The 973,295-nt window shown below is 35.5% G+C and overlaps 2 protein-coding genes and 1 pseudogene across 5 annotated transcripts; 2 read left to right on the forward strand and 1 right to left on the reverse strand.

Annotated features, from left to right (window-relative positions):
• Positions 1–39,761: 39,761 nt before the first annotated feature.
• LOC307188543 (uncharacterized protein) lies at positions 39,762–606,390 on the reverse strand. Of its 3 annotated transcripts, XR_013828979.1 has the most exons (7): positions 606,140–606,390; positions 470,521–470,601; positions 313,831–313,910; positions 187,261–187,364; positions 95,267–95,325; positions 94,573–94,941; positions 85,641–86,066 (listed from the first exon to the last, which is right to left on the reverse strand). XR_013828979.1 is itself a non-coding variant. In XM_079925811.1 (6 exons), the coding sequence occupies exons 4-6, from the start codon at positions 187,320–187,322 to the stop codon at positions 94,754–94,756; spliced, it is 309 nt and encodes a 102-aa protein (XP_079781937.1). In that variant the 5' UTR covers positions 187,323–187,364; positions 313,831–313,910; positions 470,521–470,601; positions 606,140–606,390; the 3' UTR covers positions 94,487–94,753. The 3 variants fall into 3 exon arrangements, 1 of the variants encoding a protein (XP_079781937.1); XR_013828978.1 differs by lacking the exons at positions 85,641–86,066; positions 94,573–94,941; positions 95,267–95,325 and adding exons at positions 39,762–39,796; positions 74,642–74,701; XM_079925811.1 differs by lacking the exon at positions 85,641–86,066 and having other exon boundaries at positions 94,487–94,941.
• On the forward strand, positions 88,361–90,633 carry LOC307188964 (non-selective voltage-gated ion channel VDAC3-like; annotated as a pseudogene). Its single transcript has one exon. The product of its transcript is annotated as a non-selective voltage-gated ion channel VDAC3-like (transcript).
• Positions 606,391–779,720: 173,330 nt separating the features above from the next.
• IZUMO3 (IZUMO family member 3) lies at positions 779,721–782,167 on the forward strand (the record flags this gene model as incomplete). Its single annotated transcript, XM_079925942.1, is given in 8 exon segments — positions 779,721–779,864; positions 779,868–779,952; positions 780,090–780,164; positions 780,313–780,402; positions 781,089–781,169; positions 781,594–781,684; positions 782,036–782,118; positions 782,121–782,167. Coding segments are annotated over 8 exon segments (696 nt in total).
• Positions 782,168–973,295: the final 191,128 nt, after the last annotated feature.

A 973,295-nucleotide genomic window follows, 5' to 3' on the forward strand; every position in this document is an offset into this window, starting at 1 on the left:
TCTTTACCTTTCAACCAGTTTTCAGAGAATGAAGATAAGATTCTGTTGAAAGATAGGACCAAGACAGTGGAAGCCAGTGCAAATCTACTCTGAGGTATTAGTGTAAGCATGTAGCACTCTGCTCCAGCAACTGGGCAGATCCTGCATTAAACATATTCTCTTTGGAGTCATATTGAAAGACTCAACATGAACCACTAAGGTGATCAATCCCCACTATACTACTTTAAACATTTTTGTAGCATCAGAACAATATTTGTCAAGGAGAGAAATAATGGAGTCCTTGTTGTTGTCATAGAAGTTAAAGAGCTACCTTTTTTTTTTTGGAAAATATCTTTAAAATTTGAAGTGAGACTTAAGTGTATGGGAAGCAGAGAACAGAAGATGGACTAGAATATAAAAGTTCCGTGCAGGCAGAGGCTGCTGTTCCTCAAGGAGACCGGGTCTGCGTAGCAGGCCTATGATTTCCATGGTGTCGAGCTGCTGTAGACTTATTAGCAAGCAGTTACCTTTTTCTCTAACACTTCCCTATCTGACCTCAGTTTTCAGGAACAGACAAACAAAAGGGTGGCAAGGGAAAGAGCCCTAACTTTCTGTAGTTTGGAGGGAATCTTCACTAGCATATAATCCAACATCCCAGTTTATCTCTGAAATCCTTCTACAACTATAGATCAAGATAGCTCTCAATCTTATGCCTGGGTATTCACTGTTTCCTAACTTGGTAGCTCTGGATGTTTCAAGGCACTTCTTTATGTTCAGAAACTTTTCTCATTATGGCTTCCACCTTTACCCCTCAAGTTTACTCTTGGGAGGATTAAACAATTGTCTAATTATTCTTTTCAAAAATGTCTTTTAAATACTAAGTTTAAACATGTTTCCATTTCTTTTTCAAGCTAAGCACCTGTACCCTCTTCAAGCATTCTCATGTCGTATGGCATCCTTCACCAAACTGTTTGCATATCCCCAACAATACGTCCTTGCTATTCACACCATCTTTTGAGTGCAGTTATTGATAAACATTAAAAACTGTGGTATGACCAGAACTGAATAGTGTGGCACTAGCCTTGCCTTCATCGTAGGAACTGCCCTATTTTCTCCAAGATACCTATGCTCAAATTATCTTTATTGATGGTTGTAGTAAACTGGTGATTACATGGGCCTGATTTGTTTTTGGTTTTGTTTTGTGGTACGCGGGCCTCTCACTGTTGTGGCCTCTCCCCCGTTGCGGAGCACAGGCTCCGGATGCACAGGCTCAGCGGCCGTGGCTCACGGGCGCAGCCGCTCCTCGGCATGTGGGATCTTCCCGGACCGGGGCACGAACCCGTGTCCCCTGCATCGACAGGCGGACTCTCAACCACTGCACCACCAGGGAAGCCCTGATTTGTTGATGTAATGTCTCTAAACCATTCCCGTGGATGCTGTTGCTTGTCCACATCTCCAATATATGGACTTCTATACTTGTCTTGAGGAACTAAGGAAAGTACAAAATCTTAGGTTTTTTTTTTTTTTTCCCCTGGTTTAATGTTATCTTTTAATATTCAGTCCTTTCCTGCAGTCTATCAACATATTTTTGGTTCAGGAATTCAAAGCGTTTACCCTCTCTACCTCATCTGTAAGTCTGATCATTGTGTTTTGCATATGTAAACACAAGTCATTAGTAAATATGCTTAACTTTTGAGATTGAAATGAGTTTTATGGCCTAACAACACATTTCCCTCCAGGTTAGCGTAGATCCTTTAATCCTGAGACCAGGTACAAATCTACCTGATTAAATAAGTATTCAGCACGTACTTCTCCATCTCAAAAAGAGATGAAAAATATTTCCATGACATATCTCATCAAATGCTATATTGAATTCTAAGTCGACTACACTACCACATTCTCTGAATTACTAGATTAGTAACCCCGTTAAAAAGAAACTTTGAAAAGCAATTGAAATGTAGTGCTTATGAGCTTAGGCTCAGAAGTCAAAACACCTAGATTTAAATCCTGACTGTCAATTTCTCACTATGAGAGTTTATGGAATGTCCATAAACTCTCTGTGCCTTGGTGTCCTCATTTGATAAAAAGGAATATTTGCACTAACCTCAAATAGTTGTAAGGTTTAGATGTGTGTGTGTGTGTGTGTGTGTGTGTGTGTATGAAAAGTGCCTAGCACACTTAATAACAAATACAACTTAATGACAATTTTAATACATTGACATTAGTAGAGATGTATAAAGACATTCCATAACTCAGAACTTGCAGCCCAGTTATAAATTTTGTTTGATGCATGAAAATACAAGAAATAAGGGAAGGAAGAGATTCTTAACAAGGAAAAAATACACGCAGAGTAGATCTGCCCCATGGAGCAGTTCTACTAAGTGGGAGAAGTCAGGTGCTTAAACAGTCTAGAAGTTTCTACATCATGGCAGAAGTCACAGTCTAAGATGTAGAAGCAGCATGTTTCTACATGTGAACTGACTATTGTAACTGTGGATCTAGTGCAAGAAATTAATCGTGGGAATCACAGATCTCAGCCAGCAAATACTGCTCATGTGGGTGGTCTCTATATAGACAGTGAGTTCCCAGTCATCAAGATGCCATTCGGGTAGAGAGATTCAGTCCTTCAGAAAAGGAGATGACAACCAAGGTCAGCCTATGGATGACCCAAAATTCGAACTATTTCTTAGGCTAATAGGCATCATTGGCCTCTGGCCTTCATATAGATTGACTCTCCAAAGGAATTCTAATATGTGAAGTATAAATAACTGCTAACGTCCACACTGAACATTATCCAGAAGACTCTGATTTATGAAATACGTTCCTATTACAGACAGAAACTTCTGTGAGAACATCAGTCCTTACTCACTGTTATAGCCTTATAACTCAGTGTTTGAAAGGAACTACTCAAGTACCACTCAAGTAAGGGAGCAGTAATATATAAGTAATATTTATCTGTTTTTTATTGTAATAAATAGAATTTCAATATTTTTCTTTAAATTATGGATGATTTTCTACCCACTCTCAATATTTTACTTTTAATTTTACATAGTTCTTACTTTACTTATTTGAGAATCAATGGAAAAAATTATCCCAAGTCCTATATCATTGCTATATTTATTCTCTTAAGACACATTTATAGATAGATCAAGATACTCTAACATTTTTTTCTGATTATGCCATCAAATGCATTTCAAATTTTATGACAAGATCTAGGTTGAGTTTTCGCAGTTGAAAATATGAATACCTTAATGTTTATTTACTTGAGGATATTATTACATATCATTGCCTATGACCTAAACTCAAATGAATTCCTCTTGATTTTAATATTGTATATCAAGAAACACCAATCATTGCTGATGTACATATGAAAAAACGAATCACCTCTATTAATTTCTGTTTATGGTTAGAAGCCAAAAGGTAAAGTACCTAATATTAAATGGAGCTATTTATTTTTTTCCCTCTATTAAAGCACAAGTGTTGTAAATTTCAAAAATAAAATAATTCACACTGTTCTGGGAACAGCTTACTCTCTTTAAGTTAGATAACATAAATTTGTAATGGGAAAACTTTGGACTGGAAATTTCAATTCCCCTTAATCAACTTTCAACAACCTGCATCAGGTACAATAAACTGATAGCATGCACAATAGTCTCCACTTATCCATGGTTTTGCTTTCGTAAGTTTCAGTTATCATGGTCAGCCACGGTCCAAAAATATTAAATGGAAAATTCCAGAAAGAAACAATTCATAAGTTTTAAATTGCAGATCATCTTGAGTAGCAGTGATGCAATCTTGCCCTGTCGGGCACAAGAACCATCCCTTTGTCCAATTCATCCTGCCCATTAGTCACTTAGTAGTCTCTAGGTTATCAGATCCACTGTCACAGTATCACAGGGCTTGTGTTCAAGTAGGCCTTATTTTCCTTAATAATGGTGCCAAAGCACAAGAGTAGTGATGCTGGCAATTCGGTTTGCCAAAGGGAAGCCTTAAAGTGCGTCCTTTAAAGTGAAAAGGTGAAAGATATTGATTTAATAAGGAAAGAGAAAGATCATATGCTAAGGTTGCTAAGATGTACGATAATAAATCTTCTGTCAAAGACATTGTGAAGAAGGAAAAAGAAATTTTTGCCAGGTTTGTTTTTGCACCTCAAACTGCAAAAGTTATGGCCACTGTGTGTGATTAAGTGCTTAGTTAAGATGGAAAAGGCATTAAATTTGTACAATGAAGTATCTTAAGAGAGTGAAAGACTACATTCACATAACTCTTATTACAGTATATTGTTTTAATTGTTCTATTTTATTATTGTTGTTAATCTCTTACTGTGCCTAATTTATAAATTAAACTTTACCATAAGTATGTATGTATAGGAAAAAACACAGTGTATATAGGGTTTCAAGCATCCAATGGGGGTCTTGGAATGTATCCCCTGAAGATAAGGGGGGCTACTATAAACTCGATTTCTTAAAGCAATCCCTGCTATTCATCCATAATAATTTTTAATGATTTGGTATATTCTATAAAGGTATGAAAACAAGTGGACTACTGAGAAGTTCAACATTTCTAAAAGGACTGAAGTTTCTAAAATTTATACCTGCTTAAATGGCTTTCATTGTGAGTTGCTGAAGAAAATCTGACTGGTGATTGGGTGACTATGGGATCAAACTCTTCTAGGTTAAGTTGTCCAATGGGGAAAGGTAAAGACAAGTCTTTCCTGTTGAACATAGTAATGAAACCAAACGGCAGTAAAAGTGGGAAGTTTGGAGAGGTAAATTCAGTTCCATACACTGCAGGTGAACTCACAAATGTGGGTCATAAATGCAGATGAATTCCCATGAACGTAGGAATTGGTAATTTCAGTTTCTTATGGTATATTATGGTCAAGTAACTGGTATTACAGAGAGGGATAGTGACCCCTTCAGTTGAACACTCAGATGAGTTAAAGGATCCCAAGAAGCAATGAAATTCAGGGATGTTTAGGTTTCAGACTGAGAGTCTTGATTTTGTCTGTGCTCTATCACTGGCTAACATTTTCTAACTGGTCAAGTTATTTAACCTATCTATGGCCCTGCTTTCTTATTTAGAAAAGGAGGCTAGTAGTGGGTTGTAGGAAACACTCAATTAATATTTGTTAAATGAAAACATCTTTTAGAATCATCTGTTTTCTCTAATTTACTTATCATGGGAGAGCCAACAGGAGTTGGAGATTAAGAAAAATTGTGTGTCTCCCACCAGTTTAATCTTCTCTCCTCCTAGACTCATGGTAGCAAGTGTAGAGTTTGCTCTTTCATCTGCTTTTCCTAATCATTTTTAAAAATGTAACTCATGGTATTTCCTGCAACTGAAGGAATTAAAATGATGTAATTTAAAGTATCAGCAATGGGACTAAAAATTTCAAATTTATAAGCATTTTAGCTTTGATATATAAGTACATTTTGAAGGTGTTAGGTATGAAATTTACTCAGATATCATGTTTTATATCTCTGGCAATATTTGATAGTAGCATGTTTAAAGGAAACACAATTATTTTTCTATAGTCATCTGAGTGCAGATATATTTGACTATCTTACCTGGAGAACAAAAGGTGACTATCTGGAAGGAAACAAGTATTCCGAAACTAAAAGGTGCAAAAGTATAAGCAGAGACATGAATGCATAATATGGAAAACAGCCATTTCAGTAAGACATGAAATTTTATGACCCAGGGAAGTCAAAACTAAAAAGGTTTAATAAGAGTAATGACTGAATCTGCTCATTTCCTTTAGTTGCATAAGATATTATGCAACTATATCATAGACGTTGTGGAGAGAAAAATGCAGTGGTTTTTATTTATTTATTTATTTATTTATGGCTGAGTTGGGTCTTTGTTCCTACACGCGGGCTTTCTCTAGTTGCAGTGAGTGGGGGCTACTCTTTGTTGTAGGTGCATGGGCTTCTCATTGCGGTAGCTTCTCTTGTTGCAGAGCACGGGCTCTAGGCGCCGGAGCATCAGGAGTTGTGGCTTGCAGGCTCTTGATCACAGGCTGAGTAGTTGTGGCACACGGGCTTAGTTGCTCTGCGGCACGTGGGATCTTCCCAGACCAGTTCTCGAACCTGTGTCCCCTGCATTGTCAGGTGGACTCCCAACCACTGCGCCACCAGGGAAGTCCTACAGTGTTTTAAAGTAGCAAAAGTTTTTACTTTGGACCAATATATATATTTTTTAATACATGCTAAAAATTCAAGTCTAGTAAGATTTCCTTCAATCTGGGAATAAGAGGGAAAATACATATGTGTTCAAAGCAACATCAGTAGTTCACCTTACCACACGGAGTACACTCAAGAACTAATTTGTTAGATACATCCATCTCTTCTTTTGACCAATAATCAGCTATTTTTTTCATGAAATGACTTACTGTCCTATTACAATACAACTGATGATTTAGCTTAATTTTTAAAAATAGACAAACTTTTTTCTTCTGTTTGTATTTCATAACCCAAAGGAGGCATTTTTGCATTGAAGACAGTCTCCCTTCACCTGAAATCAGTGCAGATGATAAGGCTTTCATTCATTGCTTTGTATCCCCTTGCTCTCCAGTATATAGTACCTGTCAGTGGTTGCCAAGCAACCACGACAATTGTGTGGTTCATATACACTGGGCATGCATTCATTGCCATTATGCTATATTGTTGTGTGTGTGTGTATTTAAATAAGAATACAACTATGGGATCAGAATGAGAGACTTACGATAAACTAGGATAAGTGGAGACACATGAAACCTTTACTAAGCATCTGTCACCAACATTAGGTAATTTAGAGGCTGTTTTATGCTGATTCTTTATAAGTGAAGATTCTAAGAAAATTGATCTTTTTATGAATTTTATTTTCTAAAATAAACTTAATGGGTAAGCCCATCATACATTTGATGGGCTTAGAGGATGAAGGATTTTGAAGGATAGTGAACATGCAGGGAAGTGTTGCAAGAGAGGGCTGTCAAGATTGTAGGTATAAAGGTAAGGGTCTGTAGATTCTCTCATCCTAGACACTCATCTTGTTTCAAGCTCACTCACTAGCTCTTCAGTAGCTATCTTCATGGTAAACTTAAGAAGAAAAAAAAGTTACAGTGTGAAGTGAATGTGCTGAAAATCTATCCATCTGAAATGAACAGAATTGGCCTGGAATCATTGTTCTGTGTGCCATTTCTTTAAAAATACAAAAACATATTTTGAAATAGGGAGGGAAAAAAAAAGATCTGAGAAGTAAAATGCTTTCCTTGTTTATGAGACTAGTATCATATGAGTAGCATTTTGCAAAAAAAACATACTTTTTACAATGCTGTAAAAGTTATCAAGAAGGCTTTCTCACTGAGTATGGTATCAAACTAGTTAGCCACTCACACCCAAAACTGTGACAATGTGTTACCAATCCTGTCACCACTCAGTTATCTTTGACCACATGGCTGGAAACAACTCTTATATGTTTACTTCTCTTGAGTATATCTTTTCATGGCTTACCCACAAAGGAATGTACTTGTTTTAAACAATCTGGTAACTTCTAAGACTCTATTTAAATATATTTTAAAAGACATTACCTGGAAGAAATATATAACCTCCTCTGAACCTCAGTTTATTTATTGATCATAGAATTATAGAACTATGATCAATTAATAAATATTACAGGGATACAGATATCTGCTCACATTTGTTCTCAGAGATATCCTACTATGGAGGACAGGATGTAAACACAATGAGTGGTTTTCAGGAAGATCACTGTTCGTAGTATGCATATCCTACTGCTATAAAAAAGATGACTTAGGGCTTCCCTGGTGGCGCAGTGATTGAGAGTCCACCTGCCATTGCAGGGGACACAGGTTCGTGCCCCGGTCTGGGAAGATCCCACGTGCCGCGGAGCGGCCGGGCCCGTGAGCCATGGCCGCTGAGCCTGCGCGTCCGGAGCCTGTGCTCCGCAATGGGAGAGGCCACAACAGTGAGCGGCCCGTGTACCGCGAAAAAAAGATGACTTAGAGAGTTTGTGTTTATATGTATGTAGGTATATATACATTTATATACACATATGTATATAAAATGTTTTAATTTAATTTTATATCCATATCCATATATAATTTATTTTAATGTTAATTTATCTTAAAATGAATTAACATTTTATTATAACTTTGATATGATATTATTTTAATTATGTATATATATTTATTCATTCATCTTTAAATGAAATAATTTATCAAAAAATATTTTGTATGTAATGGTAAAGATGCTTCATTGATAAGAGGGAAATCCCAAAGGGATATGGAAAACATTAAACTATAACACATTAACAGACTAGATGACCTTTATAATTCCCTAAAAATCTAAAATTCTGTGATTCTATGAATGCTATTTAGGTATCACCTAACCTGGACCTTGAAACCCATTCATCATCAGAGATTATAATATCAAGAGAATCTTGAAAGGGATTGTGACTAATTTTTCTGAGACTAGGTACTTATTATATGCATACATGCTACCCACTTCAGGATATGTACCTAAAAGGGTTTCTGGTACCAATTCCAATGTGGGGGAGGTTCCCCGCGCCACCAACCAGCAAAGTTCTGGCCTACAGTTCATCTTAATTCTGCCACTGTCTACCCAGAGATAGCATCAGATGGCACAGGTTAAGGGCCCAGACCTTCAAGACTGCCCTCCCCCTTCCTCCAAGTCACAAGCCCAAGTTATCACCTATGCTTCTGATCCCCGGCTATAGATCAGAGGCTTCCAGGACCCTCTCTTCCAATTTGATTAATTAGCCAGAGCAGCTCACAGAACTCAGACAAACATTATACTTACTAGATCACTGGTTTATTACAAAAGGATATAATTCAGGACCAGCCTGATGGAAGAAATGTACAGGGCCAGGTATGTGGGAAGGGGCACAGAGCTTCCATTCATTCTTTCTTTCAGCGTGCCACTCTCCCCACATGTCTACATGTTCACCAGTCCAGAAGCTCTCTGAACATAGTCCTTTTGGGGTTTTTAAGGAGACTTCATTACATAGGAATGATTAATTACATCATTTGCCATTGGCGATCCATCTGACTGACCTCTAGCCCCTCTTGCTTACCTGGAGGTCAGTGGGGTGGGACTGAAAGTTCCAATCCTCTAATCACTTGTTCATCTCTGGCAGCCAGCCCCCATTCTTATGTGCTTTCTGAAAGTCTCCTCATTAACATAACAAAAGCTATCTTTATTTCTCTCAACACTTAGGAAATTCCAAGAGTTTTAGGAACTCTGTGCCAGAAATCAAGGACAAAAACCAAATAGATATTTCTTACAAATCACAACATAGCATACCAAAATGAGTGCAGATATCCCAGTAATATCAACCTGAACCTCTAAGTACCTGACAGAGCTCTAAGAATGCGACAGTAATTACGACATTTCCTTTATTTCAACTTAACAGAATAATAGAAAATATTTTTTGAAGTATCCAAAGGAAAAATAATTCTCTGATAAGTAGATACCTTATCTTGGTATCATAGTAAAGCAATGATACTTGTTATTTTATTCTGAGATTAGTAAGAACTTCAAAATGTATTTATGAGCCAGGGTGTATTTTTACATGGCAAGCATTCCTTGAGATTTCACATATGCAAGATGTTGCCTACTAAACTTCTACATTTTACTGGCCATTTAGTGTACTTAACTATCATATTAATCACCATAATAAGCCCAAACTTAGGAAAACATATTGTACTAGAGAACAATAAGTGGATATTTTAATAACCACATACTTAATCTTCCATCTGTTTCCAAAGATTGCAAGTATATTTTGTTGCTATCACATATTAAAGTTTAGTGCCTGAAAAAAACAATATAATTGTGCAGTTACTTAAAATATGTCCCCAAACATTTGTTTCCTGTTTTTCTAATGCAAGGGCCTAACTTGTTTGTAAGACCCAAGATTTACATGACTAAATAAAACTACTTTAAAAGATATCGAGAAGGTTACAAAATCATATCACATCCAAAATTGGACATTTTCAAAGGGCTTATGTCCATGAATTGGTAGTTGAAAGTAGAAAACAAGGAATGTCAGTAATGAATTTCAAAAAAGGAAGAAAAATATAAACTGTGCCTTCTCAATTTCTGAAACAATTGAGAGACAAAGAATTTAGGCATATAAAAATTGCACTTTAGCTTTATTGTGAATAAGGGCAAAGTCAGACTGTGTTTTTCGATGTGCCAGATAAGAGATGAGGAAGCAGAGAGAAGCCCAAAGTGTTAGTAAAATGGCTCTCCCTCCACTGTGAGTAAATTCACTGAAAGCTATAAGTAACTTACATTGCGCAGTGCTTCTCTATGTTGAAAATACTTCACCTCCCTATTATCAAAACACTTCTCAAAAGCACCTAGATCAATGGCCATTAGGTAAATAATACCATTATAACAATAAATGGTATTATCTAAATATGACAGGAAGAGAAAACCCAAGCATAGACCTTGGGACTGTAACTCGCAAATGTTCATGGAGGTCATTAGCCGCAGAAGCAGGAAGGGAGTTTGGAACCTGGCATAAGACAGGCGTGCATTTATATCGTGGCACAGCAACAGAACAGCTGTGTGACATCTAGTAGCTTCCATCATCTTTCTGAACCTATTTCCTACTTTTCAAAGTGAACTACAACTACATTTGTCTCTAGGTTATTGGGGAAATTAAGCTGAATTAGATAATATTTGTCATAGCACTTGTCATGTGGTCAGTTATAGAACAAATTTTAGTTCCTGTTCCTTCTTCCTATGCTCTAATCTTTACTCACAATCCTGGGCTTTTCCACTGTTCTACAGTATCTCTCTTTAGCAAAGCTATTTCTAACTTGGAATAGATTGGACCGGTAATGTGTAATATATCCATTAAAAGGGGAATACTGGCACAGGCAGACAAGTTGGTTCCTTGATTAAAGGCTAGCAGGCATGGTATGGTACATCAGAGCTTCATAGAAATGTTTTCTAGTTCTGCCCTGCAATACCTGATGTCTCAGTTGCCTACTATAACATTCACTCTGCTTCTGCCTATGACCTGCTTTGTAAAAGCATTTCAACATCTGGACCTTTATGGACTTTATGGAAGAAATAGCAAGATATCTTGTTTATTTTTTCCGTGAAAAATTTCCAACTTCCAGAGGTATTTTTCCCTTCTTTGGAGACAATAAATGTGTTAGCCTGGAAATAAACAATAGATATTAGAACCCACTTTTGTGCTGCCTTAAAAAGAGTGTCATGGTACTGAATTATTCAAGCTACCATTGCTCATTGGTATTATTATGCTCCTGGTACAGTAATTTTTAACAGATACTTCACAAGAGTTAAATTATACTCCTCCCACTTTTCTACTGTCTGAATTTGGAGAGTAGCCATAATTATATTATTTGAACCCCCATAAAAACTTTTTCATAGAAGCAAAATAAATAGGCCAATATCTCAAAATTCACTCACTACTCTAAAGCTCAATGCTTCAATAACTTAATTAAAGAGAGAATGAAGGAGGAGCTTCCTTGGGCATAGTATGTGTATGTTACTTACAGGAGCGTGATTAGAGGCAAGATAATTGAGCTTTAGTCTTAAGTTCATCAATTCAATCATTCAGCATTTGCTATATGTATATATGTACTATATGTACACCCCCTCTGTTCTAAGCATAGTGCTATCCTGTGACTTATTAAAAAATTAAAAAGGCACAACACACCTGGCCAGACAGGGCTCATAAATACTTTCACGTTTTGGGAATGGCCAATTCTTAAATTATTAACTTTGGGGTAATTATCATGCAAATAAGTCAGTTTCTGTGATGATTAAAAATACACATTTCCTGTTACCTGTTTCATAAAGGTGTGATGAATATTCAAGTGCTAATCTCTGAGCTCCTTTTTTGCCCATAAGTGGGCAACTAGGATGATCAGTTCTCATGCAGTAGAAGAAAAAAGATTTTAAAGATTATCATCTTTATTATTTTTTTCAGTAATTTCTCCAAGTTGACCTAAATCAGCAGGCTTTATTCACACAATTCTCACTGACTCAATGACATTTATATAGTATCTCAGCATGTTACCAATGTCTATTGACACTTCTTACTTAGAACTCATCTTAACAATTTGCAATTTACTTTAAAAATGGTATTGTTGCCTCCTAGAATATTACGCTTGATTACTTTTCCTCAATCCTTTTAGAAAATTAGTCCCATTCTGATACTTTACTCTTCCTCTGAGTGTTAAATAGGAGATCATTAGCTCTAAGATTGTGTACTCCATGTCTTAGCTTTGTCCTAAACTCTCAAGCACCTCAGAGAAGTCTTAGCAGACATTTATTGATCTGGATACACTGTCATGAACATTCAGGAAAATATAAGAAATACTATTAAACATGGATGGTCCCCCACAGAAGCTTCTAATCTGAAAATATTTAAAGTTCAATAAAGATTCATGGATTAAGATAGATATCAGGGATAAAAGGCACTATGTATCCTTAGGATTAAAATTGTTAGATTTCCCATTTGCTAGTGTCTAAGATTATAAACTCTCTATTATTTTTTTCATACTGTGGATTAAAAGTGATGCCAATTATATTTAATTAGCCGGCTTTTTGTATTCTAGGATCCAGCTAAATCTGGACATGCTATTTTGGGGGACATAGAGTGAAATGCAGGTTAACTAGAAGGATCACAAGATGGATCTAAAAGCTTTGGTTCAGGATACCTTCTGTCACCTCTTCTGTTTCACTGGTCAAAGTAAGTCACATGACTGAACCTTATGACTGTGGGACAGGGAAAAATAGTAATATTTCTCTTACAGACAGCTAGTACAAATAACGTGACATTGGGGAGAGAGGTATAATCCTATTACACTTAGGTAGCAAATAATTGGAAATAATAGTACAATTTGTCATAGACTAACCTTTGGTTACCAAGTGTCATTTTCCTCCCTTTAAAGCACAGAATACATTTACTCCTCCACTGGGAAAATTTGCAAAAGACTCAAAGTCTAGGATTTTGTAATAATTTCTACATCTGGGTCGATATGGTCAGATGTCAATTTCTACATCTGGCTCCTCTTGATCTGGGTTTTATGAAATAGGATGTCAGGTTTTTAGCGATTCATCTCAAAAAAAACCCCCAAAATAGTAGCAGGGTGAGGACAAGATAATTGCTATAAATGCTTCCATTAAAAAAGAGTAAAATAGAAGGCATACCGTAGTCGTTGGTCCATAATTATTCTAAAACCTTGTTGCTAATGTTCCTTAATGAAGCTCCAGTAATGTTCCCCCATAATTGTTTTTCAGTCGATCCATCTCTTTTCTCCTGGCTCCACCTCCTGCCTGACCTTTTCTTTATATTATCTTTGTTGGAATGGACTCATGTGGAGAGGGCTGCTGCCTGCCTGTAGAAATGGGAGTCTGGGTAAAACTTACTAATTTTGTCTTGAACAATCACAATCCTGTCTAATCCCCACTGAGCTCTTTGAGTAGTACAAGTTTCTCAAAAAACTAGTTGGCTTCACCTGTGTCTCTATTTCTGCTTTGCAACTAATATCGTCTATACCATTTTTCTAGAGTCCACATATATGCGTTATTATATGATATTTGCTTTTCTCTTTCTGACTTACTTCACTCTGTATGACACTCTCTAAGTCCATCCACATCTCTACAAATGACCCAATTTCTTTCCTTTTTATGGCTAATCTTCCACTGTATATATGTACCACATCTTCTTTATCAATTTCTCTGTCAATTGACATTTAGGTTGCTTCCATGTCCTGGCTATTGAAAATAGTGCTGCTGTGAGCATTGGGGTGCATGTGTTTTTTTTGAATTATGGTTTCCTCTGGGTATATGCCCAGTAGTGGGATTGCTGGGTCATATGATAGTTCTATTTTTAGTTTTTTAAGGAACCTCCATACTGTTTTCCATAGTGGCTGTATCAATTTACATTCCCACCAAAAATATATGAGGGTTCCCTTTTCTCCACACCCTCTCCAGCATTTATTGTTTGTAGATTTTTTGATGATGGCCATTCTGACCGGTGTGAGGTGATACCTCATTGTAGTTTTGATTTGCATTTCTCTAATGATTAATGATGTTGAGCATTCTTTCATGTGCTTGTTGGCAATCTGTATAACTTCTTTGGAGAAATGTCTATTTAGGTCTTCTGCCCATTTTTGGATTGGGTTGTTTGTTTTTTTGATATTGAGCTGCATGAGCTGCATGAGCTGCTTGTGTATTTTGGAGATGAATCCTTTGTCAGTTGCTTCGTTTGCAAATATTTTCTCCCATTCTGAGGGTTGTCTTTTCATCTTGTTTATGGTCTCCTTTGCTGTGCAATAGGTTTGAAGTTTAATTTGGTCCCATTTGTTTAGTTTTCTTTTAATTTTCGTTACTCTAGGAGGTGGGTCAAAAAAGATGTTGCTGTGGTGTATGTCAAAGAGTGTTCTGCCTCTGTTTTCCTCTAAGAGTTTTATAGTGTCTCGTCTTGAATTCAGTATGGATACCAAGGGGGAAAAGGATGGGGTGAGAGGAACTGGGAGATGGGATTGACACATATACATTATTGATACTATGTATAAAATGGACAAGCGATGGGAACATGCTGTATAGCACCAGGAACTCACCTTGTGCACAGTGCTAACCTAAATGGGAGGGGAGTCCAAAAGGGAGGGGATATCTGTATGTGTATGACTGATACATTTTGTTGTGCAGTGGAGGCTAACACAACATGGTAAAGCAACCATACTTCAATAAAAATTAATAAAAAAAATAAGTCATGGAGATGTAATGTACAGCATGGTGACTATAGTTAATAATACTGTATTGTATATTTGAAAGTTGCTAAGAGAGTAGATCTTAAAAGTTCTAAAAATATTTATAACCATGTGTGGCAATAGATGTTGATTAGACTTACTGTGGTGATCATTATACAAATATCAAATCATTAAGTTATATACCTGAAACTAATATAATGTTATAAATCAATTACATCCCAATTTAAAAGATTTAAGACTGGATTAATAAAACAAAAAATAGAGGCAAACCTTAAATAAAGATCACAGAGAAAGAGAAAAACCAAAAAAACTAGTTGGTTTTATATATTTTTGATCCCAGTAAATTCTGTATGCCAGTAGTGACACCCACCCTTCTTTTTGATATATGCCTCTTTCTCCAGACTTATTTACAGGATACTTGAGCATTTCAGGTTTCAACAGTGGATCCATGCCCTTAATCTTATTTCCTTGAGCCGTGTTGTCCACTGAACATGCAACTGACCATACTTTAATTAATTAAGCAAATTTTAAAGAATTTTTGAAGATTGTGCTCTTGATTTGAACTTCAAATGTACTCTAATTCGCTCATTTTGTATTAAAAAACTCTGTCATATCTCTTCTGATTATCTCAACTTGGGTTATGAGTTTTCTGGCATTCTTAGCTATTCAAATTTGGTAGGAGAAGAACATGGCAGAGACTCTTATCAGAGACCCACTAGCCTTTAAGCTTCCATCTTTCCCTGTACAGTTGTCCCTCTTCAGTTTCTGCAGGGGATTGGTTCCTGCTTGCTCCTATGGATACCAAAACCTGAAGATGCTCAGTCTCTTACAGAATGATGTAGTACAGTCTGCCATCTGTATCCATGGGTTTCTCATTCACAAATACAGAGGACAGACTGTATAACTCTTTCCCCCTTTGCCAGTACAGGAAACTTCCATCTAGTTTTGCAGGTTGAAAGTAGTATTAATGAGTAATACTGATGCTGAATAATCACACATTCTTCCAAGTCTATTATTTTATGCCTGAAAAAAAGTTTTTAAAAATATATTGCATTTTTCTTTGTGTTCTGTCCTATTATCCTCCTCTTAAGATAATGATGGTGGATTTTCTTCAAAGAAGAAAATGGACATAGGAAACTAAGGAAAAATACAGCAATTGCTTTTCTAAATATTATCCTCCTACAGATGATCTTATTAAATTTTCTTTGCTCCCTCTGTTACTATTGCCGTTTTCCTTTGCCAGAGAGCTGAATCAGAAGCTATTTAGATGAAGTTAGGTATGCCTCAACTATGATATTATACTACATTCTTTACAAAGAGGATTTTTGTGAAGTATCTCAATATTATAAGTTTGTTTCAGTGGGAAGCAAGACGCTGTATAAGCATAGTAAATTTTGGCTTTTTATCCACTTGGATGTTCTTATAATGTCCACACTTGGATATATTGGTAAGACTAGCTCCATTGACAGAACATATATGTTAAGTCTCTATACCTTTGTATTCAACATTTTTACTATTAATTTTATCTTTTATGCCATTTGGTTAATTTGGATTAAACTGTTTTTAACATGGGGAAAACATTCATTTACATTTGAAGAGGAGAATATATATATGAACTTCTTAGGTATTTTAGGGAATTAAAACTTTCAGTTGTGCATAATGTAGGTAAATATTGGGCAGTGCTTTATTTTTAGTCTTTCTTTTGTTCTATATATATATTATATATATATATTATATATATATTAGGTACTTTCTATGAAGTGGCTAGCATACTATGGGGAACACAGGCCTTTAAATGAGTTTACAATACAAACTTATAAGTAAATTGAGGCAAAAATGTCTTATGAGAAGGTATTAGATAATGTGAAGAATAATTAAATACAACAGAGGATTGAAGTAAAGATGGACTGGTTAACAAGAAGTAAAGAGAACTCTAAAGAATACAAGAATAGCAAATATAAGGAGCAGCCACTACCACTAACTCTGAGATAGAACATCCAAGAAAAAGCCCATGTCCTTCTCCCAAGGGCTGAGATCCAGACCTTGTTGGAGAGGGCCTTCCATGGTTCACTGTATGCAGCTAAGTCACTGTAGTGCTGCACCAGCAGAACTTGCTGGAAATCTACCCTCTAGAACTTTCCAGAAATAGATCCTCTTGGGTGTTGGGGAAAACTGTTGATGAGGAGGTGTTTTATCAGACACACTGCTACAAAATGTGCCCAAAGAGGAAAGTGCACAGCAAGAGCTGGGCACTGGAGAAGCCACACACTTTGGGAACTGACTGAGCAGGGCTCACAGGAAGCAGGGAGCAAACCCTTTCCTCCTGATATTTCTCTATAGCACTTTTTATTGACAAAGTTAAAATGTGCCTGCCAAAGAAAATATTTAAAGGGCCCAAATCCATTTTCACAAAGCAGGCAAAAAGAATGAATTGGAGCTGAGAGGCAATAAATGGTTAACTGGCACAGATAGGTACCTAACAAAATCTATGATGAAGAGATCTAGTGAGTGAAAGCTTTAAGTTGAGATCTAATGAATTGGAAAGTTCTGCTGCTGCTAGCAAAATAGATAAGTAGTTATTCTAGAAAAACATTTTTTATATCAGTCAGTGCTGAAAGCTGATTACATGTGATAGATATCTAAAAATATAAGGGAAGGTACATACACACACACACACACACAAAGGGAATTCTTGGGGGACATAAATGAAGAAATAAAATCTGAGTAGTAAACAGGAGTAAATTCTGGGCTTTCCGAAGATGTCTGCTAAGAGCAGGAAACCAGGAGTAGTTTTAAGAGCTACTTATGAAAGGTGACAATGTCTTAAGCCTGTACAAGATAAAAGGTACAAATCAGACTCTCATATTTAGCTTTGCATCTTAAGGGGAAAATGTTAATCAGGGAAAAATTTACTCCATCACAGAAACATGAACATAGTAACTATTTTTTAGCCACAGCACTGGATAGGAAAAAAAAAAAAAAAGAATTTCCCTAGAGAGTTTGTAATTCAGTCTCTCTACCAACAAGGTTTTGGGCTTAAGTCTCCATTACCAAGGCATCTCAGAAAACCTAAAGCCAGTAAAATTAACTAAAGATGGGCTTCCCTTGTGGCACAGTGGTTGAGAGTCTGCCTGCCAATGCAAGGGACACGGGTTCGTGCCCTGGTGCAGGAGGATCCCACATGCCACGGAGCGGCTGGCCCCGTGAGCCATGGCCACTGAGCCTGCGCGTCTGGAGCCTGTGCTCTGCAACGGGAGAGGCCACAACAGTGAGAGGCCCACATACCGCAAAAAAAAAAAAAAAAAAAATTAACTAAAGATATCCTGAGATAGTAACTAACTCCTTGGCCACTTGGCATGAGTAAATACAAATCTTCTCTAGAGGAACTCATCATGTGAGCTCAAAATCCAAAATTAAGAGCATATAAGAAAATATGCTACCATAAGAGATAACAATCACATTTTAATTGACAATTAAAAAATATATAAACAATTAATCAAAATTCTTTAAAAACACAGATAAAATGTGAAAAGAAAATTTTAAAATAGAAAAAATTATGATTACAAACTGATAATTTAATGGACAAATTATACAGCATATGGAGCACACTTGAGAAAATAAACTGACATAGAAATCTGAAGAAGTTATTGATGGAAGTGTGAAGAAAAAATAGATAAAATATGACAGATTAGGGCTTCCCTGGTGGCGCAGTGCTTGAGAGTCCGCCTGCCGATGCAGGGGACACGGGTTCATGCCCCGGTCCGGGAAGATCCCACATGCTGCAGAGTGGCTAGGCTCGTGAGCCATGGCTGCTGAGCCTGCACGTCCAGAGCCTGTGCTCTGCAATGGGAGAGGCCACAGCAGTGAGAGGCCCGCATACCACAAAAAAAAAAAAAAAAAAAAAAATGACAGATTAAAAGGTATAAACAATAAAATTAAAAAATCTAAGTTAAGTTGAATTAGAGTTACACAGGAAATATTAGGAATTAGTTGCGAAGATATATTGGAAAAATAACTGAGAAGAGGTTAGTTAGGCAAAGAGAAAGTAGAATTGAGGTTGGGGTGTGCTATGGATTGGTTTGTGCCTCCCCACCTAAAATTCGTATATTGAAGCCCTAACCCCAAATGTGATGGTATTTGAAGATGCAGTCTTTGGGATGTAGCTAGAGTTAGGTTAGGTTCCGAGAGTGAGGGCCTCATGATGGCATTACCGGTCTTATAAGAAAGGAGAGATATCTTTCTGTCTTTCTCCATGTGCACATACTGAAGAAACACCATATGAAGATGTAGTGAGAAGATGGCCATCTGCAACCCAAGAAGAGTGCCCTCACCAGAAACTGATCAGTTGGCACCTTGATCTTGATTTCTTCAGAGTATGTTGGCTAAAAAATCAGTCTTGACTATATTGTAGATTTCAAGTTCAGGGAAGAAATTAACCTGGAATTCTATGTGGAGGCTAGATCATGAAAAGCCCTGTCATCTGTGCTTAAGAGTAATTTATATCCAAAAGGCAAGAGGAGCCTTTAAAGTATTTTGAGATATAGACTTCATCCTAGGTAATATTGAATTGAAGTGTTTAGGTAAATACATTAAAACTGGTTGTGGCTTAAAAAGTGAGTTGCTCGATGTCAGCAAGATGGCACACTAGAGCACTCCAGGCCCTTCTTCTGCTACAGAGACCCTGAATTAACAATAATAAACAGTTGAGGGAACTGTAGTGTACCCCACCCAATCTTTGATTGGGGTGTACTCCCACCCTTCCTTTCTGCAGTGTAGCTTTCCTGTCCCTTAAATAACTGTCCTGTCTCTCTTACTTTTAAATTCTAAATTTGTAGTTTTGATTTAAAAATCTACCTTCCTCACAGCTTATGATTTCTCTGCTTAAGAGCTTTGGATACTTTTTAATGGATTATATCTAAATTATTTGGCAAAACACTTTAGGGCTTTCATAATAAACCATAAATAATATCTAGGCTCATCACCATAGGTTCCCAAGCATCTCAGATTCTATGATCCAGAACAATCTATTAGATTTCTTGTTACCATTCATTTGCAGTGTTATCTAGAGTGTGTGTAGATTCTAAAGTCAAATCACCTGAGTTCCAATTCCAACTCTTCCACTCATCAGCTGTGTGACCTTGACATTTTACCTGCCTTTCTAGTCCTGTTTTGCTACATATGTAAAATGTATATGGGATGCTTAATAAGTGTTAGCTAGTATTTTGCTTAGATAGGCCTTATCATTCTCTACTCAATTTCAGAAACTGAATGTAACTGTCTGTTTTCCTATTACATTTATCTGGATTTACCCCCAGAAAAAAATTCACCACTTTCTTCTTCCAAAAGCACTTTCTATACAGCTTTGCTAGAGAGCCTTTACTATCTATTATCTACCCATTTATCTATTACTCTATCTACTTATTTCCATTAGTTTATAAGTCTGCCCAAGTAGACAGAAGACCTGAAAGCAGGGACCATGTGGTATTCTTTGTGCTCCCATTGTCTAGCTGCTTGATAAATATTTGTTGAATAGATAAGTGGACGAAATATAAAGACTAAATTATCAAGAAAATAGTGGAAAGTAAATGATTATATATAATTAGTAAATTTTACAACACTTTTGTCCAGAAACATGAACACATAACATTACCAAAAATGAGTAATCTTTAAGAGTACTTTAGTTTTTAATGTTTTATTTCCTATTTCCTTTAGAAAAATGCAGAATATCAGCCACAGTGTTAAAGTGTGAATGTTACCATAATAAAAGGATGGGGGTAATTCTTGTTGCTTGATTATAAAGATGCAATACAATTAGATTTGGTCTCTTCCCAGTTTAATTTAGTTTATCCCCTTAGGAGAGATCCATTCACCATATTTAATTTAGCTATAATATAACTCAGTGTAGTAAATATTTTCCAGAAAAAAAATCTTAATGAGTTGAAGACATGCACCAAAATATTCTGATTTCTCTATAAGAATACTTTGTTTTTATTGTATTAATAATGCTTAAGAGGCAAATCTTACTTCCTAAAGTAATTCTGCTGAAAAATTTCATTAAAAACACCTCAAAGTTTAGATGCCAACAGACCAAATTTAGATAGGATTTAGAACTGTTACAAATTTTAACTTTTTCCCCAATCTGAATAAAAGAAAAAAATGTAATGATAGAGGAAAAGAAAGGAAGGAAAGAATAGAAGAAAGGAGGAAGTGAGGGGGGAAAGTGAATGAAGGAGAAGGGAAGGGAAGGGAAGAAAAGGAGGAAATCCCAATTTCCTATGCTAAATCAAAATGAGATGTTACCGTACAGCATGTGAAGTAATTATTATTCAACACAAGTCACAATCTTTTTTGCTTAAAATGCTCAGATTTTCTATCTATCTTACTTAAGATAATCAACACAGTTTTACAGTTAACATTTAGCATCTGACTTTCAGCATACATCCAAAGAAAAAAGGTGTTCACCTAATTGCAGAATGTGTATCAGTGATGCAATCTCTTAGAAAGAATTCTGACTTGGATCACATTCCTTTTCTTATTGTCACCAGCATTATCAGCCATGGATTGAAGACTATTCCTACAAGTTGGAGCTTGGATACATTCCGTAGTAGGAGCTGTGCTATTGCCTTAGGATAGCTTGTAACACCTTTGAGAGCTGAACAGAGTTCTTAATCTTCATTTTATTATAGAAATTCAACAGTCTTGGAAAGCTTCAAAAATAATTACACAGCCATGAAACTTCATCAGTGCCAAACAATCTATGATATCAAAACTAACTGACTGTGATTCTAATCTTAAGGGACCTTCCCAAAGAATGGTAATGTGTATTTCAGTATTCATTCTCTTTTCCTGGCTCCCATATGATTTCCATCAAGTTAAGAAACCATTTTTCCATGTTCCAATGATATCTCTACTGGGGATCCAGAAATCATGCTCTGATATTCTCCCTTTTGCATCATTATCAGTGATGCATTTTTTGAAATGAGGACTTGGATGACAATTTGAAAGATGACAGAACAGAATCTTCCAGAGTGTTTGTCATGATATTGCCTCAGTGGTGTTTAAAGCAGCAAAATCTTTATTTGAGAAGAAACTAAGAACATATGACTATGACTGGAAAACACCAGGGAGAAGATAGTTGAGGAGGAAAACATGTAATTTAAAAAGTTACTTTTTGGTGGTCCTTCCCCATAAATACAGCCCATCCTGAACTCTCCACAGACTGGCCTATGACTTGCAATACTGTGCCTTCTAGAATTGCAGTTCTTCTGCTATTCCCAAGTAAACTCAAGTTCAGAAACCCCATTAAAGGCTCTGGCCTAGAGTTTCTTCTTGCTCCTGTCTTTGCCACCCGACCAAACTCTGGAGCTTCTGTGGCCCTGCATAGCATGCAGTGACTCCCCTATAGGATGTCCATATGGCTGAACAGGGTCTTGGTGCTCTGACCTGGTGTCAGGCCTGAGCCTCTGAGGTGGGAGAGCCTAGTTCAAGACATTGGACCACCAGAGACCTTCCAGCCCCATGTAATATCAATTGGTGAAAGCTCTCCCAGAGATTTCTGTCTCAAGACTAAGACCCAGCTCCACTCAATGACCAGCAAGCTCCACTGCTGGACACCCCCATGCCAAACAAATAGCAAGACAGGAACACAAACCCACCCATTAGCAAAGAGGCTGCCTAAAATCATACTAAGTTCACAGACACCCCAAAACACACCACTGGACACGGTACTGCCCAACAGAAAGACAAGATCAAGCCTCATCCACCAGAACACAGGCCCCAGACGCCTTCACCGGGAAGCCTACACAACCCACTGAACCAATCTGACCCACTGGGGTCAGACACCAAAAACAATGGGAACTATGAACCTGCAGCCTGCGAAAAGGAGACCCCAAACACAGTAAGTTAAACAAAATGAGAAGACAGACAAATAGGCAGCATATGAAGAAGCAAAGTAAAAACCCACCAGACCAAACAAATGAAGAGGAAATAGGCAGTCTACCTGAAAAAGAATTCAGAGTAATGATAGTAAAGATGATCCAAAATCCTGGAAATAGAATGGAGAAAATGCAAGAAACATTTAACAAGGACCTAGAAGAACTAAAGAAAAAACAAACTGTGATGAATAACACAATAAATGAAATTAAACATTCTCTAGAAGGAATCAATAGCAGAATAACTAAGGCAGAAGAATGGATAAGTGACCTGGAAGATAAAAGAGTGGAAATAAATACTGCAGAGCAGAATAGAGAAAAAAGAATGAAAAGAATTGAGGACAGTCTCAGAGACCTCTGGGACAACATTAAACACACCAACATTTGAATTATAGGGGTCCCAGAAAAAGAGAAAAAGAAAGGGACTGAGAAAATATTTGAAGAGATTGTAGTTGAAAACTTCCCTAATATGGGAAATAAATAGTCACTCAAGTCCAGGAAGTGCAGAGTCCCATACAGGATAAATCCAAGGAGAAACATGCCAAGACACACATTAATCAAACTATCAAAAATTAAATACAAGGAAAAAGTATTAATAGCAGCAAGGGAAAAGCAACAAATAGCAAAAAAGGGAATCCCCATAAGGTTAAGAGCTGATCTTTCAGCAGAAACTCTGCAAGCCAGAAGGAGTGGCAGGACATATTTAAAGTGATGAAAGGGAAAAACCTAAAGCCAAGATTACTCTACCTAGCAAGGATCTCATTCAGATTCAGCAGAAACTCTGCAAGCCAGAAGGGAGTGGCAGGACATATTTAAAGTGATGAAAGGGAAAAACCTACAGCCAAGATTACACTACCTAGCAAGGATCTCATTCAGATTCAGCAGAAACTCTGCAAGCCAGAAGGGAGTGGCAGGACATATTTAAAGTGATGAAAGGGAAAAACCTACAGCCAAGATTACTGTACCTAGCAAGGATCTCATTCAGATTCAATGGAGAAATTAAAACCTTTACAGACAAGCAAAAGCTAAGAGAATTCAGCACCACCAAACCAGCTTTACAACAAATGCTAAAGGAACTTCTCTAGGCAGGAAACACAAGAGAAGAAAAAGACCTAAAATAAGAAACTCAAAACAATTAAGAAAATGGTAATAGGAACATACATATTGATAACTACCTTAAATGTAAATGGATTAAGTGCTCCAACCAAAAGACACAGACTGGCTGAATGGATACAAAAACAAGACCCGTATATATGCTGTCTACAAGAGACCCACTTCAGAGCTAGGGACACATACAGACTGAAAGTGAAGGGATGGAAAAAGATATTCCATGCAAATGGAAATCAAAAGAAAGCTGGAGTAGCAATTCTCATATCAGACAAAATAGACTTTAAAATAAAGACTATTACAAGAGACAAAGAAGGACATTACATAAGGAGCAAGGGATCAATCAAAGAAGAAGATATAACAATTGTAAATATTTATGCACCCAACATAGGAACACCTCAATACAAAAGGCAAATGCTAACAACCATAAAAGGGGAAGCCAACAGTAACACAATAGTAGGGGATTTTAACACCCCACTTTCACGAGTGGACAGATCATCCAAACAGCAAATAGGTAAGGAAACACAAGCTTTAAATGACACATGAAACAAGATGGACTTAATTGATATTTGTAGGACATTCCATCCAATCACAACAGAACACACTTTCTTCTCAAGTGCTCATGCAACATTCTCCAGGTTAGATCATTTATTGTGTCACAAATCAAGCCTTGGTAATTATAAGAAAATTGAAATTGTATCAAGTGTCTTTTCTGACCACAGTGCTATGAGACTAGATATCAGTTACAGGGAAAAAAAAAAACTGTAAAAGATACAAACACATGGTGGCTAAACAATACACTACTAAATAATCAAGACATCACTGAAGAAATCAAGGAGGAAATCAAAAAATACCTAGAAGCAAATGACAATGAAAACACAACAACCCAAAACCTATGGAATGCATCAAAAGCAGTTCTAAGAGGGAAGTTTATAGCAATACAATCCTATGTCAAGAAACAAGAAAAATCTCAAATAAACAACCTAACCTTACACCTAAAGCAATTAGAGAAAGAAGACCAGGAAAACCCAAAGATAGCAGAAGGAAAGAAATCATAAAAATCAATTCAGAAATAAAGGAAAAAGAAATGAAGGAAACAATAGTAAAGATCAATAAAACTAAAAGCTGGTTCTTTGAGAAGATAAACAAAATAGATAAACCATTAGCCAGACTCATCAAGAATAATAGGGAAAAGACTCAAATCAACAGAATTAGAAATGAAAAAGGAGAAGTAACAACTGACACTGCAGAAATACAAAGGATCATGAGAGATTACTACAAGCAGCTATATACCAATAAAATGGACAACCTGAAGAAATGGACAAATTCTTAGAAAAGCACAACCTTCCAAGACTGAACCAGGAAGAAACAGAAAATATAAACAGACCAATCACAAGCACTGAAATTGAGACTGTGATTAAAAATTTTTCAAAAAACAGAAGCCCAGGACCAGATGGCCTCATAGGCAAATTCTATCAAACATTTAGAGAAGAGCTAACACCTATTCTTCTCAAACTATTCCAAAATATAGCAGAGGGAAGAACACTCCCAAACTCATTCTACGAGGCCACCATCACCCTGATACCCAAACCAGACAAAGATATCACAAAAAAAGAAAATTATAGACCAATATCACTGATGAACGTAGATGCAAAAATCCTCAACAAAATACTAGCAAACAGAATTGAACAACACATTAAAAGGATCATGCACCATGATCAAGTGGGGTTTATCCCATGAATGCAAAGATTTTTCAGTATATGCAAATCAATCAATGTGATACATCAAATTAACAAATTGAAGGATAAAAACCATATGATAATATCTGTAGATGCATAAAAAGATTTCAACAAAATTCAACACCCGTTTATGGTAAAAACCCTCAAGAAAATAGGCATAGAAGGAACTTACCTCAACGTAATAAAGGTCATGTATGACAAAACCACAGCCAACATCATTCTCAATGGTGAAAAACTGAAACCATTTCCTCTAAGATCAGGAACAAGACAAGGTTGTCCACTGTCACCACTGTTATTCAACATAGTTTTGGAAGAGTTAACCACAACGATCAGAGAAAAAAGAAATATAAGGAATCCAAATCAGAAAAGAAGAAGTAAAACTGTCATTGTTTGCAGATGACATGATAATATACACAGAGAATCCTAAAGATGCCACCAGAAAACTACTAGAGGTAATCAATGAATTTGGTAAAGTAGCAGGATACAAAATTAATGCACAGAAATCTCTTGGACTCCTATACACTAATGATGAAAAATCTGAAAGAGAAATTAAGGAAACACTCCCATTTACCATTGCAACAAAAAGAATATAATACCTAGGAATAAACCTACCTAAGGAGACAGAAGACCTCTATGCAGAAAACTTTAAGGTGACTGATTAAAGAAATTAAATACAAATCAAACAGATGGAAAGATATACCATGTACTTGGATTAGAAGAATCAACATTGTGAAACATTGCTATACTACCCAAAGCAATCTACAGATTCAATGCAATCCCCATCAAACTACCAATGGCATTTTTCACAGAACTAGAACAAAAAAAATTCACAATTTGTGTAGAAACACAAAAGACCCCGAATAGCCAAAGCAATCTTGAGAAACACAAATGGAACTGGAAGAACCAGGCTCCCTGACTTCAGACTGTACTAAAAAACTACAGTAATCTAGACAGTATTGTACTGGCACAAAACAGAAATATAGATCAATGGAACAGAAATATGGATCAATAGATCAGGATAGAAAGCTGAGAGATAAATCCACTCACATATGGTCACCTTATCTTTGATAAAGGAGGCAAGAATATACAATGGAGAAAAGACAGTCTCTTCAATAAGTGGTGCTGGGAAAACTGGACAGCTACATGTAAGAGAATGAAATTAGAACACTCCGTAACACCATACACAAAAATGAACTCAAGGGCTTCCCTGGTGGTGCAGTGGTTGAGAGTCTGCCTGCCGATGCAGGGGACACGGGTTTGTGCCCCGGTCTGGGAAGATCCCACATGCCGTGGAGCAGCTGGGCCCGTGAGCCATGGCTGCTGAGCCTGCACTTCCAGAGCCTGTGCTCTGCAACGCGAGAGGCCACGTCAGTGAGAGGCCCGCATACTGCAAAAAAAAAAGAAAAAAAAAAAAAAGAACTCAAAATGGCTTAAAGACCTAAATGTAAGCCGAGACACTATAAAACTCCTAGAGGAAAACACAGGCAGAACACTCTATGACATACATCACAGCAAGATCCTTTTTGACCCACCTACTAGAGAAATGGAAATAAAAACAAAAACAAACAAATGGGACGTAATGAAACTTGAAAGCTTTTGCACAGCAGAGGAAACCATAAACAAGACAAAAAGGCAGCCCTCAGAATGGGAGAAAATATTTGCAAATGAAGCAAATGACAAAGGATATATATAGGAGATATATATAGGAGAATAAAATGGCACTTCTGATACTTTTGATAACCCTAAAAATGTTCAGGAACCCTAGCCATCTAGCTGTGTTCTTCCACATAGGTGGTTGATATGCATGAGTTACCTTTTTTTTTTTTTCCCTCTAGAAACCCAAGTAAACCACAAGCTTAGCAGTTATATCTGCATCTGAACAACTGGAAAAAAAACTGGAAAAGTCATCACTGATGTCTATATATTGTCTGTTTTCTACAAATAAATGATCTGTAACTCATAATAACATAATTATTTTAATATCCCTTTCTCCTCCTAGTCACTGAAGTTTTTTTCTCAGCTAAAACTAGTGTTTTAAATTTTAAGGTTCTGGGCTTCCCTGGTGGCACAGTGGTTGAGAGTCCGCCTGCTGATGCAGGGGATGCGGGTTCGTGCCCCGGTCCGGGAGGATCCCGCGTGCCACAGAGCGGCTGGGCCTGTGAGCCATGGCCGCTGAGCCTGCACGTCTGGAGCCTGTGCTCTGCAACGGGAGAGGCCACAACGGTGAGAGGCCCGTGTACCGCAAAACAAAACAAAACAAAACAAAAAAATTAAGGTTCCATATCAGACTTTATTACTTTAAGAATCATGTGTACCTTATTTATTTTTTATTTCAAATTCTTGAATCCTAAATTCTAAACTGAGATATTTAGAATAATAGTCACTTCTATGCAGGGGATGAGATACCAAATCACCATGAGACCCGAATTTACAATTTACGTAGAGGACAGAATTGAAGAACATGATAGAATTAGGGAAAAATCAATGACTGAGTTCCTAAGTGAGCTGAGTACAGTAGGAGCTCAAAATAGAAATAGTTAAAAGTATAGAACCACAGTTTTAAAAAATACTGGTTCTATAAATAGGGGATAGTGATGTATGAGGTACCTGGCTTGGATATGATGCTTTCTCAGTCTAAATTCCTCATGATAACCTTGTTGTAAAGTCTAAATAGCATAACCCATGAAAAGCAAGTACCAGAGCTTTGCATGTATGTGTTGGTACTTGATACCTTATTATCTTATTATCTATGTGGAGTAGAAGAATGAAAGAAATTCTGATGGATGAAATATGACTTGAATTGGTCACTGAAGTTGTTATAGGATTTTAAAAGGTAATCTGAGTATGCTAAGTCAAGGAGGAAAGCAAACAAAGGCATGGAGGCAGAAACACACATGCTTCCTTAGGAGATAACAGAGAAAACTGCCCTATTAGAGTAAAAGATTCTTGGAGAGAATAAGAAACCTGATAACAAATTTGGATGTCATATGGGCCACCTATTAAAGATCAAGTAAAATAACTGAAATTAAAAACTTTCCCCAAATTATCTAAATCTTTTGTCAAACACAGAATCATAGTGTGACTTAATCCTAGAGAAAGGCTTTGTAATAAATTCTACTTTTACTATTATCTGTCATAATAGGCTAGTTATGTGGCAATAACAAATTACTCCCCAAATTCAATGGCTAAATACAATGAAAGTCTGTTTCCACTAACAGCATATGTCCAATGTGCACTACCTGAGGTCTCTGAATATCATGGCCATTCAGAGACACAACACTAATGAGGACTCAAGTCTCTACACAAGCTTCCACTAGTGTAAAGGCAGAAACGACTGCAGACCATACTCTGGCTTATAAAATTACAGCCTAGAGCTGAAGCATGCCGTTTCTGTCTCAGTTGAAGACTTGGTCAAAACAAGACACATGGCTGCCTGACTCACAGACAGCTAATAAGTGCAATTCTACTCAGAGAACCGAGTATTTTTGAGCCAGCCTTAATTACTCCATAATTGTAAATATTCATTTTGAATCACTGTTGCCTATTATACTAAAATAATTTTAGAATCTGAATATATCTTCTCATCTGGGAGAAAGTTTGCTATCTATTTATATTGTAAATTATGTACATTCTTTTAAATTTCTTAGTGTTTATCCTGATGATTACAATTAGCTTTTCAATTTTTAACAATCTAGTTCAGATTTTTTTTTTGAATTTTATTTATTTTTTTATACAGCAGGTTCTTACTAGTTATCTATTTTATACATGTTAGGTTATATATGTCAATCCCAATCTCCCAATTCATCCCACCACCACCACCCCACCACTTTCCCCCCTTGGTGTCCATAACTTTGTTCTCTACATCTGTGTCTCTATTTCTGACTTGCAAACCGATTGTACCATTTTTCTACATTCTACATATATGCGTTAGTATACGATATTTGTTTTTCTGACTGACTTCACCCTTTCTGACAGTCTCTAGGTCTATCCGTGTCTCTACAAATGATTCAGTTTTGTTCCCTTTTATGGCTAATATTCCATTGTATATATATATCACATCTTTTTTATCCATTCGTCTGTCGATGGGCATTTAGGTTGCTTCCATGATCTGGCTATTGTAAATAGTGCTGCAATGAACACTGGGGAGCATGTGTCTTTTTGAATTATGGTTTTCTCTGGGTATATGCCCAGTAGTGGGATTGCTGGGTGATATGGTAATTCTATTTTTAGTGTTTTAAGGAACCTCCATACTTTTCTCCATAGTGGCTTTATCAATTTACATTCCTACCAACAGTGCAAGAGGGTTCCCTTCTCTCCACATCCTCTCCAGCATTTGCTGTTTGCAGATTTTCTGATGATGCCCATTCTAACCAGTGTGGGGTGATACCTCACTGTAATTTTGATTTGCATTTCTCTAATAATTAGTGATGTTGAGCAGCTTTTCGTGTGCTTCTTGGGCATCTGTATGTCTTCATTGGAGGGAAATCTATTTAGGTCTTCTGCCCATTTTTTGATTGGGTTGTTTGTTTTTTTTAATATTGAGCTGTATGAGCTGTTTACATATTTTGGAAATTAATCCTTTGTCCATTGACTCATTTGCAAATATTTTCTCCCATTCTGAGGGTTGTCTCTTCATCTTATTAGTAGTTTCCTTTTCTGTGCAAAAGCTTTTCCATTTCATTAGGTCACATGTGTTTATTTTTGTTTTTATTTCTATTACTCCAAGAGGTGGGTCAAAAAAGATCTTGCCATGATTTATTTCAGAGTATTCTTCCTAAGTTTTCCTCTAAGAGTTTTATAGTGTCCGGCCTTACATTTAGGTCTTTAATCCATTCTGAGTTTATTTTTGTGTATGGTGTTACAGAGTGTTCTAATTTCATTCTTTTACATGTAGCTGTTCAGTTTTCCCACCACTTATTGAAGAGACTGTCTTTTCCCCATTGTATATCCTTGGCCTCCTTTGTCATAGATTAGTTGACCATATGTGCGTGGGTTTATCTCTGGGCTTTCTATCCTGTTCCATTGATGTATATTTCTGTTTTTGTGCCAGTACCATGTTGTCTTGATTACTGTAGCTTTGTAGTATAGTCTGAAGTTAAGGATCTGATTACTTCAGCTCCATTTTTTCCCCTCAAGATTGCTTTGGCTATTCAGGGTCTTTTGTGTCTCCATACCAATTTTAAGATTTTTTGTTATAGTTCTGAGAAAAGGGCCATTGGTAATTTGATAGGGATTACATTGAATCTGTAGATTGCTTTGGGTAGTATAGTCATTTTCACAATATTGATTCTTCCAATCCAAGAACATGGAATATCTCTCCATCTATTGGTATCATCTTTGATTCTTTCATCAGTGTCTTATAATTTTCTGAGTACAGGTCTTTTGCCTCCTTAGGTAGGTTTATTCCTAGGTATTTTATTCTATTTGTTGAAATGGTGAATGGGATTGTTTCCTTAATTTATCTTTCTGAACTTTTGTTATTGTATAGGAATGCAAGGGATTTCTGTGCATTAATCTTGTATCCTGCAACTTTACCAAATTCATTGATTACCTCTAGTAGTTTTCTGGTGGCATCTTTAGGATCATCTATGTGTAGTGTCATGTCATCTGCAAACAGTGACAGTTTTACTTCTTCTTTCCAATTTGTATTCCTTTTTTTTCTTTTTCTTCTATGATTGCTGTGGCTAGGACCTCCAAAACTATGTTGAATAATAGTGGCAAGAGTGGACATCCTTGTCTTGTTCCTGATCTTAGTGGAAATGCTTTCAGTTCTTCACCATTGAGAATGATGTTTGTCATGTATGGCCTTTATTATGTTAAGGTAGGTTCCCTCTATGCCCACTTTCTGGAGAGTTTTTATCATAAATGGGTTTGAATTCTGTCAAAAGCTTTTTCTGCATCTGTTGAGATTATCATATGGTTTTTATTCTTCAGTTTGTTAATATGGTGTATCACATTGATCGATTTGCATATATTGACGAATCCTCGCATCCCTAGGATAAATCCCACTTGATCACAAAAGGGTATGATCCTTTTAATGTATTGTTGGATTCTGTTTGCTAGTATTTTGTTGAGGATTTTCACATCTATATTCATCAGTGATATTGGTCTGTAATTTTCTTTTTTTTGTAGTATCTCTGCCTGGTTTTGGTATCAGAGTGATGGTGGCCTCGTAGAATGAGTTTGGGAGTGTTCCTTCCTCTGCAACTTTTTGGAAGAGTTTAAGAAGGATGGGTGTTGCTCTTCTCTAAATGTTTGATAGAATTCACCTGTGAAGCCATCTGGTCCTGGACTTTTGTTTGTTGGAAGATTTTTAATCTCAGTTTCAATTTCATTATTTGTTATTGGTCTGTTCATATTTTCTATTTCTTCCTGGTTCAGTCTTGGAAGGTTATACCTTTCTAAGAATTTGTCCATTTCTTCCAGGTTGTCCATTTTATTGGCATAGACTTGCTTGTAGTAGTCTCTTAGGATGCTATGTATCTCTGCCGTGTCTGTTGTAACTTTTCCTTTTTCATTTCTAATTTTATTGATTTGAGTCCTCTCCCTCTTTTTCTTGATGCGTCTGGCTAAAGGTATATCAATTTTGTTTATCTTCTCAAAGAACCCGCTTTTAGTTTCACTGATTTTTTTGCTCTTGTTTTCTTTGTTTCTATTTCAGTTATTTCTGCTCTTTTTTTTTGTGATTTCTTTCATTCTACTAACGTTGGGTTTTGTTTGTTCTTTCTGTAGTTCCTTTTGGTGTAAAGTTAGATTGTTTATTTGACAGTTTTCTGGTTCCTTGAGGTCGGATTGTATTGCTATACACTTCCCTCTTAGAACTGCTTTTGCTGCATCCCATAGGTTTTGGATCATCGTGTTTTCATTGTCATTTGTCTCTAGGTATTTTTTGATTTACTCGTTGATTTTTTTCAGTGATCTCTTGGTTATTTAGTAACGTATTGGTTAGCCTCCATGTGTTTGTGTTTTTTTATGTTTTTTTTCCCTGTAATTGATTTCTAATCTCATAGTGCTGTGGTCAGAAAAGATGGTTGATATGATTTCAGTTTTCTTAAATTTACTGAGGCTTGATTTGTGACCCAAGCTGTGATCTATCATGGAGAATGTTCCGAGTGCACTTGAAGACAGTGTAATCTGCTGTTTTTGGCTGGAATGTCCTATAAATATCAACTAAATCTGCCTGGTCTACTGTGTCATGTAAAGCTTGTGTTTCCTTATTAATTTTCTATCTGGATGATCTGTCCATTGATGTAAGTGAGATGTTAAAGTCTCCCACTATTATTGTGTTCCTGTTGATTTCCTCTTTTATAGTTGTTAGCAGTTGCCTTATGTACTGAGGCACTCCTATGTTGGGTGCATATATATTTATAATTGTTATATATCTTCTTCTTGGATTGATCCCTTGGTCATTATGTAGTGTCCTTCCTTGTCTCTTGGAACAGTTTATTTTAAAGTCTAGTTTATCTGATATGAGTATTGCTATTCCAGCTTTCTTTTGCTTTCCATTTGCATGGAATATCTTTTTCCATCCCCTCACTTTCAGTCTGTATGTGTCCCTAGGTCTGAATTGGGTCTCTTGTAGACAGCATATATACAGGTCTTGTTTTTTTATCCATTTAGCAAACCTGTGTCTTTTGGTTGGAGCATTTAATCCATTCACATTTAAGGTAATTATTGATATGTATGTTCCTATTGATATGTATGTATGTTCTTAATTCTCTTGGGTTTGTTGTTGTAGGTCATTTTCTTCTCTTGTGTTTCCCACTTAGAGAAGTTCCTTTAGCATTTGTTGTAGAGCTGGTTTGGTGGTGCTGAATTCTCTTAGCTTTTGCTTGTCTGTAAAGCTTTTGATTTTTATGTCGAATCTGAATGAGATCTTTGTCAGGTAGAGTAATCTTGGTTGTAGGTTTTTCCTTTTCATCACTTTTTTTTAATGTGTAAATATTACAGTTTATTAAAAGTCATTATTAATTTCAAAACTGGAAAATTTGTCCCATATAAGTGGATAAGTTGAGATATTCATATTAAATATAACACATTTTAAGTTGTGTTTTGGGTTCAAATTTAAAATAAACATACAATTTTTTCACTGTTTATTATTTTTTTTTAACTTTCTTGCAGGGTAAAGAGTTAAAAAACTCATCAAGCCCTAAGGTGCTATTGCATAGCAACTATTAAGAATATAATAAGGTAACAGACATGGTATTTATTCTAAGTATGTGTACGAAGTAAGCTTTGAGGATCACTTCTCTTTTTGCCCCTTTATTGAGGTGTGTATATATATATATTTATATTTATTTATTTATTTATTTTATTTTTGCATTTTATTGTGCCACTCCCTTCTGGCTTGAAGAGTTTTGGCTGAGAAATCAGCTGTTAACCTTATGGGAGTTCCCTTGTATGTTATTTGTCATTTTTCCCTTGTTGCTTTCAATAATTTTTCTTTGTCTTTAATTTTTCAGTTTGACTACTATGTGTTGTGGCATGTTTCTCCTTGGGTTTATCCTGCCTGGGACTCTCTGTGCTTCCTGGACTTGGGTGGCTATTTCCTTTCCCATGTTAGGGAAGTTTTTGACTATAATCTCTTCAAGTATTTTTTCGGGTCCTTTCTATCTCTCTTCTTCTGGGACCCCTATAATGCTGATGTTTTTGCATTTAATGTTGTCCCAGAGGTCTCTTAGGCTGTCATCATTTCTTTTCATTCTTTTTTCTTTATTCTGTTCTGCAGCAGTGAATTCCACCTTTCTGTCTTCCAGGTCACTTATCCATTCTTCTGCCACAGGTTTTCTGCTATTGATTCCTTCTAGTGTATTTTTCATTTCAGTTATTGTATTGTTCATCTCTGTTTGCTTGTTCTTTAATTCTTCTAGGTGTTTGTTCTTTAATTCTTCTATTTCTTTGTTAAACATATCTTGCATCTTCTCGATCTTTGCCTCCATTCTTTTTCCGAGGTCCTGGATCATCTTCACTCTCATTACTCTGAATTCTTTTTCTGGAAGGTTGCCTATCTCCACTTATTTAGTTGTTTTTCTGGGGTTTTATCTTGTTCCTTCATCTGGTACATAGTCCTCTGCCTTTTCATTTTGTCTATCTTTCTGTGAATGTGGTTTTCATTCCACAGGCTGCAGGATTGTAGTTCTTCTTGCTTCTGCTGTCTGCCCTCTGGTGGATGAAGCTGTCTAAAGGCTTGTGCAAGCTTCCTGATGGGAAGGACTGGTGGTGAGTAGAGCTGGGTGTTGCTTTGCCAGGCAGAGCTCAGTAAAACTTTAATCTACTTGTCTGTTGATGGGTGGGGCTGAGTTCCCTCCCTGTTCATTGTTTGGCCTGAGGCAACCTAGCATCTGAGCCCACAGGCTCCTTGGTGGGGCTAACCGTGGACTCTGGGAGGGCTCACACCAAGGAGTACTTCCTAGAATTTCTATCTACCAGTGTCCTTTTCCTCACAGTGAGCCACAGCCACCCCCACCTCTACAGGAGACCCTCCAACACTAGCAAGTAAGTCTGGTTCAGTCTCCTATGGGGTCACTGCTCCTTCCCCCTGGGTCCTGATGTGCTCACTACTTTGTGTTGCCCTCCAAGAGTGGAGTCTGTTTCCCCAAGTCCTGTTGAAGTCCTGCAATCAAATCCTGCTAGCTTTCAAAGTCTATGATTCTCTGGGAATTCCTCCTCCTGGTGCTGGACCCCCAGGTTGGGAAGCCTGATGTAGGGCTCAGAACCTTCACTCCAGTGAGTGGACTTCTGTGGTCTAAGTGTTCTCCAGTTTGTGAGTTCCCCATCCAGCAGTTATGGGATTTGATTTCATTGTGATTGTGCCCCTCCGACCATCTCATTGTGGCTTCTCTTTGTCTTTGGATGTGGGGTGTCTTTTTTGGTGAGTTCCAGTGTCTTCCCGTTGATGATTGTTCATCAGTTAGTTGTGATTCCGGTGCTCTCGCAAGAGGGAGTGAGTGCATGTCCTTCTACTCTGCCATCTTCAACCAGTCTCCCTCTAGTTCAGATTAATACCACCATTATTAGAAGAACATATAAAATTTTTTCATCCTACATAACTCTCTTTCTTCCTTAATCCTTTGCACTGTTATTATCATATGAATTACACCTTTGTACCTAAGCCCATCAACACAGTTTTATAATTATTGCTTTATGCAGTTGGTATTTTTTAAAATATCACTTAGGAAAAGAAAAAATGACAAACAAAAAAACACATACTGTCTTTTATATTAACCTGTGTATACCTTTGTATTATCTTCATTAGTGTTCTTTATTTCTTTGTGTGGAATCAAATTATTGTCTAATCTTTCATGTCAGTCTGAAAAACTCCTTTTAGTATTTCATGTAGGGCAGGTCTGCTAGGGACAGATTCACTTAGTCTTTGTTTATTTGAGTATGTCTTAATTTCTTCTTAATTTGTGGAGGATGGTTTTGCTGGATATAAAATTCTTTTGATTGATAGTCTTTTTCATTCTCACTTTGAATATGTAACCGAGTGGCTTCTGTTCTCATGGTTTCTGGTGATAAATCAGCTGTTAATTTTATTGTGGATCACTATATTTGTTGAGTCATCTCTTTTGTTGCTTTGAAGATTCTCTTTGTCTTTCCAAGCTTGATTTTCATGTGTCTAGGTATAGATTTCTGAGTTTTTCCTTCTTAGAATTTGTTGAGCTTTTTCAATAATTTTTTAATACTTTTTATATATTCTTTTTGCCTCCCTCTCCCCCTTCTACTCTCCCTCCCCCTGCCTCACTCCATTATGAGTATGTTTGTGTGCTTAATAGTATCCCACAAGTCTCTGAGTTTCTGTTCATTTCACCTCATCTTTTTTCTTTCTGTTCTTCAGACTGCATAATATCAGTTGATCTTTCTTCAAGTTCTCTGATTCTTTCTTTTGTCAGCTCAAATTTGCTTTTGAGCACATTTCATGAATTTCCAATTTCAGTTATTATACTTTTCAATGCCATAATTTCTAACTGCTTAATTTCTAAAATATAATTTCTGTCTCTTTAATGATAATCTCTACTTGGTGAGACATCATTCTCATGTTTTCTTTTATTTATTTAGATATTATTTCCTTTGGTTCTTTGAACATATTTATAAAAGTTGATTTAAAGCATTTGTCTATTAATAAATCTAATGTCAGAGCAATCTCAGGGACAGTTTTTATGGACTTTTTTTTCCCCCTGTACATGGGCCAGACTTTCCTGTTTCTTTGCATGTCTCATAGTTTTTTTGAAAATGGGATATTTAAAATAATACGTATGTTCAATGCTAAATTCTCTATACTTATAAGAGTGAAAGGCCCATAATAGATGTCCAATATTTCTTGCAAGAATCAATGTATGAATGAATATTCTCTGAGTGACTTTTGATTTTCTTCTAGCTCCCTCTATGTCTTTTGTACTTTCTTTTACTCCACAGTTCTGAACCTGACACCATAGTTTCTAATGAACCATTCCAAAGCTGAAATAGAGTTATTCAAGAGGGGAAATATTGCTGAGCCAGGAGTCACATAACCTAAGTTCTAGCCCCAGCTCTGCCCTCCTCTGTCTCATGACCCTGGAAAGTCATTTTCAGATCTCTGAGTCTCTTTTTCTCACTTATGTAAAATAAATTGGCAAACAGTTATTAAGTTACAGAGTTGTAGTAAGGCTAAATAAGGTTATGGATAACCACTTTGTAAAACAGAGAATGGACATAATTGAAGGGTGCTACTGAGCCCAATATTACTAATTTTTCAGTTTCTGGTGAAACTGTGATGATTCACAGCAAGCTGTAACTGTTAGGATACTCCCTCACTTTTGTGAACAGGTAACCAGGGCATTTTCATATTGTACCACTGGTAAATTAAATTTTATTCAGGTAATGCTGATATTCATGAAAAATTTAGGCTTGCTGAATTTTGCTGTTATATAAAATAAAATTGCATTAATAAAATTATTTCTATGCTTTAATCTTCAAAAGCAGCTCCTAGGAGAAATTCTTTGTACTGTACAATTGAAAGAAAATTGGACTGTGATAGCTCATCACAGCCACAAAGAAAGGCCATATCTAATAAAATAAAAATGCTTTCAATGTGCAAACTAAGGGAGGTGACTTCCTTTAAAAATATAACTCACATTAGGTGAAATTTATATGGATTATACTGGTAATACTAAGCATTTCCCCAAACTTTCCATATTCCTATGGATTTTTAAAATGAATCTACTAATTGTGAGATTAATCCAGATTAATGAAACATTTTTTATAAGGTTATGTTTCTAAAACCATGATTCTCTTTGAGTACTTTGGTGCTCAGTCCTCATGTGAGTCTGTCTCTCGCCTATTTCACTCCTCCTCATTGACTTCTCACTCACTTCTACTGTGGGCTCCATCATTACGCTAATATAAGGGAGACCACAATTTACTGTGTGTCTCGTACTCATAGAGTATTCATTTATAAGGTGCTCCTAGTTGAGAATGTAGAATTGAACAAGATAAGTTTTCTGTGTGTCAGTCTGTTGCAGCTAATAAGCATATGAGACATTATTGCAAGGGTTTTGAGAGGCACTATTATACTATCTTGGGGATTGTTTTAAAATTCTGATGGTCCACAGAACACTAACTTGTTGTGTGGTTCTAGGGAAGTCTTCAGTGGGAATAAACACTAAGGTTGAATTTAAATGTTGCATGTCATTTAACCAAAGGAAAAAGGAGAGAGAGATTGAGGTAGGCTCTGAAGCAGAGACACGGAGGCACAGAAGTGCAAGAACATGACATGGAAGGAAATGGGGAGACATTCTGGGTAACTAAACCATACTGCATATGAGAGAACAGTGAAGATATTACTTAAAAAGAGGGCGGACACTATGATGTAAAAGGCTTTTTATGCCATGAGGATTTTTTAGTGGGAAATTTTTATATGAATTGTGTAAAAGTAATAGTAATAATAAAATATATTTACTAAGTCAGATCTGTTTTATTTTATATACTATGACTGTTTTCAAAGTGTGTGGGGAAACATGTGACAGGTGGTTGAGATGCTACTTTTCCTTCTGAGTTTATATTATTTTCATTGGATATTTATTTCTCCATGATCTTCTACTTATATTTTAAATAGTATTGTACACATGCATCTTTGTAAATTATCTCAGTTACTATTTGGAAGGAGGCTTGGTATGAATGCATACACAAATGGAATATACATGTTAGTAAGAAGATGTTGCTATGGCCCAGCTGATTTTGCATAAAGGAAAACAAAGTTACAACAAATAGAATTCACCTATTAATATATCTCTGGTCCATATCTCACAAATCCAGATGACTGAACTAAATGGGAAAATATGAAGAACTCAGTGGAACCTATTATTACTATGAGAGACATAGCCCTTAAACAATCTACTTTTGTATTTTTCTACAGTCTACAAGAAAATACACTGCATTTAATGCACATGCATTATTCCCCAAATTCCTTTTATCTTTATCAGGTCAGTAGTCTTATAAAATGTTATAAAACACACACACACGCATACACGCACACAAGTACAAGAGTGTCTCTTAAAAATGAGAGGAAGAAATATCACCGTATAGGGTAATTTGCATTGTGGCCACAATCAACCAGATATTTTCATGAACCATGCGAGATCTTATTTTGAGAATATATTGTTATTTTGGAAGCCTCTTCCTTAGTAGTCAACTTCATTCATACTTTGAGTATTTGAAACATTTAAATTAGTTAAGCCGGAACAAAATGCCTAAGTAAATAGGAACTATTTCTAAGTAAATAGGAATTGTGTTCTGTCCTCATGAAAACTATAGCTCTATTAGTCTTACATTAAACAAACTTGAATATTTGGAGGAAATTCAGTGTTAGGTTTCAAAGAACTTTATTCAAAATACATATGAATTCTCAGAGTATGATTTGAAAAGGGTGGCTATCTATGAATATTCTCCCTCATACAGCCCAAATAAATGTGTTCATAACTGCTGATGGACAATTTTAGTTTGCATTCATTACTATTGGTGTTATTTGTTATATTCTCATTTATAGCTTTGTATATATATGATGTTTATTGCAATCTTCCTAAGTTTCCCTAAGTACCTATTGTGCCAAAAAGTAAGTGCCCTGGGGCTTCCCTGGTGGCGCAGTGGTTGAGAGTCCGCCTGCCGATGCAGGGGACACGGGTTCGTGCCCCGGTCCGGGAAGATCCCACATGCCGCGGAGCGGCTGGGCCCGTGAGCCATGGCCGCTGAGCCTGCGCGTCCGGAGGGGCCACACAGTGACAGGCCTGCGTACAGCAAAAAAAAAAAAAAAAAAAAAAGTAAGTGCCCTAAACACTTAAGATAGAACAGAGATGATATTTTAAAACTTTTTTTTATTATTTTGGTCTTTATTTATTCATAGTATGGATTCCTTTGTTTGTATTGAAGTATTTCAGTTGTCAGGCAAGAGCTGATATTCTGTGGACAGTGTAAAATGTGATCAATTCATTCTAGAAAAACTTAATGTAACTGGCCCATTAAAAGAGTTATTAAGAAAGGAACGTGGGTGGTATAAAGAAAAGAATCTAGAATGAGAATCAGTAGGATGGTAACTATTTTAAATTACTTTTTTTCCATTATTTTGAAGGTGAACCCCCAAATTCTCTTACTGACTGTCTATTAAGACATTCTAACTTCTGTTCTTCCTGAATTCTCTCATTACTTCCACTTTCTAATTATCGTTCTCCTTCATTCAACAATTGCTTATATACCAGGTACAGTGACATTCTTACACTTTTAATGAAATTTAATTGTGAATTTACCTCTTATATCAGGCAGCTCAAGCTTTCTAACTTGAAAGTTAACCTAGTCAATAAAATAATCATTTGGAAACAGCTAGAAAGAATGGCAGCACTTTCTAGTTTTTCCAAATGTAAGTAAAAATAAGGCTCTTTAAAGGGAGATATATTTCATGATCACTGATTTATTTACAACATAAAGATTTAAAAGAGTTTTATTCTTTAAAATGGTCACCCTGTACATTACTCAAGACACATTTGGGCTCCGGCCATTATGGAACAACAGGGACCAGATTTACTCACTTCCCCCCCCACGCCCCACACTTCATGAAAAAGAAAACCAGACAATATATAAGAACTATCAGTTTTCAGATATTGTACAGCAAACAGAGCAGGATGTATATGCCTAAGAAAAGGGATATAAACAAGATGAACTCTACCATTGCCTCAGTGTACTGCCTGGAGGCAGTTTTCAGGCATCTGTAGGGTGAGGAACCACAGATTCCAGAGGTCTCTTGATTGAAGAGACAGCTCAGAGTTTGAGGAGTCCAGGACGCTAGAATTTGCAAAACGGAATACTAGAGAAAAGGTACTTTCACAGGGAGAAAGTGATCTTCAGTTCTTGAGATCTGAAGAGGCATCTCTTCCAGCCTTTGTTGCCTAGTACTTATCTTTGCATACATGACAAGGAACTACTTGAGGCCTGGGAAAGAACCACCTGAAAGCAGGAGGGCAAAGAATTCCCAAAGCTTACAGAGGGCTTGGAATAGTGTTCCCACCTGACAGTTACTTGGAATCAGTTTGATCATTTTGAGGTTTGTTTTAAAGCCTTTTTTTTAGAGTAAGTTTAGAATAGACTTTAATAGAACTCTTTTAGCCATACTACTAAGGCAGTATCCTTCTGAAGAGTGTACCTGATGCCTGTATTATGAGGTCTTTCTACTTGCTAAAGTATGCAAATATAAATGAGTCTTGACCTTTGTCTCATAATATATATAAAAATTGACATAAAATGGATTATTGACCCAAATAAGAACTAAAGCTGTAAGACTTTTATAAGAAAACTGAGAGAAAATATTTGTGATTGGGTTAGGCAAAGATTTTTTGAATAAGACAAAAAGTATAAATCATAAAAGAAAAATTGGTTAAATTTCATTTCATCAAGATTAAAGATGTTTGTTCTTCATAAGACACAATTAAGAAAATAAAAAGTCAAGACACATTTTGGATGAAAATATTTGTAAACATGGATCTAACACAGAGCTTATATGTAGAGTATATAAGGAACTCTTACACTATGATAATAAGAAGACAAACAACTTGATTTAAAAATGGATAAAGCAGAAAGAAAAAGTTTCAAGAAAAGGATGAGGCCATATCGAAAAGACACAGTAAATGTTGTAAAGGAATATGGCAGAAATAAGATCAAATATCTCAATTATAATGAATATGTTAAATACCCTGTTAAAAGAAAGAATTTCAGATTGGGTTTTAAAAATCCAGCTATGTGTTGCTAGCAAGCAGTAAAATCCAGGTTTGATGGGACCTAAAGCTTATAAAAGTTTGTGGCTCTTTTTAAGAAAATGAGTATACCATTATAAATACAGTCTGTCAAACAGCTTTGCAGGGTTCCTGAAATAGATATTTTATTAGTTTGATATTAAAGCTGCCTCCAGTCACAAGGTTCACATATAAAACAAAATGAAGAGGAAAACTAAAAGTAGAGATTACCAAAGGCAAATCTAAACAAAAAGAGTAACACTATAGATAAACAAAATTTAGTACAAAAATAATTAACAAAAAGTAGAGGGTCAGTTTATATTTACAAAATTGCCTCCAAAGCATAACAGTCACGAAGAGTTTTGTACTGAATGAGACACATATTTGGCAAAATATGTTTGGAATAAAGAGACTTGAGAGAAAAATTATTTTAATATAGATGTATTAATCTATTAGAGTTTAAGGATGTAAAAGAATAATTAAGGGCCAAAAAATTTGACTTACATATATTGTTGAATAATATATCACTTGTATCAATATTAAAGTTAAAGTTTTTGAGTATAACATTAAGTACATATAACATTATGTAAACAAAACTTAGAATTTTGTTAAGAGAGATTATATCTTTATTTTAATTATCCATAGAACATTTACTAGAAATGGCCCAATGATAGGTCATACTTCAGAAGGACTGTCATTTAAAAACTCATTGGAAGATTTCCATAAGAAATGAATTATTCGATAAAATATCTATAGACCCAAATATTTTATCTATAGGTAGCATTTACCTAGTTTATTATTTTTCCTTTACTTATTTCTCCTTTACACTTTTAGTTTCTCACAAACTTTACAAGAGATGTTTTCCAGTGTCCTTTTGTGATGGATTAGAGATGATTGCTCCCCTTTTCAATTTTGGACCATTAAAAAGTGACTTTCTCTAATACCCATTACTGGGCTGAAGTAGAGTTATTTGGCACAAGTCTACCAACATGTGCCCTTGGGTAAGACATATCTGAGAATTGAATGCAATGGTACTCATTCAAAGCAATACAAAAACCCTTGAGAGGTTAAATTAGGCGAGTCTGAGAATTTTAACCATTCAAAAAGTGTTATTCAAACATGAGTCTGTGACTATAGTTGTTCCTATTTCATTCATTGCTATCATACTCACCTTTTCCTGATATACACTGAAAAGAATTCTTTTCTTTCTTTTCTGATTTATCCATGAGACTGTACATTTTAACCAGTATATCCCACTTCACCGCTTGACATATAAATGAGGTCTCATCTCATTTTGAAATTTGAATCAGTTGTTTAAACACTCAGTGATCTTTAAAATGTCTCTCTCAGTCCCATTTCTTCACCAAAAATTGTCCTAGAATCCTGCAGACTTAAGCATTACAGAGGTATTCTTGTTTACAGATACCTCATTGTTGGAAAAAAACCCCAACATTAATTCTAATAACAATTCAAAATTGGAAACCATATTTTCTACTATAGTTATCAATACTTTGATCCCTGTCACACAGTGTCCCTCTTGAAAACAGGTACAGTAAGAAGTATATTTGTTGACTGCTGAGATGATTCCAGTACTGGTCCAGAGTCTCACAAAGGCACTGGCACAGTTCTTTTTTTTTTTTTTGCGGTACGCGGGCCCCTCACTGCTGTGGCTCTCCCGTTGCGGAGCACAGGCTCCGGACGCGCAGGCTCAGCGGCCATGGCTCACGGGCCCAGCCGCTCCGCGGCATGTGGGATCTTCCCGGACCGGGGCACGAACCCATGTCCCCTTCATCGGCAGGCGGACTCTCAACCACTGCACCACCAGGGAAGTCCTGGCACAGTTCTTTTAAGAGAGAATAACACCATTCCTTTTGAGTTATACTCTTAGGTTTTGTAAATATTCTTATTTTTTATCTTCCAGTGGCTAGATCAGAAAACTATTTGATATTGGGAAGGATAACCCTCTTCAATATACAGAAAAGCTTTTGTTGCACCCTGACCCCAGGGTAATTGGTGGACTCACAGATACATGACTAAAGATGCCACAAAGGTATTCTTAAAACAGAGAAGCTGAATTGATACCCTGGCATCTTCTTTCCCTGAAATTTGAAGTTTGAAATAACTCGGCACTGAGCTACATATGTGCTTTTGGAAGACACCTGAGTTACTTGGCCCCACTATCTATCTGGACAAAACAGCAAAACCACTCAGGAACATGTAGATTTATCAAGTCATAAATGATCTATTTCATCAGGAGGAATAAACTTGCTTTACTTTCATTAATCATAGAAAAGTATCTGGCATACAGTATTACTCAAAATTTAAATATTTTATAACCACAACTCTTATGATGAGTAAAATGTAGAGCTTTTATCTAGAACAGTATCCTTACCTTCTAAATATCTAGTCGGTACCATACGACCCAGCAATCCCACTACTGGGCATATATCCTGAGAAAACCATGATTCAAAAAGAGTCATGTACCACAATGTTCATTGCAGCTCTATTTACTATAGCCAGGACATGGAAGCAACCTAAGTGTCCATCAATAGATGAATGGATAAAGAAGATGTAGCACATATATACAATGGAATATTACTCAGCCATAAAAAGAAACGAAATTGAGTTATTTATAGTGAGGCAGATGGACCTAGAGTCTGTCATACAGAGTGAAGTAAGTCAGAAGGAGAAAAATAAATACCGTATGCTAACACATATATATGGAATCTAAAAAAAAAAAAAAAAGGTTCTGAAGAACCTAGGGGCAGGACAGGAATAAGATGCAGACGTAGAGAATGGACTTGAGGACATGGGGAGGGGGAAGGGTAAGCTGTGACAAAGTGAGAGTGTGGCATGAACATATATACACTACCAAATGTAAAATCGATAGCTAGTGGGAAGCAGCCGCATAGCACAGGGAGATCAGCTCGGTGCTTTGTGACCACCTAGAGGGGTGGGATAGGGAGGGTGGGAAGGAGACGCAAGAGGGAAGAGATATGGGGACATATGTATATGTATAGCTGATTCACTTTGTTATAAAGCAGAAACTAACACACACCATTGTAAAGCAATTATACTCCAATAAAGATGTTAAAAAATAAATAAATATCTAGTCAGGGCTGGTATAAATATGGATAATCAGTTAGCATCTAATACAGTCAGGAGGTTACCTATATATAATACATACATAAAACTTCAAAAATAATTCTATGAGGCAGTCCAAGTATATCATTAATCAAATAAATATAAATCTATTAAACTTATCTACAAATAATAGAAATGGGGCTTTCATTTGTGACAATATGCTGAACTAGGTAAGCTGAAAAATTACCTTCTTTAAAACACTGAATATGCTTTAAAAATGCAACAAACGAATTAAAATACCTAGTTTAATAAGAAATTAGGGAAAATCCACAGAAGGAAGAGAAAATAGAAATCAAATATGATAATAATATACTTTGCACTTCCTTGGGTATATGTGTCAGTCTCAGTAACTTATAGTTTTGATCTTTAGCCATACAAGGACAGGGTTAAATCATTAGGTCTACAGAAGTCAGGGAGTCGGAACTGAGGTATGTAAATAACTCTGGGACTCTTAAAGGATTACAGCTTCTACTAAAGAGTAGACAAGATAAAATATGTCCTGCAGATGAAGATTATAGAGAACTTTCTAAGCCTCAGCTTGAGCTCTGGGTGAAAAATTAAAAAACAAAAATTTGTTTCCTTGAGAATTCTAACTAACATCAGGCCTGCACTCATGAGTTTCAAGACTGCATATAGATTAACTTTTTTTTTTTTTTTTTGCGGTACGCGGGCCTCTCACTGTTGTGGCCTCTCCCACTGAGGAGCACAGGCTCCGGACGCACAGGCCCAGCGGCCATGGCCCACGGGCCCAGCCGCTCCGCGGCATGTGGGATCCCCCCGGGATCGGGGCACGAACCCGCGTCCCTTGCACCGGCAGGCAGACTCAACCTCTGCGCCACCAGGGAAGACCTAGATTAACTTTCTGACATGGGAAATAAATATAAAAGCGGCGTCTAGCTGGGTTACCTGGGAAAACCGAACGCAAGAACTTTGTGGTGAGATTCCCACAGATGAAGCTGTTCCAAAATGAGTTTGCAATAAGCCAAAACATACAATCCAGTAGAAAACAATTTATCTTGATCAAGAGTTGTCTGAGACCACAAACAAAAGAATAAAAATTCTGGAAATACAAACCTCCTTAAACTTAAAATGGATAACCAAAAGAAAAAAAAATACCATACTTAGTAGGGATATTATAGAATTTCCCTTATAATCAGTACCAAGATAAGTTTTCCTACTCTTACCCCTAATATTTCCACTAAAGTCAGAAACTAAGTAATAAGTCCATAAACAGTAGTAAGAGGCATAAAAAGCAGATAGATGAAAGATAAATAAAAACTTGTCATTGTTTACATAGAATATATGAAATTTGTTTTCAGATTTATAAGAGAAATCAATTTAATTAGATACAAATATAAGTACTGTTGTCATATTCTTGCCATAACCAATCAAATTAAAAAGAATATTAAAATTGATTAAAAAATGTAAAAAGGCGTATAACAAAAATCATAAGGTACTTAGAAATAAACGTGTCAAGATAGCAAAATTATAGAAATAACTATAAACTTTTTTTGAATGATATAAAGTAAAATTTAACCTGAATAAGTAGGGAGATACATGATGTTCCTAGTGAAAAAATAAATATCAGAAAGTTAACAAATCTTTCCAAATTAATCTCGAAGAGCAATAAAGCTCTAAACAAAGTTCCAATAGGATATTTTATAAAACTTGATTAATTCTAAAATGCACTTGGAATGAATTGTGTTGAAAATTCTTAAAAAGTAGATGGAAAAAGAAATTGCCTTACCATATACAAAGAATTTTTACAGAATGACAGCAATGAAAATCATGTAGAATATGCAAGAATAAACCATTTGATGTGGGCAGCATACTTGACAGCCCCCAAATAAATATACATTATAAACAGACTTTTATTTAAGTCAAAGGTGGCATATGACAAGTCATTGAGGAAAGAAATTGCTCTGTAATAAGTAAGATTAAGAAACTTAGATATCTATGAAAAAATTAGATCTATTCCTCGCACCATACATGAGTAAAATCCAAGTTGATTTTAAACTATGACCAAAGGACGAAAGTGTACACCTTTTGGAGAAATGATCTCAGTGGTGGAAAATTGCAAACAAAGCCAAAATTGAGTACAAATCACAAGGGGAAAGATTGGTATATTTAATAAAATTAGAATACAAAACCTTTATGATGAAGGTACTAAAAATAAACTGACAAGCCTCAAACAGAAATAAAAGGAAGATACCTAATCTCTTTGTCCTTAGATCTTCACTGTGTAGGTTTGTAAAGTTGTCAGGGAGTTGGAAGCTGGTGAAGGTGTTTTATGTTGGTCAGGGGTGCTAGCCATACACTGATAATAGCAAAGCAAAAGATGGAAGAAATTTGAGTCCTTGATGATGTTGCTGAGCTGCAACGGAGATTATTATGGAGTCTTGTATTGAGTGATATAATCGTTTCCTATAGTGGTTGTAACAAATTATCACAAATTTAGTGGCTTAATACAACAAAGTTTATTATCCCACAGTTTTGGAGATCGGAAGTCCAAAATAGGTCTCAGTGGACTAAAATCTAGTGGTTGGCAAGGCTACATTACTTTCTCAAATTTCTAGGGCAGAATCTATTTACTTAACTTTTCCAGTATCCAGAGGCTGACCACATTTTTTGACTTGTGGCTCACTTTCGTCCTCAAAGTCAGCAATCACATCATTCCAGCTTCTACCGCTGTTTTCACTTTTCTGTAACTGTGACTCCCCTGCTTCATCCTTCCACTTAAAAGGATGCTTGTGTTAAAACTGGGCCTACCTGGATAATCCATGCTACCTCCTCATCTCAAGGCCAGCTGATGAGCAACTGTAATTCCATCTGAAATCTTAATTCCCTTTGGCCATATTCACAGGATCCTAGGATTACAAAAAGACATCTTTGGGGAGCAGTTAAGTTGCCTGACACAAGTGATAAGAAATTGCCCTATTGTTTAAGCTAGATAGCTAAGGCTTTCTGTTATGTGTACTTAAGTCATCTTTTTTTTTTTTTTTTTGCGGTACGCGGGCCTCTCACTGCTGTGGCCTCTCCCGCTGCGGAGCACAGGCTCCGGACGCACAGGCCCAGCAGCCATGGCTCACGGGCCCAGCCGCTCCGCGGCACGTGGGATCCTCCCGGATGGGGGCATGAACCCGTGTCCCCTGCATCGGCAGGCGGACTCTCAACCACTGCGCCACCAGGGAAGTCCCTTAAGTCATCCTGATACATTACTCTTTATTTACTTGTAGCTGCTACCACCAATTGGTATCAATTATTGAGTCCTCTACAGAAGTAAGCACTTTAATTCATTTAATGCACTTACTTCTTATAATAATTCCATGATTTAGGCATTAATATCATCTTTTTTACAGAGGGAAAACTGAGGGATAGACAGACTAAGCAACTTGTGGAAGGTCCCCAGAATTTGGGGGTTTAACTACTACATTACACTGCTTTTCTGTATGTTTGACATTTACATAAAGACAAAGAAAGAGAAATGAAGTTCAAAACCTAAAATTGAAAAAAATAACTTTAAAAAGTATGACTTCAGGGACATGAATCACTCTTGTCATTCTAGTAATATGGCCTGAACTGATCATCACAGGAGTCCCTGCATGCACTCTGCAGTGAGAAAATACCTGTCATGAGGTTCTCTTTGTTTTCTTTTCTGAAGTGTCAAAATAGACTCCTAATTTTCAGTAAACTTGTTGAGAAGAGTTCTTGTTTGAAGATCTCATTCCTTTGCACTTTCAGCGTGCTGTTGTGGTTCTGCTTGTCTGGCCATCCTGACTGATGTGTTATGTTTTGCATTTAGTCAACAGTATGTTTCATTTGCTATTTGTCAACTTCAGTTCCTTAGAAGATCCATTTTTTTCTCAACTTGTGCTTGTTTTTCAATCTCTTAGATTATTCCTTCATTGTAGGTTTTTCTAAAAATCTGTTCTCAGGTATCTGTTACTTAATATATTAGAAGAAGTAAATTTATAATTGGGTCTTTTGACTGTTATCAGAAGTCAAGAAAAACTTGTAAATAACGTTTTAACATTAGAAAAGTTTACTAACTATATCAGGCTTTTAAATTTTTATAACAAAATGTCAGTGGGACTCAATTTATATTAAGTATTATGTTAATGTTTTGTGTATTAGAAATAATAAATAAATGAAGTTACCCTACACTTATTTAAAACTTGTCTTTTAAGCAAATTGTAGCTCTTTCACCCGTTTGAGTTGAGTGTGGAAAGATGACTGAGCAGAGTCCATGCAATGATCCAACTCAACAAGTATTTATTATTTGCAAAGCACTATGCTCTACTATAGTAAATTCAAAATTTGACTCAAACAAGTTTCTAACTCTCAACGGGGAACAGTTTCATAGCAGAGTTAGACTATACACATAAAAGTGTGTTTTTTTAAAAAAAAATTATTAATTTTTGGCCGCATTGGGTCTTCGTTGCTGTGCACAGGCTTTCTCTAGTTGCGGCGAGCGGCAAGTGGGGGCTACTCTTCCTTGTGGTGCTTCTCATTGTGGTGGCTTCTCTTTGCGGAGCATGGGCTCTACTCCACGTGGCCTCAGTAGTTGTGGTGCAGGGGCTTAGTTGCTCCGTGGCATGTGGGATCTTCAAGGACTAGGGCTCGAACCCGTGTCCCCTGCATTAGCAGGTGGATTCTTAACACTGCGCCACCAGGGAAGTCCCTAAAAGTGTATTTTAAGATAGAGTGTTAAAAGTGTTCTGAAGAAGGTACAAAACTATTGGAGAGAATGTTTCTCACTGGCATTTGTAGATTTCATACAATTCAACTTTTCCCAAAAGTGCTTGATCATAAGACTCATCTGCAGTGTTCGTTAGAAATACCTGCCTTTTCTTGGGTGTTCTAATTAGAGGACTTGAGATTTTTTTCCCACAATATAACCTTGTAACTCTTATGTTCAGTGAAGTTAGGAAATTACTAATATAGAAGAAAACCTTTGCATTAACCTTGTAAGATGGGCAGTTAATCAAGAAGATTATTGAGGGGGAAAGCATTTCAAGCACAAAACTTCTTGAACAAATGAGGTCAAAATGACAAGATCACTTCAAGTAATATTTAGCCGTCTAGCCATTCATCAGGCAACGGAGTATAGAGAGAATACAGACATCAATGAGAGCTAGAAACTCCCCCTCTAAGAATCCTTTGTAAATATTGAGAAATAGGTATATACATAAATAGTTATACAAATATTCATTCAAGTTTATAGACATCTATGAAAGAGCTAAATGATCCCTTAGCTTTGGAGAATGAGAGACTAAGTGATTGATAAAGTTTTGTTCGTGAACTTCAGAGCAATGTATATCTTGCAGAGTGTCAGATTTCAAAGATAAGCTGCCAGTGCTAGTGAAATGGTAGTTCAAAAAGGCAGACTGTTGAAAATTGTGGATATGATGATAATTTAAACATGCACATCTCACTGCCCCTGCTGTAGACTCTGATAGAAATGAATATTGTAATGTAAAAATAGCTGTAGACAGGACAAGAAGGAAAAGACAAATGTAAAAGCTGGTGCAGTCTTTTCTAACATTCTTGGTGGCTGCAGTTGGGATTGGAATCTTTGATTGTTGGTAAGAAAGATTTCTACCTTCATAGGACAACTGGGGTTGGGAGAGGAAAGATATTTTCCTCTTTTTCAGAAAACTGTTTTGATAAACACTTTGGCTATGAAAAGCAAATTAGGCCTGGCTCTGGAATAAGAAGGTTAAGACAAAGGGAGCAGTTACATAAATGGTGTACCTAGGAGGTAACGGGAGATGAGTTTCAGTATCCTAGAGATAGTTACCAGATAGGACTATATTGTTAGGAATTCTGGAACACAGATGGGACATGTTTTTCTGCTGGGATTGTTCACCGCTTTGTTTCCCTCTTCACCAGGCTTCTAAAGGATGTAGTAGTTGGTAAGGTACCTCATCATTACGAGGTCTTCCAAGGAAATGATGACGTGTCAAAGAAACACCAAAGTACGTAGATTATGCCAAACTGCCTGAGGTCCAATCCCACCTTGAATGTGGTCTCTGAATGCTGTGTGCCTCGGTTTCCGCATCTAGTAATAATGGAGAATAATAGCACTTGCAGTACCCAGTTTATAGGGTTACTGAGAAGATTAAATGAATGGACTGTGTAATATATTTAGAAAGTTCAACCAGCTCACCAGATGAAGTTAACAAAGTCCAAGGGAAAATGTGAGAGAAGAAGAGCAGACAGTAATAAAGATTTCTTTTGGATGAGTAATACCGAAATGGCGGTATAGGAAATGGGCTTGAAAGCTTAAGCAGAAACCATAAGAACTAGAAGAAAATGAAACTGAATACTATCCTGGACTGCTCATGAATTTCTAAGATGGCTAGAAGAGGCAAGAACTTAACAGAAAAACAATGCTTTGTTTATCTGGATGACACTGAAAGGTATATGTTATAAAATCAAGAAAATTAAAATCAAATAAACTGAGGAAAATGATCCCATCATGGATGGGGTTGAGATTTCTTGTCATGCTCCTAAACTTTTCTGGGCGGATTCAGATTCACACCAATCAGTTTACAATATTATTGGTTTATACAGGTTAATTTCATTATGTAGTGAAAAGACAAAATGTTTGTCACATGTATTAGTTTCTCAGGACTGCCATAACAAGTTATCACATACTTAGTAGTTTAGAGACAAATTTATTCTCATACAGTTCTGGAGAACAGAAGTCTACAGTCAGGGTATCTGCAAGGCCTCATTCTCTCTGAAAGTTCTAGGCGAGAATTCTTCCTTGGCTTTTCCAGCCTCTGGTGGCCCCAGACATTCCTTGGCTTCTGACTGCATCACTCCAATCCCTATTCTTCTTTCTTCACATGACCTTCTCTTCTTTCTCCCTGTGAGTTTCTGCTCTTTGTGCCTCTTATAAGGACGCTTGTTATTTAATTTAGACCTCACCCAGATAACTCAGGATCATCTCATCTAGAGATCCTTAGCTTAATTACATCTGCAAAGACTTTTTCAAAATGAGGTCACATTTGCAAGTTCCAGAATGGGAACATATATTTTTGGCAGCTACCATTAAACCCACCAAAACAGAACTGTTATTTATCTAGTTAGAGGTAGTTTTCCCATTATGGTGGATTATTCTGGTCAAGGGAACATGTGATTTTTTATCTTAAGCTTATTCTACTTCTTTTCATTCTTCTCTATGTAACTAAAGTTTTCCTGTGTGTGTGTGTGTGTGTGTGCGTGTGCGTGCGCGCGCGTGCGCGTATGTGTATTTGGGGGGGGATGGGTACTATCAGTTTTAACTACTGTATTTTAAAATTCAACATTAATTCCAGGAAAGGTGTGTTGTTTACTTTTCTGGCTCTGACATTTATATAACTATGAGCCTCATTGTGCACTGGTAGTTTTAATAAATCAGAGCTGGATCACTTTATAGCGTAAAATGTGACACAGTATTACATGGTTAGAAATTTTGTTTATGAATTTCTCCTTGAAAATGTACATATTTTAATGTTTAAGATTTCTTTCTTGCTCTGAGGATCTCATTGTCTATCTCCTGTATCTCATATCTATATTTGATAATTAGTCCCTGATGTCAAAAACAATAAAATCTGACCTCAACTGTGCCAGAAACATAGTAAATGTTCAGTAAGTAGTCACTGAATGAGTAACAAATGAATGACTGAGTGCTATGTTATAGGTTTGCATAAATACTGGAATAAATTCAAGGTAAGAAGAACTTCTAAAAAATCCGCTGATTTTTCACTCCCAGAGGAGAAATGAAGCAGGCTCTGGCATATACCTTTAAGAACTTGGGAATTCTAATATGACTGTGATTGTAAGGAAGAAAAATGTCAGTGGCAGGTCATACCAGCACTGTTGCAAGAGTCCTATAGTGAGCTACTTAGTCATTTCAGAAATTTCTAGGAATTCGCATGCAGATGCTACCCTCAGGTACTGCAAGCACCTTTTTCCTGTACAAACCCTCTCAAGTTCTACACCTCTATCCTTTCTACCTCTGAGTCTTAAGTCACAATCATGCAAAAAGCTTATTACATATCTCCAGGGAAGAAGTCCGTTTTATTTAGAAAAGGGAAATAAGCACAGATAAATTAAGTGATTTAACTGAGACCACACAACATGCCTGCCACTGAATTAGGATTCAAAACTGTCTCTTAGTTTCCTGATAACTTCTACTGAAAATAATAGTGAAACTAACTGTCAATGCAGTGTGAAATTGTACCTGATGATAACTGCTGCTTTATTGAAAATTTCCTTTCTTGCATAACGTACAGAGGTGAATGAACAGTCAGACCAAAAATATAATATGGTCCGTGATTCATTAAATGATACAGTAGATTCAAGAAAAGATCACATTAAAGTTTATGAGAAGCTGAGGTCCAAGAAGATGCACACATCTAAATTCCAGTGGTGCTCAGATGTTTCAGTGCCTTATTAATCTGCTCAAGTCTACACTGTCTTTAAGACTGCAGCAAAGAAAATATATGATTGATTGTGCTGCAGGATATGTGCTTTTTGCATTTCTGTTAACTATAAAACAAGCACCATTTTAATTAAGCTGCTTCCAAGCAATTCAGGTGCTCTATAAAAATATAATGAAGCAATTAAGATGTGTTACAAGTGACTGAGATATCCTTTTCATTTGAAAATGTGAAAGTAGAAGGTTTTTTTTTGTTTAAATCTTTCCCCACCCTCAAAGCAGGGAGGCCATTTCATCTCAAGAAGAACACTGGATTCAAGTGAACTATAAGTTGATTTAATGTATATAAATAACTTTTCCAAAATTTAACACCAAGCTAAATACAAAGGAATTGTTTTTACTATTATCTGAGTTTGAAGAGATGTGTAGGTGTTGTAAATTATATTAGGGCTATAAAAATACCCTTATATACTTCTCAAGGAATATTAATCGTGGGACATCAATAGAGTACCATGAGTTTCTCTAAATCATATGTAAGAGTGAGTTTTAGACAATGATCTAGAAATTATATTTGCTTGAATATTTAAAATTTTGAGAGACACAGGAGAGTTGGGACCTTTCTTACCTGGTACATTAATTTACATTGGCTGTATCAGTATGATCCCTACGCAGCATGGCGTACTCTTTACTTCCATAAGAACAAATAAACTTTCTGTTTCCATCACAAAATGATCATTTATTAGATTCTCTCCTTCATCCATTTCGTCAACCAGCAGTTATTATATGAGACATAATGTTAAGTTCTAGGGATATAAAGGCAATCATTACACACTTAAATTGCCCAGGCAGAGGTTAATATTCTAGTGTGCAATAACTACCAAAAGTAATAAAAGAAGAGAAACAAGAAAATAATATAATAGCACACTGTGGTAAGCATTAAAAGATAAAATAATATAAACCTCAACACCAACTCTAGGAGGCTGGTAGAATTACTCTGAGGAGCTGATATTATCTAGTCGTGGAGGAAATATCTTTGTAGAAAGCCTTGGAGGAAGGGCAGAAAAAAATGGATATTTAGAACGACTGTCTAGAAGGGAACCAATAAACAAATGCATGATATATGGAGAATAATTTCTAAGAATTATAGAGAGATTCAGTAATTCTCTTCTATATTCTCTCCTATGAAGAGAGTAATCCTTACTTCATTTGAAATGTTCACTGTTGTAAAATTCACCTGCTTATTATATAACCTAAATGTTTTATGCTGCAGGTTTAGGCTGTTCCCATCTCAACAGAAATAGATAATTGTGTGTGATTTTCAAAATATGCCATTTTTATTACAAGTCAGAGGAAATGGGAACTGAAACAAACACTGAGAACAACAGAAAGCCAGAAATTAGCAACACTGCTATTATACACTAGACATCATCCTTGCAGATGAGGATATAGAAAATTGGAGAATTTAAATTAATTGAATATATTTCAGAGGTAGGAAGTAGCAGAACCAGGATTTAAAAACCTGACTTAGGATAACTACAGATCGTAGGTAGGGAGATAGACATTCAGACAGAGAGAGAGAGAGAGAGAGAGAGAGAGAGAGACAGAGAGGTAATTTAGTGGTTTATTGTCTTCTCCCATTCTTGTTATTTTTTTCTTTATTAGTGGCTTGGTATGAATGATAGCACCAAAAAACTAGTTTGAGCTGTTAATTGCTGTTGTTCTTTAATGCTTTATTTATAATGAATGTGCTAATTCTTAGTTTATTCCCTGGGGCATTTTCATCATGGGTGCGATATAAAATAACTGAAAGACTAAATAAACGTTACAGCTGCCTTCCAGCTATCACGCTGGTCCAAATGGAATTGAATACTGCGTTCCTGAGGAACTTCTCTCTGCCCAATGACAAGAACTTACACAAAACCAAATGAGATTTTAGTAATTCCATTTCAGAATTCTATGAAGGACCATTAGCTGCAGAGACATCAAGGTCAAGGTAGCTACCAGTGGAAAGCAACAAGGTGGGTGGTCTCCTGGAGATGTAAAATGCTTGAACTCCTAAAACCTGAGCTTTTCTGCCTGGATTAACGAAAACACTGTCAAATGGACTGTTGGAAGGGGCCGTTGTGAATTTTGGAGGATGCTAATGCTCTGTTTTTCAAAATCTACTACCATGGGTTTTCTCCTCCTGCTGTGATAATTTTTAGCTATTGGATGAGAGGGGCTGAGGAAAGAGGAAAAACAGTTGTGTGTATGTGTGTGTGAGTGTGTGAGAGAGAGAGATAGGGAGAGAGAGAGAGACTGAGAAAAGCAAGGAGGTCCTTCATCAAGAATAACGGGAAACAAGACTGTAATATGCTTTTCTTGCTTTATTAGTACGATAGGAAATCTGAAAAACTGAGATGTTCCCACTTAGTTTTCTGCCTTCCTGTCTTTCTGTACTGTACGCCTTCTTGCTGGCTTCCTTCATTGCTTACCGCTGATTATTGATTGTGTACATGGAACTATGCTAGTCAGTGTAAATGTGGGTCTATGAGTCAGCTCCTAAAGCTACCAAGGGTCAATTTTCAAACATTAAGAAATTTTGTGAGCTGGTTGTTAAATTGTTGGCAGCTTGAAATTGGGCAAGGAGGAGTATTTACATCACTGAAACAGGCAAGTACAACAAATCACTGCTCTTCTAGTTTTTCTTTTTGGAGAGTCAGTTTTCCAGCACACCCCTTGTGTAGGTATTTAGGAGAGGGTGAGTATGTGGTAAGAGGGCAGGGCATATATATTTCTCCTACCCTTGGAGAGACTTAGAACTTTGTCGGTAAACAAAATTGAGAAAAGGGAAAACTACACTATAAGGCAGGGTGAGGTCACTTCCGACAGGGGCAAACTATGGTTGTGAGTGTGCGGCACATGGAGAATTCACATTCAGCTGGTAAAAAAAAGATGTCAGAGTAGATTTGAACTTGACCCTTAAGGGCTGGCAGGACTTCAGTCTGTGGAGTTACAGGAAGGAAGGAGGGGTGGGAGCAGTGACCCTCTATCAGAGGAAAGACAAATGAACAGTCCCTGGGGCAGGAAAAGAAGCCTGGAATTGGCCAATCTCATTTGGCTGGAGCGGACATATCTGGGGACTTACGGTAAGGTAGGGAAATGAGTGGAGGACTTGGCACACAGTAACTATTTAACAAGGTGGCAATACTTTATAGTCTTGCTAAATCCTTCATCTTAAAGGAGAGGCAAAGTGGAAATCCATTAACTCCACTAAATGGCTGACCCTGGTCACATTTTTTGAAATTTCTGAGAGTAGTTTCTTCAATCGCAAAATACAGATTAAGTACTTGCCTTGTAGTATCCTTAAACAATTATAAATAAAATCTTAGTTTTAGTATGGAAAATGACTGGCAAGCTTTAAATACCATAATGTATTGAGCACTCCGTGGGTTCTTCTAACTCTCAGGAAGGAACCATGTGGAAGTGCTAACAGTATAGAGAAGGCCTGATTTCTGTACTTATTGAGGGTGTGTGATAACCTCAAAAAGCTTTAGGGTCATTGAGTTTCAATTCCCATCCCCTCCAAAATGAAACAACAGCATTTAGGTGTGAGAGACTGTGTGTAGAGTTTTTTGAAGAAAAAAAAGCATAAGTAATCCATAGAAATGGTGTTATTCAACAACTCAGAAGGAAAATATTCACTTGATAGCATCTCCATGACTTCACATGAGCTTGATGTTTTCATCCTGACATAAGATTATTCGGATTTATATAGACACAGCCCAGTTAGATTAAGAGATGCATGAACTGGTAAATACTGTTAAATGAGGGAAGGTTTAATGCAGGAAATTAGCCTTAATCTTGGATTTAAAGCTCTAAGTGATGTAGTTTGGAAGACAGAACGTGAGACAAATTAACTGTTGATAAAACCAGTGATGTGAGAATGATATTCCTTCAAGTGAAGTTGCTAACTCTCATTGACTCAAATTGGTTTTATTAAAAAATTGAAATTTCTTGGGATTTCCCTGGTGGTCCACTGGTTGGAACTTTCTTCCCTGGTGGTCCACTGGTTGGAAATTTCTTGGGATTTCCCTGGTGGTCCACTGGTTGGTACCCGCCTTCCAATACGGGGCGGGTACGGGTTTGATCCCTGGTCGAGGAGCTGGGATCCCACATGCCTCGCAGCCAAAAAGACCAAACATGGAAGGGGGGCAGTATTGTAACAAATTCAATAAGGACTTTAAAAATGGTCCACACCGGGGCTTCCCTGGTGGCGCAGTGGTTGGGAGTCCACCTGCCGATGCAGGGGACACGGGTTCGTGCCCCGGTCCGGGAAGATCCCACATGCGGAGGAGCGGCTAGGCCCGTTAGCCATGGCCGCTGAGCCTGCGCGTCCGGAGCCTGTGCTCCGCAACGGGAGAGGCCACAACAGTGAGAGGCCCACATACAGCAAAAAAAAAAAAAAAAAAAATGGTCCACATCAAAAAAATCTTTAAAAAAAAAAAGTTGAAATTTCTTGATATGCATGTATACACACACACACAGAGACACATACACATATATAGTATAATTTATATCATGGATCTGAATGATGAGAGCTGAATATAAAAAAATGCTCTCATAAATGTACAAAGATCACCAAGTAAGTTAATTTCAGATGTCTGTATTGTGGATAAGCTCACATATGTGAGTGAGCTTCCTGAGGGCAGGGACAAATAATGGGACGATTGCTCAAAGAATAGGCTTTGGAACCGGTCTCTCTGGCTTCAAGGCATGGTTGGCCATTGTTAGTTTCATGACCTTGGAAAAATGATTAAACCTCTTTGTTCTTCTTTTTCCTCATGTGGAACAGGGAGAAATAACAGTATCTCTCCAGTAGGGACATCTTTTAGGGCTACATGAGAATACACATGTGAAGCAGTCAGGGAGAACTATTCCACGGTTTGAGCACCTAATTATTTTTCTTTAAAAGATTTTTTTGATGTGGACCATTTTTAACATCTTTATTGAATTTGCTACAATACTGCTTCTGTTCTATGTTTTTGGTTTTTTGGCCGCGAGGCCTGTGGGATCTTAGCTCTCTGACCAGGGATTGAACCCGCACCCCCTACATTGGAAGGCGAAGTCTTAACTACTGGACTGCCAGGGAATCCCTTGAGCTCTTAATATGTTTCAGATGTATTTTAGTCAATTGGGATACATATATGATTAAAATAGACTCGTCCTAGCAGGTCTTGCAGGTCTTGTATTTAGTCACATTTTAGCTAACATTACTGTTATTTCCATTGCTATCTTTGTTTTTATAAAACCCAGCACAGGGCCTGACTAGTAAGCCCTCAAAAGAAGTTGCTGAATGAATGTTAAACTAAAGCTGGGTTGATGGCAAGTAAACAGCACACATGAGTGAACAGAATAAAGGAAAATGCTTTAAAAAGTTACAAAATTCTAGGAAAGAGATTGAACTCGGTGCAGGACAGAGTTCTTGACTGTTAGAATGGAAATTCTAGTTGTCCAAACAGGCAAATCCTACCTTCAAATCTTTCTTTTTCTAATGGCAAAAAATCTAAGGGGAATTTTATATTATCTATGAATAATTATAAAAATAAGTTGCTCTTTAAGCTTTATTTGTCTTTGAAATTAATTCAGACTATTAAAGAATTAGAGGTAATAAGTGTCTGATAGAGTAACAAATGAGACATTGCTTTACTTTTCACTCAATCACAACTACTAGAAATAGCTAAATATATGAAAACCCCAAATTTAAATATATTGGTATTAGTCATCTGAAAGCAGGTATTTCAGGATATATTAAGGAATTTTAGTTCATAGAGTTAAGTATGTCTAATACTATTAAGTGAAAGAGAGAAGCACTGCTTAATGGATCAATTCCATTAGGGGGGAAAAAAAAAGAAAAAATTCCAAGTGGTTTCACTTTAAAAAGATAGCTATAAAAGTCAGTTACATGCTGGCTGAAGTTCTCTTCCCCTCTTCAAATGATGTTTCTGTTCTGTCAGCATTGTCAGTATATGCAGCTACTGTACTGTGGAAAGTAATTACATTATATGGCAGATAAAACAAGGGGGTATGCATCAGATTATAAATAACTTAATTTTGCAAAGGAATTTTACATCTTAATCTGCTGGACTATCACTTTCACTTAGGCTCTGAAACCAAATTATGTTATTGTGCTCTGTGATATAATTTAATAACTCACCCATAAGGAAATGTCAGGTCGCATTTGCAACAATCCAGGGGCCATTAAGCCAGATGGAAGGTCATTCTGTTTGAGGATTGTAAATGAACCTGTCCAGCAAAGTTTTGGTTAGGGACAGCCAAGGACTCATTATGTAGTCAATTTACCCAACTGCTAGCAAGAACCATGCAATGCCAAGGCTGTTCTGTCCTTTGAATTTTGAAATGCATTTGAACATACAGAAATTTTTACTTTCATCAGGCCAAAAAGGAAATTGCTTTTGTAAAAAGCAGTCATTTCCATATATTGCTTAGAACATTAGAATAAAAAGTGTTTTAGTGAAATGCCACTTGTGGAATTTTTGCTTTTTTTCTTATTTACTCTCATCTTCCCCTTCTAAATTTTGCTTTTCCTTGTTAGTGGAAGATACACACACACACACACACACACACACACACACACACTCACATAAACAACATATCAGGAATGTAGAAAGAAATCTATGCGTCTGATAGTAAAAATATTCAGTTAAAGTAGTTAAAATATCTTTCTTCATTTACTTTTTGAGTTCTTTCTGCATAACATGAAGTTAACAATTTTTGATTATCAACACTATATGACTTAATGTGAATACTCTAAAATGGATAGTTTAATAACAGTTTTCATTTAGATTTAAAAAGACATTAAAAAAAACTAGATGCCTGTAATGATATTTAAGTTATTCTCTACAGCAAAGAACACAGAATTCATTGTTTATTAAAACATTATTTTACAACCAGTATATTTCCATTTTAGAAAATGAAGGATAAAATAGCTAACATTTATCCACACTCTCCTATCTCTGATAAATTTCAACATTTGTGTGTGTTACATCTTTCAAAGCATATTTTATGGACTCGGGTTTACTGGCCATGTATAGAGTTGACCCTCATTATTTGTGGATTCTGTATTTAAGGATTTGCCTACTTGCTAAATTTTATTTGTAACCCCTACTTCAATACCGGTGGGGATTTTGCAGTCATTTGTGGACATATGCAGAATGGTGAAACCGTTTTGCACGTTCCCAGCAGAGGTGGAACAGAGCCTCCTTATCTCTGTTCTTGTACAAAGATAACAGAGGATGGAGAAGGTAGGAGACAGTGCAGTGTAGTGCAAGGAGCTTATTTACTCACACACACACAAAAAAGTATATATATATATATGCATTTCAATTTGTTGCCATACTGTTTTCCATGTATTATGTTAACCATTTTTACCACACCAGGATGGATATTAATTTCTCACATGTTATGTGACTTTCAGCCTTTTGCTTTCAAGAAACCCTCAAAAAGGCTTTGAAAACTTATCATTAGCTTCAGTATAATTTATAAAGTATTGGATTAAGTTTCTATTGACTTAAAACATTAAAGAAAAAATTGAAGCTGTCTCATTTTACTGATGCTTGGCAAAAAAATCCACTATAGTAACCACTGTTGTACAGTTTTGATATTTTGGGGTTACCTCTTTAAAAATATGATTAATCATTGCTGCTATATTGTGAATAAACACAGGTTTTCTAGTGCTGCTGTTTACTAAGAGTAGAAGCATCTTACATTCTTTGAAAACATTTTCGATGAGTAGATAATGATTTTTAAAAGAAAATACCACTATATACTTTGAAATTATAATCTTTTTAACATGTAAATATTTTCTTTTTAATTAAAAATGGGAATAAATTCCTTCACATTAAAACCCTAGTTCAAATATAATAAAGATTTCCTTAGAGTTATAAGTAGTATTTTCAAACTATATCCCAGAAAGTTTATTCCAATTTGTATTCTCACAGCAGTGAATAAAATTGAACATTATGTCAAATGCCTTATAATAATAAATATCTTTGACTAAAAATCATCTTTTCTAGATTAATATTCGAAAATAATACCTCATGATTAAATTCTCATTCCTTTGGTTATTAATGAGGTTGATTTTTGTGTGTGTTATTTTCCTTTGCTTTGACTGTACTCTTTGCTTTAATCCTAATTTTTAATCTGTGTGAATTTTGTACAGTAGGAGTATCAACTTCTTGCCATCTTTTTCACATACAGTTTTCCAGGATTTTTGCATTTAATTTTCTGATATTTATTGATTAATAGAAGTTCTTAATTTTTATGAATTCAAGTCCAACATTATTTTTCCTTGTGATGAGATAAGCTTCATTGGCTTTATCATGAAATTAAAATTACTCTTTTATAATAGTTGAAAAGTAAAAAATAGAAATAAATGGAAATAAATGACCTAGAAACAATTACTATTAATAATTTGACATATATCCTTGAATATATTTTCTAAGTAATATTTATATATTTGAAATAATAGCATGTCTATAATTTTGTATCCCATTTTATTCACAAAATATCATAACTATTTTCTATGTCTTTAAGGACTCTTTGAACTGCTTTGTTTCCATCATGAGGAGACAGTATAATTTATAAAGCAAATCATCTTATAAGTATGTGAATTTAAAGATAAGTCTATATATGAAAAGCATATTTGGATATATCTTTGCTACATGTCAAGTTATTTACTAAAATAGATATCCACAAATAAAATGTTTTTGTTTCAGTATAAAAATATTTTAATCCTGAAAAATAGGAAAATGGAATTTTTCCTACTGTCATCTTAGTCATTTTTAAAAACTAGCAATAGTCATGAATTAAATTTTTCTGGACTTAGTTGGATTTTGCTTTGGTTTGTTTTAAATTATCCTTTTCAAATAGATCATATTCTCTATCCACTTTATTGTGAGTCCTTCAAAAACAAGGATTTTGTCTTCCTCATTCATCTTTATATTCCCATATGTGTAGTGTATGGAAGATAAACAGGAAAATTTAATTCAATTCAGTTCTAATTTTAACCCTGATATTGAGTTGCAATTTCAGTGACATGAATTATTTTCCACAGCTCAGCTTGATTGCCTCTTTCTCTGTCATCTTGATAAATCATTAACTTTAAAACTTAAAGTAAGTAATCTCCTAAATACCATAACCTTCTTTCCATCCACATACTTCATACTCAGTCTCTGCCTCTGGAATCCTGCAAGTTTGAATAATAATCGTTTCAAACATTTTTTTAAATTATTGCTTAAGATTGTGGTTGTCTACAGTTATTCAGAAATATCCCACAGCCTTTCTCAAAATTCTATGCCACTTAAGCTTATATTATATCTAGACTCTAGCCTAGGTCTGTGTTTTCCAATATGGTAGCCATTAGGCACACATGGCCATTAAGCGCTTAAGATGAGACTAGTCTTCATTGAGATGTTCTGAAAGTATAAATACACAGCTCTTTTTTTAACTTTTTTGAAATACGGCTACCAGAAAATTTTAAATTACATATATGGTTCATATTATACTTATATTCAACAGTACTACTCCAGATAAACAAATCTCTTTGATTACTATGTGCTCCTTACTAACATTTCATACCAGTTTTTAGACTGTTAACTTTGTCTAGAAGATCAAATTAAATCATGGTTATAGACACAGCCTAAATGTGTACACTGTGAACCTTTCTTCCCAGTTATTTGATTTTGGAATAAAGAAAAATAAGTTGAGAACAGATGTGAAAAATAAAAAGCACAGTAGATTTAAATTGGATGAGCTAGTGAATAAATTCTCTCTGCCCATATGTACAACCGGAAGCAGCACACTGGAAACGAGGTGATGGAATCTGGTGTCCTAGCAGAAAGTCAGGGCGAGGCCTCCCAGAGAAGTTCTAGAAGGAGGAAGCTGCTGACTTTCGCAGAGCACACTTATTTCTCAGATCAGCAATAAAGTCCTGGTTGACAGTTTTCCCAGGAAGTTTCTGACAAATAGCACACACTGTTGTTTACATTTTTGTGATTTAACGTCTCACTTAAATTACACAGGTGCACATAAATGTGTTCATTTGATCGCAGTAATTCCACTGCCACTGACATTAGTAAGTAACTCCATATGAGAAACAAGCCAGTACTAAATTTATTACTCTTCTCTATGGCTAATGTACTTGAATGAAGCTGTATGATTGGTAGTTACGGTTAATATCACATTTCAGCCTTGCGAGGAACAACAGTTGTATAATGCTTCTTTAAGGGGTTTCCTTTTAATTTTTGCTTTATTAATTTTATTCAGTTTTTTCCTCTATCCTTATCATCTTTTTACACTAAGGGCAATCCTTGCTACATTCACTAGTTATGCATCTATTTATTTTCCCTCTTTTCTCCAACACACCATAGAGGTCATATAATTTGTGTTTTAAGATCATGGACAATGATATTCTTTCATACAAATATCGAACATTCATTAATGAAAAAAGATTATGACAATGAATTTTGAAAACTGCTGTGGTGGAAATACATTAAAAAAATCAAGCACCTTCTATGCTGTTTTGTTTTGCTTATACCTATATAATAATACATAAAAATACTGGTACCTCACGGTAGCACTGTGGAATTTTAAAAATCGCTGTAAACAGGTATTTCTAAGCTGTAAATCCATGGAGTATCAGTTACTGAAGTACTAAATTAAAATCATGTGTGGAAATTTTACTTGTCTAGCACCTTGGGGCAAGATAGAATATTAAAAAGTGAAAGAAAGAAGGATTGTTAGAATGTTGTGACCATTATATGCATTTATTGGAATCAATGCTATCTTATTTAATCCATACAATATCCCATTATTCTCTTTTACACACAAAAAGAGTAAAGCTAATAGAGGTGAAGTAACTGGGCTATGTTTCCATGATGAGCAATGTAAACACTTGGCTACCAGGCATTCGAGTACCGCTCCTTTGCATTCTGCTGCCAGTGTGGCAATTTGAGAAGTGGGCCTAAAGAAAAGAAGTATAGGTAGGGCAAATTGTTTGGAGAAGCAGGAAGACCCCAAATGATGAAGTTTTACCACTGTGATTGGTTAGAATCTCTGTTGAGAAAAACACAGGAAAAACTAGAGCATTCAATAATATTGATGACAGGTTAGGTGGTCTGTTAAGGTACTTCTAAACATCATTACTTCGTCCTCACAAAAATCCTCTGCTATCAATATTATTATCACCAATTTATTCATGAAACAGATGCTCCTAAATTTTGAATAGTTTGCTCAAAATGCAAACAAATGTAAATGTCACAGCAAGAGGTGTCTGTCTGACTTCAAAAATTGTTCTTTAAACAACTGTGCTACGCTGTTTCCAACTTAGCTGGCTGTAATCATAAAGAGTGGCAAGAATAAGCCCAAAGAATTAAACAGATCTAAATAATTGCCTGACTGCTTTAGTCTAGAAATTCAAAGAAGATACTTGGTATATGGGAGTGGAAACTATGAAAATTGTCTTTCTGAAAAACGACAACTGCGGTAGAAATTAACTGCCAACACTTTTTGGGGGCAGATTCAATCCCAAGGCAGCAAGAATGAAGGAACGTAAGAAAACGAGGCAGGGAAGGGTAGTAAGCAAAACAAGAAAATGTCCTACCACAACAGCCACTGTTTTATAAGCCACAAATAGACATAGCTATAGTGACCATTCCTTGAGCAAGCTAGCAGGAGTAGTAAAAAAATTTATCTGCCTGGGTCTCTCCCATTCAGCCCCTGCCACCAGTGAGAGGCAACTCCTCTACATTTCAGGGTGGCATCATCCAGTGCAGCATTTCACTGGAGTCCAGAAGTGGCAGGACAAAGGGCTAGATACTCTGGGCATGTGATTGGAGAGCTTAGGAAAGGAATGTAGCTGGTTGACTGGCTGCAGCAAGACAGAGCATGGGTTGAAGGTCTGGGTAGTAGTTAAGACTGAAAAAAAAAACTGCTGGAGTACCACAAATGGTCAGAAACACATGTGTCTAAGAGAAACAGGGAGATGGATGGGGCAGGGAGGGAAAAATTAAAATAGGAGAAAGGCATCAAGAGAATGAAAATCATAAAGACAGGGCTAATACACTTCATAGTATTCTATTTTTTTTAGATTAAACTTTATTTTGGATAACTGTAGATTCACATGTAGTTGTAAGAAATAATACACAGGGCTTCCCTGGTGGCGCAGTGGTTGAGAAAAAAAAAAAAAGTGTGAGAGAAAAAATGCTGGTGATGATAAAGAGAACCTGAATCACTCATACATTGCTGCTGGGAATATAAATGTAAATGGTACAGCCACCCTCAAAAATTATTCGGCAATTTCTTTTTTTAAAAAACTAAGTATGCAACTATGCTATGAATCAGAAATTGCACTCTTGGTCACTTACTCCAGGGAAATGAAAGTTTATGTTTACACAAAAATCTGTACGTGAAAATTTAAAGCACCTTTATTCATAAGAGCCAAAAACTAGAAGTAACCTGATTATCTTTCTGCAGATGACTTTTTGGTTAAACTATCTGTGGTATATCTATGCCAATAGAAAGGAACAAAGTATTAACACACACAAGATGGATGAAACTTGAGGGAATTATGCTTAGTGAAAACTCCAGTCCTAAAAGAAAGAGGAGCATGAAAGATCCCTGTGGTGATGGAAATATTTTCTATCTTGTCTGTATCAATGTCAATGTCCTCACTGTGATATGGTACAATAGTTTGGCAAGCTTCTGTCATTCGAGGAAACTGGGTAAAGGGTAAATGAGATCCCTGTGTATTATTTCTTTTTTTTTTTTTTTTCCGGTACGCGGGCCTCTCACTGTTGTGGCCTCTCCCGTTGCGGAGCACAGGCTCTGGACGCACAGGCTCAGTGGCCATGGCTCACGGGCCTAGCCGCTCCACGGCATGTGGGATCTTCCTGGACCGGGGCATGAACCTGTGTCCCCTGCATCGGCAGGTGGATTCTCAACCACTGCGCCACCAGGGAAGCCCCACACTTTTTAAATTTAGTCATTATGATAGGTATGCAATGATATCCCATGGTTTTAATTTTCCTTATGGCAAATGACATTTAACATCTTTTCATGTGTTTATTTGACATCTGTATACTCATTTCAGTGAAGTGACTGTTCTTTAACTTATTTTCTAAATGGATTTTTTAAATGTTGAGTTTTGAGCGTACTTTATATATTCTAGGTACTAGTCCTTTTTGCATATGTGGTTTGCAAATGTTTTCTCTCAATCTGTAGTTTGTCTTTCATTCCCTTAACAGGGTGTTTCACAGAAGAAAGTTTTTAACTGTGATGAAGTCCAATTATCAATCTTTCCTTTTATGAATTGTGCTTTTGGTATCAAGTCTGAGAAGTCTTTGCTTAGTCCTCGATTCTAAAGATCTTTTCCTATATATATATTTTCTAAACATTTTATAGTTTTCTGTTTCACATCTAAAGCCATAATCCATTTTGAGTTAATTTTTGTAAAAGGTATGATATTTAGGTTCAGGTACACTTTGGGGCTTATGGATGTCCAATTTAGCATCACTTTTCATAAGGCTGCCTTCCTTTTTGCACCTCTGTCAAACATTAGTTGGGTATATGTGTCTGGAACCACTCATTGGTTCTCTGTTCTGTTCCTTTGATCTATTTGTCAATACCAACACAAAACAATCTTGATTACTGCAACTACATATGTCTTGAAATCAGATAAACAAATTTCTCCACTTTATTCATCTTTTTGTCTCCCAAATAGTTTTAACTATTCTAGTTCCTTTGCATTTCCATATAAATTTTAGAAAAATCTTATATAAATCTATAAAAATCTTACTGGTATTTTGATAGGAATTGTGTTAAACTTGTATATCATTTTGGGAAGAATTCACATCTTTGTTGAGTCTTCCAGTACACAAACATGAAATGTCTCTCCATTTATTTAGATCTTCTGTGATTTCTTTTATCAGTACACTACAGTTTTTAATCATACAAGTTCTGTAGAAGCTTTGATAGATTTATACCTAGGTATTTCATGTCTTGTTGAGCAATTATAAATAGTATTGTATTTTAATTTTGATGCCCACGTGTTTTGTGTTAGTTCATTGAGCTACAATTGATTTCTGTATGTTTATCTTTTATCCTATAACATTGCTTTACTCACTTATTCATTTTAGGAGGTTTATTTTGTAGATTCCTTGGGATGTTCTACATAGACAATTGTGTCTTCTGTAAATAAGGACAGTTTATCAGTCTTCCACCATTAATAACAATGTTAGCTGGAAGCACTTTGTAGACATACTTTATCAAGTTTCAGAAGTTCTCTAATCCTACTTTTCTGAAAGTTTCTACAATGAATGGATGTTATTTTTTTCAAATGCTTTTTCTGCTTTGATTGATATTATCATATGATTTTTTCCTCTTTAGTTTGTTAATACGGTGGTGCAATGACTTGAATACTTGTGTCTTCTCCAAATTCATATGTAGAAACCTTAACCTCCATTGTGATAAGAGGTGCAACCTTTGAGAAATAATTAGGTCATATGGGTGGAGCCTTCCTGAATGAGATTAGTGCCCTTATAAAAGGGATCCCAGAAAGCTCTCTTACCCTTTCTGCCATGTGAGGATATAAGGAGAGATGGCAGTCTGCAACTTAGAAGAGGGCTCTCACCAGAACCTGACCATACTGGCACCCTGATCTCAGACTTCCAGCCTCCAAAACTGTGAGAAATAAATGTTTGTTGTTTATGCCACCCAGTCTATGGTATTTTTGTTATAGCAGCCTGAACTAAGACTGGTGGGATTTTATTGATTGATTTTCAAATATTGAACTAGACTTTCATGTTTAGAATAAATCCCACTTGGTCATGGTGTATAATTCTTTTTACATGTTGCTGAATTCTATTTGCTGACATTTTGTTAAGAATATTTGCATCTATATTTAAGAAAGATATTGATCTGTAGTTTTCTTTGTTGTTGTTGTTTTTTTTTGTTTGTTTTTTTTTTTTGCTTTTGAGGTCAGGATATTACTAGCTTTATAAAATGAAATGGGAAGTGGTCCCTTCTATTTTCTGGAAGAGATTGTAGAATTGATGTTAATTCTTTTCAAAATATTTAGTAGAATTCTCCAATGTAACCATTTGAGCCTGTAGATTTCCTTTTTGGGAGTATTTAAGTTATGAATTTAATTAATAATTACAGAGCTATTAAAATGATATGTTTTATATTGGATAGTTTGTGGTAATGTGTTCTTCAAGGAGTGGGCTCATTTTATCTGACTTTTCAAATTTATATAGAGTTCTCCATAATATATTTATCCTTTAGCTATCTGCAGGGTCTGTAGTAATACCCCTTATTTCCTTCCTGATTCTATAAATTTGTGTTTTTTCTTTTTTGTTGTCAGTCTTGGAGATTTTTCAATTTTATGGATCTTTTCAAAGAACCAACTCTTTGTTTCACTGATTTTCTCTAACGTTTTTTGTTTTCATCTTCAAATGTTTCTTATCTTTACTATTCCTTTATAGTTTATTTGGGTTTATTTTACCCTTAATTTTCTAGATTGTTGAGGTGAAAACTTTGATTACTGATTAGAAACTTTTCCTCTTTTCTAATGTATGCTTAGTGCTATAAATGTATCTCTCAGCACTGCCCTTACACTATCCCACACTATCCCAATTTTGATATAGCATACTTTTATTTTCATTCAGTTCAATGTATTTTTTGTTTCCCATGAGATTTTCTCTTTGACCCCAAAATTGGTTAGAGACGTGTTATTAGTTTCCAAGGGTTTGGAAATTTTCCTGTTATCTTTCTGTTAATTCCTTTTAGTTTGATTCTATTGTAATCAAAGAATAAATTTTATATGATTTTAGCTTTTTAAAAACTTGTTTATGTTTATTTTATGGCTCAGGATATGATCTATCTTGGTATATGTTCCATAGGCACTTGAAAAGAATAGATATTCTGCGGCTGTTGGGTGAAGTAATATAGTTGATTGGATATTAGTGGTTGATGGTACTGTCGGGTGCTTCTATATCCTTGCTGATTTCTGTCTAGTTCTATAAATATATATATCAATATATATCAATATATAATGTTTCTCTGTGTCTCTGGTAATTTTCTTTGATATGAAGTTAATTTTATGTGGTTTTAATATAGATACTGCTGGGGTTTTTTGGTTACTGTTTGTATGATATATCTTTTCCAATCCTTTTACTTCCAACTTGTCTACCATCAATTATTTAACTAGCTTGAGTAAAGTATATAAACCTTACCTCCATTTACTTCCCTTTACTCTCCTCATTTATAATATAATTATCTTAAATATTTCCTTTACATACATTTAAATCCATATTAGGCAGAGTAACCATTTTTGCTTATGGTTATTGCTTCAACCATCAAACAATTTATAAAACTCAAGAGTGGAAGGAAAATGTATTGAATTTACCATATTTTTACTCTTTCTTTGTTCTTTGGTCCTTTTTGATGTTTTATGAATCATTTCCTAGCTGGGAAATCATTTCCCAGGGTCCTAGCTGATCTGCTTTCTTTTCTCTGTCTTTCAGTATTCTTACGTTTGTTTTATATAATCCAAGGTTTTTAGTTGCACTTGGGGTTAGGGACAGGGAAAAGATCTACTCAATCTTCCCTGAAACAAGTCATCTTCAATATTTTAATTTTTTGAAAATTGTATATTCACAAATGAAATATAACTATTAACTAGAATATTTAACCAGACTTTCCATTTACCATACTAGACAATGTGCTTATTAAATAATGGAAGCATAGCTACAGTATATTACAAAGTAATATTAGCTAATATTTAATGAGTGTTCTTTCTGGGTTACATAGTCTGAAAAATACTTTTACATAAATTATTTAATTTACTTTGTACAGTAGCCCTATGTGGTAGGAACCATTATGTTTTTCATTTTAGAGATAATGAAACTGAGGCTGATGGAAGTTGAGCAGATTTCTTAAGGTCTTTCAGCTAGAGAGAGGCAGAAACACCCTTGAGCTCAGACAATACAACTTCCTAACTGGTGTTTCCAACCATTATGCTTGTGCACATCTGTTTCCTCTGCTCTCCACTTTAAAAGCCCATTCTTTAAGTTCCAGCCCAAATGTCGTCCCCTTTGTGAAATCTTCCTTAAAGCCATACTTGGCTTTTTTCATTCTCTGTTTTCCTCCATCTCTTTACCCACACCATTTCTATGTCCAGATATTTCCATTGTCTGTTTTGTCTGTTTGTTTTTCCCATTGTACTGTGGACTCCTTGAGGGGCGGTATTGTGGTTCATTCATCCTTACATACCCTCACTACTTGACAATATTGTAGTACTTACTCAATGACTATTTGAATACAATTGAATAAATAAATGAATAAATTGATAGCTTTCTCAGTCAAAATTTAATGCAGTACACAGTAGACTTGTGTCATAGGAAAGGGACCTGTGACCTGTGTACCCTGATCTGACAGTAGAATATAATAATTAGTGTAAATGTATAATAAAAATTGTCATTGCACATTAAACAAGACATTGAGAATTGAGGCAATGTAGCAAATAAAGTAAACTTGGTTTAGCGAATCTGAGATTCACATGAGAAGCATTACGGTGTGGTGGGAAACACTGGGAAGCTTTGAAGTCCGATATGCCTAGGTTCAAATCCTTACTTCTTCATATTCTACTTCTGTGAATGTGGCATATCATGTAAAACCTAGGTTCCTCATCTGTGCAATGAGAGTAATTTCTACCTCAAGCTAAATATATGAATTAGATGAGTTGAATGTATGTAAAGTGATTAATGCAAAGTAATTTCTCATCTGTTTCCCCAATGACTATCTTCCAACCCTGAATTTTTTTTAAGTCAAAAGGCATTTGCTCTGAAACCTGATAAAAACAATAACAACAACAACAGTAATTTGCAGTAGTTGTAGTAATAGTGGCGGTTTAGCATTCTCTAATGAGGTGATCTAATGAGATCAACAGTTGGTCTCCTTGTTTGTCTCAGACTTGTTAATGCCTCTCTAATTTTTAACCACTTCGATTTGGACCACATTTTTGTATTTTTCAAAGTTTCTTTCTTGGGATAGTTCATGTTTTCAGGATGAGGTCTCTGGAAAGATGGAAACTGGGAAGGCCAAGAGGAAAGTGCAGACAGCTATTTATATGCTTCTGGCTCCTACCTATAAGGGTGATACCCTAATCCCTCTAAAACTAATTGACATTTGTGATTTAAACATCTCTGTGGACAGAGAGGACTGGCAGAAATGCTATTACACAATTGTTTGCTTTTCCTTTTGTATTGATTTCAGAAAGATGCTTATTTCTCAAGGTGAGTCTTCCTGAATGGATAATTACCACAGAAAATGTGAAAGTAGAGAGGTCAGAATTTAAGGCATTTTATTAACATTGTTCCTCTCTAAAATAAAATAAAACTGGTTAGAGTGAGTTGGTAACCTGTGCTCATATGCTAGCAAATGGCAGAAGGGTCAAGAATAAAATAACAGGTAGCCCTTAAGTAAATAGAAATGTATTTCCTAGAGCAATTTCCAGGGCTGAAGGACAAATGAGTTCAGACACTCAAATAGTACTATTATACTTCAAAGAATGTGTGTCCTGTGGTTTACATTTTTTTTAAAAAGCAATATAATATAAAAATAAGGATTTCTTCTAGATATTGACTTTCATAAAGAATTTCAAATACAACCTGTACAAAACCGAACTTCTATTTTGTATACACCTGTTCCTTCCTCAGGAATCCCCCTATTTCACGTAATGACCCTGTCATAAAATCAGTTTCCAAGCCAGAGATCTTAGATTAGATGTGGCACTTTATCATTCATAGATTCAATTGTTCACCAAGTCTGGTTGATTTCCCTTTTAAACATCTCTTAAACCTACTGCTGTCTTCTATCTGCAGAGACACTGGCTGAGACCAGGCACTGTGCACCCGTCACCTGGACTACTGCAGTAGCCTCTGCTGCAGAGTCAGAGAATTGCCCCAATATCCTCTTTTCCATTCCCTCAGCAAGAGAAATCCTGAATTTTATTGGACTGCATGTCTTCCCAGAATAATAATTAAATTTCTTAACATTTTTTTACAGCTAGATATGATCATCTTGAGGCTAAATTCTGACCTATATGATGTAATTAGCAATAGTATGAGCAATTTTTTTACTATGTCCTTAAGAGGAGGTTGTCATGCTTTTCTCATTTTTTTTCTTTCTGCTGGCTGGAATACATGTGTGATAGATGGAAATGGAATAATCATCTTGGACCATACCATAAATGGCCAGTGTTTAAGGTGGTAAAGCAACAATATAGAAAAAGTCTAGATCCTTGTCAACTGACGAACCATTTTGATAACCTTAGACAGCCAATGTTTAAACTTCCTTTCATTTAAATTGCTGTTGTATTAGATCTTCATTGGCAGTTAAACTGAATCATGACAATCAGTGCCTCTTAACTCCTTCCTTTGCCTCACTGTTATTTCTCTCCTAGAGAGGGAAACATTGCCATATGATTGTGCTCTCTGAAATATAAATGTTAGCATGCTGTTCCTGTTTTTAGCATCTGCCACCTACAGGAAAGTCCAGAATTGTTACCAAAGAGACCAAGGTCCATCATACTCAGTTTCTACATACCTTGCCATCTAGGACCCACTGCAGCATAGAATAACCTTTAGCCACTCTCCCAACTACTTGCTTCATAAACATACCATATTTTTTCTTTACTACCATCTATTCTTAACTCCACAGCAAAATGATCCTATTGAAACCTAAATTAGGTCTTGTTACCCCTTAGCTCAAAACCTCCAGTGGCCTTCCATTTTACTCAGAGTAAAAGTCAAAGAACTTACAAAGGCCTTTGAAATCTTACCAGATTTGGGGATCCAGTATATCTTCTCCCGTTCTCTTGCTTACCCTACTCTAGATGCTCTGCCATCTTGCTGTTCATTGGACATGCAAGATATGGTCCAGATTCAGGGACCTTTGTACTGCCAGCTCTTCTGCCTAGAATCCTCTTTCTTAGAGATCTTTGCTCTCAAATCACCTTTTCAGTGAGATTTTCCTTGATCATCCTACCTAAAATTGCAGTCTCCCTTGCCCACACCAATTCAAACACTCCTTATCTCACTTCTCTGCTTTATTTTTTCTCCATAGCACTCATTGCTTTAACATACCATACAATTTATTTCTTTTACTATCTGACTTTTTCAACCCTACTAAATATAAGCCACATATGAAACAGATTTTTTTTCTCTTTTCTTCAGTAGTACTTCTCCAGAGCCTAGAACAGTGCCTGCCTGCCACATAGTAAGTGCTCAATAAATATTTATTGACTAACTTTCCTAAATTTATGGCGGAGTATTACCTTGAACACCAAATGATAACTCTATGAAAATTTCCATGACTGTGTCCTCCCCCAATGCAAATTCATAACCACGGTACTCTCATAATACTTGAGATATATATATATATATATATATATATATATATCTCACAAGAACAAGGGTATTTTTTAATAAGAATAAAATTTAAAAATCAAATTAAATTTAAAATTTATAAAGAAGTACTTGTTATTATATTCTACAATATAGCTCAGTGAGGAATAATTTATCTTTCTGTTCAATGATCTATTCAGACTCTGAGTGTGAGGGAGGTCTCGTTCATGGGGGTCATGTTTCCATATTCACTGCTGTTGCTGATTATTGAAGACAGTGAATGTGGATTTCATGTCTGAAATTGGGCAAGCCATGGTCTGCATTCATGTAGCCTGGTGGTCTCTTGTACTCTGCCTGCTGTGGGAGCAATTGGACAGGAGAGTGTTTGCCCTCTGAACATGATAAACATTAACATTTGTCCCATTGTTTTGTAATTATGTATATATTTTATGTGCCTATTTTATATATGTACATATAATATATTTACATATAGATTCTTTAATAACTATTTTATCCGAACATAATAATGTATATATTTGTTTGCTCCCTTATAAGCTTTTTGGGAGCAGAAACTCAACATCTTTTCTTCCTGAAAAATCAACACCACATAGAAGAAAGCATGTGTATCAGTTAGGATTTTTTTGACTATAAGTGACAGAAAGTATAGATGCAAACTGGCTTAACCAATAAAAGGTAAAGTTGACTCCAGATGTATCATGTACAGCAGCTAAGTGATGTCATCCAAGACCCAAGTTCTTTCCATTTATATACTTTGCTTACCTCAGGAATGGCTTTATACTGAGGCTGACTCACCTTGTAGTTACAGCACAGCTTCCAATAACGTTCAGATTGATGTGATTCAATGTCCCTGCCCTTTAGGAAATAGAGACAGAAACACTCATGGAAGGAGAAAAAAACGTACTACCGTCCTCCCTTAGAATAGGAAATAAACCCATTCCTTCACAAGCCTATCACTGGACCAAAGGGGATGCCATAATCTGTTAGGTCAGTGTATTCCCTAGAGATGTAGATGAGCTAAAAACCTGAAAACATTAATTAAGCAGTCAACAGTGCTCATTAAGCACTTAGGAGTATTCAGTTCTGTTGGTTGGATGAATGCTCATAGAATACTGCTTACTCTTAGAGACTTGTAAATACTCAATTTATGGGCAGTACAATATTGTTTGTTGACAGAAATTTGTCAGACAAATAATATTGATATTATTATATAATAGCACCTTTCAAAATAATCTCCAATCCCCTCATAAATTATATTTCTATTTATTATAATATTCTTTTGAAACTTACATAGGTTATCTTAATATTGTATTATCTATTTCTCATGATTTTTTCTTAGAACACACCACAACCTATTTCTAAATTAATGTTTAATCTATAAAATTTACATTATAATTTTATCACATCCCTTTGTGGAAAACTAAATAATACTGTTTAATTGAAAGTCCTCACCTCCCTAAACCCTTGCATGGATCCCAGATAGTACCTCAATTTCCAATGATTCTTTACATCTGAGCCACCATAAAGCCCAATACCACTACTGAACTCTTTTAGTGTCAAGTCCTTGATCTTCTCATCAAGGATCTACCTTGGCAATGACTCACAGACAAAGATCACCACTGGCCATGGCTAACTTGTTTTTGAGTTATTCTTATATAAATTCAGGCATATACCATTTTATGACTTCCACCCAGGACCTAGAATAGGTTTCACATTCTTCTAGTCCACTGTTTACATGGCTTTTACTGCCTCACCTGTTCGGAATCTACGTCTCAAGGTAGTACCACTTAACTCCATGCCCTGTGAACTTCTTCAGGATTCCTTAACTCAGTTCACCTAGAGAATCTATCTGGTATTCTTATTTCTTGGAATTAAATCATGGAATGGTTGATCCATTCTTTTCAGATTTGTATTGCCTATAAAGGAGGTTAAAATGAAAACAATTTATGCGTTTAGAAATAATCTCTGAATTACCTACCAAAAAGGAACATTTCTTTCACACTAAAGGAAATGTTAGACCTGAACAATCAGTATTGCTAAGCAAATATCCCTATGATTTAATTTTAGAACACGGAATGGTACAGCAAAATAGACATAGGTGTTTGAGGCCCAACAAAGGCCTATGTTTGAATCCAGGTGATTACTCCTATTATCTATGTGACCTCATGCATTAACTTAGGGAGTTCCCATTTTCTAATATAAAATGAGAATATAATTATTTTACTGAATGGCTGTGGTAAAGGTTACAACTAAGTCTTTTGGAAGACACACAGAATAGTACCCGGCATACAGCAGGGGATCAAACAATCACTAAACCATTAATACAGTTATTATAATGAAGACTGTATCAGGTTCCTCTTGGAGTTTATCCAAGAGAAGGCTATTATGGGATGGATATAGCAGAGGCACTTCTTCAGCATAATGCTTTAAATCTCTATTGTAGATGTCTCCCCATGATAAACCATATCATGTTGACTCTAAGGATAAAATGATAACACAGATAATTTCATTTTAAGTTGAAAATGCCATGACTTTCACAATGTAAACTACTACTATAGTATTTAGGAAGTTTTAGAAAATAAAATTTGTGAAAACTATGGTACTTTGCTGAAGGTTTCAGAGTGTAGGTCAGTGACAGAGCATGAAAACAAAAAAACTATTGTATGCATAGAATTTTAAGACTAAGGATATACCAAAGAGAAGACATTTTTTTTTTTCCTAAGGCAGAGATCACACATGAAAAACAAGCTGTTTCAGGCTAAAGCTGTGAATAAAATATCAAATCCGTAAGGATTAAGACTCAGAATGACTCCATTCATTTAGAAATAGTGATGTTCATATCACCTGTTTATTGGGCTCCCTTTATATGCCAAACACTGTACTGAGTCCTTTGACTCCATGAGTCAATGAATCTATGAGATAGGTACTCTTAACACTAATTTACAGAGGAGGAAACTGAGACTTGGGAAGTTTGACTTGTGGAGGTCTAATAAGTTGCTGACATTTGGCTGGAAATCAGGGATTTGTGATTACTCTTAGGTATTGCATCTGCTGTTGCAACTCAGAAAACCAAACAAGCTAAACCTCCAGAACAATGAATAGGTGGGTTAAAATGTTTGCATAGTCTATCAAGCCAGATCAAATTTCTTTATATTATTTATCTCATATAACCTCTATTTTTATTTGAAATTCCTACATGTCCTTCAGAGATAAGTTTTATGGTAGGAAGTAAGCTGTTTTACCTCTGGCCAGTGTAAAGATAAAGCCATGATCATTTGCCCACCTGACTAAGTTTTCTAAACTAAATTTCATCACGTCCAGTTTGCTCATGAGTTTTGTGTGTGTGTGTGGGTGTGTGTGTGTACTGATTTGATACAAAGGCATGTGAGTGGAGTGGTTAGGATGGTAAGTCAGGAATCATTCATCAAGGATGCTTCATTTCTAGAGGAACTGAGTTTCTTCAAAGGAAGTATGGACAAACAATTGAGGAGAAAGGGAGACTAGTTAAAAATACATAGTATAGAATGCACAAAGGAACAGAGCTAGACAAAAACAAAGGAAAACAAATACTACAGAGACATAAGTGGGAAGAATGAGAGATCTCTTCCTTTCCTCTTTTTTCCCTTTCCTCATACTACTATTAAGTAGTATTTTTGTTCAAATTTACCATTATTCCAAAAAACAAATTATATTTTCACATTTGCTCTTTATTATTCATTTTGTATTAAAATAGCACACATTCCTTGAATGCCTTTTCTTTTCCTTTTTTTTTTTTTTTAAACTTCTTGGAATCAAGACCAAGGATTGACATTTACAGCCATAAGTGATCCAAGTTCTACATTAGCGTCTATTTATTGAAGATGATCCTTCATGTGCAATACAGCTAGGATATTTGGCCTAATTTACTATACTAACATTTCCAGTTTGGCTGTGAGTGGGGAGTTGTGCCAACAGCACTGTGTCTATGGTGAAATAGTGCCTAATCAGTATTTATGAATAGGGTTTTAGAAGTCACTAAAGAGCACAGGAAGAGATTTTACCTTCTGAAAGCACAAATATTGCTGAGCTCTGGGAATCTGTACAGCACATTAGAATGGAATAGCTTTCCTTTTTTTTTTTAAGTGAGGTTAAAAATGTGTAATGCAATACTCTCAGTAATTTAAATGGAGTGTACCTCCTTCTTTCAGACATTAATGCTATTTGTTAAACTTTGTAATTACTATGCAAATGAAGAGCTGTATTTAAAAAATGGCAGTGCCAAGAGTACAACAGAGAAAAACAGTTTGCAATTTAAACTAATATAAAATAAGCTGCAAGTCTTGTAGAACTCAAATATTGTATTTTTGTTTTTTTTTTATTCCTTTGAATGCAGCATTTGGGTGAAAGCAATGAGGAGTTGTCTTTGTTCTTAGGCATAGATAGCAAAAGGCTTAGAGCCAGAGATTTGAAAGCTTCTGAGACACATTAGCTCCCTGATCTTCACAACAGGTGGCTGGTATTTTTATCCGTCTTTTAGAGATGAAGAAACCAAGTCCCAGAGATGCTTAACTCATTTGCTCAGGGTCACTTAAACAAGCCAGTGACAGTCAGGAAAGGATCTGAGTACTCCCAAACTCAAGGCTGCTGTGAGAATCCCCAGACAGCAATCACTTGAAAGGAACAGAATTTATGGCTCAAATTATGATTTCAGAATATTAAACACAGACTGAACCAGTGCAATCTAGTTTCATTTCATGCCAGGTAGATGTTTTAGAAGAAAATGATCATGTTTGGTTTCCTGAGAATTAGCCCCTTATGGGGAAATATCTGTGAGCTACTGAGCACCCTAGACATGAAGAAAGCAAACAGCATAAAAGAATGAGTAGGTTTTACACAGTTTTTGTATCCCCAATACTTAGTGCTGTGCCTGGCAGCATAGACGCTCAAAAATATTTGTTGGAGCAAAGAATGAATGAATGCATACCCATTTGTTATTTAAGTAACTTTCTGGTCATATTGCCTCTTTTTCCCTCTCAGTCACTTTTCCTAGAATTACCTCCCAGGTCTACAGAACAAACAACTGAACAACAACAAAAACAAACCAGTTTTGCCTTTCTCTATTAATTCTTCTTTTCCTACCCTTGAACCTAAATCAATGTGATTTTTTTTATAGCCCATCTTTTTAGAACTTTGATTTTTACGTGAAATAATCACATAAACCAGAAGGATCTAAAGGGCTGGCTTGTTCAGAGCAATGTTTGTCCTCTTTAGGTGATCCTCTTTATATTTTAAAAGGAAACTTTTCAATTCTGAAGCCAAAAGAATGAGAAACAAACTCAGATGTATTGTTGACAGTTTTCAGGGATGGTGGGAATGGGGGAGAGCTGTCCTCTCCTATTGCTAATGTGACGATAGTATTTTTGAGTTTTGGGGAAAGGCAGTGACAGCCTATCTATAATGAAAGAATTTGAGAATATCAGATACTTGGTTTTGCAGTACCCCTTGTGACTAAAGTGGAGGCATGTGACACGGGCTCCACTGATCAGACATGCTCGACCTCACTTTAACTTCGAGTTAGGGAATTCAGGTAAAGAACAGAGACATTGAAGAACCCATGTGGGTGGAAGGCTGCAGTGGAAGAGGCAACTCCTCGAGTTTCCAGGGCAGCAGTGGCCATGGGCAAAGGCAGTGTCCGGTGTTGAGCAGCTAGTGCCAGGGGTGATGGTGGAGGTTCAAGCTGTGGCATCAGGGGGTTAATGGCGGCAGCAATGGTATCTTTATAGGACTAGTTCTGTGGGACGATTGTGACTATGGTTTTAGGAGCTGTTCTTGTTCCTATTGTTTTTCCACATCTCAATCTGCAGCCCTGCTAGTGATTCCTCGAGTTATCTAATAACCTTTAAAACAAATTTAATTGATCAGAGTCAGTTTCTGTTGATTACAACTAAGAACCCATGCACCATTTCAAGGCCAGCAAGGGAAGTAAGATCCTGGCAGTATTATTGTGCTTGAGCTGTTCTGGGGAATATAAGGAATATTGGTGTATTTGGAAAAGGCTTTAGAAAGTCTGTGTCAGAATCTTGGCTCTAGCAATTCACCAGTAGTGTGATACTGTTGGGAAAACTCCTAAACCTTTATCTTCTCAAAAGTACAAATGGGAATAACAGTATCTATCTTGAAGGCCAGTTGTAAAGACTGAAATAAATATGTAATGTGTCCAGAACCATGCCTGGCATATGTTAGCCACTAGAGTTCTTTTTGTCCTTACCACTTCATCATGTATGTAATCTACCTAAGCTCTCCCACATCACTGGAGTGGTCTGGCCTAGATAGTAAAAGATGTTAAAACAAAATGAGTATCTATAAATTGAAATTAACTGCATGTGTTTTTAAGAAGGCAAGTGGAAAACAAGCATACATATGGGTCATTGGGTCACAAGTTAAACCTATCATTATAAACATTTACCCATCACACATGTTCTAAGACATGGTATCGTACAGTAGAATATCCGAAGATGAGGTCATACAAATGACATTCTTTCCTTCACCTCAGAGGTGTTACTTCAGGTGTTTGAAGAAGCAAAATGCAATGCCGACATTTGCTAGTTTGATTAGGAAAGTTTGTATTCTTAAAGGCTATCTAATTAGCAAATTGAAGCAGCTAATATGAAGGCCCTGGACCATTGATCCAACGGCATGATTGTGGATCTCCTGGTATGGAGGAAAAGGTGTTTGTTTTGCTGTATTTTCTACATAATCCTGGTTACACTGTCTTCAGAGACGAAACGAAAACGTAGAAGGTTGCAACACTCTCTGGTAAGCCTGGGTGCCACAGGGAAAGTCATTAACTCTTTCAGGGCCCCATTCTCCTCATTGACAAAATGGAGATTACGTTTTCTCTCTCTTGGGTTGTTGTGAGAATTAAATGAGATCATGCATGCATAGTTCTGAGCACAACGTCTGGTTTACTCTTTTTAAAATGGCTGCATTCACAGAGATGCTCCCTCCACTTTCAGTTTAGTAACATGCATATTCATAGAGAATTGGGTTGCATTATTTCTGAGAGACAGGTTTCTGCAGGGACGTGGGTTTGCCAAATCTACCAGCTGTCTTCACGTCTTTCCATCCCCATGAGATTTTCTGCACATTTTTCCTGCCCTTTTAGTTGCTCCCCAGAGATAGGCTCCCTTAGGAAGAAATCAGGGTATAGGCGGATGCTCCATTAATTTTCTTGTTGGCATTTTACCAGCAGTGGTGTGGATGACCCAAGGGCAGCCAGGAGAAGAGACAGCTAGACAGAGCCTGCAGGCCGCTATAGAGTTCTTTCACTAGCAGAACACTGTGAATGATAAACCTTTAAACAGTCGTGTGAATTATAGAGAAAGCTTCCAGTGAAGATAGTGATGTTGGCTGAGTCTAGGGAATGGAAAAGATGAAAAACAGGATGGTAAGAGCAAAAAAGTCAAGTGTTCCCCCATAAGTCTTTATTTCTTTCCTTTTAAAATCCTAATTTAAGTATTTCTAAAAATTGTAAAGACTGTATAACATTACAGGATGTTTAATAAATGTAAAAATAGATAAATACATATCACTCAGATCTTTACCCAAACATATTTCATTTTAAATTGTGCACATCTCATCCAGTTTTCATCCATATGGAAAACATATTTGCTATATTAGTAAAAAGGGTTCACTTTTTCTTCTTTGCTATTTTTATTTTTTAATTTTTTTAAACATCTTTATTGGAGTATAATTGCTTTACAATGGTGTGTTAGTTTCTGCTTTATAACAAAGTGAATCAGCTATACGTATACATATATCCCCACGTCTCCTCCCTCTTGCGTCTCCCTCCCACCCTCCCTATCCCACCCATCTAGGTGGTCACAAAGCACCGAGCTGACCTCCCTGTGCTATGTGGCTGCTTCCCACTAGCTATCTATTTTACATTTGGTAGTGTATATATGTCTATGCCACTCTCTCACTTCATCCCAGCTTACCCTTCCCCCTCCCTGTGTCCTCAAGTCCATTCTCTACGTCTGCGTCTTTATCCCTGTAAAAAGGGTTCACTTTTAATTCCATGTAACACTGTTTAATTTTCAATGCTGCCACATAGATCTCATTATCATTTATTTTAATGAAAGTGTTCATCAACTAAACACATTTCTATTATTTATATAATCAAATGTCAATAGTTGGGACAATTTCATTGCTTTCATATATTTCTTATCACATTTAATACACAAAAGAACATCTTTGTTCTTTGACCATAGCCTGTTTTGTCTTTTGGATAATTCCTTAAGATAAATCCCTCAGAATGATATTTGTCAACATAAGGGTTGGAATATTTTTAATCTATATCGAATATGACATGAAAAGATTATACTTATTTCCTACATGTTCAATTTTTCTTTGGAATGCCTTAAAAATGAAAAAATCTTGCAAATCTCTAAAGTACTCTTGGACTTTAGGTAAAGACATAGCAGGTATATAATATCTGTCTTATACAAAAGGAGAGATTCTAGTACAAAATATTTAAGTGCTTTGCTTAAAGTGACACCTTCAAGCCATTCAGGGTAATGTTCCAGGACCTAAGACAAACTTCCATTAGTTTCAGATCAATTCATTTACCTTGCCCCCAAAGACAACTTTGCAAACAACTTAATTTCACTGCTCATAAGTCATCCAGAGGATGTTCAGTGCTGTCCTGTCGTGCACGGCAAGATCCAAAACGTAATGTGGTGCTTATTCTGGAAATACTCTTAATGGAACATTGCGATAGGAAAACTCAACACTTTCTTCTTAGCTCCATAAAATATGAACTAACAAAGCCTAGAAAAATTATTCCAAAGATGACTGCTATTTAGCTTCCTGCATCTGTTAGCCAATTCATATTTGTTTCTACTTCAAGTAACATTTTTCCTCTTGTCAATGCATTAACTTACATTTGCAAAATGAGAGAAGCAATTTAAGAATTAATAAGAAAACATGTTTTTATTTGGCATGCTCCCAATTTGATCAATATCACAGAGATCATTTGAAATGAAACTGTTTCAGTCAACATCTTGCTTCCTATTATCTGATAGAGACATGCAAATTATTACAGATTTTAGTCCTTTGTGACCTCCAGCAGCTCCTCATGCTGTCTATGATTCGATTTTTTTAAAGCTTGCTGCAGAATTTTCAACAGGACAGGAATATTTATCATTAAGATACAGACAGCCCTTTACAGAATTTCCTCTGTGTTATACGAACACTCTTCTGTCTCAGAAAGGTAGAATCTTTCAACTGGGCATGATTTGCGTCTGTAAAACCTTGCTAAGGATTTTTTATGACTTCAAATTTTAGACGGTTTGTTATTAGTTTGTAGGTAAAGCCACAGCAAACTCTTGTGGAATATGAAAATTAGTTGGATTTAGGCTTCTGGGAAAGCATCGAGTACCCAGCTCCCCATGGATAGTTTTTACCTTGGGATAACAGAACAGTTCCCATGTAAGAAAAAGAAGGGGTTGCTGACTGAGATTAGTTGGGTATAATGTTCTTCATGGGTATTTAAAGGATGATTTCTTGATCAAATCAGAACCTGTATTTTTATTCCCCCAAGTATTCTAGCCAAGATTTTGAAAAATGTTTCACCCAATCCCCGTCCTTTGGTGGACACATAGAGTACAGCAAGAGGCTCCGTGACATCTAGATTAAGAAACCGTCCTATGCGGTAACCCCTTGTGTTGCTCTTGGTGTGCTAGGGTAACAAATGGCCACCAAAGGTACCCAAGTCCCCAAACCTGTGAATATGTGAATTTACATGATGAAAGGGACTTTGCAGAGTTGATTTAAGTTAAGGAACTTGAACTGGTGAGATGATCCTGAATTGTCCAGGTTGACTCAATGTTATCATAAGGGCTCTTATAAGAGGGAAGAAGGAGGAACAGAATAGGACAGAGCATTTTGACAATGGAAGCAGAGATGAAAGTGCTCAGCCACACGCCAAGGTTCTCCTCTGGAGTTTCCAGAAAGGATCAGCCCTTTCAACACCTTGATTGTATCTTCATAAGACTCTTTCTGGAATTATGATCTCTAGAAGTGTAATATAATAAATGTGTGTGCTTTTTAGCCACGAAGTTTGTAGTACTTTGTTACGGCAGCAGTAGCAAACTAATACAGTAGCTTTCCAAAGAGTTTGGTCAGTAACCACGTGGTGCTCTCCCGTGCACTGCAAATCCAGATCCTCAAGTGGTGCGTACCTTGGAAATTCTCTTAATGGATCTTTGTGAGCATCACTTGCTCTCAGAACTAGTAAAAATAATATATTTTAAATTGTGTAGCACTGTGCACTGTTTTCATTGTTGGGGAGGAAGTAATCAAGAAAAATTAAGAGTACATACTCAAAAGTCAGGTTGCCAGTTTTCAAATCCCACCTATTCCATATATAGTTCCATAACCTGGGTAAGTTATTTAACTTTTCCATACCCCAGTTTTACTCATTTGTAAAATAGAGGTAATAATAATGACTTCTTGTTAGGGTTGTTGTGAAGATTAAATGAGTCAATATCTATAAATTAATGAAGTAAATTAGTGCAGTAAAATGCACTATATGTTTTGTTGTAACTATTATTACATTTTATATTCTAGATCAGTATTTACCAAATTTCCATAATGTTATGTATTACCTAGGAGTAGCTGTTAGAAATACAAATTACTTAATGATATTCCAGACTGGAAAATTATAATCTTTAAGACAAAGGTCTGGGAAACTGTATATTTAATAAATACCCAAGTAATTCATATCATCGAGGAAGTTTGGGAAAATTGCTGTATAGGGTTGATGTTCATCCTTTGCTGCACATCAGTTACATCTTTGTCTTTAAAAAAGGTACACAGATGAGAGGAGCCAGGGACCCTCTTACTATAATGATTCATCAAAAACTTTGTTGAAAGTTATTAATTCCACAGCTCATTTCATTCATTCTCTTGTTAGTTCATCTATATATTTATATATATTCTTTCATTTTTCAAACATTTACTGAACATCTCCTATACATCAGGCTCTGTAGTAAACATGTGGGATGTAAAAATGAATAAAATAGTCTTGTCCTCAGGGAAGTTGCGAAGGGAAGTATACAGACAAATCTATAGAGAATTACAATTCACTGCAGGATATAAAATGCCACAGGATGCTAAAGGATCACAGACAGAAGATGAAGAGATAAAAGAGGGAAACATAGAAACAATTTGCTAGGCTTAAATGCAGATGGTGCTAAGTTATTTTCCAAGTATTACATATTTGCTTGCTCATAACACATTTAAAATGTAAATATATCACCTCTCATTTTGTAGGCTAGGAAACCAAGGTGGGGGCACATAGAGACTTGCCAGAGTTCACACAGAGAATCAAATGCTAGAGCTGGCATCGAAAACATATTCTAAGTTCAGAACTCTTTCTACTGTATCATGTTGCTTGTCATACAGTTATTTCTTTAGGAAATGTGCCTAGCCTTTTAGCGTTAAGAGAAGGCCCAGCTACTCTTCACCTTTTAGAAGCATGGTGGTTTCTCCAGCACATAGTTTTGTATATAGTGTGAGCCCAATAAATGCCACAAGAATGAAGGGAGTTAATATTCATTCACTCATTAAAAATCTTTATTGTACATCTATACTGTATTAGGTATTAGGAGGTGAAAACATTGTGTCTTCATGGATTTATAGACATGGAAGAGAATGAAATTTGAGAAACAGTCAAATATGTTATTCTCTCCTAGACTAGGTTTTCTTTCTGAAGTTCTTCAATTCCTATGACGTGATTTGTTGCAAACCATATTGAGAAGAAACTGTCAGCCTCTCTGTGGGGTACTCTCACTCTCCCCCGGATAAAACATGGGGTTGCATAGCAGTGAGGTTGTATAGACCTTAATTATTTATCTTGCTAACTCTATTATTATCATTGTCTTCATGAAATATTATAAGATTCATACACACTTGCCTTTTTTTCTATATTTCAGTCATTCAGTTAACAAACATGAAGCACCTATCATATGCCAAAGCTTGGGCCTTATTCAAATCTGTATTTCAAAAGCCTATCACAACACTTTACATATAAATACTATGATTACCATTCATGCTGCTCAGTGATATTTCATTTCCTGTCTCCTTCCAGGTGTGGAGTAGGCATATATCAAATAATTAGTCCTCCAGAAAGCCAGCATAAAAACTTAGTGTTTAAGCAAGGCAAAGTTTCTTTGACCAGCTGCAGTAAGAGAAAACACTATTTTAACATTGTGTCAGAAAGGGGAAATCAATGGAGAATTTTTACAGGGTTTTGGGGCCTGAGCTAGGTGATTTTAAGTTGTGTCTTGCAAAATGTGAATTAGTTGAGATCAGGAAATATTTATGACATGATGGCTTTGCATGGTGGACACAACAAAGTGAAGGTCTTGAAGCCATTCTTGATAGTGGGATGTTAGTTTTGATCAATAAATTACTTGATTAGCACGCGCATCTCTCAGGGTCAAGTGTTTTCTGAAACAAGTAACACTGATTTTTGCTTGTTTTCTGTATTTAGTTAGGGACAGGAAATCACACCTAAACATGTGAATAGGAAATTCAGTTTACTGCATTTCTCATACTGCACTTCAGACTCGTGTTATGGGCCTTGTGTTGGCCAATGAAACATGAGTCATGGTGACGTGTCATTTCTGGGTAGAAGTTTTAAGAGATGATGCGGGCCTGAACATATTCTTTTCCTGTTCTACCACAGTGTCTGGCATGGTGTAGCTAGTGAATGCTTCATCAGCCTGAGTCTCAGAGGGGAGGTGACGTGACAATGAACTGAGGTCCTAGTTATCCTGTCACCAACATGTAACTAGTGTAGGAAATAAACTTTTTTTTGGTCTGTTTGGAGTCAGTAATAGTGGTTATTTGTTCCTGCAGTAAGATCTAGTCTATTCCGAACAAAACAGAGTCTAGGTAAATATTTGGCTAATATTTAATATACAAATGAATGATTAATTCATTAAATCATCACTACATTAAACATGAACTCTTCTCAGGTTTTCCATTTAGATCTCATACAGATGTGCTCCATTTAATAAAATTTGATGTATGGAGATTTGAACTTAAAACAAATAAGGCCATAATTATTTACAAAATAAAACATCCCTCCTCACTTGAATTTGTTTAAAATAATAAATGCTTGACCTTCCATTTACATGTTTATGATATAAAGCAAAGCACAATACATATACCTCTAGATTTTTCTCCTCTCCTGTCTTCACCAAGGATATGCTGCAAATCTGTTGAATAACTCCTCTTGTTTACAAGAAGGGTATTTTAAAGACAAATAACTATGTAGCAATTTTTGCTGCTGTGTAGGACATGGTGTTTTCTAGCTCAATTCCATAGGTAGACTTTGGGGAGGGCAATTGGGGTAACTCATTCACAGAAGATTAAGTTCAGAATAAGGGAAACTTTTATCTTCCCTCTTCTGGAAAAGCAATCCTAACATTTATAAGACATTATAATATTAAAGAAAATTACTACCATAATTATGTACCTTGCTAATGTCTGTATAATTCTAGAATGAATTAATAGTAATACTGCACTTAAAGATTGAGTGAAAATTCTGAGCATTATTCATGTCTCTGCCAACATTCTTTAGCTCTTCATGACATAACTAGTACAATAGTTTGTCATCTATAATTGTTTGCTGAATAGCTAAGCATACCTCATAATGGAAAAGAAAAGCTAGAGGAAAAGGAAAGGAAAAAGGAAAAGGAATAGTTTCAGTATCATCTTTTACTGTGCTTGGTACACACACTGTTTAGGAGTCTTGTGTGGGCCAATATGACTAAAAGAAGGAGCTCACATGGGTTCATTTCTCTATAGTTCTGTATTTCTGGCTCTTAAAAAATTATTACTGCATGAATTTAATTTACTTCTTGGTGTGAAATGGTCATCCAGTAAACCAAAGAATGCATCTATTATCCTCACAGCCCATTATGCCACTTTGTCCCACCGTGTCCCTCCAACCTCATCTCCATGTTTAGCACCCACAAATCACACATTTTCACTAAAATATTTTGCTGCAGTAGTAAAGATAGTTGTTAAAGACCCTGAGACAAATAGATCCTATACATTTATTGCATATAAAATGTGAGTTGCAGACTTTATTACAGCCAAAATAAGCTATACAAAAGTAAAGACTTCCTGTAATATTAACAGAGTAATGTCACGCATGCTTCTTGCATTAAAACCTTAAATACCCTTAAGAAACTTGCCGTATGGGAAATGTAAACTTAGTAAATTCACTGTAAGGAGCTTACCTTGTGCAGTACCCTCACATCCACGTTTAACCACATGACCACACCCACGTGAACTCTGTAAGATGTTGTAATTATCTTCTTTGCTTATAATTTGCTTTTAATTATATGTAAAACAAAACCCATTCTGAGGTATATGAAGTCATGTAATCATGTAGGCACCCTTCTTTTCCCATATACTTCATTGATTTTGAATCAAACTAAAAGACAGATTAACTCAACTCATTTATTTAGCATCATTTTTTACAGGTAAGGGAACACGTCCAGAGAGAGAATTATTTGAGGTCACAAAGAGGTTTTGTTATTTTAGTACTCCAGTATATTGGTTTTAATTTAAAATATTTTTTGAGAAACTTTCGCCTCTTCCATATTCCTGACAGGGCAACTTGTTCAGAGGTAGTTACAGTTATATGCCAAATTATCATAGCAATTCTGAGATGAAATACTTAGTAAATTTTTTCCTTAACACTCAGTTATTTTGGATACAGTCCTCACCAGTAAAATTATCCACCACATTGTACACTGCCTCCCCATGCTATAGTCGATATCTATCCTTAAAATTGGACACGTGGTCTTTTATACTTCGGAAGTATTTTTGTTTGCTTTGGTTTTCTTTCTTTTGTTTTTTGTTTTGTCTGGTGGGCCCAAAGAGAGAGCTCAGATGCTCCCATAGCCCAACTCTAGCTATAGGTAAGCCCAATAAGCAGGATGTAGAGAACTATACATTCAAGCCCATCTCCTTCACGGAGATTTGACAGGGTTTAAGCAGTGCTTTTACTAAAAAAATTAGACAAGTATCCCTAAAAGGTAGAAAGACTGGGACTTGTGACTGCATCTGATGAATCTATTCCATTCCATCCCATTGTGTGATGATGATCATTCTCTTTGAATCTTGGATTAGAGCACTGGGGAATACTTGTGTGATTTAAAAAAAAAGAAAGAGCACAGGAAACAAAAGAAAAATAGATAAACTGTGCATCAAAGGACACAATCAACAGAGTGAAAAAGCAACTTATGGAATGGGAAACAATATTTATAAATCATATATCTGATAAGGGGTTAATGTTCAGAATATATATTTTTAAAACTCCTACCACTCAACAACAACAAAAATAACAAAGAAGCCAAAGGCCGGGCCCTGCCGCGCACGTGCGCACTCAGACAGTTGGGGGTGTTAGTCCGGCTCTCGTGTGTAGTGCGCGACCCCAGTGCAACACTCTGGCACAGCCGCAGTGTGGGGCTCGCAGCGCACAGATACTGCGGGTGTGGGGCTGCACAGGCGCGGACGGCGTTGGCCTGAAGAAGACCTTAAGCGGTGCTCTAGTGGAGTGGATGGACTCTTCTGGCTGAGCGGACAGGCCCTGCCGTCGGAGATATGTGTAACACACCAACTTACTATGACCTAGGAAAGGCTGCCAAGGATGTCTTCAACAAAGGATATGGATTTGGCATGGTCAAAATAGATCTGAGAACCAAGTCATGTAGTGGAGTGGAATTTTCTACTTCTGGTCCTGCTTACAATGATACAGGGAAAGCATCAGGCAACCTAGAGACCAAATACAAGATTTGTAACTATGGACTGACCTTCACCCAAAAGTGGAACACAGACAGTACTCTTGGGACAGAAATGTCTTTGGAGAATAGAATAAGTTGGCCGAAGGGTCAAAACTGACTCTTGATACCATATTTGTAGGGAACACAGGAAAGAAGAGTGGGAAATTGAAGGCCTCCTATAAACGGGATTCTTTCAGTCTTGGCAGTAATGTTGGTATCAGTTTTTCTGGACCAACCATCTATGGCTCGGCTGTGTTGGCCTTTGAAGGTTGGCTTGCTGGTTATCAGATGAGTTTTGACACAGCCAAATCCAAACTGTCACAATAATTTCGCCCTGGGTTACAAGGCCACAGACTTCCAGCTGCACACTCATATGAACAACGGCACTGAGTTTGGAAGGTAGATCTACCAGAAGGTGAATGAGAAGATTGAAACATCAATAAACCTCTTGTGGACCACCGGCAGTAACAACACACGTTTCAGCATCGCTGCTAAGTACAAGCTGGATTGTAGAACTTCTCTATCGGCTAAAGTGAATAATGCCAGCCTGATTGGCTGCGTTATACTCAGCCCCTTCAAGCAGGAGTGAAACTGACCCTGTCAGCTCTAATCCATGGAAAGACCTTCAATGCAGGAGGGCACAAGGTCAGGCTGGGATTTGAACTAGAAGCTTAATGTGGTTTTGTTTTGTTTTTTTACACCCTCAGAGTAATTTTTTTTTTTTTAATTGCTGCTTGTCCATATCAAGTGAACTTTATTAGTAAATAATCATGATCCATTGCTATAAGAGGTGTCCGTGAATTCTGGAGTTCCAAGAGACCTCATAATTGTTTCTTTTTTTTTACTCACAAATAACCTGTGTATGTTTATTTTTTATTTTTTCTTCTTATTAGTCATCCATTTTATACACATCAGTGTATACATGTCAATCCCAATCTCTCAATTCATCACACCACAACCCCCAACCCCCGCCGCTTCCCCCCCTTGGTGTCCATACGTTCTCTGCATCTGTGTCTCAATTTCTGCCCTGCAAACCAGTTCATCTGTACTATTTTTCTAGGTTCCACATATATGCGTTAATATACGATATTTGTTTCTCTCTTTCTGACTTACTTCACTCTGTATGACATTCTCTAGATGCATTCACATCTCTACAAATGACCCAATTTCGTTCCTTTATATGGCTGAGTAATATTCCATTGTATATATGTACCACATCTTCTTTATCCATTCATCTGTTGATGGGCATTTAGGTTGCTTCCATGACCTGGCTATTGTAAGTAGTGCTGCAATGAACATTGGGGTGAATGTGTCTTTTTGAATTATGGTTTTCTCTGGGTATATGCCCAGGAGTGGGATTGCTAGGTCATATGGTAATTCTATTTTTAGTTCTTTAAGGAACCTCCATATTGTTCTCCATAGTGGCTGTATCAATTTACATTCTCACCAATAGTGCAAGATGGTTCCCTTTTCTCCACACCCTCTCCAGCATTTGTTGTCTGTAGATTTTCTGATGATGCCCATTCTCACTGGTGTGAGTTGATACCTCATTGTAGTTTTGATTTGCATTTCTCTAATAATTAGTGATGTTGAGCAGCTTTTCATGTGCTTTCTTGGCCATCTGTATGTCTTCTTTGGAGAAATGTCTATTTAGGTCTTCTGCCCATTTTTGGATTGGGTTGTTTGTTTTTTTAATATTGAGCTACATGAGCTGTTTATATATTTTGGAGATTAATCCTTTGTATGATGATTCATTTGCAAATATTTTCTCCCATTCTGAGGGTTGTCTTTTCGTCTTGTTTATGGTTTCCTTTGCTGTGCAAAAGCTCTTAAGTTTCATTAGGTCACATTTGTTTATTTTTATTTTTATTTCCATTACTCTAGGAGGTGAATCAAAAAAGATCTTGCTGTGATTTATGTCAAAGAGTATTCTTCCTATGTTTTCCTCTAAGAGTTTTATATCGCTTCGTCTTACATTTAGGTCTCTAATCCATTTTAAGTTTATTTTTGTGTATGGTGTTCTAATTTCATTCTTTTACATGTAGCTGTCCCATTTTTCCAGCACCACTTATTGAGGAGGATGTCTTTTCTCCACTATATATCCGTGCATCCTTTGTCATAGATTAGTTGACCATAGGTGCATGGGTTTATCTCTGGGCTTTCTTTCCTGTTCTGTTGATGTATATTTCTATTTTTATGCCAGTACCATATTGTATGGATTACTGTAGCTTTGTAGTATAGTCTGAAGTCAGGGAGTCTGATTCCTCCAGCTCCGTTTTCTTCCCTCAAGACTGCTTTGGCTATTCAGGGTCTTTTGTGTCTCCATACAAATTTTAATATTTTTTGTTCTAGTTCTGTAAAAAAATGCCATTGGTAATTTGATAAGGCTTGCATTGAATCTGTAGATTGCTTTGGGTAGTATAGTCATTTTCACAATATTGATTCTTCCAACCCAAGAACATGGTATACCTCTCCATCTGTTGGTATCATCTTTAATTTCTTTCATCAGTATCTTCTACTTTTCTGCATACAGGTCTTTTGTCTCCCTAGATAGGTTTATTCCTAGGTATTTTATTCTTTTTGTTGCAATGGCAGATGGGAGTGTTTCCTTAATTTCTCTTTCAGATTTTTCATCATTAGTGTATAGGAATGCAAGAGATTTCTGTGCATTAATTTTGTATCCTGCAACTTTACCAAATTTATTGATTACCTATAGTAGTTTTCTGGTGGCATCTTTAGGATTCTCTATGTATAGTATCATGTCATCTGCAAACAGTGACGGTTGTACTTCTTCTTTTCCAATTTGTATTCCTTTTATTTCTTTTTCTTCTCTGATTGCCGTGGCTAGGACTTCCAAAACTATGTTGAATAATAGTGGTGAGGGTGGGCAACCTTGTCTTGTTCCTGATCTTAGAGGAAATGCTTTCAGTTTTTCACCGTTGAATATGATGTTTGCTGTGGGTTTGTCTCTGCACTTCCTGGACTTGGGTGTCTATTTCCTTTCCCATGTTAGGGAAGTTTTCAACTATAATCTCTTTAAATATTTTCTCAGGTCCTTTCTCTCTCTCTTCTCCTTCTGGGACCCCTATAATGTGAATGTTGTTGTGTTTAATGTCCCAGAGGTCTCTTAGGCTGTCTTCATTTCTTTTCATTCTTTTTTCTTTAGTCTGTTCTGCAGCAGTGAATTACACCATTCTGTCTTCCAGGTCACTTATCCATTCTTCTGCCTCAGTTATTCTGCTATTGATTCCTTCTACTGTGTTTTTCATTTCAGTTATTATATTGCTCATCTCTGTTTGTTTGTTCTTTAATTCTTCTAGGCCTTTGTTAAACATTTCTTGCATCTTCTTGATCTTTGCCTCCATTTGTTTTCCGAAGTCTTGGATCATCTTCACTATCATTATTCTGAATTCTTTTTTCTAGAAGATTTCCTATCTCCATTTCATTTAGTTGTTTTTCTGGGGTTTTATCTTGTTCCTTCATCTGGTACATAGCCCTCTGCCTTTTCATCTTGTCTATATTTCTGTGAATGTGTTTTTTGTTCCACAGGCTGCAGGATTGTAATTCTTCTTAACGTGGTTTTGAGTAAAGCATCAGCTTTGTCCCTGGAGGTGAAAAGAAATGAACCCACTATGTTTTGGCCTTAAAATTCTTCTGTGAAATTGCAAAAGTGTGAACTTTTTATTCTTCCAAAGAATTGTAATCCTCCCCACACTGAAGTCTAGATATCGAGTCCATCCTAAGGGAGGTGTGCTTGAAGGCATGCCCGGAAGTTGTCACATTCGTGCCACATTTCAGTTCAGTTCCGCAGTGTTATTTTCCATGTGCTGCTCAGCGATGGTGTAGTGTCATGTTACAAAGGAGATGACCCGACTCTCCAGTTGTTCATCACGTCCTGCATATCCCACACCACTTTTTCATGACCTTGTATTATATAGGTCTCTTTGTGGTCATGGAATCTTTGGTTTTGCATCAGAGTAAAATAAAATAAACTGATCATATTTGGAATATATTAAAAAAAAGAAGCAAAAGACTTTAATAGACATTTCTCCAAAGAAGATATACAAATGGTCAAAAAACACAGGGAAAGATGCTTAATATCACTAACCATTAGGGAAATGGAAACCAGCACCACAATGAGATACCACCTCATATCCGTAAGGATGGCTACCATCAAAAAACAGAAAATAAAAAAATGGTGAGGATATGAAGAAAGTTGAAACCTTGTACACTGTTGGTGAGAATGTTAAATGATACATCTACTATGGAAAACAGTACAGCAGTTTCTCAAAAATTAAAAATAGAATTACCATATGATCCAGCAATCCCACTTTTCGGTATGTACACAAAATAATTGAAAGAAGAGTCTTGAAGAAATATTTGTACACTTATATAGTCATTGCAGAATTAGTCACAATAGCTAAAAGTTGGAAACAACCTAATTGTCCAGCAATGGATGAATGGATAAACAAAACATGGTAAATACAAATAATAGAATACAGTAAGTCCCGTACGTATGAACGAGTTCCTTCTGAGAGTGAGTTTGTAAGTCTAACTTGTTTTTAAGTCCAACAGAGTTAGCCTAGGTACCCAACTAACACAACTGGCTATAGGGTACTGTACCGTAATAAGTTTATAATACTTTTCACACAAATAATACATAAAAAACAAACACAAAAAATAAAGGAAACATTTTTAATCTTACAGTACTGTACCTTGAAAAGTACAGTGTACAGTACAACAGCTGGCATACAGGGGCTGGCATCAAGTGAACAGGCAAGAAGAGTTACTGACTGGAGGAGGGAGAGGAGGTGGGAGATGGTAGAGCTGAAGGATCACCAGCAGTAGGAGATGGAGGGCAAGCTCTAGTTTCATTCTCACCTAATGTTGACAGCACAGGTTCCGGTTCCTTGCTAGGTTCAATTCTCTCTATGCTCTTGGAAAAATGATCCAGTGATGTCTGGGTAGTTGCTCTTTTTTTCTCATCATAGATGATGTGGTAGCAGTGGATTGCATACTGAACGGCTACTGCAACCTCCGTGTACCGTTCTACATTCAGATCCTATGCCTCCTCAAATAAAGAAAATCCCCTTGCCATTTCCTGCATCGTGAATCTCTTCAGCTCTTCAGTTACTTCTTCCTCTTGTCTCTCTTCATCCTTTCTCTGGGGCTCCACTTCCATCAGGTCTTCATTAGTAAGCTCCTTGTGTTGCACAGCAAGGAGTTCAATGAAGTCGTCCTCTTGCAGGTCTAGTTCGAAATAAAGATACTGTACTACTGTACTCTATACAGTACTGTAAAGTACACAAAAGCACAACCACTTGTAGAGGATGCATGCACATGACAATGTATGCCAGACACGTGAACTACTTTATATGATTGGACATGCAAAGGCATGTTTGCATCTTTGAAAGTTTGTGACTTGAAGGTTCATATGTAGGGGAGTTACTGTATTATTCAGGTTTAAAAAAGAAAGAAATCCTGTCACATGCTACGACATAGATGAACCTTGAGGACAGTATGCTTAGTAAAATAAGTTAATCACAAAAGACAAATACTGTGTGATTCTACTTACATGAGGTACCTAGAGTAGTCAAAATCCAACCCAGAAAGTAGAAAGGTGGTTGCCAGGGGCTGGGCAGAGGGAAGAATGGGGAGTTGTTTAATAGTTACAGTGTTTCAGTTTTGCAAGATGAAGAGTTCTGGATACTGCACAGCAATATGAATGTACTGTACTTAATGCTACTGCATTGTATACTTAAAAATGGTTAAGATGGCAAATTGTATTTTACCCCAATGTTACCACAATTAAAAACAAAAAATAAAAGAAACAACAGGGCTTCCCTGGTGGCGCAGTGGTTGAGAGTCTGCCTGCCAATGCAGGGGACACGGGTTCGTGCCCCGGTCCGGGAAGATCCCACATGCCATGGAGCAGCTGGGCCCGTGAGCCATGGCCGCTGAGCCTGCGCGTCTGGAGCCTGTGCTCCACAATGGGAGAGGCCACAGCAGTGAGAGGCCCACGTACTGCAAAAAAAAAAAAAAAAAAAGAAAGAAAAGAAACAACAGAAAATAAGTTGGTGAAACCATAAGTTCTTTGGATAATCAGTCTGATAGGTTCTCCCCGTTCAGCCTTCATTTTTTTGAATTTGGAGCTTGAGCTTCATTGCATATGGTTACTTGGCATTAAATGAGCCCTCTCCACACAATGTGTAGTCCAGTACTACTAAGGCACCTGAAAAGAGATTAGTTATCCTTAAACCAAACAATACTCCAAAGAAAGCTCTACCTTCACCAAGCTGCTCTGTGAAGATTGATGGATTTCCGTATATTAGTTTTCTATGCTATGTAACAAGTCGTCACAGACTTGGTGACTTAGAACAATATGCATTTATTATCTCAAAGATTCTCTGGGTGAAGTATCTGGGCACAGCTTAGTTGGGTCCTCTGCAAGGCTGCAATCAAGGTATCAGCCAGGACTGGGTTCTCATTTGGAGGATCGATAGGGAAAGATGAACTTCCAAGATCACTCAGGTTGCTGGCAGAATTCATTTCCTTGTGACCATACAGCTCATATAAGCTTGATCCTTCAAAGTCAGTAAGGAAAGCAGTTGGGGGCAAGATAAAGTCTTATATAGCATGACTTAATCGGGGGAGTGACATCTTATCACTTTTGTCATATTCTGTTGATAGAAGCAAGTCACAGGTCTCTTTCACAATCAAGGGAGTGGAGGATAATACAAGGGCAGGAACACAGTGGTTGGAGTTGTAAAGTCTGTTCATCACACTTCTCTATCGATATTTTTCTCTTATATCGTTGACACAGTGTAAAGAGTGAATAACCTGTCTTGATTAGGTTGAAAGGTGCCTATAACTGATCTCTTGCTGACCTTGGGGATTTAAGCATGTCCATTTCCTTGTTTCTACTTCCAGTGTACAACATTTTAAAACTCTCCTTCTGAAGTTTGGGCCTTTGAATAATCCGCAAAGCTGCTGCTTATTTTCTTTAGCAGTCTATATTAAATGCAGAACACTGGTTGTTAGAAAACTAATGATCTGTTCTCCCTTTCAGCTTTCCACGTCAGATGACAAACTTCAATCTCTAATATAAATTTACATTAATTAATAAGCTAGACTAATGTTTTCTTGGAAATACGTAGAGATTAAAAAAAATCTTAGTTTAAATTTTTTTCTTGTTATAACATACCACCATACTTCAATTCCTTGGAACCAAAATGTGTATTGTGTGTGTATGTGAGTGTGTGTGTACAGAAATGTGGATTTATGACAACTTTTTGGTAAGCTCAGAAAAGGTCTTCCTCTGTTTTCCCAAATAGTCTCAGTAAGTGCTCTGGGCAAAATTCAAGTCTTTACATTTCTTCTCTCATACATATTTACTACAAGCTTCTACTTACCAGACATTTCTGGACCATTTAAAATGCAATGGTTATGGTAACTATCTGTGTACCTTTTTTCAGTTCTAACTCAAGAGATTAGTGCTGATATATTTGCTCTCTAATACAGAATACCTTTTTATAAAGGCATCTTATCTATTTCTAGCTAGAATGTCACCAGAAATAAATGCTTTTGAAACACTTTCAAACAAATTATATTAGGATTTTAAAACAGACTGATGAAACTCACTTTGTTATCCAAATAATCAATACTGAGGACCACAGTTTCAGTAGAAGTGATCCCCTTGTGTGTACCGTAACTCAGAAGTTAATCTGTTCTACTTTCATGGTAGAACCAGATGTGATTTTTGTCAATTTCTGATTTCCTTCTGTTTCTTAATTCCAAAGGATAGCTGATAAAATTTTCACATGGACCTTCAACATATTGTTTGCCTCAGGTTTATATGTGACTTTTTTTTAAAGAGGTGAGGCTATAAAAGCTGATTTAGCTGTTTTCTATTGAATGGCAACTAAAGGTTGTCATGCTACATCACAGACACATGTTGTTTCATTTCATCTGAGAAGAGGTGTGGATTTTATGAGCTGGATTTTTTTTTAATTTCTTTAATAGTTAAGGAAGGGAGGTTCTAATATTTTAGGAAATTTATACCAGATTATATGATTGTTTGGATAGTGGTTCTGGGATTTGAATCTAAACCTATCTAACCTCATACTCCAATGAGATAGGCTCAGATGTAGTGAGCAACAGACTGAGAGGGCAGGGCAGCAGAGCAGGCCCTGCACAGGAGAGAGGATGTAAAAGCAGAAAGTAGTTGCGTTCCCCAAGCCCCTCCAATAGAAGAGATGTCTACCTCAAGATTATCAACCCTTTTCAGACAGACCACTGGTCATTTTATAGGCATCACTGTAGGAGCTAAGCCTTACATCTACCCTCCTCGCACCATCTCCAATGTGGCAACTGGCTACACAAAACACAAGGGGAGCGATCTGGAGACATACCATTAGATAAGGTTTTAACAAGTTCAGATCAGCTCCTACCTCTATCCTCTACGACTTACATTCTCCTGAATTTAAAGCCTCTTTATTTTCAAATAACTTGCTGTTTTGAATTAATTTGATTTTCTAATATTTTGGTCTTCTAAGCCACCATGATTAAGAAGAGAAGTAGCCATAGAATAGAACAACTAGTTCTGATGTGATTGACCAGCACTATGAAAAGGACAGGCTGAAAATTAAGAGTGAATGGAGTTGAGCATTTTGTGTCCTAAGCCCACAGATCCATTTAAAGATTCCAACTTTGTATTTCATGTCAGATAAACAATTTCTTATGCATTGAGGAAAAATTGTGTGTGGGCGTTCACAGGGGGACAGGTGTGAAATTAAATCTCTGAGAGCTCACTGTTCAATAGAAACTATGCATATACTACAGCAGCAATTAATTTCACACTAACTCTACAATACATTTAATATCAGCCCCATTTTATAGAAAATGATACTGATGTTCAGGGAAGTTAAATGCATGTTCCAGGCCATAGAGGTGGTGAGTAGCACATCTCATTCCTAATTCGGTCCTCTTTCCCTTACAGGTATTAACCAGTTGTGGTGATCATATGTACAATATTAAGATCAGATTTTAACACAAGTTCCTTCAAACATGCAAATAGATAAAACTATCTAAAACACTGTGTAAAAGTAAATTATGCTTCCAAGGAGACTACTCAACTTAGATTTACCAATTAGTATGCAATTTCAACCTAATTAAAACAGTTGTCATGCAAGTAGAATAATATTTTAAATCATTTATTAATAATTAACATTATACTTTATCTCTCTTGAGGATTCTGTTACTTAGTGAGTAAAGTTAAAGTTTTTAAAGTTTAGATGCTATTAAGAGAGACATATGTAAAACTGGAACTTCCTCAATACCCCTGAGCTCCTCTGACTGGGACAGATGTCACCCCAAGGTCATCAACCCATTTCAAACAGACCACTTGTCATTTCATAGTCATCTGCATATAATCCAGCATCACATTCACCCTCCCCATAATCAGGAGATTGGAGTGGGGTGTCTTTATTGCTGCTACAACTCCAGCTTCCTTTTGGTCACAAATATCCATTCACTCCATTTCCCCATGTGAAAAACACTAAATTCCTCTTCAAAACATCCCCATAGTCCCATTTTTACATGGCATCAGGCTCAACCAGGTCCAGATGCAGTGCCTATGGATCTGGAGAGCTAGATAAATTGTCTGCACCCCTCCCATCCCATGCACCCAATATGTGATGGTAGAAAAGGGCAGGATAACCCAACAAACACCCCTAACTCGAAATGGAAAGAAAAGGAGGCAAATAGAAGTTATGAGTCTACAGCAATTCTGAGATCCTAACGAGCAAATATTGCCAGAATCCTGTACCGTGGGGATAGGAAATGTACCTTGACTAAGCTTCCGTTCAGTTCAGTAGATTGTTCTCTCTAGCTCTTGACTCCACTCTCTGGGATTTTCTCCTTTGCATCATTCTCCTTGGCCATTTTTGAAAAGGGCATCGAGCAGATTTCTTGGTCAGCTTCCTGTTGAATGTCTTTTAATATCTCAAAAATCTCATATTCTTTTAGTGCAGGCAGGAGGAGGTGCCTTTGCTAGTACAACTCTCTTGAAACATTCTGAATTTCTGTGTATTTGATTCCGGTCAAATCCATGTGCCAAATGTCACCTCTAAAATAGTTTTACAAAATACCTCTCTCTCTCTCCTTAGTTACTAGAGGTTTGTATACATCAGGATTCTGTGGGCTTATGACCCTACATTTCCTAGGAGTCTTGTTGGCTTACAAGATCTACTAGATGTATCTTACACTTTTCAGAGGTTTTAACAAAGAATGTCACAGCCACAGGCTTGATTTAGTCTTTGCTCTGAGATCATGTCTTACTGTAATGCTCAGAGTGAGTAGTTGTCCTTTATCTGAGGCTGTTCTTCAGTGGACTGTCAAAGAAAGATTACACTGGACAAAGTTAAAAAAACCAGGAAGCCTTAGTTAAGCTTATTGCCGCAGAGGAAAGAGACTGAACTCAAGGTGAATGTATTTTTAAGTGCTGAGGTGAGTGATCTAGTGGAAAAGGACTAGAGGACATTAAGGAAGGAGATTGGTCAGTGGGATGTGCCATCACATTCAGTTGTTCCTGAGTTTGCAGATGTTTTTCTCTATGATTAGGCCATCTGTGTTTGCTAACTGATGCCCCTTGAAGACACTATCCTACCTTTCCACTGGGACTGGGAGGTAGGAGCACCCTCATCCTTGATGACTGTATTTCAAAGGAGTGGCTCCCAGGTCTTTTTTTTTTTTTTTTTTAATGGATTTACATTTTTATTAGGCTTACAAAAATTCAATCTAATGGTGTCTTTAGGTACACATTTACTGAATAAAATCAAATATATATTATCTTCATAGTAACTTTTTAAAAAAATGTAATGGACTTATTTAAGTTCCTTCCATGGTTCACCATAATTTAGGTAGAGAAAATTCTATTTTTAAAAATGAATGAATTATTTATTTATTTTAACATCTTTATTGGAGTATAATTGCTTTACATAAGAAAAACCTTTTTGTATTGTAAAACTGGCAAGAGGCTGGGAGAATATTTACCTCTCAAAAGGGCAGAGAAAGAGTTTACAATAGAAAGTTTTCTGAAGTAAACGCCCTAAAATAAGGGAGGCAGGGGACCTACCATCGGAAGAAAGCTGAGGGGAAGATTACGGCCATCTTGGTTAGGATACACCTTTGATTGTAAGACCGACAGTTCCTTTCTCCAGCCATGCAATCTTTGAGCTCTCTATTCTAAGTTTCGCTTGCCAACTGGCTAGTTTTTGTTTTATTTTGTTCTTTAATGAGCTCATCACTTTCTTGTAGTATCTTAAGTAACTCATACATTCAACATTTTGCCTCAAAATTTTATTTTCTCTCTTTTAAATAACTGTAACTAAAATTTTACCGAAAGTCTTGCCACTATTACAGGGCTCATTCTTCCAGCTTCCCGTAAGAGAGTCTCTTTGCTGCCTCCCACCTAATTCCAAATAAAACAGCACATATTTTAGTTTTTCCCATTTGTGTGTTTTGTTTTGTTTTATGGTATCATCCCATCACCAATTTTTCATAGTCATATTTTCCTACATAAAGATCTGTGGCATACAGCATTAAGTGTTTTTCTTGCCCATGGTCTTTGGGTTAGCTTGTGGGCTCAGCTGAAGGGTATTAAGATGCCAGGGAAAACTTCTCATGACAAGGGCAGAAGCACAAAAGAGAAAGCCAAAAACCGAAGCATATTTTAAACCTCCTGTGTCATTAGTTCACTAATACAGTATTCCACTTGCCAAAGCAATTTACATGGCCACGCCTAAAGTCAAGGGGAAAGGAGGAATACTGTATCCAGTATGGATAAGGGGAAAAGGAACTGAACAATGAACGCGAGCAAGGACTTACTCTACAACAGCTACTTTTGTTTTGTCTTTTCTTAAATTTTTAAATGAGAGAAAAATGTATGTTTCACAGGGCTGCTGTAGGAATTATAAACAAAATAGCATAAGTGAAACATCTAATAAGGTTACTGGCATATGTAGAAATTTCCTAAATTTTAGTTTCTTTGTACTAAGTTAAATATCATTCATCAAGGAAAAAAATGGACACTTTACATCTTATATTTATACATAGACTATTATTTTTTTCTTTAACTGGTGTCTCCCTTTTCCCTTTAAAAATATAATGCACTTTAGTAAATTTGTCACAAAGTGTTTTAGTCTCAAATAATGTGTGGTTTTACAGGTTAAATTTTTATTAGAATCCCTTCAGATATTCTAATTCTATTCTAAGTCAGTTACAACCCAAGATCCAGAATGAGACGTTTTCCCCCTAGGAACATATTTAAAAGAATGGCTGGAGAAGAGCCTTTTGTGGGTCAGGACAGTCTTGATGAATATTCCCACCAATAATTAATTCCTGATTCACAGAATTAGGAAGGTTATGAATCTCCACTTGGTACAATTTAATCATTTGAACTTAATTTGTATGAATTTAGCTGGAGAAAAACTGGACTAATTTCAGACTGGTAAGCAGATGGCCAGTTTTCCTCTGCTTACTATTCCCTCAGTTCCCTTCCTCCTTCAGTTTTCATCTACTATCTCCCAAGTGTTTTTAGGACTATTCCCTGGAGGTTCATAGAATGAGTGATATTCTCTGTGGCTACTCACTCTGCTTAGATAGAAAATATTCCAGGAGAAAAAGAGAAAAATATATTGGCCCTTTATGAAACTGCCTTTGTCTGCAGTAGTAGGCTCTATCTGGCAACATTAAATACATTATTTATTGCTGTCCTTAAGATTTTCTTGAAACAGCAAAAGATATATTTAAATTGAAATTAAAATAAATATGCTGCATAATTGCTTTAGACTTTGATGTCTTAGCATTTGTATATAAATTTTAATTTATATAAATATGTAACTAAACATAAAGTTGTAGCAGTGAATAAGAGTATGAAATTTGGAGTTAGATTAAATGGGGCTTGAGTTCCAGATGTCTGACTCTAGAAACCAGATAGTCTATGTGAATTTCAGTATTTGCATTTGTTAAACGGGTTTAACTCTAGCACATCCTTGCATGAGTACTTCAGGGGTTAAGTGAAATAACTCAAATATTGCATATATTGCCTGGGAGAACTAAATGAGATAGGCATGTAATATGCACAGTACATGACAATTAGTAAGGACTAAAAATATATATATACTCATGTTTATACTATATCCATGCATATTATATATAATAGGTATTAAATGTTTTACCATAACTTTACTAATGTGATATAAACACTTACCCATTAATATTCTTCAAACAGGTAATAATTAGCAAGTCTCTGAATTAAAATAGGAATAGACAAATTTCTCCTGCAAAGGCCCAGTCAGTGTATATGTCCTGCTTTGTGGGACATATACACTCTATCACAGCTTCTCAATTCCATTGTTGTAGCAGCCTAGAAACCATGGACCATATGTAAATGAATGAGCTGTGGCTGTGTTCCAAAAAAGCTTTATGAACATTGAAATTTAAATTTTATCTATTTTTCACATCATGAAATATTTAGTTTTTTTATATTTTTGAAACGAATTAAAAATATAAAAGCCATTTGCAGCTCCATAGCTGTACAAAAAGAGGTGGTGGGTCAACCTTGGCCCATGTGCTATAGCTTACCTACTACTGAATTAAGACACTGTAGCAGCATTGACACTCCTCTTCTCCCTCTTACAGTTTTTTTTAATTTACTTAATTTTTGATTTGTTTAAGTTTTAGTTTAGTTTAGTTTTGTTTTAAATCGTATAACTAAAGAATTTCTCACAGGAAGGCCATACTGATTCTATTTACTAAATGGATATTACTTATCTGTGCTCTTTTCCCACAAATTATTTTTTATTTTATTTTTTTGCGGTACGCGGGCCTCTCACTGTTGTGGCCTCTCCCGTTGCGGAGCACAGGCTCCGGACGCGCAGGCTCAGCAGCCATGGTTCACGGGCCCAGCCGCTCCGCGGCATGTGGGATCTTCCCGGACCGGGGCTCGAACCCGTGTCCCCTGCATCGGCAGGCGGACTCTCAACCACTGTGCCACCAGGGAAGCCCACAAATTATATTTTTTAGTATTAGTTTGACATGGAAAGCAATTATTAGTTGGATAAAAATAGATCTTTAACAATTATATACGTGCTTATGCTTGTACTTGATAAACCTTCCTATTATTTCTAATACAGTTTCTGGTTTTCAGTATTTCTACTACCTTGGGTTTTTTGTTTGTTTTGTTTCTGAGTAAATAAGATAACTATTATCACTGAAAGGAGATATTTAAATAAGTAGAAATAAGTAGAGCACAAAACAAAAGGCCTAAGAAATCAAATAAATCACTATAAAAACTGCTCTAAAATGTTTAATTTCATCACTTTATATTATGGCATAACCATTGTTTGAGAGGCTTACTCAGGTCTGCAAAACTCAATAATGATTTTTATTTTAGTTGAATAGAGTAGTTAATAATCTGATAGGCAACCTACTACCTAAGATAGCACAACTTCCCGAGTTTTACCATGGATCACAGAAAAGTCAAAGCATCAGTTAACCATCTTCAATTTACATGCGCCCTTCCTGTGATGGTTAATTTTATGTCAGCTTGACTGGGCTAATGGATGCCCAGATAATACTTTATTTCTGGGTGTGTTTGTGAGGGTATTTCCAGAAGAGAGTACCATTTGATTTAGTAGACTGAATAAAGAAGATCTGCCCTCACCAATGTGGGTGGTAGCATCAGTCTGTTGAGAGCCTGAATGGAAAAAAGAAAACATGAAAGAAGGAAGGGTGAATCCCCTCTCTTTTTCCTTGAGCTGGGATGGCATCCATCTTCTCCTGCCTCCAAGCACAGGAGCTCCTGCTTCTCAGCTCTTCAGACTTAGGCTGAATTACACCACCAGCCTTCCTGCTTCTCCAGCTGATTGTGTGTCTACTCCTTTAGAAAAGTTCCCAGAACTTCCTTTTGATTCTAACTGAAATATTCTTCATCTAATTATTATTAAATGCCATTTTTCCCCAATGTGTCTCAGTGGAAACTAGAAATATTTTCACCACTGGCTTAAAAAGTTAGTGAATCAGGGCTTTAAAAGGGCAGAAAATGCACAGATGCACAATAAAAGTTTAAAGGGCAGGCCCTGACATTTTTGGAATACCCTTAGTGAATATTAAATAATAGAATTCTAAAGCTAGTACTAACTCAGGTTCAGTGCTTCCTTCTCTGTTGTGACTGTTGACTCTGCAGAACTCCCAGCTTTTCTTCATTCTGAGCAACACTGAAATGTGATGTTACTACCACAGAATCTTCCTGTTTACTCTTTAAATTGTTTCAAATATTTTAAAGACTGAATTGGATTCTCCATGCAGCAATCTCATTGCTGCATTCTCTTGCATATCCAAGGACTCAAAGCACAGGTAAATAAAGCACCAATATAATGAAAAATGTTTTCTTTGATTTTATAGACTGGAGGTAAAGCAAGGGTAGAGAAAAGTTAAGGGAAGTGAACAAATTATACAGAAAGTTTTCATTATCTCCAAATTAAAAGATTCTTTATATTTACACTAAAATATGCAGAATAAAAATCAGACTGAGTACAGTTAAACATTTATGGTCTTCTTTTGTCTAAAATATTTCATAAAATCTGGAAATTTGAACAACTGATACTCAAACCTTTTCTTAACAAATTATGAAAATGTCTTAGTGCTTTACCTTTCTAGACTTAATATTGCTTTAGGAGCAACCCTTGGAATTTTTTTGATATTTACTATAAAGACATTTTGAATACAATATTTTTTAACTTACACTTCTGTCTCTAATTAAAGACACTTGGGAAAAATTTCAGTCTTGAGGCAGGAATGCATATACATATATATATATATATATATAAATATATATTTATGATATATATTTACAATATACATTTATATTTACAATATATATTTATATTTTATATATTTATATTATATATAAATAAGTTATATACATATAATTTATTTTTATCTAATGGGTTGGTCCATGGAATTATGGAACTTATAAATCATGTTAGACTTTGTGTTATGCTGCTTTTTCATGTTTGCTGCCAGAAAGCTCAGAGCAAAATTTGTAGTTCATCTCCATTAAGTACATAGGACTTCATAGGATCCTATGGATCCTATGAGATAAGGATCCATAGGCTGAGATCATAGGATCTCATAGGATGAGGTTTCTTGCCTCTTTCCCTTCCAAAGAAGATATTGAAGGAAATACAGAAGTGAACTGGTTAAGTTTTCCCTTATCTGTACACTGATAAATAGAGATGAAAAAGTAGACTCTCTCCAGCCAGTGAAGAAATGTCCTCCAAAGTTCCTTTGGCAGATGCTAACCCAGGCTTTATTTTCAGGGATGGGAAGTTCAGAAGCTTAGAAAAAAAATTCATTTCATTACGTAGAAAAATTCAGCTCTTTTCAGTTTTTATATCAAACTTCATTGAAAACTCAAGGCATGTCATTGAAAGCTTTGAGTATTTGGAATGTCTTTTATTTTCTTTTTCCCAGTTAATCAATTATGATTATTTTTGAGATTTAAATGGTGATTTACAAAGATAGACTTTATTAAGTTGTGCTATTTTGGGATATATGAGCATCCAAAAAGTTAAAGAAAAGACAAAGAAATAAAAATTAATAATATAGGAAATTTTCTGATGAATTTTAATTTTCAGAGGAAAAGAATAGCTATCAAAGCAGGTACATACAATCTTAGTAAAATGCAGAAGATTGTCACAATGAAAGCATAGCGAAAGGAATGCTAGCATATAAATCAGCATTTGTTAAAATGAAGTGTTGGGAGATACCTAATATATGGTATATAGTAGATGCATTTGGGAGTACTGAGCTTAGCTCTGTTTCTTGGCTAAAATAATAATAAAAAAAATTAGTTGGTAGATAGCACATTTCCATATAGGCATGCATATATGGCTTAGAAAACTGATTTAAGGTTTAACTTCTTAGTTTATAAGGACTTTATTTTACAAACTTAGAATTTTATTTTTTAATTGAAATATAGTTGATTTACAATGTTTTGTTGATTTCTGCTGTACAGCAAAGTGATTCAGATATATATACACATTTTATTGAATATTCTTTTCCATTATGGTTGACCTCAGGATATTGAATATAGTTCTATGTGCTATACAGCAATACGTTGTTTTTTATCCATTCTATATGTAAAAGTTTGCATCTACTAACCCCAAACTCCCAGTCCATGTCTCCCCACTTCCCCTCCCCCTTGGAAACTACAACTCTGTTCTCTATGTCAGTGAGTCTGTTTCTGTTTCATAGCTAGATTCATTTGTGAAATATTTTAGATTTCACATATAAGTGATAGCATATGGTATTTGTCTTCCTCTTTCTGACTTACCTACTTAGCATCCATGTTGCTGCAAATGGCATTATTTTGTTCTTTTTTATGGCTGAGTAATATTCCATTGTATATATGTACACATCTTATTTATCCATTCATTTGTTGATGGACATTTAGGTTGTTTGCATGTCTTGACTATTGTGAATAGTGCTGCTATGAACATAGGGGTGCATGTATCTTTTTGAATTATGGTTTTTTCCAGATGTATGCTCAGGAGTGAGAATGCTGGATCATATAATAATTCTATTTTTAGTTTTTTGAGTAACCACCATACTATCTTCCATAGTGGCTGCACCAACTTACATTCCCACCGACAGTGGAGGGTTCCCTTTTCTCCATATCCTCTCCAGTGTTTGTTATTTGTAGACTTTTTAAAGATGGCCATTCTGACTGGTGTGAGGTGGTACCTCATTGTAGTTTTGATTTGCATTTCTCTAATAATTAGTGCTGTTGAGCTCTTTTCATGTGCCTATTGGTCATCTGTATTTCTTCTTTGGAGAAATGTCTAGGTCTTCTGACCATTTTTCAATTGGGTTGATTTTTTGTTGTTGAGTTGTTATAAGCTGTTTGTATATTTTGGAAATTAAGCCCTTGTCGTTTGCATGGTTTGCAAATATTTTCTCCCATTCCGTAGTGTTTTTTTTGTTTTGTTTATGGTTTCCTTTGCTGTGCAAAAGCTTGTACGTTTGATTAGGTCCCATTTGTTTATTTTTGTTTTTATTTCTATTGCCTTGGGAGACTGACCTAAGAAAACATTGGTATGATTTATGTCAGAGAATGTTTTGCGTATGATCTCTTCTAGGAGTTTTCGGGTGTCATGTCTTATGTTTAAGTCTTTAAGCCATGTTGAGTTTATTTTTGTGCACGGTGTGAGGGTGTGTTCTTATTTCACTGATTTACATGCGGCTGTCAAACTTTCCAGGCACCACTTGCTGAAGATACTTTTTCTCCATGTATATTCTTGTCTCCTTTGTCGAAGAGTAGTTGACCGTAGGTGTGTGGGTTTATTTCTGGGCTCTTTATTCTGGTCCATTGATCCATATGTCTGTGTTTGTGCCAGCACAACACTGTTTTGATTACTGAAGCTTTGTAGTATTGTACAGACTTAGAATTTTAGTAAGAACTTAGCATTCAAAACCAAACAAACAGGTTGGTTATATGTAGGAAAGATAGATCTTTCCAAATGTTCACCTTTGCAAACAATAAGTTCTATATTTGCTTCAAATAGCAAATTTCATTAGCTGATGTTCAAGCTGCTTCCATGACTTGGTCAGACGTTGAGGACTCTGGTATAGGTATGATGCTTTGGATCTGTTTTAAAACTTAACATCTGGACATTTGTGTCTGTGATAGTCATAAAATTTAAAGATGTATAGCTCAAGATTTGCAAATATTAGAATATGGAAATATATATTTTACAATATGTTCTCTGTACAATTGAAGTCTGTAGTATATGTCAGATTATTACTGACTTCTGGCAGGGATGGTTAGGTCTTAATGCAAGGGAAGTTTGCCTAATGCTTGGGCTTTTATGCATGTATTTTCCAAGGAACTGGCACAGGCTAGGATACTTGCTGAGAGAACAACTGGAATCAAGGGAATCAATCAGTTACAGGTGACAATGATTCTGGAATCCTAAAGAGGTTATTCTATAAAGAGAAACTGAAAAGAATAATCATGATTGTCATCAAGGTGGTTTGTTATCTCTTCTTCTTGTCTATACATAATTTGTCAGTGGATTTTGTCTTTGGATCACTGAGTTACCTCTCTTTGCAGCTACACACCCATTAGGGAAAATTCTTGTAATACTAAGGACTTTTGAAATAATCCAGGATTGAAAGGAAGAGAGTTAGCTAGTATATGGCTAAAACTCACCAAAGTAAAACAGAGACCACAGCATTTAGGCCTTGCTTTATTTTGTCCATGGAGGATTAAAAAAGTAGGAATGCTTTAAGACATTCTGTCGATATCAAGTGAAAAGCAGAAATGTGAGGTGTCAGAGTCATAAAGACATTGATGTAGGATGTTTACTCTTTTGTCACCCTCTTTCCTTGGTGATCTCATGCAGTCCCAAGGCTCTCAGTGCTGTTGATGTTCAACTCCCTGGCATGATGCTCCAGGCTATGTAAGTTGGATATTTAAAATGCACCTCAAATTTAGCATGTTCAAAACTGCACTGTTTCTTCCTTCACTCCTGTCACCAGCTCTCTGTTACTCCTTCTTCCTCTGGTTTTTATGGTCATAGTAAATTGCACCATCAGGAACACACTGTTCAAGCCAGAATATTACAGTCATCCTGGATCCTTTTCTCTCTTCCTCAAGTCTGACAACAATATTTGTCCTATTTCTAATTCATTCTCTTTGCTTCATTGAGACCAGCATACGTGACTATAATAAAATTCCACTAACTTCCTAACTTTCTCCCTCGCTTCTCTTGTCTTTTCTCTACACAATAGCCAGAGTTATCTTAAACATAAAACCAAAAAAAAAAGCAAACAAAACAAACAAAGTTTAATTATGCCACTGTCTTGCTAAAATTAATTTTCTTATTTCAATTAGATATTTTAAAAATCTTTATTTTCTTCTTATTTCAGTTAGAATTAGATTACTTGTTGATAAATGTTAAGCAACCAGCTCTCTGGGGAATGAAAAAAAAATCTCTGTTTTGTAGTGATTAGCTTAATGATTTCCTTTGTTTCAAAACTCCCACCAGTTTCAAGCTAGCATCGTCATGTGATATCACTGAATGTGGAGCTGGAAAGAGGTGTGCAGTAGCACTCCATTGCATTGCGTGTCCACCATATAGATACAATAGTTGTAAAATGTCTATTGTGATAATAGAAAACTATAGCGAAATAATTTAGGAAGTAGTGAGCTTTGATTGCCTTTGTTTCCAAAATGATTCATTTAGTTGTAAATTTAAATAATTTAACTAATTTAACCTTGAGTGTGGATGATGTTTAAAAACAGGCTCACAATACTTATGGAAATTTAGTGATCAGCTCTCAGAAACTTGTTTGAGCAGCTCTATCAATCACCCCACTGAACAAAATCCAAGACCTTTTCTCTGCCTAACAAAGTCCTTCATAACCCGGTTGCTACTTCACGCTCTATGATCATCTCAAGTCTTTGAGTCCCTCTTTTCCAGCTCAGTTGATTTCCTTTCTGGGGCTGGAGCACAGCAAATCTTTGTCTTCTCAGAAATTTTGTATCCAAAGTGATTTGGGTGGTTGTATTTTTGTTGAAACTGAAAAGGGCTTAGGGAAATGATTATCTCAAACTTGGGATACTTCATGCACCAAATGCATGAAATTACAAATCCACATATTTTTATTTCATCGTAAGAAACTCAACAATCCCCGAATTCACATAGTATTACAAATATCTGACAACAAGGCGATCTACTTTATTTCCATCATCTGAATATATTTCATCTGAGTCTTATTAAATAATATTAACTTTAGTTATTTCCTACCATTTTCTCAGGTCCTTTATGTAACTTAATTCTCCTCTTGCTTTTTGATTATTTTGCGGTAAATGTCTGAAATTTTCATTTGGATTAAGGATTTTTTTGACTTTTTTACAGTAGGAGATCTACCCACTGTAGAAAATATTATGCTGTACTGCTGGCATTCCCACCCTGGGGGATGGCTGCAGTCAGTGACTGGTCTCCATTGAGGGACAAAGGCCCTGTCACCTTGCCTCAATTTGGGGGCCATCCTAACTAGATCGCCTGAGGAATCTGTTGCAACTGCATTACAGTTCGGCTAATCCCTTTGTCTGATTTTGACTCTTCCCAGGGAACTTGACCTAAGAAATAGGTAGAATGGACACTAGTTTCCTTTACCAACACTCTAAAACGAAAACTAAGTAGGTTTATGTGGATAATTTAGTAAAACCCTATCCACCTATACACTCCCCTTTCCAGCAACCTCCCACAAACACACTTCTTCAAGAATAATTGTTTTACTAGTATATACCACTCTTTATTTGCCAAATTCATCATTTCCATGATCACGGTCCAGGAAGGTTCAAAGCAAATCCTGCTTTTATCCTACACTTAGCATCTTACCAGCACTTCTGCTTCTTTTCCTTAACCACATAGCGTGGATGGAAACTCTAGCTGGGAATTCCTGAGATACCTTTAATCTGCTAGGTGTTTATTATTCTGTATTTAATACCTCTCTTTTGTCTCACTCTGGCCCTCTCAGCTTTTTTGGAATCCCCCGCTATATATTAACTGCTTATCTTAAGTGAACCATTACCTTCTTCATAAGATAATTTCAATAGCCCAGAGATGGAAACAACCTAAGTGTCCATCATCGGATGAATGGATAAAGAAGATGTGGCACATATATACAATGGAATATTACTCAGCCATAAAAAGAGACGAAATTGAGCTATTTGTAATGAGGTGGATAGACCTAGAGTCTGTCATACAGAGTGAAGTAAGTCAGAAAGAGAGAGACAAATACCGTATGCTAACACATATATATGGAATTTAAAAAAAAAAATGTCATGAAAAACCTAGGGGTGAAACAGGAATAAAGACACAGACTTACTAGAGAATGGACTTGAGGCTATGGGGAGGGGGAAGTGTAAACGGTGACAAAGCGATAAAGAGGCATGGACATATATACACTACCAAACGTAAGGTAGATAGCTAGTGGGAAGCAGCCGCATAGCACAGGGAGATCAGCTCGGTGCTTTGTGACCGCCTGGAGGGGTGGGATAGGGAGGGTGGGAGGGAGGGAGATGCAAGCGGGAAGAGATATGGGAATATATGTATATATATAACTGATTCATTTTGTTGTGAAGCTGAAACTAACATACCATTGTAAAGCAATTATACTCCAATAAAGATGTTAAAAGGAAAAAAAAAAAAAAATTTAAATGAGCTGATTAGATAAAGCATCAGGCAAAATTGTTCTGGTACATATTAGGTGTTCGACAAGGGTATTTTGTTTTCAGTAGGAACTATACCTTGGTCACGTAACTTCATCTATAAGAGGCTCATAATTCAGCAACCAAAGTCTGACAGTAAAGTAATAATCCTGGGAGTCTAAGAAACACTCAAATGCATGCAATCTAAAGTAGAAACAAGATTCAAACTTGTCTTGCTAACTCCAAATCTTGCTGTGTTTTCAGTAATCTTTACATCCACTTATATTAAGAGTAATATCAATCATAATTTTTAAAAGTATATAAAAATCACAAAAACTTACATAAACATCAGTAATTGAGTCAGTATCTGTGTACTAATCACACTTCTATTATAGGGAAAGGTAACGTTGTATAGGCCACAGTGACAGCCCTCATTTTTTAGATTGTAAAAACATATGAGTTTCAAAAGCTGAAAATATCTAGCACATAAAACATAAGTTATTAAACAAAATTAATCCTGTCTTTGAATTTCTAATCACCAATTTGGTAACTTCTTTTGTCAAATTTTAGTTTAGCATGCTTCGAAAATCTTGGCAACTACAATGTGACATGGATGCATTTAAAACAGATTATCTTTTTGGATTTAAAAATGAAACAAGTGTAAATATTGAATATACCTTTGAGCGGCTTTTATGTCATCGTTACCATCCAAGTATGTACATAATAAAAAATTAGAAATCATGCTGAGATGCAATACACAGAGTATGTGTTAAGAGAGCATTAAATATGGCAGAATATTAACAAATCAAGGACAAACATATTTCCAAAAGGACCGTGAAGGTCAGTGAGTCCAGAACTCCTCCCTTTTCAGTGATTTTATAATCAAAAGGGCATAATCTATTTGTTTTCAATTTTATTAAGTAAATTGTCCTTTTGCTGTGTCTTCCCCCGCTCCCTCCCAACAATGGTTACAAAAATAGCTATCCTAATTAGAACCAAATAATAATAACAAAGTATTATACTTATGAGGCATTTAATATTAGAGGGACAGGTAAAATTAAAAAGAAATGCTTATGAGATAATGAGCTTATTATATAGGCACTATATTCTTTGATTTTTTTCCAACAAAAGTGAAAGGAACTGCTATCAGATTATTTATTGGTCTTGTTTCCTCCTTTTTCCAGACATTCACCTAGTCCACATTTTCCAACCTCTTGTAGTTAGGATTAGTCATATAGTCTACTGAGTAGTGGCTCTCTACCAGGTCTGCCTTATAAACACCTCATACGCTGACTCTCATGTTACTTTTTCTTGGAAGTTTTATACATTAAACAACCTTGAGAGAACTATATATTAAAAATAGTGAAGCCCCAAGATGGAAAGAATCAAGATCTGTCAATCTTAGCAGAGGATAATGTTAACTCCCCACTGTTTTAAGTTTGATACTATGTGGAAAACTAATTTCTATTCTATTAAGCCTCTGAAATTTGCGGACTTGACTTAATTATTATAGCAGCTAGCATTACCCTAATAATATTCTCATTCTCATTTTAACAATTATGGAACTTGATCACAGATAATTTTCTTGCCTTGGTAGATTCTACCAGATTTTCTCCTTGGACTAAGGAGTAAGAAAATATCCTTCTTTTCTCTTCCATTCACCATTCTAGATAAAATGAGGCATTAACTAACTTACTTTCTGTAGGCCTATACACTTTAAGCTTCTGTGAGTGTGTGTTTGTGTGTGTGTGTGTGTGTATTGAGTCACTGTGTGGTTATTTTTATTTATTTTGGTCAGTGTAGATGTACATAGCTTATAACTCAGTTATTTTCTGCATCCCATTATTTTTGCTTAATTTTCACTTGCGTCTTTGATTTTATTATTTCAGTGCTGGTCCACTTTGTATATTTTGCTCTCTTACTGCTATCAACAGTCTCTCTGATTATGTACAGTTTTATTTTCTTCCACATCCTGATTTTTTTGTCTGCCATTTTCAATTCTCTTTCATGGTCTCCAGTGGCCATTGCTCACAGATTATGAAGTTTTTATGAGTGGAAAGAATTAAAAGGTTTAAAACCATTCTCAGGATAGGTTTTATAGTTGGGATTCTGGTAATGAAGGGACAAAGAACAAAGAAATAGGATAACTGTCTACAGAGGCTGATGGTTCTATTTCTCATTGATAGACCAATAGATTGAAAACAATTGTATAAGGTATATAGAAGGAAATGCCTTCATAAAATCATGTAACTTGACAATAATTTAGAATGGAGGTACAATAAAGCCACACATCCTCAATTTCCTTATTTATAAACTTTGTTCCATCAGTGTTTTTCTCTATCCACTATTCCATCAGTGGCATAGCTACTTCCTGAGTGAGTTAGAAAACCATAATGGATCTCTATATCGTACAGAGTTTGGGGGACTTACTCATTTTTCCTGCAAAAGTTAAAGTGCAAAACTTTCAGCCCATCAATCCTTTAGCAAGCTGTCCAAGGTGACATTTCATTAGCACATTTTGTCAGTGGATAAATCGTACAGCATGCTCTGAAGGGAAGGTGGAAAACATCTAGTCCTTTTTCATTAGATCCATCTGAACTTGAACCACTGGAGATTACATACAAAAAGCATGTGAGACAGAAGCAGCGCTATCCTGTCTATAAACTGCATTAATCATTCATCCCCTTCAGAGTGTCTTAAGTCAGTGCCATGTCTCTGGTTAGGCCCCAAACTGGCTATTCAATTTTGAGCTGCATGACAGATACATTTCAAGGAAAATCAGAAACATAACGACTCCTGCCAGGCTTGATAAAGTCCTCATTCATCAATTAAGAGGTTCCAATAAGCTCAGATGGATATGGAAAAATAAGGAAACTTGCATGATAACACTTGATCATTTTCTCTATTCTTTCTCGATTTGCTGAATTCCTGGGAATAAGGATCACAAAGGCTTACTGAAAAACCTGGATTTAGAAGGACGTCCTACCATCTGAAGCAAGAGGGTTCCTTTCATATTCTGCCTAGATCAGGCTCTATCCAGAAGCAATTGATAAGGAAAAGTTTTATGGGCAACTTCATAATTCTCAGTGGTTTAATTCACTTAAAGTTCTCACTCTCTTTTTTTTGTTTCTTGTAAGCATGAAAGTCTGTGGAAATAGGAGTTTACCCTTTACTCTCATGATTTCAATTTTGTTGGATCAAATCAGAATGCTAGGAATCTTTCCCAGTTTTAAATAGCTATAGGGTCAAAATGTTTCTGAAACATATGCTCAAATATAAATTTTTGTTCTATAATTCCATCCAGGGAATATTTCAAACCAAGAGTTTTTTGTGTGTATAAAGTGAGGAGAATATATCTTTATAAAATGTACAGCATTTTCATTAGGCAAATTATCAAAGTGAATGAAAACTGATTATAAATGGAAGCTGTACCAGAAAACTAATAAGCATGATATCTGGTCAGCCCCTAAGTGTACTGTGAGAAGTAGCCAGGACCACTAAAAAATATCCAATATCACTGAGGTCAGAATTTTTAGAAGCTAATGCTAATCAATGAGAACTTCGAGAAAAGAAAATATAATTTGTATTGCTTGCTTATATGAACCCATAGAGCTAGTCAATCAACAGATATATCCAAGATCTCATTGTGCCAAAGGTAACATTTGGCATTGTTGTGAGACTGCATCATGATTAAACTTTATTTCAAATTACTTCAAAGTGCTTTGTTTCCAATAAACGAATGGTTTTCAAACTGTGCTCCTAAGAGCATCATGTAGCTATTCCTCAGGTGTTTCTAGAGCAAAGAGGGCAGATTGGAGCTCGGGTGGGGTTTGTGGGGCGCCTTCTAACATCAACTGAAACAAACGTACTGCTACATATAGGACACTTCCTACTAAGGTTTCCTTCGGACAAAAATTCTGCATCTGAGAACCATTAGAAAACCACTGTAATAATTAAAATTGAGGATATCGTTTTTCTTTTACTGCCACAAGACACAATTTATTTTAAAAACACAAGCAGAAATTTCCATATCTGAATCTAAGCCAACCACTGGCTCAGAAAATTTGGATGAAATATCTTTATTGCATTGATGGAATTACTGAAATTGGTTTGATGATCAGTAGCATAGCCAACATCAACCCATTTATTAAAGTGATTAATCATGGTCTGTTATTAAGCAGACTCTCCAAATTTTTTTTTTCCCTCTTGGCATTTTGTCTTATTAAACAGAACTTAAAAGAAGTATCTTAATGATCTTTTTTGCTGTGAAAGTAAGTAAAGATTTACTCATGTTGATCTCAGTTAAGTTTCCTGGGGCCTATACTTGACATTTGTTTAGTGATTTTTACTTTTTATAAAGTGCCTTCATGACAATTTTATTTGATTTTCACAACTGTGAATTTTACATAGTGCCTAGTCAAGCTTTAAAGTCTTACTGCCCAGGTTCATCGGATGGATAAGGTGGCAGAGCTAGAATTTGATCTGGACCATCTGCCTCTTAGACCCTGGACTCTCTGTGCATAACCTTCCCATTCCTAAATGGGTCTAGCTCCAGAAGACTTATATGTGCATACGTTGTAAATAATGGTAATCCATAGCCACATAGCTCTGGATTGAAAAGAGTGGGAGAATAGTGGCCAAAATAGAAAGCCTAGGAAGCTTCAGCCATACCCATACCCAAACTCTTTTAGTCTACTTTGTGAAGTCACTCCAAATAACAACAACAACAACATCCTCATATATGGACAATTTACATTTTCTTCATGTCTTGTCTATTCAGATAGAAATCTCTTTCCTTGACACTCAAGGCAAAAATAGTCCCAAAACAAGATACGCACTAAATATTATAAGAAGTAGACTGGGTTTGGAAATACCTTGGAATAGTTCATGTTTCTAGTCAGACAGACTGCTGCTTTGAATGTTTTAATTTACAGTAGACAGGAATTAATTTGATGAGAACTGCTAGAAAAGAAAAGAATCTTATGTCACTTGACGGCAGGTTATTTGTACTGATAAGGGTATTTAGGGTTTATTATTATTGTTGTTATTGTTTTGAATAGGTGCATAGATGTCCAATGGAGTCAGGTTGGTTAGTGTCAGAGTGAGGGCAGTATGCTAGTGTTGCCTGAAATTAGATGTCTTGGGTCAGGGCTCAGGTTCTGCTTGCTGTTTTAAACGACTAGGGTCACTTATAGGTTGTTTTAGGAAGGATACTACCACAAGTATTTTTCCCTATTAATAAATAAATTGGTTTTTTGCCTAATTGGTATACCAAAAATAAGCACAGTGAGGCAGAAAGATTACTAGACAGGAAATCAGGACCTCCACAACCTGTTCAGTGATAGATTTTAACCAAGTTTTAATCTTGGGTTGCGCTCTGGGCCTCAGTTTCCTCACTTATAACATGAGTTGTGTGTACTGTATGCATCTAAGGTGGCTAAAACTTTAAGAGAGTCTACGTAAATAAACTGAAATCATGAAAAAACACAAATCCCATATTCCTTCTCTCTACTCTGTCAGTTCATTAAGTTTTCTTTGATTATGCCAGGCTGTTTATGACAAAATGATCACAAGAGAGCATGGACATAAAACCTTCCTCTTGCCACACTGCAAAGGTCATCACAAAGCATAAACACCAGAATGAGCAGTAAACTACTTATAAAGAAATATCCTAAAAAGCCTAGGAGTTAGTGAGGGGTAGAATTTATGTGTGAACGCCTAAGTTTATTTCCGAAACATCGGATATCACCATTTGCTTTTTTTGCTGGGTACTCCCCCAAATCACAGAGGTCAGCAGTAGAATGGGCTCCCCAAGATGTGGTTTGGGACATCACTGTAATCGCTGAAACAAGCTCAGTGCTAAGATACCAACTTGTCTCTACAGGAAGGTAATTTTTTTAAAGCTCCTACTCTGAGGAGTGCCTGTTTTATGGCTTGAAGTTAAGTTTGGCTATTTAAACAGGTGATTTTAATTTAAATAACAAAAAGATTAAGGAAGATAACTAAACAGAGACTCCCACCCAACCTCCTGTTTTTGCAGATTGAGATTTAACTATAATAGTGCCCATGATAAACCCACTTACTATATGACCTAGTAGCAACACAGATGAATGAGGAAAAACCATTTGATTGAAAAATACAGCTTATTCATTGCTGACACTTCAAACTAAAAGTCGTAAGTTATGGTACGTTAGGTAAAATATTTCATTACTTGTAATAAAACCAGTTTCGATTAAGCCAAACAGGCAAATCATTAAAAAGAGGAAATGTTTCATTGAACCCAGGGGCAGGAATACGTATGATCTCAAGGTGGGACCTTGTTGGTTTATTTAATATGTCAACATACTGGGTCACAGAGTGCCCAGATTAAACATTATGTATAGGTGTGTCTGAGAGGCCATTTCTGGATGAGATCAGCATTTGAAGTGGTGAACACAGTAAAGTGGACAGCAAAGTGAATAAGGGAGGATGTGTCCCATTCCTGCCTGCCTGCTTGAGATGGGACATCTCATTTTATCTTCTCTTGCCCTTGGACTGAAATTGACACTATCACCTCTCCTGCTTCTCAGGCCTTCAAACTTGGACAGGAATTATACCATCAGCTCTCCTGGGTCTCCAGCTTGCAGATGGTAGATCACAGGACTTCTCAGTCTTCATAATCACGTGAGCCAATTTTTTATAATAAACCTCTCTCAATAGATAGATAGATAGATAGATAGATAGAGATAGATGAGAAATTGGTTCTGTTTCTCTGGAGAACTCTGGCTAAGACAGGGATTAAAAAATCAGTCTTAAAGATCTGGGCAAATAATCCCTCTCTCTCCTATTGACTTCTTTCTACCAGGGGTTTATTCCTTCAGCGGGGCTTGGGGTGGGGAATGGGGCTGGAGGACAGAAAGCAGCACTAGGAGAAGGAGATATGGTCCTAGACCAGGTAAACTGACCAAAGCTGTCTAAAAACATTGCACACAAACACCAAAATCTCCTGGTGATGTGTCTAGGAGAACAAATATATACTTGTTCCATGGATCTAATGCTTGCTCTGTCCTTATGGATCACATTTCCTAATGTGCTGGCACTGTGGTAGTGACACCAAAAAGAACACAGCAGACTTGAACTCAGGCTGGTGGAGGAGTCAGGCTTCTAACAAGGAAATGACAACAAAGTGGGATAAACGCTGTGAAAAAGGTAATCGCAGGGGTCCAGTGAGGCGTTAGGAGAACCAAATGAAATCAGGAGGTTGAAACAAGCTTTTCTGGAGTGATAACCCCAAGCCTTCTGGGCACTGCAAATACACCCTGTTAACAACGTAAAAACGCCCTGCTGTTGGGTATTAAATAATTAGTCCAGCATTCCTGTCCACTGGATAGGCTTTAATGAAATCTAAATGTTTAGGCTTTAGTAAATCCATGGTAAGGAATTGCCATAGATAACTAACACTACCACTGACTGCTCAGATATTAAAAGAATTAATGTCTTAATCTGTAAACCTGGCTCATAATTCTTTAAGTTTATTTTTACTGCATAATTACACTTTGCTTATACACGTTGCAGTAAAATTGGGGCAACACTGCAGACGCCATTCTTCTGCAATTCAGTTTTTGCCTCAATCAGGTTATTATAGCTGAGTTGGAAAAGATTTATTATAATTGTAAATATGAATAAACTGCAGTGGAGTTTTATGGAAATATCTGTATTCTCACAATAATTTACTCGAAGAACTATACATTTTACTATAATAAAAAGTACAGTAAAACATTGTTTCACTGTTCTCTTCCTTAAAGTAGGTATATTTCATGTCATATGTACATGCTGTAAATAGCACCTTCATTTCCAAATATGTACCTGCTGTTTAAACATTTTTGTTTAGTGCGTTTAGAAAACAGTTAAATTAAAATGCTGTATTGAAGGGAAGGTTTAACTTTAAAGTGAACTTTACACAAAATGTCAGTGAGCTACTGGGACAAGGGTTAAGAGAAGAACTGGTAAAAAAAAACAAAAGGCAGAAACCAATTAGTCATCTTCCAATTAGGTGTAGGTACTGAGAACTCATGTGTCTTACACTGTGGATGAAAAAGTACTAAAACACATGGTCTTTATTCTCATAGCAGCACGTTATACCATTGCAGAGCCCTAATTTTAATATTCTCCTTTTATTCTGCTTTCCTAAAATATTGATACTTTGTCAGATGTTTCTCAAACAATGTATAAACACTCCTAGAAGCACATGGTAGAGTAGCAGGAGGTATCCTATACCACAGATAAAAATGGCACACGATCTTAAAACTGCACTTTACGTGAAGATTTGGCGGGGGGAGAGTTAAACTTGTAAATAAAATCAAAACATTACTCTTTATATACTGATAGAAAATTCTCTTAAAACAAAACCTGAAATTTTAAAGAAATGTGGACTCAGTGTACAATTCCAAACTCCCTATAGGTATTAATTTACTCTCTTCTTCTTTTCAGATAAATTTCACCAGTACAGACGACCCCTGACTGATGATGGTTTGACTTATGATTTTTTCTACCTTAGTGCAAAAGTGATACTCATTCAGCAGAAACTGTACTTCAAATTTGGAAGTTTGATCTTTTCCCAGACTAATGATCTCTGGTATGATACTCTCTGTGATGCTGGGCAGTAGCAGCCACAAGATTACGAGGGTGAACTACTAACACACTTACAACCATTCTGTACCAGCACAACCATTCTGTTTTCAACTTTCAGTATAGTATTCAATAAATGCCATGATTTAACACTAGGATAAGATAGGCTGTGTGTGTTAGGTGATTTCACCCCATGTAGGCTAATGTAAGTGTTCTGAGAATGTTTAAGATAGGCGAGGCTAAGCTGCAATGTTTGCTGGCCTAGGTGTATTAACTGCATTTTTGACTTCTGATATTTTTAACTTAGGATGGGTTCATTGAAACCCCATCCTAAGTTGATGAAGATCTGTACTTTGAAATATCTACTTTATGTTACTTTCTTTCATATGCTCAGGTTCCTGAAAGTCATAATGTGGGACAAATTCAAATATCAGTGATGTTCTTCTGTTTACTATGTATCTACTTAAATGCTTACTTCATGCTAGTCTGTGTGCTTAGGTTAAATATCCTGTCCATAAGAAAGCTTCAAATTTAGTTTCCTGAATATCTGACTTCAGGTAAGCAAGGCTGGACCCACTAGAAGGAAATCTAGCAGAATTTTTATTTAATTATGACCTTACAACAAACCCTATCACAATTTCCCTGATTCTCCTCTAGGTTTTCCTCTAGAACCTCAAAATTTCTAGTTTCCAATTTCCCACATTAAATGCCTCCCATTAAGAATATATCCAATATTTCATTTTTCACAATCACTATCTTAATAGCTTGTGGAAACACATCAACCTTTCTACCATAGATACTCTCCACCAGCCTAGGATCCATTAGAAAAGAGGACAATGGAGTTACTTTAAATCGCCATCTATTCTTTAACTACATGTATTCTTGGCATTCAAATCTCCCTTTATTATGTGATCTTAATGTCTTCATTGCTAATATGTTGTTAAGGAATTTTGCACTGATATGCCTGAGGAATTTTGGTTTGTGATTTTCTTTTGTTTTATAATGTCTTTGTGGGTATACGGTAATAGCATTATGCTGGCTATGACTTTTGTTTTCTATTTTGTTGGTTTCTGCTCTTTATTATTTTCTTTCACCATTTTGGGTTTCTTTGCTCTATTTTTGGAGCTTTTATAGTGGAAAGTTAGATCTTTTTCCTTTTCTCATATAAAGACTTAAAGCTATAAATTGCTTGCTAAGTACTTCTTTAGCTGCATTCTGTAACTGTTGATGTTGTATTTTTATTCTCAATCAATCACTTAAAAATATTTTAAAATTTCTTGTGTGAATTCTTCTTTGACCCATGGTTTATTTAGAAGTGTATAGTTTGGACAGAGGAGACAAGATGGTGGAGTAGAGGACGTGAACTCATCTCTTCTTACGAAAATACCAAAATCACAACTAACTGCTGAGCAACCATCGACAAAAAAGTGCTGGAACCTACTAATAAAGATACCCTACATTCAAAGACAAAGAAGAAGCCACAAAGATAGATACAGCAGGAGGGGCGCAATACCTGCCGGGTGGGCAACCCACAAACTAGAAACTAATTATACCACAGAAGTTCGCCCACAGGAGTGAAAGTTCTAAGCCCCATGTCAGACTCCCCAGCCTGGGGTTCTGGCAACAGGAGGAGGAGCCCCTGGAGCATTTGAAGGCCAGCAGGGTTTGAAGGCCAGTGGGGTTTGACTGCAGGAATTCCACAGGACTGGGGGAAACAGAAACTCCACTCTTGGAGAGCACACACAAGGTCTCATGCGCACCAGGAGACACAGAAAGTAGCAGTGACCTCATAAGACACTCAGCCAGACCTACCTGCTAATATTGGAGGTCTCCTGCAGAGGCTGGGGCCAGTTGTGGCTCACAATGGGGACAAAGACACTGGAAGGCCACCATTTTCTCCCCAAGACCTGGCCCCACACAACAGACTGTAGGCTCCAGTGCTGGGACACCTCAGGCCAAACAACCAACAGGGTGGGAACACAGCCCCACCCATCAGCATACAGGCTGCTTAAAGTCTTCCTGAATAAACAGCTGCCTGATGATAAAAACACCCCCTGACCCGGCCCTGCCCACCAGAGGGATAAGACACAGCTCCACCCACCAATGGGCAGGTACCAGTCTTCCCACTAGGAAGCCTGCACAAGGCTCTTAGACAGCCTCATCCACTAGGGGCCAGACAGCAGAAGCAAGGAGAACTATAACGCTGCAGCCCGCAGAAGGGAAACCACAATCACAGAAATGTAGAAAAAATAAGATGGCAAAGGAATGTGTGCCAGATGAAGAAATAAGATAAAACCCCAGAAGAACAACTAAGTGAAGTGGAGATAGGCAATCTCCCTGAGAAAGAATTCAGAGTAATGATAGCAAAGACGATCCAAGATCTCAGAAAAAGCATGGAGGCACAGATTGAGAAGATGTAAGAAATGTTTAACAAAGACCCAGAAGAACTAAAGAACAAACAGAGATGAACAATACAATAGCTGAAATGAAAAATACACTAGAAGGAGTCAACAGCAGAATAACTGAGGCAGAAATATGGATAAGGGAGCTGGAAGACAGAATGATGGAAATCACTGCTGTGGAACAGAACAAAGACAAAAGAATGAAGAGAAATGAGGACAGTATAAGAGACCTCTGACAGTATAAGAGACCTCTGGGACAACATTAAATGCACCAACATTCACATTACAGGGGTCCCAGAAGGAGAAGAGAGAGAGAAAGGACTTGAGTAAATACTAGAAGAGGTAATAGCTGAAAGCTTCCCTAACATGGGAAAGGAAACAGTCACCCAAGTCCAGGAAGTGCAGAGAGTCCCAGGAGGAATAAACCCAGGGAGGAACATGCTGAGACACAGAGTAATCAAATTGACAAAAATTAAAGATAAAGGAAAAATGTTAAAACCAACAAGGGTAAAGCAACAAATAACTTACAAGGGAACTCCCATAAGATTATCAGCTGATTTCTCAGCAGAAACTCTGCAGGCCAGAAGGGAGTGGCACGAAATATTTAAAGTGATGAAAGAGAAGAACCTACAACCAAAAATACTCTACCCAGCAAGGCTCTCATTCAGATTCAACAGAGAAATAAAAAGCTTTACAGAAAAGGAAAAGCTAAGAGAATTCAGCACCACCAGTTCAGCTTTGCAACAAATGCTAAAGGAACTTCTCTAGGTGGAAAAGAAAAGGCCACAACTAGAAACAAGAAATTTATGAATGGAAAAGCTCACCAGTAAAGGCAAACATACAGTAAAGGTAGGAAATCATCTGCACACAAATATTATATAAAAACCAGCAATTGTGAGAAGAGGAGAGCACAAATGCAGGATATTGGAAATGCATTTCAAATTAGAAGACCAGCAACTTAAACCATTCTTGTTTATATATAGACTGCTATATCAAAACCTCATGGTAACCACAAACCTAAAGTCTGCAATAGATACACACACACAAAAAAGAAAAAGGAATCCAAACACAACACTAAAGTTAGCTAATCAAATCACGAGAGAAAAGAACAAAAGAAGAAGGGAAGAAAAAAGACCTACAAACACATACCCAAAACAATTAGCAGAAAGGCAATAAGAACATACATATCAGGGACTTCCCTGGTGGTGCAGTGGTTAAGAGTCCACCTGCCAACGCAGGGGACACTGGGTCGAGTCCTGGTCTGGGAAGATCCCACATGCTGCGGAGCAACTAAGCCCGTGTGCCACAACTACTGAGCCTGTGCTCTAGAGCCCACGAGCCACAACTACTGAGCCCGCATGCCACAACAACTGAAGACCGCGTGCCTAGAGCCTGTGCTTCGCAACAAAGAGAAGCCACCACAATGAGAAGCCCGCACACTGCAACAAAGAGTAGCCCCCGCTCACCGCAACTAGAGAAAGTCCGTGCACAGCAACAAAGACCCAATGCAGCCAAAAAATAAATAAATGTATTAAAAAAAAATACATATCAATAGTTCTCCAGGGTTGATCACATGCTGGGCCACAAAGTGAGCCTCAGTAAATTTAAGAAAATTGAAATTATATCAATCATCCTTTCTGACCAAAATACTATGATATTAGAAAACAACTACAAGGAAAAAACTGTAAAAAAAACCCCACAAGCACATGGAGGCTAAACAACATGCTACTAAACAACCAATGGATCTGAAGAAATTGAAGAAATCAAAGAGTAAATTAAAAAATACCTAGAGACAAATGAAAATGAGAGCACAACAATCCAAAACCTATGGTGTGCAGCAAAAGCAGTTCTAAGAGGGAAGTGTATAGAAATACAATCTTACCTCAGGAAACAAGAAAAATCTCAAACAACCTAACTTTACACCTAAAACAACTAGAGAAAGAAGAACAAACAAAACCCAAAGTTAGTAGAAGGAACACCTCCAAACTCATTTTATGAGCCTACCATCACCCTGATATCACAACCAGAAAAAGATAACACAAAAAAGAAAATTATAGGCCAATATCACAGATGAACATAGACACAGAAATCCTCAACAAAATACTAGCAAACCAAATTCCACAACACATTAAAAGGATCATACACCATGATCAAGTGAGATTTATCCCAGGGATGCATGAATTTTTAAATATCTGCAAATGAACGTCAACAAATTGAAGAATAAAAACTACATGATCATCTCAATAGATGCAGAAAAAGCTTTTGACAAAATTCAACACCAATTTATGATAAAAACCCTCCAGAAAGTGGGCATAGAGGGAACATACCTCAACATAATAAAGGCCATATATGACAAACCCACAACAAACATCATTCTCAATGGTGAAAAACTGAAAGCATTTCCTCTAAGATTAGAAACAAGACAAGGATGTCCACTCTCACCACTATTATTCAACATAGTTTTGGAAGTCCCAGCCATGGCAATCAGAGAAGAAAAAGAAATAAAAGAATTCCAAGCTGGAAAAGAAGTTAAACTGTCACTGTTTGCAGATGATATGACACTATACATAGAAAATCCCAAAGATGCTACCAGGAAACTACTAGAGCTCATCAATGAATCTGGTAAAGTTGCAGGATACCAAATTAATATGCAGAGATCTCTTGCATTTCTATACGCTAACAATGGAAGTTCAGAAAGAGAAATTTAAGAAACCATCCCATTTACCACCACATCAAAAGGAATAAAACACCTAGGAATAAACCTACCTAAGGAGGCGAGACCTGTACTCTGAAAACTATAAGATGCTGATGAAAGAAATCAAAGATGAGACAAACAGATTGAAAGATATACTGTTTTCTTTGATTAGAAGAATCAATATTGTCAAAATGACTATACTACCCAAGGCAATCTACAGATTCAATGCAATCCCTATCAAATTACCAATGGCATTTTTCACAGAATTAGAACAAAAAAATCTTAAAATTTGTATGGAGACACAAAAGACCCCAAATAGACAAAGCAATCTTGAGAAAGAAAAACAGAGCTGGAGGAATCAGGCTCCCTGACTTCAGACTATGCTACAAAGCTACAGTCATCAAAACAGTAAGATACTGGCACAGAAACAGAAATACAGATCAATGGAACAGGATAGAGAGCCCAGAAATAAACCTGCACACCTATGGTCAATTAATTTACGACAAAGGAGGCAAGACTATACAATGGAGAAAAGACAGTCTCTTCAATAAATGGTGCTGGGAAAACTGGACAGCTACACATTAAAAAAAAATGAAATTAGAACATTCTTTAACACCATACCCAAAAATAAACTCAAAATGAATTAAATACCTAAATGAAGACCAGATATTATAAAACTCTTAAAGGAAAACATAGCCAGAACACTCCCTGACATAAATCACAGCAATATCTTTTTCAATCCATCTCCTGGAGTAATGGAAATAAAAACAAAAATAAACAAATGGGACCTAATTAAACTCAAAAGCTTTTGCATAGCAAGGGAAACCATAAACACAACAAAAAGACAGCCCATAGAATGGGAGAAAATATTTGCAAACGATGTGCCCAACACTGGATTAGTCTCCAAGATTTACAAACAGCTCATGTGGCTCAGTATCAAGAAAACAAACAACCCAGTCAATAAATTGGCAGAAGATCTAAATAGACATTTCTCCAAAGAAGACATAGATATGGCCAAGAGGCACATGAAAAAATGCTCAATAGTGCTAATTATTAGGGAAATGCAAATCAGACTACAATGAGATATCACTTCACACCAGTCAGAATGGCTATCATCAAAAAATCTACAAACAATAAATGCTGGAAAGGGTGTGGAGAAAATGGAACCCTCCTACACTGTTGGTGAGAATGTAAATTGGTGTAGCCATTATGGAGAACAGAATGGAGGTTCCTTAAAAAATTAAAAACAGAGCTATCATATGATCCAGCAGTCCCACTCTTGGGCATATATTTGGAGAAAACCATGGTTTGAAAGGATACATGCACCCCAGTGTTCATTGCAGCACTGTTTACAATAGTCAAGACATGGAAGCAACATACATATCCATTGACAGATGAATGGGTAAATAAGATGTGGTACATATATTATCCAGCCATTAAAAAGAATGCAGTAATGCCATTTGCAGCAACATGGATGGACCTGAAGATTATCATACTAAGTGAATTAAGTCAGACAGAGAAAGACAACTATCATATGATATTGCTTATATGCAGAATCTAAAAAAACCCCAAAAGATACAAATGAACTTATTTACCAAACAGAAACAGACTCACAGACTTAGAGGATAAACTTATGGTTACGGAGTGGGGAGGTGGAGGCGGGATAGATTGGGAGTTTGGGATTGACATGTACACACTGCTGTATTTAAAATAGATAACCAACAAGGACCTACTGTATAGCACAGGGAACTCTGCTCAATATTCTGTAATAACCTAAATGGGAAAAGAATTTGAAAAAGAATAGATACTTGTATATGTATAACTGGATCACTTTGCTGTACATCTGAAATTAACACAACATTGTTAGTCAATGATACTCCAATATAAAATAAAAAATAATTTTTTAAAATTTAAAATTAATTTTAAAAAAACTGTATACTTTAATTTACGAATACTTGGGGTTTTGTAAACATGTTGTCATTGAACTTAAATTTAACGGTATCGTAGTTAGAAAACATACTGTGGTGTCAGTATTTAATTTTATTTAGATTTGTTTTGTGGCTTACCATATAGTGTCTATCTTATGAATATGCCATGTGTGCTTCAAAAAGTGTATTTTGTGTAGTTGTTGAGTACAGTGTTCTATGGCTGTTGATTCATGGTGGTTAACGGAGTGGTTTAGATCCTCTATATCATTACTGGTCTTTCTGTCTAGAGTTCTATTAATTGTGGAAAGAAAAGATTTTCCTAGCCTGACTCTTGGATTATCTATTTCTTCATTTATTTCTGTCAAACATTTCTTCATGCATTTTGAAATTCTCTTATTAGGCAATATATATTGTCTCGTCTTTCTGACAAATTAACCATTTAATTGTTAAGAAATATCCCTCTTTTGCTTTAATAATACAATCTACTTTGTCTTGAAGTCTACTTTAGTTCATATAGCTATTCTAATCTTCTTATGCTTACAATTTCTATGCTATATTTTTCCACCCATTTATTTTCAACCTCCATGTGTCGTGTTGAAAATGCAATCTTATAGACAGCATGTGGTTGGATTTTGCATTTTTATCCATTCTGATACCCTCTTTTTGTGTGTTCATTCTGTTAATATATAATGTAATATTAATATAATTGGATTTAGGTTTATAAACGTTTATTTATTTTATGTTTGTCCCCTCTGTTTATTGTTTCTCTTTCCTCTTTCTTATTTTTGATACTTGGACGTTTTCAGATTTGTTATTTATCACTTGGTTTTTAAGCTACATTTCTTTGCATTAATGTTTTTGTGTTTTCACTAGGATTTACAGTATGTATTGCTAACTCCTTATAGTCCACTTAGAGTTAATATTGTAGAACTTCTCATAAAAATGTAAAAGCCTTGCGATTTTGTAGGTCCATTTACTTCCAATCCACACTTCATGCAATTGCTGTCATATGTATCACATCTACACACTCTCTAAGCTCTCAAGATAATGCTGTAAGTTTTGCTTAACATAGTCATATGTGTTTTAAAGCAGTGAATATATAGTCTTACCATTTGCTATGTATTTCCTATTTCCAATGGTCTTCATTCATTCCAAAAGTTTGGAATTTCCATCTGCTATTTCCTTTCAGCCTGAAAAACTTATCATTTATTGAAGTGTCAGTATGCTGACAAAAAAATTATCTTTTATCTGAAAATGTCTTTATTTACCTTCATTTTGAAGAATAATTCCACTCGGTATACGATGCTATATTGACTGTTGACTGGCCTCTATTGTTTCTTATGAAATGTCAGTGATGTATGAACAGTATATTTGATAGCTAATTGAGTATCAGTCACCAAGTTCAGAGAAACTACTTCAAGTCAGAAAGTATCAGAGGAAGAGAAAGTGATTTAAAAAAGTGAAATGGGGGGAAGCGTCTAGAACAGAGGAGCAAAGACCTCCACAGACATTCTTCACATCAGAACAATTTAACTGGTGAAAATAATACATACAGAAAACAATCATTCCAAGTCTTCGGAATTGTCCTAAAGATATATAGAGACTGGAGAATCATTTATTCAAGAAAATTTACTGAATCTTGGGTAAGACTAGGGAGAGTTTGTGGCATTTGGGCCACTCTTTCCCTTCATCTCTGTGTGCTGCAAGAGTTCTACTCCCAATGTGTACCACCAAGAAGACAGGGGTTCCCTTTCTTGCCAGCTCCCAGCCTGGGCCTATGGTTTCACCCCAGAAGGAGCAGGCTGCTAGCCTTTCTCATCCTCCACCAGCTCCATTTTATAGAAGCTCTAATTTCAGAGAAGCAGAGCAGGCCTGGTGTACTGGGTCTCTTTTCCCTAACTCAGCCTCCACTTGTAGGGAAAAAGCTCTCCTCCAGGTGCAGGAGGCCTGTAATACTGGAGAAACTGGAACCCTCATACACTCCTGGTGGGATTTTAAAATGGTGTAGCCACTTTTGCAAATATACATGCTTAGATAGTAGTTCCTCAAGAGGTTAAATAGAGAGTTATCATATGACTCAGCAATTGTACTCCTGAGTAAATATCCAAGAGAAATGAAAACAAATATCCACACAAAACTCGTATGTCAATATTCAGAGCAGCATTATCGACAATAGTCCCAAAGTGGAAACAACCAAAATGTCTATCAACTGATGAATGGATAAATCAAATGTGGTATATTCATGCAGTGAAATGTTATTTGGCAATACGAATACATAATACATGTTAAAACATGGAGGAACGTTGAAAATATTATGCTAACTGAAAGAAGGCAGTCACAAAGGTCACATATTTTGTGATTCCATTCATATGAAACGTCAAAAATAGGCAAATGTATACAGACAAAGTAGATTAGTGGTTGCTTAGAACTGGCAGAGGTGGGCATGGGAAAAATTAAGGTTAACTGCTAGCATGTATGGGATTTCTTTTGTGGGAACCAAAATGTTTGTAAATTAGATTGCAGTAGTGATGGCTGTGAATAGAGTAAGAAAACACTGAATTGTATACTTTAAGTGGTGAATTGTATGTATGTGAATATAATAAGAAAACACTGAATTGTATACTTTAAGTGGTGAATTGTATGTATGTGAATTATAATAAATAAAACTTTAAAAAACTGACGAAAGCCCCACTCTTTTCAAACAAACATGTAAAAGAAATGAAAAGAAGAAAGCTGGATGACGTTTTATATCCCAATCTCCAACACAGAGAGAGCCTATGATTTTTGGTACAGAATAGCAGATATTAATCAGTGAGTATTTACTGAGTGCCTACTGAGTGTCCATTTTTGTCTAAGCCCTGGAGAGGACACAGGGAAATCTAGATGAAAACCTAAAAGCTCATCCAGCTATATGTTTTATCTATGTGATTGCAAATATCCAGATGGTTAAAGCTACTTTTGCAAATATAAATGCTTAGATAAAATCATTCTCTCTTTAAGTCTTTCCTTCCATTCTGTTCTCTGTCTGTCAACATTTCACACTGACATCCAATTAACTGTGCTGCAAAATCCCACTTGGTAAGCAAGAACGTTGACTTCATTACGTTTTCATTACATTTCCAATAGTTTCTTCTGCAATGGAAATTAAGTTTATAGTATGATCAAAGACGTTAACGCACCACCTGTCCTATGTCATAATACTTACCCTTTTCAGTGGAATAAAGGCTATAGTGGGAATTCTTTTAAACAACCAAGGGTAGATATGCGTATTATATTGCAGATTTTGAGACACTTTTCCTGCATATTTAGCTTTTTGCCTCCTCTTTCTTTCTTTGCTTCTATTTAGTTATTTAATCTGTTGATTTTTTCCATCACAACAAATATTATTTAAACCAATATTGTAGTGAAAATATTATTAAAAGTTACTTATAAAATATTGTAAAACTACTTCAGAATGTATAAAAATCGTGAACATTTCTTAAACCCCGCCAAAGTAGGCTGGATATTTCAAATACTTGGAAAATGTTCCACAACGAATTTGGTAAACTTATTGAAACCTAGGTTAGTTATTTTCGTATGTATTTCAAGATCAATTATGCCTTAAGCAGGATTCTCACTTACTATTACAGTTACTTCTTTCCTGTAAGAAATGGTTTTGAATGCAAAGGATTTCTGGGTCTGGTATATTAAAGAGAAAATAATGGTCACTGTGGATAAACTAGGTGGGGACAATATTTCCTAGGGTTATGGTAATCATTAGATGAGTTAATGCTTGTGAATTCCTTAGCACAGTGCGTGGAACATAGTTACTGCTCAATGAATGTTGGTTAGTCTTTACACTCTTTATATTATATATTAATTAACTGTTTATATTGTATTTAGCAAATATTTCTAATATTTATAAATAGTTGATGAAGTTGGGCTTCCCAGAGTTGCAAACCCTCCTGGAGTTGGCAGATGTCTTGCTTTTGTTCCACCACTCTCCCTCCTTGCACCTATTACCAGATACACTGATGGATCACAGCACTTTGACTTTAAGTATGTATCTTAAAATCAAGATGTTGTATCAATATCTTTCTCAACGCTGCTAGTAGTAGCACTAATGATGGATTTAATTTGACACACGAGATGAAAATTAGACACTGTCGAGCCATGTGGCAATCTGGGGTTGCAGGGGATTTGATGATGGAAGAACTTGCATGGTGCCTGTAACTTTTTCTTATCTGAAACTATTTCCACAGTTTTAGGAAATATTCTCACAATGACCCCTGTGGACCACTTCCTTCTCCTTTTTACCTTTGACCTAAGAGATCCAGAACCAAATTCACTCATGGTTGAACTGAGAACCTTAAGGATGGAAAAAAATAAAATAGACTAGGGCATCTTTAAATTATTTTGATAACTTGTTAAACCTCATTTGTTTTCATGTCTGGAAGAAGACACGACTCTTCTCATTGTTTACTGAGGGTGCAATTACTGTAAAATGGATCTAACCTCAAAGTGTTATGGCAGATACGAGGTTTCCAATTCTATATCCTGGCCTAAAAGGTTCTGATGTTTGGCAAACAAGAAAAAACAAAGAAACTCTGAAATAAGAAGTAGCATCCAAAATGCTAACTGGCAGTGGCTCTCCCAAATCCATCTACAATAAAATTAAAATATACCCACATCCTTAAAAAATCTAAAGTATTCAGGTATCTCTAATTCAGGCCTGACTAAGTAGATAGTAGATTATGGGGCATAAGGTTTCATAGGTATAAGATGATAAGAAATATCAAAAGCCTCATATTCAGTAGGATATTTTCCTTATTATTATTAACTGTATAAACCAATGTTAACTTTCCTAAAGTTTATAAATGAAAGTAAAAAAAAGAAACATCTGAGGGAATGTTACTCATGTGAATGTGTGTGTATGTGTGTGCATGTGAGAGAGGGGTAGGAGAGAGAAATACAATCATAGCATCCAAAAATAAAGATATTGCTTAAAATGGTATATGTTGATAATTCCCACCTCTTCCTCTGTCTATTCTTTCTCATCATCTTACCTTTGCTTACTATAAATAACTATTTGTAATATTTTCTTGGATTTCTCTTCAAGATTATTTATTCTTATACAAGCAAACATGACATATTTCCCACTGATTTTACATAAATGGTCACTTATTACGTAATTTTCTGGACATTATTTTTCACAAAATAATACACCCTGGAAATCTCTTTTCTTTTTCCTATACAGTAATTTAAAATATCCTAATTCTTAATTTTGACAAAACTGCATAACAGTTCATGATTGGATGTACATGATGTTCATACTGTAACCAAATTTCTAATGATGGACATTAATCCAAAAAGTATAGAACTAGCTATTGGAGTACTAGACACTCTATCAAAAATGAATTCCAACAGATTTCTGGTTTCAACTGTGACATATAAAAAGCTTAAAAATCACTTCCATCCTTAAAACAATAAAAAGCTGAACAAACTGAAAATCAATGGATCTTTAAGGGAATCGATATCATAGGGCAAACTCCCACCCAGAAATCTGGAAAGATAGGCAAATACAGAGAAACAGAGCCAAGATAAGTTTACTTGAAGCAAAAGCTTCCGGAGACATAAACTGGTAGAAACATATGGTAATTTTCACTAATTGCTGGGGGCTGAGTATAGACTGGCTTGAAAGTGAGAAACTCCTAAGGCCCAGTCTTAGAGGAAACCCCATACTTTTATGAGTTTTAACTCAAAGAACTCTAACAGGTTCTCACAGTGAAGAGTCAAGGCAACTCCACTTGCATTTCTGACAGGGTAAGAAAAAAGTGAGCATTTGCAGTATGCCCAGAGAGATATCAAAAACAAAGGACTCCCTCCAAGAGAAAAGACTTTACCATAAAAGACTTTACCCAACCTAAGAGAAGGGCAGTTACCCAAATCCAGCCCCCTCTGTCCTTTCTTTCTCATCTAAGGTGGTGAAGGGTAAAGCTAAGAAACATTTGTGAAAGATGTAGGCCCACTAAAAGATAAAGATTGAATTACAAAATTAGATTATGCTTCCCCTCCCCCAACCTCACCACCGTATCATCAGGGCTCCAGTATAATAGCAGTGGATTACAGATGAAGGAGCTGCAAGAAACAGACTCTACTTAAGAGACTGTTCTTATGAAAACCCAAAGATAACGGGAGGCAAAGACAAAGACACTAGAGGAAGCCTCTATCGTCCACACGACAGAAAATATCAAACAGAGCCAAACTCCTAGCCAGATTAACATAAATCTTAACACTGATGGTCTATTTATCTCAGTTCCTATTACCCAATGCATTATATCTTGCTTTCTTTTTTAAAATAAATAAAACCCAAACAGAATAAATACCAAAAAAATAAAAATAAAAAAAACCTGCACTAAGGCATATCCTACTCAAAATACAGAAAACCAAAGACAAAGAGAAAATCTTGAATGTATCCAGAGGAATAAAACACCCTACCTATAGAGGAACAAAGAAAAGAGTTATAGTGGAGTTCTCATCAGAAACCATGCAAGCAAGAAGAAATTGGAGTGAAATACTTAATGTGTGGAAAGAGAAAAGCAAAACCCACTACACTCAAATTCTACAGTGAAATCAACCTTCAAAAGTGAAAGAGAAATAAAGGCTTTCTCAGACAAACAAAAATTGAGGAAATTCATCATCAACACACATGTGTTGATGTAAACATGTTAAAAGAAATTCTTCAAGAAGAAGGAAAACGATACAGAAACTTATATCTACATTAAAGAAGGAAGTGCACCAAAGAAGGAATAAATGAAGGTAAAAATAAAATCTTTTATTTTTCTTATTCTTAATTGATCTAAGAGATTTTTCAAAGTAATTATTTTTTACAGAGTAATAACAGCAAAATGTATTGTGTGATTTTAGTATATGAATAAGGGAAATAAATGACAGCAATATTATAAGGGGAAGAAGGGAAGAATTGGGAATAATACTCTTTTACAAATACCTGGATATCTGTGAAATAATATAATGTTACTTGAAAGTGTCCTCAGATTCATTTAAAATATATTGCAAACCCTTAGGACACCACTAAAAATTTTTGTTAAGAAGTGTAATTGCTATGCTAAGAGAGGAGAGAAAATGGAATCATATACAATGCTCAACCAAAATCAGAGAAGGTAGTAAAAGACAAGAAAATATAAAAATAAACCAAGAGTAATTGCACTGATTAGACAACAGTCACAAACGTAGTAGATGTTAATCCAGGTATACAAATAATCACTTTAAATGTGAAGGATCCAAATATACCAATTAAAAGATGGGGTTTGTCAGATTGAAAAAAAATTAAAAGATACATTTAGGTCAAAATTAAAAGGATGGAGAAAGATATATCATGCTAATAAAAATCAAAATAAATTGAAGGAAGCTGTATTAATTCCAGATGGGGCACATTTCAGAACAAGGAAAATTATCAGAAATAAAGAGGGGTATTACATAATAATAAAGGGCTCAATTCTCCAAGAAGACATAACAATCCTTAACACACATGCGCCTAATAACAGAAACCTGAAATACAAGAGACAAAAACTGATAGAACTGCAAGGAGAAGTAGACAAATCTGCTACTATGGTTGGATACTTTCACACACTTATTTCAGTAGTTGATAGATTCAGCAGGTATCAAATATGAAAGGACACACTTGACCCAAAAATCGCTATCAATCAACTTGATATAATAGATATTTATAGAGTACTCAATCCCAAAACAATAGAATATGCATTCCTCTCAAGCTCACATGGAATATCCTACAAGACAAACCATATTCTAAGTCAAGAAAAAAATATCTTAACAAATTTAAAAACAGAAATCATACAAAGTATTTTTTTCAAGCCATAATGGAATTAAACTAGAAATCAAAACCAGAAAGATAGTGAGAAAAAACCCCAACATTTTGAGATTAAACAACATACTTCTAAATAACATGTGAGTCAAAGAAGAAGTCCCAAGAGAATTTTTTTAATTGAATTAAATGAAAATGGAAACAGAACTCATCAAAAGTTGTAGAATGCAGCAAAAACAGTTATTAGAAGGAAATTTATAGCATTACATTTATTGGAAAAGATGAAATATCTAAAACCAACAACTTAAGCTCCTATCTTAGAACATGTAAAAGAGAAAATTAAGCTTGCAGCAAACAGAGAAATTGTACAAATTGGAGAATAAATAAATAAAATTGAAAATAGGAATACTGTACAGAAAGTCAATAAAATCAAAATCAAGTTCTTTGAAAAGATAAATAAAATTAATAATACTCTATCCATACTAGCCAAGAACAAAAGTAATGTTACTAAAATAAAAGAATCAAGGCAAAGATTTCACACCTTTCTCAAAAGTTAACTAGAAATACATCATCAACTTTATTAACAAATATATACAACTTTTAGAAAATAACACAGGAGAATATCTAGGTAACCTTCAGTTTGGTGATGCATTTTCAGGTGCAACATAAAACATAAAATTCATGAAAGAAAAAATGGTAAGTTGGACTTTGTTAAAATTAAAACCTTCTGCTATGCAAAGGCACTGTTAAAAGAATGAAAGGACAAGGCACAGACTGGGAGAAAATATTTGCTACTATTTAGTTGATAAAGAATTTGGTATCCAATATATACAAAGAATTTTTAAAACTTAATAATAAGGAAACAAATAACCCAACTTAAAAAAAAAGTGTAAGATCTGACTAGACACTTCAGTAAAGAAGATATACAGATGGTAAATAAGCTTATGAAAAGATGCTTAGCATCAGTTGTTATTAGAGAGTTGCAAATTGAGACAAAATGAGATACCACTACATACCTATTAGGATGGCTAAAATCTAAAACCTGTCAATACCAAATGGTGACAAGAATGTAGAGCAGCAAGAACTTTCATTCATTGCTAGTGGAAATACACAATGGTACAGCCACTTTGGAAGACAATTTGCTAGTTTCTTACAAAACCAGATGTAATCCTATAATATGATCCAGCAATTGTAATCTTAGGTATTCATCCAACTTACTTGAAAAGTTATATATACAAAAAAACCTGTTCACAAATTTTTATAGGAGACTTAATCATAATTGCTTAAATTGAAACAACCAAGATATCCTTCAGTAGGTGAATGCATCAACACTATGGTATATCCATGCGGAACATTTTTCTGATCAAAAGCAATGATATATCAAGTCATGAAAAGATATAGAAGAACTTGAAATGAATATTGGTAAGTTAAAGAAGATAGTCTGGAAAGGCTGTACACTACATGATTCCAAATATTTGACATTCTGGAAAAGGCAAAACTATAGAGGCAATGAAAAATATCAGTGCTGCCCAGAGGTTGGCAGGGGTGGGGGGAGTAGTTGAAGCATGAAAATATTTTAAGGCAGTGAGAATATTTTTTCTGATACTGTCATGGTGGACACATGTGATAGTCGTCAAAATCCATGGAACTGTACACTGGATAGAAACAAGCCAGGACTAAACTGTGGGAACCCAGTATTGACCCCTTCTGATGATTCTGATCCCCAAACTACAACTTAAGAAAGCTCTATAGAAAGATAGCTTAAATGAGAAGGTTGCAAACTATAGAGGGCACATAGCAAGGACAAATTTTAAGCAGTCCTTATCCTTGTTAAATTTTATATCACAGTGATTTGATGCCACTGTTTCAGTTATTTGAATGATATCATTCTATAGAGGAAAAAATAAGCATTTTCTCCTCTTTATAAAACATGGTTTTATTATTTCCATAAGCATGTATTGCTATGTCTAATTACTGCCAGAAGAAGGACTATAGATCATTGATTACAAAACTAGTCATGATTTTTTGGCAACCATTCCCCAAATGTTGGCTGCTTTAGGCTAATAATCTTTATATTTATAGAGCAAACAGAAGAATAAAAAAGCACAGTAGGCTGGGACAAAGAGACATATGCACTTGATTGACCCTTGAGGATGTAACTCTAACACAGTATAACAAATGGGTCTCATAATAATAATCATGGAACGTGCAATTAAAAATTGGAAGGCAGCTAAGGAAATATATAACCCAAGCACTGACAAATAACAATCAACATAACCCCAACACAAGAGCTGTGTGAAACAGAATTTTGAGGCCCTGTCCCAGAAGGAAGGAGCTTTGTAGTGGATCGGATATTTCTACTGGAGGCTCTGGAGGGAGCAGCAGTGCCATGGGTTTCCATCATGCCCTGCTTGATATCACCTAATATCTCATTTTACTAATTAGGAAACTGTACAGATTGACTATGTTTCTTCCCTAAATTCAGAAAGCTAGTAGAATCCCCTTTCTACAGAATCTCGTGGTGGTTATTTTAGATTCAGCTGACAAATAGGGCCAAATTCTCTGATGCTTTTAAATACATTGTCTCACATCCAAGATCAGGGTCAACTTCGACTTAAAAGAACTCAGGCTAGGTAAAAGCTGAGCACAAGTCCTAAATCCCCTAGTGGTCCAGAATATCCTTTGTTTCTCTAAATAGTAGAGGGCCTTAACCCCCATTCATCGGCCCTTTAAAAAGCAGATACATTGGCTCAGGAGTGAGGTCTAAGGAAAAGGAGGGAGGTAACATTCAGTTAACAACTACATGTTCTGATGGTAGGTCAGGAAGTTTCATAAATTTCTCACAAAACACTTAGAGAATAGTGACATTATTCACTTTGGAAGATTAAAAAAATCTGAGGCTCATACATTTAAACAATTTGCATAAAGTCTTACAGACAGAAAATGCCAAAATTAGATTTGGACTCAGGTGAGTTAAATTTAGATTGTGCTCTTTTTCCTTCATCCTAGTGCCACCTTGGCAAAGGGCAGAGAAACTTTACTGATCGCACACAAGTAGAAGGTAAGGAGGTAAAAGTTGTATACTTAACTTGCTGCTTTCAACACAGTGCATATTAATAAAGGGGAGCAATTACGGGGGAAGTGACAGAAAAAAAGATGAATGAAAAAAGGGGAAGCTGTAAAGAATCTTACACTTTAATAGTTCTATAAAACTAATATATATAAATATATGAAAACATTATTCTTATTCTTAAGAGATACCAGCTCAGCAATAGCAAAGAAAGACCTCATACTGTCTGTCATAATTTAGGATGAATCAGTGGCATTAATATTGACTTTTCAAAAAAAAAAGGACATTTAATTGATCTTTAGTCTTAAATCTCTGGACAATGCAAAGAGTTCTGAAATATCAAGCTTTGAAGATATACATTTTTGGTATGGTACCATCACTGAATAATAGTAGTAGAAATGGAATAAATGGCATTTATAATTTCTTATTTTATTACTAAGATGTAAAATAGGTATAACTCTGCTCAAATACATGTCAATTAGTTACACAGGAAATAAAGGGAGATATCTCTGTGGCTACTTATTTACATGGTGTGAAAACATTGTCTAAAGACAAGGATAAAGATTTTGAGAAATATCTCGTTTCATTTCACAACTTTGGAACAGATAATTACACCATAGATCTGGGTTAAATAGACCTATACACCAAGGTTCTTGCTTAATTACTAGACATGTGTCTCTCAGAAAAGCTTTATATCTGCCAACTTACCACCTTGATAGCATGTTAAGTAAAGCAAGAACTTCACATAACCCATTTAGGCTCATTTTTCTCTTGATATTTTCTTTGGATTTTTCTTTGTTGGTCTATTTTTTAACCCTTCTGAATCTACTTTATCCTTTTCTATATAGTTGATGGATTTTTAGATTTCTCTTTTCAAGCATTCCATTCTTAACTAAGATTTCTTCCAGAAAGCACATGGTTGGAATTCTCTTTCATTCTTAGTTTCTATAATGTAAAATGGGATAAAATATTTCCTCCTTAAGGTAAATATTTAATTGAAAAACAATGATGCCTCGGGCACATAGTAAGTACCCAAATGGCTCACCAGTATGAGATTCTAGAAGGAAGAGATCATATTTTATTTATCTTTTAGCTCAGTGTTTGTCCTGTAGAACTTGCTAACTGAATGTTTGTTGAATGGATAGGGACACACAGATTGAAAAATTAAAACAAACAAAACATAAACTAATGTCTTTCCCTCCTGGACTTTATAGAAAATAAGGTGGGAAAGATATATGCAATAAAACAACTTCAATACAGAGACATAAACAACATAATTGAAGTATGTGTTGAAGTGCTATAAAATCCCAGACATATAAAGGATTATAGCAAATCACATTTGCAATATTGCTTTACTTGGAATCTCCCATGCAGCAACACATGCGGAATGGTGAGAGGGACCTTCAGGGATCTGTATATGCTCATGAAGCCCTGATATTCTTATAAGGACAAGCTCTCAGTAGGGTGTGGTTCTGTGTGTATTTGTGGAGAGTGGAGGGGGTGTGGGAAATTCCACCCAGGCTCTCCTCCGGCCATTGTGCTCGCCATACTTCCCCATGATCCCTCAAATTAACTGCACTGAGAAGGCCATGTGCATCAATCATATTCTTCCAAAAATGAAATTAGGTAAGTGGGTAAGGAAGCAGAGATAAGGAAGAATTAATTGCTCTCTTTGGATGGTCTTTCTCTAACCACAGGCAGACAAGTCTGCTAAAAGTGGAAGAATCTCTATTCATTATAAACATCCTCCATGAATTTCTCAATTCTCTTTTTAGAGGAGACACAAGGGATCTTCCTTAAAATATGGAATAACACATCCCCTTCCTTAGGGCTACAGTGTAATATCTTTCAGTGTCAGGGGAAGAAGGAACTTGAATAATCTTCTCCTCTTGTGCTTTTTTATATTATACATTTCCCTTTCTGGAATAATTGTCATGAGGTCGTAAAACTTGGGACTTGGTAAAACATTGGCTTCAAAGTGCTTGGCTTCTAAGTGCTTAAGTTCTGGAAAATACCAAAAGAAGGACATGGCCCAGGGAAAACAGATAAAGGGTATGAAAAGGTTAAATATGGCTGCTGGCTTTGAATAAGGAAGGTTAGAAGAGATTCAGGATTGTAACCCTATTAGGAAATGGAATGTAAATTTTGCTGCTCTATCTCTTGCATTTTAGTTTCAGAGATCACAATGTTGATACTGGAGTTGATGGGGAAATGATTTGGCTGAGTAAGAGAAGCTAACAGCTTAGTTTCTTCTTTTTTTTATAAATTTATTTATTTATTTATTTTTGGCTTCATTGGGTCTTCATTGCTGCGTGCGGGCTTTCTCTAGTTCTAGCGAGCGGGGGCTACTCTTCTTCACAGTGCACGGGCTTCTCATTGCGGTGACTTCTCTTGTTGCGGAGCATGGGCTCTAGGCACGCAGGCTTCAGTAGTTGTAGCACGCAGGCTCAGCAGCTGTGGCACATGGGCTTAGTTGCTCCACGTTATGTGGGATCTTCCCGGACCAGGGCTTGAACCCGTGTCCCCTGCATTGGCAGGCGGATTCTTAACCATTGTGCCACCAGGGAAGCCCTAACAGCTTACCCTTACCACTACTTTTAGACCCATCTCCACAAAGTTCTAAGGTGGCATGAAATAACTGACTGTCAGAACTTTGGAGTCTCTGTGCTCTTAGACCCCACTTTCCAAGATAGAGAATGTACACTCAGCCCCTCTAAAGGTGCTGAGTGTTTATCACTGAAAACAGAAACGAGTGGTGTTAGCCACAATGATGAGAGAGAGGCAGGACAGATAGAAGACCTCCATGAGCCAATTTTCTACCTTGATAATCCCCACTGCCTTTTCTAATACAGTATTTACTACTTGGTGATGGAGGGGGCTATTGGGGTGGTGGAAATATTCTAAAATAATTCCTTATTGTGATCCATGGATTTTTCTTTCTGCTTATACTATATTCATTTCCCATAGCATTGGTCAAATAAGGCATCAGAGGAACAGAAGAAAATAGAGGGAAAAATATTAAGTATTCACTTTGTACATGTGACAATACATGTATTATCTTCTTTTAATCTTCACAGCAAACATGCAAGATTTATGTAATCATTCCCATTTTACAAAATAGAAAACTGAGACTCAGAGATAAGTAACTTAGTTTAGCTGACTCAGTCAGAATTCAAAACCTGGATTCTGACTTCAAAGGTTGTGAATGTATTTTACCACTCTCTGAGATACTCAAAATACTTAAGCATTTTAGAAAGACAGATGGTCAAGTTTCAAGGTCTATAAAGTGTAATCTGATATACAGAGTCTTATCTTACTTATTCTGATTTACATTACTAATTTCTTTTACAAGTCCTCCTAGTTTCATTTCCAATTTGATGACTCTCTTAGGCCTGAACAGTCTAAACTTGGGGATTACTATCCTTTCTTGTATTCAGTAGGCACTCTCATTTTAAATCCCTATGTTCCATATCACAGCTGTTTTGCTAAGTTCCTCAGTGAAGTAATCACAAATGGAAACTCTTAATCCTGTTCATTAGCCCTTTGCTATTTCTGCTGCTAAAATGTCTTTACTCTTTTCTGTCTTCACAAGATTCACTAAAATCCCAGAGTCAAAGCATGGCTATTTCTCTTCTTCGATTATCAACTAAGATTGTAATTTATGTCATAAATAGAAAATGGTATCAGATTTAAAAAATTTTATTAGATTGTAGCCCTAAGCCCTTTTTCAGGAAAACTCAGCTTTCACAGTGTGACCCCTGTGCATGTGTATTCTACCAAGTTCAAAGTCTAGAAGGGCCTTGCTTCTTGTTGTGAAAGAACAGAGTCTGACTAAGAAGATTCCCATGCCAAGTATGTGTCCTACATTGTCCCTTGCCTTTCTTAACTGAACTATTTAGTGACAACTCTCGGTCTATGTCTCACTCCTGCTCTAACTCTGAAGGTAATGCCAACTCTACAAAAGAGGGTCCATGTTCAACTCACCTGGAAATATCATAGGACCATGGGATATTGAATTAATGGTACTTGATACTGATTTTAATGCACCCAAATACTTAACACTCTAAGCATAAACACCAAGTGTGATTGTGTTTTATATGACTGGCATTTTCTCTCCATAAATGATGATTATTGTAACAAGCTGTTGCCCTATGGGTATTTTTCTTTTGTAACGTATGTTAACAGCAGAGGGCGTAAGAAATTATGCATAAATGTAGATGAAATAAAATGTGAGCAAATTGTAAAGGAGAGTCCACACATGGTTCTCTCTATTCCTATTACAGTTTCTAGCTAAATAAATGATGATAATTTGACCCAATTTGTTCTCCTCATACTAAATAGTATTTTCCACTGCATTTTGAAAGAGTGAGAAGAAGATCTGGGAACCAGGGTGCATGTGGAATTGCCATGGAAACGGCAGTCACACTCAGCCAATGAAAAGCTTCCAACATGCTCCTGCAACTTCACTCTACTTCCAAATTTAGTGATTTAAAACACCTGTTCTCTAGCACATGATTACTGTGATTTAATGGAGGTTTATTAGAGCTGAAAATAGGACGGATTTTTTTATTCAAGGTGTTGAATATTGGTGTGCATATCAATTTCTGAAAAGGGTAAAATTCTCTCCAACTGATATTTCCATATCTATGAAATTCTTATTCTCCTGTATTTGGTGATTTTAAAAGGCAGAATGAGGTGAAGTAAGCATCCTTGATGTTATCTTGTTGATATACAAATAAATAAGGCTACAGTCAATACTAAATTCCATAAAAAAGATATATTTAGACTGAATCCCAAGTACATCTAGTGCATTAGATATCCACAGTGCTGACATTCATACAGAGATGAACCCTTCTAATGTCTGCTGTGACTTTATTCATTTCTTACCTCTGATCTCTACCTCTGTCTCTGTGGTTTGTGCTCCAGGATGCATGCGTATGTTTTCTCAGGTGTTTCATATATATTTAAAATCAGAACTTATAGCATGTATTTTCTCTTGTGAAATGCAAAGATCAGTTTTATTTTGGTTGTTTTGATGCTAGTATAAATGCTAAAGTTTTGCAAAGGCCAGCTAATTGTTTGCAACTATTTGCCTTACTTTATATAACTGAACTATATATATATATATATAATATATATATATACACTTTGTTTATAACAATATAATATATATATATATACACTTTGTTTTTTCAAAATATTTTTAATGCAAAAATAAACCATTCCATGTGACAGAAGGGGTTCCAGGATATAAATACATGGGAACATTCTGAAATTAATAATTTTTAATAAAGCTATAAGATATTGGAAATATGCCCAGAAACAATGCATAAAAATGTATGTGATATTCATAGATATTAAGACTGTTTTATTTTAATATTATCAAGGAGCACTGTAATTCCTCCAAAATATAGGGGAAAAAAGCAAAGTAAATTACAAAATTTTTAAAAATTACAGAAATTTGGAAAGTATAGTCTATGTATTAAGAATGCAGTAAGAATCATTGTACTTAAAATAGGACCACTGACACTGAAAGATGATTGCTGTTTATGTATATATCAATGATCCACTTAGCCATATAAAATAGGATTGTCTGTTGACAATGCCTCATAGACAAATTATTGTGTATAACTAGTTCACATTTATCTTCAGCAAAGGCTGAAAATCCAAATGTTCATGAAAAATAAATGTTAAAAAATTGAAATGCATTTATACTGTCTATAGATGTGAGACCAAAGCATTTAGTCTATTTAGATTTTCTGGAGGCAAAATAATGACTTTTCACAAATAAGAATGTTATCTAAAACACTATTTCTCTATTTTTGTGTGCCATATGAAGACATACAGTAAAAACTTCCAGGCCTTCACAAACACTTTCATTGAATCCCTCTTGACAATCTAATTCTGGACTGGAAGAAGCATGCATGATTTTTTTTTTTTTTTTTTTTTTGCGGTACGCGGGCCTCTCACTGTTGTGGCCTCTCCCATTGTGGAGCACAGGCTCCGGACGCACAGGCTCAGCAGCCATGGCTCACGGGCCCAGCCGCTCCGTGGCATGTGGGATATTCCCGGACCGGGGCACGAACCCATGTGCCCTGCATCGGCAGGCAGACTCTCAACCACTGCGCCACCAAGGAAGCCCCATGATTTTTTTATCATGACTATTTTCTTCCTAAATAAAATAGGCTATTTACATCCTCAAGATTGCTATTCTTGATCAACCCTTTTAATATATCCATTCATGGTCTCTATTCTGGAAGACCATTGTTATTTCCATAATCTACTGTTAAGAATGTATCTTTTTTTTCTACTTCATTTTTTTTAATTGAAGTATAGTTGATTTACAATGTTGTATTAATTTCTGCTGTACAGCAAAGTGATTCTCATATATATATATATATATATATATATATATATATATATATATATATATATATTCTTTTTAAAAAAATTCTTTTCCATTATGGTTTCTCACAGGATACTGAATATAGTCCTCTGTGCTATACAGTAGGACCTTGTTGTTAGTCCATTCTATATATAACAGCTTACATCTGTGAACCCCAGCTTCACACTCCATCCCTCTCCCAACCCCCTCCCCCTTGGCAACCACAGGTCTGTTCTCTATGTTCATGAGACTGTTGCTGTTTTCACAGGTACATTCAGAAATAAAAGAAAGGGAATGTATAAAAACAATACCTTTTAAAATCACACCCCCCAAAATAACATACTTAGGAATAAACCTGACCAAGGACATGAAAGAACTATAAAACATTAATAAAGGAAATTAAAGAGGATTCAAAGGAATGGAAAGATATCTCATGCTCTTGGATTAGAAGAATTAATATTTTTAAAATTGCAATACTACCCAAAGCAATCTATAGATTTAATGTGGTCCCTAACAAATTACCCATGACATTTTTCACAGAACTAGAACAAATAATCCTAAAATTTATATAGAATAATAAAAGACCCAGAATTGCCAAAGCAATCCTGTGGAAAAAGAACAAAGCAGGAGGCATAACCCTCCCAGACTTCAGACAGTACTGCAAAGCTACAGTAATAAAAACAGCATAGTACTGGCATAAAAACAGACATATGGATCGATGGAACAGAATAGAGATCCCAGAAATAAACCCACACACCTACGGTCAATTACTCTTTGACAAAGGAGGCAAGATTATACAATGGGAAAAAGACAGTCTCTTCAGTAAGCTGTTGGGAAAGCTGGACAGCCACATGTAAATCAATGAAGCTAGAACACACCCTCACACCATACACAAAAATAAACTCAACATGCCTTAAAGACTTAAACATAAGACATGACACCATAAAACTCCTAGAAGAGATTGTAGGCAGAACATTCTCTGACATAAATCACACCAGTGTTCTCTTAGGTGAGTCTCCCAAGGCAATAGAAATAAAAACAAAAATAAACAGATGGGACCTAATCAAACGTACAAGCTTTTGCACAGCAAAGGAAACCATAAACAAAATGAAAAGACAACCTACAGAATGGGAGGAAATTTTTGCAAATGATGTGACCGACAAGGGGTTAATTTGCAAAGCATACAAACAGCTCATACAACTCAAGAAACAGAAAAACAAACAACCAAATCGAAAAATGGGAAGAATCCCTAAATACACATTTCTCCAAAGAAGACAAACAGATGGCCAACAGGCACATGAAAATGCTCAACATCGCTTATCTTAGAGAAATGCAAATCAAAACTACAATGAGGTACCACCTCACACTGGTCAGAATGGCCATCATTAAAAAGTCTACAGGTAACAAATGCTGGAGAGGATTTGGAGAAAAGAGAACACTCCTACACTGTTGGTGGAATGTAAGTTGGTATAGCCACTATGGAAAACAGTATGGAGGTTCTTCAGAAAACTAAAAATAGAATCACATGATCCAGCAATCCCATTCCTGGGCATATACCCAGACAAAACTGTAATTAAAAAAGATACATGCACCCCTATGTTCATAACAGCACTATTCACAATAGCCAAGACATGGAAACAACCTAAATATCCATCAACAGATGAATGGATAAAGAAGATGTGAAACATATATACAATGGAATACTACTCAGCCATAAAAAAAGAACAAAATAATGCCATCTGCAGCCACATGGATGCAACTAGAGATTATCACACTAAGTGAAGTAAGTCAGAAAGAGAAAGACAAGTACCATATGATATCATTTATATGTGGAATCTAAAATATGAAACAAATGAACCTACCTAAGAATGTATCTTTCTAAAACTCTGCCAGGCATCCAACTGGCTAGTCATCCATTCATTCATTCATCTCTCCATACTTGTAACAAATATGTTTTTAATGGATACTGTATGCCAATGCAATGTGCTTATTAGCCCTATGAATATAACAATGGAGAAGAAAAAAGCCTACAGGTGGCTCAAAAGAAATTGCTTTCAATGTAATTCTAATAAAGATTAGTTAGAAAGGTTTGAGCATTTTTCTGTGAGAGACTATATTTATTTTGGGGTGTGATCGTGTCATTGTGCAGGTATTTCTAATTATCAAAGAATTAACAATTGATAAGGATTGCTAAAAGGATATGTCTTTGTGCACTGAAGACCTATATCAGGAAGAATCATGCATTGCACATCTTCATATTTATGTTCATATACTCAATAATTCTTTGGTCCTGATGCTCTATGATGAGAAAAGAGAGGATTGGTTCACTGATGACTGTAGGTTATCCAACAATAGAATATCTACTTTCCTTTGATGTTCCCATAACTACATTATAATCCTTTTAAAAATTTTATTTTACTAGCAAATGCTCTTGATATTACTAAGAAAAGTATACTTTGATATCTATTGATTTGATGTATATATTGCTATGGGTAGGGGTAAGCAAATCTGATGGTTACACTGGGATTACAGGAGGCAATAATGTGGCATAATGGGCACAGACAGACCATACTTGTAATGGGCAGCCTGTTAACTTGTCTTTCTCATCCTTCACTCCTCACCTTTCTTTCTTTGGATAGTGAGAATTCCTTCTGGGATTCTATAGTTTTTCACCAGTATCCAGTATATTTAAATTTAAAAAATTCCTTTTGGTTTACATGAGTACCACAGTTGGGAAACAGAGGCAGGAAAATTAGTCATTGTCAGTCATCACCACCGAAAAGTCCTGCAAACATACACATACGAAGGAGATTTTTAAATAGCATGCGACACAAAACCAAGTGACCTTGTGTTACGAGGTTTGCTTCAACTTACTCTGCTGTTTGTAAAATTTTGACCTATCTCAAGAACCTCATTTGATTTTCTCAATCCATTTTTCTTGCCACTAAGATCATCTTAAAAGCATCAACTAGGTAGACTGGTCCTTGAGAAATGGGATTCTGATAACCCTTTCTGTATATTAGCTCTAAGGTCAGGTCATTTAAATTTCAGTTTTGGAGCATTTGGCATATAAAGAGAGGGAGAGAGAGATAAAAAGAAGAAATGTATTTTGAGAGGAATTCCATAGCCATATGATGAAAACTGAACATTAGTCTATATTCTATTGCCTACAGCACCAGGCACTAGCATTTATAGTTTTTAATATTATACATAGTAAGAAATACATTTCACAACATAATCTAATATACACATCTATATGTATGTGCCTGTGTACACACCCACACATATATATAATCAGTAACATCCCAAAACAATGCTTACTCTTACTATGATAAACTCTGTATTTTGATATTTTCTATTCTAAATTGTCATAATTAATTAAAATATACTTACATGAGACTCACCAAACCAATTTAATGACATAATAAAGACCCATAATTTGAAAAACATTGGCCTAAAGTATGACTGCTAATCAGTCTCTCTTAACATAAATTGCAGGTACAAATTGAGTGTTTCTTAACCTTTAGAGCAAGTCTTCACCCTGGGGTACTGTACCATGTGAATATCACCATGTGAATATTTAGGAAATCAATTTTCAAATCCTCAGCTTTCACAGTGTTGTTTTCTAAATTTGATTTGTCCGATAACTGGCGTAAGAATGGTCCCTCTTCTTCCTTTCAAAACATTCTTTTTCCCATTTTTCAAAAAGACAAAAACCCCTCACATAACATGAATCCATGCATTCCCTTTTAAAAATTCCCTCACCCTCACCTCAACACACATGCATTGAAATATGTTGGTTTAGGGAGGCTCTTTTAGTGGTCCTCAATTTATATTTATTGTAAATTTGGTGATGGGGTTGCTTATTGTCAAAGAATGAATTGCTCTTGAGGGAAAGTTTACAAAAGCAAGACAAAGTTTCAAATCTTAACACAGATTTTTTTTCCCCACACGTATGTTAGAAACACTGATTCCACTGATAAAATCAATTAAAGGCTCTGTCACAGTATCTGTCATCTGATCCTAATTCTCTGAAACAATAATATGGACAGTCATTTAAAAAAATTTTCTATGGGTCTTCCCTAGTGGCGCAGTGGTTGAGAGTCCGCCTGCCGATGCAGGGGACACGGGTCCGTGCCCCGGTCCGGGAAGATCCCACATGCCCCGGAGCAGCTGGGCCCGAGAGCCATGGCCGCTGAGCCTGCGCGTCCGGAGCCTGTGCTCTGCAACGGGAGAGGCCACAACAGTGAGAGGCCCGCGTACCGCAAAAAAGAAAAAATTCTATGATGTAAGATACTATTAAAATAAAATTTTTGTAACTTAAATTACCATTTCATTTACAAAGCATAGTCAATGAATCCAAAGAATATAAATATATTACATATTTTGACACATAAATAATATATATAAAAAGGTAATTTGGGGGAAATGATTTTTTGATGACATATATTGAACTTTGTATATCTTCATTATTTATCAGTTCATGAATATTAATTACTGGTAGAATGAAACAGGGTTTGAATCAATTCTATCCCACTTTCCCATTTTAATAAAAGCAGTAAGTGTACTTGTTTTTGTAAAATAGTAGATAGGAATATTAAAAGGCATACGGAGATAGACTTTTTTTTATAATTGCTAACTTGCTCAGTTTTTGGAAACTGAATTACATGACACGGTATGGCATAAAAATTATTTTTAATGACCTTTCACTGAATGACTAGGTTAGAAGATAATTTAAAATGTTTCAAAGCAATGAATTGGAAACCCCCTTAATTGCACAAAAATATGTTAATCATGAAGTTCACTTACTTTCTTAATTTGAGGGGAATATTCTAAAAAGGTTTAAACAGCCTGTTATTATTAGGGAGCCTTTTTAAGCATGAATTGTCCAGAAAGGGTTGGAAAATATTAATTAATTTAAATACATTTTTCCCATAAACCAGAGAGCTAGCTCTGTCATGTATCTTCTTATAAGGGTACTAATCTCATTATGAAGGCTCCACTCTGATGATCTCATCTAAACCTAATCACTTCCCAAAAGGCCCCATCGCCAAACACCATCATACTGAGGGCTAGGGCTTCAACATATGAATTCTGGGGGGACAAAATGCAGTTCATAGCACCTAGTAACTATGTTATGCTTTTAGGATGATTTGTTTATATTTTGTTAAGTGTTCCTAGTTGCCATGCTTTATAGAGCATGAAGGTTGGTCCAAATAACCAAACTTAATAATACTACAGAAGGAAGACTCCTCTCGAAGGAGTTTACTCGAATTCTGTGCAAGTTCATATAGATCATTATTCTTTTCATGCTCCTCAAGTGTAAGGATTTATTGTATATTACTTGTATATCCGTCAAGATGTCTATAGGTATATATCTTTTAAGGTAATTTATCCAATATTCATATGGAAAATATGGATAAGTAAAAGTGAAATAAAAACATCTGCAATCACATCACCAAGTGATGAGTTATTAATATACTATAATTGATTATGATAGCATTTTCTGCACACATGTATATACATTCTTCCTTTCAAGTATAGTTTTTTTTACTCATGGATCCTTTTTAACTTAAAATATTAGGACTTTTTTGTGTCATTAATATTATCCTTTGGTCTATATTGGAATAACTACATAATATGTCATTCCATGAATGCACCATTAATCCATCTCAGTTGTTAGATATTTAGACATTCAGAGCTTTTTAAAAAGTGTTCATGACAATTGTGTGTGTGTGTGTGTGTGTACACTGGTTTCTAATTGCTTCATATTTATTTCTCCATTTAAATAGAACTTTTCCTTTTTGAATTCCACTGAAAAGTAAATTTAATAATACATTGCTAGTAGGGTCTTGATTGTTTTATTTACCCACATGTTATTATTGTAACTTTCAAAAACGATAGGAGTTAGTTTTTGATTGAGTATAATGAAAGAAGGTACACCATGGTATCTTCACATTCTTAAATAAATTGGGTCTTACTAAGCTGTAGCCGTTTGCAATTTTTTTGCATATGTTTTTAAGTACCAAAAAAGACAGAATGAGTTTCTTTCTTCCCATTGTCAAATGAATATATTACACAGCCTCTTCAAAATTAAGTAGAGGTTTGATCATTCACATAATATGTCCACTCTGATCATTTTCAAACAACAAAGCATTTTTCAGCTCAGTGAATATGATTAGAAGAAATGTGTAGTCTTATGAGAAAGGCTTATTTAAAGTTCCTTTGACTATAAAAAGATACCATGATCACCACCGCCACCATGTTGCAAATCAATAAGTCCAGAGATGCAAATAGAAGAGTTATTAAAAATTAATCTCTACATTAAAATGCCTGTATGACTAATAGCAAGTAAAAAATATATATGGTGTCATAAATCTTTGCACTGGCACTAAACCCCTCTTCTCATAAAAACATTGTGATGTGCATGCACTGGTTATGCCTTGGAATTTATGAACAACAAATAGCAACATGACAGGAAAAAATATCATACTCTGAAAGAAAAATGGAGAAAGCAGAAGGAATTTAAATAGCAGATTGGCTCAAGGAGGAAATGGACTTAAGACAGACCTCTGATGCTCAGAGACATTTTACTTTTCTTGGGTGGTACACCAGAAAGAGTATACATAGGCTAAGCAATTTAACTAATAAATATGTCTCATAGAAAGACATTATCGTGTACTTTTTCTTTCTCTTTTTTCAATACTTTTGTATTCACAGGGGATGTTAGAAGAAACATTTGATTAATTTAAAACTAAAGCATGAATATTGCTAAAGAGAAAAAAAACACATAGTGAGGCTTTGAGTGTCATATTCTCATGTAACTTTTTGTAGATATGATTTGCTATACATTCTCTATAAAAAACCTTTTACACCTTTTTAGGATATGTAACTGTTTAATGCATAGGGCAGAAGAGGGTGAAATGATCAAAGAGACGGGATTCAGGGTAACTGTAATAATTTGAATTTACAAGAATCAGAATTATTCAACAGATCAGTTAAGGTATTTTTATCTCAACTGCAAGTGACTCAAATCCGACTAAAATCCAGCTTCAATTTTTCCAAGCCAATAAGGGGAGATACAAGAAAAGAATTTAGAAGTGTTTCCCTGTTATAGAGTGAATGTTTGTATCTCCCAATTGAACAAAATTTAAATGTTGAAGGCCTACCTACAGATGTGACAATATATTTAAAGTTAGGGCCTTGACCAAAGTAATTAAGGTTAAATAAGGTCATAAAAGTAGGGCCCAGATCTGATTTGATTAGTTTCCTTATAAGAAGAGAGTCCAGAGAGCTTGATGTCTTTCTCTCTTTGCACATGCAAAGGAGGTCATGTGAATACACAGCCTCAAATGCAGCTGTCTGGAAACCCGGAAGAGACTCTCACCAGAAACTGAATTGACTGGCACCTTGATATTGGACTTCCTGGCCTTTGGAACTGGGAGAAATAAATGTCTGTTATTTAAACTACCCAGTCTGTGGTATTCTGCTATGGCAACGTGAGCAGACTACGACATTCTCTGCCTGTCTTACAACCAGAGCGCCATCAATATCACCTCCTAACAGTCATTGATCTTCCCAGTGGCTTTTTATTTTTTGTGTCCCTTTCTCAAATTCATGCTTCATGCTTGCATTTATAGCTTCTCTAGTTTCTACTTCCAGGAAGGGAGCCAGATGCCTAAGCTAGCTCTCCATCTTGTCAGTGCCTTTTGCTTTTTTCACATGCATAATGGTGAAGATCATATGGCCCTAATAAATTATTGAGTGTAGTGATTAAATATGCTTCCGTTCCTGTCAGAAGCAAACATTTCAGCAACCTATGGACTTCGGGGTGCTGTTAAAAACTCTGGCCAGCATGAATTCTGTACTCGTTATTATAGTGATTAGGATGGTAGTTGGTTTCTGTTTATCTTCCTCAGAAAGACCATCTTATTTAAGAACCATTTATGAAAAACACTCAAAAATATAAATTACTCTTCAAGTGTTATGTGTACAAAGGGACCATATGACTTTCATAACATAACTGCTACACATATAGTTGTGAAATTAAAAGTTATAATTTTCAATAGTAAACTCCATATATCTCATTTGGGGATCAGAGTCAACCATAATACTTTATCATTTATGTGGGAAATATGTTACTCCTCTAGAGTTCTCATTCATAATGTCTTGCATAATGGACACTTGGTGGGGAGTATTCTGTTTTCATTTTTCAGGTCACATTCTCATTTTTGTGTATCCTTAAGCATATATCAATGCACTCTGAATACTTTGGATTGTAAATATGAGTCCTTCTCTGGAGTTATGTGATGTGAATATTTAAGTCAATATAATTGAGAATAGAGATTCGTGTTATTTGGATACAAAAAAGGTATTATGTTTGGGCCAGAATTTTGGGTGATGCCAATAATCATAATTCTTCGTGATTGATTGACATTCATTTATTCATTAAGAAAGAAATTAAATAGTTACTGTGTATCACATACTTTTCTAGCCAGTTTGTTGAATATGAAAATGCATAAGATATGAAATCTCACTTTCCATAGATTAAGAGCAAGGGGAATTTATGTAATGGAGGTAGGACATACCAAAAATATGTAATGTAATTATTATTTGGAAATGAAAATATTGAAGAGATTGAAATCAGCTTCAGAGATCAACTGGGATACAAAAATGTATGTAAGTTTTCTAGGCAGAGAAGTATGGTAAGAAATTCTTAGCAGAAGAATTGGTAACTGTAACAAAGAATGTTATACGTTAATGAAAGAGAGAGGGAAGAGGAGAAAGGGAGAGGGAGAGGAAGGAAGGAAGGAAGGAAAGAAGGAGGGAGGGAAGGGAGGGAGGGAGGGAGGGAGGGAGGGAGGAAAGTATGGAGTATTTGGGAACACTGGGAAATTCCATGTGCAGAGATTATGTTGCAGGTATTATGATGTAAAGATTGATCTGAATGTAAGAGAAGCTCCTGGCAAGGCGGCATTATGGTTCGGGTTTAGAAAGAATGAAACTAATTAACTAAATCCTAAGGAGACCTTGAAAAGGAAAAGCCAAAATGCAAAGCCATGTTCCTCAAATCATGGGATGCTCCTGAGTGAAGTGATAAGTTGAAAGGTAAAGTTTGTAGGACTTTCTTGAGAAGGTGAGACAGGAACCTCGGGGTTTTCTTGGGCTGTGAGTGCACTGTAATGGCTTAAAGGCACACAATGAGAGACAACACTTCTGGACTCTTCATTCTACACCCAGTCTTGGGGGAAGGCAGAGCTGGACTGTGGTTCTGGTAAAACCCAATCTAGACATTGTGAAGGACAAGGCAGGGGTACAATTTAAGTAGAAGGCTGAGAAAAATATTTTGAACATTGGTCAATTTATAGAGCTACATCCACTACATCCTCTCTGTTTGAAGAATATGTTTCTAAAAGAATCTGCTTACCATTTTCTATGTGGAAATATTGTGTGTACATTTAACCTCTGAAATACATGAACACTAAATTTACCTTAAATATTCTTAAATACAATAGGACAATCAAAGAAAAATGATGACAAATAAATGATAGGTTTGTTTATTATAGGTAAGTTGAACACATGCATTTAAAACGTTAACTAAGTACCAGTCTTCTCTTTTCTTTTCATTTTGTTGTTCAATAAAGTTCAGTGAAGATCTACACTTTGAATCTTATTCCTAACTCTGTTTATGTGACCTTGGACAAATCACCTTACCTCACCATAGTTGGCCATTATTTATAAAATGGGAATCATGGTCATAACTACTTTGTAGGGTGGTATAAGGATTACATGTATAGATACATACAAGGGAATTCGAATTTTGCCTAACACATAGTAAATTCTTAAAATATAACTCCTCTAACATCTCTTTCACGTTCAAAATCTTAATAATTGACACTCTTCAGCTCCCATGGTTTTGCATACCCTAAACTCTTATCCATAAACAAAGTTTTGCTCCACAAGGGCAGGGACACCTGTCAGGAAGCCCATTTCCTAACTGCTCTCTTCGGCTTCCCTACTTACTCGCCTTCTGAGTTGAGAACTGCCAGACTCAAACTTGAGGTAGATGTGATTTTCAGACCTGCAAATTATCTTCCTGTTAGAGGTGACCTTTGCCTTTTTGGGCAAAACCAATTTTCATTCTTGAGCCAGTGGCCAGATGTACCCAACAGTCCTATGGACCCTTAACAGACAGGTTTGTTACTGAAAATTCCCAGCCTCCGAGGAGCTCACACTTGTCTCGAATCCTGGGTGACAGAGGTAAAATTGCCCCTTTTGCTACCTGAGCCTCCTTTTGAGAGGGCTTCGCCCCCACATACACCAGGTGAGTTGCTCTGTGTTTGCTCCCACTAGTAGCACGCGGAGGCTCACAGTGGTGTGATAGTTGTCTGTAAGCAGTCTGGAGTTGACATTCTAGCCAAGCAATGCATAAGGCCCCAGGTACCCTTGTTGCTTGCTTCCTACCCTTTATCAACCTAGTCAACTACAAGTTCAGAAACTGCAGTCATTTATGTATTTATTTTTTCTCCTCCTCTGTCCTTTCATCAATGTCTGCATGCTCTCTGATGGCCTTACAGCACTATGTATGTGTAGGGGAAGGGCAGGGGGTGTGTGCTTAAGTTACAACACCCTAACTCCACCTCCACAGACCCAATGTCCTATCTTTCACCCCTGTATGTGTATCATAAATTAAGCTTATTGGTTAATGCTACTCCCCTCCTCCAATAATCGCACCAACCCCACGTACACTCATTAACCTTCCATTTATACATAAGAACACAGCTAGTTAACTAGCTAGCCAGCTAAAGATACCAATCTATATATCTATGTGCCCTTAACATGATTCTACTGTGAGCATTATCTTAATGCTTATTTTTTACATTAAAATACCTGAACTTTCCAGGTGGACAAATAGAGATCTACATTGTCATTTTAATTATTGAGGCATATTGACGCTATGACTATACATTTGTACTTTTGTAAGCAATGTGAAGAAGAGCAGTGGTTTCTTAATATAACCATTTGAATTTAAGAATGAAAAACTGAGAGAAAAGAGGCATATTATAAATCTATGCAACATTATTTTATGGGAAAACAGAATAACTTAAAAAGTTGTACTAATAATCTTAACTAGTATCATCTAATCATATATCATAAAAGATTAAATCACGAAGATTGAGGTACTTAACTACTGATATTGTGTTGGTAATTAATGAAGGCTTACTGAAAATACTTTAGCTCTACTGAGCCTACAATATAAGGAGATTCAGTCTTAAAATACTGACTGGTTTGGGGGCAACCAACTTTTGTAGGTTGCCTAAAACTGCTTGGAAGTGACAGTCACTTTCTTGTGAAAGAAAAATGCAAAAGTAGACACAGTCAACATCATTGTGGATTTACTGCACATTTTGCCTTATGCTAAGCACTATACAATCATTCTTTTGTTTAATCCCCTTTAACCCATAATTAGATATTTTAGATAGTAGAACAAAGATATAGAAAGATTAGGGGGACTCTATATCATATACTTATTATGTGATATCTTTAAGAACCTAAGCCAGGTTTACTGATTCCAAAGCCTATGTGCTGTCAATGATTCATTTGAGAGGTTGGCTAGAAGGTTGGTTTCTTGAATCTGACAAGCATTTGGAGGTTTCAAACCCACAGAAACCCAAAAGTAAGAACAGAATTTAAAAATTTATAAATTATTGGGTGAAACCAGATGACAGACATAATTTCAATCAAAGTTCCATTAAAGAATAAAGAATCATATGGCGTCACACAGCAAAATTTGTTTTTGTATGTGTATATATATATTTTCTAATATTTACCTTCTTATTTAACTTTGCCATCCTCAAAAGAATCTTCATGGATAGAATTTCATATTATGCTCTACATTTGGTATGAAGGAGATAGTTGGTGTTTTCATAAATACCCAAAGCCCAGAAGAAGGCTTATTTCTTTCTGAGTGAACAGATACCTGTACCTTCTTAAAGAAGACTAGCAAACTGGGGACTGCAGGGGGCAGGGCCCAGAGCAGCTTGGCAGTTTTGCACAGAGTTTGAAAAAAGCCGATAAGTTCCTTTTGGCCTTTCTAAAAGACAAACACTTTGCAGAAAAGCTGTGCAAAGGGAAACTATCAAAAATCATTCTTGTAGAACAGTGAGGCAGTGAGGCAAGCACTAACTCCCTCATGGTTTTAGAGTCAGTAATAGAAATTAACAGTGCCATATGCAGCCCGATTACGCACTTTAAGATCCCCTCATGGTTTATAGCGTGCATTACGGTATACAGCAGCAATTTTTGCTAAGCTAGTCACAGTTATATTCGTTTCCACAAAATTAAAAGATCCTAAGGACATAAAGAATACCAAGCCAGAGGTGGGGGAGAGGCCATGTGAGCATTAAAGAACCTTTTTCATCTGGGTTTATCTGACATCCTCCAACCCACTGGCATCAATTCTCTCTAGTTCCTTACTGCCATCTTCACCTCCCTCTAGAAATAAATATTTTACTGCTAAACTGAATTATATTATCTGCTCTGCTGGTCTAAGTTAGCAATTTATTCTATATGTTCACCATCTTTGTGTGAAATAAGTCTCCCTGAATTTTCTAGTTGCTCTTAAGCACTCTAATTTTTGAAGATAGCCAAAAACTCTGCCTAGCTAGAATAGGCAGAAAGAGGTTAGTAGTTCTGTCAACGACTCACATCATCATCCATGGATAGGAGAAACCTAAGGGATTTTTTCTGAAATTCAGTTTAAAATCAGTAAATTAATTTGTTAATTTAGTTTACAAATTGTGCCAGAAGGTTTTTGGTCATCAGTGTTCATTTATGAGATGGAATAACATGGGTATTTAGGAATTAAAGCAGAAACAGATGTGTTAAAGTGCTACCTGTCTTACATGGGTATGTCATAAAACTTGCACTGTATATTTTGCTCAATATTTCCAGTTTAAAATACAGTGTATATTATATAGCATAGCTATATGAAACAATCTGTTTTGCTGAGAGTGGAGGAAAACTAACACTTATTGGATTCCTACCTTAATAAACACTTAGGTAGTTTTACATTTCATTTATTTTAGACCCATAAAAATTCTCTGTGGTGAAATTATCAACCTTCATTTTCCAAATGAAGAAAATGGAGACCCAAGAGATTTAGTTATACCTTGCTATAATATCTGTTGACAAGCTGACCTCCAGCATGGTTTCATTTCCTTTAAGTCAGAGAAATATCACCAGTTATCTCTCTGTATTACAACTCTCCAAGCTTCAGAGTCAGTTAAAGGGGATTACCTACTTTGATGAAGATGGTTCTTTGGGCATGGATATATAAATGCAGGTATATGCTACCCTCTAAAACTTTCTATGGCTAGCAAGGACTGGCCAAGATTCAGTAGCAACTGTAACTTTGGCTGGAACCTACAGTAATCGAATAATCTTAAAGCTATGGACCAATGAAACAGAGTTTTCTCCTATACTTTCAAAGGAAGTACCAAAATTATGTTATAGAATTTGCAAATGCAAAGAGTGAAGTAGCTGGAGATATAATATTACAGGTACCTCAGAGATTCAGAATAGCAACAGCTTTTATTGCTTTTAGACAGGCTCCCTAACAACCATGCTATTACTTTCTACCTTTTTACTCAACTTTTTCATTTAAGCAAGGCTATAACAGCTGTTGACATCATCAGCTCTCTTTATTGTTATTTTTTTGTTATTTTAATGACCAATATCTGCCCAATTATTTCATTATATTGAGCAGCTGATCTGACTTGGATGATCGAATGGCCAAATATTACTTTTGTTTTAAATGAATTACTCTTGCTTTATAGCCAGAGCCTGAACATAGCATGAACTAGTTACCACTGAAGGGTTCATGTCAACACCAGATATAAGATCAGTAAATGTAACACAGCAAAGCAAACAGTGAATTTTATCTCTTATATATTTTCTAACTTTGTTCTGATCATTTCATCCACGTCAGTTGTCCTGCTACCCAGCTTGTATAGAGTTTGTTTGATATGCCAGGCATTGTGATAATTTTCACACGATATTTCATTTAAACTAACACATTCATGAGTTAGGTGCTATTATTATCCCCATTTTTCTTGCAGAAACAAATTATCAGAAAAGTTATATACCTCATCCAAGGTTACATAATAAGTTGTAGAACAGGAATTCAAACCCAGGTTTTTCTGACAGCAGAGCCTATGCTTGAAATTAGCGCTTCTCTAACTTAAATATGCCCACAAGTTACTAAGGGATCTTACTGATTTTATGACTTGGTAGGTCTAGAATATGGCATGAATTCTCTGTTTCTATCAACCTCTCAAGTGATATCCATGCTGCTAGTTCTCAGACTACATTTGAATAGCAAAGCTCTAAATCTCCATACCACCTCCCCATTTCTTTAGCATCTACAGAGGGAAACAGCAAATGATTTTACTAGGAGAGAGTGAGATAAATAAGAATTCTCTTCCTTATGTTCTTTCCTGAACTCCTTTCTTCCAATAAGCACGCCCCACCGCCACACCCAACCACCACCTTCATGTGTCTTCCTTTAATCACTCAGGGACCAAATAGGCCTGGGCTGCATGTTCTTGTTTTTTAAGTTTTGTTTTTTGTTTGTTTGTGGTTTGTTCGGCTGATAGCCTCCACTGCTTTTCCCCAGCAAAGATTTATTCTTTTAGGTCTTTACGTATACTTAAAAAAACAGTTGATTAGTTTGTACTTCAACTTCATCAAAACACCTTTTGCTTTACTTTAGAAAACTGATTTCCTTTAGCAACGAGGAAAAACTATCTAAATATGAATCTATTCATCTTAATTACAAATGAAGAGAGGTGGAACTAAAAGTTATGTTAACATTTTTAAAAGGAGGCTTACAACTGAGTCTCATGAGATTTGTCCTTTTTGGGGTTGTAGGAAATGAGGTTAATCCAATCATTCTTAAGTTATAGGAAATGGGCCACCACCTGGGCTGATCCAGATCAGACTTTATCCACAAAAACACATTTCCCTAAAACCCAATCAGAAAAGAAGTAATAGAGGGAGAGTTTAAGCCACACTTTTAAGTTCTTAACTGGAGGATATTAGCTAATCTTTTTGACTTCAATGAGACAGCTGCTTACCCAACTTCCTTGTTATTCTTTGTAGATTTCAACACCTCTCTAATTTTTATGTGGTCCCTAAAACCTCACTGGACCTTTTTTTTTAATACAGATAGATTTTAATAGAATACATTAAATCATATTCTTTCTTCTTTCCCTGTTAGTTGCTTGATAAGTTTTTTCCTATTTGGTTTTCTCTCGTGATGAATCCTGCATACATCATGCTTCTTATAAGCATTCTTTAAATCACTTTGTCCTCTCTCACAGTTGGCATTTTTAAAAGTCTGATGATTTTCTGTTGTTTCCTTTAGAACTTGGTCTCATGAGCATTTTAAATCTAATGATGTTATGATCACTCGATCTTAGATGCTCCCAATGTGAAGCTTATTTAACATACTTGGCATTCTTTCAGGGAGTAAGTCCAGAATTCATTGGAGTCATGTTGGCTGCTCAACAGACTATAGAGAAAAGCAATCCTGCTATATAGGCCCTGAGGAAACATGGAGTCTCTTCTTTCCCCAGTGCTGCCAAAGCTAGTTTCTCTAGTAATATACCAGCAATGGAAATTCTCATGCAGGACCTATTTTTAGCATGAATCTTGCAATATAACCCAGTTTCTTGTTCTAAAGTCTTGGGTGAAAATCAGATGAGGAAGCAAGTCTTTTGCGTCTGTTTCCTTATAACCATCTGTTGTTCTGGCTAGCTTAGTACCTTTGATTCTCCTCATTCCTTTTTACTTTTCAAAATCAACAGTTCTGGACTTGTAGCTGCTTTTGATGCCCCTTGAACTGTTACATGACCAATGGGCTGAGTTTTCAAAAGCGGATGTAGGGGAAATATGCATGCAGTAAGTATACTGACTCCATTTTATTTTTATCCACAAATTCTGCTGAACACATGGTCGCAGTAAAAATCCAGTCCATACACTTGTATATGCAATTGCTTTAAAGTAACAAACTTTATAATAGAGGAAAATAATGTTCAAAATTTAGCAGGCATAAAAAAATACATAAAATTTTCCTCAAATCTTTCCAGCCAGGAAAGACGATAGAAAATCTCTTTAACTTTCTGCTCTATTAATAACATATTATGTTTTTATATTATATATATTATTATAGTATAATAATACATTATTGTATAATCCTTGTCCCTTTAAAAATGGCTTTATTCTTGTTCTGCCAACCAAACAGTTAATTTGGACTCTCAATTGCAATTTTGTTTTGTAATATTATGGAATCATCTTGATCTGATAACATTTATAACCAAGAGAGCAGAGTTCTGGGAATTGGAAATTAAGTCTGTTTGGATACAGGAAATCAAGAGAGTTCCAACGTTTTCCTTTAATAGATGTTAGTTCAATTTCACTCAAGAGAGAATAAAAGAATAAATATTTAAGCAAATGTTCTAAACAAACGTTTCAAAAATATACAAATTATTTAAGGCATGGCTGCTGAATTAGATCTCATTGAGACCTAATGATGGTTCATATATGCCAAGACACATTCTAAGAACTTCCTGTCATATAGATTAGGTATTATGTTTAAGTTCAGTTAGTATTAGCTGTTATAATAAAGATATTTCAAAATTTTACTAGCTTGACACAACAGGCTAATTTCTCATATTATCAAAACAATGTGTACTTTCACATCTAGACAAGTTGGGGCAAAGGAGATCAGATTTCATACTACTCTCTTAAATAAATAAAAACAATATATAAACAATGGTTGTTCAGACACTGAATATCAAGTAGTGAAGGGCACTGATCTCTGAGAGGGGGGGAAACAAACCTGATGAGCTCAACATTTGCCTCAGCTTATAATCTGTAGACAGTTTCCAGGTAATGATGAAATGAGAAAAAGCTCAGAACTTGCTGGGCCTCCTAAATTAAGAAGACAGAGTTGAGGATTTAGGAAGACCAAAGTGGCTAGAATTCACAGGGCAGTGTACTTGAAAGAAGTACGCAGCTTAGAGTGATGGCCTCAGAAATCTTCAGAGAATTCAACTTAAGCTATCACCTAAATACATGTATGTGAGACAACTATTTGAAGTTAGAAAAGGAATGACAGAAATGGAACAAAGCAAACAATATACGCAGCTTACACAGGACTGGTTATAGCTCACTTCAACTGCCAAAGTAAAGAAACCTCATAATACATGGGCTACTGGGAAGAGTATTTGGAAGTATGCGGTCTCAGTTGTAGGGTCAAAGTAGTCTTTGACCCAAAGTAGTAGACTAGAGGTTGCTCTGGTACCACCTAACAATTTAAAACAAGCCTTTAAAAAATAACATTGTTAACAATTAACTGCATCCCAGAGCAAAGCCCATTAACAGTTACAGTAATAAGAAGATAAACAGATACCAACAAAGTAATCTCATAATATCTAGCATCTAATCAAAGAATACCAGGAATGTATAGAAGCACAAAAATAGAACTGATGAAAGGAGGAATATCAGTCAGTCAAAACCAATGAGGAAATGACACAGATGATAAAATTAGTAGATGAGAATATTAAGATAGTTGTAAAGAAATAAAAAAAATGAATAACAGTTAAAATGGGTATAATAAACGTATTCTATGGCAGATATTAAAAAGATAGCAATAAAATTATAATGGAGATAAAAAATTCAATGGATATGATACACAGCAGAAGAAACACTGTGCAAGATTAGTAAAACTGAGGACATAACAATAAATATAATCTAAAATGAAAGAGAGAAGAAAAGACTAAAAAATTGTCAGAGCATTAGGAAATAATAAGATATCTTGATGTACCCTAATATAGCTGTAATTGTCAATCCCAGAGAAGGACAGGCACAGAAAAAAATATTGAAAGAAAAAGTAACTACAATTTCCAAATTTGTTGGAAATAATAAATTTATAGATTGAAGTAGCTCAACCAACCCCAAGTAGAAGAAACATGATGAAGACTATAAAAAGGAATACTGTAAGCAAATTGCTTAAATGCAGAGATAAAATCTTAAAGGAATTCAAAGTAAAACAAACATTTTACACAGAATAACAGAGATAAAGATGACAGCTGACTTCTGTTTGAAACAACAAAAGCTGGAAGGCAGACCAGAAACATCAATAAAGTGCTGAAATTAAAAAAAAATCTGTCAACTCAGAATTGTATTTTCAGGGAAAATATCTTTTAAAAAAAAGGCAAAATATAGATTATTTTAGAAATAAAATAGCTAAAAAAATCACTACCAGCAGAGCAGCAGCATGCCAAGATATGTTAAAGAAGAAAAAAGACACCCGATGGAAATATGGACCTCAACAAAGAAATAAAGTGCCAGAAATTATAAACAGGGAGAGAATGTCAATACATGTGTTTAAAATCTCTTTTTAAGGATAACTAACATTTAAAAGCAAAATAGTAACAATTTTCTAATATATATATTTTCTATTCCATACCTTTCTCAAAATCCATTTCTTTCTTTCATTATATCTGTCTTAATATATTTGTTGGAGAGTAAAACCTTAACTTTTATCACAGATAATTTCAAAACTGGATCAATAACATGTGTGGCAACAAAATCACACTGGCTGGAAGAGAAGTGAGTGAACAGTTGTAAAGTGCTTATTCCCTATGTGAAATGCTATGATATTACTTGAAAGTCAAATGAGATAAGTTAATTATATATCCTATAAATCATAAAAGAAACTAAAAAAATACAGTATAGCCATTAAACCTGTGAAGGGGATGAAATAAAACCTTAAAAAGTACTCAATACAGAAAGCGGCAGAATAAAAGATGGAAAAGGGAACAAAGAACAGAGAGGACAAATATAAACCAAATAGAAAAATGATAGATTTGAATGCATCATAGCAATAATCATATAAATAGTTTTAAACACCGCAAACAAAAGGAAAAGATTTTAAGATTGGATAAAAGAGTAAGACCAAACTATAGGGGGCTTACTTTAAATATTAAGACACAAATAGGTTAAAAATTTAAAGGATGAAAGAAAATTTTATGCTAGCTCTGTTCAAAAGAAAGTTTGTACTGGCTATTTTAATTTTAGAGAATATAGGTTTTCAATCAGGAAAAAATAGGATGACCTTCATGATGTTATCAATAAGATGTAATTATCCTTAATGTTTATCTTCCTAACAGAAGAGGTTCTAACTATATGAAATCAAAATTCATGAAAACTAAAGAAATAGACAAATCCATTAACTACAGTCAGTTTCAATATAGGAGATTTCAATACTCCTTTAGCAATAATGGACAGACCTATACAAAGTTAGGAAGGATACAGAAGGTTTAAACAGCATGAATCATTAACTTGACCCACTGACATTTACAGAATACTTATATTATTCAAACATATATGTCTTTCCTTTGTCAGCTGAGAGGCCCTAGAGGCAACAACACCCCCGTAACAATGATCATACTTAATGCCTAGATGTTGGGTTTTTTTTTTAGTTACTTAACAGTATCATTCCAATATGATTTATTTAATTTTGAGTGTTCTCATATGGTTATTTTTTTATTTTTAAATTTTTTAACACCTTTATTGGAATATAATTGTGGTGTGTTAGTTTCTGCTTTATAACAAAGTGAATAAGCTATACATATATCCCCATATCTCCTCTCTCTTGCGTCTCCCTCCCGCCCTTCCTATCCCACCCCTCTAGGTGGTCACAAAGCACCCAAGCTGATCTCCCTGTGTTACGCGGCTGCTTCCCACTAGCTATCTATTTTACATCTGGTAGTGTATATATGTCCATGCCACTCTCTCACTTCGTCCCAGCTTACCCTTCCCCCTCCCCTTGTCCTCAAATCCATTCTCTATGTCTGCATCTTTACTCCTGTCCTGCCCCTAGGTTCTTCAGAACCATTTTTTTTTTTTTTAGATTCAGTATATATCTATTAGCATATGGTATTAGATTTTCTCTTTGTGACTTACTTCACTATGTATGACAGTCTCTAGGTCTATCCACCTCACTACAAATAACTCAATTTCGTTTCTTTTTATGGCTGAGTAATATTCCATTGTATATATGTGCCACATGTTCTTTATCCATTCATTTGTCGATGGACACTTAGGTTGCTTCCATGTCCTGGCTATTGTAAATAGAGCTGCAATGAACACTGTGGTACATGACTCTTTTTGAATAATGGTTTTCTCAGGGTATATGCCGAGTAGTGGGATTGTTGGGTCATATGGCAGTTCTATTTTTAGTTTTTTGAGGAACCTCTATACTGTTCTCCATAGTGGCTGTATCAATTTACATTCCCACCAACAGTACAACAGGGTTCCCTTTTCTCCACACCCTCTCCAGGATTTATTGTTTGTAGTTTTTTTTGATGATGGCCATTCTGACCAGTGTGAGGTGATACCTCATTGTAGTTTTGATTTGCATTTCTCTAATGATTAGTGATGTTGAGCATCCTTTCATGTGTTTCTTGCCAATCTGTATATCTTCTTTGGAGAAATGTCTATTTAGGTCTTCTGCCCATTTTTTGATTGGATTGTTTGTTTTTCTGATAATGAACTGCATAAGCTGCTTGTATAAGTTTTATAGCGTCTGGCCATACAATTAGGTCTTTAATCCATTTTGAGTTTATTTTTGTTGTGAGTGTTCTAATTTCATTCTTTTACATGTAGTTGTCCAGTTTTCCCAGCACCACTTACTGAAGAGGATGTCTTTTCTCCATTGTATATTCTTGCCTCCTTTATCAAAGATAAGGTGACATATGTGTGTGGGTTTATCTCTGGGCTTTCTATCCTGTTCCATTGATCTATATTTCTGTTTTTGTGCCACTACCATACTCTCTTGATTACTGTAGCTTTGTAGTATAGTGTGAAGTCAGGGAGTCTGACTCCTCCAGCTCTGTTTTTGTTTCTCAAGATTGCTTTGGCTATTTGGGGTCTTTTGTGTTTCCATACAAATTGTGAATTTTTTTTGTTCTAGTTGTGTGAAAATGCCATTGGTAGTTTGAGAGGGATTGCATTGAATCTGTAGAATGCTTTGGGTAGTACAGTCATTTTCACAATGTGGATTCTTCCAATCCAAGGACATGGTATATCTCTCCATCTATTTGTATCATCTTTAATTTCTTTCATCAGTGTCTTATAGTTTTCTGCATAGAGGTCTTTTGTTTCCTTAGGTAGGTTTATTCCTAGGTCTTTTTTTTGTGCGGTACGTGGGCCTCTCACTGTTCTGGCCTCTCCCGTTGAGGAGCACAGGCTCCGGACGCACAGGCCCAGTGGCCATGGCTCACAGGCCTAGCCGCTCCGTGGCACGTGGGATCTTTCTGGACCAGGGCACAAACCCATGTCCCCTGCATCAGCAGGCGGACTCTCAACCACTGCGCCACCAAGGAAGCCCCCACGCCACCAGTGAAGCCCCTTAGGTCTTTTATTCTTTTTGTTGCAATGGTAAATGGAGTGTTTCCTTAATTTCTCTTTCAGATTTTTCATCATTAGTGTATAGGAATGCAAGAGATTTCTGTGTATTAATACTGTATCCTGCTACTTTACCAAATTCATTGATTAGCTCTAGTAGTTTTCTGACAGCATCCTTAGGATTCTTTATGTATAGTATCATGTCATCTGCAAACAGTGACAGTTTTACTTCTTCTTTTCTGATTTGGATTCCTTTTATTCCTTTTTCTTCTTGATTGCCGTGGCTAGGACTTCCAAAACTATGTTGAATAATAGTGGTGAGAGTGGGCAACCTTGTCTCGTTCCTGATTTTAGTGGAAATGGTTTCAGTTCTTCACCACTGAGAACGATGTTGGCTGTGGGTTTGTCATATATGGCCTTTATTATGTTGAGGTAAGACCCTTCTATGCCTACTTTCTGGAGAGTTTTTATCATAAATGGGTGTTGAACTTTGTCAAAAGCTTTTTCTGCATGTATTGAGATGATCATATGGTTTTTCTCCTTCAGTTTGTTAATGTGGTGTATCACATTGATTGATTTGCGTATATTGAAGAATCCTTGCATTCCTGGGATACACCCCACTTGATCATGGGGTATGATGCTTCTAATGTGCTGTTGGATTTTGTTTGCTAGTATTTTCTTGAGGATTTTTGCATCTATGTTCATCAGTGATATTGGCCTGTAGTTTTCTTTCTTTGTGACATCTTTGTCTGGTTTTGGTATCAGGGTGATGGTGGCCTTGTAGAATGAGTTTGGGAGTGTTCCTCCCTCTGCTATATTTTGGAAGAGTTTGAGAAGGATAGGTGTTAGCTCTTCTCTAAATGTTTGATAGAATTCGCCTGTGAAGCCACCTGGTCCTGGGCTTTTGTTTGTTGGAAGATTTTTAATCACAGTTACAATTTCAGTGCTTGTGATTGGTCTGCTTATATTTCCTATTTCTTTTAGGTTCAGTCTCAGGAGGTTGTGCTTTTCTAAGAATTTGTCCATTTCTTACAGGTTGTCCATTTTATTGGCATACAGCTGCTTGCAGTAACGTTCATGATCCTTTGTATTTCTGCAGTGTCATTTGTTACTTCTCCTTTTTCATTTCTAACTCTATTGATTTGAGTCTTCTCCCTCTTTTTCTTGATGAGGCTGGCTAATGCTTTATCAATTTTGTTTATCTTCTCAAAGAACCAGCTTTTAGTATTATTGATCTTTGCTATCATTTCCTTCATTTCTTTTTCATTAATTTCTGATGTGATCTTTATGATTCTTTCGTTCTGCTACCTTTGGGGTTTTTCTGTTCTTCTTTCTCTACTTGCTTTAGGTGTAAGTTTAGGTTGTTTATTTGAGATGTTTCTTGTTTCTTGAGGTAGGATTGTATTGCCATAAACTTCCCTCTTAGAACTGCTTTTGCCGCATCCCATAAGTTTTGTGTTGTTGTATTTCCATTGTCATTTTTTTCTAGGTATTTTTTGATTTCCTCTTTGATTTCTTCAGTGATCTCTTGGTTATTTAGTAGTGTATTGTTTAGCTTCCATGTGTTTGTATTTTTTACAGATTTTTTCCTGTAATTGACATCTAGTCTCACAGCGTTGTGGTCGGAAATATACTTGATACGTTTTCAATTTTCTTAAATTTACTAAGGCTTGATTTGTGACCCAAGATATGATCTATCCTGGAGAATGTTCCATGAGCACTTGAGAAGAAAGTGCAATCTGTTGTTTTTGGATGGAATGTCCTATAAATATCAATTAAGTCCATCTTTTTTAATGTATCATTTAAAGCTTGTGTTTCCTTATTTATTTTCATTTTGGATGATCCGTCCATTGGTGAAAGTGGGGTGTTAAAGTCCCCTACTATGAATGTGTTACTGTCGATTTCCCCTTTTATGGCTGTTAATATTTGCCTTATGTATTGAGATACTCCTATGTTGTGTGTATAAATATTTATAATTGTTATATCTTCTTCTTGGATTGATCCCTTGATCATTATGTAGTGTCCTTCTTTGTCTCTTGTAATAGTCTTTATTTTAAAGTCTATTTTGTCTGATATGAGAATTGCTATTCCAGCTTTCTTTTGATTTCCATTTGCATGGAATATCTTTTTCCATCCCCTCCCTTTCAGTTTGTATGTGTCCCTAGGTCTGAAGTGGGTCTCTTGTACACAGCATATATACGAGTCTTGTTTTTGTATCCATTCAGCCAGTCTATGTCTTTTGGTTGGAGCATTTAATCTATTTATATTAAGGTAGTTATTGATATGTATGTTCCTATTACCATTTTCTTAATTGTTTTGGGTTTGTTATTGTAGGTCTTTTCCTTCTCTTGTGTTTCCTGCCTAGAGAAGTTTCTTTGCTTTTGCTTATCTGTCAAGGTTTTAATTTCTCCATTGAATCTGAATGAGATCCTTGCTGGGTAGAGTAATCTTGGCTGTAGGTTTTTCCCTTTCATCACTTTAATTATGTCCTGCCACTCCCTTCTGGCCTGTATAGTTTCTGCTGAAAGATCAGCTGTTAACCTTATGAGGATTCCCTTGTATGTTAATTGTTGCTTTTCCCTTGCTGCTTTTAATATTTTTTCACTGTATTTAAGTTTTGATAGTTTGATTAATATGTGTCTTGGCATGTTTCTCCTTGGATTTATCCTGTATGGGCCTCTCTGTGCTTCCTGGACTTGACTATTTCCTTACCCATAGTACGGAAATTTTCAACTATAGTCTCTTCAAATATTTTCTCAGTCCCTTTTTTTCTCTTCTTCTTCTAGGACCCCTATAATTTGGATGTTGGTGTGTTTAATATTGCCCCAGAGGTCTTTGAGATTGTCCTCAATTCTTTCCATTCTTTTTTCTTTATTCTGCTCTATGGTAGTTATTTCCACTATTTTATCTTCCAGGTCACTTATCTGTTCTTCTGCCTCAGTTATACTACTATTGATTCCTTCTAGAGAATTTTAAATTTCATTTATTGTTTTGTTCATCATTGTTTGTTTGCTCTTTAATTCTTCGAGGTTCTTGTTAAAAGTTTCTTGTATTTTTTCCATTCTACATCCAACTTTCTGGATCATCTTTACTATCATTACTCTGAATTCTTTTTCAGGTAGATTGCCTATTTCCTCTTCATTTGTTTGGTCTGGTGGGTTTTTACCTTGCTCCTTCATCTGTTGTGTACTTCTCTGTCTTATTTTGCTTAACTTACTGTGTTTGGGGTCTACTTTTCACAGGCTGCAGGTTTGTAGTTCCCATTGTTTTTGGTGTCTGCTCCCAGAGGGCAAAGTTGCTTCAGTGAGTTGTGTAGGCTTCCTGGTGGAGGGTACTGGTGCCTGTGTTCTGGTGGATGACACTGGATCTTATTTTTCTGGTGGGCAGGACCACATCTGGCGGTGTGTTTTGGGGTGTCTGTGATCTTATTATGATTTTAGGCAGTCTCTCTGCTAATGGGTGGGGTTGTGTTCCTGTCTTGCTAGTTGTTTGGCATAGGGTGTCCAGCACTGTAGCTTGCTGGTCATTGAGTGGAGCTGGGCCTTAGCATTGAGATGGAGATCTCTGGGAGAGGTTTCGCCATTTGATATCACGTGGGGCCAGGAGGTCTCTGGTGGACCAATGTCCTGAACTCGGCTCTCCCACCTCAGAGGCTCAGACCTGACACCCGACCAGAGCACCAAAACCCTGTCAGCCACCCAGCTCAGAAGAAAAAGGAGAAAAAAAAAAGAAAGAAAAAATAAATACATAAAATAAAGTTATTAAAATGGAAAAAATTATTAAAAATAATAAAATTAAAAAGTAATAAAATAAAAAGGAGAGAAAGAAAGAAGAGAGCAACCAAACCAAAAAAAAATCCACCAATGATAACAAGTGATTAAAAAGTATGTTAAAAAAAAAAAGAAAAAACAAAACCGACAGTCAGAACCCTAGGACAAATGGCAAAATCACACAAAGAAACATACACATACACACTCAGAAAAAGAGAAAAAGGAAAAAAATATATGAAAAGGAAGACAGCAACCAAATCAATAAACAAACCTACCAATGATAATAAGCTCTAAATACTAAACTAAGATAAACATAAAACCAGAAAAAAATTAGATGCAGAAAGCAAACCCCAAGTCTACATTTGCTCCCAAAGTCCACTGCCTCAATTTTTGAATGATTCATTGTCTTTTCAGGTATTCCACAGATGCAGGGTACATCAAGTTGACTGTGGAGATTTAATCCTCTGCTCCTGAGGCTGCACAAAGAAATTTCCCTTTCTCTTTTTTGTTCTCACATTCCTGGGATTCAGCTTTGGATTTGGCCCTGCCTCTGCATGTAGGTTGCTTGAGGGTGTCTGTTCCCCGGCCAGACAGGATGAGGTTAAAGGAGCGGCTGATTAGGGGGCTCTGGCTCACTCAGGCTGGGGGAAGGGAGGGGTATGGAATGCGGGGCAAACCTGTAGCGGCAGAGGCCAGTGTGACGTTGCAACAGCCTGAGGCATGCTGTGTGTTCTCCTGGGGAAGTTGTCTGTGGATCACAAGACCCTGGTAGTGGCGGGCTGCACAGGCTCCCGGGAGGGGACGTGTGGATAGTGACCTGTGCTTGCACACAGCCTTCTTGGTGGCGGCAGCAGCAGCCTTAGCGTCTCATGCCCGTCTCTGGTGTCTGCACTCATAGCCGCGGCTCGCGCCTGTCTGGAGCTTGTTTAGGCAGTGCTCTGAATCCTCTCTCCTTGTGCACCCCGAAACAATGGTCTCTTGCCTCTTAGGCAGTTCCAGGCTTTTTCCTGGACTCCCTCCTGGCCAGCTGTGGCGCACTAGCCCCCTTCAGGCTGTGTTCAAGCAGCCAACCCCAGTCCTCTCCCTGGGATCTGACCTCCGAAGCCCGAGCCTCAGCTCCCAGCCCCAAACCATCCCGGCTGGTGAGCAGACAAGCCTCCTGGGCTGGTGAGTGCTGGTCAACACTGATCCTCTGTGAGGGAATCTCTCCACTTTGCCCTCTGCACCCCTGTTGCTGCGCTCTCCTCCGTGCCTCAGAAGCTTCCCCTCTGCCCACACCCCGTCTCTGCCAGTGAAGGGGCTTCCTAGTGTGTGGAGACTTTTCCTCCTTCACAGCTCCCTCCCGCTGGTGCAGGTCCCATCCCTATTCTTTTGCCTCTGTTTTTCCTTTTTTCTTTTACCCTACCCAGGTACGTGGGGGAATTTCTTGCCTTTTGGGAAGTCTGAGGTCTTCTGCCAGAGTTCAGTAGGTGTTCTGTAGGAGTTGTTCCACATGTACATGCAGTTTTGATGTATTTGTGGGGAGCAAGGAGCAAGACATCTTACCCCTCCACTGTCTTGAAGGAGCCCCCTAGATCTTGATTTTTATAAAAATTCTCCAATAAGAGGAACCAGAAAAATGGCATATTCTAGGACTGGAAAATACAGGATGATCCCAGATGTCTTGTCTCAAAAATTAAGGAAGTGCTCAAAAAAAAAAAAAAAAAATCAACCAGTCAGTAAACAAACAAACCTACAATGTTGGTGGTGTGTCAAAAAAACACAAAAGGCAACTGAAAAAACTCCCAGTGGCTAAAGCTGGAACAATTTCACCAACAAAATAAAGTAGTATTGGATTATAATCAAAAGTAACCCAAATTATAAAGTAAATATCTATAAATTCATACTGATATAAATTATTGAATACAATTACATGCAGGAGACAGTACAAATCTTTCAAGCAGTAGAACTCCAAATAACTTATGTAGACACTTTGCCTTAGAGGAGGTGAAGCATAAACCCACTCCTTAAATAGGGGCTGCGCATGTGACTTCTTTCCAGAGGATAGTATGAAAAACAGGAAAAGAGAGTAATATTACAGTGGAGAACCCTGTCAAGCACTATCTCAGTCATGTGACCAGGCCCAGCATAAGCAGTGATAAGTGTTGAAAGTATGGTCCCTTGATATGATATGAAGAAAAAGGCACTTTAGCTCCATGATCATCCCATAGTATTATGTGTTTATTACTTTTTATTGATGACCTTATTTCATTTTATGTACATACCATAATCTGTTTACCCATTTCCATGTTGATGGACATGTGGGCTGTTTCCTATTTTGGTTTTACAAATAAAGCTGGTATGGACATTTATTTTAGGTGGGCATTCACTTTCCTCACTTTTGGATAAATACCTGGAAGTGGAATGACTGGACTCAATGGCAGACATATGTTTAACTTTTAAAATTGTTCTCTAAGTGGTTTGTGTTTGTGTGTGTGTATTTTGTTCTGTCCATCATTGCTAGAGGAGTATTGAAATCTCTTATATTAAAATCTGACTGTACTTATTAATTTATCTATTTCTTATTTCATTTCTGTTAAGTTTGACTTTCTATATTTTGAAACGTCTATTAGGAAACATTAAGGATTATTATATTTTCTTGATTAATTGACCCCTTTAATATTATGAAAATCCTTCTCTTTTCTCATAAACCTATATTCTCTAATATTAAAATAGCCAATAAAGGAGAGAAGTAAAGGGGATCTCCAAATTGATGGTTTAGGTTATTCCCAAGATAATAAGATGAAAATTATACCTCACACAGAAAGGACAACCAGTCTACGTTTTTTCCATGTAATTCAACATACATGAAAGTGGAGGGTTCTTTTCTTATTGTACCATACTTTAAACCTGAAAAATTAGCATAGACTACTTTCTTCCAAAACAAAGAAGAAAACCAAGAAGGAAAAAAATCCTTAATTTAGGGAAACAGGATCTCTGATCCTGAGACAAAGGGAATAGCATGCTCTAGGATGAAAAGGGCTATCTCCAAAGATGAAAAACTAAACTGACTAGCAGATGTGATGCTTTTGTGAAAAATTGTGCTGAAATGATAATAGAAGGTGTTAGAAGATTTAATAATAGGTAAAAGGAAAATTAAAGAAAAAAAGGCAAATTTTAACTTCAAGTGCAACAAAAAATGTGGGAAAAATAAAGATAATACACACACTGGTTGTGAATAATATTTAGGAAGACATAAAAATGTAAATATGGAATATACATTGAAGCAAAAATTGTATTATAGTAATATTGGGTATACTGGAAGAAATGCAGAGAGGACACCAGTGTAACAATTTAATTGTCATCTGCAATCATAGAAAGTCAATATGTAATGTGCAAATCTGATGAACAAAAAAAGGTCAATATATGTTTACTGCTTGAAAACATAAAGATATGTAAGTTCTAGGATATGGTAGTTAAAATAGTCTCAATTATTTGCCTCTTGAGAGGCAAATAAATCAGTTCTTTACTTTAATAAAGTTCTGCAAAGGAGAACATAGCTGAGAAAAATTTGGTTGCCCCCCACTGCTAACCAGAAAGCCTTTCCTTCTTTACAAATAGATTTCTTATTTCCCTTTTCCTACTTTACGTATATTAGGTAATCAAAATTGATCACATTTTGAAAAAGAAAGGTGATGCTCTCTTTATTAGATGTCTAACATACTCTTTCAAAAAAGATGGAATTATTAATTCAAGGAATTGTTCCTAGGAAGAAGGCATAATTTATTTATTATAACACTCACGTGTCCTCTGCTAAAACACTAAAAAAATGTTGTCTAAAAAGGATATATAACCAAAAAAAAAGTCCTTTTTAAGGTTTTCTAATTCCTTGTTTTTATTTTTTAGAGTGGTAGCCCTTAAGAAAAATAAACCGCATATAATCATTGGTATTATGGACAAAGTCTCCAGACTAAATCATGATAACACCAGTAGAGAAAACCAATGGTTGCCTTAATAAATTAAGCCTTGTGGTTGATAAATGTTTCCCCACAAATACATTTTCCCTATTGTCAAAATTTATACCTTTAATTCTTTCAAATAAAGGGCTTTTGTTTCACATTTGTTTCTTCACACATCATATGCATAAAAATTCCTATAGGATCCAGACATAACCTGTATACAACCAGACACTGCCTATGGATGGTGAATATTTCTTTGTCTATTGTTATTTTTACGGAAAAAGGAAACACCTTGTAGAAGAAGTGGGGTAGAAGTTAGGAAATCATAGCAATAGTAAATTATTTTTACCAGCATGATTTTTTAATTGTTATGTTCTGAAATTTATAGAAACTATATAGTGTCTAGTTTTCAAAACAACCTCAAGCATACAAATTAAAGTGAGTGAGACCAGCTCTACTCCTTTTAGAGTTAGTCTGGCTCAAACATCCTGTGACAATTATGATAAGAATCTATTTACTGGACACAGATAGGAAGGATGATGACTTTATCCATCCACCAGGAATCAATGGAATAACAGTGGTTTCTGAGGTATTTTGTCAAATAAATAACACCAAGGTTGAACTACTTGAAGTGAAAAGCTGTCATTCTGAGAAATGCACTGAGGAAAAGGGTTTCAAAAATGATAAATATGAAGTAAAAATTGCATGTTCAGGGAAAACTGAAGATGAACTAGGATGTGAAGAACTTTATTGGATGTAAGATCCTGTTCCTGATAATACTTATTTAGAAACACATTTTCCAGGCTATATTTTGAATGATTTTATATATATGCATATTTATAAATAAATATATATTTATGGAGAGACATATTGTGAATGAAAGGAAGAAATTTCAAATACTGCATCATACACATTTCTCCAAGTTAAGAATAAAGATTGAAGTAGACTTGTCTTTCTAAAACATTGTGTTCACACCAGCTAATACTCATGTTAGTGCATTCCTTACTTTCTTTCTTTCTTCCTTCCTTCCTCCCTCCTCCCTTCTCTCTCTCGCTCTCTCTCTCTCTTTCTTTCTTTCTTTCCTTCTTTCTCAGGCTAGCTGACAAATTTGACATAATTATACCATTATTTGGCATGGAGACTGTCACAGATCTGAAATTCCAAGTTTTTTATTCTTCATATGTCAGAGTTATTTTTCCCACAACATAAAATGATTCATTTCTCTCTCCTTTTCTGTGCCTACTCTATGCCAACAGGGTGGACTCCAAGCTACTTAGTATAGTCAGAAAAACTCTTTAGATCTTGGCTAGAGTCCAACATTGAGGAATAAATTTCAGTTATTTTCAGTCATAACTGAATATACTCTAGACCAGAGGTTGATTACTTCTTTGTATATGTGGCACACTCAAAATTAAGAGCTCTTGGTAGCACATTCAAAGGTATAAAACATATTCAAATCAACATTAAACAGCAGCAATGATTACAGTTCAATCTCTAATGTAGTATAATATCTCAAATATTTTATACAAATTTTCACTATCAGGACACAAGTCACTCTTGTCATCTTTTAGCAATGAGATGTTCCATTGAGCTATACAATTCTCTAGAAGCAAAGTTTGTCCTTGTTAGTTATGCTATCTTTTTGTGTATGTGCATGGTTGATGTCTCACACAGATTTACAACTCTTATTTCTGATAAGCTTCATCCTTCTTTTTTCAGTGAAACAAAATTGGAGACACAACAGCCTGCCAAAACACACTTAGTGAGAGCAACCATTTTAGACATATTGAACTTCTTGCATTTGCTTAAAAATATATTGTGTCTTTTCTTTGCCTCAAGTTATTCCTTGAATCAATGTCCAGTCCTTCACAGTGTGGGACCATGTGTGACTGCACAAGTGTCACACCCATGAAACTGCCTTGCCCAGGAGGAAAGAAAAATATCCCAATGCGTCACTCTCCTCCCTCAGTTAGAACATTTTCTGTTGTTCCCCACTTGCTGAACTGAATGAGGAGCCGAAAGTAAGGGAATATACTTATATAAACAGGACATTCTGATGATACATGGACAGAGAAAGAAGAAGGATATGTAGCATCATACCCTGTCTTCCCAATAAGCTGAAGTTGTTTACCATCCAGTTTACTAAGATTCACATTCCTACTGCATGTATCAAAGAATTAACTTCTGTAGATTTGCTTGAAGCAAATAGAAAAGAAAAACACAACCTGATACAAAATGCAAATTGAATGTTGATAAGAGAGGTAGATAAACAGAAGCTCATCCTGTCATGAACATGCTAAAAATGTTTAGAAAGTCACTGTGGTATTATAACTTCATGTAGTACAACCACCCATTTGCATACAATAGAATCTATACTAACCTTGTTGTCTTTTCTAACATAGGATAATAAATAATCTCTTAGTATAAGCATATTTATTTTGTGATCCCCCTCTAACAAAGTAAGGATTAGAGCATTAAATGGTGAACTATTTTTCTAAACTATAAAGTGAGGGGGAAATCACATTTGCATAGTATAAAAGATAATACTTAGGAGAATTGATGACTGGCTACCATGTACTAATTTACCTCTGTATATTTCAACCCTTAGCTTTTCCCACCTATATAAACTCTGTCAGAAATATTTTTATTTCATAGAGCTTTATATTTTTCTGGCATTATGTTCTCACACACAAACTTAGAAATATATATAGATGTAGAGATTCAGAAGTACTCATTTTAATATTATTGATGTTTTTGCTTGAAAATTTACACTTAAATATATAGAATTTGTATGTACTGAACATGTATATACAAATATATGAACTTATTATAAGATAAATGTGTTTATATACAGCTGAGAGATCACCCAATACACACTTAAGAATAATTCAGGAATTATATATTAAAAATTTTGGGGAAATTCTATGATTCTGTAGCTATCATTCATTCATTAATGAGTTTATTCAGCAACTATTTATTGAATGCTACTTTGGGCCAGATATTATGGAAAATACTGAGGAGAAAGAAGAATAGAATTTTCCCTACCCTTTAAGAACTGAATATTCTCTAATTATATTAATAGGAATATGTAAAAAGTAACTTTAAGACATGTAAACAATTAATAGAAATATATATTGTTATTTGTTGTATATCTCCACTGTTAGAATGCAAGCTTCACAAAGGCAAAAGGGCAGAACTTTTTCCATTTTATTCATTGCTAAATCTCCTGTTCATCATATGCCAATAAAATGGACAACCTAGAAGAAATGGACAGATTCTTAAATAGGTACAATCTCCCAAGAGTGAACCAGGTAGAAATAGAAAATATGAACAGACCAATTACCAGTAGTGAACTTGAATCAGTCATTAAAACACTCCCAACAAACAAAAGCTCAGGACCAGATGACTTCACAGGTGAATGCCACCAAACATTTAGAGAAAAGTTAACACCTATCCTTCTCGAACTATTCCAAAAATTGCAGAGGAAGGAATACTTTGGAACTCATTCTATGAAGCCACCATCACCCTGATACCAAAACTAGACAAAGATATCACAAAAAAATAAAATTATAGGCCAATATCACTGATGAACATAGATGCAAAAATTCTCAAGAAAATGTTAGCACACTGAATCCAAAAATACATTAAAAGGATCATACATCATAATCAAGTGGGATAAATCAATGTGACATACCACATTAACAAATTGAAGAATAAAAACCATATGATCATCTCAATAGATGCAGAAAAAGCTTTTAACAAAATTCAAAATCAATTTTTCATAAAAACTCTCCAAAAGTAGGCACAGAGAGAACATACCTCAACATAATAAAGGCCATATATGACAAACCCACAGCAAACATCACATTCAATGGTGAAAAGCAAAAAGTATTTCCTCTAAGAACAAGACAAGGATGCCCACTCTCACCACTCTTATTCAACATAGTATTGGAAGTCCTAGCCAAAGAAATCAGAGAAAAAAAGAAGTAAAAAGAATCCAAATTGGAAGGAAGAAGTAAAACTGTCACTATTTGCAGGTGACAGGATACTATACACAGAAAATCCTAAAGATGCCACCAGAAAACTATTAGAACTCATCAATAAAGTTGTCAAAGTTGCAGGATACAAAATTAATTTACAGAAATCTGTTGCACTTCTATACACTAACAATGAAAGGTCAGAAAGGGAAATTAGGGAAAGAATCTCATTTACCATCACATTGAAAAGAATTTAAAATCTAGGAATAAACCTACCTAAGGAGGTAAAAGACCTGACTAAGAAAACTATAAGACAATGATGAAAGAAATTGAAAATAACACAAACAGATGGAAAAATAAACCATGTTCATGGACTGGAAGAATTAATATTGTTAAATTGACCATACTACCAAAGGCAATCTAGAGTTGCAATGCAATCTCTATCAAAATACCAATGGCATTTTTCACAGAACTAGAAAAAAATAATTTAAAAACGTGTATGGAAACAAAAAAGACCCCAAGTAGCCAAAACAATCTTGAGAAAGAAGAATGGAGATGGAGGAATCATGCTCCCTGACTTCAGACTATACTACAAAGTTACAGTAATCAAAGCAGTTTGGTACAGGCACAAAAACAGACACATAGATCAATGGAACAGGATAGAGAGCCCAGAAATAAACCCACACACTTATAGTCAATTCATCTATGAAAAAGGAGGCAAGAATATACAATGGAGAAAAGACAGTCTCTTCAATAAATGGTGCTGAGAAAACTGGACAGCTACATGTAACAGAATCAGATTAGAACATTCTCTAACACCATATACAGAAAAAAACTCAAAATGAATTAAAGACCTAAATATAAAACTGAATACTATAAAACTCCTAGAGGAAACCATAGGCAGAACAAAGCAGGAGGCATAACCCTCCCAGACTTCAGACAATACTGCAAAGCTACAGTAATAAAAATAGCATGGTATTGGCACAAAAACTGACATATAGATCAATGGAACAAAATAGAGAGCCCAGAAATAAACCCATACACCTAAGGTCAATTAACCTTCAACAAAGGAGACAAGAATATACAATGGGAAAAAGACAGTCTCTTCAGCAAGTGGTGTTGGGAAAGTTGGACAGCCACATGTAAATCAATGAAGTTAGAACACACCCTCTCACCATACACAAAAATAAACTCAACATGGTTTAAAGACTTAGACATGACACCATAAAACTCCTAGAAGAGATCATAGAAAAAACATTCTCAGGCATAAATTGTACCAATTTTTTTAGGTCAGTCTCCCAAGGCAATAGAAATAAAAACAAAAATAAACAAATGGGACCTAATTAAACTTACAAGCTTCTGCACAGCAAAGGAAACCATCAACAAAACAAAAAGACAACTTACTGAATAGAAGAAAATATTTGCAAATGATATGACCAATAAGGGATTAATATCCAACATATATAAACAGCTCATGCAACTCAATATCAAAAAAAAGCCACCACTCAAAAAATGGTCAGAAGACCTGAACAGATATTTTTCCATAGAAGACACACAGATGGCCATCAGGCACATGAAAAGATGTTCAACATTGCTAATCATCAGGGAAATGCAAATCAAAACCATAATGAGATATCACCTCAGCCCTGTCAGAATGCCTGTCATCAAAATGAACACAAATAACAAATGTTGGTGAGGATGTAGAGAAAAGGAAATCCTCCTATACTGTTGGTGGGAATGCAAATTGGTGCAGTCACTGTGGAAAACAATATGGAGGTTTCTCAAAGAACTAAAAATAGAACTAATATATGACCCAGTAATTTCACTCCTGGGTATATATTTGAAAAAGCAAAAACACTAATTAGAAAAGATACATGCACCCCAATGTTCAGAGCAGCATTATTTATAATTGCCAAGATATGGAAGCAACCTAAATACCTATCAACAGATGGATAAAGACGTGTGTGTGTGTGTGTGTGTGTGTGTGTATGTACACACGCACACACACAAACAATGGAATACTATTCAGTCATAAAATAATGAAAGTTTGCTATTTGCAGCAACATGGACAGACTTGAAGGGCATTGTGCTAAGTGTAATAAGTCAGACAGAGAAAGACAAATACAGTGTGGTATCACTTATATGTGCAATCTAAAAAATATAACAATCTAGTGAATATAACAAAAAAGAAGCAGACTCACAGATATAGAGAACAAACCAGTAGTTACCAGTGGGGAGAAGGGAGGGGAGAGGGGCAATATAGCAGTAGAGGATTAAGAGGTACAAACTATTATGTATAAAATAAGCTACAAGGATATATTATACAGCATGGGAAATATAGCCAATATTTTATAATAGCTAAAATGGAGTATAAGCTTTGGAAATTGTGAATCACTATATTGTACACCTGTAACATATAATATTTTATAGCAAGTATACCTCAATTAAAAAAAAGAAAAAAGAATGATAAAAATAATGTTACATAAAATTCACTATTTACTAGATGCCAGACTCTGCTAAGCATTTTACATGTAGTTATTGATTAATCTATATCATTGTTTCATGATAACGTTACTATTTGTGGTTCCACTTCGTAAGTTAAAAAAAGGAACAAGAGAAAGAATAAGAAATCCTCACAAGGTAGCAGAAAAGAGCATGAGTCTTGTCTCAAGCAGACACCAAATTCCTTGGTTTAAACCACTAGACGACATTGTCACTTACAGAATTCTCAGAGCATATGGAGATTAATTACTAAAGCATGAGTGAAGCCTGGCGAATAAGGAAATGTATGAGTCATTCAGAGAAACACAAATATTTTAAGATACTGCAGAGAGTGCCTATGAGAAAGTGTGCGGATAAGCCTGAAAATATAGCTTAATCACATTATGAAACATATGAAGCCCATGCTGAAGATTCTGTGTGTTATCCCAAGGGAGATGCAGAGCTACTAAAACGTGTATTGAAGAAATAACATAAGGGGAGTTGCATGTTTATTGATTAAATAAGTAAATTCTTCCAAATATTAATTTTGGATATAACATGCCAAAAATGTGGAAGAACAGATCTTTACTTATTTAAATGCAAACATATTTATCTTACTTTAAAAACAAATCTCTTTATCTCTCTTAATTTGCTTAAATACTAATTTATTTAGTATGATATGTTTTAAATATCATCAGATTATATTGCAACAAAATCTGCACATATTTCCAAAAGCCTGAGATAACACAAGTTAAATAATTTCTCCTATTAGAATGGAAAGAACAAAGCTCAGAGAAACATGACTGAATACATGTTTACATTATATATCTCTTCTGGGAAATTCCTTACTGCCTTTTGATAGAACATTAAATTAAAACCTTCTATCAAATTTCTAAAGTTTTTACATTTAATGGAACATACTACTTATCTTTAGAGAAGGATATTTTTTAATAATAGATTTTATAAATCTATCAAGAAAGTCCTTGTGCTATGTGCAATAAAAGGAAAATCAACTGGTGAATAGAAAAGCTTCATATCAATATTAAATAATTCATGATTCTGTTATATCCAGGCCCACGACATTTTATAGTCACTTTTTCTCTGTCAGATGTGTGCGTGTGTGTAAAATTACAATATATGTAATAAATATGTAAAGTTATGTGTAAGGTTTTGTATATATATATCTTTAATATATACGTAAAGTTACATATACATCATTAATAAGGAAAATCTTATATATATTTAGTAAGGAAAATATAGCTTTCAATGAAACTTTATATCCTGTAATTTTATTCCTGTCATTCTTTGATAAGTGAGAAATGTCTATAACTACCAATTTCAATTGAAAGTGATTGTCACGGAATTTTCTTTAATTAGTTTTGTTAAACTGGAGCTACGTTTCCTAGAATCTCCTACCCTGTATTGTTCTGGGTTAATGTGGGTAGACAAGGTACAACTGTAAGATCTGGTAGGCAGAGTGAAGCAACAGCCATTGCTCTCTGCAGGAACTAGTGGCTGGCTATGGTGACACGCAGAAGGGCTGGCAGATTCTAGTTTGCACTTGCTTTCCTCTCCTCTGTTTTCAGTTCTTTCAACTGACCAGTTCTTTCTACTGACCAGTAAAAGGCCCAGGTCCATGACAAGATGCTTTGCTGCAGATATATACACTTCACTCAGATTTCTCCACCACTTTCTCCTTTGCAGGCCCAATTGGCCTGTCAGATTCACTGGCTGTGACCCCTTGGTCTTCCTCCTACCCCTGTAGACTTCCCTAGCTTGTTTATACATTTGTGTAGTTTGATTCCCTTACCTGATAACTCACAATGGTTCTGCTTCCCTGAGTGAACACCAACACTAAATCTTTTTTTCTAACCCCTTAGTTGGGAAAATTTATAAGGAGGAAAAAAAATGGGGAGGAAAATTTAAGAACTACTGAAGGTAAATATATAAAGAAAAAAATGTTAGCTCATCAGTTTAGTCAGTTTTAACCTCTCACACTTCAGCATGCCTTCTGGGATTCTTATCAAATCTAGTATAATTGATTGGTGATTTTATTGTTTCCCTTAAATATTGAATTTACAATGTATATATGTCATCATGAAGAAACTGTCATGCAAATTCACCCAAAGTTTTATTTGCATAATTTTAAATCTCATTAGTCTTTATGACATGTTATTTAATCCACCTTTGTCTATTCACCTTCATTCTCAAGTATTTATATCCTTTTAATGAATTCCCTCTACAAACATTCAGTGGGATGGGAAAACGGGGAAGAATTAAATAATTGTTTTTAGAAGTATTTTTTTTCCATACACAGCAATATAAATGTCAATTTCTATAAGCAACAAATTTCATTCAGAAAGACTTTTACCTTTCTGTAAAAGGGTTAATGATTCAAATACTAGACCTTAATTATAAATTTTAAATTTGTAGTGAAGACATTAGTAATGGCATTATTTTAAACTTAGTTTCCAGCCTTTTGGTTAAAAAGGCGCTCTTTGAACAACCCTATAGATGGTACCATGGATAGAACATCACAATGGAGCACTGCTGTCTCTTAAATGGTAAAAAAAAAAAAAAAAAAAAAAAAAAAAAAAAAAAAAAAAAAACCTTCTCCAAAGACAATCCCCTCCCCCTTTTACTTCCAAGAAAGTTTTCTGGTGACAGAGAATTGTTTGCCAATAAGACCAAGTTTTTCTTAGAGGAAAATGCTGATAGCAGAAGTGGATTTGGTTACTAAGTCTTGAGTCAGCTAAAAAATGGAAAAGTTGGGCTTCCCTGGTGGCGCAGTGGTTGAGAGTCCGCCTGCCGATGCAGGGGACACGGGTTCGTGCCCCAGTCTGGGAAGATCCCACATGCCGCGGAGCGGATGGGCCCGTGAGCCATGGCCACTGAGCATGTGCATCTGGAGCCTGTGCTCTGCAATGGGAGAGGCCACAACAGTGAGAGGCCTGCGTACCGCAACAAAACAAAACAAAACAAAAACAAACAAACAAAAAAAAATAGAAAAGTTCACTCTGGGACCCAACACTGATCCATTAATTTTGAAGGGGCCTGAAATGCTTTCAGTTCGGTAATGGACCACTGGATATTGTTAGAAGTAAAATCCAATTCTCTGGAATAAAGCTTCCTTAATTTAATCCTATTATATTCACAAAGATTAGGGTCAAACAATGATTTCACAGCCAACGGCCAATAAAGACACCAGAAAGCAAGCATGAAAAACAAGTAACTGATTTTGATCTTAAATGACTACAGATATTGAGATTATCAAATATATAATATAAAACAACTATGTAAGAAATATTTAAAGAAAAAAGGCAATTAGAAGAATTGCAACAAAAGGCATTAGAATTAAACAAAAAGATTTGAAAACTATAAACTAAGAAATAAAAATTTTCTAGATGTAAAATAAAATCCTTGAGAAAAAGTCAATGGATGTATTAATTTGTAGATAATAAGCAACTGAAGAAAGAATAATAAAACTGTATCTGAAGAAATCACCCAGATTTAAGCAACTCTCCGAAAAGATGAAAATCAGGAAATAATTAAGAGATATGGGGGACAGAATGAAAATGTATAGTATACATTTAATTGATGTTGTAGGGGAAGAGAACTGAAAAAACGAATTGAGGAAAAACAGCTACAAATTTTCCCAGTACTGACAGAAATGGTAATATAAATGAAAAATTTATGAACCTATCTGAATGGCACAAATAAAAAATAAATCAGGCCCATATTCATTATATTGAAACTTCAGAACATAAAGGAAAAGAGCCTTAAAAGTGGACATAGAGAAAATCCAGGTCATTCATAAATAAACAACAATTAGAAAGACAACAGTTTTTTTGGTATCAACAAATGATACCAAAAGAAAGTGGAAAACATTACGAAGGTGTTGTGAAAAGTAAATGTCAACTTAGAATTGTGTACCTACTAAAACTACCCTTCAAAAATGTAGAAATTTGCTAGATTCCCTAATTACGAAGTTTGAAAATACCAGATATTAAAGGAATGTACATCAGTGAGAACGTACTGATTGGGGGTGAATTGTACAATTTCTCGGGAAAATCTTAGTATTACCTTATAATATTAAATACATATCGATTGATCCAACATTTCTACATACACACAAAAAAAGTAAGATAAAAATATGTATAGCAGCACTACACATTAAAAAAACAAAATAAAACTAAAAACATTCTAACAACTTACCACAAGAAAATGGATAAAGAAATTGTGATGTGTCACAACAGACTACTGCACAAGAATGAAATGACTGAACTCCAGCTATATACCACAAGACAAAGTAAACGTTGAAACATAATATTGAGAGAAAACTGAAGTGCCAGAAAACTACATAATTTGAAATAATTTTTTTAAAGTTTTCAAACAGAAAACATCCCAAATTATATTGCTTATGCTAACATATATGCATGCTAAAATTAAAACAAAAACAAGAACAACAAAAAAAGAAAGTAAAAATACACAATACAATATACTTGTTCCCTCTAGAAGGGAAACAAGCAGATAGCACAGGAGAATAGAATCATGACCCAAGTTATAAATGATATTCTCATTCTTGGACTGCATATGGGGTTAATGTGTCTTCATTTAATTGTTAATCAACACTATAAAATTAAAATATAATACATTTTAGCTAAATAAATATGTATATAAATATTTGAATTTAATTATCTTTTTTTTTTTTTTTTACTCTGAAGTAATTATCCTTTCCAGGATAATTTCTTAAAGAAATGTATTTGGCATGATTTTTATGATCCAAATTTTGTAGTTAATTCAACTGCTCACTATCATTCTTAGATTCCCTAGAAAAACGTTGAAGTTTTTCTTTCTTGATGTTTTATCATTGGATAACAATGGTTCCCTGGTACCGAGTCATAAATTCTAAGGGCATACTAAGGAATTTACCCTAGGTAATCATTAGGTACATTTAATTAGATAATTATTTCTAGAAAAAATGGATGTGCCACTTAAATGCACATTCAATGTATGTGGCCCACTGCTGGTATCTGTATTACCCAAGTGAGCTAAATGGAGACATGTGGAATTCTCAAGGATCCACTTGAAATTTGTTCCCTTAAAGTATAGCTTGTATTTTTTGGAATAAGGGTTATTTATTTTCTCATACAAAACTATGAAATAGTTTAGTATTCACTAATACCATTATTTCTTAATAAGCTAGGCTATGGTGACAGAGCACTTTAAAAGTCAGTTCTAGACGATTTTAGGTGATGGTATAAAATTAAAATCATTTTCTAATCCTGGCTTAAAGCTGAGATTGGATCCAGACCTGAGAAACTATTTCCTTGTTACTGTCTTGGGCCCCAGCTGGATCTCAGTGACCTTCCAGAAAAGAAGGTATTTACTATATTGAATGTATAGACTCTTCATTTTAACATTCTATGAGGATAAAAAGAATAGGAATAAATTAGAGATAAGACTTTATAATTAATTCATTGATATAACTAAAGTAAAATACTCCTGCTTCTGTAGAATACCTCATAGTTTTATTTCTCTATGGCAATTCCTTTCTTAGTGTTAGAAAGTGAATAGTGATATCTGCATAGCACAGTGTTTCTCTATAACTATGAGGCTAGGTGAGTCAAATGATAGCACATGAGAAGGGGTAAAACTTCCAGAAGTTCTCATATGTGTATGTGAAGGCATACAGGTACTCCAGTGACCACAAATCTGGGGAATGAGTAATGGCAAGGGTGGGTCAGAGAGGGGGTGTAAGGGATACACATAGAGTATATGAACTATTTTGACCCTATTAATCTGTGCACAAAACAACATACCAATTCACTTTTCAGTTTTTAAATGTTTTACACAGTTGTTGTACTGTAGATATCAATGTTATCTGGGTCTACACTGGGTAACAGAAAAACAATAACTTACCTACCTTCTCAATGGGAAGCAGCATCCTTGCCTTGGCTTTTCCACCAAATATATATTTAATAGAATCCACACAATGGCTAACAGGTCCCACCTCTAACTTTACCTTGAGTAGACATCACTGGAGCATGTGGACATCATTTTTATCATCTATAAAATGGGTAATAAAATATCTGCCCTGCCAACATAACTGGATTGTGATGTGAGGTTTTAAGTGAACTACTCAATACAATATAAAGCATGGTATGGCATAACTTATGATTACTACTATATGAATATCACTTGGGGACTGAGATAAATCACTTTCTTTGATAACAAGATAGTACATATATTTGTAGATGGCAGCCTTCTTCATATCTGAACTCAAGACATGGTAAACATGCTAGGTTAGGTCCCATTATACCTAGAACATGGGAAAGATGTGAATGATCATCATTTGGGTTGGAATCTACAAGGTCACATTAAAAGGCTACTTCAGTAATAGTTCAAAACTACAGATAGACTGTCTCCCAGATATCTTCAATTCCTGTAAATAAAAAAGGAACTCCATGGCTAGAACCTCAACCAGTTTGATTGAGCAATTATTCTCTTGGGCAAAAAATGCTATTACAGGTGAGAAAGAAACCTTTAGTTGTTGACTACTGGATTGATTTATGCCAAACTATAGAGTGATATAAAAGCCAGTGCAGTGATTCTCCATAAATGATACATATTACCTTGACATGTTGGGAAGAAATTGGTATGAAGTCCTGTGCCAGTGCAGCATACGGGCTCTGGAGTCAGAAACGATCTGGGTTCAAATCCGCTACTCACCTCTTAACAGTATTGGGATTTGGGGCCAGGTGCTCAAACTCTGTCTTCTTTATGGTCTCCATCCATCAAGGTGGAAGTAATCACCATGTTACCTCTTTAGGTTGCTGTGAGGATAAATAAGAAAATATAAGTAAGGTAATTAATTAGGTGCTTCGAATATTGCAGTTTAATGATAATGAGCACAGGATTTGGAGCCAGATGGCTTCTGTTTGAATCTTGGCATTGGAGCTTGCCAGATGTGTGGCCCTTGGCAATTTGCTTAAACACTCTTTGGCTCAATTTCTTAAATTACAAAAATAGCAAGGGTAATGATTGTACGTACTTCATGAAGATTAAGCTAATTACTATTTTAAAGCGGGAACTTCACTGGTAGTGCAGTGGTTAAGAATCCGCCTGCCAATGCAGGGGACACGGGTTTGAGCCCTGGTCCGGGAAGATCCCACATGCCGCGGAGCAACTAAGCCCATGCACCACAACTACTGAGCCTGCGCTTTAGAGCCTGCAAGCCACAATGACTGAGCCCACGTGCCACAACTACTGAAGGCCACACACCTAGAGCCCGTGCTCCACAACAAAAGAAGCCACTGCAATGAGAAGCCCATGCATCGCAACAAGTAGCCCCCACTTGCTGCAACTAGAGAAAGCCTGTGTGCAGCAACAAAGACCCAATGCAGCCAAAAATAAAATACATACATAAAAAAAATTGAGTTAAAAAAATACATATTTTAAAGTGTTTAAAACAGTACCTAGCACTATAGCACAGAGTAAGTGCTGTAAGTTTTTTTTTAAATAAGATGAAAATGCAATTAACAATTCTTACCATTAGCAAAACCAGATTAATATATTTTTTAATATTTTCCCTAGCTCTTGGGGCTAGGTTGCTTTACGTATGGTATAGCTCCTACTCAGAAAATCAAATTGTTCAGGTAATATTCTCTGAGAAATAAAGGGAAGAAGTTTCCACAAAGCTGAAACCAAAGGCTATGGTCTAGCTGTGAATACTCACAGCTGGCTCTCCTTAAAAGGTTAGAGGATTAGAATGTTAATAATTTTGTATTTCTTAAGCAAATATGTTCAAACATGCAACAAGCAGCTGTTCCCATGGAAAAATGAGCCAGTGACAAGTTTCATCATTTAAAAGGAAAGCTATTTTTGAACAAATGAGAGCACAAAAAAAGTGCTATTTTTGAAATGCTTTTTAATAACAGAAAACATAAATATTTTTTGCAGCTCTTTAATTCAGAAAACAGCTTGCATAATGCTTTTGAACTTGAACAGAGTAGATAAAAGCTTATCCCAAATCCTAGAACTACAAATTCTTAGGAAATTCTAAGAAAAAAATTTATAGTTTGTGTCATGGTTGAAGCTGAGGTCAATATACATAGGAAAAACTTTGGATAATTTAAAACAGCGTTTCTTAATCTTTTCATTATCGCCCCCTTAAATAGCTTTTTCAGACATTTTTTCTAATTGCCTCTCACATGTAATTTTGATACCATAAATACTATATATATATATATATGTTTATGTACTGTATGTATACTTGTGACTTAAAAATAAAAAGATTTTTTCACCCCAGGAACCAATTTTCTTCTCAATGGGGGCAATATCACCCACCTCCTTTGAGAATTCATGGCTTAAAGTAATAACTTGCAAAGGAAGTGTCTTTGTTTCTGGCCTTCGTACGGACCAGAGTGTCATTAGCTTCATATAACTGTCTTCACCAGGTTCCTTGGTTAACATTGTTCCTGTTTTGTTTACTTGTTTGGTTTGTTTTATTTTGCTTGGTTTTATTTATTTAGTATCAAGAAACCTATTTTAGACTTTCTAGCTGCAAGTCTACGAAGTCTATGTTTAATTGAGCATGGACAAAGGTTTTTAATGTGCTAAAACAAATTCTTTATTATACTTTCCATAATTTTCTGTTCAATTGTCATATAAAAGAGGCGTAAGTAATGGGGAGATTATATAACCTCTCTATGCCTCAGTATCTGTAAGTGAGGACAGTAATAATACCTACCTCTAGGGGTTGCAAAGCTTAAATGAGTTAATATGAATATGTTTTTAGAAAAGTGTCTGGTAAACAGTAAGCAGTACATCTTCTTATTTTTATTTTTCATTAAAACGAGCTTAAGACCTTATATTACTTTACCTTATAAAGATACAGGTTTAGGTTATGAAATCAAGTAGAAAGAGTAGTGTCAAGACACAGAAGGGTTGAGGCAAAAAAAAAAAAAAATGCTGGGAACTAAGTCCTCTGTCAGGTGCTACATGTCTCTTTCATGTCTGATTCATTCTTCGTACACAGGTTATTTCCTCTATTCTCACAACTGGTTCTCCACTCTAAAGTTTACATGATCCTATATCTATCATTTCAAATTCAATTTCAAATTTCTTTCAGGGAGTGTCTGATTGGCTCAGCTGTCCTTTCCTTATCCAAAGTTCTGTGGTCAGTGATGTTAGGACAGGTATAGCAGACTTGGTAGAGAAACACAGATTTTGAGGATGAGTGACAATTATGAAATAGAAAGGATTTCTTGGAGTGGGCAAATATGCAAAAGTTGTCTATCTCCATTGGGTAAGAGACAACAGCACTGATTCATTATTTATGAGGTGTTAACTTCAAATTCTTACATATATTAATATTCCCAAATATAAAGGAAATTGATAATGACAAACGAAATTGAAATATACTAACACAAGCAGTTGGAATATTTACAAGGACAACATATCACATTGGCAAGACTAACAGTTTGACTACACAATGCCCCAGATATCATAAAGGAATAAACTCTCTTTTATGTAAGGCAGCTGAATAATAAAAAAAATCAGAAGTGTGATAAAATGTTTGTTTAAACATGTTAAAAAATTTCTCCATGCTCAGTTAAATATAAAATAAAATGAGACCCTCAAATGTCATAGCTCTCTTCAAATAACATGATCTTAATTTACTTGGGTTGATGGAAAGAAGTGAGCTGTATGTGCTTCTCTACCTTCTTTACTTTTGAAATATCCTGTATAAAATATCTACTGTGAAAATAATTTTAGGAAAAATGTGACAGAATTCTACTTGATATTTTGCATCAATTAAACATGTTTACTCTTGTTGTGTTGAAAAAATTTTACACTGTGTAAGAATAACAGCATACTGTGAAAGTTCAAAATGGTAATATCTCAGAAACATATTGCGTGATAGTGTTTAAAAATAGTCCCCCAAAATGGAAGTGCTTGAAAATAAAATCTTGAGAAAACATTGCTTCTCTTATTCAGACACACTGGACATTAAGCAACAGCAAAGAGAAAATGTATTTAACATCACAACAAAATCAAAGACTGCAATCCTATTTTGTGGCATTCCAGATAGCTCAAACCCTACTGCAAACAGACTATATAGTATATGTTCATGGGAAGATTATATGGGCTTCAACCACCCTAACTGTCACACTAGTCTAGTGTACTTCATATGAGAGAGAGAGAAAGGACTTTTTTACACTGTACATCTAGTGAAATTTATCTGATTCCAGTTGAGATTAAGTTGAGGGTAGAATTCCATGGAAAGACTTTCTGCTTAGAATAACTTTGCCACGATATAAGAAAGCAAGGTGATTCAATCGTCAACACAAGAATATTTATTCAATATATTATAGGTATCATTAGAAAAATTGGATTACAAAAAATATAAATAATATAAACTCCATTAAAACCTTTCCCCAAAAATACTCATGAAAATATTTATAATCAAAATCAGGTCACTATAGTCTACATCATTTTGTATTAAAGATAATTAAGAAAACTATTCATTTTGAGAGTTATTTGTTTTAAATACAAACTTTGAGAAGCAAGAAGAACTACAATCCTGCAGCCTGTGGAACAAAAACTACATTCACAGAAAGACAGACAAGACGAAAGGCAGAGGGCTATGTACCAGATGAAGGAACAAGATAAAACCACAGAAAAACAACTAAATAAAGTGGAGATAGGCAATCTTCCAGAAAAAGAATTCAGAATAATGATAGTGAAGATGATCCAGGACCTCAGAAAAAGACTGGAGGCAAAGATTGAGAAGATGCAAGAAACATTTAACAAAGACCTAGAAGAATTAAAGAACAAGCAAACAGAGATGAACAGTACAATAAGTGAAATGAAAAATACACTAGAAGGAATCAACAGCAGAATAACTGACGCAGAAGAACGGATAAGTGACCTGGAAGACAGAATGGTGGAATTCACTGTTGCGGAACAGAATAAAGAAAAAAGAATGAAAAGAAATGAAGACAGCCTAAGAGACCTCTGGGACAATATTAAATGGAACAACATTTGCATTATAGGGGTCCCAGAAGAAGAAGAGAGAGAGAAAGGACCAGAGAAATTTCTAAAGAGATTATAGTTGAAAACTTCCCTAACATGGGAAAGGAAATAGCCACTCAAGTCCAGGAAATGCAGAGAGTCCCATACAGGATAAACCCAAGGAGAAACATGCCAAGACACATAGTAATCAAATTGGCAAAAATTAAAGACAAAGAAAAATTCACATGAATGTTGTGCATTTCTCTCCCCAGTGAAATTCTCAAGTGCACATGGAACATTCTCCAGGATAGATCACATCTTGGGTCACAAATCAAGCCACAGTAAATTTAAGAAAACTGAAATCATATCAAGCATCTTTTCTGACCGCAGCACTATGAGATTAGTAATCAATTACAGGGAAAAGAAAAACACAAAAAACCACAAACACATGGAGGCTAAACAATATGTTACTAAGTAACCAAGAGATCACTGAAGAAATCAAAGAGGAAATCAAAAAATACCTAGGGACAAATGACAATGAAAAAACGATGATCCAAAACCTATGCGATGCAGCAAAAGCAGTTCTAAGAGGGAAGTTTATAGCTATACAAGCCTACCTCAAGAAACAAGAAAAATCTCAAATAAATAATCTAAACTTACACCTAAAGGAACTTGAGAAAGAAGAACAAACAAAACCCAAAGTTATCAGAAGGAAAGAAATCATAAAAATCAGAGCAGAAATAAATGAAATAGAAACAAAGAAAACAACGGCAAAGATCAATAAAACTAAAGGCTGGTTCTTTGAGAAGTTAAACAAAATTGATAAACCATTAGCCAGACTCATCAAGAAAAAGAGGGAAAGGACTCAAATCAATTAAATTAGAAATGAAAAAGGAGAAGTTGCAACAGACATGGCAAAAATACAAAGCATCCTAAGAGATTACTACAAGCAAATTAATGCCAATAAAATGGACAACCTGGAAGAAATGGATAGATTCTTAGAAAGGTATAACCTTCCAAGACTGAACCAGAAAGAAATAGGAAATATGAACAGACCAATCACAAGTAATGAAATTGAAACTGCCATTAATAATCTTCCAACAAACAAAAGTCCAGGACCGGATGGCTTCACAGGTGAATTCTATCAAACAATTAGAGAAGAGCTAACACCCATCCTTCTCAAACTCTTCCAAAAAATTGTAGAGGAAGGAAAACTCCCAAACTCACTCCATTAGGCCACCTTCACCCTGATACCAAAAGACACAAAGATACTACAAAGAAAGAAAATTACAGACCAATATCACTGATGAATATAGATGCAAAAATCCTCAACAAAATACTAGCAAACAGAATCTAACAACACATTAAAAGGATCATACACCATGATCACGTGGGATTTTTCCCAGAGATGCAAGGATTCTTCAATATACACAAATCAATCAATGTGATACACCATATTAACATAATGAAGAATAAAAACCTTGTGATCATCTCAATAGATGCAGAAAAAGCTTTTGACAAAATTCAACACCTATTTATGATAAAAACTCTCCAGAAAGTGGGCATACAGGGAACCTACTTCAACATAATAAAGGCCATATATGACAAACGCACAGCAAATATCATTCTCAGTGGTGAAAAACTGAAAGCATGGATGTCCTGAAAGCACAGGACAGTGGTGCTGTCCTGTGCTTTAAGACATTCTCAGTGGTGAAAAACTGAAAGCAAGGCAAGGATGTCCACTCTCACCACTATTATTCAACATAGTTTTGGAAGTCTAGGAATGGCAATCAGAGAAGAAAAAGAAATAAAAGGAATACAAATTGCAAAAGAAGAAGTAAAACTGTCACTGTTTGCAGATGACATGATACTACACATAGAGAATCCTAAAGATGCCACCAGAAAACTACTAGAGGTAATCAATGAATTTGGTAAAGTTGCAGGATACAAAATTAATGCACAGAAATCTCTTGCATTCCTATACACTAATGATGAAAAATCTGAAAGAGAAATTAAGGAAACACTCCCATCTGCCATTGCAACAAAAAGAATAAAATACCTAGGAATAAACCTACCTAGGGAGACAAAAGACCTATATGCAGAAAACTATAAGATACTGATGAAAGAAATTAAAGATGATACCAACAGATGGAGAGGTATACCCTGTTCTTGGATTGGAAGAATCAATATTGTGAAAATGACTATACTACCCAAAGCAATCTACAGATTCAATGCAATCACTATCAAATTACCAATGGCATTTTTTATGGAACTAGAACAAAAAGTCTTAAAATCTGTATGGAGACACAAAAGACCCTGAATAGCCAAAGCAGTCTTGAGGGAAAAAAACGGAGCTGGAGGAATCAGACTCCCTGACTTTAGACTATACTACAAAGCTACAGTAATCCATACAATATGGTACTGGCACAAAAACAGAAATATACCTCAATGGAACAGGATAGAAAGCCCAGAGATAAACCCATGCACCTGTTGTCAACTAATCTATGACAAAGGAGGCAAGGACATATAATGGAGAAAAGACAGTCTCTTCAATAAGTAGTGCTGGGAAAACTGGACAACTATATGTAAAAGAATGAAATTAGAACACTCCCTAACACCATACACAAAAATAAACTCAAAATGGATTTGAAACCTAAATTTAAGACCAGACACTATAAAACTCTTAGAAGAAAACACAGGAAGAACACTCTTTGACATAAATCACAGCAAGATCTTTTTTGATCCACCTTCTAGAGTAATGGAAATAAAAACAAAAATAAACAAATGGGACCAAATGAAACTTAAAAGCTTTTGCACAGCAAAGGAAACCATTAACAAGATGAAAAGACAACCCTCAGAATGGGAGAAAATATTTGCAAATGAATCAACGCACAAAGGATTAATCTCCAAAATATATAAACGGCTCATGCAGCTCAATGTTAAAGAAACAAACAACCCAATCCAAAAATGGGCAGAAGACCTAAATAAACATTTCTCCAAAGAAGACATACAGATGGCAAGAAGCACATGAAAAAGCTGCTCAACATCATTAATTATTAGAGAAATGCAAATCAAAACTACAATGAGGTATCAACTCACACCAGTTAGAATGGGCATCATCAGAAAATCTACAAACAACAAATGCTGGAGAGGGTGTGGAGAAAAGGGAACCCTCTTGCACTGTTGGTGGGAATGTAAATGGATACAGCCACTATGTAGAACAGTATGGAGGTTCCTTAAAAAACTAAAAATAGAATTACCATATGACCCAGAAATCCCACTACTGGGCATATACCCAGAGAAAACCATAATTCAAAAAGACACATGCACCTCAATGTTCATTGCAGCACTCTTTACAATAGCCAGGTCATGGAGGCAACCTAAATGGCCATCAACAGACGAATGGATAAAGAAAATGTGGTACAATATACAATGGAATATTACTCAGCTATAAAAAGGAATGAAATTGGGTCATATGTAGAGACGTGGATTCCTCTAGAGACTGTCATACAGCGTGAAGTAAGTCAGAAAGCGAAAAACAAATATCATATATTAACGCATATATGTGGAACCTAGAAAATGGTACAGATGAACCGGTTTGCAGGGCAGAAATTGTGACACAGAAGTAGAGAACAAACGTTTGGACACCAAGGGGGGAAAGCGGCGTGGGGTGGTGGTGGTGGTGGTGTGATGAATTGAGAGACTGGGATTAACATGTATATACTGATGTGTATAAAATGGATGACTGTAAGAACCTGCTGTATAAAAAAATAAATTAAAATAAAAAAGATCCCCATAAATATGAAAATGGGCAAATACTTGAACAGATACTTTCCAGAAGACGGTATATGAATGAGTCATAAGTACATGCAAAACTGTTCGGTGTCATTAGTTAACAGTGAAATGCAAAAAATAAAAACTTAAAAAAATACATAAATAAAAACAAAGTAATTTTGTCCAGGTGGGGATATTGTGTCCTTTTTTTTCTTTACAATTAACATGTTAAAGTTCCTTTAGACTGGTATCTCATGTTCTTAAACGTTTTTTCTATGTTTGTTTAAACAAAGTGTTTTTTTGGACAACTTTTATACCCTGATTCTTTAGTCATCCAAAAAATACCTTTAAAATATGAAATAAATTGCTTAAACAAAGTCCAGAGAAATAATTCAATAAAAATGGAAAAGTAAAATCTTGCTCATCTAAAAAAATTTCATTAACAAGAGGGATAGAAATGCAGCATACTTTCTAGAAACATAGTATTTTACAGATAGACAATATTTCTAGCCATTATCTGATAAAATTCCTCATTTTATGTATGAGGAAACAATCTAGTGAAGTGTTTTTGCTCAAAAGTAAATAGTTCTTAGACCGCCAAGGAACATAGATTTCTAATTACTTGAAGCAATGTTCTACTAAACACATTTAATCTTTCTTTCATTTCATACCAAATTTCATAGTACATGAAGATGACCTTCTTAAAATTTCTCACTTCAAATAAACATATTCCCATATTGTCTCATCCCTCAAACTACACATTTAATATCATGTCTTCCTTCTACTTTACCAAATAAAAGTGAAAAATTGGCAAGGAAGTAAAGCCAGTTTTCCTTTCTATCATGCTTCCAGTCACTGCTGGCCAAAAACTTTTTACATTTTCTAGGAAGATTGGATTAGGCTTTGAAGTAAGACTTTTCTCAACTTTATCTGAAAAATAAAATGGATCCCTAATTAGCATGTGTGTTCCTGAGTGAAAACAAATCCCTTAAGAATACACATGCAGCAACTAAGAATGTTATGAATAAAATCCACATCATATCCCACCTTTCAAAGTATATACTTTGGTGTACAGTATGACACTCTAGCTGGGCTTTGTATTTTTTTTTTTTTTTTTTTTGGCGGTACATAGGCCTCTCACTGTTGTGGCCTCTCCCATTGTGGAGCACAGGCTCCGGACGCGCAGGCTCAGTGGCCATGGCTCACGGGCCCAGCCGCTCCATGGCATGTGGGATCTTCCCGGACCGGGGCACGAACCCGCGTCCCCTGCATTGGCAGGCGGACTCCCAACCACTGCGCCACCAGGGAAGCCTGGGCTTTGTATTTTAATGCTTCATTGAAGTAAAATGGACATACAATAAGCTGCACATATTGAAAGTGGGATAATTGAAAAGTACTCTTAATTCTGTTACATTGACTTACATGCATATATTTGCACGAATACCACACTGTACTTATTACTGTGGCTTTACAGTGAGTTTTGAAATCATGTAGTATAAATCCTCCAACTTTACTGTTTTTGAAGAATTGTTTTGGCTATTCTTGGTGTGTTGAATTTCCAATACATTTTAGAATCAGCTTTTTGAATTCTATAATAATTCTCTGGGGATTTTGATAACAATTGCATTGAATTTGTAAATAAATTTGGAACAAATTACCTTCCTGACAATATTGTTTCTTCCACCTTTTGAACATGAAAAGTCTCTCTGTTAATTTGTATATTCAATTTCTCTTAGTGTATTTTTCAGTGTACAAATCTTGATCTATTTTTGGTTAAATTTGCTGTTAAGTACTTTATATTTTGATGTTATTGTAAATGGAACTGTTTTCTTCATTCCTTTTTTAGGTGCTTTATTGTTAGCATACAGAAATTTAATTGATTTTTGTATCTTGATCTTGTGTCCTATGGACTTGCTAAAGTTCTGTATTAGTTACAGTAGTTTTGTTATGTGTGTATTTCTTAGAATTTGCTATATAAAAGCTATGTCATCTGCAAATAAAGAGATTTTTTTTTTCCTCCCTTTCCATCATGGAGAGCTTTAGTACCTTTTAAATTTTTTCTTTGTTGAAGTAGCTAGAATTTTTAGTACAATGTTCAATAGAAGTAGTGCAAGTAGATATCCTTGCCCTGTTCTGGATCTTAGGAAGACGAAATTTAGTCTTCCATTCTTAGTTATGATGTTAGATGTGGGTTTTTCTTAGCTTCCCTTTATGAGATATATGAAATTTCCTTCTTACTTTTGTTGAGAGTTTTTATTGTGAATGAGTGTTGAGTTTTGTCAAATGCATTTGCAATTTGACATTAACTAAAAGTCATTAATTGCATTATACCAATTGAAATTAGTATTTTTTGTCATCTATTAATAGTGTGTACTATGTTAATTTTCTAATGTTAATCCCAACTCATATTTCTGACATAAATTTTACTTGGTTGTGGCATACAACCATTTTAAATTTTGCCAGATTTCAGTTCTAATATTTTAGCACTTTTGTATTTATGTTCATATGAACTATTGGTCTATAGTTTTCTTGTAATGTCTTTGTCTGGCTTTCATATCAGTATAATGCTGGTCTCTATAATCTGAAAGAGTTTGCTAAAGACTTGGTATTATTTCCTTTTTATATATTTGATAGAATTCACCAGTAAGTCATCTGTACTGTACTCCTTATGTGGGAATATTTTTAATAAGTAATTCAATGTCTTCACTTATTTTAGGTACATTTTAATTTTTTTCTTCTAGAATAAGTTTTGATACTGGTGTCACTCTAGGAATTTGCCTATTTCATTTAAGTTGTCCAGTATGATGCCAAAAATTATTCATAATAATCCCTTAAATTATAGGGTCTGTTATAATGTATTCTCTTTCATTTTTGATTTTGATAATTTGTGTCTTATCTGTTTCATTCTTGCTTAACCTAGATAAGTATTTGTCAGCTTTACTGATATTTAAAGGAATAAACTTTTGTTTTCATTGATTTTCTCTAATTTTCTGTTTTATATTTCCCTGATGTCTCCTATAATTTTTCTTTTCTCTCCCCTGCTTGCTTTGAGTTTAACTTATTATTTTAATTTATTAACATACAAGGCAAGGTTATTTATCTGAAAATTTTCATTTCTGGTAAATACATTTAAAGTTACACATTTTCTTCTAATCACTGCTTTAGCTGCTTCCTATAAATTTTGCTACGTTATTTTTTGAATCAGAATATTTTCTAATTTCTCTTATTATATCTTATTTGAATCATAGATTACTTAGAATATGCTGTTTAATTTCCAAATATTTGGGAGATTTTAAAGATTTCTTTATCTTGTTAATTTCTAATTTAATTCCATTGTAGGTTGAAAACTTACTTTATATAACTTCAATCTTAATTTATCTTGTCATATGGCCTAGTATATATTTCATGCATATTTGAAAAAAATGTTTATTGTGCTGTTCAGTGAAGTATTCTACATATCATTTATGTGAAGTTAGTTAAAAAATATTTTTCAAGTATTCTATACATCTACTAATTCTCTGTCTAGTTTTTCTATAAATTATTGAGGGCAGGACACTGAAACTTCCAATTATAGTTGTTAAATTGCCTTTTCCTCATTCTTTTTTTGTCAGGTTTCCTTCCTGTGTTTTGGGGCTCTGATTTTAGGTGAATATGCATTTATAACTGTTTTATGTTCTTGAGGTATTGACCACTTTATCATTATAAAATGCCCCTTTTTGTTTCTAATAAAATTCTATCTTAAAGTCATTTTTTCCATATCAATTTAATTTGTTGATTTTATTTTTACTACACTTTTTTTTTTAGATATGACATTATAGGCACATCTTACCACAAACTACAGCAGATTAATAATTATTTATTTCTGGTAAATAATAGCAAATTTGCTCAACTTTAGCTCAATTTCCTCCCACATCCTTTATGCTATCATTGTCATTAGAATCTAAATAACAGTGTTATAATATTGCTTTGTACAATCTTGTGTCAATTAAAGAAGTAAAGAGACTAAATGAGAAATATATATATGTCTATTGAGTCTTTTAAATTAAGGTGACATATATAGCACTTACAGTGTTCTCTATTTTTTCCTGAAGAGTTGAATAACCATCTGGTGTCATTTCTGACATCTGGTGTCAGTCTGAAGGAATTCCTTTATTAATTCTGGTAAAATGGGTCTGCCAGCAATGAACTCCCTTATTCTTTTTTTATCTTGGGAATATCTTTATTCCTCCTTCTCTTTTGAAGGCTAGTTTGGCTAGATACAGAATTCTTGGTTGACTTTTTTTTTTGTCTTACACTACTTTCAATCTGTCATTCCATTCATTTCTGGCCTCCTTGTTTCTGATGAGAAGTCAGATGTTAATCTTATTGTGGGTTCTTTGAACATGATTAATTTGGTTTTCTCTTAAGGATTTCAATTTTTTTCTACGCCTTTTTGGAAAAACCCAAATGAACTTTTTGGACAACCCAATATATCCATGAGAAGATATCTTGGTACTTAATTCTACCTTTTCCCTCTCTCCCTTCCTCCCTCCCTTCCTTCCTTCCTTCCTTTAGCTTCTTGGATGTGTGGATAAATACTTTTCATCCAATTTGGGAATTTTTTAGCCATTATTTCTTTAAATATTTTTCCTAATATTTTTGCTCCTCTCCTTCTTGGTTCCAGCTACATATATGGTGGTGTACTTGTTGGTATTGTACAGATCTCTGAGTCTCTGATCATTTTAAATCTTTTTTTCCCATTCTGATATGCATATTAGATTACATAATTTCTATTGATCCACTGACAATGCCACTGAGCGTGAATATCATCCAATGGTACAAATGCAGTGAGTGTCCTTAAACCTTTGCAGAGAAGATGCTAGTGTTCTTCTAGTGTGGTAATCCTAGAAGTGTGGTAATCCTTTATTCTGTCACACTGGGGAAAATTTGGGTGCAGCTTTAAATAAGAATGATGCCGATTCTCACTGTTCTTACTTTGTTTGGCAGGTTTACAAACACAAGTACTTCTCATATTGTTGTATACCTTGCTTGATTTTCAGAGTATCCAATGATTAGTTTTATCAATTTTGTAGTTTTAAAATTGCTATGGGGAGAAGATTTGCTCTTTGAAAATCCTGCATCTGCTTAACTTTTCCAACATATAGGAATTGGCTTAATAACTGTTTTAATGTTCTTATCTGCTAATTTAAATATCTGTGCCAGATTCAATTGATTGGACTTTCTCCTATTATCCCACTTCTTTGTATTCCTGCTAATTTTTGTTTATATAGCAGACATTATGAGCTTTACCTATTTGAATTCTGGATATCTTTTTATTCCTATTAATATTCTTGAGCTTTCATCTGGAAAGTAGTTATTTGGAAACAATTTGATCCTTTTGTCTCACTTTTAATATCTGTTATAACATACTTCTGTGTAACCTAACCAAAGCCATATGAATCATGTAGTATTCCAGTCTGACTTGTGGGAACAGACAGGCATTATTCCTAGCCCAATGTAAGTACAAGTATTGTTACCTTAAATCTTTTTTGATGGGTCTTTCCCAGGCTTCTAGTGTTTCTTCACTCAAGTTTGCTGATCAGTACTCTGCTGAATACTGAGTCAATTGCTTTGTAGATACCCAGAATTATCAGGCTGTATTGCTCTCTCCTCTCTAATAATTTCGCGTGTGATCTCTACCTTCCTTGTTTTCCCAGACTCCCAGGTCTTGATCCTTAACTCAGGAAGTCTGCTGAGCTTCATCGAGGCTTTTCCTCTATGTGCTTTGGCCTGGAAACTCTTGTCCAGTGTCTGGAAAAGTGTTGTTCATATATTTGATGTGATGCTTTAGTTTGTTTTAAATAGAGGTTAAATCCAGTTCCTATTATTCCATCATGAATGGAAAAGTGGTAGTCTGTTTTTTGGGTTTTTTTAAGGAAGAAAAATTCCTTACTAACTTGAATAAGTATACATTGAGGGAGATAAGAGCTCCCACCATTGTGGCCAGGGTGTAAAATTAAAATGTAAAGTGTGATCCCCTGTTAAATTTGATACCAATGAACATAAAAGAAATCAGCAGAGCAGCAGATGGTACTGTTTGCAGCTCTGGGAGAGACTTGAGGCTCATAGTCACCATCTGCCTGCACAGCATTTTCTCAAACTTAGTATTTAGCAAAGTTTATTACTACTAAGCTTATGAGCATTACGAGACAGATTACCAAATTCCTGCATTCTACCATGCTTTAATTAAAGGAAATATATGTCATGTGTTGGATAGTTATGGAAGCTATGTGAAATATAACTACCACTGCCTGTTACTCTCCATAATAACTTCTGATTTTTCAGTTCAATGCCAAAAAGAAACATGCACTAGTTATACAATATACCTTTAAGAGGTCTGTGGGATCAATCCGTCATTGGGCTTTGTGCAAATTCTTACATAAATCCTATCCCTGAACACCTTTATTAAACCTAACTGTTCATAGTTAGTGAAGTTCTCATGAATGCAGTTTGTGTTTCCTATTATAGATTGTAAAATGCTGATGGTTATATATTCTGTATTCTGAGCAACACATGTTCAGTAAATTTCAGAGCATTCATTGGCTAAAAGCATTATAGCTACACATATTGAAGTTTAATCAGCTGGTAGAGAAATTTGTTTAGATATAATAATGCATAATTAATCTCAGCTTTGAATAGAGTTGCAAGTTCTGCATATAAATCTATAGATATCTTCCATCGTTTGCATAATCCTTATTCATAGTAATAGGTTGAAACATAGGCAAGGCTATTTTTGTAGGTCAAAAGTGGTCAAATTTGGCAACCTCATACAGTTCAAACTGACATAAGGCTACTTTACCATCTTTTGCCAACACTGAGATGATGCTTCTTCTGTTAATGATTTCCAAAACTGTTACACAGGTATTTTTTACTGTTATTGCTTTTAATATAAAGATACACAGTGAACACCTTGGTTACTAATATTTTAATTCTGTAATATTTCTGATTATAAAATCTTAATGTGAACTGAATAAAAATGAATTTATAGTTGCTAAAGTGTGGTGAATCTTCACTAAGTTTAAAGGCTTAAAATATATATATTTCAAGTGATTTTCAAATTTCTACACAGGCATAAGAATGTTACAATAACCAAGATAATTTGGGGAAAAAAATGCGTGGGTGGTCCTTGCTCTAATTCGAAACTATATTAAATAAACAATGTTTCCAAGCTGCACAATAAAGAAGGAATGCCTGTGTTTTCTTCCATCTTTGTTATTTCATAGATATGTGGCACTAGATGTGATACTTGACATTTGTTTCAGTTTTTTTAATAAGTAAAATAGTATTAACACCTACCTCAAAAGACTGTTTTAAGGATTAAATGAATCAATCCATTTGATGTATTTCAAAGTCTCTCAGGCATAATGAGAACTCAATAAATGCTAGCTGTTGTAACTATTGTTATTTTAGGTGTATATTTAGTATTTAGAAGTGAGACAGCATGGATTTGCATTCTGGCACTTGATATTCTGTGACTCAGTTGTCTCATTACAAAAATGTAGATAAAAGAAGTACTTATTTCATAGGTTGTTATGGGTTTAAATGAGTTGATGAATGTAAACTACTGAAGATCTTGGTCTTTGAGGCTTAAAACTGACAAACTATTTTTCTGCCTGTATATAACTTATACAAATTTTAAGAAAATTATTGTAATTCAGGCCATGGAGACTATCTAATTTACCACTCCATCTCATCCCCAGTCTCCAAGCAAGTTTAAACACAGAGCTCCCCAAAAATTGATACATTCTCCATTGCATAAATCTCTGGGAAAAATATGAACCAAGACTAACACATTCATTTATGGAACATAGAAGTTATTTTTTATGGTGTGGTGTTAAGTGTGTAGGAGACATGCAATAACAAAATAAAGATTGTTGGAGGAATAAAGACTTACATTGCTTCATTTCCATTATTGTACCTGTCTTTCAGAGAGACCAGCTAGGTCTACTGAGTACTCTGAGTCTGGACCCCACTGGGCCCCAAAGCAACTCATTGACCATCTTGGCTTTTCTTTATGTTCTCTGTAAAATCTTCCTGTGTCCACCATTTACATGGTATTGCCTGACCACTTGTTCCCTCATGGTAATATGCCTTAAGAATGGACTATGGCAACAAGTGGGCTGTGGGAGAGAGAAGATATGTGGGAATGGGGTCAGAAAGGGGCAGCATCCCCATTTTTCAGATGACCAAATTAATTTACCATAGTTTTTGGTATAGGTCATGGTTTTATGTGGATAAATGATGCTAACTGGTAAATTTTCAGGGTCATATTTTCTAAATTGAAGATAGTTAGATCAATAACTTAGTGCTCGTATTTTTTTTCAGTGATTAGATAGTATAAATAAAATTTCCCTTTTGTTTACATAATTTTTAAGGAATATCAATCTAGATTTTTATGCAATACCTATAAATATATAAGGTAAGGCAGACTGATTAAGGAAAAAATAGCTTGCTTCATACAATAGGCAATTTCATTATCTAATTTACAGAATACTCAACAGCCTCTATTTTGTATATAAAGCAATCAGGATTTTGGTTACTTTACTAAATAGGCGATACGATAGCTTATTTTAAATGAAATTAAAAAATTTCATTTGCTTCCTGTGCAAAATCAGCACAAGTTTTGCTTTAAAGATGTACTGAAAATATTTTAGAATAAATGCTATAAATCTTTGGAAAAAATAACTTAAAGGAAACATAAGACCATTTCAGTTAAATCAAGCTAAAAATATTCATTCTTTGTAAAGTAATATTTATGATTTATTTCATTCCTTCTTCCATATAATAACATTTAGGAAGTCATAATAATCCATTTCTCTGGTGATTTTAATTCCTAAAGTAGATGAGCTCCCATTATATTAGACATAAAGCAAGTATTTGCATATTGCTATTACTACGCTCATATACACAAGGATATAAATGTGGAATAACTGTATATACTTCCCACTTTTATGCCACTAAAAAGTTTTATGTGTTTGGGTAAATATTTTTAGAGCGCAGTATAGACAAAGCAAACATTTTCTAGCATATTTTTGTGTGCACTCTGACCTCTGGATTTTTGAATTATAAATGAGAATAATAAATCCGCACAGTCTTTGTTATAATAATAGCTCTTTTGATATGTTTATAACATTCAAATATTGTATTCAAACAGAGATAAGTGGAGTGGTGGTTAATATATAAACCACATGTAAGTTAGCAAATGAATAAATAAATGCACTTTGACCCAGTATTTCTACTTTAGGAATTTGTCAAAAGAAGTTAGAGATGTGGATGAAAAAAGCCTTTGGCAGATATCGCAGCTTTATTTACACCTGAAAACAATTAAAACACTATATAATTTGTATACTAGTAATGTGAAGTCTCAAAAATAAATTATAACACACTTCTGTGTTGGAATACTAAAAGCAATGGTGTATAAATGTACTGATAGACAATGTAGTGTAGCTGAAGAAACCAAACCAAAACAAAGACAGAGTGGTTTGTACAACAGATGCTAAGAGAAACACAAACACAGAGAATATTAAACTTGTTCAGAGAAAAATGTTAACAGTATCGATCCCTCTGTTAGATGGATTGCACAGGATTTTTCTTTTTCTTTTTGTGCTCTTTTGTACTGCATTTAGGAATGTCTATACTCTTTAAAATTCTTCCATAGAAAGGATAAGGCAATCTACCCTGAATTAGCCACATAGAACAACTACAATAAATTTGATGTATTGCCATCATAAAACATTTGTCGAGAGCTTTACATATGAAAGATATTAAAACTAGACAGTCATAATTGCTCAGTTCTTTGGTTTCAATCCTTGAATAGCTAATGAAAGAGGAATCAGGGCATGAAAAGTAGTGATGTATTACTTTTATCTATCTATCTATCTATCTATCTATCTATCTATCTATCTATGCAAATAATGAACTAAATAATATTCCTTTAAATAAGAATGTCTTATGATAAACTACCAGTTTTACTGTAAACCTATAACATCAGTGTTAGAACTCTTACCCACAAGTTACTATTATTGTCCAGTTTATTGATTTTTGACAGTCATATGATTATGGTAACATGTGGAGAAGACATGGGTGTTCAACCAAGTTTGATCACATTGAAATCATTAGATTACCACTCTATGATTACAGTTGCCTGAAAGATGAAATCCTTTAAACTGAATCAATCATTTACTCTGAGTGATCAACATGGAAACTGTTACATTTTACTACTGCTGAAATCTACAGTCAGTCTCAAACGTTGTTTCCAGAAACTAAATTATCAGCAAGATAGCAGGATACATAAAGAAATTGGTTGCATTTCTTTACACCAACAATGAAATATCAGAAAGGGAATGTAAAAAAAAAAAAAAAACCTTTTAAAATCACACCTCCAAAAATAAAATACTTGGGAATAAACCTGAACAAGGAGATGAAAGACTTATACACTGAGAACTATAAAACATTAATAAAGAAATTGAAGATGAGTCCAAGAAATGGAAAGATATCCCATGCTCTTGGATTGGAAGAATTAATATTATTAAAATGGCTATATTACCCAAAGCAATCTACAGATTTAATGTGATCCCTATCAAATTACCCACTAATTTTTCACAGAACTAGAACAAACAATCCTAAAATTCATATGGAACCATAAAAGACTGAGAATCGCCAAAGTAATCCTGAAGAAAAAGAACAAAGCCGGAGGCATAACCCTCCCAGACTTCAGAGAGTACTACAAAGCTACAGTAATCAAAACAGCATAGTATTGGTACAAAAACAGACATATGTATCAATGGAGCAGAATAAAGAGTCCAGAAGTAAACCCACACACCTACAGTCAATTAATCTTCAACAAAGGAGGCAAGATTATATAATAGGAAAAAGACAGTCTCTTCAGCAAGTGGTGTTGGGAAAGTTGGACAGCTGCATGTAAATCAATGAAGTTAGAACACACCATCTCACCATACACAAAAATAAACTCAACATGGCTTAAAGACTTAAACATAAGACATGACACCGTAAAACTCCTAGAAGAGAACATAGGCAAAACATTCTCTGACATAAATTGTTACCAGTGGTTTCTTAGATCAGTCTCCCAAGGCAATGGAAATAAAAATAAAAATAAATAGATGGGACCTAATCAAACTTACAAGCTTTGGCACAGCAAAGGAAACCATAAACAAAACAAAAAGACAATCTATAGAATAGGAGAAAACATTTTCAAATGAGGAGACTGACAGTGGCTTAATTTCCAAAATAAACAAACAGTTCATACAGCTCAACCAGAAAACCCAAACAGCCCTATCTAAAAATTGGCAGAAGACCTAAATAGACACTTCTCCAAAGAAGAAATACAGATGACCAACAGGCACATGAAAAGATGCTCAACATCACTAATTACTAGAGAAATGCAAATCAAAACTACAATGAGGTACCACCTCACACCAGTCAGAATGGCCATCATTCTATGAAAAAGTCTACAAATAGCAAAGTCTGGAAAGGGTGTGGAGAAAAGGGAACCCTCCTACACTGTTGATGGGAATGTAAGTTGGTGCAGCCACTGTGGAAAACAATACAGAGGTTCCTCAGAAAACTAAAAATAGAATTACTATATGATCCAGCAATCTCACTCCTGAGCATATATCCAGACAAAACTATAATTCATAAAGATACATGTACCCCTTTGTTCATAGCAGCACTATTCACAATAGCCAAGATATGGAAACAACCTAAATGTCCATCAACAGATGATTGGATAAAGAAGATATGGTACATATATACAATGGAATACTACTCAGCCATGAAAAAGAACAAAATAATGCCATTTGCAGCAACATGGATGCAACTACAGACTATCACACTAACTGAAGTAAGTCAGAAAAAGAAAGATAAATACCGTGTAATATCACTTATATGTGGAATCTAAAATATGACACAACTGAACCTATCTATAAAATAGAAACAGAATCACAGACATAGAGAACAGACTGGTGGTTTCTGGGGGGAGGGGCTTGGGGGAAGGATGGAGTGGCAGGTTGGGGTTAGCAGATGTAAGCTTTTACATATAGAAGGGATAAACAAGTTCCTGCTGTATAGCACGGAGAACTATATTCAGTGTCCTGTGATACACCATAATGGAAAAGAATATTAAAAAAGAGAATTATATATGTGTATAACTGAATCGCCTTGCTGTACATCAGTAATTAACACAAATTGTAAATCAACTATACTTCAATAAAAAATGAAAAAAGAAAAGAAACTGAATTATTCTTGAGCTTCTTGCACATATATTCCAAATCATACCTCTATTCAAAATTATCCCCTTTGATCAAATAAAGCTGTTCTTAATTGTAATACAGCTTTCTTTTCCTCAATTGTGTGAATCAGGGCTCAGCAAATATTTTCTGTAAAGGGCTAAATACAAGATACTTAGCCATATGGCCTCTGTTGCAAGAATTCAACGCTGCCATTGAAGTGTAAAAGCAGCCACAGACAACATGTGAATAAGTGAGTATGCTGTGTTCCAATAAAACTTTATTTACAAAATGGGCAGCAAGTTGGATTTGACTTGTGGGCTATAGACTGCTGACTCAATCCAGATACATGATTCAATTGTCCACTCTGTGATATTTGCTTAAATTTAGTTCTGAACTAATAGTGCAAATGCCTATATAAAGCTAATAGGACATTATGAACATTAAAGAGCAGAATGAAGAATTATACAATTTTATACGAACATGGATGTTCATTCATAATTCTCCTGAATTTTGCAGACAGCAGGGTAATGAATCTGACAAATTTGCTGAAGGTTCTCTTCCTTCCCCTACCCAATCGCAACATATTTACTTTGTAGCCTGAAAGAAGATTATTTAACTTCTATCATGTGCCAGAGATATTTTCTAATTTTTAATCTTTACATCAATGCTGAGATATATTTTTTATTGTTCTCATCTTAGTGATGAACAACTGAGGTTCAATGAAGTTAAGCAACTCATAGAATGGGATAGAAAATACAAAAGCTATTTATTCCAGTATTATAGGAGAGAGCTAATCCTCAGGTTAAATCTGTTTGTGCCCTCTGACCCTTGTACATGAAATGGATAGTTTTATACAGTTGAACAAATAATAGTTTTAATACATCACAAATTATATGAATTAATGGAAAGTTAAAACATTTTTTCTTTGGATTATTTCTATGATTAAGTAATAAAAACTGAAACTTGTCTAGCTAACTCATTTGTTATAGCTAAATATCTGCAGTGACTTTGTGAACATCTTACATTTCAAGTTTGAGATATACGTGTATCTTACATTATATATGTATATATCCTATTGTGTGTGTGTGTGTATGTATATATTTGTGTGTGTATATATATATGTGTGTGTGTATATATATATATCTGCCCAAAGTACATTGTGATATATTGCTATTCTTAGCTTCAAAATATTCATATACTTCACATAGGTATAAGAATGTTCTATGAGCTAAGAATAAAAGGTTTTTTGTCCTTGTTCTTAGAAGAACTATTCTGTCACTGAATTTTATAAAATGAATTTTATAACTGTGTTGCTCCTTAAGTTTTTTTGGGGGGGAGGTGCTGTCTACCATTCTAACTCTTCTACCCAGCTCTTTTTCAAAGCCAACTATCTAGAAATTGCAAATAGCACAAAACCTAAATATTAGAATGAGTGTATGTTCATTTTGTGTAGCAAAACTATAGTTCAGTGACATTTTGTATTAAATAAGTTTTAGGGGACATCCCCTGAGAAAGCTATATGCTACTTATAATATTTCTGCTATGAGAAAAAGCAGTACACTCAGCTCTTCTATTAGTGTTGACTCTTGTTTATTTATTCATTCAATGCAAAATCATTGAGCCCCTAATCTTGCCTAGGCACTATGTCTTAATCTATTTTCACTTAATAACATGCTAATTTCAATAGTAGGAATTTTCCAGTGATGTAACAGAAGGCAGAAAGAAGACTTTAATTTAGACTGGGCTATCAGGGACAGTTTGTTAGATGAAATGTTGTCAGAGTTCTCTGAATCAATGAGTATGTTAGCTGGGTGATTGATAAGTGGGAAATTTGGAAAGGGAATGGCAAAGGGAGCAGAATGTCTGGGAGTCTGTCAAGGATTTCTCATTCTCTGACAGCAGAGATGTGCACCCTGAGGAAGGGTTGCTAGGAAAAGGTGTTTTTAATGCTGTAGGTGTTCGGTTGAAGTAGCAATTGGTGTTGGTGATTTTGTATCAGTCACAAAGGTAGGCTGAGGTTCTAGTGGCAAAACAGACAGGGTGTGGAAAGGAACTTCTGCTTTTTGCAGAAATGGATAAAATACTAAGAAATCAGGAACTCCGTGGTCTAGACCATTCCTCTGTGTGTATATTACATCACAGATACCAGATTTCAACTCTGCTTCCATTGAAGGGTCAAGTAACTTTTGTTCTGAGAACAGTGCAAGTTGCATAATGTGGCCTTATCAATTTTTCTTTATTGTTAATATTTATAATTTACCTATATTATTTAAAGGTGCACTTTATTACTGACACCATCTTCACCCAGAATTTCTGCTAAGTAAACACAAATTTAGGATGTAATGCAAACTTTCTGACACTAAATCTTCCTGTAATGACTAAATTAATGGAGGAGATAAAGTAGTCAGAGATATTTATAACACTGATTTAACACCTTCCTCAAATTTAGTGTATCACAAAATTTGGGGGTACTAATTTTATGTGTGACACTCAACTAGTACGTTATACAGTACCTAGTTTAACTGTTATAGAAACCCTATATGGCAAGAGAAATTATACCTACTTTACTGATAAAGAAACAGACTCAAAGATTTAGTAAACCCTCTAGACTTTTACAGATAATAAATGATTAAGCAATATTCAAACTCTCTTACCTTTTTGCTATCCCTTACTATAATAACTTAGCATAGATAAATTCCAGGGTAGAAATATAAGTCACAAAGACACTTTCCTAAAGGCATTAGGTAAAGTCCAATTTTCCTTATGTTTAGGAAAAGTTCAGTTTGCCTAAAATTAATGTATTTTGAATGTTTACAATGAAATAAAAGTAAATAAGTAACAAAGTGAAACATTATTTACATTAATATTTCATGTTACAGTACCTAAAACCACTATTTTAAGAGTTCTTTAGTTGTTCTATATATACATATTAGAATAATCCTATATGTGAGAGATTGGATAATTCAGAAGTAAAAAAAAATATATCATTCAGTGTGTCCACAGACAATTTATTTTAGAGTAAGCTTAAAATGATAAAAAAAATTAGCAGAAAGACACAAAATGCAAACAAAACAAAACTAAAAAGGGTGGCACTATGGTCATATTTTAGGTAAACTACTAACTATGCAAATTGTTCATAAGATGATTCGGTGTGGTATAAATTCAGTTTAGTTTGTCTAATGTAGAATCTAGCCAGGACTCAGGCTAGGTAGTACTTCAGTGGATGAGCAGCTGGAGAAGGAAAAGATGGTAGAAAAGGGAAGAAAAGGGATTTCAGGGACCAACCGGATTAGAGATCTGGTCTCGGAAGTATGTGGCTTGTACCTTAGTGTTCAATGGGACTGTGTATGTTTTCTGTGGCTGCTGTAACAAACCACTACAACCTTGGTGGTATAAACAACAGTTTATTCTCTTATAGTCCTGGAGGTCAGAAGCTCGAAATAAATATCGCTAGACCAAAATCAAGGTACTGGCAGGGCCTCACTTTTTCCAGAGAATCTATGGGAGGTGGAAAATCTGTCCTTGTCTCTTTGTTTCTGCTGGCTGCCAAAATTCCTTGGCTTGTGGTCACATCACTCCAATATTTGCCTCTGTGACCTACTCCTCTTCCATGTGGCCAAATCACTCTATGCCTCCCTCTTAAAAGGATACACTTGATTTCATTTAGGCCACTTGGATAATGGAGGATAATCTTCCTATCTCAAGAGCCTTAATTTAATCATATCTCCAAAATCTTTTTTTTTTCATATAAAGTAATATTTACAGGTTCCAGGGATTAGGACATAGATTTTTTTTTTTTTTTTGGTGGCAGGGGGACATTATTCAGCCTACCATATGGACATAGCGTAGGATATTTATATCTATATTTGGATTTGCTTGGATTCAAATATCAAACACTAATTTCTCAATTAAGAGCTAGGAGTAGGTACTGGAAGAATACTAATGTGGTTCATAGACTAGAAGAAAAGAAAAACGAAGTTCTGGAAATGGCCAGGATTCTTGGGTAAGTCAGGTACCAGGTGGTATAGATCCTGGAGCTCCATGTTATCCCATCTAAAGGGTGAGGGAATTAGGGTGTTTAACCTACCAGCTCCTGTCAGTCATCAGTGAGGGCTGCTCTTATGAAGTGTTAATTCCTCATCACTTTTGGCTTGCCACACATGTGCACGGAGAGGGCTCTAGTAGCTAAGAAAGTCCACAGAAAGAAATGCAGGTGTTATCAGACGGAGGTTGGGCCAACGTGCATGGAAATGGTAATGGCTAAGTGGTGTGGTGAGGCATCATTATCTACAATACTATATCCTACAGCTATGGCCAGCTTTGGGTGTCACATTATCTTTCTTTCACCATATCAATGAAAGTAGCTCTTGTCCAATTCAAATTTGAAAACTCCTAAGGAAAGAGTCTGTTAGGGCCGGCATTTGTCATTTCTTGAATAAATCCCTATGATTAGGGAGATGGATTCTTGAGAAAATGAGACAACTCCAAGTCAGGCTACATGGTCTGAACTTGGGGGGAAACAGTTTGCAACTAAAAGTAGGTAATATTCCCGGAATAAAACTGTTATGATTTGTCTATTATTTACAGAAAATAAAAAGGAAGTCAATAAAGTGAATGGGACACAAAATTCAGGTATGTTAGTCTCTTGGGGCATAACTGAAAACTCAGTATGATCTATCTGGCTTGATACCGGATTACAGGCAGCATCTGAGTACATATAAAATGGGCTGTAGGTGCTACAGGGAAGAGGACGAGAACTAGGTGTGGTGTGAGGGGTGTAGGAAAATAACTGGGATTAAGGGCATCAATTGAGTGCCAATGAAACTGCTGTACAATCAGAATTTGACCTAGGCATCTAGTTACAGTGAATAAGCAAACGTGGCATTCCTGTAAACTACACTGCAATTGAGTGCACTCGCTATTCATCGGTAGATTCACCATATATACCCATATACTATAATGAGAATAAAACTGAAAGTTCCAAACTCTACCACTGGTGAGGAGAGGGCTTACTATGTTCTGCTGCCTAGATGGGAACTGGTTTAAATCTTGATGAGAGTGAGTTCGTAATTTGGAGGCCTCAGTTTCTGTAGCCATGAGGGGTCAGGAGAAGTAGGAAGCAATGATCCCTACAGTAATGAGTCTAAATAGTCATCTTCCTACTATATTTTTATTAGAAACTTATTTTTAAAAGTTCAAGTTCAAAACTATGTGACCTTAAATAATGCTCTTTTTTTTTTTTTTTTTTTTGCGGTACGCGGGCCTCTCACTGCCTCTCCCGTTGTGGAGCACAGGCTCCGGACGCACAGGCTCGGCAGCCATGGCTCACGGGCCCAGCCACTCTGTGGCAAGTGGGATCTTCCCGGACCGGGGCACGAACCCGTTTCCCCTGAACCGGCAGGCGGACTCTCAACCACTGCACCACCAGGGAAGCCCAATGCTCATTTTTAAATAGACTGCCAGTCATTATAGAATCTAAGAAGCCAGTTGAAGAGGCTGCAACAAACCTAATCTAGTTTTAATTATTTTGGACAGAAGGAAAAAATGAGAACTGAATCAGTTTTCATTTATCCTGTTGTAACAGCACATGTGCAGTCTGTGTAAGGGCAATTTTTTAATGCAGGGTTTTGCTTTTCTGTAGAACTATTAAGACCTGCTACCTTTATACTTTATTTTCATGCTTCTAGGGTTTACGATGGAACTTTAATGTTCATGCTTTCGTTTCACAGGATTAAATATTAAACAATATCACTAACTAGATTCGGTACATTTACTTTCCAAGTAATTGGATTGTGGATGAACCTGCTGCTACTGTTCATTAGTCTGTAACTTCATAAGACTTTAACTTTATTCTGCTTTTACAACACTGCAATTTGGAAACTTTCCACAGGCTAAGAGAAGCTGAAAATGGTTGGATATGGCTTGACATTGCCTTTGGGATGCGGTATCATGCTCACCAACAAAGGTATCATGCCATCAGTGTTGAACTATAATACACAGCAAGCCATATCATTCAAAATTCCCCACCTCAACATAGATGTCACTATTAGTAATTTAACAGTAGCTTTACTTTCTTTAAAAAAATTAGCTTTAAAGTGATGTATGCTCATTGTAGAAGATGTGGAAAATTGATGAAAATTTTAAAGACACCTATAATTTCTCTACTCAGAGATAACACTGCAAATATTTTCTTGTACATGTTATAAGTTTATACCTCTCAAATCTGTTGTTTTCCTTTTAACATTATGAGTATATTCCCTATTTTAAAACTTTTCCTAAGTATATTTTAAAAGAGCTGCCTACTCTTTATTCTTATGGCTGTACTATGATATAGGTAATCACTCATTGCAGGACTTTTGTATTGCTTCCAATTGTTTGCTGCCATAAATAATGGCATGATAAAATCTTTGCACATAAATCTTTGTTCTTATTTCTGATAATTTCTTTAGGAGATATTCCCAGAAATGGAATTTCTGGGTCAATGAGAATGAATATGTTTAAAGTTTGGATATCTTTCCAAACTTGCTTTCCTAAAAGACTTTATGGTCATATTTGTATAACTATCATGAGTTTATGATCATGCCTCTCTCACTATACCCTACCAGATTTGTATGTTAAAAAGCATTTTAATTAATTGCCTAATACTAGTCTAATATTTGAATAAGTTATGATACCATCACTAGATGGAATCATACGCATTTCATTAAAATTAAAATTATGCATATTACGTTGCAGCATTAAGCTTATTGATGATATGCTATTAAGCAAAACACATGATATAAAGTTGAATATACTCCATCATCGCAAATATGCAAATATGTATGCATATGGAAATTATTGGTCAAAGATGATGACCAATAACAATAAAACCTAATAATAATAGAGTACCTTAAAAGGAGACAGCTTACTCTATAGTTAATAAAAACCAATGTAACATTAAGTGCTTAAAATTCATTATTTCATTCCATTTTATAATAACCATGAGAAGGAGATCCTGAAGCTTGAAGATATTATGCAAAGGTCAAATAATCATACAGGACGACAATATGGTTCTGGAATTTAAACCCAGGTTGCTGACTCCAAATCCACAATTAGGATAGTAAGCTTATATTTGAATCCCTTAAATATGTTTCTAGTACCTAAACTTTATAAGACGATGCTGCATATTCTTTATGGTAGAATAATGTAAAATGTTATATTTAAGAGAAACCACAATGAATAAGCTTCTTATGATTTCATAGAAAAGAAAGAAATCACTAAGAACCAAATAAAAAAAGGACTTATAAGACACAACTCTGAGTAGGAAAACAAATGTTTCAAAAAACATGAAAAAATAATATTCTACCTAACAGTTAATCAGTGAAATGCAAGAAAAACAATAGAATAACATCCATTCAACCCAATCCAAGGATGAAGAATAACTGAATGTTGCTCAGAATTCGGTGTTTATATTTTATTATTATGACTCTGATATAAATAAATTATTATTTTAATATAACTAATGCTCAATTGCTTTTTATTACCATGAATAAAGGTATACATTGTAGTAAAGATATAGGCTGATTCTTCACAAAATTCATGAATTTATTTTTCTTAAACATTCAGTAAACTTAATATTTTTCATTGATAAAATACATTCTTTAATTCTTTCAAGAAATATTGATTGATTGCCTATCAAGTGCTAGGCGTTATTGTAAGAGCTATGGATATATACTATATCCAACAAACAAAAATACTTGTCCTTTTTATCTTATACTCTACTATGGAATTCAGATAACAATCTAGATAAATCATCAAACTCTGTGTTCTATTATATATTGATAAATATATAAATAAATGCCTATAATAAGACAGGAAAGAGAGACATGAAATTTCAGAGAGGAGATCTTGAAATTTTACATATTTTACAAAAATACATACATATTTTACATCATTGAGAAAGTGGTTTTGCAGTACAGACTTCAAGGAAATAAGAGAGGGCATCATGAGGAAATTTGTGGCAAGAGCATTCCAGGCAGGGCTAAGCAATGTTTGCAAAGACCCGGTGGTGGAGGATTTATTAGTTTGCTCATAGGAGCAGAAAAGCCAAAGTAACTGCAACAGCATAGTTAGGGAGAGACAATAGGAGAAGACCAGAGAATTAAGGGGGGCTACATAAGATTTTGTAATCAAGGTGATCATATACCCAAGTTTATGCCTGTTATTTTGGGGTGATTATTAATAATGTGGTATTCACTCTCAAAAGTGTCCCAGTTTGGATAATAAGTCACCATGATTGTAGTATGGAGTTTGAATTTTACCCTAATAGTTTGTCATTGGATGGTTTGAACAGGTGGATGATATAATCTGTCTTATGCTTCACTTGAATAACTCAGATGGCTCCACTGAGAGTAGACAGAAGAGGGTCAAGAGCTGAGCTAGATACATTTATTATTTAAATTTATCCAAATTTAATGTCTTTTGAAGCAAAAAAAAAAAAAACCAACCAGAAAGTGTCTGGCCAAGATTATGTGTGATGTTTAGATGTCATGAATTTTTAATCCTTTTTAATTTGGAACAATTTATCCCTCTTCCTTTGTCTTTCATGACCTTGCAATTTTTTAACACTACATAGCAGTTATTTTGTGGAATGTACCTCAATTTGGATTCATCTAATATTCACTCTTGTTCATAAGTCATATTGATTACCCTCAGTATTTCATGTCAAGATGTCACAATATAAATTTATCCCATTACTGATGATCTTAAGTTTGGTCACTTAAGGTGGTATTTGCCTAGTTTTTACAACTATAAAAGTGTCCCTTTTGTAATCAATATCTTCTTATCAAATAATTTTAACATGCATTGATTAGTTTTGCCTGAATAAATGATACCTTTATGGTACCATATTTCAAATTGGTGATTTTCTAATTCTGTCAATCTTTTTATATCTATTAAAGGACATTCCACTGTAAGAAAAGTTTTTTATTCTTCCCTTATAGATTTACAAATTTTTCCACTGTAAGAAAAGTTTTTTATTCTTCCCTTATAGAGTTACGTTTTAATCAGAAAGTTATAAAGGTTTACAATCATTTTTTATGCTCAAATAGTTTCAGATTTGTCCATGGAAACTCCTTCAAAGCATGTTCTTTTGGTAGGTCCCTATCATCCTTTGACATGTCTTCACAATTTGACAACATAAGGTGTTACATGTTTCATCATGTGATTTCCCAGGCCTAGTCACTGGACACACACCTACACACACACACACACACACACACACACACATTGTCAACTATTGATGGAAACTACTGGTCTATATGATCAAAGAAGATAGGAGAGTGGTAATCCTGGGGATTGAAACATGATGCACATGAACAGGCTGCTTCACATACACAGAGGCTGGAATGGTATCGTTCAGCTCATGTGAAAGGAGAAAAAGTCAGCCATTCATGTGGATGTTTGGGGTCTCACTGCGCCAAAACTCTGGTTTTTTTGGAGGCACGTTTTGAGACTTGTGCCAAACAAAAAGTGCCGCTTGCTTCATTTCTCTCTGGTTCTATGCCAAGGAAGACACATTTGAGTTTCAGAATCATAATCAGAAGTTGTGTTTTTCTTATTCTGGCAGAAGATTCATATCCCTCTGCTCTTCTTTAAGTTCTTTCTCTGCTTTGCCAAGGTCTTGCCTTTATGCGATTCTCAGAACTCTTTTAAGACACAACTCTAATGTGCAGCTTCCTGTTTTACGTAAGTAACTTTTGAACAGATGCTATTTCTGAGTGGGTTAGGAAATACACTGGCATATTATTTTTGAAGGAGAAGTTGAAGATAATTAATATTGTTAATTCTATTTAGCAAAAAAGTATTACTTTTTCCTACAAGTTTGCTGAATAATAATATCTATCCTAGGACCAGTAACTATTAATGCTAGATTATTGCCTATTGACAACAGAAAGAGAGGCAAGCATAGTTTGACTTGTAAGTATAAGGGAAAATTATTGTAAAGTAATATAGGCCATACGTCCCACATTGTGCCAAAGTGTCAGGATGAAAATTGTAAGAAGTAATGAAGGAACTAAAGATGAAAAAAAAAAAAAAGGGGGAGGAAAGAAGGAAGGAAAAAATAAAGGAAGAAAGAAATAATTCACTTCATACCTAAATGATTTCTAATAACACTTTTTTCAGTATGTCATCTCCACATATATTTTTCTTTCTTTGAAGATTTTTCCCCTTTTTCTCCTTTTTCTTTCTTACAAATCCATGAGTATAAAGTATGTTGAGGGGCTTCTCTGGTGGTACAGTGGTTAAGAATCCACCTGCCAATGCAGGGGACACAGATTCGAGCCCTGGTCTGGGAAGATCCCACATGCTGCGGAGCAACTAAGCCCGTGTGCCACAACTACTGAGCCTGTGCTCTAGAGCCTATGAGCCACAACTACTGAGCCTGCGTGCCACAACTAATGAAGCCCATGTGCCTAGAGCCTGCGCTCCGCCACGTGAGAAGCCCGAGCACGGCAACAAAGAGTAGCTCCCGCTCGCCGCAACCAGAGAAAGCCCGTGCACAGCAACAAAGACCCAACACAGCCAAAAATAAAAATAAATAAATAAAATAAAGAAAAAGAAAGCTATGTTGATATGTACTAGTCCCTAATATAACATTATCATGTGACAGAAATGGGGATAATGATAATAAAATAATATCACTGCTGATGACTCAAACTAAAGTTGACTTCTCATTATCTCCAGTTAGATAAATGACGTAAAAAGCGCTTCATGTTTGGCTATTATCTCAAAACATTATAAAATATGCTAAAGTTTAAATAACCTGAACTGCAATTACCTCCCAATTATCCCTGACATTAAAAACATAATTGTTGCCTGTGTTTAACCCATAGACTTCTGATTTATTTACTACCAACTTATGATAAAATTATTTTTGCTCTCCTAGACAAATTAAAGAAGCATTATTTTAATCAGTCACTTTAAGGTTTCATCAGAAGCTTACAGTCCAAGTCATAGCTTAAAATGTGTAATTTTCAGGCTTTCAATCAGGTTCAAACTTGAAAGAGTTGATGTACTTCTTACCCTACACTGAACAAATGTTCAAAACATTTGAAATAAGGTGTCATTACCAGTGGAGATAACAAGGTGCTTAGGTAAGAAATTAAGAGCAAAATAATTTCTGCAGAAAATAATGTATATTGTTGTAAACAAACAAAATTTCTTTTTTGGCAACAGTGAAGATTACTTTCCCTCATGTTAGTCCTCTCAAAAACTTAAACTGATTGTAATCTTCCTGGCTATCAAATCCAAATTTCAATGACTAATTACATTGTTTTTAAGTTTCTGGAAGCATACTTCATTTGTGAAGTGCCAGGGTTTGAGAAGTTAGTTGTAGTTTCTACTCCTTGTGACTTTTTAGAAGTATATTCTTCCAGAAAACAAATTTTTATTTTAGGAAAGAAAAGACTTCATACTTGAGCTGAAAATGGAGGATTGAGCAAGGTACATTTAAGAAAATAGGGTAAAAAATAATTAGAGTCTAATGAAGCTCATTTTGACTTTGATGAAAACTAAGTTAATTTAAAAGTGAGTCATATTCAAGACTTTCTTTCAGTGCTCATACATCAAATCAGAGAGCAACAGTCATATGTTATGAATGGTAATATAAATTTCTGTTGATATTTAGAAGAGATTTGTATTGTAAAAATCTCTGGTTAAAGAATTGTATGTGTGTGTATGCATTTGTATATTTATATATAGTCATATATTAATATATATTTTAACATTCATATATTCATATATGTACCCATCTATATACAATATATATGTGTTTATATATAATGTATATGTATTTAGATATACATATGCATATTTATTTGCATATCAGTACTTAGGTATGAATTTACATGAAGTATTATAAATATGTATGAAAACTATCTAACAAGCAACTTGTTCCTTAAACATGGAATCATATGTGACTTAGAACTTAAGCACTTCAGCATCCTCTACTGTACAGTCTCATACAATAACATCACATTCTTTAATGTACAGTGCTCACAATGAATAACTGGATTGATCCTTCAATCTCAAAAAAAAAAAAAAAAGAAAGAAAAGAGAAAACAAGCATGTTTTGGCACAACCAGAAAATTAGGAAAGAATGTGCAAAACTGGTCAAATGATAAAAGTGAACCATTTTCTCCCCTCTTTGCTAAGCCCATTAATCAGTCTGTCATGACACTGCCTATGATATTTATATCTGCCTAGAAACAATAAAAGTTCACTTTTCCCTTCTCCAAAAAAGTTGCTATGCTATGTTGACATTTTCACCCTGAAGGAAAGCCACACTGCACTGAACAGATGCTGCAAACTGGTTCATTCATGCTAATTCTGTGTAAATATGCTTACCAGCCGTGCTCAAAAATAGATTCACAGCAATATATTTTGAGGCATATATATGACCCCCCCAAAAAGTTTAAATACAAACAGAATTGAAAAGAAAGTTTCCATTTGATTTGCTGATATAATTAGAAACATGTATCATTATTTCTTTTCTCATATTTTAAACTTAGATCTTTTTACAGGGAGAAACTGAACTTCTTGGTGACAGATAACGTGTGTTTTTAGCCTTGTATGTTATGAACCTGTGGGTCTGACCCAAGTTGGATCCTCAACAAATATTTATTGTGCTCAAAGGTTGAAAACTGAAACACTTAAATATAAAAACATTTAAAATAGTATTTAAGGTTTGTATCCTTTCAAGGACTATATAGATTAAGTTTTTGTGCTTAATCAAGTCTTACTGTTGTTGCTTGAGTGCTTACTGATATATTTTGATTTAAATTTGCTATATTACTGTTTTCTCTTTGTCCCACCTTTTCTGTATTTCTTACTCCTTTCTTTTCTTCCTTTGTAAATAATCAATTGTTTCAGTTTTCCATTTACCTCTTTATTAGCTTACCCAGTATACATTCTCTTTCTATTCTCTTAAGGGTCACGCTTGATGTTACAACACCCATTCTTGATCTTTTAAAATTTAATATAAATAAGTAGCTTTATCACTTAGTTAATAGAAAGATCTTACAATTTGCTTAACCACATTCAATTTGCTCTGAACTGATGCAACAATATTGTGTGTGCTATATAAATGTATAATATAAAATAACCATAAACGAAGACCTAAACAGACATTTCTTCAAAAAAGAAATATAGATGGCCAATAGGCACATGAAAAGGTGCTCAACATCACTAATTATTAGAGAAATGCAAATCAAAACTATAATGAGGTACCACCTCACACCAGTCAGAATGGCCATCATTAAAAAGTCTACAAATAAAGGCTGGAGAGGGTGTGGGGAAAAGGGAACTCTCCTACACTGTTGGTGGGAATGTGAGTTCATGCAGTCACTGTGGAACATAGCATGTACGTTCCTCAGAAAACTAAATATCATATGATATCGCTTATATGTGGAATCTAAAAAAAAGGTGCAAATGAACTTATCTACAAAACAGAAATAGAGTTACAGATGTAGAAAACAAACTTACAGTTACCAGGGGCTAAGGGGTCAGGAGGGACAAATTGGGAGATTGGGACTGACATATACACACTACTATATATAAAATAGATAACTAATAAGGACCTACTATACACCACAGGGAACTCTACTCAATACTCTGTGATAGCCTATATGTGAAAATAATCTAAAAAAAAAAAAAGAGTGGATATATGTATAACTGATTCATTTTGCTGTACACCTGAAACTAACACAGCATTGTAAATCAACTATACTCCAATAAAATTTTTTTTTTAAAAAGCAGCCAGAGAGAAAAGATTATATACGAGGGAAAACTGGTATTACAACAAACAAACAAACGTACAAACAACTAGCTTGTCACCAAAAACAATGGAGGCCAGAAGTAAAGGAAACAGCATTTGTAAAAGGTTGAAAGAAAAAAATCCCTTCAATCTAGAATTTTATCCTAAAAAAATGAAGGCAAAATAATGATATTCTAGACAGAAAAAAAATTAACATAATTTTCAAATTGATTTCAAAAGGTCTGCACTACAAGAACTAGTAGGAGAATTTTTTCAGGCTGAAGGGAAAGGATAAAGGATGGAAATACAGATGAACAAAAGGCATGATAAAACTTGAATAAGATTTGTATATTAGATAACAGTATTGTATCAATGTTATTTTTTTTTCCAGTTTGGTATTGTATACTTGTTGTATATGACTTTAACATTTGGGAAATTGGAGTGTATTCTTTGTATTGGTTTTATAATTTTTTGTAATCTGATAAATTTTAAAGTTAAAAAACAGATTAAAAGAAGGAACAAAGTTGGGGAAAAAATTAAAAATAAAAATAAAAATAGAATTACCATATGATCCAGCAATCCCACTTCAGGGCATATATCCAGACAAAACTATAATTCAAAAAGATGCACGCACTCCTATGTTCATAGCAGCACTACTCACAATAGCCAAGATAGCCAAGACATGGAAACAACGTAAATGTCCAGCAACATATGAAAGGATAAATAAGATGTGGTACATATATACAATGGAATACTATACTTAGCCATAAAAAAAAAAAAACACTAAATAATGCCATTTGCAGCAACATGGATGCAACTACAGATTATCATACTAAGTGAAGTAAGTCAGGAAGAGAAAGACAAATATCATATGATATCACTTACATGTGGAAGCTAAAATATGATACAAATGAACCTATGAAACAGAAGCAGAATCACAGACATAGAACACAGACTGGTGATTGCAAAGGGGAAGGGGCTTGGGGGAGGGATGTAGTGGGAGGTTGGGGTTAGCAGATATAAGCTTTTATACATAGAATTGATAAACAACAAAGTCCTACTGTATAGCACAGAGAACTATATTCACTATCCTATGATAAACCATAATGGAAAAGAATATATATAAAAAAAGGACATATATATGTCTAACTGAATCACTATGCTGTACGACAGTAATTAACACAACATTGTAAATCAACTATACATCAATAAAACAATAAAAAATAAAATAAATTAGTAAAAATAACCAAACAAACATATTATAGCTTCTGTTTCATACAGATATTTTTCATTTGGATTTTCCCATATAATGACCATTTTCATAGTTCTTCACGTCTCCATTCATCTTTGACCTGGAATCTAGGAATAGTTTTCTCCTGCCTGAAGTACACCTTTTAACAATTCCAATAGTACAGGTATGCTAGTGAAAATTTTTCTCAGATTTTGACTCTCTGAAAATATCTTCATTTTTGAAGAGTATTTTCATTGGTTATAGAATTCTAAGTCGGCATTTACTCCCATTCAAAGTAACTTTCAACATGTCATTTTTTTTTTTTGGTCTTTTTCTTTCACTATATCTGTTGAGAAGTAAATTGCCACTTTTATTGTTGCTCCTTTGAAGATAATATGCCTTTATTATTTTGGTTTTTAGAAGATTTTCTCTTTGCTTTGGTTTTTGCATTTATCATATGCCAGTTGTAGTTTTCTTACTGTTTATTCCAATTAAGTTTAATAACAATTATTTTTTTATAGATTTGAATTATAAAGTTGGCATCCAACAAATTGTACATATTTAAGTGTATAATTTCATGAGTTTTGACCTGTAGATATACTACTGTAACAATCAAAATAAAAGACATTTCTCTCCCTACCGAAAGTTTACTAGTCCCCTTTGTAATCCATCACTCCCTCTACCCCAGTCTCTCAGATCTGTTTTCTGTCGGTATTGATTAGTTTGCATTTTATAGAATTTCATACAAATAGAATCATATAGATTCTCTTTTGTCAGTTTCTTTCACTCAGTAGAGTCACTGAGATTCATCCATGTTTTTGTGTTAAACACTAATTTCAGTAATTTTTTTTTAGCTGAGTAGTAGTTCATTGAATGTGTATATCAAAATGTGTTTATTCCTTCTCCTGATGATGGAAACTTGGGTTGTTTCCATGTTAGAGATGTTACAATTAATGGTGTTGTGAACATTTGTCTATAATTCTTTGTGTGGATGTATGCTTTTAATAATCTTTCATTAATATTGACTAATAGCCGGGTGTATCTCTATGTCAAAACTCATAAAGTAGTTGTACGTTTAGCTTTTCACAATATAGCCAAACATTTTTGCAAAGTGGTTATATTCATTTTAAGATCCCAGCGGCAGTAGATAAGGATTCTAGTAGCCCCACCCTCTTGTATCACTTGATATACTCAGTCTTTCTAATTCCAAGGAGTCTAATGACACCTCATTGTGATTTTAACTTGCATTTACCTAATGACCAAAGACATTGAGTACATTCCCATGTGCTTATTTGCCAACTACATATCTTTGATGAAATGTCTCTTCAAATCTTCCTATTTTTAAAAGTGGTTTGTCAGTTTTTTGGTTTTGTTTTATTGCTTGTTAAATTTACTGGGTTCTAAGAATTCTTTTTTTTTTTTTTTTTTTTTTGCGGTACGCGGGCCTCTCACTGTTGTGACCTCTCCCGTTGCGGAGCACAGGCTCCGGACGCGCAGGCTCAGCGGCCATGGCTCACGGGCCCAGCCGCTCCGCGGCATGTGGGACCCTCCCAGACCGGGGCACGAACCTGTGTCCCCCGCATCGGCAGGTGGACTCTCAACCACTGCGCCACCAGGGAAGCCCCTAAGAATTCTTTATACATTTTCTATACAAGTCCATTTTCAGATACATGTTTTGCAAATATTATCTCCCATTTTGCAGTTTGTCTTTTCATTTTAATGAGTCTTTTGAAGAACAACAGATTTTAATTTTTATGAACTCCAATAAGGCATCTCTTTTTCTTTTATATTGCTTTTTGTTGTTGTTGTTTGTTTCTATTTAACTCAGAGTGACTAAGATTTTTTCTGTAATGTTTTCCCTGGAAGTTGTGTAGCTTTGGCTCTTAAGTTTAAGGTTATGATCTATTTCAAATTAATTTGTGCAGAGTGTGAGATAAGTGTTGAGGTTCATTTTTTTTTCTTTTTTTTCTTTGTTAGCACTCAGAAGATCTTTATTAAATTAACATGTGTAAGCCAGCGTACTATGTTCTATAGGGAAAGCAAAGATAAAAAAGATTCCGTCATTAAAGAAATTACAGCTGACAGAAGACAATAAAGATTCTAGACTATGCATTGTGTAGTTGTTTGTTAACACAATATAAAGTATCTACACATTAAGGCACTCATAATTTTTAAATATCATTACTTCTTATATGTTCCTGGTAGGAATTCTCTTACCTTCTAACACTGACAACTGAGTTAAGTATATTTTTAACCTAGACGTTTAAATAATTTTGAAATGGCAGTATGTCTTTAATTTAAAATGTCATTGTAACTATTCTTTGGGATTTTCTTCTGAGTCCAACCAGTAGCGCTTATGGGCCCTTTTCATCTTGTTATCTCACTTCATCTCCTCCATGCCCCATTTCCTTGCCAAAAGAGCAACACAAAAGAGGCAACAAGTGGCGATGTTGGGACCTGGCATGTTTCTTCACTACTGGAATTGTTGTTTCTGCTTTTGGATTTCCTGTTATTCTTGCTCATGTGGCTGTAGTAAGTTCTGTTTATTCTATTGTTTTGCCCAGTTGACACTGAATTTACTTCAAAGGCCTGTGTCTGGAACCTCAATTTCATTTCCATTGCTTAGACTTTATACGCAAAGCCAGATGTATTTTTGGTTTCTCTATTCCTCAGTTTCCCATCTCTACCTATCAGCATCTTGGCCATGTTTTCAGAATGCTTTATTTCTTTTACAACTTTTAACCAGACCAATGTGGTTTCTTGCTTTTTCTACTTTAAGCTCTTCCCTGGATTTGTTCTTAAATCCTTGCCTCTTAAATCTTAAGACAACCCAGAGAGACTACAATAGCAGTACTCTTCTAGTTCCAAAATGAACATCATATCAAATTCTTCTCCTGAAAATAGGATCATGGACTCATTTCTCAACTCAATACAATAGGCCTATATTGAGGGACAACTATGTGACTGCTGAAAGGGACAGTGAATGAGATCTTCCATTCCAATATAAAGTTTTTCTTTTTGTCTACAATTGAGGCTCATCTTAAAAATTAATCTTTATAATTTTAAGAGAATCTTGAATTTGGGGATAAATCTCACTTGGTCACAATCTATTACACTTTTTATATATTTTTAGATTCCAATTGTTCCATTTTGATGAAAATTTGTATACCTCTGTTCATGAGTCTGTGGTTTTCTCTTCTGCTAATGTCTTTGTCTGATTGTGCCATAGGGTAATGCATGTTGACAAGAATGAGTCGAGAAGCATTTCTTCATTTTCTGTTTTCTGGAAGAATTTACACTGATTTGGTATTATTTCCTTTTAAAATTTCTGATTCAATTTGCCAGTGTAGCCATCTGGTCCTGTAGTGGTCCTTTTTGTTTTGTTTTTGTTTGTATGTGTTTCGCTGTTTTTTTGAGGGGAAGATATATAACAATAATTTTGATTTCTTAACAAGACACATAGCACTGTTCTCTGGCACTTTGCCTCACAAATTCTAGCTTTCTTGGCTTTTTCAAATTATAAACTCTACTGCTCAACTCAAGAAGACTACTAGTCCCTTTTGGGGTTCCCTCCCACACTGCACCCTGGAAACTCTAGCTAGGCTACAAGCTTGGCCATCAGAAGGCTCACAGTGTTCATTCCCTTCTTGCAGGAATCACTGTCTTCTGTTGCCCATGGTCCAATGTCTGCAAATACTTGTTTCACATATTTTTCTCTTTTTAAAAGTCATTTCATGTGTGGGAATATATCTGGTTCCTGTTAGTCATAACCAGAAGCAGAAGCATTATAGCATTTTTATTCTATGCTACATGTCTTCAATCAATTTTAGAAAATATCAGTTATTATCCTTTTAAATATTGTATCTGCTCCATTCCTTTCTCTTAAAATTTGGTAACTCAAATTATACATTAGTTAGATTTGTCACTATGTTCTACAGAATACACTCGTTTCTCTATTTTTCCCTTCTGACTTTTTATGCTTCCATTTGGATATTTTCTACTAATCTAACTTTCAGTTAACTTTCTTTTTAACTCTTTATAAGTTGCTATTAAACCCATCCATTTATTTCTCAATTTTAGTTCTTATCTTTTATATAACATCCATTTGATATGTCTCTTGGCAGTTTCCAGTTTTCAGCCAAAATAATTCCTCTTAACATTTAATTTAACATATCAATTATAATTATTTAGAATTTTGCTCCTAATAACACCATAATCTGAATTGCCTATGGGTTTGTTCTCTTGTTTCTTTTTCTCTTGGTCAAGTTTTCTTTTCTTGTATGCCTGGACATTTATTTACTGAGCATTGCATATTATATGTGGAATATTTTAATAAAACCTAGTGTCTGAATTGTGTTTTGCTGCTCAAGAAAGTATATACTTTCAATTCCTACAAGAAGTTAGACTAAGAGTAAATGATCTTTACAAACATATGATTGAACTGATTGAAAGATCCATTTTAGGCTTTGTGAAGCCTTTTTTCCTTGTACCCAAGTGTATAGACTTCAGAGATTATAGAGATACTAATATGTATATGTATGTATATCTATTTATCTATCTGTCTATCTAGAAAGAGAGAGATTTTGATTTCTACTTGTTCTTAGAGTAAGGATCGATCTAATAAAAAATAGTTCCTAATAGCTGAAAGGGGAATTATAATACCAATTTGAAAATTTTGTTATAGTTTCATCTTTAGTTTATACAAATGATGTGTATAATTCAAAATGTGATGTCCTTGATATATGGCAATTCAAATGTTATCCAGGATGAATTTATACACCACTGAAGAAACTATAGAAAATAACCAAGGATATTCAATTTGAAAAGGAGGACAAATGTAATTTCAAATATTTTAAACGATGTTATGTGAGACTAATTAGATTTTTGTAGCTCAAAATAAAACCATGTAAGAAAAGTTACATGAAGATATATTTGTAATCAAAATAAGGCTTAACCTTCTACAATGGTAAGTAACTAAAATTTTCCAATATTGTCATAAGTAGATGACCAGTGAATTAGTTTAACCAGATACTAAACAATCATCTGTAAAGCTCATGGGAAAGGTTGCTGCTTTGATTAGAAGCTGAATATGAAATCAGAGGTCACTTGGGAACTAAGGGGTCTTCCAATTGTGAGTTTCTTAGATCTAGTCCCCACTAAACATTAAATAAAAGATATTATATAGCTCTCTTTGATATTTGCCAAGCATCTGTACAGACCCTGATGGTGTGATGGTTATTCCATAGTTCACTAAAAAGACCTGCCAATGTCCCCTGCTACAGAGAATTTTAAATTCCCTCTCTCATTTAAATTTTCGCTATGGTCCTTTGTTCTTTTCTCTTCTATACTCTGTAACTGTATATTCCATTCTCTACCACAAGATATGTGATGTAAATAACTGTAATCCCAGCATGGTTTGTAGATTCAGTATATGGAAATAACATTTTGCAGTCTGTATGAGTCATCCAGGAGTTCTTGAAAAAATGCATACACGAAACAACAAAAAGGGCAAAACTTCTGACTTTTTCTAGCATATCACAAAACAATCTATCAGAATCCTCAAAGTATATGGTAACTCCCTCTCTGATTTAGGCTTTTCAAGTGAATATATCTAATATTTTCTTAATAACTGAGGTCTAGAAAGACTTCAATCTCCTTGCCATCCTTCACATTCAAATAATTGATGTGTTGTGATTTGTGCTTGAATTCTTAATTTTTCCTTTTATCTTCTTCCTTATTTTTAATAAAAATTGGCTGGCAGTTTGTATAGTTTTTCTTGCCTGCTTGAAGTAATTCTCAGACTTTCATTTTTCAGACAAGAGTGGCTTTTTGTTTCTAATCCCTTTTTTGTGTGTTGAAACAAATTAAATTCTCTCTTCTCTTAGTATGGCTTTTAATCTTTACAATAAAACACTTCTTGGGTTTCCCTGGTGGCGCAGTGGTTAAGAGTCCGCCTGCCGATGCAGGGTCCACGGGTTCGTGCCCCGGTCCGGGAAGATCCCACATGCCGCGGAGCGGCTAAAACACTTCTTGATACACGGTCTTTATCATTGCTCTCTTGATAATCCTCAATTTCAATTTTAATAAAAAGTCTCTTGGCAGTAATGAATTACTTATTGATAGAGTCAGTGTCAGTTTTATTTTTAATACTTAACTGTGGACTGATAATTCAGTTGTTAAAACACTAAAATCTCTATCTTTCTGTTCTCTTCCCAGAGTAAAATATTTCTAATCCTAATAGTTTCTGATGTGACTCATATTGAATATGTTTCAGTCTGTTTTTAATTCTCTCGTGAAATAACTCTTTTCATGCCTGGCATTTAGTTGATACATGGTAGTCACTTAATATTACCAGGTAAGTGTTCACAGATAAATGTTACCTGGATTGTTGAATGCTAAAATACTTCTCTAATATTGATATTAACTTTGGATCAAGAGCACGGCAACTTTCTTTTTTATACAATGGTTAAACATCAATTTTTAGCCCACAAACATCTTTTGTTTAATTTTCATTTTTCATCATTTCATCAAGGAGACTGAAAATATCAATGCATTACCCTTACGAATTTTCTACTAACAACCTTAACTTCTGTTGAAAACATTTGTAGTGAAAAAAAACTTTAGGAAGTCTACTTGTTGGTGATATGAAAATCATATTTCCAATCCTACTTTTCCAATTAGATGCTAGGCCAGGCATTTTAAAAGCTTTCAGAGAAGACTTATTATTCAATTGACTAAGGCTGAGAAGTTATGTTCATACCAGACTAGTTCTGTGTGAGGTAAATTTTGAGGTGAAATCTCCTTTCTTTGCTCTTGCTACATCTCTCACCTCTTATGTGGTGCAAGACATACTGCTTGTGATGATGCCTGTTTACTTAACACTCCCCAAATAGTCAAGCTGCCCTCTACAGCATGTAACTATTCTACTGCATGTGCAGGCTATATGGTCAAGGAATAGAATGTCTTATGTAATGACCCAAGAGCTTTCTGATTCTTTGCCTTTCTCCTCTGAACCTTTTCTTTCATGGTGTTGTACCAGCCTTCACAGTGTAGCCTACATTTGGAGTCACAGAAGCTATGTGCAATTGTGCTAGCAATATCATCACAAGGATATCAGGATTCTCCCTGTGCTTCACTGGCTGTCATATAACAGATCTCAGGACCATACAAATCCACTTTCACAGAACTTCTTGGGAGGGTTATTATTAAGAAGGATTGTAATCCTTCTTAGGATTACAAATAATTTTCTCCATATATCTTTACATCATTTTTATTTCTTGCATTACTTTTATTGTGGAAGACTAGATTCTAAATTATGAACAATAACAAACACAAAACCACAAATTGCTAACAAGTGCCTGAAGTTCAATGTCCATTCAGTACTAGATTGTAACTTAAATCACAATTTCTGAACCAGCATGTATTTTTCTTACTATTTTGATATCTAGAGTGCAGGCATGGTGTCATCACAAAGACTGATTATGTGGCCTTTCACCACGCAGTCTCTTTAAATCTCCATGAGGAAAATAATATAAAAAAGACAGCCTTTGTGTAAGTGGAGGGAAGGCCACTCACAGTGTGACAGATAGGTTGCTTGTGAAAACAGACTGACAGAGTCAGGTGCACTTACCAAGTGGAAACTGCCAGCAAACTGTCAACTGCCAAAATGAATTAGACTCTCATACCAAGGAGCTCTTAAATCTTAAATGTTTAAACATTCAGAAACTTCACTAAGACATCTAGTCATGCTATGTTTCCACGGGTGTCCCTGCCACACCCACAGCGCTGTTCAAAAGAAAAAATAAAGACATACTCTTTATCTTGCATGAATATTTTCTCAATATGCTTCTTACTCAGAAAGAGAGAAACAGAGGTGATTTGGAAGACTGTCAAAGTGGCAGACAGATATACTCACTTTCATTTTGATTATATACATCTGTTAACCTTTTCCAACATTTCTGTTTTCAAAGTGGTATGCATCTTTTGGAATATGTCCTATTTTGTTTCCAAAACCATTAGCATAACACATACCCTTTATAGACCCAAACACAAGATCACGTTGGGTTATTTCTGAATTTGTTAATTGAGGACATGTAATTGTCTCCCAGGTTATCTTCCCTTCCTTCTCTCCCCCTGTGGCACAATCACATATTTGTTACTTCAAATTAGTAATAATGTCAGAGAAAGTCAAATACTGTATGATTTAACTTATATGTGGAATCTAAAAAAGCCAAACTCACAGAGAACAGAGAACAGACTGGTGCTTGTCAGAGGTGCGGGGGGGGGGGCGGGGGGGCGGGGGGGGACGGTGAAATGGACGAAGGTGGTCAAAAGGTACAAACTCCCAGGTATAAGGTAAATAAGTTCTGGGGACGTAATATACAGCATGGTGACTATAGTTAACAATACCGTACTGTATATTTCAAAGAGAATAAGGGAGTAAATCTTAAAAGATCCTATTGTGGTAATTATTTCACAATACCGACATATATTATTAAGTCATTATGTTGTACACCTTAAACTTATAAAATGTTATGTGTTAATTATACATCACCCAAACTGGATAAAAATAATGCCTTAAGTACTCCAAATTCTTGTTATTTCCGTTCTATCTTCCCATTCCTCTTATTTTCTCTTCTTTTTCTCATTTATTCCTATGGTATCTATTGAAGGCAGCTATGTGTCAGACACTCATTTGTAGAATGAGCAAGTTTGGGACACACTCATCTGGGGGCTGAACAATCAGTCTGCATTTTCTTCTGCCGCAGAAAATCAGCTGAATACACTAATTGGGAAAGTAGCCTCATAGTTTTCTTTTTCGCCAAGTAGCAAGAGATACCACTTGCGGGCTCTTGCCAAATATATGTTGAAGAAAAGATATCTATAAGCTTAACATGGTTCTTCTGCCATTGTTGAAATGATGAATAGGAATAATATATACTCTTGCACCTGCCACTTAAATCGTGTGGCACTCACTGATTCCCTTTTCAACTGGTGTTACAAGGACATTCTATTACGTAAAGTACTGGAAGGGGTGAGCTCTTTTCTCTGTCACACATTTGGGTTACTTATGGCGCTCTTTTATTTCTCCTCAGTGCTTTCTCCTCATAAAGAATACGCCACACTATTGTTCAGTACTCAAATGTACTACAATATTTTGAATTCCATCAGCATTATAACTATTCAAAGGAATTATACTATAAAGAAACTATTAAATAAAATGCTGTTTCTAAGTACAAAACTAGTCTGACCAGGCACAACCAAACATTTTAACATATTGTTGTAAAGTTTCTTTCTAATCTTTTTGGTGGTGGGCACTTGTCCTTCTTTTCTTCAATCAACATAGCATGACTACAATAATATAGTTTCATTGTGAATGAAGTCTCTCTTCCACTGTCACCCAAAACAACTGGAACCCCACAGTTCCTTCCTTCACAGTATTTATGACAACTTATAATAATACACTTATTTGTATGCTTATATTTCATTGCCTCTCCCTAGACTATAAGCTTTTTGAAGATATAAATAACACCCATTTATTCTCCAACATACATAAATCTCATGTGTGCCATTTAGGAGCTGCTCAATAAACATTTGATTATTGGATGAATGGATGGTTGGATGTATATGCTTTTAGCTTGTTTTTGGCATAGTTACATTGTTAGTTGTCATCAGAAGAAATCTGGACCATTAGAAAAGGCTTGGCTCAGCCAACTCTGTATCTTTCTATCAGCCTACTAATATGTTATGAAATTTCCTTCACAAGGAAATTATAAAATGAGGCTTTGGTACAATTTCTGGCACCAAATAAGCACTCAATAAATTTTTTCATTTTAAATACAAATCTGACCTATTTGTCAGGGAATCCTCCTACAAATTTCCAGAGTTTTCAGGGATTTTTTTCACTCTCCAGTTTCCTATTTCTCTTCTTTTATCTACATCTTCATTGGATTGTGCAGATCCCTCAAGCTCCAATCGTGGCCATGTCAACTTCTTCATCTATTACACTTCCATTATAACCTGGCTCTTGTTAGGAATGTATCAGAAAGAGGCAAGGGATGTAGAGAGAAGAGTAGAAACATAAGTCTCAAAAGTGAGGTTTTATGTATAAAGGGAAAACCAGAACAAAAAAAGTAGTGGCTAGTGATATGAGAAAAAGAGTAAAACCCCATTACCATTTAAGAACAGAGAATTTACATTAGATGATTTTGTTTTATTTTATTTTATTTTTTAAGAAAAGAATATACTACCATGCACTGAAAAGAACCAGAAACCCCTGAGATTACTGTAGATTTCAGGAAGGAGGGAAATAGACATGAGCTAACATACAAGACCAGATTTTTAAATTAGATTTTCACAATCAGTGATTGCCACATAGTATTAGGTTTATTAAATAATTTCCAGTATATACAGAACTCTAACTGACAAGTAGATGAAATTAGGTCACCTTCCTTCCTTCCTTGCTCCTGAGGGGGCACACCCACCTTCTTGTTTCTCCTCTCCGTCCCCTCCCCCACTACCCGCTACCCACACAACTAGCTATCCAAGTAAGAATTTTGAGACTTGTTAAAGCAGACAGGTGAGAGAAGTACATATTTAACTTCATTTTGCAGAGATAAACAGCAGACTTAAATATACAGCAAACGACCAAACAAAAGATGTATGTGTAATATGTGTTTAATGCAAGCCTCAGTACTTATTTCCAATCAAAAGAAAAATATATCAAATGCTAGGGGAAACAGAGGATCTGTCATATTTTGCAGAAAAATGTTAATCTTAAGATAACATATCTAAACTGAAACTTGTGTGCTCTAGCTCATTTCCTTTCATTCCTTGCCCTCCAAGCAAGAGATGTATTGAACAATCAAAATCCAGTCTAACTAATAAATTCTAATAGAAACATTGCAAAATGAGAGCAAAAGAGAGTACACAGGGAATTCTCAAGCAAATAGAAAGAAAGGACTTCCATTCAAGGAGGAGTAACAAACAGAAAGAAAACACAATTATCTTTCCTGGTTACTACCATTAAGAAGAGAAAGATGAGGAGAAAAAGATGGAGAATGGGAATTCTAAATACAAAATACTAATGATTAATATACTTTGGAACTTCTTAAAAATTCCAGAGAGAGAATACTTTAGATATGAACCTCTCTACATATGCAAAATTGAAGATTATCAGCTATAGAATGAAGAAATTTAAAAAGAGCAGTTGTGTCAATATCTAGCACTGAAACGAAAAGCAGGTTTCCTTTAAAAAATTGTAAAACTATGTCAATTTGGGGAAATTTATTAATAGAATACACCAAATTAATAGGTCAAAGTGAGTAACACATGGTCACAGGTTTAGTGCTGATATGACCCTAGATAAATGCCTTATTAATATCTTAAAAACATATAATTAAACGTATACTTTATCTCTCTTAGAAAGGGATAGTAGAAGTAGAACATAATATTATCATAATTGGTAGAAGATTTGACTGTATATTTGGAAACCTTAAGAGAAGTAGCTAGGAAACTATAAGGAAATGTAAAAAAATAAAATATTAGTATGATGGCTGGTTGTGAAAGTTATATAAAAATATTTTTTAAATGACAAATGGTAGTAAGTTTATTGCTATAATTCAAAACAATCATATTAACTTTTCAGACAAGCAAAAAATAGTGAAATATTTGAGAGGAAATGGAGAATAAATGTTTATAATATATACGAAGAGGGTATTAAATACTGCTGAGGTACATAAATAAAAAATTAATAAAAAGGGAACAATATAACATTTTTCTCAGATCAGAGAACTCAATAGTATAAAAACATTAGTTCTCCTAAATCTATAAATTTAATGCGACTTCAAAGAAAAAATTTAAGTATATTTTGGAGCTTGAGGAAATGATTTAAAAGTCTATCTGGAAACATACACACACACACACACACACACACACACACACACACACACACACGAGAATAGTCAGTAAAATTCTAAAGTAAAGAGAAATGAGGAAGCAGTTGTTTCAGATATTAGTATATATTATAAAATTAGAGTAATTAAAGGTACATTGTTTACCAGTATAAGAAGAGCCAAAAAAAAAAAAGAAAAAAAATTTAAAAGAATGAGGAGAATGAGAATCCAGACTTGGAACAACTGGATAATGATAAAAATCTAAAAATTAAAGTTAGATATCTAACTTTGTCCTTATACACACACATATAGAAAATGAAGTCCATGTGTATCAAACATATAAATATAAAAAATAAATCATAATTATTGGAATAAAACATGATTAAATATATTTCTGAGATTAGAATGGAAAGTCATTCAAAATAATAACATAAAAATCAGAAATCCATAAGGAGAGATGGATAAATTGAATACAACCAAATTAAAATTTACTTTAAGGCCTACAAAAGAAAGCTTTTTTTTTTTTTTTTTTTTTTTTTTTTGCGGTACGCGGGCCTCTCACTGTTGTGGCCTCTCCCATTGCGGAGCACAGGCTCCGGACGCGCAGGCTCAGTGGCCATGGCTCATGGGCCCAGCCGCTCCGCGGCATGTGGGATCTTCCCAGACCGGGGCATGAACCCGTGTCCCTTGCATCGGCAGGCGGACTCCCAACCACTGCGCCACCAGGGAAGCCCAAGAAAGCATTTTTTAAATGAATTATTTGATGTATATATGAAATACACAGTTATCATGCTTAATGTACTGAGGATTTTTTTAAGTTTAGAAATAGGTAATATTTATTAAGCATTTGCAATCTTCTTTAATTATAATATTAATATGTGAAGAATGCACTATTATTTTTCTCACTCTATAAATGAGGATACTGAAATTTTAAATAATTAAATTAGTTTACCAAAGGTATACAGTAAGTATTGTATCCAGGATACACCAACACACAGAAGATACAATAACTCAGTAGAAAAACAGTTTAAAAGACATTTACAAAGGAATATATATAGATAGTAAACAAAAACTTATATAAAATTAGAAATACTTAAAACAATATAATATAATAAGATAGTCTTTTGTCCCCTCTAATAGACTGGTAAAATGAAAAGCCTATCAAATGCCAGTTTACCTTTTGAAGGAGTCACTCTACTTTACTGTTAGACACCTTTTATCTAACAATACCTAAACATTTATTTTTAGATTAGCATTGTGGGAATGTAAATCACTACAAACTTTTGAAAGTGCAGCATGTCACTATGTGTCATATTTCAAGATATGCCTAAGGTTCTTACACAACAATTTCATTTCTAGAATGTTTCTTTCTGAAATATACACACAAGTACACACAGATGTAGGTATAAGAATATCTCCTTTTTTAGATAACTGTAATAATAGAGAACTAGAAGTAGTCTAAATGTCCATCAAAAGAGAATTAGATAACATTTTCATGGTATATTGATACAATGGAGTTTTACGAAGCTTTCCTAAAAGAATATTATAAATCTACATGTGCTGACCTAGAAAGGTATCTAACACCTGTTAAGTGAGAAAAGAGTCAAACTGAGGTACTTACAGTATGATCCCTTTCTAGAAAGCATGATAGTTACATCATTTCTGGGATTTAGTAAAGTATTTATCCCACATCATCTTGTTCCAATTTAACAAGATAAGGATGTATTTAAAATTCGTTTCCAAAGATATTTGCCTCCGGCCATAAGAGATGGTGAATTATTTGTCTTTTATTTGCACACACATAGATTTAGGCATTTTATATATATTGCATTTGTATTGCTACAAGCACACATGGTTATATTTTAACTTAGATTCAGATCCTTGTTTGCCACTTAAAAGTTTTAAAAATGTTTCACTATATTCACTATAAGCATTGGTATGAAATTATCTACCTAAAACGTATCAGACAATGAAATTTAAGTCAATAGTAATTACCATATATCTGAGAAAAGGTAACAGGATATGCAACATTCAGAAATGTTAGGATGGCTATAATTTAAAATATTTATCAAAAGTTTCTGTCTGACTTCCTGTTATGATGGAGTAACTGACAATGGACTAGGCTTCTAGTTGTAAACAGCCATAATCCTGGGCAAAATACATATGTCAAAAGAGTTTTCCTACATTGAACAAGAGGCATTAGAATAGTATAATTCCTGAGAGGAAAGAAGTTTTGAGTGATCTGTATAATTGCTTTTATTCTTTTTTTTTTTTTTTTTTTTTTTTTTCTTTTTTTGCGGTACACGGGCCTCTCACTGTTGTGGCCTCTCCCGTTGTCGAGCACAGGCTCCGGACGCGCAGGCTCAGCGGCCATGGCTCACGGGCACAGCCGCTCCTCGGCAGTGGGATCTTCCCGGACCGGGGCACGAACCCGTGTCCCCTCCATTGGCAAGTGGACTCTCAACCACTGCGCCACCAGGGAAGCCCTGCTTTTATTCTTTATTGGGGACGATTTTCCAGCTATAACACAGAGAGTTAGAATCTAAGCAGAGCTCAGCATTTCTACTGGAGGAAGAGTTCAGAATTTGAAGCTGAAAGGGCAAAACAAAGCAGCTAAGAGGTGTACATGGGAAGGTGCCAGAGTCTGTGTTAGGTTTCCCTGCAATTTCCTGGATTATGGGTTGTACACATGCAGTATGAGATTACACAAAGCTTTCCAAAAAGCAGCTGATACAGTTGAAAATGCAACAAGGATAGGAGTGTGAAGGAGTAGAGGGCAACACTGGAGGTTGAGCCTGGTTGAAGTGGAGATATTTATAAAGCCCTGCATGAATGCTGCAGGAATTTATCTGAGACATCAAAAAAGCCAAGCCTTAGGAATAAAGACTATATTGCAGAATAAGGTTCATTCTGGATCTGCCCAAATGAAACCTAAAATCAAACCTTAAGTACCAAAGAGGAACCAAGATTTGGATGGTTAGTACCTCCAAATTAGAAAGTCCTGAAAATTCTTTGGGCTTTCCAGAAATATTAATAGCTTTAATAAAGCAAAAGATCAAGTCTGGACAAGTGAAAAGTGATCAACTGGTAAAAGAATGACTGGCTAAAACAAAAATCTTTACAGGAAAATAAGAGAAACAAGAGTTCCCACAATGAATTATCAGCAGGGTTAGTGAACAATCAAAACCTATAAAAATTATGACCTATACTCAAGAAAAAAAAAGTCAATAGTAATCAATTTAAGGTGGCAAATATTGGACTTAAAAGACAAATTTTAAAGAAATTATAATAAATATGTTAAAGTTACTAAAGAAAAATATGCTCAAAGAATTACAGGAAATATAGCTGTAAATTTTCATGAATTTAAGTTGGGCAATGGTTGCTTAAATACAATTTTTTTTTTTTTGCGGTATGTGGGCCTCTCACTGTTGTGGCCTCTCCCGCTGTGGAGCACAGGCTCTGGACGCCCAGGCTCAGCGGCCATGGCTCACAAGCCCAGCCGCTCCGCGGCTTGCGGGATCCTCCCGGACCGGGTCACGAACCCGCGTCCCCTGTATCAGCAGGCGGACTTTCAACCACTGCGCCACCAGGGAAGCACTTAAATACAATTTAAAAGTATAAGTGACAAAAGAAAATTGAATGAATTAGACTTGCTCAAAATTGAAAACTTTAGTATTACAAACAATACCATCAAGTGAGTGAAAATACAAACTGTATAATGGGAGAAATATTTGCAAATCATGTATCTGATAAGGGCCTTATATCCTAACATATAAATCACTCACTCCTACAATTCAAAAATAAGACGACAAATAACCCAATTAAAATATAAACAGAGGGTATGAATAGACATTTCTCTATAAAAGAAATAAAGGCCAATAAGCACGTTAATCGATTAACAATATCATTACTCATTAGGAAAATGCAAATCAAAATCACAAGAAGATATGACTTCATACCCACTAGGATAACTATTATCAAAAAGATAGACAATAAACAAGTGTTGGGAGGATGTAGAAAAATTAAAACCCTTACATATTGCAGGTGGGGATGCAAAAAAGCAGCCATTTTGGAAAACAGGCAACCCCTAAAATGTTAACCATAGCATTACCATATGACCCACTGTGGTATGCAGCCTAATGCCTCCTCCCCAAAGGCATGCATGGCCTAACCTCCAGAATCTGTGAATATTTTATCTTACGTGGCAAAAGGGACTTTGCAGATGTAATGGAGTTAAGGGATTTGAGATTATTCTGAACTCTCTAGTTGGGCCCAGTGTAATCATAAGGGCCTTTATAAGTGAAGCAGGGAAGCAGAAGACTCAGAGATTTAAACATATTACCTTGATGGCTTTGAAGATGAAAAAAGGGCACAGGAGCTAATGAATACAGATGGCCTCCAAAATCTAGTAAAGGCAAGAATGACAGAGTCTCTCTGAGAGCCTCTAGAAGGAACATAGCCCTGCTGACACCTTGAATTTCTCTCCGTGAAACACATGACCTCTAGAACTGTAAGATAATACATTTGCATTGATTTAAGCTAGTATATTTGTGGTCATTCGTTACAACAGCAATTCCACTCCTAGGTATACATGCAAGAAAAATGTAAAAAATATAAACACAAAAACTTGCCCACAAATGTGCTTGACAGCATTATTCATGATAACCAAAATGCAGAAACAACCCACATGTCTATTAACTGATAAATGGATAAAATAAAATGTGAAATACACATACAATGGAATATTATTTGGCACCAAAAAAGAATAAAGTACTGATACTTGCTATAATGTGGATGAAACTTAAAAATACTACACTAAGTGAAGGAAGGCAGTCACATAAGATCATGTGTTTTATGATTCCATTTATATTATGTATCCAAAAAAGGCAAATCCATAGACAGAGAAAGTAGATCAGTGGCTGCCCACGGGGTGGTACTGGGAAATGAGGAATGAATGACAATGGATACGGGGTTTCTTTCACACAGCTTGGTATGTTCCAAACTTGAATTGTGGTGATGGTTGCACAGCTCTGAGTTTACTTAAAAAAATAAAATTGTATACTTTAAATGCATGAATTGTATGGCGTATAAATTTTGTTAAAAAAGTAAACTTCAAGAATATTTAAAAAGTTAAAGTAAGTACAGTCTTAATGTATAATCAGATAGGGAAGCTTAACAGAGGAAAGAAAATTATAAGAAGATGGAAATTCTAAACCCTAAACCAGAAAATGAATGAAAAATTCTCTGATGGGTTTAATAATAATTGTAAAGTGGGGTATTAAAGTAGGTGCTTAGAAGTATGAAGTTCTATATCCATCCCAATTCTCTTAGCCATGTCTTTGCAATTCTTTTTAAAATTTATTTTTATTTTTCTACAGCCAGGCTATTATATTTCTAGATGTGGTATGTGTAGAGGTTACAGGTTGTAGAGTCAAATTGCCAACATTAAATACTCCCTCCACCATTGATAAATTGTGCGCCCTTGAACAAGTTATGAAATCTTTCTCCTCTGTTTTCTCTTTTGTGAAGTGAGACAGAAATTGCACTTATCTCTTAAGGTTATGGTGAAGATCAAAAGAGAAATCCACATTAAATGCTTTTCTCAGTGTAATAAATATTATCAATATTTTTTCACTCTTATTACCTAATATTATTATAGCACAGAGAATATATGTGAGATTATAATGATGTTTATGTGTGAGATTATATTGATATAAGTATTAATTTTTTAATTATGAGGAAAAATATAAACATTTATGGATTACTAACTATATGCTAGGGGTTTTAAATACCTTATATAGCTTATTTTATTTATCATAATAAACTTTATGAATTAGACATAATATCCTTATTTTGGCCAAAATACTGAAATATTAAAAGGTTTCCTGACCCATTTAGTAAATAGAAAAGGATAAAAATCTAAATCTACTTGACAACAAAATCATTATACCGTTTTGCTCCCCAGAACAAATCATTGCATCCTCTATTCAAAACCGAAACTTTAAAATCATACAATTACCATATATTGAACTGTAGAAAAGTGAGTCGACTTAAAACCCACCACATCTACCTAAAGAACTTGGTGTCTTCTGAGCAATACCTATCTCTAAATTATTTTCTAATCATCTCAGCTGCTAAAATTTCAGTACAGTTTGGATATAAAACATTCCTTTGTATTGACCTCACAAATTATGAACTCTAGAAAATTCAACTAAACTTCTAACCATTAAACTTTTAAACATGAACTTCTAACATAAACTGTCTCTTGCACTGAGATATAGCAAAAAGAACAACAACAGAGGCAACAATGATAATCTTTTATCAGGTTATTTATCCATGTTTTGTGTTACAACATCTACATACTGAATACATTGGTCCTCTGTAGAAGGAAGAGACAACTTGGAGCCAAAATGCTGGGAAAAACTTTTTTTTGAATATTCAGAAGACACAAAGCAAAAATGACCACGAGAATTTCACAGTGTCATATCCATATCACTTATGCCATATATGCCCTATGTACTTCATGTGGAGTAGCACTTCCAGTACAGTGGGAAAAGGCAGCGTCAACCTTTGTTCTGTTCGCATCAGCCCTGCATCCTCAAGGGGCAATGCCTTCAAATCCCGAAGTCCTTATATTGTCTAAAGACTTTTAGGAAGCAATCTTATAAGATTTGATAAAATAGATCTTATGATTTAATAAAATTACATGAGATTTGTACATAACCTGGTCATGTCAAAAACCTACTTTCCCCCAAACACTGGACATCAAGTTGATTTCAGTTAGTCTATAATCTTTTGAGAAAAAATGAGAGGTGTCTGCAGTGGACTTTAAGTATGTATTTAGACATAAAGATTGACACTAATGAAATCCTGAAACCTTTCATATCAATGATTGAAAACTTCTTCTCTCTTGTCAGATAAATGAAGAATGAAGTTCACTTTCCATATAATGGGATTACTCCCCTCACCTTACCTTTACCTGGCGATCTAACCACGACTTTAGCTTCTCTCAAAGATGTGAAAAATACAATTAGAAAAACATCACAAAAATATAACTTCAAAATACAGAATGTATTTTGAAAAGGAAATCACACAAAATTTTCAGTAAGTTGACCGCTATCTGTAGTAAAGTCATTATGACATACCTCAGGAATGACTGTGATATATCAGTGTGTTTTGGACCCTGCAGTTTAGAACTATGCCTTATTCCATCTCATTATCTTATCTCCCTATGTCTTAAATCTATCTACATTTTTTCCTTGCAATAAACAACAACAACAAAGTCTGATTAAAACAGAGGGGAGATACTACTTATGGCTTTATGAGAATGTATGCCTTATTTAACATTTTGGTACAGGCTCTCCATATCTTTAGGAAACAATAGGGTTTAAGTAAAAGACTGAATAGAAGTGGAGTAAATAGTAAATCGTGGTTGTATATCAGTTTTAAATCAATTAAGCCTTTTGGAAATTAAAATTGAAATTAAGTGTGTGTCTTGCACTATTTTTGGCATCCAGGGCTCATGGTAGGTCGGGCGCAGCCAATCTTGTGCCTGCTTACCCGGTATTGCTCATTTCAAAGCTCTGATAATCACATTCTCATGTTTTATGGACACATCCTCCTGTCTGTGGATCAGACATAAACATGCAGCTGCTATGCACAGCTCAGGCTGCTGCATTGCCTCAGCAAATCATGAGCCTTCAAATTAGGCATTCTGGAGCATAAGCAGAAATAAGAGAGGAAATTTGTTTTTCAAACGTAAACGTCCAAACAGCCTCTTTTAATGGCTACATTTTGTTCTTTGATTCTATGAATGTAAAAACAAAAGAAAGAAAGAAAAAAAAGATGTTGGTTACTATTTGGACAGCAAATAAACTTTTAAAATTGATGTTATTTTTGGAGCTATGGAGCCAGTTTCTTGGGGGAAGAAAATCATCAAAGCTATGCCCACCTCATTCCTGTTAAAGATTTATTTCACACTTTACCAAATACACAAGGCTTCACCCTAAAGTTTTCCCCTTTAACAGCCACTGCCATCACCATACCTTGCAGAGGACTCTCCTACTTTCCACAGTTAGGTAGACTTTCTGCATGTCAGGATAATTCATTTTTCTAGTCAGTATTTATTGGAAGATTTCTTTAACGTCAAGCCCCACTAAATATTGGGGATAAAACTTAGAATAAGATTTCCTTGCTTTCAAGAAACTCATCTTCTAGTAAACCAGATTTTGTTCTATGGTTAATCTGAGAGAGATGAGAAATTATGATGCTACTTTATTTAAATTCAGATGAACAAAATCAACAAAGTATAAAGTTAAAAAGTAAATTTACACATATAGGTCAAATTTCCAAGCCTCAGCAAAGTAATTGATTGAAACAGCATATATGTGTTTTAAAGGAGGGTTTATGGTTTGTTTGCTTGTTTTGCAAGTGACAGAAGCATGGAGAAGCCGCATCAAATTAAAATGATGCAGCTACTGGTTTGAGAAGGGAAATGCAGTTGGCCTCACATGTAACGAGAAGGAGAAAAATAAAGTTATAAACAAAGGAAGTTACTTTCCTCCAGCTCTCACGGTAACATGGTCTCATCTTTATTTCTGTTTCATTCTTAATCCTATATGTTTACTGGCCTTTCTGCTCCACTGTACACTTGTCAGAAAAACAAGGGTCTTAGTGTAGGAAATTTTTTTTTCCTTCGTTTTCAGCAAGGAGAAAACACACACACACACACATACACACACACACACAAACAAAAACAAAACAAAAAAAACAGTCAACTGATTTCTAGTCCTAAACCTCCTGAACAAAATTTCAAGAGAGGTAATCTGATTGGCTTTCGGCTCCACACCTTCCCCAATCTTGATGGTGGTAGGAGTGGGTTAGGGTTTGAGGGCAGAAACATGGAGTACAACTTACTGGCTGATGGGGGCTGGGTGATGATTGCTCAGCACCAAGAGATTGGGGCCTGCTGGAGAGGTTCTAGTACAGGCCGCAGGAATGACAGGCCTTGCTTTGATGCTGCCCCTTTCTAAAGAGTACAGAATACAAATCTAACAATTTCAGGTGTTTGTAGTACCTTTTTCCTTTCCCAAGAGAAATTTCCAGAATAATCAAAAATAAGAAGAACGTAAACAGATAAATATAATACCGTGGCATAAGTGCTATAAGAAGGATGGATACAAAGGATAGCCAGTAAAATAACCCTGAGAAATTGCATTACACAGCAAAGCAGCACATACTTCTAAGGCTCTATTCTTTATATTTTATTTTTGCTTTATTAACAAACTTGTGATTTATTCTATATAGGAGCTCCCCTTATTTTTGAGATTTTCAAGAGCCTATATTAAGTTTCAGAAAACTGTACTAATAATATGTGTACAGCTAGATGACGTTTTATAATGTGCACAGCTATGAGTCAAACATTACCAGCACCCTGGAAGCCTCCCTCATGTTTCCTCCCTGTCAGTATTCCCCAGTCATCACTTAAAGGTAACCACTGCTCTCTCTTCCCTCCCCACAAGATTAGTGATACCTGTTTTTGAACTTCATATAAATGGAATCCTGCAGTATGCTCTTTTTCAAGTCTGACTTTTTAAACAGTACACTACCTTTTTTTTTTTTGGCCATGCCACACAGCATGTGGGATCTTAGTTCCCTGACCAGGGATCAAACCCGCGTCCCTTGCATTGGAAGCGTGGAGTCTTAACCACTGGACCGCCAGGGAAGTCCCCAAGTCTGACTTCTTAACATTATGTTTGTGAGAGTCACTGATACTGTTTTGTGTAACTGGAGTTTGTGAAATGTTACTGCCACATCAATTTCATTGAATGAATATACCACAATACATTTATCCATGACACTGCTGATGGACATTTGGATGGCTCCTACTTTGAAGCTAGTACGATAAATGCCATTAATATCCTTGTATATGTTTCTTTTAATAAATGTACGTGTACTTTTCTTTTAATAAATGTACGTGTACATTTTAATAAATGTACTTCATACTTTTCAGTATGAAGTACATACTGAAGTATGTACTTCAGTACCATACTGAAATTATGGTAGATGCATAGTATATCTGGTAGTTGTTTTAATTTATATTTCCCAACAACCGATGATACTAAGCATATGTTGATGGATTTATGAGCTATTTGGTTATCACCTTTGATGAGGTAACAATTTTGCCTTTTTAAAAAAAATGAGTTGGTTGTCTTTTTCTTTTTCCTTTCTGCAGGCTTTATTAAAATTAAGAACTTCTGTATACCAAAGGATACAATGGTGAGATTTTAAATAAAAACACCCTATTTAAAATACAGAATCTCTTTTACCAAAATTTTATTCTCACTCAAATCTTTAGAATTAAAATGCCTCTACTAATATAAATGCAGCTTTACAATATGGTAATAATATTCTATAAAGCAAGATTTAACTCAAAGATATGTATTTTTTTTTAATTTGTGTAAGACACCAGTATTAGAAAAAGCAGCTGACTCATTAGTAGCTATATATTTTGTGTGTAATCTTAATGATCAAAATCTATAAAAAAACTTATTCTCTGTCTCCTCTTCCTCATTTATCTTTTAGATAATTCACAGAAAGAGCTTCCCTCAAGTGTCAGAATCAGGAAAATCTGTGCTGAGCAATTGGCTTGTTTTTATTTTTCCCATGGGCACCATGGCTTTTGTGGCAGACTGGGTCCTCTTTTTGCTTTGTCTCCTAACAAATGTTTACCCCATTTTTAAACTCCAAAAGAGTCTATGTATACATTTCTCCAAACTAATCTCATCCTTGCCTTTATTTTGCCATTTCCCTCACATATTTCTATTACCTTTCATATAAAAAATATAATCAATATAAAAGTAAAAAAGAAACATAACAAGACTATATATGTGTGTATATGTAAATATAATATGTCTTATATATGTATATGTACATATACATATACACACACAGGACAAACAAGTTTACTTTTGTGATCAGCCTTAAATTTTGTAAGAGAAAGACAAATGATGATTTTATAATTAATGACCTTAATAGATATTTCCATTCTTATGTCTCATGGCATAATATTATTTGTGCTCCAGTCTTTGGCCATATGCTTGCTTAACTTTCGTTTCATGCTACAAATTGCAGATTAGTACTGGGATCGAAGCTGCCTACAGTATTCTGTGCAGCATCTTATTTGTTTGCAAAGTTCTTGAACTATGGATAAGGATAAAATTTCAAAGCCAAAGCATGGGAAAGAAAAGACTGGAGAAAAGCATTTTTATGCTAATGGCCATAGCAATGATTATAAAACAGAGTGCACACAGAATGCACCATGGAGATGCTAAATAATATTTATGGAGCATATGGGCTTTGCATAGCAGAAGCAAAAATGTTCTTTTCTCAAATTCTGTTTGCCAAATTACTTTTGGCATTAAGGAAAATGCTGAAGTTTCATTTGAACTGTGGACTGAAAACCCTGACCGAAAAACAGGGTTGGGATTTGTGAGTTGTCATTTTATTCAACACAATACTAAATAGAACTGTGACACGCTAGAATGATTCTGGATAAATTGTCTTTTACTTGCTTGATGTAAGGGTTCTCTGAAGGGAAAAAAAAAAAAAAAATGGAAGAAGGAATCACAGTTTCAGAAAAGTTTAAACAGAGAAGTTTCTGAAATTCTTAATGGACACAGTTTATGAGTCCAAGGGCTAAACAAACACTGCTTTTTAATGCAAATTTGTTGCTCCAAATTTTATGGTAATAATCCCATACATCAACGGATATTTTGGAGATCTGAAAAACATTTTTTTTAATTTGAAAAATTCCTGGACATTTCATTAGTCATTTCTTATGCCTCAAAATTGTACATCTTCATTGATGCCTGTAATTCAGTGTTGGTCTTCATTTCATTTACTCAAGATAATGATAATAAAGCAGTTGCTAAGTGCCGGGTACAATGCTGACCTTTTTACTTCTAGCATTGCAGGACTGATTTTATTCCACTGGTTTTATAAATGAGAACACGGAGATTCAGAAAGTCTAGGAAGCTTGTCCAAAGTCACAAAGAGTAGTAAATCTGGAATTCAGTTCTACCTGGCCAAAAATGCCCTGTCCTCTTCAAAATGTCACCAAAACTAAAACCAGAAACAAATATAGATCAATCTCAAGCACTATAACAGAACTGTAAAGAAACTACTTTTGAAATAACAGCAGGGAGATAGAATATCGCCACCAATGTATATTCTGTTTAGAAGGGAAACTTACCAGGATGATTCTGGATGACTGAAATGAGTTCCTAAGTATCCTTGAGTATTTGTGAAGAAACCCTTCATCCCTTTTAAACTGTGGATATTGTGGAACTGGAACTTTATTTGCCTTGGCTAAGGTTTAAAAGTCCTGATGATTTTGAATGACTTTTGGTGAGAAAGCCAGCTCCTCTGGCCTAAACAAATCAATCTGTGTACAAACAGGCTCTCAATATGGGAGTCTGGATAGTTGAAAAATATAAAATGAGACACTCAGCAGAACTTTCACATTTCCACAATGTACTTTCCAAATGTGAAGGACAAGACTCCATTCTTCCTATTCCTAAAACCAAGGAAGCATGATCCTGGCTGCCAGAAAATATGTAGTTATTTTCTCCTTTTGGGTAAATGAAAGATACCATCGGTTCTATATGTTGCACACTTGAACTGATTGAATAAAAAAAAGTTTGAAAAATCATGTAGAAAAGGACATATTACCAAACTATTCTTTATATCTGTGATGATGCTTTATTTAGTTTCATTAACTTGGTTACATGAGAATTCACTCCTACTCATTGGAAAATTTAAGTCCATTATTTCTGCTAGTATAAAGTACTGGGGTAAAACCTATTTGTAGTTATTCTCTCTTGATGATGTATATAAAAAATAACTAAGTACTATGACTTTCATTTGAAGTCAATATTCCTTTTATTAACAATTTTGGAAATGTATTCCTAAGTAAAACATAATTCATCACAGCTTGTTCTTTGCCCTATTTATTGAAAACTTCATAATAATAAATATGCTTTCTCAAACATAATTCTTCTGTCTCTTTGTCACTATCAGTTGACTGCAAACATGATGTATTGGGGGAAAAATGCCTACACTGCTTTTGTTCTGAAGAGTTTTCTGTTAGAGTTATTGGCCTAACATTAAACCAAACTTGTATCCTTTCTGTATATGCATTTTCTAGCAAAGAAAACCACAAACACAAGCAGTTCATCGTTGTACTAAAAGTTTCAGTCTGAAGCAAGATGCATGCATGAAGTGAAGCAGGTATTTATGAGGAAAAATAATTGAAAGAGCATGGCCTTAATAAGCTTGAGTAAGAAATGTGCCAATTTTCCTGATACTAGTGGAAATATTCACCCTCTGTAGACAATGGTGGCAGGGAACTCAGTTCCAAGTAGGATTGAACAGGGGAGAAGAGAGAGACAGAGACTTCCTTTGGCTGTAAGAGTGACCTCCTTTGCTTCTCCCATAGTTCTTTATACTGAAACTATGCAGGATCATGAGAGCAAATCTAAACAGGATGCAGATGGTAATTACTACAGCAATATTCTTTAGTACCTTCCAGTTTTTTGTCTCCCTGGGAAGCTCAGCTGCATATCTAACTTCATGACCTTTTTTCTTCTTAGAAATATTTCTATAGTGCCTTCAACAGAGGTGGCACATACTATGGAGAATCAAAATACAAGATAGTGATAGACAACTAAATAATTAAAAGGGCAATGACTAATAGTGATAACTGTAAATAGTAAATTACAGTAGTCATAGCTTGAATATACATAAACTCATTTTTTATCTTCATAACTGCACTATGGCTTAAGTCAGGGAGTTTTATTGGCACCATTTTAAAGGTGATGGAACAAACAATAAAAGAGGGATAAAGGAGGGCAATTAAAACTTGCTTAACATATGCTGAGAACCAGGAACTGTGCCAAGTATTTTAGATAATTATTTCATTTAATTCTCATTGAGTCTGTCGAAGTTGGCATAATTTTCTCCACTTTAGTGGGGAGTGAGTAAACTGAGGTGCTAAGAATAAGCTACAAAAGTTTTTTAATCAAAACTTCTGAGTTGAGATTTTGAGAAGCAGCACCTCAGCTGGTCTTTCTATCATTCAATGGAGAGATCAAGCATATCTCTAACATCTTAAGCCGACAAAACAAAGTTTCATCCTTTGCTGCTTCAAATACATGGTTGCAATTTCCTGGTTTTAAAGAGAAGAAATGAACTGAATATTTTCTTCCCTAGTGGCTTTGTTCTTGTATCTTAAAGTAGGTATCTTAAACCTATGTATGTCTATAAAAGTAACAGTATTTAATTGTCTGATAAATACAGAAATCTGTATGGATGATTGGAACCAAATGACCTAGAATTCAGGCTTCAAGATTAGACTGCTTGAGTTTGAATCCCTGTTTCAATAGTTTCTGGCTAATTACCATGTGCAGGTTTACTAATCTTTCCATGTCTGTGTTTCCTCCTCATTAAAATGGGGCTATTAATTATACCAATGTCACCAAGTTGTTGTGAGGCTTACAGAGATAATACAATGATATAAATTGTTTAAGATAGTGCTTGGCTCATAATTAACATTCAACAAATATTCACTATCATTATTTTTAATATTATTGTTACTAAATAATTTTAAAATAAAACTTATAAATATTCTGAGACACACAGAATCACAGAGTCCCATGCAGCCACATTCTCACTAACTTAATTCAGCATCTGGACCTCACCAACCCACCCACCCAGCTTTACCTAAATACCTCCCACAATATGTTCCTCATCACCTCCAAAAATGGTACAGTATATTTTTAGTGTTCAAGTTCTAAGAGGTTTTTTCCTCATATTGAGCCCCAAACTGCCTTTCTGTAATTTGCATGCATACAGCTAGGTTCTGCCTCCTGAGAATATATAGAATAAGTCTAATCACATTTATATAAGAAAACTTTTCAAATAGTTAAAGACAGAGAGCCAGTTCTTTTTGAGATTTCATTACTTCAAACTGAACATTTTTCATTCCTTGTGTTTTCCTACCAATTGACAAGTTTATTCTGACTTCCTCAATTGCTGTTTTTTATCATACTGGAAGATTTTGCACCATTACATTAAAGAGACAGCAAAGTATAGAGAGAGTCTCTCAAGCCTTGCTTCACATTAGAATATCTGGAGGACCTTAACAATACCAACACAAGTATTCCATATTCAGAGTCTGATTTAATTGGTTTGGGATGCAGCCAGGTTGGAAAAACTATTGGTACAGAAGAAAAAACATAGAATTTATAGCTAGAAACGTCTCAAGTGTGTGTGACATTTTGAGCAATTACTTTTTGAGTCCCAAATTCCTTTGTTTAATCAGCAAATACTATTAAATGCTTACCGTGGGTCAGGCATTGTGCTAAACAGAGGGAATACACAGAAATAAGACATACTTGCTGTTTTCTAGTGCCAGGAGAGTAATAATCAGTGTCACAAATGAGAGTGTATTATACATTTAGATGAGTGGTATAAAAAGGATCATGGTTCTCTGAGATTCAACAAAAACAACAAAAACAAATTTGCCTTAGTATGCATTACAGAGGGAAAAGAGTTTATCTTAAGTCCAGAAATAAAATGGAATTTTGGCCAGGGTAAGAAAAGCTTCTGTGATTGAGTCAAGGAGATTTATAAGAAGTAAAGACTCTTTCTTATCAAGAAAAACAAAAACAAACAAACAAACAAAACCAGTCCCAAGTTTCCCTGACTTCCTCATTGAAAATAACTGCTTTTTATTTGTTTAAAAATTTGAAATTTCAGTGGTGGAGGGTCTGCCTGGAGACTAGGATTTGACAAATGCTTGAGGTGAAGAGTGATAAAGCTGGCAGCTTTGTTCCTCTCCCAAAGGAAATTTCCAAATGCGAACCTCAGAGAAGGAAGCAGGCCAGGTATTGGGGGACGGGCGTGCGGTAGAACAGCAGCGCTTGGCTAGAACATCACCTTGTTTGCTAGCCTCTGACCTTCAGGTAAAAATGAAATGGAGAAAAATACCTCTTCTGTAAAAAGGTGTCCTCCATGCTAACGTAATTTCTCACGACATGCAGAAAAACTGGACATTAATCATTAGCTATTTTAGCCTGAATTTGGGAGAATAAGATTGTTAAAGTTATAAAGGTTTCAAACAAATGCCTCACAATCTTTAAACTGTATGTACATCTTGTTAAAAGAAGATTCTGATTTAGTCATTCTGGGGTGGGGGCAGTGCTTGAGAGTCTGCATTTCTAACAAATTTCATATGATGCCAAAGGTAGCTCCCCAGTGGATCACACTTTGAGTACAAAGGATGTAGCCACTGAATACTCTACCTCACTTTGCCTATCACCAAGGGTTTATCTGATGTAATTGTCGTAAGTGTTAATTACAAGAATAAACTGGTTTCTGCCTGGGTTTAACCTGAATGCCTTTCCTGAAAATCTTTGAAGAATTAACATATGAATCTATCTTCCTCAAAGTAGAAATGCTTCCTCAAAGTAGAAACCCTATCTGCCCTTTTCACCTTAGTAACTTCTTTTATTGGTTTAATGGTAATACAATACCCTAGGGATATCATACCACCTTAAAGTTTCTAGCCCCTTTTTCTACCTACCATCTTGCTGCATGTCTTGACCACTGACTGACTATGCTTACCATACCACTGATCACCCGTTATTCAATGCACTCTGAAAACTGCATTGATTAATGTGTCTAAATGATCAAATTACTTAGCCAAAAATCAATATTGCATTTTTAATATTCCACAGAAAGACTGCTTACTCTTCAACTCTGAAGAGGAGACTACAGGAATTATATTTCTGTACCTGAAATTTGTGCCATAAATGCATGTTAGAATATTATTTTTATCTGAAAGCTCATATAGTAACTATTCTCCCTTAATAGAACAGAATTCCCAATTTTTTTGCAGAAGGTGTCCTTCTGGGGGATGGGAGCTCTTAATTTTAATCTGCAAATCTAAACTAAGAAGGCAAACAGTCTTGGTAGAATGGATAGAGATGCAATCATAGAATATTTGGACCAGAATTATTTTAGGAAGTATCTAGCTGGCCTCCATATTTTGTAGTTCAGATATGAAGGTAATGGAAGGTAAAATAATTTCTATGACTTAGCCAACTTATTAGTGACAGAGCTGGTGCTACCGTCAGTTCTTAGACTAACAGTTCTGGTGACTAGCAATCCAGAAATCAGGGTTTTCGTCATAGGCCTGCACAAAGTCATTGAACTTTTGCAGGCTTGTTTTACTCACCTGTAATTTGAACATTAATTTCTCTAAGACCAAATTTAATTCAAATATGCTCTGAATTCATGAAAAGCAATATTAAAAAAATACATATAACTTTTGTGCTTACTCATTTTTACTTTTGGAGACACACTGCACAATCTGAATAAATAATTTTGAAGAGTAACATATGGCTAACATGAGTTGGTAGGAAGAATGAACTACTACTACCTGTATGACTGGATTAATTTTCAATTTCATAATTTAATGGTTCAGTTGAAAATAATATTTAATTTTAATATTATCATGATAGCAAATCTCACCAGAGATAATGAATAGTAAATTTATAATAAACAAAAAATAAAATGGTTACCTGAAATATTTAAATTCAGAATAAAATCAGAAGCTGTGTTTCTGATACATATTTCAAATATTTAAAACAAAAAGTTGTATAAAAAATTGCAAGATATATGACAGCTATAATAACCATGATGATACAATATCTATAGATTTCTTTTACCTTTATAGTGCACTATGGTTATGTCTACATTCATATAAACGTGTGTGTGTGCGTGTGTGGAGGAGGAACCTGTTTTTATTAAATTACAAGTTCTATTTTGTACTAAAAAAATAAATATTTCATACTACATAAAAATAGTAAATAATTTCCTAAGATACCAAAAATACATTTCACCCCACATAAATCATTTGGGTAACAGATGGGGACACGATCTACTTTCTCCTTGATTCTCTGGATAGGTAAGAAATGTTCAAAGGGTTCTTTGGTGAGGTGTAAAGGCTTAAGAAAATTAGTATTACCCAGTGTAAATCCCTAGGCATGTAAACTGCCCAAATGAGAAAAATAGACATTTCTTTTTCTCCCTTGGATTGCCTCTTCACTCTACACTGGGGAAGAATTGGTCTTCTTGGAGCCATAAAAACAATACGGTGTCTTGTTACCATCCCAGAAGGGAGACAGGGACTGTTAACCAAGGAGCATGTCTGGAACATTTTTTAACATCCCCAAGTTTGTAATTTCCTATATATCTGACTATTTCCCTGTTAAAAAAAAAAAAAATGGCCTGTTTGGTTCCCATAGGTATCAAGGAAGAAACTGAAGAGATGCTCTCTATATATATCTAAATATGGAGAATAACCCACAAGGGATATGTTCGTGGTGAGACTATAAAGTGAGGAGGAAAGACAGGTGGAATGTCAGAACTTGCAGGAAAGTTTAGAAAACTGTGGCTCCACAGTGATTATAACCTATATCTTACCCCAAACTGAGTAACTGAGATAAATACATAGTTGTTTCAGGAAGGAGAGGCTTTGAATTATTGATATGAACTACGTACCTGTCCAGACTCACTTGAGAATTTCCATACTCTACTCCACATTACACCAACAGAACATCCTTAAAAATAAACTATACCCTGTCTAATCCCTCTGGAGCAAACTGTTCCAACTTGATCAGCTGGAGCATAATGATAATAGCATTTTGCCAGGAGAGTGGTAAGGGAACCCCTACCACTGTCTGATTTTGATGGTATCATCTGTTAGATAAAACTCCAGTTTGAAAAGGAACCCAGTAGTCAGCCTTTGCACATTTACAAAGTGAAGACAATTTACAAAACCATACAATGTGCAGAGATGAACGCAATGTCAGTGCCCAGAAGGCTTTGTTGTTATCCCTGCTTTACTGTTGTTTCTATGTTGTTGTGACACTAAGAATTATGATCATCAAGGGAGGCGACCTAATCAGGAGGAGAGACCTCAGTTTGCTAGAGAGAAGCAGCAACCAGCTGTCAAAGCAAGGGTCATGGAAAGACGCACATTATTTATGTGGAGGGTGCTTGCTGTTTGATAATTGTCCCCTGCTTTCCAGGTTAGTCACCATTCTGTTCTCATTCCTCAGTTAGTTCCTCTTTTCAAAACACGCAATCAGAGAATTATTTATCAAAACACCTGAAGAATCTGGATGAAGTCTGCAGGGTGTATTCTGAATACTGATTTAAAAGAGATTGCCATTTTAATCAGTGGAGGATCTTCAGTAAGTGATCCTCACGGGATTCCAAGGGAAGAGGAAGTTACACCACAGATTGTATTTTCTCAGTGCCTTCCATCTTGACAGTTACATTTCTGTCCTTGGTCCACGTGAGTGTGTATGTGTGTTTCTGTTTGCAGACCAGCTCATAGTCTCTTAAACTTTTATTATTACTTATGCAATACGTGGCAGCATAGTTATAACAGAATTTTGTGAAGAGCAAAGTACAAAGGATGAAAATACCATTACACACTAGAAGCCACTTGTTTTGTTCTGTTTGGGCTGCCATAACAAAATACTGGATGGCTTATAAACAATGAGCGTTTATTTCTCACAGTTCTAGAGGCTGGAAATCCCACGATCAAGGACCAGCAGATTTGGTGTGAGAGCCCACTTCCTGGTTCTCGCTCTGTCCCCAAATTGTGGAAGGGGCAAGGGAGCTATCTGGGGTCTCCTTTCATAAGGACACTAATCCTCTCATGAGGGCTCCACTCTCATGGCCTAATCACCTCCCCAAGGCCTCGCCTCCTAATACAATCACCTTGGGGATTAGGATTTCAACATATGAATTTGGGGGAGACATTTAATCTAAAGCACCACTACTAACATTTACATCAGATTTTTACTTCAAGTTTTTTCCATATAATTTATATATACAATGTTTTATTTTGTTTTATTTCACTTTAGCATAAGCTAAATATTTTAGACAAAATACCAAAAAGCTAAATTATTAAAAAATACTGAAGTTTGTCCTTATATTAAAATGTAAAATTGTGTACAGATATCACTGAAAATATAATGAAAACATAAGCTATTACCTAAGACATTTGAAACACACAGAAACAATAATGATTGGCATAAAGAATATTCTACAAAATCAAGAACAAGACAAACTTGAATCAAGTTGTTCTGTTTTGTTTTGTTTTTAAGAAGTACACTGTGCTTTAACAGATGCTGGGCACACATCTGAGTGTTTTACATATACTAATACTTTTATTCCTCGCAATAACCTTATGGTTTTGTTTCTGATTTTAAGCGTTATTTTGCCGATAAGAGTTTTGAGGCACAGAGAGGTTAAGTAATTTTCCTGAGGTCACTCAACTGGTATGTGGTAGAGTCAGTATTCAAACCCAGAAGACCCAGTTCTAGACCCTATGTTTTCCTCACTGCTCACTCCACCTCAGTCTGTACTCCTTGGTACTTACAGGAGATGTACAAACGTGCTTATTAAATCCCTACTTACCTTTTCATGTCTAAGCTTTCTCATAATGTGTGACACCAATGGAGATATGAACACTAATATACAAGCCTGAATCATTCAAATTAAGACCTTCAAATAAGTCTGTCCAGACCCATGAAGAAGAAGATGTTATAGAAAGGCCAGGCCCCGGGTAGGGGTTAATCTGGGAGTTCTGTGCCCAATTTGAGAACACAAGATTAGGATAAATTAGAAAAGTTAATGGTACTGTACAAAGTGTGATAATTAGAATAGCTTCCTGGCTTGGATCCTAGGGAATTCAGTACAATTTCACAGTTACGGGGAGAGTTAAATCTTGTCTTCTGTGAACCAAAAGAATTAAAACCACTTAGGGGCAAGATGTGATATCTATTAAGCTTTCTTCCATTTGGTTCAGAGAGAGAAGTAGTATCCAGGGGAGCAGTGCCAGTAAGTAGCAAGAGAAAACTACATAGGGGTGCTCACTATGATGCCTGGAGCCCCTCCACACCTGCCCCTCCCATTCATTGCTAACATGTACCTGGGGAGCATTCTTCAAGGAGCTGTCGAAAGTTGAGCATGATGAGAAAAGATGAAATTGTTCTCTTCCCCTGGGCGGGCATAGAAAAGGAAAAGATGGAGGCAACATTCTCTTACCTACTGTGAATATTTGGGGACAATGAGAAAGAGAAACTCAGTGTCACATGATTCAAGCAGAATTACTTCTTTCCTTTTGTTCCCTCTGCATCTACTAAGAATCATCCCATTACACCACCATTATTGAAGCACACATTTGACTTAAATGTTTACTTAGTTGCTTATTATAGTTTCCTGGTTTGGCTTTCAAGTCTGCACTGCTCAACAGGAACCTTTTTTTTTCACATAAACGTGATTCTGTATGAATCGTTCACTGCTATGTATAATGTCAATTAAGTGTTCAGGAAAATTAAAGCATTTTTGAGATTTGCATAAGAAGGGAATGCATGTCCTTGCATACAAATGCTCTTTTTTTTTTTCCTTTTAGCAAACGTTTTCTAAATAGCAAAAATGTGTTCTGCTGATTTATTCTAGAAATTAGAATTAATTCTTTACAACCACTGGCATGATCTTACATTTAAAACATTATTAAAGATTTTTAATGCTAAAAATGACTTCATTTTTTTCTAATTAAAAAGTGGAGTTGAATCAAATAGCTACATATCATATTTAAAGTTTATGACTATTCAAGCAAATGAATTATTAGCAATAGTTTAAATGTATGCATAATTTATACCAAGAAAAAAAAAGGTTAAAATGTTTCTAGGCATCATTTGAATGGTTCTAAACCTTTTAACTTTTCTACTAAAATGACCACTGAGGGTTGAAATTATTATTGTAAAATATGTGTCACATTATCTAAATAAAGAACATACACTAGAGTTAGGGACAAGCCTGAAAATATTACCATCAGAATCTGAAATTACTAAGAATTAGTATTATTAGATTACTAAGAATCACATACAAGAAGATTCTTCCCCATGAGATTGTCTGTATATGTTTTCCTAATAAGACCAGAGTGCTTTATAAAATTCATGACATAGTTAGAGCAGGACCAAAACTTTTCTACTCATGTCCCCATCTTGACGGATTGGTATTGGCAGCCTCAAACACCTGAAACACTCTCACGACCGTATGCCGGGGATGACTGTTAGTCATGACCTCTGGAATAGGGTGTGGAGACATCCATGATACATATTTGTTATGTTTCAAATAAGTATTCATAGACTCATTAAGGAGTTGTGTTATTTTTAAGGTGATAATCTTCTTCACAACATGAAGTTGCAAGCCTAACTACTTGAGTCTAGTCAATGGAAGATAAAAGGTCTGAATACATCAATACCCACTAGAGTTAGCAGATGACGCAAACATTTACAGTAAGTCCCCAACATACGAATGAGTTCCATTCCGAGAGCGCGTTCGTAAGTCCAATTTGTTTGTAAGTCCAACAAAGTCAGCCTAGGTACCCAACTAACACAATCGGCTACATAGTATTGTACTGTAATAGGTTTATAGTACTTTTCGCACAAATAATACATAAGAAACACAAAATATCAAGAAAACATGTTTAATCTTACAGTACAGTACCTTGAAAAGTAAAGTAGTATAGCACAACAGCTGGCATCCAGGGGCACGTTTGCATCTTTGAAAGTTCGCAACTTGAAGGTTCGTGTGTAGGGGACTTACTGTATTCTGTTTGGCAGATAAAACACTAGACAGTAAAACTGGACAATGTGCATCATCGTGACTGTGACACTTCCCTTAGGATTTCCCCTGGCTCTATTTTAGGAATTCATCAAGAGGTGTGTGACTTCCTTTGGGGGAGCGAATGCCCTTAAAAGCCAACCTTAAGTATCCTGGTCTGCAGAAGCAGGCACATATCCTAACTAACAACCGGCATTGCTTTAGGAATTTGTGATTTTGGTTACTGAGGGCCCACCTTCCGAAGACTGACCACCTCAGAAGTATCAGTGTAACGGTGTTTTCCAACCAGAAAAATCTGAACATGACTATTTTTGTGATTCTCTTATTAGACAAATATATCAAATCTTAGTCTGCTGCCTCCTCCCTTTACCTTCTCAAACTCAAGAAGATTAATTTATTTTTCCCAAAGATTACTTCAGTGGGGTAATCAATGTAAATCACACACAAAATAATCAGGGTTGAATGTTTCTTATTGACCAAATTCAGTTAATAGACCATCAGTGATGATACAAATTCAAACTGGTCAGAAAACTATCAATGCATTATGATACCACACGGACAAGATGCATAAACTGTAATACATTAAAACAAATCTTTCTATAAAAGTACCTGCCGCCATTTCAAGTAATGCAGGACTCCTAAATGCACTATCTGTCTTGAACACATTATATGTTTCTCATGAATGTTTGATTACGCATGTGTTTATCTGAACTTTTGTTCTTTTGTTTAGTACTGAATCTTGACATTTACAAGCATCAATTTGCACCCTGGGAGATTTGTAATAATTCTGTTAAGGACCCTCCTTTGTCTAGTCTAACCCTCTGGAGGCATTTGAGGAGCAAAATTCCGTGACTAGAAGCTGCTATGCTTTAATTTGTACCAACACATGGTATCAAAGATCATGAAAGCAATGTTTTCAGCCAATTAAACTTGCTAGAAGCTAATGAAAACTGCCCAGAGAATTTCCCTTTGTAAATTAAAGATACACAATAAGGATTGTCACTCGACTTGTTTTCAGTTGGCTTTGTATGGCACTAATAATCTTGGTTAGCAATAGCTGTGAGGAGTTTGCATCTGTGAAAGGCAAACCACAAAGGACATAGAGATTAGCCAGAATTCGGCTAAGCTGCTACCAAAGTTTCAATGTTTATTCCAATCATCTTCAAACTCATTAGCTCTACAAAATTGAGTTGCAAATCTCTGGAGCACATGCTTTATTAAGAGATGGCTGGAATTTCCCTTTTCCAGTTGGGCAGAAGCCCTGTGAGGACGGCATTTTTTTTTTCCCTGGGAGGATGTTGGCACATCTGTCAATAGTCCAAGCCAGAACCAAGAATTGCATCTGAGTGTGAAAGAATGTATTATGAAAAATATTATTTTGGGACTCATGGTCTTGGAAATTTCCTAAAATTTGAATCTGTTAACTTTAGCCATCTAGCATTTAGAATGGCTTAAGTAAAATACTGCATCACTGGCTGAGGCCCTTTTTTGTACACAATGCCAAAGGTTTCCCAGTCTCCGGCATTTTCCAATTTAGCTCATTTTTCCTCTATGAGTACATCTTTCAGCACTGGTATATTCATTGGGACACAACAGCCACTTGAAAGAGGTGTGTGGTATTTTGCTTTACATATCTTATCTTTCATAGGGTTAGGACCAACAAAGAGGCCCAGAAAATACTAGCTTCTCCTATCTTGGCTTCCAGAGGGTTAAGATAGACAGAAGGTCCAGAAATTACTAGATTGGGAGGACAAGGTCCCTGAAGCAACTAGGCTTAGAGCCATGGAGTCCAAGCCCAAGGCGGGTCAGATGCCAGGATTTCAAAGGTCATGTAAAGATCAACCCAAAACCAATTCCAGTAGAAGCCAGTTCAGGTGTCAGCAGATTTCTCATGGAGAGAACTGGTAATGCTTTGATCCAGTACTTGTCTGTCTCAGAGTTATTCACATTAAAAGGGGAAAAAGGCCAAAAGGGAAACAAAACAAAACAAAACAAAAACAGCTGCACAATACAATTCATATACAAGAAGAAATATAAAGGCATTTTTTAAAGCCTCATTTCATAACAGTGGGGGGAAAAGGACAAGACTTGGAAACAATTTTTCCAAAAGAAAAAAAGAAAAAAATTATCTCGAGGATAAAAATAATTTACAATCAAACAGCTGTACATTGTCCCATCTACATAGTACCTGGGTGCATATGTTTTAGCTGATGATGTTAATCTATATAAATTCAGAAATTGTTTCTTGTAATTAGGCAGTTTGGATTTGTGTAAATCAATATACATTTGAAAGAGAATCTACTTCAATTAAGAAAAGATATATAGCCCTACGGAATTTGCTGTAAATGTTTTAATCTGCATTCCCAGCACTTCCACATCCTGGAGACATGGGTGTCTAAACTATTAATGCTACCAGTGAGGCCAAGTGCAGTGGCATGCTCAAAGTATAGGGAGAAAAGAAACTAAAAGAGGAACAAAAACAAAACAAAACAAAACACTAAACAGTCAGATTGACTAGAAATCCCAATTAGTACATAACCTCATGCAAATGACAAACTTTCTAGACCTCAGTTTTGTTATCTCAAGGAAAACTCCCTGCAGTTTTAAATTGGTTCTATTTGTTTCTTAATATTGCTGTTTTCATAGAAAGGAATTGGAAAACAATGTCTACTTGTTTGCCCCTAATTCTATTTCCCTAAAATTCCCCATTTCAAACATTGCGCACTGGTCTAATGGCATTTCATTAAATAATAGAGAGCTAATAACTGGCTGTGTTCCAATGGCTATTAGCAAAGCTGGTTATTTCCTAAACCTGATTAAGCTTGTCCCTGAGTGAAATATGTTACATACCTGGTAGCTTAGAGCCCTTAAATTCCCTTTTATATTCAGTGACCTCAGAATTTATTTGGTATAACACTGTCACAACACTTTGATGATTTTTTTAGTGAAGACCAATAGCATTTTAATTATACAATTAAAAATCTGACAAGTACAAATAATAAATAATGGCAGAAAATGAAACCATTTACCAAAGGCATAGACAGAAATGTGTGCCTCAGGACAAGAAAACAAAAGCCATTAATGAATGTTCCATATAAAGCAAATTATAATTTGCAAAAAGTATGCAGAAAGCTCTCATTCTTTATCTCCTGACAGTGGAATGGAGAGAAAGAGTTCTGCTAAGCTGGAGTGCTGCTACCGTCAGCCTAACTCTGGGCTAGTTATATCAGCTCCCAGTAAACAGTTCCTTTATCCAAATGATGGGGGTTGTGAATCTAATTCATATTTGGGGGCTGTCCTCCATGGAAAGAGGTAAAAGCCAGAGGCTCTAGTGAAACTTGGAAAATATTTTTAAAAACAAATGTAGTCTCTAAAGAGGTCCATGATCACTTTGATATTTTGTGTAATATTTTGTATTTAATGTATATGTGATTTTTAAAATAAAACTGTTAGAATGATTTCATTTACTTTCCAAAGTAGTCAATGCCCTTAAAATATGACGAGCCACTATGCTAAGCATTATGAAAAGTAAAAAGGGGGGAATATGAGAAGGGGAATGGAATTCGCATTTCAGGATTGCCCTGTAACAGGCATTTTCTGTATAGTATTTTTACTAATCATGACAATAATTATTTAAAATAGGTATTTATTCTTATACTATAGATGATAAAATCAAAGCTCCTAAGTCAGTTAAGTCACCAGCCCAGTGTTACACAGAGAGAAAGTTGCAGATGTAGAGATTAGGTTCAGATCAGAAACCAAATTCTATGTCTTTCTAGTAGCATTATATCATTAAAAGACAAAGATAAACTTCCTGTTTTGTAATAAGGACAACATGGAATTTCCTTTTGGGCAACGTTAATTAAAGACACTTAAACCTTAAATTTTCAACAACAGGTTAGGAATAGGCCTTTACTGTCCAAACACAATTAACTTTAGAATCCTAATTACTAAAGTCAGATGGAGGAGAAGAAAGATATAAACAGCCATTCTTAAGAGTAACTTACTTAAATTCAGTAAGTACCTAGGAGCAAGCATTTCTCTCCTGATTCATATTGATTCTCTCTCTCTCTCTCTCTCTCTCTCTCTCTCTGACACACACACACACATTTTTTGCAAAGTTCTGTAAGGGAACATGTAAGATGTTCATCATGAAGTATTTGTGTGAACAGAGAAAACAGTTACATCAACTACAGGAATTACAATACAGAAAGCAGTTATGGAAACACAGTTATGGAAAGATATTAAAAAATAGCACAGAGTAATTATGTAAAACAAAAGGAGCATATATGTAAATCAAAGTCAGACCTCAAAACCTCACTACATATTTACAATAATATATACCAATTCAAGGACATATATCCACATACCTCAACCATTGTCTATAAGGATATAGAAAGGAGTCAAGGATGTAGTTAAAGGGAGATAAATGAAACATGAAAGGGACTTCACAGAGACCAATGTTTTTTGTGATGCTATGAACTGAGGAGCTTGATTAACTCAGCCCTCTTCACCTGCTGTTATACTATATGTTAAGAATAATTTTTTTTTTTTAGATGTTGGGGGTAGGAGTTAATTAATTAATTAATTAATTAATGCTGTGTTGGGTCTTCATTTCTGTGCGAGGGCTTTCTCTAGTTGTGGCAAGCGGGGGCCACTCTTCATCGCGGTGCACGGGCCTCTCGCTATCGTGGCCCCTCTTGTTGTGGAGCACAGGCTCCAGACGTGCAGGCTCAGTAGCTGTGGCTCACGGGCCTAGTTGCTCCGTGGCATGTGGGATCCTCCCAGACCAGGGCTCGAACCCGTGTCCCCTGCATTAGCAGGCAGATTCTCAACCACTGCGCCACCAGGGAAGCCCAGTTAAGTATCATTTTTGTATAATGTCTTTGTTCCTGATATTCCAACATTCATAAGCTTGGCAGTTCTGATTTTTTAATTGTATTTTTTTATTGACTCATGGTGACCTATTTTTCTTATGATTTTAGTGAGCTTTGAAGATGAGCAATATTCCTTGGAACTTTCTCTGTGGCAAGCTTTTAAGGCACAGGTTTAAAGTGAGTTCCTCTATAGAAGGCCTATGATTCCTTTGCCAGACTATTGGAAACACTACCAATCTGGAACCAACATCTAAGTCACCTTAACCCTCATTTGTGTAGTATTCTGTCTAGAGTTCTCAAGCAAGACTTGACCAAGACCATGGCTCTTTACAGTCTCCCTTCACAGATTTCATGGGGTGTGGGGAGGGTGGGGGACTGGGAAGCATGTGTGCAAGTATTTTTCTTACTGAAAGTGCTGTCTCCAGGGAGTCCTGGGTCCTGGCTTCATGCATAAGTATGATATCTTTTAATAGGTCGTTCCAATACAGTCCCAGGTTCTGTGTTGTCCCTGCTGTTTAGACACACCTTTAAATATATCCAGATCCTAATCCACTAAATCTGTCATCAGATCCCTTTAGGGAAACCTCCAGCTACAATACTTACTTATTTTTATTATTGTCACCAAAATGGCCTTTGCATTCAAGAGATTAGCCATACGTTAAAATAAATGTTTCTATATTTATCCAGCATTTTAGGCGTTTCTCTCAAACAGATGAAAATGTATGTAGCCACAATGACTATCATTCTTTATTAAAAAAGTGTTTCTACTAACTCTTTATTAATTGGATTCACACTGTAAGATTAAAGAAAGGACATTTTTCTGGTTAAACTGACATGGAAAAATAGCTTTTTCTAGAGAGATTCAATATTTATAACAGATTTTACCAAGGAATTGTGAAATAACCAATACTATCTGTGATTATGTGCTGTATGAATGATTTGCCTCCCATATGGGCAATTTATGCTTAATGTGAGCATTTACACTGCACCAGCATTTTAGTATATGACCTCAAACAGCCAACTCCCTGTGTTTGAAGAATTGAAACTAAGAATCATTTATTTGAAATCTTGGAAATAGATTATGACATTTTATTTTATCCTTAAGTATGTTGGAGGTTAAAAATGATTCCTTTTGCAAACTTTTTCTAAAAGATTAGCGCTTTCAGTTTTTTCTTGTATTACTATTGGTGTACTATATATATAATTTTATACATATGTATAATTGCAAAATACATACATGTTATAAACATGTTATAAACAACATGACTGGCATAAGCATCAGGCAAAAGAAAAATGTGATATGATCCACTTGAATCTTAATACTGGAATCTGAACACATTCTATATTACATTGTTATTATCTAATGACTAATAGTAGTAGCTACCACGTATTAAGTGTTCAAAATATGCCCGACATTGTGCTAGACCTTTTATAGTCATTTAATTATCACAGCATCTCTCACAATGAAAACATCCCAATTTTATATATGAGAAAACGTATGGTCAGTAAATTAAGAAAATTTGCTCTGCCATGCAATACTCACAAGTGACAGAAATCGAAGAGAAAACTAATTTGCTGAAAGCACTGATACCCAACTGTAGTAAATATAGTAATAGATCAATATTTGTTTATATTTTAGCAGTTCATATTTCCCTAATGGATGTTTTAAAATGTCTCTTTATTTCCTTATTTCATCTCTGTTTTTAGGCTACAAATTATCACACTTTTCCAACGTCAGAAAAATAATAAAACCTCATGGCTTCAAGTATGAGTTCTATACTAAGATTGCCTGAAGTTAAATACTGGCAACATTATTTACAGCTGTGTGACTTGGGGTAAGTCACATCACTTTTCTGAGCCTCAGGTTCACCATCTATGAAATGGAAGTAAGTAGTAATTCGTGGTAATCATTCACAAGATAATTCTATTTCATGGTGGTGATATAGCACTTAGGACAATAAATGCCAAATAGTAAGTGCTCAGTACATGTTTATGTATTGATGTTATAAACGCTCTGCCTCCCATCAGTCATTTCCATGCTATTCCTTTCAGTGTTGTCTGAGCATGTTTTGTTTGTGAGACTGGGTATTAATGTATGCATTTTACAAGGTATCTGTGGCTCAGAAGATACTTTACTTATTGCTGGGTTTGTTTGTTTTTTTCCCCCACAGTGTTTGAATAAGTGAAAATGACAGATTTGTGAGCTCTGAGTCTATAAAGTAATTGTATATTGTGATTTTATACCATTTTATTCTTTGAAATGAAGGATTTACCAAACCCAAAGGAAAAATGGTTTGCCACTCCTTTCGGTGCATAAATTTTTGTGCCAGGAACTGTAGAAAGTAGAAATTTCCCACCAAGGCTGTGAAAAGAGAGGCAGACAAACCTCACGTTGGGCTATCCCATGCCACACACCCATGCTGGAAGTGAACTGTTCAGTGTGCTGGTTGTGAGACTCAAAATATGTCAACATTCATAGATTTAGGGACTGAACAGGCCAATTTATTTGTTTGGTACATAAGGCCCAGTTCTCTCACTCTTGCAAAACCTCTAGTGAACTTCCTTTCTAGTGTTTATTATAGCATCATCCTTGAACGATAGGAAATAGGAATCAACATAAGTCTATGTATGATTCAATAGCTTGCTCTTTCAATATTTCTAGATTTCATATTTTCAATATTTTTTGAGAACAAGTGTACTAACTTCTCTTTGATTATAGTGTAAACTATCAGTGTTACACTGGAAGGAAAAAAGGCAAAAATAAATTACTTTTCCTTCCCAGTGTCAAAATATTCAGGAGAAATCAACACCAAGTTGTTCAACTTTGTTCATGTCTCAGGAAAAAAAATAGTTTGTTTCTTTTTCTTCCCTAGTACCATGGACTACTTGAAATTAAATGGATATTAGGGAAGATGGAATCCAATCTCTTTTCATTTTACAGATGAGGAAGCTGAACCTCGAGCCACCCACACTTATGCAGCTCATTGCAAAGGCTGAACCACACTGTTCAGTTATTTCATTGCATGCTCATTATGTCATTTATGAAAACATTTACAATTGTTTTATTCTTATTTTCCACATACTCTATTTTTATTTCCCAAAGGGCTAAGTGATTTAGTTAATCCTGTGGACAATATAAATGAAAAATATCTAGTACAGATTTGGTGATATTGAATACAATGAATCAGAAAAAAAGAAGAGCACTTTCATTCAAGAATTTTACCCACATTTCAAGTCCTTATGACTGAATACTCTCAGTTAGGCACACACCAATTAAAATAAAATATAAAATTTACGCTGTGGACTAATTTGCCCTCATTTTTATAGTTACAAAATCATGTGTAGTAAAGGATGGATGTTAGAGGATGATCGGAGGCAGAGTGAGTGATCCTAGATCTTTTCCTCTTCTTTGTTTTCAAGAATGATAAAAGCAAGGCTGCATAGCTTATTTTCCATGGCTGTGTCTACGATCCTCAGTGAGATAATGCAGCTAAGTACTAAACAAGATACCAGAGATAGTATGCACTGAATACATGTTAGTAATTCATACTTCCATCATGATTAAAGAATTGCAACTGATAACTTGCAAGCTCCCCAAATTCATTTCCTTTTAGATTCTGTTGGACTTAGATCTCATCTGTTTCTACTAAGTAGGAGTAAGATTGTGGATCTCAAAGCACATGGAATGTGTCCCTTCTGGAATAAAGCTATTCAGAGAGGGAGGTCCCAGCAGCTTGGTCTCTAAATTAAGAGACCACAAATTCTCAGTGTGCAGAGAAAAAATTAAACTAAGTGCTACTTCTGATAGAAAAGTAACCAGTGCATACTGAATTACAGAATATTTGTATACAGCAAGGTTAATTCCAGCAAATACTTACTGAAAATTGGTGGTATTTTGCATTCTAATCCTTGTAATTTTTGCATTCACTTTTACGAAATTAAATTCTTTCATGATATTTCTGAATTACATTTAAATTCATCCATGGAACTGTGAACAATTCTTACGTGAAATTCTGCCATGTTAATCTTGCAAACTCAACCAGAGTGCCTTAAGATCTATGCTGGGAGAGGAGATAAGAATGCTAATTTCATTTATTTTTCTACCTGTTTGCTTTCTGTAGGGAAAATGAATTGTTTATAAAAAAAAGTTAATTTTTGTGCCTCATTTTAATGGCTGATACTACTTTCAGGACTGAACTGCTCTTGCAAGCAGAAGTTAAACACTAATTGGATCCAAAGGGTAACTACTCTCATAGACATCTGCAATGTGAATTTTTCCAGGTAAGGAGCTGAAAGGAGAGAGCCTCTGAGAGAAAATTTCTAAATCAGCATTCCAGTATCATTTCATTCAATAAATACTGCTTAGATACCTACAACGTACCAGGAACTGTCAATACAATGATGAATGAAAACCCTTCCCCTTTTCAAGGACCTCACTATATATCAATACATGAGGCCGTCTTTTACCTCACAAAGTGTAAAGTCTGAGTAAAATATAAAGCAAAATATAAGAATGGGCATAAGGAAGGCACAAAAAGAAATGCTCTGAAAAATCAGGGAAAATAAAAAGCAGCTTTACTGGGTAAAAAAAAAAAAACTTCATTATGGAGAATATATTTGATATGGACATCAAACAAAGGTAACATTTTCACAGATGTAGGTCACAGGGTAGAGGTAGAGAACTTCAGGTGTGAGAGAGGCATGAGCAAAGGCATTAGGTACGGATCTAGAAATCAAAGCATCTGAAAACAAAGCAAGAGCCAGAGAACTAGAAAAGGGCAAAATTTCAAGGTGCAGGGTAAACAGAAGCCTGCTGAAAGACAAAACGGCAACCTTAACTAATTTTTCACCCTTCACACCGAATTGAGCCAAAAGTAGCAGTCTCATCTTACGATACTGATTTCAGTTTTCATGAATTAGCAAATACACATATGAGGATGGCAAGATGGTGTCTCTAGATGCCCCTGTAGGAGTTAGGATACTTCTGACTTTAAGTGACATAATTTAAAGTGGATTATGCCACTCGGCCACATTATCTCACTGAGATGCCCAATGATAGATTCCTTCCAGGGCAAGTGACTTCAGTAACTCAGCTAAATTTTCATGGATGCTGGTTCCTTCCAACTTACCGTTCTGACATTTGTGGCATGTTGGTTTCTCCCTCACCCCTGGGGCTCCTGTTTGTAAATTCTACTCAAATCTCCAGAAATCACATGTTCAAAACCAAATTTCCCAAAACTCAGAAGAGGGTTAGAAGAGCATCTAATCGTCATATACCTTTTAAAAGAAGAGAGACTTACTCTAAAGTAACAGAGAAGGCTTTCCAATACATCTCCTTAGCCAGAATTGCTTTACAGGTTGATTTGTAATACTATGACTGACAGGGAAAATAGTTACCAACTATGGCTGCAACTAATGAAATTTCACCCATTCAGGCTGAAGACACCAGCTAAAACACATGGATACTGTGGACTGGAAGCAAAACACACAACATAAGAGTTGTGAGTGTCAGTTTTATTCAGGGACCTTACTGAGGAATACAGCCCAGAAAGCAGCCTCTCAGTAGCTTCTGAGAGAACTGCTCCAAAGAGGTAGGGAGAGAAGCCAGTGTATATATATGGTTTTGGGTTAGGGAATACATGTAGTCAAGCATATGCCTCAATTAAAGGTTACTGCTGTTCGAAGGAACAGATATCTTGGGTAATGATTTTAGTGTTTTTTTTACTTATGGGAAGAAGCAAGAATCTGGGTTCATTAAAATTCTTCCTGAGATATACATCTAACTATCTAAGGAGCCTGTTTTTCCAAAGCACAGAGTGCCTCATTTTGTTTTTTGTCCTTAATTCCTCTCAGGATGCACTGTCAGTCAGCTACTACAGCAGCTAATCATTTAATCCTTGTAGAAAAGGATAGTGAGCAACATTCTTTGTTTTACAATACTCAGTAAGTGATCAAAAGTGGGGTTTTGTGTTTCTACGGACACAAACTTAGAGGGGTCGGGGAGGAGATAGCTATTGAGTATGCAACAAAGATGTTTACCACATTATGGCTTTTGTGCTTTTTTTAACTTCATATCTACTTGTAATGTAGCCAATGTATCCAAAGATAACAGCTTATTTATCCATACAATCCAAAAGATGCTTTCTACCCAAATTATGTGTGTCTTTACTAAGCAGATAGAAATAGAAAAAAAAAAAAAAAAAACACAGGTATATAAACACACACACATTTTAGAATAAGTTAGGGGGCTTCATCTGGCTATAATGGGATAGATTTAAATAGACTAATACTCTGACTGAGAAGACCTACAAAAGCTGAAGAAAATATACAGAAAAAAGAAGTCTATTTATAAGCATTAATGAGCTTCAAAAGCAGTCAAATTAGAGAGGCCAAAATCCTAGGAAGAAGATCTCACTGAGCCAAATCCAAATTGCATTTGATGCTTTTCCCTTCAAGGCATTTGCAAATTCTTCGGCTACATGCAATGCACATAGAAGATACCCAGCAGAGGGTGGGTACCAAGAAGAAAAAAACATCAGAGCGTTAGGTAATCGCATGGGGTCAGGTAGAAAAAAAATAAAGTTCTAGGCTGCTAAAGGAACCTGGAATTGGGTGTTCTAAATCTCAAAGAGGATCGAGGCATTAGGAAATAAACCTGACACAGTGCCAGTTTTCTCCTGAAATCATGTTATTCATAAAATGCAAAACACAGGAGAATTAGAAGCTCATACACATGTTGAAAAGCTGAATGAATCTTTCAGTAGATATACAGTGCTGAGGATAAGAAAAAATAGAAGAGCTTAGCACCTATCAAAAAAAAAAAAAAAAAAAAGCAGCCTTGGTAAACACAAAGGACTATCCAGAAGAAGACTGATTCCTCTAACAAACTCTGAAACACCAGCTGAGATTACCTCAGGCCCTGGTAGGACTGTGTAGGGGAGGAAAATTAAAATTCCCTCTACCCTTCTAGGTTCTTTGCTGAGAGTCCCCTAAAAGAAAAGATTAACAGGAGAAACAGAAGTTTAATAATATACATACTTCCTGTAGACATGGGAGATATCCAGGAAAACTGAGAAACTCCCTGAAATGGCCCAAGCCACCCCCTTTTGTCTCCAGCTGAAGACAAAAGAAAGATGTTAGGGGTGGGGGAAAGAAGAGTAAGCCAGTTATGGCAGGTTTCCAGGAAAAGCACAGTAAACAAGGGTGTGGTTCTTATGCATATTTAAGTCATTAAACTGATAAGTGTTTTCAGAGATTTGGTCATCCCTCCTCTCTCTGGTATAAGTAGGGAGAGACCCTCACAAATGGAGATTCCCCTTATAAATGTAAATGTCTCCTACAAAAGGGTAACTTCTGCTCAGTTTTCAGAGCTTCTCCTTTGTCTGCTGTTTCTTAAAAATAATCAGCCCAAAATAGTACTTATGTCAAAGAGGCAATATTTTGGGGTGACAAATTCCACTCTATTTCAATTGAAATGATTTTTCCCATCTTTGGTGCTTTGCAAAAAATAAGGCAAATATTCAGTGGAAGAATATAACATTCTGTTTTATGTCTTTAAGAATTCTCTAAGGAATAATATAAACTTTTGTATAGTTTTTTTTTTTTTTTTTTTTTTTTACTTTTTTTCAACTTTAAAGACTATGGACAGTAATGAACTTTGGATAATATTTCATGATCTCAATATAAATCCCAGATTATTCATATTCATGTAGAAAAAAGATAGGAAATGAACAAAAAGTATAACTTTCTATAAACGTATTTTTACTAAATATAAATGTGTGCATTATTAATATATGTCTCTGTATAAATACATACATATATATATATATATATATATATGGCCATGTGTAACAAAGCAAACTTTTAAGGCACTATAAATTTTAGGGAGTAAAAGTGACTGACTTCTTTGTCTCATTGCTTTAAAATTTGAAAAATTTGTTTGGAACCTGTGGACAGGTTCCCTTCTGACAACGCATATGGAAAAAAAACAAAACAAAGAAAACCACATAAAAAGGACAGAACAGATTTTTTTCCCCTGAAGTTTTATATTTTCCTGAAGTCTTTAAATATAATACAGAAGACCTGTATTGAGAGTTTGCTAGGTTCTTGGTCACAAAATCCTACAGAGAAGTATTATTTAAGGTATTAAGAGTATAGACACAGAAGTATCAACTGAGTCCTTAAAATAACTACAGTGAAGGTAGGGAAGAAGAGGGGTTTCCAGCAAGAAGAGATCCTCAACAAACAGCTATATTAGTAGCAGATCCAGGAGAGAACAGTAACATAAAAAATAAAGGGTGACAATATCAGTGGACATCAACTTTAAAATCAAATTTATCTAAAAAATAATTATAATATTTCTAAACATTCTAAATAGTAGCGTGTCTCTAAAACATAAGTAGGATGGAGAGAAAACAACACAGTAACACAGATTCAGTTCAAAAACATCAAATATTGTGTGAAGACCTAGGCAGTCTTAATATCATATCATCCTTAGCCATCTTTAGAAGGATATTTGTCTTTCCATTCATTCTGTACTCTACATAATAAGATGTGAAACTCTCTTGCCACTAGTTCTTTGAACTAATAATGTGGTGGGATTTTTCTGTGTAATGAGAGGCCACACATTTTGAGACTGGAGAGGAAATGAAAGCTGGTTCATAACCTTATACACAAATTTTGACTGGAAGTGATTCTTTAAAATTTATTCAAAATAAATATAATAAAGTTTTTTCTTGTAGAAATTCAACTGAGATTTTCACAAACATTCTTTCAAAAATTTGATTTTTAAAATGACTACTTTTAGAAGTTATGTTTGCTGCATAACTTCTAAAGTTGAAGTATTTTGAGAATAAGAGGAAGTATCTGGATCCAGAAATTGTACCAGGAGTCACATAGTCTCATGTGATAGTGCAGTTACAGAGAAACAGTGAAAGGGGAAGAAAAATTAAAAGATCAGCTCGGTGCTTTGTGTCCACCTAGAGGGATGGGATAGGGAGGGTAGGAGGGAGACGCAAAAGGGAGGAGATACGGGGATATATGTATATGTATAGCTGATTCACTTTGTTATAAAGCAGAAACTAACACACCATTGTAAAGCAATTATACTCCAATAAAGATGTTAAAAAAATATATATGAATGTCAAAAAAAAAGTGATTCAGCCTGAATTATGAAGTAGGATAGCAGGTATAGGCTTTCATGAAGTCTGAGGTTTGACACTGAACAAAATATGAGGGCTTCCTGGTTGAGAGAGAAGTCTTGGGAATATTTCATATTGCTACATAAATTTCCCATACCTGACACTATTAATGAATGCACAAATAATTCATAAGCCATGAAATTTTAATCAAAGTCAACTTTACATTTTGACAAAATACCATTTAAATTTTGTTACAAAAGCAATAAAGTTACAGAAAGAAAATTTCTATTTATCAAATTGGGGTCAGTTAAAAGTTAGGTTTGTTCCTTTATCATTTACTTAGCATTTGCTTTCTCTCATTTGCTCTCTCTTCTGGTAACTGCAGCACCAATTTTTCTCTAAGGAACACCTTTCTCCTACCTGTAGTCACTTCCACCTACAGATGGGGACTGGAGCAGGTGTCCTGGCCCAAGCCCATTGGAACATTCCATTAATTGTTCACCATGGAAGATCTTGAGTTAATCAGAACAAGTGAAACAAGATAATACTGTTGATGGAACTTCTGGGAAAGAAACATGTCTTCTACTACCCAATTCAAACAGAGGTATGTAACATCTAAAACTGCTATGAAAGTCCAGGAGAGAAAGGAAATCTCAGAGAATATGGAGTGAATTAAGAGAAATAGAGTGAGAGAGAAAAAAAAAAAAAAGTGCAGCTGTGAGACATTGTTGGAATGCTTACCATCTAACTTCCTCTTAAGTAACATTGTACTTAATATTACAGGGACATCAACCAGTAATTTCCCCTTTAAGACAGTTTGGTTTGAATTCCATGCCACTTGCAAACCAGAGTCCTAGCTAATATACCAACTGACCTTATTGATGCCGAAAGTTCAGCATTAGCATTTAATTTTTATGGAGAATTACCCTAGCCCTTCCTGCTCTTTGTCTAAAGTGGTGATTTACATGTTAAGTCACTAACACATCAATTTCAACGTGATTATAGATCACTTTTCATGAGAACTAGAGGAGCTGCTGCATCATAAAAACAGTGGAAACCTGAGGTGAATGATACAGTTGAAATGGTATAGGAAGAGGAATTAGGAAAATAATTGGAGACAGGCTTTTAGAGCATTACATTTTTCCCCCATTGGATTGAAAATAACAGGTCTTTTTACAGTAGCTATTTAAAAGATTATAAACTAAAATTTGACACATAATTAGTGCTCTCAGGGCTCATCTTGGCCTTAGGTTTAGTTTTCAGAAGAAACATTTTGGGTTTCAGTTTTTTCTCTGCCAAAGCTTATTTAAACAAGTAATATGCCAGTTATACAAAGTCAATGGAAAACTTGGGTTAATGAATATGACTTGCTCCTTGAAAAATTATAATCAAGACAGTCATTTCAATAAATCTCATTGATATCTGAACTCCTCAGCTGGATATTCAGTTCACTCACTGTACCAGACAATAATAACAACTACGTCCTAAACTATTTTCCTTCTTACATAGTTTCCTTCCATCAAACTTCAAGCTATTGCTTGGACTCATAATAAGTATTTTTATCCTATAACTTAGCTCTTTTGAAATATTTACAGTTCTTTAATGATTTCCAAATATTTGATATTTTCCAAATTTTACCAATTTTTCAAGAACAACATCAAATGCCATTTCTATTACAAACTCTCCCTTAATTCTTTGGAAATAATTGCCTTTTCCTCTGAACACAAATATTTTCACCTTTATCCTTTTTTTTTTTTGTATTTATCACATTTTATTTGTATTTCTTTATGGTTTTATTTCCATATTTATTACCCTTTTAGACTGAAAAGTTTGATTTCTACACACTCTTAATCTTCAAATATGATTCAGTATCCAGAAGAACGACATTTACAGAGTGAGAAATGAACATCATATGTTAAATTAATTAAACAAGAATCCCATTACACTGAAGTGGCTCTAATGCTTGGTGGCCTAAGTATACAAACCAAAACCTAAGCCTGTAAATACCTCAAGGTTAAGAAATCGAAACCTAAGGACAACCAATAAGAAATAGCCAACTAGGCTTTAAGCTACAGCCAATCAATTTTCTTCCTTTGTTTCTGTAACTTCTCTATAAGCCTTTCTCACGGCTCCTACCTGAGGAGTACTCATAACCACTTCCAGTTTGGCACTGCCCTATTAGAATCGATTTTTGCTCAAATAAACTCAACAGTTTCAATATGCCTCACTTTATCTTTTGATGGCTGACAATTTTAGACAGTCAAATAATGAATCAATAAGAATGCTTTCTTTTCCAGATAGCTGAGACAATTTTAGTCTAAAGTATTTAGTGCCCTAATTTTCATTTCTTACACAAACACAAAACCTCATGAATTGGTTTTTACATTAGAGACACTTCAAAAATTACAGTATAATAATATTTTATAAAACTTGTAATAAAAACTACAAAATTTCATACTCCATGAAAATTGATGTTATGTAGATATCATTTAGTGTTTCTAATTAAAGTTAAGTAGTTCTTATCAATAATTTATTGGGCGTCACCTCTATACATCTTGATTAATTCATTTGGCCTATGAGAAAGATATAGAAACCAAAAAAAAAAGGTTTACTACCCTGAGGAAACTTCACTATAGTTTTAATGACACGTAAACTTTATTCTTTGAAAACAAAAATATCCAAGAATTACAGAGGTACCTAACACATCAAAGAAGACATTTGTCCTGGTTAATTAAGATCTTAAAATTTACTTTTGGCTGAAATTATTTAGATAACTATTTTGGTTCTTTTAATTCATTTCATCTGTATGGGCATAGTCTAAATGACTTGCCCTAAACATACTTAACTAGGCATTAAATTGAAACTTAATAGGATCATTATTGAGGTTAGATACTTTAATGATTTCTTAAAAGACATTTATGAGTGTATAAAGCAATATATCCATTATGTAGTTATAAATCCTCAATACCTAAATAATATATTATTAAATATCATTAAATTCATGAAGATCTAGTTATAATAAACATGGTTTATCATTCAACGATCATTATTAAAACATATTTTGGGGACCTGAGCTGTGCAACAACCTGAGCTGTGCAATAACACTGATATGCTTACTGATCAATTATCTGTGTTGACTGTTATGTGAACTTACATTAATGAGTGTTAAATGAGCTTAAATTACTTCCTTTTTAAATGAATATCATGTGGAATTTAATCAAACTATTTTTGGAATTCTCCATCTACATTTATATCGCCTATAATTTTATTGGACTTCTCATCTTCAAATGTTCTGCTGTGTCATTATTTATAAGTTAGGACATATCTTCAGGGATGGAATATTTTGAAAATAATATCAGGAGTAAATGAGGGGGACTGATAATTATGTGAATAAATAGATAAGATACCAATAACAGAAAGATCTCTGGAAAATTCCCCCAAACTCAGAAACTAAATAATATACTTTTTAAATAATTGGTATGTCAAAGAAGAAATCAAAAGAGAAATTAGAAAGTATACTAACCAAATGAAAATAAAAATGCAACATAAAATTTGTGGAATGTAGCTTCAGCTACAAAATAATGATGGACACAATAATTGATAATTTAAAAAATTATCATTAATGGATATTAGAAAAGAAGAAAAGTCTCAAATCAATGATCTCACCTTACAACATAAATAACAAACTAAATTCAGATAAAATAATATAGTACAAGCAAACTAGGAATGAATGAAATAGAAAGCAAAAAAAAAAAAAAAAAAGAGAGAGAAACAGATGAAATGAAAACCTAATTCTTTGAGAAGATCAATTAAGTTGATAAACCTCTAGCCAGATTGATCAGTGAAAAATGAGAGAACCTACAAATTGCCAAAATCAGGAATGAAAGAGGTGATATCATTACAGATTCTCGAGTTATTAAAAAGCTAGTAAGGAAATCATATGATGACAGAAAGCTGATCTGTTACTGCTTGCAGATGAGCAGCAAGGGTGGGAGGAACAAAAATGAGAGAGTACAGTAGAGCTTGCACAGGTTTTGGGGCTGATGATTATGTTCATTATCTTGATTGTCATGATTTTCCAATTTTATTCATTATGTCAAAACTTATTAAATTGTACAATTTAAATATATGTACAGTTTATCTTATGTCAATTATCCCTCAATAAATCTGTTTAAAAATTAAGAGATGATGAGGTCATGAAGAAATCCAGAAGGTAAAGGGGATGAGGTTGCGTACAGAAAGGGAAAGTTGTATAAAGTTATGGGAATACAAAGGACAAAAGAAAAGGAATGAAAGAACAGTGTGAGAATGCAGGCGGCAAAGGTAGTGATCACAGTAAATTTGTTGTGTTGATGAAAAGAGATGGATATAATTTTTTTAAGTTCTTTTTAATTCCTCATTTTGACTATGTTTGGAAAATTAATAACTCGTATTGCTTGGGAAATATAGTTACGTAGCACATGAATGCATACATGACTCTCCCTTTGACCTACGTAAACTGCAGGATGTAAGATTTTAAACGGTATGCCAGGACTTCCTTGGTGGCACGGTGGTTAAGAATTTGCCTGCCAGGGCTTCCCTGGCGGCACAGTGGTTGAGAGTCCGCCTGCCGATGCAGGGGACATGGGTTTGTGCCCCGGTCCGGGAAGATCCCACATGCCGCGGAGAGGCTAGGCCCGTGAGCCATGGCCGCTGAGCCTGTGCGTCCGGAGCCTATGCTCTGCAACGGGGGAGGCCACAACAGTGACAGCCCCACGTACCACACAAAAAAAAAAAAAAAAAAAAGAATTTGCCTGCCAATACAAGGGACATGGGTTCAATACCTGGTCTGGGAAGATCCCACATGCCGCGGAGCAACTAACCCTTGTGCCACAACTACTGAGCCTGTGCTCTAGAGCCCGTGAGCCACAACTACTGAGGCTGTGTGCCACAATTACTGAAGCCCGTGCGCCTAGAGCCTGTGCTCCACCACAAGAGAAGCCACTACAATGAGAAGCCCACACATGGCAACGAAGAGTATACCCTGCTCGCCACAGCTAGAGAAAGCTCGCACACAGCAACAAGACCCAACACAGCCAAAAATCAATAAATAAATTAATTAACAAAAAATAAACGGTATGCCAGTTATCAATTTATTGCCTCTCTACTCTAAATGTGCCCTTCAATATATGTGCAGACATAATGGACAGAATTCTTTAAGCATCCCTTCTGTATAATGAGCTGCATGCTATGCTTCTCAATGGAGGGCGCTGGAGAGACACTGTGGGAGGAAACCATCCTTTAGCTGTTTCCTACAGCTGCTTGGTAGGTTAATGTGTGGACTTGAAACACCCGGTGAATCTCTGCCCTAACACTGTGGCCTAGGTCAGACTTGGTAAATAGCCTTCCGCAAGCGATGTACATGGAAGAAAGACCTCCCACCTACATCTGCACAGTGATTCCTTAGTGGGCCCCTGTGCCACAGTTTTCTAGAGTGTTTGCAGCAAGATGCTCCACCACCAGTACAATGATGTTGCTTCCTACTTGTACAGTGACTGCAGACCAGCTCTGGCCTGGGCAAACTAATGAACTCTGCTATTCAGTAGGCTGAATTAAAGTTTTTCCCATCATCAAAATATCTACAAACAATAAATCCTGGAGAGGGTGTGGAGAAAAGGGAATCCACCTACACTGTTGGTGGGAATGTAAATTGGTACAACCACTACGGAGGACAGTATGGAGGTTCCTTAGAAAACTAAAAACAGAACTGGCATATGATCCAGCAATCCCACTCCTGGGCATATATCCAGAGAAAAACATGGTTCAAAAGGATACATGTACCCCAATGTTCACTGCAGTGCTGTTGACAATAGACAAGACATGGAAGCAATCTAAATGTCCATCGACAGATGAATGGATAAAGAAGATGTGGTACATATATACAATGGAGTATTACTCAGCCATTAAAAAGAATGAAATAACCCGGTTTGCAGCAACATGGATGGACCTGGAGATTATCATACTAAGTGAAGTAAGTCAGACAGAGAAAGGTAAATATCATATGATATCACTTATATGTGGAATCTAAAAAAAATTATACAAATGAACCTACTTACAAAACAGAAACAGACTCAGATTTAGAGAACAAACTTATGGTTACTGGGGGGAAGGGTGGAAGGGAAGGATAGATTGGGAGTTTGGGATTGACATGTACACACTGCCATATTTAAAATAGATAACCATTAAGGACCTATGGTATAGCCCAAGAACTCTGCTCAATACTCTGTATTAACCTAAATGGGAAAATAATTTGTAAAAAAGTAGATACATGTATATTATAACTGAATCACTTTGCTGTACACCTGAAACTAACACAACATTGTTAATCAACTATACTCCAACATAAAATAAAAATAAAAAAAAAATTCTCCAACAAAGTTGAACTTTTCCACGTTTGGCCTTTCTTGACTACTACCCCTCATCCGTCAGCTACCATATACAGTTTCCTTACAATTATAGTCACTCCTTTAGCAGAGTTTCATAGTTTTTTATATCACATTTGCCCTGTTTAATCTACTATGTGATTCTAATTCTTGATTTGATATATACTGATATGAATGGTGAAATAGTGAAACCCAGCAAGGAGTATCAGGGAAAACACATTTAATTAAATTCCAATAAGGAAAGGGCTCTTCCGCTCAGAGAGATTAAACAAGCCTCCTCTTTCTAACAAGTGTGCCAGAAAGATATCAGCCAATGGGAAAAACAACAATTATGGCAGAGAGAATTCAAAGATGGTGTGATATGTCTGTTGATTAAAGGAGCTATCGAATGATGTTTTAGAAAAAAAAAAAGTTTGTTTCCAATTGTTCATTGCCAGTAAATAGAAATATAACTGACTTTTTGTATGTTGACCTTTTATTCTGTGACCTTACTAAACCCACTTAATAGGTTCTGTGATATTTTTTGTAGATTGCTTGGTATTTTCTACATAATCATGTTGTCTGCAATTAAGGAGTGCTATTTCTTTCTTTCCTATCTATATGATCTTAATTTTCTTTGTTTCTCTTATTTCACTAGCTAGGACATTTAGTACCATGATAGATAGGAGTGGTAAGAGCAGATATTTTTATCTTGCTACCAATTTTACAGAGAAGGAATTCAGTTTCTCACCATTAAGTATGATGTTATCTGTAGACTTTTTTTTTTTTTTTTTTAAGATGCCCTTTATCAGGTTGAGAAAGTTCCCTACTATTCTTAGAGATTTTCATCTGAGTGGATGTTGGGTTTGTGCTTTTTCTATATCTATTTAGAAGATCATATAGTTTTTCTTTTTTAAAAAAGTTGCATATGTGGTGAATTACATTTTGATTATTTATGTGTTAAACCAAGTTTTATTCCTATGATAAATCCCACATGTTCATGAGTATCATATATTTCTGTATATTGTTAGATTTCTTTTTCTAAATATTTGTTAAGAATTTTTGCTCTTATGTTCATGAAGAGTATTAGTCTATAGTTTTATTTTATTTTCATGTCTTTTTTCTAATTGTAATATCAGGGTAATATTTACCTCATAGAATTAATTGGGAATTCCCTTTTCTTCTATTCTCTGGAAAAGTTGTATATAATTTTTATTATGTTTTCCTTAAATGTTTGGTAAAATTCATCACTGAAAACATTTGGGTCTGGAGTTTTCTTTATGAAAAGGTTTCTAGGTACAAATTCAATTTATAAAATAGATAGAGAGATTTATGTTATCAATTTCTTTTTGAGTGTGCTATTGCAATATTTTGTGCCTTTCAAGGAATTGTCCAGTCTGTCTAAGTTTTAAAAATTATTGATGTAATGTTGTCCATAATTTTATTAACTTATACTTTTGTTATTTGCAGAATCTATGGTGATGTCATCTCTCTCATTCCTGATTTTGGAGATGTTTATGTTTTCTCCATTTTTTTCTGGTCAGTCTAGTTAGAAATTTTTATTGATACTCTCAAATAGCTTTCACTTTCAGTGATTTTCTCTACTTTTCTCATTTCATTAATTTCATATTTCCATTCTGATGTTATTTCTTTCTTTTTATACTTATCTGCATTTACGTTTGTTTTATCTTTGTAGTGTCTTAGCATGGAAACTGAGGTCACTGTTTTTTTTTTTTGCTTTTCTACAATATTATAGGCACTTATTGCTACTAGTTTCCTTCTATGTACTGCTTTAGCAGCACCCCACAAATCTCGTTATATTGTATTTTCATTTTCATTCAATTCAGAATACTTTTTGATTTTCATTTTTATGCTTTCATGTTTGGATTGTTCAGAAATTCTTAAGTTGTTGATTTATCTTTTAATTCCATTTTAATCAGAGATCTACTTTGTATGTCTTGAATCCTTTTAAACAATTGAAACATAACATGCTTTATGTTCTGGAAGATGGTTTATTTTGGCAAGTGGTTCATGTATCCTTGAAAAGAATGTGTATTCTGCCATTGATTGAGAATCTATAAATGTCAATTAGTTTAATTTTGTTAATAGTATTGATCAAATCTTCTATATCCTTACTGAATTTCTGTTTACTTGGTCTATTATTGAGAGAAGAATATTAAAATCTGTTCTTATAATTGTAGTTTTGGCTTTTCCTGCTTTTAATTCTACTGTTTTTGCTTCATGTATTTTGAAGCTCTGTTACATGCATAAATCTTTAGGATTGTTATTACCCCTTGAATAATTAACTTCTTACCATTATGAAATAACCTTTTATTTCTGGGAATATTCTTTGCTCTATAATCTACTTTGCCTGATGTTAATATCACCCTTTTATAATTAGTGTTACCACAGTATATCTTTTTTCCATACATATCTTTAAATTTATGTCTCAGTACATTTCTTATACACAACATATAAGTACACCTTGGCGTTTTATTCACTATGACAACGTCTGACTTTTAATCAGTGTGCATTTACATTTAATGTGATTATTGACATCTTTATCTTTAAATCGATCATCTTGCTATATGTTTACCATTGATCTCATCTTATAATTTTTTGTGATTCTACTTCATCCCGTTGTTGGCTTTTTATCAATAACTCTTTTGTTGTTATTTTAGTGGTTTCTGCAGGATTTATAATATACACCTAATTTATCATAACCACCTTTAAATGATTTTATACTAATGTATATGATAAGAAATTTATAATTCTATACCTTCATTTCTCCCCTCCCAACCTTTGTGCCATATTCGTCATATATTGTACCTTTACATACATTATATTACCTATGCTGCATTTTTATTGTATTAGTTTGTTTTTGCTGCTATAATAAATTACCACAAAATTAGTGTCTTAAAACAAAACAAATTTATTATCTTAATCATATTTGAATCATACCTATAGAGTAAGTAGACAACTTTGGAAAGGAAAATAGATTGTTTTGTAGTTTTGTGCTTACATCTATTTTTCTATATTTTTTAATTGTGTATTAACTTTAAAATTTGAAAAATGCATATGTTACAAATATGTGTATATAATGCCTAAATAGAAGAAATAATTGATATATATTTTAGTATTTGTCATCTTAAATACTTTTTCAATTAAGGTAGTATATTAATATATCATAAATTAATTTGAATTTTTTCAATTCAAGCAATTATACAAAATGAAAATGCATTGTTTTGTATTAAAATATATATTTAAACATAGTAATTAATAATTTAAAAATAAAAACAGAAAATTCAATCTTTTCCAGGGTATGCCCATTTCTTTCTATGTACCTGTAGGTGAGAAGCTTTCAATTTTTTTCCTTGAATTTAATTAAAGAAAATCAACTGGGTATTCTATCTTAATTGAACTTAACTACTGTGTATAAATTCATATTTGGAAACATTCTATGTACAACTGTTTACTTGAGAGTTTTCAATATTTATCTCAATGTCCATAGCCTACATTGAAGCTGAAGAAATTCTCATTCACCTCAATTTCTTGAAATGATATGATAAAGCAAATGAACTTTGCAAAGAAGATATATTCTTAGCAATATATAATATAGCTATGCACTCTCCATTGCAGAGTATTCAAAAATGGCACTGAAATATATTGACTAAAAAGAAGCCATTAACTATATATTCTGGATTAGGAATTTGTGGTGGCTACATCTACACCATCCTCTGTTTCTTAGAACTAGTTGGTAATTTTGAGGACTTTCAGAAAAATAAGAAGGAGAAGAAAGAGGGCAAGGAGAAGGAGGAGGAGAAGGAGAAAGACATAAAGCTTGAGAACTATGTCATTTCCCACCTTTGAACATATTACTCCCCATTGCTATTAAGCACCAGCTGATCACTTTCAACATCAGTGCATTTGTTTCCTCTTCATAAAGACAGGCTATGTGGTGTCATTTGTATTCACCTCAGGCAGACACAGAGCCTCTACTCATTTCATCAAAGAACTATTTATGAGGCTGTAAAAAAGATGAGTTTCTCTGAATAGTCTCCAAATTAAACTTTTTAAAGTTTAATGTTGGCACACAAGAATAATTACAGTTATAAACCATTAAACATTTAGAAGAAATTTATAGGATTGGAGGGAGAAAATTTACAGCTGTGGCCTAATACAATAAATTTCCTCTGTAAAAGCAGAACCACAGAAGCATTTCTATTCCAGACTCCGGAAAAAGAAAATGCTTTATTAACATTACCCAAACATGGAGGCACTATATTCGGACATTATTTATACACAAAGATGAATACCTTTAAAAAATATAGTTAATTAACCTTATAAGCAAAAGTCAATTCTTTTTAACATCAGTAAATAGAGTGTACTAAACTTATTTGTAAGATTAGACTATATATACTCTCTTATACTAGAAGACAATCTAGTGCTTTAGAGCATTTTTATTTTTTCTAAGAGTTATTAAACATCAACTATTACACTCCTGGGTGGGTTGGTGATGGCGGGGGGGATTTCTATGAAGTTCAAGCATCTTGTTTTAAAAAAAAAGTTACCCAGCCCCACAACTACACTTCAGTGCCTAGGGAGACGTCTTCCTCTGAAATTCTAGTATGCCTTCATAGTGCAGATATGTTTGTTTTTTACTGTTTGCTTAAACGAGGACTGTGTTCTACTGGTCCATTAGTGTGATGAAGTAGAGATGTCAGGCAACCACTCAGTCATTGTGAGAAAATATCTGGTCACCAAACAGACTGACTATTCAGTTAACTAATCACCTATGGCTTAGAGCTCACTTCTACCTGCCATGCCACTTTAGCCAAAAACACTCATGTCTTTCTGTTTGTTTGACTCTTCTTTTGTGACATTTAGTAGCATTTAAAATTGTTCTTCCAATAGATCTTGTACATTTCTTATTGATTCTTAGGTATTTTCTTTTGCTTGTATAAATAGATTTGTTTCCTTAATTGTATTACCTCATGGGTTGTTGCTGCCCACCTCTTTATTGAATTATCATATTACTTGTAGTGTTAATTAAGTCTCTTGGGTATTTGAGATAAACGGTAATATCATCTGTAAATAAGAATAGTTTTATTTCTTCCTAATTTTTACCTCTCATTTCTTTTATATACATATAGAAGACTTTTAAATGATTGCGGTGATAAAGGAGATCTTTACATTTCTCCTTGACTTTGTCGGAGAAGCCTTCATAGTTTCCTCATTAGATTTGTTGCTAACATTTGTGTTGATTGAAATAATAAGTAAATAAATAACTCAAGTATGCTTACAAAATATTTTTATGAGGAACTATTTTTTTTTCAGTGATAAATTTTTTATATGATGTTTAGTATAGGCAAACAAATATTCCATTTAGGTCAGCAGGCGGCATTTACAGAAATGCAGAAGAATTATACTTTTGCGCTTGTTCAAACTTCTGCAGTTACCAGTGAAGACAGAAATAGCCAGGGCTGTTATCTTATTTATTTATTTAACTAAACAAATATTTCTTTTTTCTATTTTCTAACATCTTTATTGGAGTATAATTGCTTTACAATGGTGTGTTAGTTTCTGCTGTATAACAAAGTGAATCAGCTATACGTATACATATATCCCCATATCCCCTCCCTCTTGCATCTCCCTCCCACCACTCTAGGTGGGCACAAAGCACTGGGCTGATCTCCCTGTGCTATGCGGCTGCTTCCCACTAGCTATCTATTTTACATTTGGTAGTGTATATATGTCCATGCCACTCTCTCACTTCGTCCCAGCTTACCCTTCCTCCTCCCCGTGTCCTCAAGTCCATTTGCTATGTCTGCATCTTTATTCCTGCCCTGCCCCTAGGTTCATCAGAACCATTCCTCACGAGGAAGTGGTTTAATGAGACTTTTAGGAAGTGTGTGTCTCATCACTGAGTTTTTAGAATCTAAGAAGATAATCATATGCTTTCGTAAAATTTTGGTCTACTGCTGTACAGAATTATGTTAATAGACAGATTAATAAAGAGAAACCCTTACCTTCCTGGAATAAGCCCTACTAGATCGTGTTATATTATTTTGATATGCTGCTGAATGATTTGATAAAATTGTATTAAAATACAAGAATATTTTATTCCCTCTAGGAATGATGATTCAGTAATGAATCATGGAAATGATAATGATATAAAAGAAGACAAATAAAAGCATCAATATTCTTTGTCAAACATACATGGGAAATGAGACCAAATAAAGTGGCAAGTCAATGAGTTAACTTTATAACCTATTCATTTGTGCTTTTACAAAGCCTAAACTATTAAAATTAAACATGAGTTTTTAGCAAGTGACTACTACATTTTTGAAAGTGATTATCCAATCATACGATTTTTACCAAGTGGCCTTTTACTATGATGGGTATGTCAGTAAAGTAATGACGAACAAAAACAAGGCGAAACAAAAGCCTCACACTGCTGCAATAAACCCTGTTTTTTCTTCTAGAGTGGTGGAGCGAGGACCTTGATGACACTGTCTCCAACAAGAGCAGCAAGCCTTTACCTACAAATAACTACAGCAAAAACATTTTAAAATCTCTGGAAATTGTCTAAAGGATTTACAGCAAATACAGAAACATCCACTCAAGAAGATATGCTAGATCTTAGTTAGAAAACAAGTGACTGTGGTATCTGATCCACAACCTACTCCCAATGCTGCTCCCCAGACCTGCATATGGAAACTCTACCCTGGGTGGGTGTAGCAAAAAGGGAGCTCCCCCTCCCTCTAGCTCCCGGTCTAGGGCTGTGATTTCTCCCCAAAAGGGGAAGGACACTAGTTTATCTTGTCTTCCTCAGCCCCATGTTGCAAAAACACTCTTCTGGGTGAGCACTGGCAACAGGACTGATGTTCCCTTCATTGTCACAAACCATGAAGATCCTGGGAGAGAGCAATTAAGAGGGTCTGGTAGCTCCATAATACTGATAGAAACAAGCAAAATGGTAGAGCAATCAGAAATATAACAGAGAGCAATAGAGGGACCCCTTGAGATCACACTCAACCCTGGGAATCATGAAGATTGTACACATTCACTAGGCTGCCCAATCGCAGAACAGGATGTGGAAACAATTCCTAAATATCACACTTATCTATTAACAGGGGGCAGAAAACAACTGGCACAGGGGACTTAACTACAACCTCTGATCAATGTTGCCTAAGCATTAGGCTACTCTAACCAAGGAACAACTTCTAGGAAGTTTATTTGTTTAAAAATAAAATCACATGCACCCTTGATAGTCTGGAAGACTGTGTGTATGCCCAAGGCTATGCCCTCTCAGAAGTAATCAGAATGAGAACATCCAGGCTACTAGTCCCTGGATGAATGTTTGCCAAAAACTGACTGTGTTAACAGCACACAAGCCACACACATACCCAACATTAAAGAGTAGAAATCTAACTGGTCAGGAGGCTTAAACACACTCAATGATCAATAAGTGGCTTATGCTGACAAAGGAAGAACCATTGGTAGCCATGCTAAAAGATAAAAACAAGCAAAAAAAAAAAAAGAAAAGTCTAAGCAGGGGTATCAGGAGATTCAAAACTGCAGGGAAAATAAACATCATAGTTTCAGTTCAACCAAGTCACTAGACAAATAAACAAATGACCAATCAAACAACAACAACAAAAATGACAACTCCCTATAGGTGTCTGTGGGTGGGAATCAGTCTCCATAGTCCTCACATTATATTATCTTGAGATGTAATTTTCAACTGAAAAATTATGACATGCAAAGTTCTGAAAAGCGTTATGTCAGACAAATGAAAAAACAAAACAAAACATACAATAGAAACGTTTCTGTGGGAACTAGATTTTGAACTTTGTCAATAGATTTCCAAGCAGCTAGGATTAATTTGTTCCGAGACCTAAAGCAAACCATGTACAAAGAATTAAAGGAATTCATGCTGACAATATCTCAACAATCAGTGAATATCAATAGTGAGATAAAAATTATAATAAAGAACTAAACAGAAATTCTAGAGTTAATAAAATGTTCAATAGTAGATTTGAGCAGGCAAAACAAAGATTTAGCAAACCTGAAGAAAGATTACAGAAATTATCAATCCTAAGAAGAGAGAAAAATAAAGCAATATAAATAGAGCCTCAGAAAAATGTGGGGCATCATTAAGAACATCAATATATGCATAATACAAAAGGAGAAGAGAGAGAAAAAAGGACAGAAAAATATTCGAGGAAGCAACAGCTGAAAATATTCCAAATTTGATGAAAAATATTGATCTACACATCCAAAAATATAATGAAGTTCGAATAAGATAAACACAAAAAATCCACACTCATATGCATCACAGTTAAATGTTGAAAGCTAACAATAAAGAAAATATTTTGAAAGCAGAAAGAGAAAAACAATTCATCACATGTGAGAGAAACCAAATTAGAAGAGTCAGACTTCTCATCAAAAACAATGGAGACCAGAAAGTCATGGGCGACATATTCAAAGTTCTAAAGGTAAAAAAAAAAAAACATCAAGAGTCTTTCAAAAATGAAAATTAAATAAACATAATGCATTGCTATCATATCTATATTACAAGAAATAATCAAAGAAAATTCTTCAGGTTGAAAGCAACTGATAGCAGACGTAAATTCAAAGCCACATGAAAAAACAAAGAGTGCTAGTTAAAAAAATTATGTAGGTAGTTATAAAAGATAGTATAATTATATATTTCTTCTCCCTTCTCTTAAATAATTAAAAATTTAATAAAACAATGTATCTAATTGTGTTATTGGAGGTATATATATACATATAATACATTTATATATATATGTAATATATATGTAATTTGTATCATTACACAATGCAAACATTATACAATAGCCATACAAAGGAGGGCAGGTGGGAATTAAGATGTATTTGAATAAAAAAGTGAAACCAGATGGTAACACAAATCTACACAAAGAAATTAAGAGAATCAAAACTGTAGTGATGAAAATGTTCTATATTATATACTGGTAATGGTTGTCCAACTCTGTAACCTTACTAAAAAAAATTTTAAAAATTGAATTGTATGCTTTAAATGGTTTTCTGGAGAAAGAATCATTTGAGATAGATATATTACTAGCGAATAGAATTCTCTCAGAGAGATCATGCACAAGCCATGAAATACTACACTTAAAACCTAAGGATATTCAGACATAATATATGGTGTGGCAAATAATGAAAAGATGGTTTGCAAGCAGGATAATAAACAAGCAAAGGTCAGCCAATGAAAGGTTTTATATTACATGTTATAATACTAGGATTTTTTTTTGTCTAATTGGATCCTAATTTGATAAGACACAGTATACTTGTATAACACGTCATCCAATTAAATATTCTTTCATTAGTTCATTCCACATTCATTTAGCATATGTTAAGTAAAAGCACTTTGCTTGGTGTTGGATCTTATGAAGTTACTCTGCTTGTTTGAGAGATTAAAGAAAAACCAGTAACACTAAGGTTACCACTGAGACTTAAAAAAAATGCTTTAGGTTGAATTTCTATAGTGACTTCATAGACATCACTTATCAAAATAGCCTTCAGTAGACAACTGTTTAGCCATAGTATATGGATTAGGAGATATAAGATAAAAACAGCAGCATTGAAAAAGAAATCCTGTCTACCCTGTACATTGAGGATAAATCTTCCAGTAAGAAGAAAACAGAAAACAGAGGGGGGATGAAAAGAGAAAAAGAAGCAGATAAATATGTTTATACTAAAAACAAAATCATATTTAGACTAATATCTCGTAACAACCTCACATTACCTGGGACTAGGTTTTCTTAGAAGTTCTTTGTTGATTCAGTTCTTAAGAAGTAGCACATTAATGGACATTTCAAAAAATCGTATTTCTTCTTATTCTGTTTGTGTATTGGATACTGTTTGAAATGGAAAGAAGGAAGATGGTAGAAACTTGGAATGGTGAAAATCTGAGAGAAAGATAATAATTTCTTTAGTAGATAAGACTTGTGCTGTTCCCTATTTCACTGTCTTCCTGCCCAGGATTTGTTGACTGGTGTAATCAAGTGAAAGAGCAGTGGTGATGGATGTCAGATGATTATAATTTCTGTGTTGTTGTTCTAGCCATCACAAGTCTGAAATATTTTCAGAATGCTGCAGCTGCAACTGATGCCATTTCTGAGCAATGATCATAACAATTTGCAAATATACATGGATTAGCGTTGTACTAATGTGAGCCTTGGAAACCAGTACACTGTGCAGCTGTTCATTTACAGTGTATAAATGTCCAGTCCTATGGGAAAGGTAACTTTGTACCAGGATGAGCCTACCGCATGAATTTCAGAATGGTATAAATATAAATTACAAATTTAATACATACCTGGAAAGCATATTATCTCTACACAACAAAAGGCAAGAAATTAAAATTGACGTTTATATCTATGGATCAACTTCCTCTGCAAAGAATGTTCATGAAACTCTGGATTGATAGCTGCTGGCTGAGTTAAACTAACGGTAATGATTAGGAATTTTTAAAAATCATTTTTAAGCTGAAAATCTTTAGAGAAATTGGTTTCTCATAAAATTTAATTTTTACTCTAGAATGGAGCTTCACCTAGGCAATCTATTAAGACATATTTTTTCCTTGATAAAATTCACAGAATGATTTGTGACTTTTACCCATAGGAAAGCAAAATAAAGACAAACAGGATAATTCCATTTTTCCTTTCAATTATATTTAGTATAAGTTTCTTCCTCTCTTAAAAAGGTAAAAAAAAAAAAAATCTTTAGGAAGAACTAAGTGATATACACTGAATTTTCTTTAATAATGTCTTTTTTTGGAATAGGTCTATTTTAATTTTTTAAAATTAATTTGCTGTTGAGCATGAAAAGTGTTTCTTTCATTATACAGACTTGATTTCAAAGCACACAAATGAGATCGTCAAAAGATCTTTCACTGGTGTTACATACTTTCTTTTTGTCATATTCTAAATGTTACCCATGGAGAAGGCATATGTGGAATTAGAAGTACATATACTTATCCTAATAATATCCTGTTAATTAGTCTAAAAATTCCAAAAATGTTTGATGAATTACAGGATCATTTCCCCTTTGATGCTCATCAACATTAAAATAAGGTGAGAAGTAATATTTATGTATTAGAAATCTGCATCCAAACTCAGTTACCTGCAGCCTATATGCTGTATAAGATTTAGTGAGGCTTCTTTTAAAGAGTATTGGCCCTTACTCCATGGTTCTCAGATCCAGGGCAGGCCAGAAGAGACCATATTTCAACAAGCTTCTAGGTAATTCACTTTCATTAAAGAACCACAGAATTAAAAATGCTGCACTAGTACAAGATTCAAACAAGAATTAAATTGAACAATGCCTACGGTCTGCTATATACATAATACAATGCTGGCGAGTGTTAGAGATAAAACAGAAACAGAAGTCCTGGTCATTAATCTGAAGGGTCTAATGATACAGTTTGGAAAAAATTAAAAATGCACAAGACAAGTAATATAAAAGGGGTAATCAATTAAATAAAGAGTATTTACTGTGGAACATCAGTATTGAAGATCAGTGAAGGCCAGAGTTGTTAATAATGTGTCATAAAGATGATAAAATATAAGACGTGGTTGGGTCTTCTAAAAATGAAAACCATTTGAACACTCAGAGGTGAGTAGATAGGGTCTTTCTGGTCAAAGCTATAGATTTGCAAGTTATGGAAGTAGTGTGAGATAAGAAATCTAATTACATGTTGAAGAGAACTGAGAAAGTATATTGAACAAATAGTGTAACATCAAATTATGAAGAAAATTGGAAACTGGGCAGAGTAGTAGATTCTGCACTGATTGCTGTAAAACTTGGTCTCTTCCATTATCAGAATATGCAGACTTTTTCATGTGATGCAAGAATGACTCTGATAAAACTTGCTTCAACATGAATAAAGCACTATTTTATAAAATCAAGGATGAGAATATAGAAGAAGTGATTGTTGCTTATTTAACAATCTATTTTAATCTTAATATATTATGTACAGTAGAAGGACAAATAGTTTAATTTTAAACCTGGAATTTGAAAAGGCCAGAAAAGCTTTCTAATCCATTTATCTCATTTTTCAGTGCACAATTTGGACTGTAGATGTGATAATATCCATTCCATTTTTTCCTATTATATCATGATGCAATATGTTGAAAAAGACTAACACTATGTATTAATTAATATCTCCATGGCGTTGAGTTATTGTTACCTTTAGAATATGCAATTAATTTTTTTTTAAAAAATGCAATCCAAATGTGTCTATTATAACAAATATTTCTGTAAGTATAAAATAAATAATAATGAGGCTTCACCTCTATTTAGTGATTGTGACATGCAAATTGTGTTGTTTATTGCTTAATTAGTGGTATGTGCTTTTTATTTGTGCTTTTTACGTGCTTTTTATTTCACATTTTATGAAATCAGTGGTTGGCTATAAGCACTAGATGTAAATAGAAATGATCAAGAACATAAATGGAGGATCCACCTTAAAAAACTGTATCTCTTCTTCTGCAAAAAGAAAGAATGAGATGAGAATAGGCTGAAATTTGAGAATGAGAGGCAGATTTGAGAGACTGGTTGTAGAAGGTCTCTCTGTAAGAGACAAAATTGTCAAACTGGTAAGAGAGCAGCAGGCTTAAAATCTGAGGACTGGGGGGAGATGATGTTCTGCTATAACCACCAGGAGAAAGAGGAAATGGACCTAACTTGAACTTGAACAAAACTTCTACAAGTTTTGAATTCACTTATACTTTTGCATCAAATACTACATGTCCTGTGATAGAGCCTCAGCTAATCATCCAAAGATGAGTAAGTCATGGCCTCTTCATTATCAGGCTTGACCACAGTGGTGAAAAGCTGATAGAAACATGGTTTTTTTGAAGAACGAATGACCATATTTATGTTTTTTTCTTCATATAATGTTTAGTTGTCTACCAGAAAGAGAGGTAAACAGGGTTGTAGCAATGTATCTAGATTGGAAATTGATAGTTGGGAGGAAGTGGGGGTGAAAATACAAGGGACTGAAGAGTGACAAAGGTCAGTGAGTGTGTAAGCAACAGTAATATGGAACTATATTGGGAAAGTCATTTAATCTCTAAATCAGTTTCCTTATTAGTAAAATAAGGATAACTGAACTTTATAAGGTTGTTGTATATATAAAATCAGACTACACATATGAAAGCACGTTGAAAGAAAATACGATTCATATATACCATTTTAGAAAAGTTTGTGAAAGACAATTCCCATGTTTTCTCCCATATCAATACATATTTTCTAAGGTAAAAGATAATAGATTAATAAAAGGAATAATGGCAGATTTCCATTATTTCATTTATCTTGATTTAATATGTAATATTCAGAGTGTTGTATGGAAATGTATATTCATTCACAAATAGTTTTGATGTTCTATGACCTACAGTGGTTACCAGGCAATCAAATTTATTGACCTGTGGAGAAAAATGAATAGTCCTGAGCTCTCTATAAAGGGTACAGTAAATCTAGTAGCTGTGTAATTAACTTATAATTGTGTAAGCAATAAAGGCATAATTATAAGATTATTAATATGTTAAAATTATAAGGAATTTTCTGGCATTTAATTAACATTTACCAAGGCAAGCTACAGCAAATTAAATATCAATTAATAAAAATAGTGACATTTATTTAGATACTCTATTAGCTGTCACAATTATTAACTTGTTATCACTGGCTTTTAAAATTCTGATTAAGTGCCTAAATATTCCTTACAATTTTTATGTGTTAAAAATCTAATTATATTAGTGTCCCGTAATTTAAAATTGATTACACAGCATCTCTCATAATAAATCTCAATACTCTCTTAACTGTCAATTGATGCATAATTGACATGTACTCATTTATAAAGCCAAATAAACACTTCCACTGGAACTAAGCAAGCTTACAAAAAGTTCTCTCTTTAAGTATCCAATCTTAAAAACCTCAAATTAAAAAAAAAATAGTAAACATATGGAACCATCTACATCTAGTACAAAACACTGGATATGGCTCCATACCTTTAGCTCAGATTCATGATTTAGAATATGTTTTTCAAACACATAGCTGGCTACCTAAGAGATATCTATGTAAATTTAGTTTATCTCTTTTAATCTTAAACACATGGCACCCCTGGGAAACTTACAGGTATAACAGCATTTCCCAAGCAACCACTGACTCCTAGCACCAACAGATATAAAAGTATGCCTAGTTGGTACAGTTATAATGAAAGATGTCTTAACTAGTATAAAATATTCATCATTCATGACAGCCATGTTAATCCCAAACTCTCATGATTCAGTTCTTTCATGCATAACTTCTCAGTTACCAAGATGAGATAAGAAGTTTGAGAAGTATACTAACAGATGAGCCAGGATCTTTGTAAAATATACATGATAGCATTAAAAAAGAACTGAAGTAAGTAAATAAAGAAAGCCATCAAAAGTAATAGATAAAATAGTCTTTGTTTTACGATATTTTTTATAAAAATAATAATAGAAATGATTGCTCTTGTTGTTACCTGGAATAAGTTCAATTTTACCAAGGCATAGTCTGCAAATCCTGGCCGATTAAAAACTTACTTGAAAAAATTCTATGGTCAAATATATTTGAAATTTTTTTCTTTGAGAGTTAAGGTATACACTAGCAAATAGAAGAGTACGAGGAATCCTTCAGTGAAGAAATCTATTTAAATTTGTCAAACATAGCATTTAAGCACAGAACTTTTAATTCATATCGAGCTTATTAATCTACCAACAAATTAAACACAGAAAGGCTCTGTTAGAAGACAGGATTATCTTAAAAATAAAAAGACAGTGCAGTGTTCCCTAGACTATCTTAATTCTGAGCATTTTAATTAGAGAATATGATGTATGTGAAATTTAGTGATAAAAATTTCATGGCTTTTCTAGTTAACTTATGAAGTTATGGGTGAATATGTTCCTTTTAGCTAAATCTGTGACCTCTTAAGGGGACATGTGTCAAAATTCTTATTTAAAAAAAAAAAAAGAATGTATGCATTCCCTGTTTCACAATAGCATAAACTGGCCCCCCCAAAAAAAGTAGGCTTAAATGTTTGACTGTCATCAGGTCCTCACATATTACAGACATTTGAACAGACTGATATCACATTAAGAGAAAATACAAACTTCCTTTTAACTAGAAAACTTTTTAAAAAGATTAAACTATATTTAAATAAATAATAATCAGGTGAATTGTGGTAGAGTCAATGTATAAAATATATATGAAATCAATTAAGAATAATAATGAGCAAATGATAGTAAAGAAGAGCATACTATCTCTGGATGTGAGATGTCTTCTTCAGAAACTATGTCTTTGACTCTAATTTTAAACATAATTATTTATTATAACTGCCACTCAGAATTTGTGGTCCTCATTCAAACTAAACTATTTTCCTTGATAATATCCCCTTAACTGATCTATTTAGATATTAACTTTTCAAAACAAAAACTGGCTTAGTTTACTTATCATGACACAATGTGTCATTCTCACCGCACCTGTCAATCTTCCTTTAAGAATCAGAATGCCCACTTAATCTGAAACATCTTTTAATGAATCACATATACATTTTAGTTTTTAAAAAGCATTTTACGGGGCTACCACGGTGGCGCAGTGGCTGGGAGTCCGCCTGCCAATGCAGGGGACACGGGTTTGATCCCTGGCCCAGGAGGATCCCACATGCCGCGGAGCAGCTAGGTCCGTGTGCCACAACTACTGAGACTGCGCTCTGGAGCCCGTGAGCCACAACTGCTGAGCCCGTGTGCCACAACTACTGAGCCCACGTGCCACAACTACTGAGCCCACGTGCCACAACTACTGAGGCTTGTACACTTAGAGCCCAGGCTCCGCAACAAGAGAAGCCACTGCAATGAGAAGCCCCTGCAATGAGAGGCCCGTGCGCCGCAACAAAGACCCAACACAACCAAAAATAAAAATAAATAAATTTATAAAAAAAAAAACATTTTACACTTCTTACTATGAAATATATATGGATAAATAATGTGCACAAAAAGTATGTACTGTTCAATAAATTATTCTAAAGGAATCCTTGCATAATGCCTACCAGGCCAAGAGGCAAAATATTGTCAGCATTTCAGGTGATCCCTGCATGACTCTTTGCAATTAAAAATTCCTTTCCTCCCAACTGGATACAACCAATACTTTGATGGCAATGGTAAATAAATGCTTTCTTCCTTTTTTGTATAGCTTTACTGAGTAAGCATTTTGAAACATTATATTTTGTGTTGCCTATTTTTTCAACTTTATATAAATGGAATCATATATACTCTTTTATCACTAGCTTTATTTATTCAAATTATATTTGGAATTTCATCTGTTTTGTTGTATGTTGTAAAGTTTGTTCACTGTTCTTTAATATACCACAATTTGTTTACGCATTCTCCTGTTGTGGATGTTTTTATTTTTTCCAGTGTTTGGTTATTATAAATAATGCTTCCAGGACCACCCTTATACATGTACATGCACATGCATTTCTGGAGTAAAGAGGAATTACTTCATGGTAATTGGTTCAGTAAATGTATGTTCTATGTTAGTAGGTATTACAGCACAATTTTCCAAAGTAATTTTACCAATTTACATTCCCAAAAGAAATGCACAGAAATTTCCATTGATCTACGTCTTTAATAAACTTTGGTATTATGTGTCATTTTTATTTTGCCCATTCTGCTGGCTGTGTAATTGTGTCTAACTTTCATTCCTCTGATGAATAAGCATTTGAACATCTTGTAATATGCAGATTGACTACTGGCACATCCTCATTTGAAGAGCCTGAACAAGGTTTTTACCCATTTTTTATTGGCCTATTTGCCTTTTTCTTGGTATTTTGTTGGGACCATTATATATTATCTGGGTACAGGTCTTTGCTAGATATATGCATTGCATACATTTTCTCACACTATTTGGTTTAACTTTCACCTTCTAACTGGTGCATTTTAGTAAATACCAGGACTTAATCTTAATGGAATTTAATTTATCAAATATCATGTCACACTGTATTCTGCTGAAGAAACTTAGCCTGCTCCAAGGTAATAAATATGTTTCATCTAGAAGATTTATTGTTTTACTTTTCTACTTTAAATCTATGATATATCTGTAATTGACTCTTGCATATGGTATTAATCAAGGGTTATCATTCCTTTTTAAAAAATGCAAATGTTTAATTGAACTAAAACCATTTATTTAACAGGTAATTTTCCCCTTTTCTGGCTGTAGTCATTAATCAAAAGACCGTTAACATATGTTTCATTGTTATACCAAATACTATAATATGTAGATATTTATAATGGGTTTTTATATCTAAATCTTTAATTTCTCCAGCTTTGTATTTCTCTTTTGAGTTTTCCTTGACTATTCTGGACTTTTAATTACCATGTACCCTTCAGAATGAAGCTGTGGATTTATACAAATGTACAAAATTTTATAGGATTTTGAATATGATTTCATTGAATTTATAGAACAGTTTTAAAAGATAGTATTTTCAAATCTTTTAAAATTTTCTAATTCAAGAAAGTTTACTTAGATTTTTAAAAAACTCATACTTAATGATGTTTTATAAGTATAGAAATTTTGCACATATTTTGTTACATTTATTCATAGGCATTTGATGTTTTCTAATGCTGTAATAAATGACACTATTTAAAACTTTTCTGTTTGTTTTCTACAATGACCTGGTCTTCAATAAACTTGATACACTCACTTTAATTAGAAAAGTCTGTCCATAGTGTCATTTTGATTTTCTATATATACAATCACATTTTTTGGCAAATAGTGAAAAGTTCACATGTTTTTTCCTAACCTTTATAATTTTATTTGCCTTAAATGTCTGGCTAGGAACAAATTTGCCATGTTGAATCAAAATTGTGAGAGAGAGTGTATTACTAGAATATCAAACAGAATTAGCAGAAGACAGGATTAATGAAAGAAGGGCAATGAAAATGTTCAAACCAAATAACAGAGAAAAAAAAGAATGGAAATTGAAGAAAATAGCATAAGAAATAAATGAAAAACACTGAAAAGTTCTAACAAATGTATAATTGAAGAAATATTTAAGATGATGCCTGAGACTATTCCAAAACTGAAAAAAGTTATGAATTCACAAGTTGAAAACACCTAGTAGGACAACAAAGAAAACATACCTAGGCACATACAAGTCAAAGTACACAAAGCAAAAGACAAAGAAAAGAAAAGCTGGTATATCTTATTTTGAAAAATTAAAAATAAAAGTGACAGTGATGTCTCACCAGAAATCAAGTGGCAAGACAATGAAATAGCATGTTTAAAATGCTGATATAACTTCCAAACTAGAAATCTATATGTATTGGAAATGTATTTCAGAATGGACGAAAAAAGTAAAGAAACATTGAGAGAAATTCTAAAATGAGTTTGTATAAAATGCAAAGCAAGCAGAAAATAACTAATAGAAAACTAGAGTAGAGGGCTTCCCTGGTGGCGCAGTGGTTGAGAGTCTGCCTGCTGATGCAGGGGACACGGGTTCGTGCCTCAGTCCGGGATGATCCCACATGCCGTGGAGCAGCTGGGCCCGTGAGCCATGGCCGCTGAGCCTGTGCGTCTGGAGCCTGTGCTCCGCAACAGGAGAGGCCACAACAGTGAGAGGCCCGCGTACCGTTAAAAAAAAAAAAAAAAAAAAAAAAAAAAAAAAAAAAAAAACTAGAGCAGAAATCAAGGAAATTGGAAACAGGAAATCAATAAAGAAAAAAACAAAATCAAAAGCTGGTTCTTATGAAAAGTCAACAGAAATTGATAAACTTCTAGTCAGGTTAACTAAGAAAAAAAAGAGAAGATACAAATTGTTAATATTGGAAATGAAAAGAGATCATCTCTATTGATTCTTTACATATTAAGGGATAATAAATAAATATTATAAACAACTCTATGCCCACAAATTTGATAGCTTAGATGGTCTAGTTAAATTCCTTAAAAGACACAATCTACCAAAACTCACACAAGGAGAAATATGTAATATTAATAGTCCTATATTTATTAAAGAAATTGAATCAATAATTAATAACCTTACATAACAGAAAGTACCAGCCCAGATGTGTTCACTGGTGAATTCTACCAAACAATTAAAGAGGAAATTACACCAATTCTCAACTCTCTCTCCCAGAAAAAAGAATTAGAGTGAATACTTCCTAACTCATCCTGTGAGGCCAGCATCACCCTAATACAAAAACCAGGCAAAGACGTTACAAGACAAGGAAACTACAGACCAATAATTCTTGTGAACATAGATGCAAAGATCCTCAATGAAATATTACTGAATGAAATAATATTCAATGAATATTGAATCCAAAAATATATAAAAAATTATGCAACACAACCAAGTGGGATTTACCTCAGGTATGCAAGGCTGGTTCAGTATTTGAAAATCAGTTGATGTAATCCATCATATCAACAGATTAAAGAAGAAAAATAATATCATATCAATGTACGCAAAAAAATCCAACAAAATTCATTACCCATTCACGATTAAAAAAAAAACAAAAACTCTCAGCAAGCTAGGAATAAAGAGGAACTTCATCGACTTGATAAAGAACATCTACAAAAAATCTACAGCCAACCCCTTACTTAATGTTAGGAACTAGATGCTTTCCCACTGAGATCAGGGACAAGGCAAAGACATCTGCTTTCATCACTCCTACTCAACATTATACTGGAAGTCATAGCTAATACAGTAAGACCAAAACGCAAAAAAGTCCAGATTGGGAAGGAAGAAGTAAAACAGTCTTTGTTTGCAGATGATATAATTGTATATGAAGAAAATCCAAAGAATCAACAAAATAATACTGGAACTAATAAGCAATTATAGCAAGGTTGCAGAATATAAGGTAAATAAGCAAAAGTCAATTGCTTTCTTATATTCCAACAGTAAACAATGGAAATTTGAAATTAAATAAAAAATACCACTAAAAAGAGAAATATTTAGATAAATATTTAGATAATCTAAAAAATATGTACAATAGCTACATTGCTATCACCAAGGCAGCTGGATTCTGTTTGAGTTTCCCTCCCTGAGTCTAGGGCCCAGAAGTTGCCTCTAGCCTGAAACTCTGAGCAATCAGAGCTATACCAATAATAAAGAAAAAAATTTATAGAAATTTATGATTCCTGATAAAGGTTTTTCCTCTTCCTTGCAAAAAATCATATTGCAAAGCAGTCAAGCTTTCAGAAGAAACAATTGGCTGAATTTTTAGTTTTCATATGAAAGTCAACCATTTCACTGAATTATTTATAATACTATTCTGACGAAAATATTTTTAATTTTTAAACCAAACCAAACAATACAAAAAAACAGACATATATACATGGATATATACATACCTACATACATACATAAAAATAAAGTCAAACAAAAAAACTCAACACTCTGACTCATCTTCAAGGTGTAAAGATAAAATTTAAATCTTCTGATCTTGTATACGATATGTTCCATGGCAGACAGGTAACTATGTTAAAGTAAGGACTAAATGTTAGTTTCACCATTTTTATTCCATAATGGTTTATGTAATTAACTGTTGAATATCCATATAAAACAGACCTTGAACTAATTTTTATTATTATTTTCTTTTGTTGGTTTTAACACTACATACCATATAAATTTAGACAAAAATAGCCATGGGAGATCCAGTTTAGACTAAGATTTTTCGGGAGAAACATTTCTCTACCCAAATTCCAGATACATGTACAGACAAGTGTTGATGAGTTGTACCTGTACTAGTGGTGTAGTTTTTCTTTCTGGTCCAAACTATTACTCAGGGTATCACATTAGGAGCTCTAATTTTATGAATTTTCTATCTCCTTAAGTCCAAGTTCTGTCTCCAATCCATAGATGGAGATGAAGAGCACCAGTCTTAGCTTACTAGGACTGAAACCACTTCAGACATATGAGATTTCTTGTCATTTCTCCTTGTGTTCAATGGAGAAAATACTGGAGGATTTGTATTAGTAAATGAGACTGTATTTTTGAAAATTAAATATATAATTCAGAAGAAGCTAGATTAAGATAGGTATGATTTGTGATAACATATTTTAACTTTTTAGTATGTCTCTGTATTTACATTTAAATGGGTGTGGCAAATAGCTAGTACTGAGCAATACTTCAAGACAAACAATGAACTGCTTCTTTCTTAGATGCTTCAAAACAAATAATGAATTGTTATTTGAAGGTGTCAGCAAGGTGACTTACTTCTCTAATTGCTAACTTATCTGACACTTCTTTATAAAGAGTTTTCCTTTTTAAATTGTGGAAACAGGAGAAGGGTTAAGTATGCAGGTTTTTAAGGAACTTTTGTGCATACAAAGTAAACCAATACAGGTGCACTTCTCAATAAGCGAGTGTTGAGCTACCTACCGATAAGGTTGCTAAAGGAGACATCAAATCTGTAGAAGAGTGATATGGCCAATAAGTTGGGAGTTAATTTTTCTAGAGTAATCAGGAATTGATGATGCAATCAATAATAAACTAGACTTGTGCTTCCTTCTAGATTATTCTAATAATTAAAAATTAATGTTTATACATTAATCAGTTAGCTAAGGTATTCACAATTTCTGAACTATTATTTTAAAGTAAAACCTGAGTCCTAGTAATGCTACTATGATCTTCTTTTTTTTTTTCTTTAATGGACCAGTTAAAGTTTAGATCTAAGATAGTAAATGCATAACAATTTAAAAAATATTTTCTGTCTCTATTTGTAAAATTAGGATAGTAAAAATCTCCATGTTTCACAACTGGATGAGTTTGTGTGAAGAGTACGAGTCACAGTTATTTATTTATTGGCTGTGTCCATTTAAAATTTTACATTGTATTGAATGCTTGTCAAGGTAACAATGGGAGATGGCTTACTGATGATATCTATACATTATAGATATATAACAGATGAAAATGTATGTTTTCTTTTATGACTCAAACTATTTTATATTATCGATATCAATTATTCATTATGATTTGGATATGATAGGTAATCAGCAGGGAAGTCATAGTTTGCTAGTGTAATCTTTTAAATCACAAACATCTACCTGCTATTTTATTCATACTTCATTAGAGAATTTCTTTCTTAAATTCCTCTTACAAGATATCAAAATTTTATGACCTGTACTAGGTAAATATTGAACATAACTTCTTTGATACATAACCCAAATTCAAAACAAACAGAAACACTGACCTTTTCAGAATGGTTTTATAACCAACTTACTTGGAGATGGTATAAAAATCAATTTGTGTTTATTGAGCATACAGTGTGCAAGCTATGACACTATCTCTTAAATGTTTAAACATTGCTTTTAAGAGTTGGCCCAGGAAACAAATCTTCTCTCATATTTTGGGAGATTAGCCAGCATTTTATCACAGAGGTTGATTCTCAAAGAAGATACCAACAAGGACATACTAATTATTGTGGAAATTTTGTCTGAACTCAAGTTCTTACTTTATGTACTGTATGTTTTAACCCAATACGTGGTTAAAATATTCAGTTTCTAATATTTGTATTCAGTAATGCTATTTTTTCAAAGAGAGAGGGGGCTCCTAAGTCCTTTTATTTTCTTGGAAAGCTTTCTTGGTAACTGGTATGTCAAGATGTCCCGGGCTCATGTTGTATATTTTCTGCCCCAGAATGAGAATCAGTAGTTTCTCTACAAGACTCTGGTTTCTTCTAATGGGAAATGATAAATCAGGATCATTATTAGTGCTTGGAAAGTAAACTGCTGCTGAGCTGGTCATTGTTTGTAACATGTTTTTGATGGACAGAGCTAAGGATATTTATTAGGAATATATACTGGCTAGAAATCGTGTGTGTGTGGGTGTGTGTGTGGATTTACACAGACATACATATATAAACATATATATGTGTATATAAGTTGCATATAAATATTTAAAGGTAAAATACCTCATGTTTTTACACTGATATTACTATTATATGTGCAGCATTCAGGGTTTTTTACTTAACCTTTTCTATATTACATCTGAATCTCCTTAGTTCCACACTGAGAATTCTAGTTTTCTAGAACAATAGGGATGATGGAATTAAACTATAATTACATATTTTCAGTGTCTTCTTTACACACAACAGTTTTAAACTAACAATGTTAATAATATTTTTATCATGAATTACTTGTATTGAAAATGGTTAAAAATGTTGATATATGCTATCCCCATTATCCCCCTCATTGTCAATCACTGTCTTCTGTCTAAATCATCACAACAGATGGGCACTGCCTGCTATTTTCTCCCCCTTTTAATTCTCATTTAGTATAAGAAATACCTATTTAATGCTCATCTCTTCTCCACTATGTGTCTCTCTAGTCATTTTGTTTTCCTGAAGATTGTTCTTAAGTAGAATGTTTAGGAGAGTTTTATGGGAACCATATTCTGTAAGATTTTGCCAGTTGATATTAGTTTTACAATATCCTTTATGAAGTCCTTTATATTGATACTTGAAGGTCAATTTTCCTGGCTACAAAATCCATGGTTCTCATGTCCCCTCCTTGAATAACTCAAGTATTTTACTCTATTATTTTGCATAAAAATTGCTATTGAAAAGTCTGGTGATAATCTAATTTTATTTCTCTTTCAAGTCACATTCTTAATTTTTCCCTCATTTTCTCTTAAGTGCAATAATTTTACTAGACTAGGTCTTGCTGATCATTATAGTCAATATTCTCAGGTGCACAGTGTGTCTTTTAATGTAAAGTTTAAACATTTAAAGAAAAGTTTCCTTAAAAGGTACATTTTCATAATTTTCTCTGATGCTTTTCTTAGGTTCTTTAGAAACTCTAGTATCTATATGCCTAATCCTCTTTATTGATCTTCAATACTTATCACTTTCTTTTGAATCCTTTTTATCACTTCCTTTGTTACTTTACATTTAAATTTTCTTCTCATTTTTACTTTGTACTTCAATACTTTCAATATAAGGATGATATAAGGCTCTATATTCTTTTTTCTTAAAATAATTTGCTATGGAATTTAACCTTGATACTTTTCTGTTGTACATTTCTATTTGAATTTAATTTTCCCAAATAGAAAAATGGCTTGACTAAAAGTGTCTCTAACTTCCAAAACTCCCCCTTCTGTTATTTTAGGGTAGTGCTAAAAACTATGGTAAACTACTTTCTGAGATTTTCTCCTTTTTGTTCCCCTCCTCCACTTTTATTTGGACCTATTCTTGCCTGCCTTCCTGTGGTCCTTCTCCTGTTTCATTTTGACACCATCCTCAGTAGGAAAGGAGCCTTCAAGAGTTCACTGGAACTAGATTGCTTCAGAACTTTTAGGCCTTACTGCTAGTCATTACAGTTAGACCCTCTTGGAAGATAAAATATCCAATTGTTTTGGGTGGGACCAAATCAGAACACTGCAACTACTGTGTTTATTACCTTTCTCTGAGTAATTAACCAGATTAAAAATAAAATATTTCAATATCAAAATGTATTTACATACACCTGAAATTAACACATTGAAAATCAACTATACTCCAATAAAAATTTTAAAAAATAAATTGAAAAAAAATGTATTTACAGGAAAGTTTTTTTTTTTTCCTTGTATCAAAAGCAGAAAATGAAAAAGCCCAGATTTATTTTCTTTCACTGCACACTTTCCCTGACTTCAGCTTTCTTGCTTTAGGAAAAATTCGCACACACAAAAAAACCCCTAGAAATGAAGACAATCTTGGAGAAGATTCTGAGCAAAGATCACAGTGTTTCTTTAGATATTCAAACCCATCCAAGGATGTCAAAATTAGATGAGCTCCTGTTGTTGCCTGATACTAACTATGAAAGTGAAAAGATGGCCGAAAGACCAGGTTCTGTAATTACAGTCTAAGAAGTCTAAATTCCCTAAAAGTAGGAGGTAAATTTGATATTCATGGTTAGAACATTTTTGAAATATGTTCTTGCAGCTGTGACATTTGGAAAAACAATTATCAATTCAGCAGCAATGAAAAGAAAAATGCATACATAGAACTGTCCTGCTGGAAAAAAAGCATAATTCCTGTAAAATACTAATATTGTAAACAAACTCAGTTTTTTCTCACATATGTGTACTATATAATCTCCTAATGAACACACTTGTCATAACTTTATTTTTCAAGACATTGTTTGGATGTGCTATGCTTTATCTGAATGTTTTATACCATTTGATTATGCAGTATGTACATATTGCAAAATGCCAAAATATGTATCAAAATGCATATGCTTGAAGCAAAGTCTGAATAATATTATGGAAGTGAGAGGATCACTATAGTGCTTTAGGACACATTTTCAATTAAGCAACCATTTGTTTAAAAACCAGGGGACCAAAATATTCATGTTTTATTCAAAATTAGTATCTCCTTAAGGAAATCCTAAAATATCATGGAATTCTGCTTACTTCTTACTGTCCTTCCCCATAGGTTTGTTAAAAGTTAATGATAAAAACTCAGTAGTTGGGATTTTTGTTGCTAACCATCAGAAGTCTCTTGGAAGGGTGAACATGTTCATTTAGCAGGCACTGATTCTATAATAAATTAGAATGAATAAATCTTATTCAGGAAATTGAATGTTCATCTATATGAAGGCAAGCAATTCTTTCAGGATTCCAAATACCATTTGAAGATGCACACAGCATACACTGTACCTTCCCTCACACATATGTATTTGTATACATATATGTATTTGTTTACTTTTGCTCCCACACATAAATTTTTTACTAAGTATATATAAATAATTCACAAAAATGAGTGAAATAGATATTTTTATAACAGCTTTATTAGTATATAATTCACATACCTACATTCCCTATTTAAAGTGCACTATTCAATGGTTGTTAATATATTCACAGAGTTCTGCTGTTATCACCACCATCAATTGTAGCGTATTCTATCACTTCAGAAAGAAACCCTGTACCACAGCGGCAGTCACTCTCCATTCCTCGTTACCCTCCTCACCCAGGCACCAGGCAACTACTAATCGATTTTCTGTGTCTATAGATTTGCCTATTCTGGACATTTTATCAAAATGTAATAATGCAGTAGGTGGTGTTTGTGTCTGGCTTCTTACATGTAGCATAATGTTTTCAAGGATTATCCATTTTATAGCTTCTAACAGTTCTTTATTCCTTTATTTTGTTCCTCAATAATATTCCATTTAATTGCTATATCATGCTTCATCACTACATTTATCAGTTCATGGACATATGGGCTGATTGCACTTTTTGGCTATTGAGAATAATATTTACAGGAACATTTCTGTATATGTTTATGTGTGGATATGTGTTTTTATTTCTTTGGGGTTTATCTAGTAGAATTGCTGGGTCAGATGATGTCTCTATGTTTTACCTTTTGAAAAACTGCCAAAATGTTTTCCAAACAAGGTAACATAGGCCTCATATAATGAGTTGGGAAGTATTCCTTCCTCTTCTATATTTTGGAAGAATTTGTGACAAAATGATATTAATCACTTTTTAAATATGCGGCAGAGTTCATCAGTAAAGCCATTTGGCCCAGGGCTTCTTTAGGGGTAGGTTTTTTTGTTGTTCTTTGTTTTTAAACTCAAACTCTTTACTCCTATAGGTGTATTCTGATTTTCTATTTCTTCAAGTCACTTTCACTATTTCTTGGCATTTGTCTATTTCACCAAAGTGAACTTTTTCTTTTTTTTTTGCAGCTTTAACTGCATCTTATAAGTATTAATAAGTTTTTGTCATTTTTAGTTACCACAAAGTATTTTCTAATTTCCCCTGTGATCTTCCTTATCCCATTGGTTGCTTAGGAATGTGGTATTTAATGTCCACATACTTATTAATTTCCCAAATTTCTTTCTGGGTTTGGGTTTCTAATTTAATTCCACTGTTATTAGAAAACACAGTTTGTATGATTTCAATCTCTTACATTTATTGAGTCTATTTCATGGCCTTGCATATTGTCTTTCATAGAGGATATTCCATGTGCTCTTGAGAAGAATATGTATTCCACCGTTGGATGGAATATTCTCTGGATGTTTGTTAGGTCTAATTGCTTTACACTGTTGTTCAAATCACCTATCTCTTTGTTGATCTTCTTCCTAGTAATTCTATCCATTACTGAAAGTATAACACCGAATTCTCCAACTATTGTTGAATTATCTGTTTCTCTCTTCAATTTTGTATGTTCATGTTTCATGTAATTTAAAGCTCAGTTGTAAGGTGCATATATGTTTAAAATTGCCATATTTTCCTGATGGATTGACTCTTTTATTATTATAAAATGTTCTCTAACATTTTTATTGTTAAATATCTATTTTGTCTTAAGTTAAATCTGACATCTGGGCCCTTTCCCAGGTAGTTTTCATTGTCTGATTTGTATTTCCTGTGTATTGATCTCACTGTCCTGTGTTTTTATATTTCTCAAATTTTTTTATTAAAAAGTAGCCATTTTAGATAATATACTGTAGCAACTCTGAGTACTGATTCCCACCTCACCTCAGAGCTTGTTTTGTTGTTTTCATGCACACCCTTAGGACAATTTCCACAGACATTAAATGGTTTCTTAAAGTAATTTTTACCAGTTTTAGTTTTGCAAGGGAGTGAGTCCATGGAGTTTCTCATACTGCCATTTGAAAGTGGAAGTTGTACATTAATTTTTATAATAAAACATTCTCAATTTTTTGTACTCTAATTGTTATAAGAAAATTTACAGTCAACAAGTTTATTCTGGGGGTGGGGCTTAAGAACACATGCAGAAACATTAGTCCTTAAATGTCCAGGATAACTAAATATCTAACAATTGAAGTTCCCTACTCCATGGTGTTTTTCCAGAACGCTCTATTGTTAAGTTCTATCCATTTACCTCATCTTGTATTTTCCTATGATCTTTCCCACTACTGAAAACACAAACTATCGTAAGTCAGATACATGGTATGAAACTTGTAATAATTTAGGGAGGATGGCACTAAGGGATAAAGAGGCAGCAAGGCCAACCACTCCTTCCTCTAATTCATACTTCCCAGGAGACAGGCTTGTTCAAAAAGTATGATTATATACTAGAATTACTAGATCTAAGCTCCCAGAAATAACAACTGCAAAAATATTGGAGGTGGAGCAATGTATAGAGAGATAACCCATGAAAACTGTCAATACATTTGATAACATGAAAAGCAACTTAAGGAGTGGTAAGTATAGATGCAGGAAGAAGAAAGCCACAGTCTAGATTAAACACAGCTAATGAGGTATCCAAAATGTTTTGTAGGGTACAAGAAAGCCTGTATGTATGACAGAATATAAGAGGGAAATATTGGTCCAAAAATCTGAGTTAACTGAAATCCAGGACATGGAAAGCTCACATTCCAGTCAAATCTCTTATTCTTCCACATCATTAAATGTTTTAGGTATTCCAAAAAATTAGTTCCATTTCTTTAGAGGAGAACCCTTAAACTTTTGTCTGGGATAGAAACACCAATGTATATACTCAAAACCAATAATATCTTTCTTTTCCATTTATTCAATATTGCTTACATTTATGTTAACTAGAAATTTTCATTTAACCTTAGTGGTTAAACTCATACAATCAAGTCAAATTCTATCCCCAAGCTGTGAGGGACCTTCTCAAATTACTTAACTTTTGTCTGCCTTAGCATCATGCATGTTAAATGGAGATAATAATAGGACAACATGATATAACAATTAATTAAATAACATAATCTACATAAAGTATCACTGTTATGAATTTTATAATTTCCATGATAATTTTAGAAATCTATTTTCAGACTTTGATCTATTTTGATAATAGGAGTGTTAGAAATCAGGAAGGCCTCATATTCTGAATTGAAAAGGAAGTAAAGAGCACTGAGAAGGAAAAATATAAACAGGTTTTAGATATAATGGTTACATTTAAGAATATACCAATGTGACAACAATATCTACCATTAATTAATAATTTTTGTTTGTGCTCATACAAACAGAAAGTCCTTTAAATTGAGAAAATTACCTGTCCCTGTGTTAGATAAAAGCAGTAATAGGCATAGTTTCCTATGTTAGACAATATTGAGGACAAGTGAAAATAACTAATCTGCTTGCTCCAGGAAGTATCTGCTCCTGGAAAGTGAGCCAATTAAAACAGTGTACTTTTCAAGACTAAGAGTTTGATCATCACGACATGCTTCAAGATCCTTAATTTGCTATGCTGGCGAATCCTAAGCTATTATGTCAAAAATTTTGACCAACCCTAACCAGTAACCTTCCTTGCAAGATCTACCTTAAAATAATCAAGTCCAGGCCCTAAAACCCTATACATGTTTTCCTCTGATACCTTCCTCTAAGGCACTATTGAGACTCAAGATGGGTTCTTCCTTAAGGGAGTAGGTCTAATAAATATTTTTGATGAAAAGGTTTTTTTGGTGGTCTCTTTGGGAGACAAAACATGACAGCATCTTTCATGGATACAAATGTACATATCAGTTGGACTCAGGCTGGCTAAATGATATAGAAGAAATTTAATTTATTAGATAATTTGACCTTATGAATTAGTCTTATTTAATTTTCAAATATTTTTAATATTTTTTTAAATTATTCATTTAAAATTGTTATTCACTATAATTTAAATTTAGATATTCTAACTCTTTATTAATAAAAAAGATTTACTCTTGTAAATATAGAGTTTTATTAACTATATAACTATACAAATTTACAACTAAAATGTAGGATTTATAATAAAATTTAAGTTACATCTTAAGGACTTTCCTAATGACTACATAGGGAATCTGGTTGAATTTAACACCCACACGCAACATATCTATGCCTACATATTCTACCTAATGATTAGGGGTGTGAGAACATATTTATTATATTTTCCAAGTGACAGTTGGTTAATGTTGTTAAATACCTCACAGTTATTTAAATTATCACCTCTTGATTTCAGAAAATATTCAATCTTATTACAACCTTCCTCATGGATGTTACACTGTAGTAATTATATTCTCCTTCTATGCCCTGTACTTCGTTTACAAAAGAGCATAACAATATTATATGAGTTGAAATTCTAGTACAGATCGATAATATAGGAATGAAAAATATATCTTTTTAAAGAAAATTCAAGAATACACTGTTAGAAGAACAAATCACAATTAAAATTTGAACTGAGAAATACTTTTTTTTTTGTGGTACGCGGGCCTCTCACTGTTGTGGCCTCTCCCGTTGCAGAGCAACAGGCTCCGGACGCACAGGCTCAGTGACCATGGCTCACGGGCCTAGCCGCTCCGCGGCATGTAGGATCTTCCCAGACCGGGGCACGAAGCCGTGTCCCCTGCATCGGCAGGCGGACTCTCAACCACTGAGCCACCAGGGAAGCCCTGAGAAATACTTTTAAGTATAGTTTCAATAATACTAAGTTTATGGAACAATTAAAATGAAATTATTTTGGCAGACATTCTTTGTCAATTTTCTATTAGTGATGAAGAACTAATAATTCGTTCATTATGTCTCTCACTGTAGATGTTATGATATAATATAAATCTTGTTTATAATATAAATTTTCTTAGCAAAACCTGTATCCATAATCAAAGCAATCTTTAGTACTTTTGCTTTATCATATATTCTAAATTAAATGGGATCTACATTAAAGAAGTTTCTATTAAATATATAAAAGGAGCAATTGAATTATAAGTAGAGCATAGAAAACACACAGAATACTTTTCAAAGGTACAATTCAAAATTAAACCCAAAGCCTTGAATTTTGGTTTCATTAAAGCACCATTAAACAAATGACTGTAAAAGCAACTGCCTATTATCTTTCTGGGAAGCAATAAATTCCAGTCCATGTAAAGAGATGATTTGTTTTTGGTATTTTGTTCTTGTTCTCTTCAAAAGTGAGATTGGTGTCTTTAGATATCAACATTGTCCCTGGTCTCATAAGCTTTTACCAAACAGAGCATATCATAAGCTCTGAGGTTTGATATTCAGTGATTATTATAGCTTCATATATGTGGAAATGCTCTTTCAAGGTTATTTTATTTCCTATTTGCCACATTTCATACCACAGAGTAGTACCTAAAAGTTAAATGCATTTTCTTGAAATGAGCCGCATGATAAAACAGTGCAGAAGAAGAAGGCAATAGGGTACAGTGCAAGTGTGCTGTGAAAATGAGTAAACCAGATGTCAGCAATGCTTGAGCTCAGTTGTGGATGTGTTAATTTTCCCCTAGATCTGCTCAGGAAGCTGGCAGGCAGAATCCCTTGCCTCACAGATCAGGGAAATAGCTCAGGGAAGGCTCAGAGGCAGAAAATGCAATTGACAGTGGAAACTCATTCAAGCCTTTTTTTTTTTTTTTTTAAGAGAAAGAGAGATTGTTTTTAAGTAGTTTTTTTTCTTGTTCTTTTCTTTTCTTTTCTTTTTTTTTTACTGTTGCTGTTTGTTTAAAAGCAGACTTTACTACTAATAACTTCAAGATGCAGAATGCAATGGAATAGAATAGGATTTATTGAACTCTGGTTTACCTTATTGAACTAATTAACCACTATTCTTTATTGGATGGATCAAAAAGAAGAATGAGAAGCTGAGTTAGTGAACAATATTCTCTGAGTCCATGGCAAAACTAAGAGTTCAACTCATGTACTTAGATTTTATATATAGTGTTCTTCTCCTAAATCAAAATGAAATATTTCAATGAATACTCAGCATTCATTCTTGCAATAGTTTGTTAAGAATGTAAAACAACATTTCTGGGCCACTATCATTATAACTCCTTATAATTGATGATATTTTGGTTTAGAATTAACTGGTTTTGCAATTTATGGAATCAAAATTGAATTTAAAAACTTGTCCTCTCTAATGTAGTTTTCCTACAAATATTCACTTAGAAATGTCCCAGAGTCTGCTAGTTGTTCATCAATATCTATTCTCCCCATCTCCTATAATAACAAAACTATGGAATTTTAGCTGTACATCTGGCTGCCCAAAATACTTTATTTTACAACATCTCTTGCAGTCAAGTTTGGTCATATGACTAATGGCCAATGATATATATTAGAAGTGGTAATTGCATTTCACAAAATGTCCCTAAATGGAGTGCGTATGGTCTCTTCTCTTTCCTCCTTTCTCCTGACTAGAATACAGACATGGTAGTTGGAGAGCTGGAGCTGGAGCTAAAGCAGCTATCTTGAAGCTTAAGGCTCTGAAAATAAGAAACCCATAATCTAACAGTGGGAGTGTCCCACCAGCCCTGGACATGTATGGGGGACTTCTAGGAGAGCAAAACAAGTTTCTGTTTTGTTTAAGTTACTGCTACTTTGGATTCTGTAACTGTCAGTCAAACTGTTTTAAGTTCTTTCTCTGTACCAGGAACTGTTGTAGGCAGTAGAGGGAAAAAAAAAATTCCCTGCTTTCATGGAACTTATATTCTGGTATAGGCTAATAAAAAAAGGCTTAAAGGATGCATGATCCAAGATGGAGGATTTTCTCTTTTATATAAGGAGGCCAACAAACTTCTATGATAAGGTGACATTTAAGCAAAAACCTTAAGGAAGTACAGAAGTGAATCATGTAGGAACCTGGGGAACACAAAAATTTAAATCCTGAGGTAGAAGCTTACTTCCCCTGGAAGGCTGGAGTATCAGCAAGCAGGTCAGTGTAACAGGAGCAGAAAGAGTCATAGAGAGAATGGTAGAGAATATAAAACCTCATAGGCCGTTCAAAATATATGGCTTTTACTTTGGTTGGTATGAAAGGCTATTGGAAAGGGTCTTGTACAGAGACGTAACATATTCTGGCATATAAACAAGGGTCGCTCTGATAATGGGTTAACCTGACTAAAAGGAAGTTGCAGTCTTGCCAGATGTCAAAAGGATATGTAAAAATACTTGATCCCCTAGTACAATATTCTGGGGAAAGACCAGAGAATGTGATGAATTTTTCAGAATTTAATCCATGATTTGTACATATGAATTGCTATGATCCATATACAGGGATTTTATATTCAGCAATATGTGTGCTACTCACATTTAATCTTCACAACAGTCTTAAGATACTATGATTCCTCATTTTATATGTGAGGACAAAGTGAATAGAAGATTCCCAAGGTTACATATAAAATAATTAGCAGAGACAGTTTTTAGACTTGGAAAATCTGAGTCCAAATCTGCTTGCCTTTTTCACTACTCTCTTAACCATTACGCAGTATTGCCTTACAATTAGATTATCCTACGGCATATATAAAGAAAGAAAACACCTTTGGAGTGACTTCTCAATTAATAAGGAAAGAAATCATATCAGACAATTCACATATTAATCACAATTTTACTTTAATGTATTTTTGTGTCACCAGAATAAAGGTGTATTTTTGTGATTTAATTTCATTTAAACTTGTGGTAAATAAATGGAGTAGTCCAAAGAGGGTTAAAGAGTCCCAAATTCATAGTAGTTAATAAAACCCTTTGGAGGTTTGTTTATATCTAACTGGTGGAGAATTAATTTGTCATGCTCCAGGGGGTGCCAAGCTCCAGTTAATACCCCATGTGTGGTTAGCACATTTGTAATGGATTGGGTATTTAGTATGATAAAATCAAGAGGCTCAGGTCCCTATACTAACAAGTGCTGGGTGTACAGTTTCTGGGCCTCACGTTAAGCCAGGGGTAGACACAAGCACCTAGCTAGCTCATTAGTTGCTTATTGAAGACTGGAACATCATCCCTGGCCATTCTCTACTTCAAATATATCCAAAAAAGCATCTTGATTAGATCACCTCCAAGGGTGCTTCCTGATTATAAGGCAACACTTTTTTTTTTCCCTGAAAATTTTAAGTTCAAATTCTTAAATCATGTACTTAATGGCATTCACATTTACACAAAATGGTATCTGCTAGTTTCATCCAACTATTGGTCAACTTAGTAAACAAATAATCAAATTACAACTAGCTATATCGTAAAGCAGTCAGATTCTTTTTATCTTATTGTGTTACCAGTATATTGTCGTGTACTGATCAAAGAAATATTTTGATTGAGCTCTGGTTTGGATTACTTAACAATAATTTCGACTCAGGTTTTTGAAAGGAAGAACAGAGTTTCAATTTTCAATCAGTGCCTTATTAATGTAATAAAAGTAAAGCTTCTTTTTAAATTGCAAGGTCACTTCCGTAATCGTTACTATCTCCTAGCCTTTGTATTTAATATGGCAATGCTTGTATTCTAGGGCAAAAATGGAGATTTGAAATGGAGAAATAACTGTAAATGTGCAAAGTGTGATATTAATAAAATAAAATGGTGAGAAGGCACTGGAAACTGCAGTGATGCAAGTGAAGTATTAATAAAGAGAATTGTGCCGAGTGCAATAATTACTAGTCATATCATGGCACAATTTCCCTTTCATGTTAACTGCAGTCCAGTCATTTTTTTCTCCAGACTGTGGGGATGGGACTGGCAAACTAGTACACTATGCAATGTAAGCATTCATTTATAAAGGTTTTATTTCATTTAATATAGTAAAATTCACGTATTCCTATTTTAGAGAAAGATCTGGAATTCTAGTGAGTGTGCCAAAAGGTAACCTTCACAAGTAAGAATGAATTACTATTTTGAAAGATTGAATTTTACTTTATTCATTATCTCAGTCCATCAGTGCCTTAGATGATCATACCTACTGACCACCATTTTTTTTTTTTTTTTTATCCTATGCTCCTTCTCCCCACCATTGCCCATTCTGGTCCTGTACTTAAAAAATAGGCTTAGGGGGGCTTCCCTGGTGGCACAGTGGTTGAGAGTCCGCCTGCCGATGCAGGGGACACAGGTTCGTGCCCCGGTGCGGGAAGATCCCACATGCCACGGAGCGGCTGGGCCCGTGAGCCACGGCTGCTGAGTCTGCGCATCCGGAGCCTGTGCTCCGCAACGGGAGAGGCCACAACAGTGAGAGGCCCGCGTACCGCCAGAAAAAAAAAAAAAATAGGTTTAGGGTCATTTCATTTCAACTTGGAACCATTTTTTAAATGAAAACTCTGAGAGGAAGCAACAAGAATAGACATTCTCTCTTCCCTATCATCTGCTGCAGTACACAGTACTATTTTTAAGAGACTGGAAAAGACGTCCATTGCTTCAGCTATCACGGGTCTCTGTGAAGAATATGGGCAAATAACAGGGCAGCAAGAGAAAAGACTAAGAAAGCTGAGAGGGAGACTTAAAGTAGCCAAGATTTTTCCTCCATTCTGTTAAATGATATCGCCTCACTTATGATGTCAAAAAAGCAAGTAGTCATTGTTGTTTTTTTTTTTTTCTTTAAAGAGAAGGACACATGAAACTTTTTCTGTTTAAAAGCATGCATTACAGAAAGGAATAGAATACTAACAACAAAGCATCCAATAAAACCTTTCATTGAATAATGAAAGAAGGATGATATCAATATGTTTTTTATCTGGTCAAGAAATTTCTCTCTAACAGTCTTTTGGTGCCCAGAGTTCTAATGGGCTTATGGCTACTAATGGCTTTCTAATCTCATAGTCTGTAATGTTAGAGTTTTAAATCTATTTACTTCAATTTCCTGACATGCATCAGAGACAAAGAGGGTATTTACTGGCTTTGTGGGCTTTGTATTACATTTTTTATTACATTAAAATGTGCCCAGACTTTTGCACCAGCAACTCAACTGGATGGTTTTGGGGGAAGGGTGAATAGAAAGAGAAAAGTCATCAAATATATAATTTTAGAACTATCATAAAAGATATAAAGGTTCATGTTAGACTCATAGTGTGTAAGTAGTTTTGTAAACCTAGGAAAATTTGCCAATGTTTTCAGCTTGTAAGTCTGGAATCAGTCAGATGTAACAAACATAGTTCTCCTCTATTTCATTTACATTAGATTATATTTACATTATCTTCTGTGATTTATTTTAGAATCCTTTATGGTTCAAGCTCTTGCTTTATTTTCACCTGAGTTACGTTCTGTATCTATAGCTAATATAGTTTTATTTTCTCCTAGTAGAGTGTTGCAGAGGAGGGTCACTTGGGATACCCTAGATAATTCACTGAGTTTCTCTTGTTTTGATTTTCCTCGGATATAAAATTAAAAGGTTAGAGTAAGCGTTTTCTTACCTCAAATCTTCTTAAAAGCAGATCAGGTATGTCAAAATGTCTCTGTAAATGTCCACTTTGTAGGGAGAACAAAGCACGGTCTACACTGGACAAAAAAATGAAGAAGCAAGTAAGAGAATCATAAATGTCAAATAATAGCATATGCTTTAAAAGTTATATTTATCCAACTCTATTTACCAGCACCTTCTCTCAAAAAATTCTACTGTGAAACAACTCCTTAAACATGTATCATTTATTTTCAAAACATCCATAATAAAGTCCACCTTTTACAATTTGAGGTAAATAAAAAGAAGATAAACTAAAATTGGGATTTAAAAAATTTCAAAATATATATTCAAATATTAACTCATTTATTGAGCCAGTTATCAGTAACCAATTTGTCCTTCTTCACCCTTTCCCTATACTTTGCAAATGCTCTTCTCATGGTGCATAATACATTATTTTAAAAAGTTTTGATTGTGTAATATATCATCATGTCCTATGACTTACACATTATTTTACAACTTGGTATTAACCAATAGTGCTTGGCATCCAGTACAGTCTCAGTCACTTTGGTTGACTGAGCCACTAAATCATGAACACAAGTCTATTTCATATTATAAATGATAAAAATCATGATATATTTTGTAATTAGATAAGCCAATAAATATATTTGTAAAAGATTTTTAACACCAAGTACTGAAAACACGCAACATTTCTCACTGTCTTTCCATTAATCAGAAACTTAATCAGAAAGGAAAGGGGGGAAGGGAAGGAAAGGAAAGGAAACAAAAGAAAGGCAAGGCAAGGTAGGGCAAGGCAAAAGCTGGAGAGTTGCAAGGGATATTTATACTGTCACAACCTAGAAGAGGTATACATCATTTTCTCTCAAAATTTACTTGCCAGGACTAGTCCAATGGTCCTGCTCAAACAAGAAGGTTGAGGAACGTGGGAGAACACATGGATATTAAATGTTTTTGCCACAGGAGAGAATAATGACACTAGCCCATCCAAGAAGCTACTCAAGGTTACTTGAATGGATGGTTCTAATAAGCTGGGAAAGTTTAATAGAAAGTGGAGAGTACCATCTAACAGGCCAGTCTGACCTATACCTTAAAAAAAAAAATGTAAAGGCAACTCTAAATATGATGTAAGGCAAAGGGACACAGCCAACATTGGTCTTGATGAGCAGACTAGTGATGGCAACTATATTATTTATAACAAATTGTTCTACAGATGATGCGGCAGTGGTTAAAAACACTGATATTGGAGCTAGAATACATGGCTTCAGTCTTAATTCCTCCACCTACTAGTTGTGATTTAGAACAAGGTTTAATGTCTCTATAAATCAGTATCTTCATCTACAATTGTAAAAATTAGATGAACCTAACTAACAGAGTTATGGTGAAGATTAAAAGAAATGATATTTGTGGAAACATTAGATAGTGCCTGATTTTACTGACATATTCTAAGTAGTTTTGAGGAAGCATGCTAAAAATCAGGGAATGATTTGGCTTTTATTAAAAAAAAAAAAACAGGTGGAGATCAAGGTGGCAGAGTAGAAGGACATGAAGCTCTCTTCCCCCTACAAACACATCAAAAATACATCTACATGTGGAACAATTCTTACAGAAAACCAAGTGAAAGCTGTCATAAGATCTCTTATACAACCAAAGCTGTAAGAAAGATCCCCACATAATCAGGAAGGGCAAAAAGAGAAAAAAAAAAAGAAAAGAAATCAGGACAGGACCTATGCCCCTGGGAGGGAGCTGTGAGAGAGAAGAAAGTTTCCCTTGCCCTGGGAACCCCTTTGCCACTGGCTGGGAGGTGTGCCAGGACAGAGAGCTGGAGTGCCCTGGACTTTGCTTGAGAGGACTGTGTGCAGTGCTGGCTTGCTAAAAAACAGGGCAGAGAGAGACCAGCACTGACAGTTGCCACGTCACCACACATCCCAGCTCAAAACACATGCCTGCTAATACATGCAGTGGCTAGGTGCTGAAACTCGGGCTTCAGTTGATGGACCCAAGGAGATGACTCAGTTTAGCTGCACAGAGGAAGCCTGAAGGGCCTGATGTGTGGTCTGGGCCTCTACTGTTAGCTTGCACATGCCGGAGGCAGGGCTAACATCTGAGGTAGTTATCAGTGCTCCCTCAGTGGGGGAAGGTCCAGGGGCTGCTCTGGCGGCAGCAGACGTTGTTGGCATACACACCGGAGGTGGGTGGTGTCACAGAATTGCAGGTCCCCAGCATACAGCCAATGGGGAATAATATACAGCTGCTCTTATCCCAGTGCAAGCACGCCATCCCGCCTACCTCCACTGCAGCTTAGAATCTGATCTGGGGGCTTCTACTCCAACAACTGAGGAGCACACCCTGCTCCCAATAGAGCTGTGACAGCCACAGAGCAAAGAAGAGGTCCCACGCAACATCCAGCACAGGCTTTGGTCACCACAACACCAAACACACCCCCTATCAAAGGGACAACGTCTAACAAACTCTGAGGAAGATGTGGCAGGCATCCATACCAAAAACAGCCATCACACCAAAAATGCTGGACAATCTACACATGGATGATCCCACATAAAATCAGCCCTTCAAGACCACAGTAGATAACCGTTTCTCCTAAATTCATAGTCACAGAAATTTAAGTAAAATGAAAAAGCAGAGAAACTACTCCCAATTAAAAGAACAAGAGAAATTCCCCGAAAGAACAATGAAACAGGCCTCTCCAGTCTACCAGATCCTTAGTTCAAAGAGGTGGTAATAAAAATGTTAAAAGGAATTAAAGAAGATTATCAGTAGAAATGCAGATCACTGTAGCAAGGAGCTAGAAACTATAAAGAGGAATCAATCAAATTAGCCAATTCAATTGCTGAGATAAAAGCCCAGCTAAAGGCAATACATAGCAGACTAAATATGCAGAGGAATGAATAAGTAATCTGGAAGACAGAATAATGAAAGTCATCCAATCAGAACAGCAGACAGAAAGACAGCTGAAGAAAAAAAATGAAAGCAACATTCGAGATCTATGGGATAATATAAAGCATGCCAACCTACACATAACAGGGGTTCCAGAAGAAGAAAGAGGAAAGGGGATCAAAAACGTATTTAAAGAAATTATGGCTGAAAACTTTCCAACTAAAGAAGGAAACAGATACCCAGGTACAGAAAGCACAGAGGATCCCAAACAAGATGAACCCAAACAGACCCATACCAAGACATATCATAATTAAAATGTCAAAAATTAAAGATAAAGAGAGGATTCTAAAGGCAGCAAACAAAAAACAAAAAGTCAGTTACAAGAGAACTCCCATTAGGTTATCACCTGATTTCTCTACAGAACCTTTGCAGGCCAGAAGGGAGTGCAATGATATATTCAAAGTCCTGAAAGGGAAAAACCTGCAACCTAGGGTACTCTGCTCAGAAAGATTATCATTAGAATAAAAGGAGGAACTAAAAATTTCTCAGACAAGCAAAAACTAAAAAAAAAAAAAGCAATACTAAACCTATCCAAAAAGAAATATTGAAAGATCTTCTCTGAATAGAAAAAAAGAATCTATAGGAAAGTGGAAAACACAGTAGGAAAGGCAAATACATAAAAAGACTGAAGATCACTTAAATAAGCTATTGCACAGATCAAAAAATAATTTAAAGTGTTGTAAAAGGGATTATAACTACAATGAACAGCAAAAGGATAAACATGAAGGTGATGTAAAATAGGACAACAAAATTACAAACTATGGGGGGGAGGGGAATAAAAATGTATATCATTTAGTTTGTTTTGTTTAGTTTTTTGTTTTGTTTTTTTTTTTTTGGCCCCACCATGTGGCTTGCTGGAGTTCCCCAACCAGGGAATGAACCCCAACCACAGCAGTGAAAGTGCCAAGTCTTAACCACTAGGGAACTCCCAAATGTATATCATTTAGAATGTGTTTGAACTTACATGACTATCAGTCTAAAGCAAGTAGATATAGTTATGGGTTAACATACTTGAAAACCAGGGTAACCACAAATCAAAAAACACAATAGAATCACAATAATCAAAAAGAAAGGAACTCAAGTATAATACCAAAGAAAACGATTGAACCACAAAAGGAAAAACAAAAAAGAACGAAGGAACAAAGAGGAACTGTAAAATCAACTGGAAAACACAGTTTAAAATGGTAATAAATACATACTTATCAATAATTATTTTAAATGTCAATAGACTAAAAGCTCCAATTAAAAGATATAGAGTGGCAAATTGGATTAAAAGAACAAGAACCTATGATATGTTGCCTGCCTGAGACTCACTTTAGGGCAAAAGATACACAAAGATTTAAAGCGAGGGGATGGAAAAAGATATTTCATGCAAATGGAAATGACAAGAAAGTAGGGGTAGCAATACTCATATCAGACAAAATAGACTTTAAAACAAAGTCCATAAAGAAAGAGAAAGAAGGACACTATATAAAGATAAAGGGATCAATACATGATGAGGATATTACACTCATTAACATATATGCACCCAATATAGGAGCATCCAAATATATAAAACAAATACTAACAGACATATATAGAGAAATTGACAGGAATACAATAAGAGCAGCAGACCTTAACACCTCACTGTCATCAATGGAAAGATCTTCCAGACAGAAAATCAATACGGCAACAGAGATCCTAAATAACAAAACAGAACAGTGGACTTAATTGATATCTACAGGACACTACATCCAAAAAAACCCAGATACACGTTCTTTCCAAGCACACATGGGACATTCTCTAGGATAGACCACATATTAGGACACAAACAAGCCTCAACAAATTTAAGAGGATAGAAATTATTTCAAGCATCTTTTATGACCACAATGGTATGAAACTAGAAATCAACCACAGAAAGAAACATGAGAAAAAATAATGATTACATAGAGACTAATCAACATGCTACTAAAAAACCAATTGGTCAACGATTAAATCAAAGAGGAAATAAGAAAATACCTCAAGACAAACGACAATGAAAACACAACCTTACAAAATCTATGGGATGCAGCATAAGGAGTTCCAAGGGGGCAGTTCATAGTGATACAGGCCTTCCTCAAGAAACAAGAAAAATATCAAATAAACAACCTAACCTACCACCTACAAGAATTAGAAAAGAAGAACAACCAAAACCTAAAGTCAGCAGAATAAAAGAAATAATAAAGATCAGAGAGAAAATAAATAAAATAGAGATAAAAAAATAGAAAAGATCAATAAACTTACGAGCTGGTTTCTTGAAAAGTTAAACAAAATCAACACACCTCTAGATAAACAAAATCAACACACCTTTCACACACAAAAAAGAAAGGACCCAAATAAACAAAATAGGAAATGAACTAGGAGAAATAACCAACACTGCAGAAATACAAAAATCATAAGAAAATACTAGGAACTATATGCCAACAAATTAGACAACCTAGAAGAAATGGACACATTTCTCGAAACATACAGCCTGCCAAAACTGAGTCAATAAGAAATTGATAATTTGAACAGACTGATCACTAGAAGTGAAACAGAATCTGTAATTTTAAAAAAATGGATGCAAACAAAAGTCCAGGACCTGATGGCTTCACTGGGGAATTCTACCAAACATGCAAAGAAGAACTTATACCTATCCTTCTCAAACTCTTCAAAAGAATGAAGAGGAGGGAACACTCCTAATGTCATTTCATAAAGCCACCATCACCCTGACACCAAAACCAGACAAAGACACTACTGAAAAAGAAAATTACAGGCCAATATCTTTGAAAAATACAGATGCAAAAATCCTCAACAAAATATTAGCAGACAAAATCCAACTATACATTAAAGGGATCTTACACCATGATCAAGTTGGATGTATTCCGGAGTCACAAGGATAGTTCAACATACACAAATCAATCACTGTGATACACCACATCTATAAAAGAAAAAACAAAACCATATGATCGTCTCAACAGATGAAGAAAAACATTCGCTCAACGGTGAAAAGCCAAAAGCCTTCCTGCTAAATTCTGGAATAAGATGAGGATGCTCACTCTCACCAATTCTATTCAACATAGTATTGGAAGTCCTAGACACTGCAATCAGACGAGAGAAAGAAATAAAAGGTATCCAAATTGGAAGTGAAGACATAAAAGTGTCATTATATGCAGATGACATGATACTCTATATAGGAAACCCTAAAGACTCCACATAAAAACTATTAAAATTAATAAATGAATTCAGCAATGTATCAAGATATAAGATTAATATAGGGGAATCTGCTGCATTTCTTTACACTAACAATGAAAGATTAGAAAGACAAAGAAAAATAAAATCCCATTTAAAATTGCATCACAAAAAAACAAAAAGAGGGCTTCCCTGGTGGCACAGTGGTTGAGGGTCCGCCTGCCGATGCAGGGGACAAGGGTTCGTGCCCCGGTCCGGGAAGATCTCACATGCTGAAGAGCGGCTGGGCCCGTGAGCCATGGCCGCTGAGCCTGCGCGTCCGGAGCCTGTGCTCCTCAACGGGAGAGGCCACAACAGTGAGAGGCCTGCGTACCACAAAAAAAAGAAATCCTAGGAATAAACTGAACCAAGAAGAAGGTAAAAGACCTGTATGCTAAGAAATATAGAACAATGATAAAGGAAACTGAAGATGACTCAAAGAAATGGAAAGCTATCCCATGCTTTTGGATTCGAAGAATTAATATCTTCGAATATTTTTGGATAGTATGGCTAAGATGGCCATACTATCCAAAGCAATCTACAGACTTAATGCAATCCCTATCAAATTATCCATGACACTTTTCATAAAACTCAAACAAACAATTCTAAAATTTATATGAAATCACAAAAGACCCAGAATTGCTGAAGCAATTCTGAGGGAAAAACAAAACAAAACAAAAAAAAACAAAGCTGGAGGCATAACCCTCCCAGACTTCAGACAATACTACAATACTTCAAAGCTACAGTAACCAAAACAGCATGGTATTGGTACAAAAACAGACATCAATCAATGGAACAGACTAGAGAACCCAGAAATAAACCCACACACCTATGGTAACTTAATCTTCAACAAAGGAGACAAAAATGTACAATGGAGAAAAGACAGACTCTTCAGCAAGTGGCGTTGGGAAAGTTAGACAGCCTCACATAAATCAATGGAATTAGAACGCTCCATTGCATCATATACAAAAAGCAAACAAACGAAAGCCAAAATGGTTTAAAGACCTAAACATAAGGCATGACACCATAAAACTCCTGGAAGAGAACATAGGCAAAAGATTCTTTAACATAAATTGTAGCGATATTTTCTTAGATTTGTCTTCCAAGGCAAAAGAAATAAATGCAAAAATAAACAACTGGGACCTAATCAAACTTAAAAGCTTTTGCCCAGCAAAGGAAAACATCAATAAAATGAAAAGACAACCTACAGAATGCCAAGAAGATATCTGCAAACCATGGTACCAACAAGGGGCTAATTTCCAAAATATACAAACAGCTCATACAACTCAATATCAAAAAGATAAACAACCTAATCAAAAAATGGGCAGAAGTCCAAAATAGACATTTCTCCAAAGAACACATACAGATGGCCAACAGGCACATGAAAAGATGCTCAATATCACTAATTATTAGAGAAATACAAATCAAAACTAAAATGAGGTATCACCTCACACTGGTCAGAATGGCTATCATCAAAAATTTACAAATAAGTAATGCTGGAGAGGTTGTGGAGAAAAGGGAATCCTATACTGTTGATGGGAATGTAAATTGGTGCAGCCACTATAGAAAACAGTATGGACATTCCATAAAAAACTAAGAATAGAGCTACCATAATGATTCAGCAATCCCACTCCTGGGCATAAATCCAGAAAAGACGAAAGCTTTAATTCTAAAAGATCCAATGTTAATAGCAGCACCATTTACAATAACCACGACATGGAAGCAACCTTAGAGTCCACCAACAGATGAATGGATAAAGAAAATGTAACATATATAATATATAATAATAATAAATAATTATATAATATAATAATATCAATATATATTATATATCATATATAATTATATTATAAATATATAATATTGTATTACATCGTTTTTATATATATGTGTATGTGTATATACACACACACATATTATTCAGCCATTAAAAAAATGAAATATTGCCCTTTGCAGCAACATGGATGGATCTAGAGAATATTATCCTAAGTGAAATAAGTCAGAGAAAGACAAACATTATATGATATCACTTACATGTAGAATCAAAAAAATAATACAAATGAATTTATTAACAAACAGAAATAGACTTACAGATATAGAAAACAAACTTATGGTTACCAAAGGTAAAAGGGAGGTAGGGATAAACTAGGAGTATGGGACTAACAGATACACACTACAATCTATAAAATAGATAAACAACAAAGATTTACTATATAACACAAGGAACTATATTCAAAATCTTGTAATAGCCTATAATGTAAAAGAATCTGAAAAAAATATATATGTATATATATATATATATATACACACACACACGTATATATAAATATATATTTAAATATATAACAGAATCACTTTGCTGTATACCTAAAACCTAACATAATATTGTAAATCATCTAAACTTCAGAAAAAAAACAGTAGATAAGATAATAAAGTATCAGAAAAACATATTTTAATTGAAGGTGCTAACTGTCCTATCACTCCCATTTATCCTATTCTCCGACGATTCCGTTTTCAGAGGGATTTTGTGTGTATGTGTGCAAACAGCAGACCCAGAATAGACTGAGTTTATTCAAAGTTGAGTCATAAATTCAATGACTCTAGAATGGGAAGCTATGCATAGGTACCAAAAAATAATATAAAATAAAATAAAATAATAAAAATAAACAACAAAATAAGCAAACAGATGAATAAATGCATCAGGTTAAGAATTATCAAAGGAAACATAGTAGACCCTAAGATAAATGCCTTTCCATTCTCAAAGAAATTAAAATACCTGGAAAAAATGAAAAGAGATATATAGTTATTTTTAAAAAAAGAAATAAGCAACAGAATAAACTCAAAAATTAGAAGAGTGTAGGGAATAAACTGAAGTTAAATAATAAAACTATTACAGAAGTGTAACAGAAGCAGTGAGAGTAATCGTGAAAACAGAGTTAGTAACAGAAAGGAAAATCTTTAGAAAATCACACTAAACATAAATTTTAGTAAAAGTGATAAAAGGGAATATTATCACTAGATAATTCCAAGAATATTTAATGCATAGTTAGTATTTCCTAAAAAGAGAAAAACTCAAAGATATCAATCAAAGACAAATACCTAAAAGAAAGTCCCAAATCTGTACTTTCTTCTTTAAAAATATGTATTGTTATGACATCTTGTCTTAATACTATCGTTGTATTCTGAGTAAGGTTTATATATTTTGTGTCCTTTCGTTTGACATGAATATTGGATAGTTTCCTTTTTTAGATTTTATACATGTGTATTTACCTCAGTTTTGAAGGCCTTGTTTGTGTTTAATTGTTCAAGTTCTTATTCGGATAAATGTAAATTATAAACTGGTATCTATTTCCAGATTTTCCAAAATTTAGACACTACTCTACTCCATTGAGAATGAGAAGGGAATTAGAGCAAACCATACACTTAGATGCCTCTATAATGCAGAGATTCATAAAAGTTGAAAAGAAAATGATGAATAAAAATCCAAAAATTTACAGCAAAAATAAACAAAAAGAAGGAAAGGAAAAGAAGGATTAGGGAATTAGCTCCTATTAAACCTATGCTCCTGTAAGTGATAGTTATAAACTCTGGACAAAATAAAACTAAAACATAACCCAAATAAATCTCTAAAAATCAGATTGTTTTTGGAAGAGAGTCAGATTTTGTTGGAAGTAATCTGCACCAATTCTCCATTATTTCAGGCTACACCTGAAAGTTAACAGCAGTTTCAGTGGTGGTGGCTCAGGGTGGCTAAAACTCCCACAGTAATTATATCCCACTGTCTTTCTAAAACCAGAACAAAGAATTTCAGAGCAACCAGAGACACTAAAATACGAATGTGAAACTCCAGAAAAGATAGTCACAGAAGGGGAATCTTAACTTTTTGTATAAATTAAGGTCAAATTTTAAGCTAAATCCTAAAATGTCATATGATCGCCATCAATATGTCATCAATTCCCTGGAGGTAGTAAGTTTTTAAGTCTTGACTACTTTTAACCAACCTTATAGTTAGATATTTAGTACATTTCTCTGGAAGGATTTCACACTTTTTCAGAGATTCCTACCCAATATTTTTGATAAAAATACTATTTTGACTTTGCACAATAATTTTTTGGAGGCGTATTTGGCATTTCACTAGGTAGAAATGCTAGGGTTTAACTGATGTGGTCTTGCGCTTCTCTGGCTGAGTTACAAGATAACTCTCAGGCATTTCTGTGAGTTGTTCAATAAATTCTCCATGGAAACTTAAAGGCAACTGTGTTGAAGTGCTCTTAAAAATGATTTACCATATCCTACTTCTTTTTCCCATAATTTGGAGAATGTGAATCAAAGACACTTCTCTGGTTTGTAAAATAACACAGGGTTTTAAAATAAAATTTAAAAGAGTAAAAGCATTCTCTGAACAGATAGCGATAAAATTAACGAATTAACAAGTGGGCGGTACAGTAAAGTATTTACTCTTCAAGTCTATTCGGATATTTTTGTGCATCTACCATGTGTTAAGAACTCCTCTAGGCTCTTGTAGATAGGATGGAAGATAAAACAAAGCCTCTGCTGTCAAGAAGTTTCCCTTCAATTGATAAACTCTATGGAACTGGGGTTAACTTTTCATTTTAATACACCAATGCACATAATTTTGCAAAAGGCCTTTTTTACTTTGTTGTTCTATCTGAAGAAACGGGAGTCAAAGCATTTACAATAAGGAAGCAATCATATTAAATAGTTATTTCTAAGACTTTTTCAGCAGTCTTGAAACATCCATATAATCCAATTACCTCCTAAGATTAAAAAAATGTATATTGTTGGTTTTGCCTTTGTACACTGTATTGAAGCATTGCGGGGGAGCTTAGAATGAGATTATTTTTAAGTTTATTGAGGCTAAATAACAAGTCACCCATTTAGTATCTGGAAGTCAAGAAAAGATGATTGAGGTCAGATCAGATTAACACAAACACTGAACAGTTTCCATCTGATGGGCATACTTATAAAATGCAGGATAGTTTTATCAATATCATTTTTCTACTTCATTAGCTTTATTTAGCCTGGAGGCTGCAGAGCGGGACCACAGAACTCTTCACCATTAGTCCACTTCTATCAAGCTGTGAGGAAAATGGCAAGAAAACTTCATTAAGCCCTAAAGGGCAACCATGAATAGATCCACTTCCTTTCCCTGACTTCACCTCCAGAACTCTCTGATGATGCTTGATGCCCATTCAAAAAAGCATGCGCTTTAATTAATAGAAATGTTCACTCACTCTCTTTCTATTGCATGTCTAGGAATTGTGCAAATGCCTCTTAGAATCTAGTGGAAGAAAATTGGGATTTGTCTGTAATCAGGGTGAACTAGATCAGGCCATTTCTTAATAGAGAAAATTATCTGGTTTATATCACCTAGACCCAATATGGAGCCAGATATGCAAAGAAATGTTGATGCTTGAGACACAAAATTGTTAAAGTAAACTTACACTTATCAGAATGGCAGAGTGGAGGGGAAAATGCTCATGTGGGTCCAGTGTACTTCTCCAATCCTTTCTCACTACATAGGATTTTAGATAGCTTAATGTTTCCCATGGCAATTCAACTAAAGAATATTAGACTCTTAATCCTCAGTTTCATCAACTCCTTTTTAAAAGAGTAAAATAAGATTCAGCTGAATCTGACTCAGATATTGAAACATGCTTCTCAGGCTCTGGTATCACTTGCTTAGTATTTCTAAAAATTTCTTCAAGGCTGAAGAAAGATCACCATCATCATCATCTTTGACTCCAGTCCTTCACTACCATCCATTTCCTTTAAGAAAGTATGTATCAGGGGGTTAGTATAAAAATAGAAGAATTTTGGTGGAGTTGTCTAAGGTTTAAGCCTTTAAGTAAAATCTGAAATGGGTTTCTTGACATATTATAACATTGACCCCCCCCCCCGCCACCCCGCTATATAAACTCTTCTCTGAAGGGAAGTCAGAATCAGGAATCCCAATTGGCCAACTACAGTGCTGAGCACCAATATTAATAATACATTGCTGTTTGCCTAGGAACTTGTCAGCTATTATACTTTTTAAAAGAGTAATCATATAATTCCACTCTTGTAACCACAATCCCCTGCTCAGTTCTTTCCCTAGGATGGCATTAGACAGAAAGTTCCCCTAACTGAAAGCTTTTTTCGATTTGATGTGGTAGCTGACAGCACTTTGGGGGAAGCAGAGCATCTTTAAAGTTTCAGTATCTTTTCAAACAATCTTTCTTGGCTTCCCCTGCCCCTTGGCTACTAAAAATCTGAAAGGCACTCAGCAAAATCAACTTGCAATTTCAAAGAGTTTGGCTGTTTTCAAGTCAACTTTGTTTAAAAAGAATTTAAATACAGTTCATCATTCGAAAAATATAAATTCGTACATTACAAATAACCCAAGGGCAGCCCCAGAATTTCTGGAGTGCTGAGAGAATGAGGCAGTCACGATGCATTCTTGAGGGTTGGGACACAATGTTAATTCAAAGCATTCTGTCAGTGAGCAAACCTGAAAAGCTACCAAATCAGCTGAAGTTTCTCTTTCCATTTAAACTAGTTATGCTGAGAATCTTATAAAAGGACTTAGTTTAGTCAGTTGTTAAGCCAATGCCAAGGTATCAGAAATTGCAGGCAGGGAGTGAGGAAAACATAAGGAGAGGGACGTAGAAGGTAGTGGTCAGGAGACTAGGAGGGTAAGAGTAAAGGGAGGAGAGAACAAGTGTCAACTATTTCAAAGAGACTACATCCAAATAAGCTGGATTGATAAAAGACAAATGTTATCCTTAATGTGTTTACTTTCACCCATCCATTCAATTATGTATCTTATTTATGTATCTTATTTATGAATCTTTTATCATGTGTAGATGCTGTCCTGTATGCTGAGGGAAAAGCATAGCAAAGAAATATAATTTTACCACCAAAACTCCTATAATCTTGCAGAGGAGACAGAAAATACGACTGGTAGAGAGATAGAAAGATAGATAGATAGATAGATAGATAGATAGATAGATAGATAGATAGATAGGCAAACTCAAAGTTATCATGTGCACTGACTGAGGAAAAATTGGGAGATAGGGGTAGGGGATTACTGAGGAGATGAATTTAGGGAGAGATGCGTACGTCAATGGAGGAGATGTGTGGAGAAGAGAACAATCCTATCAGAGAAAAAACCATAGCAAAAATATGTGGAGGGAAAACCATAATCTGGAAATGATGTAAGGTCTAAGGTGGTAGAAATGTGGTGTACACAGGAACTTGGAGGAAAAGGAAAAAAAAGGCAACCTGGGATCAGATTTTGGAAGATTTTGTTACATTAAAAATATTTTGCTTTTAATCTCTTGTTAATTATAAGGCAACAAAGACTTCTAAAATAGTAAGTGCTTTTATCAACTCTTCAGCTACAGAAAGAAAACTCTGACTATGTAGTACACAGTATACCCGATGGAGGAGAGATGAAAATAAAAATCAACAATGTTCATTGGCAGTTGCAATAATGTAAAAGAGAATCAACACAAAGGGAATACAGTGGAGGCAATACATTAGCGCATTCTCTCCTCAGACTTGCCTAATGTAAAATTTGCTTGGAATTCTTATTAAATATATATATCTTTCCATGTATCTATCATGGGATCAAAGATATTTTATGTCTCTGAGTCTGAGATGGAGCTTAGGAATTTGTTTAATAAGTATTTCAGATAATTCTTACCCCCAGGGTAAAGAGTAAGAGTAATTCTTTCCCCATGGGGGAAAACTAAGATAGAGGGCGTGCAATCAGAGTTACTTATAAGGAAACTCAAAGGATTGTGCTAAGGAGTTGCAGGGGTATGCCAAAGGGCATGCGGATATGAAAAGACCCCATATTAATAACGTTACATAGTCTAAATATAATTAAGAGGTCAAGTGGGCTGGATGTTGGGTGGATTTAATTGCTTGTAAAATTGGATGATTATAGTAGGAAAGGTAGCAAAGCAGCAAGTAGACACTGAGGTTTTGAAATATAACTTAAGGAATTATAAAGTAGCACAAAATGGATTGGCTTTTGGTATCACCTTCCCCATTTACGGTGTCTTTTTATGCTAGGGTTAAATAGAGACCATAAACATTTATGTTTCCTACATAAAATTAGTGAAAATCCCAGATTTAATATTTACATGCCTAGATTCTTCTTTTACGGAGCACAGGCTCCGGACGCACAGGCTCCGTGGCCATGGCTCACAGGCCGAGCCGCTCCGCGGCATGGGGGATCTTCCCAGACCAGGGCACGAACCTGTGTCCCTTGCATAGGCAGGCGGACTCTCAACCACTGCGCCGCCAGGGAACCCCTCTTCTTCGTTTTTTGCTGGAAAAGTTTCACATTTAAAAGTATATAAATCTCAGTGTGATACAGACATTTGCTTCTTTTCCTTGTCTTGAAGGTCTGTTTCCTCTGACTTAGCAGTAAATGCAGAAAGTTGAATCTTATCAAATTTTTGAGCTATCTGCTTAGGAGAGACTTCCTTGCGCTCACACTGTTCCCTTGTGTTTGGAGCTCCAGCCTGGCTTGATATTTGCTGCTCCTGCCACCATGCAGTGTGAGGCTGAAACTCCTTTATTTCCTAGAGGAAGTGTGCTTGATAGGATGATGCTCAAGCTTCAGATCTATCAGTGCTGACATGGACAAGTTCTGTGGAAGGCCCCCCATCTTTTCATTTTCTCCATGACTATGCCTCCAGGCTCTGTTGATACCAAATACATTGCTTTAATGTAGTGTGGCAAGTTAAAGAAAGATTTTAATATGGAAGAAGATAAATTTGTTTGCTTAAAATAAAGAAATTTTTCAGGATTCAAAGTACAAATTCAGAGGTTTACTCTTCGTAAGGGATGATCCCTTGAGTCATGGGTAGATCCTTCAGTTTCTAACTTGAGGCACCTTTTCTCAGCTGCTTAATGTTACAAGAGAGTCCATCTTCAAATACCCTCCACTCTTAAAAAACTTCCTATTTTCTTGACTGAGGTCTCTTACTCTCTGAATCACCCCTCTTTCCTATGTATGTTTCCCAAAGTTTGTTTCTTCAATTTTTCAAATTAAATCAAAGGCTTTCCTACACATTGCTCAAGGGAAGACTTTAGTTCAGAAGAACAATGTAAAGTCTAGCCAATTGAAGAAGGTTATATTTCTGTGAGATCGTTCCTTGTTTTAGAAACAGCTGATGAAGCTTAAGATTGTTGTTTGATTTCTTAAATGATTTTCATTGCAGTCTGCCAGACTAAAAATGGAACTGTTCTATTTTCTTACTCCGCTTTAGTCCATGATGCCATTCTATTTTACAATTTTTAGAGGAAGGAGTCTCTAGAATATCCATTTCAGGAAATGCTTGATAAAGCCATAAATTACTTTAAAATACACCATTACTATATAAATCAGTAACCTTAAAAAAAGAAGGAAGATAAGATTGCAGATAAATCTCAAGTCTTAATTTTTAACCATATCTGCTTCAAATTTTGGACCCTCATTCATTCCTTCGGTTTAAATAATATTACCAACTTTTTATGCATCTTTCTGTATTTTTAAATATATGTTTATATGTATTCACTGGATATAAATTCAAGTGAATTTATTACTTCATTTCTGAGATGACCAGAACTTTATAACAAACACAACTGATGGTTCAAACTTTTTGTCATCTTTAGAGGAGTCATACGGAACTACATCTCAAAATGATGTATCATTGGAGGAAAGGTAAATGATATATCCATTGGATTCCTCCAGATTCCCATCTCCCAATGGCCAAATACCTCTGCATTTTTAGGACTTGTCATATTGGTCCTCCAGGCAGCCACTATGGTAGGTAGAAGTCTCTCTTTGTAAGTCAATTTCAGCCAGTGCTCAAGAATCCAAGTAAAGGGCATGGAGACACTGGCTCCACATATGAAGTAAGATCTTTGTTCTTTAACGATGGCTTATAATGCTTGACTAAGTAAAATAAAAGTTATTCTCAAATATATCACAAGAGGTTTGGACTTGGTCTAACAATCAAGTGGTCTAATGCCATCAATATTCTTATTGAATTTATACAAACAAGTAATTTAAGAGGAAAAATAAAGGGCTTACTCATGTGTCCATCAGAAAAGAGAACATTAAAAATATTACCAACAACTTCAAGTTAATAACCACAATCAAATTTCTTTCATCAGTCTATTCCAATCTGAGTAAATAATTCTTGTTCCTCTGGATCTTAGGTCAGTAATTTGCTTTCATGAAGTATATCTGCTTCTAATCTAAAACACGTTCTGGAAATCCTAATCTAGACCTCTGGTATTGTCTGAAAGTTGTTTGAGCAATGTCTACTCAGAGCCCTGTACCAAGACTCTATTATGAGTCACAATTCATTTTTATTTTTTTCTTTTGTATTTTTATTATGATAAAACACATATACCATGAGAGCAAACCTATGGAATTTTTAAGTGTAAAGTATTGTGATGAGCTTCACCAAAAATTCTCTTCCCTAGAATTTTTGGACTTTTGTCAAGTATAGGCACATCTAGCAGCAAATTACGTTGGGTCTACAGCTTGCTATATGACCACCTAATTGCCACATGAATAAAGCCAATAGGCAATGAAGTATCATAAAGCTCAGGATCTGAGAGAAGTAGAAATGAAACATAGAAGCACAAGGTTCAAGTTTTTGGTTTCAGTGTTTGCTGAGGCAACACAAGTGTTATATCCATGGTCACACAGCCATTATGTAGAAGAACTGGTTCTGACACAGGTAGCCTCAGGTGAAATGAAGCAGGTGAAAGGCATCTAAAAAAATCCATCAGAAAGAAATTCTGGTTCCATCCTAGTGACCAGAGCTCAGAAGCAGGACTCAAGACCCTCAGTGTCAAAGAATGAGGACACTTAGTACCAGGGGTGGGATATCGAGATTAGAATCCAGAAAGGAAAACTGGAGCATAAGGTCATGATTAAAAATAAGGCAACATCCCACAGAGTAGAGATAGGGTGCAAGGTCAGAGCAAGAGTACAAGAAAGGAAGGGTTTGATGCTGAAATTCAAAGAGGCAGTCTAAAGCTCTTTAAACTTTTCTTCTTCTGGTCAGGATGGGTCCTAGATGGGTAGCAAATGGTCAGAGATAGGAAGGGTATGCAGACCAGGGATCCAGGATCAGTATCTTACAAAGTTTTCTTAAATAGTCAAGTTAGGGTGGGTGGTAGGACAAGTGAGACAACTATAAAGCAATTTAGCACACATTTTTATTGTTGAGCAGATAAGTTATAATTCTGACTTTGTCTCTCATTAACTGTATGCCCTCAGATAAAGAAGTTACTTAACCTGAACATAAAAAGTACATACTTCATTTATAAAATGAGGAAAATAAGACTATCATTGTTTTGAAGATGAAATTGAGTTACATAATACATAACCCTTTAGCACAGTTGTACACAAGCAGTTACCTATAACCAGCCACATTAGCATATGAGTACTTACTAAAAGTTAATCAGCACTTAGGCCCATACAAGGGTTCGTAAGGTTAGCTAAGAACCTGCTACAGAATTGCGTGTGGGCAACATTAAATAGGAACCTTTTTAGGAAATTTAAACTAAGTTGAAGTTTTTATTAATTTTGTTCCAGGCATAACTTGTGTACATGTTAACTATAATAGTAAATATGCTCTTCATCTTTTCAATTTCACGCATATTATTATTAAAAAATAAGTATCTGTCTCAAAACAATGCATTATAAATGTTAAGGTTTTGTTTGTGGGTTTTTTTTTTGTTTTTTTTTTTTTACTATTACTCATTACTACTTGCTTTTGAACATTTGATAAATTATCTCTCTATGGTTAGTGGCTTCTGTACACCTTTCAGATGTTTCTAAATTAAAATAATAAGAAACAGTGGTTCTTAGACTGCCCATACAAATTTAGTTTTCCAGCATCATGAAAATGATGTGGATTTCAGATTCATCTCCAAACTAAATATGACTTTGTAATTCTCATGTCTATAACATGGCAGTCTCCCTGGGAGCAGGTTATCCAGGTTTTGCCATAACTTGCTAGAAAACATCTCTACTTTCACAACAAATGATTCTTAAAAATAAGTCTTTAAGTGGAGAGAGAAAGCAGAGGAAGATATTGACTCTTTTTCCTTTGAAATACATCAGTTTTAAAATTTCAGCTGGCTTCCGTAATTAATATTATTATGAGTGCTTTTTATGAAAAAGATCATTCTTGGAAAAATGATCGAATCATTTAAACCAGTAATAGTAATAATATACTTTCATAAGGATACATTTCTAATTATATTTCCTTTGTCTCTCAACAGGTACTAGTCTGTTCAGGCTATTCAGGGGAATTTCTAGGGTTCTGTATTCCAGTTTGGCAAATCCAACAATAAAATGCTTGATTCATTCATGACTAAATAATATAATTACTGTAAATAATTTAGTAAAATGCTTAAAATAAAAAAGATTTATTTACCACTGAAATTCAGACAGAGCTAAGATAAGCAAATGCTATCAAAAGAGGGGGTTAAGGTAAAAGATGTTTAATTTACCGGGAAATATAAGATAAAAAAATAATCTCAAACTTGCACCTTTTCTCCTATATGTTCCTACATCAAGTAGATATTTTTATGAGCATGTATAAGTATTTTGGTGATTCTCATTTATAAAAGCTACTCAGACTGACTTTTTATATTGGGTTTTTTTGTTTCCCTTTGTAGTAAATCACCCTTTTAGATAAAACTTTCACTACCTATACATTTGAATATTACCACTGGGAAAATACAGTACTTCTAGAAAATTATTATAATTTTAGATAAATAGAATTATTTCATACATACATGCACATCTAATACTGTAATTTTATAATAAAAAAGTTACTTTGGGGGGATTAGCATTTAATTATTTAATATAAATAAAATTAATTCTGTAATGAAAGATAAATGGTAAACATTTTTCCACACTTACTCTAATTTGTCAAAATATAAATTTCTAAAGTTCTAGTTGAAAAAAATTATAAACACAAGATAAGGAAACAACACATATTAAGTGCGTAATATGTCTCTGAGCTTTACCTATCTTAAACCACTCATCCCTTAAAACATCCCTGGTCAGGTTGATTTATCATGCATATTTTATAGATGAAGAAACCTAAATTTGAATTGGAAATGCTACATGCTCAGAATTACAGTCAGTAGAGATGCTGGTATTATTAAGAAGCTGAATACAACCTGAAAAATGGATGCATTATTTCTATTTTTTGCAGATGCATGCAGGTATGCATGGATAAACCACATGGGCCAGGACAAGAGTGTGGCTAGCAAAGTGCCCAGGGAACAAAATTGTAAGGGGAGCTTGCTCTCAGAGCTGTGAGAGTGCAGAGTCAGTCCTGGCAAGACCTGAATAGTGGAGCCTTCCTTAAATTGTGCATTCTAGACGCATCAATTGCCATAACCCAAAGAGTAGAACAAGCGTGTTGTCAAATCTTAGTTTGCATTTATTGATCTTTCTTCAGCATTTCTGACTCTCTGTTTTCCTTTTAGAAACCTTGGCCACTGGTACAGCCTTTTGATCAAAAACTTGCTTTCAAAAATCAGTTATAAATATTTGCAGTGGTACCTTTTTTTTTCCTAGTTCAAAATGAAAGAACAGAGCATCAATTACCTGCAAATAAAACAAATTCCTTAAGCCTTTTCTCAATACTAGAAGTTGACCTTTACAGAAGCCAGAAGTTCATGGACAAAAGCAGAAAGGAAACTAACTTATGCTGAGGGCCTATTCAGAGTCAAGCACTTTGCTCACCACTCAATAGATACCTGTTGAACATGTACAGTGTGGTAAGCATTATCCTAGACACTACAGATAAATCAGTGACAAAACAGATAAACATTTCTGACCTAAATAGAGTGTACATTCCAGTAGAGGAGATAGAGACAATAAATGAGTAAATTATCTAGGTTAGAGTACACTGCTATCCTTAGACTCCCCAAACCACTGGGCACTATTAAGAAGCCTCCACTGTAGTGCTTCTCAGGAAACACCCTCCTTACAGGGCAAGCAGTTTACAGGTCTAAGGGACTGGCTCACCAGCAACCCAGGCATTCCCCCCACCCATCATGATTCTGGTACTCAGACCCCATAATTCCTGGTTCAAAAGGCACCAATCGCATGCCCAGAGAGTTCTCCCTGTGCGTGCACCTGTAGACCAAGGAGCCAAGGGTTCCTGTGTACAGCAGGTATGCTCAAAGCTTTGACCTGCTGTATGGGAAGAACATAGGGGTTCTCATGGTGAGGAATGGGGCCTGAAGAGGGACAATACAGGGTTCAAAATTTGAGCTAGAAACTGGAACACTAAGGAGCCTGGTAATTTAAATGCAAAACTAGACTTCAAGGTTGCTATGAAGCTAAATTTATCAAGGTGGACAAATAAAACACATTTCATTTAATATGTGTTACCTTGATTTAAAACAGTTAAATATTTATATTTACAGTATGTGGGTCACCATTTGTACCCTTGACCCAGGCCTGGCAATCATTAAACGTAGACCAGTTAGAAAAAATAAATGTCATAGAAAAATAATGCAAAAGAGTGAAGGAAATTAAGGTTTAAAATATGGAATGGGATTGCAATTTTAAACAGAATGCTCAGAAAAACATTCACTAATAAGGGGATAGTGGAGCAGAGACCTGGAAGACATAAGAGAGTTAATCACGCAGTTATATGGGGGAAGGGCATCCCAGCCAGAGAGAAAACCTTCCCTAACTAAGAGAGGAGTGTAACTGGAGAGCTTGAGGTTTGAGGAATAACAATCAAGCCAGTGTCTATGGAATAGATGAGGTGAAGGATGGATAGTAGGAGACATGGTCAGAGACATGGGAGACAGGCACAGCATCATGCCATTTTAAACACTCTGGCTTGTCTCTTCCAGAGATAAGGAGCATTTGGAAGGTCTGAAACACAGGAATGACTGAAATCTGACTTAATTTATTTTGAAGGATCATTCAGGCTATTTTAAAGAATAGTTCAACACTATGCATTGAAAATAAGATTTAGTGGGTAATGATGGGAGATGGGCAGCCAGTTAAGAGGTTATTGCAGACAAAAAATTATGATGACTAAAATTTGGATGCTAGCAGCAGAATAAGACAGAAGTGCTTATATTCTGGATACACTTTGCACTTTCGAAGCAAGGAAACTGAAGCTCCTTTCCAAACCAAAGCCCTGAAAAGAATCTATGATTGCATATCACTTACAAGTCCTACTGATTTACTAAAAAAAGTGGTATAGTTATACAACAAATTAAAATGGTTATCGTATATGATTTGCTACAAGTATGAAATTTTGAGTATATTAGTAGGGAAGTTTCAGTGTATATAATATATAAATTTTAAAATGTGTACAATGATTTGCCCAAGATGTGCATTATCCTGCCAGTACACTGGCCTACTTAGGTATCAATGTGATCAACACTAGAAAAAAATAAGTTTAATTTATTTCAGGAGTCATGTTGTTTGTTCATTTATATAATATACTGCAATGAAAAGAAAGGCAATAAGATAGAGCAGATTTAAATTATGATCAGAGCTTTAAAATATTTTAAAAAGCACTAATTCTTTAGACAGAGAAATGATAAGTTGGCCACAAACAATTTTGTAAAAAAAAAAAATAGTTATTTTCAGTATAAATACTATGATAGGCAGAACAATGACCCCCCCCCCAGAAATGTTCTCATCCTAATCCCTTGAACCTATGAATATTTTAGGTCACATGGTACAGGAAAATCAAAGTTACAAATGAAGTTAAGGTTAACTTTATGGAATCAGCCAAAGGTAAGACAGGATCGTATTTTGGATTATCCAGGTGGGTCCAATGTAATCACAAGGTCCTTATATGATGGAGGCAGGGGCACGGGAATCCGTGCCAGAGAATATGTGATAATGAAGCAAGATTGGAGTGATTTGATATGATGTGATATGAGCATTCAACCTGCATTCCTGGTTTGAAGATGGAAGAGGGCCATGAGCCACAGAAGGTGAGGACCTCTAGAAGCAGGAAAATTTTAAAAAAACAAAAAATAAAAGAGCAAATTATCCCCCTAGATCCTTCAGAAATGAATGCAGTCCTGCCAACACCTTGATCTGAGCCCAGTGAGACCCATTTTGGATTTCTTACCTCCAGAACTGTAAAATGATGAATTAGTGTTGTGTTAAGCCACCAGGTTTGCAGTAATTTGTTATAGCAGCCATAGAAAACTAGTAAAAATATGAATCTAGTGTGTATCGGACTGATCTATGGTTACAATTGTAACTATTTTAGCTGAAACTTTTGAAAAGATTTTATTCTTGATAAATGGGTTGGGCAAAAGAAACACAATATACTTTCTAGCAATGGGAGATTACAAAATATCCTGTTGATTTGTCCTCACTTCTGACTAGTAAAAATGCCTCTACCCCACACCCCTTCTATCACACCCCCATGAAAAAAGAAACTAATTTGAACACATGTAATCACAACTCTGCCCTCATATATATTTCAGGTTTAAATTTTATGTAATCTGTGTGGATGTAAGAAATTAATCTAAAATGGTCTTGAGTTGGAATTGTGCTTTGCAGAAACAAATGAAGACCTTTCTCCTAAGAAAGTATCTTCATTTGAGGCCCCTCAGAATAGCCCCATATTATATTAAAATGAATACAACCACAAAACTTATAAACAGATGTGGAAAGCTACCAAAATGAAAAGCCAGCAAGAACAAACATAGAATTAAATCCAAACTACTTCAGACCTGGAATTATCAACTACAAAGTATAAGTATATATAAATAGAGACATAATTTAGGAAAACACAAATTCAATCAAGGATCCAAGATTATAAAAATGGTCTAGGAAAGTTTCAAAGAACAAAAGAAAAGTTCAAAAAGGAAAATCATAATTATAGAATATAAAAATCCAATAATAAGACAAAACAGCATACTGAGCAAAGCTGAACAATGAAGAAAACAAAGTTAAGAAAAAAAATTTGAAGAGGTCAAAGAGAAAAGGCAGATTATGAATCAAGGAACCAGTTATGCTGACAGTGGATTGTTCAAGATTATTAATAGAAGCCAGAAGATGATGGGGTGCTTTGTAAAAGTTCTGAGAAATAATAACTATCAACTTTGAACTATGTGTTAAACTAAATGATCATTTTCACATAAGAAAACACTGTCACCAATAGATCTGCAATTTAAAACAAAAGAAAACAAAACAATTACCGATAAATAAACTCAGTATAGGGCTTCCCTGGTGGCGCAGTGGTTGAGAGTCCACCTGCCAATGCAGGGGACACGGATTCGTGCCCCGGTCCGGGAAGATCCCACATGCCGCGGAGTGGCTAGGCCCGTGAGCCATGGCTGCTGAGCCTGTGCGTCCAGAGCCTGTGCTCCGTGACGGGAGAGGCCACAACAGTGAGAGGCCCGCGTACCGCAAAAAAACCCCAAAACTCAGTATACTTGATAAATCAGGATTTGGAGTAAAATTAATGGTATGCAAAGGAGTTTAAACCTGTATTTGTTATATGTTATCAAACTAGTTGGATCATCAATGACTATCTTGCAATGCTCTGTAGATCTTTATGTCTGAGAGACCTCATCATATTTTAAAAAGTGAGTGTAATATGAGAAAATGGACAATAAAAACACAGTGTCTTATTAATGACAATTTAAGAATACTCTCTAAGAATTTAAAGGAAGAAAAAAATGTGAAAATATAATAAGTTAAATTGAGTGGTACAGTTTCAATTGATACTTAGCATTTGGAGTATTGAAAGTAAATAAATGAAAAACAAGCAAAGGCACAACAGAATAATTAACTGAGTTGAAAACCACAGTCTTATAAAACACTAGTAGGCAAAAATTTAAGGAAGATATTCGGAACTATAAGTGAGGTTGATGTAATTGATATATTAGTACTTGCAGATTTATTAATACCAAACTTAACACCTAATAAATGTACACTCTAACTTACATTTTGTATTTTAAAAACCCCTCATAATCCATCCATCTACTTATCTATCACTGTATATATACATGATATGTACAAATATATATTTATATATTATAAACAAATATTATATACAAATTCATATATATTTATTTATTCATTGATTTAATATCATTGTATTGCCCATATAATAAGGAAACTATTCAGAGGACAAAAACGAAGTGAATGCAAGAATTGAACGGGTAAAATTAAAGTTGAACCTTTTGGCTAACCTAAGAGTATCTTTTATTCCCCGGTAGCCTTTAGCTTTTTTCCCCTTGATTTTGCAAGACCCAGTGGACCAAACACAAAATCAGGGCCCACCCTAATGGGGTTACCCTACATAAAGCCAAGACTCCATAAAATGTGAACTAAGAAAAAACAAAAACAATCCTATAGAATAGGGTAGCATGGAAACTTACAGACTTTGACATTGGGTAGAAGAAAACAATTAATCTAACAAGAAATTTTTAACTACAAGTAGGTTTTGTGCAGCATTGTGTCCCACACTTAAACTCAGGATGAAAATTACCCCTTAGCATCTGGTAGAAATAAGCACAAATCCTCTCTGCAACAAATATACCTTAAACTAAGGTCTCAATTCTCACACCTGTCAAAATGGCTATCACCAAGAAGAACATGAATAACAGGTGTTGGCAAGGATGTGGAGAAAAAGGAACCCTTGTACACTGTTGGTGAGAATGTAAGTTGGTGCAGCCATTGTGGAAAACAGTATGGAGGTTTCTCAAAAAACTAAAAACAGAACTACCATATAACCCAGCAATTCCAGTCCTGGGTAGTTATCCAAAAAACAAAACAAAACACTAATTTGAAAAGATACATGCACCCAGATGTCAATAGCAGCATTATTTACAATTGGCAAGATATGGAAGGAAACTAAGTGTCCATCAACAGACGAATGGATACAGAAGATGTGAGATACACACACACACACACACACACACACACACACACACAAAATGGAATCATGGAATACTACTCAGCCATAAAAAATGAAATTCTGCCATTTGCAGTAACATGGGTGGACTTGGAGGGCATTATGCTAAGTGAAATAAGTCAAACAGAGAAAGAGAAATACCGTATGATATCACTTAATATGTGGAATCTAAAGAAATACAACTACATAATGAATATAACAAAAAAGAAGTAGACTCATAGATATAGAGAACAAACTAGTGGTTACCAGTGGGGAGAGGGGAGGGGGAGGGGCAATATAGGAGCTGGTGAGTGTGACATACAAACTACTGGGTATAAGATAGGCTCGAGGATGTATTGTAAAACATGGGGAATAGAGCCAATGTTTTGTAATAACTGTAAATGGAAAGAAACCTTTAAAAACTGTATAAAAATTAAAAAAAACTTTTTTTAAATTCTACAGAAAAAAAAATTCTAAGAAGAAATGAACTCATAGTCAAAAATCACAAAACAGCTGAGGACACAAAGTACCATGTGGATGAGCCAGTAGAAATAAGAGGTGGTCTTTCAAAGACTTCAAGGAAAGGGGTCAGAATAAAATAACAAGAAAGGCTGTCTAATCTCTGGTGGAGTTTTCTTTCAGTATAGAAATGGTGTAATATTAGTGAGGGTAACTTCATAAAGTTTATCTAGATTTAAGTTTTTTGATTCTAAAGTTACATTAAGTTGAATGTTGTAATCTTCTTAAATATGTTTAATATAGTAGATTTAAAGGTCTGGAGGAGATACAGGAGAATGTGGGAATTATCTCTCATGTGTAATTCTCACTCCTTTGAAAATTCAGCAGTCTGTCCCCTTAAAGATATAAAGTTACAGCTCTAGGACTTTGTATCTCCAATTCACGATCAAGGATTTGAGGTGATGCTGTCTTGTTAGGAAGGGAACCTCAAGGAGTCCAGATCAATTTTATCATGAGCACATTACTTTTCGTTGCAAAATAAAGTATCAAGTGAGTATAGCCTAGGTCCCATTTCCTAGCTAGATAATTGCCAGATAACTTTGCAATATGAAAAACAAAAAAAGGATATAATTTTAATGAGTGCTAGATAATTTTACAATATGACCAAAAAAGATATAATTTTGATGATTAGTCTGGCACCTTTCCAATTAACATTCACATTTTCCCTTCCAAAGGCTGTTCCCCATATACACACATGAAAACTGGGAATAGGTGGGAGTAGTAGTTGCTGCTGGTGCTCTGCACAGACCCCTCTATTGGGACAGTGCATCTAACTCCCAACTTCTGTGAGTGTTGTCTACTAACGGCCCATAGTTTCCCCTTTCTGAGAATGGCCCAGGACCTAGAGGAGCCACTTACCAAGAAATGCCTAGGAAGTTATACCCTCTCAGAAGAGGCAGTAACAGCCAACGGCTGATTGAGTTGGAAGTACAAAGAGTTGGCCCCTTGCCTCAAGGTATGACAATTTTGTGGTGGTATTTATTTTGCAGAGCTCTTTATGAACTTTAGCAAAATCCATACCTTTGCCTGGCTGCTTTCCTTAACCTGTTTCCTTCACCCTATTACAGGTTTCACCTGTGAGCCGTCCCTCATTAATGACTTGCACAAGAATCATCATCTCAGGCTCTGTATCTAGGAAACCCAAGCTAAGAAAACATATTATGTTAAAATTGTTGTAGACTCTTTGTTATGTTAAACTGTATGCTTCCAAACATTTGGGAGCTACTCATGTTAATACTCACGACATAGGCTATTACTTGTTCTTCCTCCCTCTGGGACACTCCTTTAAGCTACATAGATACAATATTTGTCATGAGTGTATGTTTGTGTGTTAAAAAAAAATCTGTATGTAAATATGTTTATGAATATGCAGTAATAAACCACGTATATTAATCTTTGAGTAACCTTCTAATGAAATTATCTAGCATATTTGGACATTCCCAGGCAATATTATTTACTTTCTACCAAAATAAAATAGGCCGCTTTGAAACTTTAAGGCAAAACTCAATAACAGGGGGGTGTGTGTGTGTGTGACCTCCATTTTTTCCCTATTTCTTCCTTTGAAATTTCTTGGACTTTATTTACACTGCTTTTGTAACTCTAAAAATGACTGCACCAGTTCTTTTTAACCATTTCATCTGCTTTTGATGTCCAAGAAAGCACTGTCTTAACTAAAGCTCCCCTGTGCATTTGTCAAATAGTGAGGCTGGAGGCGGAGTCAAGATGGCAGTGTGGGAAGACAGGGAGTTAGCGTCTCCCCACAAGTAGGATGCCTGCCGCCGCTGGTGGGGACTCTGACGCCCAAGGAGATGGGAGGAACCCCAGAGCAAACCAGTGGGACATAGGGGGACTGAGGGGCAGGAGGAGTGGTAGCCAGACAGGATCAGTGCCCCTGAGGCTGGGGAAATCAGGAGAGGCAGGTGGGAGGGACTCTCCAGGAGGAGTGGGAGAGGAGTGGAGGGCACAGGCTGGGGAGCCTGCTAAGCTCCCAAGCCAGGCCCCCTCCTCAAAGCCCCATCTAGGCCACATGGGTCCTGGGGGTATAGGCGGGAAGCTGGAGAGATCAGGAGAGGCAGGCGGGAGGAGGCCCGCAGGAGGAACAGGAGAGTAGCAGAGGACACCTGCCCCACCCACTCAGGGTGGGGGAGCCTGCTGAGCTCCCAGGCCAATCCCCTGCCCTCCAAAGCCCCCTCCAGGTCACATGGGTCCTGGGGGGCATAGGAAGGAGGCCAAGGGGAGAACAGGAGAGGCAGACGGGAGGGGCCCTCCCAGACCCCAGAAGGGAAGAGCAGGAGAGGAGAGGAGGGCGTTTGCCCACCCACTAGAGCCCGGGAAGCCTGCTGGGCTCCCAGGTGAGGTCCCCTGCCCTCTGAGACCAGGGGTGGGGGGCACACCTGGGCCCCTTCTGTTCCTTGAGCCTAAACCCCACCCCCACACAGCCCCCAGGGCCTTTTCCAGCCCTGTGGGTCCCAAGCATAGGCCCCGCCCACCACCCAAACCTCGCCCTTGCTTAGGTGCCGCCCTCCACATCCAAGGCCTTCCCCCCATCTTTTTTCTTTTCCCTCCTCCTCTTTATTATTCTGGTACTGATGTACCTTCTGGTTGTTGATTCGTCTATATTTTTATCTTTACATTCTTCCTAACATATCTGTTAGTTTCCTAGTCTAATTTAATTTTTAATTTGTTAGTGTTCTGTTCTTTTTTTTTTGGCCACCCCATGCGGCTCGTGGGATCTTGGTTCATGAGCCTGGGGTAGGGCTGAAGCTCCTTTGGTGGGAGCTCCGAGTCTGAACCACTGGACTAACAGAGAACCTCAGACCCCAGGGAATATTCATCGGAGTGAGGTCTCACGGAGGTCCTCATCTCAGCAGCAAAACCCAGCTCTACCCAATAGCCTACAAACTCCAGTGTTGGAAGCCTCAGGCCAAACAACCAGTAAAAAAGGAACACAATCAAACTCATTAAAAAAAAAAAAAAAAAAATTGAGACAGCAAAAAACTATGACACAGAAGAAGGAGCAAGGTAAAAACCTACAAGACCAAATAAATGAAGAGGAAATAGGCAACCTACCTGAAAAAGAATTCAGAGTAATGATACTAAAGATGATCCAGAATTTTGGAAATAGAATGGAGGCACAGATTGAGAAAATACAAGAAATGTTTAACAAAGATCTAGAAGAACTGAAGAACAAACAAAGAGAGATGAACAACACAATAACTGAAATTAAAAATACACTAGAAGGAATCAAAAACAGAATAACTGAGGCAGAAGAACGAATAACTGAGCTGGAAGACAATAACTGCCGAGGAGCAGAATAAAGAAAAAGGAGTGAAAAGAATTGCAGACAATCTCAGAGACCTCTGGGACAACACTAAACGCGCCAACATTTGAATTATAGAGGTCCCAGAAGAGGAAGAGAAAAAGAAAGGGTCTGAGAATATATTCGAAGAGATTATAGTGAAAAACTTCCCTAACATGGGAAAGGAAATAGTCACCCAAGTCCAGGAAGCCCAGAGAGTTCCATACAGGATAAACCCTAGGAAAAACACACCAAGACACATATTAATCAAACTAACAAAAATTAGATTCAAAGAAAAAATATTAAAAGCAGCAACTGAAAAACAAAAAATAACATACAAAGGAATCCCCATAATGTTATCAGTTGATTTGTCAGTGGAAATTCTGCAGGCCAGAAGGGAGTGGCAGGATATTCTTAAAGTGATGAAACAGAAAAACCTACAACCAAGATTACTATCCCCAGCAAGGATCTCATTCAGATTCTATGAAGAAGTCAAAAGCTTTTCAGACAAGCAAAAGCAAAGCAATTCAGCATCACCAAACCAGCTTTACAACAAATGCTAAAGAAACTTTTCTAAGTGGGAAACACAAAAGAAGAAAGAGACCCACAAAAACAAACCCAAAACAATTAAGAAAATGGTAATAGGAACATACATATTGATAATAATGTTGAATGTAAATGGATTAAATGCCCCAACCAAAAGACATAGACTGGCTGAATGGATACAAAAACAAGACCCATATATATGCTGTCTACAAGAGACCCAATTCAGACCTAGGGACACATAGAGACTGAAAGTGAAGAGATGGAAAAAGATATTCCATGCAAATGGAAATCAAAAGAAAGCAGAAATAGCAATACTCATATCAGATAAAATAGACTTTAAAATAAAGACTGTTAAAAGAGATAAGGAAAGACACTATGTAATGATCAAGGGATCAATCCAAGAAGAAGATATAACAATTACAAATGCTTATGCACCCAACATAGGAGCACCTCAATACATAAGGCAAATGCTAACAACCATGAAAGGGGAAATTGACAGTAACACAATAATAGTAGCAGACTTTAACACCGCACTTACACAAATGGACAGGTCATCCAAACAGAAAACAAATAAGGAAACACAAGCTTTAAATGACACAATAGACCAAATAGGTCTAATTGATATTTATAGAACATTCCACTCAAAAGTAGCAGAATACACTTTCTTTTCAAGTGCACAAGGAACATTCTCCAGGACACATCACATCTTGGGTCACAAATCAAGCCTTGGAAAATTTAAGAAAACTGAAATCGTATCAAGCATCTTTTCTGACCACAATGCTATGAGACTGGAAATCAATTACAAGAAAAAAATCCTGTAAAAAACACACATACATGGAGGCTAAACAGTGCACTACTAAATAACCAAGAGATCACTGAAGAAGTCAAAGAAGAAATTAAAAAATACATAAAACGAATGAAACAAAAACACGACAACCCAAAACCTATGGGATGCAGCAATAGCAGTTCTAAGAGGGAAGTTTATAGCAATTCAATCTCACCTCTAAAAACAAGAAAAATCTCAAATAAACAATCTAATCCTATACTTAAAACAACTAGAGAAAGAAGAACAAAGAAAACCCAAAGTCAGTAGAAGGAAGGAAATCATAAAGATCAGAGCAGAAATAAATGAAATAGAAATGAAGAAAACAATAGCAAAGATCAATAGAACTAAAAGCTGGTTCTTTGAGAAGGTAAACAAAATCGATAAGCCATTAGCCAGACTCATCAAGAAAAAAAGGGAGAGAATGCAAATCAATAAAATTAGAAATGAAAAAGGAGAATTCACAACTGACACTGCAGAAATACAAAGGATTATAAGAGACTGCTACAAACAACTACAGGCCAATAAAATGGACAACCACGAAAAAGTGGACAAATTCTTGGAAGGGCACAATTTTCCAAGACTGAACCAAGAAAAATTAGAAAATATAAACAGACCTATTACAAGTAATGAATTTGAAACCATAATTTAAAATCTTCCAACAAACAAAAGTCCAGGACCAGATGGCTTCACAGGCAAAATCTATAAAATATTTAGAGAAGAACTAACACCGATCCTTCTCAAACTCTTCCAAAAAATTGCAGAGAGGGCTTCCCTGGTGGTGCAGTGGTTGGGAGTCCGTCTGCCGATGCGGGGGACACGGGTTCGTGCCCCGGTCCACGAGGGTTCCACATGCCGCGGAGCCGCTGAGCCTGCGCACCCGGAGCCTGTGCTCCATGGCGGGAGAGGCTACAACAGTGAGAGGCCCACGTACCGCAAAAAAAAAAAAAAAAAAAAAAATTGCAGAGAGAAATACTCCCAAATTCATTCTACGAAGCCATCATCACCCTGATAGCAAAATCAGAAAACGATATCAGAAAAAAAAATTATAGACCAATATTACTGATGAACATAGATGCAAAAATCCTCAACAAAATACTAGCAAACACAATCCAACAGCACATTAAAAGGATCATACAGCATGGTCAAGTGGGATTTATCCCAGGGATGCAAGGATTCTTCAATATATGCAAATCAAACAATGTGATAAACCACATTAACAAACTAAGGAATAAAAACCGTATGGTCATCTCAATAGATGCAGAAAAAGCTTCTGACAAAACTCAACACCCATTTACGATAAAAACTCCAGAAAACGGGCATACAGGGAACCTACCTCAACATAATAAAGGCCATATATGACAAACCCACAGCAAGCATCATACTCAATGGTGAAAAACTGAAACCATTTCCGCTAAGATCAGGAACAAGACAAGGATGTCCACTCTTGCCACTCTTATTCAACATAGTTTCGGAAGTCCTAGCCATAGCAGTCAGAGAAGAAAAAGAAATAAAAGGAATACAAATTGGAAAAGAAGTAAAACTGTTACTGTTTGCTGACAACATGACACTATACATAGAAAATCCTAAAGATGCCACCAGAAAACTACTAGAGATAATCAATAAATTTGGTAATGTTGCAGGATACAAAATTAATGCACAGAAATCTCTGGCATTCCTATACACCAACAATGAAAAATCAGAAAGAGAAATTAAGGAAACACTCCCGTTTACCAATGCAACAAAAAGAATAAAATACCTAGAAATAAACCTGCCTACGGAGGTGAAAGACTTGTACTCAGAAAACTATAAAACACTGATAAAGGAAATCAAAGATGACATAAACAGATGGAGAAATATACCAAGTTCTTGGATTGGAAGAATCAATATTATGAAAATGACTATACTACCCAAAGCAATCTACAGATTCAGGGTAATCCCTATCAAACTACAAATGGCATTCTTCACAGAATTAGAACAAAAATTCTTACAATTGGTATGGAAACACTAAAGACCCCGAATAGCCAAAGCAATCTTGAGAAAGAAAAACGGAGTTGGAGGTATCAGGCTGCCCAACTTCAATCTATACCACAAAGCTACAGTTATCAAGACAGTATGGTACTGGCCCCAAAACAGAAATATAGATCAATGGTACAGGATAGAATGCCCAGAGATAAACCCATACACATATGGGCACCTAATTTACGATAAAGGAGGCAAGAACATACAATGAAGAAAACACAGCCTCTTCAATAAGTGGTGCTGGGAAAACTGGACAGCTACATGTAAAAGAATGAAATTAGAACACTACCTAACACCATACACAAAAATAAACTCAAAATGGATTAAAGAACTAAATGTAAGACCAGACACCATAAAACTTTTAGAGGAAAACATAGGAAAAACACTCTTTGACATAAACCACAGCAAGATCTTTTTTGACCCACCTCATAGAGTAACAGAAATAAAAACAAAAATAAATGAATGGGACTCAATTAAACTTAAAAGCTTTTTGCACAGCAAAGGAAACCATAAACAAGACAAAAAGACAACCCTCAGAATGGGTGAAAATATTTGCAAATGAAACAACAGACAAAGGATTAATCTCCAAAATATACAAAGAGCTCATGGAGCTCAATATCAAAAATACAAACAATCCAGTTAAAAAATGGGCAGAGGACCTAAATAGACATTTCACCAAGGAAGACATACAGATGGCCAGAGGCACATGAAAAGATGCCCAACGTTACTAATTATTAGAGAAATGCAGATCAAACTCACAATGAGGTATCACCTCACACCAGTCAGAATGGCCATTATCAAAAAATCTAGAAACAATAAATGCTGGAAAGGGAGTGGTAAAAGGGAATCCTCCTGCACTGTTGATGGGAATGTAAATTGATACAACCACTATGGAGAACAGTATGGAGGTTGCTTAAAAAAGTAAAAATAGAATACCATATGACCCAGCAATCCCACTACTGGGCATATACCATGAGAAAACCATAATTCAAAAACACACATGCACCCCAGTGTTCATTGCAGCACTATTTACAATAGCCAGGACATGGATGCAACCTAAATGTCCTTCAACAGAGGAATAGATAAAGAAGATGTGGCACATATATACAATGGAATATTACTCAGCCATAAAGAGAAATGAAATTGAGTTAGTTGTAGTGAGATGAATGGACCTAGAGTCTGTCATACAGAGTGAAGTAAGTCAGAAAGAGAAAAACAAATACCGTATGCTAACGCATACATATGGAATAAAAAAAGGTATCGATGAACCTAGTTGCAGGACAAGAATAAAGAGGTATACATAGGGAATGGACTTGATGACATGGGGTGGGAGGGCGAAGCTGGGGCTCAGTGAGAGTAGCATCGACATATACACACTACCAAATGTAATATAGTTGGCTGGTGGGAAGCAGCATAGCACAGGGAGATCAGCTCGGTGCTTTGTGACCACTTAGAGGGGTGGGATAGGGAGGATGGGAAGGGAGGCTCAAGAGGGAGGGTATATGGGGACATGTGTATGCATATGGCCTATTTGCTTTGTTGTACAACAGAAACTAACATGGTATTGTGAAGCAATTATACTCCAATAAAGATCTTTTTAAAAAAATAAAAAGTCAGGCTGGATTCAGGGCTCATATTTAGCACTACCTTGGGCTCTGGGAAGTTAGCCAGTACAGTAGAGAAAGAAAGATGTCTAGGGCCAAAAAGTTGCATTTACTAAGCAAAGAGCCCTTATATTCTAGCTCATTAGCATTTTATGCATACATTCATGTAGCCATCCATTCAATAAGCATTCCTTGAATATTTAATATACACAGAGAACTATATGAGAGTCTGAGTATTAAAGATGGACAAGGCACATTTTATATTCTAAAGGAATTGCAAGTATAGAATTGGAAGTCAAATATTTAATAATATATCACAAAGTATCATCTGCTAAGAGTCATAGAGGCAGTATAAGCAAGTCCCAAGGACCCCAAAAGGAAGAAAAAGAAAAGAAAATAGAGGATTATTCAAAAAAAGGGAGGGGGGTTCATAATTTTTCTCTGCTCTGGTTAATCAGAAATGAGGACATCTCTTAATTAAAAAAATAGAAACTGAATATACACTTTCAAGTACTCAAAATCACATAGAAAAAAGTTAAAAAATAAAATCACACAGACACGCACAACAAAACAGTAGGTTAGTACATGTGAAAAAGTGAAAAGTAAATTTTGAGGGCAGGGCAACCCACCCTCACTTGGTTAAAAAGAAATGGAAAGGAGTATTTGAGCTATTTTAATGGACCATCAAATTTCTGTATCCTGTGATACTTTGAAGCACCCATGTCAGATGTAGAACAAATGCTGTCAGGATTCTGTTCAATTTCATTTCAAAGCTTTTAAAATGAATTTTTGACTAGACCTGAACACTTTTCATAATATTCATTTAATCTGTTACTGTTCTGTCCTGGGACTAAGGGTCTAGGATTCAAGGATAAATACTCTAACTTGGAAAAAGCCTAATTTTCCCAGTCCATCAAATGCCCAGCTATGTTCCCTGGATATCTGGTTGAGTAGTTTTTTCCTAGACAGTCTTAGAATTTTCTTTTCTCCAATTGTAGGAATAATATGAAGACTATATTTACGGTGGTTACAAATGAGATGTTAACCTCATTATTTATTTTATTTGCATAAATAAAATACAGCATAGAATTCTCCAAGTGATTATTAGGTTTTTTATATTTTGTAACTGGTTTTTGCCTACTTGACATATCAATTATTAAAATATGTATATAATATCTCTAGGGTAGTAGATTAATCTCTTTCTCTGTAGTTCTGTCAAATTTTGTTTAATTTTGTGGGTATACTGTTAGATGCATACAAGTTTAAAACGTCTCTTCCTGGTGAATTAAAATGTTTATAGTTATATAATGACCCTCTTTATCTTGATAAAGCTATGTCTTTAAATATATTTTATAGTAAAATTAACCTGACAATAATAATTCTCTTTTGCCTAATTATCTCCAGTATACTATATTTGTTTTTTTTACTTTCAACCTTCCTGGTGCTTTATTACATTTAACTGTGCCTTTCGTATACAGCCTCTTTTAAGCAGTTTTATTGAAACCTTTGTCTTTCCTTTCTGTGAGGATTCTGTTTGCTCCTGCCATGCACCCATGCACCTGAGGGCATTATTCAGGGCTACTTTAAACTACATTCTCAGCTTGAGGTGTTCTGGGCCACACAGGTAATATGAATTTTTCTGCCAATCATCCGGAGGGCTAGATTAAGTTGACCAATTCTTAGGGATAATTTAACCTACTCATCCAGAACCAAGATTTGAGACTGGAAAATTTTCTTGCATCCCTTGGAAAGTTGGGCAAGTTTTAAGTTTACTCTGAAATCTCTGAGGTCTCATTTATATGGAAGCCTAGGTGATATTAAATATTAGGAGTTAAATAAATAATTATCAAGACCTAGAGTCCATATTATACTGGTGGAATTAAAATTTCTCTTCTCAAACATTTATTGAAGACCTAATAGGTTTCTGTATAATGCAAGATAATTGAACGAAATCTTTAACAGGCTTTTCAGTCCAGTTGTTGCTTGTGTCAGTCATTTTACTACACATGCAAGTGAAGTAAGGGATTTATATTCTTGCAATTAATTCATGCCGTTTTCCTGCTCCTTGCTTGTTCGCTTATAGAACAGGTTCGGGGGAATGAAATCATGGAAAGCAGAATGTCATCTTGATGCTCCATAAAATCAAGACTCTTCAGCGATCCTTAGCAAATGGACTTCCATCATTTATCTGAAGTTCCCAAGTATTCTGCCCATTCCCCTTCTTGCTTTGGGCTCTTCTGAGTTCAAAGTTGGTTTACTGCTTTTACTACCTCCATAGCATCTCTCTCCAAAACTTCCTTTCCCTAATATCAATTCTCAAATTGTATTCAAATTAGTCACCATGAATATACAAACTTACTTTAAAGTCCTCATTTCTAAAACGTGAGTTCACGTTTTTCCCCTCAAAGGCTATCTGCCCTATGGTCACATGGTGCTCTGCAAATACAGAGTCCTTACTAGAGCATATTAAGTATACATTTTTACAAAGTACAATATGCAGTAGACATTTACAAAGGGGAGGGAAAGGGAAGAAAACTACCAATAATGAGTCTTAACTCTGCTCTCAATTCTATTTTTCCATAATTTTCCACTGCCCTTTTAAACTTGGAGTTTAAAAGTATATTAGAGTTCATGTTATATAACCCCTCATCAAATGTAAAAGATATTCTGAAATATTCTAATTACACGGTTATTTATGTAGCCTATTCCTGACACTTCCTCTAATATGCAACTCACTCAGTCAGGAGAGAATCACTTACATTGCTAGCCTGCTCTAAGTGTAACCTTCTTTTATAAAACAGAATATAGTTTATGTCTTTTATCCCCTCCCCATTTTGATTCTAAACTGATAATGTGAAATTTCACAAACATTAGTTACATTTGTTTCAAATTCTTCACAGTTAACAACTAAGGTTAGAATACAATTTTTATCAGACCTACTCAACAACCCAGAAGACATCTTGAATGTTTAGTGTGTCAAATACCAGCTCTCATCCATTCAGACTATATGTCAAGTAGTCCCAATTTATGGATTGAATGTTCAGCCATCAGTGGTTCTCAATCCTGGCTGCATATTTTGATTACTCAGGAGTCAATTAAAAATATCCATCCTTGGACCCATCACATGCAAATTAAGATCTCTGTGCACAAGGACTGGGACACTTTTGAAAATTTCTTAAGTGATTCTAATATGTGACCATGTTTGAGACCCATAGTTTTCATAAAGCCTTCAAGTTCCATCAGTAGTTCTTAAGGATTTACTGCTTTATAAGACTTATTCTCATAATTCTGGTCAAAACTAATTTTCCCCCTAGAGATAACTTAATATGGAATATTTTTTTTTTAGTAAGGATATTTATTATTTGAAACTAGTGAAGCACTTCAACGACATACTGTGTTTTTTACCACACAGAATTTTCTTTCTTCTCTGCTTTCATCCAGCAGCCTAGAGATTTTCTGATCTCTAGTCCCACCATAATAAGAAATTATCTACTATTAATTATTTTCCTCTTAAGTAGCATTATGTCAAATCTATGTTTTTATATTCTGAAACACTGCATTATCCATTAAAGAATGTCATACTCATTTCCTCTCTCTCTCTCATAATGCATTTATTTCTCTGATTCCAAAAGTTACATGAGTCATTGCAGATAAGTTGGATACTACCAGAAAGTACTTAGAAATCATTTTTTTACATCTTTGAGATTCTTTACTCACAGAAATAGCTTTGGGGTTGTCTTCCTAATGTTTTCTATTGTGCCTATTTTTATAGACTTAATATTATATTTGAGTATTTTTTGTGTGCTTTACCATTTAGCAATTTCGCATTGTGCCATGCAAATGTGCTGGCAAATTCAGCATATTGAATTCACACGTTGAAGTTCTAACCCCCCAAAGTGACAGTTTGAAGATGGGGCCTTTGGGAGGTAATTAGGTTTAGATAAGGTCATGAGGGTAGGCTCTTTACAGTGAGATTAGTGCCCTTATAAGAAGAGACCAGAACTGTACACCTGAAACTAATACCACATTGTGAATCAACTATACTCCAATAAAAATTAAAAAAAAAAAGACCAGAGCATGCAAGTGTGTGCACATTTGCTCTTCTCTCTCTCCCTCCCTTCTTCCCTCTCCCTCTTTCTTCCTCCACTGCTACTCACCGACTTCATAGAGTAGGTGGTATTATTATTAAAGGACAGTCAAAGTTTTATAAAGTGCTGGTATCATTTCACACTCTCACCAGAAAAATCAGAACCAGAGTGTGTGTTCCTTTACATCCTTACCAACACTTGGTAGGGTCAGGCTTTCTAATTTTAGTGATAAAATAGGTGTGTAGTGGTATCTCATATTTTTAATGTGCATTTCCCTAATAACATCACACTGAGTGATTTTTCATGTGTTAATTGCTAACCATATATCTTTTTGGAAATTTCTGTCCATATGATTTGTAATCTTACTACTGAGTTTTGACGTTTCTTCATGTATTCTCAATAAAAGTCCTCTATTGGAAATATCTGTCAATATATTTTTCCAGTCTTGGTCTTTTTAATAGCTTTTCCAGAGAAAAGTTATTAATTTTAATGGAGTTTGATTTGTCCATTTATTCTTTTACTGGTTACTTTTTGGTGTTGTATATAAGAAATGTTTGCTCGAATACAAAGACACAATTTTTCCTCTGTTTCCTTCTGCATTTTTTTTTTACAGCTTTAGGTTTTTTTAAATTGATTTATATGATCCATTTTGAGTTAACTTTCAGAAGTGCTTTCTTTTTAATATGAATACCCAATTGATGCAGAAATATTGATTTAAAAGATTATTCCTCCTCCACTGAATTGGTTTTGTACCTTCACTGAAGGTCAATCATTTATTTATGTTTATTTCTAAACTTTCTCTTCTATTGCATTTATCTTTTATTTCTGCCAATACTTTCACATGTTGATTAATGTGTTTTTATAGTAAGTCTTGAAATCAAAGTCATATACTACAACTTTCTTCTTCTTTTTCAAAGTTATTTTGACTATTCCTGAGCATTTGCCTTTCCATATGAATTTTAGAGCTCACCTTAGAATCTGACTTCTACTTTACAAAAACATTTACTAAAATCTTGATTGGGATTATATTTAATCTTCAATTTAGAAAGAAATATTGAGTGACTCACTCTTTCTCTACCCCTTCTCTCCATGTGAGGAGACAAGCCAGGAAGAGAGTCCTCACCAGGCAACAAATTAGCTGGCAACCAGATCATGGAACTTCTCAGCCTCCAAAATGGTGAGAGATAAATTTCTATTATTTAAGTCACCTTGTCTATGGTATTTTGGTATGCAAACCCAAGCAGAGTAATAGCACATGGCATTCTGTTTTATATTTTATCTATTTACCCAGGGTTATTTTAAAATTGTCTGCTATGATAAATAACCTCACAATAAACATTTTTATGTATAAAGATTTAACTGTATTTCTGAATATTTCATAAGGAGTCATTTTTTTCTCCTTCGAAAGGAACTTCAGGCAAACAATGATGAATTCCAAACTAGAGCATACTATCAACCTTGCAATATCAATGTTTAGAGCTACCTAAATGGAAATAATTCTGTACTTTTTTCTTATATACTATTCAAATCAACTGTTTATGGGAGGCTGTCTTGTATGTATCTTTTTCAGTGCCCACTCATATTTACATTTCAATTTTTATCACATTTACAAATATGTTTCTGAAAAAAAATTAAGTAGGTTCTTGAACACAAAACAGTATTATTTATTTCTTTTTCTTTGCAGATCTGAAGATACAAAGCAGATGTTTAATGAAGGTTTGATGAATTAAAATAAAAAAGACGAAGAATATTTTCTTAATTTATCACTTTTCTTATGTTTTCTTTAAATAGTGACTGTTTAACAGACAAAAAATTAGTGCACGTGACATGCCACTTGCAAGTGTGCTTGTGGGCATTATGGGACAGAATAATTGAAACGGAAGATTTAGACTGTCACACAAAACTAGGAATGTTTATTTTATTTCAGTAACATTCCTCCTATCTTTACATATAAATGAGCATAGCAAAATAAAATATATTTATTCTTATTGCTATGTTTCAACACAAAAAGAAGACTCTCTCCCTTACTAAGTAAAATACTATTGATATTTTCTCACAGTCACCATAAATTAAGCCTACACCTGACTCAAAAATACAATCCAAGATATTTAAAACTATGCATTTCCTAAATCCTTGTGATATTAATTTACCTGGCAATTTGAAATCTTGGAGTAACCAGCATAAGCTGAAACTCAGAGTTCCTCAAATCATAAATGGAAAATGTACAAGATGATAGAATTTATTTTCGTTTCTGAATTGTAAACAATGCATATGTTAATAATGCTTATTACTGATCTCCTCCTACATTCTTTCCAGTGGAGAGTTAGTCTGGCTTAAATTACGCAGCCTAATGAGCAGTGATAGAACAGCTACTTTTTAATTCACTTAGAAAATGTAAGAGAATGTAACTACTCTGAAACATGACGACAATTCTATATCTAAGCAGTAGATTCCAACAGGTTTGCTGCCATTTTGCTTCTCATAACTCCAGGCTTTTACATTTTTAACCATTAAGCTCATCTTTATCCTAATACATATCTCATTTTAATGTTTATCTCTAATTAACTCTATAGCATCAACTGAACTGCCCCTAATTCCTTACCAATTACTGAGATAATCAAACGAGCTAATTTCTGTGAATCTACTTTCAGTTGTTACTTTGGGCCAGTAATATAGTCAGTATAACTTTTTAGAAAACCTTCTCTGTTAAATAATCCAAAACAAGTATTTAAAAATATTTACAATAAACTCTATTTACTAGACTATTTATTAGATATCCCAGTCTAAAAATTCTAGCCTGTCCATAAATATGATAATTTTAACATTTGCCATCTATTTCCTTCCCAGAAGTAATACTCTCAGCAGGCTCACCACTTCTGACATTTTCTTTCGTTTTACAGAGATAAGTGGCATCCTGGAAGTGCCTTCCCTTCTCCCCATCACATTAGCATTCATAATATTAATTGCCAAAAATTACCAGCTGCAAGACGTTTTATCTAACAAAGATGCTCTATGGCTTTCTCAAGACAATTTAGTACCATTTATGTCCCAAGCAAACACTTAGGTATGTAAATAGGAAGAAGCCCACAGTATAATTAATATTTAAAAGGTAAAATGTCAGACTCAGCTAAGCAATTTTTTAACACCTTTCATCCCTCCACCCTCTTTGCTTTAACCACATGTTCAATCCTAGAGATGAGCTCTGGGATTTTACTGAGAAAGCTACAATTGATCACAGCTAAGTGTTTTGCTATAAAGTGCCAACAATTACTAAGGCATGCAGTGCTGAATTCAGGTTTCGGAATGAATATATTTAACTCTGAAATTTCTATTGCTCGTTTGAATATTTCCATTTAAATAATATATTTAACCCAAGACAGCAAACTACTTGATTTAAGTTGGGATAACAACGATATAAATCAGGGTCAAGCAAGTCAGAAGTAGTTGGCAGGGATAAAATTCTTCACAGTTTGATACATATTGATTAATTACCTGCCAATAAAAAGCTGAATATTGCATTTGTCTTAAAAGTACAATGAATTCAAATTACCTCTTTAACCAAGAGGTCATCTTTATTCAGGTGTGTTGGTGATTCATGAGCATCATATTAATTTCTGTTATGCTTAGAGAACTCACTGAAGTTAAAGGGTCTCTTCAAGTTGGAAAGATGATTTACAGGAAATAACATATATGCAATTATCTGCAATATTTACTTATTATAAAAGAGGGGGAGCATTGTGACTTACTTGGTATTCTAATTCCTAAATCAAAAGTCAAAGTTCTTCCTTCTTGAAAGTTTCCAGCTCTTTGAAGGAGCTGGGAAATAATAAAAGAATATGCCATAATGGAAATGGAAATCACAACTTGAAACTGAAAAAAATACAGAAGAAATAATTAGGTAAAACCAGTTCATCCTATAAAAAAGAAAAGAAAAGAGTTTGGATTTTAGCAAAAAACTCCGAATGAGTAGGAGTAAGTTAAAACCAACAATAAAGCACTCCCTGGATATCCTGGATCTAGGAGGTGAGATAAAAATGAAGCATCAGAACAGAGGCACAGGATATTTGCAAGAAATCCAAATAAATAATTGAGAATAATGTGCAAAAGTGAAGACGTACAGAAGGGATATCTTGGTCATTTCAAAAATATATTTCTTTAAATCTCTTATACATAAGCATATGTTATTTTCTACTATAATGTTTTTGTTGTTGTTTTAACATATTTCTGCTACTTCAAAGTTAGTATCCTGATTGCCTTCAGCATCAGTATCTTATTGTAACAGGAAAATTATTCCAGTGTAGCAGAAAGTCTTTTTCTTAAATGTTAAGACACAGTCATAGGTTTCTGTGACATTGTCAGACAATTATCTGTAACATATAAGGGACTGTAGCTCTAGAAATGTGAACTCTAACTTAGTTCCTTTTTATCACCACATATAACTATGAAACAATTTCCATATTTTATAGAAAATTCTCTTAAATGATTTATACACACTCCTCTATTAAAAGGAGAATGCTAAACCTAATGCTACTTTCAATGTTTAACACTTACCATTTGCAAAATCTATTATTTGGCCACAGTATAGAAGAACTGAATGCATTACATATAAATTTCTAAATGGTCTCACCCCAAACTACTTGCTTTTAAAAAAAACTTTTGTATCTACGATCTTATTCATGTCTCTAAAAGATTATCAGTAATCTTCCCTTGTAACAAGCTTTGAATCAGCCTTTAGCAGTCTCTACCTCAATTCAAATTTCTTGTCTATGATTTAAGAATTGAAAACACAAATTGCTAGAATTATCTGTAAAATAAGGAATAAATTATCTCTAAGTGAGTGCCTGAGAGGTTTATATATTTAACTGTGCACATATATGTGTATATATAAATACCTTTCCCAAAACTTATGTTGTCTTCTCAAGCATCTTTAAAATAGTTATAGCAATTGTTTGAAGTTCCCATTAGTTGAGTTTGCTTCATTAAGTAAGGTGTGATTGAACCCTTTTTTTTTTGATATAGCCTTTTAAGAATTCTACAATTACCAATAATAAATGAATGGTGGCTGTTTTGATACAAACATCTCTCTAGTCAATCTATTTGCTGAACAGTAGCCTAAAATGAGGCATAAAGAGCCACACATTAGGGCCTTAAGTGTAGCTAATCCAGAGAAATCAAGATTATCCTGAAAGGTTAAGTGATCAAGAATAAGAAAGTAAATGACCCAATTAAGAACTGGGTAAAAGATCTGAACAGACACTTAACCCAAAGAAGGTATATGGATAACAAACACATTAAAAGGTCATCAGTGAAATTAGTCATTAGGAAAAGGCTATTTAATACCACAAGCTATATTATTTGACCAGAGTGCTATCATCAAGTTGATATGTCAAGATATAAATCAAGGTCATGCAAGTTAGATTCAGATGGCAGAAGAAAATACTTCATAATTTGATAATTATTGATTCATTACCTGTTACCCTAAAACACTATATATTCCATTCATAGAAAATTTGAATTCATATTATGTCTGTTAACTGAGAGATTTTCCTTTGTAAAAAAAATTTAAGCGAAATATCAAGTTCTGGTGAGCATGTGAAACAATGAGAACTTTTGTGTATTGTGGTGGGAATGTAAAATGCTACAGCCATTATGGCAGTTTCTTCTAAAGTTAAACCTTCACTTATCATATTAGTGAGAAACTCTACTTCTTTGTCCAAGAAAATGAAAACTTAGGTTTACACAAAAACTCTGTTCTAATGTTTATAGTACAATTATTCATAATCACCAAAAATTGGCAACAATACAAATGTCCTTCAGCAGGTGAATAAATAAAACGTTACACATCCATAAAATGGAATACTACTTAGCAATCAAGAGGGGTGAATACATGTAACAATATGGATGAATTCCCACTGCATTTTTTTAAGTGGAGAAAGTCAGATCCAAAAAGCTATATATTATATACATCATATAATTCATTTCTATAACATTTTAGAAAAGGTAAAACTATAGGAATGGAGAACAGATCAACAGTTTCCAAGAGTTAGGATAGGTGAAAGGAGATGACCACAAAGCTGCAACATGAAGGAATTTGAGTGGGAGAAGATGATGGGACTATTCTGAATCTTGACTGCATTAGTGAATATAACTGCATTTTTCAACACTCATAGAACTGTATGCAACTAGTAAATTTTACTTATATAAATTTTTAAAAGGTAAAAATGAAGGAATGAGAACATGTAGAGTTTGTGTCTACATATTCAAATAATATTTGTATCAAATGATATCAGAATATTTTAGCTGCTATTAAGTGTATTAAATATGGTGTGCTGTTTTTTTGTTTGTTTCTTAAAAAGGAGGCAAGACCATGAGATCAGTTAAAGGAAAAATAATATATGTTCAAAATCAAATATGTAATATTAAAATACACACACATATAAATCTACACTATCTAATCCAAACATGAAAGCAGGAACAGAGTGTAGGAACAGATGGCATATGAATTTTATTCCATTTGCCAACTTCAGTGGCATGCTAGTGACTGTCCAGAGTAGGGCAACACATTGGAAAAAATTCTGAGGCCAAATCCAGACTCAATGTTTAAGAATACTATGATTGATTGTTGGTACGAAGGGGAAGTAACAGCATGCATATTTTCTGTTTCTAAGGAGGTTAGCAGAATATATGGAACAAATCAATCCATCAGAGCAGAAGAGGTTAATAGAGTTAGGAGATCTGATGAAATAGCAGAATCTTCCTCCTCCTAATGTAAATTTGGACACATAACTTTTCCCCATAGGACCTTTTCTTATTTCCACACCAGGCTATGTGCTTATTTTTTTTATTCAAGTATAATTGACTTAAAATATTATATTACTTTCAGGTGTACAGCATAGTGATTCAGTACTTTTAGACATTTTTATATATTTTATACATTGGATACATTACAAAAATGATCACCATGATAAGTCTAGTTAACATCTGTCACTGTACAAAGTTACTACATTGTTATTGACTGTTATGTCTCATGCTGTACATTACATCCCTGTGACTTATTTATTTCATAACAGGAAGTCTGTACCTCTTAATCCCCATCACCTACTGTGCTCACCCCTTTACCCTCCTCCTCTCTGGCAACCAGCCATTTGTTCTCTTTATCTATGATTCTGTTTCTGCTTTGTTATGTTTTGATGTTGTTTTGTTTTTTAGATTTTACACAGAAGTTAAATCATACAATATTCGTCTTCTCAGTCTGACTTATTTCACTCAGAATAATACCCTCTAGGTTCAACCATGTTGTCACAAATGGCAAGATTTCATTTCTTTTATGGTGTGCAATAATCTGTTGTGTGTGTGTGTGTGTATACACACACACACACACACACACACACACACACACACACACACACACACATACCACACCTTCTCTATCCATTCATCTGTTTATGGGCACAGGCCACTTCCATACCTTGGCTATTGTAAATAGTGCTTCAATGAACATTGGGGGTCATATATCATTTTGAGTAAGTGTTTCTGTCTTCTTCATATAAATACCTAAAAGTGGAATTGCTGGATCATATCATAGTTCTATTTTTTTATTTTCTGAGGAACTTTCATACTGTTTTCCCTAGTGGTTTTATCAGTTTACATTCCCACCAACAGTGCACGAGAGTTCCCTTTTCTACACATCCTCACCAACACTTGTTATTTCTTGTCTTTTGGATAATAGCCATTCTGACTGGTGTGAAGTGAAATTTCACTGTGGTTTTTATTTTATACATTTATACATTTATTTATTTATTTATTTATGGCTGCATTGGGTCTTTGTTGTTGTGCGTGGGCTTTCTCTAGTCGTGGTGAGCAGGGGCTACTCTTCGTTGCGGTGCACGGGCTTCTCATTGTTGTGGCTTCTCTTGTTGCGGAGCACAGACTCTGGGTACATGGGCTTCAGTAGTTGTGGCACATGGGCTCAGTAGTTGTGGCTCGTGGGCTCTAGAGCACAGGCTCAGTAGTTGTGGCACACGGGCTTAGTTGCTCCACAGTATATGGAATCTTCCCAGACCAGGGCTCGAACCCATGTCCCCTGCATTGGCAGGTAAATTCTTAACCACTGCATCATCAGGGAAGTCCCTTACTGTAGTTTTAATATGCATTTCCCTGATGATTAATGATGTTGACCATCTTTTCATGCACCTGTTGGCCATATTATGTCTTCTTTAGAAAAATGTCTATTCACGTCCTCTGCCTATTTTTCAATCATATTTTTTCCTACTGGGTTACACGACTTCTGTATATATTTGGCATATTACTGCCTTATTGGATAAACATTCTACAAGGCCAGCAGTATGCTGATATAAATACAAGACAAAGATACTACAAAAAAAGAAAATTACAGGGCTTCCCTGGTGGCGCAGTGGTTGAGAGTCTGCCTGCTGATTCAGGAGACATGGGTTCGTGCCCTAGTCCAGGAGGACCCCACATGTCACGGAGCGGCTGGGCCCATGAGCCATGGCTGCTGAGCCTGCACGTCCGGAGCCTGTACTCTGCAATGGGAGAAGCCACAGCGGTGAGAGGCCCGCGTACCGCAAAAAAAAAAAAAAAAAAAAAAAAAAGAAAGAAAATTACAGGCCAATATCCATGATGAACATAGATATAAAAATTCTCAGTAAAACGTTAGCAAACCAAATTCAATAATAAACTTAAAAAATCAAACACCATAATCAAGTAAGACTTATTCCAGGATGCAAGGATGGCTCAAAGTACACAAAAATCAATAAATAATATGATACACCACCTGAACAAAAAGGATAAAAATTACATGATCACATCAATAGATATAGGAAAAGAATTTGATAAAATTCAACATCAATGTATGATAAAAACTCTCAACAAAGTGGGTATAAAGGGAACATACCTCAACATAATAAAGGCCTTATAATACAGATCGATAGCTAACATCACACTCCATGATGAAAAGATGAAAACTTTTCCTCTAAGATCAGGACAAAGACAAGGAGGTCCACTCTAACCACTTTTATTCAACATATTATTGGAAGTCCTAGCCACAGCAATAAGACAAGAAAAATGATAAAAGGCACCACAATTGGAAAGGAAGAAGCAAAATTGTCATTTTTTGCAGACTGTATGAAACTGTATGAAACTGTATGAAATATATAGAAAACTGTACAGGCTCCACCAAAAAACTACTAGAACTAATAAGTAAATTCAGTAAATTTACAGGATACTAGATTAATATACATAAATCTGCTGCATTTCTGTATGCTAATAACAAACTATTGGAAAGAGAATTTTTTAAAAAAATTTACGATTGCATCAAAAAGAAAATACCTAGAAATAAATTTAACCAAGGAGGTGAAATATCTGTACATTTAAAACTATACGAAATTGATGAAAGAAATTAAAGACAACCCAAATATATGGAGAAGATATATGGATTGGAAGAATTAATACTGATAAAATAGCCATACTACCAAAAGAAATCTATAGATTCAATGCAATCCCCACCAAAATATTCATGGCATTTTTCAAAGAACCAGAACAAATAATCCTGAAATTTGTATGGAACCACAATAGATCCCAAATAGTCAAAGCAATCCTGAGAAAGAACAAAGCTGGAGGTAGCACACTCCTTGAGGTCAAACTATACTACAAAGCTATATAATCAAAAGAGTATGATAGTGGCAAAAAACAAAAACAAAAACAAAAAAAACAGACGTACAGATCAATGAAACAGAATAGAAAGCCCAGAAATAAACCCATGTTTATATGGTCAACTATTCTATGACAAATGAGGCAAAAATACACAATGGGAAAAAGTCTCTTCAATAAATGGTGTTGGAAAAACTGGACATCTACATGCAAATGAATAAAACTAGACAACAGATAACAAAAATCCTCAAAATGGATTAAAGACTTAAATGTAAGACCTGAAACCATAAAAATCCTAGAAGAAAACATAGGCAGTAAGCTCCTTGACATTGGTATTAGCTATATATTTTTTGGATCTGTCTCCTCAAGCAAGGGCAACAAAGTAAAAAGAAACAAATGGGAGTACATCAAACCCATGAGACCTAAATTCCACCCCAGGAAAAATAGGGCATTTGTAAAATCTATTAAAATTCTACAAAAACTCGGGGCTTCCCTGGTGGCGCAGTGGCTGAGAGTCCGCCTGCCGATGCAGGGGACACGCGTTCGTGCCCCGGTCCGGGAAGATCCCACATGCCGTGAAGCAGCTAGGTCCGTGAGCCATGGCCGCTGAGCCTGTGCGTCCAGAGCCTGTGCTCCGCAACGGGAGAGGCCACAACAGTGAGAGGCCCGCGTACCGAAAAAAAAAAAATTCTACAAAAACTAATGCTCCACAGAACAAAGTTTGGAAGCTCTGCTCTAAAGTTATAAGAGTTCAAGTACAAGGCACTGCTTTCACCAACACTACTGGAACAGAAACCAATAAAGTTAGAATGAAAATCAAGAAAAACAGTTATAAGAAGATAAAAGGAAGGATCTCCATTTGTTGGAATATTAGCTCGTTTAGAGGGCCAAGTGTTTTTAAATATAGATATAAATGAAAAGCATCAATTTTTTAAATGACAGTTGATTTTACTTTTAGAATGTAAGTAAATGATTGTAAATTTTACTCATAAGAATAAAAATTGAGAATAGATAATTTTTCAAAACAGAAATGTTAAATACAAACTGGGAAAATAGACTAATCAAGAAAACATAATAAAAAGTTCAGAAAAAAACACGTGTATGTGTAAATAATTATATGAATCCATGTATATACTTATTCAAAGACTTTTTTAAGGGAAGCACTTAATAAAAGCAGAAGTGAAATTATGAGTTAAGGAAATGCACAGTTTCATGGACATGCACATTTTTAATACTTTGAATACATAGAAGGAAAATACCCTACAAGAAAACTGTATTTAATTTTCACTAATTAGTATTAAGGAAATACTTATGCAAATGTGAAAAAAAATGTAACAAGGATATTAGTACAATGCTATTTATAGTAGGAAAAAATCTGAGTAACCTACACATATAATAACCAAGGGTTTATTAAAGGCCTCATGGATAATTAATTCAGAGCAATGCTATACAACAGTTAAAATCACTTTGTTATATATGTATGTGTAAACATAAATATGCATGTACATGATATCCTGTTAAATGAAAACTCAGTATACAAATAATTATTTAATTATAATTATTGTATATTTTTAAAAGTCAACATTTCCATTATTATATACATAAACATATCTATAAAAATAACATTATTTGGAGAAGTAGGCAGGGAGTTCAGCAATGAAATCCTGCATATTACTGTCTTTTAAGACTGTGTTCAACTCAGAAGAGACTATGCAATTTTCTTCTCTAGGCATTTGTAGAATCCATTTCTGCCATTCTAGTTCTATTAACATGAAATTTGTTGTCATAAAACAACAGATATTAAAGTCTAGTGTCCAGAGGGAAAGACATCATGTAATATGTGTAAGACTTAAAGTTTATAGATATGTTTTTCAAAGGGGCCTGACTTCTTGCATTTCAGATATTACCTTACATGGTAAAAATTCACATGGAATAATCTAGAACACAATTAATTTGACTTCACAAACAAGCAAAATGGGAACTTTGATTAAATTTATAAACAAATAGAAAAGGTGCTGGTTGTCCTTACATAGTTCCCCTATTAGAAACTGTCAAAGCAAAAGAAAAAATCTTTATTGTGGAAGCAATGTTTTCCCTCAGAAGTTATAATTTTATTCCATAGAGAAGAGCTCTAGATAGTCCCCAAAGAGATTCCTAACTGCTTTGATTTCCAGGTTGACTACCACTAGGCTCTTCCAAATGCTACCTCCTGGGTGGTCAAACCACTGTATAAGATTGTGGTGCCCTGGTTTAGACTGTGATATGTAGTATACCTACAATATATATCAGCATTCATCATAATTAAAGACACAATGTAAGAATAACAATAATGCTGAATAGTTAACATTAAGTGGACACAATATGTGCCTGTAATTATGTTACTCAGTTTATATTCATTAATTCATTTAATCCACATATCATTCGATTAATGAGTTAAATGAACACAAAGGTATTGAGTCATTTTCAAGATAACAACATATAGGAAGCATACTCAGAACCCAGATTAAGATCTGTTTAAAGGATACTTTTTTTTTTTTTTTGCGTTACGCGGGCCTCTCACTGCTGTGGCCTCTCCCGTTGTGGAGCACAGGCTCCGGACATGCAGGCTCAGCGGCCATGGCTCACGGGCCCAGCCGCTCTGCGGCATGTGGGATCCTCCCGGACCGGGGCACGAACCCGTGTCCCCTGCATTTGCAGGCGGACTCTCAACCACTGCGCCACCAGGAAAGCCCTACAGGATACTTTTAATAATGTCTCCACATGTCTACATTGATGAAAGGAGATATTTAATAGTTTATTAAATAATAATCATATATAAATATTTGTATTGTGTTGGTAGCAGGATTAGATTACAATATTCTCTGGATATGATTTTTTTTTTCCTGTCTAGAAGATCACAGATCAAATCTCTTGCAGTATTGGATTCTGAGTGAGCACTGCTGGTAGCAAACCCTGAGCACTGGGGCATAAATGTTTAACATGGCACTATTTTATCTACAAGGTCTTATTCACTTATCCATATAATGATCTGTAAAACAGGTCAAATTTGCATAGATCATTATCAGTGGTAACTCAGCTAAGAGATCAAAAGACCAGTAAAAAATGTCTTTACTGATGATGGCATTGTGGATGTCACCTTCTCACAGTTTATATATTGCTATTAGTTAACCTATTAGAATGTCCAAAATCCAGAACACTGAGAATGCCAAATACTGGTGAGGATATGGAACAAAAGGAACTCTCATTTATTGCTGGTGGGAATTAAAAATGGTACAGACACTTTGGAAGATAGTTTGGCAGTTTCTTACAAAACTAAACATTTTAGCACAATTCATCGGTTGTACTCCTTGTTGTTTATCCGAAGGAGCTGACAATGTATGTCCACACAAAAACCTGCACATGGATGTTTGCAGCAGCTTTATTCATAATTGCCAAAACTTGGAAGCACACTAGATGCCCTTCAGTGGGCAAATGGATAAACTATTGTACATCCAGACAATGGAATAGTATTCAGCGCTAAAAAGAAATACACTATTAATAGTCCAAAAGACATGGAGAAGTCTTAAATGCATATTGTCGGGTGAAAGAAAACCAATCTGAAAAGGGTATATACTGTATAATCCCAACTATGTGACATTCTGGAAAAGGCAAAACTATGCAAACAGTTAAAAGATCAGTGGTTGTCAAGAGTTCCAAAGGGGAATAGGGAGGAAGGAAGCGATGGAGCATAGGAGATTTTTAGAGTAGTTGAAATATTCTGCAAGATACTCTGACACTGTAATGGTAGGCAAATATTATACATGTGTCAGAAGCCGCACAATATGAAGTGTGAACTCTAGTGTAAATTATGGATTTTAGTCAATAATAATGTATCAATATTGACTTATCAATTGTAATAAATGTATACGTATATGTTAATGATAGGAGACACCATATGTCAATAGGTGAGGAAGTATATGGGAAACTCTGTACTTTCTGCTTACTTTTTCTGTAAACCTAAAACTGTTTTAAAATACATATCTGATTTTAAAAAGACAATAAAAAAGTAAAGAGAGTACAGAGGTACAGAGCAACAGAAAAACAGAAAACCTACTGTGCTGCAGTATAGCAAGCCCAGGGAAGAGTGGTGCAAGATGATGCTTAGCAATAGAGACCACATCTAATGCAGCCATGTACAAACTCAACGAGTTTATATTTTATCAAAGTACCAAGAAAAGCCCACAATCAACTCTTGATATGGTAAGAAATATATATTTGTTCTTTGTCCCCAGTTCCCAACACAGAGCTCTAAATCCCTTGAATGTCTTGAGTGTTAGACTGATAGGATTGCCTTTTGTTCTAAGGAAGTGACTTTTGATGGGCCTATAAATTCCTTCTGGATGGGGGCTGGTTGCCAGAGGAATCAACCATGTGAGTAGAGGGTTGGAAATTTCAGCCTCACACTTGGACCTCTGGAGAGGGGAAAGGGACTGGAGACTGAGTTCAATCACCAATGGCTAATGATTTCATCAATCATGTCTAACTGAAACTTCCATAAAACCCCCTAAACAATGGGTTTCAGAGAGCTTCTGGTTTGGTGAACCCATCTATATGCTGGAAGGTTGGCATACCTCAACTTTACGAGGACAGAGCTACTGTGTTTGGGACCTTTCTGGACCTTGGTCTATGTATCTTTTCTCTTTGATTTTTTCCTGAATTGTATCCTTTATAATAACTGGTAATAGTAAGTAAAGTGTTCTCCCAATTTCTGTGAGCCGTTCTACCAAGTTATTGAAACTGAGAGGGTTTGGTGAAATCCCTCAGTTAAAAGCCAACTGGTCAGAAATACAGGTGGCAACCTGAGGATTGTGATTGGCCTCTGAAGTTGTGGCAGTCTTGTGGGAATAAGCCCTTAACCTGTAGGGTCCGCACAACTACAGAAGTTAGTGTTAAAACTGAATTAAATTTTAGGACAGAAAATTGGCAATAAAGCTCACACATGACGTCAGAAATGTTGTGAGTAAAAACAGTACAGACAACCTAAGACAGTCAAAATTTTGGAGACTAAGTTTGGAAAAAGATTGATTAGTGGCATGGTCGGGGGGGGGGAGGCAAATAGGTGATTATTGCAGCAGAAAAAGTTTAAAACTAAATCAGGGTAGAATAGATAGAAAAGCATTCAAAGAAATTCTATTAAACCTAAGCCCTCTAAGCCATATTATCTCTGCAAAAAAAAAAAAAAAAGGGCGATCTATGTATTTCTTAAGGACAAAGTAGGAACACCATGAACTTCATTTAAAAAAAAAAGGCTATAAGCTCTGAAACAGAAATAAAAAATGGAAAGATTGATCCCAGTCTACAAGGACCTAATAATTCACCCCGAACTCTAGAGAGAGATACTATGGACTTAGTGTCCTGCCCACAAGGGGAGAGAAAGATGATAATCTAGATGTTAAAGAAAAAAAATGCCATTGTTCTAACTGCTTAGAAAATGTAAACAGTAGACATCAAGGAAGTTGCTACAAATTGGAAGCAAGCATTCTTTGCAGGAGAACTTTTTCATATCATCATTTGAAGGTTGACGTAACCTGGAAAAAGTTATTGAAAACCAACTCAGGGTGAACTGAGGAAGCTTCACTCCTTGAGTTTAGAAGTTAGTGTTTTATATCCCTAAAATTGAGAATTATGTTATACTCTGTTAAGAATAGGCAATCTCTGTCAATTTTAAGATAAACGGTCAAATTTATGTCATTTTTATCCACAGAGATGTTTTTTCATTTTATTTATTATTTTTTTAATATTAATTTTTAATTATTAGCTGTAGAGCTCATTGCCTTTACTAGGTAAACTGTCCTTGAAAATTTAGGTAGTATTATGGAAAATTTTCCAGTTTTATATTGAGTTTTCCAGTTTTATATTGACTTCTTTACATATTCTGTGGGAAACTTCAGCAACCCCAAGAGCAGGTGTTTTAATAAACTGCAAAGAACCCAGTGAATTGGATTCTAGAACAAGCATAGCTCAAAGACCTCTAGGAAGGGACAGAGGCATGCATCTCAATGAACCTCTTTCCCAGATAAGGAACTTTCAAGTCATTAGAACAACAGATATCTCAAACAATAGATAAATTGAGAGGAATGTAGAAAAGCTGATGGATTTAAGGGGAGATGGAGGAGGACATGGCATATATCAAGTATTAGAGAGTTAAGGTTCACTCAGGTAATTCTTATAACAAGTTGATGAAGGTACAGTTTATTATCCCTATTTTGTTGAAGAGATAACTAAAACTTAGAGAGTTAAGGACCCTATCCAAGGTCAAACAGATGTTAAAAGATAAAGCTGGGATATTTACAATTTACAAAACTGGTTAATTCATCAGTTCATCAGATAAGAGCCACATGAATTAACATTAGGTATATAAACATTGCTTTCTATTTGCAAAGTGGCAAAGGACATATCCATTGTTGCAGCATCTAAGATGACAACTGCTGAAAGTTATTTCTTTGTCAGTGTCACTGAGTAGTCACTCACTGGAAGAGACAGAATAACCTCTACTGAAGGTCATTCTGATGGAGCATTTGGAAATCAGAACTTCAGCCAAACTACTGAAGTGAGGAGTCCAGATAGAAATGAATCTGTTCTGGTAGTTTGGTTTCACTCTTTGAAGTAAGTTGATAATACATTGGTTTGACAGGAAACCTACATGTTCATAAAGTATGAAGGAAGGCATGATTTCTTTTCAATTCAACTGCTTTCAGAGTCAATGGAGATATTGCAATTGAACTAAAATATGCTGTTGAAGTCAGTCTAATGATTCAATTTGTACAGCTTTTGATAATAGATTTTCAGGTCAAATGAAGATACAGTGAAGGAAGCAGTATACTGGCAAATTGTCTCAACTTAAGTTTAATATGACAGTGAACAGATGGAAAATTGAATTATCATTAAAAACAGAAAATATGGGGAACAAAATATACGGATGCAGTACATTTGTATAGGTGCATATATAATACAGGCAGAAAAAATTATGCCTTTTGTTAAATGTATAATTTTTAAATTATAATTTCAGTGATATAGGAAAAATTAGAATTAACGAGTATCCACAGTACTCAAAAGAAATCACAGAACAAAAACTGTAACATTAATAACAGGAAATTTCTATTTGAAATAAATACCTGGAACTAATATAAACATTTTACATGCTTTATCATGTTTAAGCCTCAGCAAATTCCTTATTAGATCAATATCTTATCAAATTACTCTTCATGCTGTAGAAAAGGCATGACACAGGAAGTAAGGTGGACTCTAGAATTTCAAATTCCAGTTCCTCTGCTAACCAGCTGTGTAACCTTGGGTAAGTTACTGTTTCCTCATTTACAAGTTGAGATCCACTGTAGTCATAGCTTGTTAGGAAGTTTAAAGGACATAGCACATGAGAAGTTCTTTAGATCCCAGAGTCTGGCCCAAGTAAGTGCTTAGTGAAAGTGAACTTTTATTCTCAATGTCATTATTTACAGATGAAAAACTGAGAGAGGAGAAATTTGTATAATATCACAACACAGGAAACTGTCAAAGCCAAGACACTGCTGTTTAGAAAATCACTTTAAAATCTCTGAAATGTCATATAGAAACATAAAATCTAGTATTATTACTCCATTCTAAAAGATATTAAAAAATCTGCCTAACTTCATAACCGTTTTTGGTAAATGAATAGTCAATCTTTTAGGTTAATATTAAGCACCTTTTAAACTTAATGTAAAGGGTCAAATCAAGGCCACTTTCCCCTTCCTAAAAGTATGTATATTTCCATTTCACATAGACTATAAACACAAAAGCAAAACAGACAATTTCTGATGCTTGAAAAGTATAATAAAATAATGAGATATCTACAAAATTAACCTTGAAGCTACCATCCAACTCCCTCCTTTCCTTTAAACTGAACTTTTAAAGTGGCAGCCTTAATTCCAAATTCCATTTATTCCTTAATTCATGTGAATCATCCACAGACCCCACTTTAATGAAATCTAGTGCTATAACTTCAGTCATATCTTACTTGACCTCTTCACCTAGACTGACTTGAATGACTATTCCCTACTTCCTCATGGAACCACCTCTCAAGTACCTTCTGTATATCAGACTATTGCTTCTTGGTCTCCTTCATGTGAACCTCATTCAACCTTCTCCTTAATTGTCAAAGATGTTGGGGTTTGTTCTGGCCTGTTCTTGTACTTGTTTTCTCTTTCTACATGTTCTTACAAAAGAATCGTATCTGAGCCCATGGTTTCAACTGCTACCTATATGCTGATGAATTAGAATATATATTTTAAGCCTCCCAAATTCCCAGCTCCTACCCACATTTCTAACCCTGCACTATATATTCCTACCTTGAAGTTTTGCACACATCCTAGCTTAACCTGTTCATAACTGACCTCTGATAATCGATAAAATTCTACCTTCTCTCTTTTCTATTTCATCATATGCCTGGTCATTCCTGTCAGAAACCTAACAATCACATTCAACTCCTACATATCTCTCTACTTATCACATTCAACTCCTACATATCTCAACTCCTACATATACCATGTTTAAGGTTAGGAAGCCTCTTTGTCATAAATATGCTGATTTTATTCCAAATTAAGCTAAGATACGTAGGTCTCATGTAGGTCTCATTAATATGTATTAATAGGAGGTCTCATATGTAATTAATGTCTGAGTATCATTGATTCTGCCATAGAACTATCACATAATGTAGCTTCACTGTTTCATCTTAATGAAGACTGCCTATGTTCAGAATCATAAGAATTGCTTGAATTATTATAGTATTTTCTAAATTCCTCACTCTGGTCCATGTTATGGCATGAAATTTCCATGTTGGTGGCACAGTCAACCAGGAAGAAACTAAACCTGCCACATTTTTACTTGGAAACACATGTTGTATCTCCCCACTGATTGCAGTATTAACCACAAACATATTGCACTGTCCTATTGAAAAATATGCCATGGTAATTAATAGCAGTTAAATAGCTGAAAGCAAGTCCTGACGCCAAAACCTTCTGGATTCTATTATTGGCTCTGCCACCTACTTGCTGTATGATCTTTGACAACTTGCTTAGTTTCTTGGAACACATGAAAAAAGCTCAACAATTATTAGCTATTGTACATAAAATTGGGGTTAAGTGAAATATAACTGTAGAAATGGAAGAAAGATAACAGATAAAAAGGAACACACAAAAATACCTTCATACGATCCACACATTTGTGAGGGGTAAACAAATTTGTTTTTGGTGTTTGGTCAAAACAAAAGGAGAACCATAATCAGATGTGTCATAAGTGATTACAGCAAAGTAGAAGAAAAAGATAGCAGTCTAAGATTTTCCTCCTTGGTCAGCTCTACATGCTTTGACTGTCTCCCACTTTCTATTAGTCTTGTCTCTTATTCACTTGTCTAATAGGATTAAAGAGAATTTCTAAATATTACTGGATATAAGATCAATATCTGAAAACCAAGTAGATTTTTATATACCAAATTCAAAGAGTTAAGAAATGTAATTTAAAATAATGACATTTACAATAGTAACTGAAATATAAAGTATCTAGGCATAAATCTAACAAACTACGTGAAAGACCTTAATGAAAATAATAAAACTTTATTGAGAAGCATTAAATAAGACTCAATAATCAAAGAAATATACCATGTTTAAGGTTAGGAAGCCTCTTTGTCATAAATATGCTGATTTTATTCCAAATTAAGCTATAAATTTAATGTAATTTCAGTCTTTTATTTCATAGAAATCAAGACGTTAATTCTAAAATTTATAGGAAGATCAAATGTCCAGGAATAGTAAAGGTTATTTTGTAGAAAACAAAGATCAGTGACTTACCCTTCCAGATATAAAAGCTTAAGAAAAAGCTATGAGAATTAAAAGCTTATGGTGTTGATGCAGAGGTATACAAATTAAGCAAGGAAACAGGATATAGATCGCTCTAATAAATGGAAAAAAAAATCACGTGTGCAGATTTTTGCTGCACATCAACAGAATGAATAGACTATTAAGGATATGATGCAGTAAATTATGTAGAAAATTTTGTGGAAAATTATATAAGAAAAATATTCATGGATTGGAATAATCAACAGTATAAAGATGGCAACCTCTTTAAACTGATGCAGAGACTTACTGTAATTCCTATCAAAGTACTCATAAGTGTTTTGTAGACAGACATGCTAATTCTGAAATGTAAAGGCATGGGCCCTAGAATAGCTAAAAAAACAATCTTTTGAAAAAAGAGACAAAAAAGTTGGAAGAATCATTATACCAAATACTGTCTTTCTAGATAGCTACAGGAACCAAGGTCATGTGCTACTGACAGAAGAATATACACATAGATCAATAGAACCAAACAGGTAACCCAGAAATAGCCCATAGAAGTACAGTCAAGTGATTTTTGACAGTGAAAAAGCAATTCATTGGAGGAAGAAGAACCTTTTCAACAAATGGTACTGAGCAATTGGAAAAATCATACACAAAATAATAATAATAATAATGTAAACCTTGCACCTTCTATAAAAATTAACTTAAAATTGATCATAAACTTAAATATAAAACATAAAACACTAAAACATAGGAGAAATCTCTGGAAACTAGGGCTCACTGAAGAGTTACTAAACACTGTACCAAAAGCATGGACCATACAAGAAAAATACCAGTAAATTAAACGTTATCAAAATGATAATTTGCTCTGTGAAAACCTCATGAAAAGGGTGGAAAGACAAGCTACAATTTAAAAGGAGAAACTTGCAAATCACATATGTGACAAAAGAGTTACATCAAGAAGATATAAAACACTCTCAAAACTCAATTTTACAGGTATATAAAACATATATAATTATACATTACATGTATAATTATGTACCATATAAGTATGTATTTATATATAGATAACATACATAATGAGGAAAAGACATTAATATACACTTTACTGCAGTGAATATAAAGATGAGAAATAAACACATGAAAAGATGTTCAAATAGCTAGCCATCAGGAAAATGCAAATTAAGACTTTGGTGTGATATCTTTATACCTCTACTAAAAGTACCAAATTCTGACAAGGATGTGGTGAAATGGAATCTCTGATAAATTGTTGGTGGGAATTTAAAGTGGTGCAGTCACTCTGGAAACATTTTTTTTATTAAAAAGAAATATATATATTAAAACATCCATTCACTGTAAAACTCAACAACCACTCCCCTTGTCATTTATTCAAGAGAACTGAAAACTTACATCTTCACAAAAACCTCTACATGATTGTTCATGTTTTATTTATAACTGTTAAAAACTGGAAACAACCAAAGTGACCTACAATTGGTGACAGTTAAATATATTGCTACATCCATAGCATGGAACACTTATCATCAATAGAAAGGGACAAATTATTAATAAAGGAAGGAACATGGATGGGTTTGTGCTGACTGAAAAAAATAATTTAAAGAGGTCATATACTATATGATTCCATTTATATAACATTCTCAATATAGCTAAGTTATACATATGGAGAACAAATCAATGGTTGCCTGGAGTTAAGAATGGTAGGTAGGAGGAGTGGGTGTGACTATAAATGTGTAGTATAAGGGGAATCTTTGTGGTGAAGGAATATTTCTGTACCTTGGTTGTGGTGGTGGTTACATGAAGCTACACTTGCGATAACAGAATTTTCACACACACTGTGCCAGTGTTAATTTCCTGCTGTTGCTATTGTACAAAGTTATGTAAGATGTGACCTGTGAGGAAAACTGCGTGAAGGGTACAGAGGAACTCTTTGTAATATCTTTGCAATTTCCTGTGTATCTAAAATTATTTCAAAGTAAAATTTTTAATTAGATGAAAATATAGAAGACTGTGTGATTTCAGAGTAGAAAAGGCTTCATAAAAAGCATGCAGGGCACAAGCTATAAAGGAAAAGACTGAGCAGTCAAACTAAACTAAAATAATTTCTGTCAATGGAAAATAATATAAGATAGTGAAAGGCTAATCCGTAGGCTGAGAAAAGATATTCATAAAACATAATCGTATATATATGACTTCAAATAAAGAAGGGAAAGCTAGAAAACCAAAGGAAAAATAGACAAAGAAGTACATTAAGAAATTCACAGAAGAAAACAGAATGGTCAATAAACATAAAAAGTTCATCCACCTCATCAGCAACCAGAGAAATGCCAATTAAAGGATCAGGAGAGCAGCCAATATAATGGAGTAAAAACACCCTGAGCTCACTTCTTCTCATGAGCACACCAAAATCACAACTATCTGCAGAACAACCTACCAGAAAAGATCTTCTACAACTCAAGACATGAAGGACGAACCACAGCAAGATGGGTAGGAGGGATGGACTCACAATATAATCAAATCCCATACCCCTGGGTGGGTGACCCAACAAGCTGGAGAATCACTATATTGCAGAGGTTCCTTTATATTGTTTCCAATGTGACTTACAATTCTAGGACAGTTTTAGTTTACCATCTTCTACTTTTTTCTGAGCTCTGGTAGTTCATATTTCATCTCTTTCTGTATTTTTCCAGAGTTGTTGCATGTCCACTTGGTGTTCTTTGGCTGATTTATTAAATTCTTTGACTTGTAATATGTTTGGAAGGAATTTTATTTGTTCAATAGTGTCTCTAATTTCCTACCAAGTCTCCCTTTGTGGCTTTTGTTTTAATTGTTCATTTATTCTTGATCCAGAAAAATTGTGCAAGTATGTTTTTATGTAGGTTTGTGTGTATGAGTATGCTTGTACTATATTGCGTATCTTGTTGGTATATGTGGGTGGGAGTTAGTTTAGCTTTTGTCTTTGCACAGCCAATAGAGATTAGCAGTTTCTGGGATGCTAGCTGCCTAGAGTCAAACCCCACTCAACTGTTTGATTTCTCATTCAGCTGAAGCTCCACCACTTCTCTATGGTGTCACAGTGTATCCCAGAATCTTCCACCATCAGACTATGTAAACTTTCTCTGGATTTTCAAACAAGAAATTTATAGTTGCCCCTGCAGGATACTCTGCCTTGCCTGGAGAATCAAACACTGCTGGTTTTGTCCCAGATCTGCAGATTCAGGCATCTTCCATTCTCTCCATTTGACCTTCAGGACATTTAGCTCCCCTACTTCATATACTGTTGCTCCAAAATTTTACTTCAATATATTATGCACTTTTTTTTTTTTTTTTTTTTTTTTGCGGTACGCGGGCCTCTCACTGTTGTGGCCCCTTCTGTTGCAGAGCACAGGCTCGGGATGTGCAGGCTCAGCGGTCATGGCTCACGGGCCCAGCCGCTCCGTGGCATGTGGGATCTTCCCGGACTGGGGCACGAACCCGTGTCCCCTGCATCGGCAGATGGACTCTCAACCACTGCGTCACCAGGGAAGCCCCACTTTTCTTTTTCATTATAACTTTTGATGATTTCTGAAAGAAGGGAATCACTGTCTTATTCTGCTATTTTAAAACTTGTAGTATCATCAAGTTATTGTATTTATAATAGGAAGAATTTTCCCAGTACATTTAGGTGGTTTTTCAATAGACAAAGGGTTTAGTACTCTAAGAGAAAAAACTGTTCATTCAGTTTACTGTAGTTAAAACAAAGTTTCCAAGGAACATTGTATTTTGCAAGGTCACATTTCATATGGATGTTAAACAACAACAAGATGTTTCCTTTCATTTACAAAATGATGCTCTGAGTAAGGGCAAAAGTGGTAAAATGACTTTGTGATGGGACCTGTTAACTCTGTTTCACAAAGGGTGTAAAACAAAAAGAAAAAGTGTTATAACTTAATGCTTTGTGCATTGTGTGAGAAGGCTAATTCAGTACATCAAAGTAAATATCTCAGCAGTTTTGAAACTTTGTATGGTCAGGACAAAAGTATCAACAGAGTTTTGTCACAAGAAGGAAGCATTCTACAGGGGAAGATGGGTATAATCAGTATTATGCATTGTAACTGAGCCAACAGTCAATACAGATTAAATATTGACAGAGGTTCCTTGACCAGCACTAAACTAAACAGTCCCTAAGAGGTTCAGGAAACATCATTATAACAGTGAATTTGTGTGATGATCCTACCTCTACTGGTGTTATTCATTATACCGTACTAGTCTCTGAAGATAGGTTTCCAAGTGAAATGTAAAAGAAAAAAGAAGGCCTCAGGCTGAGGGGTGAAAACTGATACTGGATTTAACAAGAGCATTAAACAGAGCTCCTTAATGAGCTGATTCATAGACCATTAACCTGCTGTACAGTAAGGAACATGACGGCAGATTGCCTCTACCTAGAAAACAGAATCGTTCTTGGCTTTCCGGGCTTGGGATTCTTGTGAATAATTCAGTCATCTATATTGTATTTTATTTTTAAAAAAGAAAATAAGAGAGAGGGATGGGGGAATCTTTCTCTCTTCTTTTTAAAATTTTAAAAAATTATTTTATTGTGATAAAAACACTTAACATGAGATTTGCCCTCTTAAATTGTTAAGTGTACAACACAGTATTGTTGATTATAGGCACAATGTTTTATAGCAAAAGTCTAGCTCTTGAGGACTTGGGACAGTGTTTCAGAGTTTGTAGCAATGATTGGGTAGTTTTCATGTTTACAAGAACATTAACTTGAGGATGAGGGCAGGTTTTACTTCATCAAAATGAATATTAATTGTTATCAGTTTAAAATAGGATATTATAAATATAAGATATTTTCTCTAAGTTTCATGGTAACCACAAAGGAAAAACCTATAATAGATGCACACAAGATTATGATAAAGAAGTCAAAGCATACAGCTCCGAAAACACATCAAGTCATAAAGGACGGCAGCAAGATAAGAAGCATAGAACAAAGGATCTACAAAACAGTCAGAAAACAATTAACAACATGGCAAAACAATGAACAAAATGGCAATTAATTTATTTTATTTTTGGCTGTGTTGGGTCTTCATTGCTGTGCGCGGACTTTCTCTAGTTGCAGCGAGCGGGGGCTACTCTTTATTGTGGTGCGTGGGCTTCTCCTGTCATGGAGCATGGGCCCTAAGTGCGTGGGCTTCAGTAGTTGTGGCTTGTGGGCTCTAGAGTGCAGGCTTAGTAGTTGTGGCACATGGGCTTAGTTGCTCTGCAACACGTGGGATCTTCCTGGACCAGGGATCAAACCCACGTCCCCTGCATTGGCAGGCAGATTCTTAACCACTGCGCCACCAGGGAAGTCCCAATAGGAAGTTCTTGTCTATCAATAATTAAATGTAAATGGACTAAATTCTTCAATCAAAAGACATAAAGTGGCTGAATCGATTAAAAAAAAAAAACCCCAGGATCCAACCATATGCTGTCTACAAGAGACTCACTTTAGATTTATGTATACACATAGACAGAGAGTGAAGGGATGAAAAATGATATTTCAAGCAAATGGTAACCAAAAGAAAGTAGGGGAAGCTATACTTACACCAAACAAAATAGACTTTAAGCTATAATATGGACAAAAGAGAGAAAGAATATCATTATATAAAGATAAAAGGGTCAAACCATCAAGAAAATATAACAAGTATAAATATTTACACACCGAACACCAGAACACTTAAATATAAAAGGCAAATACTAATAGAACTGAAAGGAAAAATAAATAGCAATAGAATAATAGTTGAGGACTTTAATAAACCATTCTCAACAATGGATTAATAGTCCAGACAGAGAGTCAATAAGAAAATAGTGGATTTGAACACTAGAGACCAAATGTACCCAACAGACATATACAGAATATTCTGTCCAACAGCAGTAGAATAAATATTCTTCTCAAGTACACATGGAACATTTTCTAGAATACACATATTAGGCCACAAGACAAATCTCAGAAAATTCAAGATGTTAGAAATTATATCAAGTAGCTTTTCTGACCACAATGGTATGATACTAGAAATCAATAACTGGAGGAAAGCTGAAAACTTGAGAAATACATGGAAATTAAATGATATACTCCTGTACAACCAAAGTATCAAAGAAGAAATCAAAAGGGAAATAAAAAATCTTGACAGAAATGAAAATAAGACACAATAAACCAAAACCTATAGGATGCAGCAAAAACAGTTCTAACAAGAATGTTTATAATCACACACATCAAGGAAAAAAATCTTAAATAAAAAACACCTAACTTTATATCCCAAGGAACAAGAAAAACAAGGACAAAGTAAGCCCAATGTAAGCAGAAGTTAGGAAAAAATAAAGATTAGAACAGGAAGAAATGAAACAGAGAATAGAAAAATAATAGAAAAGATTAACAAAGCTAAGAGCTGATTCTTTGAAAAGGAAAACAAAATTGACAAACCTTTAGCTAGACTAACCAAGAAAAAAGAAAGAGTATCTTAATAGGCTCTAAGAGCTTTAAAATTCAGAACCTGTAATTCCCAGCTTGGTCCTTTCATCTATCACTTATAGTCTCTGGAGAAGTTCCTGGTACCTGAAGAAGAATTAGGATACCTTTCACATGCTTTAGAACCACACAAAGATCTCAGACATAGCTATTGTGAAGGTGTTCCCTTTATGTTCTTCCTTTCCTCTCCGCAAGGTGTAACATTCAGACCACTGTTGTTCTTTGGAAGTTAAGTCCAAGGTGATGGTGTGGTGGCTACTATATCAACAGTTCAAATGTAGCTATGGAACTCTCTCCACCTTGTGTAAAGCCACTCTAATTTCCTATACTCCTCATCAGGAAAGACTGTGCTTCTCTATATAGGCTGGGGAGAGGACTTCAACTACAAGTATACTTTTGTTAAACAATATGGAAAGAAAATAGTGTAAATTCAAACCATGATTCAATATCACAACATCCAGAAAATCTGTATATCCATAACATATAGTGATGTCTATATTTGTGAACTAGTTAATTATTTACTAAAACTAAGAAAAGAATGGTCACACATTAGTATTTGTTTTATTTTCCTTTCTAAGGGGAGATAGCTCTGCCTGCCCACCCACTTTGGCCAAAGCTCTCCCTAAATATGGCTAAAGGAATTTTCACTGGGTCTTGTAAATCCCATCCCCCCTTTATCAACGTCAATCTATTATTTTCCCTGGGAGGCACTCTGCATTTTCCTTCTGCTTGAAAAAGGCACTTTCAGATTTTTTTTCCTCCAAAAGGAGAAAATCACTAATATGTTCCCTGGAGAATAAGGTTCTTTGCTTTCATCGTATGCAGTGAATGGATTGTATCTAACAATAACATCTGCTGGGTTTTATTTCTCACAGAAATGACAAGTCCCAACGGAATTAAGTTGACCTGATAATTCAAAAATGGCAGAGTTTCAGGGTCCTTAGTTCCACTGAACTGAGTTGTAGATGTCACCCTCTCTACCACGTATAACATATTTGAATTTTTATTTGTGACTCCTCTCCAAACAGACAATGAATTCAATGTTTCATCAGTTATCATATGCATCTGCAGCACATGTCCTATTTCTCGCTGTGGTGACTTGTAAGCATGATTTCAGCACAGAGCTATTTCTGTAAATAGAATTATTTCTATTTTGTTTTTCAACTTACTCACCAATCTCTCCTACCCCAGACTTCCTTATTATTTTCTTCATTGTTAATTCTGGATGCTATAAAATATTGTAAGTTAGAACCTCCTAAATGATACTTACTAGGAAATTTTCTCATATATAAAGTTTATGTGAATCTCAAATTTGAATGTTTAAATAGGATATTTTCTCAAATCCAACATCAAACCCACAATACCCTCTATAACAATTTGCCAAATGGAGAAAAGTTGTTCTCTGAATGAGCATTATCCTTCATGCTGATAGGTGAAATTAATGAAATAGTTAAAAAGCCATAAAAGGAAAATGAAGAGTATCAGAAGACACCAACAAAACTGAAAACAAAATATTTCTGGCACAGTCACGTAATTGTCAAAATCTCCAGTCTCAAGATGCAGAATGAAGTTTCAATCACAAGCCGAACAATTTTCCTTGTAGTTAGCACTATTTCTTTAATATTCTAGAACCAAATAGATTTGTCATATGCCACAATGCAACATTGTTCCCATGATTTGTCAAGATTACGAAAGTTAACCAGATACTATACATAGGCACTTTTAAAGAAAAAATGATATTGCCATGTTTTCTATGAAAGATCCAAACGGCCTTTGCCAACATAAAACCTGAGAGACACCATCAGATAAAGAAGCACAAAGTACCTCAAGTATCAAACCATACTGCAGGGACCACCGCATTTTTCTGAACTAGAAAAGCCCCACAAAAGAGCATCTTTTTTGGATACAGTATTCTCCCACTTATTATGCTTAGACACTCTGTTTTCTCATCCTTTTCATTGTATAGTACCTATTAGAAAAATACAGGATAAGGATAAGAAACAATCAAACTTCAGTGTTGTGGTTTTGGTTTTATAAGGAGAAAAGAGTACTCTCCAGAAGATTTTCAGTTGAACAATTCCCAGAAAAATGCAATTTATGTAAGAACATTTGCTTATATAAAATATCAAATGAACTTGTTCTATAATGGGAACTTATTCTATAATGAAAAAAAAAACTTGTTACATAATGAGAAAAAACTTGTTCTATAATGAAAGAATCTTATTTGTTTACAGTGTTCTCAGGCCAATCAGAAGGAGAATAGTAGTTCCTTACAGCTTGAAAATTGAAGGCCAAGGAGAAAGGGTACTATGGAGCCCTGTTATCTAGACACACTCTTGCATTCATTTGCTTTTTCCCATCTTCCCTAGTTTGTACCCTATTGAGACCCGTTGGTACTTTCCAGAGATGGGGTCATACAGACCACACATGCGTGATGAAATTCTTTATTTTATCCATTTTGGATTGGGATATTATTTTTGAGTCCATTCTTGTGGCTTAAAGAGTACAGAAAAAAGAAAACAAGTATTGCAAATGGCCAAAATTCTAGGAGGGGATGGTAAAACATTGATAATTATTACTCACAACTATGACTATTAGGCAAAGAAGTAGCAACTGTCACCAAGGATAAAAACTTTGATCTGGATCCTGCTGTGAAAGAGGAAAATTCTCTCCTTCTCTGGGAACTAATATATACTAGTTTGAACTATCTATTGCACTGAATAAAACAACCATATATCTGCATCTACCACCTGGGATTTTTATCCACTGGTAAACACAACCTGATGAAAGATTATCTTCAATTTTTCTTTCTACACACACACACACACACACACACACACACACACACACACAAAGATTTAGTAAATAAATATGAGGGCAGAGAAGCATAACCTACTTTGTTGAAGGATGGGTGGTTGTATTACTGAGGTATTTGGGGCAAAACTTAACTCAGCATCTCTTGCAAAATGAAGAACTCAGGCATCTTTTGGGAGATGAGATATACCTACACTCTGAGCAGACAGTAAATCAGGACTCAGGGGAGTCTGGTAATTCTGAATTGATGAGCCAACAAAGATAAGCAGAAGAAATGAGTGAAGGTTGTTATGTACATATATTGAGGGACTGAGGATGTTTAAATCATCACATAGGTAAAAGCCAAAAAGCCAACATGGTGTGTCACACTGATCCCCCTTCAATAATGAATGATTTATTTTTCCAGCTGCTGGCGGTGTACCAGGAGACAGTTCTCAGTTCCCAACCCCCTTTGGGTTATTGCCTCAACTGAGAGGTGCTGCCTTGTTCAAGATTATACTCCTTGTCAAATATTTTGCATCCAATGACTGATCATTACATGCATATAAAGTACCAGTCACTGAACCCCATGGGACAGCTAGAGCTCTCTTGTGGGGTCATCTGATATTTCCCTTGAAATAAGTTGTTACTCAACTTCTCCCTCTGCCTGGTCTGCTCCCTCCCCTCCCCTCCCCTCTCCTTCCCTTCTCTTCTCTTCCTTTCTCAAATATTGAATCTAAGAGACTTCCTATTAAACTTCTTGCATGCTAATTTGTTTATCGAGAAAACCAACTTCCTACTGCCAGGTAATTTGGGATTCTATCAACAATAGTCAAAAAAGTGAATGCTTCCAGAGCTAGGACTGTTTGTTCTTTTTATATTTTTCTGCAACCTGTGGTGACTCTAATTCTTTAAGTGTAAAATGAAGGCCAAAGGAAGGTGAGGAAAAGGCAGACTAAAATCTTCCCAACAGATCCAGAATAGAGATGCTCAAACTCCTCAAAGTGTCTTACATACTTTCAGCTGAGAATTATAACAGTCCTTTCTTTCTATTTTTATAGCTAAGAGGATAGAATTATTCCAGAAATAAAAGGGATGGTAACTCCTGCTTTCTCAGCCAACTGATAAAAATGTACTTCGTAATAATTTGCAAAACTTACACAACAATCTTATGAGAATAGATCAATAAAACCAGGAAATAGGAAACCCCAGTTAAAGGAAGGAAGTGATGTTAATTGGGTATCGACTATATACATGGCACTGTGCTGGGTATCTTACATATGCCATCACTCTTCTGACAATAATGCTGTGGAGTTCATATTCTATATTCTTCCCACAAATGAAATAATTGAAGCTCCGAAAGACTGAATTACTCATTCAAGGCCCAGAAATTGGAGGCAGCATTTAAATAACTATCTAAAACACAAGTCCATGTTCCTTCCCTAAGTTACACTCCCAAAGATTAGAAAAAAGTGGGAATATTTTAAAGTCAGAATACATTTTGAGAATGTAGATTTTATTAAATAATTTAGATGGAACAAATCACACTGTCTTCTGCAGGCTAGATTATGGAATACATAAATCCCTCCTAATCATGTAATAACTTTACAGATTTGCTAAGTCAAACCACTTTCTGACTTATTCACTTGTGTTCATCCTAGTAATAAGGATTCAGTAAAAGATTTACTGTAGTCAAACAAAGCCTGAAAATAAAATAAAATTTTATGTGCAAAGTTATTTCTCACAAAGAAAAAAATACTTATGCATAATAAAGGTCATGTCTTGAACTACAATCTGGACATTTGTATTACTATGAGCCATCAAAGCCTTTGCCCTGGTATTCCAAAGTATGAACTGTCTGTTCTTAAAATGCTCCTACGCATTTCACTGTGCAATGTTTTAATTCATGGTCATTACCAAAAATTAGTTACTTGATACAACTTATAATTGAGTGGAAGGTGTTTTCTGAAATCAACTTATCAATATTTTTAACAACCACTGTCGACGTTAATGACACTGAAAGTTTGAAAATTATATTTGGCAAATTTAAGTTTTGTTTAAGATTATATGAACAAACTAAAATGCTAGTGAAAACCAATAAAGACAAGTTCCTCAGTTCGCTTAAAAGTAATCTAAACTTTCTAAGGAGCAAGTGCAATAATTAAGCTAAATTAATGAAATGAGATGATATTGATTGTGCAATTTAAAAGAATCACATCAACTGATTAAGTCAGATTGTTAAGTCCTTGGAAAGTTAATTAAGGTGCTCAAAATGAGGGCTTCCATGTGGCAAAGAGATCACTTCTAGAAGGTAATTGGTCACTCAGACTGAGGCAAAAGCAAGACATCATGCTTATTATCAGTAAAGTGTAATTGATTATGAAGTGCGAAGGACACAATTCACAATGAGTTTTTGCTTCTCTTAGGTACTGGAGCCCAGCCAAAGGAGGAATGACTCATGAGCATCAGATCTTGTCCCCCTACCCCCAACCCATCCTTCCAGAGTCAGAAGTTGTGACTGATGAAAACAGAATTTACTTCATTCTGGCTAATGGACAAGAGACTATAATTGTCTAGGGAAGATGCATTAGTCTTATCTCTATGAAGTTCTCCTTGTATTATTATAATAAGGCAATTACACTTACACTGGACTGTATAATAGACCTAGATGTCCAACAATGAATAACTATAATCGATTATAGCTCATTATAATCTCAAATAATTTGAAGCAGTTTTGTTTTTAAATTCTGCCGTGAAATTTAAGAGGTTTGTTGACTCTGTCTAGCCTGTCCTTTACCTGAGACAATCATGGATTGATACTCAAAAAAGTATGATTAATTATACAGACATCAGATTTAAATCAGTCAACCTATGCACATCTATTAAGCAACTACTAAGTGTAAGACACTGTCTAGCTGGTGTAGGGATTTGAAAAATTATATATAACCCATGAGCCTGCTTTTATGGATTTTTATAATATGATTGAGACAAAATACCAATTCTGTAACATCAACAGAAGTTTAAGGATGCAAAAACAAACATAGGAGCAAACTGGCAACATCACCAACAATAACAAAAAAGAAAAACCCACACATAACAATGCAGAAAAGTTCTCCTGGTATACTTCTTTCTCTTTCATTACCATTCATTTATTTTTTGATAAAAACTAAAGCAAAACAAAGTCTGTGTTACTTTACAATGTGCTGACAAGAACCAAAAGGTTTTAATCCTACAAAATCATTTCTTGGTGTACTACAGCGAAGTCTGAATATGTTTGAAAGTGGAATCTCTAAACTAGTTTATGTTTCACCAATCTTAATATTGAGTTTTCTAATTAGGTGTCCAGTTACATATTTTCAACAAGAGGCAAATAGCATTATATAAAATGTGTATCTAGCCTTTTAAACTATAAAATATACTTCACTGTTCAACTGAAATAAATATTTTGGACTTTAGAACTAAATTTAGAACCCCTCATTTTATAGTAAAAATCCAAAGATATTATAAAGCTTATCCAAGGTAATATAGCTGGTTGGTAACAGAAGTTGTGCTAGTGGTCACGGTCTTCTTTCTCAAGAGGACAACAGCCTTTCTATCTCTCCATTTCGGAATAGAGCTTTACATAAAAAGAAAGTATTTTTACATTTCACAGCCATTATTACACTTGACCATTTTAACACTCCTGTACAGTAGTCCATCATGATGTGTTAGGGAAAGAAGTTGATATTTACTCAGAGATTGCTGCAAGTCAAGTATTTTTCTTGGCACTGAACTGTTCAGAAAACAGAAGTTCAACAAAGGTTAAGTCTCATATTCAATGTTGCATATCTAATAAGAAAACAGAGCTGGAACAGTATTCTGACACTATTCAGTGTCCACTCCAATTTGCCACTCTGCCCACCAATGTTATCATACCTGGTTTTCCTTACCTTGAAAGCAAAAATCATTAAACAAATACAATACAAATACACCTAGCAAAAGGTATCACAGCTGAAAAACAGAAATAAATAAGGCTCATACCTTGCCATTGATCAGTTTATACACCGGACAGTAACCAATACGTACTAAATAAACAATTATATTGCAGTGTGATGAGGTGCTGCTATATGGCAGGTACATTCTTATCAGGTGCAAAGGGGACATAAAGCAACTCTGAACTCTATTCCCTTCCTCCCCTTAGTTAAGTTAAAAGCATATGAATTATATGTCTGGTTATAGAACTTGCTATACAATAATTTTTTAAGCTGTGTATTTGCCAGTATTTACATGTGTTATTGTATAGCTGGTTACATTTCTATGAAAAGTATCTCAAGAATTGTATTAACAGTGCAAATTTTAACTATTTAAACTCTGTATACATTTATAATCAATTATTGTTTTGTCATACTATTTATACTATTTGAAAATTCCAAAACTGTCAAAAGTCGGCACCAGAACTTAAAAGTAAAATAAAAGAATGATATCGGTTTGTACGTTCATTTTAGCCGTAGGGAGGAAAGTACCCCCTACACTGAGAAATATAGTTCTCCAGGTAGAAAATTGATTCCTTCCAAAGACAATATCCCTTTGACTGTGAAAATAAGTAATTCTCTCCAGGTTTCAAATGTGTTATATATTAAATTATACCTCTATAGAACACTGCTAAAGTGAATTTGTGATTTCAGTTGTCTTTTCTGAATCAGTAGTGTGCACAATGAATGACAAATCTTTAAATCTGAGGGAAAAAAAGTGATGTTAAGTTTGTGCTTTTATTACCACTGCTGATAATAATCTGAGAGTGCTTTAATATCATAATTTTGAAAAACCTTTTTACATACATTACCTTATTTGATCCTTATAAGCATTCTATAAGTTTGACTTACTATTGCCATCCTATTTTAGAGATAATGAAATTGTGACTCAAAGAGCTTAAGTGACCAAAGCTATTTCATCCTGCTCATAAGAAGCCAAGATGATATTCCAACCCAGGTCATTAACCCTGCCCTTTCCATTATATTTTGTTTCTGTTAGTTGTATGATGTCTACATTTCTCTGGAATTATCTGTAACCCTTCTTCAATAAAATGTTAATATACACTTTTTTATATTGTAGGTTTTTAAAAGTCAGATTTATATAATTTACATAGAAAAAATTTTCCCTTTTTAGTGGCCAGTTTTATAAATTTTGACATACACATATTATTTTGTAGCCACCAGGCCTAGTAAGACAGATAACAGTCTGATCATCCTCATGTATTCTTTTATGTCTTTTGTAGTGAACTTCTCCCTCTCACTCTAGCCCCTGGCAACAACTGATCTCTTTTCTTTCCCTGGAGATTTGCCTTTTGAGAATGTCACAGTAATGAAATGATATAGTCAGTGCCAGCTTCATGGGATTCCAACCTAGGGAATCACACAGGACCCTGCACTAGAAAGGCCCTGTGCTCAGTTTAATGCTCTGCTGTCATTATACTGAAAGTCTTAATTTTTGAACAATAGGCTCCATATTTCCATTTTGCACTGGTTCCTACAAATTATAGAGTCAGACCAAATATATAGCATGTAGCTATTTGAGTCTGGCTTCTTTCCCTTGGAATAGGACATTTGAGTTCATCCATGTTATTGTATTGTAGCTTTCTCCCTTTTATCGTCAAGTGATTTTTCTATTGTAGGGATATACCACAGTTTGTTCATTCATTCCCCAGTTGAAGGACATTCTCATTATTTCCAATTTGGGGCAATTATGAATGAAATATTTATAAATATCCACATTTCGTGTGTGTGAACATAAATTTTTATTTCTCGTAGGTAAAGATTCAGTAGTACAAATTCTCAGTCGTGTGTGTGTGTGTGTGTGTGTTACGTGTTTTGAGAACTTGTATGTGGGCGGGGTGGCATTAAATGACAGTAAAGAAAAAACAGAACTTGTAGCTGGTGAACTGTATGGTCTTCAACAAATCATCTGACCTTCTCTTTCCTAACTTGACAATATCTTGTATACTGAAAGGAAATGAAAATAATACTTATGGAAATGGAGAGGAAATTTAGAATGAAATTTTAGGCAAAATGTGTCCCAGAATTTCATAACAGGTAAGCTTTATTTGGATCATTTAAAAAATAAATACATTTGTTGCCCTAAAAAGATTTAGCCTAAATTAAACCTCAATGTAGCATTGCTTTCTTTACAGCTAATGTTCACTACATTATTTTATGCTTCTAGACTCACTTCATAAAACTGGAATGTTAATCCCAATCCATGATTTTCTGGGAAAAAATGAAAGAAGGCTAAGGGCACAATTAATGAGTTTTGTATGGGTTTATAATATCTGCTGCACTGACCATGTCAGGGACTGTCTTGTGGAACAAGGCTCTTTCAAGAACTGATTCTCTACTCCACATCTCTCCATCTTTCTATACTTTTGTTTTTCTGTTTTACTCCCTCTTCTCACTTTTACTTTGTTGCCCCCTCCCTTTTTAAAAATTATAGTATCTATGAGTTTCTCATTATGAAGCGTGAAATTCTCAGGTCTTCAGGGACAGAAGGTATATCAGTCATTTCTGTTACCTCAGACCTGGCAAATTAAAAGTACCTCCTACAGGGAACACTCCCAAAGTCATTCTCTGAAGCCGTCATCACCCTGATACCAAAACCAGACAAAGACACCACAAAAAAGAAAATTACAAGCTAATATATTTGATGAATATAGATGCAAAAATCCTTAACAAAGTATTAGCAAACCAAGTCCAACAACACATAAAAAGGATCATACACCATGATCAAGTTGGATTCAACCCAGGGTTATATGGGTGGTTCAACATATGCAAATCAATATGATATACAACATCAAAAGAAGAAAAGTCAAAAAAACACATGATCATCTCAAAAGACACAGAAAACAGCATTTGACAAAATTCAACATCCATTCATGATAAAAACTCTTACCAAAGAGGGCATAGAGGGAATATATCTTAGCATAATATAAACTATTTGTGACAAACTCAGAGCTAACATAATACTCAACAGTAAAAAGCTGAAAGCCTTCCTGCTAAAATCTAAAACAAGAAAAGAATACTCACTCTCACCACTTCTACTCAATGAAGTATTGGAAGCCCTAGCCACAGCTATCAGAAAGAAAAAGAAATAAAAGTTATCAAAATGGAAAGGGAAGAGGTAAAATTACATGCAGATGACATGATACTATATACAGAAAACCCTAAAGACACCACACAAAAACTGCTAGAACTGATAAACAAATTAAGCAAGGTAGCAGGATATAAGATTAACATACAGAATCTGTTGCATTTCTTTACACTAACAATGAAATATCAGGAAAAAAAAAAATCCACTTTAAAATTGTATCAAAAAATAAAATAAAATACTTAGGAATAAACCTCTCCAAGGAGGCAAAAGACATATGCTGAGAACTCTAAAACATTAATAAAAGAAACTGAAGGTGATTCAAAGAAATGGAAAGATACCCCATGCTCTTGGATTGGAAGAATATTGTTAAGATAGCCATACTACCCAAAGCAAACCACAGATTTAATGTGATCCCTATCAACTTACCCATGACATTTTTCACAAAACTTGAACAAATAATCCTAAAATTTATCTGGAACCACAAAAGACCTGGAATTGACAAAGCAATCCTGCAGGAAAAAAACAAAGCTGGAGGCATAACCATCCCAGACTTCAGACAATACTACAAAGCTACAATAATCAAAACAGCATGGTATTGGCGCAAAAACAGACATATGGATCAATGGAATGAATAGAGATCCCAGAAATAAATCCACACAAGATTAATGGTCAATTAATCTTTGACAAAGGAGGCAAGAATGTACAATGGAGAAAAGACAGTCTCTTCAGCAAGTGGTGCTGGGAAAGCTGGACAGCCACATGTAAAGCAATGAAGTTAGAATGCTCCCACACACCATACACAAAAGTTAACTCAAAATGATTAAAGACTTAAATATAAGACATGACAGCATAAAACTCTTAGAAGAGAACAAAGGCAAAAAATTCTCTGACAGAAATCATAGCAATGGTTTCTTAGGTCAGTCTCCTAAGGCAAAAGAAAAAAAGCAAAAATAAACAAATGAGACCTAATCAAAATTATAAGGTTTTGCCTAGCAAAGGAAACCATAAATAAAACAAAAAGACAACCTACAGAATGGGAGAAAATATTTGCAAATGATGTGACGAACAGGGGCTTAATTTCCAAAATATACAAACAGCTCATACAGCTCAATATCAAAAAAACAACCCAATCAAAAATGGGCAGAAGACCTAAAAAGACATTTATCCAAAGAAGACATACAGATGGCCAAGAGACACATGAAAAGATGCTGAATATCACCAATTATTAGAGAAATGCAAATCAAAACTACAATGAGGTATCACCTCACATTGGTCAGAATGGCCATCATTAAAAAGCCTACAATCAATGCTGGAGAAGGTGTGGAGAAAAGGGAACCCTCCTACATTGTTGGTCAGAATGTAAATTGCTGCAGCCACTATGTAGAACAATATGCTGGTTCCTTAAAAGACTAAAAGTAGGGTTGGCATATGATCCAGCAATCTCACTCCTGAGCAGATATCTGGAAAATATGAAAACTCTAATTTGAAAAGATACATGCATCCCAATGTTCACAGCAGCACTATTTACAATAGCCAAGACATGGAAACATAATATCCATCAACATATGAACAGATAAAGAAGATGTGGTAATATATATATATATATATATATACACACACACACACACAATGGAATATTACTAGCCACAAAAAAGAATGAAATAATGTCATTTGCAGCAACATGGATGGACCTAGAGATTTTCACACTAAGTGAAGTAAGTCACACAGAGAAAGGCAAATATCATATGATATCACTTATATATGAAATCTAAAAATATGATACAAATTAACTTATTTACAAAACAGAAATAGATTCACAGACACAGAAAACAAACTAATGGTTATTAAAGGGAAAAGGTTGGGGGAGGGATAAATTAGAGATTTAGGATTAATGGATACATACCAGTATATATGAAACAGATAAACAACAAGGACCTACATAGCATAGGGAACTATATTCAATAACTTGTAATAACCTATAATGGAAAAGAATATGAAAAATAATAGGTATATTAAAATAAGGAAAAGCATAGGTCTTTCTATTTTATCCTCAAATATTTCCTAACCCCCTCTTCTTTTTTCAAACTTCTTCTTCTATGCTTCATTCTGGGTAATTTCTTCAAAACTATTTTCTAGTTCACTAATTTCTCCTTCAATTCTGTCTAATCTGCAGTTTACTCATCCACTGAGTTTTAAACTTAAACATTTTATTTTTCACTTCTATAATTCTATTTTGCTAATTTCATATGTGCCTTGTTTTTTTATTTGAATCAACTTTTCCCTTCTTTTTTATTTAAATACCTTACTATATTAACTTCATATTTTATATTTAATACTTCAATTATTTAGATTTCTAACAGTATGAGTCTCATGTTTTGGTGAAGTATTTTTTCCACTGTAAGTCATAGTGCCTTTCCCCATACTCCCTTCCCCAATTTTGGACTGTGAGTTCATGTCATTGAGTCAGTGGATTTTTATACTAGGGAATGCTATGTAATCTGAGCTAAGGATATGTCACACTTGAAAATATTTGTATTTTCTTTTGGTAGGTTCTCTGTGCCACCATAAGTTATGAGCCGTCTTAATTTGTGGTCAGACTTAATATTATCTGTGCTAATAATATCATATAAAGTCAAACTTCAACTTTGAAATAAGAAAGCCATGTCCTTAAATATTCTCAAGGGAGATAATTTTTCATCTAGAGGTCATAATAAGACAGGAAAATTTCTAACAGGTAGATACCATTTTCAAGTTCGTTCTTCTCTTGAGAAAAGAAATAGTCCCAGTCCAAATAGTTACCAAGGTAGGCAAGTTCACTGGATAGATTTTACTTCTGAGATAGCTTATCATTCTTATTTCTCATCGTGGCATTTTTATATTTCAAGCTTAACTATGTACTTAGAGGAGGGGGGCTGTTATACTTATGCAGAAATTACATGATCTTGTTTTTCAAAATAAATTTCTAGCATTGCCATATTGCTAGAAACAAAAGTAACATATCCATATTTGAAGATTTAAAGTAAACAAACAAAAATAGACAGAAAATCAACTAAAGTTAAGTGATGGATGAAAACAGAATGAGAGAATATTCAGAGAATGCTTCAAGCATATGTTTCAGGAAGTGTCAATAGATAAAGTAAAAGAAATAGAGAACCTATGTTACATAAAGGTAAACATTAAAGGAATGAAAAATGAAATGTTAACCTTCAAAATAATTAGATGAAATATACACACACAAAACAAAAATATTCAGAGTACAGATTACATGAGAAAAGACAATTATAAAATGTAGGCAAAGTTGGGTACTTAAAAATACATGGCTGCATGGCAAAAAAACCATCATTAATGAAGTCAAATAACAAAAAAAAAAGGGGGGGAAATAATTAACACTCCATAAAGCTAATTTTCCTACTGCATAAAGGTCTTTTACAAATCAAAAATTAAACCAGAGGAGCTTCAAGATGGCAGAAGCATAAGATGCGGAGATCACCTTCCTCTCCACAAATACACCAGAAATACATCTACAGGTGGAACAGTTCCTACAGAACACCTACTGAACGCTGGCAGAAGACCCCAGACTTCCCAAAAGGCAAGAAACTCTACACTTACCTGGGTAGGGCAAAAGAAAAAAAAAAAAACAGAGACAAAAGAATAAGGACGGGACCGCACCAGTGGGAGGGAGCCGTGAAGGAGGAAAGGTTTCCACACACTAGCAAGGCCCTTCGCAGGCAGAGACTGCTGGTGGCGGAGGGGGGAAGCTTCGGAACCACGGAGGAGAGTGCAGGAACAGGGGTGCGGGAGGGCAAAGCGAGGAGATGCCCGCACAGAGGATCGGTGCCGACCAGCTCTCACCAGCCCTAGAGGCTTGTCTGCTCACCAGCCTAGGTGGGCGGGGGCTGGGAGCTGAGGCTCGGGCTTCAGAGGTCGGATCCCAGGGAGAGGACTGGGGCTGGGAACGTGAACAAAGCCTGAAGGGGTCAGTGCGCCACAGCTAGCCAGGAGGGAGATTGGGGAAAAGTCTGGAGCTGCTGAAGAGGCAAGAGACTTTTTCTTGCCTCTTTGTTTCCTGGTGCGCAATCAGAGATTAACAGTGCCGCTTAAAGGAGCTCCAGAGACGGGCACGAGCCGCGGCTAATAGTACGGACCCCAGAGATGGGCATGGGACACTAAGGCTGCTGCTGCCGCTCCCAAGAAGCCTGTGTGCGAGCACAGGTCACTATCCACATCTCCCCTCCTGGGAGCCTGTGCAGCCCGCCACTGCCTGCGTCCCATGATCCAGGGACAACTTCCCCAGGAGAACACATGGCTTGCCACAGGCTGCTGCAACGTCACGCTGGCCTCAGCTGCCGCAGGCTCGCCCCGCATCCATACCCCTCCCTCCCCTCGGCCTGAGTGAGCCAGAGCCGCTGAATCAGCTGCTCCTTTAACCCTGTCATGTCTGAGTGAAGAACAGATATTCTGAGGCAACCTACATGCAGAGGCGGGTCCAAATCCAAAGCTGAACCCCGAGAGCTGTGCAAAAAAAGAAGAGAAAGGAAAATCTCTCCCAGCAGCCTCAGAAGCAGCGGATTAAATCTCCACAATCAACGTGATGTACCCTGCATCTGTGGAATACCTGAATAGACAATGAATCATCCCAAATAGAGGAGGTGGACCTTGGGAGCAAAGGTATATATACATTTTCCCCTTTTTTTCTTTTTGTGAGTGTGTATGTGTATGCTTCTGTGTGTGATTTTGTCTGTATAGCTTTGCTTTTGCCATTTGTCCTAGGGTTCAGTCTGTCCCTTCTTTTTTTTTTTAACTTTCTAAAAATTTTTTCTCAATAATTTTTAAAAATTTTTTATTTTAATAACTTTATTTTACTTTATCTTTTCTTTCCTCCTTCCTTCCATCCTTCCTTCCTTCCTTTCTTTCCTTTCCTTTCCTTTCTATTTTTTCTCCTTTTAATTCTTAGCCACATGGATGAAAGGCTATTGGTGCTCCAGCCAGGCATCAGGGCTGTGCCTCTGAGATGGAAGAGCCAAGTTCAGGACGCTGGTCCATCAGAGACCTCCCAGCTCCATGTAATATCAAATAGCAAAAACCTCCGAGAGTTCTCCATCTCAATGCCAAGACCCAGCTTCACTCAATGACCAGTGAGCTACAGTGCAGGACACCCTATGCCAAACAACTAGCAAGACAGGAACACGACCCCATCCATTACCAGAGAGGCTGCCTAAAATCATAATAAGGCCACAGACACCCCAAAACACACCACCAGACATGGACATGCCCACCAGAAAGGCAAGACCCAGCTTCATCCATCAGAACACAGGCACTAGTCACCTCCACCAGAAAGCCTACACAACCCACTGAACCAATCTTAGCCACTGGGGACACACACCAAAAACAATGGGAGCTACGAACCTGCAGCTTGTGAAAAGGAGACCCCAAACCCAGTAAGTTAAGCAAAATGAGAAGACAGAAAAACACACAGCAGATGAAGGAGCAAGTAAACACCCACCAGACCTAACAAATGAAGAGGAAATAGGCAGTCTACCTGAAAAAGAATTCAGGATAATGATGGTAAAGATGATCCAAAATCTTGGAAATAGAATACAGAAAATACAAGAAACATTTAACAAAGACCTAGAAGAACTAAAGAGCAAATAAACAGTGATGAACGACACAATAAATGAAATTAAAAATTCTCTAGAAGGGATCAATAGCAGAATAACTGAGGCAGAAGAACAGATAAGTGACCTGGAAGATAAAATAGTGGAAATAACTACTGCAGAGCAGAATAAAGAAAAAAGAATGAAAAGAACTGAGGACAGTCTCAGAGACCTCTGGGACAACATTAAACGCACCAACATTCGACTTATAGGGGTCCCAGAAGAAGAAGAGAAAAAGAAAGGGACTGAGAAAATATTTGAAGAGATTATAGTTGAAAACTTCCCTAATATGGGAAAGGAAATACTTACTCAAGTCCAGGAAGCACAGAGAGTCCCATACAGGATAAATCCAAAGAGAAACACACCAACACACATATTAATCAAACTATCAAAAATTAAATACAAAGAAAAAATATTAAAAGCAGCAAGGGAAAAACAACAAATAACACACAAGGGAATCCTCATAAGGTTAACAGCTGATCTTTCAGCAGAAACTCTGCAAGCCAGAAGGGAGTGGCAGGACTTATTTAAAGTGATGAAGGAGAAAAACCTACAACCAAGATGACTCTACCCAGCAAGGATCTCATTCAGATTTCATGGAGAAATTAAAACTTTTACAGACAAGAAAAAGCTAAGAGAATTCAGCAACACCAAACCAGCTTTACAACAAATGCTAAAGGAACTTCTCTAGGCAGGAGACACAAGAGAAGGAAAAGATCTACAATAACAAACCCAAAACAAGTAAGAAAATGGTAACAGGAACATATATATTGATAATTACCTTAAATGTAAATAGATTAAATGCTCCAACCAAAAGACACAGAATGGCTGAATGGATACAAAAACAAGACCCGTATATATGCTGTCTACAAGAAATCCACTCAGACCTAGGAACACATACAGACTGAAAATGAGGGGATGGAAAAAAATATCCCATGCAAAGGGAAATCCAAAGAAAGCTGGAGTAGCAATTCTCATATCAGACAAAATAGACTTTAAAATAAAGACTATTACAAGAGACAAAGAAGGACACTACATGATGATCAAGGGATCGATCCAAGAAGATATAACAATTGTAAATATTTATGCACCCAACACAGGAGCACCTCAATACATAAGGCAAATACTAACAGCCATAAAAGGGGAAATTAACGGTAACACAATCACAGTAGGGGACTTTACCACCCCACTTTCACCAATGGACAGATCATCCAAAATGGAAATAAATAAGGAAAAACAAGCTTTAAATGATACATTAAACAAGATGGACTTAACTGATATTTATAGGACTTAATTGATATTTATAGGACATTCCATCCAAAAACAACAGAATACATATTCTTCTCAAGTGCTCATGGAACATTCTCCAGGATAGATCATACCTTGGGTCACAAAACAAGCTTTGGTAAATTTAAGAAAATTGAAACCGTATCAAGCATCTTTTCTGACCACAACACTATGAGACTAGATATCAGTTATAGGAAAAGAGCTGTAAAAAATACAAATACAGGGAGGCTAAACAATACACTATTTAATAACCAAGAGATCACTGAAGAAATCAGAGAGGAAATCAAAAAAATACCTAGAAGCGAACGACACTGAAAACAGGATGACCCAAAACCTACAGGCTGCAGCAAAAGCAGTTCTAAGAGGGAAGTTTATAGCAACACAATCCTACCTTAAGTAACAAGAAACATCTCAAATAAACAACCTAACCTTACACCTAAAGCAATTAGAGAAAGAAGAACAAAAAAACCCCAAAGTTAGCAGAAGGAAAGAAATCATAAAGATAGATCAGAAATAAATGAAAAAGCAATGAAGGAAATGATAGCAAAGATCAATAAAACTAAAAGCAGGTTCTTTGAGAACATAAACAAAATTGATAAACCATTAGCCAGACTCATCAAGAAAAAAAGGAAGAAGACTCAAATCAATAGAATTAGAAATGAAAAAGGAGAAGTAACAACTGACACTGCAGAAATACAAAGGATCATGACAGATTACTACAAGCAACTCTATGACAATAAAATAGACAACATGGAAAAAATGGACAAATTCTTAGAAATGCACAAACTTCCAAGATTGAACTAGGAAGAAATAGAAACTATGAACAGACCAATCACAAGCACTGAAACTGAAACCGTGATTAAAAATCTTCCAACCAAAAAAAGCCCAGGACCAGATGGCTTCACAGGCGAATTCTATCAAACATTTAGAGAAGAGCTAACACCTATCATTCTCAAACTCTTCCAAAATATAGCAGAGGGAGGAACACTCCCAAACTCATTCTATGAGGCCACCATCACCCTGATACCAAAACCAGACAAAGATGTCACAAAGAAAGAAAACTACAGGCCAGTATCACTGATAAACATAGATGCAAAAATCCTCAACAAAATACTAGCAAACAGAATCCAACAACACATTAAAAGGATCATACACCATGATCAAGTGGGGTTTACCCCAGGAATGCAAGGATTTTTCAATATATGCAAATCAATCAATATGATACACCATATTAATAAATTGAAGGAGAAAAACCATATGATCATCTCAACAGATACAGAGAAAGCTTTTGACAAAATTCAACACCCATTTATGATAAAAACCCTCCAGAAAGTAGGCATAGAGGGAACTTTCCTCAACATAATAAAGGCCATATATGACAAACCCACAGCCAACATCATCCTCAATGGTGAAATACTGAAACCATTTCCTCTAAGATCAGAAACAAGACAAGGTTGCCCACTCTCACTATTATTATTCAACATAGTTTTAGAAGTTTTAGCTAAAGCAATCAGACAAGAAAAAGAAATAAAAGAAATTCAAAATTGGAAAAGAAGAAGTAAAGCTGTCACTGTTTGCAGATGACATGATACTATACATAGAGAATCCTAAAGATGCTACCAGAAAACTAGTAGAGCTAATCAATGAATCTGGTAAAGTTGCAGAATACAAAATTAATGCACAGAAATCTCTCGCATTCCTATACACTAATGATGAAAAATCTGAAAGTGAAATTAAGAAAGCACTCCCATTTACCACTGCAACAAAAAGAATAAAATATCTAGGAATAAACCTACCTAAGGAGACAAAAGACCTGTATGCAGAAAATTACAAGACACTGATGAAAGAAATTAAAGATGATACAAATAGATGGAGAGATATACCATGCTCTTGGATTGGAAGAATCAACTTTGTGAAAATGACTCTACTACCCAAAGCAGTCTACAGATTCAATGCAATCCCTATCAAACTACCACTGGCATTTTTCACAGAACTAGAACAAAAAATTTCACAATCTGTATGGAAACACAAAAGACCCCGAATAGCCAAAGCAATCTTGAGAAAGAAAAACGGAGCTGGAGGAATCAGGCTCCCTGACTTCAGACTACACTACAAAGCTACAGTAATTAAGACAGTATGGTACTGGCACAAAAACAGAAATATTGATCAATGGAACAGGATAGAAAGCCCAGACATTAACCCATGCAAATATGGTCACCGTATATTTGATAAAGGAGGCAAGAATATACAGTGGAGAAAAGACAGCCTCTACAATAAGTGGTGCTGGGAAAACTGGACAGTTACATGTAAAAGTATGAAATTAGAACACTCTCTAACACCATACACAAAAATAAACTCAAAATGGATTAAAGACATAAATGTAAGGCCAGACACTATCAAACTCTTAGGGGAAAACATAGGCAGAACACTCTATGACATAAATCACAGCAAGATCCTTTTTGACCCACCTCCTAGAGAAATGGAAATAAAAATAAACAAATGGGACCTAATGAAACTTCAAAGCTTTTGCACAGCAAAGGAGACCATAAACAAGACCAAAAGACAACCCTGAGAATGGGAGAAAATAGTTGCAAATGAAACAACTGACAAAGGATTTATCTCCAAAATTTACAAGCAGCTCATGCAGCTCAATATCAAAAAAACAGACAACCCAATCCAAAAATGGACAGAAGACCTAAATAGACATTTCTCCAAAGAAGATATACAGATTGCCAAGAAACACATGAAAGAATGCTCAACATCATTAACCATTAGAGAAATGCAAATCAAAACTACAATGATATACCATCTCCCACTGGTCAGAATGGCCATCATCAAAAAATCTACAAACAATAAATGCTGGAGAGGGTGTGGAGAAAAGGGAATCCTCTTTCACTGTTGGTGGGCATGTAAATTGATACAGCCACTATGGAGAACAGTATGGAGGTTCCTTAAAAATCTAGAAATAGAACTACCATACGACCCAGCAATCCCACTACTGGGCATATACCCTGAGAAAACCATAATTCAAAAAGAGACATGTACCAAAATGTTCATTGAAGCTCTATTTACAATAGCCAGGACATGGAAGCAACCTAAGTGTCCATCAACAGATGAATGGATAAAGAAGATGTGGCACATATATACAATGGAATATTACTCAGCCGTAAAATGAAATGAAATTGAGTTATTTGTAGTGAGGTGGATGGACATAGGATCTCTCATACAGAGTGAAGTAAGTCAGAAAGAGAAAAATAAATACCATATGCTAACACATATATATGGAATCTAAGAAAAAAAATATGTCATGAAGAACCTAGGGACAAGATGGGAATAAAGACAGAGACCTACTAGAGAATGGACTTAAGCATATGGGGAGGGGGAAGGGTAAGCTGTGACAAAGTGAGAGAGTGGAATGGACATATATACACTACAAAACGTAAAATAGATAGCTAGTGGGAAGCAGCTGCATAGTACAGGGAGATCAGTTTGGTGCTTTGTGACCACCTAGAGGGGTGGGATATGGAGGGTGGGAGGGAGGGAGACGCAAGAGGGAAGAGATATGGGAACATATGTATATGTATAACTGATTCACTTTGTTATAAAGCAGAAAACTAACGCATCATTGTAAAGCAATTATACTCCAATAAAGATGTTAAAAAAAAAAGAAAAAAACCAACATTGACATAGAAGGAAATAGGTAAAGGACTTCAGAACACAGTTCATAGAAAAGGAAATATATGTTTTTTTTAAACATATAAGATTATTTTAATCTCATAATAACAGATATAGAAATTAAAATAGCTATGACATAACTGTTTTTATCTAAAAATAGCAAAAAATTTGACAACTCATTATTGAAAAGTGTGGAAAACTATTTTGCTTGTGTATTGTTTAATGTGTGAAAATTGTGTAATTTTTATTCAAAACAATTTAACAATATAGCCAAACTAAAAATGAATAAACAATTCATTCACCGTTTCATGCCTTTAGAACTTTAACCTACAAATAATGTCACATGTAAACCAACATAACATATGAAGATATTCATTGTAGAATGGTTTATAACAGCAAAAGAATGGTAATATGCTAAATGTTCATCAACGAGGGATTTCTAAATACTCTATAATAGAATAGTAAAATATTGGGTTGGCTAAAAAGTTCATTCGGTTAGTGAATACATTGTTCAATAAAGTTCTTCATGAAAATGAAAAATGTGTCTCTTATTTTTATTTAAAACCAAAGGAACTTTTTGGCCAACCCAGTAATAATGCAATTCTACGTGTATAATTCTGCATCTACAATATGACAACTTCTACAATTTTTAAGTTAACAAAAGAATAATAACAGAGTATGTAATATGCTAACGTGTTTATATACGAATACATATATCATACATGAATATATGTTATATATGAATGTGTCATATATTAACATAGTTATGAATAATATGTTATACATATTTATATTTTTTAGAGCACCTTAAAACTTGTACAGAAAATGCTGATAATCATATTTATTTTCAGAAGGGAATTCCTAGTGGTCATGGGATGTAGTGGGAGTGAATATAACTTTTTAATGAACTCCTTTTATCTTTTTAAATTTTGTACCATGCATAGTGTAATCTGTATCTCTACCTCTCCACATGCACAGTTATTAGATTTTTAAAAGATAAGATTTATTTTTCAAAAAGAAAAAGAAATGCTTTTAAATTTCCTCAGTAGTTTTTGTGAACCACATTTGTGTTCTATAGGTAATTAACATAAAGCAAACAATGACTTTTTCTAGAGCACTGCTTTAACAGCAACCATGTCTCTGTAAAACTGGGGAACAATTTTCTTTTTTTTTTCTTTTATTGGGGTATAGTTGTTTTACAATGTTGTGTTAGTTTCTACTGTACAGCGAATTGAAGTAGAGTTCCCTGTGCTATACAGCAGGTTCTCATTAGTTATCTATTTTATACATATTAGTGTATATATGTCAGTCTCAATCTCCCAATTCATCCCATCCCCCTTGGTGTCCATATGTTTATTCTCTATGCCTTGGAGAACAATTTTCAACAATAATTCCATGTGGAAAAGTCCTTTCCACCAAAAGGACAATGAAATGCTCTTCCCTCTGCTACAGATTATAACACAGATCATGCAGAAAAAATGAGGATTCTAGATCAGTGGCTGTCAAAGTTGATTATAGATCAGAATCACCACGAAGGGCTTGTCTTATCCCTACTCCCAGAGTTTCTGATTAAATAGGTCTAACTGGAATCTGAAAAATTACATTTCTAATAAGCTTCCAGGATTTGCTTATGCTACCTGTCCAGGAGCAATAGTTTGAGGACCACTGTTCTAGAGCAAGATGTGGTAAATAGAGAAAAGAGAATACAAATACAGAATGTTGGAGAGAAACTTTAAGCAGTCACAACAATTTTCAAGTTACAGCTAACAATATGCGGAGGATACTCCAATTAAATTTAAAGTACAGAAGCAACAAAAAAATATATCTGACTTACAAATAAGAGCTGTATACAAAGAGGCTGAAATCTCAGATCATTTTGGGTCAAGAACACCATGAGATGCACTAAAGAAGAGCCATCAGTTCACAGACACCACTACCCTGGACATACTTATTAATCATTTAGTGGAGTCTTACATTGAAACCCTAAGTACATCTTTTAAGAAAATGCTTATGTTGATGTTATTCTCCTTGTGAATCACACTTTGCTTAAAAGTCAAAATTCCAGTATTCAAAGTATGCACCTCTAGGTAGGCATCATCTCTTACAAAGGACCACCATACAAGACTGATGAGTTACTAACTACATTAGATAAACACATTAATTTTCACATTTAAATGTTATGAGTTAATGATTTATTATTTTATTAATTAGGAAATTGAACCTCGAATTAAATAATTTTCTTAAGGTCATATATGTAATAAGTAGAGGAAAATTATTAAAATTTAGATCTTCTATTGCCAAGGCATGTTTTCAAAACATAATTTATAATTGAAGATTCAGAGGTTGTGTGAAAAGACTTATGACTGATCATTAGGGTATTTTGTGACATCATACAACACAAGATTTTTTTTGTCATCTCAAATATTTTTATAATTTCATAGATTTTTTCATATTTTTTGTAATATATAATGAAGTTTCACATTTTCTTGAAAGGTCTATATATTTTCTAGAAGAAAAAGGAGACAAAAATAACTCAAATATTACATTTTATAATGTTAATAGTAATCAAAAATATATGATCTAAGAATGAATCCTTGCCTATTTGTAATTACCAAGTGTGGATAATTGCATTTTCCAGAGGTGGCCTCCATAATATATATTCCATCCAGTATGCTCTTGATTTAATGGGGAACTGAAATTTCTTTCACAGAGTGGTGGGTTCAGTATTGAATCTGGGCAGACTTTTGTGCCTGCCTTGACAAATAGAAAATAGTAGAAGCAATGTTACATAATTTCTAAGATTCGGTCATAAAAGGAAATATAGCTATGGTAGACAGCTTTCAAAGATGGTCTTCATCTGGTATTCATATACCTGTGCAATCTTCTCTCAAGTCTGAGCTAGGCCTAGTGATATGCATTTAAGGAACAGAATGTGACAAAGGAGATGGGATGTGATGTTCATGATTAGACTACAAAATACTTGATTTCTGTCTTACTGGACTTTCTATTGCTTTCCCAGCATGCACACATTGATGTAGCAAGTTACCATGTTGCAGAGGCCCACATACCAAGGAACTGAGGATGACTTTTGGCCAACAGCCAGTGAAAAACTAAGGCCTTGAGTCCAACAGCCTATTAGAAACAATCCTGCCAACAACCAAGTGAGCAAGCTTAGAAGGAAACATCTCCAGTCAAACCTTAGGAAGACTAAAACCCAAGTTAACACCTTGGTTATAGCCTCTGAGAGACCCTCACACTGTGGACACTGTTAAAACATGTTCAGATTCCTGACCCAAAGAAACTGTGAGGTAATAAGTGTTGTAGTTTCATTCCACTAAGTTTTGGGGTAATTTGTTACACACCAAGAGATAACTAATAAGCAGCTTCCACCTGGTTTTGTAGAATGCTTACTCTTGGAAACCAGCTAGCATACTATGAAGATACAGAGCAGACATATGTAGGTGTTGTGACAGACAGCTCCAGCTGACATCCCAGCTGACTACCAACATCAACTACAAAAATGTAAACAAGGGAGTCTTCATGTGATTTCAGTCTGCAGTAGTTGAGCTGGCCTAGGTGACACCTTGTGAAGCAAACATAATTTGTTTCCACTGACTCTTGCCCAAGATGCAAATTTTTGAGTAAAACAAATAATTATTATTGTTTACACAAGGAAATTTGGGGTCATTTGTCATGGAGCAATAAATAACTGAAACATTAGAAGACGTAAAATATATGTATGCACTTAGTGTCTCTGGTTTATTATTAAAAGCTTAACCTCAGATTCAAGCCAAAGAATAAGTTTTATATAAAGATTAAAACCAAACCACACACACACAAAAAAGAACAGAGGGCTGTTCTCAAGTGGTTACAAGAGATGGAGAATTAATACATTTACAATGTGCTTATTATACTACAAAGGTGTGAGTTTTCCTTTTTTAAAAGATTATTTACAAAATATATTCCATACCTGCCGAATGGAAGACACACTGTTCCATTTCTCCTTTCTTAATGCACAATAGGACCATTAGCTTGTTATTTTGCTGAAAAACCAACTAGGTTTTGGTAACTTGGGACATATTGCAGAAGAAAAGAGGTAGTCAAATATGGTCTCAACTCAAATATGATTTTGTTTTTTACAATTTCATTGAGCTATAATTGAAATATATTAAATTTCACTTTTTTAAAGTATACAATTGGTTCTGCTTTGACATATATATAAACTTGTGCAACTATTACCACAATCCAGATAAAAGGTCTTTCCATCATCCTCCAAAAGTCTCCTCATACCACTTTGCGATCCATTCCTCTCTCCACTTCTGTCTCCAAGAAAGCACTGATTGGCTTTACTTTCCCCAGAAATTAGTTTGCATTTTTGAAAATTTTCTGAAGTATGTTAAGCTAGCACTGATTTTTTGTCTGCTTCTTTTGCTCAGCATAATGATTATGAGATTCACCCATGTTGTTGCATATTAACAGTTAATTCCTTTTTTTATTGATGAGTAGCATACCAATGTATGGACATACTGTAATTTATCCATTCATTTGTTCATGGACCTATATATTTTTTTCCAGTTTATATCTATTACTAGTCATTCTGCATATTATGTTTGGAATTTGCTGCCCTTTTCTTAAAAAACATTCTTCTTGAGACATACTTGCTGACTATTGTAATCAAGGCCAAATTATTTTCCTTATACCCGGAGTTGAGTTCAAGTATTTTTTATATAGTAATCGCACTGCTTCTATTTGTTTCACTTTTGCTGGAAAACAACCTTAAGAAACTTCCTGAGAAAAGGGGCATTATACATATGCTTTCTGAGTTGCATTTCTAATAGTATCACAATTAAAGATATTGTTAGTTAATATTCTTAAGGTTCAAAAGCTTTTCCTGCAGTGTTTGTCTCTATGATCTTCTGTTATCATCAAGTTTCTAATAAAAATTGTAAAAGGCAGGTCAGATTTCAAGTTATTTATTTGACTTACTTTGTGAGGTGAAATTTTAACTCTCCTTGGAAGAATTTTCTTTGGTCCCCTGAAATTTCATGGTGATGTACTTTGGTGTAGGTTTCTTTATTTAAATGTTATATTGAGTTATAATTTATATATTTTTTTAATAGTCACCAGTTATAAGTATATATTTCAAGGATTATTTGTCAAATTTTAATAAGTTTCTGGAACTGTGAAATCATTACCATAACCCACATTTGAATCATTTCTTCCATCCTCCCAAAGGTTCCTCATGTCCATTTGCTATCACCTCCCAGCCCCAGTAAATTACTGATTTGCTTTCTTTCCATGTAGATTTATCATTTTGATAAATTTTATATAAGTGGAATCATATTCCTTCGATGTGTAATACATATATATTATGATATATAATTGCATGCAATTATATATCATATAATAATATATATGTATATATTACATATAATTACATATTATATATAATATATATATCAATAGTTTTCTTTCTTCTTATTGCTGATTAGTATTTCATTATATGGATATACCAAATTTTGCTTACTGATTCACCAGTTAATGTAATGTATACTTAGAGAGTTCACATTTGCGAATTATTATAATAAAACCATTATAGTCATTTGTGAGAAGTCTTTGTTTGGACAAGTGTTTTCATATGTCCTAAGTCGACATCTACCTAGTTGTGGAATTTCTGGTTTTTATGTTAAGTATATGTTTAACATTTTAATAAACTACTAGAGTATTTTCCAAAGTGCTGATTCATTTTACATTTTCTTTAGCAATGTATGAGGGCTCCGGTTTCTCTACATCTTCATCAATACTTACTAAATTCCTCTACTAGTTATAATAGCTTTTTTGTAGATTCCTTAGGCTTTTCTGCATTAATGACCCTGCTATCTGAAAATAAAAACAATTTACTAATTATTTTCTAATCTCTATATTGTTGACTTATTTAGCCATATTAAAATAGCTAGAACATCCAAGAGATTATTGAATATAAGTGGTGAGAGCAGACATCCTTGTCAAGTTCCCTAAATTAAAGAAATAGTCTTCCATCATTAAGTACAAGGTTAGATGTATTTTTAAAAAAGTAGAAGCCCTTTACTAGGTTAAGAAAGTTTCCTTCTATTTGGATATGCTGGATATTGTGAACAACAGATGTTGTCTTGATTCTGTTGTATTTAAAAAGCAATAGCTGTTTTGGACTACAGTTAATTGTAGAGCAGGTTAATCTCTTTGAGGTGTATATGTAAGCTTTGTTAGGGTATTTCTTGAGTATATGGAGTAGTTTAGTTCTCCTGGAAAACATGACCCTTCTAGAGCTTCTACTGAATGCCCTAGGTTTCAACAAAGTCTCTCTACTCTGATTAGAACTTGAACATTTCCTAACATTGTGTATTGCTGAGTAATTTCATCTTACAACACTATGATAGTTTGCTTTGTCTTGCAGAATTTCATCCTTTTCGTGTTCCACCTAGCGACAGACTTCTGTAGGCCCCTATGCAGATTTCAGAAGCTCTTATTTGGCATAGCTACCTTCTCTCCAGTTATCTTCCAGGGTCTCAGACTGGCTGAACTTTGATCTCAGTCTCTTAACTTCACAAAACTATTATGTTCTGCTTGGTTTTCCCCTTCTCTGTGGCAAGTTTCTGAAAGTGCCTCCAGATAGGAAGCCAGGGTAATAGTAGTGATTTGCCTCTTTTGTTTCCATTCTTTGTCTGTTTGCCTGTTGTCCAATATCTAAACAGCTATTTCATATATTTTTTTCAAATTTTTTGCTTTCATGGAGGGCAATTCCTTTACCAATGAAATCATGATGAATGGAAGCAAAAGTCCCCTCCATATTTTTATAAAATCTAAAGATTTGCTAAATTGCTGTCCTTGTGGTCTCTTTACTAACATCATTTTTATTCCTCTACTACAATTTTAATAGGCCCATCATGGAGGTAGGCCAATATCTTTGCCATATTGAATGAAAAATTTTAATATAATTTTGTGCTAGAATGTTTAGAGAAATAACTTTTGAGAAAAGGATCACTACTTATGTTAATTGCAATAAAAGGTGGTTAATCAAGAAGGATCTGGGAATTTTTTGGTTGCTATGTGGGACTGTGAAGTGTATCATCTCCTATAATACCTGGTGCAGTGATTTTCAAATAATAGATAACAGTATGTGTCTCCAGATGCTAATGCCCTAGGTATATGATAAACACAATCCCATACAATATTTGTAAAACAATAAATATTCCTATTTCAAAAAAATAATATCACTGCCTAATATTTTAAAAATTCATTCAGAATCATAGGATGCAAGGGAGAATCATAAAATCATAGAAATTCAAAGAAGAAATGGCTGTGCCCCTTAAAACCAATGTATTCCTGTACAACTACTGCCAAAAAAAAGAAAAAAGGCCTAGCTTGTCTTGCTCTGTTTCTATCAAGCCACAGAAAGATTTTATCAATCCATTTGTCAGTACCTGAATATCACTGCTTATAAGTCACAAGAGAGTTCTATAAATGGAAGTATTCTAACATATTTAAGAGATTAATCTGATGGAATAGAATGTTTTGACAGGACTCTGATCTCCCACAGGCAAAGCTCGAGAGACATTTCCTTTCATAGTGGCAAACCATTATGCAGTCTCAGTATTCTAGTACTAATGGCAATTTTTTGTCATATCAAATGATTAAAAAATAAATTTGGCAAGAAAGAGCCTGCTGGCTGGCCAGTTAGGTGACTATAATCACTAAGAGGGAAGGTCAGGAAAAAGGAATGGTGCCTGTGCCTTTATTTCAGATTCTTTATTCTCCCAGTAGTTGTATTTCACCAAAACAGACAACTTCTTCAAAAAAGGGAAACTACTGTTTCCAGGCAGAGAGTTATTGGATTCTGGATTCTGTCACAGTGTGTGCAATGTTATGAGATATATTATAGACATTTATGAAACATGGGGGGCTAGGAGCCTGAACCATGTAGCTTTACTTCACCCACCCACTATGCAGGCCAGTTCTGACTTGCACATAAAAATGTAAATCTCATGGCAAAAAACGTATTTAATTATCTCACTCAGAGCCGTTTGAGAGACATGGTTTGTTTCAGTTTCTTTCTACATCATAAAGCCTCCAAATTTACAAAATGCATCAAATCCCATTAAAAAAAAAAGCCCCAGTGTGTGACTACCCGGGACTTTCCTGATAGTCCTCTTCCTAATTGCCCTGCACCAATCCCCTAGTGGTTTAGGTATGATGTTCTGCATGCTTCTAGCACCATAAAGTACTGCCAGTACCTGCTTACACAAAGACATTCTCATATTTGATTATAAGCTATCTGAATAGTGGGGCTAAACCCTCACCATTCTTTTTCCCTAAGTGCTTGGCAGAGTATTTTTCCACATAGTTGAAACTCTGTAAATGTTAGTTAAATTATTACTTCTCTAAAAAAGACTATAACCTCCAGCTGGTCAACAACTTTTCTGTGAACAGCCCAGCACACTCCACACTAGGTACCACATGAAGATTTAAAAAGTAACCAATCAGTTGTTTCAACCAGTCTCTAGAACATTGTTCAGCAAAAACTGTCAAAAGGTCTTGCTAGATGGAGAGAGGAAGCTACTATTGCCATAAATTAATCAAGACAAACAAAGCCCTGGTTAAAAGACCTTTACTTTCTTGGATAGTATGATTATATATTTGTTTCTCATATATTCAGAGACTAGAAGAATATTAAATACACAATTAGGATGTGATCAAACAATCACTATGCTGTAACTTCAACATCCCCATTTTAATATCTGCTCAGATGAATTTTCTTAAACTTTGGTGCTTCTATCCATAAAAGCCAAACGTCAAGCTTTGATATTATTGAAAGATGATGAATGTAATGCAAAGATGACAAAGGTAATTTTTTTAAGGGTGAATAATACCAAATTTGCAGACTTTAGTGAATGAATCCTAATCACTTTTAAATATTGTTCAAAGTGACCTATCATTTTGCTGACTTCATGAAGCATAACTAAAGGCCGGGAAGACGTGAAAATCTAGAATGAAATTCTTAGATAACAAAAATGAAAATCCAAACTGTCCAAGTGTATTTTAAATTTGGAATAATATTTGGGGGGGGAAATCAAAATAACAAAATCAAAGAGTCAGACAGTTCCAGAGAAATATTTTCTTAATACTGAATTTTTTCCAGTATTAATAATAATGATAATAATAATAACTGATACTCCTTAAGTGCTCACCATGTGCCAGGCACAGTGCTACTTACTTCACATACTGTATTGCACTGAGAGGCACAGTCCTATGAAGTAAATGTTGATTTATGATTCTCCTAATAATAGATATAAACTTATACTCAGAAAGATTTATCTTTTTTTTACCTAAAAAAAATTGCATAGCTAATAAATGGCAGAACTTAGACATGAGCTAAATCTGTTTGCATGCAATATCCATGCCCTTACTCTGATACAATCCTGTGCCCTTTGAAATTTTTGGGGGGGGGGGGAAAGGTATCATTTTGAACTCTAAATCAAAACAAAAATACTTAAGTCACACATTGTACAATGCATGCATTCAACTTCCATGGTCCATTTACATACAGACATAATTAAAGTTAGAAAACTCTAGGCTTGCAAAAGACAATTGCTTTCAACTAATCAAATGCCTCATTTTATATACTGGGAAAGTGAAAACTAAATATTACAAGTAATTCCAACAAGTCAACTGGAACTTAGGTACTCAGTGGCTAAGTCTACTCTTCACAAATTCACACTACTGCAACTGGCCAGATAAATGCTGCCTAAAATTGCAAATTGGATCGCCTATAAAGTAATTATTATTAATCCATGAAAATAACAAAATATTTATTGAACATAAGCAATATCAGTAAATATGAGTGTGCCAAATAAAATATTTTTCATTCATTCATTCATTCATTCATTCATCTATTTACTACAACACATCTACTGTTTATGATTCCCTCAACCCCTGGTATCTGTTAGGGAAAAGGATGATGACTGGCCTCAGAGAAAATTCTCAGTGAATGTAGAATGACTGTAAAATAAATCAAAGACAGGATCCCTGCCTATAAAAATACAGAGGCAGACATGTAAATTTACAATAGAAACACAATAAATTACATGTCACTAAAGGCAAGGGCAAAGGCTATGAAATTAAAGAAAAAAAATAAATGAGTGTGAATGGGTTAGAATAGTCAAAAGAATGTAGATGTCAAAAGGGAATATTAATAGAAAAATAGGAATGGTTAGTCAAAGGGTGACTGCCAACCAATAAATAGAGAGTACACATTTTTTTTTTTTTGCAAAAGCTTCAAAACGTAAAACACTCTAGAAAACAATTCCCAATCTCTTTGGCTTACAGATGACAATATACACACAAAGGGAAATAACAATGCAGAGTGATGTATAATAAATACTAAAGGCAATCAGAGGAACTATGAATGTATGGATGCACATAGCTTAAAAAGGTTTCACTCAAGGGAGAGAATGAGGTTAGGGTTACATAGAAGGAGTAGTCTTGTGGGCGAGTTGAAGGGATGGCTATTCCACAGGAGAAAGGAATGAATGACAAAAGCAATGAGAGAAAAGGATATTAAGCCTTACTGAGTAAAAAGTTACCTTATATCCATACAAATATCTGGCTTGTTAATTGGTCTCTGAACGTGTTAGCAAACATGTCACACAACTGTGTACTTCCATGTAAATACATGTTCTTTTACTAAAAGCAAATATAAACAAACATTGGTACAAATACTGGTACAAATATACTTATCTCAAAGGAGAAGATCAGAAGATCACTCCATGTACCATAGAGGGACCATTCGTAAACGCATTAATTCAAATTTTCTTACTTTTCATGTTCAAACTGATCATTTTCTTATAAAACTTATTCTTCCTTCATTAATACAAATAAAGTTCATTAATAATTTGAGTTTTTACTGTCTTCCCTTTCCACAGCAGAGCCCCAGGCTCAGTCAACACTTTAATATACACATTATCTTAATTAGAGTGCTCATTCTTTCTTTAATAACAGTATAAATAAATTTTTGATTCAAGAATTTGCTAATTTTTCTTCTCTACTGCTGACATCCAGTTCTGTTTAGCCACTAGCTATGAACAAGTAATAATAATAAACACACATAAAATCACACATTTGTAAGAACTTATATTTATTAACAAATACATATATTTTTTCCAAGCAATTCCTAAATAGATATTTAAGCATTAAAATGTCAACCATGGAAACACATCACAGCCATCTTCTTAATACTGATATGGTGCTTATCAAAGGACAGGTACTTAATAAAGTCATTTTCATTTAGAGTTATAATTGGAAACTAGATAACATGTAGGTTAATCGGCACATTTTAAAAACTGAAAGCCTAGACTTTTGAGGACAAAATCTACACTATAATATGGGAGTGCTGTTCCTCATAAAGCACAAATGAGGCAGTTTGCTATAAACCCCACTGGGAAGGAAAATCCCATCCCTATTCAGTGATGAAGTGTGGATGTGGAAAAAAAAGATTGAAACACTACCACCATGAAGGACAAAAAAGCAATTGTTAGCAAAGAACAAATTCAGAACCAAGGAATCAACACTGGTTGGTAACCACAGCATAAACAGAAATCTGTTTCCATATGAATTGTTATCCAGAACCTGGGTGGTTTAGTAAATGAGAAAAGGTCTGGAGTTAAGGCCACATTTGCTGGAGTGAACAGGTTTGAATAATTTGAACATGTTCTCTTGAAGTTGGGCAAGAATTTTCTTAAGCTGAATATATTCAGATGTCTGATCATGTTGATACTTATCACCTGTGTCTCCTACAGCAGAAGAAGAGGCTAACTCTAACACACTGAATTTCATACTCTCCACAGACTTTTTAGGCTCCTTGGTTTCCAGAACAGTCCTCCCAATTTGACTTTGTACTTTTATCTTCTACGCCCTTAAGGATAAATACTTCTTTCACCTTCTTATGCTAATGTGTGAGCATTATTGTCTGTCTGCAATTAACTGCACATGTTCATGCATTTTACCCAGTGGTTTACAACGCAAACAAAAAGATCTAAATTAATTTTTTTTAGTTATCATAGATTAAATTGAGTAGAGAGGACATACTTCTCTTTCCATCTCCTTTTTTTTTTTCTTATCACAGAAACTCTAAAGAAGCATTATAGCAGAGTGATTAATCACGTGGTCATTGGAATCATTCAACAGTTGTTCAAATCACAGCCCTGCCACTGTCCCATTATTAGATATTTCAACTTTCTGAGCTTAGGTTTACTCATCGTCAACACAAAGGTAGAATTCTTTAAACATCTGTTAATTTAAATTTATCCCTGACTTTTGTCATTAGAAGCAAGATTTTGCCAGGTTTTCCTAAAAAGATATTATGAACCAAGATGAGGATTTACAAAGTAATTAAGACCAAGAGAGACTACCTATCTCCCTCAATTAAAAATAGTACTAAGGATATTGCTGAACATTTTCACTAATCAAAAATAAAATAAATAAGTCATGCAGATGTAGTGTACAGCACAGTGACTATAGCTAATAATACTGTGCCGTATATTTGAAAGTTGCTAAAACAGTAGAGCTTAAAAGTTCTCGTAAGAAAAAAATTGTAATTATGTGTAGTAATGGATGTTAACTAGTCTTATCATGGTGATCATTTTGTAATATATACAAATATTGAATCATTAAATTGAATAGCTGAAACTAACATAATTTTATGTCAATTATATCTCAATAAACTTTTAAAATTATACTTTTTAAGAAAAGTTAATAGTACTTGTATATGTACTCAGCTACTTTAAGTTAAACATTTGTTAGTGGTCTATTGGAATCCTCAAAATGTTGGAAGAATTACTAATAATCGTGTAAACAAGTAGCCAAATTCTAAGGTGTATCAGCTGCTAACTTTTTTCTCCCTTCACTGGTCAGGTTAATCCTAACCCTCTCTGCTTTCTAAATGGAGTCTAATGGAACCAAGGATTAATACTCTTTAAAATGTATCTTCATTAATAACTGCATCGGTAGATGGTCAGGATCTTCACTTAATTGAACAGTTAGTTAGCAGAGGCTGCAAACTCCAGTGCCTGTTTGGTGGGTCATCAGGAAAGGTAAACGAGAACAAAAAATGGATCTACCTGGTATAAAAGGGGAAAACAAGGATTATAGCAAAGGAGGGAATAGAGCAAATTTAAAAGGGGTCAGCAACAACTTAGCTCTCAAACTTTAACATGCACACAATTCACCTAGGCATCTTGGTACAATGAAGACTGATTACGTAGGTCTGAGGTAGGGTCTGGATCTTGATTGTTTCACTAAATTATAAAGAAAAATAAGTGTGGCCTAAAAATATTTTCCCTAGGCATTATCTTCTACCTCCTAACACTGACACTCCTTAGTACGTACTCCTCACATAATTCAGTTAAAAGGAGAAAACATAAAAAAAAAAAATTCTTTCTTTGGAGTATGACTCAATCCCGGATAACACGTGTATACAGATATAATCCATTCTTTCTATTAAATCAAGACACCAATGACTTACTAAATGACCAATATCTTTCGGTCCAACACTGTGCTTTTTATATTTTCTTAATAAATTTAAGCTTTTAGAACAGTTTTAGATTTACTGAAAATTTTCCAAAATGGTACCAAGAGTTTTCATATACTCCACACCCAGCTTCCACTAATACCTTATGTTAGTATGGTACCTTTGCCAAAACCAGTGAATCAATATTGATATTGGCTCCAAATCAACTAGCTCTTACAGAACATGTGGCTTTCATTCACAAATCCTACAGGACTATAGCAAACAAAGAAAAAGTTTTGAAATGAGCACAGAAGCACATTCCTCAGCTACATACCTGAGCTCAGTGCAGAGGGAGCAGACAAAAATGCCCATCTCCCAGCTTCTCCCTGGAAGGGATTTAGCTGCATACATAACCACCTAGAACCAGAAGGTTCAGCTTCTAATCAGCCTGCTGACACTGGAAATCACTGCGTGTGTGTGTTGGTGGTGGTGGTGTGGGGGGGCGGGAGTTCCAATACCAACTTTATAACATTTTTTTAATCAAAAAGTAGTTTCCTCTGGCTACTGTCTCCTCATCATGCTTGTCTGTTATTATTATTGGCTTATTTATTTATTTAGTGATTTATTGGATTCCTTTAGTGATGTCTATTTCTTCTCCTCAGTGTGAAGCCTCTGATGCTGCTCCTTAGGTGGCAGAGACTTGGGTATACCTACAGTTGCCCTGAGATGATAGTGCTTTCGGGAGGGTTTTTTTTGTTTTTTTTTTTTTTTACTGCTTCTTTCCCTGATTATACCCCCCCTGCTAAAGTACAGTAATTGCCAACTGATTGCTACCTTGTTTTCAACAATGCTCTGGTTTATAAACTGCTTCACAGACTGATCCAATCAAATTCAAGTTTCTTTAAACAAATGAACCCTGAGGTAGACGTTTGAGATTTTTTCTAAATCCAGGAGGACCCCTTCCAACTGTTTCTTTCCCCTTTTCTGTCTGGCAATTTAGCTGATCCACAGTTTAGCCACTGAGTCCATCAATCTCCTCCCAACTGCTCTTTACCACAATTTCCAGTTTTTTTATTTTTTGCGGTTCGCGGGCCTCTCACTGCTGTGGCCTCTCCCATTGCGGAGCACAGGCTCTGGACGCGCAGGCTCAGCGGCCATGGCTCACGGGCCCAGCCACTCCGCGGCATGTGGGATCCTCCCGGACCGGGGCACAAACCCGTGTCCCGTGCATCAGCAGGCTGACTCCCAACCACTGCGCCACCAGGGAAGCCCCAATTTTCACTGTTTTTGAGAGCAGCCTTAGGCTTCAAAACTACTTAAGCAAAGAAAAACTTGTCTCATTTTACTAGGCTTATACACTGACAAGTTATTGAAGAGTTTTTTTTTTTTTTTACATATATCCAGATAAATTAAGAAAAAAGGCTATTTCTACTTTAACTGTAAATCTCAGATGATATTGCTTATTAAGTATCCAGTCGATAACTGTTTCAATACTCTAATTAATTCTGTATAAATAAATACATGTGATAATGTATCCAAAGCCTCAGAATATCAATTGGATATTGCAATGTTGACAGAGCATGAATATGTTTGAATTTAATTTGGAACTTTAAGAATGCCATGCATTAATTCAGATTAAAATAGGTTTGCTAATATCACCTTTTAATTTCTACAATTAGCATAACAGACATACAATATTTTTGAAAGAAAACATTTTGAAAATAAATGTTCCAACTTACTTGAATCCTGTGACATATCATTTAAATTTACAAAATCACTGTGTAAATGTCATGTCACTCAAGATGCCTTCAGCCATTTCAATACTTTTTCCTACCAGTCTTCAATTTATACATTTTTGATGTTCTTCACTTCATGGCAATGACCCTACATTTCTCAACAAGCCTATTCCAGAAATGCTTTCCTTTGAAAACCTTAATTCTCTTTACCGCACTGGGGGGAAAATGTTAGATCTTAGGCCAGTGAAATGAAACATAAACAAAAATGTCTCACTTAAGTAGATCTTAGGCCCAGTGAAATGAACACAACCAGAAATGTCTCACTCATTCACCCATCTTTAGTCATTTAATTATCTTTCCACTTAAACCATTTGACCATACTATATGCAAATCACCATGAAATTGAATAGATTAAGAACATGCATAGGAAGGACATACATTGAAGGTGATTTTCTCCAGGTGGCCTCTTCTTTTTCCCTGCAAATCAGGAGATCTTCTAGCCCATTCACCAGCCTTTGGTTTCCATCACCCCTGTTGATCTTACACATAATCCTTACACATAATCCCTGCACTCACTAAAAATAGTCTTCAATATTATCTTTTTTTCCCCCAGTTTATGTTTCCTCCTGTTCATTCTTCTTTTCTCACAGTAGTTTCTCCATCATACAACAAGCTGTGCAGGCCAAACAGATCCATTTAAAACCCTGTCTTTAAAGTACTTTGATCTCACATGTCACTTGATCTTCCATTTCATTATGTGAGACCTTGAATCTCAACATTAATCTAAAACTGATAGACTGGGCATGGTCAAATGAGAAGACAAACTAGTTAAGAGGCCATTATATTTTATTAGGTAAAAGGTGATATGATCCCGAACTATGGCAGTCATATTGATTACTTTTTTTTTTTTTTTTTTGCGGTACACAGGCCTCTCACTGTTGTGACCTCTCCCACTGCGGAGCACAGGCTCCAGACACGCAGGCTTAGCAGCCATGGCTCATGGGCCCAGCCACTCCACGGCATGTGGAATCCTCCCGGACCGGGGCACGAACCCATGTCCCCTACATCGGCAGGCAGACTCCCAACCACTGTACCACCAGGGAAGCCCTGATTACTTTTAAAGAAGGTATGTTGGATTTAAAAGATTTGGGAAGGTAAAAATAGACCTGGTACCTGATTGGAGATGAGCTAAAACTAAGTCCAAGAATGTGAGATTTCTATCTGAGATGCTGGGTGGTAGAACCAGTAACTGAATTTAGGAACATAGAAAAAGAAATAGATAATATATTATGTAATGTAATATAGCATCACTAACAATATAGGTAATAAAGGGAATACAATATAACAGTAAAAATGCTAAATCAAACCTAATACTAAAAATATATAAAGACCCAGTAAGGTGAAAACAAGAAAAAAAAAGAACAGGTGGAACAAATAGAAAATGAATATAGACTTAAAACTAATCACATCAATAATTATATTAAATGTAAATGGACTATATACTCCAATTAAAACACAGATACAAGTATAAATTAAATAACAAGCCCTAACTCAGTGCTGCCAATGAGTGATAGGCATTAAAGAAAAAGATAGCTAAATGTAAAAGGATGGCAAAATGCAATTAAGCATATTGATTTGGTGTGACTATATTAATATCAGACACAAAGAACATGGAGTTCAAAACATGAAGTATTAACAGTTCTAAGGGGGGAAATTTGATAATAAAGTGATCAATTCATCAAGAAGATATAAAATCCTTTATTTTTACACCTAATACCAGAGCTTCAAGTAAAAACTGACCAAACTAATGGAGATTGAGGTAAGCTTAGAATCACAGTTGGAGTCCTTAACACCCTTCTCAGGAAGTGTTCAAAGAAAAAAAAAAAAAAAAGATAAAAAATATATGAATATTGTTGTCTATCATCTCTACTAACCTGCCATTTATAGAACACTACAGCCAATGGGCTGTAGGATCTAATCACTGTTCAAATGCATTTGACACATTAACCAAGATGGAACATATATGCTATAAAGTATTGTAAATCTCAGCTAATTTTTTGTTTCCTTGCAGTTTTATTGAGATATAATTGGCATATAGTACTGTGTACAAGGTGTACAGTATAATAATCTGACTCACATACATCATGAAATAATTAACATGATAAGTTTAGTGAGCATTCATCACCTTGTACAATACAAAATTAAAGAAATAGAAAAAAATATTTTTCCTTGTGACAAGAACTTTTTGGATTTACTCTCTTTATCACTTCCATAAGAAACATAGAGCAGTGTCAATTATATTTATCATGTTGTATATTAAATCCATACTGCTTATTTATCTTGTAACTAGAAGTTTGTACCTTTTTACTGCCTTCATCCAATCCCCCTCATCCCTCCACCTCTGGTAACCAGAGATCTGATCTCTTTTTCTATGGGTCTGTTTGTTTGTTGGAACTACCATATGATCCATCAATTCCACTCCTAGGTATTTATCCAAAGACAATGAAAACATTATTGTAAAGATATATGCACCTCTATGTTCATTATGGCATTATTTACAATAGCCATGGTATGGAAGCAATCTAAGTGCCCATCAATAGATGAATGAATAAAGAAGATGTGGCATATATATACAATAGAATATTACTCAGCCATAAAAAAGGATGAAATCTTGTCATTTGTGATAGCATAATATCTGCTAGGTCCATCCATGTTAAGTGAAATAACTCAGACAGAGAAAGACAAGTACTGTATGATTTCACTTATGTGTCGATTCTAAAAAACAAATGAACTGACATAGCAAAACAGAAACAGAGTCATAGATACATAGAGAACAAACAGGTGGTTGCCAGAGGGGAGAGTGTGGTGGAGGAGAGACATAGGTGAGGGAGATTAAGAGATACAAACTTCCAGTTGCAAAATAAATGAGGCATGGGTATGAAATGTACAGTGCAGGGAATAAAGTCAATAGTTATGTAGTATCTTAGTGTGGTGACAGATTGTAACCAGACTTGTGGTGGCCATTTTGAAATGTATAGAAATATCAAATCACTATGTTGTGTAATAGGAACTAATATAGCATTATAGGTCAACTACACTTCAAAAACAAATCTCAACTAATTTAAAAGATAAATATTTTACAAACTCTTCAGGAAAGAACCTATCAAATGGTTTAAATTAAACAGTGTCCATCACTCACATGAGACTAGAAATAGTACCTTTTCTCAACAGCCAGATGAAAACCACAACCTTCCAAAGACAGACTTTGCCTCTACAGTGAGGAATAATTAAGCCTGGACTAATACTGCTCCAATCCCACCTCACAAAATTTTAAAAATCAGGACCCAGGGTTTCCCTGGTGGTGCAGTGGTTGAGAGTCCACCTGCCAGTGCCAGGGGACACGGGTTTGTGCCACGGTCCGGGAAGATCCCACATGCCACGGAGCCGCTAGGCCTGTGAGCCATGGCCGCTGAGCCTGCTCGTCCAGAGCCTGTGCTCCGCAACGGGAGAGGCCACAGCAGTGAGAGGCCCGCATACCGCAAAAAATAAAAATAAAAATCAGGACCCAAAAAGGATCACACTGTTCGCAAATAACTAACCTGCATCCCTAAGCAAAGCTCAAATATAGAAATGAAAATATATCTATCACCCAAAAAATTAAAATTCACCTTATAATGAAGTACTATAATATCATTTAAAAGTAGACTGTGATGAATTAAAGATCTAGACTAAACTCCTACAGCAAGCGCTAAAAAACCAATACAAGGAATTACAGCTATTGGGCTTCCCTGGTGGCGCAGTGGTTGGGAGTCTGCCTGCCGATGCAGGGGACATGGGTTCGTGCCCCGGTCCGGGAAGATCCCAAATGCCGCGGAGCGGCTGGGCCTGTGAGCCATGGCCGCTGAGCCTGCGCGTCCGGAGCCTGTGCTCCGCAACGGGAGAGGCCACAACAGTGAGAGGCCCGCGTACCGCAAAAAAAAACACACACAAAAAAAGAATTACAGCTATTAAGCTAACAAAGGAGATAAATGGAATCTTAAAAAAATCCAAAAGAAGGCAGTAAGAGTAGAAAAGGGAACAGAGAACAGATGATATAAGAGAGAAACATTTAGCAAGATAATATATTTAAACCTAACCATCTCAATGATCATATTAAAAGCAATTAGTTCAAATGCCCTAATTAAAGACATAAATTGCCAGCTTGAATACAAAACACAAGACTTAACTATATGTCACTTACAAGAAATGCATTTAAAATACAAAGATACATTCAGGCTAATTGTAACAGGATGAAAAAAGGTCTATCTGGCTTACACTCAGGTAAAGAAAGCTACAGTGACTATATTAATATCAAACTTTATTTCAGAGCAAAGAATATTACCAGGTATAATATTTTTTGGATATTATTACCACCGTTACAATGATATCACCAGCACTGCTCAAGGACTACTGCAAATGCTTTGCCTGCATTGAATGGCATCTCTAAGTGCCTTGGAGCTTACTATCTGCTCCCCAAGCCTTTCAACAATGAATGACTATGCAGATGAAGCAGTATTAGAGTCCTACGCCCTGCTCCAGTTGGGACAAACTTTGAGGTTTAATGTATAGTCCAGAGTTCCCCTATGAATCAGGGCGAGTATGGAACTTTGCCTGAAATAGCTTCATGGCTTCTTCCCTTTCTTGTCTGCTTTTCTCACTACGTTACAGATTTCATTGGAAGCACTTCTTTAGTAAATCATTTGAATGTACACAAATCCTTCTCACAGGGTTTTACTCTCTGGAAACTGCCTTAAGACAGAAGTATTGTTAAAGATGGTAGTTCAGAAGCTTTCCCTGAAAAGAGGAGAATGCTGAGCAGGAAGGAAAGTCACAGAGTCTATTTTTTAAATGTTGTCAAAGGTATAAATCCCAACAGTTTTGAGGACTATATACAGTATTTCCCCCAGTTTCCATTAAAATGGTGTTCTTAATTCCGTCTATCTATTTTAACCATGCAGTTATTGGCTAAGGAACGAAGTTTGCCTGGGATTCAGGTTGTAAACTAGAACTACCAGCCATTCTCCTCATAAACATTTCTTTCCTTATAGTCATTCTTCAAATTAATCATAAATAAGGAGGGAAAAAACAAGGTAAGTTACTGCAAACGGAATAGGATCTGAAAAGAGAGGTCTATAACTCATCATATAAGCTTAACCTGTGCTTGATCCTTGAAATTTGTTGAAGTTGTTATGGAAGACTTCTTTATTTTCAAAGTTGTCTTAACCTACATTCCCTGAATGAACTTTACAAAATTCATCAGTCATCTGAGATGAACTGTAAAAGTTTTTGTACAGGTCATTTATGTTTTCCCAGGGAGAGTCAAAACTTTCACGAGATTCTCAATGAGACTGGCCTCTCTCCACCCAACAATTTAGTCTTTTTGTTTATGAATGCAAGGAGATGGAACACTCTGGCCCTTCCTCTCAACTCTGGTGACTTCCCAGAACCAATGCTCTCTCTTCCTTCTTCATTTCATTTTTGAGAAAATGTGCTCTCCCTCCACTGCCCTAATTCTCTGCCTTCATTTTCCTTATTTTCTTTTCCATTTTATTCTTCTAAACACCTGTTATGTTTTCCCATAAATTATTCCTAGACTGATTTTGTTTCTCCAAGTTCCCTCAAGGAATTCAAGCAATCTCATGACTCCATGTCACCTCCTCTATTAGAATCACTCACAAATGTTTGCCTTCAACCCTCATATTTCTCAAAAGCTTCACTTTTCCTCTCCCCAATTTCCTATTAGCATATCTGGCCAGGTTGAAATATTTCTCCTAACAACTGTTTATTTCTATGATATTACTCTCTATCAGTAAGACTGGAAACCCTCAAAATCGAATTTGTCACATTTGTCAAAATCAAATCAAACTTGACTCTCCTTTTCATTTACTTCTATTTTCTGAGTCTAAGTCCTATCACTTCTTCTGAGTTTCTCTTGAAAATATTTTCCTATTCTTAGTGCCATCATCCTGTTTCAATTCCTTCACATTTGTATTTTTCTCTATTCCACATTATTCTATAGGTACCAAGGTATGGTTTCCTAAAGCTTGCCTCTATTCGTGTTCTTCTGCTACTCACACTCTTCTGTGTTAAGCCACTAGTTGCCGAACAATATTCTTAGCCCCCAATTTTTTAATAGCACCTGCTGTATTCTGCCCCTACTGACATATTACATGTCTTCCCTTCTCTTTCTTTGAGCACCACACAAATCTCAAATCAGCAACTTTAAACAAACCCTAAACTTTCTCAGCCTTAAGGCTTTGTTTAGAAACATGGTTTTAATGCCATTTCCTCTATCAACAATTCCTTAATTTCCATAGCTCGAGCATTCATAAAGCTTTTTTTCCACTCTTGCCATCCTGCAAGAGACTCCCCCCTAATCTACTTTGCTTAAAGAAAGAGTTTTAAACTTTATGCCCTTGAATTTGGTTCACCTGTTACTATCTTAAAAACAGTAGGCTCTTAATAATTTTAATGGAAAAATAAGTGAATTATCCATTTTACTTCATTGGTTGGTTAAAAGAAGACTTGAATCTTAACCTTTAAAACTGGTTCTTCTCCTTGAAGAAACTGCCTATAAATTAGGTTTCAATCAATGTTAGCAACTTTTGGAGCCATAGAGAAAGGTCAGTACCAAGAATTGTTAAATAAACAGTACTTTATTTCTCTGTTTAGAGAAGGACAACCATTGCTCAAGTCATAAATACTAGAGGTTGATGAGAGGCACATACATATCTACTAACTCTGAAAACCATTTAGAAGGAGGAATTGCTATTAGCACAGTAATTTGGTTAAATGAATACTGTGCCAAATGATTTCAGATTTATAAGGTAACAGTTTAAGCAGTTTTATAGAAAATTGCTCCCAAAATTACACCCCTAGAAATAACAGGCATTAATCATACTCTACAAGGATGCATACATTTTGCAAGAGCCAAATCTTTTTGTAATTAGATACAATGGATAATGTAACATTCTAACAACATCAAAATACATTACATTTATAAAATACACTAATATTCTAACAAAACATCTATTATACTATACATTTTAAAAGCAACATAATTGTAGGGTCCACCCATCTAGGAACAAATGTGAAATAAAAATTTCTTGATTACTTTTCAGCACAAATTGAACAAAATAAGCCCACGGACATATGACTAGTTGCTTTAGTCACATCCATCTAATAACTGATCAGTTCAGGGAAAAATGGTAATTGAATAAAGTTTAGGATATATGTTTAATTTTCTTTTAAATTTAACAGTTAGCTTAAAACAAAACTTTCAGGTATTTTACTTCAGGAAACTAACTGAAAACAATGGTTTCAAATAGTTAGGAGATGAGTCATTCTAAACTCAACAAATAAATCAAATGTTTTATACATATTCCTCAAGACATCTTTAACTTTTATTGTTATAGTTTTTTCTCCAAACAAGATAATTTGCCTAGTTTTATACATAGGTAATCTAATTTAATCCTTTCAACAACTCTCTGACAAGTGTGATATTATCATTTGAACAGATGAAGAAAATTATGTCCAAGATTTTAGGTAATTTTCTATTCAAGATATATTTTCAAAAATATCAACCATTTAAGAATTGGAAGATTTTATCTTTGGGGTATTTAATAGTCTTTTATGTTCAGTAAACACCTGAAGCTTCCAGGGAGACTCATTATTAACCCATACATTCCTAAATAATAATTATTATATATAATTATTTAAAATATTTATACATGTATAATTTATATATAATAATTACATCAGTTATATACTATACGTAAGTATTTAAATTCATCATATAAAATAATTTAACACAAATTTACAGCAACTTGGCCAATGTCTGGATGCTTAAAATATATATTATTTATAGGTAGGTATAACACATATAGTTATATATTTGTTCCTATAGATACACATGTATAGTTATAGCCATATAACATGTATTTTATACTCATAGAGTTTGGTTGCAGATGTATTGATAAACATAATCCAATTCAATTCTTATTAACTGAGGACAAGGGAAGCATTGCCTACTGGCCTTCTGGACATGAAGAGAACCTCCATGAACATGCTATGGTCTCCTTAATTTTTCAGATGAGATACAAGCATAAAGAATGAGGAAATATAAGATCATCCATGTCAAGCTGTTGTCTGAGCGAAGCAAATCACAGAAACTGACGGTAAATATTAGTTCTGCACTCAAAGAAATATAAAGGCAGAAACATTTTTGCACCATGATTTGTCTTTGAAACTATGGATTAAAAATGATTCTTTCAAAATTATTTATTTTTGCAAAAGGACAGTGACCGTTTTAAGGTGCATTATAAGAAACTTGAAATCTCTAACCTCAGGGGGAATTTCTGTCCCACATAGACAGTATGTGCAAAGAACTCATATAGCTAAAGAAACCACTGTATACATTTACAGCCCCAGATCACAGGTGCCTAACTAGAAACTTGTTTAATGGATTTAGTTTAATGCCTACTCTCTGAAGGCTCACAAATACTACAAGGTAATCTTCCCACAGTTCTTAGCTAAGCTCCCATTTTGCCATTGATCTGTAAGATATAGAATTTTCCATAATTAATTGTCATAAATATGTAATTTGTTTAAGAAGCCTTATATATGGATGTACAAGTTATTTATTTGCATAGGCTCTTTTTTGTGAAAATTCTACTGTGGTGTTTCTAAACGTGTTGCTTTGTTTCAGTGAATGTTTTTGTTTGTATTTTTCACTGTCTGCTTGAGGTCTCTATCAGTTCTATGAGAGGAGGACATTAATCAAGTGAAGGCACCATAACATATGTGAATGAGAGCTGCAGTAAAGGAACTGCAAAACAACACAGAATTCTGTGTCCTTACCTTGTATTTTAAAACAAGCTCATTTCTTTACTGCAAATCTTGAAAAGTAATGTGCATATCACATGCCCTAGGGCAGAACTTTTTTCTTCTCCTTAACACGAGTTCATCCAAATAATACTCATTTTTTTTCTGAAATTAATGTTAAGCATTATTAAATAAGGTAAATAATGAAAACACAGTTTACAACAACATATTCCATGAATATGTGGAGAAACATGAAGAAATTATTCTAATTAATATAATTAATAATTATTTACCTTTTATTTAATAATAATCTGGGTAATAGTTTTTTGTAGACCATTACCATTTTAAAAAGTTACTAAATATGTGCTTGATTAAATCCAAGTATCTTCCACTCTAATAATAAAAATCGGTGTTTTACATAAATTCAGTCAAGGAAATATGATTTCCATACAAGTCTAATCAAGGTATATCACTAGAAAATATGACTTAAATTCATCTACATTTAATTTCCTAGATTAGGAATAGATTAGAGTAGTGCCCTTAAGATTCTGTATTCATACATGTGGTACAGTTACAAGTAACCCTAGACCAAAAAAATAAAGGCAAAATTAGACCTTAAAACTGTTCCTAGGGCCTTGCCTCTTGGAAAACAACTATAAATCCTACTTCCCAATATTTTTTCTTCCTTTCTGGACTCTGATTTTCTTAACTGACACTGTGTCTCCTAGTGACCTCCTTTTACCCTGTCCCTTCTACCCTGTCCCTGTCCCTTCTACCCTAACGATGGGCTAAGTTGTTATTCATCACCATGTTTCATCTCTGTCTATCTCCATACTGTTCAGGTTCCTTGAGCAGTTTCCCTTCTTTTAAACAAGTGGGTTTGCCATAAAACACGTTGATGACAGAGACTATGAAAGAGAAAGTAAAAATATTAAATACAGTAATGTTCTGCCAGTAACTATCCCAAGGAGAAATATTTAATGTCTAGTTGGAACAAGTCCTCAAGTCAGTAGAAAACAGTTTACTGAAATTTAGGTAAGAACTCCCTTAAGATCATTACATCCTGATCTAATTTCACAATCATTAAGTATTTACTCACTAAATTGTATTCCTAATTTATAACAGACACGGAAACAACAAAAATGAAAAACAAAAATCAAAACCAGTTCCAGCCCTTGAGGTGACTATAGTGAAAGGCTAGATATGGATATATAGATATGCGTACACACCCATAACACACACACAAACACAATAATGACTTTTTACAAAAGTCACAAAATCAACTACCACAGCCAGGGTAAATTATAGCCTTCTACATCTATCTTTAATTTCCCCACACTTAATAGAGGCATGGGTACAATATACATTTTATTTTCTTCTAACTTCTACCATAAAGAAAAGCAGTGTAAATACAATGATAAATGGGAGCTGACCAAAATGCTTCGGTGTTGGGAAGACGATAAAAAGTACAGAGAGATTTGGATATGGTACCATGTAGCAATAACAGCTAAGTCTTACTATACTACCCAATTTTTCAAAAGAAGTCAGACATCACTATTTTTTTTTCAAATAAAAGCCACTGACTTTTAAAGTTGGTAACAAATTCAATTTTTGTTTTAAATCACAGATTGTGCCATCATTCTGCCAGACCTGCAAATGTTGAGACACTGCCTTAGTGAGAAAGGGTCCTCTTTGTTAAGAACAAAAGGAAGTTTAGACAGCCAGACAAATTTTTCTATCTTTCTGGTATACTGTACTGTGTGACTCACGGAGTCCCTATTTTACCCACCACAACTGGAAAATGTTGCCAAACCTCCTTAGATTTATTGGAAGGAGAATATCTTCCTATATGGGGAATGAGGATGGATAAGTGAAATAGTGTCAATCTCTTTCATAGACCTCAAAAACCATGTCCAACGGAATGTTTGAGCTAGGTGAGACCTAAATGAAGTGATGATTTTTTTTTTTTTAAGGACCAGAACACTTACAATATCTATTCCCATCCATACTCACTCAAGCCATTTCCTTAATTGCTATTTGCAAACATATTCTGCCACCCTTTCCACAACAACTAAATTGTCTGTTCTCCCTACCCACAAGACCTTCTTATCTTTTTGAAGTACCTAAAATGATAACCTTTGAGACGATACATTAGCAACTGCTGTTGTCACTCAAATGCAGCTGGCATGAAAGGGATTAAGCAAAAAAAGTCCTTCTGCTGTAGTTAGTACACAATTGCAAGTATATAAAACCAACATTGAGAAATAACCCTTTGAATAAATTGAGAACACTTCCTAGAAATATTCAGGTGAGAAAATGCCCCTCACCCCTCCAAGCCATGATAGAAAGTAGAGGGCACTTTCAGAAGGCATTCACCTGCAGAGGGCATATGGCTCTTGGCACTGGCTGAGTGCATGCACATTCAACAAGGGTCATCCCTCCAACATGGCCTGCTATGCACAAATTTCTGCAACATCAATTAAGTGCAGAAATGGCAGAATGGTAAGAAATGGTTTATAGTTAACCCTAAAATTATGATGCATTGTCTGTCACATGTTTAGTTGTATTTTAATTTAACTCTTTAATAAACTACTTGGTTGACATTTCAAAGTATAGATTTTGTTTCTTCCTCAACCAAGTTTATTGTTCTTCATACCAACTTGCCTATTAATGTCAAAATAAAGAACCAAGGTTAAGTCTATACTGTGTTAATGATGAACTTTGATGCATATAAATAAATGTATACCTTGTGAGGTTTAAATAAATACATATGTAAGTTTAAGTACCTAGCACAGCCTCTTGTCCACAACAGGTACTCAATAAATTGGGTAGATTTGAGCTTAAATCTTGATGATCATATCCACAAATATTTTTCCCTTAAAAAAGTCTGATGAACATGTTGGCCATCTGCTTCCTATCTTTCCAAGTTAGCATTTCTTGTAGTAGCTATTCAATAAGATATTAATCTTAGAAACTGGAGAATTGTCTTTATATTTCTTTATAATCTTAGAAACTGGAGAATTGTCTTTATATTTCTTTATATTGAGGTAGCACCTAACACCGGGGATGAGGTTTTAAAACAATCTCTTTAGCAAACCACTATACGAGCTGTCATTGTCTTACACTGTTAACAGTCATAGCTTAAACCACCTACTATCTTTTTCTTACACTGTCTGAATATACATCAATAACAAGCAGTAAAGTGAAACTAGTATTAAAGTTTTTTTTAAACATCATTTACCCTGAGGACCACACTGATATGTCTTCTCAGAGGTCAAACAGAGAACTGTCTTATGGGTTATTATTTTATTTATCACAGAGTTTAATATTTCTAAGTGTATGAAAGAGAGGCCTGTTCACATTGAGAGACTGATATTCCTTTGAGATCTGTTCAAGTCCCTCGATTCCAGTATTTTAGTATCCCCTTAAGAAAATCACTGTAAGAGTCCATCTGTATTGTGATATTTTTCTCAGTTACCATCCCACTGGTTCCCTACAGTTCTTCAATATCAGCAGGTCATAGAGGTTATTTCATCAAAAAGTCAAGACTTTTTGCATATTCTGTATGTTACCAGTGGTTTACAAATGGTGTTTCTGATTTTAAAAGTATATATTTCTGTTACAGTACCTTGTATCTCTTACCCTTCATTATTCAATATTTTTATCTTTGTCTAAATTTCCATTAAAATAATACACTTGGTTACTATATAATTTCCTGTGAAAGAATGAATAAATTGACTAAGGGGCTAGATTAGAATCTTCTTGGATGGTTAAAATCCCCCTTCATTATATCTTCTGCATAGAGTAGATTCATAGAAAGGACATATGAGAATATCTTCAACCAATTATCCCTCCTCTCACTTTTCATAAGCTATTTATTATGGTCACAACTTTTTTTAGCATGAGATATTATCAGTATTTGTTATTATATTATTAGTAATGTGTTACAGTATTTGATATTATTAGTCTGAATATTTATGCCCTCCCACCCCCAAATTCATATGTTGAAATCCAAATGCCCAATGTGATAGTACCAGTAGGTGGGGCCTTTGGAAGGTGCTTCGGGCATGAGGGTGGAACTGTAGTGAATGAGATTATTGCCTTTACAAAGAGGCTGCAGAGAGATCTTCTACCATGTGAGGACACAAGAACAAGGTGCCTGCTATGAACCAGGAGGACAGCCCTCACTAGGAGACAATGCCGTTGCCTTGATCTTGGACTTTCCATCCTCCAGAACTGTGACCAATAAATTTCTGTCGTTTCTAAGCTATCCAGTCTATGGTATTTTGCTACAGCATCTCAAAAGGACTAACAGCATTTGTTAAACTTTAAGCAATCAATCCACCAATGTTATGCAAGGAGAAACTTTAAAAATAATATCCTCTTAAACCTTCATTCTATTTCACTGAGACTACGCCAAAGAAATTACTTAAAACGTGATTAGGAATTATTTGTGCACACTGGAATTGAGAATAGTTGATCTTGGCTTCAAAAACTGCAATTCTAACTTCCCAATTTGGATGCCTTTTATTTCTTTTTTTTGGCCTATTTAATTGCTCTGGCTGGGACTTCTGGTTCATGTTGAAAAGGAATAGTGAGTGACACACTCTTCTTGTGCTTGATCTTAGAGGAAAAGTTTTTAACCTTTCACCATTGAGTATGATTTTAGCTGTGAGCTTGTCCTATATGGCCTTTATTATGTTGAGCTAAACTGTCTCTGTTTTCTGAATACATGATCACATATACAGAAAATCCTAAACACTCCACCAAAAAACTTTAGACCTAATAAACAAATTCTGTAAAGTTTTGGGATAAAAATCAACATACAAAAATCAGCTGCATTTCTATCTACTAAGAATGAACTATCTGAAAAAGAAATGAAGAAAGCAGTCCCTTTTACAACAACATAAACAATATAATAATTAGAGATAAGTTTAACTAAGGAAGTGAAAGACCTATACACCAAAAACTAGAAGACATTAACAAAGGAAACCGAAGAAGACACAAATAAATGGAAAGATATCCCATGTTCATGTATCAGAAGAGTTAATATTGTTAAAGTGTCCATACTACCCAAAGCCATCAAAAGATTCAATGTAATCCCTCTCAAAATTCCAATGGCACTTATCACAGAAATGGAAAAAAAAATCCTAAAATTTGTATGGAAACATCCAGGACCCCACATAGCCAAAGCAATTTTGAGAAAGAACAAAGCTAGAAGCATCATACTTCTGATTTCAAATTACAATACAGAGCTATAGTAATCAAAACACTGTGGTACTGGAATGAAACTCACACATATAGATCAATGGAAGAGAAGTGAGAACCCCGAAGTAAACCCGTGCATATGCAGTCAATTAATTTATGACAAAGGAACCAAGAATATACAATGGGGAAAGGATAGTCTCTTTAATAAATGGTGTTGGGAAAACTGGAAAGCCATATGCAAAAAAAATGAAACTTGATCACTATCTTACATGCCGCGGAGCGGCTGGGCCCGTGAGCCATGGCCACTGAGCCTTCGCGTCCGGAGCCTGTGCTCTGCGACGGGAGAGGCCACAACAGTGAGAGGCCCACATACCGAAAGAAAAAAAAAATGGGCACATACATCTTCTTTATCCAAGACTGTCATACAGAGTGAAGTAAGTCAGAAAGAGAAAAACAAATACTGTATGCTAACACATACATATGGAATCTAACACAAAAAACAAAAATGGTACTGATGAACCTAGTGGCAATGCAGGAATAAAGACATAGACATAGAGTGGACTTGAGGACATGGCGGGGGATGGGGGGGTTGGAATACGGTGGGGAGGAAGCTGGGGTGAAGTGAGAGTAGCATTGACATATCTACACTACCGAATGTAAAACAGATAGCTAGAGGGAAGCAGCTGCATAGCACAGGGAGATCAACTTGGTGCTTTGTGACCACCTAGAGGGGTGGGATAGGGAGAGTGGGAGGAAGGCTCAAGAGGGAGGGGATATATGTATAAGTATAGCTGATTCACTTTGTTGTACAACAGAAACTAACACATTATACTCCAATAAAGATGTATTAAAAAAAATAAAAATGGGCAGAGGAACTGAGTAGACATTTTTGCAAAGAAGACATACAAGTGACCAACAGGTACACGAAAAGGTGCTAAACACCACTAATTATCAGAGAAATGGAAATCAAAACCACAATGAGATATCACCTCATACCTGTTAGAATAACAATTATGAAAAAGACAAGCAATAATAAATACTATTGAAGATGCAGGGAAAAAGGAACCCTGGGCACTATTGGTGGGAATATAAACTGGTGCAGCCACTACAGAAAAATGTATGGAGGTTCCTCAAGAAATTATAAATAAATCTGCCATATCCAAAGGAAACGGAAATACTAACTTGAAAAGATATCTGCACTCCCATATTCATGGCAGTATTATTCACAACGGCCAAGATATGGAAACACCCTAAGTGTCCACTGAAAGGCAAATTGATTAATATCTCACACACACACACACACACACACACACACACACACACACACACACACGCAATGGAACATTATTCAGCCATGAAAAAGAAAGAAATCTTGCCATTTGCAACAACATGGATGGACTTTGAAGGCATTAAGCTAAGTGAAACAAGTCAGACAGAGAAAGACAAATAATGTATGCTATCATTTATATGTGGAATCTAAAACCATCTAACTCATAGAAACAGAGCATAGAATATGGTGCTTGCCAGGGATTGAGAGGCAGGAGAAATGGGGAGGTGTTGATCAAAAGTTACAAACTTTCAGTTATAGGATGAATAAGTTCCAGGGAACTAATGTACAGCACAGTGACTATAGTTTATATTGTACTGTATCCTTGAAAGTTGCTGTGAGAGTAGAGTTTCAATATTCTCAGCAGAGCAACAACAAAATGGCAATTATGTGAGTTGAAGATGTGTTAACTAACTTTATTGTGGTAAATATTTTGAGATATTTATGTATCATATCATCACTTTATACACCTTAAACTTGCACAATGTATATGTCATTATATCGCAATAATGCTAGAAAAAAAATAAAACTGGCAATTCACTTCCTTTCCACTGGCAAAATGCAATCGGTCAAAATCTGAAGATTTTGGTGAAGATTATGGAAAAGCCTGACACTTCCCAGTGAGTATACTGTCCAAGAGTTCAGATTCTGATGACAGAAGCCTTGGTTCAAATCCTGGCTCTTCCACTTAATATCTGTTTTGCTTTAGGCATATTTTCAAATGTCCAATTTTCAGTTTCATCACCTATAAAATGAATATAGTAGTTCCTTCTTCATAGGGTTAACTAAGTATTAAATGATAGTAATTCATTTAACATAGCACTTCACAAATAGTAGACATTCAATAAATATTAACTGTGGTAGTTAGTCACTCTGGCATTCTAATTCCCATTGCTCCCATTACGAAGGCTGGCAGAAGCAAACATTTAATTGGTCAAATATGTTTATAAATTATCCTTGGGTCCTCTTTAGGACAAATGTGGTAGAATAGAAGCTTTAAAAAGATCTACTAAAAGCTAATGTTAGCAACATCGATGTTAACTCAGAGAATAAGTCTAAAAAGAGACAGTTTACAAAGTCCCAAAGATGTGTGTGACAGTCATAAATAGCTGGCACAAGTCTGCAGATCTTGTCAGGGCCACTTCCTTCCATACCTGGCATAGTTGTATGTGGAAGTTACCAAGTTATAGAGACTTTCCAAGACTCTCTTATTTTAAATCATTTCTGGTCCTTATTTTCAAGCAATATAAACTATTCTTCTCCTTAAGCAGAAAATACATTGACTGAAAGAATTTTAGGAAGTATACAGGATTGCTGGAAAAGTTGATGAGTAAAACATGAGACATGGGCAGGAATTCAGGGACGTCTATGTGGTAGTCACGGCAACATCTGTAGTAACCTCAACCTCTGCTGCTGAACATTAAATGTCACTGTTTTCACAGTCACAGTCATCACCAAACTAGACGGCACTGCCACTGTTGCTGCCACCTGCTGTCAGGATGGATTCTCCACAGAATCTGCGCCTTTGCATTACCATCTTATTTCAACTTTGGGATAGTGTATCTGATGGGCAATGTCGAGATCATATGCCCTGCCCATGCCTTGGTTGCAAAGGAAGATAAGCAAACAAACACTTGTTGTTTTTAATGTTTATAATAGTAAGCAGGCTCTGCCATCTGGAAAAACTCATAAGGTGGTAAACCCTCCAAATACAGAAAAAGGGTTTAGATTCTCACCATCCCATTCCCCCAAAAAAGTATCCATCATAGACAAGACCAAGAAAAGCCAAACATTTTTATTTCTACTTCCTATCTGAGTCTCTCGCTTTTAAATTCCCTTCTTCAGATTTAGGGGAACCTGTCTCTCCTCCAGGTGATTGATGAGACTGCACAGTTTACATCACTTCCTAGGTCAATTTGATAACATTTAACCTGCCTAACAGGAGTTATACATAAGCCTCATTGTAAAGAAGATAACCTATTTGTTGGTATGCGTGATAGCAGATAATGAGAAAGAAATAGTTGGATTTGGCAATACTGAAAAGTAAAATAGCTCCAGCAGACTAGCCCAAGATTAAGTGGTTTTCTTTCCTCTACTCTAAATCCTTTTTACTCTTAAGATGCAGTTTCTCCAAAAAAAAACCTACTCTGCAAACTGCACCCTTCCCATCCCACATAGACATGTAAGCTGAGATAGGTGCTGCTATGCTTTGCTCCCAAACATATTGTGCATATTTCTTACAGTTGCCGTAGCATTTAAAAATTCTCTTTTAGCTTTTATGTGCCTTTTTTTCTCAACTCACGTTACCTTCCCAGTGACTAATATAGTACCTGAATCATAATAGGTCATTGAAAAATATCTGTTAAACGATACCTTTTGCAAATATATTCACATTTGCAAAGCATAAAGTGGGTACACAGAGAAAATAAAAACACTGAATTACACATTTCAGTGTGTAATTCCAGCCTGCAAAGGTCCTAATTTAAGTAATCTTGATAAACAAACAACTTCTTATTGAGGCTCAGTGTAGGAAGAAATACGGGAACTCTAGATGAGCGGAATCAGAACTGATAATAGAAACAGGCTGATCGTGTTCTTTCCTAAAGAATAATACAGAGAAAGTGTTGCAGACTGCCCTTGCTTAATAACAACAGCTCATGCTTATTTTGCGTTTACTTTGTCAGTACATTATGCTGGTATTTACTTCTTTCATTTATTTCTCACAAAAACCTTGCAATGAAGGTGTTATTTTCACTCTAGAGATAATAAAAGAGGCAAATTCATAGTAATAGCAATGTAAAATTATTCATGATAAGCAACAACTGGCAGATCCCTCCTCCCTTCAAATCCTTGATGCCTTCTCTGTCTCTTTAAGCAAATTTTGGTAGCATTTATGAACGATAAATCTTAGTAGACAATTACTTTTGGTGCCTTACTCATCAATACTACCTGACTAATTGTCAGTTTTATTCATCATTTTTCAATCAGCAGCCATTAAGTATTCATTTGCAATTCATCTATAGTTTCTTATCGGGATCGCCTAAGCGATATACAGGTAGTAGGCAACCCACATTGTCTCATCAATTTCCCCAGGAGTCTTTCACTGCTGAAGCTATTTATGATTTCAGCACTTCCAAGCTCATGGATGTCAGTAATACAGCTATTTTCAAGTTTGTTTCTGTAACAGAAAGAAAGCCTATTTCCTTCGGAAAAGTGATTTTGGGGACTGAGCTTATTGTCTGTTTGAAAGCTTTCCTGATTTATCAGGGAGGGCCTAGAAATCTCAGACAGATAGTTCAATCTCGTCTCTTTTTCTAACCCACTTATCAGCACTTCCTTGGTGAGCATAGCGACTGTACATAATGGAAAAGAGCTGAGGACTGTGCTGACAAATTTTTTTTTTTTTTCCGGTAAGCGGGCCTCTCACTGTTGCGGCCTCTCCCGTCGCGGAGCACAGGCTCCGGACGGGCAGGTTCAGCGGCCATGGCTCACGGGCCCAGCCGCTCCGCGGCATGTGGGATTTTCCCGGACTGGGGCACGAACCCGTGTCCCCTGCATCGGCAGGTGGACTCACAACCACTGCGCCACCAGGGAAGCCCTGTGTTGACAAATATTAAAAGGTCTCATTGCTACTCATTGTACCATTCTTCTGGTCTTGGATGTAGACTTTTTTTGGCAATGAATTACTTGATTAGAAGGCCATCAACTAACTCTAGTGTTCTTAAAATTTTCCACTCATGTCCTTATAATAGAGAAAAACAAACATATTATATATATATACAACCCTGAGGCTAAGAATATAACTTACAGCAGCGTTTTAGAAGAATTAAACATCTTCAGGGTCACCTGCTTTATGTCTACAACTCATATAAATTTTGAAATACAATTGGTAACAATGTATATTCTAACATAAAATTTTATAAACTCACTGTCCAGTAAAATTGATAATCCAGGAAGTCATGCCAGACCTGTCCCCTATTCTCATATTTCCCAGTGCCAGCCACGTACTGCCTAATAGCTCTGAAAGGATTCTTGTTTGCGATCAGCAGAGCAATACAAAAAGTGGAATTCTCCCATAAAATGAATAAAACCTCTAAGACCTTAGTGGTCTACTTGATGTCCCTCGAAACATGTGCTCCTTGCTACATACCTTTATCACGTCACTTACACTGATTCATTGGATAAGGCAGGTTATGAATGTGGAGTGAGCTAGGCAATGGTAAGTAATGGGAAACAATCTGAACATACGCATTTTCATATTTCTAGCTTCCTTGTTCTTTGTAATCTCCTAATTGGATTTTAAACTCCCATGGGAAAAGAAGTAGCACTTTAAACCTCTGTGCATCTGCCCCAGTCCTCCTCCATCTCTGCAGCTCAAACACAAGGACTTTCACAATACAGACATCCAATAAATGTTGATCTCCATCTTAAGATCCTGTGGAATTTTTCAGTGGGGATGCTCTTGACATTTTAGGGGAGTGTATTCTTCATTGTGCAAGAGAGTTACACATAGTACAGGATGTGCATTATACCTGGGACTTTCAGATCTGAATTCCACTAATGTTCCCAGACATCGTGACAATCAGAAACCCTTCTGCACATTCTTAAATGTTATTTTAGGTATCAGCACCACCACTTGTGGAGAAACAATAAAAATACCAATGAATGGATAAAGAAAATGCGGTATATATACATAAGAGAATATTATTCAGCTTAAAAAGAAGGATATTCTGCCATTTATAACAATATAAATGAACCTAGGGTGTAACGCTAAGTGAAACAGACCAGACAGAGAAAGACAAATACTGCATGGAATCACTTATACATGGAATTAAAAAAAAAAAAAAAAAAAGAGTAGAACTCATAGAACCAGAGAGCAAAAAATTAGTTGCCAGGAGCTGAGGGTGGGAAAAATAGGGAGAGACTGGGAAAAGGGTAAAACTTTTCAGTTATTAGATGAATAAAGTCTAAGACTCTAATGTATAACATGGTTACTGTATCTGATAACACTATATTTCAATGTATAACTGAAATTTGCTAAGAGAGTAGAATTTAAATGTTCTCACACACAAAAAAGTAAATATGTGAGGTGATGAATGTGCTAATTAACTCGGTGGTGGGAATCCTTTCACAATGTATACATACATCAAATCATCACAATGTACACTATAAATATCCTACAATTTTGTCAATTATATCTCAGTAAAAAATAACATAAAAATACATTTGTATATAAATCCAAAAAACAAATAGAAACCAAGCGATAAAGAAAAAGAAGCCAAGGGATAAAGAAAGAAAAAAATACAAGTGAGTCAACACCAATTAAAAGGAAAGACAACACACACAAAAAAGAAAGAAAAAGATAATTCTAAGAACTGAAAAACATCAATATTCTAGGTCCCTAAAAAAGTGTGAGGCACTTGGGTCACTACGTGAAGGTTAGAAAATAATCAGTTATTAAAATTAAATTGCAGGCATCTCCCTACCTGTGATACAAAGACTCCAACATGACCAAGCAAATACTTTTTAAGGAAGCCTCAAGAAAAATATATATAAATAAGAGAAATAAAATATTAAGTAATTCTCATCTTAAAAGGTACAACGATATTCTTGTCCTCTTATTTCATTTTTTAAGCAAACATTATTGAGTAGCCAGTATTTGTCATACACTGAGTTAGAGGATGGGAATATAGCCTCCTCAAATTTGAGGGACTTCTAATGAACTAAGCAAAAATACATACATATTTAAATAAATATGATGATCGTAGTTTGCCCAATAAAGTTGAGAAGCAAATTAAGGTGAGGTCATTTCAAAATGGGTGTGAAGTAGTCGGGGGATGGTAAAAAAGTAGAGGGAAACAAATTATGTTTTCCGTCTTTAAAAAACTGAAACTTTCTCCCTCAAGGTGATCATTACAATTTCATACGCACAGCTCAAAAAATCCTTAAATAATGTTTTAAAGATTTTGTACAATGTTCTCAGAACAAGGACACAGCTCTAAGATAAGAACCTTTAGGCTCAGTAAGTATTGGTTCCACTCATTGTTGAATTGTGAGCCATGTTTGGGCAAGTCCAAACTAGATTATAAGAGCCTTAAAGGACAGGTAGAGACAGCATTCAGTCCAGGTAGAATCAAAATGATAATTGCGAGAATAATTGGAGAGGAGCCAAAGGGAGGATCCCTGGATAGCCAAGGAAGAGACCTTTGGAGAGGGCTTCACTTACTAGGGCAGAGGTGGAAGGTATCCGAAGGGAGTTTCAGAAGAATACATATTGTAGTTCTTTTTATTACAGTCTTGCAGAAAAGCCATTCCCGCTAAAATAGTAACACAAACTCTGCAATGCTTTCTAGACTTGCTCACCTCTATTTATTTTAATCTTCTGCTGGAAATAAAGGTGAAGGAGGAAGAATGGCATTTGAGTCTAAAGAAATTTTCAAAGGAAACCAAACTGAAAGGCTCTGAGGCCATGTGATATAACAACAGAACAGGGAGTTAACAGTGTATCAGAGAAAGCCTATACCTCCTGAATCCAACATAACTTGGTTCCCATCCTATTCAGTTTCTCCCTTGAGATGCCGCTGGACACTCTCCAAAGCTTCTCTTGCCTTTTTAAAGCCTCTACTGACTTTAAGATACATCTTTTCCTACTAAAAAGACATTCTGTGGTTAGAAATTGCAACTTCTCTCCTCATACCTGAGTTGAAAAGACTTTCCTGTTAACAAGCCTAACTGGATGCAACTGAACCACAAGAATGTGTTTGTAATCCCTATAGTCTAACAAGTAAAGAGAGAAACAGGAAGGTTGTTTGAGTGGTATGTTATGCGGCATCCATTATAATTTCAAGAGTAGAACTGCATCTTCTATGAGGTCATTAGCCTTTTGAATTAATCATACCACAATGGTTATTACAAATCAGTGTATGTTTACAAAGAAGCATTCAAATGTCCCACCAGACACTCTTTCTCATACGAAAATGTGTTTGTTTTTGTATTAAGATAAACTTGGAAAAAAGATAAAGCAGTTATCTATCATATTAAAATAAAGGGATAATGAGAAAGCTTAGTATCATCAATATTTATTATTCTAAGTCTACTTTTTAGAATTTTTTTCCAACGTGTTTTATCTTAGTCAGTGTATTTTATAAACTAGATACAGTTATTATCAGGGGTTGCAGGGAGGGATTTTATTGGTATGAGAAAACTTCAGTGATCCTAATTTTAAATTCATTCCTGGCTTAGTGATTTATCTGGTAACTTGATTCTTAAATAAACAAAATGAAACAACAACAATCAGCAACAACAACAAAACTCTAACACAGATAGTTCTGAGGATCAGACAGAAGATTATCATCTCCCCAATCTCTTCTTTTTAAAATTGTACACGGTTTTGCAAGAGATAATGTTGTCCTATACTGCTGGAACTGTTTCTCCGAACACCTTACTTCAACCCTGCTATAAACACTATACATTTGGCATATGTTGTAACAGCTCCATTTTTTCCTATAAAATGACAAGTGACTGTACCTTCTCTTCTCACAATGGGAAGGTCTACTGTGCAGGAATGACCATGATTCCCTCTTAAGAAATGTGTTTGTGACAAAATAGTTGTACTGCACAGAACAGCTGAGCTTAGGCATTCCTTATAAAAATACCGAAATCCAACACAAAACTGAATTTAAGAGAAACCATATTAATTTATTGTAGAATATTATAATGATTTAATATTTTCCTCTCAAAAGATGATAGAAACAATAACAAATAAAAATTAAATAAACAAGCTAATAGTTAAAAGAATGGTATCCTATGTATGTATACACCTTGGAGAGGGCTCCTCACATTAGGGCATAGCTTACTGAAGAGGTATATATAATCCCATATAATCAAGACCTCTAAATATAAATATATAAGTATATAGTTATATAGAATTACACATATAGAGCATAGATAAAATTATATAGAGAGAACATATAAGGCATATATATTCAAAATTTTATACCAATAAATAATTTATATCACCAATTACCAACATTTAATTTATACCACTATTTTCTATATAGATATATCTTCTAGAAAAGAGAAACATCTATTGTGCAAGTGAAGTGATGGGAAATATTAATATTTTTAGTACATATTTTCTTTCACGTATTCCCAATAAAATATAACATATTCATTAACATGGTAGAGCAAACTCTCTGTTGCGTCTTGTATTTTAACTGTGTAAGAAAGCATGTTGATGAATTTCAAAGTCAAATGAACATTGGAGACAGTAATCCACATAGCAAAATACTGCATCATTATCAATGTCGCTTTAAGGTTGTCAATTCATTTTTAATTTATTAATTAATCATCCAATTATGTTTGCATATTGCTAAACAGTGGAAATGCTATGTGAATCCCCTCAAATTTCCAGCTGTTCTATGATTTTTCCTTTTTCTTCTTCCTTCCTTTTTCCCTCCTCTCCAGTTCTCTCTGTCTCTATTTCTGTCTTAAATAATGCAATTGTTTTGCAGTCTGTTATCAAGAATAAATAAAGCAGGAATTATGTCACAAAGTTTTTGATATCATAATTATTATATGGACTTCTGGGAATACTGTTTATGAATTATTTTTCATATTATGCAGGACAAAAATTTGCAACTAAGGTAATAAAAGGAGTCATAATATTAAACATAGGGTAAAATGTGAATGCCCAAAAAACTTGGAAGCAGATGAAATTAGAATCTTTCCCCCTCTTTGAAAGTGTCTGCCTGAGGCCTCATAGCTGAGCACTTCCCTGAAATGGTAATTGATCAATGGAAGAAAAAAGAAGTGATCTCCTGTCATGAAAATTTAACAGTTCTTAGAACATACTTGGGATTAGACATTTCAGACTGAAATCTCAATGTTTACTTGCCCCTCTGGAGAATGTTTAAATGGATACCCAAGAGAATATGAACCCCCATCTTCACCGACCTGATGAAAATTACATAATAGCTATTTGATATCTTGGGACAGTTTTTATGTTGTGGACAACACAAAAAGCATTAAGTATGGTTAACTGTCTTCTAAACAGGCCTTGATTAAACTCTACATAAGGCGTATTTGGTCAGTGAGTCAAAAACCTTTATAGACTCTTAGATTACAGCCACATTTTCTGCAATATTGTAACATCCCATCTAATAATATTTGTTTGCCATTATCTGGGAGTGTTTTTAATATGTCTTTACTTATTTATTTAATAGCTACTATATTTAGAAGAAAATTATCACATAGATTAGAAGGGCTGAATCTCGCAAACATCTCATTCCAGCAATGCACAGCTCTTCTCTTTCTACTAAACTGTGTAACAGCTCACTGACTCAAATCATTTAGTTATCATTAAACGAGGGAATTGCTGTGGCATATATCTTAAAAAAATCAAGCCGAAAATCCTTTAAGAACCACACTTTTCTCTGGAGTAATTCAATGAGTCGTCACAATATGACAACTGTGTGATTTCTTGCCAAAAAAAAAAAAAAAGCAGCAGAAGCAGCCATTTTGTGAAGCACAAAAATTATAGATTTCATTTCAAAAAGATTGAAGACCTCTGAAAACACTTCATTTACAGAAACTCTGATTCTGAAGTCTATACAAACTAAATAAATGAGGGTTTGGGGAATAAATAAATAAGGTGGGTTACATTTCAAAGAAAAACCTGAATCAACAGTAAACAAAGTTTAAACAATCTTTCAGCAAAATGCAGAAGGATGAGAGAAATTTGGGTAGAAATTTAAAACAATTTCATGTCCAAGTCGAATGTGTGAGAATCCCATCTAGAAAACATCAGAAAGGATAGCTAAACTGTAACCAATTCCACATTTGTAGATGAAATTTGTGGTTAAACCTTCATAACAGCAGAAAACCTAACTTAAGTGGAACTTCTGAAAACACAGAACTTCTGCTCTCTGTGTCAGCTGAAGCAAGTAGTGCTCATTTGATTTGATTGTTCTATTCAAAACATGTTCAACCATAGCCATGAAATTCACTATGGGTTTCAATAAAATATTTTAAATCATCTTGTTCATATTGTTTCAGACTTGGCTTTCTTTTAAAATTGTCCCAGGTGGGGAATTTTTTGCACCATTGAAGCTGAGACATCCTGTTGATATCTGTGCTGAGAGACTGTCATTCCCTAAAAACCGTGCAGTGGGCAAAAGTTGTTCTTAAAGGAAGGTCATGCAAAAATTCTTCAAGAATTAGAGTTTCTTCTCGTGAATATGAAATAAGAAGTGCCTCTCTTCCCATTTTATTTAGCTATGCAAAGGCTATCTCTCCCTGATGACCTGACACAGACCCAGCCAACACCATCCATAATGAAAATCAATGGCACCAAGTCACTAAACAATTACTCCGTCTTCTTTAAAAATGCACAAGTCTTCAAAAAACAAGGATTTAGAGACTGATTAATTTGCCATTTGTCTAGGAGATTGCACTAGCTGCATTATTTAAGAAATGCCCGTCTTTGGGCCATCGGAAGCTGAAACAAGATCAAAGATTTGAGAGTCACCAGTTCCCATGAAGGGCATTTGCTGACAGTATGAAAGGCTGCCAGAATTTGTGCCCTGGGTCTGAAGCACCCAGAATCTTTTTCACGCATAAGACCACAATGAGTTGCAGCTTTTCCACATATACAATACAGAAAAGTAATGATTATCTTCTCCCCCTTTATTTTTATCATTTCTATACCATTCCTTAACACAAACTCTCAATCTCATCATTTCTACTCCAGAAGTGGTAGAAAAATTTACAAAGGTATTATATTGTGTGTGTTTTCCCTCCCCTCCTTCTACTGACCCCATTCCAAGAGGGTAGTCACATATTTTTCAATTTTTTTTTTAATGCTTAGGTGTTAAATTGATTAAGTTATTTTCAGAGCACAAAGAAGAAACTGCTAGAAACATTTTTTTAATAAAATTTTACAATAACTGAAATTATTTTATTAGAAACAACCTTTATGAGCAACAGAAAACTGTGGGAAGAAATTTCTCTGAGACTAAAGAGGAAGAAGAAGGAGGTGAGAGAGTGTAGACACCACATGATTTTCTGGGCAGTTCCCCAGGAAGTTGGAAAAGAGGGCCTCCGGAAGAAGACGGTAGAAACATAGAACAGGGTTTGCTAACTAAGTTCATGTATTTGCTGACACTATACTGCTTCCTAAATTTTGTCCATGCTCAGAGAGACAACAAGTGTGCAAGAAAGAGTTTCTGAAGCCTTGTGAAACAAGTAAAAGGATGTGCCTAAAATGTGACAACGATACCAAGTGAGGGCTGAATTCAAACCCACATGCTCTGACTAAACCTATCCCATTCTTTCCCTCATGCCATGTTACCATCATAGAGGAGCCCTGCAAGATCACGATGAGGAGAGAGACCATAGCCTCTTTTTAACAAAGTCAGAGTGTGCAAGACATATGTCATTAAATATTAATGGAATAAAGAGGGCATACCAAACTAACTGGCATGAGAAAACTTAATGGGGAAGCCTGACCCCAGTGACCATGAGCTATGTCTCACCTTTCTGTAGAAATGGTTACTCAGAACAGAAGGTTTCTGAAGCTTATCATAGATGCAGTTACAGTAGCATTTAAATACTAGAAAAGTGATTTCTTATCATTTGTCATTTCCATATTAATATGCTGGGTGTTAAAAATAAAGTTGTAACTTTTTTTTAGAAGCTAATTTGATTGCCACAAATTTATTTTAGTTCCAATGATGTGTTGGTGGAGCCAAAAATATTCTGTTTATCCAACAAGATGAGAGTCAGACTGCTGCTTTTCAGTACTTGGTGTCTGTGTCCTCTGCTTGATCATATGCACTGGCAGATGCTCCAGCGCTACCCAGATGGAAGTCACCTAACATCTTGTATATCTTATATTTTTGCCACTGACATCTGATAAATGTAGAACTGTCACTCTATGCCAATAACAGGACTCATACTAAAATTAATAAATACATTGGGAGTGAATATATAATAACATATTTTTTACTTTCTTTTAGAGCAAATGGTATACCTTTATCATGACAGTATTGTAAACTATACAAAAGGTTCATACGGCACACAAACTATAGATAAAGTACTTACAAACATTAACCCTTTCAAAGAAAGTACAGGAACATCTAGAACACATATGCTAATATCCAATACAATAAGTTAAAGTACAGAAAATTGCTGATGCTTTTATGCACATAATATTTAGGTTTCCCTAAAAGTAAAATTATAGTTATATTACTGGCAAGATTTTCCTATACTTCTATATAAATGTATCTTATGTTCTTGCATTGATTAAAAATAAATCCCAGTGCCTAACATAGACAAATCCTCTGATATGAAATAAGGTTTAACATTTCTTAATTGATACATACTCTATAATAAGTTTGCATGTAGTTACGGTTATGTGTGTTATCACAGTGTAGAATCTCATAATATTAAATGACCTTACAGGGAAACCTAACCCATTCATACGTAGTTCCTTAACTTTTCGACAATGTCTACTGCTAACTGTATTAACATGGTTTTAAATTTTCTTTATTTTATTATGTCTTGACATCTTAGGGCTTTGTAAACTCAGAGGGGGATCTCCCCTTTCAGGGATAGCTAAATCCCAGAGATAGCAAATAAACATTGCCAGTAAACATACCTTTTAAATGTATGTATACCAACCAATCCTAAGTGAATATTCCTGGTCTGTCTCCTTTTATCCGAAACCTGCAATCCCAGGTCACTATCCTCCTGCCTTAAATCACCCCAGGGCCAGGTATCAGACAACTAGCAACCACCCATACAGTCCAGAAACCACTGGTATTATTCAAACTACCCAATCCTAAACCTGTTCAGCTTGTCTACTTTACTTTGCCTATTTCTTCCCATGAAAACCACAAATAAGCCTCTGGCTAATGATAGCTCATTTGATTCCTGACAAACTCTGGTGCTTCCCCACGTGGCCCTGAGTGGTGTGGCATGCCTCTTCCTCCTGGAAACTGTGAAGAGCAAATTGTTCTTTCAGTGGAAATAGTCTCCTGATCTGTTGGCCTCACCATAACTGAATAAAAACAAAATTCTGAGTACATCTTAACAAACTAATCAAATCTATTTTCTTTCAAAAAATTTTAAGTTCACCTCAGTTCTATGCATGGAAAAGTTTGATGTACATGATGTGAAGCTTATGGTTCTATGGAAGAGAGCTAGTAAGGAACAACAGAGAAAAGCAAATCTTTCTTGAAGGCAGAAATATTTAGATTCTAATCTTGGCTCTGAAACTTACTTGTTAATTAAGTATTTGACAATATGTTAACTGTATACATTTTCTTATACACTTTCTCCTCTGCAAAATGGTGATTTCTACTTGCAAGGATAGTTGTTAATTTACAAATTGGCCAGCACACATTAAATGCTCAAAACCGTAGATTTTTATTCCCAAATTAAGTAATTAAATACCACTTGAAATTGGAACAGTTTTCAATGCCCCTTAATTTTTAATTACATATTTATGTGTCCTCAATTTATTAAAACAATTAATACAAAATTTTATAAAGAAAAGATAAATACCCACCTGCCCCTCCCAATGCCACAGTTCATCTTACCCTTATGTTAATACCTGGTAACTAATCCTTCAACACTTTTTTCAAAGGAAAAATTGAATAATTTAGATTTAAAAATCACAAAGTGTTGATCAGGAAAGGCTCTTCTTTACAGAGTAATGCCAGCTAATAGATGTAAAAAGAATGACAGAATTATTAAATTATCAATTTCCAATCCCCAACATTGTTTCAGTCATGGTTCATCAGTGCACTGAAAACCTCTGGATTAAAAAATGCTTGAGGGAAAAGATATTCCCACAGTGCCAAGCTATCAACCCAGAGATTATTCGTAAACGACATAGGGGAATATCAGAACTTCTAAAATAAGTAAACCTACAGGTTATCACTTTAAACAAGTAATCCAACTTAGCATCACGAATATCCTGACAAGCTGATGTATGTGCCTCCTGATGTGATACAATTATAAACTGTCTCCTATGAAGAAAGCAGTTTTGTGAAAAAAGTTTAACTTGAAAATAACCAAGCCTTTAGAACTGTTTTTTCTGCTTACAGAAAATAAAGATGGATAGAGTTACATATTACATGATACCACTGGAAACCAGACAAATCCAGACTGTGGGGCATTCTAAAATACCTCGGTTTCTTTAAAAGGCAATGGCATTTTAAAAAAGGGGGAGTACGTTTTAGATTAAAGGGATTAAGGGAAAATTTTTAAAAAATATATGTTGGAGACTCCCTGTACTTTCTGTTCAATTTTGCTATAAACCTAAGACTGCTCTAGAAAATAAAATTTATTAATTAAAAATGTAATATGTGGACCTTGATTGGATTCTAGTTTGGAAAATAAATGAAAGATAATTGAGAAAATTTGAATATTTTGTCGATATTAGGTTATACTATATACTTGTTAATTTTCTCAGTTGTGATAATTGTATGTCTTATCCATAATTAATTATATAGGAGAAAGTCCTTTTCCTTAGGATATGCATGCTGAAGGATTTAGAGACAAAGTGTACTCATATCAGCAATTTCTTTTCAAATAGTTCAGCAACAAAAACAACTATAGCTGTGTGTGTGTGTGTGTACACATAGAAATAAAGCAAATAGATTAAAATTCTAACTATTGGGGCTTCCCTGGTGGCGCTGTAGTTAAGAATCTGCCTGCCAATGCAGGGGACGCAGGTTTGAGCCCTGGTCCGGGAAGATCTCACATGCCATGGAGGAACTAAGCCCGTGTGCCACAACTACTGAGCCTGTGCTCTAGAGCCAGTGAGCCACAACTACTGAAGCCTGCGTGCCTAGAGCCTGTGCTCCGCAACAAGAGAAGCCACCGCAATGAGAAGCCCGCGCACCGCAACGAAGAGTATCCCCCGCTTACCGCAACTAGAGAAAGCCCGTGCGCAGCAATGAAGACCCAACACAGCCATAAATAAATAAATAAATAAAATTCTAACTATTGTTATTGCTTAGGTGGGCTCTATAGGGATGTCTATAGTGCTTTTCTTTAAACTTTTCTGAATTTTTGAAATTTTTATAATAAAAAGATGGGAAAACCACCCTTTGCAGATTATCCTATGTACCTGAAAGTGGCTCAGACTTTGCAAAGACTGTGACTCTACAGACAGGTCTTCAGCCTGCATCTGTACCACAAAAGTAAAACAACCATCTAATTTCTGTGGCTTTGGGGGTCTGGATGTTCTAATTGTTTATTTGTATTTTATTGACTTACTACTTCTCTTTTTTGCACCTATCGTTCTAAAGAAAACAGAGAGCTGTGAGAATGATAGGATAATCTCAGAAGCGTTGGGGTATGAAACAGAAGCTGCTTCCTGCCTTGTATTCTACTAAAATCTGGTTAAACTATGATAAAATAAAACATCACCACGATGAAACTGTAAGCACTAAAATCTGGGGACCGTAGGTGTTTCCATCTTAATACAAGCAAGTACTGCTCCACTAGGTTTTTCATCTGCTTTAATAGCACATTCAGTCACTTATAAGGGCCTGACACATTATTTTCTTTGAGTTGTGTTTTCTAAAAGTGCCTATGTTTACATCCCTTAATTGTGCAGAATTCCCTTCAAGTTTATGATCTCTTCTATGGAGTTGGACACTAATTGGTAGCTCTGTCAAACAATTGCTAGAATTTTTTTTCCCCCCACTCTTATGGAGAGACAGCTCAGTTCTAGGCCAAGCTTGCATCCTTTGCTTCCTTTTCTTTTGTTTCCCTTGGCTCCAGATACTGCAAACTTTAGGTCATTTGTCATTTTTACCAATTAAAACAATGAGCTGTGCCCAATTAAAAGGGCTGCTACCCCTTTAAGTACATATTTAATAATTCATGCACGAAACAGAGATAGGACTTTCCTTTCCCTGGCTGGAATAAACAAAATTTCCTCAGAGATTGCTTTGGTGTTATATCTAGATAATGCTTTAGGATTACAATCTAAATCATCCTGGAATAACTGTGCTAGAATTACTACGATACATCATTCTAATGTACAGGCCTGCAGTATAATGTCACTGTTGGGTACTCCAATAAAACCAGTGGGTCCCAGAACTAGAACTGCACCAGAAAGGCCTTGAAGATTGCCAGGATATACATTGTTAGAAGAGAATTTGCAGATTCGTCACCACACAAAAACATGGACATCATAGCGGGTAAATGGGAATAATTTTACAACTGAGGCGAAAAAGCAGACTGTAGTTATAAGTTCATGCCTATAAAACTGAAAATAATGCAAGAACTCTTGGATGCTAAAAGCAAGTGATCTTGGCTTAATAAAACTGACACACGTTCACCTGAATTTGAAATCTGGATCAATTACCCTTCGGTTAAATGATTCAACTTCTCCTCATACTTGGCTAGAATTATGGCAGTGGGTAACAGAATGGTCTAGATTTTGGAGTTAGAGATTTGGCTTCTAGGTGTATAATCATGGACTACACATGTACCACTCTGTAATTCAGTGTTCTTACCTCTAAAGTGAAGACATTAGGTTGGCCAAAAGGTTCATTTGGTTTTAAGTAAAAATAAAAGACACATTTTTCATTTTCACCAAGAATTTTACTGAACAATGTACTCACTAACTGAACGAACTTTTTGGCCACCCCAAGAACAAAAGTTAAATTTCATCCTGGCAAAATAGGATTAAATAAAATATCTGTAATTCTCCTGACAGTAGGGTTTCAATATGTATGTTTAAATTATTAATATGTGTGGGCACAACACTCTTTGCCCAACTGTAATAACTCACTTAACACCCACTGGTGCCAAAAATGTCCACTGATATTTTCAGAAAATTCTTCTTTCATATGCAAATATATTCCCTATTGAAAATCCTTCAGTGACTGCTGACTGCCCTTAAAATAAAGTCATATTTGGCTAGCACCTTTTATATGACTTTTGTCATCCACACTTTCTCTCTCCAGCCCTATTTTTAAAAATTCTCTCCAGAATCATGCTAAATTTCTATTTTTTTTTAAATAGGATTCATACTCCCACTCAATTTCTAAGACCTTGTATGACCCATGCTCTCCTGTTCTCTCTCAGCTTCAGAAGTAGTCTTTCTGCCTGAAAATTCTTCCTCAGCCTGCCCATCAGGCTACTGTCTACTTGGCCTTCAAATCTCTATCTAGATACAACTTAATTTGGGATCCCTTTTCTCATTCTTCAGGTCCAAATTAGGTTCTATTGCTAAGCATCCCCATAGCTCTTAGAGCACACCTATAGCACTATACCTCTGCTATCATGCAATATTATAAGCCTATTTTTCTCTACCACTATACTGGAAGCTCCATTAACAACCCATGAAAGATTATTTCTGTTAAGTTCATGTTATATCCCCAATACTTAGGGATGTAATCATCACACAGTATACAGAGGAGGTAATTGTTGAATAAATGAATACCACAAGTTTCACAGATATTGCATTAAATGTTAGCAGCAATTGGGATATTTTAGTATCTAGTATGATTCATGGTGACTAACACAAAGCAAACTTACTTTGTCTCTCACTGTTCTTTTAAATGTTATTCAGATGGAAATTTTCCATACTCCTGGATGAAAACTCTGGCAAAGCCATTATTTCTCTGATTAGTTTTAAGTAATAGAAAGCCTTACAGTCACTCTGTCACCAGTTACTTGTATAATTCAGTAATTAAATGTCCAGTCTAATGAAAGAGTCAACACTTTCAATACAATTGTAAGTTATAGTTACTCCCCTTTGCCCCAGCTACACCTGCAGCCGCTTGAGAAGTCCCTAGAAGATAGGCTTCCACTTTCTTGATTACATCCTACCCCACTCACCTGATGATTAAAAGGGCTTGGGTAGTAAAATATAAACAGAGCCAGGCTATTTTCACTTGCCTGTTCATTGCTGTCTGCTGATCTTCTGCATTCTACATCTGGCTGATTTAAAGCTGACTCCCTTTCTCCCTTTCGAGGTGTATGTGTGTGCATGTGTGCTGTGGCGGCTATCGAAAAACTCTAACGGTACTTCCTAGGCTGAGAGTGATGGATTTTCCTACAGCTGGCCCTCTTCCTCAGCCCTGACTTTTGCTTATTCAGTCAGACCCTTTAGAGGTTCCATCACCCCTAACAGCTTCTCCTGGACTACTGATTCTCTAGGGCTCCATGTGAATTCTTTCAGACAGGTGGCCCATATCTGGTTCTTGAGAAATACTCTCTCTTGACTTCAGATGACATAGAAAGCAACCTAAAACTCTTGCTCTCAGGAGAAGGGATAAAGATATCCAAGGCTCAGCTCGCTCTTTCTTTTGAAAACAATTATACAGCTTTATTAAGATATAATAGACATATAACACTGTGTAAGTTTAAGGTGTACGACCTGTTGATTTGATACATTTAATGCCAAATTATTTCCACTGTATCATTAGCTAACGTCTCTGTCCCATCATATAATTACCATTTCTTTTTGAGAGAACATTTAGTGATCTATTCTCTTAGCAATTTTCAAGTACGTAATACAGTGTTATTAGGTATAATCATCCTGCTGTGCATGAGATTCCCTGAATTTGTTAATCTTATAAATAGATGACTGTATCCTTTAACAAATATCCCCCCATTTCCCTCATCCCTGATAAACACCACTTCACTCTGTTTCTCTCAACTTGGCGTTTTTAGATTCCACATATAACTAATAAACAGTATTTGTCTTTCTCTAATTTCACTTAGCATAATGTCCTCAAGTTTCATACAAGTTGTTGCAAATGGCAGGATTTCCTTCTTTCTCATGGGCGAATAATATTCCTCTGTGTTTGTGTGTGTGTGTGTGTGTGTGTGTGTGTGTGTGTGTGTGTATGTACACCACATCATCTTTATCTGTTCATCCACTGATGGGCGTTCAGGTTGTTTCCTATCTTGGCTATGCTGAATGATGCTGCAGTGAATATGGGGGTGAAGTTATCTCTTTAAGAACCTGTTTTCAGTTCCTTTGGCTATATACCCAGAAGTGGAATAGCTGGATCATACAGTATTTTTAATTTCTGAGGAACTTCTGTACTGTTTTCCATAGTGACTACACCAATTTACTATTCCTGTCAACAGTGAACAAGAGTTACCTTTCTCCACATCCTCACTACCAACACTTATCTCTTGTCTTTTTATGATTCAAGGCTGTTTTTTCTAAATAATCTTAAATTCTCTTGAATCTTCACATGCACAATTTTAAATCCGTAGTGTGAAAGAAAACTTAGACATGTGATGAGGTTTTAGTACATCCTTTTTTTGCTAATTTTACAAGATTTCCTTTTCTCAACTCATTTTGGCATATGATGTCTATTATTTTTCATCTCATTCTAAACTTAGAGTTTAATATTCTATTATACCAGTTTCTCTAACAAAGACAGAAGGACTGTGAGAACATGAAGTTTAAAACATTTATTTGGTTCAGTTTGGGGGGATGGGCTTATGTGGGCAGAACAAGTAGTCTATCTGGGAACCCTGGCATTTGGTTCAGGTCACGGAGATGTCTGTGTGGACGGACAGAGAAAAGCACAGCAGGAAAAATTCCTGTGGAGTGTAGGAAATTTATACTAGATAATCTCTAGTCTAAACTTGTCATTTCAAGGGCTTACATTGAAAAAGCAAACAAACAAACAAACAGAAATGAGGAAACTGAGGAGCCAACTACCAAATAGATTCGATGGTAAAATTCTGTTGAGACCCTCATTCATTTCAAATGAACATAATATATTGAAGTTAGAATTACACAATTTAAAAGTCAGGAACTTATTTCAGTATATAGCTTATTACCAGTGCTTTACAAAGCTTTCACAGGCTAATTCTGCAAGCAATTCAATACACCTTGTCCCTCATACTGGGCATTCTTACTGCTGCTTTCGTTTTGTTTTTTTTTTTAACCTGTGTTACCATTAGCATAGACTAACCTGCATCATTTCCAAACACCAGTGGCAACTATTATAAGCCTTTAAGACGTAGGTTCTTTATACACTGACGTTTTCTCATTTGCAATTAATAAGGTAAGTCCTTGTAAGTATTCAATGAAAATAAAAGTTTTGGTCCTTAAATTTTCTGGTAATTAAAAATTTGTTACAATCTCAAATATGTCTGTATTTGTTTTAGGGGTGATAATTTTTCCCAGAGGCACCAACAATCTTGTACTAAAAGTCTATGGGAAATAAGGTTCCATACACAATTATTCCTTGCACTGGAATTTTTCAGAAACATCCTTTATAGTAGAAACTTATTGTTTTGACTGTCAAGACAGCCTCCTTTGTGAGCAAATGTCTTCCATTCTCTGGGAACGGCCCTTCCCTTTGTCTGCATGGTCACAGGTATACTCAGAATACTTGGCTTTTCACTTTTTTTGGCCACAACTGGATGTGCATCTGACCTAAGTTGGGCTAACCAATGTTTGGTTTGGAGATTTGGAATGTAGACTTAATAATTCCTCTTATGTGACTGCATATTTAAAGAGGGAAGATTTTTTTAAAACTGAAATATGGAAAGCATCTATTTGTGACCACCTAGAGGGGTGGGATAGGGAGGGTGGGAGGGAGATGCAAGAGGGAGGAGATATGGGGACATATGTATATGTATAGGTGATTCATTTTGTTATAAAGCAGAAACTAACACACCATTGTAAAGCAATTATACTCCAATAAAGATGTTAAAAGTAAAAGAAGTATATATATGGTCTGTATGAAGAGAACAGAAGGGGTTGTATGGAGGAATAACGCAAATGAGAGATTGATGGATGGATGGATTGATTTTCCTATGTACCAGGCTAAAATCTGTTTCTATGGCTTAATTGTATCCTGTTCCTTAGATAGTTAGAGATGTTCCTTCTGTCTTGCTAAGAAATGTCTCTTTTTGGTTAAACCAACTACACGGTGTTTACTGTGAAATCAAGAGAACAAACAAAAACATTCCTAAGGTGCTATATACCCATTCTGGAAGGCAGGTTCTAAGGTCACCTAATAATCATAGCATCAGCATGGGTCCATCCTAAGTCCCAAACTTTTATTCTTACTGTTTTACAAGCACATAATATAACCAAAAAATGGCATATAAATTCTAGCTTGTTGAGTCTAGGAATATAGAAAATATCTATCATTTCCCTAAAAGCTATAGATTTTTCATAGCTCTCTATTTGGAATTTTGAATTGACAAAACTGGATAAAATACATATCGCCTGAAAATTCCGAGGCACAGTCTCTGTGAAGTATACCCTAAGACAAATGTTTTATAATTCAAGCTATTCCATAAATCCTCATTGTCAACCAAAAACCACTTGCAAAAAAGAGTAATAAGTAATAATTAATGCAGTTTCCTATTCTTCAAATGTCTACAATTCAGGCTGTTTTATTAATACTTTGTGTCTCTCTACTCAGCATATTCTTACCATCCCCAGGGGATACTAAGTTTTACATTCACAGCTAGTTCAATACCTTTCTTCTCATCATCTTTATTTGTGGTTTTATTGTTGAAGCTATCTGTTGAGTATTCGATTCTCATCACTCAAACATGCCCACTACTGCATGTATAATAAGCATATGCAGACTGCTGACATGCTTGATTTACAAACATCTTTAGTAGGCCTCCAGGTAATCACAGAAAGCCCCCCATGCCCAAGCCTCTGCCCTTTCATTCCTCATTACTTAATGGAGAAAACAGATTGATCTGTTGTCTGACAATCTGTCATCCTCCACAGCCTGCTGGTGTCAATCAGGGCTAGGGGACAGACATTCATCAGAACAACCTGGACCCCGTCATTAAAAGTGGATGTGTATTTCCTATGAAGTTGATCTGGAACCTGAGCACCCACAAAACGGGCGGTAAACAGGACACCTCTGAAGGTCACTTGAAGGTAACTATTAGCTATTTAAGGACAGAAACACCACTTTGTTCAAACTCATGGTTGTGTCTCCTTTAGTTGAAAGGCAGAACAGAAGAGAAGGGAAGGAAAGAAGAGGAGAGGAAACACAAGTGACGTCTGAGAACTGTGAACTGAGTAACTGTCAAATTCTTTAGGGTTTAAATGTGACTGTTATGGTGACATGTGGGGATGAATTGGCTACAATTCTAAATGAAAAATAAGTCATTCAGCCTACTCTAATAAGGCTGTCTTTTATAAGTGACAATTGCAAAATTATACCCTTTAATAGCACTATATGATAATAGTAAAGGACCAGCAAAACTTCAGAAAAAAAAAAAACTTCAGGGAAAAAAATGAATTAAAATAGTTTAAAATTACATTTGTTTCAGAATAGAGTTAATAGTAGGTAACATTAAAAGATCTTCTGTCTAAAAACATTTGTACATTACTTAGATCTCAAACACAGTTCATTAGCAATCAATTTTTTACTGCAGTTGCAATTACTTGGAAATTTCAATATTGCTATGAAAACAATAATTTCTCTTAAACATCGTTTGAGAAATATTTATTAAATTGATTAAATATTTTCATTGTGTGGTAGGTTTTCTAATAGTGAAATATTAGTCCGTTTCTTCTCTGGTTCGACGCCAATAAACAAGTCAATGACAAGATGAATTGAAAAAATACTACCCTATCACTGAGCTGGTGATTACTTGTTTAAATTGTGTTTCCTATGGATGTCTCTTAATTATATAATTTATTGACTAACCTAAAAAAATAATAAAACTTGTAACTACAATGAATTTTGAAATGTTATTAGTTACACGTATTTAGTTTCCTTTAGTCATTCACTGAAAAGGACAATTAAAGAGTCTCCTACCTCTAGTCATTCCTTCACTCATGCATTTGCCCATCAATTCAGCAAACATTCACCTAACCCTATTAACTTCTAGACACCATACTCAGATCTGAATGCACAGTGATGAATGAAAAGGACAAGATCTCTCAGCCTTAATGGAATTGTAAACCGAGGGAATGAAAGAGAAAATAAGCAAGTCCTAACAAATATATGATTAAATTTTGTGAACTGTGATGAATGCAGTGGAAGGGGGCTGTGAGAAAGAAAAGTGATTTGGAGGAGCAGGTACCTTAAAGAGAAAACCAGGTTCCTACTCTTTGAGATTCAATTTAAGCAAAGAACTGAAGAATAAGAAAGATCCAGGATATAAAGAGCAAAGGAGAACATTCCAGCTGGAAGAAACACCATAAATGAAGGCCCTGAAGCTTGTTCAGCATTTAGTGATAAGGGAGAGTTTCCTAAGATGATGCTAGGGAAGCAGGCAGGGTGAAGGATTCGGATTATCATTGTTCTGTGATATAAATCAAGGACGGTTGTTAATCAAATGCCAGTCTCTCATACATATGCATATACATACACACACACATACAGATCTAGTGGGTATATTAATTGACATAATCCTTTACCTGTTTTAAAAAGCAGTAAAATCATACATTCACACTAAAACAAAAATCCCATAACTGGTAGAAAAAAATGATCATGAAACAAATACATAAAATTATACCAAAGGTGTTTGTTGCAGCACTGTTTATGAAGATAATAATTAGGGAAAATCCAAATTTTCAATATTATTAAAGGATTCATTTGAACTAACAATAAAAATCAAAAAAAAATTATACAATAAAAATCAAAAGTATAATTATTTATATATTACATATTTATATTTATTATTTATATTATAAAGCCAATAAGAATACCTCATATTAATATTTATGAGGCATGGCCAAAGTGCATGCTTAGACAAATATATAGACTTAAATTACTATATTCTTTATAACTAGAAAAAATGTGAAATGCCTGAATGAGATTGACCAAACAAATTATAATATATCCACCTTAAGGTGGATTCTTAAGAAAAATAGTGTCTTGTTTCATATATATATGATATATACATATTTCAAATTCAAAAATATGATGAACGTTTAAGAGACAAGCGTTCTTTATTGATCAGGGGGAAGGGGGAACTTAAAAGTATAAATTCCTAATAATTGTTTCTGCTTTAATCTTGGTTAAATCTAAATACAATATGGGCCTCAACAAGTAAGGAGGAATGGCATCCGAGAAACAAAAAAATTAGCATTCAATAACCTACATGCAAGATAAAAATAAAACCTCAGAGTGGCTGTTCCCATCCCCACCTTTTTGTGTTGCAGATCCGGCATATTTGGATTCTATGGGTGCAGTATAAACCTAAAATGTCCCCTGAATGACAATCTGTCTTGCCTCTGTGCGTGGAGCTCTGAATTCATGCAGGGTGTCTCATTAAAAGCTTTTAAATTATAGTTGACAATCAATCCATTGCATGCAAAGGAAGAAATTTCGCCCTAATATGTTCAGAAATGTATAAGAAGCTATAAAAAAAAAAAAAACTAGAAGGAGAAAAACTATATGCCAAGACACTCAGTATAATTCAATTAAGTTTAATTAAATTCAATGAATAATATACTTGTAGAGATTAGGAAAATGGAATGCCATATTATTTAAATATATTTAAATCCAAGGAATTGCAAAGATTCACTGTTTTTTGCATGTACTATTGTTGATAGTAACTCTACTAGGCAACTAGAAACCATCATTGTTTTGTCACAGGCCTGATGAACACATTGTAGAGAATCCAGGGTTGCTTACTCTCTAATTTTAAATGTTTTCAACATATAACTATGTTGTATTTAGTTTAATTTACAAGAAATACACTCATGTAAATGAACAAATCCACACGGGTAACCAATGACTGTGAGGTATACAGGCATTCAATTTATATGCAATATATATACAGATTATTCTCAGATGTTTATCTCCATTTTTGATCTTTTCCCTGAACCCATAATCTTTACCACCTGTTCAATATTTCTCTTTGCATGTCCCAAATTACATTGATTTTTCCCCAAAACTTCATTTCCCATATTTCAGTCAGCAGTTGGCTCTGCACCCATGTAGATAATCAGGCCAGAAATTTGAGGTATCAACCTTGATTCCTCCATCTCTTTTTGATTCTACATCCTGTCAATCATCAAATTTAATTAATATTATCCCATGACTAGATTGAGTCCAATTATTTCTCACAAGTCTTCCATTTCTCCCAACTTAATAAAAGCCACAATATTTTCCTATTTGACTATTTGAATAACCTCTCCATGTTCTTTGCCTCCTGAAAATCCATTTTCTACCCTAAAGCCAAATCTATTTTGAACTCCATTGGTTAAAAAATCTATCAATGACAAGGCTTTACCCTAACAATGAAGGTCAGACTCTCCCATAATCTGTTTAAATGTCCATTCCTTGTCTACTATAACCTCCTTTCATATAAGGTTTTAAAATGGATGGTACACTAAAAGGCAGTAAATAAAAATATAAATGTGTGGCAATGTTGATCTTCCTAATGCTCTGGGAGGCCTGGTTAGCTATGAACAGCTAGGGCCCCCAGATCAGTTACTTCTTACAAGCATTATAACCTATCTGCCACAGTACTTTGAAAAGTTTAGAAAGACCTGCTTTTGTACAGTGACTTGAACAACTCTCTTAGAGTGTCTGGAACAACTCTCCAATGTTTCCATCATTCTCATCCTCTCTTAGAGTCCATTTCTCTTCTTATTTAGATTCTTACCTAGATTATCCTTGTTATTCATAAGTCAATACTAGAATCACTCCCTTGCCCTTCTCTCTCTCAGAATTAGCCCACTCAACAAAAAAAATCTAAACTTAATCAACCCAACTCTCCATTAACTTAATGCCTATAACCAGACAGCTGAGCATGGCTGGAGATCAAACAGATTAACTATAATGACAAGCCTTTACCTTAACTGCCAGACCATCAAACTTTACTACCTTTCCCTACATTTCCATAATCTCTAGTTAATAGCTGTGCGGTTTTCCGAGCACCACTTATTGAAGAGACTGTCTTTTCTCCATTGTATATCCTTGCCTCCTTTGTCATAGATTAGTTGACCATAGGTGAGTGGGTTTATCTCTGGGCTTTCTATCTTGTTCCATTGATCTATGTTTCTGTTTTTGCAGGGGACACGGGTTCGAGCCCTGGTCTGGGAAGATCCCACATGCCGTGGAGCAACTAGGCCTGTGAGCCACAACTACTGAGCCTGTGCGTCTGGAGCCTGTGCTCCCCAACAAGAGAGGCCGCGATAGTGAGAGGCCTGCGCACCGCGATGAAGAGCGGCCCCCGCTTGCCACAACTAGAGAAAGCCCTCGTACAGAAATGAAGACCCAACACAGCCAAAAATTAAAAAAAAAAAAAAAAAAAGATGTTACAGCGGACTCAGCATAGAAACAGACTAAAGAGAAACAGTAATATGTTTTAAGATATATAATATAATCTCTTAACTGATTTGATTTGTTTGTGTTCCAAGAGAAATGCATCCACGTTGAGATGTCTCAACATATTAATGTCTCAGACTAAAGTAAAAAATTAAGCACTAGAATGGTTGCAGGTAAGTCATCTATGTGATATAGTTTCATTAGTGTCAGGTAGGTTGTTAAACACTCTTCAAACAGTTGACTGCTGCTTGGCATTCTTTAGTCATCCATGGATTGTTTATGTTTAAGTCATGATTATTCCACTGACTCTTTCCTTTTACCATTCAATAAACACCCATCACTACCCCTTTAGGACACTTCACTTGATGATGAAATTACACACACTTATGTCATACACTTCGTAAGCGTCATCATCATTCCCCTCTCTGATTTCCTGTACTGGCCTGCAGGACGTATTTTAACACAATCTCCAACTTTCAATTTCAGCATTACCTAGGCTCCTTGACTACCACAGACAGAGTTCAAAACCTCATTTTATATACAGAGTCGGAAACGCCACACACTTCCATCCTAATACTTACCATGCTTTATTATAATTTCCATAGAGATGTTTTTTCCTGTGACTGTGAAGTCTTTTAGGTCAGGGAATATGTTTTCACCAATTTTTTATACCTTGAGTCCAACACAATGCTTAAAAATGCTAAGGAAATGAATAAGCCCATATTTTGAAATAATAAGTGGTTAGTTACTGTACTAACATAGAGTTCCCACCTTCATCAGAGAATACGCTATAAGAAAGTAATAAATATGCATAATATATCACTATCCTTAATGTGCTGATAAATGAAAATGAAATCAAGCACTCAAAATTCAGAGAATTTTCAAATAAAACAAAGTATACTCTGTGTAAGATAGTGCTAAGCGAATAAAAAATAAGTGTAACATCAAATGTGAAGCATGGCAATTTGTGATCTTTTTTTAACTACAAATATACTTCAGTAAAATCAGAAGGAAAACATAATTAGGAAGATCAGATTTTAACTTGGTAAAAAATACATGACTGCCATTGTATTAAGCATATATGATGAATAAATATTATTTGATTGATTTACAAATAGTATCTGTAAATAAATATAATCTAAAAGTGCACATGAAAGCCAGCATTATTACAACTAAAGTGATTTATAGCAGCAATGGTACACTCATAAACTCACGAATTATTCTCTCAAGAGTATCTGCCACTAAATTAAAATTATCATAAGGAAATGACAAAATTAAAATAGTATTGAAGAGAAGCGCATTACTGTTTGCTTAACATGGAGCTCTTTAAAATATTTTCTTTAAAAATTTGTCCTAGGTATATATTAATTTAGAAAAGAAATACACACATATACTTACATACATATAGACATATCTGACTTTGGCTACTAAATGGCGTCATTTCCTTTTAACCAGTCTAACTCCTTTTTACCAGGCAAAAGGGCAATTTTAAGACATATTTCTACTACATGGTGCAAACTGTAAGCCTGACTTATTGGAAAATAGTTAATCTCCTTGATTGAGCTATACAGCTGCCTGTAATTTGACAATAAATCAGTACACTTTTTGGTTTCCTTAAAAAGAAGAAAGAAAAAAAGAAAATAGTTTAATACAGGACATTGGAATGTTAAAATGATTTCAGGGAAGATTAATAACATCCACATGGTAGTTATTCTCTTGCTTTGCAAGGAAACACATTATCTATTCCATAACAATTGATTGCTTTTCTGAGGAATGTCCTTGATTTCAATGGTATTGTTCAGGTTTTTGATACTAATTCGTAAGATGTTGTTAGGAAAGAATCTCACCTCATCAGACATTCTGCAAGAAACAAAAAATCTGCACCTGATAAATCATCCATATTCTCAAGGTGACAATTTCCACTTGAAGAACTGGTCTCCTCTGAATACTTTCAAAATCAAAAATCAGAGGTATGTTCCAGAATTAAAAAAAAAAAAAAAAAAAAAACCTCAGAAGTGTATCTTCTTAAAGAAGAGAAGTGCTATAAAAATAGAAAATCAAACTTTCCCTTTCAAACTTACTTTGTTACTTTGTGCCTTTTTTGAGATGCACTTTCTATTTTTCACTGGTTTTAGGAACATCTGTTGGTTTTTTAAAAATGGACACAGAACAATTCATTGCCTATCACCAAAATCATTCAACCTACTTAGCAAACAATTTTGGAACTTTCAAGGCTTCACTTAAAAAAAAAATAACAGTTACCCAAACTTTTATATATGGTATAGTGGAAGAAGTGTAGTCCTGCACTCAAGATACCTGGGTGGCAATGCTATCTGCCTTTCCCTTTATAGAGTGACTCAGCACAAGTAGGTAACTTCTTAACTCTTCTGCATCTAATTTTACTCATAGATAAAAACTGAGTTAATGATTCCTATCACAAAGGTTTCTGTGGTGTTTAAAAGGGAAACATACAAGCATTCGTCCATGTAATTTGTCAATAATACTGGCTTCCATATTTATACAGTTATTTTGACTATTTGTAATTCTTTTTATTTCACACAGTGATGACTACATCCTTTCCTATAGAGTTGTCAATAAATGAATGGAAATTTATTTTATTAAATCAACAAGAATTGATTAAATACCTCTTATTATCGAACCCTATAACTGAATTAACATTAAAACTTGAAAAGCTTTATTGCAGAAGATTAGCCGCATCATGCAAGTGATTGACTAAATGAGAGGAAAATAGTTTGAAGGCACTTCAGACCCTTCGGACAAATACAAAGATTCCTCAAATGCTGATTTTCAGGAGTGACCCCCTAGAAACAAAGCTCAGAAAATCTCAGTGAGGCAACTGCCATTGCTACCAGGTATGTATTTATCCAGCAGAGTTAGGGCTACATATAGGCTGAGAAGTTATACTGTCCTCCCAACAGCACAAAAACACTATTCTGTCCTAAGTTATTGAGCATATGCAACGTTGTTTGAATTTTCAAGTGTACACAACTATGCTTTGCTTTATTGAGCTTCAGAGATACTGCATTTTTTTTTATGAATTGAAGGTTTGTGGCAACCCTGTGTGGAGCAAGCCTATTAGTGTCATTTTTCCAACAGCATTTGCACGTTTCATGTCTCTGTATCACATTTTAATGCTCGCAATATTTCAAACTTTTTCATTAGTATTATATTTGTTACGGCGATCTGTGATCAGTGATATTTGATGTTGCTACTATTACTCACCGAAGGCTCAGATGATGGTTAGCATATTTTAGCAATAAAGTATTTTTAAATCAAGGTATGTATACTGTTTTTTTAGACAAAAATGCTATTTCACACTTAATAGACTACAGTATAGTACAAACATCACTTTTATATGTGTGACTCGCTTTATTGCAATATTATCTTTATTGCAGTGATCTGGAACTGTACTCGCAATATCTCCAAGGTATGCCTGTATACATTCATATATATTATATATTATATTATATTATAAGGTATATTATATTCTTTTCATCCACAAATGTATGAAAAACTGGGACAGACTTGAAATTGTATAGCACCGATAAAATACCTGATGGAAAATTGGTTGCATTTCCATTCTCCTATTAGTGCCTCCTTTCAAGTTGGGTATTTTCTGTGAGCACAGAAAAGGATTAAGATGACAGAAAGCTTTCTGCAAAAGTAGACCAATGGGAAGTCGTAGAGATTGATCATATTTGTAGTATTACCAGAAGCACATGTACACAGAATTACTAAACTTAAGGATGGTTAAGATTAATAAAAAGAAAACAGAGAATAGATAATGAATCAGCAACAAAAGAGGTGAAGAAAATGGAGTAAGATTCAAGAACTTGAAACATAGTAATTTGGTATCAAAGATTGGCCCATTGGCTTTTTTACAAGTGTGTGTGTGTGTTGAACATTACTTATATTCTTCTCTAAATCAGGATGAGTAGCATAAGAGCTACTATATTATCTTTATTTTTTCTTTTCCTCACTTCTTTCAACAATTTTTTCTTTTACTCCTACTTTTCTTTCCTTTCTCTTGCCCAATTATATCTCTTTTCCATTCCATTTTTACCTTGAGCAAGGCTGATCCTGAATATCATTTTCCTGAGGACCAGTTTTATAATTAAAGTGAAGGAGTTTAAACAGAATTGCTGCTGTTCCCTCCTGCAAACCCAAGTTTACTGACCTTAATTTTATGGCATGAATAACAGCTGTTCCTTTGATATTGGCAGTGATTGATAATAAGGGGGATGGGAGTAATTAAAGGGCATATGATGTGTTTGTTTGCATTTTGAGTGACTGCTATAGAGTATATACAGTCAAAGGCATGGTACATTAAATAAATCAAATAGCTCAATAAATCAGCACAACCTGCCAAAAATGAGCACAGGGAGCTTGCAATGCAGGAGGCCTACATGTCAAGCCTTAGGCAAGCTGTTTCCTCCAGGGTGAAGTCATCAAAAACAGCTCCCAAACCAAAAACAACTCACTCTTTGAAGGATTCATAATCTCATGAGGTAAGATAAGCTTAAATATAGTGACAATATTGCAACATTTATGCAAGAATGTGTAGTTTACGAAATTGGTTCATATAAATTTTTACATTTCATCCTCTCAATAATTTTCTGAAATGTTATTTACAGATGTGAAAATGGAAGCACACAGAGGAGAGATACTTAATGCCACATGGCTAAGGAGAATCCTTTTGAATGAACCTTTCTCCATATTTCACACTCTTTCGTCTATCCACAACATGTCATAAAGGATAATGCTTCCCTCCTCTTAACATCACAACTGGTATTACATGCTCAGATGAACCCTTTAAGAATCGGTGAGTCTGGGGTAGTGGTTCAATATACTGACGAATTATAGAAGTTATAAAAAGGCACATGAAATAGATAAATTGATTTGGAATATAAACCTAATGGTTTTAGTAGGAATAAAACCTCACATGGTTATGACGTAAACTAAAACAAGAAAAAAGAAAGTCTGTGTTATTTTGTAGTATAAAAGTGAAATGAAGAAACATGATTAGAGTAAGGCTATAAGATACCCGGACAAGGCAAAGAAGAAAATAACTGGAAATATAAAGTCTCAAGTCAAAATAAAAATTTGGCTCCAAGAGAAGTGACTTAGAGCAAATTAGTCATTATAATACATACCTTAAAATGACTGAATTAATGAGCTTTATTATGTTCTATGTGCCCTGTAAACATCTTCATTGGTTTATACAAGTAGAGCTATGAGATAATTTCAGAGTTATCGCCTAGTTTATAATCCAGGTTTCAACTTATATTTCCTAAAGGAAAATTCTGACTACGGACAGTTAACATTAGTAGGACATTATTTGGCAGATTGATTCGGTCACTAGTGATATTATTCACCATGGTTCTGGAATTAATAAAATAATTTTTAAAACATGCAACTTTTGTTGCTGTGGTTCATATTGGTTTGGGGGTCATGAATATCTTTGGATTCCTGGAGAAAATCTTAAGACCAAGGAAAACACACAAACTCATTCCTGAAAACAACCACATACTATTTCATAAAATTCAGAACCCCATTTGTTGACTCCCTAGGATTCCCAGGACTTTTCTCAAAAAACCTTAAAACAATAGCTTTCATTCCTTTAAGAATATATAAATTGGGCTTCCCTGGTGGCGCAGTGGTTGAGAATCTGCCTGCCAATGCAGGGGACACGGGTTTGAGCCCTGGTCTGGGAAGATCCCACATGCCATGGAGCAACTAGGCCCGTGCGCCACAACTACTGAGCCTGCGCATCTGAAGCCTGTGCTCCGCAACAAGAGAAGCCGCGATAGTGAGAGGCCTGCGCACCGCAATGACAAGTGGCCCCCGCTCACCTCAACTAGAGAAAGCCCTCGCACAGAAACGAAGACCCAACACACCCAAAAATAATAAAATTAATTAATTAATTTTTTAAAAAGAATATATAAATTTACCTTTGTCCTGCTGTTAACACTTGGTTCCAAATACATTGACCATATCTTATATACATTTTTTCAAAACAACCGGTTTAAAATAGTAATCATATTGACAAACTCTAGCACACTTCTTGCTAGTAACACTTTGCAATTTTAATGGGGCGTATATTTGGGACAAACAAAAGAATTAGTGGGTTCTTTAGTGTCAAGGAACTTTACTATTAATATATATATGTAAACATGTGAGTTGAGACAATATATTACTATAAATAATAGTAAACATCTCAGAAACTTACTCGAGTACTTAGTTGAAATGTATTCAAAACAAAGCAATCACTTATCATTTAGATTAAACAGTTGGAGCAGTTGGTTCTCAGTTTGACTCATCACCTGTCAGCATACTTTTCAAAAACATTTGAAGAGCTAGAAAGGATATAAGAATAGAAATCTTATATTGTTCTAATATATTCCTCAGAAGCTGGCAAAATATTATTGTTTAAAGTCAAATTGGTTTTAAGAAATCACAAAGCTTTTTTTAACTGACACTGAATTTCGAGTATAAAAAAGTCACTTTTTGAACTACAAAGGATTCAAAGTAATGACAGGAAACTTCCAACCCTAATTACAAGTTTGTGCTCTGGTAGAAATGTGGATTTAGAACCCTGAATATTGGACATCTTTAATACACATACACACACACACAAGCACACACATTAGAAAACATGACTATCGTGTATTGGGGTCATTTCTGTGATGAGGTTTACAGCATTCTGCAATGGCTAGTCTAATGGCTCCAGGAGAGGCACCAGTTGCCGACATTCAAACTAAGAGGAAACAGGCAATGACAGAGAAGTAGACAGAGTATCACAAGAAGCTAGGCTTGGGATAAACAACCTCCTGAAATCTGAAATTACAGAATATTCCTCCTTTTTGTACATCAAGGAAAGAGAGCAAAACATGAATATATGTGTGTGTGTGTGTGTAATAGAACAGTAGCAAAAGAATAAAATAATCACCTGAGTTTAGGGGACCATCTCACGGAGATGCTTCTTGCCAAGATGACCATTGGAGCAGGTCATAATAAATAAACAGGAGATTGGCAGATCTATGAACAGGAAATCTGTACACCAGCAAGGGGAAGTGGGAGATATAAGGGTGAGGGAGGAAGACCTGATTTTGATAACATTACGAAGTTAGTTTGCTTTGAGTATCTAGTATTAGATGTATAAAACACATGCTGCAAATCTACCTATTGACAAGTGCTGCATTCCAAAAAAGCATTAGGCATTCTGAAAGGGAAATGAGTTTATATAATTCTATACTACAGTACAATGCTGTTAAAAGTAAAAAGCAATCTTAATGTTTGTATATCTAGGAAGGAAAGAAGCAGGATATTCAGCAAGTTTCCCAATATTTCTATGCCTTAATTTCCTCAAATTCATAATAGAGGAAATTAATAATACCACCTAGGATTGCTGTTGAGGATTGAATGAGATCCCAGCTACAAAAAAAAAAGAGTGGTCTAAGGCACGCAGTAGTAATTATCAATAAGTTTAGCTATTACTATAACAATAAATTAATATATTTTTGAATAATTTAATACATTTACAGTCTAAATGCAGTGACCTTAAACTGAGTATTACATTCACCAGAGCTCATTTTGTTATCAATACCCTAAAAGAAATATGAACATAGATATCTTTAAGGTCTACCTCATTAGAAAAGTTTTAGGACTGGCTTTGTAATGAAGTCATTTTCATTCACATTTTTATTGAAAATAATCTTTACTATTTCAGGGTCTTTTAAACACTAAATTCTTTTGTCACTTGACAGTATGAGTGGAAGTTAACTTTGTATTTACTTCCGTTCTTTTTGTTCATTGCCTTGTAAATTCTACTCATGAGGTGGAAGAAAATGAGGGGTCCTCAATCACTACATGTTTTTCAAATAAGATGAAAAAATACTTTTGCAGTGACATCATGATATCATACAACATTTTATCAAAGCTCTACATAATTTGTAACTTTGAGACAAGGCCAGAAACAACCAATACCACAATTACTACTTTCAATACTATGGGATTTGCAATTCTGTATATAGTCTTATTCAGGAAATGGAACAAGTAATTTCATTTAACATATTGAGTTTCATTCTAGTGAGATACATTTGTAGCAGGGAAGAGGAAAGCACAAAAACAAATTCCATTATGTCTGCATCTTTCAAGCTGGGTATTTGCAAGAGTCTACTAATCGAATATTTTTCTCTCCCCAAAGAGTTTAAAATATTATTATATGTAGAGGTTAAAAGTGCTATAAACATTAAGAAAAATATTTTCCATGTATCAATTAGATTATATTCTCAAGTAACAGAAAATGTGTGTGTGTGTATGTATGTATGTGTGTGTGTGTGTGTATGTGTGTATGCATGTGTTTAGGGAGAGAAAGAAGGAAGTACTTGTGTTATTTTACAAACATAAAACATTTGGTTAAATGGGAGTTGAAGTCATTAGTATAAACCAAAATTAAATAACATGTCTTTTCTATTTTTCAGCATTAGTATTTGATTAACTGGCATGTGCCAATGAACAAACTGACAAGCACCAGGAAAAGGGGCTATCAGCATGGTAAAACCACATAGGAAATCATGCTTAGGAATTAGGCGTCTGAAAACTGTTATACTGTTTTCTGCATTTTTCTCCATATATTTCTATTCCTCACAGATCATGCAACAAATTTAAATTGCCAAAACCACTCTTGAAATAAATGCCACTCAATTCCAGTGAATAACTACAGTCATTATTTCATATGTTAGTTTTGATCCAGAGAGAGAAATCTTGCTATTTTCTCTGAGAGCAGCTCACCCAGAATGGAATCTGGCAGGTCTAATTTTGGTTGCTGCAAACTATGACGTTGTACAATTCAACAACGGTAACAATCTAGCGCACTGATCCACCTATGCTTCCTTTTACTCACCAGAATTAAATCACGTACAGGGCTTGACACTGCCTATCACCAGAGGATTATCGCTACTCAAAAATCAAATTTGAATTTCAAAGTCCAGAAATACTGGTGCAGGAGGGGGGGAATGGAACACCTCAACAGTTCTCTCCGTGGATGGTGGTAAAGAAAATAGGAGCAAAAAAAGGCAAATGATACCTTATGTACCCATATTTGGAAAACCCTGCTCTAGATTGAGCATAACAAATTCTAAATTCAATTTGATGCAATCCTGAGGTTGCACCATTATTTTAGTCATTTGATTCCATTAGTGAAGTGTGCTGATGCTTCTTTCCGGAGCTATGATTCATGCAGGGCATCAGGAGATGAGTTAAGTGATATTTCGGGAATACTCTGTTGATTAATTATCAACAGGGGAAATCCAGCTTGAAAGGCTGGTTTGACTTCCCATATGAACCACACAGGATAAAAACTTATTGCTGCAGAGAAAAGCCACGGCAAACTTAGAAACTCTGAACTAACAGAAATGCTGAATCATTATATTTTATGAAATTTAAAAATCATTCTTATTTGAAAGTTTAACGTTTCTAAAAAGCATGGTAATATTTTTATTATTTGGGGCATTGCCATTGGTGAAGAGTCAAAAAGAAAAAAAAACATTTAAAAAGTAGCATTTATAGATGAGGCTATAATAGTAATATCCCTAAGGACTATTTAAATAATTCTACATTTCAAAAGAAAGGAAAATGAATTATATAAGCTTACAGGAAAGTATCAAATTTATATAACATAAATCTTCAGAAAAATGTTAGAATGTTTACCAAATTGATTTTCCATATACAGTAGATTTCAATAAATCATAGTAGAAGCTTCATGAATTTTGCAATAAAAAAGAAAATATCTCATAAATCCTTTTTGAGTAGAAAACTTTTGTATAGAGAAGAGCACCCAATGGTTTGATTAATAGCATTATAATTAGCTTGGTCAGTTGGTTGAAGAGTTCAGACCATTTATACCAGGTTCAATTTAATTCTGTTCTATGACAATAACATAAACTCCCCACTGTCACCTAACTGTCCCAAATGTAATAGTGCTTGACAATTGTGCTTAACGGTTCAGACTATTTTGTTACGACTTACCCTTTCTCCTACTACCTGAGTGTTGTTTTAAGATTTAAAAATAGCAATAATCTTTTTTTTTTTTTGGCTGTACGCGGGCCTCTCACTGTTGTGGCCTCTCCCGTTGGGGAGCACAGGCTCCGGACGCGCAGGCTCAGCGGCCATGGCTCACGGGCCCAGCCGCTCCGCGGCATGTGGGATCTTCCCGGACCGGGGCACGAACCCGTGTCCCCTGCATAGGCAGGCGGACTCTCAACCACTGCGCCACCAGGGAAGCCCCAAAATAGCAATAATCTTATTATTACCTTGCATAGAAGAGCCCAAAGATACTGCTTTGTCTAGGCATCAAGTTAGACTACTTAACAGTTGAAGAGTGCCCTAGCTCACCCCTTGAGAAAACCGATCCAAAATTTGAAAATTAGAAGAGTTATCTCCTGCTCTTTCAATGACAAAATAAAGCACTGTATAACAAGCCCACCTAATGGGTTATCTGGTGATACAGGTTATGGAATTTTATTTTACTTACTTTTCCCTATTAACATTATTAAGGTTCAGACTCTGCAAAGGAATGGTAACTTTTAGAAAATTGCTGACTTGCCACTGATTTTTGTCCAGGGGTGCAAATTATTTTTGTTAGGTAGAAAATATTATATTTTTATTCTTCTATAGAGTATTTACCAGTTCTATATTTAACTTTGAAATCTTATCCCAGTACTGGGCAGATGATAGATTAATGATAGATGGTAGATAGATAGATAGATAGAGATAATGGACGAATAGAGTTTTATTTTCAGTTGTTTGGAAATTACGATTTGACATCCTCTTTCTATCTTCTGAAACTGTCTTTTGTTTCTTCACACAGAGATACTTATATTTTCCCATGTATGAACTTCCCCCAAGTAACTCAAAGGAGGCCTGTGTATGCTATACACATTGCTTAGAATATTTTTCTACCATTAGTTTTGGCCAACTTATTTTCACCCTTAAATATACAACACACCTTCTATGAAGCAGAGATAGATATACCACGAAGCTAATGGAGATTAATATCTAGGGCTACTCACTTTCAAAGAGCTCTTTACATGACCTTGGGAAGAACCTTAGAAGTATTTATGTGTGTGTGTGTGTATATGAAAAAATAAACTATTTTAACCACCATTGGTTAAGGCTCCTAATATTTTCACTTAAACATACATGCCTTCACACACCCTTTTTTGTTTACTGGTTTTGATACTGACCATGGACATCTTTAGGACCTGGATAAGGGAAAGCTGAGTTGTAGAAATATTTAGTTTAATTTAGTGGAATATTTTTATGTGATGTGCACTTATGTCCATGTGTAGTGATGTTATTGCTAGTTACCCTGATCAAAGAATGGTTTCTAAGAATATTACTACTTACCCACTGTTCTGACGTACCCAGCTATATGAAAAATACGGCAAGGCCGGGCCTGATATGAGTGTATCCCAAGGTCTCCAGCAAGTGTGTAAGTGTTGAGAAAAGACAGGGTTTGAATGTATGGAGCTAGGCCCTAACTTTGAAAACATTTTCAAGCATCCAATGTGTAAAATCGTAAGAGAAATATTTGGATTTCATTTACACGTAGTTCAAATATAGAAGTTTTCTGTTGATAATGCAGATTATAAAATCATAAACATACCCTAAGCATTTTAATGTCTTTGTGGATATGAATTACGCACATATCCAGAAAGGGGCTATCAGTGTCGTGGCTGTGTCCGCTTTTGAATGGTGCCTGCATATCACGCATAACCACCTATAAACCAGGTCGGAGGCATCTCTTCCTCTGTCAGTTGATCATAGAGAACTTCCCACGAGGTCACAGATACAGAATAGGAGAAAGAAGGCAGTGTAGCAGGATTAGGGACCGTGGGCATTTGGGCCATGTCTTCATGTAACTTAACTTGCACCTTCAGGGTCTACTTAGCCAAATTATGCAAATACCACTTCCATTTGATGGTGGGGAAGAGTGCCACTCAGATTTGTGGCCTGATGGCTTCGATGACACCTGGTTCATTAATGGTAGCTCAGGTAGCATGGTAACTTTGTGGCTCATGGTTAAGTGTTCAGTCTCTACTAAGTCCTACTAGCAGTTCAAAAGCTATACCTGCATCTTTCAAGTCCTTGATGGTGGTATTAATCTCTGTAATCTACCCCAGGAATGGAATATTACTGTTGGCTTAATATTTTCCTACATAGAGTCAGTTCTGGAGGCTTCCACTTGGCCTTTCCCACCATAATAGCCCTAACTGCACTGGTTAGGAAACCAATGTGAGGATTCTGCCAGATGATGAGTGTATGTATTCCAATTACGCCTTCCAGAACTGGGGAAATAACCACAAGATGGGTTTGGGGATCCACTGGGCCCACTATGAGATGGCCATGAGCTAAAATTCCACCAATTACCTGAGCTCCATAGATCCTGACAAATCCTCCAACACCAGCTGGGTGTCTTGCAATTCAATTCAATTCTGACACTAACCAGAGTTAATGAACACCCCACAGGTTAAGAGCCCAGTCCCACAACGCTGCTGCCCACTTCAGACACCAATGACGAGAAGGAGATCCCCAGGTTACCCACAAATACTGTCCAACTTGGCTATAAGTTAGAGGTTCCCACAACCCCCTCTTTAGGTTACATACAGCCAAATCACATAGAAAAATATAAGTCATGTCAAGTATTGAGTTAATAAATACAAACTATTCACTAGGATCTTATCTAGAAAACTCCATCTCTATTCTTGGCTTCTGCTGAGATGGCTGAGTGAACTCACAAGTCACACGTCTAGTCTCTTCAAAAATTCCTCTGTGTGATGCAATACTCTGCACCTTTGATCCTTTGAAGGCTTTAGCCAATAGTTGTCTAGTCACCCTTGACTACTCTTCAGAACAGGCTATCCTAACAGTGGATCTCCTAATTTTGACATCTTTTACAATCAGGATAGACTGAAAATTTCCCAATTCATCAAGCCCTATTTTATTTTTGTTTAATAATCTTCACTCAACTTATCTCACTCTTACCTTTTCCTATAATCAGCAGGGAGAAGCCAGTATGCACCTTTATCGCTTTGCTTGTACATCTCCTCAGCTAAATATCTAAGTTCATCCCTTACAAATTCTGACTTCTATAAAACTATAGGATGCAATCCAGATGAGTTTTCTGCCACTATATAACAAGAATCACCTTTCCTCTATTTTCCAGTGGCATGTTTCTCATTTCCTTCTGATATCTCACCAAAAACACCTTCAACATTCACATTTCTACTAACATTCTGCTTATAACAATACAGCTGCTGTCTTGGATAACATAGGCTTTCTTTACCATATTCCTCACTTCCTCACCAGCAGTCATTAGCATCCATATTTCTACCAACAATCTGTTAAAGCCAATGTAGACTTTTTGTATCTTGCTGCTCAAAATTCTTTCACCCTCTACCTGTTGGCAATTCCAAGGCCACTCCCACAATTTTAGGCATTTGTTATAGCAGTACTTCATAGTACCAAAATCTGTATTAGTTTTGTATAACCACAGTGACAAATCAGAAAGCTGATTGTAATATGATTTAACGAATCTGACTACCATTATGATGTATTTTGTCCTTTTAGAGCTTGTTACTGAAATCAAATCAAACTCTATTTTTAGGCAACTTTTGCCAGAATCAATTTTCTTAGTTCTAATGAGGATAACTTAGGAAGAAGATTAATTAATTAAGAATAAACAACAGGTTTGCAATATGCAAATTGGATATTGAATACAGTTTAAATAAAAGTCATAGAAAGACATTTATTCCACAATTGACCACTTAATTGCCCTGTTTCAGAGCTCTCTATCCTTAGTCACTTTTTAGAATAATTGTGAAGTTCCTTATTAATCCCATAGGCTATCTCTCAGGTATGATCACTTTTTCTGTGTCCTTGAGATACAGGTGGCAAAAGCAGCAGCTTGGAGTTTTGAAAAGCGCACAGTATCAAGAACACACAGACTTAGGCTCCATTCTTTGTCATTTACTCTGTGTATGTTCTTAGGGAAGCGACAATAGCCCTAAGACAAAATTTCGCTTAATGGAGATAATAACAGTCTTGTCTACCTCACACGGTTATTGTGAGGAAAAAAAAAATAACAAGACCAATATGTATGAAGGAGGTTTGCCAACGTGAAAGTGATAGGCAAGTGAAACCTTAAAAAATATTAGTCATGTAAATTAGATGTCTATTTATTCAGACCTTCTGAGAAAATAGTATAAGTAAATAAGAAGAGTAAAAATATATACATTGAAAAAATATGGGTCCCACAGCCTGAGAAAAGTTCTACAGGGGGCCACTCTGGCAAAGAGACTTCAATGGACAAGAACCTGGGGCTCCAAGAGAAAATACCCTTGAAGTTGTACTGTTAGCAAGCAGGAGATCTGAGTTCATAACATCCAGCGCCATGAGGATCTATGAGAATGATTCATCCAATCCATAAAAATGGGGAAGGTGGCAGTTCTTATAGAGGAATTCCTCCCCCATCCAAATGTCTGAATTTTCTTAAGTCCAGGAACCTTACACAGGAAGACATCTATATTTGTGGTCAGATGAGGCCCTATATCAGACTCAACCTAGGTGCAAATCCTTCCTCAAGTTGTTAGCATTCTCTCTCTTTATGATAGAGAAGAGTTTCCAGGAAGCCCAAGTATTAAATCCCACCTGAAACACTGTGAACTGTGTTTTGAAAAATTTATCTGTACCAAGGCAGCCTTGTAATGCACCTAAGCCTACAATTTTTCCCACTTTGGGCATGACTTTCAATTCTTTACTATTGCAGTGAAGTGTGAAAAGTTGAAATGCATGTTCATAAAATCCATGTTTGTGCACATACATATTCAGAGATTTCTCTGCACATTTTTATCCATTCTGAATGGTACATATATTTCAAATTCCATGAGAGGGTCTTCACTGAGCTATTTAGATTCTGATTAAGACTCAAACTCAGAAGGGGTTTTAAAAGTAATTTAACCCATAATTATTCGGATTCTTCAGCATATTAATAAAATGCAAGCAAACAACAAATATTTTGGACTAAAGTTAGACCTCCTTATGCCCATATTTTGTCACCTTATGATTTGTAAATAATATACTTACATATTCTTTTCTGGAAATACTTCATTCAACGAGCAACATTCATGACATCAGGAAAATAAGCCATGATGAACATATAAATGCCTGAAAGAAACCAAAGAAATATAATGAAAACATTTGACACTGATTGATGTGTGCAAAGGAGTTACTAATTTTGAGAACCAAATGGACTTTTTTTCAAAAGAAGCATTTTCTGGGACTTTCCTGGTGGCGCAGTGGTTAAGACTCCACGCTCCCAATGCAGGGGCCCAGGTTCAATCCCTGGTCAGGGAACTAGATCCCACATGCATGCCACAACCAAGAGTTCGCATGCCACACCTAAGGATCAGGCGAGCTGCAACTAAGGAGCCCACCTGCCACAACTAAGACCCGGTGCAAACAAACAAACAAATAAATAAATAATAAAAAGAAACATTTTCTAAACGTGCCGCAAGCCTGTACTTTTAGGAGATGAGAATGACAGTATTCCACATCCCAATTTACTTGTTCTTTTCAACTGATCTTCAGTTTCCTATAGAGCCCATCTCCTGTCGAAAGTCTATTTAAAAGGAAGGTTGTAACAATTCTGTTTCAAATATTTCTGGCCTCCTAGGTGAGTATGAGATGAGAGTAAGAGTTTATCATAGACTTTGTTTGAATTGGGTTCTTTGAAGCTGTAGCTAAACATGAGATTGAAAGTGACTGGATGGTTAGTGGCAGTGAGTAACTAGGAAAAAAAAGTAAAATTAACACTAAAATTTTTGAGATTTGATTCACTCATTAATTGAGACTAATCAGACTTGATCCCTGCCTTCCTGAATGAAGACATTCAAAACAGTGGAGTCAGAAAGCAGAATGTGGGAACAGAGTCCCTGAGGCAGAAATATACTGAGAGAGACTTGTATATTCACACACAAAAAAATAGAGAGGATACCCACAAAGAAAGGGATTCCCTGTTGTTTTTGTTGCCCATTAGCCTTGTGAACATGCCACGGTATGAAATCCAAAACATCTGGATGCAAATTCAAAAATTCTGTCAATTATATGGGAATTAATTTCTGAAATCTTATGTCTGTAAATTCTGTAATTGGGTGAATGCATTGAGCTTTCCTTCAGATATTTGACTTTGTTTGTGTTAAAAAATATTTAACTAATTAAGCTTAGTTAGAAAGAAAGGAGGGTACCATTAATAATCTGACATCAGGTATTGTTTCAATGGGGTCATCCATTCTAATTCACCCTGAAAGAATCACAAATGCTCAGTCCTATAGTACTTCCATTAGCTGATCATTATTTCAGGCAGCCTTGCTGACAAAGAAAAATCTTTACCTGTTTTATTTTACAGCCTCCAAATTTTCTCTCTGCCAGATGGGTGCTTACCTAATTGCAAAGCAGATTGTGTCTGTGTCTACAAAAGCAAATTGAATTGGAGACTTGAACATTAATCTGGAGGCCATATGTGTGTGTGCTGTCCTAAGTAAATATGACAATAGCATCCAACCATCATTAAGCTCTACTCATCAAATAGTAGAAGTCCATTTGCATCGATTCATCCATACATTAGTATTTTTCTAAGTGTAAAGTTAGATGACCTACATCAGAGTCACCCAGGGTCTTTCTAAAATGTATCTATGTGAGTCCTACTCAAGATCTACACTATCAGAATCTCTAAAGTTGAACCCTGGAGAATGTGAATTTTCAACAAACACCCCCAGAGGTTCTCTTGAACAGTGTTAAAACAGTATTCATGTCACTTATTAAAAGGCTGTAAGGCAGACTTTATTCAGGGGACTACTGGGATGAGGTTTTGCAATAGGGGACAGAGCTTAACTCTGAATGCACATGGACTAGTGGAAATTTATAGCCAACGAGCAGGGTGGAGGTCAGTGGATGGAAAATTATTAAGAGGAAGCATCAAAAATAAGGAAGATTCTGGACAAACTAACTTGACAGGAATTTTGCTAAAGTCAGGCCAAGGTGATAAGATACTAAGGGTGGGGAATAAGAAATCTGAATGGATATCGAAGGTAGTCATACCTCGAGGGGGGGGATAAGCAATTTTCTAAGATATCAAAGGTGGGGAATTTTCACTATATGACCCAACAGAATTTGTGCTAACACTGAACTAAAGGGGCCAATAACAGAGTTCCCTGTGAGGTCCAGTCAAAAAAAGGCCTCAGGGGAGTTTGGCTAAAGTTTGGTTAAGGAAACAGTCTTTTTCAACAGTAAAAACCAAAGTTGAGGTCGTCTCTAAAATGGTAATTCAGTGATGCTGCACTCCAGGGAATATTAGGCAATGTCTACAGACATTTTTGATTGCCACAGCTTTGGTTTGGGGACAGGTGCTGCTGGATAGAGGACAGGGATGCTGCTAAACATCCTATAATACACAGGACAGTCTCCACAACAACGCATTATCTAGATCAAATGCCAATGCCGTCATGGTTGAGAAATCTTCTACAGTGACCAATAATATGCAACGGCAAACCTGTAGAACACACTGAGATTTCTGGCTTATTATCTACTGAACACAGACTATTTACCTGAATGGAACAGGGAATAACATTTTGGCTTCAGTTTCACCTGAAAAACGTATCGATACATCTCTTTCACATTTGAAGACTTTGACCTTAATTTTCCATTTTAATAGTTCTTTTACAGGTAATGGCAGGACCAGCTTCCTGGTGTGCAGAGTGTACAGTCCCACAGGACTCCACACTTAGAAGAACCCATGCTAGGCTGAATGGTGTGCTGCTGTTGCTGTCTGCTGTCTTAATAATTATTTAGCAAGGGGTCCCATATTTTCATTTTGCACCAGGCCCTGCAGATTATGTAGCTTGTTCTGGGCAATGGTATATAGTTCTATATAAATTTTTATTTGATTTTAAATGAATTATTCTGAATAACATATAATTATATTATAAGGACAGTGTAAGGACTTATTTTGTTAAGGTAACCTTCAGAATTTATTTAGAAAGCAGTCTGAAAATCAGATAGTGCTGAGGGAAAAATGATTAGTAGTTAAGGAATTTTAATTCATTTTATAGAAAATTCAACAAAGACAACTCAAAACTAAAATTAAAGCTAAATGAGGAGGGATGAGAATTGTGAACACACTAAGTAGTCTGTTCCACTCTTCTTCAAAAAATAATATAAACTAGAAAAGAAACTGAACTGAGAGAAACATTTAGATGACTCTCATCCATAACTATCTGAGTTTCCGTGCATGAAGAGAAGCAAGAAAATTAAGAGAACTTTGGCAGAAACTGTGCCACAGGAAAAAAAAAAAAATGATACTGCCTTTTGTTTCCATTCTATGTCACAGGCCTTCCTCTCTCAGGTGGTTGAAAGAGGCTATGAGTTACAATTTATAGCTTTCTTTGGGTAGGAAAATGTGAGCACTTAGACAAAGAATTTGGCTCTGCAAAATTCAAAGAGTTTTGATACAGCATAAGGTATATGAGATCAAACTCAAGGGAGAAGCAGGAAAAAGTAACGGGTATTAGGCCAAAGTTACCAGATTATAATTTACTTCGTGAACATTAACATTTACTCTATTATTTTGTTATTTTTATATAGAATATTTTATGTTTGTAATACCTAAGTGATGTCATAAGTTTTTGTGTGAAAATATTTAAAATAAGCACAGGAATTTTACAACCCAGAAATTTATACATTCTAGCTATATGTCCTGCCATTATTTGTGATTCTGCATTCAACTCACTCAAACTTTAAAGAGGGTGTTCCCAGTTACTGAATGTCAACCAAATTTGCTTGCTAGCATTTTTTCTTTCTGTTGTTATTTTTCTGAGAAAAATTCTCGCATATTTGTGATCCTGTTCTTAAGACACTTTTAAGGGACCGCTTCTCTTGCCTTCTTTGCTTATAGGTGTTCTCTATTTCTACTTTGACTTTAAACTTTTTGAATCAGCACAACAAAAGTTGAATATTTTCAGGACATTGATCTTTTCTCCACTTTCAGGCAATGGACCAGAGCTACAGGAATAATCATGATGGCTTTCTTCTTTAGAGTGCCAGGCTGTGGCTCGAGGTCTTACACTACTACTCAACGAATTCAAAGAATGAACCAAATCTATAGGTGGTACTCACACCAGGTTTATATCTTACAACCTAGAGGAAGATCGCATGCCATTAATGCCTCACTGGCTACCAGCTGGATCTGGTGCTCCATTCTGTATTCTCCTTTTAAAGTCCCTAAGAACAGGCTGCTATTCTTGAAACTCTTGCCAATTGCCTTGATAAATAGAGGCACTCTGCAGTCTGCTACAGAACAGAAATATTCAATGGGAGTTTTCAGCACTCCATCTTTAAAATCCACTCTTACTTCTGCAAAGGCCCTGCCATGTTTCCTATTATCATTTTGTCAACAGACATCTATCAAACATCTACTTTGAACAAAGCACAAGAGGTAGCTGGCTAGTTTTCTAAAATACATATCAGAATACAAGGTCTGACAAAAACGAACATATTATTTAGTATTAATAGTGCAGTAAAATAATGAAAGCAGTCAAATATTGCTAATGAGAATTAAATCTGCACAATCTTTCTGAACAAAAAACCAACAATATGTATCAAATGTTCTAAAGAGCAATTCTATTCTTTGGCCCACTAAATTTATTTCTGGATATCTATTAGGGAAATAATCAGATATATAAACAAAAATTGTCCTTGCCTTCTTGAATTTAGCATTTATGATACTGTTGAAAATGGAATAAGCTTAAATGCCACATATTAGAGAATGATTAAACATGTCAAAATGATTTAAAATATTATATAAACAGTAAGTTATTTAATGGTAGAGTGCATTTAATATAATATTAAGAAATAAAATAAGACTTGAATATATATATACACATATATATGTTCGTGTATGTATACACACACACACACACACATTTTTAAAAAAGAAGGAAAATATATGGTCAGGCTTCAGTTAAGGAAATGGAAGGTGCTCTATGTATTCCAGGTGTAAAGGGTTTCACTTCCCCAAAAGGAGCTGTTGCAATTCTCAGTAATCTTGGAGAAGCTCTAAACAACTGTCTCAGTCAACAGCAGCCAGGTGGGTAGTTTTTCACTGGGAAAGGCATTTTCAATCTCATGTGTGCTCCTGACTCTCTCTGCCACTTCCTCCAAATAACAACAGCCTCTCATTTTCTTCTGTTCAAATCTCTTGCCTCTCACTTAGGTAACTCTAACCTGAATTCACAGAAAGAAGGAATTTTGGGAAATACAGTTCTCAGCTTCTCTGAGGCGACTTCAGAAGATGATGGTGAAACTGCTGAATTCACAACTAACATTCCTGAACAGTAATAAAATGTGAGGTTTACAGAGTTTATTTCTAGATAATGGAATTTAATGGAGGAGGCTGTTAGAGTCTTCTTACTAATTCTCCTAGTTTCCATATCTTTCACGGGTTGAGTAAGTTAGTTTTATAATCAGAAAAAAACGTATGTTTAAAATGGGTATGGGCAGTGACATAGAATATTTGAAATTAGGGCTCTTGAGGGAAATTCAGATTTTTTTTTTTTAATAAAGCAAGTCAGCATCTCAGAGGTTTACTGCGTACTTCCTGAGAAATCTCATCTGTTGCTATCTCAAAACCCAAAACACAACCATTTCTTCACTAACAGATACACTGTTTCTGCTCAAATATTAGCAGAAAATATTTGCTAGGGACCTGCAGAAATAAAGCCACTCCTACTCCTACTATGGAAGGTAACCTTAGGAATCAGGCACTCATCTCATATCCCCATCTTGACAGTTCAGTCACACGTGCAGCAGTCAGAAACAGGACAGGGGAGGCAGGGGTTGTAATGGGGATCTCAGCTCATGACACAAGACTTTTCTCTTTGTCAGGACTTGGATTTAGGATTATGAACCCAGGAGAAATTCTACTAAATATTTTAGCACACAGCCTCCTGGACAGAGCTATCTCCTCTGAATTCTTAACTAAACTCTACTCCTGCTGGGAGGCTGACTTTGGGCAGCAGTGACTAGAGCAGGGACCACCCTAATTCTATCAACTGCCCTGAGATGACACAAAAGAAATATTTAGGGGATTTCAATGTACTTGAAGAAAGTAAAATCTACCAAGTATGCACATAAAATTGCATGTGAATAATTGCGCAACTTTACACATTGTGAATGCTGAGGCATTAGGTAAGTGCAGGCCCTCTGGGCTTTAAGAGCTAATGATAAGAATCTAGCTGAGGGCACTTAAAGGAGTCACTTAGCTCTTTGCAACCTCCGATTACTCATCTGTAAGGTAAAAGTGTTCGATTACATGTTTGCAAATTTCTCTTCCAGCTCCGGCATTCTGTGTCTCTGTGAATCCATCACTGCCAGGTTCTGGATGAAATGCCAAACTTGGAAATACTGTCTTCAGTTCCCCCTACTCTGCATCTTATTCTCCTCTTTCTGCTCTACTGCCCCTAGGCCATGTCCCAAAGCACCCCTTTCTTGGGATTGTTCCAACCGTCTTCTCTTAGTCAGAGTTCATCAGCTCAGTGTTTCTTCCATATCTAATATGATACATAATGTGTGCTGCTGCGATGGTGTGAACTAATGAGGTAAAGGCTTGCCAGATGGCGTATTTGCATTTTAACAGGGGCCTGCTGGAAACAATGCCTGAGTAGAAAGGAGTGCTATAATTGGTAAGAATGCTATCAAACAACGTAGGCCTTTAAGGAGAAAGACCATGTATAATAAAAGGTAAGTCAATCAGAGTTTATCAACCTGAAACTGTATTCCTATTTTAAGCTCACAATACAATGACAGGGATATGATTTTTGTTTTTTTAACCTTTAAGGCATTTGAATTGTACTCAAAAAGAAAATATTTTCTTTCTTTGGGTGGCAAATATTCATGTTTTTAATGAAGCTACTAAACACAAGAGAACTAAGCTAATGTCACACTCTGATTAAAGGGTAAACACGATGCTAAGCCACTGCCAAAATAAAAGACAACCAGTGGATATTGCAGCTTGTATAAAAAGACATTTTCTAAATACTATGTTTCATTTTGATTCACAGATTGAGGTTGGTATATAATCCGAGGTGTGACTTAAAAACTTCATGTAAAATTAACACAAGTACAAATGACATGGTTTTGGAATTCTGGTAGCATACCGTTAATTATATATTAAAATAAATTTTGCATACATGCAAATACCTTTTGTTTAGTGGCAGATATCCTCAAGTATTACAACATGAGTTAGTTTTACTCTGAATTCTTTTAGGTAACATTTCTTAGGATATGCTTCTTAGATGTACTGTAGTATTATTGACTCCGAGTTGGAGTAACGGTAAGCAGAATAAATGTGAGGGAGAATATGAAGGTTCTGAATAGCATCTAATCCTGCAGTCCCCGTTTTATTTATTCTTCTCTTTGTGCAGGTCTTTATTCTCTCCCTTACGAATTTTTCATACCTCAGTCAGGGCACTCTATGTTTATTATGTATATGATCCATCTTTATTGATCATTATAGTATGTATGGTAAAGGCACTTCTGCTTTATAGAGAAAAATCTCAGTTAAATATAAGGACTGAGAAAGTCTTGAAAGAGCATCCATGAGTCAGAGCCACTATTGTCTGAGCAGAAATAGCATGAACTTAAAGACAATAATACTTGAATTCTAAGCCCTAATATAGATCATAGGTCATGTTGGCCTGCTTTGTCTTATATCTTAAACCTTGCAAATCGCTTAGTTGTTTGTCACAGTTTTTGTCAGTTATTGACAGTGTTTCTAAAAACATCGTTTCAATCGTTTATAGCATTAAAAAAAAAATATGTGTATGATGTTCTTCCGTGAAACTCACAGATGGAGAATCTTTTCATATAATGTTTATGAGGTTTTCTTAATCTCTAAATTATGCTTATTCATGCACTCATTCATTTATTAAAATCATATTAATTTTCTAATTTATTTAATAAATATGGCCCAAATGGCCTAACCTGTGCCAGAACAGTGAGTCTTAAACTTTCCTGCAATTTGTTTCAAAACTGTTCCTCACACCTCTTTTAAAACTCATTGATAGTTTTTAATTTAAAAAATTATAAAAACAAAAGAATAAAAATTAGGACATATTTTAGTTTTGAGGTAATAATAAAATAATACATAAAAGGTGTGTGCTTTAAACATTTTTAAAGTTAACTAGTTCAGTGGTTTTCCTACTACTACATTGTTCAATACTATTCAAGAAATGAGGAACTACTTTGGGAATTGCCATGTATATTTTATCACTCCTCTTTAGGCAGTTGTTAGTTTTTCTATTGATGTATAATAGTGACAATTCTCCTATGTCAAATATTACAAATAGTATCTTGTCCAATAAGGCAGAATTCTTTTTTTCCCCTCTTGAGAAAAGTATTGATTGGTATTTCTTAAATTTTCCTGGAAAGGAGGGGACTGGTTTGACTAAGGAGCCCAGAGGTCTTTTAAGAAAGAAATTAGGAACCCAATCTATTATCCCAAAGATTCTAAATTATTAACATCCATCAGACTTGAAGCAGGTGACTCTGACACAGAGACAAGAAAAAGTGAAACATGAAAAACAACCATGGACGTAAAAAGTGAAACAATCATTAGTTCATCCTGCATCAAGTCTAGGGGTGAAAGGAGGATATTTTGGTATCCACAAAATTGCAGGCTCTAAATCCTGCTCAGCCACGGCCTACCAAAGGACATGCTCTCTCCTTGAGCAAGTGTTCACATGGCTGAATCTAATGTGCTGCTATGTAGGGAATCCACGACTATTTGGCAGTATAAGGCAGTTGACAAAAAACAATGGGCTTGGGGAAAATGTTCCCTCCCAGAGCCTGAAGGATCTAGGGTAGCCTGAAATAAAAGCAATCCCCTAAGTGGGCAGGACTAAAACAAGCAGCTCAGCCCTACCACCAATTGTGGGACGTGATCCTCTGGCAGCGTGATGAGTTCTTGGAACTTTCAGTGTTTTGTCTGCCTCTCAAGGAGACTTATACCCATGTACCAACTCTTATAGGAAGGTTGTCACAACCCAGCATTAACTCTTGGATAAAATTAACAGTGCTGTGTTTCTTTAAGAGTGAGATGAAAGTAGAGGCAGAAATGGCAAGGGCTTGAGGAAACTGAAGGCCTCTTTGAACAGTTTGAGTTTCAGCAGCAAACAGTACTTGCCCTTTGAATGTGAGTAAGCAATTAGGCTTGACATCTTGGGAGACAGAAACACTGAACTTTGTGACATTCTGGACAGTTGGGTGGAGCATGCTATAACCTGGGATACCTTTAGGGACAATAATTTACACACCCACACTCTAAAATAGAATACTCCTGTTTCCTATGTACATAGTTACGTTGCTAGTTATAAAAATGGAGCTAACTGAAAATCAAATACTCAAGTTTCAGTAACTTAAACTTTACTCAGGTTCAGGGGTAGACTGGTGTCTCAAACCACCATCACTGACAAAGTTAAAATGAAATGGATCCAATACTGTCACACCAGTTACTACATCAGTCCTTCATTTTCTAAAACAAATGCTCCTTCAGGAAATAAAAATTTAATACAAATATATTTTTTAGAATGTTTTGTCAAAATAGGTAGTTCTTTTAAAAATAAATGGAAAGTTTCTCTTTGTATTCTGATGTGTTCTTCCCACTTATCTGCATACATTTATTGACCTCACTTAGGAAAAACATATTTTCTAGAAGAAGGATCAGCTTTCTTTTTTGCTGTTATAAACTAAAATATAATTTTTACCCCTTTCAAAAAACCTTAGTAACTATCTCACACCAGGAGAGCCACCTCACAGGAGAGCCACCTTGTTTGTCAAAGGATCATTTGCTTGGTGTCTATTTCTCCAATAAAACCTCCAGGGAGACAAAAGTTCAGAGTATACCTATGATGTCATTTACTGTGCATAGCGGCAGAGAAAATCTATACTTTAAATTCATGCAAAGTCTACGTAGCAGGTGCATGAAGGTACAACATTCATTGTGTGATCATGATACTTTCCTCCCAGAGACATAAAAAAATCCCAGTTGGTTTTTCTAGCCAACCAGAAGCAGCCTTGGCTTCCTGAAGAAGTCTATGATATGACTAACACATTGATTCCTTTTATATTAATCACATTTTTTCAAAGCACAATAACTGCTCTGTGATCACTTTCTTCTTTACTTATTCACACATATTAGCAACTTAACAGATCATTAACATGAGTTGACCCATCAAGCTGTATATACATTTTACGAGGACAAGCTTTGATAACAGAGCATAAAATATTCTGTTCCACCTTATGAACGGAACAAAGGAAAATAAGAACAAAGAATCCTACTGATAAGAATAAAGGATCCTACTGAAGCTTCACTAGTGCATCTGATGTCAGTAAAACTTCTAACTGCAAAAAGCTTTACTGATTTTCTTTTTGTATGAGATTTTGTTGCCTGAGCAGAATGTAAGCATTTGACCAGCGCTATGTTAAGAATTATTTAAATAACACAAACTCAAATGTCCCTAAAATTCTACTATTGACAAAGTCTTAGTTACTGGTGTCAAGGCCATGCCCAGCTACACTAACGGATAGTTTCTGGGAATTTTCTAACGTGTTTGTTGGCTGGAGATGTATAATAACATTGTGGTCATTGAGCTGTATCAAGTTTTGAAATACAAGTCCACAAGCAATGAACACAGCTCTAAGTTAATTTTAATTCTTTGATATGGTTCACGAAAGTATCCTGATAGCTGAATTTTGGTGTGAAAGTACTATATAAGTAATATATAAAGTTAACTCATTACATATATATATAATATATAAAGTTATATTTTATATATAAATTATATAATATATTTTATATAATATATAATTTATATATTATATAAATAAAATATTATATATATTTTATAATATATAAAGTTAACTCATAATTATATAATTTATAATATATAAAGTTAACTCATAATTTATATAATTATATATTATATAAATAAAATATTATATATATTTTATAATATATAAAGTTAACTCGTTAATTATATATATTTTATATATAATTATATATATTATATATAATATATATAATATATAAAGTTAACTCATTAATTATATATATATAATATATAAAGTTATATTTTATATATAAATTATATAATATATTTTATAATATATAAAGTTAACTCATTAATTATGTACAATTCATGAAATATCCCAAAACATGGTGGTAACCAATTTAGACTGTGACAGAACAACTCAACATAAGCAGTTCCGCACTGTGTAAAATTTAACAATGTGCTTAACTCATTGACTTACATTTTTATTCAGCAGGTTGTACATAAGAAAACAGAGGTACAAAAAGATCATGTTGTTTAAAGGAATATAATAGGGATTCAAAAACAGTAAGCTTGACCTACATCACAACATCATACTGCCTCTCAATGCACTAAGTTACATACTGTCAAGAAGCAAATTGGAACAATTTTTTCCCATAGAGTTATGGTTTAATTTTGTATATTTGAAGATTTGCTTTTTATACAATCTAGAATAACTCATATCCCAGAAGAAAAATTTAGTAACTACTTTCAGTACATTAAAACCTGTTCAAGGATAAACAGATACAATTATTGCCTTCATCAAATTAACAATTTAGCAGAGAAACAGACAAATAATCAAAAAATGAAAATACAGTAAGAATCAGGAGGCGGGATGGTTCTGAAGGCTTCTTCCATAACTAACAAATGATAAATCTAGACAAATATATCTCACCAGCTTTTAAACACTTCCTCCCAATATCTATTACTTTATTGTCCTGTTGTCTTATTTCTGTGAGTGGGGAGCCCTCTATGTCTGGTATAGCTGTTCAGAACTCATATACAAAAGTTTCTCATTTCTCCAGTCTATACTGTGTCATCAGAGATGTTCTATGATTTAGTAACACAGCAATTCCTTCATCCTTAATGCTTTGCACTTCCTAAGATTACCTCTGAGAGCAGAAGCAGCTACTGAGTTTTAGTCATTTTAAAACCTTTTAGTCAAATCAGAAATACATTGGGATGTACAGTCACCCCTTGGTATCTATCCATGGGAGATTGGTTCTAGGATACCAAAATCCCTGCAGATATCAAAATCCACGGATACGCAAGTCCCTTATGTAAAACGGCTAGTGCAGTCGACTCTCCATATCCACAGATGCAAAAGGCTGACTGTCATTATAATTTGTCATTTTTCAATTTATTACAATAACATTTTTAAAATTCTTCACACTATATTATGTAATGACTCGCCTCATATTAACAGTTGTACCTTTACTTATCTCTTTTGCTTCGTATGATTCAGTTGTTTTCTAAATACTAACTTCATATTCTTATGGCTCTGAGGAGATAATTAATTAAAATGGATAAAATTTTATCCATAAAAAAATCATAACACTGCAGGATTTCTGTAAGGATGATTCTTGAAATAACATTTGTTTACTCTCGCATCTAATATGAAAATGGAATATTTATTCAATATTTTCTGATTTTGTAAGGGAGGTTTGCTAACTTCTCACGGTCTCCCTTTCCCTTATCCCCACCAAGTAAACAAATGGAATGATTTAATGTATTTTTTCTGAAATTAGGATGAATTTCACGGCTACATCTGTACTTTTCAAATTAAATAAATACAAACACATTTTCTCTTTCTCATCAACTCTGCATTTGTTGAATTTATTCACCCATATACTGCATCATAAACACTACAGAATAATCAGATGTTTTTATTTTATAGTCCTTGACTCATATAAACAAAATATGCTTAAAAAGGAAAAATACAAGAAATTATGACAATAAAGCTTTTTTCCTAGCAGTTCTTCAGGAAAAAATCATAAATATAACCATAAATAGTCCATAGATATCCCACTTATCATTGATTAGTTTCCCTGCAGAGTTCACCCGAGTATAGGACCAACTTTAAACCCTAGTGAGAGCTCTATTATAAGCAAATTTGGCCCTGAGAAGGAACTTTGAAAATAAAAATATTTTAGTTCTAGGTAAAAAGAGCATGCTCACCATTAATTTCTAATAAACTATCCCCAGGCTTCTTCCAAAAATACATAGCAATCGTCACTCCAACAGAATAGTTGTGAATTCCTTGTGCCAGAGCACTGAGGTACTAGGGTAAAAATGCACTGGTGTCAATAAATCTATATTGAACATTGAAATTTTAATACTTGAAGGCTTAATTTTTTAGAATACCCTAGGTTCTAGAAAGAAAGTTGAGACAAATGAACTTTACAATCATAAATGTACTATATAATCTTAAGAATGAATTATGAACCACTATTAAGGCTTATTATATGTCTACAGTAATCAAGAAAGTCTGATTTTGGCAGAAGGATAAACATTTAGATACATGGGACAGAATAGAGAACCCAGAAAAAGACCCAAACAAATATCCTCAACTAATTTTTGCAAAGGATTAAAGCAATCCGATAGAGGATTTTTCACACAAAATCCTATACATGAATATTCACAGAGGCTTTATTATAATAGTCAAATACTGTAAATAACCCAAATGCCTTCCAATGATTGAACAGTTAAACAAACTGGTACGTCTATACCATGTGTTATTATACAGCAATAAAAATAAATCAACTGCCAATATACACAACAACCTATGATGAACTTCAAGGGAATTTTGCTGATGAAAATAGTCAATCCCAAGAGTTTACATACTTGAAATGACAAAATTTTAGAAATGGGGAACAGATTAGTAATCGCCATGTGTTAGGGTAGGGTAAGGGAGGAGAAGTGAGTGTAGCTATAAAAGGGCAACACAAGGGGTTTTTGTGGTACAGAAACTGTTTGGTATCTTGACTGTCACAGTGAATACATAAACCTATACTAGTAATAAAATTGCATAGAACTAAATACACCACACACACACACAAATGCCCCTATATATACAAATACACAGACACACAAATGAATACAACTGGAGAAATCTGAATAAGATAGCTGATTGTATCAATCTCAATATCCCAATCGCTGTATTGCAATTACTATAGTTTTACAAGTCATTACTGTTGGAAACTGGGTAAATCTCTGTATTATTTCTTACAACTACATGGGAATCTACAATTATCTCTAAATAAAGTGGTTAATTTTAAAAGAAATTACCTGTGACTGTGTAATCCTATTTCTGGGATATATCCACAAAAGTACATAAAAAAGGATAGAATAAAATTTATTTGGCGTTGTTCAAATGGAAGAGATTTTAAAAATAACTGAAAAACTCATCAAAGGAGGAATGGTGTATTTATACATCTCACATAATGTAGTTATTAACAACAAGTTAAAAGAATGGAGTATCTCTAATGAAGGGATACAGAAAGATCTACAAGACAGGTTAAAGAACAAACAACCTGTATAGAGTGAGCCATTATTTATTTGGGGGAAACAGATGGCATGGAAGAAAACTGACTGACTTGGAAACTGGGGAGAAGAGAATTCTTCATTTTTTAACTGTGTAATTGTGGCAACCATGGACATGTGCTACTCAGATCTGCTGGTACAGGAAGCACCAGATAGCCACCCTCTGGGTATACAACTACAATCATTAAGAGATCATGTTTTCCCCGGATTACTAGTGCCATCTCCTCTAACAGGTAATTATTTAGTACTTCTTAAACAATTTTGGTTGGAGGAGTTCTTATCAGCCTGGCTAAATTTTTCTCAAAATTACTCTGAAATCAGACTCTTCCTACCAAATCATCCTTCTCCTATCAGCCTTTCAGAATGGACTGAAGGCTCTCCCTCTTACTACTGCTTTCTTCTCCTTTATTCTTCATAGCTCTTTTGTCTCACTAACCTCTCTCTCTCTCTCTCTCTCTCTCTCTCTCTCTCTCTCTGCCGAGGCCTCTCCCGTACCCCAACTAACACAAAATTATTTTGTATCGTAATTATATATTAGTTGTAAGACTATTAAGGTCACATATTTCAATTTAAAGTCAACATATATTTATGACAGTAACTTGGTTCATATAAGTTTTTTTTTTAACACACTTCTAAAAACATTTGAGAATTCTCAAATTTTCTTTGAGTAACTGCTCATTCCATGCCTCATATAAACTTGGCAGGATTGTTAGTCAAGGCGCCCAAGCCAACCACCTCTGGAACTGATTGATTTGAGGATGGCATCTCAAAGAGGTCAACTTTTAGTTGCTGCTACTTGGACTTCTAAAGCCTCCCTGGTCCCTGGGCTTCTGGAGGCTGGGCTTTCAAATTATTCTTTAAGTCTATGAGCTACACTCATATCTTTCCAAGAACTTTATTTTTTACTGACAAAATATACAAGTATGGAGATTAAAGTTTCATAAATACTAACATAATACTTTTCTAGGAAATATAAGATATTATCGATAATGTTTTAACCTGCTATCTCATCCATTATGTCTGTGTACGTATTTGTGACCACTGAATGTTCTCACGACAAAGACTATGGAGTATAACCTGTGGGGAACCCTGGATTCAATCCAAATAAAATACCCTTCCTCCTGTGTATTGTCTAAAAGAAGATTTTGCTAAATTTGCCCTTATTTCCTCTGTTTTAGAAAGCCAAACGCACATAAAGTGAGTTTTATTTTTAAAAAAAGATTCCACACTTCAAGATTCTCTACCTCTGTCCATATTATGTCCATAGTCAATAGGGCATATACCAATATTCTGGAGGAACACTTGGCTTAATCAATGTTTCTCATAAGTTTGACACTGACTACAATTCTCCTATTAGAGATTTATCCCTCTGTTTTAACTAATTTTTTAAATTAATATAAAAAATTGACTACTATTTGCAATATTCAAGGTGCTTTGCCTACACTGGTTGCAATACTTGTAACATTGGAAGTGAGATACTCAGTCTTGTTTTAAGTAGTCAGAAACTGTGGCTTAGAGAAGCTAAATAGCTTAGCAAAGGCTACTAGAAAATAAGGAGAAAAATGAGATTAAAATCAATATTTGAATCCAAATATCATTCTATTTCCACTCTAGTAGACTACTTTTCATAAGATGCAGATACTTATGGGAAGGTTATTAATCCATTCAATCAACATTTATTGAGCACCAAGACTGTGGACAATTCTGTACTAATAAGCACAGTGTACGGACTCCATGAATCATTCCCATTAGATAGAACAGTCTCCAAAACTTACTAAACACTCAATAAATGTGAACTATATTGAGTTATAATTTAGTTATATTAAGTATGTTGTCAGTCATAAATATTTTACATATAAGTCAGTTTTATTAGGTACTTTCTTCACAATAACTAGCTTTGAGAATTAGAGTGTAATTAGGGGGAAGTGAGTGGAACACTGTTGTTAGAAAGCAGGTCTATGGTGTCCAATACTAGCAAAAGCTCTAGGAATTTGGTTGGATAAAGACCAGGGTAGGAGATGCCACTAAATGCTTGGTGGTTGAGGCAGGGAGTGACAGGAAGAAGAAGATGGAAATTTATGAGTATTTTACAAACCAAAATCCCTTAAACTAAACATATATAAGACCTCTAACCACTCTGAGTCTGCTTCCTAGCTGTAAAAATAGGGGATTAGTTGCTGCTATAATCTCTGAAATTCTGTGTCTAGTTCCTAAACCTAAAACTTTTCATAACTAGATAACAAGCTCCATGAAGGTAGCAACCTTGCTCCTCCACTGCTGTATTCCTAGCATTCACTGTAGTGTTTAGCACACAGTAGTCACTCAACAAATATTTAAAATAATGAACTCGAATTAATTAATGGAAAGTTAAGTGTATGACTCACCTTCACAATTTGATAATATGATAAAAAAATTCTAAAAACTTACTCTGGGCCTCCTAAGTACATCAATGTAAATAACGTATTCATTGATTTCAGCAATTTAGAGTTGATCTTCATATGTTTTTCATTGTGTACTTCTAAAAGTAAAATAATGTTGAGCATGAACCCCTGATACATATTTATTTACTTTAATATATATTATGATATATAATAATATATAATATTATATATAATTATATACATGGATTATATCTGTTTGTATATTAAATATTAGTAATGTCTAGCTTTCTTATTTTTAGTTAATAGAAGTTTAAAATTTTTCTTCCTGCACCCCTGTATACCTTCTGAGTAACACAAACTCCTAGGTCAGGGCCACAGATACGAATTCTGGACACCAAGGCTTTCAGAAGAGTTAGTCAGCTTTTTAGGATTCAATGAGTGTACAGCATGATTATAACCGCCCCCTTTCCTATTCTAGGGCACTGCTGCCAACATCAAATAGAATCACCAGGTTGTCCCAACTCTGCAATGTTATTCCAGTTAGTGATTGTTCCAAACCCCATAGTGCAATGGAAACTGCACCAGCCTGAGAAACAAGGGTCTTGGACTAGACTTATGACTGATAGCTGAGAAGCCTTCAGCGAGGTCCTTATAACTCTGGGCTCAGGTTTATGATTTTATAACTGACAAAAAAAATTATCAATCCTTATGTACCTAAGGAAATACAAAATATAGCACCCTGCAACATGTCTGTGGACAAAAGAGCACAAACTATTTAGAGAGAGGCTTAGCACTTGTATTATTTGGTCATTGTTAAGACAGTCAAATAAGTGTAATCAGTCCTGGTGCAACCTCCTGGCTTCCCTCTTTCTAAACTACAATGCTTGGTAAATAACTGGTAATAAGTGATCCCTCCAGAGTAGTTTTTAGAAAGAAAACTGATGGTTTGTACATATAATAATTATCCCTAAACATTATTAAACACCTATTTATCAAATTAAACATTAAAGACTTATCTCCCATAATTTAGGACTTGATTTGATTTTAAAAATCCGGGTTAACAGCTTCAGTGTTTTCAAGCGTACGGATTCATCCAAAATTAAGTTTCTTTACATTAAAAACTATTATGCAAACATATGTAAAGATATTTATTGTTCAGTATATTCTACCAACTTGATTTAACAGTGTTTTAAAAGGCTCGCTATTCTTCATATGTCGTTATGACAAACTAAGCTAATTAAAATGTATTTGCTTGTCTCATCATATAACAATATTATAAAAACAACCACTCATATTGCATTCTGAATTTTTCAAAGTGCTTTCACATAAATTATTTCAATTGTAGTGAGTTACATAGAATTAAATAGCTAGTGAATAGTAGAGAACAAACCAGAAACCAGGTTTTTAGACTTAACTGTAAAAACTCAACAGTGTCCTAAACTGAGCCAATTTCGATCTTGAAACTGTAGACCATCTTTTATAACTGTTGGGGACTGAGGGACATTTATCTCATTATTTAATTAATTTGCTTGAAATAAGGTGTGGCCAAAAGTAACTGGAAATAAAATTGAGAGTTTTTTTTCATAGAGGTTCACATTTCCTATTTTGATGGGAGTATTTTTTTCATGCTAAAATCTTGTTGTGGGAACATCAATCTTTTGCTTTATAGATTTTTTTTCATCTAGAAAATTCTTTTCATCTCTACTCTTTTCATTTCCTTTTGCACTTCACCTTTTCAGATCTCAGGTGAAAATATATACTATCACTCTACTTTGTTTTTATCCCCTGAGAAAACATTTTTATTTTTTCAGTGACACTTCAGCACTGCTGAAAATAATTTATACTATAGTCTAGGCTGCATTATTTTAACATGGGGAGACCCTGTGTATGGATGTGATAAAGCAGGAAACAATCTTATTACGTTTCCCACAAAAGAGTGGAATATTTATCTCTACAGAGAGAAGTTTAAGCATAAGATCCTCAGATTTAGAATTTACATACTATAGGATGAATCATAAACTTAGTCATTTCATATTTATGTCTCTATGAGCTTTCTTTATCATCAAAGTGTTAGAATATTCCTCAAAAATTTCAATAAGTCAACAATGTTAACTAATATTCTTGCCTAATGTACCAGATTGACGAAGAAGTAATTTATACACTTTTTTACATCCGCTAGACCTGGGATCAACGTCAATAGGAGAGTGGCTAGGACAAGAAAATAATTCTCTTATAACTCTTGACCTAGTAAATATGAGAAAACTTCAGATAATCTGTATCATTTTTCTTCAGAGTAAATTTCAACCTAATGTATCTCAAAGAATTTAAACAAACTCATAAAACCAGGGAATGGTCACCATCATTGTTTTATATAACTGGTATCAAATTTCCTAATTATAAAATACTATATGTTTACAGCTGAAATATGCAGAAAACACTAAGTAAAGCTCAAATAAGAAAAGTCAACTGTACAATTGTCACTCCAAGAAAACATAGGCCCCTGCAGTAACTCTTCCAACCAATTCCAGTGAACACTGTCGATTAAAAGGTAGATTCTCTGCTTTCTTAGGAACTTCCTTCTGATTCACCCCTTAACCCTCTCATTTAGAGTTCCCCTAAAAGTCAAGATTTTCTATATTTGTTTCTCTTGAGCACCTATTGCTTCCTTAGAGTTCTTGACATGTATTTAACATCCTTCACTAGCTCTCAATGCTAAGGTAGGCTTGCCTTCTTGTTTACTTCTCCTTAATCATTTCAACCAGGTTAGGAAGAAATAGCCAAAACTATGCTCATGTCACAATCTTCTCTAGAAATCTGTAAAGATGCTATATTTTAAAAAATGAAATTTATAACTTTAGCATTTTAAAGAAAATTATTTATGAACTAAAGAGAAAAACTGCTAATAAAAGGACTAATAAACTTAATACTTTATCACACAAATAAATTTATTAAAAAATTAATAAATAGATCATGCCAAATAAGTAAAATAAATATGCTAAACACAGGTGATACAGATAGCTAAAAGTCAATGAAGAACCAGAAAATAGAGAAAAGGGGTTAGGATAGATCATTTAATATATATTAATAGGCTATGTATACTCAAGGGTGGTAATGCAACCTGAAAAATCCAGTCTTTATAACAGAAAGATAAAAAAACAGCAGGACATATGTAAATTTTTTTTTCATTTAACGCAAAAATTATCAACAAGAGCAAAGAAAAGCATTACAATCACCTATTAAAAACTTGATGAACATGTTCTCCAAAAACCTATCTATCAAATATTATGAATTATTCCTCAGTAAAAAGTCACAACGCTCTCTTTAGTCATGTTTCATGCAACGTTATACCCCACAACGTCTATTTTACAAGAAAATTAAAATGGATGTGTACAGTCAGTAGACATCTGCACATATAGGAAAAATGAGCCATAGGGGCTTGAAGACTATCTTAGCAAGGAAGTGGTAATGAACACCAAAAGGTGGAGAAAAAGTAATCTATCAACAGCAGCATTTTGGTGTGGTAGTCTGAGTCTACAGAAAGTCCACTGGACTAGTAGTCAGGAAACGTAGATTCTAATTTTGGCTGAGGCACTGAATATCTGTGACTTGGCACAAGTAAGATGATTATAACCTTAAATTTCTCAATCAGCAAATTAAGGAGATTGGACACATCTTCTAAGAGACTATTCTTTTAGCCCTAAACTGTGGTCATGGAAACACTGAAACCTAAAATATCAGGATAGATAATAAAGATAATTCTATAGGAATTCTATGTGTACCTAAAATTGAGGAGTCCTATTGGGTTATAATCTTCAAATTAAAGTGACAACAGCATATTTATTTGTGGAAGACATTAAAAGGTTTTTCTTTTTTTAATTCTATGAATGGAAGTTTCTATAGCTGAATTGATATTTTCCACATGTTTTAGATGGCAATTCTATTTCTACGCATGTAAAAAACAACTTAAGTCTTTTATTTTATTACACAACGAGTATATATTAACCTAAACTTCATCCTTTTTTTTTTACCACAGCCTTCATATAGACAAATGAAAGCTATATTCCCCATAGGATTAAAATTAAAACTGTTTTTATGATGTAAAATATATGTTTCCCTTTCTTAATATTCTACTGTCCTACTGAGTAGACACTCGCCAGATAAAAAGCACCTCCCTACCCCTCCACCATCAAAACCATAAACACACACACACACATCATTTAGGTACTAAGGAGCTTGCTACTGACCTTTGTAGAGACTCCACGGTTTAAAATAATTTCTAAAAATTGTTATTTTATAAAGTACTATTTTTCACCAGCAGGATCACCAAATCATTGGCACCTGGGATATTATCTTGGAATTTCTATTATAACAAGGAAGCAGAAAACCCACCCAAAGTCTTCCCCTATATGTTCTGGAAGCCATACCTAGAGAGGCAAGTCTGAAAGACCTTATCATAGCATCAGATAATTATGAAATCTCACCCTTTAAATCAGTAAGAACATAAATTCTAAACCCACTTAGCTATTTTTAGTTCTTATTCTTATATCCTTGGAAATAATTTTTAAGATATATTCAACATCATGACCGGGTACTACCTCAATTTCTAGTTAATTTTAAAATAATCACTTAAAATTTAGAGTATGATTATGCTTGTATGGCAATTTCAAAATATCACGTATTATGGAATTCAATAGGAAGTACACAGAATCCTACAGACTGCAAGGCATCAAAGGTATAATTTGGAAGAAATTTGACATTACTCAAATGCTGCTCCGTATCACTATATGATTCTTTATGGAAGTTAATTTATGTGTCACATTGTTCTGCTATTTGAAAGAAGAAATAGTCAAACTTTTCTTACATATATATTCTCAAAATTTTGTCACAGGCATTTAGGATGTTAAACTATTTATAATAGTGTAGGTAAGTACAAAAATCAATCAAATATCTTGTTCCATAGTGTCTGTGTGAGGGACTTGGATCATGTGAGATGAGATATTATCTGGTATAGAAAGGTAGGTAATGAGTAAACTAATAGTGGCAGAGATTCTTTGAAGGACGTTAAGCCTGAAAATAGTTTCATTTGCAGCAAAATGTCACAAAGAAAGTCAAATATTCTAGTATGGTGAAAGAGGGAAGGCCGAATGATGAAAAAATATAAGAGCTACTAGAAATTTTAAAAAAATCTGTTGTCATTAAAGAAACGCTAATTATTGAAGTATTAACTAGGCATATATGGGGCTTAGGAGTGATGGAAATAGAAGTTCTGGCTCTGGCATAGTAGCAGAGTTCAGTTTAGTTTTCCTTACAATGCCCAAACATTTATGAATATTGATTGCAATAAATCCAATGTCAGAGAAAGTTTTAGAATACATGTATACTCTTCAATATTTGACATATATAACATATACTTTTATTTAATAATCTTTAATAGTATTTTGTTAAGATGGTGTACTGTGTTGAACAGTCCCTCCACCCCCGCCAAAATTCATGTCTGTTTGGAACCTCAGAATGTGACCTTATATGGACATAAGATGTGTGCAGATGAAATTAGTTAAGATGAGGTCCTCCTGGATTCAATCCAATAACTGCTATCCATATAAGAAGGTATGAAAACATGAAGTCACATAAAGCAGAGAGCACCATATGAGGATGGAGACAAGAGACTGAAGTAATGCCTGTACAAGCCAAGGAATGCCAAGGATTGCTGGAAGTCACCAGAAAGTAGGAGAAATGTATGGAATAGATTCTCCCTCAGAATCTCCAAAAGGAACCAACCCTGGCAATACCTCGATTTTGGATTTCTACCTTCCTTAACTGTGAGAGAAAAAAATTCTGATGCTTTAAACTATCCAGTTTATGGTACTTTGTTACAGCAGTCCTAGGAAACTAACACAGAGCTCTGGCCTCGTGTTGAAACAGGATACCGTCTACGCTACATTGCATAAATGCTCAGGAGTGTTGGGCCACAGGGACATTAAACCAGTGATTTTTCTTCTTTTTTTTTTTTTTTGTGGTACGCGGGCCTCTCCCATTGCGGAGCACAAGCTCCAGATGCGCAGGCTCAGCGGCCATGGCTCACGGGCCCAGCCGCTCCGCGGCATGTGGGATCTTCCCGGACGGGGGCACGAACCCGTGTCCCCTGCATGGGCAGGCGGACTCTCAACCACTGCGCCACCAGGGAAGCCCTGATTTTTCTAATTAACAGCTAAGGAACTAGCTTATAAGAACGTTACAATGCTGTACTATAGCAATCTAACAAAATGCATGTGTTAAAATATAAGTAATATTTTCGGAATGATGATGTCTAATGGTTGCATAAGAAATTTTTGACATAGTTTTCTAAGCCCAGATGAGTATATATCACAATCTCCCCATCTTTTGTCATATGAATTTTCCCAAGTAATCACTAATACTGCATATTGCAGGACTTATAATTCCCAGCACTCCTAGAGATAGCTAAAATAATAGAAAATTATCAATATGAATTTTTAATACACAGAAAGTACTCTGCATCTGACAATTCAGAAACTATTTGAGTAGACCAAATATGTGAATCCCTTTGGGAACCAGCAAATAAAGACTTCAGCACCCACATGTTTCTTCTTTAGTATTCAGCTTCCCCAGGCCTAAAATATATGTGCTGACCTCCATCACCTCACTGCCCAAGATGGATGCATCTTTGCTGGAGTTAGCGGCTCAGTCCTCCCCCGGGGCCAATCCCTTATATGATTCTTAAGTCAACTACTGAAACCTGGGAGATAAAATCAGTAGCTTATTTTCTATCTTTTTGCACTGTCTGGAAAACAAATGGCAATTTGGTCTATGTTGATTTCCTATCTGGTTCCCCCGCCAGAGCCCCCATGGTTCCTAATCTCAAGATCTGGACAATTCTTCAATGAAAAAGTTAACTTTTTTTTTTCTTTGTGATCACAAACTCCTTCCACACACACAAAAAAAGTTCAAATGTCTAATTTCTACTTTCCTTATGTCTTTTTCATAGCACTTCAATAACACTTGAGCCCTGCCTCTCAGGTACTGTTATACTCAGAGATTTTCATTATAGTATATTTCTATACTAAATGCCTACGGTACGTCAGTAGGTGTATGTATGTATATCTGTGTGTGTGTGTGTGTGTGTGTGTGTATAAAATATTATATGTAGATAATGTTTTTAAGCCAGATAATACTAAAATATTTTAAATATAAAACAAAACAAAAATGAACAATATCTGGAGGAATTTAAAGTAACTTGAAAACCACCTGACCCTTCCCTATCCTCACCTCTCCCTAGACTGTTATAAAACTAGATACTATAGTATGCTTTACTAAGGAGACATTTATTATTTTGCTTATGCAAAGTTGTACCTCCATATTTTTAAAAATAAAAGGACTTACAGAATACTATAACAAACAGTTCTTCAATGCAGACGTCAACTGTGGTAAGTATGGGTTATAGCTTAATAGCTACTGGGGTGGGAAAAGGCACTGTCATATATGAAAATAATTGTGGAGAGTAAGTGAAAGGATGCTTGGGGAAGGGGGGAAAGTAGGAAGAAATGGAAGAGACTGAAGAAAAGAAAATGGGTGGGACTTCCCTGGCAGTCCAGTGATTAAGACTTCGCCTTCCAAAGCAGGGGGTGAGGGTTCGATCCCTGGTCAGGGAGTTAATATCCCACATGCCTCAGGGCCAAAAAACCAAAACATAAAAAACAGAAGCAATATTGTAACAAATTCAATAAAGACTTTAAAAATGGTCTACAGGAAAAAAAAAATCTTAAAAAAAAAAGAAAAGGGGAAGTGAGAACAGTATAAGGAAAGGGAGAGAAGGGTAAAGAAAAGAAGGTAGGAGGAAAAGGGAAGAAATGAGAATTAAAGAGAAGGAAGAAAGTAGTATAACCACTCAAATAGTAAATATTTGTCTCTATTAAAAAAAAAAAGAGGCAGATAGAAAAAGGAGCTATCATACTCAAGATTAGCCAGTTAGGATCTCCATTATGTATTACTTGAGACAGACACTAGAAGACAAGGTAACTGCAGTTCATAGTTGAAGCTACACAATAAATAAATATCAGATTCTCTATGCAACACGGAATTGACCTTTCATGGTAAAAGAATGAAACCGAAGAATATTAAAACCAATGATTTTCAAAATGTGGTCCTCAGGATCTGCAACAGCATCACCAGGGAACTTGTTAGAAAAACAAATTCTTAGGTCCCACAGGACAACAACTGAATCAAAAACTGTGGGAGCTGGGTCCAGGAATCCACATTTTACCAAGACCTCTAGGTGATTCAGATACATGCTAATGTCTAGAAACCTCTGATTTAAACCACACCTTTTCAGGCAGAGCACTCTGCATGCTTTGTTCAGACGACAGCATGATCATGTTTCCTGAGACGGCACAGTATACAAATCAACTGATATCATTTTAAATGAATGCTAATGAAGCAACAATTCTAAGATTAAAAACCTGAAGCTGTAGACATATTCTTCTTTTCCCCTTGCATTTTTCCCCTTGCATGAACTCATTTGCTGCTGTATTTTCTAATTCTTCTCTGCCCAACCTCCTAAATTTTATCAAGGTCCTAGGGTCAGGGCCCCTAAGGCTGAACCTTCTGGGGACTGGAGTTCTAGTAGGGAAGCATCTTGGGATCTTATCTCTGAATTTCCATATGGTTCATACTCTGAGGATTCAGGACTATAATCCCCCTAGGATACAGGACAGAAATTTTCTACCATGAGGCAAAATCAAGCCCTTTTATCTCAGGACTGCTAGGCAGCTGCAAACCTAGATGACTGTCAACCTGAGTTTCCCAACACGAGATTTACAAGAAACTTTTAAGCTATTACAGAAAAATTATTGCTGATGTCCCTTTTGACCACAGCTATGAACCAGTATTATGCTAGATCTGAATCACACTTTTTCCTTAGAACTGATGGTTAAATTTTAAGTAATCTCAGTCAGTTGTTAAAACACAGCTATTTATTAAAAATTATATTAAACGCAGTATTAAAAACAAAAGTAATATATACTGAAAGATTATTACTTCACAATTACTTTACTCAGTTTTACTGCTATCTGTAATATAAGGTCATCTACATCAATTGTATCCATGTATGATAACACTATGTAATGGTGTGTTACTGCACATTTCCTCCCAATTCCCATTCAGTGACATCATGTTCAAGTTCACCTCAGTCGTGGAGGAGTATTAATACCATGAAAATTGACAAACACAACAAGTCATTGTGCTTTTTCCTTTCTCTGGAGAGTCAGTTGTTAAATACCTACCTGCATACCACTGGCTATAACTGAAGATTTCTAGAAGTCCTATTAAAAATTGCTTTTGAAGAATAGACAGTAGACACTGTGGAAAATTACTATAAAGTTGAGAAAAATGTCATCTAGTTCATAAAAGCCAAAGTTACTCAATTAAAGTTATTTAACTGATTATGAAATTTAAAAATTGGCATTTAAAAAATTTAACCAAAATTTAGTGTGCAAAGGAAAGGGTGAATGGCTAATATGCATTCTTTTTTAAAACTCTAGGATTTTTCTTCTTGTGTTTAATAGAACGCCAAATAGAACTATATCATTCTCTTCACATATTTTCAGCCATTTGTTTTTCCATATTATTATGACACTTTCATTCACTTTAAGCTTTACTTCTGCACCATCTTTTCTGAAGATATAAAATGTCCTTTTGAGTATCAACCTTTACTAGTGACTGTGAAATAATTGGTTTCGTTTTGTCAACCTTTTAAATAGGAAAAATAAAAGGAGAGGGCACAGTGAAATTATTGAGGCAATTGAACCTGCATGTTTCATACTTCAAATTAGTATTGTTAGGTGACTCTGTGAAGATAAAATCTCCAGCCTTGAGAAATTTGTATTGTGAAATGGTTTCCTTATCAGTGAGGTTAATGAAGATGTCAGCAAATGGGATGAGGCTTTGCCAAATGGAATTACTTTCACCTTCAATCCAACTTGGAAAAGGTGTTAATCAGTATATTAATCTTAACAGCAGCTGAGAAGGAGGTTTTGGATGTGGCCATTTCTGTTCCTCATTAGAAAGCTCTGAAAAGATAATTATTCTCAAAATCTATATTATCTATACAGTGAAAAAACTCTCTTTTGCTAAAGTAGAAACCTCTGTAAAGCAAAGACAAAGATGGATCAATGGGTCAGAAAGAGTTTTGAAAGAAGAATTTAGATAGGAACATATCTAAAACATATTTAAAGTTTTCTGGAGTATTCAAGACATGACCAAGAAAACTATGTATCAAGTAAACATGATCATAGACATAGAGACATCACATCATAGAAAAATAATTACTTAATTGAACAGGATCAACACCACAATGGAAAATTATATGTTTGTTTGAAAATATCAAGGTGTAAAATAGAAGCAAAGTTTACCACTATAAAGTTTACTACCTGGGACAGTCTGGATATAAAAAGTGAATGGCGACTCCTACATCACACTATAAGTAAAAATGAATTCTAATAGGACTAAAGATCTAAATGTTAAAGGTAAAGTGATAAAGCTTATATAAAATAACATAACAAGACATCTTCCTGGCATACGGTAGTCAAAGATTTTTTAATAAGACATAATTATCCAACATAAAGGAAATAATTAATATTTGGATTTCATCAAAATTAAAAACCTCTGTTCAAAAACAAAGTCAACATAAGACAGTGAAAAGATAAGACACAGATTTGAGAAGATTTAGGAAATGCATATAAAACATAAAGAACTATTACCAAAATATGTAAAGGGTTCCTATAAATCAATAATAAAAGAAATCTTAATTTTTTTAAAATGGGCAAAAGACTTAAATATTTCCCAAAGAAGGTTTTCTGATCTCCAATAAGCTTGTGAAAAGGCACTCAACATGATTCGTTATTAGGGAAATGTACATTTAAAACCACAATGAAATACTATTACATAACAACCAGAATAAAAATTAAAAGATTGGCAATAGCAAGTAGGTGAGGATGTGGACTAACTAGAATTCTTGTCTACTGCTTTTATGTACTTTTTCTAGATGCTTCTGATGAGGGTGCAAATTGGTACAACTATTTTGGAAAACTGGCAGTATTTACTAAAGTTGAACATAAAAGTACCCTACAATCCTGCAATTCTACTCATAAGTAGTTGCTAACAGAAATGTGCACAAATATCCCGAAAATGCATCTATAGGTGCCTTTGGCAACATTAGTCATAATAGCCTTCAACTGAAAATAACTCAGATGCCTATAAACATTAAAACAGATAAACAAATTGGTGGTATATCCATGCAATCAAATACCATAAAGCAAAATAAGATAATGTACTACTGATAAATACAACAGCATGAATATTTCACAAAAGCGAGACACAAAAGAGTCAGTACTTACTATTTAATTTCACATGTATCAAGTCAAGGAGAGGAATAACTCATCTATAATAACAGAAGTCAGAATATTGCTTATTTCTGGAGTGTAAGCTTGAAGCAGTGACTGAGGGGTAGGTTGAGGGGATGCTGTTAATTTCTCTGGTTTGATCGGAGCTGCTTAAATCGGTGTGTCTGCTTCATCAAATTTCAATGAAGTATACACAAGATTTGAGCACTTTATTTATGTTGTATTTAAACATGAAATTGCCAGTTAAATAGAAAAAAAAAAGTTAAGAAATTGCAGCTAGATTATAGGATGACTATCATGGAGAAATGTGAAGAAAAAGTTAAGAAAAAGTATATAAGAAGATTGATATCTTCCATCTGGAAAATTAATGATGCAAGAGTGAATGCAAAGTGATCATTTGAGACAGTTTATAGTGTTTTAGTGTTCTATGCTTCAAAATAGAAACTGCAATGGTTATTTCCTTCTTCTAGAGACTAAATCTAGAAGTAATATAAATTACTTACATGAGCAATAGGAGAAATTTTTATCATCTCAGATACCAAGAAAACTTGAGATAGAGATTTCCCAATGTTAATTTATTAGTTGAATAACATAATCAATAACTCGGTTTTATTTCATTTTTTCCACATCTTCATGTTGGTTTATGGCTAGAAGAATGAAACCAGAAGAACTGAAGATAAGATTCACACTGTGGTGCTACAGACAGATCTAGTATCTTTGAGGGTCATGTCTCTTAGGAAGGGAATGTACAAGATCTTCTTTTAACAAGGGGAATGCTTGCAATGAAAATATTGGTACATACACCACACTTGAATATCCTGTAAAACTCCCCTACTAACAGGGCTTGGGCCTTTTGGGCCACCATCTTATGCTTTGTATAAATTTGTTTCCCTTTTTAGTAAAACATATTTCTTCCTTGGGAATTTCATCTCTCTGCTAGGGATTAATCCTTGCTAATAAATTCAACTAGACATTTAAAATTAGCAGGTGCTAGGAGCAAATTTACATTTAACTCTCATAAAAACTCTATGAGGTAAGGTAGGTAAAACTGAAGTGAAGCTCAGAGGGGCTAAGTGTCTTTCCCAAGGTCACACAGCTAAATATGGATAACTCAAAAATTTAAACTCTGCCCTGTCAAAGATAAAATCCTAAATCAGGGGCCAGCAAATTTATCTGAAAAGTGATAATTAAATTTCGTGGGCCACACAGTCTCTGTTGAAACCATTCAGTTCTGTATCATAGCATGAAAACAACAATATACAATACATAATCTAATGAGTATAGTTGTGTCCAATAAAACTTTATTTACAAAAAAAAATGATGTGAGGTTTTACCTGACCTATTTATGAGGAAACAAGAAGACAAATTCAGGTTACAAAATATTCTACAGAATAATTGACTTGAACTCTTCCAAGAAAAGGTGTATTGGGCACAAAGAATATTCCAAATTAAAGGAAACTAAACAAACATGATAACTGAAAGCAATGTGTAATCCTTGATTGAATTCTTGATGAATGAATTTTTAAAATTACTTATAAAGTACAATTTATGGACTATTGGAAGATATCTGAATATGGACTGTATAAGATATAATAGTACTATACTGGTGTTAAAGTTCTTGGGTAGAATGGTGTTATAACTCTGTAGAAAAATGTTATTTTTCCTTGGAGATACAGACTAAAGTATTGAGGGGTGGGGGAGAAAAGAAATGGAAAAGAAAGAGAAGGGAAGAAAGAGAGAAGGAAAGAGAAAAAGAAAGGAAGGAAGGAAGGAAGGGAGGAAGGGAGGGAAGGAGGAAGGGAGGAGGGAGGGAGGGAGGGAGGGAAAAGTGGTAGGCCACGTTTGTCCTGGGCCATAGTTTGCTCATCCTCTCTTTAAATTTCATAATACTCTGCGTGCCCACCACATAGCTTGAAGGAATGGCTGCTTCCAAGAATTTCACTTACTTATTATTAATCACTTATACCTGAGAAGATTAAGAGCATCTAATTCTGACCAACACCAAAGGCTTCCATATTCTCCCCAGACTGGCAGAACTTTAGACAAGTTTCTTACTCACTATAGGCCATTGACCTCCTTTTTCTTAGAACAGTTATATTAGAAAACTTGCAACTGTAATTTCTTTCTCTGAGCCTTTGAGATGTAAATCTTCTACCATTCAGGAATGTCTTTCTCAAGGACCTGGGAGCCAGCTAATCTCTTTGAAATGTAATAATCAAAAAAGACAGTGCCTCTATCTCCCAGTCTCTGTGGGAGAGTAGGAACCTAACTTTGATAAACTCAAATTAGCAAACCCTGAAGGCCTAATCACATTGACCAACTTACTCCCTAAGGTCACCTAGTTCTTTCCCATTAGCTCACCGAGAGCTCCAAAAGTCTCCAGCCTTTTGTTCCATGGAGTTGAGTTCAACCTTTTTTCCCTATGGCAATAGTCTTGAATAAAGTTTTCCTTCACATCTTTAACAGGTACCCAGTGCAATTTTTTCTTTTACTTTATATTCCAGAATATCAATGGCTACTAGGTTTCAAACTACCAGGCTTGGATCGATTAGTAATTGTGATTCAAAATTAATGTAATTATTTTTACAATGTGGTTCTCTTTATGCTTGATTTTTTCATGAAACTAGGGTATTAAGAGGGAGATCAAACAAAGCAAAATAGGTTTGATTGAAACCTACCTATGCTCTTGAGTTACCTCTAACCTTTATACCACAAAAGTTACATTTTCTGAATCACTATTCATGGGCAGAAAATCATATGGGTCACCTGCTTCCCAGATAAGGCATCTTCATTTCTTAGAAGGGTGACTTTAAATGTGACACCCTAGGAAACTCTGGTGAAATATTTAAGGATGATCAGGCTTTCCTTTTTTCAGCACTTCATGACATCTTCCCTGATAATGTTGACTGGAGGTCTAACCCTTAAAAAAGAGCCAGCAGCAAGCTATAGTCTACTGGTGGGCCCTGTTAGCCAAAGATCACAAAAGCATGATCCCAATCTAGGATAATGGAGCTCTAAATCTTTGATTTACTGAAATGCTTTAGTTTCAAGACAATTAGACAACACTTACTTTTCTGCGATCATCTTATTCTTGTGCCAGCCTTGGAGTTTTTCATTTGTTTTATTTTCCCTGAAGTCTAACTGGATATTGTTTTAAAAGGTGGGGGGATCGAAAGGACAGGAAAGGTAAAGTAGAAGGAATGAACCCATTAAATGTATTGTGCAATGCACAAAAAGTCAGCCAAGAGTTGAGGAGCAGCTGAAAGCCACTATCCAAGCCTTGATTCCTGAATCTGTGTCATGTCTACCTGGAGGAAAAGATGGCTTTTTCCTCCTCACACAAAGGCATGCTTCATTCTCCTAAGCTTGCTCCCTAGGACCACAATTGTCTAGAAGAGGAGACTTTTTCTAATTTGTTCTTTTTCTAGAGAAATCTCTGTCTCTCTCTCTCTCTTTAATTTTCTTAATAACAACATGAGAATCCTAGTATCTCTAGACTCAACTTTATACTGTGAATTTATGCTATGGAATGATTATATACTGCAAATTTAAAAGAAAAAAAAATAGTAATGAGTTCAGAAACCTGAGTCATCAAGCTGATTTTTCCCACAATGCCCCAAACAACTTTATACTTGACTTTTAAACTCCTTTAGCTACAAAATATGATGATACTAAAGCCAGAGGTCCACAGCAGTATAGATTAAATGACATGACATGAAAAAATGCTTTGAAAATGTTGCAAACATTATCCAAATGCAAAGCATGACTGCTAGGCAAAAGAGATTTCATTGTTTTGTTTTGTTCTTTATGGCATACTTTTTGATTCTAGTCTTTTTTTGTCTGCTTCGCATCATCTCCTCCTTCCCTTCTCTCAATACAGCATTAAGGGCTTAACAAGTACAGTCACTTTTCCCATCAGTAGTCACAGAATGTTTAAGTTTCTTGTTGATTTTCTTTTTAATTTAATTAGAATTTTAATGAAATAATTGCAACTTAACATACTTTGCATAGTGATTTAGAGGATTATGTTTACTTTGAGGATTTTTTTAAGGCTTTGGAGGAGAACAGACAATAAACAAAAATGAATAAAATCATCACAGCAATTTATTGAGAATAGTAAAAAGGAAAATGCTTGTGAAATTCCACTTGAACATCAATGTGTTGGGTATTCTTAAAAATCCTCAACAAAGCCATTCAGTCATTTATTCTGACAGTATAAGAAAAAATCTCCTGAGCCTTACCATTTTGCCTGTCTAATCATCTACTTCATATTCTTCACAATCACTGAGAAACTTGATCACAACCTCTAAGGTATTGTTCTCCTTCACATTCTTGTTCTGTAATTCCCTCCCTTGGTTAGGGATTAATTCTGTGGTTGGTACTTCACTTGAATATTCTTTTGGACTAGGAAGCATAAGCATATATAATACACACATATAGTAGCTTTGTTAACTATGAAATAACATATAAGTTAATTTGATATTTTGATGTTGAAGGTCAACACAGAAATTGTATTATTTTTTAAATAACAGATGCACGTACTGATCTCTTACCATCTGCCATGCCCTGGGATGAACACTTTACCTACATTATTATATCACTAAATTCTCAAAACAGACCTATGAGAAATAGGTATGCTTATTATTTTATGCAGAAATGAGGTAAAATGATTATAAGTAGAAGATCAGCGGGTAGAAAGTCTGGACTCTTAAGTATCACTTAGCAAAGCAATTTGCACTGGCACCTTCTTCAAACTATACTAGTGGATATAACATATAAGGTCAACATGCACTGGAACCATGAGTTTTACCTGAAACCCCCTCACTTCAACCCTACCTACTCAAGCTTACTTGGCCTTGCTGGTCCCCAAGTCCTTTCCTGTTATCTGAAGAAATGGAGTTTCATGATATTTCATGTTCCTTCCCGTTAGAACAGTCCATTAATCAATGGGGAATGTGCCTATAACTTTTTGAAAAATCTGTTTAAAATGTTTGATTTTCTTTTTATGAGTATCTTACAAACTATGCACAAAAGTTTTATAAGCCTAAATTATCATATATACATTTTCAGAAATCTCCACAGACTGTATTTCCACAGATTGATTCTTCGTTTTCATGGAAATTAAAATGGAAAGCAGCTCATATTTGCAAGTTAGACTTCCAATTACAGACTTTGTAATGCAAATTTAAAGTTCAATTCTAGAAAAGAAAAGGATAAAAAGGAAAACCAAGGCTTTAAAAAAGGAAGATTCCTTTTTGCCTTCTTGAATGTAATGATTTCTGAAAAGCAAAATAAGTAACAGTATACTGATTTATCTTCACTTTTATCCAGATCCCACTACAGTTTCTTTCTCTAGCATGTTGCAGTTGGATATAGCAAATTCATTTTTTGCATGTTCCATTTATAAAAGTTTTTTTTTTTAAAAAAGAATGACTATATTTTCATACTTAAAGAAGTTTATCTAATGTTGTTTTGTAGAGGGGTAACCAAACTGAATAACAGAAGGCTAATAGAAATTACTATGTATCAAGCACTTTGCTCCAAGCAAAGTGTAACTTTTTCTTCAGGATGAGTAAAATCAATGCCCCTGGCAGTAAGATAGCAGGATCAAGCTCTGTCCTCTGCCTACGTATTACTCTTTCATGCAGGACCTTACATTTGGCAGTCGGCAGTCTGGGCAAGCAGAAACAACTAACCCTATCAACTTCATGCCCTCCATTTCCAAGACTGCTTTCTAAAGGATCAGCAGTTGGCTAAATTCTGATGGTAGGAAAAATAATGCTCTGACTTGTGGGTTGTTTTTTACACCCTCCTCCTTCGCATTAACTTCTTCATCTTGTGTCAAGGATCTTCTGTAATCCCTAATATCAGGAAGAAACCTAGTAAACTCTTCTTGCTCAGCCATTTTCACTTGGGCAATTCCTCTTTATTATTATCGTACAAAATCCAGCTTAAATATCACCTCTTCTGGGGAAAATTTCTTAGAAACAACAAGACAGACACTATCTTATCCTTGCCGCTCAAGCTTTTATAACAGTCATGATCTTGTATTGCCATTTATCTGGCAAATATTATTGAATGTGAAGGTTACTGGGAATATAGATGAAAAGAACACAGAGCTCTTACCCTTGTGCAGCTTGATGCACTTTAAACAAGAAAGTTAAAAATATATATATAAAATAATACAAAGTTAGTGAATGATATGATACCAAAAAAGGGGCAAGATAAGTGGGCAGAGAATCTTCTTTTGAAAGGGAGGGTTTCTCTGAAGAGGTGACAGTAATTCAGAATATATATTTAATTTTCATACTAGTTTTAGAAAATGGGGAGATACTTATATATGGTTCTATTTCTACCACTTTTCAAAGTGCTTAATATATACCATGACCTAGATAAACATTGAGTAATGAAATTAATGATGTATTCACACTTAGTTGTGAAAGCTATGATGACTTATATTTCCACTTAGTATCTTTTCATTGGTATATGTGGAAGCTCACCTGAAATGCTCTTCCAATCTGAGCCTCTGTTTCCTTATTGTTCAAATAGGAATAATAATATCTATCTTGAAGAAACTATTTTGGGAATTAAAAAGTATCAGAGGTTGAAAGTATTTGACAACTACTATGGATTTAAACAAAATAGGATTTCTCTAGAGTGGAGTTTTTAGTACCCAGTCCATGGCATCATAGATAGAAATTATTGTCACATGACAACAAAAGTGTGGTGTCTTGCTTTTCCCCTGGCTACACTGCTCCTGGCTTCACTGTTACTGGTTATATAGCATTCAAAATTGGTCCCGTAACATTCCTGCAAATTTCATGAGTTATCTAACAATTGTGAGCAATTGCGAATCCTGACTGATCAAAGTTAATTTTAGCTTTAATCATTACACATCACGTTAAATGGATTTTACTGGGTCCCCATGTTACAGATGAGGCAATTGAGGATTAGAGATGTGAAGTATTATGTCCAAGGTCCACAATCATGACATGCAGAACGTGTATATTATCATGAGTCTCCTGACCTAAAAGCTTAGATTAAACCTCTCCATTACACATACATCTCATTTTTTACCTCTGCACTCAATTTCCTACAACTATTGAATTATCATGGGCAGTGGCAGCATAATAAATTGACCTTAGTTCCTAACAGAATAGTTGACAAATGTGAATCCAGTCTCTGAGCATTTCCAGTGACATATCGTTTTTTTGCTCCTGGAGTGTCTGATCTGAGTATGTGTGTGTGTGTGTAAATAATATTTATATAAATAAATACAATATAGAATATAAGTAATATTATTATACTATATGATTTAATTCTATTATATATATATTATGTATATATTGTATATATAATATATCACACCAATTTGTCCCTTTGTATCCATGGGGGATTGTTTCCAGGATTCCTCCCAACACCAAAATCCACAGATGATCAAGTCCCTTACATAAGTTGGCATAGTATTTGAATATAACTTACGCACATCCTCCTGTATATTTTAAATCATCTCAATTACTTATAATACCTCAAACAATGTAAATGCCATATAAATAGTTGTAAATATAATGTAAATGCTATGTAAATAGTGGCAGATACATAACAAAATCAAGTTTTGCTTTTTGGAACTTTCTGAAATTTTTTTTCAAATATTTTTGATCAAATTTTTTTCAAATATTTTGATGGTTAGTTGAATCCAGGAGTGGAGAACCCATGGATACGGAGGGCTGACTGCATATATATATTATATATATATATATATATATATAATATATATATGTATATAATCACACATATGCTTGTAATTATTATATACTATCAATTATGCAGTATAAAATTTATTTTATATTATAATATTATGTAAGGTTAATCATATTATATAATAGTTCATTATTATATAACATAATAATATTAATTTTTATTAAATATGAAGCTGACATTTAAAAAGCACCAAAGTAATTAGTTCTCCCAAAAGCATTTTGAGGTAAAATAATGAAAAAACTCAAGCTTGGAGAGTTCAAATACCTTAAGAAATACCACTCAGTTGATAGGTAAAACAAAAACATTTTTAGGTTCAATGTCAAGTATTCTTTCCACTTTGACATTAAACATTTCTTTTTTACATTGAGTCAAGATATTTCTTTGTATAATTCCTAACCTTTGACCCTATTCCTCATTTTAAGGGCAATCCTAGATGTTTACTCTGCAGTATAGTAGTAGGCCCTAAAAGTATAGATTTTGAATGTTGAATGAATAGTGGTGTGAAAGCAGATGTTTTCCAGGCCAAATAATCTCCATTTATTCATTTTCTATATTCAATTAAACATGGTATTTAGAAAGTCATCATTCATTGGTCTCGGAGCTGCTTGACAGGAGTAGAAGTTGCAAGAAGTATGAGAGACAGAACTGACCTCAGTCTATGAAGAGAACTTATTTTTAAAAGATAACTGATATCAACATATGTCTTTGCATGTTCCTCATCTTACAAAATTGGTGAAAGTGATTTTAAAAAATCCTGGTTACAGAAATCAACCTGCTTATATATCTTAGAAAAAAAAATACTGGTTATAAAGAGTTCTCATATATGGAATACTGGTTAATTCAAGTATTTTTATGGATCTTAGACTGGGCTAAAGTCTGAAGTGTAGGCATTCACAAAGGCAGGGGGCAGAGAGTATTGTTCTGTTTCAGGAAGCCCCATGTGAAAGGCTGTGTGTCTGACCAAAAAAATAAAATTCTGTAGTCCTATACAGCACACCAACAATTCTGGCCATTTGTTTCTTAGATGGGGACTCTAGGGGCTAAAGACAATAAAATTTATGTGAATCTGGAAACTTCTCCCTGAATTTTCTGAGCCCAGAGTGTGCTGTGTGAAGGTGCATAAGTATACTCCAGTCTTAACGATGGTTAAAAGGCTTCCTTTCAAATTGCAGTTGCCTGTACAGCACTTTCCCTTACAATATAGTAAATCAACCAGTCAATGAAAAAAGTAGTGGTACCCCAAACAGCACAGCCCTCATGTTCAAAGAAGTCTATTTCACTATTTTGTATCCTGGAGTTCCAAAAGAGATTGTGACAACAGGATGATTTTGCTGACCTCACAGAAAACAAAATAAGAAAAGGAAAATAATCAGACTTGTTGTGCAGGATGCCAGCAGATGCTATGAATAAAGGCAGAACAGCAGCAGTCAGCCATGTTCTGCTGCTGGCAAAGTTTAGCTAATCAATGTGGGGTTGGTGTCTGGAAGTGCCTGTGTCCAGGCATGAATTCAGTAAGAGATGTTAGGAAATTTTCTTCCTCATTATATTTGACCTATTCTTGAAGCTAAGAAAGAAAATATGGTCAGTAAATAATCCAAGATGTGGATTTTAAATTGCACACATTTCTGTTATTTATTGTTACTTTATTTATTGCTTTATAAAAAAAGTAAAATGGAAATAACCCTGATTTTTCTCCCCAGTTTTTATTATAAATTAAATAGTAAAATTTCACATTCAACCCTTTGATTGCAAATTATTTAAAGGATATGTTTCTGCTAAGGGTCTACACACTTCCCTCCTCTAGGAAGAATGGAATTAATTTCGATGTTCTTTAAATGTTTATGTTGAATAATTCCTGATATACTTCAAAAACACTGAACAAATAAAGCTTTCAAATATATAGAAAGGGTTTTTTCCCCATTGGCATGAGGAAGCAGGCGTTACCATTTAAGACTAAAGATTATGTTTTTAGATTTTATCTGCATAGACTTATGATTAGTACACCTCAAAAGCTTTTAAAACTACTGTGTTTATATGACCCACTCCTTGGAGATTCCAGTTGAGTGGGTCCACTGTGGACACCCTTCCCCCAAATAATGTTAATTGTCCCACAATACTATTAGTGAGTATATGAAGCAATGAGAATTCTCATATATTGCTGGAGTGAGTGCAAATTAGTAAATCACTTTGGAAAATAATCTGGCATTAGCTAGTTAATTTGAAGGTTCATATATCTTATGTCCTGGCAATTCTACTCCTCAATGTATACCCTAAAGAAATTAGTTATTCCTGCACATGTGCAAAAGTGCTCATAGCAGTATTGTTCATAATAGCCCCAGCCTGGAAACTACTCAAATAGTTATCACTAAAATAAATAAATCAATTGTAATATAGTCATATAATGGAATACTATACAATAATGAAGGGGAACAAACTACTACTAAAACATAACAAATTAATTTCCAAAACTTAATATTAAGCAAAAGAAATAGAGAAACACACATGGTATAATTCTATTCACATAAGGTTGAACCTCAGGCAAAACTCATCATTTGTTTAAAAATGCATATATTTTCAATTAAAATTCAACTATACTTCAATTAAAATGCATATAGTAATAAATAAAACAAGAAAGTTATTATCACAAAACACAGGATATGATTACACCAAAGGGGAACAATCTATTCACTATTTGGTTTCACCTACTTTAAGAGCTTTTTCATCCTTTTCCTTTAGCTACTTGCAGCCCTATCTTTGGTTCCTATTTCCCACTATGAACCATATTCAACTGATAAAACTACTTAGTAGTATTTACCTTCTGCTCAATACTAATAACTTCTTTTTTCTGTATTATTACACACAGTCCATTGCCTACTTCACCTGCCAGGGAATGAAGAGTAATGCTGCAACCCGCTGTGTAAGATCACACCAAATAGCACGTTTAGATGAAATAAACAACACACCCACCACTTCAGCTAGAATTTTCAAACAGTCTCTCTGAATTTCAGTACCTTCTCTCTGAGGCAGGTTGAATCAGTATAAAATACATCACATGTTTTGTCACCTTTCTCTCTTTAAAATCACTGTGAAGGAAGTAGGAAGAAGCTAGAGCTCAGTTTTCTTTTCAAAATGAGTATACAGAGGGTATTTGATGCCACCTTATTGCTGTGGCTGATTAACACACTGGGAAAGAAATGTGCAAAATGAGCAGTCAGGACTGTTTCCATGGTTGCCAAGCTCTTTGTGTGGAACAAAAGTAAGAGGCCTTAGAAGGTCCCTCAGCCCTGGAGTTGAGCGTGATTGAGTGCTGGAAATGCACTCAAGGAGGAGGTATTCACTGCAAAAGGCAGTCCATATATACGAATAATCTTGTAACTCTGTTAAGGCAAATAGGTTATAAAAATAGTTTTTGATAATATATGAGAATGCTATTGCAATGCTATCGTGTACCTGAATTTTATAGAGAACTTCATGAGGGGAAAAAAACTGAACTTTACTCAGCACATTCTACATGAGTGGAATGAGCTTAGACTATCTATGTACCAGGAGACATAATTATCCTTTCTCTTATTTCAACAGATGAGAAACAAAGACTCAAAAGGATCAAAGTACCTTTCTCAAGACAAATACCTGAGGCTTTTTCTCTCCAAATCCAAAACCAGGGCTGCAGCTACCATATTATAGACTGGCATCCTGTAATTGGCTTTTGTGAGACGTTTTATGGAATATTCTGACCAAATGTGTTGCTGTACGCCGGTATCTATGCTAAGGAAGATGTTCATAACATTACCTGTGTCCCTTTAATGTAGACTCATCTTTGAAGGAAAATTGTATACCAATATTAGAAATGGCTGTGCTTCTTTTGAATAGTTAGTTTGATCTTATGTAATGAATTCTTTGAATTTTATAAGTGACCATGCACCCATCTTTGCAATGACCTCAAGAACGCTTAGAGGGGTATTTGGATTGAGATCAAGCTCTAGAGCCTGTGATCTACATCCTGGTTCCACATAACCACTCTTATCCTCAGTGTCCTTTTATCTAGTTTTTTCAATCCATATACTTTAAATTATATTTCCTTTTCCTTAATCATATACATTTATGTCAACAGAGACAAGACACAGTATGAAAAATAATTATTTTCTTTAAATACATGCTTCATGTCATCTCTTCCTAAATTTCATAACTGGGTGATAATTTTTATGGTATGGGTTTCCTACCCACATCTCTGATTTCTTTTCCACACTTCTTTCATAAGTGTCTAATATGTTGCATTATAGAGATATCTGCTAGGGACAACTAAAAATCCATTTTGTGTTGTTATATCTTTGTCAGAAGAATGAATTCTCCTCTGTCTCAATCTGACCTTTCGAATGTTATGCTTTGACAGACTCTCTCCTTCACCTGTCAGACAGTTCTGGAAATAAGAGGAGAAAAAAACACCTAGTAAATCACTCAGGATGTATCTCTATTACAGAAGAAAAATCAAATGGAAAATTGAAATATAGTGATTCTGTTTCCTCCCCAAGGAAATCTAGGGGTTGGGGAGATTAACAAAAGCTTGCTCTTTACAGTTTGAGGGACACGTGGGCACATCACATTAGTTAGGTTTAAATTCTCATCTTCAGCAAAAGAAGCTCCATTCTCCTTATTTGTTCACTTTTGTCGCCCTGCTCATCATATACAATGGGTGATGCAGGCAAGAGGTCGTCTTTATTACAACGCTAAAATATACTCTGTAAACAACCATGACCTTATGGGATCCCAGAGACATTTAGGACCAGTTTCACTCAGAATGTTGGGAAATTTTATTGGTCTTTTTCATATTGGTTTGCCTGAACTATAATATGAGCCACTCATAAGCATCTCCTACTTAGTGCAATGGAACATACACTGTAAACAGGACTTATGTATTATCAAAACCCCTTTTCTTATTGTTTGAGTATTTCTCAATTCTCTTCCGTTTTTTTTTTTTTTTTTTGCGGTATGTGGGCCTCTCACTGTTGTGGCCTCTCCCACTGCGGAGCACAGGCTCTGGACGCACAGGCTCAGTGGCCATGGCTCACGGGCCCAGCCGCTCCATAGCATGTGGGATCTTCCCGGACCGGGGCACGAACCCATGTCCCCTGCATCGGCAAGCGGACTCTCAACCACTGCGCCACCAGGGAAGCCCTCTCTTCCGGTTTTAATACCTATCCCTTCCATTATCTTCTTCACTGAAACACGCAACCAATAACAAAGGCAGAGAACTGTACCAAGAGAGACAGGAAAAGTCATATTTAAGCCCAGTTTTGGCCTGTGAAATATCAAATAATTTTCCACTACCAAGTTCTCAGCACTCACTCAGCACTAAAAAGTTGGTTTCTGCATAGAAATGAGTTTCCCTCAATAACACCAATGACAGCACTTCGAGTAATCGCTGTTTCAGTTTCCACACACTGGATGAAACCCCCAAAGTATATAATTATTGCATGTCAGCTTAGATAAGGCCAAAATGAAGCACATGTGGTCAAAGGCAGAATGCAGGATGATAGAAGCCTATAAATGATCCCAATGCTGAAGGACAAAGAGAAAAAACAGGAATCCAAAGATGATTTCCACCATTCACTGCTAACTAGGAATGCAAACTCTTCAGATCCATGTGGAGGATACTCCTAACACCAGTCTAGAAATTCCACATCTGGAACTTCTGGATTTCAAAAAGATGTATTAGTGTCTACATGTATGAGGGAAGATTCATAAAACCTTAACTGAGCACCAACCACCCCTCTCTCTCTCTCCCTCTCTCTCTCTCTCTCACACACACAAACACACACACACCCCTCACACACTCACACTTTTAATTTATAGATGAGGAACGATGGCAAGAACTACAGTTAGTTTTAATTATTTTGCTCAAGGTGATGTGACTTGTTAGTTGTAGAACTGAGCTTTAAATCACTTGAAATTAAGCTGTGCTTTTCTAAATTCAACTATGACTAGCTTTTGGTCAAATTCAGTGCAAATTTTCAGATCATCTTGGTCTATCTGCTGCATTGAGTGCTTAGACCACCAGTGAAACCATCTTCTGCCTAGAGTCAAGTGAACCCACTTTGTCCTTTTCTATTCTTTTCAGGATGTTTCTTCTGTCTTTTTCTGGTGAACTATGTTTGCCTTGCACTTCTTAAGTGTTTTTCCCCAGCCCCTCTATGGTAGTAATTCTTTTCAATTTCCTGGCCATTCTCACCACACCATCATACCTCCCATCATACCTCTGATATGTTAATAAAGTTTAGCCTGTCTACCTCCACCCAAGCTGTAGACTCATATTCATCTCTTCAAGTTCACCTGGATGCCTGTCTCAGAGGAATTTGCTATATTTTAATATGATTATTAGAATGAAACATCAGTGTCACATATTATAGTATCTGCCACTCCCAATGGATGATTAATTTCTTAAACTGAGGAACTAAATCTTACAGATCCAGTGTCTGTACATAATTCGTGACCAATAAATGTTTGTGGAATGTGTTAATTAGGTAATGTACTAATAACCAACCTGACACTGCCTAATATTGAAATGCATGCCCTCTCTTCTCCTTAACTCTGGTCCTGAAATTCCTACTATCTGTTCCATAGAAGGAGAACTTAATAAAGTATCTAATGTTCATTGTTGTTACTATATTAGCCATTCCATATACAGTAATTATAAGTAGAAAATATAGCTATAGCCACTATATGTATAAATCATATATAATATATATATGCTGCATAATATATACAACTGCTATATGTTCAGTGTGAAATATAATATTTATAATGTGATAAATGCACATATACATAAATGCATATATAGATATACCTAATATTTAGATATAGAATATATTTATAGAGATATAAATATCTGTAGATATTTTTATATATATCTTACATATAGAGATAAATAAATGCATAAACATTATATAAAATATATTTAATTATATACTAATGTAATATATAATAGATACCATATTTAGTACAGATAGATATAGCATATATAGTATAGAATGGAAGATATATATTACAACTATAAAGGCTCAGAGAGGTACAATATCTTATATAGACTCACTTAAATATTTATACACAAAGTTAGGCACACAGCCCCAAATTCCTATTTACAAATTGAATGCTCTGATCTACTGTTATATGCTGATCAGTTATTTGAGTAGGAGCTATATTTTGAACATCATTTGTCATTTTCTTAAAAAGTGCTGGAGTGTCATACAAAGAGTAGGCACTCAATAATTTGTGATGCATAAATTATAAAACAAACCTTCATCCTGATACCTTAACATATCTAAATGGATGGGATGTCTCAAACTTGGAAACTGTTGAGTAAAATGACACCTTGAGTCAGCTAATAGCAACACTGTATGCTAAACCACTGAAGCCAAGAACAGCAGGAAGTATTTCCGAAAATAGAAAAAATAAGACCGATATTCCAAAGGAGTAAAAGGTTACTCCATTTTTTAATATCTCACTAATTGAAAAGATATTGTGCTATGTAGCCATCTATCCTCCCTGAGTTTCTGATATAGTCATCTGATCTATATAACAGGTACATAGGAGGGTTGTCTGGAAGAATCAAGTGAGAAAATATACATATATATATATATATATATATATATATATAAATACGATAACTTTACAAGTTTATTACAAATTAAAAGTCACTAAGTACAAAAATAATTTTGTAATATATTTATTCATGTAGGTACTATTATGATAATTTATATACTTCTATAACAACATATTTATATTTTGCAAATTATCTTACCAAAAAACAGACTGCTTCACCTGAGGCTATAGACTCTTTAGGCCACTGGTATTTGTTTTCCCCCGTGTATACAAAATATTCACTTCCTCCCAATCGTTGCTATCATTCCAATATTGTATGCATATTTAAATGGCTCTGTTAATACTTAATATACACATTGTCATTACAGCAATTTTTCCATATGTGTCTCCATGTTCTTTTTGTTTTAATAATGCTAGCCCATCCAAACCTTTTTACTATATCCAGTCCAGATAAAATTTATTCAATGTGCAGGTTTACAAATACTGGTTCATAAATAGAATTGAAATTCAGGACATTTTTTCTTTAGTTGCAAGGGCCTAGGAATAAACAGGTCTAAATTTTAATCCTAGTTCTGTCCCTTGCCAGCTTTATGACAGATAGTAAACTATTTAACCTCTTTGTATTTCTAGTTATTTATCTGTTAAAATTAGCGCAGTGGATCTGGCTATTTCTGCCACTGAATTATTTTTCTAATTTTATAAAAAAAATAAGACACAAGTTAATTTTCAAGAAAAACTGTGATTTGGAATTAAATGTTCTTCTTAAGCAATTATTATTTTTTGACGAGGTTAAAGGTAAGCCGTGGCTAGATGGCAGTGGCACACTCACTCAGACATACTGATAAGGCGGTAACAAGTTGCTACAACCTCCATGGAAAGCAATTTGTAAATATAAATCAAGAGCCCGAAACATACTCAGTCTTGATCTGCTAATTAGTAAACTCAGGGGCTATTTTAAAATTATAACTTGTATGATAGATAAATATTTATGCACATAATATATTCCTAGTGAATTTACGATAACAAAAATAAACAATTCACTGTACAGCAACAGAACAAATTCAAACAATGAAAAATTATGTTTTACATAATTAAATCCTTAACACAATTCATGTTAACTAAAAAAATAATGATTCTAATATTATATAATATATAAACAATAAAAAAGTACATAGAAAAAATAATGGAATGAAACATGCCAAAATATTAACAATGGTTTTCTTCAGAAGATAGGATTATAAATGTACTTTTCTAAAATGTGCATATTTTTCTTGGATACTCAGAAAAAATTAATAAAAATGAACACAGAATATCAACCACTAATGATCAGTGCTATTTGATTTCAGTTTCAAAATAAGAAAGCATGTTTAACGAGTATTCAAATATGTCTAGAGTTTCAGGTGTGAAGATGATACTGTAGGTAGAAGTTTCCCTACTTTTTGAAGTCTTCATGCATACAACTGTTTAATTACATTGTAAGGATATTTTGTTGAGTGTTGAAATTGCGTTAACAGTTGGACTAGAACAATTTTTGAGTTTTTTAAAAATTTATTTTATTGAAGTATAGTTGATTTACAATGTTGTGCTAATTTCTGCTGTACAGCAAAGTGATTCTGTTATGCATCTATATATTCTTTCTCATATTCTTTTCCATTATGGTTTATTACAGGATATTGAATATACTTCCCTGTGCTATAAATAGGACCTTATTGTTTATCCATTCTATATATAATAGTTTGCATCTGCTAATCCCAAACTCCCTATACATCACTCCCCAACCCCCTTCCCCCTTGGCAACTACAAGTCTGTTCTCTATATCTGTGAGTCTTTTTCTGTTTCATAGATAAGTTCATTTCTGTCATATTTTAGGTTCCACATATTAAGTGATATCATACGGCATTTGTCTTTTCTTTCTGAAGGACTAGAAGAATTTTAAGGTATATTTTCCCTCTTAGAATCCATAAGCCTAGATTACATGCGAGGACACCCACCCAAGGGAGTGAGCAGTTCAAGCCAGACTGGATGTCCCAGTCCTGGTGTCCTACGTGGGAGAGACAAGCCCCCTTGGTTAGCTGGAAGACCTCTGGGACTAATAAAAGGGCCATGGGAAGCCTGGACTTTACTCAGGAGAAGTGGGCGCTCACCTGTGCAGGCTTACCCCCCAAGGCAGGTTGGACAGAGGTCTGCATTAGTGGTTTCCGTGACCGCCTTGTCCTGTGCCCCACCCGGAGCCAAATGAACACTCCAGCTTCACTTACTCCAAGTCATAGTGTGGCACTGGATCTGGGGCAGCTAAGACCAGTAAAAAGACCTGACCATGGGAAGTAGAGGCGACCTGGTCCTGGAGTGGAGCCTGAGTGAGGCGGTGGTGGCCACTGTTGGCACTTCCTCAAGCAGCACCTTGGAAGGAGCCTAGGTTTCTGATGGCGGCCACTCCACCACCACTTACCCCCAGACAAACACTGAGAATAATGCAGTCCCTGCATGCCCTGAAGAGTGATTTTACAACAGGACGAGGGCAGTGGAGGCTGGGGGCAGCAATCAGCTTGTAAGAAACAAAGGGGACTTGCACCCGAGGCTTTGAGTGAGCGGAGCCATTGGCACATGCACAGGCAGCGCATCAGACGCGATCTGTGGCTGACACAGGCCGACAGCCCACTTCAGCAACTGGATTCTAACAGTTAAAATGTAGCCCAAAATTGTACCAGTCCAACTGTCATTTGAAATTTTAATACCCAACAAAATATCCTGACAATGTGATTAAACAATTGTATACATGAAGACTTCAAAAAGTAGGGAAACTGCTGCCTACAATACCATCTTCACACCTGAAACTCTAGACATATTTGAATACTATTTAAATATGATTTCTTAGATTGAAATCAGATAACCTTAATCATTAGCAGTTGATATTTTATGTACATTATTATTAATTTTTTTTCTGAATGGCCAAAAAATATTGCTTCAGTAGTCCCTCCTCTGGGGCCAGAGTCCCAGTATAGGAAGAGGGAAAAGCATACACTTAAAGGGAACAGAGCCAGCTTGGGCTCAACCCTCAGGGCTTCTGCTCCAGCAACTTGGGATCAGACCCCAACCCCCAATAGAACAGTGACAGCCACTGAGCAGAAGGGAAGTCCTGCCTCACACCTGGGGCCAGCTCTAGCCCTTCTATCTCCAGCTCCATCCCCTACCAAAGAGAGTGCTGTCAGCAGACACTGAGGAAAGATGTGACTTGAGTCCACATCAAATCCAACTCTCTCAACAAAGGCATTGGGCACACACAGTCTGTATAGGGACGCTCCCACATAAGATCACCCTTTCAAGATCACAATAAATAACTGTTTCACCTAAATTCATAGAGGCAGAGAAAATTAAGCAAAATGAAAAGGCAGGGAAACTACTCTCACTTGAAAGAGCAAGAGAAAAACCCTGAAAAAATAGATAATGAAACAATAAATAAATTACCAGATAAAGAATTCAAAGCACTGGTGATAAAAATGTTAACTGAAGAACTGATGTACACAGTAGACACTTTAACCAGGGACTAGAAAATAATTTTTAAAAGGCCCAATCAGAAATAACTGAAATAAAACACACACTAGAAAGAATGAATAGCAGACTAAGTGATACAGAAGAAAGCATGAGTGATTTGGAAGATAGAACAATGGAAATCACCTAATCAGAACAGCAAAAAGAAAAACAAATTTTAAAAATGAAAACAATTTAAGAGATCTAATGGATAACATTAAGGGTACCAACATCACATTATAGGGGTCCCAGAAAGAGAAGAGAGAGAGAGAGAGAAGGGGATCGAAAATATATTTGATGAAATTATAGCTTAAATCTTTCCAAACCTGAAGAAAAAAACCAAATTTCTAGGTATAGGAAGTACAGAGAGTCCAAAACAAGACGAACTCAAACTGACCCATACCAAGACACATCATAACTGAAATGGCAAATGTTAAAGATAAAAATATAATTCTAAAAGTAGCAAGAGAAAAACAAAGAGTCATATACAAGGGAATCCCCAAAGGCTATGAGCTGATTTATTTGCAGAGAATTTGCAGGCTGTAAAGGAGTGGCATGACATATTCAAAGTGGTAAAAGGGGAAAACCTGCAACCTAGGATACTCTACCCAGCAATATTATCATTTAAAATAAAAGGAGAGAGAAAGAACTTCTCAGACAAGCAAAAACTAAAAATGTTCCTCAATAGTATACATGCCTTAAGAGAAATGTTAAAGGGTTTTCTCTAAGTGGAAAGAAGAAAGAATCTGTAGGAAAGGGAAAACCCCACTAGTAAAGGCAAATTATAGTAAGGACTGACAATCAACCACTTAAATAAGCCAGTACGAAGATTAAAAACCAAAAAATTGTAAATGCAATTATAACTACAATAAACTGTTAAGGAACAGGTATGAAAATTTAAAATATGACATCAAAAACACAAAATGTGCAGGGAAAGGGTAAAAATGTAGATCTTTTAGAATATGTTTGAACTTAAATGCTACCAGTTTAAAACAAGTAGAAATCAAATACAAAAAAGAAAAAAGAAAAAAGAAAAAACTCCCAGCAAACAAAAGTCCAGGACTGGACAACTTGACCAAGGGAATTCTATCAAACATAAAATAATTGAAGAGAACGAAATACTCCCAAATTCATTCTATGATACCAGCATTACCTTGATACCAAAACCAAAGAGAACACGAAAAAAGAAAATTACACGCCAATATCTTTGATGAATTTATATCAAAAATTCTCAACAAAATATTAGTAAAGTGAATGCAACAATATATGAAAAGGATCATACACAATGATCAAGTTTGATATATTCCAGGGACACAAGGATGGCTCAGTATTTACAAATCAATCAATGTAATACACTACATTTACAAAAGGAAGGATAAAAATTACATGATCATCTCAATAGATACCGAAAAAGCATTTGACAAAATTCAATAACCAGTCATGATAAAAACTCTCATGTCTCAACATAATAAAGGCCATTTATGACAAACTCACAGCTAACATCATGCTCAGTGGTGAAAAACTGAAAGCCTTTCTTCTAAACTCAGCAATGTGGATAGACCTAGAGAATACTATGCTTAGTGAAATAAGCCAGAGAAAGGCAAATATTGTATGATATCACTTAAATGTGGAATCTACAAAATAATACAAATGAACATAGACGGCAAAAGAAAAACAGACTCACAGATATAGAAAACAAACTAGAGGTTACCAGTGGAGACAGGGTAGGGAGAAAAGGCACATTAAGGGTATGGGATTAAGAGGTACAAACTACTATGTATAAAATATAAGAAAAACAAGCATATACTGTATAGCACAGGGAATTACATCCATTATTGTGTTATAACCTTTAATGGAGTATAAACTATAAAAATACTGAATCACTATGCTGTACACCTGAAACTAATATTGTAATTTAACTATACATAAAATTTTAAAAAAAGAAATCAAATCTTCAGGTCTGAAAGCAACATTTTAGAAACATGTCCATGTGATACCAATTCATCAAATGGAGGCCTTCCGGGGTAATAAACAAGGAGAAAAAATTTGAATTCTTTATTCTGCCACTAGCTTGTTATGTGGCCTCAGAGAAATTATATAAATTATTCCAAGAATTTAATGATTTGAGAAATTCATAATTCATTCATAATTTGAGTGATTCACCTCTTTTTCTTTCAGTTTTACTATGAATTAAAGTCATGGAACATCTGAATCATTGTCTTGATAATTCAGAATAATCTAAATGTTTTACACTGCCCTGATGCTACCTCTGAATATTATAAGTAACAAGTGTTCTAATATGTGCCATTCTATATGGATGAGCACAGATCTGAAATGCCCTTGTTACAGTTTACGGTGTCACGTTTATAAATACCATAAATTCTGCAACTGGAAATTGCATTCAGGAAGAAATACGTTACAAACATACAAAAATGAAAACTTTTTATAAAGCAAGTAAAGGGAAATGTATCTTACCTCACTGCCTTCTCCCAGTGACAACTATCTATCAATGACTTAAATTTTCTGAAGGTCTACATATTTACAGAGGCATTTCATGCAATTTGACAGTCAAAATAAACATTAAGTTGTGACTTTGTTTACTTTGCTAGTCTTCGGGTCTTTTCTTAAATACAAGTTTAACATATCTGTAATTTAGTATATTGTATAACTGGTTATCTTTGTAGACCAATGGCATCATTGTTTCTGTTATAATAGCATGGGCCCTGGAGCACAGATATATTACAGAGTATTCCATTTTAATTTTCTGAAATACATGAGAGATAAAGTATACAAACTTATGTACAGAGGAGTTCCATAAAAAATTATAAGCATGGGATGAATTCTATAATTGAGGAATATTTTGAATTATACCCTAAGCCAGATGATCTTTCACTTGACTTTTCTTTTGTACAACAATAGAGAAGGATGTTTGAGTCATCCATAAAAATGTAATAATGATCAAGCTGCTACCCTTTAAAGTCATGCCCTTGGGTTTTATTGAGGGTTGATGCAAGGAACAGCCATATGCAGATGTCTTCTGCATCAGCTATAAAATCATTTTTGAAGGCATTATCCATTTACATTATTCAATGTTCCCTGTGAAAAAAGACCTTGAATGATATCTTTTTAGAACATCATATCAGGGGAGAAAACGTTTTCTGTAGCACTGATTTGCATCCTCTTACTGTTAATAAAATCAAAATCCGTTTCTATTTTTGTCCTGGATGCCAGGAAGCTCAGAGTTGTATGTAATACTAACTCACGTAACTAAATAAATTCTTATAGCTAGTATATTTGCCTCATATATTTCATTTGAATTCCTATTTGTCCATCTTATAGTAGGTAGATTTCCATAATAAACAAAACTTTCTGGAAAATGGAAAGAGTATGGGAGGCAAGGGAGAACACTCACATTTTTTAATCCCCTAGTTTGTGAAGTACTGTGTTAAATTAGTTCCATATAGTACTTAATCACTGTAATATATTCAGTAAAGCTCATAACCTATACTTTACAGATTGTAAAAAATATGGGTATAAATATTAAGCTAATTACCAATAGTCACTTAAGTGTGTACACTGTGTTCTTCTGTAGCCTTAACTCAGACACATTACAAAATTTATGCCTGTTCCTCTAAAGCACATATACCAATAAATATAAACATGAAGAAAAGATAAAAAATTAGTTCAAAGACAGGACCATGATGGAGATCATTTGAGCAAACCACTCAGGACATACCCACACATGCATACAATCATTCTGGTTTGCGACTGCCACAGCTTTTTCAAAATTAGTTGACTGCATCTGAAAACATAAACACACTAGCCTTTTCACTCATCCAAAAAACTTGTTTCCATCCATAACCTGTATAACCTACCAAGTGGTCTACTTGGTAGACCACTTGGTAGGTTATACAGGTTATGGAAGGAAACAAGACAGGAAAAATATGTGATGCACCAGGTGAAAAATAACTATTTCTAGAAATAGTTATAACAGCAGCATGTAGTTTCCTTTATGTAGTATTCATCTAGATACTGCTATCAGCCCTTCACTTCCTTTGGCTCATGTTAACATAAATTATAAGAGTAAAACATTAAGGAAGCAGTATTCTTACTCCAAATCTCTCTGCATATAACCATCATGAAGCAGGATCTTTTTATTTTGGCTTCAAAATAAAAATATCTGCTTTTTAAGAATTATTCATACCTATGCTCATATCCAGAGACCATGATAAAATTTATCTTGCATGGGATTCCAGCACTAGTAATTTTTTAAAAGTTCTCCAGGTGATTCTAATGTGAAGCCAAGTTCAAAAAACATTTATGATAAGACAGTTTGTATGTGATTAATAAACAATTAACTCCCTATACCCATTCAATCCCCATACATTCACACTCACACACACACACACACACACACACACACACACACACACACTCACATCTCCCTAAAATTATTTGATAGCATTGATTCCTTCTTAGCTCTTGATTCCTGTTTCTTTAACCTCTATGACTCTGAATTCTTGAAATTTAGCATGCATTTTAAATCTCTCCCAAGTAAATCTCAGTTCTCATTAGTGGACTCTGCTATAGCTTACTTCTCTTGTACTGACTTTCCCCTGTTGTCTCAGATAGGAATTCCCTGCTCAAACCTAAGTTGGAATTTAATCATCCCCATTGGAGATATGGCCAGCTTTGGAACCCAATGTGGTGAGGATGTAAGAAGGTAATTTAGAGCACTGAATATACGTGGCCATGACTGTCTTTACAAAACTATAACTACCATGTTGATGAGAAGGACGAAAGACAATCAACTCCCCAGAATATTTTCTTACAAAAACATCGTGCAAAATTTGTCATAAAAATGGATTAACTTATTAACTCAATCATGGACGAAAGACCGCTACCAAGAAATACTAAAGGTATTCCCCCATGCACTTATACTACTATCTTATCATTAAATATAGTGTATAAAATAAATAATGTCTGCTCACTTTATTACAAACAGTGCTTCATGTATAAAAGATTTTTGAAAGTCTAGTTTAATATTATTGGCAAATTTTGCTAAAATGAATAATTCAAAAAGCACCATATTTTGGAACAGTTCACTGATCAAATATTACACAATGGCACCACATAACATCTGTAACTTAGTGTTTATGACAATTGAACTCAAAATAAATAGCTTCATATCAAGACTTGAATCACAGCTGGGAACCCAATTAGACTAAAGTACAGCTTACGAGAATCTTTAAGTTATATATCCTTCCCAACTCCCTGCTAAAACCGCCTTTATCATTTTAATCCACACAGTAGTTTCCATCATTATAAATTTATCAGCCAGATTATTATTTATATGCATGGCATAATTATAATTAATTTGCTGAAGGCTCATTTTGCTGCTTCTATTAATTATGATCCTATGGCTTTAAATAAATCAGTGAGAAGGAAGAAAATCTAAACTAGTGGAATATAGTAAACTAGACCAATAAAGCGCATGACTCAAATGACACTCCTTGATGGTGTCAGGGAGATAACTCACTGGTATTTTGAACATCAGCACTAAATTAAAATTTTAACTAGTGAGTCTAATGGTGCAAGGTTTTGCCCTGTTCTCTCTTCCAGATCAATTTCTATAATAAATTATCAAATTGCAGAAAGGAATACAAGGGCTAAAATATGGCAGTAAGAAACACTACTGTGTTACACTGCTACTGCAGTGTAAATTATGATTCCAAAGAAATTTAATTAGGTTTTTCAATTAAAATAAGATGAATTTTCCTTTCCAATTAAATAAACAACCCTATCTCCCTTCCACCCACCAAATGCAAAACAACAACAACAACAAAACACATCCCAAGTTGTTACATGCCTAGTCTGCCTAAGTAAAATGCAATCATATATTGGAAGAAACCCAAATAACTTACACATTTTCACTGTCTCTTTCTTACTTGCTCTCTTTGAAACAGAAAACTCAACTAAAGTAATTGTGGTGGGAAAAACCCAGTATCTCCTAAAGAAACTGCAGGGAAGATCTTTGATAATTTATTGAAGACACCTTTGAGAGTGGATAGACTTTGATCATATAAACCAATTTTCAAAAAATCCCTAACACTTTTCAGAGGGAAAAAAAAAGTGAAGGCTGTTTGGGGATATTAAGCAACACAGTGATTCTGAACAATAGTTTCCCATTTCTGAAGAAGAACCTCAGGGGAGAGTATTGCATTATAGCCCCTAGCCCTGGCTAAGCCACATTCTACTGGTTGTTTGAATTGAAGCATCCCTTATAAAAATGTTTCCTTGCATTGGAAATCAAATGTAAATGGTACATGCATCAAGTTCTTCAGAAAGCTGTAAGAATCCTCAGATGATCTTTTTTTTTTTCAGTATGTATATTCTTGTAACTGGTTCATAATCTTTGGACAGTCTTCCTTCCAATATTATGAACCAATATTCTTTATAATAGGGCTACCATCCATCCCTGTTTTTACCCATTGTCTCAGAGTAATTATTAATGATATTCCTTTGAACTATCCGAATTATTCAATATCTTGGTTTAGAAAATAGTGTGGTGACACTATTTATACGGAATCTCAAATTAATTTTAAAAAGAAATAAACAAAAACCACTTTTATCATATCTCCCTATGAGGTCAAGGGGTTTTTATCTGCTTTGTTCACTGATGTATCCAGAACCTTGAACCATCTCTGTAGTAGGTTCATAATAAATAGCTACTGAATTAATGAATAAATATCTAAAAATAAAAGGCATGTGGCCCAAAGAGCTGCATCCTTCACAAGAAAGCTGTCTATGAAAGTCCTTGAATTTTAAATCAGAAAGTAACATTTTATATAAGAATTTTAAAAGCTAGTTGCATATCACAAATTAAAATAATATATCAATAACCAGACTAATTAAAATTATCTTAATTTCCTTTTAGAATAAATTTTTTCCAGAGCATGTTTCATCTGTCCTCATTTTTTTTAAAATTAAGACTTCATTTTGTTAGATCAGCTTAAGATTCACAGCAAAATTGAGGGAGAGGAACAGATATTTCCGATATACACCCTGTCTCCACACAAGCATAGCATGCCATTTACCAACATCCCCACCACAGTGGTATATCTGTTACAACTGATAAACCTAGAGTGACACATCATAATCACCCAAAGTCTATAGTTTACATTATGGTTCACCCTTGGTGCTGTACATTCTATGGGTTTGGACAAATGTATGACATGTATCCACCAATACGGTATCATATAGAGTATTTTCACTGTCCTAAAAATCCTCTGTGCTTCACCTATTTATCCTTCCTCCACCCAACCCCCGGCAACCATTGATCTTTTTACTATCTCCATAGTTTTGCCTTTTCCAGAATGCCAGATAGCTAAAATCATGAAGTATGTAGCCTTTTCACATTAGCTTCTTTTACTTACTAATACGCATTTAAGTTTCTTCCATATATTTTCTTGGCTTGATAGCTTCTTTTCAGCACTGAATAATATTCCATTATCTCGATGTACCACAGTTTATTTATCCATTCACCTACCGAAGGACATCTTGGCTGCTTCCAAGTTTTGGCAATTATGAATAAAACTGCTATAAATATCTCTGTGCAGACTCTGTATAGAAATAAGTTTTCAACTCCTTTGGGTAAATACCAAGGAGTGCAATTGCTAGATTGTACGGTAAGAGTATACTTAGTTTTCCACATTTTTTCAAGGCAAACAATTATTGAGTTTAGTTGAGGAAGCAGATATTTAAAAGTTTAATGAGCTTTGCCAAGTATAAAAGTCAGTTGATTTGATTACTTTAAGTCAAACAAAAGGATTATTGGGAAGGGGTAGAAGCTTACAACTCACAAAGATGAAGGATTTAAAATCTATAAATTCTCCATTTTCAGGTTCCCCAAAACCATGTTTTCATATTACCTTAGATAATCTGAGATGGCAGTATTTTAAGTAGTATGTTAATAGAATTAAGGGTTCCCCTCTCACTTTTTGTAGCAGTAACTTGATCAGGCAGGACAGAAAGCAGAACAATAAAGTATATGTTTATTAAGATATTTTATAGAGTTGACAAAAAATTGAGGGAAATGAGATGTCTGCATTATTTTTGCATATTTACATACTGAGAAAAAGAAACGGGGGCTTGGAAATAAATTAATCTGTCTTTACCATGGTACCTAGACTTCTTTTCCATCAACTTCCCTCCAACCCCCATGTTCTAAGTTTCCATTTACTCTGGCTTCCTGGGTCATTTTCTCACTCTACCCACAGTGGCACTCCAAAGGACAACCTTTGTATTTGCCATCAACTTTCCCTTCTTTACAAAGTGGTTTATATGTAAGTAACGTGTTTTATATATTGTTATAACTTGGAGAACATTACAGATATTAGGAATATAGTTAAAATTTAACAGCATAGAAACAGTGGATTAAACTGACTCTGTAGGATGGTAAGATTAGGTATTGAGTCCATTAGCCTGTCGGGTCTGCTTTTCTTACATTTCTAACTGGTGCCCTTTTTCCACTGTTATCTCCTTTAATCCATTCTCCACAAAGCAACCAAAATAAATTTTAGAAGCAAAAATTGTATCATGCAATTTCCAAGTTTAAAACTCTAAAACAGCTTGCTTTCCACTTCCTTTGGATAAATCTCAAATATTTAACATGACCTAAAGAATTGAATTGATCTGGTCTCTGCCCACATGAGTTTTACTCTAGGTCACTCTCACGAATGCCACCTCGCCCTCTTTCAACAAAGCTCTTCTTTGTCTCCTATTCTTCCCTCCTATAGGACCACTCTTGCCCTGAATTTTTACTGATACGTCCTGTCCTTCATGTCTTAGCATCACTGCAAGACAGAACACCCTGATCCTGCATCCAAGCCAGGTATTTCTGATGCAGTTTCTTGGGATGACCTTGATTTTTCTTCACTGAATTTATCAACATGTGCAATTGCTTACTGTTAATTCTATTTACTGAGCTAAAAGCCTCATTTACTGAACTGTAAAATTCCTGAAAGTGGACACTATCTCTCTTTAACATGTCACCATTATATCCTTTGTGCCTTGAGATAATAGGTGATCAATCAATATTTGCTGAATAAATAAATTAATTAATAAAACCCCATGATGTCACTGGATGATATCAAACAATTATTTCATTATTGAGCAGGATGGATTTCACTTTGAGGTCAGGATAATTTATTATGAATTTTCAAATAGTCATAAGCCACACTACTGATATCCTATATACATTAGGGAAAATTGGCATCTAAAGCAACAGATAAAATCAAAAGCAAAAATCTGACCAGCATTTTGATGAGGCATACATTTGCATGCATTTTACATTTCATAAAATGAATCCTAAGGTATAAAACATGTTCAACAAAATGAATAAAGTCCAAATAAACTGCACATTAGCATATATTTAAATATGAAAATTGGCCAATTTTGCACATTTCTAGTTCTCTAAAAATTGTTGCACGGTGAATTTCAACTCACTACCCCAGTAAATTCCTAAAGGAACTTTTCTGCATGATAAAGTAACAAAAGGAACCAAAGACTAATACAATCTCTACAGGATATCTACCATAAAGATCATATATATGTAAATCCTTGAGAAAACATTACTATCAGTTCTAGACAGAGTTGGCTGTTTTCTACAATTTAATGTTTAAAAATTCAATAGAGTGTATTTTAGGTGGATTTAAATAAAAATTGAAGCTGGTGTATACAAAAATAATTTTAAAGGAGAAGAACATCATTTGATTTAATATGAAAAAGCTGTGATTTGCCATGTCCATTAGTATGCCACACTAGACACACACATACACACACACACACATACAAATTCACACATATTGCAAACACACACACATGTGTTCTAAAATGAATTTCTAAGTTGGCAAGAACAAAAGATTATTTAACAAACAAACTAAGCCAAGAAGGGAACCCAGAAAGAAAGCTGTGTGCTAAAGTTAGCCCTTGTCTTGAGATCATAGCTAAACCTCATAAATATGATCTTCACTTTTCAGTTCCTTATAGAACTTGAGAGATAAACAAGACTCAGATTCATTCAAGCTAAGCAGTTTAATAGGGTATCTACAGTTTACCTCTTATTGTAAAGGTGCAATAAGACTCTTTCCACCATCCTAAATGGAAAAAAAACAAAACCCATAGAGTAGGTTCTTACCTCTCATAGTTAATTTTATGTGTCAATTTAACTGGGCTGTAGGGTGCCCAAATATTTGGTTAAACATTATTCTAGGTGTGATGTGAGGGTGTTTCTGAAGGAGACTTACATTTGAATCAATTGATTGTTTTCTCCAATAAGGATGGGTCTCATCTAATCTCTTGGAACCCTGAACAGAAAAAAAGGTGGGGTAAGGGAACTTTTGCCCTCTCTGTCTGACTGTTTTCAAGTATTGGTCTTCTGCACTTGGAGTGGAACTTACTTATCAGATCTCTTGGTTTTTAGGCCTTTGGACATGGACTAGAACTTACACCATCAGTTCTTCTGGTTCTCAATACTTCAGACTCAGACTGTAACTACACCACTGGCTCTGCTTGGTCTCCAGCTAGCAGACAGATGGCAGATCATGGGATTTCTCAGACTCCATAATCACATGAGCCAATCATTATAATAAATCTTTATATACAGATAGGTAGATAGAGAGACATATAGGTGTAGATATGTATCCTACATATAGAATCTCTCTCTCTTTATCTGTCTCCATACACATATATTCTATTAGTTCTATTTCTCTGGAGAATGCTGATTAACACATCACCATGTGCAAAAATGAAGACTTAAAATTTTAAAAAATTAGGTGCAAGTAGTTTAATTTGGAGCTGATTCCAGGAAGGACAACTGATAAAATGAAAAAAGCAATGCAGAGAAGAGAGAAAGCCAATGAAGATGCCATTAATAAGTAATTCTGAACAAATAAGGCTCTATTACACTAGTTACCTAAGAAACTCTTTGAAATATGTCTCAGTATGACCTCAGTTGAGGGAAGGAACAATGTGGAATCAATCCATTGATTCCCACCCCTATCATTTGAAGATTTTTCTGGGATATTAACTCTCTCACATTACTGAGTTTTGTTTCCCTGAGGCCTAGCCAGCTCCTACAGTGCTGGAGAAAGCCTACAGCCAGAGAACAAGCTGGACCCAGTCACTTTTTTGGGGAAGCATCTAGCTGCTGGAAACCTACAGCTGCATATGAACTTAAGCCAAGGGCATATAGTGGGTCATTAATATAACATTGGTAAAAAGAAAAAAAAAGAAACCTACAAAACCTACTATAAAAATTCTTCCCGGAGAAAGTGAACCTCCTCCCAAATATAAAATATCCAAATTTATAGTTTAAGTTCAAAGAAATGTGGTTTTCAGTAAAACTGTCAAACGCAAGGACAAAAGACATAATAAGCAGGTGTCCAGAAAATGAAGAGAGAATATTTATAGCCTGAATATAGAAACAATGTATTTAATATATTTAAAAATAAAAGAGGATATGAAACAAAAGAATAAGATAAATTACTAGGAAAATTTGAAAATGAACCAAATATTTCTAATTATAAAAACAATAAAAATGAAAATTAGAAGCCTAAGGACTTGGCTTCTGACAAGAATGGAATAAACAGAGACTAGATTTACCCTCTCACCTGAATCAACAAAAAAACATAAAACATACATGAAACAACTGTTAGCCAGGCATGGGATATCAATGATAACAGACACTGATCCTTGAGAGATGAGAAACAAACAAGGTGAGCCCTACAATTACCCCAGCTTGCTGCCTTGAAAGAGTTTCCAAGCCATGATGCACGAAAAGGAAAGTCAGGAGGATCCTGGCAAACTCCCTGAGTTAAAAAGTCATTTTGGGTTCAGAGGGATAAAGGAGGATAGAGTTCTCAGAACAGAATACTAGAGAAGAGAGATGCATAGAGAGACAATCCTGGAAATCAGCAGAGCCCCTATAAAAAGGTGAAAAAAGATGTACCAAGCAAATACAAAGCAATAGCAAACTTATGTACCTTTATTAATATTAGAGAAAATAAACTTGAAAGTGAAAGCATTACTAGAGTCTATATAAAATGATGAAAGGTTCAATTTTTTCAGGAAGTTTTATATGGTTAAACTTTCATGCAACCAATAGCACATACTCAAGTATATAAAGGAAAATTTACAAAATTGTAAAAACAAATAGAAAACATATACTAATATAATCAGAGGTTATAACTGATCATTTAGGATGACAAAACTTATTATAGGATATTAAAGGCTTGAAAAATAAAAGTCTTAACCTAATACATAATAAACTAGAAATTCGATCCAACAAGTAGACCATATATATCATTTTAAGTACAAATCAAACAATCAATAAAGGTGAAAATTTACTGTATTTTCACATAATAAACAAACTTAAAATTTGCAAGGTGTGAAATCATACAGAAAATACTGACAACAAAGTGATTAATTTAAAAACGAATAATTGATGGGTCAAAGAAGCTATCTCACTGAAGATAGAATTAGATGGTAACAAGATGAAATAACAAAAATTAATGAGAACTAGATAATAAAATATATCAAAATTTATGGAATGCTGTTAGGAAAAAACAATCAATAGACTAGATGAGCAAAGCCAAAAGTAGCCCTCTGAGAACAACAATGTTGACAAAACCCAAACAAACTTGATCAAGTAACAACAACAAAAAGGCATAAAAAGATTAGTAATGAAATCAGAGACATACCTACAAATTCTGAAAGCATTAAAGAGATAACAAAAAGATAACATAAGCAATTTTTTTGCCAATATATTTGGGAACTTTGATGTGGAACATCCTGAAAAGGATTATAACAAAAAAAAAATTTACTCAGAAAAATATAGAGACTTAGAGACTTGAATGACCATTAAAGAAACCAATCAATGAACTCATAATGAAAAAATCTAAGCCTCAAATACATTATTGGTAAGTTCCATTAAGCTTCTGATCATATACAAATTCTTCTAGGTTACAGAAAAAGAAGTAGTGGTTCTCAACTCATTTTAAGAAGTAGCCAATGAAAATATTTAGAGGAACTGTATGAGAAGTAGAAATTAAAAATCAATCCACCTTATAATAATAAATACAAAAATCTTAGACTATAGTAAACTGAACCAAGAAAGTTTTAAAAATGTCTACATCATGACAGATTGAATTTATTCTAGAACACATTTCCTGTAACTTTAGAAAATAAGTTATTATCCATTACAAAAGCACTTAGCAAACTGAGAATGAAAAGGCATATTTTTAATCTAATAAAAGCAAACTTGATATTTATAGGTTAAACAATGATCATAACCATCACAGAAAATATTGGGTTGGTAAAGAAAAACTACATTATGATTTTAACAGATTGGTAAAGAAAAACTACGTTATGATTTTAACAGATGATATGTTTCTCTACAAAGAAAATTCAAAATAAAGTACTGATTATTTTAAGTAATAGATTGTTATAAATTTGCTGAATAGTAAATTAGCATATAAAATCATTTGTCTCTACACTAACAGGGGCATTAAAAAATGTAATTTAAAATATATTATTTTAAATAGGAATCAAAATATTTAATACATTGGAATAAATCAAATAAATCATAAAATTATTATGAAGAATATTATAACATTTAAACTGAAATTTTATAGAAAGATATTAAAGAAGACCTAAATAGGGTTACAAATTACAATCCATGTAATGAATCCATGTAAATGAATGGGAGATTCAATATCATAATGATGTTCAGTATTGCCAAATTAATCAATAGATTCAACGTAATCTCAATCAAAATTCAACTTTTATTTGTTTAATTGTTTGTTTTTGTAGAACTTGATAAAAGTACAAAGTATTCCAAGATACCCCTGAAGAAAATCAAGATGGATGTACTTACCACTGAAATTAAGATTATGAGGTATTGGCATAGGGATGGACAAACAGACTAATAGAACAAACTAGCACAGAAATACATATATGAAAACATGCTTTACGATACAAATGGTATTATCTGGAAGTGGGGAATAGATGGTCATTTCAGTGCATGGTATTGTTGAAAGAACTGCTTCCCCTTATGGTAGAAATGAAACTGTATCCTTACCTAACATTATGCATGAAATTCCATTCCAGATGGATTAAAGACTTAAACAGGAAAGTCAAAATTAAAAATAAAACCCAATCCTCTTTTCTACTTGTTAAGAACTCCACAAACAGTCCATTTACTTGGGACACAAATATATTGCCCACTTTTCCTCAATAGGAAATCTTTACTCATGGTTTGATGAGTCCATCAATCCCATAATGCTTCCTGAACTATTTCCTAGAATGCTTTCTTCCTTCTCTCCCATTCCCAAATTCAATCCATAATTTAATTACTAATTCTTAAAATCATTTGCCCACTTTCTTATCAAGAGTCACCTCTCTCTCCTCCAAATTCAAACTGCATTTAAAGCCTATACCAATAATTGACAATGCATGTACCATAAAAATCTCTGAGGGAAACTAAAGTTCTAGAGTCAAACAAGTATAGAAATCATTGCAAACTTGAGCTTCCTATTTAAGATTAACAATGTGCATTACCATAGAGTTCTAAAAAGCTGTGTAATTAAAAAAAAACTGATTAACCTTGCTAAAGCAAACACCTGCCTAACTTGTTTAGCCACAGAACCCTTTCTTTGAGGAGCACCTTTTTGGAATATATCTAATGACATATGTCTATGTTTCTAGGGGATACACTCTGAGAACATTGCCCAGTATCTTTAATCTTACCAGGTAATCACAATGCTTTGTGTATATTTTGAAATTATAAATGTTTTATGATTTCCTCATCTTCCTTACAAATTTTCTTCTCAGAGGCAAATATCACACTAAAAACTTAAAATTTCAAAAAGTGATTTATATACCTTTTTCAAATTGTATCTGCACACCATAAATTATGCTGTATTAAAATTTCATTTTATTGAAGAGGAGGTGAGGCTTACAACTTTTTAGAAATACCATCACTATGGTAATATTAGGCTCTAAAAATTATTATTGAATTGGATGATCTACTTGGTCATCATTCATCAGGCCTGTATACATCCAAATCAGGAATTACCTTAGAATCAGTGACATATATATGCACATGCAATCATAATTTGGTAGAATTCCACTGTACTACTTATTTTGGAACTCACTATATTATTTGGCTAAACTAGAATCTTGTGTCAAATATTTCTTGAGAGAGGTGATTGGTGCACTGAACACAGTAACCAGATACTGAAAAATCTTTGCCTCTGTATTCACGTGGAGAAGTTTTTAAGAAGCAATATTTGCAGAAATGGAATTCAATAAAGAAAGATATTGAGATACATATAAATATCAAAGATAAACATAACATTAAATGTAATAGAGAAGTTAAACTTAAATCACAATTTTTGAATCATATCTCTGAAGGTTGATGCAATATCTGTAATTGTCAGAAAACAAAGTCCTCCTCCATATTTCTAGTCTAAGCAAGGCCTACATATTGGAAATGTGGTTATATTCAGTTTGAGTACTTGATGTCATTTTTCAAAGTTTGCAACTATCAGATATTATGGTATACTATCTAAACAAACAGACTAGCAGAACAGAAATCAAGAAAAATAAAACTATATTCTGCACATCTGAGCTTTTCTTCTGATCACCATATAATTCATAAAGGTATAGCTACATATCACAGGCTTATAGTCAAGTAAAGCTTCCATTATGGAGTTAAGAAATATTTATTATACTAATATCTCTATGTATCTACCTGCCCATCTTTACCTATCATTGAGAAAAATTCACTTGCATACAGTTTACTTAAGCTTGGCATTATGCAGCCATGAAGTAGGTGTAAAGGATGTAAGCAAATGACACTGTACATAGTACTGGCTTGTAATTGTTAGTTTCAAATTATTAATGCCTGATTGTCCCTTAGTTTTATATAACTCTTCACAGTCTTAAAAATATCTTCATGTACATTAACCAATTAAATTAGTTACAAATTACCAAAAAATGTCTAATATGATAACTAATTACCTAAAATAATCAGCTAGGCAAAGCAGATTATCTTCTTTCAGCTGTCTAAGTGGTGAAGGAGAGACTCAGGATGGTCAAGTGGCTTATCCAAATTCACAGAAATTACTCTAGGGTATTGCTCACCTAAGAGCAGACCTAGTTCATGACAATCAAACTACAATTCATCCACATTCTGAAAAAAACATCATGAGGAATGGAAACAAATTAATAGTGGCTAACATTTTGAAGCACTGTGACAAATGTTCTTACTCTCTGATCCTCAGAGCAATCATTTGGGTAGATTTTAATCCCATTTAGCAGATAAGAAAACTGAAGCTCAAATACAGAGACAACTGGTTACATATATGAAAAAGTTACAACAAAATAAAAATAGATTCTCTAAAAATCAAATAAAGATTTGGCATGTAAGAGATTTATAGGGAGAAACACTAGGAATGAAAAAGGGAAACTGGTTGGGAAAATAGAGAGAGACACCAGGCTGTGATGAAGGTCTGACTCCTGGGAGGGCAGAGAAAGGAAGGTAGATCTGGTAGGAAGAGTCCCAGCCTGCAGTTCAATTTTTTTAGAAGTTTGGCCAAGTCAATGAGGTGCCCTGGAGCCAAAGTCACAAATAAGAGGTGTTCACTATCTCATTGGAATGGGCATGTCCTAGTATCCCTGCCATGCTAATTCATTAGGAAGTGTGTCCTCAGCACAAATGCAGTAGATTCAGTGTGTCCTCCCTTAACTATACTCCCCAAGGCAGGTGATCTGAGCAACACATTTTCATTGTTACCACATACCCTGGACCTCACACCATACGTGGAAATCAGTTCATGGTAGATTGAGAAAATAACAATAAAGGAAAAACAAAAACTTTAGAAGACAATATAGAAAAATATCTTACTTCGGAGCAGAAAAAATTTTCTTAAATAAGGCCCACAAAATACTAGCCATACAAGAAAACACTGATAAATTTGAATATATTAAAAATAAGAATGTCTGTTCCTCAGTAGATACTGTAAATGAGTGAAATAACATGCTACATACTGAGCTAAGATATGTGCAACACATACAATCAATTAAGATCTAGTACCCAGAACCAATTAAAATAACAACTGCTGGGAGTCTTGAATAGAATTTTCACAAAGGCAAGGCTCATATGGCCAACAGCCATATGATAAGATAGTCAACCACTTTAATAATTAAGAAAATGCAAATGACAACCATAATATGATAAGATTACAAACCTACCAGATTGGTAAAAATATAATGACTGGCAATAAAAACGATCAAATAAAAGAAATGGGAATTCCCACTGTTAGTGGGAGTATAAATTGGTATATCTATTTTGTAAAGAGTCAGGTACTGATTAACTAATGAAGTTATGCACACACACATCATATCATCTAGCAAATCTACTCCTATGTACACATCTACCTGCTAATGCAGGAATGTACAAAGCAGATTTTTTTCTAAGAGACACACATAAGGTGTGGGTGGTGGAACTGCCCATCGACAGTAGAATGCACAAATAATAAATAAATTGTGGTATATTCATTCCATTGAGCCCATACAACATAGAAAGTAAATGAACTAAAGTTATATACTCGACACAGCAACCTGAAAAACATAACATTAAGCAAAAGAAGTAAGCCACAGAACAAGAAGTCAACATGATTTTCACTGAACCAAAGCAAAACTATACCGTACTGTTAAGGAATCATACATATAGGCTAGAACTATAAAGAAAAATAACAAGGGAATTAACACAAAAATACAACTTCTGGGAGGGAAGGGTTGGAAGTAGGGAGCTGCAAAGTGAAGGGGGTGGATATACGTACAAGTTTTTTCTAAAAGGTTAATGAACACATGCCAGTGCTTGGTTATTTTCCCTTTCAAAATGTAAATACATGTTTTACATTCCTATTTGTGAGTATATTTCATATAATTAATAGTCAATAAAACAAAGTAAAACTCATAAAAGATGAATAACTTATTCAATGTCACACAGTTGATAAGGAATGATGAAATTAAAATGTTATGTGACCTGATTCCAAAACTTGTGTCTTTCTTCACAAATTATCGATGAATCATTTTCCCCATAAATCTGCATAATCGTTGATGTCTTCAACAGCAGTCTTCACTTTGATTGTATGTCTCAGTCATTTATAAAGGAACCAACCTGTTCCTTTATAAATTACATTTACTTTCTACCCATGGCTGGAAACCACATCGTGTGGACCCTCAGAGGGCAGACATGGTATTTAATATCTCCATCTCTACTTTCTCTTTTCCCAACATACAAATAAACTCATGTCTCTTTCACCTTAGACAAATTTTCAACTATTTATTCTTTAAATTAAGCCCAAGTTATCGTCTCCTTTTTACAGACAAACATACAATATTAAGGGACAGAGAAAGAGAAAGAGCACGCCAGTCCTGCCTGATGGTAGGGGTAACACTCTCCCTACCATCTCCCTCCACTTCTTATGTTTCAAGTAGCCAACTCATGGTTAACCTCCAATAATTTTGCTACCATTTAGTGAGCACTGAATTATGTACCAAATACTTTACATTAACTTTCTCATTTAGCCCTCAAGGAAATAATGTGAGATACATACCTTTATATCTATTCTGTAGATGGGGAAATTGAGCATTTAAGGCACCGAGAGGCAGAAATGTGTCCATGGTGCTGTTGTGAGTAAATGGTGAAGCCAGGGCAGAAGATAGCTAGCCTGCTTCCAGAGATGTTAAACTTAACCACATCATGCTGCCCCCTCACTAAATCTAAGCACTTCATCTGCTGCATAAGACCCTCCTCCAGCTGCTTCCTGCAGGCTCCATCTTGCTGGATTAGGATTTTTCCTGTAGGCTCCCATAGCAGTGGATATATCCATCATAGTGACAGAGCATACAGGTTGAGGGCATGGACCCAGAAGGCAGACTGCCTGGAAGATAATCCTTTCTCTTCTATCTGCTTGATATATTTACTAAATTTTCAGATAAACTGTAAAATGAGAGTAAAACAGATCTACTTCAGGGCAATGGTGAGTTTTAACTGAAATACAAGTAAAGCACTTAAGATACTAGTGAATGCTCAATGGAAGTTATTTTTCTGTTATATTTGTCACTCAAAAACACAATAGTTTTTCTACTTGTCAACTGCTACCTTTATGAAGGATGAAAAAACATGCATTACTTATGTGGGCAGAGTGTTCCCTAGGTTCAGAATCCATTCCTTCTCATGCCAGGTTCTGAAAGGGGAAAAGGAAGGCACTCACGCTATCCCTGTCCCTTGGAGATCACCAGAGGACTGAGGCAGTAAAATGGGTGAAAGTCAAGAGAATCAAAACTGCTGTTCGTTCTCCTATAGTTAGGTTTAGTCCAGCTTGCACTTACGAATTTCTCTTTATTCGTAGAGATTCCCCTGTTGGGACGCATGAGATTCTGGCTGGAGAAAAAGCCAAGTAATTCCCTGGAGGTGTCTTTGAATGATCTGCTGCTCTTCAAGATTCTGGAAAGTCTATTTATGCTCTCATTATACTGAAATTGAAGATTGCCCTATGCGCGGTAGGGCAGATCGCTAATAAATAGAAGCCCTGAAAGGAGTACAAAAATCAAGATGGCTTTATTGATAAGATACGTAATACAATTTTATATAAACAATCCTAACTCACCTTTATAATTCAAGGGTCCCAGAAGCAAACTAGTTACCCAGAATAATATCTAAATCAGGATTTCAGTAGAGTTAATTATCTGCCATTGGAAAATTCTTGTTAACAAAATCACTTATATACTAATTAATAAAGTTTCCACTATTTTAAAAATTAAACATTTTTCAAATTGTAATTATTTAAGGGATCTCCTAAATTCAAGCTTCTTTCTCTGTTATCTTTTCCTACTATCTAGCTTTGAATTTTGCTTAGGAGGGGAGCAATTTCTTTCCAACATATTGAGCCATTTCTTAAGTGCAACCAATCTTATTTATGTTTTTTGAATACAGAGAACTAAAATTTAAAAATACTAAATATTGTAATAAGATCAGCTGAAATTCACATATATGATAAGATCTTTCAAAGAAGTTTGGATATAGATTACTGTACCCCACAACCATGTTTTCAGAATAGTTTATGGAAGTGTAATATTTATTAGCTGAGTAGCCCTAAGAAAACTGCCTTTGTGAATCTCAGTTTTATCATTTATAAAATGAAAGTTATACTATCTACATTGTAGATTATAGTAGTGAATTAAGGAATTGCATGTGTAAAGCCTCTGGCATATTTCTTAGTCCACAGAGGCAGTCACTGGAAGCATACTTTAACTAAAATTCTTTACCCCTTTCTGCACCCACACCGTTTGCTATGTGTCTTTGCAGATCTGCCCTTTGCGTGTGAGAGTATGTGTATGTGTATGTGTGTGTGTGTGTGTGTGTGTGTGTGAGATTCTGAATATATTTTTAAATGTAAAATTATACACTGGCATTTTAATATTTCCTCCAACTATTTCTGTAACTTCAGGTCATTCAAAAAACTGAAAATTGATATAATTCAAAACACCTGTTAATGGATTTTATCACTACACTTTCAATTATAAAGAGAACAGTTTTAAAATTGTCCCTTGTTAATAATTGGTTCTTTGAAGTTTTACTGTAAATACATTCTTTTCCACTGAATGTGATGCTCTTTAAATTTAATTTCTACTTCAAAGCCTGTGGATACTTGCTTTGCAATGTCACACCACTGCTCAAAACCAGAGATTCCAGATTCTTGAAGAATTCTAATAACTCCTTGATATGCTTTATTTCAATGTCCATGTATACACATGTACTTTGTAATATTCATTGAGAGTTTAATTCCTGAATACTAGTAGTTCCTTTCCCAGCACTCCAGCTGGAGAATTAATATTTGCACAGACACTACAGGGACAGGCTCCAAGACAGACAGGCAAACAGGCTTCCCCCCGCGGGGCCTGGTGCTGCCCCCAAGTGGACCCTCTTCTCTCTCCCACAGCATGGTCACTTCCACTGCTGCTGTCAGCATCATCACCTCCAATCTGGGCCAAGTTTCACCGAGCCTCTCTCTCAGGACCTCAGGACCCAAAGACTTCTCCAAGGAAGAAGTGTGCCATCCAGGACAACTGCTATTTGTACCACCCTCTGTGCCCACAGCTGCTGTTGGGCCAGAACAGTGACCTGCTGCCTGGCTTTCAACTCTGTTCATGTACCTGTTCACTGTCCCACCAGACTTCACTTACAAAACGTAAGTTCAAAATAAAATTAAGAATATCTAGATGAGGAGAGCAGAAGATTAAACCAAATATGGGGCCCTTCTCAGCACAGGGCCTTATGCGACTGCCACAGTCCCAGGAAGCTGGCCCTGGGGAACAAGGAACAGATAGAGTCAGAGATGATTATGAACACTGCGAAGATCAATAGAAACCAGTCCTTGCAGAATTAGTTTTGGAGGGTTTGTAGTGAAGTCAGTTTTAACAATCAACTGAGAGGGAAAGTAAAACTCAAAACTAACCAAAGTTTAAGCAATAAGCACTTTAGATGGAGACTCATTTGCCAGGAACAATCAACTATTCAAGACACTCTTTCCTCTTTCCCTCTTATTTTTGCCCTTTCTTCCTTGGGCTCTCTTTTCAACTGAACTCTCTCCTCCACCTCTCTTTCATATCCCAGGAATACAGTAATTCCATTTCAAGACTTTTTTTTTTTTTTTTTTTTTGCAGTACGCGGGCCTCTCACTGTTGTGGCCTCTCCCGTTGTGGAGCACAGGCTCCGGATGCGCAGGCTCAGCGGCGATGGCTCACGGGCCCAGCAGCTCCGCGGCATGTGGGATCTTCCCGGACCGGGACACGAACCCACGTCCCTGCATCGGCAGGCGGACTCTCAACCACTGCACCACCAGGGAAGCCCTCAAGACATTTTTTAAACATATCTTCAAATTCTTTGACACTCCTCTGAAAGGAATCATGACTGCAACCAATAAAGAACTGTGACACGCAGAAGCCATGTATTTTCTGCCTGCTTTTCTTGTAACACTCATTCTCCGCCTGTCTCCTGGGACACCACACTCACAACACAGTAAAAAGCTTTAAGAAGCCCAAGAGACATGGAGAGTGGGAGTGTAAGTGTTCCAGGCTGTGCCCCAGCTAAGCCCAGAATTTCGGTCATCTCAGCCCAGGTACTACACCTGCGAGTGAAAGGCCACAGTGATTTCAGCCTCTAGCCATTAGTGAAGTCACCCTCGGCCTTCAAGTATTCCTAGCTAAGACCCTAGACAACCTAGAACAGAGGCAAGTCAGCCCCACTGTGCCTTGTTCGAATTTGGAACCCACACAATCCATAAACAAAATAAAATATTCATCTTACACCAGTTAGTTTTAAGTTGGTTTGTCACACAGTAATGGTAACTGGAACAACCTTTGTCTTCCACACAAGTTAGGGTGAAAAGAGACAGGTCTGCCGTTGACTTTGAGCTTGACCATGTCACTTCCTTCAGCCTATGGGATGTTACCATATAGGGCTGAATCAGAGGTATAAAATACGCATATGCAGCTGAGCTTGCCATCTCCGTGAGAAGAACCACCACTGCCCTCTCAGACTGGGCTCCACATGTGGAGTAGACCTAAGCCCTACGTTCAGTGAGGAGCTATAGCCTGAAGCAGATCCACCTAGTCAAACCACACTGGAGTACAATGGAGAAGAAATAATTGTTGTCAGCTCTTGAGTTAATCCACTATAAATTGGGATTCTGTGTTATGCAGCAAGGATATGGCAATAGCTAATTGATACTACAGCTTCAAAGTGTTGCCTATGTAGCCTTAAAAATAACTTAAACTTTAATTATTCTTCTGTTCAGAGATGTTAATGTTATCTTTTTGTGGGATTTTTGTGAGAATTCATGAGTCAATATTTCTAAAGCACTTAGGATGCTTTATACATGCTGGCACGAAGGAAGCACTACAAAAATGTTACCTCTTATTGTTTTGTTGCTGTTAATAGACCTCAATTCCTGTATTTTTATGTTGTTATGTGATTCCATCATTTAGTGCCTGTGTCTCTATTCTCTGAAAAATCATTTAGCACAGGAAGTTCGTGTTCCTCCAATTTGGATATTTTCTAGTTAGAGAATAGATCTCTGATTGGGTCCACAAGGGAATAGCCCTCAACTTAACAAACATGTTATTGACATGTGTTTTAGGTATGTATGTAAACAGAATGACTTTCAAACATGTAGGTCCACCAGGGGTAATGTTTGAAAGGAAGGTACAGTAAGTAGTTTAAGATTAGAAGCTTCTGCACAGGGGTGTGCACAATGTGAAAGATTTTTTGGTCCCATCAATTTCTAGGGTTACGTGTAAGATGCCCTTATTACATGAATCAGTAAAAATCATATAGCTGGAAGAACAGAAAAACATAGGGTACAGTAGCTGTGTTGTAATTATATGCGTCAACTTTGACAGCCTATGGTGCTCAGCTGTTTGGTCAAGCGTCAGTCTAGATGTTGCTGTGAAGGCAGTTTTAGATATGATTCACATTTAAATCAGTAGACTTTGAGTAAAGTAGATGTCCCTTCATAATGTGGGTGGGCCTTATCCAAATAGTTGAAAGCCTTAAGAGCAAGCCCAAAGGTTTCTCAAAGCACTAGTTATGCCTCAAAACTGCAACATTAAAACTCTGCCTGAGTTTCCAGCCTGCAGATTTTATACTCAAGTCTGTAACAACAACTCTTCCCTGAATTTCCAGCCTACCAGCCTGCTCTATAGATTCTGGACTCACCAGTCCCCAAAACTGCGTGAGCCAATTCCTTAAAATAAATCTCGAGGGGCTTCCCTGGTGGCGCAGTGGTTGGGAGTCCGCCTGCCGATGCAGGGAACACGGGTTCGTGACCCGGTCCGGGAAGATCCCACATGTCGCGGAGCGGCTGGGCCCGTGAGCCATGGCCACTGAGCCTGCGCGTCCGGAGCCTGTGCTCCGCGACGGGAGAGGCCACAACAGTGAGAGGCCCGCGTACCGCAAAAAAAAAAAAAAATTTTAAAAATAAATCTCGATAGATAGATAGATAGATAGACAGATGGATAGATAGATGCATAGGTAATTAAACAGACAGATGTCCTAGTGGTTCTTTTTCTCTGGAGAAACCTAATAGAGTAGCATACAGAAAAATCACTCTACCTACGGTAAATACACTGTGCAGCAAATGGAAAGAAATCTCAATTTTCAGTGTGATAGTGAGCTCTACCTTATTGTATAATATAGATTGATGAGATACAGTCGTGTACTCCAAGAGTTTATACTCTAAAGACAGAGTCAAAATGCTAATCACCCAAAGGAAAGAAATCAGATGACAGGAATTATTGTAGCACAGAGAAGCATGGTCCAGGATCTGAGAAATGTGTTTCAAAGAGAAGTCAAATTTGAAATGTACCCAAAGTAGGAATTATTAGACAAAGTAATGGAAGTACGACAACAGACAGGGAAGAAATTAATATAACCAAAGCCTTGGAGATAAGAACTGCATGTTTAGGACTGGAAGTTTCTGGATCTGCTGCTGTAGCAATAGCTGCTATAGCAGTTAACTATAGAAAAAGGAAGGCAGGTGAAGTCTTTAGTTAAAGAGTTATTGTTAACCAATTACAGAGTGAAGAGTTTCTGCAGTTAGGACAACATCTGTTCTATGTGGTTTGATTTGTCTTACATCTTCGTTTTCTTGGAACCTAGTACAGATCCTGTTATCTGTGAATATTCGATAAATCTTTATTTCATATAAAAATAAAGAAAATATAGGAAAGAATAAAACAGAGTTTAGTGGAAAGATACTGGAGTAAATCTCCAAGTGACAGAGACCAAGGAAAACATATGTATTGATTTAACAAGCATTTGTTAAGTACTCAAAATGGTCTGGATACTGGATAAAGCATTCTGTGAGGGGCTGGCAGTTTCGTTGTAAGCAAGAGAGCCAGGATCTCTGTTGCAAATGAGCTTAACTTCTAACAACAATGAGGGCAAGAAATGAAAAGTTTCAGAGAAGCATAAGTAGAGCACATTTTTCTTTAACCTCAACTGGGTAAGGATTTCCCAATTCCTTAGGAAAAAGGGGCTGGCGACACACATCAGTTGCACGATGTATTTCGCTATAGATTTTTTTCTGCTTTTTACCCGCATGGTAAATTTTATATTGTTCTTTGAACTGTGTGGTTACAGCCAAGCCAGCTTACCTTTTTGGTATAATTAGTGCTGGCTGAGTGACATCATTTTTTCTTATTACTGTGGATAGAATTAGGCCGGGTTAACCTTAGTTGGCAATTTCAATGAAAAATCTAACACCCACAGTAGATAGGCTTGACAAAACATACCCCTTACATAATCAAGGCTGATCAAACCTCTTTCGATATGAGTGTGGCCCATATTTCACAAACATCAGCATGTTGATTTGCTTTCTATAGTGTTTTAAATGCCTCATAAGCTGAATATCCTCACATAGACTCATGTTCCCACTCCCACTCTTGAAACTTTTTAACTTGTAGGGTCTGTCTAGATCGAAAGATATGTAAGAAACATATGTGCATTCACATTATATTAGTTATTAAATGCTTTAAATATACATATAAATATATTCCTGGAAAAGCTAAACTTACAAATAATTTTGTATTATTTTATCCACAAACTTATTTTTATATTACACCTTGTATGCAGAGAATGGAATAAACTATTGCAAAAAATACTAATTCTGGAATGTGGTTCTTCCTTTTCATTCACTTAATGAACATATTTCCATTTTTATTCTGCTTCTAACATGGTTAAATAAAAACCTGTGGACTTACCATCTCATTTTATCCCACAAACAGATAGAGAAATCGAGGTGCAGAGTGGCCAAATCACTTTGTAAGGTCAAAGTGGTTGTGTGCCTCAGGAGAAAGAAGCTAAGATCAGTGAAACAAAGGACGCAAACAAACAAACAAATGAACAAAAATATGCCTCATTCTGACACAGCGATTAGAATCCATGATATAAACTAATCTAACTGATGAAAGATATCCTGAGCACTGAAATGTAAGAGTGGACAAATGAGAAGAAGATTATATCAGAACACAATAAGGAAAATTCCAAAAAAAAATTTCAGAAATTTTTCTGCATTAGTATAAAGAGCCTCATGAAAGGTAACATCAATAATTCAGATACTGACTTACAAATAATCTTTTTTAAAGGTTGATGAATCCACAAGAAGAAAAGAGAGTACCCAGGGCTTATTTAATCATATTTATTAAAAAAATAGCACCAAAGTCATATAGAAAATTCAATTGCACTTGTATATACTGGCAAAAAAATGGAAAATAATTATTTTATTCTAAAATATCATAAAATATCTGAAGGTCTTGAGGATAGATTGACAAAGTATGTATGAGCAAACACTGACAACTATAAGATAGTTCCACGAGAAATGAAAGATAGTCTAAATAAATAGGGAGATGTACCACGTACTTGATTTAGAAGACTCACTATTGTTAAGATGTTATTTTCTCTCAAAATTTGCTATAGAATTAAGGTAATTCTAAACAAATCCACAAAGCCATTTCACAGAATTTGATAAGCTGATGCTAAAATGAATATGGAAGTGCCAGGGATCTGAAATAGCCAAAGTAATTCTAGGGAAAAAAATAAAATTAAAGAACTCTAACTAACTGACATGCAGATCAATGAAACAGAAAAGAGAGTACAGAAATAAATTCACACAGATATGGAAAATTGATTTTGACAAGGTAACAGGATATTTCAATGGAGAAATGGGGCTGGAACACCCAGATATACATTTTTAAAAATTAATCATTATTTTTACTTGCAAAAAAAAATTAACTCAAAATGGATCATAGAAGAAAATGTCTGTGACCTTTCAGTGGCCAAGATTCCATGGTTAGGATTGAAAAAATTCATAAAGAAAAAACTGTAAATTGGACTTCATCAAAATTAAAGCTTTCCATTTTTAAAGAGAAGAAAATGAATAGCAAACAGAGACTTCAAAAATTATATATATATGTGTTATATATATTACATATATAAAATATATAGAATATATTATAAAGCAAACTGCTACAACTCAAAAATAAGACAACTTTAAAATGAGTAAATAATTTGAAAACTTTTTAAAAGCAGATATACAAAAGGCCAAAAAACACTTAAAATGTACTTATCATCATTAATTACCATGGAAGTGCAAATTAAAACCAAAGTGACATATTATTACATATCCATACAATGACTAAACTTATAAATAATGTCAGGAACAAGTATTGATAAAGAGCAGCTGGACTTCTCATATACCAATGATGAGAATAAAAAATCTATTGTATAACAACTTTGGATGACATATTGACAGATTATTAAAAAGTTCATGTTTACTTATCTAAGACTAGTCAATTTCACTCCTAGGTATTCACACAAGAGAACTTAAGATATGTGTCCAGAAAAAGACTTACAGATAAGTGTTCATAACAGCTTTATTTGTAATAGCCCCAAACTGGAAACACTCTAAATCTCCTTATAGGCTGAAAATAAATTGTGGTGTATCCAGACACCATGGAATACTATGCAGGAATAAACTGCAGACTCACATAACAGTATGACTGAATCTCAAATTTTTCCCAAGTGGTATTAGAGACTAAAAAGGCAGCATTCTACAGCATTTTAAAAAGTAAACAGATGTTTGGCAGTCAATCAAAATAGTAGTTAATTACAATTACTAATTTTAGGAGAATGTTAATCAATCAGTGGCTTTGGTCATCTCTGTAGTCTCAGCTCATGGAAGAAATCAAGTTTTCCTACAGAGTATCACAAAGTGACCACGTTTAATGAAGCCAGGGAAAGCCTTTACATTTCCATGCAGTAACAGAAATGGACTTATTTAATAATTATTATTTTATTTCCCATCATTATGAGTCTGCAGGTATTTGACATATTCAAAGGGAAGATTTCAACTTTACAGTTCTATGACTAAGCTTTGCACAAATGAGGATATGGATGCCTTGAGGAAAACCAACGAGTGGAAATTTTTTGTTATTCCTATGGAGAAAAAAAATGGGCAGAGACAAGACTGTTGTCAAATGTACAAAAGATTATCACAAAGGACAGTGAAAAGACTATAAAGTCTGAGCAATGAATCAAGAGAAATAATTTAAAGTTCAACAGAAGGAATCACTCAATTTAAAAAAAATCACAGTAGAAGAGTTTGTGGAAAAAATAGGAAACATTTCAGAATTTGAATAAATCCTGTTCTCTTATCTTCAAGAGCAAGTAAATATTCAAGAAATTAAAATATTATGAATCACTAACTTCAACAGGTCAACCTAATGAGGTGAATAAATCAACAAAAGACTGTGAAAAATAAGAACAAATCTTGGAATTTAGGTAAATTATTTCTGATATCTTCAAGAAAAAATAGATCCCTAAGAAACTAGAACAGTTTGTCTTCACTTCAGCTTTGAGAAAAAGATATGACTAAAGTCTTTCCAATATATGCTCAAAGAAAATTCAATGTCCCAGATTACTTCTCTAAATAAACCCTTGGAAGAAAATATGGTCACTAAAGAGATGTTAAATATCACTTCATCATGCAAGTAGCTTTTACCAAATCTCCAAAATAAGATGGATCTGTGGTACAGAACCAGAAAAAAGTTTAATACCAGAGAATTTGATAAATTACTAAATCACATCATCTCTCAAAGTTGCAGTCAACCCAAAAGGTATATAATCAGTATGGCACATAGCTTTTATTTTTTTTTATTGGGAGGTTTTCATGAGTTAAAAGTTGTTAGTAGGGAGGAGTCAGTCATTGATATTTTTACAAGGGGACTGGGCATCACGGTTTGTCTTCTCTTTCATATCAAGCGGCACATACAGCTGCTAATTACTTTGTCACTAGGTGTAACTAACGCTCATCGTGGCTGTTAGATGCTGATTGCCTTCTGAGCCTCCCCTCAATGTCATGTCAAGCAAAATTACAGTGGCAATGTAGCAAAACTAATTAGGCCACACTGACCTTAGCAGTGGGCAGTTCTCATCGATCTCAGCCCAAGCTTGTTAGAATTTTGAAAAATGAAAACAAAATAGAAAAATATTTCTTCTTGCTACTAGCCCTTTCTAATCACCTATTCATTCCAAATGACATGAAATTAATGAGTCCTCTATCAAAGGGGCAACATTCAGAAAAGAAATGAGACAGAAATCCTTTGAGATACACCTTTAATTACATGTCTGCCTTAGTCAGTTTGGGCTGCTATAACAAAATACCATAGACTAGTTGGCTTAAACAACAAACATTAATTTCTCCAATTTGAGGAGGTTAGAAAGTACAAGATCAAGGTATAATATTTATATTAATGCCTTATGCCCACACATTCAATGATGAGGACCCTTTTCCTGGTTTTGCAGATGGTCACCTTCTTGCTTTATCCCCACATGGCAGAGAGAGAGAATCAATCTCTCGTGTCTCTTTTAAGGGCACTAATTCCATTCATGAGGGTTCTACTCTCATGACCTAATTACTTCCCAAGCTCCACCTCCAAATACCATCACCCTGGAGATGAGGGCTTCAACATATGAATTATAGGGGGACATAAACATTCAGTTCATAGTGATGTCAATCCCCCATTTAAATGTGTGTGCTGCATTATTTTAAAAATATTTTATTCATTGACATGAAATCATTTTAGATAAATACTCTTTTCAAACGAGCAACAGAAATGACATAAGGCCATTAAAATGTCAGAGTCACATTAAAATGACAGTCTCAATTCAAAACAGTGAGAAATTACATGCTTATTTTAAGATTCAATATTCAATATTGAATATTTTCAAGATTCAATATTTCCTAAGGTTGCCTGTTAAGAGAAGAAGAAATACAAGATTTTGCTTCAGAACAAGCTTACCTGATTCATCTACTGATGACAAGGAATTTCATTTATCACATCATGACTTCTGAGAGAAATTCAGGTGGCAGTTCTCTCAGTCGCATTTGGAGAATGTTAGCACTGGTACTGCTTTATGTTCTAAAATGTACTTTGCTTTACTGTTATATCATCACTGAAACCAGATTCTGCAGTTCCTGTGTTACTTGTCGACTTTTTTATATAAAATCAAATTTCTAATTGATTTACATTTCACTCAAATATACAGAAATTCTAGCAGAAATATAAGAAATAAAATGCTAAAAATGTCAATATATCTATCATCTATAATATGCATATGGATAGAGAAAATGATTGCTTCAAGTGTAATCAAATAATCTCCTACAGTAGTGAAACCTTTCAGAAAATATTTTAATTTTTTGAGCTATATAATATCAAAATAAAGACATAACACCACAGATTACACTGTAACACAGAACATTTAGCTTGTGAGGGTAGAAGCTTTCTTTTTGGTTGTTTACTAATGGCACTGGGTTCTGAGAAAAATTCATAAAGTTTTGTACTGCTGAAATCTAACCCCAAATACAAGAAGAGTAAATTCTTCCTATTGAATGCCTAGTGATGCTTAACCAGAGTACATATTTCTAAACATAATTCATTAGTAGCAGCCATGTATTGTATGATTTTAGCAATTTTTAAAAGGAATCAATATGGGAGCAGTTAAAGAGGTATGGAGAAAAACATATGGACACCAAGGGGGAAAAGGGGGGTGGGATGAATTGGGAGATTGGGATTGATATATATACACTATTGATACTATGTATAAAGTAGATAACTAATGAGAACCTACTGTATAGCTCAGGGAACTCTACTCAAAGCTCTGTGGTAAACAAAATGGGAAGAAAATTCAAAAAAGAGGGGAGATATGTATACGTATAGCTCATTCACTTTGCTGCACAGCAGAAACTAACACAATATTGTAAAGCAATTATACTCCAATAAAATTAATTTAAAAAAACACGTTGCACGTACACGTGTTCCACAGGTATTCAACATATAAAGGGTAATGGTGTTTGATACCTAAATGTTCAATGATAGAGAAAGGAAGAGTGATAATGTTGGTATGAAGTGTATGAAGCCTTATACTGCCTTCGGAAGAGGTAATTATGAAGACTATATGAAAACAAAATCAAAAAGTGATGCCAAGTGAAATGCAGAATTCAAATGTATAGTTCTACTAATACAAGTTAATAAACTTACATTTATATGTTTCCCACAACTCTAACAATTGGTCACAAAGTCCTGTTGGTTAACTTTTTAAATTGTCTCTCCCATCTGACATCTGTCTTCTTTCTTCACTAAACAGGGTCAGTTCCTTAGTTCAGAACTCTTTTTCTTTTTCTGGGTTATCAAAATATCCTGGTCCTCCTGCCAACAAATCACTCTCCACACCACACTGTAATGTCATTTTGCAGCAACTCTCATCAAGAGGAGGAGTACCCTTCCCCGACCATTTAATTGGGTCCTGCGTGGTGATTTGTTTTAAGCCAACAGAAAATAGAACTGACATCACTTTTGTTTTATAGTCAACTCCCCAGCATTTCAAACTGCTTTAATGCCTAAGTATTAGCTTTTAGGGAGGAACCTGAGGAGGTCACTCTGCTCTCCAGGCTTGCCCCAGCTTTCTGAGCCTTTAGAAAATAGCTATCTTACTGTCTGCAAAGGCCTGGAATGTCACAGAGGACTTCTTACATCTCTCCTGTCATGTCTCATATTTGGAGGGCCCTGCCTTGCTCTCGTAGAAGGGCCCATGTACTCAGCAGAAATATCACCCAAATTTCCCTTTCTCCTCCAGATTTTGGCATAATACTGCATTATACTAGATGTCAACTTATGGGAAAGAGTAAACAGGTGGATGCAGACCTATGCTGTGACTGGGCTCTTCAGACTAAGTTTCTTAAAGGTTCAACTAGTTTCTCATTACCCCAGGCTGTGGTATATTTCTCCTCTTCCTACTACTTTGCCAGGTATAAGAAGTAATCAAAGCTCTCTGTGCTCCAAGAAAGGGCTCATTACTTTCTGGAATTCCATTCATCACCTTTTGTTTTCATCATCTTTTCTCAGATGGGTTAAAGCTAAAACATTTTCATAGAACAACAATAACAACAACTAAAATTTCCATAGTCATCCAGATGGTTTTGTTCAGGCAAGAGTGATATCTCTTGCAACTTTCCACATTCTCATTAGACGCTAAAGTCTGCCTTCATGGATTTTTGCTCACCATTGACGATAGAGATGTTCAGTGAACAGCTGTATGCTTGAGAATGTACATATGTATATCACCCCCTGACAATTTGGTATCTAGCCTGGCCTCTAAATTGAATGTTTTATACAGGTAAACTTAAAAGGATCCCTTCCATAGATTCAGTTCTATTGGGAATGGAAGTATTAGATTTAAATGTCAATATTAAAGATTGGTCAATATTTTTCTTCCAATAATTCAATAAACTGACAAATCTGTATTAATATCTTAATATATTCATAGTTAAACTGCATAAGTAGAGACTACAGTATAATCAGAGTCAAGCTGGTCTTAGCAGTATGAGAAGACTTTCCAAAGTTATATTAAGAAAAGTAGTATGTGCTTTTAAAGCAATCTGTGAGAGAATAAACAAAAACTCTATGCAATATTGCTGAAATTGGAACTGAGTCTCATAAGAACCTTGAACAACTCCTAGTAGAGGAAACTCATCCATTAAGAACCATCTTGCAGATCTAGGCCTGAAAAATATTGTACAAAGTCTACCACCTGGTTGTTCCTACTATTCTTGTCTTCATTCATTTTGTTGCTGCCACACCAGCATTTTTCCCTATTTCTCAAACAACCTAAGTGTGCTACTGTCTTAGGACATTTTCATAGACTCTTGCTCTGCCGAAAACCTTTTTCCCTCGGCTATGACTATGCCTTCTCAGCCCTTTCCTTCCTTAAGTCTCTGCTCAAATGACACCTTCTTAGCAGAAGCATTCTCTCACGACCATATTTAAAACTTCAATGACATTCCTGTATTTATTATCCTCTCTACTTGCTTAATTTTTCTCCAGAGGAATTATTACAATCTAATATACTATATTGTTTTCTGATTTATTCTCTTTATTACTTGTTCTCTCCCAGCTTCCCAACTACCACCACAGACCTGACCATAAGCTGTAAAAAGGTTGAACTGATTTTTTTGTTTTCTCACAGCTTCCCTCTAGTGTCTATAATAATGTCTGGCCTATAGCTAACTGAGTGAGGAAAGAAGGAAGAAAGGAAGGAAGAAGAGAGGGAGGGAGGGAAAAAAAGGAAAAAAGAAAAGAAAAACCTTGAAGTATGGGATCTGGAATCAGATTACAAAGTTTAAAAACTTCAGCTGTCTTGCATACTATAAGTTTTCTTGACCCCTATGAATTACGAATATGAATTCCATAGTCTTTGAGAAGTTTTAACATCTACCTCATAAAAGCTTTATAATATTTAAATAAGGTAAAGGTCTATATGAGAGTTCCTGGAAAACGAAGGTCTTGAACTCTTGATAAACATTTTTATTACATACATTTAAAAAACTGAGCCAACACAGTATTGAAGGAGAAGAACAAAACTGAAGGACCAATACTGCCTGATTTCAAGACTCACTATAAAACTACAGTCATCAAAACAGTGTGGTATTTTTAAAAGACTAGACAAATAGATCAATGGAATAGAACAGAGAGCCCAGAAATAGATACACGTACATGATCTAGTGACAACTAATCTTTGACAAAGGAGTAAAGACAATGCAATGGAGCACAGAACGTCCTTTCAACAAATGGTGCTGGAACAACTAGACATCCATATGCCAATCAAACAAACAACAACAACAAAAAAACTACATGAATCTAGGCACAGAACTTACACTTTTTACAAAAATTAACTCAAATGAATCAAAGCCCTCATTGTAAAACACAAAACTCTAAAACTCCTGAAAAATAACATAGGAGTAAACAAAGGCACAGTCTATAAAAGAAATAATAATCTGGATTTCATTAAAATTTTTGTAAAAATCTGTTCCATGAAAGGCAGTGTTAAGAGAATGAGAAGACAAGCCACAACTTAGAGAAAATATTTGCAAAAGACATTTGATAAAGGAATATGATCCAAAATATAAAAAGAACTCTTAAAACTCAACAACAAATAAACAAACAACCTGATTTAAAAATGGGCAAAATATCTGAAGAGATAACTCACACACACAAAAAAGAAATACAGGTGGAAAACTAGCATAAAATTTCAGCATTATATGTCTTCAGGGAATTGCAAATTGAAACAACAAAATACAATTACACACCTATTAGAATGGCCAAAATCTGGAAAACTAACAACACCAAATGCTGGTGATGATGTGGAGCAATGGAAACTCTCATTCACTATTGGTGGGTATGCAAAATGGTATAGTCAGTTTGGAAGATAGTCTGGCAGTTTCTTACAAAGTGAAATACACTCTGGCCATACAACCCAGCAATCATACTCCTTGGTATTTATCCAAATGAGTTAAAAACTTGTATCCATACGAAAACCTGCAAAAAGGATGTTCATAGCAGCTTTATCCATAATAGCTAAAACTTGGAAGCAACCAAGATAACTTTCAGTAGATAAGTGGATAGATAAACTGATATATCCAGACAATGGAATATTTTTCAGTGCTAAAAAAAATTAGCTATCAAATCATGAAAACGCATGAAGGAAAGGTAAATGCATATTACTAAGTGAAAGAAACTAGTCTGAAAAGGTTATGCACTGTATGATTCTAACTATATGACATTCTGGAAAAGGCAAAACTATGGAGACAGTAAAAAGATTAGTGTTCGCCATGGCTGAGGGGAGGGAAGGAGGAATAGGTGGAGCAGAGAGGATTCTTAGGGCAGTGAAACAATTTTGTTTGATATTATAATGGTGGTATTATGTCATTATACATTTGTCAAAACCCATAGAATGTACAACACCAAGAGCAAACCCTAATGTAAACTATGGACTTTGGGTGATTATGATACCTCAATGTAGGTTCATTGATTCTAGTGCAGAATTTTGACAGTGTGAGAGGCTGTGCATATGTGGGGCAAGTGGTATACGGGAAATCTCTGTACTTTCTGCTCAATTTTCCTGTGAACCTAAAACTGATCTGAAAAGTAAAGTGTATTTTTTTTAAATAAAGAAATATGAAAACACTTTTAAAAAACTGGAGACGTCCACTACTGATAACGATAGGCTAGATAATCTGAATTAACTTCCAAACAGAGGTCAACTAAAAAAGCCAAAAAAAAAAGCATTAAACATATTTTTTTCTGTGTTAAAGCTTTGTAGATTTGATACTATAGTCAACAGTTATGAAGTCAAGAGTTCAGAGCAAAAGGAATTAGTGTGAGAAACAAAACTTTTAGGTCAATTTTCTTCTAAAGACAATTCTAAAGAGAAAATGAGAAGCTGGGCAGCATTGTTGACAGCCCATTATCAGGGAAGCACATTTTGGTTTGAATATGATAAATTACAAGTATATCTTATAGGAACAAAAGCACAATTTTGAATCTTAATCTCTAAAATTGGATTGACATATTGCTAATGCCCCTAGCATCCTACCAAAAACAAACATATTCTCTCTATAGGAATATATTATTATCTTAGTTCACAGATTTTTTTTCCATAAATAATGTCTGTCCCTTAACCCCCCAACTGCCAAGCACATGAATAAATAAGACCACATAAATAAAAACTAGGAACAAAAGCAGAAAGTAGAAACAGACCCACTGAGGCTCCTGATAATGGTGTCATCAGCTACAACCTTTCATATGACTACACTTAGAATCCTCCAGGAGAAAAAAACTGAGTACCACCAAAAAAAGAGCCACATAAAAATTCTACAACAAAAAAATATATACAAAATTTTAAATTGAAAATTAATAGGTGGTATATGTTCAGACTGGAATAGCTGAATAAAGACTTAGTGAAGTGAAAGCAATATAAAAAGAAAATATACACAGTGAAACATGGAGAGATGATGAAATGCAAATTATCAATTGAGAACGAGAAACAACAGCCTGCAGCGGAAAGTGGAAATTTGGCAAATTATAGCGCACAACCCAAATCTGACCTGCAGCTTGTTTTTGTGACAGACACCATATGTGGCTCATAGGGTTGAAAATATATTCTCCGGCCGTTTACAGAAAACGTTTACTGACATGTAGAATAGAAAAATAAAGCCAACCAAACTTATGTTTGGACCCAGAGAGAAACAAGTAAGATAATAGGGAAGAAGCAATTTTGAGGAGATAATGACTGAGAATTTTTTGCAACTGTGACTATAAAGACCACCACACATGGAAACAGTACTTAATAGAGCAGAAAAGTGAAGGACCAAGCAAATTTTAAAATCAGCTAGAAAAAAGACTGAGTACCTAAGAGGGAGCAAATTTAAACCTATAGCTGATTTTGGAAACATTGGTTGTTAGAAGGAAATGTAATAACCCAGAAAAAAATACAAGAAAAAAATTGAGATTTTGCCTCCAACAGATTTTCACTGAAGGAGATAGCACGGGAATGTTAGTTACTCAGGCAGAAGAGAAAGGATCCCAGAAACAAGGTCAGAGAATGAGGAAAGAATGAGAGCAACGAAATTGTTTAAAATGTGGCTAAATCTAAGTAAATATGGATTGTAAAAAATAAACAATGTGGGCTTCCCTGGTGGTGCAGTGGTTGAGAGTCCACCTGCCAATGCAGGGGACATGGGTTCGTGCCCCGGTCCGGGAAGATTCCACATGCCACAGAGCACTGGGCCCGTGAGCCATGGCCGCTGAGCCTGCACGTCTGGAGCCTGTGCTCTGCAATGGAAGAGGCCATAAGAGTGAGAAGCCCGTGTACCACACACAAAAAATAAATAAATAAAAATAAAATAAAAAAATAAACAATGTTTCCTGTAGGTCTAAAATATTCATAGAATTGAAATAATTGTAAACAATAGCACCTAGATAGAAAGAGGCTAAATGGTGCAAAAGTATCTAAGACCTTTGCATTGTTGGGAAAAAGATTAAAGTATATTATAGAAAGGTTTGAGAAGTCAGGTTTACAGGTTCTAGTTTCTAGGATAACTGAAAGGATAAAGTAAAATAGTCTATAATGTCCAAGCGAATAAATGGATAAAGTGGAATAATAAAATAATCAAAAAGAAGGTAAGAAAGAAGAGAAATATGGATACAGACTAGAAGGAAGAAATGGAAAAGTAAGCAATATTATAGTAGATTTAAACTGAAACATGTCAGTAATTACATTAAATGATATTAGAGTAAGTTCTAACTAAAAGACAATAATTATACGACTGGATAAAACCCAATTACATGCTGCTTGCAAAGACTAATGAAACAGGCATATAGAACACTTGAAAGAAAAAAAATGGAAAAACATTTTTCATGGGTGTTCTAACTACAACAAAGCTTATACAGCTGTATTATTGTGAGACATAGAACAAAATGTATTGTGATCTGCCCCTAGTTCCTGGCACAGAGCTCCTGAAATCACTGTAATTTCCTAAATGATAAGAGCATTAGGAGCATCTTTTTTTTCTAATATTTGCTCCTTGACCCTCGTTCCTCATACAGGGCTCCTGAAACACTTAGATTTTCCTGCAGAATAGGAGGATTCTTTTTTCTTAATGAGGCAACTCTTGTTGGGCTCCTGGATGAGGCTAGGTATCTGAAAGACCAAGCCATGATTAAAAGCTTGGAGTCTGCAGCCTGCCCCCCATCTCTTGAGAGGGAAGAAAGGCTCAAGGCGGTGTTAATGATCCATCATCAAACCTACCTGATGAAACTTCTGGGTCGGTGCTAGGAGAGGGGTGCGCCTGGAGAGGGCATGGAATTTTTGTGCCCCTTCCCACATACTTTTTTTTTTTTAACACATCTCTTGCATCTGGATGTTCATCCACATCCTTTAATAATAAACTGGTAAACAGTATGTAAACTGTTTTCCTGAGTTCTGTGACCTGCTCTAGCAAATTCATTGAATCCAAGGATGGGGTAATGGGAACTTCAGAATCACAGCCAATTGGTCAGAAGCACAGGTGACAACCTGGACTTGTGATTGGCATCTGAAGTGGGACTTAGCCCACTTCAGCTTCAAGGTGTGACTGAGCCCTTAATACATGGGACTTGATGCTAGCCCCAGGTAGGTAGTGTCAGAATTGAGTTAAGTCATAGGACACCCACCTGGTGTTACAGAACTGCTTGGTGTGGGTGGAGGGAACCCTACGTACCTGGTGTCCGAAGTAATGTGAGTGTGGCAATAGCGTGAGAGTAAAGTAGACACACAGGAGGAAAGACTCGGACTTTCTAACACAATTACTGTCCAACAAAAATGGACTACAGCAAAAAGCATTACTAGAGGTAAAGAGTTATTTTACAATAACACAACGTCCATCATTAGGATTGACAACATCAGAAAGACATACATTTTTAAATATGTATATACCTAATAACATAGTTCAAAAATGATGAAGCAAAAACCGACTAAAAGTAAAAAAAGACAAATCATAAAGTTCTCCTAAAACAAAATTTCTCAGTAAATAACAGAACAGAGACCAAAAAAATCAGGAAGGACAAAAACTATTTAAACAGTAAGATTAATAGAATTGACCTAATTAAAATATATGAATCAATGCACTAAACAAATGCAGCATACACATCCTTTTCAAATGCACATGGAACATTTACTGCCTTTCAGCTTCTGTGGGCTTTAAAAAAAATCCCCCCAAATTTCAAAAGCTTGAACACATGTTTTCTGACAAAAGTGGAATTAAGATAGATAAAGAGTAAAAGATAGCAAGAAGAAATCCCTGACTTTTGGAAAGTTAACAATAAGTATCTAAATATCTCATACATCAAGGAAGAAATCCCTAAGGAAATGAGAAAATATTTGAATTGAACATAATAAAAATATGATATATAAAATGTGTAGAATGTAGCTTAAGACATGTTTAGAGGGAAATTTATAGCCTTAAATTCATATCTTAGAGAACTGAACACATTGAAAAGTTATCTAGAAATCATCCCATGAAACTAAAAGAAACACAGCAAATGTAACCCAAATAAAGTATAAAAATGAACAATTAAATAAATTAAATTAAACAAATAATAAAGGGCTTGACAAAATCAAAAGGTTTCTAAAACATAATAAAATAGGTAAATTCTGTCAAGATTGATCTCAAAAAATGAGAGAGAGAAACAAAGAGAAATAAAAAAAAAGGGAGGGGAGAGTGAGGAGAAATCCAAATGGATAATTTTGTGAATATTAAAAAAAGGACTTCACTACAAATTCAGTAGACACTGAATGTGATCACACCATATCATAAGTGACTTTACACCAGTAAATTTGAAAGTGTAAATAAAATATACAAATTCCTAGGAAAGCACACCAAAATTGATATGAGAAAAAACAAAATTCAAAATAATTAATATTTACTAAATAATTTAAATCTATAATCAAAAACACTCCCACAAAGAAAATTTCAGCTTTGGGGGTTTCATCTTACAAATATTATTTAAGGAATAAATAATACCAACACCCCAGAAACCCGACTTTTTGCAGAGTAGAGAAAGAAAACACATCCCAATCACAGTTGATGATGGAATATTAAATGTTTTCCTTCTGATATTGGTTACTAGATAAAGATGCCTGATAACATCACTCCAATGAAATGCTGTATGGGAGCTTCTAGAAAATAAAATAAAGATAGAGAAATAAGATATATGAGGATTGAAAGAAAAACTTCTCATTATATTTAGATTACATAATTGACTACAAACATTTGTTAATTTTAGAAACCATAAGTAATTTGAGTAAAGTCACTAGACACTATATAAAAATCAATTTTATTCCTAAATGTCAAGAATAAGAAAATAAGAATTTTAAATGCCATTTAATTAAAAGGTTCAATATTGTAAATACATAAAATTTCCAAAACTGTGATATAGCTTCAATTAAATCACAATAACATTTTTAAATTACCAAGTTTTTTGTTTTGCTTTGTTTTTTGTGGGATGGAAGTGCAGAAATTATGTGATTCTAAAACTGATACGGCAGTGCAACCAGCCAAGAATAACTAAGACTCACTATGAACAAAGTAGGAAGTTTGCTCCACAGAATATCAAACTTATATAAAGCTACAGTAACTAATATAGTATAGTATTGGCCCAGAATTGAACTACAAGACCAAAGGACCAAAAATAGATCCACGTAAACATGGAGACTTGCTTTATTATAAATGGGTAAAGGACAGTCATTAATAATAGATAAATGTAAAATAAATTAAAATTGTTAATAACAATAAAAGGTGGGTATTTGGTCAATTCAATATCAATATAGAGAAAGGATACCAATCCCTAGCTTCAGATTTCACACATAAATCAATACCTTTTTAACTCTAGATCTAATTATGAACACTATTTCAACAAAGATTCTAGAAGTCCATACAGAGACTACTTTTGTGACTCTGAGTAAGGAAAAGATTTCTTAAATTAGAGACGGAAGCACTGACCATAAGAGCAAGAGTGATAAACTGATCAGAATCACAACTGTGACACTGAAATGGCAAGCCACCCAGTGGAATAAGATATTTGCAATACATGCAACAAAGTGCTCATATGCAGAATAATATAAAAGAACTCTTATGAATTGATAAGAAGAATACTGAAAATTGAATAGAAAAAAGGTACAATAAAATAAATAGAAGAAACTAACCAAATGCCTCATAAAACTTTGAAAAAGGAGCCAAATTCTAGGAATCAATACATGTGAATTCCCCCACCGATATGGCTAAAATTAAAATGACTTAAAATGCCATGTTTTTCAAAGGTTGTGGATCAACTGAATTTCACAAACACTGCTGCTGGAGTATAGGTTGGTTAAATAACTTTGTAAAATTCTTTGTTATTATCTACTAAGTGGAATTATATGCTGACATTCTGACCTAGCAATTCTATTCCTAAGTATTTACACAACAGAAATTCATACACCAAATGATATGTCTAAGAACGTTCATGTATATTTTATTCATAATAGCAACAACTCAAATGTTCATCAGCAGAACAATCAAAAAATAAGGACATAATTAAGTTAATTTTATTGAATTATAGCTATATGCAATAGCATTGACAGTCCTCTCAAACCTTTTGTTGATGAAATAAGTTAAACATAAATAAAAGACTACTTTTTTGGTAACATTCAGATTATAAGTCAGTCGAAACTAAAAAACAAGGTTAAAAGTTGGGATGTGACAAATTTTTATTAAGATATAATGAGAATTCTAAAACCACATGTTCAAAAGCATTACCTAAGTAGTGGAAAATGATCTTAAGAAAAGTGAAATGGACAAGGTGGATTACATACCATAACATAATTCACCAAGATGAACTCCACTTAAAATCAAACACTTGTTAGATCTACTTAAAAATATTCTTAAAATATAAGGAATATTTGTTAGCCATGTGGAGGAAAAATAAATTTCTTAACTTTGAAATCACAGAAGAGATCACAAAAACACTGAGAAATTTAAACATATAAACTTAAACTGTTTTCTTATGAAAGTAAACACTGATAATAATTCAGATATAGCAGTTCAGATATTTATCAGGATAAAATGAGGGTTCCAATACAAGTATATGAAAGGTTATGAGGAGTTTTTCCAAAAATAAATACAATTACTAGAGTATAACTTATGCCAATATCCCTTCTTGCAAAGTATAAAAGAATCGCCAATAAAAGGACCTGGAATAAGCAGCAAAATTTTTATAACAGACAAAATACAAATGATCATAGTGAATGGACACAGTCACCATGAAATTGGCTACTTTATCCAGAGCTGATGGCATTGAATTTTATGCATACCTTTTAGAAATTATGATAAGAAGTTATGACAAATGTCTTATAATTATACATTCCTTTTCTAAATCACTCCGATTCTAGGATTTTACCCTAAGGAAATAATTCAATAGGATTCCAAACAGGTATGCATGAAAACACTGGTTGCATCATTATTGGTAATACTAAAAATATGTCCAAACTTTGAGGACACTTAAAGAAAGTCTGGTGTGTCAAAATGGTAAAATTAATCCATACCCGGGCTTCCCTGGTGGCGCAGTGGTTAAGAATCCACCTGCCAATGCAGGGGACACGGGTTCGAGCCCTGGCCCGGGAAGATCCCACAGGTCGTGGAGCAACTAAGCCCATGTGCCACAACAACTACTGAGCCTGAGCTCTAGAGCCCGCGAGACACAACTACTGAGCCCATGTGCCAAAACTACTGAAGCCTGCACGCCTAGAGCCCATGCTCCGCAACAAAAGAAGCCACAACAATGACAAGCCCACACACTGCAACGAAGAGTAGCCCCCCCTCACCGCAACTAGAGAAAGCCCGCACACAGCAACGAAAACCCAACACAGCCATAAATAAATAAATAAATTTATTTATTTAAAAAAAATTAATCCATACCCAGTAGAAGACTAATTAAGACCACCATTCATAATCATTAAGAGTAAAATTTTAAGTATGAAAAGAAATATATAACAGTATCATACTATGATTGGGATTATGTAAAAAAAGTATTTATGCACGTGAAAGAGAATATACACAAATAAAAACAGTGATAGAATTACGGCTGATGTTTTAAAGTTGTTATTCTTTGAGAATTTGTCTTTAATACTAAAATGCCTATTTATAAGAAGAAAATTAATGAACAAATTTTTATTATTCTATATTACTGAAAACTTACAAAGGACATAATGATGAATAGGATAGAAGCCATTAGAATAGAGATCATTGACCTTCTGCTTACGAAAGAATAAAATGACCTTCAAGATAAAGGGGGGGAAAAGAAAAGCAAACTTATGCATTAACCAAGTAACTTTGCTAATATCTGCCAAAGAAATGAGATGGGAAACAGGCACAGTCTTCGCTGACCTTCCAGGTACCTATGACACAGTATAACTTTGAGGCCTCAAATAAAAACTGCAGTCTATTGTACCTGACAGCAAGCTTTGCACTTTCATTATGCATATAATATCTAATAGATCTTTCGAAATCATTACCTGTCAAGAGGGGAAAAGAAAGGCAGAGGAAAAACCTTGAAGAACAGAGTTTGTCAAGGGTCAAAGTAAATGGCAATATACTTTAATAAGCAATAAGCTCCACATTATCTCTGGGTGGCCTATACACTCAGTGGACTGTGGTATCATAGACTGAATTGCAGAATAACTTCTTAGTGGCCCAGAATACCCTTCTGGGATATCTTTATATTCATCAGTTTATATGTAGACCAAAAAAAAAAAAGTCAATGCCACTGTTACCCTAAGTAATACGTAATTGAGAAGACAGATTTTTGAGCAACCAAAATCTTAAGATGTATTACATATTTATGATTTGTATTATCTTTATATTATCTACATTACTGTTTCCTCATATTAGTAGTAACACTGAGAACTAATCTTGTGTTTATCATCCTTTTAGCACTCAATATCTAAGCAATGTATGCATTCCAATAATAAGACGACAGAATAGGTATAATAAAATGCAAATTTTATTTGCTAACGATGAAGGAAAAATACTTTTCAGGTAAATGGCTCTTACCACTGCATGCCAGCAAAACAAGGGAAACTGCTTTTTCACAAACAATCCTGGATCTAAGAACATGGAATTTAATCATTCCTTATTCTCCCAAACATCCCACAGATCACAACCCAGTGGCCGAGTGATTGACATAGAAACAGAAATGAGCAGGTGTCAAATTACTCAGATTCTAGTCTGTGCTCTATTGTAGAACACTTGTCATCTTCTATACTTGAATCTCGATTTTCTCATTATATAAAAAGGAGTAAACCTTAATACATAAGATGGTCTCCAAAGTCACCACCAACATTAGGGCCCGAATTCTAATTGGAAGCTAGACAAAATTTTCCCCTCCTTTCAATCATGCATGTAAGAAGGAAGCAAAATCGCTGCCTTGGTAGCTACTATAATACTTTTAAACAGTATGGCAGGTTGTTGAAGTCATACAATCAACAAAGTTTTAATGATATGTACTACAAAAAACCACAGACTCCCTCCTCCCCACACTACAAAGTCTAATGTGAAAATTGCCCTTGCTGCCAGCTTGCAATGGGCCTACGGAAAAAAGTAGGGAATTCACTACCAAAATGTGTCTTTAATCTTAAAGGAGGATAAAGTGACTTTCAGGGTTTCCTGGGGCTTATGCAGTCTAGCAGAACACTGTAAATGTCAGAGCACAGTTTTTGGTGTATAGGTGGTTGGTTACCCTCCTTTTGCTGGACCTTTTATGGCTAAAGGTCATAAAAGGTCAAATAGATATTCAACTGCCAATTCTAAAACAAAATACCTTTAGGGCTACCCTTAAATAGGGATACTTGTTAAAGACAGTTTAAAGCTGATAATTTGACTTTCAGTGAAAGAGCTATTTGACTGGGCTTGGTGAAATATTTCCTTAACTTTCTTTCTGTCATGGAAGTCCTAGCTTTCTACCATCTTTGCCAGGAATTCTCCAAAATGTTACCATTTTTATTATTAATTCCCTTAATAATTCAATATTAATTCAGCTCATTTCACTTTATTAATTCAATATTAATTCAACTAATATTTACTTTCCTACAAATTCAATATCTATACGGCACTTATTAGAAATTCTATCCACCAGGAATATATAGGCTGGTAATTCCCTTTGCAATATTTGTGTAAATGCAACATAAAATGGCAAGATAAATAGGTGAAAATATGTTTTCATCATTTTGCATTATTTAATTGTGGAAATACTACAGGAATCACTTATCAGGATTTTCAACTGCCATCTTACCAATATCCCTTACATTTAAATGGTCTCTGATTTTTTTCCAGGTTTTTTCACTTTGTTTTAGATTGTACACCAGACTAGCACTGTCTGTATCATTAGACATTGATTCATATGTAATGTTATGTCCTGAGCTGACTCCCTGCCTATTCATCGAAGCAAGCGCTAAATAACAGCAAGCAATGTCATCAGGAAATTAGCAGGAATGACAAACACAACATACTAAAAACTGGCTATGCTATAGTTCCCTGGGAAATGGACTTAATGGCTGTCTAAACTTGAAAAAAATATATTTTGTCTATATGTTATAGAAAGGTAAAGATATGTGCATATATGTATATGCATATGCTTGCATGTGTGTGAATAAACACATATATATGTTGTATAAATGTATATTTTTGTGTGTGTATATATATACATACATATGATTTTGCAACCAAGGAGACTGTCATATATTTTTAGAAATTTATGCATGGAAAATTAACTGAGGATTAGCTTGTTTTAAAACTTAACCGTAGATTTCACAAGAGGTAATGTGGAAAGCATGGATTGGACCCTTTTCTCATTGACTCTCTCTTTCAAGTATACCATGTCACTTACCATGTACTTCCAATTTCGTATAGGTCAAATAAAAAATGTTATGGACATGCTTTTCTATGAAACCATTCAGTGATAATTCACACCTTAGAGTTACTTCATTCAATCTTTATCCATAAAAGAAATAAGCATATAATCTATTCTTTCAAGACAGTATCTCTCAAAAATTTCAGCACAGTTTTCAGGAAATACCATTTATATGATCAGTATGTTGCAAAATGTTTATGGTGTGACATTCAACTCTTGTTGGCTCTACCTTGGGAACATTTTATTTTGTTTTAGTAAGCACGCTTTCTGCTCACAGCCTACCATTCAGAGATCAAGATGCACCCCCAGTTGTGGTAACATGTGGGAAGCACAAAGTCATGACCAACCACCAAGCGGGATATTTGAGTATCGGCAAGAATTCTTTATTTTCCTGGCCACAAGCTGACAAACTCCATCTTTCTTCATACATTACTGAAACAGAGCAGAAAATATAAGACAGTCCTGAAAACTAAGACAGTAGACTGCCCACAGGAAGTCTCAGACTCTAAGGAATTGATATTTTATTAATTGAGTCTTAATTTCTACTCTTAAGTGGTCTCATTTTATTGTTATTGTTGCTGCTGCTATTTTTGTTGTTGTTTGGTAGCAAGGTTGAGGGGAAATAGATTTGGGGAGATTTAGCAGGCCAAGGTTTTAATCCCAAAATAGTTCATTGCTAATCTGTTGGGGAAACTGCTAATATGATAATCGCCACATGAGCCTTTATTCACTCACATGTAAAACTATTGTTAAAAATATCTTACTTGAATGAATATTAAGGACTTGAAATATATAAAAGGTGCTTATCACAGTGTTAAGTGCATAGTAGGTTCTCAATTAATGGCAGCTACTCATATTACTATCTTATTAATAAGTTTTAGATGCTTATTTAACATCAAATAACTAGAACAGGGGTTGGCAAAATTTTCTTAAAGAGCAAGTAAATATTTTAGGTTTTGTAGGTTAAGATAAGAATTTGATGATATTATGAAGATATTTACTTAATCATTTAAAATATAACGATTTTAAAAAAGTAAAATCTATTTTTAGCTCATTGGCTAGTAAAAATACAAAAACAAAGCAAAACAAAAAATAGAAGGTGAAGCAAGTCAGGGCCACCAGCCACTGTTGCCCACCCCTGAACTAGAAGATTAAAATTGGGAAAAAGAAGTAAAACAATTCAGCCCATTTACAGCTATTATGGTAAAAAAAAATAAAAAAAGTAGTTAGTCTTAGCTAAAATGAGGAATGACCTGGGAATTGCATCTATCAGTCCTGTTATTATGCCTTAGAATAAAATTATGTCCTACGGAGCGAGCCTCAATTGTCTCATACTACCATCATCCAACAAATTCTAAGACAGGAAGTGCACAAACCTCCGTGGGAAAAATTCATGACAGGGAAATGAGTGAAAAAACGTATGGAGAAAAATATGCCAGAAAAGTTTTCTTTGCTGTTCAAAACCAAAATATGTCCTGGTAAATGGCAGAAACACTGAGACTGAAGTATTCATTTCTAGACACACCAAAGCTAATAATAACTTGGTTATCCATTTATTAAAGTAGCATTTATTGTGCACTTACTATGTGCCAGACACTACTCTAGGTCCAGAGGATATATCAATGAAACAAACAAACGAACATCCCCGCCATTTTAAAACATACATTTTGATGGAGGATATAGGCAATAAACAATATGGTGCATTAAAGGGTAATGGGTGCTATTAAGTACTCTGAAAAATAAGCAAGCAGGAAAGGAAGATACTGAGCAATTCTCTCTGTGTGTATGTGTACGTGTGTGTGTTATATGGAACATGGCAACTGCAATTTTATGTAAGGTAGCTAGGAAAGCTCTCATTGATAAGAGGCTGAAAGAGGTAAAAAATCTTGCTCTGCAGTCATCTGGGGAAAGCGTATTCTAGGCGGAGGTAAATGAAAAGTCTCTAAGGCTGGAAGATGCCTAGTGTCAGGGAGAAACTGCACAGAGGCCACATGACTGAGGCTGACCACAGGAAAGGGAGGAAAGGGAAGATCGCCCTATAAGATGGTGCCTTGAAAGCCACTGTAAAAAGGAAATGCTTTTATCCTCTGAGAGAACTGGGAAGCCATTGGAGGGGTTATAACAGAAGAGTGACATGATCTGTCATTTTGGCAAAATTCCTCAATAGTGATTTTTTTCTGGGATCCTTATTGGTATTTAGTTTGACAATGAGTGTAGGTAAACTACATCACCATAGTGAGAGAGATTCTTCAGCCTGGTAAGTATCATGCATTTTATTTTATTTATTTTGATTTATTTAGTTTGTAGACTAATTTTTCTTTCAAAATAAGAGTTTTCAATAACCAAATTATCAATTTACTCATTTATTATGAAAACCAACAAAGATATATTCAACGTATATTAGGTGTTACATTCTCTGTAGGTCACCTGCAATATAAGAATGGTTCAGCTGTATTAAGAGTCTGTCCTCTACTGGGGGAATTGTAATGAAAGCACGGGGGAAAAGTTACAATGAAGAGTAATCTAATACACCATCAAGCTATAAAACCTGTATCTTATTAGTATCACTGATTCTACTACGAACAATGCTAATCATGATGGTGATAAATGATCAATCAGTGAGCAAATGGGTGGCTTCTTGGAACAATAATTGCCACTAACTCTATATGTGATCCAAAGGATCATTTTCCATTTACATAAAATTAGAAGGTATATTATTCTTCTGCCTGTATCTTCCCATGTTTTTGAGCATTTGTAACTGTTACTGTTGGTTCAATTTCACAAAAGTGTCTACTTTTCTAGAGATTTGACAGTCTTTATCTTGAAACTGAAAGAATTCAAGTTTTGTGGTTTTTTCTTTTTTTTGAGATTTCCAAGAATCATATGCTATCAACTAGAAGCAATCAAGGTACTACAAAATTATAATTGGTAATCAATAGCATAAAATCATGTAGGAGCGTGGTATGGATTTCCAATGAAGTGTGTGAGAAAGGACACAGGATTAGACATAAGAAAAAACTTAATTCAAATGCTAGCTTTGTGACTTGCAGTTGTTATGGACATGTCACTTTTTTATCGAGTTAAATTTATTTATTGTCTTATTTATCTCCTTTCTATCTAGGATGAAATTTTATCTCAAGGAAATTAACTGACCTCACCATAAAGGAAGTCAGAACTACTGGGACTTCAGCGCAATTGAAGCTGGATGAGGAAGTACTTGAAATATTGGGTGACTGCTAACAATTGAACTCAGAACAAATACCATGGGCAATGGTTGATAAAAATCAAAAGAGTGGTATAAATGGTGAAGACTGCCTAAGGGCTCAGAGGATATAGAAATCACAACTAGAAGGAGTGATCAGTAAAACTTCATAGAGGAGGTTGAACATGCTTATGAAAAGATGTTTGAAGGAGAGGTAAGGCTTAAAGAAATGGTAACAGAAAAGGCATTCCAATGGAATGGAATGACTAGTGATCCTAGTTGGTGAAACATGGGGCATGAACATAGCAGGGGAAGATGCCTGATTTTAGCTACAATAGAGAGCTCAGAGATAGGAAGAGGTAATAAACTATGTGAGGAAAGGGAGTTTGTGGCCAAATTATAGGGAATTCAAAACTCAGATTTTTATGATTTTAAAATTTTCCTTCCAAGCAATGAAGTACTCACCTTGCATTACTAGTTCGTTTTCTTGTATTTATTATTTCTTTTAGGCAATCATGCCACACTTGATTAGATCATACTGAGTTTTTAGGACAACCAATATAATGGACAAAGAGATCAAATTTTAATGAATATGGCCACGAGAATTTGTAATAATGCTATTAAACCTTTCTATAATAAAATATCAAAGCATTTTTTTCTATGTTTAAGCTTTTCAAGTTAAGAGCTTTTAGCTTAAAGCTAGAAGTATGGTTACAGGCTGCTTTACACTATAATTTTTATAATTAGCAGTGTGACCTTAAAATTATTGCTTAAGCTCTCAGTTAAAGTTTATTGTGTACACTTATAAATTGGATAGTTTGGATTAGATATCCTCTGAGGACACTTCCAAATGGAATACTTTAAATTCTAAAATTTTAGTTTAAGGAAAATTTTTCATGTGCAGGTTAATATTAATACAATATAGCCATGTCTAGACAACACATTGAGAAGGTAAATCAATTTACTGTGAAGTTTCTAATAACAAAACCAATTACCCTTATCATTTAAACAATTTCCAGTCTGAACTGTTGAGAAAGGACAGACTACAGGAATAATGCGGAAAGGATTTACTTTTTATATCAGGTACCAGAGTTTGATCCTCAATCTTAACACTCTTGTGACCTTGAACATGTTACTTAAACTTGATGAGCCTCATTTCTTTTCTCCACATAATGTGGCTAATAATAAATACATGCATTCTCCATGCCTATTTGCTTTTGAAGCATTGTCCTCAATCCTTACTGGCTTTGCCATTTCCCTTTTTTTTTTTGTTTTCTTTTTGTCAGAAGCTGAAGATAAGGCTGGCGGATCATATTTTCCTTTGTATTATAGTTTACTTAACTTCACCTATTTAGATTGGTTTTGAGAAAGAATTTATCTCATCAGTGAATCACATATCATAGAAACAGTATGTTTGACCTGGAAAGCCAGTCTATTTCTTTCATTTTACGTGTGAGTAAACAGTCAGAAAAATTAAATGACTTGCTCAAGATTAAATAGTTATAATATTTCCTCAGTGATTCCACCCCAGGAGAGTATATAAAGTACTCTACACAGCCATTACATTTTAACTCAGTTTCTACAATTTTACTCAAATCAGTCTTACTGATTGATTGCAAGTTAACTATAAGGAAAACACACACACACACACAAAATATTTGAAGATTTGGACTCTCTCCCAAATGATGGGCTCTTGAAGCTCAAAGGTCATACTGCATCACACAAAATATTCATCATTTGGTAGAAAGTTTGTAAAAGTAAAAAATTAAGCTTAAAATGATCTCTAGTTACCTTTTTATCTTAGTGTTTATTATACCAAGTCCGTGTCATGAGCTGAGCACAGATTAAGATCAGAAAACCTGAGCAGATGTAACAAAATACGTAAAAGAAATACGTAAAAGAAAAAATATGCAAAACAATATCACTTCTATGACACTAATAATGTTCTGTATGTGCTTTCTTCTTTGTTTATATAGTCAAGATAATTTCCTGAAAATAGGATCTTTGATTTCTGAAAGCCCATCTGCTCCTGATGTTTATATGTCCTCTAATGAATTGACCATTATAATTTTCATCACACACTCTGGATTTATTGCAAAATGCAAGTTCCAGCTTAGTTCTCACTTGACATAAACTTGCGTGACCACCTTTAAACATAGTTAGCACCTAACAGAAGGTAACATCATTCTCTGCACACTCCCTAGACTCAGTGAGTAACAAAATAAAGTCTTTTAGCCAACTTCATATTGAAAAGGGAAAAGGTGAAATCAATGGAACAATAAAAACTGCAATCTCTTTTTGTCACATTTTATGACCTCATCACCAACAAACTCCACAAGGCCATCACTCTTTGTATTAGTCTGTTAACGGTCTGGGCACAATCACTGCTACCTTTTGAACTGGCTTTTTTTTTTACAATATTGCTTTTTGTTTGTTTGTTTTATTGGATGTTACTATAGGTCCCCCCTTTTGGTTAAAATGAACCTCAAAAAAGAATGCTATCATAGACTGCAATAAACCCATGCAAGTAAGATACATGTGGTCCTCCAACACCATTCCAGAGAGCTTCTGTTGCCCAGCCACATTAATTCTTTATGTTTTATAGTCAATTCAGATATCACATCAAAAGCAAGCAAAATTAGTGCACTCAATACACAGCTAGTCAGCCGCATAGCACAGGGAGATCAGCTAGGTGGTTTGTGACCACCTAGAGGGGTGGGATAGGGAGGGTGGGAGGGAGGGAGACGCAAGAGGGAAGAGATATGGGAACATATGTGTATGTATAACTGATTCACTTTGTTATAAAGCAGAAACTGACACACCATTGTAAAGCAATTATACTCCAATAAAGATGTAAAATTAAAACAAACAAACAAAAAAAAATATATATATATATATACAGTTAGTCACAATTACTACTGTGACTTCTTGAGATGTAGCTGAATTAAAAAAAATACTTTCCTAGGCATGAAAAATACATGACCTAAAATATAGGTAACATAGCATGGAAATTCTTTCAATAAGTAACAGAAGTCTGAATGAAAACAAAAGATTAATCCATTGTGGTTAACACTGATTTGGTTGATTATAATCTGGTACTTTTTGATGTATCATAGCCAAGAAGATTATATTTTGATTCAGGATCAAAAAAATTACTTGTGATAGTTTTTCATATTTATTTACTGTAGAACTGAGTTTGATAGTGACTGTAGAAATCTGTTCTAAGGAAATATTAGAAAGTTAGGCAGGGACTCTCACCTATATAGAACCTATGAATTTTGTTAGGTACCTAGTCAGACATTAGTGGGTCCCGCCCCATCCTAGATGGGGGTGAGGTGCCGTGGTGTTCCTCATGCTCTCTCCTCCCCAACCTGGACCCTGGTAATCAGAACACACCCAGAGACGCTCCCTTTCTGTGGTCAAGGATCGCTAAGTTTCCAGTCCTATCTCAACCAAACAAGATAAAACCCGCCAGCACAGTTTGGTGCAGGCACACCAGGACCTACAACGTGACTCAAAGTAACCTGGGGTTCATCATGCCAGGTTTGTAATAAATTACCATTACGTCATTTGCCCCACTCCCCTCCATGGGTTTCGCTTGGGTGCTTGTGCTTAAGCGCCTGCACACAAGGAGAAAAGTTATACAACCTAAAGCCGTCAATCAGCTTATCAGTCAAATGACGCAGGACACAGGGAGGGACTATCAACCGCTTTGAAAAGCCAACTCTACCTTCATTGCAGGGCTGCTTCTGGTTTCCAGACAGCCCGCTCCTCTTCCTCCAGCCAAGCCCACACACACTTTTGCTTTGCTTAATAAAACTCTTGCTACTTAAAACTGCTCTATATTTCTCATTTGAATTCTTTCCTTTGGGGCACAAGGACTGAGGAAATCGCTGTTTTGCCAGAGACAAATTTCACTCATAATTGTCCTCTTTAGATTTAGCATCAAGATATTTTCTGTCCTCTCAATATCCTCCCTGGGACTTGACTTGTCTTCCCCGAGTCTCTCTCTTACTTCTAATCGGAATACTCTTTCCATCATACTGTTAAGAACATGTACATCTTCCATCTTTTCACAGAAAGTTTTTCTTAGCTCGTGGCATAACTGAGTCCTGGCTCTCATTCACAGTTTCTATCTTTCAGGCAATCTTTAAATTCTTCCATCCTCCCTTTATCTCAGGGCCCAGATGTCATGTGAATATTCACTTGTCTCCTCATTGCCTATTTCAGGTCATCATTTTGGCACCAATGTGCCCTTATGCCTCATTTTAAATTTCATAGCAACCACCTTAACTTGTATTTCTGTTCGTGACTTCTTATATTGATACCTTAGCCAAGTTTCTCAATTCACAGAGTATATTGGTAAGTGGGAATATTAGCAGGTTGGCGTGCGTTGTCTCAAATGACTTCAACCGAGGAGGTCAACGGAAGACCCAGACCTATCTCGGTCCTTGCGATAGGCAAGCAAAGAAGTGCTGACTACCACTTTGGGCTTAAGTGCAAAGCAAAGTTTATTGAAAGCATAGTTACACTCTCAGAGGGAGAGTGGGCTGTTTCTGCAAAATAAAATCAGCCCTCCTGTATAGTCTTAAGGGTGTTTATAAGGAGTGTTCTGTGAGGAGACGGGGTGCAATCATGGGTGAAAGACAGGGGATCATTATTTGATTGACAGTCCTGAGCTATGTAACAAGTTCATTACTGCGCATGCCCTTACCCTTGATTCGCTAAGAAGGGCCCACTCGGGGTGGGTGGGGGGCAAACCACATGTAGAATTTATTATAATAATGGTATTATGAGTTCGGGTTTACTATAGGTTATACACCTGTCTGGTCTGGGCATGCGCAGACCCGGGGACGTTCCCTCGTGTTACTGTGCTCCCTCTTTATCAGGATAAATTGCCCACCACACGACCCTAGTTTCACCTGTCCTGGGTGGAGTCAGGGGAGGGGTCCCCAGATGGTTGGGGTGTGACTTGATTATTCCCCTCTTGTCTTTTTTGCCATTGTCACCTCCTTGCTGCTAATGTCTGACTATCTACCTAATAGGAAAAGTTACACTTTCCACTTTTAGCCTTCATTCTGAAATTAAGACACGTTTCTGAACAACTCAAACAATGCCCTAGTTAGGAAGCTTCCCCTCCTATTGTATGAAAATAAGCTTCACCTCCTCTCTTCCTCAGCTATCAGCTTTCAAGTCCAAAATGGACTTGAAGTGGACCTGAAATCGACAAAATGGAATTTTCAAGTACAAAAATCTTAAAACTCTAATCTTTATGCAGAGCTTCTCATTCTCCCCTCTGCCTTACTTCCTTAATCCTAGCACACAGGCTTCCTACCCCTTCAATGTGATCTTTATCACCCCCTTTCCACCAGTTTCAGAAAAGAAATAAATGTGCTTTTATCCTTCTCAGATCTGGACCTGCATATCAGCTCTATCTTAATTACTTTGTGACCCCAGGCAAGATATTTAGGTTCTTAAATTTTCAGTCTTCTCATTTGTAAAATGGGGTTATTAAACCTCCATCAAATTAAATAAAATAATACACATGAATGCTTAGCAAATTTCCCAGCATTTCAAGTATTCTAAAATGCAGTGACTATTTTGTTATTTATTTCATCTGTTTAAAGAAGCAATCAGACATGCTTGCAAAAATTTATGTCCCAGGATTGTAGTGAGGTGAACGAAGGCAAATTCCATAATGTCACACAGTTCAAGGGGAATTTTCTTGAATTCTCAAGTTAGCATTCCAGATCTTTATTAAATTCAGATTCAAGTTTCTGAGAAGAAGGCACAATTTGGTCCTCTAGGAAATTAAGTTCATTCAGGAAGAGGGAGCCCTCTCTCCTGTTCACTCCATTAAAAGGCAACTTGATATTCTGGGGCCAGTCACCCTACAATACTTCATATTGCTCTGCAAGAGGATATTTTGTGAATACTGTTTAATAAGGGTAACATCAGAATTAATCTCCAATTGGGTCATAGTTTAAATAAGTTAAGTTATATCCATTTGGTGGAAAACTATAAAACCATTAAAAATGTTTCTTACTGAGAATTTAAATTTTGACAAGGAAAATAATTTGGAATTGTATCTTTTAAAATAGCTTATAAAATATGATAGATATGGGAATATGGTATACATTTAAATTTTACAGAAATCATAATGAATTTGCTTCTAAATAAGGAACAAAACATTAAAAATATAGGATTAAATTCGACAGAAAAAAACAGTGAGAATTATAAAAATTAATATTATATAAAATACGTGTACCAATTAAGGAGATACAGAGTCTTTTTAAAGAGAATCTAAGTACCTATGACTAGTATCTCAAATTCAAGGAATTCTAAAGTGAAGTTTATGCATGGTAGAAAAACTAAAACTTAGGTGGAAAAAGTACAAATATAAAAGTAAGTAGTCTATTTAAAATCATTGTCAGTCCTACTGAATTATAAGGCTTCGTGGAATTTTTTCATTTGCATGTACATTATTCTATTTCTGTTTTTAAGCCAATCTCAAGAGCCAACTGTGCTGAGAAAACCACACACACCAAAACCAAGCATCAGCAGGAGTAGCAGCATCAACAACAATGAAAGCAGGAAAGAAAAAGCCATAAACATTAATTCAGTTCACTAGAAGCCCCATTATCATCCCTGTAATCTTCCAAGTTGGATCACTCTGTGGTAGCTTCAGATTTAATGTTAGAATCTTCTGCGTCTAAATTGAAGAAATCAGCTGCTATCATCTTCTGAGCAGGGAAATTTATTCTGTGTAATTTAATGTAAAAGAGGCTTTTATACTTGTGACCATTATGCCCTTCCACATTAGAGCAATAGCAAGACAGTGAAAAGCCAAAGGAAGCTTTACAAGCCAGACTGCTTTATTGATGCTACAAAGAAATAAAGAAACTTGCAACCCAGGACACTGCATGCTGATGATATTTCCAAAGCACTTTTCCCTAGTTTGTACATTGCTCCAAAATTGGATTTTTATACAATGAATTCAGACTAATGTTTATGGTGATAAGGGTCGACTATAATGGTGGATTAAAGAGTCTCTTAAAGAGACTTGTTTGCTTTGAGTTTGACCTTGGGTGATCTGGACTCAAATAATCTACTCTTCATAAAGGAGGCTCAGAGTACTTATAACCTTCACAGCAAAGCCTAATAGGTAAGAACCAGTATCCCTTTACGCCTTACCTGCCATTCATCATGTTGAGTGGGACCTAAGGATCTACAGATGTTGGGTTTCATCAAAATTAAGACAAAATCAACATCTATAACATGGCCTCTAAAATCTTGTAGGATCTGGGCTCTGCCTAGTTCAAGAGCGACTTCTTATGCTTTTCACCCTCTTCCCTTTTAATGGAAACATGCCCACAGGAGCTCCACCACAGTTCTTCAAATTCGTCAGACTTTTCTTCTGACTTAAGGATCTTTCTTCTTCATCTTATCTGTGATTTACATTCTGACACAAGGAAGTCTCTGCTACCCTCCATTCCTCATTTACTAGTTATTATAGCATCTTGTACTTTTCCTTTGTAGCACTTTTCACAGTTATATTTATTTAATTATCCGATTAATGCTTAATACCGTTGATCTCTGTCCCAACCCACTGACATGCAGGTTTCATGAAATTAGAGGCTACATGCCTCTACAGTTCTTTACACTTTTCCCAGTGACTAGACAATAGCTCCCCAAAGGCACTCAGTATACACTGGTTGATAAATTGGGGGATGCCACTGCCAAGTCCCTTGCATATGCCAACTAAGGAATTTGTGCATTAATCTGACAGGGTTATAGAAGCCAATATATGTGACCTCTGATGGACTATCAGTCCCCCATCATATTTCGGGAGAGACTAACATCTCTCTTTTATTTTGTCTTTTTTTGTCTGAGAAAGGAAAGAGAAATGTTCTCCTGACTGAGTAAGCCCAGAAAATTTCTCTCTTCAGACTTCAGGTTGTCCTCATCTACCTGGGAGAAAAGGTGAGTGAATATCAGTCTGCCTGGTGTTGTCCTGCCATTTCTCCATGTGTTATCTCCATTCAGGCACTTTTACGGAACGGGTTCTTCCTAATAATCTCTCCTTCTTGAATAAGCTGAGGGTTCACCCTCCACCAAGGCAATGTAAACTGCAAGCCTATACACTTTCTAGCAGTACTCACATTTAGGCATACAGAAGACGTGCCAAAATTCTTCCTTTCATGTTCACTGTGGGGCCCAGGGTCATTCATATAAATGGACACTGATGAATAGCTCTGAGCTTAGGTTCCTAAAGATATATAACCAACTAGGGCTTCCCTGGTGGCACAGTGGTTGGGAGTCCACCTGCTGACGCAGGGAACACGGGTTTGTGCCCCGGCCCGGGAAGATCCCACATGCTGCAGAGCGGCTGGGCCTGTGAGCCATGGCCGCTGAGCCTGCGCGTCCGGAGCCTGTACTCCGCAATGGGAGAGGCCACAACAGTGAGAGGCCCGTGTACCGCAAAAAAAAAAAAAAAAAAAAAAAGATATATAACCAACTATTTCTACTAATATTCTTGGCATCTATCAGAGTGGGAGGGAGCAGTGGCCTTACCAATATCTTTTCTTTTTAGTCTTGGAACAAAAACTTTTTTCTCACTCAAATTAAAAAGACATAAACAACAAAACTAACTAAGAAAATGGTATTCTAGGCATCGTAAGCATACTACAATGAAGCTAATAGAGAAATTATAAAAGTTGTTATGACTTGCTGTGTTCTGTGGTGACTCAATAGCAGAGTAATGACATAAAAAATGATCCATTAATCTCAGATATTTAGCTAATATATTTGCTACACTATGCAATATATATCCTTCAATTAAAAAGGGCATATATTTTATAATTTAAAGGACAAAATAGCTGAGTTCAAGGCCAATAATGTCAGAAGGACTCCAGAATTTTAAATTTCAAAAGTGCAATTTGGTTATTTCATGTACCATAAATCAATGTCCTGTGTAATCAAAGAAGGAAAAATGAAAGTCTGTCTAAATTAATAACGGTTGAGCAGCCCATGTATATTAATCTAATCTAACAGATTTTATTACTCTGCAGAAATTTTCTCAAGGCTTAATATCTCTTATATAAAAGAGAAAGGATGATTGGGAATGATTAAAAAATATAATTGAAGAAAATATTCATTTCAACTATAAATGAAAACTGGTAATGAATGACCATGAGTTCTGTCATTGCTCAGTAATCATATTTAACAGAGAAATACAGTTCAGATTAAAATATGTTGAAATGGAGCTGGAGAGAAATTAAAAGAAAAAAACACCTAGGTATTTTAATTTCTAATTAGGTGCCTTGAAGCAGTGAGCGATTTCACTAAGACTAAATTGTCCTTGCTACTTAAAGCCTTATAGCCAGATGATATTGTCTAACAACCCTAACACTTTTACCATTGAACTACGCAGGTTTTTGTATGTTTTAAAGTATTTGACTAAAGCTTTAAAGTACAGTGATATAACCAGTCACTATAAAAAGACATATATCTATAAAGAAAAATACCAAAATATGGTTCTGCGTATATAAATGAAGATATATATGTGGTGTACATTTAAAACCTATAAATAAATACAATAAAGCAGAATAAAATACAATTAAAATAGGTAATAAAAATTAGGCAAAGGGAAAAATGTTCACATAAAGGAACATAAGTTTGACCTATGATTAAACCACATAATATGTACATCAGTTGTTAGAAGAGGACATCAAAATGGATTTAATTTCTTAGCCAATAAGAAAAGGAAAATCACATCACATGATTCAAAAATGTGTCAAAAATTATATCAGATATTTAGAAAAAGTAATAATATATATGATACTTAGTACAGAAAAGTTCCTCCTATGGGTTATCACAGGTCATTGTCAAACAATGAACAATACCTGCAGTGAATATGACACACTTGAATTAATTAAATACTTATTAATTATTCTGTGCTAGGCAACCTACAGGGTGGTAGGTATTTTAAAAAGTGAGCAAAACAAAAAATTCTTCACTCACTAGATTTTTATTCCAACTAGGAATGTCGTAAAACAAATTTCAGCTCACTTTAGAAAAGTACTGTGTTGGGGAAGCACCTGTTTACTACTGGAGCACACCGTTAGTCTGATGAATTTCAGAGTCTTTTGCTTATAAAGGTATAAATGTACCTGGTTTAGGTCAAAGGCATCATACCAGAGCACATTTCAACAGAAGCAAGCCTTTCCTGGTACAAAAAGAATGTGGTGTCTGTGCATACTTTTCTAATGCTCTATTTTAACCAATGCATGTCAGTCATGAAACTGATGGTTGGCATAACCTTCAGCCAGTCATCTATGTTTTAGTCAGGATAGGCCAGGTTACGATGTAGTAACAAATAGTCGCCACAATTACAGCTTAGAACAATAATGATTCATTTACACACACTACATACCAGGCATGCTCAGTGTGATATACTCTACCACCTGGATGATTACCATGGCAGAAAGAAGGGAACACAGCATATCATATATTGGCTCTTAAATGCTGTTGTCTTGACAGAATGCATGTCACACAATTCTCTGACTAAAGCAAGTAACGTGACTATAACTAACTTCAAGGGAATGGACAAAATCAGTCCTATCCTGAAGAAGAAAACCAAAAATGTTGGCAAACAATACTAATGATGACCATACCCCATAAGTTATGTCTACAAGGTCTAGAAGATGTTGAGAACAGCTGTGAGTGAGATTCTATTTCCCAAGAAGACTTGTAAACAACTAGGGACTAGGACTAAAATCTTCCTGTAAAAACTGAAGGAGAAACGGAGTCACGGGAGAGGAAAAAGTGTCCATGAGGCCTGATATTTCCTTCATAAATTTGAGGATAACAATAATAGAATAATAAAGGCCTCAAAGTTCTAAGCCATATTGTATGGCTGCAATACTTTCAGTCTGTTTTGTTTTGTTTTGTTTTTTACATAAGTGATAATAAAAGTCCATCTTATCTATAAAAAGTGTTGAATAGATAAGTCTCAATAAAGCATAGTGATGGAACTCCCGGAATGGTTGTGAAAATGAACTAGTTACAAAATCTATGCTAAGATAACTAAATGAGGACCTCATTGGATGGGTTTATTAGATATAGTTCATTTAAAAGTTGTGGGATGTATACCCCAAATGATTGATTTTAATTTGAGAATACGTTTAAAATCCTTCTTTCTGGCAATAGTTAGATAGCATGAACAGAAACACCTCAATAATCAACACAAATGAGATTCACCTAATAAGTCAATAAATAACACATCTGGCACTCTATTCACAAATCCAAGCATGTATGTACGCACAAGCATTAAACACACACACACACCGACACACACACACACACACACACACACACACACACCACCCTTAATTCAAGAGAATGCACTTGACAGACACGAAGATGTTGGTTAAAACAGATTTAACATTTGTAAGTAGACTGACAGCTTGATCAGAAATAGAGATTTCAGAGAATAATCTCAATATTCCAGATTTACCTTCCACGAAAGAGCATAAAGGCATATTTTCGTTGAGCACCTGCTAGATAACCAAATACTAGTTAACTGTACTTTATATGGGGTATGATTCTCACTTTTGATTAACCTGATAATTACTCAAGATGATGAAGAACATCTTCATCCAAGCTGAAGATGAGATGAAAATGAGATGTAGATAAGGTCCAAGCTAAGATTACATTCATAGTCTAATTTTAAAGCCTCTATTTATTCCACTATACCTAGGTTAAAACTTGGCATATTCTCTCATTCTGGGAACAAGTATTAGTAAATTCATTAATTAAGGTCATGTTGACACTTCTATTTTCAACTAAAACATCTGTTAATTTATACAGAGGTCTCCTTGGTTTAAACCAACTTGTCATCACTGCCTCTCAATGAGGGATAATGTGTCTGGGTTTTACCAGTACTCTAAGTGTGAACAGGTAAGATTAACAGTTCTTGCCAATGGGCACCCTCTGTCCATATTTTTACATAATAATAGTTATCAAGAAGGCACAGGGCCTTAAGATAATAAGTGATCATTCCTCACAACAGATCTATAAACAAGATCAGGATTAACGAATTTGCTGGCAGCTATTGGTTTTAATTAGCCCACGTTCAACTGCAGCAGAATCATAACTGTCCAAAAGATGTGGATTGTGCTAATACAGATACCAAACAGCCACTTCTGTCAATTTAATAAAGCAATTGGTTAGATCCTAATTTTAAAGCCAGCAGTTCAAGCAACTTGGCAAAAAAAAAAAAAAAAAAAAAAATCCCCAAAAAAACAACCATTAAATCTTTCGTATTCTTTTCTCTTTACCTCTCTGTGGTTTATATCTTGAATCAAATCTCTTACCCTACCTACCTGCCTTTTTAACTGCTTTCAATACTATCTCATTTATCTTGTCCCTTTACTTTTATGCATGTCTTTCTCTTGTGTGTTTACTTACAGACTTGCCTGGATTTCCTTATAATCTTTCTTATCCTGGACAATCGCAATCAATTCTCAGCATGCTTTCTCATCTTGGCTGTCACCTCCTCCATGAAGCCCTCTCTTGACCTCACACTGGCTTCTAGCTTCTGATAATATTCCTAAATACCATTTGAGAAATCTTCTCTTGCTAAGCTGGAATAGTATAACTGCTCATTATTTTCCTAACTGGACTCTGAACCTCTTGAGAAATTAATGGAACTTGCAAGGAAAGTATGTTTAATAGCCCACTCTTAATGAAGTATTAGCAGTCTGGCTATCAGATTACAAGTCTTTATATCCTTCAGCAATTATCTGCTCTTTAAGTGAGAGATATAATATCTGCACCCAAAAAAAAAAAAAAAAAGAAAAGAAAACTTTCCTCTACCTCTTGTGCGCTGTTTTATACAGTCAGTTTGTGCTGACTCCACTCATCCATATTCAACTCTCTTCATTCCTCAAACTTCCCTCCCTAGTCTGAAGAATTAAACACCCAGAAATTTAGCAAGAATTTCAGGAAAGGTTCCTGGAGAAGTACATTGTCCCCTTGGAGATGGTGTCCCCAAAATCACTAACTAAGTGGCTACAGACTGTGCGTTCTGAGGATTGGCATTTTTAAACAAAAGAACAGATGTAAGTCCCTAAATATCAACAAAGTCTGGGTAGGAGGTGAGTATAATTTAGACCAGCAGAACCTCACCAGATGAAAACCTTTCAACGATGAACAATGGGCTATGAGAGGCATGTTAAAAGAATCTTTTACTCATTTCTAAACTTGAGAAAAAGTTATGTTTGGAAACCTTGTTTGGGTTAAGGTGAGACATTCCAGAAGTTAATGGAGGAAGGATAGGGAAAGAATTTATTTATGTTTGGGCAGTAATTAGGCCCAGGTACTTGGAAAGGGTGATTGGAAGCGGACGATGAGGCATATCTTGACACTTCAGAGGTACTGAGATCAGGGTGTCTAAGTGTTCCTCAGACTCTATGCTTAGCCCCTCCAACATACAGCCAGCACTATCTAAAATGGGATCCCAACATACTCTCTTGGATTGTTTGTCCTTATCCTTATTATGGTCCTCATGCTGATGAGCTCCAATCCTCTAAGTATTTTATCTCATTACTAATGCTGTTCTTATCAATGTTGCCAAAGCCTTGATGCTTAGTCCTGCCATTCCAGTTATAACCTTTCTTGATCACAGTTTGGATTTTCCAGTCTACTCTACTGCCTAAACAACAGAACGCAGAGGAATTCTCCTGGAAACTGAGGGACCCTGGTAATGAAGGCCATAGTTATGTTTCTTTGTTGTTGTCCTTGCTGTTTCTTTCTTTTGGTTGTTTTCCTCCTTTAACAGATTGAAATGTTATTGAAATGCAAACGTTAAGTAAATTGAAGTCCACACTTATTAAAACCTATTGACTCCCTACCAGTTTTAGAATTTATAGAAGGCATTAAAACAGAGATGAGGTAAGTTCATTTGTGACAGATCAGGGGTAATAATGTGTATGTTTCTGACATCAAATCTTTTTCTTTCACTATGCTACTCTCTTTCCCTATCTTTATCATACAAGATCATTAGAATTTGAATTTCAATGACACCTTCATCTAAAATATAATTGTTAACCCATATTTTTGTTCCAGTCAATTGTTACAATCCTCAAATTAGTCTTTGTTACATTTATTACTTAATATAATCAAGTCTTCTTTGGATTAGCCACGTATCTACCAATTGCTACATGCATTCCCCTATTTTCCTCTAGGTTTTTCTTCTTCCTTTAAATGTGAGTCTCTGAAAGGTAATTTTGTTGAATGTAGATATCTAAGCTGACAATTATTTTCTATCATCACTTTGCAGCTTTTATTCTGAATTCTTCCAGCCTCCACTGTTGCCATTGAAAAGTCATTTACCTTTGTGGGTCATAACTCATTTCTTTCTATTTTCCCTAGACCTTCTCTGTTCAGTTGCACTACTTGTGTCTAGATGTGTATCTATTGTTATAAATCTAACACACATCTCATTGTGCTTCTTCAATGTGAATGTACATGTATTTCTTTTATTATGATACATTATTAGCTTCTCCTCAAATCTAAATATCAAATCTAAATATTCTCTAGTGAAAATTCTGTTCAACCTATGTTGGAACTTCTCATTTAATTATCATATATACAGTAAGTCCCCTACATACGAATCTTCAAGTTGAGAACTTTCAAAGATGTGAACGTGTGTTTGCATGTCCAGTCACGTAAGTTAGTTCATGTGTCTGGTGTACACTGTCACGTGCGTGCACCCTCTACAAGTGGTTATGCTTTTGTGTACTTACTTTGTGTAGTTTACTAATGAAAACCTGATGGAACTCAAGACCCAGAGAAAGGATGAAAGACAAGCAGAAGAAGAAGTAACTGAAGAACCGAAGAGATTCATGACACAGGAAATGGCAAGGGGATTTTCTTTATTTAAGGAGGCACTGTTAGTTTTTGAGGCACAGGACCCAAACATAGAACGATACGTGAAGGTTGTAGCAACTGTTGAGAATGAAATCCAGTGCTACCGTGTCAACTATGATGAGGAAAAAAGAGGTATTACCCAGACATCACTGGATAATGTTTTCAATAGGGTAGATAGAGTTGAATCCAGAAAGGAACCATAACCTATGCCATCAATGTCAGGCGTGAGTGAAATTGCAGCTTGCCCTCCGAACCTAATCTCAAGACACTGACGGGGCTACCAAAGCCTGAACTAAGTAGTGTATGATACAGACGGTAAAAATGCTGGGTTATCTTGCTCTTGTCCGGGGCACAAGGAGAGGTCCCTTTCAAACAGTCTTCTCTTTCAGAGGCTTCTTATAGAGGACAGATGAGCTCATAACAAAAGAAAGGACATTCACTTTATGTTTTAAAAAAGAGTCCTGAAGGCAATGAGGCTTGTTATCAAACTTGCATCAGAACGTACCCATTTCCATCATTTTCTGTCACCTTGCTACTAACCTCTCTCCTGGCTTCATTTACAGATCTAACTCTCCTATATTCTTTGCTTGATTTCTTCTGTAAACTATATCCTAAAACGTCATATTGGATTCTGGCTTCACTCCCTCTTAAATTGCAGACTGTTTTTCAAGTTTAATGGTTGTCACCTCAGCTACCAGAGTCCAGCCTAGTTTTATTTTTACTTTACAACACCTGGTCTACGTATTATTCTTTTCTTCCTGCTCACTTTTTCTTAGTCACCCTTCTTTATGTCCAACTAAGATTTTCATCTGTCCTTGAAATATTGTTGAACAGTTTCAAACATATTTGACCCTGAATAAACATATCTTTGGGAAATAATCTAAGGGTTTGATTACAAGCTATGAAGTACCTAAAACAGAAACAAATCAAACAAAAAACCCCATATAAAACATAAAACAAAACAAACAAACAACATCTGTGCTGTGACACAAAGTAAACGTGGAAGAAGGGAAGAAACCAAATGTGATAGTTCATATGATTACTTTTAGGTGTCAGTCAACTTGAGTGGGCTAACGGACGCCCAGATATCTGATGAAACATGATTTCTGAGTGTCTGTGATGATGTTTCTGGAAGAGATTAGCATTTGAACGGTAGACTGAGTAAAAAAGATCTCCCTCACCAACAAGAGTGGTCTTCATCCAATCCCTTAAGAGCCTGGGTAAAACAAAAAGGTAGAGGAAGGGAGAATTTACTCTTTTCTGGACCCAGCACTTCCATATTCTCCTTTCTTTGTACATCAGTGTTCTTGGTTCTTAAGCCTTTGGATTCAGACCTGAACCTACACCATCACCCTTTCTGGCCCTGATTTCTAGGTCTTTGGACTAGAACTCGGACACAATTAGCTCCCCTAGTTCCCAGGCCTTAGGACTAAATCACACCACGGGCCTTCCTGGTTTTCCAGCTTGCAGGTTACAGATCATAGGACTTCACATTAACTATTATGTGAACCATAATGGTTATTAACCATTGGCATTAACCATTGGCATTAACCATTAACCACTGGCATTAACCAATTCTTATAATAAATAAATAATATATATATAGAGATCTATTTAACTATATCTATAATATATCTATATATCTCATATTTGTGCTGTTTCTCTGGAGAACCCTGACCAATACACCAAACTTAACAGAATGATTGGGTTGGACAAGGTAGTATATCTAGACCTTTGCTTACACTGTCTTAATGTTCAGCAAAAGATGAACGAGTTAAGTATTATTTTTCTATTTTAAAGATGAGACAGCAGATACAAAAAGGTTAAATATTCTTGCCCAGGATTGTATAATTAGTAAATGATGGATCTGAATGTGAACTCAGGTTTTCTGTGACTTCATAGTTGTGCTTTTTGCATTGGACCATGCAATATTTATTTCATAAGAACACCTAAACTTATCATAGTTTCCTGGACAGTACATTTTGGACACAATCATTGAAGGATCATTTGGGCAAAAATGTAGTTATAGCAAGGAGAGGGGGGTGGAAAAAGAAATAGGTTCCAAATGGTATTAGACCATCTAACATGAAAATCATGGAAAGTCAAATGTCAACTTTTACTGTATAATATAATAACTCTTCTAAAAATATTTGACTTGAGTTTCTAAACTCATAGAGTTCCATATTATAATCATAGCCTATTATTTTAAAAAAAACAAAGCTTATTAAAACTACATATTCTATGATCAGAGAGATTTCAATAAAATAGGAATTTGGTGGATTAAAAAAATTTAACTATGTCAGAGAAAGTGCCCTTCTGCCTCTTTTAAGTAGACTACAGATATTATGGGTGTGTATTCTCACTAATTTCACTTTATCTGAAATATATATTTGAGTAGAGCAAACCATTAAAATCAAAGTCAGCAATGTGAAGTTCATTCAAAAGAAGAGTTCCCACTATAGAAAACTGAAGACTGGTGATAGTTACTTTCTCTATATGTATTTTTTTTTTCACACTTACAAGCCAAGACTTACTTAACTAACGTTCTTTGTCCCTGAGGAAAAAACAGATGTGAATTTATATCTACAACTGGGAAATAGCTATTAAATAGTAATTATGACCTCTGTTTTATTGTCAAATACAATCATTTATTTTAAATAAGTTCTTCTTAGTTATTATAGTCAGTTATTATTCCTCTCAGCAAGAAGTCTTATGCTTATATTTCTAAAATATGAAATGTCAGATATTAGCTAATGTTACATTTTATGAAGAAAGGACCCAAAGGAGGCAATATTTTCATAAATTGAGTTTATCAATAAGGCAGACATCTTATTTAAGTTTACAAGTGATTATTATTTGCTATGAATTTGCAAAGTTTTATTCTAATGAATTGCTGTACGAAAAACTATTAGCAAATGATTGGCCCTTGAAAGACTGATATTGAGTTCACAATGGCTCAGTAGGCTTTGTGTACACCACCCCCAGATCTGAGAAGAAAATGTTTTTTAAAAATTAATAAAGAAATTAAAAGGCAAAGACATATTAAGACATATCTGTATTATAATAAATCACCCTTTCCTGAGTTACCTTGGTGTATATTCATTACTTTAATCAGAATCTAATTAAACATAAATAGAGTTTGTAACAAATGGAGACTGGACGAAAGCAGCTACCATTTTTGATACTCTCATATATATGTCATATTGAATGACCTAAAAAGAATTTGTCATTATAATATATCATGATTTTTAATCAAAATCTTTGAAAAAGACGTCTCCTTAGATAGTACATATGTCCCAATCTACAAGATGAAAAAGAAATACATTTTGCAAGTGGGAATGTAATGTTTATGAACATCTTCTTGATGTTTTTAATGTACGTGAATGCAGTAGGTATCCCAGGGTAAAAACAAAAAACAAAAAACAAAAGGAACCCTATCTAATTTGAATAAGAACCTTTCTGCAGTGGAGGCAGAAATGTATTGTGTAATTCTGTTTAGGGCAGATAATTCTATTCATATCTGACTTTCACAGACTATGGACTTCTCAGAGGGAAATTCACCCAATGCAATTCCATTTTTAGGCATTAGGGAAGGTATGCTTTAATTCAAGAAGGTATAAAATGAATTACAGTGTTTTCAGAAGAAAAAAACAGAACTTGGTTTAACAACAGCCTTTGAATAACTAAAAATGCGTTCATAACACAATCCCTTTGATAATAACCCTATTTTGAAAACAGCAATGTAAACTCTTATTTTCATCAAAATCACACTGGTCAGTTCTACACTGGGTATACTCTTGTTCCACTGACAATTCAAATAGAAAACTATATTTGTTGCTGAGATTAGCACGTATAAATGATGAGTTTCAGAGGGGAATTTTTCAGGTGGGTATACATAAAGACAATAGTATATGATAAAAGGGACTGTACAATTTTCCCTATTGCTACAGTGGATGCATTGATAAGTTTCATAATTTTCTTTTATAAAATCATAAAAAAGGAAACCACGGTAAAGACAATTGTTTGAAGACGTGTGTCAGAGAAATATAAGGTAGTCTAAGAATCCAGTTCTTTAGTGATCTGAATTAATACAGAGAATTAGTTTTGAATATCAGGAAAAAGAGGGATAGACTCCACATCCTTTAAGCAGACTTCCTTGATTGATACTATCTCAACTAAGCTTTCAATAAATATTGAGTAACCGTGCATTCAAAATTTTTGTCTCTGAAATATGACTATATTCTGCCTTTTTAAAATTTTATTTTTATTTTACTTTATTTTTTTAACATCTTTATTGGAGTATAATTGCTTTACATTATTGTGTTAGTTTCTGCTGTATAACAAAATGAATCAGCTATACATATACATATATCCCCATATCCCCTCCCTCTTGCGTCTCCCTCCCACCTTCCCTATCCCCACCCTCTAGGTGGACACAAAGCACCGAGCTGATCTCCCTGTGCTATGCGGCTGCTTCCCCACCAGCTATCTGTTTTACATTTGGTGGTATATATATGTCAATGCTACTCTCTCACTTCGTCCCAGCTTACCCTAAAAAAGCCATACATCCTAATAAGCAAATGCACTGTAGGTAAAGTTGGAATCTTTTTTTGAAAGCAGAAGAGCCTAATGAGGAGTTTTAACCAATTACAATGCCATTCCACCTCTCTCTGAGTTGTGCCTGGAGGGAACAGGATTCTCTTCTGATGATTGTTTTGGATCTGCTTCGAGCACAGATAAATGCATAATCAACACACTAAAATTCTGTGCTATATAGAATGGCTGACCGAGTTAAAGTTTGGGAAAAAAAATGAGGCAAATATAATTATACACATACTTTGACTAGATTAAAATTTTAATAAAGTACTCATAGCATTGCACAGCTCTGGTATGTTGCTTCCAGCTGTACTGTAAGGTATATATTATTTATTAAGAGGAAAATCATGTTATTAGGTGAGGTATCATGTTTTTAAAAAATCATTACTTTAAATATCATTCAATAACAGAGGGAGGTGGTAAGTCTACCAAAAATCACAACACCAACTTTGGAATGGTTTAGCTTTAGTTCTTCTTTGAGGCTTTAATTACTTTGTATAATCTGTTGACTATTCAGATTATAAAAATATGTAATATGCATATAAATAGGATGTTTCCCAAACGAAAAGGGAAGAAGGAACACATCTTCTTTTTAAAATGTAGTATCATGTCATTCAGAAAAACAGAATTTAAAAGAAGATTCCTGCAGCAGTCATTACCCATGACCTACCCACATTTCTTCTGCATTCACCTCTACCCTACAAAGGCCACTTACTGTGAGTGTCTAAAACTCTCTGCTTGAAGGCTTTTTGCCACCAGCTCATAGGAGGCCTAATAGCGAGGCAAGCCAGAAATGCCAGGAAAACAATGTATCTGGAAGTAGTGCTTGATAACGATATTCTTGAACAAGATATATGCACAGCAGAAAGTGAAGAAAAAAGCAAAGTAGCAATTAGTATTAGCCAGTGTACTGTATTGAATAGTGTTCCCTCCAAATCCATGTCTACCTGGAACCTCAGAATATGACCTTCTTTGGGAAGAAGTTTCTTTGCAGATGTAATTAGTTAAAATGAGGTCATGCTAGATTAGGATGGGCCCTAAATCCAATGACTGGTGGCTTTGTAAAAAGACACACACCTGAAGACACGCAGTAAAAAAAAGCCATGAAACAAGGGAGGCAAAGATTGGAGTAATGAAGCTACAGCCAAGGAACACCAAGGATTCCAAGGAGCCACCGGAAGTGAGGAAGTTAGAAGGAGCCAAGGTAAGATTCTTGCTTACAGCCTTTAAGGGGAGCATGAGCCTGCCAATACCTTGATTTTGGACTTGTAGCCTCCAGAACTGAGAAAATAAATTTCTTTGCTTTTAAGCCACTCAGTTTGTGATACTTTTCTTTATGGCAGCCCTAGGATACAAAAATACCAGGTAAACCCAGAGAAGTATGAATGAAGTCTGTAGCCTCAGATTGTAATCTAAAGAGCCTTCTTGTTTTGTCACCCTCATGAACACACCTACCCACATTCCCTTCCCTGCCCGAATCTGAATCTTAATACCTTCCATAGCCCAGAAATCTACTTGGAAGGAAGAGCTAAAGAAAAAAAGCAGACTCTAGGAAAAAAGTGGCCTGGACTGGCCTAAGAAGCAGATTCTGGGTCTGTTTATTTGAGTATAAGAAAAGAGAAGAAACCACCACCAGGTGAAAGAAGTTAACAGTATGCTGCCCACAAGCATGTAGACCCCAGACCGGGTGGATCCAAAGGTTGATGGTGCTGATTCCCAATTACCTCACCACCAACCTATCAGAAGAATGTCCACAAGCTGATCATGCCCTCCTCTTTGAACCATTACGATAAAACTCCTCACTATCCCCTCCAGGTCAGGACATACAGTTTTGAGGGCATTAGGCCGCTATAAAGCTATTCTTTCCACTTCACCCAAAACTGTCTCTGAAATTCAATTCAGTACCAGTGCACAGGGGCCAAATTTCTGCATCACCTTGTACACAAGCTATCTCTCTTAATAAAAGGCTTTGATTGCCTAAGGGTTTTATGGAAGCGATATTCATTTCCACGATATTGTTGCCCAAGAATCTAGAAAGGGCCTGGTAACATAACCAGACTGAATACCCCAAGGGGAGAAACTAGGAATATTAGGACCATCCCAACCTTGCTTCCATTTGACCATGTTCATTATTTTCCATAGTGCCTACCTTTCCCCAAATGATAGCCTTTTGAGGAGAACATCTATTATGTTGTTCCTAAATTCTTTAAAACTTGGTTATGACAATGCATTATTTAACTGAATTTTAAAACGCATTGTCAAAAAATCACCCCTATTTAGCTCCCATAACAAATTATGCCCAACTACTGTTAATGTGATCCAAACTCATCATAGACTTTTAATTGATTTTGTGAAAGGTAAAATGTCCCAGACAAGTTAGGAAACAATTTTATTCCGGCTCCTGAAATAGGAAGAATGCTTATTAAAGAGGAATGTATGAAAAACTGGGACAAAACCTGGGATTTTATAGAGGCAAGTAAACAAAGGAGTCATGAAGAAAGGAGGACAGTTAGTCTCAAGTAGAAACACAGCCCAGAGAACAAAATCACCCATATCCAAATCTCCAAACTAAAAAATAATAACTATGATATTCTGTTATTATCAAATTGACCTCTTATCCCAAAACAGAAATACGAAGTCCTCAGATACGATTTCCTTTCACATTTTGTAAGCAGATAGAGTAGGGGGCTCCCCAAAGAAAGAGAACCAGGCATGGCTTTCTCGACAGAAGAGAAGCCATTTTTTGGCCTAAGCCATTTTAAGATCTAAGCCTGGCCACAATGCTTGCCATAAAACAGGTCTCAGTAATAGTCTTAAGGAAACAAAAGAACAAACTGTTATCAAGCAAGAGAAGTAACAATAGCAAAGATAACAAATCAGTTGTAAGAACTCCTAGTTCTGTTTCAATGGTAAGGACTAGCCTGAAACACTTTCTTGAGCTGTTGTGCAGAATTTAAACTCCCCCTGCCCTCCACCCTGGGCACTCAGCCAGGAGATCAACTGGAACTTAAGAGATGATGATGTTGACCTTTTCCGACCCCTGTGACTTCAATCAATTAAAGCTTAGACTCTGCCCAGCCCCTTCATGAATATGCACATACCCTTAACTTCAAACTTCCCCAGTTTTGCCCTTGGGGAGACACTGCTTTGGAAGAGATCCCTGGTGTCTTCCATACTTGCAGCAAGTAATAAATACTTCCCTCTTCCAAACTTTGGCTTGGTGATGTCTTCTGGCTCGACACCCACCAAGAGGCAAACCCAGTTTTGGGGTAGCACTTCCTCTCAAGATACCGGGAAAACATAAAGCCAATAAAAATCTTCTCAAAATGAGAAATTAAAAACCAAATATTCCCCTCTCTAAAACTGAATCCCTTCTTTCCTGGTGTAATTTTGAAAGCAACTGACAATGCTGAACTTTATCTAAGCCCTGAGTTCCCAGAAAGTAGCAAAGGTTAAGAAATCTACCCTTACCTCTGCATACATTTTTGTGTTCCAAGAAATAGCTAACTATAATAGACCACTCTGCCCTTGTATATCCCCAAATAAACCTCCCACCCTTCTAATGGAGATCCTCTGTCCACCTTTCCTAATGACTCTCTCATTTACCTGCCTCTATAAAAACCTCAGATTTTCTCTCTCTTCTTTGACACATTGCTAATGAATGAACACAACCTTATGGCAATAGCCTGAATAAAAGCATCTTCTTAATTATTGGGGAGATATATATGAACATAAATGTATGTATGTGCATGTGTAATGAACAAGTTCAGAGACGGTCATGGCTACTACTAAATTGAGAAATCTGCCAAAATACCATATAAATTTCAATCCAAGACAAATTAAAGGCCCATTTCTCTTTTTAAAGATATGTACATTTGAAGTTAAGAATCAAATAACAATGGGTAAAATAAGTAATTGCACCTTTATTCATTTCTTCTGATTTATTTAGAATTGAACATCAGTCATTTGTTGCCCAAAGTTAGAAATTAACTACTTTAGCTTCCAGTCAACAAATTTATCTTCTGCACTTATTATATCCCAAGCATCTGATTACTGAACATTATAGCTGACATATTAATTAGGGGAACATGCAGAGAAATACAGCATCTTCCCTGTTCCAAAATTATATCTTGTTCTCGTCATCACAGAGCTGTGAAATAAGTCATTCAGGCTGCAAGTATTCTACCCAAATATTAATATTCTTGTTTCTTTTTGAAAATTATTTGTTTTTTTTCCAAGAAAAAATAAATAACAAAGTGAAAAACCTTCCCTAATAGGTGGAAAAAAGCTGTAGTTCTTCGAATGACAATTTAATTTTTCAAAAATGACCTCTGGGATTATATATCATTGCTTCCCAATTTTTTTCTTTTTTCTCTCATCCTTAACACATACAAATTAGAGAATGAGTAAAAATACAAATGAACAAAAGAAATCCTTTGAAACGCTATAAGCAAAAATATTAGAATCTCTGCTTGTTTCTTGATTTTTGTTCAAGTCAACATGGAAGCAGGGAAGGGAAAATAAAGTATAGGCCAGAATGAAAAGTCTAGCAAGTCAAATAATATTACTTCACAACAGATATAAAAGAAGATTAAGGGTCAGGGTTCATGGAGCAAATAGTGTTCAGGTGGAAAGAAGAGCCCTGAATCTAGATGACGAGTCAGGTCTGGAAGTTGCACGTCACTACTAGAAACACAACAGTGAAAAAAATATGAGAATGCATGTTTTTCAACTGTGGAAAGAACTGTTTATGTTTTTGTGTCTTTTATGGAACCTGCTGGTGATGGGGAGGTATTCCAGTGCTACAGTGTAACAGAAAGACTAAGAGGCGAAGGTGGAAATCCTGGTGACATCATCAACATCATACTGTCACTACTATCATTTATAACTTTATACCAGGGACACTGTGATAAGTTCTTCAATTCTTTCAACTATTCACTTACGATATTATTGAATTAGTATATACTATTATCTTCTTTTGATAGTTAAGGAAATAGGTTCAATAACTTGTCATAGCTCATATAACTAATAAATAGCAGAACCAGGATGAATTTAAGTCTGAATTCAAAAGCTCAGTTCTTCAACTTTGCTATATTATCCTCACTTACCTGACATTTTTAGAAGTATGGTCCAGAAACATCTGCAGGCATATATATATATAAAACCTATTCCTCCATCAGGTCAAATTATCAAGGTTCTACCTCCATAACCACGGCCCGTAAAAAGCATAGGTCCAACCTAAGGATTCACACCTGTAAAGGTCCACTAATGTGCACTGGGCTTTGGAAGAAATTCTCTATATTTTGCAAAGCCTCAAAGTACACTTTTATCCAACTCAAAGTTTCATAGACTAAAATGCCAAATTTTATATTCAGTGGCAGTTTGATTAACACATATAACAATACTGTTGCACTCATGGTGATCAAAAATAATAATGGGACTTGCTAATACTTTCTTGTGTCTTTATTTTTATATTTCTTTGATTAATAAAAGTTGGAAGCAATCTTGCCTTAATTTTTTCATTGTTTTAGATGTGAAACATCTATCTTCCACCATAAGCAAGCTTACAGAATAAAACTCCAGAAAATTTGATCTCTAGAGAAATAATAGATATCTCATTTTTAACTAATTCATTAATTCTTTCCACAAAAATGTATTGAGTTCCATCCATATGCTACGCACTGGTCTAATCTCTGACAACAAAACAGTGGAGACAAAATCTGTGCTTTCATGGAGCTTGTGATAAACAAATACAAAACACTGTATATAATGTAAAGTAGGCTTAAGTGCTATGAGGAAAAAATAAGCAGGACAAGTGCTAGAGAGGAACACAGATTGTGAAGGATTCTGTGAAGAGCGTTATTTGAACAGAGTGGTATTTGAAAGAAAGTGGCAAGCAGAGGGATTGGCGACTACAAAGTAACCGAGGCAAGAATATTTTTGGCTTTCCAGAGTAAAAGAAACAGGCCACTGAAAAAGGTGACTAATAAAAGAGATGAAGCGAGAGAGAGAGCAGAGACATTCATGTTGGGCCTTGTGTGATGACAGAAACCCAAGGAAAAATCTTAAGCAGAGGAATGACATGATCAGTTTTACATGTTAAAGAATCGCTACATCTTCCGTGCTGAGCACCAAGTGTAGAAGCAGGAAGGCCACTGCAAAGCTACTGCAGTAGTTTAGTTAAAGAGATGATGGTGGTTGGATATCCTTCACAAATGATAACTGTCACTGTGTGAGAAGGGTGCAAATTTATAATGCATTTCAACGATATAACCTATAGGACTTGCTGAGGGATGGGATATGATGTATGAGAGGAAGAGTAGTGAAGGATAATGCCAAGGTTTTTGATTGGAGCAACTGGAGAGGAGGAGCAGCTATTGAAAAGTTTGGAGACCACAAACTAACAATGTTGCTCTTTTTTTTTTTTTTTTGCGGTACGCGGGCCTCTCACTGCTGTGGCCTCTCCCATTGCGGAGCACAGGCTCCGTTCGCGCAGGCTCAGCGGCCATGGCTCACGGGCCCAGCCGCTCCGCGGCATGTGGGATCTTCCCGGACCAAGGCACGAACCCGTGTCCCCTGCATCGGCAGGCGGACTCTCAACCACTGTGCCACCAGGGAAGGCCCAATGTTGCTCTTTTGATATATGCCTCAAGAGTAAAGAACTCTTTAGAGAGATAATGTTGTTGGGTAATGTTATCAAGCCGTGAAGCAAGGAAGGGTAGAAATATATGTAATAATAAGAATAGTGATATAATATTTGTTGACTACTTAAAATGAGTTAGTTCCTATGCTAATTTATTTATATACATTATATCACAATTAATTAAAATTAATAATGATCTACATGTACACAGGCCTTCATTATTGATTCATAGGTTGCACATATATTATTACACTATTTGACTCTCATCACAATTTGTAACGTAGCCACTTATTATTATCCCTATTTTCCAAATGACTCAACAAGACTCAAGACTCAAGGAGACTCTAATTTCTAGACTAGCCCATTTTCATTATACCATAATGCTCCATGTATACGGGCAGTTGAATCTCCTTGTACTCAGGACATTCCCTAGTTTATACCATGGAATAGATCCCCTACGTTCCTATAAGTTTTCACTGCTGTAATGACCACAAAGGACTCCTCACCATAGGCCAGTTAGGAACTAATTTTTTCTACATTTCAAATATTCCTCAGAGTATCTCATATTATACTTGGTAACCTAAATGATGTTGAAGAAATATTTGTTTCAAAGGAAAGAAAGGAGGAGGAAGGAAAGAGGAAAAATAGAATACTGCAGAATATAATAATGCATAATAAACAATCACATAAAGAACTAAGAGGATAATGTACTGAACAAGTACATTTGTACCCTTCACATTTTTACGTCTATACATGAATCAATAAAAAAACTGAATTCACATTTTTGGCAGATAGCCTACATCCTTAGTTATGCTGAATGCGGTGTTCCCAGTTGTTTCAGTAACAACTAGAGTTTTAATTAGTTTTCATCTTTTGTTCTGGAAAAGGATACTCTTTTGAGGGAAAGTTATGGTATGTGGAACTGTTACTACTTTTGCAGGCAATGTAAGAATGAATACCTGGTGATGATGATGACAGTGGAGTGCCAAACAGGAGTAAATAAAACTCTTCCTAGCGGCCTAAAAGAAATATCATCCAGTGTAAAAATGTGCAAAATGTATCCAGAGAAACATTAAAGAGCAATCAGTGTGCTTCACTGAAAACAAAAGAAAAAATAAATTCTGGTTAACTGAGCAGCAAGACTACTTTTGTCAAGCTATTGGAGTGTTCAGTAAATCAAAAATATGCTGGTAAACCAGGCTCATAATTCAGACGGGAACTAAGTCTAAGAAGCCATGAATATAGTCATGGGGAGAGTTTAGTTATGGGAAACAGGTTATGTGTGCTGCCACCATCAGACATCATTGTCTAATGGGTCTGCAGGAGCTTCAACTCCAACACTACCTCCGCGCTTCCCAGTGGACACTAGACTCTGGATGCTAAGACCAGGATAAATTCTAAAGGTCCCAAGAGTAGCAGCCAATTGACCAAGCATTTATTACCTGCCTTCTTCAGACCGAGAAACATAGCCTTAACATTTCCTTCAGCTTGACTAAACTTTTGACTGGTTTCTTCCTGACATCCCTTTGCTTAAAGAATTTACTATAAAAATTACAATTGTAAATTCTTTCTTTGCCTCTTTGAGATGTAAATCTTCTCTCAGCCTCTTGCCAGTTTTACAACTCAGAAATGTCTTTTTCAAGGACTTGAGAGCCATCCATTTGAAATATAATCATCACAGAAGATAGCACCCCTATCTCCCAGTCTTCGTGGAAAGGTAGAAGTCTAATTTTGATAAGTGCCAATTAGCAAACACAAATGGTCTAATTATGTTTGCTAATTGGCCCAGTCCCCCATAACATTCTCCAGTAAGTTTCCACTAGCTCACCCCAGCATTCAAAAATGTCCCCACCTTTTGTTTCAGGGGACTTGAGTTTAATCTCTCTCCCCTATTTCTATAGTCTTGAATAAAATCTTCCCGGTCTGTTGAACTTCTCTGATGCAATTTTTCTGTGACGTGCCCCAGCTTCTATGAATCTGAGAGAACAAATATCTGGTCTTTGACAATTTTCATGGGTAGAGGCAGAATCACCTCTCATCAAGACTCAGACTGCCAAAAATCCCTAACATAAGCAGGAACTGTTAATGCTGGTTGGCCAAAAACAGACTAGCATTCACTACATCTCTAGAATATAATGTCTACAGGAGGATTGTTCTTTCTTGCATACACTGAATACTAACATATTCATATATAATGATCTTTAAGGCTGTTTCCCTGTTGCAATGAATTTCTTGAATATCCTTAGACTGGGCTCTATGACAGTAAGCAGCTTCCGAGAAACTATTGTGGCTAGCCTGAGTTCATTTGTTTGGTTGGAAGTGGTAAGTGGCTCTCAGCATGATGGTAATTAACATTTGCTGAGTGCTTATCAGACACCTAGAACTTTTTTGAATGAACTGTTAAAGCTCAGAACTTTTAAAAATGTTATTTCCTTAAGAATAAACATCAAACAATGAAGGGAAAAACCCCCCATCAATTACTACCACCTCACAGGCTGTAAGCAACGACTCCATGTCTGTACTTGTAACCAGCACTGTAATAGAAACAACTCAAAAGTGTAAACCTTGAACACACACCAAAGCAGTGTATAGATTTGAGCTTGGGTCTGCCTAACTCCAAAATCCTTACTTTTGCTGCAATAATATTTGTAGTAAGGTGGATGGACCTAAAGTCTGTGATACAGAGTGAAGTAAGTCAGAAAGAGAAAAACAAATACCGTACGCTAACACACATATATGTAATCTAAAAAAAAAAAAAAAAAAGAAAGAAATGGTTCTGAAGAACCTAGGGGCAGGACAGGAATAAAGGAATAAAGACGTAGACGTAGAGAATGGAGAATGGACTTGAGGACACGGGGAGGGGGAAGGGGAAGCTGGGACGAAGTGACAGAGTGGCATGGACATATATACACTACCAAATGTAAAATTGATAGCTAGTGGGAAGCAGCTGCATAGCACAGGGAGAACAGCTCGGTGCTTTGTGACCACCTAGAGGGGTGGGATAGGGAGGGTGGGAGGGAGACGCAACAGGGAGGAGATATGGGGATATATGTATAGCTGATTCACTTTGTTATAAAGCAGAAACTAACACACCATTGTAAAGCAATTATACTCCAATAAAGATGTTTAAAGAATAAAATAAATAAATAAAAATAAAAACTCTATTGAAAACGTTAACAATTAACAACCTATACAGTGCATTCCTTTCCTAGAGAGAGGTCTAGTGGTCATCTTTTTTACTTCAAAGGAAAGAGCACATATAATACTCCTGGCTTTTATTAGTCCTAATTCAGTTTAATATATAACTCACGTAAAAAAGGCTTTGAATGACAAACACACTGCAAGCAATCTTTTCTGTAAGAAATATAGCTTTCCCTTGACCCCACTGGTCTACCTCACTTCTCTCTCTTCTTTACAGATAAAGCCTTAAATAGAGTTGTCTGTACTCCATGTCTCCTCCCCACTTGGCCATCCTCTCTTGAACCCACTCAAGGTTCAGGATTTGTTATTACCACTCCAACCAAAATTGCTCTTTAGAATATAAATTCTTTGTCATTTATTTGACCTTTCTATGATACTTGTTAAACTTTCCTTTTTCTTGATTTTGGGACAACTGTTCTCTTGGTTCTCGTCTTACCTCCCCGGCTCCCCCTTCTTGGGTTCTTTTTGTGGTTACTCCCCACCATCCTGAATTCTGCGTTAATTGAAAGTCTCAGGGTTTAGTCTTCTGATATACTCTAACATCTGTTTACATTACTTTAACTCCACAGGAGAGTTCATCCAACCCAAGCTCTTTAAATGTTGTCTAAATTCTGGTAACCCACGCATGTTTACTTGTATCCCAAACCTCTCCTCTGAACTCCAAATGTATATATCAAATTGGCTATCCAACATCTCTATTACAGGAGGCAGTTGCAGTTAGATATAATTTAAAATAGACACTATTTTTAAAAAGACAAAAATGTGTATCCTGTTGCCTACTTTCAATTAGAATTGCTCTTTGTCCTGTCTGACTGTGTTGAACAGTTATAACCACTGTACTGAGAAGAGGTTGTAAGTCAAAGCAGGATGCCTTTACATTAATCCACTTGCTACGAGCCTACAAGTGACTAATTCATGGGGGTTTTTTTCATGGTTTTGTTAAGAAGGACATCTGAGAAGTATTATATAGTGTTAAAATAATGACCTGGGAAACATACCAGCAGGATGTAATTGTGGTAAAAATTTTTCAGCATAGAAATGAACTTACCAATTTAAGGAGTGGATGTTGAAACAGTTGAAACAATGTGTGACTAGATCTGAAGTAAATTTGATTTATCTACTTCACGTATTTTTCTTTCAGATTGCACAGACAGGAAGCATTTGAAATAATTTCTAATACAATGGTTGTCTTCCATTTCTGGTCCCTCAAGAAATATCAATAGTCAATTCATACACTGGCTTAATTAGGGTTTTTATCTTTACTGAAAACTACATATAAAGAGGCCTAACTTTCAACATGTTGTATAATAATTCTAGTGTACCTATTTCCACTCCTGTTATATATTTTTAAATGTGGCTCATATTTCAAAATCTAGTCCAGCCTTTTAAAAACAGGATAATTATCTAGAAAACTATTAGAAATAGTCAAAAAAAGTATTTTCTGTCATTAATTATTCAGTTTTGGCATTCATTAATAGAATTTAATAGACATCAAAACAGAATGGAAACAAATTATACAACATTGACTTTATAAGTTAAGAAATCTTGTCCAGCGGGTCAGATAACACTGAAAGTTCTCAAAATCTGCCAGGGACCTTTTCCCCAAATCCTTCCTTTCCTTGAGCTGGAATTCCAGACTCTGACCTTTGGACTAAGCATTACCCTACAACATGGAACCCATTTGTTTTTAGTCAGGAGGAATCCAAGGCCCTCAATTCAATGCACAGGAGATTTGGAAACTACATCATTTTCTGATAATACCACAGGAAACAGGTGTTTCAGATCTGAAGGCAGAATATTTTCTCCCACGATGCTGTGTCTAAGGCTCTACCTTTTCACTTCATTTCCAGTAAATGGATTTCTACTTTGTTCCCTTATGCTTGAGTGTAGTCTTAATAAACTGCTTGCAAGCTTTGGCTTTCTACTACTGAAGCTCCCCAAAGCCCTTTCCACCAAGAAATTGAGCCCTAATCCCCCTTTCAGGCAAAATCTAACTCATCTGCAGAGACTTCCCAGATCCTAACTGCCTTTTTATATACCTAAACTGAGTCCTAATCAATTTATCTGATTAAAAGTAGTGACTATTTTGACAATAACTGTACCAGGGTTTTGTGTGATTGAGCCAAACTGATCCTGTGCTCCAAGAATCTTTATGAAAGTGATTCAATATTGGATCAGAGTTCTTTAAAGAGGTTAACTGTGCTCACCTTGCACAATAATAAGTGATTAGCAGAAAGCACTATAGAATAATGAATAGACTGTGAACACAGCATGGAAGTCCAAACAGTTGTCTTGTCAGGTATTTCATAGCCCTTATGAGAGGTGCTGTTTGAAGAGATTTTTTTTCCCCATGCTTATTTATTGAAGAGTGCCAGGCCATGGTATAGCTGCATATTTAAAAATACATTCATAGAGATACCCAGCTACAGTTTTCAGGTAGTAACTCTCTTAGAATCCATAACATTTCATAACATTTTTGCTACACACACACACACACACACACACACACAGAGTCATTTAAAAGCATTTATGTTAGGTCCACAATAGAGAGAGCTAAATGAACTCCTATGAAGGCCATATATCTTAATATCCTGTCTTCAGAATCCACACTGGAAATTCACTGTAAAAACCAAATTTGGGATAAGAATGTGGCAATAATGGTCACACTCTCCCAAAAAGAAATGTGAATTACTTTTCTTTTGAACATTTTTATCATTACAACTTTTACCTACAAGTGAAAGAGATTGGAGGTCCTTTATTAGAGACTCTTTGCTATCAAGACTGCTTTTTTGGCATGGTTACATTATCTAAGAGATGCCAACTAGCTGTAATTAGTACTCACTGAACCAAAGGTGTTTTGATAACTATATGTAGAAATCTAGTTTCCTGCCCACAAAATCTCTTTCTCTTTCATTTTTATTTCATTTTGAAAGTTCTCTGTGACCTACCAAGTTCCTCTATCCACTGTCGTCTTTTGCTTCTCCCTTTCCACCATTTTCCAACCCATAATCAGGTTTTCTCTATCATACATTCAATGGATTGCATAGAAAATTCATCTCTGACACAAGAGTGAAATCGTCTCCAAAGAATTCTAGAAATTTATCAACATCCGACTTCCCAAGGTGCCAGGGAGGTAATCCTTGTTTCCAGAAATACCAGGCCACCTCCAATAGAATTCATGAGAAGCAATCTGAGAGTAAAATAAGAAGCTTTAATTAATAGTTCGTTGTTACAGAACTGAACACACATAAGAGTACATCAATAAGCTGAAGATGAACTGGATTATAGAGTATGGAGAAACAGGAAAGTGAAGGCATTACTTGAAAAAAAAAAGGAAATGGAAAGCCAGTAAGATATACTAGAGTTGAGATCAAACTCAAAGAAGAGATGGGAAGAGCCACAAGTGAGAAGCTGGATTCCAATCGTCTCTCCTCTTTACATGCCATCTTGTAATGTTTCTATTGTATATGTAGTAAAGCATGAGTAAAAATTCAAAACTTAGAATGTGCTGACATTAATATGCACTACCAAATGTAAAACAGATAGCTAGTGGGAAGCAGCAGCATAGCACAGGGAGATCAGCTCGGTGCTGTGTGGCTACCTAGAGGGATGGGATAGGGAGGGTGGGAGGGAGGAGATATGGGGATATATGCATATGCATAGCTGATTCACTTTGTTATACAGCAGAAACTAACACAACATTGTAAAGCTATTATGCTCCAATAAAGATGTTAAAAAAAAAAGTCATAGCTTTCCAACCAAGTCATGTATCTCATTAATCCGGATGAATGATACCAAGATTCCTTCCAAATCATTTCAGGGAATGTATCCAAAGGCCCTTTATTTTAGGGAATGTGTCCAAAGGTCCACCTTAAACATTCCTCCAAACTTTCATAGTACCATGTTTAAATAGTTAAAATAAATATTAAGAGATTAAACCATGTATTAGCTGAGTTTGTTAGGCAGCAGTAGAAGAAAAAAATAATTACTAAACCTCCACAGAAATTATCCTATAAGGGTAATAACTAATTTCTAAACAGTGAATTTGACCTCAGTAACTCTTTTTTCTGATCACACTTGTCGTTGATCTTCAAATGTGCACATGAGATGTCCCTCTTCCTGACTCAAACTAAGAGGGTTTAGTCTTCTTAACCTCCATTCAGGTCTGACACTGGACTAATAATTGGACTCACGGTTCGTTTATTTTACTTATTCATCTTGACTTTTCCTGAAACTGTGATCAATCTTATGATAGTTCTTCAATATAAAATTATATGTATGCCCAGTCAAAACAATGAGCATATTTTTGGTGACTTCAGACAAAAGGAATAGTTGTAAATATTTTAATAGCATAAAGCTTCACTTCTGGACAATGTGTCAGAGCTAATAGAGAAAGTGGAGGACATGGATGCATTTTAATAGACACAGATATAGATCAGAAAAAAACTACATCACTTTTTAATGTTTTCTACTATAGCCAATTACTTTATCATCCATGTGAGATGAAGCATAAAACACTGCAAGCCAAATTTTGTTTTTCACATGGGAGATTTCTATTGAACAAATATTTGATAAGACAGTTTAGGCAAAAAGCTGCATTTTGTTCAAAAGTGTCATTCAAAAAGAGAGCTATGATGTTGAGACTTGGCTATTTAAATTATACCTTAGTGTTTATCACAGGTTATTTTTAGTAGAAAGTGGTATTTACTGACTTTGAGATAATATTTCATTTTCCCCATAATATTGTATACACTTTTAGAAAGTATGAGGACCACTAGCAAACTCTTCCAACTTACCCAGAATATTTTGGACCAGTGAAAGCAATGGGCATGTGTTTGTTTAGGAGTCATTCCCATTATAAAATCTGTTGCTAAATATTTCTGTACTGCTTCTTCATTTGATCAAATTATTGTACCATTTCCTTTTAGCCACCTGGAAGAATTTCCCATTATAGGATTTTTCTATTAGTATCCATTGAAAGTGCCCCATCTGCCTGGCTTTATATTTGCTATTCTACAGGAGTGTCAAAAGCAATCTGAGGTCCAGAGAATGATGAAGTCCACTGTGTGTAGTTATGAGTTCTTCGTTTTCCATCCTGCCAAGTCTCTGTTTAGTTGTTTTGCATTCTCTTATTGTTCTCCTGGTATTTCTGGCTTTATTTCACCTTATTCCTTTGTGGATGTTTTTAAAAGAGTTAGACGTTCAATTAAACGTTTTTTATTTCCTTCCACATGGAGTTCATCTCATTCTTCTAGCTGTTCGCTCATATTTTGTTTTATCTTAATGATATATATTCCCAGAACTAGAACTAGATCAGCAATTTAAAATGATCTCTTTTTTCAGTAGAAGATTTTTAATGTTTATTATTACTTTGTATTTTCACTTAGTTCTAAGAGTAAAGTACTATTTTAATCTTTTTTTTTTTTTTTTTTTTTTTTTGCAGTACGCGGGCCTCTCACTGTTGTGGCCTCTCGCGTTGCGGAGCACAGGCTCCGGACGCGCAGGCTCAGCGGCCATGGCTCACGGGCCTAGCCGCTCCGCGGCATGTGGGATCTTCCCGGACTGGGGCACGAACCCACGTCCCCTGCATCGGCAGGCGGACTCTCAACCACTGCGCCACCAGGGAAGCCCAAAGAGTAAAGTACTATTTTAAACAGCCTTAGTATAACATGTAAAAACTGAGTTGGGGGCTTCCCTGGTGGCGCAGTGGTTAAGAATCTGCCTGCCAATGCAGGGAACACAGGTTCGAGCCCTGGTCCGGGAAGATCCCACATGCCGTGCAGCAACTAAGCCCGTGCACCACAACTACTGAGCCTGCGCTCTGGAGCCCACGAGCCACAACTACTGAGCCCATGCGCCACAACTACTGAAGCCTGCGCACCTAGAGCCTGCGCTCCACAACAAGAGAAGCCACCGCAATGAGAGGCCCGCGCACCGCAACGAAGAGTAGCCCCCATTTGCCTCAACTAGAGAAAGCCCACGTGCAGCAATGAAGACCCAATGCAGCTATAAATAAATAAATAAATTAAAAAAAAAAAAAACTGAGTTGGTAGTTTGTGAGTCTTGTGCATTAGGTAACCTCACCTCTATGGACATAAAGTAATGATACCACTAGCAAAGATTTTTGTTCATTTCATTCCATTCCTACATGCTATTGAAAATCATCAACTCTCCAATACATTTTCCATAATGTTCTGATCCTCTCAGTGAATTACCTCGGGTCAATTTGTGAAGAGGTCCTTCTGCCCATCTCCACATATCATCTACCACAAACAGTCCAAAACACTGCTGGACCTATCCACTGATATTCTATAATCTAATGCTAGTTTAGATTCAGCTGAAGTTTTCAAGTTGAGGCCACATGGAAATAATAAACAAATGAAATAATCTGTGTATTTTTCCAAAAGGAGTGGGGCAAATTCAGATCCCTTTCCAGCATTATGTTTAACACTGCCTCTATTAGACTGGTGGGAAAATATCTTCCACAAAGGGGCAATAAATTTCTTAAGGTCCTGTCTCCAAAAGGTAAATATTTTATAAAATCACTTCCACTGATCTGACTGGGCAGATGAACTCATTAGTGCCAACATCAAGCTGTGATGCAAGAGGTAGTTTGCTCCTTCATTTAATAGAGTGAAATATACATTCTACCCCCACTGACTACTGAGACAAAGTACAGGCCAGTCAAAATCACCAAGCCATTCAAAACAAGGTCATAAAAGCAGATTCATCCTAAATTGGGCATAAAATTATTAAATTTTAGGAATATTAGATACTGCTAAAGCATCCTTTGGGAATGAGAGGTAGGCACCAAAGACCAAAACATATATGTTGGTGGTTATTTTGTTTTTAGAATCTTCATTTTCAGGTCAATTTACTTCCTCGCATTATGTAAGCCTAGATTTCCTAAGGGAGGAGACAACCATTAGAGAACCAAATAATAGTCCTTAAAAAGCACTTGTCATTTGTGTTGCTGAATATAATGTGTATAAATAAATGTTCATCCTTTCAAGGAAAATCTATGATCCTTTTAAAAAGTTCAGACTTCCATTTTTAATTGTAAACATTTCTTTGTTTACTATGGGGAGTAAAATGAGGGGATCTTATTCTAATTGTGTAGTGGCCTTCACTTCCCTCAAGTAGTCTGATATTGTCCTGAGACTGCAGAAATATTGGTCATTTCTCTCCTTCAAACATTCCTAAGTAAAACAAATAAAAACAATGTCAAATTTGTCCTGTAGGCTGGGCCTAGAGTTGAAATTAAATGGCCTATACATATTGCTGCCATGGTTTTATGAAGTTTAGGCTGTACAGGAACAGTGGTTATCTAGCCATCAATTTATAGACTCTTGAATTAGAAGGGAGAGACTGCCTTCCTTTGATATACAATAAACCTGAGGTCCTAAAACAACAAGGTACTTCTGCTAGGACTTTGTTAGCACAACGTGAAGAAGTGAGTTTAAGTTCTGTCTCCACTAAATTCTGTTAGATGTTGGTAGGCTATATTATATCTATTAGCTTCAGTTTTCCTTCACTTATAAAATGATGAAAAATGAAGAAAAACTGTGAGGCTAACAAATATTAAATAGCCTACTCCTTTGTGTCATTTTAATATAATTTGTCTTAAATAAGCAACTGACTACACTATAAATTTAAAAACCCTATTGTTTATTTCTGTGTTCCAAGCATGGACATTATGAAAATTGAGTGATGAATTAGTTTCTCTCTAGATTCTCCTAACTAAATATACAACTACATACTCAGCATCTCCATGCAGATACCCTGAAAGAACTTCAACCACAATATGAACGAAAAAGAACATACAGATTTCACTTTGGGGGGCAGGTGGGGGGACAATATAGCTCCCACCCATGTGATCCAAATTTCAGTAGAAGATATTAATAGCTCTCAACTTCTCCAAACTGGAACTATAACAAAGTGCTGTTGGGTTGACCTCTTGGTATCTCTAAAACCGATACAATTTTTCTCTTCATGGCCATTATCCTAGTCCACATCAATTGCATTTCTTAGTTAAAATATTATCTTAACCACTAAGAGGTCTTCCTGTCCCTAGTTCTGTCCATTTTAATTATTTTTATAAAATATAGCCTTTGTGAGTTTTAAAAAATACAAATATGACTATATCACTGGCCTGCTTGAAATGGTAAAATAGGTCTACATTTCCCTTAGATGATATCCAAACTCCTCAAGAGTAACATCATTATGGACTTGATGTTTGTGTCTCCCTCAAATTCATATGATCAAGTCCTAAGCCCCAGTGTGATAGAATTAAGAGGTAGGTCCTTTGGGAGGTAACTAGGTTTAGGTGAAGTCAAAAGGAAGAGCCCCCAAGATAAGATAGTGCCCTTAAAAGAAGAGGAAGAAACACCAAAGCTTCCCCTCTCTCTACCTTGTGGGGACACAGAGAGAAGGTGGCCGTCTTCCAGCCAGGAAGAGGGCTCTTACCAGTAACCAAATCTGCTGGCCCTTGATATTGGACTTCCCAGTTTCCCAAGCTGTTAGAAATAAATGTCTGTTCTTTAAACTACCTAGGATATGGTATATTGTTATAGCAGCCTGAGATCACCAAGACAACAAATGACACCAAGAAGTAGAGATGCTGCTGTATCAAATACCTAAAAATGTGGATGTGGCTTTAGCACGGGTAATGGGTAGAGGCTGAAAGAGTGCCTTCTGAACATCCCCCCACCCTAAGCCATGAATTTAGGTGAGTAAAGGATCACTCCAACATCAAGTGGGAAGGGTATGTAAGAGATCAGGCTCAAGCGAGTCCTAAAGACACAAGCAAATTGCAGGAATCGATGAATCAGATTTCATAGTACCTATTCCTGCTGTACTGCTTCTTCTCCCTCAACTTCCACCTATGGCCTCATGGGGAGTTTTTTTTATGTCCAGTTGACTTAGGGAAGAAACATTTGGGACTCAGGTTTACAGATGAAACTGCATGATATGCTGGAATTCTGCACAACTGCAGCACAACAGCCTCAGTCTTGGGTGACCCAAGAGGACAACAGAAAAAGGAACTGCTCCCAAAGGACAGAACTTTAAGCAGGGTACACCGTTGTTCATTTTTTACCTGAAAACAAAGACGACAAAAGGCACAGATCTGCAGTGATTTATAGCTGGTGGCTAAGGTTAGGCTGGATGCTCAGGAATTGTGAATGAACGTGATTGAAAAACTGGTGACAAGATCGTACATGGACTGCACAGATTACTAACACAGCCTTCTAAATAGTCTATATCAAGTTTTGCCCTGTTCTAATCCATTCTCTAAAACATAGCCTGAAGGAGCTTTTAAAATGTCTATCTGATTATTTCAGTGCCCTGCTTGAAATCCTAAAAAGACTTCCTATTTCTCTTAGGTAAACTCCAAACTCTTTATCATGACTTACATATTCTAACAACTTACTATCTGACTCCAGTATATCTTTCTAGTCTTATATCTCATTGTTTTCCATGGAAAACAAAAGACTGTATTTTATTCTCCACTTATGCATGATTATCCTTCTTCCTGGAATTTCCTTTACACATGCCAGCTTTAAAACAGTTATATACCAGCTTAGATATCATTTCCTCTGGGAAGATTTTTTGACCCATCTTTCTATCTTCATATAGATACCCCTATTATATATATTTATAGTAGACCATATTTCTATGTAAGTCTCTCAGGGGCAGCTCAACCCTAAACCCAGAACCAATCAAGGTTTATTCATGCTTCAGATTGTAGGCTCAATTCTCCTTCTTTATTAGAAGGATGGAGATATTTGTTTTTATAGTCACTTCTCCCTGTTTCTTCCTGCCTGGAATTAACTTCTTTGCAAGACAGTTCAGAACAGTAATGATCATTTCTTTCAGTGGAGACTACTGCAAAGTAAGCCTCATCATTTGGTTTTAACAAGGTAATCACTAAACAGTACAACATTAGAACATTTCACACAATTGGGTAAATCATGAGTGTCCACAGTCACCTACTGCACAGGTACACTCCCTTTATAAGTGCATGTGTGCTGTGAATATATATTATAGATATCATAGAATTTCAAAGCTGAAAGGGATCTCAAAAGACACTCAGATCTCTTCTTAAGTCTCAAAAAGATGCCTTCTAAGTGGTTGTGCATTTATGCTTTCGTATCTCTAATCACTGAAAGTTCAATACTTCACTATGACAATTCATTCCAATATTACATATTTCTGAAATAGAAATATCAATTATATATCAAGTCAACATTTCTCTCACAATAGTTTTAAATTAGTTCTATGCATTAAAGGCTGTATGGCCCGAGCATAAGTGGAGGCTTCCGGGAAGATGGCGGAAGAGAAAGACGCGGAGATCACCTTCCTCCCCACAGATACACCAGAAATACAACTACACGTGGAACAACTCCTACAGAACACCTACTGAACGCTGGCAGAAGACCTCAGACCTCCCAAAAGGCAAGAAACCCCCAACGTACCTGGAGGGGATTCAGAGCGCTGCTTAAAGGAGCTCCAGAGAACGGCGTGAGCCGCGGCTAAAAGCGCGGACCGCAGAGACAGGCATGAGACGCTAAGGCTGCTGCTGCCGCCGCCACCAAGAAGCCTGTGTGCGAGCACAGGACACTATCCACACCCCCTTCCTGGGAGCATGTGCAGCCCGCCACTGCCAGGGTCCCGGGATCCAGGAACAACTCTCCCGGGAGAACCCGCGCCTCAGGCTGCTGCAACGTCACGCTGGCCTCTGCCGCCGCAGGCCCGCCCCGCACGCAGTGCCCCTCCCTCCCCGCGGCCTGAGTGAGCCAGAGCCTCCGAATCAGCGGCTCCTTTAACCCCGTCCTGTCTGAGCGAAGAACAGACGCCCACCTGTGACCTACACGCACAGGTGGGGCCAAATCCAAAGCTGAGCCCCTGGGAGCTGTGAGAACAAAGAAGAGAAAGGGAAATCTCTCCCAGCAGCCTCAGAAGCAGCGGATTAAAGCTCCACAATCAACTTGATATACCCTGCATCTGTGGAATACATGAATTGACAACCAATCATCCCAAATTAAGGAGGTGGACTTTGAGAGCAAGATTTATTTTTCCCCTTTTCCTCTTTTTGTGAGCGTGTATGTGTATGCTTCTGTGTGAGATTTTGTCTGTATACCTTTGCTTCCACCATTTGTCCTAGGGCTCTATCCGTCCGTTTTGTTTGTTTGTTTGTTTTTCTCTTAATAATTATTTTATTTTAATAACTTTATTATATTTTCTGACTTTATTTTATTTTACTTTATCTTCTTTCTTTCTTTTTTCCTTCATTCCCTCCTTCCTTCCTCCCTCCCTCCTTTCTTTCTTTCTACTTCTACTAATTCTTTCTTTCTACTTTTTCTCCCTTTTATTCTGAGCCGTGTGGATGAAAGGCTCTTGGTGCTGCAGCCAGAAGTCACTGCTATGCCTCTAAGGTGGGAGAGCCAACTTCAGGACACTGGTCCACAAGAGACCTCCCAGCTCCACATAATATCAAACAGCGAAAATCTCCCAGAGATCTCCATCTCAACACTATCACCCAGCTTCACTCAACGACCAGCAAGCTACAGTGCTGAACATCCTATGCCAAACAACTAACAAGACAGGAACACAACCCCACCCATTAGCAGAGAGGCTGCCAAAAATCATAATAAGTCCAAAGACACCCCAAAACACACCACCAGACGTGGACCTGCCCACCAGAAAGACAAGATCGAGCCTCATCCACCAGAACACAGGCACTAGTCCCCTCCACCAGGAAGCCTACACAACCCACGGAACCAACCTTAGCCACTGGGGACAGACACCAAAAACAACAGGAACTATGAACCAGCAGCCTGCAAAAAGCAGACCCCAAACACAGTAAGATTAGCAAAATGAGAAGACAGACAAACACACAGCAGATGAAGGAGCAAGATAAAAACGCACCAGAGCTAAAAAATGAAGAGGAAATGGGCAGTCTACCTGAAAAAGAATTCAGAATAATGACAGTAAAGATGATCCAAAATCTTGGAAATAGAATAGACAAAATGCAAGAAACATTCAACAAGGACCTAGAAAAACTAAAGATGAAACAAACAACGATGAACAACACAATAAGTGAAATGAAAAATACTCTAGATGGGATCAATAGCAGAATAACTGAGGCAGAAGAACGGATAGGTGACCAGGAAGATAAAATAGTGGAAATAACTACTGCAGAGCAGAATAAAGAAAAAAGAATGAAAAGAACTGAGGACAGTCTCAGAGACCTCTGGGACAACATTAAATACACCAACATTCGAATTATAGGGGTTCCAGAAGAAGAAGAGAGAAAGAAAGGAACTGAGAAGATATTTGAAGAGATTATAGTTGAAAACTTCCCTAATATGGGAAAGGAAATAGTTAATCAAGTCCAGGAAGCACAGAGAGTCCCATACTGGATAAATCCAAGGAGAAATATGCCAAGACACATATTAATCAAACTGTCAAAAATTAAATACAAAGAAAACATATTAAAAGCAGCAAGGGAAAAACAACAAATAACACACAAGGGAATCCCCATAAGGTTAACAGCTGATCTTTCAGCAGAAACTCTGTAAGCCAGAAGGGACTGGCAGGACATATTTAAAGTGATGAAGGAGAAAAACCTGCAACCAAAATGACTCTACCCAGCAAGGATCTCATTCAGATTTGATGGAGAAATTAAAACCTTTACAGACAAGCAAAAGCTGACAGAGTTCAGCACCACCAAACCAGCTCTACAACAACTGCTAAAGGAACTTCTCTAGGCAAGAAACACAAGAGAAGGAAAAGACCTACAATAACGAACCCAAAACAATTAAGAAAATGGGAATAGGAACATACATGTCGATAATTACCTTAAATGTAAATGGACTAAATGCTCCCACCAAAAGACACAGATTGGGTGAATGTATACAAAAACAAGACCCATATATTTTCTGTCTACAAGAGACCCACTTCAGACCTAGAGACACATACAGACTGAAAGTGAGGGGATGGAAAAAGATATTTCATGCAAATGGAAACCAAAAGAAAGCTGGAGTAGCAATTCTCATATGAGACAAAATAGACTTTAAAATAAAGACTATTAGAAGAGAAAAAGAAGGACACTACATAATGATCAAGGGATCAATCCAAGAAGAAGATATAACAACTGCAAATATTTATGCACCCAACATAGGAGCACCTCAATACATAAGGCAAATACTAACAGCCATAAAAGGGGAAATCGACAGTAACACATTCATAGTAGGGGACTTTAACACCCCACTTTCACCAATGGACAGATCATCCAAAATGAAAATAAATAAGGAAACACAAGCTTTAAATGATACATTAAACAAGATGTACTTAATTGATATTTATAGGACATTCCAACCAAAAACAACAGAATACACATTTTTCTCTAGTGCTCATGGAACATTCTCCAGGATAGATCATATCTTCGGTCACAAATCAAGCCTTGGTAAATTTAAGAAAACTGAAATTGTATCAAGTATCTTTTCCTACCACAACGCTATGAGACTAGATATCAATTACAGGAAAAGATCTGTAAAAATTACAAACACATGGAGGCTAAACAATACACTACTTAATAATGAAGTGATCACTGAAGAAATCAAAGAGGAAGTAAAAAAAATACCTAGAAACAAATGACAATGGAGACACGATGACCCAAAATCTATGGGATGCAGCAAAAGCAGTTCTAAGAGGGAAGTTTATAGCAATACAAGCCCACCTTAACAAACAGGAAACATCTTGAACAAACAACCTGACCTTGCACCTAAAGCAATTAGAGAAAGAACAAAAAAACCCCAAAGTTAGCAGAAGGAAAGAAATCATAAAAATCAGGTCAGAAATAAATGAAAAAGAAATGAAGGAAACGATAGCAAAGATCAATAAAACTAAAAGCTGGTTCTTTGAGAAGATAAACAAAATTGATAAACCATTAGCCAGACTCATCAAGAAAAAAAGGGAGAAGACTCAAATCAATAGAATTAGAAACGAAAAAGGAGAAGTAACAACTGACACTGCAGAAATAAAAAAGATCATGAGAGATTACTACAAGCAACTCTATGCCAATAAAATGGACAACCTGGAAGAAATGGACAAATTCTTAGAAATGCACAACCTGCCAAGACTGAATCAGGAAGAAATAGAAAATATGAACAGACCAATCACAAACACTGAAATTGAAACTGTGATTAAAAATCTTCCAACAGACAAAAGCCCAGGACCAGATGGCTTCACAGGCAAATTCTATCAAACAATTAGAGAAGAGCTAACACTTATCATTCTCAAACTCTTCCAAAATATAGCAGAGGGAGGAACACTCCCAAACTCATTCTACGAGGCCACCATCACCCTGATACCAAAACCAGACAAGGATGTCACAAAGAAAGAAAACAAGAAAACTACAGGCCAGTATCACTGATGAACACAGATGCAAAAATCCTCAAGAAAATACTAGCAAACAGAATCCAACAGCACATTAAAAGGATCATACACCATGATCAAGTGGGGTTTATTCCAGGAATGCCAGGATTCTTCAATATATGCAAATCAATCAACGTGATACACCATATTAACAAATTGAAGGAGAAAAACCATATGATCATCTCAATAGATGCAGAGAAAGCTTTCGACAAAATTCAACACACATTTATGATAAAAACTCCGCAGAAAGTAGGCATAGAGGGAACTTTCCTCAACATAATAAAGGCCATATATGACAAACCCACAGCCAACATTGTCCTCAATGGTGAAAAACTGAAAGCATTTCCACTAAGATCAGGAACAAGACAAGGTTGCCCACTTTCACCACTCTTATTCAACATAGTTTTGGAAGTTTTAGCCACAGCAATCAGAGAAGAAAAGGAAATAAAAGGAATCCAAATCGGAAAAGAAGAAGTAAAGCTGTCACTGTTTGCAGATGACATGATACTCTACATAGAGAATCCTAAAGATGCTACCAGAAAACTACTAGAGCTAATCAATGAATTTGGTAACGTTGCAGGATACAAAATTAATGCACAGAAATCTCTGGCATTCCTATACACTAATGATGAAGAATCTGAAAGTGAAATCAAGAAAACACTCCCATTTACCATTGCAACAAAAAGAATAAAATATCTAGGAATAAACCTACCTAACGTGACAAAAGACCAGTATGCAGAAAATTATAAGACACTGATGAAAGAAATTAAAGATGATACAAATAGATGGAGAGATATACCATGTTCTTGGATTGGAAGAATCAACACTGTGAAAATGACTATACTACCCAAAGCAATCTACAGATTCATTGCAATCCCTATCAAACTACCACTGGCATTTTTCACAGACTAGAGCAAAAAATTTCACAATTTGAATGGAAACACAGAAGACCCCGAATAACCAAAGCAATCTTGAGAATGAAAAACAGAGCTGGAGGAATCAGGCTCCTTGGCTTCAGACTATACTACAAAGCTACAGTAATCAAGACAGTATGGTACTGGCAGAAAAACAGAAAGATAGATCAATGGAACAGGACAGAAAGCCCAGAGATAAACCCACGCACATATGGTCACCTTATCTTTGATAAAGGAGGCAGGAATGTACAGTGGAGAAAGGACAGCCTCTTCAATAAGTGGTGCTGGGAAAACTGGACAGGTACATGTAAAAGTATGAGATTAGATCACTCACTAACACCATACGCAAAAATAAGCTCAAAATGGATTAAAGACCTAAATGTAAGGCCAGATACTATCAAACTCTTAGAGGAAAACATAGGCAGAACACTCTATGACATAAATCACAGCAAGATCCTTTTTGACCCACCTCCTAGAGAAATGGAAATAAAAACAAAAATAAACAAATGGGACCTAATGAAACCTCAAAGCTTTTGCACAGCAAAGGAAACCATAAACAAGATGAAACGACAACCCTCAGAATGGGAGAAAATATTTGCAAATGAAGCAACTTGCAAAGGATTAATCTCCAAAATTTATAAGCAGCTCATGCAGTCTCATAACAAAAAAACAACCCAATCCAAAAATGGGCAGAAGACCTAAATAGACATTTCTCCGAAGAAGATATACAGACTGCCAACAAACACTTGAAAGAATGCTCAACATCACTAATAATTAGAGAAATGCAAATCAAAACTACAATGAGATATCATCTCACACCAGTCAGAATGGCCATCATCAAAAAATCTAGAAACAATTAATGCTGGAGAGGGTGTGGAGAAAAGGGAACCCTCTTGCACTGTTGGTAGGAATATAAATTGATACAGCCACTGTGGAGAACAGTATGGAGGTTCTTTAAAAAACTACAAATAAAACTACCATATGACCCAGCAATCCCACTACTGGGCATATACCCTGAGAAAACCATAATTCAAAGAGTCATGTACCAAAATGTTCATTGCAGCTCTATTTACAATAGCCCGGAGGTGGAAACAACCTAAGTGTCCATCCTCGGATGAATGGATAAAGAAGATGTGGCACATATATACAATGGACTATTACTCAGCCATTAAAGGAAACGAAATTGAGCTATTTGTAATGAGGTGGATAGACCTAGAGTCTGTCATACAGAGTGAAGTAAGTCAGGAAGAGAGAGACAAATACCGAATGCTAACACATATATATGGAATTTAAGAAAAAAAAAATGTCCTGAAGAACCTAGGGGTAAGACAGGAATAAAGACACAGACCTACTAGAGAAGGGACTTGAGGATATGGGGAGGGGGAAGGGTAAGCTGTAACAAAGTGAGAGAGAGGCATGGACATATATACACTACCAAACGTAAGGTATATAGCTAGTGGGAAGCAGCTGCATAGCACAGGGAGATCAGCTCGGTGCTTTGTGATCGCCTGGAGGGGTGGGATAGGGAGGGAGGGAGGGAGGGAGGGAGACGCAAGAGGGAAGAGATATGGGAACACAAGTATATATATAACTGATTCATTTCGTTGTATAGCAGAAACTAGCACACCATTGTAAAGCAATTATACTCCAATAAAGATGTTAAAAAAAAAAAAAGGCTGTATGGCCCAAGTTTAATTCTTCTTATGATAGTCCATTCATTCCGTATACATACACACACACACACACACGTGCAGACACACACACACACACACATACTGAAGTTTCCAAAACATCATCGCTTTCACTCTTGCAAATATGTGTCTTCATATTGCATATAAAAAAATCTAGTTGCTCTGGAAAAAGAAGAAGGAGAGGTGAGGGCAGCGGGGGCTGAAACAAGAGAGTTAGATACTTTTTGAATGAGAGGGTTAAAATACCTATGTGTGAAGAAAACAGTCTGGGGTATTATTTGTTTTAATCACCACAATTAAAAAACATTGTGGCCTATAAAATTAAGGATTCAGAAACTTTCCTTGAGAAATTAGTTAAATAAATAGCTACACAGAAACCAGGTACAAGAAACTGTTTGCTTCTCTTAGGAAAAGGAAAAACAAGTTATTTTCAGATAAGCAAATCTCTTTACGTAAGTAATTTTTTTCCATTGTTTTCAGTTTTCTTCTATCATTTCTCTCACAAGCAATTGCTGTTAAATCTCCTTGACATGCGACACTAGTAAATTTTAGAAAAGAAAAATCCAACAGCTTTTGGATTTTTCACCTTTCATTTTTGGAATTTGTCTGGGTGACTAAGGGAAGCAGATGCTTCTTTGCATCATGGATAGACTGAAGCAGATCCAAAGCTCAGTGCAAATGGTCCTGCATATTCATCATCCTCCCCATTTATAAATGGCAAAGGAAACAGTGATCGTGTTTATTAGCACTAGGCATCTGCTTCAAAGGATCATTGTGAGGTTATGAGAATGTTCTAGGTGTCCTTGAGTCTAGAAAAATAGGAAATGGTGAAAACAGACATAAAATGCCTTGTGAACAAAAAAATTCAGTGAATGTTAATACCAGCGTCCATGTTCATCTTAATCTCCTTTCATACACATTTATCAGAGGTGATATAAATTAATTCATTTACCATGAGGTAACAGATGACTGTTAACATATTTCGGCAATATTATTATGAAAAAAATGTTCCCGTTTATAGGATCAGCCAACAAAACCTTGACACGATTCAGGATTGCTATGTTACTGACTGCAAGGTCAAACAGTGATGTCTAAAGAGCAAGCCATGGAATTAATCATTATCAAAACACATTTCATGGCATTAGACTCAGACGGTAGGATTGTAGATATAAATTCCATATACTGTAACTGGCAAAGGAAGAAAGAATTGGTACCATTATTGCTTATTCTAGAAGATCTGATACATCATCAAGAAATTTCTCCAACATTATTTAAATGAAGGAAGATTTCAGGGAAATCTGAAGTTTTCTTTTATTTGAGAAAAACAGGAATTGTTGTATATAAAAGTGACCAAAATCCACCATGGAATATGGACATATAAATGGGAGAGCTGATAGAAGCAGTATCTATGTATCAGTAAACTGGGCTTTATTGCTCTTATATTCATGTTTTTAAATCAATACTGAGACCACAGCCTAATCAGTTTTGAATGTTTCTATACTTGTTGTTAATAGAGCAAACATAATCAGATTGATTATGCACCCTAACAAGAGAGGGAAGACTCCTCATATCCCCACTACTCTGGACATAGCATTTATAATTCAGTCTTTCAAAGAGAAGAATACATATTCCTCTACTTTATCAAGAAATTATTAATTATAGCTTTCTCTAGTTGTCATTTGAAGCAAGGTGAGCCATTCTCAGAGATGCTGAGACTAAACCATGATGTCAGTGGCCCAGCAGCTCTGTTTTCTCTCCACCCATCCTAAATTCTGGTGACCCACCTAAACACTCACCTAATTCTGACTTCAGTTTTAAGCTCTGTTTTCATACTCACGTGCTCAATACCCTGATGATATCAGTTCCCTTTACACTGCAAAATAATGTGAAAAATTATGTTCTTGCATATGCCAAGCTCTGTGCTTACATGGTTTTATATAATCCTCACAACATCCTTGTGAGATAGGTATCATTAGCACACTTACCACAGGAGGAAATAAAAGCTCAGAGATGTTAAATAACTCAATAAATATCCTACAAATTTTAAACAGCAGGGCCTGAATCCAAACATGGAACTGTATGACTCCAAGGTTCCATGCTGTATCTACTAGAGATCAAAGACAACAATGCAACTCACCTGTTTTACTGGGCCCAAGGTATATGCCTTACATTGTGAGTAAACAAACTTTTCTCTGTAGAGGGATGTAGGGTAAATATCTTCAGCTTTGTGGTACAGATGGTCTCTGTTACAACTATTAAAGCTGCTGTTACAGCATGAAAGCAGCCATAAACAAATGAACATGGCTGTGTTCCCATAAAACTTTATTTACAAAAATAAGCAATGAGACAGATTTGCCTATGGGATATAGTTTTATGAACCTTTTCTCATATCATTTCATGAAATGTTCAGCTTGATAAATAATCAAGCAAAAATTACTTCATACAATAGAGTTTTCATCCAGAACATTATATAAGCTTTCACCCAGAACATCACATACATAAATCACATAAGAGTTTTCATTCATAAAATCATATAAACATGACCAATACGAGGGGTCAGCATGAAGTCCTCAATGCCATTTGTAGAATTCGTCCTCAGACAAGTCAGAAACCCACACTCTTGGCATGGATGGGGTCAGTGAACATAAGCGACCCTCAGTATATCTGAGGGCGGTCTGGGAATCATCATAAGGCCTTCTCTGTATTAGTATAGCCATGTTTTCTTACATACTATAGTATGTATCTTGAAATAAAACTTCTGTATTTTAAAATATCAAAGTAGAATAATAAGTATCATGATTACATTAGGTCTGTGCTAAGAAAGAAAGAGATGCATAATACATATATGGGTTGATCTTTACAAGACACATGATGTATGGCTACTAAAATAATATTAACTGTATTAAAAAATTAATTTGAGAATTTTTAGTGATTATTTTTGTCAAATAGGAGAGGCAGCTTCATTTGATGATACTGGTTCAGAAGCTTCACCTTCAGAGCTGAAATATTCTGTAGATGCAAAGAGTAACCAGCCAAAGTAAGTGTTCATGTCAAAGGGAGCCAACCTCAAGAAGAAGGCCAGAAGGTTCCTGTTTCTCTCTGATGAGCTAACTTTACGTTCCCTTTCTCCATATATTACCTAAGTGTGATACATGCCTACATACTTAAACATGTATCATACTTGGGTAATACCTTTAGATCTTCAGATATCATGAAGGTTTGATTAATGTTAATAAGTAAAAATATAATGATACAACATAACAGAGGTTATTTCACTGTACTGTAACAGTTTTATGAATTTTTTCAGTGCCGTTTTTCTAAAATCAGTAAGGTTCTGAATTGGTCGGTTAAATTTTTCATGCATACTTTTCTGAATCTGGGGTAAAATTACATGTGTTAAAATTGAATTTATAGATTTATAAATTTAAGAATTCTTAGGGCACATTCCTCCAATTGTGAACCGTCATGTGTGTATATGTGTATGTATGTATTCATTCCACAAAAAATGTTTCTACTGTGTTTCTTTATTCTACCTCCTTACATCATTTTGCACTGATTTGTGACAAACTGAGTTACCTAATGAAATATGACATGTTTAATTAACTGTTTAATATTGTTCTTCCATGATAGATTAGAAAATCCATGACTGTAGGAATCATATTTTTCTTGTTTCCTGCTGTGTCCCCAGACACAAGTACAATGTCTGAGATGTAGTAACCACTTAATAAATAGTTGTTGACACAATAAATTAAATGATGCTTTATTTTATTTAGGTGAAATATGCCCCAAACACTCTTCACACAAGTAATCTTCAATGAGTAAGGTCTGTGAAGAGGTAATATCTCATTTCCTTTTTAAGACTAATTTTTACATTTATTTTCTAGAGGATGCTGAAAACCCACCCTCAGAGGCATGCACCAGAGAGGAGAGAATGTGTTTGTCTAGATGTTGGGCTTTGTCAAAGAGGAGAATCAGTCTTCAGCTGCTGTCAGCTTATAGGGTTGCACTGAAACTGCTCAATTAAGTCTCTGAGAGAGTATCAAGTAGATTGCCACTTTGGGCTACTGGATCGATAATAATAATTCCTTGTATTTGTATAGCAAGCACTTACACTTCCACAAAGTCCTTTCCCATCTGTTGTCTAATTTTATCTTTATAAGAACAGGGTCAGATATGAGGGTCAGATCACCTTTTTCATTTCACAAATGAGGATAGTTCAGGACCAGAAAAGTTAACTAGCATTGTCGGCAGAGATGGAACAAAGTATAAGACCCTACATCTGAGTTAATTGCTCTGCTCACTGGATAACCCTGCCCCATGACATAACCACCTTTTATGATGTACATGTACTTATATTTAAGTTCAGCAGCAGAACCACATTTAACCATTTATCTACCATTTCTAAGAAGACAGAAAATGATGAGGATTAAGCCCAGTAATATAATGATCTGCTACCAAATCAGAGATAGCACTGCAAGGAAAACGATGTGGTATAGTGCAAAGATCATAGATCTCGGAGCCAGGCAAATAAAGACTCTATCTATTCCCAGCCCTGGGACACACTAAACTTCATGGCCACATCTGAAAACAGGGCTATTATTTACAGCTACTAAAGAGTTGTTTTGTTTTAAGAATTAAACGTGACAATGTGTGTGCAAGTAGGCAGTTTAGCATCAAATCCACTTTTCTATACCTTGTCTGAGATTACTAGTTACCTTTCCAATGTCCATTTGTCTCTTCTATATTACCCATATCAACAACAAAAATCTGATTTGATAGTGGTGACACCGTATTCACTAAAAGTCTGTTTCCCAGACTCCTGATAAATAGGGGATAATCAATACTGTTTTGACAAATGAGAGGTAAAAGCAAGTTGTTTTGCAGGATTTAAATGGATGTCAGAAACAGCATGTGTCTTTTTTCCTTTGCCCTTCCACATCTTGCCTGGTACCTAAAGCAAGGTGAAGCAGCCAACTTGTCACCACAAGAGGGCACAACTACAGGTTGAACAGACATGCTAGAAAAATCTTAAGCTCCTAATTACATCATGAAGCCACTGCACTACCCCTCAACCCCCTATATTCAAATCTTCATTTTGTGACAAAAAGTAAAGATCCCAATTGTTTAATTCACTGCTTGGAAGAATTTCTGTAAGAGCCAAACGAAATTCCCATCTGATATAACTAATTTCCTTTTATTCAGTTTCTTTAAAGGGTTTCATAATCCATCCTGAATAGCACTGCTAGATTAACATTTCTAAAATAAAAACAAACAACATGGTGAAGCGTTCTGGGTCAGCTACTATATTAAGAATAAGAACATGCCTAAGGAACAAAATTAGCTACTGGTGGAGCCAGAGTTCAAATTCAGGAGGTATACCATCAGACCAAGACTGTGAGCTCTTCCCCATGATTTGGGGTCCAGCATAGTATGAGTTTTGGTTTCATGATTTGCCAGCTGTGTGACATTGCCAGACACAGATCGAAGGGCTTGATTTGACATTACATAATCAAATCCTTACAACATTCCCAAGAGGTAGGGACTAGAATTATTACATATTAGCTATGAGGAAATCAAGGCTTAAAGAGATGAATCAACTTCCTAGGAGCACACATCTAGTGAGGAGCAGAGCCACGTATGCAGCTCAATTTGATTCCAAATCCGTACTTCTAATGACTACACTATGCTGTCTTGATTCCACATACATAATGTCAATGTCCAATTTCTGCTATGAGAAATTTGAGTACTAAAAGCAGAGACCCTCTTCAAGAGAGTCTAGAAGTTTATAGGCACATGGAAGCCTTTTCTGGTTGGAGATGAGGCCACGTCACATTAGATGTTCACTCTGCTGTGTTTTAGAGAGCCCATGCTGACTAAATCCATAAAATATGACAGAGTCTGCTGTTAAGTCACTAATAACATGACAGATTTCACACAGCTTAAAGAGTCAAATATATTCCTCGGCATATTCTGAGCAGTATTTTTGGTGGCAGATACCTACATCTATAGAAAAGTCCCAGGATTAACCCTTCAACCCCTAGAGATAGAGATAAATCAGTCTCTACTATCTAGTACAAAATTATCAGACTTCTTATTTCATTTTGTTTTTAAATACTCTCATGTGAAGCCAGACAGCAGCATTTCTGTTTTCTTCCCCTTAGCATCTGGAATATCCATGATCTAGGATACATTTCTGTGGATTTAGAGCTTAAAATGTCACCACATGCTGCTGCTAATAATAACACATAATAATAACTGCTGTGAAAGTTCTTTAGCTGTCATCTCTATTTTTATTTCACTTAAAAAATAATAATTTCAGTGCCCATTGCTGTGCCTCTGAGTGCATTTACAAACCAAAACCGTATTTTACATTAAAAAAAAAAAAGCAAAAGAACAACATCCAGCTCATTCGGATCTCAAGCCTCAGGCAAAATCACTGCTTAGGCTTCCAGCAAAGAAAAGTGGTGATGTTTAAGTTGTCAAGAGCTGTACTAGGACAGCACAAGAGGGTCGATTCACAGAATCAAAAAAGCAGGTATCCTTCAAGTTTATCTGGTTCAACTTTCATCTGTTGTATGAATATTTCCCCCTTCATGACCACATATAAAAACACATAAAATGTGGGCTTCCCTGGTGGCGCAGTGGTTGAGAGTCTGCCTGCCGATACAGGGGACACGGGTTCGTGCCCCAGTCCGGGAAGATCCCACGTGCCGCGGAGCAGCTGGGCCCGTGAGCCATGGCCGCTGAGCCTGCGCGTCCGGAGCCTGTGCTCCGCAGCGGGAGAGGCCACAACAGTGAGAGGCCTGCGTACCGCAAAAAAAAAACCCCACATAAAATGTATCCCAGGAAATGACTGTCTACCCCGGTATTTCCTTCCATGGATGAGAATTTTATCCTGAGTCAGTCAATTCCATTCTAAGAGTCTTAAAGTTAATGGCAAGGTGTTTTTGTTTATTTGTTTTGCTATTGTTGTTTTTAATTACGACTAAACCATACTCCATGAAGCTTCTACTCAGTAAACTCTGCTTCTGAGCCCTGTAGCCAACAGACTACTCTACACATAATCTTTCAATTATTTAAAAATGGCAAGCATTTCTTTAAGTCCCAAAAGTTTTATTATACCGAACATCCCACATATAAATGCTAAATGACTCCAAAACACTTAGGATAGAACATACTCAGTTGACTTTACAAAAAAGTGTCCATATTCAAAATTAGCCGGAATTCCAGATATGGTTTAAGGACACACAACACTGAAATGAAAGGGACACTTGTAAGCACCAATAATCTTTCCTTTGAAACCCTTCCACACAGAAGGCTATGAGGATGGTCTGGATACCTTCAACACCAGTCATCACGTAAATGCTTCATCTTTTCTGATATTATGGTAGGTGTCCCATGTTCAACCCTATCCCTCCTCCTCACTTCTCATCTCCTCCTTAATTCTCACCTCCTCCCTGGAGCCGCAATCAGCAGATCACCGCTAAAGGACTTTGGCACCTGCCTTTTCCTATTGGAATACACTCTTAATTCCTAGTCTTCCTTCAAATAACAAAGCATTCACTGTTTGCCTGACCTCCTAGGTCAAATTTCATGTTATATAGTCTCAAAACACCATTGATCTCTGCATCCACAACTTGTAAAACACATAAGCCATTGTGATTTTACATTTACTCAATAACCATCTATCCATTTAGATTATAAACTCCACGGGGAAGACAGATTGGTTTTGTCTTTGCTTATGTATCCTCAGCACTAAGCTCAAATCTTAGTTCACAGTGGATGATCAGAAAATGTTTGTTGAATAAAAAATTGTATAGATTACTAAAAGGAAAATGAAATAAATAAAATTTTCATAGAGAGACTGAGTGGATTGGTGGCAAGAGATTTAGTAGAATGAACATGCTAAAACCTAACTGACCCCGTAAATGTGTGTGTGAGTGTGTGCACACATACACATAAGTGTTCGTGTATGTTTATGAGTTAAGGACATGTGGTAGAATGGGGATGGAAATTAGTAATAAGAACCAAGCTGAATCTCAATACATAAGCCAGTATGTGGGGTACAGAAATCAGTAGAATCTCCGAATTAGACACTCATAGGCTCCTGGTCCCCTCCTTGACTTACACAGGGAAGCCACTGTCCTTCCCCCACTCCCATGGAAAACTGGAGGTTTTATTCTCTGAAGGGTAGAACCAAAGAAGTCCACCTTTACAGACACAAGGCAGTACTGAGAGTGATGGTAAGGGCAGATGTGAGAAGAAACGAGAAGGGGGATAAAATGAACGTCTACGAGATTGCCAGCACCTTTCCTAGAGTAAGGTTGTCAGGTTTATGCTATCCAGGTGGGTAATTGGAATATTGCTGTGTTCAGGTCCTCAGAGAAGTAAAGGCCAAGACAGGATTAGATGTGCAGGTGATTTAATGGGGAAAGCATCATAAGGACTAGAGGGGAGAAAGGAGGAGTAAGCAGGGGAGCCTTCAGCCCACATGTAGATGAGGGAGAAGGGGAAAGCCAGATTGGTGAGGAAGAGTCTCAGACCGCACTGTAGTTCTAAGAAAGTTTTGCCCAGGCCAGTGGCGAGTCCTTGAACCAAAGTGGTCCATTAAAGAAATTCCATATTGTACATGAAACAGTTGTATTAGTACATGAATGAGGACTGCAATGCTCAGTTACTGGCCGGGGCAGTCTTGGAAAGAATGGCCTCAACTCAGAGGTGGATACAGAGGGAAGCAGCTGTGGCCATCAGTCCATTATGTTCTCGGTGGCAGGAGATATGAGTGGTAAATTCTGGCGGCCACCACAATTCCTTTGTGGTGAGAAGCCCCTTTAAAATATACATTGGTATTTGGGCTTCTCCATAAAGTACAGTTAGCGTTGTTCACAAATACTTAAATATGTAAACAGAGTCTAAAACACATGAATGGAATTGATATATACAACATTCAGCTCAATCTAATATTTTACATCTGCAACAAAAAAGAGATCTGAAAACAAATATGGCAAAATGTTATCAACTATTTAGTCTCGTTGGTGGGTATACAGGTGTGTATTATGTCTTTTTTTATATATTTTAAATATTTCAAAATATTGTATTTTATATTAAAAATAAGACACAGATGAATGCAAGAAACAATGTGTTTGGGGAATACTATACAGTTAGTACACCAGGAACACAAGTTTTATGTGTAAAGACAGAGAAGAGAATCAGGAGAAGATGCATGATTAGACTTGATTATGGTCAACAAGTAAAGGAACTTAGGTATCAGGATACAGATTTGAAGCAAAATGAACAGACAACAGGGAGCTAAAGAAAAATTTTAAGTCTGAGAAAAGCAGTGTTCTAGACATTTGCTGAGTATGTACCAACCATCCTCTCCTTTATCAGGTAGTAATTCTAATTTTGCTTCAAAATTACCATTCCTCCCCTACTCTTAGTCCACGTGGTTTTGGTGTGGCTGATGCTCTCTCCGTGCATAAGGTAATACATGTGACCCAGCCATGACAAACGAGGGCATTCCATTCCCCATAATACAATATTCAGTTCAGGGATAGGGACCTAATCCAACGGATCCAACAAGATTCAAATATGAATTCATACAAGCGCTAAACTCCTACAACCTAAGCCTGGAAATTCTGCCACTACAAGCAAAGAAGCAATCAGAAAATGAAGCTACCACAAAGGAATGTTAAGACCAGAGAAGGAGAAAGCTGGTGCCTGCTAGTAATGCCCGCATCTAGAAGCACCTGGACTTGAAGCTACAACTAGCCAATAAATTCTTTTTTGTTGTTTAATTGAAACTGATATAAGCAAAAACTTGGCTAAGGTTTAGGCTACTGAACAGAAAGTGAATATTTTAAATTCTGGCAATAACAGAATAAACAAAGTCAGAAGGAGAAGAGAAGAGATAGTTTACTTGTGTTAATTTATCTGTATTTTCAGTACAAGGGATAGAATTAAAATTTAAAGTTAATCGAGTAATAGAAGTATAAGTATATTGGAAGATATAGATGTGACTCTAGAAAAGATAATAAAATATAATATGGTGGTAGAAGTAAATGACAAGAAGGAGAAAGTTGTAGATATAGAAAAAGTTAATCAATATTATCAAAAACTACAGATTAACACAACAAACTCATTTTTTGTTGGTGGAAGTTGCTGTTACTATAGCCTCTTGGGGGGGGCAATTTGGAAATGTTTTTATCTATTGAAATTAAAAATGTATATATTCTTTGGGTCAGAAGTTCTACTTCTAAGAATTTATTCTGTGAACATAATTACACAAGTACATAATGAAGTTTGCAGAAAGATATTTAATGCAGCACTTTTGTAGAAAAAAATGGAAACAGACTAAATATGAATCCATAGAACATATATTAAATAAATTATGCTGTGAAGTCACTACAAAGGATGAGATAGTTCTAATGGAACTGGTAGGCAATAATATCCAAAATATATTTTTTAAATAAAAAAAATCAAGGAGCAGAATAATATATAGAATATGCTACTGTTAGTAGAAAAAAATGATATTCAAATTCTTTCCAATGTAAAGAGGCTCTCTATAATGAATTGCAAAAAAAAGTTAGATTACTAGTGGCAAAGAATGGATTTATTCTTTTGATTCTTTTTTTATAGTATATGGAAATATTATCTATTCCAAAAACAAATATTTATTTTTAAAATGAGTAAAACAGAAGCAGAGCCAGAGGACTTCATAAGTGAGACTGAAAAGGAACAGCTAACCAGGATGGGGTAGAAACAATATGAAATGTTGTTGTGGATCCAAAAGAATTTTGAGGAAGAAGATGTGGTAATTTCAAAGAGGTCAATCTGTAATATTTTACATCTGCAACAAAAAAGAGATCTGAAAACAAATATGGCAAAATGTTATCAACAATTTAGTCTCATTGGTAATATATGAAATGTTTCTTTTTGCATTTATAATTGCAAATAATATTTAATAATGCAAAAGAGTTTTAAAGCAAATTACAGTAAGAACAAAGTGGCAGAGAAGTAGTAGTACCAGTGCTAAACTATGGATTCACATTCATTAGGCTAAAACACGTCACCAGTCTCTCAGGAGTATGATGGGAAGGGAGGATTTCAGGATGCTTGCACTGAGTGCGTTCAGCTCATTTTCAAGCCTGGAAAGGAGTTAAATTTAATCTATACAAAAAAAAAGAACAAGAAGAAGGAGGAGGAAGAGAAGGAGGAGAAGAAAAAGATGATGGTGATGATTTGGGGATCAGAAATAAATTAAATACTATTTATATAATTTTATATATATATACTTTATATATATTATATATATATATTTTATATATATTTTATATATATATATATACTGATATATTGATAAACAGTGACTTCATAAAGTTCACACTAAATTCAAAACATATCTTTTGTCTCATCTCTTCGTACTTAACTTTGGGAACATCCATATATTTTCAAATTAAATATCACTTTTAATTTCCCTCCTCTGAAATCAGGTTCTGAGTCTTCCGTGTCTTGTACACCCATTTCTGAGTTTTCTACACATGCATTTATCAATTCCCTGACACCAAGATAACTCAGTAATAGCTTGTTAAAAAAAAAAAAAGGTGGTCTGGAGAAGAGCTATTTTAGATCATGGCTGAAAGTTCTAAGATGCAAATGTGCAAGTGCCCATGGAGTACAGAAAGGTGAGTAAGTTGTCAGTCCTCTCCTGAGCGAGAAAGAGAAATCTGCCAGTTATGCAGAGGATGTGAATATATATTTTTTAATCTAAATTTATCCCTAAAGCATCCTCTCAGGGTAACACTAACTTATTAAATCTCTGGTTACATTTTGCATTGAGCAAGACTTAATGTGAACGAGCCCAAGGATCAAGAATTATAATTCCTTTCATTCTGAAAATGCAGTTGCCTCCAGTGTGCTCTACTCTTCACACTTGAACTGTAGGAGGAGAAATTACTGGGTGTGTGTCAAACTTTCAGCTTAATATTGTCTTATTAGTTTTTACTATTAATACATATTTCTGTTCATAGTCATTTACCAAAGTTTACAATAAATCTTTCACATCGAATATTTCATAAAATGCTTCTATCTTCAAGTCATCAGGAAGATGCCAAATGTGAAGAGGGAAGGCGGGGGGGACACCAGGTGTGTGTATTTGTGAGAAAATCATATCTTCTGTTCAGAAATTTCTATCACAGGTATATTCAAGATATCAAAATATTTAAAACATTTCTTTTCAATTCTTCACTGTTCCCTCTATTTGACTAACCTTAGAATACAAGCCACAGAAACCACAATGTTCCACATGTAAAAAATGAGGAAATATGAGAAATTACTGAAAAATAGAATATCTCTCAAATATATCACCTCTCATCATGGGGACTACTCCTCCTTTTGAATCTTAGTAGTTTTACAGAAATTTAGGGCTTATTAATTACATTAGAATATCTGATAGCAAAACTCACCTCCCCCTACTCTGCCATCTTGCTGGTTCCCCCAAGTTCTAGTCCAGAGCTGGGTTACATTTTGATTTCTTCAACATTCCTCCACATGCCACTATATGTTATCCTCTCAACCTCTGATTGGAAAAGGAAAGCTTTTCCTTTCTTACTTATTTTCCTCAGCTAGCTGAAAATACTAAAATCCTGTCATACACACCTTTTCTTTTTTGATGAAAGTATTCATCAGACCCTGTTAGGATAACAGGGTCCCTCAAGAGGTTTGAGAGAAAAAAAATGTATGTGTAATTGGCCAAGTAGAATGACCCCATAGTGTGCACGCCACTAGAGAGAAAATAAATTATGTGGCTCACTTAAACTTGATAATGTCCAAGTTTTCCAGTTTCTTCCTCCACACCCCAGAAGATGATCTGAAGGAAAAAACATCTAAATAGGCATTTCAAATAAAATCCATGATAGCTTATATGTGTAGAAGAAAACAAAATATGCGAATTTTCTCCAGGTGGTACCAGGAAGAAATTTGTTAACAGCAATGAAGATAGAAATCTTGATTATTATTTCCAGCATTGGTATTGGATAGCACACATCAATAAAGATGTTGGAAAACTTTTAATTTTTTACAACTTATATGTGATAAATACTTTGGCTACATAAATATCTATTAATCAAGTCCATAATATTTAACTGTTTTTTGCTTTTCTCATTGTTAAATTTGCTTATCTTGTAGCTCAGAACTTTTGGTCAAATTCAATAGGATCTTAAGGGTATTATATTCCAATATGGTAGCATTCAATGGAAGAGGGGGAAAAACAGCAAAAGCAAATATAAGACTAGACAATCATTTGACATAACATTTAAACATAACTTCCACTAAAAAAAAAAAAAACAATATAGTTGAGACAGTTTTGATTGAAAATAAAGAATGGTATCTCCTAATAAGTTTTTGGCATTTACTAGCATTAAAATTAGTCAAATATTTCTACTTAGGAAAATGTGCATGTAATTCTTGGCTAGAAAGTTGGAATTAAATAAAATATGAGCTTTTCTTTGGTTCAACATACATTACAATCAAAAGCTTTGTTCATTTAATTTAAGAATCTCAGTTTGTTATCCTTTATTCTGAATATATTTTTTTCAATTGGTTTGATGTTGAGGGTCATTTGGACTTCATTTTTCCCCAAAGTTGACTCCTTTTAGTTCTGGAGAGCTTATGTAAAGAAAAAATTCTTAAATAAAGGACTCAGATTTCAGTCCAAGTGTTATCCATCTTAGTCATTTGCTTATGAAGTTTGGTCAAAGGAAGGTCCCCTGCCACCCCAAATGGTGGAAAAATGTTCTTATCTTAGTTAACACTTAGTTTACATTTTATACAAGAGCACCACTGTAGACTATAGACCAGTGAGCATGAAATGGCAAAACAAACAAACAAAGCCTGACCTGTGTTAGACAGGAGAATACTTACTAGATTTAAATTTACAAAGGATTCGATATGACATCCGTGTTTTCTACACAATAAAGGATCCATTTTCAGCCACATTTCACTCTGCCAATTAAATTTGCCATGAAAATCTATCCAAAACATTTTTTGGCAAACAGGCAAAGAGACTATTGAGGATATTTTCAGTATAGTGTTGGGAGTAGCCCATCCTTCTTGAGGATTATCTGGTTTTCTAGAGTGTTACCATGGTTTGATGGCAAATGTATTATTTATTGGGATATTTTACAATTCTATAATATTAGAGATTAATTTTTAGAAAACTGATAGCCATACATACAATCCTTGTCTAAAAGCATTGCAAATAATCCGTGTCTAAGAGTGCTGCAAATGATTCTTCAACAATAGCAATTCAAATGATTTCTCGTCAGGAAAAAAAATAACCCAAAAATGACTTTCTTGTTTAGCACGCATTAACCATTAACCAGTCATGTATCCATTAAAAAATTTACTTCTGCATTTTTTAACTGACAAAGTAGAAAAATCCCAATTCCTCATATTCTTCCAACCAGGTTTAATATCTTACTGGTTCTTTCATTAGAGTTAATAAAAACTTGGACATGTTCATCTTATATTGTTATGAGAGTCATATTTTTAACTTCTTGAAAATTATACTTTAGCACTCTAACAAAAGTCTTCAACTAATAAAACAGCCCTGGAGTGATGACAGTAGGAATAAAAGGCTGATCACAGAAACACAGAATAAGCTGGCAGGCAAATAGAAAATACTCAGATTAGACAGCAAGTAAAAAAGCTACGGAATTAAACAGAGGAAATGAGGAAATCCAGTGTCTTAGGGCAAGAGCAGAGGCTCCCAGGTTATAGAGAATTGGGTTCAAATCCTATTGTCTCATTTACCAGATTTTTTTAACAAAATTTAGGCTAGTTATTTAAATGCTCTGTGCCTGTGCTTTCTTATTTCCAAACAGAGAATAATGACACTACCTAACTGAGATGAATATTAAATTTGAAAATGTACATAAAGCACCTAGCACAGTGTCACACACATACTAAAGTAACTTGATAAATGCTAGCCCTTATTACTTTTAATGACTTGGGAAGATTTTGAAAGGTGATACATAATCTGCAGTGCATTGAAGATAAGAAGCCATCAGACTTAGAATATTAATATTGTGATCTTATTGTCTGCAGAGGCTGGTGGATTCTGGGGATAACTAGGTTGCACTGAAGCTAAGACAGATACAGACGCTGGGTGCTAAGTCTGCCCTGAGTAAAAGGCAAAGTGACAAAGAGTAATTATGATCCAGATACAAGATTGCAATACTATAATGCAATCCAGATTAGACAAGAGTAGGATGAGACATATTAGAACAGATCGAGAAAAATCTAGCCAAGCAAAAAAGTAAAACTGAGCAAGACCAGAAGTGAAGCATTCAGGTTGACTAAGGATATTTATTCTACCCCTAATAAATTATAAGCCTATATCTAAATCCTTCTAATTATTATTTTAAAATTCTAGCCTACAATTGTGCTTATGTTCACCATATAGAGAGAATATATTTCATCCTATCATGCCACTATAAGTTCAGTCATTTATTTCTAATTCTTGATATTCAAAAAATACCACTCTGAACATAACCAGCTATCACAGTAGACAGACTAGTAAAAAGAACCCATTACAGAAAGGAATGAGAAGTAGTAAATAGTGCAGAATATAAATTTCTGTTCTCACCATATATTCCATCTTTTTATAAATCATAAAATAGCAATGTTGGAAGCACCCGTTTATCCCTCTAATCTCAGCCAAAATCTGATCTCAAGAACAACAGAAGGAGATCAACTGTTCACTTCTAACTCAATGAAATTTAGGATAAAAGAAATAGTAAAATTTTCTGAAAATTCTTCCTATTGGCCTGACATCGTTAGGATTTTGTCATTACATTGTGCCAAAAATTCAGCTCCACAAAATATACATATTTGAGCACAGTGATCCAAAGAAGTAAAAAACATAACTCACTGTCACTCTTCAATACTGTGTTCCTAACCAATGGAAACACCAAGAATCTTAGCTTGGATCCTCTTTCCAATCTCTTGCTTATTTTGCTTCAGATAAACTAGAACAAAACATGTTAATCTTGATGTCATTTGGGCCTTACAGAAAGAAGTACTGCTATGCCTTGTGGCCAATGCATTGAATATATAATAATCAATGTTCCTGAAAGACAAGTGGCATAATGGGATCTCCACAGAATGAAAGAATTTCTATGAATGATCTATGGGATTTCTTTCTGAGGTCTTTTAGTATTAAATAGAGAAATACATAGTGTTCCCCTTTCTATTTCTCATCTTTGAATATTGCTCGGTTTCCTTGATATTTTAAACACATCCTATTTTACAGTATTCTCTTCTCGGATGTTTTAAATATTTCTATGTTAAAATGGGAATTAAAATAATTAATTCCAAATAAGTTTCACCTTATTGAGGTACAGTGAAAAAAAAAGATGTGGTAAAATAGTAAAACACTTATTTCACTCTTAGTAGTAGAAACTGTCAAAGGAAATAATAAGTTATCTATTTTGTAATCCAAAATAAATAGCACATTTGGAAAACCAACAATTCTGGTATCAGTAAAATCTAAAGAAAATACATAAGAAAATAAAAACCTTTAAAAGAAAATTGATAACCATAAAATTAAGCTGGTAGGAAATTACATTAAAGTTGATGACTATTTTTAAAACAATTCCCCACTTTATTTAAATATGAGCCTTCCCTTTTATGACAGCAATTCTTGGAAAGACTAAAATAATTTAGTTTAAAATGTTCTCATTCTCAAAAGTAAACTTTGAAGTAACTTTGAGAATATTTTTTTTAAATAAAGCCCCCAACTATAATTGGTCAGAAAAAAAGACACAATATGCTTTCTTGCCATTTAACTCACCGTATTTTTGACTATCAGATCTGAAAGTAATACATCTCAGTAAAAATATTTGAGTATATTGTTTATACACAGGCACCTCTGCACACTGTTTAAGCGGCAACATGCTCTGATGTTAGTGAGTGGTTGAGGTTTTATTTTGCTCTCTTAATCTACCTACTGAGTTTTCTTTACAAGGTAGGAAGAAAAAAAATCAAGGATTTAAAGGAGGTGGGGGGATTAATATCCAGACAGCAGCTGCAGAAGATAATGGATGGACTAACTTTTTTCATTTTTAATCACATGGACTAGATAAATAATTTAGAAACCTTAAATATATAATGCTTTCAAAGAAGGGAAATGGACCAGGTTTCCAAAGATATTGACTTCCAAAGTGCTACAGGGAGTGGCAAAGTATTAAATTTTTAAATATTCTGATCCTAATCTTTACATTACAGACTATCTGTGTATTGATTGGAGCAGTGTGTTTTCTTTCTTCTACTGAAGGCCATTTACAGATATCACTAGCTGTCATTCTGGGAAATGCATTATTGCACCGTCATTATCTCCCCACACAATCAGAATCTCCCAGTTTGTTTTATAAGTGTTTTTTTTTAATACATAAAGCTTGATATGTGGTCTTAATTTTCATAAAGAAAAGTTCCCTGTGTATTTATTTTTCACTGAAGTTATTAAGTACTATGATTACCATTCAACTCTGAATTTAAATATTGAAACTGGAAATCTGCTGTTGCTAAAACTTATTTAAGAATATAATGCAAAATCCGTTAACTTTTATAAGGACAGAGCTGTGACTCTAAATCATTAGGTCAGCCTCCAAATGAAAATGGGATAGGCAAATTCATAACAAGCTCTCTCCCTCTGTGATGCTATTAGACAGTGAGCATTTACTATGAAAGCATTCATTGATTCATATGATAAATACTACATACTCATATACCTTCAATCACTTAGAAATTTCATTCTTTAAGAAGAGTTCCAATTAATGTATCTCCAACTACGTATTCATAGTGTTGACTACCATATCAGGTATAAGCCTGTTCTGTCAGTATGTCTACAAACAGGGAGATCAGTGGACCAGCTTCTTTTCTTTTTCCTTTGCATGAAACACAAGCACCGTGCAACATGTTATATGATTTATGGAATGATCATCAATTTAAAACAGTAGCATTAGTTCATCCTTGTCTAGTGCTAAAATAAGTGGTGTTTCAGTGAGTATCAACCCTTCAAAATGCTAAAAAATAATAAATAGATGAAAGGAAACAAATGTGAGAACTACCTTTTAACTTACAGGCACATTGAAATATTCCATAAATTATGTTTGAGCCAGTAAGATGACAAGTATTCCATTGTTCAAAAACTACATTAGCTAATGTTGTCTTTTACTAAATCATATTATTATAATTCAAGATTTTGCTCTTCCCTATTCCAGGCCTGACTCTAACCTCTCACATCATTAACTCTGCCTCTTATCTCAGATCTCAACTCTAATCTTGAGAAGCTCCAGTGGAGCTTCCCTTGTTCTTCTTGACTAAATAGCATGCAACTCCTAGCTCCATGTAATCCTTCATCATGATACTCACCACAGTTCCAAAGTGAAGTTTACTTCTGTCATTCTGTTTTTATTGTTTGCCTCACTCACTAGACAGTGAGGTGAATGAGAGTCAGAAAACATCTCCCCCACCTCCTCCTACCTCACCCTCCCTTGTCACTGAGTCTCCAGAAATAAGGACAGTGCTTAACAGCAGTCAGGGAAAATTTGTTGGATAAATGAACAAATGAATGAATAAGTAAAGCAATGAAACTGTGAACCTCAAAGATGGATAATGAACAATTAAGTCTTTCTACAGACCTTATAAAGATAGATTAACATAACAGCTCACATGAAAGTGATACCTCTTGGCCAACCTATAATTTTACATGTTAGGAAACTGAGGCCTAGAAAGTTTATACAAATGGCTAGTGGCAAAGATTCTTTGCACATTGTCCTATGCATTGATACAAGTTTGTGATTTAAGAATTTAAGATTTTATGAAAGGATTTATTAATTCTTGTCATAAACACTATGTTCATAATACCCTCAATTATTCAAAAGGACTTCACTTTTAAGGAGTGCCCCCAAGTAACATACCTCCAAATGTCTATATTGTTGATAATAAAATGAGGTGTAGCAACATTCTGCCTTAAAGTGTGCATACAAGCTAGTGGTAAAGATACTTTTAATACTGTCTAATTTTTATCCAATGCAAAAGAAGATTTTTATTCATTAAAGTCCTAAATGTCTGAAAGTTTTATCTTTGCAATCTTCTTTCCTATAATCTACTATTACCCTTAAAGAGGAGGGGAGTATCCTTCTGACACATCTAAAAATTCCACATATTTTAATGTACGCTGCTACCTGACTTTGTGCCATCTTACACATCTTAAAAAAATGTTTCATCTTCTCTCTCTGCTAGGAGGTGATTTTTACCTTGAAGGGGACCGTTTTAGGAATTCAATAGCAAATACTACAGTAGGCCTTGAAGGAGCCTTGGGGGCTCTTCGTGATCTAGTCCTGAATCTTCAAATAGGAGAATATCTTAACCGTTACATAAACAAGTACTGGCCCATGTGCTGATGCCTTAATAAATTCAGGACAGGACTAATGAGAATTAAGCAGTAGATGTTAAACTTTAATCATCTCTAACTCTTTACTTTAGTTCCTTTCAGTTTGATTTTTTTGTGGATGCTGAGTGTGGCAGAATGCTAAAGCGATGGGTTGAGCTAATTTAGAGATGTACAGAACAGTATAAAGAAACACGAAATGTTGTGATAGGGGCTTGGCAGTTCAGCAGCCGCCCTTTACCTTGGGAAGAGCAGCATGCTTCAGGCCTACTAGAAAAGCCACGGTCTACAAGAGTATTCTAGTTTCCACATTTAAAAAACAGAGCGAGAGCACAACAGAAATATTCTCTTTCAAATACCATCAGTGTATGGACACCAGCTGCATGCCTAATCAAAATCTCATATTGCATTGTAAGGTCATTTCCCTGTCTAGTCTTTATCTGCATTTCCTGGATATTTACTTCTAATTGATTTTTCTAATTTATGTGGGTTTGTATCAAACTGTGACAATGCATTTTAGGCATTGTAGCATATACATTCATTTTACTTAGCTTTTTCTCTTTTATACGTTGCAATTCTTATTTATAAGAAGAATTACACAAATCCTATCTTTGCTATACACATCTTAACAATCCAGTTCAGAATTTTATAATTTTTTCCATGATTAATTAAAAAACTTCATTTGTGACCTTTAATCCAAATATCGATTCAGTTCCCACTCTAGATACTTGAATATAAACACGGGGAATATGGAAGAATACCCTTATCATCTACACTAAAAAAAAACAAAACCAAAAAAACTTCACACGCCTGCACCTGTAGCTGTGTAATCTGGGACATGCTAGCTACTTGAAAGACAAATTAAAATGAAAACAAAATTATAAATACATCAGAAAATATAACCAGGGCTGCCTGCATAATTTGAAAGGTCCAGTACAAAATTAAAACATGAAGCTTCCTATTCAAAACTTACAAATTTCAAGATGGCAACAGCCAAATATTAAACCAACCATGGGACCCCTCTAAGTGCAGGACACTGTGTGATTACACAGCTTGCACACCCATGTAGCTGGCTCTAAATATAACTGTCATGTTATGTGAATTACTAAGGATGATTTCCTTAATACCTGTTCTTTTTGAAGTGATAGAGTATTAATGACTCTAAAGGAAGTTTTTCTCTTTGGTTAAAGTTGGCCTTTATCTGTTTGATATTTAACCTGTTCAGATGATACTCACTGTTTTAAGATAATATTTGATTACTAGACTGATTAATTGAAATAGGCACAAGTAGTATTAAAAGAGCTTAATAAATAATGCCTAAGATCTTTCTCAGAGAAAATAGTAGAATCCCAGGGAAGTCTGAGGCCTCACGATACTTAGGAATGTTGTACACTGATAGACTAAGAACATTCAAAGAATTAGTGGACAATAATAGCATAAGTTAAATTTTTATCTTAGCCTAAATAATGAATTTCATGAGAACTGAAAGTGATTTGTGGCTAAATCTAAGGGGAAGTAAGGGAGAAAAAAGAGAGAGATTTTAAGTACAAATAAAAGTTTAAAAGTTAAGTTAGAAGCAAGGTGCCAATGCGTACTTAGAAGGGGCTTCTCTTCTCTGTTCTTGCTGAAATATTTTGTGCTTTACACTTAAATGTGAAGTTTGATTGCTAATAGATTTGTTGCTTAAATAAACATAACAGTGGTGTGAGGATATTGAATGATATAGCCCAGTTCTGTCTCCTATTTAATGTTGAAATGAATGCTCCAGAGATTACCATGTTCTTCAGTGAGACAGCACAAATCTGCTGCAGACTTCTGAAGGGAACAAATGTTATTTCCAAAGTTCAAACTATGGCCCAGATCTTTCCTGAAAGCAGGATCTCAGAATTACCACAACAATAAAGCTCACTGGGAGACTCAGAGTAACAATGCATTTAAGGGTGAAGTATCTTAGAACTCTAGAAAGTGTGATATTAAAGCCTTTTGCCATTTATTTAGGATTTTTAAAAATCATTTTATATAACACATTTGACTTTTGATCGGAAGCATTTCAAAATCAAATATAAGGGAAGGTGTATTATTTGATTTTTAAAAGTCCTTGTGTATAAAATAAGTATAGAACATGCTCAGGAGAAGGAGTGAATCAATATATTTAATCTATTTCTGGGAAAACTATGCTTGGAGGGGCAGGACAAGGAAAGAAGTCTTATGAATTTCAACTGACTCCTTGAAATCCTTGAAACTGATCAGTAATAACTTTATCTAATAGAATATATATATATATATATATATGCCAGGGCTCCATCTTCAAAGTTGTAAACTCCTGTTAGTCAGAAGATCCATTTCTTAATTACTGTCCTCTCTCAACGTACTTATTTGACCAAGAGACTGAAGTTAAATTTATCAATAATGTTCACCCAACAAATTGGTTGTGTTGCCCAAGACAGTAGTAATTCTGTGAATTAAAACTGGATATACTGTCTGCTAGCTTAGCAATTTGTTCATTAAACCACACACTACTAGATACAATAATATCCTGCCAACAAGTTCAATTCTCCAGTACAGTTGTAATAGAAACAGTTTAAGAACTTCAATGAGTAGTACAACGTCTCAGTAGTTACTGTTAGCATGTGCTGACTAAAAGCTTCAGCTCAGACCACTTTTGGCCTCTCTCAATATGTTCTAGCCATTTTATTCCTCTTCATCCAGCTTGTTTGCATTCTAGGGACTTTGCATTTGCTATTCATTCTGCCTCAGATGCTTTTCTCCAGGCTGTTCAGTGGCTGGCTTCCACTAGTCACTTTTCAACTGAAATGTCATCTCCTCAGAAAAGGCTCATGTGAGGATGAACCCATCTTCTCAAGCAATTCTCTAAAGCATTTCTCTAAAGCAATGAATAATTATCATATCACCTTTGGTCTATCACTCATCTCTTCATCATTTCATTCTGTAATTATCTTATTTATGTATTTGTTGACTTATTTATTAACTTTCTTCTTAAGGTCAGAGAACTTCTGTTTTGTGCACTGCTATGTAACTGGGACATAGGACAATTCCTAACACATATTTGAATAAATGAATAAGCATTTTTATTAAATCCTAATAACAACCTTCAAACAGGTATTAATATTCTTCATTTTTAGATGAGGAAAGTTAGGTTCAAAGATGTTAAGTAAATTGCTCAAGGCCCCATAAACAGAAAATGCTAGAGCTGTAATTAAAAGCCACATCTGATTAAACTCTAGAGGTTGTAGAGGTAACTTCTATGATTTCAAAATTGTCCCTCCTTCTGTAAATCAGAACTCAGCTTCTTTTCTTGTTGTCCAGAAAGAATCTATTTTTATCTCTTATCAGTACCGAGGAATGTACTCAACTGAAGGATAAATAGAGGAGAGACTTTCTCTCACTCATCCTGCAGCAAACTAATTAAAAGAGTGGGATGGGAGTGGGGTGGGAGGGAGGTCCAAGAGGGAGGGGATATATGTATACATTTAGCTGATTCACTTCATTGTCCAGCAGAAACTAACACAACACTGAAGCAATTATACTCCAATAAAAAGAAAATCATCATAGACTACTGTCTCCCTTCTTCATTTGATGCAATTTCTCCTTCTTCCTCTTCTGCCCCTTCTTTTTTCCTCCTCCCTCTCTCTCCCCCCTCCTCCCCTACTCCTTCTTCTCTCAGCCCTCCCCTCTCCCTCATTCTCCTTCTTTTCTTCTTCACAGTAATTCAGGCCTTTCAACTTCTCCCTCCAAATTAATACAAATATCCACTGTAGCAATCAGGAAACAGCCCTCATAGAATTAGGACTTCTCCCAGTTCAAGTCCATGGCCCATAATACACAAGCCAAGGGCAATACAAATTTTGGTGAGGTACTATCTTCTCTATCCAGGATAAAAATTCTAGATATATTGTGGGATTTTATGCTGAACATGCCCTAGGGTATGCATCTTTTTGGCTTAAATGGCACAATCAGGCTTTTAAATGAAATCTTTCGCATGGGCCCCTGGAAAAGTCATAGTAACTGATGATTACACTGTAGACAATTTCAGAAGTACTTTCTCTTGAATAATATAATATTACACATATTTTGCCCTTGTTTTTCACTACTCAAAGAGGAGAATGCCCAGTGTGTTGCTGAAGCTATTTTGCATTAACAGTCATGGTTCTGAATCTTGCCTCCACATATAAATACTACAAAATATGATACTTCTTAGAGAAAATGAAACTCAGTAAAAAAAAAAAAAAGAAAGAAAGAAAACCAAGACCAACAAAATGATACATATATTTATAACTGCACAACCAGGCTTATGGCATAATGCATTACAGTTTCACAAACAATCAATACAAATTATTGGATATAAAATTACTTTTTGATGACCACTGTGAAAATACAAGCTGTTCAAGTCATTCCTCACACTATTATTGATTTTACTCTACTTTTTCTATTGCATTTTTAAAGTACTTGATGTCAATTTTTAAGTCTCTAGTCTCCAGTAAAATACTAAGCAAATTCATGTAGACTGGAATTTTCTAAGGAATATCAAGGAAGAAGGAGTTCTTGAGAAAACTTTTGCTTTGAATATCCCATTCCAACAAGCATCCCTTTTTTTTAAGATAAAAAAAATGTCTTCAAAGTCACACTACCAATAAACATTTGAAATTGTCCCAGCATTTTAAGGCTAGCAGTAATTTTATTTTTATCATTTTTTTCCATAGTGTAACACTTACTGGATAAATGGTTCCCATGAAGATGGTAATGTTATCTGTCAAAATGAAATCACAATTAGCATGCTTAAATGCAGGATTTTATTTTAAATTCTTATTTATCAATTAGTATTTAATACTAATTTAGGATCATGAGAATTAGATCCTCTAATTGCCTCTGTGACCAAATTTCCAACAAAATGTTTTAGGCTGGGTTTCCCAGGAAACAGACTCTGAAATTGAGATATGCATGCACAGATTTTATCAGGGAGGGCCCTTAATTAGAACATCTGCGAAAGAGTTAAATAAGCAGGATTGGGCAAAGAGAGAATTTGCCATGTAGATGCAACAGAGGCCTCAACTGATCCCAGTGGGAGTTCTGAAGCTGGAAAGACCCCCCTGGACATGGTTAAATTAAAGAAAGGGGAGTCCATGATTTGTATCATTGCATCAATCAGTCCTCAGATGCAGGTCAACCCAGGGAAGAGGGAGGGTATGACTTCAGGCAGGACAACTCCAGGTGAAGGAATGAATGTCTCCACCCTCAAATGGATACATGGATGCTGTAGCACAGTGTACACTCTAAGTAGCAAAGGGGTATTTTTATATTATGAGACCACGCAGTCTAGAATTATCTGAATATGAGAGCTTGCCAACTTCCCAGCCATTCATATCTTGCCTTTCTCTCGATGCCCACTGCTCTGAAAATAATTATTACTTAGCTCTCTCATTCTACCCATTGTTTATCCCTCCTTGAGTTTCTGTTTCTATTTGAACTTCTTTTTATCTTTCTACTTATTTCAGCACTACAATTGGATTCTCACATATCCAGTAAAACTAAACCAAATGTCAGGCAAAATAGTGGTCTTTGAACATTTTGCTTGGGTAAATGATCAAAGAATTTTCCAAATAACCATGGGCCCCTTACACATTTTAAAGGTGATTTTTATAATTTTATCATCTATTTAATATGTGTAAAGAATATAATGTGTGGTGAATCTTAAATATTGAAAATTATAAAAATACATTCCATCATGATTTTAAAGGTATTACACCACATCTAAATAATAAGCAATATAAGGCGTAGTTCTTGGCCTATGGTATCCTGAATTATTCTTGGGTAACTGAGATATATATTTGAAAAATCAATTAATAATGAAAGGAAGAATATGACACTGAGGAAATGAGTTAGTGTGAATATCTAGTCTATTGTGAAATGAGATGGCCATTTTGCTGCCTAAAACCTTTCAGCCCCTTTCCAGTGTCATTAGGAAAAGGTGCAACTTTTCAGCCACACCTACTATACTTAATTTTCAACTTTTATTTCTGCAGTATACTGCCTTACTATTTTAATTCTAATATTATCAACTCCATTTGGCACCTCAACATTGCCTTTGGGCTTTCAAAAATGATTTTTCAGCTTCCATCTTTCCTCCTTCCCTCTCTCTCTCTCTCTTCCTTTCCTTCTTCTCTTCTTTCCCCTCCTTCTCTTTTGACATGACTTTTATCCAAGACACCCAAAGCTGTGTGAGATGCCTCTTCTCTTGTCTCCCAGCATCCTGTATGCTCTTCTGTCATGATACTTATCACATATGGTGTAATTACCTCTCTGTATCCCATGTCAATTGCCCAGATCTCTGAAGCTAAGGACCATCTAACTTATGCACTGCTATATACCCAACAACTAGCAGGCTGCCCGGTAAACAGTTCAAGCATAATAAATATTTACTGAATAAATTAGAGTTACTGAATGGTGAAATTCAGAAAAGTTGACTACTAGAGGACGTCACCTTTATCTGCTAAAGAATGTGTGAGAATTGAACTGGAAGACAAAAGAAAGGAAGGAATTTCTGGCTTCATTTCTTGAAAGATGACTGTTTCTTTAGAAAAGGGCTGTTTCTCTAGAAATACATCCTAAAACCAAGCACAATATTAGTAGAACAATAACAAGTTATGCTTCTCTGGCAAATTTAAGTAAGTTATCTTTACTGACAAAATATAAAGATTACATCTATATATTCCATTCTTCCTTATCCCTCCCCGTATAGAACTTCCAGATGAGGGAAATAAGCTTGGCTTCTAGGAATTAAGACGTAAAACAAATACATAATAGACCAGAATAGTGATAAGCCAATCCATTATTAACTGAGTACTCTCTACGTTAAAACTAGGCTGGTTTCAGACATTTATGGCACTTAATCTTGTGGTTAAAAAACCAAAATTTCTAAATTTGCTATATCACTCGGGCTCTTGTCTATAAAATGTAAATACGTCCGGTTGATTGAAGTATCCAGATGTTTTGGTGTGATATATAAAAATCCTTAGACTACCAAGTACTTCACAGTAATGATTGTACTTTAAATAGCTGATAGAATTATTTTATTGTTGACAGCTTTTGAACCTAATTTGGGTGGAATATTGTTCTCTTGGAATAAAACTATCTGCGGATTCATTTTTCTTGCAGAATATAATAAAATGCACTCGTGCCTCCAGCTGCTTCTTAGTGAAACTCTGTTTGTGAAGTCTGCAGATATAAAACTTTCATATCTACACTGGCAATGAGGCTACCAGAATTCTTTTTTATCTCTGCCACTGACCAGTTGATTGACCCTGAACAAATCATACTATGACCCTGGTCTCAGCTCTTTCATCTATAAAATTCAGACATTGGTGAGGTGATCACCAAGGCCCTTCTCAGTTCTAATATTCCATGACATTATAATGTTAAATCCCACCTAAAAACTGATATTGTGACATTCTTAACTGAGCAAAACACTGGCTTGTGCCATAGATTCTGATCCTCCCACAGGTGAAAGGAGAGGCCTCTGCAACACAACATAACCTGTTCTAGTGCACCCAGACTTTGCCTCTCATCTTCAGGAACGCCTTAAATTTGATGAAGTTAAAGGTAAAGAGGGTATTGACTATTCACATCCTTTACTTGTTTATTTTAGAATGAAGCCCATTTATAGTTCATTTATTTACCCAGCCTACATCATTTTCTAAGCATAACTGGTAAGCAAGCATGTAGTCACTCAAGGACACATATTTGAGCTATCATGTTGGTAACAAGAATAAGGCAATAATAATTGCTAGCATTTATGAAGCAAAGATTATGTGTCAGACACTCTGTAATATAACAACCCTATGAAACATGAACTATTATCTCCATTTTTACTGATGGACAATCTAAGTCCCAGAGGGACTTATAAAATACTGCTAAGTAACAGGGTAAGGATTAGAAACTATTTGGAGACTTTTAATGTCTCTGCAATACAGTTTCTAAAGAAAGCACAGAACCTAGGGTTAATGAACCAGGTCTTTTCTGTGTGAATTTCCTTCAACTTAACTTGGCTCCAGCTGAAGTCAGAAGAGTAGAATCCAGCAAGAGACAAAATCCTCCAGTGAGCAAACCGCTTCTCTGCTACTGTCTGCATATCTTCTGCTAGAGCTCTGCCTTTGTGTTATTGACCCCGCATCTAGTATTTATGATGCTATGTTTTTTTCCCAGGTGGAACAGCAAGAAGAAGGGGAGTGGAATCAGGGAATTGGGGAGTTTCAACATTACTATCAATACAGTAGCCATAAGATTTCACCTTGAATAGCTAGCAATCATTTTAAGAATGTATTTTAGTTTTCTAAAGCAAAATGTTTTGATATATCCAAAAGTATACCATCCTTTGTACTTCCTAAGGGCAGTTTTATTTTAGAATGAAGCCCATTTATAGTAAAGGAATGTGTGGGAGTCTGCAACTGATGGGAATCTCAGAAAGGAGGGAACAGGAATGGACTGGTGCTAGATTAGTGCAGGTGCTCAGACCATCACTAAAACAAATGATAAGAGAACACTAAGCCAGTCCTCAGTTAAGCTTAAGCTCAAGGAACTTTTTTTTTTTTTTAACTAGAACAATACTTGTCAGATTTTCTGAGAAGAAGGTAAAACGTATTTATGTGATGGAAGCAAAACTGTTTTCATAAGATCACTCTACTGAAAGAGAAACAGAGGCAGGACACAAGCTGGTATATTGGTAGCCCTCTACTTGAGTAGAAAAAACTGAAAAAGATATGTCACACATTAGAGAGTTTGAGGAATATCCTTTATTTTTGACAGATTCCTTAATCAGGGATTACTTTTCTTTGAAGTACTCTTTTCCCTTTCATTAACATTACACTGAAATGTAGCATGGATAACTTTATTCCAAATTGAAACTTATTTAACATTGGTAGATAAATGCTTTACATAGAAAAATTAGGGATGTTAAATTTTACTTTAAAATACAACCTCTAAATAATTACATTTATTTATAAATAAAGCAATATGCAACTTGGGCTGAGACTTCATTTATGTTTATCGTCAATCATTTATCTGTCTGATATTTAATTAGTGTTATTTATCTTATAGTCACAGATTACTGAACCAAGCAAGTAACTGAAAAGCATACCTTTTCATTTAGCTAGCTAGACATTTACTTTAATATAAGCCTACCTCCCTCACTTTGTAAAGTGCAAAGATCTATCTTTCTTGTTTTCGCTACCTGTTTCATTTCATACAGAGGTTTCATGTTTGCATTCTAATTTTCTAACCTTGAGTGCTGGGGTCTTCCATATATTTAATGAAGTCGGCTAATAAATCTCAGTTCTCCTCGAATAAGCAATCCTACTGCAGACTCAGCTCTCTCTCCCTTGACTTTGCTCGTGCCCAAATAAGATTTGTGCTCTGACAGAGTGAGCATTTACTTTATCAGAAAGCATATTAGGGTGGGCATGTCTCGGCATAATGTGCACCAGGATCAGAGAGGATGACTAATTTGTTCTGCTATTAAGCGGATAATAAAATGATTTAGGCATGTAGATATGAAACAGCCAGCACTTTAAGAATTATATGTAGCATATTTCATCTTAAATCTGGCCAAGACCAAAAACCTTTTATGTATTAAGTGACATTTACGGGAAAGACAAGGCTTTACCCAGAACTTAGAAGTGTTTACTTAAGATGAGTTAAGAAAATAATAACTAAGAATTATTTAAAGTTAGTGTCAGTTATGTGCATTTTGCAAATTTTGTTTTATACTAGCCTAGCTTTGCCAATTTCTTCTGTGCTTAAAGGTTTTTAAAAATAGTACAATGTCAGGGAACACACATAAATCAACACAATATAAGAATATTTATTAGAATTTTATTCCAAATAGTAACCTGTTGATCACCAAGGTAACTTAATGTGTATGCATGCATGTGGGTTTCTGTGTATACAGAAAACACTAATTATCCTTAAAAATCTGGCTTATGCTTATGAGACAGACAGTCTCTGCTAGGATTATAAATTGGCACACTCTTTCTCAAAATAATTTGAAAGTACATATGAAGAGCCTTAAAGATGCAAAAATTCTTTGAAATGGCAATTCTACAAAGTCCAAGAAAATATCCTGAAAAATCTTCAATGGTCTTTAGAGTAAGATGTTCATCACAGACTAATTTATAATTAGAATAATAATGGAAATATTCAAAATATTTAACAAGGGAGGAATGATTATATTTTGACACGTTCATAGAATAGAGTACCATGTTATCATTAAAAATTATATTTTCAGGCTTCCCTGGTGGCGCAGTGGTTAAGAATCCACCTGCCAATGCAGGCGACATGGGTTCGAGCCCTGGTCGGGGTAGATCCCACGTGCTGTGGAGCAACTAAGTCCGTGCGCCACAACTACTGAGCCTGCACTCTAGAGCCCATGAGCCACAACTACTGAGCCCACGTGCCACAACTACTGAAGCCTGCACGCCTAGAGACTGTGCTCTGCAACAAGAGAAGCCACCACAATGAGAAGCTTGTGCACCGCAACGGAGAGTAGCCCCCACTTGCTGCAACTGGAGAAAGCCTGGGCACAGCAATGAAGACCCAATGCAGCCAAACTAAATAAATAAAATAAATACATTTATTAAAAAAAATTATGTTTTCAAAGTTTTAATTGCATATAAAGAAATATATACACTAAAATTTTACATGAAAAATTCAGATACAAACATATGTGTATCTCATGGGAGCAGTATGGAAATCACCATTTCTAAAATAGTTACTTTGTTTATATCTGGTTGAGAAACTTTATTCTCTTCTTTAAAGATTTTAGTATGTTGTATGTCATAATGAAAATATGCTTCTTTGTAATCAAAAACAATATTAAAAATAAACATCATGTGAGTTGATTAGAGTGTACAACACTTTACTGATCACATGTCATTAAATCAAATATTTATTAAAGTTTCCAAAGGCCTTTTTGAAAAGTGATCAATTATGCAGACTGTGAGTGCCATAACTAGAAAAATGGTTTGAAAAATGAAGACAGTTTTGGAGACCTACTTAAAATCTCCTTAACCTTAGGTGCGTCTCATGTACCTGTGCTGTCTATGAGTTTTATAAAGAGTTAACATTTAATGCTTCAAGAACAAACTATCTGAACTTTTAAATTAATTTTTCCAGTGATTGATTTTTTCTTTAGTTTTCATATGGTTGTTCATCACTGTGAGTAGTCATAGTCTTTTTTTATGAAGTACAGTAGTTTCAAAGCAGTCTAAAGGGCCAAAACATATAAGAATCAACCTTCACGTATAGGTCTAGCAATCTATGATTCTGAAAAAGTAAAATCATGACTCTCATACAAATATAAAATGAACCATGTCAAAGATTTTCTTCAATGAATTAATTAATAAGAGAACTAATAGGCTGTTAAGACTGGTTCAAATGAGAATTTGACTTGCAGGGATTAATATTCTGTACTGGACAAAATTCATTTTCCTTGCTATGGTCAGGAATCATTTGCATTGCCTTCAGTTTTCCACAACTTACCCTCTACTCCTAAATAGCTTAAAATGAACTGGACAATAGAAAGTCATTCAAAGAATCAGAATGTCCTGTAGTCTCCTTTGCCCGTTTCCAAGTCCTCCACAATTTATCCTGAGAGCCTCAAGTATTATTTCTCACGAATTTAAGTGAAACATTAAAATTTTTCAGATAAGAAAAACTGTACTCTATATCAGAACCAAAATTTCTCTCTCACACAAAAGTATTTGAGCTTTATCTTCCATAGATCATACACCTATTTGTTATCAGCATGTGTCTCTAGGTTACTGTCTCCAACTTTGTTCCCTTTTTCTCTGTAATTAAAAGAGTAATAGGGCATGATTTAAATAACTGCCTGAGAAATATGGAAAACTTCTATAAGGATCTACAATAAAAGCACAGATGGTGGTTTTGAGTGTGCCTGCTTTGTTTTTTGATGCCACATGACTGCTACAGTGACAGTGGTTGGAGTACAGTGCAGGCCAAATGGACAAAGTCTAAGAAATCCTCTTTGTATTTGGACACCTTGAGCCCTTAGGAAATAAAGTGCAGAGGTATTACATTTCCTGCAAACTGGGAATAACGCTCTTAATCTAAATTGGTGAGTACAATACTATTCCAAAAAGATTAGTCAACTGTAAGGAAAGGTGCTACCAAGAAAACAGAAAACCTCCTCTGAGGTAAAGAAGAACCAAAGCAGGGTAATCTTATATTGAGTTTGGGATGGTTATCAAAGAATAAGCCCTGTTACAAGACAAGTTTCCACCAAATTCCCCCACATCTTAGGCTGTGAAAAATCAGAAGCAATTTTCTCAAAAAAGAAACCACTGAAAAGAATATAATTTGGGAAGCTTATGAGAAAGTGGATTAAAAGTGTGTCATCAGAGGTAAGATTGTCTAGAATGGCAGAAAGCGCTGGAGGAAAGAGTTTCCTTTTCTTTGGGAGCAGAGAGAACCGTGGCCCCCCGTGGAGGAGGTGGCACACAGTTAGTGATCTTGTGACCACTGCGGAATGAAACAGGGTTCATTACCGTTACATCAAACAGGTAGCATTAGCATAACGTTAGGAGTAATATACGTAACATTAGTGTACCAGGAGTGAGAGAAAGTAACAGCAAAATCAGCAGTTTTGATACCCAGAAACCATAGAAAAGTGGTATCTTTCTCCCTCCAAACATTCTAAATAGAAATGTGAGTGTAAAACTGGACAAATGGAAGATGCTGGCCCACAGGGAAGTGGTTAATCTAATATGTTTTTTAATGGTATGGATCATAGTCAAGTGTCTCTATGATTAGGGCCAAATTTTGATTTTTTCCCAATGTTTGGTAGTGTCTAGGGATGTAAGAGCTGTATGCATCTTCTCAGAAGCTCTCTCTGGCCTATACAGTTGAAATGACTGGGCCTGAGGATTTATAGTGAGAGAACAAAAATGCAGAGCAAGCCAGTGAGGCTGGACCGTAAATGCTGCATAGGCTGTTGCCTGAGGGCCATTAGTGCTTGTGGTTGTTACTACCAAATCTAAAACTAGCCAGATCCCAGCATCACTAAGCCTCCTAAGTAGTAGTGGAAGGAAATCAGAAACTGGAAACCTGATAAACTGCTAATCAGAGTCTAATCATGTTGATAGTGCAGGAAAGACTGCATGTGTTGATTGTTGAGTGCTTTAAATGCCAACTCATGTTCTCTGTATCCTTTTATTTTCACAGAGATAATTTGAATTTTCAGTGGATATGCATTATACACTCTCCCCACATCAATCTCTCATCTTAAATTTGAAAAACATAATATAGGAAAGAACTGTAAACCAGGATCATTTTTATTATCCACCAGATGTTGAGGCAGACTAATATTGGCTAAAACACTTGCTTTATTCTCCCTCCAGCATACATAGGCTGTTTGTCCACAGAGTAAAATTGCTGCTAAATACAGACTTCTTAACATGATAGGATTTTCACAAATTCCCAATAAAGTGAAAATCACAATGTTATCTTTTACTAGGAATATGCAACAATTTCCCAAACATACATGTACAAAGCCTATCAAATCAATCCTTATATTTTTAAATCAGATGTTCAAAGAATCTCTTCAAATGGTCTTTTAAAATCTTCCCAATTTGTCATTAGGTAATCCCCAATTCAGCAATTCAGTTCTAATCATGCTACTCTCTTTATGATTCCCCCAGAAAATTCTTGGCAAAATTCTACATATCATGACTTGCCCCATGCTTCTAACTCTATACACTATTATATTCTCTCATTATTAATCTATATTACTTCTTTATACTTTTAAAAAGATGGATTAATATATCTTAGAGGAAGCACGCAATGACCAATTGCATCCCACTCTGATCTACTTTGCTTTCTCAGCACTGCTCTGTAAAGGAAAAGAATTTACTACCATGCTTTTGTCTATAGGTTGCCTTGTAATTGACCCCTAAGTCACTTCACTTTAATAATATTTACAATAATTCTTCATTAACTACATATTTGGGGTTCTTAATGAATTCTGAGAAAAAGAGGGAGCAAGAGAAGGAGAAAAGGAAAAGAAGAAATTAAAAAAAACAACTCATTTGCTCTTTTTACACCTATAAAAGCCAAGGCACCACTGTTAATATTTTTTCCAAACTCCAAAATATAGCACAGTCACTGAGAAGGCAAGTTTTGGCTACCATCAGTAATGCTGCAATGAACATTCACATACAAGTTTTTGTGTGGATATGTTTCATTTCTTCTGGGTATATACCTAGGAGTGGGATTTCTGTATCTAACAGTAATTCAGTGTTTAACTCTTTGAGGAACAGCTGGACTGTTTTTCCAGTGGCTGAATCATTTTGCATGCCCATCAGAAATCAGAAATGTATGAGGCTTCCAACATTATCACACTCTTGCCAACACTTGTTACTATTTATCTTTTCGATTACAGCTACTTTAACATGTGAAGTTATATCTCACTGTGGTTTTTATTTGCATTTCCCTGATAGTTAATGACATTGAGCCTCTTTTCATGAGCTTATTGGACATTTTTATATCTTCTATAGCTATGAAAAGTCTATTCAGAACATTTGTCTATTACATAGGCGAGTTGTCTTTTTGTTATTGAACTGGAAGTGTTCTTGATATATTCTGGATACAGGTCCTTTATCAGATATATGACTTGCAAATATTTTCTCCCATTCTGTGGGTTGTCTTTTCACTTTCTTTATGGTATATTATGATGCATAAATGTTTTCAATTCGATGACATTCTATTTACTGATTTTTTTCTAAGCCTAAGAAGGCTTTGCCTAATACAAGGTCACTAGAATTTACTCTATATTTTCCTCTGAGAGTTTTATACCTTTAGTTTATATAGTTTTATATGATTTTATAGTTTACATTAAGGTTTATGGCCCATTTTTATTTAATTTTTGTATGGTGTGAGGAAAGGATCCAACTTCATTGTTTGGCATGTAGATATGCAGTTGTCTCAGTATCATTTCTTGAAAAGACTATTGTTTGCTCCATTGAAATGTTTTGATATCCTTGTCAAAAATCAATTGACTGAAAGGCTCTGACAGAAAAAAAAATGGTGGAGTGGAAAGCCCCAAAACTCTATCCTTCTAAAAAAGCAGTGCAAAAATTATAAAAATCAATTTTTTTTGGAACTCTAGGATTATGTCCAATGCCTTGATAAAAGTGGTTTTAGTAAGTGTCTCTTTTACTACCTCTCTCCCCGATTTCTTTGTTAAGCTATCTGCCTCTGTTGTTATTACGGGGAGCTCTTAGCCTCCACTAAGTGCAGGCTGATCCCTCTATTTTGGGGGGCACAAATTGTTCCACAGTCTGATCCTATTAAATTTGTATCCCTATTAAATATGTTTGAGACCAGCCTTAGAGGTTTGTACTCATGCCAGGAGGACTCTTCTCTCTCTGGTTCCCACAGGTAAACTTCTGCTCAACTAATGACTAACTTATTGCTCTCATGGAAAAACTCTCCTCTTAATTGCCTACCACTTTACGCTTCCTTGCTTAACACCAAAATCTCCATTTTTTTCGTGAAAACTCTTAAACTTGAATTTCCTTACTCTCTGTTCCAAATAAATTTAGCTCCAATAGGAAAAGCTTCAAAGATCTCTGTTCTTAAGGCTGTCTCTCCCCCTCTGGCAAAAGATCTGCCACTGTTTCTGATGTAGGGGCAGGAAGAGCGGTCCACTTCTCTTGGAGCAACACCTCTGTTTTATGAGCATGGCACTGAATGGGAGCAGTAGCCTTTGTCCTGTCAGCTTGACTCTCCAGTAACGGAACTTACTCCCTACAAATGAGCCTGGGAGTGGATAACTGGGGCTCTAGTATTTTGGGAATGTGGCCCCTGAGGTAGAACTTTCACCCCACAAGCAGAAGCTGAGTGAAGGAAGAGAGCCCCAGATTTCTCACCAGTTTCTCTCTGGAATAGAGCCTCTGCAACATGGAACTGGGAGAAATAAGAAATCTACCCTTCATAGAGAGATACCATAGCCCTCAACTTGGAATTGGGAAAAGAGAGAGCACTGTTTTCTTGGCTGCATCCACCCAGGATGAACTACTTTCATGCTGAGTTGGGCAGGAGAGAAATCAGGAGTGACTAGGGGAGTGCGTCTTGGCTCAAAAGCACTTCTCAGCATTCTTATCAATATTTATTAATTTTTTCTTAAATGAATGTTTCTTATTTACTGTATGAGCTTCAGACAATTTCTAGAGACTTTACATTGTTGTTGTTTTAGTAATTTTCACTAGTATGGTTGTTTTGGGGAGAGGGTCCATAAAGCTCCTCAGGCTGCCATTCAGGAATTTGTGTCTATACAAATATTTTGACCTAATTGGCTTGTAACAAGTTGAATATTGATCAATTAAGGAAGAATATGGGAAATCAGAGTCCATGTGAAAGACTTAGAGTTCTCAGCTTTTCAAATTCTGGCTTTAACCCATTCATTCAACAATTTGTTTTGAATTATCATCTGTGGAAAAAAGCAATAGGATTTGCATGCTAGAAGTACTAAGGAGGAATAGAAATGATCATTACTTTGGGAGAACTTACACAAGAACTTACACAAATACAAGAGGTATACAAGAAAATAAAAGAGGAAGTGGCTCCAGATAAACGAAAAAGTAAGTGTACAAGGAGAAGGAGAGTTTAAGATTAGCTGGAATCATTATAGAAAACTTCATAGAAATGGAAGAATTGAAGGGATTTGAAAAGATACTGAAATACTATGGTAATTAAAAAGTAAGGCTGATTTCAAAGGAGAATACTTTTACATTGTCAATAAAAAATAAAGGCTTCCCAGCTGAGAAAAAATTCTGTGAAGCTATCTGACTCTGGCCATGTCTGAGAGCTTTAGACCAGAACTGAGGAAATCTGGCAGTTGAGTTTACATATGCTAGTGGTTGTTACTGAAAGAATGATGGCAAATCAAGGAGTAAATAAAGTAGTGCTGGTGAAAAATGTTGAATAAAGAAACCAGGAAGTCTAGGCAGATTAGAGAATCAACTGAAGCCAGAACCAGAATCATGAATTAAGAGAATGGGATGTGATTGTAGAGTAACAAGAAACCACAACAGAAGATTACTTAAAATCAGAAGGAATGGAATAAGAAATCTTTTAGGGATGGAAGTTAAAAAAAAAAAAAAAAAAAACAGATCTGGGCATCGCCCAATAGTTATTTTCATGTCCTACAAAACAGGTATCATTCTAGCTATTATAAAACAATAGTATAAAAGGCTGACTATTTCATTCAAAGACTGTGTGCTGTGAGGATGGGAAAGACAATGAACACTGAATTTTCAATAATGATAAAGCCTAACTTTTAACCCTGATTGTCAGTTAAATGATGATTAAAGTCATTGAAATTAAATTTCTGTAAATTCAGTGGCTGGGGAAACAGGATGTTTGAGATCTTTCATAGCTCTGTTTCTCTTTAACCTCTACTCTGAACTCAGGTGGTTACCAGAGATAACAAAATGGATGACAATATTATTACAGATAGTAAGTTATAAGACTGAAAGGAAGGCACTGGGATGCTGACAAGGCAAATGATTTGCACTAAGAACAGTAAAAGTAGATTGTAGGGATGAAAAAGAGAAGATACTAAGATATGGTGACCAGAAAGAGAAGCTTGGGAGAATCATCTGATGGAGTAAATCACAGGATTCAGATTTAAAGACACAAATTCAGGTCTTGGTCCCACTAATACAATCTAGCTCTGCAGTTCTGTACATGATAGTTATTTCTCTGGACTTAATTGGTGCTTGGGCCTATCTTACAGAAGGTTTGTGAAAATAAAATAATGTAAATACATGTTAGTTACATTTTGGAGAGAGGGTTCTAGTGAAACAGAACATTTCTTATCGTACTAAGAAAAGTTTGTAATATTTTCTTCAGGAAAAAAAAAGTCAACTTATTTAAGAAGAAGATTCAATTTACTGAATTTATCCAGTTTGTTTTATCATCATTTCCTTTGCCTAAGTGTATATATATATATATATATATATATATATATATATATATATATATATATATATATATATATATATATATACTGCTTTAGTGCCCTAATTTGCTGTATGTGAAGCCTGGCTTCAGATGTGGGGTTCTTATTTTAAAAGACTGGAGTGTGGCTTGGGCATTAGAGTTTCAAAATTTCCCCAGGTGATTCTAATGGGCAAGTAAAGTTGAAACCCACTGATTTTTAGAAGATGTTCCTGGAGTCTGTTAATTTTTTCTTCAAAATTTAATATAACAGATTTTCAATAATACTTCACAGTATGTAGAACCTAGAATTAAACAGTCCTCACGTTTTTACTATGATATGGACTGTAGAAAATAGAACTAATTCTCACCCTTTAAATAAGAAACTTGCCAAGGAAAGCAGCTTTGAATAGTGTTATTTGATTTTCTTTCCTTCCTGTAATCATGTCTCTTACGTTGCAATTCACTAACTATTTTCTCTCTTCTATTCATTTTCTATAGACTAATGTTGTATCCATTGCTTCCTTTACTGTCCCACATGCATTATTTGGCATTAATATTCATTAAGCTTAATCCCAAAAGACTCCACTGAACTTCCTCCATTGTGCAAATCTTCCTATTCGTATAGTTTTTACAACCTATTGTGGTGGAAGTGGTAAACTAAATTTTTTAGGTTATATATTCTTTAAGAAAATGAAACAAAATAAAAATAACTTTCCAAAATACACTTTCTCTTCAGAAGTTATAACCCTCATTTCTCACTCCAAGTAGTCAAATGAAATTCCTAAGAGAATAGATTTGTAAAGCCAATATGAAAAATAGCTACTGTAATAGGAATACCCAAACATGCACAAAGTCAACAACAAATTGCATTATTCCAAAAGCTTTCCTTCCAGCAAACTGAGCTCCTTTGAAGTTAATAGTTCTACATTCGCAAATATACACAATTACATAAAATGAGCTATCATTCTCTCATTAATATAACTAGTCAACCAAATGGTTTGTTCTGGATCCACCTTGTTAACTTCCAAGATTGCTGGCAAATCACAAAAGCTAACTAGCTAAGATACAAAGCATTTAGGTTCCATCACAAAGGAAACAGTCAAGCCATGTACATTTTCATGGAATCTAGTCATTATTACCATTGAACAATTAATTAATAGAAACTCATATCCCCTAAGTAAATTATGCATACATATACGGACATACATGACATAAAAAATATGTACTCTTAAAAGGAATGATCATTCTACTAATGAACAAGTTTTAAAAGACATGGCTCCTGCTTTCTCTAAGCTTTCATTAATGTCATTTCAACCATTCTGACTAAACCAAAACAAATAGTTTTGAACTGAGCTTCTAAATAAATGATGAACCCACTCTTTTGGCTAGTGGTTGTTTTTTGTGCATGCAGGCATACTGCCAATTAAGAAATTAATTTGCTTCTAAAAAACTCTAAGAATATCAGCTAAAATTTGAACTGATGTTTTCTGTAATTGAATGAACAATTTTTAATGTTTTTCTTTAATATGGTCTTTTTTGTTTCACCAACTGTCCACAATACTATGTGTTACTTTTCAACAGGAAATTATAAATGTTATTCTTTTTTTTAAAAAAGTAATTTTACTCTCTAAAATATAAATTAAATTGGTAGGAATACTGGCAAAAAAAAAATCTTACACCTAATCACAAATAAGGTATCTTCTTTATATCTTACCTATATAAAATTTCATTTGGAATTCATTTCTTGAATTATCTTTCTAGGAATATAAACATGCCCTTTTATTTCAGATTCTGAACATTTATAAAAATAATGTATTTAAATTAATTCTAAGGAAAATTTTACTAATAGCTACATAGCCTTCTCACTTATTTCAAATATCAGTTTTAATCACAATAAATAATGAGAACAAGGTATGAAGATGAATCCAAAGAATAGATAAGAAAAAACATCAGTGGAGGAGCTTCAAGATGGCGGAAGAGTAAGACGTGGAGATCACTTTCCTCCCCACAAATACATCAGAAATACATCTACATGTGGAACAACTCCTACAGAACACCCACTGAACGCTGGCAGAAGACCTCAGACCTCCCAAAAGGCAAGAAACTCCCCACGTACCTGGGTAGGGCAAAAGAAAAAAACAGAGAAAAAAGAATAGGGACGGGACCTGCACCTCGGGGAGGGAGCTGTGAAGGAGGAAAGGTTTCCATACACAAGAAAGGCCCTTCGCGGGTGGAGACTGTGGGTGGCAGAGGGGGAAAGCTTCGGCGCCATGGAGGAGAGCACAGAAACAGGGGTGCACAGGGCAAAGTGGAGAGATCCCCACACAGGGATCAGTGCCGACCGGCACTCACCAGCCAGAGAGGCTCTCCTGCTCATCTGTCGGGATGGGCGGGGGTTGGGAGCTGAGGCTCGGGCTTCGGAGTTCAGGTCTCAGGGAGAGGGCTGTGGTTGGCTGCGTGAACACAGCCTAAAGGGGGCTAGTGCACCAAAGCTAGCCGGGAGGGAGTCCGGGAAAAAGCCTGGAGCTGCCGAAGAGAAAAAGTCTACCGAAGAGACTTTTTCTTGCCTTTTTGTTTCTTGGTGCGCGAGGAGAGGGGATTAACAGCTTTGTTTAAAGGAGCTCCAGAGATGAGCGTGAGCGGCGGCTATCATCACGGACCCCAGAGACGGGCGTGAGACGCTAAGGCTGCTGCTGCCGCCACCAAGAAGCCTGTGTGCAAGCACAGGTCACTCTCCATACCTCCCCTCCCGGGAGCCTGTGCAGCCCGCCACTGCCAGGGTCCCGTGATTCACGGACAACTTCCCCGGGAGAACACACGGCACGCCTCAGGCTGGTGCAAAGTCATGCTGGCCTCTGCCGCCGCAGGCTCACCCCGCACTCCATACCCCTCCCTCCCCCAAGCCTGAGTGAGCCAGAGCCCCCGAATCAGCTGCTCCTTTAACCCCGTCCTCTCTGAAAGAAGAACAGATGCTCTCAGGCGACCTACACACAGAGGCGGGTCCAAACCCAAAGCTGAACCCCAGGAGCTGTGCGAACAAAGAAGGGAAAGGGAAATTTCTCCCAGTAGCCTCAGGAGCAGCAGATTAAATCCCCACAATCAACTTGATGTACCCTGCATCTCTGGAATACCTGAATAGACAATGAATCCTCCCAAATTGAAGAGGTGGACTTTGGGAGCAATGGTATATATTTATTTTTCCCTTTTTCTCTTTTTGTGAGTGTGTATGTGTATGCTCCTGTGTGTGATTTTGTGTGTATAGCTTTGCATTAACCATTTGTCCTAGGGTTCTGTCTGTCCGTTTTTTTGTTTGTTTCTGTTTGTTTTAGTATAGTTTTTAGCACTTGTTATCACTGGTGGATTTGTTTTTCGCTTGGTTGCTCTCTTATTTTCTTTTATTATGTTAAAAAAATTTTAATAATTATATTTTATTTTAATAACTTTATTTTACTTTATTTTATTTTATCTTCTTCTTTCTTTCTTTCTTTTTTTCTCTCCATTTTATTCTGAGCCGTGTGGATGACAGGCTCTTGGTCCTCCAGCCAGACAACAGGGCTTCTGCCTCCCAGGTGGGAGAGCCAAGTTCAGGACACTGGTCCACAAGAGACCTCACAGCTCCACGTAATATCAAATGGCAAAAATCTCCCAGAGATCTCCATCTCAACGCCAAGACTCAGCTCCACTCAACGACCAGCAAGCTACAGTGCTGGACACCCTATGCCAAACAACTAGCAAGACAGGAAAACAACCTCATCGATTAGCAGAGAGGCTGCCTAAAATCATAATAAGGCCACGGACCACCCAAAACACACCATGAGACGTGGACCTGCCCACCAGAAAGACAAGATCCAGCCTCATCCACCAGAACACAGGCACTAGTCCCCTCCACCAGGAAGCCTACACAACACACTGAAACAACCTCAGTCACTGGGGACAGACACCAAAAACAACGGAAACTATGAACCTGCAGCCTGCTAAAGGGGGACGCCAAACACAGTAAGGTAAGCAAAATGAGAAGACAGAGAAGCACACAGCAGATGAAGGAGCAAGGCAAAACCCCACCAGATTTAAAATATGAAGAGGAAATGGTCAGTCTACCTGAAAAAGAATTCAGAATAATGATAGTAAAGATGATCCAAAATCTTGGAGACAGAATGGAGAAAATACAACAAATGTTTAACAAGGACCTAGAAGAACTAAAGAGCAAATGAACAGTGATGAACAACAAAATAAATGAAATTAAAAATTCTCTAGAAGGGAACAATAACAGAATAACTGAGGCAGAAGAACGGATAAGTGACCTAGAAGATAAAATAGTGGAAATAACTACTGAAGAGCAGAATAAAGAAAAAAAGAATGAAAAGAATTGAGGACAGTCTCAGAGACCTCTAGGACAACATTAAACGCACCAACATTCAAATTATAGGGGTCCCAGAAGAAGAAGAGAAAAAGAAAGGGTCTGAGAAAATATTTGAAGAGATTATAGTTGAAAACTTCCCTAATATGGGAAAGGAAATAGTCAATCAAGTCCAGGAAGCACAGAGAGTCCCATACAGGATAAATTCAAGGAGAAACACGCCAAGTCACATATTAATCAGACTATCAAAAATTAAATACAAAGAAAAAATATAAAAAGCAGCAAGGGAAAAACAACAAATAACATACAAGGGAATCCCCATAAGGTTAAGAGCTGATCTTTCACCAGAAACTCTGCAAGCCAGAAGGGAGTGGCAGGAGATGTTTAAAGTGATGAAGGAGAAAAACCTACAACCAAGATTATTCTACACAAGGATCTCATTCAGATTTGATGGAGAAATTAAAACCTTTACAGACAAGCAAAAGCTAAGAGAATTCAGTACCAACAAACCAGCTTTACAAGAAATGCTAAAGGAACTTCTCTAGGCAGGAAACACAGAAAGGGAAAAGACCTACAATAACAAACCCAAAACAATTAAGAAAATGGTAATAGGAACATACATATCGATAATTACCTTAAATGTAAATGGATTAAATGCTCCCACCAAAAGACACAGACTGGCTGAATGGATACAAAAACAAGACCCATATATATGCTGTCTACCAGAGACCCACTTCACACCTAGGGACACATACAGACTGAAAGTGAGGGGATGGAGAAAGATATTCCATGCAAATGGAAATCAAAAGAAAGATGGAGTAGCAATTCTCCTATCAGACAAAATAGACTTTAAAACAAGGACTATTACAAGAGACAAAGAAGGACACTACATAATGATCAAAGGATCAATCCAAGAAGAAAATATAACAATTGTAAATATTTATGCACCCAACATAGGAGCACCTCAATACATAAAGCAAATACTAACAGCCATAAAAGGGGAAATCGACAGTAACACAATCATAGTAGGGGACTTTAACACCCCACTTTCACCAATGGACAGATCATCCAAAATGAAAATAAGGAAACACAAGCTTTAAATGATACATTAAACAAGATGGACTTACATGATATTTATAGGACATTCCATCCCAAAACAACAAATACACATTCTTCTCAAGTGCTCATGGAACGTTCTCCAGGAGAGATCATATCTTGGGTCACAAATCAAGCCTTGGTAAATTTAAGAAAATTGACATCGTATCAAGTATCTTTTCCGACCACAATACTATGAGACTAGATATCAATTACAGGAAAAAATCTGTAAAAAATATAAATTATTGTTTTTTATACAAATAAACACCTGTTGGGTTTTTTGTTGATATTGCACTAAATCTATAGATCAATTGGGGGAGAATTAATGTCTTTTTTATGTTGAGTCTTCCAATCTGGGAAAAAATGTCTTTCCATTTCTTGAGGTCTTCTTTTATATCTTTTATCAGCACTCTGTAGTTTTCAGCAATGATTTCCTGAAATTTCATTAATTTTATATTTAAGTATTTGTTGGTGTTATTGTAATGGTATTGTATTTTTAATTGATTTTTCAGTTATTCACCGCTACTATAGAAATATGATTGTATACTGACCTGTATCCTATAATTTTGCTAAACTCATTTTTATTAGTTCTTAGAGTTTTGGGGGTTTGGGGGTTTTGCCTTTAGATTCCTTGAGGTTTTCTACAGACATTTTGTTATCTGAGAACAGGCAAGATGTATGCCTTCAAAAATATATATAGTTTTTTCTTCCCTCATTGCACTGGCTAAAACATCCAGTAAAGGAGTGGTAAGAATGGATATTCTTGCCTTATTTCCAATCTTATGGGAAAAACTTCACATATATATGATTTTAAGCCGTTTCACTTCCCTCAGTTTTCTGTAGTTCCATTTACCTTGAAGTTGTTTATGGGGTGATAATTGCTCTGACTTTTCACATGAACCCCCTTTCTTTGGAAAATTGAATGAATTTATCTGTCTGTTATCATTAGACAGCAAGATTACTCCCAGAGATTATGTGGACCCAAGTTAAAAACTTTTAGTCCCTGGCAAATGCTAGAAGGGAAAAGACATGGTATCTTGTGGAAATTGTACTGCTGTTTACTGCTATGGCAGACCAAAATTAGCAAGGATCAGAGCCAGTTACCTAAGTTGATTAACATACATGAACATTAACTGTTTGATTCCAGTAACTGAAACAAAACGGCCATTGAAAGACAGCAGGAAGAACTATGACAAATTTGACCCATACCTATTGATTATAAGACTACACTGGAATGGATATGAAAAGCCACATCTGAGAGATACTTCTTTAGATATGTGATCAGATATGGAAATTGAAAGAGAGTGAGAACTATGTTATTTTGTATGAGTATTTAGATTGGGTATACACCATTAATGATCTAGTGGAAGTAAATTATATTTTTCCCATTGAAGACTCTTTATATTCAGAAGGGAAAAACAGTATAACTTCAATAAAGAGATGGGGAAATTTAGTTTTCCTTTTCATTTGATTGCACACAAACTTTTTCTTTTTCTTTACAAGCTCAAGGAAGAAAGTGGTCTGAAAATTAGACTCTAACTCAAGACTCCTAAAACCACATGCACAACAGTTTTAGAAGATCACTATATAATTCATAGCTGGACAAGGTCATAGGACAATTATTAGTTTGTGTTATTTTCTTTCAATGGTCAGCTCATCACTAGTTAATTTTTACAGAACTCTTAACAGAAATGAGAATGACACACTAATGAGAAATCTTTTTAGTATCTCTCCTGAGCCATATTTATATTTATTTATATTTATATGACATATACAATTTTTAAAATGTATTTCTTGAAAAAAACCAACAAAATGGCAATTGATTGTTATAGCTGTGTGTTGGGTACAAAAAGTTGATTATTTTATTCCCTTTACTTTTGTGTATATTTGTTAATTTTCAAAATAAATAAAAAATCATTTTTATGAAATCCCCAAACCCCCATAAAACCTTTCCATACATACCATATGAGTAGATTCTTTTGAAATTCTAATATGCTTGTGTAAGTGAAATAATAAAATGTTACCCAAGAAATAATTAAGACCTTATAGAAACCAAGATTGATACACATGCAGCCTTGAAAGATTTGGCTCAGAAATGAGACAAATGGAAAATCATCCACCAGAAAAATAAGTAAAAATAAGATTGGTATAAAATTTTAAAAAGTATTAAAATGGTAAGTAAAAAAAAAATTGGTAAACAATGAGCACTATTTGAGTTGTAATATTTTAAGGTGAGATGTTTTATTTTTCTATGTTATTCACTTTATAAAATTGCTTTGCACATGGGTAGTAGGGACTAAATTAACTAAAATAAAATGGCTAGAGTCTATTTTTGATTCATAAGAAGAACCAGTTACTGAACAATTTATCAGTAGTACTATTTATTAAATTTCAGTCTCAACCAACTGCTTTTCTGGCATACTTCGCTGTAATGACCTATTTATTTGGAAGGGGATCTGACATACTAATTGGTGATCAACCTCCAACTAGTCAATCTAACAGACAATATAGATCATTGTCTCTGCTTAGAGTCACTGTCTAATAATCATAACTAAAATGTATTGAATTCTTTTGAATATTTGCTTTGAGCCAGGAACTCTACTACATGACCAGAGCTGGAATTCCATTTAATCCTCACCATAAAACTGCAATGTAAGTACTATCATTATCCTTTATTATGTAAATGAGGAAACCAAGGTTTCGATATCTTGCCTTTCATGTAGTTTTAGGAGCTTACCTGTGTTTAAGTATGGATATCAAAATATGGAAGACTGACAAAGGAATGTAATGATAGTTTAACACTTATTGGTGAAAACACTAATATTTTCTCATTCCTAAATTATACTGTAATCTTTGAAAGCATCACAGTAAAAAGCAAAACCCTAAGGAAGTTATTAAAAATTGAGTACTCTCTGCTCATGTGGGAGTACAGATTCTACTTTCTGAAGGGATTGTTATAGATATGCCTAAAATAAAATGCAAATACCACAGAGTGGGCTGTATATCTCAGTTGGGCTTCCCTAAAACTTGTTACCTCAAAATCTTAAATACAAGAGTAAATGTATATTCAAGCAAATGTACAACTCTAAAGGAACATATTAATGTAAATAAGCAGAATTATGAAACTAAATAATTAGCTGGATATGGAAAAACAAACTGAGATGAGTGCAAGGTGGTAGAAAGGTAAGTATAAAAGAATGGAGAAGAGATAACTAACAAAGCAGAAAAGGACAGTGTTCCTTGCATACAGGGTTTATCTGGAAAATGCTCAGGTCTTTCGTTCTACAGGGAACAGATTCTTTCCACTTAAATTTATATTTTAAATGGAAGAATAGATAATTTCTAACTTCTATCTACTCCAAAACCTACCTTCATTTAAGATCTGCTTTGATCTAAGAAATTCTACACGCTAAGTTCCATCAAGCAGCTTAAAGCATACCATACCTGGTATTCTTTTAAGCACATTTTTTCTGAAATTTTCATTCAGGGAATAATTTCAGAGATAAAAATTAATGACACAAACCAATTGCCTAAGAACAGCAAAAAAGGAATTATTTGCACTTACATAATGACCATCTTTTTTACTAAAATGTTTTCATTTTGATGATTTCATTTCTAATGGTTACTTATTAGTTCATAAACGATTAAATAGGGAACATGTGAACGTTCCAGATAGTAACCATACTAAATGTCAGTTCCCTTGACACCTGGAAATGTGTATTTTAGCTCTGCATCTCTTTTCCAACACAGTGCCTGGCACCAGAGCCACCCTGGGATCCAGGCAAGGGGAGACCTGACCCTGAGCCTAGAGCTTACAGGAACTGACTCTGATCTTCCTCACCTCCCCAGCTGCACTTCCTTCTCTCCATGGGAAGAAGGATCCACAGCACTTGCTGACTAGAAGCCCACATCTTCCAGCTGTAGCTGAGGGTTTCCTGAACCCCACATTCCATGCAAAAATGGCACAGAAACCCCATCCAAGGGCTAAGTGAGCCCATCTCTTGGTCCTTCTCTCCAGAGAGAACTGCACAGTTGGTGTGGGTGATCCTAGGTCCCAGTGGTGTCCAAGGTGCCCCTAGACATGTGAGAGAACCAGGGCATAGCAAAAAAAAAAAAAAAGAAAGAAAGAAAAGCAAGGTGGGCTGCAGACCAGGGGTAGTTGCTACCCGGTACTAGTTGGAATGTAAAGGTGTCCCAAAATCCTAAATTTGAATCAGTCCCTTCCAGGAAGTGCTGAAGGTAGACATTACGTGCCTGGTAGGCACAGTCATGCTCGCCTTGTAAAGATATTCATGAAATTAATTAAAATAAAGAACAGCTAACTATTGGTCCCATTCTAATAAGAATGGACAGTAAAATCAGCCTCCAAATCTCAGAGGCTGAGTTTCTTGTGTTACTGTTTTCTCCTGCATGGAGCAAATCCAACATGCATCACTAGAGCAGCCGATTCCTATCATTTGCAGAACCCAGGGCAAGAGTATAAATGAAGGCTCATATATGTTATAGGTGAATATTCAACTATATAAATCAAGATAATAAACAGTTGACTATGCTTTCCTCCTATTTTGACAAGTTAACTTCATAACAAGAAAACAGAGAAGTATGGGTAAATGTATGGATTTTTTGTTTTTTGTTTTTTTGATGAAGCTGGGCTAAATTCCTAAGAATAAATTTGCCATCACGCTTCTCTGGGGGATGTGCTGATGGGCCTGTGATGTTTGTATAATACAATGAAATATAAATATAATAAAGTCATATATGTACTACTTAAAAATGCTTACATTTTAGCAAAATGACTAATACTGATATTATAATCAGGCTTTTCATATAATATGACACATTTTTACCTAATTAAATAAAATGAGTAATTGTCAGTATTTATTTCTTATTTAATTTCAGTTTAAAGAAAATTTACCCAGTGGAGTCAGTAGCAACTTGAAACATTAAAAGATATAAAGCAATTTCAGAATAAATCAAGAATTTTATACATAATGTTCAAGCATTATAGAAGAATCACATATGATAAATTATCATTTCCATAAAATATTTTAATGTTATCAGTATAAAATCACTATCAATTATATTATGGCTTACTGACCCTTGAAGAAAATTCTGCCATGTGCAAACAGTATTTCTTAGTTTCAATTTTCTCTCCCATTTTTCAATGCTGAAATATTATAAAGAAAACTAGGGACTTCCCTGGTGGCTCAGTGGTTAAGAATCCGCTTGCCAATGTAGGGGACACGGGTTCGAGCCCTGGTCCGGGAAGGTCCCAAATGCTGCGGAGCAACTAAGCCCATGCACCACAACTACTGAGCCCACGTGCCACAACTATCGAGCCCACATGCCACAACTACTGAAGCCCACACGCATAGAGCCTGTGCTCCACCACAAGAGAAGCCACCGCAATGAGAAGCCCGCGCACCGCAACGAAGAGTAGCCCCCACTCGCCGCAACTAGAGAAAGCCTGCGTGCAGCAACAGAGGCCCAACACAGCCAAAAATAAATAAATAAATTTATTTTTTTTTTAAAGAAAACTAAAAAATAGCAGTATATTGCTCAGTTTATTTAAAAAGTCCTCTCAATTTAAACTATATCTGCAATCTATAATGAACAAAAACAGAATTATATTATAGAATTATTTTAGTATTTTTACTTCAATGTTCTTCTTAATTATACAGTTTTGTTTCCTTGTTATGATTTTCTTATATAAATTAAATGTCACATTTTATATTTCATATAAAATTTGTTTAGATTTAACAAAATCTGAAAAATTTTATGTGTGTAATCATTTAATCCTGTAAAAAGTAAAATAAAACAATTTTTTTTACTGTTATAAGGTTTTACTAACAGCATCAATTATAAGTAACAATTCATACCAAATAAGTATGGATAGTGCAACTTAAAAATTCTGATTTTCTGTCAAAGAACATGATTTGCTTCTTTTTCTGAAAATTTGCTGTTGTTTTCCTCGATTCTTCCATTTTATTTCATAAAGTCCAATATAAATCTAATTGCTTTGCCAGTATTCATTTAGAATTGCTGTAGAGTACCCAAGAGTAGCTTTAAGGTCAAATTCGATATAAGTTTCATCAAGAAATTTCATCTTCGGGAAGATCTAGGAATTACTGAATATTATCTTTCACTTGTCCAAAGGATGCAATTGCTATAGCCATAGTTGAAACTATCATGTCACTTAGTAAAAAGTCGATTAATGCTCCATATGAGACATAAAACTCATGACCTTTTGGGCAAAATTCTGTCTTATACAATTTTTTCTTCACCAACCTTGTTACCTCCATTTTCACAGACTTGTCCTTGATAATGGTTTAAAATCAATGCTTAAAACTGAAAAATATTTTCACTGTTCACATTAGTCTAAACCTGTACTTTAAAAAACAAGTGTAAAACCAATGAAATATTTGTTAATTTTGATGTCCTTGTTTCCTGTTTATTCAAGTATAGGGTAATACATTTTTTTCCAACATGATTTTTATCCGCAGCACACCATAGTTAAAAGAATCTTTGATATAATCTAGTTGAACAAGAATTACTTACTTTTTATTTTATGTATAATTTCTTTTCACACCTTATGATCTAACAAATTAATGTTTATTTGGAATTTGTCCCCTTTGATAGTGATTATTTTCTTATTTCTATTTACAAGTCAAATTACTCAATGATGTCTACTTTATCCTTAAATTTGAAACACCTTGCTGTTAATACCATGAATATAAAAACATGTTTGGTGAAATATTGAGCAGACAATATTGTTCCTTTAAGAAAGTCATGCCAAAGTCCCATATCATTATTTACTTGCCTTTATTATATTGTTTATTTTTAAATATTTATTCAGTCTTTCTTCAGATCCTATAATTAATTGCATAAGTCTTTTTTTCTGTGCAAGTAAAGAATTAGTATTATACTTTACACATTACCTCTATCCCTAAAAATATACAAATTAATAATATGGACTTTTTAATATTGCAAAATGTTCTTTAGCCCTCAAGATAAACTACTGCAAATATTGTGTTAATTCATATGTAGCTCCAGAACCATGAATCAAAATACAGAAAGAAGCAGGAAAATGGACACACAGCGATACCAGAAAATGATACTTCATAATGCAGTCTTAAGGAAGGTGCACTTTGAAGTATTCTTCTCCAACATAAACTGTAGCAAACTACAAACCTAACGTGGTATTCTAGTTCAGTTGTCTTTTGTTTTGAGGTCATGGAACAAATGAGGTGGAGCAGCATTCTATGGGTACCTGAATACTGCTACCTGCAATAGTAGAAAATGTAGGATTATGGGTGGAGTTTTGTTATCCTAAGTTCAGGATCCTCAGACAGAGGTGCCCAGTTGTTCTTAAATAAATTTGTTTTGTATTTCTAGTACCTAAGGCATCCTAGTGTTTCCTTCATTGACCCATATATTATTTAGAATTCTGTTCCCAAATATTTGGAAGATTTCCCCGTGTTCTTTCTCTTATCGACTTCTATTTTAATTACACTGTGGTCAAAGAACATACTTCATATGAATTGAATCCTTTTGAAATCCGTGATTCTTGTTTTATAGCCCAGAATGTATTCTGCCTTGGCAAATGTTCCATGCACTCTTGAAAAGAATGTGTATTCTGTCGTATTTGGCTGAAGTGTTCCGTAGATGCCAAATTAGGTCAAGTTAGTTGCTAGTGTTCTTCAAATATTCTGTATGATTACTGATTTTCTTCCTATTTGTTTTCTCAAATACTGAGAACAGAGCATTAAGATTTTCAGCTGAAATTCTGAATTTGTCTACTTCCCCTTGAAATTTTATGTTTTTGACTCATGTACTTGAAGCCCTGTTATTTAGTTCATAAATGTTTATGATTATGTCCAACTGATGAAATAACTTTGTCGTCATTATTTAATAGCCTTCTTTATCCTTAGTAATTTTCTTTGTTTCAAAATGTACTTTGTATCATCCTCCATTTTTCAAAAAATGTTAGTCTTGTATATCTTTTTCCATCACTTTACTTTTAATCCATTTGAGTCTTCATTTAAAGAGTATTTCTTATAGGCACCATATAGTTATCTCACTTTTTATCCACTCTCACAAAATCTGACTTTAATTTGCTTTTACATTTAATGTGACTATTGATCTATTTTGGTTTATTTCTGTTATCTTACTTACATGTTTTATATTTGTCCCCTTTTTGTTCCCTTTTCCCTCTGTCTTCTTTCTGATTATTTTTATGATTCTATCGTATTACCTTTGTTAGCTAATTAGCTATAACTCTTTGCTTTTTACTGCTTGCTCTATTTGTTTTGTTTTTAGTTGTTGTTGGGGTACATTTTTTACTTATTACTATCTTTAAGCAATATTATACCACTTCACATATAGTATGTGGAACTTACAATAGTATACTTCAATCCTCCCCCAGCCTTTATGCTCTGTCATTCATTACATAACATGTATATATAATAAATCCACAATATGTTGCTGTTTTTTTATGTTTAAATAGTTATTCTGAAAAGACATTTAAATAGGAAAAGGTTGGCTTTATTGTGGCTTTTCAATATAAAACAACAGGGGGAAAAGTAGACCTAGCTACCTATAGGTATGGCAGGTTTGACTGACCATGTGGTAAACACATTAAAGAAACTCAGATAACTTCTAATTATTAAAGTATAGCTCTTCATTTTTTGCTTCCTGAAATCATAATTTCTTGCATATTATTATTTTAATAAAAATTCATATTTCCATTTGTTTCCAAGTTTCAATAGCTTGACCCCAAATTTTATGCTGTTATTTTCAAATTGCTAGATGGTTCATATCTCCAGATTTAATATTCAATTTTATCCAATAGGTTTTCTAAAGTTGATATGTATGCAAACTGAAAAGAGAAAAATTCATCCATATGCTCTCATTTTAATTGTCTTAATGGGTTGGTTAATACAGCTTTTCCATTCATTTATTTTGATGTCTCCTGCCAGATTCTCAATAACTCTGAAATAAATCATTAGCACGTCTGGATCAAGAACATAATATGGGATAAACCACTTATTTTCAAAAAACTGTGACAAAGATTTGTTGTCAGCTTTCCAGATATACATTTCATTTCTTAAAAGGCTACAATATAATACGAATTTTAACTCCAGAAAAGTGAAATCTCAATTCAAGCTACAGTTGTAGCTTTGAGGACTTCAAAAAAGCCTCAGATTTCATAAGAAAATACCTCCTAGACAATGTTTATAACCTCCTATAAAGGTTTATTCATAAATATCAATAAATTAAGATGGTCAAAATATTCTCTATAGTTAGAAGCCAAGCCTCTGTTAGAAAATGTTAAAACTTTGAACTACATAAATTGCATATTATCAATTAACATAAGACTTATTAAAGAAAAAGACATAACAGCAAGACCCCAAATAAAATACTACAGAAAGTGTGGCAAAAATTTTACATCTATTAAATCTCAGTGATATGTGTATATATTTGTATATTTATATATCCATTATATAGTTCTCTGAACTTTTGCTTAAAGTTTGAAATATTTAATAATATAACATATAAAAACAGAAATACCTTGTTTTGTGAAAAGGAAAATTATTAATAGGAATCTAAAAAGTATTCTCATTATAAAGCTCTCGGTCTTTTTAAAGATTTATCATGATGAGACTGAAGGTTTTGCTTTTGAAAATTTAACTTTGCTTCAATAAAACTCTTCTTATATTATGGTATGTGGAATATTAATCATCTGGTCTTATGATAATTAAACTACCAATTAAAAATAATCAAAAGTTCAAGAGCAGCAACATAATTGCCAGATTAGGTTCTACTCTATAGGAGAAGGCCTGCAATAGTTGAGGCAAAGGAAGAGAGGAGTGCTTTTTCCATTAGACCTCTGAGTCACAAAATACAGAAGTAGACTCCACCCTAGACATAGACATGGAGTATGGTCATCTCTTAACATGGTCCTGTAAGTAAAGTAGCCATCCCTAAAGTCCCAGAAATGCTCTTTCAAACTGTCTTTTCCATCCCCAAATTTTGGGTCCTATCTTTTTCCTTGATTCCTTCTCACATGTTAGGTATCCTGACCCACGGTGTCTTTAGGATTATATTCTTTATCTGTGGCTAAAAGGAAAATCTTGTTTTTTATGGATGCAAGTTTATAACAGTTAACTCTTGTAAAAATTCAGTTATGGTAGAAGATGTAATGATTTTCCAACATATTAAGACAGGATATTTTGAGATACTACCACTATGACATAAAGGTTCCATGATTTTGTAATGAGAAAATAAAAACACTATTTATTTAGAACTACAGTTTTATAAACTATATTCACACATTTTAATTTTTTCATTTTACCCTGGAAACAAGAGTATGAGGTTGGAAGAGAGCAATTCATTTTATTTGTATTTTACCGAGTAGAAATCTGTCACTTAAGAGAGGTTAAAGGACTTGGTTGAGCAAAATTCCTAAATGAATAAAATAAACTTGAATGTAGAAATTTTGGCTCACTGACAGATGGGGATGGTAGAATCCAGAAAATATAGGTCAGGCAGTGTTGCTGAGCTCTTAGAACAAGGTGGGCTCAGATATTATAAAGGAACAGCAAGTTCTGAATGATATCCATGGGAGCCTGACCTACCTATGGAAATAATTAAAAGAACTCAGTATCCTTAAGGGAAAGAGAGACGGACAGCCAACAGGGTACTGCTCATTCTATAAAATCAAAAGAAATCAAGGACAGTCAAGGAGGTAAGGTAGCAATCCCAATACAAACACAATCCCTGAACAGTTTCTAGACCCAAGCTAGCAACTACTGACTGAAGAAGACAGTCCACAGAACAAACAACCCTGCAAAACCTCAGCAGATGTACATGATAGGGACTCCCCCATTTCTTTCCCAAAGGACCTAAGACCATTTACTTGGTTAAATATACAAGTTACATTTTATGGCAAAAAGGGAATACATAGATGTTTGGAGTGACTGAGTGCATACTTTCATTCAAGAAAAATCAGTAAGGCCATCCCAGTTCCTAATCCTGGGGAATCATCTCATAACCTCATCGTTCAACTGCTTCAAATTCAACTCCCTCTGTCCACATCTACCCACTGTCTTACAGTTGCTTCTCTAGGCACTCCCCAATAAACTTCCTACGTGCAAGTATACATCTCAGAGTCTGTTTCCCGAAGAACCCCACTTAAGACAGATGTTAAACTTGGATATTATTTGAATGAATTCACTAAAATACAAAAGCACTATTGTTTGTATTTATCAGACTAGCAAGGTTAAAAGATTAGTATGACTTAGTATTGTAAAGGATGTGAAAACAGCCATTCAGAAACTGCCAAGGAGAGTTTAAATTGATATTAAATTTCTAGGGGGCCATTTAGAAAAATACATCTATTTCAAGTATATACACATTGATCCTAGCAGTTCTTCTTTTAGGAATATGTACAGAAAATTATGAGTAAGGGTACAGATACTATATATGCAATTTTTCATCTCAGCATTGTTCATAATAACAATAGATTAGAATTCTACAGAAAAAAATTAAAGTTTTGTTATATCCATATGCTTATATTATGTAGCAAGAATTACACAGTTACATGATGTATGTGTATTTAAATGTTAATTTAAATCTCATAAATATCTTAAGTAACTGGCGATACATATTCGGATATATTATGAACCCAAATGTAACACAGAAAACAATTATATTTTATACATATTATAATATCATTTATAGTATGATTTCAGGTTTACGTGTTCTTCTTTACATTTTATACATTTCCTGACTTTTTAAATGAAAATTAGGAATAAAGATATTTTATTTTAAAAAATGATAACAAACTTTGGGTCAGTGTTTGGTTCTAGACCTCTTAATCTAAGTGATCGATTTATAAGTTTATCCCTACATTTTTTTATGTGAGATAATTTCCTAGCCTTGATGGAGTAGAAGAAAAAAATCAAAGCATGTATAAATGCACTATCCTTAGAGAGAACAATAAATTAAAATGTTGTTTCTACTGTCTTCATCCTTAATTTTATTTCCAAATTGAGTTGTATAAGTCACAGGTAACAAAATAAATACCAAAAGGGACACATTTCTCTCTTTTCATAATCTTTCTCTTGTTCTCATCTTTTCTTCTCCCTTTAATCTTTTTTTTTCTTCAACTTGAATTTAGACTTTTGTCGATCATTATCAGATAAAAGCTTCTACATTGATAAATTGATATAATTAGCACAGCACAGTAGCTGGCACATAGGAAAGTTTTTATACAAACTAATTATAAGCATCATTAGCATTGTTTAAACTGGTTGGTGGGAAATAGGGTAGTCTTTTCACCAGTAACATTTCCATGTTACTGTCCAATTATTCCCTCAGAAATAGAAGTGCAATACAGGGCTTGGTGTTCTCAGAATAATGCTCTCCTAAATCTTCCTGGCACTAACAGCGTAAGTGCATGCTATAAAAGTCCTAGTCGCTGCCCATGGCAGTCCAGCAAGAAAACTGCTTATTGCATATATCCTTTGTATATGTTGCTTGCCATGACAGATGGGAACAAGGAAGAAAGGGAGTTTCAACTACATCAGATTATGGCAGATACTGACAGTGTAGAATACACACATATAGTTGGGGTGATAAAAAAAAATGCTTCAGCAGTTTTAGAAGGAAATCTACCCTTAGTCAGACAAGCAGAGGGACAATGCGAGCCCCCAGCGGTTATAAGGCCTGAAAAGAAATGGATAGCTTGAAGAGAAAAGTGAAGTGACATAAGAAATCAAAGAATATTTCACCTGAAGAAAGAAAATCAATGAAAATGATGAACTGCTATTCAAAGGAGATTAACTGATTATTCCAGTTTCCACAAGAAGGGAGGTGCAGCAGGCAATCCATCAGGATGAGCAGGATATTGGAAGGTGAGGGAGAAAGCCTAGATGTAATCATCTAACTATCTTATTACAGTTGCCCCCCAAAAGAGTATTAGTTAGATGTTGGAAACTCAATTTAAAATTAATTTCTTTAGTTCAATAAACCTCACTGGCACATATATATTTTTGAAAACTTTTCTATGTTTTTCTTTTATACTCTTTAAATAAAGTGTTCCAAAAGTATTAAAGACACAATAATGTTCATGAGAAGTTTAAGGAATAATAAAAAAACAAACCATGTATATACCTACCAAACAACTTAAATGAACTTTATCTGTGTCTTAGAAACTGCCTGGATTTCCCTTCCTGGTAATGTTTCTCCTTTATGCCACCAAGAGAAAATAACCACTCTCCTAATTACTGATTTAATCATGTATTTGATTTTCTTTCTATCAACTGTAAATACACACATAACCAACATATTATTCAATGAAATCAAACTATATACATAACCTGCTATTTTCATTCAACTTTATGGTTTTGAGATCTACTTATGTTTATTGTATATAATCTATTGTATGACATACCAAAATTTATCTATTCAATTTATTGTTGAAAGGTGATTGGGTGGTTTGCAATATTGTTATTACATACAAGGACACCTTCTAAAGCAGGGATCTAGAGTATGTACATGTTCAAATGTATGACATAATAAAAGTTTTTTATAGAGATTTTTATCACATTTGAACCCCGCTGCCCTAGCACTGTATGAGAGTTCCCTTTGTTCTCCATCCTTGGCAAACTTGGTGACATTCTATCTTCTAATTTTTGTCAATTAAGTATTCTCCAATACGGTTTTTATTTCTATTTACCTGATTATTAATAAGGTTAGACACTTCCTCATAAACTTATACAATATCTATATTCTCTCTTTTGTGAACTTCCTTCTCCCGACTTTTACCACTATTTTGGTATGAAGTTTCCCTTTTGCTTACAGTTTTGAACAAGTCCTTCATATATTCTGCATACTAAAACTATAAGTTGCTATACCTTTTTTAGATTCTAACTTACTTTTTTATTCTTTCTTTCTGATTTTCCTGTATGCAGAGACATCCTTAATTTTAAGGTAATCAAACTTACCAAATGTTTCCTGTATGGTTTGTATTTGGTGTTCTTGTTTTAAAAGAAAATTTTAAAAAGCACTTATACCATCAGATAAAAAGAATAAATCTCCAATATTAGCTTCTAAAATTTTAGTTTCTTTCCTGTTACATTAAATTTTTTAAGTCATCTGCAAAGCAGGAAGAGTGACCCCAGCAGACACTGGATCTGCCAGAGTGTTGATCTTGAAATTCCCAGCCAAGAAAACTTTGACAAATAAATGTGTGTTGTTTAAGACACCCAGTCTATGATACAGCAAACCAACCAGAGTAGGAGAATTTTAAAATATACTCTGCATCTTTCCTCTTACACTCAAATGCACTTTTACAGTAATAAGGAACACATTTCCTCTTTTCTTTACTAAAAAAAAAAAAGAAAAAAATTAGCTAGTACTTCTACTTGAGTAATGAATATAGACAATAAGTCTCCAGAAAGCAAAGTGGAGGTTTACTCTTTTAGCTGCATATATAATAATTTATTTTAGGAAGCGTAACTAAGTAAAAAAGATCTTTCAAATCTGAAAAACTAACAGATTGGTTGCTGTTTTTTGAAAGAAGTCCCAGAAATTCAGGACTAGGTACAGAAAATGTTTTAGATGTGAAAGTACCTTGCATGTGCAGAATTAAAGAACCTAGATTATCCATAGAATTACCCTTTGTAAGATAGGTTTGGGGCAAATATTTTACAGAGTAGGTACCCTGGGTGAAGGGTACCTCTGAGATTTATAGTAGCTTAATACTATAAATTTGGTTAATATATTTGTTATCCATCCAGCTTAATTCCCCAAATAATAATAATAAAAACAGCAATAATAATAATGGCTAAAATCTGACCACTTTCTATGTGTCAAGCACTGTTTTACATTTATTAGCATGCTTAAAATACTTAAAACTAAATTACAGGCTATTAGATAGCAAAGCATATTCTTTCTTATCGAAATAATCTAGAAATATTTCTGAGGAGTTTAAAAATGCACATAAATATTTAAGAATAATTGTTTCCACAATCCTGAGTCAATTATCTACTTATTTTCTCAGCCCAAAGCCCATATATATATTGAACACTAGAAAGTAATTAGGAATTCAAAGTAGATATGAAAATAAACTTAGATATACATTTAAAACTTTAGAAATTAATATTGAACTACTTTTATATAGCTTAAAATGTAAGTAAAATTGCTTTTATCCAAGACTAGAGTCAGGACAGAGCTGGCTGGCAAAAAGTGAAAGATCCAGTGCCTCCCTAGTCACCAGTTATCAAATATGACCTTATCTGGAAGCAAAGACCCTAACTCACTGATCCTACTTAGTGACTACAACTTAAAGACATATTCACCCCGTTTTCTAAAACCAAAGGTTGAGGAAACTGGTAGGACAAATAATTTCCTTTTCTGATTTGTTAGCTTCTCTATATTTAATGAATAATAGTAAATATCATCAAATTATTCACTTAAGGAATCAACTTTACATAAAAGAATAAAACCTCTTTAAAAAAAGTTCAGAAAAAGGAGATTGTATAGTCAATGTGATTATAAATCATGTTAATGAAACAATAATTTGGAATAAACCTTCAGTTTTTACTAAATTTGCTGTGATCATTAAAAGCAACACCATAAAAGGAAATCTGGAGGGAGAGGGTGGAGTGGGTGCTATTTAACGAGTATAGAATTTCAGTTTTGCAAGACGAAAAGAGCTCTGGACATTGGTGGCACAACAGTGTGAATCACTTAACACTACTGAACTGTGCACTTAAGATTGATTAAGATGGTAAATTTTATATGTGTATTTTACCACAATTAAAAATATATATATATGAAAGAAAAAAGTTGCCTTTTACCTGCATTGCTAGTAAGAGCTACTTTCTCCCAACTTTCAAGAGTAATAAATAAGGGACTTCCCCGATGGCGCAGTGGTTAAGAATCCGCCTGCCAACGCAGGGAACACAGGTTCGATCCCTAGTCCGGGAAGATCCCACATGCCGCAAAGCAGCTAAGCCCATGCGCCACAACTACTGAGCCTGCACTCTAGAGCCCGTGAGCCACAACTACTGAAGCCCAAGTGCCCTGGAGCCTGTGCACTGAAACTACTGAGCCCGCGTGCTGCAACTACTGAAGCCTGCGCACCTAGAGCCCATGCTCTGCAACAAGAGAGGCCACCGCAATGAGAAGCCCGTGCACCACAACGAAGAGTAGCCCCCTGCTCGCCACAACTAGAGAAAGCCCACGTGCAGCAACGAAGACCCAACACAGCCAAAAGTGAAAAAAATAAAATAAAATAAAATAATGCCCTGCCAATAAGATTTCCTTAAAAAGAAAAAAGAAGAGTAACAAATAAGGCAAAGTGAAGCAGGAGAATAGAAGATGGAAAATTAAATCAACATTTGTTGACTAACTATTCACAACTCAATATGGTAAGTACTATTAGCCTCTCATTTTTAGATATAAAGTTAATAACACTTGTCCAATCTATGTAACTAGTAAGTGTTAGAACTGATACACAAACACAGTTCTGGGAGGAGCGAGTTCTTTCTTATGCTAGACTACTTTTCGAAATATCACACCGAATGCAATTCTATCAGGCCAACAAAGGTTTATACTGAGTGCATGCCCAAAAAGAAAATAATGCATAATACCTAGTTGAAAATTCAATGAACATCAAATAGCACTGGTTTTACTGACACTAATTATAAATATCATAAAGTTAAAATCTATCAAGAGCTTAGACATATAAGCAGCCTTCCTTTATTTTCCAGGTTAGCAATTTAATTCAGTTCATCCTAATAAAAATATATCCCACACCAAGAGCAGGAAATAGCTCATCACGGATTCAAACCTTCACTTTAGTATTTGACAATACCTGAGATGATAGGTTTAAAAGTAGAGTCTTCTCAGAGAAGACTGGTTTCGTCTCAAGATAAGTACATGTAACATTATGGATAAGAAAGACACAGACAACTGTGACAACATTTGCAATGAAATAAAATGCAGAGAAAATATCAGAGAGGGATATAGACATACATATCTTATTACCATGTTCCCAGTGTAGCTGAATCAAAGACTGGCCAGGGAGAAGAATGACTGGAGCGACTGCTGTTTTTAATGTTTACCAAGGGGAGAACAATGAACAACAGGACAACTTTGGATCAATGTAAAACTGCAATGGAGAAGTCAGTCTTTATCCCACCTCAGAATGGAGCTAAGGAGATAGACGTGAGATTGATGAAGTGAAGAATCAACTTACTCATGGAACTCAGGATAGCTCTGATGCTCGGACAAATTTCTGTAAAACAGTGACTCCCACTTGCACTATGCCTGAATGACCACTGGCTGAGATTTAAGAGAAGCAGTATTCAGCTGGGTGACATCATTGTTTCAATAATATATAGCTCTAATCACTGGCTACCAATAATGATGTGTGCAAACTATCTCATTATTAAAAAATGATTAGACTCAAGTTATTTGAATAATGCAAGTACACAAAGATCTTTCTTGACTAACAAAAGTAGATTTGCAACTGGTGAGCTGAGTTGTATATGGGCATGGTGCACCCATTAGACAGTGTAATGCACCTAACCTCAAGGACAAATGTCCTCAGACTTTCATAGCTAATACCTTCTCAGGTAGAATAACCCAGAAGCTAAAATATCCCACAATTTCTCACATTGTAGTAGGAAAAGAATTTCTTCATAACAATGAAGCTTCTCTTGCAAGGAACTTTTTGGATTATGAATATATCTGCTCTAGCTTGTGAAAACTAATAAAGGAAAACCTCACTAAAACAGTCAGGAAGCCAGCAGGGGGAGCTCTCACGCACATAACACTTGAGGTCAATATATATCCAAAGAGGAAGAGATGGACTTGGCATCTCTGGCAAAAAGTGACACTATGTTACTACCACCATCATGAGAAAGAAAGATTTTCTCCTTGCTCAGCAACAGCTCAGTCAACGAAAGACCATCACAACTCAGCCAATGAAAAAACTCTATACTTCAAACTCCCAGTTTCCACCAATGGGCCTTTTGTTCACAACAGCCTCTCCCAATTTCCCATCCTCCTCTGTAAAAGAGTTTTCTCTCCCTTGCTTTACCCATACTTGCTGTCATTCACCACAGTCACACATCCTGAATTGCAATTCTTCACTGCCCCCAAATACACCTGTTTTACTGGTAACATAAGGTAACATAACTAGCTGTTTCATTGTTTTAGGTTAACAAGTGATTTATATTTGAAATGATATTATATATATATATATATATACTAATTATTAAAACGGTAGATCAAAAATACTGTTGACACAAGTATGTATAAATTTGATAAGATTGAAGTAAATCTAACAGTAGTTAAAATTTAAAAATCAAAACTAGCAGAAATAAGATTACAATTTTAAGGAAAATTGAGTAGAAATTCATAAAATGGCCTTGAAATTTAATCTAGCTCTCAAATCCACTCTGGAAAAGGGGAAGACCATAGATTTAGGAAAGTGTGTGCGTGCATGCCTATGTATTTATTTAGAAAATTTAGGAAAATATAAATTTCTATATGTGGATTTATCTCGGGGTATAGAGTATCTCTTAATAAATTAGCCATAATAAATGCAATTATTTGTCTAAGTTAAGGTTCCAGCAAGAAATATGACACACTCAAAATAGGTGATGTGCTAAAGGGACTATTTACGAAGATCTGGGGAGAAAAAAACAGATCTTTTTGTTGGTGCTAAGAGCAGCAGGAAGCCACCGCCACTCCTGGGCCTGAAGGGGCCAGGGAGGAGCAGACACCAGGACTCATTAGGACTTACATCTGTAGGAAAAGGAACATCCAAAGGAGTTGTAGATATTTGTAGAGAAAGAGAAGAAAACAGAGTGAGTGGCAAACTGCAGACTGGCAAGGAGGGAGCCAGGGGGAAAGACTCCTTGACATCTCCATCCTCCCTCTCTCCTACCTTTTGACTGGTGCTTCCCACCGGCCGGCTGGAAATCACAGGGCAACGGAGCCTGGTTGAAGCAGTGCATGTGGCTCAGGTCCTCAAGCACAAAGCAGCGTGGAAAACAGCAGATTATGAATCTGGAGGGGCAAAAGCAGAATGCACAGCACAAATTTATAGTGCTTTTAGATTTTCAACAACCATTCACACAAACACATTTAACTCAAACCACTTTGAAAGATAAGTAGAGATTTTAAAAATTGAAGATCTTTAGAGTTTCTCAACATTCTCCATTTATATGGGTAATAGAGTCACTAATTAAACCGTCTTCTAATTTCATACCCAGTATTTTTCAGGGTACCTGGAGAAATCTAGATGTAAGAGAATCTAAAGAACTTAGAGAGATGCTTTGTAAGTCTGTCTCTTCTTCCATGCTGGGTCTTGAAAATGTTAATGTATAACTGGAGTATGTAATGGAGATATGGAGTTCTAATAAAGCTTCACTAGTCATGCTCATTTTTTCAGTGGCCTAAGAAGAATCATACAGATGCACAGGGAGTTCTGTGTCAATCTTTTAAGAGACCTATTAGTGAAGCCCAAGCTGGAGCACATAGTAAAGAATACAGCAAGAAATCTAATGAGAACCTTCCACAAAGAAATAACAGGAGCTGCAATGGAATGTTAAAATCCACATTTTGCTGTGTTAATGAGAAGTAATTGAAGAAATTTACAGGACCAGAAAACAAGCTCTCTGTTTACATATAATGAGAATTCTAGTTATCTTCTTGTACAACCTCTTAAAAGGTTTAGAGAGCTCTTTGATTCAAAAGAAGTTACACTGCCTAAAGAAAGAAAGCAAAATTAACAGATCAATGGGAATCAAAATAGTAGGGACTGTTAAATTAGGCTGTGCTGTATGTTTTTAAAACAGCATTAGGAGAAAGAAATGGTAATCCCAGAAAGATAATAGAGTTCAAATAAAACAAGCCCTTCAAAAAAGTTCTGATTTGTTTTGATAAAGCATGGTGTGTGTGATGTATACTGTTTTGAGGTGTGCATTTGGGACATAAAGTGTGAGGAGTCTGAGGCAAAGTTGAGAACTTGAATGATAAGCCAAGGCCAGTTCATAAATAATAGGAAATGAGAATTACCCGCCCCCCCCCAATATATTCTAGAATCGAATCCTAAGAGTAAATCTCTTTGGGGACAGTTCTGCAAGCATTTTGCAACCTTAGAAACACTGATCAGCATATACATTGCATTAACTGAGGTAGAGAACTGCTATTTTTTAACTGTACAAGCTGCATGCCATAAAGGTGCTGTATCATTCATATGATTCGTAATAAATCTTTTGTATTCTTTCCTCACAATAATTTATCTGAAATAGAAGCCAACACCTTTCAGGTTACTAAGCCTAGCTATCAAATTAATGCATGAGCTGGACTGAAAAAATGGGCCATTCTTCACCACCAGGATCATGAGTATTTTAATGTCTGAATAAAGTTAAAGCAACTCAATTTTGTGGAGACGCCACCAGGAGAAAAGCATCTGTACCTATATGACCAGAATTCCATCAATTCAATAACAAAAATATGTTTAGAACATTTCCCCAGAATAGAATTAGACTTCTTTTAGTATACAGGACCAAAACTGCATATGTGAAGAGAGATGTGAAAAATCCCAGATAAAACAATGACTTTTTGAAACTTTTGGGCTCTGCCAACCATAATGATCTGACAACACAAAAAGGAAATTGGAGAGTAGTTGATATAATTTTTCTCTGTTCTCCAACAATTTTTTCAGTTTATTTTTACCAAAATCAGAAAATGTGAAGGAAAATAAACATCCAAGAAGACTGATGAGAAAGATGTATGTGTGAAAGTGTGTGCAATATTTTCATAAAGTTATTGCTAGCATCATTGTTTTCTTTGGTCAGTGCAACAAATGGGCGATTGTATCTAACCTAATCTGAACCCAGCAGTAAACACTCCTCATTTCTGACAAATACTATTTACAAATCTTCGCCTCACCACCACCAGAACTCAGTGATTAAGTTAATCCTCTAACTCAGTGATTCTCAACATTGGCTGCATATTAGAGTTACCTACGGGAGCTTGAATCAGAATTTCTGGGGATGGGAACTCACCCTCAGCATGTTTTAAAGGTCCCTGCATGATTCAATGTACAGTTAAGATTCAGGACTACTGCTCCTATGCAAAGATGCTGCAAGGTGAATGTGAGTTTCTCTGCAGTACTTTTATTACTTGAAAATCATTGATGTTAACTGAGTTTCCCTACTTTGTTTTATCACTAGTACAAACCGTGCCCTTCTTATAATTATATCATAGGTACTTGGTGAGAATTCTTTAGTTAAAATGAACATCAAGCAAAAATTTTAGGTACTTTAAAGCAAATTTCTATTCCTGTGTAACCATAAGCACACTTTCTTTTTTAATATCTTCATTGGAGTATAATTGCTTTACAATGTTGTGTTAGTTTCTGCTGTACAACAAAGTGAATCATCTATATGTATACATATATCCCCATATCCCCTCCCTCTTGAGCCTCCCTCCCACCCCCCCCATCCCACGCCTCTAGGTCATCACAAAGCATCAAGGTTATCTCGCTGTGCTATGCAGCTGCTTCCCACACTAGCCATCCATTTTACATTTGGTAGTGTATATATGTCAATGTTACTCTCTCACTTCATCCCAGCTTCCCCCTCCCCCTCTGTGTCCTCTAGTCCATTCCCTATGTCTGCGTCTTTATTCCTGCTCTGCCACTAGGTTCATCAGTACTGTTCTTTTAGATTCCATATATGTGCATTAGCATATGGTATTTGTTTTTCTCTTTCTGACTTTACTCTGTATGACAGACTCTAGGTCCATCCACCTCACTACAAATAACTCAATTTTGTTCCTTTTTATGGCTGAGTAATATTCCATTGTATATATGTGCCACATCTTTATCCATTCATCTGTCAATGGACATTTAGGTTGCTTCCATGTCCTGGCTATTGTAAATAGAGCTCCAATGAACATTGTGGTACATGTATCTTTTTGAATTATGGTTTTCTCAGGGTATATGCCCAGTAGTGGGATTGCTGGGTCATATGGTAGTTCTATTTTTAGTTTTTTAAGGAACCTCCTTACTGTTCTCCATAGTTTTCTCCACACCCTCTCCAGCATTTATTGTTTATAGATTTTTTGATGATGGCCATTCTGACCAGTGTGAGGTGATACCTCATTGTGGTTTTGATTTGCATTTCTCTAATGATTAGTGATGTTGAGCATCTTTTCATGTGTTTGTTGGCAATCTGTATGTCTTTGGAGAAATATCTATTTAGGTCTTCGGCACACTAATTCTTCTTTCTTATTCATACATTTGTAAAAAGAGGATGACTGAATCTACTTTCCAAGGTTTTCACAAAATGGGTTAATACATCAGAAAATATCTAATAAACTGTTCGCATAAAATAGATATTACACAGTAGCTATCAATAGATGATTATAAATTGTAATTCTGAAGGTTATTGTATTCATAATTGCGATAAGAGACTTTTCATAAATTTTCACTTAAAATTTACGCTACAAATACTTATTAAGCACTTACCATGGCTATACACTGTCCTGCATGCCGATACACAGAAAAATAAACTAAAATCTCTATTTTTAATTAAATTTAGTTTTCAGGGAGACACTGACAACATACTGTGTAATATAATGATAAGGACCAAGGAAAAAAAAACAAGTGGTGTGTTGGGGAAGCATTCATGTTACATAGGATATCAGGGGTAGTTCTCACTGAGACAATTACATCTGAGTAAAGATGAGGAAAGTGGTGAGGAAGCTAACCATGGAGAGAGCTAGGGGAAAGGCATTTTAGGATGGGGCTGGAGTAAGAACGTACCTGGGGTGTTCGGGTAGCAGCAAGGAGGCTACAGTGGCAGAATTAAAATCAAGCAGGGGGAAAGTAATAGAAGATAAGATCAGAGAGGTAATGTGAATATGGGAGTGAGGTGACTGGATGAGGTCTTATGGATTGTGATTTTGCCCCCCTTCCAGTAGTCTTTCAGGTACACTTCCACTTCCTGCTCCCCATGTTTCAGTGCAACCACTAAAAGAGTTCTGGACAGAGTTGTGATCAAAATGTGAGGTGCAATTCTTGTAGACAGAGCATATAATTGCCTCAGCATGGTGATAAGCATACTTGAGGTGACTGTCTGCTCCATCAGTGTTTGTCTCTGGATGCCCATGCAGGGCAGAACTCAGAGCCTCCACAATGAAAACACAGAAGGCAGAAATGAACTGTGGCTGTTTAAATCATTAAGATTTTCAGCTGTCTGTCACTGCTTATAAAATATCCTGATTAATACATAGCTCATACTAAGGACTTCTGCTTTCACTCTGAGTAAAATGGGAAACTAGTGGAAATTTTTAAAACAGGTGTGAAATGATTTGACTTTTTTTTTTTTTTTTTTTTTTTGCGGTACGCAGGCCTTTCACTGCTGTGGCCTCTCCGGTTGCGGAGCACAGGCTCCAGACGCACAGGCTCAGCGGCCATGGCTCATAGGCCCAGCCGCTCCGTGGCATGTGGGATCTTCCCGGACCGGGGCACGAACCCATGTCCCTTGCATCGGCAGGTGGACTCTCAACCACTGCGCCACCAGGGAAGCCCCAATTTGACTTTTTTTTAGACAAGATCACTGCCATCTACTTTGTTGAGAACAGGCTGCAAGACTTGGGCAAGGGTAGACACTCTAGATAAAAATAGATACTACTGACAAAATTTGTGCTTGTATGAGGTGGGGTAGCACAAACATCATTTTAATCAAAGCAGAGGTGAAGTGAGGCACCTATCTTACTTTAGCGCCCACATTATTTCTACCAGTTTACTTTCTTTTCTCTCTTGGGATGTTTTCTTTTCAGTTTTATCCTATGTTCAGCTGCCTACGGTTTAATCTTTACACAAACATTAATTATAACTAAGAGTAAATGATTGATTTAAAAATGCAGTAACATATATTCACATCTACTTTATGATAGGTAATAGAGATTTAAACAGACACAAATCCTGTTTCTTGCCCTTGAAGTCTCTTAATCTAGTTGGAACCTCAAGACAAGTACAATACAATGAGAGTGTGTATAATAGTAAAAGCATGAATGATTTTTAAGAATATGTGTGTCAGGATAGTTTAGGATAAAAATACATCAGGAAATTTGTGTTGATTTCATAGGGCATACAATATAAGCTTTAGGCAGATGATGAGACTTTCATGAATGAAGAGTTGGGAAGGCATTTTAATAAAAGAAATAAATTCATAAATATCAGTTAGGAAGTGGTATATTATGGCAAGCATCTTCAGATAAGATATGTAGGCCATTTAAAAAGGAATAAAAAAATTTTAAATAAAATAAAGCAAAAATATAAGGTAATCTGGAGAAGTAAAGAAGCTACAAATTATAAAAGTCCTTGAATAAAAGAATGGAGAAAGCACGGGATAGCCAAACATAATTTTTTTTAGTATTATTATATTTTCAACATGACCAAAGGGTATTTATAATTTTAATATGCAAAGATGAAATGGGTGATTTAAACCATGATTGTGACAACATTCCTGATCGAATTATTAATCATACCTGTTACAATTTGTCCCCACTTAAAAAAATAACAGAAGTTTGACTATTCACTATACACTATTTTATCTAAATCTCAATCCAGGAATTATAGTGAATGCCTAAGGTAATAAAAAGATTAAACAAGTTGTTATATATTTGCTAGCCAGGGAGAAAAATTAAAGAAGAAATTGTACTGAGGGTTAACAAAAATAATTTACTTTTAAAAAATCTTACAAACAATGCTTACAGAACATTATTCATTTGGCTAAATATTTTTCTGTATAAGAAAAGAACTTTTGAATATTTACTAACACACTACTATCTTCAAACAAACTTCTAGGGCTTCCCTGTTGGCGCAGTGGTTGAGAGTCCACCTGCCGATGCAGGGGACACGGGTTCGTGCCCCGGTCCGGGAGGATCCCACATGCCGCGGAGCAGCGAGGCCCGTGAGCCATAGCTGCTGACCCTGCGCGTCCAGAGCCTGTGCTCCGCAACGGGAGAGGCCACAACAGTGAGAGGCCTGCGTACCGCAAAGAAAAAAAAAAAACTTCTAAAGTCTTAGAACAAATCTTATCATTTCCATTAGCATAATGTTCATTTATAATTCCAGTCCTCTCTAAAGGTCAGAGGATTTCTAGGGGGAAAAAAAGATTTGATCTAGTAAACAATTATTCAAAGGAAAATTAAATTAGAGGATATTCTAGAAAGGAACTGATATGACCGAGCAGTGCACAAAAGGAGGTGGATAAAAAGGTTTCACGTGTCCTTTGGGACCTGTTACATTGCCATTCTGAAATATAAACTATTGTAATTGTGTTAGCATAGTCATCAATGACAGGCAATACAGAAGATTGTGATTCTTAAGTAAGCACTCATATTTCAACCTGATCAAAGATAGTCTGACTTTTTTAACTGTTTATATTTGAGGGTGTTTCATTTTGATGGAAAAACTAATTTCTTTTAAACACTAAAAAAATTCTAGTTACTAACGATAAAATGTCAAGTCTCCTGACAAATTTACAACAAACTAAAGCCTTCTTTAAAGATGGGTGGTAGTTTCAGTTTCGTGTGTAAGTTATTTAAAATGATTGTTTTACAATAAAAAGTAAATAATGTTGCTCAGAGAATTCAGAATTTTTATTTTTTGATGTGAGTTCCAATTGGCAAACATTTTTTAGAAAAAAATTGGCACTGAATAACAGGGGAGAAAAATTAAGAGATAACCATGTGTACAAGCCCATGTGCTTATTTATCATTGAGGGCTTGATAGTAGAACCATTACTTGATTCTTTAATAAAGGGTAGAAGAGATAGACAGGAAGGGGAGGTAAGGTGGGGAATACAAAGCACTGTCCAATGCTGATCAACAAAGGAGAAAGTTTACTGTTACAACAAGACCCCCATGATAATTAACTCAGCTCTTTGGGTGGCATAGATGACACATAAAATGAGACAAGCAAAAGCTAATTGAGTAGCTTGATATGTAAAAGTACTCTGTCAATATTGAGAGTTGGCACTTGGTCTGCAATGTTGGTGTGGGTGTTAACCGTTGTACAGTTTATCAAACTCTATTATTTTCTACTCAAATAATCCATTCTCCCAGATTGGTGATTTTGTTTTCTAATATAAATTCTTACCCTAGGCCAGTCTGTCTTCCTATATCATGTACAATTTAGTAACTCTCCTTTATCCTTCTGGGTGAGTGCCATCCAATCTACAGTAATGAAGCCTCCTTAGGCACCATGGAGGAGTAAAGGAATGCACCAACCCCCAGAATACTTCCTATGGTACACATTCTACTTGGGCCTTGTACAACTATAGTTAGTTTTCTCTTTCCTCATGTATGTTCAAGGAATCATATTCTAACCTTCCTTCTATCTTCCACATCAAGTCAGAGGTTTTATATTAAGCACAAAATATCCAACACAATTTATCTTTTTAAAAAACATAGGCTTGTGTCTTTTCTGTGGTTTCCCCTGCTCTCTTTTACTAGGTCAGATAAACCAGAGGCCTTATATGCCTACAATTTTATTGTCTGTTGTAAAGCCCACATTCCAGAATAGGTGAAGCTGGTTTTGAACCAGGTCAAAACCAGCTGGTTATGAGTCAGAGATCAGCAAACTTTTTTCATAAAGGGTCATATATTTAAGTATTTTAAGCTTTCCAGCCACATAGGTCTCTGTCTCGTATTCTCCTTTGTTTCCTTTAACAATACTTTAAAATGTAATCGTATTCTCCTTTGTTTCCTTTAACAATACTTTAAAATGTAACAAATATTCTTAGCACAGTCATTATGAAAGTAGGGAGTGGGACAGATTTGATCTCTAAGAGGACATGTGTTTCAACTGGCAAGTATTATTTAGAAAAAAAATGGCATTGAATGAAGCTCACAACATAATTTCCTTCATCTATGGGACTATGTGAGAATTGAGTAAGATATATAAAAAGCCTAGGCCCCAGTAGGTACTTAAAAATTGTTGGCTATTACTGATGGCAATTTTATTATTAGGATATCTAGAAGTAATAGAGGCAGTTAGGAAAGAACAATGTATTTATTACTATTTGAAGGGTTTGAATGCTTATAGACACACTGATTGCAGATATTCTGAGAAGGAATTAGACCCCTATGAAAGTGTATCTTTTGCCATAACTGAAATGCAAAACAAAACCACATGAGGTACCAACCACTTCACACCCGCTAGGGTTGCTATAGTCAAAAAGATGATAACAAATGGTAATAGTTGATAACAATGAGTGTTTATGAAGATGTGGAAAAACTGTAAAAAGAATAGCAAATTAAATCCAAAGTAACCATAAGAAAGAAATGATAAAGATCAGAATGCAAAACTAATAAAATAGATAAGAGAAAAATAACAAAGAAAAGATATTAAATCAAAAGCCAGTTGTGTGAGCATATCAAAAAATCAAAAACCTCTAGCTAGAATGATCAGAAAATTAAAAAGACATAAATTATAAACACCTGTAATGAAAGAGGTGATACCATTGGAGATTCTATAGTTACTGAAAGGATAATAAGAGAGTATTATAAACAACTTCATGCCAATAATTTTGACACCATAGATGAAATGAGCAAATAAATTTTAATACTAAAATTACCAAAGCTTACTCAAGAAGGAATAGATTAACTGAATAACCCAAGTCTATTTTAAAATTTTGACTTTGTACTTAAAAATTTCACAAAGAATATTTGAGGTCTATGTGGCTTCACTAGTAAATTTTAACAAACATTTAAAAAATAACATCAATTCTGTACAAACTCTTTCTGAAAAATGAAGATAATGGAGTAATTTCCAACTCATTCTATGAGGTAAAACTTATCCTGATACCAAAAGCAAACAAAGATATTACCAGTGAAGAAAATTACTGACCAATATCTATGAACAAAGATGCAATATTCTAAATAAAATTTAGCAGACAGAAACCAGCAATACATAAGTTGCAATTCATCATGTCAAACTAGAAAAGAAAAATCATATAATCGTGTCAATAAATGAAAAAAAATGTGACATTATCCAACATCCATTACTGATGAAAACAATCAGGAAATGAGTAGAAAAGAAAGGACACTATGAAAATGCAGATCTAATATTGTAATTAATGGAGAAAATTGAATTCCTTTCCCTTTTAGATCAGGAACAAAAACAAGGATGTCCCTCTCCCCTCCCTAAACAACACACTGAACATCCTAGTCAGTACAATAAGGCAAGAAAAAGAAATAAAAAGCAGTCAAATAGTAAAGGAAGAATTAAAACTGTCTTTATTCACAGACAGCGTAACTGTCTATATAGAAAATTCAATGGAATCTACAAAAAGGCCACTAGAATGAATTAGTTACAAAGTCAATTATATGTGTTACTAGTAATGAAAATTAAAACAAATATTTTTTAAAATATAATTTACAATAGTATACAAATATAAAATATTTAGGAATAAATCTGCCAGACCTGAAAATTACAAAATAATGTTTAGAAAATTTTTTAAAAGAGCTAAATAAATGTCGTAATATCATGCATTTCTCCCGAAACTGATCTATAGCTTCAATACAATCTCAACCAAACACCAGTGATTTTTTGTAGAAACTGGAGAGCTTATTATAAAATTTACATGGAAATGCAAAAGATCTAGAACAGCCAAAACAACTTTGAAAACAGAACTAAGGTAGAAGACATAAACTGACTGATTTCAAGATTTATTTTAAAGTTACAAAGTTCAAATAATGTGGTTGGCATTAAGACAGGCAAATAGACCAATGAAACATAAAAGAGTCTAGAAATAGATCCAAATGGTCAATTGATTTTTTGCCAAAGTGTAAGGTGCGAAGATTGAAATGTTTCTTCAACAAATGCCACAGGAACAACCAGATATCTATCTTGTAAAATAATTGCTTTGACAGATAACTCACAAAATACAGAAAATCTACCTCAAAGTGGATCACAGTCCAAAATGTGAATCCTAAATTTCTAAAAAATTCTAGAAGAAAACATAGGAGAAAATCTTTGTAACCTTGAGTTAGTCAAAGATTTCTTAAACATGACTCCTCAACCATGCTCCCTTAAAAAATTATATACCAAACCTCAGAAAATTTAGTAATTTCTGCTCTTCCAAGGACATTACTGAAAGAATAAAAAGACACAGAGTGAAAATATTTATAAATCATATACCTGATGAAATGAATAAAAGGCTTATATCTAGAGTATCTAAAGACTTTTCAAAACTCAATAATAAGAAAATAACCCAAACTTAAAAATTAGCCATGAACTGATATTTTAGCCTAGGAATCTCAGATTAATTTTGGAGCTAAATTTGGATTTGAAACTTTTCTGAGAGTTAAAACTACTTTTTTGTACTTGCTTTACAACCTGCTATTAATTTTTTGGTTTTTTGTCCATACCCACTCTCTTCTAAAACCTGTTCCAGGGGAGATAAAAATTAAAGCCAAATAATAAAATTTTATGACATATTCATTCACTTTATTATATCTGTATATGTACTTGAATACATATATTTGCTCTTCATAATATATTACATTTGGGTTCACCAGATTAAAAGACAAAACTTATGTGTTTATTATTTAGAATATGAAAATAAGAGTTTTATAACACTTAAAAGAATTTTTTTAAGAGATAAGTAAATTTCAATAGGAAATTGATAGATGGATTTGTTCAAGAACATACATGGCATGATAACAGATAGAAGATGATCACAATGTATAAGGATATATATAGATTTTTCTAGATTTTACTTGGGTATGTCCTCAGACATATAGGGGCAATTATATTATATCAATACTTTCTCCTGAAGAGTATAGGTTATTCATTGAAAGAAAGTGTGTGTGTGTGTGTGTGTGTGTGTGTGTGTGTGTGTGTGTGTGTGTGTACACATAATCCACTACTTTCTGGTTTCCTGTTTTTATTCTTCTTCTTTAGCAAAGAAAGTATTGGAAAGGACTTTTTGGAGCAAAGTAGATCTAGGATCATTTTCAACATTTAATAACCTTCTTTATCTGTAAAAGTCTTCTTCAAATGTAGCATGGGGATATTACTCCCTAATGTTTCATGAAAATTAAATTAGTGAATGTAAAGCACAGACATCCTTCACACATAGTTCATCAGTAAATGTTAATTATATCCCTACTTTCACTCCTTGCCTTAACTCTATTGTTGACACCTACATACATATGTTCAGAAAAAAATATAAAAGAAGTGAATGTAAATTAATATTTATAAAAATAAAATACTTTCTAAAAGTGTTCTTTTTATGCCTTGTTAATCAGTCAACATTTCTTAGCTGAGATACTAAAGACGCCTAATATTCTTTCCACAGTGTTTGACTATTTGAGTATGTATTTTAATAACAGGCATCTGATCCACTCTCAAAAGATTTTATGCTGGAAATGAAAAAAGAGGGTGATTTCTATTCAATCAATTAGCTGGAAAAATATAAAATTATTCAAAGTAATTAATAAAGATCTGTATTATTTTTAACATATAATAAATGTGGGCACCATTAATTAAAAATAATTTATTGCTAGTCTACCAACAGACTTATATTGATGTCATTCTATTCATCTCAACCAATATTTTTATATGTTAGTTCAAGCTAATTTTATATCTGTAAACATATATATGTATTTATAGTATAGCATGAAATAATCAGGTTTTGAGTAGAAAGAAGTTTTGAGTAGAAAGAAGTTTTGAGGGAAAGGGTCAAGGAAAAGAAATCATCCTTTCTGTGTTCTCAGGGCCACATCTAACTAGGATGTAACAAACTCTAAATAAATATAAAAAATAAATAAAAACATGTCTAACTAAGTAGATGTATACAGAGATACATAGGAGATGGAGGAAGGGAGGGAGGAAAAAAAGAAGAAAAAGTTCCCCTGTATTATTCCTCATAACATCACCCTATACCTCACATCATGGGATTTAATTTAAGTATATTTCTGTCATTGTAAAAATTACTTAAAACTGGGTAAAACTAGGTAAACTTTTAGTCCACGTATTTGGAGTAAAGGTACTGTTTAAAATCAGCTCTCAAAGATAGTGATTTCTCTTTTCCCATATGTTTACTAACAAGTATGGATTAGCAGACTACACAGTACAACCTACTTCCAGCTCACTCTGAAGCACTGTAAGCCAGTAACAGTTACCGACAGAATAGCAATTACAGCCCATACAATTCATTACTCTTTTAACAGAGTCCTTTTGTTTTGTAGCATAAAAGAGAAAGAAACCATGAATTGGTACCCAGTCCTGTTTGCTTAAAGCTACAAATTCTGTAGAATTATGTACCAAGCTACCATTTGGTGCTACTACTTGAGGGTTCTATTTATTTGTTTGCTGTTTTGTTTTGACTAAGGGAATAAGGACTCTTCCAGAGAAACAGCTTGCCTGCCTCCTCCTAAAGCTTACTTTACTCTTTGAAACCACAGACTTATTTTTGTTTGGTCATGTTTTAAAAACCATGTCAAATCTGACTTTAAATTTGGAACTAAACATGAATTTTCAGGCCTTTTTTTCCCCTTCTCTTGATTCTTGGTGAAATAAATTGTTCTCTAAGAAAAATACAAATATAAGAGGCTTTTCCAATATCTAATTTTTAAAACATTTAAATAAATCAATACCATATGGATTTTCTTTCCCATACAATATATGTTTTAAGAAATCTGTAGAAGAAAATGTCCTGCATTTTTACCTAAAACAAAATCTGTCAAGAAACGTCCTCAGCTGCTCAATACAGCACATTTATGCCCCTCTGCAGGTGTCCAAGAGCTCTTTTTGCCCTGCTATAAATCATCTATTAAGGATGGTTAACTATCTACTCCAGATTAGGGAACCTTGGCAGCTGTGACGATAAGGAGCCTAGAACTACCAATTACTTTGAATAAAGTTTCTGAAATACTAGAGAGAGGACACATGGATAAAAATCAGTGGCCCCTATACTATCTTTTGGTTTTTTAGAAGACTGGGAAAAATGCTTTAATCTAGCACGCTTCTCTTAGCTGTTCATCATAAATTTAAACATGATGCAAAGCCAGGGAGATAGCAAGGGAACCGGCCTTTTGAGATATGTTTCTAGATAGAGTGGCAATAGGGATCTTGATAAAGCTCATCTACACTCCATTTCTTTTTTGGTTGTATCTAAAAGGAGAATTATCATGATGGTACTTTCTTGGTTGCATGAAAAAGCCCACCTACCTTATTGCCCAAATTATGCTTCTGCTTTTGCTAAAAAAAAAACCAAAAAAATCACACTGTATTTGTGTACTGTACTTATATATGTCTTCTTTATTTCCATTTTACTCATTGCATCTTTTATCAATTGAAAAATAAAGGTAGGAAAACATTTCTCTATAGCAGAAAAATCCACTGGGTACAATTGATGGTAGTGGTGGTGATGATAAAAACTTACAAAGTGTCCAATTCTAGCCTTCCTGGCCCTGTCATTGTATGCTTTATTATGGGCACTAAATGAACCTTAACCTTATTTAAAATTTATATCAGATAATTCATGAAAAACCCTTAGCACAATGTTTGGTCCACAATATTATCATTAAATGGTGGCTACTTATTGTTATTGTTAATTTGAATTGCTGATGTTTTTATTATTTCAGTTACAAAATCACTCTCTGCTGAAGTGAAATATGTAAACAATACCTAATATTCCACTAAAAGCATCAATATAGTAGTGTAATACAATGTACATTAGGAAAAAAGCATTCAAGAGCATCTGGTATAATTCTGTCATTTTATACCTAAGGCAGCTAAGAATCAGAGTGATTTAGTGTGTTGACTAACAGCCTTCACACATAGATCAAAATAGTTCAAAACAGGACACTCTAAATGGAAGGCTAATGTGCAAGTATGCATACATTTCTCTTTTGCTTTATTCTACCTAAGCCTGCAGAATGCTAGAGTCTGAAAGTTTTACTGGCTCTCCAGAGAGAGAATACTTGGTTTTCTGAGCACTCTAGTTTGAGGAAGCGCCAACAATGTGTTTTCCTAAACGTTCCCTCATTTACCCATGGTAAACAACACCAACGGCACCATGGTTCTACTTTCATTCTGAACTCTCCAAACTGGCTGCTCTTAATGTCTGGGAGAACAATCTGCTGCCATAGGTCCATTAGAAGAGCAATTGCAGTCTCGAACCAAAACACAGAATTCCTGAAGTCCTTCAGATCCTAATTTTGCCCTGCTTATGTCCCTACTGCACCAGGTATAACTATATTCCCTGTGTTACAACAGTCTAAGGCAAAATCTAAACGTGAAAATAACTGCAAAATAGTATTTCTGACCCCAAGTGGAAACCCCCAAATATTTTAGAGAAACCTTAAGTCTCACCTATGGATTAATCTTCCAGGGTACTTCTTAAAATTCATTTTCCTTCTCTCTTCCTGCAGCTGCTAACTTTTACTAGAAGCTCCACTTCCACTAGTAGCACTCAGCAGAAGTAAGTGTTGCATCCACTGCCCACCAGCAGTTCCTGAACTAGTGTTCAGGAACACCAGTCTGCACTGAAGCTAGCAGGGTCTCTTGTGAGTACAAGTGCCCGCACCCCAAAAAGCAGGATAGCTGGTATCTTATGACTTCAAGATTCTTATACCAAACAGTTCATTAGTTGAAATAAATGAAATTAGCAATTCCTGACCATTTATGTCCAATTACAGTTCGACCTAATAGCTTTACTGGCTCCTTACTGTGATTTCTCTCTGGTATTCAGAAATGAGTACATGGAGGTTGGGCCAAAATACATTCTGAGTGAAGACCTGAGCTCAGAAATCACATCTCCCTCCAATTCTGACCCATTGTCTAAACTGCCTTCAGTCCCTTCCCTTAGGAATAATTCTTTCCCAGAACACTGCATGCTTCCTCATATGGGCCACCCCTATGCAATATCCCTGCACGTATTGAAATACAAATCTAATAACAGTTTAGAAATAAGATAGGAATGAAACTGGGTCATTTGTAGAGATGTGGATGGACCTAGAGTCTGTCATACAGAGTGAAGTAAGCCAGAAAGAGGAAAACAAATACCGTATGCTAACGCATATATGTGGAATCTAGAAAAATGGTACAGATGAACCTATTTGTAGGGCAGGAATAGAGACATAGATGTAGAGAACGGACAAGTAGACACAGTGGGGGATGGGGAGGATGGGATGAATTGGGAGATTAGGTTTGACATAAATACACTACCATGTGTAAAATAGATAGCTAGTGGGAACCTGCTGTATAACACAGGGAGCTCAGCTCGGTGCTCTGTGACTACCTAGATTGGTGGGATGGGGCAGGGGTGGGAAGGAGGTCCACGAGGGAGGGGATATAGGTATACATAGAGCTGATTCACTTCACTGTACAGCAGAAACTAATATAACATTGTAAAGCAATTTTACTCCAATAAAAAAATGAAAAAGCTTTGTCTTTTGCTACACATAGGATATCTGTGATGGGTTATTGCACATCATGGCAGTGGTTAAGCCACTCAATGAAGAAGTCAGAATTCAGACATAAGATATTATTCTCCACAACATTATCAATGCTAACATCATCAAAGAAATATTAACATCATAGAGAATCGTTTACATATGCCCCACGTATTTAAATCTGAATTCCTTGTCTTACAGATGAAACTCAACTCATGTCTCTCTATTCTGTCTGACTCCTCTAAGGCCTTCTGCATTTTTTTTTCTTCTCTTCCCTGGTGTCACTGGCACCTCCCAGTTTAGTAAACCAGTGAATTTAATTAATGATCTTCTCACTCTTCCTTCCAGATCATTAACAAAGGCATTAAATAAAAACCACCCTAACACCTATCCCTGCATCTTCTCTCTGGTGGCCTCCTCCCAACAGTACACACTGCTGTACATTATCACCATTAATTTAAAATTCTTTAGCCAAAAGTAGTCACAGCTGGGCCCACTGGTGTGAATTTACTTAAGCACACAGTAAACGCATTAGTAAATTTCCATCATTTTGTTCTATCATCCTACAATGAAGTATGAAACTGGAGAAAATATGTCTTGTATTTAAGAACTATACATAAATTACAAATCAATAGTCTCATTGATAGAAACCTAAAAAAAAAATACGGGGAAAAGTTTCTCTCCTAGTCATCCTCTCCTTTTTGTAAAATCTTAAACTGAAACTTTATTACTTGTTTTTCCTCTCTCCTCAGTACCCTGGTACTAGCACGCCCTCATATTTTCCCTCTCAAAATTCAGCCCTGGGAAAAGATTTTGAAAACTTCTTTAGTCATTCAACAAATTTTACACCTTTTAAAATGTGCCTAGCACAGTTATAGGCATTGGACATACAAAAATGATCAAGAGTCAAAATACCTATAGCAAAAGAACTTATGCTCTAGAAATAAAATTAACTGGTAAATAGATAAATATATAGTACATCAGATCTTGATAAGTGCTATGTAGAAAACTAAAGCAGGTTAAGAAGTAAATGGAGCGTTAGGTTACGGAGGGGGACTGTTATCAGATATTTGGTGAAAGGGTCTTCACTGATATGGAGGCATTTGAGCAGGGTGCCAAGGAAGTGAGGGAATAAGCCACATGGTTACTGAGGAAAGAGCATTCCAGGCTGGGAGAAAAGCAAGTAGCAAAGCCGTGAGTCAGAGCATAGCTGGGGTTCAAGGAGGAGTAAGGAGACCAATGCAGTAGGAGAGCAATGACCCAGCAGATGTGTGGCAGTAGAGTCAGAGGGTTTAACAGGAAGTCAGATGCTGCAGAATTTTCTAAACCTTGTTAGGATTTACGGTTTTATCCATATTGAGATAGAAATCCATTTTTAGTAAAGGAATAATATGTGACTTGAAATGTACAAAGAATACTCTTCATCAGTGTTTCTATGACTGTCATATATAGAAGAACCACCCTGGTATCATGTTAATATGAGGATTCTGATTCTGATTCAGTGGGTCTGCGTGGAGCCTGAACTTCTGCATTTCTGACAGGCTCCCCAGTCATATTGATATTTCTGGTAAGTAGACCATACCTTGCATAGCAAAGATCTACATCACAGGCTCTCAAGGGATGGTCCCCAAACCATCCGCAGACACATCACCCAGCAACTTGTTAGAAGTACAAATTTTGTGGCTCCACTTACTGAATCACAAGCTCTAGAAGTGGAGTCCCTAAATCTATATTTTAACAAGACTTTCAGGTGATTCTGATTCATAGTGAAGTTTGAGAGCCACAATTCAATGATATATTAAAAATGATAGATTATGAATACACTATAGGGTAGCAAGGGTGGAAGCAAGGAGAACAATCGGGAACTATTGGGATAGGATGAGACAATAGTAGCCTGAGCCAGGATGTATGGTGGATGTAATCAGAAGAAGTTGAAATGTGGATATATTTTGAAGGTATAGCCAATAGGATAGGTGGAGTACAAGAGACTGAAAGAAATCAAGGGTGACTCTAAGACTATTGTTTCAATAATTGGAACAGTGGAGTGGCCACTTACAGACTAAAAAGATGAAGATGGAATGGATCCATGCCAGGAGAGAGTCAGGAATGTGGTCTGGACTTCTTAAGTTTGAGATACATACAGTCATTTGCAAGTTGAGATGATGAGCAGGTACGGGAGATACAATTCTAGAGGTCAGGGGACAAGCGTAGGCAAGAGATATGAAACTGACAATTTTATTTGAGAGTTGATGGCATTATAGCCATGAAAATGAATGAGATGACCTAGGTAGTTGATGCAAAAAGAAAAAAGGCCCAATTTTAGAGGTCTGGGAGATACGGAGCAACCAGGCAAAGGCGGCTCAGAAGGAGCAATCTACAAATTAGGAGAAACCAAGAAAGATAAATGAGGATGATAGCGCCTAAACTGGGAGTTGTTCCACTCTGAAAAGTACAAAAGGTTTTTGACCAAGGCAATGTTTCTCAGATTGTGCATTGCAGATGAAGAGGTCTGAGGCTCAGGCCAGAGGACAGAAGTCCTGAAGTGATTATCACATAGGTCACTGCATGACTACAGTCAGCATTATGCTTTGTTTTGATAACCTTTTAGATGTTATATTTAAACATGAGGAAGAAGATGAGACACATTTCTCCACTGTTCATAAATTAGATCATCCATTCAGAAGGACTGCCAGTCCAAGGCATCCTCCTTTTAACGTACTAATTAAGAATTTAATGGTAGAATACACCAGGCCCAATGCGCTCATCACTGATATCTACTTCTTATGCAGATTCACCATATGTACCCTGTCTCATTTTTACACGTCCTTCATCATGGGTCAACCATGTGCGTTCTCTGTAGTAAAAGACACTCAATAAATACATTTTTAATATTAAATAAATTAATTAAAGAGCAAGTCCACTGAACTATTTGTGTCGTAGGAATAATGTTTTTATAATATTAGTTGTTTGATCTCATAAAGTTATTTAATTGATATTTGAAAAATGCTTTAAAGTAATAAAGTATTTTCACATATATTGTCACATTTAACCCTCAAACACTCCTGTGATAAAGGCCAGGCACATAACATTATCACTACCTTATAGCTGAGAAAAATAATTTTCAAGGTCAGACATGTAGTTAATGAGAAAACTAAGGCTACGATCTAGGGTCCCTCAGGTCCTGGGCCAGGACGCTCCCCATCATACTCTACTGTTTCATATATTTTCCATACACAAATGGGAAAACGAAAGCCCAAGTCTGATTTTCTCCTAAAGTATCAACAAATATGATTTCAAATCTGTTCTCATTTTACAACATCATTTTTTCAACAAATGAATGTGATACAATTTACATTATTGGTAGCTAGAAACAAACTTAAGAAATAAGATACAACTGTGCTTTCAATATATATGTATATGATTATAATTATATTAGTATGGGGGAACAGTTCTAGCCAATTTGCAACCTCATAGGGGTGTTTTAAAAATTAATTTGAATTAATTAGGTGAGTTATTTAGAGGTAAAAAGCATTATAAAAGTGCTAGGCTTTTGTTATCATTTCCCTTTAAGATGAGTTTTGAGTTAAAAGGCAATCATGGTCAGTAGAACATTCCTGAAAACAATTCACTCTACAGATACACGCATTTCAGATTTGTCCTTAAAGATTTTAAGTAGTGATCTCTGTGGTTTGATCAAATACAGTGAAAGGAAAAACATTTGATATGATAAAATATTATAGATGACAGTTTTATATTGTCAAAGGATGTATTTGCATGTTATTTGTTTCATCATTCTTCTCCACTTCCAACATGCAAACATTTCATTCATATTATTATTCTCAGTATTAATTTGTTCATAATATACCAAAAATGTCACTTGACAAAATCCCTATCTGCAAGAGAAACAGAAAATATATTTACCACATTAGGTGGCGTTTAAAATGTTTGTATTTTTCTTGAATGTGGTTTTGTTAAAATAGCTTTCATTTTAAAATGTCAAAACTTATCAAAAAACATTTAGCATTACTGTAGATATTTCACCTAGAGATAAGGAAAGCTGCTTTTATGTAACACATTTCTTAATGCATGTTGTTACCAGTTAAGGCAATTCTCTATAAATATTTCCACATTTCTTCTTTCCTTTGGCTAAATTTGTTTTCAAATCTACATGCCTTACTTATCTGTGAGAATTCATTTTAAACATGTATAAGAAGAAAAAGAGATCAATGTTAGTGGCTGTAAGATATTTACAATGGCAAATTTTGAGGTAAAGTTTTATTAATATTAGGGCTCTAAAAGAATATTCAATAATTTCAAATATAAAGTATAAAAATCTAATCCCATACATAACTGATATGGAAGGCATAATGAATTTCATTGAATACAGTAAATTAAACAAACTAGAATCAAGAACTTTCTTGGGCAAAGAAGAGTTCTGCATTTCTCTGATGTCAGAATCCTCGGTTTAGTCCACCAACTCAACACGCTATTTGAGAAACTAATCGATGGTGAGTTAATTTGTTTAATAGATTTTGAATAAATGGTTTGCTGACTGATATCCTCCTCCTCTGACTACTTCTAAAAGGCAGAGCAGTTTTTGTGGAATATTAAATGTATTCTCTACTTTCCTTCTTTAAAAAAAAAAAAAGCTTTAATAGGATATTTCTGGAAAAGGCAATGGCAGTGTTTCTTTATAGAGATCAAATCAGTTCCTAAATTGAGACAATTATCTGGCACTCCTTACACGTGTATATATTTTTTAATCAATTCATTCCTTACCTTCCACAATATTTAAAATCATTGCTCACCATTGCTTGACTGGTTTTTCTAGAACAAAGCAAAGCTCAAAAACTGAAAATCTTGCTTGCGTGTATTAGTTTCCATTAATTGCTATTAAAAAGTTAAGGAAATACAGTATGAAGGTTTGCAAATAAATGTCACTCTAAGGGAGAGAATTAACTGATGTGGAAATGGATCATTTTGCTTCCCGCCCACCCCTTTTGTTTTTTTTAACCTTCCATGTATAGGAAGCACCAGGCAATGGAAAGACTGCAAACAGATTGTGGAATCATTCAACCCAATAATCAAAATTGAGCTCTACCTCTTACTGATTTTGTAACTGAATATTAACTCTTAGAGCTTCAGTTTCTAGATTTTTAAAGGACAATAATCAAACTCACCTTACAAAGTTGATTTGAAGAATATGTGCAAAGGTCTTGCTAAAGTACAACACTAAGTAAGCACTTAGCATACAATAGCCATTACTCTTATTATTATCCTCTTGAAACGGGAAGTGATAGCAACTCAAGGTTCACTTAACCTGAAAGCACCCAAATTCTTCTCAGTCATGCCATTTATCATGGGCATCACTGATAATTGAATTGAATATAAATATACAAGTTTCAGACACTAGTGAATAGTTGAGCAGGAACAGGGAATTACTGTAAATGAACCAAGCAAGTGCTTAACAGGAAATACATTTACTATTTCCTATAATGTCAGCCTGCTTCAAATAGATCACAGAATTATTTAACTTCTAGATGAATCATTATTCAACACCTCTTATCTTGATTAATGTATTTATTTATAAGTTTAATGCAGTAGTTGTTGGCATGAGTCCATAGAGAAGTTTAAACATCTTCAGACACTAACATTCTTAAATTTTGCCTGGTTCTCTGTGAGACAACTGAAGTTTCAGCATCATGTATCCCTTGCCACATGTAACATTTAAAATATTTAATATGTAGGTAATTTTATTTTTTATTCATTTATATCTCCTATATTTTTCAAAAACAGGATTTATGGTAGCAAAATGAGGTTGCATTTTCAGCATCTTGCTTCACTTAATGCATTTAATGAAGTAACTGGATCCCTACCAGTTAAAGATGAAGTCATTCACGTCTCATCCATCTCGCAGAAGCTTCATACAGCATGGTGACTCTAACATCTTTATCTTTCCTGAGACTTTTTTTTTTTTTTTTGGTTTATTCCAAACCTATTTCCAGCTTCCAATGGAAAAAATCAACCAGGATGAATTCCAAGTATTTCCAGCCAAATGTCCAAAAGTTAACTCCTTGCATTTACCCTAACAATTCCTCTTTCTGACTTTTCTTTGTCAAGTAATAATACCACTGTTTAACCAATCACTCTAGTCAGACCTGCTATGTGTGACTCTTTCCTCTTCATCTAATAGTCACTGTATCAGATCATTTCTATATCCTATCATGGGTATCTGTTAATATACCCAGAATCTATCCCATTCTTTGGCCTTAGAGCAGGCCCTAAATATCTCTTACCTAAATTATTTCAAGTTCCTCTAATTTAATCTGTCTTTCTTCTAATCATTGTTTCAAATTGGGTACAATAAATATCTCTCTATTGTGGCTCTGAATACATAATTAGAACAGTGTTTCCCAACGTGAATTTTGAGTTCTAGTTCTAGATGTTACTAATGGGTCTCACATGAAAGGCAAGTTTTGTAGCCAGATAAATTTAGAAAGACCCTTTCCAAAATATACAAACAGCTCATACAACTTAATATCAAAAAAAAAACAATCCTATAAAAAAAGGGCAGAAGACCTAAATAGACATTTCTCCAAAGAAGACACAAAGATAGCCAACAAGCACATGAAAAGATGCTCAATATTGCTAATTATTAAAGAAATGCAATTCAAATCTACAATGAAGTATCACCTCACACCAGTCAGAATGGCCATCATTAACAAGTCTACAATTAAAAAATGGTGGAGAGGGTGTGGAGAAAAAGGAACCCTCCTACACTGTTGGTGGGAATGTAAATTGGTGCAGCCACTATGGAAAATAGTATGGAGGTTCCTCACAAAAACTAGAGTTACCATATGATCCTGCAATCCCACTTCTGGGCATATATCTGGAGAAAACTCTAATTTGAAAAGATACATACACCCCAATGTTCATAGCAGCACTATTTACAATAGCCAAGACATGGAAGCAACCTAAATGTCCATGGACAGATGAATGGATAAAGAAGATGTGGTATATATAGAAAATGGAATGCTACTCAACCATAAAAAAAGAAGGAAATAATGCCATTTGCAGCAACATGGATGGACCCAGAGGTTATCATACTAAATGAAGTCAGAGAAAGACAAATATCATATGATATCACATATATGGAATCTAAAAATAATGATACAAATGAATTATTTACAAAACAGAAATAGGTTCAGACGTAGAAAAGAAACTTATGGTTACCAAAGGGGATGGGAGGACGAGGAGGGGAGATCAATGAGGAATTTGGGATTAACATATACACACTACTATATAAAATACAGGTAAACAACAAGAACCTACTGTTTAGCACAGGGACCTGTACTCAATATCTTGTAATAATCTATAATGTAGAAGAATCTGAAATATATATAACTGAATCACTTTGCTGTACACTTGAAGCTAACACAATATTGTAAATTAACTATATTTCAATAATTTTTTTTAAATTTTAAAAAGGGGCTTCTGTACTGTTAGGTTTGCCATGGCATTTAACAGGCTGATGTGAATCTTCAGGTAATTTTTATTTTATTTTATTTTATTTATTTATTTTTGGCTGCGTTGGGTCTTCATTGCTGCGCATGGGCTTCCTCTAGCTGCGGCGAGTGGGGGCTACTCTTTGTTGCGGTGCTGGGCTTCTCACTGCAGTGGCTTCTCTTGTTGCGGAGCACGGGCTCTAGGCACGCGGGCTCAGTAGTTGCAGCGCACAAGCTCCAGGGCACGTGGGCTTCAGTTGTTGTGGCTCACGGGCTCCAGAACGCAGGCTCAGCAGTTGTGGCACATGGGCTTAACTGCTCCGCGGCACGTGGGATCTTCCCTGACCAGGGCTTGAACCCATGTCCCCTGCATTGGCAGGCGGATTCTTAACAACTGCGCCACCAGGGAAGCCTATAGCTTTTGTGTGTGTGTGTGTGTGTGTGTGTGTGTGTGTGTGTGCACGTGTGTGTGCACGTGTGTAGTTTGGGGATGGCAGATTCACAAGCCTAATATTCAATGAAACATACTTTTGAAATTTTTGAAAAATATAGCCTTAGACCATACTAATTATATATCATGTTGGCTCTGACATGGAGTTTTTATTTTTTGCCTTCATCTCTTCATTATAACATGTTATTCCTAAATTGGCTTTTCTATCCTTAGGCTGAGAGTAAGGCTTGCACGGGGTTTCTCTTTCTAAAGTTCTAAGAAAGTGACCTTCCTTAGAAGCAAAAGGAAAAATTAATCTCACCTAAATCATGGGGGGAGGATTTAAATAAAGAATATTGGTATCTAAAAAGAATTTATAGAAATATTCCCTTAAAATATAAGTATACTTAAAAATATAAACATATAAAACACATAAACGTAAACCAGACACATAAAACAGAAAACAGAAACACAGTCATAAATACTGAGAAACAGAAGGTGGTTGTCAGAGGGGAGGAGGGTGAGGGCATAAATGAAATAGATGAGGGAAAAATTATTTTTAAGAAAAAAAAATTTTTCTTTTACAGATCTCACTTGAAAAACTAAATGGGAAATGTAAAACTTAAATGATTAAGAACCACTGTCTACTGAAGATCAACAAAAATGAATATGAAAAATGTCACCCTACTGATACTAAAGTGGCAGTCAATGTAAAAAAGAGAATTGAATTCAATTTACAAGTATGCGATCTATGTATAGCATGTTAGCAATTGATTTCAAGTATTAAGTGAGGCTGTCTAAAATGTAAATCACAAAGATTTCCCCAGCTTTTCTTAAGTTTCCCCCTCATGTTATTGAAACATCTATTTTGTGAGCACTAAAATGAAGTCGATGAAGTCTGTGATCCACTAGCAACTCCACAAAGACTCTGCAGTAATGGGAAAATGCCAAGCCTCTATGGCCACAGAGATGTAGGTTTAAATATCTGTTGTGCCATTTCTCAAATCAGTGGACCTCTAAGTTCAGTTTTCCTTAGTACTAAGGAGAAGTAATACTAATTTTACCTGAGCTTAAACAAGGCAATGAATGAGAAACACCCCAGCACAGTCATTGGCACATAACAGAGGCTCAAAATGTTCTTTCTCTGAATCTTCTCATATTTCTACCTGACCACTTAAAGAGCAGAGGGCACAGAATAAGACACTCAGACAACACATATCTCATAACTTTTCTTAATTTCACACCACTAACAATCAAGTTAGTCTCTTGCTTAGTGCTGGACATTTTTTAAAGCCATTCTCAATTTTTTCATAAAAGTAATAACACACTCTTCTTTAATTATTAGTCTCTTTATAGGACAGCGATCATATTTGTGTCTTGAGTATAACATTAATTCTACAAGTCTAAACTTGAAGAAAAAGAACTTATCTTTGAAAGTATTACATTTATGCCGTAATGTTGATTACAAAGGAAACACTGTATTTGTCTGATTTTATAAAGGAGAAAAAATTTTTTTCTTCGTTCTTAAAACCAACAGTATCAGAGCGTCAATTGAACTAAAGTCTGTTGTTGTTTTTTCTGATCAAAGTAAAAAAAAAAAAGTCTAGTTTCACATAATTAATATTTAACTGATTAACATTAGTGAAAAATCAAACATTCAAACATATTAAATAATTAAGGGCAAAACAACAGAGAACAGTTGGCTTTAAAAACATAAAACAATGAAGTTCATATTGGTTTGGTGGAAAGAACATGATTTTTTAACTCCAGAGAGAACTGGTCTAATTTCTGATTGTACCATATACTAGCTATGAGAGCTGAACCAAATTCATCAGCCTTTTGAGCTTCAGCTTTCTCAGTTATAAATTGTAGATGATCAGTTAACTTCATGTTTTGTGTGTATGTGAGAATTAAATGAGGTGATGTAGAAAGCTTGGTAGATGCTTGGTAGATGAGACTCACATAGTTACTATACAAAATATATATATATATATGAACTATACCTCTCAATATTTCAAGGAAAACTTGAAAATAATACTCTTCATACTTCACTGATTTCTCACACACTCCCCAAATCCATTTTACTACTCAAAGTCTTAGTTTTGAACTAGTATTTCAATTCTGTTATTCCGGCATCCCACATCCAAGACACTGCTGCAATGGAGATACAAAAATAAGAATCTGACCCTCTGTCCCTCGGACAGACTTGACAAAAGTTCGTTTTTACCCAGTTGGTTAAGTTCAATACTTAACCTTTTTGGGCCAGAAATAACGACTGACTGCCGGTTTGATATTCCTTGTGTATGTGGAATCTAATTCTGTCTTCAGGCCTGAGGGAGGTGCACTATATCACTTTACAGACTGAATTAAAGTAGGAGGGTACCTAGTGAGCCTACTGACCAATAGACCAGTTACTTGTTAGTGCCATCTACAGACATAGCTGGCAGAGGCCCTACTAAATTAACAGTGTTGTAAAATCTTTTCGTGTTGTAAATATACATAGTTTGTGAAATTTTTTTTTCTGTCTTTCGTCTTTTCCCTCTTCTGTATTCCTCTTTCAAGGTTAAGGAACAATCTCTTAGCTATGTTTTAATATTTGTTTACTGAATATTGTAAATAATGTGGCTGCCTTACATAAATAATTAAAAATTTTTAACTTTCTTTATTCCTTAATTTTTAACATTTAAAAATGCTAACTGTTTTAGTATGAAAGTTGCATTTGTATTGCATGGGTGGTAACCAATTTACATAGGCAAACATTTATCTCAGGAATCTGAAGAACTGTAAACACCAGAAGTGGCTCCTTCCTGAAAACTCAACTGTGCCTACATGCTCTAGGTACTTGAATTTGGGCGAAATCTTCTGTTAGTGAAGTAAATTTGAATACCCCATCATCCGGTGAAGAAGATGACTCTCACGTTTCTTTATGGAAAAGTCAGTGCCTTGATCAGTTGAAGATTACTTCTCTTTTTTTTTTTTTTTTCTGGCCTCTCCCGTTGTGGAGCACAGCCTCCGGACACGCAGGCTCAGCGGCCATGGCTCACGGGACCAGCCGCTCCGCGGCATGTGGGATCTTCCCAGACCGGGGCACGAACCCGTATCGCCTGCATCTGCAGGCGGACTCTCAACCACTGCGCCACCAGGGAAGCCCGAAGATTACTTCTCTTAAGACATACAGTTGTGTTTTTTTCAGCTGAAAACTTCCTATTCTCTGTTACTAAGAAGTGTTTAAAATTATGTTTTTAATCTTTGTCAAATGCCAGGTGGAAAGTATTTGACTGAAATAGGTAATCAAGAGTTAACAGAGTTTGCTTTGAAACAACGAGAAGGAAAATTTATGTAAAAAAAAAAAAAGTATGTGTAAGTTTTGATTGTTTGGAAGCATGCAACACTGACAATATTTTAAAGTGCTAAGTTGCCCAATTTAATACAAAATACCTAGTCTACTAAATATTCCCAACCAACTTCCCATAGCAATTTTATCTGATATTTATTGAGTTTGATCAACTGTCTCCCTGTCTTCAAAGGCATCGGGGGCCATTTCTCATACTGGCTGAGCCCATTCTCAGGAAAGCACAAAACTGCTGGGTATTCCAGCGTTTTGCATTTCCTCTGCCAAGGCCCTCATATGAAGCTGTGTGTTCTCAGCCTTTCTCTTGCTGCTTCTCAAGAACAGAGGGAGTTCAGCTGCCAAAGGGAGCAGTACATAGACCCACAAACTAATTTTTGTTTTAAGTCAGTGGGGCTTGCATCATTTACTAAAAGAACCAGGTCCCCCTCAGGATTTTTCAAGTTTTCATTACTACAGGGTGACATTTACAGAAGAGAAAGGGGGCTCCTTTTAAACAGAGAGAGACAACTTGGATTTTCCACTTCCTTGGGCAACTGCTATACCCTCCCTTATTATGGTGAGTTTCAGTCATTCAAAAAAGTGACTCAATATGCTTCAATATGCTTCACTCTTCTTTTCATGTCCAGTTCGTTCAAATACTGTAATTTGAAGTCTCAAATTCTTTTTGCTGTTTTTTTCCTATTTTATGCAATACCAATTGGAAGGAAAAAAACGCTCAGAAAATCAAAATAATATTAAATAGCTGTCTAAATCAGTTTTCCTCCACAAACAAATGTAACAATACATTAAGAATATATTTTAGAAAGCTAATGTGTCTTCTCTAAAGTTCCAACTGTAGAAGTGGAAATTCTAGAATTTCCAAATGTTTAATAATCCCTCTTACTGTAATTATTTCTGGTTTTACCTGCTACCAAAAAAGTTTATTTCTTTTGGAGCATTCTTAAGGAACAGTAATTATATATATTGCTAAGGAATAATTCCTAAATTTCAATATTCTTTATTTGTACACATTTTATATTGAAATTAATCATTTTTAATTGTAATAGGTTTTGCATCTACAAGTCAATTCAGGGTCTCCAATATGCCTGGATTTTAGAATTTACAATGCATTCCAATTTAGGTAACCCATTAGAGCCTGTTCAAAACTCAGTTCCCAAATCCAGTCACAAAAACAAGACTACTTTACAGACAGTCCTTGTTAAAAAGAAACACAGAGAGGAGCAGAAACTGGCTTTTAGTTCATGCCATTTTATGGAAGAGGTTTTCCTGTCGATTTCTAGCCACATGGGGTAGAAATGCAGTTTCAAAAAAGCAGATGAATTAAGGATCTAGCAGGTGATGGTTCACCTCCTCCTCCTTGCTGGTTCAGTGGATTGATGACAGATAAATAACCAACTGTTACCATTTCCACTGGGATGTCTCCTTGCTATCCAATTGAATTCATATTTGTTATAATAAAAGATATGGTTACCAGCACATGACAGTACTTTGTTCAAAGACACAGTCACCACATTGATTTCCCAACCCAAAATCGCATCAGGAAAAGGTAGAGACACCCAACTGACTAACAGATTGCAGAAAGAAGAAGGTTAAGGAATTTTCTAGCTTATAGATTTTTGCAAGATTCCTTTCCTTATTAAAGCTTTATAATATTTTCCTTGTGCATTTGTTCCAAAAAGGAGGATTTTTTTTTTTAATTTTCCAGTTTGTGTGTGTCTGTGTGTCTTTGTGTGTTCCTGTGTGCGTGTGTGTGTGTGTGTGTGTGTGTGTGTTTGTGTGTGTGATTAAAGCTTTCTTCATACAAACCAATAAATTCTCTTCTGGGATAGATATGAAAAGATTTTTTTAACCTACTCTGCAGAGAAATTTTTATTCCCAAGTAAGTGCTGTATATGTGAAAGTAAATATATATGTATATATACTTTTAAACAAATTTCATTTACGAACCTCCCAAGGGCGAATGGATTGTACAAGCTTACCTTCTGTATTTGCTATAGAACTGTAGCTGAAGCTAGAATTCTTCTCTCTCTTGCCCTCTAGTGCAGCTTGTCAATATAACATTGCTTATCCCTCATGCCTCCTTCAGAGTTTACCCATTTGATGCAACTACTGTGTCTTTTGTTGGGGCTTATTATTTCTACTCCACCCACAGCATTCCAGGATCCAAAAGATAATGAAATGAGATTGTGAGAGAAGGGAGATTGTACACAGTAAAGGCACTGAGAGTTCAGGGGGATGGAGAATGCTGGTTGAAGGGAGTTTGTGCCACTCTTTGTTTCTAAGTATACTAATGCCTACTTAGGAAAAAATAAAAAAGACACAAATCAAGAAATGTTTGTCTGGGTCCATTTTAAGGATGAAAGGAATAAAAGAGCATAAGCTCGCAGGGCAACAGGACCTTCTCTCCTTATTTGCTACATGTCCCACCCACACCAGACAAATTTCAAATGCAAATTGTTATTTTTTCTTTATGAGGATAAAAAGTCACGTTGCTATAATATATGAATATCTTGGGAAGTGTTGAATTTTGAATAAAGGTAAATAAATGAATGATTTTCACAGAATCATCTGTTTTTCTTTGATTTTCATGTCTATTATCTCTGTCCTCTTGTATTTAAAGTCTGTAATCTTTGGGGCATGCCGAAGTATGTGGATATTCAGTGACAACATGAAGACAGTTTTTATCTGCCTTAAAAGAAAAAAAAAAGCCCTAATGTCAATTAAGATGGCATCAGGTCCTTGTCTCATCTGTGTCCCAACCTAAATCAATCATTTATAATGCCCTTGACTACATTCCAAACTGAATTGATGTGACTAAAGTATATGAGATTATATAATAAATAAAATAAACTCAAAAGTAATGCTAGCAAAGAAAGTTGTGCTAAGCTGAAGTAATTATGCTTTTAGTCATCCACTGCAGCATTGATTCTCCATAATCCCTCTCATTTCCTGAAAATAGCTAAGTCTAAAGGTGGTGTGACACACAGACCACAGAATAACTAATTCAGGTCAATAGGAGCTTCAATTCTTAACTACTTGGTCGATTTGATCAGGAGGCAATTATCATCCAGACACTATATGCCTTAAAAACTGGAAATTTTGAGGTTTTTCTACTATGTTATATTAAGTGTGGAGGTCATTTCTTTTAGCCTAAGACCAAGGTAAATATAATGGAAAGGCTATCGAGGCTATTTGGTAGAGATACGTTGTAGCTTAAATTCTTGGAATATGAAATAGTTAAATGACAACTTTTATTTTTTCAAGAGAGTGGTTTGAAAGTAATAATCTAAGTCAGAGTTTCTCAACCTAACCATTATTGAAAATTTGGGCCAAATACTTCTTTGTTGTGGGGGACTGTCCTGTGTATTGCAGGATATTAACAGCATCTCTGGACTCTACACAGTAAATTCCAATAGCACCTTCACCCAACTTGTGACAACCAAAAATATCTCCAGATACTGACAAACGTCTCTGAAGGGGGGTGGTGTTGGGGAAAAAAAAAAAAAAAAAAAAAAAACCCTAGTTGAGAACCACTATCTAAACCAGTATTTTCACTTATATTAACAACAAGAAATATATTAACAGTAATAAAGGAGAGAGTGTCTTGAATAAACATGATAGGGAAGTAATAATAGCTCTTATTATCTCTAATCCATTATGCAATTTGATGTGAAGTCTTTATGCTATTTTAGAGTTAAGCAATCTAGAGTATGAGACAGTGTTCCAATATCATATGGCAACTGGAAAAGCCAAGACTTGAATCCAGGTCAGATAGATTCCAAAGCCAGTATTTTTCCACTGCCTACTTTTTAATAGTTGATGCTTATCAATCCCCTAGCACCAAACATTATGATGATCTCCAACTCTAAATGACAAGTCAGTACCTGGTACTGTCACTGTCATGTTGAAAAAAAACAAACACACACACATACACACAAGGATCTAAACAATTTCAAATGACTTATCCAAAGCCATATTTAAAGTGTAACACTTCATCCTGATTATATCCGAATATATCACCAATTACCCAAAGATATGAGGTATAACATTAATCAGTGCTAGCTACTTAACTGATCCCATTTACTGCACTAATACCCAAATCCAGAAGCTAATGTAGGACATACTTACACTGCAAATAAAATGATCAGTGTAAGAGGCTTAAAATAAAACACAATCCCAACATTTTTATGTAAAAATATTCCATCACCTCAGCTTCATGACCCGGAATTTGTGATGTAAATAATTTACAATAATATAAGTGAGATATCACCTGGTGTGTGTGGACCACAGATAAATTTAGGTTCAAAAATGAGCGTCAAAACCTGTAATGAGTTGCAGAGGAGAAAGGTTATTGTAACTAAGGAAAGGAACATTCGATTTCTGACTGCTCTTCCCTTTGACTCTTCCCTATATCCCCAATAAATGACAATATTTGATTGATATTTGTATACAGGAAAAAGTCAGCCACCTTTTTAAGAGACAGCCATTTTTTTAGTTGTTGCAAGCACATGCAATAATATATAGGTAAGCAGCATATGCACATTTGTTCATTGTTTTTTATTATGTTGTTATAAATAATTCAGGGTATAGAATATCATCTCTACGTAGCATTCACCTTATCTTATGTATCAGTCCAAATACAGAATTATATATATTATTATCTATTCATTCATTTATGTATTCATCAAAGATTAACTGGGCATTAACTATGAGTTATGAAACATATTCAGTGATCAGACTACAAAGAAAACTAAGACAATTTCCCACTCACAAGGAGGCTACTGTATTCATTCAAGACTTTGTATTTTTCAGAAGTTTTTACTGTATAAGTGCTCTAGTCCTCACAGCAAAAGTGAGAAAGTCAGGAATGGGATGAATTATTGTTCAGAGACATATGGTAATGAGTATCCTTCCTATCACACTAGCCTCTATTTCCATTGTATACAGGAAACATTTTTATTTGACTACTGAACCAGAAATAAGGATCTGCTTCTAGAGAATGTCTGATATCAACAGGGACACAGATGAGACAAAGACCAAATGTCACTATCATTAACACTATGATTTTATTCTTTTTTCTAAGTGTGATAAAACTATGTTCACATTTCCACTGAGCAACTATCCATCTGCATTGACCTGAAGATTGTGAATTATAAATATACAGGGATGAAGATGGCAAACATGAAATCAAAGAAAAACATAAGACCCATTACTCACATGAGCTTTAGAGATTCTGCCTGCTTTATAAATGATTCTACTTTTTCAAAACATAGAGGCACAAAATGACATACATTTTAAACATTACACACACAAACACAGACACACACACACACACATACCCCTTCAATGCAAAGGAATTTACTGATGCTCATTCCTATACTGTCTGTTATTCAAATCAACTGCAGAACAAGTGGAGAAAAAGCAGATTGTTTCTAAATGCCATGTTTCATATATTCAGAACATCAAGACTAGTTCATATTAAATAAGAGGCATGCTAATGCATATATCATAGATTTCTCACTGAAAGAAACCTTAGCAATTATTTAGTCTAAATGTTTTGAATAATTTTAACCACGTGGACACATTCAAAAGAACTGCTCAAAGGAAATCCTAAGTGAAACGTAAACAAATACAAAAACAATATCAAAATTGCTCTGAGAATAGTGGCCACCTGTTCTACATTCTCCTCCCTCCATCCTGCCCCCATCCACAGTAGGGGGTCTGCAGAACCCCTAATCTTCAAGGGAACACTGTTTGAATATCACTGATTTTAGTCCTGACCTCTCACTTTGTAAGGGAACACACAGTGATGCTCAGAAAAGTGGTGGGACTTACCCAAGGTCATTCATTAGCTATATGCAGACCATGACATCAACTTGTCTTGAACATCATCATCCTCATTATCATCGTCATCATCTCATCATTATCATCATCATCACCAGAAGCATCAGCAGCATAATGCTGAGGTTATTAGCATGTTATTGGGGATTATGTGCCTACCAGACAACACATCAGAATGCTTTATATCTCACCAGAGACCAAATGAGAACGATCAAAATCATGAGAATCTTCCATTCTCCTTTATATGGAATTCCAAGAGCATCTCAGGTCCAGAACTGGCCTAAAAGTTGTTTCTTCAAAGTGTAAATACTCAATAACGGATCCAGGGATAGGATTAATACCACAAAGGTCTCAGAATATGGTTTCTTCCCTTTACTTTATATCATTTCTTGTGTGGGCTCTTATTTGTCCTATTATTTTAGGGTTGGTTTACCCAGTTGACACAAATATTAAGGTTACTCTCTCACTAATGAGGATAAATCACTACAGAGGAATAGACATTTATATATAGCTAAGGAAAGGACACACAACATACACACAGCTAGCCAGCCAAGACACAATTTCAACACATATTCCATGATTTTGATGTATTTGTTTTAACCCTCTCTAAATACAATTTAAATTGCTTGTTGGTTAGTTGTTTGTTCTGTTTGGTTATAGGGAAACCTCCAAAACTGGAAATAGATGTGTAGGAAATGAACATGAAATTCAGGCTATTCCCTACAGCATTTTCTTAGAGAAAGAGAAAAAAATGCTAGGAGGTTACATTCTCACATACTATAAAACTTTTACTTTACAAATTGTTAATAACACCAAACCAAGTTACGAAGTGAGTGAAAACTCAATTCTTTTTACTGCTACAGGATATTGTGAGTTGTTGCCATTGTGCAAAAAAGAAGAAAGCCCTGTGCGTGTGTGTGTGTGTGTGTGTGTGTCCATCTGAAGCTTACACATTTTTCCATTTAATTAAAACTCTCGTCTGCAGGTTTATTAAATTGCATCAGCAGTTAGACACACATTTTCTTTCCCAACATTAATGTTAAGCAAAGTGTTTTAGAGCCCTCTAAAAGAATAATTTCCCATTAAACCAGCAGATCAAACTCTGACCAAATTCTATACAAGCCAGGAAATATAGCTGTTTCAGACACAGCACTAAACTAGGGAGAAAAACTGTTCCTTTACACCCAAGAAGGAAAACAACATGAAAGAACGAGAGAGAGAGGGAGAGAGAGAGAGAGAGAGAGAGAGAGGAAGGAGAGAGAGAAAGGAAGGGAGGGTAGAAGGGGGAGGGAGAGGGGAAAAAAAGGCAATTAAGCTAATGCAAGTTGGGTGTCACAAGGTTATAGATATTTCAAGAGCTGAGCAATTTACCGTCTGGAAAAGGAGAAGAGCTCTTGCATAAAATGTCCCCCAGTTCAGATTTATTATGCTTTTAGTTGTGTTATATGTGATACAATTAGCAGGAGGTGCCAATAAGGCGTTCTCTCAAGGACGTGGTCATCCCGTGCCATCTGTTATTAATTGCATTGTCCTTTCCACATCCAGCTAGAGGGGACAAAGTTCTCTGAGAAACACCTGCAAATTCTCACAGCAAATGACCAGAATTTTAAAATACTTAAACAAAGAAAAAAGGATAGGTCAGACCTCTAAAATCTGCCCACCCTGAGTTGAAAAATATATAATGGATCCTGATGCAAGAGCATTCTCAGTTACTGGGACTATTTCTCTGTCATTGTATTCTGCTACACTGATAGCTTTTCAGGCAACATAATATACTACATAAATGAAAATGAATAATTAGAACATTCTCCTAGAACTACAGCGATCCTCTATATGGCTTAGTGAAGATTCAGATGTTTAAATAGACTTTTTTAATAAATCAAAAAACAAAGATAATAAAAATTGACTGGGAGGTTATTTTTAGATTTTGGCATTTGGGGTGATTCATATCAGTCTTAAGAATCCAGTTTTGAAAATTAATATTCCTATAAATTTGCAAATGCCTTCTCAATTTGGCACGTATTTTCATTTCAAAGTATGAATTAAAGGATGCTATTAAAATACACATATCTATTAAAACAATTTCAACTAATTTCAGAAACACTAACTTACTTTTAACCATTTGTGCTGCCTGTTCTTTTCTCTGATTTCCACTCGACTTGAATCTCTGAAGCAGGCAACTGCTGCGGCCAGTCTTGTATTCTGTTCTCTTGTTTGAACAGTAATGAATACTCCCGATGCTACAGGGTGAAGCTCTAAAGCACTTCACAGGAATGTTTTAAAACTCCTTTATGACCAGTAATTCAAAATATTTTTAACAACAGCATTGAGATTCTTTTGAAGGCCTGAGCTAAGGAAGTATTTTGAAAGGAATGAATGCTATTTAACTGATACTTTCCTGGTTTAAAAAAGTGTTATGTAGCCTAACTACCTACAGTTTGCTTGACAGTTAAATTATCTACCTCATCTTATGCATCTAGTTGTATCAAATTCAACTAAATTCAATTTACTAAAACTTGTCGAGGGAAAATAAAACCTTCCTCAAAAGAGTGTCATAAGTTACGGCTAATTCAAGAATATAAAAACAGGAAAACATTTTCTCTACACAAGGTTTCAAATACTAAATTAGGGAAGTGCTCTATGCCTGTAACATATTGTTATATGAAAAATTTGTAGTAAAATTAATTTCATGTATCAAAAAAATCAAATAGTAAAAGATTATTTTGAAATGTGGTTACAATTGATTCATTTTATTGAAAGAGGTAATTCTCTTACACCAGCATCCTCAGAAACCGCTCACTTTTGTGTACTAAGCATACTTTTCTATTTGAGCATATCGATTATCTTCTCTCATTTGTTGGTTCCTTTGAGATATGCTTCACTTTGCCTTCAGTTTAAAAAATATCCATTTGCTGCTATAATTCCCGTCATGTATTTCAATATTTTAATTTAAAGCATGTGATTTTATGGTTATATTACTAAACTAATTCAAAGATCTAGAATAACCATCTCCCAATGAATATGATAGATGTAAAGTTCCCATTCTCTTAACCTGTACCTTAGATATATTTAATTGAACTGCATATGCCCAATCTTTTTTTATATTGTTATTGTCTTTCTTTCAGAGTACATCCATCCCTTATCATAATTTTTTAAAAAGAATATCAAAATATTGCATGCATGAACAAACTGCTTGAGTCAGTAACTACATTAATGCTGTCTAAATAATGATTTTTATTGGCATGAATCCTGCAACTATCAATGAAAATATCAAACCACTGAAAGTCCTTCCTTTCCTTTTCTTTGCTTTCATGTTTGTATCCTGTTGCTTGGTGCTACTTTTAACTGACAGCAGAGCCAAGCAAGTAACTTTAGGGTCCCAGAAGTGAATTAGTATGGACTGAGTATGAATTTTTCCTAGGGGGAAGATTCTCATTAGAGTAACGATCTGATAAGTTGTTCTCTTAAGAACCCAGCCTTTAGGTTCTTAGTCACCGAGGTACCAGATCTTAGAATGTCCACTGAATAGTTCATCTGAAAAAGATGGGTTTTAGTCAGCAGAGCTTAATATGAGATAATAATATGCCATGCCAAAAATGCTAATGCAATCTTAAATAGTACATACTCACAAAGGTGGTGCAGACCTTTGACATAACACAAATTCAATATCCTTGCATTAGCAATTCATGTGTGACCAGAGAGGTACATGACATATATTAATGTAAATGGCCATAACAACACCTTCATTATAATTAAGAGTTAAATGAAATATATTTAAAGCCCCCACTCTGGATTGGAATCTTATTTGTATACAGGAGCCTAATCAACCAGCCAAATTCTAATTCTTAGGGTGTTTTTTTTTAACTGTTGGTAAATTCCTAAGGTTTTAGCCATATCTTTCAAAAAGATATGGTTTATAGCATGGTGTCCAGAAAAAGGCAGAAAACAGAGCAACAAAGTGGAGAGGTGAAAGCTCAATTTTTCCTGTCAGAGAAGACCAGTGTTTGAGATATGTCGGTCTTGGTGACTATATGCAAGTCCTTAGGCTGGTGATATGACCAGGCCGGACTCCGGTTTCTAAGTTGATGATGGTAATGAAATCTGCCTTATGAGGGTTCTGGACAAAAGGAGAAATAAATCATCTATAGCCTTACTACAGTGCCTAGCACATAACAAGTGATAAATCCTTGTTAGCTGAGGTGATAGTAATGTAAGAACAGCTATTAATAATCCTACTAGGCACAAGTCAGATCTTTCTGGAATCTTTATTTTGTTCTGCCCGTAATATATACAGGGATATATTTACAAATCAGAATGACTGAATAATGAGTTCTTGAGAAAATCAAGTCAATTGAGAACAAATGAATGTTTTACCCAGAAAGTAGTCTATATAAGACTCTTATAATTCCTGAAAGCTAATCTTTAGTGTTATTGTATGACAGAAAGTGTAGACCAACTCTGTGAAGCTTCAGAGCTTAGTACCAAGGAGCAAAAGTTAAATGTATTCACATTTCCTCTTATTTTAAGGAAAATATTTTGCAGTAAAAGAATATTAATCCATCTGTACAAGTTAAAGAACTGCTTTATTAGGTATACTAATTAACTTCTAATTCTAAATTTCTATAATTTCCTTGAATCTTATTCTTATGAAAATGCTATGGACAGTTTCTTTATTCATTAGTTAATTTACTGAGCATATTCTAAGAAAAAGCCCAATGCTAGGTGGGTGTCATGTTAGAAAATATTATGATTCTACCAATATTAAACAACATTTATTGTGCACTTACTATCAGGTATGTCTAAATGTGTTACATGAATTACTTCATTAATTATCACAATATCCCTATTACCATACCCATTTTAAAAGGTTCTGGGTACTTTAGCCATAAGCATCTTTGCTGTAGACATCTTTGACACAGGGGTTTTGCCACAAACATGTTTGCCATATAACTAATTGAGTGTAAGGCAATTTGCTGTGAAGGATAAAATAGCTGATTGACAGTTTGATTTCAACCGGTTGAAATGAGTTAGCATTTCCTCCAGTTAGCAACAGCATTGATGGCTTTATTGAACTGACAAGGGGTGATGATTTGCTCCAAGAGTTAGTTTCTCATTCTGAAACATACTGCACTGGAGGAGGAAGAGGTCTCCAGGGTCTTGAAGGTACACAGTTGAACTCACATTTCCTATGGAACTTTGGAACATGTGACATGTGACAATATGCCAAAAACAAACAACAACGTAGAGGTTTTCACGACACAATACAAAGCTCACTTACAAACATGCGTCTTAGTATTTGGAAACTGATACCTCTCTTAATGAAGGAAGTAAATTTAGTGAAATAGAAAAAGTATAATGCTGAACAAGAAGATGAATCAACAAGCAAAAAAATACATAAAGTTATAGGATGTTATGAACAAAAGACCTAGAAGACAAGTACTTAGGTACAACCCACGAAAGATCAATAAAATCAGTTATTTGCACAGTACTGCCATGAATCTGTAACATTTTCAATGTATTCAAATATTTTGTGTTTCACAATATAGTTTTTATTCATTTTCCATGCTTCATTATATCTTTTTAATGTCTCTCTTTCATTTTTCATTATTTTATTATTATTATTATTTTTGTGGTATGCAGGCCTCTCACTGTTGTGGACTCTCCCTCCGCGGAGCACAGGCTCCGGACGCGCAGGCCCAGCGGCCATGGCTCACGGGCCCAGCCGCTCCGCGGCATGTGGGATCTTCCCGGACCGGGACACGAACCCGCGTCCCCTGCATTGGCAGGCGGACTCCCAACCACTGTGCCACCAGGGAAGACCTCCATCATGTTTTAACAGCAAAATTGCCCTAAAATTGATTAGTTATGTGGCAAAAATGTTTGTGGCAAAAATTTCTATGGCAAAGATGCTTCCAACGAAAATACTGAACATAATATTAAAGATGTGGACTCTTAAGCACAAAAAGTTTAAGTAGCACCTTGCCCAAGCTAGAAGTTCGGAAACTAGGACATTTTTTCGAAATGAAAAAAAAATCCTTGGGTCAAAATTAATACATAATGATCTGAACAGATTATAATAGAAAACACCAGTTCTCCTAGCCCCAGCCTACAATTAATATGGAATGCTCATTACCTAATTTCAATTTTCTTCTGATTTAGTTTTGCTTTCCCCCACAGGAGATGTTCAGTAAATAAATATTTTTTGGTGTTAAGTAATATCTTAAAGCACAAAACCATATTGTTAAAAAAATCATTTTTGAAAACAATGTTCTAAGACTGTGTTAAAGTTCCATTTTCCTGCTTTACCGTATGGAATGTCATGATCGCATTGACACAATGGCTTCAGAGACTTCATTACAAACATCAAGTAAGCAAAGTATATAATATAGTAAGACCCTCAAATTTTTTTGAAAAATTTTCCTGAATTTTCAAGATTTTGGTTACTTTCTACTTGATTTTTCAGTTGAAGCAAAGTGGAAATAAAAAGAAAAGGGATTTTGATTGTGCTTTTGTTCAACACACTGAAAGTCTCAGTATCCTTTGCTCTTCCAGTTGATCCACTTTCTGAATCTTTGTGGCTACTTCACTATTGCCCCTTTTGTTACAGTAAGTAGGTTACGAAGCTTTCATTCCTCCCTTTGTATAAACTGTGTGCAAACTCAACTTTTCACTTCTTCTACATACTAGTTAAAACTTGAAGCCAACTGAAGACCACTAGAGAAAGAGAAATAAATAATCTCTATGCCAGAATAATGTCAAAAACTTTATGACATTTTGTTTTGCTTTGTTTTTAGGTTTGATTCATAAAAATTCCAGACAGTTTTGGGACAAATCTGTATATTTTAACCTTTTCCTCCCAAAACTAAAAAAAAAAAAAAACTGGAACAAAAAGAAATGCCTCTGTCCCAAATGAAAAGATCATTTAAGGACAAGGTAAGGACAAACAGAGGAAAAGAAAAAGAGATACATCAGTCCATTAACATAGAAGAAGCAAGTGAAATAATGTGCCACAGTGAATGTGCCACGAGGGAACAGAGGGGAAGACCTCTCTGTTAACACAGAATAGAGCAAGCAGCTTGACACCAGAAATACACTGAGATGAACAGAAATGAAATAGATCATGTCCCTACTCCTAACCTTAAACATACACAAAACCCTCATCATAATTCCTTACACAATAACCCTTCATTCTAACCCTGACAGAAATGCCAGCTTCCTGAATTGGAACACTGACTTCCCAAACAGATGTCAGACATTAGCCACTGGCCTTAGCTGCCATCAATATTAATCAGCTAATCTTAACATTAGCAAAACATTAGCATCTTAAGGCTGAACTTGTGCTACTATTTTGTGGAGGACAATTATTAGCAAATTAAAATAATTAGGATGATGTCAGCACACATATTGTCAATTACAATAATCTTTTAAAAAAGAAAACACAGATGTCTCTCCTTGTTTTATTAAGGGCATTATTGTCACTTAGAGTTTAAAGGCTTGAATTTCCCAAATACATGGTAATGACATGTATAACATTTCTTTCCCTCAATCAGTAAGAAGAGACTTTCTTAAACTATTAATCATCTTTCATAATCAAGAGGCTTTCAATTACTAATTTACTAATGGTTATTATTTATGTATAGAGATTTCTAAAAATTATAGCACTATAGCAAGAATAATTTCATTGGCATAAAATTTGCTAAACCATTTGTGTATATACTGGGTTTTTCTATCCTTTTGTTAGTAGTTGGACAACTACATAAAAATTGTTCTAAACTTTTAAGTAAAATATTTTTAAAAGTGAAAGCATTTCATGGTACAAATATGGAAATTTTTATTTTTCTTAATTTTTACATCAAAATGGCTGAAATGCTGCCTTTTGTCTGGTCTAGCATGTCTGAGTCTACAACACAGGGGTTTGTCAAGCCCATTAAATTTTGTGCTTTTTCATCTCTTCATACAATACCACATATATCTCCATGGACAATTAAGCATTAACAAGCATTTTTGTGGTTATTGCTGTTAAAGGCAACAACAATCATAGCAAATTATTTCCTCTCATGACGCACCCAGAGTCAGTTCCTGGTGCAATTCTCAAACACACCCCTTAGGGGCTGGATTAAAGAAATAGCCCTTGTTATTTGGAATTTCAAAATGTAATTAAATCATAAACAGTTACGTTTATTCACATGACAAATATGTACCAAATGCCTACTATGTGCTATATACTGTGCTAGGCTCTGGAGATACACCATTTATTAGGACAAACATCCTGCCTTTACAGGACTTAGTCTATATACCGAGTACAAATTAAACACAAATGGATCCCTGATATCTACCATTCTGAACGGGTCTCTGTTAGGAATAATATAAGAAAAAGCAGATGTAGAAGGAGTGTGAACAAAGCTTGTATACTGGGAAGCAAAAAGGATGAAAGGGGCTGATAACTCAGAATGAAAAAAAAAAGGATGGAAGATGGTGGTAAATTAGTGAATATTCATGGATCTATTCCAGGCACAGAGCAATCTACTCAAATCAGAACAAGGTTTTGGAATAAAATGAAGGTGAAGTTATAAGAGAAAGGACAGAGTGAGGAGGCTTTGGGGTTCTCTGCCACAATGAAGTTTTGGGCCTCCCATGGTTTTCACTTATGCTAAAAATGCAGCCTCAATTACCAGAGTGATAATTGAGAATTGGTTTCATCCGTAAGTATTGCAAGAGTCATTAAGAATGGTCATAGTCACAGGATGGTAGCAATACTAATTTGGTCCCAAGAATACAGCAAAAGCTAATGGGCTATCTATAGAGTACGTCACCTACATCTGTGTACCTAAGCTGAATATTTAGAAGTAAAATAGACACATTGTAGCTTTGGCACTGCTTTATTCTGTTTCCTTTATAAGGATTCGATTTCAAATTGGAGTACAAAGATGGTAAGAGAAAGGGAACTTTGGGATTTTTCAGGCAATAAGAAAACGTAGGTTTATGTAACAGTATACCAATTTATTACACACATGCCAATAAATTTTCTACTCCTGAAGTATTTTCATTTGTAACATGTATAATATTTATACATGTTTATTTACTTTTACTCCCAAACTGGTAATCTTCCCTGGAGGGAAATACTTAGAATATTTGCCTGCTCTTATAACTGTTTTGACGTATCGAATGTATACTAATAAGCACATACCTATAAAGGCAGATTTTATAAGTCATGCTGGGTTATATGGACATTAGTCAAAAGACCTAAATCAAATCAGGATTCAGAAGTTCTTAAAAAATAGGGAATAAAGTAATCTAACTTAACTTTTCTGAGAAGCACACATTCATCATGCCAATGTTCTCATAAAAGTGCCAGGCTACGGATGCTGAGAAATTCTAATCTCACAAGAAAGACAAAAGGAATATTCAGACCTGTTCTGCTTTCTGCATTCTTTATGAAGTATTTCACAATCATCTGTGTGTTTTTCAAGAATGCAAGTATACAGAGTTACCTGATGGCAGATCTGTTCAAACAAAAGATGGCTATCTTCTACTAGGGTATATGCAGGGTGACTTCTTAATTCACCACAACACATTTAAGAGTCAAAGAAATAAAAATACGTTTTTGACTTTCCATATCTTCAGGATAGAGAAAAATAATTACTCCAAAATACTTACCTAGCAGCACAGAAATGTGATCTATATACCCTAGAAGTAGATAAAGAAGTATTCCTTGGAAAGACTTCAGTGTAAACAGCCTGCCAAATCTGGTAAGTCGACTCGGGGTAAGGCTAATGGAACTGAATTGGTAAATAACAACTGTCCATCTGTCTGTGCCACTTTGCCAGATAAACAGAAGAGCCTGGCCTGCTTCCCACTATACCTCTACATTTTCTATCTTTTAGGCTAGAAACACATGGACTCAAACAGACATCTAAATACTGCACGGGTATTTCATTTTGAAGAATTCATTCATAGATTTAGTCAACACGTATTTAATGAGTACTAATTATGTGCCTGGCACTGTGCTAGACCATGGGTATGGAACTGTGATTAAGACAGCCATACATTCTCCTTTCCTGGATGTTACACTCTACTTAACAGAGTTAACAAATTATACTTAGTAAAACACGGTTGAATGTCTACATGAATTTATCTCATCGTTTGTCCCAGGCTCCACCAAAGTGATGGTAAATGATTATAAACGTGAAGACAGAAAATAAGAGAATAGAAAACAGCATACAATCTATATCTACTTGTTAGACAGCAGAAAGCAAGAGGAGAAGTGATAACTGGCTTTTAAAAAGTAAAAGAAATAATAATATAAACGTCTATGGGACAAGAGAATCCAAGGGCCTGCCTCTCCTCTTGGAGGAAATGAGCTGGAGTCTCTGGACTCGTGGTCATCGGCCCAGTTAAGGACAGATTTCAGGAGCAGAGCCGAAAACAGAGATAAACTGTACAGCTACATTGTGAACTGCAGAATGCTAGTTTCTCTTTCCCTAACCTACCAGAATCCTGGCAGCCAGGCATAATCCCCCCTCCCTACACCTGATCAATCTCACCAATCTAACCAACACACACTCAGAAAGTGGACTGAAAGATTATTTGACATGAAACTAAATGGCACATGGGAAACAAAAAATTAAAACAGACTCACACAGAATTTGGGTGTCCTCAATAAAAAAGATGACACAACACTTTGCCATTCTACCGAAAAGCTCCACCATCACAAAGACCCATCTCATCCAAACAGAGCTTCCATCAGTAAAATACCCAACATGAAAGAAAAGACCCCCAAATAAACAACAAACTGAATAAAAAACCCGTAACACAAAGAATAAAAATTCACAGATAGATCCTCATTGTCCTCAGAAGAAGAGATGAAAATGAAACTATAAAATAAAAACATGACTTGATTTATAAGAAACAGTCAAATAAGAAGGAGTACTGGAAAAATTAAAGATAAAACTGACAATTTTTTAAAATATTAGTGGCATGTTTAGAAGATAAAGTCAAGAAAATGTTCCAGAGATAAACAAACACATGAACGGATGCTCAACATCATTAATCATTAGAGAAATGCAAATCAAAACTACAATGAGATATCATCTCACACCAGTCAGAATGGCCATCATCAAAACATCTACAAACAATAAATGCTGGAGAGGGTGTGGAGAAAAGGGAACCCTCTTGCACTGTTGGTGGGAATGTAAATTGATACAGCCACTATGGAGAACAGTATGTAGGTTCCTTAAAAAACTAAAAATAGAACTACCATATGACCCAGCAATCCCACTACTGGGCATATACCCTGAGAAAACCATAATTCAAAATGAGTCATGTACCACAATGTTCACTGCAGTACTATTTACAATAGCCAGGACATGGAAGCAATTTAAGTGTCTATCAACAGATGAATGGATAAAGAAGATGTGGCACATATATACAATGGAATATTACTCAGCCATAAAAAGAAATGAAATTGAGTTATTTGTAGTGAGGTGGATGGACCTAGAGTCTGTCATACAGAGTGAAGTAAGTCAGAAAGAGAAAAACAAATACCGTATGCTAACACATATATATGGAATCTAAGGAAAAAATGGTCATGAAGAACCTAGGGGCAAGATGAGAATAAAGATGCAGACCTAGTAGAGAATGGACTTGAGGATACAGGGAGGGGGAAGGGTAAGCTTCCTTCCCCCAAAGTGAGAGAGTGGCATGGACATATATACACTACCAAATGTAAAATAGATAGCTAGTGGGAAGTAGCCACATAGCACAGGGAGATCAGCTCGGTGCTTTGTGACCACCTAGAGGAGTGGGATAGGGAGGGTGGGAGGGAAGGAGATGCAAGAGGGAAGAGATATGGGGACATATATATATGTATAACTGATTCACTTTGTTATATAAAGCAGAAACTAACACACCTCTGTAAAGCAATTATACTCCAATAAAGATGTTAAAAAAAAAAAGGGAAAAGATGAATCAATCGAGAAAGTATAACATTTAATGACAAGAGTTCTAAAAAGAGCAAATAAACAAAACAGAAAGGGGTAATTACACAAGACAAAAAATAATAATGTAAGAAAATTCCTAGAAATAAAGAATTTATATCTCCAGAACAAAAAGGTCTCTCATGAACTCAACACAATAAATGAGAAAAGATTCCTAAGAATGTCCATCATTGTGAAATTTCAAATCCTTGAGTTTAGAGAAGTTTCTCAAGTGTTCCACAGAGGGGGAAAAAATGTATGTTCTCAAACAAATGAACATTCTAGGAAAAACAATTTTTAACCCAAACATTCTGTATTTTTCAGCTATTTCCACAATAATGCCCCATTACAAGCTATGCCATAATTCAGTGGCTTACAGAAACAAATATTTATTTTTCACCCATGCTTCTGCAGATTGTCTAGAGTTAAGTTCTTCTAAGTTAGCTGGCTCAGCTGGGGTTGTCTCACATGTCTCTCACATTTGAGAGGATAAGGCCAACCAAGGCATGTTTTTCTCAAGGAAACACAACAGAAGTTCACTCTACAAGCAAGTTTAAATCCTTTGCTTGAGTCATATCTGCTAAAATACAATTGGCCAAAGCAAGGCACATGACCAAGTCCTGCATTAGTGACACAGAGAAATAAACTCTGCTTCTAATGGCAGGGACTGCAAAGTCACACAACAAAAGGCTCATGTATATGGAGGTATGAAGCACTGTAGACAATAGTGCACTTTATCTTACTAGCTGAAATAGGAAGATATGAAAGCTCTCAAAAATTTGTTCTTTCTATTCTAGAATACTGGTTTTCAATGGTAGTTCCAGAATCAGAAGCATCACGTGGGAACTGGCTAAAAAAGCAAATTCACTCTCTCTACTCCAGAAATAAGGAATCAGAAACGCTGGGGGTGTAACCTAGCAATGTGTGTTTTAAAAATACCCCTGTGTGATTCTGAGACACACTAAAGACTGAGAGACACTGTGCTAGAAGATGGTTTTGGCAAACATAAAGAGGAGGCAGGATTCAGAAAGGGGAGAATACAAGATACGAGAGAAGACAGAGATGCACGAATATCATCTCTACATCAGATCTAGACTCCAACAAATACATACTGGAAACACTTGGGCAAAAATATATCCAGGAAGAGTAAATCTAGTAGACTGACAGAGAGATTGATGCATTTGGAGAAAAATACTCATTTATATATATAGAAAACTAATGTAAATGAAGCAATTATTAATTACAGTGTGTGAGGGATGAAGGGAGGTAATGGGAGAGAAAAGGCCTTCAAAGCATACCACATCATTTGAAAGTGAACTGTATTTACAGTTATCACAATGAGAATAGATTGTTTATCTACTAACAAATTTAGAGTTATTTAGATCAAAAAGACAAGAGACGGCAGAGCAGAGATGTGAGTGTGGGTTGAGAGCTAAATCTTCATCTATGGTAACAGGGAATCAATAATTACTAAAATTAGTAAATAAAGTAACTGAAATATAATCCCATTATTTTAAAAATATGTAAGCAAATTCTACAAAAAAAAGAAAACTAAAAAAAAGAGTTGGAAATGTGATATCATCTGGGTAGTAATTCTGGAGGATAAAAAGACAAAATGCTGATGACTGACCTTTTTGACACAAACTCATGTAATATCATTTTAATTAAAAAAATAAGTACCTGTATGGATTTGACAAAATTAGAAACTAATTTAAAATAATGAGAACCACTGAATTACATTTTAATCTGTACAAAGAAACAAAGTTCAGCACACTGTGAGACTGAAGAAAATTCCAGAGAGGGTTGAGCCCAAAATCTTAGAGTTGTCCCAGACTCTCATATTCTGTACGCAAGCCATCAGCAATTCCTAATGACTTAAAGTTTAAAGTCTATCCCAAATCTGACCATTTCTTAACTGCACTGCGGCCACCCACCAATTCTTATTTGGATTTTTTTCAATAGCCTTGGAACCAACAACCCTAACTCTCTTAACTCTGTTTTGCAAGCTCTCTCCTCCCTGGACATACTTATCCCTTTTCTATTGTCTCTCTCCCATGTGCTCCTCTGAGAAGAGAAAAAAGGCACAGGGCATATTTGGCTTTACTTGTTCTCTTTGGGCTGCTCTGCTTGACATTCTCCATTTTCATCCTGATCCTGCTCTCCCTCAGGCCCCCAGGACCTGCTTTCCCTAGAGACAGTTCTATGGTTTACTTTTTCTGCCAATGCTCTTAAAGCTCAAAAATATGAGTTAAAATCCTGCTTTTGTCTGAACAGGTTAATGTTTGGAAGCCTTATACTCTTTCTTAGCTAGATTATCCCAATGTACACACTCAGTGGGGGTGCAGAAGGGAGTACATTTGAACATAGGGCAATCTGATTTAACAGTGTGAATAATAGCATCCATATTTTTATCTCCATTGTTCTGAAACTTCTGTCCATCTCTGTTCCAAACATGTGTGATTAATTATCTCCTTTAAACCACAATAGATATTAACTGCCATGTTTGCCAGTTAAACTACCATATTGTTAATATTCTCAGTAAGGTAGAGGCAACAGTAACAATTAAAAACAAATTCATAAAGGTACAACTTTTATGTGAGTTTATTTTACATGGTCATTTTCTTCTATTCAATAATTATGTGTTTTGAAACATTAGTTTATCCATTTTATGCTTTGCTAAATAATGAGGGTATTATTTAAACATAATTAACTTATAAATAAATAATATTAGCTAAATAACCATAAAAATTCCTAAAACACAAGTATAGTAGAAAATGTAAAGCAGGAAGGAAACTGATGCCTAATCCTGCCCGGCGTTTTCGATTTGCTGATGATAATGATGACAATTTATTAAAATTCAACAATATACCAGACTGTTTTAAATGAAAGAAATTATGTTATTTTGTGAAATTCTCACAACCCTATGTGTAATTATGATTTTGTGAAAAACCTACATCCAAAGGTAGCAAGTAATCTGTTTGAAGTTCCAAAGTAGCTAATAGTAAATTTTAAGCACTGCAATATTCAGGAAAGAATAAAAGAAAATATGAAGGCACTGGGTCAAGATTGGTAGGGATATAATGAGAAAACTTGGTGAAGAGAAATTATACAGAAAAGAAAAACAAGTGCAAGAGAAATCTTTTGCCTTCAGTGCATTTTTTTTTTCATCTGGTAATCCCTAGCTATGTCCTGTATAAATAATTTTGGGGGAAAAAGAGGAGAGAGAAAAAATGGAAATATTTGCGTATTGAAGATTTCCAGATAATTAAGCAGAAGAAATAATTTTTAAATCACCACATTGCAACCACTAGTATAATAACTGCTTTAAAATATGATTGTCAAAAGATATAAAACCGGGGCTTCCCTGGTGGTGCAGTGGTTGAGAGTCCGCCTGCCGATGCCGGGGACACGGCTTCGTGCCCCGGTCCGGGAAGATCCCACATGCCGCGGAGCGGCTGGGCCCGTGAGCCATGGCCGCTGAGCCTGCGCGTCCGCAGCCTGTGCTCCGCAACGGGAGAGACCACAACAGTGAGAGGCCCGCGTACCGCAAAAAAAAAAAAAAGATATAAAACCATCTCATGAACCATTATGGGAGGAGGCAGGGAGATGGAAAAAAATACTCACATTTTTCAAAATGATATGAACAAGGAGATTTTGCAGTTACCAGCCCCAACCAAGTGGCCTAACTTATCATCCCCAATATTACAAGTCTAACATTACCTACTGCTAAGAAGCAACCAGAACTATACAGTATGACTCATGTAGCATTCTTATAGAGGAAAAAAACCTAATTAGAAAACAAAACCAAACAGAAAAACAAAAGCAAAATCAGAACATTTTACAAGTCAACTAGTCCAGACTCCTCAAAATAGTAAAGATCATGAAAAACAAATAAACAAAGAGGTGCGAAGAACCCTCTTGATTAAAAGACACTAAAGAGACAAAACAATCTGAAGCAATATGTAAACCTTGACTGGACTCTGGAATTTTTTTAAAAAGGCAGTTATAAATTAGCTCCTCAACTTTTCTTTAGGTTTAAAACTTTATTAAATAAAAGGTTGGGGAACTAATTTATTGAAAATTGGTTGATGAACACAAATTTATTGATAACCAATTATTAAAAAATAACCATTCTAAAGACAGTGTTGAAAAAGTCCATGAGAATCCAGGCAATCCTACACTAAACACTTTATTTGGCTTCCAGTGTCAAACTGAACTGACCACAATAGGAGTTAGGAGAAAAGGAAGTGTTTAAAAACTGAGGGTAAGTCATTCAAACTTTTGAAAGCAATTTCAGACATATACTTGATTTACTGACTTTGAAATTCACAACATTACAAAGAAACACACTCACTACACTAGGAAGATCAAGCTCAAGATATCAAGTGACATTTTGGGTTTCTTACCCCAAGAAACCTCAGTTTAGGTAAAGCTGTCTACTGGATATCCAGCTGTGCTCTCTAGTTCATATCTTCCCTAAGGGTGATGAGACAACTGTGCCTTAGTTAAAAACTCCATTCCTGGGGCAAGAGATTCTAGCTATTCTACTTTGGATTATGATACATTTAAGAGATTTTTTTCTTTCTTTCTTTCTTTTTGCGGTACGCGGGCCTCTCACTGTTGTGGCCTCTCCCGTTGCGGAGCACAGGCTGCGGACGCGCAGGCTCAGCAGCCACGGCTCACGAGCCTAGCCGCTCCGCGGCATGTGGGATCTTCCCGGACCGGGGCATGAACCCGTGTTCCCTGCATCGGCAGGCGGACTCTCAACCACTGCGCCACCAGGGAAGCCCCCATTTAAGAGATTTTGATGATGATTTTAACTGAGTATTTAGATAGAATTAGACAAACCAATTATTTTTAATATTGAAGAGTTAAGATTATAAAACAAGTACAAAGAACTTTAGAAGCATCAAAGTAAGCTGTGTCTCTATTTAAGGACGATGCCAATCCCCTAACTTCAACAACCTTGCTCTTTTCAACACTGCCTATGACCAGCCCCACTTGACTTTAGTCTTAACGATTCAGAGCTGTCACACCAGTTTATTCCTTTAACATAGTATTCTGAATGACATTTCTAGCCACATAGGTCATTGGGCCGACAAAGGCCCAAGTTAACTCCCTAAGCAGTGATAGCCTATCTCCATTTCCTTACTGAGCCCTGCACCCCTCACTCTACTACAATCTGCCTTCTATTCCTGCATTCTTAAAATTGTTTGCCATAAATTCAAAAATATCCTTCAACCTGCCAAATAAAATGGACACTTTTAATTCTTATCTTACTACACCTCCCAAATTGCCTATTTTACTTTGACCACATACTTCTTATTGAAATGACTACGTATTCCTTTAGTTCCTGTGGCACCATATTCTTTGATGATGAAAATAGTTCAAATCTCTGCCACAACTGGCTGGCAATGAAGTGACAGTCAAGGAGCCCAATTTACAAGACTAGATAGAATTTTACAGGACATGCTAAGCAAAACAAAAAAATGAATTTATTTTTTTCCTCCTATCATTTAACAACTACATAGCATAACTATAACTAATCAGCATATTACATTTGAGATGGTGGGACCTCTGTCTGGAGTAGTTTTGGAAGAATTGGAGGAATAATCATATCACTTGGAAATCATGGACTCTGAGAAAAGTCATCCTATGATAGCAAATGTGGAAGTAATTTCTGGGAGTTACTCTCAAATGCCTCCTTTTGGGAATGAAGTGAATGTGTGTGTGTCTTAGTCATGTTAGGCAGGACAACTTTGGAACTGAGGACATTGTATTATTTGTTTCAGCTAAAGTATGGAATGTTTGAATTACTACAATCATTCTGAAAGTCAGGTTTCTTAACTTGGTTTAAAAAGACAGTTTAGCATCAAACTACTTAAGTTGGATAAACACACACTTCCTGACCTACCAATTCTACTCCCCCAAATATAGTACCCGAGAAAAATATATGCATGTGTATACCAAGAGACATAATAAAAATGTTCTTAGCAGCATTATTTGTGATAGTTCCAAAATACAAACAACCTAATGTCCATCAATATTAAAATAAAAACATCATAGCATACTCGTATCATGGAATAGTATTATAATAAAAGTGAATTGCAGTAACTTAAAACAACGTATAGGAATATCAAAAATATTGTTGTGTGAAAGAAACCAGGCCAAGAAAATACATTATGTTTCCATTTATATGTTCTTCAAACTAGACAAAACCATAATAAATAGTGTTTATAGATATATACTTTGATGGTAAAACTTTGAGGGAAAGCAAGTAACTTACTGGCACAGAAGTCAGTATAGAGAGTGTCTTCAAGGCAGCAATAGATAGAGATGAGAAGAGGCACAATGGAGGCTTATAGACTCTGAAAATGTTTTTATTTCCTGACCTAGAGTTTATCTGGCTGTTCATTTAGTGACAACTCATTAAACTGTACTATAGGGGGAGCATTTTTCTATAAATGTGTTATATTTCACAACCCAAGAAAAGCTTTCAAACGTGGTTCCATTTATTCTTTTTCCTTATTTTTCATATAAAGATTAAAAAGAGTTGAATAAAGATAAGATTTATTTATGATTCTTAACGGAAATGCCTGAGGAACTCTATTTGTATCAAAGAAGCCAGTGGAATACAATCTTTGGTTACTTCTATGTGGTTATGTTAGACAGTCTCTGCCAATTTCTTAACAATTATTTCTAAATTCCAAAGGAAGACATTTTCAAAATTTTCAAATATATTCACTATTTATAGAATATGTTAATTATTTTTGAGCTATTTCTAGATTTCTCAAAGTATTTTAACCATGTTTTAAAAGATGTAATAGGTTTGCAACAAATGTTTTTTCATCAAAATATAAGAAGCCTCACAAATAAATGCAAACTTGGGAAAAGTATAGTATGTCATTGAAGAACCTGAATTTATTATATTTAAAATATTATAGGTTCATTATTTAAGTCAACTGATATGAGACTGACAATACTTTATAACAGACTGAACTGCATTATTTGTATATATGTAAATTATAAAAGTATAAAACTGTCCCCTTTGGATGAATATTCCTCTAAAAATATGAAATTTCAGATTGATTTTTAGCTAGGTTATGAGTAAGCAAATGCCTATATGAAATATGAATTATTGGTGTTTGAATTAATATTCTGACTCATCAAGGAATGTATTCATCACCATAGGATTTGGTTACAACCTTTACTTTAGTATGAAAGACACAATGCACAACAGTGTTTTACTTTGAGCTAGTAAATGCAATTAGTAAGCAATTAACCAACAAGAATTTATGGATGATAACTATTTCTGTTTAAGTAAACACAACACTTGAGTAACTATATATTTACACACACACACACACACACACATACATACATAAATACTTGGGTAACTACATATATACATATAAATTGTAAGCTAGAGATAGTAAGAAATTTGCCTCTTTTAAGTTGATATCCCTAACTGGAAGTAATTCAATAAAAATTAACTTTTTTCTTATTAAGTTAGGAAGAAAACCTCCAACAAAGTGATGAATATTTTATTGACTAGAATTATTTTTCTTAGTAATGAGCAGTGTTCTATGAAAATGAGGATTTATTATGTAACCAATTATTTAAAAAATTAAGCCAATTACCAAACACAATTTTCCATGTTAAACATTAATTAAATTCTGTAGTATTTTTAATAAGTGTAATATAGAAAAAAATGAATTAAAAGAAAAGGTCAATTTAACCTATTAATCAAAATAGAATTTATCATTTTATATAGATATATTTTTATCAGAAAAGTGTTATACAGGATAAATTACTTTTGCATTATTTTAAGGGCTAATTCCTTAAGTTTTAATCATATTTTATGCAATAGAGAAACTGATATTTTTGTAATTAATATTTAGTTGACAGCAACTAAATATTACATGGAGTAATATGGTAGAAAGATGATCACTGAAGACAGGAGGAACATGAACACTAAATCAAAATTGTATACTCAGGTTAGTGAAAAATATGACAATTATAAAGGTCAAAGATTATGTTTCTGGAATAATGCATATGAATATAGCCATACATATATATGTACATAATACAAATATATATACAAATTCACATATATGCACCCAGAAATTAGATAGCCTATGAAAATAAGTATTAAAACACTAAGATCAGAATCAGTGGTTCTCAATTCTGACCATTAGAAATAATTTAGGAGTTAAAAATTATGGGCCTCACCCCAATATTTCTGCTTTAATTGATCTCTAGGAGGGCCTGGTGAATTGGTATGTTTTAGAAGCCCCCATCTCACAGTTTCAAATTCACAGGATAAAGATTATGATTGATTCATTGAGTCAGCTGCTCATCTCTATTCCATTAAACTGGAGCCAAGGGCAGCCTGACTCTTTTGGCTGTCCACCCCACAGAAGTAGTGGCAAAATGGATATGGATAACGCAGTCATAGGATGTCTGCTATATCACCAAAAAAAAGCAATCACTCTACCTATGTGTGAGAAAAGCAAACAAATAAAAGCAAACATAAAGAGAAACAGAATTGATTATAAACAGCACACACAAACTAGAAGAATAAACCTTTGTACTATTCCTGCTTTTGAAGTAACTAGACAGGTGACCTCAAAGCAATCCCTAAATGAACCGCAGTTATTTCATGTAGAAAATAGGCCTCCAGAGATTGCTAAGGTGATCACCACCTGAGACTTCCACTGATTTAATAATCCTACAGCAGAGAAAGATGAAAATGTTACCATGCTGATGACTTTTGACAAGGAGGAAACTGAAGCTCTGTGGGTATAAAAGTGCAAGACAAAGTAAGTTCTATCAGCTTGCTTTTCTACACCATAACTGTGGCACAATGGGAATGAAAGGACAATATTTTGGAGGGGAGAGGTTTTGATTTTGGAAACATAGACATTTCATTGTATAGCTCAATGGTCTAACTCTTCCCCAGCAACTTTAATGTTATGCAGCTGTTTGTCAGTTTTAATTCCTAGTACTGAGTTGGCTTTCAGCAGATTTGAACCACTTTAGAAATTAGTAGCTTCTAAAGGGAGATGAATGACAATTACGTTATCCTCTCTGAGACCAAATTAACATGGAAAAATGGCTGGTTTCAGTAAAATAAAAAAAATTAATCTATCAAAAATTGGATTGACTTAATACACAATGGGAATGTTATTGGGGATATTCTCTTAGATGTTAATCAGCAACATTCAAATACCATGCAATACTTTGCTAATTAGAAACTTTAGGGACAGGAATTAAAGTGTGATAAGATGCACCTGTAACTGACATAAAGAAACAGATGTGGATAGGAGTAGGGGGGAATGGCTAGAAACTTTTGAATCAATTAAGATTGAATATTTAAATCTCACTGAAGTTCTAATACTTTGGAATAGCAAATAAATGTTTGTTTACTAAATAATAGATAATGAGTGCATTTACAAGAGAATAATAACTTGGCACCTTAATTTTTGGAACTTAAGAACTAAGTGATGGAGTTGAGAGAGGAGTTGGTAGGATATTGCAAAGATCACACTCGGTCTCCTGAAGTTGATTATTGAATACAAGATACATTCCGAATTAATAAAATTTATTGCAGATTTCAATATGGAGGCAGAAATGGGAATGAGTCAATTACGAGTGACAAAAGGCTTCATTTTCAATGATTTTGTTCTTTGAAAATTTGGACCATGTTATTATTTTCCATTCATAATGTTTATATTTTAAAGAAACACAAAAGCAATTAAAATTAAAAATCTCCATCTGAATTTCACGTATTTTTTAATAATCAGATACATGTGTAAATTAGGTAAACCCTTCTGCTACAGTTAGAGGAAAAATATAAATTTTGGTATTCAAATGTAATTAAGATAAAGACTAAAAATTGTTGATATAAATCTTACCAAAGGAATTAAAACATTAGACCAATTTGCACTGTAGAAATTCTGAGGCACCTACATACGGAATATGAACAGGAAAACAACTTTTAAATAGAACCTGATTAAATTTTCTTTCTGGAAGTTAATTAATGGAGTATAATTAGGAGCAAACCACTTGTTGAGTGATACACTCTTATGCTTTTATTTCAAAAAAGAGAGAAAATATATAACTGACCATTCTCTTCTATTTACCAGCAGTCCCTAAAAGCCCCTCACCAGCCTGTGGCTTATCCGGTAGGTGTTCTTTGTATAAGTTTGCCCCGTCAACAAGCTATGGCCAAGATATGACAAGACAGGTTAATCCAGCGAATAATTCAGTATAGCAGGTAAATGACTTGCATGTGCAGAATTCTGGCTTTCCCTATCCCAAGGAATATCCCATATTATCCCTATCCCATATTATCATGTATTATCTCCTAAAAAATTTAAATCTAAAAACTACCTGGATTCTTATGCTTGGTTTTAGATTTCCCTGTTTTCATATGGAAATGCCATTATCCTAACATAATTCATTAAAAAAGATCAACATTTCCCTGTTGTTCTGCAGAGCCAACTTTGTAACCAAATGTCCACAAAAACATGTTTTTTCTGCTCTTTTACTTCTTTTGATCTATTTTCCAATTCTTGTAATAATATCAGTCTTACTGCAGTAGAAATAGCAGTATCTTGATAGCTGACAGAGCAAGTCCTTCCTATCTGTTCTTCAAGTGCCTTTGTCATTTTGGGACCTTTTATTTCTACATAAATTTTATAATCAATCTCTACCCCAACAAAAGAAGTTAGGATTTGGACTGCGATAACTTAGATTTTTTTCAATAATGAATCCTCCAACCCATGAACTAGATTTTCCTCTATTTCTTTAGTTTACTCCTTTTTTACTTTTTCTCAACACTGCTTTTAGTTTTCTATATACAAATCTTACACGTTCCAATATATTTTGTATTATTTATGTTGTTAAAATATAACCTTTTATTTCATTTTCCAAATTCTTATTGTTGTTATGTGGATATACACTGGCTAAACTCATTTGTTAATTCTAATTGTTTATATTTAGATTCTCTGGGGTTTTCTATGTACACAATCATATTAAATGCAAATAATCATAATTTCATAGTTTCCTTCTCAATATCTACATTTTATTTGTCTCATCTTAATATAGTGTAGAGACTTCCAAAATAATGCTGACTAGAAGGGAAAATAGAAAACACTTGATCAGATCTAAAAAGAAAAGCTTCTCATATTTCTTCTTTACCCTGTTATCTGCTGAAGGTCTTTGGAGATACTGCTTATGAGATTAAGAAAATTTCCTTTATTCCTAGTTAACTAGTAGTTTTATTTTAATGAATGAATTTAAATTCTACTGAAAGCTTTTTTTCCCGTGTCTACTGAGTAGATCATGTGATTTTTCTCATTTATTCTATTAATGTGGTGAATTCCAATCTCATTTAGAATTTTTGTTTCACGATTTGAGATTGATCTGTACTTAAGATGTTATCAACTTTTACTGTCAAATTTTTTCTGGTTTCATGAAACAAGTTGGAAAGTATTCCAGTTTTTAGCAAAACTCACCCATTTGAGACTGAAAGGTTTGAGTATGTGTTTAAGTATATAAAGAAAGGTAATTGTATACTCAATTTTATTAGTAATTATTCAGATTTTCTACTTCTATGTTAGTTTTAGCAGTTTTAGTTTACTAAGAATTTGCTTATTTCCTCAACATTTTCCAATACATATTCATAAAGTTGTTCATAATATCCTCTTGTTACCTTTTTAGAGTCTCCAGATCTGTAGTAATGTTCCCTTTTTATATTTAGGCTATTTGTGTTTTCTTTTTTTTTAAAATTTAACCATGTCCATATTTCTTTTAATTGAAGTATAGTTGATATATAATATTTTTTAAGTTACAGGTGTACAATATAATGGTTCACAATTTTTAAAGGTTATACTCCATTTATAGTTATAAAATATTGGCTATATTCCCTTTGCTGTACAATATATCCTTGTAGATTATTTTATATGTAATAGTTAGTACCTATTAATCCCCTACTCCTATATTGTCCCTCCCCCTTCCCTCTCCCCAGTGGTAACCACTAGTTTGTTCTCTGTATCTTTGAGTCTTTCTTTTTTGGTTATATATACTAGTTTGTTGTATATTTAGATTCCACATATAAACGGTACCATATAATATTGGCCTTTCTCTGACTTATTTCACTTAGCATAATACACTCCAAGTCCATCCATGTTGCTGCAAACAACAAAATTTCATTCTTCTTTATGGCTGAGTAGTATTCCACTGTGTGTGTGTGTGTGTGTGTGTGTGTGTGTGTGTGTGTGTGTGTGTGTGTGTGTGTGTACATTTACACCATATCTTCTTTATCCATTCATCTGTTGATGGACACTTAGGTTGCTTCCATATCTTGGCAACTGTAAATAATGCTGCTATGAACATTGGGGTGCATGTATAAGTAGTGCTGGGAACACTGGACAGCTACACGTAAAACAATGAAATTAGAACATTCTCTAACACCATATACAAAAAGAAACTCAAAATGGATTAAAGACCTAAATGTAAGACAGGAAACCATAAAACTCCTAGAGGAAAACATAGGCAGAATACTCTTTAACATAAATCATAGCAGTATTTTTTTGGATCTGTCTCCTAAAGGGGAAATGCAAATCAAATCACAACAAGACACCACCTCACACCTGTCAGAACAGCTATCATCAAAACGACCATAAACAACAAATGTGCTGGGTATGTGGAAAAAAGGGAATCCTCGTATACCGTTGGTAGGAATGTAAATCAGTGCAGCAACTGAGGAAAACAGTATGAAGGTTCCTCAAAAAACTAAAAATAGAACTATGATATGACCCAGCAGTTCCACTCCTGGGCATATATCTCTGCTTTTTCTTAATTTATCTTGCCAGGGGTTTACCAATTCTATTTTTTTAAAATACTCTAATTTGCTAATCCTCTCCACTGTTTATTATATCATTCTTTTAATTTCTACCCTTTCCTTTATTATGTCCTCCATTTGACTTTCTTTAGATATACTGTAGTTTACTATTCATTTTCTAAATTCTTTAAAATACTCAGCTATAGATTTTTCAGCCTTTTTTTCCCCCTTTATACATATAAGTCTATAAAGGACACTCTAAGCATGACTTTTCCTTCATTATACAAGTTTTTATTTCTAGTATTTTTATCATCTTTTAGTAAAATATATCTTCTAATTTCTATTGAGATTCATTATTTGACCTATGGGCCGTAAAGCTTTGGGTTTATAAGATATAACGGTTTCAAGAGAATCAGAAAGTTTCCAAGCATTATTTCCGCAAATATAAGTTTAGACACCTTCTTTTTCTCCTCTTCTTTTGAGACTCCAATTACACATACACACACACACTCATCCAGATAGATAGATAAGAGAACTTTATACTATATTCTCTTTTTGTCATACATATTTTTGTATTTTTCATCTTTTTAAACTTTTGACTTCATTTTGAATAATTCATTTATTCTTATATCAGCTATGTCTATTGGTTGATAAATTCAACTTCTAAATATTATTAACTACACTTTTTCATTGTTTCATATTTTCATGTCCTTTTTAATAGTTTTTAGTTATTTGCCAAAAAGTTTATTATTGATTTTTTTATCTTGAATATAGTATAGTCTGTGTCAAATATATCCAATATCTGCAGGTCCTTCTTCTTTGCTACTGCTTGTTATCTTTCAGATTGTTTTGTCTACCTATCTGTCTTGTCATTTTTTTGTTGCATCTCAGACATTACGTTTGAAAACTTACTTGCTGTAATAACATAAAGACTAAGATGATGTTATCTTCCTCCAGAGAGGACTCGCATTTGTAATTGCCAGGCTCTTGGGGACAATAATAATCTGAGATCACCTCCGTAGAATTTCAAGCAAAGAAACCATTCAAACCATTCAATGCTAGACTTCAGACTCTCTGAGGGCTTGCTTTATATCACCGAGATTTACTTCTGTGGTGAAGGTCTTTGGAATTCCACCTCAAAGCAAAAGGGTATTATCCCAGGCCCCAAATTCCAACTTTGTGCCTATATACTCAGAAGCCTCTCAAAAATATTATATGATATCACTGATATTTGGAACCTTAAAAATTATACAAATTAACTTATTTACAAAACAGAAAAAGACTCACAGACATAGAAAACAAACATGGTTACCAAAGAGGGATGCATGGGTAGGGATAAATTATGAGTTTGGGATTAATAGATATACCCTACTATGTATAAAATAGATAAACAACAAGGACCTACTGTATAGCACAGGTAATTATATTCAGTATCTTGTAATAACCTACAATGGAAAAGAATCTGAAAAAGAATACATATACATACATATATATGTATTCATACTGAATCACTTTGCTGTACCCCTGAAACTAACAAATTATAAATCAACTATATTTCAATTAAAAACTATGAAATAAAATAAAATGGATTTCCAATCCATTCCTGAAGTATATCATTCTTATCACTATCAGTTAAACAAACAATGTTGGTGTTGTAGGCAATATAAAGAATAGTCCTAAAACAGTGTTTTTTGGGAGGGAGATAGGAGCAAGTGCAGGGTTTCCTATTGCCTAGTGAAAAAAACAGGTGCTTTTCAGACTCTCAAAAAGCATGACCTCTTGCCAAAATATGAATGCATTACCAGGACAGATTCCAGGCCCATCTTCCCAGACTTCTGTCTTCTCACATATCTTAGCTCTCAAATTCTTCAATACATGGTTAGATCTGTGATATCCTCAAACATCTGTACTTTATGTGGTGTCCAGACTTTCCAGCTATCCTCTGTGAGAGGAATCTTCTGATTTTTCCGAAACAGAAATAATTAAACCAGTTTTCAAGGGTCTTATATACCAGGCTGAGGAAATTAAAGTTAATCCTCTAGGCATTGAGTAGCCACAATATGGCCTGTAATTTTTTGGATAAAGTATGTACAAAAAATGGTTTCAGAAAAGGATCAGGGCAGCAACTGTATTTTAACATCATCAACAATGGTTTAGGTGGTAAGTATAAAAGACAGGACCAAAATTAACACTCCAGAAGGAGACCCTATAGATTTTGGAAACAGATGGAGTGAAATTAAACAAATTTTGAATTTTTGTGACCAAGAGAATGGGAAATCAGGGTGAATAACTAATAAGCCTGTGGGGCACTGACATCTTAATGTTTATTAAAAATAACTATATTTTTAATATATTATGTTTATAATACTACTGTAAGAGTCTCTGTACTATGTCAGCCAGTAATTGGAAAAGATAATTTAAAATTTGAAAGAGCATTTGGAACTGGATTCTTAGATCTGGAAATTGTTACCTTAGATGCAAAAGTTAAAACCATGGAAGTAGACAATAACCTAGTTTTAGTTCCAGCTCTGCCTCTGAATAACCATAGAACAAGTTATCCACAATAATTAAATTCATAAGAAAAGTGGATTCTATTATTCTAATTCCTATTAACTCATCTATAAAGCAGAATTTGCAACTTTAACCCACAAGTAATATGCTTTCCTTAGCACACCGGAGCCAATAAAAATCAATATTCCTATTGTACAGATCATGAGTAACAGGAAACATTTCTACTTCAAACCATGTCATTAATTCAGTGTTGTGTTGTAAAACTATGTAGATTTGGCATCATAGATCCTATCATGTCTTATAATGTCTTTTCCATCTACATTTGGCTTTAGAGCTTAACAACAGCATATATAAAACAAGAGATTTCTCTCTCCTCCAAAAGCTCCTATCTCTTTTTCATAGAATGGCAGCTACTATTCCAAAAAATTCTATTTTTAAATGAGGTAACTGACTTTTACAGTGGTTAAGAGACTTGTTCAATGTCATTAATTGATGAAACTTTCATCCTCTTGTTTTGTAAGTTTATGTACTTTCTACAGTATCAACATAAGGGTGGTGAAAGGACAGTAAACATTAATCAAACAATTAAGGTTTGCTGTGAGCTCTGTACATCTAATTTATTTCATCTTTTAAAATACTAAAATGAGGTAGCCATGATTAACATTTTTATCTCTAGATAAAAATAATAAAACTTTAGAAACTTTACCAAAAGGGATCAAGTAACATGCTTAAGTTTATATATTATGGTAGGGAGGAGAATTATCATTCAAATCATGATCTAAATGATTAAAAAGCCCAAGCTCCTCTAATGATTTATGTTAATAAAAACATAGACTGATAAAAAGAGAACAGTCTACAAATTTCAAAAACTGTATAATTGACAAAATTTTGAAAATTGAATATGCTATTTATATGAATTAATGTTTCATATTCATGTACATATATAGTATATATCACATAAATTTTATATATAGTGGCATAATGTACACTCTATAGTAACATACATATCCTGGATCAGCTGAATAGTACAGTTCAAAAAGCAAATATACAAATGCCACCATAAAAAGTAACATTTATTAGCTAGAAAACTATGAATGTTTATTCAAAATTTAATCTAAGTTAACTAGCATCTACTGTAACATGTTCCATGTTCCAGACACTCCACTAAGCAATGGAGAAATAAAGATGAGTAAGAATTTACATGTAGGCAGAGAGGAAGGCATTTAGGCCATGTGATAAGTGTGACTTAAAGTGCTCTGGGAGCAGAGAAGTACTGGGAAGAACAAAAGCTTCAGAGAGAAGATAAGATTTGAGCCACACTTTAAAGCTGACAACAGGTTTACCATATGGAGGGGGTAGAGCAGTGGTCATCTCAACGGAGAAGACTACATGAGCAAAGGTGGGGATGCCTGCGTGAGCACAGCATGCTCAGGGCAGGGAGCAGTGCTCATCCAGGCCCATCAAACACATAGAAGGGACGCTTGCAGGACTACCTCATTGCCTGCTTTAAACTATAGGTTGAAACATATGGTAAAATAAAAAACCATGAAAATAAGCTTATGAGGGCAGGAGGAAAACACGGATCTACTTTAAACTATAAATCTCACTTACTTCCACTTTCTTAAACATAAATTTCTAATTCGACCTTTACCCATATAACCCAATAAAAGGCAAGAATGGGGAAATCAATCATCTAATTTCTGATTTCATCTCATAGAATTAGCAGATTGGTGTTCATGATTCCTCACTTCTCTTTCCTTCCTGACATTTGATAGCAACTTACTGTTCTTGCTCAAAAGCTGGTGACCAGTTAGAGGGCTCATCTGTTTCCTTCAGACCTCCAACTCTGACTCTGAATTGCTCAATCACACAGGGTGAATAAACTTTCTCCAGTCTCCATCCTCATAGACCTGAAATGGTTTGGAGGCCTGTGTGTTTCTCTTTCCTTTATCCTCTTTGAGTTTACTTTGGAGGATAAATCACAGTTTCTCATGCCTTATGACAATGTGTCATTATAAAATATTTCATACCTGATGACCTTTGAGCATTTCTTATTCAAAGATTCATGGAAGCTTAGCATGAGGTATGTCTAATGATCTCTGTGTAAACACACTGAAAGCTCCCTCCTACAAAGGCACAGGCAGGTGGAAGACATATTTTCGACACTCTGTCTTCAATCTAAGCGTCACTGGCAGTGCCTGACAGGTCTCATTTGCTAAATAAAGTACACTGTGTCAATTTGAAATAAATGTAAATTATCACCTTTCTTCCTTGTTAATTAAGGTCTGATTAATGCAGTACAGGCAGTTGTTGAGAGTACAGTAAGAGAATGGCTTTTGTTGCAAAAACAAAACAAAACCCCTCAAATATAAATCATGGTCTGCCTCATCCACTGAACTTTGGGTTAGAAAGGTTACTTGGAATGATTTGTTCAGTCGGAACCTGGGCAGATGGTCACATCTCTGCCTCTTAATAAATGAATCCCAACAAGTGAACAGCAAAAGGCACTGATGCTTTAGAGGTAAGAGTTAGCAGTGGAATGACCTAGACTTACAATAAATCATGAAGGGCTAAATTCTAGGCTCTGTTTTACAAAGAAATATCCAAGAAATTTAACTCAAGAACTATGTATGCTATTTAAGGAATAGTTTGGTAGGCTAAAAGATGAATTTTCACATAAGCCTCCTTCTTTTAGAGGTTTAGGAAATGATGTATGGGTGCAGGTGAAAGGGTTACTGGATAGAAAGTGATAGGGGCTAATTTTAGAAGGAATAGCATTAAATGAGAAAACTTAATTCATTATAACCTAGAACTCCATTTGGTTAGTTGTGCAATCCTAAAGTAGCTAACAATCTTAAAGAATATGTTTTTAAGTAATGGAATTTTTAGAATGAAACAGAATATGGATATTATATAGCACAAGTACTTGAGATTACAGAAAATAAACTCATTTTCATGAAGAACACAGCTAGTTAATGGCACAGTCAGGTATAGAATACATGCTTCCAGATTCCCAAGTACAGTGTTCTTTCGAATTTATTTCTAATTTTGCTGCCCCCTCTTTTATAAATTTTCTTCATGTCTGTTGATTTTCTAAAATAACACTGTTGAAAAACTGTGGAAATTTTCTAACCTTTCACGAAAATATCTTTGTTGTAAACATATGAGACCACTTCCTTAAACACGATGTTTTAAATGTAATAGTTAACTGATTCTTTTATTTTATTTATATTCTCTTCTGGGATAAAAATGTTAATTTTTACACCAAAATACTATTACCTATCATTTCACATTAAGATTTGGTTGCAATTTTTTTCTTTATATATTTCATATAATTTCTGGGAATTATGCTCATATAATTTTGAAACTGGCAAAGCCAGGTTTTAAAATTCATATCTGTCTGAATTCAAAGGTGATAAAACAAATGGCCTCACTACAATTAGAATGGATCATACTTTTGCAATGAAAAGATCACAAATGTATTCATTTATTTATTCAACAAATAGGGCTCTAATATCAGAATAATAAAAAGGGTGTGAAGTTCTAGAAAATAATCAGTTGCAAAGTTAGACATTATTTAAAGTGTAAGTGTTATTTTCCTCCATAACAATATCATAGCAGTCAGAGGTGGTGAACACAAAAAACAGTTGTCATACGTTTCTTAAAGCAGTCAGAGGTGGTGAACACAAACAGCTGTCATAGGTTCCACAAAGAGATATGTATGTGATGATGGTGACCCTATAATGAGTCCTACTGGTTTAATCTGGTTGCCTCTTATTATGTCCCTGAATATAAGATGGAAAATAATCAGAGTCTGCTAAACTTAAAGCTGATTCTTTTTCTATAATGGCATTAGACTCAGTAAGAAAGTTGATAGAGTCTTTAAAGTATCTGTTAATAATGATGTTTGGAAGTGGTAGAGATTTCATCCAATGATACTGAAAAATCTATAACTTAATAGGCATAACTACCAGAGAATATTTTGAATGACTCAGAGATGTATAGTCAAAAAATTCATCCTATGCCTACCCTTAAAAATCATTTGGAAAAATATCATGGTTCTCTGAAAACAGTACAGACTATAAGGTAAGAGGCACTGATGAGGTACTGAGGCAAAATCTACTTCTACCATTCATAAACTGGGTCCTCAAGAAAATTTCCTGGAGGAAAAACTAAACCGATAAATGCCTGCAACTTTGCTTCTATTACAACGTTTAATGCTCTAAAATACCTTGTGAGGCTGTTAGTACTATTAAAATTTTAACAATACACTACTAAGGTTCAAATGAAGTTTAATAAATCCAGTTAAGGGAACTGAGAAGGAAGATATTAACAGCTCAGGAAAATTACTTATTATGGTTGTGTTTGCAAAAGAGGGACAATACTATATGACTCTAAAGATTGTTACAGGACTACATTTTTTAAAATGCAAATGACACATGTTAATATCTTTCTTCTCTTCCTCAATCCATACTCAAACCCACTCACCTTGAAAACATATACACTGCAGTAATTCTTTGGTGTAACAAGTGAATAGCTGTTCCTTCCCTGAGGACAGAATGTGTGGACTGAAGAGTTAAGTAAGAAAATATAATGCTAGAAATTGTCAAGGTACTAAGGCAAAAGGAGAAAAACAAAGAAATGTTTCACAGTAGCCAAGATTCTTAATATGGTTGAAAAATTCTGTATTGAGGTGCTAAAGCACAGGGATCTGAGAGAGTCTCTTAGACAAAGAAAAACAAAAGTAGGTTGGATTTTATCTAGTATGCTGGGCTTTTCAAATATTCATTTCAGATTTTCAACTTATCATTATTAATAAACAACCAATAGTGATTTATTAATATTAAGCACAAAATGTGTGGGAAACATTTTTAAAGAGCAAGAATATATGTCTATTTGCTTAAATGTCCGTATTAGAAGCATGAAGCCAAAGGTAAGTCAAGATGAATCTATAAGAAAACAATGAGTTCCAATTCTGGCTACTATGAAATAATTTGTATTGGATATGTACTCCTACCAACTGTAAAAATGAACACAATATATGAGACAACTCTTTTCAGGCACTGTACATCAAACAAAACAAAATGATGATGCTTGAGACAGAAAAGAAACAAACATTTATCAAACTTTTCTAACTGGGAGTACCTTCTCTGCAGAAGGGAGGTGGAGCCCAAGAAGAATTCAGTCGTATTAAGCTAAGGAAAAAATTATTGAATCTGCTGGAATTTGTGGGCCAAATATTAGAGAAGGGAAAGTTGGCAGGGGTGAGGAGCATGGAAAACTTCCGGGGTTAATGACATGTCATTTGCCAATGTCTGGGTCTCAAATGTATAAGTGAAAACTCTATGAAAACTAACAAAGGAACACTCTTTCAGAGATGGAAACTGAAGAAAGATTCCAGAAGTCTCACAGTGCTGAGACATTGAAACCCCAGCTTTGCAAAAGTATATTGATCCCTTGAGCACCCTGTGCATTCAGTTGACCTCAGCATGTGAGAACCTAGAAGTAAGGACCACGTCCTAGAGTAAGGGATGCACCAGTACTAAAGACAAAAGTGAAATATACTCACTCTCATACAGAGTAAAACCAAACCTGCCAGGATAAAAAAAGGAAAAAAAAAAAAAAAAACCTCACAGGATGTTAATTTCTTTTCAAAACAAAATTCAATATCTTCTGAAGGAAGATGACATAATTCAGACTACCTACATCAAACCGTTAGCAACAGCCATTATATAATAAGTACTGCATATGTGAAGAAGCAGAGAAAAGAAACCCAAAGTCAAAAAAGAAAGCAATCAATACAAAGAAACCACAGAAAAGAAATTTAGAGCACAATGTAAATCTGTTCAAGGGCGTAAACAAAACTCATTATGTACCAACCCATACAACTGGATCTTTTAATATATTTTATACTTATATATTTATTAATAAGTGTGAGTTGAGACAGTCAATGCCAGTGGGTTTGCACTGTAAAAAGAACAATAGTTAGTTCTTCGGGCTGAAATAAAATAAAACCCAGATAAAAATGTGAACCTACAAAGAAAAATAAACTGTAAATAAGGGGACATTTATTCTCCTAATTAGTTAAAACAAAAATATCAACACATATTTTGAAATTTATAACATGTGTAATAATATAACAACAATAACAGAAAGGATAAGTGGCTAAAGGAATTAAACAGTTGTAAGGTTCTTAAATTTTACAAGAAGTATCACAATACAAATTATAAGTAGAATGTGATAAGGTTGCATATTATAATGCCAAGAGGCATCACACACACACACACACACACACACACACACACACACAGAGTTGTAAGTTTAAAAAAAGCAGAATAATCAAAATGGAGTACTAAAAAAAGAAAAATATTCCATTAATCTGAAAGAGAGCAGAAGAGACATATAATAGAACAAGTAGAAAGCAATAGCCAGATGATTGATATAAACACAAATATAGCAATAATTATCATACATTTAAATTGCCCAAATTCTCAATGAAAAGCTAGATTATAAGATTAGACTAAAAAGTGATAGCTAGCTTTATGCTGAGTACAAGAGATTTATTTTAAGTATAAAGACACAGATAGTTTGAATATAAAGGGATGGAAAACTTATGCCATGCAGACATGAAGTATAAGAAATCTGGAAAGACTATAATAATAGCTGACAAAGTAGACATTTCAAGAGATGGAGAAGGAAATTTCATAATGCTAAAAGGGTCAATTATTCAGGAAGACAATGATAAATGTGAATGCACCATAAACAGGGTTTCAAAATAAATGAAACAAAACCTGAAAGAATTAAATGGAGAAATAGACAAATCTTTAATCACAAGAAGAGGTTTTAGCAATTCTCTCTCGGTAATTGATAGGAAAACTAGAAAACAGTACAGAAAGGGTGGAAAGGATGTAGAATATTTGAACAATACTGTCAATTAATTTGAACTAACAGACATTTATAGGACAACACCCTCAATAACTACCAAACATATATTAGCTTCAAGTGCACAATGAACATTCATCAAGATAGACCATATCCTGGACTATAAACAAGTCTAAATAAATTTAAAAGAACTGAGTTCTTATATTTATGTTCTCTGAACCTCTAATCCCATGGAAGTAATTATAAAACAATAAAGAGACGTAAAGGAAATTCTCAAATATTTGGAAATTAAGCAACACATTTCTAAATATACAATATGGTCAAGAGAAAGCACAATTTTAAATATTTCAAACTGGGATAGTTAAAACAAGACTTAGAGAAAATTGCATTATAATTTAAATTTTTATGTTAGTAAAAAGAGACTTGAATGATCTAATTTTCCAGATTGATATGCTTGAAAAAGGAAAGCAAATCAAACCTGAATTAAGAAGAAAGAAATAATAAAATATGGACCAGTGATCAATAAAATACAAAAAGCATAGAGATAAATCAACAATAGTGAGGTTGTTTATTTGAAAAGATTAACTGAATAGATAAACCATAACAGTGATCAAATAAAACAAAAAGAAAACACATATTACAAATTGGGGAATGAAACAGAGATTACTACTACTGAGCCTAAAGACATTAAAAGTATAAGACAATATTATTAACAACTTTACACCAATAAATTTGAAAATTTAGATGAAATGGACAATTCTTTGAAAAACAGAACCAAAACTGACATAGAAGAAATGAAAAACGTTAATGACCTATAACTATTTTTTAAATTTAATTTCTAATCAAATCCTCCCCATAAGGAAAAACCTAAGCCTAAATATTTTCACAAGTGAGTTCTTCTCAAAATTTAAAAAATTAAAAAATAGTAAATTTTACCAACAATTAAAAATTAGAGGCCAGAGTATAGTCTTCAACTGCTTTTATGAACTAATCATAATTTTGATATCAAAAACTAAAAATAAAATATCAGAAAAAGGAATTACAGATTAACCTCACTCTTGAACACAGATATAAAAATCATAAAATTATTAAGAAATCATATCCAGTAATATATAAATGAGATCTATTAACATATGAAATGAGGTTTATCCCAGGTATATAAGTAAGTTTGGAGTAACATTCAACATCAATTTATTTCTCCACTTTAATAGAATAAAAGAGAAAAAAACCCCACATGATCATTGAAAAAGGTGTCTACAGCTAACATTATACTTAATGATAAGAATCTGAATGCTTCCCCCTAAGATTGGAACAAGGCAAGATTTTCTGCTCTTGACACTTCCAATCAATACTGAATCAGAAGTCCTAACCAGGTGAATAAAGTAAGATAAAGAAATAAAAGACAAACAAATATGAAAGAATTAAAATACTATTAGCAGATAACATGATTATCTACACGGAATATCCTAAGGAATTTACAAAACAAACATCAAAACAAGTAAATTTAGCAGGAGTATACTAAATAAAGTTGACATTTTAAAAATATATTATAACATGTTATCAGCAAACAGTTGGATAATAAAATTTTAAATGTCATTTCAAATATTAATCTAAAAAAAAAACTTGAACTGTTTAGGGATAAATTAACAGGACCTTTATCTAAAAATTACAAAACTAAATAAATAAATGAAGAGACATGGCCTTTTGATTGATTAGAAGACCACATTATTAAAATTTCAATTCCCCCAAAATCCATTTAAAGATTCAATGCACTCCAAATTAAACTTACAAGAGATGTTTTATAGAAATAGACAAATCAATATGGAAATGCAAAGAAACTAAGAGAGCCAAGACACATGAAAATGAACAAAGTTGGAGAAGTCACATTATCATGTTTCAAAACTCAGTGCAAAGCAACATTTACCAAAAAAGCATTGTACTGGTTTCAAAACAGACAAACAGATCAATGGAATATAACAGAAAATCCAGAGATACACCCATATACATGTGGTCAAACAATATTCCTCACTCTCACGATAAGTCATGAGAGAAAGAAAAGTCTTTTAAACAAATAACGCTAGAACACCAGAATAAATAAATGGAGAGAAATGTATTTTGACCCCTACCAAACAGCAAACACCAAAATTTATTTGAGATCAGAAAAAGAACATAAAGCTAAATTTACAGTTTCTAGAAGAAAACTAGGAGAATATTTTGATGACCATGAAGTAGGCAAATATTTCTTAAAAGGGTTACAAAAAATATATGAAAATGATTAACTGGAATTTAATTAATATTAAAAACTTATTGAGCATTTAGAAAATAGAGAAGGTGGTATACAGACTCGGAGAAAATATGTGTGATGTGCACATCTGACAAAGGGTTTTATCTTGAGTATATAAAAAATTCTTACAACTCAATAATAAAAAGAGAAACAACTCAATAAGAAAACAGATTAACATGAATAACAGAAGAAGTAAACAAATGATTTGTATATCTTCACAAAAGAAGACATATGAAAGGCCAACAAATACAAGAAGAGGTATTCAGCAATATTAATTTCAGGGAAATGCAAAATAAAACCACAGTAGATACCACTTCACATTAGAAAGGCTAAAATTCAAAAGATTATCAATACCAATACCAGAGTTGCTAAAGATCTGGAAAAAATGGCATATATCCAGGATGAGATATAAAACTATACAAAAATTTCTGACAACAGTTTACAGCTGTTGTCATGCACCTAACCCATGACCCAGCAATTTACTCTTTTGATATTTATCCAAGAGAAATAAAAACATATGTCCATAAAAATACATATCAAAAAATATTCATACCAGCTTCATTCACAATTGCCACAATCTAGAAACAATCCAAATGTCCACCAACAGAATGGAGACTCAGCATGTAATATACCTACACAAATACTACTTGGACAAAAAAAAATGAACTACAAAAATATGTAACAATATGTATGAATTTCAAAAACATGTTCAGCAAAAGAAACTAGAAACAAAAAAGCCTGTAATTTCTGCTTGTGTTTAGATAAAGTTCAGTAACAGGCGAAACTAACCTATGGTGATGCAAATCAGACCAGTGGATGCCTTGGAATGGGAGTGAGGTACTGACTAGAAAAGGACACAAAGGAACTTTCTAAAGAAATGCAAATATTCTATATCTTGAATGAAGTACAGATACATTTGTGTAGACATGTACACTTAAAAAATATACACTTAAGATCTGATGCTTTTCCACCTCCGTGTTCAGTGATGCCATTTTGGTAGCTTGAAATTAGACATGGTGGAAGTACTTATACATGCAAATCAGGAAATTCCACAAATCAAGGCTTCTTTTCCTCAACAAACCATTGCCAAGATCGCTCCCTTTCAAAGTGATTGATGTTGTAACAAATAAAATGTCTGAGACTATTGGTATCCGGCCATCATATGGACTGAGCAAAAGAAATCCTATCTGTAGCAAGTGAGAGAAGAGAAATAAAGGAGATACTCAAAGAAAACCAAAGATAAGAGACAGAACAAGATATCCAATATAATTGGAAGAAGCATATTATCACTGACAGAAAGGGGATGAACAGGGAATTCCAGTTCAATGACTTTGGCTAGCTGTTGTCTTTCTAAACTCACAAAGATACTGCTGAAGACCCAGTAAAAGATGAATTTCAAAAGAATAAAACAATGTTCGCAGAATAAAGTTATCAAATGTCATTAACTATATGTCCAAAGGAGCTAATTCTATTTGGTAATTTTCTTCATAGCACACCTACCATTAGCTGACATAATATCATGTATTTGCTCATTTTATTGCTGTCACCCTATTATAATTAAGGCAGAATCTCTGGCAAACCTTTCACTATAATAATGCCAGCACCTAGACCATATCTAATACACTGTAGGTATACAATAAGTATTAATGGAATACATGAATAAACAAGAAAAAACAGATTTCTTATATGGAAGATGGAGTTAATGTTCTATTCTCCAACAGGTCAGTAACTACAGAAGGAAGAAGTTTGGTCATTGATAAGGGACTAAATTTCTTCCTGCTGACTTTGAGATGTAGGCAGGATAAGCCTGGCGCAGATGTACAGAACGCAACTGACTCTGGCTTTCACTTTTCAGGTCTATCAGAAGATGGACACATAAATCTTCAGTATAAGTGATAGTTATTGTCTAAAAGGAGGTTTAAGCCAACTTTTTTTTTAAATTTTATTTTACTTATTTTTCTATATAGCAGGTCCTTATTAGTCATCAATTTTATAAACATCAGTGTATACATATCAATCCCAATCGCCCAATTCATCACACCACCACCCCCATCCCCCGCCACTCTCCCCCCTTGGTGTCCATATGTTGGTTCTCTACATCTCTGTCTCAATTTCTGCCCTGCAAACCAGTTCATCTGTACCATTTTTCTAGGTTCCACATATATGCGTTAGCATACGATGTTTGTTTTTCTCTTTCTGGCTTACTTCACTCTATATGACAGTCTCTAGATCCATCCACGTCTCAACAAATGACCCAATTTCATTCCTTTTTATGGCTAAGTAATATTCCATTTTATATATGTACCACAACTTCTTTATCCATTCATCTGTGAATGGGCATTTAGGTTGCATCCATGACCTGGCTATTGTAAACGGTGCTGCAATGAACATTGGGGTACATGTGTCTTTATGAATTATGGTTTTCTCTGGGTATATGCCCAGCAGTGGGACTGCTGGATCATATGGTGATTCTCTTTTTAGTTTTTTAAGGAACCTCCATATTGTTCTCCATAGTGGTTGTGTCAATTTACATTCCCACCAACAGTGCAAGAGGGTTCCCTTTTCTCCACACCCTCTCCAGCATTTGTTGTTTGTAGATTCTCTGATGATGCCCATTCTAACTGGTGTGAGGTGATACGTCATTGTACTTTTGATTTGCATTTCTCTAATAATTAGTGATGTTGAGCAGCTTATCATGTGCTTCTTGGCCATCTGTATGTCTTCTTTGGAGAAATGTCTATTTAGGTCCTCCGCCCATTTTTGGATTGGGTTGTTTTCTTAATATTGAGCTGCATGAGCTCTTTATATATTTTGGAGATTAATCCTTTGTCCATTGATTCATTTGCAAATATTTTCTCCCATTCTGAGGGCTGGTTTTTTGTCTTGTTTCTGGTTTCCTTTGTTGTTCAAAAGCTTTGAAGTTTCATTAGGTCCCATTTGTTTATTTTTGTTTTTATTTCCATTACTCTAAGAGGTGGATCAAAAAAGATCTTGCTGTGATTTATGTCAAAGAGTGTCCTTCCTATGGTTTCCTCTAAGAGTTTTATAGTGTCCGGTCTTACATTTAGGTCTCAAGTCCATTTTGAGTTTATTTTTGTGTATGGTGTTAGGGAGTGTTCTAATTTCATTCTTTTACATGTAGCTGTCCAGTTTTCCCAGCACCATTTACTGTCTTTTCTCCATTTTATATCCTTGCCTCCTTTGCCATAGATTAGTTGGCCATAGGTGCATGCGTATATCTCTGGGCTTTCTATCTTGTTCCATTGACCTATGTTTCTGTTTTTGTGCCAGTACCATATTGTCTTGATGACTATAGTTTTATAGTATAGTCTGAAGTCAGGGAGTCTGATTCCTCCAGCTTCGTTTTTTCCCTCAAGACTGCTTTGGCTATTCGGGATCTTTTGTGTCTCTATACAAATTTTAAGATTTTTTGTTCTAGTTCCATAAAAAAAATTTCATTGGTAATCTGATAGGGATTGCACTGAATCTGTAGATTGCTTTGGGTAGTACAGTCATTTTCACAATATTGATTCTTCCAATCCAAGAACATGATATATCTCTCCATCTGTTGGTATCATCTTTAATTTCTTTCATCAGTGTCTTATAGTTTTCTGCATACAGGTCTTTTGTCTACCTAGGTAGGTTTATTCCTAGGAATTTGATTCTTTTTGTTGCAATGATAAATGGGACTGTTTACTTAATTTCGCTTTCTGATTTTTCATCATTAGTGTATAGGAATGCAAGAGATTTCTGTGCATTAATTTTGTATCCTGCTACTCTACCAAATTCAATGATTAGCTCTAGGAGTTTTCTGATATCATATTTAGGATTCTCTATGTATAGTTTCATGTCATCTGCAAACAGTGAAAGTTTTACTTCTACTTTTCCAATTTGAATTCCTTTTATTTTTCTTCTCTGATTGCCGTGGCTAGGACTCCCAAAGCTATGTTGAATAATAGTGGTGAGAATGGACATCCTTGTCTTGTTCCTGATCTTAGAGGAATGTTTTCAGTTTTTCACCATTGAGAATGATGTTTGCTGTGGGTTTGTCGTATATGGCCTTTATTATGTTGAGGTAGGTTCCCTCTATGTCCACCGTCTGGAGAGTTTTTATCATAAATGGGTATTGAATTTTGTCAAAAGCTTTTTCTGCATCTATTGAGGTGATCATATGGTTTTTAATTCTTTAATTTGTTAATATGGTTTAACACATTGATTGATTTATGCATACTGAAGAGTCCTTGCATCCCTGGGATAAATCCCACTTGATCATGGTGTATGATCCTTTTAATGAGTTGTTTGATTCTGTTTGCTAGTATTTTGTTGAGGATTTTTGCATCTATATTCATCAGTGTTATTGGTCTGTAATTTTCTTTTTTTGTAGTATCTTTGTCTGATTTTGGTATCAGGGTGATGGTGGCCTAATAGAATGAGTTTGGGAGTGTTCCTTCCTCTGCAAGTTTTTGGAAGAGTTTGAGAAGGATGGGTGTTAGCTCTTCTCTAAATGTTTGATAGAATTCACCTGTGAAGCCATCTGGTCCTGGACTTTTGTTTGTTGGAAGATTTTTAGTGACAGTTTCAATTTCATTACTTGTGATTGGTCTGTCATATTTTCTATTTCTTCCTGGTTCAGTCTTGGAAGGTTATACCTTTCTAAGAATTCATCCATTTCTTCCAGGTTGTCCAATTTATTGGCATTGAGTTGCTTGTAGTAGTCTCTTAGGATGCTTTGTATTTCTCCCGTGTCTATTGTAACCTCTCCTTTTTCATTTCTAATTTTATTGATTTGAGTCCTCTCCCTCTTTTTCTTGATGAGTCTGGCTAATGGTTTATCAATTTTGTTTATCTTCTCAAAGAACCAGCATTCAGCTTTATTGATCTTTGTTACTGTTTTCTTTGTTTCTATTTCATTTATTTCTGCTCTGATCTTTATAATTTCTTTCCTTCTGCTAACTTTGGGTTTTGTTTGTTCTTCTTTCTCTAGTTCCTTTAGGTGTAAAGTTAGATTGTTTACTTGAGATTTTTCTTGTTTCTTGAAGTAGGCTTGTATAGCTATAAACTTCCCTCTTAGAATTGCTTTTGCCACATCCCACAGATTTTGGATCGTTGTGTTTTCATTGTCATTTGTCTCTAGGTATTTTCTGATTCCCTCTTTGATTTCTTCAGTGATCTCTTGGTTATTCAGTAACATTGTTTAGCCTCCATGTGTTTGTGTTTTTTACGGTTTTTTTCCCTGTAATTCATTTCTAATCTCATAGCGTTGTGGTCAGAAAAGATGCTTGATACGATTTCAATTTTCTTAAATTTACTGTAGCTTGATTTGTGACCCAAGATGTGATCTATCCTGGAGAATGTTCCGTGCACACTTGAGAAGACAGTGTAATCTGCTGTTTCTGGATGGAATGTCCTATAAATATCAATTAAATCTATCTGGTCTAGTGTGTCATTTAAACCTTTGTTTCCTTATTTAAGTGAGGTGTTAACGTCCCCCACTATTACTGTGTTACTGTCGATTTCCTCTTTTAGAGCTGTTAGCAGTTGACTTGTGTATTGAGGTGCTCCTATGTTGGGCGCATATATATTTATTATTGTTATATCTTCTTCTTGGATTGATCCCTTGATCATTACGTAGTGTCCTTCCTTGTCTCTTGTAACATTCTTTATTTTAAAGTCTATTTTTATCTGATATAAGTATTGCTACTCCAGCTTTCTTTTGATTTCTATTTGCATGGAATATCTTTTTCCATCCCCTCACTTTCAGTCTGTATGTGTCCCTAGGTCTGAAGTGGGTCTCCTGTAGACAACATATAGAGGGATCTTGTTTTTGTATCCATTCAGCAAGCCTGTATCTTTTGGTTGTAGCATTTAATCCATTCACGATTAAGATAATTAAACATGTTTTGGGTTTGTTTTTGTAGGTCCTTTGCTTCTCTTGTATTTCCCATTTAGAGAAGTTCCTTTAGCATTTGTTGTAGAGCTGGTTTGGTAGTGATAAATTCTCTTAGATTTTTTTTTTTTTTCCGGTACGCGGGCCTCTCACTGTTGTGGCCTCTCCCATTGCAGAGCACAGGCTCTGGCCGCGCAGGTTCAGCGGCTATGGCTCATGGGCCCAGCCGCTCCGCGGCATGTGGGATCTTCCCGGACCGGGGTACGAACCTGCATCCCCTGCATCGGCAGGCAGACTCTCATCCACTGTGCCACCAGGGAAGCCCGAATTCTCTTAGCTTTTGCTTGTCTGTAAAGCTTTTGATTTCTCCATCGAATATGAATGAGATGCTTGCTGGGTAGAGTAATCTTGGTTGTAAGTTCTTCCCTTTCATCACTTTAAGTGTATCATGCCACTCCCTTCTGGCTTATAGAGTTTCTGCTGAGAAATCAGCTGTTAACCTTTTGGGAGTTTCCTTGTATGTTATTTGTCGTTTTTCCCTTGCTGCTTTCAATAATTTTTCTTTGTCTTTAATTTTTGCCAGTTTGATAACTATATGTCTCGGCATCTTTCTCCTTGGGTTTATCCTGTATGGGACTCTCTGCACTTCCTGGACTTGGGTGGCTATTTCCTTTCCCATGTTAGGGAAGTTTTCGACTATAATCTCTGCAAATATTTTCTCGGGTCCTTTCTCTCTCTCTTCTCCTTCTGGGACCCCAATAATGCAAATGTTGTTGCGTTTAATGTTGTCCCAGAGGTCTCTTAGGGTGTCTTCATTTCTTTTCATTCTTTTTTTTTATTCTGTTCTGCAGCAGTGAATCCCACCATTCTGTCTTCCAGGTCACTTATCCATTCTTCTGCCTCAGTTATTCTGCTATTGATTCCTTCTAGTGTAGTTTTCATTTCAGTTATTTTATTGTTCATCTCTGTTTGTTTGTTCTTCAATTCTTCTAGGTCTTTGTTAAACATTTCTTGCATCTTCTCCATCTTTGCCTCCATTCTTTTTCCTAGTTTCTGGATCATCTTCACTGTCATTATTCTGAATTCTTTTTCTGGAAGGTTGCCTATCTCCACTTCATTTAGTTTTCTGGGGTTTTATCTTGTTCCTTAAACTGGTACATAGCCCTATGCCTTTTCATCTTGTGTATCTCTCTGTGAATGTGGTTTTTGTTCCACAGGCTGCAGGATTGTACTTCTTCTTGCTTCTGCTGTCTGCCCTCTGGTGGATGAGGCTCTCTAAGAGGCTTGTGCAAGTTTCCTGATGGGAGGGACTGGTGGTGGGTAGAGCTGACTGTTGCTCTGGTGGGCAGAGCTCAGTAAAACTTTAATCTGCTTGACTGCTGATGGGTGGGGCTGGGTTCCCTCCCTGTTGGTTGTTTGGCCTGAGGCAACCCAACACTGGAGCCTACCTGGGCTCTTTGGTGGGGCTAATGGCAGACTCTGGGAGGGCTCACACCAAGGAGTACTTCCCAGAATTTCTGCTGCCAGTGTCCTTGTCCCCACAGTGAGCCACAGCCACCCCCTGCCTCTGCAGGAGACCCTCCAACACTAGCAGGTCGGTCTGGTTCAGTCTCCCCTGGAGTCACTGCTCCTTCCCCTGGGTCCCAATGCACACACTACTTTGTGTGTGCCCTCCAAGAGTGGAGTCTCTGTTTCCCCCAGTCCTGTCAAAGTCCTGCAATCAAATCCCGCTAGCCTTCCAAGTCTGATTCTCTAGGAATTCCTCCTCCGTTACCGGACCCCCAGGTTGGGAACCTGATGTGGGACTCAGAACCTTCACTCCAGTGGGTGGACTTCTGTGGTACAAGTGCTCTCCAGTCTGTGAGTCACCCACCCAGCAATTATGGGATTTGATTTTACTGTGATTGTGCCCCTCCTACTGTCTCACTGTGGCTTCTCCTTTGCCTTGGGATGTGGGGTATCTTTTTCGGTGAGTTCCAGTGTCTTCCTGTCGATGACTGTCCAGCAGCTAGTCGTGATTCTGGTGTTCTCGCAAGAGGGAGTGAGAACACATCCTACTACTCTGCCATCTTAGTTCCTAATCCCCCTAAGCCAACTTTTTAGTTCATTTTTATTTTATTTGTCCTTTTATCCTTAAAGAGAGCTTTGGGAGACCCATATCCACCCAAGCCGAAGTTTATTATTTTATTCAATTAAAGAGAAAACATTCTGAGCATACATTGATGTGAGAAAAGAGCTATCAAGTGATTCACTGAAGGAAATTTTTAACAACAAAGAATAGGAGCAAGCACAAAGACTCATAGAATTACTCATTTTCAGTGAACTCTGGAGAATGCAGACCACAAAAGAATCACTGATTCTGCTAACTTGGTGTTATGCCCAAAGTGGTAAGATCTTGTTTTAAAGTAGCCTATCATTTTCATTAGCCTCAAGTAAGATTGTTAACATTCATTTCAAGGATAACTTCACTCTCTTACAAAGAGAGAATCAAAACCTGAGAAAAAGTGAAGTTCCCAAATTTCCAAACAATGTGGAATAAGTTCAGTATTTCCTATTCCTCACTTCCAATGTAATCATCTCCATAGAAAATCCCTCAATAAAAAGAAATCTACTCAAAAAATGATTATCTTCACTGACCCCAAGCTATGCTTTTGTTGTAATCTGTTTTTACTAAAGATATCAATGTCTCCCTGAAGAAAAACTGCCTCAAGAAAAAATGAGAAGAAAGAACTTAGAATGGAATTTTTTCATCATAAATAAATAATCTTATATTGAAAATATAACTTTCCTGGGCAATGTGCAGATTTTGTTATTTAATGGTGGGTTTGTGCTTTTCATATAAACTCAATGGAGATGGGGGAAAATGTAGATCTTTTAGAATGTGTTCAAACTTAAATGACTATCAGTTTAAAACAAGTACATAGGGCTTCCCTGGTGGCGCAGTGGGTGAGAATCTGCCTGCTAATGCAGGGAACAGGGGTTCGAGCCCTGATCTGGGAAGATCCCACGTGCTGCGGAGCAACTAGGCCCGTGAGCCACAACTACTGAGCCTGCGCGTCTGGAGCCTGTGCTCCGCAACAAGAGAGGCTGCGATATTGAGAGGCCCGTGCACCGCAATGAAGAGTGGCCCCCGCTTGCCACAACTAGAGAAAGCCCTCGCACAGAAACGAAAACCCAACACAGCCAAAAATAAATAAATTAATTAATTAATTAAAAAAAAAAAAACAAGTACATATAGATATAGGATAACATATATGAAGCCCATGGTAACCACAAATCAAAGATCTACAATGGATACACAAGAAATGGAGAGAAAGAAACACAAGTATACCACTAAATAAAATCATCAAACCACAGAGAAGAAACCAAAAGAGTAAAGAACAGGGAAGAAATACAAAAAACAATGAGAAAACAAGGAACAAAATGGCAATAAGTACATACCTATTAATAATCACTTTAAATGTCAATGGAAGAAATGCTCCAAACAAAAGACACAGGGTAGATGATTAGATAAAAAAGAAGACCCATCTATATGCTGCCTACAAGGGACTCACTTCATACTTAAAGACACACATAGACCGAAAGGGAAAGAATGGGAAAATATATTTCACACAAACGTAAATGATGAGAAAATGGGGGTAGAGATACTCATATCAGACAAAGTAGATTTTAAAACAAATAAGACAAAGAAGGGCATTATATAATGATGAAGGGATCAATACAAGAAGAGGATATAATGTTTGTTAACATATATGAACCTAATATAGGAGCATCTAAATATATAAAGCAAATATTAATGAATATAAAGGGAGAAAATGACAATAACAGTAGCAGTCCTTAACACCCCACTTACATCAATGGACAGATCATCCAGACAGAAAATCAATAAAGCAACAGTGGCCTTAAATGATACATGAGACCAGCTGGACTTAATAGTTATCTACAGGACATTCCATCCAAAAACAGGAGAATACATATTCTTTCCAAGTGCACATGGAACATTCTCCAAAATACATAACATGCTAGGCCACACAACAAGTCTGAACAAATTTAAGGGAAGGTAAATTATATAAAGCATTTTTTCTAACCAAAACAGTATAAAATAAGAAATCAGTAACAGGAAGAAAAACGGGAAAATCACAAACACACGGAGACCAAATGACTTGCAACTAAAAAAACCAAAGGGACAATGAAGAAAACAGAGGAAATCTGAAAACAGTTTGATACAAATGAAAATAAAAATACAACTTTCCAAAATCTATGGGACTGAGCAAAAGCAGTTCTAAGACAGAAGTTTATAGTGATACAGGCCTACCTCAAGAAACAAGAAAAATTCAAATAAACAACCTAACCTACCATCTAAAAGAATTAGAAAAAGAAGAACAAACAAAGCCTAAGGTCAGCAAAAGAAAGGAAACAGTAAACATCAAAGAGGAAAATGATAAAATAGAGCCTAAAAACACAATAGAAAAGATTAGCAAAACAAAGATATGGGGTTTTTTTTCCTCCTTAAATCTCTTTATTCTTTTCATGCGTGTTTCCAGTTAGTATACAAATACAGAGAGACACAAAATTCATGTATAAGCAGGATTGTAGGGATATAAGGATTTTAAAATGAGATTTTTAAAGAAAATGAGGGTTCCCTTAAACAATTCATTTGTTTTAGTACTATTTTTTGTTAAAGAAAAGAGATTTTAAAAAGTTGGCCCCATTTTTAAAATGTAGTGTTTCTTATTTTTTAATATTACTAAATGTTCCCAGGCTATATGAATAATAGACTTTTTTTTGAATTTGATTTATTTTTTTATATAGCAGGTTCTTATTAGTTGTCCATTTTATACATATTAGTATATATATGTCAATCCCAATCTCCCAATTCATCACATCACCACCACCGACCCTGCCACTTTTTTGAAAAGATAAACAAAATTGATAAGCCTTTAGTCAGGCTTATTAAGAAAAAGAGAGGACCCAAATAAACAAAATAAGAAGTGAAAGTGGAGAAATTACAACTGATATCACAGAAATACAAAAAAAAATCATAAGAGAATACTACAGTTACATGACAAAATATTGGACAACTGAGAAGAAATGAATAAATTCCTAGAAACATATAATCTTCCAATATTGAATCAGGAAAAAATAGACAATCTGAACAGACTGATCACTAGTAGTGAAATTGAATCAGTAATCAACAAACTCCCAGCAAACATAAGTCTAGGAGCAAATGGTTGCACAGAGGAATTCTACCAAACATATAAAAAAGAGCTATTACCTACTTTTCTCAAACTATTCCAAAAACTTGAAGAGGAGTGTACACTACCAAAATCATTCTATGAGGCCACTATTTTACCCTGATACCAAAACCAGAAAAGGACATTACAAAAAAAGCCTACAGATCAATATCTCTGATGAATATAGATAGAAAAATCCTCAACAAAATATCAGCAAAACAAATTTAACAACATATAAAAAGGATAATACAATATGACCAAGTTGGATTTATTCCAGGATGCAAGGATAATTCATCATCTACAAATTGATCACTGTGATACACCACATTAACAAAAGGATAAAAATCATATGATCAACTCAATAGATGGAGAAAAGGCATTTGACAAAATTCTGCATCCATTCATGATAAAAACTCTCATCAAAGTTGATATACAGGGAACATGTCTACATATCTCAACATAATAAAAGCCATGTATGACAAACCCACAGCTAAGGTCATACTCAAAGTTGAAATGCTGAAAGCTTTTCCTCTAAAATCAGGAACAAGACAAGGATGTCCACTCTCACAACCTTTATTTAACATAGTAGTGGAAGTCCTTGCCACAGCAATCAGACAAGAAAAAGAAATAAAAGGCACCCAAATGGGAAGAAAAAAAGTAAAACTTGTAACTGTTCACAGATGGCATCATACTATATATGGAAAACCCTGAAGTCTCCACCAAACAGCTATTAGAACTAAAAAAATGAATTTAGAAAAGTTGCAGGATTAAAGATTAATATACAGAAATCTGTTGCTTTTCTACACACTAAAAATGAACTATCAGAAAGAGAAAGCAAGAAAACAATCCCATTTAAAATAGCATCAAAAAGAATAAAACACCTAGGAGTAAACTTATCCCAGAAGTTGAAAGACTTATATTCTGAAAACTGAAACACTGGTGAAGGAAACTGAAGATGACACAAAGAAATAGAAAGATATCCCATGTTCATGGGTTGGAAGAATCAACATTGTTAAAATGGTCATACTTCCCAAAGCAATCTACAGATTTAATGCAATCCCTATCAAAATATCCACAACATTTTTCACAGAACTAGAATAAATAATCCTAAAATTTACAAGGAACCACAAAAAAAAAAAAAGAAAAAAAAATGCCTAAGCAATCCTGAGAACAAAGAAGAAAGCTGGAGGTATAAACCTCCCAGACCTCAGACTGTACTACAAAATGACAGTCATCAGTACAGTATAATACTGGCACAAAAACAGCCACATAGTTCAATGGAACAGAATAGAGAGCCCAGAAATAAGCCCTTGCACTTATGATCAATTAATCTATGACAAAGGAGACAGGAATATACAATGGGGAAGACAGTCTCCTCAATAAACTGGGCTGGGAAAACTGGACAGCTACATGTAAGAGAATGAAATTAGAACATTCTCTAATACCATATACAAAAGTAAACTCAAAATGGATTAAAGACCTAAATGCAAGACCAGATACTGTACAACTCCTGGAACAAAACACAGATAGAAAACTCTTTGCCATAAATTGTAGCAATATTTTTGGGATCTGTCTCCCAAGGCAAAGGAAACAAAAGCAAAAATAAACAAATGGGACCTAATTAAATTCAAAAGCTTTTGCACAGCAAGGGAAAACCACTGACAAAATGAAAAGGCAACCTACTGAATGGGAGAAAATATTTGCAAATAATACAAGAAATAAGGTGTTAATAACCAAAAATATATAAACAGCTCATACAAATCAATATCAAAAAAGCAAACAACCCAATTTAAAAAATGGGCACAAGACCTAAATAGACATTTTTCCAAAGAAAATACACAAATGGCCCACAGGTACATGAAAAGATGCTCAACATCACTAATCACCAGAGAAATGCAAATCAAAACCACAATGAAATATCACCTCACAACTTGTCAAAATGGCTATCATCAAAAAGTCTACAAAAAACAAATATTGGTGACGATGTGGAGAAAAGGGAACTCTTGTACATCATTGGTAGGAATGTAAACTGGTGCATCCACTATGGAAAACACTATGAAGGTTCCTCAAAAAACTAAAAAGCAAACTACCATGTGACCCAGAAATTCTACTCCTGGGTATATTTCTGAAGAAAACAAAAACACGAATTCAAGAAAGATATATGCACCCCAATGTTCATAGCAGCATTATTTACAATAGCCAAGATAAGGAAGCAACCTAAGTGACCATCAGCAGATGAATGGACAAGAAGATGTGTGTGTGTGTGTGTGTGTGTGTGTGTGTGTGTGTGTGTGTATGAATATTACTCAGCCACAACAAAAAAGAATGAAATCCTGCATTTTGCAACAATGTGAATTGACCTAGAGGGTATTATGCTCAGTGATACAAGTCAGACAAAAAACAAATGCTGTATTGTATCACTTATATGTGAAATCTAAAAAATAAAACAAAAGAGTGAATATAACAAAACAGAAACAGATTCACAGATAAAGAGAACAAACTAGTGGTTACCGTGGGAAGAGGGAAAAGAGAAGAGTAAGACAAGGGTAAGGGATTAAGAGGTACAAACTACTATGTATAAAATAAATAAGCTACAAGGATATATTGTACAGCACAGGGAATATAGCCAATATTTTACAATAACTAAATGGAAAATATAAAAATACTGAATCATTATATTCGATACCTGAAACTAATATAATATTGTAAATCAACTATATACCACAATAAAAAAATAAGAATAGAAACATGAAACCCAAAAGATACAGCAAAGCATTCTAAATATTCAATCAATATACTTGAGATACTCTGTACATAAATGACCATGGTACTGTGCATAGTATTTAGCAACATTTAACAATGACTTCTAATTTTAATTCTAGGTTTTTTCCCCTAAATTCTCTCTAGATTAGAGTTTAAAATAATTTGATTTTTAAATTTCCCACATAACTTTTAGAAAAAATAGAAAATATGGTGATAGTAACACATAACAAAAGACGACCCAGTAAAATTACTTTAAATAAACAAACAAAACATTATCAGACCTACTGGGATGCAATGGACAATAGCGTACACTGGCTGCAAGCCAGTACATGACTTAAAACAGTTTACCCAGACTCATGAAATGAGTAGCAGCAGGAAAATATCTAGCAAAAGAGCAACTTCCAGAATTTACCATTCTTCTGTGACCATCTTAAAGCAAATTAATCCAGAACTAGTAGGAGATCAGACTACCTAGGTGGTCTCTGAGTTACACAGCCCTAGAAATACAGCAACTGATGCAAAGCAACCATAAATATCTTCCAACAATCATGCAAGATGTCTCAATCACACCACAAAAATTATACAAGAATCACTCAAATGTAAAAATTGGATGATTTTCTACATAATTTTTCTACGTAATTCTTAGAATTTCACAAAATTTAGGCAGAATTGCTGCTGAAAAATTGTTGGGAAATTCTTCTAAAGTTCCTAAGCAGAACAAAGTGGAATCACACACGAGAGCCCAAAAATTTCACTTACTGTGTGATCTCGGATAAGTTACTTCACTCATTTATGCACATCGACTTGTATGCATATATTTACCTTTCTCTCTCTCTACAAAATAAGCTTCTTGAGGGCTTGGATTGTGTTTTTTGATCTCTGCTTTATCCTATTGCAGGGACAATGGAACACAGTAGGCACTCTATAAATATATGACAATCGACTGCCTGCCTGTCAGGGAATGTGAAGGTATGAAACGAACAAATTATCAGCTAAAGGATAGGAGCTACCAGGATAAAGGCCAGAGTCAGTGTTAAGACTGGTTCCAAAACCAGGACCTACTAAAAGAGAAACTGGTAGAAGAAAATAGGAACCCAAGGAAAAAAACAAGGAATCAGTCATATACTTCTGAGCAGGTAATCAGGGTAGTATAATATATTTCTGGTGAACAGCACCTTGACCTAGGTGGATGTTTAAACATCACAGACATGTATGTGTCTGGTCCCACTGCAAGTTATCTGAAGGGATCAACAGCTGCCCAAGTTCATAATATAAGACCAATATTTGAGTTCTGTCTTTTCAGCATGGACACTCTAATGACTTTACTTTTTCGTAATTGTGAATTCCTAATTGGAATTACAATAGTAGCCCATTTCCTAGTAGAACTGATTTGAGGTTTTTCACATTATCTTTAAAAATCCTTAGGTTTTTTTCTTTCCACAAACCTCTAAATAACAATTCTATTTCTCTCGTCTCCTTTCAATTAAACTTTTGAAAGAGTTATCTCTTTTCATTTTTATTTGCTTCCAAATTATTTTACAATTCACTACACTCTAGCTTCTGACCCTTGAATTCCATAAAAAGAATCTTTGCTAAGATCATCCTTGACCTTACATGATTATCTACATGTAATTAAAATCAACAAACACCTTTAAATTTCTGTCTCATATAACCTTACATTGGACAATAATAACTATCCCCTTATTTTTCACATGCTTTTTCCTCCCTCGATTTACAGGATACAAGACTGTTTGGTTTTCTTCCTGTCTGGATAATTTTCCTTTGTCTCTTTAAAATGCCCATCTTCCAACGAGCCATTAAATGATAGTGTTACTCAAAGGTTAAGTCTCACTTCCTTTTCTGTTTTCACTCTATATTTTCTCAGAGAGCAATCTCATCCACTCCCATGATTTCAATCACCACTATTGACTCCTAAATTTACCTGTAGTCCAGACCTTTCCTCTGAACTCCAAACATATATATATAAAAGCTTGCTCAACATCTCTGGATATTTAAAAGGACCTAAAATTCAACACATCCAAAATGACTCAAAGTAATAATAGTAGCTTATTAAGCTCTTGCCCTGTTCCACATAATGCTCTCAGTAAGTTAGGTAATATTACCGTCATAATCCTCATTTCATAAATGAGGAAAATGGGGCATAAAGAATATAAGTAAACTGCCCAAGTACATACAGGTAACAAGTCTCAGACCTAAGAGCTGAATCCAGGCCTCCCAGGTACAGAGATTAATTTCTTAACCACCATACTATACAGCTTCCAAATCTTCCTGTCTAAACCTGGTCTTCTTTCACTATTATACATCTCTGTAAATGGTCCTCTACTGGTAACCTATCACAGAATACAATGAGAAGCAACTGCATTCTTCCTCCACCTCAGTTGACTGGCAGTTCAACTATGTTCTATAGAGACAGTTTTTCCCTTGCTCCTTTGGAAAAATCTCCAGTGTACTCCATACCTTATTTGCTCACTCAAGACACAGAAAACAATCTAATTTTGCTAGTTAAAATACCAAGGCCCATGTAATAGTTACAAAATCCAAAATCCACGCATCCACTTTCATGGCCTCCACTTCAACACCCGGGGTCCAATCTAACATTTTCTTTCACCTTGACTATTGTTCAATAGCTTACTACTTTCCCTCCATACACTCTGACACCCTTAAATGTTTCCTAAATGGCAGTTTGAATGATCTTTTCAAACAGATCAGATCAGCTGCTGCTTAAACCATTTTAATGGATATTCCATACTCTGAGGCCAAAATCAAAATCTTTAACCTGTCTTGTAGGGCTTTGTGAAGTCTGGACCTTATCTTTCTGCAAGTTCATCACATTACTCTTTGCCTTGATTCAATCAAACTTCTTTTCAGTTCCTTGAAATAGTTATATTCTTCTTGTTTTAGGGCCTTTGCACATACTCCTTCTTCATCTGGAACATTCCCTCAAAAAAAATGTTTACTTTAGTAAACTTTTATTCATCTTTCAAACCTCAGCTCAAATTTATTTCTATCACAAGCAAAATTCCTTTAGCACCCATTATAAGGCAGGTTCCTGTGTGCTCCTAAAACAAGGGTCTTGTCCTTTTGGGCCTTTCCATCAGTTTTAATCATTCATTTCCTTGTATAATTAGACTGTGATGGGGGCTTTGTCTATTTCACTCACTGATATATCCCCAGCACCTAGCTTAATACCTGCTATATTATAAAGAGTAAATGAATATATTAGTTCAGTGAGTAAATTAACTATGGTAAATTAAGTTATGCTTTTTAAGCTATAAAGACTTTTAGTATGACACATTCTATTTATAAAAACCTGTCCTTAAAATGATCCCAGTACTCAATATTTCAGCACTGAATTAATCAGAAATATTAAAATCATTACATATTTCCATAAATATATTTACAAAAAACATAAATATGCAAAGTATTTTTTTCATGCTTATAAACTTTGCTAAGGATGGGCTGACTCTTTTAGGTTATTACATCTTAATAATCCCTATATGAATCAGTCAGTGTCATTCTTCCATTACCTCACATCATACCATCTGTCCCACAAACACGTGGCCTAGACCATAGGGAAGACAGAGTGATTTACTTTAAATGAACTAGCACAAAGTTAATTTCTCTAACTTGAAAAATCACTGGTCAGTGTTAAATCACATCACATTATATAGAATATTATAAAATGTTGCTTCACCTTGCAAAGAGTGGTAATATAATGGCAGTATAGGACAGTGGAAAGAAAATGGGCCCAGGGATCAGACAGATCTGGATTTGAATCTTGTCTCTGCCATGGGCCAACTATACAGCCATGAAAAAATCATCTTAACATTCATAAACCTAATATTTTCTCTGTAAAAATGGAAATTATAAATACTTTCTTCATGGAATTATAAAGATTAAATGAGATATAAGACCTTATGTTATAACTGAATTTTCCAGAAACCAAGAAATTATACATAGATTTAGTAATCCGGACTCAACTAACGATTAGCTGTGACCTTGGATTTATCTCAACCCTTCAGCTTTTCCCATACTGATAATTTTCGAGTTACACCTGCAACAACAAACCTTTATTTTCTAGCAAACAATTCCCAAAGAGTTTTGGGTCACTGCTTCCTTTTTTTAAATAATCTTATATTTATCTCTCTTTGTGATATACTACCAGTCGCTAACATAAATTACAAATATCTTATATACAGTAGTCTCACCAAAAGAGAGAATAATATTTTGTATTTGCTCAAGCAATCCTAGACAACCTCACCCGTTTGGAATTCAAAATTTAAATAAATCAGTTGGCTTCTATAAGGAAATTTTACTGTCCTTTCTGTCTGAGGAGTTTTGCAGCTTGAAATGAGGAAACTATTTGAAAACTGGTTTCCATGCTTTACATATATAAAGTAATATGTGTATCTAGTATACTAGACAGGTCAGCTACTCATATGCCAATTTAACTTTGATGTATTTTTTTATTATGACCTTGCATAAAATCAGCAGTTTCCAAATGGTAAGTAACAATCTTCCTAAGAAGAGTTATCCTCCAAATTAGAAGAAAATTACTTTCTCAATTCAGACTTGCATATTAATTTTCACTTGGAGTTAATGTTTTTCTTCTTTCAGACCTACTTCAAATCAGAAGCAGATTATTTGACTGACTGAATATTTACAAAAGGATCGTTATTCCTCAGTGTAACACGTATTTATGAGAACCCAAAAGTTAAAGCTAGTGCAAGGAGTAAGAATAGGACATAAAATATGCAACAACTTGAAACTAAAAATGATCCTCCTCACACCCTAGGACCATCTCTCTGTTCCTTCAGAAAACTCAGTATTCTACACACAATAAATGCTAAATAAACATTTTATAAGTAAAAAAGTGGATGAGGAAGATGCTATAAATTAGATGCCAAAATGATCTCTGCCATAACTGAATTAGGCTGGGTTTGCTTAGTTTGTCCTCTGAGGCTACTTATTTCTCCCAAAAGCCTACAGCCATGAACTGTGATAAATATGTCATTTTAGTGGTGCCTGATACTACAGCTTAGCTACTTCTATATCTATATCTAATGGAATAACGGGGTTGGATACAGCTTTATAAAGCTTATTTGATATATTTTGAAAATCACTAAAAATTTAGTCTTTGACAAGCCCCATTTGGTAAATTTCATTTCAGGATGCAGATATGTGGGTATAGATAGGGATGTCAAAAGTCATAGAAGTAGTACAGATTAACTATAGAATATTAGGGGGTTGAGGGGAACCCTGTGGAACACCCAATTCAGAGGTCAAGAACAAAACTGCATTCTGCAGAGGAAAATGAAAAGAGCTGTTCAGACAGGAATGGAGGAGATGAGTAGAAAATTGAGAAAAAAGTAAATTATGCTTTTAAGTAAAAGATTGCATCCTTCTTTGCCAAATGCTACAGAAGCCACAATGATGTGGACTTAGAAGATCCATAGGATTTTGTAGTGAGGGCATCATGAAGATATCACTCCCCAATTTATATTTTATGAAGTGCTTTTATATGCATTGTTCAGTTTAATACTCATAGCACAACACTGAAAGATCAACATGATAGTATATTAGAATTTGTACAAATGAAAAAAACTAAGACTGAGATCCTATTATTTGTGTAGGATCTTACAGCTACTAAATGAGAAAGCCAGGAAAAACACTTTGTATTATTTGTAATAACAATAACAACAACACTAAATCATCATTTACATTTAATAAGCACCAGGTACTATTTTTAGTTCATTATCATCCCATTTAATCCTCACAATGACCTTATGAGGTATGTTTTATTATTCTCATGTCACAGATGCAAAATCTTATTAGGCCACTAAGGATAAAACGACTTGTCCAAGGTCATATAATAGTACTTGAAAGGCTATTTTGATGAAATAATTCTGGTTTTCCAAATTCCTCTGAGTCATCTGTTTGATACTGTGACATTGCAGTACTTGATTATTTCATCCTAACAAAAAACTTCTTATTTAATCCACACATTAAAGTCAGGTAAGTATCACCACATGTTTGAGCTTTTCCTCTACTCTATCCTTATTTTCCAAGTACCAATCTACACTAAAGAACAAACTTCCAGATTCCTATAAGCATTGTCATAAAATGTTTTATAATTCAACTTGGATACGTGTGAGAATTAGTTCAACCATCTCAGTGGTTTGTCCTCTGTTTCATATTCTCCATCATCTAAATGAAACTAAAAATACTCTCCCCTCTACTTTTCATCCCTCCTGCATCCATTTATCCTTTTGATTGGGCTAAGATTAAATACGCATCAAGATATTTAGTCGGTGTAATCTAATTCAGCTATGTATGGGCACTGGAATTAGACCCAAACTCTTGCTCTCACAGGACACATAAGCTTTGACAAGATATTTTTCCTTTTGAAGGTTCAATTTCTTCACTTAATAAATGGAGAACATCAGACATTTGTCCATCAGGTTGTCATGAAAATGAAAGTGTCTCACACATATCAGGACTTCATTAAATACTTAAGATCTAACTCCACTGCTAATATTGTCAATAAATTCACCAAAAATCATAAAAAATTAGCTTTAGAAAGTATACAAGTGTTTCCCTATTAATAATTTGTTGTATCATATTTTAGGTATAGTTTCTTACTTTTGACTTTTAATCAATTAATAATAATGTGAAGTTATTTGTTGATTGTTGAGACTCACTAAATATTTTATTTTAGCCTGAGTAGAATCAAGTGACTCCACTGCTTCCTGGTCATATTAAAACAGAAATTTCAATTTGACCACACTGCTCTTTTAGATTTTTCTTTTCCTTTAGTCTCAGCTCTTCAACTCACTGCCTAGATGGATAGTACCTAGTATAGAATTACAGATGTGGCTTTGAAATTTTTACTGGAGTAATACCTAGCAAATATAATTTACAACTTGTAGTGGAGTAGATCTGATCATTGAAATAAGTGCTTATTAGGTCAATAACACATATTGCTTAATTACTTAACCTTTACCTCTGCAGGCAACAAGTCTTCAACAATTAAACTGTCTCTTCCAAATTATCAACCTCCTGAGTTTACTAGATGTATCTTGAGAAGCAGTTACATATTCGAATTTTTCAACCCCTCTCTGATGAGTCCCAGTATGCATATTCCATTTTTTATGGAATCTCAATTAGCATCCAAGAACACACTTTGAATAATGTTAATTTAGAATGTTCTACCTTCAAAAAATAATGTACACTGACCATGAAACTTTTGTTATTTTGTGGGCACGTTATATGCTTACATCACTAAAAACTCCAAAAGTACGGCAGGTTTCCAGTAAAGCTTGTTCTAATAGTTCAAATTATATTAACAAGACCCATTTTCTCTCAAGCTCTCCACTGGCCTCATGCTGTCTCCTTGTCTCCACACTATGGACTCTCTGTAGCTACCTCTAAAAAGAAAAAAGAGAGAAAAAGAAAGGAAGGGAGGGAAGAGAGGAGAGGGAGAGGGGAGGAGAGGGGAGGGGAAGGGAGGGGAGGGGAGGGGAGGGGAGGGGAGGGGAGGGGGAAAGGAAAAAGTTAAAGGAAAAGAAAAAAAGCCTTCATTTGTAGTATCTGTGATTTCTGTGGTGTAAATACTCCCAACACAGCCATGGCCATTTGAAGCTATCAATGTATATAACTGAATCCAGGATGGGTTATACAATCAGCTCTCATGAAGCAGTTAAGGGCCAGTTCCAAAATTACCTCTGTTAGTTGCAGCTCAGTGTTCATATTTTTATATCACTAAGTCTTGGAGGACAAAGTTTCTTCTGGTAGTTCCTGAGGAAGAAGTAGGAAATGTCTTTTCCCCAAAGCCTTCCACTAGTTTGCCAGTATCTCATGAACTCTGAACGGTTTACTTATCTGTGAAATTTCTGGGGGAATGAAATAAACTAATTAGCTTAAGTTAATCTGGGGCTCACTGATCTGTGAACCATGCTGCCCAAATGTTTCTCCATTTGGACAGAGCAGAGTGAAATCCCCATTCAGAAACAAGGGGATCGCTAATTAAAAAAAAAAAAAATAGATGGGAAGATAGATGGAAGGAAGGGAGGGAGAGAAGGAGGGAAGGGGGGAGGGAAGGAAGGAGGAAGGAAACCAAAAATATGCCACTAGCGCACAAAAAAGAAAATCCATTTAGATTAAAATATCAGCACTATACTTGAGTCCAAGCTCTGTAAAGGCAGAGGCATTTCTGTCTCCACTTTATTTTTGTTGATACTACTGGTAAGTGTCCAATAAATACTTGTTGAATAAAAGTTAAACAGGAGGCACCCAAATATTTTTGACTAGATGAATGAGAAAAGTTAAAATTTTTACACAAATAACTTGGTTACTGGCTTTTCACTATTAAAATACTTGAACTTTGATACATGGACCAGTATCAGATACATGGACCAGTATCAGTGTCACTAGTTTTGTAAACAGTCCTGTAAATTATAGTGATTCATACTCTCCAAAATGATCCACAGCCATTATATTAAATTCTAGCCTACGACGGGTTATGCTGAGGTACTAGTGTATTCTTCTGGCTTTAACTATGAAAATTGGTCCATTATCATACACCAAACAATGCTGTTGTCATAAAATAACCCATTTAAGGATGTTAATAGGCATTTCACTAACTGCACCACCCAACTAATAGAGCATGTAGAAGGACTGTAGAGTGGTCAGCCATACATGATGTTGGGGAAAATAAAGATCTGCCAGATAAAGACCCATCTGTGCTCATCCACAGGCACTGCTTCAACAACAGCAGGTCATTATTGATTAATTTAAGTGTCTTTTTTTATCTTTCTGAGGAGAATTGAAATATGTTATGGGCAGCAAACAGAGAAGCATCTTCCTTTTATTTTTTCTCCATATAGTACTTTTGCAAATGTTAAAATAGCTACTCAATTGTTTTCTCCCTAGTGTCCTGTGTATTCTGTGGACTATGTAGAGATTAATAGCAGCCTGCAATAATCTGTTGTCCTGTGTTGAAAAAAAACTATGCTGCTGTTTCTGGAAAGAAATAATTGGTATGTATCTTAGAGTCAACGTCTGCATTTAATGGAGCATAAAGCGGTGGTATTTCTCATGAAGGAGGCATATTATCCGTTTAAACAGCTTTCAGCCTTGCACATAAATTAGGCATTCGACAAGCTTTGGAAAGAGAGAAACCACAGAGTAATGAATTAACATGCTTGCATATTCCTAACAAAGAAACCATCTCTTTTGAAAAGAAGAGAAAGCTCCAGCGTCTCTGCTACATTTGGAAATCTGAAATTAATTATTGACTTTTCCATATTGTTTGCAGCCACTTTGCCCATTTATTGTAAAATGTATATATGGTAATTGTTTTTACAGGAGCTCATAAAACTCAGACTGTAAATGAGATAATATATGACCAATTTATCACATATGCCCTTCAGACATAGAGCTAAACCTGGCATAAATGAAAAGTGGTCAATGCACATTTTGTCAAGATCTTCTCTTACTGCACCAGGGAAAGAAAATGAAATGGTAAAATTCTCAAATAGCTGCAACTGAAAAACATTTTATATTTCTCTAAACTATTTCCCTTACCAGTTAAAAACCAATTTGGGTTGGTTTCTAGAATCCCTCTTGGTGAATATATTTATGCCAAAAAATAATAATTTACAGAATATGGAACTTGACAAACTGTTTTCCCATTCACTGTACATAATACCATAATTACCATTCTTTGAAAAAGAAATTGAACACATATCTGCTGTTAAACTTGTACTAAATTTAAGGAAAAATTAATATGAAATATACTTTTCAAGTTATCATTCTCTGTATATGATAGCAGCTGTGTCAGCTAGGAGGAACCCATTAGATTAAGCCCAAATCCCTAGGCAAGAGTGCCAACACTGACAGAGGTGAACACTAATCTCCTCTAGGAAAGGAGATTCCACACCTTCCTTAGTAGCTCATTCCAATAGTTAAAGTCAGTAATGCTTTCACCAAGTGCTCTTTCTTTCATTGAATTGAAACCTTCCTGCCTCAGGGTTGACCCATTCAGCTTCCTCTTAGGTCATTAGGTAGTAAATAGGTATATAGTAAATTTTCGTCAGACCCTTTTTCAGAAGACCCTGCAAGATATAACAGAATTTATTAAATTCCTGGTGAATGGATCAATAACCCAATACAGCTGTAGTACTGAAATGAGGGTGTATTTAAGCGGAAAATATTTACGTAGCATATTAGAAAAAATTAAGAGGAAACTCAATCATTTCAAGACAAGATAACAAATAAAACTCTGCAAACAGAGAAAGGTCCAAATGTAATTTTTATATTAATGAAAGGGAGTTTAATGCAAAGGAATCATCAACAATAAGATTAATTGTTAAAGGGTAGTGACCACATAGGTAAATTCAACTAAGAGTTTCCCCCTTGACTCTATACTTTGAAGAGAAATCTGTTTCTACAAGGACCAGAATTAGAACTGAGTGCAATGCCATATGTTAGGCCACAATGCCTCACCCACTAAGTGTCAGTTTTTCAGAAACATGATGATTCATTAGGCACAGGAGTAGGGGACTTTAAAAAAAAATTGACTAATAAAGGGTAAGAGGGAGTTTAGTGACTAAAAGAATATAAATAGAGAATCGTTCAAATGGGGTTAAGAATGCAAGCTCTAGGGCCAGGGTCAAGATGGCAGAGTAGAAATGCCCTGAGCTCACCTCCTCTCATGAGCACAACAAAATCACAACTATCTGCAGAACAACCATCAACAAAAAAAGTCTGAAACCTAACAGAAAAGATCTTATACAACTTAAGACATAAAGAAGGAACCACACGAGATGGGTAGGAGGGGCGGACTCACAATATAATCAAGTCCCATACTCCCGGATGGGTGACTGACAAACTAAAGAATAATTATGTTGTAGAGGTTCTCCCACAGGAGTGAGAGTTCTGAGCCCCATGTCCAGTTCCCTAGTCCAGGGGTCCTACACCGGGAAGACAAGCCTCCAAAGCACTTGGCTTCGAAGGCCAGTGGGGGTTTATTTTAGGAGTTCCAAAGGACTGGGGGAAATAAAGACTTCACTCTTAAAGGGAGCACACAAAGTCTCTCACAGCTTCCAAGACCCAGGACAAAAGCAGTAATTTGACAGGAGCCTGGTCCAGACCTGCCTGCTGGTCTTGGAGCGTCCCCCAGAGAGGTGGGGGGCAGCTATGGCTTATCCTGGAGACAGACACTGGTGGCAGCCATTCATGGGAGATTCTTCTACAGCATGGACACTGATGCAGGCAGGCGCCATTGTGGAATTCTCCCTCTAGCTTTTTAGCACCAAGATCTGGCCCTACCCAACAGCCTGTAGGAACCAGTGGTAGTAGGCCTCAGGCCAAGCAATTACCTAGACAGGGACACAGCCCCAACCACCACCAGACAGGCCACCTAAAAACTTCCTGAGCCCAGAGCCACCTCTAGACATGCCTCTAGACACAGTCCTGCTCACCACAGGACAGGACCTGGTGCCACACACCAGCAGACAGGCACTGGTCCTATCCTCCAGGAAGCCTCCTCTAGCCTCTGGAGCAGATTCACCCACCAGGGGGCAGACACCAGATCCACAAAAACTAAGATATCCCAGCCAGCAGAATCAGCCGGCCCACAGCAGGTCAGACCCTGCCCTGGGATGAACTGGGACCAAGCATGGCCGACACAAGCTTTGGGACACCCAGGACCCTGTACCCAACTGCATCAGGAAACGCCCCCTCCACACCAGCGATCATCTGACACCAGCTTTGTGATTCCTGGGCCTGGAAGCCAGACTGCAGGACCCAGCTCTGCCTGCCAGTAGTCTGGCGTTAATCCCAAGACCTGGCTTCATCCACCAGTGAGCAGGCACACTGGACCCTGACTCTGCCCACCAGTGAGCCAGCACTAGCCCCAAGGCTCCATGCGGTTCCGCTTCAGCCACCTCATAACCAGGCCCTACCAAACAGCAGCCAACAGCCTCCACACATGGCAGGGTCTGGCAACCAACCAGACTAGGAGCCAATCAAGCCTACCAGGCTGTCCACATAGCCAATTCACTACAACGGAAGGACCCATACATCCCTCATTAGTAGAACCCCTAGAGCATATAGCTCTGGTGACCAGACGGGAGTCCACTTCAGGGATGCATAGGATGACTCCTAGAGAAAACCACCTTTCCAAGGTTGGGAAATGCAACTAACCTACCAAATACAGAAAAATACAAAACAACTTAGACAAAATGAGGCAGCAGAGAAACATGTTCCAGATGAAGGAACATGATAAAACCCCAAAGAACAACTAAGTGAAGTGTAGACAGACAATCTATCTGAGAAGAAGTTCAGGGTAATGATTGTTAAGATAATCAAAGAACTTGGGAGAAGAATATATGCACAGAGCAAGAAGTTAGAAGTTTTTAATAAAGAATCAGAAAATATAAAGAACCAAGCAGAGATAAAGAGTACACTAAATAGAAGGAAAAATACACTATAAGAAATAAAGAGTAGGGTAAATGATACAAATGATCAATGAGGTAAAAGGCAGAGTAGTGGAAATCACTGAAGCTGAACAGAGTAAAAAAAAAAAAAAGAAAAGAAATGAAGACAGTTTAAGAGACCTCTGGGACAACATCAAGCACACTAATATTCACTTTACAGGGGTCCCAGAAGCCAGAAGAGAGAGAGAAAGGGCCTGAGAACATATTTGAAGACATAAAAGCTAAAAACATCCCTAGCCTGGGAAATGAAACAGTCACCCCAAGTCCAGGAAGCACAGAGAGTCCCATACAGGATTAACCCAAAGAGGAACACACCAAGACACATTGTAATTAAAATGAAAATTAAAGATAAACTATTCAAAGCAGCAATGGAAAAGCAGCAAATACAAGGGAACTCCCATAAGGCTATCAGCTGGTTTTTCAGCAGAAATCCTGCAGGCCAGAAGGGACTGGCAGTATATATTTAAAATGATGAAAGGGAAAAACCTACAACCAAGAATACCCTACTCAGCAAGGTTCTCATTCATTCTGATGGACAGATGAAAAGCTTTACAGAAAAGCAAAAGCTAAAACAGTTCATCACTACCAAACCAGCTTTAAAACAAATGTTAAAGGAACTTCTCGAGATGAAAAAGAAAAGGTCACAACAAGAACAAGAAAATTATGAAATGAATACACTCATAGGTAAAGGCAAACATACAGTTAAGGTAGGAAATCATCTACACACAAAACTAATAGAAAGTTTAAAGACAAAAGTAGTAAAGTCATCTATATCCACAATAAGCAGTTAAGGGATACACAAAACAATTACGCATAAGATATGATAGAAAAAACAGCAATCATGAGAGGAGGATAGTACAAATAGTACAAATCATGAGAGGAGGATAGTACATTTTTAAAATGCATTTGAAATTAGGAGATCAGCAACTTAAAACAATCATATATATAGCAAGATTGCTACATAGAAACCTCATGGTAACCACAAACCAAAATCTATAATAGATATACTCACAAAAAAGAAAAACATAACACTAAGGATAGTCATCAAATCACAAGGGAAGAGAACAAGAGAAGAAAGGGAAAAGAGTGGCTAAATGGATACAAGAACAAGACCCATATATATACACTGCCTACAAGAGACTCACTTCAGATCTAAAGACATAAACAGACTGAAAGTGAGGGGATGGAAAAATGTATTCCATGCAAATGGAAATCAAAAGAAAGTTGGAGTAGGAATACTTACATCAAATAAAATAAATATTAAAATAAAGACTTAAAAGAGTCAAAGGACAATACATAATGGTCAAGGGATCAATCCAAGAAGAAGATATAACAATTGTTAATATATATGCACCCAACACAAGAGCAACTAAATACAGTAAGTCCCTACATATGAATGAGTTCCATTCCAAGAGCGTGTTCATAAGTCAAATTTGTTCATAAGTCCAACAAAGTTAGCCTAGGTATCCAACTAAGACAATTGGCTATATAGCACTGTACTGTAATAGGTTTATAATACTCTTCACACAAATAATACATAAAAAAAACCACACACGAGAAGAAAACAATTTTTAATCTTACAGTACAGTACCTTGAAAAGTGCAGTAGTACAGTAGTACAGCAAAAGAGCAGGCATACAAGGGCTGTCATCAAGTGAACAGGCAAGAAGGGTTACTGACTGGAGAAGGGAGAGGAGGTGGGACATGGTAGAGCTGAAGGATCTTCAGCACTAGGAGATGAAGGGCAAGCTGCAATTTCACTCACTCCTGATGTTGATGGAACGCACGTTCACATCTTTGAAAGTTCACAACTTGAAGGTTTATATGTAGGGGACTTACTGTATATAATGTAAATATTGACAGACATAAAAGGAGAAATTGGCAGTAACACAATAATAATGGGGGACTTTAACACCCCCTTACATCAATGGACAGATCATCCAGACAGAAAATCAATATGGAAACACTGGCCTTAAATGACACATTAGACCAGAGGGACTTAATTCATATATAGAGAGCATTCTGCCTGAAAGCCACAGAATACACATTCTTTTCAAGTGTACATGGAACAATGCACACACTTATCTTCAATTAATCTACAATAATGGAGGCAAGACTATACAATGGAGAAAAGATAGCCCCATCAATAAGTGGTACTGAGAAAATTGGACAGCTGCATGTCAAAGAATAAAATTAGAACATTTTCTCACACCATACACAAAAATAAACTCAAAATGGATTAAAGACCTAAATCTAAGACCATAAACCATAAAATTCGTAGAAGAAAACATAGGCAGAACACTTTTTGACATAAATCGTAGCAATATTTTTTTGTATCTGTCTCCTAAAGCAAAGGAAATAAAAGCAAAAATAAACAAATAGGACCTAATTAAACTTAAAAGCTTTTGCACAGCAATGGAAACCACTGACAAAATGAAAACACCTATTGAATGGGAGAAAATATTTGCAAATGATATGATCGATAATGGGTTAATATCCAATATATATATAAACAGGTCATACAACTCAACATCAAAGAAACAAACAACCTGATTGAAATATAGGCAGAAGACCTGAAAGGACATTTTCCTAAAGAAGACATGCATATGGCCAACAGGCATATGAAAAGATGCTCAACACTGCTAATCATCAGGGAAATGAAAATCAAAACCACAATGAGATATCACCTCACACCTGTCAGAATGGCTATCATCAAAAAGACCACAAATAAATATTAGAGAGGATGTGTAGGAAAGGGAACCCTTGTACTCTGTTGGTGGGAATGTAAATTGGTGAAGCCACTGTGAAAAACAGTATGGAGGTTTCTCAATAAAACTAAAAATAGAACTACCATATGACCCTGCAATTCTACTCCTGGGTATATACCTTAAAAAGTCAAAAACACTAATTCGAAAAGATACACACACACCAATGTTCATAGTAGCATTATTTACAATAGCCAAGATATGGAAGCAACCTAAGTGCCCATCGACGATGAATGGATAAAGATGTGGTACATATATATACAATGGAATACTACTGAGCCATAAAAAATGAAATTTTGCCATTAGAGACAACATGGACTTCGAGGATGTTATGCTAAGTGAAATAATTTAGACAAAGACAAATACTGTATGATATCACTTACATGTGGAATCCAAAAGACACAACAAACTACTGAATAACACAAAAAAGCAAACTCATAGATACAGAGAATAAGCTGGTCATTACCAGTGGGGAGAGGGAATGGGGGAGGGGCAATACAGGGGTAGGGGATTAAGAAGTACAAACTATTTTGTATAAAGTGAGCTACAAGGATACACTATACAACACAGGGTATACAGACAATATTTTATAATAACTATAAATGGAGTATAACCTTTCAAAATTATGAAGCACTATATTGCAGACCTGTAATTTATATAATATTGTACATCAACTATACTTCAAAAACGAAAATAGCAGAATTGGAATGAGGGAAGGCAGAGGTATTTGTAGAAAGGGTAGTCAGAGAGGACGTTCTGAGGAGGTGACACTTAGCTGGAGTCTAAAGGATGAGCAGAAGCCAGCCATGGAGATGTGAGATAACAGAGCTCCCGGCTTATGGAATAGCGAGTGCTCAGCCGTGAGAGGAGGCCAGCCTGGAGCCTAAGAGGTGTGAGGGAGAGTGGCCCAAGATGGACACAGCCATCTGGACATGTGCCACATCATATCATAGAAGGCCCTGCAGGCCAGCTTGTTTGTTCTCAGTGCAGTGGAAAGTTACAGAAACAGAAAATGGGAATGACCTGATTTACATTTTTATAAGCCCACTCTGGTCTCTGTGGGAAGAATGGACATGTGGGGCAAGAAGTGAGACTGGGAGGCCAGTTAGGAGAGGATATTGTAATATTCTCCAGGTAAGAGGCGATAGTGGTTTGCACTGTGGTGGTGGAATCTGAGAAGGAAAGAAGTGGACAATTTCAGACTATGGTTTGGAAACAGAACCAAAAAGAATATGAACTACTGTATATCCTTAGCCTATAAAATCAGGACCTTAGGTATAAATGGCTTTCTATGTAACTGTTCTTTTGTAGAAAGGAGAAGTGGCTCTTTACTGTCACACATGCAATAATAGGTGAATAAACTTAAGTGAAACAGATAAAAGAAAAGAATGCAAGCTATACCACCTCAGAGCTCTGTGCTCTAGTGCAAAGTACTTTACTCCCTCTCAGTTCTCCCATCTCTAAGTGGGGCTGATAGTACTAATCTCTTAGCATGAGGATTTTATAAAATCATGCATGTAAAGAATATACACTATTTGACACAGATTATGCATTCAACGATGTTACTTCTTGTTATTGGATATTGTGTTCTTATAGCTGTTTATATTATTGTATTTTAATTTCATTTGAAGGGAGAAAAGGAGTAGTACTACATTTGCCTAGTATTTACTTAAGGTAAACTAGATTAAAACCTATGCCTTTTATATACAATATTAAAGAAAATTGAGTACTGCAATTGACAAGCAAAGAAACTACAGTTGAACATAAATGTTCTTCATATTCTCTATACAAGTAACTTAAAAGGAAGAAAAAGAATTGGATGTGAGAAGAAATATTAGAAGATTATTGGGATTACAGACTCCATTTATTGTTTAAAATGAGAAATAATTTTTCTTTTCTCACAAAAATAATTTCCTGAGGGTCTCTCTTCTTGCTAATTAGAGGCGGTGATGATTTTTACCTTGAATTAACTCTGTTCAAGGGACATTTTGGTATTTTGGAAACACATGGACTTTGAAGGCAGACAAATGTCTGTTACAACCCCAAATTTTTCCCTTACTAGGTGTGTGACCTTCAACACTCTCCTTAGCGTCTCTGAACATCAGGCTCATATTTTATGTAAAGGAAAGAGTAATGCACACTTGTGGTGAGTACTAAATACTGTGGCCTTTATGTTGCAAGCTCACCTATTTACACTACTCTCTGATATACAAAGGATACATAGCCTCTTCATAGTCTATAGTTGGTCTGAACTTTCTCTGGAAACCTTACTTCTTACCTCACTGGAGAGAGGAAAAAAAAGAAATATTAGAACAATATGATAAATTTGATCCCACCCCAAAATTTGAACATTTTCTTAAGGTAACTAAATTTCCTTTGGAGGAATCATTTTTTCATATTTCCCCCTTTCCCTGCTTCTATGTAAAACGGAACCTAAGAATGTGGAGGTGGGGGTCCTATGTTAATTCATGAACCACCCCCATGGTTGAAGGGGGCCCATGGGTGCATAGCATGTTGAGGAAAGTTGTCCATTTATAACAGCACCTACTTAGGAGATATAAAACTGTTATATTTTCCACCCTAGCTAGCTCAACCTCCTGAAACTGATAAGAAACCATGAACACTGAGAAACTCTGGGATGCTAGACCTTTCTTGGGCCTAATTAAAATATCTTCCTAATCACTGAAAAATCAAGCTTGTTTTACCTAACTATGGACTCAATCCATCTTACCAAGTATGTTAAAAATGAACTCTCTTTCTAGTATTTAAAACCCCTGCGTTTTCTTCCTCAGTGAACTTTGCAGTGAATTTCTTCACTGATGTGTGTTCCCTGGCATGACAGCATTTTTTTTTTTAACTTTGAGGATATCTGCTTCATTCTTTGCCAATGTGTTGGTATCTTTAAGGTAAAGTTGGTATCACCCTACCTCTCACTATTCTTGCAGTGTTTGCTGAGAAACTCTGCAAGTGGAACACTTCGAATCTGTTCTCTCTTTCCTTGGGGTCTAGTGGCCTTTCCTAATAATTTGGTCCCATCGAGGCCCTGGGGATTGCTGCAGACTCCTTTTCCTTTCTTGGCCTGGTGGTTTGCTATCCAGATCTCAGACAAAGGACCCTTTACCTAAAGCTTTAATGATACACACTGGCAAGTTCCCCAGTCAGATGCTGAGTTCACTTGCACATCCTTGCCTAGCAGCCAGTGGGAACATATTCGTTTTTCCATGCCATGTGGGAACTGGCACTGTCTCAGGAGTGTCTTCTATTATCCAGTCCTACAGGCTTTTCCTTAGGTACTATTATCTGCGTGTGGGTAATGGTGTAGTTTTCAGAGCCGCTAAAGGATGCAAGGCAAAAGCTTCTCTCCCCTCATTATTTCCTTTAACCTAATATATCTTCCCTCCTGGGACCTTCCCAGAGAGAAGAGGTTGTGACACACATCTTCTGCTTCCTTTACTTCTCTCCCCCTCATTCTTCCCACAATCCCTACTGATTGGATCAACTTTCTTTTAGTTTGATTTCCTATCAGGTAGAGATTTCTTCAAAGTTTTCCAGGCTCAAACCTTATGACTTTTCCTAAAAGATGAGTAGAATATGGAGAGACTGGCTTAATGACAATGGAATGTAAATGAACAGGAATACAGAAAATATTGAAATTATTTTACATGTGAAATATCTGGCACATAGTAATTATTTAAATATTTAAACCTATGATTATTATACTGCCTAGAAAGATAATTTATAACATAGCCAAATATCAAATAATGGCTTCCTAGTCTCAGTTTACAATCAGGAAAGAAGTTAATATCACCTGACTTTAAGAAATATCCGGATCATTTGACAAACTTGTAGATAATCAAGTGAAGCGATAAGAAAAGCAAGGCAGCAGGGCTCAGCTGGGACAGATAACCCAGGAGAAAAGATGATGTAAGAAGCTTTAGGGACAGTGATTCATTATTTTTATTTTTTATATGGATCTGGGATCCACCATGGAACGTGGGCAAATTACCGTGAGAAGCTTCTTGCTCTTCTTTATGAAACTTTTTCTTCAGATTTTAAACCTCGGTGCATTATATGACTTGTAACAAAGGCCAAATGTTACAACACATCTGGTTCTAGCCCTTAAAAGAGGGACTCTCTAATTGATAGTGCTGTACAACAACAACAAAAAATACACAACGCTGCCCATGAATACCTTATCTCTGTAAGAACAACAAACAAGCAAATATATATTTGGTACAATATTACGAATGCATGTGCTGTTATGTATCTTTTATACTATTTGAGGCAAATACGGAGCTCAGGTAGCTATTCTACAGATTCACTCTGACCATAAATCATATCCCCTTGATGCCGATCCAAACCAAACACTAGCAATAACCACTCTAGGATTTGGGTGTTAGCCTTTTGCCTCTCTGACACAAGTACTATTATTTTAATTAGGTAATGTGATCATTATATTATTAATCAATTTCCAGACAGCTCTTCTTTTCCAAAGCTAAAATACTTTTCATATACGAAATCCAAAGAACTAGCCCATGTTAACTGTGGCTATTTTCTTACATGTTATATACACCATCATCAGTAATTTCAGGATGCTTCCCCTAAAGGTTCCTGAACATTACTGGGTCTCACTCATAACCATATATTCATTAATTGTTTCTAGTCTCCTGGACCCAGCCTCTCTAAAAAAAATTCCTCCACACTTAGTGCTATTCTGTCTTCCCCAGACCTCTGTGTGTATCTCTTTCTCTACCTTAGCACACATTGTTGTTTTCTGTCTACTGTTTACTCCATGAAAATGATAGTTCCTCCACTGTTTCTCCTTTTACATGCATCTTTCAATTTCAAGCTCTACCTGTCTGTTTAGGAAATGGTTTATTTCCAGTCTTCCCAAGACTATACAAAAGTCAAATTATTTTTTCTCTCATCCTAAAAATCTTGGATTGCAAATTAAGCTGGGAGGGTAAAGCAAGAACAAAAATGGTAGATGGGTCACTAGGTCAAGGTCAAGAAAATGTGCCATGGAATGAGGTAGAATTATTCCGTAGTATGATAAAGTGTTCCCTTTAAGCTGTCTAATCCAAAAGTAAAGGCACGTATCGTTAACTGGAAAATATCTCATCTATAACATGTGTTTTCTCTTGAAGAATAGTCTTTCCTCATACTTGGCCACCTGCCTGCCAAGTTTCTTAACCCTCTTAGTCTCCAACTTTGGTTTCCGGAGTTACTTTAATACCATTACCACACATACCTTCAGACCTCAGCCTGTGAAAATCCTTTGGGGGTCATCTAAAGATGAGATCATCTAGCCAAGGGAACGTAAAACCAGAGTGGAACATCAAAGGATTTGAATTATACTCCCTCCCCCCCCACCACCATCTTCTAATTTATCAAATTCCAAGAGATTGTTTTCTGTTTTATCCCAGAAAATATTGAGGCAGTAGATAAAGTATATAGAGTTTAAACAGACATGAATTTGAATCCAGATCCCTAACCAATGAATTATTTTAAGCCTCAGTTTCTTATCTATAAAATGGAAATAATCTCTCCAAGTATTGCTGTGCCATCCATGAGGACTTGGGACATTCCATCTACAGTGCTTTTAAGACAAAATCAGGCACATGGAAGGCATATAATTAGTGGTAGTTCTTTTAACTTCCCTCACAACCTTCTACTCCAGGACTCTCCCATACCTTACATCTAAAATCTACCATCAACCTTTGAAGATCCCAGGGTTTCCTAGTTTCCAGGGGGTCGCAGCCATACATGCAATATATTATAAAAGAGGTAACTAGTACTCTGGAAAGTCTGCAAAGCAGCCTTAATTTCTTCATATAACAAAGAAAATTCTTATTCAAAGAGCCTTAAACTGAAGGAAAAACATGTTTATTTGTCCACATTCCATGGAGGTGTCCTGAGAACACAGCCCATGATAACTGTAGTTATTTTCTTATATGTTACACAAAGTGTGTCATCAGCACTTTCAAGAGGTGCCTGTTAAAGAACCCTGAACATTACTGGAGTTTCACTCATCACTATGTATTCCTCAACTGTTGTTTCTAGTCTCCTGGCTCCAGATTCTCTAAAAGAAGAATGATATATAAAAAGGTTACAGAGCATAGCTGGAGAAATATTCCTACAAACAAAGGTAGCCTAAATTTCTGAGGAATTATCAATTGTATCAAAATCATTATTATCAATGATTATCAATTATATGCAGACCCCCATTGCTAATTTTCAACAATACTGCTACCATCAGGGACTGGGACCCCAAGAAGCTCAATATTCCAAGTTTTTCTTACCTCTTCTATAAAAGCAGAGCTTGGGCTAAGCAATCTAAAGTCCTAAGAGATCTCTTCCAACATCCACTGCTATTGAGATACTACTTCAGTGACCAGCAGGAGTGTGGGAATTTACTAAGAACACAGTAAGACAGAGTTAAAGACTTTTCTGAGATATCTCCATGCACAGAACTCTGCTTGTGTGAGCACAAGACTTCTCCCTCTCTCTGTGTGTTCCACACTCAGAACTCAGGTATCTGCTCCCCAGCTGGCAGTTCCCTCTCTCTGTAATGAAGGATAAGTCAGAAAACTGAGGATCCTTAGAGAAATGAGATTGCCTAGAAGTGGGATGGAAACCGAGGGGAAGGTGGAGTCAGACTATCCAGGACAAGGCTCTCATTCCTGGAGTTTTGAAGGAAAGGGAACTTGGTGAACTAGTTGCCAGGACAACCTGATCTTGAGGCAAGGGTGGTCAGGGCAAGGAAATGGGGGACCTGCGGCTGCTCTTGCTCCTGCCCCTGTCCCTGGCAGCCTTCCACGGGGTCAAAGGCTGTTTGGAATGTGACCCCAAATTCATCAAGGATATTAAGTCCTTGCTGGTAAAGCTGGTACCCTCAGAAGTCCCTGGCTGAACTCATCTGCTTGAACGGCAGATTAAGAAGATGATCCGTTTAAGCTTCAAGGTCTCCCACAGTGACAAGATGCTTCGGGTGTTGGGTGAGCAAAGCTCGAGTCCCTGAGAGTTTGGGGGGTTAAAGGGAGAAGGGAGGTAGGGAAGAGAGCACCTGGGCCCACATAATTTCCTCCATAAATGTAATTATTCTCCCACATGTTCCTTCACCCTTCCTCTCTAGCTGTTCAAAAGGATGTCAATTTGAGAACATGGCTGAAGAATGAACTTTATAAACTGAGCAATGAAACATGGAAAGGTGAGGTACTGTTTCAGTGTTAAGAGACTGTACTGCCCAAGAAAGTATGAGAAAAATTCACTGGGGAAAACAAGGCAAAACAATTAGGATTAAATTATGAAGGGATAGGCCACCCCTATTTTCTGATGTCCCTTCCACCCCCCTTTAGGTGCCCTTATCCTTCAAGTCAAGCTTCTCGATGTCCGCCAAAACCTGGAATCCAAACTGAAAGAACTATTAAAGAACTTCTCTGAAGTTGGTAATATAAGATGTCTATCTAACAACACTGAAATTATGTGAAAGGAATAGGAAATGAGGGGTGAGAGGAGGAATGTGATTTCACATTAGAATAATTTAGAATGGGTGGAGGGGTGGCTGGAACTTAATGGGTAACCAAATAAAGATGACTTGGGGATAACTATGGCAAACACTAAGTTGATTCTAAGCTCATTAGATCTTTCTGATTCTCTTTTACCTTGTTCTGAAGATTGTGGTATGTACAGTATATGTGATGCCTTGAGGTTTCAGCCATATTTTCCCATCTCCTGTGCTCTATATGACCCTATCTCTTCTACTTGTCACATTGAGAATGCAATTCCTAGAGCTATTGGCTACTAGGGGGAATGTCAACGATCTCTGACAACAAAAAATATTTTATAAAATCTCAGACACCCCAGAGATTTTAGAGGTGCTAAGAGGCCTTCTATAGTAGAGTTTATAACCCAAAGCACCAATATAAGCTGAGCCATCATTTTCCTACTTCTTCCCAGAGATCTGACTTAAATTATTTAGGGTTTTGACCCATCAATAAAATTGACTGCTAGGGGAAGAAGAAAGTCACAGCAATGTAACCAATGGAAATGCCTGAGATCTAATCCATACTTGGTGTCTGAGCTAAGGAAACTCCATGCCATGGCCCCCTTCCAACTATCTTTCTTCTCTCAGTCGTGACTGAAGGTCCTATCCTGGATTGTTGGACCTGTCTTCGCATCACCACTTGGTGCTTCAAAGGAGAATATTGTGCAGGTAACAAAGATTGCAGTGTGGCATTTTGAAAGGCCAGGGATCAAGGAGTTCTTCATTGATTTACTCCACAAATATTTGTTGATCACCTTCTCTGTAGGTCATGCTAATGCCACAAATAAGAGCTAAGATGCTGGACAAAATTTGTACCAGTATGAATTACCAGGCACTGGATAACTGAAGAGCTTAGAAATGAAAAAGCTGTACTAAAGGTGGAGAAATTAGGCTAGGGGCAGTAAGAGAAAAAGTTTTGTAGAGCCTAGGAGTCTATGCAATTAATAAAGATCAGAATAACCAGGGAACAGTGATGTAAGTGGTGAACAGGGCAATTTTTAAGGTTAAAAAGAGTCTTCTTATGGATAAAGTTCTCAAGTTACTAATTTCCTTCTCCAAAATTCACTTTCTTTTTTGCCCTTTCTTCTTTCAGAAGATGATCCAAAGAAGGCTGAGAATCAAGAGATCACACTATTTCTGATATTACTAGCAGAAGGTGTAATATTGGGAGGTGCTTTGTTACTGTGAGTTTTCCTCCCTCCAAACGAACACTGGATCAAGCATTTCTTTGGCAAAGAGACTGCCCAATCTTCCCCTTCCTTCCAATGGAAATAATGGGAAAGAAGTCATTTCAAAATCTGGGATCTCATACTAACAGGAATGAGATAAAGTTTGATGGGATAAAAGTTGGAACATAGGAAATGGAGGAGGTACAATGAAGTATGAGAACATAGGAAATGGAGGAGGTACAATGAAGTATGAGAAAAACTTTTGTAGAGGAATTCAAAAAAGGAAGAAAAAACAATTGTTACAATTTTTTTTAAGAGTTGGGCTACTAGTACTGAAGTTGGGATTATCTTATTTCTCTAGTCTAGATTCCATTTTTGCATCTCTCATCGGAGGAAAATGAAGGCAATACGAAGGTCATTAAAGAAATACTTGGAGAAGAAACTTGAAGAATAGGGATAATGGATGAGAAGGAGAAAGATTTTGGAGGCAGAAAATAAATACAGAGACACAGCCAGAAGGTCTTTCATAATTCTCTTACGTGTTGACTCAGAGTAGAAAACCGGGAATTAAGCTCTTTTGCAGTCATAAAGTCAGAGTATTCTAAAACTGAACTTAAGAGTTTCTCTAGTAAAGACCCTTTCTGATAACCTGAAGCAATGGAAGCAAATGATTTACTGTAAGTTGTACAGAAAGTAATGCTGGTATGCTACAATGCACATAAAAGATGATACGCTGCATGATAGTAAAGAATGCATGGTTGTCTAAGATTCTACGGAAAACGTAATAAAGACTCAGCTTTTTTTCTCATCCTATCAGTCTAAGCATCCTATCAGCTTGGAAAAAAGTTTTATTTTTATTCAAGAAGTTTACTCTAAAATCATTCCATTGATTGGTCCACTTATTAAGAAATCAAACATATTTTTTCAAAAGTAGTTATCAATAAAATGGCATTTTGAAGTGTATACTAAATACAATATTTCCACATCTTAATGTGTATAACTATTACCAACAAAATTTAAAGTATGGTTTTGGTTCTTCTGTTTAAAAAAAAAGGCAAAATAAGAGAAGTGGAATCAATTTCTTAATAGTGTAGACTACATTTAGGATAATGATGACATAGATGGAAAATTTATACTTGCAGAACAGAACACTATCTTTTTCCTAAACCTGTCTTTTTCTATGATGTAAATCAATGTTCAACTTATTATAAATAAGAATAAAGTTCCTTGTAATCACCCTAAAAAAAAGAATTCATGGTTGGAAACTCATTAATGTCTTTAATCAGGAAAATTTTTAAATTTCTAAGTTTGCTTTTATTTCCACGTTTCTATATTTATCTACGTTTCCATATTTATTAGGTTCAATGTGGAAAATTCCTTGGCAATTCATAACACTCAATCTTCATCATGATATGACACACACATACACACACACATGCACACACACAAAGTCCAAAATATTAGTCCTGAGTTGAGATTTGTCCCAGTCATTTTTCCCTAAATCTATGGTCTATGACTGAATTAGATATTACTGTCTTAGTCTAGTTGTCCTTATTGAACACTTTTTAATGTGTATACTACCCTAACCAGCGCTTTACATCTACTATCTAATTGAACTCTTGCAATAATCTTTTTTTTCTTTCTTTCTTTTTTTTGTGGTACGCGGGCCTCTCACTGTGGCCTCTCCCGTTGCGGAGCACAGGCTCAGCGGCCATGGCTCACGGGCCCAGCCGCTCCGCGGCATGTGGGATCCTCCCGGACCGGGGCACGAACCCGTGTCCCCTGCATCGGCAGGCGGACTCCCAACCACTGCACCAGGGAAGCCCTTACAATAATCTTTTGAGTAATATTGTTATTTACCTCCACGTTACGGATGAGGAAACGGGAAAATATCTAACTCGAGGTCCACAGCGACTAATCTAGCTATGATAAACTCCCCTTGTGGCTAACCTGTGCTTACTCACACCATCTGACTGGAACTCACAGCTATAGACATGCAGTTATGAAAGACAGATTAAGATAATCTTAATATAAAGATAGATAATAAGTGCGGGTTTATTGTCAACATCAACTTGATTACAGACAGTGGTGGCAAAGCCTGGAATAAAACTGAGGCCTGGCTAACCCTAAAATACATGAACTTTTCCACTCTATTTTGTGTCCTTTTATTCTGGAAGCTTATTTCAAAAGAAAAACACCACAGTTTAGCAGTAGGAGAATAGGTCCTGCTTCAGTGGTGGGTAGAAGTGTTTGCAAATCTTTCACCCACTGTAGATCTTTGAGTACTTGTTTGTTGTTGCTGCTATATTAATGAAATATTGAATGAATCAGAATATACTTGAGGAGGACCTGAACGTTAATATCTCTCAGTTGCTAAATTTGAACTTCATGTTAAAAATAATCGTGTTGTTGGCACCTATCATTTTCCAACGATTTAAGGCTCACCTTACCAAATAATTCTTGAGACTAACTCCTTTCATGGTCTTTATAAATTATGGTTTTTATACTTATTTTTCATTATAGATAATTATACAAATACGATAACATACTTGCTAGATTTTGTGTGTTTTTGTGTCTCTTTGTTTGCTTTAGTGCAGCCTTTTAAATTTCTTGTCATATTGGCTTATTGTCCCCTCCCCACTCCTCTTGTATTTCATTCTCATCACTCTCTTCTAGAAAACCTAGGTTGACAAGGATATGTATTTCATTATTTTATCCAAACCTAAATGGTTATAAGTAAACAGATACACATACATACATACAAATACATTTACACATGTAATTTTTTTGCTATTAAAAATTATGCACACTAATGCATGTTGATTTCACACTTAAATACTTTGTGGAAATTAAGCTAACTGGTATCAACATCTATTCACTCTTTTTGGCAGTTGCACACAATAGCATCGTACCATAATTATTTTAACATTCCTCTATTTTGGGTATTCTCTTCATTAGCTTTTTTTAGTCAGTATAAATAATGCTGCAATAACCATCTGTGCAATAAATATCTACTTATTGATTCTCCCATGTGTAAGAGATAGTGTTCAGAACTGGAATATCTGAAGTGAAAATTATTACATGTGCTTCATCAGAGTCTGCCCACATACCCCCATCCCAACTTACAGGATCCCATTCTTTCCTAATCAATGCCCTCACTTTAACAATAGACACCTTACAAGGCTGGGATTCTACTTGAATTGTAATTCAGCCAATAGCAGGATAAGGTCCTGTGTTTTATTTCCAGCAATTTCAACTATAGGAGCTATAGGAGATAAGGCTCTTCCTCAGAGCACACCTAGGAGCTCATAGGTCACATATACGGGGTTTGAGCTGAGAATTTGAATCCTGGAGCTCATTCTTTTAGCATTTTGTCCAGAAAAAGAGGAGCAACCAATCAACATCATCACATTACTTAGTTTTCGAAAAATGATGGAAAGTATCATATACAGAATCACCTAACTTGCTTCTTATAAGTCGTTGAGTAGGAGTATCCAGTGGAGATGTTTTACATAACTCTATAAACAGTTCATGCTGAGGACTGTCAGTGCTCTCTTTACTACTGGCAGTAAATCATCAGCAACTTTAAATGTAATAGGACTAGAGAGCCAATTCAAAAAGCCCAAAACCAATTCTGAAAACTCGTCCTTAAAATTATATTCCTCTAGAACTACTCTCAACTCCAAAATCTGTATTAGTCTGGGTTCCTCAGAGGAACAGAACTAATAAGATATAGATAGATATGTAAGAGGAGATTTATTACAGGAATTGGCTCACATCATTATGGAGACTAAAATATTGCATCATATGCAGCCTGCAAGTTGGAGAACCAGGAAAGCCAGTGATATAATTCACTTAGAGTCTGAAGGCCTGAGAATCAGGGGGATCTACCTGGTATGAGTCCTAGAGTCGGAAAGCCCAAGAACCAGGAGATCCCATGGCGAGAGAAGGAGAAAGACCGAGGGAGAGAATATGTGCTTTTCCTCCACCTTTTTGTTCTATCGGGGCCCTCAATGGATTGGATGATGCCCACGCACACTGGTGAGGGCAGATATTTTTTACTCAGTCTACTAATTCAAATGTTAATCTCTTCCAAAATTACCCTTACAGGCAAACCCAGAACCAATATTTTGCCAGCTCTCTGGGCTTCCCTTAGCCCAGTCAAGTTGAACTCATAAAAATAACAATCACAAAACATTACCTATCAAGTGTTGTGAAGAGTAGCTAATTATACGCATTTGAGACTATAACCTTCTATTCATCATATATCATAAAGATTAAAAAGTAAAATAATATTGAATAGGACATTTTAAGTAGCTAGGAAAAGAACAAAGTAAACTCAAAACATGTACAAAGAGGGAAAATTAGATTGTATCTTAATGAAATGCAAAGCAGAAAATAAAGAGATAACACCAGATGCTAATAAAAGTCTTCATCCACACAGAACAAAAAATTTTAAAGATACATTAAAAAGGTAGAAATAAAAGGATCAAAACTATAGACAGAATTTATTTTTATCTTAAGAGACTCTTTTAAACAACTATAACATTTAAAACTTGGATGAAAGGATATTTTTATTAAAAGTACAAATTACCAATACTGACGTAGGAAGAAAAAATAACCCACGTTGCCAATGTCCTTTAAAGAAATTTAAAAATGGTATGAGCACTACTGAGAACAAATGCCATGCTTAAGGAAAAATCTGAAATGAGACACAACATGCTGACTTTGATTTTTACCTGAATGGTGAAACTATGATTTCTTCCCACCTTAAGCACATGGTGCTTGCTTGTTTCCTTCACTAAAGCAAGGAATACAGGAGAACAGGTGGTTTTGATGGAAAGAGCCCAATTTCAGTTTTGAAAATACTAAGTATCAATTTTGTTGGGTGTCAAAAACAGACATCCATTCAGTGTTTGAATTTACATATATGAATATATAGCAAGAAGATCAAAGCTAATGAAACCTATTTCAAAACAACACTTGAACAGAATAGTGAACCTGAAAATATGACTAAGAAGATCATCCAGGTGAAAAGGTAGAGAAGAAGTGATGAAGATCAAGGACAGGATACTAAAGATGCCCATATGATAGTAAAATTAAAATATAATTCTAAGTGGGCAGAGAGGAACAGCCAGAAATATTATGTTATTAAGATATCTATAATATTAAGATACTCACAATATTAAGACACCTAAAAATCCAACCTGTTTTGTATAGTCTTACTCCTTGGAAAACCTTTATTTGAGATGCTGCCTTTGGGCTGCCTTTGGGCTGAACTCCCATCAGCTTTGACTATGTGTTTCAAATTTGTGACCCTTCCATCTGCACAATTTACTGCAATTGCTTTATAATATAAATCCAGAGTCTGATCGTTATCATTTCTAGAATCACCAACATGAGGAGGAGCTGGTTGTTTTGTGTTTCTATGTGTTTACAGTACAGTAACATGAAGATTACCTAATTAAACTATATGTTCATCTACTAGGAAAGGTCATGTGGTACTTATATTTTCAAATGTCAAATACAAAATTAATTGCTTACAATCCTAATTTAAGCTTGAGCTAACAGTTAATATTTAAAAAAAAAAGATATGTAAAAACACCTTTCCAACAAGCAAATTCTCAACCCAAACCTCATTTATAGCTTAGTGAAACAATACAAATCATTTTATTACTGGAACAATTATATTTTAAGAACTAACATATACTCCAATGTCCCGATGTCAACCCTGCATGAGTTTATTTCTAGCATTTCCCTAGGATATACAAATCAATCATTAGGGGAACATATTTCTCTGAGTCTGTGAACCTGGCATAGTTGGTGCAATTTCTGACCCCCCCCCCCATCATTCTTGCGGTTACTTTATTAAGAATCAGTATTTTCTAAGGTTTTTTTTTTTTTCTTCAGGAAAAAGAGGTCAGAGGTGAGGTTCCACTTAGCTTTTACTGAATAAAAATTTAATAATTTATTTTATCTAGAGGTAACATTAGAAGGTGCTAGTCAATCTAATTAAGGTGCTCAAAACATAAATTATTAGAACATAAAAAATAAAAGCTAACTAACAAGATAAAACAACAGCTGGTTTAATACTGGAAGCTTCTTAATTTCCAATTATTAATAGTCTTTCTAACTTCATTCCCCTACATCCTGACTCAAAAGGAGGTTGTACCTTCTTCCACCTAAGGCAAATGCTTTATGATTTATACTTCCTGACCAGCCTCTTCTAGAACATTCCTTCATTATTTATCTCCCATCATTTGTCTCCTTTCTCTTCCTCAATACTAGGTCTTTACTCTTAGTGTCCATTACTATAAGTTAAAGCCTCTTTTCTTCATCCTTTTAATTTATTTAATTTATTTATTTATGGCTGTGTTGGGTCTTCATTTCTGTGCGAGGGCTTTCTCCAGCTGTGGCAAGCAGGGGCCACTCTTCATCGCGGTGCACGGTCCTCTCACTATCGCGGCCTCTCATGTTGCGGAGCACAGGCTCCAGACGCGCAGGCTCAGTGATTGTGGCTCACGGGCCCAGTTGCTCCACGGCATGTGGGATCCTCCCAGACCAGGGCTCGAACCCATGTCCCCTGCATTGGCAGGCAGATTCTCAACCACTGTGCCACCAGGGAAGCCCTTCTTCATCCTTTATCCACTTCGAACTACCACCCCAGACCTCCCTGCCAAACTTCTTTAAAAAGCGCTCTATATCTCATGACTATTTCTTCATTCCTGTTCTCCTCTCAATTCACCACAATCTGCATTCTGCTCCTCACCACCAATTGGAAATTGCTCTAAGGTTGTCACTGATCTCTTAGTTGTTACATTCAAAGAGTTCTCTTTATTCCTCAAGTTACTTGTCAGTTCTAAGACTTATCAGAGTGCTAATGGTTTCCTTCTTAAAGTACCCCTCTTGCACTTGGCAGGTTTTGTTATTTTCAAGGTTTTGTTCGAATTTTTACACCATGTTTTAGCTGCTTTTGGGGGGGCTCTTCCTCCTCTGCCTACTTACTTAGAAATTGAACACCAGAGAACAGACTTCAAATTTTTTCTGCTAGCTACTCCATAGCTGGTGGAATCTCATCCACTCAGCAGGTTTTAACTATCACCTATTAATTGTATTTCCAAATTCTTAGACTTTTATTTGCACACCCCAATTCCTCCACCTCTGTTTCTGAATACATACTGGATATATCCATCTAGACATAAAATACCAATTTTAAACTCGGCATGCCTAAAACTGAACTCATTATCTTGAACCATTTCTGATTTTATACAATTCATCCTTATCCAGAGTGTCTTTCAGTCCTCATATATGAAGAAAATATATGTTGAATGTAGATTACAGATAAGGCACTTTACTGAGCATTTTCATATTTATCTTCCCATAGATTCCACAAAATTATTTTAAATCATTTTTGTATAGATGAAGCTCAGCAAGTTTAAGTAACTTCTTCCAAGTGGTTACTTGGTAAGTGGTGGAGCCAGGATTCAAAGCCCACTAGCTAGCACTGGCTCCATGGATACCATAAATTACCCAGAAGGTAGAAGTCTCAATGTATTCTGGAATCCTCTCTCTCCTTCATCTATCCTAGCCAGTCTCTTCAATTAGCATTGATTTTCACTCCTAAATATCTCTTAAATCTCCATGGCTACTGCAGCAGTTGAAGTCCTTCTCTCCTGTCTCAGGGCTGATTGCAGTGGCCTTCTAATCAGCCTCCCTGAGCCCAGCCTCTCCAGAAGCCAAAGCCATCCTTCCTTTTGCACTCAGAATGATCAGTCTAAAAACACAAATTGATTTCTAACTCCTAAGTAAAGTACTCCAATGGCTCCTCCACTCCTAAAAGTAAAGTGTAAACTGTTTCATACAACATTTTACATTGCTTAAATTTTACCATTCCACACTATGTAATCTCACCTTTGGCCAAATGCCTTCCTAGGCCTCCTTCTCTACTTAGGGTTTGCCAAACATACTTGGCCTTTTCTTCCTCCTAGCCATTACTTGCTATGCTTTCTTGATTGCCTGGTAGTCTTCCTCAGCCTTCAAAACCCACATCTAAAGTCATCTCATAAAGCCTTTCCTGAGATGGTCAGACAGCATTAATCACCCACAATCTTCAGGATCCATTACAATTCATTTGCTTCTATAAAGCACTTTTCACTGAGGACTGTTATTATAGGGACAGTGACTATGCTATGCTTGTCTTCATATTCCCAACATCTAGCAATATACCACAAAACTGCATCAGCTTAAATGTCACTTAATCAAGGGATTTCATATAACTATGAATTAATGCCTGATTCCAAGAGGTCAGAAATCATGTCTGTTTGTCCACAGAGATCATTGCAATACCCGGTACTAAAAAATAAATAGTAGTTAAATGAAAATATAAATATGTAAATGAGAGCATTGATGAACGCTGTTATTTGGAATCAAGTATACCCTAGGTATTCTTAACACTCGCACATATACTTTGTCATATTGTCCACTGAAGCCTCAGTTTATCTTTAAAATCCCTTGCAGCTGGATGACCGACAGTGCCATGGAATAAGGGCTACCTCAACATTGTTTGGAGCTAACACATTCCATGCAGCGTAAGTCAGAGTTAGAGTAAGTACCAAGTTCCCAAATCAAGTGCACAGGTTCCTAGTGTGAAACCTAGCTCAAGGGCATCTATGGGAAGTTCTCAGCAGCTCCACTTACACCTCAGGGGAGCTGGGCTGGCTTTGCCCCACCAGCCTGTCTTACTGCCAACTGGACCAGATCTGAAGAAACCTCAAACCTTCTAATAGTTCTCATGACTTTTGGCACTGATCTATATTGAGAAATTATCTCAAAGATCAGGAAACTGCCGCATATTCCCCTGAGTCACCCTGATAACAGGGATAAGGTGGGAGATGGGTAAGGCGCAGTAGAGATGTCAGTATTTAAGTACCTAATGGTATTAATATTAATAAACACAGAAGGTTCTGGAACATTACCCTGAGCATTTTCCTAACTTCAATATACATGTTTTTATTTTTCAACTCACCAAAAAATAGATTGAATAGCAAGATTAAGTAAAAGGACAGTAGTGAGAGTAAAGTTGGAGAATGGAAGTAAATATCTGAGGAATGGAAGAAGGACACTTTGCACTCCACTTCATCTCAAAGAACTTGCCTAACTTCAGGTTCTCTGGTTTGCATTCCCAGATCTAGCACTACTAAAACTGTCATGTAATATTACATGTGCTTGCACATCTTCCTCTAAAATAGGAAACAAATACAAACACCTTCCAATTAAAGGGCAGCACTGGCAGGTATGCATGTTTGTCAAGCATCCACTGGACCATTACAGGGCTTTCCGTGAGGCATTCCTCTCAAGCCCCTACCTAACGAGGCTTCATCAATCTGCCTGATGAGGTGGCCCTTCACAATTTCTGCTGAAAGTACTAATAAGCACAGGCTCTTCAGGTTCAGAATTCACGTTTTCTCTTTTATCCACATTCTCTTTATCTTACTAACAGTGTCAGAAAATGTTCAACAAGATTTTCTAGTGAATAAAACACATCCTGGTTTTATCTTTGGCACTTTGGAAACCTATGTGAATAATACTTTCAAGCCAATAAGACATCATTTATTAAGTTGTTGTTTCTGTAACTGATAACCTCAGTCTGGGCTATGAAAACAGTCCAAAGAGTTCAAAGAAAAGGCTGAAAAATATTAAACACAGAGTTTGTGATGCAATGCTTATTAAGACATACAGAACCTTGTATAAAAACCGACTGCATTTCCTTGAAAGAAAAGGCAAGGGAAATTTACAGTCATTATCTCTGGGTGGTGTAGGTTACCAGTGATTATTATTTTCTCATTTTTGCTTGTTGGTGTTTCTCATTATTCTACAGTGACCTTGCATCTTACTTATGTAGGGAGAAGGGCTACTTGACTTAAACTTGAGGGCAGTAGGACTTCCAAAGTAAACACGGTATATTACAATTTGTTCCAAACTGTCCAATGAATTAATTTAATCCAGTATTTAGTTTATGAGATAGATTTTACATAACAAAGTAGCCTGAGTGACTATTTCCTTAAATTTCTTCCCTTGGAAATGAAATTTGGTTTAACATTCTTTTTTCTTGTCCTGTAATCCTGGTATATTTTGTTTCAAAGGCTTACTGGGGCAAAATCCTTTCAATGACTCTATGTAATGTACTCAGTACCATAAGGGAGACTAAAAGGAGTTGGAATGCAGTGAAATTTAAAAAAAATAAAACTGGTATTATAATTATTATTATTAAAGAAACACCCTGTTTATCATTGATTATAAGGTACAAAAATCTGAAGAGTCATGTTTTCAATTCTAAGCCACGAGCCAGGTCAGGCATTACACACTACTCATCTGCTAACACTAAGGTCAGCTAAGGACCTGCTTCTCTTTTATTTGCCACTGACCCTTACTATCCTGTCATTAGTTTTTCACTTTTGTTGCCCTATCCCGTTTATGATCTCAGTATCTCAAGTGTATTCCCATGTGTTTTACTCTTTGTTTTAGAAAGCACTGTCTAATAGAAATATAATGCAAAGCACATACATAATTTTAAATTTTCTAGTAGCCACATTAAGAAAAAGTTTAAAAACAGGTGAAATTAACTTTAATAATACATTCCAACCCAAATATCCAAACTGATATCACTTCAATGTGTAATCTGTATAAAATTATTACTGAGCTATTTTAATTATTCATTTAGAAACTAAGCCTTCAAATTTTGTCTGGTATTTTATACCTTCAGCACATCTCAATTTGAAATTTTTTAATTGGAAATACCTGATTTGCATTTATATATCATAAAGTTTACAGCTGAAAAAGTAAACCCAAAGTTGTTCCAAGCATGCTTAAAAGTTTTCCAATCACTCAATCTAGTGTCAGATTTTAAATTTACCGTAAAGTTAATAAAATTAAAAGTTCGGTTTCTCAGTCACATTGGTTATATTCCAAGTCACATTAGTTGCAATCCACACGTGGCAAGTGGCAACCATGTTGGAGAGCACAGGTTTAGAATCCACAAACTGTTTCTGCTTAAGACTTTCAAAAGTTGGATATATTTTCCAGGTCTTTAAGGATCAAACCTCAGATCTGACCCACACACAAAAGCCCAATGGTGGCCCTTACAGACACCTTTCACAGACATTTTCAGGTAACAAGCACCCCCAACGTACACACACATACAGAAGAAACACTTTGGAATATATCCCCATCTGATGGTGACCCCTGGTATATGATGGTTCCCTGCCTTGGGGAATAAGTACTGCATTCTGAGTTTACTTGGAGATAATTCCTGGAAGAGGCACAGTATTTTAAAAATATAAATGAAGGACTAATCTTAGAAAATGCAAATGAAAACATAAATGGCTTACTCTGGAATACACATAAATTCTTTCAGGCAATAAAGATTTATTTATTAACTTATCAGCTCAAAGGCAGACTACTGTCATACCCCAAAGCAATAAATCCTGAGAGTCACCTATTACGTTGCCCTTGCTTATAAGTGCATTTGGGGCTTTTTCCCCCTCTTACTGATCCTGTTGTTGACAAATACATACCTTAAAAAAAGAAATCAAGCAGATGGTTTATATGGCCTTTTTGTGGGAGAGGGAGGACTGTTTTGTTTTGTCTTGTTTTTGCAGGGGTGAATAGAAGGGCTTGGGCAAAGATTCTGGTATAATTGATTTGGACTGATGCCAATTAAAAATCTTCAGTGAGAAAATAAACTTTCCAGAAACTTTCAGACTATCAAGGGGAAGAGTTTCCTCTGTAATTACAATATCTATATGAGTATGGTTACAGAGACCACAGGCAGGATCTACTCTCCAGATAAGAAATGTGTAATAAAATGGGTGTTTTGTGTTTTATATTTTGCAGTGTTATCTTTCCACACATATATAATTGTGGTCTACTTTTCTTGTGCCTTTTTCTAATGCATAATGTATTTTGAATTACATGGTTTATATACAACCATTTACATACAACTTAAAACAAGTTTTATGATCAGAATGTGAGCCATTTTAATATAGTTCCGAAGAAGTCAAGATTCTTTGTTCAGAATTTTATTTCCTTTATCAGTGGTTTGCTTCATGGGTCCCATAGAGCAGCACTAACCAACAGACATACAGTGCAATCCATAAATGCAAATCACATATGTAATTTTAAATTGTCTTGCCTCCATATTAAAAGAGTAAAAAACAAGTATAATTGATACACTTTTATTAAACCTTAAATATCCCAATGAGATATTGTACCATCTTTTATTTTTTATTTAAAGCATTGAAATCTGGTATTATTTGATACTTATAATCTCTATCAATTCAGACTAGCCGCGTTTCAAGTACTCAATAGCCACACGTGGCTAGTGGCTGACATTACTGAACAGCAGAGGCAAATATAATAATCGCAGTGAAACTTTGGTATAAGTTGCTGAATATATGTTACTTTATCAAGCAAGATGGAAACAAGAGACCTATTCAAAATTATGTTTAACAGTCAGTTAAGTGTTAAATCTTCATATTACTAAAGCAAAGTTAAAAGAAATCTGTTGTGATTTTCTGTAAAAACTATTACTTGGCCTATAGAACGTAGCACATTTTCTATTCTTTCCTATTTGTGCTATTAGCAAATTTTCAGGGTAGGCTCACTAGATCCCTACAGCACAGACAGTTAAATAACCTCGATCATGGTTTAAACTGGTCTTGAAATTAGTTCACATAATTACCTGTCAGTAGAATATGTCACTGGTTTTTCTTTTTTCAAAACATTTTTTTTTAATCAAACATCTTCAGAGCTCCCTTAAAAAACTGAATGAAATATTAGAATGACACATTCTGAGTGAAAAATGTTAATTTCTATCTCACCCTTTCTTCTATTCAAATGTATAATTTTTTTCCACTGTTGAAAAATCTGCAGCATTAATCTCTGTGACTTAAAGAATAACCTTACTTTACAGCACAGTTCAGTAAGACACTAGAAAAACTGTAGACATATTTACAAAAAGAAATATCCACAAGCTATTACACTGTCATACATTAGTGCACTTGTCTGCCTATATGATATTTTTCTCCACGTTCAATGGTGCATATCAAGTTAACAACCAAAATTTATTATCTAATGTATTGTGTGATTAATGGGATAGCTCATATTTTAATCAGCCATAGATTTCTTCTCAATGAGGTCTACTTGCCTTACGCACATTATAGTCATTCAGTCTTAACTTTTTATAATAGTTTTTCTTCTACTTTCCTTTCTATTTTAACAAAAATTTCATGTGAATGCTGCTAATAGATTTAATAATTCATTTTGTGATACCTCTATATTTTTAAAGACCTATTTGGCTCTGCAAGAGTGCTTTGTATTTAGAGTTAGCAATAACTATTTTAAATATAATAACTATAGTTTATTGATCACTTGAGGTATCTCCCTTTTCTTCTTACTACCAGAGAATTGTTTGCTTACATAATTTTGTCCATCACAAATTTACAGTTACCTGTGAGCAGCCACTATATTCCCTGCTTGACTATAAGCAACTTAAGAAAAGTGATATTATATTTATTTTCCTGTTTTTAAAAGCCAGCAGAGTAACTTACATATTATAGATGCATCAAAAAAATTTGTGGACTTTATATATGAATCATTATAAAGCTATGACCTCAGTGTTAGTCTAACAAATGACTTAAGCAGTCCAAACCATGCAGTCCATGGAGTCACAGTAGCTGTATTATTTAGCTATTATATATTATACTATAATAGGAATATTCAACAGTTGCTCTGTTTTGGCACTACATACATTAGCTGCAATGTTTTAGTTATCCTATAATCTTTTAAGTATCCTATAAGGATAATTACCATACAAGGATAATTAAATACTAATATGAAGTATACACTATGAATAGCCCCATTGCAAAAACAATAAAACTGAGGTTCTGAAAGAAAAGGGTACTGAGTCAGAGTTTGGACATACATGTGTCTGATGGCAAAATTGGAGTTTTTAACCACTGAACAACAGCACGGCCTCTTGAGACATCTGGCTCTGAGAATCTTAGTTGGCAAGGCCTTTAAACAATGGAGTTGCTAATACTGGGGATGATTCCACTGAATGACATGCATTAGATACAACAGGCAAATACAAAACAAATATATCATTCATACGTATAAGAATATTGAATCCAAATTCCTGAATAGCTGTAATCTTTTGTTACTGGTATTTGGTAACTTTGTCATTATTTTTTCTGAGTAAGCTTTATGTACCTACCATAAAACATCCTAATTCTCTTTGAGGTTTTGATTCATTTTTTTCCCCAGATTCTGACATAATTATGTTAGATTGAAAGAATTTCTGATCTTGAGAATGCGTTCAAGTTTGTCGGTTTATAACTATAGTCAAATTTGGAGTAGCCACTATTGATTTTTAAACTTAACTAGATAATTGAATTTTCTCACTGACCAGAGGCTATTAAGAGTTTATTTGATTAGAGGTACCTGTTTCATTTTTGTTCTGGGTTGAAAGATCATTTACTATCAACCTGCTACAACATCTGTTAAAACATGTTCCTGAGGGAAACAAGCAAATTTAAAAAAAAAAAAAGTAAGAATACACAAACACACACACAGAGTAATTCTCTTATACCTTCATTTTAACATGTTTCTCAAACTTGTTTCCTTGAGAAAGGGCAGAATGGCCTCCTTTTGCTACAGTTGCATTTTTAGTTTATATATATATATGTGTGTGTGCATACACTAAATAAATTTTTATATATTTACTAGGTAATAATAATATAAACAAATAAATATACCCATACCACAAAACTACCTAAGAACATAGATTAAAAGGTAAGAAAGGAGACTGAGCCAAGATGGCAGAGTAGAAAGACCCTGAGCTTACCTCCTCCCAAGGGCACACCAAAATTACAGCTATTTACAGAGCAACTATTGATGAGAAAGACTGGAAGACTAGCAGAAGAGATCTACAACTAAAGATATAAAGAAAGAACAATAACGAGATGGGTAGGAGGGGCAGAGTCAAGACCCCATACCTCCGGGTGGGTGACCCACAAACAGGAAGATAATTACAACTGAGGTTCTCCACAGGGAGCAATGGGTCCAAGCTTCACATCGGGCTCCCCAGCCCAGGCGTACTACATTGGGAAGAAGGGCCCCCAGAACATCTGGCTTTGAAGGCCAGTAGGGCTTACTTTCCAGAGAGCCAAAGGGCTGTGGGAAACAGAAACTCCACTCTTACAGGGCACACACAAAATCTCACATGCTCCAGCAGCCACGGCAGATGCAGTAATTTGAAAGACCATGGATCAGATCTACTTGCTGATCTTTGAGAGCTTCCTGAAGAGGCAGGAGACTACAGGAGATCACCCTTGGGACACAGACACTAATCGCAGCCATTTGAAGGAGCTTGTTCTACCGTGGACACTGTTGCTGGCAAGAGCCATTTTAGAGTGCTCCATCTAGTTCCTCACCACTGGGACCCACCTCCACCTACCAGCTACAAGGAACAGCATGCCTCAGGCCAACCAACTAGCCAGGTGGGGACAAAGCCCCACCCACCAGCAGGCAGGTTGCCTTAAGACCCTCTGAGCCAACAGCCACCCCAGGACACACCCCTGTCCACCAGAGGGCCCAGGACCAGGCCCCACATACCAGTACACCACACTCGCCCCGAGACACACACGGCCCTGCAGCCAGAGACTCTGGGACTCATCTCTGCCCACTGGTGAGCAGGCACCAGCCCCAAGACCCGCTGCACTCTAGCCCCGCCCACCAGCATGCAGACATACCAACTCTGGGATCCGGCTCCGCTGACCAGAGGGCCAGCACCAGCTCTGGGACTAACTTCACACACCAGTGGGCAGACACCAACCCCAGGACCCCTTAGGCCATGGCCCTACTGACCACAGGTAGACACCAGTCCCAAGATCACTGTAGCCCCGCAACCTGTCATAGAAGAACATAGTGCACCCACCAGCAGGCTGGCACCAGCCCCAATATGCCCTGCATCCAGCCCTACCCATGATCAGTCTGACACCAGCTCTGAGCATCCTGGGCCCTGCAGTCATAGACCCCAGGACCTGGCTCTGCCCACCAGTGGGTAGGCCCGGCCTTGGGATCCACTGGGCCCCAATTCTGCCCTCCAACAGGCAGACACCAGTTCTGGGACAACCTGGGCTTCAAAGTCATCAACCTCAGGATCTATTCCCACTACCAGAGGCCAACATCAGATCCAAGACCCCTTGGACCCCTCAGCCACACTGGGATCCAATCCCACTCACCAGTGGGCCAGTACCAGCTTTAGCACACCCCAAAACCCAAAGCCCGCTGTGTCAGAAAATGGCCCTACCCACTAAGAGGAGGCCAATACTAGATCCAGAGAGAGAGAGAGAGAGATTGCTATATAAACCTCATAGCATATATATATATATATATATATTTATATGTATATACACAGAGAGAGAGTGAGATTGCTATATAAACCTCACAGCAACCACAAACTAGAAATTTATAATAGATATACAAATACAAAAGAGAAAGGAATACAAACAGAACACTAAAGATAGTCATCAAATCACAAGAGAAGAAACAAAGAACTACAAAAATAAGCCAAAGACAATTAACAAAATGACAATAATTACATACTTATCAATAATTACCTTAAATGTAAATGGACCAAATGCTCCAATCAAAAGAAGTACAGTAGCTGAATGGATACAAAAAACATGACCCATCTACATACTGCCTATAAGAGACTCACTTCAGATCTAAAGACACACACAGAAGGAAAGAGAGGGGACAGAAACAGGTATTCCATGCAAATGGAGATGAAAAGAAAGCTAGGGTAGCAATACTTATATCAGACAAAATAGACTTTAAAACAAAGGATGTAATAGACTTTAAAACAAAGGATATTACATAGTGATCAAGGGATCAATCCAAAAGGAAGACATAACTATTGTAAGTACGTGTGCACCCAACATAGGAGCACCTAAACACATAAAGCAAATATTAATAGACATAAAGGGAGAAATTGACAGTAACACAATACTAGTAGGGTACTTTAATACCCCACTTATATCAATGGACAGATTATCCAGACAGGAAAAAAGCAGCAGAATACACGGTCTTTTCAATTGCACACGTAACATTATCCAGGATAGATCACATGCTAGCCACAAAAAAAGTTTCAGTAAATTTAAGAAAATTGAAATTATTTTTTTTAATTTTTTTTTTTTTTTTTTTGTGGTACGTGGGCCTCTCACTGTTGTGGCCTCTCCCGTTGCAGAGCACAGGCTCTGGATGTGCAGGCTCAGTGGCCATGGCTCACGGGCCCAGCCGCTCCGCGGCATGTGGGATCTTCCCAGACCAGGGCACGAACCCGTGTCCCCTGCATTGGCAGGCGGACTCTCAACTACTGCGCCACCAGGGAAGCCCTATTTTTTATTTTTTAACATCTTTATTGGAGTGTAATTGCTTTACAATGGTGTGTTCGTTTCTGCTTCATAAAAAAGTGAATCAGTTATACATATACATATATCCCCATATCTCTTCCCTCTTGTGTCTCCCTCCCTCCCACCCTCCCGAAAATTGAAATTATATCAAACATCTTTTCTGACCATAACACTATGAGATTACAAATCAACTATAAGAAAAAAAACTGCATAAAACACAAACACATAGAAGCTAAACAATACGCCACTAAACAACCAATGGATCAATGAAGAAATCAGAGAAGAAGTCAAAAAATACATGGAGACAACTAAAAATGAAAACACAATTATCCAAAATCTATGGGATTGGAGCAAAATCAGTTCTAAGAAAAAAGTTTATAGTGATACAAGCTTACCTTACCTAAGGAAACAAGAAAATCTCAACAACAAAAAAACTCACTTTATACCTAAAGCAACTAGACAAAGAACAAATAAAACCCAAAGTTAGTTAAAAGAATGAAATCACAAAAATCAGAGAAGAAATTAATGAAATAGAGAATAAAATAAACAACAGAAAAGATCAAAGAAACTAAGATCTGGTTCTTTGAAAAGGTAATTAAAATTGATAATCCTTTAGCCAGACTCATTAAGAAAGAAAGAGAAGAGAGAGGGCCAAAATCAATAAAATCAGGAATGAAAAGGAAAAGGAACAACCAACACCACAGAAATACAAAGGATCATAAGAGATTACTATGAACTTTGTACTCAAAATGAACCTGAAAAAAAAAATGGACAAATTCATAGAAATGGACAATCTCCCAAGACTGAACCAGGAAGAACTAGAAAATATAAATAGAATAATTACCTGTAATGAGTTTGAAATAGTAATTAAAAAAAAATCCCAACAAACAAAAGTCCAGAGCCAGATGGCTTCACAGATGAATTCTACCAAACATTTAGAGAAGAATTAATATCTATTCTTCTCAAATTATTCACAAAAGTTGCAGCAGAAGGCACCCTTCTGAACTCATTCTACAAGGCTAGCATCACCCTGACACCAAAACCAGATAAAGATATCACAAAACAAGAAATTACAGGCCAATATCACTAATGATCAAAGATGTAAAAAATTAGCATCAAATTGTTAGCAAACCGAATTCAACAATACATTAGAAGGATCATACACTGTGATCAAGTGAAATTTATCCCAGGGATGTAAGGATGGTTCAATATCTGCACATCAATCAATGTGATACACCACATTAACAAATTAAAGAATAAAAACCATATGGTTATGTCAATAGATACAGAAAGAGCTTCTGACAAAATTCAACATCCATTTATGATTAAAAACTCTAAGTAAAGTGGGTATAGAGGGAACCTACCTCAATATAATAAATGCCATGTATAATACACCCACAGTTAACATCATACTCAATGGAGAAAAGCTGAAGGCATTTCCCCCAAGATCAGGAACAAGACAAGAATGCCCACTCTCACCACTTCTATTCTACATAGTATTGAAAGTCCTAGCCCCAGCAATCAGACAAGGAAAAGAAATCAAAGGAACTGAAATTGGAAAGAAAGAAGTAAAACTGGCACTGTTTGCTGATGACATGATATATAAACAGCTCATACACAGAAAATCCTCAAAACACCACCAAAAAACTACTAGAGCTCATCAATGAATTAGTAAATTTTCAGAACACGAAAGTAATATACAGAAATCTGTTGAATTTCTATACACTAGAACCAATCCTATTTACCATTGCTTCAAAAAGAATAAAATACCTAGGAATGAATCTAACTAAAGAGGTAAAAGCCCTGTATTGAAGATGACACAAACAGATGGAAAAACATACCATGTTCATGGACTGAAAGTATTAACACTGTTAAAATGACCACATTACCCAAAGCAATCTGCAGATTCAATGCAATCCCTACACAATATCTATGGCATTTTTCACAGAGCTAGAACAAATAATTCTAAAATTTGTATGGAAACACAAAAGACCCCAAATAACCAAAACAATCTTAAGAAAGAAGAACAGAGGTGAAAGAATCATGCTCCCTGACTTAAGACTACACTACAAAGCTACAGTAATCAAAACAGTATAGTAGTGGCACAAAAACAGATGCATAGATCAATGGAACAGAAAAGAGAGCTCAGAAATAAACCCACGCACTTATGGTCAATTAATCTATGACAAAGGAGGCGAGAATATACAATGGAGAAAAGACAGTCTCTTCAATAAGCGGTGCTGGGAAAACTGGACAGCTGCATGTAAAAGAATGAAATCAGAACACTTTCTCACACCATATACAGAAATAAATTTAAAATGGATTAAGAACCTAAATGTAAGACCGGATACTACAAAACTCCTAGAGGAAAACATAGGCAGAACACACTTTGACATAAATTGTAGCAACATTTTTGGGGATCTGTCTCCTAAAGCAAAGGAAATAAAAGCAAAAATAAACAAATGGAAACTAACTAAACTTAAAAGCTTTTTCACAGCAAAGAAAATCATCAACAAAATGAAAAGACAACCTGCTGAATGGGAGAAATATTTGCAAATGATGTGACCAACAATGGGTTAATATCCAAAATATATAAATACCTCATACAACTCAGCATTGAAAAACAGACACCCCAATTAAAAAATGGGCAGAAGACCTGAATAGATATTTTTCCAAAGAGAAACACAGATGGCCAACAGGCACATGAAAAGATGCTCAACATTGCTAATCATGAGGGAAATACAAATCAAGACCACAATGAGATTTCACCTCACACCTGTCAGAATGGCTATCTGAAAAGACCACAAATAATAAATATTGGCAAGGCTGTGGAGAAACGGGAACTCTTGTAGACTGTGGGAATGTAAATTGGTGAAGCCACTATGGAAAACAGTATGGAGTTTCCTCAAAAACTAAAAATAGAACTACCACATGCCACATGATCCAGTAATTCCACTTCTGGGTATATATCCAAAGAATATCAAAACACTAATTCGAAAAGATACAGTAGCACCCCCACGTTCACAGCAGCATTATTTACAGTGTAAATAAACATTATTTACAAAATATGGAAGCAACCTACGTGTCCATCAACAGACTAATGGATAAAGAAGTGGTGTGTGTATATATATGGGATATACATACACATACAATGGAATATTACTCAGCCATAAAATAGAGTGAAATTTGGCCGTTTGTGACAACACAGATGGACCTGGAGGGTATCATGCTGAGTTAAATAAGTCAGAGAACGACAAATATGGTATGTGATCACTTATATGTAAAATCTAAAATATAAAACAAATGAGTGAATATAACAAAACAGAAACAGGCTCACAGATATAGAGAACAAACTAGTGGTTACCACTGGGGAAATGGAAGGGAGGAGAAGCAGGATAGGGGTAGTAGAGGGAAGACAAGGGTAGGGAATTAAAAGATAAAAACTACTATGTATAAAATAAATAAGCTACAAGGATACATTTTACAGTACAAGGAATCTGGCCAATATTTCATAATAACTTTAAATGGAATACAATCTATAAAAATTTCAAATCACTATGTTGTACAACTGAAATTAATATAGCATTGTAAAGCAACCCTACTCCAATAAAAAAAAAACTTAAGGGTCTGAGCAGAAGCATTCCCTACATTTCCCGCTAATGCCTGGTCATCATATTGCCCTGGCTATTCTAGAGATCCTAGAAGCATGACTCTTTTAAATGCCTACATCTGGACTAGAAGGGAAATTAGAACATCTGTTTTCCACATTCACTTTGTTGTCCCTCTGTGTCCCTTGCCAGTTCCAAATTGAGCAATACACTTGAAGTCTGGAATCAAAGAGGTTTTTAATTCCCAAGTACTCTGATTCCCTTTCCATCCTGTAGACAAAGAGTTGAATATGGAAACATATTGGCAGCTTTGTGGCTTAATCTGCTTCCACAAACTGAATGGACAAGTGGTTGTAACCAAGTAAGTATTTCCAAGTGAGCATAAAGTAGATTACTTGCCAAAGTTCAAATTTTCTGTCAAATGGGGCTCTTAGATTAATTATTACCCACTCTCTTGATTGAACAGGCCTACAAAAAAGAAGAGAGAAAGGAAAAATATGTGTGATTTTTATTTCTGATTAGAAAACTCTGAAATCTCCCTTTCAGTAATGACATCTTTAGTATGCAAGTGAAATGACAGATTGAGGATTAAAGGTCCACAGGAAAAGCAAAAGCAAAAATTGTTCCTGAGAACAATTATTTTACCAAAAGTGCCATCTTATCCTCTGAAGCCTTTCAGCCAGGCCCATGAATTAGTCCAGCTGCACATCCCCCTTATTCCTTATCTAATGCAAAATGATCTTAGTTTGATTGCACTGCTCAGCACTTGAGAAGCTCTAATTGTTTCCTGTACATTCAGAGTTTCATATTTTAAAAACTTCTATTTATTTTTCTTTCCCACTGTTTGTCCCTTTAATTGGACATCATCAGCAACTTCAGCATTGAAGTATAAATAGTTCTTGGGAGAAACAGGTTCCACATATATTCATTTCAGTTATCTTCTGGGCAGTTTTTCTGCTCCACTGACCCTCTTTTATTATACTGTCACTTGGAAGAGCACCACTACAGTGTTCTTGGCTAGCTATCTTACATGCACTGTCTTGAATCTCCACTGAAAATCTGTACCAAGGAATTTAGTATGACTCTACTTATACAAGTGAGAACAAAGAAAGGCTCACACTGTTTAGCTAGTTAAATATCATGAAGCTCATGAGTGAAAGACTTAAACTTAAGTTAAATGTGCCTTTAAATGTTAACAGACACATCTTTTACCCCCCTTTATAATCACAAACAGAAAAGGAATGGATTATTCTAGATTTTAGATGCACTTTGTTGTTTTAGACTGAGCCCCTTGCACTGGAGTGTTGGGATGTAACACTCTTTGAAACACATTCCAGAATCACTCTGCAACTGCTGACTTTAAAAGATCTCTCAGAAACAAAAAACCCACTCCCAAATAGTTTATTCTACCCCATCTTCCATGCCAGAGAATACAATGACCCACACATGATTTGTCCCATTTCCTAAAGGTGAGATCAATTTGAAGGTGAAACAAAAAGAAATCCTGAAGGGGAAAAATTAACCACCATCACAACAAACCAAGCCACTTAATCTGAATTCAGAGGTTCTGACTAGTTCAAACAATGAATAAAGAAAATGGGAAGAATACAATTTGCAGCGATTTCGCAAAAGAGAAAAAAATCCTTACTTTACAAATAGCTCTGGCTTCATATCTAGCCAAGCAAGCGGCAAGGCAGAGGCAGATAATAATGTGATTACTCTGGTAATGATATGCATTAGATACATTATGGGAAACAATAATGCTCCCTACTGAATGCAGTCAATCCAGTTATTGATTTTTCTTAATGTTAAAAGTGCTACTCTAAAACTGAAAAGAGATATCCTTTATTTATTCTCTTTCCCTTTCAGTTTCCAAGTCCATAGATCCTTTGATGCGGAGTAGTATACCAAGATAATGGAGTAATGTATATCTAATCTGACACCTACTGGGCCAGGCTAATGGTTCAGATAAAAACTGCTAGGATACTGCTACTCGTGCAAAAAGCAATGTATGCTAGGAAAAAAATCTGAACTTTCCTTTAATTTTTCTTTAGTTTTGTTTTCTAAAGCATCCTTGCAGACCAAGCATATTTTTCTTTCAAATCATAATTGTAACATTGATTAGTCCACAGATCAGATGAAGCTGGTGGGTCTACATTAAAATGTTCTCTCCAGAATATATTTTTCACATGTTTAAGCTTTTGATACATTATCACTATATAGAAAACGGGTACATATGTACCTGGATATAGTTCCCTTTTTTATCCTCTAAAACTACAGTTTAAATCACTTTACCCTACACACACACACACACACACACACACACACACACACACACACACACTCCTATCCTACGTTGCCTTCATTCTATGCTTCATGCCACTTATTAACATTCAGTACATGTAGCTATGTATTTCTAATAAACATGAGAACAAGTATTTCAATAAATACAAAACAATTTGGCAAATCTCGACTTTCCTCTTCACTTCACAAACTATAGGATTTTTTCATCTTTATTAAATATTATTTCACACTGTCCTTGTCAAGTGAATAACTAAGTAAAATAATAGACTGATGTCAAAAGTTCCTTTTATGACTGATCTGCTCCATCAGAAAAAGTACACAATGTACTTGTACCCATCCTTTGCCTGATGCTTGATACTCATTTCCCTCATTCATCTCATGTCTCCATAACTTTTTTTTTTTTTTTTTTTTAGCTCTGGAGGAGAGTAAGAAACATTTCTTCTTGTCATTTTCACTTGGCCAGTCATTTAAACTGCCCCCCAGAGGATCTGAAACAGCATGTCTAAGGCCACAGACCTCGGACCAGTAACAGAAACTAAAAAGCATCTGAATACCGTCCTCAATTTAATCAATGGAAATCATATGTGCATTTCTAATGAACCTTTCCATACATTTTAAGAGTAGAGAATCAAAACTAAAAGGTAATTCAATTTTATCAATCTACCTAAAACAAGATCTTCCCTGGGTGTCTTAAAATTATTAAGATGAGAAAATTGCTTAATTTTTAAAGATCTTTCCACATGACAAACTTTTCATTTAGCATATTGCTTACTTGGCCTAAAGCCATGTAGGTGAATAGAGTAAAATATTTTGGCCTGGTATAGAAAAGCAAACAATATCAGGAATTAATTATTCAGTTTTTCTAAATGGCTCTAAGCCCAGTTAAGATTATTTCTTCCAAATTTTAATAAGGAGATGTGAAGTGTAAAGCACTTAGGATGATAAATAATTCCTTTTTTCCTTTTCCTTTCCCTTTTGTACCCAATAAGCCTTTGGGAGAGACTAATTCAGATAGCTTGTTATTTAAATGGCTTTGTATGGAGAAATCTTTTTTCGTGTTTTCTCTCCCACTTTACATTTGAAAATTTTCTTCCAAAGAGCTTTCTGTGACCTCTTCTTGGGTAAAAGGATTGAGACCTCTTATTTATGTACCTGAATTGGCCAAAAAAGCTTTCTCCATCTAGTTTCTTGAACATTTGCCAAAGCTTGTGCTATAGATATTAGAAGGCCTTTAAGTTATTACAAGAGGCCTTTACATCAATATGTTTATCAAAGTTTGTCTGCACCCTGAATATAGTATATGTCCTACACATATACATTCTAAAATTTTTTAATTATGCAGTAGTGTACAAAATGGAAACTAATTTCAAAGCGCTATCAAATTAACCGTGGTATTTGGTCCTAATTTCTCCTTTGCTGAAAAAAATTATTAAGTGGGTCTGAAAAAATTTCTATTACAAAAAGTCTGAAATGTTTAGGAAATAACTGCTCTCAAGCTGTAACAGATCTCTATAAAAAGTAGAAACCATAAACCTTTCAGCAAAAAGTGCCAATGGTAATATATCCAAAAGAATCATTTTTGTTTTACTTATTCCTTGTCTGTGCTTAAAGTTATCATAAAAAGGAGAAACATAAAAAGGGAGAAACTAACCTGACCATAAATTATTTCCATCAAGAAATTATATGATGATTTCTTTAAAAACAGGTATTCATGGGAGTTCCCTGGTAGCCTAGTGGTTAGGATTCCAGGCTTTCCCTGCCGTGGCCCGGGTTCAATCCCTGGTCAGGGAACATCCCACAAGCTGCATGGCATGGCCAAAAAATAGACAGCTATTCATTCATTTCTTTGCTAGTTTGATGAGTATAAATATCTTGTATTAAAAAGCCTTTTATATCTTTAACATCTATTTCACACACTTTCACTGCATTGGATTCTACAAGAGTCACAAACTCTTTCAGCCTTGGTTTCTTAATCTGTAAAATAATAATATTAATAGCTATCAAGCTGATATGGGGTTTAGATAATTTATGCAAATTACTTGTAGTAATGTATGCCCAATGGTAGGTTTCATAAGTAAGGTTTCTTCCACTAAACATCACAACGCTTGAGTGAAAAATAAAATTGGTATCAGCCCTTACTTACAAATGAGAAAAATGAAATGCAAAAATAACTGAGAGATTTTCCACGTTAATACAGTGAGTAAGGACTGGAACCCAGGCATTCTGCACCTAGCCTAATTTATTCATTCATTTATGTCCATAGTTTATAGATTCTGGGGAATGTAGCAATAAATAAAATGGACAGAATTCTAACTCTCAAGGAGCTTGTGTTTCAATGAGAAGAAAATAAACAATATGTCATGTGATAGTAAAGCAAAATAAAGCAGACTAAAGGGATGAAAATTGATGGAATTGACAATGATGGTTCATTTTATGTTGGATCTTGGGAATAAGCCGCTTTGATGAAATCCTATTTGAGCAGAGATCTGAAGGAAGTAAGAGAGTGAGGCATGTAGGTATCTGGAAGGTCATCCCAAGGATGAGTGGTGTGTTCTAGAGACAGCAAGGCAGCCAGTGGGTCTAGAGCAGGGTGAGGTATAAAGATGAGACCAGAATTGCCTGAGCAGTGGGACTTCCCTGGTGGTCCAGTGGTTAAGACTCCGTGTTCCCAATGCAGGGGCATGGGTTCGATCCCTGGTTGGGGAACTAAGATCCTGCATGCCACATGGCGGGGCCAAAAAATAATAAAAATTAAAAACAAAAAGAGTAGTCGGAGCAGAGAGCAGATACTTTAAGTGCCCTATCGTCCTTGGCTCTTATCACACTGCATCTTGCTCTTCAGTGAATCAGTGTAATTTTTACTGTGGCTCTGGAACTCTTTTCTAGTACTCCTCTTTTCTTTAACCCTACCATTAATTAGTAGGCTTTGTCAGTGCTCCAACAATAATGATGTAAAATTTGAAGATTACAAGGCTTCTCCAAATACACTGCTTGTCAGTCATCACCGCAAAGATGTTGTCAATCACAATTCACAGGTGAGGGAATGGAGACACTGAAGCCTTGGCTGGTTTCTCCAGAGCCATAACTTCATAAAGCAATATGCTTAATTTTGAAATGCCAATCCCATTGTACCTCTACCCCACCATTCTACTTCTCAGTATGCTCCTAGAATAAAAGCTCCATTTAGAGTCTTCTGTGACAGTAGGAAGGCTTGATTCAGAAAGAGGTAATATCTCAAAATCATGAAATGCACTTAAATGTAACATGCGAAATATTATGTATCAAGATGCTAAGAATAGGATTTGCTCAGAAGAGAAAATCAACTATTTACTAGAGCTAGGTTTTCAATATAAAATAGTAAAGTGTGATGCCTTAGTAAAAAGGTAGCTCATTAAATGGAATGGATATGGTTCTTTTTTTTAAGTTTACTTTAGGGAATATGATTCCTAATTTCGTACACATATATACACACACAGAGAGAGAAATAAATTCCACTAAAAAAATAAAACTTCCATCTAAGTTTTATATATCAAGTTTGTTTGAAATCAAACATTTTTTAAAGGAAATTTTATAAAATATCTCCAGTAACTTGACCATACATTACTATTACATCTTTCTGATTAAACCCTAATAGACATGAATCACATAACAGCAAGGCCACAAAGATAATTTGTTCCTCAACTCCAGCACCTAAAGTTAGAAAAGTTAGGTGACATAAATTAACAGGAACTTCCATAAATATTTTGTCCATAGCCAGAAAACATTCAAGTTTTGTCTGTAGCAGAAATAATCTACATGCTGGCCAGCCATCATACTTAATTAAATTTGTAAGGGTCACATCAGAGGTAAAGAATATTATCCACACGGGTAATTCAATAGGAATACTAATTCACTCAAAGGGGTCTCAGTTGCCCTTTCAGTTTCACCCTTTCTTATAGAAATTCTTATTGTCAGAATAAAAATATCAAGCTAAGCAGATCTACTAACTCATATCCTTGTTTAAGCCAAATTTTAATGTCTCATAAAATCATCCATTACCATGGGCAATAAGTATTTATATTGAGGCTTCATCCATCTGTTCTCATTCAAATAAAGGAGGATATTGTTTGTATACAGGAAAAAATTCTGTCTCAAGGAAATCTGTCTGCTATTTGCTCACCACAATAATACTCAGAATACAGTAATTTTTGTGTGCTTCATACATACAGGGCATGAGCTACGGATTTAAATATTACAATTAGTAAGGGTAAAAACCCTTATCAAAATTCGCCACCATACTCTGATAATTCCTTCAAGCAGGTTGACCTTTTATGATACCTTTTTCCTGACAACCAGGTACAGACAAGCTGGTTCTTAATGATTAAAGCTCAGATTCTACCATGGACTAAGACTGATCACGATTTTCTAATAAATAAATTAAGCTCATATATATCTTGAAACTGTTGACATTTGCCAGTTGATTATTAATGTGCTAGAATTCTTCTGAGTTGCTTGATTTCTTAAGCAGAAAGTCAATGAAAAGGAGCACAGAACTTTGGAAATAAGTAGACATCAGTTAAAATCCTGAATCTTACTAATTGTGTGAAATCATGCAGGTTGTTTAATCTCACTGAGCTTCAGTTTCCTTAATGGTAACATGTTGATAATAGTCCCTACCTCATAGCATTATTTTTGGTTCAAATGAGATAATGCACAGAAAGTATTCAATAAGTATATATAAATATTATAAGTATATAATACTTATTGAATATGTAAGTATTATTATATATGCATGTGTGTGCGCACATGCCCTTCTATTTCCCTTGCGTACATATCCTCTGTAAACACCACACAAAAATAACCTTAGGTCCACAAACTCCAAATGACTTGATTTAATATAATCCTAAATCATTAAAGCTAAGTCATATCAGTGGGTTAAAAATAGTTACTGCATCTGTCAGCTATTTCATCATTAACTATCACATGCATTAAAAAATTTGGTTTAGTGTGGTTCCATGTCTTCAACCTGTATCACTCACAGCACTGACGTCCATCCCATACCATTCATAACAAACATTTCCTAGGTCCAAATTAATTTGACTCAAATCTACATTGAGAATCAATTTTACACAAGATAGTGCTAAGTGCTGAAGTATGGGGAAAATTTAAGAAAATGTTTCCTGCTAAAAGATAAGTAACTCTACTTTGGAATTGTGCTCTCACCCTATAGCACATCACAAATATCAAAGGATTATGCATATGAACAAATGCTTATCAAAATCTACCATATAAGCTCCTCCATATTGATTTGAAAGCTGTGCTTCAATAATAAAACAATAAATAGTATAATTAACCTGGCTTAGGGGAATGACCAATACCTTTACACAAAAGAATTGTAGGCTCTACTATTGTATTGCTCTGACCTCAATTCACTCATTTGGAAAATGATGAGTTTGGAGTATCCAATTTATCTTATAATTATTTTCCCCAAATTTCAAATACTTCTCCGATTAAAAACATAAATTTGTTAGCTCTTGGCTAGTTAAATGTTGTAGTTATCACAATCAAACATGTTGACTGGTTGTGATGTTTCCGGAAAATATTTTTTTCTGCAAGTAATCATATAGTTACTTTTATTTTAAAATTAATGAAAACTCATTAAAAACTTAAAGAAATCAATTAAAACTAGAAACAGGGGCAATATAAGATTTTTTCCAGAAAAATATTCAAGATAAATATGTTGAAGTATTTCCTACCCAAGTGTCTTAGGAAACATGAGTGCATGCTGACACAATTTTTTTCCTAAATAATTATAATCATAACTACTTTATACAGAAGATTTCTTAAAATTCGCTTTGTGATAATCTGATACTGGGAGTTGGAGTGGAAAATGTTTACTGGGAATTTTCTTAGTCAGAATACATACAGGATAAAAAAATACTGAACACATTTTAAATGTAAATAAGTCAATTTGCTGGAATTTGATTTGGATTGCCATTCATGAAAATGAAAGAGTAATTCTAGCATGTCTAGAATTACTCTTTCATTTTCATTTTCAGAAAAGACAATACAAAATCCTATTACAAAGTTTAGGGTAAATCTGGCCAAGATTAACTTCTATTTAAAGATACATCCTCCCCAACTGCTAAATGTACCACACACATATATCATATATATGCCTCAGAATTGTGAGAGAGAGAGAGAGAGAGAGAGAGAGAGAGAGAGGGAGAGAGAGAGAGAGTGAGTGTGTGGGTATGGGTGTGGGTGCATACGTAGGGTGTGTGTTTGGCTGGTGGTTAATATAAAGAAAAGATAAAACTGCCAGGAAAAAAGTCTTTACTCATAAGCTTTGGGTAGAGTGACTATTTCATTATACTTACAATTGTCATTTCAAAGCTCTGTCTCTAGTTTCTTACGGCTCTGCTAGCTCTGTGATATAACTAGATGGAGAGCATTCTACTGTGACCAAGTTACATCTCTATACAGAACCCTCATTTTTCATGTCTCCTGCTTAAAAACAAACAGCAAGCTCCAGAGAAAGACATGCAGTTAACTGATATGAACTTAAACTAGGACAGTGGCATTTTCAGAAATGAAATGAACAATTCTCAAAGGATTCATAACTTAAATTTTTATCTGCAAAGAGATTTCTAAAATCTTGCTCTTTGAGATACGAACTAGTTTTTATCTCCCAAGGCAGGTCAGCACTAAGCTGTTTGCAATACTGGTTTCATGGCAATTTGGGGCGCAAGAATTTTTTTCTTCTGAATTTCTCACCTAATAGCTAAATTTCTTGCCTCTCACATGAATATTTGTGCTGAAGATTTTTATATTCAGCAAGTATAATTTCAGAGCCATGCATTATATAAGCTAATAATTCACATGTAACCAAGACACTGAAAAGGAATGACACATAGGATGTAGTCAAATTGTAACTTTATTTTTGCCTCCCCCGTCCGTTTAAAATCTATCCAGTGGAGAAAGCAGCTCCCTATGCATCTCAAAAATAGATAATTCTACAAAAACTTTAACTTACAAAGCCATGTCTTGCTTCAGTAATTAAATATGTCCAATTCAAGTTATCAACACTTTAATCATTTTTTATTTATTTTCTTTCTCTGGAGCTAAGGCCTATAGTTGGTAGCCTGCTTGCCTTCAGGGTGAGGGTATAGTTGACTGCCCCTGCTCTCTTTCTCTGCTCTACTTTCTACCTCTTCCTCAAATACACTGCTTTTTAAAGCTCACTAAGGTCAAAGAGTGCAGGCCAAGGGAAGTCAGGGCAGGAAAATCCTTAATTTTTTTTTTACATCTTTATTGGGGTATAATTGCTTTACAATGGTGTGTTAGTTTCTGCTTTATAACAAAGTGAATCAGCTATACAGATACATATGTTCCCATATCTCTTCCCTCTTGCATCTCCCTCCCTCCCACCCTCCCTATCCCACCCCTCTAGGTGGACACAAAGCACCGAGCTGATCTCCCTGTGCTATGTGGCTGCTTCCCACTAGCTATCAATTTTACGATTGGTAGTGTATATATGTCCATGCCACTCTCTCGCTTTGTCACAGCTTACCCTTCCCCCTCCCCATATCCTCAAGTCCATTCTCTAGTAGGTCTGTGTCTTTACTCCTGTCTTACCCCTAGGTTCTTCATGACATTTTTTTTCTTAAATTCCATATATATGTGTTAGCATACGGTATTTGTCTTTCTCTTTCTGACTTGATTCACTCTGTATGACAGAGTCTAGGTCCATCCACCTCATTACAAATAGCTCAATTTCATTTCTTCTTATGGCTGAGTAATATTCCATTCTATATATGTGCCACATCTTCTTTATCCATTCATCCGATGATGGACACAAGGATGTCACAAAGAAAGAAAACTAGAGGCCAATATCACTGATGAACATAGATGCAAAAATCCTCAACAAAATACTAGCAAACAGAATCCAACAGCACATTAAAAGGATCATACACCATGATCAAGTGGGGTTTATTCCAGGAATGCAAGGATTCTTCAATATATGCAAATCAATCAACGTGATACACCATATTAACAAATTGAAGGAGAAAAACCATATGATCATCTCAACAGATGCAGAGAAAGCTTTCGACAAAATTCAACACCCATTTATGATAGGAAAATCCTTTCTTGCTTGTTCTCGGGGCCAGGCAGATGGCAGAGCACACACGTGCCGTCAGGGTGCTCCTCAGTGTCTCCTGCTCCCTCTCTCTGGCCACTTCTCCATGCTCAGCCCTGGTTCTCTGGTTGTCCACAACCTACACTTGCTGTTGGAGCACTCTGACCCTCCCAGGACAGCCCCCTGGACAAGACTAAACTTCAGCTGACATCACTCTCTATTGTACTCAGTAAAAGCGTGGCTACTTTCTGAAAACAGCCTCCTACTTTCACACTTTGCTCAGCCAAATTAGGCTTTCTCTCTCCCTGGTGTGGTCAATCACCATCACCCAGGGTCCTTCAACTGCACAGAATGAATATCAAGCCCTCTAAGAAGTCCAGATGAAGCTCTATACCTTTCAAGGTACAGAGGTGACATGTTCTCAACCCTTCACTATAGGAAGAAATCTTCACCCCAGAGCCATGGAAACAAGCCTTGTATATCTAATTTCACAGTTTCTCTAAGGTGGTTTCACACTTACCAGAGGAGCTGACAATTTTGCTGTTTTCATGCCTGAGCTGAACTTTAATCTTATCTTGTTACAGTTACAAATGTAAAACATATCTGACATATAGAATATGACACAATATCTGATACATAACATATGCTTACTTAATGGTAACTGCCATTATTACTATCAGCACCATCAAAATAATATTTATCATCAATGAAGAAGTGTATTCTACTCAACAATTCTTAACTGTTCACTTATTTTCAAATGTTTATAGTAGCATTATTTATCACAGCCAAGAACTGGAAACAATCCAGATGTTCATTAACCGGTAACTAGATGAACAAATTGTGGCATATTCCTAAAATATGATACTACTCAGCAATAACAGAATGAACTACAGATACAAACAACAACATAGATGAATCTTCAAATAATTATGAGGAGCAACAGAACACATATTCAAAAAGGAGTCCATAGTGTATCAACACATTTATATAATATTCTAGAAAATGAAAAGTATTCAGAAAATAGATCAGTTGATGCTTGGGGAGCTGGGCGATGGCAGAGAAGCAAGGGTGATAAGTATTACAAAAGTCCTGGGATCAGAAATAAATGAAAAAGAAATGAAGGAAAGAATAGCTAAGATCAATAAAACTAAAAGCTGGTTCTTTGAGAAGATAAACAAAATAGATAAACGACTAGCCTGACTCATCAAGAAAAAAAGAGAGAAGACTCAAATCAATAGAATTAGAAATGAAAAAGGAGAAGTAACAACTGACACTGCAGAAGTACAAAGAATCATGAGAGATTACTACAAGCAACTATATGCCAATAAAATGGACAACCAGGAAGAAATGGACAAATTCTTAGAAAAGCACAAACTCCCAAGACTGAACTAGGAAGAAATAGAAAATATAAACAGAGCAATCACAAGCACTGACATTGAAAATGTGATTAAAAATCTTCCAACAGACAAAAGCCCAGGACCAGATGGCTTCACAGGCGAATTCTATCAAACATTTAGAGAAGAGCTAACACCTAACCTTCTCAAACTCTTCCAAAATATAGCTGAGAGAGGAACACTCCCAAACTCATTCTAAGAGGCCACCATCACCCTGATACCAAAACCAGACAAAGCTGTCACAAAGAAAGAAAACTACAGGCCAATATCACTGATGAACATAGATGCAAAAATCCTCAACAAAATACTAGCAAACAGAATCCAACAGCACATTAAAAGGATCATACACCATGATCAAGTGGGGTTTATTCCAGGAATGCAAGGATTCTTCAACGTACGCAAATCAATCAATGTGATAAACCATGTTAACAAACTGAAGGAGAAAAACCATATAATAATCTCAATAGATGCAGAAAAAGCTTTTGACAAACTTCAACACCCATTTATGATAAAAACCCTCCAGAAAGTAGGCACAGAAGGAACTTACCTCAACATAATAAAGGCCATATATGAGAAACCCACAGAAAACATCATTCTCAATGATGAAAAACTGAAACCATTTCCACTAAGATCAGGAATAAGACAAGGCTGCCCACTCTCACCACTATTATTCAACACGGTTTTGGAAGTTTTAGCCACAGCAATCAGAGAAGAAAATGAAATAAAAGGAATCCAAATCGGAAAAAAAGAAGTAAAACTGTTACTGTTTGCAGAGAGTGTGATACTATACATAGAGAATCCCAAAGTTGCTATCAGAAAACTACTAGACCTAATCAATGAATTTGGTAAAATAGCAGGATGTAAAATTGATGCACAGAAATCTCTTGCATTCCTATACACTAATGATGAAAAATCTGAAACTGAAATTAAGGAAACACTCCCATTTACCACTGCAACAAAAAGAATAAAATATCTAGGAATAAACTTACTTAAGGAGACAAAAGACCTGTATGCAGAAAACTATGACACTGATGAAAGAAATTAATGATGATACAAACAGATGGAGAGATATACCATGTTCTTGGATTGGAAGAATCAACATTGTGAAAATGACTATACTACCCAAAGCCATCTACAGATTCAATGCAATCCCTATCAAACTACCAATGGCATTTTTCACAGAACTAGAGTAAAAAATTTCACATATGTATGGGAACACAAAAGACCCCGAATAGCCAAAGCAATCTTGAGAACGAAAAATGGAGCTGGAGGAATCAGGCTCCCAGACTTCAGACTATACTACAAAGCTACAGTAATCAAGACAGTATGGTACTGGCACAAAAACAGAAATACAGATCAATGGAACAGGATAGAAAGCCCAGAGATAAACCCACACACATATGGTCACCATACCTTTGATAAAGGAGGCAAGAATATACAATGGAGAAAAGACAGCCTCTTCAATAACTGGTGCTGGGAAAACTGGACAGCTACATGTAAAAGAATGAAATTAGAACACTCCCTAACACCATACACAAAAATAAACTCAAAATATATTAAAGACCTAAATGTAAGGCCAGACGCTATAAATCTCTTAGAGGAAAACATAGGCAGAACATTCTATGACATACATCACAGCAAGATCCTTTTTGACCCACCTCCTAGAGAAATGGAAATAAAAACAAGAATAAACGAGCGGGACCTAATGAAACTTAAAACTTTTGCAAAGCAAAGGGAACCATAAACAAAACGAAAAGACAACCCTCAGAATGGGAGAAAATATTTGCAAATGAAGCAACTAACAAAGGATTAATCTCCAAAATACATAGGCAGCTCATGCAGCTCAATATCAAAAAAACAAACAACCCAATCCAAAAATGGGCAGAAGACCTAAATAGACATTTCTCCAAGGAAGATATACAGATTTCCAACAAACACATGAAAGGATGCTCAACATGACTAATCATTAGAGAAATGCAAATCAAACCGACAATGAGGCATCACCTCACACTGATCAGAATGTCCATCATCAAAAAATCTACAAGCAATAAATGCTGGAGAGGGTGTGGAATAAAGGAAATCCTCTGGCAGTGCTGGTGGGAATGCAAATTGATACAGCTACTATGGAGAATAGTATGGAAGTTCCTTAAAAAACTAAAAATAGAACTACCATATGACCCAGCAATCCCACTACTGGGCATATACCCTGTGAAAACCATAATTCAAAGAGTCATGTACCACAATGTTCTTTGCAGCCCTATTTACAATAGCCAGGACATGGAGGCAACCTAAGTGTCCATCAACAGATGAATGGATAAAGAAGATGTGGCACATATATCTAATTGAATATTACTCAGCCATAAAAAGAAATGAAATTGAGTTATTTGTAGTGAGGTGGATGGACCTAGAGTCTGTCATACAGAGTGAAGTAAGTCAGAAAGAGTAAAACAAATACTTTATGGTAACACATATATATGGAATCTAAAAAAAAAATGTTCTAAAGAACCTACGGGCAGGACAGGAATAAAGATGCAGACGTAGAGAATGGACTTGAGGACACGGGGAGGGGGAAGGGTAAGCTGGGACGAAGTGAGAGAGTGGCATGGACATATATATACTACCATATGTAAACTAGATAGCTAGTGGGAAGCAGTCACATAGCACAGGGAGATCAGCTTGGTGCTTTGTGTCCACCTAGAGGGGTGGGATAGGGAGGGTGGGAGGGAGACGCAAGAGGGAGGAGATATGGGGATATATGTATGTATAGCTGACTCATTTTGTTATAAAGCAGAAACTAACACACCATTGTGAAGCAATTATACTCCAATAAAGATGTTAAAAAAAAAAACGGCCTGGGAAACTTTTGTGTGTGACGAACGTGTTTATAACCTTGACTGTGGCAATGGTTTTATTTGTGTATACATCCTGGGAAACATAAAAGTGTACACTTTTAATGTGTTTAGCTTACTATATGTTAATTTACACCTCAATAAGGCTGTTTATAAAATATTTAAACAAAAGAGTGGGGATCCACCAAAAGGTATCAAAATACTATTGTGCTTTCACTAAAGTCTTCTCATACTGCTTTATGATCATTGTATTTATAATATTTTACTTCAGGCGCTTGGTCTGTCTCTCCATTGATCCAGACTGTCAAGATTCATATCTTGTAAAAGATCTGGCGTATTCAGTTTACTTCTAGGTGCTCTTTCATATATTTTGCTAATTGATTATAATATTTTTCTAAAGATATTTTTATCTGATTTATGTATTACATGTATCACTGATGTGTGTGTTTATTTTTAAATTTGCAATTTTCCTGGAAATTTACATAAATTCACATAGCTTTTCAGTTGACTCCGTTGGTTTTCAGGGCAATCTATTTGGAATTTTTACCTTCTAATATAGTTTGATCGGGATTTTCGTTGAAATATGGAAAGAGGTATGTCTGTCATTGCTGGATTGCCAAACTTTGACCAAAAACCCTTTGCCATATATTTTACCATAGTTATATTCCTATAGATAAGCCATTAAAAGAAAATAATTTGCCCCAAATGATAAGTATCTATGCCACTGTGTACTATTTTTAAGACCAAATGTATTAGTTCTCCTTACAAACCTCTCTGTTAAATGGATTTATAACATAAACATCTCCCTTGCATAAAAGCTGTGAAATTTGCAATGCTGTTTTTAGGAGCTATGTATTTTTTTAAAGAAATTTTAAGTAATTTTTCATTTACGTTTTAGATTAAATCACACTGTCAAAACAAAACGTTTGGTTAGACTTTGTTTTAATAGACTACAGTTTAGAGTCTTAGGACACAGCAAACTGAGTGGAAGGTACAGAGATTTCCCATCTGCCCCCTCCCCCAACACATGCACAACCTCCCCATTATCAACACCCCCCACCAGAGCGGTACATTTGTTAACAACTGATGAACCTACCTTGACAACATTATCCACAGTCCTCAGTGTACGTTAGGGTTCACTCTTGGCGTTCTACATTCCACAGAATGTATGATGACAGGTATCTATCTTTATAGCATCATAAAGAGGAGTTCTGCTGCCCTATAAATCCTCTCTACTTGCCTATTTATCGTATGTGTCTCCTGGTCCACACCTACCCTAACCTCTGATGACCACTGATCTTTGTACTGTCTCCAAGTTTTGCCTTATTAGCAACTAGCAATTAAAAGATTGTGTTTAAGGAAAGAATAAGTTATATTTATTTGGGTAGTATCAAAATTTTCAAAGCATTTTCACATATACTGTACAATTTTCTCCACAGAATATCCCTGTGTTATGAGTCAAACAGTATTTTTTATATTTTAACAAAATATAAAACCACACAGCCATTAAAATGATGAACTTACAATTCTGAATTTCATGTTTTTTTCTACTAATCTCTGGAAGTATATAGATGGTGCAAGAGTTAAGTGTAATTTAAGTCCTGGAGTTGGTCTGCCTAAATCTTAAACCCACCCTCATGTACGTAACTTTAAGCAAGTTTTCTTACCTGATCAAGGCATGTCTTTATCATCTTTAAATAGGCAGAGTAATAGTACCTTCCTCACTGGAATGTCATGAGGATGAAGTGAGGTGATGTACTCAAAGCTCTTATCATAAAATTTTATCATAGCTTGTGCCCAGTAATTATTAGATTTTTACTAACATATTTTAAATGTATGGACAGCAATAATTATTTTGTAAACCCTGAGTCAGAGATTAGAAAAATGCAATGATAAGTGCATTCATTAGCTGTCCAATTATGATTATGGTCTATCTTTCTGGTGACCTCAGTTAGCAAACATGAGATTTTAAAATAGGATCATTTGAACATGTAATAAATTTACTACAGAATAAAGATTAATAGATAGCATGAAATAAAATTTTATTTTATGTTGCATAAAGCTTGTTATTTTCTGTGATAAGTTATTCAGCATTCCATCGATACAAGATAATATTTGAACAGCAAATTCAAGCATTTCAATGAGAACTTTAAAAATAAAAGTTGATATATATTGTAGTATATTAAGAAAGGTGCTATCATTGTAGCCCCTAAAAGCCTGTGTCACCTGTGATGTAACTATGCCATATGGACATACAGACACACACACACACACACACACACACACACACACAAAATGAAAGCCCAGAAAAATAAAATTAGGTGCTTGATGTCTGAAACTGAATAAATCAGACAATCCTTCAGAATGCTGCTTTTGGAGGAAGGCTGGTCAACTCAGCCTCAATCACTTCATTAGTAAAATAAGAATAATATTACCTACATTGAGGGTTTTATGTCAGTACATGTCTTATAGCACATGCCCATAGACTCCACATTCCAAACTATTCTGAAGGCTCTGGCTCCATGCCTGCCTGCTCATCAAATAAAAGCAACTGGTGAAACATGCTCTCGCACATTCCTGACCAAAGAACAAATTCCTACAAAACTTGTAATGATTTATGCAGGAGATTATGTATTTCTTATATACATGGATAAAGAAAATGATCCTATGTTTTAATTGCAGGGAAACAAGACAAAAACTCTTGAAAAAAAAAAAGGGGCGAGAATACTAGTCTGGTAACTCCACAACTTGGCACTGAATTCAAAACAATCAATGCCATGACATGCCTGACCTTGCTGAAATAGTCGGTGGGCCAATCAGAAGACAGAGGGAGTGAGACACCGTGAGTCAGAATGAGAGAGAAACTTCTGTTCTATCGATTTCCTCAGGTATAGTCCTTCCTAACAGGAATATCATCTTTAATCAGAAGTTACCTTCTCAATGAGGCCCTCTTTGACATCCTATCTAAAATTACACTTCTCTTCCCTTCCTGATATATTTTCAACCATATAATTATCAATTTTATTTTTTAGGTTATTATCTGTCTACTCCTACTAAAATGTGAGCTCTACTGAAGGCCTGGATTTCATGCTTTATTCACTATTGGTTTCCTAACACCTACAACAATTCCTGACAAGTGAAAGCTCCTCAGTGAATGCTGAACTAGCAATGAATCATGATACTGTGGGTGAGCCTGAGGGAGCTGAGGAAAGAGCAATGAGGCTAGATTTGTGCTCACTCACAGCTCTCTGTGTCTGGCTGCTAATTGAAAAAGAAAACCCAAATTTTGGCACTTTATACAATGCTGATCTCTGGGATGCTCTTTCCAAAAGAAACATGCATTTGCTCCTAGATTTCATCAAGTCTTAATCCTGACTGCAGCCCCTTTTCTCTGGGCAAACCTCAAACTCATGGCAGGAGCTCCACAACTGATCTACTTCTGAATGTTGCCTATAGAAGGGACACTCAGAAGGTTCCACATCATACTGGTTTAATACCAAGTAAGCTTTTCATTAATGTCATTTTTAAATGCTTTGTAAAAAGATACTTAAGCTTTCTAAAACTTAAAGTCAGTAAGCTCTGGAACTAGCAGTGGTTAACTATAGGCTTTGGAATTGGGATTGCATTTTCTTTTCCCTAATCTCTGGAAACAGTATCTGAATGCTGTGACTATATGTAGACTTTGGATTTAGACTGCCTCAGTCTTCATTCCATATCTGACACTTACTAGACCTGTAACTGTAGGCAACTTACTTAATATTTCCAAGCCTTAGTTCTCTCACCTCTAAAATAGGAATGATAACAATATCTCCTTCATAGAATTGCCATTAGCGTAAAATGAGGTAATGCATGTGAACCTCTTAGCATAATGATTGGCAACTGTGTGTGCTCAATAAACATTAGATATTGTTGTCATCAAATTTTAAATGTATGAAAGGTAATAATTTATTTTTTCTACAGGCTGAGTAAACAATAAGAAAACTGCAGTGATAAATGTATGCATTAACTGCCCAACTCTGATTGCTGGCAGTTCTCTGATAATCTTGATCAGCAAGCCTATAATTTAAAAATGGAATAATGTGACCGCATGTTAAAGGTGTATCAGTGGTGTGAAGTTTATTTGTTAATGCCTTTCTTGAAATGCCTGCGTCTAAAGGATATCATTTTCTTTTTCCTTCCCTCTCCCTCTCAAGTTTGAAGAAAGTAGGTGGGCAAAGCCAGAGAGTGATCAGGGAATGACAGGATTGGTCAGGGGAGACGCCTCTGAGGAAGGGCATGCCATACTGAATCCTATAAAGAATGATGGCAGGGCTTCCCTGGTGGCGCAGTGGTTGAGAGTCCGCCTGCCAATGCAGGGGACACGGGTTTGTGTCCCAGTCCGGGAAGATCCCACATGCCGCGGAGCGGCTGGGCCTGTGAGCCATGGCCGCTGAGCCTGCGCGTCCAGAGCCTGTGCTCCGCAACGGGAGAGGCCACAACAGTGAGAGGCCCACGTACCGCAAAAAAAAAAAAAAAAAAAAGAATGATGGCAGCATCAACCTAGGGAAGAAGGGAGTAGAAAGCATAGGGAATTGGCAAAGGAGGAGATGTTAAAACCTCTCAAGCATCTCAAAGGCAACACTGTTCCTGAGCTCAGTGGGGTGGTAGCAAAATCCTTCCTGCCTTTCTTCTATCATGTGAATTATTCCGAAGCTCAGTCTTCCCAAATACTTCCTTTGTCCGATGTGACAACGAACTGGCGACAGGATTCCATGTTCAAGGCTCCATCTCTCAAAGTCATCCCGTATTGGATAGATGAGAGAAAGAGGTCACATCATGTCACTTTGTGAAATGTCATTCTATTCTTTAAAAAGGAACAGACGTTACCTATTTCCATATTCCTCAAGGTCTAATCCTCCACAAAGGCCGATGGTAAACATTTCGCCTCAAGCCCTTTACCCCTAATGCCACCTGAGTTCTCATCAGCACGGAAAAAACAGCAGCCCCAACCTCCACCACACCCTATTCCCACTACCCTGCTGTGTAGTCCTTCATGGCACTTACTACTACCAGACATATTATGTAATAATTTGGTTGTGGTTATTTTCTACCTACTCACACTAAAAGATAGTCTTCATAAGAGCATGACTTTATCTGTTTTGTTCCCTGTCCCCCTTCCAGCCCCTAGAAGTATACCTGGTACAGAGCAGGCATTCAATAGACATATAAACATGGATTAATAATTTCAGGAAGCAGGAGAAAATTACTTCAATCTTTGTCTCCATAAGGAAACAATTCTTATGCTGCTAGTTCTGCCAAAGAACCATTTTAGTATACGGTAGAATAAAGCCAAAAGTAATGAAAACACTTAGGAAAAGTTTTTAAATAATCAAAAATGCTAAACTACGGTGCAGGGCTCCCTACCAGTATTATCACTCAAATCACTTGTAAATGGAATTAATTTAAAATTTCAAAGAAAAGATTGAAAAGCTCTAATCATCTTGTTTGCTTTCTTATAAGAACTGAAATACCCAGATATTTAGAAACTTCTGGAGAGTTTATTAAATCTTTTTACCTGAATAAATGAGATCATGCAGAGACAACAACTAGGACAACTATTACAGTATTTTTTGTAATTTGAAAAATGCCTTTTTCTAAATTAATTTTGGTAGTAAGTCACCACCAAGAATAGCACCTACTTTTTTTCTGCATCTTTCCTTGCCCAACAAACATCCAGGGGAAAAAAGGCCAATTTGTCTTGTGAAAGGCCCTGGATTGGCAAAAGGAACAGTAATTTTAGCAAAATCAATCCCAACTTGCTTTTCACAGAAGTCTCACACTCAACACTTGAATCTGTCCTTTGTCATTGCGGCAGGACTGAACACATACAGCACCATTAGCATTACAGCTCGTCCCGCACACATCAATCCCCTGGCTGTCAATAACAGAGCAGACCCAATAGAAGATACTCGTTGAACAGCTGAGAGGATTGTGCCAAAGTTGTCCTCTACGGCATGACTGGTATCCTTTCATTTTTCCCTTTTGTGCTCAGAAAGTCAATGGTTACAATACTGCCTCACTGCAACAAACATAGAACAGTGGGATCTAAGCCCATCTGACCTCTCCCAAGATACTTCTTCTAGAGCATTTGGGAGAGCTCTGTTAGTACTTTTATAAACAATATATTTCCAAATCACATAAGTATTAGGCTACATGGAGCTTAATAATAGACTTTTTCAAAGGAGTCTCTAAGACCCAGACTTGTCTTTGATGTCCTCTTTGGTTTTATAAATATTAAGTATTTCCACTGCAGATTTTACATCAGTTCCTTTCTTTAAAGAAACAAACAGGGGCTTCCCTGGTGGCGCAGTGGTTAAGAATCCACCTGCCAATGCAGAGGACATGGGTTCGAGTCCTGGTCCGGGAAGATTCCACATGCTGCGGAACAACTAAGCCCGTGTGCCACAAGTACTGAGCCTGTGCTCTAGATCCCACGAGCCACAACTACTGCACCCGTGTGCTGCAACTACTGAAGCCTGCACACGTAGAGTCCATGCTCTGCAACAAGGGAAGCCACCGCAATGAGAAGCCCGCGCACCGCAACGAAGAGTAGCCCCCGCTCGCCACAACTAGAGAAAGCCTGTGCACAGCAACGAAGACCCAACGCAGCCAAAAATAAATAAATAAAATAAATAACTTTAAAAAAAAAAAGAAACAAACAAAAAATGCCACCTGCCACTCAGGAGAGCAATGTCATATGGAGATGCTATATGGAAAAGACCCAAATCCTTTTCTCCACTAGTTACTAACAATAGCAAAGAAACCAAAATGTGGCCTTAAAATTATGTTTCTAATATCAATCTTTTGAGGCTAAACTTAAAATAAAACATGAATGTAAACCATATAAAAGAGACCAACTCCAAGAGATGAATACTACTAAAGAAAACAAGGATATGTCTGATCTCTACTTTGGCCAAGAAAACCAGATGTTAGCATGGCCTATATTAGAAATCTGCTGTACAATATTAATTCATTAAAGAAATGTTCAGCATAGACATTCTGAGCATATGTATACATAATATTCATTTTGTAGAACATACTGAAATATACTTCAAGCATTTACCTTAAAATATATATTCCACAAGAGGAGATGAATGGCAGTATTCAAAGACTTATGACCTAGGTTAAAATTCTTGGCTGTGTCATTTACAAGCTTTGTAACTTTGGAAAATTACCTAACCTCTCTGAATCAGCTTTCTCACTAATTAAACAGAGATGACGGCAATATCAAAACTTCAAGTTTCAATGTCTGTCAGAGAGGACACTCCATACCATGAGAAATTTTAGCATTCATTACTTGCTTATCACTAAAGGCATTATAAATAAAATTTAAGTGTTTTAGAGAGAATAGTATATAAACAAATGATGTGTTTGTGCATAAATACCTACATCTATGAAACACAAAGATATGTGTGTCTGTGCACATGTAATAGAAGTACATACATAAGCACGTAGCATGAGAAACTCATTTTTAAAATATCTTAAGGTCCCATTATAGTTATAGGACCAAAATTATTAAATAAAATATGAAGTCATAAATATATAAAAACCTCTAACTGTGACTCTTTCAAAAACTAAATATTGAAAATTTTAAAAAATTAAACATCTTTTACAGTAATTTGAAATAAAGTTTTTCATTCCATGACTAAGAAGATCACGTGGTATCACCGAATCTATTTTTTATCCACATTTATTTCTATTAATCCTAGGAGACTTCAAATTTGCTTTCTAGCAGCAACTTTTGGGTGGGGGGAGTCTCTACTAAATCACCCTGCCAGGTAATTTCTCACTTTGTAAATCAGCCATTTAGCTCTTCATAACTCTTTGTCCTAACACTTTTTCCCTTCTCGACCCCCAACCCGGTAAGCATTTCATTCAAAATCAATATACGCCCAGAACTCATTTCCCAGGGAGCAATCTCACGAAAGCCATGAATCCCCAATGTGGCTTGAACTCTGAGTACCATGAAGCCTGCAATCCTGACTCTGGGACCGGCCACCCTTCTGTAATTAACTCAGTGTTGGTTGATTTCCTGTGTTTGTCTTTCAACAGAAGGGGATATAATGCAATAGCTTGAAAAATGAAAGACCTTCTCATTTACACATGAAAAACCATCTTATGTGGTAGCTCCACGGGGCTGTCTGCAGAGCTCTGTGTATACATTGCATTTAAGGGCTTAGATCTCAGCACCTGCTGTGTCACTACAGACCCCCACTAGTTTGAAGCCTGTTAGAGCAGGAGACTTTTCAGACTGTGTCTACAGGACGCCAATACAGTTGGTCAATTCAATTCATTTGCTGAGGAAAAAAAAAATCAGTCAGTCTAGTAGGGGAAAATTCATCAAGCCATTTCTTTGGTGCTGTGTAGACAAATAAACTGGTTACCTTCATTATCCATTTTGCCAACTGTTCTGTGGGGCTATATAAGACCCAGCTCCAGGCTCATCATTTGTTTTAACCACACTAAATGCAGCAGTGAATCAAGTTTCCAATCTGAAAGCTGCCATCTGCTCAACTCCAGAGAAGAGATTTAGAAGATGCTACCTAGTTGCAGCCCCACAGAGCCTGAGGCAGCTTTTCCCAGTGAAAAATGCAGTACTGGTTACTGTTTGTGTGAGACTGCCCTTAAGAGACAAAGTATTTTGTGTATTACTATATAAAGAGATTTCTGTCACTGACCAGTTGTTTATAATGGGGATGTAGTGTTACTGAGCTGATAAAAGGACAGTAACCATTATCCAGTTAACAGAGTTATTAACTAGAGCCAAATTGGCTCAATAATCTGAAAGCAATAGGGAGTAGCTCAGAAATTCTTTGACCACCCACACACTGTGAAGGACTTTAAGGGTAGTCACAAAAATGGTCTACAGAAAAGCAGACAACATTAATAATACAACACACAGCATATTTAAATCTTATGCATTGGCTTGATTATGAGACACTTGGCGTATATATCTCTCTTGGAAGATTTCTTCTCAGCAGCCTTCTACTAGTATCAGCCCCTAGGAGCAGCGAACTTATGCCTGGATACTAACATATTAACAAAAGTGTATTATTATTTAATATATAGGGTAAATATATATTATCTACATTTCATAAATTTCTTGTATTACACAGAGGTATTTAATATTTGTGTAATAGAAGTATTTTATGATATATTTTCTACAAGAACCTAGGTTTAAGATCTAACCATTTGTTTCTAATAAGTAAGATTTTATAAGGGTCCCTAAATATGTTATTTTTTATCATTATATAAGATAAGAAAGAAATCAACAGTAAACATCGGTTATTTAAAAAATCATGTAGGGGCTTCCCTGGTGGCGCAGTGGTTGAGGGTCCGCCTGCTGATGCAGGGGACATGGGTCCGTGCCCCAGTCCGGGAAGACCCCACATGCCGCAGAGTGACTGGGCCCGTGAGCCATGGGCACTGAGCCTGCGCGTCTGTAGCCTGTGCTCCGCAATGCAAGAGGCCACAACAGTAAGAGGCCTGCGTACCGCCAAAAAAAAAAAAATTAATGTAGCATTAAACTTATAGTTTGGATGGTTAATAATATAGTCCCACAGCCATGGCAATGAGCCAAAATAGAAATTTCTAGGAAAGCAGTCTATTCCAAAAGGTAGAAGGCTAAATTAGTAAGACTTTCAAGGTCAGTAAATAATCAAACTCTCTTCATGTTTACAAGATTCAATGGGCCATTATGCTGCAGAATTTCCACATCAGAAGACAATAACTGACTAAATTTGTAAGTTACCTGAAGTTAGCTTTCAAACTATAGTCCCTTACTTTGTTTTCAAGATACCATGCTATGGTAAGAAAAAAGTTTGTTTTCACCCTCAATTTGAACCAACCTAGACCAGAAAGAGAGAGAGAGGGAGAGAGAGCCCAAGCCCACTGGCCAGCTGGTGTAGCAAATCACCAAAAAAAAAAGGACTTAAATAGCAATTCAAGGGATTTAACTGAGATATAAAAGAAGAAATTCTTAGCAGTAGAGAATTGTTAAGTGTTAGGATGGGTCAGGTAGGAAAGAATAAATTTTCTTGCAAAAGCAGATTTTAATTTGTCTAGAATGTCTAAGTACAATCCTGCCAGAAGGTAAGAGGATGAATTCTCAGGGTCTTGCTGACTAATTAATTTGCTTTAGCAAAACTGACAAGTAACTCAGAACTATAAGCACCTAATATTTTTTAAACATGAGGTATCCTGCATTTTTAAAAACAGATACTCTAAAGACCGACTCCCTGTTTTCAGTAAGCACGTATCCTTCAAATGTGAGGGATGTGGGGTAGAGGAAATGATGTTACAGCACTACTGCTTTGTGATAGTCTAAACAAATGACTACTTAATAAAATGAATGAATGCTTTATGCAATAAAAACACTGTAACAATTTGGTAGATGCAAAAATCTGGGCTAAATACCAAACAGAGACGAAGTCTTCAGAAGGAAAAAAAGCGATTATAACCAGATGCATGAATCGAGATCCCCTGCTGGACACTGAACTGAGTCATATAGGCTGATACCAATTTTCACTGTAGGAATGAATGGAGAGAGCAAGAGAGGGTGACATTAAAGGTGGCTGGTTTATTTAAGTCCTTCATTTTTCCATGTGTCTATCAATAATCATTCCCAATTCCTTTAACAGAACTGTAAAAGCTCTCCATAATACTATATTCCACCAACATAAATTCTTTCAATTCTTTTGTTTCCCAGGAGTTCTCCTTCCCAATACACTCTGTCTGCTATACTGGACTGATTCCTCTCTGTGTGAGCTGCATACCTCTCTTCCTGGGATTTCCTCATTCATATATGCATCAAAAATTCCTTTTTTCTCAATCTGATCTGTTGTTATTGCTCGCTCGCCACCTGTGGGAGATCTTATCTTCAGAAGTTTTCTAATAAAAGATACATGGAAAGTAAATTTTGATAATCATGTATCTCTGGAAATGTCTTTCTTCTATCCTCAGATTGATTGAAAGCTTGGCTGCATACAGAACTATGCATGGAAAATGCTTTATTCCAAAGTTTTAAAGAATCAGCTTCCAGTCTTGCTATTGAGAAGTCCTATGACAGTCTAATTATGAGCCATCACGCACAAGCCATTTTTCTAAGAGATCTAGATCCTTCTCTTTATTTCTGACATTTGGACATGTGGTATTGCCTTGGAGTGTTTTCTCAACCACTTTGCTGAGTGCTTCATGGGCCCTTTCATTCTAGGAACTCATATCCTTCCCTTCCTAAAAAAGTCCTCTCTTATTTCTTTGATATTTATCATCATCTGATTCCTTGCTCCTCTTTCTTTTTTATGAACCTCCTATTAACTGAATATTGAACTTTATCTCTTTTGTTTTCTACTGTCAAAATTACATCATTTTCTTTTAATGCTTCAATTTTTAACTATTGTATTTTTAATTTTAAAGAACTCTTCCTCATTCCCTGATTGTTTCTTTGATTTATATAATACTGTTTCTGTTTGATGATTACATCACTTTCTCTTATCTCACTGAGAATATTACAGTTTCATGATGCATTCTTCCATTCTCTGCAAGGACTCTGTTTTCACTGATTTTTATTTGTTTGTGTCTCCTTCTCTCACGTTGACATTTTTACCCAAATTTCTAGTGGTCCTCAACTGTTCACGATAGAGTGAGAAATTTAAAAACTAATCTAAAACTCTGCATATGGGCTGGGCTCATGAATTCATGGGCTGCCCTATAAGTTAGTAGAGTTTCAAGCCAAATTATTATAAAGAGATTCTCAAATGTTTGATTCTGGCAATCACAATGCTTCTACTATAGGAGTCTCCAAGGAAAGAGATGGACATTTTCATCGTTAGACATACAGATATTTACTTAAGCCCCCTGTTTTCAGGAAGGAAGTTCATCCCACCTCTACTTTGCCTAGGATCCCTGATTCAAAAATCCCTTCCAAGTCAGTTTCTCTGGAAAATAAGACATAATTGGTCCTTCACAGCTGGGAAAGAAGTACCTGCCTGACTGTTAGAAATGAGAGGTCATCTGATGTTTCCAAATGCTTCTTTTACAAAAAAAAACCCGATGTGCTTGATTTTGTCTCCCCCAAATTTCACCTTTCACAGAACCCGGTGCCTCTAATCCCTTAGAATCTGTGGGACTTTCCAAGATCCAGTGGGGACAAAGTGACCTTCTCCTCTCTGGTATCCTTCTCTATAGATACCTAGGGTTCCATGTCTGCTCTGCCAAATCATTCATTTCTCATCCACCTGCTTTCCACCTGAATGTTGATGTCATATATCAGCGACTGTTGTTTTCACTCCTGTAGATTTTCACCCCTCTTATTCCTTTCTGTTATCTTAGTTGGGTTTCAGACGGTAGTGCATGCTTTCAATGCACCACATTTAACCAGACTTTAACTCCGTTTGTTCAACTGTGAAATGATGAAGAAAGATAATGTCTACAGACTTTCAGATGCCAAAATATAAATCTCAGAGGTAAGACAACCTTGTATGCAGGGAGAGCTTGAGTAGTGATTTTAGTTGTGGACAGAAAGGGAAAATCTATAGAAATGATCACTGTTTTCCTACCTCTGAGAAAGGAGCAGCCAAAGTCAAAGAACTTTGACCTCCAGGAATGTAAGCTACTCTCACAGAGACAGTGCCAGCAGGGAGAAAGCAAGGGGAAAGATTCAAGGAAAGCCAAGACGACAACTTTGAATGCATTAGCATTTACAGTGTTCTCTCCAGCCCAAGTTCAAGGACAAAGGAAGATTCAAGAGCACAGGAAACGTATGATCTGACTAAAGAAAATACTAGCAATGAACAGGGCAGGAGCAGAGATGGTATACAGAAATAGTTGTGGCAGGACACTGGGACTCTGGAAAATGAAAACAAACAAAACTAGAGGAGGCATCAATAAAGATCAGGAACAATCAATTCTAACTATGTTAAAACCCAAAGGTTACAGAGGTGGCCATTCAGTTTTCAAGAGAAAGTCAAAGAATATTTTTTTTTATTCTAGAATCTAAACAGCTAGTGAGACGGAGATTTAACAACACTCCAAGGGTCTGCATTTGCAAGAGTTCCATATGCTTATTTTCATTGTATTTTCCCTTATTTTGCATTACAAAACATGCTCAATTTTGAAAACTCTAGATGGAAGCATAAAATATTTTATGTAGTCTCTTTCTCTGGGAACATAGGTAATAATCAACAAAGCTTTGGAAAAGCAGAATTTTCTTCCAAAAGATAGCTACTGTCATAGATTTGGGATTGTTTTATTTACTAATTCATTCATTCTATCACACAATTAATATTTCTGAGTGCCTACTATGTGCTAGGCACATAGGGATTAAAACACTAACAGAAAAGTTTCAAAAGAACTCACCATAATTTTGATAGTAGGAAAAGAAAACACAAGAGCAAGGTATTCTATGAAATGAAAAGTTATTTTCAAGAAAACATACAACTTGGAATATAACATTTCTTGTACCTAAGAATCAGGTATTGCTATAAAACTCCCTATAGTACAACTGTATAGACACCTTTTAAAGAGGTATCTTGCAGGAATCCTTTGACAACATTTTCAAAATGCATATACTAGGCACTTCTGCATTTGAAAAGAGCCGTGAATTTAGCAGCTCCTGCAAAGACACAGGTTTATACAATAGCAAACTGGTAGAGAAACAGCCAGAGAAAAACAAACTCGAGATGAAACAGTGTATGTCAGATCAAAAAGTTCTGGGCTTCAAAAATGGAATATTTGACAACTGCAAACAGACAGGATGACTCTGTATAATTAGTACTTTATTTCTGATACAAAAAAGTGACCATGACCTAGCCCACTGAATGCCTGGATCAAATATTTGTTGGGTGAATTAATGAATTAAATACCAATGCAATAGAAATCTGTGTGGATCACTGTGAAATAAAGAAGCACATCAAGGAATCAGGCAAATCCAAAAACATAAAAGATTACAGGAACTACCAAAGCCAGTTTTCTCTAAATTGTTACCATAACATTAAATCCACATTATTTACAGTTGCTGCCACATACTTAGGCTTAACCAACTATATAAATAATTTACTTGTTCCATGGTTTGAGTTCCCTTTTTTTAAATAAATTTTCTTGTCATCTTTAAAAATGCCCAAGTGAAAAATATTCTTTCAGTTAATGCTAAGAGGGGCCATCTAAATGGGTAGACCTGCAGACAGTCACCATCCAGTAGACTAGAAATTTTGATTCAGCTTGACTGTGATGAGGTCTAGGAATTTGCCCTTTACAAAGAAGGAAGAACGGGGAATAACTCTGAAGAACAGTGCCTTATAGCAGGGGCAATCTATACCTGAGACCCTTTTTTTAAACTTACAGACTCCTCCCAAATTATGATACAGAAATGCTGGCTCAGCCAAAATACAAATAAAATGGTTTTAAAAATGAATTTAGTTCCAAGTTTTGTTTATACTAGCATGGAGGTACAATTGATAGATAAAGGAAGTAGTAGACAATAGGATCAAATTCCTCGTTGTGGAACCAGAGCAGTATTCAGTCTTAACCATACAACAGGAATTTATTTTAGCATCGTTCTTCCATATATCATCATGATGTCATTCTTATCTATTTGAGCATAGTATTTGATACCATTTTGTTTCAGTGGACTTGAGTTCCAGTTTTGCCTTGAGTTCTGAGCAATGTAACCTTATTTTTCTTCTCTGTAAACTAGGTATAGGGTGAATTAAGTGAGTATGTGTGTAAAATATTTAGCAGAGTGCTAATACCAGTTAACTAAAAATAATTCATCACCTATGTACTACTAGTAGTAGTAATATGGTTTCTTATCTTATATAAATCATATGGCAATTAGTTTGTGAGAAAGAGAAAAATGAAGCCAACCTATCTACTTCCTTTTATAAAAAAAGCAACAGATATGGAATGTGAAGGAAAAGGGACTTTCTGAAATCAATGTGTTAAAGAGAAAAATTAACATTAAAGTCAGAAAAAATGATTGGACTGGGGGATGAAGATTTAGCATTGTCTTGATAAGAGATACAAACAATGCTGAAGTAACCAAACAGTGTCAAGGATCCTTTAAGTATCACTTCTGAAATTCCACCAAGAACAGACCAATTTTTTTTAAATGTACCAGTTTATCAAAATAACCTGAACTACCTCATTCCCATAGAATGCTACCTCATTGCTCACCTCATACCTGCAAACATTAAATCAGGCTTCATCCATTCACCAATTTTTTTTTCCCTGAAACACTGAGTACCTATAATTTCCTGTTGTTAACTGGGAATACAATGAAGAAACACCTCTCTACCTTCATGGGAGTCTAATCCTAGCAAGGGATTAAACAAATGATTATCAAAATATGACAAATTGTGACAAGTAGAACCATAAATTAAAACTTTAGATCAAACAGTTTTTGAAAGGTGTGGTATAAATAAGTGGCAATACAAGCATAGAGTGACTAAAGAAAGACAGCACTCAAAGAATGTGACTATTATTGGTACAAATGGATTTATCACAGAATTTAGGTCTTAACAGAAGACTTTGGCAACAGTTATCAACTCAGTTCTATAAATTAAGAAAGAAGATGACTCAGTGACACAAGGCCTATTGATTACTGTGTTTAAGAAAGAGCAGGGGGCTTCCCTGGTGGTGCAGTGGTTGAGAGTCTGCTTGTCAATGCAGGGGACACAGGTTCGTGCCCCAGTCCGGGAAGATCCCACATGCCGCGGAGTGGCTAGGCCCGTGAGCCATGGCCGCTGAGCCTGCGCGTCCAGAGCCTGTGCTCTGCAACAGGAGAAGCCACAACAGTGAGAGGCCCGCAAACCGCAAAAAAAAAAAAAAAAAAAGAAAGAAAGAAAGAGCAGGGCAGGACTTCAGAAACTGAAAGCTCTTAACAGTATTGAATTCAGACCATAAAATATTTGTGGGGAATTTATTGAAAAGACAAACGGTTATATCCATCACAATGATATGTGAGATCCAAATCTGTGCAATAAAAGGAAAATGGCTGAGTGCCTAGTCTCTTCTACAGAATTAGTAGAACACACTAAAAGGGTAAGGCGGCTTGTGGGAGATATATGAGAATAATATTTAGCAATGTGATTAGTAATCCAATAAAAATGGGCGGGGGCTTCCCTGGTGGCGCAGTGGTTGAGAATCCGCCTGCCAATGCAGGGGACACGGGTTCGTGCCCCGGTCTGGGAAGATCCCACATGCCGCAGAGCGGCTGGGCCCGTGAGCCACGGCCGCTGAGCCTGTGCGTCCGGAGCCTGTGCTCCACAACGGGAGAGGCCAAAACAGTGAGAGGCCCGTGTACCGCAAAAAACTAATAATAATAAATAAATAAATAAAAATGGGTGGAATTGATAGGATATAAATATCAGCATACCTGTGGCAGATACAGATGCACGGTTATAGGCTTCCACTGTACACAGTGTCAATAGATGGAGATACATACTTTTTACACGGCACCATCCTTAAATGATTATGGAATGCCACTGATAAAGACATCAGAATACTGAAGCTCATTATAGATATTCGGTTGCCACTATTCTCTCTGCATTACAGATACTCTCCATGACCTCAAGTGCTTATCCAAAGGTGGGTTCATAACCATTACTTGCATTTTTTTTAAATGCCCAAGATGAACAGTAGTCTAGAAAACAAGGGCCATTCAGCCTACAGTATGAATTCCAATGTTCTCCTACAGTCTCAAAGACCCCAGAAATTACAGCATCCTCTCTGGAACTCTAGATTCTAGTGAGAGGCCCTGAGAGACATGCCTCACAGATCACTACTAATTCAGAACTTTACCTGTTAAATTAAGGATCTCTAAATCTAGATTCCAGCACAGGACACAGGAAAATATTAGCAGGCTTCAGGTTTCTACAACATACCTGAATCCAGAGAAGAAAACCTTGGCAAGAATAAAGCCTCCCAGCCCAACTCACTTCAAATGGAAACAATCAGAATCTGTTTAACAAACGCTTGTTAAACCTGTGTTTCACTTAAAATACAATGGTGAACCAGACAATTGTTGTCCATAGCTTAGTTCTAGTCTTGTGAAGGAAATGGAGACACAGTGAAGAATCCTCAATACCATATGACAGGACCCATGACATAGGTGATCACAGACTGTTTGGAATGCACAGAGGCAGAGTTCTAAACCCAGATATGAGGATCAGAAAAGGCTTTTCTTGTGTAAAAACACCTAGGCTGGAAGCAAAAGGTTGAAGAGTTAAGCAGACAAGACAACTGAAGCAGAGAGAAGAGTATTCCAGGCAGAGAGAGCAGCATGTGCAGAGACCTGGGAGTGAGAAAGAGCAAGCAGTTAGCTCAGGAGAGCTGGAGCACAGCCTCAGAGGGGAGGGGAGTAACCTGAAGACTAGGAGGAGCCAGATCTCTGACTTCAAGTGAGAAATAATGGTTTTGATTAATTAATAATAAAATAAATAATAAAACACACACCCTAAAAATAAATCACCTCTGTCTCCAAATCTCTCTCTCTTCACAGTATTTTGAAGTTGTCATGTAGACTCAGAATACAACGACCAAGAGAGAAGCATGATATCAGATAAATGTCGGAACTACACACAAAATATTTTTAAGTTAAATTTATCAAGTCATACCTAAGACTGTTCCCTCAAGTAAATTACTTTAAAATCTTTTTGGGTACATATACCTTACTACCAACTATTAAGTATCATATCTGTTTTGAGTCTATTTTTTACAGACTCAATTTAATTCTAACTATATATAAATTTATTGACCATTTAATATGGCCAGTTGTAGTGTAAAAGAGGAAGAATACCTAAAAATATGAGGAAGGTTGAACTGTTATTACCCTTGTTAAAGAGGGAACATTAGAAATGAACCAAAGGAAGGACAGATTTTGCCAGTTTTAGAAGGGACAGAACTCATAAGGTGACCAACTGTTCATGTTTTGTGTTTTGTTTCATTTTGCTTTATTTTTCTGCTTGTTTTTATGTCAGAGATTCTTAAACTTAGTATATTAATATGTACATGTACCATGAAGCTCCGAGGTGAACTTACAATCTGATTTGGTCATGAAACCATAGATACTTTCTCTCTGTGAATATTTTATGAGGTAAATTTGCTCTAGAGCTTTGCTTCTCAAAGTATGATCTGTAGTCCAAGAGCATTTGCATCTGGGAGCTTGTTAGAAATTCAGAATCATAGGCCTAACCTAAGACATACTAAATTATTAAACTTGTAAAAGCACTGGTTTAGAGAAGGGGTCAGAAAGCTTTATCTGTAGAAGGCCAGAAAGTAAATATCTGTGGCTGCATGGACCACACAGTCTCTGTCACAACTACTCAACTCTGCTATTTTAGCATGAAAGCAGCCAGAGACAATATGTAAATGAGTGGAACTGGCTATGTTCCAATAAAACTTTACTTACAGAAACAGGTGGCAACACAAATTTGGCCCTAGGTAGTTTGCCAACCCCCGTTTTAGAGCATATGGTAGGTATAGATGGAAAATAAGGGCCATAAATGAAAAAATATATGAGTAATCTATTAAGGAAGCCATAGAAAGCAGCTTTTAAAGGAGTGTGACCAAAGTCTTAGTCTAATTTTGCAGCAGTTAAGATGGACAGAAACTAGAAATGGGGTGCAGCTTGAATGTCGCTGTAGCCACTTCGGCTATAAGTATTGTGGCCTGAATTAGAGTGATGGTAGTGAAAACGTAAAAGTGAGAATAAAGGAGAAATCCCATAGGTCAAAGAATCTGATCCGATGTAGGGTTAAGTCAAAATTACTAGATGCAGGGTTAAGTCAAAATTACTGGATGCAGGGAGTCAGCATTCTTTTTTAGCACCTGGAAGAAAAGGAGTACCATTGCCAAGAACTGGATTACCCGAAGAAAATGGTGGTACTGGATAAAAACACTCATGTGTTACATGTTGAGTATAATTGGCTGATATTTTATCTAAGGAAAGATATCTTGGAGGCAATTTGATGCTAGGTCAAGGGACATATGTCAAAGTGAGCTGGAAATTATCCATGTATAAAAGAGAATACCTACTGAGCCAGATCTATGAGTTTGGGAGGGGGAAGCAAAGGAAGCTTAAAGAAAGAACCTTGGGAAAGGCCTGCATTTAGAAGGAGATGATAGAGAAAGCAGGAAAGTAGAAGTAGTTCAGGAATGCACAAGCCAACAGAGTAAATTCAAGAAGAAAGGGGAAAATGAATATAGCAGATAATTTGAGATGCTAAGGTTCTTATTTACATTTAAAACACTGAAAAATAAGTGCTGTCAACAAGGTTTTCCTATATGCTGACACAGCAGTCAATATTCTAACACTATATTGCCAAGGTTGACCAAAGCAGGAGCCAGACAGCATGGCTTTACATTTCTGAAAAAATCAAATTCACTTTCATTTGCTCACAATGCACTAACTTTTTTTTTTTTAAACAAACCCTTACCATTAACTATCCTCCTATTTTCCTTGAATCTTATCAATATAATTCAGAATATTCAGAGAAGGCAAGTTGAGCAAGGGCCAGAGATGGTATAACAGATAATGGCAGGAAAAGAACATCTTAGATCAGCTTAGGTATAAACTATAAACATTGCTGAATAAAATTCTATGAATTCGTTCCAATATCTTGGACCAACAGGTTTACAATATGCAACAGGTTCTTGGAATTGAAAAGAATTAGAATAAAAATGATCTTTGCTGTATCTTCTATATTGAGTTTATAGTGAAAATGTGTATTTTAATCAAGAGAGCTAACTGATATCAATTTATAAATGATGTAACCATTTTTTTCACTAAACACTTTTTTTCTTAGCATCATAACGGATTGTACATATCAACAGGTAAGCTGTGACTAATCAATACTAAGTAAGGTGAGAGCATGGGCTTTCTCACTTGAGATGTTCAATTGGATATCATCAACAGCTGCATTCACCTTTCCTTTGTTTTCTGCATGCAGATACAACATCACTCTCTAATTGGCAATTGTATCTAGTTTTACTATACAAACAGTAAAAAAGAGTAATAATAATAATATCTTATGTTGATTAAGGGCTTATTATGTGGCAGGAGCTCTTAGAAGAGCCCTACATGTATTCACTCATTTAAACCTTATCAGTTTTGTAGAGAGTAATTATTACCTGGAAGGTGTCTTAAAGATCATCAAGTCCCCCAAATGTTTCGATGTTTCTTTTCCATGCTATATTGCCATATATTGGCACTGGTCAGTAGACTCAGCCCAAGCAGCTGACATCGGAGGCATGGCTTTTGCTCAATGGGTTCTGGCCAGCAACACAAATGTTGAGCTGCATATACGCTGATCAATTCAAGCCCATGGAGCACATGTGTAATTGGCCAGATCAGTTTAAGAAGTAATCAGTTCATTTTCCCAGGCTGACATGATTCAGGGGCAACATCTACACCTTTAAGGGGTATGGAAAGATGCCCAGAAACAACCAAGTAAATGGTAGCAAATGCACAGAATTTAGTTTTATTCCTACCTGTGCTTACTTAACTGTTTAACTGAGTACTGATAGCTTCAGAAATCAGCACAATGTAAAGTTAGTCTGACAGGCAGAGCTGAGATTAAACATACTTAATGCTGCTTGTGGCTGAAATTTTAGAACTACCAACTAAGCTCCCTCACTACTTTTAAATTGTTTAAAAGATTTATTCTGCTTACATTTTATGTTTTTAACTAGTCCCTATCCCAAGTCTTTGTGTTCCTTTTTTCGCTAAGATCAGAGAGCAAGCTTTATATCCTCTGTTCCTCAATCAGATAGTGCCTACACCACTGACACTTGTTTCCTTTGCTTCTTTATGCACATACATCAGAAAACTGCAGTTGACAGAAACAGACTTTTGAGGAGCATCACTGATCCCAAAATAAAATGCAGGTGATTTCGGCCCCTATATGACCCCTTCCTTACATCTGTGATCTATCATTTCCCAGGTGTCAGTTACTGACTGAAGAAATAAAAATAACATTTAAATGATGGCTTTCAGACTTAATTAATTCATAGTGGCAAATAAAAAATATACGGTTAAAAGATCAGTTTCATTTTATATAGAACTTCACTTTTCAACCATTTTAAAGATACAAAAACAAAAATAAATGGTCTATGCATAATAAATGCAGCTTTGATCCTTCTAGATACAAAACCGTCAAGGAAATTCAATTTGCTCCATAAATCATGACACAGTATGTAATGCCTATAATTTCTAGTTTTCTTTAAAAGACGAGAAACCAACATTAAAATGCTGGGTGCTACACTAGGGGCATTTGCATATATTAGTTCACTTAATGTTCACATAAACCTTAGAAGGCTGGCATTATAACCCTCATTTTACAAATGAAGAGAGTGAATTTCAAAGAAGTAAAATAACTTGCTCAAAACCATAAAGCCAGAAAATGGCACGGACAGAATTTGAACCTAAATCTTCTGGCTTCATTTTTCCCCTTTGCCATTCTTCCTGAAAGAAACAACTCTCTTCGTGCTGTACTTGAGTATGTACAGAAAAGATGGAAGAGGGAAGAGTAGCAGAGAGTTAGAAATGGAGAATTGTGTCCTTGAACAAACAATATATTCATTTTCCATTTTCTGCACTATTTAAATACAAACTAATCGCACTGGTTTCATGGGCAAAATTTAGTTTGGATGATTACAAAAATGTTTCTGTGGGGAATGAGTAAGACAGCTGCTTTAATTCTAAACTGCCTTCTACTATTTCTACTTCGTAGTAGATAATAGAGGAAAGTTAAGTATACAGCAGTCACTGACTTCAAATAAAGTGGTAATGAATGCAGATTTCCATGAAGATTCCACGAGTTAGTAATTACAGTTTTATTGCAATTCGAAATGGTGAAATAAACTCAGTCTCCACTGTCCCATACATGTAATTGATGAGTTAATTTGTCTTCAGCAATCTCGCTGTTCTAATATTTCTCCATTGATGCCATGAAAATTAATAGGATGCAAAACGTATAAAATTATACCCACTAAAAAAAACCACTGTACAATACCAGGGAGGCATATTTATTTCATCTGTGGATGGTACAGGGTCACCATCTTTTTTTTCCCCTTTCCCAGTGACATTTTCAGATTTGACATTCTGTGACATTTTCAGTTTAATATTGCTAATACCCTGGCTGCAGAATTAAAAGTACACCCTGAGGAAGGGCTGAATGCAGACACATCAGAAAAGTATAACTACTTTTTCCCCTCTAACAAACGTTTATTTGTAAACAATATACTATACACACTAAGAAGCACAGAACAACTCTATTTATCCTTGATTTTTTTTTTGTGGGGCATGAGGGTATGGGTGGTCAGTTCTAGGTTCCCAGGGGTTGACTCTTTGTTGGAATATTGATGCACAATGACCCAGTGTGAGACCCTACCAGCATGTTACCCAGGGACTATATGATAAATGTCTAAAGTAAAGATTGAATGAAAGATGCTTGACATATAGCAGGTGAGGCATCTTCACCTAAAGACAGCTGAACGAAGGTATTTACAATTATTTTTCAGGAGCCACAGGAGTCCTTACACTATATATCCCTAACTGATGAATAAGCCACAATGTTAATTGAATGTTGATGCTCAGTGACATTTATATAGGGTTCTGTTTGATGAATGAAAGGTTAGATTCATTTTTTTTTAATGTAGTTGATAAGCTCTGTCTGACTGTCCCTTGGCAATACCTGTGGACTCCAAATGCAATCCAAGGATGCCACTCATCTCCTCCCTAGCCCAGGCACTGCTTACTTCCCTTCATCCAGGCAGTACAATTTTTCACTGGGAAGGGGAATATCCTTATAAGATTCAACCATGGCAATTGAGTAGAAGAAACATAGACATTATCAGAGCTATATCTGGCTTATATTTATCATTTTCCAATGCTAAGTAAGATACTCACCTGCCATTTGATCCAACCTTCTTTTTCCCCACTACCACTAGCCCACAGTCTATTTGAAGAACTAAACCCTTCCCCAACCTCCAAATATGGACATTTCTGTGAGTGATATTTGGACATGAGATGGAGACAAAGGACCTGGAGTGAACCCAGAGAAAAACTGGATCTACCAGGTCAAGTGACAAAACAAAACAGCTTTTGGGGGTTTTTTCCCTCAGATTTATTGAGGTATAACTGACAAATAAAATTATATATATTTAATGTGTACAATGTGATGGTTTGATTTATGTATGTGTGAAATGACTACCAAAATCAAGCTAATTAATACATCCATTACCTCACATGGTTATTATTACCTTTTTATGTGTATGGTAAGAACTTAAGATCTACTCTACTAGGAAATTTCAAGTATACAGTACAGTATTATTAACTATAGTCACCACGCTGTATATTAGATCCTGAGAACTTATTCACCTTATAGCTGAAAGTTTGTACCCTTTGACCAACTTTGGAAATCAGAATTTGTACCTAAATCCACTCTGATGCTTGTTCTAAGTGTCCCTGGCTGGCCTGAGTGCTCTGCTTTAGGGTCTTCAAATTACACCATGGCACAGACACAAGGTTTTCTCAGTAGCCTCACCTCTGGATATATACACAGAAGAATTTAAACAGGAACACAGATATTTGTACATCCACATTCATAGCAGCATTATTCACAATAGCCAAAAGGTGGAAGCAATCCAACTGTCCATACATGAATGGATAAACAAAATGTGGTATATACCTATGATGGAATATTATTCAGCCTTAAAAAGGAAGGAAATTCTGACTCATGCTACAACATGGATGAACCTTGAGGACATGATGCTAAGTGAGATGAACCAGACACAAAAGGACAAGTTTTCTGTCATTCCACTTCTATGAGGAGCCTAGAGTAGTCAAATTCAGAGAGACAGAAAGTAGAAAATGGCTGCCACGGGTTTGGGGTAATGAGAATATGGGGAGTTCCTGTTTAACTGGTACAGAGTTTTAGTTTTAAAGGATGAAAAGAGCTCTGGAGACGGATAGTGGTGATAGTTCTACAACAATGTGAATGTACTTAACTGTATACTTTAAAAAGTTATGATAGTAAATTTTAAGTTGTATTTCACCACAATGTGTTTTTTTAATTTTTAAATGAATGAAAAAAAATGCTAAGCAAACTGGAAAGAATTCACCTTATTGATAAAGGGTATACAAAAAAACCTACAAAAACATTATATTTAATAGTGAAATGTTGAAAGAGTCACAAAGTAAAATAAATCAAACCTATTGTTTGAGTTGAAATAGGAAAAATAAAACATTGTTCATATGACTTAACTGTGTTTACAGAAAAATATGCAAATTCTACAACTAAAGTATTAGCATAAATTAATGAGTTTACAAAAGTTGCATGATATAATGCAAACATGTAAACACTGATTGCATTTCTATGTAGCAACATCAAGTATTAAGAAATAAAACATTAAAAGATGTCATTGATAACGTCACAAAAATTCAAATAACTAGGAATTAATCCATCAAAAGATATATGATACCTCTACACAGAGAATTATGAAACATTCAGAAATAAGACCTAATAAACAGAATGATGAACTATGTTTATTGATAGAAGATTCAATACTGTAAAGATATAAATTCTCCTGCTAATTTATAGATTCTATCCCAATCAAAATCTCAACAGGTTGTGTGTGGGTATTTATATATTGACATGTAGATTCCATAATGTATTTGGAAATACCAATGTCCAGAACAACCAATATAATCTTTAAGAAATTTGATAGACTTATTGTACCGAATGTTGCAACTTATTTTAAAGCTACAGTAATTTTAAAAGTATGGTATTTGGGAAGACATATAGAAAAACAGTGTAGAGAGCCCAGAAACAAACCCATGAAAATACTGCTATCCTCTGCTGATGAGAATGAAAATTGGTACACCCACTTTGGAAAATGGTTTGGTCTCACCTAATAAAGTTGAAGATATGCAGACTCTATTACCTAGCAATTACACACCTGATTATATACCCAACAGAAATTTGTGCAATTGTATACCACAGGACGCAAATAAGAATGTTCATTGCCACACTGTTTGTAAGAGTCTAAAACAAGAAACATGCCAAACGTTAACCAACAGTATAAACGATTTTTAAAATATGTATAATCACACGAAGGAATAGCATACATCAATGATAATAAACAGTCATATGTGACATCAAGGTCAACCTCACAAAGGTAACATATAGAAAAATAAGCCAGACATCAAAGAATACATACCGTATAATTCCATTTAAATAAGTTTAAAAAATAGGTAAAACTAGGGCTTCCCTGGTGGCGCAGTGGTTTAGAGTCCGCCTGCCGATGCAAGGGACACGGGTTCGTGCCCCGGTCCGGGAAGATCCCACATGCCACAGAGCGGCTGGGCCCGTGAGCCATGGCCGCTGAGCCTGCGCGTCCAGAGCCTGTGCCCCGCAACGGGAGAGGCCACAACAGTGAGAGGCCCGCGTCCCGCAAAAAAAAAAAAAAAAAAAAAAAAAGTAAGGAAATGATTACTATTAGGAGGAGACATGCTAATGATTGGGAAGAGTTGTGAGGGGGCCTTCTGCTACCTTGGCAGTGCTCAATTACTTAACATTGCTTATATAAAGGGAGATAACTTTGTGACAAACAAGTTAAACATTTGTTTAATTTTGCTATATTTGACAATAAAATGGCTAAAAATTAATTGCAGAAAAATATGGATTATTCAAGTCGAACATCAAAAGAATGCCTAAAAAGTATCTAAATCATATAGGGAAATATTAGTTTCTTCTACTAAAACCTTTTGTTATGTTTTATTACTGGTCCTCCTGGCTATTAGAGAGGCTAAGAGACACTAGCAGAAATTTATTGATACCTGAAAAACACTAAAGTCGTAAAATGCCATCAATTTTGCTCCAGGAATGGAGTTAGATTTCACAGTAAATAACTAGGAAGGAAGATTTGAATGTCTTCTGCTGCTACTCCTTTTCAATTCCTAACTGTGGACAACTTTTCTATTTCAAGGTCCAAACAGATGATTTTGAAACCCCCTTACTCCTCTTGTGTACGATATAACTTTCATCCCCAGAGCCACTTGAAGTGGGAGACCCCGGTTCTTGGTTTACAGAGGAGTTTACAGCACTGAGAGGCACCCAGCGTAGGGAACTTAGCCTACACATAAGCATGCAAGTCTTCAAGTTACACATACAGTTGACAGGGACGGGACAAGCCATGAATAGCAGGAAAGTTGTCAGAAATACGGAGCATTATGCTGCCACTCAACATATCCACTTCATCACACACCTCCCCTGCCAGTGTGAAGAATATGGATTGCAAAGCAGATATTCTGTCCTACTATCCCTCCTCAGGCTTTATCCCTTCTGATACTGCTTATATGAGTCATGCTCTGTTTAGTCCAAGACTTAGCACTACTCATCCTTCACAGTACAGGTCTACTCAAAGAGATGCTCAGCTACCATGCTGCTCCCCAAATGAAGGCAGGGCAAAGACTTCATGCACAAAACCAACTGGCTGCCTCCAATACAGATTCATTGATGCTGTCCCAAGCTATGAAGAGAAATGGGGGATGGAGACCACAGCTTTCAGTCAACTAGAATAAATTTATAAAAAAACAGAAACAAAAGGAACGTATGTGTGCAGGTGCTAGGTGATACGATGTGTGGAATGGTGAGGGAGGAAGCACAAAAACAGAATTGATCACAGGGAACCAGCCATATGGAAGTCAGTGGGTTATAATAACAGAAATCATCTTAGACAAGGTGGAGGGATGTGTGACTCAAATTTACAAACCCCCAGGTCTACACTGTATTCTGAAACAACAAGAGGGTAAAGTCAAGTAAAGAATGGCTTCATTTGTTCAACAACCAGAAATATGTCACTTTCTTCCGGGCAGCCCTACGGAGGGTTAAACTGATCTGCTGTGCTGAGCAAACAGAGGGCTGCTCACTAACAGCATCTGCTGGGGACTTGAGAAAGCTGTTCTCGCTTAATAGATACCATTTTCCATTTTGATTTCTTCTGGTGTGTAAACTCTTAAAGAAATGATGCATTGCATGGAAATTCATCCACAGCTGAAAGTGCAAATAAGGGAAGAAAAACAAAATCATAAAAGACATTAAAAGGTACATTTCAGAAAGCAAGTGTACTCAGTTTCTTAGGCAATGAAGCATTCACGTTTTCAATTTTAACAGAGAGGCAGAAAATATAAAAACAAAGTGATTCCCAGGGAAAAGATACGCTTAACACGGCTGAGAAAAGTTAGTTATTTTTAAACTTTTCCCCTTAAGAAAAAGGGAAATTGTGTAGCTGTGGATTTCAGTTGTCTCCTGAGAGAGCTGGCATTCTTACAGTTTGGGTATGGAAGGCAAACGTTTGCTAAACTATTTGGGAAAGAAAGTGCCTATCCCATAAAGCAGCAGGAAGCATGTACTGTGTTTACCATCCTATAACAAGAGCACCTTGTTATCCCGTGGTACCTCCTCTGTCATGCACTGGCTGATGATGGTGAAATATATTTTGAGAAACCAGCAGCTATAGTTCAAAACTAAGTCTCTGAAAACCAGACTGTGTTGCTGAAAATGCAAACCTTTTCATGTTTACATATATTTAGATGTCTGATGTGTATAGTGTGTTGTTCTTGAGAACACTCACCTAAGCAATTCCTTTTTTGCCAGAGGAATGAGGTTGATGAAATTTCCAGACATTAAAGCATTTCCTCTGCACCTACTAACTGATGCATAATGATTTGGAATTCATTGATCTCAGCAAAGCTTAAACATAAAATGAAGAATGGTAAAATATCTCCTTCAATCTTTGGTTTCAATCTTTCAAGTACATAGGTGACCTTTTCTTTTTTTCCAACTAAAAGCACTTTAAACACGCATTTATGCTATAAAGAACTAACTAGAAGTCATCGATTTTCAAACTGGTTTTACTTGTATTAGATCTGAGTATCTAGAAATATATGCAGAGGCAAATATTCATTGTACGTAGCTTTTACAAAAATTATATTTTCTAGATGAATAAAGTTTCCTATTACACAAAAGTGTACTGGTTTTATTTACATAAATAATTAGTAATATATTACTTAAAGCAATTTGTTGGATCTGCTTTATTTCCCTTCATTTGTGTGCTTGGGTCAGTTGAGTTAATGTGGTACTTTGTTACACATGAAAGCATCATGTATTCAAGTCATAATAATAGCTATTAACAAATGACAGCTAACATTCATTGAAAGCTTATTTTGCGGCAGATACTGTGCTAGGAATTTTACATGCATTATCTCAACAAATCTGCACATCAATAGTATATTATTACCCCACGTAGAAAGTTTAATTTTCCAAGGTCAGCATATAGGCAGAGGTAAAGATGGTATTTGAACCTAGATTTGTTTGATTCTAGAGCCTGTGTTCTTAAATTACCCTCTCTATGCTCTTATCAAGACAAAAACCCACCTGAATCATGAGAAGAGACTGCACTTTGAGCTGACTGGACCCAAGTGCCAAAGTGACTAAAGCCAGCTTAATGTCAGTCAGACAAAGTTCACTGAGGGCACCCCCTGCTCCAAAGGAGGCCAACAATATTTACAGTGAGGGTATATATCTGTTTTCATGACCAACTACTTACTTCAAAAAAAAATTAGAATGCTTATTGTTCCAGCAACTAGAGCAAGTGCCAAAGATGAGATTATATTCAGGGATTTGGTGAGTGGTCCCCAAAATGTCTGGTCTTAGCACAGACTATGAAGCACTTGGAACTTCAACAATATTCTAATTTCTCACTTGACACTTGTGTAAAATCTCAAAACAAAATCAAACCAAATTACCAGAGTGATTTGATAATCCCTCCTACTCTAAAAGAAAACAATGGTAAGGAATCCAATGAATATTAGAGATACATGTTTGCCTCAATGCTCCATACCTTCTTTATCTTCCACTTCTATAATCCTTATCAAATAAAACTTTCAAATATTTAAAGTAATGCTATATTATTTGTGTATTTTGTACTTAAAGGCAAAACAACCTCTCTTGGAAAAGATTATCAAGCTAATTACAAGAGCTATGCAGAATTTTTTTCTTGTGGCAGTTATTGTTAACTTCCTCTTTAACCAGAACATCTCCTTTCCCACAAATAATGGCTATTATGTTTAACTTTTTAATGAAGTAAAAATACACCTAGAAAAGTGTACAATTCATAGGTCACAGCTAAATGAATAACCACAAAAGGAATATGGCCATGTAACTACCGCAAGAAGTCAAGAAATAATACACCACTAACACTCCAGAGCCACCTCCAAACCTACTAACTCATATATTTGATTATTTTTAAAATTTTATATAAATGTGGTCATATAAGACATATTTATTTGCTATGTCTGTCTCCTTTGGCTTAATATGGTGGGATAACAATGTGGTGTTGCATTTTTATTGCCATATGTTATTTCACTTCCATGAATATACCAAAATCTCCTTACACATTCTAATGCTGATTGAAAATTTGAGTGGTTCCAAGTTTGGGGATATTATCAAAAATGTTGATATAAATGTTATTGTACATGTCTTTGGTACACAAAAACACTCACTTAAGGTGTATATATGTGTATATATATATATATATATATATATATATATATATATACACATATACATATACATATACACATACATACACACAAGTAAGCAAAACTGTTAGGCAATGGGATAACTGTTTTTCCAACTTTGGTAGATGATGCCAGTCTTCCAAAATTGGTGTACCAATTTACACTCCCACAAAAGTTCATGAAGTTGTTTTATATTCTTACTTCACGTTGTTAGTCTCTTTAGTGGAGGTTAAATCATATGCTATTTTTAATGAGTATGAATAAAAAGATAAATTTAGGATTAGCAAATTAGTGTATTCATTTATACAGGCAATCGCTATGATAAAGAAATAAATCCTAGTGCTTAGAAGTACACATTTGAGGGTCTAATGCTGTTTGACCAGTCCCTGCCGCTTTCTATCTTTGTGATGGTCAACACATTTCTTTGCCTTTCTAAACCTCAGTTTTCTCACCTGAATAATATTAATATAGCATAAAAGGGTTATTATTAATTAAAATAGTCAAGCTTGGTATAGTACCAGGAACACAAAAATCATTCCAAAAGCATTCTGATATTCCTACCTAAAAACATTATGACATTGGCTGAAACCAACAAGCTACCATAATGTTGCCTTTTGCCACCCTATGCTCTGTGGTTTTTTTTAAAAATTGGAATTCAAAATCCTTTTGTCTTCCTCTACTCATGATTTATAAAATCAGAGCCATATAGAATCTAAACAGACCTCAAGTTCCCAGGCCCATTTCCTTGTCTTTGAGTAGACAAATATCTATGTCACTTAAGGTAAACAGTTTTTGATTTCTCTCACAATGTTATCTATAAATATACCCTTTTTCTCTACTGGATCTTAACTCTTTCTTTTTCATCTCTTTCCCCCTTCCAACACAGAGACTTTAAAGAATCTTTCATATAAAAAGCAATCAACAATTGTTAATTGAATTGCATTCATTTGTTCATACCACAAATCCCCAAGCCACAAAATACACCCACTATACTACACATATTACTTTGAAACACAAGACAAATAAAAATTCTCTATAAATGCTGACGAGAAGTATGGTGGTAACAATAGCAATCAAAGTAACAACACTCAGGAACCACTAGACTGCCGAGTCTTTTACAAATCTCCCATAGTTTTCCAAATTTATTTTCCTAAAAACTTGGAAATTGTGTTTTGCCTAAGATAAGCCAACATTTTTGGGTCTGTTTCATAATTCTGCACACATGAATTACAAGCAGCTCAAAACTGGCAGAACACGTCCTTCTGTGTCTGATGCATCACTCCTGTTCAATAAGTGAAGATCCAAATAACCAATGGAGAGACTCGTGCTTTGCATGAAAGCAGAATGGGGAAGAAATAAACCAACATAAAGTTTCTTTTAATTCAGATTTATTCCTACCCATCTCTCTATAATAAATACTTTTATATAATTATCACATTATTCATGCTTTCACCAAGCACTTAGTGAAGCATCTACTCTGTCCAAGGTACTAAGTGAAGTACTGTAAGGATGGATCAAATGAACTCCATGCAATCAAAAAAACTTGCATTTTAATGGGTAGATAAGGCATGTTAATTTAAATAAATCTAAGACAAAGAATACAATATGGAGAAAAATCACAGTTAAGATGTGATGACAAATCAAGAGATCATATTTAACGGAGGAAATGAAGAAAGATTGTTTGGAGCAGAAAACATTTAACCTGGGTCAAGAAATAGAGAGAAGCTTTTATATCCACACTACACTCTTTCCCTAACAATGTGGATGACTCTAAGCTTTCCCATCCAAGTAAGTAAGTTGGCATTTTACTTTTCAAGCAATGATCATGAGTGATGCAATTGTTTGTGTGGGATTTTAATTTGACCCTGATGCCCGTTTTTCAAGGAAATGTGTATTTCACTTAATAACTAGGTTTGCGTTTGGTGATTCTTTGGTCATGCATGGTAAATGCACAAATGAGTATTTGGAACAAGACTATACTTGTGGAAAAATTACTTACTTAGCAATTAATGAGCCTATTTTCATTGATGCCTGAGGCACTTGGAAAAATGATGGAAATAAATTGAAGCAATTTATTTAGAAAATGCAAAATTGTTCCCATGGATAGTATTTGTTATCTACCACCTTTTACGATGAGATTCACAATATACTTTCATTTATTTATTTATTTTTAACATCTTTATTGGAGTATAATTGCTTTACAATGGTGTGTTAGTTTCTGCTTTATAACAAAGTGAATCAGCTATATGTATACATATATCCCTATATCCCCTCCCTCTTGCATCACCCTCCCACCCTCCCACCCTCCCTATCCCACCCATCCAGGTGGTCACAAAGCACCGAGCTGATCTCCCTGTGCTATGTGGCTGCTTCCCACTAGCTATCTATTTTACATTTGGTAGTGTATATATGTCCATGCCACTCGCTCACTTTGTCTATATTTTAGAATACAGTGGAGGTGACAATATTTATAGAATGAAAACATCATTAAAAAAAATTCAGGAGGAATTATTACCGAAAAAACCTATTTGAGCTAATACTCAAAACCCAGAAGCTGTGATGTGATATGCCTGAAAAAAGAACAGTCTTACATATGATGATATAATGAAGAATGGACTGGGAAGAAATGGGAGAATTTTTAGGGAGAGGTTTTTCCTACATAAATCAAAATGTGTAATGATATACAGTGAAGAAGAATAAATACAATATAGCAACAATAGTCTTAATCATAGTTTAGAAACATCCACAGATGTTGACAGGATAGGTTAAAAAAAAAAAGTTTAAGATAATGGAACTGAGACCACTGCTTTGCTTTGCAAACTCCCTAATAACTTTTACCTACATTTCAAAAATAAAAATGGTTTTAAGAGAATCATTCCCATTACCTAATCTAAAAGCTAATACACAATTTTTTTTCTTTTTAAGTACAGGATATTCTTCCCAGAAGTTGTCATGAGATAGTTAAATTACACAATCCAGTTCCAGGCCACAGCAGCCAGGAATAGATGCTGCAGAATGCTTCTCAGAAGTGAGTCATGGCTTTCCATGTTTATGTTTTTGTTTTGATATGTTTGGTAATGGAAAATAACTTTGAACATTCAAAGCTGAAGTCAAAAGCTGAGGTTGAAGTATCCTTGCCAATTTCAAGTTATTGACAAAACTTTACTGATTCCAACAGTACAGGCAGAAAGAGTCCTTTCCCTAGATATTTGCCAAATATTCCACAGAAAAATGTCAAAGAAGAATTCACCTCTTTAGAATCATCTATTTAACTTCCAGCACTGCATAAATCTAGGCTCTAAGCAATCTGAAAAGAAATAACTAAAGCTCTAAAAATAGAGTAGACAAAAATCTCTTAAATTTGAAATACTACAAGGAGATTACTTGAAAGTTCTCCTGGCTCTGATTCAAGAAACTGTTTCAACATGGATTACCAAAAAGCATGGAAAAGTTTGACACACAGAAGGGAATCAATATGCAAACCCCAAAACTAGACTGCTGAAAACAGAGAATTATGATAAAAATACTGAACTAACTCTAGCCAGACACATTTCTGTTACTTCTAGATTAAGAATTTTACCAATTCCTAGGACATGAAAATAATGAGTATCACACTGTTAACATATTTACATATGAATTTTTATCCGTTTAGTATGCACATATGCAAGTATAAAGATACATCCAAGAGACTAGTTTAGAAAGGAAATATCTCAGGTCCACTGTCAAGATTTTCAAACACTAAGTCACTGCAAGTCTGTTGGGGAGAACTGTGACTCATGGGTCTCTGATTTATTTGCAGGAAATCTATAAGGATGATGAAAGGGTTTTCCTCTTATATAAGCAAATACCTTTGCAAATTCTTAGTCCCATTTGGTTGAAGTTGAAATATTTAAAACTATTTTGAAACTAAGTTACATATTACTGTGTGTTAACAGGTAGATGCAAAGGTCCAAGGTTCCTAGAAATGTGTCATTTCTTCTAGACACAATTATGAATCTAACATACTGCTATCATTTATGCAAGAGCTTTTAGTTATATTTTTAGTTATATTTTAGTAATGTTTTAGGAGTTACATTCCACAGTGATATTTACAGGTTTGTAGATTTACAAATGTTTAAAGCACATACTGTTCAAAATGCCAAACCAGTGAGAGTCATGCGAGGGGGGTTATAGGTATATAAAATGCAAAATTGTATTTGTGGTCAAGATTCTGGTTCCTAGACCTGGCTGACTAGGTGAGTAAAAACCTTTAAGGGGTGTGGCTAAAGTAGGCTCATTTTCACAACATTGTTCCTTAAATTTTACCCAGATTTAAAGCAATCTGGAATATCTTGAACCCAACCATATTGCAGCCAAAGCAAGTATATGCCAACTCTGCCCTTACTATTCTTTGTGCCTAAAAATCTGGCACAGATCATTTATCCTGTGCTATGAACTCAGAACTCTCTGCAAGAATGACCTGCCTCTGGAAAATAACCAGATAATACAGTGATATTGCAGCTTAAAGTCTGCCTGTCCATTTAATATCACTGATTTGAATTTTTAGATCCAGAAACAAATGATATAATAGAGGCACTGGGGCAAGAAGTGTCGATTCTCCAGCAGCTGCAGAATTGGATGGGCCATTTCAATCTTCCCCACAAGGTTTTCATCCAAGCTTTTCACTATGAGAAAGCTAAGCAAAAGCCACATCCAGTCTATGCCACAACTATGCCAAAAATTCAAAATCATTTAGTTAGGTTCTATTCAATTTAGAAAACTTAGTTTTTGAACGGGTAATGTTTACTGTGGGTGATAGCTAGTACTCCTTGCTTTTTCTTCTATAGTTTTTTTCTTTTACCCTCTTGATCTGTTAGAACAAAAGAGGATACTCAGAGGTGTCTGTGTGTGTCCCCTACATGAAGGGCTGCTCAGGTACTATCCAATAGTCACAGAAGTGGGCCCTGGCAGGCCCACTCACTCAAAGGCATAGTTTATTTGGACCAATTCCCCTCCACTAATGGTAATAGGAACCAGAGCTGGCAAACAGCAGGTTTCCATTCAACTCCAACAATCTAGCTGGTGTAGAAATTTTTCATAAGCAATCAGTGTGTTCCAATTTGGTAATGTGCCTACTGAGGCTCTATGGTTACATTCTCTGTTAGGCAATATCTAGTGTCATGCAACACAGGTCCCTGAGAGGTGAAAGACTCATTTCCAATTCCCAAAAAAATTGCCTATTGACTTCTAGTTACAAATGCAGGCACAGACACGCTCAAAATATGTTTGCCTTATTTTTCTTTCCTGATATAGCTAGAACATCTGTTTTCAAAAACATTCTTTTCTTTTCAGTAGCATTTGGTCCTGAAAGTATTATCAAGGAATTCCCTCCAAGCTTATGTCCTAGCTGTCAACATCACCCAGATGACTTGCCATCTAGGTACATGTGAACAGATGAAATAGAAAGCATCTGGTTTATTGCTCAGATTCTTCCTCATAATACCTAAACAAAACAGAACTCCAGAAGATAGTTCAAATAAGTAACCATCACAATAGACAGTGTTAACTAATTTAAAAAGTTTCCATATATCTCGAGTAAGATGAAAAACACAAGACATAAAACTTCAGTTACTAGCAATTTTATTTCAATATTTATCTTACCACATTTCAAAATTAAAAATTGAAATCATACATCATTTGTCAAGGCTCAGAAAATTAATGTGCGTCTACTCATAACTGTGAAAAACTCAAATCTATTGTCTACATGCAGCCTAACTTTCATTTTACCTGTGAGATGATCAGCCTTACAAAGAATAGACATATAATGAAATTGATTTTTTCATACTAAAAGTACAGTTTTATCATGCCCAATACAAAAACTATTGCCATCTCTAAGAAAGATATGAATTAAATCAATGTTAAATTATTAAAATTTCTAACTTAATCCATTATCTAAATTACTTAACACTCTACAAATTTGATAAAGGCTTATAATTGTTTATGAATATATTCCTGCAAGGCAGTCTTTAAAAAAGATTAGGAAAACTTCAATTTGTCCACTAGTATTTCTAATTACATAATCCAGGATATGAAAGAAAATGGCTTGTAAATATAATACTTGCTTCCAATGCATATTAATCCATCTTACCAAGATAAACTGTATATCTACAGAGGTTCAGAATATCTATTTTATTTCATCCGAAAAGACTTACAAATAATTCTCAGTCAAGTTTACAATCAAACCTCTTTATTTACTTTATCAAAAAAAAATTAAGACAGAGGTAATCTGTCAATCCTCAGAGCATTTTTATATGACAGGTAACAAGTAACTATTTACTTTCTAACTGATAAAGGGATTTCAGAAATATGTGCATAAAGATGTCTACATAACTACAGTCGAAGATAAACTTTTTCCTTAGATAAACACAATTACAGGGTGTGGTGAAGAATAAAATCCAGTAATGTTTCTGGCAATATTGTAGACCAGTTATGGAAAGAAAACATCTCCCCCAGCACACAGAAAATAATTCTGGTTAAACATGGAAACCATTTTTCTAAAGTATGGATAAACTAAGGATAAACAAAGGAAAAGTATACGGCCCCAAATTATGAAAAAGTTTGACTTTATATGAATAAGCAATCACTGGAGATAGTATTTGCCCTAACGGCATGTAGAAACTTCTTGTGATCTACAAACTTGACTTTAACTGGCCACAGGCATACAGAGTTAAGGGACAAAGTATGAGTCTTTACTGGTAGTGTGTAAAATAGGAGAAACACACATACATAAATCATGTAAAGTAGAGAGAAAAATTCCTCTCATGGCTTTGGCAAAAAACTAAACTAGTCTTACATGAGAATTCCTGACCACAGGTGCATACTAATGATGAATGAATCAGAAATCCTACTTCTTTTTTAAGTAAAAAGCCCTAGGGTGAGATTTTAGTTTAAATTACTCTTAGGTTGATAATGCACCCAGGTACCCATCAGAAGTAAACACATTTCCTTGCACAGTGAAAACACTCTTAAATAGAGGCCTGAAAATCTCCCACAGATTATTTCCAAATAATGAAATTTCACTTTTTGTTTTTAAAATCACTAAACAACTCCTCTATAAGCAAGAATTAATGGAAACTAATTGCAAAATTAGACCTATGAAGATAATACTGAAAATATCAGATATAAAATAAATATTGTTAAACTTATTAAAATAAGTTATGGAGGAATAAATGGCTATAAAAATTGATCAGGCAGATTGGGAAAAATAAATAAATAGCAGTGAAAATGTAGTAACTAAAAATAAAATCTTAATCTATGAGTTAAAATGGATATTAGACACAATTGAAAAGAGAATTAGTGATCTGAAAGTTAGATCTGAAGAAGTTACTCAGAGGGAGAATGTAGGGCATAGGGGCAAAAAGACAGAAAATCTGAAAGGTTAGAATATATGAAAGACAAAGTGATGAGGTCCAATAACATCTAACTGGAGTTTGAAAAGAAAAAGAATACGTAAATATGTAATATGAATGAGAAGTTTCCAAAATTGTTGAAAGAAACCAATCCTTTGATTCAGGAAGACCAGCAAATTTCAATCAGGACACAATTGAAAAAGCAAAATCTGTATATATCACAGTTAAACACAGGTAGATAGATAGATCTATCTATCTGTCTGTCTGTCTATCTGATAGATAGACCGATAGATAGATAGACAGATAAAGTAGCCAGAAGGAGAAAAAAAAGAAGACTGCCTACTACAAAGGAATGACAGTTTGACTGATACTGGCTTCTCAACAGAAATAATGGAATGACAATGAAACAGTATCTTCAAAATACTGGAGAAATTTTTATATCCAGTGACATTGTTTTCCAATACTAAGGTCTAATTAACAATTTCTAAAATAAGCAAAAATTAAACAATTTCAAGATTCTACCAAAGCAGAAATAGGTGGGACAATTTGCTCTACTAGATATTAAAACTTACAAGTAAGCCCAATAATTAAAGAGTGTGGTACTAGTACAGAGATAGAAAATTAGACAAATGGGACAGAAATGACACCTCAGAAACAGACCCACCCATATATGGAATGGAGGATGCAAACAACTGTGCTAGAGTTATTTGTAATTCACATGGGGAGAAGTGAAATTTGATCCCTATCTCACACCATATACAAAATCAATTTCAGATAAATACAAGACTTAAATGTAATAGGCAAAACTTTAAAATATTAAAAACACAATATAAGAGGCTATCATTTACCAAAGGGTAGAGATGTATGCATTAAAGAAAATATAAAATTCACTAAACATAAAAGATTTTAAATATTCAAAGACATTTAAATTAAGAACTTCTGTTCTTCAAAAGACTCCATTTAAGACAAGCCACAGAGGCAAAAAAATTTACAATTTATATAATGAATATAGGTCTATTATCCTCATTATGTAAAGAACTTCTTCAATTCAGTAAGACACAGACAGTCCAATAGAAAAGTGGGCACAAAAGTATTTCACAGAAGAGAAAATACAAAAGACCTATAAGCATATGGAGAAATACTCAACCCATTTAGGAACAGAGGATACTCCAAAAGAAATAAAACGTAACTCACCACTATTTTACTTTAGCAGTCCAAAAAAAAAAAAAAGTTTATAGACTCTTTTGGAGAGATTGTAGAGCAAAAGGAATCCTCAACATTGTTGATGAAGGTGCCAATTGGTTCAATCATAGTTTTGCATTATCTAGTAATGTTGGGAATAAGCCAGACTCAGCAATTTTACCCCTATATATATTCTTAGAGAAATGTTTATACATGTGCCTTCAGAAATACATGCAAAAACATTAAGAGCAGCATTGGTCATAATAGGAAAATCTAGAAACAACCTAAATATTCTACCACATACAGCTTGGTATATATGTGTGTGTGTGTGTGTGTGTGTGTGTGTGTGTATATATGTGTGTGTGTGTATATATATATATATATATATAAAATAGAGGAATACTATAGAGGCAGTGAAAATGAATTGCTGCAGCAACAGGAATCCATATGGATAAGTCTCAAACATATTACGTTGAATAAAAGAAGCAAATTGCAGGAAAATACAAGTACTATGATATTATTTATGTCAAATTTTAAAAACAGAAAACTTAAACAACATATTGCTTAAGGATACACGTATATATGGTTAATTTACAAAGAAAAATAACCAAATCATTATTATAAAGTAAAGGAAGTTATTGTTTCTACTAGGGAAGAGGGAAAATACAATCAGGAAGTTCACAGGAATATCAAATTTTTTCATATTGTTTTATATCTTAAGCTGGGTAGGAGGTATATAGATGTTTATTATTAAACATTAAACTATATATTACATATAATTTATACACACATATTATTCTAAAATAATATTTGAAGACCATAATACTTGTTTTGAGTTGCCCATGTCTCTTTTATTCCTTCCTATATGGGGACTGCAAATCATTATGCAGCATCTAAAAACAGACACATTTTATATTACTTCTCAAATATATTGGCATTATGCATTTCCACTTAAATTCAAGTGGAATTTATAAAATTTTGTATAGCATTTAGCTATATAAAATTAGCATTTCTATAGCACTATTTTATAAAGCATTTAAAATACACACTGCTTGAAATGTTATTGCACCTTGAGCTATACTGCATTATTAATGAAGTATGCCCTAATACATGTAATTTTACATTTCCAACTCTAAAATTGTGTTTATTACACATAGTAATGCACCATATACTCTTCTAATTACAAAAAAGCAGAATATATTTTTGTTTTTGAAGCTAAATATGAGGAGGATTTCTTTGTAAAAATTATTTTAGAATCACACATATCCTAAGGCATATTTAACTAGCAATCCTGAATTCTTCCCTTATGGGAAGAACGTTTTCCTTGACCATAATCCTGGAAGAATAACAACTTTCCTTTACTTGGTGCTCACATAGCCTACAGAGCTCTTTCAACAAAGAGGAATTCAGTGATAATGGAGGATGCACTCACACCAATCAGGATTTCGACATTCATGTCTATATTCATATATAGACATTACTGAAGCAAGATTTTTGTGTTTGTGTGTATGTGCATATTCATGTGTACATGGGTCTGTGTGTGCGAGTTTACTGTATGTTAAACTACAAGGATCTAGATCAGAGCTCAAGTTTTTCTGTAAAAAGCCAGACAGTAAATACATCAGGCTCTGGGGCCATGGAGTCTCTTTCATGACTTAACTCTGATGTTGTAGCACAAAATCAAGCATAGAAAACAGTAAATGAATGAGCATGGCTGTCTTCTGATAAAAAGTTATTTACAAAACCAGGCAATGGGCCAGATTTAACCTGCAGGCCATATTTTGCCCACCCTGATCTAGATAATTACCTAAACTTGCTGAAAACGTAAATAAGTTACATGTGAATGATGCACTGATTGGCTGCTAAATAATTTCAATTAAACTTTCTTGGGTTAGTTGAGCTTCTCCCTCATTCACTCTACTACAAAGATGCTGGCCTCTTTTATTTCTCAAACATAGCTAGTTTTTTCCTGATCCTGGCTGTCACTCACAGACACTAACTGTTCTCTGTAATGGAATATCCTTCCCCTAACCTTTTACTTAATTAACCCTGAATACCCATTCTTAAGGTTTTGATTTGAATGTTACCTAGTTAGAGAGGACATCGTAACATTCATTCCATTTTTGTCTGTGTATACATCAATAACTTATTGTCTAATACCTTTTTCCCTACTAGATTTTAAGCTCCATGATGGCAGGAGCCATACTTATTTTCTTAACCACTGTGTGTCCAGTAACTAGTATAATGCTTAGGAAAACAGACAATAAATATTTACGGAATGAAAAATAAACTGCTTTCAGAATGATCTGTTCTAAAATCATATACATCAACAGTTTTCCACTTACAATCTCCCACTACCTTGAATTCCTTACACAATAACGTATTTAAATTCCTTAGCGTGAATTGAAACAACAATGAAATACCACTACACCTATTAGAATGGCCGAAATCCAGAATATTGACAATACAACATGCTGGCAAGGATGTGGAGCAACAAGAACTCTTATACATTGCTGGTGGGAATTCAAAATGCTACAGCCACTTTGGAAGACAGTTTGTTGCTTTCTTATAAACCTAAACATACTCTTACCATACAATCTTGCAATTGTGCTCCTTAGTATTTACTCAGAGGAGTTGAAAATGCATGCCCCACAAAAACCTGCATATGAATGTTTATAGAAGCTTTATTTTTAATTGTCAAACTTTGAAGCAAAGAAGAATGTCCTTCAGTAGATGGATGGATACATAAACTGTGGTATACGCATTCAATGGAATATTATTCAGTGCTAAAAAATAAATCTACCAAGCCATGAGAAGACATGGAGGAACCCTAAATGCATATTACTAAGTGAAAGGAGTCAATTTTAGGACAGTGAAATTTTAGGGCTGTATGACACTATAATGATGAGTACATTATTTGTCCAAACCCGTAGAACGTACAACACCAAGAGGAAACCCTAACGTAAACTAAGGACTTTGGGTGATTTCTATGTGGCAATGTAGGTTCATCAGTGGTGACAAATGCACCATTCTGGTGAGTGATGTTGATAATGAGGGAGAGGATACATGTGTGGGGAGAGGGTGTATGAGAAATCTCTGTACCTTCCTCTTAATTTTGCTGTTAATCTAAAACTGCTCTAAAAAGTAAAGTCTTTAACCAGTAACAACAACAAAAAATTCCTTAGCGTGGCAAAGAAGGCCAGTCTGACAATCCTTCTAGCCTCATCTCTTGCAACAATACAGTCTTCTCATTTCCCAGCCTTAACACCACACTCTACTTCAGGGTGCAAACGCTCATAAAGGTTTTTTTTTTTTAATGTGGACCATTTTAAAAGTCTTCATTGAATTTGTTACAATATCGCTTCTGTCTTTATGTTTTGATTTTTTGGCTCCCGAGGCATGTGGGATCTTAGCTCCCCGACAAGGGATTGAACCCACACCCCCTGCACTGGAAGGCAAAGTCTTAACCACTGGACCGCCAGGGAAGTCCTGCAAATGCTTATAGAACCCAGAGTCCCCAAAGTTCTGCAATGCAGAAAACTTACTTTTCTGCTCTCTACCCCCTCTGTAAGGTAAGGTCATCTCTCTACTTCCTCCAATTCCCCCAATTTTCCTCCTATCCCCCTGAAAAAACTTACAAAAATTCTCTGTCAAAACTCAGCTCCAAGAAGAGTCCTTTCATGTAGCTGACCAACTGCCCAGACCCCTCTGTACAATTTCACACTCTCTCCTCTGGAATCACTTTAGAAACCATTTTGGGCTGTTCCTTACTGCTCTCACATATCTGCTTTTCTGTTAATTCAGACCATACTCTGAGTTCTTCGAGGGACTCAGACCTTGATTCACTCATATGTGTAGCCCTAGCACATACATGGTATGTGTCATACGTATAAAAGAAAAATTATCCCAAACCTCTTTTAAGGGAGAAACAATTTCATGATGAACTTTAATGGAATGTAACTCCATTAAACAAGTCTTATAAAGACTTGTTCTAGGAGATGAATTATCTCACCTGACCAGTTAACTATCAACTGACTGTCAGCCAAAACTCTAACCATCTTTGACCAAACATAATCTTATTTTTGTATTTAGCTTAAATGTTACTATGTAGTCATTCTATTTTCTTAGAAAACATTTCTACTAAGGATGAATCTTTGAACTGACCCACTAGAGGCCTTTATCCCTTCAGCAAGACTGCAATTATGTGATTGTAACATGTGCTCATAACTAAATTTTCTGAAGAGTTCCTTAGTAGGAAATCGTGGTGGGGTCTCAAAAAATATTTGTCAACCAAATGAATTCTTCTCATAAGTAGAACTCTTCTGAATTTACATATGCTCTCCCTCACCAAAACCTAGGAAACTCATATGAAGCTGTAAAAATTTCGCTAAACCTGCAGAGCCACATCCTGCACCATCTCTCAGGATAATGAAAGGCTCTTCCTCCTGAGGGACAGAAGTATTTATTTAAAAATTACCCATATTCAATAGCATACAGCAAACGCTTGTGGACAAAACTGGACACTCAAATTCAGAAAACACGCCAATTCCAATTCCTCTATTAACTTCCTCACCTTGTGAAATTAGTCTTATCAATATTTTAATTTCACTAAGTCTGAATGAGAGAGAAACATGGCTGCTTAAGCAGATGGCGGTCACAGACTGCATACCACAATTAAGAATTAGTATACAAGCGGAAGCAGCCTGATACAGTATAAACAGTTCCTGAACACCAATGCCACCTAAGCTTGCCTTAAGGAATACACAAGACCAGTTGGGGAAATAATAGGTCAGCCATTTTCAGTGGACACCTGAAAACCTTGCATGAGGATTCCAGATAAGGGGGAACTGTTTGCTTTCTTTGCTTTCAAGTTTTGCCCATCTGTGCTGCCTGTGCTGTCACTGACTGTGTAACAGTGTGGGGGTCCCCAAGGGTTGCCAAATGTTCCAGCATATGCAGCGATTGGTATATCCAAGGAAAGGCATTCCATTGACACAGCATGGGCTCCAATCCATACAGACAACGTGTCCATAGGATACCCCTGAGCTAAACTTCAATCTAAGTGAAGTACATTTTCCGTATCACCCGAGTCACTATTCTTCACTCTTAGCCTTCCTTTCAAGAGGTAAAACCTCTCAGCCAGCACAACCTGTTTCCCTCTTCCATTAACATGCTTACAGAAAAAGATCTGAAATCAGGCCTTAGCAGAAATCTCAGCTGTTGTGTCATCTCTATCAGAAGTCATTGTTTTTAAGTCCTTTCTCTAATGTGAAACGAAAGAAGGGACAATTCCTCCAAGAACATATGGTAGGATTATTTAATGAGTAATAGAAGGAATTTTTCTGATACTCCTGAAATATTATTCTGTCTAAACTGGTCAGAATAAGTTCTAAATTTTATTGCGGAATTTATTCCTTTTAAGATTGAAGTTTAAAAGGCTCTCAGAGACTCCATTTTTCTCCAGGATAAGATTCACAAATTTCTTGAAACAGTTATATTAAATAATGAAAAAAATTGTTTGGGGGGCTGCAAAAGAACTGGAAGGGTTTGAATATGCAGTTGTCTCTTTCTGGGGTCCCAGTTTACTCACTTATAAAATGGGAAGAAAAATACCCATCCTAATTACTTTATAAGGTCGTGTGGTAATGCTCAGAGAGAATTCATGGGAGTAGATACTGAACTAGATTAAACACTAAGTACATATGAAATGCAATTACCATAGTGCCTCGTTTAAGGAAGAAGTGAAAATTCAAGTTTGAAATTAAACGGTCATGCCTCTGGCTCTCACCCTCACCTTTCTGTAAAGTGTGGTTTTCTAAAAACCCAACTGAAGACGTTTCTTTTTTTATTTTCTAGTGAGATCTATGCTTTGGGGGGGAAGGTGCATTTTTCTTGCTGTGACCTTATGCCATTATACTCACTTCAGAACATAGCAACATGCCATTTGGAACATCACAAGAAAGTAAAAGGCGGTAGCAGTCTTTTGGCCCTTAAGAAAATTCTTGTCTCTGTCACAGAGGTGGTGATTAGAGGTTCTTCCTTCCGGCTGTACCATTTTTAATCCCGTTAAAGATCTGAGCAAGTGAGGTGGGTTTAGGTGACAGAAACGAGATAGAAAAAAAAAGGTTGCAAAGGAAGTACATTCTCTGGAAAGAGAAAAGAGATCTTGAGATTACAGGTTCAATAAATTGAAAACCTTCAGATATGGGCTGGCTGTACAGGCTTGGGCCTCCCCACTGAACATCTGCAATAGGCCCAATGTCTAAATGCAGAATTCCTGAAAGAAAATTCTAACTTACACAATTAGAGGACCTGGCAGAAAGGACCCTCACAGGACATTCATTTCCTCCCCTTGGATAAAATGACTTGGTATTTAATTTCCAAAAATTTAAGAGGCGTATGAGGCGGGAGGGTTGGGAGGGATAATCTTACTCTATTACAAAACATGAGTCCCACAGACCAGGTAATCATTTGCTAAAGCCTCTCTCTGCAGGAGATGCTATTCACAAAACTGCCTAGGCTCTCTTATCCAAATATTCGCTCTGATAGACAGCATTATCATTGTTATTTAGCATATATATTGCTCTTCACAATCATATATTGCCTAATCTTAGCAACACATCACCAGTGAGTGTTATCATCTCTATTTGCAGATGAAAAGAATACAACATACAAAGGTTAAGTGACTTACCCATCATGAAACAACCATTCAGTGCTGGGCAAGAAACAGAGCTGAGGACTGGACTGTAAAACAACAGGCACTCCATCTATTAAACTGTAAACAGAAGACTCACTTCTTGAACATATGAGGAGGGACTCAAGTTCACTTTTTCAATGCCTTGTCTCAAAGGGAGAATTAAATCATTAAATCTTAGCTTATCCTTTCCACCTTTTCAAGATATCTCCTTTTATCTCAGCCTGAGTAGAGCAGTAATGCTTTCAAATCTGCCACAGAGTCACCTGCAGGTTTAGATCAGACCTGTTTCTAAAAGCAAAGTTTGTCTCCAGTCCCTGCAAACCTATCACTCATGCCTCCTCTGCAAGGCACAGTATTCTCCTTTCAGCCCTTACTTCACTAAGTTGTAACTGAATAATACCAATTACACCAAATTGCTTCAGAACCCAAACACCCTCACATTTGATAATTACCATGAATATACTTGCATGTGTGTGTGTGCACATGTTATCTAGTCCTTGCAGGGAGGAGGTGAGGAGAGGAGTCCTTTTGCTCTTAACTCTCCCATAAGATTATACAAGTAGAAAAGGCAGGAATTATACTTCTAATTCACATTATATCCTTTTTTAGAAGGCATATTATGAATATGTAAATAAATTAAAATTTCCAATTTCAAGTTATTCTGAGGACTTAGTTTAGTGCTTCCCTTTCAATAGTCCTTAAATAATGTCATTGCCTAATAGATAGGTTCAAACTCAGAATTAAGGTCACCATACATGGTGATTTTTATCTGACCTGATACATTTTGGCAAATACAAATTTCTAGCTGTTTACTTTGTTTGAAAAAACATTCTTTGGAATTGTGAGTTTAAAGGAAATTCAGAGGTCATCTAGCCTATCTGACTTGATTAAAGCAGTATACAGAGGAATTTTATTACCTTTAGCTTATCGTTGGCCTAGTATAAATTTTAATCTCACAACAGATATCCTATAATCACCTTAATAATCTCTGTAAAAGGAAACAGTTCTTTAATATGTCTAGACAGTATATAGGTCAATATATTTCACAACATGCATTTGTGGTTTATATTTTTAAAATTCAACCAACAGTTGTTGTGATATATTACATTATCTTACTAAACGGTTTTCACAAATATATGGCTTTGTGATTTTCCATCAAACAACCCAAGCAATGCTGTTGTTCTTTTGGCAGAAAGCCTTATTCCAAATCTCAGACACCATATACATGCTTTTAAGTGGTCCCATTAGATGGGTAAGTATTATTTCCCATGAGAAATGGCTGTTTCAATATCTGTCTATCTCTGGGTTTCAGGTAACAGGAACATAATGCTACATTAGAAAAACAGACATTGCTTTTGCTTTTTTTTTTTTGGTTGAGCGAGAGGCTTTTGAATTTTCAATAGCAAACGCGCAGTACTATCCCTCTGATAATATCAAGGAAACAATTTTAGTTTGTATCTATTGATGAATTCAAGAATCGAGAGAAGAGCAAAACAAACATTTTAGGACTGGCCATTAATATAACAAGCCCACAATGTATACTCCAAGGGTGATAAAACCTCTAACATGAAAGTAGCCCAGTATCTTTCTGCCTCAGTCTATCAAATTAATAACAGCTGATTTACCTGATTTCAACATTTCAACTGCATATTTAGGTGGTTTTGTGAAAGGCTCTTTTTCCTTAGGAAAAGAGCAGACATACACAAATGGATATTGGCCAGCAGACAGAAATGATCTGTTAAGTCTTACTGGCAATGCTTTCCCTACTCCTTAATTTCATAAAGATCAAAGACACTGCTTTGAACAGGGGCCTATTGAAATTCTGAAGGATGGAGCCAGCTCATCCCAAATACTTAGATGGTGGGTGAGGGGAAAGAAAAAAAGTCCCACCACTTTGTAGAAGGTTAGATTAGGCCTTGTGTACACATAGCTATCTGAGGGGAGGTTCAAGTCCCGCAGATTTTAATTTCAGTGAAGTCATACAGAGCTAATGGAGCCCTGTCGATCAGTAGCCTGAACTCTCCTGTGAGGAGGAGAGATTTACTGAGCTCTCCCCACTGACTCTGAATCAAGTAAAGCCAGCAGTGTTGATCACTACACCCCCAATTCCTGCAGTGTGCAAATGACTGGTTCCATTCCTAGGAGCAGCTCAGCTTTCTCAGCCAGCAGAGTTCTCTGATAATCTCTCAATATGTCCACTAGAATAATATCTTTATAACATTCAGGTTGAGAGATAGGGGAACCAATAAATCATTCAATTCTCTCCCTCTAAGTTCAGACCCAATTCAGGAAAAGATAGAGGAATTGGGATAATGGCAATCAAAGTAGCAGCTTTATTGCTGGTAACCTAAACCTGTAGGCTCCCTGTTCCTTCTCCAGTCCCTTGGACTCTACCCTCCAATAACATCTGGTCTGCAGCACACTCACCCAGCTAGTTGCCTCATGCTCAAATGCAAAACTTGAACAATTGTTGTTAGACCCTCACTTCACCAATCAGATAAAGCAATGTTCTCTGAATAAGAGTAGAAAGAAAAACCGAAACTATCTCTTCTAATACTGGAAGTTCTCACATAAAATGGGGTCCTCCCAAACACTGAAATCAAACTGACATGCTTGTCTTACTGGACACTTCGGGGACATCTATATTTGGAATTATTCATTTATTAAGTGATAAATATAATCACTTATAGGCACTACAGAAAATAGTAGGGCTTGTTCCTGACCAGTTCATTCAAGAGTGATTATTTCTGCTGGGAGCATATACAACTACTGTTTTATCCATTGCTTCCAAAATCAGGAATTCCCTCCTGTCAGCCACAGAGAAAAGTATTACATGCTGGCAGATATTCAAGTGGTGGTTACCAAGGGTTAAGCAGAGTTCACAAGTAACCTGGATAATTTGTTGCTCTTTGCACATGAAGTCAGCTTAGGTGTTTGCCACTCTAATTAAATCAGATAAAAGCTTTAAAGAGTGAAGCTGGGGGCTTCCCTGGTGGCACAACGGTTGAGAGTCCACCTGCCGATGCAGTGGACACGGGTTCCTGCCCCGGTCTGGGAAGATCCCACATGCCGCAGAGCGGCTGGGCCCGTGAGCCATGGCCGCTGAGCCTGCGCGTCCAGAGCCTGTGCTCCGCAACGGGAGAGGCCACAACAGTGAGAGGCCCGCATACCGCAAAAAAAAAAAAAAAAAGAGTGAAGTTGGAATTTGACAGTCCCTGACTTAAAACACTATTGCAACTAATGTTCATTGAGCCACCAGAGAAGGGCATTGGAGGTGTCAGCAACCAGATGGTTTCCAGATCCAAATATATTTGCCCTATCTGTTTTCCTTCCCTTATAATACATACCCTTTCTCACTGCTTCTGCAGTCCTATGCTCAATGCTATGTAATCAACTCAATCAGACTTCCTAAATAACTTCTATCTATTACAATTTTATTCCAGATTTGTGCATCTAGAATGCTTACTTAACTTGAACTTACTAGTGAGCTAACTAAAACCAGTGTCCCTAATTTTCTCAGAATCATAGATCTCTGAAAAAAATGATATAAGCAAGTTTCTTAGATTGCATTAAAAATGATTATATTTTCTTTTTTATTTTTTGCATTTATTAAATGTGCAAGATCAAATTGATGTTTTAAAAGATCAAAGAAAGATCAGATAGTCACCTTGTGCTGTTCCAAGCAATTAAAAACATTAGATCAATGTGCTATCTATTTCTGAAACAAAATCTTTAGATCAAGGGCAAGTTCACTGAGCAGAGGACTCATCACATCCTAGGTGTGACAGCCTGCAAAGACCATGTAATCAGGTATATGAGCAGTGTCTTTTTTTGTTTGTTTCATTTACACACAAATACATGAAACATAGACATGAATTTGCTAATAAAACAGAAGATAAAGAACAGACTTAATTCCCAATCCTCTAAAAAAGTAGAGAGTTTCAATAAAAACTCATTATTTAATGCATGACTGTGTTGTGTTTAGACACTGAGGTATCAATATTATCCCTATTTTGTAGACTTGGAAATTGAAATTCAAGTAGGTTACATACCTGTCACAATAGCAAGTAAATGGTGGAGCCAAGATTTAACTCCACATACTTTGATTTCAAAGCCCATGTTATACTGACCATTATACAAGATTGGCCATTATCAAGCTGTTGCACGGCTCATTAAATCGGATTCTCTCCCTGTTTAAATTACTCCAAAGGAGGAGTAAGAAAGACAGTCTTAGAAGTGGTATAAACTTTGAGAATTAAAACATATTTTTAAATACATAATTATGCATATTGAAATATATAGTAATATATGCTTAAGCAAATAATATATAGAAACAAATTTACTTTTTGAAAAAAAGATCTATTAATTCACTTAATTCTCAATCAAGGTCAAGGAGAAAAAGTCTACAGATGAAAATTATCAGTTATTGAAGACCTATTATGTACCAGGATCTTAACAGTCATTATCTTATTTAATCTTTGTGTAGCTTTATGCTATAATGCATTAAAATATTTAACAAAAAAGAAAACTAAGACTCAGGATGATTAAATTAATTGATTAAAGTTAACACAGTAAGGGGAAATAAAAGTATTCAAATTCAGTCTGTTGACTCCAATGCCAAAGCTTTCTTCACTCTAACATACCAACTTTTTTTTATTGAGGTAAATAAAACATTACATATAAGTTTCAGGTATACTCCAACATACAAATTCTTAATAATCAATAAGCACCAAATACACAAAAATTCACAAGCATACATGTGCTTACTATATAACAACATCACTGGCTTAAAGGTTAAAAAAATTGTGGCAAACAGCCAGTTTAAAAATTGCTTGACTTTTTACTAGACGGCATTTTTAATGGCACAAATGATATGCAAAACTATAGTATAATGTTTCTGCCATTTTCAAGAAAAGATATAAGACAGATAAAAATTACATCCTATTTCAAAAATGTAAATAGCTCCCAGTACAATATAACAAGACTAGACAGCATAAAGTTATTAATAAGTGGCATAGACCTGCATCACCCAAAGTGTAGTACCCACACATGTTGTGGCAGTAAAACTCATGCTAGTGGCACGAATGTAAACAAAGTTTTTATTTATGTTTTAATCTTATGGTTAATTTTCTAATTATGGTCAGTGATATTAGTTTTCCTTTAAGAAAAGTATTTCAGTTTCCTTTTAAAAGAAATTTCTCCTTGATTAATAATTTTGGAATACGTTATTTACTAAACCTGAACATAATAAGTACGAGCATATTATGACCTAGTAATTCTATTCCTAGGTATACACCCAACAAAAACATATACACGTATGCACCACAATATAAACATAAGAATATATTCACTGCAACAGTATTTGCAATAAGCCCAAGTTATAAACTAACCAAATGGCTATCAACAGTTGAATAAATAAATCCTGATACATATATACAGTGAGATATAACCCAGTAATGGAAATGACTATAAAAACATGGATGAATCTCACAAATATATAGAGCAACAAGCCAGACATAATACCTGATAAAAGGTTTTTGAGTAGTATTTTTAGTAGTATTGCTATTATTTTTATTCATTCCTTCAGCACTCATGGACAGACTCTTCCTTTACTTAGAAGCAGCATAATATTGTCCTCTTGGGACACTTCACTACACTCCCCTACAAGTAGGGATACTACTGTGTTGATGATTAATGGCTTTACATCAGACATTGTATAGAGTGGATGACTGAGTTTGCACATATACCAGTATGGCCTTTTCAAAAAAAATCCCATTAGACTCATAAGATAGGCAAAGAAGCCTCTCTCTTTCTCTACTGTGTCCTCTTTGCATTCCTTATATTGGAGAAGTAAAACCCAATGTGCAAATGGAAATCACAAAAAATAAAACAATCCAAAGTAAGTGGAAAGACCATAAAACTGACAAAAAAATGACAGAAAATTAAGAAAGCCACACATTGGTTCTTTGCAAAGATTAGCAAGATCAAATAACTCATAGGAAAGCAGGCAAGAAAAGAAGAGACACAAATGACCACATCAGGAATGTTAGAGGAGATAACATTACAAAACCTACAGATATTTAAAAGGATAATAAGTCAATGTTATCAATAAATTTATGCAATAACTCAAAAACATAGATCATTAAAGAATTAGATTCATCATTGAAAATCTTTTACAAAAAAAACCCCAAAATACCAGACACACATTGTTTCACTAATGAAGTCAAACACTTAAAAAAGAAATAATACAAACTCTATACAAATCCAGAAATCAAAGAGAAGAAAATATTCCCAAAATAATTTTATAAAACCAGAGAAAACCTGACACAAAAACCTGACAAATACATTACAGGAAAAGAAAATTACAGACCGATAACCATCATGCACGTAGACCTAATGATACTTAGTAAACATTAAACTGAATTGAGCAAAGTATAACACAACTTCACCAAGTGGCATCTACCCAAGAATGCAAGGTTGGTTTAACATTCAAAAAACTCAGTCAGAATAATTCACCACAGCAACAGAATAAAGTACAAAAACCTTACGATCGTGTCAGTGCATAAACTGATCATATCAGTTTATGCACTGCCACAAGATACAAGGTCAATACACAAAAACCAACTGTAAAAATTTTCTATAAAGTTACAGTAATCAAGATAATGTGTTATTGACATAAAAATACACAGAGATTAATGAAATAGAGAGTTCATGGAAAAAACTGGCAAAAATATTGAACTAATTTTCAACAAATGCTCTCAGGCTATCGAAAGGGGGAAAAAAAGTCTTTTTTAATGGTACTAGAATAACATGATAAAGAAGAAAAATGAACCTTGACTCCTACCTCAGATCATATATAAATATTAACTCAAGATGGATCTAAACACACAAGATAAAACTATAAATTTTCTAAAAGAAAACACAGAAGATTATTATTGCAACTTTGTGATAGGCAGGGATTTCTTCAGATATCCAAAAAAAACCTCAACAAGCATAAAAAATAAAACTGTCAAATTGGAACCTCTTAAAACTAAAACTTTCTGGTAATCAAAAGATAGCATTAATAAAATGTAAAGGCAAGCCACAGATTGGATGAAAATATCTGTAACAAATATATCTGACAAAAGATTTGAATCCAAGATATATAAATTCATACAAATCAAAATGCACAATCCAATTAAAAAAAAAGAACCTTGACTAAGGCTTGAACAGACATGTTACCAAATGACTGGGCAATAAACTCATTAAAAGGTGTTCAGTGTCATTTACACCAGAGGAAAACCCAATTAAAACTTCAATATGATAGTATTTTATACCCATGAGAATAGTCTTGCTTGCCTTTTTGATTATAACCAAATATTGGCAAAGACATGTAGCAACTAGAACTTTTTGATATTGTTAATGAGGTTTGAAAATGGTTCAACTACTTTGGAACTTTCTTATAAGGTTAAACATATACCTACCTTATGACCAAGAAACTTCTTCCCCAAATATTCACCCAAGAGAAACGAAAAGATATGTCCTCAAAAAGACTTGTATAAGAATTTTTATAGCAACTTGATTCATAGTAGTCCCAAACTTGGAACAACACAAAAATCTATCAATAGTGGAATCGGAAAGGAAATTGCAATATTACGATGAAAAAAAAAGAATGCTATACTGATAAAAGCAACAACACAGATGAATGTCAAAAACATTATATTCAACAAAAGAAGGCAGACACAAGAGTAGCATTCCATTCATATGAAGATTCAAGAATAGTCAAAACTAACCTATGGTGACAGGAATCAGAACAATGGTTGTCTGTGGTGGAGTATAACTAGAAGGGAGCACACGAAAACTCTCTAAGGTGATAGAAGAGCATTACATCTTGATTGGAACAGTGGTAATACAAACATATATATTTATCACACTCTTTGAATTGTACACATTTCCTCACAATAATTTTTTTTAATTTAATGAGAAAAATATTAACCTGATTCTGATACACTTACTCAATGAACTGAGAATTGCTATAGGGCTCTGAAAAATCATTTGGCATTCTGTATTGAAGCTGAATGTCCTCATATACATAGATCTGCCAATTCTACTCCCAGGTATACTGCCCACAGAATTGACTCAAGATGTTCATCAAATACATGTACGAAGTTTTCAGAACATTATTCACAATATCCCAAACTAAAAACAATCTGTATGTCCATCAACAATAGAATGGATAAATAAAGTGTGGTTTATTTATATAACACTAATCGAAGCATCAACGAGAGTAAATAAACTACAGGCATACCTCAGAGACATTGCAGGTTTGATTCCAGACCACCACAATAAGCAAATATCATAAAAAGTGAGTCACACAAATTTTTTCCCGGTGCATATAAGTTATGTTTACACTATACTGTAACATATTAAATGTGTAATAGCATTATGTCTAAAAAACAATGTAGATACCTTAATTTAAAAATACTTTATTGCTAAGAATGCTAATCATTATCTGAGCCTTCAGTAAATCACAGCAATAACATCAAAGATCACTGATCATAGATCTCCATTAGAAATATAATAAAGAAAAAGTTTGAAATATAGTGAGAATCACCAAAATATGACGCAGGGACACAAAATGCTGTTGGAAAAATGGAACCAATAGACTTGTTCTACACAGGATTGCCACAAACCTTCAATTTGTAAAAAATGTATTAAAAGCAAAGCACAATAGCGAAGCACAATAAAACGAGGTATGCCTCTGTTGTGGATGGATCTCACAATGTTGAGTGAAAGACGACTAAAAAGAGTAAAAGTTTTATGATTCCATTTCAAAAATCGACAAAATTAATGCCTAGTGTTAGGACTCAAAGGTGGTTATGTTCGGATATTAGTGACTAGGAAGGCCAAAAGGGTGCCTCCTGAAGGTAGCAATATTCTATTTCTTCATCTGGGTTTTAGTTACATAAATATATTTACTTGTAAAAATTCTTTGAGCTATACAATGATGCTTCAACCTTTTTATGTACGCTATACTTCAATTTTAAATATTTACTTTTTTAGGGCTTCCCTAGTGGCGCAGTGGCTAAGAACCCACCTGCCAATGCAGGGGACACGGGTTGGAGCCTTGGCCCAGGAAGATCCCACATGCCGTGGAGCAACTAAGCCCGTGAGCCATAACTACTGAGCCCACGCGCCTGGAGCCCGTGCTCCGCAACAAGAGAAGCCACCGCAGTGAGAAACCCGCGCACCGCAACAAAGAGTAGCCCTCACTTGCTGCAACGAAGACCCAATGCAGCCAAAAATAAAATAAACAAATAAATTTACAAAAGTTTACTTTTTTAAAACTCTGTGGTAAACCAGAGAAGTACATTTCATGCTTTGGTCATGAGATGTTATTCAAAGCTGTCATGAAACAATGTAGCATGAATTCATGGGCCTAATGATAGAAGTGTAATTTTTTAAATAGTATTTGCCATGTACTTCAGAAATAAGTTTATTTTTGTTTGAGCATCTGGCTATCTCAGGTGCCCCTGGGGCAAGACCAAAATTTATAGTTCTGTGGTTATATAGGCCACTTGTTTATATAGAGAATTTTATGGCTTAGTTCCCCAGGCTTATGTCAGTATTGCTGCTGGAGTTTTCTCTGTTAATTACCTTCCGGGACTTCAGTGTGCACACAGATGTCAATTCAGATGGGCCAGCATGTATCTTTCTGGAAGCAATGGACTTTGAGTTTTTAACCAGATGGTTGAGGCAAGTTCCCTCAAGACCAAGCTCATTCTAAACTTTGTCTGTGGATTTAACTTGTGAAGAGGGTTCCATTTTCAATGCCTAATCTGATTTGCCCAGTCATTAGCACCTTAATTTTTTTCCTATAATTTTTTTAAATTTCATGGTAAATGCCTAGATACAAAAGCAAACACTTTTTAAGAATTTACTATGTGCCAAGCATAGTCCTAAATCTTTTATATGTAATTAATTCATCTAATCATTGCAACTAATTTATGCAATAGGAACTATTAAAATAATCCTCATTTAAAAGAAAGAAAATGAAGCACAGATAGGTAAAAAGCTTGGCAAAATGACATGGAAGATGTAAGATTTAATGCCAGGTAGGTAGGTTCCAGCATGAATTCATGGGCCTAATTGTGAATATAAGTGATAGAAGAGAGGTGTAATTTTTAAAATCTTGTTTGCCATGTACTATGGAGCCTTTAGTTCTGTGCACCCAAGTCCTGCAACCATGAGAACTCCATAGCATCATTGTGACTATATGTTAACAAACAAGATAGAAAATGCCAGCATCTATATTCTTAACCATTATGTTAAATCGTTCTCAAGGCAAGGGTTAAACATTTGTAAATGTGCAGAAAATGTGCTCAATTCTCCACTCTCATTGCTGCAAATCTGTATTCCATCCTGGTCAACTTTTTAAACATACAATAAGTCTCATATTCCTTATAGTGTGAATAATAACAGTACCTAAATAACAGTATCAGCTTAAAGATTACATGAGATGATGCATGTAAAGACCTGGCACATATTAGGCACTTTAATAAATATGAACCATCATTACTCCACTATTCTCATTTATGGTATTATTGTTCCTGGGGACTAAAACCTCTGCATTATTTACAAAGGAGGCAGCTATAAAGAAATTTGAGTGTGGAGCACCAGCAAAATTTCTTCAGGTATTAAATATCATAAACACTATGGCTGTACTTCTCATTTTCAAGTTCACCCATTGCCAGATCATCATCTGCCAAGAGAACTATGGAGCCTTTAGTTCTGTGCATCCAAGTCCTCCAACCATGAAAACTCCATACTACCACTGTGACTATGTGTCAAGAAACAAAATGGAAAATCTCAGGAAACTTCTTCCAGAATTCACACTTTTTTACTTTACTTTGGTCCTTTGGATTACTTTTCAATTTCAGCAGAAATTAAAGCCAAAGAACTATTTCCTGTCACAAATTCCCCCTTCTGCTGAAAAATATTCAACATGTAAATTCATGTGTAAACATGATATTCTGACTCTTCTTCACATTAACTTTTACTTCACTGGAAAATAAACACAAACACATGCTACTGTTTCTTGGGATTAAAAGTAGGTGACACTGTGGATTCACTCTTACTAGCTATAAATGATGTACTCTGGAATTCTCTGCCAGCTTCACGGAGAACACAAACAGGACTGTTAGTAACTCTGGCACACTGTGGACAGAACATGGAATTTACCTTGCAGGCTCGAGAGCCCGCTGGACTTGATATGCATGCACTAGCTACCCAAGAGCAATGGCAGTGTTATGGATGGTGAACATTTTTCTCTTGCTCCCTTTCCCTTCTTGTTATCTTAATTTCTCTGAAAAGGATAATAGGCAAATGAATATATTTTCTTTTAAATAACTTTTCCAAATAGTTTCCATGAATGATGTCAAAAATGGTATCCCTCACTCCCCCTACAGGACTGGGTGTCAAAGAAGCACCTCAGTTTTTTGCTCTTGTGATTATTATTAAGGCCACATGATGGGAATATACAGTAATCTGGAAACTGTTCTAGGTCTACTTTATACACTTGTCTAATGTATCTTCACAATAACCTTAATAACTTAGTGCCATTAAACACTTCAAGTAACTAATACTCAGAAAAGATGTGCGGCTTCCTCAATTGCACAGCAGTAACTAGAAGATATGGGATATGGACCTAGAACTGCCTGATTTCAAAGAGAATGTTTGCTTTTCCCATTGACAATCCTAAATTCGTTAAAACTAAAGTTTGCATTAGACTACAGGACTCCAAATTTTGATCAGTATGGTAAGAAATCGATTCCTGTTCTATCTCTTCTGCTCTATTTGTCACTGTTCTGTGCTCAAAGCGCCCCTAGTGCAATCCTCTTTCTTCTTACTTACACTCTGTAGAGAAGGTTACCAACCTTGGGATGCTAGAGCAGTACTGTGCACAGTCATGAAGCAGGGAATCCCATTCCTCCACCTGTGTCACAGTTTATTACCAGAGGCTTTAATCAATGCTATCACTCTACTCTTATTCCATAGCCTGATGTCTTAACAGAGCTCTCCATGAAAACCTATCCCCTCTAACCATTCTTTCCATACTGGATTAAAAACTACAAAACTGCCTCACGAGTACAGAGACCAACCTTCATCATATCTTTTCCACTGCCCTTAGGTCCTCAACCTTTTTAGATTACCTCCCTGAGGCCGCTGTAACAGAAGCCACCATACAAAGTAGCACCATTAGTCCCTTTCTGGTCCAGCCAAAGAAGTCTGCTTATGTTTTAGGCTCAGCAAGAATTACCTTCATTCCACTCCACGTTCCCAAAACCTAACATGGTGTCTGATATGTATGTATGTATGTATGTATGCATGTATGTGTGTGTGTGTGTGTGTGTGTGTGTGTGTGTGTGTGTGTGTGTGTGTGTGTGTGTGTTAGCTGGGCTGATTTAAAACAAGTGCTTTGAAAGCAAAATGAAGCAATACATTGAGTTACCCTTGGGAACAATCTGTGGATGTGAAAGATAAGGGAAAGTTGTACAAAGGATGATCGCACTTTGGGATTATGTAAGTAAGTTTAATTATGATGCCCTTAAATAAGATTGGGAGTTCAGGAAAATGATCATGTGTGTGGAGAAGTAAATGGTAGGGTGGTGAGTTCATATTATGATATGCTGATTTTGAGATGCCTGTGGGACATTCAAGGGGGAAAATCCAACATACTCTGGAGGCTGGAATACAAATCAGGTCTGGAGAAGTACACTGGGAGTCATTACCTCTCAGATACGATTAAAAGCCAGGGAAGTAAATAACCTGGTCCAGAGAGAGGGAAAAGCATAAAAGTGAAGAGCAACAAAAGTAAAACTGAAGTCTAGACTTCTCAGTGTGCTTTCTACTAAGTTCTTGGAAGGGAAACTTATTTCAAGACCCAAGTAAAGACCATATAAGTATTAAATCATTAATGATGGGAACTTAGACATCATCAAGTAGTCAGCAAGTCTTCTAAACATATTTCACCTCCCTGTCATATATTCCATTGAATTACAAGCCAGCTAATTATTCTTCCTGTTTTATTTTCCTCCATAATACTTCCCACCATTTGATGTACTATATATCTTATTTAATGCTTTTTGTAGTCTCTATTTCTCCATTTGAATAAGAGCATAGCATAGGAGAAGGGAATTTGTTCTACTTTGTTTACTGCTTAGAACATGGTAGGTGCTCACCAAATATTTGTTGTTAAAAAAAAAAAAGAAAAAAAGGGAAAACAATAATAATTGCTCACTACCCTTGGGTGGCAGGTAGTACTGAAAGGTTATATGAGATTTAGCAAAACTGGTTTGTTCTGTCTTTCAACTAGAGTGTTAGGAGACAAGCTTGTAGAAGCAGTTAAACCACATCTTATTAACACTGAAACATACAGTCAAAAGTCACTCTATTACAGAGCTTCTTTATTCTAATAAAGAAGCTAACAGAACATAGATAAACAGAATTAGCTGGCTTGTAATTAGACTTCTGGGACACTACAGGAAAACTTTCAGTTTCAACAGCCTATACTGGTGCATTAAATATTGCATTGGCAAAATGAAAAAGAAAAGTGGCATTAGCATGCACTTAAAGCAGTACATGTTTGTTAAGAAGTTCCCTGTTCAGTAGTGGTACAAGTTGTTTACATAGCACTTCTACAAAACATCCCATCATAATGCATAGCACGAATGGGAGACATTCCTTGAAGGAATTGGCATTCTAGAAGCAGTGTTCCTAATTGGTGATTATCCACGATATTGACCCATGTACTGAAATGTTGAGAAGTTGTTTCAGGTAATTCTAATATACTAATTTGTTGTTGATGATGTTATCCCTTAGTTCAATACGCTTTTCTTTGAAAGGGGCTGAGTGCAAGGATGCTCAGACTATATTCTCTGACACAGCCTCCCCAGGGTTCCTTCTCTAATCTTCTCTCCAACCTCAGAGCTCCAGGACCATTCTTCCAGAACCTTCAGGCACGTAGCGGATGGCATTTCCAGATAAAGAACCATTCTTAGGATACCCACAAGAGCTAAGAACACTGGATTCCTCTCAGCTAGCTGAGAAAATGTTAATGTCATGCCAATAGATCTACATTTTGACCACCTCCATGGTTGCCAGCCCTGCCCAAGCCTTCAGGATCTCCTTCTTGGGCCAGTGTGCTTTCCAGATTCTGTTTTGTCTCTCACAGTCTTTTCTCCACACATACAGGAGCCAAACATTACTATGTTCTATAAAGCCCTATGTGATCAAGTCTGATTCTACCTCTCCCACCTAATTCTCCTACAGCAACGGGGTCCTTAGCGTACCTCTAGCCTTCCGGCTGCTCCTTAAATTTGGAAAAACTTATTCTTGCCTCAGACATTTGAGTTGCTGTTGCTTCTCCCTGAATAAACAAGATTATCACTACTATTCTCCAAAAGACTGCATTCCATAAATTACCCTGTATCTATCACTATTGCTTTGCATTTTATACCCTATCTCTGTATCACTCAATCTCAAAGGATGAGGTCTTTCATCTGTTGCTTCCTAGGGAGAGAGTAAGAAAAACAGAGGCAGAGAGGAGAGAGAGATAAAAGAAGGGAAAAAAGAAGGGAAGAAAGAAGGAGCCATTCCCTTTTTTGAGAATATTTTTTAAATATTGTGTACTAACTCACACATTAGGATTTTTTTTTGTTTTTGCTGTTTTATTTTTTAACTTTTTATTTTACATTGGAGTATAGCCAATTAACAAAGTTGTAACAGTTTCAGGTGCACAGCAAAGCGACTAAGCCATACATATACATGTATCCATTCTCCCCTAAACCCCCGCTCCCATCCAGGCTGCCACATAACATTGAGCAGAGTTCCCTGTGCTACACAGTAGGTCCCTGTTGGTTATCCACTTTAAATATAGCAGTGTGTACATGTCAATCCCAAACTCCCTAACTATCCCTTCCCCCCACCCTTCCCGCCTGGTAACCATAAGTTCGTTCTCTAAGTCTGTGAGTCCGTTTCTATTTTGTAAATAAGTTCATTTGTATCAATCCTTTTTAGATTCTGAACATAAGTGATATCATATGATATTTGTCTTTCTCTGACTTACTTCACTCATACTTTACTCAGTATGACAATCTCTAGGTCCATCCACGTGGCTGCAAATGGCATTATTTCATTCTTTTTAATGGCTGAGTAATATTCCATTGTATATATATGTACCACATCTTCTTTATCCATTCCTCTGTCGATGGACATTTAGGCTGCTTCCATGTCTTGCCTATTGTAAACAGTGCTGCAATGAACATTGCAATACATACATCCTTTCGGACCATGATTTTCTCCAGATATATGCCCAGGAGTGGGATTGCTGGGTCATATCGTAGCTCTATTTTTAGTTTTTTAAGGAAGCTCCATACTGTTCTCCATAGTGGCTATACCAATTTACATTCCCACCAAGAGTGTAGGAGGGCTCCCTTCTCTCCACAGCCTCTCCAGCATTTATTGTTTGTGTATTTTTTGATGATAGCGATTTTGACTGGTGTGAGATGATATCTCATGGTAGTTTTGATTTGCATTTCTCTAATAATTAGTGATGTTGAGCATCTTCTCATGTGCCTCTTGGCCATCTGTATGTCTTCTTTGGAGAAATGTCTAGTTAGGTCTCCTGCCCATTTCTTGATTGGGTTGTTTGTTCTGATGATATTAAGCCACATGAGTTGTTTGTAAATTTTGGAGACTAATCCCTTGTCGGACACATCATTTGCAAATATTTTCTCCCAATCTGTGGATTGTCTTTTCATTTTATTTATGGTTTCCTTTGCTGTGCAAAAGCTTTTGAGTTTAATTAGCTCCCATTTTTTAATTTTTGTTTTTCTTTCCATTACTCTGGGAGATGGATTGAAAAAGATATTCCCAACTCTCTTATACCTCCCCTAACATACACACTTCCCATCCCCACCTTCCCAGTAGAGTTATATGGCTTTTTCATGTTTTTTTTTTAAATCAGTATTTGATATCCACACTAATATAACTATGGGAATAAAATTTATTGGTGAGCTACAAGGTACACTAGGTGCATATTCATCTTCTTATAAAGTTCCTATTTCTCTTGGAAATACCTGTCTTGTTTTCTGTTTCCTTAGTTTTCTATGTACTTGTCTCCAATTTATCCCCAAACTCTCAAACAGAACACTGAGACTTATTTACATTTAGTCACATACCTTGGGAATATTTTTCCCTTCTTGAAGCATCCACCCTGGAGTCTTCCCACATCCAGTCAGAACTGCTTTCTTTCCAGCCATTATCCTGGGAGTCGCCCTCAGGATATTACAAATTCCCTTCCCTTCTCCTTTGTTAGACCCCTATTTCTTGGGCCAGTTCCAGGGAATTCACATTAAAATTTTCAGTTTTTAAAGACATTGGTTCATTGTCTTCCAGTTTCCAATTTTACCATTGAGAAGCCCAATGTCACCGTGACTTTAATCCTTTATATGAAACTCTATTTTGTTTGTCTGATTGCTAGATAGATTTTTCTCTAGAATCTTTTGGGACCTTCTGTTTATTTCTGGTTTTCTAAGAATTCACAACGATGAAACTTGTTTGGATCTTCACTGTGCTAGGCATTTGGCTGGCCCTTCAAGTCCTAGAAATGCAAGGATGCCCTTCAGTTCTGGGAAGTGTTTTCTATTTTTGTTTTAGCTTATGTTTTTATTTGGGATTTAATGCAATCTTTATCATTAGTTTGACTGCATTTTATTCTAAGCCAAATCTTTATGTACACAATGCTGGAAAATGAATTCCCACTCTGTCCATGGCTCACCCTGTTGAGAAGAAGCAATAAGCTCCAACACACAAGAACTCCACATTTCCCCCCTGCCTAAAAGATTGAGATGTCTACCACTCGGTACTATCAATACAACATGCCTGACTTTGTGCTGATGGACAGCAAATGCACGTGAAACCCAAGTGAATCCTTCCTAATGGCCTCCCTTCAAGGTCTTCTGGGCCTTGGCCCCACTGGCTACCAAGAGCTCTGGGAAGGTGGAGACAAGTTTGCAGGCAACCACATATCACTGGTTCATAGTACCACCCTTCCTGGTACCAAAGAGTACCACCATCTGGGGTCCTTGTATTCTTTTTTCATGTTTTTCTCTCTTTATCTGAAATATACTCCTGTTTATATTCTAAGGTGATGACCTAACTACATATTTTCAGATATTCTCATTACTTTGATGGCATTTATATTCATATATTAAACAGTCTGAGTTTTTTCTTAGAATTGTACTATCCTGTCTTTAATTATTATACTTTAAATTATTAGCAAAATTTATCTATTATGCTACTTCTCCCCAAACTTTTTAGCTGTTTTCAACTTTCTGTACTTCTAAATAAACAATAGGAACCTTTATCAGGTTCCAAAATAAATTACGTTTGGATTTTTATTTGAATATGTTAACCTCTTAATTTAGGAAGTGCTCACATTGTTCAACTCAGTCTTTCTATTCAAAAGATGACGTTTTTCTACGTACTCAAGTCTTGTTTGTAGTCCTTCATTAATGATTTTAGTTTGTAATTTTCCTCACATAAGTAACAAATAAATCTTTATGTTATTATGAACAGGAGTTTACTATTATTGTATTTTTAGAGTGTTTATAAATTTATTCCTTCTAGTTACTTTTGTTCTAATAGTCCCTCTCTTTATTTTCTTTTATTTTATTGTATGCAATTATACCATACACATTAAGCAACATGTGGTACCATCCTAAGTTTATGTCGTATTTCCATATGGATTGCTAGAATTTCCAGAGTAACATTTAACAAAGGGTATATAGGTAAGAATGTTTAACTTGTTTCTGACGTTAATGGCAAATACTGTAGTGTTTCACAATTCAGGTAATACTGTCTTTTGAAGGGGGACTAGAAGGTAAGTGCCATAAGTACATAAGTACACAGTATCTTGGGACAATTGAACACATTTGTTAGTATCTTGGTTGTATTTTTATTGTTGATTTTTAGTCTATCTGCTTTTTTCTGCTATGATTAAATTCTGTACTTTTTTGTTTTAGTGATCTACAGTGATTTAGATGAGATAAATCATGCTTTTGTCCTACTCCCATGTATCTTTTATCAGATATATACCTAAAATTATATTATTCAATCTATAATATAGGTACTATTAATTGAGCATTTACATTTTGCTATGTGCATAACAGACACTAATTTATTCATCTCACAATCCTTGCTAAGCATCATTGCTATAATTTTTAGCAGGGAAAAAATACAAGTTTAAAGAATGAAGTTACTGTTCACAAATTATCCTAGAATTGAAGTTCAAATTCTTATTTGTCGGATCACAGTATGCTATGTGGAAAAGTTATGAATTCTTATATATTCATTTTATTCTCAGGAAACTCTAAAAACCTTTTTTGTACTAACTGTTCAATTTTTTCCAGTTTCCAGATAATAATCAAATTATCTTCTAATAATGGTAATTTTACCTTCATTTTCCCAATATTTACTCATGCTTTTCCTATTTTATTAAGTTAAACAATATTATACAATAATTGTAATAGCAGGAATCTTTGTCATAAACTTGATTTAGTGGTCTTAGTGTTTCATTATTAAATATCTCTTGGCTGAAGGTTTGACAAAGAGATGATGTGTCATATTGAGAAAATATCCTTGTATCCCTAGTTTCTTAAGAGATTTTATGTTTAGTGAGATAAATATTGAATTTTCCTAAATGTCCTTTGGACTCTTAAGTAATGATAAATATTTCTCCTTTTACCTTTTAATGTTATTAAAGCTTAATAGATTGATGGATATAAGACTATTATTATATTCTTAAAACATTCAAAGGTCAAAATGCTGTTGATCAATGTGTTACAAAACGTGTCAAATGAGTCGGTAATTTTTACTTTTAATTTCTCTTGTCAAATTTTGGGATTATGATCATGGTAGTTTCTTTCAATTAACTTTAAAGCTTTACATGATTTTTTACTTTCCTGTCAAACAGTTCAGATAGACTGAGGCATTGCCAGTTACTGTTAAATTTGAAAGAACTTCATGTTTTTAAAATATCTAGATTTAAAAGAATATGGTACTCATCCAGGCAGTTAAATAAAAAATATCAGCAAAAGAAAGATGTTGACCTAGAACTTGCTTGGAGATATTTTCCTGATAATTTCTTAATTTTTTATTTACCTTATTATTCTGCTAAGGCTTCACACCTTCTTTTTGAGAGAAGTTTGGTTACTTGTATTTCCTATAAAATTATAGCCTATTATAGCAAGATTTTTGAATTGTGTGCTAATGACCTCATATATATTTTTAAATCACCCCTGTATCTGTAGTAAAATTCCTTTTCTTTTCCTCTTCCCTAATATTACATATATGTGTTTTATCTATATTCTTGAAATGATTAGGGAGAGTTTCTTTTCTTCCCAAGAACTCATGCTTAGGTTAAATTTCTATTGTTTTCCTTTTTAATTTTTTTGTCCTGCTCTTATACTAATTATTCTCTCCTTCACTGTGTTGATTAATATTGTATAATTAATAGTTGTTTTTCTCATGATAGTAGTAAACTGTTAAAAGTGATGAATTAGTGTTTGATATAAAACTTTTACATTTAAAAGATAACCTTTATATAAGATGATCCATTTCATGTTTTACCTGAACACCCTATTGTTGATATTATCATATTTTTTATTTTGCCTTGTATTTGACCAATAATTTTCCCATTCTTTTATCTTTAAGCTAACTTGGTCAATTGGTTTTAGTTCTGTATCTCGCAGACAGTATACAATTCGATCCAATCTGAAAGTCTTATTTTCAGTTGGAGAATTTAACATATTCATATTCTTTGTCAAGGTAAGTACATGTATTTTTCTTTCATCATATTTTCTTTTCTTTTCTTTTAGTGCATTCTTGATTTATATCTTTTATTTCCCGTGTTTTAGTTTAGATTCCTCCTAGGTATCCCTGAGTTGAGTTTATTTGAGAGGTGATCAAAGGAAGTACAAGTGAGAAAGTGAGACTGGGGACAATTTTTTTTTTTAAGGCAATAAGAGTTACGTGAATTCAGGCAGTACCTGTGTCAGCAAATGAGGCTCAATGCCACTGAAAATCCTCTGAGGAACATACAGAAGGACCTCAGAATTGTTCCACTGAAGAGACACCACAGGGGTAATTGGGGTGGAAAGCTGTATGTGTGGGGACTACCCACTGCAGACAAGGTGAACCCAGCAGTAGGGCAGGGGAATACGGGGCATACAGTATCTGCTACACAGGATTATGGAGGGTGCCCCACATTTCACTCTACTAATATAAAATGTATATATCTTATCCTTAATTCTAAATATATCTACCAACAATATTTTAAAATACTTGACTGTGTACATTTCCAATTGTCACCATCAACAATAAAGCACCCACTTCAGATTTACCAGACTATAACCAAAAGATGAAGGGCACATATTTAAATTCTGCCCACCCTACTCTCTACTGTTATGCCTTCCTTTTTTGGAAGAAAGAGAGAATATAAACTGAATTTTTAAACCATTTACTATTAGTATTATTTTATTTTTATAATATCTTCCTCTTCCATTATAATTATTTGTAATATGGGCAACAGGTTAGATAAACCATAATTGCAACAATTCAACCTAATTCTTTATCTTCATTTAGTTTTTCAGTAGGTAATGATGTACCTATAAACATTTAAAGAAAGTGGCTTAGATGGTTTATAAATGTCCTTATGTTTTAACATGTAAATAACAATTTAATTATATATTTTTGTTGCTGTTGATAGTCCTATTCCTTTAGTTACGTACATATTATTGTTACCACTCACAGCTCAAAATTGTTATTAGACCAAATCTGCAACTCTGATTTTCCTTCCTTGGTTGATTTTTTTTTTCCTGCCCGGATGAATATGATTTTTTAATAGCCAGAAATCTACCCTTTTCAGCAAAATAGGTCAAAGTTTAAGTATCTTTTTAAAAATTAATATTGCTTGCCCTATGATGACTGCTTTCAAATTCAGGGCCAAGGGTTTTATGCTTTGTTTGTTTTAATCTCTGAAAAGTTTTCTTTTAGTACATCTTTCTATATTATTTCTGTTAATTTTGTTTTGGCCTGCTCTTCAAAATAATAATTCATATTTTGGGTCTTTATTGACTGTCCTTTTCCAATCTCTCCTCTGTTTATTTCATTCCTTTCCATAAGCATCTTATCAAAGCTGCTTAAGCTTTTCCACATGAAACTCATCAGAATTTCTGTTCTTTATTGTTTCTATTTCAGTAGTTCATTCTGCTACTGTGTTTTTCCCACAGTAGCAGAATGAACTACTGGGTCTGAGTTCTTCAGAGCCCATATTCCTTTGACTTTTATAAGGGCTTTACATGAATTTTTAAAAATATTTCACTCCAGTATTTCTTTTCTTAAAATTACTGTCTTTCCCTACCTTCAGTGTTACATTTATCTTCTTTTATATGGAAGATTCTTTTTAGGGTTTGTTTTACTTTTACACGTAATTGAAAAGGCGGCACATTCTAGACCAGTAGTTACAAACTACTTTTACTTTTATCATCTTGGAGTTTTCTTGGAAACTATTTAAAACTCTTAGATCTCAGGCTGAAAACTGGTTTCATGAAAGTTTATATTATCTCTTTTGCAATCTAACTGCCTGCCTAATTTAGAGCCATAATAGTCATATTGTCACTATTGAATCTCCTGTGAGAGAAGCTAACTTTTAAAATTATTTTTCTGGGGTCTATTTTCCATATTCCACATGGTGTTACCATCCATCTTTCTGGGACTGCTGTCTCCCACTACTACTCCTTCCAAATATGAAAATACCCTGCAATCATTCTGTTTAAAACAGACATGGCTACTCTTGATTTTCCTAAGCAACCTGATTCTGAATTCAATTTTTCTGTATCAGTAAATCATTTCTTACATGTTGCTCTCCAAATATGTCTTCAATTATAGCCTTGATATAACAGACTAAGGAAGTATTTGTTTCTTTCTTGATCATCTTTGTTTAGTTCTTATAAACCCATACTACTTTCTCTGGAAGACGTTTGTAAGGAATTCCCCACTGCCTTCATTTAATGTTCTATCCTTGATTTTTCTGGCATATGGATGGCATCCTCCCATATTTTCCATCAAAAATGCTAAATTTTCCTTCTGTTTTTATATTCTTCTGTTCATTTGATGGTGATCTGGAAAAGAGAGTGAAGATTTATATACTGATGCTCAAGTCACTTCTCATCCATGATTCCTGTCTACTCCATATTTTAGATGTCACCAGGCAGATGTCTCCTAAAGTCTCCATCTGCTTCTCATAAAAAGTCATTTTCAGATATTTGCTTTTTTTTTCCCTCTATGTCTTCAGGGAAATGTTCTCTTTCCCTTGTTACTGTATTTTTTTTCCTATTCCTTTCCTGGGCTCTGACCCCACCCTTCTGAATGGGCAAAATCTTTATCAGTCTGAGGTCTGATGGCAACAGCGTGCACGAAGTGTCATTTGTCCACTTTATTCTCCATGTGGGAGACATTCCAACAGCTTCCCCATCTCATTTCTCATCGGGACATCAGGGTGTTCTACACTGAATTTATTGCAGTTTGTGAAACCTAACAAACATTCATCAACTCTGGGTCCACAGGACTAAAATAAGATCTTTTCTTGCTCAAAATGGCAGCTTCTCTGACTAAGTTAAAGAGTAAGGTACAGTTGCTTCATTTCTCCGCAGTAGAAAGCACGAAGACCTTTCGGAGCACACGTAATCCCAGGCCTCTTCTGTCCCATCTGTTTCTGAAGCTTTTCCACATGTGATTAAGCATCCAAATGCCCAACAAGCTTTCACCTATGCCCTTTTCTATACTTTATGTTCTGGAAAGTTGGTCTCTGAATGGATACAGAAAGAGATGAGCTGCCGATGATAATGATAATGGACTAGAAATCTTGGTTCTAACCAAAGTTAGTTTCCATTGACTTAAAAGTTTGCCTAGTTTATCAGGTATAGTTCCTCTGCACCTTGGGTTTTTCCAGACCTCAGAACATAGTGATGAAACAACATGGTTCCCCTATCTTCTTTTTAAATAGATCATTTGATTTAGTTTAATTCGCTGCTACCGTTTTTTGCTTATTTATATAATTTAATGAAAGTCAGAGATAATTATATTGATCACATCTAGTCTGCTCTATGCCACCCAGAATTGTTCAACTAATTCCTTATCTTATTATTTCAGTTTCCCCATTTAGCCATTATTACAGTAGCCTGAAAAATTAATTACATAACTACCACATATCCTCAGTATGTGATATTCTAGACATATTAGGATGGCTAAGAAAGTATCATTTTTTTTAAAAGACTTAGTCTAGTAGGAGGAAAGAACGTGTATATAAATAAGTTGCATGCTCTTGTGTGGCTGTTATGGTATAATTCATTACGCTGGATTTTCAAAAGAAAAAGCAGTCAATTTATCCAGGTAAGATTTAGGAAAGAGAGGCAACACTTGAGCTAAGTTTAAAAAGAGTAATAAGTGCTTAAAAATATCACAGTGGGGGCAACTGTGGTCAGAGTCAGAGAGGATATTTCAGGGAGTAAGAACAATGTCTGGCATGAAACTGCCTGGTATACTGGATGAACCAAGAGTAACTTGGCATGGCTGAATTATACAATGTACGAAAAACCCAGCCATTGTTAAGACAAAAAAGAAAAAAAGTGGTCCACTAAAAACGTGAAACTATAAGAAAAGCCCAATATATAATTATTATGGCCTGTGTCTAGTACAATTAGTTTTTTTTTTTTTTTTTACACTTACCCTCCAAGATTGGTCTGTTGTAATAGTTTCTACCCCCATTTTTATAATTATCATTTAGGAAGTACTTGCCATGTAAATCATGTTTATGAAACATTCTAAATATTCCCACTTTGTCATTTCAGTTTGAATGACTACAATTCCCTCTTTTACATTGCCCTTCTCTTACCATACAAAAATCTAGAAACATTAAAATGGCCTAGCTAGTTTTGCTTTAGGTAAAATAGGTCACAGATATTTAACTCAAATATACAGCTATATATTTTCTAGATCTAATATAGCACAGATCACAATTTTCTCTACATTGGGAGACATGTTATGCATTGACTAAAGTGGTAAAGCACAAATATGTGGTATATGGCATACGGTTAAGAAAATTAAGAGTGCTTACACTGAGAGGAGGTCATAACCTGGTGGGCTAACCAGAACCTAGAGGGTTCATTCCATTACTGGAATGTCAAGCAAGAGAATGGCAAGAAAGTGTATTATATATCAAAAGTATTTACAATGCCAGAGAGACACAATTTGACAATGAAGAGTGGAATGGTAAAGTACTTTAGCTTAAAAATGAAAGGAATAAAAACTAAAGAAAAAATTATGATGGTTACCTGCAACAGACATTAGCATGAAAGATGAGTGACATTGAAAAACTGTAACTCAACACTTTGTACATTCTAAATTGCTCTCTCTCATATTCAGAGGGGATTTTCAACTCTCCTGTATTTTTCTGGGGTGAAGATAAATAATAGTGGCAAACAAGCAGTATCAAAGCATTCCTAAATTACACAGAAGATTGCTTTATGATGACTCATAAAGCAAAAGATCCTAGAAAAAAGATTGTATTCTCTTACATACCAGGAAAATAATATTTGGGCTAGTATCCATAGGCTGCTGTAATTGAGAATGGCTTTAACAAAATCTCATGGCACACTTTTGTTGAATGCCTACCAGAAGCCAGGCACCATCCTAGGCACTTGGCATCATACACCAATGACCAAAACAGATGAAGTTTGCTTAAATGGAACTTAATAAGTATAATAACTAGGTAAATTATATTTTGTATTAGCAGTGATAAATGCTACATAAAAAGAAAAAGTAGAGTAGTTGTCGGGGGAGGTTTAGAGTGTCAGGGTGGAGGCAGGGGTAGGTTACAATATTAGATACGTTTGTCAGAGTATGTTTTATTGAGAAAAAATTGGACTTGAGTAAATATTTGAAGAAGGTGAAGGAGTACTGGTGATCTTGTGTGAATGGATAATGGTTCAGAGAGACAGTACCTATGTAGTTTGTGTTCAGATTCCACACATATTTTGATGGTTTAGTCAACACAATTTGCTGGTAATTTGGAACGTAAGAGAAAGAGATTAATAAGGAGGACTACAAGTTTTTGGACAGAATGACAGGAAGGATGGTGTTGCCATCACATGAAATGGGGAAGGCTGTAGATAAAGCTGAATTTGGGGAAAGGTTACAAATAAGTTACAAACAGGAGCTTAGGATATGTTGATTTTGAAAATATTATTAAATATCTCAGTGAATATGTTAAATATGCACTTAGATATAATAGTCTGGATTTTAAGATATTCTTGGTTGGATATACAAATTTGGGCATATCAATAAGTAGATAGTAATGAGACAAGATTAGATCACTAAAGGAATGACTGTCCACAGAGAAGAGGACCAAAGATTGAGCCTTAAGATACCAAATATTAAGAGGGTATAGAGAAGAGAAGAACCCAGCAAAGGAGACATAGGGTAGCAACCAGTAAGGTAAGAGAAAAAAAAAAAAAAAAGGTGTGATATCCTAGCAAATAAGTGAAGAAAGGGTCCCAAGGAGGAGGGAGTAATCAACTTTACCAAATGCTGCTGATAGTTCAAGCAATACTAGGGCTGCAAATTGACCATTTGATATATAAATGTGGATACCATTTTGTACCTTTACTCGGTTATTCTGTGGAGATACAGATGAAAGTTTGGAGTGGGTTAAGAAACAAGATTTTGGAGAAAGCAATTATAGACAAGTCTTTCAAGGAATTGTGATCCAAAGGAAAGCACTGATATGTGGTGGTAACTGATAGAATGAAGTTTTTTCCACCTTAATATTAGAGCAAAATAATCATATGTTGCATCGGTCAAGATTCAAACAGGGAAGCAAAAATCATTAAGAGTATTATAGAATAAGTGATTTTAAGAATAAGACCACCGACCATTTATGTGTCAACTTGACTGAGCTAAGGGATACCTAGACAGCTAGTAAAACATTTCTGGGTGTGTCTATGAGAGTATTTCCACAAGAGATTGGCATTTGGATTGATAGACTAAGTAAAGAAGATTGCCCTCACCAATGCAGGTGGGCATCATCCAATCTGCTGAACGCCTGAGTAGAACAATAAGGTGGAGGAAGAATGAATTTGCTCTCTTTGTTTCAGCTGAGACATCCATATTCTCCTGCTCTCAGACATCAGTGCTCCTGGCTGCCAGGCCTTGGAACTCAGGCTGAACTACATCACTGACTTTCCTGGTTCTCCAGCTTGCAGAAGGCAGATCATGGGACTTCTCAGCCTCCATAATCATGTGAGCCAATTCCAATAATTTATATATATAATATGTGTGAGTGTATATATACGTGTATGTGTGGCAGAGAAGCAAAACTAATAGGATACGTATTTATCTATGTATAATTATACTCGCATGTACATATTATAAATATCATATTTACATATAATGTAACTAATAGGATAGATAATATTTTAATATACATTATATATATATATTATATATGTATAATATATATCCTATTATATTGGTTCTGTTTCTCTGGAGAAACCTGATACCACTTTACACATTTGTGGAAGAAGCTCAGGAAGTAACTATAAAAACCACAAGGCAGAGTTGGAAGGTCAGATAAATGAAATTAAATTACTAACCAGACGTCCTGAAACACTGAGGTGGTTAGATATTTGAAGCTTGAGAGGACATCTGGAAAACCAAGCATGATCAGGTGTCAGAGTGGGACCATTATAAAGCTAATGGAGGACACCATGAAATTTGCAGCTTATGCAATAATTTTGGGCCTGACGTTACTATTGGTCTGTAGGGATGACAGCCAGGAAAACATGCCAAGAAGAGAGGGAAGAAAGCTGGAATCTGCCAGAAACTCTTCGTCTGTTTCACACCACAAGAGAGATCAAAGAAAATCTAGAACCTATTGGTACCTATGCACCTGTAGTACACCACATCTGTTCCCAATGACCTTCAGAGAAAAATGTCTGCTTCAGAGAAAAAAGGTTTGGGGAACTTTCCAAATCCCCTGCAAATTTCTCTTTTGGCCAACTCTAACCTGGAGCTATACAAGAAGAGGTTTCTGGGAAACTTAGTTACAGCTTAGCCAAATTGACCCAGGGCAAAACTACACATATGCTGATCCAGTAGAGAGGGAAAAAACTGATGATGTAGGCAACCGAGAGGAGTAGATCTGTAGCTATGTCCTTGAGTAGGCTAGAGGGCATTATACATTTAGAACAGAACAAAGGTGTTTGGGTTTATGAAAACTTATTTCCAGGAAATGACAATCATCTCTGCTGAGTGTACTGATAACAAATATTAAAATAAAACATTAAAATCACCGAGTCAGAAAAATTTTGGTATATTTTAGGAGATAATTACTACTTAGCTGAATACAGATCTTCACAGGTTATTCACTAATAGCGAGAAATGTTTGTTAGTGTAGCTCAATAATTTTATGTTGTTGAAATGCTGAAATGAAAATGAAGATACAAAACGAAAAAACTAACAGATTTGTTTACTTCTAAATATTAAACCACCTCACACTTGGCCCTGATTTCATTTGCCAATCTATAGTCTCATGAATTCAACTTGTTTTCACTGTTTTCTCTACCAAAGATCACTCTTTTGGTCAGTATACTCGATTGCCTGTTTGACAACTCCACTCCTAAATTCTCCAAGGTAACTCTGATTCAACCTGGACAAAACTTAATCCATGGTTTTCTGCATCCCTTACCTCCTCCAATTCTGGTGCTTCTCTAATTATAATAACTAATTTTTCAAGCCAGAAATATAGTAGCTCTCCTACCTTTATTTCTCTTACTCTTATTCAATCACCCCTTTAACTGCCTTGCCCTGTTCCTTTTATCTCTAGTAAATGTCCACTTATTTCAATTTACATCAACTTATCACCTAGTCCATGCTACCTAAACATTTCTCCTGGATTATTAAAATAGCCTTGTTGTTAATCACTATCATATTCCTTCACTTGCACCCTAGTCCATTCTCCTCACTCCATCTAATAAATTTGTTTGGAATTTTGTTTAAATGATTGAATCATGCCCTTGCTGATGAATTATATTCTTTGATTTTTTTTTTTATTCCTCTCAAAATAATTACCACACTCTTTAACAAGAAGTACCAACCTATGTGTGCTCTAGTTCTTCTATCTCTCCAAACAGGAACAGTGGGAGAAAACTGAAGCTGCTATGTTTTTAACTATGTAGTAAGGATATCGTTTTTTATGTTAATAGAAGGGGAAAACATTATCTTTGAAAATATATATGTGAAGTCTTCAATTTGATGATTGACCAAATTTCTTCACAGAAGTCAAAACTAGTAGATTCCAAAGTCTACAGAAGACATCATCAGATGCTTTGAAAAAAGAGAGAAAATGGTTCGAAAAACATTATACAAAGGTTTACAACGTTAATGGGATTGTTGTGGGGTATCTCAGAACTTATAACATGCTAATATTTGTTATAAATGTCAGACATATAAAGTATGTAGCAATTTACAAACTTACTGAGCCTTGAACCTTTTCGTTATCAGAGAGCATCATAGAGCAACTGCTCTATAGGACAGCTTTGGGAATACTGCCCTAATCATTTAAGGAGAAAATGGAGGTCTGAAGAAGCTGGGGTTGAAGTAGTCAAGAGAATATATCAAACAGAGCTTGAATTGCTCTGTGGGTATTAAGTGGGGGAATCTCATATGAATTATATAGTGAAGGAAATTTTGTTGGACAGAAACAAGGTAAGGCAAATGGGAGTAGAACTGGATGATATGGAGGAGCTTAAGATGTGCAAAATCATTGACCCAATGATGGAAGGGGAAGAGAGTTAAAAGAGATCTCCAAGTACCACCTAAGTACCTGGTACTCAGGAAAAGAAAGTCAAGAGTTTTGTTTCCTGGCTTAAATAGTTTGACACTTGGTTTTATGACTTACCCATTTGTATAATTTCTAGCCCTCATGTTCATTACCTTATAACTAGTTTGACCACACCCAGATTATCCCAAACTAATGGAACACAAGCATACATTTTTTTTAAAACAGGAATAGCAATGCAATACACATCTTTAAAGAGGATAAGCACTGCAAATAGCAAATTATAATACAGAATTAAAAACAGGAAAATAAAAAAGAAACTTGGTCTTGGGAGGACCTTGTTTTGAAATATTTGAAAGGAAAAGATAAGAAGAGCAAAACCACTTTTTACTTAAGCAGTACATTACCAAAATGTTGTTGAAAAATAATTTGAGAATTTTGTTGTTTCAATCCTGCATATCTGCGACAACAAAAATATACATGGACTTTTAACAAGAAGTATGGGCCTTGTAAAATTCCACTGGCCCTTCTAGAGTAATGAGTTGGATGGCCTTCTAGGATCTCTGATCTCTGATCTCTGATCACTTCCCTTTTTCGATAAGAATTTTATACCATAATGTATAATTATGAAAAAATGAACTTAAACAGCAAAGACAATTCAAAGAAAATCTTCTTCACAGCATAGCAGCCAATTTCGTGATTCAGCATCTAAACACCAAGAAAAATATTTGCCCCATGTTTTTGTTTCCCACATCTTATGTAGAAAAAATGTAGGTACTACCTTCCACACTATTTCTTCTTAAATCATCCCATGAATCATAAATTATACCTTCCATCAGTGTTCAATTCCCATTTTCACTACATGTAGAAATTTACCACCTCGCCGATCATTTACATCAGAATATGAGAAAGAGATACAGGAAGTCCTTCCCCCCAATCAGAACACAAAAACAAAGGTACATAGATTTTTTTAAATACTATTTAAGCATACTGTTTATGTGTATACAAAATCAAATTTCAGAACATATTTTATGTACAGTAATTGCAACGGGACATGAAGACTAAGTTACAATAGGGACAGCCAAAGGTGGAATAAAATTTCTTGAAGCAAAAGACAGATATTTGGATTAAAATTTCAAGAATGGTAGCTCTATTTATCTCACCATGCCCTTCCCCTCCTCACCAACCAGGTAGTTCCTACCACAAATACAGTACTTTGTAACTTAGCAAAGAACATGAACTCAGCTGTGCCTGATACTAAAGAAAGCACATCTACATGTTTTAAAATTATTTTTATGAGAGAAAAATAGAAGACAGATTTTGTTTCCTTGAACAACTTTCTCTCTGAGAAAACTCTAAATGTTGCAAGATATATGATAGAAGAAACAAGTAGTAAAACCCACATATAGAGAGCATAGCCCAGACTCTACCCCATTAGTTTTTACTTATCACATTTCCCATGAAACTTTCTATCAGGACTACTAACAAGTACAAAATGACCAACCTGAGTTTCACCTTCGTTGCCTTCTCAAGGTACTTTTTTTTTTCTTCCAGACACTCTAATGAGCAGTGAAATGGTGCAAACATAGACATCAAGAAGTAAGAAGGGAAGAGGTAATGGCCTGTATAACCTGAAAACTATAGAATCAGTTCCTGGGTAATTGAGTGTTGGTGGGACTTGGCAAAAGAGAAACACCAGCTATAATTCATTCTGACTTAAAAGAAACTCTCTTTCCAATATCAAAGCATAATGAAGAACTGAGTGCAAAATGCATTGCCAATTTATGATTATAGCATTCAGTGATCCATCCAAGGACTAATGCTGTATAATCATGAATATGAGGGAAGGGCATATAATGAGTACAAAGAACTGTTCTAATGGCAGGTCTATAGGAGACCAACGATTACAATTATACTGTATGGACTGACACCAAAAACACTTTTGCCTTATTTTTTAATAATTATGAATCAATTCAATAGAGTCTCTCCTATTAAGGAGGCATTGTGCTTTGGGGGGTACAAAGATGTATTTCTGCCCTTGAAAATTTAAAACAGAGTGGAGGATAGGACCATATTCTTAAATAACTTCAGTTAAGGGAACACTGTGGAAGTTCAGAAGAGTGAGTAATTAATTCAGAAAAACCCTTCCTATATACTTGCCAATTGCCTGAAGGTCCAAATAGCCTAACACATGTTAAAGTCCTTGTATAAAAGAAGGAAAAGATCATAAGGAGAAAAATTATCAATCCATTCATTTAAAAATAATTTTAGTTGGAAACCTACTATGTGCCATGCATTCTGCTAGATATGAGGATAAAAAGGAATGAGATATTACCCCTAATATCAATCCACTTATTGTGTAACAGAAAATGGAGACAGGTAGAAGATATACACACTACTATGCAACTAGAAAGACTACAAATCTAAAGGACTACTATAAGACACTGATGAAAGAAATTAAAGATGATACAAATAGATGGAGACATATACCATGTTCTTGGATTGGAAGAATCAACATTGTGAAAATGACTCTACTACCCAAAGCAATCTATAGATTCAATGCAATACCTATCAAACTACCACTGGCATTTTTCACAGAACTAGAACAAAAAATTTCGCAATTTGTATGGAAACACAAAAGACCCCGAATAGCCAAAGCAATCTTGAGAACAAAAAAAGGAACTGGAGGAATCAGGCTCCCTGACTTCAGACTATACTACAAAGCTACAGTTATCAAGACAGTATGGTACTGGCACAAAAACAGAAAGATAGATCAATGGAACAGGATAGAAAGCCCAGAGATAAACCCATGCACATATGGACACCTTATCTTTGATAAAGGTGGCAGGAATGTACAGTGGAAAAAGGACAGCCTCTTCAATAAATGGTGCTGGGAAAACTGGACAGGTACATGTAAAAGAATGAAATTAGAACACTCCCTAACACCATACACAAAAATAAGCTCAAAATGGATTAAAGACCTAAATATAAGGCCAGAAACTATCAAACTATTAGAGGAAAACATAGGCAGAACACTATATGACATAAATCACAGCAAGATTCTTTCTGACCCACCCCCTAGAGTAATGGAAATAAAAACAAAAATAAACAAATGGGACCTAATGAAACTTCAAAGCTTTTGCACAGCAAAGGAAACCATAAACAAGACCAAAAGACAACCCTCAGAATGGGAGAAAATATTTGCAAATGAAGCAACTGACAAAGGATTAATCTCCAAAATTTACAAGCAGCTCATGCAGCTCAACAACAAAAAAACAAACAACCCAATCCAAAAATGGGCAGAAGACCTAAATAGACATTTCTCCAAAGAAGATATACAGACTGTCAACAAACACATGAAAGAATGCTCAACATCATTAATCATTAGAGAAATGCAAATCAAAACTACAATGAGATATCATCTCACACCAGTCAGAATGGCCATCATCAATAAATCTAGAAACAATAAATGCTGGAGAGGGTGTGGAGAAAAGGGAACACTCTTGCACTGCTGGTGGGAATGTGAATTGGTTCAGCCACTATGGAGAACAGTATGGAGGTTCCTTAAAAAACTACAAATAGAACTACCATATGACCCAGCAATCCCACTACTGGGCATATACCCTGAGAAAACCGAAATTCAAAAAGAGTCATGTACCAAAATGTTCATCGCAGCTCTATTTACAATAGCCCGGAGATGGAAACAACCTAAGTGCCCATCATCGGATGAATGGATAAAGAAGATGTGGCACATATATACAATGGAATATTACTCAGCCATAAAAAGAAACGAAACTGAGCTATTTGTAATGAGGTGGATAGACCTAGAGTCTGTCATACACAGTGAAGTAAGTCAGAACGAAAAAGACAAATACAGTATGCTAACACATATATATGGAATTTAAGGAAAAAAAAAATGTCATGAAGAACCTAGGGGTAAGGCAGGAATAAAGACGCAGACCTCCTAGAGAACGGACTTGAGGTTATGGGGAGGGGGAAGGGTGAGCTGTGACGGGGCGAGAGAGAGTCATGGACATATACACACTAACAAACGTAGTAAGGTAGATAGCTAGAGGGAAACAGCCGCATGGCACAGGGATATTGGCTCGGTGCTCTGTGACAGCCTGGAGGGGTGGGATAGGGAGGGTGGGAGGGAGGGAGACGCAAGAGGGAAGAGATATGGGAACTTATGTATATGTATAACTGATTCACTTTGTTATAAAGCAGAAACTAACACACCATTGTAAAGTAATTATACCCCAATAAAGATGTTATTAAAAAAAAAAAAAAAAAAAAAAAAAAAAAAAAAAAAAAAAAAAAAAAAAAAAAAAAAAATCTAAAGGACTTCCCACATAATGTTTGTTTTATTTAATTGAATTTTCTACATGGATTGATAAAGATATAATTCTCTCTTCCATAAATTTATAGAGGCATAAACTTACAATAATTCATAAATTGTGTAGGCTAAATGATCTGAGTGCAAAATCTCAGGAGTATCTCTGTCACTGCCTAAGAACTCAGTCTGCAGTATGCAGGGAAGACTGTACAGTCAATGGTTCCCAAATGTGGCTGCAAATCAGAGCTGTTTAGGAAACTTTAAAAAATTACAGATACCTGGCTCTTGTTATAGTCACTCTGTGAACCACTTTGCAAACCACTGGCCTAGGCCACAGGGAACATCTAAATTTTGCCAAGAGCCAAGAGTCACTACTAGAAGAGGGACTGGTTTTTGGGTTAGAGAGGATCAGGAATCACAGGGAAAGAAAGGATATCTTTGCACATCATCATCTAAATTCTCTCACTCAACTCTCTCCCTACTGCTTCTAGTCCACCTTCTGTGCCTCTTCTATTTGTCTTCTCTTCTCCTGTGGGAGATCTGAGAGCCCCACTTCATCTAGAATTAAAGGAACAGAACGGCCACACAGGTTAACATTATTTCTGATACACTAAGAAATCTCCCTCAGGTGAAAACACTGACTATAGAAATTCACTGGGAAAAAATAGAGAGAGAGATTATTCTATACCTTCCACTAACTTCACTTGGAAAAACATGGACTTATTAAGCATTAAACAAGTGAGGCAGGTGGAGGGAGAGAGAGGGAGTGGTTAACTGATTAAGGGGAAAAAATCAGCATCATCATCCATGAGTTCTAGATTTTTTAAAAATTCAATAATTCAACAAATATTTTTGAGCATCTCTCTATAAGCATCTCTCTATACTGAATATTGAGCATTACAAAAATAGGAAGAGAGATATCTCAATGCTAGCATGATTATATTAATCACTCTGTATTTAATATTTGATTTCATTTTCATTCCTTCATTAAACAAATAATAAGTATTAACCATGTGCCAGGTGTTTTGCTGGGGATAAAATATTGCAGGCCAAGTCCTTGCTCTCTTGGATAACACTTTCCAGTAACGGATAAAGACCACCATGGAAATTACATCATAACCTGATAGAAGCAGAAAATAGGATCATTACAAGGACACACAAAGCCAGCTTCATGAGGGTGGCAGCCAGCAGAGAATTTCTGGAATTTAGCAGCCAAAGTAAGGCCTGAAGTACATATAGGAGCTATCCAGTTGGAAAATAAACAACAAATTCTCTCAGAAAAGTACATGCACTGTTTTGAAGGTAAGGTAATATACATTCGGGCAACTGCCAAATAGTTCATAGCAGAGTACGTTATGGAGAGATGTGCAAACTAGAAGGGCCAGATTTTAAATTGTACAGTCATGTTAAGAATGTGGATTATATCTTAATAAGAAGCACCAAGAAGATTTTAACCATGAAGACTCTAAATCAGGTTTGTCTTTCAGTAAGTTCACTCAGCCTTCCAGTTGAGAAAGAATCAAATTTAGAGAGAATCAAGACTAGCACTAGGGAATCTGATCAGTTAGGAAGCCAATCAAATAATTCAGGTGACATGATGAAGGGTATGGCTTGGATAATGAATAGGAGAATGTAATAAAGTGGTTGAAACTGAGCAAGAGGTTAAAGAGGTAGCACAGAAGGGACTTGGTGATGTTTTGGATTTGAGTGTAAAAACAGGGCAAGGTGATGGTTTTAGATAAAAACTTAAGAGGAAGAAGAGGTTAGAGAAAATATTTTGGATATTTTGACTTTTCAGTGACCAGACAGACATCCAAATCAGGTATCATATCAGTAGCGGGATGTGTGGATCTAGACTGACGTTCAGGAGGGAGAACAAGCTGCAGATATAGGTTTGGGAAACATTAACCTATGGATAGTAATGGAAGTCATGGAAGTTAACAATATTGCCCAGTTTTAGTTTGTAAATGATGTATGACAGAAACAAAACAAACCAAGGAAGAGGACCCTCAAAATAATTAAGAAGGAGTAGCCAGAGAGGGAAGAAAATTCAAGAATGTGGTAGAGAGGAAGCCAAGGAAAGTTTATCAAGGACAGAGTGTTCAGTTGTGCCATGTACTGCTGGAAGGTCAAATGAAAAGACACTGAGGAGTCTGTTTGCTTAGCCTAACACATAACACTCTCTCTCTTCTCATACCTTGAAATCTATACCTATGCCCTTTCTAGTCAGAAAAATTTGTTGTTGTTGTTGTTTTTAACTTCAAGTGGATTATTTGCATGCTTCCTCTTCCTTAGTAGAGGTCTTACTTTCTACCAATTAAAATTGGTTTTTAGTAATGCCTATTCTACAACCAACTTAAAAGGAGTGATCATGGGCTTAGGCACTAAGTAATTATTTCTCCAAAAAATGTACATTTGTCATCAGTTAGACATGCCAAGCCATGTTGAAATCCTGATGTGACTTTATAAATATAAGCTCTATGAGGGCATGGAATGAATTTAGCTTCTCCATCTTTGTAATAAACATTATGACTGGCACAAAGTAGACACTCAAAATACATTTTTGAGTGAATGAATGGATGGATTAATGAATAGAGTACCTGAGGCAAAAGCTAAAATTATCTGATATTTCCATTATACAGTCTGCGAAATGGAGATGATGGATTCTGGGGAAAGAATCAACTGAAATGCAAAAATAAATATTAACTGATCTGGGAAAAACTGAAGTATAGTTTCACACTAATTAGCAGAAATAAAAATCCTCTGTCCAACCCTTAGATGCATTCATGCATATATTATCCAACAAAAGTATTTAGCTCACTAAACTCTATTAAGGATTATTAGAAAATACAAGAGAGCCAAAAATAACCGAACAAGTGACTAACGTGACAACAAACAAAATCAGCATCGACAAGGGCAAAACAGTGCCATGTGAAAGCAACAATATAAATTACTCATTCATGATAATATACTATGAATTAATGGTAAGTCCTCAGTAAATCATTGTTAGTCACTTTCTTTAAAGCACTGGTTACTAACCACCACAGTGTCATCCCACTCTCCTTTTCTCCTCTACAAAACATTAGAGATAATAACTCTAGTGCTATGATTACAGTCATTGTACTTCTTCAGTTTCCTGTTTCTTTTACAGCATATTCAATTAAGTGATCTGCATTAATGCATATTCTGAGTAGACAAGACTACTGCTCCAATCTATAACAGAAAATAAAACTTGGAACTAAAAGGTACCCGCCCATACCCACCACCCAGGTCCTTCAACCCAAAACAACCTTACATAAGCAATTGCAAGCATCTTGGAGGGGTCTCTAGGACAAAAATAAAACAATGCCAAAGGTGAGAGGGTAGCTAGGGATGGAAGAGATACAACCCTTTCTGCCACAAGCACCAAAGGAGTCAACCAGAATACTTTAAACAATAAGTAAAATTATCTCCCTCAACACAAATCCAAAGGCACCCAGGACTTCTATTTTCCTACTCTGCCATCCCACTGGATTATTGCCTTCATCCTTTGACTTCCCTACTCATGTTGAAAGACAGTTGCCACAATTTCAGAGATCTCATGTAGATAAAATATAGCTTACGGGAAATTTCTCTCTTCTACTTCTCCTTCTCCCTTTTTGGGAGATAAACATTTCCCAGAAGCCCTCCAAAAGACTTTTCCTCAAGTTTCATTATTCAAGGGTAGGTCACATGTCCATACCCTAAGTGCATTCTAAACTCAAGCTCTGCCAACAAGGACAGAGGGAGATAAGTGGTAACCAACAACGTCACTCTCTTATTTTGGATAGATTGCTCACACTTGGCATTTTCTCTTCTCCCTCTCATTTCTCCCACTCGACTTTTCTAAGCTGACTTCATTGTCTTTTATACAAACCTGACTAAAGGTAGTATTTTGTCTCATGTTGAGTTTCTATATTAATAGTACTGCAATTTCCCTGTGTAAAATACTTTGTCTTTTGGATATTTAGATTGATTGTGATTGATTACGCTTACAAATAACATATGAAAGTAAGAAGGCTTAATTGCACAAGCAAGAGAAAAGCTATTCTTGTACATACTAAACTGATTTCTTCTGTTGGCTAAATGGACCATGAGTATTTTCAGTGGTTTTAATAACATTTTATTTACAAAGTTCTGAATTTTGGGTAAAAGAAAGTAAAAAGCTTAATATGTCCAGAGTGTATAAAATCAAAAATCTTATCTATAGTCTTGCTACTTTAAATTAATGACAAAAAGAACTACTCTACATTTTTGGTACGTTAGCATTGCTCTCTACACTAAATACTGAAGACTCCCTCATGTCTGTTCTTAAAAAGGATCCAGTCTATAAAGCAGAGAGGTTTTGTAACACAAAAAGCAAAAGAATGTCAGAGGTACTCTAAAATCATATAATTTTTAAACTTGGAAGTGACTACTAGTCTAAACCCCTTGTTTCACAGATAAGAAAATGGAAACTCTGAGATATGAAACCCAGGATCACTCAATAACTAGGAAACAGAGCTGAGATTTTAAGTTGTCTAACTGAAATTTCTACTTTTGTCCTACTTCAGATTTGCCCTTTACACTAACACTTAAGTAAATTCTCAAATTTCAATCTAAAAACTAAATGCAGATAGATTAAGGCAATTTGGTTAACTGAAAGTTAATCAGAATATCCTTTCTGTTTCAATTTTAACTACCAAATCTTCCTAAAATATATTTGTTTCCTTCCTTGCCTTATTGAAAAGATTCAACTGAATACTACTTAATGAATTCTGGATTATTTTTGATCTGGAAGATCTTGATACCTTCATAAAATGGTTCTGTGACTAGATTTTGAGTTTATAAAGTTAAGCTAGATTTTTTATTATTGCCCCAGATCATTTCTTGGACAATGCTAAGTTGATCAGTTTTATGTTCATGTAGTTATTTTGCTTCTAAAAGAAAGATATGAGCTCTTTTCTTTAGATGTCCATCTTTGTGTTAAATAAGATGTCAAGCACAGAAAATAATTCTGATTGGGATTTTTAATGTATTTTTATTTTGATTTTTCCATGGTTCTAATATCGTCCAGTTTGAGGAAGTGACAGATCAATGATGAATGATTTGAAGATATGAAAGATTGAGTCACTGTTCTAATTCTCTGACCTGATGATCCAAGACCAGCATCAATAAAGGGCATCAGGAAGCCTCCCAAGGGTTTACTGAGGGGAGGAAAAGAGCTTTCCTCTTCTTTTGCACAGAAAAGCACATAGCCCTTCTGCTCTGCCTTCCTCAAAATGAAGCCAGTTGTGGGAACATTTCAGCATTCTTCTAGAAGTGGAACAATTATTCTTGCACACATGCCCATCATTTCCTGTGCTTCTTAGTGAACCAGTTGTGGAAATACCTAGGCTGGTAGCTTCAAGGGATGCAGATTCAGAAATAACTTCTCTTCCCTAACTCCACTCATAGTTAAGGAGAGTCAGGTTGGGTAGGACAGGATAAAATAGTATATAGAGCAGGGCAGAATATAAGACTTGATAAACTGTGAAGAATTCCAAAACTATGCTCTCCAAAAACTGTGCAAACTTTTCTGTGCAAAAGAAGAGGAAAGCACTTTTCCTCCCCTCAATAAACCCTTGGGAGGCTTCCTGGTGCCCTTTATTAATGCTGGTCTTGGATCATCAGGTCAGAGAATTAGAACACTGACTAAATCTTTCATATCCTCAAATCATTCATCATTGATCTGCCACTTCTTCAAACTGGATGATATCAGAACGATGGGAAAAAAATTTTCTCAAAATATATAATTTAGTCAATAAATAGTATTTAAAATAAGCATGAATACACTTATTTTAAATACTGATTCCTTATTAAAATTTTGCCCTCCATGCTTTCACTATGGGACTTACCTATAGAAAAGACAGACTTAAAATTAAGTCCTCTTCTTATTTTACTTACAAAACATAAATAAGGTATAAGATGCATCTGTTTCAGATTAATTACAGTATAAGATGAATACTGTTTTAGAAACAATTTAGCATATCTCAGCAAAATGAAAATGAAAAATAATGGTATCATCATTTCCAAACTATAGGTAATGTGACTAAGTACCAATGTGGCTGAATCATCATCATCAACTTAGATGACTAAACACCTACTGAGCCCTTGATATCATTCAAGATATCATGCATTCCACAAACTATGACTTCGCTTTTAAGATACTGCCTCAAATAAACTCAATAGGATTCATTGACATAGAACTTCCATTAGCTCTGAATATTTTTAGAAGTTTTGTTCTACTTCATAAAAGTTCTAATTTCCCATTTCTAAAAGCATGTGTTAACTCAGTAGTTTGCTCTGTGCATACTGGTACATATATTTATATATATTTTATAGCTATACCTTTATATGTATATATTTCTGTCCCATATTTGCTGGACATTTCCTAAGACATGACTGATTTTTAGATGTACATCAATAACAGCCATGGTAAAAATATATATATATATGTGTGTGTGTGTGTGTGTGTATACACACACACACACACACACACACAATCTCCAATCTTAAGATCCTTTTAAAACTTTCCTTTTAACATCCTTTAAAATACCTTTTTAAGTGAATCTTAGGAAAAGAACATATGGTACAGGTTTATGCCTTCCCACCCTACCTCCATGCTTGCAACAATTTATTTCTGAAACAATGGTGGAAGAGAGTAGTAATCTATAAATGAGTCTCATTTAAAAACTTTAAGTAATAAATCAGTCCCTAAAAAGGAACAATTTCTTCTCTCATAATAGATATCAATAACTATCAAATCCAAGACTGACAATATGCTTTTATCACCAACTTGAGGAGTGACATCAGCAAGATGTTGGAATAAGAGGTTCCAGCCCTTACCACCATGTAGCAACACTGATTTTGGCAACCTCCTTCAGACAAGCATATCTTCTTAAATAAATGGTCTTGGGAAAACTGGATATCCACATGTGAAAGAATAAAACTGGACCCTTATCTTACACCACACACAGAATCAAATCAAAATAAAGGTTTAAATTTTGGACCTGAAGCTGTAAAGCTCCTAGAAGAAAAGATACGGGAAAATTCCTTGACACTGATCTGGGCAACAATTTTTTAGATATGACACCAAAAGCCTAGGCAACAAAAGGAAAAACAAACAAGTGGGATTACATCAAACTAAGTATCTTTTATGCAGCAAAGAAATTCATGAACAAAATGGAAAAGCATGCTACACAATGGTAGAAAATATATTTATACATCAACTGATACATGCATATGGCAAACCATATAGCTGATAAGAGGTTAATATCCAAAATACATAAGGAACTCATACAACTCAATAGTGAAAATAAAATAAAAATTAAAAATAACCTGATTAAAAAATGGGCAAAGGGACTTGAACAGACATTTTTCCAACAAGCGCCATGAAAAAGTACTCAACATCACTAATCATCACAGAAATGCAAATCAAAACCACAATGAGGGCTTCCCTGGTGGCGCAGTGGTTGAGAGTCTGCCTGCCGATGCAGGGGACACGGGTTCATGCCCCGGTCCGGGAAGATCCCACATGCCACGGAGCGGCTGGGCCTGTGAGCCATGGCCACTGAGCCTGCGCGTCTGGAGTCTGTGCTCCGCAACGGGAGAGGCCACAACAGTGAGAGGTCCGCGTACCGCAAAAAAAAACCCCCAAAAAAACAAAATGAGATATCCTAACATGAGGATGTCTATCATTTAAAAAGAAAAAAAAGAACAAATCTTGGTGAGGAGGAGGAGAAAAGAGAACCCTGGTATACCAATACATGTTGGTAGGAATATAAATTGGTATAGCCATTACAGAAAATTGTACGGAGGGTCCCAAAAAAATTAAAAATAAAACTACATTATTAACTAGCAATCCCACTTCTGGATACTCATCCAAAGGAATTGTAATCAGTACCTCAAAGGGATATCTGCATTCCCATGTTCACTGAAGTATGATTTACAGTATTCAGCATTATCCATAGCCAAGATATGGCAACAACCTAAATGTCCATCATTGGATAAGTAGATAAAAATATGTGGTATACACCTACAATGGAATATCAGTCAACCTTTAAAAAGAAGAAAATCTTGCATTTGTGGCAACAGGTATGGTCATTATGCTAACTGAAATAAGCCATACACAGAAAGACAAATACGCGTGATTTCACTTATATGTGGACTCTAAGCAGTCACTCACAATGGTAGTTGCTAGGGTTTGGGGGGAGAGGAAAATGAAGAGCTGATTCTTAAAGGATACAAAGTTTCAGTTATGTAAAATAAAGACTTTCTGGAAGTTCTACAATACAGCATCATCTCTAGAGCTAACAATACTGTATCATACACTTAAAATTTGCTAAGAGTGTAGATCTTATATTAAGTGATTTTATATTATTCACATACACACACACACAGACACACACACAGAGTAATAAAAGAGGCAGGAGGAAACTTTGGTTTGATGTTGATAGTTTCCCAGGTTTACACTTATCCCCAAACTCATCATTTATACGTTAAATATCTAAAGCTTTTCATCTGTTAATCATACCTCAAAAATGGTTTAAAAATAAAAATGAAATAAAATAGGTTAGCACTTTAAAAGATATGAAAACAAAAAACAATTTGATGGAATGATAAGATTTGGGGGCCCATGTTACGTGCAGCTCAGGGGTGGTTTCCTATCTTTGTACTTGCTCTGAATTGACAGCTCATGAGTAGGAGTCCTCATTACTCTTTTACTGCTTAAGTTGGAGGTTAGAGAAACAGAAAAAAATCTCAGAAGCAGTGAAGTTTTATTTGTTCTTCCAGTAATATTTCCTGATGCATTTTCCCCCTCAAGAGGGAAAGTTATCCATCTTCTCCATTCAATCTAATTTGGCCATGCTTTCATTTGTTTCAAGCCATTTCCTCAAACATATTTCCTCTGTGTTGTCTTGATCTAACAAGATAGCACAAGAGAGTATTTTAATCATTGACATGGACCTGGTAGGGTGTCCCCTATATGTAAATACCTGTAGCTTGCTCAGAGGGTTTCCATCTTTAATATTCTATTTTATCCCAGAAATGTTTTTGTGGTATTAGAAGTAAAATTAAATTCCAAAACCAAGAAGGCCAAACATTTCCATTTTCAGAAGAAACTCAGCTATGACCAGCTCAGTGACTTTTACAAGGCTAATTCAACAAATTCCTGGAACCACACCTTTCTCACCAACTCACAGTTTATTTCGGGACACTACATCATTTAGGGATTTTTAACTGCAAAAAACAAAACCCGGCCCTGGCTAACTTAAATAAACAAATGAGTTTATTGGAAGAATATGGCATAGCTGGCAGAAACAAAGCAACAAAGGAAGAGCCAAAGGACTAGGTAAATAAAGGGAAGAAACAAAAGTAGTGCCAGTGACTGGGTAATAGAACCTTATAACAGTATCTCTTCAGATGCTTGCCTGGTGATGAAAGATCCCCATCAGATTTAGTCTTTGCACTTGTGTTCAAGTTTATAATTCCAGGGATCCATTTCTTGAAATTTGCTTTTAAAAATGTGTGGGGCACATCTTTTTACAATTGGCATCACAACTGTATCTCACAATAAAGATGTTAGGACCAAATGAAGAAAACAGGTGCTCATACCAGAAGAAGGAGGAATGTATGCTGCTTCAGTTAAAAGAACATTTGTCTAAATCAAGCATAACAATTCATCTCACACCACCTCCATAGAGTACTCAAGATAGTTATTACTAAAGTTAAGGGTAAGGACACTGAGGGGAAAGGAGTTAAGAAATAGAAAATCAGGAATAAAACAGAGTTATGGCAATTTTCATTTTGATGTGATTCTCAGCAAAAACTGGTGCTTCCGTATATTATAATACTGCTTTGTACACATTGTGAGTGCAATTCAGATTCTTAGCATAAGAACTAGAACAACAAATGGAACTACCATACGACCCAGCAATCCCACTACTGAGCATATACCCTGAAAAAAACATAATTCAAAAAGCGTCATGTACCACAATGTTCATTGCACCCCTATTTTCAATAGTCAGGACAAGGAAGCAACCTAAGTATCCATCGACAGATGAATGGATAAAGAAGATGTGGCACATATATACAGTGGAATATTACTCAGCCATAAAAAGAAACAAAATTGAGTTATTTGTAGTGAGGTGGATGGACCTAGAGTCTGTCATACAGAGTAAAGTAAGTCAGAAAGAGAAAAACAAATACTGTATGCTAACAGAAATATATGGAATCTAAAAAAAAAAAAAAGAAAAGAAAGAAATGGTTCGGAAGAACCTAGGGGCAGGACAGGAATAAAGATGCAGATATAGAGAATGGACTTGAGGACACGGGGAGGGGGAAGGGTAAGCTGGGACGAAGTGACAGAGTGGCATGGACATATATACACTACCAAATGTAAAATAGATAGCTAGTGGGAATCAGCCGCATAGCACAGGGAGATCAGCTCGGTGCTTTGTGACCACCTAGAGGGGTGGGATAGGGAGGGTGGGAGGGAGACGCAAGAGGGAGGAGATATGGGGATATATGTATATGTATAGCTGATTCACTTTGTTATAAAGTAGAAACTAACACACCATTGTAAAGCAATTATACTCCAATAAAGATGTTAAAAAAAACAAAAAAGAACTAGAACAACAGTGAGAAGCTTCATTATTCCAGGAAAGTCTACCTTAATGAAATGTCTGTTTTAGCATATGTTACTGTTAAATGTATAAAATTGATTCAAATAATCATAATTAATAGAGATTTAGACTAATTTTCTCATCTGATGGTTAAATGTGGCCCAGAAATGATGTTTAATGCAGTATTACTAACAAACAGTTGTGAGCACCCTGCCAATAATAATTTTCAAAAACAGCTAAAACATTGGAAGAATTGCATATGCCAGGTATTCCTTAATCACTTTGTGTATTAACCCATTATCATTCACAAGTCCATGATGTAGGACCCATCAGTAGCACCACTTAATGGATGAAGGAGCTGGAACACCACAAAGTAGATACTATTATCCTCACAGTTTTACAGACAAGGAAATTAAGATCACACAGCCAATAACTGAAAAGAGACAGATATGATATGATAATAATGATGTTCAGTCTAACAAATGTTTAAACAGCCTGTATAACATATTTTCTTTCTCAATCAAAATCACTCCAGAAATCTTATTAAGACTTACTTTTCTTAGTCAGCTATTTCTTGGGTTACAAGAGTAACTAAACTTCAGCCAGTTCCCTTTGGAAATTATCCCAAATCACAAATCAGCAAGTCTGAGCTAATGAAAAATTACTGCATTTGCAACCATCACTTAAAGCACCAACAGCACCAGAACAGATATAAGAATGGGTCACAGATAGCAATACTGTCAACGGATGTCATAAAACAGTTCAAAGAAAGGATATTATTGCCTAGAAAGGTTTTTTTCCAGTTTACATAACAGAATTTATTTAAATACCACTGAGTCATCTCTTTAAAAGGGGGTTTCATCTGAGTCATCGCAGCTAACAAATCACAACATGCCTAACAAAACTTAGAAGCAAGTCTAAGGGTAATTGTGCGCCCTCCTGAAAACCTGGGTGCAAGTGGGGCTGAAAAAGTAGCAGTGAACTGTCATTTACTGGAACTGATAGTGTTTGATTTTTTAAAAATCAGTTTTTTGGCAAAAGTTCAGGAAATAAAATTGTACAAAATGTAGTTGCATAATATCTGGTTTTTAAAGTAACAGAGAAAGCTGTACAACTTAATGACCCTCAGGCTATGCTTCTTAGAATAATACCCTCTTAGTAGGATCTTCATGGCCAATAGTTTCAGGTTTCAACACATTAGCCAGTGCATAAAGTACGGAATACCAATTATTTACCATGGTACTGGTGTCACTGGCAAAGTAAAGGACATGATTACTTTCCACAAACAGCTCATCCTAATCATCAAAAGTTTTCCAATATGTAACTGGGTAGGCTGAATTTCACTTAGTATGACTAGTGAATAAATGTCCAGCATTTCCTTGAGAAGTACCCATAAAACATCTCTCACATAGGCTTCTCCGAATTTAACCTAATTTTCTTTTTGTATTTAAGACCACTAGCCAGTATTAAGTGAGACAGATGAAGGACACCAATAAATAATATAGAATATTTGTTTTGGGGGGGAACAAATTATTTTCTTACCAACAATCAGTCCCTGAAAATCTCTAAGTAGGAACTACCACATGTTTAAAAATATACATCATTAAAGCAATGAGGATTATTAAAATCAGTCATATTGTAACACAGCATTTTTTTCTGATAATTCTAGCAAACTTGAAAATGAGAATGATGTTCACTGCCAAAAGGTACTTGTCCTTTATAACTGTAAATATTTCAGTGTAAAATAAGTTGTACAGTTTCTGTGAGTGCCAAAAACCTAGACCCTGCCTTTTCTTTTTTTTTAATTGTCTTCAAGCCCTCACTCTAGTCCTTGAGTGTAAATAGGTTTTAAAAATTATTTGTTGAATAAATGAATAAAGGTAGAAATAACACAATAGATAGACACAACTGATTATGCAAAGTTAAAATACTTAAACATTGCAAAACTGTTCTGCTTGGGTCAGCATCTAGTGCAGAGATGGGATGATTGTTTCTTAATTCCCACCCACTCCTCAATAAGAGATTTCTGAATGGCTAAGGAACCTGGACGTGTTAGTGGAATATTTCATTATAATGGCCGAGTAATATTGTCTTTTTTCTCCCCAAATCAAAATACATAATAGGAAATAGCAAGTTTTAAGTCCATGTTATGGAGAAAGAGTCAGGGCAGTACACATCCATCTTTTCTTATTTACCTGCAAATAAGAGTTGGACAACTGAGACTTCTAAATCAGCAGTTTCCAGTGTTCCATGGACCCTTGGAGGGCTGTCAGGTTAAACGGCATCTGGGCTTCTCACCATTACCATCCCCTCCATCAAATTTCAACAAGAAAAAAAATGTGGTTTTCATATTTTATATGTAACAATCTAAATAAAATGATCTTTGGAACAAAAAATGGGGTACTAAAAATTGGAGATCACTTATCTAAATGAGTTCTGTTTCCTTTAAGGTAGTGAAATTGAACAATTATACATTTATTGCAGTGTTACAGCCATTCAAAACATTTTGGACACTTCTCTGGAAAGTGCCTTTAGACAAGACGGTCCAAACCTTTTAGCTTCTTCTTTGATGGAAAATATTCAACTCTTAAATGCTGACAGTCTTACAAAGCAGGCAATTTATTCAGACCAGTTCTGATGTTCAAGGTAAGAGTTTAAGCTGGATAATTAATATCATGTTTGATCAAATGTGACTATAAAGCAATGAGATGTTCAGTTCCCATGTGGATGAGGGCCAGAGAGGTGCTGGAAGATGGAAAGGGTGTCATTCAGCATTGCTCACATATTTATGCAGACGAAAATCCTGGATGGGAGAGTTTAGTTATAACGTTTACATGAGCAAATTATTCTAAATCTTCTGCTGGCTTAACGTGTATGTGCCTGTGTGTATGAAAGAGAGAGAGAGAGATGAAGAGGGAAGGATGTTCCTATTTCCTTCTAAAGAACCAGAAAGAATTTAGCAAATGTTTGTTAGCTATCCCCTCACTGATTCATACTCTTCCTTGAATGGTCCTTAAAATCCACTGCTTCCTGCCAATGGAATCTTTTAACTTCACTGTATTGTGGTCAAGACCATGACTAATGACTCTCAGATGTAAAAACAAAGTGATTAAAATTTGCTATATGACTTTGCTGCCAATCCCAACAGGAATTTTCAACAAATTAAAGGCAATTTTAGTAACAGTAAAGTCAGATACATTAAAGCAGAATTTTAATTATTAATTGAGGTTTATTAATAATGTACATTATTAGTAGTAGGAGTTCCCATTCTTGAGTCCCTACTCAATGACATGTAATGGGTCACTGCCCCACTCAATCTCCACAACAAACCCTGCCCACAATCACATGGCTTATAAGTGGTAGAGACTAAGTGAACGCATTCCACTCGCATTCTCCCTTCATTCAGGTCTCTGCTCAAATCTTGCCCTCCTAGCCTCTGACATTCTCTAACCAGGAACAGTGTTGTTTTCATTTACAGCATTTATCTTCTCCTAACAAATCAAACATAGGTTTGTCTCCTCCATTCCCAGACTGTTAGAGCAATATTTTTTTCTATTTTGTTTACTACTGAATTTATAGTTCATTTAACAATTTTTGGCCCATCATAGGTCCCTGATAATATTCATTAAATAAAAAATAGGTGCATGAAGAATGTTTGATGAATGAAAAAAATGGGCAAACCACACAGATTCCTCTTTCCTTCAATCCCAGGGTTTTTTATTATTTCAAACTGCTTCATAATTTCAAAGACACTACTATATATAAAATAAGGACCTATTGTATAGCACAGGGAACTCTACTCAATACTCTGTAATGACCTATATGAGAAAAGAATCTAAAAAAGAGTGGAGATATATATATATGTATATGTATAACTTCTTCACTTTACTGTACACATGAAACTAACACATTGTAGATCAACTATACTCGAATAAAAATTAATTTTTTTAAAAGACTAAAAAAATGAAAATTAAAAAACAAAAATGGCAATCTCACTCTACCTATCACCTTGAAATCCTTATTCCCCACTCATTGCCCACCCTGTAATAACACAGGGCAGGAAGGCTAGATCTCCGACTAGAGGCTATAGGATAACATCAAGGATATCAACAATGTCTTGCTGGTATAGAGAGCCAGAACAAGGATTGGAGCAGCCAATGCCCCCTTAGAGTCCTCCTCACATTTCCTAGGACTGGTGAATTAGAAAAGAAGATTGCTATCTGAGGACAAGAGCTAAGGCTGAGTACAGAGATTAGAAAGCACTCTATGACAAAGGAAAAAAGGTAGTGGTGGGCATAAGCCCAAAACTCACTAGTATTGTCAATTTAACCCACCCAACAGATAGCAGGCCAGCCACCTGTTGTTTCCTTTCTTTTCAGGAAATAAAGATTGCCATAGAGAGAAAAATTAAGAGACATTTAAGGAACAGGAGAACTATCTTAGAAGACAACAAAGAGAAAAATTTAGTGGAGGAAAATGAAGTAAAGGGAAGGGACAGACAGAGACTGAAAACAAGTTTAAAAAGATAGAATATACTCAAACAGAAAAAGGAACATATTTGCAACAGGTGGCAAGACAATCAGATATTACTAAAATAGAAATATTGGACATGAAAGATAAGATTTGTGAAATAAATAATCCTGTGAAGTAGCAAAATGAATACATTGAAAATTGCATTACTTAACTGGAAGACTGGGTCACAAAACTCTCCCAAAAGGCATGAGAAAAAGACAGAGAAATAGGAGGGGAAAAAATGAGAAAAAAAGACAAGAATATTGGAGAACAGAAATAGAGGTGTCAAAGTCCAGTGGGTTGGAAAACCAAAAGAGAAAATGAAGATTGCAGGCAGGGGATAAAATAGTGATAAAAAATTATAACCAAGAATTTTTCCAAAACTAAAAAAGGCTTTATATTAAGCTTCAGTTTGATAGCATTCTATAGCAGAGACAAATCTGTTTGTACCCAATTGTTTCACTGACCTCCTGGGCACACAAGAAGAATACATTTTCCTTCTGTCCCCTTGTATCTAGGTGGAGCTAAATGACTAATTCCAGATCAAAGGAGCCAGGGTACAAATGACCATGTTGAACAACTACCTGCCAAACAGTTAGCTGGACTGTGGTGAGAGTGAAAAACATACCTTTACTGATTTTTAAATGCCTAGATTTTGAAGTTGTTTTTTATAGCTGTTAGCCTAGTCTGACTCAGAGTCATAGTGTACTGGGATACAGAATCAAAAATCACACCTAGACACAAAGAAAATGCCCAAATCAGATAATGAACAAAGGAATTTTGAAAAAGTCATAGTAACATATCTCTTCAATAGCACAATATGCAAATATTGAAGGAAAATAAAATTGACCCATTATCTTAATATTTATCTGAGTTAATACATATATTAGTACAATAAGGTTTCAACATAAAAAATTCTCAGAAATTTTTATCATACATGTATCCTCTTTGAAAGTTTTTTTTTTGTGTGTGTGTGGTACGCGGGCCTCTCACTGTTGTGGCCTCTCCCGTTGCAGAGCACAGGCTCTGGACGCGCAGGCCCAGCGTCCATGGCTTACCGGCCCAGCTGCTCCGCGGCATGTGGGATCATCCTGGACCGGGGCACGCACCCGTGTCCCCTGCATCGGCAGGCAGACTCTCAACCACTGTGCCACTAGGGAAGCCCCAAAAGTTTTTTTTTTAAAGATATAATCCCACAAGAATAAAAACAAATAGAAAAAAAAAGTTATATTGCAAATAAAAATAATTTACATTGTAACTAAAAAAGGGATGACAGTACAATCCTAAAACTCCTTTCAATATCAACATGGGCAAAGGAATTCCTCTGAGTGAAATAACAGCTATGGTAGAGAAAAACATAATTACAGGTCTCAAAAATAACAGGTAACTTTCTGGCTGGGATAGATATTTGTTTTAGTTAATGGTAGAAAAATTTAAAAACCAGAAGCATGGTAAATAAAAGTCATCAAAAATTACAGAAACAAGTCATAGCAAAACTGAAATTACAGTAAATAAGCTAAACAAACAATAGAAGATGAAAATTCTCAGTTTGAGTTTTTAAAAAACATAAACAAATCAACTCTGGAAAGACATGGAGGAAACTTAAATGAGCATTCCTAAGTGAAAGAAGTCAATCTGAAAAGGCTACATACTGCATAATTATGACAAATATATGACATTCTGGAAAAGGCAAAACTCACTATGGAGGGTAAAAAAGATCAGTTATATTTCCAGGGGTTAGACTGGGGAGAGGGATGAATAGGCAGAACACAGGATTTTTAGGGTAGTGAAAATACTCTGGATGATACTATAATGGTGGATACATGTCATTACACATTTGTCCAAACCCACAGACTGTACAACACCAAAAGTGAACTCTAAGGTAAATTAAGGACTTTGGTTGATTATTATGTGTCAATGTAGATTCATTCTTGGTAAAAAACAGTACACTTCTGTTGAGTGATGTTGATTTTGGGGGAGGCTATGCATGTGTAGGGGTAGGGGGTACACAGGAAATCTCTATACCTTCCTCTCAACTTTCCTGTGAACCTAAAACTGCCCTTAACACACACACACACACACACACACACACACACACACACACACACACACACACACACACACACAATGTTCTCCAGAAGTGACACATTTTTTTAAAAGGGCAAAGGCATAGGATTATTGGGGGAAAAGCAAGATTTAAAAGAACATACATATACATTTTGAACCAAAAGAATATGAACCAAAAGAAAGCTAGAAATTAATTTTAATATAAGCCAAAATATAACTTTAGATAAAAGCAAAATCATTTATTCATTCTACTAATATTTATTCAATGTCAAGCACTATTCTAAACAGTGGGGCTAGAGCAAGGGACAAATCAAAATTTTTCTTGCCCTCATGCAGTTTACGTTCTAAAAGGATACAAATTAAGGAAAATCACACACTATAAAACAGATAAAATACTCATTACCACATGATATCACAAGAAAAGTAAATTGAGATACTAGGAATTTTTAAGCAAGGTGGCATTTGAGCAGGACCCAGAGGAAGAGAGGTAAACAAACATGAAGCTATCCAAGGGAGTAGGATTCCAGAGAAGAGATGGTAATTACAAAGACCCTGGGATGGAAGAGTGACACATATTCAGCAACATCAAATAGGTCAGTGTGGCTGGAATGCAACTGGCAAGTACAGATGGTTAAGTGAGATTAGAACAACCATATAGGACTTTTTTTTGTCATTACAAGAACTGGGGTTTTAACTGTGAATGAGATGAAAAGACATGAATCTTTTAAGCCAGATGAAAAAACAGTGTCAAAGCAGATGGGTGTGTTAAGAGGCTACTGCAGTAATCCAAGCTAGAGATGATGGTGGCTTGGACCAGAGGAATAATGGTTGAAGTATAAAGAAGGCATCCAGATTCTGGATATACATGACAATAAAGCCCAGAAGACTGACTGATGGGTAGGTGATAAGATGTGAGAGAATGCTACTATTTGAGGAAAACTCCAAGATTTTTTAGTGCATTTAGTGAAATGAGGGAAGACTAGTCAGGAGTAGGGCGTTTTTGGAGAGAAAGGGTAGCGATCAAAAGTGCACTTTTGGATATGTAAATTTTAAGATACTTACTGAATATCCAAGAGGACACATTAAGGAGACAGTTAGATATAAAGAAGTCCTGTCTGAAGGTTTAAATTTGGAAGTCATCAGGACATAGATGGTGATCTCATCCAGACTGATGGTTTTAAAAACCAAAAGAGTGAGAAGAGAAGATGTTCAAATACTCAGCCTTCTGACACACCAATATTTACAATTCAGGGAGATGCTAAGGAGGCATTCAAGGAAACAGAAGTACAGGCTAGTGGCCAACAATAATTACATAAAGCAATATTCCATCTCACTATTAAGAGCAATGTAAATTAAAGATAACATTGTGGTATAATTTTACATCCCTAAATAGGTAGAAATAGCACATAAAATAGCATCTTAATTTTGTGAGTATCTATGAAACCTTGTCAATGGGAGTACACATGTGTGCAGACATGTTGCAGTACACATAATCTATTAGTACTTAGTAAAATAGAGCATGCATATAACCTATTACACAGCAATCTGGTCTTTGGGTTATGTACCAGAGAAACACACAGATGCCCAAGGAGGAAGGAAATAATGTGAAGGTATTAATAAATAATATGTGCAATATGCATAAGATAGAAAGCAATGAAATAATCAAAGGGAATGAACTAGATCTGCATATAGTAACTAATATTTTAGGAATATCTTTTTGAGAGAATGAAGTTTAATCATTATGAAGATTAAACATATACAAGGAACAGTTTTATCCATATTTCACAGATAGACATATATACATATATGGAATAGAAAACTAAAAGAGCATACATTAAATAAATGAGGGATAAGATATACAGAAGAAAGACAAGAGGAATAGGCGTCGTGACAAAATATGAAAGGAGACAATGGTAAAACTGTATAGAGTATTCTTGCCTAGACCAATTATGATTCTGTGCCTTGAAATAATCATCTGAAATCTCTTGATCAATTCACTGAATAGAAAAATAAATAAATAAAATTTCAGTATTCAGGCAACATTTACTGTGTCTAAAATATAAAGTTTCCTATTTAAAAAAAAACTTTAATGGAAAGTCAAATTACATCTAGGAGTCACAGTCATTTAAGAAGTAAATGATAATAAACAGGAAATATATGATGTCTTGAAGTATGACACGAATCAAACTTTTCCTGATCTTTTCTATGCCAAGAACTATAAATAATCATGACACTCAAAGATCAGAATCACTGAAGTGCTCTTCTTTGTGATACAAATTTCGAATTTCCAGATACCTGAAAGATAACTCTCCACATAACAAAATTTTCTGTTTTAATGATAACAGGCATTGGAATACGACTAATACATACTATATTACTCTCTGCTTTCTTAAATAGAGGGCAATGTATGGAATTTAGAACCCATTACTAATTTGCATCTATTAGTCAGTAAGATAATAATAGGTCCATTTACCACTGCTCAGTACAACTCTTCCTCCGTCCCACAGATGTGATGATCATTTTTCAATCACCAATGCCGTGGTCACTCTGCTACCATTATACTATACTTATACTGCTACCATTATACTATACTTATACTATACATTATACTATACATTATACTATTGGCCAGAAACTTATCTTCTTTCTACTATTCTTTCTTCCATTTTCTTTCTACTTTTCTTCTAAATTTCTTCCCCTTTTGAACCCTAGTTCCTATAACACCTTTTCATTCTCTAAATTTTCTCTTATAGTCCCATACGTTTGTTTCAAGTGAGTGATTTCACAGCCAGCAATAGTCAATTTGGTCAGGAAACCAATCAGGTTTTTCTGGGAGTGGTTATCAGGTTTCAGTCTTCCCGAAAAGGGAAGCAACCATTCAGAACACCAGAATTGGAATTAGAAAAGAAATGGTCACTTCAGTTCTGTAACTTAATAGCTAGATAAAATTAATCAAATTGATTAACTTCTTTAATGTTTCATTTTTCTTCATGTTTAAAAAAGGGATTAATAATAACACATGTCCCATAAGGCTATTTTTAAGACTGAGTCAAATACATGTAAGACAGTTATCTCAGTGCCTAGTTCATAAAATGTCTAATATTCCCAATAATTTTAATACTTAACTTCAAACATAAACTACCAACTATGCTATTTTTTTATGGATTCTATAATGCTTTAAGTTTCTAAAACAGCCACAAAACTTCCAACCAATAAACTGAGATGTTCTACGTAAATGAAATGTTGGATTTTAGCCCTAAACTTTGAAATCCGTTTTATCTTTTAATTAGAAAATGTATAATTACCTTAAACCATCTTTCAAGTCTTCTAAAATATATCCACCAACATGAATATGATATTGCAAAAATGAATAAGTAAAATAAAATGCTATACTACTCAGATTTCATTACAGTGACCACTACATAGTTTCAAAAGACTATATAGTTTTTAAATAGTATAGTTTAGGAGGCTAAAAAGCTTTATTTCAGTGAAATGCATGTATGTCTTCCAGTTTATACACCCAGGACTATTTTTAATCTTAGAATGATACCTTCTATATAACACTTGAGAAAAAAATGAAATTATAAAACACAGATCTAATCTCAACAAATCAAAGACTGGGTCTGAGAAGGAAACTGTGGTGATTTACAAAGTTGGGAACTGGGCAATCTCCAACTTAAACTGTGGCTCAATTAAAGTTTATTTCCCCTCTATATAATATTTAGGATTAAACAGAGGAGAAATCATGGTATGACTTTTACCAGACTTGATGCCATTATACTGTTTGGGAGAAGAAATTAAAATTAATTAAAATATTCATGAAAACTTCCAGACCTCTGAAATTCAAAATATCCTTTTCCAACATTTAACTTCATAAGCAGACAGTGCTTGTCCCAAAGTTCTTGTCTGTGTGCCAAGAGAACAAAGGTCATAGATGTAACAGCAGAGAGATTACTGAAACAAGATAAAGATGGATAGTACAGTGTGCTGAACACAGAGTCTCATAAACTGGGATATTCTTGCTTTCAATTTTGAGGAAACGTACCCTAATTAAATCCCAACACATTACTGATCATTTAAGTGGAAGAAACACATTTTATAGGGCCTGTCTTAGCTCTGGTTTCCCCCAAAAAAGCAGATCTACCACAAAGGTTTATGTGTGAGCAATTTATTTGGGAATGTGATCACAAGTAACAAGAGTGAGGGAAAGGGGGAATGAAACAGGGAAGAAAAGAAAGAGAGACGATACAAGTATATAGTTGTTCACTACTATGGAAAACAACTCCACCCCTCAATGGTCATCTGAGAAGATGAAGAAGTGTGCCTAGGAGCCACCTGTCCAGTGAGGTGGGTGGGGGAAAGGATGCATTTATCTATCTGCTTCTACCCCTCCTACTTCTAGGTTGTGCACACATGAGTACAAAGGAGTTCCCATAGGTCTCCAATGATGTGGTATCAGAGAAGATCTGCACCAGGAAGTTAGAGACACTCAGTTCAGGTCACAGGCTCTGAGATATCCTGGCAAGGTGCTATTAGGTTCACCTGCATGAAGACGTTAAAAGCCTACAAACTGATTGCTACAGCAGTGGTTGGAATGGAAAGTATGGCCAGAGGATTTAAAATGATGCATGAAAGGCATCCATATTAATCATCTTCCATAGACGAAATACATGACTTTCCCATAAGAGAATTACTTTTTCAATCTGTCAAGTCAGAAAGAGTGTTATGTTTGGAGAGTTCTGTAACTGAGGAGGTTGTCTGGGGGTCGGGGGTGCATGTTAAGACATAACCCTTAGCTCTTGGAATTTTAGCATTACCATTTTGGGAGAACATCAGTAAAATAAATTTAGTTCCCTAGTCTTTAACTCAACAAAAGAAAACTTTAAGCAACTTTATTAAACCAACCTTCAGCCTGAGTTGGTTCCACATGTTAATTTATTAAATGACATTGCATTTTCATTGAAACTCTCTTTTGTGCTCTTAATTTAAATCAACATACTTGATATTGAACAGTCTATGTCAATTTCATTTCTGAGTCACCCAGCAGCTTGAGCAAAGTAATAACCAACCCCTACCAAGAGAAAAAGTTAAATAAATAAAAAGAAAGAAAAACAAAACCAAATAGTAATCCCAAATTCCTGTTTCATAATTAATATAAAAAAATGTTAATCTGCTCTCAAGTGTAAATAACACCAACAGCATATGAAATCAGTTCAGCTCTCCAAGAAAAATAATAGTGATCCTATTTATTATGTTTCATGATATCTTCTAAAAATCTAAAGGAATCCTAACTAAACATTTCTCCTCTCTCTCTCCCTCTCAGTAAAAAGACAAAGATTGTTTCAATGGAAAGAATGCATATATTCATATTAACTTAAAAAGCATATTGAATTCAGTAAAATAATAGTTACTATCATTATTACTGGTAATTGATAGCATTTACTGGCATACTTCTCATGAGAATTCAGCAAATATTATGTATGTCCAATCCAAAAATATGGCCACAAATCCTTTAACTCTTCTCTCACGTACAGAGAAGGTTTATTTTCCCTCCCCTGGAATTTGTGCTGCCTTGTGTCTACTTTAACCAATAGAGAACAGTGGAAGTAGCATATGCCAGATCCAGGCCTACCATTTAAAAGGACTGTCAGTTTCTGCCTTGAGTGTGAGAGCCCTGAGCCTCCACATGACAATGAGCCACCACGTGAGATGTTCAACTGCCTTGCTGGAAAGACTACAGGGAAAAGTCCTGAAACTATATGAAGAAAGAGAGGAGTTTAGTTGTCCCCACCAAGATGCCAGGCATGAATGAAGCCATCTTGTATACTACAGATGAAACTAGTCTCCAGTTAAGTATCACTAGGTAGCCCTCATCAATCTAGATGGTGCAAAAGAATGCCCAGCAGAGACTGCTTGAATTCTTGACCCACAAAGTCATGAGAGGTAATAAAAATGGTCAGCCAGTAACTGTTGGGATAGTTTGTCATTCAGCAATAGACAGCCAGAACAACCATACAGCCCTTTTCTTCCCATATCTGACTGAACTACAGACCAGCTACTTCAGCATAACATGGCAGAGGGAGTTGTTCCCATTGTTACTGCTGCTATTTTTAATGTGTATGATTTGCCTCCATTCTTCAGATATTCTTATTCAATGGGTCTAGAACAGAGTCTAGAAATACAAGCACATCTTAGTCTAACACGAAAAGGCTTTCTTTGAAGAAATCCCCTCTAAAACAAATATGACAGTTATCTATTCTCTGCTTGAACATTCACTTGATAGGGATATAGCTACCTCACAAAGTAAACCCAGTCTTAATTATGGAAATGTTTTTGCTGAGGGCAGAAGAAAGTGATTCATAGGTTAAATGTCTCTGGAAAACTCCATGGCAGGAGTTCATGAGCCACTTAGGCTCTTCTATTAATCGATTCAACTGTGTCACATGCTTCTTTTGGTGCAGCTTTGAACTGAGACTTTTGATGAAAAATCATAAAGAATCCGTTTGTCTCAGTTCATCTATCTTTGGGCAGAACACTTAAAGCCAAACCTTGTCATAGCCAACTGACCAGCCTAGAATCTGTTGTCCCTAAGGACCCACCCTGGTCCAATCAGCTGTGGCCATGCAATTAGGTCATGTGCTCCAGAACATGATTATTTATGGTGGTAGAGTATAGGGTGAGACAATCTCCAAGAAGGAAATATAAAGAAACCAGCACTGTGAAGTACAGCTAATATATTTTCTTTTCACATACAAGTTTTTCGTATTTGAAAAGTTCTATTAATCACCCATACTTCATCATCTACTCATCTCTGGTTGTAATCATCAGGGTCCAGTCAGAAGATAAAAACTACACAAGGTATTTTAATAGAGTTTAATTAAAAGAATGTTTACCCAGGCATTAGAAAACTGATAAGGCAAAAGGGAACACTACGGTCTTTGCTGGTACTGACGCCTCAGGAGCTTGAAAGAGAGAACTTATGAGACTAGGACACACACCTCTGACAAGGAGGTGCTCTGAGTATTGCTAAACTAGTGCAGCAACAGAACTAAAACAAGCAGTGATAAATAAATCTCAATAGAACTATTACTTCATTTGTTCAGGCCACTATATTCCTATCACAGATATGGTGACAACCATGCCACACTGTAAATTCCTGTTCAGTGAACAATAGGATCTGATTTTTTCATATGAATTGCTACTGACTAGGTTTTATCCAACATTGCTTAGATAGTTGACTCTTTAAGCTCAGGTGTTAGATTACAGTTTATCTGCAAAAATGTTCATGCTTAGCCTCGATCATTTTACTGAGGTCTTTTTTTTTTTCAATCTCTATCATCCAAAATACTTACTGCTCCCCCAGCTTAATTTAGAGCAGCATCTCAAGTCACCCTTTACAGAAAACCACTTTTCCATATCTAATCTCAAAAACTCTTTACCCTAATAACCTAAGAGAAACTCAAATTCTATCCAGTCAAATGATTCTAAATAACACTACCATCTTGGATAATTAACAAAATTTGTCACTGAGAATAATTTCCTACTAGATAAAGTATTAAAGTGGAACTATTTTTGTTATTGAAGTGACTATGTATTCTTGATTGGTTCTTTGGTTTTAACTGTTCAAAAACTGAGTGCCTATCTGTACTAGACAAGTGATTTGAGTCTCAGTTTATTAATCTGAAGTGGGAATTTAAAATAGTACAGCCACTTTGGAACACAGTTTGGCACTTTCTCAAAATGTTAAATGGAGTTACCATATGAGTGCAAAATTTCCATATGAAGCAATTCCACTCCTAGGATTCTACTGAAGAGAAATGAAAACATATGTCCACATAAAAACTGGTACACAAATGTTCACAGAATTATTCATAATAGTTATAAAGTGGAAACAATACAAATGTCCATCAACCGATGAATGTATAAACAAAATGTAGTTTATCCGTACAGCGGAATATTATTTGGCTATAAAAAGGAATGAAGCATTGGTGATGTTACAACAAAGATGAGCCTTGAAAACATTAGGCTAAGTAAAATAAACCAGTCACAAAAGACCACAAGTTCTATGATTCCATTTATATGAAATTTACATAATAGGCAAATCTGTGTTGAAAGATAGCAGATTAGTGTTTACCTATGGTTGGGGGTGAGGAGAGAAAAGATGGGGGTGGTGAGTAGCGACTGCTAATAGCTAGGTGTTTCTTTGGGGTAATGAAAATGTCCTAAAATTAGATTAGAGTCATCCTTGCCCAGTACTATAGATATACTAAAAACCATTCACTTGTGTACTTTAAATGGGTGAACTTTGGGGTATGTATGTAAAATATACATAGGTAAAACTGTTTAAAAAGAAGAAACCTTGTTGCTAACTAAGGTGCCATTCTCATTTACAAATTAGTAAAATGGAGACAAGATAATTGTCCAAATTTCAAATTCTAGAATTTGCTAAAACAGACCTCAACCTCTGTGTTCAAGTCTAATGCTACTTCCACTATATGAGCAGTTCCCTTATAAAGTGGGAACTAAAGCTTATTTACAGAGACTACTTGGATATTGGAAGGGTTTTCAAAACATTACCTGTGAGGAAAAATTAAATGAGTTAAAGATGGTAGAAAGACAATTACAGTAATATTAAGTGATTTGTAGTGATGTTCTGTGGAAGAAAAAGTAGAATTATTTTCGTTTTATTGCCAAAGACAGAAGTAGAGTCAAATAGCATAAAGCTTGGGACTGGTCAGGGGAGTTAGGTTAATACCATAGGGTTTAAAACTTGAACTTTAGAGTAAGAAAAATCCAGTTTGAAATACAGCCCCACATAACGCTGAGAAACATACATATCTTTAATCCCCAGTGGATTTGTCTGATATAATACAATTCTTTTACATGAACTTTAAATAAGTAGAGATGTTCCTTGGGTGGTCCTTTAGCAAACATCCAGTAGGTATGAAGAGTGCTTAGTGATGTGTACCAGACTTGCCCTCCCAGGACTCTAAATAAAGCATCTAGATTGGAGATTCTGCTAATCCCAAATATCAAAGGTCATTTTTTTCTGCACTAATATGCTCAGAGAGCACACAGGTGACCTTAACCAAAACAATGACATGATGGTTAGCCCTTACAGAGATCTATAAAGCCCCCTCAATTAAAAAAAAAGTGATCAAAGAGGCATAGGGTCAAAACAGTGAAAACTGTCTTACTGTTAAATTTCATTTGATAAAGTTTCATTAGAAAAGAGCCACATACATTAAGTCTAGGAAATACCAAGAAGCCCACAGAACTTAGAGATTCCTTAAAATACATGTTATTTATTTTACTACTTGGTTTCTGGAAGGAGTTAGACAAAAGAAAATAATCATGAGGGAAAGAAGAGAGCTAACTTTGACTACTCATGAAGATGACCTCACCTTCTATTTTACAAATAGAAATGAATCACCTTAAATTCCTATTACAGACACAAACAACCTATCCTCATGCACTCCATTCTTGCCTCCCATATACATGAATCGGACTTCCTCCTCTTGTTGAAAATTAATCCTTTTATGTTCTGGTTCCAAATAATTTTCATCTCAAAGGAATTCTTTAATTATTTCCCCATTTATTTTATCTCTGTCTTCTTCTGGTGACTCTTCCCCCATTGTATACAAAAATTCTCGAGTCTAATTGCCTAAGGGGGAAAAAATCCTCTTCATTTACTATGTCTCTTCTTAGCTGAGCTACTTAACAATAATCTTTACTTGTCGTCACTTCCCTTCATTTCATTCTTTATAACTTTGGAATATATTCATTAAGATCATAAATAAATTACTAACTGTAATTAACAAACCTCTTTCTTGACATTTATTTCTTCCCTAGATTCTGTAATATCTGGTTCCTCTCCTATTTCTTGTATATTTCTTATATCTTCTTTTCCAGTTTTTCTTTCTCCACCAGCCCATGAGAAGGTGATGACTGCCCCAAATTTCATCCCCACCCACCAGACTGCCTCTGTTCTGCCCTTCAAATCTGCTCCTTATCTCTACTGATAGCACTGTCATCCACCCAAATGTCCAAAACTTCAACTTGAGCATCACCCTGGACCCCTCTAGTTCTCCTTTCCAGACAAATGATCCTACAGCACCACCAAGTCACTCTCTTAAATGTATCATCTCAAATGTGTTCCTTCTTTTCCATTTCCGTAGCCACAGTCTTAAGGATCTGATCAAGTTCTCATATTACCAATTACAAAAACCTAGCCTTGCATCTTACCTTCCTCTAGCTAGCATTCTAATCTATCCTCTACATTGAGTAGGATAATATTTCTAAAATATAAATCTAATCACATTAGTTTTCTTTTTTAAAATCCTTTCATGGTTTCCAACACCAACATGATTAAGTCTAAATACTAAGTGTATCACCCAGGGCTCTTTGTGACCTTACCCTTTACCTTACACTCCACTCCTAATTACATACATGGCCCAACCAATAGTTTGCTGAGTGGGGCATACTTTCTCAAGCCTTCCTACCTTTTCAAATGCTATTTCTGCTGCCTGAGGTGTTATGACTTTCCTTATATGTCTAGTGAAATACTACATCTTCCTCAAGACCTTGTTCAAGTCTCAAGTTGCAAGAGACAAGAAATATATACGTGTAAGTCTCATTTCTCCCATGAAAACTTCTTGGCAGCTCATGACAGAATTCTGTATTCCCTCCTCTTAAACGTATTTCTATTTTATACTTATTGTGGAGTAGGATAATATTTAACTGTTTGTAACTCATGTAATAATAGCAGTAATGTCAATAATAACTGACAAAAATACCCATAATTTTTTGAGATGTATGTGCCTGGCACCACTCTAAGCACCGTACAGGTATTAGCTCATTTAATACTCACGTAAGTCTTAAGGTAACATTTATCACTACCATTTTACAGATGAGATCATTAAGACATAGAAAGTGAAATAATTTGTCTAACATCTAACAAGTTGTAAGGAAAAAATTCAAACTAAGGCAGAGTGGTGATAAAATCCATGCTCTTAACTACCATTTCAAGCCTAAAGCCTGTGAACTCTGGAAAGGCAGGGTCCATGTCCTACTCATCAAGGCCTAGCATATTTCCTGCCACATAGTTAATGCCCTATTACTGTATGTTGAATTAAAGGCCAAGCCCAAGAGAAGTTATACTAAATTCCAAATATATTTTCAAATAAAATTGATTTATGTATGTCTCCAATGAAATTAAGGAAAAGATGTTCTATATAAATAAATTTAAGAACTTGTAGAAATATTTTTTAAATAATTTACAGCTGCAAGAGACAAAAATATATGCATATAGGTGTTAGTCACTGCACATCAACACAGTAAAAATGTATCACAAGACAGATGGCAATTCCAAAAAGTCACAGGATTATTGATCAGATAGGCACTGAAACAGAAACTCTGTTACTCCATTGGCCTTCAAGGACATGAAATAGGAGTTTGTGCCATGAAGCATTTCTGCAAATACACTATGAAATATGGTGTTCCTCTAAGTAGCAAGATGCTTCAATCCAGAATCATCATCTTAAATCACCCCAGGGTCTTTCCTTCCCACTTTTATTTCCCATCTTATAGGCATTAAAATTTCAGAAATGAGAAACTGCTTCACTGGACACAATATGAAAGGGGAGTTGCTCCTTATAGGAAGGAGCAAATAATGTTAAAGAAAATAGTGTTATGCCTTCAAAGACCAGCTGGTGAGAAGTAAAGCAATTGCCAGCCCAGGAAATGCTTTATTTGAAACATAAAATTGTATAAAGTTCTGTTTCATTTGCAGAAACTATATCAGAGAAAACAATTCATCAATTGCATAAATTGCAACTTGTAAAATTTCAGCTCACTTTGGTAGAGGTGGGGAGGCATATTTGGATTCAAAGTCCGGGCAACACTGGTTTTCCACTGCAAAAGTCTCTAGAAGGCAGCCATGGTTTTAAAAAAGGCATGTACACATAGAAAGATGATAAGCCCACCCTCCGTCTCTCTCTCTCTCTTACTCAGAACTTGATAGTGGAGAGGGCACAGGCAATAAAGACTTATGGATTCTCATCCGCCTCTATCATTTAAACATGGTAAGTTACTTTCTCTCTGTCTTTCAGGGTTTTTTTTTTTTTCCCAATTTTACCATGAAAGTACTTTCCTTACAGAATTATTGTGAAAATTAGAGACGCTTACAAAGTTTCTATCCTCATACTTAATGAATCTTATGTACTTAAACATTGGTGTTATTATTTTTAATAAAGAATATTCAGTATTAATGTTTACTTGCGTGAAGAGCCTAAAACAACTCCCCTGAAAGAAAGGTAACTAAAAACTGAAATCATGTATGACAGAATAAAAGAAAGGAGAAGGGCAGACATAAAAATGGGGGCAGAGGTGGAGGAAGAATGCCTGACAGTGTTAATAGCAGCACGTAGCAAAGGTGTAATGTAGGAAAGCTGGCCTTATAGCCCATCCCAGGCCTTTTTAGATAGACCTGTTTCTTCCTAACCTGCTTAGAGTCCTTAGTCCTTTTCTTCTATCCCTTATCACACTGGATTCACACAGAGATGTAAATAATTGATAAAGGATCTACCTGCCCTGTGGTCTTTGCATTTTATTGTGGATCAGAGCTTTGGATCCCTGTGCTAACAGTCTAAAGATCCTTTGTGTTGGCAGAATAAAATCAGACAAGCATCAGGCAGCAAAGAGTACATTATGATAATATTATGATAACATTATAAAAACACTGCTGAGCTCACTCTAACCTGCAAAACTGTCACCTACCACTCTAGGAACATAAAAAGTTTATCAGGTGTTCCTAAGGAAACAATGCCTTAAGCTCCATGACCCACTGAAGACATTACACACAGGGATTTCAGTACTAGACACAGCCCTACAACGTTTTCTGAAAAATTAAATAATAAAATAGCCAGTAAGTAACCCACACAAGAAACAGGTCAATTTTCCAACAGAGATTATGTGGGAAAAAAAGAGAAAGAAAATCTAGACATGCAAGTAAAAGATGAAAGGAATTACAAAGAATAAAAGCCAAGAAGTACAGTGAGGTTAAAAGTTATCCTGCCAATAAGTTAATAATCATGAATAATCAAAAATGCCCTGGCTAATGCCTTAGAAAGGTATCATATCAGAGAGAAACAAGCCATCTCTCAAGAAGTCTTACAAAATCAGTTTTTTCCTCCAGCATTGGAACCAATCAATATTTATTTGAGGGAGCTTGAATTTGGGATCATATAATATAAAAAACATATATCTTCAAAACACTAGGAGCAAACTCAGTGTGGGGAGATGCTCCCAAGATGAGTCAGATAGAAGTATTCCTGGAATGGAAAGGCATGTGTAATCAGCTATGCAATTTCAACTTTTTAACTCATATTCATTCCCTCTCTCTCGCACTCCCTATTGTGTATTTATAGTTGAATTTATTTAAGTTAAAAATTCCCATGATAGGAACCCATTACATCTAAGATAAAAACCGGAAAGAGAAGAGGAATCAGACAGTCTACAATTTACCAAATCCTCCAAGAAATACCAGAACACTTTGCATTTGTATCTGTGTTAATAGGACTTATTGAGCCCTATTATTTGAGCCTGTCTTACATTATTATTAAAGTTTTTACTCATTTACATATGCACTAGATTATAGATTTAAGGAAAGGCACTGAGAATGATCACTTATTGAGGGAGTCCTATTAGGTGCAGACACTCTGGTAACTCATTTAACAACAGTATAAGGCAGGTATTCTCCTTTTACAGATAAGGAAACTCCCTCAGAGTGAGAGCTAACATCCCAGGTTAGAGATTACAAGGAGCAGAGCAACAAAGGCAATCCCTATCAGTCAGACTCCCAAGTACACACTCTTCCAAATCCGAGTCACTAAGGAAATGAGCCCCCAAACCATGCTCAGAGCAGACACATAATTGAGCATACCGTTCTTTCCCTTCATCACAGATGTGGTCTTAAGAAAATCTCCAAGCGACGTCTAATGGTGTAACTAAAAAGGCATAAAAAAATGAAACCTGTGGTCATGCTGACTACCATGCTGGGACAATACCATTCATTTTGGGGTCTCATCATGCCTAAGGATGCTACAAACATTTGTTGAAAGAATGAATAAAGTACTAATACTGAAAGAGAGAAAAACAAGTTTGGGAATAAAAATGGAATAGAAAACTAACAATGCATTATGAAGAGAAAAGATCTCCTTTGTTCAGTTCATGCACATTGGGATTTGCATGAAATGAATAAGCTGAATAGACCAGCAAACTGAATTTTAGCACTGGTTTGGCTATTCACAACAGAAACACAATGAATACTTCAAACTAACAGCTCACCACGTTTACTTGGAAGATGGCTCCTCTTAGATCATCTCACTTTCATGCTAAAAAATGGAAAGGTCAGAGTATTTCTGAAAACATTTTCCTCTATGGAGACAACATTTCTTAAAAATGACAGCCCAGAAAGGCTGCATAGCATCCCCAAAGTCTGGTGGCACCTGGAAGTCTCTTTTCGGCAATAGGTTGTTATAATTTGCTTGTGAACTATCTCTATAAATTGGTTACTGAGTCAGAATAAACCTTTCTGAAAACAATACAATACAATCTAACAATTTAGATTGATGCTAAATGTCCTGGAGGTTGGCAGGAGGCAGGTGGATTGAGGTAAAGGATTAAAAAAGGTTGGGTATAATTTTTGTGCATTACCTAAAGTGAAATAGTGATAATTACCTTTGCAACGAGTATCTACCTTGTAGCTGATGTGGTATGTATTAACACTAATGAGTTTCAGGGTCAACGTGAGTTAAGTGTTATATCCAGAAAAATGGAGTATACAGTAAAATTTCTTTTTTCTTTCATTCAACAGTCTATCTTCTCAGGAGGTGTCAGTGGAATGTTCTTTGTGGAATGACTGCAGCACCATCAAGGTCCCTAAGCCACCTGTGAATGGAAAGGGCTTAATTAAAAGCCTCAAGTATTCTCTGTCCCTGGGTTTTTATACTGCACCAGATCCCTAGGTCCTAACTTATTCCAACCTAGCATAATCTCCCGAAAACTCACTTCTGCTTTAGAACCTCATGAGAGGAAGAGCACAGCAACAGTGAAGTGCAAGTTCCTCTAGTGTCCTGGATTAGGGGCATTGGGGTGGGGGGCAATCTTAGAGCTGCCTCAGGAGTTGCCTCTCCTCTATGACCTACTCTATCAGGACTTAACTTCCATACCCTCCAGTGTCAGACTGCTGTGACAGAAACCAGAGACAAGTCACTAAAGTCCTCTGTCTCTACCCAGGTGTCAAATAACACCTTCTATTCTGCTATTCATTTCTTTCTATATGCCCATCCTACATACACAGAGAGCACAAAATCCAAACATCTCATAAATTACTGTCCCATCCCATCACTGCAGAGCATTTTAACGTTGAAAGGAACAACATAGCCTGACTCTTCTTCATTGAAAAAAATAAATATTCTGTCATTAAATTTCCTTAAAACCCAAATCATTCTATTTCCAGGAACCTATTCCCACTCATGAATATTCTATATTTATTATATCACAAATATTGTATTTATATTTCAATATAGAATAGCTTGTTTCTTTTGGGGGTGAAAGGGAAATACTTCTGTCTTTATGGTTTTATTGTTTTTCTACCAAATGATTAGAAAGCAAAAGTAGGAGCTTTATAGATGTCAGAGGCAATTCTGTTCTGTCGTTTTTTTATGCACATGCTGACTCAATGTCATAGAACAACTGTGTTGCTTTCTGCTTTCCCTGACAGTCCAAAGAAAGAGTAATGCATACAAATCATTTTACTGTTTAAAAGTTTTGAATAAAACATGCTAACCTTGTCATACTAAGTGACAGACAGAAATGTCACCATTGTTTGCCAGGGACAAATAATCCATATACTTCATGTATAATTCATCTGATCTTTAAGAATGTTTAACAATATTGAATTTAGATAAATTTCAATGTTATGATGCATCAAACTTCCTTTATCAATTTACACATGTGCCTCATCAATTTAAGTCTTCATTTATATTACTCTATTTTTGTATTAACTATGACAGATCAAGAGGCTATTCTTATTTCTAGGGAAAATTTATAGGTGCATTGTCCATATTATAGCTGCCTCTCCACATCCCTCGCTCCATCAGGTCTTAACTTGGAAACCTCAAATAATCCAAGGGTCGTAAATCTGCCACAGAAGCCCCAGTTGCAAGTACAGGTTTCTACAAGTCTTTTGACATAGTGCCTTTGGTCTCCAAACAGAGATTGAAGACCTCAGAGAGGTAAGATTTCAATCCTTTCTAAAATAAGATGTTAATGGCTTCCAAAGCCTTTCTGTCAATCAAAGCTAACCAAGGGCAGGTCTAAAAAATGAGTTGGCTTGGGGGTAACATAGATGGGCAACAATATTTTGAACAGGCTTCAAAGTGAGCTGGAATTCCCTATGCTGTGGATCAAGAGAAATGATGTTGGCCATCTACTGCTAAGCACGATCTCGTGCGCAACTGCCAGTGCAGATAAACTTGTGGTTTCCCTGAGTCTGAAAGGACTTCTGCAGTCACCATGTAAAAACAGTGTGCCTCGAAGAGGAAAAGAAACCACTTGGTTGACAATGCCCTCCATATGGTTAGAAAATAACATACTACAGAGTCATTTAAGAAATGATTCACTGATCTTAGGAATGAACTGAGAAACTAAACATAAACTAAATTGAAATCTCCGGAAGCATCTTCTGGAAAAGCCTATTTCCTGTTCTAGGAAGAGTTACTAATCGTTTTACAATAGTACAACTTAATTCTGCCAAGGATTATCCTGTTGGCCCCTTTCTTCCCCATCATAACTTTTTCCTCCTCTGTGAGCCTCAGAAAGTTCTTTCTGCCCTCGGAGGTCATTTTACTTCTATTAAGAACATTTGATAAAATAATAAAAGTTGTCATGAGTCAGAGGTTAAAGAGCTTTGTTGTTATTGTTTTCAGAAGGAGGTAGGAGGCAGGGAGCTGGCATACCCATACATGTTACATCACATAAATGAACAATTCACACAGTCTTTTTGGGGTCTTATCTACATACTTATGCATATACCAGGTCACCTTCTCTGAACTACACCTAGGTGTGCACAGGGGCACATACAAAGATTAAGTTATATATATTCTTTTCTTGGTACATTGGACAAGGCAAACTGTTTTCCACTAGTTGAGCTATCACCTTTGTGGCCCATTCACAGAGTAAAAGAAAATTATATGAGAAATTCATTTAAATCTTCAAAGGGGGAAAAGGCAGTAATATAAACAGAGCTGGGTAAATAAACCTATGGGAAATTATTTAAATTTATACATTGGACTTAAGAAAGCTTCCTTCTGGGGCTTCCCTGGTGGCGCAGTGGTTAAGAATCCGCCTGCCAATGCAGGGGACGGGGGTTCGAGCCCTGGTCCGGGAAGATCCTACATGCCGCGGAGCAACTAAGCCCGTGCACCACAACTACTGAGCCCATGTGCCACAGCTACTGAAGCCTGCACACCTAGAGCCCATGCTCCACAACAAGAGAAGCCACCACAATGAGAAGCTCGTGCACCGCAACGAAGAGTAGCCCCCGCTCGCCACAACCAGAGAAAGCCCACGTGCAGTAACAAAGACCCAACACAGCCAAAAATAAAAAAAAAAAATTAAATAAATTTATAAAAAAGAAAAGAAAGCTTCCTTCTGAGAAATGCTAAATGCATTAAGGGACCCTGAAGAACTCCTCTTTCAAAAACTATTTGGAATAGGGTTGGTTTGGTTTTTTTAACTGCTCAAATTACTTCCGAATTTTTGCATAGCACCTTTTTTCTGAGTTGAGTGTCTATAGTTTTCATTGGATCTTCCAAAGGGTCATGACACTCACAAAAAATATTTAAGAACCACTGTTTGGCAGCTTGGGGGCTCTTATTTCTCTAGAAGGGTTTGAATTACCTCTGCCTGGAGGTAGGAAATTACATCAGCTGTAACACAGAAACTCAAGCTTTCCTGGTCTACAAGAGTTAACACTGGTCCTTAACTAAGTAATTTACACCAGATATTACTAACAAATTTTCACATTTCAGTCACAGTGTACCTATGTCCATAGATTTCCATTATTTTCCAACAGTTCTAATTTCACCGTGGAATATTTACCAGATGGAAAGGGGCCATTTTATGGGCTTTTGGCAGGTAAAGTTGGATCTGCTAAATGAAAATCCCATGTTTGAGGAGCCCATGGAACTGTCAATAACTGACTTTTGAACACAGAGAATTTTAAACTTGCTTTTATTTGCAACAAGACAAGCGATTCCTTTGAAGAGATTTGTGTTAACCCTTAAATTTTTTTTTTAATCTGGACCTTTAACTGGCATCAATTTGGAGAAAAGATTTGTTAAATGAGTTCCAGCAGTAATTCTCATCATTAAAACCACCATTATGATCATTACTTTTTTTATACTATTAAGCAAATATTTAAAGGACAGAAACTATAATTCATTGAGCGATACCTTGGAAAGCTATTTTCCAGAGTACTTTAGAGAAGTGGCAAATGGAATGCACTGATTTTACGTGTGTGTGTGAGTGTGTGTGTGTACATATATATATATATATCCTATATGTGTAATGAGTAATTGCTAAAGTTATTTATCCCTACTTAATAGAGCTATTATTTCTTCTCACTAACCACAATTTCCTTTCCTTTCTCCAGGTTTCCGTGTCTTTCACAAATCCTTCTGTTATTTTAAACCTCTCTTTTCCTCTACTGTCACTTTATTTTGGAGATTCAGTAAAATCTTTAGCATTTCTTTAGGACAGATTTAGGATTAAGATTGGTGTATTGGCCTTAAGGAATCTTCCCCCACTATTTTCTACTTATACACTTCTTTGTATTTTTTTTCCCACTTAGAACCGGCTGGTGGAAAAAAAGAGTGGGAAAAAAAAAAGATATAAACCCCTAAATGAAAAAAAAATTTTTTTAACCAGGCCAATGCCAACAGTCCAGCAACAAGTTGGATGGCTTTGAGTATGGGTTTTGGGTATGTACGTACTGTGTGTAATCAACAAGGCAGTGTGGAGAAAAATGTATTGCAGTTATGATTCTGATAAATATAAACAAGTTTAATACTTTTATGACAAAGAGCCAGGAGGATAACAGAGGTTTCAGAGCATTGTTTGTCTTTTTTATGGTAAAATAAAGAAATAATAAAACTTCTCCTTTCATTTGAAGGAATACTTCCTATTAACCAAATTCTAAGAGAAATGTTCACACAATGGTTATATCAAGAGTATGCTTTTCACCTACTATGATTAAAATAAAGTGCTTTTCAAAATCATAAGCCTCATGCACCTCAACAAAATTTATAATGCGAATGTTTCATTATTTAAGACTCTTCCTCCCAACAATGTTATGAGATCAAGTCACTTAATGCATTTCACAAAATGAACTATGTTGGCCAAGAAACACTGAATAGGCAGCATTGCTATTCTCCTCAACTCCATTTTGGAAGCCCAAGTATTGAAGCTACATTTCCTATGTTTGCATTTTGTGGGGAGGGATGGTGGTTCAGCAAATGTTTTTTAATGAGAACTTCAGACCTTACAGATGAGAATACTTAAACAGGGTAGGAAAGTGCTAAAAAGTGAATAATCAAAAGGAGAATGAGGAGGAGAAGGAAGAGGAGGTATACAACCAATGTAACAAAAAGTGGGCCACAGCAGACTGCCATTTCCAATGTAAGCATGCATTGCAGTGTAGCATGATCTTATAGCATTGAGGGGTAAAACTGTTATTTACAGAAAGCCACATAATGAATCAAATGGTGAGAATTTATTTTAGTTTCACAAAACATCTTGATGGGTGGTTTTGATGTGGAAAAATTAGCCCAGGGAAAGGACTGGGACGTAAAGAAGAAATGAGGGAGATCTGAATTACTTTGCAGATAAAAATAAGCTGGACTTGGAGTTTGAGGCTTAAGGGGAAGTTTCAGGGATTCTTAGCCAAATATCAGATATTTCTCCTTGCCAATACCCTATATAATTAGTTGGTTCCTCTTGTAAGACATTAAGAGATTTAGAATTCTAAGACACAGATAACCAGTCAAAAACATTTTTCATTAAAATATTTTTAATTTTCTACTCAGAGGAATATTAAAGAATAATCATGGGGCTTCCCTGGTGGCACAGTGGTTGGGAGTCCGCCTGCCGATGCAGGGGACGCAGGTTCGTGCCCCGGTCCGGGAGGATCCCACATGCCGCAGAGCGACTGGGTCCGTGGGCCATGGCCGCTGGGCCTGCGCGTCCGGAGCCTGTGCTCCACGGCAGGAGAGGCCACAGCAGTGAGAGGCCCGCGTACAGCAAAAAAAAAAAAAAAAAAAAAAAAAAAAAAAAGAATAATCATGTATTACCTATACAGCTGTCCCAGTAATACATTAGGAATATTTCTTCCTTTTGTTTACAAAAGTCCGAATAGAGACAACCCCTGCCTTCTGAATTAAGATGAGCAAACAGAGGTCCTCCATAGTCAAGGTCCATGAACAATAACCTTCCCTGGTGGTGAAGTGATTCAATACTTTGTTTTATAACCAGGATAATTATTTGGAGTATTTTTGAATTATAGCTTTTCATTTCTCATGTGGGCCACTTGGAGACTTGCGTCCTCTATTTCCTAAAAAAGTAATCCAAAACAGCAAGCCTACATAATTTCTCATAACCTAGAGGAAGATGTAAACATTTTCCAGGACACTTCGTGCTTTCAACTCTCTCCTCAGTTGGAACTTATTCAAGCTTATCTTTTGGAAATGGAACCATCCTAGTTCTAGGAGCATTAATGATAGTAGATCAAGTCTATCTGTTTGTAAATGAAAGAAACGTTGCCATATTGTAAACTCACAGTCTGTTTTTCAAAATCCACAAATAGGACATGGAAAAAATTGGAGGAAGAACTGAGAATTTAGGTAGCTGTGGCGTAATCTAAGAATGGACATTGCCTGTCCGTCAAGCACAAGGTTGAAGACGCTGAGATAAAGTTAATTGTTGAGAAATACCTGTGGCAGTAATGCCTGGGGATTTTAAAAACAGGGACATCTAAAATGCAAATGTAGTTTGTTGGCAGTGCTGGGAGCAACACAACAAACTTCTGATGCCCCCAAACCCTCGACAGAGTCTTAAAGTATAGAAATGCCTTTGCCGATGTTATTTTGGCAAAAGCGCAAAGATAGGCTTGATCCAGATAAAAAGAAAAGTTGCAGGAAATGAGATACACAGGAGAGATTTTAAAATTCAGAGGAAAATAAGAAATCAAGGCAAAGGTGACTAGGAAAAACTTAACCTATCCAGGAATTCTCAGGGGTAGAGTGAAGGATGGGATTTCCACCAAAAATGGCACGTCAGTCAGTGTGTGATGGTGGTGGTAGGATTTCTGTTTGTTGGTTTGGTTTGCTTGCTTGTTTATAATATTAAAGGGCATAGGATATCTAGCCAGCTGATACTTGGGTAATGCACATAAAACAGGTTTATCCCTTACTCTGATGATCACAGCAAGCTCACAATGACATAAGACTGATAAGCAAATTAGAGATACTAAAAGTGAATATATTATGTGCCACAAACAAATAAATAAAGATGGATCTCATCTGTTACATTTTTCTGACTGGATGTCACAGAGTGCTTGTTTAATTTTTGTTTGTTTGACCTTTTTGTATTTTTTGCCGGAGGTGATAGGTAGAAAAATAACCCGTGGAAGGGGGAAGTTCAACAAGAAAGTCAAATGTCTAAAAGGAGATTTGTATATAGAGTAAGAATGAAGGCTACAGGAAAATAAATTCAGCAGCTAATAAATTTAAAGCACTGACATCACAATTAAATAAGATTCTTGCAATTCTATCCACTACAAATATTGTCTTTGCCCACGCCCTTGCTTTAAAATACTTAGTTGAGAGGCACACTAAGGAGTTACGTGATCATCAATGTCCAGAACTCCATGTTTTCCTCAGAAAGCAGTTCAATCTTTCTTTCATCCATCTATACACAAATTCTAGAGCCTTTACTTCAGTCAACTTACGAGGGAAAGCTGCTGAAAGCAGGGACTCAGGAAAAGTACATTTCTAGGCTGAATCTAAACTTGGCCACTATCTAATTCTGTGAAGGTGGAGCAAGTTGCACAGCCTATCTGGGCCTCAGTTCCTTCATCTATAAATGGGGAACATAATAGTCTCAACTTTTAAGTTTTTTTTAAGGACTCAAAGGGTTAATACATGTAAAATACTTAAGAACAGTGCCTGGCACATAAAAAAGACCATAAAAGTGTTAGCTACTACTATGATTTTTACTAATAGTAGCACTAAATGAGGCAGCAAAATATTTGTCACATAGTAGTTACTCAGTAAAAGGGAGTTCCATCCTTCTTTCTCATCACCTCTCTCCCTCATTTTTAGACAAATATGGTCACCCCTTGGCCTTCTCTTCCAGCTGCACAGTGCCTGGCACATTTCTCATCTCTGATAACCACACTAGTTATACCAGAATGCAAATGTACATCATAGATTGGAGACAGGTGATAAATAAAGTATTGTAGGGTTACTGATCTCAGTGCTTAGTGCCTTAGAATTTTAAAGACGGAAAGGGCTTTAGACATCGCTGATTCCAAATATATTACCTTCTTTCTACTGTCTTTAAGTATCTCTAGTTTATTTCAATACTCTATACTCATCTAAACTTTACGCCTATATCTAACTTCCCAATTGATGTAACAGTAGTTCTCCTTCCTGACTGCACAGTAGAATCATGTGAAACTTCAAAAATACCAAATTCATGATTATAATCCGTTTTTAAAAATGGCTGATCATTAAAGTCACCAGGTAAGTCCTTCAAAACTACATATTCCACACTGACCAACAAAATCAGTGTATTTGGGGTGGGTCCCTGGAAATGTTTTTTCAGAAGCACCTAAAATAATTCTAATATTCATCTTAGTTTAGATACCACCATTCTACTGAGACACGTGATGCTGCCCTTCATCTCACCTCATCTAATCATATCTAACACTTGAACTTGGAGTTAGGGAAATGAGGAGCAAAAGCCATCATACTAAGAGGGAAAAAAAGATGTATTTTTCTTTTCCTTTTTGTTACTTGATATTCTTTTTATGCCTTAGATATGATGACCACATTTTTAAACATAGGTCCTACTTGCTCGGGAAGGATTTCCATCCTTCCTGGGGTAGCTTTTGGAGTAATTCTGACTTCTCAGTAATTCTGGGTAGTCTAAATTCTACTCCTAGGATATCACCAAGTGCTCAGTCTGTTGCCATTTCTCAGAAACCTATTAAACAACAGGTAGAATTCCCCTCTCTCTGACAAGAATATCTATGGACAGGAAAAAAGTAAAAGACCGAGTGTGAAAATTGTAAATCAATATACCTATAGCCATGATAAGTATGCAAGCTAATGGTATAAAAAGGAAAAGCACATATGACAAGCATTGAGGGATGTAGCTACACTAAATGAGACCTGTTTTCTTTAGTCTTTTTCCCATCTCTCACCTCCTCCTTCAAAGTTTATTTCTGTACATATCATATTCTGAAAGGAAATGAGCTATACTGCCAAACAGGTACTTGGTAGCTGGCTAGTTGCCAGGAAATATTGTGCATGTGTGTATATGTATGTGTATGGAAGATTTTACTTTAAATTAGACTGGATAAGTGCTATTAGAATATATTTCTTTTTGTGGGTATTCACTTCTTGTTACTTTGGGGATAGGTATTGGGGATAGAGTGGTGAAAAAATCTTAATATGAACCATTGAAGACATTAAGTTCTGTGGCACAGAGTCTCATAGCTATATAGCTATTTCTCTCACCTTGTTTGAGAATATTCAACTTAGAACACAAGAACAAAGAGTAAGTTTTACTCACCCACATTTTGCTTCAAGCATAAACTTATTTACTAGGGTCTGAATGGAAGAGTATCAAAACCATCTTTCCTAAGGTTTTGTTTGATTTACAGACCACAGCCCATGAAGCAGTCTATCTGATTTTCAAAAGCCAAAGAGCTAAGTAACAGAGAAAAGGGTATAAATATGAGGCTTGGGGAATCATAGGCTATTTGGGGCCTAGAACTCTAAACCTCGTATTAGGGTTTCTCTAAGCCACTTAATTATTATGACATCATAAATAGAAAAGAGAAATTTCCCTTGAAAAGAACACTCTTATAAAAGAAAATCCTGAGCGAAGAGGAAATGTGTTTGTTCTCCCACAGCATGCTGTGAATACTGCTACCACAGGACTTGTGAAACTGTTTACCTGCTGTCCACCTCCCCTGTGACACTGGGAGTGCCTTAAGAGCAGAGACCACATCCTGCCTGGGAACACTGACATCTAGTACAAGCACTTGCTGGAACACTGAATATAATAATCCCTCTTTCAACTCATAGAGAAGGAAAATAAACTAAGGTAGAGTGCAACACGTGCTTTCTATAGCCTGACTGCCTGGATTCAAATCCCACCTCCTCCACTTACTAGCTGGGGAACCGTGGGCAAGATACTTAATACCTCTGTGCCTCAGTTTGCTCATTCTAAAAACAAGATAATAATAGCACTCACTTCATAGGGCTATTATAAGGATTAAATGAATCAATATACGTAAACTGCTAAGAACCAGGCCTGACACATAGCACATGCTGAAGTGTTAGTTATTAGTACATGCTACTTCAATCTTTCCAACAATCATCTGAGATAGGTACTATTAGCCCACTTTACAGATATAAGCTGAGGCCTAATTAAGCTCTCAATTGGCAGATGTATTATTTAAATTGGTTCTGCCTGTTTCCAAAGCTTTTTGCTCTTTGCCCTACTCCATAGTGTCTCCCTTTCGAGCTTCTGTTTAATTCAATGCAATTTATCCAAGTTCTACTGGATCTAAGTAGTATGTGGTGCTACTTAGAACATAAAAAGACGAACTACGCATGGGGTCTCTTTTCAAAGAGGATAAAGTTAACACTGGAGGAAGATGTGGATACAATTTTAGTAAAAGGGAAATATTATAAGTAATACAGAATTTTGAGGTTCTAGGAATGAAAGAAGATTCTGGTTAAGGGCAGGAAAGGCATTATGCAAGAGGTGGTTTTTCAACTGGCTGTGTAAGACTTGTGGGTAGAAATGGCAGGCAGCAGTGGGAGCAGGGAGGGGAAGGAAGGGAAGACCTTTCAGATGGAAATCATACTGTGTGCAATACTAGAGAGGCAAAAAAGTAGACATACACACACACACACCCTACTCAGGGAAAGTGAGACTAGTTAAGTTTGCAACCGTGAAGTGTAAGAAAGCTTGGAGAAGTAGCACATGCCCACTTTGGGGAGGGCCCTAAAAGTCATGCCAAGAAATTAAACCTGCTTTGTAAGTCATGAGGAGTTAATCTAGGTTTCTGAAAATGTTTACAAGAAGAAGGGTATAGAGGTTGTCATATGACCAAAACTCTATCCTAGGATATTTCTTAGGATATGTTGTTAAGGGAAAGGAGATGAAATGCTAAAAAGCAGGGCCAGGGAAAACAATGCAAAGAAAAAATCATATCATAAATTAGGGACAGTAACACTGAGGAAAAGAAAGCTAAAAGAGGTATAAAAAGCAAGAATTAGAAAATGACTAGAAAATAAAAAAGAAGGCCAAATATGATTCCAAAATTTACAGAGCATTTGCATAGTGCCTGGAAATGTACTACATTATCTCATTAAATTCTCACAACAACCTTGCAAGAGAATATAATACCATTTCTCACAAAGGGAAATAGAGGTCTGAGTTTGAATACTGACTTTGGCACTTACTGTATGAAATTAGAAGAATTTACTTAGCCTAAGACTTGATTTTCTCATATGTAATATGTAGATAATAATAGCTATCCTGTGGTGGTACTGTGAAAATTAAACTAGATAATGTTTATAACTTGCCTTAAAGGAATTAGCATATACTATCTAGCTACTGCTAATTGCAATATTATCTATTGCTATTAAATTAGAGTACTATTGTGAGAAAAATTTTATTCTGAAAGAGTTGTTAAATTGCCCACAGTCACGTTCCTAGTAAGAATCAAAGATAAAATTCAATCTCATATCTTTATAATTCCAAAGTCTGTCCATTTTCTAACATTCTATGTTTCACCTCTCAATGTAGAGGAATGACTGTAATGTCTTTGGAGGGGGGGATGGGAACCAAAATAATGAATAGGAAAATGAGATCACAGGAGTCCACAAATGAGTCCTAAATTACCATTTAATTAGAAGATTGTTTTGTTCTAAATCTGAGCTTGAATGCCATTTATAAAATAGACTATAGGGCTTCCCTGGTGGCGCAGCGGTTGAAAGTCCGCCTGCCCATGCAGGAGACACGGGTTCGTGCCCCGGTCCGGGAAGATCCCACAAGCGGCGGAGCGGCTGGGCCCGTGAGCCATGGCCGCTGAGCCTGCGCATCCGGAGCCTGTGCTCCGCAACGGGAGAGGCCACAACAGTGAGAGGCCCGCGTACCGCAAAAAAAAAAAAAAAAAAAGACTATAAATTACATACCATTCCATATGTAAAAATTATAATTCAAATACAGTATTAGAAAATTAGGATTCACTGTCTAATATATAATTTTCCAATGAAAGTTTCATGAAGCATAGAGCACTTTGGGGAAAGCTTTTTAATTGGCAATACCCATTCATCAAAGGTTGTTTTGTTTTTCAACCCCATTAGCTATGTGAGATTATTTGGAAATACTTGACAAAAAATTTAACTTTTCAATCCAAGGTGTTATCAAAATATTAAAGCTGGTACTCACTGCATATGTCAGGTCTTAAAAAGGAAACACCTGTCCTTTAATGGCTGGAATGACATCTGGAATTCTTTTTGCAGACATGCAACATTCAATCTGATTAATTTTTAATTTTCTAATTTCTTAAAGGGAAATCTTAAAACTGGATTTTCTCCCTCACAATACTGAAAATGTAAAAATGTCAAGATCATTGATCAAATAGCCATAATTACAGAAGGGTACGACTTCGGCTTTAAATCTAAATCACTTCGGGCTGCGTAATTGATGTTTGGATAACAGAACGCCAGGTAACCACCTGGACACCAGAAGGTAAGGGCAACCATAGTTTTAGGCGATTATGATTAAAAGGCATAATTTTTCTGCTTCAGCTTACTTGGCCTCATTCCATTCCCAATCTTTTTCTTTAAAGAGGTAGCTAGGGCTTCCCTGGTGGCGCAGTGGTTGAGAGTCGGCCTGCCGATGCAGGGGGCGCGGGTCCATGCCCCGGGCCGGGAGGATCCCGCGTGCCGTGGAGCTGCTAGGCCCGTGAGCCATGGCCGCTGAGCCTGCGCGTCCGGAGCCTGTGCTCCGCAGCGGGAGAGGCCACAGCAGTGAGGGGCCCGCGTACCGCAAAAAAAAAAAAAAAAAAGAGGTAGCTAGTTAGACCCACAACGTCGGCTCTATTCTCAACAATATACTGAAGGTTATTAGATAGCAGAAAAGCCTCCACAAGTAGCTAACTAGCTCACCATATATTGTACAGTACCATGGTTGTGCTTTCTTCCTTCATATGAGCACTGGAAATGAGGAAGATGCACGTATGAATCCAAGAGAAAAATCATTATCTCTTTTCAGATGAAGCCAAACAACCAAATAAGAACAGGAGCAAAGAAAATTCCACTCCCACAAACGTATCAACCAGCTGATAAATCTACCATGAGTGGATGTCAAAAAATAAATAAAGGAGGAAAAAAAGCCATGAAAGTGGTTTCATTCATTAATAAAGCTTTCCTTGATACCAAGGTGATATTACTGACCTTCCATCAGAAGCACTATTCACGTGTGTATTTCATTCAAATCCAGCCCTACTCTCTAGTCTGTTCCCGTTGAAATACACTACACATATTTACAGGATGACTGGCCAGGGTCAAGACAGAAGTCCTCAGTTCCAGAAAAGAAAGCAAACTGCCATAACCAACGTTAGTAACTGGCTAACTAGATATTGAGCAAAAGAGGAAGCAACTTCTCTTACAAGAGAGAGGAAGCAAGACAGGCATTGTGGTCAAGAGTAGCAATACAGAGGGAAAAAAGCACTGAAGGAACTTTGTTAACGTTCAAGCTAAGATAGAAAATATTTCTGAAAAAAAAGTTCCCATGTTGAAATCTGTATGATTCTCTTCCAATCGTAAGTTATATATTTTGGTAATAATAAGGCAGTACATTCCCGCCCACAGTCCAAAAAAGGAAAAAGAATTCACTTTCATTATGACTCCATTTGCCTAAAACCAAAAATTTCTATATAGAACATAAATGAAAAAGTTGAGGTGAGGATTGTCTTGAAAAAAACTTCTCTGTTTCAGATGGCTTTAAATAACATAAAAAAGAAAAAGGCTTTTACTTAAATATTATTACTCACTGTTTTCTGCTTCTTACGTATTTCAACTGTATATCATTCTTTCTTGCTTCAGGACCAGGGACTTTGTCAGCGGCACAAATGGCCAGTCTGGAGGAGGCTGGACAAAGACGCTAGGCTGTCCCACCAGGGCCAAACCCGACAAATGGAAAAGTTGTTGGGAAAAGCCTAGAAGCAAACTAACAGGAAGACTGCCAGGACAGGAAAGGAAGTTCAGGCAGGCAGCTGTTAAGCATTAAAGAGGTCGAGAAGTAAACAGCTGCAGGTGAAAAGAGTTTATCATTAACGGACTCTGATGGTCGGTAATAAGCAGAGATTCAATCAATCAGATAGACAGCATCTGGGGAATCTAGCCACTCAGGGTGGAAACCCAACCACAGCAACCAAAGATGAGTAGCAAAGCCCAGCTAAGAGATCCGGGACCAAACACTGAAGCAGAATTGACTCAAGGCTGAATCTATGGCTTCTGGATCCAGAAAGTCTAACAGTTTCCACACTAGGGTAAATTTTTCCCAAAGGCAAGGGTAAGGATCAAAATGCAACAGGATAGTCTCCACGAAGTTCATGAAGTATCTGATATAGTATCTAAAAGATAATCCCTAAGCAGAAAACAACTTCATGAAATATAAATGCATGCATATATTTGACCAAATAAAATAAAAAAGGAAAAGAGTATACTAGGCTATATTAGGTTTTGACTGAAGAGGGAAGGTCTGTTATTCAATGAGGCTCACCAACTCCTGACCCCCAACCACTAGCAGCAAGAAAGACTTACACCTGCTCTTCAGGAATCTGGCCATCAGCAGCCTGCAGAATGAGTATGGGACTAACCAGCTGTTTTTTATTCAAACCAAGTAGCAGTGGTATACAGTGTTGTAACTTTAGCAGCTCTGGGAACTCTTAATATTGGAGGCTCTACCCCACATCATTTTAAACATGATAAAACACACGCATATATCACCAAAAATAAAATTTATAACACTTTAAGAAATGAGTGGAATTGCATTTGACTACATAGCACTGCGACATTTTAAGTATCTATTTAAATATTCATTAATTTTGATTCTGTAGGTTTACAATTATTTTCAGCTGTATATTTTTCCCCTCATTGCAAGTACCAGTGTATGCCCTAGGCCTGGTGATGCTGTTTGTTTTTTTTATTTGTTTTGCTTTTCTAAGTGGCAGACTTTTGCAATCCCCAAAGATGTATTTTAGTTTTATATGAGGAGAGGGATTTAATGTATAAAAAAGGACTCTGAGCAACTTACAGATACACTTGGTCAAGGCCCAGTGACCGGCTCAGATGCAGTGGGTAGTAAATGGCTTTGAAAGAATTGGTTAGCATTTGGAGTTTAGTACTTATCATTCAACATACAGTGAGTGTGCATTCTGAATACTGGGCTTAAGATTAGAAATGTAGCAGTGAACACTGAGACGTGGATTTTTGGTTATGACGTTTTCAATCTATCCATTCAGATACCCAGAACTATATGACTTATTGCTTAATTGCATCCAATGTTTCTCCTTAAGTGACTACCACTTCTGCAGAGTTCTTATTCACCTGATAAAATAGTATTTATTAACTTGAACAAACAGTGGGAGTGGCATTAAAATGTGCATAGCATGAAGCTTTGCTTCTTCTTTGGGACACTTTGAAAAACTGTGTCCATGGTTTGAAGCATCCATATAATGAAGCCATGAAGTATGTCACCAGAGTAGAGCTCAAATCCCAGTTTCTACCATTTACCTTGTGTGACCTTAGGCAAGGTACCTAACAATCTTGAACCTTTCTTCACCTAAAAAGTTGGTGCAATAATAATATCTACTTCCTGGGATTGCTGTGATTATCAATCAGCATAACGTAAATGAATGGCTTGGCACCTTGGCATACGTACTCAGTATGGAGTTGCTGCTGTTGTTGGTATTTCTACAAATGAAGTTGATTCACCTTATTCCAAGAAAGGGAAACTAAGAAAGACCATTGAAAGGGCATTTGAAACTATCCAACTGAATAAAGCTCTTACAGAATTATTATGTAAATGCACAGTTCTCTCCTATTGAGACTCTATGGCAATTCAAGAAGAATAATAATGTTATTAAGCTCAACTTTCCAAAAGTCAAGCAGTAATAATATCACTTTGTGGATCTCTTTTAAGAAAAATAAATCAAAACATCTATGCACAAAACTATTCATTACAATGTTATTTAAAATGTCGAGGAGTTGCAAGCAGCCCAAATGCCCAACAACAGGACATGTTTAGGGAAATTATTCCATACCTATTAGCTAGATAATATAATATTGATACTTTGAAAACTCTAAATTGCAGAAGTATTTATGAAATAGTATCAAAGAAAAATCAGTACATGAAATTATGAATGCAACTAATTAAAAATACATGTAAAAAATAATTTAGAAGAGTTCACATCAAAACAATACCAGATGTGTTAGAACAGCAGTGTAACAGTAATTTCATTTTTCCTCTTTTTTTTGCCATTCCATAATGTCTCTCAGGTACTTCTACACTTAAGGCAATAAAATTGATATTTAACAAGTAGCACCTGCACATTATTGTCCTAACATTAAAATTTGGCAACCTCTAAGAGGGCTAAGGACTCTTCTGGACATTTGAGAGGCTGAGGAGGATGGAATTTATCTCCAACATCACCTCATCTATAGTTATTGTGATCTTCTTTTAGCATCTATGGAAGATAAGACCAACCCATTACCCAGACTTGGCTCTGTAGGTTAAACTGATGCCAGTGAGCAGGGTAGGCTGTAGTTAACAATCAGGTTAACTACACAAGGAACAGATGTATTCAGTCTCCAATAAGATTCTCATGCGCACTGAATCCTTATTAGCAGAAGTGCAACTGATCTGCCAGTATTCTGAAGATTAATTTTATTCTGGTCCACATTCTATTAACTATTAATTGACCGATGACATGCGTGCCAAATTTGTCAAATAAAATTCTCCCCCCAAAAGAGGAAAGGAGAGATCTCTGAACAGCCTCTTTTACAGTCTATTGAAGTTGTATTCTTCCTCTGAGTTAACTGGGGCGGCAAGAAGAGAGTGGGGGAATTGAGCTCAGAGCACTTTGGAGCTGAAGGTGCAGAGCTGAGCAGATTTGGAAACCAAATGCATTTGTTAATTCCCAAAGTGATTTTAAGAGCAGAATCCTGGAAGGACTGCCAAATAAAATTAATCCTTTAAAATGATAATGCAAATTTTTAAATCACAATGGAGAGCTCTAAGTTTGAAGAGAATGTTTCAATATTATGTGTATCTGGAAGCTAACCAGGTCATCTATGGATGAATGTTTCCATGACTTCTTACAGTTATAAGTTCAGACCAGGAACTGTGTGTGTGTGTGTGTGTGTGTGTGTGTGTGTGTGTGTGTGTGTGAGAGAGAGAGAGAGAGAGAGAGAGAGGCACACAGAGACAGAGACGAGACAGAGAGAGAGAGAGATGGAGAGGGGAGAAGGGGAAAGAGAGGAGGGAAAGAGGAACGATAGAGAAAGAAGGAAAAAGGAGAAGGAAGATTTGTAGCATCCATGGTTAATATCCTCCTAAAGAAATAAAGGAATTTCTTACCTATCTTTGTGTGTGTGTGTGTGTGTGTGTGTGTGTGTGTGCGTGTGCACATGCGTGCACAGTTGTAAATAAATATGTAACCTTATAATGTTTTATCAAAGGATTAATTCTAAATACCAGTAGTTTGCAATAAACAATGCAGAAACAGAAAGCAGTAATGACTAATTCCTATGCTTGGTCAATGAAGGCAACAGGAAATCCAAACTTGAAAATTGTTGTTCAGCTATAACATAATTAAGAATAGATTACTGCATATTTGCTGTCCTTTGCAGATTTAAAAACCTTAAAAGTAAAATCAAATGTTAAAAGGCATGAAGTACTACAGACAATATGAATTCTCAGTGCTTATGAAAAATTACCTATTCCATCAGCTAACAAATATTTAACAGAGTTCCTGCCAAGCACTCTGTTAATTCCACAAATTTCTGTCTTTACAGATGTGATCCCTACCCACCTAGAACTTTCAGTCTGATGGGAGACAGGTACGATATATACATTAAAAATCATTACAAACTGTGATGGGTACTGGGTGGAGGGATACACAGAAAAATAAAATATGTTACAGGTGGATTGTCCTCACCTGGTACCTCAGAAAAGGCTTCTCTGAGTAACTTTGATCTGAGACATAAAAGACCAATAGAAATTCACCAGGCAAAGAAAGAGAGGAAAAGCATGGGAACAGTACAGGCACAGGCTTCGTGCCTGGATGGAACTCATCCTTAACAGACGCTCCATCAAGGTAAGTGACATAGTTAGAATTGAGTTTGGGATAACAAGAGAGGTTATTAAGGAAAAAAATAAAACAGCTTCTCCTTTCCCATCCTGACATAAGGAAAGAGGGGCCAGAATTATTTATCTAAAGGGCTAGGTAGTCATTTTATCTCCACCTCCTTGCCCTTTCCCTACTTCTCCACGCCACCATCAGGTCCATTATGTGGTGTTAGACTAGAGAATGCATGAAGTTAGGGGTGGAGGTTGAGGGCCTTGGATGATAGCAGAGTCCCAGGTCTCGATTTTTCACTGTAGGCTGTCTTTGTCTACAGGAGGTAGACAGTATGAACCAGGACCAGGAGAACCACAGTGAGAGTTCCTGTGGGTGTGGCCAAACACTGAGGGTACGGAGGTTGGGGGCAGAAAATGAGGGCTGCCCATGGCAGCCTTGACATCCTCACTTACCTCATGGCAGCACTGTGTTAAAAGCTTTATTGGGATTACCTCATAACTACCTGCAAGTTAAAGACTATTGTTATCCCTATTTTACACATGAGGAAAGAGCATGAGACTCTAAGGAATAAGTAATTTGGTCAACATCACATGTCTTATAAATTCAGTATTTGAGCTCAGACAGTCTGACTCTGGCCTCCCTGATCTAAATCCACTATACTGTCTGACGCTGAATGTCCCAAGGCCCGAGGTAGCTGGGTCCTGAAGCAGATTCAATTTGTTTATAGAAATAAAAGTCCTCATACTCTGGTGTTGGGGAGAAGAATCTACACCAGCTTCATTGAAAAAGCTCATTCTGAAGAATGAACAGGAAAGAGGAAAGATTAAGTGAAGGAAAAACAGTTATGACTGCATTAAAAGTCTAGGGAGAGATTGGTAGCTTGGCCTAAGCTTAAGCCTAAAGTTGCTAATAGTAAAACCAGAGAAATATGGTCAGATTTTAGCAACAGTTAGGAAGTAAAATCATGGAACGTGGTGATGGGTTGTTATAGGAGCGCCAGGGATAAGCAAGTATCAGCGATGATGTCTACCTTTCTTGCTTACTCCACTTCAAATCTCCTTTTGTATTAGTATTGTATGCTCTGGAATTCAAAGGACATGTCTGGCAGAAGATACAAATTTCAAAGCTGATTATACAATGATGAATTCCAGTTCATATTTTAAAATGGTCCTTCCCAACTATAAAAGTGTATTAGAGCTATTTTTATAAAAATTTCATTGCTAAAACCTTCTGGTTAAAGAAACAAAATAACAGGTCATATAGTTCTAAATCTAATTTTAAGGCAAGAATATGGAAATACCTTTTTTCACACTAGAGTTATCTATGTATTTTTCAATGCCAAAATTGAAAGTGGAACTGAATGACTCATCACCAAAGTGGGCCAATTGTCTGCAAACTGAAAGGAAAATATCAGTACAGTTATGCTCCCAGGGATAGTCAGCTTCAAAAATAATTTTAACTGTATGAGTCTTATATCATTTTCTTAAAGGCCAAAATACACGTCTTCTGATGTGTCCTTTAAGATAGGATATTTCCTGTGGTTGATAGGACTAAATTATTTACCATAATATTAATGCCATCCCAAAATAACTTACTCCAGCAATCAATGCTAACTTTGCCAATACCAAGAATAGACTGTCATCTACCTGATATAATACCAGGAAACTAAGATGCTCTCCTACATTACTTCCATTTCAAAATATCTCCCCCACTTTCTCCTTCATTTTAACAACAAATATTTAGAAAGAAGTTTGTTCATCACTGTCCTTACATTCTCATGCATCAGCTTTTCTAAATGGATTTTACCTAATCCAAGCACTGCATGAGTTTCTAAAGGATGAGTAGGAGCCTTTGTGACCATAAGTAAACAAACAAACAAACAAAAAAATAAGACTGAGAGAAAGATCAAAATATACACCTATGTCATAATCATCTGCCACATTTCAAAATCATAAATCCAAATTAACCAGTAGTTCAATTAAATTCTTCCAGATCAAAAAGCTGTGTTTAAATACCATGGCTAACTAACAGGCTCAGTCTACACCCCTGCTACAAATTGTTCAGAGATACCTATTTTACTTGAGTACTACAGAGACAAATTTATTATTCAAAAAACACTTTTTTAAAAACCCACTGTCTTAGTCAATTCAGGCTGCTATAACAAAGCATCATCGACTTCGTTGCTTATAATCAACAGAAATTTATTTCTCACAGTTCTGCAAGCTGGAAGTCCAAGATCAAGTTATCAGCATGTTTGGGTTCTAGTGAGTGATCTCTTCCCTTCTACAGACGGTCATCTTCTTGCTCTGTCCTCATATGGTGCAAAGAACAGGTAGTTCTCTAGTCTCTTCTTTTAAGGGCACTAGTCTCATTTATGAGGGCTCTACCCTCATGACCTAATTGCCTCCCAAATGCCTCACCTCTAAATACCATTATATTAAGGACTAGATTTTAACATATAAATTTGATTGGGGGAGAGAGGGCACACATAAACTTTTAGTCCATAACACCCACATTATGGTGCATTTCTGGGTTGGCAGATAGGCATTACTCATAACCCAGGGCTCTGCCCACATAAAGAGCAGACATCGGTAATCAGTTACTGCACTCTTTCCCTCAGACACTGGATATAGCCTGAAAATTCTGAGCACAGCACTACAGACAGCCACTACTTATTAATCATATTATGGAATGTGTGATAAAACTCACTTACCATACTTGGAAATGTGGAAAAGTACTGAAGACGTTTATTCTAAATTACATATTACCGCTAAACAGAGGGGTATTTTTTGACAAGTTGTGTAACTTTTCTGAGCACATAGGTCCTTCCTATCTCACAGGGCTGTTGTGAGGAACAAATGAAATAATGTTTGTAAAAATGTTTTCTAAACACTTTAAAGTGTTGTATAGAATTATTTTTTTGGTGAAATGTCTATTTAGGTCTTCCACGCATTTTTTAATTCGGTTGTTTGTTTTTCTGATATTGAGCTCCATGAGATGTTTGTATATTTTGGAGATTAATTCACCAAAGAGGACATACACATGGCCAAGAGGCACATGAAAAGATGCTCAACATCACTAATTATTAGAGAAATGCAAATCAAAACTACAATGAGGTATCACCTCATACCAGTCAGAATGGCCATCATCAAAAAATCTACAAACAATAAATGCTGGAAAGGGTGTGGTGAAAAGGGAACCCTCTTGCACTGTTGGTGGGAATGTAAATTGATACAATCACTATGGAGAACAGTATGGAGGTTCCTTAAAAAACTAAAAATAGAACTACCATATGACCCAGCAATCCCACTACTGGGCATATACCCTGAGGAAACCATAATTCAAAAAGAGACATGTACCACAATGTTCATTGCAGCACTATTTACAATAGCCAGGACATGGAAGCAACCTAAATGTCCATCGACAGATGAACGGATAAAGAAGATGTGGCACATATATACAATGGAATATTACTCAACCATAAAAAGAAACAAAACTGAGTTATTTGTAGTGAGGTGGATGGACCTAGAGTCTGTCATACAGAGTGAAGTAAGTCAGAAAGAGAAAAACAAATACCGTATGCTAACACATATATATGGAATCTAAAAAAAAAAAAAAAAGAAAATGGTACTGATGAACCTAGTGGCAGGGCTGAAATAAAGACGTAGACATACAGAATGGACTTGAGGACACGGGGGTGGGGAGGGGGAAGCTGGGACGAAGTGAGAGAGTGGCCTGGACATATATACACGACCAAATGTAAAATAGATGGCTAGTGGGAAGCAACAGCATAGCACAGGGAGATCAGCTCGGTGCTTTGCGATGACGTGGGGGGGGGGGAGGGAGGCTCAAGAGGGAGGGGATATGGGGATATATGTATGCATATGGCTGATTCACTTCGCTATATAACAGAAACTAACACAGTATTGTGAAGCAGTTACACTCCAATAAAGATCTATTAAAAAAATTATTTCTTGTTATCACTTTTATCTGGAGCTGCACAGGAAATGGGAACATAATGAAGTCAAATTTAAATAACTCTAACAAACACTGTTCAATGTTCCTGGGATACAGTCTCTTCACTTGAAAATACATATTCTAAAATTCAGTTCCACCTGAGATGGCAGAGGTTCTGAGAGCCATCTGGGGGTTTGATGTGATGTGAACATTTCTTTCATACTGTTCCTTTTTCCTATTTGCATTTATGAGATTGACCATGTGTGCACTAACAAATCTTTTTGCAAGTATGTTCCTTGACTGGTGTATGGATGCTCAAAAGGAAATGGTACTGAGTAAATTGGCATTTTAGCTTCTGCAATGAAGATACAGGAAGGAATCAAGGAGAAAAATCTCTGCTTTGAAGAGATAAAGAAAGCCTATAATCAGAGTTATCCAGGCAAAGGCATTACCTGTGGGAGGCTGCTCTACTTTGTACTCATGTAGCACCTTTCATCCAGAAAGCTCAAATCACATACTATTTATTAAGCCCCTTCATGTACACAGACCTCATTGATCCTCTCAGCAGGGTTATAAAACCACATTATGGACCCCACTATGTGAATATGAAAACTAAGGCACTGGGAAGTGAAGTGCTTCATCAAAATGCACAAAAGTAAACAAATGAAAAAAGATCAAGAATATAAGGATAATTATGGGTGTGATTCACTTTCCTTAGTGTCAGTCCTGAGTTTTAGCTATTTATTTCCATTAAAACGTAAATACTTCCAGCGGCAGCCATAAGTGCGACAGAGAATCTCTGTGGGTAAGGGACACATTTTATTAAAACAATCTGTTACCTAGGACACCCCTTCCCCTCCTTTCCATCCAACCGAGAAGCCTATAAAATGCCTAAGACTTTCAATCAAGGGGAAAAAGTCTACCAGAACCCTCACAGAAATCAAAAACTTACATTTATTTATTTATTTATTTAAACGCACAGGTAAAACAAGGACAAATGTCCACAAAACACACTCCAGCCAGCTTTGCAAATAGCAGTTGGCTTTTTTATGCTTAAAAATACAGTGGGTGTATTAAATCAAAACCCAAACAAACCAGGCTCTGCCGTTGCTATATGTCAAACCTTTCCCACCTCAGAGCTCCGTTTCTGCTGTTTCCCAAAACATTTCTGACACCTTCAATCAAATTGATGTAGTTATTCTTCTTTCACAGCAAACAAGGTCTATAACACTATGCCCGCCTTTTCATAAGTAAGAAAAGAGACAGAAACACGTCTTCCTTCCTCATAGAAACTGATAAAAGAGGATAAATATAGTCCTCTTCAGTGATTCTTATCTCTTTCGGTCAAAGGCTAAAGGTCTCAGAGCTGTAAGTTGAGTGATAATAAACTTTTGAGAAGGAAAGGGAATTCAAAATTAGGGTTATTTCATAATAACCTGTTGCTGACTTGAAGAGGAATTCACAGTTTTCCTTCATCTAGACTCCTATTGTGATCAATAACCTCAATGACAAATCCCTTAGCTAATTGTCTGTTCCTTGCACTTTAAAAACATACTAGAGTTTCTAGTACTAGGGCGTACTAGAGTTTCTCATAAACATTTAATCAATCATTCTTTTGCTTCTTTCTACATACATAATTTATAAATTAAACAACAAAAAGGCACATTTATAAAATGGGCCACAAACCCTGTTGATCCACACCAGGCAATTTTTCTTGTGATACCATTCCCAATTCTGCTGAAATGTGTTTTGGCAGGATTTATAAAGTTTTCATAAATAATATATATGCAAAATAAAATTAAACACCATCAACAACAACAACAAATAATTCTGAGGTGCTATGCTACTGATTTCCTGGGTGGTACTTATATGTCTCCTTTTTTATATAAATGCACCACAAAAACATGCACAATGACATACCAAAAAACAAAACAGTTCATAAACCAAAGAGAAGCCTCCACTAAACCAAAAATAACATTACAATTGCTAATCATGCACACACACACACACACACACACACACACACACAGCTGAAAAAGAAACAAGTCAAAAAAAATCAATGAATACATCATTGGAACAAACTCTACTTATGGCAAAGCACTTTTCAAATTAAGCTAATGTTTTTCAACAGTAAGAGCACGCTTGGCTTTCAGAATGATGCTGCTAGAAATTAATAAAAGCCAGAAAGTTTATTTTGGATTAGAAGATTGACCTGAATGAGCAAAACTCACAATAAAACTGTAACAGCTCTTCATGCTCAAATTTCAAATCTTAATCTTACAGACAAAGCTGAGAGAAAGGCAGAAGTGGAAGGGAAAAAAACTCCTCAATCTATTTCTGGCAATTCCCGTGGGTGGTTTGATTTCTCCACCTAGATTTACCCACTCCTACTTGTTTCTACCTAGTTATGACTCCGCATCCTACCCTCCCCATACCTTAGCACCACAGAAGTTAAAGTTGTAGTGTTTTAACATGTCAAAATTCAGAATTATGTGCTTCAACATGAATACTTTATTGTACACAAAAGGCACAGCCTTTTGTCAGGGAGACAGATACATGGGTCAAGATTAGAGATCTATAAAAATGGGTTATTATCTGTCTAGAAGTAGCAGGGCTACTTAAGAGTTTTGAGTATACACAAGGTGAAGCCACCCATGGGCAAATAAAAGTGAGGAGATGGATAAGTCAAGGTCTCCATAACACTCTAGGATTACAAGAGTAATGTTTGCACATAGATAAATGTTAAACAGTTCTCCTACTTTAGAGAAAAATGGAAAGCACAAGGCAAAATGTTTGAGCTTCTTCTAAAAAAAAGTTGAACATATGTCAAGTGCCATAGTGCAGTTTCAGAGTACAAAATCAATCTCTATTGGAAAGGGAAGTATTCAGGAGAGAGGGATCTCTTTGTGGATAACTCAAGGCCCTTGATTTTTTTTCACTGTCTCCACTAACCTTTTCAATACTTATTGCTTATTATCCAATCTACACAGAGGGTAAAGTACAATTTTCTCAGTTACTATAAGATTTTGATAGAATATTACATTGTTTGAGGATGTTGGAACTAAGAAACAAAAATTAGACTTTAGAGTTGTACAGGAATTCATTTCATCCAAAGCATTATTTACTAGTATATTTTTCCTTTAAAATCATTTACTTTTCAACTAAATATCTGTTATCAAACTCTTAACACCTGTATATCCTTCTCACTCTCTCTCACCTGTAGAACTTCCCTTCTATTTCACCGAGAGGATGGAGGCAATCAAAAAAGAACTTCCACAAGTGCTCACCACCACATCCACAAATATATACATACCTGTACCTGCACCTGTTCTTCCTTACTTGCTTTTTCTATATAAACTATATATAGCCTCTCCATTTGTGCATTAGTTACCACTCCCTCTCTGTTAAGAATATGGCACCTTTCCAGAATCATCAATTTTCCTTCCTACTAGAGCATTCCAATTTATATATATATATATATATATATATATATATATATATATATATATAAAATATATATAAAGAGATTCATTATAGGGAATTGGCTCACATGATTATGGAGGCTGAGAAGTCCAAAAGACCTGCACTGAAAAAGATGAGACCCAGGAGACCCAGTGGTGTAAGTTCCAGTCCGAGTCCAAGTCTGAGGGCAAAAGCAGACTGATGTCCTGGCTCAAAGACAGTCAGGCACAAAGAGAATGGTTTTCCCTTACTCAGCCTTTTTGCTCTACCCAGGCCTTCAGTGGATTGGCTGAGGCCCATCCAAACTGGGATGGCAGTCTGCTTTACTCAGGCTACAGATTCAAAAGTTAACCTCATCCAGAAACACCTTCACAGACACACCCAGAATAATGTTTAATCAAGTGTCTGGGACCCATGGCACAGTCAAGTTGACACATAAAATTAACCATCATGATCTCCCACATGAAACTAAACAAACAAAAAACACAACAACTCTCCCTTGACCTCCACATCCTCTCCAACTACTTTTCCATCTTACCCTCTTTGATAGCAAAATTTCTCAGAAGATCTGTACATATCCACCATGTTTTTCTCCTCTGAAGCCTGTCCATTCAGCAGACCAGTAAAATGCCAAACTCTCCCTCAACCCCCTTACTGTGCTTAATTTATCTCCATATAAATTATCACCATCTGACATATTTACCTTTATTTTTTGCCACCTCTCTAGAATTTAATACATGTGGTTGATGCTCAGTGTGTTCAATGAATAAATGAATAAATATAGAAAGTACATGGAGGTGCTCATGAATATATTAGAGCACATAGTTACTTTAGAGCACACGGTAGGTGCTCAATGGTTCAAATGAGTAAGTGAATAAAAATAAAAATCCTTGAACAAACATGAATCTGAGCAGGACCCTGCAGGGCCCTTTGGGGTACAAAAGCCCCTCCCTGTCCCCCATTTCTTGTTTGTTGGAAAGGCTTTTGTCTCCTAGGCCTTCCCTGGGTTCCAAAGAGCAGGCACAGGCAATTACTAATGAGGAAAGTAAGTGAAGGAATGCAGAAAAAAAGGAAAAACAGTTAAACAAGAAAAGTAATGACAATAGTTCCACAATAAAACAGTTCCAGTTCCTCCTCAAGGAATATACATAACAACCTGTTGGCTATCTTTGAGTTGTTCTTCATGAACTAAGACCCTACCACCACCACCATGTCCACCGCCCCACCGGCCTCTTGTTTGTAGAAGAAGCTTGGCATCTCTGACTCCATATTGTATCTATCTTTTCTGCTGCTTTAACCTCTGGGTCATAAGCCTCTGCTTAGCCCTGCACAAAGACATGTTATCCACTATAGGAATTTTGCCCCCAGCATGGGGTGTACGTGATAGCCCTCCTTCAAAGAAACTCTACCTCCCCTGCAGCGATAAGGAAACGTGAACAAGAAAAACTGACATTTGTCTTATTGAGTTCTGCAGAAATATCGTGACCAGACTCACCTCAACCAAGGTCAACTGACCAAGAACAAAGAGTTTTCACAACCCACCTTGGGCCCTTGATGGCACCCTGATGTCTGTGTTCGTCCATCACTTCCTAACCTACCCTCCTGCTTCCCCCCTTCCCTGACATAAAAGCAGCTTGAATTCTACCTTGAATTACGATGGTTCTTTAGGACATTAATCTACCATCTTCTCAGTTTGCTGGCCTTCTGTATAAAGTCATTTTTCCTTGTCCCAACACCTTGTCTCTTGACTCACTGGCCTGCCATGCAGCACGTGGTACAAGCTTGGACTTGGTAACAAGCACTCATTCGTTACCTGTGTTTTCACTCCTAAAATAAGCCAAATAAGAATAGAGTGTTGCTACAGGTATCAGACCACCTTGGTAGTGCCTGAGAGGAGCAAGCAGACCTTTGAAACAATTCCAATTCACCCAGAATTTCCAGACATCAGTAAGATCCATAGAGAGAAGCAAATTTTTGCCTCTCAGAAACTGAGACACAGGAAAAAACTACTAGAGCTGAGATGGATGGAAGTCCTGTGTGGGAAGCCTAGCTTTGTCACTGCCTAGCTATGGAACTGTATCAAATTTATTTAATCTTTTTGAGCATTGTGTTTCTTTTCTATATGGGGGTGTCACTATCTTGACAATTGTTTTACCCATTCTCCCATACTCTGGGAATTTTTTAAATGCTTTTCCCTCCTTCCTCAATTTTCCAGCAATCTGTCTCCCCACTCTGTCCCCAGCCAATGACTTCAAACAACATAGAAAAAAGTAAAAGCAAACAAGGAAGTACTTCACCCTCCCACCACCTCATGCACAACTTGAAGAGGTACACAACCACCTGTATCCCATCTGTCTGCTCCTAAGACCAACTTGAGTACATGAGCTTTTGATCTCATTTCCTCTTGCTTTATTTCTACTCTTATTTTCTCTCTACTCTGTATCAATTCAGCACTTTCTTTTCAAGTATTTATGCTGGCATACTAGCATTTTCTTATACCCTCTTATCTTAAAAAACAAGGCAAAACCAAGCAATAACAGTGCAACAACAGCAGTGACAGTGAGAAGCTTTCCACTGTATAAATATATTACAATTCATTTCATCTTTCCCATATCAGTGAATATCTGGGCTATTTCCAGATTTGGGGTTTTTTGGTTTTGATTGTTTTTTTTTTCATTTTTTTAACCTGCTATAAACATTTCAGATATGTCTTCTGGTAAACATGCATCAGAGTTTTCCTAGATCAAATACTTTGTAGTGATATTACTGAAGCCTAGACTGTACACATCTTTAATTTTACTAGGTAAAACCAAAATATTTTGCTAAGCAATTGTACCAGTTCGCATCCTATGAACAGTATAAATAGCTCCACATTCTCCCCAGAGCTTACTGTTGTCAGATTTTTAAATGTTTGCCAATTTACTGAGTATCAAATGGTTTCTTATTATGATTGTAATCGACATTTCCATAATGATTAAAGAGATTGAGTAACTTTTGGTAAGTTTATAGATGACTTGTGTTTTTCTCTCTGTGATATATGCCTGTTTAGGTCCTTGGCCCTTTTTTTTCTGTGCAATTCTTTGTGTTTTTCTTATTGATCTTTTTAAGAGCTGTCTATATATTCTGGATACTAATCACTTGATTGGTTTCATGTGTTTTATATATATCTACTCCTAGTATGTGGTTTGTCCTTTTCTTTTATCTAGATAACTTTTGATGAAATTTTTTAATTAAATGTACTCAAGTCAATTAATATTTTGCTTTGTGGAATGTGTATTTGCATTATAGCTTAGACTAAGAAAGGGATGCTGATTAAGAGCATGGTTTATAGAGCTGGGCCACTGGGGTTGGGTCCTGGATCCACGTCTTACCTGCTGTACAACCTTGGGTACTTTTGCCTTATATGCTTCAGTTGCCTCATCTGTAAAGGAGGGATAATCTTACAGGATTGCTGTGAGGATTAAATGTGTTAATATATTATATATATTTATTCATTATATTTATTATATTATATTATATAACTTATTGTAACTGCACTTAACATTTTAAGCACTTAAGTAGTGGCTATTTTTATTCAAGAAATTCTTTTCTACTCCCAGATCATAATATATTCTCTTATGTTTTCTTCCAGATGATTTAAAGTTTGAATTTCAGATTTAAATCTTTAACACAAAAAATTTTTCTAGTTCCGTAAAGTATGAGACATGGGCCCACAAAAATACATGAAGCACTTCACAAACCTATATATCATCTTTCCTCAGGCATAGGGCTCGTCATCTTTGCATTGTTCCAATTTTAACATATATAGTGTCAAGGCGGGTGCTCTTGCAACATCTGACGCATTAACCTCTTGCTTATTTATTCACTTACTTATCTAGGGCTCCACAACCCACCCTCAGACCCCCTCCCTCCTCAGCGACCGCATCTCAGTTCCCTTGCAGACTCCAGCTCTCCCGTTTGACCTCAAAATGTTACACTGCATTAGAACTGAGTCCTATTCCCTCTGTTTTCTCTATACTCTAGTGTCTGGAAACTGCGACCAGATTACCTAGGCTCAAATTCCAATATTGACTAGGTATATAACTGAGCATGTTATTTAACTTCTCTGTGCCTCTGCTCCCCATCAGTAAAATTAATACAGTAATGTTTCTTATCTTAAAGTTGTTATGAGTATTAAATAAATGAATAAATGCATGTACATCACTTAGAACAATACTTGGTATTTGGTAGGTATTGAATAAATAGTAGTCATTATTTTCTAGAGAATTAAAATTAATCTTATGATTTTAAAAGTCACCTAACTGTTGATGATCTCAAAATGTCTGTATTCAACCCGGAACTCTCCCTAAACTCAAGACTTACATAACCAACCGTTCATTTGGCTGCTTTATTTTTAGATGTGTGACAGGTATCTTAAGCTTCACGTGACCTAAGCATAACTATCAGCTCAATCTTAGTCTTCCTCACTACCCCACAACCAATGCTCAAGCCAAAACCCATCACCCTTGATTTATTTGATTCTTTCCTCTCACAACCAGCTCGATAAGTTCTGCTTCAAAAAGGCATCCCAGATTTGACCAATACTCCCTAATTCCACTCTGTAAGCAACATCTTCTCTCACCTGGACCACCATCACAGATGCTCAGCTGTTCTCCCTTACTCTATTCTTTTTTTTTTTTTTTTTTTTTTTTGCCGTACGCGGGCCTCTCACTGCTGTGGCCTCTCCCGTTGCGGAGCACAGGCTCCGGACGCGCAGGCTCAGCGGCCATGGCTCACGGGCCTAGCCGCTCCGCGGCACGTGGGATCTTCCTGGACCGGGGTACGAACCCGCGTCCCCTGCATCGGCAGGTGGACTCTCAACCACTGAGCCACCAGGGAAGCCCCCTTACTCCATTCTTGACCCTATTATGGTCTTCCCTCCATTCAGAAGTGAGAACAAGTCAGTGCAATCCATTATAAATCCAATCAATACCCACTCCCCAGCCCCAGCTTGCTTAAAATTATTCTGTCTTTACAGAAAACACAATAAAATTCGAACTCCTTCCCATGGAGTACAGGGGCCATAGATGATCTGGTCCCTGCTTACTTCTCTTCCTGCACTCACCCTCAGTTACTATTCTCCTTCAGTCACATGCCTTCTTTGGGTCTTAAATGGGTAAACTCATTCTTACCTCAGAGCATTTGCACTGTTGGCTTGGAAGGACTTAATCCCAGATCTTGGAATGGCTGCCTCTTCATCATTCAGATCCCAACTCAAAAGGTCACCTCATCAGAGATGCCCTTTTTGGTGACCTTAATTAAAACTGCCCCACTTCCAATTGATTATCATTCTACTGTATTTTATTCATTGCACTTATCAGTATTTAAGATTTTTGTATGTTTCTGCATTGTCTATATGCTACTACTAGAAGTAAGCTCTGTGAGGACAGTAGCATTAGTTTCAAACTCCCTAGAGCAGTGCCTGACACCCACACAATCAGTTCCCAATGTCTAATTACTGACTAACTGCTACATATTTTTCTAAAGCCTTTATATGAGGCATTTCATTTCATGCCCCACAGGAGATAGATAATTTCCATTTTACAGATAAGGAAACCTAGACACAAAGTTAATAAGTAGCAAAAGTGGAATTCAAAATTATCTCGTTTGCCGTTTTATCCCCATTGCTTAGTATATTGCTGGATATTGAATAAATATTTGTTTAAAGGAGAGATGTATAAAAATATCAAAGAAAAAAATTCAAAGGAATATAAAAAAATAAAGGAAACCAAAAAAAAAAAAAGCCAGAGAGTGCCATTTTTAGAGTCTTCCACACCATCAAATGAACCATAGAAGGTCAGAATTGGGTTTCAGAATTCACACCCCAACAGGATCTACAGAAGTTGTTGTTGCTACTTCCTGCTAAGTGCCTCAGGATACAACAGTTGTGAAAAATGCTACAAAATGTAAAATTGGGGCTTCCCTGGTGGTGCAGTGGTTGAGAGTCCACCTGCCAATGCAGGGGACACGGGTTCGTGCCCCGGTCCGGGAAGATCCCACATGCCGCAGAGCGGCTGGGCCCGTGAGCCATGGCCACTGAGCCTGCGCATCCGGAGCCTGTGCTCCGCAACGGGAGAGACCACAACAGTGAGAGGCCCACGTACCGCAAAAAAAAAATGTAAAATTCTTCTTCACACCTTTACTTAGTGCTATTGTCTCTGTCAAGTCACAGCCTACACAAGACCACAAAGCTTTACATAATTCAAGCTTAGAGAAACATAAATCTGATTTGTCAGAGAAAATAAAGGAGACTTAAGAAAAAAAATTCCAAATTCAGAGATCCCATCTATTGTTTTCTGTGCATTCATATGTCAGAAATCCACATGGTATCTGGTTCATATTGCAGTAGGTGACTTATCTTTGTCCAGAAAATGCTCCCACCAGGGAGTACAAGTAACCTAGGGAGGAACTTCAGTGCCATGAAATCCAGAAAAAGGAGGGTGCCCAAAGTGCACACAGAAGGCATCAATGCTCTGAAGGATAGACATCTGGCCAGGTTCTAAGAGGCTCCGTTTTATTTTTAAACATTTATTTTAATTTTTTTTTTAATAAAGTTACAACAATGTTGAAAAGTTTCATCAATTTATAACATATGAAATCACTTTCCTAAACTCCTGGTGCTGAGGTTCTAATCTACTAAACCTTCCAGAAAATGGAATTGAGTCTATCAGTTCTCTCAGTGCCTTAGATGTGATTGGCTCCCAAACTGCAGGGCACCTCAGCCCTGAGGTCTGGTGCTGCTAACTGAGCCAGGATTCAGCAGAGGAAGGACTAATGTAAGGGGACAAAGAGAGCCCTAATGGGATGGTGGACAAAGTCCCCAGGTGTTGGCATCAGAGGGGTCTCTCTCCAAAAGTTGCCCTTCAGAACATCATGGCTTCACCCAAATTCCCTCAGATCCCCTCTACTGTTCCTCTGCACTCTTCAGCTGTGACGCTGGTTTTATCTCCAACCTGCCCACACATTGACTTTTCTTCCTTAGGCTGCCCTCAGGTTACTGGAGGCCCCCAAGCACAGGGCTTCAGAAAATGACTGGAAGTTGATATTCCCCCGTCTCCAAACCCTGGGGCATCCCTTACCAAGGGTGGAGAATGGGCGGTGGAGGAAAGTGCAGCTTCCATGCCTCAGACTCGGATAAACCCTGAGGCATGCCTTATACCCCAGAGGTCCCCTGTGGGATCAAGCTGAAGTCGCTTTCTGTGAGTTCTTGCCCAAATTTGCAGCCTTGCTTTACTCCTTCCCCTGCCCGGTCTTGCTTTCCCCACACCCTTATTGTTTCTCCTGGGAGTATTACCTTAATAAAGCATTTGCATTTGAATTCTTACATTACAGATTTTTACATCTCTGATTCTGAGAAACCCATGCTAAGAAAAGAAACTACCCCAAAGGTTTGTGTTGAAGAGCAAATGAAATATTATTGTACCTAGGAATGGTGCTGAGCATATAACAGGCCCTCCCTAAATTACTACTATTACTACTATCATTACTTCAGGAAGGGAGCTGAAAATCTTCTCACCTTGGCAGCCTTTTATAGATCTAATCTGGGGCCCTTATGATAGTATATACCTAAAAATGCAGTTATTCTCCAAAAAAACTAATAGTTCTGGTCATTTCTGAGCAGTCCCTTGCTGTAGGTAACATTCTCCCCTCCATAAACTACATGGAAGGAGTGAAGCAAATCTAGAAAATAAAATACCACTGGCTTTGGAGACACGTTTGTCTGAATTTTGAATGTATAGGCGCCATTTACTAGCTTAGCTATTTGATCAACAGGTAAATTGCTTAACCTCTCTAAGTCTTGGGTTCCTCATCTGTAACATGGAGAAAAAAAATCCCATCGACTTTGCTGAATTGTGAAGATTATACAATGTTTATTGAATTAGAGACAGCTTAGTGTATTAGTTAAGAGCAAGGATGCTGAAATACGAATGCCTGGACTCCAAGCTCTGCCTCTTGTGTTAGTCAGGGTTCTCCAGAGAAACAAGATCAACTGGAGATAGACAGATGACAGCTAGATAGATAAGACAGATGATAGATAGATAGATAGATAGAGATTTGTTATAAAGAATTGGCTCACACAATTATGGAGGCTGAGAAGTCCAGATCCAGGAGAGCAGATGGTAGAACTTCCAGTCAGAGTCCAAGTCTGAAAGCAGAAGAGGACTGATGTCCCAGCTCAAAAACAGTCAGGCAGAGAGAGAATTCTTTATTTTTTAGCTCTTTATTCTATTCAGGCCTTCAACAGATTGGATAAGGCCCATCCACAATGGAGAAGGCAATCTGCTTTACTCAGTGTATTAGTCCATTCAGGCTGCTTTAGCAAAAATACTATGGACTGGTTAGCTTATAAACCACAGAAGTTTATTTCTGGAGGCTGGGGAGACCAAGATCAAGGTATTAGAAGATTCTGGTGTCTGGTGAAAGCCAAATTCTTAGTTAATAGATGGCCATCTTTTTGCTGTACCCTCGTATGGTGGAAGGGGCAAGGGAGCTCTCTGGGATGTCTTTTATAAAGGCAATAATCCCATTCATGAGGGCTCCACACTCATGACCTAATAATCACTTCCCAAAAGCCCCATCTCTAAATACCGTCACATTGGGCATTAGGATTTAACATACGAATTTTGGGGGAGACAAAAACATTCAGTTCATAGCATTCAGTCTACTGATTCAAATGTTAATCTCATCTAGCAACACCCTCACAGAAACACCTAGAAATAATATTTAACCAAATATCTGGCCCATGACCATCAAGTTGACACATAAAATTAACTGTCACGCTAATTGTGCAAACTTAGAGAAATAATCCAGCCTCTTTGATGTTTATTAGGAGACTAAAGACAGAGGGTAGTTCTGGAAACTGAATAAGTTCAAACATATCAAGTACCTATAACAGTCCTTTCCATGTAGTAAGTACTCAATAAATGTTAGTGAAATTGCCTCTCCAGCAGAGAGTAGAAATTCAGGAAATGTTAGGTCCCTTCCCCTTGGAAGTGGAGAATAAGCATGGTGACCATAAATGTGAAACTACTCTCTTACAGACACTTTGAAGAGAATGATGACCAGAGTTTTTATTTTGAGTACAGAACAAGAATAGAGGGTTTAATCTTAAAGTATGGAGACACAGAATTTCAGGCTGTAAGTATTAGGAGATATTGAAATGGATTACTGAGAAGGTTATGGAATCTCCTATTTCAGGAGGTCTTTAAACTAAGAAATAATATCATGTGTCTGGAATAGCTTGAATCAAATTTTGCCTAAAGGTAGGAAAGAGAAGTAAATTATAACCCACCCACCCCCATATTTCCTTCTGATAATTTAATTGTTTCAGCTTCCAGAGAATCTGAGAAAAAATATTAGAATTCTATAGAATGGAGAAAAGACAGTCTCTTCAGGAAGTGGTGTTTGGAAAGCTGGACAGCCACAGGTAAATCAATGAAGTTAGAACACACCTCACACTATACACAAAAATGAACCCAAAAATGCCTTAAAGACTTAAATATAAGACATGACACCATAAAACTCCAAGAAGAGAACACAGGCAAAACATTCTCTGACATAAATAGTATCAATGCTTTCTTAAGTCAGTCCCCCAAGGCAGTAGAAATAAAAGGAAAAATAAACAAATGGGACCTAATCAAACTTAAAAGCTTTTGCACAGCAAAGGAAACCATAAACAAAACAAAAAGACAACCTATGGAATAGGAGAGAATATTTGCAAATGAGGCGACCCACAAGGGCTTAACTTCCAAAATATACAAACAACACATACAACTCAAGAACACAAAAACAAACAACCCAATCAAAAAATGGGCATAATACCTAAATGGACATTTTTCCAAAGAACACATATAGATGACCAATAGGCACATGAAAAGATGCTCAACATCACTAATTATTAGAGAAATGCAAATCAAAACTACAATGAGGTACCACCTCACACCAGTCAGAACAGCCATCATTAAAGTCTACAAATTACAAATGCTGGAGGGGGTGTGGAGAAAAGGAAACCCTCCTACATTGTTGATGGGAATGTAAATTGGTGCAGCCAGTATGGAAAACAGTATGGAGGTTCCTCAAAAAACTAAAATAGAGTTGCCATATGACCCAGCAATCCCACTCCTGGGCATATACCCAGAGAAAACTCTAATTAGAAAAAATACATGCATGCCAATGTTCACAGCAACACTATGCACAATAGCCAAGACATGGAAGGAACCTAAATGTCCACTGACAGGTAAATGGATAAAGAAGATGTGGTATATAAATATACAATGGAATACTACTCAGTCATCAAAAAGAATGAAACAATGCCATTTGCAGAAACATGAATGGACCTAGAGATTATCAAACTAAGTGAACTAAGTCAGAAAAAGAAAGACAAATACCATATGATATCATTTATTTGTGGAATCTAAAATATGACGCAAATGAACTTATTTATGAAACAGAAACAGACTCACAGACATAGAAAACAAACTTATGGTTACCAAAGGGGAAAGGGAGTGGGGGAGGGATAAATTAGGAGTTTGGGATTAGCACATACAAACTACTATATATAAAATAGATAAACAACAAGGTCCTACTGCATAGCGCAAGGAACTATATCCAATATCCTGCAATAAAGCCATAATGGAAAAGAATATGAAAAAGTATATATATATATATACACATATATATATATATACACATATACATATAAAGCTGAATCACTTTGCTGTACACCAGAAACTAACACAACATTGTAAATCAACTATACTTCAATTTTTAAAAATATTAGAGTTCTATTTTCTTAACCATGCTCTTCCTTCATTATGGTGTTAATATTTTTTGAAACAAGTAAGAAAACTTCATTTAAAAAAAAACATCAGAGGGTTACCCCTGCCTACCACCTATGAATAGAGCAAACAACACTTTAGGTTATTGCTCCAGTGCTTGCTATCACAGACACCTCCCACAGCTGTTGCATCCTCCATAATGAGGTGGTTCTTCAGGGATTTTATAATAGTTTTGTGTTATTGCAAGCCACAGTCTGGATCTCTATTCTGAGGTGTCTGAAAATGCCCTTACCTAATGTATACTTTTCTTTGATGTGATATACTGATAACAACCTAAAGTTTTTTAAATCATAAAATGGTATTGTATTATTACAAGGATGTGAAGAAAATGGGCTTTCATTTAGAAGGGTCTTTCATTCTCCCACTAGCAAATATGAGACAATTTGAACATCTAAGTAAATAATGAGAGAAACAAATTATAGACCACTGAATAAAAAAGGAAACCACAAGTCTGTATGTGACTTGCAATCTTAATCCTTAAAGCAATTTTTTAAGATATTAGTATCTCCATTTTACACAAAGGGAAACTGAACTCAGAATGTTGAAGTGACTTTCCCAAGCTCAAACAGCTAAAAGTGACAGTCTTTTCTTCTATTAAAAAAAAATTTCAAATTTACTGAAAAATTATACATGTAGTACAAAGAACTGTTTCCTTCCTGAATGATTTGAAAGTTGTTGACCTGATGTCCCACCACACCCAAATACTTTAAAACAGAATTTTTTATACATAACCACGATACAACCATCAAAACCAGTGGCTACATTAGGCAAATGGAAAGAAGCACCTGCACACAGTAGACATTCAGTTCATATTTCCAAATTTCATCTGAACAAAAATAGGTAAAATGTAAATATATCCATCCCCAAGCTTAGGTATAATGAGTGATTATACTAATAACAACTGTAAAATAATACCTCACAAAGAGTTGTTCACTTAAACAGGAACACTAATAAATGGGAAGCCTATGTAGTAAACCTTCAGGTAAATATTTCATCCATTAAACCTCAAAATTAACTTCTATTTTCATAATAAAAAGATGTAGAAGATCTGACAGTAATGACATAACATGTTGCCATTTAGTTTATGGACCATTATATACATATAGAAGCAAATATAATATATAGATAAGACGTCTAAATATAAGTGATTATAAATTGTGACTATATTTTTGTCTAAAGAACATAAGTAGAAAGTAAGAACCTTACCATTTTGGGACATTTAAAGGACCCTTCCACATTCATACATTAACTAATATCTTACAATTATTGGGTTATTTTCATTTTGTATGTTTTTGTATAAATATATAAAATATTTTGTAGTAAGACTGCAAGCTATAGAAAAAGTATACAAACCATCAAAAAATGTCCACTCAAGGGCTTCCCTGGTGGCGCAGTGGTTGAGAGTCCGCCTGCCGATGCACAGGACGTGGGTTCGTGCCCCGGTCCGGGAGGATCCCACATGCCGCGGAGCGGCTGGGCCTGTGAGCCATGGCCGCTGAGCCTGCGCGTCCGGAGCCTGTGCTCCGCAATGGGAGAGGCCACAGCAGTAAGAGGCCCGCATACCACCAAAAAAAAAAAAAAAAAAGTCCACTCAATTATACAACTTTTAATTAAACTTTTGTAATGGTTTCAGAGACATAGAAACAGCTGCATAATTCCAAGCTTATGCAAATTTCTACTGGGCGTGGGCAAAAGCAATTTTTCAGACACATATAACCTCATTATTCTTTAATAGTTAAATTTATATTCAATGAATTTTCTGTATCTGAATGTCAGCTTCATTCATGTCAATAGTGCTAGATGCTACTTCACTTCAAATATAACAGGGTTCCTGACTGATATTCAACAAAATCTTCTAGTATTTGTCTGATAATTTCTTCCTTATTAAAATTTTATATTAGATTAGTTTCCATTCTTAAAGAGCATACATTCTCAGAATCCAAAGCACACATGCACACACAACATAGAGGGTGAAGGGAGGGAGGGAGAGGAGGTGGGTGGTGAGAGAGACAGAATTGCAATGCCCAGGGGATGGCTATGAATGGAAAGCTATAAATACGTCAGCAGGGAGAAATAGAGATCCAACTCTAGAATGATAGCTTCTCAATGGATCCTCAGAATTTACCATGTGAAGTGTCATAGATGGGTCATTCTCAAAGCCTTGAAACTGGTCAGAGAGGTAGATAATAAAATGAAAGGAAGAAGATATGTACTGAAAATCAAAGAAAAAGTCTATAAACTCAATCGTTTACTAGGAAAGAGAAGAAAATGTCAACACAAACAGTATGAAAACATTTGTAAGAAACAAGATTCTAAGTCAGAATCAGAATAAATCTATAAATTCACCTAATCTAAGAAGTATGGATTGCCCTTTAAGTCGTATAATCTCTCTTAAATAGCTATGTATGTGTGTTTTTTCTATATCACTAATATCAATATTTCCTATATTATTTCAAACAATTATCCTTATTTGGGGGCAGAGTGGCTTAGAGCAGTGCTGTCCAATAGAGATATAATTTAAGTTGCATTTGTAATTTTAAATTTCTAGTAGCTACATCAAAAGAAAGCAAAATAAACCAGTGAAATTGTACTTAATAATGTATTTTATTTAACCCCAAATAACTAAAATAATACCATTTCAACATATAATCAGCAAAAAATTGTTAATGAGATATTTAATAGTTTTATTTTATTATTGACTTCAAATCCAGTATGTGTTTTTCACTTAGAGTCAGCACATCTCAATTTCACAGTAGCCTATCAACAACATATCAAGTAGAACAAAGTGTCAAGGGCTCGATTTTTTTTTAACTTTGTTTTTTAGAGCAGTTTTAGGTTTACAACAAAATTGAAAGGAAGGTATAGAGACTGCTCATTAACCCCGCCCCTAAACATGCATAGCCTCCCCCATTATCAATATCACTCAATGGAACATTTTTTAACAAGGATGAACCACTGACACATCATACTCACCCAAATTCCATTTACCTTAGGGTTCACTCTCTTTGTATATTCTGTGAGTTTGGACAAAATATAACGATGTATATCCATCCCTAAACTATCATATAGAGTATTTTCCCTGCCCTGAAAATCCTCTGTGCTCTGCCTATTCATCCCTTCCCCCCACCCCCACCCCAAACCCCTGGCAACCAATGATCTTTTCATTGTCTTCTTAGTTTTACCTTTTCCAACATGTCATATAGTTGGAATCATACAGTGTGTAGCCTTTTCAGATTGGCTTCTTTCGCTTAATAATATGTATATAAGTTTCCTCTATGTCTTTTCATACCTTGATAGCTCAGTTCTTTTTAGCACTAAAATAATATTCCATTGTTTGGATGTACCATAGTTCATTCATTGACTTACTGAGGGACATCTTGGTTGCTTCTGAGACTTGCAATTACAAATAAAACTGCCATAAACACCTGTGTACAGGTTTATATGTAAACATAAGTTCTCAACTCCTTTGGGTAAATACCAAGGAGTGTGATTGCTGTACCCTATGTTAAGAGTATGTTTACCTTTGTAAGAAACCACCAAACCGTCTTCTAAAGTGTCTGTATATTTTGGATTACCAACAACGAACGAGAGTTCCTGTTGCTCCACACCCTCAACAGCGTTTGATATTGCCAGTGTTCTGCATTATGACCACTCCAACAGGTGTGGTATCTCATTGTTGTTTTAATTTGCATTTCCCTGATGACAGATGATATTGAGCATCTTTTCATATGCTTATTTGCCATCTGTGTATCTTCTTTGGTGAGGTGTCTATTAAGATCTTTGGCCCATTTTTATTTGTGTTGTTTGTTTCTTATTGTTGAATTCTAAAAGTTCTTTGTGTATTTTGGATAACAGTCCTTTATCAGATACTTTTTGCAAATATTTTCTCCCAATCTGTGGCTTGTTTTCTAAATATCTTGGTATTGTCTTTTGCAGAGGAGAAGTTTTAATTTCAATGAAATATAACTTATCGAATATTTCTTTCATGGATTAGGTCTTTGGTGGTTTATCTAAAAAGGGATCTAGATTTTCTTCTGTTATCTTCTTGAAGTTTTATAGTTTTACAAGCCTCATCTTTTTTAAGGTGATAGAATTAGTTGTAATTACTATTCAAGTATGATGAAAAGATTGATGGATAAATGATTAAATGAATGAATAAAGGAAGAATAAATGAATATCAAAAAGACTGATGGTTCTTACAACAGCCCAACATTTTCAGTTTCATGGTCAACATTCTTTACACTGTAGCCTTGAGTTTTAGTGCATTATTTACAAGTACTTCTTGTTTCCAATCATTAAACCATCTTCTTTTTTTTATTTCTATGATTATAGTCACTAACCCAAATGACCATACTCTAGTATTTTATTTTCTGCCATTTATTGTAAATCTCTTTCCTTCTCTTTTTTTCTCACTCTCTCTTTCCCTGGCTCTACTGTAATCACCCCATATTGTAAATATTTAATTAAATTAGATTCTCATTGTGGCAAACAATATATTTTTAATAAAGAGGCATATTAAAAATGTACTGTTACAATTATTTTGAACACGTGCCAGAAGCCAAATCAAGCCAACTTGATAAATAAATCCATTGGGAAAGTTTCAAGATGAGTCCTTCTTATACCAAATGCCAATTTTTTTTAATAAATTGGGGTAATAAGCTTCTGAAGAGTAGCCAATAGAGTAGCAGAAATGCAGTGTCTAATGCAAATTTAGGCTCTTGTACTAATAGTAATATACATTATGTAATTTATTTTGTATTTTGAAAATAATAATGATTATCACAGGTAGAAGAATCTACATGTTCCTAGTTATGATCTAGATATCATATCACTATATGATTAACTTATTAAAGAAAGCCTAGATCTCCTTGGGATAAAATTTAAAATCAACAAGTTTGGGCCTCTATTATTTTGCAGGTATGTTCCAGGCACATTAAATATGCAATCTTTAAAATTCATTTAGCAAGGTCCTTAGACTGTAACCCAACCCTAAACTTTTTTTGATACCTATGAAAACTGCTATTTAAAAGTCACAATGGTTATCCGTCATTGTAGAAAAGAGATCTCAGTTCTCCTTTGTGGAAAGGGATGGAAACCATTTGTTTGGGGGGTGGGGGACAACCTCTTGAATGAGCTATAATTCTGCAAGTGTAAAACCAGGACACACATATTTTCTTTAGGGAAACATGTAAAATATTCACTGCCATGATCTGTTTGGCAATATAAATTGTGTTTCCGCAAAGTGTATTCCTGGACAGTGTGTAGATAAAGAAAATACTACCGTTCATTGGAATTGTGTGTGTTCTTGAGCAACTGAAATAGGATGAGAGGAGCTGAGATGGAGAGAACTATAGAAAGGACATACAGATATGGTTTTCCTCTCAAGTACTGTTAAGTTGACTTAAAAAGTGTGTGACTGAAACGGACCACATCATCTACACATGATGTCATTTAGAGAGAATAATCCAAAGGCACTGATATTATTACTTCATTCAAGCCACTGAGCAAGACACAGAAGCAGAGGCACCCCTCCTTACTAACAAGTCTCACTTTAAATTCATTTCCTGCTTAGAGGGTACTCAAGCCTGTCTGGCAAGACTCGTACATTTCCTTATAAGGTGACATTCCCTCTCCCCTCAGTCAATATTTCACAAACCCTCCAGAACCCCTCTTCCTCCCTGCTCACTCTTAAATAACCTTACCTTGTACTCCACTGAGATAATGGAAGTAATCAGACAGAATTGTCCTCAGTTTCCCCCCAAAACAAACCTCCACCCGCTGCTTTCTCTTCTTCTACAGTGGAAGAAAAGTCCCTATCCATCAAATTCCATGCAAAGCACTTGTGTTTTATAGACATCATCTCTTGCCCTCTCAAAATTTTTCACTCTGGCAATGACTCCCTCTCTCTCCAGAGCCATGAATTTATTCTTCTCCAGTGTTATCAACATTGGCAAATACACAGGCTCTATATCGGTCATTTGGAAAATAAATAAACAACCTCCTGGACCTGTCATGCCCTTCCAAAGAGTGTCTCCTATCTTTACTTTCCTCAACAGTCAAATGTCTCAAAATAGCTCTCAAAATTCATTTCTGTAACTCCTATCCTATCTTCAAATCACTTCAATTGGGTTTTCACATTCTCTATACTCCAATGAAACAGCATTTGTCAAAATCCTGTCAATGACCTCCATGTGCCAAATTTTATAATCCCTTTTCCATCTCTTCCTGCTCACTTCTCAGTAGTATGTTATATAGTCAAACACTCTTGACTTTCTGAAACAGGTTTTTTCCTTAAATTCCAGAACATCAAGCACCATCTCACTTTTTTCCCAACTTCATTGATTCCCTCTCTCTCTCTCTCAATGTTTACTTTCTCCTTCTCTTTAGACAACTTCTAAATAACAGAGTTATCCTAAAGATTGATTCTATAAACTCTTCTTTTATTTCCCATTCATATTCCCCAATGATTCATCCAAAAACATTATTTTACATGCCATATATATTCATAACTCTCAAATTTAAATCTCCCACCCCTCTCTTGACTGAATTTCAGACTGTATATCTAACCTCTTGACATCTTTGTTGACTGGAAGAAAGAAAAAAAAGCATAACATCAGAGTTGTGAGGTAAGTTTTATTTGGGGCAAAATGAGGACTGTAGCCCAGGGGACAGTTTCTCAGATAGCTCTGAGGAACTCTCTGAAGAGGTAAGGGGGGGAGGTCAGTATATATGTGATTTTGGTGAAGGGCGAAACATGCAATCAAGCACACATTTTGGCAGAAGGTTGCTTCTAGCCACAAGGAGTAGATGTCTCCATTTATCATGTTAGTGCTTTTCTAGTTATGAGAAGATTCAAGAAAGCGGTTTTATAAAATCTTCTCCTGAAAATATCTAACTATTTAAAGGCATGTTCTGCCAGTTTTTCCCAGAGCACAGAGTGCCTCATTCCTGATCTCAACCCTGAGCTACTTTCAGGGTGTGCTGGAGGACAGCGACTGCAGTGGCTAGTGACCTAATCCTTGTAGAGGCAGATGGTGAGTGACAATGTTTAGCTGTCATCTTCAATAGTAAGTGTAAGCACAGCATATAAAAAAACAGAACTCACACTCTGTACTGTACCACCCAACCACCAAAAGAAAAAAAAAGAAATTTTATCCTTACCCCACGTCAGTAAATACTGCTAAATAACTAAACCTAGGCATCACGTCTGAATCCTCTATCCAATCAGCCCACGAGTCTCATGGGCTCTATATCGAAGTAGGTATTGGAGGGGCACAAAATTTGACACCCCAAAATGGCTCTGGTATGTGGATTATTTTGAGCTAAAAATAATCAAGGCCCACAAGACTTGGAAAGAAACTTAGACCTTCCCCCTAACTGCCTAAAAAAATTTAGAGGAAGGGCCTGTTCCCCAGATAGAGATATCTGCAAAGAATATGGGCTAGGTGTGGTGGGGCATCAGTGTCCACTCTATGTCCCACTGCCTCTGCATGGCCCAGAAAACTTTTTTTTCCAAACATTTGCTTTTTAATCTCCATGTGAATTGCCTTGCTCCCCCTGTGAATTCCTAAACTACCACACCCAACATCCCTTTTGTCTTTAGCTGAAGACGGTATTTAAGGTGAAGGTTTCAGCCATTTTAGTGGGTTACTCAGTTATCCTAGGCCTCTGCATGAACACATGTCATTAAACTTCTGCTTGATTTTCTCCTGTTAATCTGCCTCATGTCAATGTAATCCTTAAACCAGCTAGAAGAACCTAGAAGAGTAGAGGGATATTTCTTCCTCCCTGACAATATGAAATCCTTCACTTCTCTGCCTCTCTCTTTCCCCACTTCTACCTCCTTAAAAAAAACCAGCTACCATCTTCTCTTACCTGCACTACAATGATAGCCAAATATTTTCCTTATTTCCACTACTGTACCCATATTCTCACTCATCCAGGAGCCAGAATTATCTTTTAAAAAAGTAAATCAGATCATGCGGCTTATCTGCTTAAAACATGTCAATATCTTCCAGTCTTTCTAATTGCCTATTGTCATACATGATCAGGTCCCTGCACAACTCTCAGGCTCATCTTGTACCACCAGACCTCTTTCTCACTTTTTCTCCCTGTGATATTGTAATTTATAACATAAAACACATATATTTGGTCTTCCTCTCTTTTTCTGGCACAGAGCTCTTAAAAACCTTGGAATTTCCTAATAAGAGCAATAAAACCTGTCTTTTGTTATGTTAATGAGGTGACTTTTGGAAAGTCCCTAGGTCACCTAAGGATAAGGGCTGGTCACCAGAGGAACCAGAGGATTAGAGGGTTGTAACTTTCAGTCCCACTCCCCTGACCTCCTGGGAGGGAAGAGGGGCTGGAGGCTGAATCAATTGCCAATGGCTGATGATTTAATTAATTTTGCTTATGTAATGAAGTCTCTATAAAAACCCAAAAGGACAGGATTTGGAGAGCTCCTGGGTTGGTGAACACTTGGAGATTTGTGGAAAGTGACATGCTCAGAGAAGATATAGACGCTCTGCATCCTTTCCCTGTAACTTGCCCTATGTATCCTTCGATATTCTTTGTAATAAACTGGCAATCTAGCGAATAAACTAGTTTCCTGAGTTCTGTGAGACCCTCTAGCAAATTAATCAAATGCAAAGACAGGGTAATAGGAACCTCTGATTTACAGCCAGTGGGTCAGAAGCACAGGTAACAATCTATTGGCATCTGAAGTGGGGAACAGTCTTGTGGGACTAAGCCCTTAACCTGTGGAATCTGATGCTTTCTCTGGGTAGATAGTGTCCGAACTGAGTTGTTGTAGAACACCCAGCTAGTGTTGGAGAATTGTTTGATGGCGTGGGGAAAAAACACACATTGGAATGGGTGACCAGAATCTTAGCCCCCTTCCCTCACTTGCTCTATTTTGGTGGTTCTTTCTCTTTGCTCCTTCAGTCTAGAATGTTCTCCATTCACCTCTGATCTTCAGGTAGTGAGATCCATCTCACCATCAAGGTTTTAGGTCAAACGTCAGCTCATCAGACAAGAACTTTCCTGACCACCATCTCTAATGTTGCTCCCTTATCCCACATTTCCACTCAATTTCTACAGAGTAGCTGCTTTATTTACTTCAGAGTATTTGTCTTTATCTATAACTATTTATCTATCTTGTCTAATTTCCTCACCCCCTAACTGCCATAATCTATAAGTTTCATGAAATCAGGGATCTTGTCTGTCCTGTTCATGATATAACCCATGGGCTAGAGAAGTTCCTGGCACAAAATGCGAACTCAATAAAAAACAACTGTCATATAAATGAATATCCTGGCAGCGCATCAAAAAAATTTTTTTTAAAGCCACCAGAATGAAGAACCTGAATGAACCTGTTCTTAGCCCATGTAAGAGAGAACCAGAAATAATTAGGGCATGTTTTAAGGAGATCCATCAGG

Source organism: Stenella coeruleoalba (assembly GCF_951394435.1).
Source record: "Stenella coeruleoalba genome assembly, chromosome: 7".
In the NCBI taxonomy this organism is placed as follows: domain Eukaryota; kingdom Metazoa; phylum Chordata; class Mammalia; order Artiodactyla; family Delphinidae; genus Stenella; species Stenella coeruleoalba.

Bases quoted from the DNA above. Each gene is read 5' to 3' on its own strand.
- LOC307188543 (XM_079925811.1), bottom strand. From the start codon at position 187,322: ATGGAGACCATAAAGAAGACAGAGTTTGAGCACCTGGCCCCAAATCCC. The intron at 95,326-187,260 runs GTGAGTAGCGGA...CCCTCTGCCCAG, and splicing joins AATCCCAATACTGTTAAGAG to CCCCTGGCAACCACCTTTCT. The intron at 94,942-95,266 runs GTAAGTAGAATC...ATTTCGAACTAG, and splicing joins GACTACTCTAGGTACCTCAT to ACCTGCAAGAGGACGACTTC.